General features: G+C 44.5%; 1 protein-coding gene across 5 annotated transcripts; it reads left to right on the top strand.

Moving 5' to 3' along the window:
• Nucleotides 1–245,198: 245,198 nt before the first annotated feature.
• CHL1 (cell adhesion molecule L1 like) lies at nt 245,199–1,025,889 on the top strand. Of its 5 annotated transcripts, none has more exons than XM_069643529.1 (28): nt 245,199–245,389; nt 459,944–460,004; nt 545,714–545,877; nt 595,970–596,078; nt 599,894–600,084; nt 653,646–653,768; nt 657,906–658,076; nt 663,617–663,664; nt 667,253–667,364; nt 689,319–689,503; nt 753,154–753,285; nt 791,987–792,130; nt 793,721–793,832; nt 797,143–797,309; nt 846,933–847,098; nt 891,315–891,439; nt 895,284–895,385; nt 897,178–897,375; nt 914,713–914,783; nt 916,274–916,496; nt 946,473–946,588; nt 948,214–948,418; nt 960,177–960,299; nt 963,771–963,950; nt 970,943–971,104; nt 976,987–977,118; nt 977,545–977,617; nt 1,022,274–1,025,889. In XM_069643529.1, exons 1-28 carry the CDS (start codon nt 245,374–245,376, stop codon nt 1,022,482–1,022,484), a joined length of 3,822 nt encoding a protein of 1,273 aa, XP_069499630.1. In that variant the 5' UTR covers nt 245,199–245,373; the 3' UTR covers nt 1,022,485–1,025,889. The 5 variants fall into 5 exon arrangements, with proteins under 5 accessions (XP_069499630.1, XP_069499632.1, XP_069499629.1 ...); XM_069643531.1 differs by having other exon boundaries at nt 245,199–245,430; nt 545,719–545,877; XM_069643528.1 differs by having other exon boundaries at nt 245,199–245,430.
• The last annotated feature ends 127,544 nt before the right edge of the window (nt 1,025,890–1,153,433 follow it).

The raw sequence follows: 1,153,433 nt of genomic DNA, 5'->3' as shown, positions 1-1,153,433 counted from the left end.
TTTCGTCTGTAGTGCGTGCCTTCCTGGCCTTCCAGAACCTTATTACAATCAATACTGCTGCAGCCAGTATTATGCATCCAACTATTACCTTCAGCCCGTTTGACAGCCATGATGGCATGCATGACCATAATAATGAAAACCAGCTATTATCCTTCTTTACTCCTTTACTTTCTTCCATCATTTTGCAGTGCATCTGGGCCAATTGTGATACTGCTTCAGTAAGTGTTCCAATATCTGCATCGTTAGCAGGAATAAATGTGCAGCATGATTGTCCTATTTTTGCACAAACTCCTCCGTCCATTGCTATGAGAAGATCCAGTACATATCTGTTCTGCAGTGCTACCATTCTTACCGCTCGCAGCTCCTCTTTTATGGCATTGAATCAGTTTACTGTTGAATTATTCGTCATCATTAGTTACCATCGGGTGATCTGGAGCCATTTAGCATTTGCATATGCTTGTAGTCCTGGGTGTATTATTGACGGGAAGAACATTGCAGCCCTGCTGAATAATCTATGTTCCGGTGGGATGGAAGTGAGTGCTGTTTCCGACCTTCCCCACAGGTAGTTTCCTGTCAGGGGTTCTCCTTGTCTCTTTATTCTTGTTAGGACGTTATTGTTGTTGCTGTTCTCTCCCTCTTGTGATTGTACGGATCTCCTCTTCCTCTTGTTTCCTTCATCCATTTTGGGAAAATTGGCCATGTTCACATGTTTTTGGGGCACCACTAGTAATGGTACATTGATGTGTACCATTGTGCATATACCATTCCACAACAGAGGCAAGGTGTGGTATGCCTTATTTCCACAGGCCCAATAGTGATCCATTATTACTGCTGTTCCAGCACCCCCCTCTGGTAGTTCTAACACGCTTCCGCAGTTGGTGTTTTATCCCACCTCCACATCTCCTCTGTGTTGGTAGCATAACTTGGGTGCGGTCAGCGGTAGTATGCTTATTGAGTCCTCATCCTTCTCCATCCATGTCAGCATGGGTACGTATTTGCCCCATGTCGTCCAGCATTTGTCGTTGTGTTCCTGTATGGTGGTTATATTTTCTCTTGTTATCATGTTGCTACCAACCACTCCTATTTCCCTGTCATTGTTCATGTATACCTTCCCTGTTATTGTTATCAGTGGTCTTTCCCAACATCTGTGTATACCAGGAACTTCAGTGGAGTACCAATCACATGGTAGGTATTGGAGTGTTATCTTCTTCATTTCTCCCTTGTCAGGGCCATTCGTCATGTATCTGAATGCTTCAGCGTGTAAGCTGCTCTTATGGTAACTCAAATATGACTTGAGGAAATTGTTTTCGTATGGGTATGTGTCTCTTGTTTCCCACTGCATTCTCACCACCGTTCCTTGAAAGCGTCCTTTCGTTTGAAATAGTGCCAGATATACTATACATCGCGCGTTTTTTCCTGTATTTCTGTGGCGACGAATGTCCGTGAAGCGCTCATGGTGTATGGGATCAATGAGCACACATAACAGCTATCTTCTGTTGTCTGCTTACCAATTTGGGTCATGTGCTGGTACCACATGTTGCTTGAGACATGTGCTGAATCTGTTATGTAATTATCAATATCTTTGTTGTCAGTATATGTGCTGCGTTTAACTCTACTTCCCTTATCCTTAGGGTTGCTAGTACCACCTGACGTCATACCTGTTGCAGCCGTGGGAGGGGGCATGTTAGTTTTGGGTCCAGCCATAATATTGATAGCATAACTTTTCTGCCATACAGAGGCAGCCAGCAGACCAGTGATGACCAATATTCCTATCATTTTTATTACAAGAGCTAGTCTCACCGGCATTTTGCTCTTACCTTGCTGCAGTCAGGCAGCTTATTCTTGCGACGTTAAAGGTGCCCGCCTGAAAATCCTCAATATGCTTGTTATTATTGTTAGTCATTGTTATTAAGCTCTCCCTATCAAGTAATCGTTCAGTGCTCAGGCGAAGAGCTGTTCCCACGCTAATCTTAGTGATCTATCTCTTAGAGCCGGTAAGTGCTCGTGAAGATGGGGAAATGATTGTTCTATGGCCAAAACAAATGCGGTGTAATATACTCGTACCCTTCTTCTTTTTAGGTACTTTGGCCTTCTTATATGATATACAAATTGGTGTGATAGGGCTTCAGGGGTGTTATCATCTGTGGGCAGCACCTACTCCTGGGCAGAGCACACTGTTAGATACTTATTTTCTAAACAATACAATTATATACGGTACCTGCATGTGCGAGAGAAAAATAGAGAAAACATACAAGTGTTTTATATGTGTGCAATATCCAAGTTTGTTATAAAACGTCCTTCAATCGGTGGTGACGTTGGAGGGGAGGGGGCTGGGGCTCGATTGGACAGAAGTTTGTTTACTTTGTAATCTCGTGACCATGGGATGTGCTGTGGGCAAGCGTCCAATGTCTATGGCAGTAGTTGCTTCTGAGGAATCTGGGGGTTGATCAAGTGTAGTGACACTATTGTCATCAGCTGTGGTCGATGTCCCCTTCTCTGTAGCCGATGCTGTTGATGTCGTTGTTCTTCCAATGGCCCTGTCATTAACGGTAGGGCAGGTCTGGAGTTTGTAGATCTTTACGTCGTGTAGGTGATTCCAGGCGTGCTTATCCTGCAATTTCACCGCTCTGGTAGCTACCTTTTCTACCAAATGAGGGCCGGTAAAGCGTGGGCCATTCCACTTTCTAGTAAAGTTGCAGAGTAGCATATGGTCACCTTTAGCAATAGTGCATAGTCCTTCCTTTTCCAGTTCCTTGCTGGTGTCTTCTGGTTGAGAACTCTTCGACCCGCCCCGCGTGCGCTCGAGCTGTTGAGATACAAATGCTACACTAGTAATCAAAGAAGACACATATTGATACATTTCATCACCAAGAACAGTTGCAGTGTTTTCCTGGTCCGTGAATGGTCTTGATGTAGGCGTTAGAGGAAGGCGCATTTGACATCCTGTCACCACCTCGTGGGGAGTGAGGTGGTGATCAGACCCTGGCCTATTCCTTAGCTCAAATAGAGCCAGCGGAAGACAGTACAACCAGCTCTTCTTGGTTGTCTGCTTAATTTTTGCGATTTCTTCTTTAAATAGGCCATTCAGATGTTCACATACACCGTTGGCCTGCGGGTGGTATGCACATGCAAATTTATGTTTAATACCCAGCAAGGATGTGATGTGCTGAAACATTTCATTAGCAAAGTGTGGGCTGTTATCTGACCGCAGCACTTCGCACACACCCCACCTGGGGAAGACCTCTCACACTCAAAATTGTCCTGCTGTGAACGCATCCGCATGTGAGCAGGGTCCGGCCTCGATCCACCTGGAGAATGGACATACCACTACAATCATATACCTATGTCCTTGACATACATTGATCATATCAACGTAGTCAATATGAATGTGTAGGAAGGGTCCCTCTGGTCGGGGTATAGTACATTTTATCACTTGCAGCGTGTGACCGGCCGTTAACTGTTGGCATGTGAGGCAATTGCTGATGAAATTGGTGACATGAAAATTTAACACGGGGCAGAACCAATCTTCCCTAATTCGTGCTGCAATTACTTCCTTTCCTGTAAGTGCTGGATGGTGGAGCTGGGCCAGGGCGGCTTTCAACAGGCCAATGGCATGACCACTTTCCCGGTGTTATTTTGACGCCACAGTGTGTCAGTTGGTGACATTGTACATCCTCCTTTTACCCATAGTTCCTTTTCTGTCATTGGTGCGGCTGCCTGTAATTCCATTATCTGTGTTGCGGGGAGATGAGTGTACCCTTCTTTCATCATCATCTGTTTTGCCATTCCCCTCCCTCTCCCTCTCTCTGATTCTGGGGGGTTCCATATTTCACCAAAGTATGCCACATGCTTGGCAGGTGTGTCTGCTGTTTCATTCCCTTTCGAGATATGGTCGTTTCCATTAGTGTGTGCCGGGCATTTAACCAAAGCTATCTCTTGGGGATCATTAATTACTTCAATTAATTCTGCTAATAAAAGAGCATTTTGCGCTGGAGTTCCATCAGCTCTCCTAAACCCTCTTCTTTGCCATTTTATCAGCCCCGAGTGGACGGTTGACATGACATATGCGCTATCAGAATATATGGTAACTTTTTTGTCAACGCTTTCCTTCAACGCCAAGATCAGTGCAACCAATTCCGCTGCTTGAGCTGAATAATGCTGTGCTAACTGCACGCATTTCACAGGGACATACATCAAATCCTCTGTCATTTTTACAACTGCCGCCCCAGTTCTCCTTATCCCATCACTTTGGTTTATTGTTGATGAACCATCAATGTACAAAATCTCTCCACCTTTAAGTGCATCCTCCTCAACTTTTCTACTGCATGAGTACGTTTCGATAGTTTGTATACAATCGTGAGCATAATCACCTTCCTCAATAACTTCTGCTATAAATCTGGCTGGGTTAACTGTACTGCATCTGACAATTGACAATTCCGGTCTAGACAAGATGATCTCATACCCTGACGCCCTCTGTGTGGTTAGTGTGGACTTAGGCTTATTCAATATTGCAAATAGCGCATGCTCCACAAATAGTGTGGTGGGGCACCCCATTGTAATCGATGATGATTTCTCTACCGCAAATGCGGCTGCGGCGAGACTCTGTTCGCAAGGGAAAAGTCCTAGCATGACAGGCTCCAAGTGACCGCTGTAGAACGCTATTGGCTTGTGTCCCATGCTGGTTTTCTGAGTCAATACGGCTTTCATTACTGCTGAGTCGCAATGTGAAAAGATGAAGAACTGTTGTTCATAATCTGAGGTGGATAGTACCGGAGCTGTGGATATGGCGTGTTTCAACTCGTCAAACGCCTCCTTCATTTCTCTTGTCCACCCCAGTTTTTTGTCCCCTTTGTGTGCTTCTCTCAATGCCTCAAGTAGGGATCCTATGTACGAGCTGTAGTCAAAAACCCATGCTCTACAGTAGTTGCATAAGCCCAGGAACTACTGCAGTTCCCTCACCGTTTGTGGTTGTGGCATGTTGGATATAGCTTGTGCTCTTTGTGGTGCAATCTTTCTTCCGTGCTGGGATATTAGTTGACCAATGCATAGTACCTGTTCCTGACAGTACTGTAACTTTTCCTTGTCTACCTTGTACCCCTTTTTAGCCAAAACTGTCAGCATTTTCATTGAGTCCTCCCTGCACCTTTTCTCGGTTGTGCTGCAAATTATTATATCGTCAACATATTGCAGCATCATATTTTCTAATTCAATGTTTCCTAAATCCATCTGTATTACTCTGTTGAAAATTAAGGGTGACTCACAGTACCCTTGTGGTAACCTGGTGTGTTTCCATTTTGTGTTCCTGTATGTGAAGCTTGTCAAGTCTTGTGAATCTGGGTGCAGAGGTATTGAGAAAAAGGTATTTTTGAGCTCAATCACGGTGAACCATGAGGCCTCTGCCGGAATTCCACATAATATTGTGGCTGGGTTTGCTGCTATGGGGTATTCTGCCTCTGCAATGTTATTCAAGAGTCTGAGGTCCTGGATAAAACGCCAAGACCCTCCTTTAGCTTTGCGCACTGGGTACACGGCCGTGTTACATGGTGATTCTGAAGGTACCAATATGCCATTATTTATCAGGGCCGTTATGGTTTCGTATATGCCCTCATCTGCTTCTTTTGATAGTGGGTATTGCTTCACTCTAGGTAGTATTGCACCCTTTTTCAGCTTTATTCTTACTCCTCCGATACTCTTTATGCAGCCCATGTCATAGGGACTGGTGGTCCACAGTGATGTTGGAACCTTAGCCATATCTTCCTCGAAGAATGGTACTTGGGTAGATGCGGGTGCCTCGAATGCCATGGCCATTTTCAGTGCCACTTGCTTATACGTCACTCTTAGCCAGATATCTACACTCATCATAAATACCATCTCTCCTTCTTCCCTGTCTTCTGAAAAGAGCTCTTCATCGGACACCTGGGTGAGCCTGCATCCCTCAGCCAGGGCTATCACTGCCCTCCATGCTCTCCCTTCCCCTTCTTGGGCATGTACTGCAATGTAATCAGCAGTTGCTATGATACACTCGATGCTCACCGAAATCACCTTCCCCTCTGGTTCACTGGCTGGTGTCTCAGGCCTGAACAAGTATGCTGCTGGCCTCCTCTAGATCTTTCCTTCTATTCCTGGCATCCAGGCAAATGCCCTGTCTGTTCCGTACTGGAACAGTTCGCCATCCACCGGCTCAGCTCCAGCTACTGTCTGGCCACAGTACGCTTGCAGTATTTGTCGTGCAGTGAGCATGTTTATTCCTGGTGTGGACCAAATTATGCCATTCTCCGTGAAGGAAATTGTCATATTTAACCTGCTCATTATGTCTCTCCCAAGTATGTTCACTAGCGACTCCCTTGAGTACAGGAGTGGGACAGACATGTCATAATCTCCTATAGATAAGGAGATGTTATCAGTAAAGGGAACCAACCCCCTAGCCCCAGAAAATCCTTGGGTGTTCATGGCCTCACCTGACATTTTGAATCTACCCTCCCTTGTGCAAGACCTGGTTGCCCCAGTGTCTACAAGGAATGATAATTTTTTGTCACCTATCGTTAACTCAATGCGTGGTTCCTCCGCACTATTAGGTGTTATCGACAGGATGGGACACACCAAGGATGTCTGTGGGCTGTCCTATTGTGGGTATAATGACTGACCGCTTCCTGTGTAAGGGTTGTGTCCCAGGATAGTCACCCTTCCCAACTGAGTTTGTTGTAGCTGTGAATCGGTGGGGGTTAACTTATTGTCCTGTATTTAAGTGAGCTGTTGCACTGGCTGAACTTGGTGTTGTTGTGTTAATGTCACCTGTTGTTGCAGTAGTGAGTATGTCTGCAACTGTTGTTGTGTTGCTAATTGCTGCTGTGTGCTGCTCTGTTGTGTTCCCTGTGGTTGTTGGTAACCCTGCTGTTCCCTCATAGGCCCTTGTTGTCCTTGTTCCCCCCATGCTGATGGGGATTTTCTCATTCTACACGTATGCGACATGTGTCCTAACATCCCACAAACCCAACCAACATACAGGTGGTTCACTGGTCTGCCATGGGAAACTTCCTGCATTATCTTGGTACCCTGGTTGCCCATTGGGGTAGAAACTCCGCAATCCTCCCCCTTGCTGTTGTGCAGGTTGGCCATATCCCTTCCCCCTCATCATTCCTCCCCTTCCCCTGATGTTGTTATAATATCCATTTCCTAGTACCATATACCCTGCTCCTATGTTAGCCGTGTATGGTGGGCGTGGTGGCATCTGTTGTGTTATAAGTCATGGTGATTGTGGTAGTGGTGCTATTTGTAGTTGTGAGGGATCCTGTGCAGCCACTACTTGCGTGGGGTTTCGTGTCATTGTTGCTGGTGTAGTTATTAGTGCTCCTTCCATGGTGTACTTAGTCAGTTTTTTCTGCACTAATTTAGCCTCTTCCGCTTTTCTATCATCTTCCTTTTGTTTCATCTTTTCTTGCCACATCCTACAATGGTGTACTATTGTTAATTGTATTTCCGGCCAGGCCTTGGCTTTCATCCCCACTATCTTCTTCAATTGTTTTTGTACTGTCTCCGGAAGCCCTTGTATTAGTATGTGGTAAAAGATTGCCGGTGTCTTGTCCCATTGCTCTCTAGTTTCCATGCGCCACTTCTCCTGAATCTCCTGGATATAATCAACAGGATCTTCATTCTCATGCATCTTGCGTGACGTAATTGCTCCTATATGTGAGGTGTCTGGGTATTATATCCTCAGAGCTTGCCATAATGCATGCCTGCAATTCGCAAATGGCACCCCGTCATGTGATGTGTTTGTTATTGTAACCCCTGGGAATCTCGCCCTCTTCCAGACGTCATCTGCCGCATTCCCTAATATTGATATTAATAGGCCCTTCGCTTCTCCTACTGCTAGTTTCTGTCCTGCAGTGTGCTTTTCCATCTCGTATATCCATTTTCCCGCTCCTCCACTTAGTGATGGGAGCCTGCACTTTATATTTTCGTTATCGGCATGCTTCCAAGGGACGTATTGTGTTCTAACCCCCCCTCTCCAATAGCGGCATTAGATTGTGCCTCATCTGTCCCCCCAGTTGTTGCGGTGTGTAGTCCGTATACCCCTCCCTTTCTTCTGTGTCAACTAGATCATTTGTCATTTCCATATTATCGCTGCTTGTTGTAGCTTCCCCTTCATTTCTCCCCCTTCTCTTATTACTTTCTTTATTTAATGCAGGTGTGTGTGTCTGTTCTTTCTGCCTACGTCCCAGGAGATCTGTAAGCCTGCCGGTGTATGGGGTGTGTTTGGTGGGTGGGCATGTTAGGCGGAATGATGCGGGTGTGACTGAACTCGTTTGCCTTCCTGCCACTTCTCGTTCTTTCTCCTCACTTCCCTCCACTTCTTCCTTCTTTCTGCATGCCCATGGTGATTCCCGGTTGGTGCGTGTGATGTACAATTTGTCTAAGCTTTCCCTACTGCCTCCTCTTCCTTTTCCCCCCCATTCCCTCTTCTTCTTCGCTGCAGAATTCATCCAGGAGCGACAACCCCCAATCTGTCCTTTTCCCCTAATCGTCACCGTTTTTAAGTCTAACAAATCCGTTCCTTCCTGTTCTCCTTTACCAATTGCTCCCCTTTGCGCTGAGGTCGTTGCTACTTCTGCATCCCGACGTACATATATACTCCTCTCTCTTCTTTCCTCTTCCCTCCTCTCCACTATTTCACCACCTATTTCCTCTCTTTTCTTTTTCAATTCCTCCATCACCTCATTACTCACCTTCTCTAATATCCTTTCTTCCTCTCTCCTCCTTTCCCATTTCTCTCTCTCCCTTTCTAATATGCTTTGTATTACTTTATCTTCTTCATATTTCCTGGTGCTCTCGGAGAGTATTTTCTTCTTCCATAGTTCCATTTCCCTTTCTTTCTCTTCTTCCTCTCTTTTCCTGTCACGCTGAGCTGCTCGGGATATCCTTTCTGCTATTGCCTTCATTCTCTCAGCTTCCCTCTTCCGTTCTTCAGTTCGTTCCCTCATTTTCTCGAACTCATCCCTACTTTCCTTCCTTTCCTTCCTTCTCCCTCGTGCCTCTTTCTCGAGCTGTTTGATCAGTTAATTTTGTTCATTCCTTAATTCTTCCAATCGTTCCTCCAACATCTCCTCCTCTTCTCGTGACAGCTCCCCTTCTCTCGTTTTAGCTTCCTCCCCTCTTATTTCAGTGCTACCCTCATCATCCTTGTTCATTCTCCGTACTACCTCCTTTTCTTTTCCCGTTAGTGTCCCTCGCAATTTTAACAGCACCTGTGCTGCTACCCACTCGTCGTGTTCTATGTTTGGGATGGGTTCTTCACTGTTCTTCCCTTCCTTTACATGCACCTTCGTACAAGTTTGTCCTACCGTGCTTGTCAGCTCCTCCCCCCCTGTGTAGCTACCTGTGGCTGTATATGGTGGTGGGCTGTACGCGGGGTTCGAATATCCCTCAGCTGCCGTTAGTTGTTGCCTTGCTGCTTCTCGTAGTTCCGTCACCGGATATAACCCCCCCTCTTCCTTCTTCACTACTTTCGCTAGGGGCATGTCGTCGGTCCCTTCCTTCTTTACTTCTATTTCACTTACGATGCCAAGCTTTTCATCCCCCTTTCTGTCTCTTCCCACGTACTGTGCGCTATCAACCTCCTGTTCCCCATTTCCCTCTTCCTCCTTAATCTTCTTCCCCTCCTTCGTTTCCTCCACAGTGAACATCCCGGTTGGTCCTGGTCGGGACCTCTGGAATATCCTCCATAAGTTAAACACCTCCACGTGAGGCGCCAACTTCTTCCCTTTGTATGTGTTATGTATGTGTGTCAGTAGTGAGTGTTGGACGTTAGGGTCGAAACTGCCGTTAGGCGGCCAGGGTGTTGTCATTTTGTTGTCTGCCCCTTGTGTTCATTCTATGCTGTATTTGATCAGTTTTTCCCTAAGGGGCGATAGTGTTTTACAAATATGCTGGAGTGGGGTAGTCAGGGTATTCCCCCACCCTCCCGATTCTACCCCGTATCACATGTTTAAACTGTTTTTAGCACCCTTCAGTATAGTTGTCGTTACCTGGCCCCGTAGTTTGGGGACTTGCGATTGTCCGCTAAAAGAAAACAGCCAAATATAACAATTGCAAATAAACTGTCTTTTCCTGTGTTTGTTTTCTTCCTTAATACCGTTATGGCCCCCTGCGGCCACGGCGCACGAAGCCCCCTGCGGCTGCGTGTCCTGTGTGACGTGCTTATACAGCCGTCCCACTTTATCTCCTCCCCTCCTCCTTCCACCTCACTCAGCGTGGCCGGCGTTCTCCGTGCACCGTCTCCACCTGTCCCGTATTTAGGGTGGCCGGCGATCTCTGTGCATACCCCCTGCCCACTATTCACTTCCCCACCACCCTTCAACAATGCTGTGTGGTCAAGGTGTCCTATGAAAGCCCTACGGGTGACGTCACCGACCTCTTCCAACAACTACCGGTAAGATCTTTTACACTTCAAGAGAGCGCACAATAAGTTTTAACTGTTTGTCCCCGTTATCCCCACAGCTGTCCTCTTGTTACGCCTGGAACAAGGTAACTAACAATACACTTGTATAATCGGACTGCGCACACTGCGTCGCTTCGCGTGTGACACGCCCCTCGCCGGGAGGGCTTAACCAGCCAATTATCTTCCGTACTTGGCAACAATTTAGCGACCACCTACAGGAAAACATCATCTATCTATCGAGCTTCACTGTTCGATCAATAGGGATCCTCATCTACTCATTGATCAAAAAACCGCCAATTTGTAGGAAAGCCACACACACACACCCCCTTTACAGGTGGCCACAACCTAGGCCAATCAGTGTCTACGAACAACCGCACGTGGTGCTTTCTAGCTCCACCCACCCTTTTTCCGTGACGTTGTAGCGGGCGGCTCTCGCGCCTGTCCCGCTACCACTCACTTCAACGTCAACACTAATTGATCAAATATTCGCCGCACACCTTAGTAACACCTCCCACTGCCCTTATTACAACTCCTCCCTGCTCCCTCACAATCTCACATTGCTTTTTGGGTGTGACATACTCACCAAGTTCTCTTGATGCAGGGCCGCTCGACTTCGTGCACCCCTCCAAGCGGCTCACCACCTCACCCGTCTGGACCACGTCTGGACACTCGCCAACCGCGGGCGGGATACTTCTCAACCGGCTCCCGAGGGCCAATATCCGGATTGGGCTGTCCGGTCTTCTCGCAGTTCCGCGATGGTCCTGTAGTCCTCAAAAAGGGGGCAGCAGCAGAGGGGGCCGCTCCACTGGGCCGAATCGCAACTAGAGGCCTTGGAAAATAAAAATGAAAAGGTAGATCGTAAAGCGGGGTGGTTATCCCGGGGTCGGCTGAGCCGTCCGTGGACCTCCGGGTTGGGAGGCCCCAACTCCTCCCGTACTTCCCAAAAATGAGTATGAGACACACACAAGGAGCAAGGTGGTTTTGCTGTTTATTAAAACAACGGCAGGGATGGGTCTAGGATCGTACGCGTCCGTTCAGAGTCTCAAAATTCGTTGGAGGGATGGGTCTAGGATCGTACGCGTCCGTCCAGACTCTCAAAATTTGTTGGGCTTGCAGGTCCTTTTTACCACAGTATGACGCGCTACTTGCGTCACCTGGGAAAGTTAGCAAAAATACTTATTGCCACTCGGATTGGTTCCTCGAGTGGTAGGGTTAGTATAGTATACATATAGAGAGCAATATTAGTGGTTAAGGATGAGTCAGGTGGTATACTTGGGTTGTCCCGTCTATTAGATACTTGAAAATTGTTACACAAAGACCCCTAATGATTGGCTAATGTTAGTGGCGTCAGTGCCCTCATGTTCTGATTGGTCCTCCCGCGAGCACCCCAGATTGGGACCATCGACGTTCCCAGCTCGCGGTGTTCCTGTCACCAGAAACAATGTTTAACTATGTGTTTGTGCAGACAATGTGCGGGTTTGCTCATGGGCCTGAGAGCAGGCCATTCCCATCGCCGTAGGTGTCCATCTAGTCATTTCACTGTTGCAACCTGTGTCCCAGACGTGGGACCCAGGCGACCTCTTCCTCGTGGGTCTGGCACCTTGTCAGGTCGGCTTGGTCACGTGTGGAGAGACCGTAGCTGGAGCGGAATTCTGCACATTTAAAGTTGTATTTTGCTTCTGTGTGCTTGGCTTTGCTTACAGGTGTGACCTTGGCGCCTGCTGGTAGCATACGAGTTGCAACATCGCCCCCTTGGCTGTGAGCTCTCGCTTGGCTCGTTCTGCGTGATCAGCACTTGTACTCTCGCTAATACAGTGTTCATGGCGGTTCTTGCTTGCGGCCTGCTTGGGCCTGGTTCATGGGTGGGGATGTGTAATGCACGGCACCTGTGTTGCGGTTTGACATGGCTTCATGAGCAATATTACGTCTTCTTTATATTCTCATCATGATGCGAGGGGTGGGAGAAGCGTCAGCAAGCGTATTCGTGAGTGCTTTATGCGTCTTGCGTTTCTGCATTACTAAAAAGGGGCCTATTTGAAAAATAATAAAGATGCGCATCAGTGGGTGTATCCGTCACCTACGTCATAGCACTGAATATATTCTTTGTGTAGGCTGGTGCGTGAGTGACCAGTGAGCATGGTGGCATGTGTGTTCTTGGCAGTTGGCTAGGTCGTTATGGCATCTCTAACGATGTGGGTGCTTGTTGTTAAGGTCTTAGTCGAGGTCATCCATGCCGCAGGTGTCGGCTTGAGTAGGACAGGCCCTACATAGCCTTATGTTCTTGAACCAGGGTATTTTGTCATCTGGTAGATAGACAAACTCATCTCGTGGTGGGTGTCTGGGCCACGATCCTCTAGGCCATGGTCGCAAGGAGATTGGGGGGAGCTTTTTCTCCCATTCTCCCACTTCATCTCTCAACCTAGTCTCTTGGAACATTAAAGGATTACACAATCCAATCAATAGACAAAAAGTATTATCTCATCTAAACAGATTGAAACCGTCAATGGCCTGCATTCAAGAATCACACCTCGCCAATGAAGAAGCGGTCAAACTTAAGAGACATTGGGTTGATGAGGTGTTCTCTAGGGCTGCAAACAGAAAAATAAATGGAGTCATTACTTTAGTTAGTAAATCTCTTAAATGCAACATACTCTTTAATGAATCTGATGATATGGGAACATGGATTTTGCTGAAACTATCAATTAATTCTAAGGAATATTCCATACTTAACATCTATAGCCCAACACCCCCTGATCCTAATTTCTGGAGGCAGCTCAGAAATCACATGCTACAAGCTAATTCCCATAATGTAATTGTTTGTGGTGATTGCAATCAAATTATAGACCCTTTTTAGATAGGAAATCTAGTGCCTGCTTTACCAATTCTACTTCTCATAAACAATTCAATATTTTTGTAGTGGATTTAGGCCTTCGTGATGCATAGCGCCTACTTCATCCTAATGATTAAGACTTTACCTTTTATTCCACACCTCATAAATCCTTTTCAAAACTGGATTACATTTTCATACCCAACTCCATGGCAAACCTTCTCCTAAAAGCCCAAATTGAATCCATTACGATCTCTGATCATTCTCCCGTTCACATGCAACTACAATCTCCCAGTAATTCTAAACCCTCAAATAGATGGTGATTAAATATTAGCCTACTGAACAATGTCTTACTCACACCCTTTATTATCCAGCAACATAACAATGATTTCACTGAAAACAAAGATCAAGATACATCCACTACTAACAACTGGGATTTTTATAAGGCCATTCTCAGAGGTAATATTATCTCATTTGCAGCCAATAAAAAGAAAAAACTAAAACAAGAGTGGGAATCTATTCTTAGACAGCTAAAACCATTAGAAATTCAATTTGCTAGTACTAGTTCACCCACGGTGATTAGAGAGGTCTTAAAGTTAAGACTTCAATGTAATAAAATTGTTACTCAATACTCTTGTGCAAACATGCTCAAATACAAATAAAAAATCGACCAACTTTCAAATAAGGCAAGCAAATCTTTAGCCACTTATCTTAAATTCAAAAATGAAAAGTCTAGAGTTGTCACCCTGAAAGACCACTTAGGAAACAGAAAATGCGTTGATACAGATGTTCTTCAAATTTTCTCAAAATTCTACTCTAATTTGTACTCCTCCGAAGCTTCTTCCAATAATAACTTTATTGACGATTTTCTACTTAACATACCTAGTAACACTTACCCCCAGATAGATCTCAACTCTTTTAAAGCTCCTATTTCCCCTGCTGAAATTCTCCAAGCCATTAAACATCTCAAAAAAGGCAAAGCTCCTGGCCCTGATGGCTTTCTTATTGACTTCTATTCTAATTTGTCCAAGCTATTAGTTCATAAACTTAGTAATCTTTACTCTCACTTTATATCAGAAGGGAAGGCCCATGGTTATTTTCTAGAAGCCATGATTATTGTTTTCCCCAAACCCAATAAAAACCTTGAACTCCCTCAAAGTTATCACCCAATTTCCCTCATTAATACCGACTGTAAGATTTATATTAACATTTTTGCCAATAGACTCCTCCCCTTTCTTCCCAAACTTCTTAAACAAGATCAAGCTGGATATGTTAAAGGTAGAGTATTTTCCTCTAAATTAAACTTTTCTTGGATATTATTGATTTAATGCATCAATCCAAAGATCATCATGATGCAGTAGCTTTAGATGCCAAAAAGTGTTTTGATAGAGTTGAATGGGACTTTTTATTTAAAACTGTCAAATGGCATGGTTTTGGCCTTGCTTTTTTATTATCCCTGATTAACATACTTTACTCAGTGCCCAAAACTGCAATTTTTGTGAATGGCCAACTTTCTGCCTTTTCCCTCTATCCAGAGGAACACGTCAAGGCTGATCCCTTTTTCCAATCCTTTTGGTTTTAGCTCGTGAACCTTTTTTAGAGAGTATCAGACAAAATGACAATATATCAGGAATCCAATATCAAAACCTTCATATCAAAACAGCTGCATATGCGGATGATGTTTTCATATTCCTGAAAAATCCAGAACAAAGTGGTCCACACCTTTTACAGACTATCTCTAACTTCTCTAAAGTATCTGGTTATAAGCTTAACATTGATAAATTGGAAATGCTTCCCCTTAACAGATACGGCATGCCACATCATACACTATCCTTAGGAATGAAATGTTGTCCCCACGGTCTCAAATATCTCAGAGTCCATATGACCACTTCTATCTGTGATATGCGAAAAAGAAATATAGAAATCATACTAGCCATAGTCAATTAACTTATAAGATCATGGTCTCCACTTTATCTATCCTGGTGGGGTCATTTAGAGTCCATAAAGATGATGATCTCTCCCGTAATTCTCTACCTTCTATATATGCTACCTATCTCCTTTCCCCTTTCCTTTTTCAAGTCCTAAGACTCTTGCCTACTTAAATTTCTATGGGGCAAAGGAAGATGTAGAATATCACTTAGTAAATTAAAGAAACCTCGCTCTATGGGTGGTGTTAATTTTCCAGATTTTAGAAAGTATCACATAGCCTTTGTTATTAAGCAGGTACAAACATAGTTTGTTCAAGAAGAATTGGAAAACACTCCCAATTGGGTGCTGCTGGAAAAAGCTGTGGCTTCCTCAGTTCCCTTATCTGATATTTACCTTATCAAAAGTAAAAATAAACTTATGAACTATTCCTGCATCCATCAATCTGCACTACATCTTAAACTATATATGTTCCCATCTCTTGCCAAATTGTCTGTCTTTACCTCTCCCCTTATTTGGCTTAATCTCCTGAATAAGGTGAAAGGCAAATCGATATTTTGGAAGCCATGGCTATCTAGAAACATTAAATACTGTAACCAATACTTCTCACATAATGTTCTTATTATTTTTGAAGACTTTGCTATCAAATATCATCTTCCTGCATCTGCCATGAAACAATACTTGACTATTATTCCTGCTCTGTTTGAAAATGACGATCAATGTATTCATAACTCCAATACACCCGATGTACTAAGATTGTTTTATATACTAAAACACAATTGTACTGCATCTTTCTTCTATAAATCTCTGATGGCAACTCCAGCGGCTGGTCCGCTGCATAATTATTGGTGAGATGACTGTACACTGCTAGACCTTCAATATGACTGGCCTCCACAGTGGAAATGCATCTCGAAAATTACTTTGTCAGCCAGTCTAACCCAAACCCTATTTTCCCTACATCAGAGGGTCTTTGCTACCCCTGCTTCCCTTTTCAAATGTGGCCTTTTACCTAATGACCTTTGCTGGAGTTGCTCTCCACTTTCAGGCTCTTGTAAACATATGTTTGTTGAATGTCAAAATGTTAAACCCTTTTGGATTTCTGTATGGAAAATTATCAAACTCATTTTCAAAACACAACAAGACTTTTTGTTTCGATTTTCTCATCTTTGGGAGCTCCCGACTACAAACTGCAATAGCCAACAAACATACAAAAAAAGTTTTGATCTATGTCTTATGGTTGCACTGCAAACCATCACTACTAATTGGAAAAGTCTACAACGCATTCACTACAACGGTTGGTGGAATAATATTTGTAATATTTATAGGCTAGAAAATTGTATAGCTTCCTCTCCTGCTCTATTATGCAAACATAATTTGTAATTGCAACCGTTTCTTGATTTCTGATCTAATGCAGTTTACCACTAATACTATCATTATAAATTTCTTTATTCCCTTCCCTCTTCTCCCTTTGTTTGTGTTCCGTGATGTCTGTCATGTTTGTTATGTGTATAGCCTGTTATTATGTTATTGTTTTCGTTAGCCCCCGTTCTTTTATATAAAATAAATATTGCTTTGTGTTGATGTTAACTAAACCCTTCTATTTACACATACCAGATATAGTTGTAAATCATCTGCACTTCTTTAAATAATGTTGTTGATATCTCCTATTTACGTACTGACACGTGTTCCATTTCATTATTAATGGTTATTGAATATCTTGTATCTTGATTTCTCATAATAAAAATCTTTTGAACTAAAAAACAAAATGGTGCAGGCCCACGAAATAGACAGGGAAATCCAAATGTGTGTCAACCTTCGCAGTTTGAAATTAAACATAAAAGTAGATACAAATCCACTACCCAATATTTCAGAGATGGTGAACAGAAATAAGGGGCCAACATTTTCCCTACTCTGGTCTGAGAGTCATACTTGCAACAAGTATAATTGACAGGAGAAGTAAGAGAGGTGACTTCTTTCATCACTCTGCTTTGATCTTATCAATTCTTACACAAGCCATTTGGAATCGCGTCAGAAGCAGCTGTTTACAACTCAAGGACCAACTATTCAGAATTATAGATGAAGTCCTTCCATTCCAAGATGACCTTCGATTCACACACAGACCATACCTAAACTCAAGGGAAACTAAGATTACACCATAGCGTTTGCCTCTAGAGGACTCAAGCAAGCGGAAGTTAAATATTCTGTTATACAAAGAGAAGCTTTAGCATGTGTATAGCCAATCCAACATTTTCGACAGTACCTATGGGGAGTATCATTTTTATTAAGGACATGTCGGGGTGTTTTTCCCGGGGTTGGCTGGGCCGTCCACGGACCTCCGGGCTGGGAGGCCCCAACTCCTCCCGTGTTCCCCAAAAATGAGTATGAGACACATGCAAGAAGCAAGGTGGTTCTGCTGTTTATTGAACAACGGCAGGGATGGGTCTAGGATCGTACGCGTCCGTCCAGACTCTCAAAGTTCGTGGGGCTCGCAAGCCCTTTTGCCGCAGTATGACGCGCTACTTGCGTCACCTGGGAAAGTTAGCGAAAAACCTATCGCCACTCTGGATTGGTTCCTCGAGTGGTAGGGTAGAATAGCATACAAATAGAGAACATTATTAGTGGTTGAGGGTCAGTCAGGTGGTATACTTGGGTTGTCCCTTCTATTAGATACTTGAAAATTGTTACACGAAGACCCCTAATGATTGGCTAATGTTAGTGGCATCAGTGATGAGTGCCCCCATGTTCTGATTGGTCCACTCGCGAGCCCCCCAGTCTGGGACCATCGTTGTTCCCAGCTCGCGGTGTACCTGTCACTAGCCACAATATGTAACTATGTGTTCGTGCAGACAATGCGCGGATTTGCTCATAGGCCTAAGAGCAGACCATTCCCATCGCTGTAGGTGTACATTGGGTCATTTCATTGTTGCAGCCTGTGTCCCAGAGGTGGGACCCAGGCGACTTCTCCCTCGTGGGTCTGGCACCTTGTCAGGTTGGCTTGGTCACGTGAGGAGAGACCGTGGCTGAGGCAGAATTCTGCACATTTAAAGTTGTATTTGCTTCTGCGTGCTTGGCTTTGCTTACAGGTGTGACCTTGGCGTCGGCTGGTAGCATACGAGTTGCAACATCGCTCCCTTGGCTGTCAGCTCTCGCTGGGCTCATTCTGCATGGTCAGCACTTGTACTCTTGCTCGTTCAGTGTTCATGGCGGCTCTTGCTTGCGGCCTACTTGGGCCTGGTTCATAGGTGGGGATGTGTAATGCACGGCACCTGTGTTGCGGTGCAACATGGCTTCATAGGCAGTATCATGTCTTCATTATATTTTCATCATGATACAACGGTCGGGAGAAGCGTCAGCAAGCGTGTAAGCGAGTGCTTTGTGCGTCTTGCGTTTCTGCATTTCAGAAAACCTATGTGAAAAATAATAAAGATGCGCGTCAGTGGGTGTATCCGTCACCTACGTCATAGCACTGATTATATTATGCGTTTGGGTTGGTGTGTGAGTGTCCAGTGTGCATGGTGGCACGTGTGTTCTTGGCAGTTGGCTAGGTCGTCATGGCATCTCTAACGATGTGGGTGCTTGTTGTTGAGGTCTTAGTTGAGTTCATCCATGCAGCAGGTGTCAGCCTGAGTAGGGCAGGCTGGTGGGCAGGCTGGTGGGCATATCCATATGTTCTTGAACCAGGGTATTCGGTCGTCTGGTAGGTAGGCGAATTCATCTCATGGTGGGTGTCTAGGCCGCGATCATCTGGGCCATGGTCGCGAGAAAATTGGGGGGAGCTTTTTCTCCCATTCTCCCACTTCAGTCCCCCCTCTGGTCGACTTGTCAACCACAAACATATCTTTTTCTTTATCTCCTCTTACTCTCCATATTTTAGTCACTCCTCCCAGGTGTCCATAGTGGTTGACATGGTCTTCAAATGACCAGTACATGTATACACAGCTCCCTCCTGGTTTGCAGTATACCCATCTTTCGATATAGCTCCTCGGGTTTCTTGGGTTCTCAAGCTTTACGGATGGTGGGTCTAAGTGATTGGCGATGATCTGTCTGCGCAGTTTCTCTCTTTCCTTTATTATCACGTCTGTGTGCTGGTCATCGTCAGTTGGCATCAAGGGGTGCATGCCGACCATTTCGATCATTTTGTCTGTAGTGCGTGCCTGCCTGGCCTTCCAAAACCTTATTACAATCAATACAGCTGCAGCCAGTATTATGCATCGAACTATTATCTTCAGCCCGTCCGACAGCCATGATGGCATCCATGACCATAACAATGAAAACCAGCTATCATCCTTCTTTACTCCTTTACTTTCTTCCATCATCTTGGAGTGCATCTGGGCCAGTTGTGATACTGCTTCGGTAAGTGTACCATTATCGGCATTGTTAACAGGAATAAATGTGCAGCATGATTGTCCTATCTTTGCGCAAACTACTCCCTCCATCGCTGTGAGGAGATCCAATACATATCTGTTCTGTAGTGCTACCATTCTCACCGCTCGTAGCTCCTCTTTTATTGCATTGAATCGGTTTACTGTTGAATTAATTGTCATCATTAGTTCCCATCGGGTTATCTGGAGCCATTTAGCGTTTGCATACGCTTGTAGTTCAGGGTGTATTATTGACGAGAAGAACATAGCAGCCCTGCTAAATAACCTGTGTTCTGGTGGGATAGAAGTGAGTGCTGTTTCCGACCTTCCCCACAGGTAGTTTCCTGTCAGGGGTTCTCCTTGTCTCTTTTCCCTGTTTAAGACATTATTGTTGTTGTGGTTCATAGGTGGGGATGTGTAATGCACGACACCTGTGTTGCGGTGCGACATGGCTTCATAGGCAGTATCATGTCTTCGTTATATTTTCATCACGATGCAAGGGTCGGGAGAAGCGTCAGCAAGCGTGTAAGCGAGTGCTTTGTGCGTCTTGCGTTTCTGCATTTCGGAAAACCTATGTGAAAAATAATAAAGATGCGCATCAGTGGGTGTATCTGTCACCTACATCATAGCACTGATTATATTCTTAGTGTGGGTTGCTGTGTGAGTGTCCAGTGTGCATGGTGGCATGTGTGTTCTTGGCAGTTGGCTAGGTCGTCATGGCATCTCTAACGATGTGGGTGCTTGTTGTTGAGGTCTTAGTCGAGTTCATCCATGCCGCAGGTGTCGGCTTGCGTAGGGAAGGCTGGTGGGCAGACTGGTGGGCATATCCGTATGTTCTTGAACCAGGGTATTCGGTCGTCTGTAGGTAGGCAAATTCATCTCGTGGTGGGTGTCTAGGCCGCGATCCTCTGGGCATGGTCGCAAGGAAATTGGGGGGAGCTTTTTCTCCCATTCTCCCACTTCAGACAGACCACAGGCCGTTAATTCAAGTTCTCTGTGCAGCATGCAAGAACAAAGTGTAACCTTGATTGGCCAGATTCTCAGTTCTACTTCAGGAATTCAACTATACTATTGGCTGCAAACTGGAAAAACTAACCTGGTGGCCAATTGTTTGTCACACATTCTTGTGAAGGATGCAGTCACAACGGAACATGATACTACAATTTCCACCATTGATGAACTGAACTCGACCAATGAGCATGTCAGCAGAGATGAATGGGCCAAAGCAGATAGTGAGGATATTACAATAAAAGGAGTAAATAAACATGTCTGAAATGGATGACCTCTCCCAAAACATTTGGATGACAGTTTTTATCCCTTTGGAAATGGTTAAGATAACTCTCTGTGTAACATGTTTTATATAGATCAGATAGGGTGGTACATTGTGTCCAAAATGCTTTGAGTAGCTCAGAAAGGCACATTTGGACATAACGATTTATTTAAAGGGTTGTCAATGAGAATTATTGGGGCATGCCATTGTGAGGCAGTACCATCTGGCAAGGGTATAGAATCGCCTTTTTATTTTTATGAGTTAATAGAATTATGCAGGAAATTACATGTCAGGAATGGAAATCTGTTGATCAGATATCCCTTTCATAAGCTCCATGCCAAAAGCATAATGCACACCTGTGCCCAGCTGCATCTAAAGCCTGATCTTCAGCATTTGCTCTCCAGCTGCACAGAGCAGGTTTAGGGGTAACAGGTACCATATTAAGAGCTGCAGTGACAGCCAGGTGTCTGCAGCACAGGGGCTGCATTTAAGATATGCACCCTATTGCATAAACTACATAACTATGAAGAGGCTGTTCTGGTAGCATGCTAAACAGTAAATACAAGCCATACATGAGTTTAGCATTCAGTGGCCAGGGACTCTCATATTTAGCCAAGACATATCCATTTCATGTCAAACATGTGTCAGTCCTGTGAGCATAGTTCAGTTGTGGAACGGTTATGTGTATTCCCCACAGACAAACTGTGCTTGCTCCTGCTAGCAAGAGATGTGGATTTTCTCTCTTTGTTCATTTCTGATGGCAGATAATACCCTCCTCAGAGAGGCAGCCACTCCACAGAAGAACGTGAATCAAAGGGTACATGCATCCTCAAATGGAGTGACCTGACATCAGGGTGCTGTATGTAAAAATAACTTTGATTCTATTGCAAAGGGGAGGGGTTTAATATAGAAGAGGGAGGTTTTTATGGCTTTACAAAGTTGCATAATCTTGTTTCACTCTGCCTCTCTTTCCTATCGGTCCCCTCAATTTCTTGTAGCAAAATGCACTTTGGGTGTGATGTTGGAAGGCAAAGTTTGTTTGTTCCAAGACCAGATATTGGTCCCATAAAGCAAGCTAGCTGTGATCTAATCACCTGGGGTCTTATGCCTTTTAAAGAAGGAGCCTTCCTCCATTTCTTTGAATCATCTCTGGTCTTCAAACTTTCAAGAAGATGTTGTCCGACTGGTAGAGCAGTCCTTTCCAAAATCTTCCAGTTGTGAGGTGAAGGTAGGTTTTCATACACAGAGGCAATGTCTGTCCCCTAACTGTCCGCAGGGACCAATGACGTGAACTGCTTCTAGAACAAGACCTGAATCACTACCAGCCACTCTATTGCCCAGGACATCACCATGCTGAAGGACCCCTCAAGGTGTGTGCCATCCTCCCTGTGTTTGGGAGCCCAGGACAATTACTCATATTGTCCTTGAAATTTGGTGTGGCACTCACAGCTCCTGAATGTTAGGACAACCAGGATTCCTGCAATTGTGCCATCAAACCACTGTGAGCCGTGATTCAATCAGTTTGACCCAGATGAATCCACCAGGACCCACCCGAACTGACTTTGGCTGTCATTGAACTTCAAAACAATGCCCCAAATGTTCAATCCTTTCACAACCGCATTGTGCCATCTGAAAGCAAGACTTTTACTCTGCTCAACCAAAGATTTACTGCTGCACTGCTGAAACCACTGTTCAGACCTTCAGCTTCCTCATCTCTGAATGAGTCACTGATCCTGTGAGCATAGTTCAGTTGTGGAACAGTTATGTGTATTCCCCACAGACAAACTGTGCTTGCTCCTGCTAGCAAGAGTTGTGAATTGTCTCTCTTTGTTCATTTCTGATGGCAGATAATACCCTCCTCAGAGAGGCAGCCACTCCACAGAAGAACGTGAATCAAAGGGTACATGCATCCTCAAATGGAGTGACCTGACACCAGGGTGCTGTATGTCAAAATAACTTTGATTCTATTGCAAAGGGGAGGGGTTTAATGTAGAAGAGGGAGGTTTTTATGGCTTTACAAAGTTGCATGATCTTGTTTCACTCTGCCTCTCTTTCCTATCGGTCCCCTCAATTTCTTGTAGCAAAATGCACTTTGGGTGTGATGTTGGAAGGCAAAGTCCATTTGTTCCAAGACCAGATATTGGTCTTTCACCACCGCATTGTGCCATCTGAAAGCAAGACTTTTCCTCTGCTCAACCAAAGATTTACTGCTGCACTGCTGAAACCACTGTTCAGACCTTCAGCTTCCTCATCTCTGAATGAGTCACTGATCGAACCCATCTTGGTGTTCTTCACAAACTGCATCTTTTGAGCCCCTGCATCAAATCTACTCACCAACACATCCCATTATCAGACCATCCACCATTGCACCCTGAATACAGAACTGAACCTTATTACCTCCATGATGCACATCACTTGAAAAACATTTCCAACCACAGCCTTCTTTGGTGTCATGCCACTTCAACATCTGCTTGCCACTGGAGAAACACAACTGCCAATGTTCGACCCCATTCAAACCACAAGACAGCACTCAAAAGCCTTGTTAGCTGTTGTTGAACAGCCAAGATACTTCAATGTTATTATTGACCGATAGCTGCACCCCAGTTCCATTTTGTACTATAGACGTTGGCTAGGTCACCTTAATCCCGTTTTGCAACTCAGGGGCATTTTCTTGGTACATTGTGGTATTTATTGCCTTGCCTCTTCTGTCTCATTATGCAGAGTACTGCATCTTGCTAACTTGCATATCCTGTGTTCTTTCTACAGGAGTGTGTTTAGAGTGTTGTCTAGTTTGTTATTACTGTACAGGATGTGTTTAATTAATGTTGATCGATTTTTATTTAACCTGATTTAACAATCCTTTGTTTTTGACTGGTATACTTTGCTGTTTGAGTTGCTACTGAACAACATTTACACCCCTCTTGATAGAATAGCCTTCCATCAGTGTGTGATACCACAAAAGGAGAAGCAGGTATATATCTTAACTGTTCCTGTTTTATTTTTATGATTGTGTTTGCTCTTGGTTCGTAAAACTGTGAAGACTGAGTAGGCATTTTAGCCTCCGCTTATCCTTGTACTCCTTCAAGGTAGAAGTCAATTTGACACACTAGTTGAAACAGACACGGAAAGATATGTTACACAATGTTTTGTGTGTTCCTAATCAGCTAAGGCATTAATTACCAAACAAGCCCCTATATTGATTTTAGCCATTCAAAAGGGACCATGGTACACAGTTGCCATTGATATTGTGGGGCCATGTACCGCTTTCTCCCTCTCACAAATGTGCTGTAGTAAAATAATTGATCTTTTTTCCAAGTGGTAGGAGGTAAGATGTATAAAGTAGGTCACCACTACATGAGTCATTGAAGTCTTGAGGGAGCTCTTTGGAAGAGAAGGGTTTCCAGAATTCATGATATCAGATAATGGGGTACTGTTATTGTCAGGAGAAATGGAAACAATCTTGAGTTTGTGCAGGATTGGTCATCATATCACTGTCCCTTACCACCTGGGTAAGGGGATGGTGGGGAGATTTAATAGAGTCCCTCTATATAAATAGCAATCCAAAAATACCTAGAACCTGTACATGCAATACAGAATATGTAGAATGACTCCCCACACAATAACAACAATATCCCCATTTGAATTCCTCCAGTGCAAAATACTTAAAAAAGATCAAGATGAAATCAAACTAAGAAAAAATATGTAGGTTCTACCGAGACAAACAAGATTATCTTGATGATCGTGTATATACGTTCCAGGATAAGTTTAACCAGCAACCAAAATCTTTTTCCAAGAGTGGTACTCCAAACACCTCACCAGGAAGTACAGAAATTGAATCAGATCGTGAGGATGGAACAAGAAAAGGTGGGGAAAGTCTTGCTACAATTGCCAAAAATAGGCAAGGATTTATGAATCAAATCAGAAGGTACAAACGTCGAAACAAAAATGTAACAGTGAAGCAAGTCCGTTTTCAATAACTAAGGAATCCAAATATAACAGAGATCCTTCAAGGAGGAGAGGAAGGAGGGGGGGTAGAGGACACCAAAAACCAAGATGCTCTAGCAGATCTAAATAGAAGACTAACCAGGGTGAGTACGAAAGAAGTGGTCAGGAGAAACAAGTAAATAATCTAGCATTGAATGTGTTGGATAAGACCTCAGCAAAGGAGGAAACCTCATTACTCTAACAGGGGTCTATCCTTTGCACCACCTATGCAATTCAACCATGTTGAGGTACAAATAGATCTTTTCAAATTCACAAGGAAAGTTGAGGATGTTGCACACAGATATCCCGTACAACGGAACATGTCTAACCAGCGGAAAGAAGTTCTCTAACGATCAGTGATATCGAGAACACCTTTCTAGTTAGATCATTAGAGGAATCAGAGGATTTTGAGATAAGAAACGTCCTCCAAGAACTGCACAAAATACCTGATAACTTTGACATTAAGGAACTAAAACCGAGATCAAGATTTAACCCGCAACTGCCACCGGATAACGTGAACGACAATTTTCACAGGGCAGTAACTGAGGATTTCAATCGAATAACAGCTAACCTAAAAAGAAAAAGAAATGGAGATAAATACAGTAGGAAACTATCGGCAAATGAATACTTTTAGAACCAACTCAGGACAAATCCATTGTGATTAAAGAAGCAGATAAAGGGGATAACATTGTTGTGATGAATAGGAAGGACTTTAATAGAGTGGAAATTAAACATTTGGAAACCCCATGTTGCTACAAAATACTTAATTCAAACCCTAGGCAGCAATTGATGGAGGCGGTTGGTGAATTTGTTAACAAATGGCAGAGACGGGGCCTGATAACAGACAAGGAGAGGTTGTACCCAACCATTAAAGAACCGACTCGGCAATTCAGGACAAAGTAGTATCTTGGTTCAGATATGTAGATAACATACTACTGATATGGAAAGGGACAAACAAATAATTGGAAGAATTCACAAACAGGATGAAGCGGAATGATTTTGTAATCCTATTCACTAGAACAAACAGTAAAACCGAAATTAACTTTCTGGACCTGACAATAAATGTAACAGGTAACAGACTTAAAAGTCACACATACAGAAAAAAAACAGAGGTGAATTCTATGCTTTTTGCAATCAGTTTTCATTATGGGCCAACAATTAGGAATATTCCTACAGGAGAATATCTCTGAGCTCGCAGAAACTGTGAAGAACAAAGTGATTTCGTAAAGGAATGTGATCTACTAACAAAAAGATTTGTATCAAAGGGCTACTCAAAGAAGATAAGCATGGAATAACAGGATAAGGCACAAGCTGTACCAAGAAATTACCTATTGAAACAGAGGGCTATAATGAAGAAGGAGAACAGCTACAAGACCAGTTTTGTTACGAGGTATCTAGTAACCATCACTTCATACGGAAAACACTCAGAAAGCATTGGCATTTACTAATGTTGGACTCGAATCTGCGATGATTTTTGGAGGATAAACATTCTTTGTTCTTTAAGAAAGCAAACACATTAAAGAACAGCTTGAGCCCAACTTGGTTAGCGAACACCCAGCCAGACCCTGTAAGAAAATGTCTTCAACTAAGAATAAAGGCTTTTTGCAAATGTGGTGTATGTACTATGTGCAGGTATGCACATGAGAACACTGAAACATTCACAGATGGCATAGGAACAAGAGTTTGAATTGTGGACAACATTAATTACAAATCAAATTTTGTTGTATACGGAATAATAAGTATATGTGACTGCATATACATAGGACGTATGATAAGGGAATTACATATCAGAATAAGGGAACATCTTTCAACCATTGGGAGCCAGGACCGTAGACTCCCCCTGGCACAGCACTGACAAATGACCCATCAACTGGGTAGTAAGAAAGACATTATAATCATTGGTCTCAAAATGACAATGATGGGAAAAAGAGGTGGCAATAGAGAGAGGTTGCTCAGGTAAGATGAGGCTAGATTCATCTGTGAACTGAGGGCAAAATAGTTTGGGTTCATCAGTGTAATTAGATGGCCTTTTTTTCTCTTTCTCTATAGGAGTGAATTACAATCATTAAATGCATATTGATTAACCAAGGGATAGTGGACACTATGCAAAGACCTCATCTCATGGAAGTAGGCGCGGACCTCCATTCACTTATACCAAAAATAATATGGGTTGGCTTTATCAAGATAACCACAAAAATAAGCTTATTTTGCATAAACAGGCAAGAAATAGCTAATCTACTTATTATTTCTCAAATGACCAAATGACTCCTGAATAAATAAGAATTGGTTGAGATCATGTAACAAGTTAGATGATGTTTTTAATAAACTCGTTTAGGGTTCTATAGAAGTAGTAAATTCCCAGCTACTATAGTAACAAATAGGACACACTAACTTAGGGAATTGGGAGACAGAGGCAGGATGAATTACTAAAATGCAGCATTTATTCAAGAATCAATTGTAGAGTAGACATAATTTGTTAATATTCAGAATCCGTTAAACTCTATTTGGAATGAGGTCTTCTGTATTTCTGAATGTAAACCGCATCTAGCACTCTTTAATTGTAATTTCTACCAGAGGGCATTACAACAAAACAAGCCCTTGGGCTTTAGTAAAGTATGCGGTGGGAAACCATTAATGTATCCCAAACCATGGCTGCCTGTGTCTCCAGGACGACGTGAGGAGCATCTTTGCAACAAAGTGGTCATGGCAACAAACAACAAATAATAGAACATGGCATCGGCTACTCGTGTTCTCAGTATGATTGCGCTGCATTTACATCAGGTTTGGAGTGTACGCTTCAAGGAATGTACAGTGTAGCGTAAGTGCATTTTCCATATAATGGACGTAGATAACAAAACCTGTGAGAGGGTTTACAGTGTGTGGTTTCTACCAATAAAGACAAGAGCGCAAGCATAGGTCCTTCAATACAGTATGCCAAGGACAAAGCTATGGATTGATACTTTTAGGGGAATTTTGGCTGGAGGAACAGGTGTTTTAACAAAGTAGAAAGATGTACGCTGCACTAAATGTAAACAAAAGCCAAATGCCTTTCTTTAAATGGATGCATTTTTCAGGAAGGAATTATCCCAGGACACTTTCGGTGCTACCGAACACACTAACGAAAGGGCAACTAACGAAACATGAATGCGATGTGAGCCAATGATCATATTTAAATGTACTAAGGAAAGCAGCTACTTTAGTGAGGCGGGGTACAGAGTAACCAGGGTGGGGCCACGGATGGTCACGCTTTGCACTTTGTGACATTCATAAATCCCCAAATATCTAGAGTTTTATTAGTATAAACATTGAATTTAATCAAAAGAAAAAGGAAAGACATCAAAACAGTGATAAGAAAGGGGAACGTCTTTTGTTTATATGGCACTAAGTGATAGAAATGAGATTGTGTTGGAAGTATTATTGATGTGGTTCTTCTGTTTTTCTTTATTTTCACTCCTTATATTTCCACCCCTTATACCGACCCCTATTGTCTGACTTGCACCAATAACATGATACACATGGTTTATTAAAAAAAAAAGAAAAAAAGAAATTGAGTTTGTGAATATAACTTATCTTATATTTGACTAACTGAGACATAACAGCCCGGTTTTGAAAAAGGCACATGAGCCGAAACACATGTCACCATGAGGACTAACGTATGACATTAAAACTGCAAATTGACTCATAAGCAGAATATTTTGTGGCACATCTTTAATGAACAATTGTATATATTCTTTTGAAGATAACAGAGTGGGTTTATCTGTTTTTACTCAGGGAGAGCAACCAATAGGAACATGAGAAACAACAATTAAGTTGCATGGGCATAGAATGACTACTAAACACCAACTCAGACTAAAAACCAGGACAAATGACATGACAATTGTATCTGACCTTAAGAAGGTGTCCTCTAACTTGAATATAGAGCAAGAGCGTATGAGGGAAATCTTTCCACATTCTCATGATACTGGTCTTCTGGATTTGTTGGTAGGGAATTGAGCGAATATGGCATTATTTCCAAAGGGTTAGCCAAATATTTCACACCCCACAAGTTCACTCAAGTGCACACGATAGAGAGCAAAGTGTGGAACGTGGAATATGTGGCACATAGTAATATGGACACAGAGTAATTTCATCCTAATGTTCATTACCAGGCATGTCATCACATTTTGTCATTAACTCCTTCCTAGATCACCTAGGGTGACAAATTACAAAATTACACCACCAGGATCCCCAAAAGAATAAACCAAGAAAGACTGAACACTAGACAAGGGGTATCATAACGAGTCCGGCAGATGAGTGCCGCCGAATTTGTGGCACTTTTACGGAGCCAGCTATCCAGGTGCAAAGTCCCAGCGGATCGGGAACTCAGGCATCATAAAATGTTGTTCTCCATTCCCGTGGCGTCACATAGGACTCCATGGGAGTGGGAAGACGGAAACACCAACACCGTTGCTAACAGTGCTGGTGCTTCCATGACAAGACCGCCTACCGGGACTCTTGTACCTGGCATATCAGACCTGCCGGGCTCAACCGCCCCTGCAGGAAGACTTGTAGTGTGGTGGTCCGGAAAAGGTGCCGGTATGTTGCTACCGGCACTCTATTTCCAAACCGCCACACTTGTAATGAGGCCCATGCAACTGATTTTCCCCATTCTCCTAATACCTGCATAGGGCTAACAGTAGATGATCATGCTCAGTCCCCAACCACCACTGCCCACTGGTAAAGGCAAGAGAGTGCAACTCTAGAATTCCTGTGAGGTTCAAATGACACATCCATGAGTCCCTATGTTGAAGTGGATTGCCAGTAATTTCCATCCCATCCCCAAATCTTTTGCCCACTCTTTACCTGGGGCTCAGATACATTTTCCTGTGAGCCAACAAATTACTAAGGTGCTTTTGGAAGACTTTTTGTATTTTTTATTTCCAGTGGCGTGTGCTACGAGAGATCTGGCATATGTTACATTGTTCCTTCGTCTATCAAAGATTGTTCTTTGCTGCCATCAAATGTTTTTTGCCTAATTAGCCTCAGTCAATTTTCCCTTTTGACTTTTATGGAGTTTGGTGTAGACCCTTGTAGTATTTTAGGAAGTACGTTTGTGTTGGCATGACAACCTTATTGCACTTGTTATTGTATGGGAAGTACAATGGGAGAGGTGGTGTAGCATCCTGAAGTTCTTGTGCAGCTGCCCATGCCATATCATGATGTAGAACAGGGCTTTGCAACCTTTGGCTCTCCAGGTAGTTTGCACTACAACTACAATAGCTCTACCCAGCATGGTCAATGGTGAGGGATTATGGAAGTCATGGGGCCTGATTACGACATTGGAGGTAGCCATGCCGCTATTTGCGGCATGGCTTCCCCCATTCCGGGTACCGGGTCCGGGTTCCCTGAATCGGAAAATACCGGGCCATTCCGACCTTGGAGGGCCCGGTATTTCCCCCTTCTGGGAACCCGGACCCGGTACATCCCCATTCCCATTCGAGCCACCATAGGGCTCAATGTGAATGGGGAGGATGCAAACAATGGGCCCGTTAATAACGGGCCCATTGTTTGCACCCTGGTCTGCTCGCGGGACCCGCTAAGGATGCCTGGTTTTACCAGGCGTCCTTACCGGGTCCTGTGAGCAAACCCCGTAATGAGGCAGTGGGGGGTTAACGGGGCTGGCAGCTCTACTAGCGTAATGAGGCCCATAGTCTAGATTATATGGAGAGCTGCAGGACGCAGATCCCTGTTCTAGAACAATGGCATGGAGCAATGGCACGAGATCAGGGATGGTTGAGGAGAGAAACTGGGAGCCAGGAGCACTTGGGTATGTCTCTGTTGTTTGAACTCCAGACAGAAAACATATAGAAATATATCCACACATAATAAATGGGTACTTCTGAACTACATACAGAAACAAGACATCAAAGCTATGTCGGGAGACCATGAAATTGGCAATGGAGCACAGTAGAAAGCCCAACACGTGAACATTACAACAGAATTGTATGTAGACAATACATGGCTTAGTACTTCTGGCTTTGTTGCTGTCAAACCGGAGGAGAACATCTCATTTTAACCTAGACAGGGCAGAGGACGTTAAACAAGGGCGTTCTCGGAAGAGTGGTGTGAACTTAGTGTAAACAAGGTAAAGGCAAATAATAGGTGAAAAAGAATTTCGGCGAATTCCAAATGACAAATAAAATGAAATATAGACATAAAGAGACAGGTTAGAGATGTAAAGCTTGCTTAAATATTATGTTATGTTTTGTTATCTTATGTTATGATATGCTGACTTATACTGTGCACCGCCATCATCACACAGCCGGTGCACAGGCACACAAATTGAAGAATAAGTGGCTTAAGAAAAGAAGAAACAAGAAAGTAAATTCATTTTCATAGAAAATGGACTGATATTATTGTTCCATCGACGAAAATGCTCTCCGAATTTAAAGTAGGGGTTTCAGCAAGTTGAAAAACAGGATGTAATTCTGCAACAGCGTCCAAGATTAACACAGAGCTGTTCAACGCTGTTTTATGGTGTTATTGGTGTTAGCAAGATTTATTGGCGCTATATTCAGGAGCCGAATACCAACCCTGACCCCAGTAAACCTCACAGGGCGACAAATCCTGCTTCCCCACTGGCTGAGCCTCCAGTCGCAAGGAGAGCCGGAGAAGCCAAGATAATAGGATATGCTGCAGAGCAGCAAGTCAGAATTACAAACAGGCCACAAAACAACATGAAACCCAGGGAGACTCTACCCCCCCTTATCCTCCGCCCTGGAAACAAAGCTCAGCTGTCTGAAACGATACATAAACGTGCAAAAACAAAGGCGCAGGCAATGCGACCGGCCTTACAAAGAGGCAGAACAAAGGACCAGAAGGAATGAAAGGCCACAATCAAAGGTCCGCACCCCTGCCCCAAATCCACCTCCACGACATTAGAAATCTGAGCACAGACCTGCCCAGGACAGAGAAGGAAACCAAGTACCAGAGATCAAAGTCATTGCCAGGCAGAAACTGCAGTGTGTGCTCTGATATACAGGCATGGGCGATGGCCAGTGCAGATCCAAGGCTTTTGAAGCATAGCTAGAACTGATCTGAGTCACCAGCTCCTTCACTGCCACCCAGCAGAAGAAAGATTGACCCTGGTAAGCAGAATATGTGGACTGTGGTGCTAGGACAAGGGGGTCAGTCCGACACTCAGGCCATTGATACATCAATGTCAATAGATGTTATTTTGGATCTAAATGTGAGCCCAGGATAATACTGAACAATATTTCACGGTGTAAATAAAAAATAAGTAAAAACAAAATAAAGAATTCAAAAAGATTTGCCTTCCATTTAACACCCATCCATTATTTTTGTAGAACGTACTGAAATGGTAAGCACCTCGAAGCTACCAATGTCCTGCATTACCCATATGTTCTCTTTTGAACCATCCACTCATTTAAACACCAGGGTTAATAGGAGAAATGTGGACACGTCGTGAAAAGTTACCTTTTATTTTCAGGGCACATATTCATTGTTGGTGTGGTATTTGTAAACTATACTCGGATAACAGATATTACCTTCTGCACCTCAACGCCACTATTTTTACTGATCTCGGAAGGATGAAGGGCTGAGAGGTCTTGCCAGGATTTCAACACGAGTCAATCAGTTAAACACAGAGAGCCTAATTTACAAAATATTTAGTGCAGCGCAGTCACTTTGCGCCGTAAACCTACACTTCGCGCAAGGCTAAAAAATTATTTCCGATTCACGCATCGGACTTTGTGCTTGTCCTTCCCAGTGTGCGCTGTGCTGGTGTTCTTTGCGCAACAAAGAGCGCTATACGTGGGAAGGGCCATCGCAAACAACTAAATAGGGGGTGGAACATGCAAACCCCCAGAGAATATGGTTGTGGGGAGGGAGGAACCGTGCAAACAACAAACACAGCCTAGCAAGCGATAAGGAAAACCTACTCACAGACGTTACTGCACAATTGTCTGGAGTCCAGAGGATAATGCACATCTTGCGATCGTACCCCCACTCGTTACACATCGGAAAGCACAAAGTGCAATAAAAGCTCATGTATAAAGCGCAATGCAACCACAGTGAACATAGGACTTCCACAATGACGGAACCAGCATTGCTAGCACTGCTCCTACTACATGGAAGGAGGGAAAGGATGAGGAGGAGGGGCAGAATCTTCCATCCAAGAACTACATTATTTGGGATGCCAGATTTGGAGGTGTATGGGAGACATACATTCCCTCCCCATGTCATCCTAGACCTGGTCAAGGAGTGGGAGAATTACCTTGTATCACCCACCATGTGCTCGCAGGAAGTGACACCCCTAGTGAAAGTACTATCAGCCTTACACTTCCTGGCTAGCCAGGCACACAGTCACAAACATAAATAAAAAGGCAAGGTAACATAAACCTCTCCCTCAACAGTCCTTGACCATATTATTGGGAAAACATCAGCAACATGACACATGGCACATGAGAAGGAAATACCAGCATCCGCCACCTGCACCTCAAAATCAATGCACCACACACTACATACATTATCCACATGCATACATGTTAACTGGATCATCCACCTGTATTGAATGAGACAATCAGTTGTTTTGTTTTGCACGCCCATGCAACATGGACGGGGGTGAATTGGGAACCAAAGGAGGCCATGGAAATTATACACTTCAACTAGTCAGTTATGAATCATTTAACATTGATAAAAATGTCATTAAAGTGATGCCTGCAGTCAAAACCCTTGGTGTCTCACATTTAAGAAACAAATTAACGTTTTAGCATCCTCCACAGCTTACACCTGTAAATTGATCTGAGCTTAGTCGCCCGTTCCTATCTGAGACTAGCTGCATTACTCTTGCCAATGCACTTATTCTATCCAGACTGGATTATTGCAATGCTTTATATGCAGGATCCAATAAATGCATCCTTGATAAATTGCAAAGGCTCCAAAATAACACTCTTTGAGCAGCGCTAAATATCTTGATCAGAGAGCACATCTCAGCATTTTGCAGGAAAACGCATTGGCTCAAAATCAGAGACAGGATAACTCTCAAAACCCTCTCTCTTACCTCCAAATGTTTTACCAATATAGCTCCTCCCTACCTTGTTGACAGGGTTACTAAAAGAACGTCTGACAGACCCAAAAGACTGACCAATGCCCACAAGTTTATGGTTGCCAGATATAAAAAGAGTTCTTCTGGCGGCTCCAGCTTCCCGGTTATAGCTGCCCAAACATGGAATGGACTCCCTGTAGACCTTAGAACTGACCAGCCCTACCCTAGCTTTAGATGGAAAGTCACTACCTGGCTACGAGCTAATGACATCGAAACCTGACCTCCCTCCTTTATGACCTTTCACCTTGTCTTGACCCGCACTCCCCTGCCTCCCCTTTGTTAAATGACTATCTTCTGAACGTAGTTGCTAAGTATTCTCCTAATGCTCTGCAACTAAGCATACTATGCATACCAATGCTGTAATCAAGCTCCTAAGTATTCTTATTTTCGCTGTAACCAAGCTCCAAAGTATCCTTGTACTGTTCTGTAACCAAGTTCTTAAATATTCTTGTATTGCCTGCGCCCAGATACCTGAGGGTTTTGGATTAGTGCTATATCAAATAAACAAACAAACAAACAATGCTACACAGTTTCCCATGAGAACATGTTGACACATAACATACTTGAGGCCCAGGGTGCAGAAGCCTACAGTGAAATTATCAGAGTACCCAATATGCCAGTCCACCCCTGATCATGGAGTGACTACTGGACATGACACATGGCAAGCAGTGCAGATGGAACGCCACACAAAGAAAGAATCTACTACATCAGCCTTCACCAAAAGAATGTGCACAGGAACATCCAGAGGAGACCGTTTCAGAACAGCAAGTCGTGGATGTTCAACCAGAAACCTAAAACATATGCATAGCTGATCAAGGAGACATGCAAACACACAGTCATGTAGGCCAACTCACATCTTCAGTGACAGTGACCATACCCAAAATTTGTCAAATTACATCATCCATGCAAATTCTACATGTGCCTCATCATGCCAGTATTGGGGCACATATATCACCAGCCATGAACAAGATAGACAGTACACACATTTTCCTTCTGGTACAGCTGTGGTATTGTGAATCCCTCATGACCTCAACCTAACACTGGACCTCCACATTGGTGCTATGAAGGCCACAGCCCAACAGACTGAATGGGGACTTGGGTGGAAATAGTGTGCCGGGGTCTTCTCAGGGAGTGTGGGCAATGGATGAGACAGCATACCTGAAATAAGCTCATTAGTTTGTAACAGCTAATGGAGTCAGTCATACAGACTGCACTTATACAAGTAAATGTGGAATGGAATGTTCACCTGTACGTGGGAGGCTGTTACACTCCACAACACCATTTCAGTTGAATCCACAGAGCCTAGCAACATGTGCAGGCCTCCAGCTTGAAATGCCCTCAAGGGGTTAATGGCCCTGAAATGAGGGAAAACATCATAATTACAAAGTCCTCCATTGACAAGGCCAGAAATTAAAATAGTCCACCTTGCGCTGGGGTATAGAAAATATACAGTCCACCTTGGACAGGCGCACCAATCCAAATAGAAAAACAAAAATAGTCCACCCTGAGTGGATGGGGCAAACATTTAAAATAATAAACTAAAAAATGCATGCTCATGAACACCGGGGCACATGAAGAAGATGTGGCAGTGGCAAAAGGATATGGGTGTGTGTGTGTGTGTGTGTGGACATGGCCAATAGAAACACCTGTATTATTCAACTGGGACCACCATTCTTTTTTGATCCTCCTATGGGGCACTCTGACCATGCAGTGCAAAGACTGGCCCTCCTTGGCTACAGCCACTCACAAGAGGGATGCATGCAGGAGGGTCCCAAATGCTACAAGCTCCTGGTGGTTTACGTCACTACTTGCCAAAGCGTCATTATGAATGCTGACCCTTAAGACATCTCTTACTGGTGGATGTCCCTTGTGGCAAACATTTATCATGCAAAGACTGCCTCAAGGTATCTGTATCTTGACCAAAGGATTCCCTTAAAGCCAACATCTCTGCCTGCAGGCATTTACTCTGGCCTTCCACATCTTGACATTGGGATTCCCTTGAGGCTACATCTCCACATGCAATGTTTCCCTTAAGGTGTCCATTGCCTGCAAGTGGTATTCCCTGGAGGCCAAAACCTCATCATGCAGGGATTGGCCGAGAGCAGAACCAACCTCGCAAATTGCCTGCCTCAGTTGTATGTCCTTTCTCCCATCCTGGCACAATAGGAGAAGTTTGTTAGTTTGTGCAGCAGTTGAGGAGATGACATTTTCAGTCAGGGGATGGAAGTCCCTGGCCATGCCCTGCAGGACCTCACTTGTTGGGCACTTGCATGCAGCAACTCCTCCTCTCACTCCGAGTGTCCCACAGGCACACATTCAACACATATGCGGGGCCTACCAAGCCGAGATGCCGATGCCCTCTGATTGGCACCATCTTCCACTGCTGGTTCCATTATGGGCAAAGTAAATCTTGCAGATGCTGAAGCTGCACGGCTAGACTTAAAAACCAGTTAGATGATGCCAGAGAAAAGGACCGCCTCTCCTTACTCATGCTCCTCGACCTAGTCAACCACCCTACTCTATGTCACCACATCGCAACCTCTGTTGCCTTCTCCTCAAATGCCACTAAATGGGTTGCCTCCTTCAACACAGGCTGTACCTCCAGGGTCTTTTCCAAGAACCACTAACCTGCCGCCACTGCCTCCACATGTGACATCCCTCAGGACTCCTGTGTCTCCTCTACCCTCTACAACATCTATACTAAACCACTCTTCAACCTCCTTGACTCACTCCACATCAAGTACACAACTACGCTGATGATACACAGATTCTTATTACCCTCACCGGCAACCACCTTCTTGATTCACAGAACATCAGCGTCCCTACAAAATCACCCAAACTTGAAAGACCACCCACCGGCTGTGTCCTAATGATGACAAAACCTAACTCCTACTTGAAGGCAACCCCACTCATCTGCCAAAGGGAGCCCATCTTATCGCTCCTTCAGCATTGACAATCACATATCTCTCAGCTCGCCTGTGGTCAAAACACACCCTAAGCATGACACTTCACATTAATGAAATTGCCGCCTCAACTGCATACACCACAAAACGCATTAATGCCAACAGGCACTTCCTCTCCACCAACAACTGTAACTCTTGTCACCCGCTCCCTGATCAGCTCCAAGCTGGATTACTGAAACGCGCAGCTTGGGGCAACATCCAAAAAAAATCTAAATAAGCTGCAAATCATTCCAAACAATGCCCTCTGGGTGGCCCTCAGTCTCAACAAACATTACCATGTTTCAGCAGCAAGAATAAATGCATACTGGCTACCTCTCAGAGAGAGAACAATGTTCAAAATGCTTGCAATTTCACAACGATGCCTCTCCGATACTGCCCCAATCTACCTCTGAGAGATGATCTCCTATCCTGCCACTAGCAGACCATTATGCACCCCCTACTCCAACCACCTTGCTTGCCCCAGGTTCAAGTGCACCAAAGCCAGTGGCTACAGCTTTCCTGTCATTGCAGCTACACTCTGGAAATCACTCCCTCCAGCCTTGAGAGCTTAACTAATAACCCACCTGTTCAGTTAAGGACATCTGCACCCCACTATGACTCTCCAACTACTTGTACATAATGTTTATCCTTGTAACTTGTACCTTGCCTATATTTTCCTTCTCCCTGTAATAAGCACCTAGATGCCCATGAGTTATGCACGCTCCTAAAAATGACTAAATAAATGAATAACAAAATAAATCCACCATTGACGTATGGCTACCCACTGCTAGGCCCAGTGTCTCCTGCTTTCTTCCTCAGACTCAGGAGCCCCAAAGAAATCATGAATCACCATAGCAACCACACTGCTCAACTACTCAGTGGTGGACCCTCCACCCTATCCCTCAGCATGCCCTCTACATAGGATTATGCAGCATCATCAAAAGAGTTGGAAGGTCTGTGGATGATGCTCTGCAGCACGAGGTGATTCTCTCTGGGCACAGCACTCCAGACTGCACTGGTGGATGATTGTGCCTCAACGCCCTCCTCCATCCCCTCCTCATCTGCTGCGTCATCACCTGCACAAAGACAAACAACAATATTCAGAGGCATAACTGCTTTGCTGAACATGCATGTGTTAAGTACAATGCATACAGAGACAATAGGCCAGCAACACATACATCTCACATTGAAACCTAGGAACACTAACTTGAAAGACAAAGGCGACTGACATTTGATGACCTGTGAAATCATGTTGGTGTTACGCTCACCTGGTATCCACAGGGATGCCACCCAGCTGGGTTACTCGCTGGTATGCTTCTCAGCTTTGCCCTGATGTGGTCTGCGGGGAAGGTTCTGCCTGAAAATACAGGAGGACTGTGTTCAAGACTGACCGACTGGGGTAAGTATCCTCCCTAACCCCCGTATGATTTCAGTCCCTCTGGCACCCTCTCCTCACCTTGTGTAGAATTAGGCATGCTCTCCGTCCTGCCTTCTTTGCAGGGGCACGTTGTCTTTCATGGGCGAGTGCGGTCCAGTTACTTCACTGACGCCGGCCGGTTTGATATTGTTCAGGTAGGTTTTATTGCTGTTCTTTAGTTTTGTTGCTATCCTGCATGCCTTTCTTTGTTTAAAATGTCTCTTTTTTCTCCCTTAGGTATGCAGAGCTTCAGCGCGGCGATCTGGCTTGGTTGAGCCCCGCTGATAAATGATGGCGCATTAAGAGCGCTATGATGCGGTAAGTAAGCGCTATGCGCAGCGCTGCCAAGTCTTGCCTTTGCTAACCTGTGTTTTCCTTCCTTGTAGGTCGCAGTGTTCTTCAGCACGAGTGGAATGTCCAGGTCGTTCTGTCTTGGAGGCGTGCAGATTCGAGGAAGCTGTTCTCAGTAGCTGTGAGTGTTTAAAGATGAAGACTGCAGGTAAGATGCTGCTGCTAAAGATGTTCCTTTTGTCTCCTTGCAGGTTCTGCGTCTCTGAGGTTCAAGGGAATAGCTGGACACGGTGAGCGTCACGTTGCAAGCTGCAAAGTAACGCAAAGCGTGTTGTCTTGCTCGGGTGTGGTTTAAATAGCCCCAACAAAATAGTCCAGGTAAAGTAGTCCCTAGCCTGCCACACCCAAAAGACTAGACCGCATAGCTTGGTTCATAGGAACCAAGCTATGTGGATGCCTCCATGTTGGCTGACAATACAATAAAGTAGTTCCTAAGCACATTGTTTTTCATGGTTTATGAGCCTGGCGCCATAGGCACCAGGACTGGTCCCATGAGGGCTTTTGAAGAGGATGCCAGGCTCTAGAGGCCCGAGTCCTGACTCCACCTGGCCAATGGGTTTACCAGAGGGGGTTTTGGGTGAGGGTCATGACAGTTGGTGCATATTAGGCATATATACATACAGAAGTTCTACCTGTTGATGGTTTTATGGTCCGTGCATTATTGCTGAGCCCCTTCTCTACTTCAACCCTGTCTACTTGCAACATGTAGCAGTGTCAAATCTACTTCTGCTTAACAAACCTGCATGCAGGCATATGTGTTGCTGTAAATCCTCATTACCAGAGGTGTTGCTAGGGGGGGCAAGGGGATTTTAGTCCCTGATATTTTGGTATTAGCCCCAGATAGAAGCTCAGGGGATACAACCAAAAGGCTAGCTAGCCCCGAGTCTTGACAGTCCAGACATTAGTGTAGACCCGGATCTTTTGCAAACCTAGCAACACCTCTGCTCATCACCCCCTTCGCCACATTGACCTAGACTCGATATGTGGTTAGCCACGCTCATCTGCATCTCAACCTTGTGTGAGCAGAGTGTGACATGGACATGGCCACTGAAACATTGATAGTCCAAATCTGGAATGGACATCATTGAAACATCTCTTGGCCAGCCAATGCAGCTCTTGTATGGAATGCACCCACAAGCATCTTTGACTGGCATTGGCACTCATTCATGTTAACTGACGGCCAGTACCAGTGAATGGATGGCTCTGACGTCATCCACACCTTATTGTAATTCAATGTGGATATTAATTTGCACTCACAATGCACTATCCACAAGCATTACAATGTGAGAGTGTCGAATGAGATGTGTCTGTCATGCTATTGACCCACATAGGTGTATTAGCATAGCAGTAACATTCTGTATCCTTGATGTGTACTGTGAGATCAATGTAAACTGCACATGGACACTAAGCATCAACCTCCTGAAATGCACAACATGCTATGGGTGAGGATGATTCCAGTCAACTGTACCACAACATTCAACAGCAAATCATGCATAGATCGATGCACATCTGACATGCACATGGCACTCACCTGATGTGGCTGCATAAGTGCCCATGCTTCCAACTGTAGCTACCTGCTCGTTGATTATGAGTACATCGGCAACCTCTATGAATGAAGTCAGCTTGTCCAAATCTAGCAGCCTGTGCAGAGGCCAAATTGATGCCAAGCTTCACCTTGGTCTATCGCATGAGGTCCCTCATCCTATTGTGGCCCTCTTCCGCAGTGTGACTCTCCACACCACAAGCAGTGATGTGGTCTGTGACCTCCTGCCACATCCTCTACTGCTGGGTCACAGGAAGGGTACTGCCGTGTCCCAAAGTTACAGATCGATCAGTTGTTCATTCACATAATCAGTGAGGATTGTTAGCTTCTCATCTGAAAAGTGCTTCCTCCTTGGTGGCCCCTTCTCCTTGACCTGTGCCTCTTTGTGAGGTGCTCCCTCTTACCCTTACTGGAAATTGTACAGGGGCACATATAGCCTCACCACCATGTTTAGTAGGTGGACCCTTCTTCTGTCCTCATCCCGGTCCTTGCCCTCTCCCTCTCTGCAGAGCCTGCCAACTCATTGGGCCTCATTATGAGTTTGGCTGTAATCCGCTGGTGTTGCCAGCGGGTTGCCAACAACCCAGTAACACTGATTGTGCCGCCTTATATCCTGGTGCCATATCACAAGTGGCGGCGGAATGGTAAATCCCCATTCCTATGGAGTCCCATAGGACTCCATGTGTTTGGGACACTGAAGCTAATGGTGCCGGTGCTTCAGTGAGAGAAATGCCAGTAGGGGCATGAAAGCCTGGCAGGTCAGGCCTGATGGGGGACCTGTGCCACTATCAGCATTCTCGTAGTATGGCCGTCCGGTAAGTGTACCAGCAAGTTGCTACCGGCACCCTTATTTCTAGACCGCCATACTTGTAATGATGCCTATTGTGTGGTTAGGGCATGCTACCATAAATCTGGATGCAAATTCCGCGTGGAACACCCTAACAATCTCCATCGCTGAGCATGCAAGGAAATACATGTGGCACCACCTAGCAGTCTCTGGCACTGCACACAACAGGAAATGTACATTTCACCCTAAATTTCTCCATCCCCTCACACATAAGGGAATGGAGTGTACATCATATACAGTGATGAGCTCACAGGAGCACTGCGTATGGTGTGTAAATTATGCTCATAGGCTCCTTCCTCTGATCTTCACACTGCTGCCTCGTTCATGTGTGCAAAGCTCCTGTTTCCCTTGCCTGGTGCCATGTCTTGTCTTCTCCTGCACTATATTGCCTCCCAACCTCACAATCTCCTACTGCCTGCAAGAGTGTGCCTTGCTGCTGACCACTAGCACTGTCTTGAAATTCTTCGTATTCCCTCATAGCATGTGTAAGGTAAGATTTCCACAGAGCTGGTAAATATTCCTTTCCTGGTTCAACCCCAGAACTTTTCGCTTTTCTAGTGGGATGTTTTTCATTAATACCTCAGTGAGTGGGAACCTTTTCCCACACTCACCTAATCTCTAACTCTGTTTATGGGTGTCATTTTTAAGACTATCCATAGTGTCTTTTTAAAGTTATCATGTTTAACAACTTATTGTCAATAGGTACCTGTTGTGCTGGGTTGCCATAAAGGGCTCCCCATGCAACTTTCTTGTGCTAACCTTGAGTAAACTACTGTTCCCAAGGGTAGAAAGGATCTTTGGATCCCTTTTACATTTTATTCTGTGAAACCAGCACACCCCACCTTATGTGGAGTGCTGGGGAGATACAATGTACCCCCTTTCACATTAAAACTGTAACAATTCTGTTACAGTGACAAGCTTACCTTTAATGGCTGGTGGCAGTAATACCTTTTACTAATTTGTTGCACCTTTACCACGGGCTGTGATCACAGCTGCAGTAAAGGCACCTACGGGTGCTCATTTTGCCAAAATGGCCCATGTCTTCTTTTTCTGCAATTTTAGTATTTCTTGTCATTTTTTGTTCCTTCCCCTGACATCCAGGGTGGGAAATTCTTTTGTGTAATTTTTGTCTTCGGCGGGAGTCCCTTAGACACCCCGCCCAGGTTCCATTCAGTCTATAAGCACAGGAAGTGGGGGAGTAGTCCAAAACTTCCCCATCCTTTGCCTTACGCCTTGCTTTAACTGGTACAAATCCCAGTGGGGGTCTGGCTGTCCTGATTGGACAACCAGATGCCCCTTTCTTTCAAAATGCGGGGAGAGAATGCAGAGGTTGTGCTGTAGTTCCTGATAAATACTGGAAACATGGACGATTAATTCATATCAACCACTGGAACAGAAATCCAAAGAGGATGACGAAAGAAAAGTGGCAGAGATGATTTCCAACGACTGGAGAGCCAGCTGTGTAAACGTAGCCTGCTCCAGCCCTTCCTTCCAATCAAACTGGGGTCTCCGAAAACTATGACCTGAACCCAGAACCTGGTAAGACCCACTGGACTCAAGAAGACCTGCATTTTGAGCCATCCCACGGGTTTCTGTGACCTTGTGTTCTTGCAATACCCTAATACCCTGGGACCTCCAGCCACTGTGCGGTGCACGGTCTTCCGAATTCTGAATCTCACTGAAACTTTGTGTGCATCCTGGTGTATCTCCAGAGACACAAATCGAGTCCAAAAAGTCCCCTCACAAGAGTGCTGGATCTTTGTAACAACGAGAATTCAATCGTAATATTCTGTCTACTTCTGTGCTCCTTGAAAAGGTGCCAAATCCGCAGAACCGCATTCAGCCATGAGGGAAATCTTGCCTAGAGTCTTTTTCATCAATCCCTACAGCAAAGTCCCTTCTGAGGTCTTGTGTTCAGTCTCCAGGACACGGAATCCACAGACCGGGTATTTGGCTGCAGTCCCTGAAGTTCTCCTGCTGCAATCTCTTTTCATTGCTGAGGTACTGTGTTGGCTTGGGTATATACTTACCTTAAGCCTGTTGGGATTTCTGTGTAGCTTTGGGGTGTTTTCTGTGATTGGGAGGTCCCTCATCCAGTGCACCCAGTCCCACTACTAGAATCCTGCTGGGGTGTCTTCTGTAAAGCCCCTGGACCCTCTTCTAGCCCTAGAAGTAATGTACTCACCTGTTTGCCCAGTTTTCCTAAGGAATTCTGACTTTTTCTAATAAAGAACGTATTCTAACACTGCATGTTGGTCACTAGTCCTAGTGACCCCCCTTCTGCCACTGAGAACACTCATGCTCCAAGAACAAGGGAACAACTTTGAAGGGATTGGGACTTCTGCATAGAAAGGAAATCAAGTGTTTTACTTACTTGTAAATAGTTGGTTGGTAACTGTAATTCTAAAGTGAACATTAACAAAAGTTCTTATCGATCTTGAAGTTGTGATGCACTATTCTTAAAAGTATGGTTAACATCTTTTCTTCCTTAGCCACTGTTTTTCCAGCTTAATAGAAAGTAGATGTGAAGGTATTTTACTCTCCTGTGATTAGGTTCTGCCTCTTTACAAAAGTAATGTGTTGGTTTCACCAGATTATTCCTGTAGGGTAATTGTATGAGTGTCCTCCAACTGTTGGTATCACCAGGTTAGTCCTGTTAAAATAACTGTATGAGTGTCCCCCAACTGCATCTTGCTTCCCCCAACTTGCTGCTAGCCTATCTTTAATAAGTCTGTGATAGGTTGTTACCTACCTAGAATAACTATTCAGTAAAGTGAAACATTGGGTTTTATTTTCCCCTTTGTTGTGAAGTTAAGGTATGTGTGTTTTACTTACCTTGTGTTAGCTGTGTGCCATCCAAAATAAGTTACCAGAGTTATTGCTTACCTCAACCTGGGGTTCCCTGATTTCTAAAGCATCTGTAATGGTATATTACATCCTTGGGTTTTACTCACCTGTTATAACTGTGTGTTATGACAAAAGTAGTTATAGGTTTTTACTGCACCTAGGATACGTGTTTCACTATTCAACAAATGTATATTGTCCAGTTGACTGTTTAATTGATTTGTTCAAAGAGTCTCTGTACGACTGGAAGTGCCTACTACCCTTGTATTACTGTATGTAATCTGAAAGTAACCATTGGTCTTTTGCTCCCAAAGAATAGGCTTGACCTATACTAAATGTGTATAACAAGGTTTTAACTTCCGTGGAACTACTGTTAGGTGTTCCAAATAAGGTTTATACTTGGGTCTGTGTGCTTTCAAGTATAGTGTTGTGTTTCTATACTGTGATTTCTTATAATGTATTAGTACTTAGTTACCCCTAGGTTTATCTGGGCTTACCTGTATATAAATACATCCTTTATTTTTACAATACATAGTGTATCAGTGTTTCTTTGGATCATTTGTATTACAATTTCACTTGTACTGTGTCTACTGCCCTCCTAAAATAAGCCTGGCTGCTCTGCCTATGCTACCCTGAACTCAGGTTGTACAGCCTTATACTAATAGTGGAGTATTGTACTGCCTCAGTTCAATGTTTTTTCTAAGCCCTTAGTTGGACTTCAGAAAAACTGTCCTAACAGCCTGTTCTCCTGTGGCTCACTTGTCAGGATCTGTGACCACTGCATCTGCCAACTTGGGACTTCCACACTTCAGTACTACAACCACAGCTCCTCAGCACACATCATCAGGGCCCAGCTTCACCCCACCAGCCTCAAGGGCAGCCACGTCTGTTACATCGACCAACACCCCCAAGGCAAGGCTGAAGGCTGTCTACTTCACTGCTGCAGACATTGGCATCCTGGGTGAGCAAATCCTGGCACATTACAATGCCCTCTTCAACCCGCAGCAGCTGCTTTGGATGTGTGAGTGTCAAATGATCTGGTGGACATCACGGCTACCATCAACAGGGAGCAGGTCACAGTCTGTATTGTGGACCATGCCAAGAGGCGCTGGACCGAGCTCATGATCAGGAGCTAGGCAAAGGTAAAGGTAGCCCTCGAGGCAGGTGCTTCTATGGCAGTGCACCGTGCAGGGCTCCATCGGGTGTCAGCGTTCACCGTTGGGTCCTGGAGAGGGTCAACCCAGCCATCCATGCCCAGCTCCTTGACCTTCAGAAATGGATCCAGGTTACTGGTGAGCCCACACAGAGAGAATTCTTCAACTGAGTTTGTCTGGCCCGCAGGGGTACACATGATTTGAGTGATTTTTTCTTTACACAGCATGTGTGCTGCACAATTTGTAACTGGCATGCAGCCTCATTCTGATGCTGAGCATATGTGATGGCACAAATCTGTGAAGTGGACAGATGTGCTTGTCAGTTCTCTGTGAGAAACTTTACACATATGCATGTAGTGTGAGATGCTGACAGCAAGGCCTCACATGGGAGTTGGTGCCAGATTGAGATGTTGGGGTCAGGTGAGATATATTTATGCACACCTCCTCTATGGGTTGTTCAATTGCGTATGATGATTGCATCATCCCACTATGCGGCTGAGACTGACACATGTGTATGGATGTTTGGTAATGGCAATTTAGTGCATTTGACTATCTGGGTTGGCATTGTGGTCCATCAGGCCACGGAATGAGAGGGCATACATGCTCTGTCATTATGACATTTGTTGGGATTGGGAGTAACTGCATTGCTGCTTGATCCACAGCAACGGGTGCATGTATGTGTTTCATTCTTTCATGTCAGACTGTCAGGGGTGCATGTTGCTTGATGTGGTTGGAAGGGGATGTGCCCATGGTTCTATGGACACATGTGGCAAGGTACCCTTCCCATGGTCCTGTCTATAGATTCCACTTGGATCACTGTAGCATTGGTATTGTGAAGTGGAATGAGTTGTTGGCATGTGTATGTGGCCAAACGTCAATCTGCTGCATTCACATGTGCATGTCTTGTCATTGTGACTCGTCATTTTCCCTACGCTTGGGTGACAGTATTCATTCTGATTGCAGATTATGAGCCTGTGTGTGTGTGTGTGTGTGTGACAGTTGCTGGTTGACTCATGCTAAATGCATGCTATTGTTACTATTGTGATGACTACACATGCATTGACACTATTGATTGATGCCTATGTTCTTTGCTCCCTTTTTCACAGTTGCTGCGGCTGGCAAAGAGGGTATAAAATGTGATGTGGAGCTGAAAGCCAGGGGCAAGGCCTCCAGTCCCAGTCACAGATCTGCAACCTGCCCAGCTGTGTCTACCTCTTCTGAAGGGAATTCGGCTTTGGGAGCATCCCACACATCATGCAATGCTGCTGAGGGTGATTCCCATGATGCCATTATTGTGGTGGACACCTTGGTGGCAGTGGGACAGGGTGATGGTGACGCAGACGGGCCCCAAACCATGGAGATATCATTGGAGGTATCTGGGATGATGGAAGTGGAGAAGGAGAAGGAAGAGGAGGTAATTGCAGGCCTGCCCACAATGTCAGGCGGGGGAACCAAGGGTGTTGTGCAGGCTTTACACCTGGTCATGAGACAGAAGAGTGTGCAGTTCACAGGGGAGGGGTCAGCATAACCTCCTGTCCCAGACTATCTGCTGCAGCACTACCCACATTCACTAATGCCTCCACCCAGACAGAGGCTGAAGTTCCAGCTAAGGAGGCCATCGGAAATGAGATGTTGCTACTGTTGGTGGGTTACTTGCGGTGGCAGGATTCCACAGGTGATGCTGTGCAAACCTCTCATGAGCAGGTTGTAGAGCATCATGTGCAGATGGGCCAACCACTGTCACAACTGGCAGCAGCAATTCTTTCTGGTGGTCTCTCAGGACAGGCAACTGCAATGGAAAACTCCTCCTTCTCCTTCTCCTCGTCCATCATCTGTGCCCCAGTAATCCTCCACTGTAGCCTCCATGCTAGGTATCACCATGAACATCTGTCCTCCTGTCCACCTGTCCCACCATTGCACAGTCTGAATGTGCCTGTGTCCCTGGTGGAGGCAGAAGTCAATACAATGGCACATGATGTGGTCACTGAGCCTACCCATCAACCTACAGGGAAAGAGGCTGCAGAGGTACAGCAAGCACTTGGGGGCAGTGTAGGTTCTGTACTCCACCGACACACTGTCATCCAGTCTGAGGCAGTACCTGCACCACACAAGCAATACCAAGCAGCATGAGATGGTGACAGTGAGGAGGCAAATCCTGGAGGCATGATAGCGGCTGCCGGTTCTGCTCTCGGCCCAGGTACACATTCTGAGGAAATAGGAGGTGGACCAGAGGCACCAGGTACATGATGCAGCAATAGCCAGGGCCGGGGCAGAGGTGGAAGAGAGGTTGGTGTGGGTGCAGGCTCTGGGAGTCTTCCAGAGCAGTTGTGCGGTGCATTTAATGGCCCCAAACAGAAAAACAGCCTGGCCTTTGTTATTGTTTTTTTTTTTTCAAGTACAATTAAAGAACCATGTGGAAAGGGGCCTACCTGCCATTACCAATGGACAAGCAGAATTTTACTTTCCAAAAGAAGGAGGAATCAAAGATCCCATTCACATGGAAAACAGGATTTTCACACATTGAAAACAAAAATGACCTGCACAGGTATGTGAACATAAGAAACATTTTAAAAAGTAAAAGTGAAAAAATATCTCTGCACACAAAAAAATGTCAGGAAAACAAAACATGATGGGCGGGTTGACCAAAAACAATGTGTATTTTGTTTTACCTACAAAACTCCAGTGACATCTGAAGAGTCACTTTGTCATCATGGAAAATATCAGCCCAAGGCAGACCCTTTTGCTGGCTGTGAGCAAAACGTTGCAAGGACATCTCCCACTTCCAGCCTGGATGTCACATCTCCCATCTAATGACCAACTGCAAAAAAACTGTCCTGCTAAAGGTGTTGACATTCAGTGTTCTCCAGACCTACTGGCTCTGAAAGCATGGTCTTCAAGAAAACATTACCCTTGACTGGAGCATGACTTATATGTGTGAACATGGGGGCACCCACTTCAAAGAGCAAGCTTCCAGCACAAAGGAGACTGATCGGAAAAAAAAAAAAAACTCTGGGCACAGGCTGACCCAGTCAAAATAAATGGCCGGAAAGCAAGAGCAGGACCATTTGTGTAGGAAGGCCTCAAAGCTGACGTGGTCCTATGAGTGGGAGGCCATCTCCGATAATGGAGTGACCACACCCCTGCCCTATCTTTCCAGAGTGTCCTGAGATGTATCTCGCTTTCCTGAACCTTAAACAGAGGCTTGCTATATAAGTAGAACTGAGCCATGGGAAACCAAATGGTGGGGGAGTCTGCTTACCTTGAATCCATTCCCCTTTATAGTGGGTGGGGGGGCAGAACTGAGTAGATCCATAGACGTTTAAACCAAAAATATTATTTTAATTAATTCCCCAATTTGGCAGAACACTACAGGGTGAATTTTGTTAAAATTCAAAATTAACAAAGCTCTCTTCCCAGTGTGTGCTGAAAACTATAGCCTATACAGTAATTAGTTAATCTGTGTTGTCCAGCTGACCCCGACTCCTTTAAGGAAGAACAGTGTCTCTTTTCTTAATCAGTCCAACCATCTTATCCAGTTTCCCCAACGAAGGCCTTTCAATAAGGGAGTCTGAAATCCAAAACTCCCCACAAGGCCTTCTGGGGGCTGGGGCCGAAATACATTCAACTCTTTCTTCCTAAATATCTTCCTTCCTGAGCTCTTCGCTCATCTGCCTCCTCCTCCCGGTGGTAGATCTCTCTCTTCGGCAGGGGCCTTCCTCTGGAACAGCCTTCCTGCTTCCCTGAAACTTGAGGAGAACCATCTCTGGTTACGGAAGCACCTCAAAACCTTCCTCTTTGCTTCTGCTTTCTCTCTTCCTCTCCCCTGCTGATTCCTGGCTGAAACTGCACTGGTTACATGGCCACCGTCTCTGCTCACAGGACCGGCCCTGCCAGTTGCTCAACTGCACTGCCTCCCTGGCAACCCTGCACTTGGAGATTGTTCTGTATCCCTACAGTCCCCCTACCTGCACTTATGCCTGCACTTACCTTGCACTTGCCACTAGCTGGCCGTTAAATTATTCTTATCCTTCTATCCCATGTACTGCATTTCCCCTCTCCCTGCACCCTCACACTTTTCCCTTTCCCCCTTCCGATGCACTTCCGTGATCTGAATTACACCTGGCCTAGTAGGATCGTTATCTGTCTTCCCCTGTTCCCCCTCCCTTGCCTCGTCGCGCCTTGAAACACTTGTGTTTAGGCGCGTTATAAATGCCATATCATATCATATCATATCATATCATATCAAAGCATTCCAATTTTCTGGTCTGACTTCCCAACATAGACCAAAGCAAGCAGGAGTTTGAAAAACAAACTGATAAATCACCCTGTGTTTATTTTAAACCAAAAGTGTGGGCATGTAGGATGTATTGACCCACTCCGCTATGCTATGCGGCATCACACTTATAGTATGGTGCAAGGAACTGCAACAATGGCAGCAAAACACTTGTGCACACCAAAAACCTACAAAAACTGCGTTCTCAAACACACAAAAAGGTGGAGTCACAACCTGACACCCATGGTGTATGTGTGGTGGAATACAGCACACCCTGCAGAAATGGGCCAGTGGGCTCCATGGCCAGCAAACAGAGTGCAGAGGGAGAAGCTGGGCTTTGCAAATGAAACTCGAAAATGTACCTATAAATGACATTCACTTTGTTGCTAAAAACTCCAAAATGCCTATAACACAACACTTCTCAACATTCAAAATCTTGCTTGCCGCTAAAATTCATGTTATCTAATGAAGCATTGTGAACATACAAAGTCCTAATGTGAAGAGCAAAACATTCTTCAGAAAAACTGGATTGTCTGTAAACTGACAACCTCTGTCAAAATCTGGGCGCAGTACCTTGGGCTACCTGAATGAAAGCTGTCAGATGAGTTACTGATGAAACTTCAAAGTGATCTAAACTAAAAAGTCTGCTGGATTAGCAAATATAAAAAGGATTGGGGCTAAAAAGAATACAGATCTCAGTTGTTTTTTATCCCACAGAGCTAAAGCTAAGAAAGAGTGTATTTATGTTTGATGCAACAAGTTTGGTTTTTTATGGACCTTTAATTAAGAATAAATTAGCTTGGCTGAGCTGCAACCCTTTGGAAGTGGACAAACAGGTTTCTCCGAGGCGGAGGGAAATTCTCTCAGCTGAAACTCACGGGGAGATCATAATTGTGGGTTAACCCAGACTTTTGTCTACAGAAAGAGAATGAAAAACAGCAGACTCTTCAGCCCAGGAAACAGAGGTGTGAGCGGGTCGTAAATGGCTCCTGGAAGGAACTTCCCCAAGGAGGGGGATGCTCCTGGACTCCAGGGAGAGAAAAAGGGGCATACCATTTGCTGTTAAGAATGAACAAAGAACAGTTTTTAAAGACTCAACTGATTCAAAGTGGTGAAAAATATACCAAGGACATATCTGTTAGTCTAATTTTTGGCTGCATGTTTTAAGAGGCGGCAGAACCATGTGACATGTTCTGGACAGGAATGGTAATATATGTGGTTTCATGTGAAATGTATTAATCCTAGAATTGTGAAAATGTACACACACATCCCTATGTCAAACACACACATTTGTGGAAATTTGCATAAACTCTGGAAATTGTGTTCATAGCAAAAAGGACAAAAATCTGTAGAAAGTTGAATTAAGATCCCACAGCTGCAGGATTTTGAGGAAAAGATGTTACATAAAATACAGAATCGTTGTGTGTGATTTGTGTAAAGGTGACCAATGTAGAAATGTGTATTTAGTATAAAATTTGATTTTGAGACCAGTGGCTAAAGGGAGGTTTCTAAGAACTGTAAAGCAAACCATAAAATGTGACATCATCCAGCCCACTCAAATGCAAGGTGGAGATGAAGTTTTGATCCAATCCCAGCTCACAGGGGAAAGCTTAGCTAAGCCGGCCAATAAACCCACTTTGTGATGTCATTTGAAAGGATAAATAGAGACAGCTGACTACACATAGGGACTCACTGATCCACACTCTTTCCTGATTCCGGCGAAGCACTCTGATCCAGCATTCTACATCCAGCCTTTAAAATCCTTCCAGATCCAGATGACAAGACTCTTGCCAGAAGTAAAGAATTATTTATTTCAGCAAGGCCCAAATCCTCAAACTTATTCTCACCACCCAGTGACGCGCTGTGGGGTGAGAAGGCCTTTTGAACTAGTATCCTGAAACTCTCTGGCTTGCTACCACAAGCTTTGCCTGAGAAACTCGCTGTCCAGCTGAATGAAATACCCACACACATGAAGGGCAGATCCTGTGCAAATCCGGTGACCGGCCTAACTGATCCAGCACCGCGCCTGATGTGCTGTCTTTCCTAGACCGAACCCAATCCAAAGACCAGAACTGACGGTCCCATTTAATAACAATAAATCAATCAATCAATCAATAACAAAGGAATGTAAGTATTAATAGGAAGAACAGTGACCCATAGTATACTTGCATTGTCTTATCCCAATCTCAACCCATCCTATCTGTAAATTCAAAATCATATTATTGTCAGAATATTCCTTGCGCTGATTTTTTTTTCATTTGTTTTAGTCATTAGTGATTTTGAGTAACTAAAGTGAATCCCTGAAAGAAATTGAGTATCCACGACGTGAAGGGTTACGCCGGCCACGTAACTGTGGAGATTCATGTGTGGCATTCTATTTTTCCATAGTCATAATCTAGTATAAGCAAACCCATTTTTCATTTTCTAAGTGCATTTCTGTTTTCCATTCTCGTGCCAATTTCTCAAAAACGACTCTCACTAAAACCTCTATAAATCCCTCAGTTATTGTGATAGAAATGAAATTTCAACTCCTACTTCTACCTAACTTCCTTAGCTACCCAGAGACCAATTCACCCGTTATCGTGAATATCACGCAAGGAAAGGTTTGCTGCGAATTGAATTTCTGATAGATTTTACATGTGTGAAATAGCTTTAATTTAATTCCGACTTGGACTTTGAGATATCAATAGTTTTCTTCTGACTAATTCATTGCTTTTGATTGTTTGCAACTGTTCAAAGCGGCTCCCATAGGAATTTTTAATAATTTAAGTATTTTTGACCACATTTGCTGTTTTTGCTCAGTCAATTCCAAAGACAATTGCAAAGCCATTCTAACAGTGAAGATTCAATTCCGTTTTTCTCTTGTGTTTGAAGGGGGAAGGTGGGTGGGACTGATATTCTGTTTGATTTGTGCTATTCCTGAATACCTGCTCTCTCCTCCCATCTCTTTACATTGCCTATTGGGTGTTGCAGGGGGAACCTCTAACCATAGTGCTATCTGTTCTACACCAATTTAAAAATATTCTTTTCTGTGCTGCATTTGTTTTTGTGCTCATTATTTGAGTACTGGTGTATAAAAGATAAAATTATTCAACTGTACTGTTTGATGTCTCTTTGTCCATTTGCATCTTTTGTTTGGCCATGTTCTCGGAGTGAGTTTGTCCTATGGATGTCTTTCGGGTTTTGAGCACACACTGTGGGTAATGTTGTTGCTGTGCTGTTTTGCTAGTGGACATGTATGCACGCTTTATGCGTGTATGATGTTTGGTATGTTGCATCCATGTTCTATGAACATATGTGGTACATAGTAGATGTAGGGAGGTGACATGTTTTGGGAGTCACGTGTTTCCCATCTTCGTCATGCGCATCTGTTACTTGCCTACTTCCGTGCTTTGCCACACAGGTATTTTGCCAAACTGTGTACATGGTGGTTGTGGGTGTGTAATTCATGTGTGCTGTGGTTGACATGGCACTTCATTTGTGATCATGTTCTTAGGTGTTCGGTAATGTTTTGGGTTGTTTGGGGTTGGCCTAGTGGCATGACTTTGATTGACTTGGACATGTGGACATGTGCTTCACATGTAAGGTGGGGCCATGAGACAGCTGGAGGTGGCATGGAATAGTTTTCCGATGACATGTTTCCTGTTGCTGTGTCCTGTTTTGTTTAAGTGACTTTTCTATTGTGTGTCCAATAGTGTCAATGTGGGAATGCATTTGGTGATGAATTAGATGTGTCCTGATGGTGTTTGTGGTGAGGTTATTGGGGATGGGTAGTCATTTCTCCATGTGCCACATGTTCCACAAGGCTCCGATGTTTGTTGTATCTGGGGAAAGCTCATTCACCTCTACCCATTCACTACTCAAGGGTCAGTTTATTGTACATTGTGTTCCTTTCTGGTCCACTGATGTTTTGGTGTCCCTTTGGCACTTGCTTGGCAATGTGGATGTTGCACTTCATTCACAGGAGTGGTTCATTGACATTGGGGATGTTGTGGAGGGATTTGACCTTGCTCTGGATCACTGGGTATACACATCACATGTGCACTATGTTACATGTACATCGAGGGACCGAAATCTAGCAGCTCATTTTGATCCAAAAGGGAGCCATGAAAGAGGTTACGGCCCTGGATTCAATGGCACTGTTCCCAGGTGCTCATGTTCGCGGAAGATGTTTGACAGGTGTACTTCATGATCGACCCAGGCCAGAGGAATTGATGTAGGTTTGCACTCCACATTGGACTCAGAAGAGGGCAGACTTATGGGTGCCCCCTTGCGTTTGGGGTTGGGGCACAGTTCAGTGTGGGGGACTAGGATGAGGGCAGGTTTGCGGGTGCTGCTTTGGGTTTGGGGGTTAGGGCACAGGTCAGTGGGGGGACTGGGACGAGAGCGTGCTTGTGGGTGCTGTCTTCTGTTCAGGGATTGAGGTCAATGTCAGTGGGGTGATGGGGATGAAGGCGGACTTGTAAGTGCCACCTTGGTTTGATGGTTTGGGGCACAGTCCAGTGGAGGGCCTAGGATGAGGGCAGACTTGTGGGTGCTGCCTTGGGTCTGGGGGTTTGGGCACAGGTCAGTGGATCAACTGGGACGAGGGTGGACTTGTGGGTGCCATCTTGGCTTCAGGGGATGGGGCACAGGTCAACAAAGTGACTGGGAGGAGGGTTGGCTTGTGGGTGCTTCCTTGGGTTTGGGGGTCGGAGCACAGGTCAGTGGGGGGAAGGGAATGAGAACTAATTTGTGCGTGCTGCCTTGGGTTCGGGGTCTGAAGTACAGTTTAGTGTGGATATGTGGGTGCTGCTTTAAATTAGGCAGCTGAGGCACAGTTTAGTGTAGGTATCTGGGTGCTGCCTTAAGTTAGGTGGCCGATGTGCAGTTTAGTGTGGGTACACGGGTGCTGCTTTAAGTTAGGTGGCCGAGGCACTATTTAGAGTGAGTATGAGTGTGCTGCTTTAAGTTAGGGGGCCAAGGCACAGTTTATTGTGTGTACACAGGTGCTGCTATAAGTTCCGAGGCCAAGGAACAGTTTAGTGGGGGTGATGGGATGAGAACTTGTCGGTCGCAGGAGTGGAGTGAGAGTAATGGTGATTGCGATTAATCCTCTTTGATTACTTTTTCCATGGGTCCAGCGGAAAGGTTGTTCAGCGCTGCTATATTCTGTTTGTAATGGGATCTCGTTGGGGCTGTTCTGGTTAGTACTCCATGTTCTTTGCATGCATATCTTTCCATGAATCACCTCCCAGTGCTGTTCTTTTCGTCTGCACGGACGTTTTTTGTAGATTAGGCCCATCAGAGATTCGTTGGGTAATGAATACATTAGCCCACTGAACAACAATTCAGGTTGTGCAGAAGACTTTAAAGCCTGCATAGTGGATTCTAATCCTAATTATCCATATGATAAAAATGTGATTTCAGGCAAATCACTTTCTCTCCTTGCCCTCGGTACACGTATATGTAGAGTATCATCTAGATGAATGCTAGAATGTAACACTTTATAGGCAAAGCCTTGGGATATAACTCTCTCTTCATTCCTACAGCTTGGTTTAGGCTCACCATAACTTCTTGTGGCCTAATCAACTTTTTTGCTGCTAAGGTCATGCAACAGCCTCTTCTGAGAGACCATATCAGACAAAGAAAGACCCTATAGGCGTAGCCAGGGTTGTCTAACAAGTGTGGCCTGAAACTCATGTAGTTGGACCCACCGTAGTGACATTCACATCTGTAAATCGCCACAGAGTGCTGCTGAGTGAGCCTTTACAGATTGTGTGCGTGCCTTGTCCGCTCAGGCCCAACCCTGTCTATGCCTCGGACAATGTTCATTTTTATTTGGCAGCAACAGAGTATTTAGTCTGGCTATTGCTTTTTACCACAGGTGTAGATCCAAGGTATTTAGAGGAGAATGGTGTTTATTCATATTCTACTTTGCAATCCATCTGCAAACTGTGTTCTAGTTGTCCCTAAGATGGTGAATATATACATAATACTAAGAATTCAAGCTCATTCAACAGACAACATATCTTCCAAATGTGTACAAGGTTCCTGAAATTAGGAAGAGGATACAATATCACTGGAACTGGAAGCAGAGTCATTGGAAGAAATGAGTAAGCTGAATGCAGGGCCCCACCATCGCTTGCACTTCTGCCCCGTTGGGTACTCTGTATGCAATTTGCAACATTTGCTAGACGGAGAAAACGTTATTTCACTCGAATCTTTACTTTTAATCTCTGCTTCACAAATTACGTTTTGCAATCAGCATTTACGAATGGATTCCACTTGCTCTCTAGCAGGTGCTAATGAGAGGCAGATTCAATATAAATCCATTTCTCTGACTCCTGCATGAGAATTTCATACAGAGATAAAATGAAGGGCTCACACAAGGCAGATGAGGAAAGCATGGTGGAGATGTTTGTTAACTGTGCTCTGTGTCACTCTTCTGCATTGTCTCATTAGGAAAATGCGTGACGGGCAAAAGGAAGGCCTAAACGTCTTGTTTGTATAGGTTTGTCCTGCGCTCTAACCCATGCCAAAAATGACTAGCAGGATGTCTCTGCTACTTTATCCTGTCAGCCAATGTTTGGGGCTGCTTGAATGAATATATACGGTTCATGCTTACAAACACTTCATTTTTGGGGTGAGTTCTGAACAATGAAATGAGTACTGAACCCGTTGTGCAGTATCTGTTTATTGATTAAAGCACAGAAACCTAGTACATACGTGTTTGTCCAATGTAAAAGTACCCAGGGATCCTTGTTGGTACTGTTTGTCTCATTTCCATTTCTGGTCAGGATCACAATAGGCATTACAATGAGTATCGCACATTGTCTCGGACGAATAGCTCAGAGGCAACTTGCTCACCTTGGAAGCCAGACGACAAGCAGCACTACAGGTTTGATCCCTGGGTCCGCTCTTAGAAACCCCTGGGTATTAAATGTGTTATACATAACCTATCATAACATATTTCAATAGTAATGTACCAGACTGCCAATCTTTGAATGATAAACTTTTGCCAAAATGCACGACAATAGTACCGTTCGTGTAATACCACCGTATATCCTGAAAGTGATCATTGGACATTATCATTGTAAGATGAAAACAAAATGTGTCATTTAAAAATATTCCCACAATTAAATGATTTCCTCCTTTTAGTATCTTCTTTTTCTAAGAATATGTGCCATTTTGTCTCTCATGTGCAGATAAAAACAACAATATATTTGTTCGGTGTGCACCTCCTGATTTCACTGGAGTGCGTTTGAATCTTTATTTTACATTCTGTACAAGCCTAACAAATTAACAATAGGTAGAACACAACACATTCAGGTAAAAGGTCTTTCAAATCACCAACAGCTCCTGAGAGCCTAGCCACATCGCTCTTACCCTCCCCATCCCATACAGCAATGCACCCTCAGTGTGATGGAGGCATTTCAGCAAGAAACACATGATGCCAATGTATGTCTCCAAAAAACAGGCTGAAACAGGGTGTGCCTCCGTTACTGGTGCTCTCTTTCTAATATTCACCGTAAAAGACACAGCACTCCTTTTCCCACACCTTCAAGATATCTGTTTGTGTCCCCTCTCTCCTCTGGCTGTGCTGCTACAAGCAAAAACTAGAATTGTTCTAGCAAACGGACACCTAACAACATGACTTTTTTACTTATAGAAAGAGAGAGAGAGAGAGAGAGAGAGAGAGAGACAGAGAGAGAGAGAGAGAGAGAGAGATGAGCATGTAGTATGCTAGGTACTGCTAGGTACTGCTAGTTTTACTTCTAATCTTATGTATAATGGCTTGCTGAATTACAGTGTGTGTGTGTGTCTGTGAGATAGTGAGTTTGATTGAGTATTTAATTTGCAAGTTTGAATGAGTGTGATTCAGACTGCCTGCGTCTGTGTGAGAAGTTTGGATTGTGGGGGGACTTGTGCATATTTAGTGTAGAGAGAGGATTGCATGGGAACCATTGTTAGTAAGCATGTAGCAATAGTTCAAATCAAACGTTGCTAGTATTTCCTCTGTGAGACATCCACACCAAATTAAATGTTTTAAATAACAGTTTGCTAATACAGATCTAAATCAGAAAACAACTAATGTCCTAGAAGTTTGGCTTGCTTTAACATGAGAAACATATCCAAATCCTGGTTACATTCCTTACTAAGGGCACGGCTACCGCCAGACTCGTAATGAGAGTTAAATGCAACATTTTCTAATTTGCTTGGGGCAAAATATAACTGTCATGCAGCATTGCCAATCTGTGAACTTTTAAACTGTGAACTGAATTCACCAGAAACCATATGGCAATGCAAAACAACCATTAGTTCACAGTGCAGGATACAATATTATGCAGACCTGCATTCCACATATATACCACCAACATACACCTCATTATTACCAAGAGGGATCCTCCAATACATTAAATTAATCTGCTCTTGTGATCATCTCCTTGATATTATCAAGAATAGACTACGCAAATAGTCTCTACCTTTGAATGCCAGAATGCCTCACATGAAAACTACAACGCATCTGAAATGCTGCAGTAAGACTACTCCTGAGACAAAATAGAAGAGACCACATCACACCGGCCCTGAACAGCCTATACTTGCTACCAGTAAAGAAACATATTATCTTCAAAGACCTCTGCAGTGCCCATAAATCACTTCACAGTCAAGGAGCTGAAATCCTCCATGTGAAAATCACCTGTTACCAACCAGGAAGCGGATTAAGATCAAGCAATGACCTCTGAATAGAAACAAGACAAAATGGGACAAGGAAATCTGGAGGCACTGCCGTCTATCTGATAGACAAACTATGGAACTCAATACTGAAAGAAATAAGAATAACATAATAACACCTAACTTTCAGGAAACGGCTAAAAACATGGCTTTGCAACTCATCAAGATAAACATTGAAACGCACCTCTACTAACTATCCACCTGGACCAAACCAAACACAACACAATGCAGAATGAAGAACCAATTATAAAACTACTCAACAGACAGAGATTGCTAGAATCTTACTAACCCCCCCTTCTCACTCCTTCTCATTTCCACACCGTCACACCTCGCACACACTACACATGCCCAGAGGGCTAGTGAAACCACCAGCCCAAAACATTCAAATCACACACGTCTCTCTACTCATGCTATAAACCCAATACCTGCAGACAACAAACAAATCAGACAATGGACACCAGCCTACCAGACGCAACAAGCCCATTGAACAAAGCACACCAAGAAAACTCCCACACACAGATGTCAGTTTCTTCAGGTTCTCCATGCTCCAAAATATGAGCACAATTCCCATCTTACCCCTTTCTCCCTCACTAACCAATCCTACCAATTTTTCATACAGGACCACGCAACCCTCTGGAGACCATGCAAATGGCAGCTGTGTGTGGTATAAATGAGCACATCATAACATGGACCAATGAATGCAAGACACACAGAACACATTTGTTTACCTAACACAATAAAGCCCTGTTTTTCAAACTCCAAAAACAACATTACATACACAAATTGTATTGGAAATATAGGCCAATGGATGGACTTGTTTTCTCTAGCCTAACCTTAAAGACCACCTTGGCATTCCTTAATAAATATTAAAAAAGCAGATGCATAGAGAGGTGTTTGACCCCAGGCCTTGGAAAGCATTAGAAAATAGAGGAAGAATGGTCATCTGGTCAATTAGGCCTTGGTATTGAAGAAAAGAAGACCATTGTTTTCCTTTGTCAAGTTTAGTGACATTTTTGTAAGTATGCAATGGTGATTACTGATAAAGGCCATGTCACACACAGGTGCAGTTCAGTCAGATTTACAGCCCAAAATCGACTTTAAATTGTGCTAAATGGCTGATGAACAATTGGAAATACATTTTCAGTTCTAATTTCTGAACCATTTGCTTCATTAAAAAAAAAAAAATACTTGCATAGAAAAGTGGATCATATGCATATATTCAAGATGTGCTCAAATGTGTGACATATGTAAACTCTAACATGCATGAAAAGGCAGAAACATAAACAGCATAACTCAAATTATTTGTGAAAATCAGATGAAGTCATGTTTACCAATTGTGCATGACTTTGACGGGAAGTATTCGAAAAATGTACAATCCAGTTCAATATTGTATTTTCATTCCAAGCAAGAGATTTCTAGTTTGTAACTGACACATCCCTCTTGTGACCCATTTAATTCAATGGGCCATTAGAAGCAAGTAAGCAGGCCATTGTGAGTGTGAGAAAATGTAGAGACCCTTTCACAGGATCTGTCCAATACATGACACTGGGCCTCATTACAATCTTGGTAGAATGGGTTAACGGGTGCCGCTAATGGATGCCGACCCGTTAACCCCATTCCACCTGATTACGAGGTCCCCTCGCGGGAACCAGTAAGGATGCCTGGTTTTACCAGCCGTCGTTACTGGGTCCCGCGAGGGGACCAGGGAGCTAACAACAGGCTGGCTCCCTGCACCCATTCCGATTGAGCCCTATGGGGCACAAATGGGAATGGGGAAGGTCCGGGCCCGGGTTCCCTGAGGGAGGAATTACCGGGCACGCCCATTCAGGGAACCCGGACCCGGACCCGTTTTGGAGGCAGCCATGCCACCAATAGTGCCATGGCTACCGCCAAAGCCGTAATGAGGCCCACTGTGTCAAAAGATGCTGCGTGAGTAGAGCCTTCTGGGTATTTAGACTCAAACACATAGAAAAAAGATGTTGGGATTGCAAAAAAGCAAGAGAGCCAATTTGACAGAAAAAAATGATTGTATTTCAACTATATGTAGGAGCTGAAGGCATTTCTTTAAAAAAAAGGACCTTATCCAGACTCTACTGAATGTAGAAGTAATTTCCAAAACAACACAAGATGACCTGTTAGATCATTTGTAGTAGATTCACAGACTGGAAGGAAATCCCATCTAATGGAACTGCCTGAGGTGAATCAGTGCCCATAACTATCCTGGGCCTTTGAAAGACAAAAAAAAAACATATGATGCCAGATTATTTAGACATGTTTCGTTGAGAATTAAATACATCACAGAAAGCATTTAATAGCATTATCATAATAGTACTTTTCTACCACAATCTGATTGGACATCTCAAATTGAAATGTAGAATAGCAAGTCATTGGATTTGGTGTCTGATTTAGTTATTAAAGTAATTTAGATACATTTCACATGGGACTGGGCTGTTGTTAAAATGAACCTGATTCCTTGCAAATAGTGAGTGAGTTGGTCTATGCTGTCCCAGCATTCTAAATTCATCATACATCCTGAGAAACCCAAGATGTTATATTGTATGTGCAAAAAATGCAACATGATACATGATGCAGCCAAGTAATGTGTACACCTAAGATAAGTACCAATTGCGCGTCATTGTGTCCATTTAAATCAGCTCTCCAATTAAAGGTCAAATTATAAAAGTAACGATACATTCCTTTCATAACAAACTCTACTTTGGATGTTCAAAGTGCTCAGGAACATCTCTCATCCCAAAATATGTATTCTGGTGAACAAGATATTGTAAGAAGGTAAGAACGTCTATGTCGGCAAAGTGCACCATTTAACCAAATTCAAGCGCATGTCATGCATGTACAATGTTTATGGTCCGAAACTACATTGAGAGAGGTGGCTTCTGTGTCCATTGTCTCTATATCCCGGTTTGCTGGTTATTTGTTCTTACACTGGCAAGTATGAGGCCTAGCTGGTCCTGGTGTTGATTTTGTTCTTTGTTTCAATGGAGCGTGTTTATTATTTCTCTTCTGATTATAGCACTCTAATTTAGGGGTTATTTTTCTGGTTGTGGTGTCTTCTATCTCTTGCAGGGCTTATTAGCCAGTTAAGGCTTTTACTGTAATTTTAGGTAACTGGTGAGGCTGGTGCTCCAGGAACATGGGGTATCCAAGTGCATGACCTTTCTAATGCTGAGGCTCATGGTGTCGTCTGTTGGGACGGTTGGGACGTGGTTAATAGGATCAGCTGTTTATGTGCATGAGCAACCTAGAGGAGGCTCTAAATAGAGCGTATCCCCTGCCGTATTTGTTTGTTGTTTGAGGGTAATATCTGACTCACAGAACATCTGCAGAAAATCAATAAATAATCTGAGAGCTACTGTGCCATGAAATGGATGTACTCTAGACACAATCAAAATTGTTATGCCACTCAAATTATGCACTGTAGTTGCAGCCTTACCTTACAGAATATGACACAGATAAAAAGAAAAGAATTTGAAAAGCGAATAGAAGTCGTTTTTTAGGTTATTTATTGTTGTTCTTTTTATATGTACAGGCTTGAATGAAGTTAATTGTTGTACCATACTTACATACTGAGAATTACCTTAAAGGTAAAGAAGAATCTAAAATTCAAGTTAGTGTTTGCAGACTCATGACATTAGGAATAGACATGTAATGTTATTACGTATTTATACTTGTGTGTTGTACCAAATAATGATCATGCAAGTTTCAAAATGCCAAATCCTTGACTGAGACCTGTTTTGACCCCGTTTGGTGACAAGATCGTAGACATCTGGGAATAATAGCAAAAGCAATTGTTAAGCAAGAGGGATGGAACGTGGAAAATACATTTAGAGCCATAGACAGGTAGCAGAGCAAGGTGAATGCTTATATTATTATGTATGTGTATTTGTCTATTTCATATGGATGGAATCCTAATGCTTTGGTCTCCCATCAACCTTAGATAGCATAGACAAAGGTGAGGGATCATAGGAGTGATAGTGAAAAATATTTGGAGAGGCAAAGATTCCCTGCCCCTGTCCTAGTGAGCGGTGACGCAGAACAGTATTTATTAAGCTAATATATACACTGTGATTCAAAAGCAGTGTTTGAGTATTTTTGGATAGAGATTGAGTAGTATTGGGTTTGTGGGGGGCTTGAAAGTATGCTAGGACTATCCCAGTAGAAATGTATGCTTGAAATGCCCGCTGTGTTTATTTGATGGTGCATAAGTAAATTCCATAAAAATGATTTTGGGACTGACATGCTAATTTAGAAGCTATGCTAATCCAAGAATTGGACATATACGAGTTGAATGTTGTTGTTAAAAAGGGCAAGGAGACTTCTATGGACAGAATGTATTAAGTAAATAGGTGGTCTCTGTCCTTGGATTGTAGAATACTATGCTTCATGTATGTATATCTCTTCATGCTAAAATAACACCACCTCACAGAAGTGAGCACAGGGAAATAAATGGAAGCCAGCCAACAATGCAAGCCCAGTGTGGAAAAAGAGCAGCTGTGAAGGCCTCTCAGTCACAACAAGCCATCAATATAGTAGGTATAAGTGGGTTAACCTGAATACACTTCCAGCCTTTGGTGGCTTTCAATATGTAGGTTCTCTGCAGAAGAAACAGCCATTAAGCTGCTACACAAACAGACATGTGCCATGACAGCAAACCTTTGAATATTCCTGATTTGTTGCTGACAGTTAGCAGCTGTGGTGCTCCTCTATGAATCATACACATATTAACCTCCTCTTTCCAAACCCTTCCCTGAGCTGTAGTTTCCTAGTTAACAGTTGGCAATACGGGGACACTGAGATAGATTATGAGAACAGCTCAGTTTACTGGGAAACCTGTTCTTTCTACAAAACTGTACAGTCTTCATTCCCAAAGTCCCAGGACAATCTTCAGGGCAAGTGTGGAGAGAAGGGCGTGAAACAAAAATTAATTTGCCTCACATTAGACTCAGGGGCAAGATAAATTGTAATCCGGGCAGTGTATATACGTGGAAATCCTTGAAAAGTCACCGACAGATTTGCATTACAACTGTCATAACACAAATGCATTTAATGAAACATGTTTGAGTGTTTCCATAGATTTTGATACAAGCCAGCCTGGGTTTATGCATGTTTTTTAAAGGATTTCCTATCTTGGCTGCTCCCCAAATCCTCATGTATACTGATGCTGGGAAAAGGCATAGGTCTGGGACTCAGCCTTAGCCCTTTTGCCAGCAGCAGGATACATGGGGCTTTTTGGCATATGATTTGAAATCCTTCGAAATCCATTTCAAAACCCAAGCTGGCTAATATCAGAACCTGTGGAAACACACAATACTTTTCACCAGCTCTGGCCCACCTACAGACTAAACATATTTATGAGGAAGGAGAACTGTATTTTCATTCATTATCTGCATATCTTCTTCGTGCATTGGTGCTAGGGTGTAGTATGTGCAATTCAGGAGGATCTCCCTGCTTTCGAAAGCATGACCATGCATGGTGCATTGTGTGCATTTTAAGAGAATATCTCTTCTATGTAAGGCTTGACTCTTGTATGTGATGTGTGTAATTTAGGAAGATAGCTCTGCTCCCCGAAGCATGACCATGTAGGTTTTGGTAGGTGCAATGTAGGGGAATTGCCCTGAGATACCAATGTGTGATAATGTTATTATGCTTTTGTACTCCACCAAATGACCACTGTAGTAGTTTCAAAAGACCAGATCCTTGCCTGATGGTAACCAGACATTAGTGTCTGCTGGGAAGAATTGCATGTGCAAGCATGAATTCAGAGGGCAGGAAAGCAGGAACGAAATTTGCAGATGCAGGGATGTAGTTAGGCAGGGCTAAATGCTGATATAAGTATCAGTGTGTGTTTGGCGATATCCTAATTATTTTCTAGAGAGTGGCGTGCATGTAGCATGCATGTATTGAGTTGATATATACATTTTAACTACAAGGCTGTTGTTGTTTATTAGAAGGGTTTAGATAGTGTTGGGAGCATGATGGTCTCTAGAGTGTGCCCACGTAATCCTGATAAATATGTAGGCTTAACATACCTGGTCTGTCTATTTATATTAGCATACGTCATACTCCAGAATAATAGGTGGCCCAATCCAAGGGTAGCACCTGTGAGAGGTGGATGCTGTTGGTAGGGAAATGTGATGGACTGAATTAATGAAGTAAATATGTTATGTCTGGCCCTGGAAGTAAAGTATACAATGGGCCTCATTACGAAGTTGCCGGACCAAAAACAATGGTACCTGTAAGCTTGCCAGTACTATTGTTTCCGGACCGGCAACTTCGTAATGAGGCCCAATATCCAGATGTTTACTGTAATAATGAATATCCAGGTAAAATGCATTATAAAAGGGGCAACTATAGGTTTGTCAATAACTATTTATAAAAGTGTCCTTTGATGATTCAGTTTCACTGTTTTGAAATAAATTACAGCTTTTACAGATTTGGTAGATATCAGGTGCTGTGCTGCGGTTTTCAGATACAGATTTGTGATTCTGGTTGAAATATATTACAGATTTGGTAGATACCAGGTGCTGTGCTGTGGTTTTCAGATACAGATTTGTGATTCTGTTTTTTTTTTTTTAACCTAAACTCATATCACTGGACTTATCATGGACAATGGTCACTTACTAGTGCATACAGACCTGCTAAAATGTTTACCAGTTCAGTGCGCAGTGTTGGGGAGCAGTGTATTTTTGATGTCAGCACTGTACTATCCGCCCCACCCCCTTTATTTTACAGAATAACATTCACCTCTCCCTTGCATGTCTGATATGGACTGACAAGGGTTACCATTTTTTTTTACTGGGTAAGCATGAATCAATTCTACCCGTAAAGAGGGTTCAGCGAGGCAACTTTTCAGGAAGCCCGGTTCTATGGATATCTGTCCCTATTTCTTAACAGCATCTTACCAGATCAGCTTCCTGAAGGGTGATATATTTTTTTAACAACTCAACCAATTATCTCCCTCCCACTCAAAAAAGGATCTTAGTTGCCCTCACACTAACTTATTTATCTTCTAAATGTACAGCAAGCAATTAAATTCCCCATTAATCATTTCACGTTTCACTCTCTCATCAGTCACATTCCATGTATGAGCCAAATTACAAATTGTATTAAACCAGATTTTAATCAGGCTATCATTGAACAACTTCCTCAATCATTCACTCATTGACCCACCAATATTCTGCCAAACCCTTCATGGCAAACAAATTCTGGTCTCCTAACTGAATTCTACACTGCCTCATTGAGTAAAAACTCATTAACTCGTCCAACCGTTATATATGTTCTGTTTTTTTTTTCTAACCAGAACAAATATGTATCAGGTGAATGAGAAACCTAGGGCTGTGAAGATAGTTGCCAGCTCGCCACTGCACGAGTAGCAGATAATGGCACATGACAAAAACAGAGAGAGAGGGATTGACACAGAAAGAGAGGCAAATATATCTTTCTGCTAGTACCCTTCGACTCATCTATATTTGAACAACTGTAGATATAGGCTTGTGTACTGTGAGTAGTGAGTGTTCAATGTGGAGTTCTCAAACCATTTCGTGAATTGGAGTGCTTGGCGTTGAGTTACTTTACAATACGTGTCTGTGCTTCTGCGTTCTTAAGGTAACTAGTGCAGACAAAGTGATACCTTGGATCTCAGTACTATGGGTATGCAAACCATTTTAGAAAGGAGCACAGTACTTCTCCACAACTTAACACGTTTATGCAGCCAATTCTAAACGTATACTTTACAAATACAAATATTGGTTTCCGTACCCCGATGTAGGATTGTTCGGTGTGTTTTTGGAGTACAGCGCCACTACACAGGATCAATGTATAGCATTTGTTTCATGCAGTGCCACTGCATGGGTTTGATGCAATTGCTTCAAGCCATGTGTTGCCAGTGCAACATATGGATATGTAAATGAAGACAGGCTACACAGGTTAAAAACAAACCATTTTCTCATTTAAAAGCGCATTTTATTTTTCATATTCAAAATGCACACAATTTTTTTTTTCTTTTCATCTGAAATGCCTATGTTGCAAGAGACACATTTGAAGATTAATGAACTAATATAATTAACCGTACTAACATGATTCTAACTTCTTAATAATATAATGTGTTCTCCACTGCAAAATGAGGCAGGCTGAAACTCATTTCAGACTGTGTGCAGATTATTTTTTCTTCTTGCTTCTCTGTGCTCTGTCCACAGTATTTGCAGGAAGCTAGGATTCGAATAGCAGGAAATCAGTTTTGTTACAGTTGCAACTGTAAAAGTGAGCCATTGTGTAAAGAAGGAAGAAAGGACATGATGGATTTCTATTGGGTGCACGTCACCCTGGGGGCTGAAATGAGAGGTTTCCTGTAGAATCTCGGGGAGGGAGAAAGGCAGACGACATCTTGACACAGCTCGGAGAAGGACTGGGTTGATAGCTGGGGATGCCTGATTCCTAAAGCAGATTCAATACTGTTACAGAGACTGGGATTTCCAGTCAACAAGTCCCAGTTTGAGCGACATCAAATGCTTGTCCTTGCTGGGTGAACCTCTCCAGAAGGCGACCAGCCAAAGAAGTTACATGCTGAACAAGCCTGGTAATTAATTCGCTGAAATGTGGGGGCTGTGTGTATGTGTGCGAAAATATTCGGTCAGAGTAGGAGAGTAGATTCCTGTGTTTTAACCACGTTTAATGTTGCAAATTGAATTCTTGTTCCTCGCCACTCTCTTTTCATTTTGTTACAGATAATGTTGTTACTGTGAGTTTTCCATTTATTTCTGTAAAAAAAGAGTAAGCTCGTGTTGAAATGCAAGTTTTATAATACAAAAAAAATGTATCTGAAAGCAGGCGGGAAGTGTGTTTCATTTTTATCTTGTCCTTTGTGCATCTATCATTATAACACTGGTAATATGGGAAGATCTTTGCACATTGCAATTGTCATTTTTAAAAGTTGGTAAAAGATAAGACATGGCGGTAGCTGTGTGCATGAATCCATTCAGTGTATGAGAGTGTGTTTTCTGAATGGAACATAATAATAACAAAATGAAATAGCCTGCTGCCGAAGGTCTATGAGTCGGCAGAAAGAGAGGCCCTGGACATATTTATTTATTTATTTATTTATTCAGATTTGTAGAGCGCACGTCAGCCCGTGGGCATTGTGGCGCTTGTTACAGACAATATCTTAGTTACATAGGATACAGTAATTACATACAAAACAGAATTTACAGTAGACATACATAGATTAGCAATGCAGTATATTTACATGGATTCCTGAGAGTTTCCCAATTATTTTGCAAGGAATGAGGTTTTCAGTTTCCTGCGAAAAATGGGGAGTGCGTTTTCCGCTCTAATGTCTGCAGGGAGAGCGTTCCAGGTCTTGGCTGCAATGTAGGGGAAACTTAGACCTCCGGCTTTGGCTTTTTTGATGCGTGGGATGCAGATTAGGTTGGAGTATTGCGTCCTGGTGGGACGGGAGGAGGAAGGTTTGAGGATGGTTTCTGATAGATAGGATGGAGCGGAGAGAGAGAGGCATTTGTGAGTGAGGGTGAGGATTTTGAGAGTGATCCGTTCTTTGACCGGGAGCCATTGGGCTGAGTGCCTGGCCTGGGTGATATGCTCTCTTCTTGGGATACTAAGAGCGGCCCGGAGAGCATTGTTCTGCGTGACTTGTAGTCTGTTTATGTTTTTGGCTGATGTGCCTGCTAGGAGTGCATTGCAGTAGTCCAATTTGGCTCCAATGGTTGCCCTTGCTATAGAGAGGCAGTTGGGTTTAGAGAGGTAGGGCTTAATGGCGTTTATGAGTTTGGTGGTGTGTGCGGATGCGGAAGTGATTGCGCTGACTTGTCTAGTCATAGATAGTGAAGAGTCAAGGTATACTCTCAGTGTCTTTACGGCTGTGGATACGGGGATGATGGAGTTGTCAATGGAGAAGTTGGCGTACAGTTTGTCAAGTTTGTCTAGGGTGTTCTGTTGACCTAATATCATGATTTCAGTCTTGTCACTATTGAGGCAGAGGCCATTAACTGCCATCCATGCCTTGATGACGGAGTAGATTGTGTGGAGTGCCTTGGCGTCTTCGTTGTATGATCCTGAAAGGGGTAGAAGTACTTGTGTGTCGTCCGCGTAGTTTGTGTATGTGATGCCGTATGAGTCAAGTTTGTCAAAGAGGGGCTTGGTGAACAAGTTATAGAGTGTGGGTGCAGTGCAAGATCCTTGAGGGACCCCGCAGTGGATTGTCGTGGGAGTGGCGTTGGCGATGTCCGAGAAGACTTTCATGGCTCTTCCCTCTAGGAAGGAAGTGATCCAGAGGGCTGCTTCTTTGGAGAAGTTGGCTGAGTGTGTGAGGTGTGAAGTGAGAGTCTTGTGATCAACCAGATCAAAAGCGGCTGAGAGATCTAAAAGGAGCAGAAGAGCAGGCTTGCCTTTGTCCATGATTTGGGTGATCTGATTCTTCAGATCTACCAGGGCTGTTTCTGTGCCATGTCCTTTCCGGAAGCCTGATTGCCTAGTCCCGAGGATGGAGTGGGTTTCCAGAAAGTGTTGGATTTGGTAGTGTGCAGCTTTGTCCAGTAATTTCAGCAGAAATGGCACTGTGATTATAGCTCACCAAACGTAAATAAGTTGGTGATAGATACCGCATGTTAGCTCACTGCCGTAGATAAGACAGCGAGGACAGTCCATGGTGGCACACTAAAAATGAAAATGTGGTATTTCTGAAATGTAGGCCTGAGGTTTCTCTAGTGATCACACGAACAAACTAAGCAAAAATAAGAGGTTCTGGATATTGGGGCCATAGATAAAACAAAGGAATTATGCTCACCAGAAATACCACCAATAACGCATACCAACATAATGTATACCACTAAATGTATCAGTGTGCTGAAATAATGTATGTATACTGTAGTACTATATACCAAATCTAATCTGAATGCAAAGAGTGATTATTACTGAATTATTTTCATTTTGGCGGTAAGAAAATACTGCTAGGCCCCAGATCCATACAAAATACCCAACATATTTATGGTGTGTTGCAGGCCGGGAAAGTGATCACAGAGCACCTACTGGGCGTGGCAAGTGTGTCTCACACTGCCAACTGTACATTAAGGGAACCCATTTTATAATAACAGTGTGTTACTAAAAACGAATTTCAGAATGTCACAAAGGGAAACCACATTCTTAGACCTAGTGCAATATTTAGAGGCAAAGTTGTTTGCACATGGGACGTGGTCATCGAACAGTACCTTAGAATGGCATGACCGCATTCAGGGTGAGGTGCAGAAAGAAAAACTAGACAATATTTTTGCAGAAGGCAGCATAATTCCAGTCTGCCTTACAAGGTTATTGAATGCAGCCGATAAAACTGCAGAGAAAGACTGTTTAATACGGCTATGCGCCAAGATCTGGTTTATTTTGAATAGGTCCCTGCGAATGCAAGAAAATGATAACCAGCTAATTAACAGGTTAAAGACTGATTTATATGGGGCAAGCAAAAAAGAGGAGATGTTAAGAGCAGAATTGGATGTATGCCAAAAAGACATGCAATTAAAATGCAGAGATTTTGATGCTCAGTTGTCCAAAAGCAAGAAACAATTTGAGGACAGTGAGCAAGAATTGGTACACTTAAAAGCCTTAGTGGACCACATTAGACAGGATAAAGATGAGATTGTTTCAGAAATGCAGATTTTACAAAAATACATTTTTGAAAAAGAAAGTGATCTCCAAGGTGCAGAGCAAGAAATGGTTAAAATGATTCAAGAAAAAGACAAGAGAAACAAAGAATTCAATGAATGCCAAATGCAAATGTGTGACATGCAGGAGGTAATAAATAAAATGAGTGATGAAAACAACTATCTGCAAAATGAAGCACGCAGGCTCCTAAAAAAGTGCAAAGGCTTAGAACAAATGTGCATTCCCAGGTCTCAGGAGAGGCGGCAGGGTACTACATTCAATGGCGTGGAGGTGAATTCTAGTTCTGCCCAAAGAGCTAGGGCTCCAGTGACTGGGCCGGTGATTGAACTTGGTTGCAGCGCCCTTGGGGGATTTGATACTCCCATTGGGGGCAGCCACCAATCCCATACACCTGAAACCAGGATTGAATCACAAAGTGGTACAATTCCATGTATTGCAACAAGTAGCCCCATAAAGATAATGAAATCTATTAAAGCCCTGATCAAACCATTTAAAAAGGGAGGGGAATGCTGCATTGAGGATCACTTCGAAGCGGTTCATGATACTTTTAAAGCACTCTAGATACCTAAGGAACAGTACAGACAATATTTTCATTTAACTTTAGATGCCCCGACAGCCAGCATCATAAGGGGATTAAATGAACAGCAGAATATGACATGGGTGGAGTTTGAAAAAGAAATTAGGCGTCATTTTTCTCCTTCTCACTCATTGCAGGAGGCAAAGAAAGTCGCTTACACAATCACTGCTGGGCCTAACACATCCCCTCGCCAATTTTTACAGGACTTAAAAAGGGCATTTTCTCGCTTTGATGTATCTTTTGACCCCAATTCCAATGAGTTTAAAACTGCCTATTTCTATGGGCTACAGAATGACATCATATCACAATTGGTCCGTGAATTGATGAGGTACTCTATTGTCAGGGCAGAGAAAGTGATAAAATGAAAGATATTAGACCTAAATCTAAAGAACCCTCAGCCACAGTGATGAAAATCAGGTCAGCCAAAATGTCCCTTGAGTCTGCTCAAAGTCCAGGCAAAAATAATTCGGCACCTGAACAAAGGGTTAATCAACAAAGGTCATCACACTCTGCACCAATGTTCCAATCACATGATCCTAGTAATAGGGAGAGCTACATCAGCCCTAGGTATTTAGGGGATAGACCCTGGGCAGGATATCGGCCTGATATGACAGGTATGAATAATAACCAAAGACAAAATCAAGATCAAAGAAATGATGGTCCCTACCAGACATTGGGGACACAGAGCAGATTTGATCCCAACACCATGATATATGGTAATCAGGATAGACCCTGATATGTGGATCAATTTGCTGATAATGGGAATCAACATAGGGGTCAGTACCCACAACCTGAGAGACAGGACATGAGACAGAACATGAATTATACTCCACGTCAGTACAATGATTCCCCACCAGGGGACTACAACCAAAGGATGGGTGCACCCCGCTCCCCTCCACAAATGAATCAAGAGTTCAGGAACCATCCCAATAGAAATCACTCACCTGAGAGTTATCAGAATAGATCCAATCAGGGGGAAAACAACCAATATCGACATAGGCCACAGAAAGAGGATTCTAGAGAGATGGAAAGGTTCCAGTGCCTCGAGGCCCAAGTGAAAATGTTAGCTGAGCAAATAGGGAAGCTCTATACGGCACAAAAACAACCATCCAAAGAGGGGGCTGATGGCCATAGCAATGACAGGGGGGCTTCTTCTGAAAAGTGACTAAGTACTCATGATACCTACAGCGCTGAAAAGACAGATTACTCTGATGTAATTTTGCATAATGACTCTAAGATGCCTAATGATGTAAAAGTGAAAGCACCAATGAATGAACATGTAATAGAAAGTGCAAATAATTCTAAAAGAGAGGTACAGTTTAACCTAGAGCTAAATCAAACAATGGAGATTTGTACAAATGAAAATAAGAAAACCTGAAACTCCAAGAGAACAAAGAGACAGATTTAAGAAAAATGACTCATGCATGGGGAATACCAGTGAACAGGGAGTAAGTGGGGATGCTATAGCTCCTTCCCTGGACAGTCAAAACGGTGAACAAACACAGACAGAAAAAGGAAATACTCAAAAGGAGGGTACACATCAATCACCTGAAGAATTCTTTGAGCCACATAGAAGAAGCTGAAGAGATGGTAAAACACTAAATGATCACAAATGCACAGAATTAAACAATGACACATTACTAAATGATGTTGTTACACATGTTCAGTTGGAAGGTTGTAATGTGGTCCCTGATGATACCCAGATGGGTGGGCGAACATGGAGAAATGAATAAAGTCTCTTGCGCAGAAATGGGTAAAAAGGAGGGAAAAATGTCTTTCCTTTTACCAATGTGCTAAGCCAAAAGTGAAAAAGGCCTGAGAAAGGTGAGCCCTGAAATCAGTAAGAACTCACACTTCTTATGTGTATTAGAGGAGGTTGAGGACAGATATTATGCACCCATCACTGTAGAAGAAAAATGCCAAACATTTGCTATGATTGACACTGGCGCACAGGCCACAATTATGTCCAAGGAGCTGGTAAAGAGTATCAATGAAGGGAGACCCCCACAGAATCAGATCACAGTGAAGGAAAATCAAGGTCCAGTGCATAACCTTAATGGGAAGGAGGTGCCCATCATAGGTGTAACTGAGGTTGACATAAAAATAAGAAAGCACAAAATGAAACAAGAGGTATTGATCACATCTATTTGTGAAATTCCATTTCTGATGGGGACAAATTGCCTGAAAAGATTGTCTCCTCTCATAGATGGGGTGAATGGAGTGCTGTGGTCCTTAACCAAAAAACCATTGAGACCTAAGAAACTAAAATCACAAAACAGCAACATAAATGAATGTCACACCGTTGCCAAAACAAATGATGCTGTGGAGGTATATCTCCAGAATAGTTGCATACCTAGTGTCACGGTTATATTAATGTGTCAAGACAAAATGCAGAGCGACAATGAAAAACTACCTGTACAAATATACTTGGACCCAAGGAAAAATTGGCAGACTGCCATAGATGAGCACACATTACGTTTTTATTTAAAAAAGAAAACAATCAAACAGAATATTGCTCCTAAAACAGATTCAGAAAAACACATTACCACTCTTGCTGAAATACACATGGAAGATGAGCAACCATGGGTTCATGTTGGTATAAATGACTGTTTTAAAACAATAAAATCCACTTTAGTGCTTGAACAGGAGAGGAGCTTCATTAATGAGAAATTGTTGCAAAAGATAATGGAGAGGGAAGAGATCCTGAAAACCAAATTGCAGGCAGATGCATGCTTAAAATTAGCATTGGGCAGAAAACAATTTACCATAATGTATGGATAGTGAGTTGAGCACAAAATGACTTTTACATGGGCAATGACATCATGCACAGAATGTGTATGATGTTAGATTTCCTTAATCAAAAAATATGGTCACGCCTAGGTGGGCCGGCACCTGAATTTGAAGACAAAAGAAGGGCTTATCATTGTGCATAACTGGTTCCTTATGCAATCGAATTACAAATGAGGAAAGATACTATTATTCCTGCATTTACAAAACAGTTTGCAATAACACTGAAATGCAAAAATGGACAGCAGATGAAAGACTCTGATGCATTTGTATGCCTGAATGAATCCATAAAACAGCAAGGCCTGGATTATGAATACATTCCATTGGTAGATATTGGTGAAGGATCTGTAAAAATTATGGTAAATAATAAAGGTTGTCAGGATATTCATTTAGAGGAAAACTCCCCATTCGGGGGCCATACAAAAATCACATTATACGGCAGATTTAAATAACATGGTGATTGGAAATATCCTTGAAAAGTATGTAGATGCCAAGGATGAGTTGCCAGAACACCTGGACTCTCAGCCCAAAGGAATATTTAAAATTCATTCTGTGTATCCTTATGATTCAAATGAGACAGTGTGCTGCCATCAAGAGGATTGCATAACATTTAATTTAAATGAAAATGAACCAGAAAATCAGCCCATTGAAGTGGAAGCTGGTATGCCAAAATATTTAAAAGTGGCAGCTTTACAAAATGACACAGCCACACAGTTAGAGGAAAGCGCCGAGATTCCCTTACCAGAAGATTTTCCAGAATTTTCCAAAATGGTAGAAGAGCAGATCTCCTTAGCGGATGCGTGTGACAATGATGAGGATAGGAACAAACTGAGAAAGATATTTATGGAATTTAAAGATGTATTTGCAAAAGATGCTTATGATTGCGGTTTAACTGATTTACATGTGGCCACACTTCCGGAAGGCTGTAGCAGAAGTCCAGTATTTGTACGCCAGTATAGACTACCGCTGGCATGTTTAGAATCATTAGCAGAGATTATAAAGAATTTGGAAGCTCGGGGAATCATCAGGCCCATTCATAGCACATCCAATACCCCTATTTTAGGTGTGTTAAAGCCAAATGGTCAATGGCGGCAATGTGCAGACTTGAGGGAGTTAAATAAAAGAGTGGCAGTATCCAGATGGCCACTCCCATTCATTGATCAGGGCCTAGCTCAGGTACATGGTTCAAAAGTGTTTACCACATTAGATCTCACCTCTGGATATTGGTGCGTGCCATTGGCAGAGGAGATACAGAATTTATTTTCCTTTACCTTTGACAGGACTCAATACGCCTGGCTTAGAGCTCCGTTCAGGTACATCAATAGTGGGAGTGAATTTGGCATATTTTTGAGAAAGGCCATGCCAGATGCAGCGGAAAGAGGAACCATAGTTTATGTGGATGATGTCCTGATAAAAAATGAAAGCCTGAAAAGCCATTTTGATGAAATAAGACATGTGCTTGGCCAATTGCAGAAAGCAGGCGCCCAAGTGTCTTTACAAAAAGCACAATGGTGCAAGAAAAAAGTGAACTTTCTAGGCCATGAAGTGACTGAACATGGGCTAAATCCACAAAAGAAGAAAATAGAGGCCATGCAAAAACTAAAGGACCCTAAAAATGTGAAAGGGGTAAAAAGTTTATTAGGGATGACAGGCTATAACAGAAAGTTCATTGAAAATGATGCTGAAATCACTCAACCATTGACTAAACTGCTTAAACTGAATACACCCTGGATATGGGAAAAAGAGCAGTCTGAGGCAGTAGCTAAATTGAAGGCATGTCTTGTAAAGGCACCATGTTTAGCATATCCCATAACATTGTATGTCAGCAGTGTTATCACAAAAACATGATGTGAATCACAAAACCATTGCATATGCAAGTAAAGCATTTTCCCAAGTTGAAATGAAATTCAATGAATGTGAAAAGGCCCTATTAACCACTGTGTGGGTGCTACAACATTTCCACCCTATTGTTCAGGGAGAAAATGTGATTATTGAAACAAATCATCAACCATTGCAGTTTTTAGAGAGTAAAAGAATTAGGTCAGGTAATCAGCGCAGTCCAGAATCACTTCATGGACGCTGGCATTAAAAGGTTTTCCTGTAGAAGTGAGATATGGACAATATAAAAAGAGCCCAATTGCTCAAGGGTTAGCTGACTTACATGACTGTGCAGCTGAACAAGTATCAAACGAAATGGAAGTGGAACCTAGTTTGCAGGAATTTGAACAATCACCACACAAAACTTTTGATGAAAAAACATGCAAGGATCTGCCAACTGTATATGTGGATGGTTGTGCTTTTCACATTGAAAATGACAATAATAAACAATTAGTGTCAGGAATAGGGACTGTTGGTTGAAATGTGAAGGCGTCCCCAGTGTAGGGATGAGGATTGGAGCTAGAAGCAGTCAAGTGGCGGAATTGGCGGCCATTTATAAAGCAATTGCTACTGCAGTTGATAATAAATTCAGTGAAATTGTCCTGGTGACTGATTCTGTCTATGCACGAAATAGCTTTGTGACGTATTTACCTGGCTGGAAAGCGAGAGGCATGGTTACATACAACTAAAAGCCACTTAAACATGGAAAAATGATGCAAGCCATAGACAAATTGGTGTCAGAAAATGATTTGACAATATACTGGAGAAAAATTTGTGGGCATTTAAAAACACCCGGAGAGGATAAGGAGGGAAATGACGAGGCAGACCACCTGGCTAAAATTGGGGCTGTGATGGGAGAATTGCTACCTATAGATGATTTACTGGGTGAAATACAAATTGATGCAGTAACACGTTCTAAAGCACCAAAGGAGGTATATCAACCAGTGGTACAGTGGGGTCATGATATGCCAGACCAAGATTTGATTGAGGCACAAAAGAATGATTGAATTTTGGGAATCTATTATAATCATTTGATAGATCCTGAACAAAACCCTTTAACAGAAAATGATTGTATGGGAAAAGAAGAGTTGAGGGTGCTATTAAAGAATAAAAAACGAGTTAGACTGAAGGATGGACTCATGATTCGAGAGTCCATAACAGGACAAATACAGTGGGTGGTACCCCTTTCATTCAGAGGGGTAATGCTACAACATGCACATGATGCAATAACTGCAGGTCACAGAGGTTCACAAAAAACATTGGAAATACTAAAATTTTATGCTTACAGGTCACATATGTCCCAAGATGTGGAATTATATACTAGACGATGTCTAGTATGCGCCCAATTTAAACCTGCTTCACCAATGCATAGAGCCCCATTGATGAAAAGAGGCCTAACTCTTCCATGGTCGTATTTGCAAATAGACTATGTAGGCCCTATAAAAAGGTCGAGCAGAGGAAACCGTTACATTTTAAGTGTGATATGTTTGATGTCGAAGTGGGTTGAATGTATTCCTGAACCAGATTGTAGTGCGCAACCAGCTGCCACATTGCTGGTGAACCATGTGTTCTCAAGGTTTGGGTTGCCACAAAGAATTGAGTCAGACAGAGGAAGTCATTTCACAAGTACTCTAATGAGTAAGGCATGGCAAATACTGGGTGTGAAAAGGAAACTACATATCGCATATCGGGCAGCCTCTTCAGGTGGAGTTGAACGGAGCAATAGGTCCGTTGTGGACATATTAAAGAAATTTGTGGCAGAAGCAGGTTCCAGCTGGGATTTACGTTTACCGTTGGTTTTGATGGCAATCAGATCAACTCCTACCAAAGCAACAGGTATTAGTCCACATGAGGTCTTAACAGGTAGGAAAATGGTGTTACCACAACACCCACTATACAGAACACATGAGCAGACACTTGTGAGTGCATCCACAGTTCATGAGTACATTGATGAATTGAGGAAGCATTTGCAACATGCATTTGCTTTTGTGCAGAGAAATCTAGAAAGAGCTGCTGACAGTGCAAAGTCATACTACGATAAAAGAACATCAGTGAGAGAATACAGTGTAGGGGATCAGGTGTATAAGTTTCATTTTGGAAAAAGTAAACAGAAAAATTCTAAATTTCTAGCAGCCTGGCAGGGTCCATTTCGAATTATAGATAAGGTTTCTCCTGTAGTTTATAAAATTTTAAAGACTGAAGGTGAAACAACAATAGAGCAATTTGTGCACGTAAATCAGATTAAGCCATGCCATCCCAGACACGAGATCAGGAGGCTTGAGCATGTAGAAACAGATAAAGTCCCTTGAACATAAAAAGGTGGAGTGAATATGTCTAGTCAGGAGGCAGTGACAGAGAAGTTAAAAAAAAGATGGTTTAAATGGTACATAAACACTGTAATATATGTAAATATATATAAAATATAGATAATAAAAAAGTAAATAAATAAAAAAAAAATAATGGAAGCTCATGGTCGGTGTGCAGAATGAAAATGCATTAAATATTGAATGTTGTTTTATGTATGATTGTTCTCTATAACCTGTGCTTAATTTCAGAAGGCGAGAGAAAAAGGGCAAAATATTTTACAAAGCATGTTTTATTTTTGGCAAAAGGGTGAAATTAGTATTGTGCTATATACTTAATCTGTTTCTTTTCTATTTTGATTTAGAATATTAACATGTTTATAGCGGAGGTCACGGGAGACGATGGAGTCCTGGAGTCCCCTGGATGAAGATGATGATACCTGCCTCCGGGTGGAGGTGAAGACAAAATAACCGGAATGCCAAAAGGGATGACTCCTATGGAAAAAGATCCAAGAGTGCCAAAATAGAGGAGTACCTGAATGAACCAAATGATGTGACATTGCTGGTCGGGACATATCGGAGGCAGACAAGCATCCTGGCGTATGGAGTTCCACGTATTTATTATTTTAATTAATTATTTTAATTTGTTGTGTTAATTATTTGTTTTAGTTATTTGTTTTATTTTATTATTTTGTGATTGAACTCGGGTACAAAAATAAGACACTGGACTCTGGACACTTCCATTAAAGAAATGTAAAAAATATTATAAGAACTGATGGACTCATGAAATTGTAATATTCTAAGGATTGAACAGTGATTTTTAAATTTTCATCTTCACAAAAAGAATGTTAATTGTATTGGATTGTTACATTTTGAAAGAAGAAAAGGAGCAAGTTGGATTTTTTCCAATTGTGGCTCGGATTACCCAAATTCTCAAAAAAAGGAGGGGATATGTTGGATTGTTTGATGTGTTTTTGGAGTACAGCGCCAGGATCAATGTATAGCATTTTTTTCATGCAGCACCACTGCATTGGTTTGGTGCTTTGCTATAATGTGGTACAGCAAGACATGTGTTATTGAGCATTTTGTTTGTATGCAGCGCCACTGCATGGGTTTGATGCAATTGCTTCAAGCCATGTGTTGCCAGTGCAACATATGGATATGTAAATGAAGACAGGCTACACAGGTTAAAAACAAACCATTTTCTCATTTAAAAGCGCATTTTATTTTTCATATTCAAAATGCACACATTTTTTTTTTTCTTTTCATCTGAAATGCCTATGTTGCAAGAGACACATTTGAAGATTAATGAACTAATATAATTAACCCTACTAACATGATTCTAACTTCTTAATAATATAATGTGTTCTCCACTGCAAAATGAGGCAGGCTGAAACTCATTTCAGACTGTGTGCAGATTTTTTTTTCTTCTTGCTTCTCTGTGCTATTTCCACAGTAGTTGCAGGAAGCAAGGATTTGAATAGCAGGAAATCAGTTTTGTTACAGTTGCGACTGTAAAAGTGAGCCATTGTGTAAAGAAGGAGGATAGGACATGATGGATTTCTATTGGGTGCACGTCACCCTGGGGGCTGAAATGAGAGGTTTCCTGTAGAATCTCGAGGGAGGGAGAAAGGCAGACGACATCTTGACACAGCTCGGAGAAGGACGGGGTTGATAGCTGGGGATGCCTGATTCCTAAAGCAGATTCAATACTGCTACAGAAACTGGGATTTCCAGTCAACAAGTCACAGTTTGAGCGACAGCAAATGCTTGTCCTTGCTGGGTGAACCCCTCCAGAAGGCGACCAGCCAAAGAAGTTACATGCTGAACAAGCCTGGTAATTATCTCGCTGAAGTGTGGGAGCTGTGCGTATGTGTGCGAAAATATTCAGTCAGAGTAGAAGGGGAGATTCCTGTGTTTTAACCACACGTTAATGTTGCAAATTGAATTCTTGTTCCTCGCCACTCTCCTTTCATTGTGTTACAGATACTGTTGTTACTGTGAGCTTTCCATTTATTTCTATAAAAAAAAAGTAAGTCTGTGTTGAAATGCAAGTTTTATAATACAAAAGAATTATCTGAAAGCAGGCGGGAAGTGTGTTTCATTTTATCTTGTCCTTTGTGCATCTATCATTATAACACTGGGAATATGGGAAGACCTTTGCACAGTGCAATTGTCATTTTTAAAAGTTGCTAAAAGATAAGACATGGCAGTAGCTGTGTACACATGAATCCATTCAGTATATGAGTGTGTGTGTGTTTTCTGAATGGAACATAATAATAACAAGATGAAATAGCCGGCTGCCGAAGGTCTATGAGTCGGCAGGAAGAGATGCCCTGGACATAGCTCACCAAACGTAAATAAGTTGGTGATAAATACCACACATAGCTTGCTGTCGTAGATAAGTCAGTGAGAACAGCCCATGGTGGCACTCCAATTGGAAATGTGGTGTTTCTGAAATGCAAGCCTGAGGTCTCTCTAGTGATCACACAAACAAACCAAACAAAAATAAGGGGTTCTGGATATTGTGGCCACATATATAAAACAAAGGATTTATGCTCACCCATAAATACCACCAATAACGCATACCAACATAATGTATACCACTAAATGTATCAGTGTGCTGAAATAATGTATGTATACTGTAGTACTATATACCAAATCTAATCTGAATGCAAAGAGTGATTATTACTGAATTATTTTCATTTTGGCAGTAAGAAAATACTGCTAGGCCCCAGATCTATACAAAAAACCCAACACCCTACCACCCAGATAACTGTGGATATTTTGCATGTATGTTGTTTATATTTATAAGATGGGGTAAAAGGCATTAGAATGTGGAGGCCATTGGAACTTTTCCATTGGGTGACTCTATACCTAGAGAAGGCTCACTAGAACCAAGTTTGAAGCACAATTGACTGTCTTCAGAACTGATAAATTATTACAGATGACAGTCAAGATAGCTTGCTCTGCTTCATCCACTGATCAAATAGTCCTACTAATTGCTTATTGCTTCCTGCACAGAGTATAGCATTTGGTGGCTCCGGTGGTAGGGAGTTGCTCCTATTGGAGCACTGACATTATAAACATTTCAGGGTTGTATCCAACTGGTGAATAGTCCAATGCAGGCACTAACAACCAGCCTGAACTATTCAAGTGATTACATACTGCTTGAGAAAATATTCTTTTAAAAATTGGTTGAAATTGTGCTTTTTACAGCATAATTCATGAGCAGACTGGGTAAAAAGTGATGCAATTTACAACCCTGTATCCAATAGATTCCAATCCACAAACAGTACAGAGATAATTTTGCAACATATCCTTGGTTCCTTTCTCCACAATATATACCATCATGTCAATTGCAAATCACCTTGATGAAGATGAACCCACAATATGTGCCAGCATTGCCATTGTAAATCAGCTCTATAATGGTGTGCTTATAATGTATGCCAGCATTATCACTATACATTTCTTTGAATTTGCTCAAACAATATACCATTATTGCCAACACAAATGTGTATGTAGATGTGCCCAAGGTCCATGCCAGAAAGTACTTGGTGGCTCACTTTCATGATGCTACACCTACAAGATATGCCAGCGCTCAAGCGTAAATCACATGGATGGTGTAAACACAATACATGACAGCTATTTGTATTGTAAATCATTTTCATGAATCTGTAACTACAATATCTACCTGTGCTTCTACTGTAACCAACCTTTATTAAGATGTTCCCACAATATATGCCAGCACGTCCACTGTAATTCACTTTCCCAGGTGCTCCCACAAGATATGCTATGATAAATTAATAGACGTTTTTACTGTGCCAGTCAACTGAACAGTACCACGTCTTGTCCAGAAAGCAGTTATTTTGGACCAACTAGGGGTATCCAGACTGTCATCTGTAGAGGCATGAAAAGGGGTGTCAGAAAGAGGAGAAAGAGGAAGCATTGTTAAACATTGCATATTTGTAGAGATGATATAGGGGATGGAAGGTATCACTGATGTAACGGAGAGGGGGCCCCCTTGGACTAAAAAAAATAAAAACATTTTTGTTTCCTTTTTTTTGTCTGGAGGCCTCCATTCCATGGGATTGGGGAGCTCTATGACTTCAAAAAGAAATCGTTTCTTTTTAAAGTCTCTCTGCCCTCATAAAGAAATTATTTCCATTATCGTTCGGTACTTAATGGAAATAATTTCTTTATGAAGTCGGTGTGAATTCACAAAAAAAACCATTTACTTTTGAAGTGATAGGGCTCCGCTTAACCCCATGATGTGTGTGTGTGTGAGTGTATGGTGAAAGGGAGCACACTTAAATTTAAAGGTGGCTGCCTGTGTGACTGTATGGTGAAAGGGTGCACACTTAAATGTATGGATAGCTTCCTGGGTGTGCCAGTATGGGTAAAGGGGGCACACTTAAATGTATAGATGGCTGCCTGTGTGAGTGTATGGTGAAAGGGTGCACAATTAAATGTATTGGTGGCTGGGTGTACATGTCGAGTGTATGGTGAAAGGGTGCACACTAAAATGTATGGGTGGCTTCCTGTGTGTGCCTGAATGATTGAATGGGTGCACACTTAAATGTATAGGTGGCTGCCTGTGTGAGTGCATGGTGAAAAGGTGCACACTTTGTATAGGTGGCTGCCTGTGTGAGTGTATGATGAAAGGGTGCACACATAAATGTAAGGGTGGCTGCCTGGGTGTGCCTGTATGGTGCAAGGGTTCACATTTAAATATAGGGGTGGCTGCATGGGTTTGCCTGTATGGTGAAAGAGTAAACATTTAAACATATGGGTGGCTGGTTGTGTGTGTGTGTATGTTGAATGGTGTGTGTGTTTGTGTTCAGGAGCAAAACAAAACCTACATTTCGGGGGTGGTAACCCTTCAAATGTTGTGAAAGGTGCTAACTTCACTGGCAGGGGGGGAGGGGAAAACTTATTTGTGTGGGACATCTAACTTCTTTATGCATTCTAATGAGACTATTCTAGTACTGCTTCGATGTTACAAGAAGTTAACTCTCTCCTTTTTAAGTCAGAAAGTATCACTTATGGAATGCTGTGAGAATAAGCGGTCTCCTGTCCCCTCTCTACCCTTCCAATCACTTCCCTGGCATGCAAGTACTAAACCCACATCAATATTTAAATTGCCTAAAGAATTATGCATTTGAATGCAGGTACTAACAATGACATGCTTTATGTTAGTAATTGCTGGGCCTTCGTTACCAGCGAAACTAGGTGCCGTTTAACATCTGTGTCCTGTTCTGTCCTGCAACAGCTCTGTAGGTCAGCCGTGTCAAATCAACGTAGCCCAAAATGTCAAGGAGGTATGAGGGGAGGGGGGCTGAAGCCCAGCCAGTTTAATGGTGTTGACCCACTACTTATGTTTAATCCCTTGGTTACTTATTGGTAATTTTCAATTCTCATAGCCATATTCTTCCTCCCTCGTCCCAGTACATGTGCCTGAGGCACTTTGGCTCATACACAAGTACTGGAATGAGGTAGAGGGACATGGAGGTAATGCCTGGCTAAGTTGCCTGTAATCTTCATTACTCCTAGTCTCACTCTTCCTCATCCCTGTACTTACCTATGAGGCAAGGAGCCTCATATGTAAGCACTGGGACAAGGAAAAGGGATGTGGAGGTAATGCTGGGCAGAACAGCTGTTTTGGGGGTTGGGGCAGGGGCTGGGAGGGAGAGGGGATGTGTGTGGAGGTTGTGGGGGGGTGGTGTGGTATGAGGATTATGCAATACATTGTAATGGTCATCCATGTTCATGATAAGCAGGTTTGCTATCTGATATTAGTGGCTAGAGAGGCATTTTGGTGCAGCCAGTGTAGTAATTTCTTAGTTTGGCGTGACAGGTTTTAACTGGGCATCTCTAATAAAGTAGTCCTGCTAATTGTAATTACCTGGCTAGACTGGCATTTGCATGCTGCCAGTATAGCTGTTTCTTACTGCAGCATTGTATTTTTTTCTGGGCGTTTTTCTGTGATAAAACAACCATGATAAGTGTTATTGCTTCGACTGGTATTTTAGTGCAACCAATCTAGGTATGTCTAAATCTGGCCCGGCATGCTTTACTGTAATATGTTATTGTTCGTCTAGACTGGTCTACATTGTGGAGCTAGTTGGACATGATTTCATTGTGGCATGGCATTTTTAACAGCAAAGCATTATATTAATTAAAGCATTAATGTTCCTGTGCACTGTTGGTGACTTGCATGTATTGGATTTTTAGATTGGTGTTACCTAACAAAACAATTGGTGTTAACCTACAAAACAATTGCAAACACTCAGGCCTTTTAGCCAATTTTTCTCAGAACGTGTGCTGTATAATGCATTAAAACACATATTTATATATTTCTCCTAGTGCAGTGTGCGATGTAGCCATGCAGCACCACATGCGTACTGTGCGTGTGGTAATCTAGGCCAGCCCAGAATGTGGCGCGGACTAAGATTTGTTACCGAGTTGGTGGGGTACGTTAGCATGGCTCAAAGGAGGTCCTCCACATTTTGTTTTACGCCAGTGGAAGGTACGGATGAAGTATTGTATACTTCTAATGGGTGAGAGGTAGTGGAAAGTGATCAGTGCATACTGATCATAAAGAGAATAGTTTTAGTGCATAATATATAAACTGTGGGGGAATTCTCAAGTACTTTAAAGAAGTATTGAATTTAGTAAGTATTTGCATGATGGAATAAATCAGTGCTCCAGTGTAAACATGAAGTATAATGGCTTGCTTGTATATTAGGTTTTACAGTAACCTGCCAAAACGCAGATGGAAAAACCAGGGATGGCCCATGGAGCTGTCAGAAGAAACCAGACCTGATATGTTCCATGTTGGGCTGTGTACAAGGTGAATGTCGTAGCGAAAAAAAAGTGGGGAACAAGAACGGGGACTGTGGGCCATCCACCCAGAGTGCCATACACGACAAAGCACTGGGTCCGTGTGTGATTGTGATGGCATAGTTGAATTTACTATGAAATAAAAGTTTGAAATGACATGGCCAAAAATCCTCACAGGTCCAAGAAGTCCCACACAAATACCCAGTAGCAATCACTATATTGAAATGCTTGTTGGGCTCGGAATCATTGTGGCATCAACCAACCTGCTGTGGGCCCGCCACCTATCAGAAGAACTCCCAAATAGCTAAAGTGATGAAGATGTTAAAATGCCCATATAGTACATTTGTACGTCAAATACTTTGGTACAGCGAATTAAACCATATGGTGTGGAAAAGCAAGCAGGGCCTTGAGAAGAAAAGGCTCACATACTTCTGTTGTGCTATTCTTAGCCTGCATATTATTGGTGATAGGGAAGAACAGTGGGCCAGCAACACCCTCTTTATATATACAGGCTCTGCTGTCTTTCTTCTGCATACTAGCTGAATTTGAATACAAACAATAGAAACACAAACACAAATAAAATAAATCAGGCCAGGTAACCGGCACACACAGCAACTTTTAGCAGACACCGAGAATAACAACAAAGGACTCAAAATGTCCAACGGCACAGAAAATTAATTGGTGCTTTACAAACGGATTTTACCAGATGCAATAAAAACAGCTAGGGCCATCCCCCGCTTTTTTCACTGTATATCTAAATGATGTTGGCTCTGCTAAACAAAAGCTCTTTTAAGCTATAATGTTCTAAATATACACGCAGTAATTAAGAACTCACGTACAGACTGCTCCTTTGCGTTTAATGTACTGTAAATGTATTGGTGACTGGCTGTGCTATATTCAGCATCTGCTCGAACATATCATGCCAGTGTATTCCCCAGTAAGTAGGCCTCAGTCTCTTTCTCACAAACACACTCACCCCCACCTCTCTCTCTCTCTCTCTCTCTCTCTCTCTCTCTCTCTCTCTCTCTCTCTCTCTCTCTCTCTTCTCTCTCTCTCTCTCTCTCTCTCTCTCTCTCTCTCACACACACACACACAGACATATAGAGGGAAATTGACCTTGGGGAGCATTAAATGCGATCCTGCTCCCAAGTGCCAGAATACACCATTCTCCGGCAACCTAATAAGGCACCTGTGTCAAGTGCTAATCCATTGGCAGAACCAAACCCTGGCATAGTTCTTTCACCTAAACGACACAAGACAAGACAATCCCTTATTATACATTTTCCAGGATCCCACTGGTAATTCCGGCAGGATACTGGGAAACAAACTTCCGTTACCAGCGCCTGATATGTTAGGATTACCAGCATATTACAGGTGCCGGCAACGGTAGGTATATCCCCATTCCATGGAGTCCATAGGACTTGATGGGGGGGATTTCCGTTATTACCGGCACTGGTAATTTTGGTGCTGGTAATAATGGCTGTTTTCTTGCCCTTGGACTGCCTGAGTTACCTCCAGCTCTCGTCTGGAGGTAAATTAAGCCACCACACTGGCAAACATGTACCTTTGCCGTTCTGGAAACGTGCAGGTAAACTGAATTCCGGGCACGTTATTTCCGGACTGGCATAGTTTTAATGACCCCCAATATTATGTTTCGTTTTCTTTTTTTTGTTTTGATATTCAGTTAGTGTCATACATATTTCCGAAACTCTTGTCCTGTCATCCCTGAACAACTTATTCTTCTGCTATCAATTTTGCCAGCAATATTTAGCTATAAAATGGACAAAATGGGCAGCTTTCTCTGATTATCTAGAAATATGTTCCTTTTTGCAGTGGCTGGTTTGGTTAATTAGCCCCTCAACTGCTTCACTTATATACACTGCCAGCATTTTAGGCAAGTGTGTACCTGTTATTTATCTACTTCGAATTGCAGCACCCGAGAACAATTTCTAGTTGTCCATTGCTATAACGACTGTTCTTGAAGGGTGAGAGGAATTGCCATCTGGCAAGGGTGTAGAAGCCCTGGATTTTTGGATTTTTATTAGCTATTTCAGGGAGGGAAATCTGCTTATCATATTTCCCTTTCATAAGCTCCATGCCCAAAGCAGAAATCACACCCGTGCCCAACTGCATCGGTAGCAGGTTCTGCCTTGCTTCTTCTCCAGTGGCACACAGCATCACAAGTGCCCTGTTGAAATATGCATTGGCAGCCACATCACTACAGTACAGTGGCTACAGTACAGAGGTTACATTTAAGATATGCAGCCTGGTTCCAAATATACATAACTTTGAGGAGGCTGTCCTGGTGGCACACACAGAACCGTTAACACAAGCAGTGCCTGAGTTTAGGGTCTGGAGACTAGCATCTCTAATAGTTATCCAAGCAACATCAATTTGATATCACACATATGTCAGCCCTGTGATCACAGTTGGAGGATGAGCGGAGCAGAGGATCGACTTTGGAAGAGGCTGTTTGTACAGCGCGTTTCACGCTATCCCTACACTTATTGGTCCGCTCCTCTTGCGCTGTCTGCCGGCTCCTTCCTGCATCTTCACGGTGTCCTCGCAGCATTGGCGAGCTTCAGCACCTGTTTGGTGTTCCCTTGTGCAGTGACCAAGGCCTCCCCCGCCACACCAGTCGGGCGCTGTCATCTATCACCATTGTGGCTGTTGTGGCTGCGGGCCGGCTACAACCCCTCCCTCCAGAATCGCCAGGAGATCAGTGCCTGCATTATCCACCGTACGTGCCGCTGGAAACTGAATACCATTGGACATCACGGTATTGTTCCTTTTTCTTGGAGTGTCGTTATTGTGTCCTGTGTTCTGCCCAGAGGGTCACTAGGGGTGACTGCGAGCAAATTGCTTTTGAGCCACTAGTGTACCCTGTTTTTTCTGGCTTAGCATTTCTGACTTGGTCCTCTTCTCCACCTTTGGAGCTAAACTGCTGGGCCGGCATTGTTAACCATTCTGCCTACCTCTTTTGTGGTGGTCTGCACGAGGCGGTGGCCAGGAGTCTGTATTTATTTATATATTTATGTATTTATGTATGTGTATAGTTCAAAGAACTTTCACATACAACATATATAATCAAAACAAAAGATCACTTAGATGCAATTTCAATAGATTCATTCATTATTTCATCACTTATCAATTTTGAAAGGGTTCCATGATTACATTGTACGATATCTTTACTTATAGAAGAATATATAAAAGATAACATGTACATAATTTAAAATAAAATGAATTACTCTGTTGAAGAATTTAGATTATGACCTACTTCCCCGGTTTGGTTTGTTAGGTCTATCAAGTTTAGCTGAGGCTGCGACTCCCTTCCAAACCTGATAAAGTGCGATATGAACAGATGTATTTCCTGTGTTTAAGCAATATGTCCTGAAACTGTGGCCTTTAATGTCGCCATATCTTGTGACGTCAGTACTGGAAGTTTGTTCATTCGCAAGAGTAAAATAAATGTGTGAATCAATGGACTAGGGCATAGCTTCAGATAGGACTGAGGCTCCCTATAGGTGTGCGACAGATAAGGCAACACCTCACCATAGCTTTTTAGAGCACTCAGATGGCTGATGCGCTGAGTGCGGTAACTCTCTTCCCAATTTGGGATCCATTGCACTGTTTTAAAGGTTTCCTCAGCAAGAATGGCGAGCTTGTTATTTCCTTACGTGCCTCTTGCCTTGCCAATTAAACTCAGTAATGGACAGACTGGTGATAGTTTAGCTTTTAGATAGAGTAGACATCTTCGTTTTTGAGCATGTGCTACTAAGGATGCCAATCTCAATTCCAATCTTACTATTTCGATTGGTACACTAGGGACCACACCCAGTACACTCCTCCAAAATGTTTCCTCCACGATCTTCAACCAGTTTAGATCCTTCATGCCTAAAGCCTCTAGCCCATATAATATTGCAGCACAAAATCTTTGCCTGTGCAGGGAAATAAAAATGAAATGAAATAATATTTTATTTATATCGCGCTCATACACAAGTGTTTCAGAGCACGACCAGGTAAAGCAAGGGGAAGAGGGGAGAAAAAAAACAACAATCTTACTAGGCCCACTGACTTTAAGAGCGTGTAAATGCATAGGAAAGGGAAAAGGGGGAAAGTGCATGGAAGGAGGGAGAAGTGGAAAGCGCGGAGCAGAGGAGGGATAACAATAAATAATAATAAGTAAAATAAATAAATAGGTATAGGCGATAAACAGTGGTAGTGCAGTCAGCAAGTGGCAAAGTACTAGGTTTGTCATATATGGTGTATCTGATAAGTGCAGACGAAAAGTGGGTGGGGTCTGTATGGGTACAGATACAGACTCTAATGCAAGGGGTGTCCCGGAGGCATTGCAGGAGGGAGGCAGTGTGAGCAGGTATCCGAAAAACAGAGGGTGGCCAGGTGCACAGTGCCAAGAAAGAAAGCAGATCAGCAAGCGAGCAGAGGGGTAAAATCAGAAGCGAAGAGGAAGGTCTTGAGCTGCTTCCAGAACCAGAGATGGTTCTCCTCAAGTTTCAAGGTGGCTTGAAGGCTGTTTCAAAGGGAGGCCCTAGCCGTAGACAGAGATCTACCCCCAGCTCGTTTCTTTGATAAACGACTGACCTTGATGGAGTGGGCACCCTCTTCCAGAGGTTTTGGCATAGCCATGTTTTTAGGGACAAAATGCATGTACTTTGTTTTTTCAAAGTTTATCATGAGGCCATTCTCACCTGTGTATTTACAGTATTCAGTCAGGGTGCGTTTTAAACCAGAGTAGGTGTGGTCACACAAGAAGAGGTCATCTGTATACAAGAGGCACTTTATCGGGACCCCGGCGATACTAGGTGGATGGTTAGCCACCTGTCCCAGATATTCTGCAAGATCAGCCAGGTACTTGTTGAACAGTAGGGGGGGGGATCATAGTGCGGCCCTGTTTTACTCCCCTCTCCATTTCAATGTGTCAGGTCATTGTTCCCCCGCTGTCCAGCCCGACATGTACTGCTGTCTCCTCGTGTATATTTTGTACAGCATATAAGAGGTCTGCGGGGCACCCATATGTCTCAAGTGTTTACCATAAAGATTCTGGTCTACTGTGTCGAAGGCCTGAAATCAATCATGGCCATGTGCAGGCAGGGGTTGCCTTTGGTCTTCGTGTCCCTAGTTAACCTGTCAATAAGCCAATGACAGTGTCCGGTCCCAGCGCCCACCCTAAAGCCCATCTGAAAATCATCTAATACCTTTGCACAATTTGTCCATGTTGCTAGGCCATCGAGTATTAGGATGCAAATATCTTCCCAGTTACATATAACATTGCAAGAAGCCTGACGTTTTTAGGCAGAGTTTCTCCATGAGTTCGGGCCTCTACCCTCTTTGCAGACAAATAGGACCCTTGACCAATATACTAGAGATTTTCTCAGTACAGCACTCGTGAGGTTCATTTTGGCTGGAAGCCATAGAATCTTTGAGTTTAGGTATTTTTATTTCAATATCCTCAAGATCAAAGTTTAATTCAAAGATTATCTTGATAATAGGCAATGCTGCCCCGATGCTCTTTTCTGTGGAAAATGCTTCACCTGTGTATTCAACCCAGTCCTGCACACCACTGCAGCTTGTAACTTGAGGAGCTTTAGCTGAATTGAATTTAGTCAATAGGCTCCACATCTTTTTGTATCATTGGATGTTATTGCCTTGATGAGATATTGCCATTGAGCATTTCTATGTGCTAATCTCCAGCCCTTGACCCATTGTCTATTTCTATTTTTTGCCAGGCGACATGCTTGGTGGTTTGCATGTGTGCCTTGATCTAACTTCTTGATTCTTCTAATCTCTTATCTCATTCATCTCTTTGCATCATGAATTGTCCCATCATAGTGTGTCCTTATCCGCAGTTTACTCAGTATTGCGTATCTGCCCTTGTGTACTGTCAACTGGGTTATAGGTTTCAATGGAGTCTGCCAATAGTCCAAAAACAGGTTTAATAGTTCAGCTGTCTGTGTGGTTACACATTAATGTACCTTCGCTAGATTGTTCTCAGACTACCTAATTCTGTTTCCACCGCGGATTACATCTATGTCACCTATTTCTATCTTTGCTTCAGGTCCAATAAATGCAATGGTAAGTGTGATCATGGCATGGTCACTATACTTGTTTTCTTCGACAACCAGGTTCTGTATTTCTGCTTTGGTAGCCTTGTTACAGAAGAAATAGTCTATCGTAGATGATAGCAGACCCCTCTGCGAGGTGGATTTCCATGGACTATCCCCACAGACTCACCCATTTAGCATGAAGCAATCCCATGCAGGTAGTCTATCCAACCAAGATCTTCCCTTCCCTGACATACATGCCTTCTCCATTTTTGGGAGACTATTAACATGTTCAGTTTCGTTAATGTCTTTGTCACAACAACATCTAACATTGAAATCCCACCCAATTATTATCATGTCTGATGTTCTTTCACAATTTACATTAGACAGGATTTCAGCAATGTTTTCAAAGATACTGTTGGAGCAAGAAGTGCATAGGGGTCATAGATATTTATAATGATGTCATTTCCCGGACCATGTGTCAGGCTGATTCTCACTGCAAGGATGTTGGGGTTTATTTTTCTCAGTGGGATTCTTGTAGCCTGTATTGAATTTTTAAAACCAATGATAAACCTTCCATAAGGGCGCCCCTGGGACCTTTTTCCACCAACTCATGAAATATCTGGTACCCATCGATAAACAATTTAGTAAGTAACCAACACTCCTTCACAAAAAATATGTGTGCACGCCAAGTGTTCCATCAGTGTTTAATAAATAGGTGATACCGGATTAACTGTTATTCTGAACCAACCAAATTAAGATTCCCATGATGTTCTCTTGCAATGTGTTAGAGCACTAGGTAATGCCACCCTAACTTGTATCAGGCAATGGTTTGTTCCACAGATTGTCCACACCTGGTTTTATGGAGTTAATTGCCGGTAACAGGACTAGTATTGGGACAATCTCATAGCCCAGTTCTAGGTACCTATTTTTGTGCATTCTAATCAAATTGGCTGTTTTGATAGCTTTACAATGTATTCGGCTACTTTGCTATGCTGTGTTTTTGATTTGCTCAAAGAATTCAAAGTCTTTAATGTCTAAGCGGCAGAATCTTATGAGTCAATGTTAAGAATGCTGATCTATTTATATGTAAATGGGAGGACCGTTTTCTCTGAAGTTGCCCGTTATTGTCAATGGGGGATCATTGCTAGGAGCAGGATCATCCTTCGGTAGTTCAATTACTTTGGTCGCACCTACTCTTGCTTGTGTCACTGGGACGTGTGAACATCCACTGAACAGTTCTCTGCATGGCTTTTGTAGGGCTTCATCCATCTCATCAAATCCAAACTCCTCTTTGCTATTTACAGTGGCAACCTCCCCTTCCACATTAGTCTTCTGAGTTGAGGTTATCCAATTTGATAAAGCTCCTTTTACATTACTGTTTTTCTTTTTCTTTTTGTTGCTCTTTTTGTTCTTCCCATTGTTTTGCTGTTTTTCCTTGACACTTCTTTGTGGGTCGATTTCTTGAGGATACTGACATTCAAGTGTGTCTGTTGTAGTTTTCTGTTGTTTATTTTGTTTGTGCCATTTCCTGGATAGGTAAATTGTTGAGGCGTTGCTGCCCTGATCTATATTTCCCATACACTCGACACTTACCTCCTCTGGTAATTCCTGGAGGGGGGAGCTTGGTCATCAATTTGTTGATCATCATTAGAGTGAATGGTATCAATCAGGGCATCCGGATCTTTATCCCAATCCTCGCTTGTCGTTCTTGCAGGAGCAACATTAGCAATTTCTTCCAGTATTTTCCTACTGAGTCGAAGTAGGACTTTCATGGCAAACTGGATTACACTCAGTTTTGCTGGAACTTCACTGGGAAGTGTTGCTGTATCTCAACCAGGGCTGGAGATTCTTGAATCTTCCTCTGTCTGTGGTATGTTTGGGGTAATTGACAGTCTTTGCGGTGGTATAGGGTGCTGTGAGGTGGTTGGCACCTCCTCTAGAGTTTCAAAAATGTCTGTTTCAGCCTGATTTATTTTTCCACTTGCAGTCGTATTAACTTCCGGCTTTTTTGCCGTTCCCGGAGTGTCACAGAGGGAATAACACAACGCAAGGAGTGAATTATTGTTATCAATGGCTGCCAAAAATAGGTCAGTAGTATTGCTTCTGTTTTTGCGATGGGAGTGGAGCGGCTGCTGAGCTAGAGATATACCTAGAGCAGAGGGCACCGTTATCAATTCTACCACAGTTTCAACTCGGAAGCAAAATTTAGGGGCCGATTCATGGAACAAACGTGCGCCGAAAATCTTGGCGCAAGTGTGAAAAAACAGGCTGCCCGTGTTTTCCTCGGGATGTGCGCCAAACCCGTGCGTGGCGCACACGGGCGCACACGTCATTGCAACATCCTGAACGCCGTGCACGACACGAACAGCGAAAGCGCACAACTTTAGCGCACATACCAAAAAGTGGGCGGAACACGGGGCATAACTCGCAGAATGGGGAACAACGCATGAAAAAGAAGGCGTAACTGGGGAAGTACTGCAGGGAAATACACGGAACGCCAACACGCACACGAACAACACGTATTCATGGAATTGAAAACGGGAAAGCCGCGCATGGCAAAATACATGCACAGACGTAAACACGGCCGCCACACGAAGGCAGGCGGTAGCGTCCCTACGCATTACAAAAGTGTGCACAAACAACAAACACATACATATAGCTACATGAATGTCCCATTCTGTGGCCCCCTAGGAGAATTGACGTGTCACGCACCCCACAGGCATCCCATAAAATCAACAAAAACAGATAAGCAACCCCTGTAGCCCACGTGCATGTAAAAAAACACACGCAGTACGCTGTGGCAGCCAGGAACCCCAAAAATACATACACGATCAACACGCAGGCTAGTATGGCTGGAAGAACAGGGGTACGCGACAAACAGGGTCACCCGCAGAAGGAAAAATAGCATGTGCGACTCACCGTCAGTCTTGCATGTAGAAGAATAACGCAGAGCCAACACCCACCCGCTGTGAAGTAATCGCGTGTGAACGCCAACACCTGGAAAATACATGCACCGCTTTCCACGAAAAGCACGTACAGAGCGATGGAAACCCACGTAGGACCCTCAACCCATGCCAGTGAAATGCCCGTGCACATAACGTCACAGACGCGCTTACGTGCTAAGGGCCTTTCCTCGAATTACACGCTCACGTGCACTTTTTTCACATGCCAAGTCACTTCGTATCAAGTTGGCCATGCGACAACACACGGAAGAGCACGCTCCTGCCCAGTAGGCCATTTCCCTGCCCCCCAGAGCCCGAGCAGCCTCCCACGAGCCATCTGCTGCTGCCTGCCTGCCTGCTGCCACCGTGCCCTGCCATTTGGTGCCTGCACATCTGTCATCTGCAGGGGTCCAGTTGCAGTGACCACCCCTGCTGGAACAGAAGACTCCCGACTGGTGTTCCATCACTCCACAGCCCAGCCCCAGGACCCAGTTGCCCACCCACACCTGCCTCAGGGGTTGCCATGTCCGACACAACACCTTCCGTCACCAGTGGCAACCCCCAGCCAGAGAGGCAGTGGGCTGCCAGCTTCACTTCCGAAGAGGTTGGCATCCGGGTGAAGCGAGTCCTGGGACAGTATGAGGCCCTCTTCAAATCATTGCGTGCTGACAAGGAAAGACGGAGGAGGATCTGGACGGACATAGTGGGTGCCATCAACGCTAAGAGGGTGGCACCCCGCCACTTTTAACACGTCCAGAAGCGCTGGGAGGACTACAAGTCTAGGACCCTCAAGCAGGCCTGGCGCCTCTTAGAGGGAGAGGATGTAGTGGGGCGCCGGGGCCAGCTTACCAACCAGCAGATGAGGGTCCTGGAGCGCATTTGCCCAGTGCCTCGCCACCAGATCCTCAGGATGCAGGCCCGTCTGGAGTCGAGCGGTAAGTGGACATGCATTGCTGTGTGAAACAGGGCATGTTGCAGTGTGCTGGTAGTCAGCTACTTGCCTGTATGTGTGACATGGGCATTGTATGGATGTGTGTGTGCAGGGACATCATGGTGCTGCATGTGTGACCAATCATGCATGAACCACATGGATGTGCATGTGTTACAATGCAACATGCGGAGCAGCATGCGGAATGCACACTCAAATGCATGCCTGTCTCTGTTATTGGACATGGATGGGGTGTGAGAGATGGGTGCTGCTGTCATGGACATGTATGGTGTACATGTCTGTGTGTCTGACTTGCGTGTGTGTGACTTGTAAACACCATGGATGCATGACACATGTCCGTGACAATGTGCAGATTCACTGATGCAGCCTAGTCATCCTTGTATCCTCTGTGTCTGGGGTGTACGAGGCCAGATGGATGAAACTATGGTGAAGTGTGTGCATGTGATAGGCATGACCCATGATGCATGTGAGTTTCAAACCACCATTGTATGTTTCAAGAGTTCCTGGGACATGTATGCAAATGTTCTTTGCATGCGCCATGCCTGTTTCTGCATATGTGTTGCCTGCACTGACCCACGTGTTGTGGAGGGACATGATGGAAGTGACGTTTGACAGTGCCACTCATCGGCTATTGCTTCCTGTCTAGGGGACTATTGTACAGTACCCTGATGCTTGTGGTCTGTGTCTCCCTCTACACAGCGGCAAGTGAAGAAGAGGGCGGAGACAGCGCTGTGGAGCAAAGCGGCGGGGATGCCTCCATTGGCCGGCGACGCAAGGCCCAGTCACCCTCCCAGAAATTACCATCGTCCAGGAACAAGGGGACTGGTGCCGCGTCTGCCACTATGGCTGCAGCGCAAGTGGTGGGTGAGCCCCCACAGGGGCTTGCAAAGGCAGAAGACGGTGTGGAGCCATCCAGGTTGGTGGTTTTCATAGAGGAGGAGGAGGCAGCTACTGAACTGCACATGGGGCCTGGTGGGGGTGGTACCACTGGTGGAAGTGGTGCAGTCCAGGGGCAGGGGCAGGAGGCAGCACAGGTCGCTGTGGAGGGGCTGCACCACCATGCACCAGCAGGGATGCCCAATCCCAGGCCCGTCCGCAGGTAGGGGGGAGGTCCATGTCATCCGACACTCCTCTACCTGCAGACGAGGGGACCCCTGACCGTATGGAGACCGTCCTGATTGGTGACATTCGTGATGACGTGCGTGCTTCCCGGGGGGAACACGCATGTCATCACGAAAAGCTGTGTGCCAACGTGGCCCAGTTGGGAGGCGCCATGGTCGGGGGTTTGGTACATGTGTCTGCCACTCTGGCAGCCCTCTCCTCCTCTGTGGAGACTATGCACCAGTCGTTCTCCATGCCGTCTTCCGGCCCAGATGCCACCAGGGCCCCCTGTGGACCTGTCCTGACCAACGCAGCCAGCTCGGTAGAGATCCCATCCCTGCCACAGTCGGGAGTCGGAGGTCCAGCTGGGGTGGACACCCTAGCAACTGGACACCAGCAGATGAAGGATGTGCCGACAACATCAGGCAGGGCATGTGCACGACGGTGCCAGTGGATTCCATCAGCCTGGATGCCGTTGTGCTGGCAGAGGCAGTTGCGTCGAAGGCAGCGGCAGGCTCAACGTGGGAGGCATCATGGCTCGGGGCCATCTACATCAGAGGGGCAGGCATCGGCTGGAGGGCAGGAGCACCCTGGAATGGGAGTGTCTTCCGTGTGGCAGCGGTTGGGCCAGCGGATAGATGCGGAGCAGCGGCAGGCAGAGGAGGCATGGCTCACAATGGTCAGGGCAGAGAACTCCATGCGCTGGGCGCTGAGGCCTCGAGGGAATTTGCAGGGAGCTGGAGGTGGACATGGCGTTATCCCTGCGAGATCTTGGGGCCAGTGAACAGGCCGGCTTCCAAAACATTGAACAGGAGTTTGATGATGCCCTGGCCCATGACATCAACAAGTGAGCCGTTGGACTTGCCCGCCACCATTGTATATAGTTCATTAGTGTTGTTTCCATTCTTTTTTCTTTCATTTGGGGCGCATGGACTATGCCCCACATTTTTGTATATAGTTATTAATTAGGTAGGTATTTTTGTAGGTTTCATTTATATCGTTGGACTCATGGACCCTGGATTTGTTATTTGTATATAGTTGAACAGTGGATTTATCTTCTTCATATTTTTATTTTTTTTCACCATGGAGCAATGGATTTTACTTATTTCTTTCCCTTTGGATTTGCTTTGTTGGACAGAGACTTTGGACACATTTTAATTTGGATTTATTTGGATTCTCATTTTATATATTTTTTTCTTTTTGGGAGATGCTGCATTTTATTTATTATTTCCATTATTGTGTGTTTTGATTGAATTCCCTTCATTTTGTGTTGAATACATTTTTGTTTCATACATCAATGTGTGGTATTCTATTATTGGTTTCATGCATTTCACAATGTGGGTTTTCACATTCACTGGCACCCATTGTGTGTGTGTGATGGACATGTGTTGATGTACATACATGCCATTTGGGTTGTATCATGTAACGGGCATTTCAATGTGGGGTGGATGTAATACTTGGTTGGTTCTTTGGGCAAGGGTGGCGTGTGGTGGGATTTGGGTGGCCATGAGGGCCATGATTGTGGATCATGATGACGTGTTGGGGAGGGACATGAGTCGGGGCCTGCTGGCAGGTGCTTGTCACTGCTGGGTGGGTGGGAGTGCAGGGGGACATGTGTCAGTGCACTTGTGCATGGTGACATGTGGGCTTTCTGGGGGGCATGGCCAGGGTGGATGGGCTGCATGCAGGGCATGGCCAGGGGTGCAGGTTAGTCCCCTGTGTTGTGGGCTGCCTGCAGGGCCTGGGGAGGGCGGAGAGGGCACACCTGGGAGGACACACACTGGCAATTCCTGTTGGTGCACCCCAGGAATACAAGTTTCCCTCCCACGGAAGCAAAAACACGTGTAACACGTCCCACGCACCCCCATAATACACGTACCCTGCTCGCACAAGGCCTATCGCGTGTAACACATCCTGCGCACCCCCAGAATACACGTACCCCACTCACACAAGGCCTATCATGTGTAACACGTCCCACGCAACCCCAGAATACACATACCCCGCTCGCACAAGGCCCATTTCTAGGAATTATCCCCTTAATTGTGCCAGCATTCCTCTCCTTGCCTCCACCGTTTCTGCGGGGGAAGCTGGTAATCTGAGAGTTAGTTTTGTTGGCTTAAGCTTGCTAGCTGTGGGAGCAGAATCTTTCTTATGCAGTGCGTTTTTCATAGGTATTAGTTTCCCAGGCAGAGATTCTTTGTTTGTACAGCAGCTAGAGTCAAAAGTAATTACTAGTTCTCTATGCCAAAGCAACAATAATACACGGTAATCAGGGCAGAGGTTTCTACCGCTCAGAGTGCAGATTATGATGATTTTTACATAGAAAGCATCAGTTTTCTTACTCACCGTACCGTCAGGTGGATCTAAACTCGAGGCCCAGCAGTTTCATTTGGTGTAAATTCCAGAGGAAGGGTAGTTTAGTGGGAGTCAGGCTCCTCTTCCACCCATTCACCCTATCCCCCCTCACCAAACACCAAACACTTGGCTCTCACACTTCACGCGGGATCCCGTTTTTGAAGAAGTAACCTCCTCCTTCCTTAAAGGGCCAGTGTTTTGGATGCTCGCTCAGCCTTAACGGGGGATCACAGATGCTCTGCAGTGCTGTTTTCACCGAAGCAGCAGACTTCGCAGTGAACGGCTTTCTCGTTCGCAGGAAACACTACACACTTGTCTTTTTAACATCATGGGCCAGATTACAGAAACTTTGCACTGGTGCAAGTGCAAAGTTGCACGGTATTAGCACAAGGGCAAAGTTTGCCCTATTTTTAAAAACAGTGGCACACACTAGAAAACTACTGCACCATGACAAGGGCAGTTTGGCATATTAAAAGCATCAGGGCAAAGTTTGCCCTAGTGCTAATACCATTCTGGATACTTCTTATGATTGACGGCAAACATATTTTGGTGGCCGTGGGCCAACCGTCTCATGCACAATACGATAGAAATACGGTTTCCGAGTTTACCAATGAACGGCCATTTTGATGTAACAAGGATCGCCATTTTGCTTTCTAACAATTGCTAATTGCTTTCTGTTCTTATTGCTTTGCAGCACATTTTCTGCTTACACTGCTCGACTGTTAATATTGCTGTCTGAACGTGAAAGGACAAGGCCGCAGGGCCGCAAGGCTAATATGAGTTTGTTGAAACAGAACATAGGCAGCACCGAGAAGGAATGCCCGGCTCCCTCCCGAATGTAGCCTTGAAGCAGAGCGGCAGGGCATTTAATCATTTCACAGCTGCCAGCCAGTCTCGTTATATGGTAGAATATGTTAGAATAAAGCAGCTAAAGGCTTAAATTATGCTCTTCTTACGGCCCCCCTTTACCGAGCCCTGTAGAGCGTGTCGGCTCCAGGGACACGAATAGCACCTCATAGATAGCAAGGTCTGAAATGTGACTCTTCCCCCGTATGTAGCTCGCTTCCAAGAACAGAAGCACTGTGTTCTGTTCAACAACTAAAAGATGCCTCCGCACTTGCAAAATTGCATATTGTTACTAGAATAGATATTTGAAGGTGTCATAATTGTCGAAAGTGTCCATCATCACACCGAGTTCAAAGAAACCCAATAAAGGGGTGTGTTAAACATGTCACAGCTGATTGTTTGATATGCATTTTGTATATATGTAACTGATGTACGTAATTCACTCTCTTGCGTCCCTCAAGGTCTAGAGATACACGTCGCGGGGCGTGAGACCATGTTGCCCAACTGAGACTATTTGCTTTGCAATAAACCCTAGCTTTGGGAATACAACCTCGTGTCTGGCGTATCTATCGTGTGTGGTGACTTGCCTTGTTTCCATAGACGTAAGGGATCCCTAGGGGCCCCTTTCACTAGGGCAAACTTTGGCCTGGTGCAAAAATGTAGTAGAAATGCATCTTTTTTGTACTAGGGCAATTTTTGCCCTGGTGCTTTTAATATGCCAAACTTCCCTTGTCATAGTGCCGTAGTTTTCTAGTGTGTGCCACTGTTTTTAAAAATAGGGCAACTTTGCCCTAGTGCTAATACCGTGCAACTTTGCCCTTTCCTTGGCGCAAAGCTTCTGTAATCTGGCCCCATAAGTGAAATTGTGCCTGCTACCCCTGCTGTCTGCACCTGGACTCTGGACTGGAGCACTACAACTTTCACTCTTTGCCTTTTTTTCAACAGTTTTCTTTGGATTGACTGGTTCCTGCGCTGTTCTATTACCATCATCGGCCACCAACCTCGCCCCATTGCTTTTGGATTTTCAAGTTGACTTTTATGGCCATTGCATCGCCATTTATTGTCGCTGCAGCAGGTTTTACCTCTTATTCCCCTTCCTGTGTCTTTTGACTGGTGCAGTCTCGTGTTTCTTGAGCCTTTCGTGCGCATTCTATGGGTGGCCCCTCTTGAAAGGCTTGGCTTCCACTATTTTATTTCTCTGTGTGGAAGATCATGTGCCGGTTAGTCATTCATTCACGTATTGCTCTTCTCTCTATCTTTTTTTTTCTTACCTATGTCTTATCCTATCACATCTAGGGTAACCTATCACACGTCTTCAGTGCTATCCTCTGTCCATCCACATAATGTCTCTAACTTGTCTTCTGCTCCTGTTTCCTCTGATGCTTCTCTGCAATTCCATGTTGGTCTTCTAAATGCTTATTCTGTTTGTAATAAATCACATTCTATTCTTGATATTATTCTATGTTCTAATCTTCATTTCCTCTGTTTTACAGAGACTTGGATCACTCAGGATTATTCTGTAACTCCGGCCTTTCTTCATGCTGCTTCTACCTTTTCTCCCCTAGCCCCCTGCCAATGTAGGCATGGTGGGGGGTGGGGGAGGGGCACTGAAATTCTCTTTAATTCCTCCTGGACTCTCTTACCTCTTGCTCTAATCTTCTTATCTTTTCCTCACTTTGAATATAATTTGTCTTCCTTCTCCATTCCCTTCCGTTTCACTTCTTGTTGTCTATCACCTTCCTGGCCTAGCTACTGACTTCCTTCCATCTTGATCTTCTTTTGTCTTATCTTCTCCCGTCTTCATCTCCTTTTATTCTTCTTGGGGATGTCAACTTCCCTGCTAATAATTCTTCAATTCCTTAAATACTCTCCCTTGCAGATTCTTATCACTTGCACTTCCTTCCTTGTCCTTCTCATCAGTCTGGCTCTTGCCTGGACATAATTATTTCCTCTTCTTCTTCTCTCCCTTCTGTTTCTTCTTCTCCTTTCTCTGCCTCTGATCACTTACTTCTTTCTTTTTCACTTTGTACTTCTGTGCTCCCTGTTCCCTCTTTTACTACGTTTATGTGCTGTAATCTCTACTCATTTAACTATCCTTCTTTTCTCTCTCAACTGAATTATTCTCTTCCTCTAATGTTGTCTTTTTCCTCCCTTCCTCCTGACTAGGCTGCTAGTACTCTTCACTCTTCTTTACAATCTGTTCTTGAAACCAATTTCCCTCTCCATCCTTTTTCTCCTAGTCACAAAACTTGGCTTACTTCAAGCCTTATCTCTCTCTGTCATAACTTGCATAAAGCCAAACAGCTTTGAAAAAGCTCACATTCTTCCTCATATCTTACTTCACTTTCAGTGTTACACTCTTCCTTTGATTCTGTGCTACTCACTGCAAAGAAATCCTGTTTTTCTGAACTCACACTTTATCTAGCCCCTCACCCTCAATGGCTCTATCACCTTTTAAACAATATTCTTTCTCCTAAAGCTCCTGATCCGTCTGCTTTTTCTTCTCTTTCTTCCTCTGATTTCACTAACTACTTTACATGTGAAGTAGCTAATATTCAGCACAATTGTGTTCCTTCTTCTTCTTCTTCTTCTTCTTCTTCTTCTTCTTCTTCTTCTTCTTCTTCTTCTTCTCCTTCTTCTTCTTCTCCTGTTTTATCACTAAATTCTTTCTAATCATTTTAACCTCTATGGACGTCGACACTGCTGCTCTTTTAACTTGTGCTCATTCTACAGCTTGCCCTTCTGACCCTCTCCCTTCTTCTCTTATTCCCAAAGGGTATCTCCATCTCATTCCTTATCTTACTTCCCTCATTAATGCTTCCTTTATACACTGAAGATTCCCTGCGGCTTTTAAGCATGTGTTTATTCTTCCGAATCTTAAAAAACCTTCTTTCGATCCATCTTCCCCTGCTAACTTTTAGCCTATTTCTCTATTACCTTTTCTCTCCAAAATTCTTGAACAGACTGCTAATTTTCATGTAACCAGTTATCTTAGTCTTTCCTCTCCCCCACGCCCCCTTGCAGTCTGGCTTTCATACGACTCACTCTACTGAAATTGCACTTCTTAATGCTTCTAATTCCCTACTCAGAGCTTGTCACTCTAAGCTTTGTTCTATTTGTATTCTTCTCTACTTATCTGCAGCTTTTGATACTGTGGATTGTTTCCTCCTTATCTCCTCTCTTTCCACCCTGGGTATTTCTGGGTCTGTTTTTAATTGGTTTTGTTTTTATATTTCGCAACAGACTTACTCTGATACCTGGGCTGGACATTCTTCTTCTTCATTTCCTCGTCTTTATCCCCGGGGTTCAGTGTTGGGTCCTCTTCTTTTCTCTCTCTACACTGCTCCACTTTCTACTCTTATATCTTCTTTTAACCTCTCTGTTCACCTTTACACTGATGATACACAGATCTTTCTTTCTTTTTCTCCTTTTGACTCTGTCAAACACTCCACTGTTTCAAACTGCCTTGTAGCTGTCCAGAATTGGATGTCTTCTCACATCCTACATTTAAATCCATCAAAAACTGAGGTTCTTTTCTATCCCCCTCTACTATTTCTCCTCCCCCCCTCTTTCATTTCCTCTATCTACTTTTTCCTTTTCTCCTCAGGGTGCAATCTGGGCATCGTCTTTGTTCCTTCTCTTTCTTTTCCCCTCCATATGGCCTCTATTGCTCATTCCTGACTCTATGCTCTATTTAACACTTGTCGTGTTTGCGCCTCTTTCTTTTCATGCCAGTAAACTTCTTCCTCTTTCTCTGGTTTTCTCTTTTATTGATCGCTGTACATTGTTATTACTTGGTCTTCCTGCTTGTCATCTTTTCCCTCTTTGTTCTATTTATAATTCTTCTATTTGTCTTATTTTTTCTCTACCTCCCCATTCCTCTACCACTTGTTATTTACTCCCAATCTCATTACTTCCCTTTGAATCTCCTTCTTTTGTGTGATTTTCTCTTGCTTGTTTTTATGTGTAGTCACGACCTGCCTCCCCTCTATCTCTCTTCTTTACTTCCGTTCTATATTCCCTCACGCTTCTTACAATCTCAGAACCTATTTCTTTTGACTGATCCAAAACCACCTTGTGCCTTGTCTCATTTTTGTTGTTTTCTCTTTTAGCTCACAAGCATTGGAATGCCCTCCCCCTTCATTTTGTTCTTCTTCGTCTTTCTCCATTTTCAGAACTAATTTAAAATGTTATCTTCTTGTGTTTCTATTTTCTTAAAAGTAAAAACAAAATGCTTCTTCTTTCTCTGTTGATGTAAGTTTGTATGTATCTGTTTCGATTATGATTGTACGGTTTCTATGATTCTGTTATTGTACAGTGCCTTTGGCAAAAGGCGCTCTATACATTTAATAAAATACAAATATAAATACTGTTCAGCTGTGAAAGAGTTAGGTAGATTCTAGGAAGACAGGTTTTACTTGCTCTTGCTAGATGGACTGTAGCCTGGGGGGTTGACTCTCTTTGATGCTGTGTTAAGGACGGTTCCTTCCCTTAGAGACAGCCACTCCACAGGAAGTTGTCATGGGAAGAGAAATCGAAGGGCAAACCCATCCTCAAAATGAGCAGCCTCACACATGGGTGCTGAACATCAAAAGGCCTTTGAATCTATTGAGAAGGGGGGGGAGTGGGGATAGTGTAGATAGTGTGAGCTGTTTACGGATGGAGAAAGGTTGAACCATCTTGTTTCTCTCTGCCTCTATTTTCCCTTCCTGTCCGATCCACCTTCTTTAGCACAAATCACTTTGGGTGTGATGTCAGAAGAGAAGGTGCACTTTTATCCAAGGATAGGGATTGGACCCCTAAAGCAGACTCTCTTTAATCAAATCACATGCAGGCTTTTGCTTTTAAAAGAAGGGTTCACCCGCCACTTCTTTAAATCATCTCTGGACTTCAAACATTCAAGAAGAGTTTGTTGGACCCGGTGAAAGCAGGTGTTCCAAGGCATAGGCAAACTCTGACTCCTAAATTTCCCCAGGCACCAAGGGGGTTAACTGCTGCTGGAAACATAGTTGCATCTCTGTCAGCAACACTGCTGCCCACTACCTCACAGTATTAAAAGACCACTTCCCCCAGGTTTAGGAGACTTAGAAGAAAACCCATCTTGTCCTTGAGACAAGATAGGTCGAGGTCAAAGATGATTCTGGAGGTTAACTATCAATAAGGTTCAGAGATGCAGGGAGAGCCAGGCTTCACTTCCACTGATTGTTGGGTGCTGCAAGACTCAGTTTAGGGGATGAGGGGCAAGGAGAGTTATTTATTTCAACATTGCCAAACAGGAAGGCCTGAAGAGCACAATTTTAGGTTTCTATCAACTCCAGTGGATAGTGCTGGGAACCAATGCCTCAGTGGCAGTTGGCTTTGTCCGGACAGAGGGTCATCCCAAGTAGGTTCTTGTGGTGGTTAGGGAGAAGAGGTTTCCCAATTCTTGGAACTCCTAATCTTCACCTCTCTGGCAGATGACTTTTGAGTAGCTTTTACTCCAATCAGGTTCTAGTGAATACTTCTTCAAGCAATGTCCAAGCAGTGTCCAAAGATGAATCAACTGTGGGTAGGGTGTCCCCCTTATGTACCCTGAGTGCCTTATTACAAAAGTGGGGAGGTGGACAGGAAGCTGTGGGTGCCATAACAAATGCCAACATGGTGAGACCCATCTGTGGACTGAAATTCTAGCATGGGTACTCTAATGCCAATCTCTTTCCTTTGTCTTACAACATCAAAAACAATCCAACAATTCAAGTCATTGTAATGGTGGGGCTGTCTTTCAAGCAACAGTTGCTAGATTACCTCATAATGAGTGTTACTGATCTGCAGGAAAGTGACAACCCTTCACAGTGCTATCAAGGATAGGGTTACCTGAGGTGGACCCAGCATGGTCCAGACAGTTTAATTTACACCAGGCCCTGTCATGAATGAGCCACTGTCCACCAATCTGACAATAAAATGATATTGATTTCTTGTGGCTGTATGTTTTATCAATCTCAGTAGTCTCCATGTCAAAACTAGGTATGGCTTATATTACAATTTTAACAACTGCCACCAGAATTCTGGCATACATAATTATAAGGTTTTGATCCAGAGATGCATTATGATTCTTGACTTGGAACATTAAGAAAGTGATGTCTGATAAGCAGATATATTTTTCAGAAACAGAATTACCCACATCATTTAATTATTACAAATAATAAAATGTCCGGCTTTTGGCCCTCCTTAGATGGAATTCAGTCACAGTGTTCTTATGTGTTTACTTGCCTTTTACTGAAAAACTTGAAAATACTGCACAAAAGGAAGGTGTCTAAGCCAGAACCGATCCGACGCATCAAAAGAAAGGTATGATGCCAAGCAAGATTATTTGTGGCCCGGTGTAGACATGCAGGTTGAAAGAATGGTCAGAGGGTGAAATAGCTGTGTAGTGATCATTTAAAAAAGGTGGCTGCATTAAAGCCTTTTTCAATCCAGCTGTCTTTTCTCCCTCACCACCAACCAACAACAATGTTCCTAATTTGTTCTGCTGTTTTTTCTGCCACAGGCTGTCCCCAAAGTAAAGCTCCCAGTACCACAGACAATGCTTGTATTGACAATGATAGCTGCTCCATGGAGTCATGCATGGGAGAAACGGCATTTCCAGAATACAACTCCTTAATGAAACTTTGACGAAAACATATGGCAGTATGTCCCCTTATAATCACTTTCATGATGCTCCCCATTCTCCTGTAAACAAACACATGAACACATGATCCTTGAACACGAACACGTACACACACACACACACACACACATTCCAACTTTCACACATACACTTAAAAATACACAAACACACACACACATACACACACAACATTATAATCAATCATGCATGCATGCAAGCATTGTGCAGGAACAGATCGTGGATGCAGGCCGATCAGAAGGAACACATGGGAGCTTGGACAGGGATCAGAGATTTGTTGTAATGCATCATTTGGGGATCCAGAGTGTGGTGCATGTCTCCAACTCTTGTGCGCACATCAGTTTCCAAATAAGAAAGCAACTAAGTGGAAGTTATCCATCCTCTTCCACGCAGCAGTCAAGTGGGAGGAAGATGGGGCACAACCTGTATGAGGGACTCATCCAATGTGGCAGTCATTCCCTAATTTTCATGGATTCACCACTAATAACTAATGAAGGCGTTACCTATGTACATCTTGCAACCACTAGAGTAGCTGCAGGGGAAAATGGTGGTACGAACTCAGGGTCTGTGTACCTATCTGTGGGCGATAAAGGATAGCACCCATATATGGGTGTTGCAGATGAAATTCTTGCACCCTCTTTTCCAGCCCTCCCCCCACAATTTCAACATATGGCCCTAACCGCTTATTTCATACATCCTCCATAATTCCAAGATGACCTTGTGCTTTGTAGTTAAAAAGGTATGCAGGTTCTCAATATCCCTGTATCATAGGGCCACTCAGGAGCCCAAGAATGTATAATTTTCCCCTTACTCTCCCGCAACCATTCCCTATGATATTTTAATGTTTTTGCCCTATAGCCGGGCAACGCATGGCACAAATGATTGAACAGAGTCTTCATACTCCAATCCAAGTTATCAAAAAATAGTTTCAGAAAAATCGGATACTAAACCGAACATGCGGCATGAAAAACCTTTCACCCAAGAGCTCCCTATTTCACCCTTAGCCAATTCCTTAGTCACACTTAGGGTAAGATACCCCCTCACACCTCTAAAATAACAAACTAGGTAAAAAATATATACAAACACAGAACAGTTCAACCAGACTATCAAAAAACATCCAATTTTACAAACCCTGCAACCTCAACTAATTTCACGCCCACACCACAAGTCTACCCTTAACCACAAAAAATTGAAAAAAAACCTCAAATCAAGAAAACAACCCCTTTTCACCCATATTTCCCCCCATGCTTTATACCCCAAATGTTTACTCAGGTGAACCCGAGGTGCTCCGATGTGCTGCTTCCTCAAATCATTTCGCACCGCTAGGCAGCGAGACAATGTCTTCAGGGAGCAGACAGACCTTTAACCAATATAGCGTCTGTGGACCTCTTTTTCACTGTGCATGGAAAAGGTGCCACAGCTGAGAGGTGTAGACAGAAGACACCCAGTGTCTCAGAATGCCTGGGCTCCTACCCTGGTTTACAAAATGTCGAGATGGGCCTTTCATCACCTTAACCAAAAACAGGCCCATCACTTAGGAAGCGAGTACACAGTTGTACATAAAGCAAGTTTATTGTACAGGAGCCCCGGGGAGCGATTAGTTGGTGTTGTAGGAGCAAAGTAATCCAAGTCTCAACAATACAACATCAGATGGCAGTTTATATACCTTTTGGAACAATTCAAAACACTCCCAGATATTTTTATTACCATCACCCCTAAGTATGATTGGACAGAACCCCTTCAAATAAATCACATCTTTTCCCAATTCTTCCATTGTCATTGTCTGGTTTTATCTTCATTATTATCTTCAGATCATATTCAAAACACACCTCTTTTTGGGATTTGTCTGTAGTAGGTCATGATGCTGGTGCATGGTTAAACATTAATATTGAAAACGTAATGTATTGCTAGCAATAACTGGCCTTAGGGCTTTAATTTTAAGTGTGATTGCACATGCTCCTGATGATGCATTTTGGCAAATAGAGAGAGGGCTGTATAAACAGAGTTTTCTTTCAACTATAGATTGCGATCTCCATTTCACAGACTCCTGCTACATTAATCTAATTCATGCAGCTACACACAACCTTGATGACCTGGAAAAATACGTAACCGTCGGACCCTGGCTTATAACCACCAAACAAATGACTAATCCCATCTAAAGATTGTAATGTAAAGGGTGAGATAACATCTGTTCACTTTCAAGGACTGTGAACCTTGCCCTGTTCGTATGATCTTATTACTAGGTAACTAATTCTCATTTCCATCAAGAATGTCCCAGCTACTTTAGAATGCATATGTAACAATTTACCATGGAATAAAGCACCCCATTGTATGGATTTGTGCTTCTGTATAGTATCTTTCTATGTAATTCATATGGATTTGCAACATTATTCCGGTTTGCTGCCCTATCCCCAGAATCAATATTGTATGCACAACATGATGCCCTCATAACAAAGGGACCCTCCTGGACAAACCTGACAAATGAAGGTCTCCCTAAAACGTACTTCTTACTCTGACAACATAATCCCGGCATCCATCACTAAACAATCAACGGACCCGGCACTCAATGCACTCTTTAGCATAATCAATGCCTCCCTCACAGGAGGGTCATTCTAGGGCACACTCAAGACTGGTCTCAGATGTCCTATTTAAAAAAAAAACAACCATAGATCCAGAAGACCTGGCCAACTACTGTCCCTTTACCAACCTTCTGTTTATTAGCAAAATCTTGGAAAAGTAGTTGATACACAACTACTCACCAGAATCGAACATCTCCAGCTCCTAAATGACTGTCAGTCAGGGTTCCAACCCAAGTGTACCACCGAGACAACCACCATCCAGGTAGGGATGAAGCCCTCCAAATCATGGCTAAAGGAAATCCATGCTTCCTCGTCATCCTTGAACTCTTGGCTGCATTTGAAACCATCGACCAGTGAATCTTTGTCTCCCTCCTTGCTGACAGGATGGGATTCTCTGGCACTGTCCTGAATTGGTTACCTCGGGCAGACAGCAGGCGGTCCAGATAAACTTGTTAATTTTCTTTTTTATTTTAAATAATACTACAATACAGCTAATTAGAAGCTTTTTGCACAGATCACAGTAATCCAACATAATAGATAAAACAATAGAACTTGTTATGTTTTAACCAATTCAGGTCACCTGCGGTGCCTCCAAGTCTCCATCCTCTCAGCATTCCTTTTTAACCTTTACATAGAGCCTCTGGGAACTCTCCTTAAAGAGCCCCATATAGCAGTCTACCAATATGCAGATGATACTAATTGTACATGAGAGAAAATAACACGCAGGATATCACTCATCTCCATGATTACCTACCCATCATCCAGTCTTGGATGTCGACTGCCTACCTCAAACTAAATCGATTCCTAACTGTATTAGTCCTCATCAGTATGACCATTAAAAAACAACTTGTTGAACAATTGGTCAATGAAATGTGTACAGAAGGATTTGATTCACAACTCTTCGACTCATCAAAATCCTTAGGCTTCACCATTGCAGCAGCGTGTCCTTCCAGAAACACTTAGCAAGGAAGGCCAAGCAGCTTAATATCTATAATTCAAAAAAATCAACCCTTCTTCCAGCCACATGACTTCTAGACCATAGTGCAGACACTTGCACTCTTTCACATCGATGGGGGAAATCCTCTGCTGACTGGGCTCCTAGCTGCTCACTTGGATTCCCTAAAAGCAGGGCACCAAGTTGCAGTACGTCTTATTAGAGGAGCATGGCAAGTTGACTGAATCACCCTAATCCTATGTGTATTGTCTTCCTCTCCAGGCCAGGACAATGTTCAAGACTGCATGTCTCAACTACAAAGTAGTCACGAGTAGTAAACCAGCCTACTTGGAGGATAGGCTCCACATATCTGATGGCACATGCTCCTCGTGCAGCAAATCGACCAACTGGCTTGAATCTCAACTTGTCGTCAAAGCAAGGACCCGCAAACAATCCTTCTCATGTCATGCACCCATCCTCTGGAACTCGATCACAGTGTCAGCTCAGAATGCTCCCACAATTCTCCAATTTTTCACATCTCTCAAAGCATGGCTCTTTCAACACCTCTCCAAGGACTCATTCCAATGGAAACACTTAACGACACACAGACCTCAAATCACAGTACGGCGCTACTTTTAAAAGTTGTCAGCCCAAATGCAGGCTACCCAAAATCTTTACAGCACTCCACTGCTCTCAAGCTAGGACCACACTTCAAACAATATTAAAACATTAAAATAAAACAAGGGTGGCTGGTGGAGATAGTAGTAGGTGGAGGAAGGAAATAGTGGAGATATGAGGGAGAGGAGAGGTTTGGAGGGACATCAGAAAAGAGAGATGGGATGAGAGAGACAAAAAAGGGCAGGAGGAGAAGAGAGAGGAGACTGGGGTGAGAAGTGAGAAGGTAGGAGAGTAGAGGAAACAAGCATAGGAAGGGGAAAAGAGGGTGAAGAGGGGAAGAACTGTGAAAAGAGTGAGAGGGACTGAGATGGAGCAGGTGAACTAGAGAGTGTTTAAGGCATCCGGATGCACCTTGCATCCTTAATAGTATCAATGTGGGAACTCTGAATTAAGGTATCCTTAGAAATCCTTGAGAAGTGAGATAGATCAGGCCTCAGCCTTTAGGCTTTCCCAAATAGATTATTCTAGAGAGAGGGTTTACCGGTCTTTTATGTGCCATCTGTCGTGGTGGTTTATATGTCATGGTGCTTATACTGGATATACTTGCACCTGCCCCCCATCTGCGAAGAAAAAGAGGCTGGAGGGCTCCTTAAGTAGGGAAAAAGATCAGTAAACAGGAAGGTGCCAGATGGGCGGGGCTTAGGCCAGGTGACCAAGATCCACTTGCACCTGCTGCTCACCTGCAAGGGAAAAAAGGCTGGAGGGCTCCTTAATTAGAGAACAAGAGCGGCAACCTGGAAGGCACCAGGTGGGTAGGGCATGCTAAGTGGGGAAAAAAGCGGCAACCAGGAAGGCAACAGGTAGGTGGGTCTTAGGCCAGGTGACCAAAATCCACTTGCACCTGCTCCCCCTTTCCATCCAACGCTTCTGAACCCCTGAAATGCAATGCATAGAAAGTGCTTGTTCATAAGGTCAATCAAATCATTTGTCACATTGCTAGGGATGATGCAATTTGAGGCATGCCTGTGTAACAGTAAGGAACACGGTTTCCTTTTAAAGGAAATCCCTTATTACACTTATGCCAGTCATGCACATGGTCACAAATTCTAGCCTGGAGCCAATATCTTCTTAATGGGAAAAGTCTCCTCGTTTCCAAATCACTAGAGCTCTATGGATTATGAAGCAACAATTAGGTCGATGCAATGTTGACTGATGCTTCCAAAAGGACACACCTTGAAGCTAAGATTTACGTTTCACTGGTAGAAGGGAGAAGATCCGAGATAGTGAACTGGCAAGTGGGAAAATCAGAGACAAGAGAACAAAAGAGTCTGGGAAGCAAAGTAGCTTGGACACTATTATGATGGCACTGGGAAAGGTCTTTTAGATCCCATGCCATTATGGGTCCACACGGTCGATAAGCAACAACGTCCAGACAAGGAGGAAGGTTTCATCCAGCATCCCAAACATTTAAACTTAGGTTTCAGCAACTGCTACGCACAGCGGAAAGGCCACTAGATGCGAAAAGGATGGCTAGCAGATCTGAAGCTGAGTGTAATCAGGACAAAGGTAGCAGGGACCCTTTCAAATATGAGGGTGGGTTGGTGCTAGTGGTGCACAGTGAATGCTATTAGAACGCATTTGTTTGAGCCAAATATGCTAGATCAGGATGTTTGTAAGGGCTTTGAGTCAGGTTGTTGATAATTGTAATCACAGCCGTGTTCATAATTATAATTATAACAGAGGCATGTTCAGCTAATGCCCCATGTGCCTCTCGTAAGAGCTCTCACTGCAAAAGTGCACTTGCTTCTCCTTTGATATTGAAGACACACGGCCCACGTGTGTTCTCTTAGGTTAGTTTCCTGAGAATGTCGTGCGATTGAATCGTATTCTGATATCTCTCCGAATGATAACTGTTTTTCTATTTTGGAGTCTGCTCTTTCACAGTATTTCAACATATTCAGTAAAGCAATCTTCTTTTTGGAAAGTACATGGGAGTGTGGGTGCGCTCACGCGTGTGCACGCCCATTCTATTCGTGGACTCTCTCGGCCAGGACTGAAGTCGAGGGTACACGTGGGGGAACGAAGTCCCCCCACTTTATTCAGAGGGTGGACTCAGTCCCCCCCAGCTAAAAGAGAAACATTGGATGTCTTCTTGGAATTTATTAATTAAAGCAGACCTCGGGGATCAAATTGCAGTCGTCAGGTCTGTAGGCCGGACACTACACCGGACACTACACCACTGCCCTGTATAACTGATCAAAAATAACAAACAACTAAAGGTGAAATGTCCCATTTCGGTACTGCAAGTCCCAGGGAAAACATCTGTATCTGTTCTTGGAGCTTAAAACATGCACGCATTTTTATGTTTTAAAAAAACACTATTAGATGAAAATATCCTGTCTTGGTTTTGTGTGTTTGTTGATTTTATGAAAGGCAAATGCCATTTGTGCTGCTCAATTTGGGTGGTTATGCAAAGCCAATTTAATGAAATGTGCATATTTCACCTTGATATGCGAATTCCTGGTGACGTCGCAGCCCATTGCGTTTGTTGATGAGACCCCTCACTTTAATTTTTAGGACTTGACCCCTGCTCTCGGCAACGATGCCTCTGCAAGTCTGACTGTGCTCTTCATCTGGGGGAATGGGCGCGGAGAAGCCAATGCTGCCCAGGTGCTTACTGGGTGTGTCTTGATCTTCCCTGCCAGTGAAAGGGGATTTCCGTTTATGATCTCTGTAGCGCAGCACCCTGGCTCGCTCCTAGAAGCACTCGTCACTGCATGTCGCGTGTGATGAGTTTGAGTGATGCCGACACCTGTCTCTTGGGAGACTGCCCATTACCAGCTAATGAGAAAAACGCCTTCAGATTGTTTTCCAGAGGGACTCAGTTTCGGTCCCATTTAACATGGTTTGCATGTGACGTATTGACCTTGAGATTAAACGCCCATGCCAGATGCATTGGTGTAGTAGTGCTTTCTCGTCCCATTTTTACTGTATATTCATCTATTGAGCTATAATCCAGAGTATTTTCAGCAACAACGAGATGGCGATGCAGGATGCAGCCGCACTCCAGACTTTTCCTGATGCTTGGGGGACCCACATTCCAAGATAATCTGGCTGCTTTGTTTCCAGTTTTGGAACATCTGGGCCAAGCGCTTCACCGCTATATCAGCCCTGCCAGACGAACGCGCCGTGACTTCCCAGCCTGCATGCAACGCTTGCTTTCTAATTAGCATAAGACGTGAGATTTCTTTGCCACTTAAGCAGTTTTCACAGTGCGTTCGGGGCCGCATGGCCGTCAGTTTCATGTCTTTGTCTCAAGGGGCACCTCTTTTCATTTATTCTGTTAATACTGGAGATGTCATTCCATTCCTGTTCTCGCTGTGAATTAGAGAGGGAAACCCATGGACTCATCCTGTCTATAAATGCTGTGGGTCCGTCTGGTTCTCACCTCGAAGGCACTTTGCAGGTCAAAAACCACATTATTTGGTCTACCCACTCAGTTTTGAAGCCTGTTGCCCTGTGCCTTTTCATTTCACACTACAATCCTTTGTGGAATTGTGGATTTGTAGGTGTTCTTTTCCATCTAGCGGTCCCTAGGGTCCTGAGCAACAAGAGTGAAGCTTGACATTGAATCTTTTTTTTTTTTTATTATAGAGGTGTAGCACATTCTTTGTGAGTAGCTTCTTGTAAACAAAAAAAAAAGGGAAATCTTTGTGGGGTGCTAAAAGATAGAAAGATTTTGAAAAATGAGCGGTATGTGCAATGGCAATTCTATGAGACCAGAGGCTTCCTATTGTGCATTATAACTTCTTTACTTTCAACCAGCAGCAAAGATTGAAAATGTTACAACACTCGAAACATTTTAAAACAACAATATCATGGACGAAAGAAAACACATAGGACCCCAACCCAAGATGGCAGTTTTGACATGTCAGCCAATCAGCGTCCTTTCCCCCCTTTAAAGGGCCATAGTCCTAGTCCATCTTCCTCTTCGTTTCTGCTCGGCCAGCAGGTAAGTGGTCTTTATCTACTGTTGAGCGTTGTTCTTATAATGTTGTGCCTATAATGCTCTGTTTTAGCGTTTATGCTTTCTGTTACATGTTTATGTAAAATAACGCAGTATAGCTTTGTAATGTTACTTTAGTAAGCCCTATTTTTTATTTTTTTATATTTTTATTTAAAATGATATGGTTCAAATTTTAAACCTTTCATCTTTTGTACAGTCAAAGAAAGAGCCTCGTTCTTACCCCATCTACTTTTCTCAATTAGATCCAAATAATGTATTAAAAAAAGCTGACAATTGTGAAAATGTCTTTATTTGTGCCACCGTGCAGAAATTTGGCCCATCGGTCTTCTGGTGACAATTTGGTTGTGGAGGATAGATACATGTCTCTAATACATGCTTTGGTGTCAGCGAGTGCCGGACATGAAATAACAATATGCTGTAAGGTTTCCAGTTCATTTGGTTGTTTACAAAAACGACAGAAGGAATTGTCTTTAGATACAAGTTGCCTGGATTGTAGTAGCTCTCTCGTTGGCAACATATTTAATTGAAAACGTAGAACAGTGTCTCTGACAGAAACAGATGGAAACGTTGTAGATATAACGGGAGACAGTTTAATGGATACATGTCCAACTTGCATTCCAGATTAAGTTTGAGTTGAGTTGTCGCTTTTTCTGGGCGCTGAGTTAGCTGTTCCATAGATATATCTGCTGTTAATCTGGTGTATTCCACATGGCTTTTCCAGATCTTTAGTGCAGTTGCCTGAGTGGTGCGGTATTTTTGCTGGAAAATGTGTAGCGCTGGGATAGGTGAGCCAGAGACGATTTTCCTATAGAGATCTAGCTTTCGCCATGTGTAGAGTGAGGTGAGGGACTGAAGTGCCAATTCGTATCAAATGCGAGCCATCGGAAACGAGGTAAGGAAAGAACTTTCCTCCAAAACGTACCTTCAAGGTGCAACCATATAGATATATCGCTGTTAATCATAGATCCACTTCCATAGAGAAGAATTGTCGTGACTTATTGCCTATAGAATGTTATGATTGGCTTTAATCTGAATTTTTCATATTTCAGGTGTAAAAACCGTCCCTGGCGGGCTAAAGATAGAGTTTTCACCATTAAATAGCTGGAATTATAGTCGAATAGGCATGTGTATTGCAATGATTCTTATGGGTACTCGTTGTTCTGCATAGTTTGAACGGAACCAAAAGTTGCAGATAGTTTAGCCGTTTATCATCTGTCATAGTTGGTGAAGCAATTTGATGTGCTAGTGTTGTCAGGGCCTCTTTAGAGATCCTCAGTCTGTTTTGACCCGAATTTACAACTAGTTCTGGCAGATTTAGTTTTGTTTTCTGAGGATTGTGCATTTCCCAAGTGATTGTCATTAATGTATGATCGCTGTAGTCTGTTTTTAGATATTCTTTTCTGTATTAGCTTCAGTGCGATTTGGTTCGGTGTGTAGATGTAGTCTATGATGGCACCAGATGAGCCTTGGGTCCATGTATTCATAGGTTTGTTGGTTTGAGTGTCAAGGAAGTGCACTCTGAGGAGGCCCCTGGTGGAAGTTTCTTTCAGCCATCGTCGCGCTCTTGGGGACATGTTATTTCATTTTAGTTCTGTCCCTACACGATCATAAAGGTGTACGTTCAGATCTCCACATACTATTGGTTGGATACTTGGATATTTTAGGGTAATTTCATCAATGCAGATAAAAAGTTTGTCAATATATAGGTCATCAACAATGGACATTGGATTCCAGTAGGTATTAAGAATTCCAAATATGTCATAGGTTGAATGTGTCTTTATCTTCGCTGTGTGCAGTATCGTGATTTGGATCCAGTCATTTATTTTAAATGAGTCAGTGATTATGAAATTACTTTACATTTTAATGAGGGAGAAAAGGCCTGCAGATGGACAACCTCTTTTATTCTTTATTGCTGGAACCATCATCGTTGTGTATCCGTCACAGATTGGCTGTGATGTGATCCATGATTCTTGGATACAGATGATGTTGTATCGAGAGAGGTCCTGTGACTGGTTGCTGAAAAGATGGCCATGTCCTCGAGTGTTCCAGGAGCACAATGAAATTTCAGATCTGAAGGGTTGCAATGGTGGTTACTGGGTGGAGTCTCCTCTCTCTGAGGTTGTTAATTGCGACCATTCCATTACTCTCCGTATGTGATGCATAGTGTGGTCTAGGTATTTATGGGAGATTTTATGATCTTCTTGATGAATATTATATGTTTGCCAGGGCTGTTTATTGATATTTTCATCTCCCGGTCTCCTTCGGTTTTTACCTGTCTGATAGTCTTGTTTCATTAAATGGCCTTTTCTTTGTAATATTAGTTCCATCTGCAATTCTTTTTTGGAGTCGACGTGTTATATATCAAATCCCAATGTATTTAGATTCGTTTTTTCTTTCATGATCTGATCCTTCACATTGGGGGAGTTGAGTAGTAGGTAAAATTGATCCAGATGCTTTCCATCCACGAATTCCACTGTGAGGATCTCTAGTGTTGTTATATTTTGCAATTGCGGTATGGCTCTGAAAAGACATAGGACATTTTATTTGTTCAATATCAGCTTGTGAGTGTCAACTTTTGTACGTTTCAGAAGTACTGCTTGTGAAGGTTTAGGTTTTCTTGGATTAGACAAAATTGGCTGTGTTAATGCAGCGGTTGATGATTTTTTTTATTTGAGGAATGTTTTGAGACTGAGGTGCAATGAAGCCGTCAGGAATCAGAGCAACTTCATCTACACCCAACGTTGTGTTTGATATGTCTTCAAATTATAAACTCATTTGGGAGTCCTGCTGCGATTTAGTTTGCTTGTATTCGTCCACTACAATGAGTGAGGTTTCACTTGGCTGGATTTGTGCTTCTTCTGAGATGCCTAGTTCGTAATCTAGGTGTTGCGATAGATTTAATAATTCATTCATTTGTGCATCATCAGCAGTTTCTGCCATCTTGTTTTCTGCTTGAGGAGTCAAGGTTCTGGCTTCAGCAGGAGTTTCAGATTGAGTAGGGGCGATGGATGGCCCAGCTAGAATTTTCGTTAATGGCTTGTGGGGCACTGGTTTGGGCGTCATCAAGTTGCGGAGGAAAGCTCTAGATCCAGTCTGCCTTTTTTTTGTTTTTGTTTTATTTTGTGCTTTTGAGTTTGGGAAAGTGGGCAGAAAAATGGGATAGGCGCTTGCCCCTAAATTCAAATTATGGGGCCTCATTACGAATCAGGCGCCGACCCTTAACGCCTGATTACAAGGTCCCTTAGCGCCATGGTGATTTTAACGCCTGCTTTTTGCAGGCGTTAAAATCCATGGCGCTAAGGGACCATGGTGCTAATTACGCCACCGTAATTTACGGTGGCGTAATTAGCGCCTTCCCCACTCCCATTATGCCCTAAGGGGCAAAAATGGGAATGGGGAAGTGTAAAATGGGAAATGGGGATTTACCGCCCCACTCACCTTGGAATGGGGCGGTAAATCCGCCATCCACCATGGTGTAAACATAGTTTACACCATGGTGGTAAGGGTACGACCCAGGCGGTAACTTACCGCCTGGGTCGTAATGAGGCCCATGGTCTCAATTTTGAGGTTGATCGTTTGAAGTTGGAATGGAAGTTGTTGGATTGGGATCTACTTGGGTTTGAGGTGCATCCACCAAAGTTCCGCCAGTTTTTTCTTTATTCGCCATGTCAACCATAGTTTGAGTAGACCGTTGAGGGTTCTCGATCGCTGGAGGAATGCTTGGGTGATTCAGAGAGGTCATCATGGTAATTAGAGCCGAAGTGAGTTGCGTGTTATCTGCTCGTCTTTTCTGGCGATATCTGATAACCGAGATAGCCACATTTTGCTAGTTTCGGCTTCATGGTCCAAGCGATCCTGGATTTTATGTACAAAAGCTTCTATAAAGATTTGTTTTGCATAAATAAGAGCTGGAAGTGTTGCTTTATCTTTACTCGCATCTATGCATGATTCTTGCATTTTTAGGAATGGTATCATTGTCTGGGATGTCACCGCTATTAGCATATTTTGAAGATCTTGCATAGTAGTTGGAATGGATGGCATTTTGCCTGTTTCATGCAAAGAGGCGGTGTTCAGAGAGATCTGTGGTTTGGTCTCTCTTGTATCAACAAAGAGATTTGATTGTCTCAATGGTGAGATTTGTCGCATGAGGTTTTGCTTTGGAACTTCTGTGTTGGATGGACTGAATTTGGCGAGGCCATCTAGATGACATGATGGCACCATGGGAGACGAGGTGTCATAAGTTGAATGGCCAAACACTTCTTTGCGCTTTTCCTGATTTGCCAAAAGTGCTTCGATCTCAATCATCTCCAAGGATAAATGAGCGATGTTTGGATTTCGTTGAGCTATAGGTGAATTTGCTATGTCACGTGATAAGCGTTTGCTTTCGTAGAGCGATTGCCATCATCTTTTTGCTAATGCTGCTTTATCTCGCTGTGAAATCACCGGAGTGAATTGTTAGTCAACTTCTGGATTCCAGGTTGGGAGGGTGGAGTAACAGGCTTGAGGTGTTGCAGCATCAGCATGTTTTTGTAACCTAGAGGTCGATGGAAGAGTAGAAGTGGGAAGGTCAATCTCACGAGTTTTGGTCTTCTGATTGTATGAAAGACTCTCCTCTTTGCTTAAAATTTCCATGCTATCTTTTGTTTGGGCCGGGGTGACATTTAAAGGCAAAATTGAACTATCATGCTGCGTAAGACCTTGTGCAGCTTGTTCGATGGTTGTTGGTGTTATTGTAGGTTGCACAGTATCTGAGGTTTGAGGTTTCTTTGTACAGCTTAAAGCTGAGTTTAGCACTTTGGGTGGTAAATTGTCTTGTTCTCGCAAGATCGGAGCAGTTGAAGAGGTGTATATAGGGTCATTGGTCTTTTGATAAGTCTTTGGTATTTGTGATAGCTTTTCTTGTTCTATCTTTGCTCGTTGCCTGGTGTGAGGACCATTTTTAAAATCATTAAGCGTGCTGGGAATGAAGGCTTCCTCCATAATAACTAAAGTCTGGGCACAAAATATCCAAACCACTGCACTGATTGTATAGCAGAATGCAGAGTTATTCGAGCTTTGCGTGGATCTGAATTTGCGGATTTCTTGGCCGGTTTTGGGATTTGTAGTTTGTCCATGTAAATGATGATAAAAGGCTAGGTAAGTAGTCACACTGAGTCAAAGGCTACTGCCCGCAGTCCTCAGTGCCGGTGATACAAGAAGACTAGGTAATTAGTCACACTGAGTCAAAGGCTACTGCCCACAGTCCTGAGTGCGGATGATACAAGAAGACTAGGTAATTAGTCACACTGAGTCAAAGACTACAGCCCGCAGTCCTCAGTGTTAATTTGAGTATGGGATAGTGATGTGTTTCTACTTTTTAGAACTGGAATGCTCCGTTAATGGTAGTTCAAGGATGGGGAATAGCCGCAAGAGGAAGTGAAAGGTGGACGTAATCTTTCCAAGTTAATGGAAATAAAAAAAAGTGCCACTTATTTTGAGTTAGGTAGTCTTGCGTTGTTATTCGGTATGTCCAGTACTTGTGGAGCTGGTCAACGTAGTATTGGGTCGCAGGCATGTAGCTCTTATGTGCCCATGCTTCTCTCATATACTTGATTAGCAAAAGGGAGAATCAGATATAGTCAGTATTGAAATGATTTGCTGTCGAACTGATGTATTACGGCACTAAATAAATGTCAGACAATGATGATATAATAGATTACCTGTTGTCTTGCGACCACCATCATTGAATGATCGTAGATTTGTGGCGGGGCGGGACAGCGGCAGAGCAAACAGCCAAACAGTCAGTAGAGGAATCTCTCGCCCTTTACGCTCACAGGCTTAACGCCGCAAGGGCGGATGGGAAGTCCTTTTCTTTGTCGCTTCCTGGTGTGGGCGTGGTCTCACAGGGGACGTGTCCTTCACAAGTGTTGCCTCTATAGGGGGGGCGAGGATGCAGGGAAGTGCACTCACTGAGCAAACGCCAAACAGTCAGTAAAGGAATCTCTCGCCCTTTACGCTCACGGGCTTAACGCTGCAAGGGCGGATGGGAAGTCCTTTTCTTTGTCACTTCCTGGTGTGGGCGTGGTCTCACAGGGGGCGTGTCCTTCACATGCGTCGCCTCTATCTGGGCTACTTTCCTCGCGGCTCGAAGAACGCCGCAAATGCAGGTACAAAGCAACAAAGCAGGGGGGGGGGGGATGCACACTGAGCAAATGCCAAACAGTCAGTAAAGGAATCTCTCGCCATTTACACTCACGGTTTAAGCCCTATTGCAATGCTTACTCAGTTTCGTTTCCCCATGAGGTGCGTCTCATGCAGCAAGGTTTTTCCTTTTGCTTGTCATGCAGGAGGCCTGTCGGCTTCACCCACTGTTGTCTGTTTCATGTGCTGCTGAGACCGCACTAGTTTTGGAAAGGAAACTTTGTTTCTGTTTCCTTGCCGATCGGGCCTCGCAGGAGGGGCTTGCGTAAGGAGCACGTCGCTGGGGCAGGAGTGCCATTTTGCGACCACTCATCTCACACTCAGCATTGTTTCAGAGCAAGCTCTATCAGGGTGATACTTTGTTTCATTATACATTACATGCTCACTTTCTTCTGATGCTGTCGGAGAGCAGCCTGCTCAGCTTACAGCCTGTCACAGCCTCGTGAAGGGGCTTTGTTGTTGTGGCCTGCTCGGCCTTGTTGCTCTCGCCAGAGTGTGCTGCTTGCTTGCAGCTGAGGTGAAGAGTAACCTCTGCTTGAGGTTTTCCATAATTGTGGCATATCCACGTTCTTTTACTCCCGCTTCCCCCCTATTTTAGTCCTCCTTCCGTTATATTAGATTATATTAGATTTAGGTACACTTTGAAGTAAACTATGCCTATTGTCAGACAGGAGTTGCAGGCAGGGGTGAATGTTGGGGGTATTGTTATTAGTCAGGCTAGTTCATCCGAGGGGCATAATGTCCCAGTTCAGGTCACAGGTTAGAAGGGGATGATAAACGCCTTCAGCAGGAGACAGTTAGTAATGCATTACGGGACCTGAACAATATCCTGGCAGGTGCTTTTGATCGTTTGGTTAAGGGCACAGCGGATTTGCATGATAAAAATCCTGCTGGTCCATCAGAGGTAAAAGTGGAGGGGCTTAAACCTCACAAATATTCCCAAAAATCTAAGCATTTGCAGAAAAAGTCTCAGGCCAGGAAAAGGCATAAGGGCAGTGATAGGTGTTCTCCTGTGGCTTCTTCCTCAACATCTGCCTCGTCTTCTGAGGGTTCGGATTCACCTCCTAAGAGGAAGATGTTGAAGAAGGAGACCTCCCAGCAAAGGAATAAAGTGCTCTGGGACGTGTTGCGGGAGCATTTCTTTGATCGCAATGACATTTATCATCCTCGCCCGGCTGGATGGAGGGCATCAGAGGCTTTGTCCTTTATGCATGCAACACTGGGTGAGGAAACCCATGGGGAAGCGGGCAGACAATAAACTAAGGGCAGAGTGCCCTCACCCTTCCCTCCCTGATAAAGTGGCAGCGACCCCTAAGATTGACCATTCCATGGTCGTTTTTCTGTCAAAGAAGGGTAAAGACCCTAGGAAGGGAATCGACAAAGCCCTGAGGTCCTTTCAGGATAAGCTTTTAGACGTTTTAGGCCCCCTTGCTCAGGTTTACGATATGTTAGAGAACACAGTATATGACACCCCACTTGAAGTTAATATACTCAGGGGTTGGGTCTAATGTTCTGTTTGCCTACTTGGCAACGGCATCTCAGCTGTCAGAGGAGAGGCGTAAAGCTTTATTGATGCGCTTATACCCAAAATTGGCAGACATGGGCCGGCAGAGGCAGGCCCTAAGGCCCAGGATTTGCAGGTTTGTCAAGAAACTCTCTTCTTTTGTGCACACCTTCACGGCTTTGGATAAAGTGCAGTCTGATATTATGAAAGCCCTAACCCTGGGTTTTTTGGTCAAGGCCGGAAGAGGCAAAGCCTGCTTCTCTGGCAGTGCATTCCTGGGCTCTTCCCACCCCTCACAGTTTGTGGCCAGAGAAGGGCATTCCAGATCCAGCTTCAGAGGCGGTGCTAACACCTTCTTTCCACAGTGAGGGATGCAGTGGAGGGGCCGTTTCTACAGAGGAGCAGGGAGTGCATGAGTTGCTTCAGGTGAGCCTTTGTCATTTAACTGTTTCTTCCCAAGGAGATCTTGGGGGAAGATTAGCACATTTTGCACACAACTGGGCTTGTCTCACCACGGCCGCATGGGTGCTGCAGACAGTGCAATGTTTCCACTTTGAGTTTTCCAGCCCTTCCTTTCAAAGCGTGTGCCCTCGGCCACTTGTGTTCAGTCAGGAGAAGCAGGCGTGCGTAGATGCGGCGCAGCGCCACCTCATTCGGAAGAGAGCGTAGTGTTAGGTGGAAACCTGTGCAGTTCCCTCTGGGACCACTGCAAAAGATTTAGGACTACAGGTGTTTGGCAGTAAACCCACTTGGTAGCATTCTATACCAGACAGATTCACTTGGTAGCTGTGGCTGAGCAGTCAGACTTTCCTCAAGAAGAGTTAGGCAGTATGTGGAGTATACAATATAGGGCAATCTACATAGTAGAACAAGCACGGAACAAGGCTTCGGTGTAAAGATATAAAGGTATTTATTTATAACGACACATCTATAGAAAACACTCTAGCACTAATATGGCAAACAACTTCAATCACAATACTATACGAAGAAAAAGATCAATCCCCCTAACAATAGTTCGACAAGTCTAGGTTTACCGGCATCACTTATTTGCAGACAGAGGTGTATGCCCTCTAGTATTCGTTAGGTCGGGAGAGAAAAATAAGGCAGGTTATGAAATCAACTCGGTACCAATACTTTACGGAAAAATGCAAGGCAAGAAAGGCAGGGTCTACTGCAGATCACAAAGTTCAGAGGCCAGGCCCACTCGGAGAGAGGCAAGGCAATATGTCCCAAAAAGTGTCTCAGTGGAAATGCGCTTCGAGTCTTTATCGCAAATTGTTATGGAAGGTTTGGACCAGTTCAGAACAGAAAGTAAAAGAAAGCTTGGAGGCGACCCAATGGAAAGGCGAGGATTAAGACACCTCACTCTATCCGGCAGAAAGGGAAGCCAGGCGGACACGGTACCTTGCTTGTGGAGAGACAGCTCCGGCGGGGGCAGTTGTTCCTGGTGGTGGATGCACGTCGGGTCTTTGCCAAGAGAAGAGATGATCTTGTCGTCGAAGGAAAGTTGAAGATAGTTGCACCACCAGGGAAGAGACCAGCCGCGGAGTGCTCCGTCACAAGGCACCACCTTTTGGTCGCGGTACAGGGGTAGTGGCTATCCGGTTGCCAAGGTGCTCTGCACGGGCAATTCGACCACTGGGTCCTGGAGCAAAGAAAAAGCAAAGGGGACTGGTCGTTCCCACCAGTCAAGGGAAGAGACTATCCAGCAGGGAGATCTCCTCTGTTGTCGGGAAGTGGTGAGTCGGTTCAGCAGGGCTCCACCGGAGGTGTCGTCGTTGTAGGTCGGCTCAGCTTTACCCTCGTCGGATTCTTAGGTCCTGTGGCGACTTCTGAAGATCCAGTCCCAAAAGCCCTGCTTTTATGCAGAAAACCCCCATTCATTCAGCCTAGCTGTCAATCAAAACACGTTAAGTGGTGTGCGGGGAGGCTCACCACTTGGGCCAATCACACCAGAGTGCGACCGGAGTTGGCAAGGCAACTCAGTCCAGGGTGCCTAAACCCCCTCCCACACCCCTGTGGTAACCTAGACAGAATGACACCACTTTGGAGGGTCTCTGTACAGAAGCCCGCCAAAAGTGGAACAAAGGGCTCAACCTTTGGTTTAGGAGTCACAGAGATGAACACAGACGCCATTTTAAAAACCGAGTTCTGGCAAAAAATACCATCCGATAAACTTATTTAAGATAAGTAAACCGGTGGTATGTTAGAGATTAACGGGAAAAAGGTATCAATCTCCAACAATGGGAAGAATCCCATAGGGTTATATTCGGGGTCGAATAGAGTTATAGAGTATCCTGATAGGATCAAGTGACAGGGCTTTGGTGCAGTGGGCCACCAATCTCCCAATAGGCAGAATTTTCATTTCTCGGCTGATTCCCTTCAAACTTAGAGAGTCCCTGTTCTTTTGCTGGACCTAGGGCTTGTGACTTTTTCCACCTGAGTGAGTGGGGTCATTTTCTCACTCTCTCATGTGTTTTTCCTGACTGGGAGTTTTTGTGTTTTTACTGCTTTATGGAGTCTGACAAACTCCATAGGTATCTGCTTTTTGTATAGTGACACAAAGCACCTTATGTGCAGTGCCACTGAAAAGTCCCTTGGACTTTTCTGAATGTTTAAATACATTTTCTTGGGTGAATTACTATTCCCAAGAATAGTACGAGGATCCCTGTCTTACTTTTCTCATTGTGGGACTAGCACACACCACCCTATTTAGAGTGCTAGGGGGTTAATTTGTAATTCCTCTCCCACTTCTCATGTCATATTTTTTGTTACACTAACTTACTTTAAATGGCTAGTTGCAGTAGTCTTTACTGCAGGCTGAACCCTCAGATGCAGTACAGCATCGATCAGTGTCCATTTTCTCAAAATGGCCTGTCTTCTTATTTCGCCATTTTTTGTTTGTTATTTTCTTTTGGGCTTGTACTCTGTTAGTTGAAACTGGTTTGAGCCCTTTGTGTGTTTTGCCTTTGGCGGGCTTCAGCCCTGAAGCCTGCCCAGGTTCCAGTGTGTCAGGAAAGGTTGGAAGTGAGGAAGGGTCCCGAAACATCCCTGTCCTTTGTCTCTAGGTGTGCCTTAAGGAAACCAGTCCTGATTGCCCAAGACAGCTGCACTGCTGTGTGTTTGATCGCATGGGATGTGAATGAATGGAAAATTGCATACAAAGCAAGGTTTTTGGGACTATAGGCAGAGTCGAGCACTGGAGAGGAACATCCAAAGAAGACGTAACGAGATGTCAGCAGCACATCCCTGGACTGTGATGTGCATGGTGAAGCCCTGCAGCTGTGCTGACCCCGTATTCACATCGACTGGAAAGACCCATACAGGACGACTTCCTCCCTTAGGGTGGTGGAACCAATGAGCCTCAAGACAAGCTTCCATTTGGCACATCCTCTGACTTACTGTGCCTCATCGGAGCTGAAGAAGCCCAATGCAAGGGGTCCTGTGACCACTGACAAGTGCATCATCTTGCGAAGTCCGAATCTGGTCAAATTTTTGTGGGCATCCTGAGGACCCTACAGAGACAGGAAATCTTGATCCAGATTCCACTCACAAGAGTTCAGGACAGAGGGAGAAAGCTTCTTCCAATCAGAGATATTCATTTGTCATTGAAACCGAGGAAAAGGCACCAAAACACCAAGGTTCCACTGAAACAAAGGAAATCCATATCTGAGGAGTCCCTCTCACAAGTACTGCCACATTAGCCCGCCAGATGTCCTTTCTTTTGTCACTATGACCACGTTTCCAGGAACAAGGGTCTGCCAAGCTGTAGCAAAGAGGAATCCTGCGGGAACATTTTTCTTCAAATCACAGGTACTGTGGGGCTTAGGGTGTTCACATTTTAGCCACACACTGTGCTTCCTATCCTGCGAAGTGCTTTTGTTTCACTTTAGAGTTGATACCATCTTACCTGCACTAGCCTAACAGCGTGTGCTTTCTACAAAGTAGCTCACTTGAGTTACTGTGATTTCTTCTGAACTTACTAACGCTGTCAAGACTTTATCTAAGAAGAAGTGCATCAGAACTATTTACTTTGTCCATTGACTTTGGCTGTCCTACCTCCCTAAAGGCACTCATCTGAACCTACTGACTTTGCAAATACTTGCTCCCTCATAGGTTATACATGTGATTACTACTATTGCTGGGATAAAGGTTTACCTGCCTCGCTTTAGGAGATAGTAATTGTTTTACACTGTGGAAAGTATGTTCTAAATCTGATTCTAACCATCCCTTCCTACACAAACTCAAGAACTGAATTGCAATACTAACCTTAATTGAAGTCACATCTGTGCGCTGGAATATGTGTTAGCATAATGTATTTACCAACTGTTATTGTCCTTTACAAACGGAATCCAAACTTTGATTGAATGTTGCTAGTAGATAAATCTTTTTAAAGAATGGTTATTTAAACCATGGGCCTCATTACGACCCTGGCGTTGGACCATGGTGCTATTAGCACCATGGTCCATGCCGGATTCCGCCATGGTGGATGGCGGAATTACCGCCCCATTACAAGGTTGGTGGGGCGGTAATTCCCCATTCACCATGGCCCCTTCCCCATTCCCATTTTTGGCCTATAGGGCACAATTGGAATGGGGAAAGTGCTAATTACGGCACCGTACATTACGGTGCCGTAATTAGCACCAAGGTCCCTTAGCGGGTTGGACTTTAACGCCTGCAAAAAGCAGGCGTTAAAGTGTGAATCGGGCGTTAAGGGTTTAACGGCGCCGCAGCCTTTTACGCGCTGTTAACCCCTTAACGCCAGGGTTGTAATGAGGCCCCATGTGTATATTAAAAATAAATATGCATATATAAATGTATGGGCGCAAGTGTTACTAGGTGAGTTGTACTTACTGACTTCAATTGAACAGCTCCACAGCTCACATTACCTCTCTTAAAGTAAACCTGGCTGCTCAATTGTGTATTACAGGCCTATATTAAAAGATGCGTTACCCAATACCAATCAGATAAGTCTTGTGTTGGAATGCACCAATTCTTACCTAAGATCGAGTCATGGAGGAGCTCAGGATCATAGGAGATTCTGAACCTATATATATGGGTATCGGAGTCGGTCAAATCTGAGTGGGCTGCATTGTATACATGCTAAGAATACTTTGAATATGAGAAAGACAGAGTGATGGGTTGTTTGTGGAATATTTGTTTACTTTGGTGATGCATTTCTCTATTCTGTGAGTCAAACAAATCTGACGTACTGACCTGTTCAGTAGAGGGTGAATCGTATCCCCAAGTAGTCTACCTGGGAATGTGCCTGTTTTAGGTAATGACAACATTGCCTTCACCTGGTGTGAAAGGACAAACCACAAGATTCCCTTAAACGTTTCCAATTTTGGGACACACTTTCGGAAACTATTTCGCGAGAAGCACTTCCTGTCTTCTTCAAAAGATTACCAAAAGAGAAATGACACCTTCCAAAGCCTCTCTTTGCTCCCCCAGTCATTGGGCTTGGGCATTGTCAATTTATGATCTTTGTAATAGAGGAACCTGGTTAACATACCATTTCCCCATGAAAATGACTAGTCAATACATTATTTGTATGCATACATATTTAAACATATGTTCATGCATATGTCTATCCATCAGTGCAATGTACTAGTGCAGCTCACTAGGCCCTTAGCTACATTTTCTTAGTTTAAAAATGGGCTGATATTGTCGCATTCCCATTTTTGTTAATTATTAGTACACGGCAAGGGTCAAGTAGAATGCAACACGCATTCTGATTGGCTCTCGCCGGGTCAATTTTCGGCCGGGATTCCAGCCTCCTTGTCCAGGCCGGGGGTCATGGCAGCCCCTCAGCCAATGAGGAGGCTTGAAGCGGGGCCCCCCGCCAGGGACTCAGGTAAGGTTTTCTTTTGTTTTCCCTCCCCTTTCCTCCCTCCTCCTTGCTCCACTTACCTTCTTGCTCCTTTGTCCCCGGTAGGGGACGATGGCAACCTCCAGCCGGTTGGAGACTCGGAGCGGGGCCATCCCCGCTCCTCGCCTTCACACGGCTGGAGGCTTCCATCGTCCCCCACCGAGGACACAGGTATGTTTTTTTTTTGTTTTTATTCCCCTCCCTGTCTTCCTCTCTCCCAACCGAACTTACCTTCTTCTCCTTTTTTTTAGAGACCCCATGGCCACCATGGAAAGGGAAAACAGACTCAATTTTCCCTTTCCCGACGGCCTTTTTCTGGGTCGATTTTTCTTTTTTTTTCTGTCCCGAAACGCTGCAGCGTTTCGGGACAGAAAAAATGTGTTTAGTGCCCCGGTCACGCAGATCTTGCGGGCCCGGGTAATAAAAGCAATATGACCCTCGCGGCAGGGACAATACCTGAGTTGGTAATGCCCCCATAGCTCGGGTCATATTGCCTAATTATTGCTCTCTTTAGATGCATGTTCTTTTACATGTACCCTCCGGGCGTTACAGAGTGGCATACTATGTACCAAAGGTATGCTGTTAAAGTTCAATCATGTAACGTGATTTAAAGACCCTGCTGCTGCTGCACAACTAGATCAGTATAGACCCCCTCCCAACCTCCCAGTGATGGTCTAATTATGAATGTGCTAGTGAACATTGTATGTCCTGATTTTAGGAAAAGAAGAAATCGGTTGACATTGACAAGGCCTGCATGATGCAGCATAGACACTATTTATAGGCACAAATCGCCTAGCAACGGCTGGACTTCCTTCTAAGAAAGTGGTGAAAGACAAACAGTGAACAGGGAAATGACCTGACACCCTTCATTTTCATACGTTCATCTCGAACATGAGCTCTCCACTAGCAGCTGAGTGTATGTCCTGTCCAAGATTGTCATTAGGGACAGTAGTGTTTGCCTATAGGGTAGTTACTTGCCCCATTGATGATGTCCTTTAAAAGAAATATATATATTAAGTGTTTTATGGCTAACCTCAATTAAGCTTTTGCATTAACACACACAATACATGATACAAGATCACATCATAATAGTAAGTAAAATTAAAATAACAATTACTCAAATTAATACATGTCCTATAATGCAATATCAACTTTAGATCTTCCTTCTTAAGATAAACATTAAGAATGTTGTAATAAAACAGTTTAGTTAAATTTCATGTATTGACCTGTTTATACTATTTCCAAAGTGACTCTTCAAATCATAGATATTTTCAATATCATCTTTCAAGAATCCTCTTCTAATCTGCTGGATACATCTTTACAGATAAGATAACCGGCAGCAGTTATAACCAGTCACTCAGCAGAATATAATGTGGCCCAAAACGGGTCAAACCTGCATTCAGGAAAGGAGCTAAAGAGATTCCACAGCGCCTGGCATACAGATCCTCTAAACATTGGCAACCAGTCAGAATGTGTCTACTAGTCTCCGCACTTTCTCCACAGATACAACTTCATCTGTCCGGAAATTGGGTGCCATGCCCTGCTCCTTGATATTCCCTCACTGGCAGAATATTAACTCAAAGGGATAGAATGAAACGGGGCATAACAAGGCTACATGATTTAGTGAGATATCCACATCGGCGGTTACCCCAAAGCTCTGTGTAATTTACTCAGAATAACGCTTTTTTCCTGCTAATCTGGTAATGTTATGAGAACGATCCCACATCTCATTGTTCTCATTCAATTTTGCTAAAGATCGGTTTTGTTCTCTTTAGGTATGGCCAGACTTATCAAGTAAAGACGTTCCATCAGTGAATGCTTTAAGTCTCAGTTCCAAGTTTAGTATTCTCATTTTTCTACCACAAGGCCCAGCAATGATTGCTTTTTGCCCACAGCCAATAATATCTTGGCCATTAATTTACACCTAGCTATTTTCCAATACGCCTTAAGTGAGATAAGTCCAAATTCTAATTTCACAGCTTCTACTGGGACTGAAGTGGGCAAACCTTGGAATGGATGGAGGACCTTAACCTCCACTTTATCTAAGCATCTGATGTGATACTCGGGAAACACCTCTAGTCCATACATTACAGCTTGAATGACACGCTTCTTATATATTTCCAGTTGTCCCTCGATCAAGTCACCACCTCAAATATAAAGAAATCTCTTGATTACCTTCCATTTCTTTATGGTCTTTTGAGAGGGTATCCTCATAAAAGGAAATAGTTGGCCTATTCTTTATTAGTACCCGGTGAAGGACAATGAGCTTGTTACAAGCAAGCTCATTGGCCCTCATCAGGGTGTTATCTGACCGAGAATCCCTCTCCCCACAACGTTCCTTCCCAGCGGGGGGTGTGGCAGCCACTCAGCCAATGAGGAGGCTCGGAACGTGGTAATCCCTGCTCCGAGCCACCACATGGCTGGAGGCAGCCCCCATCCAAAGAATTCCCTCCCTACCCTCCCAACCCACTTACCTTCTTTTCTGTCTGTTTCAGGAGCGGACGCACTGGGAACACTTCTGTCCCGAGCGCGTCCACACCCGATCCGCAACAGGCCATCAGGGAAAGGAAGAAGGGACTAAAAGTAGTCACTTCTCTCTTTTCCATGGCAGTCCTTTTTTTGTTTACATTTTTACCTGTTTTTTGAAGAGGGCCCAAGGAATTCTATGGCAGCCATTTTGTTTGTTTACTTTTTGACATTAATTTACAATGGCCGCCATGGAAAGGGAATACAGACTTTGTTTTCCCTTCTCTGGCAGCCATTTTATTTTTACTTTTCTTGACTTTGCTCGGGCCTATAACTATGGGCCCCTGGGGATTACCTGAAGTAGTAATGCCCCCTTGCTTGAGGTCTATTGCCTAATTGGAACCCATAGGTATATGTACATTTCAACTACTTCTGGTGTTTCATTTCCTATGAACCATCTACATTTTCTGTTAGAACCTTGCTTATTGTCAATTGTCCTGATTTATTTTTTTTCTAATTTATCATCAACGTATTTCCCATTGCATATGTGTAAGAGTCTTCAATTGAGTGCTGCAAACCTATGGGAGTCTGATCCAGTAACATCCCTAAATCTCTCTACATATTTGGAATAAGCATATACACCCCCTCTACCCAATAGACATGTGAGCATCTCAAACAGCATTACAGAAACTCACTTAACACTCGAGCATGTAGATTTCTTGCAAAAAGTAAAATGTATGTTTAACGGTTATGTTTACCATATTCACTTCAGCGGTGCCTCTATCGCATCATTGTTTAAAAGAGTACATGTGTATGTTTCAACTGGCAACTAAAAGTTGGGAAAATTAATAGCAGTTAATCATACTTTCCCTTTTGTCTTGCGTTGTTCAGCTCCAGTAAGAGAACTCTGCGTGGTGATGTACCCAGGGAATTACTTCAATTTCAATATTTTTCTAGTTATATAGACAGTGAGACATCCTTTAGGTTCACAGAAAACTTCTTCTGTGGCTTGATCATTACACAGAGAACTAGTCAGGAGATCTACCAGTTAACACACCATAGGATGTAAAAAAATCTATAATTCTGGAAGCACATACACTTCTGAAATATTTATACATTTCTCAGGTTGTACAGTCAATTTACATACCTTTGCCCCTCAGTACGTACAAATAAAAGGGGTCAGGTGATTATCTATTCCCCTTTGCAGTATATTTCCTCTCAGAATTATATTTCCAGTTGGCATTATAGTTACAGAGGAATTTATTTTGGCTGCCTCTCAGACATGTGGACGCCCTATTAAGGACTGGTTAAATTCTTCCCCTCTAGAAACAGGCGGTCATCAGGCAGCAAGATGGGATAAGCTTCACTCCCTATCCTTTTACAGGGTTTCTCTGGTGTCTTTCCCACTGATGAAGGTCTGGTACTTTAACTCCAGGCATGCCTCCCTTACAATGTACTGCTGGTAATACAAAAATGGTTCCAAAAGGGAAACAATCTATACCAGTCTCCTTTCTGTTGTTGTCAAGTCTTCTCCCTCTCCTTCTGTCCGTTACTCCATCCAAGTCATTGAGTGAGAAAGTGAGTCCCCATAATCTATGGGTTTGGACATTCATAGAGCAGAAACCACAACCTTTAGAGGTGTTTATAATGTAATCTAATCGGTCAGTGTATGTTATTGGACTGTATTCCAGAAGTAATAGCATGCTAAACCATACCCTTCATACTAATTGGGAATAGGAATGGGAGTGACCTCTACACCCAGTTGCCCTCCCACTTGATTTGATTTCATTGTGGAGATTTCTACATTAAACACTTGTAATTTGCTGAAACATTTTCCTCTTCTGCTATAATGTTAACAATCAGTTCAAAAGATTGCTCTCACTCAGGTGCATCAAATGATGGAAGTCTGATCTCGGCACGACATGTAATGTATATTACATATTTTGGCATTTTTTCTACATTTCCTAATAACTACCTCGCTGGAATGGATATCAGGATATATGAATCATTGGAGAGTGCTGTTTATGCACAAAAATCTTCACATTATTATGTTTGTTTATTTGCTTTCTTAAAATTTTATTTCTATAGCGCACCGAACCCGTAGGTATCTGGGCGCATTGGAACAGTTACAAATAGGCATGATCATAACATACAGAAAAATACAATACGACAGTGGATTAATCAATAGTTTAATCAATAGTTTACAGACAATGACCGGTCATAGGAGCAAGCGTTAGCAGTGCAGAGATAAATAGTGTGCTGTAGGTGCTCTTTGGCGGTGTTGAGATCCTATTCTCAGCGTTAGTTCTTCTCAGTTAGCCATGTGATGGATTTTCTTCTAAAGTTAGAGAAGGACTGGGTTGTCTTCAGGGAGGGTGGGAGTGTTTTCCATAGCTGGGCCGCCATAACTGGGAAACTGCTCCCTCCTGCCTTTTTAAGTTTGTACCTAGGGACTACCAGACAGGAGGTATTTGAGGACCTGGTAACCCGTACTGAGGATCTGATGTTGAATGTTTCAGTTAAGTATGGTGTGGCTGCATGGTTCAGGGATTTCTACGTGAGAGACATAGTTTTGAGTTCAATCTTACCCTTGATAGATAGCAATTTATTCTGTCTTCTTGTTTCCGAGATGTTTTCTCTCCTAGAGATACTCAATACAGTCCTAATTGCATTGTTTTGCAAGATTTGTAATTTATTGAGGATGTACTTACTTGCACCTAGGTAAAGTCTGTTACAATAATCCAACTTGGACAGAATGAGGGCTCTGGCTAGGGTAAGGCAACTCTCCTTGGAGAGCAGGGGTTTGCAAGCCCTTATCATTTTACCAGTATGAGCTGTGGCCGAGGCTGTGGCTGTGGTGTTAACCTGTTTATGTAAGTTTGGGGTAGAATCTAGATAAAAACCTAAAGTTCTTCCCTCTTTCTCCACTAGGATATTGTTCCCATCGATATTGAAGGAGGCATAATCCTTAATTAGTTTATTCAGGTTAGCTGGGGAGCCTAAGATCAGAAGCTCCGTTTTATCATCATTCAGGCAAAGGCCATGGGTGGCCATCCATGCCTGAATGATTAGATACATTTTGTTCACTAGTAGTACATCAGCGTCGTAGATACCCGTTAGAGGGAGTAGGATCTGGGTGTCGTCTGCATAGTTTGTATAGGTGACACCCAGGCGGTCCAGATCATCGAATAACGGCTTTGTGAAAATATTGTTCATGGTCAGTGACACGAAGGATCCTTGGGGGACTCCAGAAGTAATGGGAATAGGGCCAGCTGCTGCTGATGGTGAGAAGGCTCTCATGGTCCTGTTATTTAGAAAGGATTTGATCCATGTAATTGCGTTCTGAGAGAAGTGAGCTGCTTAGGTGAGGTGATTACATAGTACTCTGTGGTCGACCAGATCAAACACAGCCGATAAGTCCAACAGTAGTAGCAGTGCAATTTTCCCATTATCCTTGAGTTCGTCAATCTGGGTTTTTAAATCAATCAGCGCCATTTTGGTACTATGTTAAGGTCTAAATCCAGATTGCCCAGCCCCTAGGAGATGGTTGATTTCTAAGTATTCCTGGATTCGCAAGTATGCTACCCTGTCCAGTATCTTCAGTAAGAACGGGACCGTAGTGATTGGCCTATAATTTGTGGGAATAGTAGGGTCCAATGATTGTTGTTTAAGGAGGGGTAGATCCCAAGACTCCTTTAAGTTATTGGGTTCAATACCTGAAGGAAATGAAGCATTAATTAGTTTAGATATGAATGGCGCCAGGTCTTTGGCAGCATCTTTAATTATTTGAGCTGGACAACTATCTCCTTGGCACCTTGTCGGTTTAAGGGATGCAATCATTTTTTCTACCTCCAGGACGGAGACTTTTGAAAATTTAAAACATTGGGTTGGTTTAGTAGATGGCTTTTGGGTTTGGTGTAGGGTATCTGAGTTTTGTAGGTTTTGGCGTTTGTCTGCAATTTTGCTTTGCAGTGTGCTATTTTGTTAGAGCATTCTGAATGTTCGGACACCAGAGCTTGTCCTGTAGGAAGGGATCCGTTGGGGGAATGGGCGTCGCCATCTCTTTGAGGATTACGAAGAGCTCTTTGGTACTGGAGCTTGATTGGTTAATTATGTTGCTGTACGACTCACATTTAGTACGAAATATTTCTTCCTTATATTTTGCAGTAAGATTCATCAGGTTGGTTTTATTCTGTGCAGAAGGGAGGTGTTTCCAAAGAGTTTCCAGTTTTCTTTTTTCAGCATGTTAAGGTTTTAGTGAACCAAGGGTTCAGGTGAGCTCTTGGTTTACCTTTGCGCAATTTAAGTAGGGAGATGTTGTCCAGTGCTTTAGTCATAGTAGAAATGTAGACCTCTACTAGCATGTTTGGGTCAGTGGTGTCCTCTTGGGAATTCAGAGTAGGGATCACATGAGGCAGGATGGCATCTGCCATAATCTTCTGCTTGTTCCTCATGGGACATGGACTCACTATTAGGTTAGGTTTAGTTTTCAGAGTATTAACTGAGAGAGAAAATGACAACAGGTATGATCTGTCCATGATTGGGGTGTGATAGATGTGATTATAGTATCACAGTTGAGGTCAGCTACCCAATCTAAGGTCCTTCCTTTGTCATGGGTAGGCTGTGTAACTTTTTGGTTAAAGCCATGTTCCGTAAAGGTGTTGGCTATTGCTAGTGCTTGGTGATCGTTAGGTTCATTAAAACCTATATTGAATCTCCTAGTACTAATATTTGCAAGGAGGTTTTAGTACTATCTGATAGTAGTATCATCATGTCTTCCTCAAAGGTACCAACAGGCCCTGGAGGTCTGTATAATAAGTGGACAGTTATGGTGCAGGAGTTTGCGATTGGTATTTTAGCTGTGAGTGATTCGCAGGATGAAAATGTTGGCATAGTGGCTAATCTGAGGACTAGGTTAGTCTTTGCTATGATGGCAATACTGCCACCTCTAGAATCTGACCTGTCCACTTTTATGATCAAGTAATTGTCAGGTACAGCAAGTAGGAGTGAGGGTCCTGCTGCAGCATGCAGCCAGGATTCAGTGATAGCCAGGAAATCTAGGTTTTCGGCTGTGATTAGATCCGAGATGTCTGTCGCGTCAGCTACCATTGTCTGCCATTAATTAATGCACCCTTAATGGTATGTGTGGAATCTTTAATGGGAGTGGCCCTTGATTTATCCTGTTTAGGTTTCTTGTTATGGTTGCTCAAGGTTTTGGTTAGGTCTTTACTAGGTGCAGTGGGGTTCTTAGGAATATTCGGTAGTGAATTTTTATGTGGGGTGTTGAGCAAGAGCTCATATTGGGTCAGGAGTCTAGAGCAGAGTATTTAATTTCTGTCTTTAATGGGGCATAAATGTCTAGGAGACATAGGCTGGATATAGGAGCCATTAAGGGCCAGGTTGGGTAAAGGGTAAAGATGCAGTAGAGTCAGCACCACTCAGAAGAGCTATGTTAGGAGTCCTAGAGTCTAGGCAAAGCTTAGGTAGGACATTGGTTGGTTTTATGGATGAGTCCAGATAGGTATAATTAAGTGAGGGTAGGAAAGGTGTGGCCTTGATTTCCTGTAGTAGGCAATTCATGCTTGGACAATGGTAATGCACAGGTGTAGCACTGTATATGGTTGAGAGGTACTGGTTTGAAGCAAAGGTTAAGCCTAAGAGAGGTAACAGTAAAAATAGCGAGGCATGCATATCAAATGTGGTCAACTAGTACAAAGTGGAGCACGTGTCTAGACCAATTAGATAGGGTCCAATATAAATGGCAAAGAACGTGGAGCAAGACTAATACGAAATATACCTAGGTATGTGCAGGACCGCCTAAGGAAAAGCCTAGGTTCTAATGTAACAAAGTAGTATTAGACAGTATTGCTCAGTGAGGCTCTTGTGTAAACTTTCTGAACATTCAACTGTGACACGCCTTAGATATTCATGCCAGCAGTAGACATTCTGGAACAGCTAAGCATTGATATTTCAAAATAGGTCAACCAGTAGTTAAGGCAATGATGGACTAACAGTGTGAAAAGGCTGAACAGAGATAACAACACTCCTCAAATGTGCTTGCTAATAATCAGAATATATGCGATCGGGAGAGCACTAGGTAGCGTAAGCACTCATATAGTTATAATCATGTAAGAGACATGGAATAATTTTGTCAGAATGAGGCCTAATGCGAATATAGATTGTGTGGGGAGTAGTAGTTAAAGTGCAGTAATAACACACTGGTGACAGATATACGGCCGTAGGCGTAATTGTGAGGCTCATGCCTGATTATGCTGTATAAAGTGGTGCATAGGAAATAAGCAAACGACTGTAGCAAGGGCTAGTGGACAACAGCAATATAGACATAGAACTATGATGCAGTATAAGGAGCATGCAATAAGTTCAGTTATGGTTGCTAGTCAATTAGCAAAGTCAATATTCTGAATGCGTGATCGCTGGGCCTTAAGATTGAGGCAGAAGGGTCAGTGTAGTGGCAGCACCTGGAGTAACAGGCGGTACAGTGTGGCGCAAGCTCTTTGACTCATTTGGCGGGCAGGCTAATAGCGTCCAGGTGATAGAGTAGTTACGGGAGGATAGAGCAGGATTTCGAGATATTGTGTTATAGTGCATATGTTTTAGCAGGCACAATGTGTGAGCTTCTTACCTATTAAGAAGAAGGAATGGGGAACAGGGTAACTGACCCTTCGACTTCTCCGGCAACGACAGGCAAAGACAGGCCTGAACTTTTGAAGAGGCCCTTAAGATGTAGGCTGGCTCACGCCTTGCGGTGAAGCTGGCCTCGGCAAAGTGTAAGCGGCATCCAATCAGCGGCCTGCTTTTAGCTACAGTTGCTTAGCAACCTGAGAAGAACAGTGCAGCGGCCATTTCCTCTCGCTGCATGCGGAATTCACAGCACGGCTGTATAATTTAACCTGTGAAAATGCACAGATCAGTTGTTAGAGCGGGGTCTGAATGCCTCTTTCAGGTGGTAGGGCAAATACCTTTCATAGGCATGTGGAAAGACGAAGGTCTGGCTCGGATCTGCTGGAGATATGTCCCGCTTCTCCTGAAGCCGTCAGGACAAAGTTGGCTAGGGATGGGCTCCTGGCCTCTTCTGACGAAGCAATGAGCTGCACAGAGAGCCTGCACAGACAGGCCTGGCCCTTTTGAAGAGACCCTTCAGATGTAGGCCGGCTCATGCCTTCTGGTGGAGCTAGCCTCAGCAAATAGTAAGCGCCAGCCAATCAAAGGGCTGCGTGTGAGCTACGGTTGCTTAACAACCTGACAACAACGGTGCTGCAGCCATTTCCTCTCGCCCACGCTGAATTCATGGCACGGCTGTATAATTTAACCTGTCCAAATGCACAGATCAGCTGGCAGAGCGGGGTCTGAATGCTCCTTTGAGGTGGTAGGGCAAATACCTTTCATAGGCATGTGGAAAGACGAGGTTCAGGCTCAGATCTACTGGAGATATGTCCCGCTTCTCCCGAAGCCGCCGGAATGAAGGTGGCGAGGGATGGGCTCCTGCCCTCCTCAGACAAAGCGAAGAGCTGCACAAAGTGCCTGCACAGACAGGCCTGGACCTTTTGAAGAGGCCCTTCGGATGTAGGATGGCTCATGCCTTCTCGTGGAGCTGGCCTTGCAAATAGTAAGCAGCAGCCAATCAGCAGGCTGCTTGTGAGCCGCGGTTGCTTAGCAAGCTGACAGCAATGGTGCAGTGGCCATTTCGGCTTGCCGCCCGTGGAATTCACGGCACGGCTGTATAATTTAACCTGTGCAAATGCACGGATCAGCTGTTAGATCGGGGTCTGAATGCACCTTTCAGGTAGAAGGGCAAATACCTTTCAAAGGCATGTGGAAAGACGAGGGTCCAGCTCGGATCTGCTGGAGATACATCCCTCTTCTCCTGAAGTCGCCGGGAGGAAGGTGACAAGGGATGGGCTCATGTCCTCCTCTGATGAAGCGAAGAGCTGCACAAAGACATATACACATAAAACAAATATCAATTTACTAATCGAGCTCTTCACCCGGAACAACACAACAAATACATTGGGCCCAATTCATGGAATGGGGCACAGAAATGATGCATGGTCCACGTGCTGAAAAGAACCCGGCGCGAGCCATGGTACAGAAATAAATATTGCGCGTTGCTTGAATTCGCATTACTGGCACATAAGTAATAACAAGCTGTATGAGGAATGCCCACAGCGCGACCCAAGCACAGCAAAAAGCAAGCAAAAGGACTAATATGGCGCAAGCCTCCACACCACTGCTGGCCCACTATCCAGTACCCCTGTGAGAAGGTGCACCTCATCTCACAAGCCCAGGCTGCACCCCATCGAAATTGCTCATCTCACCTCGCAAGCCCAGACTGCACCCCACAAAATAGTGCGTCTCACCTCGCAAGCTCAGGCAATACCCCAGAGAAAATGTGTGCTCTCCTTCCCAAGGCTAGGCTGCACCCCAGCAAAATCACATGCCTAAACTCGCAAGTTCAGGTCATACCCCCAGAGAAAATGTGTGCCCTCCTTCGCAAGCCCAGGCCACACCCCAGAGAAAACACATGCTCTCCCTCGCAAGGCCAGGCTGCACCCCAGTGAAATTGTGTGCATCACCTTGCAAGCCGAGGCCGCACCCCAGTGAAAACGTGGGCCCACCTCTCAAGGCCAGGCAGACACCTCCAGACTGGACACCCCCCCAGGCATCTCATTCCACACTGGGCATCTTACTCCAGACTGGGCGGCCCCTCTAGACTGGACACCCCCTTCAGACAGGACACCCCCCAGGCATCCCACTCCAGACTGGAAACCTCTTCCAAACTGGACAGCCCCACAGGCATCCCACTCCACACTGTATACGCCCTCCAGGCTGGACCCACCTCAGGCATCCCACTCAAGAATGGACACCCCCTCCAGTCTGGACACACCACCCAGGCATCCTACTACAGACTGAACACCCCCCCAGACTGGATAGAGGCAGACATGGGCTTTAAGATGGGGCCTTAGGAGGAGGGCTGGCCAAGCCTGCTGGCATGCAGATTGGCTGAGAAGAGTGGAAAAGCAGCCAATAAGGGCACAGCACAAAGCACTCGAGTGCTCAGAATGTGGGCTGCCATCTTGGAATGACGGCTCGCATGGCAATACAGATGAAATAAAACAAAGTGCAGGCAAAAGCTTGTTAAGCGTGATGGCCTTTCCTGTCTTCTCTCCGGGTATGTTGCTGTGAGCATCAGGCAAAAAGTCATGAAGAAAGACAGATGCAGGGACAGTTGTGCACAATGCTTCAGGGGCTGGGGGGCGGGGGGCTTACCTTTTTTTTCTTTTGTTCCACTTTGTTTTTATTAAGCATTTTAACAGAGACAGAGATTGGCCAGGAACTCCTGGTCTTGACCGAGCAAAGCACAACAGAGAAATGCTAAACGTTTTCTCCCCTACCCCCTCCCACATCCCTCCCATCCCCCCCACTTTTAAAATTACCAAGCCCAACCGATAGCTGGGGACCAGTAACATTAGTGAAAAGAGAGGCAAACGAGTAGTCAACAATAGAAAATGACAACTGATGCAATGAGGTCAGCAAAAGCAGCCGAGGTAGGGGCTGGTCATACAATGCAAGAGAAGAACAAAGAGGTCTTCAGGGACGGAGCATTCGAGTCTCAAGGCACTGCATTTCTCATGCACAAGGACCACAGTCCAGTCAAGCAGGAAGGAATCCATTTTGTTGTTGGAGATTGCTGAAAGTTTCTCGTAAGTGAAAAAAAACCATAATTTGGCTAGCCATTCTTCTTTGGATGGTGTGGAGGGATGTTTCCATTTTTAGGCGAGGGCCAGGCTTCCGGCTCTCAGCATTGACTCAACCACTTTCGGGAAGGTGCCCGTCTCAGATTCTGGGGCTGGAGTACCCAGAAGGACCTCGAGGGGATGCTGGGAGGGCGCAGTGCCCACAATGTCCTTAATCCAGCTCAAGAGCTTGGCCCAATAGGTTTGGGCCTTCGGCACTCCCACCACATATGGTTCCATGTTCTACGTTGCAAACATTCCCTAGGGCAGAGAGGATACGTACCCCTGAACATCCTGGAGAGCCTAGCTGGGGGAATATGCCAGGAGTGTAACATCTTGAAATTGTGCTCCATTGCTGAGGTGTATAAGGACCATGAGAAGAGGGATCTAAAACCTGCTACCCATGTTGCCTCCCCAAGAACCATCCCAGTCCTATCCTCCCAGAAGCGCCTGAAGGTTTGTCTACCCTCGAGATTCGCTTTGACAAGCACTCTGTAGATCTTAGAAAGGGACCCCTTTTGCAAAGTGGATTGTCAAAGGGTTTGAGGGGGCATGTCAAGTCAGAGCACCAACTGGGGCTAGTAAAGATCCCTTTGAGGCAGAGGTTTTCAAATATTGTAAGTGGGTTATCCCCCCATCGCTTCAGCTAATTGGTCATATCCTTAAAGGCATTTTGACGGAACAATTGGGCAGCTCTCTCCAGGCCCATGGCCGACCAGGATTGGGTCTCATAAACCCTTAGCACCTAGGGAAAAAGGGGAGCCCCACAGGGAGGTCAAGGGCAATGGCCATGAGGACAGCATTTTGTTTTCATTATCCTTTTTCCATGAGGCCCATAGTGCAGCTAAGGTCGGGTTTGTTCTGAGATGGGCAGGGAAGGCTTTAATGGAAGCCCACAGAAGGTCTCTGACTTTTTTAGGATGGGCGAGGATGTCTTCAATGTAAGTCCAATACGTGCCCATATCATTCCTCATGTGCTCCAACATTAGCCTGAGCTGAGCAGCCTTGCTATATTGCTGAATGTTGGGGAGTCTAAATCCTCCAAGGGACTTCGATAGGGTCAGTGTTGAGTGCTTAAGCCTTGGCTTGCCTGCCCCCCACCGCAAATGAAGCGTTGAACAAGGCCAAGAAGTGTTGTAAAGAACGATTCAGGAATGATGATGGGGAGGGCCATGAAGAGGTAAAGTAAACGGGGAAAAATATTAATTTTAATCGTGACCATGCGGCCAAACCAGGAGAGGGTAATAGGGGTCCATCGTGCAAGATCTCTACGTATCTGGGCCAAGAGTGGGGAGAAGTTTAATTCAAATAGTCTTCTTAGATCTCTAGGGAGGAATACCCCCAAGTATGTTGTGGCCACATATTCAATTCTCATACTCTCTAGTTCAGTGTTCCCCCTAATTTCCTGGTCTCTATCTCGCATGGGCATTATGCATGACTTGAACAGGTTAATTTTGAGGCCAGAGAAAGCTCTGAAGGTATGAATTAAGTCAAGGAGGTTTGGGAGGGAGTCATGCAAGTTAGTCACATAAGCTAGGATTTCGTCAGCAAAGAGGGAGAGTTTAAAGTTATAATCTCCACACTGGACACCTGTAATGTTGTGAGTAAGTCTGATGGCAATTGCCAGAGGCTCCATCGCCAATGCATAGAGAAGGGGGGAGATGGGGCATCCCTCTTGGGTTCCTCTGGAGAGGTAGAGAGATGGAGAAGTGGCACTGTTTACTGTTACTCTTGCTGATGGCCATTGTAAAGTGCTGCAACCCACCTACGGAACTAATCTCCCAGACCCATTTTTTGGAGGAACATGCCCATATAAGGGCATTCAACCCAGTGAAAGGCCTTTTCCGAATCTAATGAGAGCAAGTAAGACTCAGAGTCTTGGTGGGAAGCCTTGTGCATGAGGTACAGGGTTTTTCTGATATTATCTTCCCCTTGTATGCCGTGGATAAACCATACCTGGTCCCCATGGATCAGGGATGGGAGATGCTTAGCCAATCTATTGGCGAGGAGCTTCGCCAGGATCATGACATCAGTATTTAGAAGGGAAATGGGATGGTAGGATTGGCACTGGTCTTTTCCCTCTTTGGGGATTACCACATTGAGTGACAACATCATAGAATGGGGGAGGGAACCCGAGTTGAGGGCCGCATTGAACATTTGGCCATGAATGAGGTCAAGGTGGAGCGAAAGGATTTGTAAAATCGGACCGTGAAACCATTATCTCCCGGGGCGAAGTCACCTTTTAGGGTGCTAATGGTGTCTATTATCTCCTGAGGGGTGATAGGTCGATTGAGGGGGTCCGCCTTCTCGGGGAGGAGGCGGGGGATAGGAAGGGACTGCAAGAATCCGTCAACATCTGTTCCGTCACTGAGTGTCACTAGAGTATTCCGACGAGTATAGCCGCTCGTAATACAAGCAGAACTGTTCCGCTATCGAAGCATCGCTTATACTTTTCTCTCCATCCTTCTGTTGTTCTTAAGCTCCCTCAGCCTCCAGGCAATTCATTTATCCACTTTTACCCCTTTTTCCATGTACCTTTGTTTTAAAAAGGCAAGTTTTCTTTCTGTCTGACCCAGTAAAAGAGCTGCCAGTTTCGACTTAAGCTTTTGCAGCTCTGCCCATCAGCCCGGGAACATTTGAGATTTTAATTTCCCCCTGGATGGATAGCCTCTATCTTCTCCCTTAACCGTTTCTCTTCCTTTTCTCGCTCCCTCTTCTTCCTCGATCCCATCTCTATAAGGACACCCCTAATTGTGGCCTTAAATGCGTCCCAAACCCCCATTGTGTTCACCGCCCCATTGTCAATGATCGCAAAGTAATCTTTTATGGCGGTCAGGAGGGTCTGGGAGAGCTCTTTATCCTGCAGTAGGAGGTCCTTACATGATCAACGCATTCTACTCATGGGATGCGGAGTAACTCCTATGTGCGTCCTGACCAAGTCATGATCCGACCACAGGACAGACTCAACGTTAAATTCAGATATTCGATCTCGAATGGAGGAGTCCACCAGAATGTAGTCTATCCTGGAGAAGGATAGGTGGGGCTTGCAAAAAAGATTGAAATATGGGTCATGGCCCTGCCTCATCGTATGGGCATCGGAGAGACCTAGCTCCTCATTGATCCTTTGGAAGTTGGAAGCCATCTTTCTCTGTGTGTGGGTATCTGTGTGTGGGTTAGTGGACCTTCTGCCCCTGTCGGGGTCAAGAACCATATTAAAATCCCCACCCACCAGTAGGGTGTCCTCTGTAAAGGCAATACCTTTTGTTTTCATTTCCTCCCAAAATAGATCCTGTGCCTCATCTGGGCCGTAAATGGAAACCAATGTTACCATGCTGCCTCTCACCTCCCCTTTAATCATAACATAACACCCTTCAGGGTCAACACACTGGGCTTTTGAAGTGAAATTGGCTTTTGAATATACTAAGGACTACTCCACGTTTTTTTTCCGAGTACGAGGCGTGGAACATAAGTTGAATGGATTTAGCTCTTAGTGCCGGGGCTTTCCCCTTTACCCAGTGCATCTCCTGGAGGAAGAGGAAATACAATTGGAGCCTATTGAATTCTCTCACCATCAGCGTTCTTTTATTAGGAGAGTTCTAACCCCAGGCTTTCCTTTTGATCCATGATGAGGAAGGGGCATCAAGAATCACTCGATGTGCAGGGTCGAGGCAATGAGGCAGCCCACAAGAGAAGAAGAATAATGGAAGAGGGAAAGGTGTCTGGGCCAAGATCAGGCCTTTGGAGGAGGGCTGACCAAGCCGGCCAGCATACAGATTGGCTGAGAAGAGTGGAAAAGCAGCCAATAAGGGCACAGCACAAAGCACTCCAGTGCTCAGAATGCGAGCCACCATCTTGGAATAAGATAAAAGTACAGGTACAGGTGCACGCTTGTTAAGCGTGATGGTCTTTCTGTATTCTGTCTGGGTATGTTGCTGTGAGCATCAGGCAAAAATTCATGAAGAAAGCCAGATCTAGGGGCAGTCGTGCACATGCCTACAGGGGCCCAGGGAGGGCTCACCTTTTGATCCATGATGAGGGGAGGGGCACCAAGGATCACCCAATGTGCAGGGTTGAGGCGATGAGGCAGCCTGCAACTGCTGCCAAGCAGAAGAGAAGAATAATGATGGACACCCCTCCAGACTAGACTCCCCCCCAGGTATCCCCCTCCAGACTGGACACCCCTTTCCAGACTGGACACCCCCCTCCAGACTGGATGCCCCCTCCAGGCGGGACGCTCCCTCCAGGCACCCCCCGTGACAGTCTTCCACAATTCCAGTGCAATGCATGTCTGCAGCTTACCTGAACCGCTGTGTTCTGCCAGCTACATGAAGTATAACACCAATATGTCAGCCGCAAACATGATCAAATGGAAGCACCAGCGATTCATACAGGACTGGAGCATCTGCTGAAACACCCCTCAAGACTTGAACCAGCCCACCCCATACACATGTGAAAAGTGAATGCAATTGCAAGTGGCATGTGCATGTTGGCCATGGCACATTGCTAAGGCATCAAAGCACACTTACTGAATGTGTGCCCACAACAGAAGTCAACATACTAATAAAAATGAAAAATAAACAAACAATGCCCTTGTGTGTCACCGCCTGAGCATCAGTGAACTGGGTGGAATTTGAGTCAAATTACTCGACTGGGAACAATAACATGACAGGGCCATGCATGGGTGATGGGAGGGCAGTCAGAGAATACATGAGCCACAGAGAATGGAGAATTGTGATGCCACTCTGAAATACTTCATTCCAACGTCTGAGGTGGAGCAACACATGAGAGAAGGCAGTGTGTGACTGCACATGCTGGTGGGCATGTCTGCATGACATGGGTTTAACACAGCAATGCCATTAACGTGACCATGGAACACCTCCACAGTGAACCCACCTACCACCACCCCAACCACACTGATGGCAAAAACACAGTGATGCTGCACAGCTAAAAGCAAATAAAAACCTACAGTGCAGACACAGCCGTCTGATGTACCCACCCCACATGTCATACACAAGTGCATCCTTTCAGCAGCAACCATCACAGCAACAACAACACGCAGGCATGCATGCAAAAGACTCCTCACTTGCAATGGCGAGATGCACTGGCTGAAAAGTGAAGTATCAAAGTAACTCACACACAAATGAACTGCATGAAGCGTGAAATGTAACAAAATCAAATATGTATTGCATAAAATAGTTACAATACAAATGGGGAAAGAAGCTGAAAGCAGTCCAGGGGAAAATAAGAAAAGAAAGAAAAACCCTACGCCTGACTAACTATATACATGAAAAACTGGGAAGAAAAGTCTGGCAAGTCCAAGGAAAAAAATAAATAAAAAAATAACTATTTACATAGGCAGCAGGCTAGTCCACCTTCCAGATCTTAATCAGTCTTTGCCCCAGGGCTGGTTCCCACACCACAAATCCCCCCCCCCATCAGGCGGGCCTCAGTTCTTGCCGGGAAGGCTTACAGGTCATCCAGCATCCATGCCTCTATCTTCTCTGCCTCCCTGGAAGTTGCCACCAGGAAGGCAGCCCGCCTCCTTGCACAACGCAGCACAATCCCAGCCCTGCCCACCACCACTCCTGCTTCCTGCCACGATCTGGTTGTCATAATGTCTGAACACGGAAGACATTCTGTACCTGAGGCATGCCCCCTGCCTCACTCTTGCCACCTACCTGCTTTGGGTGGTCTGCCCTGTGAAAAATTGCCTCCTCCTTATTTCCTGCTGCTGCTCCAGTGCCCGGTGCCTGCTACATTGGTGTGCCCTCTGAGCTGATCATGATACCCGGGGGTGTAATGCACCTGCACTGCTCATGGGTGCCTGCTGTCCCTCCATTGCCAATGCCCCTGTCGGTGCCTGCGTAGGCACGGTGGCCACCCCATCTGCTGTGCTTTGGACTCCTAACGTGGGTAGGGATGTGAACTCCACCAGACAGAGTGTTGGGGGTGGGAATGGTGTACAGGAGGCCTGCTGATACCTGGGCCCGAAGTCACCATGGAGGATTACTGATGCACTGAGGAGGCAGTTGAGGAAGTGGTTGCATCAGGGAACATCCAACGGAGTACAACACAGAACAGGCATGTTGCGAGCCATGAGACGACGTGGTATAGCTCACTGTAATTATGTGCAGGTACACGAGTAGCCTGCAGATCATCACGAATGACACCTGTCCACCTTGTCAATCCAGCCAGCAGGGGTAGCACATAATTCCGGTTGTACACATCACATGGTATTGGGGTGTCGGCCTGGGTGGACACACCAGCCGGCAGCGGGGGATGGGTCTGAGTGGAGGCATCCCGGCAGGCACACACTGCTGCATTCGATGGCCCAGTGACTGGATTTTGCACAGGCACATCCACGGTGGCCTGCACAGCCTCATTCCCCTAGGTCAGGACTGCAGTATGCTCCTCTATGTCAACACCCCCGCCTGACTCCATGGGCTGTGCTTCAACGACCACCTCCTCCACCTCCACCCACCTGGTTGACTCCAGGGTGTCTTCCGCCATGGATAGCCCCAGTGTGGCATCACCTGCCCCACCACTGCTTTGGAGTCCACTCCCACCTTTACCTTCTTTGACTTAACCCTGTCACTGGCGCTGCCACAGCCACATCGCTCCCTGAAGCTGTCATGGGTGCATGGCTGTGGTCTGCGCCTCTGCGTGTTGGAGGCATCCCAGCTTCCCTGCTCTACAGCACTGCTTCGGTCCTCTTTATCAGGTGAAACTGTGGAAAAGGAGACATAGAACAGCAACATCAGTGTTCTGCCCCAAAGCCAGCCTGCGATCATCAACTTTCACAGTAACATGACTTGTCAAGGAAACAATGAAAAACCTCCACACTCATACACATGCAATCCACATCCATGCAGACGTCTGCTTGGCCATCACTCCACACAAGCAAAGCACAGTACATGCCACTGTCACAAACAATTGATTGTGTATGCCATACACACATGCATCAATTACATATACAAATGAGCACCATGCATGCACATGATGTGGGCAACCTCAACTAGCCCGCTTGATATCCTGGAACGTTGCAGACACAAGTAACATTGCCTGTGCACGGTTTTCAAGACAGCACTACAACACACAATACAAGTAAGTGCACATTTGAATTCAAGAGATGCCTCAATAAACACATGTAGAGCAATGTTGGGGGCAGGCATGCAGACATCCGTCCCAGAAGCATACTTGCTGCACCTAAGGGGTTCCCTGCCAACATGCTGGCACATGCACAACACACATGCAACGTACAGCAGTGCACCACGTGGCTACTCACCAGGCGACTCCAGACCTTCCCGTAATTCGCAGACCTGGGTGTGCAGTGGCAGGTAAAACCTCTCCAGGACCTGCATGTTGTTCCCCGACATCCGGCACCTGCGTGCACAGTGCACCTCTGCAGTAGCATCGACCTGGATGAATCGCAATGCCTTGCCATGTGTCCTGGATTTAAGATCCTCCAAGCACTTGTGTGCATCCATGATTCCGTCCCAGATCTGCTTATGTCCTTCCTTGACGCGTTGCATCACAGGGTCCAAGAGGGCATCATAATGCTCCAGGACCTTCGCCACCTGGATGTCAACTTCCCTGGTGCTGAAGTTAGCAGCCCTCTGTCTCTCTGCCAAGACGTTGCCGCTCTGGTCTGATGATGATGGTGCAGACATGGCAACCCAGAGGCAGGTGTGGGTGTGCAAGGTGGTTCAGGAGCTGGGCTGTGGAGCGGTGGTGGTGGAATGGCACGGTGGGAGTCCAATGTAGCAGCTGAGGTGGTCACAGAGCCAAAGACAAGAGCACAGGCAATGGCTGGACTGCAGGCACTCCAAACGCATTGCAGGTGGGCAGCAAGCACACACTTTGGCCAAGCAGCAGCAGATGGAAATGTTGGAGGCAGCACAGGGCAGGTGGAGGCAGGTAAAATGTCTTGGAGGCAGGTGCGTGGGTCTTCCCTGTATATCAATGATAGCAGACATGAACACAGTGACTCTGCACACAGAAAAGGCAGAAAGCGTGGACACGTGAAATCAGAGTAAAAGGCCCTCAGCGGGTAACTTACATGACATGCACTGCACGCAGGCGTTCAGCGTGCCATATTAGGGGATTCATAAGTACATGTAGAAGCAACTCCGAACGTGCGTGCAACGGGGAGGAGATGGACGAATGGAGTACTGTGTATTTTGTGGTGCCACGCAATCTGTTCACTTGAGGGACTGTACAACATTCTTATTTTGGTGGGGGACTAGCCTCTGTGCATATGTGCATCTACTTTTGATTTTTGTAAGGCTAACAGTGAGTCGCATATGCATTTTTCTCAACTCTGGGTATCGTGTACCTCTTTTCTTACCTTTCGGGTAGCTTTCCGGGGCTCATGTATGCATTTTTTGTGTTGCTGGGTGCCACTGCGTATCAAGTACCACTTCTTTCTTATTATTGAAGCTATCCTAGTCTCGCATACACATTTTATTTTTGTTTTGGTGTGCCTGTGCGTTATGCATACCGTATTGTTGATGCCTGGGGTACATTTATGTCTTGCTGGACAACAGAACTATATCTTCTTCAGTCACAGAGACTGCCCCCTCACTCTAATTGCCCAGGACAATAGCTTGGTGTGCCTTGCATTTTTCCCTTACACCCGGGACATGAGTGGAAAGGCACCAAGAGGGATAGGGGGCAGACGCGGCCAGGTTTAGGGACATCCTACGGAGGAATGTGCCCAAGCCCCAGGGGTTCAGGGACGTGCTGCAGAAGCAGCTGCCCAATCCACATGGGTTCAGTGACGTGCTGCGGAAGCAGCTTCTCCACCTCAAAATGGTGAGGGGGTGATGCGGAAACAGCTGCCCCAGCCCAAAATGTAAGGGATGTACTGCAGAAGCAGTTGCCCCAGCCCAAAAGGGTAAGGGATGTGCTGTGGAAGCAGCTGCCCCAGCACAAAAGGGTAAGTTACGTGCTGTGGAAGCAGCTGCACCAGCCACAGGGGGTAATAACATGCGCCAGGCCACTTGGGGTTTAGCAAATGGAGCCAGAGTGGACCCTGCCACACGGGGGGGCAACCAAACCTTGTGGCAAGAAGGCAAAGCCTGCACAGCAGGAACAGGCTGAACCCCATGACACAGTATAGATCACTGGCACATTGAGGAAGAAGAACTTCCATGATGAAGAAATTAAGATCCTCATGGACTATGTGGCCATTCACCACTGTGACATGTGCCACCAACCGGGGAGCACACATACACCTGCTCATCATATGGTGCATTGGCAGCATGTCACAGATTAGGGGCCTCATTACACGTTAGGCGGTAAGGGTTTACCGGTACCGGTATTTTACCGGTACCGGTAAAGCCTTACCGCCTTACTACGAGGTCCCTTTGCGGGTTGGTACATTAACGCCTGCTTTTAGCAGGCGTTAAAAAACGAACCCGCAAAGGGACCGGGGTGCTAATTATGGTACCGCAATTTGCGGTACCGTAATTAGCGCCTTCCCCATTCCCATTATGCCCTATGGGGCAAAAATGGGAACGGGGAAGGTCAATGGAGGAAGGAGGAATTACCGCCTTCCCAACCTTGGAATAGGGCAGTAATTCCCCTTTCCTCCAAGGCGGTACCAGTAAATTACTGGCATGAACCATGGCGCTAATAGCGCCATGGTTTACCGCCTACCATGTAATGAGGCCCTAGATCTTCATCTTAGGGTTTGAGAAGCGCACTGCTGCACAGGTAGTGAAGCGCTGGAATGACCTCACCAGTTGCACCAAGCCCAAGCTCGGTGCCAACCTTGCCTCTGCTCTGGCAACTGTGGGGAGTCACCAGAAGAGGAGGAGCTGATTGAACATGAAGAGGCTATGAGCCAATTCATTCTACTGGAGCAGGCGCAAGGCGTGGGAGTCCTGTTAAATTAGGAGGACACGGCGGGTGAGTGACCAAGATTGTGCATCCTGAGCATGTGAAGCATCACCAAGATGTATAATTGTGTCCTCCATGGTCTACCCTCATCATTCGTTCCTTCGAGCATCGCCATTTCCCTTTGTACTATGGCTGCTTCTACCTCTATAGGGATTGTCTGTCCCCCCTCTTCGTCCATAGGTATCTGTGGTCTAAACAAGAACTCATCAGGTATTCTCACCGTTTTACCCATTAAGCCAGGTAGCCATGTCAGTAGAATGCTCATCCCATCAAGGAAAATCTCTGGCTCTACTGGAACGCCTTGCAGAGCCACTTCCCTGTGAAAGCTAGAAGAAACTCACCCACATTTAAGTAGTGTATTTCTGAAGTGGAACACACTATCACTTGGTCAGTAAATGAAATTGTCATGTTACATTTTGTCATCAAATCTCTGCCCAAAATGTTAACTGGTGTCTGTTGTGAATATAACAAAGGAACAGACATGTCACATTCTCCTATAGAGACTCGTATTTCATCAGTAAAAGGAACTCGACTTGAAGCTCCAGAGAACCCTTGAGCCTTCATGGCAATCCCCGTTATTGGATATTTTCCCTCTCGTATACAATAACGCGTAGCCCCAGTATCTACTAAAAAAGAAAAGGTTGTGCCTCCTATCGTCACATTGACCCTTGGTACCTCTTGGGGGTCTGGTGTCACTGATAGTACCAAACACATCACGTCACCCTGTGAGATGTCCTATTGAAGGTATAGGTATATCCCTATTCCTGTAAGAGAATTTACTCCGACCACAGTGGCACCTCCTATCCTAGGTGTCAATAATTGTCCCATGTTTGCATACTGTTGTGTCTGCATAGGACCTTGTTGTGACTGCCCTTGTGGTGGATTAATTTGTACTTGCACTGGTTGCTGTACCTGCTGCACTCGCGGCGCTTGTGTCTGATACACTGTCTGATCTTGGTCAAACCCTTCCCTAGTTTGTGTGCTATATGGCAGAGGATAAGCTGTCCCCGGCATGAAAATTGGCCATTCTGCACTTTCCCTTGGCTCCCACATACTCGTACAATGTGCCCTGTCATCCCAAAAGTCCAACATACTGGGGTGTGCTTGTCTGACAAGTCCCACTTTGTTAAATCCTACTTGTGTGTACTGGTTCTCATTCTGTGCATTTTGAAACCCAACTTGATTGTTTTGGAATCCACCTCTTTCTCTATAGTCCATACCTCTGCCTCTTGATGCAAACCCTTAACCACCTTGATTCATCAGGGGCTGATTATTTGTCTGCGATACACCCACTGAGTCCTGCATTCCCAGTATTTCTCCACTTGTCAATACCGCCCCTACAATTTTGACAACTTCTTCTTAACTAACTTGGCTTCCTCAATTTTCCTATTTTCATCCTTCTTCTTATTTTTCTCTCACAACAACTGACAGTTATGCACTATTGTCAACTGTATTTCAGCCCACGGTTTTGCTTCCATTCCCACGAGTTCCTTCATCTGCCTCTGAACTTGCTTGGGCAACCCTTGACATAGAATGTGGTAAAAAAATGCCACAGTTTTTTCCCACAGCTCGCACATTTCGAGTAGCCATTGCTCTTGAATATCCTGAATGTAAACAATAGGGTCTTCATCTTCCTTCATTTTACATGTCATAATTGCACCCATACTGATGTGTCAGGATACTGCACCCTGGGAATCCTCCAAACATCTGCTCTGCAATTATTAAATGGCGCTCCATCATGCGCTGTGTTTTGCACTGTCACACTCGAATACCCTGCTCGCCTCCATATGTCATCAGCTCTTTCCCCAAGAATAGCTGCCAAGAGACCCTTAATGTCCATATGGCCAATGTGTTTCCCACTGTCATTTTCTCTAACTCGTATATCCAATTCCCAGCGCCCAAAGTCAAACTCGGGAACTTGCATCTTAAATTATCCTTATCCATCTGTGGCCATGGAATATACTGTGGTCTTGCTGCCTCTTTTTCCAATAAGGGAAACAGCCTAAACTCCAACCCGCAGTCTATCCATGGCAGGGACAATCATCCCTGTCATTCTCCTTACTGGTAACGACCTTAACCTGCTTACATATGGCAGTGACTCTCCCTTCTCACTACTCAATCGTCCTCGGGTACGCTCTAGATATGCTATGGGATCTGATGTCCTAGCCTTAGGTTGCTCTAGATCTGATCATCTTACTTCTTTGTCTGTCTGCAGACTTCCCTCTGTGGCACACATGCTCCCTCCCTCTTCCTCAAGGAAGGATTCTCTATTTTGTCTAACAAGTGTAGTCTCAAACTAGTGTGACAGTCATCCCCTTCACCCTTATCTAAGTTCAGTCTGCTTAAGGACAGGAATTTATGCTTGAGACTAAAATGGATTTTCTTCTTCGCTACGTGATTGAAATGCTAGGGATTGATCCCCTTCCCTCTACTTCCATATTTTCTACCTTCCTTTAATTCTTAATAGGCTTTATCGATTCTATGTTCGACACTTCCCATGTGAACTCTTTCATCTTCAAACATTACTTTAGATGCCCCTGACATTGCTCCCTTGATCGGAACAAACTCTTCTATTCTGTCTCATGGTATTGCTTGGCTTAGCCCTACTGGTTCCTTGCGGATGAGGCTAATATCAAGATCCTGCTGTCTCTACTTTTGTTATAATTCCTCATCTAGTTCCCTTCATTTTCTTTCCTACAGTCTAATACTCTCCTCCTCTTGTCTTCGTTCTTCTCTCCTGACTCCTGGCCTCCTTTCTTCCAACTCTCTTCACCTCTTTATTCTTTTGTCCCTTAATTTCTGTGCTTCTTCCTCCTCTCTCTTCTTTTCTCTTTTATCCCTATCTTCTATAACTCCCTGCCTATTATCATACTTTCTATGCTCTTATGCCTGATTCTTCTTTTTCTCTCGCCTTCTTTCAATCTCTTCTCTCATTCCTGATCTTTTCTATCCTGTTTGTCCTTATCTTATCTTTACTTCCTTGATGCTCTTTCCATCTAGCTTGAATAATATCGGTCCTCCTATTTATTCGTTCTGCATGACCGTTACCTGACCAGCTCTTTCCAGCTCTTAATCTCCTCTGGACTATCGTCACTGCTATAAGCGTGTGGTTCGTATATCATCCCGTCACTGCTTTCAGTTCCTTTAAAGGATACAACCCTACTTCTTCCACACAAGCGCCTTTCACTTCAGGCAACGTAAGGAGAGCAGAGGGCTCCACACCTTCCTTTTCACAGTGGTTAACCATACATTCCACAGGTGGCGGATCGTCCCTCTCTTCCTGGTACATTTTCAAAAGCTCTAGGATTGCTAATATGTTCTCCAATTTATTTCCCATGTACGCAGCATGCAAGTATGTAGCCATGTGTTGCAGTACTGCTTTTAACCATGTTCCACCTTGTGGCCATGGCATGAACATCTTATCTGCTGTGCCTTTCACCCATTCCACACTATACTGTTTGAGCTTGGGCATGTGCTTTGTTAATGTCTTACACAAGTGAATCAGATGAGTGTCTCCTATTGTGACAAGTCACAATTGACTGTCAATACTTACCAGACTTTACAAAATTCTCTCACCACTTTTCAATGCATTTAAAACAACAAATATGAGGGTGCCCCAACAATTGCCGCTCAAGACTCTACTTTTTCAATTATCTCTGTCTATTTCTGGTTTTGTACCAACCACTTCACTAGATAGTTACTATAGCTCCTTAACCTCGCCTCAATTCCTTCACAACTTTTATCACTTTTCGACACCTTTACTCAACACACAATGCACATACTAGTCGACTTTACACATTTAATAAACCCCCTCCACAATCACCTTTTTTCTCCTCACCTCTAATTAAATACCCTGTCACAGGGTTTAAAATGTCTCCTTATGTGACCCTGTTCGCACGTGGCCTAGTTTACTCCTGTTGGCGTGTGAGATGTCTTCTTCTGAAACTCCCTTGAGTCAGGCCTCTAGGCGATACTATCCCTTCACACAATATTTCCGTTACTTAAAATTATCACAACTCTGTCCCCTTAATTTTCCATTCTCCTTAGTCTACTCACCATTTGTCCGTCAGTCAACACAAGGCCTTCAGTATCTTTTGCTCCTCAAACCGACCACTTTAACTTCTGTCCACAGAGCACTCGTGGAAACTGAGCAGGGATTTCATCAAAGTGGGGCCTGCCCACTGTCTCGGTTCTTCTTGCAAAATTTCTATGTGGTCGCTATCCACAGGAAACGCTGCAATCTTCCGGCTAGATGGTGGAGGATGCCTGATCGTCTGTAAATCTGGAGACAATCTGGTTCAGACTTTTTGGAACCATCCTCTGCTACCACATGAACGTAAGGTTCTTTGGGTAGCGTATCATGCAGTGGATGCGAAGCAGAGTAACTCTTACACCAAATAATAGAATCAACTCAGGAAGATGGCAAGTTTGTCTGTATTATTATCAATTGTCTAAAATAGGGAGGTACAATGGACATCAACGGATGTCGCACAAGCATTCTCGAAGCATTTAATAAAAAATCCTACTTATATAGTAAAAATGTGTCATGCGTGATGTCATACTATGCGGCAAATAACAAAAACCTACGGGGGGTTGTGATACTCTCAAGGGCAACAACTGAGTATACTTTCTATATGGGTTGGGTTGTGAATGGACATCTACTATCAGGTGGACAACTCATGCCCACCTTTAATTACACAGCGTATGATTGGCTCTCAAAGTATAAGGCCCTTTGTTATATGGCCCTCTACAATTGGTTGGCACACTTTTGCCAGTCTGGAACATTCGGCTCACTAGCAGCACATAGACTCATACCCCAGGTGTCAGAAGGTGGACTTAACTATACCTCCCCACCTAATCAGCCCATCAACTCTCATCACCCATGCCTTCTGCCATGAAGATCGTCTTTGAATATGGCCTTGCAAATGATCCTTGCCTCTGACAATATCGGGGAGTGTGAGCACATGCTATTGTAGTTCTGGTACTGCATGCCCAACTCTATTTCCATCCTTGGCACACGTGACAGGAGACCACAATTTGGCCCATCCCGCTGCATTTAATTGTCTTAAATGAATACAACTTGGCACTCATGGTGTTCTTTCTCTGCACCTTAAAAAGGGATGATTGAGCATCACAGATTCACTGCCGTCAAGAATAGATAACCAGTATCGGCTGCTTCAGCCTTGACACCTAGCCAGACAGCCCTCCCAGCTCCTTCCACGATCCCAGCTAATTATTTGCTGCAACACAGTCCTCTGCCCTTTTTTCCATGGGTTTGAATTTACTAAACTTGTGGCAGCGATGTCCAGCTTCTCTATAATGGTGCCTCCGCTTGCAGTCTATTCGCTACATATAGCCAGCTTCTATGATCACTTAGTCTGCTTGAGTTACTGCATCTGTACAGTTATTGAACGATTTGCATTTTATGCAGTGCTCTTTACATGTGCAATCTTCTTTTTGCATATGAAAGTTTACTCAATTCTTTACTTCATCATCAGTTTCTATAAGATCCATACATTATCTTTTTCAGCCAGGTTTCTCTGTGTGTCACATTTGTTTCTTGTGACGTCACTAGCTCCTTTTCTTGTTCTTTCATATTTCTTCAGGGACTTCCTCCACAAGATTGTCATCTCTTCTGGAATACATCTGATAGGGTTTTCTTAGTGGCTACCGTCTCTCGAATATTTGTCGTGGAATGGTCACAACCACTGGTGTCAAGCATGGTACAATTTCAGGCTTCCAGCATATAGGTTGTTGGGGGCCGGAACTTCCTGCGTAGGCATTTGGCTGCTCCTCTACAACAGAATAAAGATGTTTATATACGTATTTGAATTCTTAGTTGATAATATCCATAATATGTGACCTTACTACATTTTCTATTTCCAAAGCACTAATTGCTTTATCACTTTCCATCTTCCTTAGGTGATATGGCAAAAGGCGACTACATTGTTCCTCCTTCTTCAAAGTACATTCATCTTGTCCTGAATAAAAAACATTCAGGCTTTTGGGTCAGATATTTATTCAACTCATATTTACTTCTCACAAGTTATTTCTTTTTCTCTTCATCTGGGTTCATCCAGTAACTATTTCCCAGATCTTTAACATTGTATTCACGAGATCGCAGCTCACATGCCTTCTCCCTGTCCTTCCCATTTTTGTTTGAAAGACCAATCATTAGTACTGTCATTTGGATTTAAATGATTCCCAGACCACATGTTAGTCATTATAAACATTTCAGCCTCTTTCAAAATGTACTGGACTGTTTCCCTTTCTTGAAGTATGTTGGCATTCAATTTTTGAAATATTGTATTTCTTCATGGCGTTGTGTAAGAGTAATTCTACCACAACTGCTACATGATCTGAAGTACATATGGTTCCTAACTTACTGTTGAGGAGGTTTTGAGTCATTCTCCCAAAAGTCAGTAAATAGCCTATTTGAGAATACACATCATGAGCAACAGAACGGAAATTATAATCTCTGCCCATTGGGTTTTCTGGTCCCCACAAATCCATTAAGCTACATTTTAAAAATAATTCTTTGAGAGCATTTTGTTTCTTGTGTCTTGTGTTTTTTGTGTACCATGGCTTTTGTCAAGTATTGGATCTAACACCTCATTAAAGTCACACCCCAAAAGGATATCTTCCTCAGTATTGGGCCACCTCATTAAAAAAAAGAGACAACCACCATTGTTGGAGCATAAATGTTATATATCAGCACTTTTGTTTGTGGTATCCTGAATGTGACAAATGGAATTCTCCCTTTGTTATTTTTAATATGACTTATCACTGAGATAGGCAGTGTGAGGTTATGCGCGGGCCCTCAAACCATCAAGAGGAATGATCACGCGGGAGCCGGGTAGCTTGTAACCTTTCTTTAATTCAATGCGGTAGGAACTGCCGAACAGGAAAACCCCTCACCCCCACCCTCGCCCAACGTCACTTCCTTTTACTGGGAACAATGGGACCGCAACGGCGGTCAGCCCACATAACGATGCGGGCGGGCTATACGCCCTGAGAGACTACCTGACATCACCCGCCTTTTTAACATGTAAGACACTTGCCGCTCTTCACTCCATTTCTTCTATAAGTCTGTGGGGCTTTATGCAGCTTCTCTGGGGTCGGCCGCTGTTGCGCGGTGTCCTCTCTGTCAGTTCATGTGACATTTGATTGTCCTCACTTTCCGAGGCCTCATTCCCTCATTGGTATGGAGGGTCTCGGCTTAGGTCTTCATCACTGTATCCATCCCTGTCCTGCGCACTCACCGAGTGACTTCTCCTGTGCTTGAAGTACGATACATTCCGAGTGACGGAGGATTGATCTGTTCTCTGAGCCGTGACCATCGTCCCTTTCCGTTGGGTGACAATCAGCAGTTCTTTTGCGAACGTGGCGTCATCTTTTCTTTGTTTGGGTTGTCGCAACCACACTTGGTCTCCGGGTTCAATGTTCGACTCCTGTGCCTTTCTTTTGTGGTCTGCGGTCACTTTCATCTTGGCTTTCGCCACGTCATCTTTGTCTCTGGCCTCCTGTTCAAGCGGCGTTGGCTCTGCCGAGTGTGTATCTTCCGGCAGTCGTGTTTGAACCAGTCTTCGGAACATCAGGTCGGCGGGGCATATCCCAGTTGTGCTGTGAGGCGTGTGTCGATAGTCCCTGAGGAACTGATATAGGGCTTGTTCGAAAGGTTTGTTGAGTATGGCCGCTATTTGTAATGTTCTTTTGATGTTGGCCATGAATCTCTCGACCATGCCGTTTTCCTGCAGCCATTTGGGTGCTATTCTTCGGTGCTGGAACCCCATGTATTTCGAAAAGTTCTCAAAGTCCTTGCTCATGAATGGTGCTCCGTTGTCAGACTTTATGATCCGGGGTATTACGTATGTGGACAGCATGCGGTCAAGTGCTGGGATGACACTGGAGGCTGCGGTGCTGTCAACGATTTGTGCCTACGGAAACCTTGAGTGCTCATCTATTCACACCAACACGTACGTGCCGTCTCTCTGAGGTACGAAGAAATCTACCGCCAGTTCTTCCCACACGTGTCCCGGTAGCGGCGACATGTGAAGTGGGTTTGGGTTTGGGGGTGGTGCTACTTGCGCGCACGTCAGGCATTGGCCTACCATTTCTTCCACCATCACGTCCAACCTGGGGAACCACACCTCTTGTCGTAGTAGTCGCTTGGTGGCGACCACCCCTCAGTGGCTTTCGTGTGCTACTTGGTTCGTTCTGGGTGCGTAGTGATTTCTGGAGGAGTACCTTGCACCCTTTTAGTATTACATGGTCGTCGACTATGGAGAGTTTGTCTCGGACCTGGTCTATGTGTTTGATGTCTTCTTGAACATCCTCCGGTTCTTGTCTTGCTTGCTGACGCATGTGCGCTCTTCTGTCTTCTTGTATGCAGTGACGCACGATTCGTAGTGCTGGGTCCTGCTCCGATTGCGCGATTATGTCCGCCCACCCCACGGGCAAGGGTTGTAGGTGGTGGACAACATAGTTGAGGTATTCATCCGCGATGCATGGTTGAGGGTTGGCAGGGCCGGTTGGGTGGCGAGAGAGATAGTCAGCTGGGTTGTCTTCTTTTCCCGGGCGGTGCTTGATGATGAATTTGTAGTCCTGCAGACGCAGACCCCATCAAGCTATTCTCGGTGGCATTCTTGATTTGGGGTCCCCGTATATTGTGAGTAAGGCCCGATGATCCGTTATGATGGTGAACTCCTTACCGTATAAGAACAGGTGGAAGTATTTGCATGGCCATACCACCGCCAAGCTTTCCTTTTCCGCTTGGGAGTACGCTTGTTCCGTGGGGGTTAGGCTCCTGCTGGCATACGCCACGACGTATACGTTAGTGGGTTCATGAGGATCAATTTGCGTTAGTATGGCACCCAGACCCACGGGACTAGTGTCAACAATTACTTCAGGGTGTCGTTTGGCATCGAAGTAGGCCATGTCCTCTGCTTTTGCAATGGCGTCACGTATCGCCTCAAATGCCCTCTGACACTCTGTGGACCACGTATAGGGTTGATCCTTGCGCGTCAGTAGGTGCAGGGGGTTCCTGATTGTTGCATAGTCCTTTAGGTATCGGGAGCAGTAGCTGGCCAGCCCTAGGAAGGACCGGAGCTCCGTCGTGGTCGTTGGGGGTGTGGCGAGTTGAGCGCTGCCACTTTGTCCGGGTCTGGCCGCATTCCTGTGCTGGAGAAGATGTGGCCGAAGAACCGTAATGAGCCTTTCCCGAATTCGCATTTTGACTTGTTCAGTGTTAATCCGGCTGCTTGCAATGCTTCGCACACTCTGTGGAGGGCTGTGTCGTGCTCTTCCTTGGACTTACCGAATACCAGGACATCATCTGAATAATTTAGGCAGTTTGGCACATGCCTGATAACTCTGTGTATTTCCTCTTGAAAAATGTCCGCTGCGGAGGATATCCCGAAGCTGAGCCTTTTATATTGAAACAGGCCCAGGTGTGTGACGAATGTCGTGATGTACCTGGACTCAGGTGCAATCTCAATTTGATGATAGCCTTTTGTGAGGTCCAGTTTGGAGAAGACTTGCACCCCGTGGAGGAGGTGGATCATGTCAGTGATCCGGGGTGCCTGATGTCTCTCCCTTTCGATCGCGGCATATTGATCCGTCGGGTGACATTTTGGGCACGGGGAGGATTGGGATACCCATGGGGTGGGCCCTGAAACAGGTTCGATGACGTTGAGCTTGATGAGCTTGTCTATTTCCTCCTCAACTTGATGTTGTATATTCATCGGTATTCCGCGATAGTGTTGAGCCTGGGTTTATAGTGTTGAGTGGTATGTCTGGGTTTATGTGCAGCTGGACCTTCTGTGTTTTAGTTTACCCAGTCCTTTGAACAGATTCGGAAACGTTTGTTCTATTGCGTCCGGTCTGGCGAAGTATTTATGGGCCATGAGTTGATACAATATGTGCACCAAACCCATCTCGACGGCAGTCCTAAAGCTGAGAATGCACCCGCTGTTGGCTTCTGTCTTCCGAATGTGTAGGGGAATCTTTGCCGCGTGTGATTTGTGCACGCACCATGCGGAGATGGTCCCCTCACAGGATAGTGGGCGGTTGCTCCATAAGGGTATATGTTCACTACTGCCTTCCAGAGTTTTGGTGGATTGGTGAGTGAGTTCTATGCTTGCTCACTTATTATGTTGACTGTCGCCCCTGTATCGATGAGGAACTCAAGCGGTGTGTTGTTGACTTGCAGTGTGAGCATGGGGCTGTGTTGGGTGGCCGTGACGTTATTGAGTGCCCACACATACCCCTTTTTACGTTGGTCATCCTCCGATGACTGGGATTCGCTGCCTGATGGGGATCGCATCTCGATGTACCGGACAAATCTCCTCCTTTGAGATCGTCTGGAGCCGTCGGTAGGCTTCCTGTCTTCCCTGGCATACGAGCTCCTCCGGGTTCTGTCCTCTCTCCGTGGTCCCGTCTGTTCTTCGTCTCCTCTCCCGGCGGGTGGGCTGTGTCGCGAGCCTCTCCTTCTTTCTTGTTGTCTCGGTCTACTGGGCCCAGGTCTGGGCATGTTCTTGCAGACGGCTCTGTAATGGTCCATTCCACCGCAGGCGGCGCATTTTTGTCCCACTGCTGGGCAGTCACTCACGTGTGGGTATTCGTACCTGCATCGGTAGCACGTGGCATCTGCGTGTTTCCTGCCTTGTGAGGGAGCAGCAAATAGTTTGTTGATCGTGTCCGAGTTAGGCGTCTGGTGTTGAATGGTGACCTTGCCTAGACTATCCAGCTGTGACTCGACTGCCGCTTCCATTCTGGCTAGAGCGAGGATTTCCTCGAGGGACCTTTGCTTTAGGAGTAATTGTTTTCTGAACGGTTGTGATATGCAGCCAGCTATGACCTGGGATCTCAAAGCTTCCTCATTGGAGTATTTGTGGAATTCACAGTACTTCAGCTTGATGCGGAGACGCATCACGAAATTGTCTAGTGACTCCCCTTTTTCCTGTCTCGTAGTATGGAATACGTGGCGCTCGTAGTCAATGTTAGTGCGGGGGGTGAAGTATTCTGATAGTTTCCCATGAAGTTCTCCGTAGGTGACCGTGTCTACATTCATTAGTTCGCCTGCTATGTCCCTGACAGCGGGGCCTACTGTCATGAATAAGGTGTTTTTTAGCCTTGCGTCATCAGTTAGTCCGATTGCACCCGCATAAAATTTAAAGTCTCTTAGCCATATGACCCATCTGGGCCTCAGATTAGAGGTGTCCCTGACATCGAATGGGCCAGGTATGGGCAGGTTCTGGGAGGCGATACCTGAGTCTTGTGCCTGTTGAGTGTCATCCACAATGGCTCCTGACCCACCTGATGAGGATGCTGCTGGACTTGCTGGGGCCGACATGCCAGCGGCAGCGTGTGTGCTCTGGTCTGGGCCTGCTGCTTCTGTCGGGCCTTATGCTGTTGCCGAGGTGTAGTCCCACGGCACGTGCTGTTTCCCTGTGAAGCACGTGGTTTGTCGTGCTCTACGTCGCTGAGGCTGGCTGTGGCGTATCCCCCAGGCCTTCGTGGGGTCTGTCCCCGGGGCTCCTGCCCCCTGTGATGGGTCCTGTGGCCTGCGGGGTATGGAGAGGGAGGGGGGGCGGAGTTATCCCACGCTCCAACCTGTTGGCTTGCTGGGCCCGCTTTGTAGATCCCTAGCACCCCCGACGTGGCGTGGAGAGAAACGGCCTGCATCTGCCGCGCTCGCAGTGCCGGATGGGCTTTCCTCTCGTGGTGGGTCCGCTCACATGAAGAGGAGCACCGACACGCCATGCCGCTCGACGGCGGTCCTCTGGGTGCCTGCAGGGCCTCAGGAGCGGAGGCGCGCCGACGCGCTATGACCGCTCGACTGCGGGCCTCCTTCTGGCACGGGCGGGTGTCGTACACCTCTCATCGCCAATTGTGAGGTTTTGCGCGGGCCCTCAAACCGACAAGAGGAGTCATCACGTGGGAGCCGGGTAGCATGTAACCTTTCTTTAATTCAACGCGGCAGGAACTGCCGAACAGGAAAACCCCTCGCTCCCACCCTCGCCCAACGTCAGTTCCTTTTACTGGGAACAATGGGACTGCAACGGCGGTCAGCCCACATAACGATGTGGGTGGTCTATACGCCCTGAGAGACCACCTGACAGGCAGGATCTTTTTTTTTTATTAGGATGACCACCCCCCTTGATTTTGTGTTGAATGTGGATGTTTAAGCTTGTCCTATCCATCCCTTACTCAATTTCACAGCTCCCTCAAGGGTAAAATTACTTTCTTGTAACAGGGCAATGCCTAGATCCATCTTTCTCAGGAATGGCAGCACCTTTTGCCTTTTGATAGGCCAGTTCAGGCCATTGACATTCTAACCTACATATTTCAAACACTCTTTAATTAAATGGCTTCTTTTCTGTCCGGTTGCATCGTTAGCCATATTGAATGGTTATAGTGTTTCCACGGGGGAAGATAAAATAAAGTTTTGAGCTGGCTAGGTCACTAATGAATGAACATTCTTCCTGCACTGGTGACAGTCTGTTCACCATAGTGCCTAAACCCTGCTAGGCAATTGAAATATGCCTTTCCTCAACCCCAAATTAATGAGCCTAGTAATAATCTATAATGTAAGAAAGCAATGCTAATCAACACAAAAACAGATGACTAATATATAAAACCCCCTCATAAGTCACTCCTAAGTGTACGATCATACAAATAGTCACCGCTCATGTTCTGGTTCCTGTTAAAACTACCAGCACTAATGCAGTTATCACTCCTGCCACGGAAGTGCGAGGTTGCATAGGTTGATCTCTTTATAATGATGCGTACGTTACGTTAGCACGTTGCTGCATCGCTTTATATGTCTAGCTGAAGAATGGGCCCCGCCGTGTTCCGAAATGCTGGCTCCTGCATCTTGCAAATTCCAATAATCTCAAGTTGTTAAACCACTGTGTAAGTGCGGCACCATCATCAAAGGACATATTGGGTAGTTGTATCACTGTAATTAAATTAAAAATGTTCAAATTAAACATCAGCAATGTAATCAAACAGAACCGTACACCAAGTCAAACATCAGGGGTGGATGGGAATCCATAACTCCAAAGTCACTGTTTGAACGCTTTTCCTTTAACCACATTAGAGCTTCATATTTTTTTATTAACGTTGCAATGTATGTTATACTATTCTAGAAATCAGGTTTGGAGGGTGGTTGCAGGGGAGAATAGTGTGGGATTCTAGTAGCGTCCCCTGGAGAGGCAGGATAGGGATGGATCTGCGAGCAGGGTGGCTGGATTTAGGAAGAACATGAATCAATTTCACAACATCTATTGTAGGACATTCCTTGTGCAAAGGGAGTTACAGAAATAATGAATTCAATAAGGCTCACAATTTTAAATTGTCAAGCCATACCCCCAAACCCCGCCTTAAACCACAATCCTGTTGGCAAAACAATTCTACATAGAAGTAATAAAAAGGCAAGAGTTGTGGAGATACAAACTATTTTATAGGAAATGGTTGTGGGTGGAAAACAGAATATTTGTTTGGCAGGGCTATCAGCATCTGTACCAATTGGTATTTAGTGTGTTTTCCGCCATATTAACACATTTCGGATTATTTTATTTAAAGTATGCTGACCAGGAGTTAGGCTGTAGGAAGGATCTGTTCCTGTCTAAGCTCTGTGATGAGGCACCCAGGGTCATGTGAGGTAGAACCTGAAGTATCAAGTTCTCTGCATCAATTCTGAACATCATTAGATAGTGCCTCCACTGAAGAGCCCCCTTACCTTTTTATTTGTTGTTGTTCAGTGTTTAGCAATGCGCCACAAGCATACACAATTATTCAGGGTATACTCTTTCACTAAGCAGTGTGCATTTCTTTTAAGTGTACCACCTCAGCTGTGATTATCTGTTCAAGATCTGTGAAACAGAAGGATACCATTCTCATTGCTTTGGGGCTTCCTCCCTTTCAAAGGTAAGAAAGCCTGTGGACACTCGGCACTGACATGCTCACAAAATATTGATGTAAGTTTTTTTTTTAAATGCAGGCATTTAATGTAAATACATTTATTAGGTTCTCAAAATATTCGCAAGAATGCTTCAATATCTCTAAGCGGAGACATATGATTACAAGAAAACAAAAATGCTGCTTTCTCCAGTTCTCCTACCTGAATACTGGTGGTGCTGGCAATGAATAGCAGCTTTTCTCACAGTGGATGACTTGCACAGGCTGGGTGGTGATGGGAGCATTAAGGAGCTCATCTGGAGTCCAGTGCCAGGCAACAGCCACCTTGTAAATCAGTTGGGGACACCTGCCCAGGGTACTGCCAAGGAGAAGCCAACATTATGTTTTTCAGGCTCTGCTGCAGACAACTCTCATATTTTTAGTTATGGAGGGGGAATCAATCCGAGTCATCCTTCAGGACGCAGGTATGGAGCCATTGGTGTGAGTATGAAATGGTATCTCCATGTCCAAATGTGCAGAATCCCCTTTTTCACCCTGCCTGCTTTCTTGCTTTCTGATTAAAGGTGCATCATTTTGATAATCCATTGTGAATGTGCTGTGCCTGCAGGACGAGCAGTGCTGCCTAATTACCATCAGCTAGGACTAAAGTGAAGGATCTGTGAATTACTGATGGCCGACCGTGGCCAAGCAGCTGTGTCCATAAACCCCATGTCCCTTCCACAATGATTCATGGGTTTAGACATCACTAGTTGTCACAGAAGGTACCCTGAGTCACTGTGGCTCTTGTAAATTCTGTGTGGTGGAGAGAGACCACATAATAGCACACAGCTTTACTGCTCTCTTCAAATGTAGAAAGAAAATGTCTTACTAGAAACAAAATGGCTTACTTGTGGTAACACACACACACACAATGGACATCCAATCAAATCATACTGACATCACTAACTGCACAGCAAATTAGGTACTGCTTACACCAAAGAAACGGGAACAACACTCACAAACCATGGACATTTTCAGGGACATTTTACTATAAAATGTATCTATAAAAGTAACTTGTAAAATTTTAATATAAGACACATTAAACTATATTTTGTAACTCGACAGCTATATTACATGTGTTTAAAACATCAAACACATCAAATTACTTTTTAGTAACAATAACATATGGTGGACACCATTTTGAAAGTAAAAAGGGCTGACAAATTCATCACACAATATAAATGCAGATAAAGGGTGCAAAAGGGATGTTGTTTTAGGTTGATGTGGGTGGGAATGGGAAGAAAATCATACACATTTCACTTAGAGATGGGTATTAAATGGACAGACACATAGCCAAACAACACACATCTATCCTCATCTGTCATCTGCATTGAAACACATTACTGACCCTCATGCCAAGCCCCTATTTGAAGCTCGTATGTTAAAGCTCTTATTTTAATGACAATAGTTTTGCCTTAAAGGTGGTGCTTTCAGTGCAACCTAATAGTCAAAACGTGACACAAATTGGCTGTGTAAATCTCCACTAAAGGTGTCTTGTGTTACAAAATTCCAACAGGACAAGGACAATGCAAGAACCTCTTTCTCTAAACTGGAAGCCTCAGGAAAGGACCAGGACCTCAAATTGAGGGAGTTGAGCAGGTGAGTGATGCCAAAAAGGAGTCATTAACCACAAAAGCAACCAGGATACCAAAGCATAGACACATATGTTGAGGGTTCTACTGAAGTAAATGGAGGGAAATTGGCAAAAATGAACCATTTTTCTAACATTCATTGTATCTATTCAGGATTCATCAGGCCTCAATGAGACATAAGAGGCATATGATTTCATTCAAAATACTCAAAAATTAAAGATTAAATATACTGCAAGATGTGTTGTATTCCATTTTTTGTAATTGGTAACACACGGTCTTTCAAGGAAATCTTCACTCTCCAGAACATGTGCCTGGTGCTTTGTCCCTGGTTGTGCACGCCAGGCACATGCCCTTGTATAGGTCCCTACCCTATGCCCTACATGTTTTCTAATTGTGTGGTATTGTCATTCTAACCTAAGCTCTGCTCTATATTTCTCAAAATGTGTCCTTTCTGTTTTTGCATGTTCTTTATGTATCACCCGTTAGCTCTTTTGTCTCACCATTATGAAACTCCTGTATTGTATACACTTTAGTTTGAAATTACTGAGTGTATACGGTCTACCCACATCAAAAGGCTGCTTGGTAGTTTCATGTGCACTAGCAAATGTTATCATTATCCTTATTCTATTTAAGTTTGTAATTGTCAAATTGAAATGAGAAAGTATCATGGAATGTCAAAGGGGGCTCTATACATTTGAAAATCCTGAGACCCTCACTCATCTGAAGAATCAGCAAGATGGGACCATCTTCCCTCTACGGTATGGTTTGCTTATTTCTGAATTGGGCGTGTCCACTGCCATTTCCATTGAAGAAGGCCTGGGCATCTAACTCCAGGTATGCTTCACTTATAGTGCTCTGCTTATAACCCAAAATTAGTTTAATTCTCCTTTCTGTTCTTGTCAATGCTCCTTTTATTTTTAATATGTGATCATAATACTAATCCGTATATCAGATTACTCTCACTTAAGCAAATCAAATAATGTAATTTTCATTTTGACACACCATATGGTGGAGGTGTTATAGATTTTCTTATTTTACCCTCAGATACTTTTCAATACAAAATAATATTTCCTTCTCAGAAAAAAACAATGTCCAGCATGGATGGTAGGATATATGAATCACTAGCATGTGTCATTTCTGTGTATAAATATCCATATTCACCCAACTACATGAATAAAACATATTGTTTTACATTCAGCTATTAGTGCTTTTGACCCTAAACAGTTAAAAAAATAAGTCTCTAGACATTCCATTCAAAAGTAACAAGCAAAAAAGGCAGTTTGTGTTCTTATTTAACAATTATTAAATGGCATCTCCAGATCCTCTGCCTGGTAACACAACATTTGGTAGCATATACTGTTGGCTCCGTTGATGCTGACAGCTTGTCATTTATCACTGCCGAAAATTCTGCTTTCTACTACTTCCAAGTGCAGGGATTGAACCCCTAAAGCAGGCTAGCTTTGATCCAACCACCTATGGATGGTCACCTTTAAAAGAAGGGGTTTCACACCACTTCTTTGAATCATTCTTTGTACTCAATTCCTGAAACAAGATTTCACTTCACAGTGCTGGGACAGCAGTCCTTTCCAGAGACCTCAGGTTGTGAGGTGAAGGCAGGTATTCTATGGCAGAGGCGGGCTCTGTCCCCTAACCATCAACAGGGAAATTGGGGGTGACCTTTGCTACTGGACCAAGACTGCATCTCTTCCAGACACCCTGTTGCATGGGACTTCACTGCGTTGCAGGACCCCTGGAGGTGTGTACATGCCTCCCTCATGTTTGGAAGCCAGAAAAAGGACTAACCTTGACCCCAGAGACCCTGTAGTGACAGTCACAGCACCTGGAAGCAAGATTAGCCTAGATTCCTGTTTTCGACATTAACCAACTGCGAGCTGTGATTTGAGCAAACTACCAGGACCCTTCAACACTACCTTTGAATTCATTGTTCTTCAAACCACCATTTGCCTGTTCGTCTCTGTTGGTGGCAGCAGCACACTGGCCAAATTGTGTTGTTGCCTCAGCTCAAAGCATCTAAGTATTGCTGCCTTGACTTTCTGAAATCATCATTCAAAGCATCCACGTCTTCATTGCCACTCCTGTTAGTCGATCGACCTGACCTTGATGTCAGCCGAACAGAGACCTCCGACAGCATGCATCAATTTGAATCACCATCCCAGTAGTAGCTCACTGCTCTCAAACCTTGGACAGTGACAAAACCTGGAGACCGCCCGATCACACAGTTTCAATAGATGCTTCGTGATTGCACCCATATTCCAATCGATGCCAACTCTATGTCAGCTTTCCGTTGGACCACTGTGACATCCGCATCTTTGAACTGAAAAGTAGCCACAATTGACACAGAGAAGCCTGATTTGATGCTGTTGAACCACCAAGATCTTGCAAAGGTATTATTGACTAGCATCTGCTTCCCCCACCCCTCTGGTTCATCTCTGGGCCCTTTCAATCTCTTTTGCAACCTCAAGAACACATCCTTTGAACATTGTCCATTTGTATTGACTGTTCTTGCCATTACCCAGAGTTCTGCATATTTCTATCTTTGCATATTTTGTGTTCCTTCTACAAGGGTGGGTATGGACAGTGTTTTCTAGATAAATATTATTGCACAGGGTGTGTTTCATTAAAGTGTATATTTTTAAAGGACCTTGATTAGACATTCCTTTACTTTGGCCTGTTATACTTTGCTTTTTGAGCTCCTACTGAACCACATACACAACCCCCTTGAGAGGATAACATTCCCTCAGCCCACATTACCACCAAATGCAAAGGTAGTAATCTATTAACTGTGCCTGTTTTACCTTTTGAGTATTACTGAGATGTTCACATTCCAAATGGTTAACAGAAGGAGATAAGTCTCACAAGATTTCTTGAACAAAACTCTATCAAAAGTATGTACACAAAAAAGAGAAATGTGCCTAATTACCGACAATTTATAATGAATTAATCATTTATAATGCAATTAAAGCAGGAGGCCAATTTCTAAGCATGGGACCCAGATTTGTTCCTGTGTTGCTCTGCATTGTCTTGCTTCCAAGACAAACACGTTCCCCTGAGTTAAATTCCTGGCCCTAACTATAGACCTGTTAGTCTGATCAATGCAGATGGTAAGATACTGGCAAAGGTGTTGGCTGTTCATTTGGAAAACATTTTACCAAAGTTGATAAATCATAACCAAACAGGATTTGTGAATGGCAGACACACAGCAATAAACATGAGACTTCTTTTTCTATCGCTACATATGGTGGCCCTCTGTCTGGATGCAGAAAAAGCATTTGATTGTGTTTACTGGTATTATCTTTTTAATCGTGGGTAGATTTAGATTTTGGAGAACAATTCATTAAATGGATGAAACTCTTATATTCTACACCGACAGCTTAATTTGGGGCCAACGTCTACATTACAGAATCATTTAAACTGGAGGGAGGGACCAGACAGTGTGCCCCTTTTCATCATTGTTATTCGTCCTTGCAATGGAACAACCAGCAATTATCTTAAAAGAAGATGTAAGAATAAGAAGTGTGAAATATGGAGGAATAGAACAAAATGATGGCGTTATGCAGATGACCTGTTGCTAGTGATACAAGATATCACAAATTCACTCCCGGCAATGAAGAAAAGAATGGAAAAATTTGGAAAACATTTGGGGTATTAAATCAATTGGCAGAAATCAGATGCTATGCTAATAACATCATTCTTTAATAAAATAGATCTTTAGAATTAAGTTTTCCAGCGCTGCTCAACAAAAATGAAATATCTTGGGATTTAATTCACAAAGGAACAACTGATAAATGATAACATGGCAGTAGCTAAGACGACATTTAAACTGAACATTGAGAGATGGTCTAAGTTAAAACTGACATTTTGGGAAAAAATGAAGAAGGTAACATGACTAATGCTCCAAGAATTAATGATATTCTGGAAAAGATTCCTTGAATGTATTGGATAGAATTATACTAAATTATCTTTGGGATAATAAACCGAGGTTGAAATTATGGAAGCTGCAATTACCATAAAGGAAGAATTAATGTGCCCAATTTTACGGGGTACAATTTAGCTTCTACAACTCGCCACATTGTGCCTTTCTTAGAGTGTACACCAGATGAATGGACCAAGGTTTAGACAAATCTGGTCTGTCCACTGGAGCCTAAAGCTATACTGACAACCAAAACAGGACACAAAATAGAATCACACCCTTTAACAGATTTCTTGAGAAATTGTTGGCTAGAAATGTCTGACATAAAGGGTTTAAATGTTCTTTTGCAATCTTATACATTCTGCAAAACAAGATTGTACAGCCTTTGCAGTTTACAATCTCTTACTAAGAGCTAAGAAAGGGAAACACCCATGTCGGGTATGGACAAAAGGAGATGTGAGTTGATTTGTGGAAACAACCCTCTAATTTCCATAAATAGCTGGTTGTAAGCATAAAGCAGGAACACTAAAACATATGATATGGGAAGGCAACAGAGTGAGAGCATTCTAGGAAGAGGTTAGTACCATGATTAATAAAGCATTACGATTGGATATAGCATATTATTTTGAAACTATGATCTGACGGGAAGACACTCTTTTAGATTATATCATGCCCAGAAAAGAATGGTTGTTCAAGGCAGCAATGGTGGCAAAACAGCTGATTCTAAAAAGTTGGAAATCTGATAGGAGTCCTGAGACAAGGAAATGGAATTGAGAGCTTTATAATTTGTCATTGATAGAAAAAGTGCTGTTATTACAGCAGGATAATTGTCAGCTGTATGCATAAATGTGAGGTACATTCATAGAATTTGACCTATTACTTTACAAATGTTTGCTGGCTTCTTACTGCCAGATTTCGGGATGTGTGCATCAGGGATAGGGAATGTGTCACTAATTCATACATATTTTGGAAGACTTAATCTTGGTTATTGTTAATGTATACATATTTAAAAAAACATGCAAAATAAAATATAAAATATGAATAGGAGAAAAGTGAAAATGCGTTGGTTTGTGGTTGGGTTTGTGGCTTGGTGATGCATTGGTCCTTATACAATTCCACACCGGTTCACCAATATGCACCAATTGTTTGCATAGTTACCTGTTAGGATCTTTCAGACAAAGCATTTGGACACCCCTCCCCAGTTGCCTGGATTTCAGCACCTTCACACATGAGACAGATGCCTGAAATCGGCAAAACGTTAGTGTGTTCGTAGAAGGACGGGTCCTCAACCGAGGAATGCACTTTTTCTGAGACATTTGCACCAGAATGCACCACAATGAACTGCACCACATGAGGCAACTGCTGGAGAGAGAGCACAGTTGGTCCCAGTATGCAGCAGGACACCAACTCTTGCCTCCCCCCAATGTCTGCTCCATTGGGGTACGTCAGCCAGCCACAGACGCCCATTCTCAGTGCAGTTTACTTCATAGTCCAAAGGACATCAAGCTATAAGCGAATCGGAAAAGAGACCTACAGGATAATTGATTTTCAAAAATTGATTACTGTTGCCATGTCTATCCACAGAACACGTTCGGAGAACGGGTACTTTTTGCTAGTCTGTCTGTAAAAACAACATCAACGTTGGCTTTGCAAGTGCTTGTTTACATAAAGTGCCATACAACACATCTGTCTTTATAATGTGTTGACAGATGCAAATATTATGAAACTTAATGGTCCTTGATCTGAAATTATGAAAGTGTGCCCAGTCAGGATGTACAATTGTAGCTGGCATTTTACAACAGGTATTGACAACAGAAAAGGTGGAGTGAATATTTGTGGTGCAATGTAACATACCAATGATGAATTAGCAAATTGAATACTACGGTTAACAATGTAAACAAGCATTGGCAATGCCAACAGTTTGCGATTATGCGTATGCACGGGAAAGGCACTTGCCAGTCGATGCTGTAGTTGTTTTACCTAACTTTTGCTGGTAGCAGGTAAGAAATGGTGTGAATACTTGGGCATCTACTAGCAGTGCCTGTAAAAGCCTCATACATATACACAACCCGGAACTATTGGATTTGCCAATGCTTGTTTTTACATCACTTTAGGGAAGGACACACATAGTGCTCATAAAATGAGTGGCACACTAACGACTCCAATTACGCATTTACTCTTAGAAGATGGCTTTGAAAAAACACTGGTAGGCACGTTGAGTGAAATGTTTGATGGTAAGGTTTGCAGGTTTGGAGGGTCAGGAACTGGGTGGGAATGGCCATAGGGATTAACATGGTCATGGCCGGTCAATGTTTGGGCAAATAAACAAACAACTCCTACAAATGTTGTGTCCCTACTCATATGCCGTTTCTCCCTATCTGGACTCTAATGTAATAGTTTTGGCTAATAGGTGGCGCTTTCAGCCAAACTAAAAATGGAGGGAGTACTGTGTGAGGGGTCAGAAATGTGAGGCGGACAACTTTGTGAAAGTTTTTCAAAAGATGCAATTTTATTAACTAAAAAGGTTGGATAAACGCCTCACTATCCCTACCCTAACAAGGATTTCCCTGCCTAAAATAAAGCAAAGGAAAAACTCTAACAAAGGATATCTGGCCCTCACACTTATACATACAATAACTCAATAAGGTATTAGATGGCAGTTAAAAGGCAACAACAATATAACAGTTATGTTAACAATATGATAATAGACTTTCCTTATAATCTGGGTGAATTCCCGTTCCCAGATTCAAGCAGGATTCTACTCCACAGTTCCAAATATAAATAAGGAAATCCTGATTTGTAACAACGCACATTTCTTGGTGACTTCAACTGGACAACAAAAGTTCCATAATTCCTACGGTTTGTTGGGATGAATGTTCAGAGCACCACCCATTCTAAACGATTTAGATTGCGAGAAAAATATTTTAAATTATGGGAATAAGCATGGCATAGTGTAGGGTGTAGGGGTTTTATTATGGGTAGGGATGAATGGCTGGAGTAGGAAATCATAAAGGGGGAGTTCATCAATTGAATTATGTGGGATATAGTATACATATATACACAACAGTCACAACACAAACCTACACTGCATCTACGAGTATGCCTGAATCTACTCAGGCCTTGTTTTCACAGAAACACAGAGCACAAGGCCTTATCCCTCACCTCACCATTGTATTCGGGTTCCTAGGTGCGGCAAAGAACACACATACGCCTCCACATCAGTTAGGCCTTTGAGCTAATTAGGTAGGAATCTGTGCAGCCAAAGAAGTGAAGTACTGCAGCCTAGTACCAAGGCCCTGTTCCTGAGAGCGAAGTGAGAGGCCTCAGGATGCCGAAACATGAACCAAGATTTAAGGCATTAGCGCCCCCCAGAATGACGGTCACTCTATTTGAACTACCAGCTGTGATGGGAAAGGGGCTCTAAATCCATTGTAAACTGGATTGATTAGTGAGATTCTATGCTCACTTTCGGGGAGGGGAACTGATAGAGAGGATAACAGAAAATGACATGTTCTATGTTTTGAACCACGTAGAGCTAAGTATAATGCCCCTGCAGTGGTGAGGGCATGATGGGGTGTCAAAGCTTCTGGGATGAGAAAAGGGCTGGTTTGCCTGCAAGGACCATGCTGACCTCGAAGAATCCCTCTGAGTTCACATTGATAACCAGATGAATGTCACATGGTTAGGATAAAAGGTAGGGTGGTGCCAGTTGATGTAAACCAATTGTTTTACAGCATTCCATGATGGACGAGGACATTACCCATGTGTGGTGAAGATGAGCGAGAAGATAGCGGAGCCAATTGGAGAATGGGGTATATGTATCCTCCTTTTTTCGGGAGGATAGCTCAGGGGCAATGTGTTCGCCTTGGAAGCAGGATGACATGGAGCAACAAAGGTTCAATCCCCGGGTCCGCGCTTAGAAACCTCTGGGTTAAGCATGTTATAAATAACCTATCATATCATATCATGTATATAGGCAGTAGCTAATGAGGGTGGGGAATTTACACTGTGTATATCAATTATGTAATGAGTGACAATTTGTTTGTTTATAACTCGAATCGTATACGAAAGACGTCAGAGAGAGCTCTGTGACAGAGGACTTATAATACCCTGTCGTCTTTTTTCTTTCTGTATACAAAAAGAGGGTGAATCTAGTATTTTTCCGTAGCGGGTTGTATTTTCTTGATCTGATCGCTGGGAGTTGCCTTACATTTTTGGTGACCCCGACATGATTCCAGTGATACCTGCAAAGATGGGGGATTCCTGTCCGCACATGCAGAGGGACCATGAGCACCTGCAGCGAACAGACCCACCTTGTGTACAGCCCTTGAGAAGTTTAAAAGAGCTGTGTTATCAGAATTCCTGTCTGTTCTTTGGGGCGGGGCGCTGTCCCCGGGTTGTGCAGGTTGTTGACGGGACCCTGTGATTGAGGACTTCGGGTGAACACGCATATGTGAGTGTGCCCTCCTTTGGAGAAAAATAAGTGGGGTATGAGGGGAGTGTGTGGGTGTTCGTAAGTGTGAAAGAGTGTGGCAATATATGTATGGAGAGTGGATTGAAGAAATAGAAAACCACATGGTGCTGTATATATTTTTATCAAGGCCTTCATATTATGATTTGTGTAGTAAGGGAATCCTTTATGTAGGCAATAGGGGAGAAGACAGCACTGTATAATGGAAGAAAAGAGGATATGGATAGAGGCTTTGTATATCTAGTGAGTCTGGGATCTCTCCCTCTGCCATATAGGGAGGTTGTGAGAATGAAAAAGAAGTTGGGGTAGAAAATCCTAGTGGCCTGGGATCTCCTCACCCGATATAGTGGGGCTGTTGGAATGAAAAATTTGAATTTGTGGTGAGTTTATTGTTAGTAAGTTTATTTTGTGGTGTGGTTTAAGTAGAGCTAATTGAGGTTTGTCGAGGAGAGGGTGAAAGATGTATGTGTGTCTGTATGTGTGGAGTAAAGAGAGTTGAATGTCAGGTATGAGAAGAGGGCATAGGGAAGGGATGCAGGTTGTTTGGCTGGCACAGGGTATTGGTAATATTGTAAACATATTGACGGGAAAGGGTAGTTGTCATGGAACAAACAAATCAGTTTGATTATGTGTGCACGGCCCTTCCATTGTATCGAGATAACATTCTTAAATATCATAGGGAATGGTGTGGAGAGACAAAGGGAGGAATGTTTAATCCATGGCAAGAGCAGGGCAAAAATAATAGAGTGATATTAAGGCATGTTCTTAATAGACAAATATAAGGGAAGAAAGTTGAAAAATAGAAAGGAGGTGTTGGAATTGTGGAAAATGCTGGAAGATTTAGACAATTGCCTCTCCAATCATTCTAAAGCAGCATGTGAGGAGAATACCTTGTATAGTAAGTACTTCTACTGCGGTTACCATCCCGAGCACCACTACGGCCCCCATGAAAACAGACAGGTGTCCTACATTATGATGCTACCCTACGTGCTGTGTCAGAATACACAAATCCCATATATGCCCCATTGCCTACTATGACACCCCTGCCAGCCACATCGGCACACTATCAGAATCTTCACAACCACACAGTGTCAGCAGCTGGGAGAGGTACAGGGCATGAGAGAGATGATGCAAAACCACAATTAGAGCTGGTGAATGCATTAAGGAAGGTGGAGGGTGAGTTGGCATGACTAAAATTAGAATGACAAGATGGACAACAGATGCCTATAGGGGTGGATGAATGGAGGGCAGGAGACTTTGTGTTTTGTATAGATAGTACAGCTATCAAGGATGTGCATGTAGAAAAAACTGTGAAGAAAGAAGGATGGAAAAGGCATTGTGGATTACGCAATGGCAAGGTTGGAGGACGATTATGATTATACACATGAATTTGAAGAGGAGTGGGATACAGGAGACAAGCTGGAAGAAGCCAAACAGCTGTAATATCGCCATGGGTAGATAGTTTGTGGGGACTTAGATTACATAACAGGTTTGGGCAAATGGCAGTAGCCAAAAGATCGGTGGTGAGAAAGAAGAACGTTGGGAAGACGGTAGGGGCACAGTTTCTGCTGTTGCAAAAGGGCCTGGGGAGAGCACAGTATATTCATTAGGCACATATGGACAAGAATAAGTTCATAAAGACACTCTCGTCCTTCACAGCTGGGGTGGGTAAGTGGATATACTCACTCAAAAAATATACAGCTGGGACTATTTTGGCTGTAGAGGACCTAAAATGTTTTCTGTGTCGATACTGGGAGATCAGGCTAATTATATATGGATTAAACAGGCTATCCGGGAGGCGGAATTGGGTGACTATAGCCATGATGGAGCACATTTTAATGGCATTAGGCCTCAAGTATGAGCGGTGTTACAGTGTGCATACCCAGACACACCCGATGTTCATTTGATCATGCAACCAACAATGCGCGATTATGAGGATCATGCCCAATACATATTACATATGCAAGAAATGTGCTGGGCGGAGACAGGGGATTCATGGGCTCGAGCAATTTCATTTTTCAATTTTGTGGTTAAATGAGGGCTACCAATGGAGGTGTACAAGGCACTTGACAAGATAGTGGGGATTGAAGCAAAGGGTTGGGTGGAAATTCAGTCTATTATTTTTCACCATTGTAAATGGTTAAACGTAATGGAGAAGGAAATGGTACAGCGAGCGCAAGCAAAACAATCTAAAGTGGTTCAAAAGTAGTTAGCAAAGGTTGCATTGTAGGGTGCTGTGGCAGCAGTGCAGATGGAAGGATCAACAGACCTCAAAGTGATCCAGGCAGACGTGCATGCAGCAGCCAGGTGCAGAGGAAATAACGGGTGGACAGGTGAGTACCAACCTCAGTATCAAGGAGGGTGTCCAGGGAGATTTCAACAGGGAAGAGGGGGATTTACGGGTTCTCGAGGCATGCAAGGGGGTTTCAGAGGAATGGGACAGTGAGGAGGAGCAGGCCAGTGTTGAACATGTCCGGTCCGATAGCCCAGCAAGTAGAGCGCTCGCTTTGACATCCTTGCAGAGCCTGCTGATGCAGGTTCGAATCCCGGCAGGGCCAAACTCAGCCTTTCATCCTTCCGAGGTCGATAAATGAGCACCAGACACCATGGGTAAAAATAAGCAGCGCTCAGATACCTGAGAGTTAGTAGCACTATATAAATACTCTATTATTATTATTATTATTATTATTATGTGGACACATGGGCAATTTTTTAAGATTGAGTAGGAGTAGACAGGTATATGCATACCCTCGACAACAGAGGTATCCTCATCCACAGGGATGTCCAGTTTCATACCCCAGTCAAATGGACAGATGCCCCTGGTGGACCCATATGGTGCACTAATGCCCACGGCCCATCTGCTCTCCCACCAACCTTTCCGCAGTTACCCACCCTAGGAGCTAGTAATGTGCCATCATATGCTGTACATCAGGAACAGCAGCAGGGCCCCCATTTTCAAAGTATTAACACTATACTAAACGGTACAATGACGTACTATCAGGGAGCCACTGAGGTCAGAGGGAACCCATTTGTTAGTCCATGAACAAACACGTACCCGGATTTGGACAGCTCACAGAGAGGCATAGCATGTCCAGCTCTATCAGTCACTGCCAACCCAGAAGAGGAACGCTTGGTAGGTATGGAGATAGAAAAAAGACCATCAATTTTTATGGTAGATACAGGTGTGACTAATTAATGTATTAGTGAGGGAGGATACCCTCTATCAAGTTAGCTTATGGAAACGCAAGGCTTCTCTGGGGCAGTTCAATCAGTTTCTTTTACAAATAAATTGTACCTCAAAATAGGGAGCACAGAGGTGTGGGCCCCCTTGCTATCTTCCATCACGACTCCAATCAATTTGTTGGGAAGGGATATTGTGAGTAAGCTGAACTTGACTATCTCGTTCACAAAAGAGTTGTGGTGTGTTCCACGCCTGGTATGTGTGCTGTAAGGTTAATGTGGACCTTGCACATATTATGCATTGAGTCTGTGGCAAAATGAATACCAATGGCCCCTGGTTTGTTTCTATATGGTAATACCATACTATGGAGTGCAGTGCCACAAGGCAAAAACGTATTGGCGGGTGCCCTCTGTGTTTCGGTTCTGGCCCACATCAGCCTGAGGAGATAGTTGCAGGCACCATCATTGAACCTGGATAACGAGGGCGTTCTAGTGGCAGAACACCAATTGTTTTGATAGCAGTTGATTATGATAATGGAGAATGGTGCACGTGCATTGACCCCACAAAATCAATAAAAAATGTCTCAGGTGAGGAGTTGTTTGAGAACTGAGAAAAGGAGGGAGAAATAATATTGAAAGTGTGTGTTCCTTGTGAAATCATGATACAGTATAGACATATAGTATGTCCCATGCTGTTAGTATGGACTTCTCCTTCATTTACCTCAGCAGATTTGGCCACGGTTCCTGAAAAATTGTGGACAAACAATTCACATGAACTGGGACTTTTGAAAAGCGTCACAGCAATATGCATTACCTTGAAACCTGGTTCTGTGTAGCTGCGAGTAAAACAGTATCCTCTTTTGAGGGCAGCAGAGAAGGGGATATACAATACTATTATGGCCCTTTTACACCAGGGCATCATAGTGTCCTCCAATTTACTCTGTAACATGGCTATTTATCCAGTGAAATAATCAAAAGGTGCAAGTTGGAGGATGAATCAGGATCTACCCCCTCTTAATGACATTGTACAGGCAGAGTTCCTAGTGGTTCCGAACCACACCATAATATTGTGCAATATACCTGTTGAGGTCATCTATGTCACTGTAGTGGATTTGAAAAAGTCTTTTTTCTCAGTGCCCTTGCATCCAGACTCGCAGTATCTCACTGTGTTTACTTTTTCCGGGAGCCAATTCCAAAATACTAAGCTTCTTCAAGGGTACTGTGAGTCCCTGGGTATTTTTAATAGGGTGTTACATGAAGATTTAGGTAATATCTCTGTCCCTAGCAACATAATTCAATATGAGGATGACATGGTGTTGTGCAGCAGCACAGAGCTTCAATGGAGGGAAGACTCATTAGTCTTGTTACAATTGTTGGCTGACAAAGGGTACAAGGTGGACCGAAACAATTTGCAATATTGTCAGCAGAAGGTGTTGTATTTGGGACCGTTGATTTCAGTAAATGGCAAAAGAGTAACCACAGAGTGAGCAACAGTGCACAGCACACCCCAGCCAGTGACAGTGAAGGATATGCAGATATTTCTTGGCTAATGTAATTATTGTAGAGCATAGATGTCGAGTATACATCAAATACTAAACCACTGCTTCAGGCCCTGTAAAGAAGCGCAGTGTACAAAAAATACGATTATCTGGACGTGTGAAATGGTCACTTAGTTTCAGGTTCTGAAGGGTGTTATTACCACTGCCTCAGTATTGGCTTCACCTGATTATACGCAAGAATTCTATCTCTTTTCACATTCTGTCGGTAAAATGATGAACCGTATATTGACATAACACAGTACAAAAGGACATAAACCTTTGGCTTCTTAAAGTGGCATGTTAGACTCTGTTATGCAAGGACAGTTCCTTTGCAAACAAGTGTTGGCTGCTGCTGCCTTCACTATTGAGAAGACTGCGACTAGTGAACCATTATGGTCCTTTCTAATTAAAGTAACATATCGTACAATGGATGGGATGGAGAATAACTCTCACACCAAATAAGAAGACCGACTCGGGAAGTTGGCAAAATGTCTCTGTTTTACTCTCAATTATCAAAAACAGCGAGTACAACTGACATCGACTGACGTCGCACAGCATAGTCTCAAAGCAGTACTTACATAGCAAAAACTCATCATACGTGATGTCATACTCCGTGGCAAGCTAAGAAAACCTATCCAGGATTGTGATAAGACTGAGGGGAGTATCTAAGTATACTTTCTATAAGGGATTGGATTGTGATTGGGTCTCTACAGTCAGGTTGGCAACTTATGCCCTCCCTTAGTGCAAGTCATCTTCAGCAGTTATTAGAAACACAATACATCATTGGCTCTCAACCTATAAGGCCTTTCGTTATATGGCCCTCTACAGTTGGTGGGCACGCGTGTCCCCTTCTGGAATATTTGATTCTCTAGCAGCACGTAGGATGGTACTCCAGGCGCTGGTGGGTGGACTTGACCATCCCTCCCCACCCAATTAACCCAACATCTCTCATAGCTCATGCCTTCTGCCATTCAGATTGTCTTTGTAATTGGCTTTGTATTTGCTTTTCTTCTCTGGGAATATAAGGGAGTGTGAGAATGTTCTTATCAAGGTTCATGTCTACATGCCCACTTCTATTTGCATCCTGGACTCACGTTACAAGAGACAGTGAATCAGCCCATTTTATAGCATTTAATTGTCTCGTATAAAGAATCTTGGTACTCATGATGTTCTCTCTTTGCAACTTAACAAGGGATGCCTCAGCGGTTCACATTCACTGTTCTTCAAGGACTGATAACCAGTTTTGGCTTCCTTAGCCTTTGACGTCAGGACAAGCAGCCTTCTTTTAGCCCATCATCGAGCCTCGGATTATTTCTTTGCTGCGACACACACACAGCTATCAATCCTCCTTTCTCCACAGGTTGAGCTTACTAAAATTGTGACATCAAATGTCCAGATTCTATATACATGTTGGAGGCACCGCCGGAAGTCTATTCACTACGTATAGCCAGCCTTTATAAATACTTAGTCTACTTGCGTTATGGCATCTGTACAGTTATACAACGGCTTGCATTTTCTGTGGTGCTTCTTTTCACATGCAATCTTCATTCTGCACGTGAATGTTTTCTCAATGTTTTACTTTGCCATCAGATTCTATAATGTCTATGCCTTCTCTTCCTCGGCCATCCTTCTCAGTGCGTCACGCTCATTTCTTGTGATGTCATCAGCCTCTCCTTTTCACATCTTCACACTTCTTCAGGGATCTCCCTCAGGAGATAGCCATGGCTTCGGGAATACATCATGGAGGCTGTTTTCAGTGGATACCTTGTCTCAAAGGCTTTTCGTGTAATGGGCACCATTACGGCCGTTGCACATGTCGCAATTTCCGGTTTCCAACATATAGGCAGAATAGGGGCGGACTCCCTGCAGAGGCATTCAGCTGCTCCTCTAAGCTATTGTCATAGGATGTTTACTTACATTGTATGTGGAACACATGGTTCTTGCGATATTAGAAAGATCCAAATGCACTTTGATCACGTGAAGGGCTCCTGCATATGAAGTGATACTGTCAAGCACATCTCTTCACATTGTTTGTTTGAAAACAGTGAACCCAGCTACCTTTTTGGCTGAACCTATTACTGACGATGATGAGGTGCATGATTGTGTTACCTATGAAAGTCCAGAAGATGGTATCCCTAAGGGCTGCAACTATGCCCTTGATGAAGGAGAGGTATATGTTGTTGAACGGTCTTCAACTATTGACCAAGAAACAGGTCAGAGACATACTGGAGCAGCAGTGGTGTGTCTGGTGGAGGGAGAATTTGAGGTTGTCTCGCTGGGGAGGCTTCCAGGTCATTAATCAGCACGAGCAGCAGTATTAATTGCCCTCATTGAAGCTCTGGAGGCATCAAAGGCACGTAGAGTAACCATATAGTCGGACTTGACATACGTTACGACAACTGTTCATTCAGGATTGCCGACATGAATGAGGAGAGGCTTTCATAGAGCAGATGGATCCCCCGAACAGCATGCAACATTGCTAGACAGACTGATTGCTGCACTTACACAACCCATGCTTGCTGCAAAAGTCAAATGATCCACTCACACCTGCGGCGTAGACTTGGTCTCTCTCAGGAACGAAGCAGCAGATACTGTGGCTAAGTAGGCTGCTTATTCACCAGTACCAAAGTTACCTGAGAATCCAGCATTTATGAACATGCAGCTTCAGTTGCAGGTGCCATACATGGCCCTCTGTCATGGTCATGAAGTCAGGGGCACAGGCACACAGGGGTCGCATGCACAGGAGACCTGGGTGGACATTGTCCTGGCGACTTTGGTGCCCGGCTCATGAACAAAAGTAAACAAGAACATCCATTTAACACCGAAAAGCTTTTATTATGGACATAGCACTTCAGATGCATTAACCTTTAACATTCCATCCATTAAGCAGGATGCATTAACCTTGAACATTCCATCCATTAAGCAGCCCCATGTGTATTCTTGGGTGTGGCTGCTAATGGATTGCCTTTGCACATGCTCACTCTCTAGGAGTGGCAGGGTGTGGCTGGTAAGCCGGCCCTAATGGGCGTGCCCAGGTTCTCAGCTATATAAGCTGCCCCGATCCTCAAGACAGACCCTTCGCGTTATTCTGCGCTCACCGTCGCCTGAGGTCAGACTTATCTTTGAAAATCCTGCTTCCTGAACATCCTGCTTCCTGCCAGCATACTTACCAACTGGGGGAAGCTGTTCTTACCTGTACATCTCTTCGGTGAACCAATTTTCATCTTTGCACTTTTCGGAACGCCGAAATCTTCATCTTGGCACCGAAGCATGACACTCTCCATCGTAGACAGCAGCGCCTGCAAGGAAAAAGAGAAGACAAGGTTAGACATCGAAAAAACAGTCAGTTTAAGGTTGCGCTTTGCAACACTTTGTGCTTTTCCTTAAACCATCTCTTACCTGTTGTCGAACATTGCAGTAGCATCCATCTTTCAACCGGCCGAGTCTCATGTCTCACAGCTGCATTGAGGCCGCATTTCTATCTAGGGGAAGAAAACAGAAGAGAGACATTATTTCAGGCATAAATAGGAGCAACATATAAAGACATTAAACAGAACGAACAGCATCACAAAAGCTCAAGAAAGACTTACCAATCATAAGGAGAAGCATAGTCGCAGCTGGACTGGATCTTATGCTCACCTGGTCTCTGCGGGGACGTTGGAGCACGGTTGGAGCCCTCCCTCGAATTGGCTCCTCTGGATCGCCTCACTCTCCCGGTTGCTGCAGAGCCTGCTGTTCTGGATGCTGGTATTGCCACTGTTGTGTTGTAATGTTGAGCTATCCGTCCTGCTTATCGTAGCGGGGGTGCATAAAGCAGACCAAGTTGCCTCACTGGTCCGTGGAAGTGTTGATCCACACCGGCTGCGACCAATCCACTTAGAAGGTAAGTCTTTTGGTTTTGATAATAGTTTGTTTATTATAATGTCTTTGTCTTGTTCAATAATAATTCTTGCAATGTCTAATCTCATCCCAATAGGTATGAAGAAGCAGATTGGAGTCGTGGAGAGAATCCGGGGAGTTCCTTGAGCCTGATGGAACTGGTAAATTAGCCTTCATAATGGAACTCTAGGCACTGGTATGGCGGCCAAGCGTTCGTTATTGTTTTGAATTCTAACCTGTTGTTCTCTCTTTTCTCTTGCAGGAGAAGGCCGACAGTGAAGAACGAAGTCTGGATTGCCGATGCAGCTCCGCGGTTGCAGGGTGAAGATGTCGCGAAGAAAAGGAACAAAGTGGAGCTTCGGGTAGCTGGACGCCCAGATCAGGTGAGAAGAAGGTTCCGACTCCGGTAATAATGGGATGAAGGAAAGATGCACGGACAGCGATGTAGCGGCTGGAAGGAGGTAGGAGTGCCTTCGGTGATGGAGTAGCTGGATTCAGGTAAGAGGCGCGCACACGATGGAGTAGCTGTGAATATTCAATGTGCACCACCCAGAGTTTAACAATATGTGGTATAGCTATATGAACTCAGTGGGGAAACAATGGTACAACCAGAGTTGTTATGTCTGCTCCCTCATCCCCCACGTGCCTGAAGCACCTACAATGTTAGTACCTCAGGATATATTGCCCTTAGAGGCCTAGTGTCTGGTGCACTTAGCTTTGTGTAGGGCTACAATGTACACATTGTACTAATGGACAAAGATGAAGATAAGTATGCAAAGGACAATAGTACCCCACAATGTTATCCCCGGCCTATGTTGATATTGGATAAAGTATTGTTCACATCAAACAGATGCGAGAAGGTGGTGGTGAGCTGTGTCGCAGGGTTTGGCAGGGTTTGGAGAAGAAGTTATATGGAACATTAATAAGAACTGTTTCAAGATATGGTCTACACACATATCTAAACGAACATGGATTGAAGCATATGAAACACTGGTAAATGTGCAATCAGGGGGTTAATACAAGTTTTGCTTTCGAGGGCATGGACCTCGTCCAGTTGGCACTAACACTAAGTGCATGTTAAGCAGAAACCTGTGCAGTTCCCTCTGGGACCACTGCAAAAGATTTAGGCCTACAGGTATTTGGCAGTAAACCCACTTGGTAGCCGTCTGTACCACACAGATTCACTTGGTAGTTGTGGCTGAGAAGTCAGACTTCTCTCAAGAAAAGTTAGGCAGTATGTGGAGTATACAAAATAGGGCAATTTACACAGTAGAACAAGCAGACACGGAACAGAGCTTGGGTGTAAAGATATAATTATTTATTTTAAAAACACATCTATGAAAAACACACTGGCACTATTACGGCAAACAACTTCAATCACAATCACTATAAGTATATCAATCCCCTAACAATATTTTGACAAGTCTAGGTTCACCGGCACCACTTATTTGCAGACAGAGGTGAATGCTTTAACCTAGATGGCACTCTAATATTCGTGAGAACGGGAGAGAAAAGGCAGGGTATGAAACCAACTCGGTACCAACATTTTTACGAAGCAAATGCAAGGCAAGTAAGGCAGGGTCTACTGTGGATCACAAAGTTCAGAGGCCAGGCCCACTCGGAGAGAGGCAAGGCGATATGTCCCAAAAAGTATCACAGTGGAAATGCACTTCGAGTCTTTGTAGCAAATTGTCACAGAAAGGTTGGACCAGTTTAGAACGAAAAGTTAAGAAGGTCTGGAGGTGACCCAAGGGAAAGGTAGGGATTTAAGACACCCCACGCTAACCGTCACAAGGGAAGCCAGACCGACACAGTACCTTGTAAGTGCAGAGACAGCTCCGGCGGGGGCAGTTGTTCCTGGTGGTGGATGCAAGTCGGGGCTTTGCCAAGAGATGAGATGTTCTCGTCGTCGAAGGAAAGTTGAAGATCGTTGCACCACCAGGGAAGAGACCAGTCGCAGAGTGCTCCGTCACAAGGCACCACCTTTTGGTCGTGGTACGGGCTAGTGGCTATCCGGTTGCCGGGGTGCTCAGCACGGGCAATTCGACCACTGCGCCCTGGAAGCGAAGAAAAAGCAAAGGGACTGGTTGTTCCCACCAGTCAGGGGAAGAAGACTCTCCAGCCGGGAGATCTCCTCTGTCGTTGGGAAGTGGTGAGACGGTTCAGCAGGGCTCCACCAGAGGTGTCGTCATTGCAGGTCAGCTCAGCTTAACCCTCGTCGGATTCTTAGGTCCTGTGGCGACTTCTGAAGATCCAGTCCCAAAAGCCCTGCTTTTATGCAGAAAACCCCCATTCATTCAGCCTAGCTGTCAATCAGAACACGCTAAGTGGTGAGCGGGGTGGCTCACCACTTGGGCCAATCACACCAGAGTGCGACTTGAGTTGGCAAGGCAACTCAGTCCAGGGTGCCTAAACCCCCTCCCACGCCCCCTGTGGTACCCAGACAGAATGGCACCACTTTGGAGGGCTTCTGTGCAGAAGCCCACCAAAAGTGGAACAAAGGGCTCAACCTTTGGTTCGGAGTTACAGAGGCGAACACAGACACCATTTTAAAAACCGAGTTCTGGCAGAAAATACCAACCGGTAGATTTATTTAAGACAAATAAACCGGCGGTATGTTAGAGACTAACGGGAACAAGTATTAGCCTCCAACAATGGGAAGAATCCCATAGAATTATATTCGGGGTCGAATATAACAAGTAGTTTCCACTGCCACCAGCCAAAATTCGACGGGACAGTGCCCCCTCGAACAACAGACCCAGGGGTAATCGAATTACCCCTACCAGTACGTCCACAATAGGATGGTTTGTACTAGTTCTGTTAGTAAATTTAGGTCTAGTAAAGCCAATGGTGAATTTACATGCCCTGGGAGACAGTAGTCAGTCCCAGGGTATGGAGTCTATGGTGGGGGTCACCTAGGACACCCCAGTGTTACGGCACGGATGGTGCTGTGTAACACACATAGCAAAACACATGAGGCCCTATGGAGTAAAAGACCCCATAGAACACATTGACATTCAAAGGAATCAACCACATTCATGTCCAAGAGTGGGAGAAAAAGAGTCTCACTGTTGGCAGGATGAAAAAAAAACTCCAGAAATCCAGCAAAGCTGCTGGGGGACTCAATAGGTTAGGAAATTCAGCCTAAACAGAGAATTCTCCCTAACAGTGCAATAGGATATTGTTCATTCCAGACCTTGCAAAAAGAACAGCTGCATTGATGGACATGTACTGAGTATGCGGTTCACAAGCATACCTGAACCTTCAACCCTTTTGGTGAGGCACCTGTGCATTGACAACCCTGCACTCAGCTATCCTGGTGGTGCCAGAAGTGCACTTGACAATAGCATCTGAACGTGAGGTGATGCAGTCAATCTCACCATCTATCCACCCCCCCAGGTGAAGAAGAACAATTGGTTGTTGAAGTTAAGAAGGAAGAGATTGAACTATTTGTTGGCAGAACTGTCTAAAGTGCCCAATGCAATTCCAGATAGTTGCTGGCTGTACACCAAAGGTTTCTGATGCATATCATAGGGGCCTTGCATAAATTGAAGACCGGAATGGAAAAGAAAGCAGGTGTGCAACCTAAAGATTGGTTTGCATGTTTTTCTCATTATGCCGTCCTGGCTTGGTGCTCTGGTTAAGATACTGGTTCGAATTGTGGTGTTCCTGTTGGTGGTGTTCTCCATGTGCCAGATGATGCTGCAATGCTGTGACAAGACTATCCCGAGCATTGCAAACATGATGGTTACTATTGGGGTAACAATAGCTCTCCAGGGCACAAAAGAGGTGCAGGCTCAAACTGAAGATTTGAATAAGCCACGTGTGGTTAGAATGTAACAACTTTATTCATTCAAGGGTTGCACCACACTAGGGTGATACTCCCTCCTACCAAGTGAGGATATAATATATATATTTTTAACCAAAGTAACAAAAAAATAAATCTCTATATGATGACCATTAATGTACCCTAAAATAATGGTTTCTTAGAACAACCATTCAACAATGTGGGCTGTGTACAGAATAATCAATAGCAAGCAATAATACCTCAAATTTCATGTTTAATTCATTATTCTCTTTCACGCACAAATAACAAAACATTAAAAAACATATATACATAACATGGCAATATACAAAAATAAAATTATTCCACCTCACAACATCAAAGTCACAAAATCCTTAATGACCAAACAACAGTGGCAACTTAATTTGTCTTATTCCCCACTGTGTTGTAAAAGCCCAACTTATATACGTTTCTGTCCTATATGTAGCAAGTAACTGGACATTCTTCAGGGGCAGAAATTTGACTTGTGCTTCAGGTAGATCTTTTTCATTCCTCTACAAACCGGATTCCTATATCTAAGGGTACATAAAAGAACATACACATTACTAGATGGGCATCTTGGGTCAGATTAATCAACCTAGCCAAATGCTTATCACCAACAGGGTGGAACGGTATACATTTAATAACATACCTGAACCAGTAGTTGGAAGAAGTAAGTGTCTTCAAGCCGGGGAAACAGACAAAAAACCTTGTTCCCATCCTCAAGCACACCGAGATCTGCACTAAGGAAGCACTTGTCAATATGGACCATGACCCCCTCCAACATATTCAGAGCCTCAGGATACCCCCACCTGAATCTCCCTGGTGTCCAGAAATGAATAGAAAAAAGGCCTACATAGACAAATGGATAAATCTAATTCAGACAACATTGGGGACACCGTGACACAATGCAACATCAACAAAGCATCAGTTGATATATGCAGATAGATGATGCTTATGTACAAAATGTAATCAAATGATGTAAAATGTCAAGTATACTGTCCCAAGGTTATCATAAATGTGCACTATGACACTGACTCCTCCATTTGTTTGTCATAGCAGCAAATGCAAAACTCCAAAACACCAAAGAGCACAGAGCCCAAGGATGGCAACATTTATTTGATATTATGCCACTCGATGTTGTCATTTAACCCTGTCACATGGCTGTTAGTTAAGAAGAAACGTTTCTGCTCCAAATTGATCAGTTTTTTATTTATTTCATCTTGTGATCTACCTTTGACCTTCTTTAAGATAGATTGGGTTTCTAAACATGTATATATAAGAACTTACAAAGACTCTTAATTCACTCAGTGTCTAATATTGTGGCATAGCGGCTCACATTTGAACACTCCCCCTTCAATCTATTTTTTCCATGTAAAGAAATACCCTAACATCGATGGGTGAGCATTTTATGCATGTGATGTGTCCCGATCGTTATGTTCTACCCGTTTGGAGGTAGTAGTGATGCTAAACCTTTGCTTACTAAGGCTAGTTTGTTGATTTTGGTTTTAGGTACCTGTCGCTCTGAGTGAACCCCTCTATCTGCTAGATAAGTGAAGAGCAAGAATTGATTTTGCTATAAAGTTTGAAGACACTTATTTCTTCCAACTACTGGTTCGGGTATATTATTAAATGTATACTGTTCCACCCTATTCGTGATTAGGGTTTGGCTAGGTTGATTAATCTGACCCAAGATGCCCATATAGTAATGTGTATGTTCTTCTAGAATTTAACAACTCCTTACATCACCTCCACCAGATCCTGGGAACTACACAGAGCACTGGGTAGATTTAGCGGGTGATGGTGATTGTATGTATCTTACATGTACTCCAGAAAAGCATGCAAGGGATGGAGGCAGTTTGCGTCATGTGTCTAGGGCATGGGTTCCTAAGGATGAAGTGGATCAGCAATGAGAAAGAAATAAGTTAATTAACGAATGCTAGGATGCACATTCAGACCATCACCCCTCCTAAATGATTTAGATTGCAAAAAATATATTAAATTACAGAAATAAGTATAGGATGGGCAGGGGGTGTTATGGGTGGAGAGAATTAACAGGAGCCACACATCATGAGTTGGGAGTTAAGCAATAGTTTTGAAATTGAATTTTGTAGGATATAGGATGCATATATACACAACAGAGATAACATGAACTAACACTGCATCTACGAGTAGGCCTGAATCCTCGCGGGCCGTGTTTTCACAGAAACACAGAACAACAAGGCCTTATCCCTCACCTCACCATTGTATTCCGGTACCTAGGCACGGCAAAGAACACACATGGGCCTCCACTTCAGTTAGGCCTTTGAACTAATTTGGTAGGAATGTGTGCAGCCAAAGAAGGGAAGGGCTGCGGCCTTGTACCAAGGTTGCATTCCTGAGAGCCAAGGCAGAGGTCCTGGGATGCCAAAACATAAACCGAGATTTAAGGTATTATTTACTCCCATAATGATGGTCACTCTATTTGAAATACCAGATGTGCACATAAATGGGCTCTAAATCCTTTGTGAACTGGATTGATTAGTGAGATGCTAGGCTCAGTTTAGGGCAGGGGAACTGATAATGGGGAATAACAGAGAATGACATGATCTATGTTTTGTGCCAAGGAGAGCTAAGAATGATGCCCATATAGTGGGGAGGGCATGGTGGAGGCGCCAACTTGTCTCGAATGAGAAAAGAGCTGCTTTGTCTGCAAGGACCAGGCTGACCTAGAAGAGTCCCACTGAGTTCACATTGATAACCAGGTGCATGTCACGTGGTTAAGGATAAAAAGTGTGGTGCTAGTTGATGTTAACCAATTGCTTTACAGCATTCCATGATGGACGAGGATGTCACCTATATCTGGTGAAGACAGGCGAGAAGACAGTGTAACCAACTGGAGAATAGGCTATATGTAATCATTAGCATGTATATATGCTGTGGCCAATCAGGGTGGGGGATTATCACTGTATATCGATTACATCATGAGTGACGATTTATGTATTTCTAACTTGAATCTTGCATGGAAGACGTCAGCGAAAGCTCTGTGGCAGTGGACTTATAATACCCTGTCACATGTTCCTTTTGCCTACAAAATAATACTGTTGTTTTTTTCAAAAGTGGGTTCACCTAATCTTTTTCCCTAGCGGGTTGTATTTTCTTGGTCTGATCACTAGGAGTTGCCCTATATTTTCATCAAACAAGTTCTTTCTCTTCCTCTTGTAAAAGTAGGATTCAAAATAATATTCTTCACATGAACAAGAATATCTCCTTACTTCATCAGTAGTGACCTACCTTTTCTTTGTCAGGATGCTTTTGCAACAACCTATTATTTCTGAAGATATGTAACTCATCTGCAGCAGTTTTATACAGTTCTTGCTTCAGCAATGAAAGTTCACTAGGATAATTTGCCAACACCACTTCACAGCACTTCATCAACTTCTACCTGTTTTACCTCCATTCCAGGCCTACTACTCTAATCACACCGGGTTTACTCCCATTCCAGGTCTAACATTTCAAAGTTTGTTGTTCGGGTATACTCCCCTGCTCAAACAGTAATTTACAAACAACAAGTACCTCTGTGGTTAAGATCAGCTTGACTGGGGGTATAGTTCCGGGAAACACGTGTGTCTTGGAAGCAAGACAACACATAGTAACACAGGTTTTTCTTTTTTAATTCTTTATTTGTTTTTGGTACAAAAGACCTTTACAAATATCAAAACATCTTACTACAAAAGAAAACCAGGCATTCTTTGGTTCTTCATCTCAGTTACATCATGTACAGAAAAACATAACTTAAAAAAGAAAGGTATTAGACCTTACATGTAAAACATTACATTACTATATTATTAAAAAGTTGAATAGCAGATTAACTTCATCCATAAGTTAGATAACCAATTCATTCAATTTCATCAACCTTCAATTACAAAAATAGAAACATCTAGTAATTGCTCAATAAACATTTCAAATCAGATAATAGAAAACAAGAGTGCCAACTCATCTATTAGTTATTTCATCGATTCTAGTTCATTTGCGATAAGATTTAACAGCCTTACAGTTGTGAGTATAGTCGTATTCGAGAAGCCCCACATACATTTCTGGCAAGCGTAGATTTTGCTTTCAAAAATGAATTCATTATTTTACATCGATCATTTTCAAAATATGAACAAAAGATAAATAGATGTTTTAAATATTATTTTGTCAATTTACAGAATCTGCATATGTCATCAGATGACTCTGTTTATCTAAATGCCTGTACTTGGTCCTTACCCTTGTTTGTAACAAATCTAGTCTAAATAGCAGCGTGCCTCTTTACTTGGACACAATATTAGATAAGGTAATCGTGGTAATTGTTTGTGGCAGTGTTTTGCATATTCTGCATAAGATGAATATTGCTGAACCTGCGTAATACAATCCGCCCAATCATATTCAAAAATGTTCTTCTTTACCTTTACTTGTTTCAATTCAAGGTCTGTGACAGACATGTTGATTTTTTCTAGTAATGAAACCAAAAACAAAGGGGTGATGGCTGGAAGGTTTAGAATGAATCTTAACCACTGGCATTGCTCTGGGCAACCCTCCAGACCATCGTTTGGCAGGCGAAGAACTATGGTCTGGAGGGTTGCCCCGAGCAATGCCAGTGGTTAAGATTCAGTCTAAACCTTCCAGCCATCACCTCTTTGTTTTTGCTTTGTCACCCCGAGTGGGACGGGTATGCCCAGACATGGGTCCCGTGCCTTCTGGGCCTAGAGACCCAAGCTACTCCTCACTTATGAGCCCCAACAAGGGTGAAACATGTTTGGGGATGCTTGTGGTCTCGTGCAGAAGGGATGTGACCTAGCAGTTCGGGCTGGACTGCCCCTTTTGTGGTGGGGCCAAGCCTGATTTGCATATGGTCTTTCCCTTTTTGTAATGGCTTGGCAGGCAAAGAACTATGGTCTGGAGGGTTGCCCCGAGCAATGCCAGTGGTTAAGATTCAGTCTAAACCTTCCAGCCATCACCTCTTTGTTTTTGCTTTGTCACCCCGAGTGGGTCGGGTATGCTTATCTTCAGGTTGACCTATGTAGACATCCCAACAATTTAAGAAATGTCTCCATATGTTTCCTTTTTGTAATGAATTGTGAAAGTATGCTGAATTCTAGTAAAATTACTATTCGCTGTCCATAATGATGCATTGAAGTCCCCCCAATGAGTATTTCATCATAAGGCGTGTTGCTATATGCCTAAATGAGAGCATCATTTAGGATTTTACAAACTGTTTCAATAGGATATGCTATTGGATTCCAGTACAATGAGATTATAAATACATTTTCACTATACAAAGAATCAATGTATATGTCCATCAATAAAAACATGTCTGATGCATATACATGAATGATAGTAAAATTCAATTTGATATCGATAAAAATGGCAAGACCTCCAACTGGTCTACTACTATGCGTTGTCTTGGAAGCAAGACAACGCATAGTAACACAGGTTTGAATCCTGGTCTCTATCTTAGAAATCGATCTATGGTATTAAGCACATTATAAAATAACAATTATAATTACAACCGCTTTGCAGTGTTCATTACTTTACAACATCAAACTTTAAGCAATTCTTCAATGAATCCAAGATTTGCATTGTACTCTTTTGTACTTCCAAAATCTCTGCAAGTTATGCTCCTCTCCTCCTGAACAACCTTTTCTAGAATGCGTTCTTGCCACTCTTGCTTCTCTCCTGTATTATTAACCAAACACTGACAAGGATAAGGTTTTATTCTGCTTCTTCCTTGGCTTTGCCAATGTAGGCTTAAACCAGCTTTTGATAGGTGCTTCTTTATATATGGGCAATAAGCTTTACAACCGTTGGAACTTGCATTAGTCCCCTCCTGACTCTAGCAAAACCTGTTAATTCTTAATTGCCTTACTTTTGTTTTCCTTTTGGCTTGGATAATGGTTGTCTGCATTAGATCCTAATAGTATTGCCCCATCTTGTTGCTTGTTTCTAAATAAACTCTTACGCTTAAATACAGAGTCATTTTGTTTTGAAAAATAATGTTTTCTCTCGTTTCCGATAGTTTGGTATTAAAAATTGCCTTTGTTATCAATTTCACATACACATGTTTTTTAATCTGAAAACCCCTGTAGATGGCACACAAGTGATCTTGGAGTGGTCTGGTGTTACTATTAGCTGGTGAACTCAATGGTTAAGGCGTGCACTTCTGATTTCCTCGCTGCTCACAGGTATTTCGCTTCAGTGGCACCTCGCGACCCGGGCCTCTGCTTTTTCTGGACTGCCGCTGCCCACGACACTTGTACACAGAGCTTCCTTTGCTCCGGAGGCTCTTTTGTGCTAGCCGGCCACCGGAGACAGCCTTGTGGGGAAGAAAGCTCTCCACACATTCACTTCCACTGCGCAGCCTCTGCAAAACAGATCCTCTCTCAGCTTCCCTCTCTCACGCTTCCCGCTGCGCAGCCTCTGCAATTAAGGCTTCTTGAGACAAAGACCTTCTCAGGACTGGCTACTGCGCTCTGCTTAACAGTGGCCCTGGCATCTTCTCCCTCCTCCAGTTTCTGCTCATGCTGCTTACACTGCTCACATTGCTCTCCCTGCTCATGAATGGGCTGCAGCTGAGGGGGCTTTTTAAGACTCCATGTCTCCCTCAGGTGTGGGTCATTGCCACAAACAAGCTGCACTCTGCAGCCCTGTTCCTGTTTAGCCCTCTTATGTGTCCCAGTACTTAAGGGATTATGGGACTTGAATGTCCCCAATTAAAACATTTGTTTTTCTAGCATGTTTTCAATAAATACTTAGATGGTTGGGATCTTGGGGGAAGTTAAAAAATGGTTCTTCCCATTCCTCTTGACCTTTTTCCCCCCTCACGTGATCCTCCAACAGAACACCACGCCCAGGGTGGATCAGAAAGTGTCTGCCTTCCCCAGGTCACATGAGAAGGGTCCCAGGCCAGGTTTTGTGTGGTAGTAATCACTGATTGATCACACCTGTGGGAAGCCAAAAGAAGGACCAGGACCAGAGGACATGTTGGACTGTAGTTTTACTTAAAGTAAAAGATAATGCCTCAGTGACCCTACTTCTAAAAGGGAGTCCCCTTCCTCACCTAAGTAAACAAAGATGCTCATCTATAGTCCAAAATAAAAATAGTCCTTAGTCCAAACATAGCCACTGAAACGGCCCTACCATTTAGTGAAAAATATAAAAGATATTGGTTGAGTAAACTACACTCTTGGTCCTTCACAATGGGATTTCTGACTGTCCAGGAGTCCCTTCTGTGTCTGGTTCCAATGATTAGAATTAAACAAAAGTTCCACTCAAACAAATATCTGGCTTAGTTATTTAGGGTTCATTTTGTGCTGATCTGCTTCTGGTTCTCTTAGTTTTTGTGGGTCCCTGTGACCCTTCCAGAGATTTATGTTGCTCTGTCTTCTTGGGTACCTCTAACTCTTTGACCTGTCTCATTCTCTCTTGTCACTGCTTCTTGTGCCCTTGTGGCTCATTTGGGAGTCCTCTGCCCCAATATCTGACTTAGTTCTTCAGGGTTCCTGTGACCCATCTCTGCTTCTGGTTCTCTTAGATTTCTTACGTCCCTATGATCCTTATCGAGGTTTATGCAGCGTGGGTGTATTGGACTCAACCATTTCCCTTTTTGTTCTTTCTGTTCTGTCAGGTTCACGTGACCCTTGGATTGGGCTAGCATGTTCCTTCCCTCTTCGTTCTCTCTTCTATCTCCTCCCTCTAACCTGGACAACCTGTGTACCGGCTGTATTGCAGTGCTTGCTACATGAGACTCCATCTTGTAAGCTAATGCAGCCTTCTACATGGTTTTCCGCTATTCACTCTTGATGCTAGCGGTTTTCACATTCCTCTTGTCTCAGCCCTCTGTTTCTCTCTCTCTGGCTCATGGTCTTAGAGTGGAGGACCTAGCCCACCCTTCGCCCATGGGTTGTCAAGCATGCGGAAAGATCAGCATTACCTTGAGCCAAAAAACATAGTTTCATTGTCAGTATTACATTGAGCCAAACAAATAGATTTATTGTCAGCATTATCTTGAAAAAAACACATAGATGCATTGTCAGTATTTCCTACTCCCCTGAAGGCAGACATTGCCTTGTGTAAAGGGAGTTCGCAATGGGTATGGGAGTCCTTGTCTCCTAAAGGCGAGTCTCTCCCAGTGAGGTTCCACTTTCCCAACCTTCTAGGGAGGGTTTTGTTGAGTGGGCTCTGTCAGGTGTATTGACCCACGTTTGAGTCATTAAGCTTCAACATTTGGTGCTGTGGGCTTAGAAAATCCAAGATGGCCAAAAAGCCCACATGCGTGCCAGAATCCAGGAGAACTGCGCAGTTTGTGGGCACACCAAAATGGTCACCTATCCTTCCACCCACCAGTGCGAGCGTGATGGGCCAGGGGTGCCATGAGTGGAATGTGTGCCAAAGGAAAAACAGCAGTGCCTGTTAGCTTAAAGAGCCCTTTGAAATCACCTTGGTTTCTCTGAATGCAAGCTCAAAATGCCTATTTTCAAACATTGCAGGATATTCAAAAATCTCACTGAACACCAGCAGACATTTGGCAGAATGAAGTTTTGTGTGCATACAAAATCTGGAAAGAAAAAGAGCCCAAAACCATGTTCACAACAAAACCTGTGTACCGGCTGTATTGCAGTGCTTGCTCCAGTGAGACTCCATCTCCAGCTCGCTTCCCTAGTTGCAAAGGGGGTGGCTCCGCATAGGGAAGAAGGGACACATTCCCAGGATTAGTCACAGTACTTAATATGTATTACTTTGTAGAAATCTCTCTTCCTCCCTCTCTATTTCTCTTTATCTCTTTCATTCTCTCGCTCGTACCATCTCTCTCACATGTTCCAGATCTCTCGCTGTCTCTCACACGCACACACACACAGACACACGCTCTTTCATCTTGGTTGACTCCTTGCTATGATAAGTTCTTCATTAGCATTTCAGCAGGTGTCTATGTATCTATGCATATGTATCAAAAGGAACATATTTTGATAAATCAGATGAAAGAAAACTTAGCTGACATCTAACATGTGGTGCAGAAGCACCGATTACATGACCATCACCACTCACTGGCTGTCCTTCACATTTGTCAAAGCCTACAGCAGGCCGGTCGCCACTACCGTCCATTAAGTGCCGGCAAGCAGAGATTTCCATCAGCAAGCTTCTCTAGGCATGAAAAGCTTTAAACGGAAAGCCCGCAAGACAGGAGATGTCTTAGAGAAATGACAGCGTAACATAGCCAGTGGCTTCAGCCTCAATCAATTAAGCTGGCATTGTTTCAGATAAAATGCTTTCAAAAGTTTCACTGACCTGGAGCTAGAGTGCATGATGCATGTTCCCTGTTTGTTCTGAAGGTTATGGATGGTGACTTGTTTCTTGGTTGACTGCAAGTAGATACTTTAAAAAGTGTCTGCAGGAAACGACTATCAGGCTTATGTTTCTTTCAAATTGCACACTTGTTTCCACACTGATTGTAACACCGGGAGACCATGTTTACTCCAATCTTACCCCCACTGCAACTGCACTTTTTAGTGTTGGATTATACGTGGTGCAATAGCACCTCCCAATGTGTGCACAGATGATTGGATAGAATGTGGAGTGGAGACAGTAGCTTTGAATCTTCTCACTACATCCCTGGCATTAACATTTATTGATAGCCGTGTATATGGTTGAGGTTGTGCATGGTGTTGCACAGAAGGGTTATGACCAAGCAGTTCGGGCTGAACTGCCTCTTTAGTGGTGGGATCAAGCCATATATGCATGTTATGTAACTTGTATTTTTATAGCACCTTAGTATCATTGTTATGTGTTCTAAGCACTTTGGGGTGTGTTGCCTTTATCGAAACATGCATGAAAATGAAGAGAGAAATTACTTTGCATAAATCTATTGAATTTACAGCTACAGGCAAATGTCCAATTATTAAGAGAGATCAATAATGTAGACACATTAGTTCAGCTGCAGTATGCAGAGTGTTGCAGTGTAACGTTGATTACATTGATTGTGATCGCCGGGCCAAGCTTTTCATGAAACTCGGACATAGTCAATGGAGAGCAAAGCTATAGGTGGAGAGGGAAGCAACAATAAGTGAGTTTATTAATTCCAAGGCCAGCGTCCTACATTTGAGAACTTTGCGACAAGTGACATGGAATTAAATGCTTGATAATCGCCACTGTCATGCATGGCAAACACTGCCAGATATTTCTGTGTTTTGTCATGTTATGTTACTATACTTTTGACCTGCGCAAAACCGCCACTGTAGCAGTTTCCAAGAGTCCAATACTTGGCGAAGGCATAATGAGTCCCTGCTCAAGTGACATGGACTTAAATGCTTGCTAAATATCATGTGATCACAAACACATTATGTGCACTTTTGGCAAGCATTTCAATGATGCATCGTAGTGCATATCCACCTGCGTGGCAGATTGCCAGTTCCAATATACTATGAAAACCATCAGATACAAAATGGTAGCTATTGTATGACAGTTCGAAGAATGGGATACCATTGTTGAGCTCATGAAAAATGTGAGATCATGTAGAATAGACAATTGTGTCAGAGCCCCACGATTATGGTCGAGATTCACAAATGAATGATACAGTGTGTTGCATTAAAATGCAATTATGAAATAAAATAAGATTATTCTTTTAAGTACATTTAATGTTCCATCGCTGCTTGTACACTCCAGTACCACATGTGGTTAATAGGTGGTGCTATGCACTCTGACACAAGTAATGCATGGCACACACTGCCAGATATTTCTGTTATGGTGATGTCTTAAGAGCTCAGCCATTGTTGAGCTGAGTGGAACTGTTTTGGTGATGTCATGAATTGTAACAATGGAACACTATCTTAGAATGTTATGACTTGAGATAGTCAGTTGATGTTGTGCTGTGGAGATGGTTGGGGGTCTCTACTATCCAGTCTTACCAACCTACAATAAACCCTTTGCATAATTCTTTGGCCTGGTTTCATGCTTCTACAATTTCTTTGTTTGTTTATGTTATGTTACTATACGTTTGACCTTTACAAAATCGCCACTGTAGCAGTTTCCATGTGTCCAATACTTGTCGAAAGCATAATGAGTCTTTTCTCTGCATAATGATTCCCTGCTCTGCATAATGATTCCCTGCTTGGGGACACCAGACTACAGTCAGCTGAGAAGAATAGCATGAGCAAGGGAGATGCATTGTGGAGTAAATGCAAAAAAGGAGTTTTCAGACACCGGGAAGGAACTAGGCAGGACTAAGTGCAGAGATAGCCAACAGTGGGCACTAGTGAACTGCCCCAAGTTTTCAAGACCCCCTGTGTTTGAAAAATACTTTGTTGTTTGCACAAAAAAGAAATATGTCCATTTGCATTTTGTATTGAGTGCATTTTGCTTGCTCTATAATGCACATGTAGTCCTTATATTTGCAAAGAACCTAATCATATATAGAGTCTCTGCAAATACAAACACTGATGTGTTGGCCATGATGACCTTTGCAGTGCTGTGCAAGCGACATAGCTGGTGACATGAAACAGCCATGCCCTGCGTCATGCCTTATAACCGGAGCAGTCTGAATCAAGAGAATGGCCTAGCAGTTCGGGCTGCACTGCTCCTATTGGTGGCCGTACCTGGCTGATTTGCAGATGGCTGCACCCCATTTGGTGCAGGTTGGCCAAAAAACTGGGGTGTGGAAGGTTACCAAGATCAGTGCCAGTGGTTCAGATGTACTCAAAACATTCCACGCATCACTTTTTTGTTTATAATATGATATTTTGTAATGGCATGAAGCAGAAAGAAAACATGATGGCGCTTCTCACACAGCCATACTAGCCTACATGGGTGCAGCAAATCTGGGCGTGATTTATTTTGCATCATTTACTGTAAAACAAAAGAGGTGATGGCTTGAAGGTTTCGAATTACTCTTACCCTCTGGCATAGCTTTGGATATACCTCCAGAACATGGAGGTATGGAGGTATTATGCAGCCTTCAAAGCCATTTCAGGAAAGGGAAATACCACATGCAAATCAGGTTTACCCCATACCGATCAGGGCAGTCCATCACAAGAGCTAGGTCACACACCTTCTGCAAGAAAGCACAAGAAACCCCATGCATGTTCGGTCTCATTGGGTGCCAAACAGTGAGATGTAGCTTGGGTCTCTAGAGAGACCTGGGGTCTGGGGTTGCTTGTTGTCTCACGGCGAAGGGATGTGACCTTGCAGTTTGGGCTGGACTGTCCCTAGTCGTGTGATACCAACCCTGGTCTGCACATGGTAATTCCTATTCTTGCTTTGACAAGTATTGGGAGAATACTGCAATGGTGCGGGAGAAATAGCCATTAAGGAAATCGTCCATGCATCTGTGTCACTTAGAGAGAGACTGGGATGACTGCTGTCAGAAGGATGAGATGTATGGACACGTGATTCATTCTGTGTAGGATAGACAACCGATGGATGGGGTTTAGGATTGTCTCAAAGGTTATAGGAGGGTTAGCTGGGAGCTAGGAATCTAACCCAAATGTATTGTCAGAGGATGTTGTCTGGTTGTCTCTTTAGGCAGAGATATAAGATAATTTATGTAGGTCATGAGGGTTATCTGGGCATCTGCAATACAAAACCCATTTTAGAGAAGAATTTTGGTGGCCTGATTTGGGCACGTGTATTGAGAAGAAACTTGCTGAGTGTCACAAGTGTGATGAAAGCATTCAGAATTCTCGAGTCATCACTCTTCTATGTTTGACTTGTCACCCCGAGTGGGATGTGTATTCGCAGGCCTGAGTCCTGAACTTGCCATGGCTGTGGATTAAAGCTACACCTCAGTGATAAGGCGGAAACATGTCTTTGGATACCCGAGGCAGCAGGAATGTAATTTAGAAGTTTGGTGCGGACTGCCTCATGTGGATGGTACAAAATCTGATTTGCATATGGTCCTTCCCCTTCTATACTGGCATGGCTGGCTAAACAGATGGTCTGGAGGGGTTTCCAGAGATGTAAGAGCTGTATTTGATTCTTTTGAGCCCTCACGTCATCGTTCTTCTGTTTTTCAGAAACCAACATAAAAACTGTAGCCTCAAATGCCATGCCACTAAGAATACATTCAAACTAAATGTAACTGTGCTCTGTGTTAACCGGCACACATGCAATCAAACTAACAAACAGCATATCAACTACATGAATACATTCTGGAAAAACACACTATGGCCCATGACACATGCTGAAACATACTCCTTACCACGACAATATCATCAGTTCATGAGGTTTCTCCTGGACATGTACAAGAACAATTGATATGTCAAACAGTAACTAGAGAACTTAGATATACATATGTTACATCCATAACAGCTGTCTAATAGTCTAACCCATATCTATATCATGGCAAGCCAAAACTCAATAAACATAACCTAAACCTAGTGTACCCATGAAATGAAAATCCTAACATTGAAGAATGGACACATTGACGGTCCCAGAAAGGCCAAAACAATTAATATAGTCCTCACACTTAAAACTAAACAACAGCTTCAGAACGACTAGCATGCGGGACATATAATGGCCTAACCCCATACCACTTCTATATTAGCTAAATTGAACCCCTATACCAATCCCTGCACTTAATATGAGGGGAGAAAATACAAACACTGTACCTCCATACCCATTAGTCTCACACAAACACATGAAAGGCAAATTACATCATTTGGTGATGTAGTGTTATGGCATAAAACACATACTGGGGGTCCATCAGCAAAGCCAATACATTTACATGGTAACACAATGGTCCTCCATTAATCAAAGTCTGATATCCAAATCTGCAAATGCTGCAGAGATCCGGCAACCCCATCCATGCAGCATTCAAAGGGAACCGACAAAAATCTACAGGACAACAGTCAACACCACAACTCCTGCTTTGGAATGTAAAAGGACTGGTAAGTGTTTGGATGGCGATACAATCTTCACCGGCCCGCCAGTGCTTCCGGATGAAATAGTGGCCTGTGAATGTACAGTAGGGACTAGGGTAAGTTACAGGGGGAGGGAGATGTTGCTCCAGGCCCTAGTGTGGAAAGGGGGGTGTATACTGTTACCCTGGTGTAAATGGGGACTCAAACACCATCTTAGATACTAGTGACCATATTGGAATCAAGGACTAGTTGTGCGCTGAAGCCAGGACTCCAGGCCTAAGTCACACACATAGAAATTAAGTGTATGCAGGCGGTACCAAAGTATAGCTTGGGCACCAGTGAGGAAGGCCAGAGCTGCAGAGATTGAAAGACACTTCTTTGTCTCATGTTACCAACATTTTGGATCCTGGAAGGAAGTCACCCTGCAATGCCACATGTGGGTTGAGAGTTCACTGTGAAAAGCAATCCCACGTGAAGGAGGGCACGTGCCTCCAACCCTTCCTGTCCCAGCTTTAAGTAATAGCCCTCGAAAACCCCAGCATTCCAAGATACCAGTCGGTCCCAGGCCACCAACCACAAAACTGTTAAACCCCAGTCGAACAGAAAAAATCAGAAAACTGGGATCAGTCACCTTCACCGTAGGTCGCATTATTTGTGCTGTAAGGTGCCGAAGCTAAAAGGAGGGTGAGGAGCTTTGAGTGGGCACAAATGTGTCTGGAATCAAGCTGTAGTTTGTTTAGAAGTGATGGCCTCAACGCTTCCTCTTAGCCCATGTCTGCAGTACCAGGTGCACATCAGGTTGGAGATAGAGCCTGTATTGGATTTCTTCACATAATCTGTGGTAACTTCACGCCCAATAATGTGAGAGGTGGAACCCACGTGGAAGAAGATTGGCAGAAGGGGCTGGGACCAATAGCCTGACATACGTTATGGAGCTGGTAGCCTAGTTATAGGGTCTCGACCAACCAGTCAAGTGGTTTTCACACTATGCAATTTACATCACTGATCATGCTGTATGCCTTCATAAAGTGTTCTTCATACAGATTTTGGCAGAAGGTTCCGTGGCAGCAGAGTTCTTTGCTGGTGCATTCAATTTTCTGTGGGACTAAAACGTTTTTTTCATGCAAGAGGTGTGCTGGGCCTTTTTCCTTAGTGGATTGTATTTTCTCTGTTGCAAGCATTGTGGGGCTTTGCTACAAAAGCCCTCTTCAGAATCTGAGAGCGCCTCCAACTAATCTAATGTAAACACTTCAACATGAACCAAACACACCACTTACATCCGCTGTCAGTTGCTGCAGGCTACAGAGGTTCCAGCCGGGATTGACTCTGTAGTGCAGAAGCCAGCACCCACCTCCAATGCACATCCACTATAGGTGCATCTGGGCTCAGGTAGACGGATCTCAAGACAGCACGCAACAAACATGCACCTCCTTTAACAAAGTGCATTGAAATGTACCAAAACTGTAAGCGCAGGGAGGCATAGTGCATCGGAGCCAGGAGGACTGGGACATTATGGAGCACAAGATGTTTCTTGAAAATGTTGGAAATAACATGGCTCACTAGCTTTCAAGTGAGTGCTCTGTGAGCTGCAATTTAAAGCACCCCTCACATATATTACCAATAGTGGTGGTGCATTAACATATCCAGTAAGTGGAACACATATAAAAAGAAAAGCCTATGGTTTTGAAGTCAACGAATAAAACAAAATAAACCATCAAAGAGACTTTTAAAACGAATTGAATGGAGATATTCAATGATAAATAGTTAATCATAAAAAATATAGGTTTCTAAAAATAATGGGCATCAGCAATCTGGAAAGCTCCTTCGAATTTAAATACAATTAACACCACACATCCAAAACATCTCAGACACCTGGAAAATCAAGTCAGACATAGCTGTCAAATCAAGAAAAGGTATAAGGACACAACAGCACAAACATAGAAAAAAGGAAAAAGGAAGCAATTAGACCCCCACAAAGGTCCCTCTAATGAGCGGGCAGAATACCAATACCATAGAAAAGGTGGACACATGAATTTGGTAATTCTTTGTTTGCCATATATTGTACAGATTTCTCAGGGAACAGGAGGAAATAAATATTCCTTCAATGTTTGGGGTATGAGGAAAACAGACATCAGTAGGCCCCTAATATCTGCCAAAGTCTAGTGAGATACCTGAGCCATCAAGTCATGTTCCTAAATACCAGAGGAACACTGTGGGCACCATATCCATTTCATTAGCGGGTTTGTTTTGGAAGTGCAGTGCTAACACAGCAAAATAATTGATAAAGTAAACTGCATGACACAGATGGAGTATGGCAGGGAAGTAAAATTAAGGAGGCTAAACAAGTCATTGTGTTTGAACAAAATGTGGATTTTTCAACAGCACCTGACCAGGGACTTATCCCAATGAAATGTATGTACTACTGTTAAAGGATGCCATCCAAAACCCTGGCAACCCACACCTTGTAAAGTAATATGATTTAAAAAAAATAACCTAGCCAAGCAATGTATATGAAAAATCCTTGAAGTATTCTCAAAGAAAGATTGAGCCGTATATGATTTCCAAAAACAGATAACACTTAAACATGGCGAGCAAATGTCAAGTGAGAAAAGTACCCCATTATGTGCATAGCCCTTTGAATAATTAGGGAAAAATAGAAGAAATACATTGCTGGGAGGGCTCCACTAGTCCCTGCGCCTCCAGCACACAAAGTTATGCTCTCCTCAGAGGAAGAAGACTTAATACCCATATCATAGCTGATTGTCAGTCTAACAAACAAACAGGAAATTATGAGCAAAATTTGAGGACCCAACATATTTTCAAAACTTGACCTTCCACCAGATCAACATTACAGTGGCTATTGTGCATCTATCAATTGTATCACCCCAATCGGGCTGTTCAGATTTAACAAAATGTCATTTATACTGGCATCTGCAGCCTCTGTATGACTATGGTTAATAGGAAATATCGTAAGAGGTACCTAGGGTCATGCATTTCCAATATGCCATTTTGTTGTTAATAAAAGAAGAAATAGAACGCCTCGAACCTCGAGAAAGTGTTGGAAGTTATTGAAAAACAAGAACATACCAGATAAGCAGTAGAAATGCACATTTTACAGAGATTAGGTTGATTACAATTTGTATTAAGCCCAATGAATCACTGGTTAAAGACAAGCTCAATCAATAACAAATGATATATAGTATTTCCTGGGACTTTTGAATATTATACACAATTCATACCAGATATTGTGACTGCTTATAGATTTTTGAATATAAGTGAAAAACCTGTTGGGGGGAAGAACCCAACAAGAAGTCATTCTGATGTCATGCATGGTATAGTGAAAACATCAATATTGGCAGCATTTGACACGAGGACACTCACCACACCGTTTTCAATGCCAGTAGAAAGGCCTGGGAAACATGATGACACAATCATATCAGAAGGGTCTGAAGTTCCCATTAAGTTTGCATCACAAGAATTAAACCAGGAAATTAGATATTATTCTGTCCTAGAAAGAATGGCACTGGCTAGGACCTGGTAGCTGAACACTACAAACAGTGTCTCGATGAGCATTACAAGTTGTTTCTTTGGTGAGCCTGAAAAACAGACCATGATCCCTTAGTGTTAGTCCTGAGCATGATGGGGGTTGCCAAAATTAGAACTGCCTAGTGCACAGCGTGGTATTACTCAGTATATAAAAACAAGGACAATATATTGCACACCCAATTGGATGTCGCCTGCAACAAGATAAATGTCCGTCCCAAGCTGGGAGGCACAGCGGACCAGGACCTAAGGCCAGAACATAAGGCTACCATGGGTCTTAGCCAGTCTCCGCCAGAACCGCTGATCTGCCAATCTAGCTGCCTCTTCGCCAACTCCTCCTCTCCGGTCCTGCTCGATTCCTCTCCGTACGGAAGGTAAGCCTGCAGCTACCGAGGAGATTGTGCTTGTGGCTAGCCCAGTACCTCTTTTACTTAGTCAGCGTTTGTGCGCATTCGCCTTACAGAAGCACCCTTTATCCCATTAGCAGTGCCCACCTGCTTCTTCTTGCCATTTGCGATGGCTTTCCAGGCTTTTCCAATGAAACCATCCGACGATGTAACCTCACAGCCCACCCCGGCCCAAAGGCTAGTGCACTGACTACTATCTTCATGGTGTTCGGAGCCACACGCCGCGTCGAGGCAGGCCATCCCGCATTCCTGTCCTTCTCGACTGATCTCTGCAGGGACTCCTAAGAGCTCAAGTCCCAAGCCAGCCCATCGCCCTATTGTGACGACTTCAGCTGCCAGCGCTCCATTCTTGCGCACAATCATCCCCACGACCCAATATAGAAAGTGAAATCTGTGCGCACTTAAGGACGTGCCAACAACCTGCTGCTCAGCCACCCAACTTGTGTGCAGAAGACCCCATGCCATCAACACGGCCCAATGACATATATGCTACTGATGCTCAGACCTTCACTGGAACACGCTCTAAACCCATGCCTCTGTAAGAAGATTCAATTCAACACTACAGCTAAGTCAATGCCTAGTCTGGGATACTGAATGGAAACCCTTATTGATATATCTTTATGTCCAGTTCATGAGTTCTGGATGACTACCCCTATATAACACCCCTCTCTTAGAATCCCCCTGACCCCACTGAGCCAAGAAGTAGTTCTGTTTTGCAAGTTTAAAAGGTTTATTTGAGAATTTAAACAATATATATATATATATATCACACTTTATAATAAATTAATATCTGATAGTACACTTAGACATATGATGTTGATCAACAATGGGTAATCTGGCACTAGCACACTTCTTTACAATCAATGAGGAGTTAGTATAGGATGGATAAAGTAGCAAAACGACTTTTATGATTTCAAGGGAAAAGCAATGAGGAATAAAATGCAGTACAGAAATACTTGATATGATTTTAGCAAAAGATAAGATAATCACTTTTTCTCTGGCAATTCACCCCCCTCCCCTATGCAATGTAAGAAATGGAAGGAGATGGAAGTAACACACACAGTTCTTAGGAATGCAATCAAATATAATTCAGTTCACCCCAGCAAGCTTAGACCACAGATAGAAGTTTGAAACACAGGCCCAAAATGCTTTTAAAAGGTGATGGCAATGAAGTGAGAAATATGCTGAAAATGGTTTTAATTCCCTTTAGGAGGTTCAGGGGGAGTGGTAGCTACTTGGGATAAGTTCAGGCTCACTTTAGCAATGATTCAGAGATGGTGATTAAGAGGCAAACAAATTTTTAGCAAGGAAAGAAATTACTGCTGATGGTTACAAGTGGCTGGATTTTTAACCAAATCGCAAATCGCGGTAAAATTCGCGAGTGCGTGAATCGTGATTACGGCAAAATTATAAGGAGAAGCAAGTCGGTTCTAGGCCTGTTGAAAAGCTGAGATTCTACGCTTTCAGAGGAAAGTTAAACCAAGTTCGTAGCCCAAACGGTTCCAGAGATATGAACGAATTTGTAAAGGTCGTTTTTCGGATTTAAGTAAACTCAAAATGACAGGTGACAGCTTTGCAGCTGCAGAATTGACAAATGACAGTGGTGCAGCTTTACAATTGACAGGTGACATTTAGGAGGCAGTTCTACTTAGGTTAAATAGATTGAATTATATTACTTTAAACTAAGGGATTTGGTTTTGCACAGTTCTGCTAGGTACTCACAATATAAATTTGAAATAGGCCTCGCCACGGATCTGGTCAGGTTTTGGACTGGACTCCGGTTCTGGTCTCGGCACTTCACAGTGATCTGGGTCAGCTCTCTGGTTCTGCTCACAGCGGTCTGGGTCACTCTGGATCTCTGGTCTGGTCTGTCCGGATACAGCGGTCTCTGCACAGCTCCTGGATCTCTGCACTGGTCCTGGCAAAAGTTCTTGGCAAGGGATTCAAGCAGCTCGCCCGGCTGTGAGTAGCTTGCAATGATTTGAGGCCTGCTGCAGAGAACTCAGCTTGTGGTTTTAGGCCTCTGATTTAGGTTCTAAAGTATAAGTCCTAGGTTCTGGAGTATGTAGCTGGTGTCAGTCTGGAACTGGTATCTTCTGGATGTTGTGTGGTCCGGCAAAATGCTCCGCAGCAACTGGATTTGAATGTCTCTACCTGTCCCAGCAGTCTCTTTTTATGTGTTTTGGAAAGTGGGTGTGTGCGTTGGTCATAACTAAACCTGCCCCTCTCACTTGTCATTGGCCCAATTCTCCCCTCTCCCATGATTGGGGGAAGGAAATGTGAGTCAGAGTGATGCTGTAGGTTTTATGGGTCAGAGGATCCTCTCCTGGTCAGTTTGCCCACAAATCTATATTTGATTCAAATACATATTGCACAGATACACAGTTGTTTAAAATTACATGCACCCATCACATATCACATGAGGTATACTCTGTTCAAACTCTGCTCTTCCTGGGGGCTTGCATTCAGAAATGGCAACATTTTGCGCTTTTTAACTGGTTTTGCAATATTGGTTTTTCATTAAAATGTATACAAATGTACACCCTCCTACTACACATATCTCAGTAACTTTCCAGGTTGCTAGCGTAAACACAGTGTCTACAATATCAATAATAGTGGGGTCTTGCCCCAGAACATCACACAAATTGGAGTTTGGGCTTGAATTGTAGGCAAAGATTCCATTTTAAGGTTCCCCACATTTCACATTTCTGTCATCCGGTTACCAAGAGTTATCAGTGTTTCTGTAAAATATATATTTTGATTTCAATTCAGTTCTCACAGTGTTGGAGTCCGCCTGCAAGACTTGGGTGGGTCAGTGATCACATGTGTCTCCTGGCCGGCAGGTCTTTGTTGACAGGAAACAGTCAAAATCAACATATTCTATTCAAGTGCAAGAGCCTATTGTGTGGTCTCCAGGAAGCTGCCAGCCAGTCTGCCTTCTATCAATCAAGAGGTCATGTGAGATTCTAACTCCTGGTGTGAATCTCTGGAGGTGAGAGGTTTCCCAGCCTTTTGGCCTGTTAATCAAATCAGATTGTCTCTGGGAACAGCAAGTGGTTAAGTTTTTAATTAAATGCAGTCTTTTGATGTCTCAGTTGTCACGGAAGGCGGATTGGCTTCTGAAGTAGCAGTTTTCCTGTCAGAGTTTAGACCGCTAGCGCCGCCTTGAGGAATTTATTGGTACTGCGTCCATTTTTTGGATCAGTCTTGAATGAATGCATTCCAAACAAGAGATTTTACATGGAAGTATATTATCCAGGTTCAGCACATGGCACTGGTGTGGTTCTGCAGTAAAATAATTTTGTGCCCATTGAAGAAATGAATTCCCAATAGTTGTGGGTTGCTTTTGGCAATCAGCTTTGCCCATTTTGCAATGGTTTTCAGGCTACTGTGTGTAGCTCAATGGTGGTTTTAGGCAGTGCCCTCCTGTGCTCACAACATAGGCAAAAATGGGTGGCAGCCGATTCTTCATGCATTTCCCTGTGCATTTTCTGGGAAGTTCTGGCCATCATGATGTTTTCCATGCCAGTACTGCACAGTTTTCCTATTGTGGCGTACATGTGGGCTTTTTGGCCATCTTGGATTTTCTAAGCCCACACCACCAAATGTTGCAGCATGATAGCTCAAACGTGGGTCAGGACACCACACAAAGCCCCCCCACGCGACTGCACTTTGAATTTGAGTCGATGGGGAGTCGGGTGCACTGAAGGTTTTGACCCAAGCACTCGTATGGCCGCATAATCTTCTTCCAATTCTGCAAATGGCACAGTTCAGCATCTTTTCCTCCATCCGGTACTGATCGATCGGTTCTCCTCGCCGGTCCTGATGGGAATATTGGGCGGTACGCCGGGCCCCTTGGGTCTCTGCTCCCGGTCTCCGGATCATCCTCCTTGGCCAGTCTCCAGGTTTTCTTTCTCCTAGGACGACAAAGGAAAAGCGGCAATACCTATTTATGGACATTTCTCCCCCACCATTGATATAGTGGGGTGGCATATATATTTAAGAACTCAACAGATATGAACATGCACATTTGTTTTAAATTAAGCGACAGAAACACATAAACTTGAGAAACACAGAATTTGATAGGCTATATGTAGGATATTTTAGGGTTGGAATTGAATTACTCTGGAGCAGTACCCTCTGGGATTACAGAGGACTCCTCCAGTTTCTGCAAAGTGTGCCTGGGATGGCAACACTTCAACTGGTTTATGTGGACCCACTTGTCTTCCCCCTCTCCCAAACCACCTTTGGGGATGCGGATCTTGTAGGCCACAGGGGAGATCTTGTCTATAATCTCAAAGGGTCCCTTCCATGTAGGCAAAAAGTTGCGCTGTCTTGCCTGGTTTCTTTGGAAGTTGTATAAATAGACCCGGTCCCCCACCTGATATTCCTTCCTGGAAGTTTACAGGTCATAGTGGGTCTTCATACTCTCAGCTGATCTTTCTAGATTCCGCTGAGCATGGACAAAAGCATGTTGAAGGTGTTTCCTTAAATTCTCCACATACTCATGAGTTGTGGAGGCATTTATCAACGTTTGCTCTTGGGTTCTGTAGAGCAAATGCTGGGGAAGCACCATCTTGCATCCAGTCATCAACTCAAATGGTGACATTTTGGTTGCAGATTAAGGGGTAGATCTGATGGCCATTAGGACCAGAGGTAATCGGATATCCCAACTTGGCCCAGAATCTGCCACAAACTTCTTTAATATGCTCACAATGGTTCGGTTATATCTCTCTACTGCCCCAGAAGAAGCTGGCCGGTAAGCAATATGTAACTTCCTCTTGACCCCCAGTATCTCCCACATCTTTGTCATTACTTCACTGGTGAAGTGGCTACCCCTGTCTGACTCAATACTTTGAGGTAGACCAAAACGGGAAAAGATGTGGTTAATCATCAGGGCAGCTGCTGTTTCTGCCTTGCAGTTTGGGGCTGGGAGACATTCCACCCACTTGGTAAACAAGCATGTAACGGTCAACATGTACTTGTTTCCTCTAGACGAGCGGATTACAGGGCCTACAAAGTCGATTTGCAAATCTGACCATGGCAGTGTCATCCCCCTCTTTTGGAGGGGTGCACAGTGCGTGAGGGATGCTGGCTGAGATTGTGCACACACAAGACACCCCTTCAAGTATTGGTCAAGGTCCTGCCCCATGTGTGGCCAGTATGCAACCTCTCTTAAGATTTCCAGTGTTGTGTGAAACCCCCTATGACCGGCGGTGGCCGCATCATGGGCGTGACTTAACATCAGGCTTCGGAATGAGGTAGGAACCACCCACTGATCGTGGCCAGCTTTGGATTTCCTTAACAGCAAACCGTCTTGGATTCGGAACATTTTTGGACATTTCATCAACACTCTTAGGTCCTCTTTCCCAATGTAATCGGTATCCGTCAGGGGAAAGTTCTCAGGGTCCTCAAGGTGTTGGTAAAACTTACCAATAATTGGATCCCCCTTCTGAGCTGTAATCAAATCAGCATCAGGGGTCTCCTTGCTCCATTGGGCAGTTGAAAGATCATTGTGAGCATTTGTCTGGGACCTAGTGATAGCAGTGACCTGGATTTCCCCCAACAGGGACTCTATTTCGATTAGATCCCCTTGGATGGCCCCGGTTTTGGCCAGCTGATCAGCTAACTCATTTCCAGTTTTGTCTGGTCCCTCTACTTTGGAATGACCCTTGATCTTTTTCCAGTAGATGGTCATCCCATTCGATGTGACTAGATCATCAATGTTTTGGATTAACTTCCCATGTTTCAAGGGTTTGTTATTAGCACATAACATGCCTTTGGTTTTCCAATTAACCAGGTGCTCCACGAACCCGTTCCGTACATAATCCGAATCGGTGATTATGACCAGTTCGTGGAGTTGATGTTGGACAGCAGTGAGGATGGCCTGATGCACAGCCATCAATTCTGCCCCCTGACTACTTCGGGGACTAATTTTGTATCCAGCAGAGGGTTCTGGGAACTCCTTCACCCATGCATTCCCTACGCCAGCCACCAGTTCTTTCTCCCCGTCGTTGTCAACATGGTAAGAGCATCCATCCACATAGACAGTGGGCATTCCCTCACACTTGTCTTCTTCAAAGACTTTGTGTGGGGAATTAAGGTATGCCTCCATGTTGTCCTTGATTTTTAGACGTTCGTCCTCGAGACAGTTTTCTCTGGCACAATCATGCAAGTCAGCCAGACCTTGCGCGAGGGAACTCTTCTTGTTTTGGCCATATCTGACCTCCACAGGAAAGCCTTGCATTGACAGAATCCAGGAAGTAATTCGGGAATTACTCACATTTCCGGCCCGGATTTTGTCACTTTGGAGATATTGCAGATGCTGGTGTGGAGTCTCCACTATGATGTGTTCCCCATGGATAAACGGGCGGTAATTCTTAAATGCCCACACCGTTGCCAGGAGTGCCTTCTCACAATCATTGAATTTTTCCTCTACAGAGGATAAAGTTTTGCTCGCATAGAAGATTACTTTATTGACCTTGTCATGCTTTTGGTATAATACTGCCGTCAAGCACGTATTAGAGAACCCCGTCTCCAGGAAGAACTCCTTGTTTCTGAAAGGGTAAGCTAGGCAAGGTACTTGTGAGAGGCTTCTTTTGAGTTGTCTTACCGCCTCTGCTTGTTCTGGACCCCATTCCCACTTGACCCCCCCTTCAGGAGATGAATCAGGGGTCTGATGATCTCTGCGTAGCCCTCAATGAACTTTCTGCTGTAATTAGTCAGTCCAAGGAGGCTCCTTAGTTCCCGCAGAGTTGTGTGGTCTTTCAGTTTCTGAAGTGCTTCCACTTTCTTTTCCTGGGGACAGAGACCCTGAGGAGTAATCTCATGGCCCACGAAATTAACACAGGTTCTACACCACTGTGCTTTCTGAAAGGAAAGTTTTGCTCCGGCGGCCCTCAACTGGGTCAGAACATAACGGATCTCCGCTATGTGTTCCTCCACAGATGAACTTTTGATGAGGACATCATCTACATATGCCAGGTTACCCCTTGCACCCAGGTCGGGCATGGCCTTGTGTAGGAAAATGTTGAATTAATTGCCGGAGTTGAGGTATCCGAAGGGAGTCCGGGTCCATGTGTACTGCTGGCCCCCAAAGGTAAAAGCCAGCTTGTATTGGTCCTCCCTAATGACAGGCACAGCCCAGTATCCATTGGTCAGGTCTATTGCAGTGAATACCTATGACCCCTGGATCTGGGCCAGCCCTTGGTCAATGTAGGGCAGAGGCCATCGGGAAGTATGGACCCGTTTGTTGAGCTCCCTGAGGTCGGCGCAGAGTCTCCACTGGCCGTTTGGCTTCAATATTCCCAGCACCGGATTACTGAAGGTGCTGTGTATTGGACAAATTATTCCCCGGGACTCAAGGTTCTTAATTATTTCAGTAAGGGACTCCATGGATGCGAGAGGCAAACAATATTGCTTCACAAACACTGGAGTCATTCCAGGGTCCGTGGGAATTGTTGTGGTGTGGATGTCGGTGCGACCACAGTCATATGAGTCTACCGCAAAGAGGTCTTGGAAATCCAAGAAAACTTGTTTCAACGTTCGCTTCTGTTCCAGAGTCACACAGGCATCAGCTAGGTTGACTCTCTCTTTCACCATCTGCCTGAAGTCTGGAAAGACTTCTGGTTTTGCTATCTCAGCGGCCTCCTCCAGCTGGGTGGAGAAGTCCCTGGTCAGTGTGCTGATTTGGACCGGAGGCTTCAGGTGGGCAAGGCAGCCCTCATGGACCTGGAAAATCACCTCATCCCCTCTGAAGTCACAAGTCACATCTTCCTTACCATAAGGGCAAGAAGTGTACACCAGGAACTTCCCCCCATGCCATGTGAAAATCCTGTCTGGTGTTGTATTGTCCTCACTATCACTGTCAAAACAGTCCTTGGGGATTGGTCCTAACAGTTCATTTCCTAAATCAATGGAGAAATGTCGGTCATCAACCGCCATTCCAATAATGGTGCCTGCGGCTAGAGTAATACTCTTTAAGTCGCTGTTATCCACCTCTATTAGAATGGTGTCATGTTCCATATTGACTAATGGAGTTGGGTTTACCCCCAACCCTTGCTGTTGGAGAGAAGTGTTTAGATGTATGTAAGCATCAGGGTTTTTCAAATGTTGTCCTCTTTTAACTTTCACTTCCAGGGAGAATTGTCGGGTCCTTTCTCGGATGGTGACTTCCTCTTTGATCTGAATTTCAACTGCATAAGGTAGCAATTGAGCTGACCTAAATGCTTTTTCTGGATCATCAAAGCCCATGGGATTATCCGCTAATCGGGACCAAGCTTTGAAGTTTATTAGGTCCAAACTAATGGCAAAGCGATTGAGAATGTCACTGCCTAAGTAAAAGGCAGAAGTGACGTCTCGCACGACCCAACAATTATGGACTATGCTCTTGTTGCCAATGGAGATTTTGAGCATACACCGCTTGGCAGGAGAAGTTTGGAATTCGGTGCTTCCAGGTCCATTTCCCATTTGTCTATCAGTTTGAATGTGGGAATGGCTGGATTTTTTGGGAGTTGACGGAACATGGCTTTGCTGATGAAGCTCTCACCGTTGTTCACACACACTCAAGCGAGTCCTTCCCATCATTTAACTGAACAGGGATGAACAACTGCTCTCCAATTTGCTGAATATCAGCCAGGCTCTGAGCTGATTTTACATCTTTCTGGACTATAGGAGTGGGAGTTTCTGATTGTGGATTAGTAAATAATTTCAGGGTGTTTCCTTCCAGTGTGGAATACCACCTTAAACTGGAAGGAAGGTTGATTTTCAGGAATAGAGAGGACCCCCCATCACCAGTCTGTTGTCCTACTGCTATTACTGTCACGTCTGGAGTTTGGTGGTTCCGGAAGTGAAATTCTACTTGATCAGATTTTTCTTCAACCATGTGGCAGGTGCCGTTTAAAGTAACATGGTTGACACTCTGTTTTAATTTTATTGGTCGGCTAGTCTGGGTCCAGAGGACCTTGTTTACACAATCTATTAGGGGTGACAACCTTCTCAGGAGGTCATTCCCTAGTAAACAAGGGGTGCCCTCTGGAGTCACTACTATGACCGGGTGTTTCACCTTGTGTCGCCCAATTTTAATGTCCAAGTCTGCAGTCCCCTCAACGGGAATTTCCTTCCCGTCAAAGTTCTGCAGTTGTCCAGGAAGAGAGGTGAGAGAAATCGGTAATTCTCCCCCCTTCCTGCATTTAGTTCCTCAAAGGCCCTTTTAGACAGAAGGGTAGCTTGGGATCCAGTGTCCACCAGTGCCAAAATTTTACCCTGCCCCTGTACTTTTACCGGGGCATAGTATCTTCCCTCCTTCTCCTCAAGTTGGCACAGATAATGCACATTTTTGGACAACTGGTGGGCTAACTTTCTAGTTTTGGACATTGCTAGAGAAGAGATTTGGGCAGAATTCTGTGGAGAGTCTTGGGAATCTGAAAGAAAAAGTTGGCAACTGGAGATCAGAGCCATTGTGGGTTCCCCTGGTTCCGGTTCTGGGACGCCCCCCCCTTTTTGGAGGCAGTCACCAGGATGGGTTTGAACCAGGGGATTTTGGTATTGTCGGTTCTGGGATGAGATGATGGGCGGCGGTAGCTCAGTCTCCACATCTCCCCAGTCTGAATTGGCCTCCCTTGGGACCCATTTTTCCTTGGGAGGAGTTCCCCCATCTCTGAAGGAGAAGTTCCTTTCCACAGGATCCTCTGAGGATCCCTCTCCCTCAAATTGGAAGAGCTGTACCTCCTCCACAAAAAGAGTCTGTTTGGGTCCTTTGTTTCTCCTACCCACCTCTGCTCCTTGGGAGGCAGGCTTTCAGGGGCAGGAGATTTTGTTTCCGGTTCCTGGTTTTCCAGGGGCTGTTTACAAGTTGGGAAGGAAGCTTCCTCCAAGGCTTTACACCCCCCTTCCCCTTGTGCCTCCTCCCTGGGAACCGGTGGGTTATCGGGGTGCTGCCCCCGTCATTGTTCTGGAGCACCAGGTCACGAGTTTGGGGCATTCTGCGGTGGCATGCTCAGCTGAGGGTTCTGTTGAGCCCTCAGTATCTGACCCAGATCTCGTGCCATATTTTGGACCTGGCGCTCAAGTTGTGAAACCCGTTCAGGCTGATACGGGGCTCTATTTTCTCCCCTGGGCTGATCCCGGGAAGGGACCCCTGGTTGGGAAGATTTTGGTACCCCTCCACCCTTGGCCTCCCCTCTCCCAGATTAGGTTGTCTGGCCTCAGGGAATTGGAGAAAGAAGGATGGATGATTTTGGGGCTGGAAATTGGGTTGTTACCTGGGGAAAAAGTTCTGCCCAGGATTTGCAGAATTTCTGCCCTCCTGTGGGAAGTTGGGAGGGAAGTTCCCTGGGTTAGGTGCTTGGCTGGATCCCCCCCCTTGGGCTGGAGGAGTCCACACATAACCCAGGATTGGTCGGTTTCCCTTGTAGCGGGGACTTACATAGTCAGGGGAGCGGGGGACCCCATTTGTGAGACTACCTCCTCGACTCCCTGTTGGTGACTGGCCCGAGGGCCTTCTGGGCTGTGAATTATTTGGTGCAGGCAGGTTTTTAGGCCCCCCATCTCCAAATCTAAAATGGGGGCAACATTTACCTCTGCCACCTTGGCAGCAGCAGGGGTGCTGTTGGTTTTGGGTTTTTTCGGCGCGTTATTTTTATTTTCGATAGGCTTCTGCACCTCATAGATCCGGGTAGCCTGTTCAATTGGGCATCTTTGATAAAGTCAGCATGTTCATTGTTATTTCATAGCTCGACTGGCATTTTGATGCAGCCAGTCTATCCTTTTCTTCCTGTGGCATGACATGTTTCATTGGGCATCTTTGATAAAGAAAACATGAACAATGTTATTGTGTGATTAGACTGGTATGTTGGTGCAGATAATCTAGCCATTCCTTACTGTGGAATGACATTTTGTATTGCACGTCTTTGATAAAGCAAGCATGATAAGTGTTATTACATTGCTCGAAAATGTGATGCAGCCAGTCTAGCCAGTTCTTACTGTGGCATGCCATGTTTTATTGGGTATCTTTGATAAAGCAAGCATGACAAGTGTTATTACAGGCTCCACTGGCATTTTGATGCAGCCAGTCTAGCCAGTTCTTATTGTGGCATGACATGTTTTATTGGGCATCCTTGATAAAACAAGCATGATAAGTGTTACTGCATGGCTAGAATGGCATTTTGGTGCAGCTAGTCTAGTCATTTCTAACAGATACATGACATTCTGTATTGGGCATCTTTGAGAAAGCAATCTTGATGAGTGTTATTACGTGGCTGGACGGTTAATTCGGAGCAGCCAGTCTACCAATTAATTCTCATGGCATGACGTTTTGCATTGGGCATCTTAGAGAAAGCAAGCATGATAAACGTTATTACATAAGTGACTGTTTTGCACCAACCACAAACTGGGAAGTAGAGGCCGACCAAAACAAAGATAGAAAGGCAAAGACTAGCTAACTTAACATAATGACAGAGAGGTGAAAGACAGCACTATCATGTGGAAATAGATCACTGAAAGGAAGACAACCTTGTCTAAATCCTGAAAGACACACAATAGGAGTGTGCAATTCTCAGGATAACAATGCTACTAACCAACCCAAAAGAAACTTCTAAATACATCAACCCTCTTCACACACCTCTCACATCCTAACTAAACTCAACCACACCACTTTAACCGCAGCAACCCGCAAAACACACTTGACCACACCACAGCAACAAACACACCACACAGACCCTCACACAACGCACACATTGGACTCGGAACATATACTGCACCACAAAGCTCAGCGAACAGTGTTAACCGAACTGAAGCTGCTATCACAGCTCCCTTGCTCCTCTCCAACTTTTGCCCTACTAACACACCCAACCTACCCCTCTTTTTTCTTTCAGATCCACCAGAGCACCAGGGGACCACTCTGGTCGTGATAGTGCACGGTAAAAATATCCTTTTAACATTAACATTAACATTAACGTGGCTCAACTTGAATTTTGATACAACCAGTCTAACCACTTCTTACCGTGGCATGACATTGAGTGTTAGGCATCTTGGATAAAGCAAGCATGAAAATGTTATTGTGTTGCTAGACTGGCATTTTGGTGCAGCTAGTCTAACAATTTCGCACTGTGGCATGATATTTTGGTGAAGTATGTGGAAGGAACGGTTGATGTAGGTAGATGGAAGGGAGAAAGTGGGTTTATGAAACGGGTGAAGTATGTGGATGGAATGGGTGAAGTATGGAGATGGATGGAACGGGTGAAGTATGTGGAAGGAACGGGTGAAATATGTGGAAGGAACGGAGAAAATGGGAGGATGGAACGGGTGAAGTATGTGGATGGAATGCGTGAAGTATGTGGATGGAACGGGTGAAGTATACGGATGGAACGGGTGAAGTATACGGATGGAACGGGTGAAGTATTCGGATGGAACGGGTGCAGTGTATGGTTGGAACGGGTGATGTATGTGGATGGAACGGAAGAAGTATAGGTTGGAACGGGGAAGTATGTGGGTGGAACGGATGAACTGGGTGGAACAGGTGGAGTGGGTGGAATGGATGGAGTGGGTGGAACGGGTGAAGTGGATGAAACGAAAGAAGTGTGTGGACGATACGGGTGAAGTGGGTAGAACAAATGAAATAGGTGGACGAACGGATGAAGTAAGTGGATGGAACAGGTGAAGTGATATGATATGATATGGCATGTATAACGCACCTATACACAAGTGTTTCAAGGCGCAACGAGGCAAGGGAGGGGAAACAGGGAAAGACAAATAACGATCCTACTAGGCCAGGTGTCATTCAGATAGCGCAAGTGCATGGGAAGGGGGAAAAGGGAAAGTGCGAGGGAAAAGTGCAGTACATGGGATAGAAGGATAAGAATAAATAAATGGCCAGCTAGTGGCAAGTGCAAGGTAAGTGCAGGCGTAAGTGCAGTTAGGGGGACTGTAGGGATACAGCAACAGTCTCCAAGTGTGGGGTTGCCAGGGAGGCAGTGCAGTTGAGCAACTGGCAGGGCAGGGCCTGTGAGCAGAGAGGGAAGTCATGTAACTAGTGCAGTTTCAGCCAGGAATCAGCAGAGGAGAGGAAGAGAGAAAACAGACGCAAAGAGGAAGGATTTGAGGTGCTCCTGAAACCGGAGATGGTTCTCCTCAAGTTTCAGGGAGGCAGGAAGGCTGTTCCAGAGGGAGGCCCCTGCCGAAGAGAGAGATCTACCACCAACTCGTTGCTTGGAGAAGCGACTGACCCTGAGGGAGTTGGAGGCCCCAGCCCCCAGAAGGCCTTGTGGACAATGCAGAGGGTTTTTAATTTAATCCTCGCAGCAACTAGGAGCCAGTGCGGAGATTTCAGTCCTGGAGAGATATGATCCCTGGGCTTGAGGCCAAGGACAAGTCTTGCAGTCCTGTTCTTAATAAGTTGCAGAGGGCGGAGAGTAGAGGCAGGCAGATTTAGATAGACGCTGTTACAATAGTCCAGCATAGAGAGAACCAGGGCTCTGGAGACAGTGAGCTTCTCGGGGAAGTTGAGGAAAGGAAGAATACCTATGAGGAGGTGCAGATGGTAGTGGGACTTCTTAGAGATGTCAAAGATGTGAGGACAGAAGGAGAGTGTGGAGTCGAAGATGACCAAAAGGTTTTTTGCCTTGCAGGTGGGAGCAGGAAGAGGGCCAAGAGAGGCAGACCAGAGAGCTGCAGGGAAGGAGGGAGTGGGTGTGCCTATGAGTAGGATCTCAGTCTTACTGGCATTAAGGCAGAGGTCATTAGCTTCACACCACACCTGGATAGCAGACAGACAGTAACAGATGAGGGAAGGAGAGGAGGAGGCTGAGGGTAGCCTGAAAATGAGCTGGGTATCATCCACATAGCACTGAAAATTGGGGCAGAGAGGAGCGATGCGGTGGGAAAGGAGTGCCAAGTATTGGTTGAACAGCCAGGGAGAGAGGTTAGATCCTAGGGGGACACTGCATGTAGAAAAAAAGATATCGGAGAGGAAGGACCCAAGATGGACCTGGGAGGGTCGATCAGAGAGGAAGGAACTCAACCATGCCAGAGCCTGACCAGTGATACCCAGGTTGTCACGGAGGCAGTTGAGCAGGATAGCATGGTTGACAGTGTCAAAGGCAGAAGAGAAATCAAGCAAGATGAGGACACAAGGGGTGTTGGAGTCGAGGTTGGAGAGCAGGTCTTCACGGATGTTCAGGAGAACAGTTTCCGTGCTTCTGTCGGCTCTGAAGCCAGACTGGTGGTCATGGAGGCAACCGACAGATTCAGTGTGGAGATTGAGCTGGGAGATGGCCAGTTTCTCCAGGAGCTTGCCCAGGAAGGGAGTGATGGAGATTGGGCGGTAGTTAGCCGGGCAAGAGGGGTCGGCAGCGGGCTTCTTAAGAAGAGGGTGCACAAGGGAGTGCTTCAGAGGGGATGGGAAGATTCCCGTGGCGAAGGAGTGATTACAGAAATCAGCCAGGGCAGGAGCCAGGGAGTCGATGTGGTCCTTGATGGTTTTAGATGAACAGGGGTGAACCTGTTTCGACGAGACTTTCATAGATCGGACTTGCCTAGAAACATTGTCTGCAGAGAAAAAGGGAAAGGCAGAGAGGGAGGGAGGGGGGTGGCTGCAGAAGGGCCAGAGGAGGAGCAAGTGGTAGGGGGAGGGAGGCGATAGGAGGAGAGTGAGGACAGGATGTCCTGAGTTTTAGAAATGAAGTGAGAAGCCAGCACCGTGCAGAGGGCCTGGGAGGGGACAGGAGAGGTAGAGACTGCTGCGGGATTGGACAGATGCTTGCAGATTTTAAAGAGTTTAGCTGAGTTGTTTGATGCCGCAGAGATGCGGGCTTGGATATGAGCTCTCTTCTTGGTGAGGACGGATAGCCGGTATTGCCTTTGTAGCAGGCGGCAGGCCAGTTTGTCAGAGGATGAACATGAAGCACGCCATTTCCTCTCAGTCACCCTTCACTTGCATTTTAGGGTGACGAGGTCTGAGTCATACCAAGAGTTACACTTGGATTTGGGCTTCAGGCGGATTCTCTTGACAGGGGCAAGGATATCAAGAGTATCGGATATATACAGAATGGAATGTAGAGAGGGCTGTGTCAGGGTGAGAGTCAGCCAAAGGGGGAGGAGGGGGTAAGAAGGTGGAAGCAAAAGCCTCAACTGGCACACGCTTCATGGGTCGGATGACCAAGAAGGTGGATGGCAGTGATGGAGGTGGCTTGGCCTGAGGGGTGGGGAGGGTAAGGTGGGAGGATAGGAGATAGTGATCACTCCAGGAGAGAGGAGAGGGGGACAGAGAGGGGGAGGCCTGAGGAGATCAGAGCATCGAGAGTGTGCCCTGCAGAATGAGTCGGCCCTGAGGGGAGAATGGTGAGTGAGAGAGAGTCGTAAAGGTCGCGAAAGAGTGCAGAGGGGGGACAGGAGGCATCCAGGTGGATGTTGAAATCTCCAAGAAGGAGGAGTTGCGTGGTAGAGGCCAGGAGTGAGGAGACGAGGTCCGCCCACTCAGAGAGGAAGGAAGAAATCTGAACGGGTGGCCGATAGATAGTAGCCACAGTAAGGGAATGGCTATGGGAGAGAGAGAGCCTGCAGACGAGGCATTCAAAAGAGGAGTAGGTCTGCATAGGAATGACAGAGGCAGGAAACCACTTGCGGAAGATAAGGGCAACACCCCTACCAGAGTGTAAAGGCCTGGGAGCGGAGAGGATCTTGTAGCCGTCAGGTAGGAGCGTGTCGAAGCTGGTGACATAGCTAGCGGTGAACAATGTCTCGGTGAGACAGAGGACTTCGAGGTCAAGTTCTTCAAGGAGGTGGCAGATATCAGACGAATGTTTGACAGCAGAGCAAGAGTTAAGAGTGGCAGTGTGGAGAAGGTTGCCATCCTTGAGGGACTTCCGGGGAGGGGTACATATCAGAGGTACGCCCTGCGGAAGTGTATAAGGAGCAAGAGAGGGGGCAGAGAGGGAGGGGCAGGGCAAAGTAGCCAAGGAAAGTGGAGGGGGAACAGCCGAAGAAGAAAGGAAATTGATGAGGCATGGGAAGCATCTATCAAAGAGGTGAAGGTTGGCCTGAGGGCCTTGGACCAAGACGGTCCCATTTGAGTAAACATTAATGATGACCTTAGAGGAAAGGAAGAGGGCCAGGAGGGTGTCCCAGCGGGTGCCACCATTAATGGGAGAAGAAGAGAAAGGGGAGAGCACGGAGACCATATGGAGGGTCCATAAATCAGGATAAGGCACGACAAAGAGGATGTCAGTAAGAGTTTCCTTGGAGGAAGCACTGTTGTAGGTGTCAGCGATAGAGAGGCCTGGGTTAGAGACCAGGATGTTCTTTTTAAACTTCTTCCTACCAGATTTAGTGAGGAGAGCAGGATAGTCAATAGAGAAGCAGTTCGAGAAGACAGGAGAGACAGAGAGCACCATAAAGTAGGTGGGAGAGGAGAGAGGTGAAGGTACTGGAGGAGGGCACTAGAGTAGGCAGACAAGAGCAAGGGGCAGGCAAGTTGCACAATAGGACAGGATAATGCCACTCAGACTAGCAGAGCTAACATATTGCGCAGTAAGATAGGAGAGACGACACAATGAAAACGAGACCGGGAATCCTAAGTAGGGGGAGAGAGGCCTAGGTTCACAAAGCAATTTAAATACTTAGCCGGTGCATATTATAGGTATTTGAAATGGAGCAAACAAGAACAAAGGAGACAACACAGCAGTTAATGGTCCGCTAGGGATGAAGGTAGGAGGGGGGACCAGGACAAAAGGTGGTGTGGCAGCAGGCAGCAGGCGTCCCCTGTGGACACCTGCAGACACAACCGGAGCCGCCAATCAGGGAGCCGCCCTTTGCCTGGGGGCTGCCGGGCAGAGGCTGCCCAGGGAAGGATAGTGATAAGGGGAGGGGAGGCCAATCAGGGGGTGTGGGTGGGTTGGGAGTCGCGGGGCCATCGGGAAGGAAGGAGGAAACAGGAGCGGGAGGAGGGAGGCAGGGAAACGGGAACACACGGTGTGGAACCGGTGGGTGGAACCGATGAAGTGGGTAGAACCGCTGAAGTGGGTGGAACGGGTGAAGTGGATGGAATGTGTGAAGTGGGTGGAACGGAAGAAATGTGGATGAAACAGGTGAAGTGGGTGGAACGGATGAAGTAGGTGGTTGAACGGATGAAGTAGATGGTTGAACGGATGGCGTATGTAGATGAATGTATGACGTATCTGGATGGAACGGGTGAAACAGGGTGCATGGAACGGGTCAAGTATGTGGATGGATGATGCATGGAGAATGGATAACGTGGAAATGAGCAGAAGTAGGTGGTTGAACGGATGACGTATGTAGTTGAATGGAAGAAATGTGTGGATGAAACGGGTGAAGTGGGTGGAACGGATGAAGTAGGTGGTTGAACGGATGTGGATGTAACAGGTGAAACAGGGTGTATGGAACGGGTCAAGTATGTGGATGGATGATGCATGGAGAATGGATAACGTGGTAATGAGCGGATGGAATGCACGGAACAGATAGAGTGCACGGAATGGACAGTTAAAAAAATGATTTGCGTGCATGGAACAATCGAAGTGCATGAAACGATCGAAGTGCATAAAACGATTGAAGTACATAGAATGGTTGGAGTGTACCGAATGGTTGAAATGCATAAAATGGTTGGAGTGCAAAAAACAGAGTTTTGGAACAGTTTGGGGTGCATGGAACAGTTTGGGGTGCATGGAACAGTTTGGGTGCATGTAATGGTTTGGGGTGCATGGAACGGGTTGGGATGCATGGAACGGTTTGGGGTGCATGGAACGGTTTTGATTGCATGGAACGGTTTGGAGTGCATGGAACGGTCGGAGTGCATGGAACGGTCGGAGTGCATGGAACGGTTGGAGTGCATGAAACTATTGGAGTTTGCTCGATCTCAAGCACCTAGGGTAAAGCACCATATCACATCGCCACGCTTACTCTCTTCTTCACACCAGCACTCAACTAGAACACAGCGATACTATGACACCATTCGGTATAGCTGTTCTCATACAATCACTTGCCTCATACTCCCCATCATTCTAAATAAACACAGCTGGTTACACACCCTCAAGCCTAGGCGTTCTCCTCAGTCCTAACGCAGCCAGAATCGGTCTGGATTACAACCTGTCAGAACGAACACATACTCCTGATCTCCCAACCACCAAACATACCGCTAAGAAGCAGCTATCACACAAATGCCACACCTGCTGCACACATATCCGGTCAGTGTTCACACACAATTTATGACTCTCTCTCCCTCTACTGACCTGAACCTCGGTTCACCTACCAGCGCCTTGAGATCATACCAATGGTACATAAGGCACTATATAAATGCAAAATAACATAACATAACATTTTGTATTACGCATCTATGTTACAGCAAGCATGAAAAGTGTTTTTGCATAGCTACAATGGCTTTTTGGCGCAGCTAGTCCAGCCATGTCTTACAGTGGCATCACATTTTGTGTTGGGCATCTTTAATATGGCAAGCATGATATGTGTTATTGCGTGGCTGGACTGGCATTTTAGGGAAGCCAGTCTAGCCCTTTCCTCCTGTGGCAAGGCATTTTGTAATAAGCATATTTGATAAAGTAAGGATGATATGTATTATTATATGGTTCAACTGAAATTTTGGTGTGGTCAATCGAGCAATTTCTTCCTGTAGCATGACAATTTTTATTGGGCATCATTGATGAAGCAAGCATGATATGTGTTATCATGTAGGTGAGCTGGCAATTTGGTGCAGTCAGTTTGGACATGTTTTCATATTTTGGCACAGATTTGTAATGTTATGATATATTTTCTTATGTTATGGGATATGTCACTTGTATAGCACCAGCTGCCATTGAGATGGCCTCGAAGTGCTGTGGGGTTGAATACCCTTTGGAAGAACATAGTCAAAAAAATAAAAAGTGAAGAAAATATTTGTAATATGTGTGTGTGCATTTTATTCCAGCATGAAGGTGGGGTCTAGATCTCAGACAGCTACCCCCAATTACCTTGTGAGAGAATGGGTGCCGTGGCAAGTTGTCAGAGGAGTGGGATAGTCTTAGGGGTCAGATTAGGAGAACAGTTGTTCTAGATTTTTGCATGGGTCTCGACTGTATTATATAGGATAAGATAATGCAAGCAGAGTTTATTGAAAGGTATGCAGGTGAATGGGCCGAACCCATGCAGATGTAGATATATTTTGTTGTAGATGCGTGATCGCTGTTCCATAGAAGAGAGACTGCTATCTGTTTGGATATGATTTTGCTGAGTATGTCATAAAGGCTTGACTGGGGTTCCTTCGGGGGGCAGGTGTCATGTGCTGAGTTTGTCTAGCTGTTGAAGGGAAGAGACAAGTTTTGAAAGCCTTTCTAAAAGCATGTTGTTCTTCTATGTTACGGATGATTAGAGGGATCGAGTTCCAGATGGTGGGTGCTTGGACTTAGAAAGATGAGGCCCCTATTCTTGTTGATTTTATCACGGGTATGCCGAGGAGAAGTACTAAGCCTAATCACAGGTTTACATTAGGCCTGTATTTTGTGAGTTTGTGATGCATGTATTCTGGCCCTGTGTTATGGAGTACACATAGCCTTGAAGGTGGATTGTCGCCCTGTACAAGGCCAATGAAGGATGTGGACGGTGGGTGAAATGCATTCTTTAGGGCCTAGGGCTAGGAAGACCCTGGCAATAGTGTTTTGTAACCATTGGAGTTTACTTAACTGTGATGAAGTGACTCCCATGTATAAGGCGTTGGCATAGTCTAAGCATGTTTTATATTGTGTTGGAGGAGGTGAGCGTAGGGCCAAGAGAGAGTGGCCATGGGCTGGGTTGGGGAAAGAGAGTGGTCTTCCAACAGAGCATGATATCAGTTTTGGCTGGGTTGAGTAAGAGGTCGATGACAGTCATCCAATGCTCAATTGCTGAGAGACATGTTGCGAGATCGGGGGTTGAGGCTATGTGGTCCTTTGGGATTATGAAGACGATTTGGGTGTCATCTGCGTTGTTGTAGCAGGTCAGGTCATGGGATCAGATTAGTGTGGGAAGGGGGTTCAGGTAGGGGTTAAAGAGCAGTAAGAAGAGATTGGCCCACTGTGGCACACTGTGGGTAGCTCGGGGAGGGGGGTTAGAGGAGAACAGAGTCAGGTGTACTCATTGGGCTCTGTTGCAGTTGATGAAGGATATGCAGTTCAGAGCTTAGTCCCTGATGCCGAGAGAATAAGGTCTAGCCATGAGGGTGGGGTGGTCAATTGTTTCGAAGGTTGCTGAGAGTTACAGTCGGTTTAAGATGGCACAGCCTTCCAAATCTGAGTGTCTTTTATGATCATCTCAGATGGAAACTAGGCACGATTCAGTTTCTCATTGCATACATGCTGACATTCTGAGGTACCTGGGAGGGAGATTTTGTCTGAAATCTCTGGAGAAATTAATTTTCACTTAGGAATGAATTGGGGTTATAATTATTTTAGGAGACCGTGAAAGCTATTTTTCATTGATAACTCAGGAGTCTCCTGCCTAAATTGGGAGGGTTGGCATGTATGTCATTGGAGTTTGAAGCCAGATTTTAGTGGGGTCGAGGATCTGGTTCGATTCTGTGAACTGGCATAGTTGTGAATAAGCCACAGTCTTATCTAGTTTAGCTGTAATTGGTTGGGATGAGGGCGTTGAATGTGGGCTTTTTGAGGAGAGGCTCGATGTAGGAGGTTTTGCATTCTGCTAGGAAAACGTCAGCGATGAGAGATATGTTGGCGATGGATCATGCCAAGTCTCCAGTGCAGGTGGATGTCAAAATGTCTTTAAGTAGAGAGGGAGCATGGGGGCAGGGATCTCCGGGGGATCGTGAGGTTGTGCTTGGTAAATTCAGGGTGGGAGAGAGGAGTGATGGATGAGAAGAGCAGTGGGGGTGGGAGACAGTACTGATGTCTTGAAACTCCTTTTTGATGTATAGGTACCTAAAAGATGATCAATAAATAAAAATACATAGACAATTGAGTTCAGGGGAGAGGGAGGCACGCACGAGCAAAGCTATTTTTGAGGCAATGATGTTATTTCTTTCTAGAGATGTGTTGTGGAAATGGTCTGAGATGGAGTCACAGAGGGTTTGTGTGTGGATGGGGGTAGAGGTGGTGCCTGCTGTTGAATAGAATTTGAAGAGGACGTTGTACAGTTCCCTGGAGGAGTTAGATGAGTTGTTGATTCTATTCCAGTAATATGTTTTTTTTGGCCTTGGATATTTTTGCCCGGTAAATCCTAAGCTGGGTGGAGTATGCTAGTCTGTTTGAGGGCAAAGGGTCTTCATCCAATCTGCATTCTAGGGTGTGTTGCTGTGATTTGTGTGTATTAAGGGCAATGTTGAACCATTTGTGGGAGAGCCTTGTCTATTAGAGAAGGATCTCAGAGGGGAGGGGGCTGAGAGCTTCAGAGAGCCATCAATCAAACTGGGTGATGTTATCTAATCAGAGAGGAAGGGTGAGGAAGTCAGGAATGCCACAATGGATTCTATAAGATCTGGAATGACTTTGACTTTCTTCCACAGGTGAGAGTGTCACCATGGCTGCTGGATGGGAGAGAGGAGTGGAAATGTTGAAGAAGATGGCTGTATGGTCAGTCCTGATGAGTGGGCGGGGTGGCAGTGCGGTGATGAGGTCTGGTAAGCTAGAGATTGTATCAAGGGTGTGACCTGCCGAGTGTGTAGTGCCAGAAACTAATTGTGCTAGGTGTAGGGTTCCCAGATAGTCCAGTAGGGATTGTGTCATAAGGTTGTGTGGGATGTAGAACAGATGTTGAAATACCATAGAATGGTGAGAAGGGAGTGCACGACTATTATGGCTGATAAGGAGTTACTAAGGGATTCTGTGAAACATATATTGTATCCCGGGGGTCTATATATATGCATGAAGCTTTGGATGTACGAGGGGGTGACATGAAATTTACCAGGACCAATTTGTATTCTTTGTGCAGGCTTGTTTCTCAGAATACGAGATACAGAGGAGGGGTTTGTAGAGGATGGCACTGCCAACTGCCCAGTTTATCTTGTTATGTACAATGAGGTTATTGCCAGGAAGGAATGTTTCATGTGCAATAGGACAGAAGTCTTGGAAGAACCAGGTTTCAGTGATGAAGAGGATATCAGGATACTTCGATGTCATAAAGTCATAAATGTTGTGGCAGTTTGTTGCGACAGATCTGCGTTGATCAGAATGCACTTTGGTCCGCCAATTGTCTGATCATTTGAGTTGGGGAGGTGTACATTCTGAGAGAAGGAGCTGTGGGTTGGGGAAGGATGTTCTAGGTGGGGATTTGGTGGCAGGTCTGAAATGTGTTTGAGGGAGAGATGATTGAGGGGTAAGGTTGAGGGTGCCTGGTGGAGGGAGCGGGAGAAGAAGCTTTATGCATTGATTACTCCGGAGGGGGTGTAGCCCTGATCTTCCCCGAGTGGATTCCTGCCTCTGTCATTCCTACGCAGGCCTACTCCTCTTTTGAATGCCTCGTCTGCAGGCTCTCTCTCTCCCCTAGCCATTCCCTCACTGTGGCTACTATCTATCGGCCACCTGGTCAGATTTCCTCCTTCCTCTTTGAGTGGGTGCACCTCTCCTCCTCACTCCTGACCTCGACCACGCAACTCCTTCTTCTTGAAGACTTCAACATCCACCTGGATGCCTCCTGTCTTCCCACTGGACTCTTCCGCGACCTCCACGACTCTCTGTCTTTCACTATTCTCCCCTCTGACCTGACTCACTCTGCAGGGCACACTTCTGTCCCTCTCACCACTCCTCTCTCCTTGAGTCATCACATTCTTCTTTCCTCTCATCTCACCCCCTCTACCCCACAGGCCAAGCCACTTCCATCACTGCCACCCACCTTCTCCGTCATCCGACCCATGAAGCGCGTATCAGTTGAGGCTTTCGCCACCACTTTCTCACTCCCCCCTCCCCGTTTGGCTGACTCTGACACAGCCCTCTCCATGCTCCACTCTGCTATATCTGATACTCTTGACATCCTTGCCCCTGTCATGAGGATCTGCCTGAAGCCCAAAGCCAAGTGCAACTCCTGGTACGACTCAGACCTCGTCAGCCTTAAATACAAGAGCAGGGTGACGGAGAGGAAATGGCATGCTTCCGGTACATCCTCTGACAAACTGGCTGGCCACCTGCTCCAAAGCAATACCGCCTCTCTGTCCTCACCAAGAAGAGAGCTCATATCCAAGCCTGTGTCTCAGCGGCATCGAACAACTCGGCTGAACTCTTTAAAATCTGCAAGGAACTGGTCAATCCTGCTGCAGTCTCTACCTCTCCTGTACCTTCCCAGGCCCTCTGCACGGCACTGGCTTCTCACTTCAACTCTAAAACTCAGGACATCCTGTCCTCACACTCCTACTCTCCCCTCCCTCCCGCTACTCCCTGCTCTTTCCCTGGCCCTTCTGCAGCCACCTCTCCTCCCTCCTTCTCTGTCTTTCCCCTGTTCTCCTCTGATGAGGTTTCTCGACAAGTCCGATCTATGAAAGTATCGTCAAAACAGGTTCACCCTTGTTCCTTCAAAACCATGAAGGACCACATCGACACCCTGGCTCCTGCCCTGGCTGACTTCTGCAACCACTCCTCGCCACTGGAGTCTTCCCATCCACCCTGAAACACTCTCTTGTGCACCCTCTTAAGAAATCCTCTGCCATTCCTCCTGCCCGGCCACCTATCGCCCAATCTCCATCACTCCCTTCCTGGGCAAGCTCCTGGAGAAACTGGCCATCTTCCAGCATAATCTCCAAGCTGAATCTGTTGGTTGTCTTCATGACCATCAGTCTGGCTTCAGAGCTGGCAGAAGTATGGAAAGACCTCGCCTGAACATCCATGAAGACCTGCTCTCCAACCTCGACACCCCCTGTGTCCTCATCCTGCTTGATCTCTCGTCTGCCTTTGACACTGTCAACCATTCCATCCTGCTAAATTGTATCCGTGATAACCTGGGTATCACCAGTCAGGCCCTGGTGTAGCTGACTTCCTTCCTCTGTGACCGACCCACCCAGGTCCAACTTAGTTCCTTCCTCTCTGCTATTTTTTTCTCTACCTGTGGTGTCCCCCAGGGGTCTAACTTCTCTCCATGGCTGTTTAACCAATAGCTGGCTCTCCATGCCCACCGCATTGCTGCTCTTTTAAGATGGATTTCTGAACTCTGACCTGGAGGGGCAGAGGTTCAGAAGGCCAGCCTAGTTTCTTGGACAGGGTAACCTCTGGACAAGCCAGACCAATCAGGGTAGCGATGGCGGCGGTCAAGACTAAGGGCCTCATTACAGGGATGGCGGTGAACCATGGCGCTATTAGCGCCATGGTTCATGCCGGTAAAATACTGGCACTGCCTTGGTGGAAATGGGAATTACCGCCCTATTCCAAGGTTGGCGGGGCGGTAATTCCCCCTTCCACCATTGCCCTTCCCCATTCACATTTTTGCCCCATAGGCTCTATGGGAATGGGTGAAGGCGCTAATTACGGTACTGTGAATTGCGGTACCGTAATTAGCTCCCTGGTCCCTTTGCGGGTTGGTTTTTAACGCCTGCAAAAAGCAGGTGTTAAATTCCCCAACCCGCAAAGGGACCTCGTAGTAAGGAGGTAAGGATTTACCGGTACCGGTAAAATACCGGTACCGGTAAACCCTTACCGCCATCCATGTAATAAGGCCCTAAGTCTCAAGAGGCGTGAGGGTGACGGAAAGACCTCAATGAGCACACAAAGCAAGGACACTTACAAATTACTCCAGACAGGTGTTATATTAAAAATATAGACACATTTATTACAAGGCCTTTGTAACATCGACCATAGCAAAGAATCACAATAATACTAAAGTAAACCAACACATCACAATCAATACAATATACATACAAGACTGAGGGGTCTAAGGAGTTAGGAGCACGTAATATGTAGACCACCTAGATGGGGAGGAAAACCGACAGTGCAAGTAATCATTAGACCCAGTTCGACATCTGAAATACACCTAACTAGGAGGAAGTCCAAGCCCTATGACGAGAGGAGCCTTATGCTCAAAAGTACCTGCACGTGCTGGTACCAATGGACAAAAGAGGGCCTCTTCAAGGAGATCAGGCAGTTCAGGAAGGTGAATGAAGCGATGCAGAACAAGTCCCCACTACTCAAGCAAGGCCTCCACTTGTGGGCAGGGTGAGAGTGCGGGATAGAGTCGCTATTTCGTAACAGCGGTAGAAAAGAAACAGGCTCCTGTGCGAGGGGCCACCGGTTGGGTTATGGACTACTCACCGGTCCCCGATGCAGGCAGACCCAGACTTCTCCAGTTCAGTTCACGTTGCTGGCAGGTTCAGCTGCGATGATCAGGATCTCTCGACACTGTGTAGATTCTGCTTAACAGGATGCAGGGTAGAGGGTGTCCCAAATGCTGCGGATGTGCACAAGTTGTTACCACAGCAGGGCAACACAGCAACCGCATTTACTCTGGGCTGGGCGCACTCGTCTCACTTCAGACCTGGGAATGCCAAGTGTACGAAATTCGGTGTGAGGGTGCCGTGGACGCAGTGCAAGCAGTAAACCAATTTTCGAGGTCTTCCCCGAAACGGCGGTGGTGACAGAGCAAAGCGTCCTGCATGAGCTGGTCAGCCCTCTGGTTGGCCCAGGGATACTTCCAAAGAGGCTTACTTGCAGGGTTTGATGAAGGTGCCGGGAATAGTTGATCCCTCTATTCCAATGGGTTGAAGCGCCTTTGCAGACCTTCTAGGACAATCAGATGCAGAGGGGTCTCGCAGGACGACAGCAGTTCAGGGTGCCAAACCTTCAGCGGGTCACCAGCGGTTCCTTGACTCAGCTTCTTGTTGCAGGATACTTGGCGCCTTATCCCTTGTTTGGTGTGAACTCAGGAGATCGACATGGTAGGGGTGTTTTCAGCCTCCTCTTATCCAAATTTCCCTTCTCGCCAAAACGGAGAGGGCCCAATGGGAGATCTGCTCACAAACACTCACACCATACGTGGACCTATCACGGACCACGGTGGTCCCAGACACTCAGGACACTCTAGACTCTCTGGCACCCAAGATGTGTATTGTGAACAGACATCCCAGCCCACATCCTGCCTGGAGGCACACACAAGGCATGCAGAAGCCCGTAAAAGCTTTGGGGTTTCGTGGGAAAGTGCATGACCAAATAAGGACTTGTTAAGTGACTTCAATTCAGCACTCCAACTAAGTCAATGCCTAGTCTGGGATGCCCAAGGGAAGCCCTTATTTATATATTTTTTATGACAAGTTCATAGATCTGGATGATAAACCCTTGTATAACGCACCTCTCTTTGAACCCCCCTAACCTCATTGAGCCAAGGAGTAGGTTTGTTTTGCAAATTAAAAGATTTATTTGAAAAATTAAACAATATACATCACACTTTTATGAATAAATTAATAGTTGATAGCACACTTATGTAGGTAATGTTACAATTGCACACTCTTTTCAATCAGTGAGGAGTTAGTATAGAAATTATAAGGTAGCAGAGAATACTTTTATGGTTTCAAGGAAAAGCAATGATGGAAAGAATGCAGCACAGAAATGAACTGATATGGTTTCAACAAGAGATGATATGATCACTTTTTATTTTGACAGTTCACTCCCCTCCTATGCAATATAAAGAGATGGAAAAGAGAGCACACAGTTTTCAGGAATTCAAACAAAATGCAATACAAATTCCAGTTCCCCCCTAGCAAGCTTAGAGCAACCGGTATGCTTTAAAACAGGCAGAAATACTTTTAAATGTGATTTGCAATGAAGTGAAAAATATGCTAAAAATGATTTTAATTTCCTATGGGAGATTCAGGGTAGGTGATAGCTACTTAGGATTGGTTCAGGTCAACACTATCAGTGATTCATGAGGGATTATCAGGTTGAAATTGAAATTCAGCAGTTGCAAGTAAGACAGCTATTTTGAAAGGTGGAGAAATTGAGTCAAATTGCAATTCGCAGCACTTTTTCTGAGTGCGTCGATCATGATTACGGAATAACTATAAGGAAATGCTTGTTGGAAAGCATAGGTTATTAGCTTTAAAATGAAAGTTAAATCTCGCTCCTAGCACGTATGGTTCAAAAGATACGGACGATTTAGTGGAGGTAGTTTCTCAAATATAAAGTAAGATTCAAATGACAATTGACACTTTCACAAGTTCGAAAACACGTAATGGACACACGATTTCTATGCAGTTCTAAATAGGTGGAAATGGTTTGAATTAGATTATTTTAAACTAAGAGATTGGTTTTGCATAGCTCTGGCTGGATACTCACTCCTAATTTTGGAAGGAATGGGCCTCGTCACAGATCTGGTCAACGGGTTTAGCTGCGGTTCTCTCTGCTCTGCTGTTCTGGATCTCTGGTTCTGGCAAAACTTCTTGGCACTGCAAAGGGGTCTGGTCTTCTATCGGCACTGCACAGCAGTCTGGTCTGGGTCTGGTCTGCGGTTCTGGATACAGCTCTGCTTTCTGGGTTCTGGCACAGGGTTCTAGCCAGAATCAAACAGCTGGACCGACTGTTATATATCATGTTGCAAAAGATTTTGAGGTCTGGTGAAAAGGATTCAGCTTGTGGATTGGCCCCTCTGCTTTAAGTTCTGGAGTCTGAATTCTAAGTTCTGGTCACTAGATCTGTCTGAATTTGAAGTCTGGAGTCTCCCGGCAAAGCGCTTCGCAAGAAATCAGTTTGAAGTGGAAAATGAGTGTCCCTACCTGGGCCTCAGTGGCTCTTTTTATGTCTTTTGAAAGTGGGTGGGAAGGCTCACTTTCTATGCCCAACCCTCTGAGGATCCTGATAGGCTAGAGGATTCTCTGTCGCCTGACTGGGGAACTGAGTTGTGAGTCAGAGTGATGCTACCATTTTACAATCTATTGAAGAAACGCCCCTTTGCTTTTACTTAGAACCCAATTTTTCATAATCAAACATGTTTCCCAAATATACAAGTGGTTCATAATACATGTACACATCACCGATGAATTAAGACCGGTCTCTGTTCAAGCCTCATGTTCCTGCGAGCTTGGGTTCAGAAACAACAACATTTTGCGCTTTTAGTGGGTTTTGCTATGTTGGGTTTTCATCAAATCTTCCACGGAGGTACACCCCCTCTCTACGCATATTAAAGTAAGTTTTCATTTTTCTAGCATAAACCCCGTGTCTGCAATATTGATAAATCCCGGAGTTTATCCTCAGAACATCCCACAACGTTGAGCTTAGTCTCATATTGTGGGCCCATTTCTCATATTAAGAATCCCCAAATTGTACATTTCTGTCAGCTTAATACAATATTTTATAAGCAATTTAATAAAACATACATTTGCCTCTCCAGTACACCCATTTGCTTGTCCCCGCCCCCGGGAACTTGGCTTGACTCAGAGATCAAATGTATTTCCTTCCCCCAGAGCAACTTTTGACAATTACACCTCAAATCAGCATATCCTATTCAGTAGAAAGAGTCTATTGTGTTGATTGAGGTCAGCAGACCAGGGTGCCACTCTGCATGTGGTTAACACGACCATGTGATCTCCTGTGCTGTTGGTGGTGAGAGCAGGTGGGAATGCTTCCCATGGACAGAGGCCTCTTGAACTTTTAATTAATCAAACTGCCTTCTTGTGAGGAGTTCTGAGGTGTGAAGGCTTCCCATTGACCAGCAAGGCTTTGACGTTTCCAGCTAACTCAGGTTCCTTTTCAGCTCCTGAAATACCGGTCTCCTGTCAGAGTTTAGATCGCTAGCGCCGGTTAGTGTCAAGCGCTGGTACTGCACCCATTTTTGGGAGCTGTCTTGAATTAATACATTTCAAAAAGGGGACTTTACTTGATAGCATATGATCCTTGCTAACATTGTATTAATGTGGATTCTGCAGTAGAGTAATGTAGAACACCCAACCAGAAGTTGGATTTTTTGTCTGGTGGTTTCGTGCCCATGATTTTAGCAATTTCTGACATTAATTAAAACAGATTTTGAACAGCACCATATTTCTTGGCACTGATTTTGCTCATGGTGCTTCTAGCCCATCACGCTCTCACTGGTGGGTGGCGGGTCAGGCGACCATTTTGGTGTGCGCAAAAACTGTGCGGTTTTCCTGGATTCTGGCGCAATTGTGGGCTTTTCGGCCATCTTGGATTTTCTAAGCCCACAGCACCAAATGTTGCATCATAATAACTTGAACATGGGTCGATACACCTAACAGACTGCACCGGGTCGGCTCGACCTGGGGGAAGGTGAAGGGGCAAGACGGTCAGCGGACAGGACAAAGAACCTCGTGGCATGGCCATTCTGGAGCCAGGCCACTCATTTGTGCCAAACGCGGTAAGCACGGATAACATGGCGAAAAAGGGTTCAAAACACAAGCGAAACGATAGCTGCCACCAGTCCCGTCCGTGACACACTTGCACAGTTCATAATAAGTCCAGCAAGAGTTTCTAGGGCCTTTGGAATGACTAGAGACCGAAGAGCGCTGTAATGTAAGTTATGGTGCACTCATGTTTCATGTTTCACAAAAGCTGCAACATGAGGAAAGGACTAAGGGAAACAAAGTCTCCCAGTAATGACTGTCTTAAGAGCATGCCAGTTTCCCCATAAGAATTGAGCGAAAGCCATGAGGAGTGCGGCGGAAGGCTGTGCTTCTCTGGCAAAGTCTAGATCAGGGTGTAAAACAACAGCAAAGAGTTTGGGGGTTGCCACATGGAGGAAAAATAACATACAATATGAAATCTTTCCTAACACTCGCCCCTCCCAGACTAAGGACACGGGGAACTAATCCACCCCTGGATGAGTTTCTTGTTCAGGTCAGTTACACATTCTAGACAACCTTGCAGACTTATGGACCACCTAAGCAACTTTGGATTCTCTCCCTTCATGTTCATTAGCCACTTTAAGGGCTTATGGTCAGTTTGCACAGTGAAGTGGGTCCCATAGAGGTAGGGCCTTAGCTTCTGTAAGGCCCACACAACAGTGAAACATTCTTTCTCTACTGTGGACCATCTGAGCTCTCTGTCTTTAAGCTGGCAACTAATTAAGCCAATAGGGTGTTCCTTACCCTTCTCATCTACTTGTGATAGTACAGCTCCTATCCCAGTGTCATAGGTATCTGTCTGCACAATAAAAGGTTTTTGGTAATTAGGGGCCCTGAGTACAGGGGCCTGGCACAAGGAGTCTTTTAAGCCATTGAAGGCCTTCTCACACTCTTCAGTCCAAGTTACCTTCTTGGGTTTCTTTGGAGTGGTGAGAGCAGTCAGAGGGGCAGCTATGGTGCCATAGTCTGCCATGAAATTTTTGTAATACCCCGTGAGTCCTAAGAAGGCTCTCACTTGGGTCTTTGTAGTGGGGGTAGGCCAGTAAAATACAACCTTGCTTGTATTTTACTGGGTAGAGGCTGTATCCTCCCTCCACCTACTTCATGTCCAAGGTAAACCACTGAGCCTTGTCCAATCTGGCACTTACTGGCCTTTATGGTCAAGTGGGCTTTCTGAAGAGCCTGTAACACAATCCCAAGGTGTTTCACATGGTCTTCCTAGGTGGCACTGAAAACTGCTATATCATCCAGATATGCAAGACAGAATTCATCCAACCCATTCAACACATGATTCACAAGCCTCTGGAAAGTGGCAGGTGCATTCTTCAACCCAAAAGGCATTACCCTGAACTGGTAAAGACCTTCTGGAGTTGAGAACGCTGTGTTCTGCTTGGCATGTTCTGCGAGGGCTATTTGCCAATAGCCTGCAGTGAGGTCAAACGTGCTGAGGTACTTGGAGACACCCAAGGTATCCACCAGCTCATCTGTTCGAGGCAAGGCCTGGGCATCTGTCTTGGTGACAGCATTCAGAGCCCTGTAATCCATGCAGAACCTCAATTCGGAAGTACCTGTTTTTGGAACCAAAAGCACAGGGCTGGACCAAGGACTAATAGAGGGTTCAATCACCCCAAGATCTAACATTTTGTTGACCTCCGTCTTAATGTAAGACCGTACTTTGTCTGACATCCGGTATCCCCTACCTTTGGTAGGTACACTGTTTCCTGTGTCTATGTTATGTTTGCACCAAGGTGTCAAACCAGGGGACTGTGAAAACAGGGGGGAAAATTGCCTAAGCAAACTTTTCACCTCTGCCTGCTGATAAGAAGTCAGGTAAGGGGCCACTCGGACACCCTCAAAGGAGCTATCTGAAGGACTGCTTTGAAACAGGTCAGGGAGAGGTTCAGACTCCTCTTCCTCAATATCTGAAGCCAATATTTCAACTCTTGGGATGAAAGCCTTCAGCCTATTTACGTGGAACACATTTGGAGCCTGTCCAGGCCTTCCAAGGTCCACTAAATATTTGACCTCACCCAGGGGCTCCACCACTGTGTAAGGGCCTGACCATTTATCCTGTAAAGCTCTAGGCCTTATGGGATTCATGATCAGGATTTGCTGACCAGGTGTGAAGTTGATGAGGGAAGCTTTCTGGTCATACCAATGTTTCACCAGGGCTTGTCCTGCCTCGAACTTGTCACTAGCCAGACCGATCAGGAGTACCATCCTTTTTCTGAGCCCTAACACATAGTCTACTATGTTGGTAGTAATACGGGGAGTGGGCATCTCCCATCCCTCCTTGACTATGGCTAAGGGTCCCCGTACAGGGTGACCAAACAGACGTTCGAAGGGGCTGAAGCCAACACCCTCCTGTGGTAGCTCTCGGTAGGCAAACAGTAAGCATGGTAAAAGAAGATCCCATTCCCTTCTCTCAGGTTCTTCCAGAGACCCAATCATACTTTTTAACATTCTGTTAAACCGTTCCATCAGACCATTGGTCCGGTATGCAGAGGAGAACTTGTAGGTGACCCCACATTCTTTCCACATAGTCTGCATATACTTCGACATAAAGTTGCTGCCTCTGTCATACACAACTTCTTTAGGGAAGCCAACCCTAGTAAAGATGCCGAGTAAAGCTTTTGCAACTGCCTTGGCAGTCACAGTTTTCAATGGGATGGCCTTAGGATATCTGGTGGCATGGTCGACCAATACCAGGATAAACCTATTGCCTGAGGATGTTTGGGGGTCAAGGGGACCAACAATGTCGATCCCTACACTCTCAAATGGTACTCCACAACTGAGAGTGGTAACAATGGAGTTTGGATTACCAGATAATTGGAAGGAGGCACAACTCCTGCAGTGACTTTCTACTTGCACCCCCATGTTGGGCCAGTAGAAGTGCACGGATAATCTTTGCTTGGTCCTCTTAATACCAAGGTAACCATCAAGGGGCACTTCATGCACCAGCTGCAGGAGGAAGGGTATTACAGCAAGGGGAACCACCAACCTCCTATGGTCTCCTTCTGTAGACTCTGGGGGCTCACTATACAGGAGTCCATCTTCCCAATAAATCCGATGCTTCCCAGGAGGTTCACCCTCAAGCTGGGAGCAGGCCTGTCTCCTTAGGCCTTCCAGAGATGGACACTCACGTTGGCCTTTACTGAATTATTTCCTGTCAGAACCACCTTCTACTAACAAATACTTTAGTTCAGGATAGTCATTGGGGTCAAATACTTCAGGCATCACCACCTCCTCGTCAGGTCCCGGCGATTGACCAACTACCTCCACCGCAGTGGTAGGGGAGTTAGGGGGAATATTATCTTTCCCTCTTCTTGGTTTCCTGACTCCTTTAACCTTGGGTGTCCCCTTTGGCTGGGGCAGAGCATTGGTCTTGGCCAGTGCTGCCCTCATTTGGGACCTTGTGCAGGGTCTGTCAGCAGTATCTCCGACAAGCCCTAAAGCTCTGAGATCGTTGCCCAACAAGACCTTTCCTGGGACACTCCTCTGAATGCTCACTGGAATCCTGACTGCTGTACCATTGATAGTAAGATTTACAGGTATTAATGGGAACATGAGAGGTGGGCCGTCAGGCAACTTAGTGGGCATCAGAGTAGCTCTGGCAACTTCCTCTGAGTATTCCAAGGTAGAATTTACTACAGTTCGACTGCACCCACTATCCCTAGGCGCTGGAGTATCTACTCCATTGATCAGCACACTGTCTTTAAAGTAGTGCTTGGTGTTATCTGGAATCCTAGCAGAAGCCTCTGCAACTTTAGGCTCCCAGGAAACCAAGGAAACTAAAACTACCTCAGCTTCTATCCCGCTGGGGAAGGAGTCTGAGGAGAAGGATGCTCCGGTAATCTCTTCTTCTTCCTCGTAGGAGGAGAAGGCCAGATTAGCAGAGTGGACCCCCAAGGTTTTGACCTTACATCTGGGATCCCCCTTCACGTGGTCATTTGCTCCACAAGCAAAACAAGATCCATTGGGTCTGTTTACATAGGGAGGCTTATTATAACCAGAGTTCTGTTTTGGAGGATGACCTCCACTACCCTGTGAGTTCTCTTGTGTCCTACCGTTATTTTTCTTTTTGTGGCCTTTTTGGGAAGAAGATTTATCAGTTTCCCCATCCTCCTTATCTTTGGACTTTTTCCCTTCCTCCTGCTTACCAGGATGAGTCTTGTCCTTATGAGACACACAATGTGACACCCATAAATCTGCTGCAATGGCAAGCTTCTTAGGATCTATCTCCTTTTAATCTGCCAAATGCTGCTTAAGCTTAGGGGAAGAAGATGCAAAAATATGTTCCAGCATGACAAGACTTATCATACCTTCAAAAGGAGAAACTTTATAACCTTCGACCAAGCCAGTCAAGTTTTTTAAGGATTCAGTTACATAAGATACCCAAGTACCACCTTCTTTGTTCTTATACTCTCTGAACTTTTTAAGTATTGGGCAGGAGTCTTTCCAAACTTTAAAATGAGTGTCTGCTTCAACATTGCAAAATCTGCTCTCTCAGCTTTTGACATTTCCATAATGGCACTGCAGCCAGAATGGGGCAGTCTGCTATGTAATCAGGCAATTTTATCGGCATTGTCAACTTGTTGAACTTCACATGCATACTCAAATGTATTCAGCCAGTCCATAATGTCATGCTTTTCCTCATACACACTGAGCAGATCTTTTGGAAATCTTGGATGAGAGGAGGCCCCAGACCGATGTCCAGGTCCATTGGATCCATTTGCAACTTAGAGCTTGGCCAGTTCCAACTGGTGATCCCTGTCTTTCTGTTTTTCTGCCTGTTTGATCTTTAGCTTGGCCCTATTGAACTCAAGCTCTTCCTGGAGTTTGGCCATATTGAACTCAAGCTCCTTCTACCTAAACAGCAGCTCTTGCTTCTTGAATTCAAGCATGGCTTCCCCATCAGCACTGGCAGAGGAAACATTGGACATTTCATCCTCCCTGTCCTCATGGTCGCTGTGGACCAGTGCAGCGGCAGAACTATCAGTTCTACCAGTGAGAGCAGCCCCACCTCCTTCTGCACTGTCCTCTGAAGCTATAGGGCTAAGCTGAGCTTCTTGCCATGCCATGATTCTTTGGATCATTTCCATTTTTGTGCCTTGAGAGGAGACACCTCTTTCAGCACACATCTTTTTCAATGTTTCGGATTTAGAAGCATTTAAAGTTCACAAGGTACTTGTTTCCATACTGTAAGATAGAACTATGGCCTTTAAAAAGTTATACTACGACAATTCACTAGGTGTCCTGTTAGAAATAACTTGAAATGCCTTTGCTTGTGCGCAACACTGGATACCTTCAGTCGTATCCCACTGCTGCCACCAATTTGTTAAGATGGATTTCTGAACTCTGACCTGGAGGGGCAGAGGTTCAGAAGGCCAGCCTAGTTTCTTGGAACAGGGTAACCTTCTGACAAGCAAGACCAATCAGGGTAGCGATGGCGGCGGTCAAGACTAAGTCTCAAGAGTGGTGAGGGGTACGGAAAGACCTCAATGAGCACACAAAACAAGGCCACTTACAAATTACTCCAGACAGGTGTTATATTAAAAATATAGACACATTTATTACAAGGCCTTTGTAACATCGACCATAGCAAAGAATCACAATAATACTAAAGTAAACCAACACATCACAATCAATACAATATATATACAAGACCGAGGGGTCTAAGAAGTTAGGAGCACATAATATATAGACCACCTAGATGGGGAGGAAAACTGGCAAGGCAAGTAATCATTAGATCCAGTTCGACATCTGAAATACACCTAACTAGGAGGAAGTCCAAGCCCTACGACGAGAGGAGCCTTATGCTCAAAAGTACCTGCACGCACTGGTGCCGAAGGACAAAAGAGGGCCTCTTCAAGGAGATCAGGCAGTTCAGGAAGGTGAATGAAGCGATGCAGAACAAGTCCCCACTACTCAAGCAAGGCCTCCACTTGTGGGCAGAGGCAGGGTGATAGTGCGGGATGGAGTCGCTATTTCATAACAGCGGTAGAAAAGAAACAGGCTCCTGCGTGAGGGGCCACCGGTTGGGGTATGGACTACTCACCGGTCCCCGACGCAGGCAGACCCCGACTTCTCCAGTTCAGATCACGTTGCTGGCAGGTTCAGCTGCGATGATCAGGATGTCTCGACACTGTGTAGATTCTGCGTAGCAGGATGCAGGATAGAGGGTGTCCCAAATGCAGCGTACATGCACAGGTTGTTACCACAGCTGGGCAACACAGCAACCGTGTTTACTCTGGTCCGGGCACATTCGTCTCACTTCAGACCTGGGAATGCCAAGTGTACGAAATTCGGTGTGAGGGTGCTGTGGACGCAGAGCAAGCAGTAAACCAAGTTTCGAGGGCTTCCCCAAAACAGCGGCGGTGACAGAGCAAAGCATCTTCCATAAGCTGGTCAGCCCTCTGGTTGGCCCAGGGACACTTCCGAAGAGGCTTACTTGCAGGGTTTGATGAAGGTGCTGGGAATAGTTGATCCCACTATTTCAATGGGTCGAAGCGCCTTCGCAGACCTTCTAGGATGATCAGATGCAGAGGGGTCTCGCAGGACGACAGCAGTTAAGGGTGCCAAACCTTCAGCGGGTCACCAGTGGTTCCTTGACTCAAATTCTTGTTGCAGGATACTTGGCTCCTTATCCCTTGTTCGGTGTGAACTCAGGAGATCATCATAGTAGTGGTGTTTTCAGCCTCCTCTTATCCAAAGTTCCCTTCGCGCCTAAACGGAGAGGGCCCAATGGGAGATCTGCTCACAAACACTCACACCATATGTGGACCTATCACGGACCACGGTGGTCCCAGTCATTCAGGACACTCTAGACTCTCTAGCACCCACATCCCTGCCCACATCCTGGAGGCACACACAAGGCATGCAGAAGCCCGCGAAAGCTTTGGGGTTTCGCGAGAAAGTGCATGACCAAATAAGGACTGCCTCCTTATTTCTGCTCGACCTGGGGGAAGGTGAAGGGGCAAAATGGTCAGTGGACAGGACAAAGAACCACGTGGCATGGCCATTGTGGAGCCAGGCCACTCATTTGTGCCAAACGCGGTAAGCGCGGATACCATGGTGAAAAAAGGTTCAAAACAAAAGAGAAACGATAGCTGCCACGAGCACCGTCCGTGACACACTTGCACAGTTCATAATAAGTCCAGCGAGAGTTTCTAGGGCCTTTGGAATGACTAGAGACCCAAGTGCACTGTAATGTAAGTTACAGTGCCCTCTTGTTTCATGTTGCACAAAATCTGCAACATGAGGAAAGGACTAAGGGAAACAAAGTCTCCCAGTACTAACTGTCTTAAGGGCATGTCAGTTTCCCCATAAGAATTGAGCAAATGCCCAGAGGAGTGCGGCGGAAGGCTGCGCTTCTTTGGCAAAGTCTACATCAGGGTGTAAAACAACAGCAAAAAGTTTGGGGGTTGCCACATGGAGGGAAAATTACATACAATATGAAATCTTTCCTAACATGCTCTCTGCCCCAACTTTCAGTGCTATGTGGACGACACTCAGCTCATTTTCAGGCTTCCTTCCACATCCTCGTCTCCGTCCCTCATCTCTGACTACCTATCTGCTATACAGGAGTGGTTTGTCGCCAACAGCATCTGCTTTAATGCCAGTAAGACTGAAATTCTCCTCATCGGCACTCCCACTCCCTCCTTTCCTGTAACTCTCTGGCTGGCCTCTCTTGGCCCTCTTCCTGCTTCCACCTACAAGGCCAAAAACCGCAATGTCATCTTCGACTCCGCACTCTCTTACTTTCCTCCCAGCTCTGAGGTCTCTAAGAAGGCACACTACCAACTGCACCTCCTCAGAGGTATTCTTCCTTTTCTCTCGTTCCCCCAGAAGCTCACTGTCTCCAGAGCTCTAGCTCTCTCTAGACTGGCCTATTGCAACAGCCTCTTTCTAAATCTGCCTGCTTCTACCCTCCGCCCTCTGCAACTCATCCAGAACAGGACTGCAATACTTGTCCTCGGCCTCAAGCCCAGGCATCGTATCTCCCCAGGACTGAAGTCTCTGCAATGGCTCCCAGTGGCTGCAAGGATTAACTTCAACCACAATGCATTCTGGGGCCTGGGGCTTCAATACCTTTACCTCTCCCGCTTCCTAAATATCTAACTTCTCGAGCTCTTCGCTCTTCCGCCTCCAACTCCCTCAGGGTCAGTCGCTTCTTGAAGCAACGCGTTGGTGGTAGATCTCTCTCTTCTGTTGGGGCCTCCCTCTGGAACAGCCTCTCTGCCTCCCTGAAACTTGAGGAGAACCACCTTCGGTTCAGGAAGCACCTTAAAACCTTCCTCTTTGCTTCTGCTTTCTCTCCCCCTCTCCCCTGCTGACTTCCTGGCTGATACTGAGATTGCACTGGATACCTGGCCCCTTATGATCTTGAGCCCTAGCCCAGCCAGTTGCATGCCTGCACTGCGCTGCCTCACTGCAACCCTGGCTGCACCTGGGGACTGTTTTCTGTATCCCCACAGTCCCCCCACCATCACTAGCTTCAGCACTCACCCTGCACTGCACCTGCTGGTCGCTCTTTTATTCATGTGGTTTATTTATTATCCCATGTACTGCACATTCTGTTCTTTTATTTATCTTGTTTATTATTATCCCATGTACTGTACTTTCCCCTCCCCTCTCCCCCTGCACTTTTCTTCCCCCTCCCTTGCACTTGCACGATCTGAATGACACCTGGCCTAGTAAGATCGTTGTCTGGCTTCCCTCTGTTCCCTCCCTTGCCTCGTCACACCTTGCAACACCTGTGTATAGGCGCGTTATAAATGCCATATCATATCATCATATCATAGTGTATGTGTGATGGGCTGGGGAGGTGGAAGGCCTCTTCGTAGGGGCTGGTGTAGGATTTATGAGGGATGTAAGTTTGTGCAGGGGATATGTGTTGGAGTCCCTCTCTGAGGGTGAGCGGGGTTACAGAGGTGGAGTATGTGGTGTATAGGGGGTGGTCAGAGTTTGAGAGGCACCAAATAGAATTTTCCCGATCTAGAGACTGACTTCTACGAGTAATAGAGGGGAGTGGTGATGGCCTTCTGGCAGTGCTGGGGGTGAGTGCCAGGTGGGCTATTTTGCATTTTGAGGGGTGATTTTACTGGGTTTGGCAAAGTGGGGGAGCCAGTGATGGTGTAGGTGAGGGGGGTGTCTTAGGTGTGTGTTTGAAGTAGGGGGAAGGGTGCTTGATAGATGTGGCCTGGGAGATACAGTGTCTGACTTTTTGGTGTTTAGCAGGGGCTGTGGGCACGTTGGAAAGGCCAGGATTGCGTATAGAGTCTTTAGAGATGTGAAGCGTGGGCCAGACCGGTGTGATTTCAGAGTTGGAAGGCACCTGGGGGGTGGGAAGGGGGTTTCCAGGAGCAGAGAGTCTGGGGAAGGGAAGAGTGCTGCGAAGTCATCCTTGGAGAGAGGTGAAGGATACTCAGAGGGGTGTTGCAGGAGGGCGTGTCAGTTAGAAGGGGTGGCACGAGTCCTCAAAATGGTGCTAGGATGTGTGGTAGGTGGTGGCAAGTAAGGATGTGGTTTGATCAGTGCAGAGGTGGTGTTTCTGGAGCACTGCTCGATGCCTCTGATCTTTGACCTGATCGATATAGCATGAGCAGGCTCGGTGTAGCTGTTATTCTCAAAGGGGAAAATCTACAACCTGGGTCCTTATGTGATGAAGACCGTGTGGCAAAGGAAAAACAGGAGTAAGACACAGTTCTGATATCCACACCTTGGACTCCGAGGGATAAAGAGCAAGTGTGGCTGTGGAGAAAGACAGTGGCAGGATACAGGTATGAGGCCCTAAGGAAAGAAAACAAGTGTGGTAGGAAAATGCAGCGGAAAATACTGTTGGGACGTACTACAGGAAGTTATGCAACGTGTGGGAATGAAGCAACAGCAACGTTAAAATGTAGATCCAACCTAGAAGCACTGTGGGAAGTCAAATGGAACCCAAACCCGAATTAGGAGGTGCTGCTGGTGGAAATGCAATGTGGTGGAACGCATTACCTGCAAAAATCAAAATGAAGCCAAACCCAAATTATGCAATGTGGCATAACACAATACTAGCAAGAATCAAAATGAGGCTGAGCCCAAATTAGGGAGTGCTGTGGAAGGAAAATGTGGTGTGGTGGAACACAGTATTAGCGAGAATCAGATGGAACCAAACTCAAATTATGCAATGGGGTGGAACACAGAACCTGCAAGAATCAATTGGAACCAAACCCAAATTATATAATGTGGTGGAACACAGTAAAAACGCAACTCAAATGGAACCAACCCTTAATTATGAGCACTGTGGAAGGAAAAGCGATGTACTGGAACACAATACTAGCACAAATCAAAATGAAACCAAACCCAAATTAGGTGGCGCTGTGGAAGGAAAATGCAATGTGGTGTAACTCAGCGAGCAAGAATCAAAATTTAACCTAAACCATATTGTGCAATGTAATGGAACACAGTACTAGCGTGAATCAAATGAAACCAAACACAATGTTGCAAGCTGGTGGAACACAGTACTAGCGAGAATCAATTGTAATCAAACCTAAATTAGGAGTACTTTGGAAGGAAAAGCGATGTAGTAGAACGCAATACTAGCACAAATCAAAATGAAACCAAACCCAAATTAGGGACGCTGTGGAAGGACAATGCAATGTGTTGTAACTCAGCGAGCGGAATCAAAATGAAACCAAACCCATATTATGCAATGTGGTGGAACAGTGAACTAGCGAGAATCAAATGGAACCAAACCCAATTTATGCAATTTGGTGGAACATAGTACTAGCGAAAATCAAATGCAATCAAACCCAAATTAGGAGCGCTGTGGAAGAAAAATGCAAAGTAGTGGAACACAATACTAGCACAAATCAAAATGAAACCAAACCTAAATTAAGGCCACTTTGGAGGAAAAATACAATGTGGTGAAATTCAGCGAGCATGAATCAAAAGGAAACCAAAGGCAAATTCTGCAATGTGGTGGTATACAGTACTAGCAAGAATTACAATCAAACCAATCCCAATTATGCAATAACAAACCCAACTAGAGTATGTGGGGATACTGCCATATTTTGTCAGAACAAGCATGGGCATGTTTTCTTATAGTATCTTTACTGGCATTATGTGCAAAGCAAACATGAGTATGTTCTTATATTGGAAAACTGTGAAATTGGTGCAGCCAGGATGAAAATGTATGGGGCAGCCAGCATGAAAACGTTTTTTTTATACTCCCACATATTGTGGGCAAAGGCATAATGGAAATGTGTTGGAGAAATGCAATGTTGGTGACTTGCATCTGTCGGATTTTTTTTTATGAGTTATCCTACAAAGCCTTTTGTAAATTATTTGGATTGTTACCCAAATTTTTCAAAAAAGTGTGTTGTAAAATGCACAATTTTTACACATTATTTTAAAAAATGTTCTTGGGGAGAGAACACACCCAAACCCCCCTTGATAGATTCTGGCTCCCTCGCTATTCTCGTTCGTTAGAGAAAATTTGAGGGAAATATGTATGACCCACCACTTTAAAAAAATCAACATCTGCCACCGGTAGTGGCAATTCAGGCCCCACTTCATACTTTTTTTAACAAACATGCAGTTGAACTCTGGACTCAAGTCTTTAAAACAAGTCTGGGCCTCTGACGAAGATTGGGAAGTGATGTCGCGGGACGTCTAAGTGAAATATGCACATTTCATTCAGGCTTGCTTTCACAATTGAAAAAAACGCACACGGCATAAAAACATTTTCCAAGAGAACGGATTTTCATGCTACCTTTCTGCTTAAGTATAAATTGCACACACCTTTTAAATCTTAGAACCTTTATCAAAACTAGTCTTGTATAGTGAGATGCCAAAATGAGACATTGCTCATCTCCACAACCAACGATTGCCATGGTCTTCTGGTTAAGGGGGGAGGCAGGGTTCGATTCCTGACTGCAACCTGTTGTTAATATTTATTTATGTTTTTGGGCGGATGCCAACCACCAGGTGGTCCCTCGTCTTGACCCATGTTTGAACCTGAACTTTGCTTCGAAAACCGTGTCTACATACCCCTGCCTTCATACCGAGAGTGCACCTTGCATCCAAAATTCTGCATATCTTCTTTATATCTTCATGGGGGTTAGGTTTTAGTGTTTTGAATAGTGTGCTTCTTTTTTTAAAAACGTTTTTAATGATAGAACTTTGTTTTGAAATGTCCTTTCTTTTGGCACTAGTGTTGTGTAGATGCCCTCTGCCCTCTGCCCATGCCACCTTCAAGAACTGAAGGTAGTATATCATTCCTGTTGTGCTTGTATCACCTCTATGCTTGAGGTCACTGCTGGTTTAGTAGTAGTGTGGGACTGAGTAAGAGTTTAGAAATATTTTGCCGCCCAGGGAAGTGCAAACCCTACAACTGGCCCTGATTACATTAGCAACTTTTCAGAACACAACTAATTGAGAAACTCGATTAATAAAATTACCATAATGTAATATTAAATAATAATAATAATATTGTTTCACAATGCTACATAGCTGGTTTACAATTGTATCCCCATACAGGGGTTGCAGGTCCACAGACCCTATATTTACTTATAATTGTGTAAAATTGTGGCAATATCTGTCCGGTGATAACACAATGCCCACCCTACATTCAATAAATAAAATGCTACACGCAGCAGAACGCAATAGAAAAAAAGAACAAAAAATATCGAATACAACAATTTGATCTATCTGGAAGACCAATACTGGTATGGGGTACATATACCAGAGGAGAATAGGCCCGCAGGCCGTGTATAATTGGTCAACCGCAAAGAACATGCTGTTAGCACGTTAGGTCAGTAGTCACGGGCCGCCAACACCATCTCTCCGACAGTGCTGTGGTATTGTGGGCAGGAAAGGGTTACTGGGAGGGCGAGCCAGTAGCGGGGGCGGGATTTTCTCTGTGATAGGCAGCTGCAGCCCCATTGAAAGGCAGCGCTGCGGTGTGAGGCATGAGACGATTCTAACGAAAATCAAAGCGCTGCCAGAAAGGCTCGGAGAGAGCTGAGAAAATAACGCCGGCACTTGCGAAAGAGGCTAGGAGGCGACGGAAAAGGACAGCTCCAAACCAGCTACGGTCACCCAGAGGAGCAGGGATGTGCACCGACACCAGTCAGTCCGGGAGATGAAAATCACAGGGAACGCAACTAGAGGTAGGAACCTGGGGGCACCTCTCTCTAGCAGAATGTGTTGAGCTTCCCCTTTCAACACCACCGCCGATAATCACGTAAAACTGCTGGTATATGCGGGGCGGGGGTGCGAGGTATGGAGGGAAGAGGCGTGGGCGGGGGGTCAAGTCGCTGCACGGACCAGGAGTTGAGCAAGTGCAAACTTGGTGAAGCTACAGCACTTGTCTCGCCCTTTGCCCGGCTTGGTCTGAGCACGCAGGATTGCTTGCGTTTAGTGAGGACCAGGGAGAGCTCCGTGTATAACTTGCATTGCTCGGCGGAGGAGGAGGAGGAGGGGGCACTTCTCTCCAAATCTTTATGCCGCTGGTGAAAAACATGCAGTGTGCGTACTACACTGCTATACCCCCTCACACGGCATCACACAAGGCACCGCTTTTAGAACCCACCCTGCAACACTAATTTTATCGACCCCTCCGCCGAACCAACAGTCCCACTTCGTGAATTCCACCCTAACGCATTCACTGCATTGCTGCATCAGCCATCCCAACGTGCAGCACTGGCGTTAGCGTCACACTGTACAGCGCTTGCTGCACAGTTCTCTCACCCGCACAACACTAACTGCAGTCTTCACTGCACGGCTCCATCATTCCACACTGTGCCACTAACTGCAGCGTTTCTGACATGCCACGCTTCTTCCCAACTATCGCCACCCGGCGAGGGTCACAGACCACACTGCTTTCAGCACGTCATAGTCTAACATGCCATCGTGCTGCGGCCAACTCACTGCACTACTCCCATTATCCCAAGTGGCATACTGTGGGGGCAAGGAGCTGGGGTATGGGGCTGTGCACTGTTTCCAACATTCCACCATGCAGTCTAGCAACCCTGGTGTGTTCACCGGGAAAGACCACCTCACCCGTTCCTGTTTCCTGGGACCGCCCCTAGACATTGGGGGATTTCGTCACTAGCACTACTCCTCAGCTGCTAGACTGGAATCGCTCGCGCTGCACCCCGTTGCCTGCTATTGTTTGGGAAACGGCGGAGGCACGAGCATGCTACACCGCCTCCAGTGCACGTGAACCTGCAATTACTGGTTGATGGGGGACCCCCTGCTGTCACTGCACTTTTTAACAGATTCACGGAAGATGTTTTGCGCTACTGGAGTTGTTCGTGTGTTACAGGTCGGCCCGCTTCTCTAACCAGGCCGACACCTTCTTTACACAGTTACCTTGGATAGGACAACAGTCCAGTTACCTGGTCCCATAATTCATGTATAGGGGTCCTCTAGGTAGCAGGAGTTACTACTAATAGAATACCTAACGCACGTATTTTGCCCCAATGGCCTCGTGGTAAGGCGCACTTCGTACACAGTGCACATGGCTTTATTCCACTTGCAAAACAACACATTAGGATTTATGATATGACGCACATGTTGGGGGTATGAGCACACCGAGGATGGGTAAGGGGGACACATGCCTAAGGTCCCCGAGATGGGCTCACGATATTTGTTGTGTAGAAGCTGTAGACATGACCTCTGCTTCTTCCCCTTAAGGTGTCCATTGTTTTTTTGTTTTTGTTTTACCTCCGTTAAGTAACTCAAGGCAAGAACCCTGAAGAGCATACAGTTATAGTGGTACCATTTCAATCATTACACTCAATCAATAATAAATGGTGGCTTTTGTGGCCCTCAGGCCCTCGAGAGATGAAAGTAGATTGTCCACTGAAGGAGCCAGGGGGCTTATCTTCCTAGCTCGTGCCAGGATTATCTCATTGTTGACTCTCGTTGTGTATGCCAGCTAAATTCTGCAGGTGTGTGCCACGTTGGCTACTTTCATTTAGTCTTCTACTGAACAATAGCAACTGGAATACCATCTACATGAACTTGTTTCATTTCATTTGTTCATTTGGTCTACTACCATACAGAGCAATGCAATTTTTTTAATGTTGTTGTGAATCACACGTCAGTCTTATGCAAACATACACGTCTAACCCCAATGAACAAAATTGTAAGCATCTCCTCAATCCTAAAACTCACGATTAATTCCGCACTGTATGCATAAACCCAAATCATTAAGCTCCACGTTACCTCAACTAATACATTTAGCGTGATTATGTCTTTGGGAAATCACGTGGCACTCCCCCATTGGCCAGTTTGCAGGCCATACGAGCAGGTATGGCATGGAAAATATGGACATTGGGCAATTAGGGGGAAGCAGCGTCATTTCCCAGGGTCGTTGAGCTGGAGACTGGGCTCGCAGTGCTCCTGTGATGAAAGGGTGCGCCGCACCAATAGCCCTGCAGCCAGGGGAGTGACTTGGCTGTAAGTGCATCGCTCCTGTGATGAGGGAGCCTTTTGCATCTCATGAGAGTCGCTCTGAGCGACAGTGCTTGAATGATGGGGGTACCGCACTGAGTGCCCTGCCACCAGCATAGCTTTACACTATGGCAAGGCCATACCTGACAGCCACGTCCCAAGCACTCAGAATCCCCTGGCTCCCTTCTTACTTTATTCAGATGGTGGGTGGATGGCTCTGCTCCCTTGTATGATATATGTTTATTTATATAGCGCCTATACAGAATGTGTTTCAAAGCGCTTCAAGGCAAAGGAGGGAACAAGGGAAAATACAATTCTTACAGGCCATGAACAGTAAGGATGTGAAATTAACTATTGTACTCTGCTTGATGACATTTCAGATAGTGCAAGAGCTAAGACATAGATAAGGAAGGGAGGGGGAAGAGTGGAAAGGAAATGGAAACAGACAGGCGAGGCGACTACTGTACTAGGCCTGACAACATTTCTGGTACAACTGGAGAAAAACAAAAAGTGAGGGAGAGGGGTGCAGAAAGGGAGGGGAGGAACAAAACCAGTGACTATCGTACTAGGACTGATGACATTTAAGATAGTGCTAGAGGAGGGTGAGAGTAGGGGAACATGTAAGGGTAGGGGGCGGAGACAGACGAGGTTGCTATCATACTAGGTCCAGGGTCAATTCTGATAGAGTAAGTGCATAGAAGAAAGTAAGGGGAGGAGATAGGAAAAGGGTGAAAGGGAGACGAGGAGAGAAGAGAGAGTAAGCTGTCAAAAAGAGTGACGAAGCAAGAGGGTAGAGCAAATACAATTGCAGAACTCAGTAGTAACACATAATGTTGCAAGCCAGGATACAAGATGAAGATGGGAACAACATGATTCAGGGCAACCATGAGTACAAGATGCAAAGGAAATCCAGCATGAGAGTTGAGAAAGGGTGACATACTGTGAATCAATGAAGTCCATAGAAGTCAAATACAGCATTGGCCACAAGATTGTGACAGTGGCCCTCATTACGACCCTGGCGGTAAGGGGTTTACGCCAGCGTTAGCTGCGCCGACCCCTTACCGCCAATTCCGAGTTCCCAGAGCGCCATGGTCATTTTTCCGCCCGCTTTTTGCGGGCGTAAAAATCCATGGCGCTATGCCGACCTCGGTGTTAATTACGCCACCGTAATGTACGGTGGCGTAATTAATGCCTTCCCCACTCCCATTGAGCCCTATGGGGCCGAAATGGGAATGGGGAAGGGTAAATGGGTCAATGGGGACTTACCGCCCCGCCGACCTCGGAATGGGGCGGTAAGTCCACCATCCGCCATGGCGTAAACGGACTTTACGCCATGGCGGAAAAGTCCGTCGATGGCGGAAAAAATCCGCCAGGGTCGTAATGAGGGCCAGTGAAACCAGAATGTATCAAGACAGACTCCTGCAGAAGTAGGCTGGAGGGGGGCAGGCTGGCGCAGGGTAGAAGAATCAAGTAACATAGGCAACACCTGTGTGCGAGAAGGGTGTGTGGCACAAAGGAACACCACAGGGGGACCAGAAGAGGTGGGGATGGTCTGTGGGGACAGAGGGGGTTAACACATGTTGGTGCATGCTTACCTGCTGTCTGAGCACGGGGTCGGGCCCTGGGTCCTCCTGGACCGAACAGGTCCAAACAGGAATTGCCTTTTTCTTCATCAGCCCTTTGCTTCGGACAAACAAGCAAGAGACACCCTTGAGTTAAGAACAGAAGGAAGATGCAGGGCTAAGAAGGTGGGTGGTGCTTAGGCCAGGTGACCTAGATCCACTTGCAACTGCTCCCCACCTGCAAAGGGAAAGAGGCTGGAGGGCTCATTAAGTAGGGAAAAAGAGCAGCAAACAGGAAGGCACCAGATGGGCTGGGTTTGCTAAGTGGGGAAAAACGGTGGCAACCTGGAAGGCACCGGGTGGGCGGGGCTTGCCCATGCCACACCTGGCAAATGAAGCCTGGCTTCATTGTGTTTACCACTCCCCAACGCCCACTCACTTGCCTTTCCAGACCATGCATTTAACTTGGTCTTCAGGGCCCATAACTCCCAGTATGGCCCTCGGGTTAGGTCTATAACGCTTCCGTTTCTATCCATCACTACAGAACAAACCTAAATCAGATGTTCTGAATGTGAATCCCTAAACCAGTTCCCAGTAACGTAAAATGAAAGTGACAATCTTAAAAGTAAGCCTGTGCCTAAACACATTATTCTCTGCCTACAGCATGGGTCTTCAACCTGTGGACTTCCACACGTTTTGGACTTTGATTCCCATTATTCACAACCACTGACAATACCAGATATTATATTTGTAGGCATTTGATGTATACATGGATGCAATATGTTTATTGGTAGATTATTTTTCTTTTGATTTGTACTATTTTGTGTAAGGTTGAGTATGAACAACTGGAATCACAAATAAATAAATACATACATAAATACCAGATATGGATGATGGGAGTTGTAATCCAAAATGTCTTCAATCCAAACATGGCAGGGCCTTGTCACATGCATTCAATTAGTCAACATCGCAGGTTGGGTGCCTCATTTTTGGGGATTTGAAAGAAAACACAAATGCAGGAACTCGCTCGCACATAGTCAAACCCTCTGCACCTTTTCTTTTATCTGTAACATTTTGGACAAAGAAGGATTTAGGTGGAAAATCCACTCTGTGCTTTTCCCGATTCATGCAGAACATGCCTCCATTTTGTACTTCATCACAGTTCTCATGTGGCTGAATAGGGAGGAGATTCTTCAAACTCTACTGGCAATTTTGTGTATAGGAAGGCTTGTTGGTGTCCATGGGGGTCATCTGTAATGATGACCAGCATGTTTTGATTCAAGTTGATTACGTTTGCCAATCACTGCCATGTTTTCATGTGTGCACAACACTGATTTCAGCTTATTTACTGCATGAAACATTGAGAGACAGTGGAGCTGGTGAAGGCCAGTTTTTCCATGCATAAGATTGTGGCATGTTGGGAAAAATCAAAATGCCCCAGAAGAAGCCCAGACCTTGAAATCAGTAGCACTCAGGATCCTTTTGAGGGATTCACTGTCCAGAGGAAAATAAAAGGATACTATTAAGTCACTGACCGTAAAATATCCCTGAGCCTATAGCTAAACATAATCATTGCAAAATATAAACTATCAAACTGATCTCTACATTTTAACTTTAACACCTACCCTGATTCCTAAATTTAAGCTCATAATTATTAATGAGTAAATCTCACTGCACACACCTATACCTTAAACTGTCTGCTTTCTTCTAAGCTCACATATTAACATTTGAACTTGCCAACCCATATCTGTATATCGTATCTTGTATGTCAAACCTATCGGTGCAAATTTCAAAGTCCAAAACCTTATACCACTTAAGCTAAGTCCTTTTGTCTGCACATAAATCCACTACATATAATGTTTAATACATAAGTCTTTCCCCCGCTTTTTATACCTAAACCCTTACCTGACATACCATTTAAAATCAAACCCCCTCACCCTCTAAGAAATAACACCTAATAGAAACACTAACCCACTAGACCTAAACCATGCAGCATACGTAGTAAATGAAAGCATATAAACCACAACCCTATCAACAATACATGTCTTAACTACTAACTTCTGAACCTATATTGTGAAACCTCAACTACTATGAATACATCTTAGACCTTTAATCCCTCAGAATACATGATTTACCCTTAATCACCCCAAACCTAATGCTAAATCATGGAAACTGCATTCTTAATCTGCACCCCTAAAATGCGATTAATAAACCCATATGGGAATTCTTTAATATGAAATAAAAAAAAATATGAATAATGTGAATAACAAATTATATTGATTTGTAATGAGCACTACAACTACTATAGCAAAGGTAAACATATCTATAGTTTTAACTCCTTTAATTAAAGACTGAATTCATTATATCCTTATTGGAGTAGCCCACTCTTCTGGTTAGGTGTAACAGTAGAATGTTTCCAAAATATGATGACATTTTGAAATATGTTGCAAGCTCTTCATGACCTGCTTTCTCAAAAATGTATTTTTTGGTAGTGCCAGTACTTCGTTCTCAGTTTACACAATTGTTTCATCTATATTCACCATATTGTCGAAAGGAAAAAAAACGATTCCCCAAACCTGACACTTAATTGAGGTATCCTGATGAATATGTAGTGATATGAAAAGGCTAATGCATGCTCTGGTCCCAATATTATAACTGTTCAGGTCCGAGTGTTCAAGGAGGGGGCACTGACCAGGTCCTTCAGTACAAATAGGGGCCTCAAACAGGGGTGTGCATTGGCTCTACTCCTTTAAAACTTATATGTGGCCGACCTGCACTAGTCCTTAAAATTAGCCCGTAATTTTCCCCCCACATATGGTATGACAGAGATAGTCTGTCTCATGTATGCAGATGACACAGTGCTGATCGATAGGACTGCACTGGGATTGCAACGCTCCTTAAATGCACGCCAGGCCTATTCAAATCTAAATGGCTTGCAAATTAATATTACCAGGACCCAGGTTATGAGCCGTGCCAGCAGGATCAAGGCAAGGAAGTTGTTCCCTTGGGCATTAGAAAAAGTTATGCTGGAGCATGTCCTCACCTTCAAGTACCTAGGCCTACATCTGCGGGCTTCTCCGTCCTTGGCTCACCTTGAGGAGGGCATTGTATTCAAATCTTGGACTAAGTGGTTAGCGATTAGGCAGGTTATTTTAGGTAGCAGGGAAGCATCTATTCCAACTCTTGTGATTGCATTTAGGGTGTCTGCTATACCTACCATCATGTATGCTCTCGAGGTCTTTCCATGTAAGGCTCTCTCATGGCTCCCGATTTCGGAGGACAAGATTCTACGTTCCATTCTCAACCTTCCTAGCTGTGTCCCAGTGGAGGCGGTAAGACTTGAATTGGGCCTCCACTCACTTCTTTCCATTTGGGAAATCGTGGCCTGTAAGTTATGGACTGTAATTGGAGAGCCTCGCCTTCTCTGCTTTTCTCCACAATAGAACACTCCGCCTGTCGACAAAAAAACTCATGGTTCAGGGAATTGGAGACCACGGTGGGATTTCATTATCATGATATCAATCTATATTGTCACAATAAGAGTGATATTCCGTTTTGTTTCAGCAAACCTGTTGCTAAATTCGTATAGCTGATCGGATTCTATCTCTTAGTAGACTGGTGAAGAAATGCAAGCATGTTACATATGCCCAAGAGGGTTTATTTGGGGATGCTTCCCGCAAATATGTGGTGTCGCTCCGATTCCCGGCACTCACTAGATTTATACTTTGTCTACGATTTGACCTCTTGCTGGTATTAGCTTATACAGGGGCTTGGACGGGGATCACTAGAGATGCCAGCCTCTGTCTATTCTGCCACGCTCAAGTTGAAACAGCCCACCATGTGTTGACCAATTATGGGACCTTTTATGCTTTATACATAAGGGGCTATGCCAAATGTGGTAATTTTGAGTCTGATCAGTTTTGGAGCATGCTATACTCAGCAGAATCCCATGTTCTCTCTGCTTTGGCCTTCCATGTGTGGATTAAAATGACCAAAAAAGCAACATTTTTAAGTAATCTTTTTAGATAACCTTATGCGAATTACTTACTCTTAATGTAATGTTTTAGAAATGTATAAAAATATGTTAACTGTATCATGCAGTAAGGTTTTTTATATACACATAGCATGTGTAATATGTGTAAAGAACCCATGGCTGATGTATTTGATTGGTTCTTTTCGTTTTTATAATTATTATGTCAAAGGTTGTTATGTTGATATTTTATATGTTGATTTTGTACATGGTGAGAAAAGATTAATGTTGTCTTAAATGCACATAAATAAATTCAAAACAAAAACAAAAATAACTGTTTAGTCACACTGCATGCTCCTATGCTATATTTCAAAATATCTAAGAGCTACCTCCAGAGAGATCATTTCTAAAGATGAGGCTGATCACATGATTTCCCAATGGAAATGTGCAATGCTATGCACTAGCTGTTGTAAGGGTCCTAATGCATGAACTCAAATCATATTTAAGATGAAGTTACAAGCGCATGCCTTCATTTCAGATGCGATTCCGGTGTCTGGGATGGTGTGGTCTAACGTTGCGTTCCAATCTTCGTCATTGGGCTGACACACATACGGCCTCATTACGAATTCCCTTAGCGGGTCCCTTCCTTAATGCCTGGTCTGACCAGATGTTAAGGACGGGACCCATTAAGGGACTTAAGCTAATAACGGTAACGCAAATTGCAGTACCGTTATTAGCTACTTCCCCATTCCCATTGAGCCCTATGGGGGCTGAAATGGGAATGGGGAATGATTTTTTCAATGGGGACTTACCGGTCCCTCCAAGGTCGGAATGGACAGGTAAGTCCCCGGTAAGTCCCCATTGAAGCCCGGCAGACTCGGTACCGGTATGGGAAGTAGTCATGGCGCAAATAGCGCCATGATTACCTCCATACTCGGAATGAGGCTCATAGTATTGGCATGTTCATGATTTAAAGGCCTGAGGCAAACCCTAGAGAATTTAAAGTGGATGAAGAAACCAATGACACCAATAGCATCCAAGCCAATGCAAGTGGTATGCCATTAGAATAGGTCATGGAGATGATGAAGAACTCACACAAATGCAGTGCCAGTCCTGTCACCTGTGTCCCAACAACTATTAGTGAGTTAATACTGTGACAAGACCAATGTAGCAGCTACTAAAGTGTTTTACCTTTTCCATGCCACCCTATGCCGAAATGGAGCCCCTCACAAGCTGTAACATTGTGAGGCAAAAACAGGGGTTAACACAGCTGCGTGTCCCCACCTGTGACCCATTACAAACAACAGAAAAACGAACATTGTAAATGACATACATGTTTGTTAAAACATGTGGCGGCTGCTGGAAACCGGGATCTCATTAACATGGTACACCAAGTGGTGGCTTCAATTTGCAAAGAAAACAGACATGTTGGGGGAAGGATGGGGATTGCCTGATGTTCTATTCATGTTGGCATTGTGTTATTTCCGACTTTGGACTCTGGGCAATGTAAACATAAGAAGTGTGCATGAGTTGTCTTTAAAGTAGGCATTGTGTTTCTTGGGATTGCTGAAGTAATATAAAACTTGCCTCAACAATGACGTGTAATCAATCTCTCAATTTCTATAAAGATTGCGAGCCGGGCTATTCAGGGAATTTGTAATATATGCCTGTGCCCGGAGTATTACACTGTTTCCAAACGCAACTTTTCTTTCTATGTTTCTAAGTTAATGGTGTGCTAAAATGGTTCTACAGAATGATTGTCCCCAGCCTGTCTGTAAAATTCACAACTCTATAGGTACACAACGAAGGCAGGGTATGAATGACTTCTAGTTATTTAGAGTATGCCATGTCTGTCATCCTGGGACTTGAAGTCTAAGACCATATGACAGCCCACTACGGATTCTTGCCACAGCATGCACTATTAGAATGAGACCCTAGACACGTAATAACAACTGATTGGACCGGCACCCCAAATTAGCTTTGTTTCCACCTGAAATAGGCGACCTTCTTGGTATGCTTGTGTTTTCCACTATTGCTAGCTAGGATCTTCCCCTGTTGCGGGATTCATCACTGCTCTCTCTGGATTTTGTGGAAGGGCAGTGGTTGAGCGTGTGTTTGCTGACAATTTTTCATTGATGTATTTGCACTGGAGTTAATCACTGCATTACTAGTCCTTGTAGTTGACATCATGGACTATAGTGATATCTACATACTCTGGTCCTGGTTTTGATGATGTACTCCAGAAGAACATATGACTCCTGGAGCTGTCCAGATCATCAGTCCTGGGTGTGGTTCTGGTTGCAAATGCTTTGTAGATAACCATGTTTGCCTTGGTTTCTGAAGAAGCGTTGTGTTGTAATTCACAACATGTCCTTTCTAATGCTGCCTTGTATTGCATTGAAGTACGTATCTGATAGATAGTCCTGAGTATATTTGTAGATTTTGCTCTTGGGAGGAGTCTATTCCTCTCATTATGGCCCCAAATCATGGATTGCAGTGCTTTTCACTGATGTCTGTGGTTCTGAAGATACATTTCTGTGTAGTATATTTCTGAAGTTGCTTCTGCTTCCAACTATCTATTTCAAATGAGTATATCAATGCAGAACTTGGTTCTCAAAATGGACTGCTATAAAATACGCCACTGCTGGTCCTGCTCTCCATACTGAACTACATCACTTCTGACCCTTTTTCCATCCTCTCTTGCGGTGCAGTGCATCACTACTGATCCTCATGGAGAAGCTACACTGCAGCATATTGGGCTTCATTACTAGTTTGGCGGTATTCAAGAGGTAAATTCGCCAAAATACTGCCAAACGGAATTACCATTACAACCACTTGGTGCTGCTGGATTTCAAGAGGTGGTAGGGTGGTGTAAACCCCCTATTTTGGAAATCCATACTAAATGGTGATTTTGGCCGGAATATGCTTGTGTTCATTCTGCTGAGTTTGCTGTTTTCTGGCAGTAAGGTCACAGATTTACAACCAGAATTTTGCTGGAGGAAAGTCCTGCACCATACCACCAAACCTATAGTATGGCAGTGTGGTAATGTGGCAGTAATGCAGTGGTAATGGAATTACCACCACACTACCACCATTTTACCACGCCACTGTACTCGCAATGGTGCCGTTTGTGTCACTGTTGTTACTTCTCAATATGAAATTTGATCGAAGTGGAGTGTGCCACAACTGATCCCGTTTCTCTTCCTATATTGTAGTGCACCACATCACTTTAGGGCATCTTCATTCTCATGCTGGATTTCAGTGGTGTGCATCACTGACGATCTTGCATCTGGTGCTATATTGTGCATCATTGTCGTACGTGATTGTGACCCAGCCAATACAATTCTGTGGATCAATGATACTGAAAATTGATTTTGATAAACTACAGATATCTCACTGGTTTCATTCCCCTGAATTGATATCTGCAAATGACGAATTAAAAGGTTTTAATAATTATATCTACCCTTACTGAAGACAGGAATATGGTTAGACCATCCACTAGGGAATATTTGCCCTTCAACCACAGTTCAGGGCACATAAGCATATTTGTATTGGATTTTGTTCTAGGAACATACACTTATGCTATTATGATTTCGTTTTCGGCTTCTCTGCCTTGGTGCTATTACCGGGAAATGGAAGCGAAGATCAGATGTTGGTAGTACTCAGAAATAGAAATCTCAATGCCCTAATGAGGTTCAGCCCTTTGGTACCATTATTTAAACAGCGTGGTTATAATCAGAATAAAACATGATTTAAAAAAAAGGTATAGAATATTCCAAACTGTATTGCTGTTGAATAATTTATAAATTGTTTCTCCTATTAGAGAAGGGAATTCACCACGATTCTTCAGACTGATGAATGCACATTGGTTATACATTGAGTGTGCTGCCCTACAATATTGGGTACTGGATGCCTTCCACTTTATGGTATGCTGCTACGCACTCCTTTTGCTAATATGAACATTAACTATTGGGCTATGCTCGACAGTATCTGTCGCTGCTCTTTATTTATGATTGACAATTGAACTTCTTATACAGGATGATATAGGTGTTTTTTTAAATCTTTGTGTAAATATGCTTGTTGGTTTTCTGAGTACTAGCACCCCAAAGTGGTACCAGGTTGCCTCGCAGCCAATCAGGGAGCATGGAATGAAGGCTCTACCTTATGGTAAATCCATCGTTCTGAGCCATGTGAGCAGCAGGAGGCTGCAATCTACCCTGCCCTGTTACAGGTAAATTAATCCGCTCCACCTCTTTGCTCCACCCCGACCAAATTCCTGTCTCCCCACACACTCCCTAGCCCACCACAACCCCTGACAAACTAACATGAAGCTGCCTGGTTTCTCAGCAGTGCCTGGAACCTTCATCATTTCAATGATGTGCTGCCCCGACAATGGCTGCCATGGAAAGGGTGAATTGACTACAGGTAGTTCTCTTCTCCCACCATGGCGACCATCTTGGTTTGTAGTTTTCTTGTTTTACTTGAGAAACAGCAACAATGTTGTTTCTCAACTTAAAAAAAAAAAAAAAACATTATCTCCCCAGTGTAAATGCCGGATGTTGAATGCAGGGACTTTTTAAAGCAGAGTTTATTGTTTGCACAGTACAAAACCAGCTGTCCCTAAACTGAGCAGAATTCGGAATCATTGAGATCCCACGAAAGAAGGATTATGGTAAACTGTGTGAAGACCTAGGAGGGGCACCTTGTGCTTTCCACACTGGGAGATGTACTAGAATAATGAAGGGTTGATTTGATGAGCATTACAATTCATGCTAAAAAACGATATGACATTTGAAAACAAAATAAGATGTTCTGTGGCAATCCCTAACAGGACTTTACAGGGCAAACTAGTTAGCCATGATTTAACATGAGTAACTGACCACATAATCTGTTCACACCAAAGAGGCATGAGTTGAAAACTCTGGAATGGAGATACTCCGTTTTATATTCTTTCAATGACCTAATACAGTTCACCTTTCTATTGGATTGTAATATTTGAAAGATTCGACAAATTCTTCTTTACATAGTGATTCAGTCGGATTGAGGATTCCAAATTCGATGTAAAGAGATGTTTTTCTCGACTTTAGGAATTGTACGTTGGGCTTAAACATTGAGACTTATAAAAAGTATGTTTGCAATATGCACATCGAGTCATTCAGTAGTCTTTCAAGTGACTATCATAGGCTGGATTTAGATACAAACTATCAGTAATGCACAAGTTACTATGCAGTTTAATTTGGATTCGCATAATCATCTCTGTTTGGATCCAGTTTAGATATATATCATCAGAGATCGAGTTTTCTATTACATTTCTTGCACTATATTGCGTTCTTTCTGGGAAATGTGTTTTATTGTTTGCAAAAAATAATCATTTGCTAGTGCTTTGTTGGCATGCAGCAGATTGATGAGGATTGAGTGCGGGTTCCGCCCCAGATGCACAGATGATTTGCCCATGGGACTGTGATTTATATTTTTTCAGATGTAGCGCGTGTCACCTTTTGTACCTGAAGTACATTGTACACGTGCCACAGCTTTCGTATCCTTGCGCTGACATCTTTTCATAGAATATCTTGTTTTTGGCTGTATTGCATTATGATGTTGATTCTGAAGATTTTCTAGATCGCACCTGATGGCCTCAGTTGGTTCATGGGCTTATTGGAATTATTTGATGTAAAAGCTAATAATAATAATGACAATAATAATAATAATAATAATAATAATTATAATAATAATGTGTGATATTATGTAGTTGTGACAAATCAACTTCCGGGGCACCAGTGATGCAGGGATGAATATCTGTTTCTAAACCATCAATCAGTCCCTGTACACCTCTAGTACACCAGAAGGGATCCGAACAGATTGGAAACACAAGAACATTTGAAATCTCCTTGTCCAATTTTGGTAACTTGGACAGAACAACAGGCTTATCTCTGAAAGGTAGTGGATCGTTGGTTAGTTGCAACACTGCAAAAATACTATGTCCCAATGATAAAAGGGACTGTCCAGTCAAGGTTGTATACAAATATCTACTTTATTATCACAACAGACTGTTCTAGCACACTACAACCCACCCTGTAAAGGAATCCAGAGGACAGTTTTAAAGAAGGAAAAGGGATGCACCCTGGATACTGACAGGAGGGTAGTCGGTATAGCAATTAATCACAATAGTTCAAGGATATTTGGTTACAACACAAAGGGAGCAATGGGTCATACAATGGGCCTCATTACACGGTAGGCGGTGAACCATGGCGCAATTAGCGCCATGGTTCATGCCGGTATAATACTGGCACCGCCTTGGTGGAAAGGGGAATTACTGCCCCATTCCAAGGTTGGAGGGGCTGTAATTCCCACTTCCACCATTGCCCTTCCCCATTCCCATTTTTGCCCCATAGGGCATAATGGGAATAGGGAAGGTGCTAATTACGGCACCGCAAATTGCGGTACCGTAATTAGCTCCCTGGGTCTCTTTGCGGGTTGGTTTTTGACACCTGCAAAAAGCAGGCGTTAAAATCCTCAACCCGCAAAGGGACCTCGTAGTAAGGCGGTAAGGTTTTACCGGTACCGGTAAAATACCGGTACCGGTAAACCCTTACCACCTACCGTGTAATGAGGCCCAATGTCACTAGGGACCTTAGGAGAAGGACCAGGTGGACAGAACCACGATGTACTTTGTGCTGTAGGGGTTCTTGGTGCTCAACAGGGTTGAGTCGGCTTGAAGGTGATTTGCAGCTTCTCTGACAGAGTTCAAAATGGGAGACAGCTGTGATTACCAGGCAGCAGGCAGTTCAGGGAACAAAGCTGGATGGATGGCTGCAGGCTGGCTTCCATGGCAGCTCAGTGTCAGAAATTGTGTCTCAGTGCTGGTTGGCGGTTCTGAAGCACTGCTCGAGGCATCTCGAATGGCTTTAGCGACTGCGGCAAAAACAACTGTCAGCGGGGCAGTCGGTTGCAGCTTGAGGGGCTTGACTGGCTCAATAATTTCCTTTAAGGCGGACATTGGTAGATGCTTGTCGATGCACTCCTCCTAGCTTCTTCACTGAATTGTGTCATCCTTTAAGGCAGAAGGCCCAAAGCTGAGGAGAGTGTTGCAGGCAGCTACCCTGTCCTTGGTTTGGCTCAGAGACTCTCTGGCACCTCCGACCTAGGAAGCTTGCTGCAGAGCCTTGCATGGCTCAATGTGTTATGGCTAGGTACCGGTTCCAGAGCTGCTGGATGGTCCTCTGGATTCTGTATCTCCCTCTGTTCCCCTGGAAGATATTTAGGGGAGGGATATTGCTTCCCTCTTCCAGGTCCTGGCCTTCCTCACTGGTGGAAGATGTAAGGCACACTATACACTAACCCAGGGCCCAATGATGAGTTCTGCTTGCTACTCCTTGCATATTCTTCAGATGATCTCCCAAAATAGGGGCTCAGCACTCCTTTAAAGCCAAATGGGTCACAGTGATTGGTGTAGGCTCAGCCTACCTTAATGAACCAATCCTGTCGCCACCAACACTCTCTTCTATGTGTGAAGTCATAACCAGAGGTCTTTGCAATTGAAAAGGTAAAGGGGTCAAAACATGTGATCCTAAGTCCCACCCATCTTCCTGTCTTTTGCTGATCAAAGAGTCTCTGGTTAATGATTCTCTCTGTGGTTCCTGATTAGAGCGGCAGGTCTCCCTTGAAGTTGCGATGAGAGCAGACTAACTGGCTCCTCCAAACCACATTCTCACACCTTAAGAATGGGGTCTCCCTGCGGGGTGAACTACTTTAAACATGCAGTCCCAGACATGACAGCTCACTGTCAATTGATACAGAGGGCTGGAGCTGACTTCAGGTTGACAAAGTTGCATATGGAAGGATGTTGGGGCTTACTGTCTCATTTGTTACCCTCTGCAGCCAGGCCCCATGTGCGCCTGTTTGTAGTACGCTCTATTAGCATGCTAATTTTGATAATCGCTGCCACCAGCTGCAGGGCCGAAAAAAGGAACAGTGTGGATTTATGGAGCCTTTGCTAGTAAATCAGGCTAGCTACGGCAGGGGAAGGTTGGCCCTCCTCTTTCTGGCATTGACATGGTGGACTCCTGGCTGGCTTATCCCAAATAAATATGACAGGGTGGACTGTTCCTGTAGGCTGTGTCCACGCAGAGTAGACAGGTCTATCAGTTTGTCGTGGTTTGAGCATAGGAAAATGTGTGTGGATTAGCCCCACACATTGCCATGATTCCATTTAATTAGCCATTTCAAAATGCCCAGGCAAGCACACACCCACCATGGTCAAATTCCTCACAGTAGCATTTAATGCCGCATTCCTTTGCAATTCTAAGGCCCTTATTACAACCCCAGCGCTAAACCATGGCGCTATTAGCACCATGGTTGGTGCCGGTGTTGTAACAAGTCCGCCATGGTGGAATGGGGAAATACCGCCCCAGTCCAAGGTTGGCGGGGCGGTAATTCCCCATGCCACCATGGCCCTTCCCCATTTCTGCCCCATAGGGCTCAATGGGACTGGGGAAGGCGCTAATTATGGCACCGTAAATTACGGTGCCGTAATTAGCTCCTAGGTCCCTTTGCGGTTTGGTTTTTTAACGCCTGCTAAAAGCAGGCGTTAAAGTGCCACCCGCAAAGGGACCTCGTAATCAGGCGTTAAGGGTTTAACGGCGCCAACACCTTTTACGGCGCCGTTAACCCCTTAACGCCTGGGTTGTAATGAGGCCCCAAGCATTGTAATAACTTGTTATCAGTGTGCCATTTAATGGTACCCAATTTCTCGACCTCAAAATATTGAAAGGTTGAGTCGGCCCTTCTGCAGGATTAGAAACTTGCAAACTGCAGGCTGGTCTATCCTAACAGAGAGCCCTGTTGAGGTCTATCCACCAGTATCTCAGATAACTGGAGGCCAGCGTCGGAGAAAGGGTCAGAATTTGATGCATGGAAGGGTCTTGGTAGGTTGCAGTTTTAGGTAGTAGCTCCCTATGACCTCTTTTAGGCTTCATACTTTGCTCTGTGTGTTGTACCGCGTACTCCTGTGCTACACAGTAAGGGAGATGTTTTGAGGCTATAAATGGGTTGTGATATGAGCTTTGTTGGAGTTGGTGTTATGATATAATAGGTTATTTATAACGCGCTTAATATCCAGAGGTTTCTAAGCACAGACCCAGGAATCGAACCTGTGTTTCTCTTTGTCGTCTTGCTTCCAAGGTGAGCACGTTGCTCCTGAGCTGAGCTATCCTCCCGAGAGTGTTTACCTGTTTATGTATCGGTGTAGTGTGCCATGGGTACTGCTGAATTGGCATTGCATATGTTTTGCAATATAAGTCGATTTAAGAGCTGTGTGTGGTAGTTTGCCTTAAGGGAGCTACATGCTACAAAAATTGAATGCACATAATTAGGAATTTTAGATATGTCTGTTTTAAGGAATGGAAGCATACATGTTACTTGGTGATAACATGCCCAACAACTCCAAAGATAGTGATCAGAGTGTGGTTTAGGATTCATTCCGGTGTTCAGACTTTGTATTTCTCCAAAGGTGTTTCAGCACTGTTTGCTGACTCCTGCGTTCTTTCAGTGTGCTAGGCTCCCTAGCCCAGGCATGTTTAATCTGTTCAATCCATCTCTGTCTCTTTTTTCACCTGGCCCAATGATATATTTAGCATGAGTCATATTGCAGTGTTTTCTCGAGGGAATTGCATTTCTATCTATGGCCTGCCAGATACTAGCATTCAGTGCTTTAGCTCGAATGCTGCATCAACTTGAGGAAAAAAAAATTCTGCCTCTGAAAATCGTAGCAATCTCTGAAATAGTTTTACTTTTTCCCTCTGCTGCTTGTTGATCGTGAATGTTGCTACCCAGAAATGCTGCAGTCCTTGTTGAATTGATCACTGACTACTGACTATCCAATTATGTCACTTCAAAGGGTTGTGCCTCCCATGCAATGGCTTCCATAAATACTGCTGTGCCTGCAATCAAATGCTTGTCCACAGAGCAATCCCCGGGCGCAAGTCCCTGTGATTTCAGTGGTTATCCAGCTCCACCCGCCTCCCCCAATATACCCCATCCAACTTTGCATCAGAGACACAAACAACCTTGCGTCGTCTCAGAGGTTCTCCGAGTCAGGGTACAACATCCATTCTGTTTTCCCTCTGGATGTCTACTCGCAGGGCTGGCTGCATGGTGCGCATTTATGGGTGGAGCCTTTTTTTAAATTACCCTAGAGGGATGCAGCTTGCTGTTCCCTGGGTCTGTCCCTACTGAGAAGATTGTGTTCTACCCAATACAGAGGCACCATATCATAATTTCCCTGTGATAGATTCTTTGCATGGATGGCTGTGTGGCCTCCACAGTTATTTGGCAGCTTTTGTATGTTTCTAGTGTTGGACGGCATGTTGTAACCCCGGGCTGTTCCTTCTGAGATTTCTGTATAGTACCCATTAGTCCGCAAGCCAGACATTACATTATGTACCCTGTTTACCCAGCGATAGATTCTTTACATGGATGGCTCTGTGGATGTACATTGTAATCTCGTATCCCAAAAGCCCGCATTTTGTAATTCAGTGTTTTGGGATTTAGGCCGTTTGTCCCCCACACTGCCTATAATGTATGCGGGGGGCATCTCTGCAATCCCTGCAGCCCATGATGATACCAAACTGGATGTGCAGGGGCCACCCCAGCAACCCCCACATCCTTGTTCGGTATTATGGGTTTATAGCTTATCTACTATGCTGAATGCGCTCTAAACGTGCATTCAGCATTTTAGATACAGCTTTTTGTGATACTAGAAGTGTCCAGCCTGTTCTACCATAGGGGTATCCTTACCAGGAATCCCATATACCTGCTTACCAATAGGGTGAATATTACTTGTGCTTTTCAGTGTAGGGTTAAGTAGGTCATGCGAGCCTCGTACATGGATGATGGTTGGGTGTTGATGCTTCAGGTAAAGTGGCAATATCGGCCCGAGGAGTGGCTCCTTCACCTAGAGAGGCATACACATGTAGGCTAAGAGCAAGATTAGGGAGAAGCAAGTGGGACCACCCCAGCTTTTGGGAAATCATTGTGCTGTGCAAGAGCCATCAAAGGGAACACTTCTCTCTATTATTCAATGTCCATTTTCTGTTCGATGTTGCTTGGTTCAGTCACAAACTCTGCTGAACCTGAGGTTAAGTCCCCATGGTAACATTTGTGAGGATGGTGTTTTTTCATATACATTACACACATCCAGTTATGGTGGATTAGGTTTCTGCAAAACCACTATCACTCATATTCTTTTCTTCTGTTGGGAAACCCGCTGCTGATCTCTTCACCAGTGCATTTAGGTTACTCAGAATGTAGAATACTGCTGTACTTGAGTCTCATTTGACCTCCTCTCTTAGATGTATGAAGGTTTCCTTTGTCAAACATGCTAGAATGTGCAGCAAAACAGTAGGTAGGTCCTTTAATCCTGTTTTGCAAGCAGCTACAAGCTTAAATCATGGCCCTCAGCAATGTCCTTTACTTTTCAGAGAGCACATAGCTTAATTCTGGCAGACCTAAAGGCAAAACGAGCACATTAAGTAACAACATCTGTCTTTGCTGTAATTATCTGTCTTTGCTGTACATTGAGTATCAACATCTGTCTTTGCGGGATTTAATGCAGTCCCGTAGGTGTCTTTGCTGTCAGGTGGTGCCTCAAACCTGTTTTGTCAAACTGGATTCAAGGCACTAGCTGACAGCAAGAAAGATGTTGATGCTCAAATTACATCAAAGACTGATGTTGATATTCAATGTCTTGAAGTAAGGTGCATTATAACACTTACCCTATCTATGTAATTGAGTCATTAGTTACCACTGTTGAATGTACTGCTCAAGCTCAATGTCCTTCTCAGACAACAAGAATCATGTCTTTCTCTCCTAATATTTCATAACAGAGACTAATCCCAAAATGAGTTAATATATGTCTGACGAACCTGTCAGGGCATCCTATGATAAATGTTTTATCCAAAGATCATAATTAACTTTGGCCTTTATAGTTGACCTTAAAATTGTAAAGTGTTATTAACACGAGGTGAGCAAAGGAAAAGCAGTGTTCAATTTCACCTGAAGGTATGGAGGCATGCTAAACCTTTTCGGTCTCAAAAGAACAGGACAATCTTGACCAGGGCAATCATTTTACCCCACCTGGATTAATGCAACGTCCTTTCTGGTTGGGGCAAAAAGCTGCGGTATTAACAAACTGCAGACAATACAAAATTATGCTGGATACCCAGAGGAGAACCTATTGCCAGTGCTAGAAAAATCCTACACTGGCTGTCGGTACAAGCTAGAATACAAGGTCAAAGTGAAGCCTTATATACCATCTAGACAACACCGCTCTAGCGACACAGGAAAGGTGAATGTACCAAGACTGAAAAAATGCAGAGGAATGGGTAGATCCTTTGATCTTCTCTCATGCCAAGCTTGAAATTCTCTGCCAACAATACTGAGATTAGAAGCCAATCAGCAATCTTTTAGGAAACAGTTTAAGACCCTTCTGTTTGACTAACTTTCTTGCATCCACTCCACTGGTGATGTGCTGCCTCAGACGTGTGTTTCCATCCCACCTTCGCTGGATACTTGCTGGTCAATGTTCTCGCCAGGGGCAATCTGATGCCTTGGGTGACACAGCTTCTACATTTGAGTCTCTGTCATCTGAAGATGTGATTCCTAATCCTGGCATCCTCACATAATCCAAGCTGTGTGAGTCCAGGCAAGTCATTGTGTATGGGTGGGGCATTCGAATCAGGTGTTATTAAATAATCAAAGACAAGCTGGTGTATTCTTCTTAGATTGACTGTGCCTAACGCCGATTAAGACTGCAGGGTTGAACGTTATTGTTTCGCCCATTCTCTTCTTTTCCCAAATGCAACACAGCTTAATTATGCAGTTATAATGCAATCACGATGCAGGTCACACTGGGGAGAAAACATATTCTCCCTAAAAGAGCTATCATGTCCGCATGACACAGCAGTCCTTTCAAAATATACTGGTTATTATTGCGGTATGACGAGTGCTTCTTACTGCTGCAGGCAGTTCATTATTCGGATATTAGTCTCCAAAATACTACATTTTTATTCTTTACTATGATGTCGGCAAAGCTGAAATGACGATATGTTTTGGATTTGTTTAAGTAATCTATACCACAATATAATCATACAAAGCCTAATTAAAACACCATCTCAACATTTGATACAATCACAAAAGCAAGCTGTGTTTAATTACACGGACTTCAAAACTACACGTTATAAACTGATGGATTAGTCATTATGTTGTGCTCGCTCAGTCGATTACTGGGTTAGTGCTTCATAGCGCCTGTTAAATAAATGAATAGGTGGATGGTAGACCTCGAACACGGGCTGGACGTTTAGAGGTCTCAGTTCTCTCAATCCTTATGAAGAGCAATGCATTTGGTGTAGCAGCTGGGGAGGTTGTGTGTCTAGCTGGCCTCACTGGCATGTGCAAGAGCTCTGACCATTGCTTTCTGCTGCTGGACTTACCACGGTGCAGTTTGATATTTTGGCATTTATGTCTGAATTAATAAATGTTGATTGATATTGTGTGGCCTTTCCTGATGTGTGTTCCTTTACTCTTTTGTATCGTCTCCTTTGTTGATTCATTCCAAGCTGCACTTTGTGTTCAGAGCATGCTTGCAGAGTTATTTCGTGACTGCCCATCTGGTAGCTCAGTCAGAGCCAGCAGCCTCAGCCCCCCTCTACTACTGCATGTCAATTGTGGGACAGAGTTGGAAGGTAAACGCATACAGAAGGAAGGCGATCAAAGCATGGCAGGTTTATTGATGCCGTCCCAAATATGAATACATGAATACATGTTTGGCGATTGGTTGGTTGGCATTGCTCTTTTCAAGTTTATTGATACAGTGTGCATACAGACATCAAACAAGCTCCCATTGTTTATCTGACTCTCTCTTTTGCCTTGTGAAACAGGTTTTGCGCATATCCCTTGGCCTGTTGCTCTTGATGGAAAGTGAATTGAGAAGTAATTAATTTTCAGTATTAGCCCACCTTACTGTGCTGTAAGTAACACTGTGGGCTTCCTCTGGCGAGTCATTGGAAGAGGTGTCCTTTGTAAATGATGGCGTCCACTATCTTGTTTGCGCTTTTGCTTTTGGGCAAGAGCATCGATTGCCACTGAAAGTCTTCTTGGAAAAGAGGCTCTCACATTCACTCGTGGCAAGTTTTTTATTTTCACTAGAGGGGCAGGAGTGACGCTTCTATGAATGTAATCAAGGAACACATGAATCAAGGGAGGGCTGACTCTTCCCGGTTCAAATGGAACATTTTATATCAATTCTTTTCTGAAGAAATTGGGAAAAAAGCCAAGGAACCCACAGACAGTTCTGAATATAAAACATCTCAGCAGCAGTTGTTCAACCTGCTGTACCTCCTTTGCCGATGTATGGTTTGCAGTTGGCAGTTAACATTGAAAGAACTCAGGCTTTGAATTCCTTACACTGCTCAAAGTCAGTACAATACGTTCAGTCTATGCACATGACCTAAATAGTCTGTTATCTCCACTCTACTATTACAATTATACTGGTAATACTACTAATAATAATGCTAACTATAATATCAGCGCACTGATATTAAACATTATTATTACCCATTTGAATTGCTTGAAATATATAGGAAGTACCTGGAACAATTATACTTTACAGAGAAATCACATACCATATGCAGGCAAACTAAGTACACAGGGAACTCGCAGAGAGCACAATCTATATCCCCATCAATCATGTGGCCTCTGGTGTATGGGGAGTCTCCCGACCCCATGACGATAGCTGGAAATATGTAGACTACATTTACTGCGCAGGAGGCTTAAAGGTCATCTTCAAACCCCTTCCGCTGTGGTGGACATAACTAGCACTTCTTCATTTGCATGGTAAATGTGTGGTCTTTCCTAGCTTTGTGGGAATCTACAAATAACACTCACCATACAATATGCTTGCACACGACTTGTTCTGTACAGGGGGATATATAAGATATCCCCAATGCACTGGAAGTGTCTAAGCCTCCTTTACCCTGCAAGGAATCTGTACATCACTTGCACTGTAATAGCAAAAGGAAATATCGAGGCTGAGTACCCCAAAAGGAAATACACCAAACACAGACTTATAAAGATTCACAGATCTTTATTCTAATACTGTACAGTTACAAAGAAACAAAATCAGATACATATAGCTATCTGGCCCTCAGTACATCACAGCAAATACCAACCCTTTCGGTGTGAGAAGTGAGAAGTACTGGACGTCTAAACAGTTGTGCATTTTATACATTTTCGATAATAATGTCCAGCCCCTCTGCAAGTTAATAATCCATGATCTAGAGCTCAGGCCGAGTTCACCTATGGTTTGCATGACAATATGCACATGGACCATCCTCAGTTTACATGCAAACAGGTTACAATGGCAACAGTTTATTCTTGAATTTAACAATAAGCCTTGACAAATGTCCTTTACAATGCAGTTCAGCTAGTGTCCATGTTCAGTATTTGCTCAACATTGTGGTCGATATATGTCCGTGGATCAGACTTATTGGCACAGACAATCCTCTGTCTACAAGTCAGACATGGGACAAGATCTCTTTACTCCACCCAAACATTCGGCCAACGGAAGGTTTACACATTAACTTTCATACAAGGTTCAGGACGGCTCAGTTACACACGGGAAACACTGTCCACCATTTTAGACACAGAGTTACATTGGAATGGAAATCAAAATGGCAGATAGACCTAAAATGGCGGCAAAGTCGATCTAGAACCAATGCGGTTTTCTTTGGAGAGCGACTGGGTTTAGGCCAATATATAACAAGAAAGGAGGCACGATATGAATTCTGATATCCTCTGAGTTAAATATTTGCCCTGTAGGATTGTTTGGTGTGTTTCTGGAGTACAGCGTCACTACACAGGATCAATGTATAGCATTTTATTCATGCAGCACCACTGCATGCGTTTGGTGCATTGCTACAATGTGGTACAGCAAGACATGTGTTATTGAGCATTTTTTTTTATGCAGCGCCACTGCATGGGTTTGATGCAATTGCTTCAAGCTATGTGTTGCCAGTGCAATATATGGATATGTAAATGAAGACAGGCTATACAGGTTAAAAACAAACCATTTTCTCATTTAAAAGCACATTTTACTTTTCATATTCAAAATGCTCACCATTTTTTTTCTTCTTTTCATATGAAATGCCTACGTTGCAAGAGACACATTTGAAGATTAATGAACTAATATAATTAACCATACTAACATGATTCTAACTTCTTAATAATATAATGTGTTCTCCACTGCAAAATGAGGCAGCCAGAATCATTTCAGACTGTGTGCAGATTTTTTTTTCTTCTTGTTTTTCTGTGCTGCTTTGTCCACAGTATTTGCAGGAAGCAAGGATTTGAATAGCAGGAAATCAGTTTTGTTACAGTTGCTTACTGTAAAAGATGTCTATTATGTGCAGAGGGTGGATAGGACATGATAGAATTTTATTGGTTAGGATCCTTTGGTAGGAGGTAACCAGAGTTTTCATGTATAATCTCGGGGAAGAAGCTAGCAGATGACATCTTGACACAGCTCGGAGAAGGACTGGGTTGATAGCTGGGGATGCCTGATTCCTAAAGCAGATTCAATACTGCTACAGAGGCTGGGATTTCCAGTCAACAAGTCCCAGTTTGAGTGACAGCAAATGCTTGTCCTTCCTGGGTGAACCCCTCCAGAAGGCAACCAGCCAAAGAAGTTACATGCTGAACAAGCCTGGCAATTATCTCGCTGAAGTGTGGGGGCTGTGTGTATGTGTGCGAAAATATTCAGTCAGAGTAGGAGAGGAGATTCCTGTGTTTTAACCACATGTTTAATGTTGCAAATTGAATTCTTGTTCCTCGCCACTCTCTTTTCATTTTGTTACAGATAATGTTGTTACTGTCAGTTTTCCATTTATTTCTGTATAAAAAGAGTAAGCTCGTGTTGAAATGCAAGTTTTGTAATACAAAAAAATTATCTGAAAGCAGGCGGGAAGTGTTTTTCCTTTTTATTTTGTCGTTTGTGCATCTATCATTATAACACTGATAATATGGGAAGATCTTTGCACAGTGCAATTGTCATTTTTAAAAGTTGCTAAAAGATAAGACATGGCGGTAGCTGTGTGCATGAATCCACTCAGTGTATGAGTGTGTGCGTGTTTTCTGAATGGAGAATAATAATAACAAAATGAAATAGCCTGCTGCCGAAGGTCTATGAGTCGGCAGAAAGAGAGGCCCTGGACATAGCTCACCAAACGTAAATAAGTTGGTGATAAATACCACATATAGCTTGCTGTCGTAGATAAGTCAGTGAGAACAGCCCATTGTGGCACTCCAATTGGAAATGTGGTGTTTCTGAAATGCAAGCCTGAGGTCTCTCTAGTGATCACACGAACAAACTAAACAATAATAAGGTGTTCTGGATATTGTGGTCACAGATATAAAACAAAGGATTTATGCTCACCCATAAATACCACCAAAAACGCATACCAACATAATGTATACCACTAAATGGATCAGTGTGCTGAAATAATGTATGTATACTATAGTACTATATACCAAATCTAACCTGAATACAAAGAGTGATTATTACTGAATTATTTTCATTTGGGCGGTAAGAAAATACCGCTAAGCCCCAGATCTATACAAAATAACCAACAGCCCCCAAAATGATACGCAGGATTTAGCTACGTACCCCAGAACTTGTGCTGAAGTATCGCCATTCTCATCCCGCCTTGGACGAGCCTTACAGATTTCTACAGTACTAGCAATGAATACCCCGGGTAACAGAATCCCTAAATAACAGGTTCCCTGCCAATCCCTGGCTAACCATGGAAAAGCTACATTACCGCAAACAAAGTAGACAGGTTCGCCTACATACAAAGGTCTGTCCTCACTAGTCATAATAGCAACGTTGGCGCAACCCTTGACATCACCCATTGACTGAATACCATTCCTCTGTATGCAGAAAAAACTGAATCGGGGCTGTGGTTAACAATGTAAGAAGGTGGCGTGTCATCCCTATTGCCTATGGGAGCCATCTTGAAAGAGATTAAAGATTGAAAAGGACAGGGCAGTCTATCAGAAGGCCTAATAGAAGCAACATTAAGCTTGCTTCTATTTGCAAAGAGTGAGCATCCCAGGGGCGTTAGAACATGTTTCTCAAAGTCATTCAAATTTGTTCCATCAAAGTTCCCCAAGATGCTATCGTTCCATCGGGCAAAGAATAGTGCCCTTAAAGAAGCATAGCATGCAGTAGTCAAAGGTAAAGGATGAATATACCAGCCCAGCCCCTTATCCCCGTGTTGCGGTAAATGCGAGCAGACCCAGCAATTGGATTTGTTAAAAATGGCATGTATGGCATTCATGATAAGTAATAAAGTATTGTTATGGTAACTCTGTGCTGAGAGTCTCTAGGAGATAGAGTGTTCAGATGCACGAAAGGTGTATTAACAGGTGGTACATTTTCAGTGGGTAACAGAATTTCAAGCTGATGTACTTCCTCCAGATACCAAAATCCTAAGGCAATTACTATTGTGAAACCAGTTAACACAATCAAAAGACAACAATACGTTTTCGGGGCCCACGTGTTCGATTGCTCATTATTACGGTCAGTCACACAGTCTCTTATCTGTTCTGTAGGAGTGGGACCGGTTGCAGGCATTGTTTCTTCAAACAAATACGCCAAAGTCAGTTTGCTGGCAATCTCCAGATCGAGTGTTTTCTTATTCATTTCCCAAACCCTAGCCAACAGAATTCCCTTACGTGCAAAAGAACGGGCCAAAAAGACAAGCCCTCCGATGATTTTTCTTTGATGGCACAGCCGAACTGTGCAGCAAGTCTGCCTCCTCGGACGCAGATTGTACATCATGATCCCTGGTACTGAGTGATCTGCAAACAATGTGTCATTACTTCCTGATGGAAGCGGTGATTTGAGAGAAACAGAATTTACTAAAGGAACTGTTGTAGAGTGTGGAAAAAGGCGGCTGGTTCCCCAGGCCCCACAGACTCAGGGAGAGTCTCTGACACACTCTCAATACTGTTTGATGCTTTGTGATTGTTGGTTACAGCACAGGTAGGAGATTCTGTGTCTTCTGTATCGTGTGGCAAAGGGAAGGGAATCCTCTTGATGTGGGACGCGTGGATCCAGTGCTTCCGCCCCTCCACTCGCAAAGCGGTCTGTGTGACCAGGAGATCTTGGTGTGGGCCCCGCCAAAGAGGTGCGAGGCAGGATGCTCTTTCAAATGCTTTAACAAGCACCCACTCACCAGGTCAGATGCTGTGACCTGGGCCCTCGTACTTTGGAGGGAGGGCTTCTCGCACCTGTTGGTAAATCAAATTCAGATTTTTAGTTAACTGCCCACAATAATCAGAAAGAAGTACATGCTCAATGTCGTGCAGTGATCAGGGTTTAGGAAGATTCCAAATGTTAGCTGGCCTACCCATGACCACCTCAAATGGAGAGAGCCCAGTCTTAGTTTGAGGGTTCGTTCTCATAGACAATAACACGATCGATAAGGCGTCCAGCCATTTCAGTTTGGTGCCGGCACACGTCTTAGCAAGCTTGTTCTTAAGGATGCCGTTGTGTCTTTCTACTAAACCAGCACTCTGAGCGTGTCTAGCCAAATGGAACTGTTTATCGATCTGTAATCCCGCACATATTTGCAGAATTACAGCAGCGATAAAATGTGGACATTGCCCGAACAGATGTCTCTTGGCAGACCAAACCTAGGAAAATATTCCTTCAGCATGGTCTTAGTCGTTATCATGGCTGTGGCATCTTTGACACGAAAGGCTTCAACCCATTTAGTAAAAGCGCAGACAACCCCCAATACATATTTGTAGTTGTTGCATTGCTCTGTTTCAATAAAATCAAAATGTATCACCTCGAAGGGGACAGAAGGTGGACCAAAGCTACCCCTAGGAGTCGATGTGCCCTTACCCACATTAAGCTGCAAACAGATCATACAACTTTGGACAAAGCGCTCAGCTACTTTGGAGATGTTATCGTTCACCCAGACATTTTGCAACATTTTGGTAACTTTTCGTGCACAGATATGGGTGGGACGATGAGCCATAGGGACCATCATTGTAATATACGCATCTGGCAGCAACCATTTCCCTTACACCTTTTCCACCCAACACCCGTCATCATCCAATTTTGACAAATCCTCAGTCCATTACTTAGATTCCTCTAAAGTGGCATCAGCTTGAATATTTTTCACAGATTGGATACCCTCATTCAAAGTACAGGCATTTGTGGCTTCCCTTGAAGTATACATTTCTGAAGAGAAATCAGTGGCATTCTGTTTGGCTATCTGGTCAGCAAAAGCATTCCCTTTTCCCACATTATCTATGATATTCTGATGCGCTGCCCATTTCATAATTGCTAACTGAGTGGGGAGTGCAAGCGCTGAGAGTAACCGTACTTTCAAGGAGCCATACTGGATTTTAGTGCCATGTGAGGTCAAGAAACCTCGTTCTGCCCAAAGTCTGCCAAAGTTGTGAACCACCCCAAAAGCGTACTGACTGTCAGTATATATGTTTACGGTAAGCCCTTCGGAAAGTTCACAAGCTTGAGTCAAAGCTATAATCTCTGCAGCCTGCGCAGAGTTATACATGATTCTTTTGGTTTCCACAACTGTGCTTAATGTGGTATTTGCATGAGCCGCCGTGGATGTACCATCCGGGAGTTTGAAACAGGAGCCATCACAAAACAGCTCCCCTTGCGGATTGTTCAAAGGAGTATCTTTTAGATCAATTCTGCCTTTTGCCTCTTGCTCTTTGGTGTAAAGGCAGTCATGTGACTCTTCGTCACTGAAAGCAGTACCTTGCGGGAAAAGTAAAAGTTCAGCCGGATTGAGGACGCAGCATCTTGGAATTTTAATGTGCGGTGCCAACAAGATCAATTCGTATCAGGTTAATCATACGGAGGTGAGATGTTGCGTTCGTGTTCTGTTTAATAGAACATCTACAGAGAGAGGTACCATCAGGGTTAAAGCATGGCCTAGGACCCTACCCTCTCTCTGTTTCACGGGCGCAGCAGCAGCGACAGCTCTCAAACATCTTGGCAAAGCGCATGAAACAGGATCAAGGGCGGAAGAAAAGTAGCCACACGGCTATTCTTCCCTCCATGTTCCTGCGTTAATACAGCCAAAGCACATCCATCACATTCATGCACATACAACACTAAGGCCTTTTCATAATATGGTGTGCCCAAAACTGGTGCCGAACACAATGCAGTCTTGAGCAAATCAAACGCTTGCTGGTGTTCCAAGTTCCATGGCAATGGCGAAGAAATGCCCTTCTTTGTCAAAGCTAACATTGGTTTAATCGTTAACGAGAAATTGGGGATCCACTGCCTACAGTAAGAAGCCATTCCTATCAAAGCCCTGACTTACTTATGTGTATTTGGGACAGACATGCTAGAAATTATTTTTATCTGCTCGGGCGTCAACCTTCTTCCCACCTTTGACAGGAGATAGCCTAAATAGGCGAACTCCTGTCGACAATACTGAAACTTTTTTAGTGAATCTTTGAGTCCATGTTGTGCTAGGTGAATAAGCAACATCACGGTGCCCTCCCTAAAGGCACTCTCTGAGTCTGCAGCTAAAAGTAGATTGTCTACATACTACATACAAGCAGTGTACAAGTGGTAGGCAATTCAAGTGTGTCGAGCTGCTCTTTCAAAGCCCTACTGTAGATGCTTGGACTCTAAGTGTAACCTTGCGTCGCACGGGTGAAGGTAAATTAGCGTCCCCCTAAGGTGAACACGAACAGATATCTACTATCTTTCTGTATAGGAATACTAAAGAAAGCGTTTTTAAGATCCACAACACTACAGTGAGTAGCAGAAACCGTAATCATAGTTAATATTGTCTTCACATCAGGCACAATGAGAAATTGTGGAGCAACAATCATATTAATGGCACGTAAATCAATAATGAAACGAAAAGTAATTGCATTATCGCCTTTTTTGTACACGGGCAAAATCAGACTATTGCACAAACTACCTGCGATTTCCTCGATTACCCCACAATGTACAAAATCAGAGACTATGCTTTTCAAAGCTTGCTCACCATCGACCAAGATCTTATACTGAGGAGTACGTGGCAACTTTACTCCATGTTTCAAAATCATTTTGACAGGTTCAGTTTATAAAACACCAACATCATTATCATCAATTGCCCACAAACACTCCGGAACATCACTAAATTCCGGCGGCAAAGGTCTGATCAAAAACTGAGAGACATAAAGTTGCTGTGGTGAAATCGTCAAACGCACTCCATCAGAAGAACAATGAATTACGGCATTTAATTCTTTCAACAGATTCAACCCCAACAAATTCTCCCCAAAGTTCGTAGTCAAAAGGAATGGACAGTGGTCCGTAAATGGACCCAATGTAATCAATACAGGCGAAGAAACCGGACAGACTACTGGTGTGCCAGAAAACCCTACAGAAACATTGGTTTGACCTTACAGTGGAATGTTTGGAACCCGTGAATGGTCAATGGAACACTTCTGTGCCCCTGTATCTATCAAGAAAAGATGCTTCCTATTTCTGACTATCATTTCAACGTAGGGACATTTCTGATTAACGGGAATAGGCGTCAGTTCCAAACTCTGCTTCGGGCAATCCTAATGAAACAGAATGTCGTCAGAAGGAAGTTCTTCCGAGAGGTAGGCAGCAGAAGGATGATGAAAAATGTTTCTGTTACCCAGACTCGGTGCCTGATTATCCTGCGAAAAAGGTTGCTGTGAATCTTGCGAAAACTGACTTCTACCAGGACCACCTGCCCCAGGGCGGCCTCTGGATCGTCTACCCATGTTACCAAATGCATTATTCGACCTCTGCTGGAGGATCAGCATTGTGCAAGCCAATGACCCTCTTGTCTGCAATAAGCACACTAGTTTATGTTTACAGGACCCAATGGCGCATTTCCCTGTGGAGCATACTGGCCTCTAAATTGCGAATTACCTCCTCTGGGGCCTCTAACAATTTGCTGTAATAGAACTTTTGTTTTCAAGTCTCCCTTCCTTTTTTCAATTCTTTCTTTTTCATTATTGACATGATTCTCATAGTACTGAGCCATATGCAATACTTCTGACTGAGACTTAGCTTGCCAAGCGCTCTCTGAAGACATCATTTGTGGCTGGATGTCAGGCAGAAATCCACACACAAATTTGTCCACCAATGTTCGTTTCCCAGACTCTGTGCTCAAATCGTGTCCACTGAAATCTGAAAACACTAGTTCAAACTGATTAAAGAATTCGGTAGCACCCTCAGATTTCCCTTGGACACAAGCAGGAACTTTGTCCCAAATAATCCTTCTCTCAGGAATTACATCTTTAACTTCATAACTATCCTATCAGGCAAAGCCAGTATTACCTGTGGTGGTCTCTTGCCAGCTGGTCTCTCTCTATCTAGTCTAACCATATTATCCCATGTATACCCTAACCCTGGTACATCGTCTACAGTCCTAATCTGTTTCCACAAATCAACAGGTAGGAGCATGGGAAATAACAAATCACTATCACTCAAAGTAAATACTGATGATTGCAAGATAGACTCTATCTCTTTGTAGAACCCTGTTGGATTCTTCCTAATATCGGGAATGGATTGTTTAATGGTGTTCACTTCCTGTCTTGAGAACGGGACGTGAACAAACTGAGACACATAATGTGCAGGAATATCCTGAGTACCTGCTGTGACATTAGCTGGAATCTCAACTTTTGGGACAAATGTCGGAGGAACCTCTCTCATAGGCAACTGAGAAGTAGGCAACTCTGAACGCTTACTGAGCAACAGAGCTAAATCGAGCACTAAAGCGGCTGAAGAAGTGTCAAATGAAAAAGCTCTTTTGTAAATATTCAAAAATTCTGCAGGACAATAAATCTTTCTTTTTATACATTCATCCTACAGGTATTCTACCATAACCTGTATCATTTTCCTCTGCATTTCTGGCGTATACTGACTATACGTGTCATATACTTCTACGGGAGTTATCAACATGTCTGAAATCCACCTAATCGCATCTTTTGAGCAAATTCGTGTTTCCTCATCTATCGGCTTTCGACAAGGAAGGAACTGTTTCTGTACAAACATAGCGTCCAAACTATCACCATCAATATCTTCATTCCATAACCTTTCCATCTCCCTTCTATACTCAAAAACCCTCTCAACATGCTCATGTACTTTCTCCGCAGTATCTCTTGAATATGCTAAAACATTCAGATTCCTCAACCCTTGTGGGAGATCTATATCATCTAATCTGTTCCACATTATATGGAAATGAACCCCCAACCCTTCAATAAAAACGTTTTTCTCAGGAAAATCGTCTACGTTAGAGAGTGTGGCAAAAACATCAGCTCGCTCACCCTTTTCCATGCAGTGTCTAGCCCATGCAGTCAATTCATGCTTTCTCTGAAGACACAGTATTACGAGTAACAACCCTTGATCCCGCTCCTCGACCAACTACAAGCGGTATAGAACCACTTGGAAGAGGAAGAGTAGGCAAATCTCGTACATTCGGCAAAAGAGGTGCTGTCACTTGTGCAGCAGGCAAACCCACCAAACCTGTAACAGCAGGCAAAAGTGGAGGAGCGACAGTAAGAGGAGGAACAACAACCGGAGGAAGAGGAACAACATGGGGAGCGATAGGAAGAACAGGAGGAACAACAGCAGGAAGAGGCAAAACAACAGGAATAGGAACATACGGAGGTGGTGCAGTGGCAGCAGGCCTTTGTTCATTTAGAAGTTTGTCAATCAGCTCATCAGATACATGAAAGTCTTTAGAAGGATACATTTTCTGGATACCAAGTGAAAAAGCCCTATCCATATTCCTAACTGACTCAGACTTTAAAATAACAGTGTAAGAAGAAGTTGAAACTTGCACTTTTAGTGCACTGCACTGAACTTTCCCTTAAACAGCAGGCAAATGTGTTTGGGGGGGTTTGTATTATGTGTGGCAAGGGGCAGGACAATGGAGTTTGTGAGGAGCGGGGCAGGCTAGCAGGGAACATAGTTCCCCTACTTCTTTTCTTACACTTCGACCACTGCTCTTACTGCTGCAGGCAGTTCATTATTCGGATATTAGTCTCCAAAATAGTACATTTTTATTCTTTAGTAAGATATCGGCAATGCTGAAATGACGATATGTTTTGGATTTGTTTAAGTAATCTATACCACAATATAATCAGACAAAGCCTAATTAAAACACCATCTCAACATTTGATACAATCACAAAAGCAAGCTGTGTTTAATTACAAGGACTTCAAAACTGCACATTATAAACTGATGGATTAGTCATTATGTTGTGCTCGCTCAGTCGATTACTGGGTTAGTGCTTCATAGCGCCTGTTAAATAAATGAATAGGTGGATGGTAGACCTCGAACACGGGCTGGACGTTTAGAGGTCTAAGTTCTCTCAATCCCTATGAAGAGCAATGCATTTGGTGTAGCAGCCGGGGAGGTTGTGTGTCTAGCTGGCCTCACCGGCATGTGCAAGAGCTCTGACCATTGCTTTCTGCTGCTGGATTTACCACGGTGCAGTTTGATATTTTGGCATTTATGTCTGAATTAATAAATGTTGATTGATATTGTGTGGCCTCTCCTGATGTATGTTCCTTTACTCTTTTGTATCGACTCCTTTGTTGATTCATTCCAAGCTGCACTTTGTGTTCAGAGCATGCTTGCAGAGTAATTTCGTGACTGCCCATCTGGTAGCTCAGTCAGAGCCAGCAGCCTCAGCCCCCCTCTACCACTGCATGTCAATTGTGGGACAGAGTTGGAAGGTAAACGCATACACAAGGAAGGCGATCAAAGCATGGTAGGTTTATTGATGCCGTCCCAAAAATGAATACATGAATACATGTTTGGCGATTGGTTGGTTGGCAAGTTTATTTATACAGTGTGCATACAGACATCTAACAGGTTCCCACTGTTTATCTGACTCTCTCTTTTGCCTTGTGGAACAGGTTTTGCGCATATCCCTTGGCATGTTGCTCTTGATGGAAAGTGAATTGAGAAGTAATTAATTTTCAGTATTAGCCCGTCTTACTGTGCTGTAAGTAACACTGTGGGCTTCCTCTGGCGAGTCTTGTTTTCCTTTTGGGCAAGAGCATCGATTGCCACTGAAAGTCTTCTTGGAAAAGAGGCTCTCACATTCACTCGTGGCAAGTTTTTTTATTTTCACTAGAGGGGCAGGAGTGCCCCTTCTATGAATGTAATAAAGGAACACATGAATCAAGGGAGGGCTGCCTCTTCCCGGTTCAAAAAGGAACATTTTATATCAATTCTTTTCTGGAGAAATTGGGAAAAAAGCCAAGGAACCCACAGACAGTTCTGAATATAAAACATCTCAGCAGCAGTTGTTCAACCTGCTGTACCTCCTTTGCCAATGTATGGTTTGCAGTTGGCAGTTAACATTGAAAGAACTCAGGCTTTGAATTCCTTACACTGCTCAAAGTCAGTACAATACTTTCAGTCTATGCACATGACCTAAATAGTCTGTTATCTCCACTCTACTATTACAATTATAATGGTAATACTACTAATAATAATGCTAACTATAATATCAGCGCACTGATATTAAACATTATTATTACCCATTTGAATTGCTTGAAATATATAGGAAGTACCTGGAACAATTATACTGTACAGAGAAATCACATACCCTATGCAGGCAAACTAAGTACACAGGGAACTCGCAGAGCGCACAATCTATATCCCCATCAATCATGTGGCCTCTAGTGTATGGGGAGTCTCCCGACCCCATGACGATAGCTGGAAATATGTAGACTACATTTACTGCGCAGGAGGTTTATAGGTCATCTTCAAACCCCTTATGCTGTGGTGGACATAACTAGCACTTCTTCATTTGCACGGTAAATCTGTGGTCTTTCCTAGCTTTGTGGGAATCTACAAATAACACTCACCACACAATATGCTTGCACACGACTTGTTCTGTACAGGGGGATATATAAGACATCCCCAATGCACTGGAAGTATCTAAGCCTCCTTTACCCTGCAAGGAATCTGTACATCACTTGCACTGTAAAAGCAAAAAGAAATATCGAGGTTGAGTACCCCAAAAGGAAATACACCAAACACAGACTTATAAAGATTCACAGATCTTTATTCTAATACTGTACAGTTACAAAGAAACACAATCAGATACAGATAGCTATCTGGCCCTCAGTACATCACAGCAAATACCAGCCCTTTCGGTGTGAGAAGTGAGAAGTAATGGACGTCTAAACAGTTGTGCATTTTATACATTTTCGATAATAATGTCCAGCCCCTCTGCAAGTTAATAATCCATGGTCTAGAGCTCGTGCCGAGTTCACTTATCGTTTGCATGACAATATGCACATGGATCATCCTCAGTTTACATGCAAACAGGTTACAAACAGTGTATTCTTGGATTTAACAATACGCCTTGACACATGTGCTTTACAATGCAGTTCAGCTAATGTCCATGTTCAGTATTTGCTCAACAGTGTGGTTGATATATGTCCGTTGATCAGACTTATTGGCACAGATAATCTTCTGTCTACAAGTCAGGCATGGGACAAGGTCTCTTTACTCAACCCAAACATTCGGCCAATGGAAAGTTTACACATTAACTTTCATACCAGGTCCATGTTACACGCAGGAAACACTGGCCACCATTTTAGACCCAGAGTTACATTGGAATGGAAATCAAAATGGTGGATGGATCTAAAATGGCGGGAAAGCCGATCTACAATCAAAACTTTGCAACGCGGTTTTCTTCGCAGAGCGACTGGGCTTAGGCCAATATATACAAGAAAGGAGGAACAATATGATATCCCGTTTAACAGCACAGCATATGGAGTACCTAAAGCAATGTCCACTGCATAGTAAGCATTCAGATATTCTGACACTGTGTAAGAACTCATTCAGTCAATCAACTTTATTTGGATTATGCATCAACAGTGAAAAGACAAGTACAATAATACGTTAATAATGATAAGGAATGAAATCACGTGTCAAAATTGAATTCATTAATATTGGTCTCAGCTTCATAGCACACTATAATTAATGAAGCAAAAGGCAAGCTGTTAAAGGATTATTAACCTGCAAAATAGAAATCATGGCCTCTCTACATGCCTAAGGAGCATGTCATGCAAAAATCAATTGTATCATATTTCTCCTGATCCGAGCATAATCTAGACAAAAAAATACAGAAAAATGCATAAGATCTTCCAATGGCGCTTTACATAAACATCTTGAACCATTTGCAACATCAGATCCCGCCAAGGACCACTTCCCAGTAACATCCCTAAGTGACAATAGGTTAAACATTGCCCTTATAATCAGGACACGTTGGCACTTAAATCTGTTCTATACCAAATAATCAGAAAGGCTGTATTTGGACAAAATAATATATGAATGGTTAGAAACCTTTAATAGCTCCAGTTTTCACCATATAGTTTCAACTGCAAATCAAAATTCTATAAAAACTAATATTTGCTGGCTTAACAAAACTATCAATTGCATTTACAGCTACCAAGCATCCTTTGACATCAGAGACACAAGGAATCAGTACATATGTTGCCTCTGATGAGAAATATGGTAAAGAAACAAGTGAGATAGGCTTGCTTTATCATTCAACCATACCGGCTCAATCAGTATCTTGTCTTGAATATATGAAATGCCCACCTCATTATGAACAGAAAACATGGCAGCCGTGTTTTGAGTGAAGATCTGGTGCCCTTGAAGAAGCATCCTGGCTGCTACTGATGGGCCTGCGCTCCTTATTACTTGAAGAGTGTTGTGCACTCTGTAAGATGGCTGCCGCCATGACCAGAAGATGCAAAGATGGGCGGATCAGACATTTTCCATAGCTGCTTCTGTGCTTTGGAGTACTCTTCCTCAAGCTCTTTGGGCTATGTCAATCATGTATCCTTTCGTCGGTTGCTAAAAACCTTTTTGTTTTAGGTTTCTGGTCTTTTGAATGTTCTGCTACTATTCCTCAGTTCTCAGTTATGCTGAGCGCTTAATAAATTCGCTCAACATAACATAAGTGCCTAATCCTTTCCTGAAGCATAACTGTGTGGGTCGCTGAACATTATTAACATCTATCCAGTCTTACAACCTTGCTAAAACTGCTCTGCCAAACATTTTAAAAGAAGAATCAAATAAGGAAATTGGGCGGTATGTAGTCAGCACATTTCCAAGACCTTTAATTTAAATTGGACATATAATTGTAAGTCTCCCTGAATCTGGAAGAATACCACTGGACAACATAGCATTAAAACAAAAAATTTAGTGTAGGGGCCCAGAAAGCTTCAAAGCTCTAAATTAAATCAACAGGAATGCCATCTGTGCCTGGGCTCTTTCCAAGAAATTGCTTGTTTATTGCACCTAATTACTCTTTTATAGGAAATGTAGTAGTAAGTGACATATTGTGCTACTTAAGGCTATTCATGAAAACAGGTTCATCATAACCCAAAGAAATACAGCCAGTGGGCATATAATAATGTGATGTGATGGACCCAATCTGAGTCCTGCATAGCAGTCTCAATCAAATGATCTATATTACAATGTCTAGGACTATTATTCATCAATTTCCAACAATTACAAAAGTTGGTATTTGTGACTGCCTCATGAAGCTCATCCGAGGACAAGATGTCCACACCCTTTTTTGTGAGGCAGTCATTTTATTTTATACTCCCTAACTACTAAATATCTATCTGAATAAGGATTCTTCAAAACATTTAAAAGGACCATTTTAGCTTTTCTCCAAGACTTGACAAACCAATAATTTCCCTTCTGTGGGTGTGCTAGGCTACTAGTTTTAAAGTAAACAGACAATAGTGACTCCATGTATTATACACAATTATAAGCAACCTCAATTGCCTGGATATCTAACTCAAGAGCATTTTGCATGAATGGCAGTAGGTTTGATATAGGGCAATAATTAAACATGTCTCCCTGTGTTGCAACCCATCTGCTATTTGTGCAAGCAACCGCAGTCAAAATATCCACTTAATGTGGAAATCGAACAGAACTTATGTTAGATAAGGGCCAATTAACGATCAATACAATTGCATAGTAATCGTTAAAAAGGTCATTGAGTACAATACAATCCTCATCCAGAGACCATTTATTTAAATACAAAAACTAAGCAATTGTTTATGAAGCCTGGTGATCCCTAAATATTCAGCCACCCCAGACAATCAAAGCTAAATTGACCATTAGTATGCATCGCTCAAGTAGTATACACTTAAGCTCCTTCAGAATTCATATTGGGATCAATCATAACTGGGGTAGATACATTAAAATGAAAATACTTTGTATTGTAAAAAATTGAATCATCCAAGCCTTGGCCCATGTTGGCTTTAACAATCGCCATCACAATTGTCAATGAAGTATTATGGTTACTAAAAGAGGATATAACATCCAAAGCTTCAGTTAAGGAGGACTGACCATAATTACTGCTACAACTGCTATACTAATTAATTAAAAACAAAAAATCCTCGGTACCATTCAACAATCTTTAATCAATAAATTTGGTGAACCAAAATAAATATTTTTAACTTCCACCAAAAGGGACGATTTAATAAGTGTAGCTAAAACCCCGAAAGGGCATCCACATTTGTTAACCTTTGTTAGCAGGCATGTAGAATGTAATACAACCATCAACAGAGAGGTCTGTATTTGGTCAAGTTTCCTGAAGCAATATCACATCATAAGTGCCATGTTTTTGTCTGATTCCAGGAACTTTAAATGTGTTCCTGTCTCCCACAATATTTCAAGAAATAAAAGATAGGTCATCATTTACCATAGAAGTGTGGATAGTGGCCACATCAGGCAAACACACTATTAAAAGGGGACTAGAAGTATAGACTGCAGAATCCGAACCAGCAACGCAAGGAGAATATTTGGGCAAAACTTTAGCTGTGACCCCAGCATCTGCCAGTCAGTTTATTTTGTCAATGATGGATAATACCTTAAAAGATGTTCTGTAAGGATTGGCCCCATGACATCCATACATGGCTTTGAGTTTGCCATGGCAGCTGTATTCCCAACACGGGCAGTTAGTATGGAAGGGACCAATTCATCCTGAGGTTGCTGATTTACAAGGACTTGAGTGGTTTTTGGGAAGCCGTTAGCAGTAGCACAATTAAGTGATACAGAAAGCCCTTCAGGAGATAAAAGAAAATGTCAAAGGAACCATCTTGCATTTCCCCACTCCACTGTAACTGCTCAAATTGGAATTAAGAAGATAGACTGGCAAATTGGCATCAGAAAATGTGCCTGTGATACAGTCCCCTTTAAATTTCTTAGGAGTATAACCCAAACACGGTTGTGCCTGGCCATCAAAGCTCTTTGGGGTTTAATAGGTGAACCCGTGATTTTTCTATTAACCCTGTAAACCGAATTACTCATAAGTGGGACTGTGGGCTCAAATTTACCATGTTCAAGTGGAGGGAGTATCAACCGCAAAACCTATCAAAGCAACAGCTGGTGGGAGAAGATTCAAAATAGATACAATCTTAAGAAACGGGGTTCTCAGCTTCAGATGAAACAAAAGATGTTGTAAGAGAACTAAACTCGACTTTAGTAATAACAACACACTTTTTCTGTATTGACCTTTGCATAGATTCAGATGGTAGTTTTCTATAATGATGATGTTGTCTACTTTCCTAATATGCAGCCAGATTTCTAAGGGAATCATCAATTATAGACAATGGCCTCATTAAGAGTGTGGCGGACCGGAAACAAGGGTGCCAGTAAGATTACTGGCACCCTTGTTTCTGGACCGCAACACTACAAATCTGCCTGCAGGGGCCATGGTGCCTGGCAGGTATGACCCTGCCTGGCGCAACCACTCTTGTAGATAGAGTTGTCATGGAAGCACTGGCATCTTAAGCAATGGTGCCGGTGCTTCTGAGTCCCCATTCCTGTGGAGTCCTATTGCACTCCACGGGAATGGCACTTACCAAATCCGACGCCTCACATCCTGAGCAACCGGGAATTGTAATGTCCCTGTGGCACTGGGAAGTTACGCGCCGGAAACAGTGTTTTGGGTTAGGAGGCAAACCTGACAGGGGCACCGGCAGGTTACCGCCAACCACGTAATGAGGACCAATGTCTTCAGGGTTCTTTTCCTAAATAAGAAAAAACACCACTAATGTCCAATGCTATTTTTCTCAGTTTCTCTGTCAGATCAACTATTTTGTTATTTAAATCCAGTACAGCAGAAGCTGCATCTTGATCTGTAGGCATACCAGCAATATCATTCACAGCTGTGGCAATATTTCCAATGTTCTCTGGCAAGTCAAGTACTTTATTACTCAAGTCAAATACAGCAGAAATAACATTTATGTCTGTGAGTGGGATGGGGACAACATTAATAGAGTGGATCGACTGCTGGGGAACATACATAGAACGTTCCAGAATTTCCTGAGCCCTAGAACATGATTGATCATTACTAGGTGAAATTTCAGCTGAATGAGCGATGATAGTAGACAATTTCATAGTGGGATTGGGTCTTATGATGTCACACTGCAAGACTGGTATAATAGATGAAGTGAGAGCATCAGGGGCAGTATCAGAGGCAGGAGATACATTTTTAATTATTGGGCAATGAAATGCTATTCACTGTCAACAGCAGCAGACAAATCATTATGGGGCATTAATCTTGCAGTCGAAGATCTTTTTCAAGCTCCTCATCGACAGGTGGAGTCCTTGTTCAATCCTACCCAAGTCCTCCATTAAGTAAGCCTCCAAAGAGCCTACTTGTTGCTTTGGAACACAGGCTGTATTTAACTTCTTTTATTTATTTCCCACCAACCTACCGGTCGAAGACATTGCCCTCCATTTCCCCATACTGGAGATGGGAAGCATGACCCAAAATCACCACAGTGATATTATCTAATGTCATCAAAGTCAAAAGTCATCAAATGCTGCGGTTCAAAGGCCCAAGGACGGCAGTCACCACCACGTTGTCATCTACAGCATTTCAGATAGCAGAAATGGCTTCAGACATGAAATGAAAACAGAGAATTGGGAATGAGGTTCATAGTTTGGAGTTCCTTTGCGGCCTCTCTAATATAAAGTACAACAGGTTTAACAATCTCTCGGTGCTAAATTCAATGTCAGACAAAGTCTCTCCAAACTGACACTGGAATGCTCTTCAGTTGCAGACTCCTATTTTGAGAGCAAATGTTGACAGAGTAGGACGGATACCCAAATGGGCTCTGGTGGGTTCACAGAACCAAAGCAGCTCACCAAACTGATGTCCGCGACAAAAAATAAGGGAGAACCAGCAACAAGCAATGAGGGAGTGAAACACGGGACCAAGGCCAGCAGGAACAGCAGAAACAGCCCTCTCCTGCCTCCCACTCCACTACGCTAAGTGGTCTCAGCTAAGAATAAATAACATTGTGTCCCTCTTCCAATGGACAGCGCCTTCCTGGCCCTAGTGTCTGCCAGAAGAAACAGCCCACTCATTCCTACCACTCCACTCAGCATCGTCAGCTGAGATTAAACCACGTTGAATCTCTTTTCCAACCAGTTGCATCTTTCTGGTCCTAGTGCTGGGCCCATTTGGACATATATGTTAAATGTGTAAATGAAACAAAAAGTTTGTAGGTCTCCTTCACTGTATGGAGAGCCCCAGAACAAAATACACAAAACTTGTGATATGTAAGGTATCTCTGATTGAAAAGAAGTATCCCGGCATGTCTCCACTGTACTGGTAATCTCCCAACCACGTCTACTTGGGTTTTCTAGGAAGACTTAATTGAACAGAAAATATTTAAGCGTTTTCACTACTACCTCTGTATATAAGTAACACCCAGCATAGTTGTAAACTACCTGCAATGAGTACAGGATATCATAAGTTCCCTTAACATAGAGACTGTACCCAAGCCTTATTCACTGTGCCAGGAATCTCAATCACCTACACTGTCCATCTAATTCCTCAAGGAATGCCGAGTCCATTAGATCTTTCTAGGCCTCCTTCTCTTTAATGTTAAGCTTCACTGTGCAGGGCATATTCAGGTCGCCTTTACTCAGCAAAGGGAATCCCTCAACCACAGACAACGTGTATGTGAAATCTAAAACAAGTCCCATTCACATGGAGTGTCCAGGCCTCTTGCACCGTGCAGGGAATAGCCAACCCATCAACACTATACAAGAATATTTACAATAATACCAATGCACTGGCAATGCCAAGGACTCCTTAACTGTGCGGGGATAGCTAAACCGTCTACTCTGAACAAGGAATATCTTAAATATCTCCAATGATTTGAGTGTGTTGGGCATCCATCGCCAAATGGGGATTATCAAAAGCCTCTACAACTGCATTATATAACTAAACCAACATCCACTGCGCAGGAAGGATCCAGGCCTCCTTCACTGTACAGGGAATAGAAACACCATAAACTGTACAAGGAATATCAGTTTCCAGGCCTTCTAAACTGTACAGGGAATAGAAACGACATAAACTGTGCGAGAAATATCAGTTTCCAGGTCTTCTTCACTGTACAGGGAATAGGAACACCATAAACTGTATGAGGAATATCAGTTTCCAGGTCTTCTTCACTGTACAGGGAATAGGAACACCATAAACTGTATGAGGAATATCAGTTTCCAGGTCTTCTTCACTGTACAGGGAATAGGAACACCATAAACTGTATGAGGAATATCAGTTTCCAGGTCTTCTTCACTGTACAGGGAATAGGAACACCATAAACTGTATGAGGAATATCAGTTTCCAGGTCTTCTTCACTGTACAGGGAATAGGAACACCATAAACTGTATGAGGAATATCAGTTTCCAGGCCTCCTTCACTGTACAGGGAATAGAAACACCATAAACTGTATGAGGAATATCAGTTTCCAGGCCTCCTTCACTGTACAGGGAATAGAAACACCATAAACTGTATGAGGAATATCAGTTTCCAGGTCTTCTTCACTGTACAGGGAATAGGAACACCATAAACTGTACAAGGAATATCAGTTTCCAGGTCTTCTTCACTGCACAGGGAATAGCAAGATCATCTACACTGAGAAAGGGATGTCTATATTTCGAAGCATTTGGGTGTGTCAAGCCTCCTTCACAGTACAGGTATTCTCAAAACCATGGTCACATACAATATATAGTGAAAATAATATCCCTCGCCCAGGAGGTATTGGGACTTCATTCGCTGTACAGGAATTATCAAAACCACCTAAACTTTCAGTAGATAACTGAAACAATATCCACTGTACAGGGATTATCTAAAATGCACCAAGAGTTCTCCGGCCTCCTTCACTGTGCAGGGAATAGCAAGGCCATCTACACTGTACAGGGAATATATAATACGTTCCCAATGCACAGTGAGTGTCTAGGCCGACTTCTCTGCACAGTTAATAGGTAACCCATCTATACTGTGCATAAAATGTCTTGTGAATGTTCAGTGCACGAGACATGTCCTGGATGACTTCCATATACAGAGTATCTCAAAATCTCCTACACTCCTACACTGAACATGCAATATGTAAAGCATTTTCATCCTGCAAGACGTACCCAGGCCTCCTTCGCTGTAAAGGCACTCTCAAAATCACCTGCAAAGAGTATAGGACATTTAAAACATATCCAATGGAAAGGGATTGCCCAGTCCTCCACGACTGCACATGTGATATGGACAGCATATGCTATCCACAACGCGTATTCTGTATGCAGACCGAATCCAGGCCTCCTCCACTGTACAGCTGTTCCTTGCACAACCTCCAGTGTCCAGAGACAACTCTCGCGGTAATACCTGCGAATCAAAGGGGGGCATGGCTCGCAGCTGCACTACTATGCAGACGTCATCCGGTGTTAACTGTCATTCATCACAGGGACAAACAACATCCGAATGCCTGTCATAAAGAACGCGCATGTCAGAATCGTCTGAAATGTAATTGTTTCAATGCTGGCCTCCTCATTTTAAGAACTGTTCATTTCATCGTTCTTCCTATTTGCTCTGTCGGTCTAATTGTAACGCCTTGGAAATGATCTTAGCATCCATACATTAAGCCCAGATCATCATAATATGTCGGCTTTAGGGCTTTACGTTGAAGCTGTGAGCTGATTGTGCATCCTCCCAGGACTAGCATAAGCCACTCCACGTGCAGCAATGAACAGCGTGCACATAATGCGACATGCTAATGATGGAAGTCTGAGTGATGACCCCGTGATGACCTCAGGCCCAGACCACCCTGGGATGGGATGTAGCTTTGCTAACCATGATCATGTAGCAGCCACAGCATGAATTCTGATGGAAGTTGGAACAGGTAGCTCTTCACAAAACCTCACGTGAAAGACCTACAAGCCAAAGCAACACAGCGATGACTGAAAGGGACGTAATAAGAAGTCCACGCATCGTTCTGCATGGCTGGGACAGAAAAGAAAGCATGCGTCATTCATTTCAACAGAAAAAAGCAAATAGCAATTCTCTACAAAACCTTACACAATTAGAATCAAAGACATTAAAAAAAAAAATCATTGAATTATTGTGTCAAACTAAGGGTTGCTGCCATACATCAAACAGGAAATTCCCAAGATAACAAAATTAATAAATAAATAAAAATAAACATATATATGTGTGTATATATATATATATATATATATATATATATATATATATATATATATATATATATATATTCATATATATACTATTCCATATTGTAAAGGTTGTCACTTTACCACATACTTTTATTTTTTATAACAATGATTAAACCTTCATTGGTCCCGACTGGGTTATCATGCAGTTGTTATGTTGTTTGTTTGATTTTCTTGCCCACAATGTACAAAGCATAACCATGAGAGCCTGTCTTGCTCTGTGGGCTTGCCATAATCCCCACTTATTGTTTGTTTATGCAACACTGTGAGTACTTTTCCATATCTGTGTTGCTGTGGACCTGGTGTGTACGCCGTGGACTTTCTGTGGCAGTTTATTGTGGCGCTTCCCTTCAGGATCCCGGCTCAGCCGTAAGCAGACTGATTCTCCTCACTGCACACTCTGAATGAAGCATCCAAGCTATGCTGATTGATAACCCAGGAGACGGAATGCGGCGAGGTGCCGGAATAGCACGCCTGCCGATGGCTGGTGCTGTGGCGTCTGGTTAGTATGTGTGAGTCCTCGCCTCACCCTGGGGGCTCTTTCATGCAGGCCTCTGCTCTCGCTGCTTGCCCGCAGTGCATTTTCTAAGGCTCTCTGATGTGTGCATGAAATGTGCCTCCTGACTTCTCAGCATGAGACACGGCATTGATCCAAGAGTTTAAATGAATCCATGACCCATTCCATTGGGGGAAGCAATGTCTCTTTACATCCTAAAGACGGGTTTGACTTTCAAGGGGCAGGTAGTTCTTTCACACTTGGTATAGGAGGTTGTGTTCAGCAGCTTCAGCCTGCCTAAGCATGATACAGCAACACCCTGGTTCAAGAGCCGTGTTGTCATTGGTAAACATTCGGTAATTACCCAATGTGGACTATACTGGCTATTAACAGTTATAGATAATATTTTTTAGTTTTCACTTTGATAAATTAATGAACCAAACGTCTAGAAATGTTGATCTAGGAAGCAGTATCCCAACACCTACCTTCATAAGGGTCACTTTTTGTGAAGATTTGGTGACCCATGGAGTCCTGATGTTCTATTCTATTCTATAAAATAATAATAATTTGCATTTATATAGCGCTACAAACCCTCAGGTATCTGAGCGCTGCTTATTATTACCCACCGTGTGTGGTGCTCATTTATCGACCTCAGAAGGATGAAAGGTTAAGTTTGACCCTGCTGGGATTGGTACCTGTGTCAGCAGGCTCTGCACAGACACCAAAGCAAGCGCTCTACTCGCTGTGCTATTATAGAGCAGGTATATTGCACCAACACGCCCGAAGGCCTCAGGGTGCTCACAGATACAAAACAACAAAAAACACAGATAAGAGGCAGCAACTAATATCACAAAGGCATCATTCCACTCTTTTATCAAAAATAAATGTCTTTAAGCTTTTATATAATTGTGCTACTGATGGGATGGACTTAAGCGAAAGTGGAAGAGCATTCCAGTGAGTGGGGCTCCATGCATCAAAGCTGGAGCTTCCAATTTCCTTTAGAGAAATAGGAGATCTGGCCAGGAAAGCCTCTTCATTTGACCGTAATATACGTCTAATAGGAACTTTCGAGAGCAAAGATATGACGGGGCATCACCAGCCATACTAGATGCCTTGAAATGTTTTCTCTGATTATTTGGAAGCCAGTGCAATTTCCGATGGGCCATGGATATGTGGGACCGTCTATCCACTCCACAGACCACATACACTGCTCCATATTGAGTGACTTGTAGCTTTTTAATATTTGCCTGAGTGGTACCTACTAGGAGGCTGTTACAATAGACCATTTTTTTAAAAAACTAAAATAAAAAAGGTTGAGTTACAGCCAAACAGGTCTCTGAGCCCTTGTTACCAGCTGCACTGCTGTGTTCAGATTGGAGGCATTAACAGTGCATGCTAAACAAGGGCGCAAAACTGTTCTGTTATTTGATCTGTTGACAACCAAGTTCATGAAATACCAGGACAGCTCATGCATTCACAGCTTGAATGCCTTATGTGTTCATTTCTGTGTTTCTGATATGTGGTTCATTCACAAAGAGCCTTACACTTCAAAGGCTCCCTCCATTCTTTCCAGTCTGAAAGATTAATTATATGTGGCTCTGGAAATTATATTCGAGCGTGCAATAGAAGGAAACACTGCCAGTTGCTCTAAAAAAGGCATGAGCGGATGGGGTAGTGCCAGTCATGGATTGTGCAACCCTACTGAAGGCAGGTATGATGTAGGAACAGCTAGTTCAATGCCCTTCTCAATTCAGCCTGTTGCCCAAACTGCCCATCTGTGTCTAAGCCCTAGGATAGGTAATGTAGTCAGTCGCATGTTGAACAATTGTATTTAGACAATTAATCAGGCTGTTGGTCACATTTTCAGTATTGCCACTAACGGGATGGTCAGAATATAAGAGAGAAAGCCTTTGTCGGGCCCGTCCTTTAGCAGGATTGGTGTTTGCACAGTCAGCCACGCCTCAGGCTTGTGCCTCTATAAGGCCAATAGGAAGTAAGGACAATCAGTCTTATTATGGGCTTTTGACTTGTGAAGGCTGGTGTGACAAGGGTCGTGCCATACGCAGAGTGTGCTTTTCTACATCTGGTTGAAAGAAATAGTCTTTTTAACAAAAGGGATAACCCCTACTGTGGAAGGAAAAAGGGCTGTAGTACAATGGAGAACAAAAAGGGCTCCAACCACAGATAAACTTCAAGACACCTCCCTAATGTCGGGGTGTCTGCATGATTCTATTATGAGGACTTCAGGGTGGTGCTTCAAGTAGTAAGCCAAATATCCTTTTCATGCATTATCAAGTCAACAAATGTGACAGAAGGCACAAATCCCTCATTCTTAATTATAATTAAATTCAATTTATTGATTCTTTTATGTTAACCAAAAACATCATGAACCATAGCTGCCTATTTATTGAACAGAAAAATAAGACATACATACAATTTGTTGGGGAAACAATTTCACAATGGATACTCTCGCTGTTCAGTAATCACACAGTGAGTGGGTTAGTATCATTTAGTGGTGCAGAATAACATATTTGTGCACAGTGAATGGAAGGAAACAAGGTTTTTGCAGTTGTATCAACAAATAGTTCAGTTATTCTGTAACACAATTAGAGTGAATATGATGGCCAATCGTTTGGTCCTCATGTTGTAACAAAGGTTGACTAATAACCCTGCTTGAAGTTGGATATCCAACGGGTAAAATTTCACTGGTTAGGGTGAATTCAGTCAGGGCAGAGCCAAATTGGTTTGTCCAAAACGATGCTAGTAATAATACACAAAAAACAAGGGAAAATGTTGAAAGAGGAGAACTGAATTAGTTGGTCCACTAATAAGGCCAGGTGCTCAAGTAGCCCAGCTGTACTTAGAGGGACGGAAGAGACAAATCAGGGTATCAATTGAATTGCAAAAAGCAGAGGAGTAAAACCATCGATCCAAATTGGTTTATCAAAAACGATGCTTGTAAATAATGCAAAAAAAACAGGGGAAAGAAAAAGTTGAAAAGAGGGAACTCAATTTGTTGGTCCACAAATAAGGCCAGGTGCAAAAGAAACCCAGCTGTGCTTAGAGGGACGGAAGAACCGATGGTTTTGGTCCTCTCTTTTTGCAATTTAATTGATACCCTGTTTTGTTTCTTCCGTCCCTCTAAGTACAGCTGGATTTCTTGAGCATGTGGCCTTATTTGTGGACCAACAAATTGAGTTCCCTCTTTTCAACTTTTTCTTTCCCCTGTTTTTTGTGCATTATTTACAAGCTTCGTTTTTGATAAACCAATTTGGACCGATGGTTTTAGTCCTCTGCTTTTTGCAATTCAATTGATACTCTGATTTGTCTCTTCCGTCCCTCTAAGTACAGCTGGGCTACTTGAGCACCTGGCCTTATTAGTGGACCAACTAATTGAGTTCCCCTCTTTCAACATTTTCCCTTGTTTTTTGTGTATTATTTACTAGCATCGTTTTGGACAAACCAATTTGGCTCTGCCCTGACTGAATTCACCCTAACCAGTGAAATTTTACCCGTTGGATATCCAACTTCAAGCAGGGTTATTAGTCAACCTTTGTTACAACATGGGGACCAAACGATTGACCATCATATTCACTCTAATTGTGTTACAGAATAACTGAACTATTTGTTGATACAACTGCAAAAACCTTGTTTCCTTCCGTTCACTGTGCACAAATATGTTGTTCTGCACCACTAGAAGATACTAACCCACTCACTGTGTGATTACTGAACAGCGAGAGTATCCATTGTGAAATTGTTTCCCCAACAAATTGTATGTATGTCTTATTTTTCTGTTCAATAAATGGGCAGCTATGGTTCATGATGTTTTTGGTTAACATGAAAGAATCAATACATTGAATTTAATTATAATTTACGAATGAGGGATGTGTGCCTTCTTCTGTCACATTTGTTGACTTGATAATGTATGTAAAGGATATTTGGCTTACTATTTGAAGCACCACCCTGAAGTCCTCATAATAGAATCATGCAGACACCCCGACATAAGGGAGGCGTCTTGAAGTTTATCTGTGGTTGGAGCCCTTTTTGTTCTCCAATGAAAGAAATAGTCTGACATGGAACAGGAGCACTCAATGGCCTCTGGGAAGCTGGTGGGTGATTCACGGCTATTAAAGCGAGTGCTGGGAGGATGGGGCAGGAGGACTGAATCCAGCAATAAACCATTTCCTCAGAGAGGCAGGCGCAGCTAGGGATGCTTCACTCAGGTGTCAGTGAACAGGCATAGAACATATTACAGGAAATACCTGTTCTGTCTGTTGTGACCTCTGGTTTTCTATGGGTGCAGAGAATGGAAATGTGTTATTTGACATAGTGAAACATCAATCCCAGATGTCTGTTCTGGCCATCTTGAAGTGTATTGAAAATCTGCATGCACTTGTATTCGTGGATGTTGTGTATTTTCTGTCCTAAAATTACCTTTCAGCTCTGCAATTTTAAAGTCATTAAGGTATTGATTTGGTTACATAAAATGCTCAGCGATAGCGATGCCCGTACCTGGTTGTCTAACACATTGTCCAGATTCACACGCTTATGTACTGGCTGGCCAGTTTCCCCAACAAAGTACCCCCAAATGGGTTGTTTCATGCTCGTAATCAGATACACAACGTTGCTTCCTGCATTTATGAAATGTACACATTCCCGTGATTTTAAAAACCTGCTCCATGTGGGGTGTCTTGATTGTATCTGAACTCTAGATATGTGTAAAGGTTAGACATCTTCTGTCTTTGCATGGCATGGTTCCATTTGCTATGTGAAGTGGGTGTGCCTTGTACCAGACATTATCTGCCTGTCTCAAAGCAAAGAGGGGCATTTCAGGGAAAATCTGAGTCAGCCATCTTATTACAGAATGAATTGCTGTTCTTTAGCAACCGTGTAGAGGGATTCCAACTCTGGGTTGTATATGACAACTGGTTTTGTGCCCCTTTTGCTCTGACGTCCAGGCGATTCCTCCGGTGGGATCCTTGTTGCCCTGTTGATCTGGCTGTTCACAATTCTGCTGTTGTATCTGTGGTTTAGGAAGTCTGATCTCAAAGTGCATATGATTTTATCCCAGTCGCTTGTGTCTGAGCATATTCGGTTGACATGTAATCATAATCCGGGTACTTAGAGCACTGGCTGAGCCATTAAGATGAAGGTATTATAACATGAGTAACCCTGCTGTCCTTCATTCAGATTCAGAACATTCTTAAATTCATTCCCTGACTAAGAAAGGTCACAGCACTTGCTTCCACGTTATCAAGAGGACCCTATCTGCAACCCTTGCCCCTATTACTGCCTTCCCATATGCTGGTAGCATATTTTCAATCTTTGCCACCTACCAATCTCACAATTCTCCTTATCAATTGCACCTCTGAAACTTTCAGCACTTTAACCTCTGACCTCTTCTCCATATTTGACCCTGTCCTTCAGACACTTATAGAGCACTAATTGGGGTCATCATACTATCAAACTAGTCCAAGCCAAGGTAGATCTAGGTAAATCGAGGACGTCGTTGATGGCTAAGACCAGTTACTGTCTAAACCACCCCAGAAAAAAAGAGGCTTAATGCTTTTAGCTCCTGGATTATTTCATTGTATGATAAAAATGTCAGGTTTCGGCTAATACCATGTTTTCTTTTTGATGGGTGGATGCACACTGTTGGGCACTGATCCTTCAAAGGAAAGATTAGCCGAACACAAGATGGTTGCAATGGTGAGAGGAGGGGGGCTCAGGAGAGAGTCACTATTGATGACCCAATGTTAGCCATGTGGATGCAGCCAAAGAAAGAGTTTGCATCAGGGAAGTTCAGGATAGAGTGGACAAGGGAGGTTTGCAGGGGATAGGAGAAGATAACGGGAGAAGAGTTTGGTCGTACCAGGAAGTCTGGTGTCGGGGAGCAGTAATCTGCTATCTTGATTTGTGGGCTTAGTCTGGTGATTACCCATAGAGTTTCTAGGATGTAGATTGGATGGCAGCCCCTGCCAGGTGTTAATAATCAATATCACACCTGTGAAGCATACTCTTGGGTTCATGCAAGTACCACAGTACTAGTAAAAAAATGTGGCATTTTGATGTCAGAAAAAAACACTGCTTCTCTGGTAAGGGGCAGGGGGTGTACATGGCAGGAAGGAGGGGTAAAACGACTTGATTATAACTCCTAAAAAAAGGTTGGAGGAAGCCCCCACCAGCGTTTTCTACCACAGTAATTCTTGGGCTGGCGTTATCACATTGGAAGATGTATACAATATTACCGCCCCTGTTTTAACTATGTGTCTAGCCCTCCCACCTTTGTCTCTCTCGTTGGCCTGTTTAATCCAGGTTGGGAAATGATTATAAACATTGAAGCACAAACTCTAACGTAAGCGCTGATGCTCGAGTAGGATACACACATGAAATTGAAAAGTGTCCCCTTGAATCCTTATACATGTTTATATCTTTCCAAACAAGAACAGGAAACACACCCACAATATTAACTTCAAAGAGATATTATGAGTAAACATGGTGTGTCCTTACTCGCCATGACATTGACATCATTTGCCATTGGACTCATTTGCTGCATTAATTAGAAAGTTATGTTCAGCTGTTACAGAGGATGACATGCAGATGCGGCCTTTCAGCATGCGGGGACTGTACAAAGGATTAAGGGGCTTGTCTAATGAATGATATCACTTTACCCAAATAGTCATCACTGAAGAAAGACATGTTCTTGAATTACTCTTATTGACACCAGGGATTGGGAAAGAGATTCTGAATAGTTGAACTTTTAGTAGATCATTAATTTAAGACGTGGGGCCTCCTTCGAGTTTGGCGGTAATTCGGCAGTAAATCTGCCGAATTAATACCACACTTGATTACCATTAGCACCACTTGCTGCCGCTGATTTACCACAGGATTACTAGTGGCGATAGGGCAGTGTAAGTCCCCATTTCTGGAGTCCATGGAACTCCATGGGGATTTCAGCGGAATTAACACTGGCATTAATTCCGCTGTGGTAATTCAGCAGTTTTTTTTTTTCGGCAAATCCTCCAAATCACGACCAAACCTGTAGTACAGCGGTGTGGTAATGGGGTTATAATGCAGCAGTAATTAAATTACTGTTTCCTTTTCTGCTGTTTTTACTCGCACCGCCGTACTTATAATGATGCACCATGGTTTAGTGATTTTGCATGGGCTTTTGACAGGAAGTGGAAGGTTCTACCTCAGAGAAAATCTTCATTCACTAGTGGGTACTCCTGGAGTGATGCTTGGGCGTTATCAAGCTGTGCTAGTAGTGGAATGCACAGAGTGCAAAGTGGTGAGTCATTGGGTGTCATTTTCTTTTGTACTTGATGGCTCCTGCATTTTACTTGCAGTCAGTGATTACTACTCAACGTTAGCAACTCACATTTCAAATAAACCTTGCCCGGGGCGTGGGAGGATAGCTTTTCAGGTGGATAATGGACTCTGACTACATTCTCCTCTGCAGAATTGCAGGGAGGAGGCGTCCCATATGTTTTGGCATGTTGCCTCGTTTTGAAGACTGGGTGATGAGTGAGATTAGCTTGGGATATTGTTGGAGTCATGGCATTCAAGAGACAGAAAGCGCAACAAACACAAAGCTAAAATAAAATAACACCTCGTTTTACTTTGATCATTTTAACCATCCGCAAAGCACATCTTAATGAATGACACAATATACACATCATTATAGTAACGTTGAGTATGAACATAACGTTATTGTTCCCCTCCAGAATAGAATGGAAGTGTGTCAGTAGTCTTATTTTCCATTAGCAACCTTTTCGGTACTTAATACCTATTCTGAAGGTGGCGCATTCTTCCAAACTCGGAAGGAAAGTGCCACTTTCGGAATATGTGTGCCGGTTGCTAGGAATGGCTGAAAACCGACCTAGCAACGAGCACTTTCGGTACAAGGCACTTTGCATGCCAATTCTTGTAGCACTCCTCCACTTTCGAAACACCATAAAATTGGCAGTGATGTACGGCACCAAATGGGTGTCGTACTTGTGGAGGAGTGCCACAAAAAGCATGTACCTACTTTTGGGTGAAGACAGTGCTCACTGTTAAGAGGAAAGGGCTTGGTGGACCACCTGGTGGCACACAGACCTTACCTTGGATTGGCCCTGTTTAGGTAATGGTGCCACTCTTCAAATGGTCTATGTTTGGATAGCCAGCTGAAAATAGGTTTTACAGCAAGCTATTTAGACTCCCGGATAGTACTGCATTATCACCATTATTAATGTAGATCTGATAATTTGTTATGATCTCTGCAACACTTTAGTGAAATTACAAATCCCTCATTATTTCACGAAAGTGTAGAACAGGCAGATTGCAGGCAGAGCACTGTTGTGCACTGCAATGACGCCCAGGCCCACTTGAGAATACTCGTGGTGCCTGGGTGTCAAGAAAAGGCACAGTGAAGTGTGCTATTTAGCACGCTCATTGCGCCCACATAAGAATCGCGCCTTGAGTGTGTTGTGACATGCCCCATGCAGTGTTTAGGACGATTAGAGCTATTTCCAGTACTCGGCATGGGTTTTACAGAAGAATTTTCGACTCATGGTTGTATGGTGTGGCAGGTTCGTGTCCCTAACAGGTTGTGATGCTCTACATATTTGTGGAGAAAATGTGTAGGGGTGGCAGGTTCTCTCCTTCATTGGGTGTTCATTGCCTGTTTGGTTTATAAGTGGATGTGGTTGTTATATTGGTCCTTCTTTCTGTGATCGCCATTATGGATAGTTGGTGAAATTGAGGTTCAAATTCATAAGTGAGGGTAGAGGTTTTGTTGCCGATTGATTGGGCATTCTAGCAGGGTCAGACTGGGCCACAAAAGTGTCTCAGACACCCATGACAAAGTGGTCCACTGTTGCAAATGGATAGTCATTATTTTTGTGACACTGAATAGTAATCAGGGGGAGCTTTTTTGATTAAGTGTGATGCAAATTGTGTATTTTAAAGATTATTTAATAAGCAGCACTGGTCAAAACTGCTAGCCACAGGGTGAATTAAGTCATTAAACTGGACCGAATTGGAGACAAAATTGGCCCACTTTGACCCAAAAAACTATCCCACACCAGCATTGCGTGTTTTTGGAAAGGGCATGGGCCTAATATCCTATAGGCTAGTCCGAGCCTGCATCCTGGAGACCTAGAGAGAATAAAATACGAGGGCAGGAAGAGCTGGAAGGGAGGGGTTACCATGGGAGAGGAAGGAGGGTCAGACGTAGATGCATCGATTTAGTATGAGATAATTAGGGAGAAAGGGAGATTGGGATGAAAAATACTGGGTTTTTTCAGAATAATGTAATACAGACCTAATTATGACATGTTTTGTATTACTGTGCTCAAAGAGAAATGTTGGTCCATAACCAATACCTTCATACATTGCAAGAAAAGAGTTCACGTCGGTTTTGTAGTCACTATCATCATAATAGGATATAGTATAATAGTGCTCCAATTCATGGTGATACTGATATGTTGTGTACAATATGTGTGCTTTGCTAATTATAGCCAATTCGTGAACCATCGTTTTTGCAAAGCACTGAATGGTGTGTACACAAATTGTTGTGCAAGATATTTGAAGGGTGAACAATTGTACAACCTCCAAACACGCACAACTCTTCAGTCTCGGCAGCACAGAGCACATTTTTAACAACCCAACCACTGCTAGTTTGGCTTGCTCTAGCCTTTATGTATTAGCAGAGAGACCCGCTTCTGTGGTTTTTGTAGCCGTCACAATCACGTACCTTCACCTAAAGGTACCTCTAGTAAATATTCCTGTCTTGTGTCCCTCTTTTAGTTACAAGAACAGGTCATAAACACTCACAATCGGCAAAATATGTTAAAGGTTTTTGAGTAAAAATAATTATGGGTCGTTTTGGTGCACTTGCTCTGCGCCCATTCACATGAAATGAATTAACTGTCCGCTCTCTGGCAAATCAGTGTTTGCATTGATTTACTTAGGATGTTGTATGCAGCGTTTGCCCGACCTACAAGCTGTGTGTGCATCCACCATCCCCATCAAGCAAAGTCTTCTTACAGCATTCTGTCGCATCGGTCATGTCGCGAGGCCATGAGTAGTGGCAGAAGGGTGCTCTACAGAACACTCACATACAACCCACTAACCCAACTTCAATCTCTGTATACCTAATTCAGCCAAAAATCGACACAACCGTCTCTCGGCCAGCAAACCGGATGCACTTCACCACACCGCAACAACAACAAACAAACAACACATAAACAGCACTAACAGCACACGAGGTCTCGCCCCAGTCTGATACTCACACTAAAGCTCAGCGCACGGTGGAAACGGAACTGAAGCCTCCAACAGCACACCACTTCTCTCTCACTCTCCTACTCCCTCTTCACCCGACTAACATGACCTGCCCGCATTATTGTTTACAGATCCTGCTGAGCGCCTGGGGACCCACTCCTGTGGTGACGGTGCACGATATAAATACCTTTAACAGTTAGCATTTAACATTTAACATTAGATTACATTTCATTCAGGTGATTTGCATCTCAGCCAGTGGCGGGTTTAAGTAGCTGCGTCTGGACTTCACTGGAAACCATTGGTGTTTTGCTTTTTCTAGCAATTGCTGCAATATTTGCTATAACTGTGACAATTACTGTAATATAGCCAAGGCCATTCTTTAACAATGAGGTTATTGATCAGAAAAGAGCTCATCGATGCACAGCATCATCAATCAGCTATGAGGTCATTGTTGCAAAGAGTTCATTGATCGCCAACGAAGTCTGAAAGCAACATTGAGGGCATGCAGATGTCAAGGATCAGGCATAAACAATTTGCTCACACATTGCAGGTCAGACAGCAGCTGAGGAACTTACATCAGATTTCAGGCATTATAAAAAAAATAAAAAAAACTGGGTCTGTCTTAGGAGGAGACTTACGGTACAGAGGCATAACATTGTCACAAGGAATGCATTAACTGGCTGAATTCAACTGTCCCTAACACCGCATCCTATCGCAAACCTTTATGTGTATAAACACACTCATCAAAATAAAACACATAGGGCCTCATTACACGGAAGGCGGTGGTCCAGGGTGCTATTAGCACCCTGGACCATGCCGGTAAATTACCGGCACCGCCTTGGCGGAAAGGGGATTTACCGCCCCATTCCAAGGTTGGTGGGGCGGTAAATCCCCCTTCCGCCATTGCCCTTCCCCATTCCCATTTCTGCCCCATAGGGCTCTATGGGAATGGGGAAGGCGCTAATTACGGCACCGCAATTTTGCGGTGCCGTAATTAGCTCCGAGGTCCCTTAGCGGGTTGGTTTTTAACGCCTGCAAGAAGCAGGCGTTAAAACACCAACCCGCTAAGGGACCTCGTAGTAAGGCGGTAATGGTTAACGGCCACCTTTACCATTAACGGTGGCCGTTAACCATTACCGCCTTCCGTGTAATGAGGCCAATAGAGCGCAAATACGATAAACAGAAACCCATTATCCTTAGGGAAGGCCAGGGTTCAAGTCATAAAAGAAAAAAATAGGCTGAACTAATTAACATACACAATGAGATGTGACGTTACCAGAAATTAGCATATCAAGAAGAAATATGAACATGTATTGCAATTGGCACAGGACGAATGGCATTTGCCTTTCATAAAATCAAGACACAAAAACCAAGAGATGATGTGTTCTCCTAATAGGTTTTTGAAAATGTTAAAAGCTGTGCATGTTTGAAAATACGAGAATCAGTACCAATGTTTTGCTTGCAGCATGCAATGTCGAAATGTGTCATTTCACCTTTAGTTGTTTGGCATGTCTCATCCTGTTATGTGGTTTTGGTGTCATGGTGAAGTGACCAGGGTGCGAACCTGGTGACATTGGTTTGCGTTCTGAGATCAGCATGAATTCCAAAAAACCGGTCAATGTTTCACATTTTGCACATGGCCTGTAAAATTCACGGGGGATGGCGTCCGTCCACCCATGTGTACCTTGGACTTGAACCCTGCTGATGGTCCTTCGGATGTAATGCTTCCATGATTCCAATCAGCCTTTATCATATCGTCCTCCCATTTTTACAACTGAGTCATTGTGATGGCAACTGCCACAGATGAGAGTTACTTCTTACCTCCTTCTTTCTGCAATCACACAATGGTTAATACATTTAATGCATTTCAATGTATGTCTATGGTATTGGTGGCTGGAATGAGCAAATGTCATGTCTATTTGTGATCAATCTTAAGGCTTAAACATTGTTAGCTACATACATGCGCCCAGATGCCTTTGAGCCAGGCGCGCTATGCAAATAAAGAAATACAAACACAAATACAAATCAGAAATGTCACACCATCTGCACAAGATTTACATGCATAACACATTCAATGATTCCATGTGCGGATCCACAGCATTTCATGTGTCTATGTAACCTTGTGATGCGAGTAATGTGTGGCATTTATCGATGTCTCTCATGCATACAGTAACATGATGCCCAGAATGTACGGATCCACATTGTACCCAGTTTAAATTGAGCTGTATATAGCCCAACATGTATGGAGTCACGTGATGCCCAGCATGTCTCTAGACCCATGAAAATCAAGAAGCTTTGAGTCACATGTCATGGTCAGCATTTTGAAACTCCAAGAGGCTGAGCATTCATGCAATATGACTCTCAGCATGTTTGGCAAAACATAATGAACATTTTCAATGTAGCCAAATGATCCTCCCATAAATATAGCCTCGTTGATCCTCTGGTCTTCTCAACTTCTACTTCCTCCCTGATCTAAACCTTCTCCTTGAGTAGTTACCTACCAAAATCCACATTGCCATGATGTGGAACATTAACCCTCTCAATCCCTCCACAACTGCATGCCTTGAATTTATTCACTCCATTTCCTTTCTCTCTACTTAGCTCTCTAGTACCTCTCCATTGAAAACTCTTCCTCTGATCACTCCCTTGTTCACTTTAACATCTCAGCCCCTCCTCCCTCTAAACCTCCTCTTTCCCCACCAAAGAGGACATCCGAGCAGGACTCTCTTGCACCTTACATTGATGATCTGAAGAACTTTCTCTTGCCCATCTCCATCTCCTATTTGTGTGACTATTCCACTGACTGTGAATTGTATTACTTTACCTATGTACTCATGACTCAATTTAAACAGCACTATCTTGTATGCACATTCACTACTTCCTGTCCCATCCTCAGCCATGGATCTCCTCTGAAATCCAGACCCTTAATACTAACGTGCTTCGTGATCTACGGTGCATGCCCACATTTATTTATTATTTTTTTATTTCTAGTTTTAGCATAAACCTTTATAAAAAGATGCAAGCAGTTGAATCAATCATTTCCTTATCACTTTGCACAGTATTAAAGTTCTCCTTTAAGCCTTCCAGGTTAATTAACACTGTTAAAAAATAAACTATTTCCCAGCATCGTCAACCAAGGGAACATACATTATTCCAACACCATAATCCTTTCCATCAATTGGATGACTGCCTGTCTGACTGCCTGTCATTCTTACGTTAGTAGCTATTACCATCCTATTCCACCATTCTTTAGGTGAAAGCGAAGTTAGGTCCTTAAGAAATTTCAATAGACATAATTTTCTGATCTTTGTGAGTCTTTCACATTCGATCAACAGACGGCATCTTTGTGTTCACAATATCTGCAGAAGGCATATTCCTTTCCCAGTTCCTTTCAGAAGGATAGGCCGTTTTTGGATGGTAAAACATTTAATCATAATCTCAAAAACAAGTTGCAATATCGAGTTGATGGGAATTTAACAAGGTAGCTTGGTAATTCATTTTATGCTCTTCTTTCATGGCTGAGGTTCAGGGCAAGTTTGTATTGACACCTTCGGTCCTTTGTTTTAATCCAATCTTGTTTTTGCAATTTGTGTTTTACCCTGACCGGGTTGATGATTAAGGTTTCCTCCAAGGAGCCCAAAGCTTTGATCCATTACACACATCATATTTTCCATTCTTTCAAGAAGTATTCAGCTCTACAATGGTTCCCTTTTCTTACAATTTCACATGGTGGGAAGGTGTCAGACAGCACATTTCCTATATGGTTGTAGTGTCTTCCATAGTACTGTGAGCCCATCAATTGCAGGCCCAACTCATACCGGATTGCGCTGATTGGTAGACTCCTCGGCAGACCTAGACCCCTTTCCAGGAAAGGCAGTCCCACATCTGCCAATGGAGACACAAAAGTCCTTCTGCACCATATACCAACCCTGGAATTACCTTTTGTTTGAAGAATGTAATTAAAGGGGTCATAGGGAATTTCCCATAACGTCTATGTATAACCCCTGCTAGGACTCTTAGCTTGAACATATTCTCTCTCAGGATGTCAACCCAAGTTTTCTCATTGACACTCTTATATCTCAATACCCCCAAATATTTGGTTGAATAGATTTGGGCAATTTTATCTCTTTCCATGTGCCATTCAAAGTTTTTATCTCCCTTTTTTCGTGACGCATTAAACACAAGTATTTTTAATTGTGTTTATACGCAGATTATTTTCAATTGAATAAGCCCAAAATATACTTAGGGCCTCATTATTAGGACTGCTCACGGGTCCCGCTAAAGATGCCTGGTAAAACCAGGCGTCCTTAGCGGGTCCTGCGAGCAGACCAGGATGCTACTGTCATTAACGGGCCTGTTGTTAGCATCCTCCCCATTCCCATTGAGGCCTGTGGGGGCTCAATATGGAATGGGGATGTACCGGGTATGGGTTCCTTGAATGGGGAAATACCGGGCCCTCCAAGATTGGAATGGCCCGGTATTTCCCCATTCAGGGATCCCGTACCCAGTAACTGGTATGGGGGTAGCCATGCCGTTTTTCGCGGCATGGCTACCTCCATAGTCGTAATGAGGCCCTTAGTCTTCTTTGTAGAAAACCTTCCCGATGACATCAAGAAGAGCGTTAGGGTGGTGGTTGGTCAGATCCTTCTTGTCTCCCCAATTGAAGTTTGGTACAATCAGGGCTGACTTCCAAGTTTCCAGGACTTCCCTCTTCTTCAAGATCTGATCAAATAATAACTTGGCAAATTCAGCCCAGTGTTCTGATTCAACTTTCGGCATCTGGTTTGTGAGCCCATCCGGACCCGTGGTCCTAGAAGAGTTTAATTTCTTTATCATATAAAAGATACCCCCCGTGTTCAACATTTTCGCCCATGAGTCAAGTCCAACCGGGTTTCCAGCTTGTTTGGCAACATCTATATTGTCAAACAGCATAAAATAATGATCTGGATTTGTTGTTACTGCCTCTTGGAACTTACCATCATTAATAAACGGTTCCCACAAGTTGCAGGTGTATTTTTTGCAAATGACCTTTAGCATGGTTGCAGCATCACATTGAGCTCTAAGTGCCTCCGTGGCCTTCAGCCAGTTTTATAAGCCAGCATTTTATATTTTATCAGAACTGATCTTAATGATCTCTTAGCAGAAACCACCTCCAGATTGTATTTGTGCATTTGCTGACCCTCCACCATTCCGACACTTCATTTAGTTGTCTCAAATTTGTGTAAAAGCCAGGTTTATTCAATTCCATCTCCGTCTATTTCAAGATGTTGGATAAAGTTCTTTGTGATACATAGAACATTGCTAGATTTTAGTTTTATTCGATTTCTTCCTTGAGAAACTTGGTTGGGGCCCCCAAACCTTTCTGGTGGCCTTCTTGCTTGCCTCTCATATTTTATTTCTAGGAGTTCATGATCACTGCAACCCTTGTCCATCACTTTTAGACTCTGGATTTGAGGCCAACTATTGCGGGATACAAACTAATCATCTAGATGGGGTTTTTGCTCTCCTCGAGACCATGTGGATCCTCCTGTTATGTCGCCCTTAATGTGTCCATTCAGGATCATGAAGCCTCTATCAGCAATGTTATTTGTCCATTCTCGGGCTTTGTGTGAAAGGAACAGCGCAAACATTGGAAACCCCTGGGTGTTCATAGATCTAATATTCAGGTTGCCAAATAACATTACGCGAGGGTTGTCCCATGTGAGATACATTTAAATCAATAGGCTTGTTATCCTGTGCAGGAACAATCTTTCTCCCCTCGTAACAGTGTTCTAATGCAGATCAAGATTGACCATAATTTCCTTCTTGTAATCTTCTATCATAAGGACTTGAATGTAGGGCGAAGGATAAAGCACTTTTTTACAATGAGGCCCATCCCTACCCTTACCAATGTCTGTAAACCGGAAAATGGTCTACCTGCAACGCCCTTCCTTGCTGGGTTTAAATAGTAAGTATACCCTTCACACAAGGGCTTAGATCTTATCCAAGGCTCTTGGAGGCAAAGAAAGTCGTACTTAATCAGTCCCTAATTTCCGTTGTTGAATATGTGCACAAATTCTCTGGTGTTCCAGGATGCCACCCAGAGATACGATCCCCTTAGTCCATCTTGCCGTTAATTTCTCTGTGAAGGGGCCAGGATAGTTGCCAGCCATGACCGTTCTTGTGTTTTTTGTAGAACCCCCTTGAGGTACTCTCATTTTTAGTACTTGCCGATAATGACTCTCAAGTGGGATAAGTTCAGACGTTTCCCCCTTTTTAAAATCAGGCTCATGGGCCCATTGTTACCATTTAGGGGTGTTCGCTCTGACATTTCGGCGATTTGATCAGGTTTAACTCTTTCCATGGCCAAGTCAGAGGCTCACTCATCTCAAATCCTAGGGGCAAGAAATCTTCTGCCATCTCCATCAAGGTGGTTTTTATCAGGTAATTCCTTAAATGTAGGATTACCCAGTCCATTCTATCTTCAGTTACAAATTGTACTACCCTTATGTCATCAGAATATATATTCCTCAGTTTGGGTAGATGATGGATCAATGTTAAGATGTTCCTTCGATTAAGGATCAAATTGTTGTTTGTCTGAAGAAGTCTTTCTAGGCTGATGGTAGCTTCGCTCTCGAACGAACCTTCAGCCTCCTTCTGTTTCCATTTGTTAGGGTGGTATTCTGTGTTGTCTGACCGGTTTGCCTTTTTTTGGTAGTTGATTTGTTAGTTTGTTTGCTTTTTCCGATTTTTGTTCCAGTGTTCTGAAGGGGTCCAATGCATCATCGGACTGATAAAACTTTGCCTTTCGAAACTCCACTTTTCTTCATTTAGATAGGGGACTATTATGGCTCGGCAAGCCCATCATTATGTCACCCTCTTGTGAAATACAAGGGCTTGCAGGTAGTGACATGCCCACAAAGCCAAAGGGAGAAAAGTACACAAGAAACAGGAGTACAATGAGTCCTGCAGACAAGAAAGGATAGGCAACAGAGGCAGTGAACAAAAAGGGGCAGGGAGTACAAGTAAAACAAACACGTTAGGTTCCCTCTTGGGGTGTATCCAGAATGGGGGAAGCGTTTCCCACAGAACCAGGGAAACTCCAGCCTTCTGAGCAGGTTACTATTACAAGGCCCCACTCTGAATGCTCATGGAAAGGAGCAACAGCAGTGGGTGTCTGGACCCTAAGGCACAAACAAGGTAACAGTACTCACAAGACTGAAGCCTGTACAGGTCCAGCAGGAACTGAACAATGACTGCCTACTGAAACAGGAACCAGCACACAGTTAATAATGACACAATGTAACATACTGAAACACGACAAATGAAAGGGGCACAGATTGCCTGCTGAAAAAAAACAGCCAAACTCTGAGCAAAGGAATTACACAAGGCACACGTGAAGATAAGAACTGTAACAGAAATATCCAGGGGGAAAAGGAAGTAAAAGTGAGCAAAGTTCAGGACAGAGAACCAGAAAGAAAGAATAAAACTATAATCTAAGTGTAGTGGTAAGGATACTGGGAACTGTAGACTGGTAACAAGGAACAGTAACTCTGGACTGGAAGAACAATAGTAGGACTGCAGAGAGAAAACAAGGAAGCTGTAGCTCTGAAGTGGGTTAACAAGGGCAGGACTGAAGACAGATAACAAGGAAACTGAAGCTCTGAAGTGGGATAACATCGACAGGACTGAAGACTGATAACAAGGAAACTGTAGCTCTGAAGTGGGATAAAAAGGGCAGACTGAAGACTGATAACAAGGAAACTGCCTGTAGGGAATAAGATAATTAGTGTTAGAGAGCAAGGGGCTGTAGACAGGGAACATAGGACTGCAAGCAGGGGATCTGGGCCGCAGTATGGGAAGTACAGGGGTGCAGGGCAAAAGGCACGGGTGTGAAGGCAGAGTAGCAGGGCTGAAAGGCAGGGATCACAATGCTCTGGAACAGGAACAGTTTCTGGACACAACGTGATACAGTGGAAATCCAAGGATCAAGGCAACAAAGGGCTGGAAGTGAGGTCAATTCAAGAGACCTGTGCTCCTGCAGGCAGCTGCTTAAATACGGAGCTGCCCTGTGCTGAAGCAGGCTAATTAGCAGAACCTGGAGCAGCACACCTGAAGGTAATTGGCCTCCTCCCACTCTGTCCTGGGCAACTGAAAGCTGAATTGATCTCTAATGCTTCTGGGATTGTAGTTCTAAGACTGCTGCATGGGAATAGCCAGGGGATGGGAACCGCCACAAGGCGTATTATGGGACATCTAGTTTGTGAAATTAAATAATAAAGTTCCAATTTCTTGCAAACGGTAAAGACAAACATATGAACAGGTATTGTCCAGGGAATATTATGGAGATGAATGAGTCCCAAAAAGTCCACAATGGGTGCCAATGTGTGTTCCACAATGGGTGCCAATGTGTGTGCCAGTGGCATAGACGGGACAAATACAGTCTATGAGATCAGTTAGATTCACATCCTCCTCCAGACCTTCTTCTTCTGTTTCGTTATCATCTGGTCCCGGTTTTTCGTTTAGTTGGGTACTGTCATCTATATTTAAACTTTTTCCTGGCTGGATCCTTCTCTGATCAATTTGCTGTTGGGGTTCAAAACACAGACACAGACCTCCCCCTTCCAGAATGGTAGAAGAAGAGCTAACAAAGAACAACCACAATAGAAATTGCCAAAAAAAGAAAGAAGCCACCATGTTGGAACATAGGTGACCCTATTGTGCACAACCGGCACTTTGAATACAGTAATACAAAATAGCACACCAATTGGTAGAACACATCCACTGACACCGGCCATACCTCTAGGGTTGTCAATATTACTCAAAAGTCACAGGGGCAGAGAGAAGGGAGATACTAGGTACCCCCTTAGCGCTCCCAATAAGGTGGTGTGTGCTAATCTCTCATAGTATTTTATTTTGGAAGGATACAAAGTATCCCTCTATCCTTAAGAACTGTATTAAGTAAGGATAAAGAAACAATCTCTCAGGGTTCCCAGCAACACTGCACAGAAGGTGCTGCGTGCCGCAAAAGTGAAACACAGATGCCTTTTAAAGAGATATGGAGAAAGCAGATTCTATAGTACAGATAATACACAGAGAAGAGAGTTCCAAATGTCAGGGCAAATAAGAATATATGAGGGGAAACAGGCTCCCCTCATTCAGGATAGAGAATAAAGGTCCAGAAGTCCTGCAAAAAAGTGCTGCGAGTCTCACTATGAGAGGGGATGAAATATAAAAATGATAATTCTCCCTATCTCCCTAGCACATGTAATTAAAAGGGTCTCATAGGATTATATGGGGAATCATATTTTTCTCATGAACTGTGGAACCATAGTAGATACATATATGGTTCAGACCGTTCCAGAAATCACAAAAAAAGCCCTCTAATCTAAATTGTGATTGAGGTTTCCCAGAAATATTTACATATCGGGGAGTCAGGAATATGTTAGCTTATTGAAACAGATATCTGCCAGTAAAATGCCAGTGTTTTAAATGAAGTTTGTTCTGGAAAATTTACATAAATCTATCATTCACACATGCAACGACATGTCACCGGCAGCCACGCAACCGGTATGACCAGACCAATTTAGAAATACATTATTTGCAACCACTTTTTGGAAATTAGAAAAACGTGTCATGTTGAAGCTTTTTTAATTCATATCTGAGTTGTTCGGAATTGCAATTTGAGATGGGTGGAGCAGGAACTCCCAAAGATTGAGCCTGTAGAACTTGGAACCAATTGAATTAAAGGGGCTAGGCCTTGTTAGGGGGAAGAACAAGAGATTCCCAATCTGGAGTATCAATCAATGAGCCGGCACCTCATAGTTTATACTTTATGGGAGTGTGGTTATGAGATTTAAAAAACTAGACACACAGTGGGAAAAGGGACCGACAAACTGAAGGATGGAGACAAGAAGCCAAGAAGGAAGGTGGAATGAAAATATGGAGAGAACAAGGAGACGGGCTGGGGACATCCATAACAAGAGGCAGATAGAAGGATTGAGGCGGAGGGCATCCCGGACATAGGCCAGGAGGGGCAGGAGAATGGCTGAGCTTGAACTGCCATTAATAAGCAGATCCCATTCCTTCCCATGAGAAGACCCAGGGTGCCTGATGACTTTAACCTTTGCACAAACCCATTGAGGTTTAATGTAAGTACATAAGTCCAACAGAGCAAACCATTGGTGAGGATCTGTTTGAATTGATGTCATCCTCCTGGTAATGGGGTGGACATACAGAAGTAGATCCCTAGAATTTCTTATTGTGGCAATAAGCCCCAAGACGGCGGGCCATTACCACCTAAGGTAATGCCCTCGGGGCCCACAGTTACAGGCCCGAACGTAGCCCGGGAGCATTAACAAGGGCCCCAGGGGCATTACCATAGGTGGTAATGGCTCACTATTGAGGGGATTATTGCCATTAGTACCCCAGCATGTTAGACCAGAGTACTAATGTTGTTTTTCCCCCGGCTGCGAGACACATTGGGTTCGGTACCAAAAAAAAAAGTAAAAAAAGTTTTTAAAAATGGTGGCCAGTGTAGTAAGTTGAAAAAAAGTAAACACAAAAAAATGTCTGCCATGGAAATGGAGAAGGGGCTACATGTAGTCCCTTCTCCCTTTCCATTGTGGCCATTCTGGAACGAAAATGCCGTCGGAGATGGGAGCAAGCTGCACGCTGTTACATGATCAGGATTACCATCAGGTAAGGCTCGAAATCCAGCCAACCAGAGATAAGTGATTTTCTTTTTTTGTCACGCCGGGTACTAATATGGAATGATTTAATTAATTCCACATAGTCAACGGACACAGGGTAGAGTTTGGTGTGAATAATGATATAATCATTAAAGTAAGTGTGGATCACCTATTACCCTTTTGATAACCTCAAAAATCATCACCTAAAGGGCATGGGGCATTTAAACATGACATTCTGACTGGTTTAATATTCCCTGAACTATGCATTCAAGCAGCTGGGGCCCAAATGTTAAATGGAATCTCTGGGTCTCCACTGTTCTTAACAGTGTCTCCAGGGGTAAGTAAAGGGAAAATAACTGATTTAAAAACACACTCTCTCTAGAGAGAGTGAATATGGAACTCCAAATTGACGGGGGACATATTCACTGATAAGTGGCAAAGGAAAGGGTTGCATGATATATCGAGAAGAGTCTGTCATTAACTGTTTGTTTTTCTAGAACATTGCTAGAAATTAAAAGCACGCAGGGAGGTCAGAAATAAAGAACGCTGCACATGCCTATTCTTTTGCCCAACAGAAATGTGCTACATGTATTTGAGTTAAGCCACCTACAAATCACACTGTTAAATAACATTGTCATGTCATGTTGTAGGGTGCTGCATTGATTATCCATATATTAGGGACATTCTTCTGGGTGAACAATTAATTTGAAGTATTCTCTAGAACTGTGTTACTCTTTTCATGTTACCAGGAGGGAATAGAGACTGTAGTTGAAAAGGGTTCATGGTGCCTTATATGTGCTGTGTTCTGTGGCTCTTAAAAATGAATTTGTGGTTTTAACTTGTTTGCAATGAGAAATATTACCTGAAAGGAAAGGTTTTGCATCACAGAGTTGTGTGGAGTGGCGTGCTTAGTGATGACCAGTGTGTACATTTGGATTTTGTCTATGTGTGGGCAGGCCCCTTAATCACCTTAACCCAAGTGGGCCCACCACCTGAAGAACAAGTACACGTTTTGTATGTAAAGCAAGTTTATTGTACAACTATCCAGGAAGCAGTTAGATGGTGCTGTAGAACCAAACTAACCCACATTTCAACAAGCCACATCAGTTGACTTGTTTGCAACAGTTAAAACACTCCAAGGTACTTTAATACAATCCACCCCCACATTTGATTTGATAAAAGCTTCTTCAAAGAAATCCCATCCTTCTCCAATTCCTACACTCTCATTGGTAGCAATTATCTTAACTACCATCTTCAGCTCATGTTTAGAACACACCTCTTTCTAAGGTTTGTCAATAGTAGATCAAGACATCATCAGTCAGTTAAACATTTGGATGCAAAAATAATTCATTACTAGCAATAACTGGCCTAAGCCCTTTTAATCTTAATTCTTGATTGCACATGGTGTGCATACATTTTCCAAGCGATATGAAGAAGGCTGGGTAACTAAGTTCTTTTTGAATTAGTGATACTGTCTCATTCCCCAGGTCACTGGTTCCATTGGAACATTCTAAACTAAATACTGCCACTTCATCACACATAGCACATCTGAAAATACAATTAAAAATCCTGGGCTCCAATTATGTTAGCCTTGGGCATTGACTCGCCCCATGTTTTACTGCTGACCCGATTAAATAGCAAAACCCCTTCTTGTCAAGCCCCCATGCAGTCAGGAGATTACATCTGCCATCTGCAATACTTATCAGAACATAAAACTCTTCTACCTGAGTTGACTGTGAAGGTTGAAGTTACATATTTACCCCGCCTCTGAAACTCTGCAGAATCAGTTTCTAAAAGAAGTTCACTTTTCAAACAGCCCTGCCTGCCATGTATTTTCAATTGGTAAAAGCTTACATTTAGATTCATGAATTGCCTATGCATTTGTACCAGTGTGCAGGTGTGTTTAATAACTGTCATGTGTTCTTCACAGTGGGTTCTCCATGACCAGACCTCTTCCTTGCATGTGCATTAAAAACCTTCCCCGTCTATCAGTTTCCACGTACTTCAGACCACTCCATGTGTGAATTGTGTTTATGTTTAATTTGCCAGTTTTAACATTTTATCTTTCTGCGTGCATGCATGCAAGCTAATATGTATCAGTTCTAAACAAAAAGTAACACTTAAAAGTAACATATCCCATCTACAATTAACTACACTACATATATATGAAATCACAACATTGCGCTCAGTTCGTCGCACCGCCAGGCATCAATACGGGGCGTGCAACATAAACTTCCCTTGCTCGGTGGGACATTTCCTGACCGCCCCAACATCTAGTTATTTAAGGAAAATTATCGTCTTTCTGCACATCGACCTGGTTCCTTGCTTGGCTATTGCAAAAGGGACGTGGGAGCACTGCAGTGTTATAAGTTTCACATGGAGAATGAGTTGCTCAGTTGGTGTGGCGCTCTTGATTGGGGGGGATGAATCCCTCCATAAATTGTTCCCCATAACTATATCCTACAACCTTGCACCTTCTACAATGAATCTGCAGAAATGAAGTCATACCACAACCATCCAATACTCCACTATCTGTCAAACAAAATGTATTTGAGTTTTGGGTGGAAGTAGAAGTGCTCATTGTCTGAGTTATAATGGAAATTTGGTGTCAACTGCTTGTATAAAATGGGAAATTTCTATTTGAGGTCCTGTGATCCACATAGTGCAGCAAAAGTGATCCGGGGGCCTGGTCCATCGTACTACATGTAAGTGTTACCATGATTATTATATAATATTGGTGTAAAGTATAAAAAGCAGTAAAGAGTTGTCTTCGCCAATAGACCATATGTACTTTCATCACAGTAGTCTTGGAGGGACCTGATTAGTGAAACAACTCTACATCACCAACTGCTGCTTGACTTGCTGGGTATGTCATCAGATCGGATACATGCACAGAACACCCTGTCCTGTAGTCACCCTCATAAACCATGTAGCCATCACATTAGCATTACAATGGCTTCAACATGAATGTGCAGCCTGTCATCTGAAGGGTTAACAAAGGGCAGAGTGTGTTTGTGGTCTAGGGATGGAGAACTTTTGGGTGGTTACATTCGAGAATAGTGATTGGTGTGGGCATTGCTATCATGCAGCCCAAGCGCACCTCAGTTGGTTCTATTCCTCAACAAATGTAATCTCCCCTTCATTACACACATACCAATAGTTTTGCATTAGTGTAGTATGTTAAAGTGCCACCAATTAACCAAAACTAAAAATGAACAGCTTGACCACAGGCGTGGATGCAAGCATACCCCTCATCTCACCCTCATTTGTCTTGTGGCATGCGCTGTGCGCTTAGTACAGAATCGATTCAGGCCTTAAACCTACTGATAGACTTAAATAGGTGCTCGCCCACCTAAAATAAAAGGCATCTTATATCACCGCCCCAGGCAACTCAAAGGTTTCAGAGAAATGATTGCAATTGGCATGGAACTTGTTCATGACCTTATGTCACAGGGAATCATCGACATGATTTGCGGATTAAAACAAAAATCAGTGGCGGATGTGTTCCAGTATTAGAAAATATAACTAAACAGATATACAAAGTTACCCTAGTTGAGGACATGTCTCATACAAAGCTCGAACAAAGACACGTGCGCCGGTGTAAACATCTTTAAAATTCTGTCCTGGTAAACTCCACTTTTTCACTTGCAAATCAGGTGATTTTAAAGTGCGATTATTTCCCTAACCACGTTTGCAGCCCAGTCAATTTGAACATGCACAGGTTCAACTTGTAAAGGCAAAGGTCCATTTGTAACTGCAAACAAGAATTGGTAATCGACTACGATTGAGTATGCAGTAGGACATAGGTTAAATGAATGATTTAAAACATTTCAAAATGCCTTGACAAAATGGGATATCATTAGAGAACACAGGTCGCTCAAGTTGACCTATGGGCCTCATTACACGGAAGGCGGTAATGGTTAACGGCCACCGTTAATGGTAACAGTGACCGTTAACCATTACCGCCTTACTACGAGGTCCCTTAGCGGGTTGGTGCTTTAACGCCTGCTTTTTGCAGGCGTTAAAAACCAACCTGCTAAGGGACCTCGGAGCTAATTACGGCACCGCAAAATTGCGGTGGCGTAATTAGCGCCTTCCCCATTCCCATAGAGCCCTATGGGGCAGAAATGGAAATGGGGAAGGGCAATGGCGGAAGGTGGATTTACCGCCCCTCCAACCTTGGAATCGGGCGGTAAATCCCCTTTCTGCCAAGGCGGTGCCAGTATTTTACCGGCATGAGCCATGGCGCTTATAGCGCCATGGCTCACCGCCTTCCATGTAATGAGGCCCTATGTCTAGTACGAGTATCTCATTCAGTCCTGGCTTTCTTAGGTAAACCCTTGCACTGGTAGCCTGGCTTTTCCCATTGTAAAATGAATAATTACAGCCAACAAATCGCAACAGTACATGAAGCTAATCACATTTGTCATAGGTGAACTTGTGAGGTCTGGGCAACCCCAGCTGTGAAAAGGGGGTCATTTGAAAGTCACAGGGCCTCATACGAGTTTGGCGGTATTACCAGGGGTAAATCCACCAGAATACCACCCGGCAGGATTGCTATTACCTCCACCCGATCCCATGGTTTAACCACGGGATTACAAAAGGTGGTAGGCAGTGTAAATCCCCATTTAATACTCCATTGGGGATTTTTGGCAGTATTACCACTGACAAAATTATCGGGTGGTAAAGAGGAGAAGCTACCTCCAGCACTTTACCTACAAAAAATCAGCCGAATTATCACCCGGTAATTCCGCGGGTGGTAATACTGCCAAATTTGTTTGGGAAAAATTGAATTCATGTAATGACTTCCACTTTTCAGCCACACCGCCAATATTGGAATGAGACAGCACTCTTTTTTAGTGCATATGCATGCATAGGCTATGGTTCGAAAGGTCATCCATTTGTGAAACTCCCGTGCACTGTTACTAAGAATTAAATGTGTTACTGTGCTTCGAATCTCCAATTGCGGTTTACTTTCAGGGTGGCAGCATTGTGGTTCACACATTGAATTTGATGACCCTTTAACCCGGACAAGTGCGTTAAACCCTCGGCAATTAATTGCTACGTAAATCAATTGGAATAAATAATAGATGAGGTGAACTGAACAAATAGCAGGAAACACAAGTGTGTTGCAAGTGCAGCATCAATCACTTTCCCAGCTGGGGTCACAGCCCCCAAAGCTCAGGGGAGTTCTTGGGCCTGATGCCAGAATGTTGCAACTCGAATTCCTGCATGTAAGCATGTTTACAAACCAAGGTCTCTTGGATGGTGGGAATAAAGCTGGAGACCAGGCGTGGCCCTTGCTTTCAGATCATGCAGGCTGTCTGACAGAAAAGGTGGGACTGAGGATACAGTTGGTTGTTGTCTAACCTCAGATTGTATATCTGTGTCTCGTCCTGTTTCTTGGTTTAATTCTGTTTCTTGGACATTAAGTAGTTCATGTAAAAATATAGTCCATTACCATGTAGACATGTCTAAAATTCTCGCCCTTTCTGTGATTTTCCGAGTCGAGGATGTGATTAATCACCGTCATTTCTTCTCGCATAATTGAGTGTGATGTAATTCCGTAGCAGCTGGGCGCGTAGGCCCCAATTGTAGGGGATTTGCGATGGTGGGCTGGCTATGAGTGAAAGAGAATTGCTTACGGCTGCATCTTGTGGATGGCGCAGGCTCCCGGCACTGATTGCTCTCTCTTGTCAAGATGTGAATGTGCTGCTTGCTTTAAGGTTTCCTGGCCCTCCCCCGTGTGATTTCAACGTTTTTTGGTTCTGTTCCTATTGCATTAAAACATGACATGTATATAGTATTATTTTCGTTTAGATGGTTATTTTTTCCAGAACTCAAATTTATTGAAAGCATTATTGATCTATTGATAGAATACTGCATTCCAAAGTGCTGCAAATCACGCACAGATACACGATTCATTGTATATCAAAATGTACAAATTCATGAAGTCAGCAAAGGCCAAAGACTGAACGTGGCAAGGAGAGGCTGCTATAGGAACATGGTTTTTAGAAGACGCAACGACAGTAGAACAGATAGGTGCAGATAGAACAGGGGAGGCAAGAAGGATGTACAACAGTTCGGGGGTGAGCGAAAATAAGATGTATCAGTAATCCAGTCCCGGATGTCCATCACCTACCTCAAGCTGGACCCTACCAAGATGGAATGTTTGCCCCTCTTCAGCAGAACCAAAACTGTCTGTCCACCCTGAACCCTGGGGGCTTCATTCTGCATCTGGATGCCTGCACTAACTCTCTGGAATTCAAAATAGACCGCAACCTTTCTTTCAAGACACACATAGGGAACCAAAGTGAGCATGATACAAACTATCCCTCCAGTGGAAAATCAAATCAGACCCTCTGCTAAGGCCCTAGTAGCATTTCACCTAGATTGGGGAAAAGCCCTGCTCACTGTTTTGCTAATCTCCACAATATCCACCATGAGAAGCTTCTAACATACTACTGCTCCTCTCATTAAGGATCTCTGCAAACGTCGTCATGCATATTTACCATGCTCAATATCTACTCCCACAAGCCTACTTGACTTTCAAAGCCGGCTGCATTCTCTATAAAGGTGTCACCATGCACGCTTCCTCGAAAGTCACCAACTCTGTCAATCAGCAAATCGCATGAAGTCAGGGCAGGCCCAGCCTAGAGTCGCAGCAATGTCTATGGAATCTCATAATCATCCTCACCAGTCTCTCTGCTACTCTCATGCAATTCAGAACATAATGACACTCCCCTTCAAGGAGCACCTTCAAACACTGTAATATGCAACGCCACTGCACTCACCAGTCCTGGCGTTCATCCTGACGACAATAGGCTATAGCTCACCCACTCCTCTTTTTAGTATTGTACTAGTTCTCCACTAACTGCACCTTTTACCTGTTTCCTGCTATTCTCAACCATATGCTGGTAATAAACAGAGAGCAGGGAGCTATCTGATACCTTTTATGCAAATCATAAACAATAACATTACTTTGGAATGAAATGGCAAACCATTGAAGTGATGTTTGACATGGTAAAAAAGATGACTAGATTAAATAAATTCATTTTGCAAAGGGGCTACAGAAAAGGCATAAAGACCAACAGGGTCATTATAAGTTTGCCACTATCACGGCAGCAATTCCGACAGAATACTGGTAAACTATCCTACTGTTCCGACACCTGATATACCAGAATTTCTGGGATATTACTGTTGGTGGAAAATGTCAGTAAATCCATTGAGGGATTGCTGGTATTTCCAGCACTGGTAATACCAATGCCAGAAATATCAGATGTTTTTTGCCAGTGGGGGCCTGATTTACCTCCAGCTGTTTGCTGGAGGTATTTCAGTGACCCCCACCAGCAAACCTGTAATTTGCCAGTCCGGGAAAATTGCTGGTCACGGAATTACAGGCAATTTTCCCAGTCCGGCAAACCTATAACGATGATCCAAGTAAAAGACAAACACAGTAGTTGTAATGGTTTATTGAGAGGCCACCCTCAACATGGGTAGTTCCTTTCCTCCCCATTCAGGGTGTCACGCAACAAATGGGTTAACAGATTCTTTTATTCAGCCTTACTTCAGATCCATATCATGCCCTTTGGATTCCTCCCCTTGTGCTACCAATGAACCAAGGGCCAGGTGTCATGATCTCTGCTTCCAAAAGGTCAGGGTTTTCCCAACTCCCTTGGAAGCAAATCCATAACCCAGGTTCCGAGTGCCAACCAGTCCCAATTGGGACCTTTTGGACCCAGTCCTGGCGCCAGTGGCACCAGGCTCATAAATATGCCCAGTCCCAGCGCTGGAAGCGCCGGGCTCATAATGCTTGGGTGGACTTACCTTCAACAGACCATGCTGCTTACTTGCCTGCCAGTTGAGCCTCTGATCCTCTTCTGTTTGGAACTACTTTTCCTGTTGGGTGGGGCTGGAGCCACTCCCTAGATTCAGAACACTGGAACTCTTCTGGAAGGCAGGAACTCTTTTCTTACCAGGAACTCTTTTCTTACTTAGGCGTGGCTGTGGAAGGAGACACCTAAGCACTACAGGAGGCTATTTAAACCACACCCGGTGGATGAATCTTGCTTTGCGTTATTCTGCAACCTCTGCAGCAGAACGCTCATCGTGTCTTCTGCATCCGGTCCTGGGCCTAAGGAAAAAGGCTTACCATCCTGAATCCAGTCTTCAGCAACACCTATAAAGACAAGAAAGAACAGGTTAGCATTCCGGCATCTGAAAGGCAAAGGCTTACCATCCTGAATCCAGTCTTCAGCAACACCTATAAAGACAAGAAAGAACAGGTTAGCATTCCGGCATCTGAAAGGCAAAGGCTTACCTACTCTTCGTGCGCTCCGGAGGTCTTCACACTGCATTCCGGCATCTGAAAGACAAAAGTTTACCAACTCTTCGCACGCTCCGGAGGCCTTCGGCGCTGCATCCCGCATCTGAAAGACAAAACAAGGTGCGTTTAAAGACATTGGGGAACTTTAATACTCACGTGCCATTACTCCTTTCCACATCTAATCCAGTGGGTATTCCGGCACCCTGCAGCCGCTCCGAACTCGTACCTGCAAAATAAAAAGACAGTTAGAGCGCATAGTGAAGCAGGCAACAAGCGCTTACTTACGTGCTTCCAGGCGCTTCTATTCATCACACGGGCTCCATCTTCAACTCACTTCAGCCCATCATCCGCCATCGCCGGAACCCTGCAAAACAAGAGACATCATTACTAAAGACTTTAAAGACATTTGAATGACTCGAAACTTACCGTTCGTGCAGTAAACGACGGACAGCAGTCCTCTGAAGTCAAGAGGCCTGCGCTACCTATCCAGTAAAGAAACTGGTTACAGCACCCTGCCCCGAGGCAGATGGAGAGCTCGGCATTCACTTACCTAAGGTGAGAGCGTTAACCTTTGGGGGTCTACAGGAGAGGAGAAGAGGAAAGAGATAGGGACACCCCAATAACCCCAGTTCATTAACCCCATATTTTCTATCTGCAGACATCTTACTCTACACGTCAGGCATACAGTGCACAGAGGTCCAGCCCAAAGAGCCAACCGGGTGCTACACATCACCTTTGAAGATACGGTAGTCGCCCAGTCAAGACCGGCGCCTCTGCGAGAATCAGGTGAGCGTTACAGAACGCAAAGCCAACCGCAAAACTCTCGCCCAGGCGCTATGGAAACCTCGGATACTGACCCCCTAGCCCGGTTACTTGGGGAACTAAGGGCAGAAGTGCATGCAGCTCGTCAGGAAACGTATGCTCTAAGAAGGGAACTAATTATTTCCAAGGAGAGAACAGACAATCTTGCTAGACAAGTGCTACAGTCACAAGCCGGACAGACCCCGTTACCCGCATCAGGGGCAAATCTTCCTTCAACATCCTCTATGAATCCAGTGCAGATCAACCTACCTGGGAATGTACCTCTGGCTCCGCCCGAACGATTTTCTGGTGACCCAAAGAGGTTTGCAGTATTTATCAATCAGTGCCGGTTGCACTTCTTATGCCGGCCAGCAGCCTTTCCAACTGATCAAGCAAAAGTAGCTTTTGTACTTTCGTACCTTAGTGGCAATGCGGCAGACTGGTCGATCCCTCTAGTTAATCAAGATGATCCGGTTCTCCATGATTTTCAAGCCTTTCAGCTTAGTATGGAAAAACTGTTCGCAAGACATTCACAGAGGCAGGCCTTGGACAATGAGCTTCTTTCGTTGCAACAGGGTAAGCAAGACCTTTTGGCTTATATTGCATCTTTCAATAGACTAATAGTGGAAACTCAATGGCCTGAGGACAAAAGGATTACGCTGTTTTATAGAGGTCTACGTGGAGAGCTCAAAGACGTTTTAGCCCAAGTAGTGAATCCCCCACAAGACTGTTCGGATTATATAGACTTGGTCGTTCAAATAGATCACAGGCTGCAGAACAGGAAGGCCGATCGTTCCAAGTTTGATGCTCGAGTATTTTCCAAACCGGCAACTCCTTCCAAAGGAGTAGACTCCGGGGAACCCATGCAAATAGGGGGTCTGAAAGGTCCTCTAACACAAAGGGAGTGGGAAAGGAGGAAACAGTTGCAATTATGCCTATATTGCGGAAACTCAGGGCACTTTCTTCGAGACTGTCCGGTGAAAGCTGCCAAGAAGGCAGTAGGAGCTGCAGTTACCAAAGTTACAAACTCTGAGCAGGGAAACGACCTCGCCCGACAAGAATAGAGGTCCTCTTGCCGAGCGTGAAAACCAGTTCCGTGACCTCGCATTTTGTGATACCTATGGTCCTCATTAGCCCTGATAATCCGGATCGATTACATGCAATTGAAGCTTACGTCGACAGCGGTGCCATCGGCAATTATGTGGATCATGAAATGGTTTTGAGGATGAATCTAACTCTTTGTCCCAAGGCTGTAAAGGACGTCATTACTACGGTGGATGGTACGGAGATAGCCTCCGGGCCAGTAACGCATACCACTCAAGAGGTGACGCTAGTAAGTCAAGATGGACACCATGAGAAGATCGTGTTCGATGTGATCAAGGCCCCTCAGTTTCAGATTATTCTAGGAATACCTTGGTTAGAGAAACACAATCCTCTGATCGATTGGCGAGCAAGAACGGTCCAGTTTCCAGAATGTGTCTCTACTTGTCACCCTCCACCTGGTGTTGCACTGGCCGCAATTTCTTCAGAGACTCCCCAGTTACCTCCCGAATACCTAGAATACCAAGATGTTTTCCGGAAGGATCAGGCTAACTCTCAACCTCCTCATAGGTCTTATGACTGCCAGATAGACCTGATACCTGGATCTACTCCTCCTTGTAGTAGAATTTATGCCCTCACCGAGCCTGAGAACCTTCACCTTCGACAATACCTGGATCAATACCTGGCAAATGGGTTTATTCGTCCTTCCAAGTCCCCTGCTTCTTCAGCTTTGTTCTTCGTTCCAAAAAAGGAAGGAGACCTTAGAACTTGTATCGATTATCGCTCCCTGAACCAGATCACCGTTAAGAATAGATATCCGTTAACTTTGATCCCTGAACTCCTGGACCAAGTCAGAAAAGCATGCATATATACAAAGCTGGATCTTAGAGGAGCTTACCACTTGGTACGAGTAAAAGAGGGCGATGAATGGAAGACGGCCTTCCGCACCAAGTATGGGCTATTTGAATATCAGGTCATGCCCTTCGGACTTTGCAATGCCCCGGCCGCCTTTCAATATTTTATGAACGATGTCCTCAGAGAGCTCATAGATGTATGTGTTGTTGTTTACATTGACGACATCCTCGTTTATTCTTCATCGGAATCTGAACATCGGAAACACGTGAAAATGGTCCTCGAAAGATTGCGTCAACACAAACTTTTCGCTAAGTTGGAAAAATGTGTTTTCAACGTGACTGAAGTGGAATTCTTAGGATTCATATTATCACCTGGCGGAGTGCGTATGGATTCAAAGAAGGTCGATGCAGTTCTCAAATGGCCATCACCATCCTCCGTAAAAGGTGTGCAAAGCATGTTAGGCGTCGCTAACTTTTACCGCAGGTTTATCCCCGAATTTTCTCGAATAGTCCAGCCCATCACTGCCTTGTTAAAGAAAAACAAACGTTTTGAATGGTCTACCGAGGCGGAACAAGCTTTCCAGGATTTGAAGACTAAATTTATCTCTGCACCAATCTTAAAACACCCTCGCCCCGAACTCCCCTACATCGTGGAAACTGATGCTTCAAGCCTTGCCATGGGGGCAGTTCTATCACAAAAGGACCCGGTAACCAATCAGTTGCATCCCGTGGCATTTTGGTCCCGCAAATTCTCGCCTCCTGAAATCAATTACACGATTACTGACAAGGAACTTCTGGCTATCAAGTCTGCCTTTAAGGCTTGGCGGCATTATCTGCTGGGGGCCCGACACACCGTTACTGTGATTACGGATCACCGAAACCTGCAATATTTGAAGACCGCAAAAGCCCAATCCTCTAGACAACTCCGTTGGGCATTATTCTTTGCCGAGTTTGACTTCATAGTTACCTATCGACCTGGTACAAAGAACGGTAAAGCCGATGCCCTTTCTCGGATGGGAGTGGAAGAACACTTGGTCAACCCTAAACCTGTACCAATCATTCCCGAACAAAGAATTCTGGGTGTAATCGCCACAGAATCCATAGAGGAAGTTAAGGATAAAGCCAGGCAACTTGTAACTCCAGCAGACATACAGAATTGGCATCTGCAGGGAAAGGACTTTGCAGTAAAGGACAACTTATTGTATTTCCAAGAACGATTATACCTACCCAGCACAGATTTACAGAAAAAAGTAATCTCTTGTTATCACGGCTCATTAATGGAAGGTCATCCCGGTATAGCCAAGACCTCAGAAAAGATCAAGCGCTACTTCTGGTGGCCGTCTTGGAAAAAAGATATCAGAGACTTTATAATGTCCTGTGGAGTATGCGCCCAAAACAAGAGTCAAAAGGAAAGACCAGCAGGCCTCTTACGCCCTATTGACATCCCACCTCGTCCTTGGCATACGCTTTCTATGGACTTCATCACCGATCTACCTCCATGCTCCGGATACAATACGATTCTAGTAATCGTGGACTTATTCTCCAAGATGGCGCATTTCATTCCGCTCAAAGGCTTGCCAACAGCAGCAACTCTGGCCCGAGAATTTCTCGAAAACATCGTCCGACTGCACGGTTTTCCTTCGGTTCTAATTTCGGATCGAGGTAGTCAATTTATTTCTCATTTTTGGCGAAGTTGCTGTCGGTCGGCTCAAATTGATGTGAGACTATCGACCAGTCACCACCCTCAGACCGACGGACAAACCGAGAGGACCAATCAAACTCTGGAACAGTATTTACGCTGCATGCTGCAACAAACTGAAAAAACTTGGAAAGATATCCTTTGGATAGCCGAGTATGCCTACAATAACTCTGTCCATTCGGGAACTGGGAAAACCCCGTTTTTTCTTTTGTACGGCAGTCACCCTCGAACCTCGGAGTTGGATCCCCTCCAAGATCTTGCAACACCAGCAGTAGCCTACCTGCATTCTACAATCACCCAAGCCTTTAAGGAAGCTGTTTCTCACCTTCAAAGGGCTAAAGAACAATACAAGAAAGGAGCAGATCAACATCGGAAGGAAGCCCCTCAATATCAAGTAGGGGATCAAGTCTGGTTATCCACCAAATATCTACCTCTAAAAGGGCCACGCACATTCAACCCAAGATACCTTGGTCCCTATTCCATCACTACAATAGTAAACCCAGTAGCGGTCAAGTTGGACTTGCCCCCGCACATGAAGACACATCCGGTCTTCCACGTCTCTCTATTAAAACCCGTGCAACCTCAAACCCGACTAACCAAATCTCCAAAACCTATCCTAGTGGATGGAGAACTCGAGTTTGAAGTCAAAAGCATTCTGGACTCCAAGATCTCCAAATCTAAACTATTCTACCTAATTGACTGGAAAGGCTACGGCCCCCAAGAGAGATCCTGGGAACCTGCTGAATATGTCCACGCTCCTCGCCTAATCAAAAGATTTCACCGAACATTTCCTGACAAGCCAAAACCCCCGGAGAAGCCCGGTTTGGGAGGGGCCTTGAGGGGGGGTACTGTCATGATCTCTGCTTCCAAAAGGTCAGGGTTTTCCCAACTCCCTGGGAAGCAGATCCATAACCCAGGTTCCGAGTGCCAACCAGTCCCAATTGGGACCTTTTGGACCCAGTCCTGGCGCCAGTGGCACCAGGCTCATAAATATGCCCAGTTCCAGCGCTGGAAGCGCCGGGCTCATAATGCTTGGCTGGACTTACCTTCAGCAGACCATGCTGCTTACTTGCCTGCCAGTTGAGCCTCTGATCCTCTTCTGTTTGGAACTACTTTTCCTGTTGGGTGGGGCTGGAGCCACTCCCTAGATTCAGAACACTGGAACTCTTCTGGAAGGCAGGAACTCTTTTCTTACCAGGAACTCTTTTCTTACTTAGGCGTGGCTGTGGAAGGAGACACCTAAGCACTACAGGAGGCTATTTAAACCACACCCGGTGGATGAATCTTGCTTTGCGTTATTCTGCAACCTCTGCAGCAGAACGCTCATCGTGTCTTCTGCATCCGGTCCTGGGCCTAAGGAAAAAGGCTTACCATCCTGAATCCAGTCTTCAGCAACACCTATAAAGACAAGAAAGAACAGGTTAGCATTCCGGCATCTGAAAGGCAAAGGCTTACCATCCTGAATCCAGTCTTCAGCAACACCTATAAAGACAAGAAAGAACAGGTTAGCATTCCGGCATCTGAAAGGCAAAGGCTTACCTACTCTTCGTGCGCTCCGGAGGTCTTCACACTGCATTCCGGCATCTGAAAGACAAAAGTTTACCAACTCTTCGCACGCTCCGGAGGCCTTCGGCGCTGCATCCCGCATCTGAAAGACAAAACAAGGTGCGTTTAAAGACATTGGGGAACTTTAATACTCACGTGCCATTACTCCTTTCCACATCTAATCCAGTGGGTATTCCGGCACCCTGCAGCCGCTCCGAACTCGTACCTGCAAAATAAAAAGACAGTTAGAGCGCATAGTGAAGCAGGCAACAAGCGCTTACTTACGTGCTTCCAGGCGCTTCTATTCATCACACGGGCTCCATCTTCAACTCACTTCAGCCCATCATCCGCCATCGCCGGAACCCTGCAAAACAAGAGACATCATTACTAAAGACTTTAAAGACATTTGAATGACTCGAAACTTACCGTTCGTGCAGTAAACGACGGACAGCAGTCCTCTGAAGTCAAGAGGCCTGCGCTACCTATCCAGTAAAGAAACTGGTTACAGCACCCTGCCCCGAGGCAGATGGAGAGCTCGGCATTCACTTACCTAAGGTGAGAGCGTTAACCTTTGGGGGTCTACAGGAGAGGAGAAGAGGAAAGAGATAGGGACACCCCAATAACCCCAGTTCATTAACCCCATATTTTCTATCTGCAGACATCTTACTCTACACGTCAGGCATACAGTGCACAGAGGTCCAGCCCAAAGAGCCAACCGGGTGCTACACATCACCTTTGAAGATACGGTAGTCGCCCAGTCAAGACCGGCGCCTCTGCGAGAATCAGGTGAGCGTTACACCAGGCCAGTGTTCAGGAAATATATTTGTATTTATTTACGTTAATAGTAATAGAAATCACACTGAACTACACGTGCCACCTTCTTTGTGGCTCACCATTAACTTCTCATTGCTCAAATCAATTACACAATTTAGCTAAAAAAACACAAATCACATTTCTTTACTTTTTACAAATTTCACTTCAAGAAATAATTTAACTGATCAATAACCCCAACAATTAGAAATGTGATGTTGTGCAATTTTGATTTTCCTGCAGGCTTAAAAGAAGAAAAAAAACTAGAAATAGGGTTTCAAGATTGGTACAAATACATATGGCAATTATAATTTCACCCATATTTCTGGTTTAAAATAAACACAGGGTGATTTAGTGATTTGTTTTTCTTACCTCCCTCCCCCACTTTGGCCAGTATTGGGCTAGTCAGACAGAAACATGGAAATGATTTGTGGAATTTTGGAATTCAGAACCCCCTCTACTGGTGGGCCTGTGTTAGGGGAAAGTTGGACAAAAAGATTGGACTGATTTAAGAACAAAGACACCCCTCTCCCTTAAAGAAGTTGCAGTCAAAAGGATTACCCAATTAAATTATAGACTATAGTTTTTCAGCACACACTGGGAAGTGAGCTTTGCTAATTTCAATTTTTAACAGACATCACCCTGTAGTGTTCCACCAAATGGGGAATTAAATTAATCCTTTTAGTTAAATAGGCTAAGTATCTACATCGTTTTGCGCCCCACGCCCGCCTACTATAAAGGGAAAGGATTTAAGGCAAGCAGATTCCAACAACTTTTGCTTTCCCAGAGCTCAGTTTTACTTACATAGAAAGCCTCTGTTTAGAGTTCTGGAAAGCCAGCTGCATGTCACGACCCTTTGGAAAGATAGGGCAGGGTCTGGTCACTCCACTTTCAAGGATGGCCTCCCGCTCTCCACCACAGGGCCAAGTCATCATTTAGACCTTCCTAGCAATAGACAGCTCCATCAAGATGCACTCTCAGAAATCTCCACTGGTGTTTCTTGCATCTGTCAGATTTTAAATTGCAGCAGCACTCTTTTGATGGTAAATTTCAGCAGGTCTGTCCTTCCTCCTAGTACAGTCCACCTTATAAAGCTGCAATGACACCACCAATTTTACAATTTTGACGAGTTCCCTGCAAGAGGTCACACCAATAGGATTGGAAAGTTACCCTTCTCTCTTCTCCCAAACCCAGCATCCCAGTGAGGATTGGTTCAGGGGTGTCGAATCATATGAAATGGCATTTGTAACGCGCCTATACACAAGTGTTTTAAGGCGCAACGAGGCAAGGGAGGGGGAACTGAGGGAGGACATACAGCGATCCTACTAGGCCAGGTGTCATTCAGATTGCACAATTGCATGGGAGGGGGAAGGAGGAGAAGTGCAGGTAAAGGGGAGAGGACAGTGCAGCGCACATGGGATAAGAAAATAAATAACAATAAATAAACGTACGGGCAGCAGGTGGCAAGTGCAAGGGTAAGTGCAGACATCAGGTGTCAAGTGCTGGAAGTGGGACTGTAGGGGTACAGAAAACAGTCCCCAAGGGCAGGGGTTGCCTGGAAGGCAGTGCAGGAGTGTGACTGGTGGGGGAGGGGGCCTGGGCCTGAGATCAGAGGGTGGCCAAGTAACCAGTGCAGTTTCAGTGTCAGCCAGGAAGTTAGCAAGGGAGAGGAAGAGAAAAGGCAGAAGCAAAGAGAAAGGTTTTGAGGTGCTTCCGGAACCGAAGGTGATTCTCCTAAAGTTTCAGGGAGGCAAGGAGGCTGTTCCAGAGGGAGGCCCCAGCTGAAGAAAGAGATCTACCACCAACTCATTGCTTGGAGAAGCGAGTGACCTTGAGGGAGTTGGAGGCAGATGAGTGAAGAGCTTGAGAAGGAAGGTATTTAGGAAGAGAAAGTTGAAGGTATTGAGGCCCCATCCCCCAGAAGGCCTTGTGCACGATGCAGAGGGTTTTCAACTTAATCCTTGCAGCCACTGGGAGCCCGTGCAGAGATTTCAGTCCTGGAGAGATATGATTCCTGGGCTTGCGGCCAAGGACAAGTCTCGCAGTCCTGTTCTGGATAAGTTGCAGAAGGCGGAGAGTAGAAGCAGTCAGATTTAGAAGGAGGCTGTTGCCATAATCCAGCCTAGAGAGAACCAGAGCTCTGGAGACAGTGAGCTTCTGGGGGAAGGTGAGAAAAGGAAGAATATTTCTGAGGAGATGCAGCTGGTAGTGTGACTTCTTAGAGACGTCAGAGATGTGAGGATAGAAGGAGAGTGTAGAGTCGAAGATGACCCTGAGGTTTTTAGCCTTGCAGGTGGGAGCAGGAAGTGGGCCAAGAGAGGCCAACCAGAGAGCTACAGGAAAGGAGGGAGCGGGTTTGCCGATGAGGAGAATCTCAGTCTTAATCGCATTGAATCAGATGTCATTGGCGGCACACCACTCCTGGATAGCAGTCATATAGTCAGAGTTGAGGGAGGTAGAGGAGGAGGCTGAGGGTAGCCTGAAGATGAGCTGGGTGTCATCGGTTTAGCACTGAAAGTTTGGGCAGAGAGCGGAGATGCGGTGTGCAAAGAGTGCCAGGTATTGGTTGAACAGCCAGGGAGAGAGGTTAGACCCCTGGGGGACACCACAGGTAGAGAAAAAGATAGCAGAGAGGAAGGACCCAACTTGGACCTGGGAGGGTCGGTTGGAGAGGAAAGAAGTCAGCCAAGCCAGAGCCTGAACAGTGATACCCAGGTTATCATGCAGATGGTTGAGCAGGATGGCATGGTTGACAGTGTCAAAGGCAGAAGAGAGATAAAGCAGCATGAGGACGCAAGGGGTGTTAGATGTCAAGGTTGGAGAGCAGGTCTTCACAGATGTTCAGGAGAGCAGTTTCCATGCTTCTGGCCACTCTGAAGCCAGACTGATAGTCATGAAGATAGCCAACCAATTCAGTGTGGAGATTAAGCTGGGAGATGACCAGTTTCTCCAGGATCTTGCCAAGGAAGGGAGTGATGGAGATAGGCCGATAGTTAGCGGGGCAGGAGGGGTCGGCAGAGGGTTTCTTAAGAAGGGGTTGCACAAGGGAGTGCTTAAGGTAGGATGGGAAGACTCCAGTAGCAAAGGAGTGATTGCAGAAATCAGCCAGGGCAGGAGTCAGGAAGTTGATGTGGTCCTTGATAGTTTTGGAGGAATAGGGGTGAACCTGTTTCAACAAGACTTTCATAGATCAGACTTGTCTAGAAACCTCATCAGCGGAGAACAGGGGAAAGGCGGAGAAGGAGGGAGGAGAGGTGGCTGCAGAAAGGCCAGAGGAAGGGCAGGGATTGGGGGGAGTGAGGGGATGGGAGGAGAGAGAGGACAGGAAATGGCAGAGAATATACTTATATTGCAGCTTAATATACAAAACCCATTTGTTCTCATGTCAACATTTCGCAAACATCTGGTTACATTTCAAAACTTCATCATTTTACTACTAACTGCCATAATATTAATATTTTCTGAGTCTGCTATTCATGGGGAGTTAAATAAGACCTAGGTCTGCACCATGTTGCACTGCCGCTTGGCAATTTTCGGCTGTTTTCAAACACAAAATATCAGTTATGAACATGTACTTTCCTAACCAAATTCCTAATTTTACCCTTCACCAGTTTGACAACTCTTACACTCGGACATTTTCAGATCAGCCAGGAACCTGCTTTAATTGGCCATTACAGTTCCCTAACTCATGAGTGCATGAATTTTATATCTCCAAAAAATCGCCTGGAAATTAGTTACAAAATGGTACATACATGAACAAAATCTGCCTTATGGTTGCTTGGGAAAAGGCCTAAATGATAATAGTCCTTTTAAATTAATAGTAAATGTTCATGTCGAACAATTGCCAATTATCCTGTCTTCAGGTCATATGGTCTCACTGGGCTCCCCTGTAACCAGGGTTTTTCCTTTATCAGTCTCTTTAAAATGGGTTACCTGTTTGAAGTCAGAGTGTCATGTTCCGTTAATTGAACTGTCGTCACAGCTCCCCTCTTCACACCTACTGTCTACATTGTGGCCATGCATCTGTCAGGCAAAATGGTTTTGCAGAGACAGCCAGTTTAAAGAACACTTGGCTTTCCACACCTTCCAGAGCAAGCCACATTTTATTGCAGGAGCAAGCCACATTTTATTGCAGTTGTAAACACTAAGATGCCAGCCTTCCAGTGTTGAGGTTCCTTGTGCCATGTGTCCAACAGCCAGCCAAAGGGTTTGCCTCTGGCCTACAGAACATATCCCATGGAAAACAAAGTGTCTTTTCAAATGTCACTGTTTTTTTGCATGCAAAACATAATATACATTACTTTTTGTCAAAAAGCACCATGTCTTTTTCCCTGACCTCATTCCTGTTAGCAGTGGTACAATTTTCAAATTTAAACTGTAAATATACATGCCTAGCCATTTTTGTAAAAGTGTTTAAAAATCTTGTTTTTCATGTGAAAGGGACATTTGATTTTTCTTCTTGCTTTGTGAATTATAATGTTGCTTTTCCTTGGGTAATGTCAGGTAGGCCTTTTTCATATGGCCCTTCAGTTTTCATTTGCAATCACACATGCAAAGCCGATTTTGTGTCACTATTGAAAAATCATGCTTTTCATGTTAGAGGGACTTTTTTTTGGGACCTTTGAATGCACCCCACCTAGTCAAGGAGGTATGACAAGGCAGCAGAGACAACCACCCAGGCCTGCTGCACAGCCAGGGTCAGAATTAACCATGGTCAGAATACTGCTTATTCAGGGGCCATAGCTAATCTAGCAGAGAATGCAGGTAGTTCCCAATCCCATATGAACCTTTTGCAACATGACCAGGGAACCACTGCATTTTCAGGAGTGCCAAAAGAAGAAGCAGACAGTATTCCATGTTATAGAGGCCTCTGCAAATTGAACACATTACCGGAGACACAGGCATTGTTACAATAATTGTAACAATGGTCACCATAAAACGCGTGCAGTATGCTAAACATCCAAGGGCAACAGTGAAAGGATGCTAACCAAGAGAGTGTGGTCATTAACTGGAGTACATAATGTTGAACATCGACGGGATCCACAGAATGGTATAAATGATTTTGAATATGTAGGGGCACACCACGTGATTATCATGATGCTGAATATTCTATGTCCATGACGAATGATGCACAGGATGCTGAGCAATCAGTGTGCATGCTGGATGGTGCACAGGATGCTGCACATTCAGAGGGATCAATGCAAAAAAGACACCAGAATAGGCATCAGATGGACAATACGAGGGCCTATGAGATTGATGAAGGTGATGCTGAGGATTAAGGGGGATACTAATTAATGCAAATTATGATGAACCTTGCATTTCGATTCTGAATCCTTGGCACACAGAACATTACTCTGGATGCTGAATATGCAAGAATCAAGCTAAATCCTACAGAGGATGCAGCATCATCAGTGTCCATGCTGAATCAGGCACGTGACACTGCACATTAAAGGTCTACACTGAAAAACATTCAAAAGCATGCTGGATATTCAAGTGCCACACTGAAGGATGCAGAGAATGGTGACTAGTGAGTATGCTTGGTAGCTGAGCCAAGGGACACAGCATTTATGGGCTTCATTGAATTCACTCAGAGTGTGTGACATTGGAGGCCACATCGAATGATGTATATAATGCAGAGTGCACAATGAGTGACACAGAGATCTGAGGATCCACACTGCATGGTGGAAATATTTCTAAACACCCATGGAGATCAAAGAATTGTGCATGAGATGCTGTGCAATCTGCGGATTAAATCATTGCTGCCTAATACGCTGAACGTCTACTCTGTTCATGCACAGGATGCTGACTATTCAAAGGCTACACTAAATGACACATGGCATGCTGGACGTTCTGATTACACACAGGATAATGCACCACATTAACGGGGTACTAGATGCAGAATAATTGCTAAAGATTCATTGTCCATGTTAGAGGATGCACAGGTGGCTGACTGCTCAGAGGTTCTGCCGAATTTTGCACGGGATATTAAAAAGTTAAAGGCTGCAGCAAATTCTTTTCTGGGTACTAAATATTCAGGGGGTCACACTGAATAATATATGCCATGCTTGAAAATGCAGACTTAACATTTGTCTCTGGAGGATAGCTCAGGGGCAATGTGCTCACCTTGGAAGCAAGACGACAGGAGCAAAACAGGTTCGATCCCCGGGTCAGCGCTTAGAAACTTCTGCGTATTAAGCGCATTATAATTAACCTATCATATCTTATCATTTCATACTGGGATTGATCGATGCATTTTAAATGCTGGATAGAGTTCTAAACAAGGAACCCATCAAAGTAGAAAAATAAATGAACCCCTCGAAGAATGATGCACTAGATAGTGAATAATCTGGGGTGAACACCAATTGATACACAATGTTCTGATTATTAATTGCCAATACCTAGTGATGCACAGCATGCTAATTATTGCGGGGCCATGCTGAATGTAGTATGCTTAACATTCAAGAGCCATGCGAATATTGCCCAGAATGATGAATAATCTGCGTGCTTTCTGAATGATACGTAGGTGATACACTGAATTCACTAAAACTACTGACTGTTCTGTTTTACCAATACCTCAGTATCACTCATGCCTCTTCGGTATCATGCTTAAGCTTGTGTTCATCATTCAGCATGACCAATGAACGTGCACCCTAATGTGCTATATGTATAGTTGGTTCAAAAAGGATTGACAAAAAATATGCACGGGAAATGTGAAAGTAGAATATGCCATCTGAATAAAGTCACACATGCCACAGTACCACCCAGTAACCATCACCGGAAGTTCACCTCCAGTTCAGAGCCACATTTGAAATGCATTTTGGATATACAAATTAGACCAAATTGAAGCCTTTTGCTCCAGAAAATTGTCTTTTTCTGACAGGGCAGTGCTATTTTATATGCATGTGTGACTTTGCTCTAATGACTTATTCTACATATATATTGGATAATGTTCAGCATTGTATGCATCAATCGGTGTGACTTCTACACTCTCAGCATTCTGTGTACGGTGTATTGGGATGCCTCATTGCCCTATGATATAGTGAGCAATCAATATCACCCCTCATTTGCTCAATAACCTGAACATATAACACTGCAGGCTCTGGCAAGTCACCATTCTGTGCATTTCCATTGTTCCCCTTGAAAGATCAGAATTTTTAGCAGCATCCTCCATTACATACGCTGACTGCTCAGCATCTTCTGAATCACTGACTAAAACTGCAGACACTTCAGTAATACATGTGTCATTCAATGTAACCCCTGGGAAGCCCATTGAAATGTGCATCATTCAGAATGGCCAATCAACGCTCAACTTTCTGTCCATCATTTAGTGTAACTACTGATTATTATGCTATTATATGATATGATATGGCATTTATAAAGCGCCTGTACACAAGTGTTTCTAGTTTTGACAAGACAAGGAGGGCGAAACAGGGGGAGGACAAAACAACAATCTTACTAGGCCTTGTGTCATTCAGATTATGCAAGTGCGGGGAAGGGGAGAAGTGTCAAGGGTAGGGAGGAGAAGTCCAGGTAATCAAACAAAAAGTGCAGCCCGGGGTAGCTCAGGGCTGGAAATCAGAAAGTGCAGCCAACGGGTGGCTGATAACTGCAGAGAGAAGGTACTGTAGGGTTGCAGATATAGACCACAACTGCTGGGGGAGCCAAAAGGCAGTGCCAGGTGCAATTGGACAGGCAGCGATGTGGGCACAAATTCACAGAGTGGCCAGGTGACAAGTGCATGGAGCATACGGGTCATCATGAGGGGACAGGAAGAGAAAAAGCGGAAGCAAAGAGGTATGTCTTGAGTTGCTTCCGGAAAAGGAGGTGGTTCTGCTCAAGCTTGAGTGAGGCAGGGAGGCAGTTTCAGAGGGCGGCCCCAGCAGTAGAAAGAGATCTGCCCCCAACCCTCTGCTTGTAACAGCAACTGACCCTCAGAGAGTTGGAGGTGGATGAGCGGAGAACTCGAGAAGGGAGATGTTTAAGAAGAGAGAGTTGGAGGTACTGTGGTCCCAGGCCCCAGAATGCCTTCTGGACAGTGCAGAGGGTCTTGAACTTGATCTTCGTCGCCACTGGGAGCCAATGAAGAGAGCCAGAGTTCTATGACCAAGAGTTCAACAGTATGTTCTCCATTCAGTGTAGCAATGTGTGCACCCTTCCGCACAAACCCTCACAGTTCTGCTCAGCATCCTTAACACCATTCAATGTGACACGTAAACAATCAGTACCCCATGCAGCAATCAGTGTGGACCTTCATTTTTACCTATACTGTACCACATCCTTTGTGGCAGCAGGTTGTTTAGCATCCCAGGCACCCATCAGTCTGGTTTGTGGTTGTTTCACACTTTCTGCATCATTCAGCAGCAATCATGAAATCTGTTTTTCCTGTAAAACATCTCAGAATTCAGCATTCCCTATGTCACTCAGTGTGACTCCATTCATTACCCGGAGAAATTGTAGTCACAATACATCCTCTGCATCCTCTGCAACATTGATCATGGACACTGGATAGTAAGCACCTTGTTCATTGTCCAGAAACCATGGCTCCTGCTTGTTCAGCAATCTATTATTGCTCACCGGCCTCTGATTATACAAGATCATGCAACTCCTGAATGTGCATTACTACCTGTATCATTCTGCACATCCACCATGGGCAATAGATTCTGAGCATCACATGCATCGTTTAGCATAAAGAAACAATATATGGCTTTGCATGCTTAAATTACTGTAGCCCCCGATTTTCCAGAACCTGGTTATTTGTTTAATGTGGTCCCTGATTGGTTCAAATTCTGTCCGCTATCAAGCGTGGATCCCCAAATGCCTGCATCTTATGCATCATTCCTTGAGTGATGCCGCTGAAGGTACAGTGCTCCAGTGAATTCACTGTAGCACCCGTGCATCACTCAGAATGCACGCAGAATATTCATCATTCTGGGCAGTATTCAGCATGGCCCTTGAATGATGAGCATACTGCATTGCATTCAGCATGGCCCCCCCAATATTCAGCATGCCCTGCATCACTAAGTATGGGAAATGAATGATGAATCAGCATATTGTGCATCGACTTGTGTCACCCAGCATTGTTCACTATCGAATGCCCCATTCAGTGTGGTGTTTATTTGCTTTTGAGGGATGCTGAACAGATATGCAAAGGATGCTGAACAGTCCGAGGGCACCACAAATAATACACCCCATAGGAATCTGAACAGTCAGGCATCCCTTCTGGCTGAAAAGTTAGCGGAACATTCAACAGTCATGCTAAATGGTGCACAAGACAATACATTTTAAAAAGGGCGGACGTTGAAACACTTGTGTATAGGCGCGTTACAAATACCATATCATATCATATCATATCATATCACCCTTGTAGTTCCCTATGTGGGTGCTGTGTGGCCTGGCGCTAGGCAATGTTGTCCCAAGAAATCTGTTGTCAATGTTGATGACGATTTCATCAACATTGAAAAGAGACTTCGGGAACGGCACTGTTTGATGCCGGGCAGCGCAACAAAGGTACTTTGTTTGTATTTCTATTTGTTTAAATGACACCATTAGCATCCGTGCAACTACACTGGTGCTAAGAGGTGGCAGGCAGGAAATGGAAGGGGGCGCTGTCTACCCAGGCTGTTTGAAACGCTGGCTTGTACCATACAATACAACCCACGTTGCGAGCATCCTGATTAGCCAGCACCGCCTTCCAGGATGCTAATAAATATTACATAATACGTGTCAAATTCAAGTGATATTCGGTTCGTGCAAAACCGGCTGAACATAACGGACCACAGTACACAATACACACAATACAAAGCATTTGTGTCCTCGCCAACTGATGCACGCTGTACTTACAATCCTGTGGTGTCACTGGATAACACATTAGATACTAAGCATTCAGTAGCCACATTAAATGATCTACTAGATACTAAGCATTAAAGGGCCATACTAAACGAAGCACAATGTACTATACATATAAATGCCACACTGAATGAAGCACATGATAGCAAACATCCATGCACAACACGGCATGATGTAGGTGCTGCACATCTAATGACAGCACTGAATGATGTCCAAGATGCTAAGCACTGAAGTGTCACACTGACTGATGGTAAGATGCTTGTTAGTCAGAGGGGAAACCGAAGTAGAGACATGATTCAGAAAATAAGCAGAACTCACTCGAAACAGTAAGGCCTCCAGTGTTTGCCATATTTCTGCATCCCTACTGTTAGCCATACATGTGTGTAATTCTCTGTATACATCCATTTTGCCCTTAAGAGTATTACATATTTAGAATTCTTTGCAGCATAGACAACGTCTGTGCATCCTGCAAAAAGAGTCTCACGGAAGAATGTGCAGTGTGTTCAGCATCCACGAGTCACAGCAAGGAGTACATTCTAAGCATGTATGAGCACATTTCATGCCTAAACCGGGAGTCAGGCGCCTAGAAGCAAATGTCCAAAATCTTGCCCTTCACGAATACATAGATCAAAGGAATTTAGCACTAGTTTTAATTCTTAGATAATATGGACAAAAAGAAAACATATATAGTCCTTATGTGTATTACGCGATGTTGAAAAATAAAAGCAGGCCGTTTTATTTACTGTTGGCTGCGTAACATGAAACGAATTGCGGTATACACATTTCTTTTTATGCTATGCATCATACATAGGGAAACAAATAGAGCCCGATTCCTTTTGGCTCATATGCAAACGTCACCAGGCAATTAAAAGCAATTTCTGCTGATTTCTCAAGGGCCGTCAATTCCCAGGCATTAGCAGGCTGGGAAGGAGCAAACATCCGAGAGAGGTGAGGATTTAGGTGCAATGTCATGTCGACGTTTGGTGCTCTATTGATAGCTTCTGTAAATCACTCCTATCGTATCCCTCCGCTTTGGTGCCCTTGCCCTGCACAAGCAGTATGGAAGCAGATTGGCAGCGTTCTGTGCCCTGCATCCTCCATGCATAATTTGGGCAGCTGAAAGTGAGCCTCACTGCTTAGTGGGCAATGGATTCATTGAACCAGGAACACTGCTCCTCAGCATTCCCAGGAGCCTCTCCACACTCTGGGCTCTCCCTATATACGCTGTGCTGACAAAAGGCAGACGAGTGCCAAGAACTGCCTCTTCAAACCCAACGCTGTGTGTGTTGCCTTAAACTCTGGTGTCTTTTTCTTGATATAAGTCTAGTGGGCAAATGGAATTGGCGGTTCTGGGACTGACATGGTTGCTATCCCTTCAAATGTTGCTATAGTCTGGAGCATTTGAGCTGAGTGTATCGGTTATGGGACGAGATAGGAAATGTGAGGCTCTGTCTGAAGACATCATGAGGACATAGAGTGGAACTGATTGCCTTAAACCTCTCTGTCCCGATATTTCTTACTCTGTCATTTCTCATCTCATAATCACTGTCACCCACAGTCCGTCCCTGGATTTTCTTACAACTGCTTCATCTCGTCCTCCCCTTTCTTTCCAACCCCCAAATTCAATTAGCTTCGAAATTAACCCAAGGTGGTGTAACTATTGATCCTATTAACTTGAATATACTGCTAATGTCACCAATCTCATGTAAGTACAGACCTTCATAGAACAATGCTGTATTCAAAATGAGTACCCGGCGAGAGTCAAGCAGACTGTAACACACATTCTGATTGGCTCTCGCCGGGTTGTTCCCCGGCCGAGAATCCCTTGATTCTCGGCTGGGAAAACCAGCTGCTTTGTCCACTGCGAGGGGCATGGCAGCCCCTCAGCCAATGAGGAGACTCAAAGTGGGGCCATCCCGGCTGCAAGCCTCCACACGGCTGGAGGCTGTCATAGTCCCTTGCCGGGGATTCAGGTACGTTTTTTAAAATTTATTTCCCCCCTTCTATCCCCCCAACCCCACTTACCTTCTTTTTTGTCATCTTTCAGGAGAAACGCGGTGGGAACACTTTTTTTGTTTTCTGTCCCGAAACGCTGCAGCGTTTCGGGACAGAAAAAAAGCTCTTAGTACTCAGGTCTTGGGCCGGGGTACTAATAGCAATATGCCTCCCATGGTGGGGCATTACCCATATTACCTGACTCGGTAATATCCCCGCCGCTTGGGGCATATTGCTTAATTAGCTTAAATAATATATTAAAACAGTCAACTATGAAATGGCAAAGTCAGCTGACAAACTACAACTGTAAAAATAGATGTGTGATAGCCAGAATCTCAGTAAGACATGGTTTGCCAATGAAAACGGAGATTAAAAGTTTGACTGACCAGTGGTGGTCCTGCTGTTTCGTCTATTGGTTGAAGGCAGTAAAATTAGACCTTTCAGACAGAAGGATGAAACAACATGTATGTTAATGTGCCATCCACATCAACTTTAGGGCCATATTTTGACGTGGAGGAGCAAAGTCAATGCAGACACAGACCACTTAAGCTTCCCTTTCCTTAGTCCATGCTTCTAGATGTATTATAGTGGTATCTAGTACAGTCTTATTGTATGGAAGTGATTCAGTCATAAGAAAATTCCAGTGATAGGGGGCCTATCCAGTAACTAACAAGAAATAAGAGCTAATATATATGGAGCCTCTTCCAACTCTCCTCAAAGATCCCAATATAGCCATCCAAAAATAGACAGACGATACAGTAAATTCTGTGCAGGACATCATTCGCCTTTGTTATTACCTTGCCATCATCCAGTCCTAGATGTTGACTGCTTACCTCAAACTAAATCCATCCAAGATTGATTTTGTCCTCATCGGTCTACCCACTAAAAAACAACTTGTCCAACAACGGCTCAATGATATGCGCCTAGAAGGATTAGATCCAAATCTCTAAGACTCAGCAAAATCCTTAGGCTTCACCATTGACAGCAATCTGTCTTTCCAGAAACACATAGTGAAGAAGGCCCAAAAAGCCTGGCTCAGAATCGCTACCCTTTGACATATCAAACCGTTCATCCCGCCACAGGACTTCTAAACCGTAGTGAAGGCCCTTGCGGTCGGGCACATTGATGGGGAAAATGGTCTCCTGTAAGGGCTCGCAGCTGCTAACTTGGCTCCCCTAAAAGCAGTCCACTACACTGCAGCACATCTCATTATGGGAGCACAGATATCTAACTGAATTACCCACATCCTACACAAACTTCATTGGTTTCCACTCCAAGCCAGGATACTGTTCAACACTACAGGTATCATCTACAAAGAAGTCATGAGTAGCTCACCAGGCTATCTGGCAGCTAAGCTCCACATATCTGGTGGCACATGCTCCTTGCGCAGCAAATCAACCAACTGGCTTGAATCACAACTCGTCCGCAAAGAGAAGACCTGCATACAATCCTTCTGTTGTCATGCACCCACCCTCTGGAACTTGATCCCTGTGTCAGCTCGGAATGCCTCAACAATTCTCCAATTTCACTAATCTCTCGAAACACCTGACCAAGGACTAATTTCAATGGATGCACATACCGTTGCACAGACCTCACAGTACTGCTCTACTGTTAAAAGATGCCAGCCATGTATACATGGGATGTGTTTTGCACCACATGGTGTGGGTCATTCTAGTGAGAGTAGCAAACTGTATGTACAATGGCAAAAGACTTTATTCGTGGAAACCCACATTTGCAAAGAAGCAGGTTCATGATAAGGATGCCATGCTTGTGAGGTAATGCAAGACTAGTTGCATATGTAGTGAGCTATTGCTTGATTGAACTGTCATACTATGCCAAGGAAAATAAAGATGAAGTATGAATAATTTGAGGCAACTGTTTAGAAATGAATGCTCAGAAAGAGCCTTTAAATCTGTTTGACCTCTGACAGGTTTCCAATCCTCACCTATAAGAGAATTGCTGGAAGCTATAGACGTAGACCTCCCTCATTCAACCAATTCCATTTCATTATGAATAAATGAAAACTGAAGGATGCCTGTGGATATGTTTTACCTCGACCTCGGGACCAATCATTTAACTTAAGAAATCTGTTGGTGGATGTATAGGTGGCACTCCCTCCTTTGGGCTCTCTCTTTGGCCATCTTCTCTTTGAAAGGGATCTCACCCTGCTGTTGTCTGACTTTTGGTGACATACTTCACTGCTCTTTTTTTCAAGGACTCTTCCATGCAGAAACTCTTCTTCCTTATTTGTGACTTGATTTCATGAGCAATGGCCAGTGATCTTTAACAACATCAATCTGGCCGCAATACTGTATCATCAGCATCCCTCCACGGCCCTACTGGGCATTCTTTTAGAACACTTGTGGGTGTGAAGACCAGACTAAGAGTTCCAGTATCCAATTTGATCGATGGTAGCTCTCATTTAGATGTTATTTTCCAACTTCTCTATGCATGGTTGTTTTTTGTTGTTGTATGTACCTTTTATGTTTCTTTATCAGACTTTATTCTTTACGCCACATTGTGTATTAGAGCAAGGAAGCCCTTGGTGGTTGTTTGTTTGCTCTTTAAAATAAACCGAACTGAATAGAAATTAGCACAGAGAGTAGTTGGAAGAGAAAAGACCCAGATTTAAGATAACCAACACAAACATATGAATGGAAGTTAGCTACAACAGTGATTGAATCAAGTGACGGGGAACAATCATAAGACTGAAAACAAATTTGAAGGTGTCAGAAGGGAGACTGAAAATGAGTAAATATTAGATACTTCCAAATGTTGTTTCTAGTTTTTCAAACTTGTTTTTGGTAGTGAGTGTATCACCGCTAAAAGAAGACGTGCATGAATACATATTTGGCAATTATATTTAAAAAAAAGAAAAAAGTAATTTCCATTGTGACATTTAAAACTAAGAAAAACGCCACTTAATAAGAAACTAACCCCATGTGGTGGATACTATGAGATAGTTAAGGAGTTTGGGAGATGATGATGTGTAGGTGATCTAGATGACTGCAGAAGAGTTGGTGGAGCCATACTATACACACAAGCTATACAAGGTTTTCAACTAAAGGCTAGTAAATTTGATAGTGAAAGGAAAACTAAAGTAAACATTTGCTGTGCAATATACTGACCCCAAATAATCATGAGGCCCACAGAAACAGAGTTTTATCCCATGACTATCAGGCCAAACAAGGCTAGGTTCGTCATTCGCCCAGTAAATAAGAAATTAAGGTCAATACCACAATAATCAAAAATCCTTCTTGGCTCCTGTTAAGTGCAAATGCATAATTAAACATTATTTGACACTATACGTATGCTAAAATGGCTTGACATGGGACCAAGGGATAGAATGAAACAAATGCGAGTCAATGTTGCTGAGTCATTACACTTCCTCAGGGAATACCATTTAAGCACACACTGTGCACACCTTCGTTAAAACATTTTAGAGTTAATGAAGGGTAAAAAGGGAAACATTGCAGATGACAGTATGCTCATGACACGTGTGTGTGCCCTAAGAGGCATGTGCACATGGGGAACGCTTTGAACTACAAATAAGAGAGTAATTTCAGAAAAGAGGATCATTCTATTCGAGAACAAAGGATTTCCTGTGTGGTAAACATATTTTAGGAGTAGCTTAAGGTGAAATTAAAGATACTACAGGCCACGCAAAAAGGAGAGAGGTCCTCAACAAACGTCGGTAGATGAAATGAGACCCATGAGGGTGGAATTTCCCTCTGAATGTTATGTAATTGGAATTCATTCTGGACACTGCTGCAGACTGCATGTCCTCCAGGCATGCTGGCAGATCTGAAAGAGAAGCTTTTGGGGTAGGTTGGAGAGAGAGAACACGCAAGGTAGACGTGCTGCTGTGTTGATGTGGGCAGTGCTGGAGTACCCGGGCACTGTGTGGGTCGTCTATGTCAAGGGCCTAGAGGTATTTGTGTCTAGATGAGCACTTCATCTGTCCAGGGACCTGGGGTGGTGGCATATACGTTGTTTTTAAATGTGTCAAGTGCTGTTGCTTGATGAGAAAAACAAAGTACGATCACTGTAAAGTTAATTCTTGAGACCTGCCATAGAGTATAGAAATCTACAACTCTACATTAATACATGAACAATAGAAGGGATGGGAGGAGAGAATTTGTGATAGGCACATTCCAATTTTCTGTGATTTTTAAGTGAGTTGAAGCTATTTACAAGTGTGCTCCCTCAACAAGCAATCAGAACATTGACATTTGGAATAAGTTGAGGGATCATTTTAGTATGTTTTTCTTGAGGAAAAAGGAGCTAAAAAATGTGACTTCTGTCCACTGTGGCAGTCTTGCTAACAAAGGTGGTGATGGACTGACAGTGGTACTAGTTTATTAGTCTGAAGGTCAGGACTGGCCATAGCATGTGCTGTCCCCTTTCTTGATTCCACGCTGCACTAGAACTTTTATAATGTGTACCTTGTCATTCACATTCCCAGTTTGCTCATTTATTTTAGAAAAACATGTCTTTCAATTGGTGGTGGAATGCATAGGTCAGTTTCTCAACTTGCATCCGTTTCTCAGAACGCCTGTCTCTCTAATCACTATGGGACCGAGGGCTCAATTTCACAAAACACGGCTGTTGTCTTCCGATTTGTTATGGGACTATGTTCCCAAATTGCAGCAGTTTCTTAGGATAAATGTTGTGGGTGTTCCAGTCCGTCTGCCACCAGGTTCTTTCCCACTACCCTTCAAGGCCTTCTGAGGACCTTCAGGCAAACTGTATTGCTCACTCTTGGTCGGATGGTCGGATGTCTTGCGTCCAATAGCACCCCTAAGACAGCTGTCCATTCCAGCTAAATTACTTTGTCCCCCAGGGTGTGCAGGCATATAGTGACTGATATTATGTGCCATCTTTATCACTTCTGTGACAGACTGGTCTGCTATCAATTGGAAACACCGGTGCAGTCCCTGCTGCCATATGCCAGATGAGCGATTGCTGCCTTCAGGCACAATTGTTACTGCTGCCCTCCATGGGCTATGCGACTTCTCTCCACAGTCATCAACACCATTGCTGCCCTCACCCATCAGTATTATTGATGTTGTCTGTGAGGGCTGTGGCTGCTGTTGTCACCAGCCATTGTGACTATTGGCTTCTACCAGAAATGTTACTGATGTCCTCTTCCTGTATTCTGGTTGCCTTAACTCAGCCATTGCTCTGATGCTGCTTACTGTCAATAAACTGTATGCTGCCATTTGCTAGCATTGTGAATGCTGTCCTCTGCTCTTGGTGTGTGTGCTCTGCCAGTGCTCTGATTGCTGCCTTCTCCTAGGAATGTGACTGCTGTCATCGCCAAGCATCATTTGCGCTATTCTCAGCCAGTGCGCTGAATGCTGCTGTCTGCCCATATTCTGAATCTTGCGATTTGCCAGCCGTGTGACTGAAGTCCTTTGTCACTGTGTTAGGTGTCTGTGTGCTGCCAGTGATCTGATTGCTGCCTTCTGCCAGCACTTCTACTTCTGTACTCTGTCAGCACTGTGGATTTATGCGCTCACCCAGTGCTCTGACTGCTGCTGCCTGTCAGGAATCGGATGTTTGCCATTTGTCAGCACTGTAACTGCAGTTCTCAATGACTGATGTCCCTTGCCACGCTTGATATGATATATGATATTGTATTCATAGCGTGACTATACACAGGTGTTTCAAGGCCTGACAGGCAATGGAGGGGCACAACGGAGGACAAGACAACGATCTTACTAGGCCCAGTGACATTGAGATTGGGAGGAGGAAAGTCTAAGAGGCAGGGGAGGGGTGGAAAGTGCTGAACAACAAATGGTGCAGGCAGTAAGTGGCAGGTGCAAGAGTTAAGCGCAGACAACGGGTGTCTAATAAGTGCAGGTAAGGGGACTGTAGCGTTGCAGATACAGACCCAAGTGGAAGGGTTGCCAGGAGGCAGTGCGGGTAAGCAGCTGGGTGGGCTGGAATGTGGGCCCGAATTTAGAAGGTAGCCAGGGGCCCAGTGCAGTAACAGAGATTAGCAGGGGAGAGAGAGGGCAGAAGCAAAGAGGAAGGTCTTGAGGTGCTTCCAGAATCAAAGATTGTTCTCCTCAAGTTTCAGAGAGGCAGGGAGGCTGTTCCGGAGGGAGGCCCCAGCCAAAATAAGAGTTCTACCACCAACTTGTTGCTTGGAGAAGCAACTGACACTGAGGGAGTTGGAGGTGGAGGAGCGAAGAGCTCGCGTAGGAAGATATTTCCGAAGGGAGAGTTGAAGGTATTGTGGACCCAGCCCCCAGAGGCCTTGTGGACAATGCAGAGGGTCTTGAACTTACATCTGACTGCCCTTCTCAAACAGTGCTATGACTGCTGCCTTCTGGCAGCACTAGAATTGGCATCCTGTACACGCGGTGTGACTTTTCCCCTTTGAGGGCACTGTAACTGATGGCCACTGCTTGCACAGTGTTTGCTGCTCACCACCTACAGTGTGGATGGTGCTCACTGCAAGTACTACGGGTACTGTTATCTGTCAATATGGTAACTGCTGACCTCTGTCAGTACTGCCACTGCTGCACCGAGACACCACAGAACTATCCAATATTATTGTGCATTATCAATTAGCATAATATAGCCTTATAGACGGACGGAGATGTCGGTATGGTGAGATAATGAGCCGCCATCAAGTTAGGGCCAGAAGCGATGATGACCCCTCCCTAGGTCTATGAGGCTATTAGCAATAATATGGTAGTTGCAATACACATTTTGGAGCTTTGGTGCCGAAGTAAAATTATTAGTTTAATAATTATAAAGTAAATCAACAAAGGGAGTTAGCAAATTAGTGTGGTTTTATAGTGTAGTATTTAAATAAGCTTGCCTTCATATGGTAAGCATTGCAAACTGACGTTTTAAAATGAGCACGCATTAGGGGTCCTGTAAAGGTAAACAGTTTCTCTATAACATGGTGAAAGCATTTTTCATGTTTCAGCTTTTGCTAGATATGATGTTGCACTGTAAAAAAAGTTATCTTAGAGAAGGAGTGTCTTGGTTAAAGATATCTTGCCTGGAAACTGCATTATTGTTTACCTGTCTGCTTTTGAAGTCAGCATGTTCATAATGCAGTCAGTACCATTAGATATTCAGTGCACTCTGACCATTCTGATTGGCTGAGAGGAGGTCAATAACGATTTCAATGTGTTAATATGTGATAGTTCTGAGCTGTCTCGGTGCAGCAGTGACAGTCCTGGCAGAGGTCAGCAGTTAGCATACTGACAGATGACTACAACCTGTCATTTGTTAGTATGCTAACTGCTGACCTCTGCCAGTACTGTCACTGCTGCACCGAGACAGTACGGAAATATCAATATTATGTTCATTGATAAAGCACATGTATCTATGTTTTCTCCACTGGCAGCCATTCATGCCCATGGATTGTTCATGCAATGCACTTATGTTTGTTTTGTTTTTGCACAGTGAGATTGCTGACCTCCGCGGGCATCCAACCGCTGCCCACTACTAGCAGTGTGCTATTTGCTGTGCCACCCTGCATGCAAAATTCTTCCTCTGTTCGTTCTGGAGGAACCCCTGGCTCTAAGCAAGAAGGAAGAACTCCAAGATGTAGTCTGTTTCTCTATATGCTGCATGACAAATGCTCAATTATTAATGAGCTGAGGCAGCACAATATTTCGCTCGCTTTAAGGCGCAGACTTCCTCGTTCTCTAGTCTCACTGAAAGACCCATTATACATGAATTATAGTAACATAACGTGTGTAATTTTGCCAACCGCTGCGATAACAGATCGGCCATCTGTGTATAAACACATTTAGCGCAGCCACAAAGATTTCTTTACATCCATATCAGCGGCTAGGCACAGAGAGCACGCGACCAGATGATATATTCAGAATGAACCCAGGATCATTGCAAAATGGTTTATGTGACAATCCACAACGATCTGATCTAAATGGGGTTTTATTGTTCAAGCTTATTAGAGAGGAAAGATCTGCACAAACAATGTAGCACAATTCGACCGATTGGTACAAATATGTAACTTATTACACACATGCCAACGTATCCCAGTCAATTCAGTAGTTGAAGTCCTGTCCTGGTTTTAAGTTTGTGTGCTTGCCGTCCTGGGGTTTTAATGGGGAAGTCTATTTTGGCCACTTCTCGGTGCTGGGTTCTTCGGTACTAGATGTTAGAATGGTTGACAAAGTCAGTGGTCATGCATGTATTACCTTGATAGATTTTGCAAACCACTTTGACATGTCATACAACTCTTGGATAAATATACAAACTTTTTCGTGTATGGTGAGCTAACCAATATGAACAAAACCGTAGCTCGTCAGCAACAAATATCTTTAATACATGTGAGATAATAATTTCTAATGGTCATTTTGTAATATTTCATAAACTTGTATACATGTTTTAGTGCTCTAAAATGCTCTTTAATACCTTTTAATACGTCCAGCATGTCTGTCCCTACAAATAGGAGCTTCCTCAGGCTCTTCACAACAGTTATATTAAGAACTGACAATTGCACTTTAATAACTCACATGCATTCAAGACATTTTTGCTGACGATCTACAGACGATCAGTTTTGTTAATATCGGTTGGTGGATCTTTCATGAACATCTTTGTATATTTCTCCACCTTTGCTAACACCCTTGGGCAAGAGTGTATTTATTCTGTTACATTTGCAGACAGGAAGACTCTCATGAAGAAGTGAGCAGATTGATTGGAAAGATGGCAGCAGGATAGGCCGAGCTGGAGAGCGTTGGCAGATGTAAAACACCTTGCCACTCAGTATTAGTGAGGATGAGAGGGGACTCCCTGGAAATCAACAGGAGATGGAGCGATGCAAAGTGGAAGAGAGAGGCCAGCCTCTAAGGCCAAGTTATTTTTTCCTGATGAAACCCTGACATGGTGATACCGGAGAGGAGACCAGGAGACCAGGTGGATCCGGAGTAGACCAGATCTGCAACAGGGGCTAGAGTTACTCGACAGTGGCAATTAGAGGGAGCAACGCTGAGATGAAGACCCTGCAATGGAGGTGATACAAGGGGCAAACCTTGACCATGAAATTATAGAGGGCCTCACAAAACGACAGTGAAATTATAGGGAAATGCTGCATGCTGAAAGTTGGTGTGCGAGTTCTTACAGTGTATTTAGGAAGTGAGGATAAAGGAAACAATTGCATGTTCCAACTAGTAGTAGGAACGCCTAAGGCATATTTGGCATGTGTCGATCAAGAGAACATTGCCTGCTGCCCACATCCCTAGGTACAATCTAATTTGTGTATGTGATGCCTAGTGAGTCAAGGATGTTGAAGAGAGGCCTACTGAATATGTTGTAAATGGTGGGTGATATGCATGAGCCCTGAGGGACTCCTCACTGTATGATGTTCCGGAGTGCATAGGCTTAGTCTGAGAAGACTCTCATTGCTCTATCTTGGAGGAATGAGGCGATCGAGGCTGTGGCGTTGGGGTAGAAGTTTGAGAGGATGAGAGGTGTTGGCAGAGGGTTTTGTGGTCGACAAGGTAGAAAGGCGCTGACAGGTCTAGGAGGAGGAGTAGAGCTGGTTTGCCAGAATCTCTGATGTCGTCCAGTTGGTTCTTGAGGTTTAGCAAAGCTGTTTCAATTCTTTGGCCTGGGCAGAAGCCTGACTGGCGGAGGCCAAGAAGGCTATTAGCTTCAAGGAACTGTTGGACTTGCAGGTAAGCTGCATTGACAAGGATATTTAGGAGAAAGGGAACCGTAGTGATGGGTCTGTAGTTACCTGGATTGGTTGGGTCAAGAAAACGTTTCTTTAAGAGTGGGCGCACCCAGGCTTCCTTGAGGTCTAACTCGCTATGAGTGCGACCCCACCCCCTTTCCAGTGAGGGAAATCCTGGATGAGTATGGTATAGCCAGGAGGGATTGCTAGGGCTAGTGCTGGGCCTGATGCTTCATGGAGCCAGGTTTTGCTAATTATAACGAGGTCAAGATTGAGGCTAGGGATTAGGTCATGTATGTCCAGGGCATGGTCTGGGAGGGACCGGGGATTGAGGAGGGCGCAGCTAAGTGGTGGGAGTTAAGATTTGCCTGGAATAGTGAGGGGTGGCATAGGCCTAGTGGCATCAGTGACGTTGGTGGGGGCATTGGTGATATTGATGACTATGGGCTTGTGGTGGTCAAATAGTTCAGCAGGGTCCTTTCTGGTGGGTGTATGTGAGTCTGAAGGCATTTTGGTAACATAGGCAATTGGGGCTGCAGACGATACAACAGGCAATTCACCATACTTCAAGGAAGGTAACAGTTTATTTTCCCCAAACCCTTTGCTATAATAGCCAATGAAGAGTTCACTAGCTATGTGCTCCAATCAGCAACTTTGTATGAAGCAAGTTGGGTGCCAGGCTTTCCATTTACCAGCCGCATAGTCATTTGTAATTTGTAAGGTTGCAACATTGTGCTATTTTGAGCTATTTTCGGTGTATAATTGAGCTGTTTTTTACTACTTTTGGCAGCAGATTTGTTTTTTTCCTTTTGAGGCTATCTTCTCCCACCCATCATCCCCAAGCACACTCTCTCTGCCCAAACCCCCACTCTAAACCTATCTACACTCTACCATGTAAGCGGATTCAATTCAACACTACAGCTAAGTCAATGCCTAGTCTGGGATGCTGAGGGAAATATTTTTATGTCCAGTTTGTTGACTCTGGATGACAACCCTTATATAACACCCCTCTCTCAGAATCCCCCTGACCCCGCTGAGCCAAGAAGTAGGTTGGTTTTGCAAATTTAAAAGGTTTATTTGAAAATTAAACAATATATATATATCTATATATTACACTTTTATAATAAATTAATATTTGATAGCACACTTGTGAAGATAATAGTGATCAACAATGGATAATGTTACAGTGGTACACTCTTTTTGATGGCTTATAAGTGATATAGAGAGGATAAAGTAGCTGAGAATGCTTTTATGGCTTCAAGGACAATGCAATGATGAATGAAAATGCAGTACAGAAAATAAACTTGATATGACTTCAACAAAAGACAATGTAATCACTTTTCTTTGACAATTCACCCCCACCCCCCTTTTATGCAAGGTAAAGAGATGTAAGGGAAGCACACAGTTCTCAGGAATGCAATCAAATATAATTCAGTTCCCCCCTAGCAAGCTTAGAGGAAAACAGGTAGAAGTTTTAAACGCAGGCCCAAAATGCTTTGAATGTGATGGAAATGAAGTGAGAAATGTGCTAAAATTGCTTTTAATTCCCTATAGGAGGTTCAGGGTAGGTGATAGATACTTGGAATGAGTTCAGGTCCGCCCTATCAATGATTCAGGAATGGTTATTAGGTTGAAAACAAATTTCAGGCATGGAAGCAAAGACAAATATTTTTACCCGTGGCTAAAATGAAGCAAAATGTCAAATCGCTGCAATTTTCCGAGTGCGTCGGGCGCGATTACGGTGGCACTATAAGGAGTAGCAAGTCGGTTTTAGGCTTGTTGGAAAGCTTAGATTCTAAGCTTTACAGCACAAACGGTTCCGGAGATACGGACGATTTAGTAAAGGTAGTTTTCGGATTTTAAATTTTAAAGTAAAATTCAAAATGACAGATGACAGCTTCCAGGTTTGAGATCACAGAAGGAACACAAGATTTCTAGGATGCAGTTCTCAATAGGTTAAAATTGTTTGAATTTGATTATTTTAAACTAAGAGATTGGGTTTTGCACAGTTCTGGCGGTACTCACACTATATTTTCAACAGGAATGCGACTTCGCCACGGATCGGGTCAACAGGTTGGACTGGACTTCTGGCGGTTCGGCTCGCAGCGTCTGGTCTCTGATTCTCGCAAATGTTCTTGGCACTGCACAGATCTCTGGTTCTGCTGGTCTGGATCAAGTGGATTCTGGATACAGCTCTCTGGTTCTGGAGATTTCTGGCACAGGGTTCTAGGCCAGAATCAAACAGTGCAGCCCGGCTTTTCTATTCTGATGTGCCCCTTGGAGATCTGGGGTAATCAGTTTGCAAACTTGCAAGGCCAGCTGAAAATACTTTAGCTTGCAGTAGGCCTTCTTGGTTCAGAGTTCTGTAGTCTATCTGGAGTTAAGTTATATGTTCTGGATGTGAAGTTGTCTGTCAAAATGCTCTGCAGAAGTGAAAAAGAAAGTCCTATCTGGCTTTTAGTGGCTCTTTTTATGTGTTTAGAAAGTGGGTGGGTGGGCTAATTCTGCATGTCCAACCCTCTCAAGATTTGATAGGCCAAAGGATTCTTTGGTCCCTGATTTGAGAAGGGATAGTGTGTCAGAGTGATTTCAGCCATTTACGATCTATTGAAGAAACACCCCTTTGCTTTTACCTTGGAAATAATTTTTCATAACTACACATATTTCCTAGATACACAGTTGTTTGACATTACATGTACATATTACAGCTGACTTAAGGTACATTCTGGCCCAACTCTGATCTTCCTGAGGGCTTGCATTCACAAATGGCAACTTATTTTCATTTTTAGTTGATTTACCAATATCGGACGTTTACCAAAAATGGCACACATGTACACCGCCTTTCTACCCATATTCCATTAATTTCTAGGTCTCTAGCATAAACCCAGTGTCTGTAATATCAAGAAATAGCGGGGTTTTGCCTCAGAACATGGTACAAAGTTGAATCAAGTCTTGAATTGTGGGTACATTTCTTAGATTAAGGATCTCCATATTGCACATTTTTGTAAGCTTAATACAATATTTTAGAAGCATTCAACTTAAACATATATTTGCTGCAATATGATTCCACAAAAGTGTCTGAGCCCACCCCCAGAAACTGGGTAAGTCAGGAAACACATGTCACTCCTTCCAGGCAGGGCTCTGTTTACAGTCCACACTGAAAATCAACATACCCCATTCAATTGCAAGGGTCTATTGTGTTGGGTCCAGCAGGCTGAGGTCAACAGACCCAAGGGCCACTCTGCATTTGATTAACAGAGACATGTGATTTCCTGGGCTGTTGCTGCTCAGGGCTGGTGTGAATGCCTCCCATGAACAGAGACTCTTTGAACTTTTAATGAACTAAGACTCCTTCTGATCAATGCACAGTTCTGCAAGACAGCTCTCCTGTCCGAGTTTAGACCGCTAGCGCCGGTTTGTGGACAAAGCTGGTACTGCACCCGGTTTCAGGCTACTGTGTGTGTAGCCCAATGCTGGTTTTAGGCAGCACCTTCCTGTGCTCACAACATCGGCAAAATGGGTGGCAGCCTATTCTTCATGTTTTCCCTGTGCATTGTCTGGGGAGTTCTGGCCATCATGATGTTTTCAATGCCAGTAATGCACAGTTTTTGTGGTAGGGCTCGGTTGCATGGGTAAAACATCCCACAACCCCTACCCACTCCACTCCAACTCTCTCTACCTCCACCCACCCACACCAACCCATTACATGGGATTACCGAGAAATGTATGATTAGAAAAAGTCTGAGTGTGAAAAAAAAACATTTTTTCAAAAATAACTTCTGGATTTCTCTCCCAAGTAAATTTCGGGCTACCCGCTCCCACCCACCCCCTTACTTACCTTCTGGCGGCACACAGCAAAGTGTGCCACCACCTCCGCCATCCCCCTGCGACCATGGTTCCCTTCATGCACATGGAAGAGAACCAGCGCTGCATGGTCTTTCTTCTTTTGCTTGTCCCCTGCTTTCCTTTTTATGGAAGCGGGGGACAACCCTGCAACAGCCAAATCCCAGAATGTCGTCCCTCTCTCCCCTTGATCGACATTTATTCCATTTGTTTTTTTTATGCCGTTTTTTCAGTATTTGCTCACTTTTGTTTTTTTTATTCAAATATTTGTATGGATTCCCATTACATGTGCTTGTTGGGTTTTCTTTGGGTAATTTTGGGCTACTTTCAGTGTCAAATCTTCTTTTTCTCTACCCGCCTCACTTTCTCCACTCCCACTCCCTCTATACAACCACCTGAACTCTTTCTACCTCCACCATGCTCCCACACTCTCTACACCCACTTACCCACCTTACCCTCATTACATGTGCTGGTTGGGTTTTGTTTGGGCTATTTTGGACTATTTTTGACAATACCGCCTGCGCTGCTTCTGTTCCCTACCAAATACAACCACTCACCCACCACAGCCCTCACTCACTCTACCCACAACCACCCACCTTACTCTCTGTACCAAAACCACCTACCCACTCTCCCTGTAAACTATCTCAGCCCACACCTGAAAGGGGCCCCTAGGGGTCCCTCGTGCTATGGAAACAAGGCAATGACCATACACGAAAAGATGCGCCAGACACGAGGTTTCAAATTCCCAATGCTAGGGTTTATTGCAAGCAAAAGATAGTATCAATTGGCCAATTCTGATCTCCCGCCCCGCGATGTGAGTTTCCTAGACCTCGAGGGACGCAAGAGAGCGAATTACGTACATCAGTTACATATATACAAAATGCATATCATACAATCAGCAAAGTCATGTTCAACACCCCTCTGTATTAAGATGCTTTGAACTCAGGATGACGATGGACATATATGCTTTCGATGTCTATTCTAGTAACAATGTGCAATTTAGAAAGTGCGGAGGCATCTTTTAGAGCACGGTGGTTCTGTTCTTGGAAGCAATCTGTACACGGGGGAAGAGCCACATTCCAAGCTTTGCTATCTATGAGGTACTATTCGTGTCCTGGGAGCCGACACGTTCTAAAGGGTTTTGTGAAGGGGGGGCCATAAGAGAAGCATAATTCAAGCCTTTGACTGTATTATTCTAACATATTCTACCATCGTACGAGACTGGCTGGCAGCTGTGAAGTGATTAAATGCCCTGCAGCTTCCTCCCAAGGCTACAGAGAGGGAGCGTGGACATTCCTCTCTGGGCTACTCATGAGGAGTTCAGCAAACTCTTCAGTCCCGCGACCTTGTCCTTTCATATTCAGACAACAATGTTAACAGTTGAGCAGAGTAAACAGAATCCGCAAGAATTGCAAGCTGCAAAGCAGTTTTTAGACAGAAAGCAATGAGCAATGGTTAACAAGCAAAATGGCGATTCTTACTACATTTAAAATGGCCGCTCGTCGGTCAAGCATAGCAGTTCATATTTCTCCAATTCAGTGCATAAGACGGTTGGCCCACGGCCATCAAGTTACGTCTATCATTCAAATGAAGGGTATTCATTTTTCCAGATTGACAAACCCTCCTTTTGGCCGTGTGCCAAACGTCTTATTTATTCATTGTATCCTCCTCTTCTGAGGAGGAGTATGGGGTATCTGCATCTGAATCATCTCCATCATTAATGTCTATCGCCATGAATTGTTTTACTATTTTTGTTTCCTCAGTGTCTCTGTTATTCCGGCCATGCATTTGTTTTCCTCTCAACACCATGTGCATACATCCCTTAGTACATCCATCAGTTATTTCAGTGCATATTATTGGTAAGCATTGTATGCAACAGCAGTATGTTATGAATATCCCGAGTACCATCATTAGTAACGCAATTAACTTCCATCCCCAAGACCGCAATAATCCCCATAACCAGGATTCTATCCCCACACCCCCTGCTTCAGTAGAGAGTGTGGAACTTATGACATGTAATTTCCGGATTGCTTTAAATATCGTAGGGGAGTAGTCATCTATATACACACAGCATGCAGTTTTTACGAGCTTGCAAACTCCCCCACGATCAACTAATATTATATCGAGAGCCATCCTGTTTTGGAGTGCCATCAGTCTTATTCCTTTTTCTTCTAAAGTCATATTCAATAAAATATCTGTTGTGGAATCTATTGTTTTTTGTAATATTCCAGACAGCTTTCTTATATTGTAAGAGTTTTCTATTTGGGACAAGAACGGTATAAATGATTTGGCTATATCCATCGCTATCATTCCATCCTCACTAGTCCTTTGAGTTCTACCTTTTGTTCGTCTGGCTACTTCTGCTGTCTCCAAGAGGAACACTCCTGGAAACAGTAGACCTAGGTAGCATGTACCTCCCCAGTTCCTAGGTAACCATGCATATGCTTTTTCTCCACAAATAAAATAAACAGGGTCTCCCACGTACACGGGTTCTATTTCATGTTTTAAAACCACTATGTTCAGGCAGTTGCTAAACGTTCCTACTTTATAGGAACCCTTTTTCTGTAGACATAGGGGAGCAGTTTTGGGACTGGTATCCACTGCATAGGCAGGGGGCACAGCATCTTTGTTCCATTCATCCCTCATCCGAAATGTCATTATTGATGTTCTTTCTGCTGGCAGGTTTGGTCTATTCTGCCTATGTAATCTATCTAGTCTTGTTATTTTTCATGTATTCTTTCTCACGGGTTCTAGTGCAAATACGCAAGTTTTTTGGAATATGGAACAACCCACAAGTCTCATGATTACTTCCTCAAATTCATTCATATTGGTCTCATCTAGCTGACCCGTATTACTCTTGTTCCATTTCCCAAAGAACATTGCACTTAACGTTACTTCACAGGAATAAATCAATGGCAATGGTTGTGCATACCAGCCTATCCCTTTCCCACCGTGCTGTGGTAAATGGGCGCAAACCCAGCAATCTTTTTTCTTTAACACCGCATCGGTCATGTTCATGATGATCAACAATGTATTGTTGCCGTAACCTTCTCTATGTCTTTCTTCCATTGGGGGCAAAGTACCAGTGATTACATGAACCGGGCTTTCAGTAGCTGTTTTTGGCAAAAGTGTTTCTAATGGGTGTACATACTCCAGGAACCATAGTGTAATAGCTGTTATTGTTGGTACTATCATACTTAAGAAACATAGGACCAATGTCCAAATCAGTACTGTATTCCTTTTTCCATGCTTTTTCCCTAAATTTACAGTCTCTAAATCTATTATTTTTTTAGCAGGGGTGCAGGAGGAGGCTGAAACCGGTCTTGACTTGTTCTTCATCGTCCTTCTTCTTGCTGGTGAAGTTTGTCTTGAATGTCTATCGTTCTTGATGCCAGAAAAGTTCAACGGAAAATGTCACAGTTCAATTCTCCCAGCCTTTTCACAGCCTGGATCATTTATCCACTCCCGAGCAAGATTAGTTGTTCTTTCTCCCACTGCTCAGACGATTTCTGAACAGTTCTTTATTGATAGAGTACTATGTGCATCCAGCTTGTCCCGCTCTGGCTTAGGACACATGTACTCTATCAGCGCACCTAGGAGCCGTGAGTTTTGAATTGTCCGACTTGCACAATTCTCACACTTCTCTCCTCTATGCCCCTGGTTCCTACTCCGTCCGTGAGTAGAACCAAAGGCCAAAAAGAAAAGCACCAAAGATCTGTGGATCACTTTGCCTGTCGAGGCCTCAAATTATATCGATTCACTCCTGCTATTGTATGATCCGTGAATAGTGCCCTTGCATTTCCAGTATCAGGCTCAGTGTCAGCCTGTGGCACAATGATGGCCAGCGATGGGCGTCATGGCAATGATGTAGTTTCTTTCTCTGGCTTTGGTGCATTCGCGAGAACTGGTGGGCGCCAAAGGGGTGCACGCGTTGTTTCTGTCCATGTTTGCAATGCAGTGTTTGTGTCGTTCGGCAGTGATGTTGTTTCCGCTGAGCAACTTTTGGGGCACTTTTCGCCCTTCCCCCTTACTGGCAGCCTCCTCAGGTTCTGTTTCGAGTTTCACTTCTCGTTTGCGCTTTGTTTCAACTTTCACTTCTCGCTCAGGCTGATGCTGTGGCACTGGACTGGCAACAGTTTCTTTCGTTCCGAGACCATTGTCTTTTTCCCGTCGTCTGGATCAGGCAAAGTTTTCAGTGACGCTGGGAACCTTTTGGCATGGGTAGCATGAATCCATGCCTTGCGTCCGTCCACTCGGATGGCCGTCTGTGTTGCCAAAAGTACTTGATAGGGGCCGAGCCACCTGGGTGCTAATGATGTCTTCCGTTCAAAATTGTTTGATTAGCACCCAGCTCCCAGGCTCCAGTGAGTGCCCCGGTCCTGTATATCGCATCGGCAACGCCTCCTGCACCTGCTGATGAATCAAACGCAACTTTTGTATTAAAAGTCCACAGTAAGTGCTTAACATAGGATGCTCAACCTCACATAATTTTCTGGGCTGCGGTGCGCACCATACATTTTCTGGTCTCCCCATTATAATCTCATAAGGTGAGAGCCCAGTCTTAGCCTGCACAGACGTGCCCATACACAACAGCGCTAGGGGTAATGCATCCACCCAACTCAACTTGCTCCCTGCGCAAATTTTCGCTATCTTTGACTTCAGGATTCCGTTGTGTCTTTCCACAAGCCCAGCAGAACTGGGATGCCTGGAACTGTGGAATCGCTTCTCTATTTGCAGACCTGCACAGGTCTGTAGCACTACTGCGCCCACGAAGTGGGGGCCGTTGTCTGACCACAGGACACTAAGCAACCCAAACTGGGAGAAATACTCCTTCAGCATTACTGTTGCTGTGGACATGGCAGTACAGTCTTTTAAAGGATATGCCTCCACCCACTTGCTGAATGCACAGATAACCACTAACACGTACTTGTAGTTCTGGCACCTTTCCATTTCTATGAAATCAAAATGGACCACCTCAAACGGCATAGAGGGTGGGCCGAAACTACCTGTTGGAGTCACGGTTCCCTTTCCTACATTGTGTTGCAGGCATGTGATACAATTCTGCACTAGCCTTTCTGCATTCTTTTTTATGTGCTCATTCTTCCATACTGTGGATAAATGCTGTACCATTTTCTTTGCGCAAATGTGGGTAGGGCTATGCGCCATTATAACCATTGCAGTTACGTGACAATTTGGCAACATCCAGTTCTTTGCTTCCTTGTCCACCCAACATCCTTCCAAATCTAACTCAGCAGAGCCCTTAGCCCACCCCTGAATCTCTTCGGTCGTGGCCTCAGCCTGCATTTCTTTGACTGTGGCAACTCCATTCTCTATCATACAAGGTACTTCCTCAGTCTGTACTGTCATCATTTTATTCCCCAAATCTGTGGCTGTTTGCTTCGCAATCCTGTCTGCAAACGCGTTTCCCTCTCCCACTCTGCATGTTACTTTCTTATGCGCCTCGCACTTTACTATAGCTAGGAGTTTTGGAAACGTGAGCGCAGACAACAATCGCACAATCAAAGGGCCATGCTGAATCCTGGCTCCATGTGATGTCAAGAAACCCCTCTCAGCCCAACGTCGGCCAAAATTGTGAACCACGCCAAAGGCGTACTGGCTGTCAGTATAAATATTTACGTTCAGATTCTCAGAGAGTTCACAGGCTCGGGTCAGTGCTATTATTTCTGCGGCTTGTGCCAAATTGTAGGGGATCCTTCTGCTCTCTACAACTCTCTTTAGGGTTGTAATTGCATATGCAGCCGTTGATGTGCCATCAGGTAATTTAAAACAAGAGCAATCGCAAAACAACTCCCCATCTGGCTCTTTTTGGGGGATATCGCTCAAATCAATCCTTCCCTTTGTTTCTTCTTCAGTGATCATTAAACAATCATGGGGTGATGATTTGTTGTCACCAATTTCTGCTATGGGCAGTGGCATTAATTCTGCAGGATTCAATGCGCTACACCTCATAATTTGGATGTGGGGTGCAAACAAGATGAGCTCATATCTTGTCAGTCTAGCTGAGGTGAGGTGTTGCGTCTCCATCCTATTTAATAGAACGTCTATAGCATGTGGCACCATCAGAATTAAAGTTTGCCCCAATACCATTCCTTCCATTTGTTTCACTGACGCAGCAGCCGCTGCGACGGATCACAAACATCGTGGTAGTGTGCGCGCTACAGGGTCCAACGCGCAAGAAAAATAGCCGCACGGCCTATTTCTTCCACCTTGTTCCTGTGTCAAAACGGCCAATGCACATCCTTCACTCTCACTCACAAATAGTCTGAAGATCCTTTTATAGTTTGGAGTGCCTAAAACTGGTACAGCACACAATGCAACTTTCAATTGCTCAAACGCTTTCTGACATTCCTCATCCCACCGTAAAGGCATCTCTGCATCCTTTTTAGTCAGCTTTATCATCGGCTTCACAATCAACGCAAAATTACTGATCCACTGCCGACAATAAGAGGCCATGCCTATTACAGCTCTCACTCCTTTTTGAGTTTTTGGAATAGGCATACTAGAAATACTTTTTATGCGTTCTGGTGTTAATCTTCTCCCTTCTTTCGAAAGTAGGCATCCCAAATAAGACACCTCCTTTTGATTATACTGGAATTTCTTCAAACTTGCCTTGTGACCATGGGTCGCTAAATGTGTCGAGAGTAATACAGTACTTTCTTTGCAGATCTCTTTCGTGTCAGCAGCTAATAACAAGTCATCTATGTACTGCAAGAGTATGCAACCTTCGGGTAGTTCTAGCATGTCTAGTTGCTCTTTTAGCGCTCTGCTGTAAATGCTCTGGCTTTCTGTGTATCCTTGTGGAATGCGTGTGAATGTGAATGATCGACCTCCTAGAGTGAACGCGAACAGATATCTACTGCTTTTATCCACTGGGATGCTAAAGAATGCGTTCTTAAAATCAAGTACACTAAAGTATTCTGCAGTGGCCGGTATCATTGTCAGTATTGTTGTGACATCTGGGACCAAAGGGAATTGTGGGTCTACCACTTTGTTTAATGCGCGCAGATCAATTATGAAACGATAGGGTACTTCATTGCCTCCTTTCTTGTAAACTGGAAGAATCGGGCTGTTGCACGTGCTCCCTGCAATTTCCTTAACCACCCCCAATCTCACCAGGTCAGTAACAATGCTTTTCAATCCCTTCTCACCTTCAACAGAAATTTTATACTGGGGAATTCGTGGTAGTGTTACACCTTATTTCAAAGTTATTTTTGCTGGCTCTATTTTCAAGCATCCTACATCATTATCATGCATTGCCCACAGAGAGGTTGGTACTCCACTTAACTCTTCTGGCAACTCTTTTGACATGAATTCCGTCACCGGTGCATCGTGAGGCCACATCGTGAGGAACACCCCGTCTGCCGTACAATGTATGACTGCACCCAATTTTCTCAACAAATTTAATCCTAGCAAGTTCTCTCCACAATTGTCTGTCAAAAGAAATGGACACTGTTCCGTAAATGGTCCTATTGTAATTGGGACAGCTTCGGACATGGGGTTAATTACTGGTGTACCTGCGAACCCTACAGAAACATTCTTCTGCCCCGAGAGTGGTATCTCCGGAACCAAGTGGTGGTCTATCGAACACTTCTGTGCCCCTCTATCTACAAGGAAACGGTGCTCCGTATTCCCGACTCTCATTTCTACGTAGGGTCCTCTCTGATTCACGGGAATAGACACTGGTTCCGACACCTGTCGTGGGTTGTCCTATCGCGAAAATAACACATCGTCCGATGTGTAGTCACCGCTAGTGCTATAATACGTGTTTGGTTGTGTATCAAAAATATTCCCATTTCCCCCTCGATGTCCTCCACTCTGATCATTTCTCTGTTGGCCCTGCCCGCCCCGATTTTGGTTCGAAACACTTTGGTTCAATGTCTGGTTCTGTTGTGCTTGGTTTTGGCCATATGATTGGGTTTGAGTACCTCCATTGGTATATCCCTGCTGCTGCTGCATGTTACTTCTGCTTGGGCCGTTTGACCCCTGATGTCCGCTATGAGGCCTTCTCTGACCAAACCCACCTCTATTCTGTAGGTGCGGGAATTGCGCTCGCCAGTGTCCTTCCTCCTTACAGTACGCACATTGATTTAATCCCAATGACACCCCATGCATATTATTCAAATTTCCCCGGCCTTGTGCATTACCTCTACCTCTATTGTATCCAATGACCTGCTGCAGTAACACCCCTACTATCGTTTGCATCACTTCCTTTCTCATCTTCAATGGGTACCCATTACATATCTCACTTACTTCTTTTACTGACGTTCTTTTGTTCGACGTCCATCGCATTGTTTCCCCTACCCATACCTGCAATCTTTGTTTATCGCCTATCTGTCCCGGTACCGGCAAATGCTCTCGGCCATGATTTTTTCATACTCAACCTTGACGCCTCCTTCCTACCTTTCTTAATAAACTCTCTACTATACTCAGGTGTAGCAAACATTTCAGCATATCTGTCTTCCATTTCATTTTTTACTTCAATCAGTTTGTGCACATGTTTTCTTACATCCTCATCTCTTTGCTCACTGCGTGCTAACTTATTCAAATCTAACAACCGCTGTGGTGGCAAATTCCCAAGTATCTTTTTCTATTCTCCCACCAGAATTTCCCCCATGCATTCCAACACTACCTGTCTCTCGTCTCTTCTTCGGTACCCATACAATGAGGCCAATGCTGCCGTCTCATCATTTCCTTCTATATACATTTCTGCCTCTTGCCGTAATTCAATCTTTCTCTCTTTGCTGATCGCGCTTCGAGTTACCCGTTCAAATCCTGTTCCTTCAGCCCCGCCTCTCGCCTCCCCGGTCTCAATCTTCACTTTGGGAGGGGCGGATGGTGCTGAATCTGTCTCTAGAGCAGGAGGTGCGGATGGGACAAGTGACACAGATGACATCTGTGAAGGGCCTTGCTGGGTGCTGGAAAATTGTGTGTCCGCGGTCTGCGCTTGTGGGAGTGCTCGTGCTGTGGGCGGGGCTTGGGTTAACGCTTGCGTGAGTGGAAGTGCTCGGGCTGCGGGAGGGGGTATGAGAGCTATTGGTTGGGCCCACGCAGTCACTGCTGGTGTGTTTGGTTTCGATTCTGGTTTTGGGCCTCGACCCGTGTTAGTTAAGAAATGTTCCATTAATTCATCTGCTATGTGTAGTTCCCGCTGCGGGTATATTCTGTCTATGTTCATCTAGTCCCGTCTCCCTTCCCGTCTTAGACTCTCAGTCCACCCCTCCTCTTCCTTCTCTTCTGCTATCTCAAGCTTCGTTTTATGCCTACGCGCATGCTTCTCTCTACTCCTTAGTCGGAGCATCGCTTCCCTCCTCCAATCTTTGACGGTCTCAAAAGCTGCAGGTCGCGCTTTCTTTCTAATCAGCACCCTCTCTAGGTCATCTATCCTCCCCATCACAAACTACCATTAATCGGCCACTGATGGTCGGGTTGCTTTCTAGTTTGCCTATGCCAAATTTCACAAAATATTATCGCACCCACACCATATTTCGCATACATATCATAAGCCGGCGTTCCCCCAGGCGGTGCACTTTGGCCATATTCCAAGGACTGACTACCGCAGCTGAAAAGCCCCGCTAAAGTGGACAGTACTCCAGGCATGTTTCTTTAACCTTCCCCTTTGGTTAGCCACTTTTGCCTGGACGTTTGAGTTTGCAAAAACCACACTCTACCAAAATCAGGTTTCTCTTTGAATCGGGGAATGACTCACCTGATAAAACAAGTCGCCTGTTCTAACGCAACCTCTCCCCACGTCGTGTCTGCGCTTCTCTGGCTTCTGCCTCGTCTCGGGACCCTCGCCTCCTTTGCCCTCTGGCCCGGTACGTCGATCAGGGATCAGATGTGTGCAGATCTGCGGAAGGAATCTCTCCTCTCTTCTACAGTGCGCCCCGTACACTTCTTGATCCCGGCTCGACCGTTCCGTCCTCGCCGTTCTTCCGCCTTTACTCCGTTACAACATATACGATGGGGCAAGTGGGGGAGGGTCCCTGTTCGGGCGCCATCTTGAAAGGGGCCCCTAGGGGTCACTCGTGCTATGGAAACAAGGCAATGACCATACACGAAAAGATGCGCCAGACACGAGGTTTCAAATTCCCAATGCTATGGTTTATTGCAAGCAAAAGATAGTATCAATTGGCCAATTCTGATCTCACGCCCCGCGACGTGAGTTTCCTAGACCTCGAGGGACGCAAGAGAGCGAATTACGTACATCAGTTACATATATACAAAATGCATATCATACAATCAGCAAAGTCATGTTCAACACCCCTCTGTATTAAGTTCCTATGAACTCGGGATGACGATGGACATATCCGACGAGTATGACGATTATAATGCTTTCGATGTCTATTCTAGTAACAATGTGCAATTTAGAAAGTGCGGAGGCATCTTTTAGAACACAGTGGTTCTGTTCTTGGAAGCAATCTGTACACGGGGGAAGAGCCACATTCCAAGCTTTGCTATCTATGAGGTACTATTCGTGTCCTGGGAGCCGACACGTTCTAAAGGGTTTTGCGAAGGGGGGCCATAAGAGAAGCATAATTCAAGCCTTTGACTGTATTATTCTAACATATTCTACCATCGTACGAGACTGGCTGGCAGCTGTGAAGTGATTAAATGCCCTGCAGCTTCCTCCCAAGGCTACAGAGAGGGAGCATGGGCATTCCTATCTGGGCTACTCATGAGGATTTCAGCAAACTCTTCAGTCCCGTGACCTTGTCCTTTCATATTCAGACAACAATGTTAACAGTTGAGCAGAGTAAGCAGAATCCGCAAGTATTGCAAGCTGCAAAGCAGTTTTTAGACAGAAAGCAATGAGCAATGGTTAACAAGCAAAATGGCGATTCTTACTACATTTAAAATGGCCGCTCGTCGGTCAAGCATAGCAGTTCATATTTCTCCAGTTCAGTGCATAAAACGGTTGGCCCACGGCCATCAAGTTACGTTTATCATACAAATGAAGGGTATTCATTTTTCCAGATTGACACACCGACTCACTCTCTCTACCCTACCCCCACTCTTGCTACCCCTACCTACCCTAACTCCTCTTGTTCTCCATACCCCAACTCTCAACCTCACCACAACCCCCCACTCTCTACCTCAATCACTCTACCTCCACTTGCTCTACCCCAACCCACCAAACCCCCACATCATCTACACCCCCCAAGCTCTCTACCCCATCCTCACACTCTCTACCCCTTCCACACTACCACTGCTCTCTCTGCCCCCACCCTAACCCCACTCTCTATACCCGCTCCATCCCTCCCCCCACTCTCGGTACACCCACCCAGGCCCCACTACATACCCAACCTCCTTCTACCCCAGACACCAACCAAACTTTAATTCTCTCTGCCCTTAATCGCCCACCCTAACCCCATCCACCCTACCCCCAATCTCACTACACCACCACCCCTGCCCCACTCTCTATACCCCCAGCCACCCCAGCAACCCCGCAAGTTATATTCCCCCACTCACCAAACCCCACTCTCTCTAGCCCTAGCCACCCTCCCACCCGACCCTCTCTAAACCCACCAACTCTGTCCCACTGTCTCTAACCCCACCCACTCTCTCTAACACCACTAACCACTAACACCACCTCACTCTCTCTAACCCACCTGCCCTACCTCCACACCCTCTACGACCACCTACCCTACCTCCACAACCTTTACCCACCCACCCTACTCCCATTCTCTCGACCCTACCCACCTACACCCACTCTCTCTACCTTCACCCAGCCCAGCTCCACTCTCTCTGCCCCACCCACCCTACACGCCCATTCTTTCAACACTCACCCACCCTACCCCTCTATGTCTTCCTCTATCCACCCACCTTACCCCTACAACCTGTTTCTTTATCCTCACCCATGCCCCCTAGCTGCTCTTTCACTATCCCCACCCACCCAACTCCCTCCATTCCCCCACCACATACCCTAAACCTCAGATGTGGACTAGAAACCAAAAGAGGCCCTGGAAGTAATTTTCAAATTGGCCCTGTAGTACACGTTTTGAGGAAGCCCAACCTTTGTCCTATGAGAAAAAGTGGAAATAGAATAAGTTACCAAACAAACGAGGCTCTGGGTGCAGAGTCCTACTGGGAAATCTCCAGAGTTCCCTATAGGAAAATACACCCCTGTCATCCTTCTGTTCCCTCACCTGTGTCTCTACCCTACCTCTCACACTCTCACTTTAAATCTTACCTTCTCACTCTCGGTCGTTCATATTTCCACTTGCTCACCATCACACACACCCTCTATCCAGTGGCATTGCTAGGAGGCACTGGGGTGATGTGCCCCCCTCTGAAATCCCGGGCCCCCTCTTGTGCCCCCCCCCCTACCTAAGGTGAGCAGTGACTGTTTCTTTTGCTTGTGGTGTTATGTGTGACACTCACTAAGGCAAATGTCTGCAGATCACACAGCAAATACTCTCCTTTTGTCTCAAAGCTAGCTGTGATCTTGGTATGCATTCTGGCATCGCTATGAACATGAGCACGAGCCACTTCTCAGGTGTCACTGCCTGGCTTCTGCACAGCGACCACCATGGTGTGCAGAGCAGCTTGCAGCCCCTCCCATCAGGATCTAGCGTACGAAACTGCTCATGATGGGCCATTAGTAACTGAATGGTTTCCTGCCTGTATTCTGATAGGGGGGTGCAGTAGGCTGTGGGTAGTTGGTATGCACAAAAGCCTCTCTGTAGGAGAGCGTGTGATGTCACACATTACCTTTCATAGGCGGCCACCCACTTTTGTCTGTGGCCCCCTACTTTTGTCTTTGACCCCCTCTGTGCCCCTCCTAAATTTGATTCCTGGTGACGCCACTGTCTCCATCAATGGCTTCGCCCTTGCTCTGTTCCCCTTCTCATTCCATTGTATTTAATCTCCTGTTCGCTATCCATTGGCCTATCTTGTTCGTTATGTCTTTCCCCTCTTTGCCACTTATATTCTGGGGTCACACAGCCCCCCTCCCCCCATCCTCCACTGTGGTGCTTAAGACTCTCTCTGGGTTATTTATGACATGACATGGTACTTGGAGGCCTCCAAATTCGAGTTGAAAGTTGACTTGGCCATAAACAGCAAATCGATTGTTTTCAGAGACCAGGGCTGGACTGCCACATCCGGGACACCGGGACATCCCCCGGTAGGCCTCTGACCCATAGGGCCTCTTTGGAATGGAAGGATAAACATCGCTGGAACTGCACGTGTCTTGCACACACATGGCCAACGCAGGTCAGCAGGGCAGGCTGCAGCAGCCGCCCGTCCGGCGCTCAATGTGGACTGGAAGGTAACCAACCAGACACTCGCGATCGTAGCTATAATAGGACTGGACTTTCACCACATGAACGCTGCTGTTCAAGCATTCGGCCTGTACACAGCCTGTGTGTACATTACAAAGTGCTGTTAACCCCTTAGTGCCCTTGTCGACCCTCTTTTAATCAAGTGACCCACCCAACATCTCTGAATGGCATGCTGTTCTATTCACACCGTGAGACCAGCCTCTAATAGCCTTCTGTGTATGCACCCAACGAGGTGCCCCACCATGAATGAAATTAATTCTGTAAAGTGGCTCTACAGTGACATTTATGCATGCCACCAAAACCGAAAATGAAATTAATTATTCAAAGAAGCCCCTTTTCCTTAGTCTTTGTGCCATTAGAGATACATGAGCATAATAGCTGCCTCCCTCGAGTTAGATGGGCCGTGTTTCTGATATTTCTTGTTTTTGCAATCATTTAACTGAATAGTGGTCTTTGGAGTCCAAAGATCAGTCATCAGATATTACTTAAATCACCCGCAATGAAAGTCAGCACTTTACAGGATTCTATGGGTATTTAAAGCGGAGCTACGTTATGCCCCCATCCTCACATAATGGCAGTTTACTCATACATGATGCAATCCCCAATCCAAAATGTTCCTTCTACGAAATTCCTAGTGTATGCAGCTCGATTCCAGGCCCTGAAAAATCGAGTGAGATAAGTACTGGTTTCTCTTCTGAGTTCTGAGGTGAAATCGTACATTTGTGGAGAATGGGCACCCCTGATCGGCAGACAATTTCTCAAGGTCTTGCTCTGACGAAAGCAACTTTCCTCAGGGTGAAGGTATGACCAATATATTTCTACCTGGGGCTTTTATTTGGCCGTTATCCTTTCTGAAACCTTTGACTTAAGAGTTGTTACCTCACGGGTTGAACGTTCATTTAACCAGAGTCTTGCCAAAATCAACTATTATTGACAATGCCAACAGGTTGGGCTTTTGTATAGGCATGGGAAAGGCATGTATCTGGGAAGCTAATAGCAGTGCCTGTCAAAAGCCTAATACTTATATACACTAGCTGAAACTGTTGGCTTTACCAATGCTTGTTTTAAACAGGACTTCAGTGGAGGGCACACATTGGGCCTCATCACGAGTCTGGCGGTAACCCTAAAATGTGGCGGTAGCGCTATTAATGCCGCATTTAAGGGTACGCCAGATCATGGCCTTGGCGGATTTCCCCCCATCTCTGAGCTGGGGGGAAATCTGCGGCAAAATTGCCAATTTCTGGCGCTATTACCTCTGGCGGGAAATCCGCTGGCGGTAATAGAGCGAATTTTCCCCATTGGGTACAATGGGGAATGAGGAATTCCAGAATGGGCCCAATGGGGAATGGTCACTAACTGTTCCGCCGAACCCATAATCCGGCGCTAATAGCACCGGGGGTTTGGCAGTAGGGCTAATAGCACTGGCGGTAATAGCACCGGCATTACCACTCAACTTGTGATGGGGCTCATAGTGCTTATAATCGAGTGGCTAAAGGCAAACCTGGGTAAAACATTATTATTACACCAGTAGTGGGTTTACAGATCTAATTAAGTCATTAACTGTCAGAAGACTGCTTTGAAAAAAACACTGGCAGGGACTTCAAATGCAAAGTTTGATGGTAAGGCTTATTTAAAGCAAGCTCAAAGAGTTCCCGTGAGGAGATGTTTTGGGCTAGGAGGGGTAGGAACTGGGTTGGAAAGGCCATAAAGATTAGCATGGCCATGGGCAGTCAATGGGTGGGCACATAACTTAACAACACCTACAGGCTTTGAGTTCCTCCTCATATATCAGGTCTCTCTATCTGTACTCTAATGCAATAGTTTCGGCTTATAGGTGGTGCAAGTACACAGGGTGTTTCCCTCTGGCCCAAAAGCTGAGTGTGCTGACTTTGTGTGGGATACGGATGTTACCATGTGCGATCATGGTCTGTGCCTGTATCGGAGAGCAAGAGCTGCCGCGTATAGAACCTGATATGACCATTGTCACAGTGTGAATACAACAAACCATTTGTGGCACAAGTGTGCATTATTTATATATAGAGCAGGGTAGGAAAAGCTCATTAAGGGCTATGGGGACACTCCCTAAAACATTAAGGGGAGGAAGGCCTATAGTAACAGTATCAGGATGGAGAAATCTGGTGCACGGGTCTAATCTAAGTGGACCTAATGTCATAGTCAAGTATCCAATGTCCTATTGTAAGCAATAAGGGAGCCTCATAATTGCACAGATGGGGCCCCCTACATTTACACTTGATGCGCAAACAGGTACCCTCTGTGCACTTTAGTCATTTTCAATACAAAGTGCAAAACAAAGTTGTAAATGCGGGGGTAATCGACTGTGTACCTTTATTTTTGCACGTCACAGTGCAAATAAGCACTGCCTGATATGTATGCATGGCAGGCAGCATTTACAATGGATTCCAAAGGAATCTGCCTGCTTTTTGCTGGTTTAAAAACCATTCATTCATATTGTATGGGAATCTACATCATTTGCACCAGCATGAATATGTCATGCCGGCATAAATGCTGTGGCATATGGATGGCGAACAGAATGGGGAGACGGAATCCGATATTCGGTTCCATGATCCCTTTCTGCCATATGCATGAAAGAAAATCAGGCATGACATCAAATAGATGTGTACATTTTTACACGTACATTGTACGCATGCACGGTATGCTACAAACTGCTCAACATGAGTCCATAGGGGCCTGGCCCTTAAAGTTTTTTTCAGTGCACTCACAATCTCAGGGGTTTAAAGCACCCAGGAGTGAACTGGCCTATAGTCAACTCTGGAGATTTCCTGGTAGGCCTGTGCACCCTGGGCCCCTTTTGTGTGGTATTTACACATGTTCCCATAAGAAAATGTTTGGGCTCGCTGAAAATGTCCAATATGGGCCTCTTTGAAAATTATTTCCAGGGCAGGGCCTCTTTTCGTTCCCAGTCCACCCCTGTCAGAGACACAGGTGTTAACGTCTTGGGGGTTGGGGACTGTGGGGCTGGCAGGCCTTTAGGCCTTCTCATCAAACCCGTCCCAACCCATATCTGGATCAAGCCAGCACTATCAGTGTCGGTATGAAAAACATGTTCCGAAGCTGAAGTTGCAGATTAGGTGCGAGTATTTTTAGACCATCTCTTAAAACTGAAAAAGAGGGTTCGCCTCCTGCCAGGAAGAGCATGCGGCTTTTAAATGAGTTTCTTTGATTCGGAGTTGGAGGCGGGACTGTGGGTCCACAATGCTGGAATCTGATCAACTCAGATGAATGGTAGTCAAACGTCATTGAATAGACAGAATCTTCTGCTTAGAAAACACCTCCATTCCTGGCTCTGAAGTAACATAAGTAATACACTGTAATTCTTGTTTTAATTGTGCATGTTACGCAAATCACCAAATAACTGGGTGAATTCGAGATGTGTTACCTGAAACCTGCGATGGGATTGGTGCATGCCTGAATCACAAAAGCTGTCGTTTTCTTTTCGGTTTCTTCAGTAGCCCAGAAGTACATTTCGCTTCTTGACCATGTACTCAAAGGTGACATGTCCACCCCCTTTAGAATACCGTTTGACCTTTGACTACTGGAACCAAGTCAAGTATGACACCGAAAGCAGCCAGTGCTAGAGTCTGAAGGAACAGCCCCGCTTTCTGGAAGCTGCTCTTTTCGTTTAATATTTTAAGTGTGTGACACTGGAGTTCAGCATGTAAAGTGGCGTTAGACGAAACAAAAAGAAAAAGAAGCGAAAATGGAAAACAGGTTTGGCTGGAGATATCGCATGTGACGCGCGACCACTGTTCAGCAAAGAGCCCAACAGGAAATACATCAAATCAACGTGGAAGCCATCCTGTGCAAGTGGGGGCAGGATTCATTACAATAAACGTGGAACCCATCCTGTGCAAGTGGGGGCAGGATTCATTACAATCAACGTGGAACCCATCCTGTGCAAGTGGGGACATGATTCATTGCAATCAACGTGGAACCCATCCTGTGCAAGTAGGGGAAGGATTCATTGCAATCAACGTGGAACCCATCCTGTGGAAGTGGGGGCAGGATTCATTGCAATCAACGTGGAACCCACCCTGTGCAAGTGGGGGCAGGATTCATTGCAATCAACGTGGAACCCACCCTGTGCAAGTGGGGGCAGGATTCATTGCAATCAACGTGGAACCCATCCTGTGCAAGTAGGGGAAGGATTAATTGCAATCAACGTGGAACCCATCCTGTGCATGTAGGGGAAGGATTCACTGCAATCAACGTGGAACCCATCCTGTGCAAGTGGGGGCAGGATTCATTGCAATCAACGTGGAACCCATCCTGTGCAAGTGGGGGCAGGATTCATTGCAATCAACGTGGAACCCATCCTGTGCAAGTGGGGGCAGGATTCATTGCAATCAACGTGGAACCCATCCTGTGCAAGTGGGGGAAGGATTCATTGCAATCAACGTGGAACCCATCCTGTGCAAGTGGGGGCAGGATTCATTGCAATCAACGTGGAACCCATCCTGTGCAAGTGGGGGAAGGATTCATTGCAATCAACGTGGAACCCATCCTGTGCAAGTGGGGGAAGGATTCATTGCATTCAACGTGGAACCCATCCTGTGCAAGTAGGGGAAGGATTCATTGCACTGGTCTTCCTTTTATGAGCAAGTTATTTCAGTAGCTCATAAAAAGTATGAAAAAGTATTTCAGTAGCAAGCAATCATGCAAGTCATTTCAGTGTAGCAAGCAAACTTGTACACCTGTACACCTATCATATTAGGTTAGACACAGAAGTTTTACTATTTCCCTGCTCGAAGAGGTTGTTCACTGGCACGTGAGTGTTAAGAGCCATCGTGCCATCAGTGCATTCTTGAGTGAGTGACACAGGTCCTGATTCATGGAATATTTGCCCGGTTCAAAGTTAATTTGTACTGCTTAAAAGTGACTTTGCACTGCCAACACAAACCCATATTCATGGAATCGTGAAAAGTGAATTTTGCAGTGCAAAGACCGGCCAAAGTCAGCACAGTCATTTTTGCAGTAAAAAAATGACTTTTCCCGGACTTTGCATGGAAAAAATACACTTTGCACGCTTCCATGTATCAGGGTTTGTGTCGGCAATGCACAGTCACTTTTCAGCAGTGTAAAATTCACTTTGAACCGGGCAATTATTCCATGAATCGGGGCCATAATCTCCATCTTCTGCAACAGTGTGGCAAACTCCACCCAAACTGCTGCAACGCCCCATGCTTCAATCTGACCAAGCCTAACTGCTCCAAGGAAAGCGCTTCCACACTCCGGGGGATAGCAGGGACCTCTCTTCAGTGTCACCCATGAAGAAATCACATTGTTTTCATTTGAGACATTTGATAGTGGGTTCCTAGCTCAAAGATGCACAAGAATGCTTGTCAACGACACTATAGAACATTTTACTAAAGGAGCGTCTCGAATAAGAGATGCTGGGTGTAAAGCAGTGCGGATCTGATGGGGCTGGGAACTTTGAATGTGTCTGTAATGCAACGATGTACTTCTTTTATTCACGCAACTACACAGCAGCAACACTATCATGCATGTTCAACACTCCCCCACTAGCCTAAACCACGCCTTCTGTTTCAGGTCTGGCAGTGGGCCTGCAGACCATTTTACTGTACTTGGGTGCCCATACCCGGATGCCCACCCCTCCATTCCTGAGTGGTACTGGCCTATGAGCCCCATACTCTTAGCTGGATAGTAATCTGCCATCCCTGTGGCCCTGTGCTCATGTGCGCCAGGTGACATGGGGGTGGCAGAGTCCAGGGACTGGGGGAGATGAAGGCCCCTGGGGTTAGGGCTCCTGCGGTTATGGTCAGGAGTCTCTCTTTCCCAGCGGACCTCATCTCTATCCGCCCCTGCTCCCTGTTGCAATGCAAGAGCCTGCATTTGTGCCTTCAGTTCCTCTGTTAAGGCCTTACTCGACTCTATCAGTTTCTCCTGCATCGCTACCTGTTGCTGGAGCCTATCATTGTGTTGACAGAGGGCCTCATTCTCCCTCTGTGCTTCCTGGTTGGTCCTGGAGAACTGGGCCAGTCTTTGCTGCAGGAGGTTTACCTCCTGGGCAATGTCCCTATTGGCCTGCTCCTTTCTTGCTAGAGCATCTTCCACCCTTCTGGTGTGCTCTACCAAGTTCTGGTTTTCTTTTTGGAGATCACCCAGCCCCTGGAGGGCCAGGTGATTTTCTTCAATTTCCTTTTTTAAGTGGCAGACTTCCTGTCCTATGGCGTCTCTTTCCTGACTAAGAGCCTGCATTTGTGCCGCCAGGTCGTCCCTTTGCCTTTGGAAGGCACCAGCTTTCTGGCGCTCCTGATCAAACTCTGCCTGGGTATCCAGGTCTTTCAGGATCAGTTTATTGCTCTCCTCTTTCTCTCTGTCTAGTTGGATTTGCAGGGTGGCTACCTGCTCTGTACATGCCCTGTTGAAATTGATCTGTTGCTCCAGCTTTTTCTGGCTCTGCAGTAGGGAGTTCAAACTGTCTTGGTGCTCCTTCTGCAAGGCCAGAAATCTAGTATCCTGTTCTACCTTTTCCTTTTGCAGCACATCCATATCCTCCTTTATTTTAGTGATGTACAGTCTGCTGTCATTATCTGACTCCTGGCTCCTCTGCAGCCTCTGCTCAGAAGAGACCAGGTCAGATTGGACCTTCTCTAACACCATCTGTTGCCTATTTGCCAGATTTTGGCTTTCAGCACATCTATCCTGCATGTCTCCCATATATAGGTACAGGTATGCTGCTATCCTGGCAATCTTATTGTGTTCCTCTTTGGCTTTAGGAGCCATATATAGTTCACTCAGGGCCACATGTAAGGGACCCTGATCTCTATATATATCTGACCCTGTTTCAGTGACCTGTTGTGTGATGGCCTGCAACCACACATCCTGGCCCTGTTCGGTCCATTCACCTCTCACAAATAGCTTATGCAAGAGGTGCTCTCTGGCTATTTTCATGTCTACTAAGGTCGTCATTCTAGAGATTGGTCTCTGTCCTGACTTACAGAAGTTTGTATTTTATTTTTGCAGAACAGAACTTTTCTTGGAGTGTCCCTTTTGAGGAATGCTTCACAGCGTAATGCAGCGTGGTGATCCGACAGGATGTATGTATCCCGTCAGTTAGTACACTGTATTAAGCTGCACAAGTGGTAAATCTAACCCAACGTCTCCGCTCGAGCCCCCAATTTGTAAGAGGATTCAATTCCACACTACAGCTAAGTCAACGCCTAGTCTATAATACTGAATGAAAACCCTTATTGATATATCTTTAGGTCCAGTTCATGCGTTCTGGATGACTACCCCTATATAACACCCCTCTCTTGGAATCCCCCTGACCCCACTGAGCCAAGAAGTAGTTCTGTTTTGCAAGTTTAAAAGGTTTATTTGATAATTTAAACAATAGATATATATATGACACCTTATAATAAATTAATAATTGAATAGCACACTTAATCTGATATGATAAAGATCAACAACGGAGAATCTGGCACTAGCACACTTCTTATAATCACTAATGAGTTGACATGAAATGGATAAGGTAGCACACTGGTAAATAGGAACAAAAGAAGAAGGTGGTACAAAATGCTTTATGGAGTTCAAATGGATGCAAGGTTGAATGAATGAAATGCAGTATAGAAATACTCAATATGATTTCAACAAAACAATGTAATCACTTTTCTCTGGCAATTCCCTCCCCCCCCCTTGATGCAAGGCAAGGAAATGGAAGGAAACACACAGTTCTCAGAAATGCAATCAAATGTGATTCAGTTCACCCCAGCAAGCTTAAAGAAAACAGATAGGAGTTTTGAAAACACAGGCCCAAATGCTTTGATATGTGCTAGCAATGGATGAGAAATATGCTGGAAATGCTTTTTAATTCCCTTTCAGAGGTTCAGGGTGAGTGGTATCTAGTTAATATTAGTCCAGGCTCACACTAGCAATGATGCAGGGATAGTTAGCAGGTTAAACGAATTTCTGGCAAATGGAAAGCAAGCAGCAGCAGTTTTTACATGTGAAGAAATTGCAAATCGCGGTAAAATTCGCGGATGCGTGTTCCGCGATTGCGGTAAAACTATAAGGGGTAGGAATGCGGTTCTTGATTCGTAGGAAAGCCACGATTCTAAGCTATCAAATAAAAGTTATTGCAAGTCTCTAGCCCAAACGGTCGCGGAGATATGAGCGATTTAATAAAGGTCGTTTTTGGGTTTGCAAATTTCAAAAGCTCAAAATGACAAGTGCAGCTTGCAACTAGAAATGACAGGTGACAGCTAGGAGGCAGTTCTACTTAGGTTAAATAGATTGAATTAGATGAATTTAAACTAAGAGATTGGTTCTACACAGTTCTGCTGGGTACTCACACTATATTCTTGAGTGAAATGGGCCTCGCCATGGATCTGGTCAGGGTTTTGGACTGGGCTCGGGTCTCTCTCTGGGCACAGCACTGCTTTCTCTCTGGTCTGGTCTCTTAGTTCTGGATAGATTGAAGTCTCTAGTTTGGCTTTCTGGAGGTTGATGGAGGTAAGTATGGTTTTTTCCGGCAGAGCGTCCCGCTGCAAAAGGATTTGGAAAGTCCCTATCTGTCCTGTCTGTCTGCTTTTATGTGTTTAGAATGTGGGTGTGTTCTAGCATCACTGACCCTACCTCTCTCTCAGCTTCTAATTGGTCAAACTTCCATTTATCATTTGATTGGGGAATGAACTGTGAGTCAGAGTGATGTCATTTTACAGCCTGCAGAGAGTCCACTCCTCCTGTCAACTTACACACAAATCTAGATTTGAAACAAATACATATTTGCAGAGGTACATATTGTTTTAAAATCATATGCACCCATCATGCATTACAGGAGGTATACCCTGTTCAAACTCTGCTCTTCCTGGGAGCTTGCATTCAGAACTGGCACATATTTCACTTTTTAACTGATTTTGCAATTTCTGACATGGACCCAACTTTACATACATGTGTGCAGGGAGTAGGGACATTAACTGATGAAGTTTCAGATTTTTAACATGCATACATTTAGAGTAATATCCACTTTTCCGCTAAAACCCCCCTGAACATGCCACCGGGTCGAAAAACCTCTTAAAATGTGGGCAGAAAAATCACAAGAATTATGGTATCATTTATAAAATTTTCACATGTCCGCTCTATGAGTTATTCATCTTTTTAAAGTTATGTTCTGGCTCCAAAGGGGTGTGGTTTCCCAGGTCACATGGTATAGAAACCAGTCTTTCCAGTTTCTGCCAAGCCAGCTTGCTCTCACAGGCAGTGCTCCTCCCAGCTCCTGCCAAGAGGAAGCTACAATTTACGACTGCGGTAATAAAAACCTTTGCCTGAGTGAAGAGGGCTTTGTTCACTCTCTTGCAGAGCACAGATAATTCAATTATCAGATAGATGGCATATCCTTAGTGTGGGCAGCAAAAGGAAGGTTGGCCTGGGAACACAGCTGTGACTCAAGTTTCCCTTCTGATGGGGGTAGTTGCCAGGCAGAATTCAGTTCCTTAAGCCAGGTTTCAGATAAAATGTCACTTTTTGTTCCCCAGTTCCTGCATTCAAATAAAACTAAACATTTTCACATATGCAGCTAGAAGGCTGATTCTAAGTTTAAAACTATGACATTTAAACAATTGCAACCTATGTGATACTCAAAAGTAGGTCACTCAGTCAATTTAAACATTTTCGATTTTAGTGTCTTTAAATCCAGTGCAACTTAAACTGCTGAAATCCACAGCGCAGCCAGTGTTGTTATAAGCATTTTTCTGGGCTCTTCATTTCCCAGATTTTGTAGGCACACAAAACTCCATTCTACCAAATGTCTGCTGGTGTTCAGTAAATATTTTGCACATATTGCAATGTTTGAAATAGGCACTTTGGCTTGCCTTCAGAGAAACACAGGGTGGTTTTAAACTGCCGGCTTTTGGATAGTGGTGAGCACTGGTACTGCACCCATTTTTGGGATTTAAGAAAATGAATTCCCCACAATTCTAGGTTGCATTTGGCAATCAGCATTGCCATTCCCAATGGTTTCAGACTATTGTGCGGGTAGTCCAATGGTGGTTTTAGGCAGTGTCCTTCTGTGCCCATAACATCGGCAAAAATGAGTGGCAGCCTATTCTTCCTGCATTTCCCTGTGCATTTTCTGGGAAGCTCTGGCCATCATGATGTTTTCATGTCAGTACTGCACAGTTTTGAGGTAGGGCTAGGATGCATGGGTAAATACATCCCACAGCATGAGTAATATTAGATTGCCTTATAATAACACCAATTATTACAGCACTTAGCAGCAGGAGGACGCTGCTGTGAAGCATTATATAACATACTGACATTATAAGTACACATCACAATTGACACAAAGCATCTTTCTTAAGCGTGACCGTTTACTCAAAGCAAATGGGAATATAACAGAGACTTCTATTGCATTTCTGTGCAAAAACTAGTCCTTTGTAATGTAAGCGGGTGATCTGAAAAGTCTGTGAGTGGGCATTGCTACCACACTTATTGAAGACCACTCGTTGTACAGAATGCCCCCATCAGGTAGGGTAGTGACTTGCCCTTAACAGGGAAGTTTGTAAGGGGCATGTTTGGTGCCCATGACTTTTAAACTACAACTTGCCGTCTATCTGTTGATCCTTAGCGTTTTGAGATATATTAAGTGTTAAATAAGCACACCTGAGAACTCAAACAAGTTGGACCCCAACGAGCAGGATATGGATCAATTTTAGGGTCGCAGTGTCAGAGGCAATAGCCTCCCGATGAATATGTTTTCCTAAATACTATCCACAAAACTCGACCTGTTGTTTTGTTTGCAGATGTGTAAAGCTGGTAGAGGATGGTTCATGGAAGCTTCAAGAATGATGGCACATTGCTATAGCATTTTTTGTTTTGTCATGTCGGTTGACAAGGGTCAGGGTGAGGCACAGAAAATGCTCCCCGTTATGTTGGACAGAATGGCCCAAGCGCATTCAGAGCCACTGTTCTGTATTGTGTTTCTTAAGGTAGTTAGGGTTCTGCTAACAAAGCAATATTTTCATAAATGTGGGTTCTAACACCATGATTTCCCCTTTTCTGACCCGGGCCCTGGATCAACCCAACAGCACTAATTCAATTAAAGCCTTGTGTTACTATTTTCACTCCCTCGAGGGGTCCACTTTTAGGAAATGTATTTATTGCATGCACTATCGTTTAAGAAAATCACGAGGTAATACCTAATGTCTCGATAGATGGTAAAAACAGGAAGTTTTGAAATACCACTTGTTTTTCAGTTTCCAGCCAGCTTTTAATAAGGACCTTAGAGTCACAAATGTCTGAGTGGGTGACGTGAATCCTCCAGCACTATGATCTGCAAGGCTTTGGGAAGCAGGAATGCAACTATAGCTGTAATACATGTTCGAAATATAATGTAATATGGCATTTGCATAGCACCTATCACCATTGGAATGGCCTGAAAGGTGAATGCCCTCGGGGGACTAAAGTCTGCGCCATGGGAGGTTCTTCAGAGGTGACTAGAATGAGTGTGTTCATTTAGCCTATATGAAGGTAGGTAGGGGTGGCCACGTGCCTGCTAGCGACCCATGTTGAGCTGGCTTGTGGATGGGTGCTATGAGGTCATCAGGGGACTATGCAAGTCCAACTAGACAACATTTTTGTCATGGGACTTAGCTGCATTCTAATGTCATTAGTGCAAAGGACCGCATCAATGCCATTTGAATCATATGATAACCCAATAGCATGATTGTGGCGAGGAAGTGATGTGGCCAAAGAACAAAGAGAATATACATATGGTATTGTCAACTGCCCCTCTCTCCGTGCTGAAAAGCCAATACTAAAATGTAGTGGCGAAAGAAAAGAGCTGAGAAAGAATAGGCAGCAAGAGACGGGAAGGAAAAATATGAATTAATGAGATGATGGAAGAAACAAACTTGGTGCATAGCCAAAGAATAATGAGAGGGAGCTAATACTGCAAAAGACGTATGTCCAGACTTGGGAAGTTGGTAATGGGTGGAGGAAGTGCAGGAGGGAGTGTTAGAGTCAGATTATTCGGAGATGCAGGGACAGAATACAAACCGAGTGGCACATAACACCAACGAGAGTGGACAGGGTGTGTGGGGACCAGCAAACAAGCTGTGTGCCTCTGATAATTGCCTTTGTTTAAAGCATATGGCACAATACAGTCTCCCTGATTACACGCCACATGTTCTTTACATGGTGAAATTATAGTGACTTCATTGTGTAAAACAATGAATTCTTGACACCTTATAAATCAAAGGGTATAACACCATTTAAAAAACGTGGCAATGTGTATAGTGCTTGACTCATCCACAGTACCAGGTTCTTCCGTTTGAATCTACTATATTGACCCATGTTACCATTATTACCATTATTACCAATTCGAGGTGCTCAATTCATCGACCATTGGAGGATTAAGGGCTAAATCGGCCCTACCTGGTTACATAACCCATGTCACTTAACATCGTCCTGTTGCGAGGGAAAATATGGTCATTATTCTGCTGAAAGGGAACGCTAAAACGGCAATACGCCTAATAACCCGAAATATAACTGGGGAAACAAAGCAGTGGTTCATTCCAAGTGACAGGTGGTCATCGGCTCACTGGTGTTGGCAGGGTGAAGGGTAAAATGGCGCACGTTCTGAAACTCTGCTGCAGGCTCATCCTGCCCGCGCTGCTAGTTGTATCCGCCCCTGGATGCAACCCATGTTATGCTGAGTGGCAGCACCGTTTAGACAGAATCTGCGACAGCTTGTGAAGCAATTTACAGAACAAGCTGCTACCGATCTCATGAACACAGAGAGAAGCAGGACACGTAATCTGTTTGCAGACGCCGCCTGCGTGCGTACGCACGGCAGCGAGCGCTAGTGCTCGGCGGTTTATCCGGTTTGACCACAACACACCCGCTGACACATCCGTCTTTTGTGTCCCAGTTTGCCCTGCTAAACCGCACGCGTTAAGGCGCCGCTGCCCTGGCAAGAGATGCCCCGGGGCACCCGCATTTACGCCTCTTCCAGAGTGTTTTCATGACCCACTTTTTGGCATTCCGTCGCTTCTTCGGCTCCAAGATATTCCAAGCACCACATGCAATATTTCCATTAAGATTCCGAGTGCCTTTTTGAGCGTTTCCATAATTTCTCAATAAGGGTGGTTTCACACTGCTACAGACAACTCACCTGTCCACTTACTGTATATAAACTAATACATAGGCAAACACAAGATAACTGTTTTATTATAATTATAGCATGAGTTGTGTAGTGCTTCATACTGGATTCAAATAGTTTTTAAGCACTATAATAATAGCTGATATTATCCTTGTCAAACGCGCTCGTTTTATGGAACTTGGAAGGATGACAGACTGAGTCAGCACTGCTGGGGTTCCATCTTGTGTCTTGCAAGCTGGTACACATGTCATAGGGGTGCTTTTAACATACACACGATCCATCCGGATGCTTTTTGTTACAGAGTAGAATGAGGCGTGTGGTAGGACATGGAGAACAAGAGGTAACATCTAGGTTATCAAAAAATGCAAACCTATGAAAAAAAAAAACATATTACATGTTCTTTGGCAAAGCCCTTTGAATAAAGAGAACATATTACCGTGATAACATAACCTCAACTAATGGAACTGAAATGTTAAATATTCACACATTGCACACACGCTAAACCTTGTTTTGAGAAGTTTCTATTTTAGTGTATTATAATGGTCAAACATAAAGTAACTATTCTGTGTTCACTGTAGGTTTTATCACAAAGAAATAGCAATAAATCTATATTGTGTTTTTGCACGATCATTATTTATAATAGCTTCTCGGCTGTGACTCAATCGCCATATGCCAGAACCATAGACATTCAATGTACAAAACAGCAAATAAATATACATTCTCAATTAGAGAAACACATATTATTTAGAACTGTGATCAAGAATCTTTGCTAATCCATTTTACACTTTACCCACAGTAATTGCCTTCTATTCCAGCATTTAGGGCAGCATGCCTCCAATAGCGACCATAATCTGGGCAGGTAGCTCCTCGTGGCATACACTGAATACAATGCAGAGCACCAGCGATGATCTTCTGCTGTTTTGTGTCACTCTTGGCTACTTCTGCACATGGAGCAATTGACTTATTGTGTCCCCTCTAACAATGTGTCCTGCATTGTATACATGTTGGACAAATCTGTATCACAAATGGCCATATCTGTGCACCTCAACCATTAAACCTATACTTCAATCCCAGTACTGGCTCCCAACAGCATATCTAACAACTCTATATTTCATGTTGCACCTGTGAGTACCCAAAGCTTCTTAATTACTGTACTGTCTCTCCAATCTGTGCTACTTACCTATTATGCATTCCTTCCTGCTGCTCCTCTTCACCTTTACATATGCTTTCTTCAATCACGCTACGACTTCCTCCTTTCCTAAACCTATTATAAAACTCACAACTAGAAACTCCCACTTCTCCATCTCTCTTCCACCTCCTTCCAACAAAGCCAACAAGGTAACCATAACTCCTCTAATATCTATCCACCTCATCTCTCTTCCTCTGAGACTCAACTTCTCTACTCTTCCTTTCCTCATCAACTGAACATTGCACTCTGGAATGCTCAGTCTTTATCCAACAAAATATCCTTCATCACAGACTGCTTTCATTCCCCTAGACCTTCTTTTTATTACTGACACCTGGATTTCTGCATCTGACACTGCCACTTTGGTGGCCCTACTCGAATGAAAACTATCTTTTATTCACTCTCTTCGACTGACTGGCAGAGATGGAGGCATCAGACTTCCTGCGTCAATGCCACACAAATCTCCAATGCCAGTCCTCTCTTACCTCTTCTGAATTCACCATCTCCACTATTGCTCTGCCTCACTCGGTTTACATTGTCTCCACCTATCTCCCTCCTGGTCCCACTGGACCGTTCTTTGATGATCGTGGGCAACTCCTTGATTCTCTTTCCACCAAACATCACCTCATTCTCTTAAGTGACTTCAACTCACCCTCTCCAAACTCTTCTCAGAAATCTGAACTTCAGTGTTTTCTTAGTGACCACACTCTCCACTCTCTCCATAATCTACCTACCCACACAGGGGGTACATATTTGGATCTCTTGTTTATCTCCACCTCCCTTTCAGCCACTAATGCTACTGTCACACAATCCATATCTGATCACTCACTTGTTTCCACCACCATCTACTTTCCACCCCCTGACCTTTCCTCAACACTTGCTTCACCTATCACTAAAAGGAAATATAAACCATTTGCCATCCCCCCCTTTTCCACAACCTCCTGTTTTCACTCTTCTCCTTCACACATGATGACCCTTCCACCAACACTGTCTTTCCCAGCTTCCAATCCTTACTATATGACTCAGTCTCCTCTCACTTCCCACTGCTTACTTTCACCCCTAAGTCTCAGCATCGTCAACCATGGGTCACCCATTCATACGCTTTCTCTGCATGTCGGTTGCTGTGAAAATGGCAGCATACCCACTTGCATGAAAACTTCTACCTCTCTGCTCTGAACTCTCTCAATTCCACTCTTGATAGAGTGAAAAGGCAATTCTACCTAACCCTCATTGTTTCTCACTCCAACCATCCTTACTGGCCAAAGGACACCGTAGACCCAATACTAACCACTCCTAAGTATATGGCTTTCAACTCTACTCTCACAGCTAATCACCTAACAGAATACTTTGATGCAAACATTTCCAAAATTAGAGACTCTCCTGATCTTCCTCGCACTACCTCCTCCTACATTTTAAACTCTGCCTACCCTACTATCATCCTCTGCCTCGATCTGCCACTTTAATCAGACTAATACTGACAAAGTTCTATCTCTAATGACCAAGGCTTACCCCTCTTGTGCCCCATCAGACCGTCTTGCTCCTCAGCTAAGCAAGCCTATTGCCACTTTAGTGGCCTCTCACCTCACTGAACTCTTCAACCTGTATTTCAACTCTGCTTGCTTTCCCTCTGTTTTCAAAACAGCCACGGTCATCCCCCTCCTAAAAAAGCACGGGGCTGACCCAAACCTACCAGCTTAATTTTGAACCATGTTTCCCCTTCCACACTACTCTAAAATCCTTGAAAGGGTTGGGTTCAACTGTTTTACCATTTTCTTAGACATCCCCAACCTTCGAGACTCCCTACAAGATGGTTTCCACTCCTTTCACTCCACAGAAACTGCTCTCATGAATGTGTCCAACTTCATCACCTCTGCTGAGAAGTCAAACCTATCCTCTATCCTAATTCTCCTTGACCTGTCTGCTGCCTTTGAAAGTGGCAATCACTCTGATCTCATTAATACTCTCTTCTTGCGATTCGTGATCAAAACCTTGCACCTTGCCAATTCTCTGTCTCCTAGAGCAACAAGACCTCTAAAATCACTCCTCTAGCTGTTGATGTTCCAAAAGGCTCTGGTTTAGGTCCGCTCCTCCTTAAACTCTACATCTCTGCTCTTGGGGCACTAATCTCCTTCTTTGTATTCTCGTACCAACTCTTTTCGGACAACACACACATGTTCTTCTCTTTCCCTGAACTCTCTTCTGATCTCTCTATCCAAATTTCCAACTGTCTCTCTGCCATTAAATATTGGATGGCTTCGCACTCTCTGATGTTAAACTCTTCTTAAACAAAGGTGCTCTTCTTCCCCGGTAAAATCTCTCATTTCTTCCTCTGCATATCCAAATCCCAACTGACACTCCCCCCCTCTCCTTCAGCTAGAAACATCAGCATCATCTATGACCCATTCTCACATCTTGTCTACTTTCATCTCATCTCCAAACTGGAACAGCAACTCACCTCAACCTCCTAAATATTAGGAAAATCATGCACCACCTTCCATCCAACACCGCCAAGCTTCTCTTAACCATGCTTATCTTCTTTAAACTGGACTACTGTGCCAGCATCCTCTTTGGTCTCCCCAACTACGCTTTCTGTCATCTCGACAAGATCATTAACTTTGTTACCAGGACTCTCTTTGAACTCCCTCATTTAACACCTACGTTGTCATACCATCACTAGACAGGTAGGCTAACAATGCAAAACAGGCCCAGATTAAAATGTCTTCTGCTGGTTCACAAATATATGAACAGAAAGGTACCACTGTATCTCTTCTATTCTATCCAACTCTATAAACCTTCTCGTAATCTCCACTCTGCCTCCTTGACACAATTTGTGACTCTTTGCCCAGAATATGCTTCCTCTCACTTCTTCTCTTTCACTCTTCTTGTTCCACATGAATAGAATTCTCTACCCCTGGTCGTCTGAGAAACAGTCCACAGATGTGTTCAAAACCAAACTAATCATGGTCACATCCCTGGCCGTACTACCTACCTGCACTTAAAAATGTTCATTTATTTTTGTCCTTATACTATGTAAGTCCACTTCCCACAATGTAGCTTCTCAATCATTGCTGCATGACTGAGGGCCAAAACTGCATACTGGCATTCAAGTAAAAAATTAAAACCAGACTGTTCAACTAAGTTGGTACTCCTCCTTATGCTCCCTGGTGGCTCCCTCCCCCTTCCCCATCCCTCTGTACCAGCACAGGGATGACTGCAGGCTTTGAGTGCTTTAAATGCAAACATGTATAAACGATGTATGGTCCCCGGTTATCGTTCCATTTTCTCCCCTCCACAACCTGGTCAGAATGTTCTTAAAACTCCATCGTAAGAAATTCAATGCTTCCATTCAAATCTAATTTCTGATCTATTGTATGTCCTTTTGAGATCAAAAGATCATTGTTCCACCTGTATTTAATTTTTTTAAAAACTGAACAAATAAATAGACACATAGATAAGAGCATTCAGAAGAATATCGTCATCCTCTTAGCCCACTGTGGGTTAACGAGGAGAAAGGGGTGGGGTAGAAAGTGAGGAAGCGAAGACCAGAGAGAACATAGGAATGCGCGCAATGATTCCATTTACCATGCACTTGTAATCCACCCAACATACAATTGTATAAATGGTTCTGGACTCTATGGCTCTCTAGATGATTAGGGCTGTGACTTCCATTCTTAACCATTTTTCGTGCAGGCTAGGGCTTATAGGAACTATAGTCCAAAACATCTGAAAGGACACGTACTGCAGGCCCTAGACTTGCAGACCATTGACTACACCATTGTGTTTGCTCACATTGTCTTTCATAACAAAACATCATTATGTGTATTTGCTAGACTGGTCTGGTGCTGCAAGTCTGATTCTGCTTGAGGGACATGAATATCTTTGCATTCCCATACACGTTCTGTATTGACGCATATCAGGCCCACATTACCCACCGAACCTCATGTTCATTCCATACTTATATACAGATGAATATCTCACAGAATCATAATACAGGGATTTAGTGTGTGTGGCTCCTGTTCTAATTCTAATACTATGGGACACATCGTCCCAGAATGGCTTATTATTTTCCAAATGTGTACCAGTTTCTTTCACCCACTTGCAGCAGGAGATGGAGGCAGAGTCACTCAAATTGTGTCTTGCTTTTCCAATACCTATAATCAAACACAGGTGTACCAACAAACCCCAGTCCTGACACTTACGTTATTAAGAACCCTCTTCAGATGAATTTGTACCCAGACATCCAACACCCATACATCAATACACGAGAGAACTGCAGAGCTCAGCTCTTTGAATGGCACCCATCCAGTGAGCATTCTTTCGATACTGGAATCTCTTAGTTACCTATCTGCTAACAACATGCATCACTCCTTGATATGATCGATCTGGAAGCCACTAATCCCAGTCCTAATTTCCAGCACAACCTGTTCTTTATCCACCCCGACATCGCTCTGCTAGTCACCCTAATCCTAATCGTGAGCACCTCATTTTATGTCCCTACTAGAACCACTTTAGACTCTGCAAATCTCCCAGTCTAAACCAATAGAATCCTTTTCTGTCTCTATATTTCAACCCCAAAGTGGGCTTCTAATAACCCCAATCCTAATGACCAGCACCTCTTTGTTATGACCTTATGTCAACCCTACAAAGGTCTGCTGAGCTCACTGGTTGTAACCTGCAGCATTCATTTCATTTTTATTATTCAGTGGTGGAACCCCCCCCATAGAGAAATAAGAACTTTTCCAATCCAACAGACGCCCTCATACTGGCTTCCTTTTAAGCCTATCTGCTTCTATCTCAGTATTAACGACCTTTACGACTATCTGAAAAATACACCTCGGCCTAGGCCTGCATCCCCCATTTCTACCCCTTGACTGGCATTCAAATATGCTACGGCTGTAATGGAGCAAAGACATTCCTCTGTGCCATCTACTATCCGTGTTCTAGCTATAATGATGTGGCCAAGCAGGGTCTCTCTTTATCAATGCAGGAGACACAATATTATGGCAATGCTCAGAAACGGCTGAAGAAACATGCTTCAGGGACATTTTAATTTCTCTCTCTCTACTGCATTTCTCAGTTCGTCATGAACAGAGCAAAGTGAGAGCTCTTGGACGCCTGCTGAATGGCATTTGTGTTCTATGCAATTATTCCATTATGCTACATTCCACCAACAAGGTGACAGGTGTTCAGACACTCTTTGTTTGAGAAGGGCCCAGTGGTTGCTTATCAGATGAACATATTCATAGAGTAGACGGCGTGACATCTGTACTAATAACATGGTATGTGGTCATAACACATGGCCGACGGCGGTGTAGATGGTGCCTTTTCTTTGCACACATTGTAATTTAAACAGTCAGAGGAGCCGATGCAAGGGATCGGCCTCAACATGGCCGAGGGTGTGTCAATTCTTCTAAACCGGATACAAACAAGATGAAAGAGGTTGGATCTGGACCCCTGAAGCATATTAGTTTTCCCAATGTAATGCATGCTTAGAAAGGAAGCAAGTACTGGTTAATGAATAGGACATGTTATTTCTCTCCACAAGTCATGAATGCATAATGATAAGAGACATGGGTGCTGATTTTAATAGAAAAACAAAATCGTTTTTCAATGGGGTTCCCCATTTAAGAATACTTTTGTAAACCGGGCCCAGAATGTGTCTTATTTGCACAATAAAACACTGTGCATGATGTTTCTGATGTTGAGGTTTGATATTTTGTTCTCATCATGAAGGAATGGAACTCCATAAATGTGGTAATTTACGTTTGGTATGGCAAGCTGACATGCCACAGTCACTTCGAGGAACACAATAGTTTTGTGTTTGGTTATGTGTTGATCATTATGTTGTGGATCCATTGGATGCTAAACTTGTACAGGCATCAACTGAGCAATTATGTTCACATTCACAACTGGGGAAGGGCCCTCAGCAAATCAGGTGATGGGTAGAGCAGCCTTTCCCCACCATCTTGATTTTGGAGAGGAAACAAGGAACCTCTCCCTGTTGCCTCACAGCACTCCCCCAATTACCTTTCAACCCTTTCACCCCCTCTCCCTCCTCCCACTAACCTGCTGGATTGAAGCATTGTTTTGAAGTCATTGCACTCCTCCAGTCCGCGGCCGCCATGTAAATGACAAAGGGAATAAGTCCCTTTTATATGGCAACCATCATATTGTTTTTTTCCTCTGATGATTGAGCTTGCCCAATAGAGTGGAGCCCATCTCCTGGGGGAAAAAAGAAACGATGTGCAAACCCTGGGTTGTGAATAGATATCACACCCACGCTTGGAGCCGTACATGACCGGTAACGGATCTCAGCCGTCAATTAGGCCCGGACTGGCTGGCTGTTACTGGCCATGTACGCCCCAGATACAATATGATCATCTGGGATAGTTTCATAGCCTGCCTAGGCTGCAGGACTACTTGTTGAATCCGGATGTTTCAGGATAAGTTTCATTGGCCACATGATGTAGAACAATTGGGCCTGATCCCTTAGAAAAGTGTGTTTCTTGAACGAAAGTATATGTCATTGAATAGTTACTTGTACGTTTGTTTGTACAGATATAGGGGGTCATTACGAGTTTGGTGGTAGCCATGGTGCTATTAGCACCATGGCTGCCTCCAAACTCGTGTTCGGGTTCTTTGAATGGGGACTTACCGGGTAATTACAACCTCGGAGGACCCAGTAAGTCCCCATTCAAAATACCCATCCCCATTCCCATTCGAGTCCCCATAGGGCTCAATGGGAATGGGGAGGGAGCAAATAACAGGCCCATCTCCCTGGTCCCCTTGCGGACCCGCAAAGGACGTATGGTCTGACCAGACGTTCTGAGCGGGTCCCGCGAGGGAACCTCGTAATGTGGCACCGGCATCCTGACCGGCGCCTCTAACCCCTTACTGGCATACTCGTAATGACCCCCATGGTGAAGGAATTGTTCTCATGTACTTACTGGGATGTGAACACAGCAGTCTGTTTTTGACAGAGTAACTATCATTCTATGGTGTGATTTCCATTGTGTTGTCTGTACTCTACTATTGTGCATCGTGGCCTGTCGTGTTTCTATCTGTCGGTATTCACCTGGATAGTTTATGAACAATCAGATTTTTTATCATCTTAACTGTTGTTTTTTGCGAACCCCATTTCCGTTATGAACAATCTGCCAGAGATATGGGAGATGAAGGCCACTATACTCTTAGCAGATCGAAAGACTGGTTTTGGAAATTCCTTCTAGTTTAGCCTCCTTCATTAATTGAAGCGAGAGTGAAGCCTCTCATTGCTAGTGTTATTATAAAGGCAGGAGAACATTTAAAACCCATGACTAATGATTCCTTCAAGTTCATGAACTGTTCCCAAACAGCCTAGAAGGCTGCTTCTTGGATTAAGGGAGAGATACTCTCTTTAAAAACAACTCTAGTCATACTTTACTTACATGTTGCAGACACAGATCATAGGTGCTGATTCCATTCGTTCCTTCTTTCTATCATAATAACCTAACATGCTAGATCATGTTCTACATGTTGGGATTTCCCCAGTAATGTGGTCCTCTGGTCCACCTGAGAAAGGTGTTATCCTGTTGTGCCCCTGACCCTTTGTGCTTCCTATGTTACCATGTTCCCCTCCCCCTTCCTAGGTCCTTGGAGAAAACAACACTTGCAAATGACACATTACCAATCAAACATGTATAGAAAAAGATTATTATTATTAATAATAATAATAATAATAATAATAATAATAATAATAATAATAATAATAATAATAAATAACATATATATTATTATAGCACGATGAGGCTGTCCGAGGCGATTTATTATGCGCAATCAAAGGTGCATTTTTGCCAATGGTAAAGAAAAGGCATATACAAACGAAATACACCCTTGAAAAACAAAGAATACTACAAATCTAAAAGTTCATAACCCGACCCAGTGATATCAAACAGCACAATTGAAAGTATACTGCATTGTGGAATGTACTCATACAATTATGATACTATGCTAGACAAGCACTTAATAGTACTACATAGCTACTTTGATTCTTTATAGGGCCTCATTACAAGTTTGTAATCTGTAAATCTGCAGACATATCACCAACATAATTACCATTACTGCCACTTGGTCAAGCGGTATTAACTCCAGATTACAAGTGATAGTAGGCGGTGTTAGTCCCTATTAATTGGAGTCCATATGACTACATGGGGAATTTTGGCGGCATTACCGCCGGTGTTAATTCTGCCCGCGTTAATTCTGCCAAAATTGCTATTTTCTGGTGGAAAGATGGTGGATTTACCTCAGCTCTTAGCTGACAGTGAATCCTCCAACTCTACACCAAATTCTTAGGCAGTACGGTAATGCAGTGGTAACGTTATTACTACTGCATATTTACTGCACCACTCAAATTATAATGAGGCTTAATGTCTGAATAAACATACAGTGCCGATAATAACACTTCAATTATATCTTTGTTGAAGTATGAATTCTAGTCTCATTTAGTTTCCTTAGGTTTACTGCCTTCATGTTTGTTTATTTCTCTGTCACTAGGTGGGGACCCACATGGACATCGTGTTCCAATATTCTCAATGGCTGACTCTTCTCATTCAAAGAGAAGAAAGATGGAGTTGTTTCTCACTCTCAACCAGACATGAAGGTTTTGAGTGTACTTTACAGTGAATATCTCCCATTCTTCCAGTTATGAATAATCTCACAGACACTGGCGCATTTGAATCCTACAGACAAATTCACATCGTAGTACTGACAATTTGAGATACTGAAGATGTACACGCTTTGCTCTAATTTAATAAACTCTTCTGATCCAAGAATAGTGGAGAGTGGCTGCACTGTTAGAATGAATCAACAACAGTGGGGATTATTTGCAAAGATGCGTGGTAAATTAATGATCTGTTTGAACTGCTTGTCAATGTTCTGATCAGTGGTGTTTATATGTATTCATCAATCGCATTTTGAGGAAAGTCCACTTTAACTTTGTGCCCCCTGTTGCGCAGCGTATGACCACAATGTTGACATCACTGATGACAACATGGATGGAATTGTGTATGACATCATACTCAATATCATTGATTAGATCAACAATTACATCATATATGACATAACTGATTATATAAGTTATAATTTCTTTGTTGCTTACTTTTGATATTACCGTAACAAAAATAACAACATGACATGGAACAACACAGTCATACACAAGTATCATATGATTATGTGGGCATCATTCATTTGTAGTACTTATCAAATCACAAAATGAAAAATAAAAATATGTAACGTCACATAAATGCTTTGAATTTCATTTATTGAGTAAGCATTAAAAAATGCTAAATTGCAGGGAAATTGCATCCCTTTTCCTCCTCCAAATAACTTTCTGGGCACTTTTCATTTTCACATTATGCTGGTATTACTCTGGCAATTGCTCTCATTCAGCAAAAAAACTAAAATGCTGTATTTTCATTTCTGAAAATCCCCTCTGCTGAAAGGCAGTCTGGGAGAAATAGCTACTTTTTGGAAGCTGGGGGCACCCCATTCCGCATCAAATGATTTTAAAACTCCAGGATGAATAAACCGAAAACCTTTCCAGTAATTAAATCAATGCTTCGTGCCCAAGTTGTTTCTTGTTTGGTCCAAATCTGTCCATCAGTTTTTGTGCTTCGACTTTCCCAAATTTGGACTTTCTCTACATGGGAAAATGAAGGGGAGTAGGCCGATAACAGTGTTGTTTTGTTTTCTTAAGATGTTGAACCCATCCTTTTTTTGCTGCAATACATACACACTTTTGATGCAATGGTTCTCCAATGAGCCAGCATAGCCATTTTGCTGTTGACTGCAGAAGCGCAGCTTGGTTATGGATGGGAATTCTGCTGAGTGGGTCAATGTAGCCCACATCATTCTATGGAAAAACCTCAGCATGTGGATTCACTATAGATAATGCCCACTAATGGCAATGGATCACTACGCTTTGTTGAAATCCAAATCAGACTCGCCATGGCCATATGTGGCAATATACATGTTACACCTGCAGTACCCTTCCTTGGATTTAATGATGCATGGGAGTCTGTAAGCAGTCTAAGCAAGTACATTAATATTTGATCTTTGAAATCTACCCAGGGTTTAACCACCACACATGGGAGACATCTCAGTCTGATTGTTAAATGAACAAGCCCGGGGAACATAAAGGGACATGGTATGATTTTGTACATTTGAGAGGGTACCTCAGCATTTACACCAATGTGTGCATCCTTGTTGAACTCTGAGCTCAGTGCCTAGCAGGGAAAAGGAGCAAAACATTCAGGTGCAATGAAAAAGTTACATGGATCATTTGCATCTAAGTCCCAGCTTAGGACTTGCTACCTTACGTGGTGTCCATACTAAGTTTGAAAGGATGGAGGCTAATCACTGTGTATGTCTCTATAAGCGGAGAAAGTACATATTTTTATTTTTATTTTTTTTTATTTAACATTTGGTTTATGAAATCAAACCTTACAGTGGTGTACCAAACAGAATATTGAAGACAAGACACTAAGAGTAAAAAAACACTAAATGATTTCACATTTTAGCAGGGGGTCGAAGCCCCCCCCATTTAACTATTTTTAAAAAGGAGCATCGCTTGTGTTAAGCTGTGGTTTCCCAATTTAATATTATGACACTTTTTCCATCATCCAGAATACTTCCATCAAGTACGACAATAGTGCCTGTATTACAGAGACACGGCCACCTTATAGTAAAATACTCCACCAATCCACCAATCCTCTGATGACAGTGTAACAGTATGCATTGGGAACCTTCCCATCCACCTAGTTCTTTGTAGATGCAATACCGCGCTTATTAGAGACAAATCGAACAGTATTTCCCTTTCCGTTGCACAGTCTACATTCATAGTTCCTCAGCAATTTATCTTTTCTCACTTCCATGATTTCTCTAGTTGGCATCAGATTCAAGCGAAATTGCATGAATTGCCTTCTGAGTGTGCTTTCCAAATATCTTGGCACTTTTCCCCTTGGTCTACATTCCACACCAAGATGACCAGATAGTTTCATTTTTCTCCCCTTTTCTCGTGTGTCGATTCCGTCTTGGTCAAATAATTTACGTATAACCTTTCCTGGGTTCGTCTTTAGGGTGTCTTCAGAAGAATTCAAATCCTGCAATATCGCAATACAGATAATTTTCCATGCCACTAGGAGAGCTTTGGTGTTCTTCTGTAGAGCAATATTCAAAACTGTTAAACCTCCTTCTGCTAATCCTAGCAGGCATTTTCGATAGAATGATAATGTTTTCTATACAGTGACAGCATATTAAGAAGATTGGCCTAACTCTTCTCTTATTATCTGGACAGGCAAACCTGTTGGCAAAGAGAGAACTTTTCTCCAAAATATGCCCTCCAGTTTGGGCCACACTAATGCTGAAAGTGAAAACGAGGTCTCTGCTCCATAGGTCAATATCAGTGCCACTTTCATTCGATAAAATTATATCACCGGAATGAATGAGAACTTGCAGTGTTTAGATTGTATAGGGTGTGCTTGAAATGCCAAATTTCTGGACTTACTTCTTAAGATGTCTTCTCTTTAGGCATTTGCTGTGCTGTTGTTTATGCACATTGCTAGATAGGTGATAGTTCACTGATCTTTTCACCCTTTAGGTACCATGATGTTTTAGTCAAGTTCTTTTGTCCTGTTCTGCCCCCCAAGGACAGAACTCTTGATTTTGCTTTGTTGATTTTTAAGCCATTAGCTTTAACTTATGCCTCCAGCTCATTCAACTGTCTTTGCAATCCCACCTGTGTTTGATCTTAAAGAATCATGTCGTCTGCGTAAAGCAGGTGACTCACAAGTGCCCCTGCTATTCGAGGTGGGAAGCATCAGATATCCTTAAACGAGCTTTTGATGTCCGAGATGAATACATTAAACATAGCCGGCGCTAAGGTGCATCCCTGTTTCAGCCTTTTTACTGTCTTTATGGGCTCTGACAAGTATCCAATCTGACCTGTAGAACAGTGTTCAAGTACAATGAGGTCAGGGCTTCTCTTATATCCTAAGGACAGTCCCGGGCTTTTAACTTCTCCCAAAGTTTTGGTCTCTCAATGGTGTCGAAAGCCTAAGCGAGGTCAATTGAGGCAAGATACATTTTTCCCATCATTTTCTTTTTTTGCTTCGGTCTTGATTTAATCAGATTAATTATGAGGAGATTTAAAGAAGTCCCATCTGAATTTCCATGGGCAGTCCTTCCTCATACTCATTACTTAAATCAAGCTCTTGAAGAGATATGAACCGGGGCAGCACTTTGTAATGCTATCCTTTCATTGTCAAACCAATTTATGGTTTCATGCTCTATATCAACCATGAACATATCCTAAAAGACATAAGGTCTACAATCCTCTAGGACCAAAATAAGGCATGTTTTCATTTGTGCAGTGACTAAGCTATGGACTCTGGAAAGCAGTTGTCAGATGAGTAATGACACTTTTTGTGTTATTTCCCCTTCTCATTACTTGAGTCATGGCAGGGTCCAGCCATTTAATGGAAATGTTGGTTTGCCCAATTCGGTTTGTTCTGAAAGATGGTTCGTTTGAATTGCATGAGGCATCCTTAAGACACTTAAAAACCTATTGAACTACTCTATCCACGAAACATGCATAGGCTGTTCAGAGGATGTCATCTCAGTCATGGGAGCCACTAATATGGTCTAGTGCTTTACACAATTCTTAGTGATGATCAAGAATGCTACCACCTGTGCCTGGGTGGTGTGAGGCTCCATGTAAAGGATCATCTTGAACATGACCTAAGGAGGAGTAAACCTTCACTCTTCCAAACTCATGCCCATGGTGCAGCACAAGCTTTGCCCAACCAGGTAATTAGACCCATTAATTATAAGGTTAGCAGGGTGGAGAGCATGTGCAACCTTCCTGAGGGGTGTGAGATGTTCCTCACAGCTAACACAGAAGATTGTGATGCCACTGGGTTGAGTTAGGGGATATAATCTCATATATTGGAGGAACATTATTTACACCAATCAGCATGCCCCATCTTGGCAAATGCCCTACATTGTGGTAAATTAAGTTTCTTCTTTTTGGTTTTCTGTTTATTTGTATAACACTCACTAGAAACGAATATATGATTACTGGAGTGTTTGTCAAGTCCCAGTGGTGGTTCCATGAGGTGTCTTATTAAAGCAGCATGTTCTTGTGTTTTTCTCTGGCAGACATCATGTTGAGGGGATTTGTATGGCTTCTAGAATGTTATTTCACAGACGGGGAGAAATTGCATTGATTATACCCCAAACAAAAGCTCTACTTGGAGCAAGCAGTGACAACGTATTCTTTAATTGAAAACCTCTCTCGAAAAATGTGACAGATATAATGTATCTTGATTGATAAAATATGTTTCTTGGGGCATGGTGTAGACCAAATTTCACACATTAACTCTCCTCTTTGTTTTTTGAATGGTATATGGATTTATGAGATACTTCTTTTTCATCACTGGAAGCATTTGCTGTGGTAGTTACAAGTATTACACCTATATGTTATTCTGCTGATTTAGTTCCTGCTAAAACTTTCAAAAATGTATCCTCAGTAGCTTTAGTTCCCATGTATACAATTATGATTTCCTCAGTCTCCTAAGATTTTTTTTTTAAAAAAGGATATGAATTCCCTGTTTTAAATACAACCAATTCTGAGCCAGAGGTCCTAAGCAACTTTAGTTAGTATCATGTCTACTTTCTCAAGGTAAAACTCTAGATAAGGTAATGGCCATACAAGATCATTATAAGCATTGGGAGCTGCTCATGACTGAACAATGAGGTGTGAGACCTAATCATCATACTGATTGTACCACCCTGCACTCTGCAGGGTAATATCTTCTGCTTTATGAAAACTAAGGGTGTCTGCCCGCTGATTTTGCTTAATCTTTCCATGGCTGTAGGCACTGTGGAAACAGGTGCTATATTGTCTGGTCCTGGATTGGTTTGGGTAGTGATAGGATACCAGCTGTTCAGAGGTGGTCCTCCAGGTGGTTTGGTCCTGAGCATCTCACCTGACAAATCAATCTTGGCTAATTCTCGTTCGATTAACAGAACTTTAGATTCCCTGAATGAATCTACCAGGTCACTTGGATTTTAGATGGACACTAGGTTATCCTTGATGCTTCTTCAGCAAGAAAACAAGAACAATAGAGGAGGCTTAGAAAAAGACTTCAACTGCCACACGTGATGACTCTCGCCTACAGATATAGAACACAAATGGCTTGATCTCCCTCATATTATCTTGACATCACACATCAGTCACTGACTGTTGCGAAGCCTGATGACATTGAGGGTGGCAGCATCAGCAAGTCTTCAAAGCAATGAAAGAAAACAATACATCTAGCTGCTGCTATTCTTGCCACACATGAGTGATAGTTTATGAGCGCCTTCAGAGCTATCGAAGTGTGAAGCTTTCTTCCTGAGTCATGCGCGCATGGAGAGTGGTGATGGTATGAGGAAGTAGATGTGAAGTGAGGGGGTTCAACGAGAGTCCTGGTAACGAAGTTAATGATCATGTCGAGAGGATAGAATGCATAACTGGGGAGACCAAAAAGGACGCTGGCACAGTAGTCCGGTTTAGAGAAGACAAGAGTGGTTAAGATATGCTTGGTGATGTTGAAAGGACAGAGGTGCCTGGTTTTCCTAATATTTAGGAGGTTGAGGTTAGCCGCTGTTCCAATTTTAGAGATAAAAAGAGGAGATGACCCAAAACAGGTCCTTGTGAAACACCAATAGTCAGAGGAGTGATTTGAAAGGTGTTGTTACTCCTGGAGACAGAGAAATGGTAAGGTGCATACCCATAATGGACTGGGGACTTCTGCTTACAGTACAAACATGCCTGTTTGTGGCAGTGTTGATGTATTAGAAAGGGCCTCAAACAACACAGAGAAAACAGGTGGTGGAAAAGTGTTCATGTATGCAGCACAGCAGAGTGAAGTGTTGTACTAATGCAAAGAAACCATGAATATGCCAAGGAACATGATAAAAAAAAGAAGCCCCTTAAAAGTGACATTGGAAAACGTGTCCATAAACATACACAGCTACACCAGCTTATGTAAAATGGCTGACACAATAATAGATCCTTTACCATGATGCCCATTTTCAGCATATTGCAGCATTTAATTGACAGCAAGGTCCCTTTACAATTGCTGAAATACCTGTGCCAAAGTGCTAAAGCTCTCTCTAGGTAGATATAAAAATGAAGATAGTTGTCCAGGTGAAAGTGGCCAAGGTGTTGACCACAGTCTACAACTCTTACATAGAGAGCAAGAATTACTGAATACTTGCTGTTGTGAGATAAAGATGTCCGGATTGTCAAACACGGTGGTCTGAAAAAGACGTAAAAGTCTATTTGTGCAAATATCATATGTCTGATTCCTCATGGCATACCTATTGGTTATTGGCATAACTAGCAGAGATAAAGTGCCCCTAAATATGTTGAATTATTCCCTGTGCACACCTGAAAAAGCTGGTGATAGCTATTCACAAGATAGCTAGACTCCCTCTGGGGTCCAAGTACTTTACTCTAAAAGGTTTCTTGGTTGTTTTGCAGGGAGATGAGTTGAACATGCCATGCATGTGCCCAATCTTGTAAAATAAACAAAAACAAAAATGGCCACCACCAAAGGAAAAATATAAGGGTATAGTCACTTTACTATTTCCATGGTGGCATTGATGGTGAGACAGCTGGGAGGACATGACTCCCCCCGCCGCTTGCAAGCAGATAATTTGGGATGATTGGAGATGATTGGAGTGGGGGGGGGTGTTGCCTGCAGTCATGAACATTAAAAGGAAATGTGGGAGCTTTGTGAACCTGGGTAGACACATGATTTTCTGAGTTCCCTTCCCCATGTGTGAGTACAGCTTCACTGCTAGTGTCCTGTATCCCAATATGCTGCATATCTGATGGTCTGTCTTGTATTACAATATATGGCATGCATGCTAGTGCTTCTTGCATCCTTATATACAGCATATGTGCTAGTTATTAATCCTATGTCAAAACAAACAACATATCCTCTTGTGTTTTTGTACCGTATCAAATTAATTGCCTGCTTATAGAATGTACATGCATAATATTTATGTTTACCCTGACAAATAGCAAGCCTGCTAGTGTGAACCCTATCCTAATATACTTTAGGTAGGAAGCTCCTCATTTATTTTGACATTTAGCATGCCTTTTAGTGCCTCAATTCTGTACTTGCCTGATGAAGCTTTCTGTATCTCATTCAAAACATATAGCATGCATGTGAGTGCTCTCTGTATCCTGAAATAGGTATTTCCTGTCAGTAGATATGCAGCATGCTACTCATTGCTTAATTTTCATATTCACAATAGCAACAGAATTCTAGTATTTGAAGTATCCTGACACACATAGTATGCATTTGTGTTTATGTGTTTGTGTGAGGTATTGCCATCTGGAAAGGGTGTATTAATTAATTAAAAAATGCTGGTAAATTAATCTCAGAAAAGGTGATCTGCTAACTAGAAATCCCTTTCGAAGCACCATGCCAAAAACATAGTGTAAACCTGTTTCTTCTGAATCGGTATCCTGATCTGAAGTGCCTGCACTCCAGTGGCACAGAACATGTTTCAGTGTTCAAATGTGCCCATTTGACAGCTGTCCTGTCAGCCCTGACACTTCGGAACAGAGGTTGTATTTAAAGTCTGCACCTGTGTTCCAAAACCAAAGTCATGAGGAATTAATGTATGGTGGATAGTAATTCACATAACTATAACATGCCACATCAGATTGACATCATACATGTGTCAACACTGTGAGCCAAGGGCAGCTGTGTTTTCTGTTCAGACAGCCTTGCTTTGCCACTTGCAGGGCAGGAGACTGTATGGCTGGGAATCTCCTTTTGATCCTTTGTGATGTCTGGTAACACCTCTCCTGTATCACAACATACATTGTCCTTTGGCAGAAAACTGATTTGAATAAACTCGTGTGGGATGTTTTTACCCATGCATCTGAGCACTGCCACAAAAACTGTGCATTACTGGCATTGAAAACATCATGATGGCCAGAACTTCCCAGGGAGTGCACAGGGAAAACATGAAAAATAGACTGCCACCCATTTTTGCCTATGTTGTGAGCACAGGAGGGCACTGCCTGAAACCACCATTGGGCTACACACACAGTAGCCTGAAACCATTGGGAATGGCAATGCTGATTGCCAAAAAGCAACTCAGAACTGTGGGGAATTCATTTTCTTAATCCCAAAAATGGTTGCAATACCGGTACTCACCACTATCAGAAAGCCGGCGTTTTAAAACCACCAGACCTTTGTGTAAAACTGAACAAATGAAACAAAATCAGGCCAAGGAAAGACTTGCTAAGAGGTGGAAGAATGTAAAACTATATTCTGAAATGACTTGAAGGAAGTAATTATTTAATGTATAGGTAAACATTGTCAGTTTGATTTGAATGTAGAAAACTGGGAACAAAACGTGGCATTTAGCTGAAACCTGGCTTAATGAAACTGGATTCTGCCTGACAACTACCCCCGACAGGAGAAACCTGCTCAGCCACTATTCCCAGGCCTAGCTGCATCCTGCTGCCCCTTTCCAAAAGGAGTTCACACCTCTCTGATTAGATTAGGGGTGGAGCACCTGGGAACTGGAAGGGACCGAACAATGCAACTTCCTTGACTCAGGCAAATGTTATATTGGGGGCGTCGTAAAATAGCTTCCTCTTGGGAGAAACTGGGGGGCAGCTGTGCCTCTGTGAACAAGCTGGCTTGGGGGAAGTGGATAAACCAGTTATTCCACCATGTGATGTGGGAAGCCACAACCCTTTTTGACCAGGGAATAATTTAATAAAATGATGGATAATTCATAGTACGGACTTGTCAGAATTATATAAGTAATACCATTATTCATGTGATTTTTCAGTGCACATTTTAAGAGGCGTTAGGACCCTGTGCTGTATTCTGGGGGGTTGCTAGTGGAAAATAGGGTCTCACTCCAAATGTATGCATGTTAAAAATCTGACACTTTATCATCTGTAACCCATATCCCTGGTGCACATTTGTGTAAAATCTGGAAAGGTTTAGAGGTTGTTATCTGGATGAAAAGGAGAGAATTCTGTCATCAGTGGACACGACATTGTACAAAGACAGGGATCGGATGGTTTGGTGCTACAGAAAATATGTTAACTGGACCTATAATATTAGAAAAATGGTACATAGATAAATACGTATTTGGGTCAGAAATAGATTTGTGTCCATTCTGACAAGGGGAGGTTCCTCTGACCATAAAACCTACAGCATCACTATGACTCACATTTCCTTCCCCCAATCAAGGGAGAGAGGAGGAATTGGCCAATGATAAGTGAGAGGGGCAGGTTTAGTTATGACCAACGCACACACCCACTTTCCAAAACAAATAAAAAGAGACTGCTGGGACAGGTAGAGAGATTCAATTCCATTTGCTGCGGAGCATGCTGACCGACGACTTCACATCCAGAGATCCAGACTTCAAATCCATCAATCTCCAGAACCTGTAGCAGAAATTAACTCCAGAATTCGTAGCAGAGAGGCCTGAATCCACCAGCTGAATCCTCTTCAGCAGGCCTCAAAACTAACCAAACTATTCAACAGCCGGGCGAGCTGTTTGAAGTTTTGCCGAGAATTTTTGCAAGAACCTGCAGCAGTACCCAAGAAGCAGTGTTACATCTAGAATCCAGAGAGGCTAGACCAGCAGAGCAGAGCTGACCCAGATCGCTGTGAGCAGAACCGGTGCCTGATTGACCCGCCGAGCAGAGAGAACCGTAGCCGGACGTGTTGACCAGAACCGTGACGAGGCCTAGTTCAAATTTATATTGTAAGTACCTAGCAGAACTACACAGAACCAATCTCTTAAAATAATCTAATCCAAACTATTTTAACCTAGGTAGAACTGCCTCCTAGAAATCGTGTCATCTGTCATTTTTAAAGCTACACAACTGTCACCTGTCAATTCTGCAGCTGCAAGCTGTCACCTGTCATTTTGAGTTTTACTTTAAATCCGAAAATCTACCTTCATTAAATTGTCCGTATCTCTTGAACCGTTTGGGCTAGGAACTTGTCAAAATAGCAGCTCCATTCTTTCTTTTGTTAAAATCCATTTGCAACTTGGTAATAACTCATAGAGCATCGCTAACGATAGCCTGAACTAATACCAACACGCATCTCCCACTCACTCTGAATCTCTAGAGGGAATTAAAATCAGTTGGCAAATTTTCCCATCCATTGCCACCACATTTAAAAAGCATTTTGGGCCTGTGTTTCAAACTCCTACCTGTTTCCTCTAAGCTTGCTGGGGGGAACTGAATTTCGTATTGTATTTGATTGCATTCCTGAGAACTGTGTGCTCCTCTTTCCATCTCCTTCCATTTCTTACATTGCATAGGGGAGGGGAGTGAATTGCCAGAGAAAAAGTGATTATCTTATCTTTTGCTAAAATCATATCAAGTATTTCTGTACTGCATTTTATTCCTCATTGCATTTCCTTGAAACCATAAAGCATTCTCAGCTACCTCATCCTCTATACTACTCCTAAGTAATCAAGTGTACCACTGTAACATTACCCATTGTGGATCCACATCATATGTCTCAGTGTACTATCAGATATTAATATATTATACAGGTGTGATAGATATATATTGTTGAATTGTCCAAATAAACCTTTTAATTTGCAGAACAAACCTACTTCTTGGCTCAGTGGGGTCAGGGGGATTCTAGGAGGGGGGTGTTATAGAAGGGTTGTCATCCAGAGTACTGAACTGGATATAAAAATACATCAATAAGGGTTTTCCTCAGCATCCCAGACTAGGCATTGACTTAGCTGTGGTGTTGATTGAATATCGCTTACACTCGACTGTTACAAGTTTGAAAAGGAGCAATTGGGAAAACAATGTACTGTAAAGTTTGGAGTCTTCATGCATAACCTCTGATACCTGAGGAATTGCCCAAAGGGAAGGTTGTCATTTAGGGCCTGCGGATGGTAGCTAGAGTAACACAAAAGTGAGATTCTGTCTGTCGTCTTTTTGTAAACACTCGACAGCAGCCCACCATTGGCTGCTGAAATAGCCAAATCTAGAAAATGTGTCTCCTTTTTGTACATTTCCAAAGTGAATTTCAAGTTGGGATTGTGTTTATTGAGCCACTGGTGAAAGGTAATAAGTTCATCCTTGGTGTCTTTAAAAATCAAGAAGATGTCGTCGATGTGCGACGCCAAGTCAACAGTTGTGCATGAAAAGGATTGGTATTCAGATAAATATGGCTGTATTCAAAGTGGTCAACATACAGGTTGGCCAAGTTTGCGGCAAAGATGGCTCCCATGGCCATGCCTGAGAATTGCTGGTAGTAGGTCTGATCAAAAAAGAAGACTATTCTGGTTAGGGCGATCTCTGCCAAATCGGCTATGAAGCCAGGTGGTACTCCATGGAGGTCGATCCTAGATTCAAACAATCAACGTACCATGGATAACGTCTCTTGTTGCAGAATGTTAGTGTATAATGACTCTATGTCAATGCTCACCAACCAATCCTCATCCGGGTTGAATTCCAAAGAGTTAAGTAGGACAAGCATTGTTGTGGAGTCCTTAATGTAGGATTGCATCTTTGTAATTTCATCTTTAATGAAATAATCCACATACTTGGACAAAGGTTCTACAATAGAATTAATTCCTGAAACTATTGGGAATCCAGGAGGAGGGGACAGGCCCTTATGGATTTAAAGTGGCCCATCTATATGGGCTGCGTTTTTATACATTGATTTCTTGAGCACATCTAACTGTATTCGGCATACTTGATGTCCAAGGATTAATAAACTATGAATAGAAATCCCATGGTGACAAGAGATGTTTGCCGGCCAATCACCTGTTTCAACAGGATCCAATAATCTCAGTCAGTTGTGCTTTTGAAAAACATTTTAGGCACTATTTAATTCAATGTAATCTGTCATAACCATGCAATTGGTAGCGCTGAGGGATAGTTTCTTCTTCATCAATCCCTGTTAGATAGACGGTGCACCACTCACTAGCTAGGGCCAGGCACTCCTGCTATGTTCAGGGTGTTCTTTCTTTAGGGACAGTCAATACATTTTTTTCCAAATTGCTCCTTTTCAAACTTGTGACAGTCAAGTTCATACAAATCATGTTTCTCCCAAAGGACCGTTGATGTTGTGATACAGGACTGTTGTTTAACTGTTAGGGAAGGCATCATTTGATTCCCAGTACATCTTTGAATTTACCCTGATGTTGTTACTATTAAAACCTCTCCCGAGCAGGTCAGACTCCCAGCAGGAGATGTCCTAAGAACAGGTATCAAATGGCACGCCCACCCCAAAAAGACTACCCTCACATCAGGATGCTGCACACCAAAAGGACGTTTGATGATATGGAAAAGGGAAGGGGTGGAGTTAGTGTAGGCAGAAGAGCTCAGCATAGCTGGAGGAAGCTTAAACCATCTTTTTCCTCTCTATATCTCTCCTTGCTTCCTGCATGCCGGACCCTTATAACAAAGCACTTTGAATATGCTTTCAGGAGGCAACAAAACAGTTGCCCCAAGGACAGGGATTGTACCCCTTAAAAAGGATTCATTTAGTCCAACCTCCTCTGTGCATTTACTTATAAAGGAAGGATCCTTCCACTTCTTCTTTTATTCCCTCTTGAACAAACACCTGAGGAAAAATTGATCAGATCCCAGTTGGGAGAGCTGACTTCCCAAAGCCATCTACTGGAGTTGAAGACTTAGGGTTCTATTCACAGAAATATTTATAATGGCACAATCCCATTGTAAAACACTCTGTGAATCAGGCCTCTATTGTCCAAGACAGATGCACACTCTGCACCCCAACCATCCACATGGCACATTGGGGGTGATCTGCTGCAATAGCAGGCCCAGCATCTATGCCAGCCACACTGCTGTCAAATACCTAACAATGTTGAAGGACTCCTGAAGGTGTGTGGCAGCTGTCCCTGTGTTTGGGAGCCGAAAGCAAGAATAAATATTATCCTTGAGTCCCTGCATTTGAACTCACAGCAACCTGAGAGCCAAGATAGCCAAAATCCCTGTGTTTTCTCTGTTTAACCACCTAAAGTCATGATTTCAGCCTGTGAAACCCCGTCAAACCAACAGGAACCTCTGGAACTGTCTTTGCTAATCAACCCATCTTAGAGCTGCTGTACTGCACTTTCGATGCAGTGCACTGCTGCACCACACCAGCAGTGTGTTTTTTGACACAGCAAAAACATGAAGCTCATTATTGCATCCACCACATTTTAACCACTTTACAAACTCCCAGCATCTTCATTACCGATCCTCAGCGACCCTGGTGGCCTCATCGAACCGCAACCTTCGAACACTCCATCACACCGCTCTGCTAGAACTCCGCTGGAAGTCACCAGCATCTCTGCCATCAAACCAGCTGTCGAACTGACTAAGGTGGCCCTCGTGATCCTCATTATTCTGAACTACAATGAGCTACAGCCTGACCCCTGCTCAACACCTGGAGTTGAAACATGGACGTTCTGAAACACAAAGAGTTGTGAGAAGCATGGTTTGACAATTTTGAACCTCAGAGAACAGCAAAAGTTATTATTGACTTATATCTGCTGCATTGGTCTATAGTTTGGCCCTAAAGCCTGGTTAGGTCATCTTAATCCCTTGTGCACACAAGAACATATCCGTTTTAAGAACATTGTGGTTTTAGATTGATTTTCACACCTGTATCACTAGCAAGAGTGCTGCATCCTTCTATCTTTGCGTATTCTCTGTTCTTTCCACAGGGGTGGGTTCTGTGCAGTATTTTTCTATTTAGTCAATATTACAGATGGAGGGCCTCATTACGACCCTGGCGGAACAGGTTAAACGGCGCCATAAAAGGCTACGGCGCCGTTCAACCCGTTCCGCCACATTACAAGTTCCCCTCGCGGGACACGTTAAGCACGCCTGGGAAAACCAGGCGTGTATACCGGGTCCCGCGAGGGGAAGAGGGAGCAAACAACAGGCCATCTCGTAATGGCCCGTTGTTTACTCCCTCTCACATTCCCATTCAGCCCTATGGGGGCTGAAATGGGAATGGGGATGAACCGTGTCCGTGTCCTCGAGTGAGGAATTACCGGGCCATCCGGACTCGGAATGGTCCGGTAAATCCTCATTCCGAGGACACGGACACGGATGCGGTTTTGCCGGCAGCCATGCCGCAAATTGCGGCATGGCTACCGGCATAACTTGTAATGAGGGCCGGTGTGTTTAATTAATGCAAACATATTTTTATGCTACCTTTAATAGACATGCCCTTTATTTTTGGCTATTTCATTTTGTGATTTGAGTTGTTACTTGATCAAATTCACGTCCCTCTGAGAGTATAGCCATCCCTTTGCCCATGTTACTGAAAATGGCAAAGAAGTGTGCTTGTTTCAGCTTTAAGATTGGGGTAACTCTTATTTTGTGGCAGTGTGAGGGCTGAGTAGGTGCTTTACCCACTGTGCATCTTTGTACTCCTGTGAGGCAGAAATAATTGTGTGACAGTGGCCCTCATTACAGGTCCGGCGGAAACCGTGCTGGTAAAATCGTCAGGTAGCCACCAGACCCGTAATGTTTTACCACCGCCTGACTTGCCGGAAACACCTGGGTGCAGTGACGGTCTGCAGGCGGGTGCCGTTCCACCTGCCAGGTCTGACCCAGGCGGGCGAAACGCACCCGCCTGCAGACTCGTAAGCTACCAGCACCGTTGTTTCCAGAATGGCAAACTTGTAATGAGGGCCAGCATGTGTGTGGAGGAGGCCTGTGTCCATACATGTGTGCGAATGTGTGGGTTTGTTTCATACCCTGACATTCAGCTAAGTTGCTAACGGGTTTTGTATCTTCACTTACAGCATGCCTCATTGTGTTTCCTGTATTCCCACCGACTTTCCACTGACTTGTTCTTCTTTTATCCTGACAAATAGAACTCTTGATAATGATGCCTTCTTCATAATTTATCCACTACAGTCTGCTTTTGCTGACTGGGTCGTGACAATGCGGATGCCTACTGTTGTGTTGTGATCCTGCGGGATATGTGTCTTGTGCCTTGCCTATTTCACAACAGCTAATTCCTGGTGTATCCTTGCATCTGTGTCACTGCTAGCGCTTCCTCATAATGCCACACCGCACTGCGCCTCTTAGCACCTTTCTGTCCTGCTGAGAAGTTCATTGCTCCCTCTAGTTGATTCTTGTGAATTCTAAAGGTATGCATGACTCATGCAATGCTCTCCTTGGGTTTGGCTCCGACATGAACGGGCACGACACACGAAAGGCTTTGATATTATTCAATTCTGACATTTCTCTGCACTAATCCTGCTTTTTCGCAAGTTAGGTTAATCTGCGCTGCAAGCAGGATTCTCCACTGTGCAAAGGTCAGCAGGCGAAGGGAAACACGGCTTTCACACGTTTAAAAAGGCAATTCTAGCAATGCACAAGTAGCACTGCAAGTATGGAGAGCTGGATGTCAAGGAATCCCATTGTCAACTATGTGGGCCTTATATTGGAGGCTGGTTATTTTTTCGAATTTACACATTTCAACTGCAGTAAACGTGATATTGTGTACTCCCTCTCATCCCTCCATCCTCTAGGGCTGTCCTCCTTGTACCCGGCTCCCTTTTTTGTAAAAATAATGGCGTTCAATTTTGACTCAGAATTGACTTTGACTCCCCAGAGAATTCAGGTGCCCACCTCTTGCAGTTTATACCTTTACCTTTTATGTCAAATCTTACCTTTCCTTCCATTGCCTGCCTGCGTTTCAGCACCATTACTTTGACCCATTCACATGTTTACTGTGCAAACTGACTTTGCCTGGGCTTGCCTACAGGCAGACCTACTCCTTTAGGTTCTCCAGCACACATCCCCTCTCACTCACTGTGAGCACCATTGGCGCCCTGTTATGCAGATGATTATTTCTAGACCCTCTGTACGGTCCTCACTTCCGTTCTAACTGGGACCCCAGGTCCTCTCAGAACTAAAGTAATATAACTAATCGGCTCTTCTGGTTGTTCCTTATTTCATGGTGCCACGAAAGGGAGCCGTGCTTACTCCAGCATTGGCCGTTCCTCTGGAATGCTCTTCATCTGGCTATTCCTAAACCTTCTTCCTTTAGATTTCTTTATCCTCTTTCCACTTCCAATTCGGACCAATGACAAGAAACCACTTCTAGAGAATATACACTTTACAAGAGGAAATCTATACAGTACACCATAACTCAGATTTTATATGTGTGTGCCAATCAGTGTGACCTGTGCATGTGTGTGCGCCTGCCAGAGCCTTTCTGATTGTCGCTTTTCTTGACTGTGTGCTGTCTGTGAGCCTCGAGGAATCTATGGGCCTCATTACGTGTTTGGAGGTAGCCATGCCGTTTTTAGCAGCATGGCTATCCCCAAAGTCGGGTCTGGGTCCCGCAAAAGACCATCCCCAATCCGACCTTGGAGGGCCCAGTAATTCCCTTTCGCGGGACCCAGACCCAGTACGTCCCCATTCCCATTTGAGCCCCAATAGGGCTCAATGGGAATGGGGAAGATGCTAACAACGGGCTTGTTAATGACGGGCCCGTTGTTAGCATCCTGTACTGCCAGCAGATCCCGCTCTGCACATCTGGTCTGGCCAGGCGTACAGAGCGGGACCTGCTGCAGAACTCATAATGTGGCGGCCCGGAATGACTGGTGCTGGTCCCTTACCGGCACCGTTCATTCCGTGGCCGCCAGCCTCGTAATGAGGCCCATAATGTCCATTTGTTCTTCCTAGAGTAGCCCTGCCTGTGCACATTTCACCGTGTGTGTGTCTGTGTCCTAACCTATGTGCCTGCATACCGACGTGTGTGCATCAGGCAGTAGCAATGTGTGTGTTTCTGTGTGTGTTTGGCTTCTGTGCCATCATAGAAGCTAGGTGTGTGTTACTTAAACATTGTGCAAACTGTACATATGGAATTTACTGCGACATTTTAGAGACTGAACATATGGGATTTAGTTCTTCATTATGAAAACTAGCCATATAGTTCGATTATGGTGGCTTTGTGGATGCTGGACAAAATGTGTGCATTTCTGAAAAAATGTGCTCAGTAGGAAAATGTATGCATTATCGGAAAAGTGGCAGCAGTGAGAACACGTCTGCATTACTGCAACATTGTGGATGTGGTACAGGTATGTGCATTATTGAGGCATTGTGGACACCTGGCAATGCCTGCATTTCTGTGAGATTGTAGAAACGTGCAATTCGTGCATATTGCTGTTTTGGGAAAATTGCAATGCATGCCGAATGGCATTTTGCTGAGTGAGCGTGTTCACTCAATGCTGTACGTGCACATATGTGGCTGTATCTGGGCATTACATGTGAGCGCCTGAGCATAGAATGTTTTTGATGGGCACTAGCTTACCTGCGGATATGAGTGTGCACATACCTAGTGATGCCTGTCATTCATCTGAAACTTTACTTGTATATCTGATGGTAGTAGAACATGTGGTTGTGTATTTTAGCAGACCTGCTTGTGCTGTTGAACCTCATGGATGCACTTACTACATGGTTTTTACCTTGGGCGCTAAAGATGGTTTAGGAAGCCGTTCCCTTGCCTTACCCAAGAACACCCAAAACAGATATGTTGGAATTAACTAGCACGGTGTCAAGTACTTTGCTCGAACAATGATACAATTAAAAAAATGAAATCGAATTCTTGAATCTCCAGAAGCACATCCCAGAGGCCAGACCTCATTGATCTATAGCAGGGTTCTGAAACTATCGGCTCTCCAGGCGTTAGGACTATGGGGGTCATTACGAGTCGGGCGGTAGGGGATACCGGGCACCGGTAAGGAGACCGGTGCCGGTAATCCCCTACTGCCCGATTCCGAGGTCCCCTAACGGGAACCGCAAGGGACATGTGGTTGGACCACACGTCCCTTGTGGGTCCCGTTAGGGGACCAGGCTGCTAAATACGGGCCTGCCATTAGCAGGCCCGTAAATAGCGCCTTTCCCATTCCCATTTAGCCCTATGGGGGCTCAAATGGGAATGGGGAATGGTTGGTGCAATGGGGACTTACCAGTCCCGCCAGGGTTGGACTAGACCAGTAAGTCCCCATTGCACCACACTGGACTCGGTCCTGTTATTGGAGGCAGTCATGGCGCAAATAGCGCCATGACTACCTCCAATCTCGTATTGACCCCCTATGACTCCAATGATCCCTCACTATTGATGATATGCTGGCTAGGGTTAACGGGTGTTGTAGTCACCCATGTCTGGAGAGCCAAAGGTTGCTGACCTCTTATCTTTAGAGATCTGAAGCATGGCTTTACGCAAAGCTTTGGCAAGCTTAGGATAAATAGCTCAACATGGCAATCTCAGAGGAAAACTGCAAATGAGCCCTCAGTAATACATACAGATTAATTTCAAACATGCAGACCATATTTACATAACAGAGAAGATTACTGAGGGTATATTGATCATCAAAGAAGAAATACTCACTTAATTCCAGTACAAACAGCAAATTCTAGCACTGTGGACAATCTGATACAGACATTCTACAGATGCTAATTGACTGATCAGAACTAAAAAGGGGATGGTCTGAGGTGAAGGCTTCCTGTGGGATTTACCATAACCTTCCAATCATGGTATGCTTACTCTTCCACCTTCTGTTGGCATATTCCACAATTAACCATGTCTCACTCACTAGACATACCTCCATTATCAAATGTACAATGCACCAAATTCAAAGAGTACAATGGTGAACAACAGACAAAACATAGGCCTCAAATCTCACTCATCAGCTAAACCATGAAGACTATCATTGTTTGAGGACTATGGGCCTCATTACACGGTAAGCGGTAAGGGATTACTGGCACCGGTAAGGGCACCGTTCCGGTAATCCCTTACCACCGTACTACGAGGTCCCTTAGCAGGTCCCTTCCCTAAAGCCTGGTTTTACCAGGTGTTAAGGATGGACCCGTTGAGGGACTTCAGAGCTAATAACGGGCCCGCTAATAGCGGACCCGTTATTAGCTCCATCCCCATTCTCATTGAGCCCTATGGGGGCTCAATTGGGAATGGGGAATAGTTCCCAGAATGGGGACTTACTGGGTCCTCCAAGGTCGGAATGACCCGGTAAGTCCCTATTCCGGGAAGACGGACCCGGAATGCGGTAAGGGGGTAGCCATGGCACTAATAGCGCCGTGGCTACCGCCTACCATGCAATGAGGCACTATATCTTTGGCTTTAGGGGGAGGTATGGGTCGAGATAGCTGCTGAATAGATGATTTATTTCAAGAAGTCAAGTGGAAATGATATGATGTGGTATCCGGTCATTCTAACGAATGTAACATTTTCGAAGGGCAAACCTTCTAATTTATTTTGTCAAAATGCCATTCCATTGAATGCCCATTTTGTTGAAAAAAATGTGATGGTGCCATCGACATGTAATGGTAAGTATTAGTGCAGGGCTGGGGCCAGGGTTAGTGTTTGGGTTGGGGTTTGGGTTAGTTTAGGGGTTAAACTAGGGATAGGGCTAGGGTTGGGGCTAGGGGTAGGGTTTAGGGTTAGAGTTGGGGTTAGGGTTGGGGCCAGGGTTAGTTTAAGTGTTAAAATAGAGTTAGGGCTGGGGTTTGGGTTAGTTTAGGGGTTACATTAGGGTTAGGGTTGGGGCCAGGGCTTCAGTTAGGGTCGGGGGGTGGGAGGGTAGCATGGGGTTTGGGGGGCTGATGGGGCACCCCCCCCCCCCAATATACACAAAAACTTTAAAACGTTGCAAGGGTCTGGCCAGTGCTGAAATTTCAGCACTGGACAGCTCAATTTAATGTTTTAAAGTTACAAAAAACGCATTGAAATGCTCCTTTTAACATGTGGAAGTGCATTTCAATTGAAACCAGTCCATGTCTATTGTGGATGGATTGGTTTAGAAAGAAATGCATTTTTGCATTTTAAATATATTGTCAAAGCTTTTTTTTCGAAACTTTGTTTTCGAAGGTTTTGTGATTCAAAACTTTTTTTTTGCAAAACAATCACTATAGACCTTATGATGTTGCGTTGTTTATAGAACTTTATAAAGCACATTTTAAAGTGGCATCTTAGCGATATATGAAGTCAGGATGAAACGTTTGGGTGCATTTAGCTAAGTACTAGATGTTTCACTTTGTAAAGTACCTGACAAAAAAAATAAATATTGGTCTTAGGTTTTGTTTAAAAGTTTAATATGATCTTATTTCAAAAAGAGAGGGTGGTAATAAGTGCAGAGGACAGAGCTAGGTAATGAGGACCTGCCACTAAAACAGCATTTATTAATGTTGATAGTGCATTCAAGATGCTAGATGAAGCCTTAGCAGGTGGAATTGTTTGTAGTGTATTACCTTATCCTTTTTTAAAATGATGTTACCTTATTATTGAGCTCATTGGAATAACCACACTGCCTTGCTGATGTGTCTTGGAACTGTAAAAACCTCCATTAATCATTACTAGGTGGCATGTGTGATTTGGCCTAATTGGAATATTCTACTTTCACAATTTTGGGTGGAGATGTTTTTTCCAAGCCATTCTAACCCCACCATAACTTTAATAGTATTTTGCCACATATATCGATTAAAATAGGCCTTCTAATTTCAACGCTGCGTCTTATCGGCCAATCTGTCAACACTTCCTTTGCATAAAAACCATTCCAGAATATACATGAAGGTATACAGAAAGGGTAGCAGGCACCCCTCTCTAGAAAGAACATGACATGATAACCTGTTTTGCGCTTTTGTCCAACTTTGAGAATCTGGAGCCATTGCTTTTAGATCACTGTACTTTTCACAAAGAAGGAATATCCACTTGCATATCAGTGTTTGCCCCGCCCAAAAGGGCAGTCCAGCACGGAAATGCCAGGCAAACCTCCTTTGAACAAGAGTACCAACAGCCACCCCATACACGTGTTTCTGCCTTGTTTGGCCTCATCAGTGAGGTAGAGCTGTGCCTTTCTGAACACAGTGAGCAAGGGGTCTACGTCTGGGTTCCCCCAGGAAACTTAGGGTGACCACCCCAAGTTCCTTGCAAAAATACAAAAAAGGTAGCAGGCACTCCGCTCTAGAAAGAACATAGCATGATAACCTGTTCTGTGGTTTGTCACACTTTCAGAATCCGCAGCCATTGCTTTTAACTCACTGTACTTTTCATAAAGGAGGAATATCCACTTGCATATCAGTCCTTGTCCGCCCACAAGGGCAGACCAGCACCAAAATTCCAGGCACACCTCCTTTGAACAAGAGTACCAACAGCAACCCCATACATGTGTTTCAACCTTGTTGGGCCTCATCAGTGAGGTGGAGCTGTGCCTCAGGAAGGTATTTTTGCAAATGATACAAACATGTTGCATTTCCCAAAAACACCAATAAATGCTAGAATCAAAGAACTATTTTATGGTTCATACTTCTGAAATATGGTGCTGTGGACTGCTAATTTGTGTGTGCAGTTTAAAATATGTTTATACTAACTTTCATTAGATTTCTTTACATTTTTTGGGTTAGGGAATCTGGTTTATTGATTCAAAACACACAGAATTTCAGTTCTGCCACCCAACCTGCACAAATGGGTTTAGGAGTTTATTAAACAGGTATCCGTGTCCTTACCTCTCTCCTCACTAATAGTGTCTTGCTGTACAGTTTTAAAAAATGAGGGGTACATGGGATTTACATTCATAGAATCATTATAGCAGTTGCAATATCACAATTAAATGCACACTCATTTCCCAATACTTATTAAACAAATATCGCCTTCACAGAAAACACATAATCAAGTCTATCGTCATCAGACTCTGGAATGGACAACTGCATATCATAGCTCAATGTTAACTATTTTGGTGAAAATAATTTAGATACAGTGTATTGGGTTTATAATTTCCAAGGACATGAACGCACACTGCACACATGTGATATCTGTATTATTTTGCACACAGCTCAAAATGTATTTAGTGTTGGATTGAAATGACAAGCCTCATAATTTTAAATGCAATGAGATGTCACTGTACATTTCCTATTTGTGGGAATAATCTTGTCTTGCTCCACATTCTTGGACGTAGCAGGATAATAGTTATAGAGAGCATATATCACTTTGTTTGGGGAAATCTTATAATCACTTTTCAGATGCTTTAATTTTTAGGAGCAGAGCAGACCCTTTAGTTTGGAAATCTCCCAGTCAGCAGGGACCCTCCTGCTCTACTTTTATTAAGTTAAGACTGCCTCAGAACCGTATCCCTTTTGTGCTCAAGTATGTTCATGCTTATGTTCATGCTTGTGTCATAATCATGTCACACTATGTGGCTAATGTGTGTTTTCCGCTGCCCTGCCATATAGGCACACACTCTTATTGAATACACACCCCAATCTTCATCAGATGATTATAATGATTCATCTTTTTGACCAGAAAAGTGAGGCCCTCTCTATTTTTAGGATTTTGTATGCCAAATATGTTTTCTTTCATAATTAATGTTAGCAACCTGTCACATTAATGACATGTGGATTTCTGAAATCTGTATATGTGACATTAACTTGTGATACATATTAATAGCTTGTCATGTTATTAATAATTAATAATAGAAGTTCATTTGCAAACAAAGAGGAGAATCATAGCTTTGAAAAACACCTGCAGTCCCATTTTTGTGCCTGAAATGGTTCCAAAGTTATAGCGTTGAACTGCCCCAGTTGGATCCTGTGGTAATACCACTAAGGTGAGATTAAACAATGAGGGGGGAGTATCTGACCCCATTCACATCAATATGGGAGCTAAGCAGGGGTGTTTAGCAGGGGTGTTTAGCAGCCCCGATGCTGTACAACCTTTACATCATGGATTTACTCCCCTGCATGGTATTAAAAGCAAACTCTCCACCGACATTAGGGGATATCACTATTGTAGGCATGTCGACGATCTGATATTATTTGATCGCACGTTATCGGGCATTAAGAACATGCTAAATGAGTTACCCACCTATGCACTGCAGTTGGGTATGACTATTAATTTAGATAGGACCAAGATATTCACAATGGCAAGAGAGGCGCCCAGTCGATCAGGGATTGATACTGCGCTGGGCACGATAGCCGTTACACAATCTTCTCCCTATCTAGTCCTGGACTTTAATGCTCTGACTAATTGTGATCAGATAGTTGAGCACAAACAACAGCGAGCTAAAGTGCTTACCCTCCAAGCAAGTCAATTTGCCAAGGGATCTGCAGGCTATAGCATGGGTGGTATGATAAAGTTATATCAGCAATGTTTTGTTCCATCTATTCTGTATGGCCTGGAAGCCCTGGCAATACAGGATTTGACCTTGGTAAATGTATTGGAGGGCCAGTTCTGGCGTGCAGTTTTGGGTTTGGGCCCAATATGCCCAGTGCAGTGTCTTTGCCTGGAATTGGGTTTTATCTCTTTGAGGGGCATGGCACTGCGGGCCCGTGGCACGTTTTATCTGAAAGCATGCACCGCTCCCACCTGTAAATTGCTTGCTCTAATATAATTTGGACTCTGAAAAGCACCTAAGAGGGCCCCATTGCAAACAGTTGCATGAAACACTCTTTGAAGATCTCAATTGGTCTTATGCTAAGACTCAACCTTACTTACTGTTATGTCCAGCATGTGAAGTCAGGCAATTTCTATTAAGGCTGCGAGCAAACCAACTACTGGTATTTGCTGTTCGGGGGCCTCGGTTGGGGTGGCCCGGGAACATAGGATTTGTCGAATCTGCAAATGTCCGGGACTTAAAGAAAGCTCCAGACATGTCTTAACCCAAAGTGCTAAATTAGGGCCTGTTTACATGTGTTTGTATGGCAAACTGGTCCACACATATGAGGCAATCATTGGGGACTCGTTTTGGAACTATTATCTGAATTCCAAAAGCATTGCAATACAACTGGCCGTATGTAGGGTATGGACCCATGTAAAGACTCTCCTATCTGACAAGTATGTAAGGCCTTGTTTTGTTATGTTTGATCAGGACAATGCGGATTGATTCCCCTCTTTTCCTGCCATAAATTGTATTGATAAGGACACTGTGTTATGGTGGGCATAATCGTTACCGCTAAATATCAATAAGGTGTACTGGTCCACGACCATTAAGATGCCTTATGATGTACCACCAGGCTTTACACTGCATGTTTTAACTTATTACTATGTATCTTGTCTATCTTGTATTCATTTTACTAGGATAATGTATTATGTTTTATGTCTTAAATGTTTATGTGTTTAATGTTTTGTGTAAAGTCCACATTTTGGACTATATCACAATAAACTTATTATTATATAGCCCAAATAATTTTCATATGTAACACATGATTGCAATTTATGGGCACATTAACACTCTAAACAGGGTCCAATGCTTTCCAGGACGAGTCATGCAAAGGCCTTTCTGCAAACGATTAATCAATGACTGATCAGGCATGTATGATGGGTTCCTTTGTCCTGCTCACATTTGTCCTAGCAGAAGGCTGATTTTTTTTGAGAGAGCAGGGTCAAAAGGTGTCAGCAAATGGAATAATTTGATTTTGAGTATCGGTAATAAATCAGATCATTAGGCCACTCTAGACCTTAATATTCTGTGAAGATGATAGATTTAAATTTCCTGCTATGTTAGTTTTTGTTTAAATAAGAATACCCCTTAGAAGACTTCTGAAGGTGGGGATAGTTTACTCTAATTTGAAACCTGGGTCAACTTGAAGTTAGCACAATATAGGACTTTCAAAATAAAATCCAATGTTATTCAAAACTATGCAAAACTATTGCTTTTCAATTAGTTTGCATTGCAATACATTATTATTATAAGCCTTCTACAATAATCTGACAGGTGTGGGAGAAATTAATAGAATGTTTACATTTAAATACTTTTGTTACTTTGAGGATTTGAATACAAGGAGTTTGTTTTAGCTTCAGCTATCGAGTAAAGCAGAGGAACTGCACTTCTAAATACAAATATCTGTAATACACGGCATGTCACATGATCTGTAAAGAATGAGCAGTATCTATCGAAATGTATACATGCTCTGTATCTTACTAATACTCTGAGTTTGCATATTGATGTCAGCAATATTCTTCATGGCAGGAGGCTCATTTCTCTTGTTATCACTTTCCATTGGCAAAATAATATGTTTTGGGTGAAAGATTTTCTAGTGCCATTGTTGTACCTGTTGCACTATTTGTTCCATGTGTCCAGTGCTGTCTCTTATGTGTGCAGATGAGTCGCTACATCTTACATGTGCACCAGATTCTTTGCAATGAAAGACAAATATACGTGAAGCAGGGAACAGCACTGTTTCAATACCTCTCATGTGAATTCAGGCCGTATGGAACCAATTGTAAATTGTATAGAATTGTACCTCATTTTTCTTCAACATTCTGCTGTATATGAATGAGTGAACATTTAAAAAACATTCTTGATTAGAGAACACCACTGAAACACCTCTACATTATTTTGGGTTTGCAAGCAATGCTAAGTCACTTGTGCTAATAAGGGAAAATATGTATACTTTGTACTCAAAATATTCATCAGCTGCCACTGACTTTCAATCATTTGTAATGCCAGTGCCCACTCAGGAGCCACTGTATCCTTTGGGCATTAAAGACTGTGATTCATCTACTGAGTCTAAGGTCACCTTAATTTCAGTGTTCTGGGCATTCATCTGAAACATTCAAGAGGAAACAGATACAGTCATGAAGGGAGATGCACATATCCTGGCTGACAAAGCATCAATCAGTGTAACAGGGACAGGCAAGAAAGAAAAGGCAGGACAAGTTGGCCTGGCAGCGGGGATTATATCAATTCTTAGGTGGTGCCTTTATGATACCTGCTGTCAACCAGAAGGATGCACTTAACACAGCGAGCCAGATCATGCATATGGATTAACAAATTTGGCCTGACATTAGTGTTAGTGACATATTTATAACAATGATAGTCTTCGTCTACAGTAACGCCCAAGACAGATGGTGCAGGTTCACTAAAATGGATGTGGTCCATTGTGGCCCTTAAAGAGGCCCAATCTGGCCATCGGGTCAGCCTTTCTGAAAATTGCCTGATTGATCTGTCCGAGCTGGCATGAGGCCAATTGACAGAAGTATTCAGTCAGATGGTCCTCGGTCAGGTAGGTGGACTAGCTCATTGTATGGGGGTTGGTGTGGGAATTATCTTGGTAACCTGTCTATCGTCATTTTTCTTCATGTCTCTTTCATATACATTGCCTGCTTGTTATCCATGTTACCCTTCTTCCTCCTCGTGCATGTGTGTTCTCACCTCTGTTTTGCTGTGTGCATGCCTCCTCCCTCCTTTTCCCATGTGCACACCTCTTTCCCCACGCTTCCTTTGTTGGTGCTAGCCATTAATCCGTGTCTGTCAGGCAATGTTTATCCTATTGCATTGCTGCTGTCAGCACATTCTGAGCCTTGGGGAGGCCATTAGGCTGTGCTCACGGAGGATCAAAAGTGCTGGGAGGGAGAGAGATTAAGACACCTCTTTTTGGCTGTATTAAAGAGGAAGAACGAGGTGTTAATGCAGCGAGAATTACGCATCTTTATATCATTCACACGGCCAGACTAGTCCTTTTCACTCACTCTTGCAGCTGTTGACGTGCGTTTGTTTCTGTGACCCTGCGCCCTTGTTCGGTGTGACTCGCTGTGGGAGGTTGCTTATATCTCCGTTTATGCTCCAAGCCATTTTCTCTGTCTTTGTTGGTTGCTGGAGGGCTATGCATTTGTGTTTTTTGTGCGGCATTCATTAGGGTTGTATATGAGTTCATGAAATATGTGTGAGCAAGGTCGCACTGGGCCATAAATGGTCTCGAACACCAATGAAAAAGTGCCGTACGGTTGCTAATGAGTTTTCATTCCTTTGATGTCACTGTTTGAGTAGTACCGATGGGGGGAGTTTTTTGGTAAAATGTGATGCAAATTGTGCATTTTAAAGAATATTTATTCAGCAACACTGGTAAAAACTATTAGCCACATAGTGAAGTAACTCATCAAACTGGCCCACATTGGCCCACAAAAGTGGTCCAATTTTGTAAAACAGAAACGTTAAAAACATTTTTTTAAAAACTGTCCCACACAAGCATTTTGAGTTTTTGGTGAGGACATGGGCCTATTGCCCTATGGGCCAGTACGAGCCTGTTTTCGAGTATGTTCTCTTCATGTTTCTTAAGTGTTTTTGTGTAGGTGCAGAGGTGGACTGGACTGTAGGGAACCCTGGAGATTTCCTAGTAGGCCTCTGTACCCTGGGCCTCTTTTTTGTGATAACATATTTTATTTCCAAATGTTCTCATAGGAAAAGAGTTGGGTTTTCTTAAATTGTGTGACATGGGGCCACTTTGAAAATTATTTCCACGGACTCTTTTCATCCCCAGTCCACCCCTGGTACAGTGTTGGCGTGTGGGTGCGTGTTTTTCAGGTCTGCTTGTGCAGGGTAATTCATGAAAGTGTGTGTTTTCATTGATGTATGCTGTAAGGGCAGCACTTTGTATGTGTGTGTGGTGTCTTGGCTTGAATGTGCTTTGATAAAAAAAAACGAAAAACAAGGAAGTCGTTGATTAATTCAATGTATGTTCTTTGTAATAAGGGTTTAATTGGTGTCTAGCACTTAGTTAACAATGTCTGTATTGTTTTTTTTTTGGGATAGGAATACAGTATCGTGTGCTTTTGGCTGTTTCTGTATTTTAATGTAAATGGAAAATTGAGTCCTTTTCCGGAAGTATCTGTGTGGTAACTATCTTGGTTTTGACTGTGTGCACATTTCATTGTTTTTAAAGTAATTTAGTGTCTTTAGCTGCTATGTCTGATGGCTCATTTTCCTGTCTGCCGCCTTCAATATCTTTCTTTTTTTTTCCTTTTTGGTTAGTATAAATTAGAAGACATTAGCATTAACTAATTCCGGCTCAGTTACTACCTTTGCTATTAAGGCTAACTTCAGTTCTTCGAGAAAGTGTTACAATTTTCCGTAAAGCTGAAATAATCGTGGCTGTTTGTAGTCACCTCATTAGTACGCAATTCACTGCAGAGCCGGAGTCTCTTGAACTAAATATAAACTCAACTCTTGTGAATAAACGGGTTTGGAACAACTAGGGAATTGGGACAAAGAAGAACAGATAGCAAGGGAAATAATATAGTGTGGGGTCTTCTCACAATTCCCACAGTATAAATATCATGTCAAATTGGAGGTCTTAGCACTTGCTTATTGCGAAATGTAGAGTTTAGGTTCAGGTCCTGTGCTGTGCCCAAAACCCAATGCCCGATCACACCTGCACAAACCCAAACTGCAAGTGGATTAGGATGGCACCTATGTTCCAACCCACTGCCAGCACCATCGTATCGCCTACTCACTATACTTCATGTTTGGCCACCACAGCTCAGGAATTCACCATTTGCATGTGACGACCATCACTGCCACAATGTGTTGATGGCAGATGGTCATTATACATATTCTATGTAAAATGATATAGCATACCATAGGTCCACTTGGCGGCTTCTCGAAAGGTTCCTAGTGATATGCTGATCAGATATGTCACTGCCAGATAGCTACCTAATCGGTGGTTGGGGTACACGCAACTCCAGAGAGTGATGGGTCACCTTTTTCCATCCTGGCTCCACACACTGGAAACCTCTTCAACCCAATCCCCAAAATGTTCCAATATTCCTTGTTATGCTATTTTAGCTATTGCTACTTAGCCTTTACAAACACGATGGGCCTCATTACGAGTTTGGAGTTAGCCATGGTGCTATTAGCACTGTGGCTGCCTCCAAACCGGGCTCCATCACAGGGTTCCTGCAATGGGGACGTACCGGGTCATTCCGACATAGGAGGACCAGTAATTCCTCCTTGCAGGAACCATTCCCCATTCCCATTTGAGCCCCATAGGGCTCAATGGTAATGGGGAGGGAGGTAATAATGGGCACATTACAAGTGGCCCGTTATTGCCTCCCGCTTCCCCTCCCGGGACCCGGAAAAGACATCTGGTTTTACCAGACGTCTGATCGGGTCCCGCAAAGGGAACCTCGTAATCGGTGCTCCAGTAAAGAAAGAAGGCCGATCCCGTACCGTACCGGCCCCCTTCATTACGGGAGCGCCAGGGTTATAATGAGGCTTAATGCCTACGTTACGTAGCCTTTTGTTACTGATGGGTGTTGGGGCGTTAGTGATAGATGGATGTCTGCCATTTGCAGATTTTCCTGCAGGGCAAAGGGTTAGATTCTGTGAACCTCCCTCAAGTTATAATCTATGGCAGATCTGTGACTGCCACTTGTGTGTGTCCCTAGTCGGAGATGACTCTGAAAGCAGGCGTTCAGTCTTGTTGCTACATAGAGTATCCTGTTGTCGCTCACATCGCCTAAAACCACTTGATTGCCATTCAAAGATATTTGTAACATTACATTTATCAGAGGATTGTTTCTTCTTTCATTTATATTTTACTATGGATAACCCAAAAATACAGCATGGAGTTTGTGAATATGGAGGTGCTTAATGCCGGGAAGACTTCAACTTTAATATAGCTGGCAACAGTTCACATAAATTGCCAGATACCTAAAGCAGGTAATCTAGTGATAGCCAGTGGTTTCTGCTCTATGAACAGGATAGGGTCTGGACAAAAAAACACATTGGGGGTCATTACGAGTACGGCGGTAGGGGGTTAACAGCACCAATAAGGATGCCGCTGCCATTAACCCCCTACTGCCGCATTCCGAGGTCCCTTAGCGGGTCCCACTAAGGCCGGCAGGTAAAAACCAGCCGTCCTAAGCGGGAGCCGCTAAGGGACCAGGGAGCTTACGGGCCCGTTATTACCTCCGTCCCCATTCCCATTGAGCCCTATGGGGGCTCTAATGGAAATGGGGAATGGTTTCCAGAATGGGGACATGCTGGGTCCTCCAAGGTTGGAATGACCCAATAAGTCCACATTCTGAGAACATGGACCCGAACACGAGTTTGGAGGCAGCCATGGTGCTAAAAGCCCCATGGCTGCCTCCAAACTCGTAATGACCCCCATTGTCTACATATATATGCTCAGCTAAAACCCAAAATGTCTTGCTTTGGATGCATTCCAGCTACTCATTATAGAGTACCATATTAGCTTCCTATCCATAGTTTTGCTATGGTCACCCTAAGACCCAGATTTGAAGTTTTTGGCTTAGCCATCCTACCATTCATCATTTGAGACACACATGTGTACTTACATATATCACGAGTTTGACGTTAGCCCTTAAATGCAGCATTTAAGGGTCTGCCCAATCTCGAAAAATGACAATTTTCGATGTAATTACCAATGAGGAATGGGGAGTAACGGTTAGCGCCCAACCTGTGATCCGGCAGTAATACCGCTGGATGAGTGGGTGCTAACGGAAATAAAATTGTGCATTGTCCCAGCCGGGATAATACCTAACTCGTGATTAGGCCCACTGTCTTCAGCGCATTTTTCAGGAATGCAGAGTTGAAGATTGGGTTCCTGACAAAATAATACTTCCATGTAACTGCAAAAGACAATTGGTCTCTAATGCTGTTGTAAAGTGAACACCTGTGAGGGTTCATGATTTATACTAGTGCCTGGCACTATCTTGTCTAGACATCTGGTTGGAGGACCAACAGATGCCCTTCTTGTTGCAGTCCATGCAGTAGACTTGAACTTAGTAAAAATTCTTCCTGGTCTTTCTCTTACTTGATTTCTGCTGTGAATTTTAATCTTTGAAATGTGAGTTTTTTGTTTTTTACTGGTGGTGGAGCCAGGTCATTTTTCTGGCCGATGCACTCACAATGTGGTTGGTAGTCAGAGGTTCCTAAAGCAAATTGCTGATTTGGTTTGTTTGTGTTAACAATGTTTCCTGTTTAGTGGCTGGAGCTAATTCACACTAAGGGGGTCATTACGAGTTTGGAGGTAGCCATGGTGCTGTTCGCACCATGGCTGCCTCCAAACCCAGGTCCCGTGTCTCTGAATGGGGACTTACCGGGTCATTCCAACCTTGGAGGACCCGGTAAGTCCCCATTCCGAAAACCATTCCCCATTCCCATTTGAGCCGACATAGGGCTCAATGGGAATAGGGAAGGAGCTAATAACGGGCCCGCAATTAGCTCTATGGTCCCTTAACAGGTCCTGCTAAGAATGGCTGGTCAGACCCGCCGTTCCTGGTGGGACACGCTAAGTGACCTCGGAATATGGCGGTAGGGGGTTAACAGCACCGGCATCCTTACCGGTGCCGTTAACCCCCTACCGCCATACTCGGAATGAGGCCCTAAGTCTCAGAAGCTGCAAGATGTGATATATCGAGTTGTCTGAAAACTCCAGCTATTCGAAACAGATTTCCACCACTAATCACTCATTTGATTCAGGGTTCTGCTCCCAAGAAAAGCCCACACCTCATCATGAGTTCCCAAGAGGTGTCAAGACAGAAACAATGATTGGTCCTTCTACATGTATGCTCTTTTGCTGATTCTGAATTCCCTCTTCAATGAGTACACTGGCAGATGTATATGGATTCACAAGCTTTCCTAAGGAAATCCGCTCAGGCACACTGTGTGTGACTAAATGTCTACAGCTCTGCAGGAAGACAGGTGTCAGTAGATGCTAACCACATACACAGCCATACACTCTCACTGAACCAATAGTGATCCCAATCATAAAGTAAAAACAGGCACAGTCTGACGTGTAATCACCTTTGCCTTTTGCAGTAACATTGGCTTTACACTCAGGAGGTGTGCACGCTGATAGCAGTAGCAACCCAGTATGGCAATAGGTGTTGGCACCACTAATAAGAACCACCATTTAATCAAAGTTCACTTTTGACCCTCAACAGTGTACTGCAACAAACACAGAGCAAAAGCAGACATAGAGCGGTCACCTGGTCACTGCACGGACCTCGCTCACAGGCAGTGATAATAGGCAGGCTTCAGTGGAATTGGGTCAGTTTTCACGAATAAACAAGGTTTGAAGGGGAATCTTCTATATGCTCTTAATACATCCCTGTGACATATATGTTGTTCTATAACAACAGGACATGTTTTTAATATGTATTACTTTGTTTGGTTTGTTCGTTTTTTCTTTCTTTTTTCTTACATTTCTCAGCATTGGCTCATACTTCCCAACCATGAGAAGCTATCAACAGTGACTTTGAGTTTCCTTTTATACACTTGTTGTCTTCAGATGTTTTAGAAGGTAGCTGTTTTCAGCTGCTTTATACTCTACGTTTTCTTAATGCTGATGTTCTCAGGGTGGATAGTACATTGTGTTTATGTTCTATTGTTACCTTTTAGATGAGTGTCAGGTGCTTTTCATTGGTGCTTCAAGCTGTCACTTTCACAACCTACGCAGGCTAGGTGGATTTTTTTTCTTTTTTCCTTTTCATCTTTTTCCTCACATGATTTCATATAATGTGCAAAGAGTTGCATTGCATGTGCCTGTATGATGTGCAATGACCTCCTTACTCTCTTGCATGTGTTTTTTTTTCCCGTGTGTTATCAATATAGACATCGCCCTGACTAAGGAGGTTAGTGGATTGAATTGCTTTGGTTTTTGTCATCTGCATATGTAAATAAATACTGATTTAACTCCATAATGAATTGTTTCGACAGGATATGAATCTGTCTTGTCTGTTCTTTCCTAGAAACATGTACAGAACCATTTCAAGTTATGGCAGGTTTGCCTGAAGGGTAATGGAGTCTTCACCTCGGGCATTGTCCCTTAGTCCTCTAACAGTAGCAAACAAAACCGCTATAGTTCAACAACTCCAAAGTAAATGAATGTCCAAACAAGGTTCAAATGAAATATATCTAAAAAGGCAGTCAACTACAACAGCAACCCCTCACCGCTATAAAGAAATCACAGAACATTCACACTGGTACAGTATGGAACTCTAGATAGATGAGCAGGAGTCTTCAGGCAACACATTGCAGTAATGTCACTCTATAAAGTATATATTATTAAAGAATAAACAGAACAACAGGGCTTATAAGCCAATATGGTCCAGAAAGTGGAGCAGAGGCCAACTTTATACTTGGAGTGGGATGCTCAGCAGTGTTAAATCAAGTTTCTTGCCACATTTCAGTGATCAAACCGAGTTTCAGATGATGCGTGGACATGGGGTTCTGTGTAGTTCAAGTTGGATCTCGAGGTGAGGCAGTTTGACGGACCCAACAGGTTCTAGTCAGTGGTCAAGTCATGTTGAGATAATAGTTCCATTGGGCTGAGCCAGTATGTGACACTATGGCTTCCAGCCGATTGAGTTGGCGTTCGGATTGGGTTAAGATGCACCAAGTTGCGTGCCTCCACAGCATTCACTTGGCATTTAGGTCCATTTAGCAATGAGCACTGCTCTGCCGTGGATGCCTTCTGACTTCACATCTGTCAGAGGTTTTTGAGATGGCCTGCACTCCCAGCAGAGGTCCAAAGGTGTATTCTTCTTCTTCTGATGTCCAAAGTTGAATCAAATAAGTGATGAGCGGCTACTTCCTTATAAAGGCAAAATCACACTGGGGATTGGCTATAGGCAAGACTGCTCAAAATGTTAAATCCCAGCTGCTGTAACATGTGACCCTTGCTTCTTACATCATACCCATAGTTGTTTATTCTGCAGGAAATGAAGGGGGCAGCACTGAAGAGAGCCTCAACATAAAACCTAGGTGGTGGAACCCATTTTAGGTCCACCTTCCCTCTCTGGCGGTTCTAAATATGCCGCTTTTGCAAGTCTTCTGACTTCAAAGGCCCTTTACTGTGCAACACAGCTTTTGTTATTTGGATGCAACTTTGATGAGGTTTCCTACGGCATCACCTTTTGAGAGTTCCTGTACATAGAGGGAAGATGTTACCCTTCTTCCCAAGAAAACAAAAACATGCAGAATCCTGGATAATTTCTCATTTCTCGTTTGGAACAGTGGGGGCAGCTCGTGGGGGGGGACTTACCAAGATGTTTAAATCCTAGATATCATGTTAAAGGTATACACTATTAAGGATAAAGCCATTGGAAATATGGTGAAGGAAAATGGAGCTATGCACACCTAGCCAAATTTCAAGTTCAGGAGAACAACATAAGATTCTCGACTCACCAATTCTGACTGTGAATTGGGTAGTTCATCAAAAGCTTGCTATTGGTCTATTGGAAGCTTGCTATTGATGTATTGGAAGATGAGTTAACAAGAGATCCATTGTCCATTGTGGAGCAATGAGAAGGAGACCTTGGCTCATCATACGGTGGGCCTTATGTTATCTTCCTAATGAAACCTCTCGGCTATCCACAGGTTAATGCACATTAAATGTCGATCAAAAATGATAAATGCTAGTAACATCTTTACTCAGGCTAGGTCTATCTAAGAGCTGTTAAAATATATAGGGAAAGGCTGTTTGAAATTCTGGCTAGGGAGTAAGAATCCAAGCTATTGCTGGAATGTACCCATTGTTCACGCAGTATTTGAATATCTAACTGTTTGCAAAAATTATTTTATGTGGCCAAAATACTTGTGCAACCAGTCCCTGATCACTAGAGCTTGCTTTAATGTTATTCCGCTAAGAATGTTTTTATGGAAAAAGTATTATTGACTGACTAACAATAGAGGGCTCCTTTTCTTCTGTATCATTCATTGCACTGAAGGAATGTCATAAGACAGCACTTCTGTGCATGGAGTACCCCGTGGGCAATTTTATTTTGTTTTGTAAAGGGCATAAATATAACTTGAGTCTGATTTTCATCTAGTTCTAAAAGCAAGGGGAGGTTGGGTGATGTCCCGCTTCTCCCATGTCTGTCACATCTCCTACCTACTAGGACCACTTTTCTTCTACTCTACCCGCTTCACAGTATCGGAAAACAAAAGGCCCAGTGGCCAGTTCCCATCACTCAAGTATGAAGATATCACCTCTAGTTCATGACATGTAGTGCTTGTTTCATTTATGCCACCCCTCTCTTGTTGGAGTCCGTAACTGAACTGTTCTGCACAATTTATAAAGTAATGTGATGTAAATTTGCCTTGCATAATGCAACTTCCTCTATTTTGAAAGACTGTTCCCCGGAGCTGAGCCAGTGGCAGAGGGGTGTTAGATATTTTGTCTTATTGGGGTAAATATGGGGTTTGGTGGTATTTTCTTACCGTAAAAATACTGGCAGTAATTTGGCGGCAAATAAGTCTTGCATCTAGATTTGGTTTGGCCTCCTATTATTTTAGTGACCATACCTTGTTAGCTTATATTGGTGGTCATTTTAGTGGTATTTAGTTTTGCGGTATTTAGTGATGAGCAAGGTTTTCTTCTTTATACTATAACCCCATCATAAAACAAAACATTCCTTTCATTTAGAATACCTCCCAGTGGTCTATAGAGAGCCTCAGACCTAAGCACTGTTGTAACCCAATAATATTATTTAGAGTGCCACTTATAGTTTGTGGCTGTTATCACTGGTTTATATACATCCAGTAATCTATGTCACAAAGTATCACTGCCTTATATACTGTTGTACAGTGACTTCCGTGTTCCGTGTTTTGGAAGCAGTGAACCATTTTAAAATATTGAAGTTGAAGGGTGACATGCGCTGGGTCGAGATACGTGGTATGAGTGACGTTTGGCTTATGAAGATTAGCATTGCCCCGAGGCAGAGGTGTGACTGGTGACATCACAGCTGGTCTAAGGGAGTCGGCGATGCCATAGAACGCCAGATTCAAACATTATGTTTGTATTAGAATGCACTCACCATGCCAGATACCAGCCGGTAACCGAAGCCGTTAACCGAGGCAGGATGAAGAATAAAATAAACAATGCTATGAGGAAAGAACCCTGCGACGTGCATTGCCGTGCACAGGAAGAGGAGAGCTGAAAGTATTGGGCCGTAAGATGAGTGAATAAGCCTAAGTGCATTGTGGGGTGAGAGGAGAGACCCCATTACGAATCATCTTCACAGTGTGCCTACGATTTTATGGGTATTATCCGGCCGAGAGATGTAGGAATGCAGCAAATTTGGGTTATGGTGCATCAAGGTGCTGCGACTGCAGAGGAGGCACAAGGACCGTATTTGAAGTAATGGCTGCAGTGTATAATTTTATGTTTAAGTGATTATGATGGTCACGAATCTGGTCTTTCAGAAGATAACGTTGGACATTCAGGAGCAGCAACATGTATCCTTTAACTGTTTTTGCATTAAGTTTGTGGTACCAACCGAGTTTTGTAACAGATTAAGGATTGACAAGCATGGGAGGTGCACAAAAAGTTTGTGTGTGGATATATGCGTGCAGGAAGTGAGGTTAAAAGCTAAAATGTATTAGATTTAATGCATTTGAGGAATTTCAGGTTCAAAAGGACTCATTTTGGACATTTTGAACATGCACAATATGCGTAGATGTGTGCAAGTCAGTAGCAGAGTGTGAGAGAGGTTAGAGTAACCTTTGAGGGATTACAGGGTAGGCTGCAGCCAACATGAACATGTAGGAATAAATGCGCATATTTCTTGGTTACGCCATAAGGGCTGTGTACGCAAATGTCACTATGAATTTGAGTTGTTAGGCAGTGTAGACACAAGTGTTTGTGGGTGAGTGCCACAGAGGTGCAAGAACATAGTGTATTAGAGTGATTGTTGGTGAGTGCCTCAGAGATGCAGGGTGGTACATAAACTGGCCATGAAATTTAGGAAATGCTGTAAAGTGACTTCCAGGCTTCTTGGGATTACTTCTATGTTTATTACAAGTACTTAAGTCACAGTTACATGAAGTTATATACATAAGTGAACAGGACATAACACTGGCTCCCATCACCCAGGCTGGGGAGCTCTAACTGGCTGGGTGTGGCATCCTTGGGTAAACATTCCGACATTCACAAGACAACACTCCAAAGGACATCACCAGCTTTCACATGCAGAGACAAGCACATCACAATATATACATCCAGTAATCTATTACATAAAGTATCACTGGCTTATTTACATCCAGTAATCTATGCCTTTCCCATCAGCATGCAAGAAAAGGGCATTCACCATACCGCACACAGACCTTTGCTTATCTGTTACTTGACTTGCATTGGTAAATTGACAAATGCACTACTGCACTAATATGAGCCTCCCCTTTAGACGTTGTCTATTGAAAATAATTTACAGATGCATGAATGACACAAACTCACATTTGTTTTCATAGGTGCTTTTTATATTGAGTTATAATTACTCATCATCATGTCTTACCATGGTTATTTACAGCAGCCTCTGGAATAAAAAAAGAAAACAAAGCAGAACAGGCAGGTCTATTTGAAATGTAAATTGATATTCCCACATTCTGAAATGCCAAGAATACACATGCAGTAATTCCCTAACCTTTATACACTGTAATAATTTGTAGCCACACATACAATGTTCAAATGATCCTCACTTGGCAAACATTTTACAGAGATTAGCACTTCTTTGAAGTTCTCAGTATGACCTTGCTCCACTCGCAAAGGCAGGCCCAGTCAGCGTGAAATGCTTCTGTAAATCTTGTGTGGGGAGCGCGGCGAGATAATTCTCCCAACTAGTACTCTGTAACCCCATGGAACTCCCTCTGTCTTCACAGCCCAGTCTCAACTAACTCCTCTCCGCAATTTCTACCATTAGAAACCTTCGGATCCTTCCCATTTGTACATGGTATGTCTGCAGACACTTTCTTCTAATCAGGTTAAAATAATGTTTTCTGCTCCACCCTTCATTTTCAGAACAATGAAATCCTTGCTCTCTGAGCAACTGTTTCATTTTATTTCCTGGTGCCTCTTCCCTCTGCTCTCCACAAGCTAACACAGAAGAAAGAAGAAAAAAAAGTGCCAGCGTGCATTTAAAATGCTTTTCAGTAGTGCCACCAAAACATGTATTTTCAACTCATTTTGCACATGAGACTACATTATAATGTTAGGGAAGTTAGGATTCGTACTTAGTAATATTAATTAAGTTAGTCAGTTATATGATTAATGTAGTCTCCATGTATAAGGCATCACAGAGAAAGAAAATTGGTGCACTTCATTCTCTGCAGTTTCAAGTTGGGCTTGGCTGTGTCATACATTCTGTACTTTGCACACTACCACTAAGGCTATATTATACTGGCTAAATAAAAATTGGATACTACTGCTGGCAACAAAATGCCACTACATTTTGCAATAAATGCAATAAAATGCCATCACATTTAGTAAAACACCCTATATATTCTTACAGGGGGTAGCGCAAGACATGCCTTTCACAGGCATGTGACAATTCTGCCTGATTAAGTATCATCCATTGGAGGGTTTGTAACCTTCTCCCCATATCGTATGAGGCACTTGACCCTAAAGATGAGAAAACAACAGTGGTGCTGCATCCACTAGCATGGCACCACATCCAGTTGAGTTGTCTTTGTTTCAGCTCAGGCACTGGGGCCCAATCCTCCTGTTGCACATTCTGTGTTGATATCAGCATGGACCCAATGAGGAGTGGCTAGGCCTTACTTCCGAGCCTGCGGCTCTTCATTAGGCAGTTGTCCTAACAAATGTGTTCAATTGTCACAACAAACATTCAAATAGATATCTATTACATTAAGATAGCACATTTGCTACACATGTAGATATATAAAAATGCAGAGAAATAGTATGTTTATAGAAAAATATCCATCTATCGAGCACATTGCTATGACAGTCCCATGTACCACATACCCATGTACCACGTATGCACCCAATATCATATACTTGCTTTGCTCACCCTTGTCTTTGCTTAAAAAAAAAATGTCCTGCCCTGCTCTGTCCTGCTTTCTAAAATCCTCCATGCCTTACCCCTTAACACTCTTGCTTGCTCAGCCCCTATTTGCCCTACTCATGAATCGATTTTCTAACACTTTTCCATTGTACTTTAAATATTTTTCCCACAATATACCCCTTTTCTTCAGCAATGCCGATATTCACTTTCCTTTTACATACCACCAACTGTTTTCACTGACCCTCCCTCATGCTCTCCCCTTCATGTACCAGCTTCCTTAAACCAACCTGTCATGTTCAGGCCTCTTTCTGTTTCTGCTTTGTTTATCTCCCTCACTGTGATCTCCTCTTTACACACCTGCATTCTAACTCGCTGTCCTGGTCCCTCCCTTGGTATCCGAAACCTCGTAAGTGCTTCACTTTATGTACCTGCTTTAGGAAGCTTCTATAACCTTCCCCATGTTCTTTTTTCATGTGCCCGGTGTCTAAAATGATGTCCCCATATTCATGTACCTTCTTTCTTAAACACTTAGGGCATGGGTACTTAAACTGTTCAACCATTCTCTCTCCCGAGGCATCTAGTTTTCCTGCATTTTTAATCCATCCACAAAATGACCTCTGCCACATATCTATCGTTTATAACTCTACCCTTATGAAGAAATGACTTCTGCCCTGCAGGAGTGCAAGTATGAGTCATGGCTTGCATGCCTACTCACACCACATTACTACTAAACCTGCAGTAATGCCAATCAGAAAGGCAATACAGACACAGTCCGAAAGGTATAACTCCTTTGCACTTTGCAAAAACATGGGCTAAGGGCTGCCCATACTTTTCAGGGGGGGTGAGTGGTGATAGCAGTAGCAACCGAAACAACTTACGTACAGAAGTCAGAAATTAACGTAAAATCCAATCAATGTTCTATAAGAATATAGACCTTTAATTAAACAATAACAATACATTCGACTAGCTGATAAAATGTAGCAAAAAAACACCTCTGTAAAGAAAGCAAAGCAAATGCAGAATGGTGTAGTAAGGCACTCTGGGTCCTTCAGCTGGGGTGATAAGGAAAGGAGTTGCTCTAATGTTACACTTCAAAAAGGATATCTCTTACAAGATCAAGCTGGTCGAGAGTTTTTGCAACTCACAGATGTACATTAATATTGTCATAGGAGATGACAGATTTGAGCAGGACTTCTTGGCCCTTTAGCTTCGGTTGAGATGGTTCAAGTCATTGCAATCCGACTGGGAGAGTCAGTTTGATGGTGAAACACTTCTCCTTTCCCTGCCTACTGACTTCAAGGGCTTTGGTATATCATTACTGCCTTTGATGCAAAGACTTCGAGTAAATATCCAACTGAGAGGTCATGGGCCTTGATGTGCGGTGTTACCCTGCCTCCCTGGAATTCAATAGAGGCAACATCCTGGCTATTTTCTTACTTGTTTGAGGTGAAACATCCATGCTTTCCATGAACACACTTTTCCCTGACAGTTCACAACTGCATGTGATATAACTGTTGTGGCTTTTATATTTGTGTGGTTTTATCAATTTGTTTAAATATTATTTTATTGCTCAAAGCATGAACATAGCTCGAGAGTAGCAGAGTCTGGGTAGCTAGCGTTTTGACTGGGATTTTTGAATAGAAGTGCAGTAATGAAATGAAATATTTTATTTATATCGTGCTCGTAAGAGCACGAATTCTGATCTGAGTACTGTGAGTCGATATCTCTTCATCGGTATGTGCTTCCATTGGGATTAGTTCTTGGTCAGATGTTGTTGAAAAAACATGTTTTGAGAGTTTTGCAAAATTATATAATTGTGGGGGCATTCCAAGCCCAGAATCGAATTCCCCAGGGTAGGTGTGTGAAAGCAGAGAAGGATTGTTCGCAGGTTCCTCTCTTTGCTGACAAGCTCTGATTTCAGTAGGTTAGTAGGTTTGTTGTGCAAGGAACATCTGCACACCAGATATATGGAGTTTAGCTGCCAGGTACGCTGGTGTGCCACTCATGCTTGGAATGGAAGCCAATGTAGTTCTTGTAGGACAATGGTGATTTTATCAATTTGCACCCGTAATAAGATGTGCCGCAGCATGGTGGACTGCTCTTAGGGTAACCAAGTGAGCAGATGGGAGCCCCACCTGGAGGGCATTTCAGAATCGATGTGAGAGACACCAAGGGCCTGCCCTACAGTCTAAAATTCCTGCAATGGGATGAAGGGTTTGATTTTGTGAAGGACAATCTGCTGTAAATGGTGAAGCATAAGGATTTTGCTTAATCAAGAGTTGTGGATCTCAACCTTTTCAGTGCATATCATTGAGCCATTGTTGTACAAGTATTTGTTTAGCTGGGGGACCGATGAGGATGAATTCAATCTTGAATGGGTTCGGATTGAGGATGGTAGTCGACACCCAGGACTGGATGATTTGATTTGACTTGATCTTGGATATTTGTAACGTGCACTGGAAAGACTTAACCGTATAAAGGGCAGGTGTTAAACTGGTAGAACAACTAGAACAGGTGCACAAAAAACACTCTTCTCAGCGCCACATAGGCCACTCCATGACTCCCAGCATCTTTATTTAAAAAGAAAGTCATAGGGGCCTTTCGAAATCGGTTGAGCGTTTTAGAGGCTTGGATATCTTTAGGGATGTCATTTCACAGCATGTGGCCGATTGCAAACCTTCTGTCTCCCCTGGAGACATGGGCTGATGGAGGGACAGTCAACAAAAGCTGATCTTTGGATTGTAACGTCCTGATTGGCTGGTAGCAGGAGATCTTATTTCTCAAGTACTCCGGGGCCAGTCCATTTAAGCATTTATGGCTAGGTAATCGTGGAGATGACTGATCTGATGTCACTTGGGCTGTTTACTCTCATGTGAAACTGAGTATCATCTGCATATTGATGAATAGATATATTGTGAACCTTGAGAGGAGTACCTAGGAGCAACATGAAAAGATTAAAAAAGGATTGGTGAGTTGCTGGAGCCTTGAGGGACTCCATAGGACACTTGTATTCAGTTAGAATACAACATGTTCATCTGGTTGGCCTTGTGTCTGCCCAAGCAGTAGGAAGTAAACCAATTTAGGACAGTGCCAGAGAATAACATTGTGTCAAAAAGGACGGAGAGGCAGATGTGGTGGTCACCGGTGTCGAATACACCTGAGAAGTCAAGGAAGATGAGGAGGTATGAGTCACCGCTATCCATGATTTGAAGGGCATCATCCACAATTCCGTTGGTAACTGTCTCAATGCTGAACTTGGGCCGGAACCCTGACTGAGAATTTGAGATGAAGTTGTTCGATTCTGGCAAGTAGTTGTGTAGCAATTATATTTTACCAATTTTTTGTCAGTAAACGGGTGGTTCATAACAGACTGGTAGTTGACTACATCATCTTGGTCTAGGCTTGTTTCTTTTCTAAAATTAGGTCATATGGGACCCGTCTTGAGGGTTTCCCTGAATTACCCTTCTGTAAGGGCGACATTAATGATGCTGATAATGATGGAGGGCACAATGATATTGCCATATTAGGAAGTCGATTTGAGGGAGGCAATCATTTTTAAGAGGTCCATGGGAGAGAGAGGAGGGAATTGATTCCAGAGGGGCAGTGTGCAAGGGGGTGGGGGAATGCTATGGGATGTTGATTCAATGAACTCACAGATTTTGTCTATTTCTTTGATTGAAAAAAATAGTTGACTCCATTGCATTTTTTCTGGTTTCTGGTACCTCATTGTAGGGTGAGGGTTTTGTACAATGCTTTACTACTTCAAAGAGGGTTTCACTCCTGTGATGGTGGGGGAGCAGTAAACAGATTTCGCCTCGGTAATCAGAATACTATGGTTGAGGCAGGGGGATTTGAGCTTGGTGAGGTCTCCAGAGTTATGTTTTTTTTGTGACAGCCTTTCACTAGGGGTCTGATTGAGTGCTTACTGGAGGCATGTTCAGAGCTGCACCAAAAGGTGGAAAGTTGGTCTTATTTTTTTGGGGGGGGGAATGAGTGTACACCAGTTTCATAGGAGACGGCAGCAATGCAGATGCCTAAGGAGGACTAATGAAATAGGTGATGGGTGGAGCGGCAGAGTTGCAGGGCCTGGTTACTTAACCAACAGCCTACTCAATGCAGTCTTCCCAGAGCTGGCCGAGAGACCTTAAGTAGATGCCCAAACATCAAAACAAATGGTGGTGGACGGACCAACTGATTTACAAGATCTTTTCAAATGACAAACTGAATACTTAATTCTGTCTGCCATGGGCTGGTTTAGAGTCCTTAAGAAGATATTATACCTGGAATATGGGAAAACTGGTCAATCGCCATACTACAGCCAGGCATGGGTTATTTTGAGATATTACCACCACACTGATTAAGGCAGACAAAAACATAATTTAGAACACCGGAGCACTATTTTAAATGCTACTTCTACCTGTGATCACTTTGGATCACATCAGCCATCAGGAATGCACATGTGACCTTTGAACCTGTCCAGTGCCATTGGAGAGCAGGAACAGCAGACATCGGAAGACTGGTGCAGCTGTATCATAGATGCCATAGATCTTTTATGAAAGAGAATTACCGTCAGCATTTTAGAATAAAAATAAAAAAGACATGGTTTTTACAACTGCGCCAGATGGGATTTTCTCAAAACCGTTTACAAAACATCTTAAAACGGTCCTCCTCTTTAACTATCTGGGCAATGAGTTCTGCATTCCATGGTCCCTTACACACAAGTCCCTCCTTTACCACATGCTATGCCCTCTTCTTTCCCAGGCATCATAAGACACAGTTATTTGCTTTTCTATCCTCTGCTTCCTCGTGAAAATGCTTATTAAATGTTTACACATCAGCCATAGCGATTTCTTGTATCCATGCTTGTTCCAAGTGTGCACCCTGTTTTAAATTCCAACCTCATAGAATAATCCTATTTGATTGGTAAAAGTCAGCAAAAAAAAAAACACTATACTTTGCCAGTTACACACACATACCACAGAAACATCCACAACGTATGACCAATCATTTACACGATTCTTGAAAATGTATCTTCAATTGTGGTTTCACTGGTAGTACTTTAAAAAATGCTCCTTGCAAAAGATCCAAAACACTGTTACATGTATTTCCTGCTGCCGTCAAGAAGTTTCTTTCTGATGATCGATTTCTTACAACCCCACTCTTTCGTTCTTTCTTTCGTTCTTTCTTTCTTTCTTCCTTTCTTTCTTTCTTTCTTTCTTTCTTTCTTTCTTTCTTTCTTTCTTTCTTTCTTTCTTTCTTTCTTTTTTTCTTTCTTTCTTTCTTTCTTTCTTTCTTTCTTTCTTTCTTTCTTTCCTCCTCCCCTTTCCCTTCTTACTTATTTTCTTTCTTTCCTTCATGCTCTCCTTTTCTTCCTTTCCTTCTCTCCTTTTTTCTTCACTTCTTCAGTCTTATTTCATGTTAGGTCACTATAGCTGATTTACCAATTTGCACAACAGTTTTGGGGAACACAATACAATTATATATCGGGGTTCACCATGCAAATATATATTGCACTATACTGATGATTAGAATGTGTTTTCCTCAGGCACTGATCCTAACTTGTTTGCTGTGAGAGTTAACATAATTTCTAGGCGCAGTTTTAACTTTCATGAATGGATACATCTGAAGATGGCAGGATGCCGAATATGTACTGTGCAGAATGGTGATATGTCTTTCTCTGTCACTGACATTTTCTACATGAAATACACATTGCACATTATGCCACATTACAGCACATTATAGCATCGCCATCCAAAATGTGATATGGTCTTATTGCAAACTTGTTGTGATATCAAAATGTGTCTGTAGCCTGCACATTGTTTCCATGTTTTTTTTTCATGAAGATATTTCACATGTTCATGTGTGATAAGGTTCCTTACTATCTTGGACCAGTGAATGCTTCCTAGGATGAATCATCTATTAGATATATATTAGTCACCAGAAACACACGATTCCACAAAAGCTTAATAATAGTTTGATTTATTGTCCTCTGGAATTTCAGGACAAGCATAGTTTGTTATTATCAAGATGCTGCAAGCTGAGGTGTATTGTATCTCTCCTGGCCCACTGTGCAGTTGCTATAATTAATACATGGCTGACATTGTTTGATTCAATTCCCTCTGCAACCATAGAGTCCACTTCGCTCTCCCAGAGCCCACTGAGATACAGACGCAATCCAGATCTGCGATATGGTCACCATACGCTCCTTCTAAGGTCTTACAATGGCGAATCTCCCTCTGTGTGCCACGGAAAGAGCTATCTTCGATTTGAACCTTCATCGAGACTACGCAGAATCAAGTTGCTGCATTAGTACATAAGACACAGCCATACCAGTCTGAGGTGGTTGTCCTTTTTTATCGCAGCCTTTTTTTTCCGAATCTGAAGACCCTCGGGGCAATTCCAGTTACAATTCTTGGTTGTTGCTACGGCAGAATGTTGCTTCTGATATTTAATGCATTTTGTTGTATACTACTTTAGCCTCTCTCAAACTTTGCAGGCCAAGGCTCGGACTGGGAGTGTACCTAAATAGCATTATTAAAGAGGCATTCCAAATGGAATTCCAGATCCCAGTGGGCAGACTGCAACATGTCCCACATTCTGCATGTCAGAGCGTGGATTTTTAATAGGAGCTGTTTGCATGCTGTGTTACCACTAGGGACATTGGTAAATGAGAAGTGGTGTTTCCAGAGGAATCAATGGTTATCAAGTAAACGACAGAACCCAATAGGGATACTGAGAGAGAATAGATTCAGGTAAAGAAGAAATGCATTTAAGATCTATGAAATGGGAACAGTAGCCCCTCGAGGCCTGAATGAAGAATGGAATTTAGGCCGCATCCTGAGGGGATTCGGACGTGTGTGCCTTGAAAGGCTGTAAATTGTCCTTAATTCATGTTTCTTTCCGTAGCTGCCGGATATCGCCGACCCAGCCTTCCACTGTCTTCTTTCCTTTATCCCTAATATTGATTGTGAACTTAGCCATTTAAAGCCCAGCCTCACACTGCATATAAATACTGTATTTCACATTGATCAGTTAATCCTCAGCAAACAATATTGATGAGCAATTACATCTGTAGACTATATATAGTGCTCAGACCGTCACTGATGGCTGAGAATGAAATCGCTTGTCTATACTAATTATTCATTTACAGTCTATCTGCTCACTTAAGTATGTATGTGCCCTGCTATTATTGATTTCCTGTTGCCTAGTTGTTGATTTTGGCCTTCGTTTCTGATATTGAACCACTTTATTGTGTTTATAAACTTGAAATGAGTTCATTTCTGTGATTCTCTTCATATATCATCTCTCCTAACTCGCTAAACCTGTGATGAGAATGCATTAATGCAAAAGCACTGGCCCTTATTAAAGTTCCCTTTTTAAATGCACCACAGGCCATTTAATTCATATGAATGAAAAATTGCCTTCAATTAAGGTCTGTTCTTGTGGGCCCTTTTCAAAGTGTGGTCACAATGCACACCTCTTATAAAGACGGTGTACTCTTTGAGGCCTCATTATCGGCATAATGGCAATAGTAAAAATATTGTTATTTTTATTTATGATCAAGTGGTTTGTTTACAGCATGGAGTATGGTATGATATGATAGGTTATTTATAACGCGCCTAATACCCAGAGGTTTCTAAGCGCAGACCCGGGGATCGAACCTGTGTTGCTCCGTGTCGTCTTGTTTCCAAGGCGAGCACGTTGCTCCTGAGCTATCCTCCCGAGACGAGGATATCCCAGCGAGTACATAGAACGTACTATATGGGGTAAGTGGTATATAGCATAGTACATGGTCATCAGTGTCAATAAGAAAGACTGATTATAACGCTTCTCAGCATGCACTATTATGAGCCCGAAGGATTGATTTTGTCTTCCTTGTTGTTCTCTCAATAGAAGTACTAACTAGCAGAACCATTGCATGTAAAAGTAATATACTATAGTAGTATTTTGTACCCTGCCTGCCTTATAACAACGTGAAGGTCTCCTGCCTTTCAGGCTTGCCCAACTGGCTATTAGATATCACACAACAATACATAAAAGGTGACAATCATCCCTACAAATATGCGTCTTCCTTATCAAAGACTATATCAACACCCAGCATAGACAAAAACTAGTATTTCTGATGCTGCATCTCCAGTGATAAGATCACAATGATGGTCAACCCTCATGCAAATTGCATCTGGCCTGCGTTCAGCGCAAACCTAACTTTCTGAGCCCAGCTCTTTGTAATGGAATAGGGTTCAAAGGTCACATTTAAAAATTGGAACACGCAAAAATGAGATTTCTAAAAGTCAAAATATGTTAAGGTCAATGTGGCAAACGTTTCTATAGTGCAAACATTGATTAACAGATATACAACCATAGGGTTTTTGAATTAATAGGAACATGTGTAAAATGACACATACCTTCATAATGCAGAAAACGAATGAATGGGAAAAATAAAAAGAGTATAAACCGATAAACTACTTATAATTAAAAAATAAAAAATAATTAACAGGATAGATGACTTTCAAAACTGTCAACTTTTGAGATTTTATCATTTGATTCAAACTCACACTTTGCAAACAGGAAGGTGATCTTTTGGATGTTTAACAAAATACATTTTAAAGTAGCCTACGACCAACAACAGAGTCATATGGGCAATCCCTAAGACAATTATTTATTTATATATTTATATAGCGCCATAACCCGGAGTCATCAGGGCGCTTACATCAAGAATAACTGGACAACATGGAATCCTAACTATGCATATCTATGCTAAGTTTGGGAATATTCTGATGGGGTGAAGAGAATTCCTTTATTTAAAGAGTAGCATTTTGAGATTCTTCCTGAAACAGGGGTAATTGGATTACATTCTCAGATGGTTTGGGAGCTCATTCCATCTGGTGATTGCTTTGGCGGGAAAGGCTCTGCCTAGACCGTTGGCTCTTTTTGACCAACTAACCTTTAGTAGTCCTTGAGCACAAGATCTAAGAGAACATTTTGGCTCGAAGAGAGTAAACTGTCTTATTAGATAGGAGGGGCATCTCCAAAGAGGCAGTGGTGGACGAGTGTCAGGGATTTAAATGCAATACAGTGTTCAATGGCAAGTCAATGAAGGGATTTTCTATTGCCAGTGACGTGTTCTCTTTTGGATTTTCTTGTGATGGTCCTTACAGTGTTATTTTGGATCACCTGGCACTGCTTGAGACATTTGCTGCTGACTCCCAACTTTAATGAATTATCATAATCAAGCCTAGAGAGGATGGTAGCTCTGGCGATAATGTTGCAAAAGTGTTTGGCGGTATTGACAATTACGTTTTAGGTATGTAAATTGTGCGTCAGCTCCTAATGATGCCTGCACGTAGATGCCTAGTGTTTTAACTTTGTCTGAGACTCCAATTATGCACTATTTTATTTTGAATTAGTATCCGGCACGCGCTGCGCACCGGGAATACAACGTGTGGATTGGCTCTTTTTCGAGCCATACCACACGGTATTCCCGTGTACGCCATGCGTGCCGGGTACTCTGTGGCTCGAAATGGGGCAATCCCTGCTCTGAGCCTCCTCATGGCTGGAGGCTGCCTTCCTCCCCACCTGGGACTCAGGTATGTTTTTTTCCCCTCAGTATCCCCCGCAAACTAGTGGCCCTCACCACCCTCCTGACCACATCTACCTTCGTTTTTCTTCTTTTCTTGGAGTGAACACGCTGGAAACACTTCTGTTCCCAGCGCATCCGCTCTCGATGGCCGACATGGAAAGCGAAAATGGACTACGTTTTCCCTTTCCCGGTGGCCATTTTTTTCAACTTCTTTTGTTTTGTATTTAAAACGCAGCAAAAGAATGCCATTAGTACCCCGATCTAACAGGCCCGGGTAATGCCCCCGGTGCTTTGTTAAGTCTCAATTGAGTTTTAAAATCGGAAACAGTTTACCAGTGGAACCAGTGGAACTACATGCTGCAGCGATCTGGTCGCTGAAGTGTTTTTAACATTTTTTTTTTGGTTTCCGTCAATTTGGTTCTGTATATTTTAGCTAGGTTTTTCCTATTCTTTTTATTATTCTCAGAGGGATCTTTTTGCCATATTCTTTCCAGTTTTCTTTTGTCTTTTTTGAGTCTGTTTGTTTCTGCATTAAACCAGTTTTGGTGGTTGGGATTGGGTCTGACTTGTTTATTTTTAATAGGTGCGTGTTGATCTAAGAGTTTCAAAAAGTGGCTATTCCTCATTGCCACTAGTTCATCACATGAGTCGGCCTCTGAAGTGGCATTCATGATGTAGTCAATACCTTGTGAAAGGATGAGGGATGTGATTTTTTTGATTTTTCTTCAACTTTGTGTTGATCTGACCAAATACAGGGAAAGGTACCTTGGTTAGTCATTTCCACATTATTTGGGATTATCCAATCTAGTTGGTTACCCGATTTAGAGGTTGGCTCACCATTGATTATCAAGTATTCAATGGTGAGTAGGTCTTTTTCAAGGTTTATGGCTTCCTTATCTTCTATGTTCCCTTTCCATCGGTCCAGATCTCCAAGGACTACTGTCCCTGTATTGGGGCCCTTTAAATTGTTCAACAAGTACACTTTGTCATCGTTAATGTCTGAAATTAAGGAGGGATCTCTGTAAATGGCAACAATATTGATGCAGGTATTTTTTGTGGGGGTCATTTTAAGCAGGAGAGTTTCATAGCCTGTACACTGAATGGGTGATGGAAATAGCGTTCCTGTTTCTATATTTGTGAAGAAGATATTGTAATAGCGAGGGACCACAATATCTTTTGTGGGCCCGGTAGGTTATTGCAACCAGGTTTCTGTCAGACAGAGGATGTCTATGTCTTCTGAAATAATATAGTCATGGATGTCCTGAGCATGTTTATTGAGTGATCTGGTATTAAGGACGGACCTTTTAATTTCTGAGGTGACAATAGATTTAGCAGCGAGCTTGTGTCTAGCAGCTTCATCTTGCTGGAGGTTCAGTTGTGCAGTGTTGATAAGCTCCAAGTGTTCTGGTGTTTGTAGTGAGAATGACACAGGCTCAGTGCTTTTTTGTTCTGAGGCGATGTTGTTTGTGACATTTCTGGTCCTTAGGTCTTGCTTTACCGAGGACTGCTGTTGCAGTTGGTTAATTTGGGCAAGCAAGTGCAGGGTTTTAAGGTATCCCATTATCTTGGTTTGACTTCCTGGGCGAGATGCTCCAGTAGATGTAGGTTCTCTCACCAAACACTGATGACCCCCGTGGACCGGCCTAGACCAGCTTGTCGCGGAAGCGCCGGTGCTGAAGCACCTTCCGTTTCCTTTACTGCGACTCTGGAGCTGCTGGGAACTGTAGTTCCCAAGATTGCAGGGTTACTACAAGCGTACAAGCTTGTTCGGGATACTAATCCCTTAGATGGCAATCAAATACAAAAAGTGTGATGACAGTTGCAATATATCTCCTCAGAATGCTGGAGTTTAAAGATCCTCCGACATTCACAGTGTGCATGAGAACAAGCAGTACTAAAACTATTAATTGCACCAAGAGTGGAAAGACACAACAGCAATAATGTTTCAAGCACAGTATTTATCCTAATCACAATATTTCACACTAACAATAGAGGCTCTGTTGGGCAGTGGCTACAAAATGATTAGAGATGAACATTTCCAACACTCTTATAGTCTTCCAAAAAGGAATCCCCACACAATTAACATCAGTGATTAAACCTTGTTTTTATCCGAAGGTGAAACAGCACGCCACAGAGGGAGCAATACATGTGGAGATCCATGATTATCTCATGTTATGTAAGGATTTTTACTGCACACCACTGCCATTTGCATGGCCTCCAGGCACTCTGGTGAGTCTGGCAGGGAATGGAGGGGGTTGGTTAGTTGGGAGGAGAGAGCAAGGCAAGATTGCAGTGCTTTGTGCTGTGATTGATCAGAAGTACCCTGTGCTCTGCGTGCTTATTTATGTTCTAGGTGTGAAGGCTAGGATAGACTGAAGGCTTTGAATGGAGCAACCTTGTGCTAATGGTGTGGCCTTGTGTTGGTCAGTGGATGAGTAAGTCATTTCTACTTTCGAGATTTAAGTTTGTTATGTTCAAAGACTGCGACACATTTTGTTTTTTTCGAGTTGTATATAGTGAGTAAAGTGGACAGGAATTGAAGGTTAGTCAACGGGATACAGTGTACTCTACAACGGGATGTAATTGCAAACGTCAGCACTAAGAACTTTTCTTTACTTTTTACTTTCACGCAGATCCTTTTGCCTGATAGAAGTAGTGGAATGATTCGGAACAATTGTGGATTAGGCTGTCACCAAATTTTAGTTTTGCTACAAATGACACAAGTATCTTTTTCTCACATCCTTCAAATTCTTTAGCAGGTCATGGAGCCTTAAGAAATAGGAACTCTATGCTGCGGCCGAGACATGCTTTCATACCATAGAAGGGTGAGGTGGTGGGCCTATCAGTACAATTTCGTTATACTGCAGATAGCTATTGGTGCAGATTAGCATCAGAAATGGTCTCTGGGTACAACCCACTCAATCCCCCAGTTTCACATGTTTTGCTCTTTGCCAATAAGTGTCTTGACTAGTAAAAATGTAGTCAAGCTCTGTTGTACTGTTCCTTTAGTTCTGCAGCATCTCTACTCTGCTATTCATACAGGGGTCAGACTCCCTCTCTCCAGTGTCCAGTGGCTCTCTCCTCTTGAATCGTGACTGGGCCACACCACATTCCGCATCCTGGGCAGGCAACAGTTTTCTGTGTGATTATGGGGAACATTTGCTGAAAGGGAAGCTACATTTTTATCACCAGAGCTGAGTGATATCAACGTTTAGCTTTGCTTTGTTTTATTATTTACTATGTCAGCTTAAACCTTCTTCATTTGATTTATTCGTTCTTATGTTTATGAACAAGAAGGATGGTTCAGGTAAGTTAGAATGAGTTGCCTAGACCTGTGTGGCATAGGAATATTGCAGGTTTGAATCCCGGATAAATGCATTCAGCCATTCATCCTTCTGAAGTCAATAACTTGAGTCCCAAAATACATACATGTAGGATAATATTAATTGCATATGAAATTATTCCATGTAAAAACATTTGGCAAAGGTTCTATATAAATAGCGGTGTATTATTAGACAGTTAATGATACTGGCTATTACATTAGAAAGAAAGCATTATCAAGTCAACTTTTCAATTAAAAAAAAACACACACAGCAATATAATACATACATATCAGGAACATAGAAAATGATAAATATTAAATCATTACAATTATTACAGTTCATCAATAAATGGTGTTTCCTAATACATAAGGCCTTCCCAAGGGATGTCAATGCCATCCAACCAACTAATTTACTTACTGTTCTCAATAAAGAACACAATGCAGGACGAACTAAAAACCTTGAAAAATCAGAATCAATGTTCTTGCTCTAACTTGTGGATAAGCTGGGGGCGGGGGCATAAAGTGCAATAGATCTTCACAGTTAGCAGCTCAAAATGTGCAGTTTTTTCCTCAGATGCTCCTTTCCATATTGCGGTAACAGCATTATCCCCTTTCTGCTGCAAAAGGACATAAATTAAACCAATGAATCATTGAATAGTGTATGCTCCAACAATGCTGACTTGAAAGTAATACCATATTGGGCCTTCTAATGACTGGAAGCTAAACAGAAACGTGTTGGTAGGTTTGTATTGATAGGATGGTATGCTTATGGTGCTATCAGTATCTATCTGTTATATTGTTCAGTGGGAGTCTCGTGTGTGTGTGTGTGTGTGTGTGTGCGTGTGTGTGTGTGTGTGTGTACATTTCAACAAAAAATATGTCATAATAACTGAATGGTGTGAGCAAAAAAATTACTAAAACAATAATACAACCACCAGTCAGCAAACTTTTTTGTATTACATTGCAGACTAGAATATTGCTGCACTTATACTGAATATTCACAATAAGGGACCCGCAGGATCGTATTTTCTTTACCATTGCCCATGCCAACTCCATAATTAATTGATGTTGATCTAATGCTTGGCACATGCTTCAACTTTCCCCATGTGTATATGACATGTTCACCATTCTTCATTGTGCATGTCTTATCTGTGGTATTTATCTCAGTCTCTCTAAGGCATTGGCGAACATTGCATAGTGCGCCTCAGGGGTGAAAACTGTCATTTTCTCTCCACATAGAAAAATGTCACTCATCTGTCTATTCTGCCCAATGCCTGTGTTCAAGGATCAGGTGCCCCCAGTAACAACATGTGGTCACAACAGATAAGTCTCTCCAGCACATTCAAATCATTTATAGATGTTTGCATGCCCACAACCCTTGTTTCAGACATCTCACTGTCTCTCAGTATGCTTATAGTTCACGTGAAGGTATGTATGTATCCTATGCCCCAAAATGTGGTACACCTGTCTTTACAGAATGCTTTATCATCAATGTACTATGTGCCCCATGACGGCTGCCCACCTGTCCTTGCAGCATTGTGTATTGATAGGTCACATGCCTCATGGTTGGCTGCACACACTGCCTTGAAGTAAAGTGCAACAATAGATAATTATTAGGGTATTATTAGGGTATTTATTGAGTGCAAGCCTAGTTTCGGGAAGCAAAAGAGTGCTTTACCATCATGGGGGAAGGAAGCAGAGAAAGAAGGAGTGGGGAGCTAACAGGGGAGGGCAAGTGTTGACAATTGGCAGCAAGGGATCTATAAAGAAACCAGGGGGAGACAATGGAGAGCAGATCACTGAGCCTCAGGTAGGCTGTGGAGTACAGGTTTTTTCGACCTGGTTGTTGCAAACCTCCAGAGATGCTGTGTATCTCAATGAGGTAGCTTGGAGACTTCATGATGACAACATTGTAGATGATGCAACTGGATTTGAAGATGGTACAGTGAGAGTCAGTGCAGTTCGATGAGGGTTGGGGTGATATGGCTGAATGTGTGTAGTACTTTAATGCGTCTTGCTGCACCATGCAGGACACATTTCAGGGTCATCAGGGTAGTCACCGGAATGCCTTCCAAAAATGGATTGCCACCATCCAGGTCGGAGAGGACCAAGGTTTGGATAGCAGATCTGAAGTTGTTTTCTGGGAGAAAAAAGGGCTTGATTTTCGGTAGGCGAGAAAGTTGGTACTAGACCGTTTGTGGCTTCCTTGCTATGTGCTGCTTCAACGTGAGGTGTCTGTCGATGTTGAACCCAAGTGACTTGGCACAGGTGGCAAGCTGTGGAGTAAATCTCTTGAGGTTCAATGCTGAGAGCCATGTATGGATGTCAGGGTGTTCGGTGTTGTTGGTCAGCAGTAGGAATTTTGTCTTAATGGGATTGAGCTTCAGTTAAGCACTGGACAGCCTGGACTGTATCAATATGATTCAGGTCTTGAGCCTGCGGATGTCTTCGATGGAGGATATTTTGTGTTAGATCTACCTGTTACCTGCATATTGTTGAACATGGATGTTGTGTGGAGTGAAGAGAGTTCTGAGTGGTTTCATCTAAAGATTGAACATCCCGGTGGACAGGATGGATCCTTGCAGGACCCCACTGGTGATGGGGAGAGATGTTGAGCTGGAAGAATTCATTTATATGCACTCTTGATGATTCACAAGGTAGGATTTAAACCAGCTAAGGATGATCACACTGATCCACATACAGCAATGTAGATTGTCAGTGAATGTCCTGTAGTCTACTGTGTCAAATGTTCCTGAGAGGGCAAGAAGTCAAGGATGGTCATCATCAAGGATTTTAAGGGCTTAACGGATCACCTTGATGGTAGCTGTATCTGTGCTGCATGTGTGCCTGAGGCCAGATTGGTAGGACTGAAGGTTATTGGCTTCAATGTGTTGGAGTACTTGCATGGGCTACTGATTTCTCAAGGATCTTACCTAGGAATGGAAGATTTAATGGGCAGCAGTTGCTGAGATCATCAAGGTCTAGTGTTGGCTTCTTAAGAAGTGCAAGGATTTGCCCTGTCTTGAGGGTCGAGGGGAAGGTGCCTTGAGTTAGGGTGCTGTTGATGATTTTCAGATAAGGGAAGAGTGCTTCAATGAGAAGGGCCTTGAGTACGGAGGCAGGGAGAATTTCATTCACATATAATGTGGCCTTGAGGGATGCTAATGTGGCAATAATGTCTTACATAGTTAGTATCTTGAAGGTTGTCCAGGTAGTTGTGGTTTTGCGAGATGGAAAGTGTATTTTGAGTCGTGGCATTGATGTCTGTGTTGGTGGATCATGTTGATCTTGTTGACGTACAAAGAGTCATGTGTCACAGGGCTGGCTGAGCACTGGCACCTGCAGCATATTTATATGGCTAATATAAGCTATTCATCTGTCCTTTTAAAACACTGCACACCAATTGCATGCTTGCATTGTGTCCCCTCTGGGATAGACGTATTTCATAACTGTAGAGTATTATTTGATTGAAATTGAATCAAATTGATGCTCTCTCTTAAATGATATATCACAATATGGGTATATGAGCCTGTCAAATAAACAAACTAAACAAATATTTCTAAACTATGCCAGTCCCTCAAGGAAGAACTCTAGGTCTCACTGGTGTTCCGCCTATCTAATAAGGATAGCAAGGAGAACAGTGGCCTACACATAAACTACACTAAATATATTTTTCTGTAAAAGGTTTTGCTTGGTAGCTTGTGCATCACTGCACCTAAGAACTGATGTCTATTAAGAAGATACAACCAAGAAAGGTAACCATACCACCCTTTGTGGTCTGCCAGTTCTCAGCAAAGTATCCCTGTTACTTTGAAAAGGATATCAATGGTGTGGTCGGTCGACCAGTCTCGGTGGGAAAACTTGCTGGTGCTACTTTCTTCAGGACCTAACAATGGAGATTGACTCCATGTCATCTCCGAATTATCTTCGGGTGCCACAGGGAATTATTCACTGTCACCCATAGCTCTTGCTGGACCCATTTCTTGTTTCACAAATGGCTTTTCATTTTTTGTACATGGAGACTCCTATTCGTCCCTCCTACTTGGCACACATTGTGTCCTTTAAATCCTCCTGGAACCATCTGTTGTATTGGGTTTTTATTTGAATAAGCAGTGATCACCTTACTTCACTTGTTACGGGAACCTGCATAGAGCGTTTTCCTGGGTCAACCAGGCAACTCCATTCAAGGAATTCAAGGAATGGAGATGCCCTCACTGACAACCACCCATCTACTGACACTGAAATGCCTTCCACAAACATAAATAGAAATTGACACACCACGATGATGAAGGCAATGCCTAAATGTGCACCTCCATCTACTCTAAGCTGCATAAGGTATGCAGGTTCCATACCCCCATGCAGTACTCACACTATGACAACCGTCATAAAGGGACAGAAGGGACATCTGTAGAGTGCCGCTTTGTCAATATCCCTGTGGCAGTTTGGGTACATCAAAAAACCCAGTATTCAAACCTTATGCCATGAATGATACACTGGGTGCACTCCATGAGGTGCAGAGACTCATGTATCCCTATGCTTCAGAAAGATGGAAGTCAGAGGTTAGACCATGTTACATCACATTAATTGTTCTAGAGATGCTCCTATGCAAAGCCCAATTAGTAATGAACAGAAAGTTTTAGGGGGTTTTCTGATGTACTTTTGGCAGGGATTGGTCACATGCAAATGTCCTCTTCATTCATGAGCTGTCCACCATGTCAGTAGTTCGATTAAAGGGATGTGATTGATTACTGTCACTCATAGGACTAGGTCCTTCGTCCAGTGAGTCATCCATTTACTGGAGGTAGTAGAACTAGTAAAAGAGCTGCCAGACGTTAATCTCTGCTCCGTTAGTTATCACTGACTTCCCTTTTCATTCTCTACAACCAATAATATTAGTTGTTCTATATATTTTCTCTGACCCCATGTCCATAATCTCACCAGTGCCTCAAAAACACAGCATAGGAAAATAGTTCAGGTTTTAGTTTTGTCTTAGTTCTTTCAATGTAGAGACAGAGCCACTCTCTGCTCTACATGGGCATTATGTACCTAGAGAATGTTACTCATCCTTAATAGCTCATACCTCAGGCAACTTATGGTCACATTGGGCATCTTGGAGAAGCTAAAAAATGGTTGAAGGGCATTTCACATATCCAGTGCCACTGCCATCAGCCCAGCCCATTTGACATAATGAATTGTAGGAGATCAATGGAGCATAGCCAAAGGCCATGCCTGCGTAAAGTGGCCATTGGAAATGGTGTGCCGGCCATGTCCAATCTGCAAATTGGGGCTTGTGGAGAAAACAGTGAAGATTTAAAGACCATGCCCTGGGCACAGTGCATGTTGTGTATTCAATAGGTGGATTGGCAAGAAAATCCCCCCAGGATGTGCTCACAGGATTTAGGTAGATGACAGAATAGGTAAGTGTTAGGTAAGATTATCATCTTTATGATAAATCGTCCTGACCTGTGTCAACCCCAGAACTTTTGGCTTGGTGTTGGCCATTATTGTACCTTGTCCCTAGGTGAGTGGGAATCATTTTGCCCTCTCACCTAGTATTTTACTCTTTTTATGGGTGACATTACATGTCTCTCCATGGTGTATGATTGGAGTTATAGTTTCCTATAACTTTGGACTGACTGTAATGTACTATGGCAGCACACAGAATTTTAAATGCAGTAGCTTCCCTTTTAATTCTCTTATTATTTCTTGGGTGAACAACTGTTCCTAAGAAGTAAAGTGGGATTCTCATCCCCTTTACATTGATTTAAGTGAGCCAGCACATCCCACCTTATGTGAAGTGCGTGGGGGCACAATGTATCCCCTTTCTTACTTCACGGTTAACATTTCTATTACAATTGCAAGTTTACTTGAATGGCTTGTTGGAGTGGTTGCACCTTTGTGACTTTTTAGTCGTATTACTTGCAGGCTGTTAAATCAGCCTTGGTAATGCACAGAAGGGCCACCATTTCTCATTTGTTTTTTGTTTCTGAGATCTTCCCCTGCCATTCTTGGTGGGAACAACCTTGGTGGAAGTGTTGTCCTCAGCAGGAATCCTTAGTATTCCCTGCCAAGACTCCAGAGTGTCTTAGAAGGCATTAAACAAGGGAGGAGTCCAAGACTCTGCCACCCTTTGTCTTTCACCTTGCCTGAATGTAACCAAGTCCCAATGGTGGGAGGGGCTGTCCTGATTGACAGCCAGACCACCACTTTCTGTAGACTGCTGCAGGGAGAGTTTGTAGAAGTTGTGCTCTAGTTCCTGATAAATACTCTGAACCTGGAATGAAGAAAAGACATCTGTAGCAATTTCCAGGGACCAGAAAGCCTGCTGGGTAACTGGAGCCTGATGCAACTTTTCCTTTCTATCACCCTGGGGGACCTGAATGTGATGACTCATACCCAGAGGCTGATGAGATCGACTAGACTCCAGAAGACCTGCATTCTGAGCCATCCCACAATGTGCTGCATCGTTGCTGGGCCGCAAACCTCCAATACCCTGGGACCTCAAGCCTGAGTATGGTGCATGCTCTTCTGAAATCCAAATCCATCCGAAATGTTGGCAGACTCCTGCTGGCTCTCCAGAGACACAAATCGAATCCCTTGTGTCCCCTCACCAGAGTGCAGGACTGAGAGAGTGAAAAGAATCCGACTTGCAATATTCATTCTTCATCTGGCTGCCGTAAAAAGGCACCAAATCCATAGAGTTATGGGAATCCATGAAGAAACCTCTGATGACTGCTGCTGCAAGTTCCCATCCAGTGTTCATATCTTTCGTCTGCAGACTAAGACCCGGTCCTGTGCCGCAGCATCCAGAAGGCATCCACTCTGAAGCTCTTCTTTTCTCCTAAGGTACTGTGTGAGCTAAAATGATACTTACCTTATTTTTGGTGTGCATCCTGTGAGGCTGAGTGGGTGACTGTGTGAGCTAAAATGATACTTACCTTATTTTTGGTGTGCATCCTGTGAGGCTGAGTGGGTGATTCATGTGATTGGGAGTTTGCCCATACCACTTTCCCAGAGCTAATGATGGAACATATATAGGGAGTCTTCTGGGAAGTCCCTGAACACTTTGACTAACTCGGAACAGGAATACCTACTTGTTGAAGAAGATCTCCTATGGAACTTTGACTTTCCTGCAACTGCACTCATGCAATAGGCTAGGGAAGGACTGGATACAATAAGGATTCTACATTGAAAGTATAACAAGTGTAAAAGTACTTACTTGCTAAAGAATTAGTGTGGTAACTATATCCGTGCGAAGGAAGAAGTTACAAAGTGTCATTAAGTTTAGGCTTACATTTCAGTTGCATTCTGCCCCTCTAAATAGAGTATAAGTACTAACTTTGAATGGTCTTTCCCACCTTCTAAAAAGTAATGCATGTTGGTACTATTTTATCATTGCTAAACTGAATGAGTTTAAAAGCTTACCAATAGGGTTTACCTGCCTTGAATAAATGGTGTCATTCTTAAAGTGTAACAATGTGTTTTGATTTCCCAGATCTGCTTCATACAGATTTAAAACAGCCTTAGGTTTATATCTACCTTTAAATTGCTGGAGGCTCCTTTAAAAGGTAAATAGGTCTTACCTTGATTAGCTGCTGTGCATCTAAACTTGTAAGACTGGGTTATGTTTCCCTGAATTGCTTTGGTGGTATTCTAAAATAGTTTAATAAAGTTCTTACTTACCTTAGAAACTGTGTTATACACATCTTAAAGGTATACTGGGTATAACTGGTTATTAGATAAGGATAGTTATAAACCAATAGGTCAATTACTTTCCTTGAACTACATTGGGCCTCATTACAAGGAAGGTGGTAGAGGGTTAACGGCACCGCCTCATTACGGGGTCTGCTCGCGGGTCCCGCTAAGGACATCTGTTGAAACCAGGCGTCCTTAGCGGGACCCGCTAGCAGACCAGGATGCTAACAACGGGCCCATCATTAACGTGCCCGTTGTTAGCATCCTCCCCATTCCCATTGAGCTCTATGGGGCCTCAAATGGGAATGAGGATGTACTGGGTCCGGGTCCCAGGAAAGGGAATTAATGGGCCCTCCGAGGTTGGAATGGCCTGGTAATTCCTCATTCCTGGAACCCGGACCTGGTATGTGGTATGGGGGTAAACATGGCGCTAAAAGCGGCATGGCTGCCTCCATACTCATAATGAGGTCCATTGTGTCTGTGTTAAAGCATAATTGGTTTTGGCTTTCCTTGAATTGTTTAATGCATTCTAAATTAGTTATTGTGTGTTCATACTTATGATTGAGTAGCTTGAGGCCCCTCTATAAAGTATGAGTTGTCTTACTAGCTCTGAACTGAGTTCTAAAAATTAATGTGCAAAGAGTATAATTGTAACAGGGTTGGTTTATTATGTGATTTCATAATGGAGTGCTACTGCATGACTGACAGGGTCAACTACCCTTGAAATTCTGATTGTATTCTAAAAATATATCTAACCTGGTTTTATTCCCCACAAATAGTATATTTCTATCCTCAATGTATAATCTGTCTGCGCACTTCCACGATCGAAATGATACTAAGCCTAGTAAGATTGTTTGTCTTGTTATCCCCTGAGGTAATATTCAGTCCTAGAATAAGGCCCGTTATAGAGAAGGATTGTTGCAGAGATTGTATTCTTATAATTAGGTCATCCTGTTCTCCCCCCTGTAGGATTACAGATTGCAATCCTTGTTTTGGATTTAATATTTTGGTCACATATATATCGTGTGCCAATGCTGCTCCCCCACCCTCTTATTTGACTCTGGAATCTATCATCTATGGTTAAGCCAAGGCGTTCTGCTACTTGTTTTTCTTGCTATGTTTCACTGCAATAGCAGAGGCATTATATACCAATTATTCAAATATCATTTCTCCCGAAATGAGTACTTAATGATCTTATTTAGTGTCTGTAGGACAGGTTGGCAGAACTGAAGTGCTGAATTACCACATCACATATTCACACCCTCATTATAGTGATTTTGGATTTAATTGCAAAACTTGACTATCTAGCAGGCAGAAGGATGCTAAAATAGAATCATTGAAAAGAGGCATTAATCTCAGACTCTTGTTTACTCTAGTGGACATCCATAGCTGTGGAATCTATATGTTTTTTTAAAATAATGTTTATATTTCTTCCTGTATGTATTTCTTTAAAATGCCCGTTGAATAGTCTTGTGCTCTGATGGTGTATGCTGTGATATGATATGATATAATAGTTTATTTATATAGCGCCTATAGACAATGGGCCTCATTACGACCCTGGCGGAAATCGGAAAACGATGGCGGAAATGCAATACCGCCATCGAATAGCGCTCGGTGCGACTATGACCCGTCACCGCAAAGTACGAAGCCATTAGCGACACCGTAGTGAACGCCAACGCTAACTGCACCAAGTACGCGCGCGCGCGCCATGCCAAACCGTAAATACCACCATGGCGCAAGGGTACGCGAATTCCGACCCTAGCGGACATGTACCTAACGCCATCAAGCATGGCGGAAAGTACCATTCCGCCATGGTGAGAAGTACGGCATCGCGAATCAACCGTAAACGGCCCCACTGAGTGCCTGTACACCGCTCCCTGCCCACAAAGTACAACTCCCCGTAGGTGCAATTAAGTCACAATGCAACCAGTGAAAAGTACAAGTCACCCATGCATGCCAACGAACAAAAGAATCACAAGAGGGGCCAATGGGAGCTGCAGGGCACAGATGGCACGAATACAGAAGCCATTCCAATGGACATGACCACAGTCCCCCCCCCAGAAACGCACGCAAACACAGGCACCTGTGACCAGCAATATTCCGAAAATCACAACATTCCACCAGTCCACCTGGCTGACCGGCATCTGTTACACAAAACCCAATCCCCCGCCCCTGAGCATGACAACATTCAAACAGTCATATTGGCAGCCCCCATCCCTGATCTCACTGGGCTCCGTAGGCAATCGCGCCCAGCACAGTACCACGCAACTAAACTCCGAAGCTGGAACCCAATGCAGATCTCCTCACAATACATCGCTCCCCAAATAGGAATATGCCACATCACTCGCAAAGAAGAACGCTACACGGCCCATATCAGAATAGAAATTTAATGCACAACAAAATCACCAAGCCCATACAGCCATTAGTCCATGAACTCCAAAACACATATCACCATTGTGGGCTGCATCCGCAAGGAATGACCAGCTACTACTTGTGTGACGCCCTGTTCCATCATGGTACACAGAGCCACATTCACGTACGAAAAGGCAACATGGAAGCGCACAGAACCGCAGGGCCGTCCCAATGGGGAGGCACTAGTCCAGCTGAAAGGCCGAAATGTTGCTCCGAGCCACTAGTACTGCGTAAGGGCATGTGGCCCATTGGCGATCGTCCCATAAGATCGTAATGCTGCTCCACTGATTAACACGAAGCAGCAGGTGTCGGGAGTAAAAGCCATCTGCAGGAGTGGCATACAGATGGCAGTGGCAAAAGGGGAGGAGATACCTGTCAACCAAAAGAAAAGAAAAAGAACAGAATGGCCATCAGAACTACATTCGAACAACTCACTTCAATGATCACACTAAATCCACAGCCATATGCATGCTAGCCCACTCCAAAGGATCATCACCACCCCAAAACCACTTGCGACTCATAACCATCTATATCGAGGTGTAAACACCATCACAAACGAGTGTACCTGTGCATGCGTCTGTCAAAACAGATTCCATCAGATGGGAATGTCAACGTGCATGGACACAAGTGTCTGAAGGCGCGTCGAGACAGGGAGGGCTCAACAAGGCCAGATAGACGATGGTCCCACTATGGCAGCCCTGCATCACATAGCGCAGGGGAGGCGGATAGATTCCAAGAAGCCCTGTACATGGCAAACCCTGTATCAAATCACCTATCCATGCATCCATTCATCATTCCCTCATCCCGGTATAAAAACGCCTGAATATTTACTCACATAACATTAGAAATTTCCATTGAGTCTGTGCGTTATGCAGCCTGCAAAATCCACAGTGCCCCAGCCCGTAATTCCAGTGTTGTGAAGTAACATGTATTTGGGAACGTCCGGCCTCATCGGCCACGTCGCTATTGCGCATCCCAAACTATTCATATCAATCATTGCATCCTCGCCATGGCCCCTGTCTCAAGGACATTGAACAATAGAACGTTATATTTGCAGTCAGACCTGTGGGCATCTCCTCGCCGCTAGCTGAAAACCGAAAGCGCCGCCCTTCGAATTCCTCATTTGCAACATCACGTCGAAAAGGCATCTGTGGCCGTTTGAAATCACAAATTAATCCATCTAGTGCGGCTGTGTGTGAAAATGGCAACTGCCTTCACCCACTAATGGGACGCCCCGCCCGTCGTTGCAACTCGGTACAGTGATGCATGAGGGCCCACCGTTACTCGAGTACTACGTTCCACTGACCCATCACAAGTCTGTTCGTGACTGCAAAGATTGTATGTGAAACAATGGGACCATAGCCGAATGTACATATCAACAAATGTTACACGGCCATCGGGTACAAATACATGATTGCAATAGCAAGATGCCATTCCTCGAATTGCAGCGTTGTGTGCGGGACGTGCTCGCCCAAAGGGGAGAGCAGCTTGCACAGGTGGAATGAATCACCACAGGTGGAGGCCATACAGCCTGAAAACACATAAATTGCACACCCAGTCTCCTCCCACAACCACACCCACTCCGAAATGCTACCGGCAGGACTCGCGATGTTGGCCCTGGGGGACCTGATAGCACTGCAAGTACTCCAACTCCAAGAAGAAGACGAACACCAACTACAACCGGCCGCACGGAGGAGACGCAGGAGGAGGAGGAGGCCAAGGCAGGGCCAGCAAGGGCCGCCAGCACAGCCACTACCACCACGCAGGCAGCCCGCAATCCCACGCCTCCGAGCACATCCGTTCAACCTCACTGATGAGCAGATCCACACCCTCTACCGTTTGGACCGGGACACCATAGCCGCCATTGTGGACATGACACACGCTGACCTTGTCAGCATGATAGATAGCCCAACCGCCATCCCACCCCTACTGAAGGTGGTGTCTGTACTACACTTCCTGGCCACAGGCACCTACCAGCACACAGTCGGACAGTTGCATGGCATTTCTCAGCCACTGTTCTCACGGACACTATTGCAAGTGCTCGATGCCCTCATGCAGCACGCAGACGACTACATCTCTCTACCACGCTCGGAGCAGGAAATTACCAACACAAAAGTGGGATTCCATGCACTTGCCGGCATACCGGGTTGCATTGGTGCCATCGACTGCACCCATGTGGAATTGGTCGTCCCACATGCCATGGAGGCCCAGTACCGCAACCGAAAACAATTTCATTCCCTGAATGTACAAATGGTGTGTGACTCCAACAGGATCATTACACATTGTTGTGCCAGATTCCCTGGATCAACCCATGATTCTATGGTCTTGAGGAACTCTACTATACCACGCTACATGGAGCGACACGCAGGGAACAGATCCTGGCTACTCGGTGAGTCTCATTTCATGCATGATGATGTGGGGTATGTGATGCGGCAATGACCTGGCAGGAAGGGGGGGGGTGTGCGTACGTAGCAATGGCATTCCACATCATACGTTTATCGTCCACATACAGGTGATGCTGGGTATCCACTGAAGAGATGGCTCCTCACACCAGTCCGGAACCCACGGGACCAGCATGAGGAGGACTACAACCATGCCCACTCACGTACCCGTGTAGTCATTGAACAGGCATTCGGCCTACTGAAGACTCGTTTCCGCTGCCTCAGCAGGTCTGGCGGGGCACTCCTGTACCGCCATGAGAAGGTTGCAAAGATGGTCATGGCATGTGTCATGCTCCACAACATGTGCGTACGTAGAAATGTGCCCATGCCCCCTGACGCAGAACTGCAAGCACCTGATGATGGTCATGATGAGGGTGGGGATGTGGCAGCACCTCAAGGAGTCTGCGAGGCACCGGAGGCCCGTGACATTCGTCTGCATCTCATTGATGCATGCTTCTAGCACTCACGCCTGGTGGCTGATACATGGACACGGGACTCGTGGCACTGTGTGTGTCTGGTACATGCACAATATGGACTGTACGCCTATGATGGCCTAGTACACAAAGATCATTGTCCACACATCTCATTGGTTGATCGTGCACTGTTTATGGCATATGTGATATCATGTTGAACACCCTATCGACCCGCCACCCAAGTGAGCCCAACACACCCCCTCCACCCTCCTACCTCCCCCCCGAACACCAGTGTCCAAAGATGCTCATTGTCAGTGGGCTGTCGCTATTGCAAGCCCCCTCTGCGGGTATCAGGGGCACCCCTGCCTGTGGAGCGCAGGTTCCTCCCAGATCTACGTTGGGGGCTGCCCTGGACGGAACTTGCAACGGATGATGCCTCTGCCTGCTCACGTCCATGCATGTCCCTAAGGGTTTGTGAGAGCTCAGTGAGCACACGGCGCACTGCGGCAAGTTCGGCACATACGTCTTTGGACGTCGCATGCAGTTCCCCCCTCAGGCTCTCGGTGCTTCTCTCCATTTGGACTCTCAGGCTCTCGGTGCTACTCTCCATTTGTGCCCTTAGTGTCTCTGTACTTCTCTCCATTTCTGCCCTGAGTGTCTCAGTTGATGTTTCTAGGTCTGCCTTAGTGCGCCCACATTCATCGGCATGGTCCTTGAGGAGCGTGGCCAGTTGCTGCTGTTGCACGATTAACTGGTCGAGGGACTGTTGCCTCTGCTGGGCCATGGCCATTTGCGGGGGTGTCACAGAGGGGCTGTTGACCTCATGTTGCCTTGCCACAGGGCTTGTGGGGGATGGCCAGTCGTCGTCTTGTGGGTGCCCCTGCGTGGTATCCTCATGTTGTACGGGATGGGACAGACAGGGGGAATGGGACAGGTCATGGATGGATCTGACTTCGACATCCCCGTCTTCTGTGTCGGAGCATGCTGCCATCAATGGGGTGTCACCTATGGTGCTGCTGCCACCAGAGGCAGTGCCTTCTGTGGCATCCGTTGGGGGGACCTGTGGTGGTGGTGTTGTGGGCATGCTGGCTGCTGGGGTGCCTGTTGATGTTCCCTCCTCTGTGCTGCCACCTGATGTGTGCAGCTGCCGTGTCTTGATGCGTGCAGCTGAGGTGGAGGGTCTTTGGCCGTTGGTCTTGGCCCTCTTTGCAGGTGTGCTGGTAGGGGTGTCCTGATGCTCGTCGTTTGGATCGGACCCTGTGGTGGAGTAAAGGAGGGCGAGGGTTATTAATGGGTCTGTGGGTATTGGAATGGCATTGTATCACATGCATTGGGGTGGTACCTGAGGGTGATTTGGGTCGGGGCCTTGGAGGTGCTTTCATTTGTGTGTGGAGTGAGGGTGCAGTTGTTTGGCAGCCTGCAGTAAGGGTGTGCCTGCTGCACGTGTAGTGGGTGTTTTAGGGGTTTTTAATTATTTATGTATTTATTGTGAGTTTTAAAGTGCGCTATCAGGGCGATGTGTGTGGACGTTCTCCTGGACATGTGTTTCTGTTGCACTATGTGGACACATGGTACTTCACATGATTGGACATTGTGGATTTAGCATTGTTTTATCTGGCCCACCTACCTGAATCTTCGAATGTCTGCACTCCTTTCTCCATCCCTCCGACTCCCTCTATGCTCTCCATTCCGATGGTGGAGGCACAGATTTCTTCCCAGGGGGTCAACTTGATGGGTGATTCAGGACCTCCCCCGGTGGCTGTGGCAATGTTGCGGTTGGCAGAGAGTATGCTGCGGACGCGTATCCGCAGGTCGTCCCATCGCTTTCTGCATTGCTGTGGGTTGCGGGGTGCGGTCCCCACCGCACTTACCCGCTGTGCCACCAGAGCCCATATGGCCTTCTTGTTCGCAAGTGCCGTCCTGGTCATTTGCGTGGAGAAGACGATGGCAGCATTCTCCTGGAGGGTCTCTGTTAGCACGGTGAGTTCCTCACGGGAGAAGTGGACCTGCCGCTTGCGGTCGCACGCTTTCTTCGCTACTTTTCCCATTTTTCTTGGTTTCGCTAGGGTGAATGACGGGTTGGGGTGTGTCTCGGGGTAGTGTTTTTAGTGGTTGTGTGGTTTTTGTGGTTTTATAGGTGTACGGCGGGATGTTTCCCGTTCCGCGCCCATGTTTTTACTTCCGTTTCTGTATATTTACGGTCACCGTACTTTCCGGTAGGCGCACACTGCGGTGTCCGCTGTGATGGGTGGCGGTATTGCACCTAGGGCGCCGTACGGCGGCGGTGTGGGCCGTTTTGGGGTCATTTCCGCCATCGCGGACTTTGCACTTCTGCCATGCCTTGGTGCTCGTGCCCGATGGGTCGGAATGGGCCGCACTTTGCTCCTTCGTGCAATGGCGGAAACGCTATTTACGCTGTGGCAGTCCGGTCAGTCACTTTCCGCCAGGGTAGTAATGAGGGCCAATGTGTTTCAAATCGCTTCAAGGCAAGGGCAGGAACAAGGGAAAATACAAGGACATTCTTACAGGCCATGTACAGTAAGGATGTGAAATTAACTATCGTACTTGGCCTGTCGATATTTCAGTGCAAGTGCGAAGACATAGAAACACGACTACTGTGCTAGGCCATGATGACATTTCTGGTAGAGCCGGAGAAAAACAAAAGGTGAGGGCGAGGGGTGCTGAAATAGAAGGGAGGAACAAAACAAGGGACTATCGTACTAGGCCTGACGACATTACAGATAGTGCTGGAGGGGGGAGTAAGAGGAGAGGGAGGAGAGAGATGAGCTTGCTATCATACTAGGTTCAGGGACAATTCTGATAGAGTAAGTGCATAAAAGAAAGTAAGGGGAGGAGGAGAGAAGATAGGACAAGGGAGAAAGGGAGATGAGGAGAGAACAGAGAGTAGGCAGTTAAAAGAGTGAAGAAGCAAGAGGGGAGAGTGAATACAATTGCAGCAGTCAGTAGTAACAAATCATGTTGCAAGCCAGGATACAAGATGAAGATGGGAACAGCATGAATCAGGGCCACCATTAGTACAAGATGCAAAGGAAGTCCAGCATGAGATTTGAGAAAGGGAGATACACTGTAAAACAATTAAGTCCATAAAAGTCAAGTCCAGCATTGGCCACAAGACAGTGATGGACAAACCATAATGTATCAGGACAGACTGCTGCAGAAGTAGGCTGGAGGGGCAGGGAGGTCAAGAAGGGTAGAAGAATCAAGCAAAACAGGCAACACCTGTGTGCAAGAAGGGTGGGGGGGGCACAAGGAAACATCATGGGGGGACCAGAGGGGGTGGGGATGGCCTCTGGGGACAGAGGGAGTAAACACATGTTAGTGCATGCTTACCGGCTGTCTGAGTAGGGGTTCGGGCCCTGGGTCCGAACAGGTCCAAACAGGAATTGCCATTTTCTTCATCTGCGCTTCGCTTCGGACACCCGGGTGATAGATGCCCTTGATCTAACAGTTACGAGCAGGAAGGAAGGCGCAGGATTAAAAAGGTGGGTGGTGCTTATGCCATGTGACCTAGATCTACTTGCACCGGCACCCCATCTGCAAAGGAAAAGAGGCTGGAGGCCCCTTAAGTAGGGAAAACAAGTGATAACCAGGAAGCCACCAGGTGGTCAGGGCTTGCTAAGTGGGAAAAAGAGCAGCAACCTGGAAGGCGCCAGGTGGGCGGGACTTAGTCCAGGTGACCGAGATCCACTTGCACCTGCTCCTTCATCTGCAAAGAAAAAGAGGCTGGAGGGCTCCTTAAGTAGGGAAAAAGAGCGGCAACCAGGAAGGCACCAGGTGGGTGGAGCTTGATAATTGGGGAAAAAGAGCGGCATGCTGGTAGGCACCAGGTGGCTGGGGGTAGGCCAGGTGACCTAGATATACTTGCACCTGCTCCCCATCTGTAAAGGAAAAGAGGCTGGTGGGCGCCTTAAGTAGGGAAAAAGAGTGGCAACCAGGAAGGAACCAGGTGGGCGGGGCTTGCTAAGTGGGGAAAAAGAGTGGCAACCTGGAAGGCATCAGGTGGACGGGGCTTACGCCAGGTGACCTAGATCCACTTTCCCTTGCTCAGCATCTGCAAAGGAAAAGAGGCTAAGGGCTCCTTAAGTAGAGAAAAAGAGCAGTAACCAATAAGGCACCAGGTGTGCGAGGCTTGCTAAATGGGGAAAAGAGAGGCAACCTGGAAAGCACCAGGTAGGCGGGGAGTCTTCTCCCCCCTCAATGCCTAGTCCAAATAAAACACTAGACCAGTGGAAGACCTGCCACCACTCGTTGCAACATCATGAGGAATGCTCAGTACTAAAACACATCACCAAGAACAACTAAAGTTGAAAATTTTAATTTGTTTAACCTAAAATACAGCTATTTTAAATAGTTGTACTTTTTTCCCTTCTAGATTTGCCTTGCTTTTAAAATGAACAGAGGTTTTTATAAGAACAGTGTGTATTTATGTGTTTGACGGATTGCCATCAGGGTGTGAATGCCTTGGCATATTTTATTACATAGCATGTGGTGTGTGTTATTCTGTTTCTGAAAGGCAGACCACATGATCAGCTCTGTTTTCATAATTGCTCCATGCCAAAATTATAGTGCAGCCATGTGCCTTTGCTGCAGCAGCATCCTGGATAACTCAGCACTGGTCGTACAGTGGAATAGGGCAGGTTCAAAGGTCACATGTACATTTGTGGCTGCTGCTGGAACACCAAGTTCCTGCAGTCAGAGTTGGCTTTTTTAACTATTGGATCTTTTCTTACAAACTGACCGGCTCCACAGCTGCTATGTGGGACAATACCCAGGCATATGTCTTTTGATTCTCCTGCAGATGGGGTAACACCCTCCTCTAGGGCACATGAGCCCTCAACAAGAGATTCCGTGACTTCAAAGGCAGCACTGAATTAACAATGTCAAACTCAAAACAGGCTGCTGACCACTGGAATCCCTTTGAAGTCAACAGGCATGGGAAGAGGATTGCGTAAGAGTAGCCAGAAGGGAGAAGTGGGGTGAGAGAGGTGTTCCACCACTTTCGTTTCTGTTAGGGGTCTCTATTACTTCCTGTCCTCACCATTTCCTGCTTGCCAAAGCACAAAGGGCCTGATTCATGGAATATTTGCCCGGTTCAAAGTGAATTTGCACTGCTGAAAAGTGAGATTGCACTGCCAACACAAACCTTGATTCATGGAACTGTACAAAGTGTATTTTTGCCGTGCAAAGTCTGGGGAAAAGTCCTTTTGTACTGCAAAAATGACTATTCGCTGACTTTGCACAGACTTTGCAAAGCAAAAATACACTTTGCACCTTTCCTGAATCAGGGTTTGTGTCGGTGTCAGTGCAAATTCACTTTGAACCTGGCAAATATTGCTTGAATTGGGTCCTAAGATATGATCTCAAAAGGCAAAGCAGGCGTGATATAACAGCCTGGCTTGAACCTTTTATAGCAAGATCACTTTGGACCAATTTCCTGTGACGTTTTGCTTTTATCAGAAGAGGAAATCCTCTCCTTCTTTGATTCATATTTGGAATCTGAAAGCAGAAAGATTTATCAAGAAATCTGTTGGAGATACAGGATATTCCAAAGTCCTCTGTCATAGAGGTGAAGGAAGAAGCTTCTAAGGCAGAGTAGAGCTCTTCCCCTTAACCGTCCCTATGGAACAGAGAGGGTGACAATGCTGTTGGACCAAGTCCTGCCTGCTGGCTGTTTACTAGAACCAGGATCCTGCTCACTGGATGTGATCGTCCCCCTGTAGGTGCCAGACATCATTCTAGAGTTAAAGTGCATAATTAAGCACCCACTTTGTCCCTAATGCTGTTGGACCAAGTCCTGCCTGCTGGCTGTTCACTAGAACCAGGATCCTGCTCACTGGATGTGATCGTCCCCCTGTAGGTGCCAGACATCATTCTAGAGTTAAAGTGCATAATTAAGCACCCACTTTGTCCCTGGTGACCATGGATTTGGCTTTCCAGAAACCCAGAGGTCAACAAACAGCTCTGTGCCCTGATATTTACATTGTCCCGCTTGCTAGTGACACTGTCTGCCCGTCCCAAGCTTCTTTGTGCCATGTATTGTTGCTGGTTGGACTGCACCCCTTGTTTTGATTCAGTTTAAGAGTTTACCAACCCAATGCTGAACCTTCCATGCAGGATGCTCATGGAATCCCAGCTCAGCGCTGTTGAGACCTCAAAGGCAAGAAACGAAAACTGTTTTGTACAATCCCTGCCCAATGGTCCACTTTTTGGAACCGTAGTTACCATAGTAATTTTTATACCCCCTTCTCTTCCTTTTTTCTACAAAGTATATTTGATTGGAGATTGCTGTATTTTGGAACTGTTGTAATAAAGCTGTTTAGGTTGCTTCTTTTATCAGCTCCTTCCCCTCCGGGAGATATAGCCAGCCCTTGGCTTGCACTGCCAGAAGAGGTGGAGAATGTATATATGTTGGGTGGTCCCTGTATCACCTTTATGCATGTGATGACTATTGATTTGGTGTGTTCCTGCGAATGCAGTTTGGCCACTACTCATTCCTATTCTCCTGAAGTTCAGTAGACATTTCATCACATAGTGTCCATTGATTTGTTTTGGAGATTTTTAGGTTATGTGCCCAGTAGTGAGTTGCCTATTTTGTGTCCTAGCAGCCGGTAGATATGCGCCTCATTTTGTGTTTGATAGCATTCATGCTAATAGAGACAAAATACAATGCCATTATGTGCATAGTAATAGGAGGAACATCCTCCAAATGTCCCCTTTTTGTTATTTCCAATGATGTAGTTCCATTGAATAAATTGATGCAGGTGGTGATTCCGGCAGCAAGAATTCTGCCATGTTTGTGGTGCAAATTTCTCCATGAAATGGATAATAATTCCTTCAGCTTACATCCAACCTCGTATTTATTGATGAGTTGTGAAAACGGCAGTAATTCTGTTATCAGCCATTGTTTTACAGATGCTATAATTCTTGCAATGAGGCTTAAACTGTGTGCAATGTTTACCACGACTGACTTAAAATTAAACTCATCTAAATGTTTCTTTTTTGTAGTATTTCAAAACGTGGACTGTACACTTCAAGCAAACACAAGAAACGAATTGGAAAGAAAGAGGTACGTTGTTTTATTGCACAACAAAGAGCCATCCATTTTATTATTGCCTCATTTATCCATACTGTTGAGTGTATCTCATTCTATGGTTCTACCACCTCTATTGACACCATCCCTACTGCTGTTACCACACATAGTGCAGTTTTTGTTTCTTAACATTAATAATTATTGTTTTCCTGCATCAAAGATTCTATTATGAGCACTTGGAAGAACTGATAATTACCACCCGCCCCCATTGAAAAGGATAATTCCTCAACCTGAAAATGCATATTTGTTTTAAATCCAGCATTGGCCTTGTCTTGTTAAATAAGATTATCCAAAACATGTTTTGGGCATAATCCATAATGCCTCCAGGTAGGGGTGTTGCTAGGCCTGGAAAAGATGCAGGGCTATGATAATTTTGAGACTGGGGCTAGCGAGCGTTTTTGGTTGTAACCCCTGAGCTTCTATCCAGGGCTACAACCAAAGGACCTGGGGCTATATTCTCCACAGCCCCCCGCACCCCCCCCCTAGCAACGCCTCTGCCTCCAGGTGTCCATTGTCATTGAAGCAGATAGCAACAATCTTACCATTTCAGCTGTTTTAGGGCTTTTCCCCACCAGTCAAAACCATACCCATGACTTTAGCCTCATCAATTCTGCTCGGCCATGATGCCTAAAGGCTGACGTTAGATATTTAGGTCATTCTTGGGAGGAAAGGATTAGAGGATTCATTTGAGTGGCTGTCTTTAAATCTTTCTTTACACATGTTTTCCTTGAGCATTTAATAGAAGTCTCTCTGGCATGTCTATTAACCCCGGATGGTTCAATCATACTTCTACGCACCCTTCCTGCTTCAGTGATTCGCCTAAAGTCCAAATTGACAGGCCACGTTTACCATCTGAATTTAATATGGCCGGGATCAGTGATATAGCCCCTGAGGCATCTGACATGGGATTTCCTGCTTTATCCATTCTGTCATTTCATTGTTACATGATTCATGCCTCTAATGTGTCTATACTAGAGGACTTTGCAATCGCATATGGCTTTGTAATTGGTATGAAGAAGGAAGATATTGTTTGGTGTATCTGGTTTAAGAATGTTCTTCTTTTGCTTTAGCTCGGTAGTCTGCGATCTTCCTCGTTACCTCCTCGTATAACTTCAGAGAATCTCACAAAGTCTAATCCTCATAGCGATTGTTGTCATTTCTCTGGTTTCTTACTGCATATCTGCTGTCATTTCTGTAGCTGTATAGCCACGCCTTATTTAGTTGATTTGAAGGAAAAATGCATGCCACAATCATGTTGCCTTAGTCATGTTTCTTTGAACTATCTCACAATGGACTGCATTTAATTATTCCTCTAATATATTCGGCTGTGCGAATTTTTAAAGATGTCACTTTTCTCGTTTGCACATTGCTTGCGCAGCTTTCCTCATGGTTGTTTTCGACTTTTTTTAATGGGGCGTTCGCCCCTCAATCCCCATCAAACCATCCACCTCACCCTGGCACCCACCCTCCCCCACCCACTACCCCCAAAACACACAACATAAATTAAGAAAAACATAATTTGTCAAAAACTGCCAAGGCTAAAAAAAAAATGCACGGGGAATGTGCAAACAAGGAAAGTGACCTTGTTTTAAAAAAGCACATATGATGTATGGTTATATAATTATTCCGTTGTTGTACTTTTTTCGATTTAATTATTTCTTGAATATAATTACTATGCTCCTAGACCTGCTCATAATGAGTATTGGGATTATACTGAAAGTGTCAACTTTACAAAAATTTGATTTGCATTTTAATGTTAGACATGGGCATTCTCATGTCTAATGGTTAATATCAGATGCATGTATCATTGTAGTTATAGCGTTGTATATAGTCGTCTATGGGGGGCATATGGACACATCCGGTTCGGCACTGGTTGTAATAGTTCTATATATTTATACGAAAGCCGGATTATTCAAAGATGCATGGAAGCAACCACTGTGACCATGGCCCAGGTCACACACACATTGCAGGGTTAAAGGATTTGGTTGCAGTGCAGATGCGCAATCACTTCTTCATTGCCAAATAATAGAAAATAATTGTCAGTAGTATCAAAGTATTTAGGTTGTTAGGTTTGCATCTAACCCGAGCCGACACGTGTTTCGCCCGTGAGGTCTTTTTCAAGGCTCAAATACAACATTTTGGGGTGGAGCGCCTATTGTTGCTTTTTGCTGAGATTTGCCAAAATGTTCTATGGTACGTCTCGTCATTTTTGTTAATTTTTTCCAAATCTCATATAATTCCTTGACCATTTATGAATGGGTTATTTCGGTCGCAACATTGTTGCTGAGCATTTCTGTTTGCTTTAAAGCCGTGTAGTGGGGCAGTGTTCCACCTGAGTGTCCCGTATTACCTGGGCGTGTATGGAGAGAGAACATACAGAAGTTTAGAAACTGTGGAAGTTGGACCAGTCTGTGTCATTGTCTTTCCACAGATCACCTATATGTGACATACTCCTTGAAGAGCTGCTCTTCAGACATTTTCTAAATATTTATGTTGAAGGGAATACAACATAATCCCACATCATAGATTTTGTAGCTTTCTGGATGGAATAACTGTGTGTGGTAATGGCCTCTAGTGCATATTGTACTTAATCATGAGAAAACAACAGCTTGACATTAACAGAAGTCAATTTCAAGAATGTCTGCATATGTCATGTCGAGAAATCCACATGAATTGGACCCCATTACAAGTTTGGTGGTATTTTAGTTGTCAATCCACTAAAATACCACCAAACAGATTTACCTTTATCTCCGCTTGATCCCACGGATTTCACATGAGAGGCAAGTGGTGGTAGGTGGTTTATGTCTCCTTTTATTGGTGATCATTGGACTCCATAGGGATTTTGGCAGAATTACTGCCAGTGGGCTTTCTTCTGAATTTGTTGTCTGCTGGTGTTAAGGTGAAGGATTTATCTCCAGAGTTAAATCCTCCACCTTACCACCAAAGTTGTAGTATGATGGTGAGTTTACCAATGCATTACCTCAATTTTTTCGTGCACCGCTGGATCTGTATCCTCGCTTAGAAACCTCTGGGTATTAAGCACGTTATAAATAACCTATCATATCATATCATATCTGAGCTCAGGGGCAAAGTGCTCGCCTTGGAAGCAAGACGACAGGGAGCAACACAGGTTCGATCCCCAGGTCGGCGCTTAGAAACCTCTGAGTATTAAGTGCGTTATAAATAACTAATCATATCATACCTCCTTGTACCCCCGGAACTCCTTCCAGCACTGTTACATGTTCCCATTAACTGTAAATATGAAATAGCCCCTGCTTCCCTAAACGTGTACTAGAGAAATACATTCACTGGTGCCGGCACTCTTCACTCCCACTACTTAACCATTGATAATGTATGGCAATAACCACTACTGATGTACAAAACCCCTCTGCTCCCCGAAAACCGGTTAATGCTGAATAAATATCCAAAATAAAATAGGCAGCGGGTCAACATACCGCAACGGCACGGGGTCTGCGTGGCCTCGAAATGCCGCCTGAAGTCTCGCAGGAGATCTCTTTTATTGAATCAGCATAGATGAGCATTGTGGAAGGGCTGCACTGGTTGCCTTGGTAACCTCGCAGTGAATAACAGCCTGCTGGAGATAATATAATGTGCTTCTTAGCAGCAGCGGTGCGTCCAGACGCAGACTGTGCTGTCAGCTCTTTTATTAAGGGGGGTGGGGGGGAGCATTTCAAATCTAAGAATGCCATCCCGGCAGATGTACCGGCTCTGAAGACCGACGACAGGCTCCCGCAGGACCCCAGTGAAAAGTTTGCGAGGGAGCAAATATTTAATGACAGGAGAGGCTGAGAGGCTGCGGGAGAGCGAAGTGGGCAGCAGCTGCTGAGAGAAAGCAACGCTCCGGGGGTTGCAGAGTTACAGGTCTGACTGTGACATATACAGATTCTGGGGGGTCTGCGGGGGGAGCTAGGGATCAACAGACCGTCCAGACATCCCCCCACCACAAAAAGGACTGATGTGACCCTGTAAACCCCACTTGATCCCATCGCTCTCACGATAATAACTCACAAGTCTACGTTGAGCCTTTTTCAGATCTCTCTGATTGTGCCTCCACCAAACTTGCTAGACATGCAGAACCGTTAATCAACAACGGTAACTACTAAACATTTTCCAAAAACGTGTTCGTAAATGTTTCAGACATTCTAATTGTGTGGATTTTCGCAAACTACCCAAACGAGCAGATGCGCGTGAAAATGCACACACATATTCAATCATGTATATGTTCACGTTGTATCGCCGAACACGCGCCACATTGAGACACTTGTGAAATTAATCAATGACTTCCCTAATTTCAGGTCGTGGGGGCAACCTGGGGTCAAGGGTCAAACGCCTGCCATTTTGCGGGCACACCGGCACTCTCAGCATTGCATATTATTGGCCTCACTCCTCCACCAAGCTGATATCTAGGTATCACTGGTGCATGAAACACCTGTGTATAGGTGCGTTATAAATGCCATATCATAAATACCATATCGTATCATGTGCCTAAGGAGTGTATGGGCACATGAAGGATGCACACTGGCCATCAACATATTGCATCTATTCTTTGATCTGGCGTTTGTAGAGGCGTGGTCGGGGAGCTAGTTTCATTTTTACTCACTTGCCCTTTTGGACTGTAGGATGAATCATGGCCCGTGGAAAGCATTTCCCCTAATAAGGTTCAGGTGAGGAGATTTGCGACCAAAGGTTCTGATGCATGCACAGGTTATCATAATATTACCTGGATTCAGCATATGACTTCTTTTGGGGTTCCAATCGATCCATCAGTACAAAGGTCATCAATTCATTGGCCTTGGAAGGTTGATCGGATGCTATGTGGAGGCTTTTTCCATGTCAGAGTGTAGTCCTTAATCTGTACTCTAGCTACCAGAGCTCATAAGAGAACAATGGCTCTCGCTCGGCCAGAGGGGACACGGCAGCCAGTTCTCCCTGAACTTGAGATCTGTTTATGGATGTGAAGTGTAGTCGTGACCCCTTGGACACGTACATACCTCTGCTAAGGGGTCAGGACACTTGCCAATGATATCATTAATCCCACTAACACCAGCGATGCACTGGACGGCCATCCTATTGTTCCAACTAGGTCAGTCACATTACTACTTTTTTGTGTGAAGTGCTGGGCCTAGTCTCTGTACCTGTTGTAAGTGTTTGCTAGGACTGTTTATAGGTTCCCACTTCACCTGCAGCTTTAGAAGCTGGGACTGGCGTGGACCCCTTTCCTCATATACTTTTTCAAATCATTGTCCAGCTCATGTGTCCAGCTCATACCGAGGCATGTGAATGGGAACTCTACCCTTTTCTCCCTGATGGTGAACTAGTGGTGTGTTGGTTACTGAGCATAGTTTGGCGCCAAGATAAACAACACTCTTAGACATGGCTGGATTAGCACAAGTTTCAAATTAAGCACTACACAGTTGATGGTATGCCCCAGTCATCTTCCCTATTTCCCCAGAGCATGACCTGCCATTACCCGGCTCGTTGCTCAGTTTCATGAGGATGTAGTGACTGTCTTTCAGGAAGACCACTCCGTGTTGGTTCAGACAGCCGCCATAGGAGAACAAGGGGGTCCCTTCATCTGGTCGCCAAACATCTGCTGGGTGGGATGTCCTGTTTAAAATACACAGGGTTAGAGGGCTCAAACCAGATGTTTAATCCATCCTCGTAAGCATTGGCACTTTATGTTGGCTTTTTTTCAGTATATTCAAGACAAAAATTTATGGGGGGCCGTGTTGGATGATTTTAGTGTCATTGTTACAAGAGCTGTGGCAGAAGCCTCCGAGGAGGGTCATGGTTAAACAGAAAGGCAAACACATGTGGTTGATGAACAATCTATTTCTCATATGTCAATTAATGTAGCTTTATATGTTGAAGTACTCTTGTTAAAAAATCGCTTGTGTGGGTCAAACATTCTTCTTGCGTAATGCCAACTTCCCAGGAATGCTAGCTTTCAAGGCACGCATGCAGTCGGATCAAACTGAATTAATCAGCTGTTTTCCACACGATCCCGAAATGGGCGTATAAAGAACTATTCATTCCCTTCATAATTCTAGGCACTCGAAAAAGAAACAACACGACTCCTAACCAGAGTCGACGTGTCACCGGAATGCTAATGAAAAGGAGTGGGACTTAAGGAACAGTACGATTCAATAGGAGAGCAGTTAAGCTGAGAGGTGTGGACTTAAACCCTCTGCTGCAGCAAATTCTCCATCCCTTGCAAACTGGCTATAAGATGAGGTCTAGGCTGCAGAATGTTAATTTTAGGTTTGCATATTTCATCTGAAGATATAGTTCAGGGTGATGTTTTTCTGAGTTTGTTATTCACAGTAAACAGTGGTAAAAAAAAAAATCAGATCAGTTCAGATCAATGTATACACTCCCTGGTCTTATTTGTGTGACAGGATGGATTGATATATTAATCAATTTTATTGAGGCATTTAAATCGCGCATTATTTGCATAACGTTGATTGGAGCACATGCCAACTGCCTCACATCAAATGTTGTTGTTGTTGATGCCATGAACATGGTTTTAACGTTACTGAAAAGAATGTGAAATATGACATTAAAACACGTGTTCACATAATCACTTTTATCCTTTTGACCAGTTGTGCATAGTCAGATACGCATCACTACAAACCAGGCCATTTCCATGGATATAACTTTCCTTAATGATCGTGCTTTCATAAAGGCACTTGAACGCTATGAACAACGTCTACTGGAAATTCGGGCATAAACCTAATGATAACCCTAATGACCAAATGTACTCATTGGCTGGACAATTCTGAGATAACAAAAACACCATTGATATTGGCCTAAGTTCTTTTTCAATGATGGCCCAGTTCCTTCCCCTTTTTGTCAATCTCCTGCTAATGTTGGAGACAGGCTGCTCTTGCTCTTGAGAGTTCAACTGCGCTAACACTGCTCCAATGCCAAAATCGCAGGCATCTCTCTGGGTAATGAACTCCTGACCATAGTCTGGCACTTTGAGAACTGGGGCCCTGCACAGTCCATCTTTCAAATCCTGAAAGGAGGTTTGACTGACGAGAGTCCAAGTTACAACTCTTAGGCATTTTCTGTGGTTTACACCATTCATGGGTATAGCAATGGTCTCATAAACCTTGATGAATGACCAGTAGTACCCTGTGAGATCTAGACAGGATCTCATCTGTGTCTGTGTGGTGGGGACGTCCCAATCCTTTGCAACCTGTACTTTTGCTTCCAGACTTTGTTTCTTACCTCAACTGACCAGGTGGCCTAGGTAACTCACTCTGCCCTGTGCTATCTGGCACTTTGTGGCCATGATAGTCAGACCTTCCTCCTGCAGCGCCTGAAACACTTGTTTCATGTGGGATAAGTGATACTACCAGGTGTGGCAGAATATAGCAATGTCGTCTAAATAGACAACACTAAAGTTGTACAGTCCATACAAAAACTGGTTAACCATCCTCTGAAAAGTGGCAGGGGCATTCCTCAATCAGAAGGGCATCACAGTGAACTGATAATGTCCGTATGGGGCTGAGAATGCTGACCTCTCTCTCGCTCAATCTTTCAGGATGATCTGGCAGTAGCAAGCTGTGAGGTCAAAGGTACTCATGAACTTGCCAGCGCAAGCTTGTCAATGAGCTCATCTGCCTGAGGAAGGGGGTGATCATCTGTCTTCATGACAGAATTGAGCCCACTGTAGTCCATACAAAAGCAGACTTCAGACTTCCCAGCACTGGTCTTTCTAATGACCAGTACCACTGGGCTAGCCCAGGGTCTGTGGGATGGCTCTGTCACTCCTAGGGACAACATCTTGGTTACTTCCCCCTTGATGGTGTCCCTGACCTTATTGGACTTCCAGTAAATCCTGATCTTCACTGGCTTACTGTCTCCAGTGTCCACATCATGGGTGCACCAATCTGCCCAACCTGGAGTCAGCGAAAACAGCCTGGAAAACTGTCCCAGTAAACAGTGACTGTCTGTCAGTTGCTGTTCTGACAGGTCTGCTGCAAGGCTGACACCTTCAACTGACCCATCTGTGGCTTCAGTGTTCAGGGGGTCTGGGAGGGGATCGGTCTCCTCCTCAGTCTCTCCATCTGTCACTAACACCATGACCAAGTCATTTAGTCTATAATGGGCTCTAGTCGATTGACATGAAAGACCTTGCAAATCTGTTTAGGTACTTTCACGTCAATGAGATCATTTACCATACTGACTTTTTCAAGCACACAGAAAGGCCCAGTCCATTTTTCCTGAAGGGCACTGGGTTCGACAGGTTCCATAATCCACACCCACTGGCCTGTAGAAGGAACTGTCACTGTTGCCTTCTGGCCATGCCAGTGCTTCATCAGCTCCTGACTGACCTTTAGATTCTTTGTTGACTGTTCCATGTACTTTGCCATTCTGGACTGAAGGCCAAGTACATAGTCCACCACATCTCGTGTGGGGGATGAGAGGTTGCCCTCCCATCCTTCTCTCCCTAGAACTGAAGGGACCTCTTACAGTTGTCACCTCCATGTAGGTAAACAGAAGGCATGGCAGAAGAATATCACATTTTCTCCTCAGCTGCTCTTCCAAGCCACCGATCATGCCTTTCAGGATCTTGTTGAACCACTCAACAAGCCTGTTTCTTTGTGGATGGAAGAATGTGGATAACCAGTAGTAGATAACCACACTCTTTCCACATAGCCTTCATATACGCTGATATGACATGTGTTCCCCTGTCAGAAATTACTTCCTTGGGGAAACCAAATATCCTAATCAGAGCGTTTACAACCACAGGGGTAGTGATGCTCCTCAGAGGGACAGCCTCAGGATACCTAGTACATGGTCTACCACCAACAATATGTGTCTGTTCCCTGAGCTGGTTTGTGGATCCAAAGGACCCACAATGTCCATGCCTATTATTTCAAAAGGCTGCCCAACCATGGGTAGTGGAATTAAGGGGGCCTTTGTGGCACTGCAAGACTTATTTATTATGAATATGTTGTATTTATTTATTTATTTTTACATTTATATAGCACACTAAGCCCTGGTGCATGAAGGTGCTGTTACATAACCAGTTACTCTTACTTAATAACAGGTTACTTACATTTTAAAACATAACAGATGTCTTGAAACAATCGTTATCATGATCATGTTAGGTGAGCAACCATGTTTTTAGAGCTTTTCTGAAAGTCCAATAAGAGTGCTCGGCTCGCAGTGTGTGTGGGAGCAAGTTACAGTGTTTGGCTCCAGTGGCCAGGAAGTTGGAGCCTCCAGCTTTAGCCCATTTAAATTTGGTGTAGATGATGCAGTGGGCATATAATGTTCTAGTCGGTTTGGTGGAGGAGACTTTAGTGAACTTTTGAGACAGGTAGGGTGGTGCATCCTTGGATAGGCACCTATGCGTGATGGACAATGTTTGAAGAGAAGACGCTCGCAGCTGGTAGCCGATGTTTTTTCTTTTTTGGAGCTACAGTAATGTGTTCCCTTCTGGGAATGTTCAAGGCTACTCTGAGGGCATTGTTTTGGATGACCTGCAACATTTGTATGTTGTGGTCAGAAGTACCTGCAAAAAGGGCATTACAGTAATCGAGCCTAGATCCGATGGTGCTTCTAGAAATTGTCAGACAACTGTTTGGGGAGAGGAATGGTCTAGAGGAGTTGATTAGTTTAGTCATGTAGGCCGCTGAGGAGGCAATGGCACTGACAAGACATCTGAGCGAAAGAGATGTGTCTAAGTATACGTCCAGTGTTTTCACAAAGGGTGAGAGTCAAATCTGGATGCCTTCAATCTTAAAGGAGGAGTATTCAGGTTCCAGTCTTTTGATCACTGAACTAGGTCCCAACAGAAGTATCTCTGTTCTTTTGTCATTCAGGAATTAACCAGTGAGTAGCCATCCATGCCTAGATGGTCGTATAGACAGAATTGAGGGTGGAGGAGTCCTTGAGGTAGTTGCCAGAGAGAGGTAGGATAATTTGAGTGTCATCGGCACGTCATTTGTGTAAGATATACCAATAGAGTCAAGGAGCGTGAATAATGATATTGTGAATATATTGTAAAGTGTTGGGGATACACAGCTCCTTGAGGTATCCCAACAGTGATAGGGGCGGGTGGGACGTTGGCATTTTCAGAGAAAACTCTCATGGATCTGTCCCCTAGAAAAGAGGATATCCATATTGCGGCCTTAGGTGTGAAGTTAACAGAGGTGAATAGGTGTTGGCTCAGAATTGTGTGATCCACCAGGTCGAAGGCTGCTGATAGATCAAGCAGGAGGGCTAGTTTGCCTACTGCTCTGATTTCATCAAACTGAATTTTAAGGTCGGGTAATGCTGATTCTGTCCCATGGCCTGGGCGGAATCCTGATTGGCGTATACCTAAGATGTGGTTGGCTTCTAGGTGTAGTTGGATTTGCAGATAAGCTGCTCTGTCCAGAATATTTTATAAGAATGGGACTGTTGTCATTGGGTGATAGTTGGTTGTCATGGTGGGGTTTAGTGTAGGTTTTTTGATAAGAGGGAACACCCAGGCTTCCTTGAGGCTGCTGGGGACTATGCCAGAGGAGAGGGTGGCGTTGATGAATGGGGCAATGACTTAATGACTTAATCTTGAGTGACGTTGGTGAAGTTGAACATAGGGAGATATTGAGGGTTCCTTGTATGGGGTTGGGGTATGTAAATAAGGCTTGCAAGAGTTTTAATAAGGATTGTTTGGTATCAATTTATGTGAGCATGGCACCTTGAATTTTGGTGCACCAAGCGGCATCTTTGGATATGGTGTTAGGTGGGTTGGTGGGGTTTTCTAGCCCCTTAAGTATAGTGGAGATTTCTTTGGTGTTGAATTTGGCATTGGCAATGCAGGCATTTTTTGTGGAGGCTTTGGCCAAAAAGATAGCTTTTTTGTAGTGTTTGGCAGCTGTTGTGAATAAAAACTGTTTTTCTTTTTTCTGTTATTTCTTCCAATTAACATCTGCTAGGCATTTGTTGGAGCAGAGTGTGTGAAGTTCTGGTGTGAACCATGAGTGTCGGTGCACTTATAGTTTGAGTTTATGTGGTTTAAGCGGAGCAATAGTGTCAACTGCAGTGTTAAGGATTTTGTTATACAAATTGGCACGTGTGTTAGGGTCTTTGTCGAAGGGGGGCTCAAGTATGTGTGATCTGAGTAGGGGGATGTGGCGTTCCTTAGTGAGGTTTCTGGAGCTGCGTGCAAAAGTGGGTGTAAGGGGATGGTCAAGGAAGGTGTGATCTGACCATTTACTTATTTATTACATTTATATAGCGCACAAGCAACCCACAGGCATTGATTCACTGTTACTTGCAAGAGCTTAGTTACAGAGGTGGTAACAGTTGTAGGACGCATTTACAAATCATGGGCAGGGGGAGTTGGAGAGGATGGCCACTTGGCAATCAAGGTCTGCAATCCAGTCTAGGATCCACTGCTAGTTGTTTGTAGGGGTGCTGGTGCATTGTAGAAAGCCAAGAGCACTGGGTGAGTTGGGGAGAGATGCAGCTGCTGAGTCATTGTGGTCAGAGGATGGATTTCGAGGTGGGTTTGAGGTGGGTGCCCAAGGTGCCTTTGAGGTTTTCCTCGAAGGAAAGACGGTCAGTTTGATTGATAGGAAGTCACAGTTGTCAGCCGGTGGAGCTCAGTTTGCTAATGGAGAGTGCCTATTTAGCTAGAATTGCTACTCCTCCAATGTTGGCAATGGCTATGTCAGCACAGACAATGAGTATCCTTGTTGCAGACAAACATATAGGGTCAGGTCCGAAGCAGCATATAGCCACGTTTATGTGGGTATTAGAATGTCGAGGTCTAAGGAGGAGACGAGATTGTGTATGTCGCAGGCATGTGCAGCAATGGAGCTTGTGTTAGTTAAGGCACCCTGTAGTAGTACGGAAGATGTATATCTTTTGGTGATGGCTCAGTTAGCCTTAATAAAGACCTTCGATCTTGCTTTCAAGGGTGTTACTGTTTGCACTCCTAGGTGAGTATTTCTTAGGGCATTGGATTGCGGGGTGCTCAGCAACACGGTTTTAGGGCTGTGAGACAGTCGTGGGTGTGCTCCTAGGCAAGCATTTCTTAGGTCAGTGGATTGTGGGGTGCTCAGCAACACGGTTCTAGGGCTGTGAGGCAGTTTAGTATGCCATCCGAGTTGGAATTTTCTTGAGGTGGTGTATTCGATGCTTGGATCATGCAAGGGGGAAGATGATGCTTGAAGAGAGGAGTTACATGGGGGGACTGTGTCCAGGGGCATTAGTGGTGGTGTTCTGGGAACAGTGTCACAGTGCTTCGTGAAGCAGTTTTGTTTGCCTATGTGTGGTCTATCACCTGATGAGCTTGCATGGCGGTTGAGGTGTGACACTGCAGGATATGGGGACAGAGGTTCCAATAAATGTAGGTTATGGCCCCCCTAAATGTAGCTGATGTGGTTTGCCGTGGGCAGCAAAGCATTTCAGTGTCTGGGGCATAGGAGTGTAATCTCTTGGTCGAAGTGGTTGGGAGACACATATCTGATTGTACTGGGCAGCGTGTTTTGTAGGGCATAACAGATGTGACAACACGGCAAAAGCGGGAGGAGGAAGGGTGTAGGAGGTGGGAGGGGGCGCTGATAGGGGTAAGTAGCATGTATTACATTAGGGGACTGTAGTTGACAATAATAAACAGAATGCGAACAGAGCAATTGCACAATACCTTGACGCTGTGATGAGGAATGCATTCTGGTTACGCTGCTTGGAATGAAATCCTCTGGTATGTCCCAATTCTGGAGAATAGGGGTGTGTGTCCGCATCCAGGGTCGGCCAGGACAAGCCAATAAAGGTAGTAGCCTTAGGATGCTGCCTTCGACTCGTGCCAGCTCTGCCTTCCGACTCTGAGGCTCCAGCCCCATAGAAGGGAGCATCAGCCAGTCAGCAGCCATGGTGTTGCTGGTTGGCTGCAAGGCAGGCTCCCTCTTTGTGAGTTCATCCATGTCGGCCATCTTACATTGCCGACTCGGACATTCAAATGAATGCGAGCTTGTGTTTTTTCAAGTTGGTGTTTTCCAGGAGACAGCTCTCCAGAGCAGGATGCAGGTCATGGCGCCAAGACAGGTAGTAGCCTTAGGCTTCTGCTTTCGTCTAGTGCCGGCTCCACCTTCTGGCTGTATGGCTCCAGCCCCATAGAGGGGAGCATCGGCCAATCGGTGGCAATGGTGCTACTGGGTGGCTGGTGACTTGCCAGAAGCCTTACAAGTCGGCCAGCAGCGGACAAATTCCTTGACTTTTGCACCAAACTGGGGGCAGAATAAGTACGCAGACAACTGGTCTGATGTCTTAGTCACTCCCAAGTGACACGCTACAGGAATTTGGTGAGCCAAATACAAAAGGAACTTTCTATGTCATTGGGGAATCACCAACCTTCTGGTGCCCTCACCCTCAGAGTCTTTTGGCTCACTATACAGGAGTCCATCCTCCCAGTACACTTTTAACAGTCCAGCTCCTTAACCTGCCCTTAGCCTGCTCCTCTGTCTGCTTCTTAGAAAGCCTGCCAGAGTGGAAAACTCTTTTTTGGCTTTGAGGAAGTCAATCTGATTTGGGCCTCAAGCTGCTGCACACTCATCCAGCTTGGGCAGGTGCTTCAGATCTGAACTCACCTGGTCCTCCACCTCAGGTTCCTGCACTGCGCCAGGCAACTCTAAAGTCACTAGGTCATCTGCTACCAAAGTAATGTCCTCATTGGCTACTGGCCCATCTCCCACGAGAGTAGGCAATTTAGCAGTCTTTGGAACTGAACCAGGGGCTACTGGCCACACTGGTCTCTACAACAAGCCCTCTAGAAGTACTCCCGGCCCTAAGGCACTGAAAGCCTTCAGTCTCGCGGCCTCCTAAATCTTCGCTCTTGTAGCTGCCATGTCTGGAATACCATTACCCAAGAGAAATGGGACAGGGATTGAGTCTTTCACTGCTAAGTGAGTCCGAGGAAGGCACAGCATATTGTCATAGAGGGACATTTAGTAAGAGGTGTCTGCCTCTGTATGGGGTGCAAAGGAGACATTCTTGTCCTTGTGGAGACATGTAGCAGGGAAGAGTAAATCCATGTTTTACACATGTCATTGGCTCTTTCCAGCATGGGAAGAACAAGCTGAGAGACCTTAAAGAGGACAGTAGCTGGAGGTTTTAGGTGTTCTAGTTGATTCCCAGGACTACCTATACCACTACTTCCAGTCAGAGACAGGCCTTATATATCTCTAACAATCAGGTGTAGGGGAATGTGTAGGCAGTAACTGCCTGCCATCTGTTGGGGTGCCTGTACAAATGACTGACCCTCCCAAACAATTTATATTGTTCGCAAATATATTAACATGTGGAGAATGTGTAGAGAGCAGTGTAGGGGTCAGGGGGGAACTTTATGGGTGGAAGCAACTGGTGTGAGACACATGTATTTTGCAAGTTTATATAGGGGAAAACTAACCATTTGCTTTGCGATAGTGTCATGTAGAACACATTGCATGTGCGCAACATTTATAACATGAACTAATGCTGCATTTAAGAGTAGGCCTGAATCCTTGCTTGCCTTGTTGGAGACACAGAACAATGAGGCCTCATATCTTGATTGATTATCACACTCCAAATCCCAGGTGCAGCAAGGAATACGCATGTAAACCCACATATAAATGTATCAAGTCAGACTGTTGAACAATAAGGTAAGAATGGCAGCAGCTAAATGGGAGAAGGGCTGTGGCGCGGTATGAAGGCCAAACTCATGGGAGCCGGGGCAGAGGTATTGAGCTGGCAAAACATGAACTGAGATTTAGGACTCTAGCGCCCCCCCGAATAATGGTAATTCAATTTGAACTACCAGATGTACAGGAATAATACTCTTACATTCTTCATGAAGTGGATGGATCAGAGGTACACCAGGCCTACCACTTGGGAGGCGAAACTGATACTGGGGGAAGCAGAGAATAACAAGGTCTGTGATTTGTACCAGGGAGAGCAAAGGGTGATGCCAATACCTATAAGATTGCAGCGGGGAGGCATGATGGGGGCGCTTGCATGTCTGAGATGAGAAAAGAGTTTTTTTGTTTGCAAGTACCAGGCTGAACTCGAACTTATCTACCGAGTTCATGTTGACAACCAGGTGCACATCACGTGGTTAGAAGTAAAGACAGGGTGGTGCCATTTATAGTTTAACGAATTGCTTTGCAGTGCATTGAGGTGAAGGGGCCCCTACACACATGTGGAAAAGATGGAGGAGAGGATGACACAACCAATTGGATAAGGGCCTATATCTGAGCATTAATAAGTGAATAGGTGGTAGCTAATGAGGGTGGGGATGAATACTGTATATTAAATGTGTCATGAATGTCGATTTGTATGTTTATAAGATGAAATTCATTTTGATGAAGGGAGAGAGCTCTGCGGCAGCAGACTTATAATACCCTGTCACCCATTCCTTTTTGTATACAAAATAAAGCTCTTATTCTTCTTGAAAAAGGGTGCACATAGCCTTTTTCCCTAGCAGGTCGTTTTGTCTATGTCTGGTTGTTGTGGAGTTACCCTACACAGCCCAAGCCTTGACGAGCCTGAATGAAGAAAGGACCAGGGCGAGAGTGGAAGGGCATTACTGCATTTTTCAACTGCCAAAGCCCAGGAATAATAAAATTAGTTTCTCGAGTAATCATCTGGGGTGCAATTATTTTTATTTTTATTTTCTTGCAATGGTAGATTAGCTTCACGCTACTCAAGCATGACAAGATGACAACCCCTAACAATAATACGAAGATCTGTCCCTTTTCTGTTTCCATTATGGACATCTTTTAGGAAAATGTTGGCGGTCAGTGAATATTCCTTAAAAAAAAACTTAATTTGTCAGGAATACACAGTATTTTGTATCCCAAAATGTCCTTTAGTCTTTGAAAGGGTAACATAACGATAAAACTAAATGATCTGCTTGTTTTGTGATCACCAAGTCAATGTTTCATTGTGTGTGCTGGTCCCTGATTTGTTTTTTGTTCAGCTGAATCTGGACATTTGCTTACAGTATAAACAAACAATAATGAAGAACTAGCAATAAAAAAAACAATGCATTCATTTGTAGAGCCTGCAGCAATGTCTTCTTGTCTCATACACATCCTGTCAGAACCCCAGTCCTTTCCACAGAGTATAGCCACCATTTTTTTACCTCAACCAGTATGGACTATGATGGTATAATTCTGGCAGACACCCACAATGACAATTTCTCCAAATACCAGGACAGCCCGATCTCAGGGGATAGGGGATACCACTGTTGCTGCTTCTCTCCTTTGATGTTTAATCAACACAGCACGTCCTTCAAAATGTTTGTCTACTTTCACTGGTTGTGGCCGCATCTGAGAAACAGAGCTACAGAGAGAGAGAGAGGTTGTGTGTTTGCATCTGATGTATGAGAGAGAAAGAGGGGGGAGGGAAATGTTGGCAGAGAGAAAGAGAGTATAGTGAGAGAATAAGAGAGAGAAGTATAGAGAGCGCAAGAGAGAAAGATAGACCAAGAAAAAGAAAAGACATACGTGACATAGGAATTATTATTGCAGATAGAGCTTTTTTTCATAAATGGATCCTCCATTAACTGATGATCACAAACATATTGAGGTCAACCATCTGGAAAAACATATAAAGGCATAATCATTTTAGGATGGGCAGCAATTGAGAATTCTATATATTGGGATTTAACAGCCTCCAGGAAAGTCTATCAGAGTTTCAAAAAAAGTAATAATTTTTTCATCAGCAAATCTTACCTTTGGCCTCAAGCCCATGGACCGCATCTCTACTGCCCTACAAAGCCTTCACTGACTCCTGGTCTCAGCACAGATTACATTAAAATCCCTCTGTATCATACACAAGGTTATCTGGGGCCGGGGACCACTCTATCTTCAATGCTTCCTGACCAAATACTCGCCTAGACTCCTCTGTTCCTCTGGCACCAACTCCCTGTAGGTTAAGTGATTTGCTAAACAGAGAGCTGGTGGGCGATCACTTTCCTCGGCTGACTCCCTCCTGTGGAACAGCCTCCCTCTCCCTCTGCCTCTTGAGCAAGAACTCCTTAAGTTCTGAAAAAAACACTCAAGACCTTTCTCTTTACCTCTTCCTTCTTATCCTCTTTTCTCTGCTAATCTTACAGCAACTTTACTGATGTGTCCTTGGTGCCTTGACCTCCCACCTCTCTCATCCCAGTGCTGTCTTCTGCTGCACTTACTTGGGATCACCCTACCAATGGGTAGTTGCACTTACAGTCTTCTCCTTTTAGCACTTATCCTGAGCACTTCTCCATGAGCATCAAAGCACCTTATCCCGCACCCCTCCCAACTCAGCACGTGCATGCTCTGAACACTCACAGGGCATAGTAGGTTTGTCTCCCCTTCCCTTTACCTCACATTATTTGTTTGTACTATTAATGCAATTATGTATCCTTGCTGTAATTCATTATCTCCCTTCCCCTGTCCCCACACTGTTTGCCCTGTGGGCGCATTGAAACAGTTTTGCTAATTATATAAGCACCTCATAAGTGAGCAATAAAATAAATCATGCCACTTGTTTACTTTGATTTCCTTAGTATCTTGATGTTCTTGGTGATGAAGGTTGCCTAGGATCAAGAAGGTATCCTCAATGTCAAGTCATTTGTTGGAGCCCATGTCACACATCAACTGAGATGGGCAGAAGAACCTCGTCTGGCCATAGTAGACACCTGCGGAGAACCTAGGTGACACGCAATACATAATTACACATGAGAAAAGCCACTTTCTGAAGCAAAAATAACACCCTCTTTTACAGGTGTACATGGTGTATATCTCAAATGGTTATTTGTTTTTTTTTGTTCCTAGAATGGGACACATGTTAGCTGCTGTTGGGTGTAGGTAGAATATGAGAGTGAGTAATGCCACAGCCTTTGATCATGATTGTGATAAGAGGGCCTGGAAAATCCCAATATTATGCAGAGGATGAGGAGCCAGAAAAACCTGCACTCAATAACGGAAATAGACAAAATGCAAGGAAAACCCATCTTTATAAACATTCAAAATAAAATAGGGACAGCATACAAGCATAAAATCTCGCAGTTTTCAGAGCTGATCAGAAAACGCAGTTTTTAATGTGAACGTTCGTCATAACTGATGTTGGACTGTACCGAAATCTATGAGGTGAGGAGATTAGTAAGTAGGGATTTCTATATACACATCCTATAGGGGGAACATTTCTGATTGGTTAATTCTTATCTATTGGCTCCTCTAAATTGATAATATCAAAAATACATAATCACTACAGTAAATCATTGTTTAACTTATTACATACTGGGCGTCCTTTCATTAGGGATTTCCATTGGTCCATTAGATCGTCAAGACATGAGCCCAGTGGGAGTAAGGGGAGAGAGGTCCATGGACTGCTTTCTCTTCAATAAAAAAGATACCATCAATTATTCCTAGGCAATGTGCAAGGGTGATTCTTCTGTAGTTGACCTTGTATGGAGCCTCATGTCTTGAATTATGTGTGAGGAGTGAGGTAGGTTTTTATCTGCATTTGTTGCTAATGAATAGACAATGTTCTCCAATTGTGGGTCACGTGTGATGAGACCGTGTTTGGGATTATTCTACCCTGCATTTATTATTATTTTATCTAATATTGGTGCAAGTGTTATGGTTCCTCTTGCCACTGATTTATGGTTTGTTTCCACCTGTCTCACAATGGTCGTTGTCCTCTTCCAAGTTTTAATTAACTGGACAGTACTCTTCTGAACTCTTGCAAATCACTATCTCGTGCTTTTCCTGTGGCACTCAGGCGCTCCCTGATTTATGAGTAACCTTGGCTTAAGCTATGAGCTACTGTCTGAGCTGTGCAAGGATATGCATTTTGTTATTTCGGTGTTTTAAATTCTCATGAAGGTTTGAGGCCTTTTATTTTCTATGAAATGTGATGTTGCTTCTATTTTGGAAATAAATGGCTTCTCATTACTTCATGCATACGTGCTTTTTATCTAGTGCATGCATATGTGTTGTTTCACTATCAATTTTGTATTCTTGGCATTTTTAGCTAAGATCGAGTGATGTGACTAAAAAGTTTTTGGAGAACTGGAAAAGGCCCTTCTTGACGTAAAGGAGGATGTAGGTTTTCAAGCTAAAACAGACCACAGAAAATGATGTGATCATCCTTTTGCACAATTTTGGCTGTTGCAGACTTTTGGTTTCAACAACACCATTGTAATAAGTGTGAAGCTCCATACTGTTTTTAAGATGCCTACAGAGACAGATTCCCATGATAACATTTTGTCAAGACCAACAAGGTTGGAGCTATATGGCAATTATCATTGTTCAAAATTGACCTGTGATGGATGGAATGGAATGTTTTGACTCTGTCATAACCATTGATATTTGTAAGCGATATTCAATCAACACTACAGCCAAGTCAATGCTTAGTCTGGGATGCTGAGGAAAACCCTTATTAATGTATGTTATGTCTAGTTCAGTACTCTGGATGACCACCCTTGTATAACACCCCCTCTTAGAATCCCCCTGACCCCACTGAGCCAAGAAGTAGGTTTGTTTTGCAAATTAAAAGGTTTATTTGAGAATTTAAACAATATATTTATATCACACTTTATAATAAATTAATATCTGATAGTACACTTAGACATATGATGTTGATCAACAATGGGTAATCTGGCACTAGCACACTTCCTTACAATCAATGAAGAGTTAGTATAGGATGGATAAAGTAGCAAAAATACTTTTATGATTTCAAGGGAAAAGCAATGAGGAATAAAATGCAGTACAGAAATACTTGATATGATTTTAGCAAAAGATAAGATAATCACTTTTTCTCTGGCAATTCACCCCCCTCCCCTATGCAATGTAAGAAATGGAAGGAGATGGAAAGAGGAGCACACAGTTCTCAGGAATGCAATCAAATACAATACGAAATTCAGTTCCCCCCCCCAGCAAGCTTAGAGGAAACAGGTAGGAGTTTGAAACACAGGCCCAAAATGCTTTTTAAATGTGATTGCAAAGGATGGGAAAGGATGGGAAAATGTGCCAACTGATTTTAATTCCCTCTAGAGATTCAGGGTGAGTGGGAGATGCGTGTTGGTATTAGTTCAGGCTCACTTTAGCAATGCTCTATGAGTTATTAGCAAGTGGCAACAGATTTTAACAAAAGAAAGAATGGAGCTGCTATTTTGACAAGTGGAGAAATTGAGCCAAAATTGCAAATCGCTGTAAATTTCGCGAGTGCGTAAATCGTGATTGCGGAATAAGTATAAGGAGTAGGAAGTCGATTCTGGGCTTGTTGGAAAGCTTAGATTCTAAGCTTTCAGAGGAATCTCGTTCCTAGCCCAAACGGTTCCAGAGATACGGACGATTAAATAAAGGTAGATTTTCGGATTTAAAGTAAAACTCACAATGACAGGTGACAGCTTGCAGCTTCAGAATTGACAGGTGACAGTTGTGCAGCTTTACAAATGACAGATGACACGATTTCTAGGAGGCTGTTCTACTTAGGTTAAAATAGTTTGGATTAGATTATTTTAACTAAGAGATTGGTTCTGCACAGTTCTGCTAGGTACTCACAATATAAATTTGAACTAGGCCTCGTCACGGATCTGGTCAACACGTCCGGCTGCGGTTCTGTCTGCTCGGTGGGTCAATCAGGCACCGGTTCTGCTCACAGCGATCTGGGTCAGCTCTGCTCTGCTGGTCTAGCCTCTCTGGATTCAGCGGCCTCTGGTTCTGGATACTGCTCTGCTTTCCGGTCCGGATCAAGTGGATTCTGGATGTAACACTGCTTTCTAGGTACTGGCAAGAGTTCTTGGCAAAAGAATTCAGACAGCTCGCCCGGCTGTGGAATAGTTTGCAAATGATTTTGAGGCCTGCTGACAAATACTTTTGCTTGCAGTGGGCCTTCTTGGTTCAAAGTTCTGTAGTCTCTGTTTAGCTTGGAAGTCTAAGTGTTGGATCTCTGGATGTGAAGTCGTCGGTCAGCATGCTCCGCAGCAAATGGAATTGAATCTCCCTACCTGTCCCAGCAGTCTCTTTTAATGTGTTTTGAAAATGGGTGTGTGCCTGGGCCTAGCTAAGCCTGCCCCTCTCTACTTGTCATTGGCCCAATTCTCCCCTCTCCCATGATTGGGGGAAGGAAATGGATTGTCATCATGATGAGGTCTGTGTATGGGTCAGAGGATCCTCCCCTGGTCAGTTTGCCCACAAATCTATTTTTGATTCAAATACATCTTTCCTAGATATACAATTTGTTGGAATTACATGTACACATTATATATTCCTTATGGTCCATGCTTGTCTGCCCCTGATCTTCCTGGGGGCTTGCATTTAAAAATGACAACATTTTGCACTTTTTAACTAGTTTTGCAATATCGGACATTTACCCAAAATTACACACATGTGCGCAAGGAGTATGGACATTAATTGATGAAGTGTCAGATTTTTAACATGCATACATTTGGAGTGAGACCCTATTTTCCGCTAGCAACCCCCCAGAATACACCACAGGGTCCTAACACCTCTTAAAATGTTCACAGAAAAATCACAAAAATAATGAAATTACTTATATAATTCTGACAAGTCCACACTATGAGTTATCTATCTTTTTTAAAATTATGCCCTGGTCTAAAAGGGGTGTGGCTTCCCACATCACAGGGTGGTAAAACTGGTTTATCCACTTCCCCCAAGCTCAACTGGCTTGTAGTCCCCAGCTGCTCCACCCCTAATCTAATCAGAGAGGTGTTAACTCCTTTTGGCCAGGGGCAAAGTGGCTGAGTATCCAGTTTCAACTCCTGTCGGGGGTAGTTGTCAGGCAGAATCCAGTTTCATTAAGCCAGGTTTCAGCTAAATGTCACTTTTTGTTCCCAGTTTAAATCACTTACAATTTTTACATATACATTAAATAATTACTTCCTTCAAGTCATTTCAGAATATAGTTTTACATTGTATCCACCTCTTAGCAAGTCTTTCCTTGGTCTGGTTTTGTTTCATTTGTTCAGTTTTACACAAAAGTCTGGTGGTTTTAAAACGCCGGCTTTCTGATAGTGGTGAGTACTGGTAATGCAACCATTTTTGGGATTAAGAAAATGAATTCCCCACAGTTCTGAGTTGCTTTTTTTGGCAATCAGCATTGCCATTCCCAATGGTTTCAGGCTACTGTGTGTGTAGCCCAATGGTGGTTTTAGGCAGTGCCCTCCTATGCTCACAACATAGGCAAACATGGGTGGCAGCCTATTCTTCATGTTTTTCCTGTGCACTCTCTGGAGAGATCTGGCCATCATGATGTTTTCCATGCCAGTACTGCACAGTTTTATGGTAGGGCTTGTATGCATGGGTAAAAACATCCCACATATTGCTGTGAGGTACCCTTCAGTCCAAAAGCCTGCTGTATGCTTGCATACGTGAAATTAAATATAGAATTCTGGATTTTCCCCACCCCAAAGGGGGGACTCATGCTGAACTGCTGGATCACTTTACGTTTGTATAAAACTACCAGCAACCACAAACACGTTTCAGCCTCATTGGGCAACATCAGTGAGGTGTAGCTTAGGTCTCGCACCACAGCAAGCTCAGTACCCATGGTAGGGATTAAGGCTACTTTGCATGGTGTACCATTCTGTAATAGGGCACCAGGCTGAAAAAAACACAGATCTGGATGGTATCCTAGAACACTGCCAGTGATTATGACTTATCTAAAATATTCCTTCAATTGTTCTTCAGTGTTGAACAGCTCCCATTACGTGGCGGTCCCAGTGCATTCAGAATAAAGATCTCATCTTCAAGAACCTTCTCGGTGGGTCTTCTCAAATGAGCACTTTACACACTGCACTCCCCATGGGTATTGTGAGGGCTTGGGCATACTCAGGCCCTCCAAACCATGATGGTAGAATGCCACCAATACACAAAACTAAATGTTTCCCAGCCCAAACAAAAGGATGTTCATTCAGGCATGGACGCAGTAAGAAAGGCGACCTCCGAAGACTCATCAAGGGAACCTGCCTCCATCTGTTTCAAGGGTGTGACACTCTGGTTACTATTGAATGGAGACATGCAGCTAGGTCATTGATTTATCATTAACCCAATCTATATGATCAATAGTTAAATCCACTTACCCTAGTTTTAAAACACTATTTTCAAAGAGTCGTTACTATGGCAATAAGCCCCTCACCTGTGGGCCATTATCACATAAGGTTATGTGTTAATGGCCCGCAGTCGAGGATCTTATTGCCATTAGTACCCCGGGCTGTTAGACCGGGGTACTAAGGTTTTGTTTTTTTCCAGCTGGGATACTCACAGCGCCTCACAGTCGGAAAAAAAAAACCTTTAAAAAAGTTTTAAAAAATGCTCACCACGGACTGAAAACATAGTACGTTATATCTTTTGGTGGCAGCCATAGTAAACAAAGAAAATGACCGCCATGGAAGGTTAGAAGGGACTGTGTGTAGTCCCTTCTCTCTTTCCATGGCAGCCAATGAAGTACATTAAAAAAAAATGTAAACAAAATAAAATGCCCACCATGGAAAGGGAGAAGAAACTACACATAGTGCCTTCTAACCTTCTAACAAGTAGTCCCTTCTCCCTTTCCATGGTGGCTGGAAAAAAAAGAAAACTAGCGGCGCGAGGGTCACGCAAAAGTGTGAAGGGCTTTGCATCAGGTAAGGCTCGCAAACAAACAAATCGGTTTGTTTGTGAGGAACATGAAAAACCTGCACCGGATACTAATAGTAATGATTTAATGGGTTTAATTTATGTGGTGCACCTCTAATCTGTATCACCCGCAGGTGGGCCAACTGCTAACACTGAATGATTCCTGATGGGAAACCTTGACCTGATAAATGTGTACCAGCATGTTTGAATAATCAACCAATGTTGCTTCACCACAAAATGGCAGACTCTCTTCTCTTTCTTGCGCCCTGAGGCATACGGGCATGTGTGAGCAGTACAAAAATGAAAATAAATAAATAAATACATTTTCCAGAATCATTGTCATGCCCATTGGACTAGCAAACAACTCGGACTTCTAGGCAGTCTCAGCTCTAGCACACCAGGAACATGAATAAAGATTAATTTCTACTTTGCCCTATGCTGTTCTTTTGATATGATAATTGTAAAAATAAAATGTAACTTTAAAGACAGCAGAGACGTTCAGTACTAGGTGCAGCTGTGGACTAACAGCACAGGATGTGTTTTCAGGTTTGTAATATTTTCTGCAACTATCACTTTGTGTTGCTTTCTCTCTACCACACATTTTAATCAATTTAATTTGCTCACTGCAGCCTTGGCATTGTTGAATCGGAAAGCAGGAACTGAAAAGAACTGAAAAAAAGAAAAGCGAACAAACATTCAGTCCCCTGCTATGCACCTGACATTTTGAAGAACGTACCCATGCAGATCTCGTAGGCACTGCAGAAAGGATCTCACAACGTCGCTCTTCAAGGAGCACTTAGCACATACTGTGTTCTACTCTACTGACACTTCATGCCCTACGTTGCCTACATGTTCTTTGTGTTCCAAGTGTCCTGTAACCCTTCAATACACACAGCTTCCAACCCTCTCTGAATGTGCCCGCACTTCTCACCCCTACGGGGCACTAGTGCCTATCGGCTAGAGTTGCACAGTATTGAACTCGTTACAAACATACATACATATATACATACATACATGCAGCGACGTTATTCTGAATTCTTGAAACATGAATGTTCATTTATTACATTTTAAACCATTATTATAATGGGTTCCTTATTAAATTGTATATTGGCAGCCACATGTTGTTTCTTTTGATACATAAATACTTTTTTTGAAAAGATCAGTAGGCATATGTTGTGAAGAATGTAATTTTCCTCGGAAATATAGGGAGCAGTGGTGAGTTTGTCAACATATCCTAGTGCACACAGAGATATGCAGCAGCGTGGGATCAGTGCCGGGCTGCACAATGTGCCCATCTGGTGCTGTGCATCTATCAGTGTGTGGGACAATAGGGCCCATCAAGAGCCCAGGGTTGTTCTTTGACCCTGAACTCCGTAACAAATCTTTCTAATGTAATATGGGGGTCCTTAGGCCAGTCTTTCATTTGCAAGGAGCTGAGTCTTATGGCCATTAGTCGGATGGGATATTGAAGCCTGCGTATGCGCACTCCTTGTACGCTGCCCTTTTCGAATAAGCTATTAGAGTAATTGAATTGTGGTCAGTCTCAGGGGACCTGACCGCATCTTACAGGCTAAAGGCAATTTGTTCTGGCTACCCGTTAACAAGTTGAGTGATATTGATTACACTGGCATGCCTGTTATGCAGCCATAAATAACCTGGTTCAGAAATTACCCAGTGGCAAATTTGCTCTATTCCTTTTGTTTATTAACCCAATGCCAAAACATCATAAGCTAATTGGATTGCAACGAATTGCAATGAATCCAAACAGGGCTCCAAACCCTTTCTCGAAGAATTAATCCTGAAACAGTTTCTGTTTCACAATATAATAATGATGCGTTATTTATATAGCGCCTTAACCCAAAGCGCTTTACAGAGCACATATTTACATACAATATCAGGCAACCGAAATTGATACTCATTTTTCGACCTCAGAAGAATAAAAGGCTGAGTTGGCCTTGCTGGTATTCGAACCGGCGACCTGAAGATCACGCTCAGATCGCAGCAGCAATCGCTCAACCCACTGAGCTATCTTACCGGCTGCTGAGCTATCTTCTTGCATTCTCGAAATTGTAATAGCTTTGCAGATTGCTGGCAGACTGTTGAATAGAGCCAGGCGTCAAACTAGTGGGCACGTCACCTGATGCAAGGGTAGTTTCTTAATTGGAGCCAATAGTCCCTTGTTCTCATTAGTATATACATTTTCATGCTTTCAGAGATATACACAGACACCACACCAATTTCTGATTGTGAATATTGATTCAAAATTATATTGTAAATATACCATGGGGTATTGGGCAAACCGGATTAGGAATTTCCTAAATCACCTGCAATTTTGCTGTTAAGAGTCCCACACAGATTTTGGGATAACATATTAGGCCACTTTCCAGGATTTGAGGCTGCTGTCACTTACCATATGATCATCTAACATGTCCCATTTGCCAACTGAGGCCTGTAAAGTTCCCTGGAGCGCACTGTGGCCTATTATTTCTGTTCTAAATTGAGTGCTCTATTTATAAAACCTAAACTGTTCTTTGATTGTTGAGAGGCGGGATGAGGCAGTGGGACGCAATAGTGGGTGAAGGGTAGGCACAGGCGTGTTTGGGGAGGGTGCTAGGAGCTGTTTCACACCCAGAGAATTGACCCGTAACCGTTTTTGGGTCATTATTTGGGGAAGTTCAGCAAGCCCTTGGAATATAATATGGTATTCGTGCTCTGCTAAGGGAAAAATGACAATACAGTGATTTTCAAACTGTACTCAGTCTGATGGATACAAGAAGCTAATGAACATACTTACACACGTGCCCCATATAAACAAACACTCGTTTGCATACACAGGATAAATATATAGACAAAGAGACACACATGCTTGTTTGAATCAAATACAGATACACCTACTGCATTGTTTCACCATGTCCAGGATCAAATTCTGGGTTGTTAGGTCATTGTGCAGGTCATTGTGTAGCTGCACTGTTCAACAACATAAATTCCTATTCTTGTGACTAGTTGTCTTTGGCTTCTTGTAACACACTCAAAGTGTGTTGTGCTAAAGCAAGTGAAGGATACAGGAAGGAATAAGAGGTACAGAAATAAACAAGGTGATCAAACCTTTCCTCACTTATTCAGAGCTCTCACAGATGACACAAACTCGACCTATATCTCTCATGCTCACAACAACAAAGGACCGTTGGTATGCAGCATGGTGGCCATTCCTGTTTCACATGACAGTTCCTTGTGAATTGTGTTACGAAACCTCTAAAAGGATCAGTAGAGAGTGACATGCTTCCCTTCTCTTGCCCTGAAGGCTAGTAGGGCCAGGTTGTCAGACCTGAATACACACAAACCTTCCACATCTGTTCTGGGTTCATAGTGTTGACACATTTCTGGTATAAATCCTAAGTGGCTTCCTATGGGATTTGCACTTCACCAAACCCTCTGGTTTTACATCATGTTTAAAGATTACACAGCCACCTGAGTAGTAATCCCCCATGAATATGTGGTTTTGGAACAGAGGTGTAGACTTTCAATGCAGCCTTTTGGCCAAATAACTTGGCTGTCACAGCTGCTGTCAAAAGAGCACTTGTTCACCTTTGAAGCTGCTCTGTGTCACTGGAGAGCAGGTGCTGCCTATTAGGAGACTGCTGCAGCCAGGCACATGTGTTGCTATGCTTTTGGCATGGAGTTTAGGAAAGGGGGATCTAGTTAGTAGATCACCCTTTCTGCCATGGAATTACCCACATATTTTTTTTAATTAATGCAAACTAAACATCCAGGGCTTCTACATCCTCCCCTCATGTCAATCCTTCATAGGGATACCACATAAAAGTACTAATTCAATATGAGCATTCAGTGAATGACAGGTTGTTGTTGGTAAATCTAGCACACCAAGTCTATTGAGTGTAGTCAAGTCAAAGAGACAGCCTATTACTAGCTAATGGCTAGAAGAGGGTTAGTGGAGTTCCTTAATTCGTGGATATTCTTTAATGTAATGTACTGTAAAGTGGTCTTGTATAGCGCTGTTCTGCCAATAATGTTGGCCTAGCAGCATACTGCTCTGTATGGAAGGAGGTCAGATAGCAAGAAGGCAGATGCAGAAACCTTTGTTGTTCATGGATGCGGGTCGCAAATACCCGTTATCTCTGTTCCAATATGAACATCTCTACGTTGTTTCTGGTTGGTACCAACTGGGAGAGGTAAGCCATATGGGCATCCCGCGAATTGTGAAGTGCAAAAATGTATAGCATGGTTGCTGATTAAAGATGGATAGGATCTGGAACTGTTAAGCACACTAGACCCTTACAGTCGTCTGTAGGAGTGTGGAAGGTTTAAAGATGCAATATTATAGTAGTGAGGAGTATGTCGGTGGCGAGTGGAGTCAAGGGTGTGGTCACTTTCTTGGGCTTGTTGGTAGATTTCACTAACAGTAAAGGTGTGGAAAAGCACCACGTAAGAGAGGTTCCATTCCCGCTTGGTTTCCCATGGATGGTTTGGAAAAATGCTTGTGATAAATTACCACACACATTTCTGGTGCACCATTTTCAATCAGTTGCTATAATGTTTTCTTTCTTTCTAAGTGGTTGGTTAAAAAGCCAGGTCTTGATCTGTTTCTAGAAAGGCCGGTGGTTCTCCTTCAGGAGGAGAGGTTTGGGTAGGTTTTTCCACAGTTTTGTGGCTAGAAGTGAAAAAGATGATACTCCTGGTTATTTCATGTTGAAGTTAGCGACTTACACTAGCGCAGCATTTCTGGAGCTAAGTTTTCTGGAAGGAGTTTAGTGTTGAAACCTACCTCTGAAGAAGGAAGGGCACACTCTGTCCATGAACAATGGCATGCAGGTGATATGGATTTGGTATTATGCATTCTGAGTAGAAATGTATTTCACAAAACCTGAGGACCTTTGTATATTTGCTGAATGCATGTAGATACGTTTATGAAGTCTCTATTAAGCACGAATACTGCAGGTTTCTCTGCTGAGCCCTTATTTTGCATCTAAAGTGGATTTTTGGGGATCATCCTGTAAAGACATATGTTAATGTCACTACTGCCCCTTCCCACCTCTTTTGTGATACTTTCAATACCGTTTTTCAAAAAAAGATCAGTAGAATTAGGGTAGGTCTGAAAAATAACTGTTAATTTTCCAAATTTTCACCTGCAATTTCATCCCCTTTGGAAAATGAGCGTGTCTGATTTTCACTCCATAAATTTGATCTCATGCCTAGATGTGCTCCCTGCCAAGCTGATACCTGCAAATGATTCTGGTGACCCATTCACAGCTTTTGGAGCAATATTGTATCTGCATCATCCCTTTCACATCTTATTAAAATCTGCTTCCATGCATGGGTTGCACTTACATGCATGAATGCAAGCATTCATCCTTCCGAGGTCGATGAATGAGTACCAGCGCTTTGGTTTAAGGCGCTATATAAATAACACATCATTATCATTATTATCATCATTGCCCTGTTATTGAAGAAGCTCACCTGCCCCCTTCAGCCTTGTTGCTATAGATTATTCACAAACATCCAAATTGTTGCAATAATGGTAGAAAACATGGTGGTGAAATCGCTGCACATTTTTCTTGATAATCCCTACTGCCGTTCTTCCTTTCAATCAGAGTTTGGCACAAGGAGTGTGCACTTGTGCCCTGCAGCATCGGTCTCCCTGATCTGCAGCTTCTGCTCTACATGGGCAAAGAGCAGGTTTAAAGGTCACAGGTGCAATGTGTTGCTGCTGTTGTGACCTGAAAGTCACTACAGTGCAAGTGTTCCATTTAAATCTGCACCACAGTTCCAAAACCTTAATAATTATGATGGGTTATTTTGAAATATAAGTCATTACTGAGTATCGGTACTGTGGTTCATTGTTCACATAATTATTAAAGCCACAACTGATCTGTATCATACATGTGTCAAAACTGGGAGCCCAGGTCAGCTGTGGAATTATTGTGTGTATTCTAGCCAATATACCGGCTCTGTTCAGTCAGCAGTTAATGGCCAGGAAGATTGTGCCTAACGCTCTTCCTTTGGCCATGTAACACATCTCTTCAGCCCATGAACAACCCATGAGTGGATTCGTGGAATTTGAGTTTCAAACGGCATACACTAAACAAAAAGTCCAGCCACACACCATGGTGTTACATAAAAGGGCCTTTGAAGCTGAAGTTTTAGGAAGAAGGTGAGGTTAGACAGTCAGACAGAATAGGAACACATGGAGGAATGATTCCTTCATCCTGATTTTTGTGGACTTTTCTTTCCTTTCTCACAGCGTTTTGGGTATGATTCAAGAAGGCAAGGGTCACTTTTTACCTTAGCAGCGATTGGACCCCTTACAGACAGATTGCTTTTATCCAATGCCATGTGGATTGTTGCCTTTATAAGTTAGAGACTGTCCACTCCTTTCTTCATATGGATTTACACTATTAAGGATATCAGAAAGAGTTAATCTGGACGCTGTTGGGAGAGCAATCCTCTCTAAAGCCCTCTTTCAGATTTGAAGACAGGTGCTCCAAGTCAGAGGAAGTCTCTGCTACCTGACCATTCCAAGGGCGCACTGGGGAGACCTCCCTCTGCCAGCTGCACTGGTGCCCAGTTTCCCCACTGGAGGTGAAGGACCCCCACGGGTGCTGACTAGCCTCCACCATGTTTGGAGTGAAAAAACAGGGCCCAATCTTGTCCCTTAGCCACTAGATTGGGTAGATTGGGCCAACGACAACAGAAGAAGCAAAGCTGCTCGTGTTTTTGCATTCTACGTTGCCAACCCTCTGCAGAACCATCATCCACTGAGTTTGAATGACTTTGAACCCCCAAGATCCACCTTTTTAGAACCTCCTTGAACCCTTTGAACCACTGTAGCTGCATTCCTCAAACCAGTTACTTGTTGCATCATGCCAGTGTGTCTATTACTCTGGCTCAAACAGGAAGCTCACCATTGTGGACGTCTTCAAATCTCAACGTCTTGTGCAGCTCCTTGTTATTTCATCGTAGTGAGTACTACTTTCTGGTGGTTGGATTTCTTTCTATAAGAAAGACCTGTGGGGAACAGATTGTCTCCTGAAGTAGATCCAGTGCCAAGGTCCCACAGTGGTTGCCACCACAGGTGTCTCTTTTTTCCCCAATCATTTCTAAAATTTACCTGATTCCCCTGAGGTTTTTTCATATGTCATTACATTCGTACAATCTTGTGCCTTAAGACCCAGATGTACAATGAGGTAAAGTGGAAGGAGATTAAACGAGTTGGTTTATAGAGGTGGTTGGGAAACTGTTTTATCATTATCATTAGACCCCTACATGCAGCTGAATAATCCCAAAAACAGAGCATATTGTGTTATGGTCATGGTTATGGTCATACATAGGTGGTCATACATTTAGGTGACTGTCATTTTCAAATGACTTATTTACTCCCTTTGCATGAGTTCGACCATGGAAAAATAAGAGGAAGTGTTTGAAAACAAGATGACATTTAACCAACAAGTGAGCCCTGTCATGCGCAGATGTTGTTTCCAGATAAAAACGTTGAACAATATAATTTCATATCTTTCTATTAAGCATAGTGCATTGATTGTCATGGTAGTGTTTAACTCAGATTAGACCAGGAAAATAATGTTTTTGTTCACCTGCCTTCTTTCCTCTTGCTCAAATCAAAAAGGGCACTGCATTCAAGTGGTTCAACTGATTTTTTGGGTTGTAAAGAAAAAAGAGCACATGCCTGATACTAGAAAAAACTCCACTGGCTGAATTTGCAAAGCTGAATTCAATTCTAAGTTGCTCGCTTGAGATGCATACATTTAAACCACTTTGTATCCATTTAACTGATGAAAATAATCCCCAACTATTAGTCCAACTGTCCACTCAGACGTTCTAATCATCTTTTTCTCATTACACACAGTTTTTTAATCTATCATTGTAAGGGGGATAATGTTATATTGTACAGGGCTCACACTTCTGAAATATTATATCCCCTTTGACTCAGCAGGCACATTCCTCTCCATCAACACCAGGAGTGAGGCATCAGCCTTTACCTGCAGCACGCCACTTGGGTGGTGGAGGCTGATGCAGAAATAGTCACTTTTTGCAGAGCACTTGCTCCTTTGAAGATGGCCGCCATCGTCAGCCATAAACCAACAAGACTGCTTTGTTCAACTGCAGCCTGCAACGTTCCTCCACTTGATGCTGCCTCTATGCCGGTATTGCCGACCAGCTGATTGGAGGATTGCAGTTTCATTCTCACCTTCCTCCTTACCGGCAGGCTGTGCTGGCATCCCCCAGTCAAGGCCCCTTTGTAAGGCCCAATGCGTGTCTGAGCCTCATTTCTCCATCAGCACCAGGAGTGAGGCATCAGCCTCCTCCTGCAGCTCACTGCACGGCAGCAGGAGTCAGATGCAGAAATAGTCACTTTTCTCAGAAGCACATACTCCTTTGAAGAACAACGCCATTGTCTGCCATAAACCAACAAGACTGTTTAGTTCACTTGCAGCCTGCAAAATTCCTTTACTGGATGCCGCCTCTCTGGCAGTATTGCCAACCAGCTGATTGGTGAATTGCAGCTTCATTTTCACCTGCCTCCTTGCCGGCAGGCTGTGTTAGCATCCCCCAGTCAAGGCAACTATTGAAGGCCTAATGCTGTCTGGGTCTATCTGGGGCTTCCTGCGTCTCGGCGTGATTCCCTGCGTCTTTCCACCCTGATTCCTGAAGCACCTGCTTCATCTCTGGCCCGTATCCTCATTCAAACGCCTGCTCTCATACTTGGTTCACCAAAGGTAAAGAATGCCGGATCCCCTTCCCTTGGGTCTCATTCCATGTTGACTGCTATCTGTGTTCCTCTGCCCATCCTCTCATGTTTCACTGCTACTGTGACACTTTTTTGGAATGCTTGTATCCTGATGAAATCCTGATAAAAATATATTTTTTTAAAAGTTCGATCCTTACAGCATATAACCCCAACTTTAATGGTCAATGTCAGTATCTTTCTTGTCCTGGCCTGACTGTTGCTGCTGACACAAAATCCTGTTGCCTTCCCTCATGTTCAACCAGCATAGTGTTTTGTTCTTGCCTTGTTGCTTGCATACCAAGTGTAACTCCTGTGCATGTGGGTGTGACTTTGTCCCTTTACGCACCTGGACTCTTCTATTTCTCTTCCTTATGCTACTTTACTTACTTTGTGCTCACTGTTTCCTTTCTTGTACCCTAATTGTTGCCCTCAGTATTATCTTACTGTACCCCTCCCCTTCCTTTTTTCACTGTATTTTATCCCATCTTGCCCGAGACAAGGTTTCCCCAGCCTATAGTCACCTACCTGCTTAGTCTTAACTATTTGTCTGCATGCCTGATGTAGCCCCTCATTCCATGAGGTGAGGCCATTCCAGTCTGCAGTCACCTACCTGCCTATTCTTAATTGTCTGCATGCCTGAGGTGAAGCTTTTCCAGTCTGCATTCACGCTGACCTGACAGTCACAATGCCGGTCTGGGTTCCTAATGCAATCTACCTACTTGTTCCTGCACTTAACATGTTGTTTCTTTGTATTATTCCTCTCTCCTCTTCCCCTCTTGCACTTCCCTTCCTTCTCCCTCTCCCCCTTCTTTCATGTTAAGCACCTGTACATTCCAAATCATTTCACAACCTAGTCAGAATGTTTTTGTTTGTCTTCCTCAGTCTACTCCCCCTTCACCTCCCCTCCCCCTTCTCTCTGCTGCTTTAGCACTTGCACATTCTGAATGTTTCAAGACCTTTTAAGAACATGCTGTTTCTATGTTGTACCTTATTTTTATCCCCTTCCCCTTCACCCTCCTTGTCTTGATGCTCCTCGAAACACAATTTTTGCTGCATAGTGCATTACAAATTAACAACAAATACATTTCTCCTGACATTGATATGCAGGTTGATATCTTTCATGTGTCACTATGAAGACTTATGACCAGTGCCCAGAGACGCCAAATTACATTGGTGCACTATATAATTGTCAGTAAAGTTTCAATCGACAATCACCATTTCTGGTATAGCACGTTATCCAGTTCGCAAGACATGTGTCCCTTTATAAAATCAGTGAAGATTTCTCTGTATTTAAGGCCTGCTTGAAAACGTATTTATTTGCAAAAGTTATCCTATCTTGCTGCTGGTCTCCTTGTAGCGCCATGATGCCCCCTGGTGAAAGCTGCGCTTTAGAAGAACCCCTCTTTGATTGATTTACTGCAGCACTCTGTGGGTGCACATTTGAATGCATGTTAATAAGGAGCAAGCACCCAACATTGATATCACATACATGTGTGCTTTTATGCTTAACATCTTTTCCAGTTGCCCTCTCAATCCAAAGAGATTCTGAATATTAGAATAACATGGAATGGTTTATTTCTAAGGTACATCAATGCTAGTATCTCTAAACGTCTGCCATAATTATAACCTGCATGTAAGTAAAAGGCAGAAGAGAAGCCTGGGAAGGCGGCAGAGATAGTGGATGCATTTTGGGTGTCATACTTTTTAAATATTAATTGAACTATGAAGATTGGATACAGGTTTGAAAGGTTTCATCAACTCCATCTTAATCCATTTACACCTGAATGCTGCTGAGAATACTATTTGTGGACATGTCCTCCTCTGTGTCCATCAGACTAATCTACCTAATTCTATCAGGGTTAATGGAAGAATTCTTTATATAAAGTAGAATCAGTAAAATGTTCTGCTTATAGACGTCTGGGAAACATATCTGAACTATGGTCATTTAAACAGAAGACCACAAATGGGGATCTACCATTGTGGTAATTCCTTAAATGATATGGTGATCATTTCAGACCTTGGGTATTCCTACATTCATTGTTTCAATTGCCCAAGAACCTGTAAACCCCCAAGTACTGTATCCAGGAATGATCCATTTTATACAGGACGCATTAACACCATTATGCCTTCATGTGATGTAAATACAACGTTGGTCAACCAGCTGGGAATCTTTCAACTGACATTTGGGTCATTATCCGTCCTTGCTTCAAGGTTTCGAAAATTACTTTAAAAACGTTATGTACACAAGCCTATCACCCCCACACACATACACATATCTAACATACAATTGAAACTCACACAACACACTCCCTCCAACACATACATGTTGGTACGTGTACATGCACACAGCTCCACAAACCTACACAATGCAAACTCAACACACATCCTTCTTTAATGGATGTACAACATGAGGAAAACCCACACCACACGAAAAACACAAATAGACCTCATGCACAGGTACCCGCGCAATACAGATGCACACAAACACACAGCAAATCTGCTCACACAATTCAATGTAGATTGCACACCAACCTCACACATAACACCTAGCACACTCAAACAAACACACAGTATGCACACTTAAAGCACACTACAAGCATCGCATGCACACCTATGAATAGCATACAGGCTATATGAAATGTCCACACACACACCAAGTACACTTACGTCATACAAACCACACACTCATAAACACATGCACAAACCTCCCACCGTGCACAATTCACACTATGGAACCACACCGACCTCTCCTGCACATTTGTATAACATAACGAAAATCGACACCATGCACAATACACACAGAGACCACATGCAGCAGACACATATGACAGTTAACATAAACACACAGCATCAACTCGTTCACAAAATGCAGTTGGCACACCCACATGCATCCACACACAATACAAAAAATCCCCCCCACAAAAAAACAACTTCTCGTCAAGCAGGCCTCAAAAATGATGCGCTCACATATAGCCTTGGTATACACACTACACAGCAAGAAAACACATGCACACTCCCGTTGTGACAAACTGTGCACACACATACACACACACCTATATATACATCAATTTGTTTGCCAAGCTTTCCATGCCTACGCTTAATTCAGTGAATTTGAATCCTGATGTTATTCCAGAATTTTAATTAGAGACTCCGATCACCAGGCTCCAGGATAGGGTGGAAGTTAATTAGCTGAATTGCTCAGTTTTTGAAGTAAATTAATGTTAATGCATTCCTAATGCCCTGATACACATCCTACAACAAGCAACTAATTCTATTTTGGAAATGTTCTCGCAGAGCACAGGAATGTAAGACAGCTCAGACAGTGCCAGTTCAGTGCACAGAGGCTCTGGGCTTCCGACGGTCTCGTCGTCGCAGGGGGAGTGAGAGGGGGATAGAGAGAGACAGAGAGAGAGAGAGACAGAGACAACATTCTTAGGTAAGACCGAATTTGCTAACATATGAGAACTCCAACATGTTATCTGTATACGAATCGGTATGATTTGTTAAACTCCCTCTGGCACGATTGGAGAAAGTGTTTTCATGCCAGTGAAAAGGTTGAGGATTGGAGAAAAAAAAAGAGAATGCTCATTATTAGGTAAAGTTGAGCAGTGTTTAGAATATGGTGGGTTAGAACGGTGACACTAAACAAAAGAGACTCTAAGTAAAATGATAACCTGCCATGACAGACAACTTTAAATCGTAAAGATCATGGTTTCTGGTGGATCCCGAGGAAGAAGGCCCTGCATGTTATGATATGGAGAACAAAATGGATTCAAAATACAGATGCCTCAGTCCATTATTTAGAGCTTTTAACTTGTGGTTTACAGAACATGATAACATTATGCAGAATCTTGAGTAGATCTTTGATTAGGGGGTGAAATATAATTTAAACAGTTCTGAATTTGTTCCACTGTTACAGGGTACTGAAATCAGGACATAAAGCTGATCCCACAGTACAGCGACCAAATTACATGTAAGGTATAAGCCCCAAGGTGCAAGACCTATGGTCGACTCAGATACAGCGACTTGAATACGACGATATAGGGCCAGGAATATTTCTCACTAGCAAAAATGACCCGTACTTTGCACGGGTTCTGTAGACAGCCATGATAACACTCACATCACTTGTTGACAATCAATGATCCTATGGGTCCCTGTTGTGAGTCACTTATGAAAATTAATCGTCCTGGAGGTCCCTATTCCTGAGACGCTTATTATTTGATGTACTATGCACTCTGAAGTTAACTGCACTGAGAATGGGCACATGTGGCTGTCTTACATACCCCGGAGCAGACGTGAAAGCAAGAGTTGGCGTGCTGCAGCAAATGGGATCTTCTGCGTGCTCTCCCCACCTGTCGCCTCACCCTGGTGTGGTGCATTGTGTTTTGCGGTGCAGATATCTTGGAAATGGTGCATTCTAGGGACTTGAATCATGGTTTTCAAGGACTTTCAGTTTTGTTTCTAGTGTCGAGACACTTACAATGAGCTTTGTCCAGTCGTTCTAAGACCACAGTGATGTTTCATGCATTACAGTGCAAATATCTCAGGAACAGTGCATCATAGAGCTTTCAAATGCTGTTATCAATGAAACATTAGCGTTTTGTTACTCGCATTTAGATGCTTGCAATGAGCTCTTCGCTCCTCCACCTCTAACTCCCTCAGGGTCAGTCGTTTTTCAAAGAAACAACCTGGGGGTCTGTCTTCTTCAGGGGCCTCCCTTTGGAACAGCCTCCCTGCCACTCTGAAATTTGAGGAAAACCATCTCCAGTTACGGAAGCACCTCAAGATATTCCTTCTGCCTTATGCTTCGCCTCCCCCCAGCCCACTCTCCTGCTGAAATGTTTCTCTCTCGGCTCCATGCAACTGGCCACCCTCTGTCCTCCGGGCCACCCCTCCCGTACTGCCTCCGGGCCACCCCTTGCACTGGTGTCTGTATCTGTAGCCATACAGCCCCCACCCCCTTTTCATTTCTTTCTGCACTTATCGGAAATACCCTGTCTGCTGACTTAAACACAGCACCTGCCACTTGCTGGCTGCACTACCACTGTTTATTGCCTTTATTATTTATTTATTGTATTTATTATTATTGATCTGTTTCTCCTCTTCTCCGCACTCTCCACTTCCCCCCCCTTCCATGCACTTTCTCCCTATCCCTTTCCCACGCACTTGCACATTCTCAATGTCACAGGGCCTAGTAAGATCATTGTTTTGTTCTCCCGTGTTCCCCTCCCTTGCCTTGTCATGCTTTGAAACACTTGTATACGATTGCCATATAAAGAAAATATCATATCATATCTGTCCGGTCCTTGTGTGACCAATTTGATGTTTGGTTACTTCCAGGCAACTGTCTCATGTGCAGGGGCTGAAATCCAGGTAACAGTGTTGGCTGTCCATATGTAATGTAGCCGGTGACTTATGTTGGGTCCTAACAGGTAGTTGTGCAGAAGTCGGTGCCACGGTGTGGAATTGTATGAGGGATAAACAAACAAACACATTTTCCATGATAGATAGATAGATAGATAGATAGATAGATAGATAGATAGATGGTTGATACAGATGCCCAAATCCCAGGTACAGAGTCTGGTTGCATGCTCTTCTTTCCTTGAGTGTTCTCTCTCCTTCTACTGGCACTTGCACTGTCTGATCTTTCCGGCCTCCCTTGTGGACTCCAATATAAGGCATTTCCCTGCTGTGTAAAAGCCCCCTTGGTGTGGGTTTAGCCCTCTGCGGAAGGTAAGAGTCGTCTCTATCTAGGACGGCCTAAATGTTCCATTAACAAGCTGAAAAAGCTGCAGAATGTACCAAAAAGTCTTTTAATTAGAAACTGTCCACCCATGACATAATTTCCCTGTTCCTCGCTACCCTGCATGGGCTCCAGATTGGAAAAAGGGATTGATTCATTCAGAAACAGAATCAGAATCCGAGTTTGTTTTTTTTTCGATTAAAAAACAATCATAAAACACAACTCAAATAAAAGTGCATAAAACTAATATTAAACATTACTGCACTCAATATATATCATGTGGTTCCATCGATTATAAGCACTAGATAAACGACCTTAACAATACAAGTTAGAATAACATATTTCAACATATTTATGAGCTGAAAATATTCTCTTCAAGGTCACAGCTGTGCAACTTCCCCTGTTGAATAAAAGAATGACGTGCCCATGTTATATATTCATTTTGCAGGATTGATTAATTGATAAAGAATTGTATCTCTCTTGGACACGTCTCCAGAAAAACAAACGAAACCCTCAGAACTGTTGTTGAGCTTTGTGCTGAATCCTCAGTTTGTTTTAACCTCCACATCCAAATAATTGGTCTAGATTTGCAGTGCACGCACCTAACCCATGGAATAACCTTGCAAACTCTGTAAAACACAAGACTTTTCAATTTCCCAGAAACATATGAAAACTGAATATTTAACCTCTCAATTGCATTGAATAATGCATGTCTAATTGGTTCTGACCATCACAAACCCTGACCAGTCTTATCAATAGTGCTTTAAAAGGAAATACAACATAGTACATATAAGAAAGCTAACAATCCGCCTCTTCTCCAATCTGGAGGCCAAAAGCCTGGTACAGTTTCCAGTCAGGATTCTGGCCTAAACTAGTGACCAACATCACCTTTCTGGAGGTACTGTAGGAGGTCCATAAAGCTCTAGACCAAAGTAAGACGTACACACTGATCCAAGTGGAACTCTCAGTGACATTTGACAGTCTTGATCTAAAGTGCTGCTCAGCATCATGGTGCGTTTTCACGCATATAAAACATTTTCTCCATCTGGATTACATATTTTTCCACAAAGCACCCGCCCCAGGTCAATAGAGGGTCTTCTCTCGCAAGACCTGACAACATCGCCTGTCTACTACTAGAACAAGGTTGTCCAAATCCAGACCTCAAAGGACGGAATCCTGATGGGCTTTCAGGATATCACTCATTATTATTCATGAGAACAATTGTGCTGAATCAGTCTATGCAAATTTACCTCATGAATATTAATGAGGGGTATCCCCAAAACCCAACATGTTTCCGGCCCTTGAGGCCTGAAGTTGGACAACCCTGTACTAGATGGTATGCCACTCCACTTGATCGTGTTCACATCCTTGGCACATCATTTTACACATTCATGCTATTGACTTAAACTTGGTGGGCATCTAGGGTTTCATTTCAGCCTGGCGCCCTGCCTCTGCCAAATTCGATATTGGATGGAGATGATCTGGTTGTACTATAATTGGGACTTAGAAGAAAGTGTATTACTAGGCGACGTGGGCGCCTTTCTTCTATATTGTAAGAGGATTCAATCCAGCACTACAGCTAAGTCAATGCCTAGTCTGGGATACTGAATGGAAACCCTTATTGATATATCTTTATGTCCAGTTCATGAGTTCTGGATGACTACCCCTATGTAACACCCCTCTCTTGGAACCCCCCTGACCCCACTGAGCCAAGAAGTAGTTCTGTTTTGCAAGTTTAAACGGTTTATTTGAGAATGTAAACAATATATATATATCACACTTTATAATAAATTAATAATTAATATCACACTTCAGAACATGAGCAGTTAACAACAATGTTCTACTAATAAACTGATTTGATGGGTAATGTTCTACTAATAAACCGATTTGATTACCCAGGAGTAGTATAAAGGATGAGGTAGCACGCTTGGGAATAGGAACAGAAGAATAAGGTGGTAGAGAATGCTTTATCTAGTTTCAGATGGATGCAATGTTGAATGAAAATGCAATACAGAAAATACTCAATATGATTTCAACAAAACAATGTAATCACTTTTCTCTGGCAATCCACTCCCCCCCTTATGCAATGTAAGATAATGAAGAGGAGAGCACACAGTTCTTAGAAATGCAATCAAATGTAATTCAGTTCACCACAGCAAGCTTAGACTACAGAAGTTTGAAACACAGACCCAAAATGCTTTTATATGTGCTGGCAATGAAGTGAGGAATATGCTGAACATGGTTTTAATTCCCTTTAGGAGGTTCAGGGTGAGTGAAATATACTTGGGATGAGTTCAGGCTCACTTAAGCAAGGATCTAGGAGTAACTAGCAGGTTAAACAAATTTTTGGCAAAGGAAAGCAAGGAAGCTGCTGTTTTCACACGTGGCTGGATTTTTATCCAAATCGCGAATCGCGGCAAAATTCGGTTCTAAGCCTTTTGAAAAGCTGAGATTCTAAGCTTTCAGAGGAAGGTTAAACCAAGTTCCTAGCCCAAACGGTTCCAGAGATACAGACGATTAAATAAAGGTAGTTTTTCGGATTTGAAATTTTAAAAGTTCAAAGCGACAGGTTACAGTTTGCAGCTAGAAAATGACAGGTGACAGCTTTGCAAATGACAGGTGACAGTTAGGAGGCAGTTCTGGTTAGATTAAAATAGATTGAATTATATTATTTTAACTAAGAGATTGGTTCTGCACAGTTCTGCTAGGTACTCACAATATATTTTGAAATAGGCCTCCCCACAGATCTGGTCAGGTTTTGGACTGGACTCCGGTTCTGGTCTCGGCACTTCACAGTGATCTGGGTCAGCTCTCTGGTTCTGCTAACAGCGGTCTGGGTCACTCCGGATCTCTGGCCTCTGGTTCTGGATACTGCTCTGCTTTCTCTGGGTACAACACTGCTTCTGGATCTTTCTGCACAGCTTTCTCTGGACCCAGCGCTGATCTGCACGGCTCCTGGATGCTGCTACCGCTGTTAGGTTTGCTGGATACTGAGGCCTACTGAGAAGAGTTCTCAGTTTGTGGGTTTAGGCCGTTGCTTTGAGTTCTGAATCAAGTTCTTTGGAGTTTTAAAGTCTAAGTGTTCAATCTGGTATCTTCTGGATGTTGTATGGTCCGGCAGAGCGCGTTGCAGCAAGTGGATTTGACTGTCTCTACCTGTCCCAGCAGTCTCTTTTTATGTGTTTTGAAAGTGGGTGTGTGTGCAGCATCACTAGCCAGCCCCTCTCTCAACTGCCCATTGGTCAAGCTTTCCGCACTGCTTTGATTGGGGGAAGGAAATGTGTGTCATGGTGATGCTGTAGGTTTTATGGGTCAGAGGATCCTCCCCTGGTCAGCTTGCCCACAAATCTATATTTGACCTAAAGACATATTTCATAGATACACAGTGGTTTGAAATTACATGCACCCATCGCGTATCACATGAGGTATACTCTGTTCAAACTCTGATGTTTCTAAGAGCTTGCATTCAGAAACGGAAACATTTTGCGTTTTTTAACTGGTTTTGCAATATTGGTTTTTCATTAAAAATGATACACATATACACGGCCTCTCCTTACATACTCCAGTAAATTTCCATGTCTCTAGCTTAAACACAGAGTCTGTAGTATCCATAAATAGCGGGGTTTTGCCCCAGAACATCACACAAATTCCCAATGCGTCTTAAAACGTGCACAGAAAATTCACAAGAATTATGGTATCATTTAAATAATTTTGACAAGTCCGCACTGTGAGTTATACATCTTTCTTAGAATCATATTCTGGCCAACAGGGGTGTGTCTTCCCAGGTCACATGGTGGAGAAACCAGTTTATCCAGTTTCTGCCAAGTTCAGAGACCCTGCCCCTCCCAGCTTCTGCCAAGAGGAAGCTGTTTTACGGTCCCCCTAATAAACCATCTGCCTGGGCCCTGGAAGGCCCATTGTTCAAGAGGAAGCCATTATGACCTCCCCCCAATAAACCCTCTGCCTGAGTCCTTTGTTTCGTCTCTAGCAGTCCCTTGGTAATTCAATCAGAGAGGGGTAACCTCCCCTCAGAATGCAGCCAGGCCTGAGAACTGCTGTGGATCCAGTTTCACTCCAATTGAGGGGAAGTTGTCAGGCAGAATCCAGTTCCTTAAGCCAGGCCCCAGCTAATGTCACTTTTAGTTACCCAGTTTTCTGCATTCAAATAAAACTAACAATTTTTACACATGCAGCTAGAATGCTGATTCTAAGTTCAAAACTATGACATTTCAACAGTGACAAACTATGTGGCAGTCACAAGTCTGTCCCTCAGTTTATTTACACATTTCTATTTTTGGTAATTTTAAATCCAGTTTCAGTTTAAGCCGCTGCAGACCTGCAGAGCTCAGCCAGTCTTGTTATAAACCTTCAAGTCACTTCAGAATATAACTTTACATTGTATCCACCTCTTAGTAAGTCTTTCTTTGGCCTGCTTTGGGTTCATTTATTCAGTTTTACACAAAAGGCTGGTGGTTTTAAAACGCTGGCTTTCTGATAGTGGTGAGTACTGGTAATGCAACCATTTTTGGGATTTAAGAAAATGAATTCCCCACAGTTCTAGGTTGCTTTTGGCAATCAGCATTGCCATTCCCAATGGTTTCAGGCTACTGTGTGGGTAGTCCAATGGTGGTTTTAGGCAGTGCCCTTCTGTGCCCATAACATCGGCAAAAATGGGTGGCAGCCTATTCTTCATGCATTTCCCTGGGGATTTTCTGGGAAGCTCTGGCCATCATGATGTTTTCAATGCCAGTAATGCACAGGTTTTTTTTTTTTTGGTAGGGCTCGGATGCATGGGTAAAAACATCCCACAATATGTTGGCCCTTTGAGCCTACCAGCAGCAAGGCAGAGTGGAGCAGGCCTCAGATCAACAGCAGAGGCATTGTCCTCTATTTCCCAGGCCCCCCACTACCTTATGAGAGATGTGGCCATGCTGAGGGCTGGTTGGTATAATGTTGAGCAGTGCTGATGTGTGCTGTGTCTGTCACTGTAGGGGAATCAATTGCAAATATGATGTGGGTAGCAAGGTCATATCTTCTTTTGAGTTGACTTAGAAACCCGATCAGTGTCATTAATGTCTGTAGCACGCCATCATTCCCAGGGCCCTATTTTCTTGCTTAATAATTTGTATTGAAAATGTATGAACACATTTACAAACTGGTATGTAAGTAGACAAATTATATACATCATTTTTATGGATATCATATAACAGCTGCCAATAATTATTAATACTGTAAATAAACTTTTGTAACATGAAATAATTCAAATGTAATACGATAAATATATGAATTAAGACTCCCAGGGAAAGACGAACTGGACAGACTATACAGACTAAGACATACAATAGGGGAGAAATATATAAATTACCTGAGCAGCTCGCTTTAAAGTGCAACGCTTTTCACTCATGTGTTTGTTACACAGAGATGTGTATCTCCAAGATGCATGTGTTCTTATTTTTCAGCGCATTCAGATAGGGGGCAGAGACACAAACAACCCCTGCACTGCTGCGCCTGGAGATTTATACTTGCCAGTTCCTGATTCAGCAAAGGAAGTTGCGAGAAGACGAATCTGCTTGCTGCTTGAGCAGTGGACCTGTACCGCTGACCCCCATACATCATCCAGTGCGTTCCAGAATCCTGGGAAGTGGAAATGTAAAAGATACCAGAAAAGGTCTTGTAAGCCATGCGGCTTTCAGTTGTGGGCACGTGACTGCTGACACGCGCCTCCACAGCACTGAAGCAGCTGTCTGACTTCCCATGCGTCAGATCGGCAAAGGGGAGACCGGCGCAGGGGCAAGAGCTGCCGATCAGCTGCCGATCAGAAAGGATCTCATTCTGAATAGGGAGGCGCTGAGGCATTGCTAAGGGGGTGCTGAGGCGGCTATATCCCCGGGTCTTTTCGTTGTAGCCCCGGATAGAAGCTCAGGGGCTACAATCAAAAGGCTAGCTAGCCCCGAGTACCAACAGTCCCGACGATAGCGTAGCCCCGGATCTTTTCCAGTCCTAGCAACACCCCGCCGCCTTGTTATGTTGGACACCCAGCTGCGTCTGGCCGCAGTCTGCATGCAGCCCACAAGAAAAACACAGGCCTTCTGCCACTTGCCTGAGCAAAGAACTTGTTCAAGTGGACACATACTTTTGCGAATCAACACTGAATTGTGCTAGGCTAATTTTGTGGGGTGCGAAAGTTATGTCACTAAGTTACACTCGTTTTGGGAAATGTATCATGTATAAGGCCACAGAAACCTAAACTGGTACTGTGGCAGTTATGTATATCCTAAAAAGACAAGCACATACCTCATGATGTTATGTCCAGAGTCTGTAAAGCCAAAGCTCTGAATTAAACACATTATTATTGGGCATAATTCACAGAAGCGTTTTATAATGGCAAACCCTGTTGTTGTGGGATCGCTTCAACTGGCCGCCTTCTGTTTTCCAAAACAAGATTAGGATTACTCAGAGAGTCTCAAGTGGCTTCAGGAAGAGGACCCTGCGGGCCTTTTGCCTAGTCTTCAATGCTTTCGGGCAGATAATGGACCTTTGCTGCGGATCCAGACAAGAAAGAAGCAACGCATTTTTGCAATGGATGTGTTTAAATATATCTATGCTTATGGGTTACGTTTCCATAGCAATCTCCTTTTCCAACATTGGTTTCTAAGGCTGTGGAGTGGTTCCTAAGTGTGAAGAAGGGCCCTCAGAAGTTCCATGTGACTCATCACTTCCCAGAGGAGCTTCTGGCCTACATTCATGAATGGCAAAGAAATAGACTCGGAAAATGATTTGTTGTTCATTTGCTATTTTAATGTCCACTGCAAAACTAGAACAGATAACATGGAGAGTAATAGAAGACACCTGGAAATGAGTGCAACCATACAGGCTGTGTGAGAAAGAAACTGTGTCAGTCAAATCTGGTTGTTCCCCTGATAAACCAAAATCTATTTTGGCAAATGGGGTGCAGCTGGCATAACGATAATCAGGTTTCAACAATCCCAAAATGTACAAAAGTGTGGGAGCCCCTTTAACGAGAACGTGCGTGGCTCAAATAACCTGCTCTTTTTTCCCACTCCGGAGGCGATACCCGTTTGCATATCAGTCTGGTCCCACCCACTAGGGCAGTCCAACACCGAAAAGCTAGGCAATTTTCCTTTGAACAAGAATACCGACAGCAAACCCAGATATGTGTTTTAGGCTTGTTGGGCTTCAACAGTGAGGTGGAGATGATGCTCTTAAAGGCACAGTGATCAGGGTACCAAGTTTAGATGGCCCTAAGTGACAAACGGGTAAAACCCCAAGTTTCACACAATTTACAGAAGTGTGGGTGCCCATCTACCGAGAATTAATATGGTTCAAATAACATGTCCCATGTGATGAATACCACTCAGGCAGGTCTAAAACCACTTTTTAGCTCATGATAGCGTTTTGTACATTTAAGAAGTCTTCAAAATGTCCTGTCTGTGGATTGATTTCTGGTGTGATGGCCTGGATTACAAGGTTGTTTAAGCTTTCTCTTTCATGTTTTAAATTCAATGTTGCAACAGAAAAAAAGTCATCTTAGAGAGGAAGTGTCTGGGTGGAAGAAATATTGCCTGAAAATTGCATTGTTGTCTCCCTCAGACAGAATTATCAGAAAGTAGTCAATACAAACCGTTATTGACTGCATTCTCAACATTTTAATGGGCTAAAAGGAGGTCAATAACAATCATCAGGTGCTATTATATGGCCTTTGTCACTTACCCAATAATCTCTCTACTAGGCTGCTAATAAAACAAAATGTATGTATGTTGGTTATAGTGGTCAATATACCAGCTATGCAATGTGACGTTAATATGTGCCTTCATCTGAAGTGTAACCTTTGCACAGTGGTTTGCCGAACTGCAATGCTTCATGTGCACAGCACTCCTTGTAAAATCCTGGCATAGTGGATAGGTACCTTACATCAGTCTGGTAAGAACTCTGGAACTGTATTGTGGTGGGTAAGACTCTAGGGATAGGCCAATTGCATGGGCTTTCTTCAATGGGTAACTTCATGGCTACCACTGTGACATTAAGGGGGCGAAGGTGGCTTCTGTGTTCCATGGCAAATGGTAGTAGTTTGGGCGAGGTTCGGATTGTGATATAAATTTGCCTCGGACATCAATGAAAAGTGGCCCACAGTTGTGCATGGAATTTCATGCCATTAATAACATACTATTTGAGGAGAAGGCACAACAGAGACTTTTGGTAAAATGTGTTACAAATGGAACATTCTAAAGAACCTTCATTCAGTAACACTGGTCAAAATGGTATGCAGCGCAGTGAAGTAACTTAGCAGACCGACCCAACTTAGCAAAAAAGCAGACTCACTTCAACCAAAAACCCTGGGCCACCCTTGCATGTTGGGCCTGCCCTTTGGGCATTGCCCTGTTGCCCTGTAGGCGAGTCGGAGCCTGGTTTGTGCAAGTACTTGCTCGACATGAATGCTTGCGTGGCATATGGGCAGTTCACAGGAGTGTCTTCCTCTTAATTCTCTAGTGTGTTCTTACACTAACTAGGGTTGGCATATCACTGTCAGGCAGGCAATGCTATCTCGCCATGAGATGGACATCCTCTACCTCCTATTGCCCAATGGTTACGGTTTTGTTGACTGGGTGTTTCTGTGATACATTTGCTATGGAACTCAGAAAAGTACGATCCTTAAATTTTGAGACTACCAAACATGAAGGTGTGAGAGACGGGCCTCAACGACTGGTGGGGGGTGTCTGTACTTCTGCTCCCTATATGGTGGAGGAGAGGCACAGGGGACCCCAGCCAAGATTCTCTATTCGGTAGCAATGGTCGAGCAATCAAGGCCTAGCTTCTCAGGAGGTGATGCAGGCTGGTTCTTAAGTACAGTGTATCCCCCAAGCCCCCACAAAGGAATATCCACACTCTGTATTGGTTAGAACACAGTCTTTATATAATCAATATTTAAGGTTATGTACATTTATCATGATAACTCACTTTGTACTCCGGCAAAATCTACAATGACAAATATTTACAATCCTAAAGTGGTACCACCCTAGATCTCATTGAAGTGCATGAACAATACTGTACAATGTCACACAGACCAATAGAGTGAAACCAGCAATAGAGAGAGGAGAGAAAATAAGATGACTGAGCAATAGGCAAAATACTGGCCCCTACCACTAGGCACAGTTCTGTGTGGAGATCCCCCCACCTGGGCAACCTGTAAATAAAGATATAGCACAAGCCCAGTCCATATATTGCTCTGCAAGTCTTATTCTCCCCTATAATGTTTTTACCCCCCCAATGTACCTGGTGGAGTCGAGCTCCTCGAAAAGGCGTCGACAAACGTCGAGGAACTCGCTGTTCGGTGACGGGGAATCGACGGGCCTTCTTGAATGCCTTCCCTTTCAAGCGGGAGGCACGGGGCGTCGAACGTCCGTCGACAAACGAGGTAGAACGATGTCGAAGAGGCGGCAGCTTCGTCCGAGCGGTGCTCGTCGGCGTCGGGGCGTCGGCGTCCTGCAAGGCGGAGGTGTGCGGGGCACCTCGATGACAATAGTTCTGGACCGAAAAGATTGTAGAGACGGAAGCCCAGCAAGGGCGTCGAGTCGTCCGAGTCTTTGAGGTCGTCGGGTGGCGGGAAACCCACCGGCAGGTTTCTCCTCGGCGCGTTGGTCGTCCTCGACTTTCTCCGGCAGGATAAGCGGTCGACGATGCGGTCGAGAGAGTCCTTCGATTGAATGTTCTTAGGCAAAGGAGCGGACGGCTCCGGTCGTCGGCGGCGCGGCGTCAAGTGGTTCCCACGGCTGGGCAACACAACTTCGACGGGCCTCCAGCGGTTTCACAAACCTGCGAACCCCGGTCGACGACAATGGACTTCGACAACGTCGATGTCCGGGTGCTTCACTTCGATCTCCTCAGCGGTCCCGTCTCGGGTCGACAGCCTTTCGAGGGTCTGTCTTCCAGGGCGCTTCGGCGAAGATGGAGCGGTGCTCGATGGTCCCTCGGAGCACGGGAAGAGGGCGCCTTACCAGGTCCTCTCTCGGGTCAGCCTTCGACGATTTCGGCAGCCTTCGGATCGGTCGAAGCAAATGCCACAGCAAGTCTTCTTCTTCCAGCGGGACGTCGAGGATCAGCAGTTCCAGTTACTCTTAGAGTGGAGACTCAGCTCCCTGGCTGCTTTAGGAGCACAATGGTCGCTTCTCAACCAAAGGTCCCTTCTGAACACTTTTCCAGTGGTGAGAGGTCCCCAGATATACTATCCTCTCTCTCATCCACGCTGCTGGCACACACTCAGCAGCCAATCATACTGCAGGGCATTCATGCAGTCAGTCAGCCAATCAGGCACACAGTGCATTCAGGCCACACTCCTCCCTTCCAGACACTCACAACAGGGAATGTGGATTGGGACAAGTACCCAGCCATTCAACACTACACACTGCATTCAGGCCAGTTTCGGGCAGGGCTGTCTCAGTCTTTGTCTCTCATGCCAGAAACCAGACAACCACAACAAGAAGTGTACATTGCCCAAAATGGAGGACACCCGGAGCACCTGTCAATTTCAGCACGGAGCTGCCACCAGCCCATACCCTGCTCTGGGGTCACCCACAGGTGCCCAAAAACATACACTAGGGGCACAAGGTTGTACCCCTACCCATGGGTGCCATAAGGGTATCCCATGGGTTAGTTCACCAAACCAAAAGAGAGAGCTGCACTGCCAGGAGTCCCACATGGACTCCGGGGCAGAAAACATGACAGAACACACGGTAAAAACAGAAAAAGGACAAGGATTCAGAGGCCCTGTCCCTCAGATGCATTTCCAGCATCACAGTCGCCCCCCCCAGACTGAGGTGGAGGGTGTCTAATCTCCCACGGGATAGACACCCTCATCCAGACGGTCAACATACCTTCTGGAAAGGCCATCTGCATTATCGTGACTCTTCCCTGGTCTGTGCTCTATGGTGAAGTCTAGCCCTTGCAGGCTAATGGACCACCTGAGCAATTTCGGGTTCTCACCCTTCATCTGCATAAGCCACTTCAGGGGCTTATGATCTGTTTGAACCTTGAAGGTAGACCCCGTAAGGTAGGGCCTAAAACGCCTAAGGCTCCAAACTATACTAAAACACTCCTTTTCAACAGTAGCCCACCTACGTTCTCTACCCTTGAGTTGTCTACTGATGAATATGATAGGGTGTTCTCTCCCTTTGTCATCTAACTGGGACAAGACAGCTCCAATTCCGGTGTCGCAGGCATCCGTCTGGACGATAAAGGGTCGGCTGTAGTCAGGCGCACTCAACACAGGTGCCCTACACAGACTTTCTTTCAAGCCATCAAAGGCCCTCTGACAGTCTTCGGTCCAATGAACCTTCCTAGGCTGCTTGGGTGATGTTAGAGCTGTCAGAGGGGCAGCTATGGTCCCATAGTCTGCCATGAAATTGTGATAGTACCCAGTGAGGCCCAAAAAGGTCCTCACCTGGGTTTGAGTAGTGGGAGTCTCCCAGTTCTCTACATCCTGTACTTTACTGGAGAGAGGTTGGATTTGACCCCCTCCTACCTCATGACCAAGATAGGTAACTTTCCCCTGAGCTATCTGGCACTTGGTGGCCTTGATAGTGAGGTTAGCCCTTTTCAAGGCCTGCAACACCCTATCCAGATGTGTCAAATGCTCTTCCCAGGTGGAACTGTAGACGGCAATGTCGTCTAAGTAAGCCACAAAAAAGGCTTCCAGCCCACTGAGCGCATGGTTGACCAATCTCTGGAAGGTGGCAGGGGCATTCTTCAACCCAAAAGGCATGACCCTAAACTGGTAGAGTCCCTCAGGTGTTGAGAAGGCCGTCTTTTCCTTGGCATGGTCCGTCAGAGCTATTTGCCAATAGCCTGAAGTAAGGTCAAAGGTGCTCACAAACTTGGCAGCACCGATGGTGTCCACGAGCTCATCAGCCCTGGGCAATGGGTGCGCGTCAGTTTTGGTGACGGCATTGACTCCTCGGTAGTCCACACAGAACCTCCAATCCTTGGTACCTGCCTGGGAACTTGCCTTGGGGACAAGGACCACTGGACTGGACCAGGGACTGGTTGAGGGTTCAATAACACCCAGATCCAACATCTTGGCGACCTCAGCCTGGATGTGGTTCTTGACGGTATCTGACATACGGTAGCACCTGCTTTTGACAGGCACACTGTCACCAGTGTCAATTTCATGCTTACACCACGGTGTAAGGCCTGGCTTCAGTGAAAACAGAGAGGCATACTGTTGGAGCAAAGCCCTACAGGCCCTCTGTTGCTCTGTTGTCAAATCTGGAGAGAGATGTACTCCCTCCACTGAGCCATCCTGAGGGTTGCTATGCAGCAAATCAGGAAGGGGCTCACTCTCATCCTCTTCTTGCCCAGAAACTAGCAAGAGACATGAGACTTCCGCTCGCCTGTGGAAAGGCTTGAGCCTGTTGACATGGAATAGCTGAGGGACTACCCCAGGGGCTCCCATGTCAACCAGATAATTGACTTCGCCCATCTTGGAGATGATCCTGAAGGGTCCAGTCCACTTGTCTGCCAAAGCCCTAGGCTTGGTAGGCTCCATCACAAGGATTTCCTGTCCCGGAGTCCAATCCACTTGCGAGGCTTTAAGGTCATGCCAGCACTTATTCAATTCCTGGCTGGCCTTGAGATTTGCTGTTGCCTGACCCATCATCTGTGTCATCCTCCGTCTGAGGCCTAACACATAGTCCCCCACTTGCTTGGTGGGACCCAGAGGGGTGGCTTCCAAGCCTTCCCTGATCAAGGCGAGGGGCCCCCTCACTGGATGTCCAAAGAGTAACTCAAAGGGGCTGAAACCAACACCCTCTTGAGGTACCTCCCTGTAAGCAAACAGCAGGCATGGTAGGAGGAGATCCCATTTCCTCCTTAGGGGTTCTTCCAAAGCCCCTAGCATGCCCTTGAGAGTTTTATTAAATCTCTCAACCAGACCATTAGTCTGGGGGTGGTAGGAGGTGGAGAACTTGTAGGTTACCCCGCACTCTTTCCACATGGTTTTCATGTAACTCGACATGAAGTTGGATCCTCTGTCAGGGACAACCTCCTTGGGGAATCCAACACGGGTGAAAATGCCCAGGAGAGCCCGGGCAACCACCTTGGCCGTAACCGTCCGAAGGGGTATCGCCTCAGGGTACCTGGTGGCATGATCTACCAAGACCAGGATGAACCGATGTCCACCTGAAGTGGGAGGGTCAAGGGGACCGACGATGTCGATGCCCACCCTCTCAAATGGGGTGCCAACCACTGGCAACGGCTGCAGTGGGGCAATGACACTGCCTCCAGTCTTGCCAGACAACTGACAAGTTGGGCAGGTCCTGCAGTGGGACTCCACCTCTACTCCCATTCGTGGCCAGTAGAAATGGGCAGAGAGCCTCTGCTTAGTCTTCTTGGTCCCAAGATGACCAGCCAAGGGCACCTCATGCGCCAACTGCAGTAGGAAGGGCCTATAAACCTGGGGTACCACCAACCTCTTGCGGGCACCAGGTTCAGGCTTAGTGGGCTCACTAACAAGGAGCTCACCCTCCCAATAAATCCGGTATGTCCTAGGCACCTCTCCTTGTGCCTGGGCCAGGGCCTGTTTCCTCAGTCCCTCGAGAGAGTGGCACTCTCTCTGTCCCTTACAGAAGTCCGCCCGCGAGGGTCCCCCTTCAGCTAACAAGCATTGAAGGTCGGGATGATCCTCCGGGTTGAGAACCTCTCCCACGGGAGAGTCTTCTGTCTCTTCTCCCAAAGGAGTTGAGTTTGGGTTTCCCACTGGACCCAGCCTGTCCGGAGCAGGGATCCCAATGGGTGCAGCAGGAAGAGAAGGTGCTCCCTCCACAGAGGTGGCCTTCTTGGTCTTCCTTCTTCTTGCCTTAGGCCTCGCCTTCGGCTCGGGTATCTGACCCACAGCCAGACCCGGTGTCACCTGTGATCTAGTGACGGCAGCAGCAGTCATGGGAAGACCATCCGAGATCAACCCCAACTCTACTAGATCATTCCCTAACAAAATGTTAGCAGGGACATTGTCCTGAACCAGGACAGGAAGCTTCGCTGTCTTGTCGCCAATCATGAGTGTGACTAAGGCTACAGGTGATAATTTGGGAGGCCCACCAGCTAACCTGGTGGTTTGCAGAGGAGCACCTTCATAGTCCTCTGGCCTGAGCAGGGTCCTGTCCACCACTGTCATGCTTGCCCCAGTGTCTCTCAAACCAGTAGAAGGCTGGCCATTCAAGAGGACACTTCTCAAAAACCTACGGGTGTTCTGTGGGATAGTCGCCAGTACTTCCGCGTACTGGTCCCAGGCCCCAAGGGACACTAAGGAAATCTCCACCGGAGCACCAAATGTGATCCCGGCAGAGGAGGGGAGGACAGTGGCCTCCACCTCCGACACGGGGTAAGGGTAGGTCAGGCTGACAGCCTGTACTCCAAGTGCCTTACCTTTACACTTGGGGTCACCCCTTTTGTGATCCAGAGCCCCACAGTCCCAACAAGCGCCAGGAGTGCGGGGTACGGTACTGGAACCACTGGGAGCCTGCTTTGCAGCAGGTGGACCACTACTCTTATTCCCACCCTCAGATGACTTATCCCCACTAGATTTTTGGGTCTTAGGAGAGGAAGGTTTTGGTTTACCCGACTGTGACTGCTTGGGGGACTCCTCAGCTTTCTGAGAGGCCCCCTTCTCTTTGTCCTTGTCCTTCCCACTGGAGTCCTTAGGGGACACCCGGTGGGAGACCCACTTGTCAGCCAACCTAGCCAGCTTAAAGGGGTCCAAAATGTTCTGGTCAGCCACATACTGACGCAGCTCTGGTGAACAGGCTTCAGAGAAATGCTCAAAAAACAAGAGGTGGGACAATTCAAAAAAAGTCTTAACCTTGTATCCATCGATCCACCCCATCATGTTCATGTGCGCAGCACTCACCCAGTCAACCCAAGACATATTCTCCTTTTTCTTAAAATCCCTGGACCTTCTAAGGTATTGGGTAGGTGTCTTGCCGAACTTGGCAATCAAAGCAGACTTCATACACTCGTACTGACCCCTTTCTTCCAGACTCAGCTTCAGAATACAGTCATACCCGGTTTGAGGCACTCTGCTTAACAAACACTTCGCCCAATCTCTTTTATCCACATCATGAATCTCACAAGCCATTTCGAACGCTTCAATCCATTGGAGGATATCCGAACCCTCCACAAATACACCAACCAAATCTTTCATAAACTTGGTGGCTGGGGACCTGACACTCTCACTGGTTCTAGCTGAAGTCTCCACTCTAGCTTTCTCTAGCTGGATCCTCTGACATTCAGTGTCCTGGCTCTTGAGTTCAAGGTCCTTATTTTTGAGTGCAACTTGTTGAGCCAACTCCTCTTTCTTAAGCTCAGCATCTATTTCCAACTTGCGGTATTCAAAGGCCAATTTCATCCTTAATAACTCAAGCTCTAAGGAATTGCTGGAGTTTGGAACAGAGGCAGCAGGAATGGCGGCATTCCCAGAAACAGATTCAGCAGAAACCCCAGGGGCAGAGTCCTCATTGGTTGCATTCCCCCCCTAATCAAGAGTTTCACTATCGGCCTGGTAGTCCACCAGGGCAGCTATCAGCTCAGCCCTAGACTTATCCACAAAGTCTAACTCCCTAGCTTCTCAAGCACTCTGGAGAGCCTCCAAGCTCATCCGAGTTAATTTGCCATTCGCAATAGACTCCATTGTTTGTAATGCAGTTACCTTGTACACAACTAAACCTTAATTTAATAAAGGGCAAATATCCTTTGTAAGTGGCACGGTTATACACTGATTCTTAAAACCATAAGCATCCCACCGCTGCCACCAGTGTGAGAGACGGGCCTCAACAACCGGTGCGGGGTGTCTGTACTTCCGCTCCCTATATGGTGGAGGAGAGGCACAGGGGACCCCAGCCAAGATTCTCTATTCGGTAGCAATGGTCGAGCAATCAAGGCCTAGCTTCTCAGGAGGTGATGCAGGCTGGTTCTTAAGTACAGTGTATCCCCCAAGCCCCCACAAAGGAATATCCACACTCTGTATTGGTTAGAACACAGTCTTTATATAATCAATATTTAAGGTTATGTACATTTATCATGATAACTCACTTTGTACTCCGGCAAAATCTACAATGACAAATATTTACAATCCTAAAGTGGTACCACCCTAGATCTCATTGAAGTGCATGAACAATACTGTACAATGTCACACAGACCAATAGAGTGAAACCAGCAATAGAGAGAGGAGAGAAAATAAGATGACTGAGCAATAGGCAAAATACTGGCCCCTACCACTAGGCACAGTTCTGTGTGGAGATCCCCCCACCTGGGCAACCTGTAAATAAAGATATAGCACAAGCCCAGTCCATACATTGCTCTGCAAGTCTTATTCTCCCCTATAATGTTTTTACCCCCCCAATGTACCTGGTGGAGTCGAGCTCCTCGAAGAGGCGTCGACAAACGTCGAGGAACTCGCTGTTCGGCGACGGGGAATCGACGGCCCTTCTTGAATGCCTTCCCTTTCAAGCGGGAGGCACGGGCGTCGAACGTCCGTCGACAAACGAGGTAGAACGATGTCGAAGAGGTGGCAGCTTCGTCCGAGCGGTGCTCGTCGGCGTCGGGGCGTCGGCGTCCTGCAAGGCGGAGGTGTGCGGGGCACCTCGATGACAATAGTTCTGGACCGCAAAGATTGTAGAGACGGAAGCCCAGCAAGGGCGTCGAGTCGTCCGAGTCTTTGAGGTCGTCGGGTGGTGGGAAACCCACCGGCAGGTTTCTCCTCGGCGCGTTGGTCGTCCTCGACTTTCTCCGGCAGGATAAGCGGTTGACGATGCGGTCGAGAGAGTCCTTCGATTGAATGTTCTTAGGCAAAGGAGCGGACGGCTCCGGTCGTCGGCGGCGCGGCGTCAAGTGGTTCCCACGGCTGGGCAACACAACTTCGACGGGCCTCCAGCGGTTTCACAAAATTGCGAACCACGGTCGGCGACAATGGACTTCGACGATTTCGGCAGCCTTCGGATCGGTCGAAGCAAATGCCACAGCAAGTCTTCTTCTTCCAGCGGGACGTCGAGGATCAGCAGTTCCAGTTACTCTTAGAGTGGAGACTCAGCTCCCTGGCTGCTTTAGGAGCAGAATGGTCGCTTCTCAACCAAAGGTCCCTTCTGAACACTTTTCCAGTGGTGAGAGGTCCCCAGATATACTATCCTCTCTCTCATCCACGCTGCTGGCACACACTCAGCAGCCAATCATACTGCAGGGCATTCATGCAGTCAGTCAGCCAATCAGGCACACAGTGCATTCAGGCCACACTCCTCCCTTCCAGACACTCACAACAGGGAATGTGGATTGGGACAAGTACCCAGCCATTCAACACTACACACTGCATTCAGGCCAGTTTCGGGCAGGGCTGTCTCACTCTTTGTCTCTCATGCCAGAAACCAGACAACCACAACAAGAAGTGTATATTGCCCAAAATGGAGGACACCCGGAGCACCTGTCAATTTCAGCACGGAGCTGCCACCAGCCCATACCCTGCTCTGGGGTCACCCACAGGTGCCCAAAAACATACACTAGGGGCACAGGGTTGTACCCCTACCCATGGGTGCCATAAGGGTATCCCATGGGTTAGTTCACCAAACCAAAAGAGAGAGCTGCACTGCCAGGAGTCCCACATGGACTCCGGGGCAGAAAACATGACAGAACACACGGTAAAAACAGAAAAAGGACAAGGATTCAGAGGCCCTGTCCCTCAGATGCATTTCCAGCATCACAGAAGGCATGCACGTTAGGCCCGCCAACTAGCTTCCCGTATGGCGACAAGAACGGACATATTAATGTGTGACTTTGCTGGGAATCGGAATATAGCACGGTCTGCAGACATAGTTCAACCCGGTTTTTAGCCCGACCAATTATATTTTCATGAGCATCTTTGTCAGTCAGACATGTAAAACTTCGATATGAAACACAATTGCATTGCGTGCACCCAGGTAATGGACACCCCGTGCTTGTTATTCCTTGCCAAAATTGCACACATATATTTTGAACTAAATAAACTATCTTGCATTAGTCAAGAATTGCACTGTTATTGCCTGTTCACATATGAGTTTAGGCAAACACGTAGTGCCGAGTAAAGAGATGGTTCCTAATGTGTCGAATGCAACTCTTAGGTGACATGCACGCTTCTGAGACAATATTTGTCTAGAAGCTCCCTTATCCACATAGTCTGGGTTTGCTCGTAGAATGAACAAAGAGAAAACCTATTCGTTTTTTGAGCAGTGAAGAGGTCATGGGAGCAAGGACATGAGGAGGAGACTTCTTTGCCCAGACCACTGAAATCCTTCTAGCAGGAGTTTGAAAAGTCAAATGTACTTCGTTATCCATATGATGGCAACCGTAAAACACATGCGTTATTTTATCAGCATTTTATGTATCACCAGTTGTTAAAATGCCACCTAACTATGAGTTTGGGCTATGTGGGATAATGGTTTTAAAGTGTACATAGAGTGAATTGCATGTGACTAGCTGAATTGCATGGGGTGATTACCTTATACTAACCCCATGCAGTACTTTAAGTGTAGCCCATTCATTTATTATCCCATGATGCCCTAACCTAAGTGTTGGTATTGTGCAAAAAGGTGGTATTCAAAATGCTGTGTGTGTAAAGTTACCACCACACTCATAACAAGGCCATACGTCTACACATGCAGGGCTGTGAAGAGGCTTATTATATCAGATGGGTTCAGAGCATGGAATAACGTACACCTCAAAATACCTCCTGGCGTCATTTGGTAGCTTTGCATTATTATTCATGCCTCTGTACTCAGATCGCTCTCTACACGTTATTTATATGACCTGAGCTGACAAATAAACTTAATACAAATAAAATGAAAAGAACAAAACCATGTTGAATAAATCCTGTGCTTTTTAGCTCCAAGAAGACAATATATAGTGTATCATTTTGTGTCTGTGTTTTTTTGTTTTGCTGTTATGTATTGTGTAATCGATCTTGCTAGGCAATAGCATTGTTCCACTGGATGCACACCTAACCCTTCCTGACCCTGGCATTGACAGTGATTGTTTTCCTTGCATCATCAATCCATTCATGAACTCAATTCGATATTATTTTTCACATAAACTGGGCTCGAGTCAATTTACGTTATTGGCCTGTGGCAGACCGGGTCATTAGAAAATGGTGCTTTTGTCCTCAACCGTTCAAGGTTTTTGAATGTATTGATTTATTGGGTACTACACAGCCGTCTTCCATCTTCTCATTACCTAACATTTAAGAGGAAGGAACGTATGAAAATATTAACGACCTTGAAATCACTGAACAAAAAGTAATCACAGATCATCTCAGCGTAATTACATTGGCACATTATTTTACAAAAATCGCTTCACTAACATAATAATACATAAATATGCAAATCACTTACACAGAAACATGTTGGGAGACACGTTCACTCAAGCAACACAACAAAGCCATTGCAGGAGAAACAAATGCACTGTGTCAGCCATATGGCCTCGACGCATGTTCTCTTGCTCAGCTCTTTGGTCCTCGCATGTAATGGTTCAATGGGAAAGCCCATCGTAGTCAGCTAATTTTCAAATCCTATTTATATATGTAATTTCACATTTCACACAAATATCTCACGTTGGGGCAGACAGTTCTCTACCAGTAAATATTTCCAGTTGCCTTGATCTTGCCGTTTATGTCCGTATACTTGGAAGAGCTAAAAACAATTTTCCCATGACAAATTTGATTTGTGTCATTCCAAAACCTTACACTTACACATTTACAATCTACATCTGTTAAATTATATGGATGCTGGTTAACATTAAGACCATGCAATCAATCTCACCTCTATCCCTACCCAACATTTTCACCAGCGGCATAATGAAGGATGGAGTTTGAGATACTTCATCTTGGACCCAGGCAAGAAGAGAGCGGCAGCAAGAGAGACTGCATTCTACTTGCTTTGCAATCTGTGAACTTAGCCAGCTATTTTCTTTAACTCTTAGCTGTGAATTAAAGAATTGTTGCTAGGCGTGGAGAGTGTGGTGCAGGCAGGGGTGGGGCACAAACGACACATCAATATTTTATGACTGTTTTCAACAGAGATTTTACTTTATTTTATGGATAACTCGTTTTAGATAGTTTGTATACTTCTAAGTCTTTCTTCAAGTTTTATTAACTTTCCCTGATGTCGCCACCCAACAGGGTTTCCTGCACTTATGTGCAGGGACTGGCGACCACACGATGCGGGCGTGGCAGCAGCGCACCTGCAGCATGCCAATGGAAAGCATGTATGCTCCCCCAAACGGTCCTTGGTCTACTATGGCATGCCAGAACAAACTGGAAGACTTTTTTTGTTATTTATATTGTGCAGTGTTGTGTTTATCGATCTGATACTCTCGTGACAATCTGTTATCCTTCACGCTTGTCTCCACCCATTTTCCACTTGGTTGTTTATCTAGGCGTCTAAGTCCTCTTGGTCTGTCTTCTCTTCCTTGTAAAACCACTGTGTCTACTAAAAGTAAGGAGTTTAAACGGAGTGATGCTGATTTATCAATGGCTCCCTCCTTAGCAGGTCTTTTGATTAATGCTAGATCTGCCGTGGTCCATTGAGACAACATGTATCCTCTTTTAACGGACCATCAACCTGACATCCTATGTTTAACCAAAACTTGGTTTACAGCTTCATTCGGCCCTGACATCGCTCAGTTCCTCCTACCCTCTTGTACAATCAAACATCTGGACTGCTCTAACACATCTCCTAGAGGAGTCCTTGCTATGATACATTTGGCATCTCTGAATTGTTCTAAAATTTCTTTAGCACTCAATTTGCATTGCAAACTGTTTCTAGTTCGCCTTCAGTTTAATTGTAACTTTACAGTTCATATTTTGCTTGTCTACCATCCTCCACCATAGCCATTAACCAATATTGTCATTGATTTCACCCAATTAATTTCTGATCTTGCTTTAACATATTCTAATTTGTTTTTGCTTGTTGACTTTAATGTCTGTCACAGCAATATTACTGATTCTCATGCTAAACATGTATGTGCTGCACTATCTGATTTTCTGTTTCATTTACGTAATCATCTACCCATCCATGTTAGGGGAAATGTCTTGACTTGATCTTCTCAGACAAATATTTGACAACTACTTTTAAACCTTTGCCTTCCACCTGGTCTGACAATTTTCCTCTCCCTTTCTTTATTTTTCTCCCATTTTCTTATCATTCTAATTTTAAGATTTGCCATGCTGGCGCTGCTGGAAAAATGTTCACGGTTTCAGGTAACTGAGCTTTTGAGATCAAATACAAGCCACTTTATGGATAGTTACCATCTTGATCCATGTATTGTCTTACTAGAAGCAATAACATCTACTGCAGATCTCCTTATTCCAGTTAAGGCCAGCTATTGTCAATCAAAGCCATCCACTGTGTGGTTTTCTTCAGACCTTAGATCACTTAAACAGATATGCCTTCGGACGGAACACAAATGGCATACCTGCTATAATTTGGAGGCCAAACAAGAGTATAAACAGACTCTGTATATAAGTTAAATCACAGCACTGTGTGGAGCGCATAATTTCAGCAACTTGTTCCTCTCGAGACCTTTCTAGTTTTACCAAGGACCTCTCTTCTTCACCACCTCATATGGTTGACCCGTCCCATTCCCAAGTTATCTGTGACTCCATTAGGTCTTTTTTTGTTGAGGCAATTAGCAAGATCCACCACTGGATAGAGTCTGATGATTCTTATATTTTAGTTTCTACCCTGATGTCAGGCACATTTACTACCTGTGTTACTTTGGAGCCATTTGGGTTTGACTCGGTCACCGATGAGGCTATTTTATCTGCATTATGTATGCCTAAATCATCCTCTCTACTGCATCCTATTCCTCTCCATCTCATTCAAACTCTACCGGCAGACATTATTTCTTTGTAAACAATAGCTCTTCACTATTCCATTACTAGTGATTTCATCCCTGTACCTCTAAAACATTCATTGGTGACTCACTTTTAAAGATGCCTCAACTGAATCTGTCCTCTCCAGCCACTAACTGGTCTATATCTCTTTTGCCAACTCACATGAAGCTCATGGATGCTTTTATTACCCCATAGCTCTCGGGATTTCAGGAATCTAATACTCTTCGTCATCCTCATCAGTCTGGTTTCAGAACTTAAAGGGTATGGGGTCAGTTGTGATTCCCATTCTGGCTGATGTAGCTTTATCTCTGGATCGTGGAGAGGTGGAAGTCTTGATTCTCTTTGACCTCTCTGTGACCTTCGATAGGTTGATAATTGCATTCTGCCACAGAGCTTAGAAAATGCCAGTGTCTCCGTCAATACCCTTGCATGGTTTCCTCTTTCCTATCGGATCGAAGGCAAGCAGTGTCTTCATTTCCTTTTCTCTCTACCCCGGTAGCCATTTCCTGTGGTTTCCCTAAAGGTTCCTCTCTGTCTCTATTCTATTCAAGCTTAACTTACGCCCTTTGGCCGGTCTAATTATGTCTCATGGGGTACACTTTTACACATACGCTGATGACACACATCTTGTGTTCCAACTCGATTCCCCAGATTCTGATCCACTCTCCAGATTTAGAGCATGCCTATCAGCAATAGGTAACTGAATGTCCTACAATAGGCTGAAATTATATGGAGAGAAAACTGAGATTTTGGTGTTTGTCTCCCCCAACCTGTCTGCATCATGGAATACAGATTTTTGCCCCAATTCCTTGGGACCCTGTCCAGCCCCAATTGCCTCAGTTAAGATTCGAGGCGTTAAAAATATTTTCATAGGCTCGAGAGAAGCTCAGATTTCATCGGTTTGTAATTCATGGCTTTCTTGAACTTACACGTCTCAAGAAGGTTCTTCCTTTAATTCCATAAACATTTCGATCTACATTAGTTACTGCCTTTATTATGGGATCTCTGGACTATTGTAATGGCATTTATCTTGGTCATAATGAGTGGCTGGTCCATCGTCTTCAAAGTTTACAGCACATATAGTGATCAAAGCACCAAGGTTTGCACATGCTTCTCCTTTGATACATCAGTTTCATGGGCTCCCAGTTAAAAGTTGTATCAATGTTAAGGTTTTCTGTGTTACACATCGTGCTATTCAACAATCTGGCAACATTTTCTTCAATCTAAAATAATGCGTTATATTCTTTCTAGAGCTTTGCACTCGTCCTTATAAATTTTGCTGAAAATTCCTACATTTCGAAAGCCCTGAGCGGGAGCGCAATCTTTCTCAGTTCTTGCTCGGACATTGTGGAACTTTATCCCTTGCCACTTGCAAGATATATCTGATCATTTTATTTTCCAGAAGGTTCTCAAAACCTTAATATTTTGACAGAGGTTTCTGACGATCTTACCGGTTGCCTGTTAGCACCCAGATGCCTTCTGGCCATGGTTTGCGCTTTATGAATGCAAATACAATACAATACAATACAATACAATACAATACAATACAAGGAACCTGTGTCTGACCCACCGGATAGATACAATGATTTCTCTTTGGAAAATATTTGTCAATAGTATGGATGTGCTGGTCTTTTCTACTCTGCTTCTGATTTTATTGGGGAGGTTGGTCACAACTCGTTTAGCATACACTTATTTTGTTAACTGTTCATACATTATTAACAACCTTATTCTCAATGAGGATGGAGAAAGAACATTCCACCTCTATCAATGCATCAATCCCATTATGATGAGAATTCTCTGCGTGTGGCAGGGGTGAAACCTGTAACTGTAATTAGCACCTGGAGGGAGGGAGCCAGCCAATCCGGTTTATTGGGGTCTCCATGCACTATATCCTGCGGCCACATCATGTAGGAGACAGTGTTCACTGCCCCCCAGAGTCTCCCAATTCTCCCGAATAATCCCCATCTAATACACAAATGTGTTTTGCCAAATTCCAGAATAATACAGTTTCTATCAAAACCTTCAACAGGGAAGAGATAACTGATCAAATAGTTTCAGTCAATTGGGTACAATTCTATTCCACTGAAATTCAGGATGGTTTAAAAGATTTGAGCATTTACAGTTTCACACTACTCTCTTCCTACCTTAGTTAAAAGGGTTGGTGGACACAGAAAAATACTTAATCAAAAGATTCATATAAATAGTGTTGTTGACTACGTTGAACTGGTGACAAGAGTCGGGGGAGGGGTTATTAGCTTACAGCTGAACTCCTCACCCAGTTACTTAACTAATACCTTTTGTGTTAATGCAAGTCCAACCGACTGACACTAACTCCAATTCACATGGTATGCCCAATGGTAATGATGCCAGTATTAACATGGATATAGTCTTGAATAATGTCTAGAGAATCCAAGACCAATGATATTATTGTTATTATTATTATTATTATTATTATTATTATTATTATTATTATTATTATTATTATTATTATTATTATACTAATTATTATTATTATACTAATTATTATTATTATTATTGTTATATCACAGCTGCACTGCCGTGAAAAAGATGCTGATTCATGAGTAAACATTCTCAAGTTATTGGTTAATGTTTTAGGCAATAATACCCACCACAGAAGTCTTAACTGTTACTGCAGGAAGTGATTCTAGAAGGAGGGAAAGTTGGAGTAAAGGTTTTGCTACTAAGAATTGGAACAGGAAGAAACTCAGTGTCACTGAGAAGGAAAGAAAAAAACATGAAAGCATACAAAGGTGGGGCTAGGTTGGGTGCTTCTCACAGTGCACACAGGTACACAACCAGCAGAAGGAATATTATTCAAGAAAAGAATGGAACCTGTGAAGTACAAGGCCATCTAATTGATGAACATGTGCTGCTTTAGGGGTGACATAGTCACACAGGTTTATGTCAAAACATATGACAGTTAAATTGTAAAAAGAGATACTATATCTGGTTATGCCTGGAACCTTCGGTATGCAGAGTTTGTTTTAGCATTTTAGGTGTCATTATGGCATGTGTACATTATTTTACGTTTCTTGATGAAGCCCCAAGAATTCCACTGTGAGTGCAAATTGGCTCCCGTCTAAAGTGGTCAGAATGTATTCTTTGATAAAAACACGTTTAATGCTTGACTCTAATCTTGTGTTATTTCTGTGATCTTGGTGTAGAGTTAATGTACAAGCTCTTGCATTAGTTGATGCACAGAGGATGTGTCACACATGTCACCTTCTGGCTACTGCAAAGTGATTTTAAGCCTTGTGGATGACCTGAAAGTAGAAATTGTGGGTTTCATATTAACATATCCCCTTAGTTGTCTTATCGGTTGATGGTTCTTATTGATGGGGTAGCGAAGGAGCAACTGCTATGGAGCTTAAGTTGGGGCCTAAAATGTGCCTTGGTTGCCTCGCCTTGCAAAACTAGCAGGGATTAGTAGAGCGAGGTAACTAAATGTGAAATGACATAATGTAACATGGCTCTATAATACATGATAAGTTAGTATTTCATTCAAACATTATGTGCAAGAAATACAGAGGAGAGGGGACTAAACAAAATAATCAATTTACCATTAACACAAAAGATTTTTTTTTTTCGCTACAAAATTTGGAATTGAGAAGAAAAAATAATCCACAAAATGGTAATACCTGTCTTGGATATGGATGAGGATTTGGGGCGAACACGGTTAGTGGGCCTCATTACGAGGTGGGCGCTAAGGGTTAACGGGCACCGGTAAGGAGACCGGTGTCGGTAAACCCTTACCGCCCTGTTCCGAGGTCTGACCAGCCGTTCTCTGCGGGACCCGTTAAGGGATCTTGGAACTAATAACGGGCCTGCAATTTGAGGGCCCGTTATTAGTGCCTTCCCCATTCCCATTTAGCCCTATGGGGGCTCAAAAGGGAATGGGGAATGGTATTTGGAGTGGGGACATAGGTCGGAATGCCACGGTAACTCCCCATTCCGCCTACCCGGACCCGGGTTTGGAGGCAGCCATGGCGCTAATAGCACCATGGCTATCTCCAAACTCGTAATGAGCCCCAGTGTCTCTTACGCTAGGATATGTGGGGCCCTTTATAAAAACAAATAAATAAATAAACAGCATGCAAATAAATGCACATTGGTATCCACTTTAGACAACGGGAGTCTGTGCCCGAGGATGTATTTTAGGAGGCTCCTCTTTCTGCTGCTGTTATGATCGGCATGGAATTTCAACGGGCTATGCCAGGAAAGACTGACACGTTCACTTTTTTTAAGAAACGGACCAAGATTCTTCACAAAACAGCACTGAAGTCATTTTTGTTCTTTCCAGGGAGGGTTTCAGAGACAGGGAAGATGTAACAAACCCTCCCTTTGTGCTCCATCCCTGAACAAAGCTTCAGTTCTACTCAGGAGCTAATTAACAAAGGCAGTCAATGTATTACATTAAAGGACATCATGAACATGTCAGTGAAATGAAGACCTGGCCGACTGGGCCCCTTTAGATAGACACCCCACTATAAGAACCCAATGGGAATTTTATGATGGGCAAATCATATTTTGTGTTTGCCAAATAACACTAGGTTAAGTTAAACCACACGTGCTGCAGTGATACAACCTCCACAAAAGAATACCATTGTCATAGTGACCTATGTCTTAGCCTCCTGCGCTAGGAACATTTCTGACCGGTATCTGGGAATGCTGTCTCACTCAGTATAGAAACAGAATTAAGAGAGCTCTTTGATGGCAAATATTACATATTGCCCATCAATCTGCTATCATATCACAACTCGTTTAGCATACACTTATTTTGTTAACTGTTCATACATTATTAACAACCTTATTCTCAATGAGGATGGAGAAAGAACATTCCACCTCTATCAATGCATCAATCCCATTATGATGAGAATTCTCTGCGTGTGACAGGGGTGAAACCTGTAACTGTAATTAGCACCTGGAGGGAGGGAGCCAGCCAATCCGGTTGCTTGGATCACGGGCTGAATCCCAGGGTCTCAGCCTCCGTTCCAAGCACCCTGGTGGCTGCTTCCCCCACCATCTTCCCCACACCTTCCCCTGAGTTCTGTGCTTCCTTCCCACCCCCAACCCCACTTACCTGATTTGTTCAGCGGAGGACCCCACACCACTGCTGCTGCTGCATGTCCCCACCAGCCAACATGAAATGGAAGAGGGGCTCTGAATCGAGCCCTGCCTTCCAGCTCCACGGCAGCCATTTTTAGTAAGTATTATTTTTTTTTTTGTTTGCAGCATCCCATTCATTCAAACAAATACATTTCTGGTAGCACCCCGGGTTTTTCAGATTGCAAACCCAGGGTGCTAACAGCAATGAGACCCTCACTGTCAGCTGGATCGGGTGGTAACAGCGCTGGGGTCCATCGTTTAGGCCCTCGCTGCGCTCAGGCCTGTAACTTGAGTCCCTCCCCGTTATTACCCGAAACCGGCCAGGCAACTCAGGTCTTATTGCTTAATTATGTCACTTCTTTTCAAGTTATCAACATACAAAACAAACTGAACATTACTTATAACATTTCATCTACTTCATAATAGACAACCTATCGAAAATCTTAAACAGCTGCATGAAACAAATTACAAAAACATCTCAAAACAAACAACACATTTTATATCAACGAGGACTTGTAGTTATTGCAGTAATAAGTTAATAGAATAGTATATCAACATACTCATCAGTCACAACATCCATTACACCAACTTCCTTTCGTATATTCACATACATATATATCATATGATGCACATCAACATTGAAGCTCATTTGAATATGCAATGGCATACTGCATAGCTTCATCCATCTTCACAATAGATATCATCTGACTATACACATAATATCTTACAATCAAGCCTATACTACAAGATATAATCACTCACACTTAAGGAATGAACACGAAATGGTGGGGCATTACAAGGTCAGGTAACGTTAGTCCCGGCGAAATTCCTAACCCGCTTTATTTCACCTTCCTGATAGGTTGACAGCTATTAGCAGCCCGGAATGCTTTTCCAGGATGTTAATTACAGGGCCTGCAGTAGCGGTCCTGTATTTATGGTTAAGTTGCTCAACTCATATGTATATATATAATGTTTGCTGCACTATGGGAGTGCCATACTCTTATGGCTTTTAAGCTACTTTTGTGTGCTGTGATTGTTTCCCTCAGAAAGATTAATAAAGGAAGTAGTTAGTTTGAAGAAACCCGTATACAGATTTTTATTACAATTGCCATGGAGAGTGCAACTCGCTTTGCCTGATTAGAAGTCAGTGACAAGAAAGAATATATACTTATATATATATATTCAGTGAAAAAACTTTGTTAAAGGGACGTTATGGTTCCAAGTAAAACCGAAAAACGCTTGAAATTCGCCAGTTATGGTAAGCTAAGCAACCATAACTCGCGCCACCACCGTGCACTGCTAAGACTAACACCCATGACCTCAAAGATGACATCACAAATGGCATTGATGACATCACTGATGTCATCAATTACATTTGTGATGTCATCTTTGGTGGGGGGGAGAAGGGAGACATGGGGCATGAGCGGGGGTTGGGGGTGAACAGGGGAGACATGGGCTATGAGTGGGGGGAAAGGAGGGAGACAGACACTGAGCATGAGCGGGGGTGGGGGAGAACAGGAGAGACACGGGGCATGAGCGGGGGTAGGGCAAGGTGGGGCCCCCACCCCCGCTCATGCCCCGTGCCTGCCCTGTTCGAACATGAGCGGGGAGTGGGGGGGGAGGAAGACAAAGGGCATGAGCGGGGGTGGGGGGAAAGAAGGGAGACACGGGGCATGAGCGGGGGGTGGGTGGAACAAGAGGTCAACAAGGGGCATCATAGGAGGGGGTGACAAGAGGAAGACACGGGGCATGAGCAGGGGGTGGGAGGGAACAGGAGAAAGACACAGGGCATCAGCGAGGAGTGGGGGGACAGGAGGAAGACACGGGGCATGAGCAGGGGGTGGGGGGAACAAGAGGTCAACAAGGGGCATCATATGACGGAGTGACAAGAGGAAGACACGGGGCATAAGCGGTGGTGGGGGGCAACAGGAGAGAGACATGGGGCATGAGCGGGGGGTGGGGGGTACAGGAGACAGACACAGGGCATGAGCGAGGGGTGGGGGGCAACAGGAGAGAGACACAGGGCATGAGCGGGGGTGTGGGGGCCAACAGGAGACAGACACGGGGCATGAGCAGGGGGGTGGGCCAACAGGAGAGAGACACGGGGCTTGAGCAGGGGGTGGGGAGAATAGGAGACAGACACGGGGCATGAGCGGGGGGGGTGGGGAGAACAGGAGACAGACACGGGGCATGAGCGGGGGGTGGGGGGAACAGGAAAGAGGTATGGGGCATGAGCGGGGGTGGGGAGAACAGGAGACAGACAAGGGGCATGAGCGGCGGGTCTGGGGGCAACAGGAGACAGACACGGGGCATGAGCGGGGGAGGGGGGCAACAGGAGAGAGACACGGGGCATGAGCGGGGGAGGGGGGTACAGGAGACAGACACGGAGCATGGGTGGGGGGCAACAGGAGACAGACACGGGGCATGAGCGGGGGGAACAGGAGACAGATACGGGGGATGAGCGGTGGGTGGGGGAACAGAAGACAGACACGAGGCATGAGCGGGGGGGTGGGGGGCAACAGGAGAGACACAGGGCATTAGCGGGGGTTGGGGGTACAGGAGACAGACACGGGGCATGAGCAGGGGGTGGGGGGCAGCAGGAGAGAGACACGGGGCATGAGCGGGTGGGGGGAACAGGAGACAGACATGGGGCATGAGCGGGGGTTGGGGGGGTACAGGAGACTGACACGGGGCATGAGCGGGGGGTGGGGGGAACAACAGAGACAGACACGGGGCATGAGCGGGGGTGGGGGGGCAACAGGAGGCAGACAGGGGGCATGAGCGGGGGGTGGGGGCAACAGGAAACAGACATGTGGCATGAGCAGGGGGTGGGGGGCAACAGGAGACAGACACGGGGCATGAGCGGAGGGTGGAGGGCAACAGGAGGCAAACACGGGGCATGAGCGGGGGTGGGGGGAACAGGAGACAGACACGGGACATGAGCGGGGGGTGGGGAGAACAGGAGACAGACACGGGGCATGAGCGGAGGGTGGAGGGCAACAGGAGGCAGACACGGGGCATGAGCGGGAGGCGGGGGGCAACAGGAGACAGACACAGGGCATGAGCGGGGGGTGGGGGGAACAGGAGACAGACACGGGGCATGAGCGGGGGGTGGGGGAACAGGAGACAGACACGGGGCATGTGCGGGGCGTGGGGGGAACAACAGACACGGGGCATGAGCGGGGGTGGGGAGAACAGGAGACAGACACGGGGCATGAGCGGGGGGGAGATGGCAACAGGATACAGACACGGGGCATGAGCGGGGGGTGGGAGGAACAGGAGACAGACAAGGAGCATGAGCGGGGGTGGGGAGAACAGGAGACAGACACGGAGCATGAGCGGGGGGTTGGGGAGTTGGGGAGCAACAAGAGAGAGACAAAGGGCATGAGCGGGTGGGGGGAACAGGAGACAGACACGGGGCATGAGCGGGTGGGGGGAACAGGAGACAGACACGGGGCATGAGCGGGGGGGTGGGGGTCAACAGGAGAGAGACACGGGGCATGAGCAGGGTGTGGGGGGAACAGGAGACAGACACGGGGCATGAGCGGGGGGTGGGGAGAACAGGAGACCGACACGGGCATGAGCGGGGGGATGGGGGGCAACAGGAGACAGACATATGGCATGAGCGGGGGGTGGGTAGAACAGGAGACAGACACGGGGCAAGAGCGGGGGAACAGAAGACAGACACGGGGCATGAGCGGGGTGTGGGGGGTGTTAGGGAGAATTCTCTGTTTAGGCTGAATTTCCCTACCTAGTGAGTCCCCCAGCAGCTTTGCTGGATTTCTGGGGTTTAATTTTTTTCTCCTGCCAAGAGTGAGACTCTTTTACCCTCACTCTTGGACATGTTGAAGTGTGTTTTCTTGGTTAAACCTTGTGTTGAATGGGCTATGGGGTCTTTTACTCCATAGGGCCTCATGTATTTTTGTGATGTGGGTCACACAGCACCCTCTGTGCCGTGACCCAGGGGTGTCCTAGGGACTCCCCAACATAGACTCCATACCCTGGGACTGACTACTGTCTCCCAGGGCATGTAAAGTCACCAAAGACTTTGCTAGTCTTGAATCCTGAACAGAACCAGTACAAACCATCATATTGTGGACGTACTGGCTGGGGCAATTCGATTGCCCCAGGGTCTGTTAGTCGAGGGGGCACGTCTCCGTCCCCCCTGATCGAGTTTTGGCTGGTGGCAGTGGAAACTACTTTTTATATTCGACCGCGAATATTTCCCTATGGGATTTCCCATTGTTTTAGGCTAACACATTTACTTATTTATTTACGGTAGCCTTAAACATACCGCCGGTTTATATATTTATTTTTATAACTCCGGTTGGGACTTTTTGCCAAAACTTGATTCTAAAATGGCGTTGGTGTTCGCCTCTGTAACTCTGACCCAAAGTGGAGCCCTTTGTTCCACTTTTGGCGGGCTTCTCCACAGAAGCCCTCCAAAGTGGTGCCACTCTGTCTGGGGTACTTAGGAGGGGTGGAGGGGGATTTAGGCACCCTGGACTGAGTTACCTTGGTAACTCAAGTCGCACTCCGTCCTGATTGGCCCAAGTGGTGAGCCGCCCGGCTCACCACTTAGCATGTTTGAGTGACAGCTAGGCTGGGTGAATGGGGGTTTGCTGCATAAAAGCAGGGCTTTGGGGACTGGGACTTCAGAAGTCGCCACAGGACCAAGAATCCGACGAGGGAAGAGCTGAGCCGACCTGCTTCGACGACACCACCCGGTGGAGCCCTGCTGAACCGTCTCACCACTTTTTCCCGACGACCGAGGAGAACTCTTAACGGAGTGGCTCCTTCCCTTGACTGGTGGGGACAACCAGTTTTCGCCTTCTTTCCGTCCTTTTGAGGTATCTCGTGGCCGCCTTGCCTGTGCCAAGCACCCCGGCATCCGGAATACCACACTTTACCCCCATACCGCGAAAGTCGGTACCAACCCTTTAACCGGAGGACTCCGCGGCTGGTTTCTTCCCGGGCAGTGCTACGACCTTTCTCTTCTGCTCTTCAGCGAGATATTCTTCTCCCCTGACCGACGTCGAGCCTTGCTGTCGCTGCCTGGAACAACTGCCCCCGCTGGAGGATCCTTTCCGCTTAAGGTACTGTGTTCCGCCTGGCTTCCCTTGCTACCGACTGTACGGGGTAGATTTAGTCCCCGGCTTTCGAACCTGGGAGTGCCTGGGACACTTTGGCTAAACTTTCTGAGCCACTCTAAACTCTTTTTGACTCTTTGCAAGACTTTGAATCTCTAACTAACAGTGTGATCTTGGGCACATTTTCGCTCCGGCTACTCTAAGAGTGGGCCCTGCCTAGTGACTTTTGCTCACCTGTGACTTTATTCTTCTTTAAGCCTATTGCAAGTGTTCTGGACCTTAGAGTGGTGTGTCTAACCTATTTCTGCTTTTTCTCTCCCTTTCTTGGAAACTACTAGAGTGTCATCTAACGTTAAGCACTCACCTCTGTTTTAATTAAGTGGTGTTAACCTAGAGTTGTCTAGATAGGAGAAAGGATTGAATTTACTTTCAGTATAACTGTGTTGAAGTGCTTTTACTATATTTTTGCTAGAGTGTTTTTAACTTATGTGTATTTTAAATAAATAACTATATACTTTTGAAACCAAGCTCTGGTCAGTGTTTGCTTGTGCTATTGTGTTTTGGTACATATTGTGTATACTTTACATACTGCCTAACTCTTCTTGAGAGAAGTCTGACTGCTCAGCCACAGCTACCAGGTAAATCTGGGTGGTACAGACTGCTACCAAAGGGGTTTACTGCTCTACCTGTAGTCTTAAATCTTTTGCAGTGTTCCCCAAGGGAACTGCACAGGTTTCTGCCTAACAGGGGGAGACAGACACGGGGCATGAGCGGGGGCTGGGGGGCAACAGGAGACAGACACGGGGCATGAGCAGGGGGTGGCGGCGAGAGAGAGAGACACACGGGGCATGAGCGGGGAGTGGGGGGGAGGGAGAGAGACACGGGGCATGAGCGGGGGTGGTAGGGAGGCAAGAGACACACGGGCATGAGCGGGGGGTGGAGGGAGGGGAGAGACACACGGGGCATGAGCGGGGGTGGGGGGAGGGAGAGAGACACACGCGGCATGAGCGAGGGGTGGGGGAGAGACACACGGGGCATGAGCGGGGGTGGGGGTGAACAGGGGAGACACGGGCCATGGGGGGGAAAGGAGGGAGACAGACATGGAGCATGAGCGGGGGTGGGGGTGAACAGGAGAGACATGGGGCATGAGCGGGGGTAGGGCAAGGTGGGGCCCCCACACCGCTCATGCCCCGTGTCTGCCCTGCTCCAACAGTGCAGACACGGGGCATGAGCGGGGGGTGGGGGGATAGAAGGGAGACACGGGGCATGAGTGGGGGGTGGGTGGAACAAGAGGTCAACAAGGGGCATCATAGGAGGGGGGACAAGAGGAAGACACGGGGCATGAGCAGGGGGTGGGAGGGAACAGGAGGAAGACACAGGGCATCAGCGAGGAGTGGGGGGACAGGAGCAAGACACGGGGCATGAGCGGGGGGTGGGGGGAACAAGAGGTCAACAAGGGGCATCATAGGAGGAGGGGACAAGAGGAAGACACGGGGTATGAGCAGTAGTGGGGGGCAACAGGAGAGAGACACAGGGCATGAGCGGGGGGTGAGGGGGTACAGGAGACAGACACGGGGCACGATCGGGGGGTGGGGGGCAACAGGAGAGAGACACAGGGCATGAGCGGGGGGTGGGGGGAACAGGAGACAGACACGGGGCATGAGCAGGGGGTTGGGGGAACAGGAGACAGACACGGGGCATGAGCAGGGGGTGAGGAGAACAAGAGAGAGACATGGGGCATGAGCGGGGGTGTGGGGCGCAACAGGAGACAGACACGGGGCATGAGCGGGGGTGGGGCCAACAGGAGAGAGACACGGGGCATGAGCGGGGGGTGGGGAGAACAGGAGACAGACACGGGGCATGAGCGGGGGGTTGGGGAGAACAGGAGACAGACACGAGGCATGAGCGAGGGGTGGGGTGAACAGGAGACAGATACGGGGCATGAGCAGGGGGTGGGGAGAACAGGAGATAGACACGGGGCATGAGCAGGGGGTAGGGGGTACAGGAGACAGACACGGGGCATGGGTGGGGGGCAAAAGGAGACAGACACGGGGCATGAGCGGGGGCTTGGGGGGAACAGGAGACAGACACGGGGCATGAGCGGGGGGTGGGGGGTACAGGAGACAGACACGGGGCATGAGCGGGGGTTGGGGGCAACAGGAGAGAGACACGGGCCATGAGTGGGGTGGGGGGAACAGGAGACAGACACGGGGCATGAGCGGGGGCTGGGGGGAACAACAGAGACAAACACGGAGCATGAGCGGGGGTGGGGGGCAACAGGAGACAGACACGGGGCATGAGCGGGGGTGGGGGGCAACAGGAGACAGACACGGGGCATGAGCAGGGGGTGGGGGGAACAGGAGACAGACACGGGGCATGAGCGGGGGGTGGGGGGCAACAGGAGACAGACACGGGGCATGAGCAGGGGGGTGGGGAGAACAGGAGACAGACACGGGGCATGAGCTTGGGGTGGGGGGAACAGGAGAGAGATACGAGGCATGAGCGGGGGTGGGGAGAACAGGAGACAGACACGGGGCATGAGCGGCGGGTCTGGGGGCAACAGGAGACAGACACGGGGCATGAGCAGGGGGTGGGGGGAACAGGAGACAGACACGGGGCATGAGCGGGGGGTGGGGGGCAACAGGAGACAGACACGGGGCATGAGCGGGGGTGGGGAGAACAGGAGACAGACACGGGGCATGAGCGGGGGGTGGGGGGAACAGGAGAGAGATACGGGGCATGAGCGGGGGAGGGGGGCAACAGGAGAGAGACACGGGGCATGAGCGGGGGAGGGGGGTACAGGAGACAGACACGGAGCATGGGTGGGGGGCAACAGGAGACAGACATGGGGCATGAGCGGGGGGAACAGGAGACAGATACGGGAGATGAGCGGGGGTTGGGGGGTACAGTAGACAGACACGGGGCATGAGCAGGGGGTGGGGGGCAACAGGAGAGAGACACGGGGATTGAGCGGGTGGGGGGAACAGTAGACAGACATGGGGCATGTGCGGGGGGTGGGGGGGTACAGGAGACTGACACGGGGCATGAGCGGGGGGTGGGGGGAACAACAGAGACAGACGCGGGGGTGGGGGGGCAACAGGAGGCAGACAGGGGGCATGAGCGGGGGGTGGGGGGCAACAGGAGACAGACATGTGGCATGAGCAGGGGGTGGGGGGCAACAGGAGACAGACACGGGGCATGAGCGGAGGGTGGAGGGCAACAGGAGGCAGACACGGGGCATGAGCGGGGGTGGGGGGAACAGGAGACAGACACGGGACATGAGCGGGGGGTGGGGAGAACAGGAGGCAGACACGGGGCATGAGCAGGGGGCGGGGGGCAACAGGAGACAGACACGGGGCATGAGCGGGGGGTGGGGGGAACAGGAGACAGACACGGGGCATGAGCGGGGGGTGGGGGAACAGGAGACAGACACGGGGCATGAGCGGGGCGTGGGGGGAACAACAGACACGGGGCATAAGCGGGGGTGGGGAGAACAGGAGACAGACACGGGGCATGAGCGGGGGGGAGATGGCAACAGGAGACAGACACGGGGCATGAGCGGGGGGTGGGAGGAACAGGAGACAGACAAGGAGCATGAGCGGGGGTGGGGAGAACAGGAGACAGACACGGAGCATGAGCGGGGGGGGTGAGGAGCAACAAGAGAGAGACAAGGGGCATGAGCGGGCAGGGGGAACAGGAGACAGACACGGGGCATGAGCGGGTGGGGGGAACAGGAGACAGACACGGGGCATGAGCGGGGGTGTGGGGGGCAACAGTAGAGAGACACGGGGCATGAGCAGGGTGTGGGGGGAGCAGGAGACAGACACGGGGCATGAGCGGGGGGTGGGGAGAACAGGAGACCGACACAGGCATGAGCGGGGGGATGGGGGGCAACAGGAGACAGACACGGGGCATGAGCGGGGGGTGGGGAGAACAGGAGACAGACACGGGGCAAGAGCGGGGGAACAGAAGACAGACACGGGGCATGAGCGGGGTGTGGGGGGAGACAGACACGGGGCATGAGCGGGGGCTGGGGGGCAACAGGAGACAGACACGGGGCATGAGCGGGGGGTGGCGGGGAGAGAGAGAGACACACGGGGCATGAGCGGGGAGTGGGGGGGAGGGAGAGAGACACGGGGCATGAGCGGGGGTGGGAGGGAGGCAAGAGACACACGGGGCATGAGCGGGGGGTGGAGGGAGGGGAGAGACACACGGGGCATGAGCGGGGGTGGGGGGAGGGAGAGAGACACACGCGGCATGAGCGAGGGGTGGGGGAGAGACACACGGGGCATGAGCGGGGGTAGGGCAAGGTGGGGCCCCCACACCGCTCATGCCCCGTGTATGCCCTGCTCCAACAGTGCAGACACGGGGCATGAGCGGGGGGTGGGGGGAGGGAGACACGGGGCATGAGTGGGGGGTGGGTGGAACAAGAGGTCAACAAGGGGCATCATAGGAGGGGGGACAAGAGGAAGACACGGGGCATGAGCAGGGGGTGGGAGGGAACAGGAGGAAGACACAGGGCATCAGCGAGGAGTGGGGGGCAGGAGCAAGACACGGGGCATGAGCGGAGGGTGGGGGGAACAAGAGGTCAACAAGGGGCATCATAGGAGGAGGGGACAAGAGGAAGACACGGGGCATGAGCAGTAGTGGGGGGCAACAGGAGAGAGACACGGGGCATGAGCGGGGGGTGAGGGGGTACAGGAGACAGACACGGGGCACGAGCGGGAGGTGGGGGGCAACAGGAGAGAGACACAGGGCATGAGCAGGGGGTGGGGGGAACAGGAGACAGACACGGGGCATGAGCAGGGGGTGGGGGGAACAGGAGACAGACACGGGGCATGAGCAGGGGGTGAGGAGAACAAGAGAGAGACATGGGGCATGAGCGGGAGTGTGGGGGGGCAACAGGAGACAGACACAGGGCATGAGCGGGGGTGGGGCCAACAGGAGAGAGACACGGGGCATGAGCGGGGGGTGGGGAGAACAGGAGACAGACACGGGGCATGAGCGGGGGGTTGGGGAGAACAGGAGACAGACACGGGGCATGAGCGGGGGGTGGGGTGAACAGGAGACAGATACGGGGCATGAGCAGGGGGTGGGGAGAACAGGAGATAGACACGGGGCATGAGCAGGGGGTAGGGGGGTACAGGAGACAGACACGGGGCATGGGTGGGGGGCAACAGGAGACAGACACGGGGCATGAGCGGGGGCTGGGGGAACAGGAGACAGACACGGGGCATGAGCGGGGGGTGGGGGGAACAGAAGACAGACACGGGGCATGAGCGGGGGGGTGGGGGGCAACAGGAGGGAGACACGGGGCATGAGCGGAGGGTGGGGGGGTACAGGAGACAGACACTGGGTATGAGCGGGGGGTGTGGGGCAACAGGAGAGAGACACGGGGCATGAGCGGGTGGGGGGAACAGGAGACAGACACGGGCATGAGCGGGGTGTGGGTGGTACAGGAGACAGACATGGGGCATTAGCGGGGGGTGGGGGCAACAGGAGAGAGACACGGGGCATGAGCGCGGGTGGGGGGAACAGGAGACAGACACAGGGCATGAGCAGGGGGTGGGGGGAAAAGGAGACAGACACGGGGCATGAGCAGGGGGTGGGGAGAACAAGAGAGAGACACGGGGCATGAGCAGGGGTGTGGGGGGCAACAGGAGACAGACACGGGGCATGAGTGGGGGTGGGTCCAACAGGAGAGAGACACGGGGCATGAGCGGGGGGTGGGGAGAACAGGAGACAGACACGGGGCATGAGCGGGGTGTGGGGGGAACAGGAGACAGATACGGGGCATGAGCAGGGGGTGGGGAGAACAGGAGACAGACACAGGGCATGAGCAGGGGGTCGGGGGGTACAGGAGACAGACACGGGACATGGGTGGGGGGCAACAGGAGACAGACACGGGGCATGAGCGGGGGCTGGGGGAACAGGAGACAGACACGGGGCATGAGCGGGGGGTGGGGAGAACAGAAGACAGACACGGGGCATGAGCGGGGGGGTGGGGGGCAACAGGAGAGAGACACAGGGCATGAGCGGAGGGTGGGGGGGTACAGGAGACAGACACTGGGTATGAGCGGGGGGTGTGGGGCAACAGGAGAGAGACACAGGGCATGAGCGGGTGGGGGGAACAGGAGACAGACACGGAGCATGAGCGGGGTGGGGGGGGTACAGGAGACAGACACGGGGTATGAGCGGGGGGTGGGGGGCAACAGGAGAGAGACACGGGGCATGAGCGGGGTGTGGGGTGACAAGAGACAGACACAGGGCATGAGTGGGGGGAACAACAGAGACAAACACTGGGCATGGGCGGGGGATGGGGGGCAACAGGAGAGAGATACGGGGCATGAGCGTGGGGTGGGCGGTTACAGGAGACAGACACGGGGCATGAGCGGGGGGACAATAGGAGAGAGACACGGGGCATGAGCGGGTGGTGGAACAGGAGACAGACACGGGGCATGAGCGGTGGTGGGGGGTACAGGAGACAGACACGGGGCATGAGCGGGGGGTGGGGGTAACAGGAGAGAGACACGGGCCATGAGTGGGGGTGGGGGGAACAGGAGACAGACACGGGGCATGAGCGGGGGCTGGGGGGAACAACAGAGACAGACACGGAGCATGAGCGGGGGTGGGGGGCAACAGGAGACAGACACGGGGCATGAGCGGGGGTGGTGGGCAACAGGAGGCAGACACGGGGCATGAGCAGAGGGTGGGGGGAACAGGAGACAGACACGGGGCATGAGCGGGGGGTGGGGGGCAACAGGAGACAGACATGGGGCATGAGCGGGGAATGGGGGGAGGGGGAGAGACACACGGGGCATGAGCGGGGGGCGGGGGGGAAGGGGAGAGACACACGGGGCATGAGCGGGGGGGTGGGGGGAAGAGGAGAGACACACGGGGCACGAGCGTGGGTGGGGGGGGAGAGACACACGGGGCATGAGCGGGGGGTGGGGGGAGGGGAGAGACACACGGGGCATGAGCAGCGGTTGGGGGGAGGGAGAGAGACACATGGGGCATGAGCGGGGGTGGGGGGGAGGGAGAGAGACACACGGGGCATGAGCGGGGGTGGGGGGGAGGGAAAGAGACACACGGGGCATGATTGGGGGTGGGGGGGAGAAACACGGGGCATGAGCGGGGGGTGGGGGGAGGGAAGAGACACACGGAGCATGAGCGGCTGTGGGGGGAGGGAAGAGACACACGGGGCATGAGCGGGGGGTGGGAGGTAAGAGACACACGGGGCATGAGGTGGGGTGGGGGGAGGGAAGAGACACACGGGGCATGAGCGAGGGTGGGGGGAGGGAAGAGACACACGGGGCATGAGCGGGGGGTGGGGGCAACAGGAGAGAGACACGGGGCATGAGTGGGGGTGGGGGGAACAGGAGACAGACACGGGGCATGAGCGGGGGCTGGGGGGAACAACAGAGACAGACACGGAGCATGAGCGGGGGTGGGGGGCAACAGGAGACAGACACGGGGCATGAGCGGGGTTGGGGGGCAACAGGAGACAGACACAGGGCATGAGCAGGGGGTGGGGGGAACAGGAGACAGACACGGGGCATGAGCGGGGGTGGGGAAAACAGGAGACAGACACAGGGCATGAGCGGGGGGCGGGGCAACAGGAGACAGACACGGGGGATGAGCTGGGGGTGGGGGGCAACAGGAGAGACACAGGGCATGAGCGGGGGGTGGGGGGAACAGCAGACAGACATGGGCATGAGTGGGGGGTGGGGGGAACAGGAGAAAGACACGGGGCATGAGCGGGGGTGGGGGAACAACAGACACCGGGCATGAGCAGGGGGTGGAGAGAACAGGAGACAGACATGGGGCATGAGCGGGGGGGTGGGGGGCAACAGGAGACAGACACGGGGCATGAGCGGGGGTGGGAGGAACAGGAGACAGACACGGGCATGAGCGGGGGGTGTGGAGAACAGGAGACAGACACGGGGCATGAGCGGGGGGTGGGGGGCAACAAGAGAGCGACACGGGGCATGAGCGGGTGGGGGGAACAGGAGACAGACACAGGGCATGAGCAGGTGGTGGAGAGAACAGGAGACAGACACGGGGCATGAGCGGGGGGTGGGGGGCAACAGGAGACAGATACGGGGCATGAGCGGGGGGCAACAGGAGAGACATGGGGCATGAGCGGGGGGTGGAGGGAACAGGAGACAGACACAGGGCATGAGCGGGGGGTGGGGGGAACAGGAGACAGACACGGGGCATGAGCGGGGGATGGGGGAGGGGGAGAGACACACAGGGCATGAGCGTGGGGCAGGGGGGAAGGGGAGAGACACACGGGGCATGAGCAGGGGGGTGGGGGGGAAGAGGAGAGACACATGGGGCACGAGCGGGGGTGGGGGGAGAGACACACGGGGCATGAGCGGGGGGTGGGGGGAGGGGAGAGACACACGGGGCATGAGCGGGGGTTGGGGGGAGGGAGAGAGACACATGGGGCATGAGCGGGGGGTGGGGGGGGAGAGAGACACACGGGGCATGAGCGGGGGGTGGGGGGAGGGAAAGAGACACACGGGGCATGATTGGGGGTGGGGGGAGGGAAGAGAAACACGGGGCATGAGCGGGGGTGGGGGGGAGGGAAGAGACACACGGGGCATGAGCGGTGGTGGGGGGAGGGAAGAGACACACGGGGCATGAGCGGGGGGTGGGAGGTAAGAGACACACGGGGCATGAGGTGGGGTGGGGGGAGGGAAGAGACACACGGGGCATGAGCGAGGGTGGGGGGAGGGAAGAGACACACGGCGCATGAGCGGGGGGTGGGGGGAGGGAGACAGACACACGGGGCATGAGCGGGGGGTGGGGGGGATGGAGAGAGCCACACGGGGCATGAGCAGGGGGTGGGGGGAGGGAAGAGACACACGGCGCATGAGCGGGGGGTGGGGGGAGGGAAGAGCTACACGGGGCATGAGCGGGGGGTGGGGGGAGGGAAGAGACACACGGGGCATGAGCGGGGGTGGGGGGGTAAGAGACACACGGGGCATGAGCAGGGGTGGGGGGAGGGAAGAGACACATGAGCATGAGCGGGGGTGGGGGGAGGGAAGAGACACACGGGCATGAGCAGGGGGTGGGGGGAGGGAAGAGACACACGGGGCATGAGCAGGGGGTGGGGGGGGAGGGAGAGAGACACACAGGGCATGAGCGGGGGGTGGGGGGTAGGGAGAGAGACACACGGGGCATGTGCAGAGGGTGGGGGGAGGGGAGAGACAAACGGGGCATGACCGGGGGTGGGGGGGAGGGAGAGAAACACACGGGGCATGAGCGGGGGGTGGGGGGTTTTGTATGTCAGGAGACTAACAAAAACACAGACATGAGTTTTTTGCGGCAGATCCCGCTCCTCGGCCTTCCGCTGGCTAACCCTGTGCGATGGCGTGAGCGGGGGGCTGGAGGAACAGGGGAGACATCGAGCATGAGCGGTGGTGGGGGGACAGGAAGGACACACAGGGCATGAGCGGGGGTGGGGGGACAGAAAGGACACACGGGGCATGAGCGGGGGGGTGGCAGACACGGGGCATGAGCGGGGGTGGGAGGAACAGGAGACAGACACGCTCCTGCTGACCTGACAAAGCCTCTCATGCGGGAAAGAAAGATGGCGGGCGTCTCCGAGGCCAGACGCACTGCACGCTTTCACTGCATGCAATGAGAGAGCACGTCAGATGTCCGCGGACATCACGCAAGCTGCTTGCCCAATCACCGTCCTGTCCGCGGAGCGCACAGGGAAGTGTGTCCGCGAAGCGAACAAAGATATCACTAATTTTTTTACCTACTTTTTTGTCATTTTAAAAAAAAACTACTGGACGGATTTTCAACAAATTTGCAAAAGCACTCTTTCGGGACCAAGCTGCTGCTCCTGGTCCAAATTTGGTGAAAATCCGTCCAGCGGTTTGGGCTGTAGGCGTGAGCAAAAAAAAAAATTCCCATTCAGTCTATGGGAAAAAACTGAAATTTTGGGACCCCCCCTATAACTTTTCCCCCCCTGGACGAATCCTCACCAAACTTTGCAAAAAAATTCAGAGTGGGCCATATACTTTTTTTGCAAAGTTTGGTGAGGACTCGTCCAGAGGGGGCGTAGTTATAGGCCGCCCAAAATGTGCTCTTCCTATGGAAACACCAATTTAACCATAACTACACTGCCACTATCGTGTATATATATATATATATATATATATATCTCCATATATATATATTTATTGTTTTATTTGAGAAACAGCACTTTCTCCACTTTAAAAACTGACAAAACAAGATGGCTGCCATGAAAAAGGGAGAAGAGAACTACATGTAGTCCCTTCTCCCTTTCCATAAAGGGAGAAGAGAACTACATGTAGTCCCTTCTCCCTTTCCATAACACACACTTCCCTAATTGGGGAAATGCTGGGAAGGCCGAGTGCCTCTTCCAGCACCAGTGAGGGGCGCAAAAGCTGCTGTAAAGAGGGTGTAAGGGAAGGGGGCGAAAGAGGTGAAAACTGGGGGTGGGGCTGGGAGGAAGAGGGTGTACTTACGTGCAGCCAAGGGAAGATGCCACTCTCCCGCTTCAGAGTAGGCTCAGAGCCCAAGCTTTACAGTGAAGTAAAGCCCCAGTTCTGAGCTTCATTATCGGCTGAAAGGCCCTATGACCATCCTGCCTGGTTGCTAATGCTCAATAGTAGACACCTACATTTATCAATCCAACTGAATGCTTTGAGGTGAGTATAATAACTGCATAGGTAAATAATTGTATCTTTGGTCAGGTCAACGAGAAATGAGTCCCTTAATTAGTGCTTTTTGAATCTTCTGTAGGATCATTCGCTTCAAACCATGAATGTGAATTATGTGAACAGTATGGTTGAGAAAATGTAATTGTGCACACCACGTGACCATCCAGTGATATCCTTCTGTTTAACTTTGGGTGACCACAGTGTAGCTGTGGCACCTCTGACATTAATGTGTTCTTCATAGGAGTAAGTAGTTGTGCACCATATTATTTAGTTTCACTATATACTACATTAGTCCCTTTAACATCTATATATATTTATTATGTTCTTTTTAGATTACTCTGCAAACACAAAAGGGACTCCAGGGTATAGTACTACGAGCTCATCCCTGGTAACAAACAAAAGAACTCTAAACCAATAGACCTCGAGCACATGTGTGTAAGTCAGTTTTCATGATACAAAAAAGTTGCTCGACTTGAACTAGAACAAATGATTCAATTAGCATTTGTAGTAGAACAAATACAATTTGTTTTCATAATTAATACAGTCTTAAAAACGTACTCATAAAGTGTAAGCAAGTTAACAGTTGAAGTATACAAACTAACTTGTGCAACACAGCTCTAACTTCAATATAATAATTTGAATGATCAAAGGAGTAATTACTACTGCTGGTTAACTACACAACAAATAAAAACACAAACAAATCAAATCAATCACTGTGTGTGTCTCTATGTGTGTTCTATCACCAGTGGCTCCCTTCCAATGAATTTCACGACTCCAGTGGTTGTTTCCATGGCTTCCATGTCTCTTAGAGTAGCCTCTTTCTATGGATGCTGTGCCTCTATTAGTTGATTATATTCATAGGTAGTGGGCTTCCAGGCCACAGATAATCACTGTCGTCTATGGCCAAGGTGAATACAGCGCAGGAATGGATGGATGCAGATTGATCAGTAATCCCACTGCTGCATGGTGCTGTGACTCCCCCAGGCCCTGGATCGTCCTTCTGGCTGCATTCTACTCACCATGTAACCTGACTCAAATACATTCTTCCTATTATATCTGAAGCGGGCTGAATAAAACTCAATTCACCATCCAGTCACTTGGTTGCGAAGAAGGATTGCATACAACATCATTTTAAGTGACTATCAATGTTTGGGGACTAAAGGGAGCCGTGGCAGAGCCCCTGGAGAAGTGCAGCTTATACAGACTGCCAGGGTTCTGCCCCTTTTAGACCAGGTCCACTTAAAGCTTTGGGTACCCAATTGTGATTTTGCTCATAGGTACAACTGCAGTAAATATGCTCCTAGGCAGAACCCAATTAAATCTTCCCACTGCGGTATTCATCCTGGTACGCTCATTCTAATGTTGCTTTTGGGTGAACCCCACTGCCGATTTGCTCCTAGCTACACCCCGCTGTGATTCTCTGCTGGATGAACCCCATCATTCCTCTATATCACCCCTAACTAGCTTTCCTTCCTCAACTAACCTACTTGCCACTCAGTTATCTATTACACTCCATAAAGCCAGCGCACAAGGTATCATTCTTTCGGCTGGAGCTGCTGCCACCATCACTCTGACCCCTGAAGTGCCTCTTTGAACATTCTGCATGCCCTCCAGCTTCTTGAGCCTTTCACGTGCCAATGGTAGTCTTGGTGCCCATGCCCTGGTAGCTAACAGATGTAGGTCTCCCCACCACATAAAGCAGGCAATCAAGTGCCACTGCGATAAGCCAAGGAGAATTGCACTGGCACACAGGGAGGTGTGCTCTTCTGGCCTTCACTCATCAACGGGCCAGAAGAGCGCCTAGTTCTGCCTCTGGCCCCACTTGCCTTCTTTCCCTCCATTCTTTCCAGCCCATGCACCTTAATGTTGACATAATGGTACAAGTGCCTTTTTCAAGACAGCGCACACTTTACATTGCATCGCATATCATTGCATATCTTGCATTAAACGGAATAGCATGTCTCGGGAGGATAGCTCAGGGGCAACGTGCTAGCCTTCGAAACAAGACGACATGGAGCACCACAGGCTCGAGCCCTGGGTCCGCGCTTAGGAGGGAGGTGTGCTCTTCTGGCCTTCACTCATCAACGGGCCAGAAGAGCGCCTAGTTCTGCCTCTGGCCCCACTTGCCTTCTTTCCCTCCATTCTTTCCAGCCCATGCACCTTAATGTTGACATAATGGTACAAGTGCCTTTTTCAAGACAGCGCACACTTTACATTGCATCGCATATCATTGCATATCTTGCATTAAACGGAATAGCATGTCTCGGGAGGATAGCTCAGGGGCAACGTGCTAGCCTTCGAAACAAGACGACATGGAGCACCACAGGCTCGAGCCCTGGGTCCGCGCTTAGAAACCTATAGGCATTAAGCGCGTTATACATATCATATCATATCATGGCGTTATTCTTTCAGATGTAATGACTCTTTGTTGGTCCCGACAGCAGCCGCTCCTCCCTGCCTTTCTTCTCGCCGGGCGTGCTTTTCAGTTGCCTGGGGAATCGTCCTTGGTCCTCGACACAGCATATAGGAATTCAGTTCGGTTGCGCTCTCCCACTCTCCATATTTGCTCCTGCCAAAGAGAAAGCTCCCTTTGCATAGTTGTCCAGACACACATGGCCCATAACTCGGAGCATGTAATGTACCATGACATGCAATCAAGAAGCTGCAAATAGAAGCCCGCCTAGCCACCAACGTATCTGCTTTTAGCACAATGGGGGGTAAATAACCAGATATTAGCCATGCGTGGGAGTATGGTGTGAAACGGGGAAGTGGGAGCAGAAGAGACGGTGAAAGTACGAAACAGGCATGCAAGAGAATCATGGGGGGTTAAGAGGATGGAAGATGTAGAAAGAGGAAGGCTGGATAATACAACTAGACGAGGAACAAAAAAAGACAGCTAATGGTGTAAGGTGAGGCAGACAGAGATACCATGCACAGAGCACAGCTCTACAGAGTGAGGGTGAAGCCAATGGGAGTAGGGTGACTGGATGTTTCCATGTCACGTGGATACCATTGGTACTGTTCTTGTATTTCTTTTAACAGGCTATTGCATTCTGGGAGGTGTAGCCTTAATTAACTTCAATTGAACACATTGGACTCAAGCACTCAATGATTAGTAGTGGAAAAGGGTGTAGCAGAGCAAGTTTGGAAAAGGTATTTAGGTGAACGATACTGAGATATCGTAGAGGCACTGATTCAGTGAAACCCGGGGAGGTGGGCAAAAGTGATACAGCTGGAGGGAGAGAGCACATTGTTTTTACTGAAATTAAGCCGGAGAGGAAGCTGGAGGGATGATGAGAGAGCAAATGTAATTGACGAGGGGAAAAGTTGGATGCACTCAAAAGGAGAAGGCGCAGGTAATCAAGAGAGATAACGCAAGAGATACAAGTGTCTATCTTGATTACTCTCCCACATTTGAATAAACTGTTTTATGCCACAATGCTCCCGCTTCTAAGTGCTGTAATTGTAGTACTAGTATTCAATGATACTCAATTCATCAACTTTGCAAAGATGGAACAGTGAGTCTGCTCGGCCAAGATTCAAACCTGTGAATACACGGTGTATAAACATGGCAGGGGTCATAGTTTTGGAATGAGAAAGAAACAGGGGAGAAGGGTGGCATAGAGGGATAGCATATAACAAAAGTGATGGAAGGAGGAATGAAAAAGTGAAGAAAGAGTGGTGGTTAGAGTGGTGGTTGCAAAGATTGAAACGTGAGGGAGAGAAACAACCACAGAGAAGAAAGATGGAGAAATGGACAACGAAGGTGACCAATATTATATGGGAAGAAAAGAGAGGGTGCAGAGAGAATGGGGAGAATATAAAGGGTGAGAACGTGTGAAAGGGACAGGAAAGACAATGGGAGAGAAGGTTAGGTCAAAAGTGTTATCGATCTGGGAATTTCAACAGGGAGATTGCAATGCAATTCCACTAGATGCATTAATAGTTATCTATTCAGATCTGAATTGAGCATGAAGCGCCGAGAGTTTGGACGTTTTTAACCATATCTTTACCTTTTTTGGCTGAAAAAAATGTTTCAAATCAATGTGGGGTCTGGAGGGACCGCCCAAAGGTTAAACAAAAAAAAACAGGCGAATAACTACATGAGATAAAGGCGAGGGGTTTGGCGGACACGAGAATGGGGCGAATGCAGTCTGTCGTCGGTCTTGGGCGAGCAGCACCCGCTGTGTAGGCGCCTGCTCCGTCTCTGCAAAACCGACGGCCCGTTTCCGAGTTCTATACGGGCTCCTAGAGGGGACAGAACAGCACAGCGGGGATCGGCGGGTAACAGTGCGCGCAGATTTGCTTGGAAAGTGCCCTTGGAGCAGCCGTAATACAATGAGCTATTTACCTCCGTTTTCTAAGAGGGTTGCCCAGACGCACAGCCCAAACATCAGCTTTAAAAAGGGGGGTGGGGTGTAGATGAAGCGCACCGCCCTCGAGCCTATCGCCCCCAGGAAGCAAAACCTCATCAAGTGAAAGTAATGGGAGCTATTCATCACCAGCGCTCCCGCCGCACATTCAGGCGAACGCGAACAAACAGGGATTCTTCTGGACAAATTAGGATTATTAATCCGCTCCCCGCTGAAACTAGGGGCCGCGTCTTCATTAGGGCGCGGATTGCATGGGAGCGGGGCGGGGGCCCTGGGGTTCACTTGTGCTTTTTGGGAACGCAAAGCCTGCAGATGTTAATGGTCGCATTTTCTGCTTTTTCGCAGTACAGGATTTCCTGCTGAGTGCAAAGAGAAGTGGATGAGGAGTGGCACGACTTGTTCGGACACCCGCGGAAGACTCGGGAGGATGTCCCACTCCAGCGCCTGTCTCTTCCTCTGCCTCCTGTCTGTCGCAGTATCCTCCACCGCTATTGACATACCTGCTCAGGGTAAGAATACTGCTGCCCAAGCACGTTGCACATCCATAGTAATCCGGGCACCTGCTTTGGAATGTAGGCGGCATTTCTACTCGGGGTCAATGCACTTAACACCCTTTTCCAGAGGCCTGGAGTGCTAAATGATACGAACAAACTGACTAGAAGGTGCACCTGTTATGTTTACTCCTCGTTTAACACCCCCGTGGCCTGTTTACAAAAGCTTTTACAATGGCGAATTCCCATTGACAATCGCTTTATAAATCAGGCCCTGGGCATTTTCCAATTTCTGACAAGAGGATTGAATGCACCGATAAGAATGCACCCGCCCTCCTGGCAAACATCAATGCATTTCCATCAGCATCAGATATTCATGCTGGTGTAAAGATATTGCATTCCTCTGGAATTCTCCCTCTTTCCCTCCTTCAGCAGTAGCTAAAAGCTGGCAGGTTATACAATGTCAACAATCGAGTAGGAAGCACCACCCTCAGGTCTGTGTTTGCATGACACACTCTTAAGGGATAGTAGAAAAAAGACACAAGGCACACATTTTCAGAGAACACACAATATTTCTTATTAGTAGACATCCAAATATGTAATCCAAATACATGTTATTAAGAAAGACGTTTTTAGTTAACAATATGTCATTGGTCCATAATCCTTAGAAACACTTGCATCAGTGTGATTAGCCTATCTCATACAAAAAAGTGTCTAGGGGCTAGTGCATGCATGATATGTCATACAAAGACACAGCCAAAATGTACAGTATTTTAAAAAAGAGAAGAGAAAAGACCTGTTTAGACACTCCTGTGACACCGGTTTTACTGTGAAAGGCAAAAAAATGTGGTCTATCTGGGATTCTGCTTAAACAAAAATCGACACTCCGTAACCAAGTAGGGTACATTTTCATCCCCTGTGTTCCCTATTATAGATCATAAGAGAGCGGCCTTCATCAGGACTAGAAGAGGTACTATTGTGTAAAACTGGATCCTCAAGAACTCCTCTTTAGGTGGTGTTTATTGTTGGTTCTATGAAATGTGTGCCTTGTGTCTTTGTTGTACTATCCCTTGAGAGTATGTCATGCAAACACAGATGTAAGGGTGTGGATTCCTACCCCTTTGATGAGATTGTATATACTTATACCCCAACTTGTAGCAGGCCCCTAAAAATAGAGGTGAACCATCTGAAATATTGAGGATCCATAGGGATCCATGTGAGGGCAGCATGTGCACAGCAGGTAGCATTTTTGATTGTTTGCACTTTTACGATTCTAAGGACATGTATTCCCTTCATAAAGGAAATATGCAACATTCCAGAAAGAGGACTACCGTGCAGTCACTACATGTTTAAAAATGAGACCCTCTATGTGGCTTGGCTTTTGCCAAATCCAATACCCCCAAGTGCTTTTGATACAGCACTCTCAACATTTGTAATATAAATTGTGAACGTGTACTCTGGAGAATCCACTGGGACAATGGATCCAACTTTTGTCTGGAGAAACAAGATTCCAGGTTCACAGAACACTTACATGATAATGCATGTCTTCAATTTTGGAAACGTTGGTTTTGGAGAATAAAGAGTTATATGTTTCTCTTTATGTTTTACTTAGTCCTCAGTTCTTCCAGGCAAGAACTTTGGAGCAAGGGAAAATGAGTTCTGGCTCATAAACATTACAACCTGTGTGACATTTGGTCTATCACAATATTGAACTGAGTATTGACAACAACATTGTGAACATATGTAGTAAGTATGACTTGTGAAAGTGAAGTGGTCTTCCTGGAATCCACTAGAACAATTAATCTATACTTTTATCTAGAGGTGCCATGTCCTATGTCCTAATGTTTGAAATTCTATTAATTATAATACCAGTGAGTGGTTTCTAAGAGCTGGATTGGGATTCAAACATGTGTTGCGCTGTGTTGTCTTGCTTCCAAGACGAACACGTTGCGCCTGAGCTATCCTTCCTCACCCTTCCTAAGTTGACCAAAAAGATGATGGGTGTCTGCTATCTTTGAAAACGGTGGTTTTGGAAGTATATAATTTTTTTTTTTGTTTTGTTTACGTTGTATCTAGTGCTAATATGCTGCCTGTTTCTTAGAACGTTCAGACACTTACAGTTAGCTGTACCTGTTCCATTGGCACTGTGCATTGTGCACTAGTTTTCTGTGCACCAGCTTTAAAGCAAGGAGAAATGAGCTTTACCTCTGTTCTATACACTGGACATTCTGCAGCCCCATTTAATTACACGGTGGGGACCTGTTACAATGGCACTTGAGTATAGACACGTCTACGTCATGTATTTTTCTTCATATTCATGGCGGGGTGGAAAAAGGGAGCATACCTGCTTGTACGCTGTCATTTTGCACTCCGCCGTACAAATGAAGTAAAGGCTGCTTGCCATATACACATTGCCGGTGGGTTCCTATGTGGTTTGGCTGCTTTTTGCTAGCGTACAAAGTGGGATGACACTATATGAATCAAAAGCATTTGTGTCGCCATGGAAATTCATGATGATGCACTTGCTATAGTATAGATATTTTGGAGAGGAAGGGGGCGGGAGAATCATAAGGTATGATCCCACCTGGTTTCCAAAATACAAATAAATGAAAATGGGCTGGGACATAAATGAAATGCATAAAGTCGAATGCGAGGCTTTTATGCATTTTGGTTACGTCACGGTTCAATTACAATTATCTCCCATGTGTGATCTTTGGCAAATAATAGAATCTCCCTGAGGTTTAAAGCCACAATTCCCCCTATTTGTAGTCTGAATTTTGCAAGAATGCTCTGGTCTTCCAGACCAAAGGATATATGGACTATAACCCTCGTCTCTTATCTTAACACTCCAAGTGATCTTTGACAAATAGCAGTTTTGCTATGTCGGTGGACCCACAATTCCTCACATTCATAATGTGTATTGAGCCATTGAGTGTTGGTCTTTCAGGAAGTAGCTTTATACCAAGCATGCATGTCATCTAGTTCTGGTGTGTGCAGACGCTTAGCACTTGCATTTTTGTGTTGGATCTCAAAATTGTTGTAATTGATAGTTTGCTAATTTAAGCAATATCTATGTTCAGTTCACTTTAACACAACCGATATATAGAAGAGTGCTACCTCTCCTACTCACCCAATGGTTTTGTCCGAATTGCAAGGGCTGTTAGGCACAATTGTGTGCAGTATCCTTTGGAACACTACAGCAACCTTGACATCCTGCCAATAGGAAGCCAGCCTTTGGTATAAGCCTGTATTACACAGGTTGGCAGTGTGGCTGAGCAGCCAGGCTCATCTCAAGAGGAGTCAATGTGAGCAGTAGTGTTGAGACACAGAGTTTCACAGTGACAGTTATTCAATTAAACACTTGCACTCAATGTTTCCTGATTAAACAATTATTAATTTATTTAAGTCAGTTTTAAAGGCCTTCTTCAGAAAGAAGCAAAACATCTAACATTTATAATAAACTTCAAAACACACTCTTAGTTTCTCTAAATCAGATGATTCTTATTGCGGATGGCACACAGACACTTCCTACACCCTCAGGTGACTTAAATAGCTAGGACACTGTGGACATTGATTTATCACTTGTACATTTAGAGCAATACTGAGCTGGGTGCAAAGGTTAGATTGGGGAATAAAACACAGGTTAACAATGAATTCATAAACAGCTAACTACTTTTTAAACCTTCCAATTTCAAGTACATGTAAGGTAAAGGCACAGTGTCAGAGGTAAGAAGAGTCTCACAAGGAGCCAGGACAGCCAATGGTAGTTGAGCAAAGTGTAGGTGAGTTGAATATCTTCTTTGCAGGTAAGAAAACATCTTGCACAATGTTTTTAGAAACGTTTGTAGAAATAATATTCACTTGAAGGGCCAAAAGCTGTGAGGCTTGTGAGGGGCAAAACTGTAAGCAACTCTTCAAGGGCAACCAAGACAAGTCTCAACTGAGAGCAGGTAAGGCTACACAACAAGGGTAAGTCCTCTTAGGTTTACAGTACCTTTGGTTAGACAAAATGGTTCCAGCTGGCTTCTGTTCCTGTACAGCTCTGCAGATTCTGGAGTTCCTGGGCCTCAGTGATGGGGACAAGAGGGAGGACATCTGGGGACTCCTGCACTGCAATGGGAAGGTCATCGGCAGCAATGGGCAAACTTCAATTCAGAGGCACTTCGCAGTTTCAGCTCCTCGCGTCTGACAGCAAATAGCAACACTGCGGTTCTCGGATACCTCTTCAGACTTTCCTCGCATCTGGGGTCCAGCACTCTGTTGAGATGGCTCAGGCTTGGTCAGTCCTGCTTCAGGGAAGTCCAGAGGATCTTCCTGGCACTCGGGTCTGACTTAAAAGCAATCCACTTGGTTTGATGTTCCTCTCCCTGGCACAGCAGCAGTGGAAGTACAGCTAGCACTGAGACGATGTCCAAACAAGTTCACTTTGGGGTTGATTGGTCCCACCAACCCAAGGGGAGAAGTTGTCCTTGCAGGACATCTCTAGTCAAAATGAATTTGGAGCTTCAGCACAGCAGCATGCAAACCAACGGTCCAGGAGTTGCAGCAGGCATCTCTTCCAAGTTCTTCTTCGGATTCATTCATCCAGTGGTCGACTCTGCCTTCCAACACAAAAAGCTTTGCCTTTTATGCAGGTTTTTCCCATTCATTCCAGCCTAGCTGTCAATCACACAGCAGGGTGGCCATCCTCCAAGGACAGCCAGCTCGCCAATCACCTTTGGGTGCATTCCTGTAACCAAGCAGATTAAGCACAGGGAGTTTCGGGCACGTCCCACACTTCCTGCCCCTGCTAGACATACTGGAGCCAGAGGTGGGTTTCACTCATGAATCCCACCAAAGGCAAAATTAACAAAGAGACCAAACCTGGTTTGGCGCACAGAGTAAATCTCAAGACGGACTTTTCCAACAAGAAATGGCAGAAAAAGAAGACTGGGCCATTTTGCCGAAATGGGCACCCATGGGTGCCTTACTGTTTCTGCGAACGCAGCCCATGATAAAAGCACACAATTTTAATAAAAAGTAAACCACTGTCACTAGCCATTAATTGTAGAATGGGTAACATAACAATGTTACATGAGAAACTATACAAAGGGGATACTAAGTAACCCCTCCAGGACCCTATGGTAAAATAGTGTGTGCTGGGTCTAGGAAGTTACAAAATGTAAGTAAAGTCAATTTCACTTCACTGCTCTTGGAAACAGTACGTTTACTGAAGATGCTGTGTGTCACAATGTAAAGATGATGCCTATCGAGTTTGTCAGACTCCAAATCACAAGAAAGATACATTGAGAGAGTGGGACACAGGTCTCACTCTCTCCAGGTTAGAAAAACAAAAAATCGTTAAGTCCAGTAAAAGAGCTGGGGGTCTCTAAGGTAGAAGGGAATTAGAAAACTTCTGAGAATTAAGTGTCCAATGGGGTCCTCAGCCAAATAGATGAAAGTTTACACTTGCCATATGAACTTCTCCCCCAGGGATGAAGGCTAAGGAGGCAGTGTGGACCCCCTTGCATCTGGGATCCCCTTTCAAATGGTCAGTTGACCCTCAAGCATAACATTTATCAAATGTCTTCTGGAATGGGGGTTTCTGCTGACCTCCCTCTGGTTTGGCACCAGAGGTTTCACTAGACTGACCTGGTTTCCAAAATGGCTTACCCTTCTTATGTTTGTGGCCCTCTTTTTGGTGGTTGGATTTATAATGCTCCTTGTCATCTTCCTTGTACTGCTTCCCCTTATCCTTTTTGTGAGTGGCCCTAGAATCCTTGTGAGTAGCCCTGTTGGCAACCTACAAATCAGCAACCTTTGCTAGCGTCTTGTGATAAATCTCTTTTGAGTCAGCCAAGTGCTGTCCCAGCTCAGCAGAGCAGGCATCAAAAAAGGATTCCAACAAAAACAGATCTTTCATTCCTTCAAAGGTAGTAACTCTGTAACCCTTAACCCATCCATCTAAGTTTTTCAAACAAGCACACATCCAGGTAGCCCAGTGGGTACCATCAGTCTTTTTGAGGGTCCTAAACCTCTTAAGGTACTGGGAAGTAGTTTGGACCCAAGCTGAAGGTACAGTATACCTTACATCTTCTGCCAGTGAAGGAAGGCCAGGTGTTCCAAGAGGGAAACCCTCCTCTAAACCTCTCCCAGGGAACAGAGGGAGATACCGGACTCAGAGTACCCGTCCAGAAGCTCCAGGATCAGTACCCAGCCAGAACACAGTGTGCCCTGCTAGGTTATGACAGCAAGCTTCCTAGGTGGGAAGTGTCAGAGAGTCTCTGGACAAAGGACATGGTTGTTGCCTGCTAACAGACTCCTGAGTTTTGGGCCGTCTGCCTTGAAAGGACACAATCCCTGAAAAGAAGCTAAGAGCATCATCTAGCGTCCATCGTTTTTAAGGACAATTTTGAAACAGTCGAGAACTCTAACCGCATTGGGCTGCACCACTGACTGTTGTCACTCCGCAGTCGTCAGAGCCGTCTGAGATGACTCGACCAGCATTAATATCAAGTTCTAAAACACAGGGAAACTTTAGGACGTTAGCACTATTACCTGATACACCTACCAATAACAAAACAGTAGATCCCAACAACCTTGTAAAGTTTCTTTAGACCTCAAACCACATTTTCAGTCCCTTCAGTATACAATAGTTTGAATTAACAAATGAGAAAAACTCATTCATGATCAATAAAATCTTATCTTTATTTATAATTCACATTTTCAAAACATCAATAAAGTGACATGTGCTGTGCAAAACATCATATTCTAAAAGTTCATACACCTAGCAAATGTATGAAAAGAATAGCAGTGTTGGTCAGTGCTCATAATACCCTTCAGTTCACAAGTATATTCAACTAAACAGAATATATCTACAATTGGCGGATACCTCTTAACTAGGCCCTAACACAATTTAATACATTTGTTTTACTTCAATGTTGAAAATTACAGTGGCTTTTCCATTTGCTAACACGTTTCGTTCTTAAACTTGCTGCAGAATATTTTAAAGAACTTCTTCAAGGGAACAAATGTGACAGATAAAATCTTCACACACATCTGGTGTGACATTATGCGCAATATTGGCTGACAGTTAACTGACTCATCAATTCAAATTCTTTGTTCGAGACTATAGAAACAATACGAACAGCACAAATTAATGTTGTTCAATGATAGTCTACTACTAAAAGTAAATTAATACCTTAAAGGAGACTCACAGTGGTCAAGTCCAAAATTGTAGACTCACGGTGCAGTTAAAACGCTCAATCAATAGGCTGCAATCTGTAAGAATGTGATATGATGGACCATGAGGGCAAAGTACTTACACATAAAAAAAGTACTCTTACCAACAGTTATGTAATAGGGTAACAGTCTGAACCTATTACTAAGATCACGTAGGCACAATTCCTACTTATCTGGACATGTTAAGGAAGGAACAAATAAGATGATACTTCATACCGCAAATTCTGTGACAAGTTAACTCTCTGTACCTAGTTCTAATGCTATGCTGGCACAAAGCCTACTGAACTGCACATGTTAACTGATTTTGACAATATAGTAAAAAAAAAAAAACTCCAAGGACTAAGTCGGAATTTGTAATCAAGGTCCAGCGATTTCTAGTGGTATCGAATATCGTCTCTATCTCACGGGGTCACTTGTTTATACATTTTAAATGGCTTTCGAACAGCAAGATAATGCACTATTCCAATAACTGAATTGGAAATTATCATCAGAGTACCACTATCTCTAACAGTAACAACTAACCTCTCAAGCTCGCTGTTCACGTGTGTGCAAGACTCCATAATCAACAGGGGAAAAAATGTTTAAGATATTAACGGACTACCAGTACATGCTAGCGTGCCTTAATGATTCATCCTTCAAAAAGGAGTGGCATGCCAGTACCCCCGGTGTCATGTTCGTTCCTTAACACTGCGGTGCTCCATGCAAACTTGCAGCTGGACTGTAGGTTTGCACCATTAACGTAACTGCTGTTAAATCACTGTTGAAAAGACAAAAGACAAACTGACCATTATAGTCCAAAGAAGAAAAGAACAAAGTGTGCTGATCAGCATTCCAGATCCACCAACCAGCACTGAGACAATGATGAGTGGCCCTGTGCTGCCGTGCTGGACATCCTGCAGGCATTCGTCCAGCCTCACGTGTCGAACTGCCTTCTGCCTGGTACCCGCAGCTGCCTCCTGCCACTAACTCTGTCTCATGAGCTGCAAAGCATCCTGGAACCGCCTTGACGCTGTTGAGCACCAAGAACTTCTTCAGCACCAGGTACATTGTGGTTCTGCTCCCCTAGTCCTTCTCTGAAGGCCCCTGGAGACAGTTACAACCCTTTGTCCCTTTGGTGCTGGAACCAAATAATCTTGAACTATAAGACTGATTACTTTACCAATTACCCTCCTGTCAGTCAGTATCCAGAGTGCATCCCTTTCCTTTTTGAAACTGTCTGTCCTCTGTGTTCCTTTACAGTGTTGGTTGCAATTGTAGTGTGCTCAAACTGTCTTTTGTAATAAGAATAAAGTAGATATGTGTATACACCCTTGCCTGCACAGTCCCTTTTATCATTGGGTGATAATTGTATTTTTGCTGTGTTGTAACTAACCAACGATCATGACCTTGCGGAGATAAGCCTGCTGTTCCGCCCATGTTACCAAAATTGGACAAGGAGGTCCTGTAATTTACTTGCATTCCAATTTGTTTGGAGTGGTGTACTAGAGGTGTGGAGTTGATTGATGATTTAGAAAGCAGTATTCATCCCAGGACCACTGGTGTCCCGAAAGTTAGTTTGTCACATTGGTGGCAAGCGATCGGATCAGTTGGAGATTTGCGCACAGCTTAGTCAACCAACGATAAAAGTATTGTTGCAGGCAACATTTAGTCACTGCTAGGTAATAGTAATAGTCATGGAGCTTGACATGGAGACTATTAAAGGCATGATATGATATGGCATTTATAATGCACCTATACACAAGTGTTTCAAGGCGCAACGAGGCAAGGGAGGGGAACAGAGGGAAGACAGACAACGATCTTACTAGGCCAGGTGACATTGAGATCGCAAAAGTGCAGAAGAGGAGTTGAAGGGGAGAAGTGCGAGGGAAAACGGGAGGGGATGTGCAGTACACAAGATAACCAGAAAATAAATAAAACAATAATAAGAACAATAAATAAGAAGTGCTGCCAGCTGGTGGCAGGTGTAAGTGCAGGTATCAGGTGTCAACTGCTGATAGGGGGCTGTAGGGATACAGAAACAGCCCCAGAGTGCATAGGTTGCCAGGGGGCAGTGCCAGTGTGCAACTGGCGGGGAGGGGAACTGAGCCCGAGAACAGAGGGAAGCAAGGTGACCATTGCAGTTACAGTTTCAGCCAGAAGTTCAGCAGGGGAGAGGAGGAGAGAAAGCAGAAGCAAAGAAGAAGGTCTTGAGGTGCTTCTGGAACCAGAGATGGTTCTCCTCAATTTTCACGGACGCAGGGAGGCTGTTCCAGAGGGAGGCCCCAGCCGAAGAAAGAGATCTACCACCACTTTGTTGCTTGGAGAAGCGACTGACTCTGAGAGAGTTGGAGGCAGATGAGTGAAGAGCTTGAGAAGGAAGGTATTCAGGAATATTGAGTTGAAGGTATTGAGGCCTCAGGCCCCAGGAGGCCTGTGGACAATGCAGAGGGTTTTGAACTTAATCATCACAGTCTTCGGGAGCCAGTGCAGAGATTTCAGTCCTGGAGAGATACGATCCCTGGGCTTGAGGCCAAAGACAAGTCTTGCAATCCTGTTGTAGAATTTTTTTTTTTTACAAAAAAAGGGGAAGCCCCCTGCGTGTTCAGTGAGAGTTCGGGGCAAGACAAAAAATAAACACAGGGTTGTAACTCTCACTATCATATGACCAAACAGTTTATGGTCTAGGTTAATATATTAATTTTCCCAAACAATGAATGTTGTGCTTCTTGAGAAGTCAGAAAAAATAGGAAACTTCCAGAGTGAACAATTAGGGCAAACTACATGTATATATTTAGTCATACATATTGTTTATTAATGTAAACAAAAAAAGGGAGGTTTAAAATGTTTTCATTATACATTGAATTTAAGTAAAGAATAATGGTTCTGAGCAGTGCCATGAAAATGTACACATAAGATATTCAGACAAAAACTTAAACAAAGGAAAACAAAAGGGTGACCACTTAAATGGTTAGTGTTTACAAACAAGATAATTCAAGATATAAATGCAATAAAGGGTAAAGAAAAAAGGAAAGAAATACTTTCATATTAAAGCAAACAAAATGCACATTTAAAATCAATGTTTGAAATGCTGAATCAAACTTTCTTGTGGACAAAGGTACCTATCCTTTGTATGTACTCATGATCAGCATTTGATCATGTTTTGAATAAAGCTGCCTACGTGTCAGTTTTTAAACTGTAGATAGATAATGCATGCACAGATCCCCAGTTTTACAATCAAAAATACATGGGCTGTGCTAAGGGCACGTTTCGGCTTGTGGCCATTAATGTTGGCATTGATTGAAGAGCCTTCCTCAGGGCAATTGGATCTGTAAAGACTCCAAGAACAGGAGAAACAGTAAAGGTTTTTTAGTGTAAGAGAAGTAAGACAGGTGTGTGACAAAACACAATCCAATAAATGGATACTATAGGCCCAAATATGTAAACAGGAATTCTTATTTTTATAGAACATTATGGGATAATGGTACTGATGATACTTTTAAAACCAAAGGATGAAAGGATTCCTGCTGCACTGTACTCACCCTGTATAGAACACAGGGCAGTGCAGAGATTTCAGCCTATGGGATTTGGCGGTGGCAGATTCCTTAACAACCTGCGTCTGCAAGATTAGAGTCTTCGAGTAAGGACCCGGTTTCAGGAGCAATATTTATGTACACTGAAAGGGAGAAGGTGAAAATGATCCACCGTTGTTACTGAGAAAAAAGATTAGAATGGTGCAAACAATTTAAAAACATGTAAAATTGCAAGAAAAGAGGGAAATGGGGTGCTGGTAGGTTGGTAAATGCCTAACCCGGGGACCACTTGTGAATGAGGGGGGAAAAAGGAGACGGGTAGATTCCTAGGTGGTCTATACCTTAAAGTTGTAGTTCTGGAGCCAGCAGTTTACTGTGGACCCAGGGCGCTCGTGTAGTGCAGAAGTCGCTATTTGTGAGAGCACTCGTGGTTGGAGCCGCCTTGAAAAATGCGGGTTTGTATAACACTGGAAAGTACAAAAAGGAAGAACGTTGAAAGAACGTCAGTTTCTGGTAATTACTAAATGCAAGCAAGAGCATCTGGATGTGCTAGGGTGTAGATTCTCACCGCATCGAAGATCAATGCAGAAGGTAAGGGAGAGGAGCGGGTTGGTCGCATCTGCTTGTGAGCCGCGTACGAGGCGTCCAGTTTGTCATGGAAACCGTGGGTTTTGTTGCTGACCCAGAATGCCGAGTGCTTGGGAGCTACCAATTCGCTAGACAGCCGGAGGTTAGTTACTGTGTGTGCTTTCCATGTGTTAACCTTGTGAATAGTGGCAAGATTAACATTGAATGGAATGGTAATGGAAGAAGGAAAAGAAAAGAATCAGTGAGGAGGGATGCTACGTCCGGTGGGACCGGCCAATAGTACTAGTTACAAAGTGTCATATGGGACAGTCCATCGATATAATGGAACGTTCCTCGCTCTGTTGGAAGCTGGCTCCGTGATTACGAATGAATCTCAGAGTATTTGGGAGATGTAAAACCCAGCAGGAATAGCCTGTTCGGTGCGGCAAGGAATGCCGAGATGAAAAGTTAAAGAAAGGGTGGTGCACTGGACATTGAAGCATCCACGTGGCACAGAAGTCAAAAAGCCATGACCGGAAGGATCAAGTTAGGAATAATCCAGTCGGATAGGGCAATAATGGAGGTGTATGGGGCGCACTGGACATTTGAGAATACACTGTGGCGCAAGAGTCAATAAGTCATAACGAAAAAAGGTCACATTGGAAATAATCAATTCAGGTAGGGCAAATATATTCTTCGTTAAGGCCATGGTGGAATGAATTAACTCTATAAATCCATTGGGCCTCTTTCTGTAGTAGACTCATTTTAAGGTTTGTGGAAGATGTAATGGTGTCTACCACCCACCATAAAATGTCGTCTGCTGTGTGTCTGTATGCAAGATAATGTTTAACCAAGGGGGCACTCTCATGTTTACACCTTATTCGAGAACGATGTTCGCAGATCCAGATGTGGACTGGTCTTTCTGTTTGTCCGACATATCTCAAATCACATGGGCATTGTATGATGTAGATGGCATTTTTGGTTTTACAGTTTGTCATGCTTCTTAAATTCCAGTGTCTATCCTCGATCTTAAATTCTTTGATCTTTTTGATAAACTTGCATGATGTGCAATTTCCACAAGGGAAATGTCCCACAGGTGTTCTCAAATTCCACAATCCCAGTCTCGGGGCAGGGTTTGAGAATTTGGAATGCACCAACTGGTCTCGCAGATTATTGCCCCGCTTGTATGCGAAGCGTGGTATGGGTTCATTGGGGAGCCACAGTTTTGCCATAGTCCAGTGTTTAGTTATGGACTTTTGAATCAGTGGTGTGTTGGCACCATGTGTAATAACGCAGGTCGTTCTTGGTTCCTCATTTCTATTGGCATTTTTATCCAGCAGAAGTGTGTCCCTGTTAGAGAATCTAGCTCTTTTCCTTGATCTGGATATTACATGGTGTGGATACCCTCTCTCGGTCAATCTATGATCGAGATCATTGGCATGGGCATAGAAATCTTGAAGTTCGGTACAATTCCTTCTTATTCGCAGGAATTGACCGAAGGGTACATTTTCCCTAATGTGCCTAGGATGGTCACTGTTGAAATGCAGAAGAGTATTTCTATCGCTGGGCTTGCGGAATAGATTGCATTTCAAGGAGCCATTGTTGGTTTGAATTTTGAGGTCAAGGAAGCTGATCTCGGAATCATTGCACTCCATAGTGAATTGAATGTTTTGGTCAACCTTGTTGAGCCATTCCAAGAAATTATTCAGATCTGATTTGGACCCTTTCCAGATACAGAGAATGTCGTCTATGTATCTTTTCCAAATTTTTATGTGGCCTTTATAGGGATTCTTTGCAGATAGGATATTGTTTTTTTCAAAGTCTGGCATGAATAATATGGCCAACCTGGGCGCAAAACTAGCCCCCATTGCTGTCCCTTTGCATTGGAAATAAAACTGTCCATCAAATTCGAAATAGTTTTTGGATAGAGCAAGTGTAAGTAATTCTACAATGAAGGTTGCTGGTACTCTAGTTTGGACATCAGAGATGGTCAAGTACCTGTGTATACACTCTGTAGCCAGTTCCTGAGGGATACTGGTATACAGTGAACAGATGTCTAAGGTCACTAAAAGGTGAGAACTACTATCAAAATCAATTCCCTCAAAAGTTTAGATGGTTTGAGTTGTATCTCTCAAATATGTTTCAGTTTTTATGCTCAAGGGTTTGAGAAAAACATCTATGAATTTGCAGATGGGTTCTAACACTGAACCACACCCTGAGACAATGGGTCGTCCAGGAGGATTGCTCAAGTTTTTATGTATTTTGGGGAGAGCGTAAATGGATGGAGGGCGGAGAGTAGAGGCAGGAAGATTTAGAAAGAGGATGTTGCTGTAGTCCAGCCTAGAGAGAACCAGAGCTCTGGAGATAGTGAGCTTCTGGGGAAGGAGAGGAAAGGAAGAATACCTCTGAGGAGGTACAGCTGGTAGTGTGACTTCTTAGAGAGGTCGGAGATGTCAGTCGAGAAAAAGAGTGTGGAGTCAAAGATGTCCCGAGGTTTTTAGCCTCACAGATGGGAGCAGGAAGAGGGCCAAGAGAGGCCGGCCAGAGAGTGACAGTAAAGGAGGGAGCGGGTGTGCCGATAAGGAGAATCTCAGTCTTACTGGCATTAAGGCAGAGATCATTGGTGACACACCACTCCTGCATAGCAGACAGGCAGTCAGAGAGGAGAGAAGGAGAAGAGGTGGCTGAAGGGAGCCTGAAAATGAGCTGAGTGTCCTCTGCATAGCACTGCAAGTTAGGGCAGAGAGTGGCAATGTGTTGGGCAAGAAGTACCAAGTATTGGTTGAACAGCCAGAGAGAGAGGTTAGACCCCTGGCGAAGACCACAAGTAGAGATAGAGATCCAGGAGAGGAAGGACCCAAGTTGGACCTGGGAGGGTCGATCGGAAAGGAAAGAAGTCAGCCATGCCAGGGCCTGATCAGTGATAGCTAGGTTATCATGGAGATGGTTGAGCAGGATGGCATGGTTGACCGTGTCAAAGGCAGAAGAGAGATGAATTAAGATGAGGACAAAGGGTGTGTTGGAATCAAGATTAGCAGAAGGTCTTCACAGTTGTTCAGGAGAGCAGTTTCCGGGCTTCTGGCAGCTCTTAAGCCAGGCTGATGATCATTGAGACAACCAACAGATTCAACAGATTCAGTGTGAAGAATAATCTGGGAGATGGCCAGCTTTTCCAGGAGGTTGCCCAGAAAATGAGTGATGGAGATTGGGCGATAGTTAGCCAGGCAGGACGGGTCGGCAGAGGGGTTCTTAAGAAGAGGGTGCACAAGGGAGTACTTCAGGGGGGAAGGGAAGACTCCAGTGGTGAAAGAGTGTTTGCATAAGTCAGCCAGAGCAGGAGCCAGGGTGTCAATGTGGTCCTTGATGGTTTTGGAGGAACAGGGGTGAATCTGTTTTGACAAGACTTTCATAGATCAGACTTGTCTACAAATCTTGTCTGAGGAGAACAGGGCAAAGGCAGAGAAGGAGGGAGGAGAGGTGGCCAGAAAGGGGCCAGATGGGGAGCAGTGAGTAGAGGGAGGAGGGGCAGAGGAAGAGAGAAAGGACAGGATGTCCTGAGGTTTAGAGATGAAATGAGAAGCCAGAGATGTGCAGAGGGCCTGGGAGGGGGAAGGAGAGGTAGAGATTGTAGCATGATTAGCCAGTTCCTTGCAGATTTTAAAGAGTTTGGCCGAGTTGTTAGATGCCACAGAGATGTGGGCTTAGACGCGTGCCCTCTTTTTGGTGTGGACAGAGAGCCGGTATTGCCCTTGGAGCAGGTGGAATGCCAGTTTGTCAGAAGATGTACCAGAAGCACTCCATTTCCTCTCAGCCACCCTGCACTTGCGTTTGAGGGTGACAAAGTCTGAGTCGTACCAGGAGTTGCACTTGGCTTTGGCTTCAAGCGGATCCTCATGACAGGGGCGAGAACATCAACAGTATCAGATATAGCAGAGTGTTGCATGAAAAAGGCTTGTGTCAGGGTGTGAGTCAGCCAAAGGGGGACCAAGGATGTCCTGCGTGTCTTATGTCAAGAGAGGGGATTTCCCCACAGCACTAAGTTTAATAAACATGAGTTTCTGACCGGCCTCCAAGCATGGGTAGAAGCGAGGGCGGTTGGGGAGCAGACCCCAGGGGACGAGCTAGGACCTGTGTACCTGAACTGACAAGACCTTCCGGAGGGGGTAAATGACGAGGACAACCGCATGAGCAGGCTTATGAAGTAGAGAAGGATATTTTTGACTGGTTTGAAGTGCTAGAGCTGGCATTCCAGCCGCAAGAGGTGGGTGAGGTGATGTGGGGTTCAGTCCCGATGAGCTGCTTACCGACACAAGGAACTGTTACAATTCTTCATTTAACTACTGAGGAAAGGCCCATTTATGAAAGTATGAAGGCTGCCCTCCTCAGGAACTTCTGTAAAACCCCAGAACAGTATCTCAAGAGCTTCAGAGAGCTTGGAAAGAAAAGTGGGCAGACATTTAAAGCATTCACACACTTGTCGTCGAAATATCTGAGTGGCTGGGTGACTGGTAACAAAGTTGACCCATTCAAAGGGGTGTTCAATTTGATTGAGTGTGAGCATGTTTTAAATAAATTGTGAGGTTGACCTACACCAGCATATAGTGGACAAGACTATCACAGACCCTACAGAGCTTGCAAAGGCTGACGACAGGTTTGTGAGTACTCCAGTCCAGAGAAAGCATCAGGCAATCACACCGAAATTGGAAGAGAAATCAGCAGACAATAAAAGCAAACAAGGATGGGAAGGACAAAGGTCCAAACCAATCCTATTCAAAGTCAGGTCCCCAAAAGAGCAAAGGGAAACACCCACACTAGTTCAGCCATGCACACTGAAAAGTAGAGCACAGGTCCCTCTAACACTGGGACACCTGCATTCTCACCACCCAAAGGTTGTTTCATTTGTAAGGAGCTGGGCCTTGGGATTACCCAAGCAAGCCATAGAGAATGTTGGACTCATGGAGGAGGCCATCATTAGTGTGGGCCTTTAAGAGGAGGATTTCACACTTGGCCAGTGAGTTGCTGAATGTGGATTGATTACAATGAGTGAGAACGGTACCAGATCTCTAGAAGAGACCCCAGTTCCCAATCATACTGAACTCTATCTAGAGCATGTGTACATCATTGGACACAAACCTCCTGTGGTCCGAGACACCACGGCTACCGTTACGGGTTCCCTGAATGGGGAAATACCAGGCCCTCCAAGGTCGGAATGGCCCAGTATGTCCCCATTCAGGGAACCCGGACCCAAGTTTGGAGGCAGCCATGCCCTTATTAAGGGCATGGCTGCCTCCAAACTCGTAATGAGGCCCAGTAAGCTGGTGAAGAGTAGAATTCACCGGATGTCCAATAAGGTCAGGGACACCATCAAGGAGGACGTTTCCAAGATATTGTCCCTAGGCGGGATAGGGCCATCCCACAGCCCCTGAGCTAGCCCAGTGGTACTGGTCCCTAGAAAGACCAGTAGTGGGAAGACTGACAATTGCTTTTGTGTGCACTACAGGGGGCTCAATTCTGTCATGAAAACAGATGCTCACCCCATTCCACAGGCAGATGAGCTCATTGACAAGCTCGGCGCTGCCAAGTACATGAGTACTTTTGACCTCACTGCAGGGTATTGGCAGGTCGGCTTGACTGATTAAGCAAAAGAGAGGTCGGTATTCTCAACCCTGGAAGGATATTATCAGTTCACTGTGATGCCCTTCTGTTTGAAGAATGCACCTTCCACTTTTCAGAGAATGGTTAACCAGGTTTTGTCCAGACTGGAAAACCTCAGCATCACCTATGTAGACAACCTTCCACACATGGGAGGATCATCTATCCCACCTGAAACAAGTGCTTCAGGCATTGCAGAATGCAGGCCTGACTGTCAAGGCCACAAAGTGCCAGAAAGCGCAGGGTACCATGACTTAACTAGGCCACCTGTTTGGCAGAGGTAAGAAACAACCTCTTATAGTGAAGGTACAGGCTGTGAAGGTTTGGGACATCCCCACCACAAAGATGCATGTGAGAGCCTTTGTAGGTCTCACCGGGTACTACTGGTCATTCATCAAAGGGTATGGGACCATTGCCATGCCCCTGAATGATGTAACAGCCAAAAAGATGCCAAAGAAGGAAAACTGGATCCTGCCTGTCAAACCTCCTTTCAGGATTTAAAGGATGGATTGGCAGACTATGGTCAGGAATTAATTATCCAGACGCTTGTGATTTTGGGATTGGAGCAGTGTTAGCACAGCTGAACTCTGAAGGGGTTGAGTAACCTGTCGCCTGTATTAGCAGGCGCTTGACAAAAAGGGATACAAACTGGGCTGTCATAGAAAAAAAGGCGTATGCAGTTGTGTGGGGCATAAAGAAGGAGAAACCCTACATCTTTGGGTCTCACTTTACAATCAAGACAGACCATTGGCCTCTGCGATGGCTAATGGCCATGCAAGGGGAGAAGCCTAAGCTTTTGCGGTGGGCCATATCCCTACATGGATTTGATATAGACATCCAGCACAAGCCAGGCTCCCAGCATGGAAATGTAGATGGTCTTAGACGGTACTTTCTCCTTGTTGACAAACCATACCATGAGTAGGGTGGTGGTTCACATGTTTAAACTGGGGGGCATGTGAGGAATTTGACCATACGCACAGGAAAAAATACTCTTGTTGGGGCTTTTTTGTTTGTTTTAAAAACAATTAATGATGGGGCCATTCCCGCACACATTTTCCACGCTCACCGCACGGCATAAAAATAGTAATGTACTCTTGGAGGGCACAGTTTACCAGCGCCGCCCTCCCCTGTCATGTACAGAAGACACCTGACAGCCGTGGTTACATGAAAAGTCTTGGGCCATGGGCAGCCTGATTAGAATTTCAAGGTCCCATGGATTTGCATCTCCATTGTGAAACCTTGCTGGTGGTGGCAAATACTGAAGAAGATTAATTAGGAGGCCTCAGGGGAAGCCTGGGTGCAAGTAGTGACAATGCAGACCAAACGCCAGACATCTCGAAGTAATGCAAGGTGTCAACTTGGTACGAACACCCCTCCTTGGTATAAAACAGCAGTGAATGTCCTGTCTGGAACTACTCCTTTCAGAGCAGGGAAGTTTGTGAATTGAAGGAGAAAAAAGTCTGCCTGCAACCCCCTTCTTCAAAGGAGGCCCATGTTGTGATCGAGCGCCACCAAGGGCTCAGTTAATTAGAGAGACACTTAGATGTATTGCAGACAGGAAGATGGGTAGGACTTTGAAGTATATGTTGTCATCCTTCCTCTGTCTGTTGCCAAGTACCCTCGTTCTGACCTGAAACATCACTGAAGATTGTTGGTGGGGACCCAGGATTGGTTTATTAAGGTGGGCTTAACCTACACCAATCGCTGGGGCCATTTGGCTTTAAAAGAGGGCAGAACCCCTCACTGATAAGATCATCTGAAGACTTTGCAAGGAATAAGAAGAAGGACTCATTTGGCCCCGAACTGAAGGTTTAGTCTACTGTACAACTTCCACCAGTGAAGAAAGGCCAGGAGTTCCAAGAGGGCAGCATTATCCCTCCTCTAAACATCTATCAGGGAACAGAGAGTAATACCGGGCTCAGTGGACCCATCCGGCAGCTCCAGAACCGGTACCCAGCCAGCACACAGCATGCCCTGCTAGGTTCTGACAGAAATCATTCTAGGTGGGACGTGCCGGAGAGTCTCTAGACAAAGGACTATGCCGTTGCCTGCTAACACCCTCCAGAACTTTGGGCCGTCCGTCTTGAAAGGACACAAGCCCTGTGAAGAAGCTAAGAGGAGTGCCACACAAGCATAATCTAGTCTCCATCTTTTTAAGGACAATTTTGAGACAGTCAAGACCTCGAAAACGCATCCGGCTGCACCTCTGACTGTTGTCATGCCACAGTCACCAGAGCCGTCCGAGACGCCTTGACCAGCATTCCAGATCCTCCAACCAGCACAGCGACAATGATTCTTGGCCCCAAACTGCCGCACCAGACAGTCTGCAGACGTCCGTCCAGCCTAGCTTGCTGAACTGCCTGTCACCTGGTATCTGCAGCTGTCTCCCGCCACTAACTCTGTCTCATGGGCTGCAAAGCGCCCAGGAACCACCTTGATGCTGTCGAGCACCAAGAACTTCTTCAGCACCAGGTTCATTGTAGTTCTGCCCGCCTAGCCCTTCTCTGCAGGTCCCTAGAGACAGTTATAACCCTTTGTCTCTTTAGTTCTGGAACCAAATAATCTTGAACTATAAGACTGATTACTTTGCCAACTACCCTCCTCTCAGTATGCAGAGTGCATCCCTTTCCTTTGTGAAATGGTCTGTCCTCTGTGTCCCTTTACAGTGTGGGTTGTAATTGTAGTGTGCTAGAACTGTCTGTTGTAGTGATAATAAAGTAGATATGTGTATACAACCTTGACTGCACAGTCCCTTTTATCATTAGGTAATAATTGTATTTTCGCTGTGTTGCAACTAACCAATGATCCATGACCTTGCACAGATAAGCCTGCTGTTCTGTCCACCTTACCAAAATTGGATAAGGAGGTCTTATAATTTATATACTAGAGGTGTGGGGTTGATTGATGGTTTAGAAACCGATATTCATCCCATGATCACTGGGGCCCCAGAAGGTGATTTGTCACATATACACTATGTACCACACAATACTTAAATTCAGTAATAGATGCACTAACTGCAGACAGTTTTAAATAGGCATGTGAATTCTCAAGTGAGGCGTATCAGCATAGAATAGGAAAGATATGCAGGTAAGTTGTGAACAGTGGCAGAATGCTTTCTTTAGACTAGATATACAATTCTGTGTTATGATTCCCCCACCTGGGCAACTTGCAATGGAAAAGTTAGGGATTAACTTATATTGTCTTTTACAGCCTAGTCCAATAATGTCAATAACCTCCTGCTTTCTATAAAAAAGTTCTACCACCCCAAGGTACCTGAGAGACCACAGGAGAACCAGATCCAAGATGACTATTGAGGCTAGAAGATGCTTTTCCTCGTTACAGTACCTTTGGTGCTTTGGCTGGTGAAGTGGCAGAGTTTCTCAGTTTCTCTCAATGATTACCTCTGAGGATGGACCCCCACTTGGAAGAAGGAGCCACTGGGATGCTGATTCCAAGACGAAAAATGTAACCACATTCTTTCTGAAGTGCAGCAGTCTTGCTCTTCATGGTGCCCTCCTTTGGTCGATGATTTCTCTGACTGTAGAAGTCCTGTGAAGATTAAACATGATGTGGGCTCCTTTAAGGCTTGGCAGATGAGAGTAAGACCCCTGGGACCCTTCAGTGACTTCTGCCGGCAACGGGTGCATAGGTCACTTTTGGTGGCAGGTTTCGGAATATCGCAGTTTTCTGACTTTCAGTTTTTTCTGTGCTGCAGAGACATCTGTGCCTTAACAGAGACGTGGATGCATGGGCCGCAGGCCCAACTCTGGCTCTTGCTACTCCTAAAGACTACACGGTCTTATGTGTGAATAGGGATAACCAGGGTGGGGGTGGTGTGGCAATTATATATAAAAACTCACTGGAGGTTTGGAAACACGATGTGCAAGATCTGAGTGAGTGTGTTTCCTTGTATTTTAAAATCAGAACGGATGCCTCAACCACAGTTAATGTCCTGTTCATATATCATCCCCCTAATACCATGCCCGACTTCGTAGCACAATTGAACAGCCTAATCCTATCCAAACTTAAGGGAAAGGCTAAATGGTTAATAATGGGAGATTTTAATCTTTGGAATGACGATCCTAAAGTCCTAGAAGCTAAAGAACTTGCTATGGGTTTTATGCATAACATACACAAACCTACACACTCTAAGGGCCATATACTGGACTGGGTACTCTCGCTTAATTTAAAGATTAATACCCCAGACATTTCAGCATGCCCTTGTTCAGACCACACATTCATTGAATTTGGTTTGGTCATCATGACCATGAGCAAATGGAGTATACCTAAACAAAACTGGATTTTGTCTAGGACTTTGAAGAGGGTAAATCAGGAATCCTTAAGGGATTGGATGCCAGTCACTACTCAAGAAGAATAAGCCCCACCTCTGAATGTGGAGGCACTAACTTTCTCCCTTCTGGATACCTTACCCAAAAGCTATTGATGAAATAGCTCCTGTAAAAAAAATTGGAAGATTACTTGTCACACAAAAAATAATAGGTTCTCAGAGGAACTTAAGATACTCAGAGTAGAAAAGAGGAAGACTTCGTATAAGTGGCGAAACTCTAAGAACGAGGAGGATAGTACAATATACCTGTTATAAAAGCAAAAAGTGAGTCATATGAAGCTCGTTTCCAAAATGCACAACATGACTCCTAAGAATTTTCTTTCAATCCTCAGAGAACTTGAGAAGCTGGATGTTACATATCAGAAACCCATTGACAAAAATCAGGAATGGTGTACCCAAATCCAGGAAGCTTTACTATCTAAGACAAAAAGGATAAAAAATGGTATCAGACAAACCCTGAATCTACAGTTAACAGACCCACTCAAAACTGCACAGAAAAAAGCATCAAGCTCCTCAGTTTATACCCAAGTTCAATTTTAGGAGCATTTCGGAAGATTAACTTCGTACCATTCTAGCTAAACCTAGGCCATCTGCCTGTAAAGGGGATCAGTTTCCAGCCCTGGCCATTAAAGCTTGTTTCCGAGCTTCTGATTATCTCCATTACCAGGATTGTGAATGCTTTTTTTTAAAGAGGGTCGGGTTCCCCCTAGATTGAAGGGGTCCTAGGTTACCCCCCTGCTAGAGAAGCATGACCTTGATCCTAAGGTTGCTACTGATTACCGGCCTATCTCCAACTCCTGCTTCATCCTGAATATAATGGATAGGGTGGGGTATGAGCACCTTCTCTGCCATATAAAAAAATGTATTCTATCTTGAACGAAGGTCAGTCAGGTTTCTGGCTAGGAATTAGTACTGAATCAGCACTGGTGGAACTTACATCCAACATGATGGTTAATATTAGTAAGGGCACAACAATTTTGCTGATGTCCTTGGATTTATCATCCACATTCAATTCTGTGGATCATGCCCTCTTTTTAGATAGACTGCAGGAATTGGTGAACTGTAGGGAACAAGCAAAGCAATGGATGAAATCTTTTCAAAGAATAATAACTATGCCGGTTTGTAGTAAAGAAGCGGAAGCAGAATGCATTTCAGTTTATTATGGTGTCCTACAGGGGGCCTCGCCCTTCCCGGTTCTTTGCAATCTCTTTACAGCTCCTTTCTTCTTCATGTTAGAAGAAAACAAAATTTGTTCTCAAACTATGCTGACCATTCACAGTGCTGTATCCCCCTTACGAGTGACTATGAGAATGACACCTTAGCATTATCCGAAGCATATAACCTTATACAAGAGTGGATGGACATGAGTGGGATGGTCCTTAATCATGGAAAGACTGAGTTTATGATTATTGGCTCCTGATCTAGACTTGCCAAACTCGCCCCAGAGTATGTATCTTTCTGCATTGCAGACCATGTCATCCCAACAAAGGAAAAAATAAAAATCTTAGGAGTCACATTTGATCAGACCATGTGTATGTCTTCCAATGTCATTAGTCTGGTAGCAGCTTCGGCCTATTAAATCAGACTTCTTTTGCACATTTGCTCTTTCCTATCTCAAAGGGTTGTGAAACGATTGCTCAAGCTATCATATCTTCAAAAATTGACTATTGTGGCTCTTTGCTGATAGGAATAGGAAAAAGCGAGCTTGTAAAACGGCAAGTGGTGCAGAATAGTATCATTAGAGCGATCATGGGCTTACAAAAGTTTGGACATGTGTCGGAGGTGAGGAGAAAACTGCATTGGTTACCCATTGCAGAGTGGATTCAGGTTGCTCACCATCACCTATAAAGCTCTTAATGATTACCTCCCAGCTTATATTGCAAATAGATTGTCAGAAAAACCAGAGGTGCGGATCCTGCACTCTAATGGTAAAAGACTTCTGCAAATTCCAAAAACCTCACTGGAAATGGTCAGAAAGGGGGCTTTCTGGGTTTCCGCCCTGGCAAAATGGAATGCTCTCCCTCCATATGTGAGAAACTGACCAACATTGGATGTTTTTAAGAAAAAACTTAAAACCTGTCAATTTAAATAAGAGGGTCTAATCAGACCTCTGTTTCCTGACTAACTGGCATACATTCTCTTCGGCGCCCGCATGCCTCCTGGCCACTTTGGACACGCCTTATGAATAATATAATGTAATGCAGCCAAAACATGGTCTTCTGGATGGCTTCTGGCAACCTGGGCTCGACCACTGGAGTGGACCATCACCAAGTCTGGAACCTTGTGATGTCTTTGATAGCTTCTGGTGGCGGGAAACCCACCGACAGACCTTCCTCTGCACTCAGCGACTCTGCACTCTCTCCAGCAGGAAGAAGTGGTCAGTGATGATTGCAAGGATGTCCTTTGAAATGTTCTTAGGCAGTATGGAACTTTTGCAGCTCTGGGTGTCCAGCAGCACTATGTCAGGTACGCCCTCGTCTGGTGGTAGACCGTAATGAATTCCAGTGGTCACAAAATGCACCTCCAGACCTTGGGTGAAACTGAAGTTCTTCTTTGGCTCAAGGTGTCTGGTCAACCTCCTCAGGACTCACAAAGACACCTTCTCTGGATGGGAGGCATACATGACTGGCTTCTGGGGTACTTTGGATGAAGAGTAGCAGTTTCCACGATGGTCCCTCATATCTCAGAGAGAGGTCTCCTTTGCAGGTCCTCTCTGGATCAGTATTTGGAAGCACATTCCAGCTTTTGGATTACACAAAGAAAATGCACCAGCAGACCTCTCCTTCAGCTGGGATTCAGGGTACAGCTTCTTTTTGCTTCTGCTTCAATTTCAGCTTCTGAACAAATTGGTAAGTGAGAGGTACAAGATATACTCATCTGTTCCCCATTCACTCTGGCTGAGCCAAGCTCGGTCAGCCAATCACGCAGAACAGCATTCACGCAGGCAGACAGCCAATCAGGCTCACATGCAGTCAAGCCATTTACTCCACCCAGACACCTACAACAAAGAATGTGGATTGTGGTATGTACCCAGCCTTTCAGCACGCTACAATGCATTCATGTCAGTTTCAGTCACTGCTGTCTCATTCATTGTGTCACACACACAGAAACCAGACACCCATAACACAGAATGTGAGTTCACTTTGATACTCCATTTACACATACCCTACCATTGCAGTGTACCCAAAACACACAGCCTCTGGGAAGGCTCCAGTCAGTCTGACTTGAGGCAGCCCCAGAGCCATATTTGGGATTTCCACCCAACAGCCAGTCAGGAAGAAGGAACAGAGGCAGGGCTCCCCAGGACTTTGGAGAAACAATGTGAAAGGGAATAGAAACCAAGAGGCCACATGGGCCATCTTGCCTTCCTGCAGGACTCCATTGATTCATATGGCAAGGTTAGGTGTCCTAAAATGGAGGACACTCAGAGCCACTGTTAAGTCAGCAATTAGCGGCCACCCACCCATACTCTACAATATGTGCAACACACAGATGGCCAAAAAAAAAAACTAAGGGGGGGGACGGGTGTAACCCACCAATTGGTGCCTTAAGGATATCCCATGGTTGTTGTTCATCAAAAGGAAAACATGAGGAACTGCACTGCAGTGGTCTAGGCTGGACCTCAGTGACAGAAAACATAGAGAAAACACACACAGTTAAGTGGCAGGACAATGACTAGGAAGCCAAGGCATTTCCAGCATCACAAACATTTTACAGGTAATTTGAAAAACTAAATACCAAGGCCATGCTGACATTATCCTCATGTGTATCAGACGCAAGCTCCATCATTCTTAAATATGTTCCTTATAGGTTGCCACCATTTCATATGGGATTGTATATTATCACAAAGTGTTAGTCCGTGCTACATAATGTAGGGAGTTTAGCAAAATACATGGTACATTATAATGCTGGAAGGTATCTCAGCACCTCAAGGTTTTAGTTCAGCTCTTCATAACTTTATTAATTTACCCCTATATTTTACAAGTCTCTAAGGATTTTATGGGAGCTCTTGTTTCACTGCTGTGACCACTACCTCTCTAATGTATGAGGTGACATTTCTTTTGATTCATACTCTAGTTACAGCATTGGGTGCATAGGGATTGTATTTGTTTTAATGCCACTGGATTGGCAGCATTCACAAAAGTAGAAAAAAAGCAAATGTAAACAGTCATCTGAGTTTTTTGCATGACTATCTGTCTTGGTTTTATTGGTGGCAGAATTCAGAGTATCATTAAGTTGTAGCGTACATTTATTTATGGAAAGAATGAGTTTTACTTATGAGCAATAACAATAAACCAGAACAGTCAGCACCCCGTATACAGGCTCAGAGTGCTAAAAGTGATCACCCTACATACATGGGTGGACAGGATACTATGCAGAGACCCTTGCTTCACCTCTGACATATTTTGAGCTAAAGCGGGCATGCTGTTGCAGCCCTTCTCCACTCACCATCAAATGTAGGCGGTGATCTCTGTATCGCTGATTTGTAATGCATCAGCCACTATACATGATTGTTTTCTGGCATCCCAATTTTAGAGGGAGAGAAAGACAAAAGAGAGGGAACTTATAAAAGGTTATTTACAGTTATTGGGCATTTAGAAAAGTATTAGAGCAAAGGGGAGGGATATAGGGAGAAGGGCACAAGTGCTAGAAGAGCAAATATTACAAACACATAAAGTACAAAACAGGGCACTGTACTAGTTAATGTGGGCTTGTTGAAGTTTCAGCAGACCAGCCTGCTCTGAACGCTTGCAGTCACTGTAATATTACAAGTATTGGCTAAATGGTTGCACCCAGTAGCCTACAAAAGGAATGATTACAACATCAGTTTTATAGTTTTTATTTAGATTGATGAAATTCAGAATGTCCACAGAAAAAATCAATCTTTGACGTTATCACATAGGAGGAGTGTAGGGGATGTGACTTCTCAGAGAAAATGATGTTTTTAGATAGCTAGTCGATTTGGGATTTAAAAAAAAAAAAGGAATGACCTAATACGCCAGAATATTGTAAAGGTGGTCAATAAGTTAAAGGGACAATATAATAGATTTTGGTAGAAGTTAAGATTGACAATTCAAATGGGCAGGGTACATTTGTAGTCAGTAACTTGCAAAACAGGAAAGTCTTATACAACAATGCAATCCCCTTCCACCTTACCTGATCTATTGACTTGTAATTTATAAAAGCCCTCTGTGTGCATTTAATCAAAACACTTAAAAGGTCCAGTGGTAAACCAAGCTTCATTGAAAAATAGCAAATGCAATTGTAAATTAACAATTCGACCAGTGACATCACAGTCACACTTAGTCTCAAACTGGGTTTTCAGCACTGCAAACGGATATGTTAATGAGAAAGGCTTACTATAACGTACCCGGATTTACAGACTCTCCATCAAAGATTATATTCATTGCATGCTGTATAAAATAAAGCTAACTGCTGCAATATTATGGACATTTTCATATATGCATATTTTGCAGAACGTCATCAAACCGTTTATCAGATTATCGTTTTCGTTATTGGCGAATAGAGTCGACCACCACTGTAGACACATGACTAAAAGTTGACCAGATGTGGATCACGTGACCCAGTTAGATGAGTCTCCCAGGTCAAATAAGCATGGCAATACGGCAGCACCTGCTGCTTAGCATCCCTCGGGTGGGGGGGGGGGGGGCGGGTGGCAACATTGCACAACAGCCATGGCCAGACATGAGGCACAGATGAGGGGTGCCCCACACAGCACATGCAAGGAAGCCCTGGAACACTGTGGATGAACATGAGTAAGTGGTTATGTGTTTTGATGTGCCCCTAAAGTGGCCAAATCGAAAACAAATAGATGAAGGCATTGCTAACACTTCAGTCTGTAAATCATTTTCAAGGTGCACTCATTACACGTTTTGGATAAAAGGCAGCAACATTTCATACAATGAACATCCTGTGGGTGAGACATAATTCCATTCACAATCTCCTGTTTTTGGGACGTCTGCAGAAAAAGAACACATCTTCTGCACTGGGCATTTCCTACTTAACCCCATACAACAGTCAACATTTTTCACTATATGTCAGTGGATGACACGAATCAAATGCAAATGTTCTGCTGCCATGTTAAAATGTGTCCTGCACATTTTAATAACGCATTTATGAGTTTTGTAAGAACTGAACATAAGGGTGAGGAACGAGGGTCAGGGATGGTGCACGGGATGAAGCGATTTAGGGAAAATAGGGCAAGACACAGAGAGTGTGTCCACTTTTCTTTTAATCCTCTGCCATTCTCCTGAGAAGGGTATTCAGCTATTGAATCCAGGCGCAGGCATTTATTGGTCTTGCACCCTGTGGATGTGCACCGTCTTGTCGTTTATTCCGTCTGCAAATCTAATTGGAAAAAAGCTGTAGGGCGCTGCAAAAAACAAAACAATAAAATATATATCAACACCTGACATGAAACCCAAAACAGCCTCAAGATGCGTAAAATAATATGATATGAAACGATGTAGAAGAAACACACAACAGCCAATTATCCCACCAACCCCCCACAAAGTAACACATTTAGATAACAGAATTAGCTCTTTGCTTGGACCAGTGCCTACGATTTCCAATTTGGGAGGAGTACCTGCAGCAAGAGGCCCACCTCTTTATTTATTTTTATTGGAAATCTGAAAGTAAAACTCGAGGAGAGCTCTCCCTCTTCCTTTGACACTTAAGCTCCAAGTGTCCGTAGCAAGGGACTGACCGAACAGTGCTTTCTGTAATACATTGTGCTCTTATATCAGAGGCATGGCATACATAACCCTGCTACTGCATTCTGATATATGTGTTTAAGTGCCTACATTTAGCAACCTGATTCACATATCTAGGTTTTGTTGCATTCAAACCCTGGTGGATGCAGAAATACACACATCCACCGTGGACATAGAATACTGACCACTGAACAAACTGTTTTACAGATAAATGAAAATGGAATTCAATGTGTTGCCATGAGTATTTATCCTGATCCATCCCCCAATCGTATGGGCAGTGGTCAGAGACTGATATCTATGAGTGATGAGGAGGAGCCAAAGTCCAGCAGACCAATCAGAGTGAGTTCCTGAATGCATTGAAGTCATGAAAAGCATGATAAGGGGAAGCGATACAGCAGAAGGAATAAGCAGTGGAGACCAGGAACAGGTGACACAAAGTATTTGCTGAAGCCTGGAGGAGAGATGGACACCATAGTTATTTGATGAAGCCATTCTGTTATTTGAATTGGGCTGGAGCCAGGTGCCAGATTGTTCCAGGGAACACAGGATGTTGAAGGACCTCTGATACCAGGAGGCTTCAGTGGGAAGTCAGTGGAGAATGCAGGTGTGAGTGTTACATATGGAGAAGGGGATACTGGAAAAACATCATGAAAACCATGAGAGTAATTACTGTATGAGCAGGAGGGACATGACACATGTCTGTAGAGGAATAGGTACTCTGAAAGAACCCGGAGAATCCATCAATCTTTGGAGTTAACAGGACATGAGAAGACGTATGAAGACAATGGCAAGTAAAACAGAGACCGTGAATGTACACGTAGATAAGGTGGGTCTGACATGGCATATTGGGAAATGTATTTAAAGTGTATATAAAAGAAAAGCGTATACACTGAATTCTGGTGATTTGTAGTCATTTACCAAACCACTGAATAAGAGATTTAAGAGAAGTGTGGCAAAAGAAGTGTGTCAAATGTCGTTAAAATGATGCAGTGTCTAACAAAGGCTGTGAGAGAAGATGATTTTCCATGCTGCACTTTGCCAAACATATTTCCAGTAGAAATAAGTATTATGAAGTGTGTGAGAATTCAAAAACAGACATTGCATTGTGGAAGACACGTGTTTTCAAGAGAATTTGTGAGCTGACATGAGCACCATCCTGACAAAGGTAATGCAATCTGATTTGGAAAAATGCTCATAAATGTAAATTACTGCAGTTTATATGGACTTTATAAAAATGTATTTATCGTGATTTAGTTCATAACCAAAAGATAGCAGTTGTAGGTTGACAGTAGCGCCTTTGAGACAAGGCTACATATTAACGACCCTGACTAGTGATTTCTCTTTTATCACTTTTTTCAGTTTCGTTTTATTTTCAAACTTCCAATTCTTAAAGCATCCAATGAATACTTCAAAATACTTGTTCAAAACCTCTACATATGTTTTGCCACTTTAAAAGTGTTCACCAGGAGGAATTACGTGATGAATTCAATTGCATTGCCGACTGATAAATCTCAATTTTCTTTTCAAATTTGACTCGCCATAAACTCTAAACAAAGAGAGAAACAAAGCAAAATAATTGACTGTCAAACACTACTCATCATATCCCAATAAAAGAGTTAGAATTAATAATAACACTGACACAAAAATGTTTCTCCTTAATTACTTCATCAAGGTTTAAAAATGATTCACGGTGTGCTAAAATAATATATGTTTGTCATATTCAGTTCTTCAACCACCCTAATTTCTGACTGTTGGGGTGCAGAGATTATTAAATTAACCCCAAAAAGCTAGTGCTTGATCCTTACCTCAAGATTATCTTAAGGTTTTATACTTGTAGTTGTGACTGGATATGATAGACCAAAGGAGTTTAAATGCTGATCTACCAGGATTCCAGCGTTTCCAAGGCAGCGCCCGCAATTTACACTAGAAATGACATCACCACGTTCAACGTGGCAATGTCATCGGCGGCGCAAACAGCAGTCATATTGAAAGGGCTAATAGTATCACCCTGTTTTGCTTTTGTCTATATTACTATGTGAAATCCCTCACTTGGCTTTTGCGAAATAGAGCACAGTGATATACTGACATTACATTATAACAATTCAAACAATGATTGTCCTTATCTGAAACATTCATGGCTATTTTCTTGATACCGTGCTTATAATCATTCTAAGATCATAAATATATAAACAATGAATTGACCGGTGCAAACCGAGTAACAAGTGTCCATTTAATGATATCAGGTAATATTATCCCCACCAAAAATATTGCTGTATCGTTTCGAACGTCCATAGGTGATATTTTATGTGTCGAGCATTTTAGGTTTTTTTAGGAGCAGGGGTTGCAGGGGTGTCCCCCAGTCCTTTAAAAATAATGTGGGGTTTGCGGGGGTGTCCCCTGCAGATTCCATGCCTTAATATTGCCACAAAAATATGGCAATATTTTTGTATGGCAATATTTTTGCGGGATATTAACACATGGAACCCTTAAATGTATCCACTTACCTTCTTCTTGGTGGAATTTTAGTTCTCTGTTACCAACTTTTTTGGATAAAAGCATTATGGTAAATCCCATAAATGTGAGTGTTTTTAAATATATATTTGCATATTCGTTCTGAAAATGTGCAGCCATTGGGTATTTCACATCTCCATTCTTTATCACTCGAATATGTACTATAATACAAACTTTCAATTTCTGGATATTGCTCCCAACATCCCATTTTCCACAATAACTCTGTATGCCATACACCGACAATTTGGTATCTGGTGGCAAATTCCAGAACGTTTGAAGTCAGTCAGATAATTTCTGTTCCTTAGGTTACAAAAAACTGGGGCTGATGAGATTTTTGATTGGTGTAGCCTTTTGAAATGTAATAGAGTAGTCTCATCTCGATATTTGAATACAATTCTGTCCAAATGCAGAATGTCCAAATGCTTCTTTAAAATCTTGCTCATTCTTAGGTTATCCGAACTGTAAATTGTAATCAATCTGATTTTCCTTCGATTACTTGATATCTCTGATTGTTTTTTTGACTATCAGGAGTTCAGCTCTATCTTTATATTCTTGATAGCCTCTCTCCTTAAATGTATCCATACTGGTTTTCAGATACTTTTCATATTCTTCAGTGTCACTACAGTTTCTTTTGATTCTCAAACGTTCACCATAGGCTATGTTCTTGATTATATGTGCTGGGTGCTTGCTGTTGGTTTTTGAAAGAGCGTGGTAAGAATTTCATTACCCTTCACACATAATTCAAAACCAAGAAGTGTATCCTCTCAGTGCTGTGTTGCATTGTCATCTTGATATTATAATCATTTATGTTCAAATAGTTGTTATACTCAAGCAATGACTGTTCATCTGCTCTCCAGTTGATAAGTTGTGAATGCTGGATGTATCCAGGCATTTTCCAGTTAAAACATCCCCATAAAGAGGTGTGCATAGCCTGGTGTGTATTTAGCTCCCATGAATGTACCCTAGTGTTGTGAAAAATATGACCATAAAAAAGAAGATGTTATTGTTTAGTGTAAAATTCAACATTGACAATATCATTTGGTTCTGTTGGAATGAAGAGACCGAGCGAGATTTAAATAAGTACTCAGTTGCCTTGATTCCTTTATCATGTTCTATACTTGTTGTGAGGGGTCAGACATGAGAGGCAGACACAAAGTTGTAATATTACCAACATCAGATATCTTTATTGAAACAAAAGCGTTGGATGAAGGCCTCTCTGTCCCTAGCCTAACAGGGGTTTCTCTACCTAGGAAACTAAAACTAAAGACCAGTCTGTGTCAAGTCGTCAAAAACATACAAACTATTCTTGTGTCCAAAACATACTAATCTGACCCTCACACTAGAAATGTCCAGCTAAGGGTGCACGGAAATAACGTGACAAAACGTGTTCATAACCAAAACAAATAAATAAATCCAATACAAGTAACTTTCTATAAAGGCGAACTCCTTGGATCCAGAGAGTGGGTCACTTCCCCTGGATTTAGGTAGGATGATGAAAGTGTCTCTTCCAAACAACAATTTCTTGAGAAAGGCAAAAAGTGTCTTTCAGACAACAGTTCCTTTGGGATGCCAAAAGATGTTTTTTCAAATTATAATTAGTTTTGGATGGTGCAAATGTCTTTTTTAAACAATACTTCTTTCAGGGTGGTGAAAGTGTCTCTTTCAAATAATTAGTCTTTCATGATGGCAAACGTGTCTCTGGTGTACCTCTTTACCATGTGCTTTGTAAAATAAGAAAGTTTATCTATACAACTTTTGTGTACCTCCTGTAATACTCCCCTGCCAGGACTCCTCTAGTAGACTCGTCAGATCCCCCGGGTATAATCCACTGCCAGATATCATGCTACCAAATGTTCACTGCCTGATAGCCTTCCTTCTGTCCCCATCCACCTTGATCTCTCCTTTGCTTTTGACATGGTAAATCAGGACATGGCCAATCATGCCACCCTGATCACCGTCTCTCTGAGAACCTGGGTATAACAGATCAGGCCCTGGCTTGGTTGACCTCCTTCCTCCTGGACCGACCCTCCCTCCCAGTTCAACCTTGGGTTTTTCTCTACACCACCTCTCTCTCTCCACATTTGGTGTTGCCCAGGGCTCTAACCTCTCACCCAGGCTCTCCAATTTCTACTTGGCCCCTTTGGCCCACCTTATCGCTACCTTCTCCTCTAACTTTCTGTGGTATGTGGATGACACTTGGCTTTCCTGCAGGCTCCCAACTGCACCCACTCCTCTCTCTCTAATTCCTTATTGTCTATCTGCGAATGAGGAGTGGTGTGCCTCCAACAATCTCTGCCTTAATGCCAGTAACACTGAGATCCTTCTACGTGGGACCCCTGCTCCTGCTTTCCCTCTCTCAGTCTGTCTGCCCTCCTTGTGCCCTCTTCCTTCGCCTTCTTGTGAGGCAAAAAACATTGGTGTCATCTTCGACTGCACCCTCTCCTTCTCTCCTCACATCATAGACCTTGCCAAGAACACCCACTACCAGCAGCACCTCCTCAGAGGCATTCTTCCATTTTTCACTTTCCCCCAGAAGCGTACTGTCTTCAGAGCGCTGGTTCTCTCTAGGTTGGAATACTGTAATCTGGCTTCCTCTACTCTCTGCCCTTTGCAACTAATCCAGAACAGGACTGCAAGACATGTCCTTGGCCTCAAGCCCAGGTACTGTATCTATCCAGCCCTGAAATCTCTCCACTGACTCCCGGTGGCTGCAAGAATCAAGTTCAAGACACTTTTCATCATCCACAAGGCTTTCTGGGGCCGGGGTCCACACTACATCCAAATTTCTCTTCCTAAATACCTTCCTTCTCGAGCCCTTCGCTCAGCCACCTCCAACTCTCTGAGAGTCAGACGCTTCAACAGGAAAAGAGTGGGGGTAGATCTCTCTCCTCCGCAGGTGCCTCCATCTGGAATGGCCTCCCTGCCCCTCTCAAACCTGAGCCAGACCACCTGAAGTTCTGGAAGCAGCTCAAGACCTTTCTTTGAACTTCTGCTCTCTCTCTCTCTCTCTCTCTCTCTCTCGCTCTCTCTCTTTTCTCTCTCTCTCTTTCTCTCTCTCTCTCTTTCTCTCTCTCTCTCTCCCTGCTGATGTACCTGACTGCTGCGCTGACTAGTTGCCTGGCTACCCTAAGAGTCTCACTGGGTACCATGTACCTCCTCGACCAGTAGCCTCTTCACTGACTCCGGGCCTACCCGCGCACTTAGAAGCTGTATCTGGATCCCTACAATACCCTGCCTCCTTGAACTTACCCAGAGCTGTGCTGACCTGGCTGTAATTATTTAGAGCAATGCTGCCCTGATTGCATTATCCCCTTCCCTCCACCTTGAACTTCCCCTCTCCCCCTGGTACAGCGTCCTTTCATCGACATCCGTTTTTACTATGGGTGTTTTTCCGCAGCAGGTTTTCCCCAAAAACATTTCGAATTTTTTTGGGGGAGGTGGGCAAGTGCATATAAAGGGTTGGAGGGGATGGAAAATAAAAAAAAATAGGTAAATGACAGGGGTTGTGTTGGGGAAAAAACGGGTGTCGATGAAATGACATATAACCCTGCCCCCGCACTTTGTGTATCACACTTGCACAATCTGAATGATAAAAGGCCTAGTAAAATTGGTTGTATTGTCCTCCCTCTGTCTTGTTGCGCCAAGAAACACTTGTGTTCAGCCACATTATAAATGACTTCTCATATTATATCATATTCCTTTTCAGGCTTCAATTTCTTTTAACATAACACAGCTGCACCACTACACAATATTGATGTTTGCTTGAGGTATGACTTGTTCCAACTTTCATCAGATTGATATCCCATTCATGTAGATTTGTTCAAATTTTACAGCTGTGCTTATTTCTGCAAGCTTTATTTGCTTAGGGTTACACTTGTTCCAACGTTCCAATATTGACATCTCATATATGGAGACATGTAAAAATTATGCTTTTGCACTTCATTTGTTTGGTATTCAAATATTTGTATATGTTTTGTCGGCTTATATGCCTGTCGGAACACCCTGGGGCCCCCTATGACTTTGGGTGGACTCACCAGTGTTTCGTAGCGTCACCCTAACCATGTCATATCTTCTCGAAGAGGCTTTACCTCCCAGACTTCCCTCTGGCTCTCCCTGCAACTTCTAGCTCACCCACCGACTTTTCTCCGCAAATGGGATCAAAGACAGCTACCTCTTAGTGTGATTGCATCTCTGGTAGCTCTGTTGCTGCTGTCAGTGTTCTGTTGGTCTTTCAGCTATCCCTGCAGCATCTCTAATGGTCTCGCGCCAGCAGGTAAGCAGCATGGATGATTGCGTGCTGATTTCTGGAATTGTGTGCCTTCTCGCTCTCCTCTGGTGTCCTCCTCTCCTGTACCACTTCCTTCTCCTGCATTTTTAAAAGTCCCACACACTTGTGATCTTCCGAAACAGCCAGACTGCTCATTCAGATTGAAGTTTTCTTCAATCTGCATGAACTCCTCACTCCTCTTCCTTGTCTCAGTATTTGGGGCCTTATGGGAGTTGGCGTTCACATAATGTCTATGATTTCTGCTGTGATATTATTCAGAACTTTCCTTAAGAAAACATTAGAAACAGGAGATGTTAGGTTGGTATTTTATATGTGTGAACTATGGATGGTATCTTGATTAAAGTGATAGTATGCCATCAGAAATGTAGGTTTCACAGGTTTTTAACAGGTTTTTCTTCATATGAGATGGGAGCTACTGTGTCTCTTCCAATAGAGTTAGCACTTCTTCCCAGCAGTCGTCCCCTCCCACATGATTCTCCCTCATAAAACCATCCCCAGGGTCAGGATCAGGTAGCGGCTGCAGTCCCCCGACCATATGGGAGGAGATTGTCACCAGGGAGTTAGTGATGAATAAATTGGCTTCATCAGATAGTACAGAGTGATGTGACATTGATTGGTACAATTGTATAATTTTCATGCCACATACTAGATTCTGTTTGTTGAATCAAATGTTTAGAATCTTTAATATACAAAACTAGATTAGTGACTAAAGGGCTTAAATAAACATCTATATATGCATAAACTATTTCGGTCAAAAACCCTATACCATTACTAATAGTGTACATCCTGGAAATCTTGAAATGCTTTGTAAATCTTTGGTATAAAATTGATAGTTTCCATGTATCTATACTGGTCATTTAGGAGTTCTAATAGATGGCAGTTTTTACTCCATTCTTGCCATTCTGAAAGTAGAAAGGGTAGAGGGCTGGGATTTACATTTTCTGTGAATGCAAGGAAACTGGAAACTTCATCAAAGCCAATCCCCTCTGTTTTAATGTCATGAAAGTCTTGGAGACAGATGTAGATTGCTGCAAAGAAAGCTTTGTGGTTACTGGTAACCCGCATGGAGAAGGTTGCTGGAGCTAGAAACTAGGACACCATTGGTGACTGACTGAATTTGAACCTCAAAGCATATGAGAACAGGTGTGTCGAATTGGGGTGGTGGAAAATTAGCCTCCAGGTTTTCTGAAGATGAGAATACATTATTCGGAGGGCCTTTTTGAGCAATAAATAATAAAACCCTCTATAGATGCTAATTTTGCATTTTGATGAATAATCATAAAACACTGATCCTTTAACCTAGAATGAATGTTCTCGTAGAGTTTAACAAGGCATGACATAACAAAATTCAATGCTGGAATTGTAATGGCCCCCAAAGTTAGACTGGCATTACACGCTCCATGAGTTCTGAGAAAACGGAGGTGGAGAGGCCAGTGGTGCTGAAACAGATCCATTGACTTGCGGAGAGAAGACAAGACTTCGGGAACGCTCCTCGTTGCAGTTATTCGAAATGGACGTCATCTTAATGGCAGGCTTTTATTGCCAAGTCCATAGCCCCAGGGTCATCCATCCGAGGTTGTTCAGTTTGAAGACAGTTCAGACCTTTAGAATGGTTAATAAGTTCAGCACCTGAGAATTCAGTTAGCCTGGGTGGGGAACCTTATTTTGAGCTGTCTCTACAGACATATTTGGGGAAAATAAAGTACTTTCCGGGTGCAAGGGTGTGGATGTGACTTTGTGAGAGGCATTTTTTGCGCATTGTTGTCACCCCTGTGAGCGTGGGTTTTGGAGTCGAAGCCACACTCATAGGCTCCATAGGTACCATTTCAAACTCCCCAACGGTCTCTGGTGGAATAGGGGGAGAGTTGCTTACTGTCTTACTGTGGACCAAAGTCAGTAGTTAAAGACGCCTCTCTTTTACTGCGCAGATCATAGGAGGATGCCATGTTGCAATAGGAGAAGGCACTTACCACCCAGTCGTTACGTTCTAGTCATTGTCTGTTGACAAGAGGAGAGGCCATCGGGCGCAAACTCAACCGCAAGGCCGGAGCCATCCTGATTCTGCATGAGACTGCAGAGACTGCACTCCTCGCACTCCTTTGTGCACTTTGCACATCATCATGGTTTCGAACGTGAGTCACATGTCACCAACAAAGCGATCTGTGAAACAACAATGATCCGCAACCAGTGGGTCCTCCAGATGGTACTGCAGAGACGGCACTCTTTGCAATACTTCCTGGAATGTGTGTGCCAGTTCACCACATACACCAACTCCTTATATCAAAATCACAGGCTGTTTAATGGGCTTTCTTTCAGTGCTCTACTTCCATGTTTAGCATAGTTTTCTCAAAATGTCATCTTACAACACTTTCCATCGCTCTTTGAGTTCCAGAGTGTGGCGGCAGATACAGGAAAGCTGGGGCCTACAGCTTTGGAATGCTTGAACCTGGGTACAGTCAGGCAGTTGCAGTAAGTGGTGTGTGTTGGTCTGTTGGCAGCGGGAGTGGAATGTCTCTGAGTCAGATAGCTGGGGGCGGAGTTTGAGAGGCAGCGATGTGTGATGATAAGGACTTTTAAATGTATATGTTCTTTGATGGGAAGCCAGTGAGCCTCGTTCCTTGGTGCCGAGAAGTGGTCATACTTCTTGAGGGCGACAGTGGCACGGATCACATTGTTCTGAATAGTTAGCAGTTAGATTAGGTTTTTTGCAGAGGTGCGCGTCGCAATAGTCCATCTCAGAGCCATGGTGGGGCAAGCGATGTTGAGGCAGTTGCCAGTGGATAAGAACGGTCTGCTGCCATTGATTCGTTTTGTGGCATACGAGGCTGAAGAAGCAATGGCATTGACATGGTGAGACATGCTCAACTTGGCATCTAGGCGGAAGCCAATAGTCTTGACAGCAGGTGAGATGTGGATAGTGTGGTTGTCGATGTTTAACTATTGGTAGGCCAAGTCCAGTATGGCAAGGCGGTTTGGGTTGCCCAAAAGGAGGAGTTCCGTTTTGTCATAGTTGAAGTATAGGAGGTGGGTGGCCATCCAGATTTCAATAGTTTCACAGATGTAGATGACTTTCAGAGAGTATAGGTGGTAGCTGCCAGTTAGAGGGATGAGGATCTGAGTGTCATCAGCGTAGTTCGTGTACGAGAGCCTAGTAAGTCAAGGTGGTCGAAGAGCGGTTTGGTGTATATATTGTAAAGGGTGGGTGAAAAATAGGAGCCTTCAGGTACCCCGCATGAGGTGGCAGTGGGGGTTGGAGAATATTTGTCGGAGAATGCTCTGAAAGTGTGTTCAGCAAGGAAGGATGCAATCCATTTGGTGACAGCAGTTGAGAAGAAGGCAGAGATGGTGAGGTGGCAACGGAGGGCGGCATGGCCAATGAGTTTGAATGCAGCAGACAGGCCAAAGAGCATGAGAAGGGAGAGGTTGCCAGCATCTCTGGCATCGTCAAGCTGCTTCTTGAAGTTACGTAGTGCTTGTTTCCGTGCTGTCTCTAGGGCGGAAGCCGGATTTGGTAAGTTGTAAGGATTTTGTTTTGATCGAGGTGTTGTTGGACCTGAATGTAGGCAGCTTGGTCGATGATTTTTAGAAGGTATGTGACTGTACTGATGGAGTGGTAGTTGGTGGGGATTGATGGGTCAAGTGAGGGTTTCTTGGTTTCTTAAGGAAGGGTGAGATCCAGGATTCTTTGAGTGATGTGCAAACTGATCAGGAGGTGAAGGAGGGGTTGATAATAGTGGTGATTTAGGTAGAAGGAGGTCAGCGCACCCAGTGATTAGTGGTGTGGGGCAGAAGTCCCCTCATCAGTGGGAGGGTTTGAGGCCTTTTACGATGCTGGCGATGTCAGCTTCAGTGACTGGAATTGTAAGAGGGGGTGTGCTGTGTGCAACAGAGGGGGAAGGGAGATGGGATATGGAGCGAAGGGTGGCCAGTTATGACTGGATCTTGTTTGTTAGGAGGGCAATTTTGCCTCAAAGGGCATCCTGAACTTTGCCACACCAGGTTTTGTTTTTGGTGATAGAAGACACTGGTGATTCAATTTCCCATATTATGGTGAAGAGCTTGTCGAAGTTGGAAGTAGCAAAAGCTATCTGGTTTTTGTAGGCAGATGCTTTAGCAGCGTGGATAGCTATTGTGTAGTTTCTGGAGAAAATTATGAAGCAGGATGTGTTCTCTGCTGAGGGGTGTTTGTGCCAGGTGTCTTCGATAGCGCCCTTCTCAGAGTGCATGGTGTGTAAATCGGGGGGTGAATCACTGATTGGTGCACTTGGTATGTTTGGCTATTCTTTTGTTGTGGGGCGAGTGTGTTGATGGTAGAAGTGAGAGACGTGTTGAAGTGGATGACTAGAGCATCTACATAGGTGGTGTTGGGTGGGAGGTGGTTAGCCAGTAAAAGCTGGAGTTGGTCACTGGAAAGGGGGCAGGTAATGGGAGAGATTATGGGAGGAGGTCAGGTGTGATTGGCTATCGGTTTGCTATGGGAGGGAATAGTGAATTTGATGATGTGGTGGTTCGACCAGTTGCATGGGGTGTTATCGAGGACAGTAGTATTACAATTATGGTCCCGTAACCAATCAAGCATGGGTCCCAAAGAGTGTTGAGGATTCAAGATTTTATTTTTTGTGGGAAATCTAGGGCAGAGGAGGAGCTGGCAAGGTATGTTGCATCCTTGTCAAGTGGGTCAGCATAACCAAGGTTGAAATCGCCTAGGGTGATGGCTTTGGAGTTAGATTTAAGATTGGTAATGAGGAGTTGAGTGAGGTTGTCTTCAGATGTGGTGGTGGGCCCCGGTGGGTGGTAGATTATGTGAAAGGTGATGGTAGATGTGGGTGACAGTGTTAATTTGACTGAGAGTGAGTGGCTTTGCAGGAGGGGAGTGAAGGGTATGTGGCGGATGGATAGTGTATCTTTGTAGATAATGGTGACTCCACTGCCTTTTTGCGTATCTGTATTGTTTCGGAGTATGGCATAGTTAGGTCATATGGCGATGGATAGGGCAGGGCCAGCAGCATCACAGAGCCAGGTTTTGCTGATGGGTTATTGACAGTGATGCAGTTGAGGATATCGGCATGTGAGCAATGAGCAAGCATTGATTCGGGCGCATTAGATGTTAGGCGAATGTGCGAATGTGCAGCGGATATAATACTGAGAGTATTGGTGGTGTAGTAGAGATAATGATGGGGGGAGGTGCACTGTGAGCTGTAGTCCAAGATCTTAAGTGGTTGTTATGGGTGAATGGAGGGGGTGGGAGGGAAAGGACAGAAGCGCATGGGTGTGAACTGTGAGCTGAGAGCTGGGGGCACCATTAATGTCCAGTGCAAAGCTTTGTAGGAACAATGGAGCACTTAGAGTGGGCGAGAAGGAACTCTACAGATAGTTGTTGTCCACAGAGGCATAAGGTGTCCTGATGAGTTGTATGATGAGGAGGAGGGGTGAGGGGGTATTGCAGGACACAGCAGTCAACAAGGCCTGTAATCATGGAGGGGGGAGGTGATTGTAAAATGCTCAGGGGGCTGACGATAGGGGGGTAGAAAGTAGTTAGGTAGGGGTAGAAGGATGTAATGGGCGCAGCTGGTGTGTATCACCCAGGGCTCACACAGGATCACACCATCATGCAAATGTTTAACATTGGTTAGAGAGCAGCGTGCACAGTCCGGCTCAAGGGGTGATCTAGGGCCATCCAGGCCTAGACAGGCAGAGACCTTAAGTGCAGGTCTTTAGGGAAGGCTGGCTGTGCCTCCTGACTTGTTGCAGGGCTCCTGTATGAACCAGCAATCAGTCATTCCTGATGTAGGGTGGGCAGCCAATCAGGCATGGTGTGTTGGGAGGCCGGGAGGAATATTTGAATGGCATCGGCCATCTTTACCTAGAGTGGGTGTTCTGTTTCTGTAGGGTATGCAGCAGCAATCTCCAGTCCAGGTTGAATAGCACAGCTCCTTTCCTCCTGGAAGCTGCTTTGTTGGGCCAGTGAGCCTGCTAGGACAAGAAGAGGCATTAAGAGCAGACCCAACGGGAAAGCTGGCTGAGCATCCCAGCTTGTTGCAGGGCTCCGGTATGAACCAGACAACAGCCAGCCCTGGTGGATGGTGGGCAGCCAATCAGGCAGGCTGTGTTGGGAGACAGGGAGGGAGATGGGGATTGTGGCAGCTATCTTTGCCTGGAACGGTTGCTCTGCGGGGGCAGTCTCCAGACCGAGTTGGATAGCACAGCTCCTCTCTTCATAGGAGCTGCGTTGCTGGGCCAGTGAGCCTGCTAAAACAGACAGAGGCATTAACCACTACAAATCTGCATACCAAGCATTCCAGTAATCCTCTGTGTTACATGCAGGTTTTCATACACTTGTCATGTGGCACCATCCAATTCCCATGTAGACCACATGCATCGTTGTGCTAGAGTGCTGACTGTTTTTATCGTAGGTGGAGGGGTGATGTTAATCAACCATATTTGGTCTTTCAAATATTATGAAGAGTAGCTAATATTCCCTGTCATCCTAACCCCTTCTTCAAATGCCATACATTCCTATGCTAAAGGCATGTACTAGACAACACTGCATTCTCCTCTAAAATGTCAACTCCATATACCCGAATCATGGACTTCTCAATAGCAATATTACACTTGACATTATCAAAGACATGAACTGCACAACAACAACCACTTCTTTTTTCTTGTACCTCAATATATAAGCAACATGGACTGTGAACAGCAACCATTACTCTGCTATTGTTCTTCACTCTAACATAGGCATGGGCAGGGCAACACCAAGCACATCCCGTGTACTGTTCCACAATGTATTATAGACATTCATAGGGCCATGCCAACCTCTTCTACAATAGTCTACTGCACTGAACTGCATCAAGGCAGGGGTGTTGCTAGGCCTGGAAAAGATCAGGGGCTACACTAATGTTGGGACTGTCATGACCCGGAGATAGCTAGTCTTTTGGTTGTAGCCCCTGAGGTTCTATCTAGGGTTGCAACCAAAAGACCCAGAGCTATTGCCCCCTCAACCCCACCTCCCCCAGAAACACCTTTTCATCAAAGGCATTGACTGGGCAAAACCAACACTTCCCAACCCTTGGCAAATATTGTACCTCACAACACCAACCACTTCTCTTCAATTTTACTTCACACTATTACTAGCATGGATTGGTTGCAACGACCACATCACCAAGACTGTATATCATTTTATTAATTGCAAGAGACAGCACCAACCAATTCTCCAATAGTGTACATTACTGTAGCATTGGCCTGGGAAGGGCAATACCAATTACTACTTTAATGTCAAGTTCACAGTATTAGATCAATGTATTAGGTCCCACCAACCACTAATCTTGCCCTGTAACTCCATGTCACTGACAAGGTTTGGATAAAAACACCTGTCCCTATAAATCATGATGCTGTAACTATGCTGTGTCTTCCTTATGTGTGACCTCTAAGGTGTGATGTAGGAGGTGCTTTGCAATATGTGTCCATCAGTTGGTAGAACTGCACAGTGCGGTTGAACCCTTAATCAAACAGGTTCAGGTGGCAAGCTGTAAAATAAAAGCTTCATTGTCCGGCACCAATGGCAGCCATGATGTCTTGGATACATTATGCTGGTTGTCCGAGTGGAAGAATGTAAAAATCAAAAACATAATAACAAAGGTTCTTAGTCTTCTGCTTTGTTTGCCAGCTCTCTCTCATTGTGAAACTTTTCTACCAAACCAGGGACGTCATTTCACCAAAATGCCTGGGGTAGCGGAAGTGACATCACATGAAGTGATGTCATTTGACCCCACCCCGAAGTGATCTTGTGGGAAGCGATGGGACACAACCTTTCACCCGTTGACAAAACAGGAAGTGGCATCACATAGCATTGTACACTACGAAAATATGGTTATGATATCACTATAATGAGATGTACATTTCATACAAGAATGGATCGCCATATGTATCGTTAAGATCAGTGTGCATAGGCCCATATTACCAAATTACTGTGAATGCAAGCAGACGTCCATGCCAAATGATAATGATGTGTTATTATATAGCACTTACGCTTAAGCGCTTTATATAGAAAAAATATACACCCAATATCACCCAACTTGTGTCGGTACTCATTTATTGACCTCAGAAGGATGATAGGCTTAGTTGAGGCGTTTAAGAACAGACTAAATCAGTGCCTCACTCTCTGAAGTGTGCCTGAAATAAACCTTTAATGAGTCTAGCAATTATTGTATAGAATTCCAGAAAGACACATTATTTGGTATTCCTTATTTACGCTCAGTGCAGAAAGTGTTAGACTTGTGGCACTCCTGTTCTTATTGTTCTTCTTTTTAAGGGGCCTGACCAAGAAAGCCATCCGCTCCAGAAGTAAAGAGCCACATGGTGCTGGCCACAGTCCAGGAGCTTGCATTACAAAATTTTAGAGGTTGCAAGGGAAACCTCAGAGGTCGTGGCAACCCCTAAATGACTTCCCTGTACCAAACTTCAAAACGTTGTTATTCGGCATTTCCTTAACTAGAATGGTTCAGTAACCATCAATTGTTGAATTGGTGGTTAATCAAGTATGTTGGTTAAAAGGGTGCTGCGTATACACCATACAAACATATGTTTCCTGTAATACATTTCAGACTGTAATCTCCCTCTAAAGTTTGCTTAGAACATAGGCTCTATCTAATAATATGTGCCCACGTTCTGAGCTGTCTTTTGCCACCTCTGACCTCACCTGCAAAACACAACTTGCCCCCATACTTTTAAATTCCAAAAAGTGTTCCTTGCATCTGTACTTTTTTCTTCATCTGTTGCTTTTGGGTCTTGCTTGCTCCACCACATGTCAGATGCAATGTAAAGTGGTCAAGAGTTTGTGTGGCACTTTTGCCAATTTCATGGTGTAGATGCTTTATTGAATCATTTTGCTCATAGGTTGTGAGCTCATTGTCTTCTTCTCCATGATAATTCTCTGTCTACTTAGCGCCCTCTCACTATGTTAGGTCCCAGCAGCAACCCGTATCCCACAAAGGAAGGGCTACTGGAGCTCTGGTGTCTTATCACTCTACTATACGCCGGGATGGTACTGCACCACAGTGTAGGTGGCTTCCTCTGCGGGTCAGTTGTCCAACCTTCTTCTAACTTGATGGCTTGGGGTGACATGCAGGGTTATTTGTGATACTATAGCCCACTACTCCCCAGAGCCTTGTTTGTAAGAGTGGACAAGCCTCTTCAAAGGAGGCACATTCAAATTTGCAGGTAAAATAGACACAACTCTGTTGGCTCAATGACGTTTTTGAGTCAGCGCTGGGGTTGTGATCCTGCTCAAAGGCTGTTGTCACAGTCCCAGGGCCTATTGCCAGATTCCGAGAGAGAACACCTTGAGATAATTGGAATTCGAATATATTTTCCCCATCTGCAACATTAGCAATGTATTTTTCTCTGGATGTGAACTTCTGCTACGGTTCCATACACTGAGCACGAATACAGTTAATGCACGGGAGGTGCACAAACTCGCTAGTGGAACGGCAGCACAAAGAAAACCTATGGCAGTCACTTGACACAAATTCAGGGAGTTAATGTGTTTGTGTTTATTGCGTTTTATCCATTTCCCACTGAAAATGAGGAGTCATAAGAAGTGCCCACAATCGCACCTTTTTTAATAACGTTTTCCCTGGCACCGTTCATGGAGAGTATCAGCCCCATGCCCAATTTTACAATGATAGATCAGCAAAATTACAAGGTCATGGGTTTGTCTTGCAATCATTTGGTTTATATTGACATTTCTGGGTCATATCACCACTTATTTCTGCGTGCTGTCAGTCTGTGCTCCTTATTTGGGAATTCTCCATCTAAATGTGTATATATAAAGCGGAATGTATGTATGTGTGTATGTTTGTCCAGCTATCCAAATCCACACCGTTGAACTCCTTATTAGGGAATTCATTCAACTTAGATAAATGAGTGCTCCATCTTAATCTTTATATACAAAGTGGAATGTATGTGTGTGTGTATTTTGTCCGGCTATACAAATCCAAACCGTTGAACCCACATCTACCACATTTTGCATGGATTACTCTTTTGTTTGGGGCAAGATCATGGTCTATGTTTGGATTCAAAAAATGTATATGCAAAAAATGTTGGGATGTGTGTGTATGTTTGTCCTGCTATAGAAATCCACACTGTTGAACCCACTGCTACAAAATTTTGCATGGATTCCTCATTTGTCTGGGGCAAGATTGTAGTATATGTTTGGATGCAAACAATGCACTCCATAGACACCCTCATTTACTGACGCTTACCCCATGTTGGTTATTCCTTTGAAATATATTACTACTGTATGCAGTTCAAAAGTGTTTATGAAAGCATTTTTAAAGGGAATGAAAAAAAAATACATTTTGTTTATCATGCCAATCCAAATATGGGAAATGGCAAGGTTTCAGTTTACTTACGCTCATTCACGAGAAGAGAGCACAATCAATCAATCTTTCTTGGGCATATTCTCAATTGTGCTGAAGCCTTTGAGTGACTGAAATATGCCACACAAAAAACGAACATCACTTGGAAAAGCTCCATCTGATGCAAGAGCATCTGAATCATAGCAACAAACAGCAGCACGACTTGCCGACCATAGGACAAGAGCACCTTTCTCTAGGGCAAATGAGATGCCAGAGCAAACTGAAGCAAGACTTGCTGACATGAAGACAAGAGCAACATCCTCCAGGGCACATGAGACACCAGAGCAAACTGAAGCAAGAATTGCCGACAAGAGGACAAGAGCAACACCCTCCAGGGCACATGAGAAAACACTCGATCAGGACACAGGCAATGGCAGGTACCCCAGCTAGAGAATTATATGACAAAGATGACTTCACACCCACACTGAGGACTCTCTTTGCCAGCCAAAGAAGAAAATCATATCTCTGGAGTCTGTTTGTAAATTAATTTGCAGACCTCTAGAGAATTGTACGCCATGAATATCTGTAAGAGTGACAATGTTAATTCCCAGACCCACTGGCAGGGTGACAGTGGTATGCGGAACTCGAAAGAGATATTGGATTCACACAACCCTTCTGTACTTGCACAATAGGGTATATTCTATATTCTTACTCCAGGGGGCATGGATAGAATAAGTTCCTCCTTCTTGGCTGTTTGTTTTTCATGAGTCATTTAGGAGGAGCTGCTAAAGCACATTCCCTTGGAATCATCCCATAGTGTCAAATCCTGGGCTACACAAATGGCTAATGATGATATGCAAGTCCCCTTCATATGATTAGTGATATGGCTACTGGACCCGTGGATAAGGATACAGCTATGCTCATAACATATTGTTAGTAGCTGCCTAGACGATCATCACCTCCCTCTGGAAAGCAGCTCCAATATGTCTTTCAGTGCTTGTTAGAATTCCAATGCAAAACTCACAGACTTCAAACTGTCATGTTGCAAGGACTGCTGCTTCCCGAAAACTCATAATTGTATGGGCTGCTTCAAGGATTATTTATTATCCAGGGACTTTGCCATACATGTTATATATTGGTGTCCAATGGTGGCTGCCTAGAATTTCAGACGCCTCATGAAGGGTGGTAATTCCTCTCAGACCGTTATAAAAGGTTCTGTCGCTGTTATGTTATGTTGTTTTGTATTTGTATAGCGCCTTATGTACCATTGGTATAGTCTAAAGGCACTGGTAGGTTGAATGCCCTTGGGAACCACAGTTCGAGTCAGTTGAGAGAGAGAGAGAGTCGTAGAGTGCGTGGGCGCACCAGATATGTGTGCAGCTGGTGTGGTTGTTGCATGATAGCTGCTTCTTAACGATAGGTGTGGTGCAGAGAAGGTCAATTGAATGTGTTCAGTCTGGAGAGTGGACATTCAGACTGAGTTCTGGCTGTGTTAGGCCTGAGGAGATGCCTAAGCTAGCCGGTGTGTGCTAGCTATCTGTTTATAAGGATGATGGGTAGTTCGATGGGTAATGTTAGTATGAGAACAGCCTTACCAAATGTGTCATAGTACTGCTGTGTTCTAGTTGAATGATGGTGCATAGGAGAGAGTAAGCGTAGTAATGGGATATTGAAGTAGTCAGTAAAGTGTATGCGACCAGGTACACTCAGTGAATGTTGGGAATACCTACTAAATTCATTTCTACTACAGTGACGCTATTAGGATATACTTCGAAGTTTAACTTTAACACACTGACGCTGTTGGGAACACTCAATGATGTTGGAATAGAGTCTAGATTCAACATTAGCACAGAGATGCTATAAGTGCACATTTCTAAGTTCAGCTTTAACACAGTAAAGCTATACGGGCACACTCAATGACGTTGGGAAAACCTTCCAGATTCGACTTTAACACAGTGACGCTATACGTGCACACTAAATGACGTTGGGAAAACCTTCTAGATTCGACTTTAACACAGTGATGCTTTAGGCATATTTTCTAGGTTTAGCAATTAACACAGTGATGCTATACGGGCACACTCAATGACGTTGGGAAAATCTTCTAGATTCGACTTTAACACAGTGATGGTTTAGGCATATTTTCTAGGTTTAGCAATTAACACAGTGACGCTATACGGGCACACTTTCTAAGTTCAACTTTAACACAGTGACGCTATTAGGTACACAATCTAGATTCAACTTTAAGACAGTGACACTTTAGGCATTTTTCTAGGTTTAGCAATTAATACAGTGACAATATAAAGGGACACTTACTAAGTTCAACTTTAACAGTGACGCTATTAGGCACAAGTTCTAGGTTCAACTTTAGCACAATGTCTGCTTTTCAATAAATCATACTTTAGAGTTGTGTAGTACTTGATGTTCCCAGTTAGCTGGTGTATCCTGTGTTACACAAATGGTTCATTATATCTGACTGACTACTTTATCTCGAATATGTTTTTTACAATGTTTATATGTGTCTTCCCTAACCTCCCACTCTCAACCTTCTTCTTACACTCTCCCTGTCATGGCCATGTATGTTGTCTCGTACTGTTGTTTTCCAATGTCTGAGGCTCTGTGCTTGTCGTCCATGTATCTTGCTGGTGGTAACTGTGTTTCTCTGTATATTTATTTCATGGCATTGTAAAACCCGAAAGAATATTGCTTGTACTTTTGCTTGGGACAGTGAGAAGTGAAGGCCCCCCGCATGTTCATTAGCATTAGGTGTAGGAGGAGTTTGTATAAGCAATTCATGTTCTTTTTTCACTTACCTTATTTCTACTTAAACGTCCAAGGCCTCTGTATCTGACTTCTGAGCAACTTGCTTGACGTGCTTTAGTCTAACACTCATTGTGAACATTAAGGTGTTCACATATAGTCTAAGTGTCCTACTCCCACCATACAAAAGGGATCCTTATTCAGTACCTTGACTAGAAGAGAGAACAGGCACATGTGCGCAGAGTGATGCACCCAGTTCTTAGTCTCCTATACGCTTACGGGCAGTTTCAGAACTGGCTCTAGGGCCAGACGAGACCTTGGCCGCTGCATATCTCACAAGATGTATGACGCAGCAGATTGTCCATACATGCTGCAAACCTGGCCCAGTTTCCTGGCAAGAGATTGGACAGCATATACCCCCCACTGACTCTAGAAAGGCCCCAGCTCAGAAGTGGCAACTTGATGTGCCAAAACCAAATATTCATGGGAGCACTGATATCAGGATTAAGGTTTTGGTTTGCCAAATAACTATTGGAAACAAGCCCTCATCAGATATTACAAAGACGTCATTCCCAACTGCCTCTTATAAAATATGAACAGCGAATGCTTAATGCCTTTTCCTCCTCAGCGCCCTCCTCGCTAATGAGTTTGTCAGACAATTACAGCAGCCTGATGTGCTACCTCATTATCTTATTCTCCGAGTTTCCAGTGAATTTGGGATTGCCCCAGTAATTTCTCTAAGGCAGCCATTATCCGCCACACATCCCTAATTTCCTGAGAAGTGCTGAAGTAAAGAAAATTGACAATTATTACGGTTCATCAGCCGACCAAACTCTATTATGTTTTCGTTTGGTTCTTACACGTCCCTTCTCGTGATGCTTGTTTCAACTCAACCCATTTTTATAGTTGAGCACATGTGCTTAATGCTAGAATTGTGTCCTTATGGATGGCAATTATGGCTCAACTCCAGGATTAGTGATGTTATGCTTCACATTGTGTGTCTATCTTCTTTAACAGCCCATTTCAGTCCACTAAATATACAAGTAGTTTATATTTATCTGCGGCACATTTTGCCTTTATTTTTCTGTACAATCTCTAACGCAGCGTGCAGACTGACAGGTCACTGACTGGCCAACAAAGCAGCAAGTAAGACACACAGGAGGGTAGTATGGCCGTATCACAGTCGTTTCTATGTGGTCTGCAGTTTGATACCTCGCCAAAGAACCACATATGCGCTTAGGGGCAGACCTACATCTATGGTTGATGAAAACTGCAGGAATTGTTGCACTGCAGTTTGATTGAAAATGTCAGTTTGTAACATAAAGGGGCTGATTCATGGAATTATTTGCGCCGAAAAACAGAGATTTTTGCGCCATTCTGCCCGCAAATCCCCATTTGTTAAACAGGGATTTGTGGGCTGAATGGCGGACCAATCCCCGTGAATCAGCCCCTTATTGTGAGCTACAAATAGCAAGTATGTTAATTATACATGTGGGGGATGTGGTTGAAGTCCTTCAATATGGTGTACATTATCTACAATTTATAAAGCAAGAACAATCAGAATGCATACACACAGAGATTGTTGACATTTGGGAGTTTTTCTCTTACATAACATGCTTTGCTTCTCCACAACATGCCCTCAGTCTTCTGCCTTATCTGTTTGCAACCTGTTTTGCTCTCCGTTTCCTGCTGTCAATTCGCTTCGGAGCTTGTTGTTACACACTATGAGAATGGGCAGACAGTCACTAATATCCATAACTTCACTTTCCTATCCTCTCCAGTATGCCCCATTGATCAGCATCGCCTGCATTCTTTACATGGGCATGGCAATGGTTAGATTTATTGTGTTCAGTAAACAAAACATGGACTACTTTAGTCATGCACCACTTCCAGGCAATGACCAGAGATAGAAAAACAGGCTGCCCTGCACCCCCAAAATGCACCATATTCATAGAAATCCTTCCCGTTATTTCTGGGCATGGCATGGACACAATTCTAGTTAGTACAGAGACGTGGACGGTAAAGAAAAACCATGATATGCTGCTATACGTCTGTTTTTACATCAAAGGTAAACGTTTGGCTTCCTGTACAAACCATGTGATCCTAACAGGAAATGACAAATGGTGGCTGTTTTCACAATAAATACACGAATTTCTTTTTCACAGTTGAACAGCTTCCTACAATCACAGACTGCTCGTCGGGAACCTTGTTGGCTTTTCCTTTGGATGAAGATTTCACAATAAAATGTGAAGCAAAAGGAAATCCACCACCCACGTAAGTTTGCTTCAACTAAGGCACAGCATTGTCCTGGTCACCACTGTTGCTGCTCACTGATACCATCTATTTCAAGCACCATTATTCCTAAGGCATGTGCTCCACATAGGACTGGTAGAGTTATGTCATGTTAAGTCACATTTCATACCGTTCATTGACTGGTTAATATCCCTGAGAGGCACTGACATCCTGAAGCTGCAGAGTACATGAATCACTTAGTCTGTTAATGTTATGTTGTGCTATGTTACTTATTTAATATAAAGTGCACTAGCAGGGCACTATCACCCAGTGGGTCTCCGTGTGCTTCTTGTGGCCTGGATGGATTATCAATAGGTTGATGTATGGAACAAGATCTATGCATGTGTAGGCTTCAGGGAATGGGCACACTTTCAATTATTTCTGAATTTTTTATTTGTTTTCCTGGTGACCTACTTATTCTGGCAGGGAATCCTATGGGAACGATTCCAAGAAAGGAAGAACTCGTAGGCCATCCATGACTTGCATAAATTAGGTACTTGTAAAAGACGTTCTGTAGAGGACCACTATGCCATAGTTAAAATATGATGACTTATTTTTTCTATAAGCTACTGAGGGCCTGTACTATAAAATGTTTGGTGGGAGTCGGGACAGGTACAGAATTTTACTCAGAGTCTATTGCGCAACTGAAATTGCCACTATATTCTGAAGCTGCTTAAGTGCAGCAAATTTCAGAGGTCCAAATACACAACATCAATCGTCAATCCTAGACAAAACAAATGTAATGATATCATTTGCTCTGTTTCGGGTAAGCTTATCCTAGAAATATCTAGTTACAAATTGAATTTGAGGTTCAACAGGAATTTCTTGATCCATTAAGCTTCTCAGATTCCTTACCACAAGGCTTGATGTAGGACATGAGCCTAATAATCTGGGACAGTTGGATAGCAACCACGAGAAGACTGATAGATATTAACACCCCTGCACTAGGTAATGACCATTTCAGGCACCCACGCTTATCCAGTGAGTAATGGCACTCATAAATGTAATACATTGATCTGTATGAGGAGAAATCCAAGCTGATAGATTTACCATAGCTGGGTATTGTTATCTTTATTTGTTATTTTATTTATAATGTGCGGGCCCCGCAGGCATCTGGGCGCACATAAACACAGGATAGAACACAATATCCAAGGACAAAATGACGAAGCAGCAAGAGAAAGAGGCTGGAGCGTTGATCAAAGAAGAGGGTCTTAAGGAATCTCATGAAAGCTCTAATATTGGTTTCAAGCCATAGGTGACGTGGAATTTGCTGAACGTATGGCAAAGGATTTGCCCAAGCCTTTGGACCGTTTGAAGGTTGGGCAGGTTACATGCATCAATTTGGATGAGCACAGTGATCTAGTTGTCTCGTTGTGAGTCACTAGGGATTTCATACAACTCGAGTATTCCCATGGAGGCATTTATGCACAATGGTGGCTGCTTTAAACTGTACTCAGGTCTTTACAGGAAGCCAGTGTAATGCTTGTCTGTGAAGTGAGATGTGGTTTCTTCTTGGGACCTTTTTAATGATAAGGACAGCGTCATTTTGAACAGTCTGTAGTCTCTACACACTCTTTTTGTCAGCACAAACAAGGAGAGTAATTTCTGGATAATACAACAGATTGTGCTATGGTCACACAGTTATGTCCGGTGAGAAAAGGAAGAACATTTTTTAGAAGTCTTCGGTAATAAGTACAGTTTTTTACGACCTGATTGGTTTCTGTTTCTGCACTCAGGGAGGCTTCAAGATCTATGCCGAGAGTTTGTACCTAATCTAGAACAGGGATGTTGCAGTCAAGAATGGGGAAGGAGTGGTAGTTGGAATTTAATTTAGCTCTTGCCTCAGGTGATCCAAAAATTAAGAGCTCTGTTTTTCCTTAATTGAGGTGCAACCGATTTTACCTCATCCAAGATCAGTTCATACATATGTTCTAGAATTGCTCCATCGGAGTTATACTCTCCAAAGATCTCCAGGACCAGCTTGGCATCATCTGCGTATTTGGTAATAAAGACCCCTGGCTCTTCTAAGAGGCTACAGAGATGTCTAGCGTATACGTTGAAAAGTACTGGGGACATACAAGCCCCCTGAAGTACACCACAGATTGCAGGGATGGAGGCTGCAGAAGCATCTCCCCAGTCGACTTTAGAGAGCCTTCTGTCAGAAAAGAGTTGACCCATTTGGAAGTCTTGTTGGAACAGTAGCCAATATCTCTCAGGGTGTGGAATAGACGCTCATGGTCCAGGAGGTCAAAAGCCGCCAACCAGTTCAATAGGACTAGTAGGCCGGCCTTTCGTCTGTCCATGATTCCCAACATGTGCATCTGCAGATCAACAAGGACAGTCTCAGTGCTATTATGGGGTTGGAAACCTAACTGTCTAAGATGTAAGGTGCCAATGGTCTCAATTGATGTCTGAAGTTGTAATGGGGCCACCTTGTCCTTGATTTTCAATAAGAAATGACTATTAGTTATTGGCCTCAGGTTGCTTGTATCATTGGACTCGACCCCAGGTTTTTTTATTTAAAGGGGGGGTCACAGTGACACACTAAATATTTTCTGGGACCACATAAGTACAAATAGAGGCATTAATAAGTCTGGCCAAGAAAGGGGCGAAGGTGTCTTTATTATCAGGAATCATTTTAGGTGGTAGTGTATTTCCCGGGCAGGCTAAAAGATGCATCATGCCCAGGATACACAGTACATCAGAGATGGACACTGGATGGAAATTAAATGCGTGGGTATCTAGGTCTGCCGAAGGAGCTTGGAGAGTCAGATTGATTGCATTTTGAGTTGCCTGGTCTTCTTTTATGTTATCCATGGCATGGCCTTAGAACATTTTGCCTCAAAAGCCTGCTGTGCCTTGGTACAGTCCAAGTTCGAGGGTACAAATGCCAATGATTTTGCTTCTGGTTTCTCCAAGAGTTTTAAGAAGTCGAATAACTTCTTAGTTTTGTTGTCTGCTTCATCTATTTGTTCATTAAAGAAGTTCCTATTGGCTTCGGTGATCGCAGTTTTATATGATCCCACTAATGTTTTCAATGCAGATTTATTTTCAGGGTATGGGCATTTTTTCCATCATCACTCATATTTTCTTTTGTCAGATTTCAGGAATCTAAGCTAGTGGGAATTTTTTTTTTTTTTGTGTCCTAGGTTGTCGCACACTAGTCTAGTTTTTAGTGGGGACATTTTGCATAGGTATATAAGGCAAAATGATCTTGATCATTGATGCTCATGCATACTGAAAATTAGTACATAGGGCAATTTTGACAGATGGTTATGGTTACACAGTCCACATTAAAGGACCTGGCTATCCTCTAGTGTGTTAAATTCAGGTATAGGCTATTAACATCCAGTAGAGACCACAGCCTCGTGGACGATTGCATGATAAGTGGTATGGTTTACCCTAACAGATGCAATGTCCTCACGGTAGTGAAGTGTGTTATTTTTAACAGTGCTTATTAAAAACATCAAACTATCCCATATTAATTTCAAAAGGATGAATTGTAAGAAGAACAAGTACCACAAACTGATAAAACCACGTTTTACTCTTTATCTAGCATTAAAGTTGTAGCAATGTCAATTAAACTGCCAAATTTCCAGGCCGCATTTTGAACCCCCCTCAGGCTCCACCACAGTTTACACTAATTATTCAATGAAAACCTTAAGAAAGGCCATCAAAATACCCACATGTGCTATACTATTCAAGTACACCAGCAGCTACAGTGTTGGTCCAAGTTATGCAAATAATACTCAAGCAATTGTATATCTCAGTATTCATGATATCACATTCTTTTCCAGCTTTCGGTGGACTAAAGATGGAAAGCCATACAATCCCTCACATGATCCCAGGGTGCTGATGGAGCCACATTCTGGAACTTTCACAGTTCGTAACAATGGAAGCATTTCTAGTTTCCACGGCAAATACCGCTGTTCTGCTTCTAATGAACAGGGCACAGCAATTTCAGAGGAAATTCACTTCATTGTACCACGTATGTACTTCACCAATTACTATTCCATGCAGATTGTATGTTTGTCCAAAGTAAATATTGCATGGAGATTTAGTGTGTTTCACAAGAGAATTGTCAATTCAGTATAAAAATGCAAGATAGCGTGTGTTTATTCAAAGAATGTTGGACGTAATACATGTGGTTAATTTAGCACGGACACTACCATGTGCATTGCAACAATTGGTCAAAATTTGGTTCATTATTAAGGTGAAAGAAAAGCAAGAACATAGGTGTTACTAAGGCCCCAAATGGAACATGTTTCACAAAAACAGCCGTTTGATTTGCTCGCTCTGGTCTGTGGTCGGATGAACATGAAGAAGCGTGGTTACCGTAGGAAAAGTGATTGTATACCAAGATGGGAACATGCTTTTGGCAAAACAAACAGTTTTATCTACTCTGTAGGCTGCATGTGATAGGCGCTCTCAGCATTCCCACTTCCATATTCCACGCACACATTCTTAACAAGAGCAGAGCACAGAGAGAGGCCACAACTACACACCCTCCTCCCACCAAACCCAAAACAACAAACTAAAACAAGTCCAAACAATAATTTAAACTGATTTCTAAAAACAGAAAAACGATGCAACCCCTCACATAATCTTTAGACCAAATTACGGATTTCTCTGTTCTTCCCTTTGAGTCATCAAACCTTCACTGAACTCTACTTCAACCACTCTCATCCGCATTACTAACATGAAGAGGAGCCTATCCCCCTGGACCTCTCACTCCTGCAATGTCATCCATCCAATGGACACAACTGCTCTCCTTCGCTCGCACAGCCCTACCAACACTTGAACAATTGCAATTCCATTTACTCAATCTGTCCATGCTCCAAATAAATCCATCCTCAATTTTCATTGCATTAGTAAACACCTCTTTTATTCTCACAGTCTCTGAAATCTTGGAGCCTCCTTTCCCGGGTGACACTCCCTTTTTGATCCTCACCAAACCCCCTGGTATAAACTGCGCCTTCCTCCTTCTCAATCAATTCCTCCACTTGTTCATCCATTCCGTATTCAAACCTGTGTTGGGCTCCAACCCGCTCATGATCATAAATGGGGTCTTTCCCATACTTCGCTGGACTGACATTCTCATACTCTGCAGTTTGTCATCAATCTCTGCATGAGCTGGTAAATGATTCCTGATAGCTTGCTGTCCTGTCTCAACAAGAACTCTGTTACACTTTTCCACCATCCCATTGGTCTGGGGATATTAATTAGCTGAACATTTCCATTCTATGCCCTTGCAACGGGCATGTCCTTTCATTTCATCACTTCTGAACTGCATCCTGTTGTAACTGATTATCTTTTTGCGATAACCTTCTCTCCTAAAATCTCATTCCAAAAACGTAATGATATCAGCAGTATTCACTCTCTGCATGAACTTCGGGTTGACCCATTTGGAGCTGTAATCTACCATCACAGTGAGAAATATTCTCTCCACACTTAGGTTGTTGTACAGACCAACAATATTTATCCCTATTTGCTCCCATGCTACAGCAGGTCTTTACTTGACAACCAATTCTGTATTTTGCATCCAGCAACTCTTGTCTGAATTTTGGTAAGGCAAACAATTCCTCACACATCTCTTCACCCTTATGTCCTTTGCTGGCCATCAATACGTTGTTCTGAGATTTTGGTTAGTGCCTGTGGATCCAGGATGACCCTGGTACACTTTTTCAAACAACTCCTCCCTCAATTTCACAGGTGTTACCAACGTATCACCCATAACTAACAAATCTCCTTCCATCGAACACTCTTCCCTGATCTCCCCGAACAGTACTATTTCCTAATCCATTTTGTACTTACTAGGCCAAAGCCCAACTGTGTACTTTCTGACAGTCTTCAATACTCCATCAGCACTAAGCTCCACCATCCACCTCTGCTTTGATATAACATCCAGCACGACAGCCACCACATCCTCATCCATCTCTTCACCCCTCACTTGACTCTTCAAGGGTTGGCTCGAGAAAAAATATGCCACACTATTGTTTGCTCCAGGTACGTATTTAAAACCAAAGTCATAGTCCTGCAACCTCATGCTCAGACTCACCAGCCACAGGGTCGCCTTATACATACTTCTCACTGTCTCACTGTCAAAAGCTCTATCAATGGCAGATGGTAAATTTGTTCCCCCAAACATATTTCCAGAAGTAGTTAACTCCCTAAGCAAACATAAAAAAAAAAATCCATCACTGAGTACCTACCCCCAACATCTGTCGCTGTTCAAGAAGCGTGGCAAATCCATTTTATTTGGCCATCAACCTCCTGTGACAACACAGCACCAAGTCCAACCCCACTTGCATCCACCATGGGCTTTGTTTTTCTTCTAGCCGTGAATCCACCTAACAACATAGCCCCACAAATACTATCCTTTATGAGCTTCACTACCTTCACGCATTCTTCACTCCACAAAGGTTTACTCTCCCTCATCAGTAGGTTCCTGATTGGTTAAACTAGCAAACATCCCTCATAAATATGCTGTAGTACTCAGGCAAACCCCAAAATTATCTCACTTCATCCTTATTAGCACGATCTGGCTCCTCTCTTATGGCCCCCATTGCATCTAACTTGGGTCGGTACACCCTTACCGCTAACCAAATGCCCCAAGCACTCCACTTCATGCCCTTTGAACCTGCAGTTGATGTTTTCAAACTTCAACGCCTTTTCCTTTAATCTACACAATACTATCGTCAATATATCTTCATGTGCCCCTTCACCATTTCCATAAACTATAATATTGTCCTTAAAGACCAGTGTTCCCTTCAATCCTTTAAGAACTTGTGTCATGGCTCTCGGGAATGCTGCTGCTGAAGCCAGCCTGAAATTGATCTTCTGATACTGTTACATCCAAAACAGTGTGATAAAAGCCATCAAGTCCCTGCAATCGTCTGTCATGTTTGGTGAGGCATTTGATAGACCCAATGTCGTGAAGACATTTGCTCCTTCCATACAGCTCAACATTTCAGAAATGATCTGCAGCAGAAATTTTCCCATCTGAATTTTTCGGTTTAAATACCTTATATCCACACACATCCTTAACTTGCCATTTTTCTTTAATGCCACCACCATGGGGCTCACTCACTGGGAAGTCTCCACCTTCTCTCTTACTAACCTGTCCAACTCCTGTGCAACATTCTCCACTATTGAGTATGGAATTAATCTAGCTTCCCTGTGGACAGATTTAATTGAATCAGGTTTAATAATTATTCTGTGGGGAGATCCCATGTTAAAACCCAACTTGGAGTGAAATATGTCTACACCTACCTCACCTTCATGAGCGTCTCTTCATCCCAGGTTATCTTTAGTGCCCTCCACTTATAGAACTGGTTCAGCTTCACACAGATCTAGCCTTATTTTCAAATCCACCGGGCCTGTCCAGCCTAGTAGATTGATCCTTTCTTGACAATATAAATCTTCAATTCTGCCTTACGGTTCTTAAACTGGACAATACTATTTACTCTTTATTCACTCAACATTGTGAATTCTTGATTCTTTATGTCTGGTTGGTGTAACTTTGCTTTAAGAGCCTTGCTCTTTGGGTCCTCCCACTTCTTACTTGTTATAATAGTGTAAGGGGAGCAGTTATCCACCATCATCTTCAAATTACAATTTTCAGTAACTATTTTACAGCTAGGACACTTCAACTACTGTTTGCTATCTTCACGAACCACCAGCACTCTTTCTTATTCTGAACCAGAATCCTCTTGTACCATGGATACTCTCCTTTTATTTCTGCAAAAATGTCCCTTCACCTTGCATGCAGAACACACTTGTCCTATTGCCGGACAATTCCTGGAAGTTGCGTAGTGAGTGAACCTGCCACATCTGAAGCACCTATCTTTGTTTCTTATCTCACTTTTGTAAGGACCATCCCTCATTGTTATTTTCATTTCCTTGCCTTCATGTCCTTTTGTCTTTGGTCCCTTTCTTCTCCAATGTCTTCCTCCCTCTCACCTTGCTCAATTCCTGCTTCTTCTTTACCATACTAACATTTTTCTGCTCTCCCACTTCACCTTCTCTATTGCCCTCGGTTGCATTTACTGTACCTCTTTCTTCTTACCTCTTATTTCCTTGTAGCACAGCTGTCAATGCTCAGTCATTTTCACTATGGCCATAGCTTACTGTAATGATGGGTCACCACTCATCCGTTCCTGGATGACAGAATCTTTAGTATGTATTATAGTCTAGTTTCAAATCAGTTTTTCAGTTGTTATGCCAGTTCTAAACCAGCATGTGAGTGCTAACTTTTTGAGTGATGACAAATATTCTTCTACCGACTCATTTGTCTTTTGCGCTCTTGTATACAAGTTGTATCTATTAATTGCAACATTTGTTTTAGGGACATAATACTTGTCCAGCTGCCTAATGGCTCGCTCATGTGCATCCAAATCTCCAGCTTCAAGATCAGTGAACTCAGGCAACTCCCTGAAGTTACACTGCCCTTATAGGCACCCGGGCATGCAGGAGAAGCAATCTCCTCTTATCTGCCACGAGAGTCTCATGATCTACTGTCTTAATATATTTTCTCAGTATTCCTTACATTCAGGCCATAGGGTGGCCGGATGGCCAGCGTTAGGGAAGAAACTCTCAGTAGAGTGCACTGTAGTTCCTTGCATGACAAATTCTACTTGGGAAGATGGCACAGGAGGATGAACCACTTGTAGGCTTCAATTTCTTCAGTCACTTTTACTGATCAAACTCATGCTACATCCACCTCTCGCAAGAGAACTAATTTAAGTTATAACCATCAAGCGCATCACAGATGTCTGCAGTCAATGCATTAACCCACTCTAGGTACATACTACTTATAATGAGGGCAACCAAATTGCAATTCAGAATGCAAATGTGCAGCTTTGCTGGGCACTTGACAAGACTTTCCTCAAAACAATTAGGAGAAATATAGATACCTACATATTTAGAACTCATATTACAAGAAATTAGAGTGACTAATATTAAAATGATCACCGTTTGAGAAAACCTTGAAAATGTCTGTTTGTATACCACAAGCACACACATATATCAATGAGCCATACTAATATGGAAGGGTGCATTTAAGTTCTTATGTTGATGTTTGCATCATTCAATGATTTCTGAAAATATGGATTGTTACAACCTGAAACACAGAATTCACAGCCATTCTCCCAAGTAAATGACTGTAAAGGTATAACCCTTTTAGTAAAACGAAACACAAACTTGCAAGTTGGAGATTGAAGGAGGAGGGAGTTCAGCTAGTGACCCAGAAAAGAAAAGAACAGTCCTAAACAGTGTTCTCTAGTGCTCAAACAAAAACATGTATACTGATTGAAAACCAAAAAGAACAAAACAACATCGTGGTGCCAGTCACAGTGCTGAATTTGTATCAAATAAAGGTATGAGTAGCAATGTATTACCAACATATAAACACCAGCTATTCATATTGTCCATGGCTGGAATATAGAAAAATCTCATGTAACACCTTAATCCATTACTGGCTTTTTGGCCCACAGTGCCTTACTTGCTGGTAATACTATTATGAGGAAACTAAAGGACATGTCTGAGAATGCAACGGGTTGTGGTTAGAAATGTGGGAATTGGATCAAGGATGGACCCTTTGGTTTTCATCTGCCGAGTATTTTCTCACTATAAAGTTAGGTGGTTGCGTGTTATGACAAAATAAGATACTTTTGCAAATTTAGGACTCTCTAGGAAGGAGCAAAAGAAACAGTACCATCTATACGTATATCACAGCTAAATTAAGCATTAAACCTTACGCAGGACATCCATGATCATACATCAATCACTCAAATTAGGACTGACGCTACTAGGACTATTAAGAAGAGTAAATAATGAGCATTTAATCAGCAGTTAACACTGATGGGTTTAAATTGCTGCTTCTGTACCTGACTGTCCTCTATATACATATCCATTTTAAAACCAAACACTGATTTCTCAGTGAAGGAGTAGGAGATGCTCTATAGCATATTAAACGTTTGGTGTTAGTAATGAAAAACTGAAAGTCATGCAATTAGATGCGCTCAGCAAATTGCAGTGACAGAGGGAAAATACAACTCTTCTGTGCTGGAAGATAATATCAACATGGTTTATTACAGTATTATTAAACAATAGCAAATAGCAAATACCGTGCCCCATTAAATGAATATCTGATGTGTCTTGAAGTTTAAGCTACTTTTAGGTAGACATTGCTTACACATCAAGTGGATGCACACATGGTTCAGTCATTTTCAAATACCAGGAGATTATTTACCGTTTCAATTAGGACATTACCTTTCAAAATACTGCTTAAAAATATCTTTGACAGCCCCACAAATGCACATGGCTTTAATTTACTCTACGTTAGAGATACCACCAAGAGATTCAAGAGGTATCTGGTTTTGATGGCAAGTGGCATGAATTGGGTGTGAAAGGCCATAGGAATTAGAATGGGTATGGCCGTAAATAGGTGGGTAAGGAGCAAAACAATACCTAAAAACTACGTATCTTTCCTGGCATCCCATCTTTTTCCTCTCTGCCTTCCTGTGCCAATGCCATTGGTTTATAGGTGGGCTAGGGTATCATCTAATATCTACAACTGTATGTACAACTTGCTGTTCTGTAATTCGTATCAATTTTGCTTATCCTCAGTAAGGCACACTGTGTCCAAGTTGCTATTTAATACTAACATTATCCATTAATACACATGAAATATTGCACACAAATATACTATGCAGAGTAAAATAACAGACTGGAGGATCCAATCCTTTTGATGTCACACTGTACATTTTGAATACAACTCTATCCATGCATTTACATATGCTCTGTTATATTTGCAAATTTCATACAATATGTTTGATGCTGTGTTACCCAGTTTTAAAATCAAACCAAATCTAAACTCTGATCCATGTTATTGGACTAACTGCAAATATCATGCTTAGATGCTAAGATGAATTAACCTTCAAAGTCATATATTTTTCCATTTTTTTTATTGTTTAACATGTGGGCCTAGCTTCAGAGCAGCAGAACACTGGAGAGAGCATTTGGGGCTGCCCTCTTTTACAGTAGCACAGTACTGTGAGGTCTGTGCATCAGTATGCACGTCTATTGGAGATAGTCCTTGGTCATTTGATTTGAAAGAGCCATAATTTTAGAGATTTGTGAAAATTGATAATTGTGGGGGCACTCCAAGCCAACACAGGGATTGAGTTCCAGTTTGTAAATGATAAATGCAGTCTTGAACAGTATCCTGGCTTGGAGTGCAAGCCAGTGTACTTAGTGTAGGATGAGGGTAATTTGATCAACTTCATGTGCTCCTGTTATGATATGCTGCTGGGTGATGGGATGCTTTTATTGGAGCCAAATGAGCAGCTGGGAGCCCTGTCAGGAGAGCATTTCTCCCATTGATGTGGGAGACCACAAGACCTGCACTATGGTCTGGAAGTCCTGCAGCAGGATGAGGGGCTTGATATTTTGAAGGGTAGAGATTCAGACCCAGGAAATGTAGGCCTTCTTCACTGTGTTTCTGGAAGGACAGACTGCTGTCAATGGTGAAGCTATGGATGTTGCTGCATCTGAGAGTTGTGTGTCAAATTCGTCTAAGCGCATATCATTGAGCCATTGTTGGACAATTTGTTTTTTAGTGTGCGGACCAATGGAGATGAATTCAGTCTTCGATGGGTTTAGAATTCTCCATCAGATGGTGGTCACACAATAAAGTGCAATGAAAAAATGAAGAGCTGTACCTATCTTGTACATAGCAAACCATGGTCTTTCACTTTAAACATTGTTGCAGGAACTCGTATTTAAGGAATCCAGTCGTCAGATGGCCCTTTTTTATGCATTGTAGTACACATGAGATACGAAGTAGACACATAATCACACCCACTGAAAACCATCTAAATTGTAGTGCTGTGTCTTTACATTTTAAGCAAGTGTGCCGCATTTACCCAGTTTTGCATGCACCGTGTAATCTATCCTAGCTCTTTGGCACAATGAGTCAAACAGCTAGACACACTACAAAAAAAGAAAACACATCAATGGTATTGTAGAGAAATTCCAAAATGTAAAATTCGGATACACTTTGTGAAAAAAGCATGTGTTTCACACCTTTCTCATACAGCCAGATATGTTCACATGTAGCGTTAAAGTCCCATTGCCTCAACAAGCCTAATGTTTTCCCAAATACAATATCAATATCTTCTTGGCATTTATGCCCAGACACATATCTGCAATGATTGCAATGCCCAAACTGCCTAGAAGTGGCACACTGTACCATTAGGTTTAAACTACAGCATTTTCTGAAGCAAGTGTATGTTTTTGCGGCCTCCGTGCTGTAATAATGTCATACAGTAGGTCATACTGACTTTCTAATGCCTATTGGTCTGCAAATGATGATGCCAAAACAGAAATGTGCCCAAAGTTTACCCATTGCAATGCCAGTTGTATCCTAGTGTGCCTCATGTTCGCCTAGACCTTACTGAATTGCATAGAAAGAAACAAAAACAAAGATAGTTTACCACTGTTAGAATGGTGCCAGGCATGCCGTTATCTGACAGTGCCTCATCCAGAATCGTGCCAGGCATGCTGCTATCTGACAGTGGCTCTTCCCCCATATATGTGTCCTTGTTATTTGAGCTCAGACATCCAAGGTTATCAGTTTTCATGCATTTGCCCTCAATTATTTGGGGATTATATATTGTTGAGCTGTACGTGTAGCAGGTTGTCTGCTGGCACCTTCCATGGGATTGCCTTGATTTTTCCATACTTAAAGTGGGTAGATGTTTAATATCCCGATATAGGCATTATACTCAGTTATTATACCATTTGTTCCTCTGTACACAAACTAACTAGAATAGTTTTGATAAATGGTCCGTAGCGTAACATGTTCATGGTAACATACCCACAATACATACTAAGTAGCAGGTATTGGCTTGTTATTATACTATTACAGCATACATTGTAATGATGTGCGGCAAAAAATGTGTTAAATGCCCACCAGTATACACTTACTGTTGTCATTTCTGTTTTAAATATTTAAATAGGACATCCAAATAATGTTCCCACATCATTGTACCTGAAAAACATCAACTTTAGGAGTATTTCTTAACCATGGGAATTTGGGTGCATTATATTTGCTTAATTATGTTATTTGCTTTCTCTTCATTTGTTTATTAGTTTTATGCTATGTTATGGTCACTTATAATGCAGTGTTATAAACTGCTGACAGCTGGGAGCTATTTAGCTCCTGCACATAGCCCAGCAGGGCATGGTTAGCTTTCAACCAACTTCGACCAGACAATACATTTTACTCCTGAGGTCAACTAGTGCCTTACAAGCATGCAGGTGCAACATATACTTTAAGTGTTTGAAAATGTTATTACAGATAATTAGGACATGTGTAAACCTAATGTATCATACATAATTGGTAAAAAGTTAAATTGTGCATCTAATGTGGAAGTTAGATTTGCCGTGGGCTGGTTACTCGTTCCTGGTTCCCCAGTGGTAGTTACTGCCTATTGATGATACCTGACATCCAGAGCAGCTTGTAGCTTGTGGGGTGCATTTAAAGGTCCCAAACAGAAGTCCCTTTCACACAAATAGCACAATTTCTCATGTAGGTGTTAAGTACCGAAAAGGACGTTAAAAGGCTTAACAACCTTTTCGGTACTTAAGAACTATTCTGAAGTTGGCGCATTCCTCCGAAGTCGGAAAGAATGCACTAATGTCAGAATACATGTGGCGGTTGCTGGGATGGGTTAGAAACCAACCTAGCAACTGCCACATTCGGAAACTGGCTTTTTGGAAGCCTATTCTTGTGGCACTCCGCCAGTTTAATATGTGCGCTAAACATGCGCACAAATACGGTAGCCTTTTGGTGCCGTTAAACTGGAGGAGTGCTACAAGAAGCCTTGTTTGGTGTAAATGAAAGTGTTCATATACACCTGTGTGTTGTATATGGACACTTTCATGTACACCAAAGCAAGCAGCCTCAATGTTACATTGAAGCTGCTTGCTTTGGCGTACATTAAAGTGTTCATATACAAAACACGGGTGTATTTGAACACTTCCATTTACACCAAAGCTAGCAGCTTCAACGTTGCATACTGCAACGCTGAAGCTGCTGGCTTTGGTGTAAATAAAACTTTTCATATACACTGCATGGGTGTACATGAACACTTCCATCGTAATTTCACAAAAATGCTGCCGAGATTGGATTGCGCCTGCAACAGCTTAAAACACGCACAATCCTCACAGATCACTGTCGTGCTCTATGAGGACGCCCAGGCCCACTTGAGAATAGCAGTGGAGCCTGGGCATCCACCTTTGGCGCAGTGAATCGTGCTGTTTAGCACCTTCACTGCGCCAAGATGAGAATATGGGCCTGAGACAGAAACGCCTGGCATTTGTTTTTGTTTTTCAAGTAAAATTAATGAGCCATGTGGAAAGGGGCCTACCTCTCATTACCTATATATAAACAGCTTTTTAATTCACAAAAAAAAAAGAGCAATCATAGATCCCTGCCACATGGAAAGCAGGATTTTTAAACATTGAAAACAAAAACGGCCCACACATTTGTGTGCAAATAAAAATGAAAAGAATATCACTGCTCACAGAAAAATGTCAGGAAAACAAAACATGATGTGCGGGTTGAACAAAAGCAATGTATATTATGTTTCATCTACAAAACTCCAGTGACATTTGAAGAGCCACTTTGCCTTTATGGAAAATGTCAGCCCAACACAGTCCCTTTTGCTGGCTGTGGGCAATACTTCACAAGGAAATCTCACACTTCCAGCCTGGATGTCACATCTTCCATGTAATGACCAACTACAATACAAATGTCTGCTAAAGGCATCGAAATTCAGTGTTCTCCAGACATGCTGGCTCTGAAAGCAAAGGTTACCCTTGGCTGGAGGATGACTCATATGTGTGAACATGGGGCCACCCACTTCAAAGAGTAAGCTTCCAACACAAAGGTGATTGATTAAAAATAAACAAAAAACCCTGGGCACAGGCTGACCCAGTGAAAACAAAAGCCGGAACCAGGAGCAGGACCATTTGTCCCACATGATGATTTACAATTGATTGATATTTTAAAGGACTATTATCATTTAGGCCTTTTTGTCAGCCATCATAACGCAGATGGATTTCATCTATGTACCATTTGTATGTAATTTTCAGGCGATTTTGGGGATATAAAATGTATCTACCTGTGACGCTGGGAATTATAATCGCCAGTTAAACTAGGTTTCTGGCTTATCTGAACATGTTCCAAATATGAGAGTTGGTGAGTAGGTGGAAAATGAAATTAGGAATATGTTTCATAACTTACATATGCATAACTGTTATGCTTTTTATGGAAATGGCACAAAGGTGTCACATGGCCCTGCTACATGATACAGACTTTGCGGTCGGCTTATCTAATTCCCCATGATTAGCAGAATGAAAATATGTTTAGTATGACAGTTGCTAGTCAAATTAATAAATTGTGATACATAACTAGTTTTTGCCAAACAAGTTGAAAGGAGAACAAAGGAGTGATTACAAATGGCAATTGCCATATGTTGCTCCAGACCCCTAAACCAATCCTGACTTGGAGTTTGGGTTGGGAGGAGAGAGATTGGGAACTGTCAATCCTAGTGGCAGGACAGAGAGACAGAAAAAGGAGAAAGACAGTAGGACAGAGAGAAGAGACAGAATATCATGAAGGCTGCTGACACCTACCATCTGATAGCTGTAATGGAGACACCAGAGGAGATTGCTGAGAGAGCATCTGGGTGGAGCTTTCTATCTCTAGGAAGGCCTCCCAGCTGACTGGGTCCTATGGTGGAGAGCAGGAGGCCATCTTTGATAGTGGAGAGACCAGACCCATGACCTATCTTTCCCTACTGTCCTGAGATGAATCTGGCTTTCCTGAACTTTAATCAGAGGCTTGCTATGTAAGTAAAACTGAGCCCTGGGAAACAAAAAGGTGGGAAGTCTGTTTGCCTGGAATCCTTTCCCTTTTTCGTGGGCAGGGGGCAGAACTGCATAGATCCTTAGCCTATTTAACCAAAAATATTAATTTAATTAATTCCACATTTGGCATTACATTACGGGATGAATTTTGTTAAAATTAAAAATTAATAAACCTCCATTGCTCCGCTGAAAATTATAGCCTATACATTAATTGGGTAATCCTTGTTGTCCAGCTGACCTCAACTTCTTTAAGGGATAGAGGTGTCTTTGTTTTTAAATCATTCCTACCTTTTCATCGAGCTTCCCCAACACAGGCCTTTCAGTAATTGGGGTCTGAAATGCAGAATTCCTCAAAGCATTCCAATGTTTCTGTCTCACTTCCCAACATAGACCAAAGCAAGGGGCATCTGAAAAACAAAGTAATACATCACCCTGTTTATTTTAAACCAAAAGTGTGGGCAAAATTCTAATTGCAATATGTATTTTTACCAATCTCAAAATCCTATTGCTACCCTTTTAAGCCTGCAGGAAAATCAAAAGTGCACAACATTAAATACGTGCTTTTGTTATAGATCAGTGTAATCATTTGTGTAATTATTTGGTGAAGTGAAATTTGCAGAAAGTAAGAATTGTTTAACTCACTTTTGTGGTTTATTTATGCGCAGTGAAGTTGATTGTGTTGTGCCACAGATAAAGTGGTGTTTTTGATATTTTTGTGCTAATTTCTATTACTGTTAATTTAAATACATACCAATATATTTCCCATACATCGGCCTGGTTCTTGGCTCATTGTTAGTTCAGATGAGAGGGATCCAATGGACATGCTATGTGTTTGAAATACGGCTAAAAAAAGAATCTCTTAAATAGTTTGCTGCATAACCACTCAGGTGGGGAGAGAAGGAACTCCCTGTGTTTAGGGTGGCTTTTCAATAAACTGTTAAAAGCTCCTGCTCATTGAATATGTATTTTGAACCATGTAGTTGTGCAATATCCACATACAATTAATTCATGTCACCAAAGTGGTAAAGGGCAGGTAGAAGGTAATGGAAATACATAGAATAACCACTACCACAGTGCTATTAAATGTTCATTTTATAGGGACTAATACAACTGAGAGAACACCAGGTTCAACAGATGGGATCACAGGACAGAGGATTGGCTGGATCTATGGCTAGGTCCCTGTAAATGGCAGTGTCTCTACAGGGATGATTTCAGTGTTCGACTGAAAACCCTGTGTTCTACTAGTATGAGTTTGCATAGGATGTTCTTCCAATGTTTGAAACCGTTTATTCCCTGTATTGTGGTTATTTGTATAGTTAAACCTCAGATTTGAAGAAAGGGGAAACTATTCCCTTTATCTTGCATTGATCTAGTGACAGGAGGATCCTTTTTGCAGAACTGTTTGTGCAGGGTTGGGATTCACGGGCTGAGCTGATGTTGTCATGGTGCTAGCTAATCAATTCAATGCCGATTGTAGCTGTTTGGAAATTCATTTAAATTATATTTCCACAATTAGTTGTATTCAGAACCAGGCATTAGAGAGGCAGGACTTTGTGGGAAACATCAAGGTAGGACGGTTTTAATTCAGCATGTGAACCTTAAAAAGGGTGCATCATGAAACTAAGTTGACTTTCTGTGTAAGCTAGAGTTGGTAGTTAAATATGACGCCCAAGTTCATGGCCTTGACTAAATTGGTTGAGGGTTCTCCAAGGCCATGGGAACATTGGCATAGAAGGTCTCTGGGAGTTGACCCACCCATGTTGGTTTTTTCAGTCTAACAGGTGCTGAAGCCTATCCTGTTCTGGCATTAGTTGGTCTGCGATTCAGATATCTGAAGGTTGGTCAATGTACGCTCTCAAGCATAGATTTAGAAAGGGTAAGTCAGATTTTCAAACATGGTGGAACGTGGCCATATATACCTTTTGAAAACCAGGGCAAGGTGAAGAACTTTGAATGTGATTCCCAACTGGGGGTCAAGGAATGTGAATTTGGGAGAATTGGTCAGACAGGAAGGACTCAATCCGTTTAAGTGTGTTCACTTTTACCCCCACCAATGTATACAGTCTATCAATCAGAAATGCACGATTCATATTATCTATAAAGAGATCAAGTCAAATCAGCAATGTTATTTTCATTATTATCAAAACAGTTCATACATGTTCTCTTGATGTCCAAAATTGTGGTTTCTCGGATTCGGTTTCTTGGATTCTGTTGCTGCAAAAGGCCAATTAATTGCCTCTCATCAAACAGAACATTTCATTCACCTAAGGTGGCAAATAATGGTAGGCTGGCGAGTCATGCAAAGTAAGATGGGTTGGCAGGATGGTTATGATAGTCAGAACAAAGTGGTTCAAGCGCACACATTTGGTATGCTTCCTTTTCAAATGAAACCGGCTTTTCAGTCTGCCCCTCTTCTTTCCTCTACCCTGTTTCAGTTATAAACGTGTTATTTTGAAGTTCAATGCCCTAGGTCCTCAGTATTTCCCGTCAATGGTGTTGTGCTTGCTGTGCTGCAATATAGCACACTATTTGGATATGCTTCGCTGTGCATATTGTCTCTCCTTGTCTTGCCGCACAGTCATTGATCTTGCCCGGGACTTGGCGCGTCTTTTTATGCCTCTGTACTTTAGAGTGCACAGTTTGTCCTGGCATTTTTGCACCCGCCTCCTATCAGTTCCACATGATGTTGACTCGCTTTAGAATAGACTAACGCGATTCTCTAACGAGGTGGTCCATCTTGCCAAAAAGACGTGTTCTCTCACCTGTTCATATGCTGATGGATTCAGCGCTGTCAACACTCTATTAATGGGCCTGACCTTTTGTAGTTTGTTGTGTGCGCTGCAATCACAGAGTGAACGTCCCTCATGGCAGGGAATGAATTCGAAATGTCATAGGCGGAGAATTTTAGAAAAAAAGTCCCTTTGGATAGTCCCCACAGTCAATATAAATAGTATCCAAATGAAAAGAGACTAGCTTACCAGACTTGTTATTAGTATTTTTATTAACCATTTTATTTTTACTATATCTTCTTTTGCCAAATATATTTCCTGTTCTTTTGATATGTGACATTGTTGTCCCTGTATTGGCCAACTTCCTTAATCTGCTAATGTTTTCAGCTCCATTCATTTCCACATATTTTCTCAAGCACCTTAAACTAAAAATGATGCGAAATGGTGGCACAACTATTAGTTTGGTTAATAAATGTACTTCTGCATATGTCTCGGTGCTACAATAAATGAGAATTGTATTGGACAATTTACAATGGGTTCTTTCTGTATCCAGTTCCTGTATATGTGATGAGTTTTTACTTACCAGAGAACAAAAATAGGGACCTTCTACTGGTTAAAGACAATTTAACTTAAACTAAAGGCACAGTTACATGGCACAAATCATCCCCAAGACAGAGCGGATTTTTATTAACTCAATTTCGTGTAACAGCCCAATGATTTAAGTTTAATACCAGCAACTCAAGCATATGCCACCCACGTATAACTCATTGACTGGAAATCAAACTTGGGTTTTAGCACAGCTCTTTGCTCTTTCCCCTGGGCCTGCCACCTTCCAGTCAGATGTCAAAATGACAAACACAAGGGGCAAAAAGCGAGGAACCCGTTACATGTTCTCTAGACCATTCAGCAGACATGGTGAGTATTTTCATTTATTTTCCCCTTTTTTCAACATTTAATAAAGGTAGGTTCTTTATTTATTGCAGCATAGTATGACCCACACTTAGGAAGAACAAAGATCCAAGTTTAGTGCTTTGGGCATGAATTGGAAAGGAAAACACGAAGATGCTGCCAGAGGGATGGATGGCCTTCCTCATGTGCCGCCCACTCATCAGTTGGGTCTGGTTAATGGTCTCCTTCTTGCAGGAATTGCTGGGATGACATGTGCCTGTTTTTTTTTGGATTCCCCTGAGATTTGAGCGCTTGAGCAATAGCCATCTCTCGATCTACCCTACCCCTTATTAAACATGGGTAACAACTGAGATTTTCGAGGCCCTGCCACCAACCCGCAAACCTCCATAGAAATATTTGAAATAGAATGTCCTTCCATTAATTTTGATGAACAAATAAAAGATTCATGGTTTATCCACATATTTAATTTACCTAAAAATACTCCCGACATGTGGTACATGCCTATATTTCACATGCTAAAGGGTGATGGAATAATGGATTGGGAGGTGGTGCTGAAATGTATTTAGGGGTTGAAATGAAATGTGTGGAAAGCTAGTGGTGGGCTTCGCTGTATTGAGACTGGAACAGGCAGTGAAGGGCTTCTAGTGGTTGTGCTTTTAAGCTTGTTTCGTTGGTGGTGGTTCCCCATATCCAATGCAAGGGTCCACGTTGGCAAACTCGACTAGGTACAGGTGAACACTGGTCCACATCAGAGAGGCTATGGTAGCTTCTGGTTGTAATGAGTGATGCTGTAATTAGGGGTGTTGTTTTTGACCAGGTGCCCTCACACGAAGGTGTTGTTATATTTCTAATTTAGTTAAACATTTCTTTTAATCATGTTAAATTAAGTTTCACTGGTCCCCATCATTGAGTTGACTGGCCTGGCAGAAAAACGAGGGGGTTCACATGCTGTGGGCTCCGTGGGCAACCCACCACCATCACCATGTCTGTTGCCCATATCCTGCTTGCCCTCCATATCACCCACTTCGGATGCTATCTGAAAGGTAGCCCCTGGCGGGTTGCAGCATCATGTTACATGGCTTCTTGCCATATAAACAATGGCCATCGCCATTTCCAAATATATGCAGCTTTTGTTAGGCTCCTTCATCCTTCCTGACTGCCTTTTTGCATGACTTTTTCCATCCCTTTCACCAATCGGGGGGAGCTGTCAGGCCTTCCTCCTGTCTGCCCTGTCCCGCCGTGGACAGAGAGCCCTGCCGGCACCCCCCCCCCCTTCCTCCTCCTTCTGCTGCTCTGGATCTGGTTCCATCCTTCTGCTACAGTCAATCGCGGCATCTCCACTTCTATGACTACAGAAAAGCTCTGCAGCCACTCACTTTTCTTGGCTACATGCCACACTTCCAATTCTCCTTTCATCTTCCTAGTCGCTGCGATTGTGCCGCCGACTACCTTTCTGCCTCCCCCGAGCTGGGACTGAACTTCCGATGCTAGTGGGCAGGGGAGTTGCTAGGTCTGGAAAAGACCCGGGGCTACGCTAATGTCGGAACTGCTGGGACTGGGGGCTAGCTAGTCTTTTGGCTGTAGCTCCTGAGATTCTATCCGGGGCTACAACCAAAAGATCAGCGGCTATAGCCCCCATAGCCCCCCCTAGCAACGCCCCTGCTAGTGGGATGTTCCATTTGTGAGAGTTGTCTGCTGTTACCCAGCACTCTATGTCTCTCTCCAGCGACATTACGCTTTGAACTGTTGCTCATATTGATACTAATCCAATGTTTTGCTGCTATTCTGATACCCACCTTCTCCAGTCCTGATACCACCTCTATGCAACACGCCCATTCAGGCGCGTCACCACCAGTTCATTGAAAACACTGTGTGATATATAATGCCCCCCCTATGTCTACGCCTGACCTGAAAGCTTCTTACACAAATGTCGATGCGCCATGCAATTTCATTCCACTTATGGGAATCACTGTATAGTAACCTGCACGCCGAGTGACCTTAGACTCTATATGACCATTGCTCCTATTGTTGCAATTCCTGTTCACACTGTTCTATGCTAGGTGTACAATGCTATTCCTGCCTCGGAGTTTTTCTTCAATCAATTTACTATTTTATTGCTCTCGCTCCAAGCCTTGGTTTTCACCAGTGTGATTAGTAATGTTTTCTGTATCTCTCAGAAGGCGCAGAAGTGCGCAGTCATTTTGTTTAATTCTGTTTGAGTCACTAGCCCCTCGCCTTTCTTCTCTTCCCATACCTTTCCAGTACTTCTTTGTTCACTATCTTCGGCCACTCTTTCCTGGTATCCCTACCCTGTAGCCCCATGCTGCATGCAATTCCTGTGTTTGCCCTCTCATTGTACCTACTTATCTGTGCTGTCCGCATATTACCCTCCTTGTGTTGCCACTCCTCACACATGTATGTCCCAATTCCCTACCTTCTGTACTTGCTGATAATCTCTATTTTTGCATCCTCCTTGAATCCCCTTACTGATGTGGCCCCTATACTGAAGCTGTTGCTGTCCAATGTTTCACCTACCAATTTACCTTTACTCTTACTTTAACCCTTTACTCTGTGTAGTGAATTTGCTGTGTCTCAGTACGGCCTGTGTTGAACCGGTTTTTTGCACTTAATGTACTTTCCACTCTGCCCCTTTCGGAAACCGCCTTTCCTCCCCTGTCCCCTGTTCATGTTACAGCACTTGCGTGACCCGAATCCCATCTTGGCCTTGTAGGGACGCTTTTGTCTGCCCTCCTTCGCCCTCCACTTCCTGCACCTCCCTCGCCCCCCTCTCCCGTGCTTGCATCCTATAGCACTTTCAAGTTCCGAATGCTTCAAGACCTAATAGGAATGCTCTGTATTTGTTTTTCACTTCTTCATCCCTGTGTTCCCCGTTACCCCTTTGTCTTGATGCGACTTAAAGCATAATTCTGATGCATAGTGTGCATTACAAATAACCAATAAATACATATAAAAAATAAGTACCTGTGGTACTTTGTCATCATTTTATTGACTTACATCTATGTGACAAATACCTACACCTCTGGAACATCTTCTCAAATGATATGCAGTTGCATATATTACTAGCCATTTAACATACAAAATAGAAATGTAGTAATCTGAAATGCTGTAGGGCTCGAATCACGAGGAGCCAACAGACAAAGGACCAGAATGGAAGCATGAAATACTGATTTCAGCAGCCCTAAACGAGATATGGGAGGTCCAAAGAGTGCAGATGAACAGTAGAAAAAGTGTGAAAAGATTAAAGCAGAAAACAGAAGTTTTGTGGTTTTAAAAGTCATAAACAGATGGGCTTTTTGTATGTTGTACAGATGAAATTGACAGGAACGAGCACATAGTGAAATATGATGACTGAAGGAAAGATGTGAGTCAAAGAAAAGACCTAGGTTACGGGCCACTGATGAAATCGGTAATTGAGCCGGAGTATATGAAATAGAAGAAGGTAAAAGAGAAGAAGAAATAGTAGTAGAAGGATGGAAAATGACTTTGGTTTTTGCAGCATTGAGAACTAAGAAATTGCCTGACATCCATGATTGGATAGCCAGTAAACAAGCACTAAGTTTATGAAGAATGTCATCAGTGAAATGTGGAAATGAAAGAAACAGTTTTGAGTCATCAGCGTAGAAGTGATGCAAGAAATCAAAAGAAGAAATAACCCGAGCTAATGAGGAGGTATAGAGAGAGAAAATGAAAGGACCAAGGACTGAGCCTTGAGGAACACCACAAGTAAGTGAATATGCTTCAGAGGAAACCCACGACCAAGAAACTGAAATGTATCCCTGGGATAAATATGATTCAAACCAGGCTAAAGTGGAACCAGAAAAGCCAAAAGAAGAAAGAACAGACAATAAGAGTGTGCGATCAACAGTATCGAACGTGGCAGAAAGATCCAGCAGTATGAGAATAGAAGACTGTTCAGCACGACGTGCAGAATGTAAAGAGTCTAGGACAGAAAGTAGAGCAGTCTCAGTAGAGTATCCTGGCGAATCCCAGATTCAAAACAAGGAAGAATAGAATTATGAGAGATAAAAATAGAAACTTGAGTATAGACTATGAACTCGAGAATTTAAGAAAGATATGGCAGGAGTGAAATGGGATGGAAATTAGAAGCAGAAGATACATCAGCAGAGGGTTATTTCAAGATAGGAACAATAGTAGCATGCTTAAATGAAGAAGGAAAAACAGAGGACAATGAACATGAATTAAATACAATTCTTTAGGAGATTCTAGAGGAGAAGCAGAAGACATAGAGCTGACCTGAGTGTGAAAGGATTCAATTACTGATCGAAAAGAAGAGACTTTAGAAGTGAAATAGAGCGCAAGATATGGAGCAGTGATAGTAGAGTTAGTTGAAGGATCCGGAATAGGAGAAGAAAGCAGTTGAGAAAGAATTTGAAAAAGACGTTTAGAATGAGAGGACTGTGAATGAAGTAAGTCAGAAAAACAACAGTTATCATATAAAGTATGATAAAACACATAAGAAGTGTAATTTCCTGGTGTCTTCAGTTTTAACCAGCATCTTTTTAAGCGCCAAAGGACACGTTGCTTAGTGCGAAGAAGGAAAGACAACCAAGGTTGGGGTGGTTTACGTGATGGATGAAATAAAGAAGAAGTGTTTTGTAAATCAAGAGATGTTTAGAGTGAAGAGGAAAGAGCAGTTGCAGCTTCATCTGCTGTCAGGTTGGAAAATGAAGCTTCAGACCCCACTTTAGAAGTACTAGTAGAGATAAAGAGCGTTGTGTTGAACTTACGTAAGTCACGACGTAGGTAAGTAGAAGTTGCAGAAGAAAGAATGCAGGAGGAAAGAAGACAAGTTGAGAACGAAAGAAGATGGTGGTCTGATAGATAGACCGGAAGAGAAGACACAGGAGATGTAGTTATAAGAGAGGTAAATGTAAGATCTAAACAAGAAATCAAAATATGAGTAGAAGGTGTGGAAAGAGGTGTAAGAAAGTTAGAATCAAAGATAGAGAGACATGGAGGAGTAGAATGAGTAGTTAAAAGATGGAGAGTGAAATCACCAAGAACTATAGACAGTGATGGGAAGCAAACTAGACAATGGGCCTCATTACGAGGTTGGACAATGGGCCTCCAAAACCCTACCGACTCCACCCTGGTGAATGGAGCAATTACCGGTTCCTTCCAAGGTTGGCGGTACCGGTAATTCCCCATTCACCAGGGCCCTTCCCCATTCCCATTTGAGCCCCCATAGGGCTCAATGGAAATGGGGAAGGTGCTAATAACGGTACCACAAATTGCGGTACCGTTATTAGCTCCAGAGTCCCTTTGCGGGTCCCATCATTAACGCCTGGAAAAATCAGGCGTTAAGGGAGGACCCGTAAAGGGAACTTGTAGGAGGACGATAAGGTATTACCGGCACCTGTGCCCTTACCGGTGCAGGTAATCCCTTAGCACCCACTTCGTAATGAGGCCCAATGTATCAATATCCTCACAGAGTGAGGTAACAGGACTTGGTGGGCGCTAAATCAATAAGAAATTAAATTAAAGATGTGAGATAAGCTGCAGAAAACATAGAGTGATAAAGCTCAAATGTAGAAAAATAGGGAAGAGTTAAATTATGGGGAATAAGGGAAAAGGAAGAATTATATAAAATACCAGTGCCACCACCTGGAGAAGAAATAGAAGGGCTGTGGCAGAAAGATGTAGCAGAAGTAGCAATGAAGCAGGTATAGTAGTATTAGTGGCTGAGATATACATTTCAGTAATCTAAAGGAATTGTAAATTCAAGCATAAGAATATATCAAGAACTGTTGATGATTTGTTAAATAATGATCTAGCATTCCATAGTCCAAGGTAAAGAGATGTAGATTTAAGAGTACAAAGAGGATAGGTCAGGTTAGCAAGGTTTTGTCTATTAACAGGGTGTCTAAAGTCTGAGCTAAATGGAGGTATAACAAGCGCAGGAAATGAGGCACCCAACAGTATTGCTGTAATGGAATATGAAACAGCGGTCACAGATGGAACACCAATGTGGCCCATAGATGGATGAAAAGGGCATGTTGGTTGCATGGAGTCAGATAAAGTCCCGGACTTTAGATGCAGCGGTCAGAGGCAACGGCACCGGGGTCACCATGCCCTACACAGGAGAGCCACATCATTGCTTTTCCCCTCCTCCCCCCACCATGGGAAAAAATTGTGCTATTGGAGGGGAGTTGGTTCCTGGTTACCAAAATAGACTACAGCTACCTGAACTCCTTGAGACCAATTGAGACTAATCTGTAACACCTCAAAAGACTGTCTCCCGGAAGATTGTTAGAGACATGAAAGCGCTTGAAGGACAGCAGCAACTGAAATGCAGCAGGTATTCAAAGCTGGGAACTAGAGTGCGTGGCTCACCCTCCCTCTTTTTTCTACATATTAGTTCAAATGTCCCAGGCTTTAGAGGCAGCGGTCAGATGCAGCGGCACCAGGGTCACCATGCCCTACCCAGGAGAGCCACAACATTGGTTTTCCCCCCATAACCACCATGGGAAAAAATCGTGCTATGGAGGGGATTTGGTTCCTGGTTACCAAAATAGACTACAACTACCAGAATTCCTTGAGACCAATTGAGACTAATCTGTAAAACCTGAAAAGACTGCCTCCCTGAAGATTGTTTGAGACATGAAAGCGCTTGGAGGAGAACAGCAACTGAAATGCAGCAGGTATTCAAAGCTGAGAACTAAAGTGCACGCCTCACCCTCCCTCTTTTTTCTACATATTGGTAGACATGTCTATTGGTTTGTTATGGGTATTCAAACACTGTCGCCTGGCTCCCCCATTAGCCGTTCTCTAGAGCATACTATGGCTCTCTCCTTCTTCCTTCATCCTGGGAGGTCTCTGAGCCTCCTATTCATGGTGCTAGGTCATCGATGTTACATAGCTCGTCCACTGACCATGTTGTACGCTCATTCTTGGCGCCTTCTGTTCCCCCTCTAACAGTCTCTCTCACCCATGTCACCCACTTGTCCATCCCTGTCCCTGTGGATTGAGGCCTATGTAGCTCCCCCCTCTCGTCCCCACTGTTTCATCCTTCATTGTTGGACCCCAAGCCCATGTTACTGCAAAAGTTTTCTATGATGCTCAGTCTTCTAGTGGTTATGTCCGTGTTGGGTTTCATCGTAATGCCGATGTCTAACGATTCGTACCTACTTCATCCCCCCAGACCTCTAGGCCTGCTCCATCTGACACCATGGCAGTCCTGCTCTGTGTGGTTGTGCTGTCTGGCTCTGCTTGTCTGTCCCCTCCAGCTTTGTCATCTCCCTGATCCAATGTCCACTGTGTCTTTATGTCCCTTATTGGACGCTCATCCTCCTCCATGTATGCATGTTCTCTTGCCAGCCTTTCCACCTGCAACTTTCTTTGTTCTCTGTCTATCAACTTGTGTTTTTCCTGCTCCACTGCCTCCCTCCATCTCTTGATCTCCTCTAGTTTTCTTGTCCTGTCCCACTGTTCCCACTCCTCTCTCTTCCTCTCTCTGCTCTCCCTTTCTTTTTCTATTCCCTTTCTTTCTGCACCTGCTCTTTCTCTTCCTCTCTTCTCCTCACCTTGTCCTCTCCTTGTAACCTCTCTTCTCTTTCCTTCTCCTTCCTGTCTGTTTCCTCCATTATCTCAGCCCAATTCGTAGATTTACTGCTCCCCATCAAGCCTTCCATTGCCTTGTTTGCCCCACATAAGTCCCCATTTGTGTTCCCTTCCAGCTTCAGGGGAATCTGTCCCCATATCCACTTGTTCGTGGATATGCTCCCTATCCCCTCCTTTGTGTTCTTCTTCTCTTGCCCGCTTGCTTCTCACCTAGTGGTCAGCTGCCCTGCACATTTTGGCCCTTATTCCATAGTATATAGTGGTGGTTTATATGTCAGATTTGAATACCCTGCTGCTGCTCTTAATTCTGGTAATTGGTACATCTCCTTCTCTTCGTCTGTGTCATCGTAGACCATGCTTGGACGGGAATGTGGAGGAGTGGATAGTGGGATCATGGGCTCCTGCACCTCCTGCTGGCTCAGCATCCACTGACACCTCATTGTGTCCCCATCTCCCTCTTGGAACATTCTCCAGAGTTTGAATATAGCCATGAAGCTTGCTAGCTTCTTCTCCTTATAGGTACCCTGTATGTGTGTCAGTAGTGATTGCTGCACATCCTTGGAGAAAGGTACGCAAGGTGGCCATGGTTTAGTTAACTTCCCCTCTGTGCCTTTAGACCATTCTATGCTATATTTGCATTTCTTATCCTTATAGGGTGGCAGCATATTACACAGGTGCTGTAGGGGCGTGCCACTCCCGCACTTCCCTTGATACATTGCACTTGCATTTACCTAACCTAAAATTGAGGGCTTTGATAGTCTGCTTTTAAGGAAGAAAGATAAAGTAATCACACTGTTGTTAATTTACTATGAACCTCTCTGACTTCACAATCTGTCAGGTGTGCTCCATGTACCACCCTCCTTCACAATCATTGCCTCTTCAGGAATGCCCACAATTTTGCCCATGTGCCTCTGCACACCACCACTGTTCCACCTCATCTGCCAATCGCAATTTTTCCAATGCTAGCTCCTCACCATCTCATGCTCACCATGTCCTATGCACAAACCTACGGGTGATGTCACAAATCTACTAACCAAATACCGCAGAGAAGTCAAATACTGTGCACACAATGTGTTACCCCAAAATGCGCACTCTCCCAACACAAACCCCACAGCTGTCTGGTTGCCTTCTAGCAGAGTATACCACAATTCTCTTGTGTTCGATCTGTATTTGCTGTGTCAACTAGCAAATAATACGCCTCCTCTAGACTTAACCAGTTGAATCACCTTCCACAATCTAGGTTAGCTCCCTTGCTAAACCTTACAGGGATATCATCATCTACGACCAAAGCTAAAATTCCCAACACACATGAAACCACTACGTACATACTTCTGTCATCTGTGCCTTCGAGTCAATAGTCTGGGTTGTTCAGAAGAACCGTATACCTCTGACTCTGAATATGCCCTAACCACATATACTGACATCTACCTCCACTCCTGCCTGTCCCTGCCAAGTTTAACAATGCTAAACAATACTTTGACAATGCTCAACAGTACTCAATGATACTCCACAATACTAAGTACTCTCCCCAATGACTCCAGTTGCTGTGCAGCTGGGTCAATACTTACAGTCTGTGGTCTGCTGATGCTGCTTGGCTGCTGCTTCCCTCCAAAGCTGCCACTTCCCCGTCCTGGTTTGCTGGACGCCTCACTGACCTCGAGTAGGATATCTCCAAACTGGCTCCTGACAGCATTTCCATGTGTAAGCGTTCCCCGTCTTTCTCGAAATAGAAAGCTGTGTCCTGCAGCATCTCAGGTTCTGCGGCAGATGATGCGGCTTCGTGCCGGGCTGGCGCAGTCAACCAATAACTCTGCTACCAACTTGTTGGGAGGGATGGATGGGGGTTCGCCAACTTCGAGGGCCCAGCACCCTCCCCAGAACAAATGGAGGACTGAGCCAACAGCAAGTAATGCTGTAGTTTATTGCAGATAACAATAGAGATCAATACAAGAAAAACGAGAATTCTCTGGTACATCTCAGCTTTCCATGACATGCGGCATTGTTTTGTGTGACCTATCAGCATGAGGGATTGGTATTGTGCATATTAACACCTATAGACAACCCCATGGAGGTGTTTCTACTGGTCCTTGCATGTCAGATAGCTGGCCTGTCCCATCCCCAAAAAAAAGATCTATTACATTGATGCAGAGTAGTGGGCTTACCATTGGTTCATGCCCCTTTCCATCCACTCCTGGGTTTCTAGGCCGTGATTGGTTAGAGATGATCTCTCCAGTCCTGGGACTCGATTGAGTTCTCAGCTCGCTGTGCACCTCTTCAAGGTGATGTGAACGATTATGTGTCTGTTTTGTAACGTGTGTGTGCCACCTTTGTCTATGAGACTGTGCTCCTCATGACGCAACACTTGTTACAGTCTGTGTCTGACTTGCTGGGATATACTCCCCTTTCCCACCACGGATGACTGTCTATTGTCTCATTTGGCTCTACAATGTGTTTAGATACCACCAAATTGAGCTCTGCAGCTCATATTTATGAGGATTTATTCAGTTTCTCTGCAGCTGGTCCCCTTGTCATCTGAGATTGGAATGTGTCTTCGTATCTCGGACCGTGGCTGTGAGTTTGCTTCATTCTCCATGCCTCCTGAATCAGCTTTGCTCATCTCATGCTCAGTGGCTTGAGGCCTGCTGTAATTTTCCTAACCCTTATAATGCGGTTTCTACATTGTCCATGTTATGCTAAGTTCTCTATATCTTAGTCACACCGGGTCCTACCAGGTTCCATATATATCACTGTCGTCCCATAGGGTTGTTTGCATTAAGCATCTGCAAGCTTGCTGACAATCTCTTGTGCCTTGCGGTTTTGCATTACTGCATTTGGCTAATGAAGAAATAATAAAGCATCAACAGAATGTATATGTATCTTTCCTCTAACTATAGAACTCTGCACTCATGTTCTTCATGTATACCAGTGTGTGTTTGTGTGATGCAGTGCAGGACTGCGAGTGTGCTTGTTGTCTAAGGGTACTATGTTGTGATGTCACTAATGACATCAGCACCATGGCTTCTTGGTGCATAATAAAGACTGTCCATATAGGTTTCTCTATTCACGATATCTCGTTCTTCCCCTATACCTGTGAAGATTTGCATCTGTATGGCTGCCTGAGAGGATACCTTTCATTGTACTTGTCAATCATGGGTACACGCGGGATTCGTCCAAAGTAGGATGGGTGGCTGCAAGCATTTCTGGTTCTTCGTCTCGACATGAACCTGAGGGTGAGGAGGGTTATCTTTGGGACCCTGTCTTCAAGACCATCTAATGAGAATGACAGGGGGAAGGTATATTTGGATGAACTGTGGAGTGCTTCAGAGCAGAGCAGTTGTGAGCTAATTGATATACCAAATCAAAGAATTAAAATGGCACCTTTCAGAGTGCAACCATACAGGGGGACAACAGTGCTAGAAAGATGGAAAAATGGAGTGATGAAGAAGACAAGATAAGGGTGGCAGAGTCGTGGTTGATTACATAGAGTTGCTATTTGAACGTTATTTAGTCATATTAAGGTATTGTTTTCTGCCTTCTGTTGTATACTTATTCAAATGATATTGTTGCTATAATACTTAAGAGGAAGGAAAGAAGAAGGAGTGATGTTGTGACTGGGATTGAGGTGAGGCTAGCCACTGCATCAGTGACAGGTCACGCTCCCGGATCCAGTCGCACAGTGTCATGGATTTGGGCTGAGTGTCACTGCATTGCGTTAGAGACCACAGAAAGGAGAAATGGTTGGTGGGCCAAGGGAGAGAGACAGCGGCCCCACAACCTGCTGGAAAGCTCTCTATCTTACTTGCGTTTGAAAATAAATTAAAGCTTACCTACTGCACTGCTGCCATGACTCTGTCTCCTTATTCCAGCCCAGGGCGCTGGAACACAACAAGGATTAGGACAATTAGGGTAAGGTTAATAGAATGGAGTTAAAATAGAGTAGCTGAGTAGTAAAATGTATGAAGTAGGAACAGGTAGTAGTGACTGGAGACACAATCAAAAAGGTATATGAATGGTACATGTTGCTAACACAGTGCTATGTGATGCAGTCAGACATTTTAAGTTGGGGAACATGAAAAGTAAGGGCCTCATTACACGGTAGGCGGTAAGGGTTTACCGGTACCAGTATTTTACCGGTACCAGTAAACCCTTACCACCTTACTACGAGGTCTCTTTGCGGGTTGGAAATTTAATGCCTGCTTTTTGCAGGCGTTAAAAACCAACCCGCAAAGGGACCAGGGAGCTAATTACGGTACCGCAATTTGCGGTACCGTAATTAGCGCCTTCCCCATTCCCATAGAGCCCTATGGGGCATAAATGGGAATGGGGAAGGGCAATGGGGGAAGGGGGAATTACCGCCCCAGCAACCTTGGAATAGGGCGGTAATTCCCCTTTCCACCAAGACGGTGCTGGTATTTTACCGGCATGGACCAAGGTGCTAGTAGCACCTTGGTCCACCGCCATCCGTGTAATCAGAGATATTGTGGAGGAGAATGACAATACTGATGAATAGGCTGTAAGAGAAGCATCCCACCCCCCACAACTCTGTACAGTAAATTCAAGAATGATACTTCCTGTCACATTTCGATACCAGTGCCAGTAATTAGTCCGGTTTTTGCTGGTAGGGCACCTTCCTTACCTCCAGCTTTTAGTTGGAGGTAACCAAGGTGCCCCACCAGCAAACCCGTAGTCGGCCGTTTCGGTAAATTGCCGGTACCCATGAATACTGCCACTTACCGGACCGGCCGACTCTGTGAATGAGGCCCATTATTTTTTCTTCTGTTTATATGCAAAACAAATAACAATTCCATGAAAAGTCGCAAAGAGAATGGGACACAAATGAGCAACAAAACACACATAAAATCAGCTAGAACAACAATGACACAAAAGTAAATATCCAGGAGCACCAAATACCCTCCATGTGTGACCCTGCCCTGTGTATCACCTTCCCTCACATTTTATAGAGTTTTAATCTTATTTAATGAAATTCTAAAAAGCTTGAGATTCAACCAAAGAAACACTGCTCCTCATTAGAACACAACTCACCATGAGCTACACAGAAAACTGCTGTGAGCTTGACTTGGAATTCAACCACTGGCTCTACTGGTGTATCAAATCGATGTAACATACATCGCCCTGTTTTCATTTTTAGAGTGCCTTGCTTCAGGTTTCCTCTTGGCACTGTTGTGCATTTTTAGGTGAGTTAATGAATAGCGTATGTAAAGCCTCTGCTCATTTACCTATTCCGCTGTCTGTAAAATGCAGAACATTGCATATTAGGCGACCTTACTGAATGTTGTGACAGATGAAGAGCAGCCCTAGAACAAGCTCAGCGAGGTAACACCTGTCTCAAAGTGCTTCTGCCAACAAATGCCAAAACTCAGATCTCAGCACATTCATTAAAGACTGATTATTGCCTCGATGCAGATTAGCCTCAGCCATACAGCTGCTCATTAAGAAGATGTTCCTGCTGCACTAACCACAGATAAGCCAAATCATCTCAGCTCTGACAGTTAGCGAGGGCACAAGGTGATATTTTACCTTGACTGAAAAAGATGTGATTAAAAAGAGAGCGGCTAAACATAATTGCATACATATTTCTGCCATGATTCTGAGGGGGATGTCATTGAGCCAGGCTTTGCAATAAGATTACAGGTGCAATTAAAATGATGCTCAAATACGTATATTTCTACCTTCTAAATTGATATACATGTTATTGAGTGATCCCAAAGGCTGGATTCTGGGCATAATGTAAATGTATGACTTAGCCTTGCCACACAAGATGAAACCAAGAATATTGTGAGGTACTAACCAGTAATGGCCACCGACTCTTAAATAAAGCACTTGCAAAGCCAACAGGTTTGATTTAATAAAGAGAACTCTAGTAGAGATGCATGCCTCTTAGCTCAAAAGACTGGGTAGGAACAGTGGTGCTGGTGATTTTTTCAATGCAGGTCATGCAAATATATCTCCTATTAATGAGCCCAAAAAAACACAAGTGATTTTTTTTTTTTTTTTCAGAGTAATGGGGTAAAATGATGCATAATATATTCAGTATACTTTCTGTTCAAATGTGGGTAAAATTCCAAACAATTCACAATTGGTTCTGCCGGGTAACACTGAAAATAAATCCAATAGCTGCCAGGTAACCAACTGTAAACAGGAGTGTAGAGGAATAGTCAAGTGCCCCGACACAAAGCCCCGCCCCATGCTGGAAGCCAGAAATTGTGCCATGCTTGACACAGGTGGTTTTGACCATTCCGCTGCGAATCTTCGAGAAAAGGTATAGACTAAGAAAACACTATCAGATGTATCCCCGAAGAGATGACAATTTCATGAAGGAAGTCCCTGAAGGAAAGAGAAAGCAAGCAAGGGAGTTGGTGACATCACAAGAAACAAGCATGACGCACTCAGAAGACTGTCTGAAGAATATTGTATGAACCTTATACAATCTGATGGCGAAGTAAAGAATTGAGTAAACCTTCATATGCAAAATGAAGATTACTCGTGTGAAAATCACTACAGAAAATGCAAGCTGTTCAATAACTGTACAGATGCAGTAATGCAAGTCATGTCATAGAAGATGGCTATGTGTAGTAATTAGACTTCAGATGGAAGTCGTCATTATATAGAAGCTGGACATCAGTGTCACAACTTTAGTAAGTTATAAAGCATGAAGAGACGAGCTGGAGGCTGTGTTGCAGCAAAGAAGTAGCCAAGATTGTGGATGAATCCAGAAGGGCTTTCTGGCTTGGAGTCAAGACTGAAGCATTCAAGACTGGCTATCTATCCTTGAAGACCGTGAACGTAAGATGCTGAATCATTCCCTGTTAAGGTGTAAAGAAAGGACACCAGGAGTCCCAAGTTTTATTCATTTAAGACAATGAAATGCAGCAAAATGGGGCAAATTGCGGACTCCTGTCACCTGAGCCAAGGATGGAAATGGAGTTGGGCATGCAGTTCCAGAACTATGATAGCGCATGCTCACACTCCCTTATATTCTGAGAAGCTAGGTTACTTTACAAGGCCAAGTTCAAAGACAATCTTCCTGGCAGAAGGCATGGGTGATGAGAGATGATGGCTAATTGGGTGGGAGGTAACATCATGTCCACCTCCTGGCATCTGGGGAAGAGCTTACATGCTGTTAGCGAGCCAAATGTTCCAGAAGGGCACAAACGTGCCAACCAATTGTAGAGGGCCATATAACAAAGGGCCTCATAATTTGAGAGCCAATGATGTACCGTGTATATAATAAACGTTGAAGATGACTTGCACTAGGGGTGGGCATGAGTTGTCCACCAGACCGTAGAGACCCAATCACAACCCAACCCCCTATAGAAAGTATACTTAGATGTTCCTTGTTAGTGTATCACAACCCCAGTAGGTTTTTCTTATTTGCCACAGTGTGACGTCATGTATTTATGATTTTCTTATGAAATAATTTGAGAGAAAATGCTGTGTAACGTCCGTTGACGTCCGCTGTAACTCTCTGTTTTAGAAAATTGATAGTAAAACAGTTGAACTTGCCATCTTCCTGAGTTGGTTCCGTTATTTGGTGCATGAGTTACTCTGCTACCCATCCACTGCATGACACGCTAACTGATAAAAAAAGGCCCTATCGCTCATGAGCATTTGCCAAAGCATTTTCAGGATGCAGGTGCCCACAATATATGCCAGAATTTGCACTGTAAGAACACAGTGTTGGCTTTGCAAAATAATTCAGGTACAGCTACTTTATGAACTAATCAATGATGGTTGTGCCCAATAAGCCTGAGGGCCATACTGACACCAACTTTAAAATCATTCTTGTCTTGGATTTGCCCAATAATGCCATTATTGTAATTATAAGGACATACCACTCTATGCTTTTGACATCAATGCAAGCCTGTAAGAACACACCCTGGATGGCTTGCCCAATATGCCTTTGGGCCGTACTGCTGGCCAATGTAAAAACACTCTTCTTTTCTTGGGTATAATGGGTATCCCCAATAATGTCAGTATTTGCACAGTACATATGCTCGTGCTTGGTGTGCCCACTGCTTACAAAGCAATGCCCTATTTCATGTTTGCATCGTGGGAGACAGTCCCTCCCCCCTTTGCCATGTGCTGGTGGAGGAGGAGAGCCTGGCTTATATCTTGGACATTATCTTGAAAGGGCTATACAGGCCATATGAGTTGCTGATATATCTATTTTCATGATTACACAGCTAACAATAATACGGCACATATGGCCTGTAAAGCACAAGGCAATGATGCAAAGCAGGCCGACCTCCCGTTCCAAACACATGCCTGGTAGACGCTGGGGCGGAGCCTGCCACCAACCATGGAAACTTCAGACACACACAATCACTCACACAGGAACACGCTCTTTCTCACACACAACTACATTAAAAGAAGTACATACACATGTGTAAATACTTACCTTGTCCCAGTTGATATGTAGAGGAGAGTCTCTAGGTAGCAAAGCTGCATGAACTCGTAGCAGGTCAATTGTCAGAAGACTCTCTTCAACCCTCCAGTTCCCTGATACAAGATCAGACTGCGGCGGGGTCACCATTCTAAAACGAACCGCAGCCTGAGACAGGCAGGGAAAGAGAAGGTTTCTCACAAGGCCAGATTTCCCCCATCACTTTGAGATAAAGAAGGGTCTGACGTCAGTGCAGTCTTCATGGAAGAACATAGTGCCTTTCACAGATTGTCCCTAAATCAGAGAATAGGATATTCATGTCTGAAGTGCTAGTCCGTGTATAGCACGGCTATGTATGCTGCGAGGGACACCCGTATTTTATCTTTGGAAATGTAAAGGCTACATTTGCATTATAAAGCGATAAGGCGCTTGCTCCATAATGTTCCATAATGCTGATTCAAATGTGTAACTATTGAGGAGGAAGCCGTGGGCAGGCAGGGTACACAATGAAATGAGCATTGCATTTAGAGACAAGTGAAGTGAGGTTGCACTTCACCAGCATCACTCACTCTCCAGTGCCTTTCTGTGTGTACCTGCTGTTGTATGCCATATTGCATAAAGCTACCACTATATCCTTGTTCTATACACTGCTAAACATGAACCATGAGTCAAAACTAATGATGTCCCTGATGAGCCACTTTTGAGACAAAACAGTGTAGCCTCACTAGCTGACGCTAACCCACCATCAATGAGCAAAGACTGTGTAATTTCATTGGATGGTGCCTAACTGCCATATAGGAGTGAACACTAATAGGAGTTCTAAAGCCTGAAGTATGAGGCAAATGTATATAGCCCGATTTGTCTTGTAAAGTATGTATTATGACCAGAACTAACTGCATACAAAGAATTAGCTATTCACCTACAAGCTAATGGTGGAGCAGAAGAACCTAGTATGTGTTCACACTATAAAAAGTCACGATGTGTGCCTGAATCACCCCCTATGAGCCACATCTAAGGCTTAATACCACCTACGATCTAAATCTAATATTGGTACTGAATCACTAACTATGGTCAAATTGCAATATTACCAACCTTTACATTTCCATCCTTCACTATTTATACCAACATGTTTGTTTATACCGACATGTTTGCTTCACTTCATATTTGATCTGTCTTTGTAGAAGTAAAATATCCAGAAAGACATGTGCTGTAGTCTTTTGCAGAAGGAGTGTGAACCAGCATTTGGGATGGAATTCCTCTTTTGAGGTGGGTTTAAGTTGGATTGCTGGACTCAAATGGAATTACATGAACATAGAATGTTCATGTGTTTGTTAAAAATAATCTCTTCTTCCATAGAGAAAACCTCCCTCTCAAGCAGAGGGGGAAGAAAGACTGAAGACTTAGATTTGTGCGCTAGGAAAGTATCCATAACAATCACAGTTGACTACTGAGAGGCAACCCATCCATTCCCAGTAATATCATTTGGATTTCCCGTGGGCAGCATGCCTCAACTCAACGCCTACTCTTTGAAATTGCAAGTGGTGCAGTCAAGCACAATAACATAAGAAAACATTACAACAGAAGTTTAAAAAGCATTAATGTCCAAACTGAGTGACTAGAAATCGATATTTGTATAAGGTAATTATCATGGAAACCTGAAGAAAATTCATGAAAAGTAATTAAAGAAATGATTTATAGTCAATGAGATCATACATGACATTGCTGCAAGACGATGGTTTATGTATTTATATATTTTATTTGCTGGCAGAATGGAATTTGAGGTTGTAATGTCTAAATCAGCATGCATGTGTGAGCTTCTAATTGCTGGCACCACTCTACTGGGTCCAATGCCTCTTATATTGAGGATTGTCCTGTTAAATCAACTATTTCTGCCAATGTTTTGATTTGTAAAATGTTTTACATATTTGGACTCACTTTCATGTATTAGTTCCCAGGAGTAGTGCAGGGTGTCTGACAGCTAATCATGGAGCTGGGAAAGTGAGGTTAACCTCTGGGTAAAACCCACGTTATGAGCCCACTGAGAAGTTGAAGGCTGCAATCTTCTTTGGCAATAATTTGTTTGCCTTTTTAACTGAAAATATGGAACAGCTTCCATTTTGATATAGTCGCGTATATGTTAGTGTTGGTAAAGGAATCAGAGGTTCCACTTTACTGTTATGGTTTTAGGCAATATGTTTAGTCTGTCTTCATCCATTTGTGCTTCAACTGGATTGAGTGCAGCTTTCTAAGAAGAGCTATATACTATCTCATACGGGAACTCGACCAAGCCCCTCCATTTTTAACTGAATTAAGGCAAGCACTTTGCAAGTGGTCTATGTCATTCAGAGATACCAAAGTAGATAACATTATCATAGAATGAGACCAGTGAACTCTTCTTAACACAATACAGAATTCCATTTGCATGAATCCATATTAAGACGTGTTACCAGCCCTCAAGCAGGAGAAAAAACATTTCAGTTGTGTGATAATGTGGGGTTTTCCACTTGCTGGTCCATTTCCAACAGGCTGTCCAGTAAAAAGACAGGATGAAATATATATTGTCTTGCAGATGGGTGCCCTGAGTTTTCCTCCATCGTGAATACATGTACATAGCACTCTTCCCAGGGAACACACAGGGCCTCATTCCGAGTATGGTGGTAAGGCAACAACGGCGCCAGTATCTCTAGCAGCACCGTTGATACCGTACCACCATACTAAGAGTTCTGCTCGTGGGTGCCCGCAAGCAGAACTTGATGGTAGCAACGGTACCAAGCTGATAGTCAACGGTTCCTCAAAAGAGGATGAGTATGTGGTAAATGGCAGGTCTAAAGAAGAGCTGCCTCTGCCCCAAAAACCCGGCTAACCAATTATAGTACTCTCACATATCTACCAAGTAGGGGCAGCTTAACATTTTTTACACACACATGGGAGGTTATAACGTCAGCTAAGTGGGCACTTTCCGAAGTACAATGCAGGTACTGAATATCATTTCTACAAAACCTGTGAGATCATCCTACAAAGTTCAGACATCTAAATCCAAAATATTTTACAGATCTGCAAGAAGGGGGTTCAAACAGCGTAGAAGCATGCCATGAAGAGGGTCCCCTCGCATCAGGTAAACACGGGCATTTACTCTATGTACTTTCTAGGAACAAAAAAAACAAACGATAAAGACCAGTTCTGGACTTAAGACCACCAAACAAATATGTCAAACCACAACAATTCTGAGTGCCCACTTTACAGGAGATCATTCCCCTCCTCAAGAAATTGGACTACATGGGAACATTGGATATGAAAGATGCGTACTTTCATATTACAATGTTCCAAGGCCATCGGAAATATCTGCGTTTCAAAATACATCACAGACATGTTCAATTCCTGGTTCTTCATTTTGGAATTGCCTCAGCACCTTGTGTGTTCACCAAAGAAGCTTGTGGTGGTAGGTGCACACTGCAGTTGAAAGGCAATCCCAGTTCATCCCTACCTAGATCACTGGCTAATAACAAGGATCAAAGCCAAGGACTGCTTGGAACATTCAATCAGTCTCCTGCAGAAACTTTAATAAATGTAAAGAAGGCAAGCCTAATCCCAAATAAAAACAAGCATTATTTTGGGAGCTATTTTAGACACACATCTGGCCATCATTTACCCATCACACCATACGGTGCAGGCACTACTGGTGCAAATCCGGAGTTATTCTACTGGATTTCAAATAAATGTCAGAAAGGTCATGAAACTACTAGGCAGTATGGCATCCTTCATCCACATAATTAATCATGCACTTCTCAATATGCACCCATTGCAACAATGGTTAGCAATCTAGTGGTCTCAAGCAACCAGCAAGTAAGAAGAACAAATAATAGTCTAAAAAAGAAAATAGTCTTAGCACTCAAGTGGTGGATAAGAGAAAATATATTGGAAGCAAATCTTTTTAAATAACCATAACAATAAATGCATTCATGGCAGGTTGGGGGTTGGGGGGGGGGTGTGCATTGCCAGCCCTTTACAACGCAAGGAAGGTGGTCAGTAATACAAGTCAAGAGACACATACATTTACTAGATCTTCAAGCAGTAGAAATGACACTGCTCTCTTTTTAATTCAGCCTTTAAAAAAGAGTGTTCTCATCAATACAGACAGAATTACTGCTGTGTTGAATATAAAATAAAATGGGACATCGGACTCACTGGAGTTGTACATGTTTTCAGAGGCAATTCTGGAAGTGGTGTCTCAGAAAGCAGATTCCCTTACAAGCACAGCATGTTCCAGGAGAACACACATTGCTAGCAAACAGCGTAAGCACAAACATAGCACAAGAACATGAGTGGGAATTAAAAAGCAACATACTTGCATACTTGTTCTCTTTTGCAAAAACAGAAAACAAAAATGCCAAAACATCCCTTCTAGGTACACACAGAAGGGGTCCCTATGCATTGTACTTGGTATCAGCTGGTGAGGGATATTTGCTTAGACTTTAACCCCAACACCTTGGTTACGAAAACCGGTCCAGAGGTTCCATCAGGAACATGCAACCATCATACAAATGTCACTGTGTCTGTTATAAAATCTAATGTCAGTCTCAACAAATCACACATCTAACACCTCATGCAACCAAACTAGCAGACTGTCTCCTAAAGTCAGAATTTGGCCACCTCAATCTATCACAAATGTGTATGGAAATACTAAACGAGGCACATAAACCTAACTCATGCAAAAGATTTGTCGTTTGGTGTTATTCCATGCCATTTGTGATCTCCTCTTTGATGTCCTGGGTGTTAGTCTTCGCAGTTCATGGCAGTGGCACGAGTTATGATTTCACAGCTTACCATAACTGGCACATTTCTTTGGTTTTTTGATTTTATCTTGCAAACATAATGTCCCTTTAACAACGTTTTTTCTATGCATTCCATAGGTTGTATTAGTGCAACTTAACCATAAAGTCACATAAACAATGTTTTCAGCGAATTTCAAAGTTTTTTTTTAGTTCAAGCATTCTGAATACAGACCCCACCAAGACACAAAAACGCAACACAACAACTAATAAACACTGTAGACAATATACCAACCAGAATCAGTGACAAGTTGGAATCCATCACCCTCTACACACCCAATATCACCAAAGACTGTAACAACGGGCGGGTACCCACACAAATTACCACCCAGAATGAACCAACCCCGCCATTAACCTTCAGTCTATTCAATGAAGAGACTGATCACCAAAGAACCACACTGCCCAACAGGTTCAACCAGGAAAAAAGAAACAGCAACGGCAACCCAACCGACAATACACCAGGCACAGCAAACAATATAAACAAAAAGCCCAATGGAAAATCAGACAAACTACACTGCAGCCTCCTCAAACGTTAAATCCATGGCAAAACACTGAATAGAAATCCATGACCTGCTAATCGATGGAGGCACAGACAAGCTCTTTCTCACAGAAACCTGGATATTAGACAACTACAAAGCAATCGTGAATGAAGCAATACCAGACAATTATAAATGAATACATGGCAGAATCGCAATCATACACAAATAACACATTGGAGCATCTCAACTTCTGGCAACCAATGCCGAACATTACGAATCCCTCTTCATCAACGACTAAACCAACATAGTCTCCTGATCTACAGACCACCTTCTTACAGCCCCAACTTTGCAACGGAACTAGCAGACGTGGATGCCATGCTACTAACCCACCACGACAACATAGTCATACTGGGAGACTTCAATATATGGTTCTAAAAAGAGAACAAGTCCACAGAAAACTCACTCTGCGCACTCCTGAAAGTTTTATATTTCAAGCAAATAATACATGGATCCAGCCACAACACCGTACATACCCTGGATGCAATTGTCTGCAGGGAAAGACTACACCAATGGTATGGAGCAACTACTACTTAATACCATTGTACATCACATCCCAAGCCCAGCTACAGGATGGAAAGGAAACACTCCATACCAGCAAGAAAAGAAACAAACCTTCTAGACTCATCCATCCCAAGCGAAACAGAACCCAACAAAACAACCATAGACACAGCAGAAGACACACTTAACAATTGGATCAACAGGTCCCTTGACCAACTTGACCAACTGACACCAGTGAAAACATTCAAAGCAACACCAAAATACTGGTAGCAAAATGATTAACAGAAGAACTGAAAGAACTCCAAAAAATCAACCGCAAAATCGGAAGAAATTGAGAGAGCAATACCCCCAACAAGACTAAATAGAATAGCAAAGAAACTTAAATTATACAAATTAATAACACTCAAAGCAGAAACGTTCTATTACACCACAAGAATAGAATTGGCAAAAAATCCACAGAAAGAACTCTTCAAATTCACAAAAGAGATAAAAAATATCCTCATACTGCTAGAATTCGAGCACCCCGATACAAGCACTTTGTGGCAACATCACCAACCATCTGAAAGCAAAAATAGACACAATCCAGGAGACCATCAACCCTGCCCAGGCAAACACAACCAAGACTGCGGTAGCACAGACACCAGGCAAAGTGGAGATTACAGCAAGATTTCCCTATCTAGAACCAATCATAGAAAAAAAAAACCCTGTCACACTGATCAAGAACACCAATCCCCAAGGGACACCTGTCTGCCTGACATCTTCAAAGCAATCCTCCAGCACAGAACTCTGGCAACACACGTCCGGAACCTAATGAATCTAATACTCAAAAGATGAACAGTGGCGTGCCATCTGCCTTCAAATCAGCATACATTAAACCACTGATAAAAAAGGAATCAGAGACCACAGAAGACCCGAGCAACTACAGACTGATATCCAACCTGCCCTACCCAGCAAAGATCCTAGAGAACCACATGTACAAAATGCTTCTTAAATACTTAGAAACAAATGGAACACATGACAGATCACACGTTGGCTTCAGACCAACGAGAGGAACAGAATCAGTATTCATAGCAACATGGGATGACCTGAAAATAAACATGGACAACGATGCCCAATCGGCCATCATAATATAGGGCATATCAGCGGCTTTTGACACAATCAACCACTAAACACTAACAAAAAGATTAATGGAATGTGGCATTCAGCAATCCACACTAAAGTGACTTACTTACCACCGTTCACCTCAACACCAAAAATATATCCTGGGGAGTGCTACAAGGATCCAGCCTCTCCCCCCTGCTTTTCAACATCTACATGTGTCCACTAATGAAAATCAATTAAACCCACAGACTTATCAGCTACAGCTACACAGATGACACATAACTGATTGGGTGCCTCACAGGCATCTACGACTGGATGACAACAAATAACCTCAAACTGAACCTGGCAAAAAACGTAAATTATGTTCTCACCCGTATGGGTCAATGCAGGGAACCCATAACTGGACTGGCCAGTCAGCATGGGAATGCAACCAGAGACTACCAATGTAGTAAATAACCTAGGAATTCTCATGGACTACAGACTATTATTGGAACCACAATCAGCACAATCACCAATAAAGGCTTCTTTCTACTCAGACTACTCAGAGGGTTACTCCCCTAACTCACCTTCCCCCGCAGAACCCTCACAATCATATCCCTGATACTCACAATAATTGACTATGCAAAGAGCTTCTACCTAGGAATGCCAGGAAGACTTACCAGGAAACTCCAAGGGGGCACAATACAGCAGCCAGGATCACATCAAGATGAAACAGAAAATACGCCATCAGTCCAGCACTGAAAAGCCTACACTAATTACCAGTAAAATTGCGCATACAATTTAAAGCACTCAGCATTGCTCACAAAGCATTGCACAAACAAGGAGCGTAATTCCTCCAAGACAAGATCAGCTGGTATCACCCAGGAAGGGAACTAAGATCCAGCAATGACATTTAAATAGAGGCAAAACACTACAAAAAAAAGGAAATTCGGCGGAACACCGTTCTCACGTCTAATTGCGAACATCTGGAACATGACCAAAGAAATTAGAACCACAGAAGACCTTATCACCTTCAGGGAACTGCTCAGAACCTCAATGAAAACCCCAAAGGGACACAAGCAACAACAACACAATGGACAAACAACTAGAGAGGAGATGAGTCATAGAACTACAATCAAGAACTAGGCTAGATTCCATCAAGTGGCAACCAAAGAGCTACGCTGGAGGCTCCAACTAACTGATCGACTTACTTACTGAAATTCCCCTCTCTGCTCCGCTGACATAACTGACACCACTTCACCAGACCTTGAACTGGGCACACCTAGAGATAACCTCCCACATAGTCCATAAAACCATTGACAACGCAAATACACACCAAGTACCGGGTTATTTTACAGCTACGGCCTCCCATGACTCTGGATCCCTTATGGACGCTATCCAACCAGTGCGTATGACCAAACCCACCGAAACATAAAAAACACACTAACACCAAAACAAACACCACCACAAACCAGAAGCACTGAATCTTACCCATTCTGCTACAATGCACGAGGCCTCTCGCACAAACTACCACATGCAAAATAACACTCACAGATACCAGTTCCTTGTGGTTCTGAACCCTCCTCTCACCCTTTCCCCAATAACCTCCCTATTCACTTCTCTTACAGAGCCACACGAGTACCTGGAAACTGCCCCTGGGTGGTAGCAGTGTGCAATACTAATAAACTTAACATAACATAATGTCCCTTTATCAAAGATTTTTCACTGAGTGTTTATGGTTTGTATAAGTGAAAATGTTTCATGATGTTACAGCACTGTATTTAAATTAATAATAATATGTCTCTTATTTAATTTATTTGTGTTGGTTTAAATAAACATTTACACAACTATATGCAATAGGAAACACACAATTAAATAACAAATATAACAATTTATACATTTGTGATGCTGGAAATGCATCGGAGGGACAGGGCCTCCGTATCCTTGTCCTTTACTGCCTTTTTATCATGTGTTCTGTCGTATTTTCCGCACAGGGGTTTATGTGGGACTCCTGGCGGTGCAGCTCTCTCTCTTTTGGTTTGGTGAACAGACCCATGGGATACCCTTATGGCACCCATGGGTTGGGGGTACAACCCTGTGCCCCTAGTGTATGTGTTTGGGCACCTGTGGGTGGCCCGCAGAGCAGGGCATGGGCTGGTGGCAGCTCCATGCTGACTTTGACAGGTGCGCTGAGTATCCTCCATTTTGGGATCCCCAGGCCCTGCCATTGGAATCAGTTGATTCCTGATGGGGAAACAAGATGGCCCCTGTGGCCTCTTGCTTTCTATTACCTATTACCATGTTTTCACCAAAGTCTTACGAAGCCCTGACTCTGTCCCTTACCCCTGACTGGCTGTTGGGTGGAAGTTCCATATATGGTGTTGTTGTGAAGTCTAGTCCAGAATGACTGGAGCCTTCCCAGTGACTGTATGTTGTGGGTACGCCCTGTGGGTGGGACCTGGGCGAATGGAGTGTGTGACCAATATGCACTTCTTGTTGTGGCTGTCTGGTTTCTGGTATGAGAGACAAAGACTGAGACAGCCCTGCCCAAAACTGGCCTGAATACAGTGTGTAGTGATGAATGGCTGGGTACTTGTCCCAATCCACATTCCTTGTTGTGAGTGTCTGAGAGGGAGGAGGATGGCCTGAATGCACTGTGTGCCTGATTGGCTGACTGACTGCATGAATGCCCTTCTGTATGATTGGCTGCTGAGAGTGACCCAGCAGTGTGGATGAGAGACAAGATAGTATATCTGGGGACCTCTCACCACTGGAAATTGTTCTGAAGCTGTGTCTACACTTGAAGAGTAACTGGAACTGCTGATCCTCGACGCCCAGCTGGGAGACGAAGACTTGCTGTTGTATTTGCTTCGACCTGATCTGAAAGCTGCCGAACCCGTCAATGACTGATCCGAGAGAGGACCTGGTAAGGCACCCTCTTCCCTTGCTCCGAGGAACCATCGAGCACCGCTAACCTTCGCCGAAGCTCTCTGGAAGTCAGACCCATGAGAGGCTGCCGACCCGAGACGGGACCGCTGAGGAGAACAAAGCAAAGCACCCAGACTTTGCCGCTGTCGAAGTCTATTGCCGTTGACCAGGATTCGCAGGTTTGTGTAACCGCTGGAGGCCCATCAAAGTTGTGTTGCCCAGCCGTGGGGACCACTTGACGCCGTGCCGCCAATGACCAGAGCCGCCCACTCCTTTGCCTAAGTACATTTGAATCCAAGGACTTTGTCCCACCGGAGAAAGCCGAGGACGACCAACGCGCCGAGGAGAATCCACCGGTGGGTTTCCCGCCACCTGAAGGCCACAAAGGCTTCGACAACTCGACGCCCTTGTTGGGCCACAGTTCTTCTGAAACTCTTTGCGGTCCTGAACAATCCAACGCTGAGGTGCCCCGCACACCTCATCCTCGCAGGACGTCGCTGACGAGCACCGCCTGGATCGACATCGGGGTTTCGGCACCCTTGAACTTCTCATCGCCGCCGTCAATGACAAGTTCACCATCTTCGACGTCTCTCGATGATCCGTGGCTCCTGCTTTAAAGGGAGTCACTCAAGAAGGATCCTTTGACGCGTCTTCGAAGAACTCTACTCCACCAGGTACATTGGGGGGGTAAAACCTTAATAGGATGAAATAAGGCTATTGAACAATATATGGACTGGGCTTGTGCTATATACCTTTATTTTACAGGTTGTCCAGGTGGGGGGATCGCCACATAGAACTGTGTCTATCGGTAGAGGCCAGCATTCAGCCTATTGTTTCAACCATCTTACGTTCCTTCCTATCTCTATTGCTGGTTTCCTCGTTATTGATCTGTGTGACATTTTAACCGTAGAGTTGATGTACTTTAATTAGATTTGATAACATGTTTGGTACCACTTTAGAATTGTATATCTTTATCATTGTTGACTTCTGAGTACAAAGTGCGTTATTGTGATTGTGTACATACCTTTGAATATTAATTATATAAAGACTGTGTTTTCAGTAATACAGTGTGTGGACATTCCTTTTTGAGGGGTTCGGGGACTACACTGTACTTAAGAACCAGCCTGCATCACCTCCTGAAAAGCTAGGCCTTGATTGCTCGACTACGTTACCAATAATAGAGAATTTTGGCTGGGGTTCTCTGTGCCTCTCCTCGACCATATAGAGAGCGGAAGTACAGACACCCCCCTCCAGTCTTTACAACATTTCATTTAAATTTGCTAAAAACGCAAGACTATTACATACTAACCAAAATTCTCTATAAAAGTTAACATACATTAGATACAAATCTCAGTACTGCAAATTTGAAAGACACTATTTAACATAGACCACTATCAAAGTTCCAACTCTACCAATTCTGTAGTGCATACACATTTTGCAAAATATTAATTTGCTGTGGCCTAAGAGCAATACAATACAATAATAGATGTGGTAAAATTTATTTTTCTGATATCTAATATTTGATTGCAAAATCGACAGACAGAATAACACTCGTGTTGCATGTTTCTAAAACATAAAATGTCATTAGTAGATAAAGATTAGTTAACCTAATCAAACCCCGGCCTTCCATAGTTTGACACCACTTCTGACCCTGAACAGTTTTCCTCTTAGATGTTTTCACCAATATACACTGATCACCTTGGTCAATCTCCCCCTACCACCAATTCATCAACTGGATTCCCTGAATCGAGGTGTTAAATTTCAAATTCACTAATATAGTGACAATCAGAATTAAAATATCCAGAAATTAAAGTGTCCCCTAAGGGGAGAAAAATTAGCCAGGCTTCCAAGATTTCATTTAGGGGACTGAGCATCTGTTCCAAATTATAAATAGGATTAACATATAGATTAGCTAGCAATATATTCCTAAACGTAAACCTAACAGCCTTTTCTATTGCCAAGACAAGGATAACCCTTGAAACTTTCCAGTGGCCGTTAACCTTTAGATAACAACTAGACTTAATGGAAATTTACAAACCCCCCCCAAGGGCCGGCCTCTAACACCCTGGATGGCTGGTTCTGTAAAAATAACATATCCGTCGAACCCTGGCGTACCCTCCATCCACGTCTCTTGTAACATGATGAAGGAGTATGCTTGCAATTGGGAACGGAGGAGGGTGCCAGAAGAAAGAGGGGAGAATCCCCTGGTATTCCAAGACAGTAACAAAAGGTAACCCTCCCTAATAAAGGGGACTCTTAAGATCCTTTAGTTCTGTGATAAGATTTCTTAACAAAACTGCAAACCAGTGCCAGTCAGTATACCCATCTTCTTTGGACCTGGGCAGTACAGAGGTAACTTATTGGCCCTTTAAAAGTTTTGGATTCCAACCTGTTACAGGGAGCGACACAGAATCAGCTAAATGACCCCTGTTACGCTGTATCATCATAAATGGTACTAAATCATAGCACACCCGATGAAAATTCAGGGCTTCACTTAATAATATCTCATAGACTATCTGTTACGGAATCACCAATCTGATGAGATCATATCTTCGTAAATGAATACAATCAACCAATGTATGTCTTTCAATGTGATTAGGAATAACACTGGAATTTAATTAAAGAGAGCCAGCAGTTGGCCTCTATTCAGAGAGCTTTGACCTCCCTTGTCAAACATTTTATTTATTACCAAACTTGGATCATCGGGAAAGATATGATCTCTCAGATATTGATCGTAATTTCTGATCTCTCAGATATTGATCGTAATTTCCCCCTGCATTGAGACAAGGTTCCTTATCTATGTCACTTGAAGACATATTGGAGAATGTCGCCACCAGCGGTTCATCATAGAGTATAACTTGGCTGCTTCCCTTATTAGGATAGTTCTCCCCATTAGTGGCCGCCCTAAGGTCCCGATGAACAGGAGCAGACACGGGGAAGGATTTCTAAAATGATTCAATATGGTTGTTACAATTTCCCTTATATCTTCTGCTGTGAGCTGCAAAACAGGAGACCTATCCTTTCATGGCATGTTACCTTCATTAAAAAATTGGCTGTCCTCTTTTCCTTGCTCTTTGGAAGTTTTATCTGAAACTCTTCTAGCTTTACAGTCTAAGGCTGGACTACTATCAGGAGTACCTTCATTCGTTGTTGATGGGTCATCAATAGTTACTTTCAACATGTCTTTTTTCAGTTGTTTAAAGATTTCAAAAACAGCTAATTCTGGTTGTTTCCTAGTTGCTTTTCCTTTATACTTCATACCATCTGATAACCTTGATTCACAATATGTCTGTAACACTCCGTCCACCTGGACCCCCTGCTTTCTCAGATTTTCCAATGGGACCATCCCCGGTGTCTCAGAATTAAGTAAAGGGTGACTTAGTCATTCCAATTCAATTTCTTCAGGTAGCAGTACATTTTCTTCAGGATAACTACAGCCCCTAAAATCATTTTGTGCAAGTGTACGCAAACATTTGCGAGAACTCTTGTTTATATTTCACTGTGCTTTACTCACATAATTTTCTTCTTAGCTTTTTCCACTTTTTTGCTTTTTTACATGGTAAATTCACTGCATTACTTAGTTGCCCAATAAGCAGTGCTACATCGCTCGAGTTGCCGTCATGACCATAAGAAAACCCCAATGGTTCAATGACTTGTAGACGAGCAGACGTACACATCCACAGGAGATCCTACCCCGCTACTTCTCCTGTATTCAAGACATGAGACCATGCCCTGTCTAACAACAGCTATTGTACCAATACTGCAGCAAGTATTTGGAAGACAGTATCCATTAAGACAACCATATTGAATGTACCCTCGAGTTGATGAAAGCCTGTAGGAGGAGATGCCTGAATGAATATGAGAAAGAGCAAAGACAATGGACTGATGGCTTCATGGGAAAGTGTGCACAAAGTTCTGAAATGATGAATGAAGACAATGGTCCTCATTAGGAATCTGGCAGAAAACAATGGTGCTATTAGCACCATGGTCGATGCCGGAGTCCGCCATGGCAAAATGGGGAATTACCACCCCATTCCAAGGTTGGCGGTGTGGTAATTCCCCATGCCACCATGGCCCTTCCCCATTCCCATTTTTGCCCCATAGGGCATAATGGGAATGGGGAAGGCAGTAAGTACGGTACCACAAATTGCGGTACCATACTTACCTCGAGAGTCCATTTGCGGGCCCCTACTTTAACGGCTGGTCTAGACCAGCCGTTAAGGTTGGGTCCCACAAAGGGACCTCGTAGTAAGGCGTTAAGGGTTTAGCGGCGCCGACACCTTTTACGGTGCTGTTAACCCCTTAACGCCTGGGTCCTAATGAGGCCCAATGTATGAATCTTAGAGGATTAATGATGAAGTAAAGAATCAAGTGAACCTTAAAAATGTAAAAGAAGAAGATTACACGTTAGAAAGTGCTGCAGAAATCAAAAGGTAAATGAATCTAAACATGCTGAAATGCAAGATAGATCAAGTCATCATGTAGGCCAGCTACAAATAGTGAATAGAATGCAGGCAGAGCCACCATTGTTTAGAACTGTACATTGGTATCATGAAATAAGTAAGCCAAGAAATTATGAAGAGAAAATGAAAGGCTGTGTCGCAGTAGAATAACAGGTTGTTGGAGTTACATTGGTTGTCTGTCTGGCCTGAAGTCAAATGCTGAGAAGTCAAGGTCAGCTGTCTAAGTGGAAGAGGAACATGTGTGCAGAAGATGCATCCTCTCATGTGAAGGTGCAAGAAAGAACACAGAAGATGCCAATTCTTAATTCATTAAAACATTTAAAAGCTTGCAGAAATGAGTAGAATCGTGGTCTATTGTCATGTGAGCCAAAGCTGAAAATAGGGCTTGAACTTTGAGTTCCAGACATGATAGCGAGTGGCCTCACTCCCGTTCCATTCCTATGACAAGAATATTCTGGAAGGCCAAGTACAAAGAGAATTCACTCTCAGGGAACAATCAATGTTAAAGCCAGAAAAATGAAGACCAATGGAGAATGGTGATTGTGTCATGTAATACTTCTACAATGCCTTCCTGAATTGCAAGCACTGGTAAATATCTTATGCCTGCAAGAATGCTGGCTAGATGAGACTCATTACTTGAATGCCTTCACCACATATCATAATAAAGCCTTGAAAGGAAGAGTGGGCAGACCTTCAGCTGACCTGTGCATTTTTGGAAGAAGCTTGTAAAACTTAGATGTCGTCAAGGTAATTCAACCAAATCCATTTATCTAAATCTTGATTTTGAAATTGAACTCAAAATCTGACCATGGGTCACATGAACATCTTATTTTGATCAACTTATACTGGAATCCAAACAACCTTGCATGCATAGACTTTGTAAACATAGTCACATATGCAGTGACCTAAACATTGATTGTTTGGCATATGAGAAAAGCGCTACTTTGCCAACCTCATGGAAAGCATCAAACAAAAACACCTGGTTAAAAACATGGACACAAACACTAAAATCAAGGCATTTCCACATGTTACATGGTAACACCAAAGGCGATCTACATGGTGTAAAAACCTGGAAAAATGTAGTCCGGAATGCCACGTTAGACTACTTTTATGTTTCAAGAAACATGTTAGGAATGGTGGACAAAGATATTTGCAACACTTGCTAGTGATCACAAACCATTGACTCTTTCATTGATGATGTCGAACAATCAAGTAGAAAAAACATGGCAACACCCAATTAAGGCCAAATCAAGTGAAACCTGCATATGCATGAAATCAAATGAAGCCAAGAAACTCCCAGAAACATTGTCTGGATAGAGTGCAATCAACAAGGATCTGATTATATACTAGCATTATCAGCATATAAGGGTCAGCAACATTAGCGTCCCAGCAGCTTTTATAAAATAAAACATTGTCCTGATGTACAGATTAGTGAGCAGAGGCAGAGTTTGCATAAGGACATCAGAGAGTTCCTGGATGCTCCCCTAGTAGCAAGAGTAGAGGCAATTAAAAAAAGAAAACAAAAGTAGCAGAATTGAATAAAGACAAATGAAGCCCAGTTTCTACAGAGTGATGCTCTTGGTGCAATTTTATAATACAAAAGTAGTCCCCGCTCTAATTTATGCCTCGGAAACTTGTTTACCCAGGGATACGTGAGACCGATTGGAAGGAACATTTTGGCAAGCTATACTACAACTACCTAACGCAGTGCCAGTAGCCATTATTCGACACAAACATGGCCTCCTGCCATTATACGTAAGAGTAACATGGAAATATCTGTTACTCTTTGGAAACATACTAACACCATGCCCAATCCAATTCTAAATCTTGTGCAAAATCTGGAGGCTTATACGGATTGGGTTTTGAACTGATGGTCAGAAAGATGTCTTGCCATTTTAAGTGACCTGGGAGTTACTCTAGAAATTCTGAGCCAAAACCCAGCATATTTTAAAAGAATTTTAACAAATGACAAATGATAGAATCAGCAAGAGTAAATTCACTAACACATACGCTCACCGAAATCATGATGGCATTGTATAATATGACATCAAGTTATTTGAACAAAATTCCATCCAACATACATCGAGATTTGTACTTGAGATTTTGACTAAATATCTTGCGCAATAAAACCACATTGCAGAGATATGGTCTAGTCAACGACTCAATGTGCTGCAGACTGTGTAACAAGCATGGCGAGTCCTTGAACCATTTGAAGCTTTTTTTGCTAGTGCTCCGAAGACCGAGAACTCTGTATTTGTATACGCACTTGTCAAGACAATTTGGTTTAAATGCAGAAGCGTGGTGGAAGACCCTCTATGCGGGTCACTCACCAACATATACTCAAGCGTTAGCCACATTTCTGGAAATTGTTTTGGAAAAATTGTCAGTTGTATAAATATGAAGGAAGACAGATTTCTTTTTTTAAATGGTACAATTTTGTGAGAAACTAAATACCATAATAATTATAACACATTTCTTAAAGAGAATGTCATGGCAGAAAGCATGGGCGATGAGAGATGTTGGGCTACTTGGGTGTAGGACAGCTTCATGTCCTATCTGCCTGCACCTGGGTCTTGACTTATGTGCTGCCAATTGAACCGAATGTTCCAGACATGGCACAAGCATGCCAAACCAATTGTATTAGTCCATATAACTAAGGACCTTATAGCTTGACAAACCAGTGAAACACTGTGTAACTGATTTTGCTTACATACTTTGTATGAAGAGGTTATCATAAGTTGTCCACCTGATATCTGACAGACAGTAACAAACCTAGCTCATATATGATTGTATATCTAGATGTGTTTCTTAACCAATCCCAACCATTGAAAAGGTTTTTCACTGTTGTCACGCAGCGTGGAATCATTCTGCAACACAAAGAAAGTATATCATTGTATTTCATGTGGAAATCACTGAGAATGAGCATATGTCCTTCAGTGTTCATTGTAAACTCCCTGTTTTAGATAATTGCTAATAAAACAGCAACTTTGGTTCTTCTTCTTAGGTTTGTCCGGTTATTTGGACTCAGAATTATTCTGGTGTAATCCCATCGAGTAACAGATGCAAGTTTCCAAGGACCATATGCTCAGCCAGTTATGCCACTTTCAGTTAATGGCGTGGGATGATAGTTCACCGGGGTTGCGGTACACCCATACCTGACAATAAGCCCATTCATCTGAATAGATGTTTGCCAAAGTTGCCCTGCAACGTAAGATTCAGAAAGGGCAAATGGAGAGAAATATATTGTAAATACTTCGAAAATAACTTTGACTAATGGGAACGATCTGTCTGCACAGCCAAAAGAGCCGAGAAATGAGCCAAAGGATTACCTTCCTGTTCAGTGGGATGATGTTCCTGTCTTTCTGCAGAAGTAAAACTAAAATCACCCGACCCCTCTTTCCGCAGGTGTTCAAAAAGTGCCAGCATCAACACTTTGCCTGTTGAGAAGAGGGGCGGGGTGTTCAGGAAGGAATAATTCCCCAATCTTGGCGAAACTGGTAATGCACCAATTATTTGATTATGAATTTCTTGGGGTAAAGTCCCCAAGTCTTCCCCGAAATATACATGACTTCAGATATTTGTTCATGAACTACAGCAGTCGTTACAATCAAGATGCTGCAGTTTACCTCCTCCGGACCTCCCATCTCAGGAGTTTTATTGTCAGCCTTGGGAGACGGAGGAAGGGGCAAAGCCATAGCAAGTGATAGGCTTTGGCAGCTGTTAGTAAAAAGTAGAGGTGCTACTAAAATGTATTTTGGAGAAGAAACAGCTCTCTTCTTTTTCCTCATATTGTACACACAATTAAGGTGTGCCTGCCTAATAAGGGGGGAAAAAGAAACCACTTATACTAAAGGACAATATTGACAAATAATAAAGAAGCTTACTGAGCTTAGATGGAACACCAATAGCAGGGTGAATTAAACAGAGCCCTTTCCTGCCCCAGTGCCACAAGCCATCAAACAGCTAACAGCACTCATGGGGCACTCAGGGATGCCACACTTAAATGTGCATGACCCATGATTTTGTAGATTCCTCAGCTGGCTTGTGGGTAGGGTTTAGGTCTTTCAGCAGTTTAATGCAGATTCCTCATAAGCAACACTAACAGATACATCCTTGCAAGGTACAAAAGGCAGTAGAGAACGGCCCGGAGAATCTAACAGCACTCAGGAGGCACTCCTTCTCTTCTAACATATGTGAAAAGACAATCAGCCTTCTATAAGAAGCATATGCTTTGCAGCACATACTCATCTGTGTCATTTCCAGCCTTGCCTGCTGAGGCTGCAAGTCACGTTTGAACTGCCAAGGGCATGAGACTCGACTATGAACCCGGCGCCACCAAAAGACCCTCATAATCCATTGCACTCAGCCTGGTTTTTTGTCCACTATGTCCCCATAATGTGACAAGTGGCCAGTGTTCATGGCTTGCAGTCATACCCAGTGTCCACAATCCATGGGGCCCAAATCAGCAAATCACAATTGTCCTTTCCGGGGGCCAGGACCACTTCCCAGACACCAAAGTTTGATCACTTTCCTTTGTACCTACATTTTGACACTTTGGAAAAAATAAAACACTTGACAGAATTCCAAAGCATGGTTTTGGGCCCTTGCTGATCCTCTGTGTGCAAGTTTGCTGTAAATCAGTCCAGCACTTCAGGTTGTAGCCACTAGAAGATTTATTTTCCCATTCAAGCCTATCCCAATGTGAATGATATACCACATAATTTATAATTGTTCTTTTATAATGCGCTTTATACCGGAGACCAGTTTCTAAGTGTGAGACCGGGATTCATACCTGTGTTGCTATGCGTTGTATTGCTTCCAAGACAAATGCATTGCCCCTGAGCTATCCTTCCGGCCCAAAAAACATAGTCACTAATCGCCATGCCCACTTTAACGCCATTGTCAGTACCTAGTGGCCATGGCCAGTGGCCAGATTGGCAACGACCCATACAATCTGGATACTATCCAGGGCCACAGGGTATGCCTCAGGCATCAAAGTTCTATCACTATTTTGTGCACCTGCACTTTCCGGGCCCAAGCCCAGTGGCCACTTTAACTACCTCGTCAGTCCATTGTGCCCATACCCACTTAAACCCCGTAGCCGGGTCCTGGTGGCAATGGCCTGTATCCGGACAGATTTACATGCCATAGAAAATCTGGTCACTGGCCATTGCCAGAGGCTATACCTCAGGCACCAAAGTTATATCACTATTAGTTGTACCTACATTTTGACAGTTTTTTGAAAAATAAAACGCAGGCCAGATTTGCAAAGCATGTTTTTGGGTCCTTGTCAATACTCTGCTCACAATTTGCTGCATGTCTGTCCAGCACCCACGTCTGTCCAGCACTTCGAGATGTAGCCATGACCAGAATTTATTTTCCCTATGACGCCTATCCCGATTAAAAACTATATGGGACCCCCCCTTACAATTTTGGCCTTTCTCGACAAAATACCTTCAAACACTGCATACGTTTTCATGACACAGTCTATAATCTTTTTGCAAACTTTTCTGCAAATTTGTCAAATGGCCCCAAAGCTTTAAGCCAATCAAATATTTTAGGACCCCCATTCTTATTTTGCCCCCTCTTGATGAAGTGGCGCCTAACATTTAAACAACATTAAAAGTTGGGTCTACATTTTGTGCACTTTTATTGTACAGTGCCAAAGTTATAAGCCACCTAATAACTGCACTTCACCAACCCTCTATGCACACATATGCATGGATGTCCTCGAATATTAGTCAAGTTCCAGAACATCGCAGCCATGTTCGGAAACATTTGAGGTGAAAAACATCTGATTTATGGCTTTTTCTGGCCATAACCCATCCGATACTCATATCCCTTCGACGCGCCAGATTGTAATGTTGTTTTTTCTATAATGCTTTTTCAGTGATGTTCGCAGACTATGGGTGCAGTTCGCAAATGCAACGTGGCTTTCAATTTGAAAAGTTTGAATGCACCTCATGTTTTAATTGACCAATCTGCGGCCGGACATGATGTCCACGAACGTCACTTGGCCTCCTTATTGGCTCAGAGTTGTCTGCGGACACTAAATCAGGAAGTGAGTCTGCGGCCCGAATGGAGATATCACAATTTGTTTTGCACCTACTTTTTAGCCATTTTAATAAAATCTAAAGGATGGATTAACACAAAATTTACAAAAGCAGGCTTCTTGGACCTGGCTGCCTCTCCTCGTGCAAGTTTGGTGCAAATCCCTCCAGTGGTTTGGGATCTAGCCTAAAGCAACATTTTTTTCTATTCATGTCTATCCAGATTTCAAAAGTTTTGGGATCACCCTATAACTCCCCCCTTGACAAAACTGCACGAAGGTTCACCAAACAATTCAGAAGTGGTTGTAAAATATGAGGCTTCGTCAAACTGCACCAAAGCTATAAGCCATGCAAACATTTTGGGACCCCATTCTAATGGTGCCCCCTCTTGACGAAACGGCACCACAATTTTCAACAACATTCAAAGTTAGGTCTAACTTTTATTCAATATTGTTGCACGGTTCCTAAGTTATATGCCATCTAATAACTTCTCTTCAACAACCCTCTATTGCACACATATGCATGGATGTCCTCGATCATTTGTCAAGTTCCCGAACATCACAGCCATGTTTCAAAACGTTTGAGATGAAAAAACATCTGATTTTGGCCTTTTTCTGGTCATTACCCATCCCATACTCATCACCCATCACCTCCCCAGAGATTGTTTCATTTGTTTGACAAGTGTAATGTTGTCTTTTCTATAACGTTTTTACTGTGATGTTCCACACTATGGGCGTGGTTCGAAAATCCAACATGGCTTCCATTTTAAAGGTTTTAACGCACCTCATGTTTTTAATTGACCAATCCGTGACCAAATATGATGTCCACAAATGTCACTTGGCTCCCTGATTGGCTCAGACTTGTCTGCAGACACCAAATCAGTAAGTGAGTCCACAGACCGGGTGGAGATATCACAATTTTCTTTAGACCTAGTTTTTGGCAATTTTAATAAAATCTGCTGGATGGATTAAGACCAAATTTACGAAACAATGCTTTCAGGACGGGGTCGCTTCCCCTTGCGCAAGTTTGGTGGAAATCCTTCAAGCAGTTTGGGATCTAGCCCAAGCAAAACATTTTCTATTCATGTCTATCCGGATTTCAAAAGTTTTGGGAGCACCCTCTAACTCCCCCCCCTTTGAAATAACCACACAAAAGTTCACCGAAACATTCAGAAGTGGATGTAAAACATGTTTTCCAAATGTTGTGAAGATTCGTCAAAACGACACCAAAGATATATTCCGCCCAAAAACTGCTTTCCTATGTGGGTTGAGCAACTTACCCCTTAACTACAGGCAATATATATATATATATATATATATATATATATATATATATATATATATATATATATATATATATATATATACAATATGCATGTATTAGTGAGAGAGATGTCTTTAGGAAGTACAAAGTTCAAACCTTTAAATATCCCTGAATATAAATGACAGGGTTTCCCATCTTCACAACCTGTGTACAAATGAATCTTGAGAAAATTATCTGTAATTGATGTTTTGAAGAGTGTTCTTATATTATAAAATGACTGTGCAATGTATGACTTTCAATATCTGTTTTGGCACAGGAATCCCCAAATTTCCTAATGAGAATACCGCCCCTGAAGAGGTGGAGGAGGGCGACCCAGTGGTGCTGCAGTGTAATCCTCCAGAGGGCATTCCACCCCTGCACATTTACTGGATGACAAATGGTGAGATGTATTTTTAATAGAGAAATTTCTTGGATACCTGTCAAACTATCCTTCAATATCCATCCTCCATCCGCACCTATATTCTTATCCGGCTTCACAACAATATTCATTCTGTGGTTTATTTTTCATTCCCATGTACAAGCTTAATAATGTTGCAGTGTGTGATAATGTTGCTCTCTGTTGTAGACATAGGCCATCATTATGAGTAAGCCGTTAACCCGTCTGTACAACTCTCTGGTTACCAGCACACTCGACTTACTGTTACCGGTGCCTGATATCCCTGGGATACCGGGATATTACGGGTGCTGACAACGGTGGTAAGTTCCCATCCCATGGAGTCCAATAGGACTTCATGGGATGGGAACTACTGAATCAACGGTGCAGGTGATTCAGTCATTTTTCTGCCGGTAGGGGCCTGAACTCCCAGCAGGTCAAGCTTGTCAGTAGTTCACTGCCCCTACCGGCAGGCTCAGGGTGAGCCAGTCCCGTAAAAGTACCAGCATTTTTTCCGGCATTTTTACCGGACCGGCTCCCCATTAATCAGGACCATAGACTGTTGGATTTGGTCTGCTCTATAACTAGTAATGCCATACGCATGTTCTACAAGATATGTATTTGTATTGCCCTGTGGTTATCACTGCTGCGTGTGATGCTTGAAATAATATATATTAGCACCCGGGTTGGGGGGCGCAGCCAATCAGGTTCCTTGGTTCACAACTGAAAGGCGATATAGGGAACCTATTTCTGGAGTGTGCAAAACCTTTGTTATTGCAGTAATGCCAAAGATGAAAATAGATGATCTCTTCAAACCACCTGCTGCAGAAGTAGAAGGTCTGGTGACTTGCATAAATCACCTAGTGATAAATCATACAAAGTATTTTGACCTCTGCTAACTGCGCATGGCACACAGATTCCAAAGAATTGACTGACTGGTCAGTTACCAAATCAATTTTTGCCAAAGCGGTTATTTTTATTCAGTAAAGAGCCAAAGTGAGTACTAATGTAAACACACAATAAATATTAGCTATAGTTTGTTGTTTGTACAATCATGACCCAATGGCAAATTGATGAGCACAAAAAAGTATAGATATATCACAAAATTATTGACACATTTGTCTCATGAACCAGCAAATGGCCAAAAAGGCCAATTGACCAAGAAAAACATTTAATACATTTGCCTAATGAATGTGCCACAAGAAAATTGTACTGATTTGTCCCCAAAAAATGTGTTTTGCCACATTTGCCTCAAGAACTAAAATATGATCAAGAAAGTAAATTGTCCAAGAAGAACACTTAACACATTTGCCTGTCAGAAAATGTATAGAAGAACAATTGACCTCAAAAAACATTTAACTCATTTGCCTACAAAAGGAATTTAACTCATTTGCCTGCCAACACATGTTTCAACATGCTACGGTCTTCATCAGGACCAAAAATCATATCTCACGTGGGAATACTGATAACCTAGACAGTGCACCACAATATTGATACTGTCTGGTGTGGTGTGTGCCTAGAAACTTGGTTTTGGTTGCATTAGGTCCACAAAGTGTACCAACTATTTATCTGCAAGTATGCAGGCAGCTGGTTTACTGCAGGCAAATTATGCTGAGAGTGTTATGCCTGGAAGTTATATTGTCAGTGAGACATTGAAGTATAACCCAATCTATTCTGCACCTGCCCAGGATGACCATATCTTTTGGCTTTTAAGTATGCGAGAAAATGCAAGATAACAGACTGTAGTGCAGAACACCCAGGATTACCATTGGCTCTAAAGTGCAACAAAATTCAAGATAACAGACTATAGCACAGATCACAGAGTGTGGGAGAGACGAGATGAACTCAAATACACTATTCAGATTGGGTTATACTGCAATATCTCGCTGACAATATAACTTCCAGGAATAATTCTCTCAGCTTAATTTGACTGCAGTAAACCAGCTGCCTGCATACTTGCAGATAAATAGTTGGTGCACTTAGTGGACCTAATGCAACCCCAACCAAGTTTCTAGGCACACGCTGCACTGGACAGTATCAATATTGTGGTGCACTGTCTAGGTTATCACTATTCTCAAGTGAGATATGATTTTTGGCCCTGATGAAGACCGTAGCAGGTTGAAACAAGTGTTAGCAGGCAAATGAGTTAAATGTTTTTTGAGGTCAATTGTTCTTCTTGGCCATATTCTGACAGGCAAATGTGTTAAATGTTCTTCTTGGACAATTTACTTTCTTGATCATATTTTGGTTCTTGAGGCAAATGTGCCTAAACATTTTTTGTGACAAATGCGTATAGTTTTCTTGTGGAACATTAATTAGGCATAAGTGTTAAAAGTTTGTCTTGGTCAATTGGCCTTTTTGGCCATTTCCTGGTTCATGCGACAAATGTGGCAATCATTTTGTGATATATCTATACTTCTTTCTGCTCATCAATTTGCCATTGGGTCATGATTGTACAAACTATAGCTAATATTTATTGTGTGTTTACATTTGTACTCACTTCAACTCTTTACTGAATAAATATAGCCGCTTTGGCAAAAATTGATTTGGTATCTGACCAGTCAGTCAATTCCTTGGTTCACTGACTGATACTCCCGATCACAGCCCACGTTCCATGGAACCTGTTGGCTGCTTACCCCACTCCGCCATCTTCTCCGCACCCACGCACTGGATCCCCTTCTATTTGTTTACTAATCTCAACCTGCCTCCCCTACCCTAATTACCTGATTGTGGCAGCAGCTCAACCACCTGCGCTGCAGCACCTTCACTGCATTTTCTGCTCACCAAAGAAATGGAGGAGGGGCTCCGTACGGAGCCCTGCATTCCACAACCATGGCAGGAATCTTGGCACAGTATTTTCTTTGAATGAATATGCCCTGTTCTTTGAATGAAAATACAAATTTTTGTAATACCCTGGGTTACCACTTTGGTAACCCGAGGTGCTAATAGCCTTAGTTACCCGTTCCACAAGCTTTACCCGGAGATAACGTCCCGGTGCCCTTGTTAAAAGTCCTCTCATCACTCGGGCCTTTAACTCAGGCCGCCGAGCTGCTAACGCCCAGTATAGCCTGTAGAAAAGGTACTAACACTATAGAACAATATATAGTGCTAAATGATGGATTCCTCCCTCTTCTAAGCTTTCTCAAATGATATGTTATTATTATTACGTTTATGGACCTCAGATTAATGATGGACTGATTTGGCCTTGTAGGTGTTTCATCCTCTAAATACCGTTTGAGCACAGACATCTAAAACAGACGAAAAACTTACCGAGCTACTTTACCAACAGTTTCAGTGCATAAATACCCCTACGCTGCTATATATAACTAGCTGCACTTTGTGGGATGGATAAGGATTTTGTTAATGCACTATTTATGTTTATTTTTTTAATGTGTGAATGTTTGGTATAAAACTGATGTTGAACGAGCAGTGTGTTCATTGTTACAGTTTACACTGCACAGCAGACATCAGGATGTTGATTGTTATCCTTAGCGTTGTGTACAAAACTGATAACTGCCTACATCTGCTTTCACTGGAATGTTAGTGAATAGTTAATTGTAATAGTACCTTGCTTCATTACCCTCATTGTTGTTCCTGCTAAGGCTAAGGCAGGTGTCAATTATTTCCCTGTCTACTGAAAGGCATTATCCCTTTATTAAAATTACTTCACCTTTTATTAAGTAATCAAACTAGCAACCCACTGAATGTCATTTAATCAGAAACACTATGGCTAAGAATTGTTCCAGCTGCCTAGCTCAGTGGTGCACTTAGTCCAACGCCGTCCTCTGAAGTAACCCTTGTTGCCGCCCTATAAGTTTGAGGGAAGGTCTGCTTGCTGGATGTTTACTTCACAGTATGTGTTATTTAATTGATGTACAATGAGCTACTGCACAACTGGAATATCGCTTGTTCTTTGACTAGATGATATGCCCTTGTTTGATTGATAGCCTGTATTTATTTCTGAGCGGTAGATCCTGTTGCTCTCTAAGCTGTGGTATTCTTTGTTTTCAAGGAAATTGAGTACACTTCTGGGTCGTGGTGGTTTGATGCTGCTCACGTTACAGCGTTGGCTTCTCTGAGCTGACTTTACATAGAAGACAACGCCAAATGACTCATTATAGTTGAACATTTGCTTTCTTTCAGATTTGGTTCACATTCCCCAGGATGAGCGCGTGTCCATCGGCCTGGATGGGAATCTCTACTTTGCCAACACAGAGGAGGAAGACAGTCGGAGTGACTACTACTGCTTCGCTGCCTTCACCAGTATGAGAGTCATTGTCCAGAAGAATGCCATGACCCTGACGGTCAATACCAGTAAGAGTCGGGGCAGTCAGTGGAGAGCCTAAGGGAGTAAATAAAATGAGTCTCTGTGGTGGTAGAAGGTTGTATGGTCAAGCAGAGACACAAAATGCACTCTCATAAGACACACAAGGCAACATGAATCCTACAGTAGAACACCCTGCAGTTGGCACACCATATCCACCTTACCTTGTCAATTCGATCACCTGGAGAAGGTTGCATTCTCTCAATAGTAGGATCTGCTTAATTGCCTTTATCAGCCAAGTGCTTCCCTACAACGCCTGACCTTATCATGGGGTTCTGTATGGTATGCTCTGTACAGCTGATGAAGGAGTTGTTGAGTGAATCATTTAATAATAATAATAATAATAGTAATAGTAATAATAATAATAATAATAATAATAATAATAATAATAATAATAATAATAATAATAATAATAATAATAATACATCAAAGTGTATTGTGATTGAATGAATGTCAATGATGTGTGGCCTGTGCTAGACTGCATAATTTGAAATTGTTGTCGGCATGTGTAGATTGTTGATACAGTCTTGCATGTTACTATTGCTTTTGTTTCTAAATGGATATCATTTTGCAATATAGCAAAACACTTTATCGTAGAGCAAGGGTGGGGCTATAGAGAAGGGCACATGTCCTATGGCCCTCAGTGCATCACCTCCTCGTAGAAAGGGATTAATTTAAGCAAACAAAATAGTGACCATCCGCCATCTATGTGATTATTAATATCTTTTAGTGATGCTTAAATCTTTCATTTATGCAATATTTCTGATCCCCCTTGAAGTAAGAGCAATTGCCTCCCTCCAGGATGCTCAGTGAATTTAGTTCAGTTGTTCATGTAAAACACCAAAACCATTCTCCCTTATCATCAGTTTGAGTTTAGAGCTGGCCTCTCATAGCTGGAACAGTGGGAGCCTAGGAACTATATGGGTGAATGATAATACTGCAAACCTGGCTTGGCTGTCAAGTCACACAGCTTAATGAGGAACACCTAAGTATGTTTTTTTCTGCTGAAAAGCTTTCTGGGAACTGAACAGCTCAGGTCCCAAGGAGAGAACATGCGAGTCGTCTGCCAAGAGAAAGAGAAACCTTTGTGAGATATCCCCTATACAGTAATCCCATTATATGCGCACTCTTCTTTTCATTGCTCATATAATGATAAAATTGTGGGTGTGAGCTGATAAACCCTCTTTTCCTTTCCTGTTTGTTTCCCCTTCCTTCCCTTATTCTTTTGTCTTCTGTCTTCTTATGACTTACTCCCAGTCTTCTAAGGAGTGCTTCAAGGATCCATCCTCTCGCAAATCCTGTTTAACCTTTAAATGGAACCTCTGGGAACATTATTAAAATAACCAAATATATGAAGTCATCAATATGCAGACAATACTCAGTTGTAAATTACATTAAAAAGCCCACACAGCATCAGTTGCCTCCAAGATTACTTAGACATCATCCAGTCCTGGATTTCACGTGCCTACCTCAAACTTAACCCATCCAAGACCAAATGTGTTCTTATCAGTCCCCATGCCAAGCAACGCATTGTCCAGTAAGTCAATTATATGCACCTAGAAGAATTCAGCAAAATGCTCAGGCTTCACCATTGCCAGCAGCCTGTCCTTTCAGAAACACGTCTCCAAGACGGCCCAAATAGGCTGGTCCCAAATGTCCACCCTTTACAAAATCAAACTCTTAATCGTGCCAGAGGACTTCTGGAGCATAGTGCAAAACGTTGTGGTCTCGCACATCAATTGAGAAAATTCCCCTTTGATAGGGATCCAAGCTGCTCATTTGGCTCCGCTAAAAGCAGACCACCGTGCTGCAGCACATCTTTTTACAGTCATGCTGAAATGTGTCATTATCACTGGCTTGAATCACAACTCGTCTGTAAAGAGAAGTTCTGCAAACTATCCTTCTCTTGTCAGGCACCCATCATTTGGAACTCGATTCCAGTCTCCACTTGGAATGATCTCAAAATTATTCAATTTCCCAAACCTCTCTATACAGGGATTTTTCAACAACACCTGAACAAGAACTAACCTCAATGGATTTACAAACTGATACACATACTCTATCTCACAGTGCTGTGCTACTGCTGCTCTCATGCTAATCCTTGCTTTAAACAATACAATACAATTAAAATGCACTTTAAACTTTAACTTATTATTTTTCTACTGTCTTTCCTCTGGTTTGCCTTAGCGACAATCCACTTAATATTACCCCAACTATAATATCATTTACCCCGTCTCCTAATGAAACTGCACACTCCTTCAACATCATCATCCTTCAAATCTATGTATCTTTGGGTCGGAGGGAGGGACACCGTGTATGATCTCTGTTCCAATGCCTTCTATCTCCTATTCCACCATTAACACAGTCGTCCTTTTGTTTGGCTTAAATAGGTCTAGGATTACTTGTGTTTCCCTGCAGTTCCGGCTGGTCTGCCCCCTTAATTTTGTTATTCCTTGATTTACACATGACTGGTCCCCATCTGAAATGCCACAGACAGGCTGAGAAACAGTGGTATGGAAAGTTGTCGTGAGCAATGCCCTTGGTTAATATTGATGTCAAACATTCCACCCACCATATTTATGGTTATATATCTCCCTTCCCCATGGCTGCCAGTCCTCTGACATGCCAAAGTATTTGGCCCATTATTGTGCACTGCCCCTCTCCTAAATTGCACTGTGAATGAGAAAAGAAAGCCTTTACATCCCATCACACCCTCTTATTCCCATTTCAATGATTGAAAATTAAAATTTGAATGAACTTTCAAATGATCTTATAGAAGTAACTAAGGACAATGCAAATGTGTGTATGCATTATGTAACAGGTGCAGTGCACATCCATGTATATATACATGTAACCATATGTGTGCAGATATAATATGTATTAGGTAGACATTGTTAGTATTATGTATTGTAACCAGTCTGAAAAGAGTATACAACAAACATGCTATTTCTTCAGTATCTTGTTGTTCTCCTCTATTACTGTCTTTCACAATCTCTCATAGTGTGGGTTATCTCGAGGCAGTGATTCTTCTCTCATATTGGGGCTTTTTAGCCATCAATAATGAAATGCCTCAATAGTTTCAACTTTTTTCCATAACTCCCTGGGCCCAACTCAAAACACTTTTTCATCAGTTCCAATTGAATTTACTATTCCAAATAAAAAAGTCTGATATGAGGACATAGAAATTGCAGGTTATTTACATTTTTTTTTTTAATCCGGTAAGACTGAATACCTTACCAGTGAATGTGTACACATGGTGGCTGAGCAAAGCTATACATGCCACTGGACTACTAAATAGACCCAATTTACATGGGTACGATGGTAATGGCTGGAAGAGTAGTTAGTCATGTACCTGGAAGTCCACGTAGATTATGGAGATTCACAAAAATGCTGCAACAACCTGCCTCTATTGTAACCAGACATTATATTGGAAACCGAGACACATTTAGAAAACTATTCCTTATGTTACATCTATGTCTCTTGAAGGAATTTCACTTCTCACACTCTTTCACACCACTTCAATCTTGTTTTCTGTCATTACATTTTCTTAACATTCTCTTTTAAAGGAGAACGAATCTTTCTAGGAACCTGCTATTGATAAATGTACTGTGTTACTTCCTAATTCTATGCCTGGTGTCTGTCACTTGTGGAATATTTATTTATTTTATTGTATATGCATTTTTCTTCAGCACTCTTTCTTTCCAGAATCTTTTTGGGCACAGTACATAGGGTGGGAAGCAGAAGTTACATTAAGATAGACAAGCAGTAGCAGGGAAGTTTCAGTGACTGGATTATGTTGGGGAAACAGGTATGCATGTAGGCTCTTTTGGAAAGGGGTGATTACATTACATTACATTACATTTGTTATGCGCACTATTGACCCTCGGGCATAAAGGTGCAGACTACAGAGAAGGACATACAACACCAAGGAGACAACTATAAGGAGAGATGTCCAGGAAGCCTTCAAGGAGATTTTCTGAGATACCCAGTAACATAGACAATGCCGTTGGAAGAACCTGAAGTTTTTAGGGATGCAGGCGAATAAGAGGGTCTTCAATTCCTTCTTAAAAGAGAGGAGGGAGGAGTGACTCCTCAAACTTTTAGGAAGATTGTTCCACAGGGATGGGGCCTTCACATTGAATGAGTGATGAAAGGTGCTATGTGGATGTGAAATGTTAGGGTGCTCCATGAACTTGGTAAATGCTTGATTTTGTGTGTGCGACATAGGTACACTGATCATTGGGTGTGTGGAATCATTTGGAAAGCACTGTGCAAGTGCAGTTGGTGCATGGGCACTGGAGCAATTGGCAGCAGAAACACTTTGCAACTGCTGTTAACATTCCCATGTCTGTATCTGTGGAGTGTCTGTCTCGTGAATTCCTAACAGAGGTGGGCACTTCTGCTGGAACCTGCCCTAGTACATCTCAGAGTGCACACAGTAGAACAGTGATGATAGGTGGACCAATAGTCAGCAAGGCCATGGTTTCCATTTATTGAAGCCCGAGCCCTGAGTGACTTTCTAACACTAGTAAGAAGATGAAATCAACATAACGCTGTTATGAATTTTACTCTTCAAATACTATGTATCTATGTATCCACACATATAAATTCAGGTTTCCAGCCTATTTTTTTAATGATAGTTTTGGATAGTCTTTGAAAACGGCACTCTCCACTTGCATATGCCGGGTGTGCTGCCATTAAATACTTTTTCTAATCGTGTTATTGGGGGTTGAATGCATTCACGCATCTTACAACATATGCTTAAGGAGCCACACAGTCTTTCGCAAAGTCTCATTTATGTTTTCATTCATGTTTTTATTGATTTCCAAATTCAGAAGCATTTGTTGTGCATATTTATGCATCACTTTGGTTTGGTCCATCCCCATTCTACTGAACAGCTCTCCCTCTCCCCTCTTCCTATTAATATTGCAAACACTGTAACTTTTCCTCTTTCTCAGTTCACCTTCTGTTCCTCTCCTGCTCTGTGTTAAGTCTCTTCTATAAACTCAGTTTGCTCTCCTCTAGCTCTGTTCTTCTTCCCAACAATCTCTTTCTCTCTCTCTCTCTCTCTCTCTGTCTCTCTCTCTCTCAGTCTCCCTACCTCCTCCTCACTCCCTGCATATCTCTCTTCTTCTTCTATGTACGTCGCTCTACCCTTTTCTCCCTCTCTCTTCCTCACCCTTTCTATGACTCTGTGCTCCTCGCTCACTCTCTTTCTCTCTTTGTCTCAGCCCCTCCACATCCCCTCGCTCTCCCCCTTTCTATAAATCTCTCTTCTTACCCCCCTGTCTCCCTCCCTCACTCTGCCATTGGTATCTCGTCTAGGTCCCTTTCTCTCCATATTCCCCGTTTCTCCCCCATCTATGATCATTCGTTTAAGTTCCCATGGGGACTTCAACCTGCAGCTTTTATCGTTCTAAATTTTGCATTGGTATCGTTTTGTCAATAGATTTCTTTTTGTTCATATCGTTTTTTGTATTTCTTCCATTTTCATGGCTTCACTTGTGTTTTATTTTTTGTTCTATTTCAGTTAAGCATTCTAACTCCTCCCAGTCCCCTCATGCCGCCAGCACCGGGGGTGAGTGCCATCAAGCCAACCTTCCTGTATGAAACCTGCAATTGTTTGGTTGATTTGAGGTGTGAAGTAACAGAAAGATGAATGTCTTTAACACCCCCTTGCCCTCAATACATTCACCCTGGAATGGCGACCCAGTGCTACCACTTTCTAATGTGCGTTAGTCTTCCTTTATTTGTGTCTATTTAATGCCATCTCTGTCTCTTCAAATGTACATAGTGCTGCAGACATATGTCAGTAGATGCTCTTGAAGTATGATTAAAGTAGTGTAGACATCACCATTGCTCTCTTTTGAAATCCGACAAATGCTAATATTAGTACAGTGTGCCATTGAACGCCAGAATGGCTCGCATTATGTGTTTTGTGGATGAATCCCTTTTAATACATCTTTGAAGCCTTCTGATTAAGAACTAGGTTCTTAGTGACAGATATAGATTTCCAAAAATATTAAATGCTTTATTTCTGAAATTCTGAATCTATTGTTTAAACAAGGTTGCTAATCCATTAACATCCTGTACCTTTTTTTAACGCCAACAAAAAAAAGAATCTTTGTACTCGAATGGATAGAGGTGCCTTCAATCCACTTTGTTTTTCCCATAGCAGGAAAGGTATGTTTTTTTTTTCTTTCCATGTATTTAAGGGTAGCTAAATCAAGCTCATGGGAACTCTTCTCTATCATGTGCGAGCTAGAGTCCCCTACAGCCATCCCTTCCTCCTGCACCAAGGATGTTGCTTGGTGCGCTAATATCTAAAACACTCTCCTGAACAAAATAGAGATACTACAAAAAAAAAATCGTCTCCCAAAAATCTACCTTTGTGCCCAATAACCATACCCACCCAATCCCCCATGCCCACAGACCGGTCCGACCAGCCCCAATTTGACTTTTGCCCATTGGAATTGATGGAGGTCTCTTTGCAGATGTTTGCAGACAATGTAATAGCCACCCGCTCTCCCGTTACATGCAGCGTTCCCCAAGGCTTCTGCGTCTCCCAGCATTGTATGACATTGTTATAAAACTGCTATCGACTTGCTAGATGGACTAGGCATCTCATATAACAACTATGCAGACGACACGCAGATCCTTCTACCACTAACTGGCAATTACGCCTCTGAGTCCGACACTTTGAGCTCAGTGTACAAAACAATTCAGGCATGGATGACATCACACATGTGAGGTCTGAATGATGACAAGACGGACATCCTTCTCGTTGGCACCCATATGGTCCTCAACAAACTTGACAAAAGCTAAAGTTCCTTCATTATGGAGGGGATATCAATCCCAGTATGCAGCGATGTTAAGACCTTAGGTATCTACCTTGATGCTACCCTTTCGCTAACACAGCAGGTCAATTCCATTGCTTCCTTTGTGGCCTACACCACTAAACTAATTAAGACCAGCAGACCGTTTCTCTCCTCAGACAATTGCCTTCACATCATCAGGGTGCTCATTGGTTCAAGGCTCGACTACTGTAACGCTCTATTTGCACACACCTCACCCCGTAACACGTAACTTTGGTACTGTAGACAGATATTGATTCTCTCTAGTTAAAAGTCCCTATTATTATATACTTTCTGTTGAAAAATCTTGAGACACGTACCAGTACTGTTCTGTTAAAACCCACTGTAGTTCTAAACATAGATAACAGTGCTTTATCATCAGAAGTCCCAATAGTACCGCAGCTAAGAAAAACTGTTGTTTAAAATCCTACTTAAGAAAGATACCTAAGATCCTTCATTAAAAGTGACCTCATTGATATGGAGACAATGGAACAGTGCTTAGTTGTGATAGATCAGGCTCCCCTTTAGGACAAAATATTCCCCACTCTGCCTATTTTTCCACCACAGGCAAGTAGGTAAGTGGATTGGACAGAGTGCCATCCATTTCACTGAATAACAGCAGCCTGAATGTTACAGGCACCAGAATTGACCAAAGGTCAGGATTTTCCCATCTAATCCGGGGGAGGCGGGATGGGGGAACATTCTGCTCAATCATACCAGTCAAAGGTTTTGCCGACTCTATTTGGGTGGAACATTCTAGTCAGGTAAACAGGACATAACACAGAGTATCATAATCAGCCCTTGTGCTTCAGAATGTAACCAACCAGAGTTTGGGGAGATCCCTTGACTGGTTTAGTGTTGTATCCCATTGTATTGGTTCTAGAGCAGATGGCACAATGTCCCTCTTGATCACGATACCTCATATAGCGCACATCAGAAATGGTAAATTGGTAATTTCAGACATGTGTTTCTTTCAGTTTCTTTCATTGCAAGCCAATACTGACGATAGTAGAATTAATGTCTTAAATAATCAACTGTTTGACAAAACACACAATAGCCTCCAACAAGGCACTTTGTCGATTAGACGTTATGCAAGAAATCACATGATTTCAATAAAATAAGATTAATTGCAGAAGTAAAAACGTCAGTAAAACAGCAATATGATCGACCTATGTTGGAAAAGAGGATCATTGCAGGAAATAGAAAAGAAACCGGTGTGGGATTTTTCAGATTAGAGTCCAGCACCAGTATTTAGTACCAAGGAAACCCCGTCAAAACCATGAAAGGCAGAGCAGATGTCTTACCTCCTACATCGATGCATTCCTGGAGGAGATCCGTGATGAGGAGCTTAGTGAGCAGGAGAGATGCAAAAGGGACTGTCCTGCGCCTATAATCACGACAGGCTTCATACATGGAAGAAATGTATCTTGAAAAATGAGATGGCACTTGTACACGCATATTTTCTGTGAAAGGGAGTTTGATAGCTTTGCATGGAGACATAGATAATATGCAACCTGACCAGTGCTGATTTATTGGAGGGACAATATAGAGATTTTGACTGGAGCACAGATGCAGCCGAATCAGGGCATCCCATATACAGGGTATCCCAAGGTCTGTGACATGCCACGGGCAAAAGGTTTAAGATTGAATTCTTAAATTCTCTTTGAGAAAAACAGTGAGCAGTAGGATGTTATGATGTAGCAGTTTTTTGGAGCTAATAGAGAAAATGACTGGCTACATGTGTCCTTTCTGAAGAAGTGTGAGATATGAAGTGGAAACACCTGACTCATTTAGATTGACATAGTCCGCTCCAGATTTACTAGAGCTCCCATAAATGTATGATTAGCAGAGATGTATAACAAAATAGTATGATTCAAATACACTTAAAATACATTCAATATTTTTTGCTTAGGGTAGCAGGGTAAAAGTAGGCTCAAAGCATGCAAGCCATGTTCAAGGCAACTGGATGTGGTAACTTTATCATCATAAATGGCCATTATTTGCACACCCCGGATTCTGGTTTGGCTTAGATGCTTAATCAAGGGAATAGTTGCAAGATGTTTTAGAAATCTGATTTGCCGGAAATGTGCACTCGGGGTCTTATTTTGGATTAGATGTGTGTTCAATTCATAACGTGTATTAGTTTTACAGCCACGGCTCAAGTTTGTGTGCATTGTTCATCACGCAGAGATTTGAAATCGTGGGGATGCACACATACATGTTTGAGTGAGATACACACCAATATAGGTTCTTTCGGTGACTCAAACACAAGTAAACATTTTTTAACAGTCTGTAACTCTTATCTTTTCCAGCCAATTTCCTGAAGGAGAGGCGGCCAAAGATGTTGCTTCCTCGTGATAGCCTATCGACAGTGGTGATCATCAAAGGATCCTCCCTGGTACTACAATGCATCGCAGAAGGATTGTAAGTCTAATTACTATTATTCTATGTAGAGCGAATGTGAACATCTCATGCAGTGTGAGGTGGAGCCATTGAAGTCATGGGATTTGCATCAGTTCTATATTATCTGGATTGTAATAGCATGGCACATGCAGCACTAGGATAAACGACTCAATAGCATATAGTGGTAGACTACGTCTATCATGTTAAGTCTGGGATGCACTGTGCTATGCTAGTCCAGTGCTTGATTGTGTTGTGAAGCCTACATGTTTTTCTTAGTGTGTTAGACCCAGACAATCTTGTAGTTTGATACAATAGCTGGATCAGGATGCCTCCTCTTGCAGCAGAGCAGGTGCTACACTATGAAATGCTTGATCACTGTTACACAGCGAGGTAGTGCATTTGTATTTATATACTGTAATATAAACAGGTTAATAATCTTCTGTAAAATGCATCTTCTGAGTGTTCTACTGAAATACCATCAGTTTCTACTATTAGGATCTATGATTGTCTGAGCCATTGCTAGATATTTTCTCTCATTTTGCAACATATTCATTTATGGTCTCCCATGGGCTTTGGAGAGTGTGAATTATTTTTCCAGCAAAGGCAGTGCATTGATTAATAAGACGCTTGCTGTATGCACATGTTATGAATTAATTATTATATCAAATAAACTGCTGGCGCCCCAGCAATCAATGTAATCTTTATATACAACACTATTGAAACAATTTGATAATGCATTTAATTAAAAAAAGAAACACATGTGATTTTATGCACAGAAGAAAATGCATACCTTTCATTCATGGAATTCTGAAATTGAACATATAAATCATTTTGAAAACATAGGCTAATATCTGTGATATAATATAAGTTGAAATATTCATTTGACGCAGCAAGAAATATGCTAGATATGCTTCTCTTGGAATGAAAGCATTCAATAAAGTGTTTAAGGGAACATTTAAATCACAGTTGCAGAGATCTTACTAAGCAAACATGTTCTTATTCATGACATTAAGTTTTTGTTTCGGGCATTTGGAATTGGCAGAAATAAGAAACAACAAAGGCATGTACATTGTTTGCTATTTTGTTCCATTAGGGCTACATCGGTAATGCACACGCATTAGTCAAGGTTCTCTAGGGCAATATAATACCTTTGGGGTTAGTGTGATGAGTTCATCTGAGACACTAATTCCACAAATATCAGTGATCACATCGACTCGAAATGAAATATAATTAATAGATAAAGGAGGCCTAATAGGTTACTTTGATGAAAGGTACCCCCAATATATATATATATGCTCTCATTGTATGTGTGATAGTAAGGGGAACGTCAAACATTCTTTGTTAGACTGCCTGTATTCAGAGCTTGCAGTAACCCCAGCATTAGTGCATGCAAACAATACCACCTTGTTATGGCGTAAAATAACTAATTAAAAAACATATCCTCTCCTTTTCATCTCTGCCTAAAAGTTGGAGATACAATGAACAAACACAGATCATTTAAACATGTTGCTCAGGAATAAAACAATCAATCCACATGCAGTATTTCCAGGAATAACACAACATACCAGTTGGTTATGAAGGCAAATACCTAATTAAAAAATCCTCTCATTACCTCCCCCAAGTTTAGTTATAAACTTAATATTCCTTGCCCAGATATTTTAAACATTTCTCTTTAGGAAAAACATATTTAGGGGGACCCTAAAGGGGACGAAAAATGAATGAATCAAAGAATGAATATTGACCCTTCTGTAAAAAAAAAATTAAGTGGCAAAGTAACAGTGATCTGCTACTGTGGCCAACCAATTTCAATCTCAACGAAGGCGGAAATGGATTAAAGCAAAATCGTAAAATAAAGCATATGGATTTTCAGAATTATGGCATGCAGAATTTTTGAAAATCTGACCGTGTTAACATCCTACTAATGTTACATACCCAATTAGATGGTTTTTGAGAGTTACCACATGCAGTGAGCTCATGAACAAATCAACATAAGTGATGAAAACATAGTGTGTCATAAGGATAGTGCAAGAATTCCTTGGGTCTTGCATTCTGGTCTTTGAGGGTGACAGTGCATCGTGACCTTAAGCTTAACACTTTATTATGTAAAGAAAAATAACTGTTATGGACTTGACAATTATACCACATGTATCTTTTGTGGATGAAGTAAAACCTCTGATCAATCAATCCTTCTATAACCAGAATTAAAGAGCCTTGGGCTAGAAGATGTTTTTGACCCCTCATCTGCTGAAAACATTTATTTTGGCACTACATTCTCAGTGCTAAAAATGTGGCATACATATTCATTTACTAATATTTGCACTTATCACTGTAACATATGTATTTACCTATAAATGGGTTAAGGATAAGTCTAGGAAAGAAAACATGTGCTGTCTGCAAAGTAGCACCATTTGAATAATAGTTACTGTCATTTCCTATCAGTGATAGAAGCCTAGTAATGTATATAAAGCTAATACACAAATATGAAAATTAGAGTGCAGATATGTGTAGAATATTGCCCCTGCAAGAGGCTAATACAAATTATAAAACACAAACAATATTTGTAGGTGAAATGTCTGTATCATATGCCATTTTATGTCGTATTTACTGCATGCAGTATTCTATTGGAATACTGTCTGCATTACATTGGGACTGATTTTGACGTGAAATACCTAACTTGTTTTACTCACATTTCTTCCATCAACATTATGCAATATATATATTTTGATATTCCTGTCATAACTGATTAAACTTTGGATTTCCAAGATTGATCATGGAAAAATGCTTGACTACTTTGCACGGTATGCATGTTTCTACAGTTAAATTTACGTTCCCATTTTTTTCTATCATGTCTTGTTATTTTCTTAAATGTTTCCTTGCAGTCTCGCTGCTGTCCTACCAATTGTAAGCAGGCTGCTGTTATTCCCGCATTTTCTATATGCGTCCAATGCTTCTAACTATTGTCAACTTTCTTAACTCGCACGTCAATTTCTTGAGGGCTCAGAACTGTGTCAGTTATCCGATTATCTTAACTCTCACAATCTTTGGTCCCTTTTCAGTCAGGGTTTAGATCTTGTTATTTTATTGACACTGTTCTTTGTATTTCTGATTTCCTTCTGCTTGTACAACATACAGGTTAGTTTTCTTTCTCTGCATCTTTTGACACGGTTGATCACCTTACTTTTGTCTTTTCTCATTCCACTCCTGGCATTTCTGGCTCTGCTCTATATTTGGTTTCTTCTTATTTGCACACTTGTTGCTTACAGGTTTACTGGAAGAGTACACTCACTTCTTCTAAAACACTTTCATGTAGTATCCCTCTGGGTGTTGTACTCTGTATTCTTCTCATTACCTTATATATTATACCACTTGCTTCACTAAACCGATCCTTTCTTTTTTTGTGTGCAGGTTTATGCTTATGACACTCAAGATCTTCGTTTCTTTTGTCTGTTTCACTGATTTTCTTAACCAGCAACTTTTTCAATGTCTGCCTACCATGGATTATTGGATTCATGTCCATGTAATGAATCAAAGCCCTCTAGAAACAGAGGCTTTAGCTTGTACATCTTCTACTTCTGGTTTGATTCCTTCAATTCGGTTTTCTCATATCCAGATTCATTTCAATGATGCTGTTCATAAAATTGGATTTATATTTTGTCGCACTCAAGGAAGAGTGCCCAGCCAATCAGGTGGCTGGAAAATTGGGCGCTAACATACAGTGTACTGCTTGCTTTTTCCCACCCACCTGGGGCCTTTCTCCATGAGGCGCCATTTTAATTGTGGGGAGGCAACAGAGAGCCTCTCCCTCCTCCCTTAACTGCTGGACCGGAGTTTGTGCTCTGGTCCGGGTGCTCCTCCCACCCACGGCCACCAAGGAAATAGAAAAGGTACTCACGTTTCCTATATCGACCGTCATCTTTTTTTCTTTTTTTTTTGTACTGGAGATTGTGCTCATACAATACGCTTTACCCTAACTCCCCTAAAAAAGTAACAAAAAACTATTTGCACCCCTGATGAACCACAGGGCATGAATAACTATCCCCCCTGTATCGAGGGTGCCTACATGGCCGGTAATAACCAACAACCCTTTCTGAAACCCTCACTTCACTCTGCTGTGGCTAGGATCGGGCTAGCAGGATATCACTGGCCATGTACACCCCTAGCCCCCAACACGGGAGTGATTGCTACATTTTGACTGCTCCTTTCAGAAACAAATCCTATCAGTTACCCAATCCTCTCATTTTTAGTTGTTCAATATTAAAAAATGTTGCCATTTAATAAAGGTTTCCGTCACCTAATCACTTATTGCAATTCTGGTACTTTATCACGTAAATTATTGTTGTTCTCAATTATTGGTTTGCTGAAGTTTGCACTTTTAACTTTTCCCTCTATTCTGACTAATGCTGTCACCATCGTTTTGAATCTGACCTATTTATCAATTCTTCTCACTGGGCTTCACTTGCCTTGTGATCCTTTTCGTTTTTGTTAATTTCAGCATAACTTTGAAGCGTTCTTCCCCTGGAATTGTGTTTTTGTAACTTCATTGTTGTATTGTAAAACAGTCTCAGGGGATTTACTGTTGGTTGTATTGCCATTATCTTTTTAGATGCATTTGTGTTTTTCAAAAATGTGTACAATGTTCATCATTGTAAAAAGTCTTGGACAAAGGCTCTTTGAACATAACACAAATTCATTTGGAAATCACAACATGCTATTCTTCTGACATAATTGATCTTTGGTCAGGGTGACTCTTTCTTCCAGTGCTGCCCGCTGTTGTTTTGTAATTGATTAAAATATAGGTTTGCTCCTAGTGTGGCCTCTGGTAGCTCATGTATGTCACTTCCCATTGCTTTCGCCCTGAGCCTTTACTGGCACCTCGATTTTGCAAGACAAGGGAGCTGCGCTTTCGAGTACCTCAACGGTTCTATATCATGAGTTCCAAAAGATTTGCATTCCTAATCTTTATTTATTTTATATGTCATTGATTTTCATAGTGCCTGCTGCAAACAGGCTACTTCGTAGAGCTCCATGAAGGGGGATGGGGAGTGGAAGAGGGCACAGGGAGAGAGCACAACAAAAAGCCTCATCAGTCACAGATCCTGGTGCATTCAAAGCAGAGTAAGCGCTACAGGAAGGGAATTTGGGCAAAGACTTACGTGCAGAAGGCACGTGCGAGTTGGTAAGAGGTCTATGACAGCACTGCCAAAACCAAAATGCCGTCAGTGCATACATACTGTCCTTGTTTTAGTCCTCAAGGGATCCAACAAGGAAAGTCAACAAAAGTCTATGGCTTTCCATATAGGAGCATTGTGTGGTAACAAAGCAGTGTTTTCCTAAACAATTTAAGACTGTTGGGAGGGATGGTATTCCACAGATAGGCACACCTGTGCTAATTAATTGAACATTTTACAGTGCACTTCTTACTCAAGAGTTTTTTCGTTGCAGATGATCGTGTGTTTTGGAGGTGAGATGCCTTTTGCGGAGAGTGTCAAGGTTTTAGAGCAAGACAGTAAAGGGTAATCGGGGTGGTTGTGTTATGGTCATGCATTTTCATGTTGAAAATGGCAGTACGTTTTCTTTTGTTGAGTTGTAAGGTATGAAGGAGATTTGCCCTCTTAATTAACAGTCAGTTTGGCCTCTGTTCTCCTTTTGAAAAAATATGTATCTGCTGAAGTATTAATACCTTAGGATAATTGTTAACCTATTTACCTTTAAGTGTTGGTATTTGGAGACTTAGAAGTGGCTTTTTATTAAAAAAAAAAACATGTGATGGTTTTTAACAAAACCTCTAACTCTATATAGGGCCTTTTGAAGGTCCATCAGTTTAAAAGAAAATGTATTTTTCCCTGACTGTACCATTCATAAATACTTTGCACATGTTGCTTAACGGCCAATGAAACTGGTGTTACTTCTCTGATGTTCTCATATCGAACATCAACTTTTGAAACGGTCCATCATAATCCGCTTCCTACATTGGGTCATCTTTGATGGCAATGAACCCACCCAGTAAAACCCATTGTTTGAGCAAATTAAATAATTATATTAATGATAGCAATAATATAAGGTGTGCATTAATTTAGGCTTTCTCCAACTTCTAAGCCGATATTCGTATCTATTCCTATTACTCAATGTTATGGTACTCAATTTGCAAACCTTGCAGGAGGAGTGCTGATTTGGCCCTTCCCGGAATCTAACCTTTAAACTATCTGCAGAGTTTCCCCTATCTTAATGATGACTGCTTAATCAATTATCTACCCACCCATCTTAAAAGAAATGGTTGCCTCCCTCCAGTTTAATCTAAATCTTATGAGTTATTTGAATGGATCTTCTCTTTTGTTGCCACTCTTTAATATGTGCATCCACCCACTGGCCTCTCTGATTTGCCTCTTTCAACTGTGCTCACTGTTTAGCTACACAAATGAACATAATTACATAAAATGGTGTTTTAGGATTGATGACATTAGGTTGAGCGATGGCCTCTGTTTGTTCAGTCAGCATATGCAAGCCATTTTCTGAAACCAAATGCAACATAAACTGAACCCGACATTTTTTTGATAAAGCTTTTCCATGAATATACATTGTATGACTTTCTGGAAAAGACCAAGCACTCTTCCCATAGAGCCAGTGAAAAATGTAGCATTCGTTGCCTCAGTCATACAATGTTCACATTAGCCACACAAATCAACATGGTGTGAATACTGTGTGTCTACTCTTGGTATCTGCTACTAAAGCACAGTGCCTTTGGTGATTCTTTCTGCCAGAATGAATTATAGGCAGAGAATGCATCTTACCCCAACCAGCACTAACAACACATTCTAAATGAATTGACAAACCTGTTTTCAGAAACCAAATGTTGCCAATACATGTCACTGTGAGAGACTCTTATGAGGGCGGGATAGTCAGCCGTTTTTAGTAATACAATGATATGGGTAGTTTAGGTTCTGGAAGTGAGATCTGCTAACCAGATCCCACTTTCATAATACTACATGCCAAACAAACAAGCATAATATGCACATTAGCATTGCTTTGGGCATCTCTTGTCATCTCCATCAACTGCCCTGCAGAGGAAGCAGGGGTGGTGCAAAGGTTGCATATGTATTTCTGAACACACCAGCTGAAACACAAAACATTCCAACACATCAAGGTGGCCGTTTAACTGTTCAGAATATCACAATGATGTACCCTTGCAGCCTTTTGGCAGTTTAATATCTAAGCATAAACCATATCTGATTTTATCATGGAAGCTAATGAGAATTCTCAATTATACAGTGATAAGCATTTCAAGTCATTGGCCCTCATTAGGACCCTGGCGTTAAGGGATTAACAGCGCCGTAAAAGGTGTCAGCGCCGTTAATCCCTTAACGCCTTACTACAAGGTCCCTTTGCGGCTCCCAACCCTAACGGCTTGCCTGGACCAGTCGTTAAAGTAGGGACCCGCAAAGGGACCTTGATGGCAATTACGGTACCCCAATTTGCGGTACCGTAATTGCCGCCTTCCCCATTCCCATTGAGCCCTATGGGGCAAAAATGGGAATGGGGAAGGGCCATGGAGAAAGGGGGAATTACCGCCCTGCCAACCTTGGAATGGGGTGGTAATTCCCCCTTTCTCCATGGGGGACTCCTACATGGACCATGGTGCTAATAGCACCATGGTTTAGCGCCAGAGTCCTAATGAGGGCCATTGTGTGTACCCAAGACAACCATCTTGCGTCTACCATAGAAACCCTTCTGTTTCATCCCTCTGAAAAGAGTTTTCACGTTCCTCCTGTGACCAGACAGGAACACTACTGGGCTGGTACTCTGAGAATCAATGTTTCAGAGACTGTCCTGGCATTACAATGGCCACCTCACACCAAGAAGATAGAAAGAGGAAGTGGCACAATAGGTGTGGCACAGAGAAGAGGTACACCCCAAAGATTGTCTCAATAGCTTAAATTTAGCTGGTGCACCCATTCTTCCTCTCATCACTCCACACAGACAAGGCACTCTGGGTTTGACATCAGCAGGTGAAGGGCAATTGTTGCTGGCTCTGAACCAATCCACTATAGCATTTTGCCTCTATAAAGGGGGACTCTTCCCCTTAATTGATTCACCTTTGTAACACTTTCAAAGAAGGATTCACTGGACCTTGCTTTTAATACAGCCTCCTACAAAGTCGTCTGCCAGAGTGGTGATGACAGAAGTGCCAAGGAAGAAGGAGATTCTTCTTCTTAACCTTCTTAAGGACCTATTTGGGATGCTAGCTGTCTGGACAAGGCATTCTGCAACTGAAACTCTGGTACTCAGCACTGTGCTCACTTGAGGTCACTGAACTATGCACATACTCTATATACTCCTTCCTGGATTGGAGGCACAGAAGAAAGGACACCCCTTGCACTTGATACCCTGGACTGGGTCTCCCGGAAACCACAGAACCAAGGTAGTTAACGCTGCCTCTCTCTGCATCTCCAAACTGCCTTCATGCAGGTTTAGCCATCTACACCCCATCCAAGCTACTGCAAGGGAACAGCCAGAGTAATCTCCAACCTTTACACTGGACAAGTGCTGCTTCTCTAGTGTTGCTTGATGCCTAGTCTGACCGCTGTCTCCACATCTCAGACCTACTGAGTCGTCTAGTTTCCCCAATTTGGCACCACATGTCTGGATACCAGCTTCTTCGAGATTCTATATTTTTGCAGTGATATGATGTCTTGATGTACAAGTAGAGCCCACTCTCTGCCAAAGACAAATCTCCACTTATTAGCACCCAAAGCTGTTAAGACTGCCAGCACTGCAAAACTGCCACCACCTTCAATTATAATCACCTTTGGCCCATAAGCCATTGCCACTGCAGAATGGCACTGCACTGTTGGAGCTCCTCATCGCCACTCCCTCTCTCAAGCCTGCCACATTGCCAAAAGTGGCCAGACTCCTGCTTCAATACTGAATATCCTGGCTCAACACTGCTGAGCCACAAGACAAGAACTTGTGGTATTAAAAGATAGCACAACCCCCTGATATGCCATGAAGGGCCTGAGTGACTTTAAGCTCCTTCCTCCATCTTTTGAAAGCCGTATCCAATAACTTCAGCACTTTGCTTCTGTGGTCTTTGCCTGAGCACCCCTTTCTCGAAATCCAGAGTGGCTTCTTTATTTAAAGTCTGTTTTATCTGTTCTTTCCCTTGCATGAGTCGGCCAGTAGTGTTTTTTTCTGCACTTTTTAGTTGATTTCAATGTCCTACTTTTAAAGAAAATGAGTTGGACATTATTTTATTTTGTTCTCACTGCACTTTAATGCCTGTTTCATTTTTGTGACTGGGATCACTACTGCTTTAGTGTTGCGTGGGGCTGAAAAGGTGCATTAGTCACAAATAATTACTTTAATCCTGCACCAGAGTTTTCATTGTTGTAACAGTCCCCTAATAATAATAATAATAATTTAGTATGTATATAGCGCTACAAACCCTCAGGTATCTGAGCGCTACTTATTATTACCCACAGTGTGTGGTGCTCATTTATTGACCTCGGAAGGATGAAAGGCTGAGTTTGGCCCTGTTGGGATTAGAACCTTTGTTAGCAGGCTGTACACAGCTGTGAAAGTGAGTGCTCTACTCGCTGTGCTATCAGACCGGTTCTACTGCAAAACTACTCACTTCCTGTCCCCTAAGCATATACAATTCAAAACTCATTGTAGGACTCTATGATCTGTTGGCTACTGCTCCAGTTTTCCAGTTGCATTATTTCTCTATTTACAAATATCTAAAAATGATGGAACAACTTTGTGGTTGCTACGAATAAAGTGTAAAATAAATTATTTAAATCTGGCCACTGAAAAAAAACATCCCTTCTTCAAATGGGTCAATACCTCACACTTTCCCCATCATAATGTCCGCAGCAGTTCATTCTTTTATGTGATTTTCCCATTTCCAAGACGCTGCATTGTAAGCGCATCTTACACTTTCTCTGCCTATACACAACACTCAGGAGTGTTGGTTATATTAGGACAAACCACAGATCAGCAATCATTTACTAAATCTCAAAACTCACGAAGGAATCTAATTCAGACACAACCCACTGCGAGACCAGTTGTCATACTTAAACCAATTGTGAGATCTTTTATTGAAACAATGTACACACACTGGCCCAGACTAGCTTTCCAAAACAGACTCTTTGTCATAGACAGAAGCACCATCAAATCTAATTCCACAAAAACATTTGAATGAACTGTCACATCTATCTAATGCACCTTTTACTTTTATGAACTATCTGACCATATTTGAGACTCAGGTGTAGTGAGGGAATACCATCAGTGAGGATGGGAAGTATGGAACATTGATTTTTAAAACAAAAATGAGACGGGTAGTTCTCCTTCCAGAAAGGAAGCCCTGATAATGTGGCTCCCTGACTCATTTGATTGAGTTCCATGCTGAAAATAGTACACCCATTTACCTTGTTGGGACTGTCTCCTGGCATTCCCCAGTGACTGAATTGCCATGGTAGCGGGGCACGGCAAAAGTAATCATGGCAAATATTTAGACCATAACTTGCCACCAGGCTGCTAGGGTACAGAATTATAGGAATTTGACCCAGAGGGGCATATGGTAAAAAAACTGCTCTGGCTGTTGGAACTTTGTGTTTCAGCAGCTGTGTGCAAGAATGACCGAACCCTGTTAAGTGCCCTGTTTAATCCTTCGAGGCTTGGAAGGGCAAAAGAAATGGGTCAATTTGCCCTTGAGACCTATACTGAGTCTCCTAGCAAACACAGAGCCTAGGAACGACCACTGCCCATCCCTGTGTCTCCAAACTTTCTCAATACTGGCTTGGCAGCTTCAATGTCATCCAAGATGCTACAATAAACCACCAGAGTGTTCTCGAATGTCGATACTTAAGACTCCCACATTTCCCCCAACTCCAGTGCTGAAGTTCCACGTTACCCTCATTTGTGATCTGCAGAGTCTGCCAACATCCCCATTTTAACACTTCCTGCATACATACCAGCTTTTTTAAGCTCCAAGTTACGGCCACTGCACAATCTCAACACCGCCTTGAGCCATCCAAGCCTGATCACCACCAAATACATGTCTGTGTTTCTTCACACGTGATGCCACTGAGTCTTCCAGCATCACAGACCTGACATCACCTGCTGCCTCAGTGTCTTTGACCAATAAGTCATTGCTGTACAGTGCCACATACTGGAATCCGTCACTCAGACTCTCTGCCTTGTCCCCAGTCTGGTACCGAAAGCACTCAGACACCCTGTTCAATGATGAAATCCTGGCTCAATGCTGTTGAGCTCCAAAGGCAAGATCCACTGTTGTAGGATAGGACTGCGCAGCCCTGCGGTGCAGTTAGACCAAACGGAAGCTATAGTAATGAAGTGCTTTCCCATCCTAATTGTCCCTAGTACTGTTTCCAAGAAATTAAATGAGGAATAAGGTTCTGTTCAGAATAAGCCTCACACCAAAAGAAAAGCTTGTCTGACTTTGCATATGTTGTACAGACCTTTTACTGTTAGGGTGAGTATGGTGACAAATGAATACCAAGCCCAATGTGCATTGTGTGCTCAAAATAGTTGCATGCTTACATCATTATGACAAACATATGTGTTAAATAAAAATATCTATGTCCATTTTTATGTTCCCAAAATTGATTTTATGAAAAGCAGCCAGGAACTATTGTGCCAATCATTCCCATATTCTTTCCCATTTTATTTATTCATTTATTGAGCATGTGCACGTCGCATAAACAGCCAAAAGTGTTTCCAGGAACCAAAGGACTAAGGGGGGAGGGAAGAAAGGGGGATAAACAACAACACACGGTCCTACTTGTGACATTCGGATCGTGTAAGTGCAGCAAATAGTAAGTGCAGGGGGGCAGGTCAAGATGAGGGGGAAGGTAAGGGGAGGGGGAAAGTGGGATGTGGTAGGAAGGGTCCTGGGGGCTCAGTAAGTGCTAAGTGGAGCTCAAAGGCCAAGTGTACTGGGGGACGGGTAAGGATCAGCAAGTGCGAGGAGGTGTGGAGTAGGCTTGGTAGTCTAGTCAAGGGAGATGCCCAAAGGCAAGTGCTTGTAGGGGTTGCTGGGGCAGACGGGTTGGGGGGGACACTAGCCCCTGTATGACTGAGAATGTACCAGGCAGCCAGCCACAGTGGCAGGAGGGAGTTAGCAGGGAAGGGGGAAAGGGAAGGAGGAGGAGAAAAGAAAAATCCTGAGAAGCTTACAGAAAAGGAAAGTCTTGATAGCGGTGTGGAGGTCATTCCAGAGGGGGGCTCCTGCCGAAGAAAGGGATCTACCCACCATTCTCTGCTTGGGGAAGCATCTGACCTGCAGAGAGTTCGAGCAAGAGGGCAGAACGACTCTAGCAGGGAGGTATTTAGGAAGAGACAGTTGGATATAACATGGTGCCAGGCTCCAGAAAGCCTTGTGGATGATGCAGAGGGTCTTGCATTTGATCCATGCAGCCACTGGGAGCCAGTAGAGAGATTTTAGGGCTGGAGAGATGTGGTCCCTGGGCATGAGGCCAAAGATAAGTCTTGCAGTCCTATTCTGGATTAGTTGAAGAGGGCAGAGGGAGGAACGAGGGAGATTGATTAACAGAGTGAGGGAGATGTACTCACTTGTTGAATTGTTGATATACTGAGTGAAATAATATTGTATTCATAAAAAGTGGCGCATTTACACACTGAGCCAGAGAAATTTATTTAAAATATGCAGACTGGGTGCATATTACACGACCCAAGACCATGCTGAGTGAGCACAAATAGATTTTTGCAGTGTCTCATGATTTTTCTTCTTCTTCTTCTTCTTCTTCTTCTTCTTCTTCATGCACCTAGCTTCGGGAAGCAACAGAGCGCTTTACAAGCCATAGGGCAAAGATCACTGGGAGGGAAGCATATTGCAGGGGATCAATACAAGGGAGCGGGCAGCTAAAAACGCTGTTGGTGTGTGGTTAATTTGGCGCCAAGGGATCTACAAGTAACCAGGTGGGAAGAACTGGGGGCAGATTGCCAAGGTTCAGGTTACATGGGTAGTGGAGCGTATGTGGATCTTTGAATTAGGAAGAAGCCATTCATTGATTTCCGCTCCATTCCAAAATCTAAAAGCAAACGTGGCACTGTAACGCTCACCTGATTCCCGTAGAGGCGCCGGTCTTGACTGGGCGTATACCGTATCTTCAAAGGTGATGTGTAACACACGGCTGGCTCTTTGGGCTGGACCTCTGTGCACTGTATGTCTGACTTGAAGGGTAAGATGTCTGCAGATAGAAAATATGGGATTAAGGAACTGGGTTATTGAATGTCTCTCTCTTCTTCCCTTTCTCTTCTCCTGTAGAACCCCAAAGGTTAACGCTCTCACCTTAGGTAAGTGAACGCCGTGCTCTCCATCTGCCTCGGGGCAGGGTGCTGTAACCAGTTTCTTCACTGGATAAGGGGAGCAGGCCTCTTGACTTCAGAGGACTGCTGTCCGTCGTTTACTGCACGAACGGTAAGTTTCGAGTAATTCTAATGTCTTTAAAGTCTTTAGTAATGATGTTTCTTGTTTTGCAGGGTTCCGGCGATGGCGGATGACGGGCTGAAGTGAGTTGAAGATGGAGCCCGTGTGATGAATAGAAGCGCCTGGAAGCACGTAAGTAAGCGCTTGTTGCCTGCTTCACGATGCGCTCTAACTGTCTTTTTATTTTGCAGGTACAAGTTCGGAGCTTCTGCAGGGTGCCGGAATACCCACTGGGTTAGATGTGGAAAGGAGTAATGGCACGTGAGTATTAAAGTTCCCCAATGTCTTTAAACGCACCTTGTTTTGTCTTTCAGATGCGGGATGCAGCGCCGAAGGCCTCCGGAGCGTGCGAAGAGTTGGTAAGCTTTTGTCTTTCAGATGCCGGAATGCAGTGTGAAGACCTCCGGAGCGCACAAATAGTAGGTAAGCCTTTGTCTTTCAGATGCCGGAATGCAGCGCGAGGCGTTGGTGACAGCCGATGGACCAGGTAAGTGAAGAGCTGTCACTGAAGACCGTAATGCTAACCTGTTCTTTCTTGTCTTTATAGGTGTTGCTGAAGACTGGATTCAGGATGGTAAGCCTTTTTCCTTAGGCCCAGGATCAGATGCAGAAGACACGATGAGCGTTCTGCTGCAGAGGATGCAGAATAACGCAAAGCAAGATTCATCCATCGGGTGTGGTTTAAATAGCCTCCTGTAGTGCTTAGGTGTCTCCTTCCACAGCCACGCCTAGGTAAGAAAAGAGTTCCTGCTTTCCAGAAGAGTTCCAGTGTTCTGAATCTAGGGAGTGGCTCCTGCCCCACCCAACAGGAAAAGTAGTTCCAAACAGAAGAGGATCAGAGGCTCAACTGGCAGGCAAGTAAGCAGCATGGTCTGCTGCAGGTAAGTCCACCCAAGCATTATGAGCCCGGCGCTTCCAGCGCTGGGACTGGGCATATTTATGAGCCTGGTGCCACTGGCGCCAGGACTGGGTCCAAAAGGTCCCAATTGGGACTGGTTGGCACTCGGAACCTGGGTTATGGATCTGCTTCCAAGGGAGTTGGGAAAACCCTGACCTTTTGGAAGCAGAGATCATGACAGGCACATCTCGTTTTGATGGGAGGAAGATCTAGAGTTTTGGGCATAGACAGAGAAGACCTGTTTTCTGGTTCTTTTCTTCCTACACCAGCAGAGTTAAATTTTACACATGTTCTTGCTTCTGATTTAATGTATGAGTGATGCTTGCGTGTGGCTGTGTGTGTTTGTGGGGGGATGTGTGGGGGCACACAAAGGGGGTGGCAACAGGGGGCTGCATTATGAAGGTTATTGATATGACAATGCAAGCATATGTTGTTTGTGCAACATCATAAAATGTGCTATATTGAGAATTTAGGAATAGAGTGTAGCTGCTTTTTAATTAACATTACAGGGACCTTACAAGCCTAGATTTTGTATGCAGCATCATAAAATGTATTTACAGTGACCATTCTGGCATAGGTTGTAGCCACAAAATCAAAGTGATTTATGCTTGGAATGCTGGCATTTATTATGGGCATAGCTTCATGAAATGATTTACATATGGCAATGCTGTGTTATATCATGGGCACAGCTGTATACAAATTACTTACAATGGCAATGCTGGCATATGTTGAGAACTCGGGCACCATCAAAATGTTGGAAAATGCTCCATTGTACTGTTGCTGACATGGAATCTACTCAGCAGGGCTTGCAGGGAGGAGGGTTCTCATTTTGGGTTATAGCACAGGCCAAAAATGGGAATTTGAAGGGCCATTTTCCACTGATCTTCCCTGAAAAGACCCTACTGACTTTAAACCCCTCTTCTCTTCCTTTTTAAAGACATTGGACCTCATTATGAGACCAGCGGTAGGGGATGGGCCGATATCATTTTCTTTCCGGAGCCTGGGAATGGGCAATTACCGGGTCATTACGGCCCAGCTGTACCCAGTAATTGCCCATTCCTGGGCACCGGAAAAAAAAATACTCTCCATTCCCATTCAAGCCCCATAGGGCTCAATGGGAATGCAGAGGCCGGCAACATTCAGGAATGGTGACTGTGCATCCAACATGGTCTGCTCGCGGGTGCCAGTCCGCCTGCCAGGACTGACCTGATGGGTGAAAAGGCACACGCGAGCAGAACTCGTAGTTTGCCAGTCCGATAAGAACAGAACCGGCAAGCTTACCGGTACCGTTGTTACTGGACCGGCAAACTTACAATGAGTCCAATTGTCATGAAACTTGACATTTCCGTTATGAAATTTTTGCCTGACCACACTACCTGTAAACACAGAGAGCTCCTTTATTTTAAAGGCTATTTTATCTGTGTTTTCACTTGCAAGGGCAAGCGAATAGTGTTTTTGTTAGGTGTGTGCATTTTTCTCAGTTTATTTTAAGATCATGTGTGTATAGAAACTTTGTTAGACATTAATTTATTTTGTAATGACCCTATTATTTTTAGTTGTATTGCATCTTTCCAGCTGACACCCCACTTTTACAATCAATTATAGCTTGTCTTCACTGATGAGGATACAAGTTATCCTTTCCTCCAATCCCATGGCTTCCAACCGTGTGCCCACAGGTAATAATGTACTACAAATTAACACGGCTTTAGGTGTAGGCGGTGACGTGGCAGTCACCTTTAAAAATATCATTTTGCTCACATATTTGCCCTCATTAAGAGTTTGCCGGTAATGCACCTGTACTACCGGTAGTTTACAGGAAAACTCACCTAACCTTTTCCAACGCCCAATATTCTGGTGTTAGCAGGATATTACGATCGCCGGAAGTGAGAACCCTTGGGACTCCATGGGATCAGAACTACTGAATCACCTGCACAGTTGTTCATGGTGCCAGTGATGCAGTCATTTCTCTGCCGGTAGGGGCCTGAACTCCCGGCAGATCAGGCCTGCCGGTAGTTCACTGCCCCTACAGGCAGACTCGGAGTGAGCTGGCCCAGTAAAAATGCCAGAGCCTGTAGTATCGGCACTTTTCCTGGCATTTTAACCAAACTGGATCAACCGTAATGTGGGCCATTCTCTGATGTAGCATCCCTATGGGTGGTGGGATTAAGGAGGTATTTTTTCTACAGCCCACTAACCTAATTATTTGCCCATCTAATGTACAGTGCATTCTTAGTAATCCCAGGAGGTGTGTGTTGTTGAATTGATAAACCTACAGACCTTTACAAAGCTTTGGAATCACTGGGCTTTATTCAACATATTCCAGGACCCACACATGTAAAGGAACACACATTAGATGCCATGTACACTACCAATCACAATGTGACACCTATTGATCTTTCTAATATTCACTTCTAGACACTCACATGAAAAGCACAGTCTAAAGCTAAATAGGTCACATATCCTAACTATTGTAAACCTCTATTATCCTTGGATCAAGAATTTCCCCATTAGAGAAAAAAAAACACTACCCTTATGGAGAAAGAAGAAGAGGCTTCTTGTAATGCAATGGTTTCTCCATCATGTTTAATAACATTCAATTGGAAGAAGCATCCATTGGGGTGACCACAGTAAACCAGACACAATCAGCATGCTTGTTCAACTGTTCTCATAAATTTGTGAAACTGATAAAATTTAGAGCTGACCTTGGATGGCAGAAAAATATTTTTTTACAGTCATCTGCTAACAGCAACATGTTGGATACAGCCACTCAGCAAACAGAGCTACACTATTATGTTTGCTTTATTGACTTATAAGACATAGGGCCTCATTTTGAATCTGGCGATAGCCGTGCCTGTAATACAGGCACGGCTGCCACCAGAGTCATTTTTTTTCTGGCGTCCTGGAATGGGAAATTACTGGGGTATTACAACCCTGGCGGACCCGGAAATTGCCCCTTCCAGGGTGCCAGAAAAAATTCTTCCCAATTCCCATTGAGCCTCAAAGGGGATCCCATCTGTGACCTCATGAGGAGACTGATACACATTGTTTATCCTCTCATGCATTGCTTTTTTTCTGCTAGACCCACACAGTTGTCACCCGCAATGCTTGCATTAGGTATCTATTAATTCTCTCCACTGCACCATTAGTTTGAGAGTTATAGAGCACAGTCCTGTTGTGCTTAATACCTTGCATCTCTGTTCCACTGTTCCACCTCCACACATACACACACTCACTCATACTAGTATCTGTCTGTACACTGTTTGCCAACACTTCCCTTCAAAACACTTCATCCACACATGTTATCACCATACTAGCACCTTTTCCCTTTCGCAAATTCCACTTTCACTCATCAGGAATATAGATCCACTAGAATAAACAGAAAATGCTCCCTAAAAATCACATATCCACCAGGCCTAGTATATCTACAGCAACCTTTTCCCACACTCTCCATGGAGCATAAAATAAAACCATGGGCTGTTCTTGGGCAATATGCCACTTTTCTGAGTTTTCAACCGTACACACTCTTGAAGCATCCTCTCCGCCCTCCTAGAATACACTTTGAGAATGCTCTTCGTCATTCCCGCATGACCCACATGAGCAATATTGATCAGCCTCCATCCCAGCCCCCTCGGGAACCTAAGAGCTCTGTACAATATACAATGCTCTATACTCGACTCATTGTGGACTTCTCAAAAACGTCTTTCATCATATGTCAACAATGCTTTCTTTGGCCATTCTTTCTCGTCATAGCCCATCACTCTTTCTATCGTATTATCATTCTTGCATTCTCACATTTTCTAATTCATACCTATAACGCCATGGAGCATACCATACACCTGCTCATTCAATACTTCCTGCTCCTCGCAGCCTTCTCTTTCCAAATGAACTCTTGTCAAGTGATATGCAAAGCCATTCACTCTCCCTGCAGCCACTTTTACCTCAAAAGTGTAGCCCTGTAGACTTATAACCCCACCCATCAAATTTCCTGGACACTTTATCAGTTTCTTTACCCTCAAAGTCTGCCTTCTGCATTTTATGATCTGCCCTTAATAGAAATGTCACTTCCACACAAATGATTAAAACGTTTCCACTCCCATACACATCCAAGCATCTCTTTCTCAATGACCTAATACTTCTTCACTTTTTCCTTGAACACCCAAGATGCATGCATGATCACTGAATTATTTACATCTTCCCTTCATTGGGACAGATCTGCCCCCAACCCGGTCTCTCTCAACTCTTGTGTTAAAATTGTCTTTCTGCTAATGTCGAATTGCCCAAGGTCATCATCAAATCAAACTGTGTCTTAAACCTCTCAAACTCCAAGAAGCACTCACAGTTCCACACAGACCCCCCCACCTTCCTTCAACACAGCTCTCAGACACTTCACTTTTAGAAAAAGTTAATTAACAATTTCTTATAAAACTCCACTAAGCCCAGAAATGATCTGAGCTCCCCTCTGGACATTTGTTGCCTCAATCCACAAAAACTCAAAATTGTTTAACACCCTTCCTACACATACCATAACCCAGGTATTTCACTCCTAAAAGTATATTTCCCTGCTTCAGGGTTATCCTTCACTCTCTCAAGATCTGTAAGATTGTTTCCAGAACCACATCATGCTTGCCCATATGTCTCCCACATACTGTCATATTGAAAGCAATGTACATTGCTGATTCAACTTGATAATTTCTACATCTCCTTTTGAAAGTGTGGTGCTGTTCAAAGAGTATTTGCTTGTATTTGAAAACGTCTTCAAGGTAGAAAACTGATGTCAGTGGTTGAAATTCTGGGTGGAGGCCTACCTAATGGTAGGCTAACACCAAATCTAATTAGGGGAAAACACTGTAATCCCCAATTCTACTCATCTCTCCCATATTAGGCAGTGTGCTACGTTCCACTAAGATATGTTTGATTAATTGCCATAGATCCACACACATCATCATATCCCCATTTCCTTTTATGAGCTGTAACCAGTAGAGATTCCCACTCCCGTGTCCCTGCTCTTTCAATAACACCCTTTGCACATGTATTGCTTCCCATTTTACCACATCGGTCATCCCCACAGATATCTCATTCAGCTTTTACACCACAGGCTATGCTCCATCTTTCAGAATGATTTTGTACACAAACCCTTGCAGCTTCCGTATCTCCTCGATACATATAATAGTATAATTCCTAACCTCTTTCATCCCTTAATATACTCTCCCTATGAGCAGTGTGTGCTCTTGTGTATTAGGATCAAGTGAAACGTCCAGAATCGTTTGCTCCATCCAGCTTAGTAAAGCTGGCCATTTTACTGTCACATAAAGGGTTCCAGTATCTTCCCAACACTTCAACCCTAGTGTCACATGAACATATTCTAACAATAAAATCCATATTGTTTTCACCTGCACTGCAATCATGTGGTATTAGATACATAACCTTTCCCCCAGCACCACTTGCCAAAACTCTGCATGATTTTGATTACACCTTTGCACCCCAAATCAGCCATCATCTGCACCCCTTTTCCTCTTGATAAGTACTTTGGTGTTAGGACTCTCGTCATTGCTCTCTGCCTGTCCCACTACATCATCTCCAACATTCTCACTGTCATCTGAATACACTTCTACACCCACATTATCACACACCACACTACACTCTTCTGCATTCCACTCAATATTTTGCAACAGATTACAAAAAGCCCCCATCCCAACCGTTATATTTTATTGCACATGACTTTCCTCCCAGGGAAACTGCTAGCTCAAACTAGGTGCTTTTTGATATTTTTTTGAATTAGTAAAAAAGACGTATGCCAACGTGTTTACGCCAGTGCAGACTCATATGCAGTACTCAAAATGTTATTATACAAAGATGAGACAAGTTCATTTGGTGGTGACGAAAGATCCCAACAACTAGTGTAAGAACTATTACACAATGTGACGGGTGAAAGAGAGATAAAATGACGTTTCCAACACATCTTTAAGTTATCCTCATTATGACCAGCTGGCGGCAGTTCTGAGGGTTAATTACTAATCTCATGGGCAAACTTAATTAAGAAATGATCAAACCATGAGACCGGACAGGATCATCATAATATTTTTTTTTATTTATATAGTGCTGTGCATAGCACATTTTACATACAATTATCTCCCAAAGAAAGGTGGTACTCACATATTGCCTTCAGAAAGATGCAAGGCACACAGGTTGCAACATTTATCACGCTACCACATTACTATCTTCTTGGCAATAGCATAGGTAACTCCAAATGGGCATTGAGGTCTAAAATGAATGTGAAATATGGCCAGTTGTGTGAGTGTCGTCTTTAGAGTGTTGCTTAAAACCCAACCCTTATGATAAAGATATAAAACCTTACAAAACCAAACAATCTTTTCAATCCAGATGCAAATTGCAAAGAAGAATATGTCTTGCAACACACAGTTGTAATTCTTTACACATGCCTCGAAATTCTACCAGAAATGGGTCATTGTGCTTAGGTGGACTAACCAACAGGTTGTAAGAATCTGAAACACTATTTTAACATATTTTATGTGTCATTGTATTGGTAAATAAGGTCAAGAGACCCCTAAAGGTGGTATGTGAGATACATGTTCTCTTATTGTATGAATCAATTAGCCAGACATGCTCTCAAACCAAGACACACTCAAACAGCTATTATGAATCAATAGCTGAATAGCTGAACACAGTCTGAATCGTTTTTCTGGCCCAGCTGGGCCCTGCCTCACCACTTTCCTGAAGTTGATCATATATAAAATGTAGACAAAGTGTCAGTCACAAAATCATGGAAGATACAGACAGATTGCCAAACCCATTAGATGATCTACACTGATTCTTCCATTCATAACACATTATCGCTATCACAGACATATCTTAAGACAGGTTCAGAATGGCGAACATTTATACACCTACAGCCTGACAAGAATTAGGTAAGCCATTTTCCAAGCAAGTCCCACTGTAGGCCTCTGATCCACTACAATTTCATAACCAATACACCTCAAGAATAAACTTCAACATTGGTCCCTTAACTACAAACCTTTATTCATCGGCAATCTTACTAACAGGATTCCTTCAAATTTAAGGTGGATTGAAATAACTTGGAAGCAAATCTGGAAACTCAACTACTGGCAGAAAAGGAATCTGTCCTTCCTAAACACTGCAATACAAATCTTGACTGATATACCAGTAGCCATTCTTGCCACACCTATCTTCCGATACGACAATAGAAATGTAAAGTAATCTTATTACAATTCCTAAATGTTTGTCTGTGAGGCTGCCTTCAATCGTGTTCCCCTGTGAAACTACCTACCACTATCCTCTACCTTCATTTGCTCTATTTCTATTCATCTCTATCCTCTAGTATAATGTAATTGAAAAGACACATCAAATCTCTCAAGAGATGTCACTCACTTGTTTTGATATGTACAATAATCTGAGTCTGTTGTGTTATTGAAATCCAATGAATGTTTAAGTATAATGAAGGAACCAAAAACACTGCCTCTCCAAGAACCAATGTGCCCATTATCAGCCTAACCTATGTGCCCTCACTGTTGATCATCAGTAGAGCCTTTGTATGAGAAATGTGGTGAAACATGTTCTCTATCTTTTCTAGGCCAACACCAAAGTTGCACTGGTTGAAAGTTGGAGGAGATTTGCCCTGGGACAGAGCAGCAATTGAGAACCATGGGAAGATCCTCAAGATAACCGAAGTGTCAGAAGATGACCAGGGAACCTACCACTGCACTGCTAGCAACTACCTCGCAACAGCACAGCATGAATTCCATGTTAGTGTTGAGGGTGAGTTAATGCATGTCAAGGTATTGTTTGACAGGGTGATTTGCATAAAAATAATTTGGGCCTGGTGTTGAAAGGCCATAGGGCACGCGGGAAGGACCCATATACAAACAAGGCCAATGCCGATCTTGACATTAGGACAAGTAGTATCCCTGGAACAAGTGAGCCACAGGAGAATTTAGTAATAATGACCAAGGAACAGTTAAAAGGAGAAATTGGATGGGTTTGCGGTGGGGAGGAGGGGGGAGACGAGGGGAGGTTGTGTTGTTTGATAAAAGTGCTAATAAAAACTTACATTAAAAAAGTAAACATTTGGACAACTTGTTTTTCTAGCTATGCAAGCCTGCACATATAGATATGTCCAAATGGGGATTCACCCTCATTTTCAGTGCATGTTGGTGGTTTGAGTTAGGCCAAACCTTTTAGAGATGCAACTAACAGCTTCAGGTTAAACTTAAGACAATACATGCTGATGAAATGTTGTTGTAAACATTAGGTGGAAGAGGTCGGACCTTTTCCTGCCAGCACATGTTGAAAGCAAACAAAATACAAAGTTAATTGAATAGGTCAGAATTTCACAACCTTTCCTACCAAGGACTGTTTGCTCAAAGAATGCAAAGTTCCAAATGACTAATGACTTGCCCCTGGCTTGTTCGTAAATATAGAAACCAAAATTAACTCTATGTTTGCAGTTTACAACAAAATGCCTTTCTTTTTTTTTTTTTAAACACAGTGCCAAATTCGCCAAAAAGTAATGCAAATAAATGGGTGCAAGGCATGCATTCTGTATTTGCATTACTTGAGAAATTCCACATATAATGTGCTGGACAGCCCCCTTCCATACATTAGTGATGGGAGCATGTATGGCATTACCTGCACACAGGTGAATTTTGGAAGTACATTTCATCACTATGTTGCTTTAGAGGGACAGCATCATTTCTCATGCTGCCGTTCCCCACTTAGAAATGTGAATGACCGCGTCAGAAACGACCCTGCCATGTATTGCACTTCCCCTGCACCTGTTCCATAGAGGTACACAGGAATGCTTATGTTTTCTTCACATTCACAGGGAGATTTGCTGGAGCCCATGTTTCAATGTTGAGAAAGTGTATCCCTGCTTATACCTGTAGAAACTTTGATAAATCTATCAAGCTTTGGAAAAAAAATGTAAACACTAAGCAGCGCGATCTACACAGTACATCCTGAAGGGTAATACTTCCAGTTGTCGCACTTTTTTGGCTGTGTTCATCTAAATTGATGTCCTACCCCTAGTTATGATAACCAAGTGTCTATAATGGGCTTCTCTGTCCTCCATTTAGTTTCTTCAGCCACAGATTGAGATTATAATGTATCCTTACACATTCCAGATATACATATAAATTAGAATGTATGCTTCAATGATGTGACCTATATTCATAGCCTCTAGCTAGAGGTTAATGCATACATCAGCACGATCAACTCTTGTATTCAATTGACACAACACCCTTACTAATGATTCTATGAACCACACACTGCCTGCCATGGGGCAGCAACAGGCAGTTTAACACCTGGTTACAAAATAATGTCCCAATCATGTAGCCAACATATACACTGTCATAGTCCACCACACACTGCCTCACAACGCTGTAGAGCATCATCTACAACATTTCTATTCTGTTGGTTTACATGACGGTTTAAACCGTGATAATGATACAATGTAAACACTAATTCCATACCATGTTAACTAAATCCCTTTACTTAAATTTTAATGTGTGTTGAATATGGATGTTTGTAGTGCAGTGATCAGACTGCACTACCTGAAACCCAGGAGCAGCGTGTTGCTAGGTCTGGAAAAGATCCAGGGCTACACTAATGTCGGGACTGTTGGGACTCGGGGCTAGCTAGCCTTTTTGTTGTAGCCCCTTAGATTCTATCGGGGGCTACAAACAAAAGACCCGGGCTATAGCCCCCAGAGCGCCCCCACCCCCTAGCAACGCCTCTGCCCAGGACCATGCAGTGGTGCCCACCATTACCTCCAACAGCACTACGAGGACATACCAAAAGCAGATGACAGCTTTGAAGTGGCAAACATCATAAGAGCCTCCTCTGGGATGTGCCAACCTGTTATTTGATTTTGAGTCTGCTCTCAAATACTGTAGCCAGACCCTCCAGAATAAGTCATAAAAGTACAAGCAGGACACGGCCATGGCCAGAACCAACATAAAGTGATGCAAGAGAAAGGTGTGTCAGAACCAGTAAATTGTGATTCATGAAAGGGCTTTGTGGCAGACAATGTTGAAATTGAATTGTTTATTAAGGCTTTGAGAGCACGGGTGGGACTGTAATTGTACAGAAATGGCTTAATGTGGGCCGAGTTGTCATGACCTAGGATTCTTCAGAATGATTAAAGCTTGTTTAGAGACATATTTGGTTCAGAATTGTAGCACAAGGATCCTGGGCACATCTGTGGTAGTAACAAACTTCCAGGGTTTGACTCTTGCTACCGCTTCCTATGTGTCATTACCTCAATTCTTCCCTTCTGCTGAAGAAGAAGCATGACCTGCTCTTCCTCCCATTGCCCATGATCATGGATGCATGTGGAAAAGGGCAACTGCAAAGCACGATTTTCCTTACACCAGCTGCCTGCCTTACTTCTGGGACAAGGCATCATTTAACCACCTTCTAGAGCAACAATACCCTTATCCCCTATCCTAAGCATTCCATAATGCAAACACATCTGTTATGTCTCAACCATCTCTGTCTCCAGACATCACTGATCAGGTTGAACTATATTTTCTTAACATTTAATGAGTATCAGCTTATGATGTGTTCATCGCTTCATTCTGTTATGCTGCTCGCTCTTAATGTCCCATATCAGCCTGCGGTTGGGGTCCATTCAATCTAATTAACAACCCTTCCACAAGCATTACTAAAAACCCTATTTCCATAGTCTATTACTATGACAACTTTGAAATCCATTTTATTTCTGGGCCCTACCTTGTGTTATCCCCTATGGAATATAAAGACCCTCAATAAGTCTTTTAAAAGAGGTTGTCCATATTTCAAATAAGAAAGGCGCGAGAGGGAGGTCATGATTACAACTATGCTCTTTCTTCCCCTCACTCTGGCTTCCTCCTTGGGCTCTCCCCCTGCTCCTTCAATGGAAGCCAGAAACCTTGGAGTCATCTTCGACTCCTCTTTCTGCTTCCTCTCTCACACCTAGGACATTGCCAAGAAGTCCAACTATCAGCTTTTCCTTCTCAAAGGAATTGTACCTGTTCTCACTTTCCCTTAGAGGCTCAATGTGACTCAAGCCCTAGTTCTCTCTAGACTTGATGACTGTCATAGCCTCCTTGGGAATCTTTCTTCATCCACTCTGTGACCCCTGCATCTTATCCAGAATAGAGCAGCGAGACTTAGCCTTGGCCTTAAGCCCAGGGACTGCATCTCTCCTGCACTAAAAACTCTTCACTGGCTCCCGGTTGCTGCACAGATTAAATTTAAATCCCTCTGCATCACCCACAAGGCTGTCTGGGCCTGGGGTACCTCACTATCTTCAACTCTATTTCACTAAATATGCTCTCACTAGACTACTCTGCTCCTCTGGCACCAACGTTTTTGTGTGTAAAGTGTTTTGCTAAAAAGAGGGCAGGTAGTCACTCACTTTCCTCTGTGGGCTCGCTCCTTTGGAATATCCTCCCGCACCCCCTGCGACTTGAGCAGGATCTTTTCAAATCCCGGAAGCTCCTTAAGACTCTCTTCTTCTCCTCCTCCTTCCCTCCTTCTCTCCTCTGCTAATCCTACAGTGTCCTTGGCCCTTAGGCATCTTCGGGGCCTTGACTTCGCACACCAATCTTCCCAGTTCCTATCTATCCATAGCACTTTGCATCTGCACACCCTCTGCCTTGGAGTCCCGAGCATACAACACCCGTGACCAGACCGATTAGCACTCAACATTCCTAGCACTTCGTTCATGGCTTAACCACAGTCCGGACCACCCAGCACGTCCTCCCTCCCCCCCTCCTGTCTGCACTTGCACGGTCTGAATACTCACAAGGCATAGTAGGTTTGTCCTTCAGCTCTTAATCTTGTTTTGTAATGTATTTTCCATCCTCCCTCACTGCCCTGTGAGCACTTTGAAACAATATGTTCCTATTGTATAAGTGCCTAACAAGCAAATAATAAATAAATACATAAAATAATGCTTTTATACTTTAACGAATCATCATCATAGTAGATTCCGAAGGGCCTGGGTTTGTACATGGAGTGGTATACGCTGCCCCTGCCAGGTGTTTCCAGACTTGGGTCTGCTGGAGGAAAGACAATGAGCAAGAGACAGATAAGAGGATGCAGAGGTGGAAAATAGATACTACAAACACATGGAGGGAGGGATTAGTGTGTTTGTAGTATCCCTCAAACCCCCTCTTCTGTATCCTACCCATCCTCTCTACGTTATTATAATTATAATTTTTATAATTATTCTTTTACAACGCGCTTAATACCAATGAATGGTTTCTAAGCACAGGATCAGGATTCACAAATATGTTGCGCTGCATTGTCTTGCTTCCAAGACAGACTTGTTGCCCCTGAGCTATCCTTCCTCAGTTGTTATTTTTGAAAAGCGCTCTGTTTTCCATCTGTACTGTTGTATACCTCTGTAAAGCGCTCCTTTGTGTATCTGTACTATTATTATTAATAATATATATAAATAATAATAATAATTATTATTATTATTATTATTATTATTTTGTGTATCTGTACTGTTGTATACCTCTGTAAAGCACTGTGTTGTATATCTGTATTGTTTTATAGCTCTGAAAAGCGCTCTGTAATGCATCTGTATTGTTGTATACCTCTTTAAGTGCTCCAATTGCTTCTCAGATCTAGGTACACGCCCAATAAATACAATAATATTATTATTATTATTATTATTATTATTATTATTATTATTATTATTATTATTATTATTATTATTATTATTGGTGGTGGGTGCAATCTGGATTTTTTTTATTAGTGTATATGCATAGAAGTCCTTTTAGGTAGACCATAATTCTGTAAAATGGAGAAGGGAAATACGTTTGAATGTGTTGTGATAATTGGGTTGCGTTTCCAATGCAGATTTCGAGAATTGGAAGCTAGGATGCAGTGTAATGTGAGAGCAATCATGCAAGTTCTGTAGCTTCTTTACCTGGACAGCTCTATGCATTGTAACCCGGGTCAAACTGCAGAATGTTAATTCTGGAGGTGTGTTGTAATCTGTATTACGTGCTGGAGGATGTGCACGTGATTGTGTGGCTGGGCTTGTGTAATGAGAATGTGCAGTGTGCGAGTGCGTGTGAGGATTCTACATTTGTCAGTTGGGGGAGGACTGTTACTGCCGGGTGGGGTGTTACCGGTGTCGTCTACGTACCTTCTCTCTTAATGAACGTGGACAGATTGACATGGAATAAAGGTGTATCTTAATATATACTTACCTGTCACAACGAGGTCACTTCACATGGCGACGAGGAGAACCATTGCGGAGGGGACAGTCCAGCGGTGACGACACTGCCCTCCAGTTGACCAACCACCCCACCCGGCAGGGCTGGCTGGGGGACCGGATAGTCGGAGTCCTGAGAAGAAACGGCCGGCGGCGTCCTTTGTCCTCCCTGTGGTGGCTCTGGAGTGTTCAGCGTTGCACTGGCAAAGACTCTCTGGCGTAGTTGGCCGTGTTTTGTCCTTCTTGATGGCGCTGCACACGAGCCGGTGTGTCGGAGGCTGGTGAGGAGAGCTGTTGGGGGCACAGTGCCTCCTCGCGAAAGGGTGTTGGTCGACAGTGAGGGCGGCGCAGTCCTGCGTCGAAGCGGAGAACAGGAATTCACGGGGTACCCGTCGCATCTCGTGTCCTGCTGGGGGCGCTCCAGCCAGTGGCGCCTTGGCTGTGGGGGGGTGCTGTGCCCTAGTGTCTGCTCTGGAACCCTACTAAGGGGCACTTTCAGGCACCGCGCTCAGTCATGGACCTGAGTAACTGAAAGCACGTCGAAACTGCAGGGCCACATTTCATAGCAGCTCTGTGATTGGCTTGGCGGCGGAACCAATCCTGCGGTCTGTGCTTCCAGAGGGTCCAGTGAGCCTCAGCACACCAGTTTCGGAGGCAGTGTGGAAACGCTAGTATGGCTTGAGAGGCCTGCTACGTCGATGACATGTACGGTTGCTGGAAGAAACATGTTGCCCCATTCTTTGTTTGGAGTGGCGCTGGCAGTCCAGACTGTAGAAACTTCGGGGTGCTAGTGACAGAGAAGGGAAATGGCACGGAGCGTGGAGAGGTGTTAATGAAATGTTGGAAGTGGTCGTGTGATGCACCATGGAGCAAGGACGGGGGAACCATCCTCCATCAATGCTGTGCAGGGTTCAGGTGCAGCAGGAGATACGCAGGAGACGGTAATTTCTGCGGAGACTGGAAGAAAATGTTTTGGCATTGGAGTTTGGCAGGCCAGGTGACTTTCTTCTGTACTTTATGTCGTTTTGACCCAGGGTGGGGTCAATATTTGAACACGGTCGTATATTAACTGTGTGGGGTTGGTGAGGCTGGTATGAATGTAGTGTGACTTCTGTAGTGGTGGCCTCTGTATTGTGAGTTGTTTGGGCCTGTGTGCTAGTGTGTATGGGTGTGATTGTTAATGTTGTGGCTCGTATTGTGGGATTGCAGTGGGTGTTTGAATAGGCACTAGGGGTATATTTTTGTGAACGTTTATTTTACTGCGTTTTGTTTACATGTATGTATTTTCCTTCTTGGGGGGACGTGAGGAGGAAAGGGACGGTGGGATAAAGTGTGATAGTAATGTAATGTTTCTTTTACAGGATGGACTTTGGGGATGGGTTTTCACACACTTTTGCCAAATGTAATTTTATGTGACGTATTTTTCCATTACAGGATGGACTTTGGGGGGTGGCCAACAGATTGTCTCTAATTGGGAGTTTAGTTGAATAGTGTTTTTTCATTTTCTATGGGCATGGCGGCAATATGACGTGGTGGGTCGTGTTGGGTGTTGCCTAGGTATATGTTTCCTGGGCAATTATGTGATTGATAGGTGGAGCCTCTATAGGAATGTAGGCTGGAGGTTGGGTTGCTATGTGTAGTGCATTGTTAGTTTGCTCAGTTGCGTTTTATCAACGGTGGTTCAGTTTGCTATTTGGAGGTAACTTCGGTCCTAGTTAGGTTGGGCTAGATGTTCACAGGGCTGGGTTACCACTCGTGGTGTCAATGGTGTAGTGACAGGGGTGCTATTCCATGGATTGCCGGCATTTGGAATTGTTGGAACTGCGTTACTGTGTTTTTGTTTTTATTATTTTTGGCTTGGTATTTCTTAGGATTATCTGGGTTTTGGGTTGTCTAGCGGGGGCGTTCCTTTCTTTATGTGGTTACGTTTGGCACTGGTTTGGGTCTCAGGGTTGATTATTGTAATTTCTTAGTTGCCTGGGTCAAATGGTGTTTAGTGTGCATGGGTTTAGGTCAGTATTTGACAGTGATGTTAGCTTTTGGTCATTGAGTTTTTGTGATTTGCTTTCGGAGTGACAGGTTCGAGTGCCCAGGCTCTTTGTTAGTAGCGGGTTGTTGCTCTAGGACGAGCAGGAATGTACTCGGACGTGGCAGGTCCGTGGTCCTGAGGGGCAGCTCAGGACGGGAGGTGTTGGTGCTTGAAGGGGTTAGACTGTTAGTGTGTTCTTTTTGGTATGTTATGGGTGTGGCAGGCCCATGCCCCAAGGGGCAGCTTGGGACCGGTGGTTGCTCTGTTTTGTTATTTTTAGCTCTCGTGGGTTGGGCTTCCGGGGTTGTAAGTTGTTGGTGATGGTTCTTCAGGGTGTGGAGTACTTCTTGTGGGTGTTTTTGGTAGAACCTCATGGGTAAAGTTGTGTCGAATTAACATCTGTTTTTCAGTTGGGTTGCATGTATTCCGGGGGTTGCACTTTTCAGTGAAGTGAGGGGAGTACCTGGTTGGTGATTTTTGGTGTTTTGTGGAAATTGGTACATTCCGTGCTGGCCACACGTTATGTAGGGTTTGTTGCATTATAAGAAAAGTTTTTCTTGTGATAGTGAATGGGGCAGGATGTGTCATAATCTGTATTACGTGCTGGAGGATGTGCACGTGATTGTGTGGCTGGGCTTGTGTAATGAGAATGTGCAGTGTGCGAGTGCGTGTGAGGATTCTAAATTTGTCAGTTGGGGGAGGACTGTTACTGCCGGGTGGGGTGTTACCGGTGTCGTCTACGTACCTTCTCTCTTAATGAACGTGGACACTTTAACATGGAATAATGGTGTATCTTAATATATACTTACGTGTCACAGCGAGGTCACTTCAGGGTGCCAATCCTGAGCCAAGCATGTGGTAGTTGAGAATAGTCTGTGTAAAGAGGTGATTGTTGTTAATAAAAGAAGGGAATGGAACGGAATTATCAAGTTACTATGGTAAAATCGAAAAAGCCTGGCACCGGGATGTCAAAAAGGTTATTACTAAGAGTTTGTCCCATGTCATGTCACACTAGACTGTATTGTAGACCACAGAGATAAGGGGTAGCACGTTATTGTAGAAGAAGGAATGGCACCGCTCTAATTATTCCTCCCACCAATCGGTCTTCCAAGCGGTACGAGGCCTCGGTATTACAAGGCATTGTGAGTCATGCATGAACCCTCACCCTCCAAATTGACCCCGCTCTCATGAAACGTAGGATTTTTCCCCTGGCACAGGACACACGTAGCTCTTAGTTCAACTGTGAGAAGGGATCCTTCCAGATTGTCTTTGTCAGCCTCTCCAAAAAGAATAAGTAAACATAAAATCATCTGTATTTCTGCAACATTGCCCACTTCATTAAAACTGAAGAGCACGTGTTTAATCATGTTATCGTTCATCTTCACGCACGTTTTATTCGAGTTTCTGTCCACGATTTTAGATTTTCTAAAAATAAAAGACATTTATTTACGTTACATACATGTTGGATTGGCTTCACGACATGTGTAGATGTTCAATCAATTCTCGATCTGCTGTGATGAAAATGATCTTTCTGCGACGGCAAGATGGGAAGGTTTACACACAGTAGACAGGCAGTCTGACATTGCAGACCTGCACAGGATCGTGCACCCCTCTTCTCGCCCCACTAACCCCGGCAAGATGTACTGCATCTAACGCGCTGTGACAATGGCTAGCACCATCATTTGAATGCATTTATATGAGTTCTTAAAACGAGCTCTTCTCCGCCGAAAGCCAAACACCTTGAAGTGTCGCTTATTAAGGATTTCACATTTAGGAATCTCCTGCATTTTATTATTTTTTCTAATTTACATTGCGGAATGCATGAGTTTCTGGGTTATGACACGCGGCATGCCTTACCAAGCGCGCCACCTCGTGGCAGCAAAGTATGATGTTTCTTGCCATTTTACGTTTTTTTTCCTTCGCCGAGCGTTTTATTTTATTAGCCAGGTTTGAAAAAACAGTGGAGCGCTTTATATACGTAGTTTGAAGGTTACATGTTCATGCTTGTTTGTGTTTGTTTCCTGGTTTGCCTCGTACTTACATATCGCGATTTAAATGAGGTTTTATCTTCGGTGTTTTTAGTGATAATAGTATAATTGGTTATATCACTTAATACCCAGAGGTTTTCTAAGCGCGGCCACGGGGATTGAACCTGTGGAGGTCTGCATCGTATTGCTCTCAAGACGACCACGTTAACTAGGGTGACCAGATTTAAAAAGTGAAAAAACGGGACAGGGCAACTAACATAAAAGTAGGACTACCTCCAGTGGCATAACACAAGCCCTGGGGGCCCCCCTGCAAGCCATGCTGAGGGCCCCCCCCCCAACTCGGCAACATATCACGAGTAGCGCCACACTCTGGGCCGTCCTAGATTACCACGCTTGCGCAATACGCACAAGCGTGTTGCTGAAGGGGTATGACACACACTGCACTAGGAGAAAGATATAAATATGTGTTTTAATGCAATATACAGCACACTTTCTGAGAAAAATTGGCTAAAAAGCCACAGTGTTTGCTATTGTTGTGTAGGGTAACAGCAATCCAATACATGCAAGTCACCAACAGTGCACCTGAACATTAATGCTTTGCTATTAAAAATGCCATGCCACAATGAAAACATGTCCAACTGGCTGCACAATGTAGACCAGTGTAGACACATAATAACATTACAGTAAAGCATGCCAGGCCACATTAAGACAGGCCTAGACTGGTTGTACCAAAATGGCAGTCAAAGCAATAAGACTCATCAAGAAGAGAGCATACATTCAAGCCTGCGTCTCTGCGGCCTCTAACAACACAGCCAAACTCTTTCAAATCTGCAAGGAACTGGCCAATCCTGTTGCGGTTTATACCTCTCCTGTTCCCTCAACAGGCCCTCTGTACAGCTTTGGCCTCTCGCTTCTCCGCTAAAACTCAGGACATCCAGTCCACTATTTCCTCTTCCTCTTCCTCGTTCTCCCTCGGCCCCCTCTGGGCATCTCTCCCTCTCCTCCTCCTTTCTTTTCTTTCTCTCTAACACCTGACGAGGTTTCTAGACAAGCCCCATCTATGGAAGTGTCGGCGAAACAGGTGCTCGCCTTCTCCTCCATAACCATTAAGGACCACATTGACACCCTTGATCCAGCCTTGGCCGATTTCTGTAATCATTCTTTTGCCACTGGAACTTTCCCCTCTCCCAAACTCTTGGAAAAGCTGGCCAACTGCCAGCTTACTCTCCACACTGAATCTGCTGGTTGTCTCCATGACCATTAGTCTGGCTTAAGCGCTGCCAGAGGCACAGAAACTGCTCTCCTGAACACCTGTGAAGATCTGATCTCTATCCTTGATTCCAGCATTCCTTCTGTCCTCATCATCCTGGAACTTTCCTCTTGCTTTCGACACGGTCAACCACGCCATCCTGCTCAATTGACTCTGTGAGAACCTGGGCATCATGGATCAGGCCCTGGAGTGTCTGACCTCCTTCCTCTTGGACCGTCCCTCCCAGGTCCAACTTGGTCCCTTTCACTCCACCACCTCTCCCTACATGTAGCGTTCTCCCTATCCTCTCACGCTGGTTTTCAACCTCTACTTGGCCCCTTTGACCCACCTGATCTCTACCTTCTCCTCTAACTTGCAGTGTTATGCGGATAACACTCATCTTTCCTTCAGGCTCCCCTCAGCCTACTCTCCTCTCTCGCTCATTCCTGGTGTCATCTTCAACTCTCTCTTTCACTCTGCGCATCTCGGACGTCGCCAAGAAGTCCCACTACCAGCTGCACCTCCGCAAAGGGACTCTTCCATTTTTCACTTTCCCCCAGAAGCTCACTGTCTCCAGAGCTCTGGATCTCTATAGGGAGGACTACTGCAACAGCCACCTTCTCAAACTGCCTTCCTCTACTCTCCGCCCTATGGAACTAATCCAGAACATGACTGCAAGACTTATCCTTGGCCTCAAGCCCAGGGACTGTATCTCTTCAGCCATAAAATCTCTCAACTGGCTCTCAGTGGCTGCAAGGATCAAGTTCAAGACCATTTTCATTGTCCACAAGGCTTTCTGGGGCTGGGATCCGCACTACATCCAACGCTATCTTCCAAAATACCTTCCTTCTCGAGCCCTAAGGGTTAGATGCTTCTCCAGGCAGAGAGTGGGGGGTGGGTAGATCCTTCTCCCCTGCAGGTGCCTCCCTCTGAAATCACCTCCCTGACCCTCCCAAACTTGAGCAGGACCACCTGAAGCTCTGCAAGCAGATCAAAATGTTCCTCTTCTCTTCTCCTCTGCTTTCTCTCTCTCCCTCCCCTGCTGATATACCTGTCCGCTGTACCAACTGGTTGCTTGGCTACCCTCTGTCTCACTGAGTCCAGGCTCTTTCTTGATAAGTCACACTTGCACTGCCTCCAGGCCTACCACGCAGTTAGCGGCTGTAACTGTAACCCTACAATCCCCTGTTCTCCTTGCACTACCCAGAGCTGCGCTGCCCTAGCGGCACTAGCTCAGAGCATTGCTGCCCTATTTTCCCCTCCCCTCTCCCTTGCACTTCCCTCCTCCCTTTCCCCTTGCACTTCTCGTTCTCGCACTTGCACGACCTGAATGACACAAGGCTTAGTAAAATCATTTGTCTTGTCCTCCCTCAGTTTTCCTTCCCTTATCTTGTCGTGCCTAAAAACATTTGTGTACAGGTGCGTTATATATGACTTATCATATCATAACATATCATTTAATCATAGATGCCCAGAAAAATATACACTGACGCAGTAAGAAACGGCTAGACTGACAGAACCCAAATGCCAGTCTAGCCAGGTAATTACACTTAGCAGGACTGCTTTATCAGAATGCCCAGTTAAAAAAAGTCATACCAAACTGAGGAATGACTAGACTGGCTGCACCAAAATGCCTCTCTAGCCACCAATACCACATATCATGCCTGCTTAGCATGGACACGGGCAACCATTATGATTTATTGTACAACCCCACCCCCACACATCCCTTCTCCCTCCCATCCCCTACCCCAACCTTCAAAATCAGCTCATTGGCCCAGAATTACCTCCATGTCCATTTTCATTGTCCCAGTGCTTACGTATGAGGCTCCTTGCCTCACTTGGAAGTACTGGGATGAGGAAGAGTGGGACTAGGAGTAATAAAAATTACAGGTAGCTAAGTCAGGCATTACCTTCATGTACCTCTACCTTATCCCAGTACTTGTGTATGAGGCATAGTGACTCATGCACACGTACTGCCTCATACACAAGTACTGGGATGAGGAAGAATAGGGCTAGGTGTAAAGAAGATTACTAATAATTAATCAAGGCATTAAACACAAGTAGTGGTGCAACACCATTGAGCTGACTGGGCTTCAGCACTCCTCCCCGCCCAACTGAAATTGTGGGCTATGTTGACTTGACCTGGCTGACATACAGAGCAGTTGCCGACAGAAAAGGACACAGATGTTAAACGGCACCTCGGTTTTGCCATTTACAAGGGCCCGGTCCAGCAATTACTAATGTACAGCATTTCACTGTTAGTACCTGCATTCAAATGCCAAATTTTTTTAAGCAATTAAAATTGTGATGTGGGTTTAGTACTTGCATGCCAGGGGAGTGATTGGAAGGGTAGAAAGGAAACAGGAGACCAGTCATTCTCACAGCAGCCCCTAAGTGGGTGCTTTCAGATCTAAAGGAGAGAGTTAACTGCGTGTAACATTGAAGCTGCACTAGAATAGTCTCATTAAAAAGCGTAAAGAAGTTAGATGCCCCCACACAAATAGGTTTTCTCTTCCCGACCACACGTGAAGTTGGCGCTTCTCCCAACATTTTAAGGGTTAGCCCCCCTGAAATGTAGGTTTTGTTGGGCCCCTGAACACAAGCACACAAACCATTCACCATATATACACACGCACACCCAGCCATCCATATATTTAAGAGTGCACTCTTTCACCATGCAGGCACACCCAGGCAGCCACCCATACATTTAAGTGTGCAACCTTTCACCACACAGGCACACACACCCACGCAACTACCCATACATTTAAGTGTGCATCCTTTCACCGTACACGCACACCCAGCCACCCATACATTTGTGTGCACCCTTTCACCATGCCCTCACACAGTCACCTATACATTTAAGTGTGGACACTTTCACCATACAGGCACAACCAGGCAGCCACCCATACATTTAAGTGTACATTCTTTCATCGTACACACACACACACACACATGCATTACCTGCCACCCATACATTTGTGTGCACTCTTTCACCATACACTCACACACACACACGTCATTGGTTGAGGGGAGCCATAATACTTCAAAAATAAATTGGGCCTCATTAGGACCCTGGGGGTGATGGTATGAACGGTGACGGTAAGGCACTGGCACCGTTCATACCGTCCCGCAGCATTATGAGTTCTGATCACTGGTTCCTGACAGCCCGCCAGGTCTTACCTGGTGGGCTGTGCGCCACCAGCAAGCATAACTTGTAATAGCTCTGACACTGTTAACAACGGTGCCGGCGCAACCATGCTCCGAGCCCGGCAATACCGCCACCGGTGAATTGGCAATTACCAGCTCATTCATCTCGTAATGGGCCGGTTACTGCCCACTCGCGGGAGGCGGTGCCGGTAGCAAGCATGGCAGTAGCCGTGCCTGCCATAAAGGCACAGCTACCACCATGCTCGTAATGAGGCCCATTGTTTCTATATGAAGTCACTCTGACTTCATAAAGAAATTATTTCTGTTAAAGACTTAACCATAATGGAAATAATTTCTTTATGAAGGCAGAGTGACTTCAAAAATAAACTATTTATTTTTGAAGTCATAGGGCTTCTCCACCCCATTACATGGAGGCCTCCAGCCTAGGGTCTTCATGTCATGGGGTGGGGGTAGCCACCAGACTTTTTGTATTCACTCTGCCTTCATAAAGATATTATTTATGTTACAGAAATCATTTCTTTAGAAATGCAAAGTGAATTAAAAAAGAAACTGTAAAAAAAAAGGTTGAAATATTTTTTTTTTATTCCAAGTGGGGCCCCCTTCCAGAACATGTGGTCGCGGGCCCTCCCGCACCGCAAGGGTTGCGGGGGCCCCTGTTACGCCAGTGACTACCTCTTGAAAATGGATGTCAAGGCACTACACTTCAGTAGTGGATGGAGAAGGGGGTTTAAGTGTTCCTGTTCAAATAAACACATATTATGATTAATGCTACACCACAATATCACAAGCTAACACTATGTTAAGTTGTAAACTGTAGTATTTGTTCTGTGCAAGCTGTACTTGCCAGCTATGAAACACAAGACCACTGCAGTTTCCAATGGAAACATACTCTTGACAAAAAGGGACAGAGCTCCAATTTCCGGAATAGTCCAGACAAAACCGGGACGTCTGGTCACCCTAACGTTGGCCCTGAGCTATCCTCCCAAAACCTGATGCGGTGATGGGATGTGTTTGCAACCCCCATCTCCCTCTCTGATTCGGCATAGACTGCTTCAAGGTAGTCGTTCTCTCTCTGTCTCCCTTTACTCTCTTTTACTTCTTTTCAATTCTCTCTCTTACTCGTCATTAAACTGTCTACTTCCGTTCTTATTCTGTACACCTGCACACTATTTATTTATTTTTATTTATTTGAATTTATAATGCACCGAGCAGCCCTGGGGCATCATGGCAATGTTACAGAAGGCTTTGCTTACATGTATAGTCAGGCAAGAGTATATTCATTTGTGATTCACAGGAGGAGGCATAGGGATATACATATAATTACAGCAAGGTAGTATAGACAGGAGAAGATACATATAATTACAGCAAGGTAGTACAGTCAGGAGAAGATACATATAATTACAGCAAGGTAGTACAGACAGGAGAAGATACAGGCACATGCATACAATTACAGAAAGGTAGTACCCAGGATATGTTCCCATGTTGCAAAGGAGGATGTCAGATCTCATGTACATTTGGGGCTTGGCAAGTTGAAGAGCTTGGTTTTGAGCGCTCTGCGTAATGCTATGAGAGAGGTCTCCTTCCTAAGTGGTAGCGGTACAGCGTTCCAGTTCTTTGGAGCAAGGAAGGGGAAACTTGCACCACCTGCTTTGGTTCCTTTAAAAGTAGGGATTGCGAGCTGGTGGGAGTGCTGAGCTCTCTTGGGTCTGTTTGACGTGGTACAGTGGATTCTTTCTGCTAGGTAGGGAGGAGTGGAGTGAGAGAGGCACATGTGTGTGATGGACAGTGTCTTGAAGAGTATCCACTCTCTGACTGGAAGCCAGTGGGCATCTCTTCTTGCTTGGCAGATGTGTTCCCTCTTAGGGATGCTTAGTGCCGCTCTGAGGGCGTTATTTTGGGTGATTTGTAGTATGCTAAGGTTTTTGGAGGATGTACCTAGAAGCAGGTCGTTACAGTAATTTAGCTTGGCTCCAATGTTGGCTCTAGCTATGTTAAAGCAGTTTTTGGGGAAAAGGTAGGGTTTGACCCCATTTATGATCTTTGTGGTGAGTGCCGCTGATGAAGAGATGGCGTTGACTTGCCTAGTCGAAGAGAGAGTGGAATCAAGGAATACTTCAAGTGTTTTGACTGCTGCTGATGTGATTACAGTGTTCTCAATGTTAAAGGAGCTGCACTTACTGTCTAGTTTGTTCAGAATGTCTTTGGGGCCGACCAGGAGAAGTCCCGTTGTGTCCCCATTGAGATATAAGCCATTGGCTGTCATCAAAGCCTGGATGAGGGCGTAGGTGTCGTTAATGGTGGCTGCATCCTGTTCATAGGAGCCTGAGAGGGGGAGGAGAACTTGAGTATCATCGGCAAAATTGGTGTATGTTATGCCATGATCGTCTAGGTCATTGAATAGTGGTAGGGTGAAGATGTTGTACATTGTGAGTGATGTACAAGAGCCTTGTGGGATTCTGCAGTGGATGGGAGTGCGGGTGGCACTAGCCTGGTCAGAGAACACTCTCATGAATCAGCCTTCGAGGAAGGAGGTGATCCTTACTGTGGCTTTCTGCGAGAAATGGGTAGCATCCCATAAGTGTTTGCAGAGGGTCTTGTGATCTACCAGATCAAAGGCTGCAGACAGATCCAGAAGCAGGAGCAGCACTGTCTTCTCTTGGTCCATGGAATCCCCTTATTTGGTTTTTAAGATCAAGTAGGGCAGTCTCAGTACTGTGGCACCGATGGAAGCCTGATTGCCTCTTGCCTAGTATATTATTGCTTTCCAAGAAATGCTGGATCTGCATGTAGGAAGCTTTGTCTAGTATCTTGACAAAAAAGAAATGGTGGTAATGGGTCTGTAGTTATTCAGTGAGTCAGGAATGAGGGAGGGTTTTTTTCAGTAGTGGTCTAACCCATGCCTCCTTGAGAGCTGGGGGGATGAGACCTGAGAATGAAGCATTGAATGCTGTGAAGAATGTGGCCAGTGAGTCTGCGCATTCTTTTATAAGGGGCACGATGCATATATCACCCTTGCATGATGAGGGCTTGATACGTTTCATGATGTTAAGAACTGCTGACTCAGTTAAATCTCTGAAGGTGAATGACTTTCTGTCTATGTTGTGTTGGTTCGTGGCAGGAGCAGAGGGAGCGTTGGTCTTAGTCATACAAGGAATTGGTCATTGATTTTTTTTCTGGAGGGTGTTTATTTTATTCAGCATGGCCGTCTGGATATTGTTGCACCAGGTTACGTTTTTTACGGTTTTGTGTATGTTAGTCGGGGGTGCTAATAGTTCTTTCAATATAGCAAAAAGTTCTTTTGACTCATATTTTGAATTGGAGATCCTGGAGTTGTATGAGGAGGATTTGGCTAGGGTGATTGCCTTTTCATTACGTGAGGCTACAGTTTTATAGGCCTTTAGGGAGGAGTCTGTGGGACAAGTTTGCCAATTGGTGAGCACAGATCATTTGAGGGATCTTAGATCTAGTAGCTCTTGGGTGAACCATGAGTAGGAGTGTTTCTTGGACTTTGATTTTTGTCTCTGTATAGGGACAATGGTGTCTACTGCCATTTTAATGGTGGAGTTTTATAGTTCTACCAAGGCAAGGGGGGCATTGGAATAGGGGGGCTTCAGGGCCGAGGCCTCTATGAGCAGAATGATCCTTTCTGGTGAGGAGCCTGGAGGATCTGGCTATGGCTGGGGGGGTGAATGTGTTGGGTTTGTTGGTGTTTGTGGTAGGGATGTGGAAGTGTATGAGGTGGTGGTCAGTCCAGGGGAAGGGGGTGGGGGTGTTGGAGCTAATATCTATGTTGCAGTTGTGATCAGCTATCCAGTCTAGTATGCAACCCTTTGTGTGTGTCCGGTCGTTGACTCTTTGGAGAAAGCCTAAATCGTGGAGAGCCTTAGTAAAGGCTTTACATTGCTTGTCTTTTGGGTCTTTGAAGCTGAGGTTGAAGTCACCCAGGAGGATGGCTTTGGTGTTATGTTTCATGTTGTCTCCTAGTTGGTGTAGAAGATTTATTTGGAAGTCTAGTAGGAGTGCAGAGGGGCGATAAATGATGTGGAGGGAGATAGTATTATTGGGTGAGAGGGAGATTTTAACAGAGAGGGCATCTTAGTTGTCGTCCGATGAGGAGTTTACTTGACAAATGGCTATGGAGTCTTTGGAGGGGCTAGAGGCTTCATGCAGCCACGTTTCGGTGATGGCCAAATATCAAGATCCAGATTGGTGAACAGGTCTCGAATCTAGGTGGCATGTGCCGTGCGCTAATAAGAGTTCATTTGAGCTGGGTGGAAGCAGTGGGTGGGTTTTTGTCTTGTCTGAGTGGAGGCCTTGTCAGTGCTGTGCGAGGCGTTAGGCTTGTGTGTAGGTGTAGGCAAAGGTCTAAAGATTCCTTCCTTGGGTTTAGGCGTGGAAGTCTTGACCCTGCAGATCGGGAGCCTAAGAGTAGGTTTCTCAGGTGGGTAGGCCTGGGTTGTGATGAGTATAGGTGAAGTTTTGGGTGGACATAACACTTTGCAGGTTTTATGCTTGGCGGGTGTGCATGGTTGACTGACCCAGGGGGCGTTGGAGTGTGCAAGACAAGTGGAGCAGGTGGGGTGGAGAGGAGGGATGGTAGGAAAGGCATTGGAGGGACATCTTAATGGTGTTGCAGCCTGTGTTTCATCTTAGTGGGTGGGAGCTGGCACAGCGGCTCGAGTGATTATGGGTGTATGGACTTGCTAGTAATGTTAAGATCAGAGTATAGGGGGATCAGGTGGAAGCTAAGGCTGCTTGTGCAGCTTGGCATACCTAGGGTTAATGCTGTAAAAGAAAAGGGAACTAAAGGTATCTAGCAAGATAATATACTACTAGAGATTGAGCAGGAGTTGTTTAAGTGATAGTACGAGGTGATGTCTATGCAAATAATTGACCTTTCGTACAGCACAGTGTATGGGTTGCATGGAGCGTGCCACTCTAGGGCAGGGGTTCTACCTGTGGCAGTACAGGGCAAAACATTAGGATATCAATGTGGTACAGGTAGCCAGAAGGGTCTCACAGCATGGGAAGGTAGTACGTCAGATGGCAATTAGTACAACAATGTGCATGGGCAGTACATCAGATAGCAATTAGATCAGCATTGTGCATGGGCAGTACATCAGATATAAATTAAATCAACATTGTGCATGGGCAGGTCAACAATGGGCACACGTTTGCACAAGTTCAATAGATCAAGTCTGAACGTTCAATATTCAGAGAATCTCTGGTGGTATCAGTCAATAGGTTCAGCTCTCAATGTAGTACATGTCGCACATGGGCAGCGCAGCATGTGGGTATGCGTCCGCAATGTGCAGATATTGCAAGCAGTGAGTATGCCGGTGGACTGGCTTTGCTGAATATGTGGCGTAGTGCCTGGCGGACAGACATGTGTGTCTGGGCAAGCGCTGGGGGCCGAATGGTGACTTCTGTGAGCTGCCCGAGTAGCCGAGTCCCGGATGGGGTGATGAAGTAGTAGGGGCCCGATGAGCTGGCAGTTGCACAGGTGGGTGCTGCAGCAATGATATAGGGTGGGTCACTGTAGGGGGGACATAGAAGTAGGTGGATGTACTTACAGGATGGAGAGTTGGAATGGGCAGAGTTCCTGGTGAAGGCACGAATAGCCCGGACAGCCTCAGACAGGTACCTTTGTTGTGTTACCTTTGTCGGGGGGCCGGCTTATGCCTGCCGGTCCACCCGATTGGCTTTTGTTGCTGGTGCAGGGCCAATCCTGATGGGGCATAGGACTGGTCGCAAACTGGTAGAGTGCTGGTTGTACTGTTGAATGAATCAGGCTGCATTTTAGAAGGGGGGTTTCCAGGTCTTTCAATGGTGGCAGTCGTTCCGAGATGTGAAAATAAACACTGTTCAGACGTGCAAAGTTGAGTGAGCATGTCTTGTCAGTGCATCCGACAAAATATCAATATAGCTGATGTTGCAAGGAGGAGGAGAGAAAGCAGAGGAGTTGATGCTGAACCCAGTGTTCACATTAGCCCCAGGGCTTACCTAGGGGTGTGCGGCCAGTAGTTGGGGTGAGAGGCTGCTCCTGCAGTGGTCCCCGCGACACAGCCTTCCTAGGCAGATGGATTGCAGACTCTGAGGAGGGCTCAGACAGGTAACTTTGTCGTAGTACCTTCGTCGGGGGGCCAGTTTACACCTGCCAGTCCACCCAATTGGCTTTTGTTGCTTTTGCAGGGTCAATCCGGATGGGGCAGAGGGCTGGTTGCAAACTGGTAGAGGGCTAGTTGCACTGTTGAATGAATCAGGCAGCCATCTTAGAAGGGGGCTGCCACATGTTTCTATAGTGGCAGTGGATTCCAGATGCAAAAATAAACAGGGTTCAGACATGCAAAGGTGAGTTAGAACCTCCCCATGTAGTGGGTGGCTTTGTCTTGTGAGAGATCCTGATAAACGTAACATTCTGATGTACATTGTGGGAGAGGTCAAGAAATGTAATAGTTGACTGCACCCTGTGAGAAAAGCCAATTTTTGTTGGTGCTGCCCTGTGAGAGAACCTGCTACCTTTAGTGTGTTTCTTCCCCCTTTGAGAGATCCTGAGAACTTTAGTGAGTGACTGTGCACTGTGGGCCGACCCGAGAACATTTGACAAGTGATGTGAACGTGAAACAATTAAAAGATTTGAAAACATTGTTTTGCACACTTTGAAACGCAACGTGTAAGGATGTAGCTGGTCAGGGCACCCCATTTACTACCATAGGCATGTGTTTCCCAGGCCCACACACCACAAAAGAAACCACATCACATTTCAGTGTCTGGCATGCACTGGGCAACAATGATGGGTAATCATCATCATGAACCGAGCTAGTGTGTTGGCTATTGGCCGGTATAATTCCATAGTCTTCTGCAAAGAGGTGAATGTTATGAATTTCAACAATTCACCATGCAGCACTTCAGAGCTTCGTCTGTGGTTAACAGTGCCTAAAATGTTCTGGAATTTACATTGCCGGAGTGAAGCATATTGACTCAACAGCAACTGAGACAGACCACTTGCTGTACCAATAATATAATGGGTCTTATTCACTTCCCTGTGGGTAAAGTGTCTATTAGATAGGTTTCATGCATTTGTGCAGCTGATGTACCCCTACCTGTTCCTGTTCATGACCCATTTCTATTCAGGATGCCTAAGTCATTGTGGAGGATGTCCATTGTGGGGAGAAATAATGGCAAATTAAGTCTGCCTGAATTCAAAGTGAGAAGTGCCAAAGTAGTGTCTGCTTCTGCTTCACTTATGTATTAGGTCTTCCATTGTTACAAATCATATTCATTTGTGGAATGCCGGTATTCATTTGCACACCTGAGAGACAGCACTCAACACATGGTATGGAACTACCTCATGAATGATCACTTGCCCGTACCACCATTAGAAGGACTCCAGACCTACCTATGTAAGGACGCTGCAGGCGCTTTCCTGCTTGGGGCCACCTGAGGCCAAGGGTGATTTGAGAAATCTGCTGCATGGGTTCTCCCCTGCCTCCCTCCTCCATAGGCCATGCTTGCTTTCATCCGGGCCGTACAGGCCTTGCGAGTGACCACATGATGGTTCCAGCATTGGAAGGACTCCTGACCTTCCTGTGTAAGGACGCTGTAGGCACTCTCCTGCTGGGGCCACCCTTGGCCAAGGATGATCGTGGAGTCCATCTCATGGGTTGACCCCTGTCCTCCTCCTCCACGGGCTGTTTCTGCTGTCATCCGGGCCGCACAGGCCATGTGAGTGATCATGTGACCGTACCATTCTGACCTACCTGTGTAAGGAAGCAAAAGACATTCTCTTGCTGGGGGCTGACTGAGGCCAAGAATGATTGCTCATCTATCACACGGGTTCTTCTGTCCCCCCTCCTCCACAGGCCATGCCTACTATCTTCTGGGCCTCGCAGGCCACATGAGTGATCACATGGTCTACCCCGCCTGCATTTTCCACTTTTGCAGTCATTTACTGTCCTGGGAATCTCAGTCAAAGGGCGACCCTCCATGGGAACTGTCTCTGCCTGTTAGCCCCTGTTTGCTCTAGGGTGCACACATTACCTCCCGTATCTACCTCTTGGATCTCTGACCCATGCTATGATGTTTCACGCTCTTCTTATTTTCACTTTGCTCCCTACCTCTGCTGTATTCATGGATATTCCGGTTTGCATCATTAACCACTTTTATCAACGCGCCTCACGTGTTGTTACTCATTCAGACTTGATGTACCCTTACATTTCGGAATGTACTCCCTTCTGTCTCAATCTAGACTTTTGTTATGCCTGCCCTGTTGTCTCCAAAAATGATCTCCTTCTTGATCTCTTTCTTTCTTTCCTTCTTTCTTTCTTTCTTTCTTTCTTTCTTTCTTTCTTTCTTTCTTTCTTTCTTTATTTCTTTCTTTCTTTCTTTCTTTCTTTCTTTCTTTCTTTCTTTCTTTTTTGAATTCCTTTGCATCACTGAGACTTGGGTTCATCCTTTTGACACTGCCTCTGCAGATGATCTAACCTCTTGCTGTTCATCATTCTTACACTCTTCTAGGCCCCTGCATACTAGGGGTGGCACTGCTCTCTTATACCATCCCTGTTGGACCTGCATCCCCACTTCTCTCCCGCACCTTTCCTGCTCATACTTGGAATTTCATTTTATTTCTTGTGCCTCACCTGTTCCACTCTCTGCCCTGAATATCTATCGCCCTCCTGGCCCTCTGAACATCCTTTTATGATGACTTTGATTCTCTGCTATTCTCTATTTCTGCATCTGATGTGCCACTTAGCAAAGCTGAGGACTTTTACATCCATCTTCCCCTGGCAGACCCATCTGAATGTTCCTTACTCTTTCTTAAATCTGTACACAATCTTAAGTTACTGACTTCTCCTCCTACACATGTTTACTGACTTCTCCTTCTACACATGTAAAAGGAGGTGTCCTTGACTTAATGTTTGTCTCCTCTGATTTTGACTCTATTGAGTCTATCTCCTCTAACTCCTTCCCTCTTGCCGATCATTTTATGGGCCACACGTTGCTACACTTCCTTGATCACATACCCTCTCTTTGCTCTCCCTCAGTTTCAATCTTCCTACCCTGTGGTTTACGAAATTTAGACTCAGTCTCTCTTACTACTTCTATCCTGGCACATCGCACAATTTCCAATAACTCTTTTTCTGATGATGCTGACTATCAATTTACCTTCTTATATTCTGCTATTACTTTGTCTCTTGATTCTATTGCTCCCTCTCTGAATTTCATCCCCAGGTTAGAGCTCCACAGCTTTAGCTTTCTCCTCTCTTAAAATTGTTAAGAACCATTGACTATTCAGCCGAACACTGCTGAATTAAAGATACATCTTCTGCTAACTTTCTAACATTTTCTGCTGCCCTCACTTACTACACGCCTGGCCTCATACAAGCAAAATCGAGTTATTTTCAAACACGTATTTCCTCTCAAGCTGACTCTTCCAAACTGCTCTTTAAAACTCAAAATAGGCTCTTGACCCCTTCCCTCAGGTGATCTCCACACAACCTTTAACGTTTCTCAATCAGACTTTGCTATTTTCTTTTCCTTACTAAAAATAGCCACAATCCATTCTTTCACTTGCTCAATAGCTTTGTTGTCTAGTATTGGCCCATTTGCCTCAACTGACTCCCTTTCCTGCATTTCAACCCTCCACGGCTTCTTCATCCTTTTAATTGTTCTCACTTATCTCTGAAGGTGATGTCATCTCTTTGATGCTACAGACTCATCTCACTGCTGCTCTGTTCAACCCTCTCACAGCTTCCTTGATTAAATGTGTCTACTCTGTCCTTGCTTCTTTTCTTACTCCCTTATTTAATCTCTCACTGTTCTCAGGTTCCTTTCTGTGAGTCTTTAAACAAACTACTGTCCTACCGCTTCTTAATAAACCATCACTTGATTTGTCCGATGCCTCTAATTTGAGTCCTATTTCACTTCTCCTGTGTCTTTCTAAACTCTTGGAACGTTGGGTTCACTTACAACTGTCTTCCTATTCTAACCTGAATAATATCCTTCCTGCTCAGCGGTGTGGTGTTTGCCCTGCTTTCTGTACAGAAACTACTCTCTTGTGTGTTTCTGATTCTGTTTGTCATGCCCATCATCACAACCTCTCCTCTCTTCTTATTTTTCTTGATCTCCATAGAGCTTTTGACACTGTTGATCACCCCAATCTTATCATAGCCCTTTCCTCTCCTGGCACTGTGTGGTTCACAACCACATCACAGCAATGAAAAAAACGAACAGTAAACTGGAACACAGAATGGAGAAAAAACCATGACCAACAGAAAAAAAATCAAATATCATAGACAAATAGGCAGAGTGCGTCGAGTGAGAAGCAGTTTGTGGCAGCATCAGACTAACCCGACCAGTGTGGTGTGCAAAACAGCACTATTTTACTTTCTGCTTTTGTTGCACAGTGTATTGAATTCAACGAGACACCAACACTAGGGTCTTTTTAAAACACTTGTTTCCAAACAGAGCGATGCTAAGTGTATCAAGTGAGAAGCAGTTTGTGGCTGTATCAGACTAACTTGACCTGTGCCGAGTGTGGAACTGCATTATTTTACTTTCTTATTTGGTTGCATGGTGTATTTCATTCAATGTGACTCCAACAGCGGAATCTCTTTAAAACACGCGCTTCCAAGTGGACTTACGTTGGGTGCATCGAGTGAGACGCAGTTTGGGGTAGTATCAGACTAACCCAACCTGTGTGGAAGTGCGGAACTGCATTCATTTACGTTCTCCTTTTGTTGCACGGTGTATTACATTCCATGTGACACCAACACCGGCGACCTGGAGTGTGTTGAGTGAGAAGCAGTTTGTGGCAGTTTGGGAAGCAGGGACCTTTATTGAGTATCCCCCCGGCAGGCTCTTAAACTGTGATAGGGGGAGAATGGAGAATGGTGAACGGAGAGCTGGGAGACCCAGCGTGCTTGTCAGTTTGCCTGTTCTTGTATTCAGTCGCTGCCGGAATTGCAGTCAGGCTATCCGGTCCTGCTGAACAGCTGACAGCAGCAGCCAATTTAACCAGTGCTGCAGCTGAGCTCTTCAAACGGGTGGGTCATCGGAAGCAGCTGACTCGCGCTGACCTTCATAGCGTGGCTTAACTTTTTCTGTATCTGGGGCACAACTTTTAATTTTTAATATCTAAATTGTAAATATCCCAGCTAACTCTGAGGAGGCTTACCCTAATATCCCAGCTAACGCTGACCCTGCCCTCTTCATTGCCAGCCGATAAATATCAGGGGCTACGCACTCCTGCATGCACGCTTGTGTGGAATGCTGGAGAGTGCAGTTTGTGGTAACACGGGTCAGTGGTGGCTGTCAGACCTTTCCTGCACTAATTATAAGTCTGTATTGTCATGGCAAGCTTCTTGCTAAAGAGTGACTAACTGTCAAAATATTCCTGGAAAAAGGGGCTAAAAAAGGCTACATCCGAAAAAATGACAATACGCAGCCTATGGTCCCTGCAAGTAAAACTATTGTTTTTATGGAACATTCTACTGTGTGGGACAACTATGTAGAGGTCCCTCAGCGTTCAACCAAGAAGGGAGAGATTACTAACTTCTTTAAAGGTGCGGCTGAAGGCGTGATCGAGGTGCACCATATCCCGAGCAGCCTTGAGGCCAATGTCAGCCCTGAAGCGTGTGCCTCAGCTGAGATAGACAATAATATCTTGCTTTTAAATCTTTGTTAATCAATACAGTCTGAGGTACTACATTTAGAAGTGCCTGATGCTGTGCGGGTAGAAACGTCCTCAGTAATTGAACAAATAGTGACAATGGGCCTCATTCCGAGTATGGCGGTAAGGGATAGCGGCCACCGGTAACGAGACCGGTGGCGGTAATCCCTTACCGCCATACTCCGAGTTCCCTCTGCGCCCTCGCCCTTAACGCCTGCTTTGAGCAGGTGTTAAAGTCGAGGGCGCAAAGGGGCCTCCAAGCCAATAACGGTGACCGTAATGAACGGTCACCGTTATTTGCATCTTCCCCATTCCCATTGAGCCCTATGGGGGCTCATTTGGGAATGGGGAAGAGCCTTGGTGAATGGGGAATTACCGCCCCGCCAACCTTGGAATGGGGCGGTGATTCCGCCATCCACCAAGGCACTGCCGTTCCGGGTACGGCGTCAACCAAGGCGTTAATAGCGCCATTGGTTAGCGCCCTACTCGGAATGAGGCCCAATGGCTTCTGAACATTCAAATTTGACAATATGGAGGCTGTCCAGCTCACCACGTTTAATGGGCCTGGTTAAAAACCTTGACCACTCTTCTGTCTCCATGTCTCAACAGCCGTTGACTAATAAGGAGAATCATGGCTTAATATCATCAGACAGTCTAAACAGTGGGGCTTCTGCTGCTCTTGATGCCCACAGTGTGGTTGATAGATTTACATAAAAAATCCTACTGTAATTATGCCACAATCTTCATTGCATTGTGCAAAAAGATTCTGTAGTATTGGAGGACATTATCAAGACAAAACCATGCAATAACGGCCCAACAAGGACCGCTGCTAAGCCAGTTCCTCCATCTCAGTGGGAGCTTACTTCAGATAGGTTTAATACCAGTCTTTATGTTACAGTTACAGATAGGACATAGGAAGGTAAATACATAACAGCACCAGCTCCCATCACCCAGGCAGGCAAGATCTAAGTGCCACCACAGAGAACCTTCATCATGAACATTCAACCACTCATACATCAACATTCCACATGACATCACATAACATCAGCACATCACAGACAGACACTACACAACACAGCTCCCTCCTTTAGCAATCCACCCATATACAAGACACACCACAGACAGGCACTACACAATACAAAACACCACGACAAAACATCACCTCCACAGCAGATTCCCTACCATAATGACAAAAATAAACCAATTTATGTCTGTTCCTGCCACAAACAAACTCTGGGCTCTCACCCCAGAACCTAACCTGCCCAGATCCAAGACACTCTAACCTACAACCTTACACCACCTCAAAACTACAAAACCACCTTCCACCGGCCACCGGCATGCCTCCAGGCTGCCACCTTGGAGGACAACCCAAACTCGAAGAGGACAAATATGTCATCACCTTGGCAAGTAACCCCACAATGGAAACAGATAACACACACACCGCTCACTGACACAACCAGAAAACGACTTCAGTAGTAAGGCATCTACCACCAGACCAGGATGTAAAGTTCCCCCAAACAAATCAAGAACACTGGCCAGTAATTCTCAATTCCACCAACAAACACTGGTTGACCAGACACACTTCTGCACCGATGACAACCTCTCACAAGTCAAAACAACAGACCCAGCACCAACATGCTAAGAGCAAGGTCCTGCTACAGCAAACAAAAAACAACACAAAAAGCTTGTCACTTTAGAAATCCATCCCACACTTTCCACATGAGCTCCACAGCGGGCACCCCGAGCCATTCTCCCCAATCATTTCTAACAGGATGTTCTGTCCCCTAGTGACGAGCAAAATCTACGCTACCAATCGGAGGTGCAACCTCCCCAAAAGTTCCTTACAACCCCTGGAGGTGATACCTCCCCAACTAATAGAATGGATGTTTTACCTCATAAACACCTTGAGGCTATTAAAGCACACCCACAAGACACCTCCCTCCTTTACCAATCCACCCATACACAACACACACCACAGACAGGCACTACACAACAGTCAAGAAGATTACTAAAAAAAAAACGACATAGCTAGTGTGTAGTGTAAGTGATTTCAATCTGGCACACACCCAAGTCTCGCCCAGCATGTAGTGCGCAAATGAAACCCTTAGTTATTTTTATCTATAAGTTCAATAACCCGAACGATATACCACTCATATCACACCCTTCTCCTTAGACACTGAACCAGGAATCAGGCTAGTTTGCAAAAGGTAAATATTTATTTATGCATTTGAATTTAAATCACAATATAATTTAATAGATAACAACCATCACCAATGGGGTGACAGAACACTGAATAATATCTTTAATGCACTAGGAATCAAGTAATGCGCACAAAAACAAATGCAGCACAGAAAAGAATACTTTTGGATGGGTGTAGAACAGATAGCACTATGGTTAGAGGTTCCCCCATGCACACCCCTCAACCCACCAATATGCAATTAAAATAGATGTGAGGATAGAGCAGCTACTCAGGAATAACACAGATCAAACAGAATATCACTCCCACCTTCCCCCTTTAAACACAAGAGAAAAACGTAATTGACTTTTCAACTGTCAGAATGGCTTTGAAATTGGCTGAGCAAAAACACCAAATGAGTCACTTTGAACAGATGCAAGCAAACACAAGCAATGATTTAATCAAAAGAAACATTTCAATTCTCAAAGTTAAAGTGGGAAATAATTTAAAGCTAATTCATACCTGTAAAACTTGTCAAAATATCAATTCGCGGAAAACTTTTCCTTATGCGATTTTTTGATATAACGGGTGAATCACACTGTTTAGAAAATAAAGACACTAATTTGAACAAGGACTTTTGTTTAGAATCAGAAAATATGGCTTATGCTTTTACTCAAGGCTAGAGAGTTTGGCTAGGCAACCAAGGTGGGACTAAGCAAGCTCTGAGACTGATTCATGACTTCAGTAACAGATCCCCATCATCTTCCCCGGCGGCACCAGTCCAAAGACTCATAGTGGGATTTATGGATCAGAGTTACACAATAAAGATGACTATGAACATGGTGCTTTAGCAACTAGACAGTAGAAGATAGCACTACAGATTTTGACACTGTTACTGGTTATGAAAGTAGGGATAGTTCAGAGATTAGAATGGAGCAAGAAAAGCAAGGTATACAATCGTTCTCTAGCGTCCAATTAATACTCACAATCCACTGGGATTTAAGATTTTTGGACAGTCACGGTTCTGGTCAATGGATTGGCTCTATCAAGGAAGGACAGCACACCAGGCGTGGGACTGGATCAGCTAGGCCGGTCACCGGACTCCACAGGATTGGCCCTTCTTGTTTCTTGGTATTTCAATTCAGCGGGATAGCGAGTTCATCAGGCAAGCCTTATGGTAGCAAGCCAGATAGTTTCAGGATGCTAGTTCAGGATGATTTCCCACACAACAGCACTCCACTGGGTTGTGAGAATAAGTTTGAGGATTGAGGCCTTGCTGAAAATGGTTCAGCTGCTGCTTGGCAAGATTCTTGGCATCTGGATCTGGAAGGAAGTTAAAGGCTGGATGTTGAATGCTGAAACAAAGCTGTCTCTTTTTATCCTTTCAAATGACATCACAAAATGGGTGTATGGGCCGGCTTAATTATGCTTGCCCCTGTGAACTGGGATTGGATCAGGACCTCATCTCTGCCTTGTATCTGAGTGATTGGATCAAGGACGGATGATGCCACATTTATGGTTTGGCTTTTACAGTCCTTAGAAACCTCCCCTAGACACTAGCATCAAAATCGAATTTTGTACTAAATACATATTTACACATTGATAACTTCTACAAAAATCACACACAAAGATTCCATATTTTATGTAGTATCTGTTCATCAAAATCCCGCAGCTGTGAGACCTTGTTTCACCCTTCTATAGATTGTTTTTCATTTCATCATGAACACATTTTCCAAACTTTCTGCAACTTTCCAAAAATGTGTGTGTTTACCATATGGATGTGTGTGTAAAGTTTAACAATTCTAGCATTAATACGTTTCACATAAAACCACATATATTGCCATTCCTGTCCAGAATATGTTACAGCGTTCCACCGCCTCTTGAAACGTAAAACCACAAATTAGACTAACAAATCTGTCCTTTTTATATTTTTTACCACTTTGGATAACAAGTTATGAGTCTCTAGAAATTGTTAATTATTTAGTCTTAGCAGCAACTGGTCCGCCCTTTTGTCGCTCCCTGGAGCTCAAGGAGTAGCCCCCTCCTTTGGGGAATTCCTTCAAGGAGCAGTTTACAACCTTTTCACACATCCATTTCCTGGCATGGGGATCTGCCATTGTTCATTCCTTGGTTGTAGACAAAAGTCTGACCTAACCCACAATTATCATATGTCAGTGAGTTTCTGCTGAGAGGATTTCCCTCCCCTTGGGGGAAACCTGTTTTTCCACTTCTGGCAGGCCCAGCCTGGCTAATTTATTCTTAAATTCTTGGCTTAAAATCCAGCAGAAACCAAACATGTTGCATCAAAGGACATAGATCAATTACTTCTTAGCTTTAAACCTGTGGGATCAAATACACAACTGAGATCTGTATTCTTTTCAGCACAATCCTTTATGTTTGCCGATCCGGCAGACTTTTAGTTTAGATACTTTGAAGTTTCATCAGTAGAGCTCATCTGACAGGGCTGTCATTCACAGGTAGCCCAGTGTGCTGCACACAGATTTTGACAGGGCTGTCATTCATAGGCAATCCAGTTTTTCTGAGAAAATGTTTTGCTCTTCACATTTTAGGACTTTGTACATTCACAATGCTTCATTAGATTAATGAATTCTAGTTCCAAGCACAATGTTAAGTGTTGAAACAGAATTATGTACAGGCCTTTTGGAGTTTTAGCAGCAAAATAAATGTCATTTACAGGCACATTTTTGAGTTTCATTTGCAAAGCGCTGCTTTTCCCTCTGCGCTCTATGTTTGCTTGTCATTGAGCTCACTGGCACATTTTCTGCAGTGTGTGCTCTATTCCCCCACACATGCACCATGGGTGGCAGGTTGTGCATCCATCTTTTTGTGTGTTGGAGAACGCGGTTTTGGAGGTTTTTGGCATGCACCAGAGTGAAGCTTGTGTTGCCATTTTTGCTGTTTCTTGCACCATAACTAGCAGAGTGATGACGCATAGTACAGCAAAGTGGGTCAATACATCCCACAGTAGTATTAATGAATCCACGTGCCATGAGTTTTTAACCAAAATATTTGCGAACATCTGTCCTGGTGGATATTATAAAGGACCTTAAACAGTCTTGGGCACCTGGTCCTGATGGCATTTGTAATATAGTACTGGAATCTAATCCTATCCTCTGGGCAGAGATTTTGGGTGTACTGTTTGACAAGGTGTTTGAGAGCACAGAAGTTCCAGACTCTTGGAGGATGTCACATCTGATTCCCATTTATAAAAGAGACAAGAGAGATGATCCGGAGAGCTATTGGTTACTGGCACTGACCGATGTGGCTAGTAAACTATTCTCAACCTTTTTATTGAAAGAGATAAACACCTGAGTCGAGTCAAGTACTTCCTTGAGCTGTTTCCAAACTAGCTTCCGAAAGGGACTATCGATCAGTATTCATATATTAATTGTTAACTCTCTAATTGAGCAAACCAATCTGAGGGATGCCCTCCCAATATATTTTCTGTGTATTGTCTTTTCTGTTGATAGATCAAAGCTGTGGTCAAAACAGAAACATATGGGGCTGCCTGAACACTTGCTATTTGTGTGCCATATTTTGTACCATGACAACATGGCATGCGTGAGATGAATGGCTTGGGCAAACTCTCTGCTCCGGTGCCTATTAGGTGGAGGTCAGACAGGGTTATGTGCTGGCCCCCACTGCTATTTAATTTGTTTCTGTCTGATCTGGTGAGCTTTATAGGAGAGGTTAATAATTCCCCTCCTAGATTGGGTCATATAGAATTAGAGTGGCTGGGGTACGCCAACAATTCTATTATTTTTGACAGTCCCTATATCAAAGGACTGCTTCAATTTGTATGTAATCTGACCCATGATCAGGGTGGTCTACTGGATTTGATCTTTTCAACTGTGACCACCATCTCAAACATCCCATACCCAGCAAAGTTACTAGAAAACTATGGGGCTTATTATTACACTGGCGGCACGGGGTAACGGGGCCGGTAGATCTGCCGGCCCCGTTATCCCCCTATTCCCTCATTACGAGGTCTCCTTGCGGGACCCGCTAAGGATGCCTGGTAAAACCAGGCGTCCTTAGTGGTTCCCCCGAGCAGATCAGGATGCAAACAACGGGCCCGTCATTAACGTGCCCGTTGTTTGCATCCTCCCCATTCGCATTGAGCCCTATGGGGGCTCAAATGGAATGGGGATGTATCAGGTCTGGGTTCCCTGAATGGGTAAATACCGGGCCCTCCAAGGTCAGAATGGCCCGGTATTTCCACATTCAAGGAACCCAGACCCGGTACCCGGTATGGTGGTAGCCATGCCGCAAATAGCGGCATGGCTACCTCCTTGGTCCTAATGAGGCCCAATGTCTACAAACACATTCTGGAATATTCAAAAAGCAATCAGATACTAGACCAGGCACAAGTAGGTTTCAGATCCATGAGATGAATGGAAACAGCATTATTATCGATATGGGACGATCTAAAAACCAACGCATACTCCAGCATCAAATCTGCACAAATACTACTTCATCTATCATCGGCCTTTGACACAGTTCACCACAAAACACTCATCAAAGGACTTTAAGATATAGGAATAGGCAACATAGCACTACTCTGGCTAAAATCCTTCATGACAGAAAGAACAGAAATGACCTGGATAACACTGTTCAAATCAACACCCTGCAAAACAACATGTGGAGTTCCACAAGGTTCATCACTCTCACCATTACCTTTCCACATCTGCATGACCCCCCTCATTAACCTCATCAAAAGGCACATCCTCTCCTGCTACAACTACATAGATGGCACACAAATCATCTACAAAATCAATGAGCAAAGAACAAGACCCAGCCAACTAGCTCACAGAAATAAACCATTGGATGAGTACCAACAGTCTCATACTCAACATGGACAAAACAGAAAGCATGATCGTACCCAATGACGCAGAAGACCATCACCACATTCCATGACCCACCGGATTGGGAAACCCACCAGAACCTTCCAAAGTGGTTGAAACCCTCAGAATATTAATGGATAATGAACTAACATTCGAACCACAAGCCAACAGAGTAGTAAAGAAGTGCTTCTTCCACCTACATACAATCAAGAGTTTACTCCCATTCTTGATCTTCCCACACAGAACACTTACCGTCAACTCTCTCGTCATGTCAAGAAAAGACTATGCCATCAGAATCTATCTTGGAGTGACAGAATACCTTATGAAAAAACTACACCCAATATAGCAACAAGACTACTCCTCAGACTCACCAAGAGAGCACACATCTCACCAGTACTGAGAGCACTACATTTGCTGCCAGTCAAAAAACAAATCTTCTTCAAAGCACTCCGCATAACACACAGAGCAATACATGGATAAGGAGCAGAATTTAAACAGGGAAAAATCTCCATCTACAAACCAAAACAAACATTAAGATCCAGCAACCAAATTCACCTTAAACCAAAACAATACTTTAAGCATGCATTGTGGAGAATAGCATTGTCCTACATAGCAGTGAGTCTCTAGAACTTATTTCCAAAGTAAATGCAAATAACAAATCAAATGAAGTTCGGGTTCTGAACACTGTTAAAAACATGGCTCTTCAACTCACCAAGCTAAATAGGAAACATCATAGAAGGAAACCGCCAATGCAGCACACTGTAAACACTGATGACAACGAAAAACCTGACTGCCCAAAACATGGATCAAACCAAAGAAATAAAACATACTATCAGCAAACGACCACTGAATAATACTAACTCATCAAATCACTATAACCTGCGGGAAAAGAACCAGACGACTGCCCACTAACCGTACCAAAAACTCTTTAAATTCTCTGCACACTCACCCTCAAACACTGAACAGATCACACATATAACACTGACACAAATAACATTCAAAAAAACAACCTAAATGGCAGACACTCAACAACACTCAATCGCAAACGAAAGCGAGGCTAGGGAGGTGAGCCCGCTACACAACACCCTCCCAAGGGGTCCAGGCAAGTGGGACCTCACTGGGAGAGACCCCCTCCCCTTGGGGACAATGACTCCCATTCCTGTGAGGAACTTCCAGATGCCCTCAAAGTGATGGCCTATATGAATTTGACTAACTTAACGGAACATTATCAATTCCATAAAGATTAAGTGAATTTATTCAGAAACTAAGACTATCCCGTTAAATCAGTCTCTCCAATGGACCGTGCAGAGGATGCTGAAAAGGGATGATATGACAAGGGAGACTGAAGGACAGTTAGAAAGGGTGAGAAGTCGAGAAAAGAGGAAAGCAGAGAGATCCAAAGGAAGCCCCCAGTGTGTAGCAGAGTGGAATGAGTTGTAGCTTTCGCTGAACACAGAGCCCGCGTAAGCCAGTTGAGCTCTGACGTGAAGCCAAAGACCATGGGAGATTGACATATGAGAACAGAAGAAAACACAACATTATTAAAATTAGAGTTCAGTGGTGGTGTGACAACACAGCAACGGTGGTGGGAAGTCCGCCCACAGAACATCACCAATAACACTGATGAGAGAAACTCAAACTCAAGCTGAGATACAGCGCAAGTTCGATTCGGAAGATGAGATTGAAGCGCACGTGAAACAGACAGCATGATAAATGAGCCGCAGAGCCAACAAGAAACAGCCAACAAGGAACAGAAAGAGACCTTACTGGTACCAGTGATGTTCCCTCTAAGAATAGAAGGTAATATAGGGAATGGGATTACCATACAGTTCAAAGGAACTCATTATATCTTGAACAAAACTCATCAAAGTGCTACTGAGAAAAGTACTGAAAATAAGCCGAGGAATTATAAGCATGTTCATGGAAGGCAGAGCTACATGAAAAACACATAGTGGGAGAGGAGTAGAATTGAAAATGTGTTTCCGTGGGAAAAGGGGAAGTCAACCCAGGTCCAGAAGAACAGAAAAAGAGTATATTAAATAAAGACATTTGAGGAACACACACCCAGGAAACAAGGAAGACAAAGGTCATTAATGAATGAGCACTCTTGGAAGAGATGCTAGAACCTGACAAGAAAGAGAGAAGGAATTTATACAAAAGTAAGTTTGTTTGCATAAAAGGGGAGAGGAAAAATCAGTCCCCTGTAAGAGTTACAGAACTTAATCCAGAAGATAACACAGACTATTTCGTATGCCCTATTGATTGGAATGAAAGAACATAGAATACTCTGTGTCATAACACAGAACCAGGAGAAGGGAGTCATTCTCCTTTCTTTAGTAACATTAGTGATCGGGTCAGATAGCTTGGATTTGGACAGTGGACAGTATTGCTTTTGGACATTAATTCTAACTGACATGCACCTTAGTTAATAAAATAGGTAGGGATCACCCCATAGATGTAGGGAGCGTTAGGCCTGATTTTACATTAGAATAAATATCATGCTTAAAATGTCTTCACAGCCTCCTAGACTTTCTACAGATCCTCCACATAATCCCTTTTTTTTTCAGATCAGCCAGTGCTCCTGGAGACCATGAAAATCGCAGTGGTGCAAGGTATAAATCACATTAACATAACATAAACTTTCCAACCTCTCCTTCTCTGTTTCTCGGAAAGGCTACTATTTTCCTTTCTTTCATAGACTTTCACAAGGATCAGTCCTTGTTCCTGTCTGATTCTCTCTTTATTCCTCCTCTCTCCCTGCTTTTATATCGAGTTTCAGCTTTCAGGCACATCTTTACACCAACAACACACATATTCTGATCTCGTTTCCCACCTTCTCCGAGTCTATTCATCTTTGGCTTTCTTCTTGTCTCACTGCTATTTCTGAGTGGATCCTTCCCATTTCTTGTGCCTTAACTCAAAGAACAGTAACATTGTATTTGTTCTGGTCTTTTCTGAGATCTCGCCTCCTTTATCTCGTTCCCTCCACTGCATCTATCCTTGTCCACTCAAGCACAGATTGTGAGGATAATATTTGACCCCACCTTCTCCTTTCAAAGGCACATTTCATTAATTTCGCATTCCTGCCACTTCATTTGTTCAACATCAGGAAAGCCTGGCCTTTGCTCAGTTTCTCATCCCTTAAAACCCTGCTTCATTCACTGGTCTTTTCCCTCCTTCATCAAAGCTTCTCACTATATGTTGCTTTACCAAATTATGTCTTCTTTCCCCTTTGTTCTATCTTGCACTTGTCAGTCAGGTCTCCCTTTCTCTGTTCACATTTTGCCCTATCTTGAATGCCTAAAATGGCCTTTGTAAATTAAATTATTGTCTTTATCTGGTCTTTAAATCTATCCATTCACTTGCCCCATTTTATATATGTTCCTTGGTTTCCTTGTACCAACCTATCCTCTACAAACCTACTTGGAATCTCCAGTCTTCCACTCAAATTCTTCTTTCTCTTCCTGACCCGCCTTGTGTGGTGTCCTGTTGTTGATGATTTCACCCCCTCGCCCCCAACATTTGGAATTGTCTCCCCTTTGAAATTCAATCCCGTACCTCTCTCTCTTTGTTTAAAAAATGGCTCAAGTGCCTCTTACTCCATCTTTTCCTGTCCTGAACACTGTCTCTTCTCTGGTTTCTTACCCCCACTTCTAATTGTCTGAATCCTCAATTTAGTCTACTGTTTTCTTTTTGTTGAAGCGCTTTGGATAAAAGTGCTATGTAAGCACCACAAATAAATCAATAAATAAACAGTGACACTTGAGTACCTTTCACCCAAAGACTGAACTCGTACCAATTTAATGTGAAAATGAGGAGAACTGTGCATGCCAGACTGAAACATATGAAAGCAATATACCAGTATTGGAGTGATGCAGAGCATTTCTACATTTGAACAAATGCTGCTAATTGCTTCCACATCATAGAATATGCCCTCTATTACAGATACCGTAGCTTCACAATGCAGTTCCCCTGCTGTATCAGAATGTATTTATTCAGTAATCTATTGGTCATTTGTTAGGCACTTATACAGTTAGAACAACTGTTTCAAAGCACCCACAGGGTGACAGGGTGGGGGCAGGGGAGGTAGATAATGAATTACAACAGAGGTAAATAATTGAATTAATAGTGCAAACGGAAAGTGAGACTAACAGGGCGGGGAGACAAACCTACTATGCCTTGTGAGTGTTCATAACGTGCAAGTGCAGGGTGGGAGCGGGGTAAGGGATAGGTGCTGTGTTGCTTTTGGAGAAGTGCTTGGGGTGAAGTGCTAAGAAGAAAAGAACCTAAGTGCAACCTCCTGTGAGGAGGGCGAAACAAGAAAGTGCAGTAAATAAACAGTGTCTGGGATGAGAGATGTGGGAGGGTCAGGGCCCCAATGATGCATAAGGGCCCTACACATCAGTCATGCTACTGTATGATTAGCAGGGAAGAGAAGAGAAGGAAGAGGTAAAGAGAAAGGTCTTGAGGCTTTTCTGGAACTTGAATAATGAACTCAAAATGCAGTCTTGGTTTTCAAAGCCTCAAAGTGGCCCTGGTTTCAACTAAGAGTAAACTAGCCCCCACATTTGGGAGTCCTGTAGGGGATATTCATGTATCGATCATTGACTGATGGTTTTGCACAAAGACCTCTGGAGAGATTATGCATGACTCATCCTGGAAAGCATGAGGCCCTGTTTACAATTTAAATTCACCCATTAGTTGCAATCACATGTTACACATGGTAACAATGTTGCATCATGACTTGGAACCATTCCGAGTACCAACATGGGACTGGGTGTTTTTTCAGAACTAAGAGTCTCCTGTGCTCTAGTTGACACCAGATTTTATTCAGACAATTATTAACATTCACTGCACCAGTTAATTTTGCATAATTATAATTGGTTATTTGTGAATGCTTAATACCGAGTAGTTTCTGAGCGCGGACGCTGGGATCGAACCTCTGTTGATCCGCATTATCTTGCTTCCAAGTCGAGCGCGTTGCCCCTGAACTATCCTCCCGAGAGGCAAGCGTGCCTTTGCTAGGACAGGGTCAGAAATCCATATTTCTTTGATGGGGCAGATTGCTATCAGCAATTATGAAAGAAAATGATTTAGCATTGTTGGGTGTCCTGACCCACGTTTGAGCTATCATGCTGCAACATTTGGTGCTGTGGGCTTAGAAAATCCAAGATGGCCAAAAAGCCCACATGTGCGCCAGAATCCAGGAGAACCACGCAGTTTGTGCGTACACCAAAATGGTTGCCTAACTTGCCACCCACCAGTGCGAGCACGATGGGCCAGGGTGTCATGAGTGGAATGGGCGCCAAAGGTAAAACAGCAGCGCCTGTTAGCAAAAAAAAAAAAAAAAACTTTAAAATTACCTTTGGTTTCTCTGAATGCCAGCTCAAAATGCCTATTTTCAAACATTGCAACACATCCAAAAATCTCACTGAACACCAGCAGACATCTGGCAGAATGAAGATTTGTGTGCCTACAAAATCTGGGAAGATGAAGAGCCCAAAATAATGTTGATAACAAGACTGGCTGAGTGCTAAACTGAACTGAAAGACACTAAAATCGAAATGTTTAGAATAAATGAGTGACCTACTTTTGAGTGTCACATAGTTTGTCACTGTTGAAATGTCATAGTTTTGAACTTAGAATCAGCATTCTAGCTGCATGTGTAAACATTGTAAGTTTGATTTAAACTGGAAACCCAAAATGACATGTAGCTAAAAACTGGCTTAAAGAGATTCCAATTCTGCCTGACATCTACCCCCACAGGAGTTGAACTTGATCAGCAGGTTCCCAGGCCTGGCTGCATTCTGTTGCCCCTGCCAGAAGGAGGTCACACACTCTTACCTGGGGACTGCAGGAAACTAAACAAAGGGCCCAGGCAAATGGTTTATTGGGGGGGTCGTAAATGGCTTCCTTTTGAACAAAGCCCTTCCTTGACTCAGGCAGATGGTTTATTGGGTGTGTCGTAAAGTGGCTTCCTCTTGGCAGAAACGGGGAGGGGCAGCCCCCTCTGAGGACAGGCTGAGCTTAAAGAAAGTGGATAGACTGGTTTCTCCACCATGTGACCTGGGAAGACACACCCCTGTTGGCCAGAATATGATTTTAAGAAAGAGGTATAACTCATGGTGCAGACTTGTCAAAATTATCTAAATGATACCATAATTCTTGTGATTTTTCTGCCCACATTTTAAGAGGTTTTAGGACCCGGTGGTATGATCTTGGGGTTTACGAGCGGAAAAGAGGCTGTTACTCTAAATGTATGCATGTTAAAAATCTGACACTTCCTTATCTAAATGCCCACATGCCTTGCACACAATTGTATAAATTTGGAGAAAAATCCGAGATGGGGAAAGCTTCTAAAAAGCGCAAAAAGTTGACATTTCTTTACCCAAGCTCCTAGAAACGCCAGCGTCGGAACAGTGCCTCCCATCAGTAATGCATGATGTGTGTATGCAATGACAAACAACTGTGTAACTGTGGAATATGTATTTGGGTCAAATATAGATTTATGTGCAATTTGACAGGGGAGTGTCCTTTCTGCAGGCCATAAAACAGCATCACCATGACTCACATTTCCTTTCCCCTATCAAGGAAGAGAGAAAAGCTTGACCAATGATCAGTTGAGAGAGGGGCTGGCTTAGTGATGCTGCGCACACACCCACTTTCAAAATACATAAAAAGAGCCACTGGAAGCTAGAGAGGACATTCAAATCCATTGGCTGCGGAGCATTTTGCCGGACCACACAACATCCAGAAGACACCAGTTCCAGACTGACTCCAGCTACATACTCCAGAACCTAGAACTTATACTTTAGAACCTAAATCAGAGGCCTAAAACCACAAGCTGAGTTCTCTGCAGCAGGCCTCAAATCATTGCAAGCTACTCACAGCCGGGCGAGCTGCTTGAATCCCTTGCCAAGAATTTTTGCCAGGACCAGTGCAGAGATCCAGGAGCCGTTAGAGACCGCTGTATCCGGACAGACCAGACCAGTGCCAGACCAGACCAGACCATGCAGAACCGCAGACCCAGAGACCAGATCGCTATGAAGTGCCGCTAGCCTGATTGATCAGATCTGTGACGAGGTCCAGTCCTTCCAAAATATATTGTGAGTACTTAGGTCAGATTGTGACAGAAATAAGCTCTTAGTTTAAAATAATCTAATCCAAACTATTTTAATCTAACCAGAACTGCCTCCTAGAAGTTGTCACTTTTCATTTTGTAAAGCTGCACCACTGTCACGTGTCAATTCTGCAGCTGCGTAGCTGTCACTTGTCAATTTGAGTTACTTTAAATCCGAAAAACCACCCTTACAAAATCATTCATATCTCTGGAACCGTTCGTTTTAGGAACTTGGTTTAACTTTCCTCTGAAAGCTTAGGATCTCAGCTTTCCAACGAACCCAAAACTTGCCACTCCTTATACTTTTGCCGTATTCACACTCGTGAATTTTACCGCAATTTGCGATTTGGTTAAAAATCCAGCCACGTGTAACCATCAGCAGTCATTTCTTTCCTTGCTAAAAATTTGTTTTCCTCTTGATCACCATCTCTGAATCATTGCTAAAGTGAGCCTGAACTCATCCCAAGTATCTCTCACTCACCCTGAACCTCCTAAAGGGAATTAAAACCATTTTCGGCATATTTCTCACTTCATTGCCACCACATTCAAAGCACTTGGGCCTGTGTTTTAAAACTCATACCGGTTTTCTCTAAGCTTGCTGGGGAGTAACTGAATTTTGTATTGTATTTGATTGCATTCCTGAGAACTGTGTGTGTTACTTCCATCTCCTTCCATTTCTTACATTGCATAGGGGAGGGGGTGAATTGCCAGAGAAAAAGTGATTATCTTATCTTTTGCTAAAATCATATCAAGTATTTCTGTACTGCATTTTATTCCTCATTGCTTTTCCCTTGAAATCATAAAAGTATTTTTGCTACTTTATCCATCCTATACTAACTCCTCATTGATTGTAAAGAAGTGTGCTAGTGCCAGATTACCCATTGTTGATCAAGATCATATGTCTAAGTGTACTATCAGATATTAATTTATTATAAAGTGTGATATATATATTGTTTAAATTCTCAATTAAACCTTTTTAAACTTGCAAAACAGAACGGCTTCTTGGCTCAGTGGGGTCAGGGGGATTCTAAGAGAGGGGTGTTATATAGGGGTAGTCATCCAGAACTCATGAACTGGACATAAAGATATATCAATAAGGGTTTCCATTCAGTATCCCAGACTAGGCATTGACTTAACTGTAGTGTTGAATTGAATCTTCTTACAGCATGTAAAGTTGTAAGAGCAGATAGAGCTCCCACCATGTTTTTGCTTTTTTCCCAAATGTAGAAATTACAATCAACCAATTAAGATTAGGGGTGTGCTTTCAATAGAAGTGTCAAAATATGAAGCAGGCCAAAATGAGGCAGGCCAAAGGAAAACATTGGGCATGGGAATATGTGATACTTAGTGTGAGTACAGAGGGATAGAACTATGACTCTGAGGGAAACTGCAGGAAAGACCAGGACCTGGGTTGTTGATTGTGGTTAGATGAATCAGAGAGTGACCAACCTAAGAGCTGCAGAAAGGAAGATTCACATTCCAGTGCATGATTCCTGTCCAAGGAGAATCGCAGAAAAGGGAATCTTTGGCAGTTCTAACTTCAGAGAAGCAGAAAAGGAGGTGTCCTGATGACTGGGATAATTCCAATCCAAAGGGTCCGTGCTGCTACTAACAGTAAAAACATATTCTCGAAATTGTATATGAAACTACCCCAAAACAAAATGAAATATGCTCTCTGTAATGTGATACAAATATCACTTTTGTACAGTCTGCGCACAAGCCTTTGTAAATTATGATCTCATTACATTTCACCCAGAGCATTCTCATAGAAATAGTTAACATTATGCTGTGGTATCAAGATGTCCATACCAGAGCCTAATGTGAATATATATTAATTAATGTGTGTTCTATGAGGGCCATAGTTATCTAATAAAGAATGAAAAAGGAGAACAAGTTTAATTGTTTCATTTCTACTGCCATAAAAATTATGTGAATGTAAATCCCATGCAATCCCCACACTCTTGAATACATAATTCAGAAAAATTATCTTGCCCCACTTGTACATAATCTTAGAATTAAAAGAGGAGGGACACTGATACCTGTTTAATAACATCGTGAACCTTTCTCCAGGTTGGGTAGGTGAGCCAAAATGCTGTGCATCCTGAATCATTAGCACAGCATCCCTAACCCAGGTATTGTAAGCATATTTTAAAGTGCATGCACACTTTAGTGGCCCATAGAAACATAGTTACATGGGAAGTATGCAAAATGAAAGGGTTATTTGACTCTAGCATGTATTGGTGTCATTGGGGAAAGGAAAGCTATTTGTATCATTTACAAATGCAAATCATGTGTATTCTGGAAATGCTTTTATGCAAAAGAAGTGTTGTCGTATTGGCTGATAATTGGCAACATTGACATTAGAAAGCCTATAGTAATTTATAAGTTACTATACATATCATTGATTATGTTAATGGTTGTTGGTGTGTGAGAAATAGTGAGACACAAGTAGGTCCTCAATTTTCCTTTTTAAAAACATATATTTTTTATTAAAATGTGTTTTTGGTGCAAACGCACCTTTACAAATTAAGACAAAATAATACATCAATTTCATTATTTTAACAGTCACTACAAAACAATAAATATGCAAGAAAAATGCTTTCATTCTAACACATAACAAATAATAAACAAGAATAGAAATGCGTACTGTCATAATATCTTGTCACATAAAAGACATTTCATTTTGCAGTTAGACAAAATCTTGGAAAAACATGTTCTATTTGAATGTTTATGTTTCAGTCAAGTTCCATCTCAGATGCTATATAATTTACTAACCGTGCAGTTGCCAGGATTGTTGTATTAATAGTTCCCCACATACAGTTCAACCATATGCAGTTTCAAGCAAAGATGGTATTTGCTTGTACAAATTCTTTCATCATTTTGACCTGGGTTTTTTTTAAATGGGAACAAAAGAGAAACAAATGTTTCAATGATTCTTGTGTCTCATTGCAGAATCTACAAATATCGTCAGACGAAGGGTCATCTTTCTTACCCAGTGCTTAGTACGCATTTTTTTATGTAAGAGATCTAGTCTAAAACAACATATATGTCTTTCACACCTTTTTACAGGGACATACAATCAGATAAGACATGCGAGGTGTTTGAGTATGAAAGAATGTTGCATATTCAGCAAATGAGGTGTATGAGTGTAGCTGATCTACGCATTCTGCCGACTCATTTAGAAAACTTTTTTTTTTACCTTGTTCATATGCAGTTGGAGATCACAGGGTAACATATTGATATGATATGATATGATATGGCATTTATAAGTGTGTCAGGGCGCATCGAGGCAAGGGAGGGGAAACAGTGGGAAACAGAAAACGATCCTACTAGGCCAGGGGTCATTCAGATCGTGCAAGTGCCTGGGTAGGGAGAAAGGGCAAGTGCCTGGGGCAAGGGAGAGGGGGAAAGTGCAGTGCAAGGGATAGAAGAATAAATAAGATAATAAAAGCAGCTAGATGGTGGCAAGTGCAGGGTAAGAGCAGAATAAGTGCTGGTAGGGGACTGTAGGGATAAAGAAAACAGTCCCCAGGTGCGATGGGTTGCCAGGGGGGCAGGGCAAGTGTGCAAAAAGCGGGGCCTGGCCTGGACCCAAGATCAGAAAGGGTGGCCAGGTAACCAGAGCAGTTTAGCCAGGACTATAAGCAGGGGAGCGAGGCAGAGAAAGCAGAAGCAAAGAGGAAGGTTTCGAGGTGTTTCCGAAACCGGAGATCGTTCTCCTCAAGTTTCAGGGAGGCAGGAAGGCTATTCCAGAGGGAGGCCCCTGCTGAAGAGCGATCTCGACCGCCCACTCGTTATTTGGAGAAGCGACTGACCCGGAGGGAGTTGGAGGCAGATGAGCGAAGGAAGGTATTTGGGAAGAGAGAGTTGAAGGTATTCTGGCCCCAGGCCCCAGAAGGCCTTGTGGACAATGCAGAGGGTTTTGAACTTAATCCTTGCAGCCACTGGGAGCCAGTGCAGAGATTTCCTGGAGAGATACGATCCCTGGGCTTGAGGCCAAGGACAAGTCTTGCAGTCCTGTTTTGGATAAGTTGCAGAGGGCGGAGAGTAGAGGCAGGCAGATTAAGATAGAGACTTTTGCAATTGTCCAGGTTAGAGAGAACCAGGACTCTGGAGACAGTGAGCTTCTGGGGGAAGGAGAGGAAAGGAAGAATACCTCTGAGGAGGTGCAGCTGGTAGTGGGATTTCTTAGAGACATCAGAGATGTGAGGGGCGAAGCAGAGTGTGGAGTCGAAGATGACCCCAAGGCTTTTAGCCTTGCAGGTGGGAGCAGGAAGAGGGCCAAGAGAAGCTGGCCAGAGAGCTGCAGAGAAGGAGGGAGTGGGTGTGCCGATGAGTAGGATCTCAGTCTTACTGGCATTAAGGCAGAGGTCATTGGCGGCAGATCACTCCTGGATAACAGACAGACAGTCAGTCAGAGATGAGGGAAGGAGAAGAGGAGACCGAGGTTAGCCTGAAAATGAACTGGGTATCATCCGCATAGCACTGAAAGTTGGGGCAGAGAGTGGTGATGCGATAGGCAAGGCGTGCCAAGCATTGGTTGAACGGCCAGGGAGGGAGGTTAGACCCCTGGAGGACACCACAGGTAGAGAAAAAGATATCGGAGAGGAAGGACCCGAGTTGGACCTGGGAGGGTCGGTTGGAGAGGAAAGAAGTCAGCCACGTCAGAGCCTGTCCAGTGATACCCAGGTTGTCACAGAGACAAGTTGTTCATTCTGCATTTGAACTGTGCAACAGTAACTGGATGGTTATACAAAAGCATTTTAGTGAATTCTATATAGATGAAGTTCTTTGGAGTAAAAGAGCATTTTTGAATAGTTTATGGGAAGTCACCAATTATAACGCACTGCTAGAGAGTTCAGCCCTAATTCATGCCTCAGAACTGCATTAGGGATACATGAGGGAAGACCTAAGGTGTGCTTCCATATAATGCCCTGCAAACAGTCAAAAAGTGTTCCCAGATCACATAAACATAGCTCCACTCCATAAAGAAGAATAGCTTCAACTTTTTTGCCATAGAATTCAAAAAGAGTTGTTAGAGAAAAACTACAATAAATTCAGTAAATTTGACCTCACGGTTAATCCGTACTTTGAAGTTGGTATTGTAATGTAGCATAGCAATAAGTGTAACCAGATAGGGGGGAACATTTTCTTTGAGCATTTTCTGCCACAGAATTCCTCTGATTACACTGTTGAAGGCAGCTTTCAGATCTAAAGATGCCACTAAAATTGGGCCTTTGTCAGGCAGATTAGCTGAACCTATCAGTACTCATTGTTGTGAATTATAATTTCTACCTCTTGTAGAATTAAAGCGGCAAATATTTTAGCTGCTACATCGATTAAAGCTATGAGTCGAAAATTGTTAGGGTTCTTGATTGGACCTTTTTTGTGCAAAGGGATGATGATGGAGGTAAGCCGGGATGGAGAGATCATTTTGATTCTAAAAATTGAGTGAAATATCTCTAATAGAATATTTGCCCAGAAGCGTTGATCGTCTTTAATAACACAAGGAGGCAGACCGTCAGGACCTGCACATTTAGAGCCTTTTAGTTTATAAATTGCAACAAGTATATCATTATATACCCATGGACATATATCAGGAATTTTGTGACATTCTGGGGGTCTTTCAAAAGCAGAGAAGGCTGCTGTTAGAGCATATTTGTTAAGAAAAAAGGAAGTCCATGATAGTCCATTGATCGCAGAATCCAGTGCTAAGTTCAGAACTTTGTCTGTAGTTCTGATGTATTTCCATATATCTTTGGTTTTGCGTTTGCATAGCATTTTGAACATCTCCTGATTATGTTTTAACAAGGTTTTAGCTTGTGTTCTGGAAATATCGCTCTTATATTTCAACATAATTAGTTTTTTTGTATGCAAATATAAGTTTGCGTCGGAGACCAGGATGGACTTCCTTGCTCTTCACAGATCATAGTTTTTTCTTTGCTTAAGAGACACAATATCCTGTGAGAACTGAGATACAGGTCTTTTGTAAGGTTCATTCTTTTTGTGAAATGTGGAAATTGTATGAAGATGGGTACCAATCATCCTCATGTTCCATTTTAATATACTTTCAGCATCAACTGAACATTCAGTAGGGCTCTTCCATAGATCACGGTTGACAAGAAAGGAACCTTTTCTAGATGTAGATTCTTTCCAGTTAATAGAAAGCCGAGGCATGTCAACCTGAATGAGGGCAGGGGTGGGATCATGTAACAGATGTTTAACCTGACCAACCATCGATGTCACAATCATTAGATGGTCACCTAAGGCAGAAAGGAGGGTGCTTGACTGTGCAAGCATACTAGATAAAGTCTCGGAGGCCACCATATAGTCAATCCACGATGAATATATCCCTCTTTTCCAAATGAAGGTAGCATGGTTGGGAATCAGTCTGTACAATATACATATCCCATCCTTTTAGAAATTGCATCCACACTTTTCCTTTTTGTCTTGCTAACCTTGAATGGTTCAATTCTCGGGTTTTAACATTAATTGAGTTTGAAGGAGAGAGAGAAGCATTAAAGTCTCCCCCAATGAAAATTTCAGCATGCAGAGTGTGTTTAAAGGCCTCTAAGAGGGCGTTGTCGAGTGCTTCACATGCCTGAAAAACTGTTAAAAGAGAGGGATTCCAATATAATGAGATCAAAAACAAATTTGTACTGTGTGATATATCTAGTTTTATATCTAAGAGAAGATATAAGTCAGATTCATAGATATGGTTAATGGAAAAGTGTAGATTATTATTAATAAGAATAGCCAGGCCCCCGGCAGGTCTTCCTCCTTCTCTACGAAGTGCATGATGAACAAAGGACGTAAATCCATCAAAATACAATCCTGCCAGGGAAATGGTTTCTTGAATAAAAAACAAATTTGGATATGATTCTGTACTAGCCTTCAACATCAAATTTTGAGGTTGTTATAGCCACAACAATTCAATGTAATGATCCTTAGGTCATTCCATTATGAGGGAGCTTGTGTTGGAATTATAGCAACCGCTGCTTTGATGAGAGGCTTTAACCATGTTAGGCCGTTTAGGGCCGTAGTAAGTGAAGCTAATTGTTCCATCATATGTTTTGATGTAACTGTGTTTGCAGGTGCTTGCTGAGGAATATTTTCAGATGATACCGCACAAGGTGGTTGGAATTCAAGAAAGGACATAGCCTCTTCTATCGAGGGGAAGGCTTGCATTTCGAGACCAAGCATAATTAAATCTGTTTTATGTTCCCAGAGTAACTTTGCAATAATCAAAGATAGCATTTTTGCTAACATACGATTATTGTTTTGGTTTGGAAGCCGAATCCATTCAATATCATTAGTGACTAGTCTATGAAGAGATGGTATCTTAAACAATGAATTCATTATCAATGAGTGATTAATGCGTACCATTCCGTAAATATTTGGGTGATTCTTCCAGCCAATTGTGGTTTTCATTTCGAGCGGTATGTTATTAAAGGACAATCAAGTTGAGTCTGTGGTAGCAAATGGTTGTGCTACTTCATCTCTTCCATGAATTTTTCAAAAGTTTTCCTCACACAAGGACTCACCTCCAGGCAGTAGCGACCTTCCGGATTGAGTTTTATTATCTATATTCGCTACCAAACCATTTGAGAGTTCTCAAGCTTGCTCTGAGGTTGTCGCCAAAGAAGGCCCAGTATTAGCTGGTCAGAGCAAGTTGGGAAACAATTCCAAGGGATGTACAGACTCAGCAGTGCTCAAAGTTGCAGGGAGTTTAAGAGGTAAAGTTTCAGGACATGTCTGAGCAGATGTAGATATTTTGGTATGGCCTTCATTAGGTGGAAGATTTTTTATTATCTCCCCATCGATCCATTTTGAAGGAATACTCTTTCAAGGGTATTTTTCCCTTCAGTATACATCTCAGGTTTCAAATATTTTCCAGTTTTCTTATTCATTATACCTGGGAAGTACGAAATCATATTTGCCTGTGTCAGATTGACAGCATTTATACTTGGTACAATCAGAGGTTGAGTTTTTACCAACAAATGATTTGTAAGTCACTAGAGACATCCGCCAAGTATTTGTTTGTGGATGCTTTCTGGCCAATGCTCATGAGTTCTTGATTCGTAGGGATTACCTGCAGAACTATTTTGCTTTCTTCATTCAATTGAGTTAAATTTAAAGCATGTTCTTCTGAGACTGACGCAGACATCTCTTTCGATTTAAGTTTCTGGTTCTTCATTGCAGATGAGTGACCTGTATTTTTATTTGTGAACGTTTTCTCTGCCGAAGTCATCCCACCTCTCATGTTATGCCTTCTTTTTAGTGCCTTTTGGTGATTTGTTTTGGCTCTTCTAGATAGATGGTAAAAGCCCTCTGTAGGAGATATTTTAACATCAGCTTCTTCACATATCCCCACTAACTCTTTTTTGTTTTCTATAATATCAGTAATTGCAGAAGGGCTATCGGGAGAGACTTCCTGCAAATCTACATCATGATCAGTTGTCTGAGTGATCTGTTGTATCTCTAGAGAATGCAAGTTTGGATTAATTTTAAATAGAATCTGTTCAATCTGCAATAATCGATCACCAGCGGCACCTTTCTTGCAAGAGCTTTCAGGTTTCTTCAGAATTTGTGCAAAGGAAGTGGGCTTTCCATTTAAAAGTAAGGGGTCATCTGTTTGTGTGCCCTTTTTCCATTTTATCATGTTTCTATCGTCTTTTGGGAACTCATGTTTTACTATCAAGGCGGCCCTTTCAGGGCATTCTAAAAGAAATTTATGACATGCCTCTTGTGACAAAATTATTCCTTCCAACTTTGTGAGTTTTTCGGTTTTAAGTATTATGCTATTTTTATTTCTTGTAAGAGCAAATGAGAGAATTTGTGGCCCCTATCAAGGAGATTTAGAATTCTTGTAAGTACCGGAAACTCCTGTATTTCTTTTTCTAACTGCACGGAGGAGCCACTTTCAGGCACTGATGGTGCCTCAGGCGAGTTCGATATGTTAAATACCGGAGCAGAAGTATTCATATTGCCTGAAGATAGATTGGGAGGCAAGGACTTTGCTTCATTCTCATACTCTGCTGTCGGCGGACTGGTTGATAAATATATGGTTTTGGGTATAAATTCAGCTTCACTTTGAGAGAAGCTTTGTCTTGATCTAGTATGGTCTAGTATGTTGGGGTTATGAAAGTGAACATGTTCGCGGAAGTTCCCAAAAGTTGAAACTGGCGTGGAGGGACCTAAAGATAGGCATATGCGTTTATCTAGATCCGCCATTGTGACAGGCACCAGCATCGAAATATCTGCCAGTGCAATAAACTTATTGTCATGTATGTCAGCTGCAACTAACTGTTTGGTTTTTACAATTTCCTTTGTAACAAAAGGGTCATGCGTAATATCCAATTTCAGCTTGGGTGGACCTGAATCATGATTTGCCTTTACGGGACTGTCTGGAGAGGTCCGACTTCATTTAGCTGAGGGGACATAGAAAGAAAAGAGCAGTTACAGAAATGGCTTTGGTGTAAGTTGCTCTAACATGCGACTCCTTACAATCCCTTAAGATTTCTCATAGGTAATTATTGATAAGTGGCCATAAACGCTATGACTGTTCAACAAGTACTGTGAATGTAGCAGGTCACTGGATTCAGATGGTAGAAAAGCCTAACCATCAACCAAATATAGTACAACAAGAAGATACTCCAGGATTTAGCGCGATCAGGTGTACGTGTGCTTGATTTTAATGGTCAATCAAACAAAAAGTTAAAGCCCTTTTTAGGTTGATTACACGTGTTTGGGCTCGCCTGAGCCTTTCTCAAATCTGGGCTGGACCTGCTGTCAATACTTTGACTTCTGGTCAAAATATACATGATGAAGAGGACTTTATGCCATGGACTGCTGTAGTACCCATCCCACTGTAGCGATAACCTTGTTGTACAATTTGTTACTGCTTTACAAAGGAAGCACATTGGCCAAGAACTTCCCAGCAGTAATACACCTTTCCCCTAGGCCTCCAGAATCCACGGTTTTCTGCAAATGAGTAGGGCAAGAGATCTTTATCCAACATTATGCACAGGTTATGATTGAAGAGACATGTCTTGCCATGCTCAAAAGCTTCCATAGCAATGGACTGATGCACAATTGGATCGCTGGTATGGAGCAGTGAGGTACAGGAGGTAGAGGTTGGGGTCCCACACCCAAGGGATCTACGTGATCCGATCGTGGCTGATTTTACCGTGGCCGGAAAGTTCACACGAGAAAGGTGCAAACCACCAAACGTTCACACCTTTCTCATGTGAACACACGTACATACCCACACCCCCATCGACAGCCACAACCCACCCATGACATGCCCCTCACCCTCAACACACCCCCACCTACACCCCCAACATAAACAAACCCCACTTACCTTTTTCTTCACGCTGAGTCCCTGCGGCGCCAGTTCACTTTCACTTCCGTGATCGGGAACCGACGCCACAGGTTCCTTTTTTTTTTCTTTTACGGGGCTGCAGGGGTTTCCCCCGCAACCCCCGCTCACTATACTGTAAACACCCGCTCACTATACTGCAAAGTATAGTGAGCGCAGTGTTGCAGGAGACACCCCCGCAGCCCCCTTTTGTTTTTGCAGGTGTGCTGCGGAGGTGTCCCCCGCAACACCCCGCTCACTATACCACACAGTAGAGTGAGTGGGGAGTTGCGGGGGACAACCCCGCAGCCCCTGTTTATTTTATTTTTTTGATGTACCTGCAATGCTACCACCAAAGGTTTGAACTTTTGATGTTCAAACCTTTGGTGGTAGCATTTGTAGAACCTTTTGTTCATGCAACCGTTTAGTCTTTTTGTACAATACCCTCCCAAGCACTAATACAGCATCAGTGTTTTAATTGGCAATAATGTGGATTGGTGGAGGTATGCTGCTTTTCTGATGGTATGGGAAGGGTTGCAATCAGCCTTTTCACTCTTTCCCATGTCATTGCATGGTGCTGTGACACATGGAACCACATGGATATGGATCCCACGTTTGCCCTTGCCTTCCCCCAATGGAGCATGCACGTGGCTAGATTCACTTGCTTTTTATTCTGTGTGAAGTACTCCCACACGTTTGCCTTTTGTTGTGTGGATAAACTGGGTGATAGGGTGCTGTCAGTGGTAGTGTTGGTTGTGTTATCGATGTCAGGTAATGTTGTGATATATTTTCTTATCTGCGAAAAGCTGCACGCTTCTCTCAGGGAAATCAAGAGTCACGTGAGTTTGCCCATCACAGTCACCCAAGCTGCTCTCCCCCTCAGGGATTCATTCTCCTTAAACTCTCCCCAGATGGTACTTGTGATGGCCCACAACTTCAAATCACTGTATGTGCCACACTGTGCTATATAAATAAACAAACCAAAATATACCTCTGACCAGGCCCAAATCAATCACCACCTTTCTTCCTGCTAGACAACCCTAACTCCACTTCCGTGTATCAACCATCTCCATCATTTCATGAATCTGCTTCTAGAAACAACCTCCTGCCTCTCTAAAAGAAGTCTTAGACATAAAAGGAGCTTCAGTCATGTGTTGCCCTGTAAGCCATTTGGTGGAGCTTTAGACAGATATTTGAAAAGTGAATCTGAATTTTAACATGGTTAAATCACCCAACATTCAGGTGATTCAATCTTCTAGGGAAACAGTTTATAAAGGCCCAGTACAAATACTTTTAAAGGAAAATATTACATGATGATAGCTCCTAGAGAACCATCTGAGGGGTGTTTTGTTCTGTCTGCTTGTCACAAAATGTACATTTCTATAGAACCCTCACTTTATGGATGAGGTGAAAATAAGGGCAGTCTTCAGATTCAGTTTGTGGTGCTCATGGGACAGGCCTTTGTCCACTAATATCCTGGGGCTGAAAAAACATAATCTTCCCTCCCTTTCTTCAATTCAATACAGTACAAAGAAGTACTGATTTTAAAGGCCAACAACACAGCAGCAATGGTCAATTTGAAGAAGCAGGGAGGAACCCAGTCATGCACGTTGTGCAGACTAGCACAAGAACTCTGCTTATGGACTATTCAGAATAAGGTCTCACATCAGCCATTCATTTGACAGAAGCACTCAATGCCCCAAGCCCCTCATGAATGGCAATGTCCATACAGTAACTTGAATCATATCTTTAAAATGTAGGCCTTGACTCTGCGATCTGTTCAAAATTCAAGCCAGCTACACCCATTCCTACCAATTCAATGGAAGGCTGATACAGTGAACACCTTCTGTCATCTTTCCCTGCTAGCCAAGGTAAGCCTTCACACCTCATGTTGCAGATTTATTCTAACACTCCTGAACAATTTAAAACATTGTCTTCTGTGGTATCGTGTGTGCATGGGCTATTCTGTGTTGGTAAGTTCTATTGTAGTTCCTGATGCAACATGGAATCTAGGGTTCTCTGATGGTTGGAAATGGGAGGCAGGATGGGAGTTGATACTTGGTGGATGCCTATACCTTACTCATCTGCTTAACCAATAACCTTCTCACCTGTAACTATTAAAGGCTTTCTTTTTACATAATTCTGAGTCATGCATTGCTCCTGCCTTGACACCCAGGATACAACATTTGACTTTGGGGCCAGTCACCAATCATTAGTATGATCAAACCTGGATAACTGCAAAGTGCACCTTTCTGGTGTTACCACCTCTGTCCCTCTGCTGCTGAAATCAGTGCAACACCTCACTCTCAGACTAATCAATGACAAAGGAAATGCATCCACATCTCTTCCATCCTCAAAGAGATTCACTGGCTACCAAAGCGAGTACAATTAATTTTTAAAACAACCTTTATTATTTTCAAGAATAGATCTTGAACAAGACAACTGAAGCGCTGCACACAGCTTCATTTTGCACCTTATTATGTTCAGAAACCATGCATACCTTTTGCAGGATTATAGTAATACATTTTCCAGGTTTGGTGTCAAAATCGTGAGGTGTAGGAGGAAGTCTGCCTTCCCAGTACTCATGGGCGCATATAGAATCGTCTATATCATTTTGTGTACACGTATCTAGGTCTATGCATTCAGCTGGACTGGATACTAGAAGGAAATTAAATCCATATATTTTTCTATATACTATCTTTATCCCTTCAATTAAAATGATTAGGTCATATGAATCATTTATTTACAGCATGGTATGTTCTTGTCTGAAAATCCCAAGATACTGTCATTGACAGATCGATTTCCAGGGCATTCTCCATCTTAGTACCTGATGTTGTAGGGCATCTGATGTCTTGTGTTTCTGTAAACACACATTTTCCTACCATTCTGTGGTGTTGCTGACCATACAGTCTCCTGCAGTAATTCTCTTTGCTAGTTTTGGAAATGCTCCTGGTTCAGCATCCAATCAGCTCTGATACTCTCCATGGTTGTATCCCTCCATAAACTTATTTGATGTATTGTAATGTGCTTATTACATATCAAAGTCACTTTGAAGCGGAAAGAGAGAGAGAGGATTCAGGGACAGGGTAAAGAAAAATACAGACAGAATTACAGCATCAAAATAAGGCTGAGGTTGCAGTGATTCTACCAGAAGGAGCTGTCGAAAATACAATGCTCGGTGATCTTATGAACTTGAGGTAGCCTGCTTTCAGTCTCAGTTCTGGGAGAAGGGTATTTTATAATTATGGAATCTGGGTGTAGAACTGTTTTAGTGGGCTTGTGGGTTTGAATATGAGGTTTGCGACATGAACCAGAGATTCTAAAAGAGCTGACAGTGCTTGAGTCCATTGTTGATGGGCTTGGAGCCCAATCTTATGGGCAAGGCAATGTTTTTGGTAGCATATTCATTGTTGCAAAAGGTCACAGTGGAATTTCTTTAGAGGAGTTCATACAGCAACTCTGATGTATGAGCGAATCTTTTTAGAGCCATGATTAATCATGCCACCAATCTTTACAGATTTTGGTGTTACAAAAGGAAGGCCCTTCTTGGGGATTACTCTGTCTATGTGATACAGTATTCGTGTTTGGAATCCAATGTTTGCATGAATTGGCTCTTTGGTTAGAGGTCAAGGATTTTCCATGTATGTAAATAGCTCATTATTAAATATGCTAGCCACCTGTTTTCTTACTTGGTTCACTTGGATGCACGGTGAACATAATTCCAGGGGAAAGCCTGGGAAGAGTGATATTTAGAGAATGCACTTTTTTGGAGATTTCTATGTTGGATCCATTGGACAGAGAAGGCTAGGGTTCCTCCCACTGTGGATGCTTCCAGATCTTATTTTGTAGATGTACCTGTGTTGTGCCAATGTTGTTGAGGTGTAGAAAGCATTAGCAGACATCTGTGTTGAGATGGAAGATCTGGATGAAACAATATAGCACTGAGAAACATTAGAGGAGGCTTCTAAAATAGCTGACCATGGCATATCTATGTATTACCTATTAAAATATAATATCAATGTTGAACTTGCCCTCCAGTGGTCTCACCAATGCCTTCAAAATTTCACTCAAATCTTGATCTGCCTTTTTAGGACTCACCCATTGATAATCTGTCTGCCAAAACATTCTCTTTTTGGTGACTCTATTGTATGCACCATTTTGGTCACCCCCAAATAAAGACAAACTAGGTCTACCCAGTCTCTCTTAGATCAATATGGTGCTCTTTTTAGTGATCATATTCTAAATGTTACATGTGTCTTACTGAGCACAGCACGTTATCAAAAATGTGATTATTCATGTGACTAATTTCTTTTGATGGAGGTTACAAGGGATGCAGCCAGAAACCCCTGGAGAATATTTTCTGCCATGCACAGACATCCTAATTAACAATATAGGATTCAATCTTAACATTGTGACATAAATCATCCTTCGCAAGGGGATCAATAGCTAATTATTAGTTGTCTCAGTGTCATCAGATTTAAAAACATGATTTATTTTGGTATTAATGGTTCACCAATTTGAATGTTCTGTCAAGTTAATTAGCAAGATCCAAACTCCTCAAATTCTGTCTCCACCATGATCACATAGGGAAATAAAGGAAATGTGATTGTAAAATCCATCAATGCTCATATGGATGGATATCTTGTCTATTCATGGACCACCTTACATTGCATGTTTTTCTGCCCACCATTGCAATCCCAAATGTGCACCAGGCATTGCAAGCAGCACTACACTCTAAACTGTTCCCCCAAGTAAACTGTAACATCTCTGTCCTTCAGTGACAGTGGTCATCAGGTTTGCAGGTGTCTTTTCCTGGACATAATTCAAACTAAGCAGTGATGGTGCTACACACCCTCATCCACTTTGAGGGTGTGGTTTACCATACCTATTCTACCCTCTATTTTCCAATAATAGAAATTATCAAAAAAGTATTTGCTTTATGAGAACTAGACATGCACTCATTTGACATTTTCTGCAAGTGATTAATTAACAATTCCCCCCTCCCACAGGATTGACAAACCTAACTACAATGGCATAGCATTTAAAAACCTCTCTCCCAGGTGTGTGTACTTACTGGAATGAATAGACTGTGTTTCTGCTGCCCCAGAGCATAAAGAAGGAGGTGGTCTACCAGTGCATCAAATCTCTACAAGAAGACAGAGCACATTTTCCTAAAATTAAATCTAGCTTTTCTTTGCTGTTACCTTTCCCGGCTCACATCTAGACCTGTACATCTTACCTTCTCATTACCACATCAATCTTTTAAATCTTCCTCGAAACAATTCATTAATTCATAGCTTTTAATGAAACTTACAACATCATCCGTCAAGAAGCTTGATCTTTACCTCTGAATGATCTGCCTTTATCATGAGAACTGTTTATCTCTCTAGACCAGGACCGCAAACTGGTGGTCCCTGGAGATGTGCCCGCTGAGATTTACACATTGCTTGCTGAATTCAATGTAAACTTTTGTTACATCTCACAATCACATTTATTGTTTAAGCCACCGCAGGTCAAGTATGATTATTACAGGTGCACCTACTCTTGTCTCAGATGAATTCTGTTATTTTGTTGATTTTTTTTATTAAGTGCTTATGACAAACTCATTGGGCCTCATTACGACCCAGGCGGTAGAGGGTTAACGGCGCCGGTAGAGCTGCCAGCGCCGTTAACCCTCTACCGCCTCATTACGAGGTCTGCTCGCAGGTCCCACTAAGGACGTCTGGTAAAACCAGGAGTCCTTAGCGGGACAAGCAAGCAGACCAGGATGCTAACAACAGGCCCATCATTAACAGGCCCCTTGTTAGCATCCTCCCCATTCCCATTGAGCCCTGTAAGGGCTGTAAGGGCTCAATGGGAATGGGGATGTACCGGGTCCGGGTCCAGGGAAAGGGAATTACAGGGGCCCTCCAAGTTCGGAATGTCCTGGTAATTCCCCATTCCAGGAACCCGGACCCGGTACCCGGTATGGGGGTAGCCAAGCCTCTAAAAGTGGCATGGCTACCTCCATACTCGTAAAGAGGCCCATTGTGTCTTTTGCACATCGATGAAACAGAACATTATAAAAAGAAAATTATGTGATTATATACAAGTAGCACCATATTTAAAACAAACACATTTAAAAAACACTTACCATAGAAACAATAAAATCACTGAGATCTTCAATTGTACATTCAAGTGCAGACTATAAGTACATCAGTTCGATTCATAACAGGATAGAGGCAAAGGGAGGGAAGAGAGAGATGTTATCTTCCTCTGACTCTTATTGGCCGTTTGGTTTACAAGGCAATACATTACTAGGAATATGCATGGTTTCCACTTTTGGTGGGTAGTTTCCCCAAGTATTGCTTCCATACAAGGTAAGCAGCTGCATTTATTACTAGGGATTTGGCAATATATATCTCGGACCAGAATTGGTCAATGTTGTAACCAAACCCATCTACAACACAGTGGTTATAACTTTTCCCATATTCAGTGCCAAAGGCTTCACATCCCAACAGGACATGGTGCGTCATCTCTATCTACTTAGTGCATAATCTACACAAGTGCTTGTCCCGCGGGATTGCGTGCCATGCTCCTGTATATTCATAGAAAGGGAATATATTTAATTTTAGCGCATTTATATAACAAATCTGCATATGTATGTTAATGCTTGTCCATTTGATCAAATAGTTCTGGGGTTCATTGAGAGGGAATCCCTTTTTTGTATATCCTAAATGCCTCTGTCTTGTGGTAAGTTGGTCTACATTTTGTACCTTATCATAATACATTGATTTTACTCTGAGCTTCACTTTAAATTGCTCTATTTCCCCCTCCATGGGCAGCTCGATATTCAACCTGCTCAGGTGGTCAAATGCAGTATTGCTTAATTCTGTGTGTGACAGTTTTCTCCTGGTTTTATAGGTTCTGTTTGCTAGACAATTAGTATGTTCCACCAAGGTGTTTCTTAGCGTTAGGCCTTCTTCTGTTTTGTATGTTGAGATGCCATACAGTAAAGTTCTAGCGGTTTTCCAACACGTTAGTGAGGAGGTTAGGCCTAGTTCGAGGCACAAGACCTCGACTGCCAATGCCTGTGGCACTCCTAGTAGTGACCTTAAGAGTTTCCCCTCCAGTTGGTCCAGCCAATATATGTACTGTACAGGGAGAGTTTCTAAAGCATATGTTATTGTGATTATTACACTTTTCATGCATGCTTCTCACATTGCTTCCACATTACCACCACACTTTTTTTAAATAACTTTTAATGACTTGCCACCTACCCATATTCGTCTTCCCTTTGTGTATGCATATTGCGTACTTCAAGTATTGGGCTACCTAAGTAAATATAGGTTTCCACCACTCCCAATGTAATTCCTCCCAAGAACCAATTATTTTTGTTGTTTTTCTGTTCCCCCACCCAGAATCATAATTTTAGATTTTCTTCGGTTGATCTTTAACACATTTATGTTTGCGTGTTTTTTCCAGAAAATTAAATGTCCTCTGGAGACCTATTGGAGTCTGGTCCATAAGGATTGTGTTGTCTGCATAACACAAGTAGGGAACAGGTACGCCTGTTAGCTTAGGTGGAGAATTGAGACATTCCTTAATGTATTCACGCAGATCGATAACATACACATTGTACAAAGTAGGAGCGAGAACACAACCTTGTTTTAGGCCTAAATTCGTATCAATCTGTTGTGTCAAAGTTCCCTCCTGAGATGTTCTCACCACTACATTTGTGTCTGTACACAGTCTTCTAACAAAGTGCAATCAGAACAGATCAATTCCCGAGGACTCATGTTTTGCCCAAAGTCAGTTTCTAATAGCACAGTCTAAGGCCCCTGAGTAATCCATGAAAGCCACATATAATCGGGCCATGGGGTTTTCATGATCTCTGCTAGAATCAATTTAACGGCCCATATGCAATGTACCATGCTACCTCCTCGACAATAGCCTGTTTGGCTCATGTTCAGAATAGCATTTCTCTCAATCCATCTATTAAGATCTCTTAACAGGAGATTGGCAAAACGTTTACTGCTGGCATCCAGCATTGCCACCATCCTGTAATTCCTTGGGTTATCTCTGGATCCCTTCTTATGTACCCAAAGGGCAAAATATTTCCAAATCTCAGGAATCACACTGCTCTTCTCTATGCAGTTGAAAGCATTGAAGAGAAAATGTGGCCAAAGCATAGGCTCCTTTTAAATTATGATGTTAGGCAGATTATCAGGGCCTTTTGCTCTAGAGTACTTGGACCTCAATATTATCTGTTGGATGTCGTCTACATCAAAGTCCAGGAATCCCGATCCTCTTCCTACTTGTGTACTATTGTTTTGTTCTACCTTGTCTGGCTCTTTTCGCTAGTTCACTTTAATGTGTATGACCCAGGTTTCATCAGAGAAGTTCCCCAATTCCTGAGGTTTTTCTGTTACTATAGGGGTGCGATATAGCTGTCAAAATCGCTTTGTAAATCTTTTTCCCTTATTAATCTATATATCATTTTCCAGTTGTTAGAGTTTTTTGTTGTATTTAGTTTGCCTAATGCTTGCTTTATATTTCGTTCTCAGTTTTTCAGAGCTAGGGCTATTTCCTCATATGGTAAGGCTTTCTCTCTCTGTACCAATATGCAATCTCTAAGGAATTACTTCTTTATTTTTTACACTGTTGCGTCGTAATCATTGCCACTAGTATCTGCCATATAATGTGTTCTTTTGTCCATTTTAACTGTGTCAATGATTTTTGGCACCAAAATGGGCAGTATCGGTGCGTAGTTTCCGATTTGTGGCTGGCCCCTCTTGGTTGCTTTAAGCAAGGTTTTATTAACCAACGTAATGCTTGTAGTTGGATACTGGATTATATTCCCCTGTGGGTTAACCATGGCTAAATCCATCAGGGGTTTGTTATTCACTGCCGTCTGATGTTCTATCATAACTAATAGTGTAGCATGATCACTTAGGTCATTGAAACTGGTCTCATAGCTAGATCTCCTCACCCCGAGATTAGTGGTCACAAAGATCGCATCTAGGCACAAGGATTGTCCTCTAGCTCTCCATGTGGCACAGCTCCAGATGTCAAATTCATCATGAGGTTCCACTAGGTACACTTCAAAGTCACTGAGTGCCGCTACCCATTTCCTTTTTTTCCATTAGGACAGTCTGTCTGTCAGAGCAAGGATTTATTACCCTAGATGATTTGCCATCTCCTCCAGAGCAGAGCTCACTTTTTTCCAGTTGTGCGCACTGGGCATTGACATCTCCTTTTGCTATGGAAGCTCATTCACCGCCCCCCCCCCCTTGTTCTTCCCACACCATAATTGAAGTATTTTCTCTACTTTCTCAAGCAAATTCAAGGTGATGCAAATAACTGGAGAAACATATATTGTGATGATCAGTGTCTTGATGTTTGGTGTGGGAAATCTGCTAATCACAGCCGACATGAGATACTCTGAATGAGTAGCACTCATATAGTGTGTGATCTAAAACTGCATTCTTGCTCCTATACATAAGCTGCCGTATGTGCAAACTTCTCTTCCTTTTTTTGCAGGTTGGGTAAGGAGAGAGAAAACATCTACCAATAGCCCTTGGCACGCCCATCTCTCTTGTAAAACAAAAATCTCTACAGCACTCACAATTATTTGGCCTTCCGAATTCACCATAAAACAGTTGAAGCCCCTGGTGTTCCGATGATAGGAATTTCAACCAGTCGACTTTGGTTACCTTCAGTCAGTTGTACATGTTCTGTACCAGCCATCCTTGGCAACCACTTGTATTCTCTTCCCAAAATCCTTTACTTTGGTGTTTAAGGTTCTGCAGGGCTCCAGGGAAATCATAAACCTTTTTGTTCACCTCCATCTGAAACCCCATTTGTGCAAAGCATTCAGAGTAATAAGACAGGGTCTGGACATAGATAGGTGATACAAATGTTAGGATTGCCCAATTGGAGCTACTTCCCATTCTTGGAAGTTCCACTTTTTTAAAGTTGCTTGTCGTGATTAATCTCAAATCAGGGATCAGATGCATCATTTGAAGTGTAATGGAACAACATAGGAATGGGCTGCTGTTAGAAGTTACAATTTCTGTGAGGAGCAATGCCGCTGGTGGGAGCCAAGCATTTTGTTGGGGCTGCATGGCCGCCTTCTGGACCTTAACTCCAATTCTTGAATACCAAGTTTCAACGCGTTGGATGTCAGATGATAAAGTATCTCCAATGGGGTTTTTATTTATGGCTATAGCATCCTGTAACTGTCCCTCATTGGCCTTATTGTTGGACTGTCCCGTAGTTGGATATATCACATGTATAGGTGCCTGATCAGTAATCAAATCTACAGATAGTTGTTTAGCCCTATCATTCCTGGTGTGTTCTTGTAACTTTTCTGACTCGCCTGGTTTACACCATTTGTCTAATGGTTGTTTATCTTTCCTTTTGCATAAAATCAATTCCCCTTTACACTCCTTTGCTTGTTTTAATATATAGAAGTCCCTTTCCTCTACTCTGAAGCAGCCATTGCCTGGCTATTTATTCTCATTGTTGTTTTTTTGTAATTCTGTACTCCTTTTGCACTCCCCTTATGCCTGATGTTTTCCAATACTTCCTTCTTTGGGGGCTTTTTACTCTGTATATACAGAGGATTCGGGTCGGCTATTGCAATTGCTTCCAAATCCATGATGTAATTATCCTGTAGAGAGCCAGGAGAGAAAGGGGTAGGGGTGCCATAGTCACTTAAAGATATATCATGGCTTTGCACTTTGCTGCTTTGTTCAAACTATTAGCGAGGATAATGTGTACTACTCGGCCCAAGATAAACTTCATGTCTCTGTTCTTGCAGAAAAAGGTTTCACGTAGCGTGCAAGTCATTCATGGTTGCCCACGATGCCATCCATTTAAAGATGCTTAAATCAAGTCCCTCTATATTGGTTGGAGCGTTACCTCTGGGAGGATTAGAAAACTCACTAGAGAAAGAGTCTTCAGATGTACACAAAAATAATCCTTCCAAATTGGGGGTTGATGAAAGGTTTGTCCCAGTGGTACCCCCTTGCATACTCTCCTCCTGTTGATGCATATTGGGTACCCTTAGTTTTAAATTCATGCATAGTTTCAACAGCAAGTTGTTATTGTCTATAGATGTAGAGGGTGTCTGTGAAATAATGTCTTCCTGCTCTGCCACGTCTGTGGGTTGACTTGTTGTTTGTTTGTTACTTATGGGCTGATAATAGCCTGTAATTTTAGTAGAGTGTCGGGTCTTGGCCAAATTGTTGTCCTCTTTATTTGTTGTGTTCTGTTTAGGTGCAATAGGTCGAGGGGCACTATTTTTCTGTGCGAGCAATATGTGTGTCATGGTAGCTGAGGACTGCCCTCCCGACCTTGATTTCTGCATCGGCGATGGCTTTCCCACAGATCCCAAGGCCGAACGTGCTAGGGTTTTCTCTGACTGAAGTATAGTCACAGGGCCCCTCCTCTCCCCACCAGTCGGGATTTGTGGCAATGGGGGTTTGCTGAGCTTTTTCCTGCGGCCCTGTATCAAAATGGTTGGACAACCGCTATTCTGTATACTTCTTACATGTCTATGTAGTGCTGGGGATTCCAAAGTGGAATGCACCAGAATCACGTTGTGGTTTTACCAAAATAACAGCAATTCAGAACAACTTTTGCGGTCCCACAGGGGCCGCTCTTCCACACGGCCGCACGGACAGGTCAGACTGCAACTCAGATCCACTCTGAGGTGTCATGGGGTTGTTGTAGCTTCAGCTCCGCCTCCAGCAATAGAGTAGGAAAACAGACCTCAGCCCACAGCGTGAGTGCCCAGATTACCACTCAGATCCACTGCGCTCTGCAGTGTCACAGGGTTTCTGTTATTGAATTTCGTGCACATATTCCTTCAAAGTCTCATTCAAAGAGCAACTAATATGCAACCCCCCATGCCATCCAAGCCTCCCCCTATGTATGTGTCTCGGGAGGTTAGCTCAGGGGCAACGTGCTTGCCTTGGAGGCAAGACGACACAGAGTACAAGTTCGATCCCCGGGTCCACGCTTAGAAAACTCTGGGTATTAAGCATGTTACAAATAACATATCATATCATATATCATAGTATGGACATCTTTTTGATGAATTTGTAAGACATGGTTCTCCTTTTCCGAGGCATCACCATTTTCTGTTTCTCTTCAAAAGTCTCTCTCCATGCTGAAATACTTTTCAATGGGTCTCTTATTCACTACATTCCCCTCGCGTAGGCTCTCAGGCACCCAATCCTTTTATAAAGATACCTTTTTATTTAATCTCTCTTCTGTTAGAAGTTTTGCCAATGCCCATATTTGTTCATCACAGATGTTCACTATATCCTATCTGAGCTTGCTTTGATATAGTGGTGAATCATTTGCTAAAGATCTGTATTAAGACTTTCTGGTGTGATGGAACATTAGGTCTAAGTGTGTTTTTTTAGAATTCTATATTTCTAGTTGTTGGAATCCATTGTCGCTGTCTTGTTTATTTGTGACGGTGTGTATATGTATGTTGGCAAACACAAGAATATACGTGCCTCCAAAAGACAAAGGATAGTCCCACAAAGATCTTGAAATTAAACAAGACCCCAAGACATCAGCCGTGCCTGTGTGTTAAAATGTTTTGGTAGATACCTATACAAATTCCCAGTAAACAATTATATTCCTGGTAAACACACTTTGGGATTGAAAAGAAAGAAATTACACTCAATAGCTGTTTTCCCTATGTACATTTGTCATAAGCAGTTTACGTGTTTGGATATTACAGGCAAGCACATGCTGCCTGTCTTAAACCCACACGTATGGGTTCTACACAGCAGTTTTGAAGAAACCAAGCCTCTAGGTCTAAGCACAGGTGCCTTTTGCTTTTTGTCCTTGGACCTAGTCCCCTCTATGTGTCTCCATCTGTACTACTCCAGACACGTCACATTTCCTTTGCTACCAAAGTATCTTAGAAAGAAAACTAGACATGTCTATATGACCATTTCATGGTTCTCATCCACTTTGTCAATTGATGGTCTTCATTATTTCATTGTCCTGCCATTCGACATTCATCCAGCACTGCATCAGTGGAGTCCAGAAGGGAAGTCGCCCAGGAGCCTTGAGTTAAGGACTCAATGCCCTAACAATCTCCATCAATCAGATATAGCAATCTCCTATTCCATGTTAAATTGTGTCTATGATTTTATAGTTAGTTTTCTCCAGCTGATTACATATTGTATATCCAACCTTGAGGCAATAGTGATTAACAGTTGCAATTTGAGAGGAAAGGTGTTGGACTGGGAGCGAAAAAACGATTTCTATTTACTGATTATACATGCTGTTCTGATTAACATCAGGATGACTAATGGTAGGTAATTTAAACAGCCACCAGTATTTACAAAAATAATAGTATGCGTATGTAAACATCCAATATAGACTTTCTTACCAACATGTAAACCTGAAGTGGATTGTGTTTGGACATGCTTCTCTTGAAAGTGTGTGTAATTTGGGGCTACAACTGTGTGTTGATTAATACGTGTGGAGAGTACATTGAATTGTGTGCTAATTGTGCCAAACATTCTCTGATCTATTCTTTCCCTATTTATTTAATAGCACCACCTCAATGGAAGAAGGAGCCGCAGAGCAATGCCTACAGCGTTGGATCCAAAGCCATCTTGTTTTGTGAAGCTACGGGATGGCCTGAGCCTGAAATCAGGTGGAAAGTGAATGGAATTCCCATTGAGGGTATGTACCCGTGAACATGTCGGAAACCTGGCATTGTATGCAGTAGGCTGAACAGTCAGCACAAACCAGCAAAAAGGGAAGCATTGAAAAGACAATAATTGCACAATCCAAATTTACTGGCAGCTGTTCAAACAACAGTGGGTGGCGTATCATCTTACCGCAGCTGAGCAAATGACACTCAGAGAAAAGACTATAGAATACATGTATAAATAGTACTGAGTGTAGGCGTATGCTCTGACAGCATTACAAACAGCAATGGATCTGGATGCCACGATACAGAAGCAAAAATAGCACTACGTTATTGGGTCATGTAGCAGCGACAGAGAAAATGAGAGACAGGGCTGCTGGCCACAGAAGCGCTGGCACAAGTTGTAGGCAAACTCAGATACCACTCTAAAGACTCTGTTGCAGTGGTAAACAAGTCATAACCTTTGCCAAACTCAATCTTCTACTTACCACTATCTCTGAAGGCATCAATCCAATGAAAGATCTTGTGAAACAGTCTGTCACTGTTTGATTCCAAAGCTATCCTATCAAACATTCAATTATGATACAAATCAGTCACCCACAAATATTTGGTCTTAAAATGAGAAATACAAATGAGCAATCATAACCCAGACATCCTCATTACTCCAAGCTAGAGGCATACTCCTTGCAAGCAAAACCCACCTACATATCTGTTTTACATTATGTTCTCTCACAATACTCTGACATCCTCTGGTCCTTCAATATCAAAATCCCTTCAAATGATCCTCTTACATCTTATTGAAAATCCCTCATTCTCTCATCACTGGCTTAATCCCAACCTAACTAAATATTGGCTGAATTGATCCCCAAACAAACACATACAAACCTATACCAAGATGATCAGTCCAAGAACCACCCCATGGCTGGCTGACTTGCTTAAAGAAAGGAATTTGTTTACATTTTGGAAACAGGTAAAGACTAACTTGTTTGAATAAATGGCCTTCTGATACCTTGTCTTGTTGTGATATGTCCTTAGTGTTAATGTATGCACTGATGCCTGTGGGCTTTGGTGCGTAATAAACAAATAAATAAATAAATAAACAAATAAATGCCCCACTTGTACTTCTTTGTAAACACATTTAAGGTGTACGCGACTCTTCAACACCAACGCTGCATAGGTCACCATCAATCTCCAGGCCATGCTACATAATGTACACCCCTACTATTCATCTGCCTGGTGGCACCCTACTAATGGTGGACAATGGTGAGGCCTATAGTCACCAGCTTGGCCTCCTGATGGCACATGGCATTGTTGATGACCATTAGCTACTGAGCCTTATCATACTGTTTTGCTAGGATGATGGGGTGTGACAAATCAAAGGAATTTGTTCCTTCTCCCCAAAGGGGAGCCCGTTTCTGTCAGTCTAGGGAGGTGAGCCCGCTCTCCAATACCCTCCGTAGGGGTAGAGGCAAGTGAAACCTCACTGGGAGAGACTCACCCTCTGGGGACAAGGACTCGCATTCCCATGAGGAACCCCCTCAAGCTGGCCGTACTAAGGTCTATTTGCGGTGTTTTAAACTGCCAGAAACAAGGAAGTATCAAGACTTGAATGAACAAACGCATAATGGATACTGTTCTTTTATGAAAAAAGATGATGTCCCTTAAAATAAAAAATGCCCGGTCTACTGGGATGAGTACTTTAAAGAGCGTACATTCAGAGAGAGCCAAACGAGAAGCAGGAGAGAGAGATGAATGAGAAGCATGAGAGAGAAGATTGCATATGCAAGCTGGGGGGAAGCCCCAAGTTTATAACACCTGGGAAGGACGAGAAACGGGAAAACTGTAAGTTTCCATATAACACTGTTGGAAGACAGATTTAACTTACACTGGGAAAATGCAGCATTTCCTCATTCCAAAATACAAGACACGACCATCAATTGCATTTGTTGGTCTGGCCATCTCCTAATCAAGTAATTGTTTGATTAAAAGGTAGAACCTTTTATGATTATCATGAAATATAACAATTTAACAATAATATGTAGCCATTTCACTAATTGATGTGGATGTATTTAATAGTGAAACACCATTGTGCTTTGTTTCAGAAGGTAATATTGTGGGATATAAAATCACATGATGGATGTTAAATTCATTGATTTGCTGGAGGGGCCATAGACACACTATCGAACACCTAGCATAGTATACGTAATACAGAAAGTGGATACAAAAGGACACAACCTACAAACATGTATATTTCACAATAGTGACTTTTTGAATAGTATTCATGTAACATATCTAATATGTAAAGTAAATGTTGATCTAGTGTCGGTTAAGACTGAGTGTGTATGCCCAAAGTTTAGAGACCTAATTTGTTGTAGTGCAGAAAACAAATATTTTATTATTTTTCATTTCAGTGTGTTATTCTTACATTTATTTTTTATTTCTGTTATCTTTTGGGACCTTTGTGAGTCTTTTTTCAATCCTTGTGCACTAAAATGTGTGTCTAAGTTTTAACAAGTTGCATTGACAAAACCAGTAGTTTTTTTTATTTTGGCGTCTCTTTTTGCATTTTACCTTTATAGGTTTGAATTTGTGTCGATCCTATTGAAAAAGGGCAGAACCTAAAAAACAAGCAAGCTGAAGGGCTGATCATTGTGTGACTATTACATTATTATCCGCCTTTGCAGGTTGATTAAATGATTCTAACATTTTTCCTTGGCTGCTGAGGCTTGGGAGCTGATCCATGGAATGATTTGCGCCGAAAAACAGAGATTTATGCGCCATTCTAAATCCCCGTTTTTAGGCGCAAAAATTCCATGGGTCAGCCCCATGAACTCTGCATTTTAAACAGCCTTCTACGGAGGTCCATAAAATGCATTTGATCTCTGTATTGTCAGGCATGGCAGCATCAATAATGTTAAATCGAATCCACAAGCTGAATTAATCAAACTCCTGAATAATGTCCAATATAATGGTGCAATCACAAACAATCGGGTTTATACGGGATTTCCATGTACTATCCTGAAATAGAAGGCAGTCCTACTGTCCTTTATCTGAGATCATGTCTAGGAGGGTATGCAGTGCATTATAAGTAACACCTGTAGGGAAATTGGAATATTGTCCAGTATCAATATCCAGCACTGGTTTTCCAACCATGCACATGCAAAGAGGCCATCAACATTCGTGTAATCATGCAAGTAATAATTGCCGTAAGGAAGATCCAATATAATGAACACCATATTACCATTCATGGCTGCAAAACATTTTAGCAGCATTCATGCCTTACTATTTACTTGTGGGACAGTTGAAGTAGCTATTCTATTCAGTATTTGCATGTATGTTTCATGCTTATTAACAAAGCGTAATGTCTATGCATATGTGGAATTTTCAAACAAATGTTACCACTACGTGTTTAATTCCACATACAGATCCACATAAAGGCACAGCAGTGATTGTTTCAGCAGAAAGACAAACAATTATTGTAGATGTTATGCAATTAGAGATTCCATACAAACTCTCAATTTCCATTTAAATTCTATCTTTGCCTGTCTTGCACTATCTCCGTCCCCACCAGCATCACGCTTCCTAATGAGAGAAAGTGAAAGACAGAACATGCATTAGAAAAAGAGAGGCCAATGCTAGCGAATGGGAATAACAAATAGATACATTGACACTGAGGGGAGACGAGAAGGAGATTAAGAGAGATTGTGACAACAAGAATATAATTGATGGACAGTGACAGTGAGACTCAAAGTCTCTGACAGTGAGACTGAAAGACTAAAACATTGTAGCCGAGAGACAGAGACTGTCACCAGTAGACTGAGAAACTCTTCCCGAGAGACTGAGGTACTGTGATAAAATGACTATGACTAAGATACTCTTACATAGTGATGATGGAAGATACATGAGGAATCTGGATGAGGGACTGTAATGAGGCACTTGCACGAAGGACTAGGATTTGGATGAAGTCAAGTACAAGGGACTGGAGACTGCACTGAAAGTTTAGGACTAGGATCTAAGATGTGTACAAGGATGTATTTATTTATATATGTATTTGTATTTATTTTGTAAATTTGTAGAGCACACACAAACCTAAAGGCATCAGGGTGCTTGAACCACCAGTTACATGGGGCCGAAGTTAAGGCATAAGCACAGGTACATTTGCGAAGATATAGATACGGTGTAGAAAACATAGATGCATAGGTCACAATAGTAAACGTACAGTCCTTAGTGTGTGCGTAAGGTAGAGGATGGAGGTCAAGTAGGTTCAAGTAAACAGCCATGTTTTGAGGGCTTTAAGGAAGGGCCAGTTGGATTCTTCCTCTCTTAGGGCAGGTGGGAGAGAGTTCCAATACTTGGCATCAAGGACTGGGAAGCTGGACCCTCCTGCTTTGGATCGTTTGAACTTGGGTTGGACCAGCCTGTTGAAGTATGGGGCTCTGGTGGGCCTGCTGGATTGAACTTTGGAGATTTTTTGAACCAGATAAGGTGGGGCTGAGTTGGAGATGCACTGATGGGTGATCAAGAGGGTCTTGAATAGAATTCCTTCGCTAATAGGTAGCCAGTGAGCTGCTTTGAGGGCGGCAGAGATAAGTTCTGATCAAGGAATATTGAGGGCGGCATGTGAAGCATTGTTTTGGATGGTTTGGAGTTTTCCTTGTGTTCTGAGTAGACGTGCCAGCGACTAGGACATTACAGTAGTCAAGCTTGGCGCCCACCACTGCCCCGGCGATCGTTAGACAGTTGTCGCTGGTAAGGAAGGGCCTGGCATGTTGAGCAATTTCATTGAATAGGCTGCTGCAGAGAAGATGCCACTTACTTTGCGTGTTAGGGAAAGAGTGGCATCGAGGTAGACTACTAATGTTTTTACCAAAGAGGAGACAGAGATCATGGATCCATCAATGTTAAAGGTGGAGCATTGAGAGTCAAGAATTGTTATTGCTGCAGCAGGACCAATGATGAGAAGCTCAGTTTTCACATGATTGAGGCAGAGGCCGTGAGTCACCACCCATGATTGGATGGTGGCGTAGGTGGAACTGAGGATGGTGGAGTCTTTATGGTAGGACCCTGTGAGCAGGTGTAGGATCTGTGTGTTGTCAGCATAGTTAGTATAAGCTATGCCGGGCGAGTCAAGGTGGTCAAAGAGGGGCTTAGTGAAAATGCTACAGAGCCTAGGTGAGACACAGGATTCTTGGGGAACCCCACAGCTAATGAGAGAAGGTGAGGCACAGGCATTATCCGTGAAGACTTTCATAACTCTCCCTTCGAGGAAGCAGGCTATCCAAGTGGCAACTTCCTGGGAGTAGGCAACTGATGAGTTAAGGTGGTTACATTATATGTTATTCTCGACCAAATCAAAGGCAACAGACAAGTCTAAGAGGAGAAGCATGGCCAGCTTTCCTTCTCTCTGATTGCGTCCAGCTGAATTTTCAGGTCCAAGAGTACAGACTTGGTACCATGGCCGGGGCGGAATCCTTATTGATGGATACCCAGAATTAGGTTGGTTTCTATGATGAGAGGTTAGAATGAGGGACTAGGAAAAGGGTCAGGTATGATTTGAAGGAGCAAGGACTTTATACTAGGATGATGAGCTAAGTCTAGGAAATGTGACAGGTCAGAAAAAGGACGCAGACTCTTTAATTACATTTTTAAGTAAGGTTTATTAAAGAAAAGTCAGAAAGACCTAGCTATCCCTATGACTTTGGGTTGTTACTTAGCTAAAGAATAGCTAAGGTGCTCATCAGTCGTCTCTTTCTCAATGTCATAAAATAATCTGTCCACTGTCCAAAACAATTACTATCTGACCCTATCACTTATTGTAACAAAATAAAGTCAGTAGAATGACCCCCTTTTCCTGCTCTGTGCTTCTAGCATTTGTTTTCTCTGTAAATGTTCTTTTCTTTGGGAACTCTCTTTATCATTTCAGATTGTTCCCTTCTCATGGAAGACAATTTGCAGTCCACTTTATTCAAGTCTTTGCTTTGTTCACCTTGTTTGGGTCTATAGGCTATGGGGGCCTTTGACACCTGATATTCTCTCTTTCTTATCTCACACTCTTTTACTTTGGCAATCTCACATGTTTTCTTTTATTTCCAGGATAGGATTATATAGCATGATTCTTCTCCTCCTTTGAAGATTTCTGTTTCTCTCTTTCTTTTTCTCAATATATTCACATTCATTAAGATTGACCTTGGGCTTCTCTCACTTTCATGCAGCTCTCTCTTTGGGGACATTACTTCTTCCTTCCTTGTATTACAGAGATCCATGTTAAGAAACATATTGCATTTTTACTTTCATCTGCTCCAGGGAACAGTCTTGTTCTTTTCCCCAAACTATCACAGTTCATATGTAACAATGAAAATTCACTTGTATTCAACTCTCCTTCCATGAGCGCTTTGTGTTTCGTGCACATTTCATCACAGTTCCAATATAGTAACTCTTCAGTCTTATTCAAACTGAGACGAGTTATTAATTCTGTATTATACTCTACATAATTCTTCCTGTGGCTCCCCGGTCCCCTACTACCTTCATTCGTCTTGGGAAATTGACCTGGTCCTCTTACGGGTCTGGCATCAGTTTGATTTCTACACTGTACTTGCGAGCCGGCTACCTCTGCGTCCCTTGCCTGTGATGTTTGCACTTCTGGTTTCCTCTGTAACTCACCAGGAAGCTGTGCCACTTGTTGTGGATTCCATTGGATGGTCTCAGTGTTGTTGCATAGGCCAGCTGCCCATCCTGACTCTTTCAGGGTCACACCACCACCAATTCTTCTCGTCTCAGGCTCTCTGGTATGCTGACCATATAGCGTTTATTCTCCTGCTTCCCAACTAGTTTGGAATTTGTGGGTTCTGCGTCGTGCAATGGCTCAGCCTCTTGCCAAGCTCATGTCAGTAGCAAACCTCCCCTGCATGCAAATGTACCTACATGACAAGTGTTCTCCATTCAATCCACTTGTCTCAGTGGTTTGGTTAGTTTTCCTAAAAGATACATTTTCTCTTTTACCTGAAGAATAGCATCCCTCAGCCTCTTCTTTGTTGCAGTCTTGATACGTGACAGGATTTGGTAGTCCCATATATGTCATTATATTTACTGGTGGAGGGAGTTCCTCACAACCACTGAAGTGCTTGTACTCAAAGGGGGAGTCTCTCCCGGAGAGGTCCCACTTGCCTCCAGCCCTAGGGAGTGTTAGGCAGGCTCACCTCCCTAGCATCACAGCCCCCTCGATTCATCACAGATATTATACAATAGACAACTAGACAAGTGACTTGGATGAGGGACTAGTACTAAGAGTGAGATGTGGACAAAATACTAGGACTAAGCTTAGGGATAAGGATGTACACTAAAACAAAAAATTAGGACACGAGACAAGAACTTGAATGAGATTCTAGGACTAGGATGAGAGGTGAGTGTTAGGATTATGATGTGAGACTAGGTGAGAGATTAGGACAATATCTAGAATAAGTGACTTGGAAGGGAGCATAGAACTAGGATGATGAAGTAGGTCAAGTGATTAGGATGATAAAAAAGGACTAGGGATTAGCATTAGGGACTAAATTAAGGCACTAGGACTGGGACGATGAAGTTGGATGAGAGATTACGACAATCTTTTCGACAGAAATGAGGGACAAGAGCAAGTAAGTAGCAATCCACCAACAAGGAGAATGAAGGACAAAGATGAATACTAGGATGAGGGACTAGGACAATGGACTTGTATAAGGTTGAGGGACTCAGATAAGGATGCAAGACTAATACGTGTGGTCAAGAGAATGTACCAGGTCTCAGATGATGGACTAAGACTAGGATGAGAAAGAGACTCAGAGGAGAAACTAGGGCAAGTAAATAAGAACAAGTACTGGAATGAGCATCTAGGACCCTGAAATAGAATTAGGACAAGGCAATAGGACTACAATGAGAGACTTGTACACATGACTACATGAGAGACTAGAACACGAAACTACCATGAGAGAATAAGCATTAGATGATGGCTAATGAAAATTAATTTAAATGAGGCAAGATTAAGTGGGATTCGGATAAGAGATTAGGGTGACAGGATAGGACTATGACAATAAACTATAAAATAGTATGAGAGACTAGAATGAGATACTAGGATGTGAGAAACAGAGGATGTCAAGAATGAGGACTAAGACTCGTGACTTGAATCACGCATTGGGTGAATGTTTATAAGTTGTCAAAGGGTCTAGGGGAAGAAAGTAGAACAAGAATAGGCTATTCTGCCTAGAAAGATAGACTAGAAGGATAGACTAGGACTGAGGTTCAGAGTTCTAAGTACACAATATCTTTCGATATTATGGAATAATCAGTGAATTAAACTGATATATTGAATCATTAATTTGTGTTCACCATTTCATAACCAATTTGAGCTTGCGCACCTTGAGACTTGTATTCTCTATAGAGTAGGACTAGAAAACAAGTCTAACAGAAGGAGCTATGACCAAACACTCTGGCTAGAATGTGGGACTAGAACTGGGACTAGGAACATTAAAAATGGCAAGTGTCTAGGAGATGGGTTTATGATGATGAACGAGCACTAGCACTATGAAGGACCAAGAGTAGGAAGAGGGGGCCAATGAGGGAGTATGATGAAGAGCTAGGCAGAAGGGTTAGGACTAGGTCTAGGTACATGCACTAGGGAATAGGGATGTGACAAGGCACAAGGGTGAGAAAGCAATAGATGGATGAGAGTTTAGTTCTAAAATCATAAACTAGTGACTAGCATGAGGGAAATATATAGGACAACAGACTAGTAAAATAGGCTAGGATGAGGAATTAGGATGAGAAACAAGGAGGCTTTACTAGATGAGAGACTAGACTGATCGGCACGGGATTACAATGAGAGACGGGGACAAGAGACTAAGACAAAAGACAGATGAGAAAAATAGACTAGTACATAGTCTAGGGTCTGGGATATAATGATAGACTAAGACAAGAGACTAGGACAAGGACAAGAGACTAGAATGAGGGAAGAGAAGGGATTAGTAGGAGGATGGGAGACTAGGACCTGGGCTAGTATGAGACACTAGTATAAAAGATTAGCACTAGGACTATGGAGAGGCAAGGACTAGTATGAGAATGTAGGACTAAGTTAAAAAAGTAAGATTAAAATGAGGGACTAGGATGAGGGACTATAAGCGGACAAGGGACTATGAAATGGATGAGAGACCTGAATCAGAAACTAGGACAAAGACTAGAATCATATACTAGGATGATTGACTGGTGGACACATTTCTATGGTGATGGAAGAACAGAGACTAATGCTACGATGAGAGTACTAGAAATAAGGTCTACAGCTGGGAAAAGACACTACAACTAGAGTGACATAGTAGGACACGGGCAAGGGACTAGAAGGAGGATGAGGGTCTAGGTCAGGAATCAAGGGCTTGGACTTTTATAGTATTAGGAAAAGGATTATGGAGCAGGACGAGGGATTCCATCTCATCTATCACTCACCGCACAGGTGTGGACATTCCTGAATGCTATCTATGATCTCATCACTTTGGTGTCAATCAAACTCTAAACAAACAACTTTCTTCATAATCTCAGTTTACCAGGAACCTAAGCCACATGAAATACCCAGGAATCTCCAAAATCGTATTGTGGAATCCATGAACATAGAAGGATAAAGTGAACTCTATCCACATCAGGAGAAACATGCTGAACCTTGTGTTCTCTACATTGATCATGGTAGAATATGTTGATACATTTCCTCATCATTAGACAGAAGAGGTGGTCATCTGTATGCTCTTTATGCATAGCCAAATAATAGGGAACAGGGGAAGCCCAATATGTCTTCCCACCACTCCTTTAAGCACCACCCCTTTGAAGCACTAGAAAATAGACTTCCATTGCACCCTCTTCCAACCAACCCTAAAGTCAATGCCATATTTTCAACTTCAAACAAACCATGAAGTAAGGGGTAGGCATAATGCCCACTGAAACAATGTCACACAAGTTTTAAATCCCCCTGCACTCTGATATACCCAAAATCTGACTGACGATAAATGCATATCAAAATACAAGAAAATTACTGGTGCAAAACACATATTCAAGAGACCTTCTCACCCTAAATGCGTTACACAGTTCTCACTGGGCGCTGACATTAAGGCTGCACATTACTCCACAATTATTGTGTCAGCTGCTAAGAGGATTCATGCATTCTTTGTAGCAGTCAAACACTGCCCCAACCTATTGCTCAACCTGGTAATTCACAGCAACACAGGAAAATGAAATGCACTTAAAGGCTTCTCAATTTCCAAGATAGATAAGATCAGTCAGTGTAGCTGTGTGTCAGAATTGGTGGCCACCCCACTCACCATCCCCCCATATGCAACTCAACTCTGGAAACCATTTACACCCCTCACTGACAAATGCCTCATATACATACTTACATCATTAAAACTCCCCTTATACAAGGACAACATACATCCCTCTGCCATCATGAAATATTTTTTAGGATCCAGTCTATTCCCCCCTTGCAAATAATCAATGCCTCATGCAATCAGGGAATCTTCCCATGCCCCTTAAAAATAGTAGTGCCTCCTACCTCTCATACAATGCACATGCTCTCCCTAGTGATCTTCACCCTCTATATTGAACCATCTGGGTGATTCTCAATTACCCAAATATATCACTTCATCCATATGCCAATGGTACCCAGTTATACCTGATAGTGAAACATACTCAAGATATTGCACAGGTAAGGAAATGCCACGCCTCCATCCAGTCTTCGATGACAAGCACCTACCTGAATTTCAAACTCACCAAAATGGAATTCATGTAATAGGACATCTATCAAATCAGTAGGCAATTCAGGGGTAGTTGAAAGACATGTAGCATGATGGATTCGGACCTCAACTCGGCACAAAATGCTAAATTGCTCAGGTTCATTATTGACAGCAGTGTCTCCTTCCAGCTGACTAACTGGTATCAACTAGCACTCATCCAGAAGGTGAAACCCTTCCTCCATCTGAGTATATCAAGTGACATTTTGGCTTAAGTACTAACGAGGATAGAGATAATGATGTACTTCTATGTAGATGGTACAGAGAACTGAGGAAGCGATGTATAGTTCCCATTTAAGTTGCATCAGTTTATGGGGAATTGGGAGAGGTGAAACGTTCCTTTAAAATCTATCATTTTAATAGCTTTAAATTGAGGAAATATATGTTAAAAAATATCTATGCGATGTAAAAAATTGAGAATTAGAAATTGTACTTTTTCTAACTCAGAATGGTTCTTTTTAGACATGTATTTATAAAGTTCAGGCTATAATGTAATATTTATTTATTTTAGTTGATTGACTATGATTCATTTTCTTGTATTATGTTGATTGATTGATATTTTATTTCTATCGCGCTCGTACACAAGTTTTTCAGAGCGCGAGGTTGATTATTTATGTACTGTAATTTGTTTGAAGGATGATCTCCAAAATAAGCAATATATGATGCTCATGATGATAATTAAATATATCAACTAGCATTCCTCTGGAACATTCAACCCTTCCTGCACCTGATGCTTTCATAACTATTGACCAGGTCCTGGGCATCTCATACCGCAATAGAGAGAACAACCTCTAACATATCTATTGGGACTAGACCCAGGAACTAGGACTTGTACTAGATGCAAAGAGAAGAAAAACACTAGGATGAGAATTTAGTTCTACAGAAAGAAAACAGGGAATAGGACAAGAGGCTATGACAAGGAACTAGAATGCCGTACTAGCATAAGAGAGTGGGATGAGGGAATAGGAAAATGAATTTAAACGTGCATCCCGTGCCCATAGGGCTGTCCAACACATTGCTGCATGCGTCAAAAGGACAAGTAAGAAAGGGGATCACCTCTCCACCATCCTAAATAAATTAATCTAGCTATCCTTCCAAGACTGAATGCTCTTTAAAACTGCCTGAATGACATGCTGCTCAAGCACCGGCCTGCCTACTCAAATCTCAGTGGGCCAGGTAGGGTGCTCTCCTCTAGGAGTCAGACCAGCAAGCCTTGATACTAAACTGGCACATAAATAGAAAAGCAGGAAACCGGCCTTCTCTTGCTATGTCACAGTCTAGGAGAACACTACCCTGATCTCAATTGGGGCCAATCCAACAGAACTGCAGTTAGAAAGGAACCAAAGACGTCATTATACATGCAAAATATAGGAATCACTTGGGACCTGCTATTCCAAGGTATAGACCACCCCTTTAGTCGGGGATAGCCAAGCTACTATAACCTAAATGCCCCTTCACTCAACCTCTGCTAACCCCAAATAATTGTACCATGCCCTGCTATTTCCTAAATAGGTTTGTAGGTTTGCCCTATATAAACCAATAGGCAATACAATAACATTCGGAATAGGATAATTAACTAGTAGTAGGATGAGGGACTAGTACTTGGATGACAGAGTAGGACTAGGTTGAGGACTAGGAAAAAAGACTAGGATGAGGGACTAGGACAAAGGTGAGGGTCTGGGATTAGGTATTATGAAGAAGACAAATCACTCAGATCAGGACAAAGAATGAACATGATCAACAAGAGACTAGGACAAAGGACTCCCAGCAGGGCTTTAAGTTGGTTTGGGCTGGCGGGGGCAGAGCCCCAGCAGTCTCAGAAAAATGTTTCTGAGATAGGGCCCTGCAAGGTCTCTTTTCCGACCCCTGGCAGCACCTGATAAGGAGGATGCTAGAGGCCAAGGCTTTTTCTTGCTACAGCCTGAAGCTCTCGCTCAAGCGTGAGAGCTTCAGGGTATAGAAAAAAGGGTTGTTCTCCATAATTGATGATCCCTGCAAAGAAATGCCTGGCTGGAGTCGGTACCACCATTAATGAAGAAAATGTGTGGTGTTGACCCATACTAGGGATCCTTTAGTTCAGAGATGCATGGATCACCACCCTCTCTCCCGTGGGAGAGGCTGATGATCGATGCCAAGGGAGGCGTCTGAGGAGTCATTAATCTGCGGTTCGTTGGGGTGCATGGCCTAATGAGCTGCAGGCAACCCCGACCATTAGGTCACACCCCGTTGATGAACTCAAGCACATTTGACCATGGCACTTAAAGCACTGACTACAACCAGGGACTTAGATGATACTGAGGTACTAGAACTATGATGAACTAGAATCAGGACAATGGAACAACTGACTAGAATGAGGAACTAAAACAAGGAATGAGGACTATGATGAGGGATATGAGAAAGGGCTAGGACTAGGATGAGGATCTACCACAAGACACTAGGACAAATAACTTTAAGACTGGATTGATGACTAGGATTTGGATGAGAGAGTAATGCCATGATGAGGAACATGGATGAGTGACTGGGATTACTGACTAGGATAAGGAACTGGGATTAAGGTACCTAAAACTAGGACAGACAACTAGAATGAGAGACGATAACAAGGAGTAGTATAGAGAACAAGGCAATTTTATTGGGACTTTGCTGAGGAACTACGAGTTTTACTAAATGTTAAAACACGAAAAACGGACAAGGAACTAGAATGGCATACTAGGATGGTGGGCTCAGGCAAGAGAGTGGAGTGAGGGACTAGGAAAATAGATTTATACCAGGATACGAGAAATTGACTAGGACTAGGAGTAGGACTTGATTTGGGAGTAGGATGAGGACAATGAGCTAGGAAGAGGACAAAAGTCTAGAAATGGGGACAAGATACCTGGACTAGGATGAGAAATGTGGATGAGGGACTAGGATTGGGATGAGAAACTAGGAGTAGGAGGGAGGCCCTCACAGGCGAGACTAACACAAGTGTGTAGAATGACAGACTAGGACAAGGTATTAGGAGGAAGGAGCAAGAGTGGGGCACAGCACTTACACTAGGATACATGATTTGGACAATAGACTAGGACTAACATTTGAGAATAAAACTAGGGTTATATACTAGGAATATGAATTAGGACTACTAAAACTGCCTAGGATGAGGCACCAGGACTATGAACATGGGCAAGTTACATGGGCAATGCACTAATATGAAGTTCTGGTATAGGTTACTTGGATATGTAACTAGGGATAAAATAAGGAAAGAAGTATGAGCCACACTGTAAGTGATTTCAATCCGGCACTTCACCTAAGTCAATGCCTAGCGTATAATGCACAACTGAAATCCTTATTAATTTCTTTGTGTCTAAAAGTACTTTTATTCTGAACGTACCACTTACATCACACCCCTCTCTTGGAACCCCCAGGTCACACTGAACCAGGAATCAGGCTGGTCTGCAAAGTTAAAATATGTATTTATATATTCACAATATGATCATACTATATTTAATGGGCATACAATGATCACCAATGGGGTGATATCACACTAAGCAATCTCTTTAATCACAAGGAGTAATAATAAGCAAAAACAATGCAGCAAAGCAATAATGCTTTTGTGGATGTGTGTTCAAATCAAATGGCAACACGGATACTCTTTCCCCCTGCATGACCCTCAGCCCCCCAATATGCAATGTAGAGAGATAGGAGGAGAGAGAACAGGTTTCAGGAATGCAGAATTCAAGCAAATATATCAATTCCAATTCCCCCCCAGCAATCACAAGAGAGAAACAGGAATGATTGGCAAATGGTCAAAATGGTTTTAAAGTTATCTTTGAATGGAATGGGTAAAACACTAAATATGTAATAAATCACAGAAATAGTTTAATTTCTAATGGGAGCCACTTTATATAGATGCAGACAAACACTAGCAATGATGTGACACTAATAAGCAATTTGCAAACTGAAATTTGAGGTTGATGCAATGAAAAGCTATTTTACACGTGTAATATTTTGCCAAAACAAAAAATTGCGGCAAACTTTTCTGTGTGCGGTAATTGCGATTACGGAAAATCTATAGAGATAGTTCTCTGGAAAGCTGTGGATGTTAGCTACAAGCAGACATTAAAATTTGGTTTCTAGCATAATATTTGAAGACGTTATGGGCGTTTTCGTGGAGGTCGTTTTTTTTTTAAATATGCACCAAACTGAGAAAACAGAGATGCGCTTTCTAAAGACAAACAGGATTTCTTTACAATAGGGAATTACTATGAAGAAGCAAATACTGCACGGGAGCACATCCACTAGACCAGGACGCCTCTGGATCAAGTTTTTGCCTGCCGAGGAGCTTGCCTTCTTCAGATGAAATATATCAGCGCAAAGATATGTTTAACAATACTATTACAAAAGGAAGGTAGTAGGGATAAGATAAAGAGTTCAGGCAATTCAGAAATATTTCTAACCATGCAGTTCTGAAGAAAAGATAGGATGGATTTGGATAGGGATTGCTATGGACAGTACATAGGCTAGTGACACAGTTCTATACTCTCAATACTCACTATATGTATTTGAACAGAACCGTCAGGAATTCTGGTCAGTCGAGATTTCTGGACAGGAATTCTGCTGGGCACACCGGACTGGACAGGGTCTGAAATAAGGAAGGCGCTCTGGTCACCGCACGACAGGACTGGACAGGATCAGCACAGCACTGCACAGCACAGCACAGGATGGGGTTTAATCTGCCCTGGTTCTGCAGATAATTATTTGGCAGGCAAGCAGTTTCAGCACAGCCCGGCTGCTTCTTTGTTTTCCCTTTTAAGTTTGTGGGATTCTGGTTCTAGAAGTTTAAGGCCTAGCTGAGAATGGTTCAGCTATAGAGTGGGCCTTTCTGCTTTGCCAAGTTTCTGGAGTCTGGAGCAAGGAATATGGATGGATCACCTTCAGGGTGCTTCGCCAGGATCAGCATAGTGGGTGAATCTGTGTGTTCTTCTAAGGCCTCAGCTTTCTCTTTTTATGCATTTGGTAAAGGGGTGTGCATGCTGGATTATTCTAAGCGCGCCCCCTTGGCTGGATATAGGCTAGAGTCTCCCTTCTCCCTTGATTGGAGTAGAACAGGGTGTCACCATGATGATTTATGAGTCAGAGAATCCTCCCCTTGGCTTTTGAACATGACATCTACTTTTAGTATAATACGTATTTACAATTTTGCAAACTTTATAACGATAACATATCTAGATCACATATTTTGTGGAGCAAATCCTCTTCCAAGCCCCGTCATTGTAGGATCTTGTGTCGGCTTTTGACAGAATTCTGACTTTTGGGCCGGAACACAATATCTAGTTTATCCAAAATTTTGTACAATGTGCGCATTTCATATGGGCATAAGTATGTGAAGTTTCATGCGCTTGACATAATTACATTTGGTATGAAACCACAATTTCTACAGTTACTTCCTGGAACATAGCACAGAGTTCTGGCTTCTTAAAATGTGCAGCCAAAAATTAGGTTCAAAAGTCTGAGGTTTACCTATTTTACACAATTGTACACAGTACATTATCAGTATTTTTAGAAATATGCTTTTTGTCCATTGGGAATCAACAAAAGTTGTCGGTTCCCGCCTCCTTCCTCTTCTTGCAGCTCAGGAGCAATCTCCGCCCCCTTTCTACGGGCAGAGGCTATTTACGATCCTTCCTGATTAGCATTTCCTTGCCTTGGAAGAAGTCCATTGTCTCGTTCTTGCTCCCCAGCAATTGGCACCTCTCCGTGAGTTTCAGCTGTGGGGAAGTGTCCTCCTTCTGGGAAGAAACCTGCCTTTCAAGTTCTTGCAGATCAGCCAGGCTTAAATTTAAATGTCATTTTGTTACATTTTTCTTTGTTTAAACAAACTTGCAATTTTCAAACAAGCAGCTAGAACACTGATTCCAGACTTTAAACCATGAAGTTTAAATAGTTATAACCTAGGTTACACTTGATGACAGGTCACTCAGATTTTAGACATTAGATTTCAGTGGCACAAGTTTACAGTTTAATGCAGGCATTTGAAAACAGTCATTCAGGCGGCCGCTGGTACTGCGCCCCTATTTTGACAGATTTCACAGGCAGGCACCTTTTTGTTGTGAATGCTCTGATGATGAATCCAGCTTTTCAGGATATTGCAATTTCACAATGATTTCTTGAATTCAGTAAATTGTGACACCCAGCAAGAAGATTGGATGTTTGTGGGTGTTTTGGACCAGCATTCTGTATTTTCAGCAACCAAGAAAAGATTTAAAAACAAGATTCCGGATTTCTTTCAGCAAGCACTGCTTTTCATGCAGTCTCAATTTTTCCTTGTGGGGCAGCCCAGTGACATGTTTCAGGAGTGCGGTCTCCGTTCCGCCACTGACAACATGTATGGTAGATTTGGCAGCCATCTTTTTGTGCTTTGTAGAGTGCAATTTTCATAGATCTTGGCACGCCCAGGGGTTTATGCGGCCATTTTGATCATTCTAGCACCATCAGCACACAGTGGTGCAGCAGGACAGAGCATAAGTTGGTTAATACATCCCACAAAGGCCCCCCTCGTGACTTGACTTTTGACCGCCTGTCAAGGGGAAGTCGTGAGATTGGGATGTTCAGTTTTTCGTTTTGGTCCAAGTGGAAAAATGTGTCTGCTTCTCCCATCAGTGTAGGATCGACAGGTTCTCCTCGCCGGTTCCGTATGGGAGTATGGAGCGATACCCCGGGCACCTTGGGTCTTTCATTCCCGTCCCCGAGTGGTCCTCCTTGCTGCTTAGGGTCCATGGTTTCAGTCCTATGATGACAAAACAAAGCATATTTGTGGACATTTCCCCACCACTATTCATGTAGTGGGGCAGACATATACATGTGAAATATAAATAACAATCTTTCCTGCTTATAATTATAACTGATTATAACAGATGGAATGGTTTTTATAGTCGGAATTTTCTAGGGAGCTGGAATGTCCCCCTCTGGGTTTCCAGATGAATCCTCTAGTTGCTGCGAAGTATGCCTAGGATGGCAACACTTCAGATGGTTGATGTGGATCCACTTATCTTCCCCTTCTGCCAAACTGCCTTTGGGGACACAGATTTTGTAGGCGACTGGTGAGATTCTGTCTACAATTTCAAACGGACCCCGCCAGCTAGGAAGAAATCTGCGCTGTTTGGCCTGGTTCCTTTGGAAATTGTACAAGTTGAACCGGTCTCCTACTTGGTATTCTTTTCTAGTTGTTTTAAGGTTATAGTGGGTCTTCATACTGTCTGCAGATCTTTCTAGATTCCGCTGAGCATAGGCAAAAGCATGTTGAAGGTGTTTTCTCAGATTCTCAACATACACATGAGTTGTGAAGTCATTGATCAAGGTCTGCTCTTGGGTTCTGTAGAGCAGATGCTGGGGAAGCAACATCCTTCGTCCAGTCATCAGCTCAAACTGTGACATTTTAGCTGCAGAAGAAGGGGTAGATCTGATGGCCATCAGGACAAGAGGTAATCGAATGTCCCAACTCGGCCCAGAATCTGCCGCAAACTTTTTTAATATGCTCACAATTGTCTTGTTGTATCTCTCACCTCCACCACTAGAAGCTGCCGGTAGGCAATGTGTAGTTTCCTTTTGACCCCAAGTATCTCCCTCATCTTTGTCATCACTTTGCTAGTGAAGTGACTAACTTGGTCTGACTCGATCCTTTGGGGTAGTCCAAAACGCGAGAAGATGTGGTTGATCATCAGGGCAGCTGCTGTTTCTGCCTTGCAATTTGGGGCCGGGAGACATTCCACCCATTTAGTGAACAAGCATGTCACAGTCAACATGTACTTGTTCCCCTTAGAGGAGCGAATCACGGGCCCGATAAAATCGACTTGTAAATCTGACCTAGGCAGTGTCATCCCCCTCTTTTGGAGAGGTGCACGGTGTGTGAGGGATGTTGGCTGAAATTGTGCACACACAAGACACCCCTTCAAGTATTGGTCGATTTCCTGCCCCATGTGTGGCCAGTATGCAGCCTCTCTTAAGATTTCTAGTGTTGTATGAAACCCCTGATGACCGGCTGTAGCCGCATCATGGGCGTGACTTAGCATCAGGCTTCGGAATGAGGTGGGGACCACCCACTGGACATGGCCAGCTAGGGATCTCCTTACCAACAAACTATCTTGGATTCAGAATATTTTTGGACATTTCATCAACACTCTGAGGTCCTCTTTCCCTATGTAATCGGTTTCCTTCAGGGGAAAGTTCTCAGGGTCCTCAATGTGTTGATAAAACTTACCAATTATTGGATCCCCTTTTTGAGCCATAATCAAATCAGCATCTGGGGTCTCCTTACTCCATTGTGCAGTTGAGAGTTCATTGTGAGCATTTGTCTGGGACCTAGTGATAGCAGTGACCTGGATTTCCCCCACCAGGGACTCAATCTCAAGCAAATCCCCTTTGATGGCTCTGGTTTTGGCCTGCTGATAAGCTAGGTCATTTCCAGTTTTGTCTGGTCCCTCTACTTTAGAATGACCCTTGATCTTTTTCCACTAGATGGTCATCCCATTTGAGGTGACCAGGTCATCAATATTTTGGATTAATTTCCCATGTTTCAATGGTCTGTTATTAGCACATATCATGCCTCTGGTTTTCCAGTTGACCAGGTGCTCTACGAACCCGTTCCGTACATAATCCGAATAAGTGATTATGACCAGTTTGTGGAGTTGGTGTTGGACAGCAGTGAGGATGGCTTGATGCACAGCCATCATCTCTGCAACTTGACTACTTCGGGGACCGATTTTGTACCCGGCGGAGGGTTCAGGGCCATCATTCACCCATGCATTCCCTACGATGCCAACCAGTTCTTTTTCCCCGTTGTTGTCAACATGGTAGGAGCATCCATTCACATAGACAGTGGGCATTCCCTCACACTGGTCTTCTTCAAAGACTTTGTGTGGGGAATTAAGGTATGCCTCCATGTTGTCCTTGATTTTAAGACTTCCTTCCTCGAGACAGTTTTCTCTGGCACAATCATGCAAGTCAGCCAGACCTTGCGCGACGGGACTCTTCTTGTTTTGGCCATATCTGACCTCCACTGGAAAGCCTTGCATTGACAGAATCCAGGAAGTAATTCGGGAATTCCCGGATTCTGTCACTGTGGAGATATTGCAGAGGCTGGTGTGGAGTCTCCACTATGATGTGTTCACCCTGGATAAACAGATGGTAATTCTTCAATGCGCGCACCATTGCCAGGAGTTCCTTCTCACAATCATTGAATTTTTTCTCCACAGAGGATAAAGTCTTACTCGCATAGGAGATTACTTCATTGACCTTGTCATGCTTTTGATATAATACTGCAGTTAAGCATGTATTTGCGAATCCTGTCTCCAAGAAGAACTCCTTGTTTTTGACATGGTAAGCTAGGCAAGGCGCTTGTGAGAGGCTTCTTTTGAGTTGTCTTAATGCCTCGGCTTGTTCTGGACCCCACTCCCACTTGACCCCCCCTTCAAAAGATGGATCAGGGGTCTTGTGATCTCTGCGTAGTCCTCAATGAACTTTCTGCTGTAATTCGTCAGTCCAGGGGCTCCTTAATTCCCGCAGAGTTGTGGGGTCTTTTAATTTCTGAAGTGCTTCCACTTTCTTTTCCTGGGGACAGAGACCCTGAGGAGTAATCTCATGCCCCAAGAAATTGACACGGGTTCTGCACCGCTGTGCCTTTTGAAAGGAGTGTTTTGCTCCAGCAGCCCACAACTGTGTCAGAACCTAACAGATCTCTGCTTTGTGTTCCTCCACAGTTGAGCTTTTGACTAAAACATCATCTACATAGGCCAGGTTACCCCTTTCAGCCAGGTCGGGCATGGCCTTATGTAGAAAAATGTTAAATTCATTGCCGGAATCGATGTATCCGAAGGGAGTCTGGGTCCATGGGCACTGCTGCCCCCCGAAGGTAAAGGCCAGCTTGTATTGGTCCTCCCTGCTGAAAGGTACAGTACAGTACCCATTGGTCAGGTCAATGGCCGGGAATACCTGTGACCCCTGGATCTGGTCCAGCCCTTGGTCAATGTAGGGAAGAGGCCATCGGGAAGTATGGACTCATTTGTTGAGCTCCCTTCGCTCGGCACAGAATCTCCACTGGCCGTTTGGCTTCAAAGTCCCCAGCACCGGATTATTGAAGGTGCTGAGGACTGGATGAATTATCCCGTGGGACTCAAGGTTCTTAATTTTTTCAGTAAGGTTCTCCATTGATGTGAGAGGCAAGTGATATTGCTTCACAAACACCGGAATCATGCCAGGGTCCATGGGAATTGTTGTTGTGTGGATGTCGGTGCGACCACAGTCATATGAGTCCACCGCAAAGAGATCTTGAAAATCTCAATTGTTGCCTTTGCTCCAGTGTCTCACAGGTATTGGCTAGGTTGACTCTCTCTTCAACCATCTGCCTGAAGCCTGGAAAGACTTCCAGTTTTGCTATCTCAGCGGCCTCCTCCAACTGGGTGGGGAAGTCCCTGGTCAAAGTGTTGATTTGGACTGGTGGCTTCAGGTGGGGAAGGCAGTCCTCGCAGACTTGGAAGATCACCTCTCCCCTCCTGAAGTCACAGCTCATGTCTTCCTTACCATAAGGGCAGGAAGTGTACACCACTAAATTCCTCGCATTCCGGATGAAGATCTTGTCTGGTGTTGCGTCATTGTCACTATCACTGTCAAAACAGTCCTTGGGGATTGGTCCTAACAGTTCATTACCTAAATCTATGGAAAAATGTCATTCATCAACTGCCATTCCAATAATGGTGCCTGCGACTAGAGTGATACTCTTTAAGTTGCTGTTATCCACCTCTATTGGAATGGTGTCATGTTCTATGTTGACTAGTGGTGTTGGGTTTACCCCCAATCCTTGCTGTTGGAAGTGGGCATTAAGCTGAATATAGGCGTCAGGGTTGTTCTGTTTCTGTCCTCTTTTAACTTTCATTTCCAGTGAGAATTGTCGAGTCCGTTCTGGGATGGTGACTTCCTCTCCAATCCGAATTTCAACTACATAAGGGAGCAGGTGAGCTGGCCTAAATGCTTTCTCTGGGTCATCAAAGTCCATGGGATTACCCGCTAATCGGGACCAGGCTTTGAAGTTTATTAGGTCCAAACTAATGGAAAAGCGATTGAGAATGTCACTGCCTAAATAAAATGCAGCAGGTACATCTCGCACGACCCACCAATTATGGACTATGCTCTTGTTGCCTATGGAAATTTTGAGCATACACCTGCTAAGCAGGAGATGTTTGGAATTTGGCATTTCCAGGTCCATTTCCCATTTGTCTAACAGTTTAAATGTGGGAATGGCTGGATCTTATGGGAGTTTGCGTAACATGGCCTCGCTGATGAAGCTTTACCGTTGTTCACACTTACTCGGGAAAGAACAGAGTCCTTCCCCTCATTTAACTGAATATGGATGAACAACTGCTCTCTAATTTTCTGAATATCAGCCAGGCTTTGATCTGATTTCTCATCTTTCTGGACTATAGGAGTGGGATTTTCTGATTGTGAATTTGTAAAGAATTTCAGAGTGTTTCCTTCTAGTGTGGAATGCCACCTTAGACTGGATGGAAGGTTGATTTTCAGAAATAAAGAGGACTCACCATCACCAGTTTGTTGTCCTACTGCAATTACTGTCACTTCTGGGATTTGATTATTCTGGAAGTGAAATTCTATTTGGTCGGATTTTTGTTCAACCATGTGGGATGTGCCGTTTAAACGAACATGGTTGACACTCTGTTTCAATTTAATTGGTCGGTTTGTCTACGTCCAGAGGACCTTGTTTACACAATCTATGGGAGGTGACAATCTACGCAGGATGTCATTCCCTAATAAACAGGGGGTGCCCTCTGGATTTACAGCTATGACCGGGTGCTTCACCTTGTGTCGCCCAATTTCAATGTCCAAATCCGCAGTCCCCTCGATGGGAATTTCCTTCCCGTTGAAGTTCTGAAGTTGTCCAGGAAGAGGGGTGAGAGGAATTTGGTATTTCTCCCCCCTTCCCGAATTCAGTTGATCAAAGGCTCTTTTTGACAAAAGGGTAGCTTAGGATCCAGTGTCCACCACTGCCAAAACTGTACATTGCCCCTGTATTTGGACCAGGGCATAGAATCTTCCCTCCTTTTCCTCAAGGGGGCAGAGATAATGCACATTTTTAGACAACTGGTGGGTTAGTTTCTTGGTTTTGGGTAGTGACAGAAAGGTGATTTGGGCAGGAGTCTGTTTGCCTTCTTGGAAATCTGAAAGGAAAAGGTGACAGCTAGATATGGAGGAAGTTTTGGGTTCCCCATGTTCTGATTCTGGGCTGCCTCCCCCCTCCCCTTTTTGGAGGCAGTCACCAGGATGGGTTTGAACCAGGGGATTTTCGTGCTGTTCATTCTGGGGTTTGATGATGGGCGGTGCTAACTCAGTCCCCACATCTACCTAGTCTGGATTTGGATCCTTTGGGACCCCTTTTTCTTTGGGAGGAGTCCTCCACCTGAAGGAGAAGATCCTTTATCCAGAATCCTCTGAGGACCCCTCTCCTTCAAATTAGAAGATCTGTACCTCCTCCACAAAATGGGTCTTTTTGAGGTCTTTATTTATCCTACCACCTCTCTGCTCCTTGGGTTGCAGACTTTCAGGGGCAGGAGATTTTGGTTCCAGTTCCTGGGTTTCCAGGGGCTTTTTACAAGTGGGGAAGGAAGCTTCCTCCAAGGATTTACACCCCCCTTCCCCTTATTCCTCCTCCCTGTGAACTGGTGGGTTGTTGGGGTTATTCCCCCGTCATTGCTCTGGAGCACCAGGTCGTAGATTTGAGGCATTCTGAGCTGCCATGCTCATCTGAGGGTTCTGTTGAGCCCTCAGCATGCGACCCAGATCCTGTGCCATGTTCTGGACCTGGCGCTCTTGTTGGGACACCCACTCTGGTTGGTAAGGGGTCCTCATGTCTCTCCTGGGCTAATCCCGGGAAGGGTAGCTATCCCTTCTCCCAAAATACCCCGGGTTAGGAAAGTTTGGGTACCCCTCCACTCTTGGCCTCTCCTCTCCCGGATTGGGCTATCTGGGTTCAGGAAAGTGGGGAAAGAAGGATGGATTGTTTTGGGGGTTTAGGTTTGGTGGGTACCTAGGAAGGAAATTTTGTCCGGTATTTGGGTGATTACACCTCCTGGGGGAAGTGAGGAGGGAAGTTCCCTGGGTTTCCTGCTGTCTGGTTGGTCCCCCCCCCTTGGGCTGGAGGAGTCCACACATAACCCAGGATGGGTCTATTGCCCTTGTAGCATGGGCTGATGTAGTCAGGGGAGTTAGGGGTCCCATTTGTGGGATTACCTCCCTGGCTACCTGTTTGTGATTGGCCCGAAGGCCTTCTGGGTTTGAAGTTGCTTTGATTCTGTGTGGGCAGGTTTTTAGGCCCCCCATCTCTAAATCTAAAATGGGGGCAACCTTCACCTCCGCCACTTTAGCAGTAGCAGGGGTGTTAGTTGTTTTAGGGTTTTTGGGACTATTTTAATTTTCCACTGGCTTTTGCACCTCATAAACACGCGTGGCTTGTTCAATGACCCAGTCTGGTGATCTTTTCTCGTGAAAGTCCCTCGCTCGCTGGGTCATGATATACTTAGGGAGAGCATGAAAGAAAGTTTTTACAAATTCTTTGCTGTCAGTGCGCACCCTTCTAGCGGTCTGCGCAAAGGCACGTTTTAACTCTTGAACAAATTCTTGTGAGGCCTGGTCTTCCCCACATTGTAAGTTGTAGGCTGCCTTGCGAGCCTCCTGAGGATTCCTGTGAATAGAAAAATGTTTCAGGATGGCCGCCCTATAGGTGAACCATCTGGAATGATTCTGATCCTCCAGCCCCGCAAAGAAGCTGGAGTACTCGGGAGAAAATGTTCACTTTACATATTGAATACAGCTTTGGCTGTCCTTCAAATGGAAAGTTCCATCATTTGTTCAAATACCTCAAGGTGCTCCCAAACCGAATATTTTGCATTCTTGTGATAGGGCGTGATGACGCTCCTAATGGCTTTTATTTGTTTCAGGGTGTCCTTGAGCAAGGCCCTTTTGACCTTGTTGGCTTTTTTAGTTCGGGTGACCCTGGTCCACTCATCCTCTGACTCAGAGGCACTGCTACCAGAGGTGGCTGTCTGGTCTTCTAGGCTCTCCAGGATTCTGCGAGCTTGGGAATGGCTGGCAGAATATGGGGGCCTAATTTATTGGGTCCTGTGGTGCACAGAACATTCTTCTGAGTCTTCTGTGCTCCCAGGATTGGCTGAGTACCCCCCCACACCGTCCTAGCTGGGAAGAAGTTTTCAGGATGCTCTTAGTAGGCCTACTCTCATGGAGTTCCCCACCAAATTTTACCATCGGATCTCTGGGTAAGTTATATTTTTGAGGATCCATTTCTCTGATCCTCCCCTCATTGGAGTCTCCCTGATCAGAGAAGATGGCCCTACAACATGGGAACCCATGCAGAGGTGCCCGCCCATCCATTCCTGGGAGGCGCTGATCTATGAGCCCCATATTCCTCATTGGGTTGAAGTCTGCCATCCCCGTGGCCCTTGGCTCATGTGCTCCAGTGGTTATGCCAGTGAGGTTATGCTCAGGTGTTTCCCTCTCCCAGCGGACCTCATCTCTCTCAGCCCCTGCTCCCTGTTGATATGCAAGAACCTGACCCTTTTGTTCTTCTATCAAGGCCTTACTAGTCTCTATTAGTTGTTCCTGTATTGCTACCTGTCTGTGGAGCCTGTCATTTTTCTCACAGACAGCCTCATTGTCTCTCTGTGCTTCCTGTGTAATTTGGAGTACTGGGCCAATTTTTGCTGCAGAAGGGTTACCTCCTGAGTCCTGTCTTGACTGGCCTGGTCATTCTTTGCCAGAGCATCTTCCACCCTCCTGGCGTGCTCTAACAGTTTTTGGTAATCTTTTTTGGAGCTCACCCAGTCCTTGAAGGGCCAGGTGATTTTCTTCCATCTTGGTTTTTAAATAACTGACCTCCTGACCTCCTGGCCGAAGGTGTCCCTTTCCTGAATTAGAGTACCCCTCTGTGCAGCCAGGTTATCCCTTTGTTTTTTGAGTGCACCAGCTTTCTGGCGCTCTTCATCAAATTCTGATTGGGTGTCAAGGTCTTTGAGAATTAATTTGTTATTTTCTTCTTTTACTTGGTCTATCTGATTTTCCAGGGTGACTATCTGCCAGGTGCAGGCCCTATTATAGATCACTTGCTGTTCCAGCTTTTGTTGGCTCTGTAATAGAGAGTCCAATCTTTCCTGATACTCTTTTTGCAGCGCCAGTACTTTGGTCTCCTGCTCTACCTTATCTTGCTGCAGGGTATCCAGATCTCTGATTCTAGGCTCTTTTGTAGCCTTTGCTCTGCAGAGTCCAAATCAGTTTGGGTTTTTTCTAATAATTGTAGTTGCCTGTTTGCCAGATCTAGGTTTTCGGCATATTTTTCCCGTATTACTCCAATGCGGAGGTTCAGATATGCCGCTATTTTGGCAATTTTACTTTGCTCTTCTTTTACCTTAGCGGCCATGTACAGTTCACTAAGTGCCATGTGTAATGGACCCTGATTCTGCCATATATTTAATCCTGTGGCAGTGGCTTGTTCTTTGATTTCCTGCAACCAAACATTCTGATCCTGCTCTGTCCATTCACCCCTGACAAATCATTTGTGCAGTAGGTGTTCTTTTGCCATATTAATTTCTACTAGGGTCACCACTCTGGAAATATTCATTTCCTTTCTGACTTACAGGAGTTATTTTATTTTTGCAAAACAGGCCAACTCCTTAGAGCATTCCTATTGAAGGGCAATTTTACAGTGTAACATAGTGTGGTAGCGCAACAGGGTTTATGTACCCCCTCAGTTAGCACGCTGTATTAGACTGTCACAAGTGGTATGTCTAATTCAGAAATCTCATGACGAGCCCCCAATCTATAAGTGATTTCAATCCGGCACTTCACCTAAGTCAATGCCTAGCGTGTAATGCACAACTGAAATCCTTATTTATTTATTTGTGTCTAAAAGTTATTTCATTCTGAACGATGTATCACTTATATCACGCCCCTCTCTTGAAACACTGCCCGGTCACACTGAACCAGGAATCAGGCTGGTTTGCAAAGTTAAAATATGTATTTATGTATTCACAATATAATCACACTATATTTAATGGGCATACAATGATCAACAATGGAGTGATAGCACACTAAGGAATCTCTTTAATCACAAGGAGTAATAATAAGCAAAACAATGCAGCACAGCATTAATGCTTTTGTGGGTGTATGTTCAAATCAAATGGCAACGTGGTTACTCTTTCCCCCTGCACACCCCTCAACCCCCCAATATGCAATGTAGATAGATAGGAGGAGAGAGAACAGGTTTCAGGAATGCAGAATTCAAGCAAATATATCAATCCCAATTCCCCCCAGCAAACACAAGAGAGAAACAGGAATGATTGGCAAATAGTCAAAATGGTTTGAAAGTTTTCTTTGAATGGAATGGGTAAAACACTAAATATGGAATAAATCACAGAAATAGTTTAAATTCTAATTGGAGCCGATTTATATAGATGCAGACAAACACTAGCAATGATGTGACACTAATAAGCAATGTGCAAACTGAAATTTGAAGTCGGGTGCAATGAAAAGCTATTTTACACGTGTAATATTTTGCCAAAACAGAAATTTGCGCCAAACATTTCCGTGTGCGGTAATCATGATGGTGGCTAAACTATAGGAATTTGAGATGGTTCTATGAAAAGCTGTGGATGTTAGCTCCAAGCAGACGTTTATATTTCGTTTCTATCATAACATTTGAATAAGTTTTGGACGTTTTTGTGGAGGTTGTTTTTTTAAAATATGCACCAAAATGAGAAAACAGGAATGCGCTTTCAAAAGACAAACATGATTTCTTTACAATAGGGAATGACTATGAAGAAGCAAATACTACACTGGAGCACAGCCACTAGACCAGGACGCCTCTGGATCAAGTTTTGCCTGCCGAGGAGCTTGCCTTATTCAGATGAAATATATGAGCGTAAAGATATGTTTAACAATACTATTACAGAAGAAAGGTAGTAGGGATAAGATAAAGAGTTCAGGCAATTCAAAAATATTTCTAACAATGCAGTTCTGAAGAAAAGATAGGATGGATTTGAATAGGGATTGCTATGGACAGTACATAGGCTAGTGACACAGTTCTATACTCTGAATACTCACTATTTGTATTTGAACAGAACCGTCAAGGAATTCTGGTCAGTCAAGATTTCTGGACAGGAATTCTGCTGGACACACTGGACTGGACAGGGTCTGCAATCAGCAAGGCACTCTGGTCACTGCACAAATGGACTGGACAGGATCGGCACAGCACGGCAGAGCACGGCACAGGATGGGGTTTAATCTGCCCGGGTTCTGCAGATAATTATTTGGCAGGCAAGCAGTTACAGCACAGTCCGGCTGCTTCTTTGATTTTCCCTTTAAGATTGTGGGATTCTGGTTCTAGAGGTTTAAGGCCTAGCAGAGAATGGATCAGCTATAGAGGGCCTTTCTGCTTTGCCAAGTTTCTGGAGTCTGGAGCAAGGAATATGGATGGATCTCCTTCAGGCTGCTTCGCCAGGATCAGGATAGTGGGTGAATCTGTGTATCCTTCTAAGTCCTCAGCTTTCTCTTTTAATGCATTTGGTAAAGGGGTGTGTATGCTGGATTTCCTAAGCGCACCCCCTTGGCTGGCTATAGGCTAGAGTCTCCCCTCTCCCTTGATTGGAGGTGAAAACAGGGTGTCACCATGATGATGTGGTTTTATGAGTCAGAGAATAAAACCTTGGCTTTTGAACATGAAATCTACTTTTGCAAACTTTATAACAATAACATATCTAGGTCACATATTTTGTGGAGCAAATGCTCTTCCAAGCCCCGTCATTATAGGATCTTGTGTGGGCTTTTGACAAAATTCTGCCCTTTTTGGCCAGAACACAATATCTAGTTTATCCAAAATTTTGTACAACTCTGCGCATTGCATATGGGCATAAGCGTGTGAAGTTTCATGCTTTTGACATAATTAAATTCGGTATAAAACCACAATTCCTAAAGTTATTTCCCGGAACTTAGCACAGAGTTCTGGCTCCTCTTAAAATGTGCAGCCAAAAATTAGGTTCAGAAGTCCGGTGTTTACCTATTTTTCACAATTGTACACAGAAAATTATCAGTCTTTTTAGAAATATGCTTTTATTCCATTGGAATCAACAAAAGTAGTCTGTCCCCGCCTCATTCCTCTTCTTGCAGCTCAGGAGCATTCTCCGCCCCTTCCTTCTGGCAGAGGCCATTTACGATCCTTCCTGATTAGCATCTCCTTGCCTTGGAGGAAGTCCATTGTCTTCTTTCGGCTCCCCAGCAATTGGCACCTCCCCGTGAGTTTCAGCTGGGGGGAAGTTTCCTCCTTCTGGGAAGAAACCTGCCTTTCAAGTTCTTGCAGCTTAACCAGGCTTACATTTAAATGTTATTTTGTTACATTTTTCTGTGTTTAAACAAACTTGCAATTTTCAAACAAGCAGCTAGAACACTGATTCCAGACCCTAAACCATGAAGTTTGAATATTTACATCCTAGGTTACTCTTGAAAACAGTTCACTCAGATTTTAGACATTAGATTTCAGTGGCACAAGTTTACAGTTTAATGCAGGCTTTTGAAAACAGTCATTCAGGCGGCCGCTAGTACTGTGCCCCGATTTTGACAGATTTCAAAGGCAGGCACCTTTTTGCTGTGAATGTTCTGATGATGAATCCAGCTTTTCAGGATATTGCAATTTCACAATGATTTCTTGAATTCAGTAAATTGTGACACCCAGCAAGTAGATTGGATGTTTGTGGGTGTTTTGGAACAGCATTCTGTATTTTCAGCAACCAAGATTCCGGATTTCTTTCAGCAAGCACTGCTCTTCATGCAGTCTCAATTTTTCCTTGTGGGGCAGCCCAGTGAAATGTTTCAGGAGTGTGGTCTCCGTTCCACCACTGACAACATGTATGGTAGACCTGACAGCCATCTTTTTGTGCTTTGTAGAGCGCAATTTTCATAGGTTTTGGCACGCCCATGGGGTTTTGTGGCCATTTTGATTATTCTAGCACCATCAGCACACAGCGATATCCCGGGCAACTTGGGTCTTTCCTCCGGTCCTCGAGTGGTCCTCCTTGCTGCTTAGGATCCATGGTTTCAGTCCTATGATGACAAAACAGAGCATATTTGTGGACATTTCCCCACCACTATTCATGTAGTGGGGCAGACACATACATTTGACATATAAATGACAATCTTTCCTGCTTATAATTATTACTGATTATAACGGATGGAATGGTTTTTAGAGTCGGAATTTTCTAGGGAGCTGGAATGTCCCCCTCTGGGTTTCCAGATGAATCCTCTAGTTGCTGCAGAGTATGCCTAGGATGGCCACACTTCAGCTGGTTGATGTGGATCCACTTATCTTCCCCTTCTGCCAAACTGCCTTTGGGGATACGGATTTTGCAGGCGACTGGTGAGATTCTGTCTACAATTTCAAAAGGACCCCGCCAGCTAGGAAGAAATTTGCACTGTTTGGCCTGGTTCCTTTGGCAATCGTACAAATAGACCCGGTCTCCTACTTGGTATTCTTTTCTAGGTGTCTTAAGGTTATAGTGGGTCTTCATACTGTCTGCAGATCTTTCTAGATTCCGCTGAGCATAGGCAAAAGCATGTTGAAGGTGTGTTCTCAAATTCTCAATATACTCATGAGTTGTGGAGGCATTGATCTGGGTCTGCTCTTGGGTCCTGTAGAGCAGATGCTGGGGAAGCACCATCCTTCGTCCAATCATCAGCTCAAACTGTGACGTTTTAGTTGCAGAAGGAGGGGTAGATCTGATGGCCATCAGGACAAGAGGTAATGGAATGTCCCAACTCGGCCCAGAATCTGCCGCAAACTTTTTTAATATGCTCACAATTGTCTTGTTGTATCTCTCAACTCCACCACTAGAGGACTGTCGGTAGGCAATGTGTAGTTTCTTTTTGACCCAAAGTATCTCCCACATCTTTGTTATCACTTCGCTAGTGAAGTGACTACCTTCGTCTGACTCGATCCTTTGGGGTTATCCAAAATGCGAGAAGATGTGGTTGATCATCAGGGCAGCTGCTGTTTCTGCCTTGCAATTTGGGGCCGGGAGACATTCCACCCATTTAGTGAACAAGCATGTCACGGTCAACATGTACTTGTTCCCCCTAGAGGAGCGAATCACGGGCCTGATAAAATCGACTTGTAAATGTGACCAAGGCAGTGTCATCCCCCTCTTTTGGAGAGTCGCATGGTGTGTGAGGGATGTTGGCTGAAATTGTGCACACACAAGACACCCCTTTAAGTATTGGTCGAGGTCCTGCCCCATGTGTGTCCAGTATGCAACCTCTCTTAAGATTTCTAGTGTCGTATGAAACCCCGGATGACCGGCTGTGGCCGCATCATGGGCGTGACTTAGCATCAGGCTTCGGAATGAGGTGGGGACCACCCACTGGACATGGCCAGCTAGGGATCTCCTTACCAACAAACTGTCTTGGATTCAGGACATTTTTGGACATTTCATCAACTCTCTGAGGTCCTCTTTCCCTATGTAATTGGTATCCGTCAGGGGTAAGTTCTTAGCGTCCTCAATGTGGTACTGATGGTAGGATAGGATAAATTACTATAGCTGGATTAGGAATAGTATGTTTAGTAGGAATAGTGCTCCAAACTCGACATAGTACACCTAAATAGGAGGAGTGAGAAGGATGAGGATGAGAAACTAGGATCAGGAACTACAACAAGGATTAAGATGAGTGACTAGGGCAAGAGGCTATGGTGAAGGACTTGGTTCTAGGACAATTGAGTAAATAGGGCAAGATACTAGGACTTGGATAAAGGACTAGGATGGGGATGAGAAAAAAGGACCAGGATTAGGCACTAGAAGAGAGACTAGGATGTGAGACTTGGGTCAGGCTGGGAGGGTAGGATGCAGGTCTAGGCCACGGGATTAAGACTATCAAGAGAAACTATGGCGAGACACTTTGATGAGGACAAGATGCTGGGAAGAGAATAGAACACTAGGACCAGGATGAAAGAATAGGTCTAGAATGAGGAACTAGGTTGAGGGGCTAACATGAGGGTCTAGGATGAAGGACTTGTACCCAGGTCTGGTAGTTGCTCGAATGACTTGGATCAGATTCTAAGAAAAGGACTAGTTTGATGACTGAAATATGGCACTAGCAATATGTGTTAGGATAGACAGGGATGAAGCATTAGGGCTAGAATAAGGGGCTAAGATGATGGACTAGGGCTAGGTTAAACTACCAGGAGACCATATAATGATCAAATAGGATAAATCGATCGGGACGAGGATCATAGACCAGGACTAGGATGAGCGACTAGCATAATTGACTAAGACTAGAATGAGAGACCTGGAAATTAAACTATGACTAGGGTGAGGGCCTAGGGCCAGAGACCAGGACAAGTTACTTTAACAAGGAATTAGAATGAGACAATAGAACTATGATTAGAGACTAAGAACTGATTGAGACACATGGCCTAGGATGAAAACCAGGGACTTGGATTATGATGAAGAACTAGGCTCACAACGAGGGACAAGGACTAGGATGAGGGGCAGTTGTCTTTTATTTACTTGTAAATGCACTGAGAAATGCTCTAAGATGCAAATATGGATAGCCTAAAGAGACAAACAATAATAAACTTTGATACAGTCATTGCATGGCAATAGCATTTCCAATTGGCATGCAAATTAAATGTTTTGCTTCAAAACACCCTGTGCCTATTCTCTCCTTTCCATAACATTATTTTGCCATAAAATGGCAGTAAAATCAGATGTTGTTACAATTTTATGTGGAAAGTGCTTAATGGCCAGCTTCCTGATTTGGACTGGACAATGCATGCTGAATTTGAGTGGCCGATTTAACTAATAGTAATCATTGGGATTTTTATATACCTCTTTACACCTGATTCCTCCTGCTCCTAAGCACTGTAAGCACAGGTACAATAATTACCCAAACAAAGGAAGTATAGCAACATTAGAAGTAGAAAAGTACAGACTCCACCATGCTACAGCATTCAAATGTGCAAAGTATAGTCTAACCCATGTTTGTTGTGACATTTCCACCCTAATTAAACCAGTAGATTGGCAAAATGGTCACCCACTTCATTCACAATAATAAAAGAGAGAACCTTTAAATATTAAATCAAGAAACGAGAACATATTTATGAAAATATGGTTGAGACTACTGTGGGAATGTTGAATTTGCGGGCTCAAAGCTAGGTTTCAGCTCATGATCCCTGAAAACATGGTTCAATTTCAGAATTCAACACTAGTGACAATAACTGCAGGCCGAACAATGCGCACTCATCACTAGCCATTGGCTGGTGATAATTGACTTGGTTCTGAGACATTGCTGTATGGATGTGAATAGTGGAGGTGGAAGTGACTTTTTGTGCCTGGCTAGTAGGTTGAAACTTGACATTTTGACTCTTGATAATTGTATTGTGATGAATGCCAATAGCAGCCAAAAGAAGTACAAGTGAGATGAAGCTTCCATGCACTATGCCGAACTTGTAGCACAACTCAGCTCAGTAGTTTTTCACCCTTACTGAATTCTATCCCTATTTCACCCCAATTTTCGTAACATGGGCCGAGACCAGGCTTTAGTCTTCAGAAATATTAGTCTGCAGAGGAAGCACCCAACAACAATTGTAGAGTTAGTACCATATACAAAAAATGTCCAAGAAAGTTTCTATCATGATATGCACTTAACAAATAAACATTAAATATTTCAGAAAGTAAACAAAAACATAGTTACATTGTTTCCATTTAAAATGTCTTCAATGAAGGAATGAAAAGGTGATGTAACAAATCGTTGGGGCCATGCAAAAGATACCTAGAAATGCCTTAGAATATGGCAAATAGACCTCAATTTCCCTACCCCAGTCTGGTATAAACAGGCTCAGCCCGGTCAGTCAGGCATGTTGGGAGCAGAAGGGGAAGATTTGGTCCAGGCTTCTTGATGTGGCAAGTAGTTCAGAATCATCAGGCATCTAGTTGAGCCAAACATCATGCGGTTCAATCAGCGGCCAAAGGTAGATTGCAGTATCTAGACAGACTCAAGTCAGGAATGCTGTTATGCTGAGCACCAGCAATTCCAGGAAAAATGCACTTGGACTTAATACATGCTGTAGTTTATAGTGTGAGTGCCTATGAATGGGTTGGACATCCTTCAGCATGCCCCACACCAGAAGAAGGTGCAAAAGGCACTTGCATGTTGCTTGCCACAAAAGTTGCACTAGACTTCCTGGCACTATCTCTTAGTAACTGTCAGGAGTTTGGATCGTCCAGCAGTCTGCCTCCCTGACCCCCAGATGCTCTTGAGGAAGGGGTCTTTTAATACCCTCTTGAAAGTGTATCTTCATCCCTGACAGTGCCCTTTGAAGATGATTATGTCCAACTAGATTCAACAGAATGAGTTCGTACCTAGCAACATTCAGATGGGAGATTGACATTTTGACTTCCTCATGTCAGGGACCCAAAACTCTTTAACAAAAGTAATGTCTACCTTGAATGTCATTCCCATAGGGCTCAGTCTGTAGGATGTGGGGGTGGGAGAGTGTTGATAAAGTGTATTCCAAGATGACAGAATTTGGTTTCCTTAAGGCACTTTCCTTCTCTCTTTTTCTTCCACCTGCCCCCACCCTTGTCTGCTACGGATGGAAAAGTTACCCTTTGAAGGTATCTCCTCTAGTCTTTACCATCTGTTCATAGTGTACTTTAGAGGGAAGACACTTTCAGCCGAAGTTCCCTTTCATCTACTGACCAAAAGTTTGGGGAAATGAAATTGGCAGACGATATGTGTCAGTAGCAAACCTGTGATTGACATTTTTTCTTTTTTTTTTACAGTAACTCAATTCATTTTTCATCACTTTGTCCACATTTCGTAAAGATATACATTATTTGTAATTCAACTCAACTTCCTATGTGTGAGCAACTGCAGTTAAACCACTGGTTGTGAGTTCATTGAAGCTGTTGAAAGTTTAATATGAAACATATCTATTCTGTTTCATATCCATCTCTCCAGAAATCCGAAATTGGTCACACCTTCAAGTGTGCGAATATTACATGAAGACAAGCTTCCCTATATTGATAGTATTTTGCTGTCCAATTTGACGGCTGTTAGGACATTCTTGGCAGGTATTCCTAACACAAATATTCACCCAAAGCGAGTTAAAGCAAGCAGCTGGTGCTGGACTTTTAAAAATGCATTCTTGCTTCTGCTAAAATGAATTTCGTTTTATTAGACTGTTTAAAATCTCTTCCATACATACTCTTACATTATAGTAACACATTAACCAGGAAAGGGGTGTTTGTAGACATCAGAATCACATGAAGTGTTTTCTCTTAGTGCCAAGTGAGCTTTCGAAATGGAAATATCCACGTGAAACCCATACATTTTGTCTGCACGTACACCTTTCCTCTGCTGTGCATACTCCCATGCTTGGCAGGTAGCTGTCAGGGCCCGGCTCGACTGAATTCCACAGGAGCTGATGCTGGCCCCACAGACCCTCACCAGGAGTTCACCTCTCAACCCTTAAATATAAGCTGAGCTGAAAACCCCAAGAAAGGGAAAGGGGAATTTGGAGAAAATAACAACGGAGGCACTGCATCCCTGCAACCGTCTGGTAGGCTCTGGTATCTGTGGTAAACAAATACACCTGGTTACTTATATGATAAGAAAAACTTCTTTTCTAAAATTATTCTAAATAAACTCTAAACTCTTTACCTCTTAAACCTCAGTAAAAGACTTAGAGGCTAGTAATCTGTGTGGAATATCTTGTAAATAATATCTTGTGTTGTGCATATAGTTCAAGCCACTCAAGTCTCTTTAGAATCCTAAAGTGATGGCCCTTGCAAACACCTTTTCAGAACTAGATATTCTTCTTGCTTCAAAGTTCTTTTAACTTTATGTAGTTTTCAATGCTTTTATAAATTGCAGTCTTTCTCTGAAGTATTGAATTCCATTTGCATAAATTACATTAAATAATATTCTCTAACTTCCTGGAATACTGCTTTCATTCTGCGTGTGAATTGTTTCCTTATTTACACAAATAACGTATAGTTTTTTCCTTGATAAGCGTGTGCGATAAACACGTGAAATCAGAAGATGTGAAGAATTGTCCTTGCGTTTAAAATACACACGCGATTCTTTACCAAACCCGCGCGCGTGAAAAAATACGTAAACGCAATAAAAATAACACGTGCTAGTTAAAATGGACTCGCGCTCTATCGCTACCAAACTCACGTGGAGAAACGAAACGTATTTCACGTAAAACAGTTCACGAGTTTAAAACAACTCGCGCTTCATCAAAATGGACTCGCGCTCTATCGCATACCAACACGCGCTTTCTCATGAGACGTCTTTCACGTAAAAAATGTACACGCGCTAAAATTCACTCGCGCAATTCATTTGGGCACGCGCTCTATCGCAAAACAACACGCGCTTTCTCATGAAACGTCTTTCACGTTAAAAATGTACACGCGCTAAAATTCGCTCGCTCAATTAATTTGGGCACGCGCTCTATCGCTCTGAATACCCGCGTGCTTTCAAAAACACATAAACGACGACTTGCGAGCTCGTGCACACATTAAACAGTCTTGAAGAACATTACACGCAGTTAATTAACTTTAAACTCCTACGCACTATCTTCAAGCTTGTTTTCCTTATAATAACTTTAACTGTAAATGTCTCTTTTCTCAAATGATTTTGAAACTGGTTAACTCTTTAAGTTTTCTTATAAAAGAAAATGAAAGTTCACTGTGAACGATCCCACCTGATGTCTTCTTGTTCAAACTGGATCAGCTAACGATATTCTTACTTCTTTGGTAGATTTTCTGAGTTCTGAAAAGGCCTTACTTAAGGAGCTTAACTAATGAACAACCAGCCACTGAATTTCTCTGGATGAAAGGCAGTTTAGAATCTTGCTCACCTCCCAAGAATCAAACCCATTGTCCTCTCCACGAATCAGGCAAACCAAACATATCATTGTTCCTTTAACCAATCAGATTAAGTTTCTTTCGCTCCATCTTGACTTGGGCAAGCACAATGTTAATTCTATGTACAAACTCTTCCTGTTACTAACCCAGCCAGTTCTGAAAGCACAACTAACCCAGCCAGCTCTGAAAGAACAATGTTAATCCTGTTACTCTTCCTGTTACTAACCCAGCCAGTCCTGACAGTAGCTTTATGATCGAGTTCTGGTGGCATGTCAAATAATGATGAGCATCAGAACATAGAGCTATGTGTTTTATATGGTTGCTACTAATTGTGTTGCACACCCATGGCTGGCAGGGCAGAAACCACAAGCACCATCATTCATGTGATAGGACGCTTTATGAAATGAAAGCTGGTTTAGCAGACGTGCCTTTTGTGCAGTATTCATTTACTTGAGTTCCTGGAATTTTCGAAAGCTTTCACTTTCAGGTGGGAATCCGTTGCATGTGTGATTCCACTTTCTGGAAAAAATCACTTGTCACAACATATATGTAAGAGGAGTAGGTGCAAATGATCATTATATAGAGGCTTTTAATAAACTGAGAAAACTGATGAATTACTGCCAAAAATTTCCAGACAAGAAGATGAGAATATACGCCATGAAAGCGAGATTGAACCTTTTGTTGACCCGAGAGATCTTAGCAACTCGAGGAACCACAACCGACAAGAGATGTCGCCTATGTAAAGAGGATTCACCTGTTGAAACACTTAGACTTAAACACCTGGTGATTGATTGCTCTAAAACCAACGCAAACAGAAACATCTACCTCCCATCGCTGGTGGAAAACTTATGGATATTCAAATCTGACGATATGTGGAACAGACTGATCTCTGGCGAAAAAACGAGATGGACCATTGCACTGGTCAAACTAATCGAACTCGCATTCGAACAGATAAATCGTCAAGGGCCGAGGGTGGTGTGGCTTAGGGCGTCGATTTCAAAAGGCTATTTTTTAGTTCCTTGTTCTCATATAACAGCCACTGCTATGTACCAGTTAGTGTGGGAGGTTTATGTAGTTGGTGAAGTTTTTTCTCTTTTCTTTCGGCTGCAGATGAGGCGAAATTTTGATAAAACGTATTGTAAATATGTAAAAGTTCAAATAAAAAAATAAAAAATATATATATATATATAGTTTTCTCTATAATATTATTCAAATTACATCACACCTCGCTTTCCTTAATTAGATATGTCCCAATCCATCATCTTAACGTTTGAGGTCTTTCTCGTGTCAATAAAATGTTTTTGTCTCTGTATGGCACTCTGCTGCTTATTGGTGCTAAATATGTGAAATTTTAAATACCCAAAAGGAGACCTCCTACAAAATCATGAGAACCACATTCCACTCCCTTTAGCCTTCTTTAGCATTTTGCTTTTATATTATGAGGTCAGAATCAGCTCCTGGCCATCAACCAGCGTTACAACATTTATTACAGATTGATGGTCCCTCTATGGGCAATGTGAAAGCCTTCCTCCTGTAAATTAACCTAAATCCATACAGGGGTAAAAAGGCAGAGTGAACAATAACAATAAAGTGAGTTCAAGCTCGCACTGATAAGGATGAACTGTGAGGACTCGATGTGCTCATTGGGAAAGTGTGCAGACGGAAATGACGCCAGCCATGTGTGCTACAATAACAGTAAAAACACAAAAACAACAAACCATTGTGGAAATCTTGGTTACGTTTGTTTGTACTGCATTGTGGTGTGGTATTATGTGTTGACATATGGCCTGTTGTACTGTGCCATAAATGTGCGGGTTCTACATTTTTCAATTATTTGCACAGAAGAAACTGTCTGAAAGTGTTCCTGAAAAATTTCGAAAGTATGTTGAATGAAACCCACCAGTGTATTTGTGTGGTACTTTTGGCTGTGATTCTCCCTCCTCTGAGCACAGTGGTCTCCTATCTTTCAGCGGTGGAGCTATCCCCCAATCACCGGGTTCTCCCAGGAGAGGTCAGCATTACCAACCTCCAGGTGAAGGACAGTGCAGTGTACCAGTGTGAAGCGGTGAACAAGCATGGCACTATCCTTGCCAGTGCCAACATTGACGTCTTGAGTAAGCAATGTCCCATAGCTGTATTGTCTAAGAACACTTTGGTCCATTGTATATGTGTCATGTCTGTGTCACAAATGCACACATTCATTTTGCACTCACTCACTCCCTCAATTACTCACTTGTTCTCTCACTCAGCGACTCACTCACTCTTTAAGCATAGTACCTCTTCTTATAATTAACATTCTTTCACCCTCCTTGGGAACCTCAATTCTAACCCACAGACTACATATTCGGCTTGACCTCGTGGGTTCCAATCCTTGCCCTGTGTGTCTTTCTTTTTAAATCTCAATCTAATCCTTAACACTTTCCTAAACCATCCCCACTCATTCCCAGTCCCTGGCACTTTCTTCTTCGAATCTTAACCTTGGAAAATATGTACATGTTGGGGACTCTCTGTATGTGTCCATAATGTCCTCAAACTGTGGGAGATGCATTGGGTCCTTGCTTGACTATCATGAAGGTGTGATGCTCTTTGCCTAGTGTGTCAAGCTTTTTACAGTTTAGAGCCACCATTTCTTCTAATAGTGATGCCATTAACACAGTGGCCCTCATTGCGAGGTTGGTGGTAACCATGCCACATTTAGCAGCATGGTTGCCTCCTTACCGCATACCGGGCCCAGGTTCCTCAAATGAGAACTTACCAGGCCATCCCAACCTTGGCTGACCCGGTAATTCCTCGTCCGAGGAACCCGGACCCGGTCCATCCCCATTCGAGCCCCCATAGGGATCAGTGGGAATGGGGAATGAGCTAACAACGGGCTCGTTTATAATGGACCCGTTGTTAGCTCCCTGGTCTCCTTGTGGGACCCGGTAAGGACGCCTGGTTTTACCAGGCGCCCATTGCGGGTCCCGCGGGGAGACCTCATAATAGGGCGGAATGGGTTTACCGGCACCGACACCATTACCGGTGCCGGTAAACCAATTCCGCCAACCTCGTAATGAGGGCCAGTGTGTGCTTCTATAACACGCTACTTATTTGTCTACTAATTCTATTTAACATCCATCTTGGGTTAACAATGTGGGTTCATTATTTAATTCGGTAGTTAGCACTTTAAATAGGGGCCCGATGCCTCTGGTAGTTCCTGCAATTTAGAAATGCTGCTACCCAATCTACATATTAGTATGTCTGAATGCCCCCCGCAGTTCCATTGCTCGCTCGAATGGTGCTACCCCCTGCAGTGTTTTTGATGGATTGTCTAAAGCACGGTGAACCTGCCTGTGCTTGATTAAACGTAATGCCACATGTCAAGATCACCAGAAGTTCAAATACTCGAGATAGTCAGTGATCAGTTGATTGACGGGAACAAAATACACCTGGGATGAGAACAATGCAATTAACATTGTATTATTTCAATCCGCCTGTAAAATGATAACTATACAGATACAATGGTTTCTTCTTATAATACAAACTATTTTCTTTGTCATGGTATTCAATGAACCAGTGCAGCCCACTCCTGAGTTGGTATTATGCGTTTCGACTGAAAGTGGTTGTTTACACAAATCTGTTATTTAGAATATTGCATGCAAGTGTCTCCACCCGAGACGTCGATGTCGCAAGGTTTGTGAGTCTGTGGTGTTTCATGTTTGCAGACATTGCTCCGCTGCTGCTCACGAACGACAGTAAAGAGTATTTTGCAGTATCCAGAACGAAGGTCCTCTTAAGCTGTGACGTGTTTTCCTTCCCCACTGCCGTCATTTCATGGTGAGTAGCAGGTGCCGTGTTCTCTGTCTTTCAATGCATAGTCTTTTCTCTCTGTCCACATGAAGTTACCAGGACTGTGGCCCATCTTTGCGAACTGATCAGCGGGTGTTCTGGGCATGTGCACTGAGGTGGTAATGTGTAGTTTGGGGCCCCTTGGTCTCATGCATTCCCGAGATTTAGACAGTCCTTGGACCCATCTGTGAGTGAACATAATACCCCAGGCCTACTTCAAGGTCTACGAATGAGTACTGTATTCCCTTGTTCCTTTCCCGGCTTGATGCGCTTTGAAGCACTTCACTTGTGTATAAGCGCTTTACAAATACACAATTACAATTACAGGCACGGTATTAGAATGTTGTGTAACTTCACAAAACATTTCTCTTCTGCCTGAGAATGTGTGCAATTTGTTTAAAATCTGAGCTGCTTGCTTTCATTCTTTGATGGATAGTAAAAGGGAAAATAGAGGGGGTCACTTGTCATACCCTGCCTGTCCTCAAAGAAATACACGCCATATGAGAGGCAACGTGTGTCTCGGACATTGACATTGTTGACCCAATCATGCTTCCCCCATACAGATGTCAGGGAGTGAAGTCTATAGAAGTGGGATGAGGTCCAGTGCACTTTGATTTCTCAAAACAGTACAATCAAGAAATTACGATCATTGACATCCCTTATCAAAACTGCAGCTGTGATGTTTGAAGGTCTTATGACTCCTCTGTAAGCTGGAGGTAACAAGTTCACCTCTTAGCACACATGCCTAAGTGTATCCTCTCAACATCAAACGTAATGTTTACATCCAGATGACGGCCAGGGTGCATCCAGTTGGCAACAATTAGAGCAACCAGGAGCACCCCTCGCAAACTGTCCTTTGCAAATTATGCCTGAGGGATACTGAATTAGGGGTGTCAGGGTGGGTTAGGTGGGATGCTGGGTCTGGTACGTGTTTAGGGGATGTGGTTGTGAGTCTGCCTGGGTGCTCTAATTCAGCTGTGTGAAGAGGCACAAGCTGGAGGGGAGGGAGTGTGGCAACGCGGCCCTTGCTTTTCTGCCCTGTTCTTAAGGTCTTTAACACGTGTGGTGCTGAGTATAATCAGGATCTTACTTTGATACCCAGGGGCATCTGGAAGGTGGACTGGGGTCTGCTGGGAGTCCTTGAAGAAGCAGATTTTTAATGGGGCCCAGTAGACGATCATCTTTACACAAGTTACTATAAAACCAAAGAGTGAAACACAAGATGCATATGCAATGTGCTGCATAGATCTCTGGAAATGTGGTGGGCTGGTAATGTGGACACTGTCCTCATAGGAATGAGGGCAAGTTTGTCCTGTGGTCGACAATTGAAGCCCTTCGGCAGAGCATTGTGACGTTACTGATGGGAGCCACATTGTGATTTATGTTACATTTGTAGAGCTCGGTAGCGCAACTGTGAGTTCTAAGGAACAGAGGTTTGAATTATGGCAGAGCTGAATCCTGTTCCTTCCAAGGTCGATAAATGAAGTTCCTTTATGTTGTGTAATGACAACACCTATTATTTCAGCCCTTAGAAGCAGGCGGAATCTGGCATATAACGCTAGAGAACAATGGCATATCAATAGGCAGATGTGCCATCCCTCTGTTTAAAAGAGCACCTTGGCTCCCTTGGCTTGATGGACTTTTAAGTAACTTGGGATTTATATGCTCTGGTTATTTTTATTGTGTAACTATTTTTATCCATCAGCACCTTGATGCCCTAGGGCTTAGCGCGCTATACAAATGGAAACTTAAATAAATAAATGTATTGTTTTATGTTTGGGATAAAATATCTAATTTTATTTGTAACTTTTTGAATAAGCATTTTCGAAACTAGACCTTTAAAGGCTGCACGAGGCTTCAGAGGAAACTCACAATCATCCCCATCTGCATCTAAAATCAAAGGAAATGCCCGCTCTGTGTATTCTTTCATGATCGTCTTAAATGTTTTACTTAAGAGCCTCCATCTATGAAGCAGTCAGTGAGAAAATATAGAGCTGAAGCAATATGTCACCATGGTGCCTACTGAAGGACTTCGAAAAAAACGACAACTTAATTAGGAGCAAAATCTTTATCATAATGCCGGGTATCAAGAGAACATATCCTACCTGTTAATATGATATGGTTTATTTATATAGCACCCATACACAATATGTTTCAAAGCGATTCACGGCAAGGGAGGAAACAAGGGAAAATACAATGGCCCTCATTACGACCCTGGCGGAAATCGCGGTGCTAAATGCACCGCGGACCACGGCGGAAAGCTGCCGATAGCGCCATGGAGGTTGGCGGATTTTCCGCCCCATGCCGACCTTGGCGGGGCGGTAAATCCCCATTCCCCATTTTACCCTTCCCCATTCCCATTTTTGCCCCATAGGGTATAATGGGAGTGGGGAAGGCGTTAATTGCGCCACCGCAAAATACGGTGGCGTAATTAACATCAAGGTCCCGTAGCGCCATGGATTTCTCCGCCCGGAAAAACCAGGCGGAAAACGTTCCATGGCGCTACGGGAACTCGTAGTAGGGCGGACGGGTCCGCCGCGAATAACGCTGGCGTAAACCCACTCCGCCAGGGTCGTAATGAGGGCCAATGACATTCTTACAGGCCATGAACAACAAGAATGTGAAATTAACTATCATCCTCGGCCCGATGACATTTCAGATAGTGCAAGAGCTAAGACACAGAGAGTAAGGAAGTTGGAACAGACAGGCGACTACTGTCCTAGGCCTGACAACATTTCTGGTAGAGGCAGAGATTAACAAGAGTTGAGGGAGGGGGAGGAGAAAGGAGGGAGAGGAACAAAACAAGCAACTATGGTAATAGGCCTGACGACATTTCAGATAGTGCTGGAGTAGGGGGATGGGTGGGGGCAAGAGATGAGGGAGGGGGCAGGAGCAATTAGTGCACAGTAATTACTGTAATGCAGTAGTTAAGAATGAGCTATGAATTGTAGGCATTGGCGAATGCAAGGAATGTTCTGACCTCCTAACACAGGGTTTAAGAAGTCACTCCCCTTGGGAGCGGGATGACTTTGAGCACCATGCATGCATTCCCTGGTCCAATGTTTAGAAGCTGGAGGAGTGTGGTATGAAATACAGCATACATCAGTTGTGATAACGATAGTATGTGGAATGGAAACATTTCACAAACACGCTTCTGCAAGCATGGCATTGCTATACACGATCATTCCCCTGACTGTTGACTGAGGTTTATCTGATAACCTCCACTCATGGATTTCTATTAATTGTGTTTCAGAGCACCTCACTGACTTACTTATTTACATCACTGTTGCATTTTTAGGACAAGAGAGGAGAGTGCCACACCCCTGCACGGGCATCGTTTCCTAACCCATGACAATGGAACTCTGGAAATCATTAATACAAGAAAAGAGGATTCCGGAGTCTACACATGCTGGGTAACTAATGCCCTAGGAAAGAGCGCCATCACTGCCATTCTGGAAATCAGAGGTATAATAATACATGTACCAATTAGCGCTGCATGCTTTACATTTCATTGGAATTAATAGAAGTGCGTGTTCTGTTGATAGCTTGTGCATTAGTGGTTCACTGGTTAAACGAAACCAGTTAGTGTAGGAAGGCTTCAACGCCTGACCAACCCTGACCCAAATGTTACAGGTGGCTCAAGAAGCACTCCAAAGTTCAAGGACAGTCAAGGGGTTTTACTGAGCTTTCAATAGCCCCTATGGCTGTCCCTCTCTCTCTCTCTCTCTCTCGTCTGAGCGCACCTCCTCCCTAGCCTATGCATCCTTGACTTCTGTTTAGTAGCTAGCAATAATTTCACCCGCGGTACACAAATAGGCTAAAGAAACTGCAATGTCAACCTAAAGACCCTTGACCCTACTCTACCAAGTTGGTAGTGTTGTAAATGTGGGCTGGATTGTGCCTTGCAGACACACTGTATGATGTAGTATTTTTCTATCAATCTCACTCTTTCCTCTCTCTCTCTCTCTCTCTCTCTCTCTCTCTCTCTCTCTTTCTCTCTCTCTCTCTCTCTCTCTCTCTCTCTCTCTCTCTCATCTTTTCCTCTCTCTATACTCCTTTTCCACATCTACCCACCTTTACTCTCTCCTCTACACTCCTCTGTCCATGTGATGTCTCCCGTACTTTTTAGGACCCACCACAACCTTTTGATGTTATTCCTCCTTCCTCCTTGCTACATCTCTGTTCTCCAAACTGCGTCTACCTTATCTACCCTAATGTTCCCTCCTTACCACTACTATGCCTCCTCCACACCACAACTCCCTCCTCAACACTGTTGCTCCCTACTCTCATTTCCCTTAATACACTTGCAACACTTTCACACACACCCATAACGATGTGACACTTTCACTCGCTAGCCAATACCTCACATTCTTCAGATATTTATTCCACACTTCACTGGTTCGTCCTCCCCCTGCTGCTCTTTTGGTTTGACCCCCCTCCTCGGACCTCACCCAAGTAACCCACATCTTCCTGTTTCCTGTTATTCCTTTGATGCTCACCTTCCTCTTTAAATTGGATCACTGTCCTTGGCCAATGAGGGAGCCTTGTTCCTGGTGCCCCTAAGGAAAAACTAATAGGTGTGAGTGTTTGGATCTCTCGTTTTTGTCCATTGTGGTATAAGGTACTGTGAGTTGTTCAAAGCTATTACTTGCAGCACAGCTTGCCTTCTCTGTCCACTGCATAGTGTGCGTGCTGCTAGGTCCCTCATTCTCCTCTGGTTCTTCTCACTGTCATCAGACTAATGAACACTAGAGGGTTGTTTGCTGTTGGACAGGACATGGTCTTGGGTGTGCTTCTGTGGCTAGGATGTGCTACTGGATGACAGTCCTCGTCCAAATGCTTCTCACTGCTTCCACTGTCTGGTGGTTTATTACTAGAAAAATCACAAAGTCACTGGCTATCTTCTTGATTAGGAGGTATTGTGTGAGGCAAGGGTATCCTGCTCTTAATCAGGCACAAGGAGGGCAGGAATTTGGGCCCTTTAAACTGCCACCATCCTCCCAATGGGAAAAACTGGCTCTGGATTTCTCCCTGGTAGGCCTTCCAGTCCTATTTGAGAGGGTTTACTATTTCGTGCAAGGCCAGAGTACTGGCCTTGTCACACACCTCCAACATTTCTGTGAACTCCAACTCTTCTTCTACCTCTACCTGTTTGCTAACTGACTTATTCTGCCATCCTATAAGATTATCTTGACGTCTGAACCTCCAGGAGACATTGTTTAAAAAGTGGGTTATTTCTACCGACTAGGACTTCCTCAACCAATGCGGACAATACAATTATTGACATTGTGATTTCTTTTTTTAACACACAGAGTGTGTTGGTGTTTGAAATATGTGTCCTCATTGTCACATATGATCTGTGTCAGGGTTCCTAGATATTGTTCTTCTAGTGGGATCTTAACAACCCAGACAGCGGTTTTGTTGCTCCTTGAGTCGAGTAGGGCTTTTTTTGAGGAAGTAGAATAACATTTTTCATTGGTTTCTCACATGGTACACACTGCTCACACTCTTCCTAAGGGAAAATATCTGAAAGGCATACTGGTTCCACCGTCCACTGTGTTTGTTCTGCCTCAATAGGGAGTCTTGGACTTGGGTGAGAAGTCCAATGTACATAGATTGTTTCCTTATCCTTTTGAGTTCTGGATGTATGCCAGTCCGTGCCGGTAGATATCCTTGGCATACTCATGGTGTGAGTCAGTATGCTGGTGCCTCCTAAATGTTGGACTCTCTTCCCTTCCTTGCATGGACAGCTTTGTGTCATTAGGCTTCTTTGGTCCTTCACTGATTTCCTGAACATACATTGCTTTTTGGCGGGCATAATTATTTGTATGGCCTCTTCCAAAATGGGTTCATGGAGCTGCCAAATGAATTTCTATAGATAGGGGCTAGAGAGTCTAAAGAATACTCCAACACCAAAATGTCCTTCACCACTTCATGGGACTTATCTGACAGCAACTTGTGGAGTAGATCCCTTACTTGATAAGATAGCAGTTGTGGAGTTTCACTGTGACACAGACATAGGTGACAATGATGAAATCAAAAATGTGTTGTGTCTTGTCTTAATCACCCGTGGATGCCTATCTCTATCTCCAAATCTGCATATGGGGTTCGCTTGTTGGGATTTAGGGATTGAAATGCTTGTTGGACCTCCCTTATAAAAAGTGGGGCGATGGATTTGGTCCAGTGATCATACTGCCATCCTGCTGTTTCTGCAAACATCTCAACATTGATGAAAAAGCAGGAGGATCTTCTCCCTTACCAAGCTTTTGTAGGATTGATGGGGGTACCACTGGGCATCTCTCGGCAGTCACGCTTTGTAGAACTGACAGAATTCCTTGGTGTTGATGACTTATTGTGAGTTGTCCATCTACTAAGGCACTCAACATGTCCTCAGTGGGTGTTAAAGAGGGACCAGTGTCTTGGAGAATGGGGGGCCCTTTTGATTACTGGGGATACTGCTAGCTCTTCTTCCTTGCACCAGGAGGAATGTCTCCTCCAATGGTGGAATGTAGGGCTACTTTCAGTAACTCTCAATTGACTTCCACTGGCTTGAGCTTGCATTACATGAATATGTATCCTCCTGAGCCTCTTGTATTTGGCTCCACTCCCTCCGCCACATAACTACTCTCAGGGCGATAGCTCAGGGGCAATGCGCTCACCTTGGAAGCAAGACAACGCAAAGTAACACAGGTTCGATCCCCGGGTCTGCGCTTAGAAACCTCTGGCTATTAAGCGTGTAATAACTAACCAATTATACCAATTATACTCCCTCATCCATACCACTACTCCCTCCTCCACACTACTACTCCCTACTCTCCCTCTCCTAACCAAAGTTTCCACACGTTTATATATACTCACAACGTTGTATCACGTTCACTCACTAGCCAATACCTCACTGTCTCCAAAAATGTTCTCTACACATTCCTGCTTTTTCCTCCCTCTTGTTGGTTTATTGGTTTGACACCTCCTCCTCCTCTGACCCCGGTTCTAGGTGATCAGGCCTCAACAGAAAAAGACTGATTTACTTTGACCGATTTTCTTTTGATCTGAAAACCGTCATTGTAACCGTCTTTTTCTCTTGACACCTTTAAAATGTGGTTTCCCTTGAATTTATTTACATATTCATTGGGTTTCAATACCCGACCCCCCCATTCTTGCACCCCGCCTACCACGCCCCACTACGCCTACTCCGCCAAACAAAAACACATATATGTACACAACACACACACCAACTGTAAGAGGATTCAATTCAACACTACAGCTAAGTCAATGCCTAGTCTGGGATACTGAATGGAAACCCTTATTGATATATCTTTACGTCCAGTTCATGAGTTTTGGATGACTACCCCTATATAACACCCCTCTCTTGGAATCCCCCTGACCCCACTGAGCCAAGAAGTAGTTCTGTTTTGCAAGTTTAAAAGGTTTATTTGATAATTTAAACAATATATATATATATATATATATATATCACACTTTATAATAAATTAATAATTGAATAGCACACTTAATCTGAGCAGTAATCAATAATGGATAGTCCAGCACTAGCACACTTCTTTATAATCAATGATGAGTGGTTATAGGATGGATATGATAGCAACAATACTTTTATGGTTTCAAATGGATGCAATGTGGAATGAAATGCAGTACAGAAAATAACTTGATAGGATTTCAGCAAAAGACAATGTAATCACTTTCTTGGACAATTCACCCCCCCCCCCTTAATGCAATGTAAGGAGATGAATAGAATGGGACTCAGTTCTTAGGAATGCAACCAAATAGAATTCAGTTCAATTCCCCCCCAGCAGCTTATACAACAGATAGGAGTTTTGAAACACAGACCCAAGTGCTTTGAATATGGTGACAATGCACTGAGAAATATGCTGAAAATGCTTTTATTTCCCTTCAGGAGGTTCAGCGTGAGTGGTATCTAGTTAATATTAGTCCAGGCTCACTCTAGCAATTATTCAGGGATGGTTCTTAAGAGGCAAACGAAATTTAGCAGTTCAGGCAAAAGCAGCTATCTTTTTACAAGTAAAGAAATCGGGCCAAATCGCGGCAAAATTCGCGGGTGCGAGAATCGTGATTACGGAAAAAATATAAGGAGTAGGAAGTCGGTCCTAGGCTCATTGAAAAGATGGGCTTCTAAGCTTTCAGAGGAAAGTTAATCCAAGTTCCTAGCCCAAACGGTTCCAGAGATACGGACGATTAAATAAAGGTAGTTTTTCGGATTTGAAATTTTAAAAATTCAAAGCGACAGGTTACAGCTTGCAGCTAGAAAATGACAAGTGACAGCTATGCGGCTGCAGAATTGACAAGTGACAGTTAGGAGGCAGTTCTACTTAGATTAAAATAGTTTGGATTAGATTATTGTAACTAAGAGATTGGTTCTGCACAGTTCTGCTAGGTACTCACAATATATTTAGAAATAGGCCTCGCCACGGATCTGGTCAGGTTTTGGACTGGACTCCGGTTCTGGTCTCAGCACTTCACAGTGATCTGGGTCAGCTCTCTGGTTCTGCTAACAGCGGTCTGGGTCAGCTCTGCTCTGCTGGTCTAGCCTCTCTGGATTCTGGATACTGCTCTGCTTTCTGGGTACTGCTACAGGTTCTGGAGATTGATGGATTTGAAGTCTGGATCTCTGGATGTGAAGTTGTCGGTCAGCATGCTCCGCGGCAAATGGAATTGAATGTCCTCTCTAGCTTCCAGTGGCTCTTTTTATGTCTTTTGAAAGTGGGTGTGTGTGCAGCATCACTAGCCAGCCCCTCTTTCAACTTGTCATTGGCCCAATTCTCCCCTCTCCCATGATTGGGGAAGGAACTGTGAGTCAGAGTGATGCTGTAGGTTTTATCGGTCAGAGGATCCTCCCCTGGTCAGTTTGCCCACAAATCTATATTTGATCAAAATACACATTTCTCAAATACATAGTGGTTTGTCATTGCATGTACATATTACCTATCACATGAGGTAGTCTCTGTCCCAAATCTGCTCTTCCTGAGGGCTTGCATTCAGAAACGGCAACATTTTCGATTTTAGTGGGTTATGCAACCTTGGTTCTTCATTAAAAATTATACACATATACACGGCCTGTCCATACATACTCCAGTAAATTCCCATGTCTCTCTCTTAAACACAGAGTCTGTAGTATCCATAAATAGCGGGGTTTTGCCCCAGAACATCACACAAATTCCCAACGCATCTTAAAATGTGCACAGAAAATTCACAAGAATTATGGTATCATTTAAATAATTTTGACAAGTCCGCACTGTGAGTTATACATCTTTCTTAGAATCATATTCTGGCCAACAGGGGTGTGTCTTTTCAGGTCACATGGTGTAGAAACCAGTTTATCCAGTTTCTACCAAGCTCAGAGACCTTGCCCCTCCCCGCTTCTGCCAAGAGGAAGCTATTTTACGGCCACCCTAATAAACCATCTGCCTGGGCCCAGGACAGGCCTTTGTTCAACTCCCTGTAGCTGCTCCACCCCTAATCTAATCAGAGAGGTGATAACTCCTTTTGGCAAGGGGAAGAGTGGCTGAGCAGATTTTAACTCCTGTGGGGGTAGATGTCAGGCAGAATTCAGTTTCATTAAGCCAGGTTTCAGATAAAATGTCATTTTTTTGTTCCGCAGTTTAAGTCAAGACAATTTTTACATATGCAGCTAGAATGCTGATTCTAAGTTCAAAACTATGACATTTCAACAGTGACAAACTATGTGACACTCAAAGTAGGTCACTCAGTTAATTTAAACATTTTCAATTTTGGTAGTTTTAAATCCAGTTTCAGTTAGGCTGCTGCAGACCTGCAGAGCTCAGCCAGTCTTGTTATGAACATTGTTTTGGGGCTCTTCAACTTCCCAGATTTAGTATGCACACATACTTCATTCTGCCAGATGTCCGCTGGTGTTCAGTGAGATTTTTGGATGTGATGCAATGTTTGAAAATAGGCATTTTGAGCTGGCATTCAGAGAAACAAAAGGTGATTTTAAAGTGCGGTTTTTCCTTTGGCACACATTTCACTCATGGCACCCCGGCCCATCCTGCTCGCACTGGTGGGTGGCAAGTTAGGCAACCATTTTACTGTGCACAAACTGCGTGGTTCTCCTAGATTCTGGCGCACATGTGGGCTTTTTGGCCATCTTGGATTTTCTAAGCCCACAGCACCAAATGTTGCAGCATGATAGCTCAAGCGTGGGTCAGGACACCCAACAAAACCCCCCCACGTTACTACCCTTTGAATTTGAGTCGATTGGGAGTCGGGTGCACAAGGGTTTTGACCCACGCACTGGTCTGTCCACATAATCTTCTTCCAATTCTGCAAATGGCACAGTTCAGCATCTTTTCCTCCATCCGGTACTGATCGATCGGTTCTCCTCGCCGGTCCTGATGGGAATATTGGGCGGTACCCTGGGCCCCTCGGTCTCGGCTCCCGGTCTCCGGATCGTCCTCCTTGGCCAGTCTCCTGGTTTTCTTTCTCCTAGGATGACAAAGGAAGAGCGGCAATACCTATTCATGGACATTTCTCCCCCACCATTGATATAGTGGGGTGGCATATATATTTTAGAACTCAACAGATATGAACATGCACATTTTTTTAAATTAAGAGACAGGAACACATAAACTTGAGAAACACAGAATTTGATAGGCTATATGTAGGATCTTTTAAGTTAGGAATTGAATTACTCTGGAGCGGTACCCTCTGGGATTGCAGAGGACTCCTCCAGTTGCTGCAAAGTGTGCCTGGGATGGCAACACTTCAACTGGTTTATGTGGACCCACTTGTCTTCCCCCTCTGCCAAACCGCCTTTGGGGATGCGGATCTTGTAGGCCACAGGGGAGATCTTGTCTATAATCTCAAAGGGTCCCGTCCATGTAGGCAAACATTTTCGCTGTTTGGCCTGGTTCCTTTGGAAATTGTATAAATAGACCCGGTCCCCCAAATGATATTCCTTCCTGGAAGTTTTCAGGTCATAGTGGGTCTTCATACTCTCAGCTGATCTTTCTAGATTCCGCTGAGCATAGGCAAAAGCATGTTGAAAGTGTTTCCTTAAATTCTCCACATACTCGTGAGTTGTGGAGGCATTTATTAGTGCCTGCTCTTGGGTCCTGTAGAGCAAATGCTGCGGAAGCACCATCTTGCGTCCAGTCATCAACTCAAATGGTGACATTTTGGTTGCAGATGAAGGGGTAAATCTGATGGCCATTAGGACCAGAGGTAATCGGATATCCCAACTTGGCCCAGAATCTGCCACAAACTTCTTTAATATGCTCACAATGGTTTGGTTGTATCTCTCCACTGCTCCAGAAGAAGCTGGCCTGTAAGCAATGTGTAGCTTCCTTTTAACCCCCAGTATCTCCCACATCTTTGTCATTACTTCACTGGTGAAGTGGCTACCCCTGTCTGACTCAATCCTTTGAGGTAGACCGAAACGGGAAAAGATGTGGTTAATCATCAGGGCAGCTGCAGTTTCTGCCTTGCAATTTGGGGCTGGGAAACATTCCACCCACTTGGTAAACAACCATGTTACATGTCAACATGTACTTGTTTCCTCTAGTCGAGCGAATCACAGGGCCTACAAAGTCGATTTGTAAATCTGACCATGGGAGTGTCATTCCCCTCTTTTGGAGAGGCCCACGGTGTGTGAGGGATGTTGGCTGAAATTGTGCACACACAAGACACCCCTTCAAGTATTGATCAAGGTCCTGCCCCATGTGTGGCCAGTATGCAACCTCTCTTAAGCTTTCCAGTGTTGTGTGAAACCCCCTATGATCGGCGGTGGCCGCATCATGGGCGTGACTTAACATCAGGCTTCGGAATGAGGTAGGAACCACCCACTGATCGTGGCCAGCTTTGGATTTCCTTACCAGCAAACGGTCTTGGATTCGGAACATTTTTAGACATTTCATCAACACTCTTAGGGCCTCTTTCCAAATGTAATCCCCCTTCTGAGCGGTAATCAAATCAGCATCAGGGGTCTCCTTACTCCATTGTGCAATTGAAAGGTCATTGTGAGCATTTGTCTGGGACCTAGTGATAGCAGTGACCTGGATTTCCCCCAACAGGGACTCAATCTCAATTAGATCCCCTTGGATGGCCCCGGTTTTGGCCAGCTGATCAGCTAAGTCATTTCCAGTTTTGTCTGGTCCCTCTACTTTGGAATGACCCTTGATCTTTTTCCAATAGATGGTCATCTCATTCGAGGTGACCAGATCATCAATGTTTTGGATTAACTTCCCATGTTTCAAGGTTTTGTTGTTAGCACATAACATGCCTCTGGTTTCCCAATTAACCAGGTGCTCCACGAACCCGTTCCGTACATAATCAGAATCTGTGATTATGACCACCGAGGAGTTGATGTTGGACAGCAGTGAGGATGGCTTGATGCACAGCCATCAATTCTGCCACCTGACTACTTCGGGGACCAATTTTGTATCCAGCGGAGGGTTCTGGGGACTCATTCACCCATGCATTCCCTACGCCGGCCACCAGTTCTTTCTCCCCGTTGTTGTCAACATGGTAAGAGCATCCATCCACATAGACAGTGGACATTCCCTCACACTTGTCCTCTTCAAAGACTTTGTGTGGGGAATTAAGGTATGCCTCCATGTTGTCCTTGATTTTTAGACTTTCGTCCTCGAGACAGTTTTCTCTGGCACAATCATGCAAGTCAGCCAGACCTTGCGCGAGGGGACTCTTCTTGTTTTGGCCATATCTGACCTCCACAGGAAAGCCTTGCATTGACAGAATCCAGGAAGTAATTCAGGAATTACTCACATTTCCGGCCCGGATTCTATCACTTTGGAGATATTGCAGAGGCTGGTGTGGAGTCTCCACTATGATGTGTTCCCCCTGGATAAATGGGCGGTAATTCTTCAATGCCCACACCGTTGCCAGGAGTGCCTTCTCACAATCGTTGAATTTTTCCTCCACAGAGGATAAAGTTTTGCTCGCATAGGAGATTACTTTATTGACCTTGCTTTTGGTATAATACTGCCGTCAAGCACGTATTAGAGAACCCCGTCTCCAGGAAGAACTCCTTGTTTCTGACAGGGTAAGCTAGGCAGGGCGCTTGTGAGAGGCTTCTTTTGAGTTGTCTTACTGCCTCGGCTGGTTCTGGAACACATTGCCACTTGACCCCCCCCTTCAGGAGATGAATCAGGGGTCTGGTGATCTCTGCGTAGCCCTCAATGAACTTTCTGCTGTAATTAGTCAGTCCAAGGAGGCTCCTTAGTTCCCACAGAGTTGTGGGGTCTTTCAATTTCTGAAGTGCTTCCACTTTCTTTTCCTGGGGACAGAGACCCTGAGGAGTAATCTCATGCCCCAAGAAATTAACACGGATTCTACACCACTGTGCTTTCTGAAAGGAAAGTTTTGCTCCGGCGGACCTCAACTGGGTCAGAACATAACGGATCTCCGCTATGTGTTCCTCCAAAGATGAACTTTACATAAGCCAGGTTACCCCTTGCACCCAGGTCGGGCATGGCCTTGTGTAGGAAAATGTTGAATTCATTGCCGGAGTTGAGGTATCCGAAGGGAGTCCGGGTCCATGTGTACTGCTGGCCCCCAAAGGTAAAAGCCAGCTTGTATTGGTCCTCCCTACTGACAGGCACAGTCCAGAATCCATTGGTCAGGTCTATTGCAGTGAATACCTGTGACCCCTGGATCTGGGCCAGCTCTTGGTCGATGTAGGGCAGAGGCCATCGGGAAGTATGCACCCGTTTGTTGAGCTCCCTGAGGTCGGCGCAGAGTCTCCACTGGCCGTTTGGCTTCAATATTCCCAGCACCGGATTATTGAAGGTGCTGTGGACTGGACGGATTATTCCCCGAGACTCAAGGTTCTTAATTATTTCAGTAAGGGACTCCATTGATGCGAGAGGCAAGCGATATTGCTTCACAAACACAGGAGTCATGCCAAGGTCCGTGGGGATTGTTGTTGTGTGGATGTCAGTGCGACCACAGTCATATGAGTCTACCGCAAAGAGATCTTGGAAATCCAAGAAAACTTGTTTCAACTTTTGCTTTTGTTCCAAAGTCACACAGGCATCAGCTAGGTTGACTCTCTCTTCCACCATCTGCCTGAAGCCTGGAAAAGACTTCTGGTTTGGCTATCTCAGCGGCCTCCTCCAGCTGGGTGGAGAAGTCCCTGGTCAGAGTGCTGATTTGGACTGGAGGCTTCAGGTGGGAAAGGCAACCCTCATGGACCTGGAAAATCACCTCATCCCTCCTGAAGTCACAAGTCACATCTTCCTTACCATAGGGGCAGGAAGTGTACACCAGGAAGTTCCCCCCATGCCGGGTAAAAATCCTGTCTGGTGTTGTATTGTCATCACTGTCACTGTCAAAACAGTCCTTGGGGATTGGTCCTAACAGTTCATTTCCTAAATCGATGGAAAAATGTCGGTCATCAACCGCCATTCCAATAATGGTGCCTGCGGCTAGAGTAATACTCTTTAAGTCGCTGTTATCCACCTCTATTAGAATGGTGTCATGTTCTATGTTGACTAATAGAGTTGGGTTTACCCCCAACCCTTGCTGTAGGAGAGAAGCGTTTAGATGTATGTAAGCATCAGGGTTTTTCAAATGTTGTCCTCTTTTAGCTTTCACTTCCAGGGAGAATTGTCGGGTCCTTTCTGGGATGGTGACTTCCTCTTTGATCTGAATTTCAACTGCATAAGGTAGCAATTGAGCTGACCTAAATGCTTTTTCTGGATCATCAAAGCCCATGGGATTATCCGCTAATCGGTACCAAGCTTTGAAGTTTATTAGGTCCAAACTAATGGCAAAGCGATTGAGAATGTCACTGCCTAAGTAAAAAGCGGCAGTGATGTCTCGCACGACCCAAAAATTGTGAACTATGCTCTTGTTGCCAATGGAGATTTTGAGCATACACCTGCTTGGCAGGAGATGTTTGGAATTGGGTGCTTCCAGGTCCATTTCCCATTTGTCTATCAGTTTGAATGTGGAAATGGCTGGATCTTTTGGGAGTTGGCGGAACATGGCTTCGCTGATGAAGCTCTTACCATTGTTCACGCACACTCGAGCGAGAACAGAGTCCTTACCATCATTTAACTGAACAGGGATGAACAACTGCTCTCCAATTTGCTGAATATCAGCCAGGATCTGAGCTGATTTCACATCTTTCTGGACTATAGGAGTGGGAGTTTCTGATTGTGGATTAGTAAAGAATTTCAGGGTGTTTCCTTCCAGTGTGGAATACCACTTTAAACTGGAAGGAAGGTTGATTTCCAGAAATAGAGAGGACCCCCCATCACCAGTCTGTTGTCCTACTGCTATTACGGTCACATCTGGAATTTGGTTGTTCTGGAAGTGAAATTCTACTTGGTCAGATTTTTGTTCAACCATGTGGCAGGTGCCGTTTAAACTAACATGGTTGACACTCTGTTTTACTTTTATTGGTCGGCTAGTATGGGTCCAGAAGACCTTGTTTACACAATCTATTAGGGGTGACAACCTTCTCAGGAGGTCATTCCCTAGTAAACAAGGGGTGCCCTCTGGAGTCACTACTATGACCAGGTGTTTCACCTTGTGTCGCCCAATTTTAATGTCCAAGTCTGCAGTTCCCTCAACGGGAATTTCCTTCCCGTCAAAGTTCTGCAGTTGTCCAGGAAGAGAGGTGAGAGGAATTCGGTAATTCTCCCCCCTTCCTGCATTTAGTTCCTCAAAGGCCCTTTTGGACAGAAGGGTAGCTTGGGATCCAGTGTCCACCAGTGCCAAAATTGTACCCTGCCCCTGTACTTGTACCGGGGCATAGTATCTTCCCTCCTTCTCCTCAACGGGGCACAGATAATGCACATTTTTGGACAACTGGTGGGCTAACTTTCTGGTTTTGGACATTGCTAGAGAAGAGATTTGGGCAGAATTCTGTGGAGAGCCTTGGGAATCTGAAAGAAAAAGTTGGCAACTGGATGGAGATCAGAGCCATTGTGGGTTCCCCTGGTTCTGGTTCTGGGCCGCCCCCCCCTTCTTGGAGGCAGTCACCAGGATGGGTTTGAACCAGGGGATTTTGGAATTGTGGGTTCTGGGATGAGATGATGGGCGGCGGTAGCTCAGTCTCCATATCTCCCCAGTCTGAATTGGCATCCCTTGGGACCCATTTTTCTTTGGGAGGAGTTCCCCCATCCCTGAAGGAGAAGATCCTTCTCCCAGGATCTTCTGAGGATCCCTCTCCCTCAAATTGGAGGACCTGAACCTCCTCCACAAAGTGGGTCTGTTTGGGTCCTTTGTTTCTCCTACTGCTCCTTGGGAGGCAGGCTTTCAGGGGCAGGAGATTTTGTTTGCGGTTCCTGGCTTTCCACGGGCTGTTTACAAGTTGGGAAGGAAGCTTCCTCCAAGGCTTTACACCCCCCTTCCCCTTGTGCCTCCTCCCTGGGAACCGGTGTGTTATCGGGGTGCTGCCCCCGTCATTGTTCTGGAGCACCAGGTCCAGAGTTTGGGGCATTCTGTGGTGGCATGCTCCTCTGAGGGTTCTGTTGAGCCCTCAGTATGTGACCCAGATCTCGTGCCATATTTTGGACCTGGCGCTCAAGTTGTGAAACCCGCTCAGGCTGATACGGGGCTCTATTTACTCCCCTGGGCTGATCCCGGGAAGGGTAGCTATCCCTTCTCTGGTAGTACCCCTGGTTGGGAAGATTTTGGTACCCCTCCACCCTTGGCCTCCCCTCTCCCGGATTAGGTTGTCTGGGCTCAGGGAATTGGGGAAAGAAGGATGGATGATTTTGGGGCTGGAAATTGGGCGGATACCTGGGGAAAAAGTTCTGCCCAGGATTTGGAGAATTTCTGCCCTCCTGGGGGAAGTTAGGAGGGAAGTTCCTCGGGTCAGGTGCTTGGCTGGATCCCCCCCTTGGGCTGGAGGAGTCCACACATAACCCAGGATTGGTTGGTTTCCCTTGTAGCAGGGACTTACATAGTCAGGGGAGCGGGGGACCCCATTTGTGGGACTACCTCCTCGACTCCCTGTCTGTGACTGGCCCGAGGGATTTCTGGGCTTAGGATTATTAGGTGTAGGTAGGTTTTTAGGCCCCCCCATCTCCAAGTCTAAAACGGGGGCAACCTTTACCTCTGCCACCTTGGCAGCAGCAGGGTTGCTGTTGGTTTTGGGGTTTTTGGGCACATTATTTTTATTTTCTATGGGGTCCTGCACCTCATAGATCCGGGTAGCCTGTTCAATGACCCAGTCTAAAGATCTTTTCTCATGAAAATCTCTCACGAGCTGGGTCATGATGTATTTGGGCAAGGCATGGAAAAATGTATTGACAAATTCTCTGCTGTCTGTGCGCACCTTTCTGGTGGTCTGCGCAAAGGCACGTTTCAGTTCTTGCACAAATTCTTGTGGGGCCTGATCCTCCCCACATTGCAAATTGTAGGCTGCCTTGCGAGCCTCTTGGGGATTTCTGTGAACAGAAAAATGTTTTAATATGGCCGCCCTATAGGTGGACCACCTTGAATGATTTTGGTCCTCCAGCCCCGCAAAGAAACTGGAGTACTCTGGGGAGAATGTCCACTTTACATATTGGATACAGCTTTGGCTGTCCTTCAAATGAAAAGTCTCCATCATTTGCTCATAGATCTCCAAGTGTTCCCAAACAGAGTACTTGGCGTTCTTATGATAAGGCGTGATGACACTCCTGATTGCCTTAATCTGTTTCAATGGGTCATTAAGCAAGGCCCTATTTGCCTTATTGGCCTTTCTGGTTCGGGTAACCCTGGTCCATGCATCCTCTGACTCAGAGGCACTGCTGCCAGAGGTTCCTGTCTGATCTTCCAGGTTTTCCCGGATTCTGCGAGCCTGGGAATGGCTGGCAGAATGTGGGGACCTGGTCTCCTGTGTCCTGCGCCGTTCAGAGGAGTCTTCAGATTCCTCCTTGCTGCCAGGATTTGATGGGTACCCCCCCACTGACCTAACTGGTCAGAAGTTTTCAGGATGCCCATAATGGGCCTATTCTCCCGGGGTTCCCCACTAAATTGCACTGTGCTTGGGTGCCCATACCCGGATGCCCACCCATCCATTCCTGGGAGGTACTGGCCTATGAGCCCCATGCTTCTGGCTGGGTATTAATCTGCCATCCCTGTGGCCCGGTGCTCATGTGCGCCAGGGGACAGGGGGGTGGCAGTGTCCAGGGACTGAGAGAGATAAAGGCCTCTGGTACTAGGGCTCCTGAGGTTATGCTCAGGAGTTTCCCTTTCCCAGCGAACCTGGTCTCTATCCGCCCCTGCTCCCTGTTGCAATGCAAGAGCCTGCGCTTTCAGTTCCTCAGTTAAGGCCTTACTCGACTCTATCAGTCTCTCCTGCATCGCTACCTGTTGTTGGAGCCTATCATTGTGCTGACAGAGAGCCTTATTTTCTCTCTGTGCCTCCTGATTGGTCCTGGAGTACTGGGCCAGTCCCTGCTGCAGGAGGGTTACCTCCTGAGCTGTGTCCCTATTGGCCTGCTCCTTTCTTGCCAGAGCATCCTCCACCCTCCTGGTGTGCTCTAACAAGTTCTGGTGTTCTTTTTGGAGGTCACCCAGTCCCTGGAGGGCCAGGTGATTTTCTTTGATTTTCCTTTTTAAGTGGCAGGCTTCCTGGCCTAAGGTGTCCCTTTCCAGACCAAGAGCTTGAATTTGTGACGCCAGGTCGTCCCTTTGCCTTTGGAAGGCACCAGCTTTCTGGCGCTCCTGATCAAACTCTGCCTGGGTATCCAGGTCTTTCAGGATCAGTTTATTGCTCTCCTCTTTCTCTCTGTCTAGTTGGATTTGCAGGGTGGCTACCTGCTCTGTGCATGCCCTGTTGAAATTGATCTGTTGCTCCAGCTTTTTCTGGCTCTGCAGTAGGGAGTCCAAACTGTCTTGGCGTTCCTTCTGCAAAGCCAGAATTCTGGTATCCTGGTCTGTCTTTTCCTGTTGCAGTATATCCATGTCCTCTTTTATTTTAATGATATACTGCCTACTATCATTTTCTGACTCCTGGCTCCCCTGCAGCCTCTGCTCAGAAGAGACCAGGTCAGATTGGACCTTCTCTAACGCCATCTGTCGCTTATTCGCCAGATCTTGTCTTTCAGTACATTTATCCTGCATGTCTCCCATATATAGGTACAGGTATGCCGCTATCCTAACCATCTTGTCTTGTTCATCCTTAGCTTTAGGAGCCATGTATAGTTCACTCAGGGCCACATGTAAGGGACCCTGATCTCTCCATTTATCTGACCCTGTTTCAGTGACCTGTTGCGTGATGGCCTGCAACCAGACCATGCTGTCCTGGTGAGTCCACTCACCTCTCACAAATAACTTATGTAAGAAGTGCTCTCTGGCTATTTTCATGTCTACTAAGGTCGTCATTCTAGAGATTGGTCTCTGTCCTGACTTACAGAACTTTGTATTTTATTTTTGCAAAACAGACCTTTTCCTTAGAGCGTTCCTCTGAGGAGTGCTTTACAGCGTAACACAGCGTGGTGATCCGACCGGATATGTGTATCTGATCAGCTGGCACGCTGTATTAATCTGCACAAGTGATAGATCTAACCCAAACGTCCGGCTCGAGCCCCCAATTTGTAAGAGGATTCAATTCAACACTACAGCTAAGTCAATGCCTAGTCTGGGATACTGAATGGAAAACCTTATTGATATATGTTTACGTCCAGTTCATGAGTTCTGGATGACTACCCCTATATAACACCCCTCTCTTGGAATCCCCCTGACCCCACTGAGCCAAGAAGTAGTTCTGTTTTGCAAGTTTAAAAGGTTTATTTGATAATTTAAACAATATATATATATATCACACTTTATAATAAATTAATAATTGAATATAACACTTAATCTGAGCAGTAATCAATAATGGATAGTCCGGCACTAGCACACTTCTTTATAATCAATGATGAGTGGTTATGGGATGGATACGATAGCAACAATACTTTTATGGTTTCAAATGGATGCAATGTGGAATGAAATGCAGTACAGAAAATAACTTGATAGGATTTCAGCAAAAGACAATGTAATCACTTTCTTGGACAATTCACCCCCCCTTAATGCAATGTAAGGAGATGAATAGAATGGGACTCAGTTCTTAGGAATGCAATCAAATAGAATTCAGTTAAATTCCCCCCCAGCAGCTTATACAACAGATAGGAGTTTTGAAACACAGACCCAAGTGCTTTGAATATGGTGACAATGCAGTGAGAAATATGCTGAAAATGCTTTTAATTCCCTTCAGGAGGTTCAGGGTGAGTGGTATCTAGTTAATATTAGTCCAGGCTCACTCTAGCAATGATTCAGGGATGGTACTTAAGAGGCAAACGAAATTTAGTAGTTCAGGCAAAAGCAGCTATCTTTTTACAAGTAAAGAAATCGGGCCAAATCGCAAATCGCAGCAAAATTCGCGGGTGCGAGAATCGTGATTACGGAGAAAATATAAGGAGTAAGTCGGTTCTAGGCTCGTTGAGAAGCTGAGATTCTAAGCTTTCAGAGGAAAGTTGAACCAAGTTCCTAGCCCAAACGGTTCCAGAGATACGGACGATTAAATAAAGGTAGTTTTTCGGATTTGAAATTTTAAAAGTTCAAAGCGACAGGTTACAGCTTGCAGCTAGAAAATGACAAGTGACAGCTATGCGGCTGCAGAATTGACAAGTGACAGTTAGGAGGCAGTTCTACTTAGATTAAAATAGTTTGGATTAGATTATTTTAACTAAGAGATTGGTTCTGCACAGTTCTGCTAGGTACTTACAATATATTTAAAAATAGGCCTCGCCACGGATCTGATCAGATTTTGGACTGGACTCCGGTTCTGGTCTCGGCACTTCACAGTGATCCGGGTCAGCTCTCTGGTTTTGTTAACAGCGGTCTTGGTCAGCTCTGCTCTGCTGGTCTAGCCTCTCTCGATTATGGATACTTCTCTGCTTTCTGGGTACTGCTACAGGTTCTGGAGATTGATGGATTTGAAGTCTGGATCTCTGGATGTGAAGTTGTCGGTCAGCCTGCTCCGCGGCAAATGGAATTGAATGTCCTCTCTAGCTTCCAGTGGCTCTTTTTATGTCTTTTGAAAGTGGGTGTGTGTGCAGCATCACTAGCCAGCCCCTCTTTCAACTTGTCATTGGCCCAATTCTCCCCTCTCCCATGATTGGGGAAGGAACTGTGAGTCAGAGTGATGCTGTAGGTTTTATGGGTCAGAGGATCCTCCCCTGGTCAGTTTGCCCACAAATCTATATTTGATCAAAATACACATTTCTCAAATACATAGTGGTTTGTCATTGCATGTACATATTATCTATCACATGAGGTAGTCTCTGTCCCAAATCTGCTCTTCCTGAGGGCTTGCATTCAGAAACGGCAACATTTTCGATTTTAGTGAGTTATGCAACCTTGGTTCTTCATTAAAAATGATACACATATACACGGCCTGTCCATACATACTCCAGTAAATTCCCATGTCTCTATCTTAAACACAGAGTCTGTAGTATCCATAAATAGCAGGGTTTTGCCCCAGAACATTGCACAAATTCCCAACGCATCTTAAAAAGTGCACAGAAAATTCACAAGAATTATGGTATCATTTAAATAATTTTGACAAGTCCGCACTGTGAGTTATACATCTTTCTTAGAATCATATTATGGCCAACAGGGGTGTGTCTTTTCAGGTTACATGGTGTAGAAACCACTTTATCCAGTTTCTACCAAGCTCAGAGACCCTGCCCCTCCCAGCTTCTGCCAAGAGGAAGCTATTTTACGGCCACCCTAATAAACCATCTGCCTGGGCCCAGGACAGGCCTTTGTTCAACTCCCTGTAGCTGCTCCACCCCTAATCTAATCAGAGAGGTGACAACTCCTTTTGGCAAGGGGAAGAGTGGCTGAGCAGGTTTTAACTCCTGTGGGGGTAGATGTCAGGCAGAATTCAGTTTCATTAAGCCAGGTTTCAGATAAAATGTCATTTTTTTGTTCCCCAGTTTAAGTCAAGACAATTTTTACATATGCAGCTAGAATGCTGATTCTTAGTTCAAAACTATGACATTTCAACAGTGACAAACTATGTGACACTCAAAGTAGGTCACTCAGTTAATTTAAACATTTTCGATTATTGGTAGTTTTAAATCCAGTTTCAGTTAGGCTGCTGCAGACCTGCAGAGCTCAGCCAGTCTTGTTATGAACATTGTTTTGGGGCTCTTCAACTTCCCAGATTTAGTATGCACACATACTTCATTCTGCCAGATGTCCGCTGGTGTTCAGTGAGATTTTTGGATGTGTTGCAGTGTTTGAAAATAGGCATTTTGAGCTGGCATTCAGAGAAACAAAAGGTGATTTTAAAGTGCGGTTTTTCCTTTGGCACACATTTCACTCATGGCACCCCGGCCCATCCTGCTCGCACTGGTGGGTGGCAAGTTAGGCAACCATTTTAGTGTGCACAAACTGCGTGGTTCTCCTAGATTCTGGCGCACATGTGGGCTTTTTGGCCATCTTGGATTTTCTAAGCCCACAGCACCAAATGTTGCAGCATGATAGCTCAAACGTGGGTCAGGACACCCAACACAACACACATGCATCCACAAAACTCCTTTCTCTCCACCCCATCCCACCCCCACTCTCCCAAACCAAAACAAATACATACACACAACACACACACCAACACACATGCACCCACACACCCATTCTCCTGGTCCTGCGCTTCCGGGTCCCGACCTGCCTGTCAGCTCCTGTGCGCACCTGTTTGTGGCAGGGGCCTGACAGTTGGATTTAGAAAGACTGCTCCGTGCCCTCAAGGAGTGGTCTTTCTAAATCGGTCTTTAGCCCCTTAAGTGCCCGCCTATTATGCTTAAGTGAAAAGATCTTTTAAAAAAATATCTTTTCACTTAGCACCCTGACCCCTCCTGAACAACCCACGACATTCAGTTTCCTGTTTTGGTGAGGTTAGTTCTCTCTCTCTCCTTTGGTTCTTCTGTGGTAGCTGCAAAGTAAGGAACACTAGAAGATTGCTTGCTGCCTTTTGGGCTCCGGTTCTTTTTCTACAACTGGAATGCAGCACAGGATGACGGCTCTCTCTTTCTGATGCTTCTCACTGGTTTCTCAGTCTGGTGTTTCCTCACTAAAAAATCACAGACAGTTTCAGGGTATCTTGCTTAGGAGGTATGGTGTGATACGAAGGTCTACTGCTCACACATAAACTAGCAAAAATGGGAGGGCAGGAATTGAGTCCCTCTCAACTGTCACCATCCCCCTTTGGGGTAGGACTGGCCCTGTATCTTTTCCTGGTATGTCTCCAACCCCCTGATGAGAGGGGTTCATGTCACTTCTTGACAGATCAAGCCTACTGGCCTTCTGAGCACTAAGTCATATTCTGATCATTACTCCATTCAGCATAAAAAAGTCCAAGACTTTCACCACATCCAGGTTATACAACAGGCAGTTGCCCTCCTACTGATGTGTCCTTGGGTGGATATTTCATTTTACTTACCTAGCTACCCTGCCGTGCTTTATTTTAAAGCTTAACCTCTAACTTAATTCTCACACAGTGAAATTGAAAACCCCACCATGGCATCCCTATCACACCCCGACCCAAGCTTGAAGCCATGAACGTATTGAACTCTGGGTAATAGTCTACAAGCCCTCTTCACACTTTCTACTGTACGCTCTGCCCCTACTTATAGCTGGCTGGACAATCACACATTTTCCAAGTGGCTTCTGGCAGGTTACTTACCAGACTGCCAAGCTTCTATTCTTTAGGCAGATCTCTGCATCCTGCATCTCTCCAGATGTTATGGACTACAACTCACCATTGACTGTGCTCACTAGAGCTGAGGGCTGTTCAGTCAAAAACATTTAGATTCACAGGTTGCAGACGCAGAGGTTAAGGGTATGATTGATCAACAGTAAAGCCCTTCAGGCAACCATTCACTGACGAATTTCAGTAATTCTTGAAACTACTAGACACGTGCCTCATGGTTTTTCGGTTCAGACTCAGTGAAATAATGAGTGTGTTCTTTTAATGATCAACTATATACCATTATCTGTTTACAATGACGCCACAAGCTCTCTCAAAATCAATTCCTTCCTTTCATCCACACTCTGAGTTGTACAAATCTTTGATGCTTCTCTAAAATGTGCCTTCCTTTCACCCGTCCTCTCCTTGCATTCCATGCTCCACCCCTCCTTCCAGCTGTGATCAGAATATGAAAAACCTCAGACAGGTTTTGGTGCTGCAAGACAACTAGAGTGGTGACTGAAAAACACGTGATAACATAACATTGAGAATGCCTGTGAAGTGCTGTCTTCTTGTTTACAGGGAGTCAGTTTTATATACGTTTTGCAAAATATGTTTAGAATATTTGATTTGTGAGTGCAGAGCTGGGCCTTTTCATTCTACCTGTGATTTCATCGAATTATTCTATGGCACTTGACAAGGTGTGTGAAAACAAGAACAACCTGAAGCTATTCTCCATTTGCTCAGGTTTCCAATGGAGACTAGGATGAAAGCACCGCACTTGTTAAAAGTAGACATTCAAGTGTCTCTGTTATTGACAATGGGCCTCATTACGACCCTGGCGCTAAGGGGTCTGCGCCAGCGTTAGCTGCGCGGACCCCTTACCGCCAACTACGAGTTCCTGGAGCGCCATGGTCATTTTTCCGCCCGCTTTTTGCGGGCGGAAAAATCCATGGCGCTCTGGGACCTTGGTGTTAATTACGCCACCGTATTTTACGGTGGCGTAATTAACTCCTTCCCCACTCCCATTGAGCCCTATGGGGCCGAAATGGGAATGGGGAAGGGTAAATGGGTCAATGGGGACTTACCGCCCCGCCGACCTCGGAATGGGGCGGTAAGTCCGCCATCCGCCATGGCGTAAAGGGACTTTGCGCCATGGCCGGAAAGTCCGTCGATGGCGGAAAAAATCCGCCAGGGTCGTAATGAGGGCCAATCTTTTCTATTATAAATACTAAGAAGTGATAGATTTCAAAGCTGTCGTAAGCACTTATACTCTGGTAACCGTCCACTCTCTTGTTTTTTGCCTTGCTTGCGCCCTTATACAAAGGCATTAGCCATAAGCAAAACAGTCAGCGCTGCCACCAATAGGCACACTCCAATCCACACTGCTAGGCTAGACCCAGGACAATTTTTGGCAATAGTGTGGTGCAGCTTAATTCTCTAAGCACGGTGTGCATGTCCATTTTGCTATAAAAAACAAATAATGTGATGGATAGAAAGATTAAATTAATTATAACCAATGATCATAGCCATTGGTATTTGTTCCATTCCATATGTCTTAGCAATTCCAGTTTCGATTGCAATATTTTAGTATTTATCGGTTTGCCAGTTCCTTGTATCTAGAAAGGTAACAACTATTTTCCGCGCAATAGGCAGCCAGGCTGCTGAGGCCTACAGAATATGGATGTATACTTGCACATAATTTTGCTTCTGAAATTCTTTAAGTTACGGCTGTTGGCAGTTGTACAGTGATAACTCTGTGTAATGAAGTCACCTGTATTTCAGCGGGGTTTCTAGATGAGGTGGTCAGAGTAGCTAGGTGGCACCACCCCTGTCATGAGGCTCGGCCTAGAGCTGGTACATGGCCGAACCACTGGACTGCCCCACCAAACCAAAGCTCTGTGACAGAACTGTCACAGGGTATGTGAAATGCAGGCCATCCGTTTAAGCAATGCCCAAAGTAGCAATCAATGCACTGCCTTAAGTCTGTTGTCATATAGTGTCTCTGGATCAGCCTGCGGGAAGTGGGTGTAGAGCCAGAATAACTCTTATTGAAAAATTCCCTGTGATTGCTTTGGTGGTGTGTGCGTAGGCAGAGGTGATCAACAGTGATATGCTGGAGCCTGTACTTAGGCGTCTGCCCTATGGCTTACCAACAGCCCATGTCTAATTTAAGAAGGCTGTAAAGCCTATTGACAGCTCATCCCATGTTCCACCATCTCTCTGCATGGCATCAATGCCCACTGGTGTGCTAAGGCCAAGTTATCCAATTAGTCAATCACAATCCTCCGTCAAGATGTATCAGAGAAGAATGTAAAGAGTTACCTGAGCTTGACTGAATATAAGTTATGGTATGGTGCATTTGTATAGCTCCTCCTACCATAGTTTATGGCATTGAAGCGCTTCTGTCTGAGAGGCAATTGAGGAGTATGAGAGAACATCGATTTGTGGTAGGAAGGAGTAATGTCGGGAAGATAGTTGGAATAAAGGCTAGGGAGAGATAAGATGTTCAGGAAGACATTAGAAGAAAAAAAGGTTGGTATATGTAAAATGGAGCCCACTTTATTGTGGTGTTGCAACGAAAGGAGAGATTCCTTGAGAGGTTTTGTTTGCTGCAGCAGGGGGTAGGTCTGGAATTTACTCACTGCACAGTGAGAATGAGCATGTTGCAGCCATGCCCAAGGAGATACAGACCGCCGAACCCTTCTACTTAATTCCCAGGGCCCCAACAACATTTTGGAAGGATCGTGTTACAGAAATCTGAATTTTGTAAGTTTGCAAAATCTCTCTGAAAAGCAAGCAAAAAGGCCTTATTTCTTTTTTTTTTTTCTCATTTACATCATGGTTACCAAAACCCTAGTCTTGTGGTTGTGGGGAACGTGTTTACGGACGCAAAGCCGTTCTTTTGCTTGGCCGTGGTGAAACTTTGAGCCCTCCACAGTGCAATGGTGAGCCTGGGTATGTAGAAACCATACCCACAAGATCACAGCATGTAAAGCCCATCCACTAACTCCCCTAAGCTCCCAACGCCCATGAATGGCCAGACTCTATAGATGGGAAATCTGACAGGAAATGTGGGCACAAAAGTCTTATGTGTTCCAGCCTAACCAATCCTAGAGACCCTTCCCTGATTGTCTCATTGACTAAACATTTGTACCAATACCTGGTTTACACAGTCAGTGCCAACCGTAAGATATTAATTGAAATTTGAATGTATTTTCTTATTTTTTTTTATGCTAGTTTTATCATGCACAGCCATTCTTACAATGGTCGTGACTCACATGCCCAAACTGTGCAACAACCTTGCTGCAGAATTTAGTCAAGCCTCTGCAGATTTTAATCAAGTGTATAAAAGATAGCATGCAATTAGTACAAAACAAAACAGCAATATCCAATTTCTTCAATAAATGAATTGTATAATAGAAGGGATGAGGAAAGAAAAATCAAAATAAAGATAACAAAAGATAAATATAGATTAGTTGCATTGAATCCTGAAACGTATCTTTTCAAACATACCATTGTAAAGTTAACGTGCCCACATTTTCAATCCTGTTCATTTGATAATGTTGTATTATTTATATAGCGCCTTAATCCAAAGCGCTTTACAGAGCACATATTTACATACAATATCACCCAACCGAAATTGGTACTCATTTATTGACCTTGGAAGGATGAAAGGCTGAGTTGGCCTTGCCAGGATTCGAACCTGCGACCTGCAGATCACACTCAGATCACAGCAGCAAGTGCTCAGCCCGCTGAGCTATCTTACCGGCTAATGATTGGTTGATGATTGATGATTGGATATCCACAATCTCAGTCTTGTACAACTCCCATGATCCCGCATCATTGGCTATACTGGCTAAGGCTGATGTGAATTGTAGCCCAAAACATCTATTTGACCAAAAAGGCCAGACCCCTGCACTATATGGATTACACATATCTAAATCATGTAATTATAGAACACAAGCCCACACATGGCTATTTTAATAATAGCTGCAACAACAACAAATCACTCAGGAATCCATGTATGGAATGAGGTAAAGCGGAAGTGACCATGTTGCACAATAATAACGAGTATATGTGTCCTTTCACACAATACAGTGACTACAGCTTTACCATTTGTGGTATGGTAGTTGTTTAATAATGGGCACTGAACCAAACTGCACTATATTTGTACACATGAGGTGTGTTACTTAAAAGAGTAACTAGAAGTATATATTAGGCTATTCACCTAAACCACACACAAACACACACCAGCACCACTTGCTAGCTCTTACCTGAGGGTGCAATATGATACGTTACTAGTAGTAGCCGGTTCACCTGTAACCCTTGAGCCACCTACAACTCCATGTTCTATTTCTCACTGCACTGCAACCAGCAACTCTTGTACATGTGCTTGTCGGTAACACGTTCACCTGTACCCCTTATGAACCTCGGACTGGCTTTTTCTGTTCATTCATCTGCAACTAAGTAAGCCTCCTTGTAACAGCACCACAGTGCCTAAGGGCTGCTTTGAGCGCTTTATAAAAGTAAAAATACATAAAATAAATAAATATTTTATAAAAGCTGAACACAATTATTATGTTTACTATCAACGAGGAAAAATCAATGTACAAGGGATTCATTACCATTGTTAGAATGACTGTGCATGAACAATCTAATATAAAAGATTGAAAATAAATTAAAATTGCAGTTCATCTCATCAAACTGGTGCTGACTTAGTTAACCAATTATTTGTACCACAATCCTCAGTCCTTTATCACCTGCAGGTACACACGCTAAGTGGAAAGAAGGGTGAGCCAGAGAGAGAGGCAGAGGCTCAATTAAACCAATCGACCTGGCAGAAGCTGTGTGGTTGTGATGAGTCAGAGACAGAGGTATGGTGTTTGCAGAAGAGGGATGAATCTGTCGCAGAGAACAGGAAGGAAATAGCATTTTTGCATAGGAAGAAGGCTGGGCGGATGAAGGGACAACAGTGACAGAATAATACAAGAAAGGTTGGATGGAGCAATAAAGAGGAAACAGAAAGAAATGTGAGGAGTGTGGTAGCAGAAGCATTGTACAGGGAGGTGTGAAGAGTTGTGAGTAGGGTGTTGGAGAGAGAGAGCACCAGCACCAGAGAGGAGTTTCAAGCACCTGTTCTCTGGAACGTGTCGTTTGAGGTGTCCTCTGAGCGATACTCCTTCGGTTTGGTTCCAGAGTCAGTTGAAGCAGGGCGGTTGGAGGAGTCAGCCCCCTTCCACCCTGTGGGGTCAAAACCTCATGGAAGGTCGGGGGACAGATGTCTCCAAACCGTGGACTCACCTCTGGGAATTACGTGGTGAGGAGACAGTGCGGCACTGTACCGGGAGGTTTGATGATGGTGACTAAGGTAACTCAGGAGCCAAATGAATTACCAGAAATGCAGAATAAAATATGAGAAAAATATCCAAAGCAGGTCCAAATAAAGACACTGTAGAGACCAGGGAAGGGATATAATAAAAAGTCAAATATCAGGTGAAGATTATTGGACAACCGTGGGCTGTTTGAATGGTTCAGATTCTTTACATTTCTGGGCTTGGTCTTGCTCCCAGCCTGATCCTTGAATAAAAAGAGGGACTCTGTAACTTTTCATCAGATCATTGTTGGAACAAAGACTTCTACGAAGAAGAGCAGCCCACTTATGACCTGAGGACAACCCATGTAGCTGACCAGCATCAACTCCCGTAATAAGCTCAGTGAAGCCCTGCTCCTCTGACTGATCTCAAGAAGACATCTATTGGTTCTTTGACCCCTAGACCGGTCGAAACAACCAGTCCCGAATGCTTCTCTTGTGGATCTGTGCTTGCTGAGCCTTTCGGAGGTGTCCCTGGACCAACCGGTGGACCAGTGGACTGACTAGCTGTTTCCAGACCTACCTCCCTGCAGCTATCACTTTTCTGAACAAAGTTTGCAGATCTCCAGCCTGTGCCACAAGTCACCTCACTCACATTTTCAAGGGAATCTGTGAACGAGCTGCTTCTGTGTTTGCCACTGTACAATCACCTTTCACCACCTGACCTTGGTGACCTTCATTGGATCTTGTCTTGTTCGTATCCCTCAGGTGTCGCGTGGCTGGCTCTCCCACATAAGTTGTCCTGTGTCTTTGGGTCTTCAACTGGAAGCTGCCCAGAACATATTCCTGCGCACCACAATCACCCATATGTAAATCCCAAGATGCAAAGTTTAGTTCTGTCCAGACATCTAGACGACCCTCAGGGTGGGAACAAGAACAGGAGAAAGAGCCTATAATGTGGGATGTTTTTATCCACGCATCCAAGCCCTACCTCAAAACTGTGCAGTACTGACATGGAAAACATCATGATGGCCAGAGATTCCCAGAAAATGCCCAGGGAAGTGCATGAAGAATAGGCTGCCACCCATTTTGCCGATGTTATGGGCACAGAAGGGCACTGCCTAAAACCACCATTGGACTACCCACACAGTAGCCTGAAACCATTGGGAATGGCAATGTCGATTGCCAAAAGCAACCTAGAATTGTGGGGAATTCATTTTCTTAAATCCCAAAAATGGGTGCATTACCAGTACTCACCACTATCAGAAAGCCGGCGTTTTAAAACAACACCAGACTTTTTTCACTTTTTGTGTAAAACTGAATAAATGAACCCAAAGCAGGCCAAAGAAAGACTTACTGAGAGGTGGATCCAATGTAAAGTTATATTCTGAAGTGACTTGAAGGTTTATAACAAGACTGGCTGAGCTGTGGATTTCAGCAGTTTAAGTAAATTTGGACTGAAAGACACTAAAAATCTAAATGTTTAAAAGAAATGAGTGACCTACTTTTGAGTGTCACATAGGTTGCAATTGTTTAAATGTCATAGTTTTAAACTTAGAATCAGAATTCTAGCTGCATATGTAAAAATGGTTAGTTTTATTTGAATGCAGAAAACTGGGTAACTAAAAGTGACATTAGCTGGGGCCTGGCTTAAGGAACTGAATTCTGCCCACCAGCTACCCCCGACAGGAGTTGACACTTGCACAACTGCTGTGTTCCCAGGCCTAGCTGCCTTTTTGCTGCTCCCACCAAAAGGGATCTGACACTTCTCTGATTGAATTATCAAGGGACTGCTAGAGACTAAACATAGGACCCAGGCAGAGGGTTTATTGAAGTGGCCATAAATGGCTTCCTCTTGAACAATGGGCCTTTCAGGGCCCAGGCAAATGTTTTATTATGGGGGCCGTAAATGTGGCTTCCTCCTGGAAGGAAAGGGGAGGAGCACTGCATGTGAGAGCAAGCTGGCTTGGCAGAAACTGGGAGGGGGAGAAACTGGAGACAGAGGCTGAGCTTGAAGAAAGTGGAAAGACTGGTTTCTGTACCATGTGACCTGAAAAGACACACCCATGTAGCCAGAATATGGTTTTAGAAAAAGATGAATAACTCATAGTACGGACTTGTCATAATTATTTAAATGATACCATAATTCTTGTGATTTTTCTGCCCACATTTTAAGAGGTTTTTAGAACCGGTGGCATGATCTGGGGGAAAGCTAGCAGTTAAGAGGGTATTACTTAAAATGTATGCATGTTAAAAGTCTGATACTTCATCAATTAATGCCTGCATGCCTTGCACACATTTGGGTAAATTTGAGTAAGAATCTGATATTGGTAACCTGACCAAAAAGTGAAATATGTTGCCATTTCTCAATGCAAGCTCCCAGGAAGAGCAGATTTGGACAGGGTATACCTCCTGTGATATGTGATGGGTGCATGTAATTTTAAACAAATGTGCACCTGTGCAAATATGTCTTTTGGATCAAATATAGATTGTGTGTAAAGTTGACAGGGTTGGGTTCTCTGTACCATAAACAGACCTCATCATGATGACACTTCATTTCATTCCCCCAATCAAGGGGAAGAGGATGAAGTGGCCAATGACAAGTGGAGAGGGGTAGGGCCTAGGAAGCTAGCCTCTCCACCCATTTTCAAAACACATAAAAGCAGACAGTCAGGACAGATAGGGACATTCAATTCCATTTGCTGCGGAGCATGCTGCCGGACCATACCACATCCAGAGATCCAGACTTCAAATCCATCAATCTCCAGAGAAAGCTGTGCAGAAGAATCCAGAGAGGCTAGACCAGCAGAGCAGAGCTGACCCAGACCACTATTAGCAGAACCAGAGAGCTGACCCAGATCACTGTGAAGTGCCGAGACCAGACCAGAGTCCAGTCTAAAACCTGACCAGATCCGTGGCGAGGCCCATTCTATTTCTAAATATATTGTGAGTACCTAGCAGAACTGTGCAGAACCAATCTCTTAGTTAAAATAATATAATTCAATCTATTTTAATCTAAGTAGAACTGCCTAAAAGCTGTCACCTGTCATTTTCTAGCTGCTAGCTGTCACTTGTCACTTTGAACTTTAAAATTTCAAATCTGAAAAACGACCTTTACCATATCGCTCATATCTCCGTGACCGTTTGTCTTAGAGACTTGCAGTAACTTTCCTCTGAAAGCTGGGAATCTTGGCTTTTCAAAGACCCTAGAACCGCATTCCTATTCCATAAACTTTTGCCGCAATCGCGAAAAACGCACTCGCGAATTTACCGCGATTTGCAAATTTCTCCACGTGTGAAAACAGCAGTTTCCTTGCTAAAAATTCTTTTGCCTCTTAAGAACCATCCCTAAATCATTGCTAGAGTGAGCCTGGACTAATATTAACTTGACACCACTCACCCTGAACCTCTAGAGGGAATTAAAAGCATTTTAGCATATTTTTCACTTCATTGCCAGCACATATAAAAGCATTTTGGGCCTGTGTTTCCAACTTCTGTAGTCTAAGCTTGCTGGGGTGAACTGAATTACAGTTGATTGCATTTCTGAGAACTGTGTGCTTTCCTTCCATTTCCTTGCATTGCATAAAGGGGGGAGGGGATTGCCAGAGGAAAGTGATCACATTGTTTTGTTGAAATCATATTGAGTATTTTCTGTATTGCATTTTCATTCAACATTACATCCATCTGAACTTATATAAAGCATTCTCTACCACCTTATTCTTCTGTTCCTATTCACAAGTGTGCTAGTGCCAGACTATCCATTATTGATTACTGCTCAGATTCAGTGTGATATTCAATTATTAATTTATTATAAAGCGTGATATATATATATTGTTTAAATGATCAAATAAACCTTTAAACTTGCAAAACAGAACTACTTCTTGGCTCAGTGGGGTCAGGGGGATTCCAAGAGAGGGGTGTTATATAGGGGTAGTCATCCAGAACGCATGAACGGGACATAAAGATATATCAATAAGGGTTTCCATTTAGTATCCCAGACTAGGCATTGACTTAGCTGTAGTGTTGAATGATGTATTATTTATATAGCGCCTTAATCCAAAGCGCTTTACAGAGCACATATTTACATACAATATCACCCAACCGAAATTGGTACTCATTTATTGACCTTGGAAGGATGAAAGGCTGAGTTGGCCTTGCCAGGATTCGAACCTGCGACCTGCAGATCACACTCAGATCACAGCAGCAAGTGCTCAGCCCGCTGAGCTGTCTTACCGGCTAATGATTGGTTGATGATTGATGATTGGATATCCACAATCTCAGTCTTGTACAACTCCCATGATCCCGCATCATTGGCTATACTGGCTAAGGCTGATGTGAATTGTAGCCCAAAACATCTATTTGACCAAAAAGGCCAGACCCCTGCACTATATGGATTACACATAGCTAAATCATGTAATTATAGAACACAAGCCCACACATGGCTATTTTAATAATAGCTGCAACAACAACAAATCACTCAGGAATCCATGTATGGAATGAGGTAAAGCGGAAGTGACCATGTTGCACAATAATAACGAGTATATGTGTCCTTTCACACAATACAGTGACTACAGCTTTACCATTTGTGGTATGGTAGTTGTTTAATAATGGGCACTGAACCAAACTGCACTATATTTGTACACATGAGGTGTGTTACTTAAAAGAGTAACTAGAAGTATATATTAGGCTATTCACCTAAACCACACACAAACACACACCAGCACCACTTGCTAGCTCTTACCTGAGGGTGCAATATGATACGTTACTAGTAGTAGCCGGTTCACCTGTAACCCTTGAGCCACCTACAACTCCATGTTCTATTTCTCACTGCACTGCAACCAGCAACTCTTGTACATGTGCTTGTCGGTAACACGTTCACCTGTACCCCTTATGAACCTCGGACTGGCTTTTTCTGTTCATTCATCTGCAACTAAGTAAGCCTCCTTGTAACAGCACCACAGTGCCTAAGGGCTGCTTTGAGCGCTTTATAAAAGTAAAAATACATAAAATAAATAAATATTTTATAAAAGCTGAACACAATTATTATGTTTACTATCAACGAGGAAAAATCAATGTACAAGGGATTCATTACCATTGTTAGAATGACTGTGCATGAACAATCTAATATAAAAGATTGAAAATAAATTAAAATTGCAGTTCATCTCATCAAACTGGTGCTGACTTAGTTAACCAATTATTTGTACCACAATCCTCAGTCCTTTATCACCTGCAGGTACACACGCTAAGTGGAAAGAAGGGTGAGCCAGAGAGAGAGGCAGAGGCTCAATTAAACCAATCGACCTGGCAGAAGCTGTGTGGTTGTGATGAGTCAGAGACAGAGGTATGGTGTTTGCAGAAGAGGGATGAATCTGTCGCAGAGAACAGGAAGGAAATAGCATTTTTGCATAGGAAGAAGGCTGGGCGGATGAAGGGACAACAGTGACAGAATAATACAAGAAAGGTTGGATGGAGCAATAAAGAGGAAACAGAAAGAAATGTGAGGAGTGTGGTAGCAGAAGCATTGTACAGGGAGGTGTGAAGAGTTGTGAGTAGGGTGTTGGAGAGAGAGAGCACCAGCACCAGAGAGGAGTTTCAAGCACCTGTTCTCTGGAACGTGTCGTTTGAGGTGTCCTCTGAGCGATACTCCTTCGGTTTGGTTCCAGAGTCAGTTGAAGCAGGGCGGTTGGAGGAGTCAGCCCCCTTCCACCCTGTGGGGTCAAAACCTCATGGAAGGTCGGGGGACAGATGTCTCCAAACCGTGGACTCACCTCTGGGAATTACGTGGTGAGGAGACAGTGCGGCACTGTACCGGGAGGTTTGATGATGGTGACTAAGGTAACTCAGGAGCCAAATGAATTACCAGAAATGCAGAATAAAATATGAGAAAAATATCCAAAGCAGGTCCAAATAAAGACACTGTAGAGACCAGGGAAGGGATATAATAAAAAGTCAAATATCAGGTCAAGATTATTGGACAACCGTGGGCTGTTTGAATGGTTCAGATTCTTTACATTTCTGGGCTTGGTCTTGCTCCCAGCCTGATCCTTGAATAAAAAGAGGGACTCTGTAACTTTTCATCAGATCATTGTTGGAACAAAGACTTCTACGAAGAAGAGCAGCCCACTTATGACCTGAGGACAACCCCTATAGCTGACCAGCATCAACTCCAGTAATAAGCTCAGTGAAGCCCTGCTCCTCTGACTGATCTCAAGAAGACATCTATTGGTTCTTTGACCCCTAGACCGGTCGAAACAACCAGTCCCGAATGCTTCTCTTGTGGATCTGTGCTTGCTGAGCCTTTCGGAGGTGTCCCTGGACCAACCGGTGGACCAGTGGACTGACTAGCTGTTTCCAGACCTACCTCCCTGCAGCTATCACTTTTCTGAACAAAGTTTGCAGATCTCCAGCCTGTGCCACAAGTCACCTCACTCACATTTTCAAGGGAATCTGTGAACGAGCTGCTTCTGTGTTTGCCACTGTACAATCACCTTTCACCACCTGACCTTGGTGACCTTCATTGGATCTTGTCTTGTTCGTATCCCTCAGGTGTCGCGTGGCTGGCTCTCCCACATAAGTTGTCCTGTGTCTTTGGGTCTTCAACTGGAAGCTGCCCAGAACATATTCCTGCGCACCGCAATCACCCATATGTAAATCCCAAGATGCAAAGTTTAGTTCTGTCCAGACATCTAGACGACCCTCAGGGTGGGAACAAGAACAGGAGAAAGAGCCTATAATGTGGGATGTTTTTATCCACGCATCCAAGCCCTACCTCAAAACTGTGCAGTACTGACATGGAAAACATCATGATGGCCAGAGATTCCCAGAAAATGCCCAGGGAAGTGCATGAAGAATAGGCTGCCACCCATTTTGCCGATGTTATGGGCACAGAAGGGCACTGCCTAAAACCACCATTGGACTACCCACACAGTAGCCTGAAACCATTGGGAATGGCAATGTCGATTGCCAAAAGCAACCTAGAATTGTGGGGAATTCATTTTCTTAAATCCCAAAAATGGGTGCATTACCAGTACTCACCACTATCAGAAAGCCGGCGTTTTAAAACAACACCAGACTTTTTTCACTTTTTGTGTAAAACTGAATAAATGAACCCAAAGCAGGCCAAAGAAAGACTTACTGAGAGGTGGATCCAATGTAAAGTTATATTCTGAAGTGACTTGAAGGTTTATAACAAGACTGGCTGAGCTGTGGATTTCAGCAGTTTAAGTAAATTTGGACTGAAAGACACTAAAAATCTAAATGTTTAAAAGAAATGAGTGACCTACTTTTGAGTGTCACATAGGTTGCAATTGTTTAAATGTCATAGTTTTAAACTTAGAATCAGAATTCTAGCTGCATATGTAAAAATGGTTAGTTTTATTTGAATGCAGAAAACTGGGTAACTAAAAGTGACATTAGCTGGGGCCTGGCTTAAGGAACTGAATTCTGCCCACCAGCTACCCCCGACAGGAGTTGACACTTGCACAACTGCTGTGTTCCCAGGCCTAGCTGCCTTTTTGCTGCTCCCACCAAAAGGGATCTGACACTTCTCTGATTGAATTATCAAGGGACTGCTAGAGACTAAACATAGGACCCAGGCAGAGGGTTTATTGAAGTGGCCATAAATGGCTTCCTCTTGAACAATGGGCCTTTCAGGGCCCAGGCAAATGTTTTATTATGGGGGCCGTAAATGTGGCTTCCTCCTGGAAGGAAAGGGGAGGAGCACTGCATGTGAGAGCAAGCTGGCTTGGCAGAAACTGGGAGGGGGAGAAACTGGAGACAGAGGCTGAGCTTGAAGAAAGTGGAAAGACTGGTTTCTGTACCATGTGACCTGAAAAGACACACCCATGTAGCCAGAATATGGTTTTAGAAAAAGATGAATAACTCATAGTACGGACTTGTCATAATTATTTAAATGATACCATAATTCTTGTGATTTTTGTGCCCACATTTTAAGAGGTTTTTAGAACCGGTGGCATGATCTGGGGGAAAGCTAGCAGTTAAGAGGGTATTACTTAAAATGTATGCATGTTAAAAGTCTGATACTTCATCAATTAATGCCTGCATGCCTTGCACACATTTGGGTAAATTTGAGTAAGAATCTGATATTGGTAACCTGGCCAAAAAGTGAAATATGTTGCCATTTCTCAATGCAAGCTCCCAGGAAGAGCAGATTTGGACAGGGTATACCTCCTGTGATATGTGATGGGTGCATGTAATTTTAAACAAATGTGCACCTGTGCAAATATGTCTTTTGGATCAAATATAGATTGTGTGTAAAGTTGACAGGGTTGGGTTCTCTGTACCATAAACAGACCTCATCATGATGACACTTCATTTCATTTCCCCAATCAAGGGGAAGAGGATGAAGTGGCCAATGACAAGTGGAGAGGGGTAGGGCCTAGGAAGCTAGCCTCTCCACCCATTTTCAAAACACATAAAAGCAGACAGTCAGGACAGATAGGGACATTCAATTCCATTTGCTGCGGAGCATGCTGCCGGACCATACCACATCCAGAGATCCAGACTTCAAATCCATCAATCTCCAGAGAAAGCTGTGCAGAAGAATCCAGAGAGGCTAGACCAGCAGAGCAGAGCTGACCCAGACCACTGTTAGCAGAACCAGAGAGCTGACCCAGATCACTGTGAAGTGCCGAGACCAGACCAGAGTCCAGTCTAAAACCTGACCAGATCCGTGGCGAGGCCCATTCTATTTCTAAATATATTGTGAGTACCTAGCAGAACTGTGCAGAACCAATCTCTTAGTTAAAATAATATAATTCAATCTATTTTAATCTAAGTAGAACTGCCTAAAAGCTGTCACCTGTCATTTTCTAGCTGCTAGCTGTCACTTGTCACTTTGAACTTTAAAATTTCAAATCTGAAAAACGACCTTTACCATATCGCTCATATCTCCGTGACCGTTTGTCTTAGAGACTTGCAGTAACTTTCCTCTGAAAGCTGGGAATCTTGGCTTTTCAAAGACCCTAGAACCGCATTCCTATTCCATAAACTTTTGCCGCAATCGCGAAAAACGCACTCGCGAATTTACCGCGATTTGCAAATTTCTCCACGTGTGAAAACAGCAGTTTCCTTGCTAAAAATTCTTTTGCCTCTTAAGAACCATCCCTAAATCATTGCTAGAGTGAGCCTGGACTAATATTAACTTGACACCACTCACCCTGAACCTCTAGAGGGAATTAAAAGCATTTTAGCATATTTTTCACTTCATTGCCAGCACATATAAAAGCATTTTGGGCCTGTGTTTCCAACTTCTGTAGTCTAAGCTTGCTGGGGTGAACTGAATTACAGTTGATTGCATTTCTGAGAACTGTGTGCTTTCCTTCCATTTCCTTGCATTGCATAAAGGGGGGAGGGGATTGCCAGAGGAAAGTGATCACATTGTTTTGTTGAAATCATATTGAGTATTTTCTGTATTGCATTTTCATTCAACATTACATCCATCTGAACTTATATAAAGCATTCTCTACCACCTTATTCTTCTGTTCCTATTCACAAGTGTGCTAGTGCTAGACTATCCATTATTGATTACTGCTCAGATTCAGTGTGATATTCAATTATTAATTTATTATAAAGCGTGATATATATATATTGTTTAAATGATCAAATAAACCTTTAAACTTGCAAAACAGAACTACTTCTTGGCTCAGTGGGGTCAGGGGGATTCCAAGAGAGGGGTGTTATATAGGGGTAGTCATCCAGAACGCATGAACGGGACATAAAGATATATCAATAAGGGTTTCCATTTAGTATCCCAGACTAGGCATTGACTTAGCTGTAGTGTTGAATTGAATCCTCTTACAAATTGGGGGCTCGAGCGGGACGTTTGGGTTAGATCTACCATTTCTGCAGATTAATACAGCGTGCCAGCTGACCAGATACACATATCCGGTCGGATCACCACGCTGTGTTACGCTGTAAAGCACTCCTCAAAGGAACGCTCTAAGAAAAAGGTCTGTTTTGCAAAAATAAAATACTAATTTCTGTAAGTCAGGACAGAGACCAATCTCTAGAATGACGACCTTGGTAGATATGAAAATAGCCAGAGAGCACTTCTTACATAAGCTATTTGTGAGAGGTGAGTGGACCCATCAGGACCAGACGGTCTGGTTGCAAGCAATCGCACCCCAGATCACGGAAACAGGGACAGATACATGGGGAGACCAGGGTCCCTTACATGTGGCCCTGAGTGAACTATATATGTCCTCTAAGGCCAAGGAGGAGCACAACAAGATTGCCAGGGTAGCGGCATATTTATATTTACATATGGGAGCCATGCAGGACAAATGTGCTGAAGGCCAAGATCTGGCGAGTAGGCAACTGCTGGCATTACAGAAGGCCCAATCTGATCTGGACTCTTCTGAGCAGAGGTTGCAGAGGAGCCAGGAGTCAGAAAATGATAGTAGGCAGTATATCATTAAAATAAAAGAGGACATGGATATACTGCAACAGGAAAAGACAGACCAGGATACCAGAATTCTGGCTTTGCAGAAGGAACGCGAAGACAGTTTGGACTCCCTACTGCAGAGCCAGAAAAAGCTGGAGCAACAGATCAATTTCAACAGGGCATGCACAGAGCAGGTAGCCACCCTGCAAATCCAACTAGACAGAGAGAAAGAGGAGAGCAATAAACCGATCCTGAAAGACCTGGATACCCAGGCAGAGTTTGATCAGGAGCGCCAGATAAGGAAAGAGACGCCTTAGGCCAGGAAGTTTGCCATTTAAAAAGAAAAACAGAAGAAAATCACTTGGCCCTCCAGGGGCTGGGTGACCTCCAAAAAGAACACCAGAACTTGTTAGAACACACCAGGAGGGTGGAGGATGCTCTGGGAAGAAAGGAGCAGGCCAATAGGTGCACAGCTCAGGAGGTAACCCTCCTGCAGCAAAGACTGACCCAGTGCTCCAGGACCAATCAGGAGGCACAGAGAGAGAATGAGGCTCTCTGCCAGCACAATGATAGACTCCAACAACAGGTAGCGATGCAGAAGAGACTGATAGAGTCTAGTAAGGCCTTAACTGAGGAACTGAAGGTGCAGGCTCTTGCATTGCAACAGGGAGCAGGGGCGGATAGAGATGAGCTTCGCTGGGAAAGAGAAACTCCTGAGCATAACCCCAGGAGCCCTAGTACCAGAGGCCTTTATCTCTCTCAGTCCCTGGACTCTGCCACCCCCATGTCCCCTGGCGCACATGAGCACAGGGCCACAGGGATGGCAGATTACTATCCAGCCAGAAGCATGGGGCTCATAGGCCAGTACCACCCAGGAATGGAGGGGCGGGCATCCGGGTATGGGCACCCAAGCACAGTGCAATTTAGTGGGGAACCCCAGGAGAGTAGGCCCATTAAGGGCATCCTGAAAACCTCTGCCCAGTTAGGTCAGTGGGGGGGGGTACCCATCAAATCCTGGCAGCAAAGAGGAATCTGAAGACTCCTCTGAACGGTACAGGACACAGGAGACCAGGTCCCCACATTCTGCCAGCCATTCCCAGGCTCGCAGAATCCGGGAAAACCTGGAAGAACAGACGGGAACCTCTGGGAGCAGTGCCTCTGAGTCAGAAGATGAATGGACCAGGGTTACCCGGACCAAAAGGGCCAATAAGACAAAAAGGGCCTTGCTTAAGGACCCCTTAAAGCAGATTAAGGCAATCAGGAGCGTCATCACGCCTTATCATAAGAACGCCAAGTATTCTGTTTGGGAGCACTTAGAGTTGTTTGAGCAAATGATGGAGACTTTCCATTTGAAAGACAGCCAAAGCTGTATTCAATATGTAAAGTGGACCTTCTCCCCGGAATACTCCAGTTTCTTTGCGGGGCTGGAGGACCAAAATCATTTAAGGTGGTCCACCTATAAGGCGGCCATCTTGAAACATTTTTCTACTCATAGAAATCCTCAAGAGGCTCGCAAAGCAGCCTACAATTTACAATGTGGGGAGGATCAGGCCCCACAAGAATTTGTGCAGGAGTTAAAGCGTGCTTTTGCACAGACCACAAGAAGGGTGCGCACGGATAGCAGAGAATTTATTAATACGTTTTTCCATGCCTTGCCCAAATACATAATGACCCAGCTTGTGAGGGATTTTCACGAGAAAAGATCTTTAGACTGGGTCATTGAACAGGCGACCCGGATCTATGAGGTGCAGAAGCCAATAGAAAATAAAAATAATGCGCCCAAAAACCCCAAAACCAACAGCACCCGTGCTGCTGCCAAGGTGGCAGAGGTAAAGGTCACCCCCGTTTTGGATTTGGAGATGGGGGGGCCTAAAAACCTACCTGCACCTAATAATGCTAGGCCCAGAAGATCCTCGGGCCAGTCACAGACAGGGAGCCAAGGAGGCAGCCCCACAAATGGGGTCCCTCGCTCTCCTGACTATGTAAGTCCCCGTTACAAGGGAAGCCGACCCATCCTGGGTTATGTGTGGACTCCTCCAGCCCAAGGGGGGGGATCCAGCCAAGCACCTAACCCAGGGAACTTCCCTCCTAACTTCCCCCGGAGGGCAGAAATTCTCCAAATCCTGGGCAGAACTTTTTCCCCAGGTATCCACCCAACTTCCAGCCCCAAAATCATCCATCCTTCTTTCCCCAATTCCCTGAGCCCAGACAACCTAATCCGGGAGAGGGGAGGCCAAGGGTGGAGGGGTACCAAAATCTTCCCAACCAGGGGTACTACCAGAGAAGGGATAGCTACCCTTTCTGGGATCAGCCCAGGGGAGAAAATAGAGCCCCGTATCAGCCTGAGCGGGTTTCCCAGTTAGAGCGCCAGGTCCAAAATATGGCACGGGATCTGGGTCAAATACTGAGGGCACAGCAGAACCCTCAGATGGGCATGCCGGCACAGAATGCCCCAAACTCTGGACCTGGTACTCCAGAACAATGACGGGGGCAGCACCCCGATAACACACCGGTTCCCAGGGAGGAGGCACAAAGGGAAGGGGGGTGTAAAGCCTTGGAGGAAGCTTCCTTCCTCACTTGTAAACAGCCCCTGGAAACCCAGGAACCGGAAACAAAATCTCTTGCCCCTGAAAGTCTGCCTCCTAAGGAGCAGAGGGGGGGGTAGGAGAAACAAAATACCCAAACAGACTCAGTTTGAGGAGGAGGTACAGATCTTCCAATTTGAGGGAGAGGGATCCTCAGAGGATCCTGGGAAAAGGATCTTCTCCTTCAGAGAGGGGGGAACTCCTCCCAAAGAAAAATGGGTCCCTAAGGATGCAAATCCAGACTGGGGAGATATGGAGACTGAGCTACCGCCGCCCATCATCTCATCCCAGAACCCACAATACCAAAATCCCCTGGTTCAAACCCATCCTGGTGACTGCCTCCAAGAAGGGGGGGGCGGCCCAGAACCGGAACCAGGGGAACCCACAATGACTCTGATCTCCAGTTGCCAACTTTTTCTTTCAGATTCCCAAGGCTCTCCACAGAATTCTGCCCACATCTCTTCTCTAGCAATGTCCAAAACCAAAAAGTTAGCCCACCAGTTGTCCAAAAATGTGCATTATCTGTGCCCCCTTGAGGAGAAGGAGGGAAGATACTACGCCCCGGTACAAGTACAGGGGCAGGGTACAATTTTGGCACTGGTGGACTCTGGATCTCAAGCTACCCTTCTGTCCAGAAGGGCCTTTGATGAACTGAATGCAGGAAGGGGAGAGAATTACCAAATTCCTCTCACCTCTCTTCCTGGACAACTGCAGAACTTTGACGGGAAGGAAATTCCCGTTGAGTGGACTGCAGACTTGGACATTAAGATCGGGCGACACAAGGTGAAACACCCGGTCATAGTAGTGACTCCAGAGGGCACCCCTTGTTTACTGGGGAATGACCTCCTGAGGAGGTTGTCACCCTTAATAGATTGCGTAAACAAGGTCCTCTGGACCCAGACTAGCCGACCAATAAAATTAAAACAGAGTGTCAACCATGTTAGTTTAAATGGCACCTGCCACATGGTTGAACAAAAATCTGACCAAGTAGAATTTCACTTCCAGAACAACCAAACTCCAGACGTGACAGTAATAGCAGTAGGACAACAGACTGGTGATGGAGGGTCCTCTCTATTTCTGAAAATCAACCTTCCTTCCAGTCTAAAGTGGTACTCCACGCTGGAAGGAAATACTCTGAGATTCTATACTAATCCACAATCAGAAACTCCCACTCCTATAGTCCAGAAAGATGTGAAATCAGCTCAGAGCCTGGCTGATATTCAGCAAATTGGAGAGCAGTTGTTCATCCCTGTCCAGTTAAATGATGGGAAGGACTCTGTTCTCGCTCGAGTGTGTGTGAACAACGGTAAGAGCTTCATCAGCGAAGCCATGTTCCGCCAACTCCCAAAAGATCCAGCCATTCCCACCTTCAAACTGATAGACAAATGGGGAATGGACCTGGAAGCACCTAATTCCATTCATCTCCTGCCAAGCAGGTGTATGCTCAAAATCTCCATTGGCAACAAGAGCATAGTCCACAATTGTTGGGTCGTGCGAGACGTCCCTGCCGCCTTTTACTTAGGCAGTGACATTCTCAATCGCTTTGCCATTAGTTTGGACCTAATAAACTTCAAAGCTTGGTCCCGATTAGCGGATATTCCCATGGGCTTTGATGATCCAGAAAAAGCATTTAGGTCAGCTCAATTGCTACCTTATGCAGTTGAAATTCAGATCAAAGAGGAAGTCACCATCCCAGAAAGGACCCGACAATTCTCCCTGGAAGTGAAAGTTAAAAGAGGACAATATTTGCAAAACCCTGATGCTTACATACATCTAAACGCTTCTCTCCAACAGCAAGGGTTAGGGGTAAACCCAACACCATTAGTCAACATAGAACATGACACCATTCTAATAGAGGTGGATAACAGCGACTTAAAGAGTATTACTCTAGCCGCAGGCACCATTATTGGAATGGCGGTTGATGACCGACATTTTTCCATAGATTTAGGTAATGAACTGTTAGGGCCAATCCCCAAGGACTGCTTTGACAGTGACAGTGATGACAATACAACACCAGACAGGATTTTTACCCGGCATGGGGGGAACTTCCTGGTGTACACTTCTTGCCATTATGGTAAGGAAGATGTGACTTGTGACTTCAGGAGGGATGAGGTGATTTTCCAGGTCCATGAGGGCTGCCTTTCCCACCTGAAGCCTCCAGTCCAAATCAGCACTCTGACCAGGGACTTCTCCACCCAGCTGGAGGAGGCCGCTGAGATAGCCAAACCAGAAGTCTTTCCAGGCTTCAGGCAGATGGTGGAAGAGAGAGTCAACCTAGCTGATGCCTGTGTGACTCTGGAACAAAAGCAAAAGTTGAAACAAGTTTTCTTGGATTTCCAAGATCTCTTTGCGGTAGACTCATATGACTGTGGTCGCACTGACATCCACACAACAACAATCCCCACGGACCCTGGCATGACTCCTGTGTTTGTGAAGCAATATCGCTTGCCTCTCGCATCAATGGAGTCCCTTACTGAAATAATTAAGAACCTTGAGTCCTAGGGAATGATCCGTCCAGTCCACAGCACCTTCAATAATCCGGTGCTGGGAATATTGAAGCCAAAAGGCCAGTGGAGACTCTGCGCTGACCTCAGGGAGCTCAACAAACGGGTCCATACTTCCCGATAGCCTCTGCCCTACATTGACCAAGGGCTGGCCCAGATCCAGGGGTCACAGGTATTCACTGCAATAGACCTGACCAATGGATACTGGACCGTGCCGGTCAGTAGGGAGGACCAATACAAGCTGGCTTTTACCTTTGGGGGCCAGCAGTACACATGGACCCGGACTCCCTTCGGATACCTTAACTCCGGTAATGAGTTCAATATTTTCCTACATAAGGCCATGCCCGACCTGGGTGCAAGGGGTAACCTGGCTTATGTAGATGATGTCCTCATCAAAAGTTCATCTGTGGAGGAACACATAGCGGAGATAAGTTATGTTCTGACGCAGTTGAGGGCCGCCGGAGCAAAACTTTCCTTTCAGAAAGCACAGTGGTGTAGAACCCGTGTTAATTTCTTGGGGCATGAGATTACTCCTCAGGGTCTCTGTCCCCAGGAAAAGAAAGTGGAAGCACTTCAGAAACTGAAAGACCCCAAAACTCTGCGGGAACTAAGGAGCCTCCTTGGACTGACTAATTACAGCAGAAAGTTCATTGAGGGCTACGCAGAGATCACCAGACCCCTGATTCATCTCCTGAAGGGGGGGTCAAGTGGGAATGGGGTCCAGAACAAGCCGAGGCAGTAAGACAACTCAAAAGAAGCCTCTCACAAGCGCCCTGCCTAGCTTACCCTGTCAGAAACAAGGAGTTCTTCCTGGAGACGGGGTTCTCTAATACGTGCTTGATGGCGGTATTATACCAAAAGCATGACAAGGTCAATAAAGTAATCTCCTATGCGAGCAAAACTTTATCCTCTGTGGAGGAAAAATTCAACGATTGTGAGAAGGCACTCCTGGCAACGGTGTGGGCATTGAAGAATTACCGCCCGTTTATCTAGGGGGAACACATCATAGTGGAGACTCCACACCAGCCTCTGCAATATCTCCAAAGTGATAGAAACCGGGCCGGAAATGTGAGTAATTCCCGAATTACTTCCTGGATTCTGTCAATGCAAGGCTTTCCTGTGGAGGTGAGATATGGCCAAAACAAGAAGAGTCCCCTCGCGCAAGGTCTGGCTGACTTGCATGATTGTGCCAGAGAAAACTGTCTCGAGGACGAAAGTCTAAAAATAAAGGACGACATGGAGGCATACCTTAATTCCCCCCACAAAGTCTTTGAAGAAGACAAGTGTGAGGGAATGCCCACTGTATATGTGGATGGATGCTCTTACCATGTTGACAACGACGGGGAGAAAGAACTGGTGGCCGGAGTAGGGAATGCATGGGTGAATGAGTTCCCAGAACCCTCCGCTGGATACAAAATTGGTCCCCGAAGTAGTCAGGTGGCAGAATTGATGGCTGTGCATCAGGCCATCCTCACTGCTGTCCAGCATCAACTCCACGAACTGGTCATAATCACAGATTCGGATTATGTACGGAACGGGTTCGTGGAGCACCTGGTTAATTGGAAAACCAGAGGCATGTTATGTGCTAACAACAAACCCTTGAAACATGGGAAGTTGATCCAAAACATTGATGATCTGGTCACCTCAAATGAGATGACCATCTATTGGAAAAAGATCAAGGGTCATTCCAAAGTAGAGGGACCAGACAAAACTGGAAATGACTTAGCTGATCAGCTGGCCAAAACGGGGACCATCCAAGGGGATCTAATTGAGATTGAGTCCCTGTTGGGGGAAATCCAGGTCAATGCTATCACTAGGTCCCAGACAGATGCTCACAACGACCTTTCAATTGCACAATGGAGCAAGGAGACCCCTGATGCTGATTTGATTACAGCTCAGAAGGGGGATCCAATTATTGGTAAGTTTTACCAACACCTTGAGGACCCTGAGAACTTTCCCCTGACGGATACCGATTACATTGGGAAAGAGGACCTAAGGGTGTTGATGAAATGTCCAAAAATGTTCCGGATCCAAGACGGTTTGCTGGTAAGGAAATCCAAAGCTGGCCATGATCAGTGGGTGGTTCCTACCTCATTCCGAAGCCTGATGTTAAGTCACGCCCATGATGCGGCCACCGCCGGTCATAGGGGGTTTCACACAACATTGGAAATCTTAAGAGAGGTTGCATACTGGCCACACATGGGGCAGGACCTCGACCAATACTTGAAGGGGTGTCTTGTGTGTGCGCAATTTCAGCCGACGTCCCTCACACACTGCGCGCCTCTCCAAAAGAGGTGGATGACACTGCCATGGTCAGATTTACAAATCGACTTTGTAGGCCCCGTGATTCGCTCTGCTAGGGGGAATAAGTACATGTTGACTGTGACATGCTTGTTTACCAAGTGGGTGGAATGTCTCCCAGCCCCAAATTGCAAGGCAGAAACTGCAGCTGCCCTGATGATTAACCACATCTTTTCCCGTTTCGGTCTACCTCAAAGGATTGAGTCAGACAGGGGTAGCCACTTCACCAGTGAAGTAATGACAAAGATGTGGGAGATACTGGGGGTCAAAAGAAAGTTGCATATTGCTTACCGGCCAGCTTCTTCTCGGGCAGTAGAGAGATATAGCCGAACCATTGTGAGCATCTTAAAAAAGTTTGTGGCAGATTCTGGGCCAAGTTGGGATATCCGATTACCTCTGGTCCTAATGGCCATCAGATCTACCCCTTCATCTGCAACCAAAATGTCACCATTTGAGTTGATGACTGGGCGCAAGATGGTGCTTCCTCAGCATTTGCTCTACAGGACCCAAGAGCAGACACTGATAAATGCCTCCACAACTCATGAGTATGTGGAGAATTTAAGGAAACACCTTCAACATTCTTTTGCTTATGCTCAGCGGAATCTAGAAAGATCAGCTGATAGCATGAAGACCCACTATGACCTGAAGACTTCCAGGAAGGAATATCAGGTGGGGGACCGGGTCTATCTATACAATTTCCAAAGGAACCAGGCCAAACAGCGAAAATTTTTGCCTACATGGAAGGGACCCTTTGAGATTATAGACAAAATCTCCCCTGTGGCCTACAAGATCCGCATCCCCAAAGGCGGTTTGGCAGAGGGGGAAGACAAGTGGGTCCACATAAACCAGTTGAAGTGTTGCCATCCCAGGCACACTCTGCAACAACTGGAGGAATCCTCTGGAATCCTAGAGGGTACTGTCTCAGATTAATTCAGTTCTAACTTAAAATATCCTACATATCGCCTATCAAATTCTGAGTTTCTCAATGTGGGTGTTTTCGTTTTTGAATGCAAAAAGAAATGTGCATGTGCATATCTGTTGAGTTCTAAAATTCATATGCCACCCCACTATATCAATGGTGGGGGAAAAATGTCTATGAATAGGTATTGCCGCTCTTCCTTTGTCGTCCTAGGAGAAAGAAAACCTGGAGACGGGCCAAGGAGGACGATCCGGAGACCGGGAGCAGAGACGCAAGGGGCCCAGTGTACCGCCCAATACTCCCATCAGGACCGGCGAGGAGAACCGATCGATCCGACCGGATGGAGGAAAAGTGCTGAACTCTGCCATCTATTGGAAGAAGATGAGGAAACATCCCAGGTCTTGCGAGTCCCATCAGTGAAACAGAATGGCCATCGCAAGAGGGGGGCTTGTGGGATGTTTTTATCCACGCATCCAAGCCCTACCTCAAAACTGTGCAGTACTGACATGGAAAACATCATGATGGCCAGAGATTCCCAGAAAATGCCCAGGGAAGTGCATGAAGAATAGGCTGCTACCCATTTTGCCGATGTTATGGGCACAGAAGGGCACTGCCTAAAACCACCATTGGACTACCCACACAGTAGCCTGAAACCATTGGGAATGGCAATGCTGATTGCCAAAAGCAACCTAGAATTGTGGGGAATTCATTTTCTTAAATCCCAAAAATGGGTGCATTACCAGTACTCACCACTATCAGAAAGCCGGCGTTTTAAAACAACACCAGACTTTTTTCTCTTTTTGTGTAAAACTGAATAAATGAACCCAAAGCAGGCCAAAGAAAGACTTACTGAGAGGTGGATCCAATGTAAAGTTATATTCTGAAGTGACTTGAAGGTTTATAACAAGACTGGCTGAGCTGTGGATTTCAGCAGTTTAAGTAAATTTGGACTGAAAGACACTAAAAATCTAAATGTTTAAAAGAAATGAGTGACCTACTTTTGAGTGTCACATAGGTTGCAATTGTTTAAATGTCATAGTTTTAAACTTAGAATCAGAATTCTAGCTGCATATGTAAAAATGGTTAGTTTTATTTGAATGCAGAAAACTGGGTAACTAAAAGTGACATTAGCTGGGGCCTGGCTTAAGGAACTGAATTCTGCCCACCAGCTACCCCCGACAGGAGTTGAGACTTGCACAACTGCTGTGTTCCCAGGCCTAGCTGCCTTTTTGCTGCTCCCACCAAAAGGGATCTGACACTTCTCTGATTGAATTATCAAGGGACTGCTAGAGACTAAACATAGGACCCAGGCAGAGGGTTTATTGAAGTGGCCATGAATGGCTTCCTCTTGAACAATGGGCCTTTCAGGGCCCAGGCAAATGTTTTATTATGGGGGCCGTAAATGTGGCTTCCTCCTGGAAGGAAAGGGGAGGAGCACTGCATGTGAGAGCAAGCTGGCTTGGCAGAAACTGGGAGGGGGAGAAACTGAAGACAGAGGCTGAGCTTGAAGAAAGTGGAAAGACTGGTTTCTGTACCATGTGACCTGAAAAGACACACCCCTGTAGCCAGAATATATTTTTAGAAAAAGATGAATAACTCATAGTACGGACTTGTCCTAATTATTTAAATGATACCATAATTCTTGTGATTTTTCTGCCCACATTTTAAGAGGTTTTTAGAACCGGTGGCATGATCTGGGGGAAAGCTAGCAGTTAAGAGGGTATTACTTAAAATGGATGCATGTTAAAAGTCTGATACTTCATCAATTAATGCCTGCATGCCTTGCACACATTTGGGTAAATTTGAGTAAGAATCTGATATTGGTAAACTGACCAAAAAGTGAAATATGTTGCCATTTCTCAATGCAAGCTCCCAGGAAGAGCAGATTTGGACAGGGTATACCTCCTGTGATATGTGATGGGTGCATGTAATTTTAAAGAAATGTGCACCTGTGCAAATATGTCTTTTGGATCAAATATAGATTGTGTGTAAAGTTGACAGGGGTGGGTTCTCTGTACCATAAACAGACCTCATCATGATGACACTTCATTTCATTCCCCCAATCAAGGGGAAGAGGATGAAGTGGCCAATGACAAGTGGAGAGGGGTAGGGCCTAGGAAGCTCGCCTCTCCACCCATTTTCAAAACACATAAAAGCAGACAGTCAGGACAGATAGGGACATTCAATTCCATTTGCTGCGGAGCATGCTGCCGGACCATACCACATCCAGAGATCCAGACTTCAAATCCATCAATCTCCAGAGAAAGCTGTGCAGAAGAATCCAGAGAGGCTAGACCAGCAGAGCAGAGCTGACCCAGACCACTGTTAGCAGAACCAGAGAGCTGACCCAGATCACTGTGAAGTGCCGAGACCAGACCAGAGTCCAGTCTAAAACCTGACCAGATCCGTGGCGAGGCCCATTCTATTTCTAAATATATTGTGAGTACCTAGCAGAACTGTGCAGAACCAATCTCTTAGTTAAAATAATATAATTCAATCTATTTTAATCTAAGTAGAACTGCCTAACAGCTGTCACCTGTCATTTTCTAGCTGCTAGCTGTCACTTGTCACTTTGAACTTTAAAATTTCAAATCTGAAAAACGACCTTTACCATATCGCTCATATCTCCGTGATCGTTTGTCTTAGAGACTTGCAGTAGCTTTCCTCTGAAAGCTGGGAATCTTGGCTTTTCAACGAACCTAGAACCGCATTCCTATTCCATAAACTTTTGCCGCAATTGCGAAAAACGCACTCGCGAATTTACCGCGATTTGCAAATTTCTCCACGTGTTAAAACAGCAGTTTCCTTGCTAAAAATTCGTTTGCCTCTTAAGAACCATCCCTGAATCATTGCTAGAGTGAGCCTGGACTAATATTAACTTGACACCACTCACCCTGAACCTCTAGAGGGAATTAAAAGCATTTTAGCATATTTTTCACTTCATTGCCAGCACATATAAAAGCATTTTGGGCCTGTGTTTCCAACTTCTGTAGTCTAAGCTTGCTGGGGTGAACTGAATTACAGTTGATTGCATTTCTGAGAACTGTGTGCTTTCCTTCCATTTCCTTGCATTGCATAAAGGGGGAGGGGATTGCCAGAGGAAAGTGATCACATTGTTTTGTTGAAATCATATTGAGTATTTTCTGTATTGCATTTTCATTCAACATTACATCCACCTGAACTTATATAAAGCATTCTCTACCACCTTATTCTTCTGTTCCTATTCACAAGTGTGCTAGTGCCAGACTATCCATTATTGATTACTGCTCAGATTCAGTGTGATATTCAATTATTAATTTATTATAAAGCGTGATATATATATATATTGTTTAAATTATCAAATAAACCTTTAAACTTGCAAAACAGAACTACTTCTTGGCTCAGTGGGGTCAGGGGGATTCCAAGAGAGGGGTGTTATATAGGGGTAGTCATCCAGAACGCATGAACGGGACATAAAGATATATCAATAAGGGTTTCCATTCAGTATCCCAGACTAGGCATTGACTTAGCTGTAGTGTTGAATTGAATCCTCTTACAATAACAAAGTCTGTAACCTACAACAAGTGGAATATGGAACTTTCAGAGTCATAGGGTAAAGCCTGAATACCTGATGCTTTCTCTCCTGCCTCTCATAGGATGCTTGTGGACGAAGAAATGTCCAGCACCTAACTCACTATGACCTGACCTGTGGCAGTGGGACACCAGTGTTAAGGATCCTTCCCTAAGCAAAAATACAAAAAAGGTAGCAGATGCCCCTCTCTCAAAAGAACATGGCATGATGACCTGGGCTGTGGTTTGTTCCCACTTTGAGGGTCCACAGCCATCACTTTTAGCTCCCTATACTATTCACAAAGGGGGAATATCCATTTGCATATGATTCTTTGCCCCACCCACAACGGCAGTGCAGCACCAAAATGCCAGGCAAACCTCCTTTGAACAAGAGTACCCACAGCAACCCCATACTCGTGTTTCAGCCTTTTTGGGCCTCTTCAGTGAGCTGGAGCTGTGCCTCTCTGAGCACAGTGAGCAAGGGGACCACATCTGGGTTCCCCCGGGGTAACTTAGGGTGATCAACCCCAAGTTCCTTACAAAAATACAAAAAAGGTAGCAGGCACTCCTCCCCACAAAGAACATGGCATGAAATAGATGTAGTTTGGGTTGGAAATTCAATGGGTGGAGAAAAGGGTTATTTTTGGACAATGCATACCGCAAGTCACAGGGAGCAGTCCATTGGTGAAATATATTCCAGATTTCAGCACTGGACAAGGGTTACATTCTTAAATTGGCGGTTGGGGGTTAGCGCACCCCATAAAAAAGAAAAAAAAACACAAGTTACTGGGAGCTGTCCAGTGTCAAAATTTGAAATGTCAGCACTGGACAGCTCCCTGTATAGTTACAACATTAAACATGTTTTATCAAATTACCATGCAAAAAATGTCAAGTGTTTATACAAGAAAACCCTATTCGATAGGGTTATGATGGATAAACACTTTGCACTTTAGGAATGGCAATTCGATGAAACATTTTTGTTGCATAACTTTTGATGCAAAGTATGTTTGATGCTTCATTTTCGATGGAAAGTCTATAAACCGGTCATCTGCCATGTTCTCGGGGGGGGGGGGGGGGCACCTACTACCTTTTTTGCACTTCCCTAGGCAAATCCTAGTGCTTTGGATTAAGTTCAGTGTCTGTCTAAACTTTACTGAAACGTTATCTAAAAGAGATTTGGGGGCACTTAAAACCCCAAAAGAGTGGCACGCTGTAAATCCAGTGATCACTCAAGGAATGCAGGCTGGATTAAGACGTGCAGATTGACAAACTGTTGAACTCAGGAGAAGTCATTTTGTTGATGTTAAAACATGACTAATGTTGCTTTTGGTTACTTGTGCGTCCCACTCCTGTAAATAAGCCATGTTTGAAGTGTTCCTCTCTGTGTCAGGCTGTTGTTAATCCTCAGCTTTATGACACCATTTTAATCAGGTCATCATTAAATTAGCAGATAGTGAGTCTAAACTGTAGCCATGATTGAGCCAGAAGACTTGCTTTCAGGTTAGCATACATTCTTTGCAAATGGGAACATATACCACCCGTCTTCAGAGGCCTTTATTGGCTCATGTAGGTGACTAGATTAACTAGCGCTACTGATACTCAAACCATACAACAAAATCTGTTTTCTCCAAAAACCTGTGCAGCTCCCTACCAGCAAGCCATATACAAATGGTCTTCACAATATGAAACACCCTAATAAATACATTATATATGCATATATATATATATATATATATATATATATATATATATATATATATAGTGCATTTATTATTTTGAGAAGATATTTGACAGTAACCAGATAAACAAACATATGTTTGGTTTTCACCAGGTGCGACCCAGGCTACAATCAACCCAGAACATCCGCATACCCTGAGAAACCATGCAGTGAAACTCAGGTGTCGCACTGAAGTGGACCCACATCTAAGGAAGAGCTTGAAGTTGGCCTGGAAAAAGGATGGAGAGGAACTTGAGTTAGAAGAGACAGAACCCAGAAGGTAACAAGGAAATAATCAGCATGTTTACTCTTCAATTTCTGTCATCTTATCTAAAAAACTGTTAGGGGATCTTTTCATCCTCAATCCCATGGCTGCTCTTACTTTACACATCTACTGACATCACTGTCCTTTCTCTTTTTTCCCATGTAGGCAGCTCTAAATGTGTATCTTTTTCTGCTACCCCCTGGCTCTTCATCAATGTCCACTCCCTCCAAACACTACTTACCATGCAACCGGCAATACTTAATGCACTGTCTTCCACCTTGTTGTCTCTCAGTGGTCCATCATCACACATCTTGCACCTATCATTTTGCCTTAAAAAACAAAATCTTTTCATAGGCACACCTCTGCTCGTTTCTTCACCAAACTACTCCATGATAATTTGTTACCGTCCGCCCTCTAATTTCCAAAGCCTGCTTTAATCACTTTACTCTCATAACCCATTGTGCACTAATATTCTCTACCCCTATCTCCACCTCCCTTCAAGTGCCTCCATCTGCTACTTTTGCTTGCAGGATATACTTGCTGTATTTCATCTGTCTTTTCTTTTACTTAAACATATTGGATTTTTCTGTGTATAGCCTGGGATGTTACTAGTCAGAGAAGGGTCAACCAATGCTGTCTGATATGGTCCTCATGTAGCAATGGCGCACAATTGTGAAACATTTTCAAGTACATTGTACAAGACCACCACATGGTCTCCTTTCTCCCTATTCCTCTCCATCAAGCTTTCTCCGTTCACCCTATTTTTTCTCCTTCCAAAGTCTAATTCTGCTTCTTCTTTTCCCACCCCTCTTAAATATCAGACTGGGTTCTCTTTGAATTTCTAGAGAAATTCCAGATTTGACCCATGCCGTTCTCTCAAACCTTTTTTTACATAACAGTATACTGGGACCTCTGTCTACTGAAGTTCCTGCCAAACTGATGAGAGAGCCTAAGCAACAGAATATGATGAAATCACATCCTCATTGATGTCACCTCATTGGATATCCTCTTTCCCTCTTACTTTCTGTATTTATTACCCATGCAACACTGACCATTGACCACCCCAATAATTATCGTCTGCACATCCCTGTAGCCATCCGTATCCTAACTCACTTTCCAGATGTAACTTCCAACCTGAAGCCAAGTCGCATTGTCTTGATCCATTCTGGTCCTCCAGTGACCTTCTCCACAGTTTACTGACTCTATTGAGATGGCCTTCAAAGACTTTGACCAAGCCCTTAGTGCTCCCTTCAACCGCCAATATGCCATCTGCTCAGTCACTCCCTGTGACCCACACTCAAAACATTGTATCTTTTTTCAGCTATTCAACAAATAAGAACTAACAAGTAAATTCACCAACACCAATGATGCCAAACATTTTTCATGGCTCTTTCTACAACATGCAAGGAATCTCTTCCTCTGCCAAATCACACTACCAAACCACTGATATATGTCTCTACTTGGATCCTCACAAACTGTCAAAGACCATCAATTCAATGCTGGCTTATCTCCATGTTTTTACTCTCATTTCATTCCTATCACTCTGCCAATAACTTTGTATGTTAATTCTCAATTAAAATCTCTAAAGTCCCAAACGCGCTACTAGCCTTCTTTCTTTGCTTTAAATCTCTCCTCTATTTCCTGCACTATTGTTGACATTTCTGCCAACTCTCTTGCTAAACTGGGCCACATTTTAAATCCAGAAATTTGCTCCTGCAGATACCTTTTTTCCCCAGGACATCTAGGAATGTACAACTCATACCTGCTCCTCCTGCGCCCATCTCTTCAACCTCTCTCTGTCATTGGGCTCTCGCAAAATGATATAAGGTGTCTGTAGTTTTTCCTATTCTATTAAAAAAATCTTTTGACCATGGCATCCCTGCCAGTTATCAACATTACCTCTTCCTCACTTGTGTAAACTTATAATATCTATGGAATTCAACCAAATCACCATTTACTTGGTGACACATGAACACAGCCTTCTATTCACGGATACAGCAGTCACACATATCCTTGATAATGCCAACTATTCTCCCATTTCCTCCTCACACATCCTTCAGGATATTTCTTCTGCCTTTGACACTGTTGACCACTTTCCCTCTTTGACTCATTCACTCATTTTATTTCAGAACCCTGCTCTGTCCTGGTTTATCTCTTAGTAATGTGGTCACTTTTTTGACAACTCTTGGAATGATGGAATATACTCTACAACTGCTCCAAAATACTGTGTCACCCAAATGACTGTGCTTTTTCCCCTATGATTTACACTGTGTACTTCATCCCACAGCAAGCTCATATTTTCGTTTGGGTTCTTTTAAAATATCGTTATCAACCAAATTAAAATCTTGTTCCCCTTCCTTTCATTTACCCAAGAGATGTACACAGATATCACTGACTGCTTTCGGAAGGACAAGTTCACGATGGTCACTCTTTCTCAAGTCCTCCAGGCTCTTCAACTTCAGGATTGGTTGGTGTCTCTGGACCTAGAGGATGCTGACATTCATGTGCTGATTCATCCCAAGCACAGAAAGTACCTGAGGTTTGTGGCTGGCGACTTGCACTTTCAGTTTCGGGCCCTGCCATTCGGATTGACCTCCTGCCCAAAGGTTTTCACCAAGGTAATGGTGGTGTTGGCAGCTTATCTCAGGTGAGGAGGGATTCACGTCCACCCCTACCTGGATGACTGGCTGATCTGTGCACGCTCTCCCGAGCAAGCATTGGCTCACCTCAGTCTCACCTGCCACTCCCCCCACAGGCTGGGCTTCTCCCTCAATTTCAAGAAGTCGCATCTGACATCTTCCCACAGCTCCAGTATATTGGGGCTGTGTTGGACACGTCCTTGGGGAAGTGCTCGCCTCCCAAGGTGAGGGCTCAGTGGACAAGTTTCAACATGCCCAGAGTCTCCCGGCTTTCAAATTCTTAAGGTTGCTCAACCTCATGGCATCCTGCATTTCTCTAGTGCCAGAGGCCAGGCTGAGGATAAGATTCCTGCAATGGGTCCTCAAGATGCAGTGGTCGCAGTTCTCAGGCAAGTTGTCGGATCCTGTTCAGATTCCATTCTCGTTCTCACAGGATCTTCTGTGGTGGGCCAACAAAGTGAACCTGATGAAGGGGGAGACATTTTGGCAACCATGACCAGTGGTGACTGTAGTGTCGGATGCTTCCCTCACAGGATGGGGCGCTCATGTCAACGCCTTGACTGCCAGCAGTTGTTGGTCTCTGTCGGAGTCCAAACTCCACATCAACCTGTTAGAGCTGAGGGCCATCAGGCTAGCCCTGAAGGCTTTTCTGCCGTCTGTGCAGGGGAAGAGTGCCCTGATCATGATGGACAACACAGTGGCCGTGCATTACCTCAACAAAAAAGGGGTGGCAGGGTCATCCCTGTTGTGCAGAGAGGCAATGCAGCTCTGGTTCTGGGCCATCCAGCAGGGAATTTTGCTCTCGGCAGTTCATCTGGCCGGAGACAAAAATGCATTGGCGGACGCTCTGAGCAGGCAGAGCCTGATCTCTCACGAGTGGGAATTGGCTCAGGAAGTCCTTCTGGAGATCTTTGCCCTCTGGGGAACACCACAAGTGGATCTCTTCACCCCCAGTGTCAACCGGAAGTGCGAGTGATTCTGCTCAAGGTAATGTCCTCCGAGAGGAGCCTTAGGAGAATTCCCACTGCTGTACGCATTTCCTCCAGTCTTCGTCATTCCTTAAGTGTTACTGAGGTTACGGAGGTTCGGATCCCGCATGATCCTCATTGCTCCGGATTGGGCCAGGAGAGCGTGGTACCCAGACCTTCTAGAGATGTCCATCTGCCCTCGACACTGTCTTTCCTACCTAGAGGAGATGCTCTCGCGAGAGGGGGGGGGTCAGGGTCTCCATCCAGAGGTCAGGACTCTCAACCTTCACGCTTGGCATCTGAAAGGTTTCAGTTATAAGGATTGGGACCACTCGGATAATGTGATGGAGGTGTTGCTTTCAGCCAGAAGGCCAGCAACACAATCCCTCTACCGTTGCAGTTGGCGTAGGTTTTGCGACTAGTGCAGAGAACAAAATGTTGATCCTTTTCAGTGTTCCATTCCTATGGTTTTGTCTTTCTTACTTTTTTTGGCCCACAGAGGCCTTTGGGTTGGTACCATTAAAGGTTATCTGGCGGCGCTGTCTTTATTTAAGCGCTTGTCTGAAGAATGTTTTTACTTTAAGATGCCTTTGATTTCTCAATTTCTTAAAGGACTGACTAATGTGTTCCCGCCGTCCCCTATTCCGGTGCCGGTTTGGGACTTGAATTTGGTTTTAAAATTTCTAATGGGTGCTCCATTTGAACCTTTGCAGAGTGAGTGAATTGAAGGCACTTTCATCTAAGCCGCCCTTTACTGTATTTCACAAGGATAGGGTTGTACTACGGGTACGTCCTTCCTTTCTACCTAAGGTAGTATCTGAATTTCTTTTGAACCAGAAAGTGGTCCTTCTTTCTTTCTATCCCCCTCCTCATCCTGGTAAGGAAGAGGAGCAACTCCATAGGTTGGATCCTAGGAGAGCTCTGAGCTTTTATATTTCTAGGATGTCCAGGGTCAGATTGGATGATCAACTCTTTGTGGGATATGCTGGACACCGATTGGGCCAGGCTGTTACCAAAAAGCCCTTGTCCAGGTAGATTATCCTCACCATTACTGATTGTTACTGATTGGCGGGTAAGGACCCTCTGAAGGGTTGCAAGCTCATTCCACTAGGGGCGTGGCTACTTCCAGTGCCCTCCAATGGAGAGTTCCCATTAGGGATATTTGTGATGCAGCCACATGGGCTTCAATCCACACCTTTGTTAAACATTACTCCCTGGATACGATCCATGGTCAAGATATGGCCTTTGGTAAGGTGGTTCTTTATTTCGCCATCTGATTGGATAGTCTAAATTCTTTTCCCTCCTCCAATGTTTCTGGTACTGCTTTGGGAGTCTGTCAAAGATGTGGAATACGTTGGAGGACACAATCCATTGAAGAGCAAGTTACTTACCAACTGGTAACGTTCTTTCGATTGGATGTTCCTCCAACATTCCTCCAACATATTCCACATCAGCCTCCCAGTCTGCCCCTCTTGAGAATTTCCTATGAAATTGCAGCTTACATTTCCGCAAGGCTATGTGCAGTCCTGCAGGCATTGGATGCGTGCCACACGTTCTGAGGGAAAAAAACATAAACTGAGGCTACGGGCACTGTGCTTCCTATTTATACCATACGGTGGTGTCACCCTCGACAGAGGCCTTCGAGGGACATCGACCCGATGTCATCGATGCAGGACTCCCTCTGCCGAAAAAGCCTCCGAAGTGCACAGCTTTGGACATTACATGTCAAAGATGTGGAATGCGTTGGAGGAACATCCAATCAAAAGAACGTTACCTGTTGGTAAGTGACTTGTTCTTTGCACTCATATAGAGCAATAATTATAAAGTGAATACTTTGAAGATTACAAGGTTTTTTTTACAATGTTTTTATCTTTGAGGTAAATTAATGTAATATTTTGTGCAAGGTACCCTCTTTGTTCTAAAATTATTGTAGCTATACATTTCTAAAGATGCTACTTCCATATTCCTGGTACTTGATATTTGACAGATTTTGAAAATAATTTTATGATGAAGGGAATTACCTGTCCCGAAACACGTTGAGCTATGTATGCAAATGAATAATGGAATGGAACCAACTGTCTCTCTTTAAAATATTTTATGTATATAAGAAAAACATGTTTTTCTTATACTTTTTAAAAAGTCTTTTATCTTCAAAAAGTCTTTCCTACTAGTTAACATTTTACTCTGAATATTTATATCATGAGTTTTTCACAACAGTTTATTATCTTTTGACTTTTTTCTGCCTAATGGTGCACAGAGAATGGGCACAAGCTTATTTATAAGTTACTTCATTTTTGCAAACAGTCCCTGCTTTGCCATTGAGAGTTGTTCTCATTGATTGCTTTTATCTGCTATATCTCTGTGCTGCTACTTGTCGTAGGATTATTCTGTTGCCTTGACTGCATTTTATCCTAGTTTTATATTGTGTATGCTGAACTAAAATCATTTTACTGCATTACTATTTTACACTGTGGTGTTTGCATTTTATCTGTCATTCTGTGCGAGTTAAAGCAGCCCTTCTTTTCTGCACGCACATAGCTTCTAATAAAGAAAAACTACATTTCCCAGCGGACGTGTATTTTTCCTCACGCTCTTCAGTTCAAACCCGGCACGAACACGCCGGCAGGAAGGAGCAAGCTGATCTTTGCCACTATTTAAAGGCAGACCTGCTATTTTGCTCCATTGATTGCTTTTATCTGCTATACCTCTGTGCTGCTACTTGTTGTAGGATTATTCTGTTGCCTTAACTGATAGAACAAACTCCTGCATTTTATTCTAGTTTTCTATTGTTTATGCTAAACTAAAATAATTTTACTGCATTATTATTTTACACAGGGGTTCCATGCGAGTTAAAGCAGCCCTTCTTGTCTGCACGCGCGTAGCTTCAATTCCAGGCAGCCTTGTAGTTCTCCTCACACTCTTCAGTTCAAACCCGGCACAAACGTGCCGGCGTGAAGGAGCAAGTTGGTCTGTGTTGGTCAGTGATGGGCAGGAAGGGGCAGGAAGGTCTGGAAGCCAAACCTCTTGTCAGATGGGCAATGTGGAGGTCCTTGCTGTGATTGAGACAGCAAGAGGAATCTTTAGTAACAACACGTTCAGGGTAAGTGGTGACTTACACAAGATTCCACTTGAAGGTACTGCTTGTTCTGTTTTACAGCTCAATGGTGGGCTACATATAGGGGCTGGCTGCTTGAATAACATATCGTCACCTATCATGCCGGTCCCGATCCACCTGCCAGGTAACTCTATGTCGGACAGGTTAAAGACCGATTTAAAATCACATATGGAGGAGAGAATCCGGTCACTTGATGCACGCCATGTGGAGCCTCTGTCTACATCTATGTTAATAAAATCACCTACTTCGCTCTCTGTGATGGACAAATAAGTATTGATGGTAGTGAGCAGACCTATGATAACCCCCATCCCTGACCTGAAATAATGCTGTTATGCTAAACAACAGCTCCCTACTGAAGCATGTAGTCGAAGTGGCTACATATATTAGGACCACCTCCACAGATATTTGTGCTATTATGGAAATGTGGGCTCACACAGCTGTGGCACTATCTCTGCATTTGGCCAGCCCACATGGATATGGGATGTTTAGATGTGATAGGATGGAGGAGAGGGGAGGGGGAGTAGTGAATATTCATAGACCGTCCTTGTCGATTTGGGAGTCTAAGGGTTTCATCATGGAAGGGGTGGAATGTATTCTGGTCAAAATCGGCTTCAATGCTGAGGCGACATTCAACATCCTTGGAGTTTATAGGCCTCCTAGTGTGGTCAGAGATTTTCAGGCAAGACTCACTTGCTTTCTCCTGTAGGGTGTCCTGACCCACGTTTAAGCTACCCTGCTACAACATTTGGTGCTGTGGGCTTAGGAAATTCAAGATGGCGGAAAACCCACATGTGCGCCGAAATCCAGGAAAGCTGCGCAGTTGTGCACACACCAAAATGGTTACCTAACTTGCCACCCACCAGGGTAAAGAAAGGTCTTTGTTAACAAAATCCACTTTTACTGATGTCAAAAAGTTGCTGAAATCGTGACTCATTGGACCACTTTAAAGATTCAACCCTTTTTGTGGGGTTCCACATAACCATCTTACTGTAAGGAGCCCCATCAAAACAATGTTAAGCAAGGATTTACTACCATGTAAGAACCATTCCTGTTTAGAATGCATTAATCCAAGAAAATCCCAAAAATGGGTGCAGTACCAGTACTCACCACTATCCAAAAGCCGGCGTTTTAAAACCCACTGTGTGTTTTTCTGAAGGCAAGCAAAATGCCTATTTCAAACCTTGCAACATGTGCAAAATATTCACTGAACACCAGCAGACATTTGGCAGAATGGAGTTTTGTGTGCCTACAAAATCTGGGAAATGAAGAGCCCAAAAACAATGCTTATAACAAAAATGCTATGGAGTCAGCAGCTTAAGCCTAACTGCAACTGGATTTAAAACCACCAAAATCGAAAATGTTAAATTAAATGAGTGACCTATGTTTGGTGTCACATGCCTTTGTAACTGTTGAAATGTCATAGTTTTGCACTTAGAATCAGCATTCTAGCTGCATGTGTAAAATTACAAGTTATTTTAAAAGCAACAAAAAGTTAGCTGAAGGTCTGGCTTAAGGAACTTGATTTTGCCTAGCAACGGATCCCATCAGGAGTGAAACTTGAGTCACAACTATGTTCCCAGGCCAATGTTCCTTTTGCTGCCCACAATAAGGATATGCCATCTATCTGATAATTGAATTTCCTGTGCTCTGCCAGAGAGGGAACAAAGCCCTCTCCACTCAGGCAAAGGTTTTTATTACAGACGTCGTAAAAAGTGGCTTCCTCCTGGAGAAGCTGGGAGGGGCACTGCCTGTGAGAAGCAAGCTGGCTTGGCAGAAACTGGAAAGACTGGTTTCTGTACCATGTGACCTGAAAAGACACACCCCTGCAGCAAGGATATGGTTTTATAAAAAGGGGGATAATTCATAGTGCGGACATGTGAAAATTTTATAAATGATACCATAATTCTTGTGATTTTCCTGCCCACAGTTTAAGACGTGGTAGGAACCGGTGGTATGTTCAGGGGGGTTTTAGCGGAAAAGTGGATATTACTCTAAATGTGTGCATGTTAAAAATCTGAAACTTCATCAGTTAATGTCCCTACCCCCTGCACACATGTATGTAAAGTTGGGTCCATGTCGGAAATTGAAAAAGCAGTTAAAAAGTCAATTATGTACACTCTTTGAATGCAAGCTCCGAGAATGAGCAGATTTGGACATAGACATGGCTAAATTCAGCCACACCATGTATATGTAATTTCAAACAACTGTGTAACTCTGAAGTATGGATTTTGATCATATATATATTTGGGTGCACAGATGATAAGGGAGGTTGTTTCAAGAGATCATAAAATGACATCAATCTGACTCACAGTTCAGTTTGCCAATCAAGCGGAGGAATGGAAGCCTGACCAATGACGAATGAGAGGGGCAAGTCTAGTGATGCAACACACACACCCATTCTCAAGAAACAGATAAAAGCAGAGAGTCAGGACACATAGAGACATTCAATTTCATCTGCCGCTGGAAGCCCTGCCGGAAAAATCCATACTTACCTCCATCAAACTCCAGAAAGCCAAACTAGAGACTTCAATCTATCCAGAGCAGAGACCAGACCAGAGAGAAAGCAGTGCTGTGCCTAGCAGAGACCAGACCAGAGAGAAAGCAGTGCTGTGCCTAGCAGAGACCAGACCAGAGAGAAAGCAGTGCTGTGCCTAGCCGAGACCAGACCAGGCGCTGTGAGCAGAATCCGGAAAGACCTGACCAGACTGAAGATCATGACCAAGTCGCTTTCCTGTTCAAAATCTCTTGTGAGTACTTAGCAAAACTCAGAACACATCTCTTAGTTTAAATTCATCTAATTCAATCTATTTAACCTAAGTAGAACTGCCTCCTATCTGTCACCTGTCATTTCTAGTAAAATTTGTCATTTTGAAAAAGTGTGCGTTTAAAATTTACAAAACCAAAAACGACCTTTACTAAATTACTCATATCTCCGCAACCGTTTGGGCTAGAGACTTGCAATAACTTTCATTTGGAAGCTGAGATCCCAGGCTTTCCTAGGACTCCAAAACGGTAGAGATAGTCCTTGCGGTTCCTTTGTAATAGCGCTCGGCGCATCCGCGAATTTTGCCGCGATTTGCAATTTCTTCACATGTAAAAAAACTGCTGCTGCCTGATTTCATTTGCCAGAAATTCGTTTAACCTGCTAACTATCCCTGCATCATTGCTAGTGTGAGCCTGGACTAATATTAATTAGATACCACTCATCCTGAACCTCTAAAAGGGAATTAAGAGCGTTTCCAGCATATTTCTCATTCATTGCTAGCACCTATCAAAGCATTTGCCTGTGTTTTCAAACTTCTGTTTAAGCTTGCTGGATTGAACTGAATTACAGTTGATTGCCTTTCTGAGAACTGTGTGTTTTCCTTCCATTTCCTTGCCTTGCATCAAGGGGGGGAGGGGAGTAGCCAGAGAAAAGTGATTACATTGTTTGGTTGAAATCATATTGCGTATTTTCTGTACTGCATTCATTGAATATTGCATCCACCTGAGCCTACATAAAGCATCCTCTACCACATTATACTTTTGTTCCTATTTACCAGTGTGCTACCTTATCCATTTCATGTCAACCCATTAGTGATTAAAGAAGTGTGCTAGTGCCAGATTCTCCGTTGTTGATCTTTATCATATCAGATTAAGTGTGCTATTCAATTATTAATTTATTATAAAGTGTGATCTATATATCTCTTGTTTAAATTATCAAATAAACCTTTTTTGACAGTGGGGTCAGGGGGATTCCAAGAGAGGGGTGTCATATAGGGGTAGTCATCCAGAACGCATGAACTGGACCTAAAGATATATCAATAAGGGTTTTCATTCAGTATTCTAGACTAGGCGTTAACTTAGCTGTAGTGCTGAATTGAATCCTCTTACAAAGTGGGGGCTCGAGCCGAGACGTTGGGTTAGATTTACCAGTTGTGCAGCTTAATACAGTGTGCTAACTGACGGGATACATACACCCGGTCGGATCACCACGCTGCATTACGCTGTGAAGCATTCCTCAAAAGGGACACTCCAAGAAAAGTTCTGTTCTGCAAAAATAAAATACTAACTTCTGTAAGTCAGGACAGAGACCAATCTCTAGAATGACGACCTTAGTAGACATGAAAATAGCCAGAGAGCACCTCTTGAATAAGCTATTTGTGAGAGGTGAATGGACCGAACAGGGCCAGGATGTGTGGTTGCAGGCCATCACACAACAGGTCACTGAAACAGGGTCAGATATATATAGAGATCAGGGTCCCTTACATGTGGCCCTGAGTGAACTATATATGGCTCCTAAAGCCAAAGAGGAACACAATAAGATTGCCAGGATAGCAGCATACCTGTACCTATATATGGGAGACATGCAGGATAGATGTGCTGAAAGCCAAAATCTGGCAAATAGGCAACAGATGGTGTTAGAGAAGGTCCAATCTGACCTGGTCTCTTCTGAGCAGAGGCTGCAGAGGAGCCAGGAGTCAGATAATGACAGCAGACTGTACATCACTAAAATAAAGGAGGATATGGATGTGCTGCAAAAGGAAAAGGTAGAACAGGATACTAGATTTCTGGCCTTGCAGGAGGAGCACCAAGACAGTTTGAACTCCCTACTGCAGAGCCAGAAAAAGCTGGAGCAACAGATCAATTTCAACAGGGCATGTACAGAGCAGGTAGCCACCCTGCAAATCCAACTAGACAGAGAGAAAGAGGAGAGCAATAAACTGATCCTGAAAGACCTGGATACCCAGGCAGAGTTTGATCAGGAGCGCCAGAAAGCTGGTGCCTTCCAAAGGCAAAGGGACGACCTGGCGGCACAGATGCAGGCTCTTAGTCAGGAAAGAGACGCCATAGGCCAGGAAGTCTGCCACTTAAAAAAGGAAATTGAAGAAAATCACCTGGCCCTCCAGGGGCTGGGTGATCTCCAAAAAGAAAACCAGAACTTGGTAGAGCACACCAGAAGGGTGGAAGATGCTCTAGCAAGAAAGGAGCAGGCCAATAGGGACATTGCCCAGGAGGTAAACCTCCTGCAGCAAAGACTGGCCCAGTTCTCCAGGACCAACCAGGAAGCACAGAGGGAGAATGAGGCCCTCTGTCAACACAATGATAGGCTCCAGCAACAGGTAGCGATGCAGGAGAAACTGATAGAGTCGAGTAAGGCCTTAACAGAGGAACTGAAGGCACAAATGCAGGCTCTTGCATTGCAACAGGGAGCAGGGGCGGATAGAGATGAGGTCCGCTGGGAAAGAGAGACCCCTGACCATAACCGCAGGAGCCCTAACCCCAGGGGCCTTCATCTCCCCCAGTCCCTGGACTCTGCCACCCCCATGTCCCCTGGCGCACATGAGCACAGGGCCACAGGGATGGCAGATTACTATCCAGCTAAGAGTATGGGGCTCATAGGCCAGTACCACTCAGGAATGGAGGGGTGGGCATCCGGGTATGGGCACCCAAGTACAGTACAGTTCAGTGGGGAACCCCAGGAGAGTAGGCCCATTAAGGGCATCCTGAAAACCTCTGCCCAGTTAGGTCAGTGGAGGGGGTACCCATCAAATCCTGACAGCAAGGAGGAATCTGAAGACTCCTCTGAACTGCGCAGGACACAGGAGACCAGGTCCCCACATTCTGCCAGCCATTCCCAGGCTCGCAGAATCCGGGAAAACCTGGAAGAACAGACGGGAACCTCTGGGAGCAGTGCCTCTGAGTCCGACGAAGAATGGACAAGGGTTACCCGAACCAAAAAGGCCAATAAGGCAAAAAGGGCCTTGCTCAAGGACCCCTTAAAGCAGATTAAGGCGATCAGGAGCGTCATCACGCCTTACCATAAGAACGCTAAGTATTCTGTTTGGGAGCACTTAGAGTTGTTTGAACAAATGATGGAGACTTTCCATTTGAAGGACAGCCAAAGCTGCATTCAATATGTAAAGTGGACCTTCTCCCCGGAATACTCCAGTTTCTTTGCAGGGCTGGAGGACCAAAATCATTTAAGATGGTCCACCTATAAGGCGGCCATCCTGAAACATTTTTCTGTTCACAGAAATCCTCAAGAGGCTCGCAAGGCAGCCTACAATTTGCAATGTGGGGAGGATCAGGCCCCACAAGAATTTGTGCAGGAGTTAAAGCGGGCTTTTGCACAGACCACAAGAAGGGTGCGCACGGATAGCCGTGAATTTATAAACACGTTTTTCCATGCCTTGCCCAAATATATCATGACCCAGCTCGTGAGGGATTTTCACGAGAAAAGATCTTTAGACTGGGTCATTGAACAGGCTACCCGCATCTATGAGGTGCAGAAGCCCATAGAAAATAAAAGCAATGCCCAGAAAAACCCCAAAGCCAACAGCACCCCTGCTGCTGCCAAGGTGGCAGAGGTAAAGGTCACCCCCGTTTTGGATTTGGAGATGGGGGGGCCTAAAAACCTACCTGCACCTAATAATGCTAGGCCCAGAAGGTCCTCGGGCCAGTCGCAGACAGGGAGCCAGGGAGGCAGCCCCACAAATGGGGTCCCTCGCTCTCCTGACTATGTAAGTCCTCGCTACAAAGGTAACAGACCCATCCTGGGTTATGTGTGGACTCCTCCAGCCCAAGGGGGGGGATCCAGCCAAGCACCTAACCCAGGGAACTTCCCTCCAAACTTCCCACAGGAGGGCAGAAATTTACCAAACCCTGGGCAGAACTTTTTCCCCAGATATCCACCCGACTTCCAACCCCAAAATCATCCATCCTTCTTTCCTCAATTCCCTGAGCCCAGACCACTGAATCCGGGAGAGGGGAGGCCAAGGGTGGAGGGGTACCAAAATCTTCCCAACCAGGGGTACTACCAGAGGAGGGACAGCTACCCTTCCCGGGATCAGCCCAGGGGAGAAAACAGGGCCCCGTATCAGCCTGAGCGGGTTTCCCAGTTAGAGCGCCAGGTTCAAAACATGGCGCGGGATATGGGTCATATACTGAGGGCACAGCAGAACCCTCAGATCAGCATGCCGGCGCAGAACGCACCCAACTCTGGACCTGGTGCTCCAGAACAATGACGGGGGCAGCACCCCGATAAATCACCGGTTCCCAGGGAGGAGGCACAAAGGGAAGGGGGGTGTAAAGCCTTGGAGGAAGCTTCCTTCCTCACTTGTAAACAGCCCCTGGAAACCCAGGAACCGGAAACAAAATCTCTTGCCCCTGAAAGTCTGCCTCCTAAGGAGCAGAGGGGGGGTAGGAGAAACAAAAGACCCAAACAGACTCAGTTTGAGGAGGAGGTACAGATCTTCCAATTTGAGGGAGAGGGATCCTCAGAGGATCCTGGGAAAAGGATCTTCTCCTTCAGAGAGGGGGGAACTCCTCCCAAAGAAAAATGGGTCCCTAGGGATGCAAATCCAGACTGGGGAGATGTGGAGACTGAGCTACCGCCGCCCACCATCTCATCCCAGAACCAACAGCAAGAAAATCCCCTGGTTCAAACCCATTCTGGTGACTGCCTCCAAAAAGGGGGGGGCGGCCCAGAACCGGAGCCAGGGGAACCCACAATGGCTCTGATCTCCAGTTGCCAAATTTTTCTTTCAGATTCCCAAGGCTCTCCACAGAATTCTGCCCAAATCTCTTCGCTAGCAATGTCTAAAACCAGAAAATTAGCCCACCAGTTGTCCAAAAATGTGCATTATCTGTGCCCCCTTGAGGAGAAGGAGGGAAGATATTATGCCCCGGTACAAGTACAGGGGCAGGGTACAATCTCAGCACTGGTGGACACTGGATCTCAAGCTACCCTTCTGTCCAGAAGGGCCTTTGACGAACTGAATGCAGGAAGGGGAGAGAATTACCAAATTCCTCTCACCTCTCTTCCTGGACAACTGCAGAACTTTGACGGGAAGGAAATTCCCGTCGAGGGGACGGCAGACTTGGACATTAAGATCGGGCGACATAAGTTGAAACACCCGGTCATAGTTGTGACCCCAGAGGGCACCCCTTGTTTACTAGGGAATGACCTCCTGAGAAGGTTGTCACCCCTAATAGATTGCGTAAACAAGGTCCTCTGGACTCAGACTAGCCGACCCATAAAATTAAAACAGAGTGTCAACCATGTTAGTTTAAACGGCACATGCCACATGGTTGAACAAAAATCTGACCAAGTAGAATTTCACTTCCAGAACAACCAAATTCCAGACGTGACGGTAATAGCAGTAGGACAACAGACTGGTGATGGGGGGTCCTCTCTATTTCTGAAAATCAACCTTCCTTCCAGTCTAAAGTGGTATTCCACGCTGGAAGGAAACACTCTGAAATTCTATACTAATCCACAATCAGAAACCCCCACTCCTATAGTCCAGAAAGATGTGAAATCAGCTCAAAGCCTGGCTGATATTCAGCAAATTGGAGAGCAGTTGTTCATCCCTGTTCAGTTAAATGATGGGAAGGACTCTGTTCTCGCTCGAGTGTGTGTGAACAACGGTAAGAGCTTCATCAGCGAAGCCATGTTCCGCCAACTCCCAAAAGATCCAGCCATTCCCACCTTCAAACTGATAGACAAATGGGAAATGGACCTGGAAGCACCTGACTCCAAACATCTCCTGCCAATCAGGTGTATGCTCAAAATCTCCATTGGCAACAAGAGCATAGTCCATAATTGTTGGGTCGTGCGAGACGTCACTGCCGCCTTTTACTTAGGCAGTGACATTCTCAATCGCTTTGCCATTAGTTTGGACCTAATAAACTTCAAAGCTTGGTCCCGATTAGCGGATAATCCCATGGGCTTTGATGATCCAGAAAAAGCATTTAGGTCAGCTCAATTGCTACCTTATGCAGTTGAAATTCAGGTTAAAGAGGAAGTCACCATCCCAGAAAGGACCCGACAATTCTCCCTGGAAGTGAAAGTTAAAAGGGGACAAGAGTTGAAAAACCCTGATGCTTACATACATCTAAATGCTTCTCTCCAACAGCAAGGGTTGGGGGTAAACCCGACTCCATTAGTCAACATAGAACATGACCCCATTCTAATAGAGGTAGATAACAGCGACTTAAAGAGTATTACTCTAGCCGCAGGCACCATTATTGGAATGGCGGTTGATGACCGACATTTCTCCATTGATCTTGTAAATGAACTGTTAGGACCCATCCCCAAGGACTGTTTTGACAGTGACAGTGATGACAACGCAACACCAGACAGGATTTTTACCCAGCATGGGGGGAACTTCCTGGTGTACACTTCCTGCCCCTATGGTAAGGAAGATGTGACCTGTGACTTCAGGAGGGAGGAGGTGATTTTCCAGGTCCATGAGGGCTGCCTTTCCCACCTGAAGCCTCCGGTCCAAATCAGCACTCTGACCAGGGACTTCTCCACCCAGCTGGAGGAGGCCGCGGAGATAGCCAAACCAGAAGTCTTTCCAGGCTTCAGGCAGATGGTGGAAGGGAGAGTCAACCTAGCTGATGCCTGTGTGACTCTGGAACAAAAGCAAAAGTTGAAACAAGTTTTCTTGGATTTCCAAGATCTCTTTGCGGTAGACTCATATGACTGTGGTCGCACCGACATCCACACCACAACAATCCCCACGGACCCTGGCATGACTCCAGTGTTTGTGAAGCAATATCGCTTGCCTCTCGCATCAATGGAGTCCCTTACTGAAATAATTAAGAACCTTGAGTCCCGGGGAATAATCCGTCCAGTCCACAGCACCTTCAATAATCCGGTGCTGGGAATATTGAAGCCAAACGGCCAGTGGAGACTCTGCGCTGACCTCAGGGAGCTCAACAAACGGGTCCACACTTCCCGATGGCCTCTTCCCTACATTGACCAAGGGCTGGCCCAGATTCAGGGGTCACAGGTATTCACTGCAATAGACCTGACCAATGGATACTGGACCGTGCCTGTCAGTAGGGAGGACCAATACAAGCTGGCTTTTACCTTTGGGGGCCAGCAGTACACATGGACCCGGACTCCCTTCGGATACCTTAACTCCGGTAATGAGTTCAATATTTTCCTACATAAGGCCATGCCCGACCTGGGTACGAGGGGTAACCTGGCTTATGTAGATGATGTCCTCATCAAAAGTTCATCTGTGGAGGAACACATAGCAGAGATCCGTTATGTTCTGACACAGTTGAGGGCCGCCGGAGCAAAACTTTCCTTTCAGAAAGCACAGTGGTGTAGAACCCGTGTTAATTTCTTGGGGCATGAGATTACTCCTCAGGGTCTCTGTCCCCAGGAAAAGAAAGTGGAAGCACTTCAGAAACTGAAAGACCCCACAACTCTGCGGGAACTAAGGAGCCTCCTTGGACTGACTAATTACAGCAGAAAGTTCATTGAGGGCTACGCAGAGATCACCAGACCCCTGATTCATCTCCTGAAGGGGGGGGTCAAGTGGGAATGGGGTCCAGAACAAGCCGAGGCAGTAAAACAACTCAAAAGAAGCCTCTCACAAGCGCCTTGCCTAGCTTACCCTGTCAGAAACAAGGAGTTCTTCCTGGAGACGGGGTTCTCTAATACGTGCTTGACGGCAGTATTATATCAAAAGCATGACAAGGTCAATAAAGTAATCTCCTATGCGAGCAAAACTTTATCCTCTGTGGAGGAAAAATTCAACGATTGTGAGAAGGCACTCCTGGCAACGGTGTGGGCATTGAAGAATTACCGCCCGTTTATCCAGGGGGAACACATCATAGTGGAGACTCCACACCAGCCTCTGCAATATCTCCAAAGTGACAGAATCCGGGCCGGAAATGTGAGTAATTCCCGAATTACTTCCTGGATTCTGTCAATGCAAGGCTTTCCTGTGGAGGTCAGATATGGCCAAAACAAGAAGAGTCCCCTCGCGCAAGGTCTGGCTGACTTGCATGATTGTGCCAGAGAAAACTGTCTCGAGGACGAAAGTCTAAAAATAAAGGACAACATGGAGGCATACCTTAATTCCCCCCACAAAGTCTTTGAAGAAGACAAGTGTGAGGGAATGCCCACTGTGTATGTGGATGGATGCTCTTACCATGTCGACAACAACGGGGAGAAAGGACTGGTGGCCGGCGTAGGGAATGCATGGGTGAATGAGTCCCCAGAACCCTCCGCTGGATACAAAATTGGTCCCCGAAGTAGTCAGGTGGCAGAATTGATGGCTGTGCATCAGGCCATCCTCACTGCTGTCCAGCATCAACTCCACGAACTGGTCATAATCACAGATTCGGATTATGTACGGAACGGGTTCGTGGAGCACCTGGTTAATTGGAAAACCAGAGGCATGTTATGTGCTAACAACAAACCCTTGAAACATGGGAAGTTGATCCAAAACATTGATGATCTGGTCACCTCGAATGGGATGACCATCTATTGGAAGAAGATCAAGGGTCATTCCAAAGTAGAGGGACCAGACAAAACTGGAAATGACTTAGCTGATCAGCTGGCCAAAACCGGGGCCATCCAAGGGGATCTAATTGAGATTGAGTCCTTGTTGGGGGAAATCCAGGTCACTGCCATCACTAGGTCCCAGACAAATGCTCACAACGACCTCTCAATTGCACAATGGAGTAAGGAGACCCCTGATGCTGATTTGATTACTGCTCAGAAGGGGGATCCAATAATTGGTAAATTTTACCAGCACCTTGAGGACCCTGAGAACTTTCCCCTGACGGATACCGATTACATTGGGAAAGAGGACCTAAGAGTGTTGATGAAATGTCCCAAAATGTTCCGGATCCAAGACGGTTTGTTGGTAAGGAAATCCAAAGCTGGCCACGATCAGTGGGTGGTTCCTACCTCATTCCGAAGCCTGATGTTAAGTCACGCCCATGATGCGGCCACTGCCGGTCATAGGGGGTTTCACACAACATTGGAAATCTTAAGAGAGGTTGCATACTGGCCACACATGGGCCAGGACCTCAACCAATATTTGAAGGGTTGTCTTGTGTGTGCACAATTTCAGCCGACATCCCTCACACACCGGGCACCTTTACAAAAGCGGGGGATGACACTGCCATGGTCAGATTTACAAATCGACTTTGTAGGCCCTGTGATTCGCTCGGCTAGGGGGAATAAGTACATGTTGACTGTGACATGCTTGTTTACCAAGTGGGTGGAATGTCTCCCAGCCCCAAACTGCAAGGCAGAAACTGCAGCTGCCTTGATGATTAACCACATCTTTTCCCGTTTTGGTCTACCTCAAAGGATTGAGTCAGACAGAGGTAGCCACTTCACCAGTGAAGTAATGACAAAGATGTGGGAGATACTGGGGGTCAAAAGGAAGTTGCATATTGCTTATCGGCCAGCTTCTTCGGGGGCAGTAGAGAGATATAACCGAACCATTGTGAGCATATTAAAGAAGTTTGTGGCAGATTCTGGGCCAAGTTGGGATATCCGATTACCTCTGGTCCTAATGGCCATCAGATCTACCCCTTCATCTGCAACCAAAATGTCACCATTTGAGTTGATGACTGGGCGCAAGATGGTGCTTCCGCAGCATTTGCTCTACAGGACCCAAGAGCAGACACTGATAAATGCCTCCACTACTCATGAGTATGTAGAGAATTTAAGGAAACACCTCCAACATGCTTTTGCTTATGCTCAGCGGAATCTAGAAAGATCGACTGATAGCATGAAGACCCATTATGACCTGAAAACTTCCAGGAAGGAATATCAGGTGGGAGACCGGGTCTATCTATACAACTTCCAAAGGAACCAGGCCAAGCAGCGCAAATTTTTGCCTACATGGAAGGGACCCTTTGAGATCGTCGATAAGATCTCCCCTGTGGCCTACAAGATCCGCATCCCCAAAGGTGGTTCGGCAGAGGGGGAAGACAAGTGGGTCCACATAAACCAGTTGAAATGTTGCCATCCCAGGCACACTCTGCAACAACTGGAGGAATCCTCTGGAATCCTAGCGGGTACTGTATCAGACTAATTCAGTTCCAATCATAAAACCTACCACATCTAGTCTCTAAAATATTGTGATTTACATGAAACTGTCTCTAGTGATGCTGTTTTTTTTTTTTCAAAATAAGAATGTAATATTTCGTTACGATGAAATGCATATGCTGCCCCACTATCTCAACAGTGGTGGAAAAAAAAATCGTCTATGAGTAGATATTGCCGCTCTTCCTTTATCATCCTAGGAGAGATGAAACCATGAAGGATGACCAAGAAGGGCGATCCGGAGACCGGGAGCAAAGACACAACGGGCCCGGGGTACCGCCCAATCTTCCCATCAGGACCGGCGAGGAGAACTGATCGATCTGACCGGATGGAGAAGAAGATGCTGAACTGTGCCATCTACAGAAGAGGAAGAAGATTATGCGGACAGACCGGTGCGTGGGTCAAAACCCTTGGGCACGCGACTCCCCATCGACCCAAACTCAAAGTGCAGTCACGTGGGGGGGCTTGTAGGGTGTCCTGACCCACGTTTAAGCTACCCTGCTACAACATTTGGTGCTGTGGGCTTAGGAAATTCAAGATGGCGGAAAACCCACATGTGCGCCGAAATCCAGGAAAGCTGCGCAGTTGTGCGCACACCAAAATGGTTACCTAACTTGCCACCCACCAGGGTAAAGAAAGGTCTTTGTTAACAAAATCCACTTTTACTGATGTCAAAAAGTTGCTGAAATCGTGACTCATTGGACCACTTTAAAGATTCAACCCTTTTTGTGGGGTTCCACATAACCATCTTACTGTAAGGAGCCCCATCAAAACAATGTTAAGCAAGGATTTACTACCATGTAAGAACCATTCCTGTTTAGAATGCATTAATCCAAGAAAATCCCAAAAATGGGTGCAGTACCAGTACTCACCACTATCCAAAAGCCGGCGTTTTAAAACCCACTGTGTGTTTTTCTGAAGGCAAGCAAAATGCCTATTTCAAACCTTGCAACATGTGCAAAATATTCACTGAACACCAGCAGACATTTGGCAGAATGGAGTTTTGTGTGCCTACAAAATCTGGGAAATGAAGAGCCCAAAAACAATGCTTATAACAAAAATGCTATGGAGTCAGCAGCTTAAGCCTAACTGCAACTGGATTTAAAACCACCAAAATCGAAAATGTTAAATTAAATGAGTGACCTATGTTTGGTGTCACATGCCTTTGTAACTGTTGAAATGTCATAGTTTTGCACTTAGAATCAGCATTCTAGCTGCATGTGTAAAATTACAAGTTATTTTAAAAGCAACAAAAAGTTAGCTGAAGGTCTGGCTTAAGGAACTTGATTTTGCCTAGCAACGGATCCCATCAGGAGTGAAACTTGAGTCACAACTATGTTCCCAGGCCAATGTTCCTTTTGCTGCCCACAATAAGGATATGCCATCTATCTGATAATTGAATTTACTGTGCTCTGCCAGAGAGGGAACAAAGCCCTCTCCACTCAGGCAAAGGTTTTTATTACAGACGTCGTAAAAAGTGGCTTCCTCCTGGAGAAGCTGGGAGGGGCACTGCCTGTGAGAAGCAAGCTGGCTTGGCAGAAACTGGAAAGACTGGTTTCTGTACCATGTGACCTGAAAAGACACACCCCTGCAGCAAGGATATGGTTTTATAAAAAGGGGGATAATTCATAGTGCGGACATGTGAAAATTTTATAAATGATACCATAATTCTTGTGATTTTCCTGCCCACAGTTTAAGACGTGGTAGGAACCGGTGGTATGTTCAGGGGGGTTTTAGCGGAAAAGTGGATATTACTCTAAATGTGTGCATGTTAAAAATCTGAAACTTCATCAGTTAATGTCCCTACCCCCTGCACACATGTATGTAAAGTTGGGTCCATGTCGGAAATTGAAAAAGCAGTTAAAAAGTCAATTATGTACACTCTTTGAATGCAAGCTCCGAGAATGAGCAGATTTGGACATAGACATGGCTAAATTCAGCCACACCATGTATATGTAATTTCAAACAACTGTGTAACTCTGAAGTATGGATTTTGATCATATATATATTTGGGTGCACAGATGATAAGGGAGGTTGTTTCAAGAGATCATAAAATGACATCAATCTGACTCACAGTTCAGTTTGCCAATCAAGCGGAGGAATGGAAGCCTGACCAATGACGAATGAGAGGGGCAAGTCTAGTGATGCAACACACACACCCATTCTCAAGAAACAGATAAAAGCAGAGAGTCAGGACACATAGAGACATTCAATTTCATCTGCCGCTGGAAGCCCTGCCGGAAAAATCCATACTTACCTCCATCAAACTCCAGAAAGCCAAACTAGAGACTTCAATCTATCCAGAGCAGAGACCAGACCAGAGAGAAAGCAGTGCTGTGCCTAGCAGAGACCAGACCAGAGAGAAAGCAGTGCTGTGCCTAGCAGAGACCAGACCAGAGAGAAAGCAGTGCTGTGCCTAGCCGAGACCAGACCAGGCGCTGTGAGCAGAATCCGGAAAGACCTGACCAGACTGAAGATCGTGACCAAGTCGCTTTCCTGTTCAAAATCTCTTGTGAGTACTTAGCAAAACTCAGAACACATCTCTTAGTTTAAATTCATCTAATTCAATCTATTTAACCTAAGTAGAACTGCCTCCTATCTGTCACCTGTCATTTCTAGTAAAATTTGTCATTTTGAAAAAGTGTGCGTTTAAAATTTACAAAACCAAAAAGGACCTTTACTAAATTACTCATATCTCCGCAACCGTTTGGGCTAGAGACTTTCAATAACTTTCATTTGGAAGCTGAGATCCCAGGCTTTCCTAGGACCCCAAAACGGTAGAGATAGTCCTTGCGGTTCCTTTGTAATAGCGCTCGGCGCATCCGCGAATTTTGCCGCGATTTGCAATTTCTTCACATGTAAAAAAACTGCTGCTGCCTGATTTCATTTGCCAGAAATTCGTTTAACCTGCTAACTATCCCTGCATCATTGCTAGTGTGAGCCTGGACTAATATTAATTAGATACCACTCATCCTGAACCTCTAAAAGGGAATTAAGAGCGTTTCCAGCATATTTCTCATTCATTGCTAGCACCTATCAAAGCATTTGCCTGTGTTTTCAAACTTCTGTTTAAGCTTGCTGGATTGAACTGAATTACAGTTGATTGCATTTCTGAGAACTGTGTGTTTTCCTTCCATTTCCTTGCCTTGCATCAAGGGGGGGAGGGGAGTAGCCAGAGAAAAGTGATTACATTGTTTGGTTGAAATCATATTGCGTATTTTCTGTACTGCATTCATTGAATATTGCATCCACCTGAGCCTACATAAAGCATCCTCTACCACATTATACTTTTGTTCCTATTTACCAGTGTGCTACCTTATCCATTTCATGTCAACCCATTAGTGATTAAAGAAGTGTGCTAGTGCCAGATTCTCCGTTGTTGATCTTTATCATATCAGATTAAGTGTGCTATTCAATTATTAATTTATTATAAAGTGTGATCTATATATCTCTTGTTTAAATTATCAAATAAACCTTTTAAACTTGCAAAACAGAACTACTTCTTGGCTCAGTGGGGTCAGGGGGATTCCAAGAGAGGGGTGTCATATAGGGGTAGTCATCCAGAACGCATGAACTGGACCTAAAGATATATCAATAAGGGTTTTCATTCAGTATTCTAGACTAGGCGTTAACTTAGCTGTAGTGCTGAATTGAATCCTCTTACACTCCTACCACTGTTGAAACCTAATTCTAAGTTCCTCATTGTCGGGGATATCCATTTGTGGCTGGGACACAAAGAGGATGAGGCTGATTCTGAGTTACAATCCCCCTTACTAGTTCTTGGCTTTAAACAATTGGTTCATGTCCCTACCCATTGTCTGGGACACACACTAGATTGGGTTGCCTGTCATCAGATTGACATAACCGACTTAGTTGTTTCGCCATGTCCCTGGTCGGACCATTCCTTTGTGGAATTCACAGTATCCCTTGGAGACAGGAATTGTTCCACAAACTCTAAAAAAGGCTTGGCTTACACCAATTTTGAAAAAAACAGGTCTGGCTGTTGATACCCCTGGCAACCTTAGCCCTCACACGAACATGCTGTTCCTCTTCTAACATTTTGGATAAGGTGGCTTACCGACGGATCTCGAAGCATGTTAAGGAACCCGAACCTTAATGACTTCCAATCAGGTATTAGGGCCATATTTGGCACAGAGTCAGCCCTCCTAGAACTTAAATCCAAACTACTAAATTTTATGGATAATCACATTTTAGCCACCATGTTAGGTGAGGTGACACATTTCTCCCCCGAGGCAATTCAGTGGATGACGTCTTTCCTTAGCAACCGTGAGAGCTGTGTATTTGGCCCAGAGGCCGAGACTGATCCCACCATTGTCAGCTTTGCGGTGCCTCAGGGCTCCTGCACCTCGCCATGTCTATATAACCTCTTAACTGTCCCGTTTTTTGCGATTTTAGCACATGAGGGGATTATATTTACGAACTATGCGAATGATACTCAGTGTATCATCCCTCTCTCCGGGAACCATCATCTTGATGAAACTTTCATTAACAAAACTTACCATCTCGTTGAGTCATGGATGGTTCAGAACAAATTAGCCCTGAACAGAGGGAAGACAAAGCTTCTAGTTGCTACGGAAAATGGGAACAGCATCTGGGAGATGTAAAAATCTGTCCCCTTAAGATAGTAAAGACGTTGGGGGTGGTGATAGACCAAAGTCTTATCATGAAGCCTCTCATCTCCCATATTGTCTCAGCCTGTGTGTGCCTACTATATTAGACTTCTGGCTCAACTTAGACCATTGATCTCGCAGACAAATGCAGAGAAGATTGCAAGGGCAATAATAGGAGCCAAGATCGATTACTGCTCTAGTCCTTTGATTAGTATTAATAAGACTACCTGTAGGAAATTGCAGGTAATCCAAAATGGAGCAGTAAGCGTGGTTCTAGGACTCTCTCGCAGAGACCACATAACCACTGCAAGACGCTCACTTCACTGGCTCCAGGTGGAATCCAGAATTTGGTTCAGAGTCCTTGTTATAATCCAAAGTGTAGACAGTGTAAAATGCAGGCTTATCTGCAAACCTTACTCAACAAAAAAAGCCATGGCAGAGTGGTATGGTCAAATAATCAGGATGTCTTATTGAATCCTAGATGCACAACTGAGAAGGCCATAAAGGGAGCCTTCTATGTGATCGGTCCTAGGTTGTGGAACGATCTGACCAGTGATGTGAGAAGCATTGAGTCTACAGATATGTTTAAAAAGAGCCTTAAGACTTTGTTGTTTGAGTAGATCTCTCTCTTGGACTTTGATCACGGCACTACTCCTTTCCGTTCTTCTCTCTGAATTAGCACCTTTATGTGTTTTTTGTTGTGAGTAAGTCTGCACCCTAAAGCCTATGGGTCTATGTGAGTGCCTTACAAATTAATATAAGTAAAAGTAAAGTAAAGCAATATCTTTTGGGAATTATCCCAAAGTGTAATATATTTCCAACTTAAAATGAGGCCCTATGTATCTCTCACCATATACCACCTCCCCTATACTTACACTCTCATGACAGTAGCTTGTCCTCACTAGCTGCTCTAAAATGTATTTTGTACAGTGCACAATTAAGACAAACAGCTGAAGCTGAGTAAATACCTGACCTAAGACTTTAATAAGTACCTCCAGATCGTCCGCCTAGTTCTGTGAGTATGTATAGCAATGCGCCATTTTCTCCTTCCCAGGATATTGACATGCTGCAAATTCATTTCACTGGATCATGTAAAACCTGCAGAAAGCTATGTCATAAAATCAACATATCTACCTATCCACATCACTGGAAAGACCTGGTGGCAGATGGAAGATGTACTTTAATTATATATTTATGTTCCTGCATTTACATTGGATTTTACCCAAATTCTGCATTTTTTTGCACCCACTCCTGGCCAGTAACGTAGCATCAGATTGTGTCTATTGTTGCTTGTTTTCATATTCTGCAGTCACTTTGTAATGATATTTTATGGGATACAAATGTTTATGATTTATTAAGATAATTATGTTCAATTATCAGCAACCAATAATATAGTGCATTACAGGTTTGGTGGTTATTTGACTGTAAATCCACCATATTACCCCCAAACTTGATCACCACCATTTCCTGTGGGTTTATCACAGGATTACAAGTGGTGATAATTCCCCATGTTTTAGAGTGAGTAGGACTCCATGGGGATTCTTTGGTGGAGTTATCACTAGCAAATGTACTGCTAGCAAGTATTACATATTATATTATTATGTTATAATTGTTTTTTTATAACACTCTTAACCAAAAAGGATTCTAAGCGCAGACCCGGGATTTGAACCCGTGCTGATCTGCGTCGTCTTGCTTCCAAGACGAGCGCTTGGCCACTGAGCTATAACACCTGTGTTAGTAAGTCCAGCTATTTTCATAGGTGAAGTTGTGGATTTACATCCAGGTTGTTGCTGGAGAATTATCCTCCACTTTACCACCAAATTCATAATTCAGCAGTCCGGAAAAAATGCAGTAATGCTGCTACCACCAAAAAAAATGGCAGTAACAGAATTACCACCCTTGCTTTTCCCTCGCAGCTGAATTTATCATGATGCCCATTGTCTGGAACAGCAAATCCGTTTGACAGCACCATGTTGTCGCTGTTCCATACACACTTTGAACATTTGGCCATAAATATAATCCGTGTCGTCCATAAAGAGCAGGACTGTGTCATAGCAATTAATCAGAATCCTGAATCAAATAACATTCCAAGGTATTTGGATTTTGAAAAAATTCCAGATTTAGGAATATTTCCAAAAATGTAAATTGATACAGTGAATTTATGGCAGCTGATACACAAAGCAGTTAAGTGTCATTTTCCAAGACTAATGACTTGAGTTGATAGTTTATGTCAAATACAAAGCGGCATAAACCCTCTGTCTTCTGCTGCCCTTAAAACCAAAAACGTAAAAAAAAAACAGGTGTGTTCTATATGCAAGGTACAGGGCTGCGTTTAATGCATAGCATAGCAATACAGTCCATTGGGTAAGCAGTGTCAGAGAGATGTGTGGCTCTGTCATGAATTCATGACATCTAACTGTTTATGTCACGGCCCTACTGGCCGTTCTAACCTTACACTCACACTCATATACATATACAGGCTAATTCATAGAATCCAGCGCACAAGTAGCGCACGCGGCTGGCGCACAGCGTGCGCCTGCGATAGTCTGCGCCAGGCACGTGCGCTAAAACAGATTTCCGCGCACAGCGTATTCATGGATTTCAAGCTCCCAAAACAGCCGTGGCGCAGAGAATCGCAGCGAGCCTGCAGCAGCGCCAGTAACGCCCCCAAGAACGCCCTCGCGCACGGAAAAGCCATCAAAAGCGCTAAATCATCGCTAAGGGCTGCGCTAACCCCGGACCACTTCACAGGGCAGGCAAACAAGGAAAGCAAAGCGGGCAATCTCCAAATCAGGAGTACGCGGGAAGTACTACACGCGACTAGGCAGGGAACGTGAATCACAGGGGTACGCGGGAATCATCACACGCGAACAGCCAGGGTGCGTGTATTACAGGGGTAGCGGGAAGTTCAACACGCGATGGGCCAGGTACAGGGGGACGCGTGAAGCAGAACACGCGATAGGCCAGGGAACGTGCATCACAGGGGTACGCGGGAATTATCACACGCGAACACCCAGGGTGCGTGTATTACAGGGGTAGCGGGAAGTTCAACACGCGATGGGCCAGGGAACGTGTATTACAGGAGGACGCGTGAAGTAGAACACGCGATAGGCCAGGGAAGGTGTATTACAGGGGTCCGCGGGAATCATCACACGCGAACAGGCAGGGTGCGTGTATTACAGGGGTAGCGGGAAGTTCAACACGCGATTGGCCAGGGTACGTGTATCACAGGGGTGCGTGGGAATTATCACATGCGAATAGGTTGGGTGGGCCCCCACAGGTGTACCCTGTACACCCTCCCCGGCCCCTGCAGGCAGCCCACAAAACAGTGGACTACCCTGCACACCTGATCATGTCCCCCTGCACCCCCATCCACCAGGGGCACCCTCCACCAGGCCCCCACCCATGTCTCCCACCACCCCCACCCCCCAGCAGTGCAGGGGCACCTGCCATCAGGCCCCCATCCATGTCTCCCACCACCCCCAACCCCCATCCACCAGGGGCACCCTCCACCAGGCCCCCACCACCCCCACCCACCAGCACTGTGGGGCACGTGGCCAGCAGGCAGTCAGGCAGCAGCCGATGGCAGGTGGGAGCGTGCTCAGGGTTCTTGGGGACTTAAATTTGGCCTCCTGGCTAGGAGCGTGGTCTTTCGTGTTAGAACGCGTGGACAGCCTGATAGGGAGTGAATGTGCACCTGAAAACCCCCCACTCATCGCGCGAAAACCCGTCACCAGCATATGTGCGTCAATAGTTACCTGGACGTGCAGTGTCAAAGCGTGTGATTGGTGAAAAGTGAGGGACACGCAGGAGTGTCGAAGCGCGTGATTGGTGAAAAAGGATCCACATGCAGGATTGACAAAGCGTGTGATTGGTGAAAAGTGAGCTACACGCTGGAGTGTCGAAGCGCGTGATTGGTGAACAAGGATCCACATGCAGGAGTGACAAAGCGTGTGATTGGTGAAAAGATACCTACACGCAGGAGTGCCAAAGCGTGTGATTGGTGAAAATGGGCCAAGCACGTACACGCCGTAAGTGACGATGTACGTGTGGGCCTGTATAAAAGGTAGTGTTGAACACCATTTCCTTGTACGTGCTTTTCGTGGAGAGCGAGTGGGTGAATTCGGTACTTCTTGTCGTTTCACACGCGATTTACTTCACGGCGTTTCCAGTTCGTACTCCCTGTTACCTCTGACAGCTCTTTTCTCTTTTTCCTCTTGTACTGGTTTTCCTGGGCCTGTTCCCTCAAACAGTGTCCCCTTCTACAGTTGTCCTGTCTCCTCAGACAGCGTACACCTCTTCTTTTGGCGGGGGTGTTGCCAACCCAAAGTGCTATTTTTTCACGCTCTTTTACCTGGCAGACGGTGAGTCACGCACGTATCTAACATCTGTGCTTGCCCCGTGTGTAGCCTACCCCTTCAGAGGTCAATCTAGGCCGCGTGTGACACGCATACGTTCATTGTGTTACTGGATGCCACAGCGTAGTGCAGGGTTTACCATCAGCACACGTGGTCTAGGAGGGGTATTGTGCACGTTCCTTAACTTTTCAGGGGTGCCTGTGCGTTGCGTGACCCGTCATCTTTCCCCAGGGGTGTCATATAGCCTTGCCACTGCACTAGGGTACGAATACCATCTGGTACCCAACCCCTTTGACACCCAATTGCCCAGGACAATTGTGCACACCCACTCCCATACGCACAATACCATCAGTGCCATGGTTGGGAGGCGTGCAAGCCGTAAGGGTGGCAAAGGTGGCCGAGCCACACGTGGTGGCCGTGGAGGATCCAACAGGGGACGTGGTTGTGACTTGCAGGGCGCCCCTGTTCCCCCCAGTCTGGAGGAACAGTCAGGGACACCCATGCCCCCCCGTTGAGAGTCATGTGGCTGATACCAACCCTGATCAGCCCATGTCGGACAAGGCCATTGTGGCACCAGACCTGTCCGAGGGTGATTCCATCGCTGACATCCAGGTCAGCAGGTCCACTGTACGTGCACCGGTGCACATTGGTGTCATCAGGGCACGCGCATCTATGCCAGATAGGTCATCTGCTGGCCCCCGTAGCCAGGGTGTGGCTCAATCCACCCCACCTCTCATACACCCTGCCAAGACTGTGTCGGTCCTAGTTCATGCACCTCAGATCAGGCCTGACCCCATCCCACTACCCCCAATGCCTGCACCTACTCCCATGCTGAGTGGGCAATCACACACACCCAGTACAGAGTCCACCACGGCTCCTGCCCCTAGTGTCCACAGCGGCGTAGGACACTCTGGATCCCCACCCCCTTCCAAGCGCAAGAGGAAGAGTGCACGTCCGGCACAGGCTGATGCCCCAGACACGGCTGCACAGTCCGGCCCATCAAGGAAGCCAAGCTTCACAGACGCCGAACTTAATGCACTTGTTCAGTATGTGTCAGATCATGATAGGGAAATGGTCATCGTTGCAGGGTCCAAGACCACACATGCCAGACGCCAGGCACACTGGCAGACCATTGCTGACAGAATAAGTGCCCTTGGAGTAGTGAGGCGCTCAGCTAGTGATTGCCAGAAGCGCTGGAATGACCTTAAGCGCAGGGCAAAGGATAAGCTGGCCTCAAGTCATGCCGCAACCTTGGTGACTGGAGGTGGGTCCCCAGCACAGGAAATAGAACTCACACCACACGAGTCCGTAGCTGGATCCTACGTCACCGAGGGACAACTCCAAGGTGTGGGAGACCTCCCTGATTACGAGGCATCATCCGGTGAGTGCACATGCATGTGTGTATCATCCCTGTGCATGTTGTGTGTGTGAAGCATTCATGTTGGGTGCCTGTCAAGGGGGTGTGTGGCAGAGTTGATAGTGGCACCCATGTGCCTCATCCAGTATGTTCAGTGCAACACCATCTGGCCACAGCACTATCCCTACTGGCAACAGTGCACATATGGGCCAACACCATGGAAGTTGCCCTTGATTAGTAATTTTGTCACTACATTGTTGCTCATACTCCCCTGTCTATTCATCTGATGTCTTACATACCATTCCTCTCCTTTCCCCCAGCCATTCAAGTTTCATCTTCACATGCCTGACATGCAATGATACCACATGCTAATGCGTCCTCTGTATATAAATGCCTACCAACATGCAGTCATAATGTGGATGTAGCCTTGAGATCCACCTCCTTCCTGGGTCCTTTGGTACCGTCTGGTTTCGAGCCCCATTCCCTCACACTCCATGCTGCTCTTCATGGTCTATCTTCCATGACTTCTACAGTTCAGACCATCGTGCCCTACGCACGACACCTGCTTGCCAAAAGTCAAATGAGGGCAGCCTGCCCTCCAATGCGACCCACCCTATTGCTGACCAGTGCATCTGAGCCTACTCTAAGCTAACTCTCACTGACATCTGCTCATACATGCCTTTGCCTGTCCCATAGACCCTTCACATGGTCCCTGTCCTCTCTCCTTGCTCCTCTTCCACCATCATAGGTGGGACCCGTTGGGGTGTACTCCTGGCCTCCTTCCAATCCTCAGATACCACTAATGATGTGCATGGTAATGGGAGCGTCTCAGTCCAAGGCCCTTAGGCCAACCTCAATCTCCTTGAGAAATGCTACCCACATCTCATCAACTTCCTTACCTCTCCTGCTGTCCCCCCTCCTCTCTCCTCATCAATCCTGCACTGCCTCCCTGCACCCTCCCATGAACCTTCTCCGCCTCCCACTCCAACTCCTACACATGCGGCACCTCTGATCTCTAGCACTCCCCGTAAGTCCTACAAGGCTGTCAACCTCCTCCACAATTACACTCCTTTCACTGCGGCTGCATCAGGCATTCCTCCGATAACTGTCACTTACATGAGGTTATGCACCTTGACATCCTTGGTCTCATGGAAACATGTCAGACGGCCAGCTCTGTCTGCATCCTTGACCCTCTCCTTGGCCCGCCACCACTGTGCAGGGGGGGTGTGCCCTTGGCTTCCCTGAGGGTATTCCTGCCACTGTCACACCTACTTAGACCTACTCCACTCTGGAATGGCTTGTGTGAGGTTACTGTCCACCACACCTTGACATTCCAAACAGTGCGTACTGTGTCTGGGAAAACTGGTCAAATGTACTACTTCCTTTCTGAGTGTCCTCACCTCTCCTCCTCACTCATGTCCCCAGACACAGAATTCCTCATCCTTGGTGCGGTACGCATCCACCTGCATGCCTGTTGACGCCCCCACCTGACCTTTCTGTGACCTCAGCAACTCCCTCTCACCCTCTAGACTCCCGTCTGTCCCTACTCATTCTGCAGGGCACACTCTTGATGCTCTGATCTCATCTGACTTTCCCCTCTCCGTCCATCTCTGCACTCCTCTCTCCTGGAGTGATCACATTCTCCTCTCCTCCCAGCTCACCCTCAACACCCCACAGGCAAAGCCACCCTCACCACTGTCACACACCTTCTTTGTATTCCGACCCATGAAGTGTGTGTCAGTCGAGGCTCATGCTGCCAAAATGTCCCCCCCATCCAGCTCCCCCTTAGGCTCACTCCCATCCTGACAGGGCCCACTCCATGCTCCACTCCATGTCAGGTACACTGGATGTCTTAGCCACGGTCATGACCACCTGTCTGAAGCCCCATGCCAATGCAGAGTCCTGGCATGACTCGGATCTTGGGAACCCAAACCACAGGTGCCGGGTGGCAGAGAGGGAATGTCCTGCATCATGGCCATCCTCTGGCAAACTGGCCTGCCACATGCTCCAAAGGCAATAGCGCCTCACCCTTCTCACCAAGATGAGATCCCCAATCCAAGGGCACATATCTGCGGCATGTGACAACTCTGCAGGACACATAGAAATCTGAAAGGACCTTGCCGAGCCAGAGGCAGTGTGTACCTCCCCTGTCCCCTCCGAGCCCACAGCACAGCATGATTGTCTCTGTACCCCTATAGGGCACCCCCCCCAGCACTTGTCTGCGCCTAACACCATCTGCCCTTGACGTCAAGTCCTACTTACCTTGTACAGCACTTCCAGCCGCCACTCCCCCTTGCACTTCATTGTGCCACCCACCCCTGCACTTGCGTGACATGAATGACACCAGCACCAGTAGTATTGTTGACTGGCATCCCCTTCTGCCCCACCACCCCTCAGTGCTCCGCTGCACCTACAAACATCACTTGACCGGTGCTTCACGAATGCAAAATTATTCCGTTACAGGTGTTGGGGAGGTGGAATCACAATGTTTACTGCATTATGTTGATCTAGACAAGGCACTGTGCATCGTTGCCAATTTGGACTAGCAGATCCATGTACAACATGTATACTAATTGATGTGACGATGCAATGTCAGGACCAGAGTGGTTGAAATCCTAAAAAGTAGCCCTCCTCTCCCTCCTCACTTGGTGGCTATGTCACATGCCATGTGTGTGATGGCATGTGCCTTTGACATGGCAATCACCGCCCAATGTGTGATGGCAGTGCTAGGCATCAAGGTGAGCAGGCGTTGCTCTCCAATCAGTACATAGTATGCCCTGAGCCTCCCCTACAGACCCAGTGATGGTGAATGCATAGGAGGACTCCCAGTCATGTAGGACATGTGTCGTAGGACTACTGCCTATGTTGTTCATCAGCCCTTGTTGCATGCCATGGTGCTAATGCCTGTTTCCATTTATCTCTTTCATGTCTTTGCAGGGGACGAAGCACTTGTTGATGCTGGGGATGTGGTGGTGGAGCCGTCCCAGGAGGGCAACCCGGGCCGACCTACCACAAGTGAGGGACGTGGTGTGTTTGTGGGTGAAAACCCACAAGTGCTGCAGGCCGTGCTGTCGAGGGGTGTCTCTGGGGGTTCCTCCCCCGAGCAGTATTCAGGTGTAGACTCGGAGGATGACACCTATGTGCAGTCGCAGGTGAGTGTTCTTGGGAGAGAATCTCCTCTGTCCGACCCACCTGCAGCCAGGCCATTGGCCTCAATGGGGATGTCAGTGTCGGCAGATCAGCCTCCGGTGGTTACGGATGCAGGGCCACACCACCCAATCTCTGATCCTGTTCCTGGGGCTGCAGATCAGAGAGGGAATGCAGTCCTGCAGCCTGAGGCCTTGCCGGCACAGCAAGGCGCAGTCCGCCTTGCCCCAGGCAGGTGTGGTGCCCGTCAACGTGGTGGCCGTATGCCACCTGGCAATACCGTATGGGAGCAATCCATCTACGGTATGGCCACCCAACAGGCAGCATCATCCGAGATGATTGCACAGGCCATGGATAGGGTGGCCACTTCCATTGTCCCCCCAGAAAGGCTGATGGAGCGACTGGAGCAGGCTACAGAGTCCATCTGCCAGGCACACAGGGAGGATATGTTGGCGTCCAACATGGACAGGCGGGCGGCACTGGCGACTCTGGGGGAATCACTTTCCATGGAGTCCCAGCGCCACAGGGAAGCCCTGAGGGAAGAACTCCGTCACCTCAGGTCGACCCTGTTAGAGCTTGAGGCTTCATCCCATAGAAGGACAGAGGAGCAGCTGGAGCGTCTGACACGGACGCTCTCGGCCGAGATGCAGGCAACTCGTGCGGAGGTCAGGTCATCCCGGGAGTTACTGCATGGGGACCTCCGCATGATTATAACCCAGAACCAGAACTACCAGACCCGCCTGCTTGCAGCCATGGAGGAGCAAACTCGTGCTTTGCGTGGGCTGCCTCCCATTGTCACACCATCTTCTGAGGCAGCTCCCCCACCTCCAGAGTCAGCTGCAGGGTCTGGGCAGAGCCATAGCGACTCATCTCCCACAACAGAGTAGCCGTGTGGGCCACGAGCCTATGGGGTGTTTTCCTTTCCCATGATCCACACAGGTGGATTGTGGCGTGCATCCTGTCCTCGGACCTCATAGGTGCCCCCCCCCCCCCCCGCCGGCCCTTTCATGGCCATTTTTTCTCTTTTTCATTTTTATTTTGCAAGAGTGTTGCCTTGTGTGGGTACCTGGGCATACACTGTATTGTGGCTGGGCACATGCAGGCTTGTCCTGAGTTTGGTTTCGATGCTTGGGTAGCAGACATCCACACCCCTCCTGCTTCCCTTTCCATGGGCTTGCAAAGGGTGTGCCCAAGTGACAGCAAATTACACGGTGACATTGGACTCCCATGACCTGTTGGCCAGTCCATAGTCAATACTGTGTAGACATTCATAGTGTTCATTGTTGTTGCACCTAACTATGCATGATGGTATGATATGTGCCTCTACTTACATATGTTGCTCATGTTTTGCAGGTATTTCACACAGATCTTCACAAGGGCATACTCTCTGGAGTCACACTACATGTCGGTAGATGTGCACTGACACTTTTGCATGGCGCCATCACTGTACACCTGGACGGTGAGGACATACCAGCAGATTCAGGTAATGAGACTACCATTGATTACATGCAATGTGTCTTGTTTGGGTGGGCTTCAGGGTGGGTTGGTGTGTAATTTGATAGAAATTACTCTTACACAGGTGTGTAGTAGTGGCCCCAGGGCGGTTAGCTGCTCAAGTGCGGCTATGTTCCATTTTGGGCACTGCTATTTGTGACACTGGTGTCATGTTGTGATGGCCAGTTTGTTTGCTGTCACATACCATGACATGGTGTCCTCAGTGGCGGGACTGTGAAGGGAGTGGGTGACATGGCAATGTTGTCATGTAGTGAATCGCCTGTGGCAATGCATTGTAGATTGATGGAGTTGTGTCTTTGCATTGTGATGCATAGCTGGTGTATGTGTAGCTAGGGGTGCACACATATTGACACTTCCATGTTAACAATCTCAGGCTGATGTGTATCTGACAGTTCATTGTCAAGTAATTTTCAGACATTGTCAGGTAGAGTCATCATTGATTGTCAGATGGTATGTGCCAGAGCAGTGTGCACTAGCCAGCACTGTGATTCCTAGGTGAAGAAGTTTGCCACCAGTTGCGTACGGGCTGCCTCCCCCCGTGCCCTTTCCCCTCCCATGCGCAGCGGGCGTGCATGTGGTTGTGGATGTGGGGGCACCACCATGTCCACGGGCAGGCCCCGGCGTGTTGCAACGTTGTGCAGGACACATGCTGCCACTATGATCCTGCACACTATTCGGGGAGCATATAACAGCTGCCCGCCAGAACGGTCAAGGGAGCGAAAGCGTGACTTCAGCACTCCGAATGTGCGCTCCACTATGCCCCGTGTAGCAATGTGGGCTGTGTTGTACCTTACCTGGGGTGGCGTGGTGGGGTTCCGTATTGGGGTCATCATGTGGGGGCTGATAGGGTAGGCACTGTCCCCTGCGGAGGTGGTGATGGGTATCATTAGTGGTGTTGTGTCATGACCCAGTATCTGACATGCATGCATGTGGAGTGGCATTCATGCTCACCAAGCAGCCATGTATCTCCATGCTGGCCAGCCTCTAGGTCCCGGCATAGGGTAGACATTCTGTAGATGAAGCTGTCGTGGGTGGACCCTGGATAGTTGGCATATACTGATGTGATGATTCCCTTGCCATTGCATACAACTTGGACGTTGATGGAATGCCAGTGCTTGCGGTTTCTATAGATGTGCTCTGTTGCCCTGGGAGGACGTAGAGCCACATGTGTGCAGTCAATAGCACCAAGCACTTTGGGGATTTGAGCCACACCATAGAATTCCTGGATGCACGTCCGCCTTTCTGCATGAGTCCTGGGGAGATATATGTGCCTGCGGACTGAGGGCCGTGCAGTGATGATGTTCAAGACCTGGTGTAGGCAGCGTGACTGCGTGGCCTGTGACACACCACCCACTATGGCACTTGTCCGCTGAAAGGATCCAGTGGCCAAGAAGTGCAGTACATTCAGGACCTTCTGCAGGGGGCTGAGTGCTTGGGAGCACAGGGTGGGTGATGTGAGGTCATCCTCCCACTCACTGACCAGGTCCAGTATGATGTGTGCTGGAAACCTGTACCTCCCATACACCTGGTCATCAGGCATCCCGAATAGGCTGGTTCTGGGTGTGAATATTCTGGCCCTGACTCTCCTCCTCATCCTCCTTTGGTAGCCCACTGCCACTGCTGCTAGGAACGGTATGTTCATCCTGGCATCTGGCTTGTTTATTGAAAAGTGCGCAAATTAATGCCTTGCGCGTGTAGTAGGCAGCGTGTGAGCCTCGCACCCCTGGAATCGAGTTCCCACTCCAATCGCGTGTATATATTCCCACGCTGCAGGCATACAGGTGCGCTGACGTACTTGCCTGTGTAAGGGGCCGCGCGGCCCTGAAATACACGTACATAGGCCAATGGCGTGTACGCGCACTTTTGGCCAATTACACGCGATGAAATACACGTACATAGGCCAATGGCGTGAACGCGCACTTTTGGCCAATTACACGCGATTACACTCAGACGTGCAGGATTTCCACGTGTGCTCCGTCTTCACGTGCTGAGTGGGGAACGCCCGTGCGGATCACGTCAGACGCGCTCACGCGATGAGGGACTCTGGTCCAATAGAATCGCGTATGCGTGCTGACGCACTTACGCGCTAAGGGCCTTTCCTCGGATTTCACGCTGACGTGCAGGAATTTCACGTGCCAAATCACTCCGTATCAAGCTGGCCACCCGAAAACACACGGAACACCACGCTCCTGCCCCGAAGGCCGAGTTACTGCCCCCCAAGTGCCCTGAGCAGCCTCCCACGTGCTATCTGCTGCTGCCTGCCTGCCTGCCTGCCTGCTGCCACCGTGCCCTGCCATTTGGTGCCTGCACATCAGCCATCTGCAGGGGTCCAGTTGCTGTGTCCACCCCTGCTGGAACTGAAGACTCCCAACTGGGATTACATCGCTCCACAGCCCAGCCCCAGGACCCAGTTGCCCACCCACACCTGCCTCTGGGGTTGCCATGTCGGGCACTTCTACATCTGGCACCAGTGGCAACCCCAGGCCAGAGGGGCAGAGGGGCACCAGCTTCACTGCCACCGAAGTTGGTGTCCTGGTGGAGCATGTCCTGGGGCAGTATGATGCCCTCTTCGGATCGTCCCGCGCCAGCAAGGAAGGACGGGAGAGGATCTGGGCCGACTGTGTGGTTGCCATCAACGCGGAGGGGGTGGCAACCCGCAACGTCTTGAAGATCAAGAAGCGCTGGGAGGACTTGAGGTCCAGGACCCTTGTGAAGGCCCGGCGCCTCGTGGAGGGGGGCCGGGGCCACATGAGTACCATCCAGAAGAGGGTCCTGGAACGCGTACGCCCAGCGCTCCACGCCCAGATCCTTGAGAGGGAGACCCGTCTGGAGTTGAGCGGTAAGTGTCCAGGCATCACTGTGTGAGACAGGGCATGTTGCGGTGTGCTGGTTCTATGATACTTGCCTGTATGTGTGCCATGTGCCATATATGCATGTATGTGTGCTGGGACATCATGGTACTGCCTGTGCGACCAGTGATGTGTGACCCACATGGTTGTTGCATGTGTAGAAATGCGGCATGGGGAGCACTATGCAGATTTGGGACATGAGAGCATGGCAGTCTCTGTACCTGGACATGGATGGGGGTGAGGATGGGTGCTGATGCCAGGTACATATATGGTAGCCATGTCTGTGTGCCTGACCTGCATGTCTGTGACTTGTGCATGCCATGGATGCATGACTCATGTGTGTGACAATGCACAGATTCAGTGACGCACCCACCTTACCCTTGTTTTGCCTGTGTTTGGTGTGATTGTGGCCAGATGGATGTGACTGAGGTGTAGTGTGTGCATGTGATATGCATGAGCCATGATGCATGTGAGTTACATTTCATTGAATGTTTCAATAGTCATTTGGACATGCATGGAAATGTGCATGGCATGCACCATGCCTGTTACTGTGTGTGTTTCGCCTGCACTGACCCATGTGTTGTGGAGGGACATGATGGAAGTGTACTTTGACAGGGGTGCTCATCTGCTATTGCTTCCTGTCTAGGGGACCATTGTACAGTAGCCTGATGCTTGTGTTCTTTGTCTCCCTCTACGCAGCGGCTAGTGAAGAAGAGGGCGGAGACGGCGCTGTGGAGCAAGGCGGCGGGGATGCCCCCACGGCTGCAGCGGAAGGGGTGGGTGAGCCCCCACAGGGGCCTGCTACGGCGGGAGACGGTGAGGAGCCATCCAGGTTGGTGGTTTGCACAGAGGAGGAGGAGGCCGACACTGGTGCACACATGGGCCCTGGTGGGAGCATCCCTGCTGGTGCAAGTGGTGCAGTCCAGGGCCAGGGGCAGGAGGCAGCACAGGTCACCGTGGAGGGGCCTGTGCATGTCGCTGTCCCTGACCCTGTGAGTGCACCACCATGCACCAGCAGGGATGCCCCGTCCCAGGCCCGTCCGCAGGTAGAGGGGATGTCCATGTCAACTGACTCCCCTCCACCTGCGGCCGTGGGAACCCCTGGCCGCGTGGAGCAGGTCCTGATTGGGGTCGCGATGCGCACGGCTGTGATTCGTGATGCCGTGCGTGCTTCCCGGGAGGAGCACGCACGTCATCACGAAGTGCACCGTGCCGACGTGGCCCAATTGGGATCGGCCATGTTCGGGGGGTTCCTGCATGTGTTGGCCAATCTGACGGCCCTCTCCTCCTCTGTGCAGGCTATCCACCAGTCGTTCTCCTTGCCGTCTTCCGGCCCAGATGCCACCATGGCCCCCTGTGGACCTGCCCCAACCAATGCAGCCAGCTCGGTGGGGATCCCATCCCTGCCGCAGTTGGGAGTCGGAGGTCCAGCAGGGGTGGACGACACAGCAAGTGGACCCCAGCAGATGGAAGATGTGCCGGCATCATCGGGCAGGGCACGTGCACGACGGCGTCGGTGGTTACCATCAGCCTGGATGCCGTCGTGCTGGCAGAGGCAGTGGCGTCGCAGGCAGCAGCGGGCTCGACGTGGGAGGCATCATGGCTCAGGGCCATCAAGATCGGAGGGGCAGGCATCGGCCGGAGGGCAGGGCAACCCTGGCATGGCGGTGTGTTCCGTGTGGGAGGAGTTTGGCCAGCGGATAGATGCGGAGCGGCAGCGGGCGGAAGAGGAGCGGCTCGCCATGGCCAGGGCGGAGATCTCCATGCATCAGGCATTGAGGCGGGCTGCGTGCCTCGAGGAGGCTCGCAGGGAATTTGGAGAGCACATGGGGTTGTCCCTGCGAGACCTCGGGGCCAGGACTGAGTCCCGCCTCCAGGACATAGACATGGAGTTCGAGGATGCCCTGGCCAACATCACCAAGTGAGCCGCAGGACTAGCCCGCTGCCTCTGTATATAGTTTTTTAGTTAGTTAGTGCTAGGTTTCCTTTATTTGAAATTTTTTTTTGGACCGCTTGGACAATGGCCACTTCTTTGTACATATTTTTTTAGATAGTTAGTATTAGGTTTAATTAGTGGTGTTGGGCTCATGGACCCTTGAACAATCCTGTAAATATTGTTTTTTTTTTTTTGAGATAATTTATTTTTACTTTCATATTGGTCACACCATGTCGTAATGGTTTATGTTTCATTTCATTCTACTTGTGTTTACTTTGGACAAAATCGATTCTTTTTTCTATCCTTTGTTTTTTGGTTTCTAATTTTTGTTCCCGGACATGGACCTTTTATTTGCTTTCCCAGATAGTTGTCAGAGTTTACTTTTATTTTTTTTTTTTAATACATTTTTATATTATCTTACACTTGTGTCATTTTTTCTTTGATTTCTTACATGCCATGATATGGGTTTTGACATTGACTTGCACCCATTGTGTATGTGTGTGTGGCGGACATGTGTTCTTTTGCTTATTTGCCTTTGGGGTTGTGTCATGTGATTGCATTCACTATGTGGGTGCATGCAATCCTTGCCTGGGTGTTTGTGCTGGGTATGCTGGTCATTACTGCCATTATTGTGTATCGTCAGGACCAGGGGCCAGGGGGACATGGGTGGGGGCCTGCTGGCAGGTTGGCCACAGTGCTGGGGGTGGGGGTGGTGGGAGACATGGGTTGCCCATGGGTGGGGGCCTGCTGGCAGGTTGGCCACAGTGCTGGGGGTGGGGGTGGTGGGAGACATGGGTTGCCCATGGGTGGGGGCCTGCTGGCAGGTTGCCCACAGTGCTGGGGGTGGGGGTGGTGGGAGACATGGGTTGCCCATGGGTGGGGGCCTGCTGGCAGGTTGGCCACAGTGCTGGGGGTGGGGGTGGTGGGAGACATGGGTTGCCCATGGGTGGGGGCCTGCTGGCAGGTTGGCCACAGTGCTGGGGGTGGGGGTGGTGGGAGACATGGGTTGCCCATGGGTGGGGGCCTGCTGGCAGGTTGCCCACAGTGCTGGGGGTGGGGGTGGTGGGAGACATGGGTTGCCCATGGGTGGGGGCCTGCTGGCAGGTTGCCCACAGTGCTGGGGGTGGTGGGAGACATGGGTTGCCCATGGGTGGGGGCCTGCTGGCAGGTTGCCCACAGTGCTGGGGGTGGGGGTGGTGGGAGACATGGGTTGCCCATGGGTGGGGGCCTGCTGGCAGGTTGGCCACAGTGCTGGGGGTGGGGGTGGTGGGAGACATGGGTTGCCCATGGGTGGGGGCCTGCTGGCAGGTTGCCCACAGTGCTGGGGGTGGGGGTGGTGGGAGACATGGGTTGCCCATGGGTGGGGGCCTGCTGGCAGGTTGCCCACAGTGCTGGGGGTGGGGGTGGTGGGAGACATGGGTTGCCCATGGGTGGGGGCCTGCTGGCAGGTTGCCCACAGTGCTGGGGGTGGTGGGAGACATGGGTTGCCCATGGGTGGGGGCCTGCTGGCAGGTTGCCCACAGTGCTGGGGGTGGGGGTGGTGGGAGACATGGGTTGCCCATGGGTGGGGGCCTGCTGGCAGGTTGGCCACAGTGCTGGGGGTGGGGGTGGTGGGAGACATGGGTTGCCCATGGGTGGGGGCCTGCTGGCAGGTTGCCCACAGTGCTGGGGGTGGTGGGAGACATGGGTTGACCATGGGTGGGGGCCTGCTGGCAGGTTGGCCACAGTGCTGGGGGTGGGGGTGGTGGGAGACATGGGTTGCCCATGGGTGGGGGCCTGCTGGCAGGTTGCCCACAGTGCTGGGGGTGGGGGTGGTGGGAGACATGAGCAGGTGTGCAGGGTAGTTCCCTGTGGTGTGTGCTGCCTGCAGGGGCCGTGGAGGGTGTACAGGTAATGCCTGGGAGCACACAGCCAAATCGCGTGTGCAACTTCCCGCGCACCCCTCGATTCCACGTTCCCTGCCATATCGCGTGTGCAACTTCCCGCGCACCCCTCGATTCCACGTTCCCTGCCATATCGCGTGTGGGACTTCCCGCGCGCCCCTGAACTCCACGTACCCGGCCATTTCGCGTGTGCAACTTCCCGCGCACCCCTCGAATCCACGTTCCCTGCCATATCGCGTGTGGGACTTCCCGCGCGCCCCTGAACTCCACGTACCCGGCCATTTCGCGTGTGCAACTTCCCGCGCACCCCTCGATTCCACGTTCCCTGCCATATCGCGTGTGGGACTTCCCGCGCGCCCCTGAAATCCACGTACCCGGCCATTTCGCGTGTGCAACTTCCCGCGCACCCCTCGATTCCACGTTCCCTGCCATATCGCGTGTGGGACTTCCCGCGCGCCCCTGAACTCCACGTACCCGGCCATTTCGCGTGTGCAACTTCCCGCGCACCCCTCGATTCCACGTTCCCTGCCATATCGCGTGTGGGACTTCCCGCGCGCCCCTGAAATCCACGTACCCGGCCATTTCGCGTGTGCAACTTCCCGCGCACCCCTCGAATCCACGTTCCCTGCCATATCGCGTGTGGGACTTCCCGCGCGCCCCTGAACTCCACGTACCCGGCCATTTCGCGTGTGCAACTTCCCGCGCACCCCTCGATTCCACGTTCCCTGCCATATCGCGTGTGGGACTTCCCGCGCGCCCCTGAAATCCACGTACCCGGCCATTTCGCGTGTGCAACTTCCCGCGCACCCCTCGATTCCACGTTCCCTGCCATATCGCGTGTGGGACTTCCCGCGCGCCCCTGAACTCCACGTACCCGGCCATTTCGCGTGTGCAACTTCCCGCGCACCCCTCGATTCCACGTTCCCTGCCATATCGCGTGTGGGACTTCCCGCGCGCCCCTGAAATCCACGTACCCGGCCATTTCGCGTGTGCAACTTCCCGCGCACCCCTCGAATCCACGTTCCCTGCCATATCGCGTGTGGGACTTCCCGCGCGCCCCTGAACTCCACGTACCCGGCCATTTCGCGTGTGCAACTTCCCGCGCACCCCTCGATTCCACGTTCCCTGCCATATCGCGTGTGGGACTTCCCGCGCGCCCCTGAAATCCACGTACCCGGCCATTTCGCGTGTGCAACTTCCCGCGCACCCCTCGATTCCACGTTCCCTGCCATATCGCGTGTGGGACTTCCCGCGCGCCCCTGAACTCCACGTACCCGGCCATTTCGCGTGTGCAACTTCCCGCGCACCCCTCGATTCCACGTTCCCTGCCATATCGCGTGTGGGACTTCCCGCGCGCCCCTGAAATCCACGTACCCGGCCATTTCGCGTGTGCAACTTCCCGCGCACCCCTCGATTCCACGTTCCCTGCCATATCGCGTGTGGGACTTCCCGCGCGCCCCTGAACTCCACGTACCCGGCCATTTCGCGTGTGCAACTTCCCGCGCACCCCTCGATTCCACGTTCCCTGCCATATCGCGTGTGGGACTTCCCGCGCGCCCCTGAAATCCACGTACCCGGCCATTTCGCGTGTGCAACTTCCCGCGCACCCCTCGATTCCACGTTCCCTGCCATATCGCGTGTGGGACTTACCGCGCACCCCGGTATGCACGCACACGTTTATTTTTTCTCTCTGCGCGTGTCTGTGTTTGTGGGTACCCCTTTGTACGTCATTTGTCCAGGAGGGCAACAGTATTGTACATTGGTTATGTCTGTATATAGGTGCTATTTGTTGGCGCGCCTTTTAGCGCACATTTCTTGCAGGCGCAGACACGCTACCGCCTGCTTTCTTGTGGCGGTCGTGTTTGTGCCTGTTTGTGCCTGTGCGCTGCTTTGAGCGTGCGTTTTATTGCCCTATTCTATTCCATGAATACGTGTTGTATGCGAGCGTGTGGGCGTTCCGCGCACTTGCCTCCTGGACTTTCCCCGTGCCGCCCACATTCTTCCCCATTCCGAGTGTTGTGCCCCATTTTATTCCCCATTCCGAGTGTCCCGCCCTGTGTTCCGCCTACTTTAGAGCTGTGCGCTGCGCTCGGAGTGATGGCGCAGTGGCCGTGGCGCACGACGTTGGTTGACCTGTGCGCCGGCCTGCGCCGCGCGCTTTTTCGGCGCACGTCCTCTGCTTTTCTTGCGCACGGACTTCCATGAATCGACGTGCGCTGGTTTCCCTGCGCTTTGCGCTGATTTTCGGCGCAGCGCACGTATTGGCCCCTCTGCGCCGGGATTTTCGGCGCACATTTATTCCATGAATCGGCCTGTAAATATCTGAACACATGACTGACTATGCCCAGCTTTCTAGGCCTTTCAAAGGCCATGAACTCCATATATTTAAATAATCTAAACTTTAGTGGTACTCTCTTTGCCAGGGTCCAAACGAAGGAAATGTATAAAAACACATGCGTCTCATTCATGGCAAAATGCATTCTTTGTGTGTGACATACCCTGTCGTAAATACCCAATTTCAACCTATTTTGAAAGCTTTCGCCTGCAGTTTACATAAATCTCTGCAGCACGTACGTTAACCAATTGAGATAACTTTCTACAGAATGTTTTGTGCTTTCCAATTTGATATTATTCACAGATGCAAATATCTCAATTTACTCTTGTTAATCACCTCTCCAGCCCGACTATATATAAAAAAAACACTTTTCACAAATGAAAGGAAGGTGAACATGTTATATATTTGGCTCACTATCGTCTCCATCATTGTGTCACTGGTTTCTTGAAATAAAAAAGCATGCATCGTTATTTTCCTCACAGTTTGTCACCCTTTTCATTAAGTTGCTTTAGTCTTAAGCAAATAAAAAAGGGGACAGACCAGTGTAAATAATTTTCTTTATAAAATGCAGTATTTTCCTGGTAATCATCCAGCATGGGTAGACTCTCACAGTACCTTTCAATCTGCTCTCCCATGTTCCCGCAGAATTATCATAGAAGCAGATACTTTGACCATTCTAAGTGTGACATCGGAGGACCAAGGTCTGTACTCCTGCATCGCCAGCACTTCACTTGATCACACTACAGCAGAATCACAGCTGGTTGTCCTTGGTAAGAGCAAGTTCCATGAGTTTATGCAGCTGTGTCTTCCAAGCCATGATTCAGATATGTTATACTCTAAATGTTGACACACAAGCAGAAACACACATTGTACACAAGTGTTGTGGTGCAAATGTCGTCAGATCTACACCTGTTTTTGGCCTGGAGGGTACAATGTGGCAACATAAGTGTGTGCAAGCAAACTGAAAAGTCAGTTGTATCTAAATATTTATCAAGCTCATTAGGCAGACATGTACTTAACATTTTGCGTTTTTTTTTAAATGTGATGATTTATCTAAATTGCACATAGTTTGAACATGTTTATTAGCCATGTTGTCTTATAGTAAGCAAGTGATTTAAGATTATATTTCTTTTCTGTAATACGGCCAAACATTATCAAATGTTTCATTGTCATTGTTTGCATTTCATTACAGTTGTGTTTAATGTTTACTAATTTATAAGCTGTAATTAAAGAATGTTATGTTATCGAGTCTGTGTAAAAGATCTAGCATTGGTAGCTTTGACTTTAATCTATTGTTGTGCTTCATAATTTGCCATACATTAAATGCCCTGTGTACCATTCTTAACCTTGTAAACCATTCAACAATCAAGGTGGACCTTGATGCAAGTTGAGCTCGATTTCAGAATATGGCATGAATGGCTTTCATTGGAGACAAATCTTCTGAAAAATGCCACAAAGAAAGCTCAATCTGGTACACTGAATGTATACAATTCCCTCAACATATTGTTCTACGTTTTTGGGTAAAGGTTCAATGGTGGACTTTCTTTATTAATCCTTCCATTTTCTGCTCCTACTAATTGTTTTCCATACAGGCAGAATGGTGCTATATCCCAAAACATGCACCAAGATATAAATCCTGCAGTGAATTGCACTTAGCCTGAAAGGTATCATTCTACTGCTTAAACCATCACCCCAAATTAATTAATATATTTAAAATATTGCATATGTAAAATTAGAAACACGTGTTGATTGTAACCCCAATTAGTAGCCCCATCTCGGTGAAAGCCTTTGCTAATGTAAAATTGAAATGGCTTTCAAACCCTCACCTTAAATTTGAAAGACAGAACCTCACATGTTTGTGGGTTAAATTCCACTGGTATAAATGTATATTCTGGCCACATTAAAGAAATTTAAGATTTTAATTTGCAAAGCACATGCTCATAATAATGTTTTGTGAGTGTGGCCATTAGGCATATGTATTTAGTCTGGCCATGATAATAAATGAAATAATTTGGTTGAGTTAACATCCAAAGTCATTTCTGATCCTAAATATGATGAAGTAAAAGTTCTTGTAATAACCCGAAATTCATCATTTTGTGATCCTCTCAAAATCATGAAGCCTATTTTCTGGAACTTAATCTGATTTTTGTCTGACTGACTTTAATGTCAAGAATATTTGTTTTAATGTTTTAGTAAATTCACAAGTAAGGATATACAGATGCTCAACCCCACACAATAAATATCACTTGTGATACTGCACAGATAAAGTTTGTGTTGGGGCCTTATGGTCATATCGTATCACACCAGCATCATTGAATTGCCTTACCTTAAAGTTGAGTTGGATATGCCATGAAGCTTTTTGGAATAAACAACATAAGATTCCAATGTATTGTATAGCTAAACATGCAATCACTGCAGGAATGCAGCACCATGATGTTGACATGTCGCTCATTTTATCAATGAACTATGATGTGTGGCTGGATCAGCAACGGGTATCCTTAGAGCCTGATGGCACCTGCCATGATTCAAATGTAATTTTTTCTGGACAGTGGTCTATCGTTTTCCGACCCTTACATTTTCAACCTGGATGTTTAAATTGATAAGAATATGACGGATATAATGTATGACGTAAACTAAAAACAACATCATGGTTAAATGAAAAAAGGTAAATGTGAATAAGCTCAATATGAATTGATTAACAACATAGGGGGTTTTTTAAGACGCTTTGTTCGGTTTTTAGGTGCATCCACGGCACAACCACTAGATACTTTGTGTCAAAAGTCGCTACTTATCAACCTGAATGATGTTTGCATTCGTCTAAACCACAGCTATTGGTGGTCCCCCACTCAAACTTGGTTACGTGGGGTGATAGACGCTTCTCCGATGCAGGGTCAAGAGCGTGGAATACTCTACCATTGGAACTCTATAACACTAAATCTTTGTCGGAGTTTAGAAAACGTTTGAAAACGTATCCTTTTATCTAAAATATAGCAGTCTGTGCTGGTTCTCTATCATTGTGTGAGTTTACCACCTGGACCCAGGTGCAATCTTTTTTAGCCGGTTCCTTTTCACGGATATCCGCTATACACATTTTCCAAATACAAATACATTAACACTTTAGGGAAGCCAAACCAACTACACATGTTATTAGTAATTTATAAGGCAATGCCTATTGAGTACACATGCCTTTCATTTATTGCCAAGGACTATGGACAATTATGAATGTAGCAGATTTTCTCACTTAATACACAAGATCCCCATCACTGGTTACATTGCAGTGTTAAGAATGAGTAAACAAGATATCTCCCAAAATCACTCATTACTAGTAATGGCCAGGTGTCTAAGAAGCAAACAGGAATGAGAGTTGACATTAGAGTAATTTCATAATTTGCAATATTTATCTTTTGCTTTGATACTGTTCAAAGGTGATAATGAATGTCTTCACTTATTTTATCCTAAATAGATATATCAGCCCTCTGAGGGCCAGTGGTACTGGAGGCTTGTAGGTGGACACCTGCAGCACCACTGACATTGGTTAACAGAAGATGTAATACTTGTTTCATCAATTTAACTTCATCTCTTTCCCCATCACAAGAGAACAGAGTGCCAATAGTGTGCTTAGTATGAGGTACACAAAGGAATACATTCCTGCACTGGTATAGGGTCCTTCCTTGGAGGAACTATAGTTCTCTTTCAATTGGGAGTGTACGCAGAGCTCCACCGAGTAGCATGGAACCCTTTTCCTACTGGGAGCTTGGAGCATGCAGGGAGTAAGTATTAATGACCTATGAACTGGGATCTGCACTGGATTCATGTGGCAGGGACATGAAGTCAGGCACACAGGTGCGGAAGGCAGAGTAAGGTAATAAAAGAAAGGGTTAGATAGGAAGGAAATTGGTATGAGCAGGGCGGTGCCAAAAGCTGAAGGAAAAGAGAGGTAGGTTATCAGAGGAGAGACAATGGAAACAAGATCTGAGAAGGGAAAGTAGGAAATGGAATGGAAAGGTGGGAGGCAGATAGGGGAGGGAGCGAAGATTAAGAAGACAAGGGTATACAATTCAAATAGAGAAGAAGCAAAAGCTTGGGGAGGAAGTGACGTAATGAGAATAATATGATTTGGTGATCTATTAAAGAGAGAATATTAAGTGTTAGAGAGTGAGAGAGGCCAACACAGAGAGGTTAAAGGAATGAAAAGTGATAAGAGAAGGTAAACAGTGAGAAGTAGCAGAAGACACCATAAAGGCCTTATCTAAAAATACTGTCTATAAAACCCCTTGAAATGCATTTGCCTCTATGGTAGCACATCATTACATTAAGATGATTAAATTGACATCCAAAAATTCAATAAACACGAACTTGCATGAGTGTATATAAAAATATATTTCAAATGTTAAACTAATGCTACATATATGGAGTCTTGTTGAGAGTCATGAATAGAAAGGATGAGGACATTGACAAATGCTACACATTCATTTAATAGTAAAGACTGGGGTGTGCTCTAGTGGCAAAGGGTGGAGCGGTTAACTGCTGAAGAGCATCTTGTTTCTGATCTAGGGTAAGTCTATCACCGCAGACTTGCCTTTACAGATGTGTGTGTTTGTTGATTTATTTTAGATGTTCCTGATACCCCAAGTAATATTCACTTATCAGAGAAGCGGAACCAGAGTGTTCAATTATCGTGGAAAGCTGGAAATAGTCACAACAGTCCAACTAAAGGTAAACACTTTTAATAGAAAGGAAATTATCATTGGTTTCAAACATCTAAAATAATGTGCTTTACTCAATTTTGCACTTATACCAAGTACAAATGTTGTCCCTGAAGGACACGTTTAGTTGTGCCATTGGATATCTGACATCATCAAGAAATAACAAAGAACTTTGCAATCTTAGATAAGATCAGGAAAGGATGACATAGATTCTCACGTCCAACACTGGCCATAAAAGATCCCTGCATACCTGTGAAATTTGAAAGGTTAAATCATCAGAGTTCCGGGGTATTTATATGCACTTACTTACCGTGGGTCATCCTATACCTAGCCTGTCTGGTGCAGAATCAATCTGCTCTACTTCTTGATCGATACTTGCTGTACTTGGCGATTTTGTTCGAACAGTACTTCCTTTTATACTTGTTTTGTACGATTCAATTGCTTAGCATAATACAAGGTCTGCCTGGTAATGTGATCAGATTGTCTGAAGGACACATCTAAATGAGCAGTGACGAATGCCTTCAATAAATAGTACATCCCACTATGTCTATGGTTCCTCTTCGAGAACAGGTCATTTAGTCATAGAGACGCATAACAGAAGTAACTGGTGCCTCTATTACAGCAGGTAGAGACTTTATGGAAGCTTCCCATAGTGTTTAACGAGATACAAAGGCACTCAATAAAGTGTAGAGTGAGTTGCCATAGCAGTCTCTCATAGGGTACACTGAGGAGAAACTGGGGATTCATTTATAGCAGTCACAAGGGGTCACTGGATGTCCCCGTAGATTACACAGGGTCCATGCATCCATGCGTCTTGGATAAAGACCATTTTAAATACGAGACAATCACTGAATATCGTCAAAGAGCAAACAGATGGAGCACTGGTTCTTCTCATAAGTACACCTGGAAATCCATGCAGTATCATCTTTGTCTCTCTGAGCAGGTAATTAGATTCCCATGAAGAGATGGTGGATTTACTGAAGCTACCACATGGTTAAGCCATATACACCTAGATGAGGAGTCACACAAAATGCAATTAAACACGACGTCTTCAATGTGTTTTTATGAGTAAATAACTGGGAAAAACTGAGATTGCACTCCTGGTCGCTCTGAAGCAGACTACAAAATCGCTGATGCACCATAAAGAGCAAGTGGAGGAAACATTGCTTTTCTTCACACAGATGGGTGAACAGACACTGGTGCATCCGATGAAGAGTGCATAGGATGGTCTACTGGGTCACAGGTATTTTCTGTAGAGCATGCATATTACTCATAGTGCAGGCACTGCTGCTCAGAGGTTAGCATGTTGACAAGACAATATGCATTCCAAAGTAATTCATTACAACTGAGTAGTCAGTGCCACTGATCTCCATGAAGCAAGTAATATGTTCTCACAATAGAGCAGCATATGTATGTCTTGCACTCAGCAGACTGTTAATTGATCAGTCACTGACTCTCCTCAAAGGAGAGACCAATGCAAGGTATTGAATAGAGCAGCATTTTAACGAGTATTCAATACTACTCCACATATAGCAGGTAGCAGGTGATATGCTTCCAAGAGCTGATTGACAAGTCACTATCTCAGCCATAGAGAAAGATGAATAAAGGCATGTGTTGCACGAATCTGAAGATGGAACATTCAATGTATTGCATATGACATGATGTTATCATTAATGCATTTATTAAGTGTTTCCATGCATAACATTGTAATAGTTCCTGTTTTGAAGAGAATCTGATCAGGTGATTTTGTTTACCCCTGTCACACACTGTTTTTAAAATTATATTATCCTGCCTCATTGCAGAATTCATTATTGAATATGAAGAAAGCAAATGGGAGGCTGGAAAGTGGCAAATTCTGACAAGGGTTCCAGGAAACGAAACTTCGGCAGATCTGTTACTAACACCAGCACTGAAATATCAGTTCCGCGTTTCAGCTGTTAATGCTGTGGGACGGAGCCAGCACAGCAAAGCCTCAGAGCGCTATGACGTTCCTCCTGCAGGTATTTCTATCATTGGGGTGCTTTTGTTTTCTGACTTTCATGGCTTAACATGGGCACCATCCTTTGTCTGGGGACAGTGGTTAGTTGTTTTAATCACTAGAGTGTCACCTTCACATATACTACAGAGTCACACTCTGGCATCTGTAGTTATGGTTGAGTTGGAGAATTACCATTTAGAAACATCAATAACTCATAACTAACAATTGGCGTATATTAGAACAATCTGATTAAAAACTCTTTTATGTGATATTACAAAAAATCATGCAAAAAATAATTTTAAAATACAGATATATACCTTAAACTATGACAGTGGTATTCAACATTTTGCTCTCCAGATCATTCAGACTACAATGCCCATGATACTTGGCTATTGACTATGCTGGTTAGGGATTGTCGGAGTTGTAGCTCAAAGCCAAACGGTTGCAAACTCCTGCACTATGACATATCACTGAATTGTGATTTCATCCAACATATAAGGTGAAATACAAGACCTCAAGAATACAATCTAAAGAACACAGCACTTAGAGTACTACACCTTAATCATTAAAAACAATTGAATCATTAAAAAAACGAGCGTGCCTGCTCTTCAGCAGCAGAATTTTCTCCCATTGTGCACGTGGTCCAGTCCTACATGTGTCTGATTCCTGGCCCTTCTTCAGTGGAATACTTGATTCTTTATCTTTATCTTAATCTCAGGCTTAGGTCTACACATAAAATAGAGATAAACTGCTCAGTAACCTACACCTCCTTGATACCTTCTTAAGAATACACGTTATATGTATAGTATCATCTTTGTTTGCATTATAATACAAAGTACACTTCTGGATATTCAACAGCTTCCTTCTTTCATCATTATGACACTCAATGGTCTATAGTTCTTTGACCCTGGGTCATCTGTAATAATGGCAATAATATTAAAACGTGATACTAAAAAATCGACAGATTTTGACAGAGATTAATGTTGCTTTTATTAAAGTATCAGCAGAGAAATACATAACTTAGAATAGTATGTTCAACTCTTCATATTCGTAAATCCTTAAAATGTTGGAATATCCAAGGCTGGAAAAACCAGTCTGTGGTGTCAATCCACTTACTTCATCATGCTTGATGGTTGCAGTGTTTTAATTGCTTCATTACATCATCATGTAAAATATGGTGTGTGGTCAACCACTGTATATAAAACAAGCGCTGAAAAAGCATCCAGTCTATCATTTGAATCCAAAATTGAAAAGATAACAAGGGCCCAAATTTCACTAAATGTTTGAAAAAGCGTGAATTACAAATTATTTTATTGGTTTTGTATAACGTGCCTAATACCATACCGAAGTTCAGTTTCCAAGCACGGATCCGGGATTCAAACCTTCTTCCAGGAACAGCGCATTGCCCCTGTGCCATCCTCCTTATATAATGGCTTCATGGGTTCATACCAATATGAGTATGAACCAATGTTAAATGAATAAGTCATAGTATGTGAGTCACAAATGATATCTCATGATTACAATATGGCAATAAAAAGGAGCCCTATTCATAATGTAAAATTGGAAGAGTAGTAAAGGCCAACATTGCACTAAGTATATGTGCAAGTAAATTCATATTAAAATACTAATAATGTCTTAATAGATTCATACCAGTATGAGTACGACTCACGTGGTAATGGAATGAAAAACTATCTCTAAGTCACAAGTGACAACAGATGATTACAGCATGGCAAATGATGGATTCCATCTAGAATTACATGATCATATTTGAATCATAGCTTATTTAACACTTTTATACCATTACATATTTTCATATGGTTCGAAGGAGGTTTGATGAACTGCAAAAAGCAGCACCATTGGTCCCAATGGTTCAAAGATATTCAAGCACAACAAATCAGGTTCAATGATGGTTTGACCCAGTAGAATGCAGGAAACCAGCTGCTTGTTTCTTCTGGAGCCATACGTGCTGATGCAGTGGATCGGGAACAAGATTGGTAATTGTTCTCTTTACTCGCAACCTGTGAGAGTCTTGTTAGCACCTGCTCCTTAACCTCCATTCAAGGCCTTGGGTACCAGGGCAGCTGGTAGAGAGTGGCACATCTCATCCACAAGAGCAGTTCACCCCTAAGGGGAATTCGTTCTGAGGTACTTGATGGTCCAAACATTAATCAACAGGTCAGGTAAAAGGTCAAAGGTCAGAGCGGAATGGATGAACGTAAGATAGCTTAAAGGGTCCAATCCCTGCCCCTGGGACAGTGACCTTTTATTACTGATGTCATATCCATAGTGCCTTGTTCTTCAGGAAGTGGAGGGGACAAGAAGGAGAGAGAATCCCATAAAAGAGAAAGGTGGAGAAACCTTTCCTCAAGCTGTCTTGTCGTCTTTGACTGCCCTACCTTCACCCTCCTATCTAGCGTCCTGCTTCAAAGGCTGTCTGCTGTGCCAACCCTTGGTGTGAGGCAGGCCTCGAGATGGAAGTGCATATTTGAAGGCAGGCTCCCAAGAGATGTCCTGGTGGGAGCTACCAGGAATGGTAGGGAGGAGTTTCCCATCCTCTCAGAGAGTCAACGATGTATAACATCTTGTATTTTGTCTCATTCACTCAAATGCAGACAGTCTGGCTTCTGATAATCCACATAGCCTCTCATAGCTGGTGTGAGCTCACATCATTGACACTGACATGCAACAAATCAGATATGAATTTAAAATATTTGTGAACTACCAGCCACCATATGAAAACCTAGGCATATCTTATATTTCCAGATTATACTGCCACCGGATAGTAGTTTTACCTAATTATTATGGTGCAGATTTAAATGCCACCTCTGTCTGCAGTGATGCTGCTGTCAGCTGCTGCTCTCAAGCAGGGCGCTTGTGACCTATGAACCTGCTATGTGCTATGTGCCACTGGAGAGCAGGAGCTTCAGATACAGAGACTGATACAGCAGAGAACAAGTTACACAATGCTTCTGGTATAGAACTTTATGGAAGGGGGTATCATTAGCAGGACACCCTTTGTAAAATGAAATTACCAACACAATGTTATTATTTAGAAGAATCAACAAAGCTAGGGCCTTCACGCACCAGATGGCAATTCATCAAAGATGGATAGGGGCCACAGTGAAAGGCCATGTCTGTTGGCATCTTGTCAGTTAGTAGGTAAGGGGAAATGTTGACCCAAATTCAAAACAGAATTACAATTTCAGCAGTTGTGATAAGTGTTAACATAGCTCAAACCCACTTGCCTACTTACTAACGAGATCCCAGCAGCTTAATGGATAACCGGGATAACTTGACATTCGAGAATATGTATATATACGCACAGAGTCTGGAATGTCAAGTTATACTGGTTGGAAGTGAATAATGTGCCATGTTTTCAGCTTCTAATTTAAGGTTTAGTGGGAACCTTGGAAGTATATGTTAACCATACAAACTGGTAAAGAGGTGTGGGCCTATAAATATCCATTGGTACATTTATTTGTATCTAAATACTAATAATAGCAAACACTTTTTGAAAGCCCATGAGATTCATCTAAGCACAGTTTGGCAGATAAATGAGAGCAAACTAATGAGCGGCGTTAAGTGCACCAATAACAAGACTCATGCATTCATAGTGGATGAGAACACAGAATGCTGATTACTAATAATAGGTAAGTAGTATAACTAAATCAGCACTAGAAACATATCCACATTCACTTTTGTTAATGAAACTCAGGATCGCCTGCACTTTACTTTTGAGACAATGGAGACAATGAAAGTAATGAGACAATGGAAAGTAATTCATATATGAAATACGGAACATTATCTGTAGCAAAGCAATTGAAATTCAAGGACAATCTACGAGGAAGCAATAGAAAGAACTTTGCCATGCCTTATACATTTAGGCACCTATCTATTAAACAGTCTCTCCCTGATCAGGTAAGTATGCCTAGTTCCTTGAAATGTAACAAGTCCCAAGAAGATACACGGGTCTTTAAAGTGGGAAAACCAATAGAGGCAAAGCCAAACGGTAATTAACATGTTCCAGTGATGCAAGAACTAAGGAAACTTTGAACGATGGGGAGTCCTTTGTAGGGGTAAAGTAAGGTTTTCACTCATAAAACCCAACTTTGTAGGGGGTGGAAACAAATACTCAGCTTCACTACCCTTACTCCAATTATGCTAGAAAACAATTCTAGGGTTTCTAGACTGCTGGGCTCACTTACTTCGATCGTTTGTTCCATTACAGTGGGACCCACAGGCAAACGTCTAGTTGACATTTTATGGTTGGGCTTTGGATCCTTCTATGCAGTGGTTCTGAGCTCCGAAGAGATAGTTCCTGATGCTATGGAGCTGGTTGACCCAAGCACCCCGAACTGCAGACCACCACAGGCCACAAAACGACAGGTAACCGTGAGGATATCATAGAAGCCGGCAGCAGTGAGAAGAACGTGCTCATACAGCAAGTAATTCATGTTGCAAAGATAAACATCTGTTCCAAAAAGGCGACTCTTAGAGATGAAGAGGAGCAGCTGTAAGTGGGCATTTCTTAGGACACATGCTGGCCCACTATGTTCAAAGCATAAACCCAGATTGGGGAGGATACGTGGACAATGCCTTAGTTGAAACTGGTCAGTCCACAGGATGGTTCTGAGGCACTTTCACAGGCTCCACTGAGTAGGATATTCTCTCATGGGTACAGGTTGGTTGGTCCCAAGGGTCAAAGCACTGATGTGCCTCAGGAAATCGATCCAGTGAGACAGACCTTTTCGAGAGATGGCCGGGGACAATGCTGGATGTCTTCAATCATTGTCCTTGCATCTTCAGCATGCTGCAACTCCTTCAGAGGGGTGTTGGCCCCGAAAAATGCTCTGAAGAATGGCTGCGGGACTTCTTATTTGGAATTCAACCCTAAGTCATCTCTGGTCCATACATGAATCTGCATCATTCAAACTCAGAAGGGCTGTACAATCATGGACAGATTCTTGCCCCACATTTGCTCACTAACAGTCAAACCCATGTCCTGAATTTGTATTGTGAGTAGAAAGTCACAGCCCCCACATCCGGCCAGATGTACCGGACAACAAGCAAATCAAAATCAATCACTAAATTAAACAACAATAGTTTGACTGCCAACTCGGAAACATGCAATACAATATAGGGCTAATTATTTCTATAAACTGACTGCTGGTGTTATACCAAAGAACATCCTGTTTATCATGATCAAATAGATTGCCTCTTTAAGGTGTGATTTACATGCTGTGGGTTTTTTCCGCACATTATTGTTGATGCCAAGACCACATCAAACATGGTTTGATATTTAGTAACATCAACATTCCCAGAAAAGTAGCCATTTCACAAATTTCAACTAATCATGCTAACCCAATTCAGTGCCAGGCAGTACAAAGATTGCGGAGATCATGGGAAAAGTGAAGGAATTTTCAACAACTGGTACCATTTACAGGGAAAATCATAGAGAGCAACTATTTTCAGAACGAGTGCTTATTTCACTATCTTTCAATCAAAATCCTTCGTTTCACGTGCCTCAAACAACACAAGCCGAGTTTAGAGCCTTTGCCTGTGGCTGTTGAGGGTTGTCCCATGTTGCTTTTCATGCTGTGACTGGCAGGCAGGACCATACTATTAAAGAAACAATTGAACTAACATGAAATTGTAAAATTGTAAAGCCAGGAGTGAGTCACTAGGAAGCTGTGGGCCATATTGGGAGGAGTAATTCTAAATCACAACCTTGCATTAAGCAGTAATGCAGAGTTTGGCAAGCCAGCATGTTGGTAATTGTCAAACACAATGTATGGGATTTGGTTGGGAAGAAATGGGCTGCAGTGTGTGCCCAACTCTTAAATACCATCCGCATATGGTCTCCACATAAAGGGACATCAGGGTTACAGATGGAGCACCTCCTCAATTTTAATGGCAGTTGAGAAGCAATGAACGTAAAGGCACTGGCACAACATAGGGTATGGTGGCAGCTGCATGGGGAAAAGGTTAGTTGGGGCAGAGATTTGAGTGTTTTGGGGAGTGTGGGGAGTGGCGGGATCTGGATGGCAGTCATGGAGCAGGGATGAACAAGTGTCAGCTTGCTCGAAATGTTGACTTATAACAAAAAGCCTGTGTTATCGGCACTCTCATTGGCTGTCACCACTAGTGTTAATGACCTCATATTGATTTCATAGCTGAACGGACAGAAGAGACATGGGCAAACATTGGTCACCTGAGGTTAGGTTGCAATGCTTGAAAGAGCATTCAAAACTGAACTGTGATTGAGACTAAGATGAAACAATCATTGGCAATACCAAAAGGCTTTGCCAGAGTAACTGTTCTTAAAGTAAAATGGTTTCTATTCTTCTTTGAGAAGAAAGTGTAAAGTAACAGTGCAGTTAGGTCAATGGTCACCATCAACCATAATGTCCTCAATGCCGATTACCAACACTTAAAATCAGTGTTAACTCTTGTATCCGGGCACATTCAGGGCAGTACACCTTTCACTACCAATTTTGTGGCTGTACTAAGCAGTGCCATTACTCCCTTGATAATGATGAATGCTGGCACAGAACACCTTTACTTGCACTTGATGCAGCGTTCACAGCAAATACGTGCATTAGAACTAAGGATGCCATTTAACCCTGTAACTGAAGAGTGGCTGTATGGCTGGTAAAATGAAGCTCTGATGGTGAATTTGGGCACTTATATAGACGAGTTACTCACTGAAGTCTTGGCAACAAGGCACTTGCATTGCTTATTGAAGATGCAGGAACAGGAACAGTGCTGAAAATGGATTCTGGGACTTATGACATGGGCATTGGCACTGAGAGAGAAGCATGACTTCCATTAATTGGTGCCCGGAGGTATAAAGGATGTGAATAGTAGCTGGGTGTTTTACATCACAATAGATATGATCAATATGACTGGCCATCTGCCCTAAACTAATTCTGATTATGATGTTGCCTGACACTTATCTCAGAGGCCTCAACAAAGTTTGCCTTGTCCAGCTTTTCTGAGTGAAAAGAGAAACAGAGTCATGAAGAGGTTTGTGGGCTGTAGTTGGGAGCTTAATGCCAATCCTTGATTTCACCACTAACCGTTGAAGTTTTCTTAACACAGAAGGTATTTGGACATTCGTGGGGATGAGAGTAACAATGCATACGAAGTACATTTTTGTGAAACCTGCATACAATCCAATTCAGTAACACAACGAGTGCCACCAATGGCCCAAACTATGGTTGCTCAGTGTTTCTCTGAGAGCAAAGTTTATTCTGCCTGAGGGTCATAAGTTGAAAATGTAATGTGCTAATAACTTTGTTTATTTGAAGATTTAGAAACAGAGAAAAGTGTAAGAGTACCATAGAGTTTTAGCTTTTGTTTGAGTTTTTACTCTACCTTCTGAAAAACAAAGTAGGGAAGGCACCTAATGCTTTATGGAGTCTAGCATGCGAGTCAGCAAACATTATCACAGTTGAGTCTTGATGTAGCCCTAGACAATTTTCAGTCGTCAATATTCGATAAGGCTGAATATGTCCTGTATAAGGACGGTATTGGCCTCTGGATCCTGGTCCAGCCGAAACACAAGCTGAGTGTTGCCAGCATAGTTTAGAAACACAGCACCATGATCTGAGAGTAGGTCATGGAGAGGTTGAAAGTAAATGTTGAAAAGGGTCAGGGAGATACATGCACCCTGTGGAAAGTCACAATCTACTGTCTCCATTTGGGAGATTTGATCATTCATCGTGATTTGCAATGTTCTATTACAGAGAAATTAATTAATTCAATTTGCTGACTTTTTTAATACCTGAGCAACATTCTTGACCCGCTGTACCAAAATAGTGTGGCCAATTGTGTTGAATGTCACAGATAGGTCAAGGAGCATCATCACAGATAGTTGGCACTGATCTGTAGCCGGGAATATTTCATGTCCACCATATAATGGCACTATATGAGCATACAATGCTTATCCATGCTACATGATTTAAATACTTGGAGCCATGCAGGCACCCACACCATATGTCATGTATTGCCATTTTATGGCCAGATATTCCCAACAAATGGCAGATATTGTCATTGTATGGCCAGATACTCTACAATAAATGAGCCATTGTAACACCTTGCAGGTGGTGGGATAACCCGGTCGTATGATGGCAATCATTTGAATAATCTAAATGTTGGTTAGCGGTCTGATGAGGCAATAGACTAGATGTGAAACCTAGTCACACAACCGCTCTCCATTTGTACCCGGTCTGGGTAATTTTGTTTGAAAAAACAGTTCTAAATAGTGTTGGTTATATTCATCCTAATCAAGGAATTGTTCATAAGAAGTAAGTTCCAAGACTTTATTTGTGTAATGTATATATTTCTTTATGAAAAAAATCAAAAGAATGATCACTAATCAAATCTTAGTGAGGACGCAGCTGACATATTTCATTATGCAAGTAGACTTAAAATGCCAATGCATTTCGGAGTGTAAACTCCTTCATCAGGGCAAGTCTGTGTTATTGGGAAACAGTAACATCAACAAAAACATAAGAAAATGTATATAAAACAAGAGATACAAAATGAAATGTAATGGTGACATAATGATCATAAAGCACATAAAAGAATAATGGTTACATACCCCAATAGAAGAATTCAAGTCAAGGTGTAATATTTAAAAAACAATAGAAAAAATGGAAATCAGTACAAAATCATGGTGGCAACCATTCAATTATTGTCATGTGCTCGTGAGGAAAAGAAATTTACCTCGCTTAAAGAATGGAGTCAGGCGCGGTGAAAAAGAAAGAAACAATATCAGACGTATGTTTTCACAAAGAACACGATCGGGTGCTGGAAGGGATCCAGTATACGATCTGTAAAAGCGAAACCAACTTTAGTGGGTGCGGTTAAAGGAGGTAAGTAAACGGAGTAGAATGAGCCACAAGAAGCTCGATTACCTGAGTTCACAGAATGGTGTCGGCGGTGAATGCAGCGAGCTGTTGTGCATCGCTGACTGAAACCGTTGTTAGGGAAACGGTGAATGAAATAGACACGTGACCGCAACACGCTGGGCGAACCCGCGCAATGCGGCATGTAATTCAAGAGGCAGCAAACTGCCGTTAGGGACATCAATGATGCAAAAAAAGAAATTAAGGAGGCTCTGGGGGCTGAATCATAAATACTAAGAAGAAAAAATGTAAAAATTGTGCATGACATAGACATAGAAAAAATACTATTATCATATAAAAGAAAAGGCCACATTATAAGACAAACATAACCTATATATGAGAAATGTAATCAAAATCCATCATATCAACAAAGTGTTGCACAGAACTGTAACTCCTTGAGATAAAAGGAATATCAAAGCATTCATAAAAAGTGTTCTTGCGAACGCTAGAAAATGCCTAATATGTCTAAACTGATAGATGTATACAATAACATGATGAACATTAAGGAAAGCATAGGAAATGTATAGAACCGATCTGCGAGTGGTGGTGCCGGGTGGCCCCACCTTGGGTCCCAGTCGGATGACCAGGAGTAGCAGACTGGTTGTGGTAAACCATAATATATCTCATTTGCAAAATAAAACAAGCAGGTGGAACACTAATCATAACCATGTGTGTCTACGCTTATTGACATATATAACAAGCACTCAGGGCAGCGTGGGCAAACATGCAGCAAGACTGAAAACGGTGGTGCGGAGAAGTACCACCCTGGGACCCAGTCATGTGACCAGGAAAAGCAGACTTGATATGATAGACAGTGTTATACCTTATTAAGAGAGTGAGGAGACACATCAACATAAAAACCTGTGCATACCAATGGTAACAAATACACTGCAAGTTGAAACATTAAATATAGCAATGATAGTTAATCTCATCGTTAAGACCATTGGGATACAAACTCCCAAGTTTATCAATCCAAAATGTTTCTCTTTGGTTAAGGCGAAGACTCAAATCCTCATGTGGATTAACCTTGGTCAGTACTTCCAAAATCAAGAACCTGATTTGTGTCAAAATATGCCGTTTCTCATTCCAGTGTCTGGCAACTGCTGAATTTGGATTCGAATTCCGGATGCACGAGCAATGCTCATTCCATTGTACTTTGGCCACTCTCATGGATTGGCCAACATAGTATTTCCCGCATGGGCACTTAATTCCATATATTATGTTCACACTATCACAAGTACCAAAAGACTTCAGAGGAATCTTGTTGCCTGTACGGGGATGGTACACAATGTTTCCTTTGATCACCATATTACAGTTAGCACAGTGTAGGCAGGGGTATGTGCCTGTCCGTTGGGTGCTTGGTTCTTTTAAAGGAGGTCTGGTACGGACAAGTTCATCACGAAGATTCCTACTTCTCTGATAGGCAAATACTGGTATTTGGTCAAATAGTTTCTGAACTCTCACATCGTCCTTGAAAATGCCCCAATGTTTCTTAATGGAATTCTTGATTTTATTGCTTTGAATCGAATATTTTGAAACATAGACCGGTGATTTAAGTTCCCTTTTGGATCTAGTGACATTGGACAACAAGGTCTCACGATTTAAAGCATTCACTTTCTCAGATGCTAAATGTACTTCTGCTTGCTTGTAACCACGTGCCAGGAATTTGTCCTTCATTTCAATTTGTTGGGCTAGACATTCTTCTGGTTCAATCACAATCTTTTTGACTCTCAAGAGTTGACTATATGGGAGATTTCTCAAGAGACTAGGCTGATGGAAACTGAGACGGTGTAACAAATTGTTACGGTCGGTAGTTTTGCGGAATAGAGTAGTACTGTAGCCACTGTTTTTCTTTTCTATTACAACATCAAGGAATGTGATCCTATCTTTGGATATCTCACTCGTGAACTGTATGCGCGGATCAATGTTGTTGAGGTATTCGAAGAAATTATTGAATGTGGATTCGGAACCTGTCCAGATTCCAAAAATGTCATCGATGTACCGTGACCATAAGTGAATGTTACAGTTCCATTCTTGGTTCTTCAATACGTGTTCTGTTACAAATTTATACATGAAGCAATTTGCATATGATGGTGCCATAGTGGCGCCCATCGATGTACCGGATGTTTGAAGAAAGAACTTATTCTGATATTGAAAATATGAATTCTCTGCGATGAATTGAAGAAGAGCAATGATGAATTCTTTCTGAGCACGGACCTCAGGTGTTTCTAATAAAAGCCATTCAACAGATTCAATGCCTAGATCATGCGGTATGGATGTATATAGGCTCTTAACATCGATGGTAAACATCAAGTGTTCGTATTGAAAAATAGAGTTATTGAGTTTTTGCAGGAAGTTTGTTGTGTCCCTGATATAGGTGGAGGTTTTTTGTATGAGTGGCTGAAGAAAAAAGTCGATGTACACTCCCAATGGTTGATTAATGCTGTCCATACCAGCAACTATCGGTCTCCCTGGTGGTTTAGCCTGATCTTTGTGAATCTTTGGTAAAGTGTAAAAATTAGGAATCCTGGGATGCTTGTTGTTAAGAAATTTGCGAGTGTGTTCGTTTATCCAATCCAGTTCCATTGCCCTGTCAAGTAAAATTTCCAAATTCTGTTTGATTGATACTGTAGGATCATAGTCAAGGGGTGCGTAAATTGTCTGGTCCTGTAATTGTCGGATGCATTCTGCATCAAAATCAGAGGTATTCATGATTACCAAGGCTCCTCCTTTATCTGCTGGACGAATAGTTATATCTTTGTCACAGTAGAGGTCTCTGATGGTTTTCATCTCATGGGGTTTCATATTTTTATGGGCTGGAGCTTTGTAGCTGATGCGTTCCAGATCTTTTTTTGCATCATTGATGTCCCTAACGGCAGTTTGCTGCCTCTTGAATTACTAACTGTAATATGGTGATCAAAGGAAACATTGTGTACCATCCCCGTACAGGCAACAAGATTCCTCTGAAGTCTTTTGGTACTTGTGAAACAAACACACTCGCAAATTTCTTAACAACAAGCATCCCAGGATTCCTAATTTTTACACTTTACCAAAGATTCACAAAGATCAGGCTAAACCACCAGGGAGACCGATAGTTGCTGGTATGGACAGCATTAATCAACCATTGGGAGTGTACATCGACTTTTTTCTTCAGCCACTCATACAAAAAACCTCCACCTATATCAGGGACACAACACACTTCCTGCAAAAACTCAATAACTCTATTTTTCAATACGAACACTTGATGTTTACCATCGATGTTAAGAGCCTATATACATCCATACCGCATGATCTAGGCATTGAATCTGTTGAATGGCTTTTATTAGAAACACCTGAGGTCCGTGCTCAGAAAGAATTCATCATTGCTCTTCTTCAATTCATCGCAGAGAATTCATATTTTCAATATCAGAATAAGTTCTTTCTTCAAACATCCGGTACATCGATGGGCGCCACTATGGCACCATCATATGCAAATTGCTTCATGTATAAATTTGAAACAGAACACGTATTGAAGAACCAAGAATGGAACTGTAACATTCACTTATGGTCACGGTACATCGATGACATTTTTGGAATCTGGACAGGTGCCGAATCCACATTCAATAATTTCTTCGAATACCTCAACAACATTGATCCGCGTATACAGTTCACGAGTGAGATATCCAAAGATAGGATCACATTCCTTGATGTTGTAATAGAAAAGAAAAACAGCGGCTACAGTACTACTCTATTCCGCAAAACTACCGACCGTAACAATTTGTTACACCGTCTCAGTTTCCATCAGCCTAGTCTCTTGAGAAATCTCCCATATAGTCAACTCTTGAGAGTCAAAAAGATTGTGAGTGACCCAGAAGAATGTCTAGCCCAACAAATTGAAATGAAGGACAAATTCCTGGCACATGGTTACAAGCAAGCAGAAGTACATTTAGCATCTGAGAAAGTGAATGCTTTAAATCGTGAGACCTTGTTGTCCAATGTCACTAAATCCAAAAGGGAACTTAAATCACCGGTCTATGTTTCAAAATATTCGATTCAAAGCAATAAAATCAAGAATTCCATTAAGAAACATTGGGGCATTTTCAAGGACGATGTGAGAGTTCAGAAACTATTTGACCAAATACCAGTATTTGCCTATCAGAGAAGTAGGAATCTTCGTGATGAACTTGTCCGTACCAGACCTCCTTTAAAAGAACCAAGCACCCAACGGACAGGCACATACCCCTGCCTACACTGTGCTAACTGTAATATGGTGATCAAAGGAAACATGTACTTGTTGCCTGTACCATCCCCGTACAGGCAACAAGATTTCTCTGAAGTCTTTTGGTACTTGTGATAGTGTGAACATAATATATGGAATTAAGTGCCCATGCGGGAAATACTATGTTGGCCAATCCATGAGAGCTGCCAAAGTACGATGGAATGAGCATCGCTCGTGCATCCGGAATTCGAATCCAAATTCAGCAGTGGCCAGACACTGGAATGAGAAACGGCATAGTTTGACACAAATCAGGTTCTTGATTTTGGAAGTACTGACCAAGGTTAATCCACATGAGGATTTGAGTCTTCGCCTTAACCAAAGAGAAACATTTTGGATTGATAAACTTGGGAGTTTGTATCCCAATGGTCTTAACGATGAGATTAACTATCATTGCTATATTTAATGTTTCAACTTGCAGTGTATTTGTTACCATTGGTATGCACAGGTTTTTATGTTGATGTGTCTCCTCACTCTCTTAATAAGGTATAACACTGTCTATCATATCAAGTCTGCTTTTCCTGGTCACATGCCTGGGTCCCAGGGTGGTACTTCTCCGCACCACCGTTTTCAGTCTTGCTGCATGTTTGCCCACGCTGCCCTGAGTGCTTGTTATATATGTCAATAAGCGTAGACACACATGGTTATGATTAGTGTTCCACCTGCCTGTTTTATTTTGCAAATGAGATATATTATGGTTTACCACAACCAGTCTGCTACTCCTGGTCATCCGACTGGGACCCAAGGTGGGGCCACCCGGCACCACCACTCGCAGATCGGTTCTATACATTTCCTATGCTTTCCTTAATGTTCATCATGTTATTGTATACATCTATCAGTTTAGACATCTTAGGCATTTTCTAGCGTTCGCAAGAACACTTTTTATGAATGCTTTGATATTCCTTTTATCTCAAGGAGTTACAGTTCTGTGCAACACTTTGTTGATATGATGGATTTTGATTACATTTCTCATATATAGGTTATGTTTGTCTTATAATGTGGCCTTTTCTTGTATATGATAATAGTATTTTTTCATTGTCTATGTCATGCACAATTTTTACATTTTTTCTTCTTAGTATTTATGATTCAGCCCCCAGAGCCTCCTTAATTTCTTTTTTTGCATCATTGATGTCCCTAACGGCAGTTTGCTGCCTCTTGAATTACATGCCGCATCGCGCGGGTTCGCCCAGCGTGTTGCGGTCACGTGTCTATTTCATTCACCGTTTCCCTAACAACGGTTTCAGTCAGCGATGCACAACAGCTCGCTGCGTTCACCGCGGACACCATTCTGTGAACTCAGGTAATCGAGCTTCTTGTGGCTCATTCTACTCCGTTTACTTACCTCCTTTAACCGAACCCACTAAAGTCGGTTTCGCTTTTACAGATCGTATACTGGATCCCTTTCAGCACCCGATCGTGTTCTTTGTGAAAACATACGTCTGATATTGTTTCTTTCTTTTTCACCGCGCCTGACTCCATTCTTTAAGCGAGGTAAATTTCTTTTCCTCACGAGCACATGACAATAATTGAATGGTTGCCACCATGATTTTGTACTGATTTCCATTTTTTCTATTGTTTTTTACATATTACACCTTGACTTGAATTCTTCTATTGGGGTATGTAACCATTATTCTTTTATGTGCTTTATGATCATTATGTCACCATTACATTTCATTTTGTATCTCTTGTTTTATATACATTTTCTTATGTTTTTGTTGATGTTACTGTTTCCCAATAACACAGACTTGCCCTGATGAAGGAGTTTACACTCCGAAATGCATTGGCATTTTAAGTCTACTTGCATAATGAAATATGTCAGCTGCGTCCTCACTAAGATTTGATTAGTGATCATTCTTTTGATTTTTTTCATAAAGAAATATATACATTACACAAATAAAGTCTTGGAACTTACTTCTTATGTACAATTCCTTGATTAGGATGAATATAACCAACACTATTTAGAACTGTTTTTTCAAACAAAATTACCCAGACCGGGTACAAACGGAGAGCGGTTGTGTGACTAGGTTTCACATCTAGTCTATTGCCTCACTTGTTTTCGGGTCAGGGTGACTCCAGACCCATCACAGCCTGCTCCTGCAAGTGTTTTGATTCTTTGGACAAAAAAACGTCAAATAGCATTTACCTTGTGGTGCCCACTTATTTCTCTTTTGGTTAGCTGTCTGATCCCTTTGTACAGTTTTCCATCCATGTATAAGCAACTACTAACACAACCACACCTTTATGAATCACACACCGAATAACCGAAACGCGAATGTGTAAAATCAGATCCCAAATGTTATTTATGGTGTGTTGCACCTGTGACCTGCTAGCTAAAAATAAGTAAAGGGAGCAAGTCCAAAGCCCACGGAACTTTTTTTTACAGGGATTGCACATTTTGTTCTGCAGGATACAAAACGGTCTCTAAACTATCTTACTGAGTTGTACTCCCCTGCCTACTATTCTCTGCAACCACTGTTTGACACAGCGATGTAGCCCATTGGAACACATATATTTCATTTTAAAAACGTGCATCTATGAAGACTGTCTGACAATTCGAACACATTTGCCCTCACTTTTGCTTTTTACTGTCTGGTGAACACTGTCTTTGATACTTCATGCATTATTATGTTGCAGCAAACAAAGAAAATACTAGTGTTGACACCGTTTTTTGGACTATCTTGAAATGTTATGCTGAGAAAGCAGTTTCATTAGCTTTTGAAGTCCCGCATACTTCTTTGCCAGATGGTGATCACATGAAAAATGAGCAACAAAGAGAATCTGACCGAGAGCTGGAAAGAAAAAAAAAAGAGACAAGACATTATCCTATTGGCTGCAGGAAGAATCATGTATGGCCACTTTACCTAAAGGAAATTAGAAGGAAATAGAAACAAAATCAAACACTAAGAAGCAGAAATTACATTATGTAACCATTGCTTTGCATGTAATGGATACTGTGCCCAAAATACTTAAGCACATTGAGTGCCTGGAGACTGCCCCTGGGTCGGAGTGGTGCACAGTAGTCATCAAAATAACATGACATAACATTTTGCTTCTGCTTTCTCTCCTCCCCTCCCTTGCTGATTTCCTGACTGAAATGGCATTGGTTACCTGGCCACCCTTTTCTGATCCCTGGCCCAGGCCCCGTCAACTGCCCACCTGCACTGCCTCCCTGGCAACCCCTGCACTTGGGGACCGTTTTTTTTCTGTATCCCTTCAGTCCCCCTTCCAGCACTTATGTCTGCACTTCCTTGAACTTGCCACCAACTGGCTGTTTTATGTGTTTTATTTATCTTATTTATTCCACTTCCCATGTACTGCACTTTCCCCTCTCCCTTCCCCCCGCGCACTTTTCCTTTCCCCCCTTCCCATGCAATTGCCCGATCTGAATGACACCTGGCCTAGTAGGAACGTTGTCTGTCCTCCCTTTGTTCCTCCCCCTTGCCTCGTCGCGCCTTGAAACACTTGTGTATAGGCGCGTTATAAATGCCATATCATATCATATCATATCATATCCCACTGATGCTATTGCAGTGAAATACCAAAATGTTACATTCAAAGGCACCCCATTTGGGAAAGAAAGGATATGCTTTTTCACACCTTCCCTGCCCAGTCTATGGTTTTTCACATGTATAATGGTATCACATAACCAAAATTTCAACCAGCCTCATGCATTTTCCAAACCGCAATGTGTATTAGCATCTTCCTGACCCCCAGATCTGCATAATTGGTTTCAGTGATTATAATGTTGAGCCGGACAAAGAAAAGCACTCTGCACCACATTGTTTGGACTAAAACATTACCAGATGTTTGTGCATGTTTTTGCAGCCTCCATAGCCTCACACAGTAGGCGACCAGACTTACTTAAGACTACTTGTAGGCCTATGCTGGAACCAATGCAGAAGTATTCCTTATGCTCCCAAAGTGCCATGTCCACATTTATCTTAGTTGTGCTACCTGTCTGACTGTACCTCACTGGCTCAAATACAAAGTGTACAAATGACGACAAAAGTAGTATCATTGCTTCCAGTGTCATTTTTGAGTGATAAGTTGTTTGTTTGATTGTATTTTGGTTTTGTAGCATGCACTTCATACTTTATCTTAGTTTAAAATATATCTCACTGGGATGGTAGAAGGTTTACATTAAACCTACCGATTTGTGACTTGTGATTACAGTCTCTGGCTTTATTTTCAGCCCCAGATAAAAACCCAGACAACATTCATGTCGATGCTGACAAGCCCGATGAGATGATAGTGAAATGGGAGGTAAGGTGTGGGGTTGTGATTTCGCACATTTTACAAAACAATTCAGAATCTTCTATGCAATTGATATCTTGTAAGTCCATGTTTGTAGCTTAAGAATAGCTAGGTGAGCAATAGAAACCTCTCTGTTTCTATTTTGAACTCCTGCAAACTGCTTTGCAAACAGCCTTAAACGGATTGACTAATACTATTGTAATATGTTGTTACTAAACATGGTTTTTCCTTTCGACTGTTCTACAAACTGATTTGAACTGTCTTAAATTGATTTAAAACATGTTAAAAATGACTCATCATTTCATTTCTCATATACAAGCACATTGTTGTACCTCTTAAGATTAACCCTCTTCTAACATGCGTTAGCCTCATATTTACAGTAAAGAGAGTATCTAACCTTTTGTCATGGTACATCTTTGGCATCAGTTTGTGACATGAAACGTCCTTTGCTGTTACGATGTCCATGGTTGTGTGACGTCACGTTACCATCTGGAAAGATTGATGTCATTCAATCAGATAATATGAACTATCACATTCTGTGGTTTAAAGGTGATGCGATGGCATGTCTGCAACTCTTCAATGAAGCTTGTGTCTGCACGCCATTGGCATCACAGGTCATGCTTTATCATATTCCACGTTTGTGGTCCTACCTGCATGCATAGCTCTCAACTCACCCGCTTGTGGCGGGTGTCACCCGCCTTGCCAAGGGCTGACTCACCCGCCAAACCTCCTGCACGCCCATTCATTCCAATGGGTGTCTCACCCGCCAAAAACAATATCGGGTGATTTCACCCGCCTTTGCGAGACAAATGGTTGAGAGCTATGCCTGCATGTGATGTCACTTCTACTTCCCTTATGTACAGCGTGTTCTTACGGTGTGGAATGATTATATAGGCTGAAGGTGGCAGGTTTGTTCCACTATATGTATTATGGGGAGCTATGCATGGGATGCGGGATATGCAGGGTACCCTCAGAGCAGAAAAAAGAGTTGCAATAGGTCAAATCAAAATGAGTCAAGCAAACCTGCCACCTTCGAAATTATAACTATTTAATCACAGAAAACACATTCTTATATGACATATCATGATCATTAAATGACATGCAATTCTGTGGTGTTATGTGGATGGTCAAAATGCATGTGATAGCAATTTAGTTACAATTACATTTTCGAAAAAAAATGACACCTTTGCCAGAGACATTAATTTCAACAGGCATTCAGGATCACAGGTGTTTATGGGGTTAAGCCATGCATGCTTAGTTTGGTGTTGGTTGAATCAACAATGAAAGGTATGTTTTAGTTAGGAAAAGGATAAGAGATGATGTGGAACAAAACCAGGAATGCATGAGGAAAGACGGATGGAGAGGATGAATTGAAGTAAGCGATGATGAATAGAAGAATGACATGGACTGTGTAGGGTGACAGCATCGAAGATAACATTTACCAACCCATCTACAGTTCTCTGGGTAGTAACTGCACCGTCTGTTTTCGTCCATTGTAGCCTCTGAAGCCGGCCGAGCACAACGGACCAGGGCTGCAGTACCGGGTGTTGTGGAGGCAGAAGGGAAAGCAGGACGACTGGGAAGAAGAGTACACCAAACGCCACTGGTTTATTGTAAAGAATACACCCACATATGTTCCCTATGACATCAAAGTGCAGGCTGTCAACCAGCTCGGATTCGCACCGGAACCAGATGTGTTCACAGAATATTCCGGAGAGGACAGTAAGTGAAATATCAATACACCGCTTGAATATCCAGCGGGCAATTGACATGAACACCACAGTGTGTGTTTAACAAACACGCCTTAGTCTGGGAACTTCCCTTAACAGCCTTCACATGTACCAACCCGATTCACCATGACAGCCATGTATCTTCTTCGCATCACTCGATTCACAGGATGCCATGTGGATGCAACCGTGCATCTTTCAGGGCATGGACACACATCAGTGCACAGCCACCTCTGCATATCTTTCAGGGGTTGTGCATGCTTCACAGCAACACCTTCATCCCAGAATTAGGGCAGTGTTTATGATAGCGTGCTCAAGAGTTACAGACATACTGTAGCTTCACCTGCTATTACCTAGTTTTACTCCACAATCATGGAGTTTGCACTGGTCAGGTCCATGGGTCTGACAACCCATATGTTGTTTCACAATATCTGCGAGTAGAGTTTCAATAGATCTCATATTAGTCTAAATAAATGCACATATCTATACTAACAGATGCCCATGCCTCTCTGTGCCAAGCCTACTACCCTCCAAGTCCCATGCAGATTAATATCACATTTTGAATGTAATCATTTGCTCATTGCTGGTGATAAGCTCATTAAGGGCTTCAAAAGAACGAGATCATTATTACAATGTCTAGACATTGTGCGGTGTGGACTAGTATGCATACAGTACCCCAGTTTTCATGTGTGAAAGCGACCAAGAATAACAAGCGAGCAGCACCCAAACAGGGCTAACATGGCGGTACTCCCAATGACATAGTATTGTTTTGTTTTTTATTTTTTAGTAATAAGTTAAATTGGTGCATCTTTCAGCACGTTTTGTTAAAATTGGGTAAAACGCTGTACAATGTACATTCGGTTTGGAGTGTAAGACAAACAGAAATCCCACGGATGGCAGGTCACTAACTGTACACAGGAGCATTTGCAAGCTAATTTTCATGATGACATTTCCACACAATATATGCCATTATTGTGCTTGTGTTAAAATATATTGTAGTCCTGGTTGTGCACAATAGTGGCAGTATTAACTCTGTAAGAAGAGAAGCACATGCCATGCTGCTTGTTGCTATATTTTTCAGCATTTCCACAGAAGAACAAACCCATGCAGGCTTTGTCCATAATGCCCATTTATTTTGGCCGTGTCAGTATATGCCGGTATTATCACTCAAGAAAACCCCTCCCATGTGGGCTTTGACCAAAATGCCAGTCATAACACCATGCCACCTCAAGAGAAAAAACAAAACAAAACAAAAAACGCATGCTTAGGCTGGCTGTGCCCATTTAGGACAGTATGCAAATGTAAGAACTTGTACTTTTGATGTTGCCATAATGCCGGTATTGATGCTAGGCCACTGCAAGAAAACATAAGCTAGTGTGCCCAAGGAAGAACAATCAATTTAGCTTCGCCCATAATGCAATGCCATTTGAGGTAAATATGACATTGCTAGCTGCGTTTAGATAGGCCAGTATTTCCATATAAGAAGACTCACTGTGGCTTTCCCATAATGCCAGTAATATTGCCATGTGACTTCAAGAACACAATCTGAATCATGGCTGTGCCTGTGTAGGCCAGTATACATTTCCACACACACTTACAGTGGTTTTCTCTTTTTGCAAGTAATAAAGCCATGCCACAGCAAGAAAACATATCAGTCTGTTGTAAAGCCTTACGCTAGACATCCAGAGTGCACTTCTGAATCACAGACCAGCTTTAGTCTAGATTGGTTCCAGGTAGGCTTTATTTCACATATGTGCAATCTGAACAATACTCCAGTTACTCTTCTTGTATTTACAACACGCGTAGACATAGACAGGAACATGTTTAGAGATGAATCTGTCACCAGACTGTTATAGTAAACATTATGATATTTTTAATCAGAGGTACAGAAGTTAGAGAGAAACCTCTTTCTGCAGAGACTTCATATCCCAGCAGCAATCAGGAATTCACATGTTACTATTGAATCTGCCCTGTGCAAGTTAAGAGCAGGAGCCGCAGATGGCCCGAGATTCTAATATACATTTCCCTGGATTTTGGACTAATTGTAATCTAAAAGGTTGACCACTGTGAGTGACAAACTATTATTTATTTCCTAGTGTGGCCACAAATGCAAAAATATTGGACTTTATCCTTGTGGTGTTGAAGTAGTTTATTTTATATTGTGTATTTAGTTATAAAGATTTTACACATATCCATATATATATATATATTTCTGAGGCTTGTGGAATCTGCTTAGATCACATGCTGTGCATAGGCCGACATCTAGTGGAAGCTGCGGAGTATTACAGTTTGTTTTTCGAAGTCGAAAAATGGGCGTCGACACAGGGCGTGCCAGTAATACTATCCCTAGTGTGACGTCCCCTGTACCCATGATCCCTCACGCGTCTAGGATCCCCAGATTGTTTTTTTCCGCCATTCTGGTCGGAAGCACTTCATCGGAGTTCCCTGGCTTTGCCATAGTTTCACTCTAAACTAATTCTAATTTGCCCCGTTTGGCCAACCTTTCGTCGATCAACATCTCGACGCCGAACCGGGGAGGAGATCAACGTCGAATACCCGACGGATTGGGCCTTGAGGCTTCCGCCTCGGCTCGGGCCTGGGCCGCTGGCCTCGGCCCTACAAGTAGGGAGAGTGGGGGTGGTACACTTCCACACTCGACACCTTATTACCTACACACACTTGCCCGCTGCCCACAGGCGCGTATGGAGGGTACGCCCTTTCAGTTTTGCCCCAAGTGTAATAAGAAATACCCTTGGGTAGATAAGCACGCTACGTGCAACCTTTGCCTACCCAGAGACCACCCCGAGACGGGTTGCAGGGCCTGTAGCAGGTTTAAGGCAAAAACTCTTAAGGACCGCTCCACCAAGCGTTGGGCCCACCACGCCAAGCTAGCAGCTATGGAGGCGGAGGGTACCTTCAGCGACGGCAGCGACGCCGAACTTTCGGACGGCGAGGGCACCAAGGCGTCGAAGGACAGCCGAACGCACGTCCCCGGCCTCGGAAGGTCGTCCGTCCCGGCGACTATGGGGAAGTCCCCCGGCGACAAAAGCGTTACACATACACACGCTAAACACAAAAAATCCACCCGAGATTCGACGTCGTCGAAACCTCGGAAAGAGGCACAGAAGGAGCGGTCCGAAAGGACGTCCTCTGGGCGGTCCCGGTCGAGGTCGCCGCACGACGTCAGGCAAGCCTCCACACTTGCACAGAGTGCCTCGACCATTAATATCCCGGAAGATCAATCGTCCGAAGACGAACACGACTTCCACCCCCAGCCTGCACCCCAGGAAAAGGGTACATCACTTGGGAGTAAAGAGGGGCCAGTTTCGAAGGCTAGTTCGAAAGACAGGGATTCCACCTCCGATCCTCGACGCCAGGCGTCGAAAGATAAGGAAAAGGGGAAACACACTTCCACCCACGGGGAAGGGGGTAAACAGCAAAGGAAACAACCCTTGCAGTCCTCCACTACAAAAGAACTGACCAAGTCTTCTCAGGGCCAATCCATAGAAAGTCCCAGCAAGGTCACCCCAAGCTCAAAACTCTGGTCATGCGAGGACATTGACAGAGTAATGTCAAGGATGTCTTCCTTGGCGAATTTTTTCGAAAGACACCCTGAACAACTCCTAGCTTTAAAACCTCAGGAAGATTCTCCCTCAGGGTCTAGGGACCCTATCCCCTCAAATAAAAGACCCCGGGTCGAGACACCATTTAGGCCTTTAGACCCCATCGAGGTCCAACCCTATTCTTACCTCTTCCCTACAGACCAAGGAAACTCTTCCCTTATAGAAGGTCAGGAAATTGACACGCCAGATGATCCTGCAGGATCAGATTATTACGGCGAAGACGAAGACGAGGATGAGCCAGAAAATAGCCCAGATATTTTCAGAATGGACTCACCAGTCGAAAGGGAAGCCCCAGTGTCTGACTCCCCAATAGATAATCAGCCCCTCCTGAATGAACTGCTCTTTCGGGCAGCTAACCACTTCCACATAGACACACAAGGTGTCCAGGAAGAAAGGGACTTTGCGGAAGAACTAATAGGGGAAAGGAAGCCAGTAGCCCAGACCATTCCCATCCTAAAATCTGTTCAACGCAGAATAGCACCATCCCTTGTCAACCCAAACCTGACAAGACCTGTAAATCCGAGAGTGGAGAAGCTGTTTAAAGCAGCCCAGTCGGACCCCCTATATATTAGAGGTCAACTTAAGCCAGACTCTCTAGTAGTAACCAACACCCGCAAAAGAGCTGGTACACCATTATCTTCCTCTGAGGCTCCCCCCGACAAAGAAAGTAAAAAACTTTATGGTTTTGGCAGGAAAGTAGCTTCCACGGCAGCCTACCAAGCCAGAATCGCGAATTCCACCACACTGTTGGCAGCTACAACTGTCACCAGTGGGAAGAAGTGGCAGCACTAATAGACTCTGCTCCCGAACCCCTTAAAAGCCAGCTAGCTCGCATTTGTGCGGAAGGAAGGAACGTGTCAGGCTGCACTGTAAAAGCAACTCTGGACGCCGCTGACAATGCGGGTAGACTTATAGCAGAGGGGACTGTCATCAAAAGGCATGCTTGGTTGAGGCAGTCGGGATTCAAAGCAGAAACACAAGCTGCGCTCTTAGACAAACCAGTGGAAAGTGATCTCCTGTTTGGGAAGGCAGTCGAGGACGCTCTAAAAAACGCTAAGGAAGAATTCGACACCCTCAAATCCCTTGGCCAGTTAACTACCAAACCACCTAACCAAAGAGGGAATGGCAATTTTCGTCGCCCACGCGGCCAAAATTCCAATAGAGGAAATAGCTACTCCCACACCCAGGGTACACAGTGGAACACCAGCTCACAACAGTCTACCCAGGCGTATGGTAGGGGTAGTAAAAGAGGACGGGGTAGAGGCAGAGGCAGCCCCAGTAAAGGAGGAGGCACGCCTCCACCAAAGCAGTGACGCTCAGTTCAGGGTCCCTTCCCATGCAACCCCAGTAGGGGGACGAATATCAAGTTTCACCCAGGCATGGGAAGGGATAACATCCGACAGATGGGTGCTGTCAACAGTATCCAATGGGTACTGCATAGAACTACTGCAACGTCCCCTAAACCATCCTCCAAGACAAAAAGTCCACTCTTTACAACATCAGAAGATCCTCCTCGAGGAGATCGCCATTCTGCTAGAAAAGGACGCGATAGAACTCGTCCCGGGACACCAGGTAAACAAGGGTATCTATTCAACTTACTTCCTTGTGCCAAAGAAAGATTTAACAATGCGCCCAGTTTTAGACTTACGGCCTGCCAACAAGTATGTCAAGCCCCAAAAATTCCGTATGACCACACTACAAGAGGTAATCCCACTCCTAAAAAAGGGGGATTACATGGCAACCTTGGATATGAAAGATGCCTATTTTCATATTTCCATGCTCCCGGCGCACAGAAAATACTTGCGCTTCAAGGTGGACAGTCGCCACTACCAATTCAAGGTACTGCCCTTCGGGATAGCTTCTGCACCAAGGGTATTCACCAAGGTACTGGCGGTGGCAGCTGCACACCTACGCAGGGAGGCAATCCCAGTGTACCCTTATCTGGACGACTGGCTCATAACGGGGGAAACCCCAGGAATCTGCAGGTCAAACATTCAAAGGACCATCGACCTCCTCCACGAATTAGGCTTCTCCATCAACGAGAAAAAGTCAAGTCTGGTGCCAAGCACCGCAAAACAGTTTCTAGGAGCTATCCTAGATACTCAGAAAGGATTGACCTTCCCTTCGGAAGAAAGAATTCGGAACATACTTCTGCAAATTCCGCATTATCAGTCAGGTCAACAGATAACAGTACGCAAAGCTATGCGGTTACTCGGCATGATGGCGTCATGCATTTACCTGGTCCCCCACGCGCGTCTGCGCATGCGTCCCATGCAGGAATGGTTGGCGAAACAGTGGTCTCAGGCAAGTGGTCAGTGGGACGATCTAGTGGTCGTTTCGCCAACACTCGTACAGAACCTACACTGGTGGACAAGAGAGAATCTCGCAAAGGGGAAACCCTTTTACGATCCCGAAGTACAGGCAGTGGTGACTACAGATGCATGCCTGACGGGGTGGGGAGCTCACCATCTCCACCACACAGCTCAGGGTCTCTGGTCTCACTCAGTAGCCAAGAACCACATCAATCTGCTAGAGCTTCTGGCAGTATTCCGAGCGCTGCAGGCGTTCGAACCCCATCTACTAAACTTGTCGGTGCAGATCAGGACGGACAGCACGACAGCCATGTTCTATCTGAACAAGCAAGGAGGGACTCGTTCGCCAAATCTGTCCAAGCTTGCCCAGAAAATATGGATATGGGCACTCAGACGGAACATCTTCCTGTCATCGCAACATGTTCCAGGGGAGCTCAATTCCCTAGCGGATGCTCTAAGCAGAGACTCCCTCCCAGAAGAACACGAGTGGGTCCTTCACAAAGACGTAGTAGAAGATCTCTTCTCTCAGTGGGGTTTCCCCACTATAGACCTATTCGCCACAAGCGAAAACAAACAATGCCCAGGATTTGCATCCAGGTTCCCACAACCGGACTCCCAGGGGAATGCCCTGTGGATAAACTGGTCAGGGATGTTTGCGTACGCTTTCCCACCAACTCCCCTCATCAGGAAGGTGGTGTACAAGATGAACAAGGAGTCGATGACGCTCATCCTAGTTGCTCCCATGTGGGCGAGACAACCATGGTTTCCACACCTACGCAGGATGGCGGTATGCGAGCCCATCAGACTCCCAGCCTGGTACAACCTTCTGTCCCAGCAACAAGGTCAAACAGTGCACCAGGAACCCAACTCTATGAACCTAGCAGCATGGCTCCTGAAGTCATAGAGTTTGGACATCTCAAATTACCACAGAGGTGTATGGACATTCTAAAAGAGTCTAGGAAACCAAATACAAGGCACTGTTACTTTGACAAGTGGAAAAGATTCGTTATCTGGTGCCAGAGTAAACAAATCAACCCGGTTGATTGCACTCCTTCCAACGTTGTAACATACATGCTCCACCTGCTGGATGCAGGGTTGGTTTTTAACTCTCTGAAAGTACACCTGGCAGCCCTCTCAGCCTACACCACATCCCATAACAAGGTTTCGTGGTGGAAAGTACCAGTGGTTAAAGCCTTCATGGAAGGAGTAAAGAGACTTCACCCTCCTATCTCGAACCCACCGCCAGGATGGGATCTCAATGTGGTGCTATCTAAGCTCATGGGGCCCCCCTTCGAACCCATGCATAAAAGTAGTCTCAAACACCTGACTTATAAAACGGCCTTCTTAGTAGCCATTACCTCCATAAGAAGGGTCAGTGAAATTCAGGCTCTGTCAGTGCAAGATCCTTTCTTTACTATCCACAAGGACAAACTGGTTTTACGCACACACCCTAGATTCTCACCAAAATTCATATCCAAGTTCCATGTAAACCAGTCCATCGAGCTTCCGGCTTTCTTCCAAAACCCACAGAGCTCAGCTGAGGTGAAACTACACACCCTAGATGTGCGTAGGGCGGTCTTATACTATGTAAATAAAACCAGACCGCTAAGGAAAACAGATCAACTGTTTGTCTCCGTAGCTACAGGCAGAGAGGGGGATCGCGTCTCTAAAGGCGCTATCTCAAAGTGGATTATCAACTGTATACAGCTGTGTTACTCTCTTTCTGAAAAAACTCTGCCTTTTACGCCAAGGGCCCACTCTACCAGAGGCATTGGGGCCACTCTGGCTTTCATTGCAAATGTTCCCCTTGACACCATTTGCAAAGCAGCTACTTGGAGCTCTATTCACACTTTTACTCAGCATTACTGCATTGACACTCATTCCAAGGCAGATACACAAGTGGGACAAGCGGTTCTAAGACACCTGTTTGCTCATGACCCTTCTCACATCCCACCTCCTTCTTCTGGTACTGCTCGCTAATCTATGCACAGCATGTGATCTAAGCAGATTCCACAAGCCTCAGAAGGGATACATTACTCACCGTAATCGTATTTCTGATGCTTGTATCTGCTTAGATTCACATGCGACCCACCCTTCCTCCCCTCCGAGAGAAGGCGCATGGTTGCTTGTAGTCTTACCTTTCTGTCTATCTGCTTGGACTATCTGTACTCACGCTACTCCTCATGCTACCTCATGTCAGGAAAAACACAATCTGGGGATCCTAGACGCGTGAGGGATCATGGGTACAGGGGACGTCACACTAGGGATAGTATTACTGGCACGCCCTGTGTCGACGCCCATTTTTCGACTTCGAAAAACAAACTGTAATACTCCGCAGCTTCCACTAGATGTCGGCCTATGCACAGCATGTGAATCTAAGCAGATACAAGCATCAGAAATACGATTACGGTGAGTAATGTATCCCATATATATATATATATATATATATATATATATATATATATATATATATATATATTCATTATAGGTACACTAAATGCACATTCATCCTGGGGTCACAAATTCAACAAATATACAGTATAACACAAAAAGACATACAACTTTAGTTACATTCTTAGATTAACACATACAATAGCACATAACATTACAGTTGATAAACTGAGGGAGAATTAATTATTTATACAGAAAATAACTGGGTTAATAATGATGATACTACCATCCCATCAAGAAAGAGAAAGAAAGAAGAAGAAAATCAGGGCAAGCAGACAACATCAAACATCATCACATCCAACAGATAATTCAAGATCTGCTAATAATTTGACATCCCCTTCAAATTTCCGCAAGTGTTTGTTCACATTTTTCCAGACCTGAGTGATGGCAATGATAAGGCATTTATTATAACCAGCAAGGCATCTCAGCCATCACACGTCTCTTCTCAACCTGGAATACCAGACCAAGCCCCCTTGATCTCAAGAATATCCAGTCGGTTAAATTGTATGTTCAAGAATATTTTCTGTGTGGTGGGCGAGGGCAAGAGCCTCGGATATATTTGGGGCTGTTTGTATACAAATGACATATTGGAGAAAGTGGCCAATGATCTCATACTAGCCACTTTCCCATGGCTCATTACCCAATCCCAATTTTCTAAGCACATTTTGAGGAATTTGAACATAGCTCCTTCACCGTACTCCCAAAATGGGGTCCAACCTATTTTCTCAAAAAATTGAAGGTTCCTGTCCTTCAATTTATTCAGAACCCCAGTTTTTCCACCCTAAAAAAAACTTGAAGAATGAACAGGAGGGATTCAGGACGGGCACATTTAATTTTTATATACAGCTGCGCCCTATTAAATTCAATAAAAGCAGATAAGGAGATCAATCCCATCTCTAGACAGACTACCTGGATAGGTGTATAATTGGTGCGCCCTGTTAAGACGGATTTCTGAACTCTGTCCTGGTGGCGCAGAAGTTCAGAAGGCCAAACTAATTACTTGGAACAGGGTAACCTCTGGACGAGCCAGACCAATCAAGGTAGCGATCGCGGCGGTCAAGACTAGGTCTCAAGAGGGGTGAGGGTGACTGAAAGCCCGCAATGAGCACACAAAGCAAGATCACTTACAAACTACTCCAAACAGTTGTTATATTAAAAATATATACACATTTATTTCAAGGCCTTTAAAATAATGACCGTAGCAAGAAAATCACAATATAACGATAGTAAACCAACACATACCATATCAACACAATATATATACAAATACGACAGTCTAAAGCGTTAGATGCACGAAATGGGTAGTCCACCTAAAAGGGAAGGAAGACAGGCAGTGCGAAATAATGCTTAGACCCAGTTCGCCTTCAGAGGCACCTAACTAGATAGAAGTCCGAGCCCTGCGAAGAGTGGAGCCTTGTGCTCAAAAGTACCTGCACGTGTTGGTGCCAATGGGCAAAAGGAGAAGCTCTTCGAGGGAAATCAGGCTGTTCAGTTTATTGCACAAAAGAAGAAGAACTAGTTCCGCGACTCAAGCGCAGCTTCCACAGTGGGCAGAAGCAGAGCGCGAGTACAGAAAAGGGTGCTGTTTGACACAGCGGGGAAAAGCAATGGGCTCCTGCAGGAGGGCGACCAGTTCCTAGCTATGCTACTCGCCGGTCCCCTATGCAAGCAGACCCAGGCTTCTCCGCGTCCGTTTCAGTAGCTGGCAGGTTCAGAAGAGCAGGGAACGCCTCGTCGTCGTGTTGAGTAAAAAGACGTCCCAATCGAAGAAACCCACACAGTTTGTTACCACAGCAGGGCAACGGAGCGGCCGTGTGTATCTGAGCCAAATGTACACTACTCACTTCCGACCTGGGAACGCCAAGTGTACGAAGCGTGTGAGAGTGACAAGGACTCGAAATACTACACAACCTGGCGGCGGTTACAGAGCAAGACTCCCGTGTAAGCTGGTCAGTCAGCTGGATGGCCCAGAGACGCTTCCGAACGCTTACTGGCAGGAGATGGTGAAGATGCCGAGAATAGCTGTTCCCGCTATTCCAAGGGTCGAAGTACCAGTACAGGCCTTCTGGTTCGATCAAAGGAGAAAAGGTCTTCACAAGACGAAAGCAGTGCAGAGGAGAATTCCTTCAGCGGGTCACCAGCGATTCCTCGGTTCAGCCTCTTGGTTGCAGGATACTTGGCTCCTGTATTCCTTCGTTCGTGAGAACTCAGGAGATCGACATGGTAGTGGTGTTTCCAGCCCCCTCTTATCCACGGTTCCCTTCACGCCAAAACGGAGGGGACCCAATGGGAGATCCGCTCATCAACACTCACACCATTCGTGGACCAATCACGGACCACGGTGGTCCCAGGCATTCACACCACCCTAGACTCTCTGGCACCAAGGATGTGTATTGGGACCAGACATCCCAGCCCACATCCTGGAGGCACACACAAGACATGTAGAATCCCGCGAAAGCATCCGTGTTTCGCGGGAAAGTACATGCCCAAATAAGGAAGGCCCCGGGTCGGCTCGACCTGGGGAAGGTGAAGGGAGCAAGAAGGACAGCGGACAGGACAAAGGAGCCTCGTGGTCTGGCCATTTTGGGAGCCAGGCCACCATTTTGGGTTAAGCGCGGAAAACGCGCTTAGAACGCCAAAAGGAGCTCAAAACACAAGAAATGATCGCTGCCACCATTCCTGTCCCTGAATCACTTGCACCGATCAGATACAATCCTAAGCGAGTATCTAGGGCCTGTAGAAGGCTAGAGACCCAAGAGAGCTGTAACTTAGCTTACAGTGCCCTCTTGTGTCATGTTGCACGAAAGCCGCAACATGATAAAAGAAACTACGGGAAACAGCGTTCCCCGGTACTGACAGTCTTAAGGGCATGTCAGTTTCCCAGTAAGAAAGGAGCGAGAGCCCAGAGGAGTGCGGCAGAAGGCTGCACTTCTCTGGCAAAGTCAAGAACAAGGTGAAAAACAACAGCAAAAAGTTTAGGGGTTGCCACATGGAAGGAAAATTACCTACAATTACGTAATCTTTCCTAACACTCGCCCCTCCCAGACTATGGACAGGGGGAACTAATCCACCCCTGGATGAGTCTCTTGTTCAGGTCGGTTAAACATTCTGGACAACCCATCAGCATTGCTATGTTGGACACCTGGCCTATGCTCAATAGTGAAGTCGAAGCCTTGTAGACTTATGGACCACCTAAGCAACTTTGGATTCTCCCCCTTCATGTTCATTAGCCACTTTAAGGGCTTATGGTCACTTTGCACAGTGAAGTGGGTCCCATAGAGGTAGGGCCTCAGCTTCCCTAGGGCCCACACAACAGAGAAACATTATTTCTCTACCGTGGACCATCTGAGCTCTCTGTCCTTAAGCTGGCGGCTAATAAAACCAATAGGGCGTTCCTTACCCTTCTCATCTACATGTGATAGTACAGCTCCTATCCCAGTGTCAGAGGCGTCCGTCTGCACGATAAAAGGTCTTTGATAATCAGGGGCCATGAGGACAGGGGCCTGGCACAAGGAGTTTTTTAAGCCATTGAAGGCCTTCTCACACTCGTCGGTCCAAGTTACCTTCTTGGGTTTCTTCGGAGTTGTGAGGGCAGTCAGAGGGGCAGCTATGGTGCCATAGTCTGCCACGAAATTGCGGTAATACCCCGTGAGTCCTAAGAAGGCTCTCACTTGGGTTCTGCGTAGTGGGGGTAGGCCAGTCTTGTACTGCTTGTACTTTACTGGGAAGAGGCTGTATCCTCCCTCCACCTACTTCATGTCCAAGGTAAACCACTGAGCCTTGTCCAATCTGGCATTTACTAGCCTTTATGGTCAGGTGTGCTTTCTGAAGAGCCTGGAGCACAATCCCGAGGTGTTTCACGTGGTCTTCCCAGGTGGCACTGAAAACTCCTATATCGTCCAGATATGCAAGACAGAATTCGTCCAACCCATTCAACACATGATTCACAAGCCTCTGGAAAGTGGCAGGTGCATTCTTCAACCCGAACGGCATTACCCGGAATTGGTAGAGGCCGTCTGGAGTAGAAAATGCTGTCTTCTCCTTGGCATGTTCTGCTAAAGCTATTTGCCAATAGCCAGCAGTAAGGTCAAACGTGCTGAGGTACTTGGAGGCATCCAAAGTATCCACCAGCTCATCTGTTCGAGGCAAGGGGTGTGCATCTGTCTTGGTGACAGCATTCAGCATTTCATGTCAATGGGCCTCATTACGACCCTGGCGGTACGGGGTAAACAGCGCCGTAAAAGGTGCCGGCACCGTTTACCCCGTACCGCCTAATTACGAGGTCCCTCTGGTCAAACCAGGCGTGCTTACCGGGTCCCGTGAGTGGAAGAGGGAGCAAACAACGGGCCAACTCGTGATGGCCCGTTGTTTCCTCCCTCTCCCATTTCCATTTAGCCCTATGGGGGCTGAAATGGGAATGTGGAAGGACCCAGTCCGGGTCCATAGAATGAGGAATTACCGGGCCTTTCCGATTTCGGGAGGCCCGGTAATTCCTCCCTCCAAGGACCCGGACGTGATTTCGGCCGCAGCCATGCCGCCAATAGCGGCATGGCTACCGCCGAGGTCATAATGATGGACAATGACTTGATATGTCAGTATTTCTTTTATTGTATTTGGTTTATTGCAAACCTTTACAAAACAAAATAATAAAGAAGAAGAAGAAAACAAAGACAAAAGAAGATATTTAAAACATTACTAAGTAAGACGTCTACCAGTTTCACAACTTGGAATGACATAAAACATATAAAAAATTGACAACAAATGTATCATTATAGTATTCCCTTTGCCTTTGGCTAAGAACCTTACCATCTTTTGGTTGACTTTTATCCTCTATGTGAAATAATTTCCAAGATGGTATGAATGCTGCCTTCGCCACAGCGTCTGAGGTTCTCACCTCATTCAACAATCATTTCCACAAATCTTTCACATCAAGCACTCCACTGGACTCCACTTCCTTCTTAAAATATACATTTTTTTCCCACAGTAAGGCCTCACATTCAATAAACAAATGTTCAATCCTATCTACCCTTTTCCTTTACAGAGTGTGCATAGTATTTCTGTTGAATCTTTTCATCCACACCTTATCAAAATCTCCCTATCACGGCACAAATTCCAGCGAAGCCTTATAATAAGCAAACAAAAGTGGTGGTTTGGGAATTGCATCAAACATGGTGCTATCTCACCTCCAAGCTTATGCTCTTGGGACAAATTACACTAGGAAGAATAACTGTAAAACAAATTGATGGTATTCATCCAATCCCACTTGTACAGCCCGTTCTTAACCTTATCCGGGTTCTCCCTTATACACCACTGTCATGGCCTAGTTAACTTAGTATGGATCCACAATTGTCTCTCAACTTTACCAGAAACGTATCCCCATTATTTAGTTAATCCGTTCTTATTTTTAAGGCGAGATGCATGACCATATACAAGTTGTCATTATTAGAGGATATGATTTTCTGGTAAAGAGACATGCTTTGCCATTGCACCCATGCCTTTAAAGAGAGGAGGCCCAGCTCGTATCTCATGGTGGCTACTGGGACTTAATTGGGGGCCCTCAAAACCTCTCCACATAATCCCCTCAATTGTGTCCAGTCATGGGTCTATCCTGTTGTTCCATAGCTCTAAGCCGTATATAAGCTTTGGAACCACCTTCTGGTCATAAAATTGGATTCCTGCTTTATTCGAAAATCTTTTATCCACTTGTGTTGATTGGTCAGCATCTTTGACTTCATTTGTGGTTCTGAGGAGAAATGAAAGGCATGAAAGTTAAGGCTGTCACTCCCACCGGCTGATCCTCAAGCTTCCATTTGCTCAAACAACTCGTCTCTCCTTGCGAGAGTTCCTGAATTTTAGTTTTTGATGGATTTATTTTAAGACCATTGGTTTTGCGTATTTGGTAAAGGCACTCAACAGCCTCCTCATTCCAACTCGAGAACCCTCAAAGAGGAAGTCATCGGCATATGATAGCCACACAGTTTTTACTGACCGCCCCCAACCTGCTGAGTTAAGATCGCCCTCTATGTCTGACATGTATTAGTTATAGAGTCAAGGGGCCAACATACATCCCTGCCTCATTCCCTTATTGATGGTAATTATCCGGGTGATATTCTCTTTTTGATCGAGGCAGACATAAATGCCTGAGATATCGTGCAAACCAATTATCAGTCTTAAGAGGCCTTGAAGAAGGGCCCATTCATTCAGCTTTGCCCAAAGCCTCGAACAGTCTACCCGGTCAAAGGCCACTGAGAGGTCTACTGGAGCTATAAACACACTGAATTTCTGTGTTCCCCTGATCGTCTCCTGAAAATCACTGATCACAGCCCCACTGATGTTAGTTGAATGGCTCCTCCGGAAACCCATTTGAAATCTGTCTAATCTCCTTGTGGCCGCTGCCCAAGTTTCAAGATGTCGTAATATGAGGACTGCAAAGATTTAGCTTTCTGCGTGTAGTTTCTTGGGTCCCATTTATTACCTTTCTTAAAGATAGGGACTACATAGTAGGACTTCCAAGACTCCGGGAACGAGCCAATGTCCATTATACTGGAGAACAAGAAGAAAAGAACCACTGACCATGTGTTAGTTCTTTAAAAGGTTGCGCATAAGTCCACTTGGTCTGCTGGCCTCTGAGGCTTTTGACCTCTTGATCATAGTCCTTACTGAATCGGGTTCCACTTCGATATTATATTTAAAAGGAATACCTTGTGTCTGATCTTTGTTTACGTGCCCTGATTGGGCTGCGTTCTGACGGTATTACCCCAATTGACCTTTTACAATTGACCTTTTGCACAATTGAGCTAATTATAGTGGTCCTAATTGACCTTCTGCACAATTGACCTTTATATTATTTTAGTTATTTTATATATGCATTGGGTTGGTTTTGGATTATAAAAATTCTAAGGGGATTGGGTGGGGGGTTGCAGGGGTTTTTGGATTGGGTGGGCAGTTACGGGGGGTTTCCCCCCGCATTTATGTCCTAATTGACCTTCTAAATTAGGTCAATTCTCCCGAGGTCAATTCTCCCGTGGTCAATTGCGAAAAGGTCAATTAGTATACAACCGTTCGGACACCACATTCAGCTGGATGAAAGACTGAGTTTGTTCTAATGCATTTACTGTTGCCCAGAAAGCACAGGAAATTTGGATCATGCCTTTCAGCATCCCTATTTTTCAGGGTTGCTCTATGATGTTTACAAAAGTTGTATACCTTTGTCGCACAGGCATTAAAGAGTAAATTATCTACAAAAACATAGTCGAGTAACAATGTACTGCTTCCTCTCCGCCATGTGTGCCTAGGCTGCCCCAAAATATTGTTGAACATTTTTTAATATATGCAAGCCCAGAGACAAAATTAAGTGGGATGGGGTGAAAAAAAATGTTACATATGTCATCCCCTGAAGAGGAATCCGGACAATCAAAGTTTAAATCCCCTGCCACCAACACAGGGTCGCCCTAATTTTTGACAGTTTCCAGGCCAAGATGCACTCTTCAATTTAACCCAGGAAAATGTTCAAATCTGCCACCACTCGATGGTAATAAATATTAATTAAAAGAATATTTATTTATGGATTTTTGCTCTTTACCTCCTCCAGGATCCCAAAGGGCATATTATGAATCAATTCAACCCCCAGTCCCTGACCAGTAGGGATTGCGATCATTAGTCTGCCGGAGGGCCTTCCCATTTCACCAACTCTGGCTGTCTGAAAAAACCTCTCATAGCCATCTATTTTTTTTTCTTTTTTTTGCAAATTATTTTAAACAACACATCAAGCATAACTAACATTTAGGACTTTCCGTTGATACACATCTTGTGTTACATTCACATTTTGCGCTTTACAGTCCTCACCCCTCCCTCCCCCTTAACTTCAGCCCATAATTCGATGCCTTAAAGGTCGTTGTTTAGGGTTTATTGCCATTATTGTTTTTGGGTATGTCATCTTCACTGGATTCAGCCTCGGGAAGTCCCGACATCCTGGCTATCATTTGCCTCCATGCCATCAGGGGCCATGTCCCCCACCCCGCTGACTGCTTCACACCATGCCATCATCTCCGCCTCTGCCCACTTTAGGAGGTCGTTCCACCACACCTCTAGCCTAGGTCTATGGCTTGCTTTCCAGCCCATGGATATTCTCCATTTGGCCAGTATATACGCCAGGTCTTTCAGTTTGCTAATGTGTTTTAAATTACATGGTCTGGCAAATCCCCCCAGCATGCATGCCCACACAGATTCCACCTCCAGGTTAATCTCCCTCTGGGACAGGCATTGTTTGACCCCTTCCCAGAACCTACCCACCTCCGGGCATGCCCAGAACATGTGAATCATCCTGGCATTCCACCAGCCCGCACTTGGGGCATTTCTGTGCCCCTGTGTTTCCAAACATGGCAATTTAGCCGGGGTCATATATACTCTGTGGGTGATGTACAGCTGGATCTGCTGCAACGCGCATTCCAGGACACTTTCTTGTGGTACCTCTGGGCTCTCTCACACTGTCCATACTGCATAGGTTCTCCCACCAACTCCTCCCACTCCCGCCTCAGCTGGTGCAGCTCCTTGCCTACTCTGGACATCAATAGCTCATATATTCGAGATATTTTGTGCCTACCCTCCGAGATATCATACATCGTTTCAATGACTGCATTGGGTTGTTCTGTTAGTACTGCTACGGGCCACATCCTTCTTATTTGTTTAATCAATCTGGTATTATGTGTTGTCCTGGGTGTACCCCGGTGTCTTCCATTATCTCTTGAAAATCTAGTGCCTCTCCTTCCTGCCATATGTCCCCGAGCGTCACCAGGCCCATCGGTTCCCAGAATTTACAGATCCCTTTTGCCATTGCGTGTCCTCGCTGCATAGCACTACCAGGGGAATCTGCGGGGAGCACAGGGTCGGGTTTCCCAGCACCTGGCACACTTTGTGCCATACTTTCCAGCCTAGTTCCAGCAATCTCGCTCGTCCCTGTATCTCTGGTTTAGGTAGCCATATGAGCTCCTTTAGTAAGTGTGGAGTACAGTCCTTACTTAGCAATCTTGATTCTGCTGTCTCTTCTCCAGATAGCCATCTAGCCACATACTGAAGCTTCCCTGCCAGGTGATATATCTCGAAATTCAGCAGGTTTATGGCCCCCATATCATACAGGTTCTGCAGCTTACATAGGGCCACCCTGTTTCTGGAGTTATGCCATATGAAGCCCCTGCATAGGCTCTGGAGCTTCGTGAAAAAGTGTAACAGTCTGGGCAGAACCACCATCTTGATCAAGGCCGCCCTACCCACCATGGCCAGGGGGAGTTTCGCCCAAAACCCCATGCTTTTATTGATGCCCACCACAGCCTTGTCTATGTTATTTTTATATTCATCTGCGGCCTTATGGTATATATCGATCCCCAGGTATCTAAATGTCTTAGGCTGCAAGGGTATTTGCAAGATGGGCAGGTGTCTCAAAGGGGTCCCTTTATATCTCCCCAAAGGAAACATGCTGGATTTTTTAGGGTTTAATGCTATGCCGGAGAGGGTTGCGTAATGTTTCATCACTTCTAGGATGTACTGCAAATTTCCTTCTGGGTAGCGTAAGTATAACAACATATCAGCATATAGGTGCGGTCCCCCCTTTATATGGATGCCTATCTCCCCATATTGTTGTCGGAGGCAGATTGCTAGTGGTTCTAATGCCAGTATATATAGCATGGGGAACCAGGGGCAGCCCTGCCTTGTGCCTCTGCTAAATTGCCATTTGTCAATGATAATTGCGCCCGTTTTGTCGCTGGCATCTGGGTAGCTGTATACCATCTTCACCCACCTCAGATACCCAGGACCTATCCCATATTCTTTTAGGGTTGAAATCATCCAAGGCCACCTCACGGAGTCGAAGGCTTTTATTGCATCCAGCAAAACTATTGCCATTTCACCGAGCTCGCCCTCTGTCTATTCTATTATGTGGTGGAGTCTCCTATGGTTATCGGTGATGTTCCTTCCAGGAACATATCGGTTTGATCGGGGTGCATGAGTTTATTGATTACCTTTTTCAGCCTATTTGCCAGCACTGCCGTAAGGATTTTGCGGTCCTGGTTTAACATTGATAGGGGTCTGTATGATCCACAGTCAGTGCTTGGTTTACCGGGTTTCAGAAGCGGGATAATCATGGCTTCTCTCAGGGATTCCGGCAGCCTTCCCCTTTCCAACTCTTCATTTAGCATGGTCAGCAGGGGAGGGGGGGAACTTCCTGCCTAACCTCTCATAGCCATCTATAATGGGACAAACAGACAACCAGATTTCCTAGAGAAATATACATGAATTTGAAGTCAATAGATCCCATGCCTCTTTGTTCCCTTGCAAGTGAACAAAACCTTGGGAACGCCATGAGACAAGTCTCAACCTCATCTCAGATAGACCTCCCCCTTGACCTTGTCATTTCTTTCCCTGGTGCCTTTTGGCTTGCGTTGCTACTGCATTTACAGCACTACACCATTGTCTGTGAGCCCTGCAGAAAGCCTTTTCAGCAAAGTCAGTGGGGCCCATGTTGGCCCTTTCCCCTCCATTCCTATAACCAGCATTTGCCTGATCATTCAGGGTATTTTTTCGGAATCACCTGTTAATAGGAGCTTGCAACAATAGCACTCTTTCAATTGTAAAGCCCAAGGCATTTAGCTTGGCGCACTTTGCATAAACCAATCTTATGACCAAACAAGAATGATAATAAATTACACATAAATTTGATTGTGGATGTCTGGGAAAATGAATCCTCTCAATGTCTGGGGAGGACATTGTTCTTAAAGTTGAGATATCGAAAAAACAATCATCACATTCCATCTATTTAAACACATGTCTACCTCACAATCCTGCATACAAGATAATAGTACTTTGTTTATCATCCAAATGTGTTTCAGGCATAAACTGAGCACATTGATGGATGTGGGGGGAGATTCTCTCTCTGCTTGGAAGAGGAATGGTTGTCATAATTACACATGGACCCACCCTACCACATAAACGCCCTTCACAGTCCTTGAGGGCACTGTGGGGCTACTTGGGGGCTGGGCAATAATTGATAAGGACCTGTCGGACCACACGGATGCTTTTATTTATCAATTCTCCCGAAGAAACACTCATGTGGAGGGAGCCCTGTATGGCATGAGTTGTGTCCTGCATCACCCATGCATCCCAGAGCTCTGCTAGGAACCCAGAGGCCCTCTGCGGCTGTGCAATGTTCCACATTTGATTGGGTAGAGCCAGTTGGAATCTTCTAGCCTTTCTCCTTTGCTGTTTTCCAAGTTGTATTTTGGTGCCAGGACTTCTCCATATGGAGGATATTACTCAAAACACCAACATGATGTTACGGCCAATGGAGTTTCGCAATAGGCCATCCAAATCTGCGTTCACTTTGGGTTTGTCAAAGGAGGGTGTAAAGTATACAGAGCCCTCCTCATTGTCCCATTTAGTTGTTTCCGTGACTCTGACTGGCTCCAAGGCTATACAGCTTCCAGGAGCTTTTCGGGAACCTGAGTTTCTGCCCAAGTTCACAGTGGCAAGATCCATTGATCCCTCTGGACCTGCGCTGTTGCATCTGCTCCACTTCCTCGACCTTGCTACTTCCTATTGTCTTCGGAATCACTCCTTGCTGGTTGGGTAACTTAATGCTTTGTTGATAACCAGTAAGGACCTTGGTTTGGGGATATTTCTCATCAGCTATGTCCAACTAAACTCTCATGTCTCTCTCTTGGAAGCATTTATTCATGTAGTCACCAATTGGTTCACCCCAACTGCAGCAGATTGTTCCCCTTCTGAATAGGCCAGAGCCTTCAGGAAACCTGTGCCCCCACTTGGGTAATCCCCCTCATCCTCCTGAATTGGGGTTTTGCACTTTATTTTACACATATACCCAAACAACAGCTCCGCAATGGGCAGATTACTAAAATATTTCCTTGAGGAGGCATGTTTTCTTGTTGTGTGCCTTTGGTTCATTGATTTCTTCTTTTCACAGTGAGGACACTGTGCTTTCTGCTGCACATCTCGTGATGTTTTTGAATCCCCCACATCCTTCGTATCTGATCCAGTTCCAAATTCCAGGATCAGTTTTTGTTTTAGGACTATCACAGGCCTCCAGTGCCTCACCTTTGGGTCCTGCTTCATCCGCAGAAGAATCTATAATGAAAAACCTTGACAATGTAGGGGGGGCGACCACATGCATTAGGGGAATAGGGGAACAGCTGGCATTACTGGACACCTCAAATACCCCATATTATCCAATTTTCATGCAATGGCATCCAGATAATTTGAGTGCCCCTTCACTTCCTCATAGACGCTGTAGCAGGGGGAAACAAAGGAACTTAGCACCATATTCAGTGCTGAAATTGTGGGAAGTCATGTGTGTCGATGTGTCCACTTCCAACAGTGTGTGATGTAACGTTGGACCTTGATTAGACAGATTACAGGTTGTTTGCCCCTATATATGTTGGTCACTTCATGACTTGCCCAGTATATTTGTCAACTCAGTTGGCGATACGAAAACAGAGGCACCACAGGATTGCTGTATCTCGCTTGTCTCACTCTCAAACGCAGGCACGTGAGACAAAACACAAACCATTGAATTGGCAAAGTCAATCATACTCATGAGAGTGGTCAACTTCTGCAGTGGCTTTCAGACCTACCACGGGTCTAGCTTCAGTGCTTGATACTGACTTTTTGAAAAAGTCACTGATCAGTTGGCCTCTTATCAGCAAGCCGATGGTCCATCCCCTGGTGTCCCTTTGATGGAAGATAGGAGGAATACCTTTTCTTGTGTGAACTACAATTCCCAAGAATAGTAAAGTGAAACTGACTTTACTTAACTTTTCTCTTTGCAGGTCTAGCACACACCCTTTTATGTGGAGTGCTGGGGGTTACTTAGTAGCACCTTATCCTACCTACTCATGTAACATTTTTTATGTTACCTTTACTGGTGGCAGTGGTTTAATTGTCCTACCATTGTGCTTTGCTACCGCAGGCTGAATCCTCAGCTGCAGTATAGCACCCATGGGTGACCAGTTTGTCAAAATGACCCTGGTCTTATTTTTTTGCCATTTTCTGTTTGTGATGTCTTTCTTGGGTTTTATTCTGCGCGCCAAACCAGGTTTGAGTCAATCATTCATTTTGCCATTGGCAGGCTTCAGTACTGAAACACGCCTCTGGCTCCAGTGTGTTTTGAAGGGCAGGTAGTGAGGGAGGTTCCCGAAACTCCCCTGTCCTTTGTCTTTAGCAATGCCTGAATGCACTCAGTCCTGACTGGCTTGCTGGCTGTCCTTTCAGGACAGACACCCTGCTGTTTGTGTGACAGCTTAAGCTGTGCATGAATAGGAGAAACCTGCTTAAAAGGTGAGGGTTTTGGGACTAGAGGCAGAGTCGACCACTGGGAAGAACATCCAACGAAGTAACTGTGGATGAAGCTTGCTGCATCCTCCTGGACCTTTGAAATGCCCAGTGAAGCCCTGATTCTGTGCTGAAAATTCTTTTTATGATCAACAAGAGAACCTCTGGAAGGGACAACTCCTTCCATTGAGTTAGTGGGAGCAACTAACCTCAAGACAAACTCCACTGGACCATCCTCCCTGATTGGCTGGACTTCTTTGCTACTGCAGGAACCGAGTGACAGGGGTCGAGAAATGCATAGTCGAGTGCGATGTCTGCAATCCGGCAAGAAGCTCTAGGAGTCTCCTATTGACCCTCCAGAAGCAGGGAGGCCAGAGCCCGAGTCCCCTCACCAGAGTGCAGGACTCAAGGAGTGAAGGAAGCCCAACCAGTAGCCAACAAACTGGCATGTACTACACACACCCAAAGGACTAGTGAAACAACTCACCAACAATATGCAAACCACACACACCACTCTAATTATGCTGCAAACCCAATACCTGCAGTCATCAAACCACTAAGGCACAGGACACTATTGTTCTAGATACAACATGCCCAGTGCACATAAATAACCAAGCCTAGAAATCTCACATTGACAGACGCCCATGTTTCTCCAGGTTCATCAAGCATCAACAGATGAGCACAACCTAGATCCTATTGCTCTCCACCTCATTAACCAAATCTACCCACTTTTCTTACAGAGCTATGAAAGCTCATGTAGACCATGCAAATGGCAGCGTTGTGTGGTATCAATCCAGATAACACACCATTGCATAAATCTATTCTGAGGTTGCTACCTTTAGAATTCAGTAAATAATACATAACCATGGCTCGTCAAAAAAATTCATTCACAATCTCAGTGTTTCTTATTTAGTGTTTTTGCTTTTCTTGAAGGTCAACATTTTTTATACAGGCTTCTCAAGGGTGGTGAGTGTGAGCAATAATGCTTGTAGATGATCTTCTGTCATTGGGACAGCTACTTTCATGTCCAAATGAGGGATAGGATATTGTGTGGACAGTAGTATCAGGGGCCAAAGGCTGCAATGAGAGTGGAGCAATTGTGGCAGCTGGAAATATTGAATTCCTGTGCTATTGCCACCTCTCCATATTGGAGGCCTGCCTCTGACAAAGCCCAGCCATGCTTCACTCTCCTCCTTGATGCCTCACCATAGGCTGAAACCTAAGGCTTCCTCCTCGTGTCTCATATTGACAATTTCTCCCTTCATCTCCACCTCCTCAATGCTGCACTACAATGCTCTTCTACCACACTTAGGCTCTGCTTCCTCCTGATTTTCTTTCTGTCCTCCACTCTATTTCTTTCACTGAACTGCTTCTCTTACTCATGGACCTCCTCTTATCCTTCCCCACGTCTTTCACATACCTTTCTTCTCCCACGGCTGTACCTCCATTCCTCCCCTACACTACGGTATATGTGCCTTTTTATGGATCTTGCATATTGGCTGGCCGTAATTGTAACTAAAACTTTCTCATGGGTAATCATTTGAACTAGATCCAAACATGCAGCAACACAAACTACTATATTAAGTTGATGGCCAGCAATGTTGGAAACTGACTCTGTGACAGCCTTGTGAAGAGTGAAATACTACTGTGCTTGTATGTGGATGTCGTGGATGATTTTTGCACCCAGTGTGTTAATACAGCTAAGTGCTCTGCAGTTAGGGCAGGTATCTACCAGATGTTACAATGCGCTGGATGTTGAGCTTGCTCATGCTCTGAGCCTATGGTCATCATTCCAAATGTTAATGCCAATTCCGAATGTGTGTGTGCATGTTTTGCTTTACCGACATATTGATTATGAGTGCAAAGAGTTTCACAGAGTTCACCAATTCACCAAGTGTCTTTAAATGGGGCAAGGCACTGATTCGTCCCATGTTGTAGGTTCTGGCCTCCATTAATGGCAAGGTGGAGGTCTTGATGCTGACACCACGCCCAGCATCACACTCGAGGTGGAAGCACGCTGCTCCTTGTTCTTCTCCACATTCCACAGCAGTATCAGGCAGTGGACTTTGTCAAGTGTGTTCTAATTATAATCGTGATTAGCAGTACTAGGATGCTTTTATTGTGTTTTGCTTGCTTATCATGTAGAGCCAAGATGGTGTTTTATATTGCTTGTTATTGATACTGGGATCTGGTGGTTCTTTTTTCCATGTAAAAAGGCAAGTTCTTGGTGGTTGGACATTGACAGTTTGACTTGTTACAGGTGTAATTACTTCTCCAAATTCTGGCCACTTCAATGATTGGTTGTAGCATGTTACTCATGATGTGCATTACTGACACAATGATATTATTCACATCACATTTGGTATTTCTGCTTATGCTTTGTCTTTGATAAAATGTTCACATTTAAAATGAAATGTTCCTTTGTGCCATGAGATAGGTTTGGTAAATAAATCAGAAAAAAATGGTGCAATGATGAGAAAAATCATGGTAGCCAAGAAAAGACATTGGATGATTCCAAATCTGCCACAATAAACATGTCAAGCCCTTGTGCAGTCATGACTAGGTATCCATTATTAAACGGTCACTCAGAGATTGGCTCATGGTAGGTTGGCTGGGATCCCCCTTGCTCAGGCTTCTGTGTATTGGGAGAGGTTATGGAGACAATACCAGAGACAAGTATCTGCTTTAAAAGAGGCAGCAGGAGGATGCTGAAAGACTACAACTGGAACATTCATGGCCCAAACCATCTACTGCAATGCAAAGCTCTTTGCTTTCTTCAACAAAATAAATCTTTCCAAAGTGTCTCTCTTCCTTAAACTTGTGGAACTAACAGGTTCAGAGTCCGACATCACTGAAAGGTTCCTCCTGGAGCACAGAAGAGTCATGGACCTGCAGCTGCCATACATTCAGAGTGGGAAATTCTCCCATTACTGGAATATCTTTCATCCTGGTGCTCTGAAATGTGCAGTGCCCTCTTTTGTTGATGGGTCTGAACATAGTAGCTCTTTTGATGCTCATATCTCTTGTAGAATCGTGTTGGTCATTGAGTCAGAAGTGGATAACCATGACACCACTGCCTGTACCTGCTAAGGGTTGTTGTTTGTTCTGTTTTAGCTTTGTGGGGCGGGTTTAAATATCACTTTTCCTGAGTCCCTTTGGGTCCCTTAACATTGGATGTGAATTCCAATCCTGCAGCTACCCTTGCCTTATATTATATTGCCTGGGTATATAAATCTTGTCTGGGCTACACCTAATTAGCTAGGAGTGGAAGCAGCCCTCTTCTGTTGCAAGGAACAAAGTTTTGCTGACTAAAGCACTACCTTCAATTTTTGCCCAGGTGGTAATTTACTGGAGGTTTGCCTGCCTATAGCAATGACCCATTTTACACCAGAAACCAACAGAATGAACTTATGTGCATGAAGATAGCTGGTCAGGAGAAGAGCTTCTGAAAAACACCAGCACCAACACTTGGAAGCCAACTGAAAAAAATAAAGCTGACGAAAAGCCTTTTAAATACATCCTTACCCTGGCTTTAAATGGGAAGGTATTCATTGAATCAATTTAAATGTTTGCCTTGGCCAATGCGAGAATGGTGAGGGCATTATAACGGAGGTTAGGAAAGAAAAAAATATCTTTTGGGCTATAACCTTAGGAGAGTAGTTTGCTGTGTAGGTGGGAGTGCACCAGAGCATGCAAATCCTTTGAGCCAAGATGAGAGCTGTACCCTAGTGAGGAAGAGGAAAGCCCCCTAAATCTGAGAAAAGCGGTCTGCTCCAGAAAGGGAGGGATGAGTCTCTTGAGCCCAAGAGGAGTGTGTGCTCCAGTGAAGGGGAGAAGACCCCCATTGAGCCGCAACATTGGGGCCTGCTCCAGTGATGGGGAGATGAGTCCCCTTAGCCCCAGAAGTGGAGTCTGCACCAATGAAATAGAAAGAGAAAGAGAAAGAGCAAGACAGAGGGGGAGAGAGAGAAATAGAGAGAGACAATGAGAGAGAAAGATAGAAAGAGGGAGAGCGAGAGAGAGAGCGAGTGTAACAAATAGAGAAAGAGACACAGAGAGAGGGACAATAGCTCTAGGTGTAGACTACTGAGCAGGGCACTTTATCTCTAGGTAAGGGCAGGTCCAATTGCTGTATTTCCTCTCTTCTTTCTATCTCTCTACTTGTGGTTGTGCCCAGGGGTATAACATCTCTCCCTGGCTTGTCAACCACTACCTGGCACATCTTGCCCACTGCATCGCTACTTTCTGCTCCAATTTTCAATGTTATGCGGTTGACACTCTCTTTCAGGCTCCCCTCAGCCACCTCTGCTTCTTCTCTCATACCAGACTGTGTGGCTGCAATTCAGGAATGGTGTGCCACCAATGATCCCTGACTTAATGCCAGTAAGACCGAGATCCTCATCATTCGGACACCCGCTGCCTCCTTTACTTTCTCTCTCTTGCCGCCCATTCTGGGCCCTCTTCCTGCTCCTTTCTGTGTGTCTAAAAACCTGGTTTCATCTTCGACTCCACACTTTCCTTCTTTCCTCACATCTTTGCTGTCTCTAAGAATTCAAACTATCAGCTGCACCTCCTCAAAGGTATTCTTCATTTTCTCACTTTCCCCCAGAACATCACTGTCTCTAGAGCTCTGGTCCTCTCTAGGCTGGAATCTTGCAACAGCCTCTTTCTAAATCGTCCTGCCTCTACTCTTTGACCTTTCCAACTTATCCAGAACAGGACTGCAAGACGTGTCCTTGGCCTCAAGCCCAGGGATTTTATCTCTGCAGCTCTGAAATCTCTTCACTGGCTCCCCGTGACTGCAAGGATCAACTTCAAGACCCTCTGCATTGTCCACAGTGCTTTCTGGGACCTGGGACAACTATACCTCCACCTTTCTCATCCAAAACATCCTCCTTCTCGAGCTCTCTGCTCATCCACCGCCAACTCTCTGAGGGTCATATGCTTCTCCAAGCAGAGAGTTGGGGGGGATCTATCTCCTCGGCTTGGCCTCCCTCTGAAACAGCCTCCCGGCATCTCTCAAATTTGAGCAGAACCCCCTTCAGTTCCGGAAGCAACTCAAGACCTTTCTTTTTGCCCCCGCTTTCTCTCTTGCTCTCCCCTGCTGATGCATCTGACTGCTCCACGCACTAGTCACCTGATCACCCTCTGAACTTGGGCCCAGGTTCCTGCATGTCTATTTGCCCTTCAACTGTCTCTGGGCTCCCCAGCACTTAAGGGTCTGTATTTGCAACCCTACATTCCCTTCTCTCTGCACTTAAGAGCCACCTGCTGGCTGCACGTGTGAGTTAACAGCACTTCCCTCTTCTTCTCCCCCCTCGCAATTCTCCCATTCCTGCTTCCTCGCACTGGCGCAATCGGAATGACACAAGGCTTAGTAATATCTTTATTTTAGCTTCCCTTTCTTACCCCTCCTTGTCTTGTCACACCTAGAACACTTGTGTACAGGCGCATTATAAATGCGACATCATATCATATCAATTAAATAGGGCTATATGTACCTGTGCGTGAACTACTGAGTAGGGCACTATATCACTGGGAGAGTAAGCAGTAGACTATATCCCAGGTGTGGACTAGTGAGCAGGACACACTAGATCCCTGGGTAAGGAAGGGTATGAAAGGGGCTATATCTTTAGTACATGATAGAGAGAAGTAGAGCCTGTTAGGGAGAATTCTCTCTTTAGGCTGAATTTCCTAACCTAGTGAGTCCCCCAGCAGCTTTGCTGGATTTCTGGAGTTTGTTTTTTTCTCCTGCCAAGAGTGAGACTCTTTTTCTCTCACTCTTGGACATGATTTATGGTGTTCCTTTGACTGTTTATGTGTTTTATGGGCTATGGGGTCCTTTACTCCATAGGGCCTCATGGGTTTTTACTATGTGTGTTACACAGCACCCTCCGTGCAGTGACACAGGGGTGTTATAGTGACACCCCACCATAGACTCCATACCCTGGGACTGACTACTGTCTCCCAGGGCATGTAAAGTCACCATTGGCTTTACTAGTCCCAAATTATTAACAGAAACCGGAACAAACCATCATATTGTGGACGTACTGGTCGGGGCAATTCGATTGCCCCGGGGTCTGTTAGTCGAGGGGGCACGTCTCCATCCCCCCTGATCGAGTTTTGGCTGGTGGCAGTGGATACTACTTTTTATATTCGACCGCGAATATATCCCTATGGGATTTTCCCATTTTTCGAGGCTACCAACTTTAATTATTTAATTCTCATAGCCTTGAAGATACCGCAGGTTTATTTGTGTTCTCTTCTGTGACTCCAACCCAAGTTGAGCCCTTTGTTCCACTTTTTGGCGGGCTTCTCCAGAGAAGCCTCCAAAAGTGGTGCCACTCTGTCTGGGTACCACAGGGGGTGTGGGAGGGGGTTTAGGCACCCTGGACTGAGTTACCTTGGTAACTCAAGTCGCACTCTTGTGTGATTGGCCCAGGTGGTGAGCCGGCCAGTTTACCACTTAGCATGTTTGATTGATAGCTAGGCTGAGTGAATGGGGGTGTGCTGCCAAAAGCAGGGCTTTGGGGACTGGAACTTCAGAAGTCACCACAGGATCTGAGAATCCAACGAGGGAGAAGCTGAGCCAACCTACCACAACAACACCGCCGGTGGACCCTGTGGAACCGACTCACCACTTCCCGGCGACAGAGAAGACTCCCGGCTGGAGAGGCTTCTTCCCCTGACTGGTGGGCACAACCAGTTTACCTTCTTTTCCTCGCATCCCAGGACGTCTTGTGGTCGAATTGCCCGTGCCAAGCACCCCGGCAACCGGATAGCCACTTACCACTGGACCGCAAATAAAAGGACCGCTCCTTTTACCTGAGAACTCCGCGGCTTGTTTCTCCCCTGGCAGTGCAACGGACTCCTGTCTTCCTCCCCGACGAGATCCTCTCTTCAACCGGACGAAGCACCGTCTTGCATCCGCTGCCAGGAACAACTGCCCCCGCTGGAGTATTCTCACCACTTTAAGGTACCGTGTCCGCCAGGCCTCCCTTTCTAAAGATTGCTACAAGGTAATAATAATCCCTTAACCTTCTGGACTGGGCTGGCCGCCTTGACCATCTAACTGGTCCCTTTCTTTGGTCCAACTCTTTCTGAACCTTTCAAAACTTTTGTGCACTTCAACCATATGACCTTGGACACATTTAGTTCTGATCCTCTTAAAGTGGATTCGGCCTTCTGAACTCTAACTTCACGGTTTTACTTTGCCTTCCTCTCTTGTTGTGTTCTTGTGAAAGTGTTGGGATCTGTTTCAAATTATACTCTGCTTTTCTCTCCCTTTTTAAAACAAATTATTAGAGTGCCATCTGCGTTAAGCGCTCACCGCTGTCTGAAAATAAGTGGGGCTTTACTTAAGAATTGTTTAATATTCTTTTAAGGGAGTGTATATCTTTTAGTGGCCGTGTTTTTGAACTGCTTAACATTAGTGCCTGTGTGTTTTACTAGATGTGGTTTTAAATAAATAATTATATTTCTTTTACACCAAGCTCTGGTCAGTGTTTACTTGTTCTACTGTGTTCTTTTGACCTATTGTGAATACTCTGTATACTGCCTAACTCTTCTTGAGGGAAGTCTGACTGCTCAGCCACAGCTACCAAGTGAATCTGTGTGGTACAGACTGCTACCAAGTGGGTTTACTGCCAAACACCTGTAGCCTTAAAGCTTTTGCAGTGGTCCCACAGGGAACTGCACAGGTTTCTGCCTAACAGAGCCCCAGTGAAGCAGAAGACTTTTTATAATACTTGATAAAGGGAGGAACACACACATGCAGAGAAAGGCAGAGAGGGCTTGTCGTCCCCAGTAAAAGTGATGAAGACTGAATGCTAGAGCAACCTAAAGAGGAGAACTTCCCGACTGGAACTTTCTGTATGCCATTTTGTTTGCTGTCCTTCAGTTATAGTCCTGGGTCCAAGGACTATGACTTCAAAGAATGTTTATGTTACAGCCATACTGGACTAATTTCCTTGCAATAGTCTCATGCTTTACTTCTGTTTATGAATTAGATTAAATTAAATAAAACCATGTAAGTACATTCTGATGTTATTAGTTGTGTGTCCACTCTGCCATTTGACAATGTTAGCACTTCTTTGTGCCAATCTAGTATATGCCTTTCTGCTCAGACTTGTTGTCAGGTGAGAGTTTAGTCAGAAATTTGCTTAAACCTTTGTAGGTTCACAGAGTTTGGCTTCCCAGTGCCCTCCATGATTTCCCTTCTTTCATGATGTGTTTTTTCTGTCTTCTCAGCTCCCGATGCTGCACCAGTGAATGTGGCAGTGCAGGTTCTGAACAGCACACTCATCAAAGTGACCTGGGGCGGTATTCATCAGGACCGAGTGCGGGGTCACTTGGGTGGATACAAGGTGGGAGCTCAGAACTACTGACGGCTACAGTTTCAAAATGTCTGAATTCCATAGAGGCTGTGACATCCCAAATCCCAAACACATGGACAGCTCCAGAATTACAGAGTTGCACTGTGCATGTGTACAACTGTACATACTACAGTCCCTGAGCCCCACAGACGATCTATCTACAATGACTGATCATTCTGAAAAACCGCTTCTGACATCATTAATTAGCCAGGATCTATTGCAGACTGACCCACAGTCACATATTATAACAAGGCCCAAATCCAATTGACTGTGTGCCTGATTCCCATAGATATTGACTGTGCGCAAATAATCCAGACTGAGATGTATTCACATGGACTGTGCATGTGCATGTTAGCATACATGGGACTCTTCTTTGGGTCTGCAAATGCAATCTTTGAAATTTCCCTAAACTGAGTGCTTTTTGATTCAAGCATCCGATTCCTGGAATGGGTTCCTATGAAACATACTGGGCCTCATTACACGGACGGCGGTCACCATGGCGCTAATAGCGCCATGGTTGCCACCGGTATTTTACCGATTCCGCCTTGGAGAATGGGGGAATTACTGCCCCATTCCAAGGTTGGCGGGGCGTTAATTCCCCATTCATCAAGGCCCTTCCCCATTCCCATTTGATCCCCCATAGTGCTCAATGGGAATTGGGAAGGAGCAGATAACAGTACCGCTATTACCGGTACCATTATTTGCCCTGAAGTCCCTCAGCGGGTCCCTTCCTTAATGTGTGGTCTGGCCACACGTTAAGGACGGGACCCACTGAGGGACCTCGTAGTATGGTGCTAAGGGATTACCGGCACCGATGTCCTTACCGGTGCAGGTAATCCCTTAGCGCCATCTGTGTAATGAGGCCCACTGTGTCTGAACTAAACAGACAGTAATTTCCTTGATTAATGTAGTATGTGTTTTTAAGAATCACTCAAGCTATAACTGCATATGATTAAGGCTCCCAGCATTATCATATTTATTCTTTCGCATCATATTCATCTGTATTTATGCATATTTATTTCTGGCAATATTTTTTGTATTTTTCTACACTTATTGTTGGTCATGTTAAAAATAAAAAGTGCAACAAGTATGTGTCTGCATGCAGGTATTAAAACACACACTATGCTATAAAGGAAAAACATGTAGGGTAATTTGTCCATATCAAATGGTTGCTCCTGTTATTTCTGTTGACCTAAGATTTATGTTGACAGCAATTTGAAGAGCTTTCATTCTATTTGTATGCAACTTTTACAATCTCGATTCTGCCAGGCTGCAGTACTATTGGCCTGCGATGCATGATTGGCAGGATAGGGAACCAAGCAATAGGAGATGTTTTCTGCCCCCCACTCCCTGCATTATAATAATTAAATACAGACAGAAAGCAGATTGATTTCTGTCTGCATTTATTTGTAAACATGTAAAATATGCCCCTTACATATGATTAACAATATCAATGACTATGTTTCGATTCCCATAGACTGTGAGCTCCTGAGGCAAACGTTTTCATCACACATGCTAAGAGACTATGGAGGTGGCAACAGTGCACGGTTCAAGAACCTTTAACAAGAGCAAACATAGAAAACCTTGTATTAACACAGTACACTTTTTATTTTCAGGTGAATTGGTGGAAAGTGCGGAGCCTACTAGATGGGAAAAAGCACCACCTGGAGAAGCGCTTCCTGACATTTGCTGGTGAAAGGGACTGGGGAATGGTTCCTGCCCTAGAACCTTTTAGTGATTATCAGTTGTCTGTGACAGCCTTTAACACAAGAGGAGAAGGACCTGCAAGCCCAGTGCTTGCCTTCCAGACACCAGAAGGAGGTAATGCAAACAAGCCAACAGGCGATGGTCTTTGGGAATAATATAACCCTGTAAATGCAATCTTACGCACACCCACGTCAAATCTATAACCTCTACCTCTCTGTGTCACCTCAGCATGGTGCGAGTACTGCCCCATTCATAATTCAGATTTCTTAAAAAACAAGTCAAATTTAAGTCAACCTATTTCTAACATTAGTAATACGCTTCCGTCCTAGAGCACACTTATCCACTGAAACTCCATGTCCTCTAATAAGTGCCTCCGGTTTAACGTGAATAATGCTTTCATAGAGAATAGCCACTTCTAGATTACGACCATAAACATAATTATGTCCCTGTGGCGTCTCATCCCTTCCAACACCAAACAAACCCAAAGGACCTCTCTCTAAAAGCTCCACATTTCTACAGGTACCTTTTTAAACCAGAGTGTCCTTGTCGTCTGTGTATAAACCCCTCCAGAATATGGTTATACCACAAACCATCACCCCTAACTATCAACAGCAGCACGAGAGATAGCCAGCTTTTCCAGGTGTTTGCCCAGGAAAGGAGTGATGGATATTGTGCATCAGTAAGCAGGAGTGGAAGGATCAGCAAAGGGCTTCTTCAGAAAGGGGTGCACAAGGGAATGCTTAAAGGGGGAGGGGAAGGGTCCATTGGCAAAGGAGTGATTGGAGAAATTGCCCAAGGCTGGAGACAGGGTGTCGATGTGGTCCTTGATGGTTCTGGAAGAGCAGGGGAGAACCTGCTTTGACGAGACTTTCATAGATCAGACTTGTCTAGAAACATTGTCAGAGGTGAACAGAGGAAACAAGGAGAAAGGAGGAGGGGATGTGGCTGAAGACGGGCCAAGGGTGGCAGAGGAGGAGGAAGAGGGGGTAGAGGAAGAGAGAGTAGACAGTATGTCCTGAGTTTTAGTGGTGGAATGAGAAGAAAGGGTTGTGCAGAGGGCCAGGGAGGGAACAGGAGAGGTAGAGACTGCAGCATGATTGGCAAGCTCCTTGCAGATTTTGAAAAGTTTGGCCGAGTTGCTAGATGCCTCAGAGACGCAGGATTGGATGTATGCCCTCCTCTTAGAGAGGACAGAGAGTCTGTACTGCGTTTGTAGCAGTCAGCAGGCCAGTTTGTCAGACGGTGCGCCTGATGCCCTCCACTTCCTCTCAGCCACCCTACACTTGTGTTTAAGAGTAGTGAGGTCCTTCTTTAACCAAGTCTTGTATCCTTTCTTTGTGCCTTATTCTCCACTGTATCTCTGTTAATACGGTATTCTTATAAAGCTTCCTTACTTCCTCTACTCACACTATCATCATGTTGATGTTGCCTGCAAATGTCTTGTACCCTTCTAATGATCACTACCTCATGCCCCTCTCCTCAGTGATGTTCTCTGTTTCCCTACTGGTCGGATTCTCCAAGTGGTCATTCTGTCATGCCTTTAATAAAGCTGGAGATGGCATAAGAATTTCATGGTGAACAGTGGGTTTATTTTGGGAGACAATTATTGACGTCCTGACAGCTTCGAGTGCTGTCCCTGTGTGGAAAAGTGAAATTACTTTTCCTTTTGTTTCAAATATATATATATATATATATATATATATATATATATATATATATATATATATATATATATATATATGAAAAAACTTTGTTAAAGGGACATTATGGTTAAGTTGCGCTACTAAAAACCTATGAAATTTAGTGAAAAAACTTTGTTAAAGGGACGTTATGGTAAAGTTGCGCTACTAAAAACCTATGAAATTCAGTGAAAAAACTTTGTCAAAGGAACGTTATGGTTCCAAGTAAAACCGAAAAACCCTTGAAATTCGCCAGTTATGGTAAGCTAAGCAACCATAACTCGCGCCACCACCGTGCACTGCTAAGACTAACACCCAGGACATCAAAGATGACATCACAATTGCCATTCCCCAGTAGGAATATCCATTCCAAGTTCCTCTACCCAATCCCGGTGCAATTTTTCCCATGACTCAACATACGAGTTATCCAACGGCATAAGTCTCATGTATGTTGACACTGCGCATTGAAGAGAACGCATAACATCACAAACCATAGGCATAGTCCTCATTGGTTCCCTTAACATTCTCCGTCGTTCAATTAAAAGGGAAGTCAGGTCTCTATATCGTGCACGTTCCCTACCCGCAAGCCCTAAAGAATCTCTGAGGCGTTCAAAAGATATCATATGATCACCCTCCCATACATCACGTATTCTAAAAATGCTGTTATTGATCCAACTTTGCCAACACAGAGTCTTATTTGCTATTTGTAATCCCTCATTATGCCACAAGGAGGCATCGCAATGAACCCAGATGTTTTCCCCTGTAGCCATCATAAAAGTTTGTAAGGTCCCCCTAGCTGCACCCAAGGTAGGTAATTTCACAGTAGAATTTGGCAACTTAGACATCGAGTACATGTCACGTAGAACATAAGGCGAAAACAGCGTACACTCAATAATATGCCAATAAGGCACATCACTATCCACATCAGAAAAATAGAACGCTGACTTTTTTAGAACAAACCCAGCACAATAATTAATTAAATTTGGATATCCGAAACCCCCTTTCTTCACAGACCGCAGCAAAATGTACCTAGGAATCTTAGGTCTATTTCCCACCCCCCAAAGGGACTCCTGGAAGACTTTGTCAATACTACCAATGATCTTAGTGAACTTCAATGGTATAGATTGGATAATGTAAAGTACCTTTGGCAAGAGAACCATCTTGATGGCATTTATTTTCGCCCAGAGCCCCAGCGGTAAACAACCCCATTTTAATACATCTCTCCTCTGTATCTTTTCCAAATCTTTTGAGACATTAAACTCCACCATTTTCCTCAGGTCACGAACCAGGTATATTCCTAAATATTTCTTAGCCCCCGTCTCCCACTGACAATCCCACAAACCCATATCCCCCCTTGGTAATGAAACATCTATATGAAAGACAGCCGTTTTTTCCCAGTTGACCTTATGTCCAGACAATAACACCACCTCATTGAACATACGTATTAACTTTTCACTCCCTTCCCATGGCTTGGTCAAGACAATAGTCATATCATCCGCATAACACAAGATTTTAATTTCACTGTGATCGAATTCTAAACCATGTAGACTATGCTTCTGTTTTATGTATGCAATCAATGGCTCAATCGCAAGAATATAAAGGTATGGTGACAAAGGACAACCTTGCCTAGTACCCCTTAACAAGAAAAATGGAGCAGACAAAACACAATTAACCCAAACTCTAGCACAGATAGATGAATTAAGCATTTTTATAACTCTTAAAAAGATATCCCCAAAAACCATCTTTTAAAGTGTATAATCTAGGAAGGACCAATTTACACGGCCAAAGGCCTTCTCCGCATCCACAAAAATTAGGAGTGCATTCTGGATCTTTTCCTTCAGTAGTCCCATTATATCTGTTAATGCCCTGACATAATCATACCCATATCTGCCCCGCATAAAGCCAACCTGAGAGCGGCTAATCAGATCACCAATGCACCTATCCAGCCGGTTAGTCAAAATTCTAGTGAACATTTTTAGATCAACATTTAACAACAATATTGGTCTATAGTTTTCGTATTTTTTATGGTCTTTACCCGGCTTCGGGATCACCACAATACAGGCCTCCTTCATCGTAAGACATGCCACCCCATTTAACATAAAACTATTGTACAAATTAAACTCTGCCGGGAGACCGTCTAAACCAGGCGACTTACCACATTAAGCTGGTCAATGGCTGACAATATTTCCTCCCCTGCAATCGGTCTATCTACAGCTACAGCCTGATCCTCCGACAACCTTGGTAAAACAATTTTATCGAAGAATCCATCCAAATCCTCAGGTGTTGGAAACTGATCCTCTATACATTCAATCATACAATTTCACAAAGCTTTCACAAATCTCATCTCTCTTAACTTTGTACTCCCCACCTTCACCTTCTAGCCTCTGAACAAAGGGGTTATCAATCAGTCCACTCAGCCTATTTTTCAGTAGCCTACCATTCTTGTCCCCCTGCTGCCAGAATTTCTGTTTCATGAAAAGCATACCTTTCTCATACTGCGTGTCCATTTCACGTTTATAGCACTAACACATTCTTCCCATATCATCCTTGTCCTCCTTACTTCTTGTCAGTCGATACCTCTTCTGGCATTCCTCTAATGCACTCTCTAACCTCTTCAGCTCAGACACTCCCTTTTTCCTAATGCGTGCCGTGATGTTCATCAATTCACCCCTAACCGTTGCTTTAAAGCTGTCCCAAACCATAAGGTGCAGAATCATCATTTAGCTCAAAGAAATTCCTCGTAAAGTCTCAACCACCCCCTTTCCTGTAATATATATGTTTTCAGATGCCACTTTGTTGTTCCAGGCCGTTCTTATCCTATATCTAACCACATTTTTAACAAGGTGCGGTCCGAAATACCTCTCTCCTTAATATCTATGCTAGATACCTTTTCGGCAAGCTTATCAGAAATTAAGAACTAAGTCTAAGCTGTGTAGAAACTCATTGAACACTCTGTTCACTCCTTCAGCCGTATATCTGCAATGAGGCGAGCGATCCATCCTTCCATCCAGAACACAATTAAAATCACCCCCAGGACAGTATATTCCCCATTCATCCCACTTACAAGTGACAATACCTTTGAAAAGAATCCACTACCCCCAACACACGGGCCATAAACAAAACCTATTGCTTTTAATCTACCTTCCAACCGGGCATCCATCAAAATCACCCTCCCTTCCTCATCCATGACTACCTTCTCCATACTCAAATTAAGACCCCTGGGTAACAATATACCCACACCCCTTGATTTAGAAGTGTGGCAATTTAATAAAATCCTATTAAACAGGTTGCTTTTGAAGAGGTGCTTTGAATCTTCCACTAAGTGAGCCTCTTGTAAAAGAGCTATGGCAATTCTCTCCCTCTTTAACCTAGTCAGCACTTCTCTCTTTTTCCTAGGGATATCAAGGAACTTAATGTTCCATGAACATATGGTTAAATCGCCCATCCTTTGTCAATATACAATTCATTATCCATCACCCATTCCAATTATAATTTTTCAAGCCAGGACATTGAGGACCTAGATTACGATCAAATGTACCTGAAGAACTAATCCTCATTACCTTCCCAGGAATACAAAACTGATATAGAGGAGCTACTATACTGCCATGGTCAACCCTAGCCGAATACCAACATGTTGGGAGGTTACATCTCAAAACAACAGACACATGACAACATACAAAGAGGACAGACACGCACAGACCACATTGACACATCCAATACATATCCAATACATATAAAACACCACACTCCGCAACCCAGCGAAGTGCTTCTGAGTAACAATATGTACAAGTTTGGTGGTTCCGTGCCTGTAACAAAGGCACTGCTGCCGCTGGACCCGTGATTTTACCAGCACCCGTGAATAGGCAATTTCCGGGTCATGCCGAGGTCAGCAGACCCAGTAATTGCCCATTCGGGGGTCCCCCATGGAAGCCCTATGGGGGCCGAATGGGGATGGGGAGTCCCTTATTGCCGGCACCCCCAAATGGGCAATTACTGGGTCCGCCGACCTCGGCATGACCCGGTAATTGCCCATTCACGGGTGTAGGTTAAATCACCGGTCTGTTGGCAGCTGTGCCTTTGTTACAGGCACGGCACCGCCAAACCCGTAATGAGGCCCAATGTGTTCTGATTTGCCATATAAGGTGGTTCCTGTTAAAAGGGCTGCAGCTTCTTAGTACCCGCATTCTCTATGGAAGAGCATTTTTATACTGATTTTTGGGACAGTGTTCTGTCAGATGATATGTCATCCCAGAGGTATTTTAGCTTTGTTTTCTCAGCTTTGGCGAGCTAGGCTGGGACATATCTTGCAACTGAAGTGGAATTGTCTGCAATGTATTGGATGTCTATTTCTGCATTCTACAAGAGGGCAATGATTGCATTGTAATCACTGATGTACTTGGATGCTTCATCCTTTTTAATGTTTTATGTGTTATTAGGGGATTTCCCTTTTACACTGTGTCTAACAGAAGGCATTAAGCAATTTACTTGTCCTATTGTGGAAACTGGTCTAGGGAAACAAACGACACATTTGGTATAGTATTTACCATTGTTTTCATATCGACATTGGCAGTATTTGCCACACTGGTAGCGTCAGATGTGTGTATGTAGGTCACTGTCTGTGGTTTCTGAAGGAGGTTCACAGGTAATGTATTTTTGAATACATTGTAAAACAGTGGCATCACTGTCAGGCCAAATGTGGGACCATATTTTATCCACAAAAGCATGTGGATGTGTGGTGCTCCTCTGGATTGATTTTCTTTTCTCCAAAAGAAATGATGCACTTCTCCAAGGGAAGGGGTACTTTTATTGCAGATCAAGTGCAGCATGGCAATGAAGAGATGATGAAAGTACCTTGATGCATTAACTGGGTCAAGAAAACAGAGTCCTCCTGTTTATTGTTTTATCTATTCCCTCTTTATTTTTGTTTGCAGTGCATAAGAAGTCATACAAATCATCCCATGCATATTCTGCACAAGTTAAAGTAACAAACCCTGGGGGTGACGTAGGTTCCTTAGCATACAACATACATCAGTGTGATGTCGGAACCAGTATTCTTTTGTACTACGCATGTTTGCCATGAGATTTGTGATACTTGACTGCAAAACTTGATCTTTGTCTGTTGGCTTTCAAAGCAGTGGTGTAGCAGATATGTTTGAACAATTAGGGCCTGTTTTAATGTGTGCTCAACTCCAGAACTAAGAGTTGCTAATTACCTTTCAAACAGCATGGGGAAAATGTATTTTGCATGTTGTCTAAATCTGGGTTCTTCAGAATACATTCGTAAAGAGCAATATTTGGATCCACTAATTTGTGTGGATCTTTAATCAGATCGGTCTCCTTTTCCTGTAGGAAAGAGAAGAAGAAATGAACATGCTTCTACAATGTTTTCCCGTATGCTCATTGGAGAGCCTTTAGCTTGACGCATTTGATATGTTTCTAATGTATCTTCTATGTTGTATTTGATGTGTAGTGGGTGAATTGTATACTGGTCCAAAATGTTGGCTGAAGTAACAGGATCTACACGGTACTTCAGCAGATGTGTTTTTAAATATAGCTATTTTTTGTATGTGTTTGTAAGGTGGGTGTTTTTTGTGAGATTTTCGCTAATGTGTTCTAATGTTACTGAATTTTGTAAGTCAACTTCAATTCCAAAATATTTACTTTGGATTGGATCTATTTCTCAAAGGTGTTCTTTGGCAGTGCCAGTTAGGAGAATGCTATTTAAATGTTGCAATTCTAGAGCAGGACTTTTTGTTTAGTATAGTCTATGCACAAGATTTCCTATAGCGGAATGGTGTGTTGCTAACATTTTGAAGTGATGGAACGTGTTTTTGCAAACAGTTCCTGAAATGCAGGCTAATGACTGTCCTTGCAGTGCTGTGTGAATGTGCTCTGGGCAGCAGTCTAAGGTTTCTAAAGTTTTTATTCTGCGTATGTCTTTTAGTTTTTTATAGTGATTTAGGAATTGTCGTAAAGATTTGAAGGTCTGTTTTTAAACATTCCATATTGAGTTGCACGTCCAGTTCTATACTGGACGGTTTATTTGAGCATTATTGTTTTATCTATTCCCTCTTTATTTTGGTTTGCAGTGCATAAGAAATCATACATTGGGTTGAAAGTTTGTTTGGTAGGTTTTCTCTATAAGGGTTTCTTTTGACATAATGGTGTCTACTACCATTTCATAGCCTCTGCCACTATTGTGAATGGCAATTGGGTTTGTTTGTTCTTGTTTATGAGTGTCTTCATTGAAATATGGCTCTGTGCTGCTTGTGGGAATCCATTCACCTTCACTGAAATTTGAAAAGACTTCTCTGTTGACATTGCGCATGTTTAGAAGTCATTTTTGTAATTTATTGAGTAATTTAGTAAGTGGTTATATACTGTTTAATTATGAAGCGGCACTCACCGCCCTATAGTTAAGGTGTGTAGGAGACACATAGAAACCCCTCAAAATTCTATCTATCATTAATAACTTAAGATTCAAGTAACAGCTTGGGACATAATTTCAAAGGTAATTAAAGACCTGTGGGCTCCCCCAGACTGCAAAGGTTTGTAAAGATTTGTTGAACAATCAAAAAGTTATTAAGCATAACAGAAAAATCAAAAGTACAGCCTACTTCCGATTCATTTTCCCATAGACAAACAAGTCACATTTTCCCAACTTGCACAGCCCAAACTGCTTGATGGATTAGGACCAGGTGTGAAACAAGTTGGGAACGAAGTGTTGACTTGTGATCCATCTGTAGTGTGGGGGTTTTCCGTGCAGTATTTTCTTAAATATTTGACGGAGAAGTCGTGCCTCCTTCCCAAAAATAGTGATATTTAGGGGATTTACGCAAAACTATGTGTTTTTAGAAATGAAACTACCACCATCTTGTTTATCTGTCGATCCAAGTGATATTTGTGGTTATAGTCAAGGATATGGAAAAATGAAACGCAGGAAAAAAGCTATTTGCGTGTCAACAACATGGAAATACTATTAGGCTAGAGGTGGGGGAGGCTAGAGGGCTCCAAGTAAAATTATGGAGTTGGAGGGGGTTCTGGGACTAAGGTTATCTGACATCTGAAAGCAAACTGCGTCAAAGAACCAGTGTGTGTTGTCGGGTAAAGGTAGAGAGCATGGGGGGTGAGGTGGCCATCTAGGGAGTGGGGGGAGCTGGCACGGATGAGGGTGGCACTTGGTGAGGTGCTCAAGGGGCAGGAAAGCAGTTTTCCAGCCCAGTTTGATGATATTCATAGCTATAAACACAAGAAAAAAAAGTTTATTTATGAACCACCTTTCATGGTTAAAAAATTGAAGTAATAAAAATAAGCTTATAGACTCCATATACTGTTCATTTTTCAGTAAATTAGTTAGACTCAATAAGATACTCCAAAATTTCCATTAGCATTTTCTACGATGCTAATGGGAATAATGGACAATTGTATACTAGAGAAAAAGAAAAAAGAACAGAAACAATTGTCTGTCCCAAAAACTTTTCTCTAGCATACAATAAGAACCATAATCAAATGACCTTCATGACTATCCACTGTCCCGGCAGACCCCTCTTGCGTCCAAACATCATTAAAAACAGACACACATCTATCCACCAATCAGTAAAAAAAATCTACATATAACACTATCAACAGATACAACTTTCACACACCAACTGCCAAACAAGAATGTTCTACACATCTTTAACATATGTAACAGAGGGGTATCCTACCACAGGGTAAGTTTTATGACAATATTTTATTCATGATATGTCACTCAGAGTTTAGGAAAATATCTAGTAGCCTTTAAAGATTGGCTATAAGCACCCATTCTAGACATGATCTTGGATGATTCAGGTTCAATCGACATAAGTACCCACAACATTCTATCTGTTTGTAAAGGAGCTTTATTGGAATCGCTGTCAGTTTATTTAATAACTGAAATCCTTTCCTTTGTCATTTTAAATCCATAGTGGTTTTCAAAAAGGAAGTGGTGTAAAACATAGTCCATAGTAACAAAGCAATTGATGAGCAATTGAAATACATTTATACAAATAGATTTGCATTTTACAGTGGAAACAAAGAAACAACTAAATCTAAAGACCATCAAGTCTAGTCTAGAGAGGTCAAAAATGAATTTGAAACATATTTAGCACTTGTACATACATGAAAGGGGCGCCCCTATTTGAGGTAATTTAGAACTGAGGTAGCTTATAGTGCTGTCCTAAAGACAGTGGGCCTCATTACAAGTTTGCCCATTCCATATTAACGGCACCGGTAAGCTATCGGCGCTGTTACTATCAGACTGGCAGACTATGAGTTCTGATCGCGGGTGCCTTTCAGCCCGCCAAGTCTGACCTGGCGCGTGTACCGGCACCCGCGAGCAGAGCATGTCGGATGCACCGGCATCATTCATGAATGGTGCCGGTGCATCCGACCTCCCCATTCCCATTGAGCACTATGGGGCTCAAATGTGAATGGGGAGTAAATATTACCGGCACCCAGGAATGGGGATGTACCTGGTCCACCGGGGCTGGAATGTTTCGGTACATCCCCATTGCTGGGTGCCGGTAATAATTACTCCCCATTACCGGAACTCGGTGTACTCCCCATTACCGGCACCCAGGGTACTCCCCATTACCGGCATCCGGCAATGGGGATGTACCGGGTCCACCAGGGATGGAATGCCCCAGTACATCCACATTGCCACGTGCCAGTAAAAAAACAACTCCAGCGGCAGCCGTGCCGGTAATTACCGGAACAGCTGCTGCCAACATCATAATGAGGCCCAGTGTCTAAAACCCAATGTCAAGTTTGGGAATGTACGGATGGCCAGTCAAGGGAACATGCCTAGCAGAAAATGAGGGTGGGAGATGACCGAACCGTAGGTCCATCACTGTACCACAAATCTGTACCTAGAAAGTTTTGTCAAATGAAAAATAATTTTCTGTTAATGCCAGTTCGAGAAGTTCTAGTATAAAGTTCACCGGGACCCTGCTTTGTGTCATATGATGGGTAAGCGGACCTCTGATGCACTCCAAGGCAGCCTCCTGAGGAATGCTTGTGTAAAGAGCTTTTATATACATTGTCACTAACAATTCCTCTGTTTTATTGAAAGGGATGTTTTCAAAGGTTGTGATTGTGGACATAGTGTCCCGGAGGTGTGTTGCTGTTTTCTGGCTCAGTGGTTTGAGAAAAAAGTCGATAAACTTTCAGATTGGCTCAAGTATTGAGCCACATCCTGAGATTATGGTTCCCCCTGGGGGATTGGTGCCACCTTTATGAATCTTTAGGAGGGTGTAGAATGCCGGTATCCTTCGCTCCATGGTGTTGAGATATGTCTCTTCCTTATCAGAGATCCAGCCATGTTCAAATGCATATTTAGTTATTTCCTGAATTTTGTTCTTGATCTCGATATTAGGGTCCTTCTTCATTTTCTTGTAGTTGGTATCGTCATGCAAAAGATTGGTTACCATTTTCTTGTACTGGGTTATGGTTTGAATGACAATTCCGCCCCCCTTGTCTGCAGTTTTGATGACTAAGTTACTGTTCTCCTCAAGTTGTTTCAGAGCTTGGCGTCCTTTGTTCATCATATTATGACGGATGGTCTTGGAGTCATTTCGCATTTTCCTCGATTGTTCTCTTATACACTTCTCAAAAGTGATAATGGCAAGTGGAATTTCATTATCACAATGTTGAATGTTGATTTGGTTCGAAAGCCTATGTCTTCATCTGGTGGATCATACTGTGAGTCTTTGAAATCTAGTTTAAGGCGTATTAACCTGAAAAAGCTCTGTGGAGCACATTTGGTGAAAATCCATCCAGAAGTTTAGGCTTTAGGCACAAGGCAAATAATGTGTTCCATTCCATCTATGAGGATTTACACACATTGTGGGACCCCCCTTTAACTTTGCCCCCCGTAGACAAAACCGCAACAAACTTTGCAGAGTCATTCTGAAGGGGCCATACACTTATTTTTGCAAAGTTTGGTGAGGATTCATCCAGGGGCATGCAAACATATAAGCCGCCCAAAAAGTACTCTTTCTGTGAGTTGAGTAACTTAACCATAACTACAGGGCTGCTACTGCAGGCCCTTTAATATATAAACTCACTCTAATGTCCAGTGGCAAATGTTCAAAGGCGTGGTAAATATGAACTTTAAAGATTATATGTGAAAAACATTGATCCTGATCTGAATTAATAATCTCTGCCCCTTTCAGTCCCAGACCATCCACGCTTCCTGCAGATTCACAGCTTTGAGGAAGACTCTGTGACCTTGACGTGGGCACCACCTAAGAAACCCAATGGCATTCTCCGTGGCTACTTACTGCAGCACCAAATAAGTAAGTGGAGTAACAATGAAATATTCTTTTTTTTTTACTTTGAAAAATTCTTTAAAGATCAGTTTCATTGAGATTAGCATGTGCAGCCTGCCTCGGTCACTGACATGAGTCACCTTCACTCTTGAATAAGTTCCTCTTCTGCTTTAGGTTGCTTAATTGTGTATCAGCATACAGTATCATTCATGAGAATTTGCCCACCATTGGGGCAGTCTCACCCATGGAAGCAATTCTATTAGCCTTTTCATTGGTCGCTCTCAAACAAAGGTGGCCTAACACACTCATAGACCTATGTATTTGTGAGGCAGTCTTGTCAGATCTTTTCCACACATTATGCAACCCCACTATGACAGTGTAGAGATGATGTCACAAGGTAAGCAAAGGTATACATCTTCATCTTAGTCACCTTAATCCTGTGGAGGCTTGTACGGCTTTGCCTCACATTAGCACCCTAGGGATCCCTGTCTCGCAGAACTTGGTCAGCCTCCAAGTTGTAATTAATAACTCATCAACATGCTATATCAACAATATTCATTTTCTCGTACTCGGTAGGCAGGCACACACTCTATATCAGTGGCCACAAAATATGGGTTATCGGCTCATCATGGGCCTGCAGTGGATCCTGGTGGGCATTTTCCCAAATCAGTTAGCACATTCAACAAGACTAAAGTAATCCTCCTTTAAAGCACCAGCAATTTTGCCCAAGTCTTTAATTGTCTGACAGCTAGGAATTGTGACAGATTCACGCTTCATCTTTCCTCCTATGCATAGTCTCTCAGTTTTATTTTATGTTATTATTGTATGTGGTATTGTACCCTGTACAATATCATTATTTTACAAATTCATACATTATATACAAGACATATATCAGGTTAGTGTCTCGGTTTATCATTGACTCTGACTTTTGACGCAAAATGTGCATTGCCAAGAAGACCCAAACAGCCCTTACCCTAACATCCCACCTCAAAGTCAAGCCTTTCATCCCCACCCTGAATTTCAGAGGTCATCCTAGCACTGAGCATCTCCCATTTGAATAGTGCCAATGTCCTACTCTTAGGAGTCCCTCATTCCAAATGTGCCCTTCTCAAGCCATGCATCACACTGCAGCACACCTCTTCACAGGGCTCAGGAAATTCAACCACATTTTTCCCATCCTCAAAAAGTTGCACTTGCTACCCAGCACTAATGCATCGTGTTCAAGGCAGCCTGCATCACCTACGGAACAGTCACAAACAAAACACTGGCCTGCCTGACTGAGAAGCTCACCGTGTGCAGAAGCACACCATCACATGCAACAACGTAATGAAACTGTGACAGGGAAAAAGTTAGGAACACTTTCTGCTACACACCCTATCTCTGGAACAAGTTGCCAGAAGGATGAGCGTGGTCTCCTCCTTCCTACATTTCAGTAAAGAAAAGCCAACTCTACTGTTCAAAGTACATCTATCCAATCACTGAGAGATCCACTGTGCCCTACTTAGCCCCTTAGCGAGCTGCCATTACACATCCATCTAAACCTCTGTGCTACCCCTGCACCCAATTTGTTACCCCCTGTTGGTGTACCCTATGTCCAGTTCTCCATTGTTTCAAAGCTAGGTTTGCACACCATCCTTTATATTCATTCATGCAAACATACCCAGTCGTTGCAATTTCACCCACTGTAGCTAGTCTTTATTATCACAGTTATACTTGTGAATGGGAAACGCACTCTGACACATGAATGGGCAGTTATGCATTGGAAGCTTTAACACTATTGGTGATTCAGGTCCTCATTACGTGTCTGCTGGTAAACCACCGGTGTTACTAGCAGGTTACCGGCAGACTCACCTTACCATTATTAGTGCCCGATATATGGGGGTTACCAGTATATTAGGGTGCCGGCAGCGGTGGTAAATTCCCATTTCATGGAGTCCTACAGGACTCCATCAAATGGGTTTCCCCCTATCAACGGCACCTGTAGTAACAGTGCCGGTTATGAGGGCGATTCTCTGCCAGTAAGAGCCTGACCTCCTGACAGGTCAGGCCTGCCAGTAGTTTACTGCCCCTACCGGCAGACTCAGAGTGATCCAGTCCAGTAAAAATGCTGGAGCCGGTGGTACCAGCTTTTATTCCAGAATGTTTTCCGGACCGGCTCACCTGTAATGAACCCCTCAGTCTTGCACATCAGCAGTCAATCTTCTCCTTCAACTTGCACTGTCACTCATGAGTAGGTTCTCTGAAATGTTAAGAGGATTTTTCACATGAGGTGGACACGTTTATTTCATTTGGGCATTGTCCTTTTCAATGTGTGGCTGTATTGAGGTTGGGGCGTTAGCCTTATTCATGAGGAAGCAGTGTAATCCCTGGGAAGCCAGACGCATTCCCAAAGAGGAATTCACACACAACGACAGTTTTCTCACTCACAGAGAAGCAGCTCTGTTAATGGGTTCTCAGTCACAGAGAAGCAGCTCTGTTAATGGGTTCTCAGTCACAGAGAAGCTGCTTTGTTAATGGGTAGGCACTTTCACTAATCAGTGGAGAGCCCAACGATAGCAATTAATCTCACACGTGGGAATTCACTGCCACTTTCAGCTGAATTCTTCAAAGCAAGTCACACTCATTTGGGAACCTTTGTACAGATAATCTGATCTTCATTTTCATAAATTGTGGATAGAATTGGGAACACGTGGGGGTAAAATGGTCAGCCTCTAATTAAGTGGTGGTTCAGTCCCAATTATTGCAAGACTTGTCATTCGTTTAGAAGAACTCACTTTAAGCAGGTTCTAATTCTGGAAAGCACAATTGTGAATTTCGTAGAGCATTTAGAAATGGGATTAAATGCCTTCTACGAAATGTTTACATGGTAATGTTCACTGTTGATTAGTAACAGTAGCTATAGAAACACCAGCAACGTGTCTCACTACTAATCCCTTCTCTCAATCATTCAAATTGTACAAGGTGTATATAGTGGAACCCAGTTTTTGAGAGCTCTGTTATTTTCCATTACCATTTATTAGTGTTTCTTCCAAGTTCATGCTTTTTTAACACAATTGTGCCCACAGTGAATGTTCACCAGAGCACAACCTCATGCAGATCTAGTCCAGAATGGCTGCAAAAGTCATTTAAGGACTAGGAGATGCAGTGTCAGCTGCGAACTAAAGGTTTCACCAAATAAATGAGTATGGGTCTTCATCATACTTAATTGTATATTTGTTTTAGAATTAACAAGACATGTTTCTTGTAGAATCCCTTAATCTTGGTTTCAGTTTTCATGTTCCTGTGTTCTACTTATGGTCAAGATCCTGTCATGGGTCACATCATTTCTGCTGGGTGTTGCTCAGGAACATAGTAACTAAGTTATCACATCCTGTTTGAAACTTCACAAGTCTCTCCAGAAAGCATTAGGAAGTGAACCTTGACCTTCTCACGCATTTCATCAGGTCCATGGGTATGGAGATGAATATGACCCAGAATTTGAATGTTCTTGTTTTCCAGTCAATGACACAGATGAGATTGGGGTACTGAACAGCATCAACATCACAAACTCTTCGCTGGTGAGCTGGAGGATCTCGAATCTGGACTCAAGCACCAAGTATAAGTTCTACTTGCAAGCCTGCACTTCTGCAGGCTGCGGGAGAGCCACCACGGAGGAAGGCCTGACTGTGCCACAAGCAAGTGAGTGGATGCTATGGCACGTCAATGAGCGGTTATAGCAGCTTGAGAAGATAGTCTATCTGTCATGAGTCTCGTGGATCAACCAATGCCTTCTGTGCACAGAACTTCTCAGTGTTTCTTACGAATCCAAAGTCTGTTTTTATGATGTGAGATTTGTTGAATGTGTGTGTGTGTGGTAATATATTGCAAATGTGATCCTGAGAATGCCATTGCTTGCCTTGTGTCTTACGATCAAGCCTACTGTGGAGACTGGAGAAAGACAGGAGTTTATGTAAATTAACGTAGTGCTTATTTTAGTTTGAAAGGTCAGCAAGCCTCCCCTGCCTTTACCAGTAATAATACTGCAATGAACAGCTGGTAAAAAAATCAATACACGAAAGAAACCACGCTTGCACAAGACACAACTGACAATAATCTTGGCACAATATCCCAGCGTTGTTCTCACTCACAATTCGAGTTTCCCACGTTTCGCCCCAGTCATCACACCCTGTGCTTCCCATTCTTGCTACATTTCTCTTTAGTCCTGAACTGCTGCTTCTGAGACTTTCTGTTCACTTCAAAACGCGCAGTACGCCCGCGTTAAACTGGTGCTGGTGGTTGGAGTAAGGGAATCCACAGCAACTTCGAGGTTACACCATTCGCTGCACTGGCTGGGGGGATAGGATTACATTCAAGATCTTTTGTTTGGTACACAAGAGTCTTAATAATCTGGCATCAGCATATTTGACAGAGAATTGTAACCTCTGTCTGCCAAGACGTCCACTGCGATCACTGGACACGCTAATGTTGATTATTCCTTCATCACCCTGCGTATATAGAGGTGACCGCAGATTCTCTGTGTTCGGACCTACATTACGGAAGAGTCTCCCATGGGAAAGTAGGAAGATGGAGTCTTTCCCTCAGTTCAGGAAAGCGATAAAAACATATCTGTTTAAATAAGCAGAGGGTCCATGACCATATTTTTCTCTGGATGTGTTCCTTCTACTGGTTATCCAATCCTGTCATTCCTTTTGCCATCTGCTCCAAGATTCGATTAAGTTTGTCACGTTGTGCGATATAGAACCCTCAAGTCAAATCAAGTGTCCTTGCCGCTTCTGCAAATGACGAAGTTCTGCCCATGATGGGACCCTTCCTTTAGGTTTCCAGATGCAATTACCCATCTCAGCTACACCTGCACCCTACTGGTAATCCCTGGGTGCGTGCCCTATGTAAGTGGGACCTTTAGGTGGTGGCTCAACCAGGCTGTGCTTAACCTTAGGCAGGGGAGTTGCTAGGTCTGGAAAAGACCCGGGGCTAAGCTGATGTCGGAACTGTTGGGACTGGGGGCTAGCTAGTCTTTTGGCTGTAGCTCATGAGATTCTATCCGGGGCTACAACCAAAAGATCAGGGGCTATAGCTCCCTTAGCCCCCCCCCAGCAACGCCCTTGACCTTAGGTAATAGCCAACTGTACAGGAATTCTGTATTACAACCTGGGAATACTAAAGGTTGACCATGTGAAGGGCGGACACTCTGTAATGTGCCTCTTGGATGAACAGTCATACCCTGTGACACTATTATACGACTATGCATGAGTAGGAGGTGTGGCGCCATATTGTTCCATAGAAATTAATAAGCTTTGCTGCAGAATGATTGACGTATTATATAAACGGAAGGTGGACAAGAATGTAAGTTAAACAGGTTTATCGTGGCAGTATGACCCGCATGACACATGCTTACCATGCACGTAAGCCGCATCCGCCATCGCAGCACAAAACACTGGTGTGAGTACTCACAACTGCCTTCAGTGCTCACCACTATAGAGTGTGCTCGAATAGCCAATGGCACCCCTCACGCTTTTGTCCTGAAATAAGTTAATATAACACCATATAGTTAAATAAGTTTGTATTGTCTTCGTCTTACTATCACTGTCTTACGCATATACATGCTCAAAAGATGTGTTGTTGTCCTAGTGTCTGAAGTACGTTTAGATATCTGAACGACTGTATAGACATGACTTAAAAATACTGATTTCAAATGCTAGCATCGAAATGAAAAGCAGCACACGCGAGAGGAAGGCTCCCTCTCGTGGCTGATTGACTGCACTGCGGCAAGCACACATCTTTTCAACTATTGTCGAGGCACGTTTGCGTACGGGTCTGCCTAGATGGCGTTGCTCTTGAAACTGTTCTTTCACCACTGGTGCTGGTGGCGGGACAGAACAGGCATTGCATAAAGGGAGACTTTCAAAGAGCCAAAGGCAAATGGCGCATGTGCATGCTGAAATCAGTAGCACATGATGCTGTGTAATGGCGGCATATTTATGTACAAACATGGAATCCTATGTTTTAGATCCTTGTTGGTTCGAAACATCCTTGTTCTCAGAGTGCGCACACTGTCTACGTTAAATTCACACGGAGTGAAGCGAAACATCTCCCGTGCATCATTGAAATGGACACGCGGAAAGGCTCCTGCATGCAGTGGACACTTGGGAAAGTGAACCCTGCACATCGATCTCTACACCACCTTTTCTCTTCTTCCTTTTTTTTTGTTTTCCTTTAGTATGTGCCCTTACCCATTTTTAAATGTGTATTCCTTCTACCAGTGCTGTTTGGCAGCAAATACATTTTTGGCTGCTGAAACATCCTACTATTCATTTGAAAAAGGAAAACACCAGTAGGCGTGTTGGCATATTTGTCGACTGTTTCTTGCCTAGGATTCACTTTCTTTTTCTTGTTGTGTGATGATGACTGCATATTATAAGAACACCCAGCAGATAGGATCAGATTGCCGGGGCTATAGTATGGATGTACCATTCGAGCTCTCACTCAGTTCTCTCCAGTGTTTTGCAGACAGAGACACGACAGTACGTCTCTTTAAAACACCCTTTGGCTCACCCCCAGCAAGCTAGCCCAACTTCCAACTCTTCATTCATCTCGGACAGTTGACTTGGGAGTTCCTATATAGTTAAATATGCCTTCTAAGGACAACAATGCCCAAATAAAGAACTTGCGGTGAACCAATATTAAAAACTAGGTGAGAAAAACAGGTCCAGTCGTTTCTAATTAAAGTATAAGGAGCCAACTTCAATAATTGAAGTGAATGGTACACATGTTAAAGGAGAAGTCAATGGACATGATATGATATGCCATTTATAACGCGCCTATACACAAGTGTTTCAAGGCGCGACGAGGCAAGGGAGGGGGAACAAGGGGATGACAAGAGACAACGATCCTACTAGGCCAAGTGTCATTCAGATGACACAAGTGCATGGGAGGGAGGAAGGCACGGGGAAGTGGGGGTGCAGTACATGAGAAAAGAATAAATACCAGTATGTAAAAGAAAACATTAAAAAAATTCAGTGGCCAGCTGGTGGCAAGTGCCAGGGTAGGTGCAGACATCAGGTGGTAGTGGGACTGTTAGGGATACAGAAACACAGTCCCCACTGGATGCCCATAAAAGTCTTAGAGGAAGCTGTACATAGTTCGTTCAGCAGGATAGTAGCTTTTGATTGTGTGACTAGGTGATACGGATAAAGCAAGCAGAGCTTAGTTTATGTAGCGCTAAATGGAGAGGCAGAGAACGCTAGTGACAAGTGGTGTTAGCCTTTTGGCTTCAAAGAAAGTGGAGGAGACAGGAAGGAAGAAGAGCCACAGAAAGAACCAAAATGGTGGATCCCTCCACCAGCTTTGCTGAGCTCATTCTGCCTACTCTAACTCCATCACCTCCCCATACGGATAGCATCAAAGACACTTGGGGCCTCATTACGACCCAGGCGCTGGACCATGGTGCTATTAGCACCATGGTCCATGCCGGTCTCCGGCATGGTGGATGGCAGAATTACCGCCCCCATCACAAGGTTGGCGGGGGCGGTAATTCCCCATTCACCATTTGCCCTTCCCCATTCCCATTTCGCCCCATAGGGCATAATGGGGATTGGGAAGGCGCTAATTACGCCACCGTAAATTACGGTTGCCGTAATTAGCTCCAAGGTCCTTTAGCGGGTTGGATTTTAACGCCTGCAAAAAGCAGGCGTTAAAGCCTCCAACCCGCTAAGGGACCTTGTAATCAGGCGCTAATGGTTTAACGGCGCCGACGCTCTTTACGGCGCCGTTAAACCATTAGCGCCAGGGTCGTAATGAGGCCCTTGGTGTGTAACACCCCAGTGTGAAATGAGTCCTTTTGTTTAGGGAGGGCCCTTTAATTCCTCTTTCTCAGGACAGCTCCTGCTGAAGTACTGTCCTGCTGGAGAGAGTTGTTACACAACCTCCCAATGGAACACAACAGAGGAATAGTCTTACAATCTATTTCCCTGCTGGCTGGCGAATACAGGCTGTCTGACTGGAATGGACACACCCCGTCCACACTTGACCTGGGCTCACAGTGTTGACATGTGTATAAGACAAATCAGATGTGGCTTTAATAATTATGTGAATTACCGTCTACCATACCCCAAATCCCATACTCCAAACATAAGTATGGCTTATTTTTAAAGATTATACTGCAACCAGACAATTGATCATAATTATGCAATTTTGCAAAAAGAAGTGCAGATTTAAAAAGCAGCCTATGGACCGCACAATGACTTGGCTATCATAGTAGCTGACAAAAGGGCACCTATGAGCTCTGATCCTGCTCTGCGCCTCTGGAGTGCATGTGTTGCAGATCAGGAGACTGACGCAGCAGGCATGTGTCACTGAAGGTTTCGCATAGAGCTTAATGAAGGGGGGTTGTAGTTAGCAGACCACTCTTTCTGAGATGGAATTACCTCCATCATTTTATCAATTTATACAAATACAAAAACAGGGTCTCTAGAGCCTTGACAGATGGCAAAAGCTCATATGTATCTTATTTCTTTTTCTATTGGAGCAAGGAAAAGGTAGTACTACCAGATGTTTATAAGTGCTCTCCCCACGAATGAATCAAAGCAAGGGAAGGCAGAATTAGAGAGGACATGTCTTTAGGTTTTTTTGCTACATAAATGGATTGTGAGTCCCACAAATGTAAATTGGAGAAGATTCCAAAATGTGCTGGCTAGAATGGCTCTGGAATTCTTTTCTCTATAATCCTACAAATTCCAGCATCTGTTGATTTAACTTTCCTGTTAAAGACCATGCACCCCCTTCTATGTGATTATTTCAGTGATCCATTTGGTTAAGTGCTAGATTTTAGAGTCAACCTGGGGACCAGGGCATCCAGTTTGAGAATGGATTTGGTGTCTGAGGCTCTAAGTCTGCAAGATGTGCTATATCCTATTTAATTTCACAACCATTTTTCACATTGAACGTGTGTCTTGTGTCTAGGATGCTATGTTTTCCAGAGATCATAGATATTGTGCCCCATTACAGGTTCTGCAGTGTGATAAAACAAGTGGCGATAATTCTGCTCTCATCTCTTTTTCTGCAGTATTGGGATTACCACCACTTTAACCAGACCGTCAAATTATCAGTCTGGCCTTGAAGTGGACAATACATCTTTCACTTCCCAATAATTTGCCAAATTAATGCAGCAGAATTACCACTCACAATAATTCTCTGAAAATCCCCATTGAGTCCTATCTACACCACCATACTACCAGACATAATCCTGTGGTAGCTGCACGGGACAGAGTGCTGTTAACGGTAAACTATATTGTCAGTCATTTGGTGGCTATACTGCTTAATTACTGGTATGTGACCCACTGATTTTCACAATGCTCTTGTGGTTAATACAATGTTTTCACAGTGATACAGACGTTTAGTTAAATTGCTTTTCTAGTGACCATATAGTACACAATGTTTATTTTGTTTGTTTGTTTGTTTGTTTATTTATTTGGTAATGCGCACCAAGCCCTCAGGTAGACGGGCGCAACAGAAACAGGAAATCTTAAAGCTTAATTACAATACAAGGAAGCAATCCTTAGAGCAGGTAATTGCAATTGGAGCAAAGTACAAGAAAACAGGCACATCAAGGGCATAGCAATGGTCTTGGTGAGTCCGTAGAGCAGGTGATTGCAGTAGGGACGAAATACAAGATACAGGGTACATCAAATACATATTTTATATCTATTAGTGGGTCTATGTTTTTCAGTACAATAGTCAACCTGTTGACTCAGATGGTTGGTTTGAGACACCTGCAACAGTCCATGTCATACCTCTCAAATACTGTGTTTGAAGGTGATGCTCACGTCATCAGAAATAGTATTTCACAGAAGTCCTAGGGTCTCAAAGATTACATTTGATAGCTATACTGTTCTGTTGGATATTGAGTATGACAATGGCCCAGAGGATCTATAAGTTTGGGTTTAACAATAGTTCAAGGGACTTATCCATGTCATTTGTCAGAGTTTGTTTAGTCGTGGGTCTTCACTTTTGGTCACTATTGGCCAGGCACATGAAGTCTCAGATAGTAGGTGCAGCAATGATACCAGGGACTCAGATGCTGAGTGTATGGTTTCCAATATCTGGATATACATGCCTTCTTCGAACCAGCACCTTATTTGGCAAGATGATCTCAATACCCATGTCCATAATCTGTGCATGCAATAGACATCCACGGCCCGGGACCTCAATTCACAAATGTTAGACCAGCTCAATGTTATGTTAATCCAAAAGTATACCCTTGCAAAATTATAGAATGAAAGGTGGGTGCTTGGAATGAAAATGCAAGAAAGTGTTGGTTGATTCCACAGTAACTCATGGTCTTTCATGATGGGAACATTGCCATTAATGAACAATGAAAAATTGAAAACAGACAATGCGTTGCCTTCATCTGAATCTATGACAATAAGATCTATCACTCAGCTTTTGCAATGGTTTCCAGACTTTATTTTGTGCAGGTTATTATAGTTTTAAAATGCTATGTTTAAATCACTGTCTAGTAACTATTTTTGTCTCTATTAAGTGATGTTTCTATGCAGCTGGGATTTTTGAATGCACGCTCTGGTCTGTCAGCACCTTTGCTTTCTGCTCATGGCCAGCTTTGCTGTGGAAAGCTTGCAGTGAACATTTGTGCTTTGCTTCTGTACGTTTCATAGGCAAAGAGATCTGGAAGGTTTCCGAAGCCGGAAACGCAGCACACACGTTTCGCCCCGTTGAGGTACAGGAGCCCGGATCAGATTATACAATCCATCTAGTGACAAAGAACTGGGTTGATAACGGTAGCATTTTTGAAGATGTAATTGAGACAAGGGGGAGAGGTGAGAAAAAGTATTCCTTCTGGCTCATCACATTATCCACAATCCATCTGTTTTCATCATTTTTCACATGTAAAGTGAGCATTCCAAGATGTAGTAGAGTACTTGACTGTAGACAGGATTGTGAAATTATTGTTTAGGAAAGAATGAAGGGAGATGCAGTTCTTACACTACTCCAATAGATAGAGGGAGGATCACTGTAGATTGGCGAGGATTCTGGGGGCATAATTCCCTATGCAGTCTTAAAGGTGATCTTTGCATGTAAACTCTGTATAGTGAAATATGTGGATTCTGGACTCTTTACACCTCTCCAAAGGTGACCTGTACAGACAGATCATGAAGTCGACAGGTATGGAGATTGAAGACCTGCACTGCTAATAGACATTTCATCCTTAGAGAGTCATAGGCGTAGACGGGCACTGAGACTTAACAATGCTAATGATGAACTAAGGTCACCCCTAAAAATATATATATATTGACAATGCACTGTGCAGACAACACATGTCACTTACTTCTTGACTAAATTTGCAGCTCAGAATTGGAGAGGCTCCCTTCAGAGAGACCAACGAATTAACACATGCAGAGTGACCTCTCTTCTCACCTGAAAGCACTAACTACACCTAAATATTAGGTGATTGAAAACCATGCTGAGTGATCACCCCAATCGATGGGTCCTGGTGAATCTCTCAATACAGAGAGTACTATAATCAAGTGAAAGCCATGGTTTAAATATTAGGTTTGCTCAATTATTCACTAGTATGATAGATATATATATATATATATATTGGCCTCATGCCAATGTGCAAAATGATCCCCTGGTCTTCTATTCCCAGTAAATGTAGACGTGGGATTTATCACCTGTGGCTAATCATAACATCACAAACAACTAATGGGAGAGTGTGGACATTTTAATTTTGTAATTCAACTCTCAGTTCAAGTTAAACAAATGAACACATTTGCTTTGTCTCCATGTGGACTATTTTCATGGTTACACACATTCTTTATGCAGGTCCCCTTGCCCCTTAGTTGCCGGAAACCAGTCTGTTTTCTATGATGCTCCTCTCTGGTTCTCACTTCCAGCGTAGAAAATGTATGTCACATTTAATTAAAACTATAACCGGAAAAGTGATGGGTGGAAGATTTTGAATGAATCTTAACCCCTGGCATGGATCTGGGCAACCTTCCGAACCACCTTTTTTTAGCCTGTCTGCAACATTGCAAAAAGGGTTCAGCCATATGCAAATCAGTCAGGTACTGCCACCAATGGAGGCACCATAGCCTGAACTGCTAGGCCAGGTCCAGTCTGCATGGAAGCACAATCAACCCCAGACATGGTTCAGCCTTGTTGGCCATCCTTAGTGAGGTACAGCTTGGTTCCCTGTGGCGCATCGAGCAAGGGTCTCACGCCTGGGCATACCCTCTCTCACACAGGAATACAAACTGTAATCAAAAACGTGATGGGTCGAAGGTTTTGAATGCATCTGAACTATCCGGCATTGCTTGGGGCAACCTTCTGCACCACCATTTTTTAGCCCGTCTGTGCCAGTGCAAACCAAGTTAGAAGATAAGGGTTCATTTTTCAGGTACAATTTTCCATGTTGCGGAGTAAAGCTCAAAGAAGTAGTGTCAATCCCCTAGTGTTCCTTTACTTTAATTCCCCAACTGATGCCTATAGGTTCCATTCCCTGGGACTTTTTCATTGTCTCATTAGTTAATATGCATGATTATGGGCATGGCCCTGCAGCTTGCTTCAGCATGAGAGGCTTAGCCATTCTGTGTGTCTGTCTCCTTCGCATTGCTTTAATATCTTACTAAAAAGCATTCTACAGCATATGTCAGACAATATGTCAATATGTCAAATGTAAGCATTGTTTCAGCAAAATGTATTTCTTGCAGTATGTGCTACATTAGTCAATCATTGCTATTGCTATATTGTAGGATATTTGTTGATTAAAGATGTCAACAATTGTGAGTGTTTAACAGTATTTTTGAGTGGAATATTACTGACTGCACAGAAGAGTTGGTTAGCGATAATTGTTGTACAGTAATGTGCATGACTGGATGGTTAGTCATAGGTGCAAGTTAGTTGTCATTGGTTGGTGTAAGTGGGTGGCAAGTAATAGGCAGGTGTACAAAGTAAATTCTTGGTGTAACTGGATACACCAGGTGAGGTGAGTATAGATGGAGGATTCTTGATAGGTGCAAGTTAGGAAGTCATCTCATATGTACATGTTCAGTGTTTGGCATGAGGGGACAGTCAGTTACAAATTTGAGAGCTTGGTCAGTGGTCTCAGAGACGTGATTGCAATGGATATGTATTTATGTATTTATTTGAATTTATAAAGCTCACAAAGAGGCCCGGGGGCATCGTGGCACTGTTACAGTGGTGCTTACTTGGTTACAAGGAACATGACAGGCGCACCTGTCTGTGGTTCTTGGTTACAATGAACCCTTTGCCAGACAGGTGTGCGAAATGTAATGACATAAAACAATAATTAAGATGAAAAGTGAAGGTATAAAGTGCAGAAGTAAATACATACATAGTACAAAGCAGAACAGCATATGAGGCCCCCCTTTCCTTCTGTGAGTGCAGGGAGTACTAGTGGGCTAGGCCGGGAGTGTAGGGTGACCTAGCTGAAAAGTTCAGTTTTGAGCGCTTTGCGGAAAGTAGTTGTTTAGCGATACCAGGTCTAGGGATGGTTTCTTCAGGAGAGGGCAAACCCATGCCTCCTTCAGGCAAACCGGAACAGTGCTGTATATGTGTGAGTGAACAATCAGTGATTGAAGTGGGATTGTGTGATATGAGAAGTTGTGTTTGGCATGAAAGTACAGCTGATGATAAACATGAGTGAATGCTCTTTGGCAAATGAGGGAAGAAGATCATTGAGGCAAGTACGTAGATGAATACTGTTAGGTGTGAGGTGATGGTCCATCAGAATTCATAGATATGGATGAATGAATTGGAATTGATAGGTGAGCGTTTATGAGTAACTGAATGAGGTTAGGAGCAATGGGTAACATCAGTATATGGTTTTATTGTACATATGAAACCACTTGATGAAACACTATGCTGAGTGAGGCTATGCATGATGTATCATTGATAGAATTAAGTAGATGGTCATTTATGTTGATTAATGTGAATTAAGCATTAAACACAGGAGTCTTGTGATGAGACAGGATAGGATGTAGCAGCTTAATATGTTATTTATATTTGCCAATCACCATTGGTTGCATTCTGAAGATGTCTTGTTTCGCAAGTGTGTGGGTAGGGCATTCCAGTATTTAGGAGCAAGGATCGTGAAACAGGCCCCTCCTGCTCTTACCCTTTTGAAGGTGGGGACTCTTAGCTGGTTAGCGAGCTGTGACCATTTGGGTCTGGCTGATGCTGCTGTAGTGATTGTCAAATAGGGGGGGCAGTGTTTGAGAGACATTCATGTGTTAGAGATAGCGTCTTGAAGAGTATTCTTTCTTTGACTGGCAGCCAGTGTGCTTTTTTTCTGGCGTTGGTGATATGCTCTCTTTTGGGGATGCTGAGAGCAGTCCTGAGCACATTGTTTTGAATCACTTGGAGACAGTAGAGATTTTTTGCAGTCGTGCCGGCAAATAAGACATTACAGTAGTCTAATTTGGCACCGATGGTGGCTCGGGCAATGGAGAGGCGATTTGAGCGGGATAGGTATGGCTTGACTGCATTTATTAGTTTCGTTGTGAAGGACACTAAGGATGCAATAGCATTGACTTGGTGCATCATTGAGAGCGTGGAGTCAATGTAAACCCTAAGGTTTAAACTGCTGCTGAGACTGGAATTTGGGAGTTGTCAATGCAGAAGGAGTTGTACTGTTTGTCCACCTTGTTGAGCGTTTCCTTGGAGCCTACTATGAGGAGCTCAGTCTTAACCCTATTGAGGCATAACCCATTGGTGCCATCCGGGCTTGAATGGTTGAGTATATTTTACATAGTGCTTCAGGATCTGTTTCATAAGAGCCAATGAAGAGACGGAGCACTTGGCTATCATTGGCATGGTTTGTGTATACTATGCCGCAATTGTCCAAATTATTGAAGAGAGGTAGGGTGAAGGGAATGTACAGTATAGGAGATGTGCAAGAGCCCTGTGGGACTCCACAGTGTATGGTGGTAGGATTAGCCAGGCCTGTTCTGAGAATAACTTCATTGCTCTTCCTTCGAGGAAGGAGGTATCCCAGGTGGTGGCTTCATGGGAGAATTGGGCTGTATTAATGAGTTGTCTGCATTGTCTAGTGGTCCACCAAGTCACAAATAAAGAGAAGTCAAGAAGGAGGAGAAGGACAGGCTTTCCTTCATCCATTATTGCAGCTTGCTGGTTTTTAAGATCCAAAAGGGTGGTTTTGGTTTCATGACCAGGGTTGAAGCCTGATTGCCTCTTCCCTAAAATATCTTTAGATTCTAAGAAGTGTTGGATCTGATTATAAGCCGCTTTGTCCAGGACTTTTAACAGAAAGGGTACGGTGGTGATGCGTCTGTAGTTGTTTGGCGATGCCATGTCTAGGGATGGTTTCTTCAGGAGAGGGCGAACCCATGCCTCCTTCAGGCAAACTGCAACAGTGATGTATATGTGTGAGTGAATAATCAGTGATAGAAGTGGGATTGTGTGATATGGGAAGTTATGTTTGGCATGAAAGGACAGCTGATGATAAGCATCAGTGAATGCTCAATGACACATGAGAAAGAGGATCATTGGGGCAAGTACGTAGATGATTACTGTTAGGTGTGAGGTGAGGGTTCATCAGAATTCAGAGACAGGGATGAATGAATTGGAATGGATAGGTGAGCATTTATGAGTAACTTAATGAGGTTAGGAGCAATGTGTAACATCAGTATATGGTTTTGTTATACATATGAAACCACTTGATGAAACACTATGCTGAGTGGGGGTATGCATGGTGTATCATTGATAGATTTGAGTAGATGGTCAATTATGTTAGTTAATGTGAATTAAGTGTTAAACATAGAAGTCTTCTGATGAGACAGGGGAGGATGAAGCAGCTTAATATGGTATTTATATTTGCCAATCAACATTGGTTGTATTCTGATGGTCAGTACAGCTATTGGCGTATGCACTAGTAGTGCACATGAGAATAATCAACGAAAGGTGTGAGCAACAGATTAGTCATATGCAAACCCTGGGTAGTCTGAAAATATAAATGGCCTCCAATTGGTGGCCCAACGCTATTTGCAGGTTTACCAGAAAAAACAAATATTCAAAAAGTATGCCAAAATACTTCCTACCCCTAACCCGTCCCTTTGGAATTATCCATAAATGTGTGCAATTCATACTGTACTATTTCTTAGATGCACTATGTACAGTACTCACATACTTCTAAGGTCTAAACTCCATAATAGATGTCCCACATAGCTTCATAGCTTATAGCATTAGTAGATGGTTTATGGTTGTTATTAATGGGCACTCAATAATAGGTTTGCATTAGGGGTCAATGAGAAGTATATAATGATTTATTTTTAATAATTGTTTTTTTATATAGCGGTTTAATCTAAAGTGATTTATATAGAACATATGTTGTATACATGGTAAAATATGTATGTAACAGTAACAGCTAATACGTTTTTAGCTATTATTGCACATAAATTATCAGATCGAAGAAAGGTATGAAATGATAATTACAGCTATTGCTTTGTGAAAGGCTTGAATATCTTGCCTGTGAAGCGTGTGTGTATGGTCCGTGTTTATCATGTGCTAGGTGTATAACCAGAGATGGGTGTTAGTTAAGGGTCTGTGAGGAATGTCAGTTAACTGTCAATAATGCATCCCTCAGGGATGTCCCACCACTCTTGCTTCTCATACTTACATTCTCCTTCCTTTCTACCAACCACCGGATCTCCTGTTCCAGCTTACGCAGAGGTCCATGATGGAATCTCAACACAAGGATGGTTCATTGGGCTGATGTGTGCCATTGCCCTGCTCACGCTGGTACTGCTCATTGCCTGCTTCGTCCAGCGTAACAAAGGTGGAAAATATTCTGGTAAGTAATTCTCAAACTTGGAACAACAATCATTATTATTATTATTATTATTATTATTATTATTATTATTATTATTATTATTATTATTATTATTATTTATGTTTATGTGATACCTATGCTTCCTATTGACTTCAGGGCACAACCTGGTGGTTTGAATATATCTTCTCTTTATAAATTGCTTTTTTGCATGTGTGCACTTTTTGTATGTACTAGTGAATCATATTACATTCATTGTTGTATGGGATTTTCTTTTGGTTAATACATAATACAGGCCACAGTACTGCAATGTTCAGCCTCATCCCCCACAGTCTGAGTCATGCCTAGATTTCTTATTTTGAAAATGACAGCATGAGGCCTGCAGCATATCACTATATACTCTCTTTTCATCATGGACGTGGACGTTGATCATTTCTTTTCCTTTATTAGTGAAAGAGAAAGAAGACCTGCACCCTGACCTGGAATCTCAGTCAATAAAAGATGAAACCTTTGGAGATTACAGGTAAATGTGGGAATGGTGAACATGTGGAATAATATATGTGAATGTGAACATGGGTAAGAAACATATCATAGTGCCATGGTGGTAATATGTAAATGGTCTCCCACATTGTCAATGAAAATGGAAACGTCCAGCTTTATTAAATTACAGGGAAAATGTTGGGATTCATGTCAATTCCACTGATGCAAAAAATAAAATAAAAATGCAAAGGTGTGACACGTGGTGCTCAGTTGAAAACAACTTTTGAAAGGGTTATATGAGATGGAAAAGTGAGTGACACTTTGATGTGAACATGGTTAATCAGATTGTTGATAGGTTTTTAATGTTCCAAAACTAATTGTCTATGCAGTTATGGTGGATCCACACTACAGAGGTTACAGCAACATAAACGTGTTGATGTGAAACGTGTTGATATCTCCTTCTTTTCACTCAGTGGCAATCACTACTCTAACATCCTCTTGTATACTGACCCACCCCACAATTCATGGTATTTGTGATCAAAACTCAAATGTATTTAAATAAAAAAATATCAAAGTTTGTCCCCTTAATTTATGAAGGACGATTCACCACAAGATACATGTACTGTGATAAATTGTTTACAAAATTAGAATCACCCTGCATGTGACAATTTCGCTATGAGAAATCATGCATAAATAGTCACACCATATAAATGAAATATATTTATATACAATGTCACCTTAAAGCAGAATTCTCATTTGTGTGATAACCATGCAATTTATCAGTCAGTATATGAAAGCGCTTCTTCAATTATAATTGATACACAACTAGTTTCGGTTGATAAATAGGAAATTACCTTTTCTATTTTCTCCAATATCAAAAACAAGTATTGGTCTAAGAGAAAAATGAAATTTGTGTAAACAACTTGACATCAATTTGACCTCCCACTCCCATGTGTGAATGTGGGGTTGTGGATTTCTAATATTTGTATGTCATTTGAATGTTCATCTAATTCTGCTGGTCTCAGTTACAAATGCAGTGCTAGCAATTAAGAACACACGGGATCTTGGTTCACCCACCCAATATAGGAACATTATTTATAATTTTCTTATACAATGCTGAGCAGCCTTGCCACTTCATTTCGCGAATTGGATCCCATAAGTGAAGATCCCGTCCCCTAATGTGCAACATCAAAGGGAGATGAGGGGATGTATTTTAAATTGGTATGATTTTATCTGGGAATGGATTTAGGAAGGGTAAACACCCTTTCATGTCCTCATTCACTTTTTCATATCTATGGTTTTTGCAGGTTGCAAATTATCAAGCAATTTTCTATTTAGACTATGAAGCAAGGCCACCAATTCTCAGGCCAAAGTGTAAGAATATCCCTGTGACTATTGTAGGATTCTCTTTATTACAGCTATCATTTTCAAAATGCTGCACTGTCGGCACTAGAAAGTGTTTTCTGTTTTACACAACACACACAGCACAGGAATATCATTATTGTTAAGTAATGAATTCTTCCTCAGCTTTAACACACCAACACACTATAATGTCATATTCTATTCTCATTCTGTTAATAATCATTTCTAATTCCCTGCGTGTTGTATTCAGAAAAAATTCTATGTTTTCTACAAGGAGTCAAATCTCACCTGGCTTTACATATAGTGAGAAATGACTGTTGAGTTTCGAAAAACAAACTGTAATACTCTGCAGCTTCCACTAGACGTCGGCCTATGCACAGCATGTGAATCTAAGCAGATACAAGCATCCGAAATACGATTACGGTGAGTAATGTATCCCATCCCATTTGAATGAGCATTGCAAGTGGAAATCATCTCTTCAGCCCCTCCGTCTCCAGGGACCTAAGCATGGCAATGATTCTGTAGAATCTTTCTTCACTTTTAAATATTCTTTAAAGTCAGAATGGGCCATCATGTAAGAACCCCTTAGCCAGCCTCTCCTCCCTCTTGGAAATAGGTTCTGCAGATAATTGTCTCCTCAATGGTAGGGCCAAATTCTCCATATAATGTCCAGAATCATCACTCATCCATTTAGAGGATGTTGTATTCTTCTATTTAGCTTTTGGTGCCACAGACAGATCAACGTTCCCTGTGTGTTTCTACTTTTATAATAGGTCATATTCCCACGCTTATGTCACACTTTTTGATGTGTCTGAACTTGCTCAATAATCAGACACTCCCAGAGAATAAACACAACCAATTTTCAAATCCTAATAAAAAATATGGCATACAAAGGTGGGGGGCTAATCTGATGTCCTGCTTTTGGATGCAAAAATCATTTGAATTGCATATTTCATCGTAGCAACATGCCCCATCAATGAATTTTTGATTGTTATGATTCCCTACCTAGACGACTGTCTATATTTGCTGCATGAATATATGCAATAATTGTTCATAAAGTTTATCATTGTATTAATTGTAATGTTGCTACACATATCAGGTATGGATCCATTGAATAAACAAGGTCCTCAGTCATAGTACACATGACTGTTTGTTTCTAAGTTGTGTAACTGTAGAATTATATAAAAAATAAATGCATGAATATTATTGGCGTGCATAGCCCATCATATTTCTGGGCATCTTTATATTTCAGCTTTGAGTTTTGTTTTTTGGGATTGTGGAACCATGATGCTGGCAGGAATTTTTGTTAATGATTAATCTAACTGCTGACATGGGCCACCTTTTGTTTGAGTTTCCATTAGGCTCACCATCAAGTTGATTTTAATGGGAGGCTAAGTGCAATATTTGGCAAGTCATCTCACCATATTTTGGCATTGGTGAGATCAAATGGGAAACAATGCATTTTTTACAAGCAATTCGTTACGCACAAAATGTTTTAATGAGCAAGTCATTTTAAGCCACAAAAGAAACACTAGTAATTATAAGCAGACCAAGGAAGGACATTTAGGGGTCGATTCATGGAACAAACGTGCACCGAAAATCCCAGAGCAAGCAGGCGCAAGGTGGCGCAAGCATGAGAAATCAAGCGCACGCGTGCGATACAAGGAAGGCGCTGCGCTAGTTTCCCGCTGGTCGTGCGCCAAATCCATGCATGTCGCACTTATTGTTCAGTCCCTGCCATGATTTGAAACCTGCTTCCAAATATTTTGCAATGCTCCTCTGCAAAAAAACAAACAAGAAGAGGCATACACAAATCTTACTGGCAATATTACAGAACATTAAATCATGCTTAAAGCTTAGACCCATACCAAGTACATTCATCGAATTAGATGCAAAATGTGTTTTAATTGACCCTTACCTGGAATAAATGATTTTGCATTTGCACATGGAAACCTCAATACCTTTTTACATGTTCACATTTTACAATTGCTTTTATCATAGCGTGAATTCAATGGATCCACAACTTTATATTTTGCTGACTGCTGGTAAACAACCATTTACAAGTCAAATATTGCAATTTTATTGAGAGCAAGAACAAAGATATGTCTGTTGAGGAAAAACATCTTGGGGTTTCTTCAACCTGGCTTAGTTCCAGAACAGAACATATTGACTCGTAATAATACTTTTTATGAATTACCACTGGCTTGCCATGAAGATAATATGAGAATGTTCTCCAGAAAGCAGAGTATGATCACCAGTCATGTTTAGTTCAGTGCAGGCACACACAGAGAAAAGATTACAAAGTCCTATTTTTGCTGTAGCATCTAAATAAAGAAGATTTAAATTGTCTGTAAATAAAGCAGCAGTGGGGACTTTAAAGTAACAACTTCAATAATTGTGGAAAAGATCAAGACAATACTTTTCTAATTTTTGATTTAGAGCATTACCATTAGCCACACACAAGGACTATATATGTGTTTTCTTTTCAATGACTGGATTGCAACCACTTTAATTTGTGTTCAGAATTTTGAAAACAACATTTTTCAGTCAAGTTTGGTTTTGTAAATACTATGAGAACATGGACACGTTTTTGAATGCCATATGTAGAGGGTGTATTTACTGCAGTATTTGGCACATTCAATTAAAGGCATATGTGTTTATATTGGGAAACAATACACGTTTTACTCTGAAGAAGAAAACAATTAGATTTGGTATTAATCACGTCTATAAAGATAGACAAGGAGATGGCAGAAATATTGGTGTCTTTTGAATGAAAATATTGATGTTTTTGTTTACGTACTCCCAGTTTGTGAATGTCAGTATTCCATTCATGATGCGCCTGTAGCTATGTTTTTAACATCTTTATTTCACTCCTGATATTAAAAAAAGAGTGTACACAATTTTACACCAGCAAAAACACTGCTTGATGAAATTTGTAGTTGACATTGTTCACATTGTTCCTCTCCAGTGTGGAATATCACACAAATATGGAGCACACAGCAGGTGTGCACCCATTTTATTTGGTTTCTTCACGTTCTTTTTAACAAGTGAGAAACAATATTATCATTATGGCAAAATGCACCGATTTTAATATTGAAATATGCATTACATGCTACATCCCAATGCAATTTTAGATGGTAAATTACACATATGTACACCACACCCATGTCTAATAGAACACACATGTGTGGATTCCTGATGAAAATGTACCCCGTGTGACATGGGCCATGTCACACTTATGCACAAGTACAATGATTTCCTAACTGATTAGTGCTCATTTCATTTTTTTCATTTAGTGCTTGCAGCATCAAAATGTAGGGATGCAACACATTTCCCAAAACGTACAGTGTTCCAATGTCATGCCATCCTTCCCTAAGAATACCCAATCTAGTCTTGTTAAGTGGGATGTGAATGCACAGCAACTAATTCCATTGTGCATCTCGAGGGATACTGTGGTGGATAGATATACATCTGTCTTGGGTCAGTTTCTGTGTAATCTCCTCAAGCCCACCAGCCAACCAAAGGGAAGATGAAACAGAGCTACCTCTAATTCAAGTTCTTTCAGGTGTAGTAGGTGAAATGATGGCACATATACAGCAATACCACTAAAAAACTTGGAATGTCCAAGATTATTGGTGTTCTTTAATCAACCAAGAAGCAAACATATAATGATCAATAGATGCAAAGCAGCAACAATAAAAGGAAAAAGGGAAGAAAGACATGAGGTAGATAAAAGGCATATAGAGTATTACGCTGTCTCACTTCCTTTCATTGCACACTGCTGGCTCTGGCACCTCATCTTCACGCCTCATAGCGTACCAGGGAAAATCACTCTCCAGTTAGTTTCGGCAGGGCAGGGTGGAGGCACACAAGTGCAGGGGGGAGCCAGAGGGGATGTAGAGGGCCACAGGAGCTAGGCAAGTGCTAACGGGAGGCCAGGTGGGCAAGTGGCAGCCACCGGGAGCCAGTTGAGAGATGTTAGAGCTGGAGAGATGGGGCCCCTGGGCTGAGGCGGGAACCAGTTGAGAGATGTTAGGGCTGGAGAGATGGGGCCCCTGGGTTGAGGCCAAGGATAAGTCTTTCAGTCCTATTCTGGATTAGTTGAAGGGGACAAAGGGATGATACAGGCAGATTGAGGAAGAGGCGGTTGCAGTAGTCCAGCCTAGAGAAGACCAGACATTGGGTTTCTGGGGAAAGTGAGGAAAGGGAGATTGCCTCTTTGGGTATGCAGCTGAAAGTGGCCTTGTTGTGATGTCCGCGATGTGATGAGAGAAGGTGAAAGAGGAGTTGAAGATGATGTCAAGGTGATTATCTTCACCAGAGGGTGACAGGAGGGGACCCATGGAGGACAGCTAGAGAGTAGCAGGCGAGGAGGAATCACAGGTCCGAATGAGAAGGATCTCAGTCTTACTGGAATTAAGGCAGAGATCGTTTGCAGCAGACCATGCCTGAATAGCAGTCAGACAGTCAGAAATGAGAGACGAAAATGAGGATGCAGTGGAGGAACGCTTGAAGGAGATATGTGTGTTGTCTGCATAACACTGAAGTGAGGAGAGAAGGTGGAGATCACGTGGGTAAATACAATATGGGAAGGAGCTCAACCAATCCAGTGCCAGGTCGCAATGTAAAGGGAATCACAGTGCCAATTTATAAGGGTGGCATGATTGACCACATCAAAGGTAGAGGAAAGATCAAGAAGGATGAGAACGGAAGGTGAGTTGGAATTTAAATTTGGGAGCAAGTCTTCACAGGTGTTGCTCTAAAGCCAGACTTCTGGTCGTGGACACAGCCAGCAGATTCAGTGTGGTGGATCAGTTCAGAGATGACCAACTTCTGCAAGGGTTTGCCCAGGAAGGGGATAATGGAGATAGCATGGTAGTTAACAAGACAGGAAGGGTCGGCAGAATGCTTTTTAAGGAGAGGGTGCTCAAGGGAGTGCTTGAGGGGAAGTGGGAAGGAGCTAGTGGCAAATTAGTGATTGCAGAAATGAGCCAAGGTTGGGGCAAGGGATGTAATGTTGTCCTTGATAGTTATGGAGGAGCAGGGGAGCACCTGTTTGGAGGAGTCTGTCGTAGGAGGACTTGTTTAGAGACCTCATCCAGTACAATGGGCGAGAGGGAGGAGAGTAGGAGGGAACAGTGAGAGGGGGGCCAAGGGATGCTTGAGAGTAGGTGAGAGAGAAGGGAGAGGAGTAGAGGAGATTGAGGATGTGCTGACTATTGGTTGTGAAGTGGGGGGCCAATACCGTGCAGAGGGCCTGGGATGGCAGAGGAGAAGTGGAGACTGCAGTAGGATTTGAAAGTTCCTTGCAGATTTTGAACAGTTCAACCATGATGTTGGTAGCCCCAGAGATGCAGGCTAGATATGGGCCCTGTCTTCAAGTGGATAGAGAGTCTATATAGGCTTTGGAGGGTGTCCGGTTAAAGGTGCGATTACAAAAGGTTCAAATGCAATAGGTTTGGGTCAATAGGACCGAAAAAAAAGGTTTGATTTTTTGTGTATTATATATTTTTTGGGGGTTTTCCGTGCAGGTAAAAAAAAGTGGGTTTTACAACAAAAATAGGGGTTGGGGGGACCCCAAAAAAAAATGTAAAAAAAAAATGTTTTGAACCTTTTGTTTTCGGTCCTTTTGTTTCGACCCTATTGTATTTTGAACCTTTTGATTGAAACCTTTAACCCATAACCGCTTTGGAGCAGGCGGCAGGCCAGTCTGTATGTGGATGTGCATCAAGCCAGCCACTTCTGTTCAAAAACTCGGCACTTGCATTTCAGAGAGGCTAGATCGGAGTCATACCAGGTTTTACGATTGGAGGAAGGGTGTTATGAATCGCCGCCGGACCTGGTCGATTTGGCACCGCTGGCGTCACATCTCGTCAATATATCGCGCTACACCCAAGATGGCGTACCGTTCTCCCAAGATGGCGCATCTTAAAGAGAGCTGCATTCTAGACTTACAGAACGGCAGACAGGTGGCTCCTCCCTCTTACCCGGAAACAGTTCATCTGAACCAGAAGCCGGGACAGCAGTGCGTTGCTACTGCTTACTGTAGCCACGTTACGTGAGTAATCGGATAGTGAGTAATCAGATAGCTTATGAACTCTCTACCAAATCCTTACCTTTCTGCAACTCTCCACTTTCCTTACCTCCCGTTTCCTTTGTATTCCAGGCAGTTCCCTCCTACGTGCCCACAGAGCGTAGACACGATTCTTCCCGCTTATAGCATAACCCGAGACCCCTTTCAAGTAGGTTTCGTAATTTATCGGAGATCAGGTTTGTGTCTTGCTGCTATTTCGCCGGCAATAACTCTTCACCTTTTCAGGTAGCATTCCTCGCTGCTAACGACCCTTGGTACAAGACTACGTTACCCATAACTCTTTCTCCTCAAGTCACGGACAGTGTCTTTACCAACTTAGGTAAATGGAAACCTCAATAGAGTAGTAATAGAGTAGAGCTTTCTAACTGCCATTTGAAACTTCTCCTTTCCCTTATTAAAGGAATCGAGCGTGTTTACCAACAGCAAGACTTCCTATCCGTCTACTCTCTCGTTCAGCAAATCTGCATCCCGGAGAGGTACCTTCATTTCCTTTTCCCTTCTGATATCCCTTCCTGTAAGACCCTCTATTAATTCTCTTCTTGTTATTCTAGTTACATCCACGAGAAGTCGAATACACTTACGAGTAAAGGGGAAAACTATGCTCACTAGCCACGTTCCCCAGTTCCTCCAGACCAGCGCACTCAAACCGCCCAGGGTTTTTTCCCTTTCGAGGGCTTCCCTGCTGTGGTCTCCAAGTGCTTTATTTATAAGCGCAGGGAGAGTGTGCCAGGTGAACTCTCATCACTTCTTGCAGTTCCGAAGACAAGGTAAACTGCACTTTGATTGTGCTATCCATCCGCCAGCACTGAGGGTTAGGAGTAGATTGAGAGCTAAGGAAGAAATTGGTTATTAACAAAGGGTTCATGTGGATCATCATGACAGTGGCAAGGATGTCCAAGTTGTTGGAGATGGAGAGGTGAATGTTAACAAGGGTTGTGTCAGTGTGAGAGTCAATGGCTGGAGTGGGAGGAGGAATGACAGTGGTAGCAAAAGCTGCAACTAACACTCGCTTCATCAGTCGAATGATGGAGAAGCAGACTGGCAGTGCAGGCAGAGGGTTAGCCGGGGGACCCAAGAGATCCAGATGAGAGGACAGGAGAGCATAGTCAGACCAGGAGAGAGGTGTAGTGAGAGTGATGGAGCTGGGGATGTCTGCTGAGATGAGCGCATCTAATGTGTGTCCCTCTAGCTGATTGGATCAGACCGAAGGGACGAATGGTGAAGTAAAGAACGTCCAGAGGATGTAAAAGACACCAGCCACTGCATCAGGATAGTTAAGGTGAATACGGAATTCTCAGAGGAGGAAAAGCTTGGAGGTAGAGACTAGGAGACAAGTGGTGAGGTTGGACCACTCCAAAAGGAAGATGGAGAGCAGACCAGGGGTCCTGTAGATGGTGGTGATAGTTCACGAGAGGATAGGAGAGACACCAAGCCTGTAGACGAGTTATTCAAAGGGAGAATAGGACTGAGTGGGTATGATAGAAGCAGGGACCCATTCAGGGAAGATCAGGGCCACTCCGCCTCCAAGTCAGTTAGGCCTGTTAGGCCTGGGTTTAGAGAGGACCTTGTAGCCCTCAGGGAGGAGTGTCTGAAAAGCAGTGACAGAGCTGGCAGTGAACCACATCTCAGTGAGAGCGAGGACGTCAAGGTCAAAGTCTTCAAGGAGGTGACAGATTTCAGAGGAGTGTTTAACGGCAGAGCGAGAGTTGAGGGTAGGTAAGTAAAGCTGGTTACCACCTTTTAAGGTCATCCAAGTAGGCGTACAGGGAGGTGGTACACACGTCAGTGGTGGCAAAGGAGCCAGGGGGGTTGCAGAAGGAGGAGTGGCAGGAGAAGGGATGAAGTTGATGAGAGACGGAAGACACCTATCAAGAAGGAGGAGGTTGGACTGAGAGCCCTGGGACATTCTGGTCGACATTAATTATACTCCTAGAGGATGGAAGCATGCCAAGAGGGTTCTATGTGATATTGTCAAATATTAAAGGCTGCGCAGAAAAAAGACAGATTATTTTGGCTGATTTGTTGCCGCCTTCAATATTCGACAAGTATAATTGTTTAACCGCCCCCTTCCATCTGAAATAGGGGTTTTTCCCCCTGAACCCTCACAATACTCCACTCTCTCCCCATACCATCCACAAAACACCCCACTAATGCAAACACATATACACACCCACCCTTCTCCCCAGCCACCTCCCCACACACACCAAACACCACGGCATACACACAGACACACAAACACACACCTCACCTCCATCCTCCATCTTCCTGTGCTCATCTCAGCTGCACCTGTCTGCCCCTGCATTCACTTGTGTGTGAAAGGGGCGTGACAGTTAGATTTAGAAAGAATTCTCTGTGCAGTCACAGAGCAGTCTTTCTATATCAGTCTTTTTTTAATGTCTTGTTTTAAAACAACATTTGAACTTAATACCACCAAGAGTACTTCCCATCTTGTTCCAACATTAATGGCCGACAAGAGAAAGGGGATAGGACTGCGACCATATGGGGAGTCAATCTGTCTGGAAAGGCAGCAACAAAGAGGATGTCAGTGACAGTCTGCCTGGAAGGAGTGTTGATGTAGGTTTCAGCAGTGGGCAGGACAGGGATGGATACCATGAGATCTTTCTTGAGCTGTTTCCTTCCAGGCTTCCAAAGAGAGGTAGGATAAGTAATAGAGTAGCATTTAGAGTAAATAGGGGAGACGGAGAGCACCATGGATGGATAGGGCAGAACGATGGAAGGGGGGGAGAGAGAGATGGAGAAAATGCGAATGCACAATGAACTCACCAAGCGGCCTAACAGCAAGATAGGAACAGACCAATCAGGTGCACAACATCACATAGGTTGCAGAATGGGATGTTGTGCTGCTCCAGCAACAGAGGAGGAAGGAAAGTGACTCAGGTGGGACAAACCCATCACGGGAATACAAGTAAAGTGCCTTAAATCACCAGTCACAAGACACATCCTACATATCCTATATATGTAACTGCTTTTACATTAACATTTAAAAAAAAATAAACCTAGAGATGTGATTTGGTTTTTCATTGTTCTACAATCAAGTAAAAAGAAAATAAAGAAACCTTTATAATGAAGTCTGGCCTATAAAGCCCCCTTTACATGTCTATGTGATACAAGAGTCTTCCAGCATCAATTCATATGCTCTAGAGAGTGCATTGGCAAAAGAGTTCTGTGTAAATTCATCACAAGTGCTCCGTTCTGTGAACTGTCATCATAATACAGGACCTGCCCCACAGGTGTGGTGAGATTTGAAAACATTTTCATTTTTGAAAACAGCTCTCTTTTCTACCCAATTGTTTGTACATCAGCCATACATCTGCTGCATGAGGCGGTGTGCCTTAGGAAACTGCATACCTGATTACCAACAGCTAGTTGGATAATTATTGTGCATACGCTTTCCACTGCTAGTTCTTGCTGAAACAGTGCACCTGCAAAGACTTGAAGCAGGCCTCAGGCATCTTGAATTTCCACTGATGTCACTGATATTGGCACTCCTCAAAAGGCTCAGAATTACAAGATGGCACAATTAAGCCATTTATGGACGATCTGATTAAGTGTGATACCTTTCCATGTCTAACCTGGTCATCACTTCATTTGTAGAAACAACTACGAATTGGGTGAACACACTTTTGAATTCTAAGGGTGTACAACAATCCTCTAGGAATAACACTCCAGTTCTACTTGACAATATGCTATTTTGAAATACAACCACCAATCTTTGGAGCCATTAGGAGGGAAGATTCACATGTTTTGATGACGCTTATAAAGTGCCGGCATTGCCTACACTCGGTTGGTGCTATGCAATTTGGACTCAAGTATACATTCTGCAATTGCAAGGCATCAATCTATCAGGGACATTCCTGTCGGAATCATGCATTATGTTACTGTGAGATGGTGCGCAACACATATGATTAGATGTTGTGTTGATATGACTGGATTGCAACTGCCCAGTGCAATCGATATGGAACTCAAATATAAACTATTAGAATGCAGTGATGCAACCAAGGCAAATGGTGTTGTTCAATCACTATTTTTGTCTCAAACCTTTTTCATGGCTTTTTTGGAGTGCAAAGGAAGATCAAAAGAAGTCAAATGTGTTGGGAGCTAAACAAACATCTTGACCTATGTTACCTTGTGATTACAAGTACACTGATATTCTGGTGTGAATAATTAAAAGAGCAATGTATTTCTTAACATGGCAAAATTGTATAGCTGGATCGGAAAATCAAGCAGCTAATGTCAGTACTGTGCAAGCTCCAAGCTATAGTGCACCTCTGAAATGCTGTGGATACAGAGCTGTCATAGAGAATGCAACTGTCAGTGCTGGGCAAGCCCCATGCTATAGTGGCCCTCTGGCACACTGTGGATGCAGAGCTGCCAAAGAGAATACAGCTGCCATCAACCTAGTGATGCGCTATACTTCTACTAATCATGTGGTTACTCTTTCATGGAGTACTGCAAGCATTTTTGAACACAATCAAGTTATACACCTGCCTGGAACTTCAAAGTCTACTTCCATTGGATATGATGGAAATACGCCACTGATATACTTGTCTCTAAATGTTGTGCATGGGACATCAGTTTTCTGCTATTTTTAAATCTTTGCCATCTACCATGTTTTGGGGTCAAGCAACAGAAGGGGCTGTTGCCATTTCAACTGCTGTTCGCGTAGTACCTCTGACAATATGCAAAGCAACATTTATGATGACATGAAATCTGGTGATTCAACGGTCAGGCTGCAGCCTTTGGAATACACTAGTGCTAGAACCTGTGGGATCATTTCAAATCGACGTGCAAATACAGCCTACCTCTTTGTTGCCTGGATGTTCAGATTGCAGCTCTACAGAATGAACTATCAACTGACATTGATGCTAATGTGGCATGGATATATGCCAGCTTCTGTCACAACCTCTACCCTTATTGCCCCTGCCCCCACTTACCCGGTAACCCATCCTCACACACACGCCCCAAGATGCTCTCATTGGGCTGTTAGGTCTCCACGACATCTCCTCAGCACAACATGTGGGAAGAAACCCAGCTGGGCCAGGACATGGTGCTCCTGGAAGCAACTGCATCATCCAACACTGGGCTAACCACCCAACATGGAGGGGAAGCAGCCAAGAGGTGCATTATGGACAACAGTCTAGTCTCTGTCTAGTCTCTGTCTATTTATGCCACACCCAGGCATGCTTCCACACTTGGCGTTACACTGCCCAAAGGCAGCGGAACGCTCACCATGTCCCAGGAAGCATCAACAGTGCTTCAGCATCCAGCGCCAGCAGTCTCAGCATTCGGGGGAAGAGCAGTTTCCTATTGTACCAGCGGAGCCCCTCCAGCGACTGCACTTACCTGTTTTCGGCTCCACAACAGCTCTGGCTGCTCCTTATCGATCCGCAACCCAGCTGCTTCGGTCTTCGAGTCCGCGGCTTCTGCGCAGCTTCCAGCTACCACGGCTCGCCTGCTCACAGCCTCCAGCTCATACACGAGCTCCGCTCCGCTCCGGACCCTGTAAGAAAAAACAAAGCACACGGTGAGGCTGCGCATGCAACGTTAATATACAGGACACTTACTGCAATAAGGAAAGGACATAAGCAAGCAAGAAGAAAAGGCAAAGTGGCCTGCAAAAGCATAAGGACATAAGCAAGCAAGAAGGAAAGGCAGCCTGAAAGAAGCAAGAAGGCATAACTAGCAAAAGACAGCAAGTAGGCAAAGACATTGGCGTAGTGAACTAACATGCCCAAAGCGCAGCAGCATTATCCAAGCCACAGCAGGTCTGCTACCTACAAGTTCCCCAGTACTCACCGTTACCTTGTCTGCTCGGCCCCAACACAGATGCAGTCATCCTAGAGGAGGCAATCAGGGGAATAACACCGAACGGAGGTTCCAGATACTCCCGCAGAGTTAAGGTGAGCGTACAGAATGCGAAGACAGCTTTGAATCCTCTGCCTGAGTATCATGGAGACTTCCGATACTGACCAGTTAGCACAGTTATTGGGGGAACTGAGGGCCGAGGTTCACGCTGCCCGGCAGGAAACAAACGCCTTGTGGAGAGAAATTGTCGTTAACAGAGACCGAACCGAGGAATTAGCTCAAGTGCTACCGCATCAAGCCGGACAGGCCCCATTATCAGGCAGTCAACCTTCCATCGCACCTTCAACAGCCCCAGTGCAGGTAGTCCTCCCAGGGGCGGTACCACTAGCCCCACCCGAATGATTTTACGGGGACCCTAACAAATTTGCCATTTTTATGAACCAGTGCCGTTTGCATTTTCTGTGCAGACCGGGGGCTTTTCCCAATGAGCAGTCACGAGTTGCTTTCATTTTATCTTATCTGGGGGGAAGTGCAGCAGACTGGTCCATTTTTCTGGTGAATTGGGACGACCCATTGTTACGTAACTTCACAGGTTTTCAGCGGGAGTTAGCAAAGTTGTTTGCCCGACAAACCAGGGGTCAGACTCTAGACAACGTGCTCCTGTCACTATGACAAGGGAATCAAGATCTACTGACTTACATAGCCACGTTTAACAGACTGGTGGCAGAAACTAACTGGACTGAAAGAAAAAAAGGACTACCCTCTTTCATCAGGGGCTGCAAGGGGAATTGAAAGACGTTCTTGCCCAAGTCGTGAACACTCCTGATGATTGTGCAGAATTCATTGATGTTGTGGTACAGCGTGATCATAGACTGCAGGACCGAAAGGCTGATCAAGCACAATCTGAAGGAAGAACAATGTGTGTACGTCCCACGGAACCACAGCATCGCCAGCCAGAGAGCCAACCAGAACCCATGCAAATCGGCAGGGTAAGGGCCCCTTAACTAAGGCCGAACAGGAGAAAAGACGACAGCAACAGCTGTGTTTGTATTGCAGCAAGGCAGGGCATTTTCTGCGAGATTGTCCAGTGAAACCACCCAGAAAGACATTAGGAGCACTGGATAGAGAAGAACCCAAGTCTGACTCGGAAAACTCTAACGCACGGCCCGTTTGTTGAGCAAGGAGAAGGAATCGCAGGCCTCTCATCTCGTCGTCCCAGTGCTCCTGATCAGCCAGAAGCAGCCCTCTCGGATGCATGCCCTTGAGGCATACATAGACAGTGGGGCAGTAGGAAACTATATCAACCAGGGCCTGGCAGGCCAAATTGGTCTCCTCAGACATCCAAAAGCAATGTCGGAAAACGTTATGGCGGTAGACGGTACCAAACTGTACTCTGGACCGGTAACCCACTGCACTGAATCTGTAACACTGCTTTGCCAGGATGGTCACAGAGAAGACACCGCCTTTGACCTAATAAGTGCTCCCTAGTTTCGGATGATCCTGGGAATTCTATGGTTAGAGGCCCATAGCCCGCAAATCGACTGGCGTGTGAGGGTGTTAACCTTCTCCGAGGAGTTCAATTGTTCCTGTTACAAAAGCACGGTTACTCAGGAAGCACAAACACAAAGCATCTCAATGAAAAAAGACGTGCTTGGTCTACTAGGTGTTCTGCCTTCGGCAAATGCTGATTTTCAAGACATATTCCAGAATGAGCAGGCTAACACGTTGCCACCACATCAAGCATATGACTGCGCGATGGATCTCATCCCTGGCGCCCAGGTTCCAAGTAGCCATATTTACGCACTGACCGAACAGGAGAACACCCACCTGAAGGCATACATAGAGCAGTACCTGGTGAATGGTTTTATCCGACCCTCCAAGTCTCCGGCAGCCTCGCCTCTCTTCTTCGTTCCGAAGAAAGAGGAGGACCTTAGGGCTTGCATCGATTATCAGTTGCTAAGTCAGATAACGATAAAAAAAATGATACCCTTTGCGCTCATTCCAGAACTGTTAGACCAGATGAAGGATGCCCAGATCTATACGAAGTTGGACCTACGAGGGGCATACAACCTGGTACGGGTCAATAGTGGGGATGAGTGGAAGATGGCATTCCGGATGAAATATGGTCTTTATGAGTACCAGGTGATGCCCTTTGGGTTATGCAATGCCCCGACTGCCTTTCAGAACTTTTTGAACAATATGCTATGGGATTTACTAGACGTCTGTGCCATGGTGTACATTGACGATATTCTGGTGTACTCCACCACCGAACAGGAGCACGTCAACCATGTGCGGGCCGTCCTTGACAGACCCAGATGCCATCAACTCTACGCTAAACTAGAATGGATAACAGGAAAGTGGACGCAATCTCCAACTGGCCGTCCCCCACCTCCATTAAGGGAATCAAGAGCTGCCTTGGCTTGCAAGCTTTTATTGTCGCTTCATACTGGGCTTCTCCCAAGTAGTTCATCCGATTACATCCCTGCTACGAAAGAACAAACGCTTTGATTGGCCCGTAGAGACAGAGACTGCTTTCCAAGCCTTGAAATTAAAGTTTATCTCTGCCCTGATTTTATGCCACCCGCAACCTGACCTCCCTTACATAGTTGAAACCGATGCCTCCAGCACTGCCATGGGTGCAGTCCACCTACAAAGAAACCCTGACACCGGCCAGTTACATCCGGTCGTGTTCTGGTCAAAAAAGTTTTCCCCAGCTGAAATGAACTATGCAATTACCAATAAAGAGCTCCTTGCATTTAAAGCTGCTTTTAAAGAATGGAGGCATTATCTTTTAGGGGCCTTACACACAGTCACCGTCATCACAGACCATTGCAATCTGAAATACCTGAAGACAGCAAAAGCACAATCGTCTTGCCAGCTCCGATGGGAGTTATTCTTTGCGGAGTAAGATTATGTCATTACATATCGTCCGTGGGGTGCGCAACGGCAAGGCCGACGTGATGTCACGATTGGGTAATGAAGACAAGGCATATGAAAAAACAGAACCAATAGCCATAATACGCAAAAGTAAGCTTCTGGGAGCTGCAACAACTGCTCCACTGGATAATCTAAAGATCGAAATACTGCTCCACACGAGTAAAGAAGAACTTCAGACATGGGTTACCAAGAGCAGTCAGCATACATTATGCAATGGTTTACCATGTTTTAGACAACAAATACACCTTCCGACTGAAGCTCAATGAGAAAGGATCATCATCACCTATCACAACACATTACTAGAAGGAAGCTCTGGGATAGCAAAGACCTTGGCCAAAATCCAAAGAACTTATTGGTGGCCTACCTGGCAAAAAGATGTCATTCAGTTTGTGCTCTCATGCGGCATCTGTGCACAGAACAAATCTCAAAAAAAGAAACCAGCGGGTCTCTTACGTCTGTTAGCTGTTCCACCTACAGCATGGCATACATTGTCCCTTGATTTCATTACCGATCTGCCCTCCTGCAATGGTTACAATATGATACTGGTTGTTGTGGATCTATTCTCGAAGATGGCCCACTTTATTCCCCTAAAAGGATTACCCACAGCGCTCACCCTAGCAAAGGCTTTCTTGGAGCAAATAGTCAGGTTACACGGCTTCCCATCTATCTTAGTGTCGGACCGAGGCAGCCAATTCATCTCCAAATTCTGGCAGAAATGTTGTGAATTGGCCCAAGTGGATGTACGTCTATCTACCAGTAACTATCCTCAAACCGACGGCCAAATGGAATGAACTAATCAGACACTCGAGCAATACCTCAGATGCATGCTGCATCAATCGGAAAAGACCTGGAAAGATGTCCTATGGATTGCGGAATATGCTTACAACAACTCGCAGCATTCCACTACCGGACAAAGTCCATTCTATATTTTGTATGGGCGACATCCATGAACTTCCATCTTCGATCCACCAGAGAAGCTGGAGATGCCAGATGTAAAGACTCTGCATACAACCATCAAACTCCCTTCTGGGGGAGTACTGTCACAACCTCTACCCTTATTGCCCCGGCCCCCACCAACCCGGTAACCCATCCACACACACACGCCCCAAGACTCTCTCATTGGACTCTTACGTCTCCACGACATCTCCTCAGCACAACATGTGGGAAGAAACCCAGCTGGACCAGGGCATGGCGCTCCTGGAACCAACTGCATCATCCAACACTGGGCTAACCACCCAACATGGAAGGGAAGCAGCCCTGAGGTGCATTATGGACAACAGTCTAGTCTATGTCTAGTCTTTGGGTGTGGCTGGCTATTTTAGCCACACCCAGGCATGCTTCCACGCTTCGGATTACACTGCCCAAAGGCAGCGGAACACTCACTGTGTCCCAGGAAACATCAACAGTGCTTCAGCATCCAGCGCCCGCAGTCTCAGCATTCTGAGAAAGAGCAGTTTCTTATCGTAACAGCGGAGCCCCTCCAGCGACTGCACTTACCTGTTTTTGGCTCCACAACAGCTCTGGCTGCTCCTTGTCGATCCGTGACCCAGCTGCTTCGGTCTTCGGGTCCGCGGCTTCTCCGCAGCTTCCAGCTACCGCGGCTCGCCTGCGCACAGCCTCCAGCTCGTCCACGGGCCCCACTCAACTCCAGACCTTGCAAGAAAAAACAAAGCACACGGTAAGGCTGCGTGTGCAACGTTAATATACAGGACACTTACTGCAATAAGGAAAGGACATAAGCAAGCAAGTAGGAAAGGATAAGAGGCCTGCAAAAGCATAAGGACATGAGCAAGCAAGAAGGAAAGGCAAATAAGCCTGCAATAAGCCAAAGGACATAAGTAAGCAAGAAGGAAAGGCAGTCTGAAAGAAGCAAGAAGGCATAACTTGCAAACAACAGCAAGCAGGCAAAGACATTCGCGTAGTGAACTAACGCGCCCAAAAGCGCAGCAGCACTATCCAAGCCACAGCAGGTCTGGGCTGGATGAAACATCAGTGAAGCAACTGATGGTACCGGACTATTGCGCCCCTGCTGAGAGATGAAAGCAGGACGGAGAGCCTACCTTCCAATTACATAAGGTGAGCATACACGCAGGTGGAGGGTTCACAGGGGGGGGATAGAGGAGGAGTATAGCTACCTACAAGTTCCCCAGTACTCACCGTTACCTAGTGTTCTCGGCCCCAACACAGATGCAGTCATCCTAGAGGAGGCAACCAGGGTAATAGCACCGAATGGAGGTTCCAGATACTCCTGCAGAGTTAAGGTGAGCGTAACAGCTTCCCAGATGGTTTCCCAACAGATTAAGAGTGTGATCGGCAGGATTACTAATGCCTGTTTATTTGCTTATGTGTTTCCTTACAGGTATGGTTGTGCTTCCACTTCAAGCAAGGCTTTGGATTCTAGAAGACCTATTTTCTTTTCCATTACTTCTGATTGCATCCTGTTTAAGAGACGATAAAAGACAGTGGGCCTCATTACAGGTTGGGCAGTCCGGAAATAACAGTGGCGGTAAACACGCTGCCACTGTTTATTCCGGACCGCCCGATCCCGACTCCTGCAGGCGGGAGGTGATGTTTCCTCCAGGTCTTACCTGGCGGGTTTAACACCGCCCACCTGCAGGTGGACGTGGAAACACCAGCACCATTGTTATTGTTATTGTTATTTTGCATTTGTATAGCGCCTTATATACCATTGGTATGGTCTGAAGGCGCTGGTAGGTTGAACGCCCTTGGGAACCGAGGTTCGAGTCAGTAGAGAGGGTGAGGAGAGTCAAAAAGGTGCGTGTGCGCACAGGTATGTGTGCAGCTGGTGCGGGTTGATGTGGTAGCTGCTTCTTAGCGGTAGGTGTGGTGGTTGAGAGTCAGGAGAATGTGTACGTTCTGGCAGAATTTATCCCGCTCCAGAGTGGCTGCGTTAGGCCTGAGGAGAAACGCCAGGCTGGGGGTGTTAAACCAGCGGTGGTTAGTTAGAGTGCTGGGGAGTGAGCGGTGGATGTTGATATGAGAACAGTTATACCGAATGGTGTCATAGTATCCCTGTGTTCTATTTGAGTGGTGGTGTAAAGAGGAGAGTAGGCGTGGGGTGGGTATGATATATGTTCATTCAAATTTACGCATATCAATGCATATTATGTACGTCATGCAGTTGAAGCAGTCATGAACACATTCGCGCGTGCATAGTTCGTCTTGCGTGCTCTAGTCAATCCCTCATTTTCAGTGTGCTTCGTGCATGCTCTCATGTATTCCAAATGCATGCACTCCCGTCGTCCCCGCGAATGCACTCCAGTCTGTCTATGCGTTCATCAGGTCTGCACGCTCGTCCGGTCTGCTCTACACAGGCGTCGGCTTCATGCAGGCATCTGTTCTACACAGGCATCCGCTCTACACAGGCATCCGCACCACACAGGCATCCGCATCACACTGCTATCTGCTCCATACCGGCATCCGCATCAGATGGTTGGGTTTTAGGGAAAGAGCCAGGTTTTCAGTAGTTTGCGGAAGGCCGTTAAGTCCTGAGTTAGGCGGATGTGGGGTGGGAGCGAGTTCCACAGGGTTGGGGCTAGGGCTGAGAAAGATGTTCCGCCTAACCTGACTGAGTTTGTTTTAGGAATTACTAGGAGGCCGGCTGAGCTTGATCTGAGGGTGCGGGTAGGGTGATAGGGTATTAGCTTTTTTTGAAGATAATGGGGTCCAGTTTTGTGTAGAGCTCGATGGGTGAGGCATAGGGTTTTGAAAGCCACCCTGCGGGCTACCGGAAGCCAGTGCAGTGTCTTAAGGGCTGGGGATACGTGGTCCTTTGGACCGAGCGCAAGAAGCACTTTGGCTGCTGCGTTTTGTGCTCTTTGTAGTTTATTCAGTTGGTAGGCATGAATTCCGAGGTACAGGGGGTTACCATAGTCCAGTCGTGATATGACGATTGATTGGACCGCGGAGACTCTGTTAGGGAATGAGAGATATGGAAAGATGCGCCTAAGGTTTTTGAGGTGGTAGTGGCAGGACTTTGAGACATTGTTGACTTGGCGCGAGAGTGTTAGGTCGGAGTCCAGGGTGCACCCAAGATTTTTTACTGTGTTAGAGGGGGTCGGTGAGTTGCCCATGGTGGGTGGCCAGGGTAGTGGGTGCGGAAGAAAATCTGAGTTGCCGCAGACCATGATTTCTGTTTTGGAGGGGTTTAACAGGAGGTGGCTTTGGGTCATCCAGCGTTCGATGTTAAGGAGGCAAGAGGTCAGGTCGGGTTGGGAGTTGGGTTTCGCGTTCAGGAACTTTAGAATTAGTTGAGTGTCATCTGCGTAATTGTAACACAGGATGTTGTGAGCACGAATTATTGGTGGGAGGGTGATCAGGTAGAGATTGAAGAGGAGGGCGGATAGACATGCTCCTTGTGGGACTCCTGTGTCAACTGGTCGGGCTTGTGATGTAAAGTTGGAGAGTGTCGTTATTTGGTGCCTGTCTTTGAGGAATGAGGCTATCCATTTATGGGCGGTTCCACGGATTCCTAGGGAGTGGAGGCGGTCAAGGAGTATTGAGTGATTGATCGTGTCAAAGGCGGCTGATAGATCGAGAAGGATTAGTGCGGCGCATCCTGCAGAGTCGGCAGTCATTTTTAGGTCATCCCAGATCGAGGTTAGGGTGGTTTCAGTTCCGTGGCAAGACCTGAATCCTGATTGGGCGGGGTCTAGGAGGTTGTTGGCTTCTACAAAGGCATTTAGTTGGGAGTAGGCTGTTCGGTCAATGAGTTTGGCGAGGAGCCTGGTGTTAGAGATGGGGCGGTAGTTTTTTGGCTCGAGAGGGTCGAGTGAGGGTTTTTTAATCAGAGGTTTGACGTGCACCAGTTTGAATGCATCTGGAAAGATACCGGAGGAAAGGGAGGTGTTTATGATAGATCTTGCGTGTTCTCCTGCGCAGGTGGAGGCAAAGATTTCTTTAAGGATTGTGGCTGGGCAGAGGTCCAGTGGTGATCCAGATGGTTTGCGGTCGGATAGGAGTTTGAGAAATTGTTCTGGTGATATTGGATTGAAGGACTCGAAAATTGGTTGTGTAGTGGTTGCAGTTGGTGGGCTGGCTGGTACTGGCTGAGGTTTGTCTGGTGGTTGTAAGAGAGCCTGTTTGGTGGTCAGAGTTTTTGTCCTTTCAATGGGCGTGGCGTAGAAGTGGAGTAAGAGCGAGTCACATAGTGATTGTGACGCGGTCGGGATGGTTGTGTTAATTTTGTGAAGTTCTTTGCATGGGTTTTTGCAGTTTAGGATTCGTGAGTTGTAATGGGCTGTTTTCGCTTTCTGGATTTCGGCTTTGTACCGGTACAGGTGTCGTGCTAAGGTGGTCCTGCTGTCGTGGGTTTTCTCTTTTTGCCATTTGCGTTCTAGGTATTTGTAATGTCGTTTAGTGTTCTTTAACTCAGGAGTGAACCATCTGGGGAAGGGGCCAAGTCGGGTTGATGGTTTGCACGTGGGGGTCAGGCGCATAAGGGATGGGTTGAGCCATGAGTCAAAGGCCTCGGGGGTTAGTTGATTGTTGTGATGGTAGGTAGGTTGTGGAGACTGGAGGAGTGCTTCGGCTAGGTCCGGGGTGATTATTAGTTTCTTCCAGCTTTTGCGAATGTTCGGAGGTTCAGAGAGGAGTATGGGAAGGGGTTCAGGTGAGTGGATGGTGAACGAGAGAATGAAGTGGTCGGACCAGATGATAGGTGTGGGCTGCATTAGATGGATCATGGTGTTGGAGCTGAAGATGGCATCAAGAGTGTGTCCTTTATGATGGGTCGGGCCGTTTATGTGGGGTTGGAGATTAATTGCATCTAAACCGTCGATCAGGGAGTATGTCATGGGGTTGGTGGGGATGTCAAGCCATATGTTGAAGTCTCCAAGAAGGGTGAGGTTAGGATGGTTTAGTTGGAGGGTGGAGATGGAGTCGCAAAGGTTGTTTGCGAAGTGTCTATCATAGCCAGGGGGTCTGTATATTATTAGGAAGCTGTACGAGAGTGAAGGGGAGAGGGATAGTTTAACAAGGAGCGATTCGCAGGATGGAATGGAGGGTTGGTTGTCGATGATTGAGGCGCGGAAGATGGATTTGAAGACGAATGCTACCCCTCCCCCTCTGGATGTGCGGTTCAGTGGGATGAGGGAGTAGTCCGGAGGAAAAGCTTCATTAGTGATTGGGCCGAAGTCTTCAGAGAACCAGGTTTCAGTGATGAAAACTAGGTCTGGTGTGGTAGAGGTGAGGAGGTCAAAGATGGAATGTCTGTTTTTTGCTACTGACCGGGCGTTAAATAGGATGCAGTTCACATCGGCAGCTAAGGATAGTCTTGGTGCTGGTGCGGGACGGGGCGGTGGTGGGGGGTGTGGACGGATAGGGGTAGGGAGGGTGATGGTAGATGGGAACAGTGGGCGAGCGGTGAGATTGGCAGGGTTCTGGTGGGGTTGGGAGGCTGTGTGTGATAGGATGGACGGGTTTTGGTTAGGGGGTTTGAAGGAGGGATGTTGGCGGTTAGGAGTTTCAGTAGGAGTTGATGAGAAATCGAGGGAGAGGGGTTTCAGGCAGGGAGAAGCGACGGGGGAAGGAGGGGATTGCGGGATAGAGGAGATGGGTCGAGACAGGGGAGGCGAGGAGTGCTGGGAGATTGAGGAGGACCAGGAACGTTTCCTCTTTAGTTTCTTTGCTGCGACTGGTGTGTGGGAGAGAGTAGGAGGGTCAGAGGGTGAGCAGGAGGCAGCTTCGGTTCTTGCTAGGGCTAGGCGTGCAGTTTTTAGGGAGGGGAAAGGGTGTGGTCGGGGGGGAGGGTGGCAGGGGTATGAGGGGAGGGCGGGAGGTGGGTGGTTGCAGGGTGGGGTGTGCTAGGTATGATAGTGAGGGGAGCGGGTATGGGAAATGCTGGAGGGTCGGGGGTGGGGTTCAGGGGAAGAGTGGTTTTAGGGTTGGTGGTTGGAGGGTGGGGTGTGCTAGGTATAATAGTGAGGGGAGCGGGTATGGGAAGTGGTGGAGGGTCGGGGGTGGGGTTCAAGGGAAGAGCGGTTTTGGGGTGGGTGGTTCGCCATCGTGCTCCCCTGGCTTGGTGTTTGGAGAGGGGAAAGGCAGGGACTGAGGGAGAGGGTGTGTGGGTTTGGGGTGGGGCGGGATGGGAAGGAAGGCTGACCGGAGGAAGGGGCTGGTTCATGGGAGATGTTTCTGACTGATTCTGGTGGAGTGGGTGCGCTCATGATTGGTGTAAGCTTAAAGGATGGTTTAGGGGGGTTTTCTGATTGTAGTTCTGTGATCGGTGATGACACGCTTTTAGGTACACTTTAAGGTTCAACTGCTCAAAGATGGTAATTAGGTTTAATTGGTGCTTTTCTAGTTACAGTTGTAGATAGATAGTAGGTCGGCCTCTAGATTCTGTTTGCTTAGAGGGGTGTTAGATTGTTTGTCATGGTTTTAGCTTCTATAATATACAGTGGTACTGTTGGTTATACTTATAGGATTGAGTAGGTCCAATTCGCCTTTATACAGGGACGGTGTTTTGCGTGGATCTAAATCAACTTTGTGGTCACCATTTAGATTCTACATTGTGCAGTTATACTGTTAGTTATTTCTAGGTTAGATTTGCGTAGAAGGTTGTTTGGCGCACTACTAGATTCACAGTTTAGCCTGTTGTTAGTGATTCACAATTTTAGGCTGTTGGGTACACTTCTAGATGCAGCTTTTAAATGCGTTTCTAGATTCAACTTTACTGAGGGGCTTTTGGGCACGCTTCTAAATGCTTTACTCAGAGAGGCGATTCTGGATTCGACTTTACTGAGGGGCTATTGGGCACACTTCTAAGTGCTTTCCTCAGAGAGGCTATTGGGACACTACTTATGTAATTGGGGACATTTATAGATGTAACTTTCCTCAGAGAGGCTGTAGGACGCGGCACCTAAATGCAATTGGGAACACTACTAAGTACAATTGGGAACACTTCAAATGCAGTTGTGAACACTTCTAAATGCAGTTGAGGATACTTCTAGATGTATCTTTCCTCAGAGAGGCTATTGGGCGCAACACCGAGCTGCAATTGGGAACACTTCAAAATGCAATTGGGAACACTTCAGAATGCAATTGGGAACACTTCAAAATGCAATTGGGAACACTTCAAAATGCAATTGGGAACACTTCAAAATGCAATTGGGAACACTTCTAGAATGCAGTTGGGAACACTTCTAGAATGCAGTTGGGAACACTTCTAGAATGCAGTTGGGGACACTTCTAGGATTCAGTTGGGACACTTTTAAATGAAGTTGGGGACACTTCTAAGTGTAACTTTCCTCAGAGAGACTATTGGGCGCAACACATAAATCCAATTAGGAACATTGCAAATGCAATTGGGAACACTTCTAAAAGGAACTTTCCTCAGAGGCTATTGGGCGCAACACTTAAATCCAATTAGGAACACTGCAAATGCGATTGGGAACACTTCTAAAAGGAACTTTCTTCAGAGGGGCTATAGGGCACAACTTCAGGGTGCGATTGGTTTGTCTGCTATCAGCAGTTGGGAACACTGCTAAATGTAATTAGGATACTTCTATATGTAACTTTCCTCAGAGAGGCAATTGGGTGCAACACCTAAATGCAATTGGGAACACTGCTAAAAGTAATTGGGAACACTTCTAGATGCAGTTGGGAACACTTCTAAATGCAGTTGAGAACACTTCTAAATGCAGTTGGGAACACTGCTAGAAGCAATTGGGAACATTTCTAAATGCAGTTGGGAACACTTCTAAATGTAGCTGGGAACACTACTAAAAGCAATTGAGAGCACTACTAAAAGCAATTGAGAACACTTCTAAATGCAGTTGGGAACACTTCTAAGTGCAGTTGGGAACACTTTTAAATGTAGTTGGGAACACTTCTAAAAGTAGCTGGGAACACTACTAAAAGCAATTGAGGACACTTCTAAATGCAGTTGGGAATACTTCTAAATGCAGTTGGGAACACTTCTAAATGTAGCAGGGAACACTACTAAAAGCAATTGAGAACACTTCTAAATGCAGTTGGGAACACTTCTAAAATGTAGTTGGGAACACTTCTAAAATGTAGCTGGGAACACTACTAAAAGCAATTAAGAACATTTCTAAATGCAATTGGGAACACTTCTAAATGCAGTTGGGAACACTTCTAGAATGCAGTTGGGAACACTTCTAGAATGCAGTTGGGGACACTTCTAGAATGCAGTTGGGGACACTTCTAGAATGCAGTTGGGAACACTTCTAAATGCAGTTGGGAACATTTCTAAATGCAGTTGGGAACACTACTAAAAGCAATTGAGAGCACTACTAAAAGCAATTGAGAACACTTCTAAATGCAGTTGGGAACACTTCTAAATGCAGTTGGGAACACTTCTAAATGTAGTTGGGAACACTTTTAAATGTAGTTGGGAACACTTCTAAAAGTAGCTGGGAACACTACTAAAAGCAATTGAGGACACTTCTAAATGCAGTTGGGAATACTTCTAAATGCAGTTGGGAACACTTCTAAATGTAGCAGGGAACACAACTAAAAGCAATTGAGAACACTTCTAAAAGCAGTTGGGAACACTTCTAAAATGTAGTTGGGAACACTTCTAAAATGTAGCTGGGAACACTACTAAAAGCAATTAAGAACATTTCTAAATGCAGTTGGGAACACTTCTAAATGCAGTTGGGAACACTTCTAGAATGCAGTTGGGAACACTTCTAGAATGCAGTTGGGGACACTTCTAGAATGCAGTTGGGGACACTTCTAGAATGCAGTTGGGGACACTTCTAAAAGCAATTGAGAACACTTCTAAATGCAGTTGGGAACACTTCTAAATGCAGTTGGGAACACTTCTAAATGTAGTTGGGAACACTACTAAAAGCAATTAAGAACACTTCTAATGCAATTGGGAACACTACTAAAAGCAATTGGGAACACTTCTAATGCAGCTTTCCACAGAGAGGCTATTGGGCGTAACTTCAGAATGCGATTGGGACACTTAGAGGGGTGGCAGGGTAGTATGGCCTGAGGTGGTTTCTTCTGGCCCCGCCCTTGCCGCACTTACTTATTGTTGGCTTCTTGCTTCTCCTGCGGATACCTGCAGATACGATCTGGAGCCGTCTAGTTGGAGCCGTCCTTTGCTTTGGGTCCTTCGCCGATGGGGCTGCCGGGCAGGGGCTGCCCTGGGGAGATTGGCTATGAATGGAAGTCCTCTTGATGTGACCAATGGGAGGGGGTGGGCGGGAGCGGGAGGCGGGGAGGGCCGGGGAATGAGGAAATGGATGCGGGGAGGGAATGGGAGGCGGATGGGCTACGCGGGGGGAAACGGGGACCACGGATGCCACCAGAAGGGTGGATTCAGCGGCAATGGTACGGGCGGCAACACTCACCAGGCTCTGGGGGCAATGGGAGTCGGGCCAGGCACGCGGGTCCTTAGGGTGGATGCGAGCGTCCGATTGACCAATGGGAGGGGGTGGGCGGGAGCGGGAGGCGGGGAGGGCCGGGGAATGAGGAAATGGATGCGGGGAGGGAATGGGAGGCGGATGGGCTACGCGGGGGGAACGGGGACCACGGATGCCACCAGAAGGGTGGATTCAGCGGCAATGGTACGGGCGGCAACACTCACCAGGCTCTGGGGCAATGGGAGTCGGGCCAGGCACGCGGGTCCTTAGGGTGGATGCGAGCGTCCGATTGACCAATGGGAGGGGGTGGGCGGGAGCGGGAGGCGGGGAGGGCCGGGGAATGAGGAAATGGATGCGGGGAGGGAATGGGAGGCGGATGGGCTACGCGGGGGGAACGGGGACCACGGATGCCACCAGAAGGGTGGATTCAGCGGCAATGGTAGGGGCGGCAACACTCACCAGGCTCTGGGGGCAATGGGAGTCGGGCCAGGCACGCGGGTCCTTAGGGTGGATGCGAGCGTCTGATTGACCAATGGGAGGGGGTGGGCGGGAGCGGGAGGCGGGGAGGGCCGGGGAATGAGGAAATGGATGCGGGGAGGGAATGGGAGGCGGATGGGCTACGCGGGGGGAACGGGGACCATGGATGCCACCAGAAGGGTGGATTCAGCGGCAATGGTAGGGGCGGCAACACTCACCAGGCTCTGGGGGCAATGAGATGGTGCAGGTGTTTCCACTTCCCCATTCCCATTGAGTCCTATGGGACTCAATGGGAATGGGGATTTACCGAATTCCGCTTCCGGAATTCCCGGGACACCAGGGTCATAATGCCGTGGTATTTCCAGGAGTCACGGAGGCGGAATGGTAATACGAGTCCGGCTGTCACCAGGTGGTTTTACCGCCTTGGTTATCGCCAGACTCGTAATGAGGCCCAGTTTCTTTTTCAAGTGACTGTTTTTTTTCTTCTTTTTTTAACTTTGATATTGGCACAAAGAACAACAACAAAAATTGATACATTTAAAAGTTTGGATCTGTAATATGGTATCATTCACGCTGATGAGTTTTTTGGGGTTCATGTTGAAAGCATTTATCTGGTAAATAAGACGTGTTTTGCACACTCTATTTTATATGAATTTTGAAGCAACCGCCTACATTTTATGAAAATCTAAGCATGAGGTACATTGTCATCAAGGAACAATTCTAAATTTCACACGCAATGTAATGTACAACTGACCATTAGAGGGTGCTAATATTGCTCAATAAAGTGTGTTCTCTTTCATACACATTACACAATGAAGATTTGAATATCTAATTTACACACCTCAAGCCTTTTTTTTTTTAAGATGCTTTATTTGTTTTGTTTTGCATAGCAGTACAGTTGTATTGGGCCTAAGGATAGACCTAAATGCTTTTGTTTCAGTTCAAGTGTTATTTCCTTTGGGCTTGACATGAATTATTTAATGGCCCTCATTACAACTTTGCGGGTATGGAAACAATCGTGGCAGTAAGCTTACAGCCACCATTGTTTCTGGACCGGCAAAGTACAAGCACTGCAGCCTGGTGCCGTGCCACCCGCCAGGTCTGCCCTGATGTGTGGAATGGCACCTGGCTGCAGACGTTCATGGATGCACCGGCACCGTTATTAATGGTGCCGGTGCTTCCATGGTCCCCATTCCCATCGATTCCTCTGGGACTCAAATGGGAATGGGGATTAACAATTGCTGCCGCCTGATTTACCGGACCACCAGAGCTGTAATGCCTTGGTTATTCCAGCAAGTCAGGTGGCGGTAATTCATTACGCGTCCAGCGGCTACCTGCTAGTTTTTCCATCATGGTTTCCCACTGGACTCATAATGTGGGCCAATGTTTGCAGTTAAAGTAAGACTTGTATCCCCTACATTCATCATTTGACCAGCAAGAGGTATACAGAATCCCTGGGGGGTTAGAATTAAGAAAGTCATATAAGATGCAAGTAGTATCCATTTTCATATACATGGATTGGCAAGTAGTTCCATGTTGTATAGTAGGATTAATATATTTAACACTTTCATATTACTTAGATGCAGGATCTTATGCATTCATTGGAAAGAAGTATATAACTTCACTATATCGGTTAGATGCAGTTTCATGCAGATTATGCATTCACTGCATAAACATTTAATTTCACTATAGTGCCTGCACGTAGATTGCCTATTAGATGTATTAGATAGATACCCATATATATTGGGTGCAGGATGTAGACATTAACATTGAAAAGTAAAAATGTTAGTGGCTATGCTCATTTTCCATTGCATGGAGATTTGAATTAAAAAAAAATCCTTTTAAAATATGTCATTCTGTAATATCAAAAAGCAAATAGAACAAGGTTGAAAAGTATAAATACTTTCCAGCAAGTTGGGTGTAGATAAAGCCTACTTAGATTCAGGGACATTTTTGCATTGGCGTAAAAAAGCGAATTAAAGTAAGTTAATTAGCGTAAGCTAAAACAGAAAGCATCAGCCTGAACCGTGGTGTCCAGAGTGCTAATGTATTTTTTAAAAATGCAGCAATTTGCACTCATCTGTCTAAATATGCATAAATAAGCAAAGACTCTGGCTTGATGGAGGCTCAGACAATGCACACAATCCTGTGGCATAATGCCAAAGTTGTGTAGAAGACAGAAGCAGGACACTGAGTACCAGCTGATAGCGAAACCAGAGCGATGATGGGATACCAGCCACATTTTGGTATGCCTGCTACGATGAGAAGGGTATGAAAGATGTAATCTAGACCCAATATTTAGAGCACCAATGTGCTAATTCATATTATTTTTTTTCCAAGAGACAGGGGAGCATTCTACATTTTTTTTAAATGCTTGTAAACAGTGTTAGGACAGAGATAAAAGAAACATGTATAATTTTATTTGGATGCCCTTTAAACTACACTTGAGCAGACACACATGAAGAGACCTGGTTTAATTTGAAAACCATTCAAATTAGCACACAATCACAGAAAGTGAGCTGCATTTATTTGATTGTTTTAGCAGCATATATAAAACCAAACCTGTAATTTATATTATGTGTGAACATGGTACAAGTAACTGATTCTGAAGAAGTGATTTCTTATGTTAAAAGCTGTATATAGAGACACAGCATTTAGCAAATTCATCTTTGCTGAATAGAAACATTGGGGATTTTTTGTTAATTCTTTAAGGAATGACTAGTGTCTGAACTAAAGTGGACATTCTATTTTATCAATAGATGAGGACATGTAAAGTATTAATGAACAGGCTGTCATTGGGCCCAATACGGAATGAGGAATTCCAAAATGGGCCCAATGGGGAATGGGCAATATCCGTTCCGCCAAACCCGTGATCCGGCACTAGTAGCCCAACTCGGGATGAGGCCTTATGTCACGAAATGTGTAAAGCATATGAAAGTAAAGACAACTCATAAAACAACATGTTGTTGTAAGAAGTAACGTCACAGAATTCAAATGCCACATTATCTCCTTTAGAGTAGCTGGTCTTCTTATTAACCGTGTGTTTTTAATATAATGGAAGATTCACATTGTTCAATTTTAATGTTTTCACCTTTCAATACATTTTTTTAAGCTTGTAATTGTGTTATAATAGGAAATGAATGATGATGGCTATAATACCTCTGCGGACAATAAGACTGTTATTAGGGTTTCCAAAAAAGGCAACAATGTCCATGTGCCTTCATACTAGAGCTGGATGTGTTCTAAGAATGCATATGAAAACAGCATGCAGAAATGCATGCAACATTTCTGGAAGCATAAAGTGTACTGTACAATCCCAGTCTCTTAGTATTATTTTTAGATATATTGAAAAATTCTCTGGAACATTGGCAAGGCTATTCACCTTCTATTAGACTATTTTTTATCCATTAATTCATTGTCCTTGACCTTAAAGGTCGATATGGCCTTCTTGCGTGAAACTTTTTATCTTGCTTCACTGTCAGTGGGTGCCTGAGGGGTCAGGGTTGTTCCTTTGTAGAGCCTCACGTCATTCAGGTGCAGCCAGGCTCTTCTCCCTTGGATTTGTACATTGGTGGGGTTGGCCAACTCTATGGGATACAGTCCTTTGAAACAGGGCTTGTTTCAGTTTCTAACAAAGCTCTTCTCTGGCCTCTGGTCCCCTGGATACAAACTAGGATGTTTGAGTGTCTCAATGAAATCAGTTGTATGGCTGTCTTTCTCAATCTTCTTTGACACTTCCCACCGATTGTTGATCTGTTGGGAAATAAAAGAAGCACCAGCAATCATACTTGAAAAAAGAATCATGCTTCTCAAAAGCGAAAAACCACCTTTACATGCCCCACATCAATCCAAACACCCCCACCCTCCTTCTCTGGTGAGATTGACTGAAATCAGGGGGATTCACCCCCATAATCCCTCCTCTCGCAGCCACCAGCACCCCCGTCCCCAGCCAAGACTCCCCCTATCCCCAATCCAATGCAAACACCTACCACATACACACAAACACACAATCACACAGAAACATACCTTTTTTCCCTCAGTGCTGCTTCTGGGTCCTGGGGTGCCTGTCAGCCCCTGCGCGCACTTGTGTACGGCAGTGGCATAACAGTTTGTTTTAGAAAGACTGCACTGTGCGTCACGGAGCAGTATTTCTAAATCGATCTTTTTTGTAGTTGTTTTAATTTAAACAACTAATTTACTTAGGACCATTCATTCTCCAGCGTCTTGCAGCTCTGCATACCTGGCCTCTTTACTTAGAGCCTTTTGCTTACTATTATTCAAAGCCGACATCCATCTATTCAACATGGCCTCTTTACCTGTGTTAGTTTCTCTACTGCTGTAAGCTTCTATGTGACTTATCTGCCTTGCATTTCTGCATCTGTTCATTCCATACTCATCTGGTAATTTATTTTCTTTGTATATATGGTTTGCTCTCATATATATGTTTACTTTGTTTCTCAGTTACAGCTTCATTCCTTAAGTATTTTCATATTGTTTCAGAGTATCATCGTCTTTTATCTTTATGGCATCACTTTGTTCCTGTTAGAATTTCTTTACAGCTCCTCGGTATTCAGTGGTACCTGCAAATCTCCTGCTACCACTTCAGTTTGTGGGTACATATGGTAGTGCATATTGCCTCTCATTGACATCATATTGTCTCTCACGGACCTCATGTCTCTTGGGACATCAGGTACCACTGGGAGAGCAGTCATGTTTGTTATTTTTGTTTGCCTTTGCACATATTATGTTGCCCCATTACTGGTGCACTTTTTATTCTTTTCCTTTCATTCCTCGACAAGTGAGGCTGGCGGTAGACTGGACACCTGGTTTTTAATAACGCTAATGCCATTACCTTTTTGTTTATTATTATTTGTTTGCACTATTAGTGCTAATCTCCTTGTAGCTGGCTTTCCAGCAGGAAGGTGCCTGGCTTCCATTCTCACACCTTCCAGGACTAGTGCCTGGTAGTGGGCAGTCTTTCTTTCCTTTCTAGCATGCACAGAGTGACTGCAAGGCTTTCTTCACTGTCTAGCAGTGGGAGGGACCCGGCACTCTCAGCTCTTAGGCAGAGCTGCTCCATCTACTTGGAGGACATCAGGTACGGCTGGGAGACGAGTCAGTTTGTTGTTTTTGTTTGCTTTTGCACACATTCTGTTGCCCCATTACTTGTGAACTTTTTATTGTTTTCCTTTCATTCCACGACAAGCAAGGCTGGTGGGTGACTGGACGCCTGTTTTTCAATAATGCTAATGCCATTACATTTTTGTTTATAATCATTTGTTTTAACTATTAGTGATACTCTCCATGTAGCTGGCTTGCCAGCAGGAAGTTGCCTGCTTTGCTTATCATTCCTGGTAGCTGGTGGTCTTTCTTTCCTTCCTAGCACACCTCGAGGTACCGCAGTAAAGACTGTAAGGGGGTATCTGTACTCCTGCTCTGTAAATGGCAGAATAGAGGTGTTAAATCCCAGGAGGGAGGTGGGGACAGCATGGCACAGTGACCTGGATGCCTCTTCCCTGCAGCGAACAGCAACATGTATATAAAACAGATGTACTAACATGCAATGAAGAGAAACTAACAATCGTGGTAGACGCACCGCCCAGCCCTACGCTAATCAATAGCAAATTAAACCTCGCCGTCCTGAACTATTGCAAGCACATATTGAGAAAGAAGATAGACAAAGAGAAGGTGCTCTTCAATTTCCAGTAAATACAACATCCACATGAATTCTACTATGGATGGTCAACACTGACACAGACTTCATTGTTTTTTTGAAGTTCCCGTGCACCTACGTGCAAACCCTGGAGAAGTTTCAGATACCGTGCCTTAGTCACATGACATGATCTACACCACAGGCAGTCAGACAGCACTTGCATCCCTACCCGTCCTGATGAAGGCCAGCAGAATTGGAGCAATTAGAATGCCATAGGCCGAAACACCACAGTGTAGACCTGTTCTTTGTGAAAGTGTGCTGAAAGTAGCTAATTTTAGCATTGTATGTTTTTATTGTTAAACCTGGACAACACAAGGTTTCTTTTTTCAAACTGTCCATAAAATGTTATTGTTGTATGTGATAAACTGTGACAAAGATGTATGTTTTATAAGGGAAGGTGTGAGAAATATTACACCGAGATGGTGAAGGTCATTGCTAATTTGTCTTGTGAAATAACTTATATAAAACATTACACAATTTGATTGGTATAAAACAAGTGTGGATATACATTTATTTCACTTCTAGTTTGTTCGAATCCAGATATGCCTGACCAATTGTGTTAAATTTAGAGGACCCCAGCCAAGGTTCTCTGTATGGTAGACGTGGATGAGCAAACAAGGCTTAAGTTCTCAGGAGGTGATGTGGGGTGGTTCTTAAGTACAGTGTAGTCCCCAAGCACCCACAAAGGAATGTCCACACACTGTGTTATGTGCTAACCCTTCCGGGACCCTTGTTTCCGGACCGGCAAACAACAGGTTTGCCTGCCGGAGCCACTGTGCCCAACAGGTCTGATTCTGCCGGGCACAGCGGTAATGGTAGGCAAAGTATTCATGGAAGCACCGGAACTGTTAAAAACAGTGCCGGTGCTTCCGTGTCCCCACTCCCATAGAGTCCTATCAGACTCTATGGGAATGGGGTTTAACAGAATTACCGGCACCTGACTTCCCGGCCACCAGAATTGTAATAGTTCGGTGGCACTGGGAAGTCAGGCGGCGGTAATGTTTACTTTGTCCGGGCGGAAAACCACCTGTAGCACTGGCACCCTGCCGGACCCGTAATGAGGACCAATGTCTATGTGGTACCACACTTAGCTATGATTCCTTTAAAATGCACCAACTGCTGACACTTATAATAGCATACCAATCATACAACAATGTGTTACAGCATAGATCGTAGGAAGGAAGGCAACTTAGATAAAACAATGGCAGAATGGCTCGTTAGCTACTAAGACACAGTCCTGAGAGAGCATCCCCCACCCCCAGGCAACTTGTAATAATGTGTATTAACAATCCCAGTTCATTAATGTTTAAATAGACTTGTTTCCTGGTCAAAATGTTCAACCACTCCAATGTACCTGAGATAGAAGAGTTTCCTCAATGGCTCGTCGATCATTCCTCAAGGGTTGATTCCCTTCAAAGCAGGAGCAACAGGGCACTGAGATTGCTTGAACAAAAGTGAAGACTTGCGTCGAGACTGTAGCTTCGACCTTCGTGGTGCTGTTCGACAATCGATCATGGAAGTCCTGTGAAGATGAGATGTGCAGTCCACCTCTATGTAAAGAGTTTGGTGCTTCAATGAAGACTCTTTGATGGATGTAGACCCAGCAGCGGGCGTCGGGTGTTGGGAGATGTTTCGCCGGTCTTCTGGCCTGTCAGTGCTGCAGCCGCCTATGGCCTTTCCTCAGTAGCCAACAACCTCAACTTTCTCGGGTGGGACAAAGCGGTTGACGCTGATGGCAAGGGAGCCCTTCGTTCAATGTTCTTGGGAAAGGTGGAGCATTGAGGCTCTGGTCGTCGAGTGAGTGAGATAGACATATATCAAGACACAGAATGCAACATCATCATATTTTATGCCATATACTGTTGTAGTCGAAACAATTGCATATTTTGTATTTTGTACAATGCTCCCATTTGCCATTGACCATTCATAGTTTAATGAACAAATATAGTAGCTTGGTTTTTGCATTATTGTTTTTTTTTAACTTTTTTTTTTTATTTGTATGAATCAAAATAAAAAAGATTGATTTTTACAAAGAGCTTGTCACTGTCCATGTCTGTTAAATGTCTTTTTGTTGATTTTGTTTACATGAGAAGCAAAGTTGCTAGGGTTTTCAGCCTTCTACAGCCTCTTCAAACTGGTATTAGTGAGTCGAAGATATGATTAATCATGATCTCCATTCACTCGCACCTGCTACCTCTAGGTTTCTCAAAGTTGAGAGGGCAAACGTTGCGTCCTGACTTTCTGCTGTCATTTCTGGAGAGGTCAAAGTGTCCAGTTTTGCCATGATTTGGTGAACTATTTGCGTGGTAGCCGTTAGCCAGGTCGGTCTATCTCCACTAGTCATTCTTGACCACCAACAAAGTTCACTGTCTAAAGAAGGGTCCAAAGAGAAGTGTCGCATGTAGGCGGTCCTAATTGGTTTGGTTTCTGGGCAACCCAGTAGGAGATGTCGAACTGTCTCTTTTTCGTTTGTATTGTGACATAATCTGCAGTGTGATAGAGTTGACATACCCCTAATGGCTCTAATTTCATTTGTAGGCAACAAATTCAATCTCACTCTTAGAATACAGTTTCTTGCTTTTCTGTTGGGAAATTGTTTGATGTATCCCTGTAATTCATTCAGTTTCTTTGTATTCGGTGGCAAGTGTTGAGTTAGCTTGTTTTCTGAAGCTTTTGCCAACGTCTTAATCCAGTCTAGCTCTTTAGTTTTTTTCAGAATTTTTCCCGGATTTGTGATCAAGTCATTCTCGTCACATTCAATTTCTTTTAGCAGTCTTGAGATGTAGGTCTTCCAGGATTGTAGAATTTTGTTAGACTCTGCTGCTAGTTCGATTTTGATCAGTCTGTATAGCAGTGGACTTTCAGGAAGTAAGATTTTTCTGTAAAACCTTAGTGAATTACAGTTCAACGTCCCTTGCAGGGACAGAAGACTCAGTTCCCTTCGAATTGATGCTACCGGTGTAGACGTAGGAAGGCCGAGAACAGTTCGCCAGTAATAGGCTTCAAGTTTTGGCCAAATTTCACACGGGAGCAATATCATTGCTTCAGTACCGTAGGTTAGAGCAGGAACCACCATCATTTTGTAAAAATCAATTGCCGGGATCGTAGAAAAGTGACCCAGTTTATGATCGATAGCTTTTCCTTGTGAGGCAAGTTTCCTGGTTTTTGTTCTCAGATGATCTTGCATGGCTGTTTCTTTTTTGGTGTTGTCCAGCACAATACCCAGGTACTTGAAGTTTTGAACTTTTTCTATCTCCTCTGATTCAAAAAACCACTTTAGTTTTTCAGTTTTCTTCGTTGATTTTCCCAAGGTAAGTATTTTTGTTTTGGTTTTGTTTACTTCCAGGTTATTTGCTGTAGTATACTCATACAGGTTGTCCAGTTGACGCTGTAGACCTATAGGTGTTTGATCGATCAGTATAAGGTCATCGGCGTAGATAATTCTGCTAATGGTGTGTTGACCCACCCGGGGTGGGAAGGTTCTTACAGAGGCTTCTGAAATTTGAAAATTACTGAGGTAGGCCAAAAAGAGGGAGGGAGCCAAGGGGCATCCCTGTTTGACACCTCTTTGGGTTGCTATTGTTTTTGATAGCAGGCCTTGGTAGTTCAGTTTAACACGGACTGTCGTGTTCATATATAGTGCTTTAATGGGGTTCAGTATGGACTCAGGGCAAGACCAGGTTTTCAGTTTCCTCCAAAGCGCAGACCTGTCGACTCTGTCAAATGCTTGGGAAAAGTCTATGAAGGCCAGATGTAACCTAGGCCCTCCTTCGAGCATTTTGATTTTCAGTATACTTATCAGAAGAATATTGGCTGTAGTTCCCAAGTTCTTTTTAAATCCAGATTGAAATGGATCATTACATGCGGCATTCAAGGCCCATTGTTGGAATCTTTTCAGTAGCAAGGCGCCGAATAGCTTTCCTATTGGATCAAGGAGCGCTATGGGGCGATAGTTCACTGGATCGTTGATGTCTCCCTTCTTGTATATGGGTACAATTGTGGCTGTGGTCCAAGAAGCAGGAATTGATTTTGATTCCGCACATCTTGAGAAGACTTGACAGATAAAAGAGGACCAAGCTTCTGGGTTGGATTTCAGGTCTATATTTGTAATACCTTCGGGGCCAGGAGCCCTTGAATTTTTCAGGTTGACGATTAGGTCGAAAATTTCTTCTTGATCGCTGATTTTTACCCAGGGTAGTTCTTGACTCTCTAGTGTAGCGGGTTTCTGGCCCCAAGGTAGACCAAAAGTTTTCTTTATGTATTTGTCCCAAGTTGCTTCTCCAATAGCGTTTTCAATGCTTGCACTACTGGTAGATGATTTGTAGTTTATTAATGTCCAGAAATCTTTCGTATTTTTTGTGCAGATGGCTCTCAAAATAGCCTCGGAGTCTTGTTGATATAGAGTTCTGCGATGAGATTTTAGCCAGGAGCGGTAAGTGGACTTCACTTTCCTTTTCTCCCTCTTTGCTTGGTTAACTTCAAGTTTTCCGGCAATTCTAATTGCTTTGCGGTATTCTCTTCGTTTTTCCACTAGCCGTATGTCATACGAATGCTTTGATTCTAGGGGGAGAGATCTCGTAGTACCAGGCTTCCTATATGTTGTTAACAAGGGGCCGTAATCGGTCTCAAACTCCAGGTTACTTGTTTTGGCCTTACTGTACTTATTGGATAGTTCTATAATATCTTTCGCTGTAAGGGGTAATCTGTTTCCCTGAGGATTTAGTTCCACCTGGTAGTTCAATGATTCACCTGCTTTGTTGGAGCTTTGCCACGTTGTAATTAGAGGGTTGTGATCACTTGCCGTTGTTTGTTTCACCTTGAAGTCTAAGATCAAGTTCAAGAAAGGGCGTGATACGAATATGTGGTCAATTGATGACTCGGACACCCCATTTGACCAGGTCGGTGGACGTGACTTGTCTGGAAAGACCGTGTCTAAATTTTGGAACTGTCTAGACTTCATAAGGTCGAGCCACTGACTTCCTCTTAAGATGGCAGGGGTTATGGCTTTTTTTGGTTTTTGTTGGGGACATGCTGCATTTAGATCACCGCAAATTAGTATATGTGTCACTTGGTGGACTGTCAGAATCTCGTCTATTTCTAGTTCCATTTCTCTAAGGAAAGTAGTCACTTCTGTTTTTGCTGGATTCCAGTATATATTTAAAATAGCTAAAGATGTATTTTGGTCTTTCTTGTCGTGATTGCTTTGTTGGGACCACTTTAGAAGAACTACTAGAAGGTGTTGGTTGGCTCTTAAGACTTTTTCCAGTTGTAAGCCGTGCCCCATGCGGATGGCTGTCAAAAGGCCAGAAGATGGCCGGCCTTTCGTGCTTTTTAAAGCTGGCGCCAAGACAAGTTCGTAGACATCTAAAGTTGGTAGTTTTGTTAGCCACGTTTCTTGTAGACATAGTATATCATAATCCCCTAGATGGATTTCGCCTGGGTTGGTCAAATGGTAGAAACCCCTTGTGTTCCAAGAACATAGACGGATTTCATGTCTACCCACGTCTGTTGTCTGGTGGTCTATATGGCTGTTTTCCGAGTACTTGAGTTGCTATTGAATTTTCTTTGATGTTAGTGCTTTTGGAAGCCAAGCCCATAGGCTCGTTGCTGTAGACTTGGTTAAAGTTCCAGTTTTGTCCAACGTTGATGGTTGTTCCGGTTGGCTGAAGGTCTTGCGTAAGTTTTCCCTAGATGGAGTGTTTGTAGAGGACATTCGAATATTCAGGTTCGTTTTTGGTCCTGTTGCATCGTACTTCGAGATAGATTTGACTCGCCCCTTTGGACTGGGTAAAGCGTGGGTTTTAGTGTCGCTGTTCTCACTCTGCTCTATTCTGGCCGTCGACCGTTCCCCATTTCTTTGGCATGTTTTGGTAATTGAATTAGTTTTTGAATAGTCGCGTTGGGATTTTCCGTTTCCCCTCTGGGTGAGGGGTTTAGTGCGCGAGTGATCTCTGCTGTTTGTTGTTTCTGTAAGGTCGTATCCAATCTTTAGTAGATTTGTTGCTTCTCTTTTTAGCAGGTCTTTGATTGTTGTTGAAGAAATGTGCAAATATGTTTGCGCCTTACCTTTCCTGTGGCTTGGATCAACTATCCTTAGGTCATTCGTATTAATTATCCTCAGCTTGGGCATATGATTGAATAGTATTAGTACTGAGCTTCTATTCAAAATCACGTCGTCATGGTTTCCTGGAATTTGTTCCAGTTTGAGGACCCACAGTCTTTCTTGAGGGGCTTTGGAGATCTTTTTGTATTTTTCTGTTTTGGATCTGTAATGCAGAACCTCGATTTTTTGTTTTCGGTTACTTTGTTCAGGTCTTTCATCGCTAGAATTTTTTCCTTGTGATTGCACCTCTTTCGAGGCTTCATGCCTCCGAGCGTGATATCTTTGTGAGTCAAACCTTGAACTAGTGTCCCTCACCTTGTAGGAGCTCGTTGTTAGTTTTTGTTGGGTTGTTGGCTGAAGTTCGTTGCTTTCGGTTCCAGCTTCTTTAAATTTTGAATTGTTTTTTTACGACGTTTTTCTAATGTGAGGAAGGGTACAAGTTTGTTTAGGCGCACTTCTTCTAAGGTGGCATCTAAGCTGGAATGATGGCCCACTAGGATTTCTGTTTTTCCTTGCGATTTAACTATTTCCTCGATGGTGTCTGATGGATAGCCTTCCTCTAAGTGCAGGCTAATATTCATCAACGATTCCTGGATCATGAAGTCTTCAGTCGTTTTGGGAGAATAAGTGGCTGTGTTCTGGGGGGTGGCAGTGCTCTGGGTTGCCGAGGGAATAGTCTCCACTCTAGCACATTCTGGGTCGACTCTGTTCGGTTTAGTTCTGGGTTTAATTGAGGGTTCCTGTTGTTTCTTGGGGTTGGAAGGTTGGACATCGCTCCTTTTGCTTTGGTCCTTATCCGTTTTCTTTTTGGTAAAGATCTTGTAGGCTTGTTCAGTGCTTTTGCTCTGGAAGGAGTATCCAGTGTCTGGGGTGAAGGTGTCGTCTACTACCAGCACCACTTCCTTTTTCTCATCTTGGCCTCTATGTTTTGTTATAGAATTCGTTTGGCTTGTGTAGGTTTGGGTTTGACAGTTTTTGATGGTAGTTTTCACTGTCAAATCTATGAATGTGGAGGTTTGTTCTCCCACCTTTCTCGTGGTTTTATTTTGCAGTGAATCGGCAAGTGTTGGATTTTCTTTTCTCGCTTTCTGTTGTGATGGAGTAAAATAAAGATTTTGGTCTTTTGCTTGTTCCAGACGCTCTTCGTGGGCCATCACATAGCCCTCCAGGAAAATGAGTTTAGTGTACATCATCGCTTGAATTGAAGTGTGGTCTTTGAGAGTCTCATTTAAGGATTCATAAAGTTTGGTGAATGGGGTGAGGCCTATTGAAATTGCAGACATGATGGAAAAAATGTCTGTTTTTTTCGCTGATGGAGTTTTTGAAGGCGATTTGGCTTGGTTGCTAGGACTTCTTTGAGGCGAAAAAACAGTAGAGGCTGTCTTGTAAGATTTATGATAATGTCTTGTGGAAGGATGGTCGAGAGAGTGTCTTCTGTGAGAAGGCCTGGCTGGTACTGTAGAAATTGATTTTGGGCTTTCCGTCTCACAACCAGTGCTTCTAAAATGTTCTTTGTCCACTGTAAGGGCGCTATTTGGCGTTAGAGGTTGGGCCAACTCCGCCGTCGGAATAGAATCATGCTTTTCCTGGTCTGGAGGAGGTCCAGAGTCTGACCAAGAGATTTGGGGATCGGGCTGAAGATCTTTCAATCTGGGAATTGTTAAAACTTGCTCTTTTGTGGTCACCGGTGTTGAGTTCTTGACTGGTTCATTTGTATTGATTGGTAGGCCAACGTCGTGCTCCTTGTCATTGCTTTTGTTGGAAATTTCCCCGGTTGGTGCTTTTGGTTGTACGGGGTGGTTTGTTTGGAGCTCTCTCCCCTTCTCCGTCTGGGGCTGAGGATTCTGTTTTAACGGTGGTGGCGTAGCCTCTGAGGTGTCAGAAAGTTGCTTCTCCTTTTGGTGTAAAATAGCAGTAGCTAAAGTCGCCAATGTTTGTGGGTGGTGAGTCAGTTGCACAGTCTTCCTGTATTTTGACGGTGGGGGGTTTTCTTCTAGTGCTTCCAAAATGTCAGTGTCTGTAAGCTCTAGAGTGCGATGAGAGTATTGAGAATATTGAGAAGTTTTTGGATTGAAAAATCTGGTGAGCAGGTTTTGTGAGGCAGTGTTTTGCATTGCCTTACCTGACCTTTTAGAGTAGGCTGTTAGGCCGTTGTTATTAGTTATCTTTGTGACTAAGCCCTTATTTAAAAGCAGCCTTCTTTTTGTTGTTGTCTTTTTTACCGCCTTTAAGGCGTTTCTTTTCTGTTGTTTTATGAGCTGCCGGTGAGTGTCTAGGGCGTTTACTTTGTTTTGACCTGGCCGGCGATGAAGTAGCACAACTTATCTAGATTTTCCTGGTCATTGCAAGCGAGTTTCTCATCCTGGTGGAGAGACTCGGGGGGAGTCCTCAGTGCCGAGGCAGATGACAGTGGGTGGCGCCCCCGCGGGGCGGGGTCTTCTTTTTCAGCGGCCGCTGTGTATGAAGGCTATAACTGTGACGCGGTTGCAGGGTTCGACCACTCCGGACTCGGCAATTACTGGGCCTTCTTCGTGCGGCTGACTTCGGTTTTTGCCGGTCCTCGAGGCTGCATCGGAGGCTGAGGCCTTGGACGACGGCAACGTACATCCTTGTGGGCCTGGATCTTCTCCCCTGGACGGCACGGACCTAATATCTCCTCCGGGACCAATAGGTGAGGGCGCCAGAGGGACAGTGATCGCAGGGTCCACGAGGTACCCGGTGAGTCGGGCCTCAAGATGTAAATCCTCTATGATTGATGTTGCAGAAGCTCCTGGCTCTGGTTCCGGCATCGTTTCTCGTTGTTTTTCTTCTGTCGAGAGCGCCGAGGGGGCCGTAAGAACGGCTGCTTTCCTCCGTTGCTGTTTATAGTTGAGCAGTGTCGTTGCCGGCTTATCAGTTTTTCCTGTTTTTCCATATGAGCTACAAGCTGTGGAAAAGCAGTAGACTTGATTTTGTTTAGTGTTTGTCAGTTCTTCTAAAATAGAGGGAGGACGGAACTGCGCATCCAGCGTTTTGCTTCCAAGTCAGTAAATGGTGAGGTTGGGGAGGTGGCAGTCCTCGCAGCCTCGCCTGCCATGACTGCAGGACTGCCACTCGCCGCCACTCCGCGTCCGCTCCGTGGACTGTAGAGGTAGTTATAGAGTAGTTGAGAATTGGCTCCACCTCTTATGAAGACAGGGAAAGCAGACTCTTCAGGCAAGGGATACTGCAGGACTGCCACTCGCCACCACTCCGCGTCCGCTCCGCGTCCGCTCCGCGGACTGTAGAGGTAGTTATAGAGTAGTTGAGAATTGGCTCCACCTCCCTTTTCCCGCCACAGACCAACAGCTCATTATGGATATGTGATGTTTTGACCACACCGGTCCACGCTCAGTATTGAATAATAGTGTATATATATGACACAACAGATACCAAGTTCACGGAGCGGCTATGTTTATTTACTCTAAACTCTTGCTATTAAACTTTGGTCTGGTCATCAAAAATCCGAATTACGGATTACATTTGTAACTCAAGACAGCCAAAGGAATTGCGAGTGGGCTGTTGTTTTCACAAACGTGGCTATTCTGAAAATTCTCTTTGTAAGTGAGCATTTACCAGAAAAGTATGAATCATTTACCATAATGTACTTGCCCTGTAATACAGTTCTCATAACTGGAAAAGCATCAAATACAGTTACAAGTGATTTGTAATTTTACACAAAGGTAACCATTCAATAAGCCAGTTTCCAAAGTAACCATTCAACTGGCCCTCATTCCGAGGTTCGTACTAATCATGGCGCTATTAGCGCCATGACTAGGACAAATACTGGTACCGCCACCGACGTGGTGGTATGGGGACATACCGGTCCATTCCGCCCTTTGCGGGACCGGTAAGTCCCCATTTGAAATGCCATTCCCCATTCCCATTTGAGCCCCCATAGGGATCAATGGGAAGGGGGAAGGCGGCAATAACGGTACCGCAAATTGCGGTACCGTTATTGACCCCGGTATCTCTTTGCTGGTCCCGTCCTTAACGCCTGCTAAAACCAGGCGATAAGGGAAGGACCCACAAAAGGGACCACAGAATAGGGCGCAAAGGGATTACCGGCACCGGTGTGATTACCGGTGCCCAGTATCCCTTTGTGCCTGGGTCGTAATGATCCCCAGTGACCCATTTGCCAAAAGAAACCGTTTGTAAGAAAAACATGGAACATTTGTCACAGAACATTTGCCAACACGTGTTTCAACTTATTTAGGCCTTCATCAGGGGAACATTTATTTTATACTGTTTTCAAAATTGCAGTTGCCTGTCAATCATGTCAACACTGACACATTAGTTATCTTGCTAAATCTTCATTAAATAGGTTTGTAGCTTGTTGCTTCGAAATAAGTTATTGCCCAAAACTTTGGAATTGTTACTTGCTTGATTATGTCATGACAACCTGTGTCCTGAAGTATGCGCACCGGATGGCTACAAAGCGCTGCAGGCAGTTGAAATGTAAATGTTTGTCTTTACGTTAGCTGGATGACATAGGCTTATGTGCCGTCAGGCATTGTTGGTTTGGCTGACATATTAGTTCCGTCCACATGCAGTATTATACACTTGGCTCTGCAATTAGTGTTAGGCCCGTGAATGGCTAGTAGATAGTCCTTCAAATGTTCCATCCTCTTCCCAGTATTAAAGCCATTTTGTCTCCGCTTGAATTCTGCTTGGCGAAAAATCCCCTGCTTGAAATGCAGTTCAGCAAAAGTTCCGCTCGCCAAAGGGAGTTCCCTATTTCGTGTTTTTTGAATTAGTATACATTTTTCATAATAAAGCTATAAACTGAATGGTGCGAAGAAACTATGCATTGACAGTTTTCAGGTGGAACAGCTGCTGACAGTTTTCCCGAGAATGCAGAACTTAATAGTCATACTTAATTTTCCTAAATGAAAATGTTCTGTGATTTGTAATTATAACACATTCTATCTGCAGAAATGTGCATGCCCTCTACTGCAAGTTAAGATTTAGGGTGAGATATAGCATGGAAGTAGTCTCTGAAAGGCAATTTATCACCCGAATATCTATGAATATGGACATTCATTACTCTGGGCCTCATTCTAAGTCAGCCGGTGCGGTAAAAAGTGCTGGCATTCATGGATACCGGCCCTTTATCGCACCGGCCGACTACGGGTTTGCCGGTGGGGAACCTGGGTTACCTCCAGCTACATTCTGGAGGTAACCCAGGTGCCCTACCGTCAAAAAAAGCCCTCATTACCGGTGCCAGTAATGATTGCAAATCCCCTCATGGAGTCCTTTGGGACCCCATGAACAGGGATTTACACCGTCAACCGCAATGGTTCTGGACTGCGTGCCAGAAACGGTAACTAAATTTGCCATACCGCCAGTCTACTGGCACAGGTAGAATGAGGTCCAGATGTCCCTTACTTACTAATTCACTCACTTCGTTGACTTTCACAAGGTTTCCCATTATTACCTTTTAGCCACAGGTGTTTTGGTAGAAGAACCGCCTTCCATTGTGCCCATAAAATTGCAGCCTGGTCTGCTGTGTTCAGGACTGTTTATCTTTATACTCAGTGTTATCCTGAAGGTTTGTCTTTGCAAAGCCACTAATAGACTATGGGCATCTTGTTGCAGCAGACAGCTGAGTAACTCTATGGCTTATACATCAGATTATAATTGCTCTCCAGTAGACTAGATGATTACGCTGTCGAGATGTGTTTTTACAAATAATGACATGTTGTTAAGTGAAGCATTGCAGCAAACAGGTGGCTTGCTGGTTGAATTGGAATTCCTTGGCATCCTATATTCTACTAATAGATCCATGATGTTTCTTTCTCCTGACAGTGACAGCGACGAAAAGCCACTCAAAGGCAGTCTGGAGTCCTTGGGTGGAGAGATCAAGGCCTCTGTCAGCGGCGATAGCCTGGTTGATTATGGTGATGGAGATCACGGGCAGTTTAACGAGGATGGCTCTTTTATTGGGGCATACACTGGATCAAAGGAGAAAGGCACAGTAGATGTCAATGGTAGCTCGACATTTCCCATCCACGCTTAGAACGCTCTCATCCTTTCCAAAGTGCCATATACTGGACATTCCACAGAGTTCTCAAACCCACCGGAGAAGGCCTGGCGGGAGCTGCTGCATCAGGAGCCCACCCTGTTTCTTCTGAACTCTGTACAGCTCGACAGTTACCAAACTGACAATGTCTTCAAACTGTTTAGTTCTGCAAAGTATGAACGCGGTTAAGTGGCCCCAACCACACCGTTCCATTGCCAACCCACCCAGTTATCACAAGCTGGGATTTATGTTCACGCACATCTTCACTTTGATCCCATGAACCCCAATGCATTGCTCATTAACATTCCCTGGTCTGCCATTATTGTATTATCGTTCTGACATATTTTGTTTCGGTAACCCAGGTAATTCATGGTCCCATCAAGCTCATTGTATATCCGAAAACATGTCTTCGCCTTGTACCATTGTTCAGGGTCTCTTCTGCGTTCGTTTAATTCTTAAAGCATATTGTTGCTCTTGATGTTTATCTTCTTTCGGTACTTCTTTTTGTACTTTTCTAAACACAGAGTACAATACACTTTTCACTCAGAAGAACAAAGGCTAAAAAGTAAATGACAAATATGCTTACAAAGTTGATACTCATGGTGGATTGTATTATTGGAGCAGTTTGAGCAGAGAGTCTCGGATAGCGGTTGGGTCTTGGATGAGAGGAATCAGCAGTTCAAGATAACCTTGGTCACTTCTTGACCAAACTCTTCCCCAAATTTCAATGTAATGAATTTTCCTTTTCTCGTATATTTCTTTCCAAAAAGTTTTGTCTGAAACAAAAAGGGGAAACATCCTCAATAAATAGTATTGCATGATGCCACGGCTCAGAAATAGGATTGTCATGCCGAATTTAGTAAACCAATGCAATCAGTACCTGAGTATTTTGGTATTACAGCCAGATGGGTAGCACCACAGGAAGCTGCACATAGATGTGTTAAAGCAACAGTTTGTAAACATATGCAGAGAAGGGAATTGCATAACAGATAGGCATTTTCACCTTTGTCATATAATTGTTTTCTTCTTTCTCACGATGGGTTTTTCCCATCCCCCCTTCCTCACCCACGCTGACCACCATCTTCCCTGCCTTGTTTTGTTTTGTCACTACATACCCCATACTTTCCACAATCAACACAACAATACAGTTCACTATAACCGTTGTGCAGGAGAAAGCAGCTCAGACATAATCAAAGTAGTGACACCAGGTTTTCTTCATCAGGGGATGTACGCTAAACAGCTCATGTCTTTCCTGGGGCGATAAAACTGTACATCCACAATAGCTTCTTTCCAGAGTACGAGCACTTTATGTCACAAAAAGCGACCCCATGCCTTCTTTTAATATTCCACAGCATAACCTCTGTGCTGGGTGCCCATCAGTATTTCATCCCAGTCAAACCACCAGCTCCTCCATCAACATAGGGTAGACTCTCTGCTTCCTATCAGATTTCCAGGGTTCAGGTGATCACCATATGCCATGCAGGATTTGGCAGGGCAGCAGGTTCTGTTGATTTCCCATGGCCCTCTATAGTCAGCATTTGTACCCGGTGAGGGTCAATGAGATTATTAAAAGCAGAGCTCATTGGTACTCGCCCGGGCCTTACCTGGCCGACAAGGCTCTGATGCTGCAGGGACGGAGTTATTTCTTGTGAGTGCTCAATATTTAAAGGGAAAAGGGACTACATGCAGTACCTATGCCCCTTCCATGGTGGCCATTTTGTTTGTTTACTTTTTTCCCATTCATTTTAATGGTGCCATGGAAAGGGAGAAGGGACTAAGTGTAGCCCCTTATACCTAGTGGCCATTTTTTGTGTTTTTTTTCTCGAGTCGAGTAACGGTCATATCGCTGTTTATCAACTCCAGAAAAATTGCTCTTGGTACCCCGATACAACATGCCAGAGTACTAATGGAAATATAACCAGAGAAGGGTTGGGAATTACTTTTAGGGTAATGCCCCAGGGGCTTTGTTAAACTGCTCGCTTCGCTCGGGCTACGAACTATGACTTGGGGCATTAATCGACACGTAATGCCCCCCTCCTCGGGTTATATTGCCTAAATATAATAAGTGTGTATTCTGACAAGACTTCTTACATCGAAAATGAATTGCCTGGTACTTCATTTGCATTAGATAAAAGAATACATTGTCATCAAGTATTGGTAACCGTGACCTTCCAAAGAATATGATATTTTTAATTTGGATTCTATTGGGTATTGCCTTAAGATGCTCTCCAAACATTTTAATTATGAACTTCTTTTTTAGAGCTATCTGTCCATTTGGATACACACTTTAACACGTCATCAAACATTTTATCTCAATTAAACTGTGCATGTAGAGATCATGAAAATTTCATATAATGACTAGCACAATTGCTTTAAGCTTCTCGTGATGTTATCATGCAGTGTTCAGGCTACTTCTCCAATGGCTATTTCATGTTGATGATTTTGCAAGTTGTGAAGGATGTGATGCACCATACAATATTGTTTCGTGAAGAAGCACAAAATCCAGCAGTCGATCGACAACTACTAATTACAGTGTATTATATCCAAGGCTTGTTTTGAAAAATACCTGGAAGCCTAAGAAAGGAAAACTCATATTTGCAATGTTTAATGAAAATGTACTAATCTTAAAGCACCACCGCTACTACTGCTGCATTGATATTCACACACACTCTTGAACATCTCTTAAGATGCTTTGGTATTATTGTGAAATTCCACTTAGCACTGAAACGGCAATGTCATTTTCCTGGTCTGCTGCCTTAACACTGGACCGTGGTTTCAGTTTGCCCTAGTTACATGAGCTTTCCAGCCGCTGTGATTCTCAAAGGCTATCTTAATGAATCGCTTTCTTCTATGGAGTAAACTGTCCTCCTGCCCCCATCAGATCACATGTCCCACTACTACTGCTGACATCTGCATGTATCGTTGACCATTGCCAGTTGGGGAGGGATCATTGTATCATCCACACTGTGGGCCCTTAAACCCGACTTTGTGGGGCCCATCTGTTTTCTTGGGGTAAAAAAGCAGTGCTCGAAGGGAAGTCCCTCAGACAGGCATCTCCTCAAGTCTCTAGTGTTTTTTTTTGTTCACTTGCCTGCATGATGTTTGCTGTTTTTGCCTGATGCATTGAGTGTTCAGCACCTCTGCGTATTTTCATTTTTCACTAGACGCGTGCATTCATTTGGAGTTCAGTGTGATGTTGTGAATCACACCTTTCAAGGTGATTAGTAATTAGATGGAGTCCTGTCACTGAGGAACAAACCACAACATGGGGGGAATCTTCAGAAAGGGGCAAGTTGTGCATATATTGTTGAAATTAATGTGTATAATTTTTATGCCATTTTATGAAAAAATATTGTGTATTGCTTTTCGCAGGAAATTTGAATAAAAATGAAATGTTATAAATCTCAGCGTGTCCTGTACTCTATGTGTTCCTCTTAGGGAACATCATAAATGAAGATCCTTCCATATAACTTGGGGCCGTGAGGAGCTAATGTTGGGAATACTGGAGAGGGGCACCCATTATTACCTAGGAATAATAGAAATGTCTCAGAGTGATAAACTATTAACTGTGCTTTGGTGGATAGACGCATGTAGTGGCGGCTGGTGAATTTTTTAACTGGAGGGGTGCCAACGTTTCTTGCAGATATGCCCTAGCAAAAGAGTGTACAGAGGTAGCCTGAACCAATTAAGAAGAGTTCGGGGGAGGGATCTCCCCGGCTACAATTTGTTTGAAATAATGGGTTAAAATGGTGCTTTTTAGAGCACACTTTTTAGAAAAATTGGCTAAAAAGTCAAATAGATTGCAATTGGTTTTGTAGGGTGACTTATGAAAAAATCCAATAGATGAAAGTCACCAAAAGTGCGCAGGAGCATTTCTCTTACACATTTTCATGATTCTTTTGCCTGCAATATGTGCCAGTATAACCTTTTTCCACTAAGACTCTGCCCATACGTTCCCATTTTAGCTGCACCAGAATACACTTGCATTCCCTATAAGAACATGCTTGTGTCTGCTTTGTGCATAGGGACACTAGTGATACCATTAGAAAACCTGGCCATGCTTCTTCAGCCAATATATGCCAGTATCCCCACGTAAGAACATACTCCAGTACGCACTACCTTTATAAATGAATGCTACAGTATGACATGTCCAATCTGGCTTTACCATAAAAAGGTTGCATAAAAATGTCAGTCAAGCTTCATAATAGCACTCATCATGTTTGCTTTGTCAAAGTTGCCCAATACAAAATGTCACGCCACAGTATGAAATTGCTAGACTGATTGCATACAAATGCCAGTCTAACTTTGTAATAACACGTATCATGTTTTTTTTTTCCCTAATATGCCCAATACAATCCTACTACAGTACTGGCCCTTGGGACACCCAGCACCTCACACACATACAATCAATGTGACTGTGTGCATGCAAAGTTGTGGTGGGCACAGAGTGCAGCCATGGTATTTTATTTTCTGGACATATCTGATTGATGTCCAGTAAATAAATACCATCCCTGTCCCGTGTGCCCCCCCCCGATCCCCTGGTGCAACCAAATGGGAGTTTATATTGGCCCGTGGGGAGGAGGCGTTGTACAACAATACCATTTTAAAATGCTGTTGTTGTACACACCTCCTCACCCCCACTCACCGAAATTAGCTCCCTGGCCCAGCACAAACACACATACTCACACTACACAACTTCATTTCACAAACAGCATGCACTTGCCACTTGCTCATTCACATAACCAATCATCTTCATACACTCACTCATAACACAAGCATAAACACACCCATGCATATATTTAAATACTTAACATAGTAAAGTTACCTTCTACCCAGCCAGTCCTGAAGTTTGTTTCCTCCCAGCACTCCATCCCCCCTATAGCATGAATAGGAGCCAGCTTCCTGTCTCATGCACATGCACACAGGAGCAGGAGAATTGGCTAGGAAGCACCCCTCGATATCTGTATATGTGGTGTGGTGGGAGGGGAGCAAACCCATCCCACCCCCCTAGGTGTTTTTGGCTGAAGTGAGCCACATTGGAAGACCTGTAATAAACTAGGGGAGAGGGGGCGTTCTAAGGGCCCCACATAATATTGCCCAAAATGTAGATGTTTAGACATAGTGCGCGTATATAAGCAGATGCCTTTTAGTCAGCATCAAAACATGAGGCCTGCACAGCCATGCAGTATTTAGTGCGTTAGACATAGGCCGCAAGTCTGAAGGGGAAATTTGAACAGGCCCAAGCGCTGATGAGAGAGGCCCGTGCTGCTATCCACACAAAATCCTCTTTGTTCTAAGGTTGCTGCCAATATGTTTATTTTAAGCAAGAATGTGCCCTGCAAGGCCACGAGACAGTGCTGGGTGTCTTGATGCCCATGTTATCACAAACAGGTCAGAGCAGGCCTCCGACCCCCACCCAGCCAACTATGAGTTATAGCCCCTGCAACTGTCCTAGTCCCAAGACCACTGAATTCCGAGATATCAGCTGACCCCAGACCACCGGCCATAAACCAATCAGCCATAAAAGATCTAAGAGAACGGTCACTCTACCTTTATTTAATAATGACATTATTTGTATGCGAATTACAGGGAGGGATACATTATAGTTAGAAAATGAGGGTGGAAGCCTTGTTAACAGGCCCGTTATTAGCATGCTGGTCCTTTAGTGGCTCCCACTAAGGGCATCTGGAAAAACCAGCCGCCCTTAGCGGGACCCGCTAAAGGCCCTCGTAATGCAGCAGTAAGGGGTTAATGGCACCAACACCATTACCGGTGCCATTAACCCCTTACCGCCAACCTCGGAATGAGGCCCAGAGAGTTGGTGCCAGAGGAATGTAGAGATCGGGAGCGAGAGTATTTTGTAAGAGCAAGTTGTAGATAGCCTGATCCCCGACCCAGACTGCCTTATGGATGATACAGAGGGATTTGAATTTGATCCTTGCAGAATTTTCTTAAAGAAAGTTCCAGTCCTGGTTGGCTTTTGATTCCTCTTCACTGGGTGATTTGCCTTGTGCCAATGTTTTGTATGTGACCGAGATCTGCACCCCAAGTACTATATTGCGACTGTATCAATATTTATTTATCATATTTTAACTTAGAACAGTACTTATACAGAGTGTGCTCCCAGTCAAACAAGGATCAATCTCAAATCTTCTTTTATAATGATTCAAATCCAGTATATCAATTTCTGGTATTTTTTTTATTTTTTATTTTTCCTTATTTTTCCAAAATAATTGTTGTTTTCATGTATTAGTTTCATACATTCAAGCAAAAACGGTATCTTGAATATTGCTCATGTCACATAGTTTTTCATGCATACATGTTTTCTCTCTCAACATGTGTTTCTCCACAGTGTTGTCTGTGGTTCATTAGGAGAGATTACATTTATGAAAGTGAAGTGGGAGAATGGAAGACCAGGCTCCCGTCCTTCGCCTCTCGCGCTTGGCCTAGAGGGTCACGACCCAAACACCCGCCACAAGAAGAGTTTGTCCATTTACCAGACGACCAGATACCCTGGTACAGGAACATACGGATGTGTCCATCTGCCTGCCCAGCAGCCCGCACTGGCCATGCCGACACCTGCGGCACGGATCAACTAGACTAAAATCTACACGTCGTTAGAGATGCCATGACGACCTAGACAACGGGAAGCACATCTGTACAAATGTACACACTGGACATTCCCACACCAACCTACACGAAGAATATACTCAGTGCTATGACGTAGGCGACAGGCATATTCACGGACGTGCATCTTTATTATTTTTACATAGGCTTTCAGAATGCAGAAACGCAAGACGCGTCATGAACTCTTCTACTAGCTTGCTCACGCTTCTCATGAAACCAGTTACCGCCATGAGAAGTATAATGAAGACAATACTGGTCATGAAATTATATGCTCCTATAACCTAAAGCACCTGTGCACCAAACGGACAACTTATGCACCAGGCCCAAGTAGGCCTCAAACAAGAGCTCCCGTGGACATTAACAAGGCAAGAGTCAGTTGCTGATCCTGCAGAATGAGCTCGGCGAAGCAACCAGCCAAGGTCGCAATGTTGCAAACCTACGTTCCAAGAGCAAATCATCAAAGGCACGATGTTGCAACCTCGTACTCCGCGCACCAACGTTAAAGTCACACCGACAAATTAAACCAGACGCGCAGTAGAAAAACAATATTAATTGTGCAGAATTCTGCCTCTTTCACGGTCCCTCCCCACGTGACCAAGCCGAACCTGACGAGATGCCAAACCCAGGAGAACAGAGGCGTCTGGATCCCTCGCTACGAGACACTGGCAGATACACTTGAAAGGCTCAATGGACATCTGCAACAGTGGGAGCGGTCCCCCGTCCAGCTATGAATAAGTCCTCACATTGTCTGCATGTACCCATAGTGAAACATTGTTGCAACTTACAAGTACACCGAGAGCTGGGAACGACGGTGGTCCCAGGCTGGGAAGCTCACAGGCGCACCAATCAGAACATGGGGCTCTTATCACTGACGCCAGCAAATTTAGCCAATCCTCAGGAGTCTTCATGTAACAATTCTCATGTATCTAATTGTAGGGACAACCCAGATATACCACCTGACTACACCTTGTCCACTAATATCATTCTCTATATGTGTGCTATACTAACCCTACCACTCGAACACCCAATTAAGAGTGGCGATAGGTTTTTTGTTAACTTTCTGAAGTGACGCAAGTAGCGCGTCATAATACAGTAAAAAGGGCCTGCGAGCCCCACGATTGTGTGTGTGTCAGGACGAACGCGTACGCTCCTTGACCCATCCCTGCCGTTTTGTCTAATAAACAGCAGAGTCACCTTGCTCCTTGTGTGCGTCTCATACTCTATCTCATCTCATCTGGGATATACACGGGAGGAGTTGGGGCCTCCCTGCCTGGAGGTCCGCGGACGGCCCGGCCGACCCCGGCAGAATTTCCCCCGACAAGTTGGAGGCACTGCTGAGATCTGTTTAAGATCGACTTTTTATTTTTACTTTTTCCAGGCACTCCCGTTGCGAGGAGGCCCGGCGGCGCGGCCCCCTCTGCCGTTGCCCCCTTCTGAGGACTACAGGACCATCGCGGAGCTGCGAGAAGACCGGACAGCGCAATCCGGATATTGGCCCTCGGGAGCCGGTTGAGAAGTATCCCGCCCGCGGTTGGCGAGTGTCCAGACGTGGTCCAGACGAGGGGAGGTGGTGAGCCGCTTGGAGGGGTGCACGCAGTCGAGGGGCCCTGCATCGAGAGAACTTGGTGAGCATGACACGCACAACGAGCAATGCGAAATTGTGAGGGAGGGGGAGGAAGTAAATAAGGGAGGAGGGAGGTATTGTACAGATGCGCGGCGAAGGTTTAACAACTGAGTGTTGCTAATGGAATGAATGGTGGCGAGACGAGTGCGAGAGCAGTCAGCTACGTCACGCGAAAGAGGGGGGCGGAGCACGAAAACATCACGTGTGGCCGCTCGTAGACACTGATTGGCCTAAATCGCGACTAACGTGTAGGGGTGGGTGTGTGTGGTTTCCTACGATTTGACATTTATTGATCAATGAGTAAATGAGGTTCCCTATTGTTCGAGCAAGAAACTCGATAGGTAGATGACGTTTCCCTGTAGGCGGTAGCTAGTTGCATAGTTGCCCAATACGGAAGATAATTGGCTGGTTAAGCCCTCCTGTTGAGGGGCGTATCACACGCGAGGCGACGCAGCATGCGCAGTCCGATTATATTATTGATGTGATTACCTTGTTCCAGGTGAGACAGGAAGACAGCTGTAGGGTTAGCGGGGGTAGATTGCAAGTGTATTTTGAAACTCATAATGAGAATGTACCAGTAGCGTAAAGACATCGGTGACGTCACCAGTAGGGATTTAATAGGATATCGCGAGCACAAGGAACCTTGGGTTTGAGAGTGGTGGGGAAGAGAAACATGATAAGGGAGCGGATACGGAGATAAACGATAAACGAGTGGATCGGAAGAGGAGAAGGGGAGAGGGGCGTGGCTGCGCACAGAGAACGCCGGCCACGGCAAGTGTAAAAGGGGGAGGAGAACGAGGAATCAGGACGACTGTATAAGATCGTCGTAAGGGGTACGCAGCCACAGGGGGCTGCGTGCGCCTCGGCCGCAGGGGGCCGTAGGGGAAGGAATATACAATATAAAATTATACATATATATATATTTGTGTTTTATTATTATTATTTTTTTTTTTTATTATTATTATTGCATAATTTGTCAAAGGATTGTCGTAAGTCCCCACACTTACGGGGCCAGGTAAACAATATAAGGTTGTAAATTGTAAACTGATAGTGAAGGGAAGAGTAACAAGTGGGGCACCACTATGTCATACGGGACAGGGTCGGGAGGGTGGGGGAACACCCTCACTACCCCACTACAACACATATGCACCACACTGCCACCCCATAGGGAGAAATTAATTAAGTACAGCATAGAGTGGACCCAGGGGACGGATAACAAAATGTTAACACCATGGCCGCCTAATGGTAGTTTCGATCCATATGCCCAACATTCACTGCTAAACCATCTGCACAATACATACAAGGGGAAGAAGTTGGCGAGCCATGTGGAGGTGTTTAACTTATGGAGGATGTTCCAGGGGTCCCGACCAGGACCAAATGGAATGTTCACTATGGGGGAAACACCGGAAGTAAAGGAGATTAAGAAAGAAGGAACGGATGGGGAAAAGGGGTGTGAAAGGACAAAGAATACGGGGAATGAAGGAGAGGGAGGAGAAAAGATTGATAAATTAGACAACATAAAAAAGGAACCGAGCAACGAGATACCCATAACACCGGGAGTGAAAACAGAGGGAGAAGGGTTGTACCCTTTAAGAGAATTAGGAGAAATAGAAGGACAGTTAAGGGTGGCTGAAGGATACTCGAACCCGGCATACAGCCCTCCACCATATGTGGCTCATAGGAAGATGCCAGTGGGGGAGGGGAGGATTGGAGAAGAGCAGATTGTAGAGATAGGACATGATGAGTGGGTAGCTGCACAGATATTATTAAAATTACGGGGTTCACTAACGGGAGAAGAGAGGGAGGCAGTAAAGAGAACAGACGAGGATAGTACAAGGGAGAGTGAGATGAAGGGGGAGGAGCTATTACGACAAAGAGAAGAGATTTTGGAGGAAAAATTGGCAAAGCTAAGGGATGAGCAGAATGAATTAATAAAACAGCTTGAGAAGGAGGAAAAAGAGAGAGTGAGGAAAAGGAAAGAGGGTAAAGACGAATTGGACAAATTAAGGGAACGAAATGAGGAGCAAAGGATAGAAGCTGAAAGGGTAAAAGCAGCAGTAGACAGGGTGTCAAGAGTAGTGTTGAGAGAAAAAAAGAAGGAAGAAGAAGATAAAGAAAGGGAAATGGAAATATGGAGGAGGAGGGTACTATCAGAGGCAGCTAAGAAATATGAAGAGGGGAAAGCAATAGAAAGAGAAAGGGTGAAATGGGAAAGGAAGAAAGAGGATGAAAGAATATTGGAACAGATGAGCAACGAAGTGATGGAGGAACTAAAAAGGAAAAGAGAGGAAAATAGTAGGGAGATGGAGGAGAGGAGTGAAGGGGAAAGAGAAGGGAGTAATAGGGAGAGTGAAAAATGGGGGGATGTATATAGAAGTAGAGAAGTAGCAACAACATCGACACCAGGGGGAGCAGTTGGTAACAAAGGAAGAGGAGAAATGGAGCTAATAGACTTAGAAACAGTAACAGTAAAAGGGAAAAAGGCAGAGTGGGGGATACCATTTATGACTGACTTTTGCAGTGAGGAGGAAGAAGGAGTAGAGAGGGGAGGAAGAAAGAGTGAAAGGGAAAGCTTAGATAAGCTGTACCTCACTAGAACAAACATAGACTCGCCATGGATCAGTAAGAGAAGGGAGGAGCTGGAACGAAGTGAGGAGAGGGTGCAACAACTAGTGGAAAAACAAACCCATGAAGCCACACCATCGCCATCTCCATCACGCCCTCCCCCATCGCACCCTACATGCTCAACCGCCACACGCTCGCTGCGCACAATAAAGCTTGCGCCCTTCATGGACGAATTGACTCCCTATGCATGTCGGCTTAGAGACCTCCCTAGCCGCAGGCAAGACAGACAAATAAACATACCCATATTAAACACAGGAAATGACGAAAAAAGGGGAAAGGACGGAGAGGGAGGTAGGAGAAGGGGTAGAAAGGAAGAATTTGAAGTGGTAAAGGAAACGGGGGAAGAGGAGGGGTGTGAGGACTCAATATTATGGAGCGTAAAGGGTGACACAAGAAACAACTTAATGCCACTGTTGGAGAGAGGAGGGGTTAGACCGCAGTATGTACCTTGGAAGCATACGGATAAAGAAAATATAAAATGTAGGCTCCCATCACTAAGTGGAGGTGCGGGTAAGTGGATATATGAAATGGAAAAACACACCGCAGGACAGAAACTAGCAGTAGGAGATGTGAAGGGCCTGTTAATATCAATATTAGGGGATAGAGCGGACGACATCTGGAAGAGAGCGGGATTCCATGGGGTAACAATAACGAACACATCCCATGATGGGGCGCCATTTGCAAACTGCAGACATGCGCTATGGCAGGCACTGAGAGTACAGTACCCAGACACATCAGACATAGGAGCAATTACTTCCCGTAAGATGCGTGAGAATGAGGATCCTGTTGATTATATCCAGGATATTCAAGAGAAGTGGCGCATGGAAACTAGAGAACAATGGGATAAAACACCAGCCATATTTTATCATATACTAGTACAAGGGCTCCCAGAAGGAGTTCAGAAACAACTAAAGAAAGTAATGGGAATGGAAGCAAAACCATGGCCAGAAATACAGCTGACTATAGTACATCACTGCAGGATATGGCAAGGAAAAATGAAACAAAAGGAAGAGGACAGGAAAACAGAAGAGGCCAAACTAGTACAGAAAAAACTTACTAAATACACAATGGAAGGGGCACTAATAACTACGCCCACACCAATGGCCCAAAGCCCCACACAAGTAGTGGCTGCACAAGATCCAGCTCAAATAGCACCTCCACAAAGTATAATACAGCAAGTGCCGCCAACGCAATTACACGCACCAAACGTGGGAGGAGGGTACCCAATGCAAGGAGCTGGGTATTATAGTTATAACAGGGGGAGAGGAGGATTTATGAGAGGGAGAGGATACGGATATAATACCCAACAGCAGGTGGGGGGACTTGGAAATTCCTACCCCACAGGGCAACCGGTATACCAGGACAACACAGGGAGCTTCCCATGGCAGAGCAGGGAACCACCCGTGTGTTGGAGTTGTGGATTACTAGGACACATGTCACGTACGTGTAGGGTCAGGCCAGGAACACCAGCATGGAATGAACAGGCACAACCTAGGCCATCACAAGAACAGCAGGGCATACAACAACAACAAATAACGCAACAACAGCCACAAACATATTCACTGCCACAACAACAAATAACACAACAACAGCCACTGCCACAACAACAAGTAGCGCTAACACAAAAACCCCAAACTGAACAAATGCAATTGGGTAGGGTGACGGTCTTGGGACACAACCCTTACACAGGGAATGGCCAATCATTGTACCCCCAATAGGACAGCCCACAGACAGCCTTGGTGTGTCCCATCCTGTCAGTAACACCTAATAGTGCGGAGGAGCCACGCATAGAGGTAACGATAGGTGACAAAAAATTATCATTCCTTGTTGACACCGGGGCAACCCGGTCTTGCATAAGGGAAGGTAAATTTAAGATGTCAGGCGAAGCCATGAACACCCAAGGATTTTCTGGGGCTAAAGGGTTGGTTCCTTTTACTGATAACGTTCCCTTATCTATCGGAGATTATGATCTGTCAGTTCCACTTTTGTATTATAGTGCCTCACCAGTAAATATACTGGGGAGGGACATAATGAATAGGTTAAATATGACAATCTCCTTTACAGAGGATGGTATAATTTGCTCTACTCCAGGGATTAACATGCTAGCAGCACGACAGATTATGCAAGCATACTGCGGACAGACAGCGATTAGGGCGGAACCAGAAGATGGCGAGCTATTCCAGTATGGAACAGACATGGCATTTGCATGGATGCCAGGGATAGAAGGGAAAATATGGAGGAGGCCAGCAGCTTATCTGTTCCGACCAGAAACACCTGTTAATGAACAAGAAGGAAAGGTGTTTGTAATGGACATTGAGAGCATTATTGCAACAGCTGAGTATATTGCTGTGCACGCCCAAGACAAAGAAGGAAGAGCATGGAGGGCAGTGATAGCACTAGCAGAAGGATGTAGGTTGACCCAGGTGTCAGATGAGGAGCTGTTTTCAGAAGAAAAGGAGGAGGGGGAAATGGTGTTCATGATGAGTGTAGAAATATGGCTAAGAGTGGCTCACAAACAAATAGCGCAGAAAATTGCGATGGCACTTGAGGCACCTGCATGCACCCCAGTCCCTTTCTTTAAGGAGGATATGTCAAAGGTGCCCAAATCATTATGGACCATTAGCCCTTATGACGTAGGATGCAAAAAAAGCATAGGGGGTGTACGAATAAAATTGAAAAAAGGTGCCATACTACCAAGAGTAAAGCAGTACCCATTGTCAAAAGAGGCAGATGAGGGCATATATGAAACTATAACGGCCCTTATAAACAATGGCATATTGGTCCCCTCAGAATCACCATGTAACACGGCTGTGTACCCAGTGCGCAAGGCTAAAGGGGGGTCTTGGCGCTTCATACAGGACCTCAGGCCCTTGAACAACATAGTAGAAGCAGAATATCCAGTAACAGCAAACCCGGCCACAATATTGTGTGGCATTCCAGCAGAAGCATCACGATTTACAGTAATAGACCTTAAAAATGCATTTTTCTCAATACCATTACACCCCGACTCACAAGATTTGACAAGTTTCACTTACCGAAATACAAAATGGAAACATACCAGTTTACCACAGGGGTATTGTGAATCACCCTCAATTTTCAATAGAGTAATACAGATGGATTTGGGTAACGTTGAGGTGGAAAGCACAGTGTTACAGTATGTGGATGACATAATAATTTGCAGTATAAACGAAAGTAAATGCAGCGAGGACTCCTTAAAAATGTTGACTATATTGGCTGAAAAGGGGTACAAGGTAGACATGGAAAAAATACAATACTGTCAGGAACAGGTACTTTACATTGGCCAACTGATATCCCAACATGGAAGAAAGATTGCACCACAAAGAGCACAGGCCATCTCAAGCACTCCCATGCCACAGACTGTGAGAGAACTGCAGCAATTTCTGGGGCTGTGCAACTACTGTAGAGCATGGGTATTTGATTACAGTTCATACATAGGACCCCTGCTTGAGGGTTTGAAGGAAGCAAATAAAGGGGAGAAAAAGTTGGGGTGGACTATGGAAATGAGGGAGGCATTTGACGAATTGAAGGACGCGATATCAACAGCTCCAGTACTGGCATCCCCAGACTATGAGCGACGCTTTTTTATATTTTCACATTGCGACTCAGCAGTAATGAAAGCAGTATTGGCCCAAAAAACAAGCATGGGCTATAAACCAGTAGCATTTTACAGCGGTCACTTAGACCCCGTGATGTTAGGCCACTTCCCTTGCGAACAAGGTCTCGCTGCAGCTGCCTTTGCAGTAGAAAAAGCATCAGCAATAACCATGGGGTGTCCAACTACACTGTTTGTGGAACATGCACTATTTGCAATATTGAATAAACCCAAGTCCACACTAACGACACAAAGGGCATCAGGTTATGAGATCATTTTGTCTAGGGCTGAACTAGCGATTGTTAGATGTAGCACTGTTAACCCTGCAAGATTCCTAGCAGAAATAATTGAGGAGGGAGATTACGCCCACGACTGCACCCAACTAAATGAAATATATTCATGCACTAGAAAAGTTGAAGAAAATGCACTAGAGGGAGGTGAGCTTTTGTTTATTGATGGGTCATCAACTATTGATCAAGGAGATGGGATACGGAGGACTGGGGCAGCAGTGGTAAAAATGATGGAGGCGCCGGTGTGTGTGGCTACGAAGTGTGCACAGTTACCACAGCATTACTCTGCTCAAGCCGCTGAACTAGTTGCACTAATATTGGCATTAAAGGAAAGTTTTAACAAACGTGTAACAATATATTCCGACAGTGCATATGTTACATCCACTGTCCACTCAGGGCTATCAAAATGGAGAAGAAGAGGGTTTAGGAGAGCTGATGGCACTCCAGTGCAACATGCCCTCCTGTTGGCTGAATTAATTGAAGTAATAAACGACCCCCAAGAGCTAGCCCTAGTAAAATGCACCGCACACACCAATGGTGAAGACCACGTCTCAAAAGGGAATGCAGCAGCAGACGCACATGCGAAATATGCTGCATACTTTGGTGAGATATGGAACCCCACAGACTCACAGAGAGGGAGAGGGAGGGGTATGGCTAGGGAGATGTTAATAAAAGAAGGGTACACCCATCTCCCAGCCACACAGATTATGGAATTACAAGCGGCTGCACCAATGGCCGAAAAGGAAATATGGGTAAAAAGAGGATGTACAATGTCACCAACCGACGCACTATGGCGCCAGGGTGGTACTGGGAAAGTTGTAATACCGTTGGCACTTTTAAATACCGCCCTGAGCCAATTACATCACCCAGCCCATACAGGCAAGGAAATAATTGCAGCACGAATTAGAGAAGATTGGTTCTGTCCCGAGTTAAATTCTCATGTGTCAAATTTTATCAGCAATTGTCTCACATGCCAACAGTTTACGGCCGGTCATACCCTAAAAGTGATAAGAGGTACCATACCCCGGCCAGAAGGACCTTTTCGGCACCTTCACATTGACTATGTTGATATGATCAACATATGTCAAGGTAATAGGTATATGATTGTAGTAGTATGCCCATTTTCTAGGTGGATTGAAGCAGGGCCCTGTTCACACCCAGATGCATTTAGAGCAGCCAAATTCCTAGTAAGGGAGGTCTTCCCCAGGTGGGGAGTGTGCGAGGTGTTAAGATCAGACAATGGCCCGCATTTCGCAAACGAAATGTTCCAACATATCACAGCCCTGCTGAGCATAAAGCACAAATTTGCATGTGCATATCACCCACAGGCTAACGGTGTATGTGAACGCCTGAATGGCTTATTGAAGGAGGCAATTGCAAAGATACAACAAACAACAAAGAAAAGTTGGTTGTATTGCCTTCCGTTAGCCCTATTTGAACTAAGGAACAGGCCAGGGTCCGACCACCACCTCACCCCACACGAGGTGGTTACTGGACATCAAATGCGCCTTCCCCTAACGCCAACGTCAAGGGCATTCACTGACCACGAAAGTTCAGCTAGTGTACTAGATGATGAAATGTATCAATATGTGTCGTCTTTGATTACTAGTGTTGTGTTTGTGTCTCAACAGCTCGAGCGCACGCGGGGCGGGTCCACCAGAAATCAAGAAGAAGGCGCCAGTACAGAATTAGAAAAAGAGAACTTGTGCAAACTTGCCAAAGGTGACCACGTGCTACTTCGCAATTTCAATAGGAAGTGGAACGACAAAAGGTTCACCGGCCCACATCTGGTAGAAGACGTATCACCAAGAGCAGTAAAACTAAAGGACAAGCGTGCCTGGAACCACCTACATGATGTAAAGATATATAAACTGCAGACCCGCCCCAGCGCCAACGACAGGTCCATTGGAAGAACAGCAACAACATCCCCGACGGCGGAAGGAAGTTCTACCACAGACAACGACCCAATTGTTCCCTTACCGTGTCACTACCCAGCTACCCCAGAGACAACAACTGACGAAGAAAGGGGTGATCCCTACACTGCCCACCCCATGGTCACACGTTCAAAGAGTAAAAATACTTCCGCCATCTGAGCGCAAAAAACCCCCCCCGCCCATTGACTCCCAAGGACAGTTGTAACTTAAACTGAAAGCCACTGGCCGCACAAATACACATGTAAACACGTGAATGTTCTCTTTTTTCTCTCGCACATACAGGAACTGCGTATTATTGTATAATTGCAATTTAAACTGAATGTTCTCTCGCACAAATACACATGTAAACACGTGAATGTTCTCTTTTTTCTCTCGCACATACAGGAACTGCGTATTATTGTATTGTTAAGTAGAGAGCTAATTAACAAGTCCACTGTCCAGGCGTAGATGGTACTCCCAGACGATACCCAGAAGAATTGTCACACCAATTTGTATACAAAATAAAAAGGCCAACATACCTAAAAAGAAGAAGGGTACGTGTCTACTACACAGCCTTCCTCCTGGCCATAGAATATTACATGCCCCACCTCCGCCCATACTTGCCGGTCCTAAGAGACCGATCACTTAGAGTAGCGTGGGAGCAGCTCTTCGCCTGGGCACTGAATGACTATTTGATAGGGAGAGCTTAAATAAAACAAAACTAACATCTAAAAACGAGCATTTCTGAGAATTTTTAGGCGGGCAACTTTAACGTCGCAAGAATACGTTGCCAGGACTGCAGCAAGGTAAGAGCAAAATGCCGGTGAGATTAGCAGTTGTAATAAAAATAATAGGGATTTTGATGATCACCGGATTTTTGGCTGCCTCTGTCTGGCAGTACAGCTGTGCTATCAATTTTATTGCTGCACCCAAACCTAATATACCCCCGTTCCTTGCTGCAACAGGTGTTACGTCAGGTAGTAGTAGTAACATTGCACCCAAGCAAAATAGAGTTAAACGCAGCACATACTCAGACAATAAAGGTATTGATAATTATGTACAAGATTCAGCACACGTCACAAACAACATATGGTACCAACACATGACCCGCATTGGTAAACAGACAACTGAGGATAGCTGCTACGTCTGCTCATTAATACCATACGCCATGAGTGCTTCACGAACATTTGTTGCCACAGAAATAAATGAGAAGATAGCGCAGTGCATAATATACTTGGCACTGTTCCAGACGAAAGGAAGATTCCAAGGAACTGTAGTGCACATGACATGGAAAACACGAGACTCATACCCATATGAAAACAACTTCCTCAAGACCTACTTGAGTTATCACAAGACCAGTTTACATGCTGAAGCATTCAAATATATAACAAGTGGCCCTGCAAAAGGAGAAACACAGAAAGTAACACTGCAGTATCTACCATGTGATTGGTACGCCACTGAAGTTCCGGGTAAACAAGGATGCTGGGAGAGGCCGCTACTGACGATAACAGGAAAGGTGTATCTGGACAACAGCTGGGAGATAGGAGTGATTGGCAGCAACATGGTAACAAAAGAAACTATCTCAACCATCGAGACACACAATCACCGATGTTGGACGACGTGGATCAAGTATGTACCAATGCTCACGTGGGTAGAAGAAGATGAAGACCCAATAACGATACTACCGTTGACTGCGCCCAAGGTATGCTACCAGCATAAAGGAGAGGTGGACGTAGGATATAACACCAATTGTGCAAGTGTGACGGAGTTACCTGAGGGGGGAGCGGGAACAGCAGTAATAATGGACCATTATTGGGCCTGTGGAGAAAAGGCATACCATACACTGCCTCCCCTGTGGAATGGTGTGTGCACAATGGTACACGTCAATGTACCATCACTAGTGGTACCTAAGAAGCATGTCAATGTGGCGAAATTTCCTAGAATGGATGAAGGGGATAAGAGAAGAAAGAGATCTGCACCACTTCAGGAGGAGCAAGGGAACAGGACCAACAGCAATGACATTGTCCTAAATAGAAGAAAAAGACAAGGAGAGCCGCTGACAGGAAATTACCTGTGGGGAAGGTCGAAAACGGCACTAACATCAATACCGCCAGAACACAGACTATTTAGCAGAGCAGCAATGTTCTTCTCCTCAATAATACACCCGGGACTACAGGCTTACGCAAACGCAAAATGGCTCCAAATAACTAGATGGGAACTAATGATGACCATCAATTCTACAGTAAATGGGTTCAACGCAATAAAAGAGGAGCTGCGAGCTGTAAGGATGGTAGCACTCCAGAACAGATATGTATCAGACCTTCTCACAGCAATGGAAGGAGGAGTTTGTGCAAAGATAGGACAATCATGCTGCACGTTCATACCTGCCAATGATGCTGACAATGGTACACTGACAGAAGCAGTTTCGCAATTGGCCCAGATGCACTCCAAAATGATGGATGAAAGCAACGGTGTGAACAAGGATAAGAGCTGGTTTTCACTATTATGGTCATGGATGCCATCCTGGCTGTCAGATGGACTGAAAATAATAGTGGGCTGTACTATATTGGCTGGAGCTACGCTGATCATAATTAGATTTTGGAAGGCACGGAAGGCACGCACTACTGACGAGTTGCTGGAAATGGTGGGAATGCACCCCTTGATGCCAGCAGATGACGGCCAGCATACAGGTGTAATAATACAGGAGAGGGAGAAGCTGCACACCCAAATAATCACCAACCATCTAGACCCACCATCAGTGAAGATCGAGAACCCAAGAAACCCCAGGAGCTACATAGGAAGATGGGTATACTGTACTCCTGGGGGTACCTGTGAATATATGTATTGGTCCTTTGAAGATCATGTAAACCATTATGGACATCTCGGAGGAATAACTAAGATATGGCGAGTAAGAGGAGATAACGAGAAGGATATGTTTGTGGTCGACAAGTCGACCAGAGGGGGGAGTGAAGTGGGAGAATGGAAGACCAGGCTCCCGTCCTTCGCCTCTCGCGCTTGGCCTAGAGGGTCACGACCCAAACACCCGCCACGAGAAGAGTTTGTCCATTTACCAGACGACCAGATACCCTGGTACAGGAACATACGGATGTGATCATCTGCCTTCACCCAGCAGCCCGCACTGGCCATGCCGACACCTGCGGCACGGATCAACTAGACTAAAATCTACACGTCGTTAGAGATGCCATGACGACCTAGACAACGGGAAGCACATCTGTACAAATGTACACACTGGACATTCCCACACCAACCTACACGAAGAATATACTCAGTGCTATGACGTAGGCGACAGGCATATTCACGGACGTGCATCTTTATTATTTTTACATAGGCTTTCAGAATGCAGAAACGCAAGACGCGTCATGAACTCTTCTACTAGCTTGCTCACGCTTCTCTTGAAACCAGTTACCGCCATGAGAAGTATAATGAAGACAATACTGGTCATGAAATTATATGCTCCTATAACCTAAAGCACCTGTGCACCAAACGGACAACTTATGCACCAGGCCCAAGTAGGCCTCAAACAAGAGCTCCCGTGGACATTAACAAGGCAAGAGTCAGTTGCTGATCCTGCAGAATGAGCTCGGCGAAGCAACCAGCCAAGGTCGCAATGTTGCAAAGCTACGTTCCAAGAGCAAATCATCAAAGGCACGATGTTGCAACCTCGTACTCCGCGCACCAACGTTAAAGTCACACCGACAAATTAAACCAGACGCGCAGTAGAAAAACAATATTAATTGTGCAGAATTCTGCCTCTTTCACGGTCCCTCCCCACGTGACCAAGCCGAACCTGACGAGATGCCAAACCCAGGAGAACAGAGGCGCCTGGATCCCTCGCTACGAGACACTGGCAGATACACTTGAAAGGCTCAATGGACATCTGCAACAGTGGGAGCGGTCCCCCGTCCAGCTATGAATAAGTCCTCACATTGTCTGCATGTACCCATAGTGAAACATTGTTGCAACTTACAGGTACGCCGAGAGCTGGGAACGACGGTGGTCCCAGGCTGGGAAGCTCACGGGCGCACCAATCAGAACATGGGGCTCTTATCACTGACGCCAGCAAATTTAGCCAATCCTCAGGAGTCTTCATGTAACAATTCTCATGTATCTAATTGTAGGGACAACCCAGATATACCACCTGACTACACCTTGTCCACTAATATCATTCTCTATATGTGTGCTATACTAACCCTACCACTCGAACACCCAATTAAGAGTGGCGATAGGTTTTTTGTTAACTTTCTGAAGTGACGCAAGTAGCGCGTCATAATACAGTAAAAAGGGCCTGCGAGCCCCACGATTGTGTGTGTGTCAGGACGAACGCGTACGCTCCTTGACCCATCCCTGCCGTTTTGTCTAATAAACAGCAGAGTCACCTTGCTCCTTGTGTGCGTCTCATACTCTATCTCATCTCATCTGGGATATACACGGGAGGAGTTGGGGCCTCCCTGCCTGGAGGTCCGCGGACGGCCCGGCCGACCCCTGCAGAATTTCCCCCCGACAAAAGAGTGTCCTCTAAATTGTTAATTGGAGGATATTTATCCTAATGGGTCTTTAACTCGACTTTCTGCAAGAAGGGGTCTAGTCTGGCCTCTTGTGATGAATTTTAGGATCAATCTGCTTGATGTCAGGTCTGATTGCCTGCTGTTACACGCCAGGATCCTCTGTCTTATGGATGATGCAGAGGGATTTGGATTTGATCCTTGCAGCAACCTGGAGCCAGTGGAGAGTTTTTAAGGGCTAGAGAGATATGGTCCCTGGGCTTGAGGCCAAGGATAAGTCTGGCTGCCCTATTCTGGATTAGCTGGAGGGATCGTAGAGAAGAAGAGGGTAGATTAAAGAATAGGCTATTGCAGTAATATAGCCTGGAGAGAATCATTGCACTAGAGACATTGAGCTTCTGGGGGAAATTGAGGATGCTCTGGATGTCCTGAGTTTTAATAGAAAAGTGTGTTGGCACTGCGTGTAGAGGGCCTGGGATGGAAGAGGTAAGGAGGAGACTGTGAAAGGATTGGCTAGTTCCCTGCAGATTTTAACGAGTTCAGCCGTGTTATTGGATGCACAGAGATACAAGCCTGGAATGGGGGCTTTTCTTGGAGCAGATGGAAAGTCTGTATTTCCTTTGGATCAGGCAACAGGCCAGTTTGTCTAAGGGTGAGCCTGAGATATGCCACCTCCGTTCCACAGCTCTACACTTGCTTTTCAGGGCTGCAAGTTCAGAATCCTAACAGGTGTTATGCTTTGAGGCAGGTTTCAGACATATCCTCATAACTGGGGCAAGAATGTCTAGAGTGTTAGTAATGGCAGGATGGAGTTTGCTGAGAGTCAGAGATAGAGTATGTGGTGGGGGAGAGGAGGAGATGAAGGTGGATGCAAAGGCAGCAGATGACTCTCATTTCATCGAACGAATGTTCGTGAACGAGGTTGGCAGGGCTGAGGGAGGTGCGGTCAGAGGGCCGAGAGGACCCAGGTGAGAGGCGAGAAAGGAGTGGGGTGATCTGTAGACCAGAGAGTGAAAGATCAGAATGGATAAAGGCATCAAGAGTGTGTCCAGCTAAGTGGGTCAGGCCTGAAGGGAGAATGGAGACAGAGAGCAAGGTTCAAAGGTCATGGAAGAGAGTGATTGAGGAGCCCAGATGGATGTTGAAATTTACCATGAGAATGAGCTTAGAGGTGGTAGCGAGGAGAGAGGAGGCAAAACTGGCCCTTTCAGAGAGGAACTGGTTGTTAGACTTGGGTGGCCTGTAGATAGTGGTGATGGTCATAGAGGAGATTGCAGAGATGACCAGCTTGCAAACCAGGGTCTCAAAGGAGGAGTAAGGCTGTTTGGGTATGAGGGAGGAAGAGACCCGCTCAGGGAAAATCAGAGCAACACCAATCCTGGCACGGATATGGCGAAGCTTGGAGATGATCTTATAGCCATTAGGGAGAATGGTGTCAAAAGCAGTGACTGATCTTGCATTAAACCACGTCTCGGTAAGAGCAAGGATATTGAGGTCAATGGCCCTCATTACAACTGAGGTGCTAAGTGCACCAACTTTACCACCATGGTGTAAACTATGTTTACACCATGGTGAATGGCAGATTTACCGCCCCATTACAAGGTGAGTGGGGCGGTAAATCCCCATTTCCCATTTTCCCTTCCCCATTCCCATTTTTGCCCCATAGGGCATAATGGGAGTGGGGAAGGCGCTAATTACGGCACCGTAAATTACGGTGCCGTAATTAGCACCAAGGTGCCTTAGCACCATGGAACTTAACGCCTGCAAAAAGCAGGCGTTAAGGTGGGAATCAGGCGTTAAGGGTTAACGGTGGCGTTAACCCTTAACGCCTGAGTTGTAATGAGGGCCAATGTCTTCAAGAAGGAGGCAGATGTTGGCAGAGTGTTTGATGGCCGAACTAGCATTACGTATGGCTAGATACAAGTGGTCTTCACCTCTGAATGTTTTCTGAGGAGGAGTACAGGGGCATACTCTACTGCTGTACTGACCCAGAAGAGTACAATGGGCCACAAGCCATTGACCTATTACAGTTCTAGGCTTGAATCAGTTATGCAGGGGCAATTTGCATGCAAGCAACCACTTGCTGCAGCTGCGTTCACGATGGAAAAAAGTTCCACAATCATGATGGGATGTTCTGTCACTTTGTATGTGGAGCATTCAGTGTTTGCCATTTTGGAGAGGACGAAATCACACAGTGAACCTAAGCGTATGAGATTATCCTCTCAAGCTCAAACATTCATATTGTGCATTGTAAAATCAGTGAACCCTCCCACCTCCTTGACAGAAATGGGTACAGTTGAGGACTCAGCAATACATGACTGTGCCACATACGGAGGATGACATCCCCAAGCAAAAGATAGCCCATTGGAGGAGGGGGAGTTTCTCTTTGTTGATGGGTCAGCGACAATTGATCAGGAGACAGGACATAGACATACAGGCGCTGCAGTGGTACGCCTCGAGGGAGGTGAATATGAGACCTTAGTTATGAAAATACTGCCTATGCATTATTCGACCAATGCAGTGGAGCTCATAGCGCTCATCAAAGCGCTGCAGGCATCACAAGGGTGCCACGTGACCATCTATTCAGACTCAGCATACATCACTACTACAGTGCATGCCGGTCTACTGCGGCAGAAGAGGAGGGGTTTCCGGAGAGCAGGCGGTTCCCAAGTACAGCATGCCACATTGCTAGTCATATTAAGGTCTACATTGTCCCAACCCTCTGTAGTGGTGGGCGTTAAAAGCACCACCCATACCAACAACACAGACAAAGGGCCTCATTACGAGGTGCGCAGTAAGGGGTTAACAGCGCTGGTAACGGTGCCGGCACTGTTAACCTATTACCACCCTATTACGAGGTCTCATCACGGGACACGCAAAGGCTGCCTCTCCATTCCCATTGAGCCCTTTGGGGGCTCGAATGGGAATGGGGATGTACCGGGTCCTCCAAGGTTGGAATGGCCCGGTAAGTCCTCATTTGAGGAACCCAGACCTGGACCCGAGTTTGCAGGCAGCCATGCTGCAAATACAGCATGGCTACCTTCAAACTCGTAATGAGGCCCAAAAACTCACTGGGGAATGCCGCCTCAGATGGGGGGGCCACAATGGTGGAGGTAAGCCTCCTGGTACCCACACTTGCCGAGTATGTTGTGACCATGCCTCCAAATAATCAGCAGAATACACCATATACAGATGTGCCTATTGCACAGCTTATCGAATTACAGGGAAAAGAGCCAAATTAGGAGAAATAATTGTGGACCAAGAGGGAGTGCAAACAGTCCTCAACTGATCTCTTGACAAGAGTGTATTGGTAAAGCATTTATGCCCCAGGAACTGTAAGCATTAGCTTTTGACCAACTCCACCACCCGGCCCACAGCTCAAAGCAACACATTGCAGCAGACATACAGGAAGGTTGGTTTGTGACCAATCTTCAGGACCGCCTCATGAAGATGATCATAAACTGCACAGCATTTCAATGTGTCAGCATGGGCATGACTCTCCAGACTATATGAGGCACTCAGCCCCACCACATTGGGCCATTCCTCGAGATACACATAGACTACGCGGACATGGGAGAAAGATGTAATCGGTCCCGGTACCTGATTCTCATGGTCTGCCATTTCTCACGATGGGTCGAGGCAAGTCTGTGTGCACACCTGGATGGCAAATGTACTACAAAATTTCTTGTCTGCAAAGTATTTCCCTGATGAGGTTTTTTAAATGTTTTAAGGTCTGATAACGGTACACATGTCTTCAATTAGCTCTTTAAGGAGATCAGAGCACTACTGGATGTGTTTCATTTATCACCCCAGACCAACGGTGTTGTGGAGAGGATCAATGACTCGCTCAAGAACAAACTATATAAACTCTGCACCATGTTGAAAAAGAACTGGGTGTACTGCTTGCTCTTTGCACTCTTCAGTTTATGCACACAACCCAGAAAGGACCACCACTTATCGCCCATGAGGTAGTAACTGGTCAGCACATAAACACGCCCATTTACTCTGTCAGGAGCTCGTCAGATGCCCTCAAAGCAGCAGCGGTTTTAGGTGAAGAATTTAAAGAGTATCTGACAATCCTAACAGGTGCGCCCTAGTTTTCATAGTCCATTCGAAGTTGTGTTTTCCACTCACGATCTGGAAAAATAAATGGGCTTCACTATTGGATACACCTTTTGGACATCCACAGGGCACCCCCAAACCTTTGACCAGACACCTTAAAAACAAAACACCTAATAGTGTCCTTATGTGAATTTCAGACACCCAAGTTAATGTTAGCCCTTTTTTCATTAATGCATACACACAATTGTTTGAACATACACATGTGGATTGCAGCAATGGAAAAACCAGTGAAAGTGCACTGAGGAGAAAAATATAAACTTTGCTTCCACAGTGAAGCAACTAGTATTATCGGCTCTAATGAAAAATTAAGGTGGACCCTCCTGATTCCAGACCTGAAAAAGAGCATGGAAGTGGTGATGGATTAGTACTGGGTCTGTGGCCAACAAGTGTACTTGCACCCCCCAACATCATGGAGGGGCTATTTTTCGCTGGTCACGCTGCACTCAGCGTTATTAGTACTCCCAGAAGAACACTTGCAAGGGGGGCCAATACTCAATAGAGCCCCGACCGCGTGTCCTGCATTTGAAGAACAGAACCCGTTGCTACCACCAGAGTTTCGCATCCTACCTGGAAAAGGGTAGTATGGGAAACTGCGGAGGAAGAAGAGGTCAAACTGCCTATCTAGAGACTCAGTTGCATTGCTTGCTGAAATCCCTGAAGAATGTCGACTATTCAGCTTGGCAGAGACCTTCTTCTCCTCCCTACTGTTGCCCAGAATACAAGCAGCGGCCAATGCAAAATGGCTGCAAATGGTACGTTGGGAGCTGGTCCAGTTGGCAAATGACACTGAGCACAGGTTCAACAACATAAAGGTCGAGCTGTGTACCCTAAGGCTGATGATGATGCAGAACAGCTACAAGCTCGATATGTTAACAGCGATGGAAGTAGGCGTGTGCCGAAAAAATGGGGATACCTGTTGAACATTTGTTCCTCCAAAAGATGAGGAGAGTGGGTCATTGTCTCACATAATTGCAGTCATACAAGGTCTAGGAGTTTGTATGGAGAAAGAAGGTGGAATACAAGGAAATGAATGGTTCGATGTCACATTCGATTGGGCCCTGTCCTGGCTAGGAGCAATCGTGAAGATGGTGGCACCTGTCAACATGCTTATCTTGGTCATCTTCTGCACCTGTTAAACAGGCTTTTTGGTGTTGTGCCAAAGAAGTGCCTAGTAGCGCAATGATGATGGTGTCATGTGGGTTTTCAAAAGTACCTCGCAATCCAAATGTAGTGAGATACAAACTGACCACGCCATCCTTCACATGATTCCAATCCCCTATGGAGACGAAGTAGACTGATTATATCACACCACCATTGTCCCACCCACATGACCCTGAGAACTATTGAGGAGGTATGGGTGGACCTGGCAGGAGATGAGGGATGTATCTATATGACATGTACACTTGAAGAATATGCATAATCAGGAGAACGTTTGCAATCAGTGTGCAGGGCCTGGATACCACAAAAGGGAACGCCACAGCATGGGGAAGCAGAAAAAGGGGAGAATGAGCACGTGCATGCTGAGGAGTTTGTTACTGTTGATGTAACAAAAAGGGGGAATGTTGGGAGGGGAGAGGAACCATCCCAGCACCTTAGGGATTTTAGGGTGTGGCAAGCCCCATTCAGAGAGCTGTAATAGACCAGGAATAGGGGGTCATAATATTACACAAACTTTAGATGTTTAGACGTAGTGCACGTATATAAGCAGATGTAATTTTGTAGTCAGAATTGAAGCATGAGGCCTGCAGAGCCATGCAGTATTTAGTGCGTTAGACAAAGGTGGCAAGTCTTAAGGGAACATCTGAACAGGCCCAAGCACTAATGAGAGAGGCCCACGCTGCTAACTTCCACAGAAACTCTGTTTGGTTCTAAAGTTATAGCCAATATGTTTATTCTAAAAAAGAATGTGCCTTGCAAGGCCACGAGTCATTGCTTGGCACCTTGGTGTACCTGTTATCACAAACAGGCCAGAGTAGTCCTCCGACCCACACCCAGCCAACTACGAGTTATAGCCCTTGCAACTGTACTAGGGGACTATGACCCAAGACCCCTGAATTCTGAGATACCAGCTAAACCCAGACCATAAACCGATCAACCATAAAAGATCTTGAGAATGGTCACCCTATCTTTATTTCATAATGGCGAGGTGCAGGGAGGGATAAATTATAGTTAAAAAATAAGGATGGAAGCCTTGGAAGCCAAAAGACGCGATCGAGATGAGTGAAATGTGTGTAGGATAGGGTGCCCTCGAGACTCTCCCTCTACCAGCCTATGCTCATGCCTGGTGCCTTGTATAATGATAGAGTAGAACTGTTATCAATTGTATCTAATTAGTTCTTTGACCTTGGTTCCCTGGAGACGATGAGCCCAGCAGACCCCACATGATGGAAGACGAAAGGAGGGGGCACGGACCAATGGCCTGGCATCCCCTATAGAGACAGTTGACCATGTATAGGGTCACTACAACCAGCCACAAAGGTTTCCACTGTATACAAATGACTCTGTGTCCCCTTTTAAGCTTTTGCTTGCACCCTTTTTGCTCAGAACGTTCCATGTCAGCAGAGTTCCTTGCTGGTGCATCTATTTTTGTAGAAATAAAACTTGATATCCTTGCAAGAGTTTCTTGTGCTCTTTTGCTAGGCAGGTTGTATTTTTTCCAGTGTGAGCATTTAGGGGGGTGCATTCAGGGTAAATGCAGGAGTGCCCCCTCGCACATATCTCAGATCTCGTCACCCTAAAACGCAAGTGCAGGGTGACAGAGAGGAAATGGCATGCTTCATGTTCATCCTCTGACAAACTGGCCTGCCGCCTGCTGCAAAGGCATTACCGGCTCTCTGTCCTCACCAAGAAGAGAGCTATTATCCAAGCCTGCATCTCCGTGGCATCTAACAACTCGGTTGAACTCTCTAAAATCTGTAAGGAACTTGCCAATCCTGCCAATCCTGCCGTAGTCTCTACCTCTCCTGTACCTTCCCAGGCCCTCTGCATGGCACTGGCTTCTCACTTCATTTCTAAAACTCAGGACATCCTGTCCTCACTCTCCTCCTATCGCCTCCCTCCTTCCATTCCCTGCTCCTCCTCAGGCCCTTCTGCAGCCACCCCCCTCCCTCCTTCTCCTTCTCTGCCTTTCCCGTTTCCCCTTTTCTCTGCAGACAAGTCCAATCTATGAAAGTCTCTTCAAAACAGGTTAACCCCTGTTCCTCCAAAACTCTCAAGGACCATATTGACTCCCTGGCTCCTGCCCTGGCTGATTTCTGCAATCACTCCTTCGCCACTGTACTCTTCCCATCCCCCCTGAAGCACTCCCTTGTGCACCCTCTTCTTAAGAAACCCTCTGCCGACCCCTCCTGCCCGGCCAACTATCACCCAATCTCCATCACAACCTTCCTGGGCAAGCTCCTGGCCATCTCCCAGCTTAATCTCCACACCAAATCTGTTGGTTGTCTTCATGACCATCAGTCTGGCTTCAGAGCTGTCAGAAGCATGGAAACTGCTCTCCTGAACATCCGTGAAGACCAGCTCTCCAACCTCAACTCAAACACACTGTGTATCCTCAACTTGCTTGATCTCTCTTTGGCCTTTGACACTATCAAGCATGCCATCTTGCTCAACCGTCTCTGTGATAACCTGGGTATCACTGGTCAGGCTCTGGCGTGGCTGACCTCTTTTCTCTCTGACCGACCCTCCAGGTCCAACTCGGGTCCTTCCTCTCTGATATCTTTTTCTCTACCTGTGGTGTCCCCCGGGGGATCTAACCTCTCTCCCTGGCTTTTCAACCAATATCTGGCACTCCTTGCCCACGGCATCACCGCTCTCTGCCCCAAATTTCAATGCTATGCGGATGATACTCAGCTCATTTTCAGGCTACCCTCGGCCTTCTCCTCTCCTTCCCTCATCTCTGACTGTCTGCTATCCAGGAGTGGTGTGCCGCTAATGACCTCTGCCTTAATGCCAGTAAGACTGAGATTTTACTAATTGGCACTCCCACTCCCTCCTTCCCTGCAGCTCTCTGGCCGGCCTCTCTTGGCCCTCTTCCTGCTCCCACCTGCAAAGCTAAAAACCTCGGGGTCATCTTCGACTCCACACTCTCCTTCTCTCCTCACATCTCTGATGTCTCTGTCCCTCAGAGGTATTCTTCCTTTCCTCTCCTTCCCCCAGAAGTTCACAGTCTCCAGTACCCTGGTTCCCTCTAGGCTGGACTATTGGAACAGCCTCCATCTATATCTGCCTGCCTCTACTCTCCGCCCTCTGCATCTTATCCAGAACAGGACTGCGAGACTTGTCCTTGGCCTCAAGCCCAGGGATCGTATCTCTCCAGGACTGAAATCTCTGCACTGGCTCCCAGTGGCTGCAAGGATTAAGTTCAAAGCACTTTGCATTGTCCATAAGGCCTTCTGGGGGCTGGGCCCGCAATACCTTCAACTCTCTCTTCCCAAATATCTTCCTTCTCGAGCTCTTCACTCATCCGCCTCCAACTCCCTCAGGGTCCATCGCTTCTCCAGGCAACGCGTTGGTGATAGATCTCTCTCCTCGGCAGGGGCCTCTCTCTGGAACAGCCTTCCTGCCTCCCTGAAACTTAAGGAGAACCATCTCCGGTTCCGGAAGCACCTCAAAACCTTCCTCTTTGCTTCTGCTTTCTCTCCCCCTCTACCCTGCTGAATTCCTGGCTGAAACTGCACTGGCTACCTGGCCACCCTTTGTGACCCTGGGCCCAGGCCCCGCCATTTGCACAACTGCACTGCCTCCCTGGCAACCCCTGCACCTGGGGACTGTGTTCTGTATCCCTACAGTCCCCCACCAGCACTTATGCCTGCTCTTACCTTGCACTTGCCACCATCCAACCGTTATTTATCTTAATATTCTACTATCCCATGTACTGCACATTCCCCTCTCCCATGTATTGCACTTCCGCTCTCCCTTCCCCCTCGCACTTTTCCCCTTCCCCCTTCCCATGCACTTGCGCAATCTGACTGAATGACACCTGGCCTAGTAAGATCGTTGTCTGTCTTCCCTCTGTTTCCCCTCCCTTGCCTCGTCGCGCCTCGAAACACTTGTGTATGGGCATGTTACAAATGCCATATCACATCATATCATATCATAAAGACATGCAGTTCCCCATCTTGCATGGCTCATTGACCATACATGGCTGGGGAACAGCCAGCCCAGGAGCACTCCCTCAGCTGCAAAATGCTCAGAGAGATCTTACAAGCAGGTGTAATGAAACCTTTCTATTTACATATAGATCTAATAGGGGTGCCTTGAAGGAATCCCCCAACTAGCTGTACATTTACATAGCTGCCATTTGGGAAGTAGAGGTTCAATCAATCAATCAAATATGTTTTTCTAAAGAACAACTTTCACCTGAGGGCATCATGGTGCTACAGGAAAAGACCAGCAGAAAGAAAGACAGATTATGCAAACAAATACATTTTCATGCGAGCCATGTATTAAGAGAAATCTTCAATGGTCCTCAGCAGGAGTGAAAGTGAGTTCCAAATCCTTTGGCCAGACATGGAGAAAGCCTGGACAATGCAGCATTCCAAGCAATGGTGAGGAACAGCAAGCAGGGCCAGCAAAGCTGAATGTAGAGCGCGTCTTGGAATATAGGGCCAAATATTTTCTTGTAAGGATAAGCAGCCTAGCAAAATGATGTGTACTTCCTGCTTTTTTAGTGTCAGGGGGCCTATTTCATACGGGGAAGAAACAATATAGGCCCTAATTCACGGAATGATTTGCACGAAAAATAGGGGGCATGCGCACAAAATCGCGGGTAAAACACCAGTTTGTGTATTAATGGAACACAATACGCTGGGCTGACCAGGGACTTGCGAGGAATCCGCGCCGGGCCAACACGTTACTTGACACCATGAACGCCTTGCGCGAGACTCGTAGCGAAGGGGCATTGGGTTCTGTGCAGTCACCTGAAAAGGGGGCGGAACACGTGGAATGGGGAACAACAAGTGAAAATATGGGCATAACGAGGGATGTTCCAAAGTAAAACCTTGCAATGCCCATAAGCGTGCTAAAAACCCATATTCATGGAATTGAACAGGGCTCTCTGTCGCGTGGGAAAAGATGTGCACATCCGGAAACACGTACGCCACCCAAAAGCTGGCATAAGCATCACCGCGCATTAAAACAAATGCACTAAAACACATGTGTGCGGGAAGGTGTGGCTTCACACGTTTCCTGACACCTGTAGGTGCTTCCTATAACACTTTTGGAGCGGTGAGCGGAGAGCAGAGAGAGGCAGACAAACAATCATACTCGGCTCGCGGCATAGGGCAGTGTTGTTCTGCAGAGGTGGGTTACACGACCGCCCACCTGTGGAGCAAGCACTATGAGCATTGTGGAGGATAGCCCTGCAATTTGCCCAGCCATACAGCAACGTGGATCGGGCCAGTCAGAGAGTGTGAGACTGGGCTGGGCTGGGCTAGGGCTGGTCCTGGGGCAGACAGTGTGGGCTGTTTGCAGGATGGCGGCAGGCTACTCTGCCTGTGGTCCATAGTTTGATATGGCCCTGTGAACGCTCTTAATTTGAAATTCCAAGTATATTGTGGTCTGCCCTCTACACGCTTTGGCCGATTTATATATAGCCCATAGTGCTCGAGAGGTGCGGGGACTGATTTAGTTGGAGGCGTTCTGAACAGCATGACTGTTGGTATATACCCTTTAGAACCTTACCCTTGTCACCTTGTCATCCAACTGTATCTTTAGCGGAGTCTGGCAGCAGAGCCTGTGCAGGCCGAAAAGACTGAAAACACGCCAGCAAACGAGGCTAGAACTATCGCAGATACAACCAAACAGCAAGGTAAATCTAATGACTGTATTAGTGCCATTTACCTAGCTTGACCTTGAACTGCAAACAGAACTGCAAACAGAGAGCACTACCCTGCTTTAGCGAACAGCAGACTGCAGGAATATCCTTTGATCCCGGTCGTGAATATTGAAAATGGGGTTTGTCTTTTGATTCACTTAAAGGATAGTTCCGGGACTTTTTTTTTATTGTCCCTACGGGTCGGCCATGTGTTTGTAAGCATAAATCGGTAGATCGTAGGAAACTTTCCTATGGACCTTACCCGACTTTTCGCCCATTATCGCACTCGAAATCAGCCTCCATTTTGTGATAATCCTATCATTCCGCCGCATCGACCTGGCTCACCTGCCTTTGCGGCACTAAATCAAATCCCCCGCCCCTGAAACAGACTTTATCAAAACATTCATATTCCCCGCCTCTATCCGTGACGTGACTGAGCTGCGTAGGCAAACGCGCCCAGGCGTCTTCTACGCGACTCCACACAGACCCCGGAAATCAACACAGATCAGCTCACAATACAGCGCACCACAATTCGGAATATGAAACTGTACTTTGAAATCAAACCGCAAGATTGTAAATGTGGTAAAGTACATTTATTTGACATCAAATGTTTAGAGAATATTCAGCGATTTGCATTTTTATTTGCTCATGTTCCAAAAAGTTCGTATTGAGGAACGCGATGGTCCTTTGCTGTACACAGGGTCTTAGAGCATCTCACAATACAGCACCACAATTCGGAATGTGAAACCGTGGTTTAAAAGCAAACGGCAAGATTGTACATTTGGCAAAGTACGTTTATTGGACATCAAATGTTTAGAGAATATTCAGCGATTTGCATTTTTCTTTGCTCTCGATCCAAATTAGTTCGTCTTGAGGGAAGCGATGTTCGTGTGCAGTACACAGGGTGTTGGTTTACGATAAAAATAAGCTCTTCTGTCGCACTGATAATCGCATGGCTGTTCCAACAACGAGGCACTAGGCCACCACAACGGTAGGTATGTTGCATCTAACCGTTAGTACCGCGTAAGGGCATACTTGTACTTGGCGATCGTCCCATAAAATGGTCAGGGTGGTAACGTTGTTCACGCGGAGAAGCAACTGGCGGCTGTAGAAGCCGTCCGCCGGTGTCTGGTACTCGTGACACAGAGAGTAGTGAATGATGTACCTAAAAACATAAAAAATGAAATTAGTCTCACCATCAGATCCTTATTAAAATTATTCATTTCATAGCGAGGACAGCGCTACTGGGTGTACACAAGTGTTTAAAGGCGTGGCGAGGCATGGAGGGGGGGGGAGTGGAGTACAAGGTAAGTAGCATAAAATAATAAATAAATAGGGCCAGCTGGTGGCAAGTGCAAGGTAAGTGCAGAACAAGTGCTGGGAAGGGGGGGCTGTAGGATACTGAGACAGTCCCCCAGTGCAGGGGTTGACAGGGAGGCAGTGCAGGTGGAGAGTGGAAGGGCCCAGGACCGAGGTCGCAGACAGTGGACCAGTTGTAGCAGGGGAGAGGGAGAGAGAAAGCAGAAGCAAAGAGGAAGGTTTTGAGGTGCTTCAGTAAAAGCAGATGTTTCTCCTCCAGATAGTGCGCGGTAGAAAACACTATGCCACATAGAACGAACAAGTACAACTGAACCCGTCTTTAAAGCCACTGTATAGTAATGAAATTGCGGTATAAACTCATCAAAAGTTACTTACATTATATTTGCATTTTCCATTGTGTCTCTGTGTAGGGCAGACCCGAAACACCACTCCTTCTTTGCCGACGTTACTTCTTCTAATGAACGTGGCTCATCGTTTCGTTTCTGAAATTTTATTCATTATCTTTTCTTAGTCTTTCAGGATGGTCCCGGCCTGTCAAGGTCAAATCACAATAGAACCTTATATTGGGTCGTGGGCCGTTCCGCCACCCGAGCAAAACATCAAAGCAGCTGACCTTCACTTTGAGCGAGCACACATTTCTAGTTAGCTCCAGTTAGTGTAAGGGCATCTTGTCTGCGTGCCTTTTTTTTTATTGTCCCTATGGGGCGGCCATGTGTTTGTAATACGGAAACATTCTATAATTTTTGTAAAAATGATTTATATTACTGTTTGGTTTAATTGCAATGGGCCTGCAACATGAGGAGACTCGAGAGAACAGACAATCGAATTACAATCATTTAAACCGTGATGTGTATTTCTCAATGAGCTCTGCTTTAGGTGGACATGGAACAGAGGCAATGTTGGGTGGCAATGCAGTTGTCCCCTGCATAGGTTCGTTCACCACTCCATGTATGTGCCTATCGAGGACATCTACGATAAGTCTCTCAATAAACTCATATTGCATATCCTCAAACACTGGTTTGATCACCCATTGTTTACTTCTTTTAGTGAAGGCCTTATTGTAGCGAAGCGTCCCTAAAGTTCCGGTCGTCCTACTTTGTTGACGGCCAACATTATGGTTATGTGCCAAGACCGCTAGAAGAGTCCGATTTATCATGCCTTCCATGCCAAAATGCAATCTTTTGGGCCTGTACTTTAGGCACATATTGTGGAACACCTCCAAATCTCCTGTGTGGCAGAATTCCGTGAGTCCCCTCAAATCTCTTGTTATAGTTTTATCAAATACAATCTTTTCAATGGCCTTGTGAGTGGGTGATGAAGGAATCAACCACTTCTTCTTCCGTGCCTCCTCTGTGGACAAATGGCCATGTTCACATTTGTGGAAATGCTCATTTGTCGACCATCGATGTACGTTGCTACAGTGCAACATTACTGACCGCCATTTTTCCAGTAGAATTTCCAACGACCCTTCACATGTTTTTGAGCTCCACCAAAGATGGTTGCTGATTGACTTGGACCACTGTGAAATACCTTGCATATCTTTTTTTTTTCCTGCAGCCGACAATTTTTTATTGATTGATTTTGCAAGATGCCAAACGTCAAATTGGTGATTTATATTTTTGTACTGTTCTCTCATTGTCTTGGCAATTGAAACGTGTCTGTCCGTGGCTATCAGGTCGATCACCATTCCCCGCGATTGTAGTTCTTGCAATGATGCTACAAAGCCAACTTTCTCCATGGCCACTGAGGATGTACTTTGTGACACCTGCACGACCACCGAACTCACAATTTTCTTACTTTCCATGTCCTGAAAGTGGTAGGTGCAGTACTTGGCTGAAAATCCTGGACTGTTGCATTGTCCATCACCGGCTAGCCTGAAGCGTTTGCCCGCGAATGTACTTTCCATTGACATTTTTTCCATTCTCCAAGCTTCGCTGATGGCTGGAAATAGATAATCGGTTTGGTATTTGTAGAACTGACTTTTCGCAATGAAATGGATTCCCACAAACTGAAAGAAATACTGTAACTTTTTAAAACTTGAACCACTAAAAAGTGCGGCCGCTGCACAAAGTAGATTGCCTGCTGGCAGTTGCCCCAGCATGGGTTGTGCAGACCATGCGAACGGATGATATTGTGTACAGGTGGCATGTATTTTAAGGTTAGTGCCTCGAATTGCACGAGTCACATTAATCAATGGCTCCCCACATACTTCCCCACCAACCTAATGCCCACATTTCATCATCATAATAATATCCATCAAACAGCTATCGAATACAATGAATTTGGCCTCTTTCCTTATACTGTCACTCTGCATCCCAGCTGGTTCGGCCTGTAACGTTGAGGACATGTCACTCGCATGAAAGGTACAATCTCTGATATTGTCTTCCGCTATGCTGAGTGATATTGATGGTGTTTCATTGTCGTCCACTTCATTCTCTTCCATTGCAACATCTGTTCCTTGTCCGGAGATGGGAGAAAAAAACAATGTCTTCAACTTTCGCGTGCTCTTATTTTTTGCGGGTGTGGATTCTGTGAATTGATCTACGACTGCATCCAAACTACCAGGAGGACATTCACTATCAATGGCTGGTGGTGGTATAGCTCCGTTGTCAATCACTTCATATTCTTCCCATTGGCACGATGCATCTCCAGTCTCAAGTCCCTGCCAAAAGGTTTGACAAGCAACATCTCTCGTTCGCTTCACTGTCTGTGTAGATCTAGTTCTTACACCCACTCGCAACTAGAGGACAGATTAGAAAAGGGATGTTCAGTTTAAACACAACTTACAGTATTGAACTATTGACAGTGAAAGACAACATAATATAGTGAACAGGACACTAACCTTCTTTTGCTTTCTTTTCTTTGAAACTTTCTTTCCTCGAACTTCAACATCTGGACGCTGTTGCTCCGACTCGTGTGTGCATGTCTCCACTTCCTCTCGCGCTGCAACGACTATACTTTCATGATAAGCACATCCATCACTCACTGAGGCTCCATCGACTCGCTGAAACATAGAACTTTCATTAGTATGTATAATAATATTGAAAACACAAAATGTACTTGGGGACCAATACCCATACGTACATCTCAATAGCAAAACACGAATGAACGCATTGTGTAGAACATTCAAACGACAATAGTTCACGCATTGTTGATCTAGTTAGATTGAACTGTCAAGATCCATACCTCGGGCTCCGCATAGACTTCCATTGATGATATTATTGAAGATGAGGCTTCAGCAACTCCCTGAAACACAGTAATTGCATTAGTATGGTTTTGTATTTTGTTTAAAAGAACATAAACTTTCTGCAGGCGTCAACGGCTCATCTAAATAGACCTTCACAAATGATCAGTTGTCTAAAATAAATAATGGATATCTAAATATGATTCGATTTGCTCCATCGTTGGAAGTGTCACCACCCAGAGATCTGCATCAACTACTAGGGGTGATGTTCTTGTTGAAGAAGCTCCGTCAGCTCCCTGAAACATAGTACTTGCGTTAATAAAGAAGGAAGTATAGCGGATGTAATCACGTCATTTGATCTCGCATGATTGATCTGTCAGTATCCATACCTCGAAATGCATAAGAACATCAAGGGACGCTGTAACTGCGGTGCGCACTTCTGCAAGCTGTTGCGCCGACCCGTAACTGCATGCTCCCCCTTCCTCTTGGACTAATGCTCCATCGACTCCCTGAAACATAGGACTTTCATTAGTAATGAACACAATATTGAAAAAAGAAGACACATAGGAGGGCGACGACAGAAGGACATACCAATGGCTAAAAACGAAAGAAACATTGTGTGTAACAATCACGCTACAAGAATGCAAGATCTGATGATCTCCATCGATGGAACTGTCCGGAAACGTACCTCGAGCATCTGAGTGACATCTACGGTTGTCGTCAATGCGTTGGACTCCTCAGCATCTCCCTGAAAGACAGTACTTGCATTATTTTGGATAACAATAATTATAACTGAAAACAAAGACTAGAGGACGAGTACTGTGGTGTACCATTAGGTAAAATAATTACACGATCAATTAAAACTATTGATTTACATGCCTAAAACAAGTCAGTGTCAGAATAGCTAAGTAAGATTACCCGATAGGCGCTTGAAGTGGCTGATGACTGCAATAACGACACGGATGGAGAATCTTCAGCCTTCATATTGAGTGGATACATAAATGGGGAAATTATTGTTAGCTAATGCTACACACTACCGCAATGCCGAGAGATAAATACGTAAACTTGACTCACCAGTGGAGGGATGTGGACGAATAGAGTGGGAATAGCGGTTGAGAGCAATTTTCGCCTCGCTCGCGGTGTTTTCGTCCTTATTAGCAATGATGTGGAGTACATGTCTGGGCTAAAGTGCCTGCTGCAGATGCGGTATCGATCACCCATCTTGTCCGCAAAGACTTCTAGGACTCTACTTTCTATCTCAGAGGCTGGATATCCGCAATATCGGACCCATTCTCTTATCTGATCTATTGTCTTAGGGAAAACATGCATTATAGTACCTTCAGATTTGTTATGGGTCTTCGAAGGGCAACCGCCAATGGAACAGGCAGGCATTATGGAAAGTTCTGAAAAGTAAAGATCAACAATTCTCTATGAATACCAATGTGTTAAAACATTAAATGACACATAAAAGGTTCAATGCAAGGTCCGTTTTGGTTCTTGGAACTATACACGTTATTCACATGCGGATAAGTATTTCAATAACTTTCAAAAAATAGAAAAAGTAATTTGACTAAACTCAGAACATGTGACTAGTTCCTTGCATGTACTGTCGTGAACGAAAAGAAAACATGGATGCAATTTGATGACTACTAGCAAATAGATATAAATTAAAAAATTGGACGCAAAATGATTATGGTACATGGACTTACCTTGACGAACAAACAGTTAGATGCAGGGATCAGAGTAGTTTCTTGTCGTAGAACAGGGAGCAGTTCACAGGTTGCAAACTGACGAGTTTGCTCAAAGTGGTCACGGAAGTTCACAGAGACGAAGAGCAGATAACCAGCACCTTCACGGGTTGACTAGCAAAGCGCAAAGAAGTTCTCATTAGAAATATGAAGTGGGTTATAAAGAATTCGAAACAGGGGTGTGTTTGTGAATGAATGATGTGTATATGTCGTGGCATTATGCGGTCTGCAGGGGGCCGTCCAGCGTGAGGGGGGATGCTTGGCAGGAGACACGGGGTCTGTAGGTAGACATGGGAACAACAACCCATGCTCTATAGACCACTTTGAAGTGTACATGGTCTTTGGCACCTCTTGGCCTTTATCGCTCCCTGACAGCTCCACTTGCCAGCACAAGTACCCCGGTGCGAACTGCCTTTGATAGGGCGGGGGTGGATCGGGGAGGTGGTCGTGCAGACAAGACACAGGAAGACTCTTGAAAGGAGACACACTTATGTGGATTGCAGGGGGCCGTCCAGCGTGAGGGGGGATGCTTGGCAGGAGACACGGGGTCTGTAGGTAGACATGGGAACAACAACCCATGCTCTATAGACCACTTTGAAGTGTACATGGTCTTTGGCACCTCTTGGCCTTTATCGCTCCCTGACAGCTCCACTTGCCAGCACAAGTACCCCGGTGCGAACTGCCTTTGATAGGGCGGGGGGTGGATCGGGGCGGTGGTCGTGCAGACAAGACACAGGAAGACTCGTGAATGGAGACACACTTATGTGGATTGCAGGGGGCCGTCCAGCGTGAGGGGGGATGCTTGGCAGGAGACACGGGGTCTGTAGGTAGACATGGGAACAACAACCCATGCTCTATAGACCACTTTGAAGTGTACATGGTCTTTGGCACCTCTTGGCCTTTATCGCTCCCTGACAGCTCCACTTGCCAGCACAAGTACCCCGGTGCGAACTGCCTTTGATAGGGCGGGGGGTGGATCGGGGCGGTGGTCGTGCAGACAAGACCAGTTTGCCGCAGGGCCTCACCAAGGAGAGGCCATCTAACTGAATGTAAGAGGATGGCTGCAGGATCTACTACATGGAATGCAGGGGGGTGAGTTTATAAATACCTCACCCTCCCAGGAGAATATACACTAGATTCATTTAAAAAATCAAAACAACCATTGTTAAAATATATGTTGGGCTTTATTTTAGATTTTAATTAAACATAAATAATAAACATTACACATTGTAAAGTTGAGGTTGCAGCACATCGAGGGAAAATCCGCGGTATTGTCCACTGTCACTGGGGAAATGTTGTCTAATGGCAAGTACCGCACAGGCAGGTATTACTCTCCGAACGCGGTGTCCGAGCCTCCCGTGAAGCCACCAAGTGAAGCAACGATAGGCCACCAGCCTGTACCACCTGTGAAAAAAAAAGATGCAAACTGTATTAAACTGACCAAACTTTCTTATCAATGTCGATTCAGGTAACACATGTCATTTTTCTTAGAAAAAAATTATATCTAGAAAATGCACTATATGGAACAAATTTACATGCATTCGAATGATATGTAAATGTAATTTTATATGTGGGAGACGACCATGAAATAGTGGTGGCATCACTGACATCACAAACAGAGTATACTTACTCGTTACTCGGATTACGCGGACGAACAGTGCCGCGAATTTCGTGCATAAGCACCATCATCATCCTCAACACGGTCCGTGAGAGGCAGGCTTCCCTGAACTCTGGCAGCTCGGTGATGCATTGCGGACTTTTCTCGCCTTCCTGCAGACTTTGCTCGCTTTCCGAAATGTAGGCCAAGCACCCGGAATTTTCACGGCAGCAGCAGTTCTCCTCCTCAGTTGGCATTAGCTCGCACCGATTGCACGTGCACCAGGTGGAGACGCCGTCCATGCGACATGGTCCAGGCTCTTCATCCGTTGACTGGTCCTCCCAACTGCCGTCCGAATCCCCATCGTTTTCGCGTGCTTGACTTTCCAGTAGTTCTTCCTCGGTGTACTCGGGCTCGTACATATACGGCATTATTGTGGCCATTGTGCGGTAAAGATAGTAAAATAATTTACAGAGATGGTACAGGTGTTCACACGGGCTACAAGCGGCGAAGGTAGCTGACCAGAGCACTGAAACGAGTCACAGAATACTCAAAGTAACACAGAGAGAGGAATGGAATCGAAAATCTGCTGCTGTGTGTTGTGAAACTGTCTGTTTATACTTATTGGGGAAAGAGGCGTCCTGCCATTTCCATGGCAACACGTCAATAGCTGAGGCGCAGCGATTGTTGACACGAGACGTGCTTGAAATGGGCAGTACGCGTCTGCTGATGTCAGGCTCAGGGGCGGGGGATTTGATTTAGTGCCGCAAAGGCAGGTGAGCCAGGTCGATGCTGCGGAATGATAGGATTATCACAAAATGGAGGCTGATTTCGAGTGCGATAATGGGTGAAAAGTCGGGTAAGGTCCATAGGAAAGTTTCCTACGATCTACCGATTTATGCTTACAAACACATGGCCGACCCGTAGGGACAATAAAAAAAAAGTCCCGGAACTATCCTTTAAGCCTCTTGAGAGAAAGCAACTTTGAATTCTGCACTTTGTTAGCAACCGGGAGACTTTCCCTTTGACCCCGGTCGTATAAGATCAAGAAGGGTTACTTAATTAAGTGAAAGAATTTACAAACCCAAGCCTGCTAGTAGAATATAAATGCATGGTAGCAGAATGCCAACTAAGAAGAAGAGTGTTCAGTTTAAATATAACCTCCCGAAGCCAAAAAGTAAAGCAAAAGAGCATGTGCAAAAAGGGGTCATAACATCTTTTTTTCTATGAATTCTCAGCCCACCACAAACTCTACAGTACTGCAGGATATTGAGCGACCAGGACATAATGGCAGCAATGGTAGTAATCCTCAAGAGGAAACCACGTTCGGGGACATGGATAATAACTCACTGCTCAATCTTTGTCTTAAAATGCAAAAGGCAATGACCCCTGCCCGGACAAAAGCTAATGAACCTTCTCAGGACAAACTAGAAACTAATACAGAAGTACACGTACATACACCCCCACACTCAGCTAGATAATCAGCATCACCAAATCTAGCCATAAGCATGACAGGAGCGGTTGTAACAAATACAACAGTAGGTAGTGAAGACTCATTGACACGGAACACGGGGATAGCAGAATTGCAGTCATCAATGACTGCAATGCAGTTTGCTATGAAGATCTTGTTAAAAATGTGTGGCCAGATATTAAATAATATGAAGCACACAGTCGTACTGGAGGATTGCAATAGTAACACCAAAGAAGAGACTGAGGGTGACCTCTGAACAACAATCCAAATTGTAGAAGAATCTGCCGAAATCCCGGTGATTGAACAGAGTGTCAGGGATGTTTCTGTGGTGTACTATTCTAGGAAGCAACGTAGACTTGCAAGGCGGGAGGCAATGAATACGCATACAGATATTGTTGCTGCCTCACTTTTTGAAACAGTGAATGAAGTAAAATGGAGCAAACAATTGAAGAAAAGAGTAGCAAGAGACAGAAAAGCACATTTAAGGGTGTGGGCTGTCTTAGATGTTGGCTTTGAACAGATAAAGATAACACATCCCCAAGAGAAGGAAGCAATACATCTGTGTCCCCTCAGTCTGGAGATGATCTGGACACAAATTAATCTACACCTAATAAATGCACGGGCGTGGCTTCCTTGGAAAGGACTTTTGCCATGCCCATATTAGAAAATAAAATTACTCTGACTGAGCAATCTGGCAACCGTATTTGTATAACTAAAAATCTCTACCAAGAAAATGTACCTAGATGGTTAACAAGAACAGAACTACTTACTAGATTGCACTCAGTGGCGCAACTTAGGATACTTAAATCAGGTGATTTTGAATACGTGGAGCCTCTTAAATGTCCTAACCCAAATGTATCTGCTATTCATTGTAAATTCCTACCAACAACTCAGCTGATACGTAGCTATAAAGAGAGCTTGAAAGCGACAGATATTGACCTTGACGTGGACCCAGCGAAAGAAGATCCCAATTGGCCTAAGAATAGTAATAATGAAATTAAAGAAGCACAATCTATTCCTCAGATTGCATTAAGAAAAGAGATTCAGATGACAGATAGCCAGAATGTCCTGAAATGGTTAACTGACTCATTATCAGTTGTCATACATCAACCTTGAAATTATACTTTTATTTCTAGGAATTGCATAGGTTTCACACACCTTTTTGCCCCAGATTGTTCCCTCCCCTTTATTGTGAGCCATACCTGTTTTTGTCTACGGGAAACATGGCTGACTGTACCCATGGTATTAGATGGGTATCGAAACTTTCAACCAATGGCAAAACAAGGAATACAAGGTCCACCATATGGGGGCTTTGTGATTGGGATATCGCAAATGATTAAATCATTTCATATAAACACTAGTTGTGATGACAGTATGATAGCTGTTGAGCTGGAAGGGTGTGTTTGTGGAGTATTGCAGAACAACCTACTGATAAGCCTTTATAACCCTCCTGCGGCTATTTGGAGAGAGTCTTTTCAAGATGCCATGCATGAGCTTTTGGCACAGTGGTTATTGGTATCTGGGAATAATGCCATTATATTTACGGGAGATTTTAACTGCCACATTAGTGAGATGAAGGGGATGACTACAAACCCCTATCTTAAAGCCAAGAGCTCAATGACTAACTCCGTAATTGACCTAGAGGGACAATGCTGGCTGAATTTCTTCCGTATCTGGGATCTTGAAGTAGTTAATGGGTGAACATTGAGCGATTATCCAGGAAAGCACACGTGGAAAAATGCTAATTCCCAGAGTACCTTGGATTATTTAATTATAAATCCGGTTGTTGCTTCTTGTATCAAGGACTTGAAAATCAACACAAATGTGTGGACCAATCATAATTAATTGACTGTCACGTTTGAAGTTGAGGACATTGCCTTTGATCCTAAGCCTATGGGCCATATGATATTAAATCATGCTGCAAAATGTATACGTTGGTCAGAGACAAATATTATCAAGGTGGCAAATGCAGTGTTATCAGAGAATATTCCTGAATATGATGTATTTATATTGATGTCGGTGGATGCTATCAAACATTGGATCTCGTCGTTCACGAGCACATATGCCACTTCAATTGCGAGGAAGATAGGAATTGATCATTTTCACATGGCAAAAAAATCACGTCCCACACGCAAGGATTTTCTTACTGCTTGTCAAGCCACTAAGAATAAATGTAGAGCATGAATTAAAGGGAAGAGATATCTAGATAATATTAGTCATTGGCAGAAAATGATCCAGGTATTGTGTTCCAAAAATACCTAAAACATCTGGGTGCTCTTGGGGGAGGCAAGGGGCAAAGGAAAAACACATTTGATTAATCCCATAGGAACACAACACTGGGAACCTTTCCTGGAAAAACGAACTAGCCCAGTTAGTAAAGATCACCAAGTGGAAGCATTTCTGATGCCACCTAGACCCCCATCTAGAGTCACCTATGAGGTATTCTTAACCAAGATCAAGAGACTTAAATCTTCCTCACGTGCACCTGGACCCAATGGCCTAGCAAATATCACACTCAAAACGAAACCAGAATTTTGGGCTGGATTGTTAAAAATCCTTTTTGATAAGATTTTAGCTGAAGGTACAATTCCATTGTCATGGCAGAATGCCTTCCTAATACCCGTTTTCAAGAAAGGCAATAATATGGACCCTAGTAGCTATAGGTTGCTGTCCATGCTGGATTGTACAAACAAACTATTTGCATCAATATTGCTCGACGAGTTGCAGGCATGGGTGGATAGATCAGGCTTACTTTGTCAATTTCAATTGGGAATTAAAAGTGGGTATTCCACGGCCCATAATCTAGTCATTATGGATACACTCCGTACAAGAGCTAGATCAAAGGGGAGTCCACCTGTGTATGCCCTATTTGTGGATTTCAAAGCAGCATACCCAGAGAGAAGCTGTGGGCTAAACTGAAGACAGTGGGCTGTCCTGGGAGTCTGTTATATTATTTCAGACTATTGCACAATAATACTAGTGCATCCCTTAAATTACACTCACAAGGGAACATGACCAAACCTATAACCCAAAATAGAGGGCTTAAGCAGGGTTGTGTTACCGCTCCCTTAGTATATAATCTGTTTGTCTGTGATCTGCCTACTGCTGTAAGATCTGTCCACAATTGCCCGCCTATGATCGGCTCTGCTCATTGCCCAATCCTTGCTTACCCAGATGACTTGATGATTTTGATCATACATTTAGTGGCTTACGGAGATCTACGGAAGCACTCTGGGCATTTGAAGACTGTAATGGTTTAATAATCAACCCGGAAAAGACGCAATTGATGGTCTATACCAACAGGAAGATTGCTCACCCTAGGTTGAAGATGAATGATTTAGATATTTCCTACACTCCACTGTATAGATACTTGGGAATTGAAATTGATGATAAGGGAGATTACCACTCATATAAACAAGCGCATATTATTAGAGCAGAGCAGATCACTGCAATGAGGTATCGTTTGACCATTGACTATTGGGGTTATACAATTTGGGCTGCTCATCAGCTTTATATCCAGGTACTGGCCCTGATGATAACCTATGGCCTGGAATCACTATTATCTATTGATTTAGGTTGGCTACAGGTCCTAGAGGGCACATTTTGGAGGAAAATTCTTGGGCTACCGAATTGCATTCCCATGGCTGCAATTAGATTGGAATTGGGCCATATATCATTTACATCTATTGTGTTAAAGAAAAGGGCAGACATGTATATTATAATGAGCAACAACCCCACCAACAATCTGCTAATGGCCATGCATCAGAAAACACTCAAGGAATCCACGACTTGCCAACTAAGAAAAATCATCGACAATTATTTTATGAAATATGTTGGATACAGAGAAAGGGAAATTATATCAATACAATTAAACATGCACTTGCTAGGTCTATGGAGCTGTGGGACTGGCTCGAAAATGATGCTCATTTGAAGATCCAACTGGACTCCATCAGAGATCCAGGGAAATTAGGCACCCTATTGCTACTGGACCTATCAGCAGCATTCGATCTTGTCGAGCATGATAAATTATGTCACACTCTAAAAAAAGATTTTAACTTTTCCAACAATGCCACCCAGTGGATCAAATCCTTTTAAACAGACCGCACATCCAGAGTGGCCATCGGAAATCATGCAGCGGAACCCATAGTAGTACCCATCGGAGTACCCCAGGGATCCTGCCTCTCCCCCACCCTCTATAATGCATACACTAAACTCCTATTCTCGGCTCTTGACGATATGGGTGTCATCTATACCAACTTTTCAGATGACACCCAGATCCTCATCCCCATTACAGGTGACTACACCCAAGACACCTACACCATAAATAAAATTTACTCAATAATCCAAAATTGGATGGCTCTAAATAGCCTCTGCCTCAACGATGAGAAGACCGAGGTCCTCATCGTGGGCTCTCAAAAAAGAATATGCGCCCTCCACTCTGACTAATCCCATATCAACATTGACGGTACACCGATCCCAGTACTCAAACAAGTTAAAACTCTTGGTGTTTATATTGATGCTAACCTCACTATGCACAAACAAATAGCTGCCCTCTCCTCATCCACAGCCTACACTTCAAAACTTATTGCACTCAGTTGCCAATTTCTCACCCCCACAAATTGCATCACCCTGGCTAGAGCCCTGATCCTAACAAAATTGGATTGCTGTAACATCCTCTTCCTAGGAACCTCCAAAACTAACCTAAACAAACTTCAATTGTTACAGAACAAAGCCTTCAGAGCGGCACTAGGTATCAAGAAATCCGAACATATATTTAGCATCAGAAGAGAAAACCATTGGCTGCCAATTGAAGCAAGAATCATCTTCAAAACACTTAGCATTGTCCATAAATGCATCACTAACAAAGCACCCAGCTACCTCAATAACACTGTTAAGAAAAAGATCTCCTGCAGGCAACTTAGATCTAGTAAACTGGCCCTCCTAGAAGTCCCTCAATTCAAATACTGTAGAGCAGGAGGATGCAGTTTCAAAGTCCTAGCCCCATCGCACTGGAACGCACTACCCCTCAGCATCAAAAACGAGGACTCTCTACTAAAATTTTAAAAAAGCGCTGAAAACCTGGCTATTCAATAAATGTTAACCCCAACTAGTCCTACTCGATTTCAGTATTAGAATGCTACAAACATACCCTTTAAACAAATTGTGAATTGCTACTTTGACCCAGTGTAATTTAGCATATAAAATATGACTTAAGACGCTATGTGTAACTTCAGTATAAATGTTTTGATTATCTGTCTGTAACTGCAACACTGTATAAACATGTGTAAATTCATCTGAAACTTTTCGCCGTGATACCCCCGGGTCTGGGCGAGTAATAAATGCAATAAATAAAAATAAATAAATAAACCTAAAAAATGATCAGTCTAGGTCACATTCACTCCACACGTTTAAGAAACCGCAGTTGTATCTTAATCTTTCCCCTTCTCCTAGACTTAGACGTTTTATCCTGCTTTTGAGATGGACCATCTGCCTGTATGGTCAGTTACTGGGACAATAAGTCATATACCCTGGACTGACCGTTGGTGTCGAATATATAATAATAGGGATGCTATTGAAACTGCCAAGCACTTATTATCTGAATGCCCAAATCAGAATGGGGTAGATCTAAACCATAATGTAGATACGTGCATAATCCAGATTCGATAAAAGAGATGGCTTTTTGGTTGCAGTGTATTAACACAAGGAATATGAAAATTTATATTTTGATGTACAATATGTGGCAAACGATAGAAAAGATTGTGGCCATAACTACATACAACTAGAACCATATGCCTATTATTTCAATAATAGAAAGGTAGGGACACCTTGGGCCTCATTACGACCCTGGCGGTAAGGGGTTTACGCCAGTGTTAGCTGCGCCGACCCCTTACCGCCAATTACGAGGTCCCTTAGCGCCATGGAGCTTTTAACACCCGCTTTTAGCGGGTGTTAAAATCCATGGCGCTAAGGGACCATGGAGGTAATTACGCCACCGTAATTTACGGTGGCGTAATTAACGCCTTCCCCACTCCCATTATGCCCTATGGGGCAAAAATGGGAATGGGGAAGGGTAAATGGGGATTGGGGACTTACCGCCCCGCCAAGGTCGGAATGGGGCGGTAAGTCCGCCAACCACCATGGCGTAAACGTAGTTTACGCCATGGTGGTAAAGTGACGGCCCAGGCGGTAACTTACCGCCTGGGTCGTAATGAGGCCCCATGAGTCCTGGAGGAATTGTGAATAATTGTGAACAACTGCTCTCCTGCGAAATTGAATTAAATAGAGTGAGGTGCAAATATATGGTAGAGCTATTAGGTACAGACTATTATATATGTGTAGAACTGATTTTTATTTAGCATTAGCTGCTTATCTTGTTAAACATTGCAAATGTATGAAATGTATGTAATTTTATGTTTTATATATTATTGTGATATTATATTTGTTGATGTTTATGATTGGAAAATGTAGTATTAATATAATGTGAAAAGTTTATTTGTAAACTGTAACACATTAAATAAAAAACTGTAAAATAAAAAGGGCGCACAAACAACAAACGTGCGTATACAGCTACGATGAATGTATCATTTTTTGCAGCAGTGATTGTGGGACACTGCAGGAGGAGGATGGCCAGGGCCTGGATTTCTCTACCTTGCACCACCCTTTTTGGGATGCCTGATGACCAGGTCTATGGCATGTATAGGATTCCACCTCATATACTATTAGACCTGGTCACGGAGTGGGAGAATGACCTTACATCACCCACCCTGTGCTCCCAAGCACTGAGCCCCTTGGAAAAGGTGCTCAATGTTCTGTATTTTTTGGCCACTGGGTCATTTCAGCGGACAACTGCCATAGTTGGGGGCATTTCACAGCCCATGCAGTCATGCTGCCTACACCAGGTGTTGGCAATCATGACTACATGCCCCTCAGTCCGTAGGCACATCTACATGCCCAGAACAACTGCCGAAAGGCAGGTCGTGGTCAAGGATTTTTATGGGGTGGCGTACTTCCTTAAAGTGCTTGGTGCGATTGATTTCACCCACGTGGCTCTACGTCCACCTGGGCCACAGAGCACATCTATCGCAATCGCAAGCACTCGCATTCCATTAACATGCAGGTTGTATGTGATGCCAAGGGTATCATTACTTCTGTATATTCAAACTATCCTGGGTCCACCCATGATAGCTTCATATTCAGAATGTCACCCCTAACCGGGCCCTGGAAGCTGGGAGCCATGGCAACACATGGCTCATTGGTGAGTATAAACCCATGCACATGCATGCATATCACACACAGACAAATACACAGCAATGACAAACATTTTTACCTCTACAGGAGACAGTGCCTACCCTCTGAGCACCTACATGATGACGCCAATACGGAACCGTGCCACACCACCCCAGGTAAGATACAACACAGCCCATATTGAAACTCAGGGCATAATGGAGTGCACATTTGGAGTGCTCAAGTCACGTTTCCGCTCCCTTGACCACTCTGGTGGGAAGTTGCTATATGTGTTAAGACTGATTTCCTATACTCTGGCCTGGTGGACAGATGTATAGAAGGCCAACCTATATTGTGACAGGGGCAACTCTGGGAAGCTGTTGCCAAAACCAGTTTAAGGTAGCTGTGACAGGCAATCTATGCTAAGATCTTCAGAGGGGTGAGAGTGTAAAGGGTCCACACTGAGGTCACACAATGGGAGTCACAAATTACCCTTAGACAGGATGTAAAAAATACAGTTATTTAATTATGGCCAAATGCACTATAAGAAAAATGAACATAAGCAAGTAGACTTATCAACCAATACCATTAAACTAAAATACATATATACAATCACAAGTTCAAGTGCATAATACAAATCAAAATACTCCTGCAAGGGAATGAATAGGTGAGTATTACACACAAAAAGGTCCACAGAGAGCTTACCCCAAACTAATATTGTCCAACCCTAAGTTGCCTGGGGCCTTGTGCCCTATTGTTCAGGATACAAATATACAGCACTCAGGAGGCAGGAGAAAATGTAGGTAGGGTCTCTGGGGTCCAGTGATGGATTCTTAGGGCCAGGGTTCAAGATAGACAGTGTCCAAAATTCCCCCCAACAGTTAGACATCTTGCCAAGGCATGTATTGGCAAAGCCAATAGGTTTAAGATAAAGAATATTATAAATCCTATGACTTACAATGGAAGTGTAGGGGTATGTTAAAAGCTCAGTAATTACCCCACTCACTCCGAATCTTCCCAAGACTTTCCAGAACAAAGGAAGGATGTCCTGGCTTGCTTTTCCCGCTGAATTCCACGGTCCTCGATTTTCACAGGTTGCAGGTTCGAATGATTCTCCGGTTAGGATCTTTTGCTGGTGCAAGGACTCTTGATGAAATGCAGAAACAAATGATGCAGCACCCTTCTCGGTACTGGAGACGGGACAGAAAAGCAGGTTTCGGACTGTGCATGCCGCGCCCAGCGATGCAGCAGGACTCAGTAGCCGCGGTCCGACTTTCCGGTCTTTCTCGGGTCCCCTTGGTGCAAGGACGCTGAGGGTGTCGTTGCAGTGGCAGCTGAGGGTGTGCCAAGTGTCAGGCGGAAACTCGGAACGGCAACGAAGATAACCCGGTAGCCCAAAAATTAAGCTGGTCACCCACAGGATGATTCCCGGGCCCTTCCAAAGGCGGTTTTTGTGCTGGGCTCCAACTAGGCTTCGGGCATGGATGGTCCCTCCACTCCTGGGGTCGTAGCACCTTCGCTGGCCTACTGGAGATCAAGAGACAGACAAGGCTCCACCAGGACTGCAGCAGAAGTTGGTTGCCAGGCCCCCTTCAGACAGGTTACAGGTTTCTTTGCGGGTCTTCTCAGCTGGACAGATTCTTGGCTCTTTCAGGTTCTTCCAGGATCTCTGAGAATTGCATGCAGGGGCCCTCTTCTTATCCTAAAGGCCAGGTAGGAGGAAAAAACTCCCACTAGCCAATGGCAGAACTAGCCCACACACACACCCCACAGTGGTCCAATCAGGACCACTGGCGGGAACACTCATGCATACCACTCCGACACACAGAAACTAGGATGTGTATTAGGGTCAAACTGACCCAGCCCACATCCTGCCTGCAAACACACAAAACCCTCCAGTAGCCCGACAAAAGATCCTGCTTTCCTGGGCACTGGAAGTCCTTATAAGGATCTTTCTGGTTTCTGAGGCCAGGAAGAAGGCTAAACAACAAGATGCAAAAAGAATGGACAAAAAACCTCGTGCCACGGCCATGTTTGGCCAGTAGCCACAGTAAGTAGCCAAACGCGGTAAACACGGTTAAGCTAACACGAAATTCCCCAAAATAGTGGGGAAAAGTCACTGCTGCCACCAGCCCATCTTTTAAGCACCTCAGAATAACCGAAAAAAATCCTTTGAGTGTTAGCCTAGGGTAAAACTAAATTGAACCCATTTGCACTGCAGTGTAATCTGCTGTGTGCAATGATAACAAGTTACCACATGTGATACAAAAGTAACCACAAGTAGTAACAAAGTCAAAAGACTAAGGGAAACTGTACTGATAGCCTTAAGGACATATCAGTTTCCCCATAACATGTGAGTAAAGGCCAGTACAGTGAAGTTTAATGCTTCACTGTGCTGCAAAAAGTACACGTCAGATTGAAAAATAAAAGCAAAAAGTTTAGGGGTTCCATAAAGATGGAAAGAAAGGTGCAGTAAAGAGAATCTTCCCTAACAATATGCACCACCCTTAGTGTGCAGGATCATTGTGGCAGCATGTGTCCTGCACAATGATGCAACATGGTGCAGTGTACCGGTGGACATTCTGGTGCCCCCACATCCCCAACCACATGCACGTAGCTTACACATGGTAGGGCAAAGGGCACATGGCGAGTCTGCCCGTACCCAGCTTGTGGCACAATTTTTCACCTAAAATCCTATCCCTGCAGAGTGCACACAGCCCTGGCACATTAAAGGTGCCATTCAATGATGACAACGGGATGTAAGGATGGAAAGGTCTTTTCAGACCCCCCCTGACATTCCTACGTGAAATGGATCTCGTGTTTGTCCAAATGGAGGGAGAGGTCCCCACGTTTGTCTATCGAGTCTAATAATTCGGCCATATGATAACCACAAAAAGACGATAGACAAAGCCATTTGGTGAGATCCACAGACTCCATTTTGTGTGACCGAGAAACGCCATCTTTTTCTAGGATCTGCCATGATTTCGCCAAAGCTTTCTCTCCCTCTGCCCAGCGCTGCGCACAGCAAGCCCTGCCAACCTCCTCCTCCTGCTGGCAGCTCTGCTCAGACCCATTTCTCATGGAAGCGCTTGGCCATGTATTGTTGCAAATACTCAGTATCCTTCTCTCTTCCTCTGAGCTTATTTGCCTGCACCCAAGTGAATATGTTGTCACAGCGCCACGATGCCCTAGGGCAGTTGTGCGCTTTATAAATGGAAATAAATAAAAAAAAAATAATTGCCCTGTGTGTGACAGGAGCAAGCTCTGGCCTGCACGTCCATCCATCTCCACAAACCTGCCTGTGCCACCTCAACCCCCCACCTTTAGGAATTACAGCTTACAGAGCCTTTGCCCAAATACCTTTCCCTTTTTGAAGTAACTGGTGGGTAACCTTTCACCTCCAGGCCTCCCTCATATGCCCCTCATATACCTAATCCAGTGTGACTTTATATTCTCCTGTAAAACTAACACCCATCCATCCACTCATTTTAATCGTGAGGCACCTTGGAGGAACAGATCATGAATAAAGGTCTTGAAGATAAGACATCTGAAACGAGGGCACAAGGTACCCGTGCCCCATAAAAGCATGGGTCAGAATGCACATATATCGATACACATTTCACAATTGAAATTTTGAATTTTGAATCATTATGCGCACCGGACAAACTAAATCGTATTTGGGCGCAGATGGAAACTTTAGCATTTGGACTGTCTTTCTCCAGTGTGATAAGTAAATTGCCCCTGTGGCTATTTCCCATGGGGAATCTCAGCAGAACAGATGGGTTTTCAGGGCCTTACGGAATGTCATGAGTGTCTTAGCCTCTCAGATATGTTCCGGAAGCTTACTCCATAATCTAGGTCCATAGACCCCAAATCTACGGTCTCCTTTACTCACATATTCTGACCCCGAAACGTGGAGTAAATTCTTCTCACCTGAGCATAGCTGCCGGCTAGGATTATAGCTCTTGATTTATTTACACATTTAAAAACCAGGCAAAGAGTGTTAAACTCTATTCGCTCTTTCACAGCTAGCCAGTGTCAGGATTTTCTCAAATTAGTGATAGGTGCACATTTTGATACATTGCACACTAGTCTAACCGCAGCATTTTGGGCCATCAGCAATCTGCGCAACTGGGACGGACGCTGGTATTCCTGACAGCAATGCGTTACCATAATCCAGTCACGCGTTGACAAGTGCCCCTACAACCACTGCTCTAACCTCATTTGCACTAAATGGCAGAATATGTCTCAGTGATCGCAGTGTGTAGAATGCTGACTGCACCTTTGTGCTAATCTGCGCTGCACAACCCATATTGTCTTCCCACACGCAGCCCAAGTTTTTTGATTTTCTTGGCAAAATTGAACGGCGCCCCTAGGAAACATGGTGGCAATATCTGTTCATTCTGTTGAAGATGATATTTTGAAGCAAATAATGACACTTCCATTTTGCTGGCATTCAGCAACATTGTAGGCACTGTTTCACTATCGCAAACGTATCCTCAGATCTCTGCACCTTCAGAAACCCCTGAGTATCATCTGCATACAAATGAAAGTTGATGTTATGTTTCCTCAGTATGTCAATAAGCAATTTCACATACAGATTAAAAAGTAAAGGTGAAAGTGAAGACCCCTGAGGGATCCCACATTTTTGTAAGACCGAATCCGACAGGAAATCTCCAAGCCGGACCCTTTGTTCCCTTTTAAGAAGGAGAGACTCAAACCACTGAAGTGCATGTTCCAAACCTTTTCCCACTTCTCTCAATCATTTCAAGAAGATCCCATGGTCTAACAGCATGACCAGCAAGGACATACCCCCTGATCTGCTGTCTTCAATACGTAATCCCATACTGTCAACAACGCAGTTTCCATCTCGAATCCAGGTCGGAAACCAGATTGTAACAAGTCCAGTAGGTTTTCACGGTCCATGTGTTCTTGCAGCTGGGATATCACAATTCTTTCTAGTATCTTCGCTGGCCGCGACAATCCTGCCACTGGCCTATAATTTTGAAGATTCTTGGGATCAAAATTGGTTTCACAAGCCTCTCCCATTTGAATAATAACCTCATGTCTAACATCATTCTTTGCATGGCAATGATAATTGTGTAGTTTCCATTAGTTAGATGAATGACATCTTGTGCAGAAAGTTCGACCTTCACCCTGTGGAAATGAGCCCAGATGACCCACGTGCTGATGGAAGTAACATCACAGCAACAGCCTATTGAGTCTTTCCATCCCACTAAATTGTCTAATGTAGCCGGGTGTGAACCAATAACGATGTAGTGCTCCTCACCTATACAATGTGTCACTGATGACGATCTTTCTTTTTATAACATGATGTTTTTGTAATGTTAGGCAGAGCGCTCTCCGAGCAGCTGAGTCCTCTGCATGCCCAACTTTCTTTATATAAACTTTGTTCAACTTACTATCTTTCACCTGGTCTCATTCCCTACTGGTGTGTTCATTTATTGACAATTGTTGGTATCGTGTTGAGGCCAGGCCCATTCAGGGACAATCATCTGTGCCCACCAAACCACCCTTAGAATGTGGCCTTAAAAGGGCTACATTGTGTGCATCCCTAAGAAATTAAAATAATTCAATCTGGTGTGTACGAAAGGAACACATAGAAGAGGAAGTATGCCACTAACACCATGTCAAAGTACACATCTAATTGTGGTTTGTGTCACATAAACCCTCCCACAAGTCATGTAAAATTATCGCCACACTGTGCCATGACATGCAATGTCAAACAAGATACATAAATGGCCAACACATAACACTACTGTCAGAAAGCGCTCAACGATGCATGAAACAAGTTTAGAAATAACACACGCTCATACAATTCCATAATAATGTTCACTACAACATATCATAAACACTGGATCTGTCTGACAGTGACTCATCATATTTCCTCAAGTGCCTCAATGTGTCATAACTTGCTTCCCGCATGGTTGAAGACTCTCAGAAGCCCTTACCGCCGCACCGCTTGTCGGTTCACAGTAAGCTTCTGTTCTCTGGTGCTTACTCTTTGCACCTGTCCTGACACTAATTGGTCACTAATAAGTTGCGCAAATCATCAATTAACTCTGGAGATCCCACTCCTCCTAAACTATCTGTCATTGAATCCCACATATACCCCACGGACAGTGTTTCATCCCTTCACCTCCATCCTGAAGAAGGCCATCCCAGTCACCTACGTCCAGTCTTCGTACCCTGTGGCCGAAACACTACAGTGTTGATCCATGACACAACTCCACCCCTTGCATACTTGTACACACCTGTTGTTGTGTTTTTTTCCCTATGACAATACCCATGGACCAACTGAGGTCCTGGGCTGCATTCACTGTGTTGTAAACCCTTGTTAACTGTGTATGCAAGAGATCTTGCACCATCAGAAGGCTTGCACCCTCAACACTCTTGAGGGTGGTACCTAGTGGTACACCTACATATGAAATGTACAACTGTCCGTCTGTCTGTTATTATGCTAACAATTGATATATTATATGTATCATCACCAAAATTCAGAGATTAAACTAAAATTATCCTGAATCTCAAAAGTGTGGGTCTCCCAGCCTGATTTTTTGTTTGAATATACGCTCACACTCCTGGGCATATCAGTACCTAGCCAGGCGCCCTGTATTATTACCTCTACCTCTTACACTGCCATGCAATATTGGCATTATTTTGGATTTACACATTGGCAGACCAATGCAGCTGTCTCAGTGCGTGGCACATTGTCTGATTGCCATGTACTCAATCAGAACTCAAGTCATTCATCTTTGCTTGTGCTTTGTGTCCTCCTCTTCCCTGCTGAACCTTTGTCTGAATCTGCAATGGTCACCTGGCTACCCTCTGACCTCGTGCCAAGGTCCCCTCACCCGCCAGTTGCATACCCGCACTATCTCCCTGGTATCCCCCGCACTTGTACTGTTTTTTCTGTATTCCTACAGCACCCTACTGTTACGCTCACCTGGCTCCCACAGAGGCATCTGTCTGAACTGGGCAGCTGCGGTCTCCACCAATGTGACGCGTAGGGCCGAGATGATGGACTGGACTGGCCCACCTAGCTTCGTTTGCTTGGCCCGTAGGAATATTCTTCTGTAAATGGAGGAAAGGAATTAACCACCCGTGGGGTTGAGCATAAATCCCCCCACCCCCGCTGTTCTCCCCACAGATCACCTTTGATGTCCCCTCTTATAGTCTCACCTGATGGTTTGAAAAGATGAGCTCTCCATCCTGCATTGAGCACAGGGGCGCGTTGATAACCAGTTGCTTCACTGGCTCGAAGGAATTGGTGAGTTCCAGAACAATATTGACTCCGAAAAGTACGTAGTTCGTAAGAGTTCACATGTCTGACTTTCACTCATGTCCGATTCCTTGCAGTTTGCAGCTTGACCCCAGTGAAGAGTTCCTCGTGGTAGCTGACGAAGTTCAGGTAAGGATTTGGCTTATCCTACACAGTTCAATAAAATAAGGCCAGAATATAACCTGTGGCTTGCTCACTTATTCAGGTGTGGAGAGTAAATATGAAGTTTGGGGAATAATGCCTCCGGCGGTAAAATTAGGTATGTCTATTGTGGTGAGAAGAGTTCCCCTTGTTTGTCCCTTCGTCTCACCTTGTTGTCCTTTTGTTTCCCTTAGGGGCCGGGGTACGGCGAGGATGCAATGGAGACTGCGCCGACCCGTGAAGAGGAATAGTACCCCCGGCGGTAATCAGGTAAGTCTATGGGGGTAGTTACTATTGCCTCTGTTTATTCCCTTGGCTCACCTTTGCTGTTCTTGTGTTCCCCTTAAGTGCCAGAGAACGTGCAGAAGGATGCGGTGGATCGTGAGGATGATGCGAAGGCTGGTGAGTTCAGCGCGGCACTGCAGCAGGCGAGGCGGCGCACGTAAAATGCTTCTTTCTTCCAGCTCTAAGGAGCGGTGAATCCAGAATTCAGGTAAGGATCAAAGGTTTTGCTCTTATTCTAACCTCTTCTCCTTCTGTTCCTCCCTTTTTCTAGGAGCTGCAGAATGTAACCTGTTGCTTGCTCCCTTATTCAGGTGTGGAGAGTAAATATGAAGTTCGGGGAATAATGCCTCCGGCAGTAAAATTAGGTAAGTCTGTTGCGGTGAGAAGAGTTCCCCTTGTTTGTCCCTTTGTCTCACCTTGTTGTCCTTTTGTTCTCCTTAAGGGCCAGGGTACAGCGAGGATGCAATGGAGACTGCGCCGACCTGTGAAGAGGAATAGTACCCCTGGTGGTAATCAGGTAAGTCTATGGGGGTAGTTGCTATTGCCTCTGTTTATTCCCTTGGCTCACCTTTGCTGTTCTTGTGTTCCCCTTAGGTGCCAGAGTGTGGCGGGAACGTGCAGAAGGATGGTGGATCGTGAGGATGCTGCGAAGTCCGGTGAGTTCAGCGCAGCGCTGCAGCAGGTGAGCCGGCGCGCGTAAAATGCTTCTTTCTTCCAGCTCGAAGGCGCGGTGGATCCAGAATTCAGGTAAGGATCGAAGGTTTTGCTCTTATTCTAACCTCTTCTCCTTCTGTTCCTCCCTTTTTCTAGGAGCTGCAGACTCGAGGCGGGCAGGCAGAAGACTGGATGCAGGCTTGCAGACACGGTGAGCGTTACGCTGCTGGATGCAGAATAATGCGAAGCGTGTGCTGCTCTTGGTGTGTGGTTTAAATAGCCTCCAAAGTAGTCCCAGGTAAGTATTCCTCCCCAGCCCCACCCAAGTAAAAAATAGTTCCTAGGTAAAATAGTCCCTTCCAAGCCTCATTTGGCTTGGAGCTCTGCAGCATGGTCTGCATCAGGTAAGCTTGCAGCATGGTCTGCATCAGGTAAGTTCTACTCTATGAGCCTGGCGCCTATGGAGCCAGGACTGACTATCCATATGAGCCTGGCGCCATAGGCGCCAGGACCGCACCCAAACAGCCCCTAGCAGGGTTTTTTGGGCTTGCTCAAAATAACTTGATGCCTGCTTCCAGGGTTGCTGGACCTGGTCCGGTTCCCCGGGGGTAGGCATCATGACACCTACCTGCACTTGACATCCGATGTCTGCACTTAGCCTTGCACTTGCCACCAGCTGGCCGCACTTTGATGATTTTCATTGTTATTATATTTCTTATGATGTACTTCCCATGTACTGCACTGCCCCCACACACTTTTCCCCTTCCCCCTTGCCATGCACTTGCCCCATCTCAATTTCACCTTGCCTTGCAAGATCGTTGTCTCTGTCTTCACTCTGTTCCCCCTCACCTGACTCGTTGCGCCTTCAAATATTTGTCTATAGGTGCATAATGAATGCCATATCATTTTATATGATTTCACATCATATCCTTCACACATGGGAGGAACAGTGATGTTTTTATTAGTAAATCTGTTCTGGTAATAGCAGCTCATTGAGGCTTAGAGTGTGACATGCCTGGGCAGTGTCTGTTCATGTGGCACACATTGAGGCTGCTTTTTATTCTGTCATTGTCTGACTATTTCTCCATGGGGATTGACATTGTCACATGGACAGTAGGGCCTCAATTTACCATTAACTTGTTACATGTGTATGTTGGGAGATGGTTGCGGACAACAATTGTGTTTGAGCAGCTGCCACACTCATGGATGTGGGCCAAGTGTATGCATTTATTTGTGATTGCAGTATACATTTTCGAGTGGATATTCGGGGTGGTGTCGCAACACGGCAGTCGAGGTGCATGGCACACCATCGATGGAGTGATGAGTTGTCACTATGTCAGCTTCCAGCATGCAGGTGATTTCTGGTCTGGAGGGGGCTAACTGCAGGGTGGGGTGATGGGGGCTGAGGTGTCCCATGTAGAGGGGGCTGCCTGCAGGGTGGCATCACAGGTGATGTGGGCTGGGGTATCCCATGTGGAGTGGGCTGCCTGCAGGGTGGTGTCAGAGGTTATGGGGGCTAGGGTTGGGGTGTCGCATGTGGAGCATGCTGCCTGCAGGGTGGGGTCATGGGTGATGGGGGCTGGGGTGTCCCATGTGGAGAGGGCTGCCTGCAGGGTGGGGTCACATGTGATGGGGACTGGGATGTCCCAGGTGGAGGGGGCTGCCTGCAGGGTGGAGTCACAGGTGATGGGGCTGGGGTGTCCCATGTGGAGGGGGCTGTCTGCAGGGTGGGGTGACGGGTGATGGAGGCTGGGGTATTCCATGTGGAGGGGGCTGCCTGCAGGGTGGCATCATGGGTGATGGGGCGTGGGTGTCCCATCAGGAGGGGTCTGCTTGCCGCGGATTGCCAGGTGCAGATGCACAATTAGGCCGGGGTGCGGCTGGGGATCACAAGGTGTTTTCATGCGATTACACTGGGGTGTAGCCGGGGATCGCCCTGAGTTTTCACACAATTTGGGTGGGGTGCAGCCAGGGATTGCAAGGGGTTTTTGCACAATTACACTGGTGTGCGGCCGAGGAACACACAGAGTTTTCACATGATTTGGCTGGGGTGCTACCAGGATTGCGAGGTGTTTTCACGCGATTACGCTGGGGTGCGGGCATGGATCGCGCAGAGTTTTCACGTGATTTGGCTGGGGTTTGGCCAGGGCTTACAAGGTGTTTTTGCACGATTACACTGGGGTGTGGGCCGGGAATCGCGCCGAGTTTTCACACGATTTGGCTGGGGTGCAGCCGGGAAATGCAAACTGTTTTCATGTAATTATGCTGGGGTGCTGCCGGCGATCGTGCAGAGTTTTCACACGATTTGGCTGAGGTGCAGCCGGGGATTGCAAGATGTTTTCCCATGATTACTCTGGGGTGCAGCCAGGGATCGCACAGAGTTTTCACACAATTTTGCTAGGGGGGCTGTATGCTGGCCCAGGGATGATGCAGAGGCTTGCACCTTGTTAGGCATTTCTCCTGCTTTTTACTGCACGTGGGGGCGTGTTCGCAGCTTGCTGTTCCTTGTGCCACGGCTACTGATGCCTCGGGAAATCCCTGAATATGCATGTCACGCAATTATTTCTCTGCGCCATGGCTGGCGCACGTTCCTTCTCAGTGCACAGTGCTAGCACCTTTTCTGCGCCAGATTCTATGAATCTGGCCCATCATTTCAAAAACTAAGGAAACATGCTTCCCCTTCCTTGCCCACGTTAGTCAATGACCTTCAACTATGGTATGAGCTAAGGTTGAAAAAATCCAATGCACATCTATCAGATATCTATTCAAAAGCAATTTAATGCACTATAATTCATATTCAAAATACAATGAAATCATAGAACAATACATATAAAAGTACAAAACAACACTGACCTAAAACTTCAATGTCCCACAAACTTGTTTAGAAAAACACCTTCAGACACATCCAATGCATCTAATAGTAGTGAGTCAGATGCAGCCAACGGGGGTCCCTCAACTTCTTATGCAGCCCAATTAAAGACTATATATGTCTGCTTATTACATAATTCGTGTTTCGAGCCTTTCTTTCGAGTAGCAAATTGGTGTCATAACTGATAATGTTGTATGTTTCTATGTAGTTTTGGTCTATTAGTTCTAAATACGATCTGTGGGTCACATGACTCTTTTTTAAAATAAGGTAGGTACATAAGTGTCATCCGCCGCCGCCGCGATTGGCGGATTCTTCCGCGTTACAGGTGGCGGCACAGGGGTGGTGTGTTTTAGTCCTCTTTCTATGTCATCATTCTCGGCCATTCTTGTGGGCGGTGTCTGGCGGGAGTTTAAAAACGTCCTATTTCCCAGCAGACTCCACGTTGCAACCCGCTTCGGAAGAATCTCTTCCGGGTTTATGCGCTCCCGAGGCTTGGCACTCCTTGCTTTGCTGCAGCCTTTCCTCGCTCCACTGTCCATCACTTCGCTCTTCCCACAAAGTGTTTTTCTGCCGCTTTCCTTTGAGCGTTCTTCAGTGTTTTTCGTTAGGTCTGGTTCTTTATTTTCTCTGGACCTACCTTTCTCCTTCTTACCTATTTCTGTCTCCCTTCTCTCCACCTCCTGGCTGTACTCCCCGGACTTCTCTCTGCTCTCTCTTCCTTTCCTTACCGATTCTGCTCCCTCTTTCGGAGTTACTGGGCGGACTCACCCGTCCTCGGCTTGCCTTCCAGAGGTCCTTTCTGCCAGTGTTGTTTCCTTCATTGCCTCCTTCAGAGGCGCTGGCCGATCTTCAAGCCATCCTGCTCATTCACTTCCTGCTCAGACTTCACCGACACCTACAGAGAGGAAAAAGAAGTGAACTCAAGTACTACGAAGGGTTTTTTCTTCCCGATTGGGTTTTTCCCTTCCTCCGGCTTGATTCCAGAAAAGGGGCCAAGGTCTGCGGTTTCCTAGCGGTAACTGTGGCTTCCTTCTGTGACAAGCACATTCATCCAAGAAAGGAGAAGGATTACCTGGCCAGGCGGAACCTACAGTCTGCGAACAACAATTCCGGAAGCTCAGGTGAGGAGAGTGCAGAAGAAGGGAAGGAGGAGGGAACGAAGGGAACTAAGGGAATCCAACTAGCACAACAAGGTGGATTGTTATGGATACCGTGATCTGAGCCCAGCATTCTGAAATAATAATAAAAATAAAATAACTGCCACACAGTGATAAAATTGACATAATGATTAACAGTGTATTTGGTACCATAACTCTCATACGTTATGGTGCGATTTTGATAAGGTGTGAAGAACATTCTGAGATCCCCCCACGCATTGAAGCATTCATTGAGTTCTAGAGCCTTTGCGAGATGGCGCCGATTGCATTACACAAGCAGCCGCAGAACTCGCTAGCATTAATGGATACAAAACAGGGACTCGTTTAAGCACCGTGACTCAAGGGTTTGGCGTGTCTGAAAGCTTTCCTTGGGAGTGCAGTGCATAAAAGTGAGTAGATCTCTTAATAAATCCTAGCACTATAGTTGCCCAATATGTATGAAGGTGAGTCAATTTTGATGCAATTAAGAGTAGACAGCCCAGATGCCGTGTGTTATCACTGCAGTGATTGGATATTGACATGGTGCTATTGCATGCCTTTTGATTAACAGTTAGCAGCATGTCAAAAATATTCAAGGGATATTGTGAAAGCAGCAGTTTGAGGCCTTAATCCAAGGCAGATTCCAATCATTATGTTTAATCAGCCACTCTATGAATTGGCAAACAGATCTAGTGAATCTGGCCAACAAAGCATGGCAAATATAATTCATTGTTATATTTAGTGGGATGCATATTTAGATGACAGTTCTTGGAAATCTCTTGGATGAAAGTGGGTGGACTGGAGCACTTGTTCAGGCTGATATTAACACAGCTGGAAAAGCAGATTTGTTTCTAAACGGTTGCCATGTGACTTGTGCCTGTAGCACTCATCAAATCACAGCCAGTCATCTCTATTTACTTCTGCAGGAGGCCTATAATGCTGACAGCCAAGACATAGAGGATAGCAGTCAAGTTAAGTCCCATGAAGACTGGTGGAAAGAAAGAAGTGATGAATGAACCGAATTTATATTCTGGTACATCATTCTAAAACTAGAACTCCTTTTAATGACTTTTGTAAGTGCGACAACAGAAGGAGATATCCAGCTCTATTTTGAAGCCCTAGACCAGATTGCTCCCTGGTTCTTTTACTTTGACCATACTCACTGTGCAGAATGGATTTCTTTTTCTTTTTTGTTGTTGTATTTAATTGTTGTAATGCTTAAAAAAATAACATTTAACAATAGCATTAACATTTATATACAATAAACATTCTACTAAAATTCATACTTAGAATTCATAAGAAAATACAACACATGCTCGGCGACACACACAGACAATAAAAACATCCCAGAATAAGAAAGAAAAAACAACCCCAAAATGGAAAAAAATAAGACTTAGGCCCTCATTACGACCCTGGAGGAAAGTGACTGACCGGACCGCCACAGCGTAAATAGCGTTTCCGCCATTGCAAGAAGGAGCAAAGTGCGGCCCATTCCGACCCATCGGGCACGAGCACCACGGCATGGCGGAAGTGCAAAGTCCGCGATGGCGGAAATGACCCCAAACGGCCCACACCGCTGCCGTACGGCGCCCTAGGTGCAATACCGCCACCCATCACAGCGGACACCGCAGTGTGCGCCTACCGTAAAGTACGGTGACCGGAAATATACGGAAACGGAAGTTAAAACACGGGCCCGGAACGGGAAACAACCCGCCGTACACCTATAAAACCACTAAAACCACACAACCACTAAAATCACCACCCTGAGACACAACCCAACCCGTCATCCACCCTAGCGAAACCAAGAAAAATGGGAAAAGTAGCGAAGAAAGCGTGCGACCGCAAGCGGCAGGTCCACTTCTCCCGTGAGGAACTCACCGTGCTAACAGAGACCCTCCAGGAGAATGCTGCCGTCGTCTTCTCCACGCAAATGACCAGGACGGCACTCGCAAACAAGAAGGCCATATGGGCTCTGGTGGCACAGCGGGTAAGTGCGGTGGGGACCGCACCCCGCACCCCACAGCAATGCAGGAAGCGGTGGGACGACCTGCAGATACGCGTCCGCAGCATACTCTCTGCCAACCGCAACATTGCCACAGCCACCGGGGGAGGGTCGGAATCACCAATCAAGCTGACCCCCTGGGAAGAAATCTGTGCCTCCACCATCGGAATGGAGAGCATAGAGGGAGTCGGAGGGATGGAGAAAGGAGTGCAGACATCCGAAGATTCAGGTAGGTGGGCCTAATGAAACAATGCTAAATCCACAAAGTCCATCCATTCGAAGCACCATGTGTCCCCATAGTGCAACAGAAACACATGTCCAGGAGAACGTCCACACACATTGGCCTGATAGCGCACGTTAAAACCCACAATAAATACATAAATAATTAAAAACCCCTAAAACACGCACTACACGTGCAGCAGGCACACCCTAACTGCAGGCTGCCAAACAACTGCACCCTCACTCCACACACAAATGGAAGCACCTCCAAGGCCCCGACCCAAATCACCCTCAGGTACCACCCCAATGCATGTGATACATTGCCATTCCAATTCCCACAGACCCACCAATAACCCTCGCCCTCCTTTACTCCACCACGGGGTCCGATCCAAACGACGAGCTCCAGGACACCCCTACCAGCACACCTGCAAAGAGGGCCAAGACCGACGGCCAAAGACCCTCCACCTCAGCTGCACACATCAAGACACGGCAACAGCACAAATCAAGTGGCAGCACACAGGAGGGAACATCAACAGGCACCCCAGCAGCCAGCATGGCCACAACACCACCACCACAGGTCCCCCCAACGGATGCCACAGAAGGCACTGCCTCCGGTGGCAGCAGCACCATAGGTGACACCCCATTGATGGCAGCATGCTCCGACACAGAAGACGGGGATGTCGAAGTCAGATCCATCCATGACCTGTCCCAATCCCCCTGTCTGTTCCATCCCGTACTACATGAGGATACCACGCAGGGGCACCCACAAGACGACGACTGGCCATCCCCCACAAGCCCTGTGGCAAGGCAACATGAGGACAACAGCCCCTCTGTGACACCCCCGCAAATGGCCATGGCCCAGCAGAGGCAACAGTCCCTCGACCAGTTAATCGTGCAACAGCAGCAACTGGCCACGCTCCTCAAGGACCATGCCGATGAATGTGGGGGCACTAAGGCAGACATAGAAACATCAACTGAGACACTTAGGGCAGAAATGGAGAGAAGTACAGAGACACTAAGGGCACAAATGGAGAGTAGCACCGAGTGCCTGAGAGTCCAAATGGAGAGTAGCACCGAGAGCCTGAGAGTCCAAATGGAGAGAAGCACCGAGAGCCTGAGGGGGGAACTGCATGCGACGTCCAAAGACGTATGTGCCGAACTTGCCGCAGTGCGCCGTGTGCTCACTGAGCTCTCGCAAACCCTTAGGGACATGCATGGACGTGAGCAGGCAGAGACATCATCCGTTGCAAGTTCCGTCCAGGGCAGCCCCCAACGTAGATCTGGGAGGAACCTGCGCTCCACAGGCAGGGGTGCCCCTGATACCCGCAGAGGGGGCTTGCAATAGCGACTGCCCACGGACGATGAGCATCTTTGGACACTGGTGTTCGGGGGGGAGGTGGGAGGGTGGAGGGGGTGTGTTGGGCTCACTTGGGTGGCGGGTCGATAGGGTGTACAACATGATATCACATATGCCATAAAAAGTGCACGATCAACCAATGAGATGTGTGGACATTGATCTTTGTGTACTAGGCCATTATAGGCGTACAGTCCATATTGTGCATGTACCAGACACACACAGTGCCACGCATCCCGTGTCCATGTATCAGCCACCAGGCGTGAGTGCTAGAAGCATGCATCAATGAGATGCTGACGAATGTCACGGCCCTCCGGTGCCTCGCAGACTCCTTGAGGTGCTGCCACATCCCCACCCTCATCATGACCATCATCAGGTGCTTGCAGTTCTGCGTCAGGGGGCATGGGCACATTTCTACGTACGCACATGTTGTGGAGCATGACACATGCCATCACCATCTTTGCAACCTTCTCATGGCGGTACAGGAGTGCCCCGCCAGACCTGCTGAGGCACCGGAAACGGGTCTTCAGTAGGCCGAATGCCTGTTCAATGACTACACGGGTACGTGAGTGGGCATGGTTGTAGTCCTCCTCATGCTGGTCCCGTGGGTTGCGGACTGGTGTGAGGAGCCATCTCTTCAGTGGATACCCGGCATCACCTGTATGTGGACGAGAAACGTATGATGTGGAATGCCATTGCTACGTACGCACACCCCCCCCCTTCCTGCCAGGTCATTGCCGAATCACATACCCCACATTATCATGCATGTAATGAGACTCACCGAGTAGCCAGGATCTGTTCCCTGCGTGTCGCTCCATGTAGCGTGGTATTGTAGAGTTCCTCAAGACCATAGAATCATGGGTTGATCCAGGGAATCGGGCACAACAATGTGTAATGATCCTGTTGGAGTCACACACCATTTGTACATTCAGGGAATGAAATTGTTTTCGGTTGCGGTACTGGGCCTCCATGGCATGTGGGACGACCAATTCCACATGGGTGCAGTCGATGGCACCAATGCAACCCGGTATGCCGCCAAGTGCATGGAATCCCACTTTTGTGTTGGTAATTTCCTGCTCCGAGCGTGGTAGAGAGATGTAGTCGTCTGCGTGCTTCAGGAGGGCATCGAGCACTTGCAATAGTGTCCGTGAGAACAGTGGCTGTGATATGCCATGCAACTGTCCGACTGTGTGCTGGTAGGTGCCTGTGGCCAGGAAGTGGAGTACAGACACCACCTTCAGTAGGGGTGGGATGGCGGTTGGGCTATCTATCATGCTGACAAGGTCAGCCTGTGTCATGTCCACAATGGCGGTTATGGTGTCCCGGTCCAAATGGTAGAGGGTGTGGATCTGCTCATCAGTGAGGTTGAACGGATGTGCTCGGAGGCGTGGGATTGCGGGCTGCCTGCGTGGTGGTAGTGGCTGTGCTGGCGGCCCTTGCTGGCCCTGCCTTGGCCTCCTCCTCCTCCTGCGTCTCCTCCGTGCGGCCGGTTGTAGTTGGTGTTCGTCTTCTTCTTGGAGTTGGAGTACTTGCAGTGCTATCAGGTCCCCCAGGGCCAACATCGCGAGTCCTGCCGGTAGCATTTCGGAGTGGTTGTGGGAGGAGACTGGGCGTGAAATTTATGTGTTTCCAGGCTGAATGGCCTCCACCTGTGGTGATTCATTCCACCTGTGCAAACTGCTCTCCCCTTTGGCCGAGCACGTCCCGCGCACAACGCTGCAATTCGTGGAATGGCATCTTGCTATTGCAATCTTGTATTTGTACCCGATGGCCGTGTAACATTGGTTGATATGTTCATTCTGTTGTGGTCCCATTGTTTCACATACCATCTGTGCAGTCGCGAACAGAGTTGTGAAGGGTCGGTGGAACGTAGTACTCGAGTAACGGTGGGCCCTCATTCATCACTGTACCGAGTTGCAACGACGGGCGGGGCGTCCCATTCGTGGGTGAAGGCAGTTGCCATTTTCACACACAGCCGCACTCGATGGATTAATTAGTGTTTTCAAACGGCCACAGATGCCTCTTCGACGTGATGTTGCAAATGAGGAATTCGAAGGGCGGCGCTTTCGGTTTTCAGCTAGCGGCGAGGAGATGCCCACAGGTCTGACTGCAAATATAACGTTCTATTGTTCAATGTCCTTGGGACAGGGGCCATGGCGAGAATGCTATGATTGATATGAATAGTATGGGATGCGCAATTGCGTAGTGGACGATAAGGCAGGACGTTCCCAAATACATGTTACTTCACTAGACTGGAATTACGTGCTGGGGCACTGTGGATTTTGCAGGCTGCATAACGCACAGACTCAATGGATATTTCTAATGTTATGTGAGTAAATATTCAGGCGTTTTCATTACGGGATGAGGGAATGATGAATGGATGCATGGGCAGGTGATTTGATACAGTGTTTGCCATGTACAGGGCTTCTTGGGATCTGTCCGCCCCCCCTGCGCTATGTGATGCAGGGCTGCCATAGTGGGACCATCGTCTATCTGGCCTTGTTGAGCCCTCCCTGTCTCGACGCGCCTTCAGACACTTGTGTCCATGCACGTTACCAATCCCATCTGAAGGATTCTGTTTTCACAGGCGCATGCACAGGTACACTCGTTTGTGATGGTGTTTTCACCTCGATATAGGTAGTTATGATTCGCAAGTGGTTTTGGGGTGGTGATGATCCTTTGGAGTGGGCTTGCATGCATATGGCTGTGGATCTAGTGTGATCATTGAAGTGAGTTGTTCGAATGTAGTTCTGATGGCCATTCTATTCTGTTTCTTTTCTTTTGGTTGACAGGTATCTCCTCCCCTTTTGCCACTGCCATCTGTATGCCACTCCTGCAGATGGATTTTACTCCCGACACCTGCTGCTTCGTGTTAATCAGTGGAGCAGCATTACGATCTTATGGGACGATCGCCAATGGGCCACATGCCCTTACGCAGTACTGGTGGCTCGGAGCAACATTTCGGCCTTTCTGCTGGACTAGTGCCTCCCCATTGGGACGGCCCTGCGGTTCTGTGTGCTTCCATGTTGCCTTTTCGTACGTGTATGTGGCTCTGTGTACCATGAGGGAACAGGGCGTCACACGAGTAGTGGCTGGTCATTTCTTGCGGATGCAGCCCACAATGGTGAAATGTGTTTTGGAGTTCATGGCCTGATGGCTGTATGGGCTTGGTGATATTGATGTGCATTAAAATTCTATTCTGATATGGGCCGTGTAGCGTTCTTCTTTGCAAGTGATGTGGCATATTCCTATTTGGGGAGCGATGTATTGTGAGGGGATCTGCATTGGGTTCCAGCTTCGGAGTTTTGTTGCGTGGTCCTGTACTGGGCGCGTTTGCCTACGAAGCCCGTGAGGTCAGGGATGGGGGCTGCCAATATGACAGTTTGAATGTTGTCATGCTCAGGGGCGGGGGATTGGGTTTTGTGTGACAGATGCCGGTCAGCCAGGTGGACTGGTGGAATGTTGTGATTTTCTGAATATTGCTGGTCACAGGTGCCTGTGTTTGCGTGCGTTTCTTGGTGGGGGACTGTGGTCATGTCCATTGGGATGGCTTCTGTATTCGTGCCATCTGTGCCCTGCAGCTCCCATTGGCCCCTCTTGAGGTCCATTTGTTCGTTGGCATGCATGGGTGACTTGTGCATTTCACTGGTTGCATTGTGGCTTCGTTGCACCTACGGGGAGTTGTACTTTGTGGGCAGGGAGCGGTGTACGGGCAGTCAGTGGGGCCGTTTACGGTTGATTCGCGATGCCGTACTTCTCACCATGGCGGAATGGTGCATTCCGCCATGCTTGATGGCGTTAGGTACATGTCCGCTGGGGTCGGAATTGGCGTACCGTTGCGCCATGGTGGTGTTTACGGTTTGGCATGGCGCGCGCGCGCGTGCTTGGTGCAGTTAGCGTTGGCGTTCACTACGGTGTCGCTAATGGCATCGTACTTTGCGGTGACGGGTCATAGTCGCACCGAGCGCTATTCGATGGCGGTATTGCATTTCCGCCATCGTTTTCCGAATTCCGCCAGGGTCGTAATGAGGGCCTTAGTCAATTTATCTTAAAATCCTTTAAAAAAAAGTTTCTAATGCTGCTCTTCTAGTTTCAAGGATTTCAAAAGCTTAGTAACGGCGATAACAGTGGAAGTAGTGTGTCCATACAAACATGCAGACCAAACTTGTCCTTCTAGCCCCATTTTAAGGGAGTCTAAATACTTTTTTAGATGAATTGACTTCAAGCCTTAGAGTTTGACATTTTCTCGTGATCCTTACAGAACCGGCAACGAGTTGCTTTCAAATGACCAAATCTGGCCGTGATCTGTTTGGTCAATTACAGGTTCTATCTGAAACGAAGAAAAACATGTCTATCTCACTTAACTGTATAACGCGCCATGAACAGTGCCAATATTCCTAACTTGTTATGGTTGTCCTGTAAATAACTCAGAGAGGAAGAGTATGAGTGCATTTTCTCTGTTGTTTGTAACGAGTCATTTTCAAAAAAGTAGCATCTTGACCATACAAGGGGTTATCCCTGAACTCTCCCATAAAACTTCCAATTTCTAGCAAACAGATACTACAAAATTGATTTACCATAGTCAACCATCTGCAAGTCCATGATACCATAATTGCATTCATGTCCTCAAACAAAGAGGCTGGCATAGACCATAAGTTCTTTCTCACAAAAGGTATGATTTTCCATGTGGCTCTCGCACCCACAGAAGTAATAGCTTATTCATAATTAATTGCGTGTATGGGTATCGAGTTTGGAACATGCAAAGTCCTTCGCCAAACAAAGCGTTCAGAGTTGGCAATTCCTCCAAAATTGAGAGGAAATATACATCCAATCCATAAAGAATCTTGGAGACAATTTTCCCTTCATACTACTTAAGACATGGTTTTAGAGTGTGTTTACCATATCGGGAGTCCACCATTGCCAATTGATTGGCAAGTGCAAATGCACAATTCTCAAGCCACTTTAAATGTTTTGTCTGGCCATGCTTTGATTGTATATAATATCTCAAATAGATCAGTGACTCCATCTTTGCAATTGTTCAGAACAAACATGCCACTGAAATTTATCTCTTTCTTTGACCTTGACCATTGCAATATGTTGGTCTTCCCGGGATTAATCTGGAGTGCATGTTTTTCCATGCATAGGGAGAAGGCATCAATCAACCTTTGCAGTCCTACCATAGTACACTCAAAAAGAAGAACGTTGACCACATAGAACAACCAAAAGGGTCTCAAGTGATGGAGCTTGGGAGTAATAAAAGTGGAACTTGTTAAAGGATCACCTATGTCAGATAAATAGATATTAAAAAGACATAGGGCCTCATTACACGGATGGCGGTAGGGATTTACCAGGCGTTAAAAACCAACTCGCTAAGGGACCTCGGAGCTAATTACGGCACCGCAAAATTGCGGTGCCGTAATTAGCGCCTTCCCCATTCCCATAGAGCCCTATGGGGCAGAAATGGGAATCGGGAAGGGCAATGGCGGAAGGGGGATTTACCGCCCCTCCAACCTTGGAATGGGGCGGTAAATCCCCTTTCCGCCAAGGCGGTGCCGGTATTTTACCGGCATGAGCCATGGCGCTAATAGCGCCATGGCTCACCGCCTACCGTGTAATGAGGCCCATAGTGCCAATATGCAACCCTGCCTTACACTCTGAAATGTAGGACTCTGACGATAGAGTACCAAGGTGATTCAACCGTACTTGGATATTTGAGTTTGAGTACAGACCTATAACTAGCTTTAAGAGACCAGTGGGAGCGCCCCACTGAAAGAGCTTAGAACATAGATGGTCACGGTCTACCATGTCAAAGGAAGCTGTTAGGTTGATGGAGATGATAAAGACCGAATCATACTTCCATCCCAGGCAAGATGTTAAATACTTTTACAATCAAGGCATTTAATGAGGTTTCCAGATTCTAGCGAAATCTTTTTTGCAAGGCTTTCAGATGGGACAGCAGGATAGATGCAAAAACATTGCTGTCTGCATCGAGTATATCAACTGATCTATAATTTAAGGGGCCAGTTCTATCTCCCTTCTTAGATCGGTACTATATATGCCAGGGACCAAGAGGAGGTTAAATGGCCCAGGCTCACCCGCTTGCAAGCAGTGCAGACATAGTTTCAGCCCATATCTCAGGTTGATTTTTTAACAGGTATTTGGCTAAGTCATTGGGAGGCAGCACACAGGATGGAATAATCATCTTTATCATCTCTAAAATGATGTCACAGTCAAAGAGAGATAGATCCATCCTATCATTTTGACCCCAAGCTTTTAAGGTAAAACCAATATTAATGATGGGACTCGAATGCAGATTTGAGAAGTGAAGAGGCCAATCTTCTTCAGAGACTGCTTTAATTTTTGAGCCAGTTTGAAGTGACTCCAAGTTGTTCATATGGCGCCAGAAGACATGGGCATTTTTACTTCTTAAGGTAACAAACATCACTTCAGTGTCTTCTTGGTTCCGCTTAGCACAACTAAGCCTTAGACATTTCTTACATGACTGACATGTGTTCCTAATCAAGCGCTTTCTTGAATCAGGGGTGAGATCTGCCTGTTTCTCCAGGAGCCTGACTGCCCACCTTGTGTCACGACTTTTCTCTACCAACTTCATATTATAGACATGGGTATGCCTATTTACCTGTTTCGCCCGTCATAAAAAAGGGCTACTACCTTGGTTAGTCTTCATTAGGCTCTTTGTAAAGTATTCAAAATTAATGTAAAGGTATGGCTGATGGACGGGGTTCACGCTAAACAGTCATAGCTCAGCAGAGTACCAGGGGCCAACAAACCCTATCCGACAATGATGGAGGTCTCAGCTAAGGGAAAGTTAGAACTGTCCTTTATTTTCCAAGCAGACAGGGATCTCCAGCAATCACAGCTCCTGAGCCTGTGTCAAAAGCTTTTATTGTATTATGACATCACAATAGCTAAACCTTCTCCAAAAATGTAAGTGCGTATTGTATTCAGTAGCTTGGGTACTATTACCTATAGGTGTGCCCTATATGAGTGGTCTCACTGGTCGTTCTATGTCAGGTGGGTTTGCTTGAGACTTCTCCAAAAATAATCTATTATATTGTTGCACAACTCCAAGATGGTCATTGGCCCTCTCCCCATTACACACCACTCCAGCATTTGTGTTTCCTGATTGGCTGGAGCAGGTCCCACCAGCCTGGGACTCTGCTCTGTTCACAGCACTCAGTGTACCGTCTCAAGGTAATGAGAAAGATTGTGTGTCCCAATTGTAGCCACTGTTATAGACACCTAGCCTGAGAGAGTGCCTGTAAATTGCAATGTTCATTGAGCAACACATGTATCAATTGTGCATGTCTTTTCTGGGAACCGCTTTTCTTCCCACCACAGGTAAAGGGCTATTATTCGGTTTGGCTTAGTCACGTGGGTGAGAACTGCAAAACTGAGCTTTTCGGTCTGTAATTAGTGAGGATTTATTCTGTTATTTTGCAGTTGGCTCCCTGACCACCTGCACCTTTGTTTCATTCTGCAGAATCTGCAGAATCTGCATCTCTTTGTTCCTCATTCTGAGGCCTATGGCTTCATGTGAATTCACCATCTGCATTCAGTGTTGCTGCATTTCAAAATGTTCAAGATTTGTGTTGATTAATTCAAATGTAGGTGCTTCTGTTTCCCTTGCACCATCTGCATTCAGTGCTGCTGCATTTAAAAACGTTTTTATGGTGTGTTGCTTAATTCGAATTTGGGTGCTTCTGTTTCACTTGGACCATTAGTATTGGGTGTTGTTGCAATTAAAAACGTTTTTGGGGTATGTTGCTTACTTCGCATTTGGGTGCTTCTGTTTTCCCTTGCAACCATCTGCATAAATTGTTGCTGCAGCTAAAAAGGTTTTGGGGGGGTGTTTTTTAATTAAAATGTGGATGCTTCTGGTACCCTTGCACCATGCTGCAAAATGTTCCATTCTGTTGTGCCTGATATTTAACTTGGCTGTGTGCACATGTTGCATTGTTTTTCATTCTGATTTAGCTAAAATCGAACACGGATGATTTCCTGCTGTTATAATTTTTTTTTTAAATAGCTTTTTGCTAGATACGCAACTGTTACTTTGCTACCTTTAAAAATAGAGTCTGCTGTGAGTACATCCTGCATTAATGTTCTACACATCAAACCTTATCCTATGTGCCTCACCCCCCTACCCACTTTCCCCACTCCACTATGCCCCCCTCTCCTTGTGCCTCAATACATCAGCCTGGTAAGTGTCCTACTCACCAATGCAGCTAGCTATGTTGCTATCTATCTCTCCTATCTTCTCTAACTTCTTCTCTATTTCCTATCCCTGTCCTATCACTAAATCTGGCCAGAAGAAACTTAAGAAGGACGTACTGGGCTCCAACCCAGGCCTTCCTATTGCAGACACCTATGTCACGGCTTCCTCCAGAGAGACTCTGACGGACATCCTCTTTGTCGTTCACTCACCGACTTGTGGACTCTCCATATGGTTGCCTTTCCCTCTCCTATCACCTCTTCTCCCATTAACGTTGGCACCTTCTGAGCGGTCCTTCTTGACCTCTTCACCATTTCCAAGTTCCTCATTAATATCTAATGGAATGGAACCATCTTGGTTCAGGGTCTTCCACCCAACCTTCTCCTCTTTTACAGGCTCCTACCTCGCCACTCAAACCTTACCTCTCCCCCTGGACAGGCTCCCTTGCCCGCTGTGCCTTCCTCCTGCCATGCACAGGCTCCCTTGCCTGCTGTGTCTTCCTCCTCCTCCTTCGCACAGGCTCCCTTGCCTGCTGCGCCTTCCTCCTCCTCCACACATGCTCCCTTGCCTACTGTACCCTCCTCCTCCTCTGCACAGGCTCCCACGCATTTCCTCACTGTTCCGGCTAACTTGTCAGCCTTGGCTCCTCAGTCACCCTCCACTATCCTTCTGGCTCTTCTGCCATCGTCAGGGGGGGACCACTGTCCCCTGGGCCCCCAAGGAAGACCTTCAAAGATGGCAAGCTGCTCCATATTGCCACGCTTGACTCTCACGATGCTGTCAAACACTCATCTGACATCTGCAACCTCCTTGAACTCATGGATCTTGATCTGCTCACCATCACTGAGACATGGTTCAAGGACAGCTCGGTCAGAAGCTTTGATACACTTATCCCTGAAGGATACAAGATCCTCTCTGTGCCCAGGTCCAAGGGGACAGGAGGGGAGTGGTCCTGATATTCCCAGAATGGATACCAGTGTTCATCATCCCTATTCTTGCCTATTCCTCCTTCGATGCCTAGTCTGCATGCTCTCACCCTCTCCTTAATCTTCTCTCCATATGGCCACCTTCTATCGGCCACCAGGACAATCCACTATATTCCTATAGGAATGGGCTGACCAGACCTGCCCCATACTTTCCTCCTCCTCTCAACTCTTCCTGCAGGGTGATATCAACAATCCTCTGGACTCTTTTGACTCCTCAGGTCCCTTCCTCAACCTATGTGATTCCCTCTACCTCTCTATCTTACCCTCTGGCTCCATGCACACAGCAGGCCACATTTTGTATGCTTTCCTCTGTACTGACATCCCTCTCTCTATCCCTCTCACCACCTCTCTCTCTCTCTTGGATGGACCACTCTCTTCTCTCATCACACTTAAAGTTCTCCTTTTCTCTCGCATCGGCACACCCTGCAAGATCACTCGGTCTCAAGGTCACCAGACCCATAAAAAGAGTGACTGCTACTGCCTTTGACTCCACCTACCTTCTGCCTCCTACTCCTGCAGCTGACTCCCACCCTTACACAGCCCTCGCTAACTTGAGGGTCGGACTGAAGCCTTCCAAGAAGTGGAACTTTTGGTAGGACTCGGATATGGCTGCCCTTAAACGCAAGTGTAGGGCAGCTGAGCGGAAATGGAATTTGTCGGCGGACCCTCTGACAAACTGTCCTACCGCCTCTTTCAAAGGCAATATCAACTTGCATCCACACCAAGAAAAGAGTCTTTATTCAAGCCTGCATCTCCGTGGCATCAATCAACGCGGATAAACTTTTCAAAGTCTGTAAGGAACTGGCCAATCCTGCAGCAACCTCCTCTTTTATCACACAGACCCAAATTCTTTGCCCGGTCCTGGCTGCGCACTTCACCACTAAAACCCAAGACATCCCTTCCTCTTTCTCCTCCATACCACTTCATTCACCAACACCTCTGGAGCCTCCCTTGGCCACTCTACCACATCTCCTCCCTTCTCTCACTCCCATCACACTTGATGAGGTCACCAGGCAAGTCTGGTCTATGAAGGCTTCATCCAAACAGGTGGACCCCTGCCCCTCCAAAACCATTAAGGACAACATTGACTCTCTCGCTCCAGCCTTGGCTAATCTCTGCAATCTCTTTTTTGACGCTGGAGTTTTCCCAACTTTTCTTAAGCACTCCTTTGTGCACCTGCGGCCGACCCCTCCATTCCGACAAACTACTGCCCTATCTCTATCACCCTTTTCCTGGGCAAACTCCTGGAGAAGCTGGCTATCTCTCTGCTCACCCTGCACACCGAAACTGCTGGTTGCTTCCACGACCATCAGTCTGGCTTTAGAGCATCCAGAGGCACAGAAACCTCTCTTCGGAACACCCATGAAAACCTGCTCTCAAATCTCGACACTATCACTCCCTCTGTTCTTATTCTTCTTAACCTCTCCTATGCCTTTAACATGGTAAACCACAACATCCTGATCGCACGTCTGCATGACACAGGCCAGGCTCTGGCGTGGTTCACCTTCTTCCTTTCCGACCGTCCATCCCAGGTAGAACTTGAGTCTTTCTCTCTACTATCACTCTTTTAAACTGTGGCATTCTCCAAGGTTCTAACCTATGCTCATGGTTCTTCAATGTCTACATGTCTGACCTTGCACATGTGATTGCCACTTGCATCTCTAACTTCCAGTTTTATGTGGATGACATGCAACTCTCCTTCAGGCTACCCTCAGCCACCTCAGCTACTGTGCTCATATCTGAGTGTCTGTCCTCAATTCAGTCATGGCGTGCTGCAAAAAACCTCTGCCTCAATGCCAGTAAGAACTAGATTGTTCGCATTGGGACTCCTGCTCCTGCTTTTCCACTGTCCCTCTGGCTGGCCTGCCTGATCCCTGCGCCCACACCCTACTGCGAGACAAAAGACCTTGGGGTCATCTTTGACTCCACTCACTCCTTCTGCACTAACATTTTGGACGGCTTGAAAGAAGTGCAACTACCAGCTACGCCTCCTCAGAGGTACTCTTCCTTTTCTCACGTTCCGCCAGTGGCTTACTGTCCCCAGAGCCCTGATTCTCTCAAGGCTGGACTACTGAAACAACCTCTTACTCAATCTCTCTGCGCCCTCTGCAACTCACCCAGAACAGAACCGCAAGACTTATCCTTGGCCTCAAGCCCAAGGGACTGCATCTCTCTGGCACTGAAATCCCTCCACTGGCTCCCCATGACTCCAAGGATATGAAGTTCTGGAAACTCCTTAACACATTACTTTTCTCCTCTTCTTTCTCACTCCCTCTACCCTGCTAACTTTTCTCTCTGTTCTATCCCTCTCTCCCTCCTTTTCTGTGCAGCCTGCTGACTGGCTACCAGGTGTACCTCATGGTCTCACAGGTCCCTGGCACCCTCGCCAGTCCTCTCACACTTGCCTCATCATTACTGCACTTTGCCAATGACCCATGAGAGTAGCATCTCAAAGCACTTACCCCAGCTTCTGACTGACTGGGTTGACTTGGTCCCCAACCCAAACCCCCCCACCCAACCCCTGCATTTGTCTCCCTTCCCCTCTCCTGCACACTTGCATGATTTGAATGCAAAATTCTTTGAAGATCGTCTTATTGTTTTTCCCTCCTCCTTGCATGGAGGTGCCTCAATGCACTTGGAAAAACTGCAGAATCATCATCAGACCTATTACCTGTTAGCTACACCATTAATTGTAGTATATGCACTTGTTCAACGCACCTACTCTGCCTGTGCAGTCTTGTATTATTCAGAAATTCAAGGGCTCTGTATGACTGTTTTTTTCCCCCTTGATTCCTCCCTCCTTGAGCGCTTTGAAACACTTGTTTTGTGTATAGGCACAAATGAACAATACCATACCATACCATCCTATGGTTTCCCCACATATATATTTTATTATTCTCCTGGGGGGTTAGTAGTAATCAGCTCTTCCAGGTTCCTTATACGTCCCTGTAATTCTAAATCGTTTTTTGCAATGGAGTGAGTGCAAGCTTGCTCTGTTTAACTCTTGTTTTCTTGCATTTCTGCATTTGTTTAGTGACAAGAAAAATGCTACTGACAGTATGTATATGTATCTGTCCTCTGTCTACAGAACTGTGTATGCATGTTCTTCGTGTGTGCATGTGCATGTCTGTGTAACTTCATGCAGGGATGCGAGTTTGCTTTGTGGCAAATGTTACTATGTCATGGTGTCACTAGTGATGCCAGAGCAGCTGGATATTTATCATTAGTCAACTTCGTCTAGCGATGTGGCACTTGTATCCATGAAGACATCATCTGGACAGGGTTTTGTAAGAGGTTTTGTCTTTGGGGCTATCACCTAATTTAGCTGTATTTTAGTACTGTGGTATGTTGGCAGTACTTTGGTGGTACATTGGCCTTACCTCATTTGGTGCCACTTTAGTATTACCCTGTTCTGGTAGTAATTTAATATTATTCAATTTTGGTGGTAATTTGGTGTTAGGTTACTTTGGCAGTAGTTTTTAGTGGTATCCTATTATTGTGGCATAGTGGTGAGCATACCTTCTATAATGCTGCCCTATGATAAGCCAAACCTTCCCTCTTTATAATCATGACACACTTTGGGCTGACAGTAGACATTTCCCAGGCTTATTACACTTTTAGGGAACCCAATAATACAATAAATATTGTCACTTTTTGCATGTAGCTCATGTCAGTGGTTTATTTACACCAAAGACCCAGGTGCCTTGGAGGGCACTGCTTACCCTTTTCTTTTTGCATGCAGGGTGAAGCACATCCACACACACACACAACTCTTCTATCTTGTCTATGTATATCCACTCTTACTGATTTTACCTCTGGAGGAATCTTTCTTTATCACTGTGTGCAAACACCAGAGCCCTCTGGATATTTCCCACTGAAACAGTGATCATCAGATGCATGAGGTGAACACAAAAACCAAGCACCAGCCTCGTTTCCGCTATTGCAGTTAATATTATTATTTTCTTTAAACTCAGCAATATACAATCAGGGAAAAATGTAACCTTTCATGATATCACGTTCTTAATTCTCACCAATACCGGGCACAGCTTCATCCCTCAAAGAGATAATATATGAGCACATGGCAAAATATGGGAAGCATTTGTTAACGTGGTATGCAATTCTCTTTAAACTTGTACAAAAATAATGAAGCAAAAATATGACATTTCGTTTTAAAAATAGATCTCTATGCTGCCTAACAATAAATGTCATTCATCCCACATTTTCCTCAATTATGACCTAACTTAGAATGATTTGTGAAGCTTGCTTCTGTGTTTCGCCAGTGTAATCTATTTCTGCTGACTTACCTGCGCAAACCCCACACGGCCCACGGGCACAGCCTTGAAATCCCAGTCACTCCGATGCCAGCAGGACACCGCCCTCCCCACTGTCTTCAAACTGCAGACCAGGAGCCAAGAATCTGAGAGTGATACAGATAGGAACCAAATCCCCAAATGAACTCTCCACGCCTCTCAGCTCAGTTCCCTATATTCTAACCCCTTGACAATCAAGAGTAACTCTGCCTTTCTTCCAGACGTGCCTGACACCTCCTAAGCTTCTACCAATCACATTACAGGAGCCTTCATGTAACCATTCCTTTCCCTCGAGAACAATGAAGGCTTCAGCCTGTATAAGAAACAGCTATTCATCACTTACAGTGTTTTAAAAAAAAAATATAAAGCATTCCTCCTTCCTGGAGAAATATTAAACAGAGTCCATCTGGGTCTGCTGAAATTGCATTGCCATGTTTATAAGGAAGTCTAATTGGTGGGGATTTTGTTAATGGGATTTTAGTTGTATTATATAGGTTATTTCACAATGTAATTTACACAGATTGGAAACCTCATAATTTGTATGTGTAATGCACAATGAGCCCACAGTGTCTTCTGCAGAAAACTCTGCTTTGTCACTAATTTTCCATCTCTTCTCTACCTTCAGCTAATCCCATTAACCTGCTTATCTGTATCCCTAATTTGCCCCCACTTGCACCCATTTTCATTTTAAAATGACTGCATATTTTGTTAGATGTTTCCCTAAATGGGCACTCACTTTACCGGCTTGCTACTGAAAACATCCTGCTGAGTGCTTTCAAAATAAACACCCATTCTGCTGGTTGCTATTAAACATACTGTTATTTTAAAACACTGCCAAAGAAAACCTTGCCCTTCGCCCACACTTTGTAGTGGCTGCTTTTAAAACACTGTCATCAGTACACCTCTATACCCATTGTATTGTTTCCATTGAAATGCTATCATATGTTTCTACAGTTTGAACGGTTGTCTAAGGGAATATCTGCTCTCCTAGATAGGATGTACTGGCCCTCCTGAGGGCTGGCCAAACAGTGACTGGAATCTCTTGTTTCTCGTTCTTCACACTGTCATGTGAATAGGGGACACAAGGGCCTTTCCAGGGACCCTCTCTTCATTAATTACAGAAAATACAGAGAATGTCCAATCTGCAGAGGAAGATTTAAGAATTTCCACTAGAGAGCTGTTTAACTTTGCTACCAGGGTTGAATTCCAGAGTACTCGATTGCAAGCTCGGTTCATTACCAAATCCATAGGACCTCGAGCAGGGGTCCTATTGCAAATATGGCTACTAGTTTAGAGTGATCACTGAGAGGGTTAGTGTAAATGCTGATTGAGATACAATGATCATATAATCACCCATCAGCAAAGATGTGATCAATAGTTGAGTACGCCTTACCGTTCGTCCAGGTCAGACGATGAGGGATATCTCCTACAGACCCATTCAGAGGATAAAGACCCAAGCCTCTCAGGCAGCCCAACCATTGATTAACCTTAGGTTGCTTGGATGTAAGAATCAGTGTGCACCCTACCTCCACCTGTTGGCAGAGGAAATCTACACAATGAGACTTCCAAGAATTATCTGACCTTGTTGATAAGGATTGATATAACTTTTCAAGTCATTTAAAAGGTCATCCAAGCCTGAAATTCTCTCATGCCAATACACGTTTATGACCAAAAGGTCGAAACTTTGAACTCCAATAAATTGCACATGCGTCAATAGAGGGCCAAAAAAAGAGTCCACCAATTTCACTACTGCAATGTCTTTCGTGGACCCAACCAAGGTTAAAAGCCCTCTATGCGGAAGATCCAAGTCACCTCGCCTATCAGCTTGAAACCAAACCTTGTACCATTGAAGAAAGGTGGATTTAATAGCCAAATCTCCTGGAGACAGGCTACCATATAGGTCTTCAACTCAAGGCCCACAGAAGGATTTATCAAGAAGTTAGTGTGACCCTGTGTTTTCCACGACAGAATTGAGAGAGACCACTCTTCCCTTAGAGGCAAAGAGTGAGAATGTCTAATATTAGTGGTACATCACACTCAGCAGCCGTGACTAGGCACTTGTTTCTACTTAAGACTTACTTTTTTTTTAAGTCCCAATGTGTCAGCACTTAATTGAGACTCAGGCTCATACCCCATGATTACATCATCCACCCTTTTTCTTCCAGTGTATTGTTATATATCCAATCCGTACCCTCATAGGGATTCACATTCTTGCAAAACGATATCATGCCCAAATTTAGAATTGAAGTAAACAACAGAGCAATCTGTTCTAAGTCTATACACAAAATGCACTGTTTTCAAATCATGTGTAGATATTCCTGCAAGGCTAGGCACTTCAGATAAGGTTGTTTAATTTAGATTCAATAGTCTTTTCTCAGGGATGACACGTTTAAATAAGATTCCGCACAAATATTCCAGATCGACTACTTCCTGGGGAGACCTCCTACTCTGTTTGGATCCAATACCCATGGATTACGGGCCCAGTGGACAGCGCTCCCACATACCACCATTGTGATTCACTAGACACTTTAAAACCCAATCAGGCGTGGGACCGACCAAGACTTTTTTCTTCAAAAGGTTACTACCTTAAATGGCTCGAGAGTTCAATAAAAGTTGTTGCCAACGAGCAAAAGAGGATAGGACATGGTCTTATTGATTTTGTAGCACGTGGGCACCCACAGAAGATGTGTTGGAAGGTCCTAAGGGTGATGGAAAGAAGTCCAGATTCTTTGGTGGTGTACTTGCCTGATGAGTCACTAAGAGTAAGCAAAGCAGGGAAGACGACACTTCATCTGGACGGAATCTAATGGTAACAATGGTGAAGCTAATACCGCCTTACTAACTTATATATATAGACCTCAAAGGCACATCTATAGCACGTATTGCGGTAGGTTTGTTAGAGTTCAACTGAGAGGCAATTTAGATAAAGTCGTTTTTCACTGCCGGCTGTGATAACAGAGATTTTAAGAATTTCAGAGACGCATGTGTGCTTAGATTAAAAGCGGGGCCATTTTTTGATTTCTTCTTCTGTATCACCTTCTGTTTTACAACTGTCAAAAATAGTGAGGGGACAGCACTATTTATCACCACAGGACCCACAAGGTGGTTAGGGATACTCCCCTTACCAGGAGGGGAATCGGCTAGACAAATGACATAATTGCCGGGCGACAAACCTCAAAGGCAGGAGGACACAGATATACCTCTGGACTGGGGGAGGCACCAGCAATGATGTTAGTTCCCCCGTTACAGGGGATAAGGCCTCTTCAAAATCGACAACTCTGCCGAAGGTTAGCCCATGGTAAGAGACAGGCACAGATCTACCCTTCACTTTTGTCAATTGAGCCATGACATCCTGCTCACAGATGTTCTCTATTTGTGATGAGACATGTTCCTTAGGTTTACTCAGACCTTTGTAACAGTATACCAGAGGACGGGGTGTGTTTATACTAATAATGTCACATGTTAACAGAGTATTTGGGCCCCATCTGCACCCTTCCCCCCGCAATAATGGTGAACTCAACAATGGGGCAAATATGCCGTGTTTATTCTCCAAAAGACAGGGATCATAAAAGAAACAAAATCTCTGGCAATCTTAATGACATAACAACCACTAACCTATCCCAAAAAACGAATGGCCATATAAATTGGATAGCTTTGGTGATATCGCCTTTGGAAATCCCCTATGTGATAGTTATTCCATTGGTCTTTCCATGTCAGGTGGGTTCGCCTGAGACTTCCCCAAAAACTTTATTTTACTCTGTTTCAGGGTCACACTATGACCATTGGCCGCTGCATCATTATACACCACTCCCGGGTTGGAGCATCTAGATTGGCTGGAGCGAGTCTCCCCAGGCCTGCGACCCTGTTATGTTCACAACACCCATCTTACCTTTTCAAAGTAATGGGAAAGTCTGTGTGTCCCCACTGTTTCCACTGATATAGCCACCTAGCCTGAGAGAGGGCCTGCAGGTTGCAATGTTTTGTGGACAATGCATTTATCTGTCTTGTCTGCTACACTGGGAACAGCTCCTCCCACCATGAGTATAAGGCCATTGGTCAGCTCGACTGGATCACGAGAATGAGGACCTCGAAACTGAGCCTTTCCGTCTGTATTTATTGAGTATTTGATTCTGTATTTCTCAGGTGGCTCACTGCATTGGAAATCAAGAATGTTACACCTTTTCCTTGGATGTGACCACTGGCTCTGTGCTTCGCGCTGTAGAGTCTGCATCTCTTCTTCCATTTTTTAAGACCTATGGCTTCATGCAAATTCATTACAGTCCTTTCCATATATGTTCTAGTACTTTCTACTTTGTAGATTAGTATTGATCGAGCCCTTATGGGTTCCATAAATGTCCCTGTTTCTCCTTATGATTAGTTGTGATGAAGCGATGGCAATCTGGCTCTATGTATGCTTTGCTGTCTTGATTTCAGCATTTGGCTAGTGAAAAGGAAAAGATTTTGACAGTATGTATATGTGTCTATCCTCTATCTACAGAATGGTGTAAGCATGTTCTTTGTGTGTGCATGTGTGTCTGCGTAACTTCATGCAAGCGTGCGAGTTTACGTCATGACAAACTTTGCTATGTCGTGTTGTCACTAGTGACGTCAGCACAGCTGTGTGTTATTTTCAGTCAACCTGCTCCAGAGATGATACACATGTCACTGCAAAGACATCAGCAGGATAGGGTGTGAATGGCTGTCTAAGAGAACATCTGTTCCGATGTTCCCATACGTGGTATACACTGGTTCACCCAGTGATTGGCCAAACAGCTAGTGGCATCTCTTATTTCTTATCCTTTGGGCTGACATGCGCTTAAGGGACATGAGGGCCATTCCATGAACCCTCTCTTCATCTTGATTAAACAGAAATTCTTTGGCAGAGACGTGCATCGTTATGTTGTCAAATTTAAAAAGAAAGGATTCTAACAACACTGAATTTGCTTTAGTCTCAGCTTTTAGGCTCTTCTATAGTGTGACCAAAATACACAGGACCTGATATATCTCTCCCAAAGATTGATCCCCAGTAGACAGCCCCTCCTTATGCATTAGGAAGGGGACATCTAATTTCTTTGATGAACTTAAAGGGGCGCTGAACCAATCGAGGAGAAAGAAGAATCGAAGTCAGGAAGATAGCGTTGGGCCATCTCTGGAGCAGTATATGGACAATTCCGATCAGTAGCGGGATGATTTAATGATACAGACTGTTCCAAAAAATTCAGACAATCCATTGCTAATTGAGCCAATGGAGAGTGGTTTACTGAGCCCTTCACACGCTATGCTAAAGATTTCTCTTTCAACGGAAAGAAAGATGTGATCAGTTTTTGAGCAGTTTTTATAGGGAATATGCTAACTGCACTAACTGAAGTCATGCCCAAGGCTTCCTTCACTTGGAATGTGCAGAGTGTGACACAAACGCAGCCTGGTCACCAGAGATGCCACAGATGTTAAATCAACAGGTGAAGGTGGTAGGGGCATATTTATGGCATCCAGCATTTTGTCATCAGTAATTTGAGTAAGGCTCACTCACTTGGGGCTAGGGGAGCATGCTGAGCTTGCCACTCCTTAAATCGTACATGCGGAGAAGCATTTGCCTCAAGAACGAAGTCCAAATTGTGGAAGTGAGAGAGGGAGGCACATAGTAAAATCCAATGTCAGTAGGTGTAACAGCACTCACTCACTTTACCTGCGATGTGTGCATAGACTGCTTGACTCAGCCTGACTCCTGCTCTGACTCACACGCTGACCTCCCTTTTTATTGTCCTTTAGAGAGAGCTTGCGAAACACAGAAATCCAAGACTAATGTTATTTATTTGTTTATTTCATTTATAGAGCATGCAACAGGGAGAGAGTTCCATTGACTGACTTGCTGGAGCCTCCTGCTTTCATGCGTCTTACTTTGGGCTCTTAATGGCGATTAGTGTACATCAATCTGGTCGGTCTTGATGGCTGCGCTTTTCTGAAATTTGGAGAGAGGTAACCGGTGCTGTGTTTGCCAGGCATTTGTGAGTGATGGACATGGTCTTGAAGATTATATCTTTGCGGATATGCAGCCAGTGGGCTGCTTTCCTGGCTGTAGATAGTGAGCCAATTTGGGAATGTTGAGGGCTGCTCAGAGTGCATTGTTCTGAATGATTTTAAGCTTTAGAATGTTTTGGGATGAGGTTCCTGTGAACAGGACATTACAGTAATCCAGCATTGCACCAATGACAGTTCTTGCTATGGTGAGGCAACTCTTAGGGGATAGGAAGGGACTGGAAGCAGTTATCAGCTTAGCAGTGTAGGCTGCAGAGGAGGCAATTGCATTCACTTAAAACGTCATAGAGAAGGTGGCATCTAGGTAGACCCCCAATGTCTTAACTGATGAAGAGATGGGGATCATAGTGTCATCAATTTTGAAGGCTTTGTATTGGTGGGAGAACTTGTGGAGCGCCGTGGTAAGATCAATTAACAAGACTTCTGTTTTATCCCCATTTAGGCAAAGGATGTTGGCTGCCATCCATGATTGGATGGTGCTGTAGGCATGGTCAAGGGTGTTTGAGTCATCTGTGTAATTGCCATAGAGGAGTAGGAGGATGTGTGTATAATCTGCATAGTTGATATAGGTTATGTTGAGGGAATTGTGGATGTTAAAGAGGGGTCTTGTGAACATGTTGTATAGTGTGGGTGATATCCATGATCCTTGGGGGCCCGCACAAAGGATAGGTGCAGGTGGGGCATTGCCATTGTCAAAGAACACTTTCATGACCCTTCCTTTTAAAAGGAGGTGATCAACGCTGTGGCTTCTTTATTGAAGTTGGCTGAGGTGATGGCAGAGGATTTTGTGATCTATCAAGTCAAATTATGCTGATAGATCGAGGAGGAGTAGGGGGTGCTGACTTCACCATGTCTCTGAGTCCGTTAATTTGAAGTTGTAGGTCAAGGAGCAGAGATGGGTGCATTCCTAGAATGTGATTAGGTTCTAGGCAGTTTGAAGGCAGTGATGACGGGTGCTAGGGAGTTGTCATGATGGTGGCTGGGCATAAATCACTTTGCACTTAGATGGTTTAAAGCTTTTTAGGATGGGAACGACTTTGGGTTTTGAGACTGGCGGAAGTAAAATTGTGGGAAGGTGTGGGTGGGAGCAGAAGGAGCTGTAGGCGTGGGGAGGTGGCTAGTTTTGCATGGATTTTCTTATGTATTGTGTCTAGTTTATTGATCACAGCATTTTGGATTTTAAAGCACCAGGTTTTGTCCTTGATGATGGGGGATGGAGGGGTGGAGGGTGTTACCGAGCTCTCTGAGGATAGAGAACATATCTTTAGTCTGATTTTGCATTGGCTATTCGTAGGTTGAATGCGGATGATTTGGCGCAAAGCTGATGGCTAGTTTGTAGGTTTTGGAGGGTGAGATGAACTTCAGTTTGGTGGCCTCTGAGGGCTTCATTTTCCAGCATGATTCTGTTGTTCGCTTTTTGTCTTGGATATCTTGTTGGGCAGGGGTATACCATGAGTATGGTTGTCTCGCATGTTTGGCTGTTCGCTGTGTAAGGCGGGTAACGTAATCTACTGCTGATGTTAAGATGATTTTGTAGAGATCAACAAGGAGTTTTGGGTGCTTTAAGTGGGAGGGTTCTAGTGGTATTGTTAGCAGTAGTGGCATGAAGTGGTCTTTGCTGAGCTTATGTGAACTACAGGTAAGGGAAGGAGGTAGAATATGAGTGGAAGTTTTGGTTTGTTTGTGGTGAGAAATGGTGAAGGTAATGATGTTGTCGTCTGTCAGGGGCATGGGGAGTTAGTGTCAATGGTGATTTTGCAGTTGTGACCTGTGATACAATCCAGTGTGTGGCCCTTTAAGTGGGTAGGATCATTAATCATTTGTTGGAAATGTAGTGTTTTCAGGGAGTTAGATATGACAGTGGCTGGCAAATAGGAGTGGTCGTTGAGGTCTAGGTTGAGGTCGCCAAGGATGGTGATTTGTAAAGAGGTGGTGAGTTTGAGTGAAATGATGTCTCTCTTTTTCTCTAGGGAGGTGTCAAAGGGAAATGGAGAGGGATTCTTTGGTCAGTAGAGCGACCCCTCCTCTGCGTTTGGTCTGTCTTTGCAATATATTGTGTAGCCAGGGAGATGACTAGATGTAGTGTAGGGCATGAGGCTTTGTGGAGAAAGTTTCTCTGATGGCAAGGGCATCTATGTTTAGCAATGTCAGGCGGTCTAAGGCATGGGCGGTTACAGAGCGTGCATTGATCAGCGCACAATTCAGCAGGCAGAGTTTTTTGGTAGAATGGCTTTATAGATGTTTGCTCCGTGGGTGGCATCTGAAGGCATTTTGCTAGATGGTGCAACAGGGAGACTGGAGTTGGGAGTGGAGGTGAGCGTGTCTGATTTCTTCAGCATGGTGTTGTGGGCTTGTTTGATGGAGCAGTTTGTTGGGTCTAGGGTTTCGGCAGGCTCTTTCTGAGAGCTTGGCATTGGTTGTATGGGAGTGAGGCTGATGTAGTAGTGGGAGCACAAGGGGAATCATTGGCATCAACATTCAGGGGGGCATCAGAAACACAGGCTATGTCATTGGTAGCAAAATTCAGGAGGTAATCAGTAACACAGGCTATGCCATTGGTGGCAGAATGCAGGGGGGCATCAGTAACACAAGCTATGTCATTGGTGAAAATGCATAGGGGCATCAGTAACGCATGCAATGTCATTGGCAACAAGATACAGGAGGAAATCAGTAACTGTAAGGAAGGCATGGTATCAAACAGTGAAGACAGACACAAGTGATCACAGTTCAAGGGTGTTTATTGAACTTCAATGGGTTGGTTGAACACCTATCTAATCCTAGATCCAAGGATGGAAGCAAGCTAAGACCATCAAATAATGATAACACAGCCCTAGTGAATTCTCTATCAAAATAAAAGGGCCTATACTAATAAACCTTTTGTCAATGTAGGCAAAGGAAAAGTGTTCAAGAAATAATATGACATGTTAGTTGAGCAGTTGGCTTTGTTTCCCCACAAATTTCAGCATGGGACAAGGGGGCACGTTTGAGCTTCACAAACAGTCTGGCTTCTTGACCATGAGGAAACAGTTCAACACATAAGTATCAGCTGCCAAAGTCTCTCTACAATCACAGGGAGAGAGACTTTGGCAGAAAGCGCTGATACTATTGCACTGTTGATACTATTGTACAGGGCCTGATGTAACAAACAAACACCAACAATCCTTTCTTATCAGGATTTTCACATTCACAGGTTCGCAATTGGTGTCTCTTATTTGGGCTCGGGCCACTGATCCCCCTAGTTCAGGCTCAGATCCCTTTTAGCACAATGTTCACGATTAGTCTCCCTCATCCAGGCTCAGACCATGGATCCCCCTCGTTGTGGCTCGGATCCCTTGTTATCAAAATCCAAAGACTTTCGAATGTGTGATGGGTTTTGCTTAAACCATCGCAGGACCACTTTGATTCACAGTTCAATTTGTATTCTTTACTTTTGTTTCTGCCACTTCTTGGTTGAATATTTATACAGAGACCTTTGAATAAGTTCTGTAATTGACTGGTGCACAACAATATCATCCCAGGATGTCTGAGGCATTGCTAATAACATGTGGACTGACTGAGTGGTGTTATTTATACACTCTGAACCCGTGCAGTGTTGTGTTTTCAGGCTGTGCTTGTTCCTCTGTCGCTTCCAAATGCTGTAGTCAGACTCAATATCAGTGCTCAGCACCTCAAAGAAACTCTCCAGTGCATTCTCATGAGAAGAGGGGTTGTAGTCAATTGGTTATCACTATCACCCTCATTATGACCACCACAATTGCATCATCAAAATCAGCGGCTAAATGAGTGACATTGGTGGGAGAAGTAGTGGGTATGCTAGACAGGGAACATTCTTCTCCTCTAACATGGGCACCTATTATTGAGAGATGCAAATGCATAGCCTCATTTAGGTTGTTACTCACTTTCACAGATTCAGTGGCAGGCTCAGCACAGAAGTTGGTTTAGGGCTGGTTGCAGTGAAGAGGCAGAACAGCTAAGCAAAACATTACATTTGAATCACTGGTAGCCATTACCTCCACTGTAGCTTGTCATATTGCAGTACCTATATTAGCAGTGGTTAATGTGCAACTTGTTAACAACTACAGCTGTACAATTCAAGAACCAGGATTTGTGCATCCCCAGAAGCTTTAGTAAGTAATGTGTTAAGACAGCCTCGAAGTCCCCAAATTTACACAGAGGTTCTGGAACCAGATCAAACTAGACTCAATAACGGGAATAGAGAAAGTGAAAGGCAAAACACAGCTTTATTAACATCTGGGGCAGCATACAAGCATAAATGTTCTTGGAGCTCTCACTCAATTCAATACAAACAATGGATTAAATGCACAAAATCCATCAATGCTTACATCAGAATATAATCTCTCAATACAAAACCTACGGGAACTAGGGATTGGTTGAGGGGATTGACTAAATATACATTCTATAAATGTAACATATTTCATTGGGTTATGCCAATCTGATGGCTCTTCCTGAGACCACTTCTAAATTGATAACAGTAGAAAGGCATAATCTCTACAATAAGACATTAGTTGCCATAATACATAATGGGCGGTCTAACATCAGGGGCTTTGATTGGTTGACTCTCCTGGCCAACCTTGGACAACTGACATGTCAAAATATGAGCCAGACAGGAGTAGGGGCTGCTTTCTTTTCAATTATAGAAGATACAATCTCTCATTATTATTAGGATTTTAGCTAATATTGGTGCGAGTGTTATGGTTTCTTTTATTACTAGTGACCCTGTTCAGTTATACTTCATGGGCTCTTCTGACTTATGATTGTACTGCACCTTGCTTACAAAGGCTGGTTGTACTCTTAATTAATCTGAAAATATTTGGCTTCAGTCTTTGGAATTGCTATCTTGTGTTTTCACTGCAAAGTTCTGACCCAGTGTGAGCTCTGCATGGACCTGTATTTTGTTATTTCAGCTGTTTGAGTTCTCGTGAGGCCTTGAGGTCTTACATTTACTTAGAAGCGCAACGTGGCTTCCATTTTGGAAAATGTGCCTGCCTGTTACTTTTGTGTTTCTATGGTATTGAGTTATATTCAGATGTTGTTCATGTTGCATTCAGCTTATGTTAGTATTCTTCATGTTTTATGGATGCCGTGTTAATATTCTTCATTTATAAATGTGTGTGTTGACTAATGTCCATGTTCTTCATGTTGAGTGCACGTTTGCTTTGTGTCTTATGCATTCACATGTATTGTATTGTCACAACGTTGGTTTGGTTTTACTTGGGCCATCTTCAGCTTTAGATTGTGCCATCTCATGCTGTACCTGCCTGGGATAAGGGTGGTATGGTTGTATTGGTGAGTAATATTTCTGAACGGTGCAATGATGAAATGGGGAAGGGTAGAAGCTATGGATGATGTATTCACCTGCCTATCAGCATTCTCCCATCCGGTCGAGTCCTCAACCACACTCTTGCTTCTGAACTCACCCACACAGGGCTCTTAGGGTATCCACATATTAGTCACCCCCCTTAAGCAGCCTGTACGTCTTATGTGTTCATCCACAATCCAAGTCATATAGCAGTGTTCCCCATTGGAATCACAATATTCCCAGTGGTTGGAGTAATGGTGAGGTTCCTGAGGACAAATACATTTTCATCCTGGAGGGGCACTAGCACTTTCCATTACTTGGTCATCTGTTGGAGTATACTTGTGTATGTGAGCATCCAAATGTATTACTATTTTCATACCTACTGCCTATTTGGCAGTCTTCTTGCATTGGCTTTTTGCAATTCTTAGAGCACAGAACAGAAGTAGTACTAGTACTAAAATGGCTACTAGTATTGTGAATTCTGTAGGCAACCAGGAGGGGATCCATGAGAACAGGTAACTGAACCAGTCATCATCAGCAGTTTTGTTTACCTCCTCCACAATTCTTGTGTGCACTTCCGTCAAAGTGGCTATCGCCTCAGTGCGGGTCTCATTTTCCTCATTGTGGGCGGGTACGTATGTGCAGCAACATGAGCCAATTTGTGTGCAAATGCCATCTCCATGGCCATGACAAGGTCAAAGACATAGCTACTCTGAAGTTTCATGAGCCTGACTGCTCTCAGCTCTTCCTTTGTCGCATTAAAACCTAACACAGTTATATGTATTGTCTGCAGCAGTTCCCATCCTGTTATGTGCAACCACTTGGCATTTGCATGTGCTTGCAGACCGGCAGTAAAAAAGGATTTAAAGAATGTTGCTGTTTTACCGAAACAATTTATGATCATCTTGTATGGCGTTATGTGCATCGGCTGATTTTGCCAAAAAATAGTTATCCCTTTTGTGCATTTAAGGGGAAGGGAACTTTTATTTTTTAGGAGCGCATCCATTTGGGAGTATTCACCAATGTGCACTTCACTTTAGGCTACCACTAGGGAAGGTGCGCTTATTACTACTGAAGAACAAATGCCTCCCCATTTTGGAGGGAGATACATGTACGTGCTAGAACTACAGGCCCAATAATGGTCCATTAATACAACTGTGCATACCTTAATTCCTGGTAAATCATAAATATTGTTAAACCCCTTTATTTTTCCCTACTTTTTCTGCACCTGTATTTCTGACGCTGAGAGAAGCATTGGTTGATGGCAGTTTGCACAGAGGGCATGCTTCATTTTCTACCCACTTTAGCATTCTAGTGTATTTAGTTCATTATTTAAGGCACTCCTTGTTTACCTTGTGGACAACCACTTGTGGTTGCCCTATAAGTACCTCTGCCTTACAACTGATCAGACCGTCGGTCCAATCTTCTGGAGTTAATATCTATCCTTCTAATTGTAACTGGCCTCGTTCACATCATACAACAATTTTTCTTCCTTGTTGATCAACACAATTCAAGAATGTGTGATCTTCGGTTATCATTTCTCCTCTTTTCAGGGCAGGATAATATATAACGTATTAACTTGTGTTCTGTTACGGTTTGCGTGGAGGCAGTTTTACCTTGAAATTGCCCTCTTGTCATACATGTTGCAAGATGAGTCAGGCAGCGTGTTGTTTGTATGAGTACTTCAGTGGGTATGAATATTCTGGAGACACTCATGGCGCAGGGTATGAGGGAACAAATGAAACAGCTCTCATCGTACATTGCTCTCACCACACGGCTCATGTGTTGATACCACACATTGCTGGAAACATGGGCTATATTATCAAAATGTTGTCCGATAAAACAATGATCCTCAAGCATACTTAGTTTTACTCTTCTCCCTGGAGTACTATTCATCTAATATGATTCAGGGGCTAATTAATCTTGCCTAACTATACATATTGTACTGGTGTTGACATCATGAAAAGGAGAAATTGATGGCCTTATCGGACCATAGATGTTATATTGTTGTACTGCAAACAAATAAAGAAAATACAGACACACAAAGGAGGAAAACCTGCTCCTAGCATCATGGTTGTAATATCCCTCTTTTGCAAATTTGTGAGCATATTAGCTCATGCAGGGTCTAAAAGGTGATATTGCATACCATTGAAGGAACACATATTTCAGTTGTTCGTTAGGAAACAAGTGTTTGCAAGAAAGACCTTGTTAAGAGTGAGAGAAAATGTATATCTGGAACAAAATAAGCTTTTAAATTAAATATCAACACAAACAAACAGATGTTACAGTCTCTCAAAAAAGGATAAGTGTTCATAAAAAAGGACAAGACCAGGAGAAATAGCAAATTTATGGGAAAAATTTGCTGTTTCTTCTTTACTTGGAAAGGTCACTCTATTTTAAGCAAATGTAAATGAAAGGATGTCAAAGTGTCTTGTCTATTTACCTACAGAAAACAATATTCGCATTCATTTTGCTGCTGATTGGTCCTTATCATCGACCTTGTTTAGATTCTCCTCATATCTTCTTCAGTTTTGTATTCAATGTTGGCAGCCAGGGGTAGGGGGGGTCTCTGCTTTGTAGAGTTTGATGTATCTGAAGTGTAACCAGGCCCGTCTTCCTGTTACTTTGACTGACTTCTGTGTAACCGCCTCCACCATGAACGGTCCCTCGAAGCGTGGGTTGCGCCACCATCTGGTAAAATTTCTATACAGGACCTTGTCCCCAGGAACAAGTACTAGTGACTTCAGTATGATATCTGGATCAACTTGGTAATTTACTTCATCAGTTTTCTTCGAACCCCCTGCCATGCTTTTACCTGTCGAGCCATACATTTAAGAGATTCCATCATTGCTGTCAAATAATCATGCTTTTCAGTCCCTAACACAGTAGCAACATTCTGTGCACCAGTTTGAGTTTGAGTGAGAGGAGCAAGGGGTGTTTGCATTCCGCGTCTCATCACCAGATCATGTGGATTCAGGTGGTGGTCAGAGCTGATTGCGTAATGCAATTTGGGCTAAAGGAAGGCAATGGAGCCAGCCCCTTTTCAGCATCTCTTTTAGTTTGGCAAGTTGATCCTTTAGAAGGCTGTTGAGGCATTCACAAATGCTGTTTGCTTGTGGGTATTAAGCTGACGGAATGTATGCTTAATACCCAACAGGATAGTGATGTGCGAAAGACCTCACGTATGAGGAACTTCACAGCACATGTGGCATCCAGATGTGTGCATTGACCTGCTTCGATCAATCGGACTACTAACTGCAGTACAACTACTAGCATGTACCTGTAGCCATTAGAAATTTGGAACAAAACTACAAAGTCGATATGTAAATGCTGAAATGGTCCATTAGGACAGGGTATTACTCCTCTCACTGTTTTGCAAAGTATGTTCAGCTGTACATTTCTCACACATCAAACAAGTTACAACAAAACTTGCAACATGTTCTGCCAAATAGGGACAAACCACTCCTCCAAAACAGTACTGCAAGTCATTTTCTTGATGTGTGTGCCACGTAATGCAATTGGTCTAGTTGTGCTGGGAGCAGCCCTAGGGACATGACTTGTTTCCCGGTGCTGTCGTGCTGCCACATTGCATCTGTGGGGGACAATGAACAATTTTGTTTTTGTTCCTCTGGTGGTGCTCTTCCCTGTAGTTCAGTTATTTGTGCTATGAGTAGTGTATTAAATCCTTCCGTAACCACCATGTTGCGTGCACATGTGTATTTATTCGGTGTCGTCTCAATAGCAGATATTTCACAAAAACATGCCGCTCTTTTTGCTTTAAGGTTGGTGGAGTCCTTACTGCGAGAAATCAAATCTGCACACCTGGTGAACGCTGCACACTTCATGTCGATGTGCAATGGGAGTTGGAATGCATCTTTGCGCCTGTCCAATAGTGGCACATGCTGCACTGGTGTGCTGTCTGCATGTAAGAAGCTATGCCTCTTCCCCCAAGACAGTCCTGCATTTAATGTTGACGTCACATAGGTGAATTAGAATACACCATTACCGCTCCTTCTTCATGCACCTCAAGTGCTAAAATCTGTGCTACCAATTCTGCTGCTTGTGCTGAAAAATGCACTGGCAAACTCACACTGGCCCTCATTAGGACCTTGGCGGAGGACCATGGTGCAATTTGCACCATGGTCCATGGCGCAAAGCTGCCAACTCCGCCAAGGTGGTTGGCGGACTTACCGCCCCATGCCGACCTTGGCGGGGCGGTAAGTCCCCAATCCCCATTTTACCCTTCCCCATTCCCATTCTTGCCCCATAGGGTATAATGGGAGTGGGGAAGGCGTTAATTACGCCACCGTAAATTACGGTGGGGTAATTAACATCAAGGTCCCGTAGCGCCATGGATTTCTCCGCCTGCAAAAAGCAGGCGTAAAAATCATCCATGGCGCTACGGGAACTCGTAGTCTGGCGGAGAGGTACGCCATGCACTACGCCGGCGTAAAACCCTCTCCGCCAGGGTCCTAATGAGGGCCACTGTCTCAAAGCTGTCATTCAGGTTCAATTCACTGTTTCATGTAGTTACTTTAGCATGTAGCCCATGCGCCCATGTTACTCCCAGAAAAAAGACAAATGACCCTTTGCTCAGTTGTCCAATGTGGTTTTTTAAAGTTTTAATTCTTTCTGATTTTTTCCTTATTTTTGCAAATCGCAGTGCCCTTTGTGATTACACGGATTTCGACAGTATCACCATCTTTCTCAAATCAGAGCTGATCATGTTACTAATGCAGGTTTAACATTTCGCAAAATCATATTATGTGATTAAAATAAAATAATGCCATTTGCATTGACCATTGCATGTTAAGTACAGTTTTATCACACATATTAAATTGCATGGTATCAAAAGACAGCCAAGTGAAATATGTTTTTGTAATTTAGTCATTCATTACAAAAAAAAATATTCAAGAGATTGGACGTTAGGGGAGGGGTAAAGGGTGGGAGTGTTTAGGGATGGTAGAAAGTACAAAAAGAATTATGCATAATGAAAATGAAAAGAGAATGAAGACTTACGTTAGTTTATAATGGTATATAGCTTGACATGATAAACACACACTGTAAAAGCATGTTTCTAGTTTCATTGTATTCATTTATAAGTCCTTGGAAAACATGGTTTGTATGGTATTTAGGACTGAAAACTGCTTACCCAATGATTCTTGTCCACAGTTATACTCTCTGTCTTTGGTATCTAGTCACGGGTTAAATCCAAGCCTAATTGAAAAGGTAAGTGAAATAGTGTCATGGCACGTGCTCTGATGGCAGTAAACTATAACCTACTCAATGGTGATCCAAAAATAAAAATACGAGTTACAATGTACGGCGTTAGCCACAAATTATTTTAAAGATATACTGATCCTCATCTGCAGTTTGATAAATAGATTCAACTGTAACTGAACGTTTTTGTTGCTCCAGGTTAAAATCTTGCTACCCATAAAGAGCTACTACTATACCAATTAAACTCATCAGAACCACTGATGAAACCTGGTCACTCTAAAATGAGGAATCGCACCTCTTTATTAATACTCTTACTCTCCTTCTTGCTTTCTACCAACCGGCCCTCTCCTCCGCCTACCCCTAGGGCTCCACCCACACTAACAAGAAACAAAAAGGGTTCCATGTAATAATGTCGCCACAGAAATCTTGCCATGCAAAAATATCGCCGAAAAATGTCTGTTTTTTGTGGCAACATTATTGCATGGAACATGCGGGGGACACCCCCGCAACCCCCAAACTTTTTTTTGCCCCTGTCCCCATATATATGGTCACCCATATAATATCGCCACAACCTTTTTCCGGCGTATTTTTTACGGCGGATAATATGGGGATAATATTACCTGATACCACAAAAAGTGCATTACAGCTGACAGGCTTATCCCTGACATACTCCCCACCCTCAACTCATTGCCTGACAGCACTGACCCTGAGAACCTGGTCAATGAATATGATAAAATTATGGCCTCCTCCTTGGACCAGATTGCCCCCCTCAAACTCAGACCGAGTAAGTCTAAAACACACCTAAACAAATGTATCACACCATTCCTAAAAAAAAACCTAGGACAACAAAAAAGAAACAGCGAGGCAGCGTGGAGAATGGTACCATCCGAAGCCAACAAACTCAAGCTGTCCGAACTATCATCCCTATATAAGAAAGAAAGGTTCTATGTGATTTCATCGCCGCACTTTTCATCGCTGGGTTTTTTGCTGCGATTTTCTTTCTCAAAAAAACATCAATTTGTTTTATTTTGTTTTAGGGGGGGTAACCACCCCAAGCCCCCCTTTATTGTTTTCTTTTTTTTTTACATCCCGAACACCCAAACCCATTTTTTATAAAATGTACCCCCACAAAAAATGTGGGTTTTTTTCTATGAAAAAAAAATGGCGGCAAAAAACCTGCAATGAAAAGTGCGGCGATGAAATGACAGTATACCGAAAGAAATATGCTTAGCTAAAAAAATATCTTATGATACTCGCATATCCCAAGCCAAGTCCCATATGAAGGAACTTTTCACCATCCTTAAAGAAATAGAGACCCCAATAGAAATACCAGATACCTGCTTCAAAGATAAAAAATGGTGTTCAGACATCCAATCTGCACTAGCCAATAAAATCTCCACTCTTTAAAATAAAATAGCTAAGAAAAAAGCCTCTCTAAAGGACCTTTCACCTCGAGTGATAGATCAGAACAACCTTGAAATCTAACCTACCCGATTTCTCCAAAGGAACTATTCTCGAAGTGGAAAGAATCATTCTGTCCCTCAAACCATCCAACTGTCAGGGAGATCTCTGCCCTGCACAGCTTATTAAGGATGCAGCCTGAGACCTCTCACCCTTCATCACCGAACTTATCAATGCATCCTTTGCCACAGGCACCATCCCTGCTAACCTCAAACAATCCTGGGTACTTCCACTCTTAAAAAAACCTACATTAGATCCGGCAACACCCACCAACAATAGGCCGATAACAACAGTGCCATTTCTCCCAATAATTCCGGACAAGGTGGCCTATATGCAAATACAAAAATATTTGGAACTGCACCACTTACTAGGAGCCAGAAAAGTCAGGATTCCACCCTCAAAGACTCAAATTGACGAGCTTAGAGACAAAGGTAAATCAGCCCTGCTCCTCCTGTTAGACCTCTCGGCTGCATTTGACCTGGTTAATCATACAATTCTTTGCAATCACCTTGACACAGCAGCACACTTCTCCAAGGATGCCATAACCTGGATTAAATCATTCCTGAGTGGCAGAACATGTAGGTCTTCTCGCCCACAGCAACAGCTGATCCCATACCCATTACCTGCGGAGTGCCCCAGGGCTTGTGTGTTTCACCCACCCTATACATTATTTTTACCAAGCCCCTTTTCGATGATCTGGATCATCTTGGTATCACCTACACTAACTATGCAGATGATACCCAGATCCTCCTCCCACTTTCAGGGGATTATGACAAGGATTTGGCCTTGGTGAATAGAGTATACATCATCATCCAGGCATGGATGGCCCTGCACGGTCTATGCCTGAATGATGATAAAACAGAACTCATCATCCTGGGCAACCCCACCAACCTAAAAAAACTAGGAGCCAAAAACTCTTCATTCATAATCGACGGGAACTGTATCAAGGTAGGAAAGGAGGTAAAAACGCTAGGCGTCTATCTTGACTCAACTCTCTCCTTTACCAAACAGGTCAATTCACTAGCATCTACCACGGCCTACACATGCAAACTTATAAGAACGGGTAAGCCATTCCTCTCCAGCCCTAATCCTGTCACGTCTGGACTACTACAATGCCCTCTACCTAGGTTCTCCCAAGTCAACCATCAGAAGAATCCAAACCCTACAAAATAATGCCCTTAGGCATTAGGCATCTCCAGAAGAGATCACATCTCTGAGAGTAGGCGCCAGAACAACTGGCTTCAGACTAATGATACAATTCTCCTAAAAACCGTGTCACTCACTCACAAATCCCTCAATAATGTGGCCCACATCTATCTTGCTGACAGATTCCACAAAATTACATCCTCCAGACCAACTAGATCTGCAAATAGGGATCGACTAGCTATCACTAGTTTCGAACTATCCACCATTGGAGGTAATAGCTTCCCTGTGAAGTCAGCAAAATTATGGAATTCCCTGCGATACAGAGAATTGACCAATCATATCAAAAATGTAGAACTAATATCACTGCATGGCTGAAATCTAATGACCACTAATTGTATCTCCAAATTCTGTACTGTAACTGTCAATGCCTCCCTGACCTAGCGGGTACCTCCATGATGGTACCCACACATTGGGCCTCATTACAAGAATGGAGGTAATGAAAAAAGGAAGGTGGAATGGTAATAGCAGCATCGTTAACAGGTCTGGGGCATTCCGACCCGACAACCCGCCAATGGCGGCACCGCCCGTACCGTGCCCCCTCATACTGGCATGTGCGCGTACACGCGCCCCTTTGGGGAGCAAATGCCGGCATGCTAGTAATAGGAGGACATCACAACCCACGCGGACTTGCAAATACCGGCATCCCAAAAGCGGTAATCAGGGGCTGCACGAAGCCGGCCTTACAGGCATCGCGGACCACACGCAAACAGCAATCAGCAATCAAGCCAACAGCCACAGGTGCACACAATCACCACAGGTGGACTCAATGGAGGCTGGCCCAGTATAAAAGGAGTACACCCACACACCACACCCCTTCCTACACCAAAATGCTACCACTAGCTGTTGCAATCTTGGAGCTGGAGGACATGCCTATACTGCTACTACTACAACAACAACAGCAACTACAACAACAGCTACAGCAGCAACAACAGGCAGCACAGAGGAAACGCAGGAGGAGAAGGAGGGTGACACAGGCCCAGCAATTACCACCAGTGCAGCCAGTAGTCCCTCGAAGGCAGCCGCCAATCCCTTGCATCAGACCCAGTCCATTCAATTTAACCCCTGACCAGATCCAAATCCTGTACCGGTTGGACCGGGACACCATCACCACCATAGTGGACATGATAGGCAACGACATTGCCAGCCTCATAGAAATATGCACTGCCATCCCCCGCTACTAAAGGTGGTGTCTGTGCTCCACTTCCTGGCATTTCACAACCACTAATTTCACGCATGCTGACCCAAGTGCTGGATGCCCTCCTGAAGCACGCTAGCACCCACATATCCCTAACACGGACTGCCCAGGAGATAGCCGACACCACAGTAGGCTTCATGCACTGGCAGGCATGCCCAATTGTGTTGGTGCCCTGGACTGCACCCATGTAGAATTGGTAGTCCCCCATGCCGTAGAGGCGGTGTAACGCTATCACAAGCAATACCACTCCATCAATGTGCAGATGGTATGTGACTCCAGCAAGATCATTACACATTGCTGCGCCCGATTTCCTGGATCAACACATGATGCCATGCTTCTGCGTAACTCAACGCTACCCCGTCACAAGGAGCGACATGCTGGACCATGTGCCTGGCTGCTTGGCGAGTTGCCTGAGTGGGCCATGGCAGTGCAATGGGGTAGGAATTTGTTGTGATGCATACCCCAACGGGGTGGGAATGAGGGGGATGCAAACTCCACCTGAGTGGGAATGAGGGGGGAATGCATACCCCACCTGGGTTTGAATGGGGGGATGCATACCCCACCTGTGCGGGAATGGACGGTGATTGGAGAATGCACGCAGAGCAAATGACACCTGACCTGAACCTCCCAACATGACACATCATTGGCACACATCTGACCATTAACGCATATCAATGACCACATGTGAGACGCACGACCTGACCACCATGTGTATGTCAAGCAATGCATGAATAAACAGGATCGCTACTGTGCCAATGTGGCTAGTGTGACCATGCACACTGTAGAATATGCAGCATAATTGGGAGGCTAAACATTGTCGTACATTCGCCTCTGGAGTCTTCCCATCCCCCCTCAAGCACTTCCTTGTGCACCCTCTCCTTAAGAAACCCTCTGCCGACCCCTCCTGTCCGGCTAACTATCGCCCAATCTCCAACACTCCCTTCCTGGGCAAGCTCCTGGAGAAACTGGCCATCTACCAGCTTAACCCCCATGCTGAAGCTGTTGATAGTCTCCATGACCATCAATCTGGCTTCAGAGCGGCCAGAAGCACTGAAACTGCTCTCCTGAACATCCGTGAGGACCTGCTCTTGAACCTCGACTCCAACACTCCGTGTGTTCTCATTCTGCTCGATCTCTCTTCTGCCTTTGACACTGTCAACCATGCCATCCTGCTCAACCGTCTCCGTGATAACCTGGGTATCACTGGTCAGGCTCTGGCGTGGCTGACCTCTTTCCTTTCCAATCGACCCTCCCATGTCCAACTTGGGTCCTTCCTCTCTGACATCTTTTTCTCCACCTATGGCGTTCCCCAGGGATCTAATCTCTCTCCCTGGCTGTTCAACCAGTATCTGGCACTCCTTGCCCACCGCATCGCCGCCCTCTGCCCCAACATTCAGTGCTATGCGGACGATACCCAGCTCATTTTCAGGCTACCCTCGGCCTCCTCCTCTCCCTCCCTCATCTCTCACTGTCTGTCTGCTATCCAGGAATGGTGTGCTGCCAATGACCTCTGCCTTAATGCTAGTAAGACTGAGATCCTACTCATCGGCACACCCACTCCCTCCTTCCCTGCAGCTCTCTGGCCGGCCTCTCTTGGCCCTCTTCCTGGTCCTACCTGCAAGGCAAAAAACCTCGGGGTCATCTTCGACTCCACACTCTCCTTCTCTCCTCATATATCTGACATCTCTAAGAAGTCACATTACCAGCTGCACCTCCTCAGAGGTATTCTTCCCTTCCTCTCCTTCCCCCAGAAGCTCACTGTCTCCCGAGCCCTGGTTCTCTCGAAGCTGGACTACTGTAACAGCCTCTATCTTAATCTGCCTGCCTCCACTCTCCGCCCTCTGCAACTCATCCAGAACAGAACTGCCAGACTTGTCCTTGGCCTGAAGCCCAGGGACCGTATCTCTCCAGGACTGAAATCTCTACACTGGCTCCCAGTGGCTGCGAGGATTAAGTTCAAAACCCTCTGCATTGTCCACAAGGCCTTCTGGGGCCTGGGGCCTAAATACCTTCAACTCTCTCTTCCTAAATATCTTCCTTCCCGAGCCCTACGCTCATCCGTCTCCAACTCCCTCAGGGTCAGCCGCTTCTCGAAGCAACGAGTTGGGGGTAGATCTTTCTCCGCGGCAGGGTCTCCCTCTGGAACAGCCTTCCTGCCTCCCTGAAACTTGAGGAGAACCATCTCCGGTTCGGAAGCACCTCAAAACCTTCCTCTTCACTTCTGCTTTCTCTCTCCCTCTCCCCTGCTAAATTCTTCACCAAAACTGCACTGATTCTGCAACTGGGCCACTCTCACCGACCTCGGTCCTGGGCCCAGTCACTCTTCACTTGCACTGCCTCCCTGGCAACCCCTGCACTGCGGGACTGTCTCTGTATCCCTACAGCCCCCCCCAGCACTTGTCTGCACTTACCTTGCACTTGCCACCAGCTGGCCCTATTTATTTATTATTTTATTTCTATTCTACTTATGTGTACTGCACTCCCCCCCTCCCCCTTCCCCTTGCACTTTTTCCCTTCCCCCTACCCCTGAACTTGCGCGGTCTGAATGACACATGGCCTAGTAGGATCGTTGTCTGTCTTCCCCTTGTTCCCCCCTCCCTGCCTCGTCGCGCCTTGAAACACTTGTGTATAGGCACGTTACAAATGCCATATCATATCATAACCACAGTACATCCCTCTGAGCATGCATCATCTCACCATGCATCATCTATTGAACGCCATCCAGACTACCACACCTCATAGCAGTATAGTATGCATCTAGAAAACATTTGTGCATACGTACAGGGACATGTGCATGTCCACACCAAATAGCTGCGGCCATGACTGTGCTTCCTGAAGGTGGCAGCTCAGAGCGACACACTCCTATTTGTATTTGCTTGCAGGTGATGGAGGATATCCCTTGAGGCCGTGGCTACTTACCCCTGTGCGGAACCCGCAGAACAGCCATGAAGAGGAGTACAATCGGGTTCACACCCGTACCCGTGTTGTGATTGAGCAGACCTTTGGCCTGTTGAAGGCGCGGTTCCGCTGCTTAAGCAGGTCTGGTGGAGCACTCCCTTATAGACCTGAGAAGGTGGCAAAGATCACCATGGCCTGTGTCATGCTGCACAACAGGTGCGTCCGGAGAAATGTCACACTGCCAGCTGACATTGACATGCATGCACCGGGTGAGGATGATGAGGATGGAGACAGAGGTGAAGCAGCACCCCTGCCAGTATGTGATGCACAGGTTGGCCATGCAGTACGCCAATCACTGATTCACGAATACTTCTGAACCAAAAGGACTATGATAGACATGTGTCAGTGACACACTGGGTCCATGTGGACATGCTCACAGGGAATGGTGGTAGTTGGGCACTGAACACCGTCAGACATTAAATGGATATACACGAAATGAACAATGTCCAGGCATTGAATGTGTTTTCACACAACGGATGTATTGGATCAAACAGGAAAAATGTGACAACCCCTCAATCCCTCTCAGTCAACTCCCAAACCCCCCCAGTGAACTCCCAAACCCCCCCAGTCAACTCCCAAACCCCCCCAGTCAACTCCCAACCCCCCCCCCAATAAACTCCACCAAATGCTCCCATTCACCCACAACCATGTGTCCCAGTCCCATTGTCCGCCCACACTACTTGCAGGACTTTTTGCTGTCCGGGGGCAGCATTTCGGTGTGCCTTGCACTCCTTCTGGTGGGACGCACAGGGTTGGTGGGGACTGAGTAAGCAGGTGTGGTGGTTGATGAGGAGTCGGTGGCAGGTTCCACGGCTGCTGCAGGGTGTGGCCTCTGCATGTGAAGCAGGATGGATGTAAGTACCTGTGTTATTGCCACCAGGCAGTCCCTCATCAGTACAGCCGACGCATTCACTGCAGCTGTGTTTGCGGTAATAGCAGCAGTGGTCCCCGCAATGGCAGTGGCTATTTCCCGCCTGGTGTCCTCGCCATCTGGCATGTATTGCTGCAGGATCACTAACATGGACTCCCTTCGGGCCTCCACCCTGGCCAGGCGTGACTCGAGGGTGTTGGTGGGAGCAGGAGTGGTGGGTGGTGCACTCACAGGGCCTGCATTGTCGGTGCTGTCCTCTGGGAAGGGGCTCAGGTCTGAATCATGGAGGCAGGTATCAGCACTGCTGTAGGTGGGTGAGGGCTGATTTTGGGGCAGGGGGGTTGACACGGGGCTTGGGGTGGGTGGACGTGTCACTTCAGTGACTCCCTCCTGGTCCACAATCTCCTCAAAGTTATCTTCTGTTGTGGCCAGTGCCTGTAGGGACTCCCCTTCCACTGGTGTGTGAGTGGGCTGCTGGGTCTCGAGTGTCTCAGGCACACTGGCAGTAGGTGTTGTCAGCTGTGTTTTAGCTGTGTCAGGCACACAGGCTGTAGGTGTGGCCTGCTTGGCGGCCCCATTGGTGGTGGTGGCAGTAGCCCCTTTCTTTGTGCAGGACGTGGATGCCCTGGTGGTGGTGTCTTGGCTGGCTTCTTCTCCATTGGTGCCTGGGAGGGTAGAAGAGATGCAGGGCATCAGTGATGGTGTTACATACCAGAAGCATACTATGGTGCTGTTCATTATCCATTTAATCATGCATTCATGTTTATAAGGTGTGTCACACAGGGTAGTCTGAGGGGGAATTTTGGCATTTGCTGCATGGCAGGTGGCATGCCGTTGATTTGTGGTATGTGTTATGTATTACATGGGCACGGTCCATGTGTGTTGGCTGTGTGTTGCTTATGGGATTGGCACTCAGCATGCATTTCTGTCTGGCAGGGTTTGGCCCGCGATCTGGACTTGTATGTGTTCATGTGGGTGTTGGGCATACATTGCCTTGCCTAGACTCTCTTCCACAACACTTGTGGTACGTCATGGTTTCCCCTACAGGGATCTGCAGGGTCACTCACCTCCTTCTGTTGATGATGTCGCACCCGTCTCCATCTCCTCAAATCCCTCGATGGTCTCTGGATTAATGAAGGAGTTTGCGGTCTCCTCCCAGTTGGTCATTTTTGAAGGAGAGTGGGGACCCCCGCCTGTGGCCATGGCCTCCCTCCTGTTGCTTGCCATGATGTTATGGACCCTCAAGCGGAGGTCATCCCACCTCCTTCTGCAGTCCTTCACATTATGTGGGGTGGTTCCTACAGCTGACACCTTGCGGGCTACCTCCTGCCAGATTTCCTTCTTCTGCTGCTGCACCTCACGCTTCAGGCTCTGGGATTTTATGACATCTGCGGGTGCAGCTAGGGTGTCAGCTAGCATATTTATTTTTGTGTCAGAAAAGCGATGTTTCCGCAGCCGGGGGGTGGTCTTCCTGGTTGCCTTGGACATTATGGAAGGATTAGCACAGCGCTCTCCAGGAATCATCTGGTGGTTTTGGAGGATTGCAATGAATTGTCTTTTTAAAGATGGCCGCCGGCCCATTTCTCGTTCCGACGTTATGATGTTATTTCCGGGACCGGGATTACCAGCCAGTATTAGAATGTTGGTATTACCGGGTTGGTATTTTAGGGTTCCTCCTAGGCGGTGGCAGTATCGGCGGGTCCCGTGATGGCGCTATCGGGGGGTTGGAGGGCCTTTTGCGGCATGCTGGTATGGCCATTACCGACATGGGGGTTCGCGCGTGCTCGCGTACTCGTAATCACCCGCTATTAGTGGCGTCATACGAGCACGGACCCGCTCGTTCCGCCATGCCGGTGATCACCCCGTTTTTACTGCGCTACTCGTAATGAGGCCCAAAATATGTAATTTCTGTAAATACTTGTGCCTTCCTGCTTATCTGTAATTATATGTATATTACCATACCTGTAAACATTATGTATAAAGTTACTTCTTACCTTGACAAGCTCCTGTAACTAAGCTTTGCATATTCTTGTACTGCTGCGCACGGTTACCCTTGGGTCTGATGCGCATTATAAATAATAAAACAAATAAATAAACAAGCAAACAATACTTCAGAGAATGTAAATGTGTGTTTTGTTGTCATTCATCACAATGGTTTAAGTAAAATATAAATTCACAATTTAGATCATTTCTGTTTATATTCTCCTAATTTCAATCACAATATTTCAAAACAGAAACATATGTTCACATAACCCACAATCAGGGTTCTTCATTATCTCTTTTGTTATGCTTCACAGAAGAGTAAATCCCAAAATTCTAAAAATCGAAATATAAACTTTTCATACATTCAAATTAAACACATTTCATAAGTTTCAGTGACAGTTATGTGTTCACATGTTATTAGCACCACACCATTAATACAAAATCTTGTAGAATGGCGTCGGCAGGTTCAACACTTCACTACGCTTTTCTGGGCTGAAGACACCTTCTTCAGGTGAAACTGTTACTGACTTAATAAGCTGTGTATCCAGATTGGCTCAACAACTCTGCTTAAAATTACTAGGTCTTCTCTCACTATTGCTGCTTCTAAGTCAATTGCAATTATTTTCCCGTCCTTCACGTCTGTGGGCATTTCTAGTCGGAATAGAAATTCTGTCGGTAACCGAAATAGTCTGTCTTGTATTCGCGCTTCCTGACCATAAAATGCTGTAATTTATTCCTGTACATTCACATAATGAATCTCTCAGGTAGAACATATTAAAACCATGGTCAGTAAATGATATTGGAGGTCATTCCGAGGTTGGAGGTAAGGGATAAACGATGCTGGTAAAGGATTACCGGCATCGCTTACCGCACCAGGCTATTCCGACCAGCCAAACCGCAATTAGCGGCACCATAAATAACGGTGCCTCTAATTGCGGCATGGGCGTGGGCACGCAGGCCTTCATACCGGCAATAGCAGCATGCCGTAAACTGGAGGACATCACAAGTCAAGCGGACATGCAAATACCGGCATCATGAAGGTGCTAAAAGTGGATTCCGGCATGCCACAAAAATACCGGCATCGCTGACCAACCGTATAATGGCATGTGCAGTGTTCCATACTGCCACAGGTGCACACCATCAGCATAGGTAGAGGCAATGGAGTCTGGGCCTGAACAAAAAGAGCACACCCACACACCACAACTCTTTCCACACCAAGATCAATCCAATAGTAGCATCAACACTTTAGCTGGAGGACATGCATGCATTGCAACACCAGCAGCAACACCAACACCAACAGCAGGCACCACAGAGGAGACGCAGCAGGAGAAGGAGGGTGAGACAGGCCCAGCATGCCCCACCCGTGCAGCCAGCGTCACCACGCATGCGGCCCCCAATCCCAAACATCAGAGCCAGTCCTTCCAACCCAACCCCAGAGCATAATCACACCCTGTACCGTCTGGACCGGGACACCATCAACACCATCGTGGACATCATTGAAATACGCACCGCCATCCCCCCTCAACTGAAGGTAGTGTTGGTGCTCCACTTCCTTTCCACAGCCACCTTCCAGCACACAGTGGGACACATGCATGGCATGTCACCACCCTTATTCACTCGCATCCTGAAGCAAGTGCTGGATGACCTCCTCAAGCACACAACAGAATAAATATCCCTACCACAGACTCCTCAGGAGATTCTTGAAACAAAAGGTGGCCTCCAAGCCATGGAGGTGGTTTGCCGCAATCGCAAGCAATACCACTCCAACCAGGTGCCGACGGGAGGCGACGCAAGCAAGATCATCACACATTGATGTGCCCGATATCCCGGATCAACCACATGAATGCCGAATGTCACCATGGCAAACATCAGCGCAGAATGCCTAACATTACAAAGCCTAATGCCAACACTCCCCATCAGAAAATCCTACATAATGCTACACATCATTAAATGAACACAGACACAGCTGTATGCATACACAATGCATGAGCAACAACACGGCAGAGCACACCGTCTATCTTCTTAAAGATGGAACCCACAATATTATTCCATGGCACAGGACACATGGAGGGCCTAAAAATGGCGTGCATTCATCCAGGGACATGTGCATGTGGCCAATGATAATCTGGCGGCATGTGTATCCGACACAACGTTCCCGTGCCCCCTGACATTGACCTGCAACCACCTGGTGATGATGAAGGGGATGAAGAAGAAGTGTCTGCACATCATTGCGGTGCCGATGTACAGGAGGGACGTGCTGTGCATCAGTCAGTGATTGCACAATATTACTGATACACATGGCTGCAGAGGGTGACATGATAGTTTGACAGAGGGCACTGGGTGTGGGGGTACATGCACACTATGCACTGTATAGGAATAAATGACACATGCGCAATGATGAATGTCCACTCAGGTCTTGCTTTTAACAATGAAAACCCTGCAGTGCAATAACCCTCCACCACCCTCACCCCCTCACCTCCCCCCACAACACCCCCACACTCCCTCACCCCCTCCCCTCACAACTTCCCCACACACCCTCATCCCCCTCCTACTCCCCCCCACAACTCCCCCACACACCCTCACTCCCCTTCCGCTCCCCCACAACTCCCCAATACATGTCCCGTCAAGTCTCTAATGCCTACATCAGGCTGCCCAGAATATTAATTAGTGCTCCCTGGACATGGTGGTGGCATGTCTGGCCGGCGCAGGGTGTGTGATGACCTGCGGAGCGGGCTCGTCTGGGTAGAGCTAGACGAGGATGGTGTGGCCGCCTGCTCAAATAGGGTTGCCGGACGCCCTGACTCCATGGCATCGGCTATGCGGCTTAGTACCTGCCACAGGGCGCATACCTCCTCACAGAGGTGGCTAGTGTTCTCCGTAAATATCTTGGCCATTGAGGCGGTGTTGTCTGAGATGGTCCTGCCAAGAGAAGTGATGTTCTCCTGCCACACCTGTGCGTTGTCCTCCATGAACTGCCGCGCATGGGCAGTCAGCTGCTCAGCATGCTGAGGCCCTGTGGGTGCACCTGTGGAGGTGGACGGTTCCTGGGTGTCTTGCTCTGCCTCACTACTAGCCACTATCGGAATAAATGGCCCTTCAATTAACTCTCGCCTAGACTGCTCTGGAATGGTGGCATGGTCTGTCTCAAGGGATGAGATTTGGGGGGATGCCTGTGGACTGGGAATGCGGGGCAGTTCTGAGGAATCGTCCTCCACGGGCACCCATGCCTCATCCTGTGCCTCCTCCACAGCCTAGGGTGCTGTGGCTGCCACCTCCCCAGCCAAACTTGACTCCTCTGAGTGTGGTGCCTCGGCTGTTTCCTCTGCCTGTGATATAGGTGTTGGCGCTTCCGCCTCTATGGTCCTTGGCAGCACTGGTGCACTGGCAACCTGGGGTGTCTTCACTGGTCGTGCACGGCGGCCCTTGTGTCGGCCCTTCGAGGTGGAAAGGCAGTTGGCCTCATCCCGGGACCTCTTCCGGGGTTTGGTTTTTGCGGGGGTTGAGTCCTGGGCATCGCTGTCATGGTCAGAGCCTGTGGGGGTCGAAGAGAGGGACGCATGAGTGATGTTTTGAAAGGCATCATACATACATTTGGACAATTTATATTTCAAACAATCAAGGGTAATAGGCATTTGAGTTTGGATGGTCACGTTGTTTGATACATGGGTGGGTTATGCAGGCATACGTCGGGGTCACTCATGTTGGCCAAGACCTATGCTATGTGACATGCATATTTGTTGGGGCCTGCATGCTGTGTGACTTATGGCATTTACATTTTGTGTGGTATGTGTCAGGTACCGCATTGCCTTGCTTCAGGCATCTGCATGTGTCTGTCATGCGTCCGGCAACTTTGCTGGGAGTGTGTGTGTGTTGGGCAATGGCTTGCCTCTTTGGACAGACATATTGGTTGATTTTCATCAGACTCTGCATTACAGTGTTTTCTTAGGGCACTCACCTCCATCCGCCGATGTTGGGGCGCCACACTCCATGTCACGAACATCTTCTATTGCCTCAATGCCAATAATACTGGCGCAGATGTCCTCCCATGGGGTCAGCTTGATGAGGGAGCTGGCACCTCCGCCTGTTGCCATTGCCTGGCTCCTGTGGACGGAGAGTATGTTCCTTAATCGCAGCCGCAAGTCATCCCAGCGCTTCCTGCAGTCTTTTACGTTGCGTGGGGTGGTCCCATCTGCACTCACTTTCTGCGCCACAAGTGCCCAGATCTCTTTTTTTTAATGATGGCCTCCCTCTTCATGCTGTTAGAGAACACAATCTCAGCATGTTCCTGCAGGGTCCCAGGTAGCATCTCCAACTCGTCTTCATTGAAGCGCTCCTTGCGCTGACGGGCGGCTCCCTTCTTGAGGGCCTTGGGATTGTGTTTTGAAAGATGGCCGCCATGCTCCTTCCCGTTCCTGTGCGATGACGCTACTTCCGGTTCCACTTATTTACGGTGACCGTTATTAGCGGTGACCGCTAATAGCGGCATGGCAGTAATGCCCTTTCCGGCATGGCGCAAAGCTTGTGCCAGCAAAGTCGTAATAGCCCTTTATTAGAAGGCTATTGACTACACGGACACGCTATTTGCACCATGCCGGTAAGGACCGTTACTTACCTCCAACCTCGGAATGACCCCCATTGTTATGTTGAATTTGCTCATTAATTCTCACCCTAATATGTTAACTGGTGTCTTGCGAGAGTATAATAATGGAATAGAAATGTTGTGTTCTTCTTTGGTGGTGGGTAAAGTTTCTGTAAAAGGAACCATATCATGGCAATGCCTGACATTGGGAACATTCCCTCTGTAACACAAGATTCAGATGCCCCTGTATCTAGTAAGAAGGAAAATGTTTTGCCATCTAGGTCACTCCGACCCTCGTTTCCTCTTGTGAGTCTTCTGTAATTGATACAATGAAACACATCAAGTCATTCTGTGGCCTGTCCTTTTGCGGGCACATGTACAGTTCTGTGCCAGTGAAAGGATTCCCTTCCACTAATGCCATAACCCCCTAGGTGTAGGTGAAATGAAATGAAATGAAATGAAATTATATTTTATTTATATCGCGCTCATACACAAGTGTTTCAGAGAACGACCACGTAAAAGGGAAGGAAACAAGGGAGAAAAAAAAGGAAAACAGCGATATTACTATGCCCAGTGAAATTAAGAAAGCGCAAGTGCATGGAAAATGGAAAAGGGGAAAAGTGCATGGAAGGGGGGGAAGTGGAAAGTGCGGAACAGAGGAGAGAGCAGAATAAATACTAAATAAATTAAATAAAGGCAATAAACCATCTGATAAGTGCAGAAGAAACGTGGGAAGGGGACTTTATGGGCACAGAACCCCAGTGCAGGGGGTAGCCTGGAGGAAGTGCAGGAGGGTTGCAGGGTCAGCAGGTACCTGGGCTCGAATGACAGAGGGTGGCCAGGTGCACGATGCCAAGAGAGAAATCAGATCAATAGGATAGAAGGGAGCAAAGGCAGGGGCAAAGTGGAAGGTCTTGAGGTGCTTCCAGAACCAGAGATGGATCTTCTCAAGTTTCAAGGTGGCCGGGAGGCTGCTCCAAAGGGAGGCTCCAGCCGAAGACCGAGATCTGCCCCCAGCTTGTTTCTTTGCAAAACGACTAACCCTGAGGGAGTTAGAAGTAGAGGAGCGAAGGGTTTGAGAGGGGAGGTATTTACGGAGGGATAGTTGAAGATATTTTGGGCCCAGGCCCCAGAAACCCTTGTGGACAATGCAGAGGGTTTTAATTGAATCTTTGCATCCACTGGGATCCAATGAAGGGATTTCAGGGCTGGAGAGATACGATCCCAGGGCTTGAGGCCAAGGACAAATCTTGTAGTCCTGTTCTGGATTAGTTGTAAAGGGCCGAGAGTGAAGACAGGTAGATTTAGAAAGAGGCTGTTACAGTAATTTAGCCTAAAGAGAACCAGATCTTGGGAAACAGTGGGTTTTTGAGGGAAGGAGAGGAAAGTCCGAGTCCCTCTAAGGAGGTGCAATAAAAAGTTTGACTTTTTGGAGACTTCGGAGATGTGTGCGGAGAAGGAAAGTGTGGATGTCAAAAATAACCCAGAGGTTCTTAGCCTCACAGGTGTGGGAAGGAGGAGAGCCAAGGGAGGCCAGCCAGAGAGTGAGTGGAAAGTATGGAGAAGGTGTACCAATGAGGAGGATGTCAGTCTTGTTGGCATTTATACAAAGATCGTTGGCGGCAGACAATCAGAGATGAGGTAAAGAAAGGAGGTGGCTGAAGGAATCAGAGATGAGATCAGGAGATGAGGTGTTTGAAAGAAGCCTTAAAATGAGTTGGATGCCGTCAGCATAGCACTGGAAATTTGAGCAGAAAATGGATATGCAGTAGGCAAGAGTTGCCAGGTATTGGTGAAAAATCCAGGGGGGAGGTTAGACCCCTGGGGGACAACACAGATGGAGCGGGAGATAGAAGATAGGAAGGGCCCAAGTTGTACCTGGGTGTGTCGATTAGAAAGGAAAGAGGTCAGCCAGGTCAGAGCCTGTTTAGTGATACCCAGGTTCTCACAGAGACAATTGAGCAGGGTGGTATGGTTGACTGTGTCGAAAACAGAGGAGAGATCGAGTAGGATGAGGACAGAGGGAATGTTAGAGTCCAGGTTGGAGAGCAGGTCTTCACGGATGTTCAGGAGAGCATTTTCCGTGGCAGCTCTGAAGCCAGATTGGTGGTCATGGAGGGAGCCAACAGAGTCAGAATAAATATTAAGCTGAGAGATGGCCAGCTTTTCGAGGAGCTTACCCAAAAAGGCAGTAATGGAAATTGGCCGATAGTTGGCCGGACATGAGGGATCAGCTGTGGCTTTCTTAAGGAGGATGCACAAGGGAGTCCTTAAGAGGGGAGGGGAAAGAGCGAGAGGCAAATGAGAGGTTGCAGAAATTGCCAAGGGCTGGTGCAAGGGTTTTGATGTGGTGCTTAATGGTTTTAGAGGAAAGGGGATGGACCTGTTTTGATGAGGTTTTTATAGATCGGACTTGTCTAGCTACCTCATCAGGGGAGAAAAGAGGAAAAGAGAAGCTAGGGGGAGGGTGGTCAGCTGAGGGAGGGTCAGCAAGCCAAGAAGGAAAGGGAGTAGGAGGGGAAGCAGAGGAGGGGGCGGACAAAATGTCCTGGGTTTTAGAGATAAAGTGAGAGGCAAGGGCATTGCAAAAAGCCTGTGAGGTGAGAGGAGGTGTGGAGACTGCAGCAGGGATGGCCAGTTCCTTGCAAATTTTAAAGAGTTCGGCCGAATTGTTAGATGTGGCAGAAACGCGGGCTTGTATGTGAACTCTCTTCTTGGTGCGGACAGTGATTTGGTATTGCCTTTGGAGCAGGCAACAGGCCAGTTTGTCAGAGGATGAGCAAGACGCCCTCCATTTCCTCTGCATCGCCCTACACTTACATTTAAGTGTAGCTAGGTCAGAGTCATACCAAGAATTGCACTTGGCTTTGGACTTCAAATGGATCCTTGTGACGGGACAACAGCATCGAGAGTAGCAGAAATAGACGAGTAAAAAAGAGATATGGCTGTGATTGGTTGCTTGTGTCAGCTGCCTGTGGCAATACGGCAATATGTTTGCGTTCCATGTGCCACTACATTATGTTGGGCTTGGGCCTGTGTCTTCATTAGTGTTTGCTGTATATGCATCAGAGCTTGATGTGTTTACATCAGTGCTTGATGTGTTTGGGGTGGCATCCATTTTTATGTCTGTTGTATTTGTGGCACATGTGCCTGATACTGTGTGTGATCTTGGGCATAATATTCAGGTGGTTCTGCACTATATGGTGGGGCGTATCATCTCGCCCCTGGTGGATATGCTGCTTGCCAGTTCTGCTGCATTCCTCCCCTGCTTCTACATATGAGTGGAATGTGCCCCATTCTCCATCATGTCCAACATTGCTGCACCTGTCACCCACATCTAGGTTGCCCCCCCCATTAAACCATCCTCCTAGTGGTGCATGAAATCTGAACTCTCTGCATCTGGGTGAAAATTCTCACCCTTGAGGAAATAATTATACTCTCCCCTTCCTGCAAGGTTTACGTTTACAGTAGGCTGTACCTCCTGTGTTCCGTGTACATTAAAACCTTCTCCTCTGCTTGTCAATACTGTTCCTTCCACTGACAATTTAGGCAATTGCTTCTGAACTAGCATTGCTTCATCAATCTTCCTATCCTCAAATTTCTTTCGTCTTTCTCTTGTTTTAACAGACAATAGCAAACAATTGTCAGTTATATCTCTGCCCATGGCTCCTCTTCTGTTCCTACTATCCTCCTCAATTGTCTTTGCATTTCCTTGGGAAGTCACTGCATAAAATGTGATAATAAATAGGAATGTTTTTGTACCATGGTTCTCTAGTTTCTAACCTCCATTTTTCCTGTATATCCTGCATATAAGCTGTCAGAGCTTTGTCCGCTCTAATTTTGTGAGTCGTAATTGCACTTATGTCTGATGAATCTGGGAACTGAACCCTAAGTCTTATCCATATGTTCGCTCGACAGTTATTAAAAGGTGCTCCATCATGTTTAGTATTCTGTGCCGTCACCCCAGGATATCTCGCCCCCTTCCAAATGTCATCTGACTGCTCCCCCATTATGGCAGCAAGCAAGCATTTTATCTCACCTACTGCTAAAGTCATAATAGCTGCCATTCTCTCTAATTCATAGATACATTTTTCCATCCCTGATGTAAGCAATAGCAATTTACAAATGTGTGCCCATTTGTGGCCACATGATGTATTGTGGCAGTCCTCCCCCTTTCTCCAATATGGAGAATTGTGTGAACCCAATGCCCTGGCCGAGTGCAGTTGTACCATTTATCTTTGTCACTGTGTTTGTCATAATTCTCTTCTGTCCTGGTAAATTCTGCAGTCTGTCCACATATGGTATTCTCTCTTCTAAACGAGTTGATCACATCTTTGGGCATCTGGGATATTCAACAGGCTCTGGCCTCCTCACTGTTTCTTCTATATCTAACCACGCTATCTCTTATCCTGCTCCCATGTTTATAGATTGGGCTTGTGTGGCCTCCTCCTCTTTGCTTTCCTATCTGTCTTCATCTTCTATCACAGTGTTCTCAATATCATCTCCTTCATCGTTCTCTCTGTCTTCAAAATCTAGTCTCCTCGATCTATACATTCCACTCATCACCTCATCCAATATATTTCTTCCACCTCTATTTCACTTTATACGGCTGGTGGCCATTCCTCCTGTTCCTAATTTACAAAGGATCTAGAGGTCATAATCAAATCTATTCTGGAGTAACATTTGTGTATTGACAAGTAGACTTTGAAGATTCGTTCCTCCTGGTGGTGAAAAGACAAATGCCCTTATCAGATCTAATTTACGTAACATACTTAAGATTGCCCTTACATTTCAGAAATGCACCTGGGATGCCGAGGTAATCTTATCCATATGGGGTTTGACCACACAATTGAAATCCCCTCCTATAATCATCAATCCATCCTTAAACATCAAAATAATTGTGACCAGATCACGCACAAAGTGATCCGGGTTATAATTTGGTCCATACACATACGCATCACTGTCAATGGGAATCCCTCTAACAAGCCCCATATCACTAGATACCTCCCTTCAGGGTCCACTTTAAGTACTCCAACTTTGAATGGAATACTCCTTGTCAGCAGAATGGCCACTCCCTTTCTTTTAACCACCGCACTACTGAAATATCCTTGTGGGAACCCCTTGCATTTGAATCTCTTCTCATCTTGGGGAAGCAAGTGAGTCTCTTGTAACATTTCCACCCTAGCCTTCCTAGACGTCACCAAACGATTTTAGATTTCATGGGGGAATTGAGGCCCGCACATTCCATGTACACACCCACCGTGTCTATGTCACCCTATCGAGTTGGCCCGAATTGACTCTGCCACTGAGAACCCTGGGTCCGGCGGCAAGTCGTACTTGTCACCCCAATGCTCCCATCCCATTTCTGTGAAAACAAAGAAATTGATATGAGGCTGGGAAGCCCAAAGGAAACACACCAACACAGGTTACAAAGGACATACAAAGTGCTTTATTTAAAAGCTACAACAGATACCAAAAAGTCAATTGACAAACGGATAGCTATTCGGCTCTCAGAGTAACGTAACAAACTTCAACGAAGGTTCGATGCATTAGTAGAGAGACCGTACATTGGAATACTTGGGCTTTTATATTCTTCATTCAGCCCTGGCCAACCCCCTCACGGGTTAACTATTCTTGGGACCAGGCCTAGGGTTCCTTGCCAGGTCAATCCCATAATGTATGCATTTTGATCAGTTCCGCTGATACAGTTGTTCATTTACACATAGGTCAGGGATAGGACAAGGTCTCAGTTCGCGACCCCGACAAGTGGCCTGCAGGCATATTACTTATTCATGTGTGCGGAGGTCACAACGACCAGAATCTCACTCAGAATGTCATTCGGCCTCCATTTTGATGTTCAGGGTGACTTCCACATTACAAGAGAACCTAAAATGGCGGCTAAATCCAAGATGGCGACTTACACAATTTTTTGTTAAGGTCAAGACCTTGCCGCCGAGTCTATTTACAAGATATTTTAGACAACTTGGCGTAGGCCAACACACATTCAAATACTGCAATAGGAGGCATAATATCATTTCAATTCCAACAATTTCCACTTGAGCACTGGTATATATCAAACTTGAAGTTATCAACATCACAACGTGCAAACCAAAGTTAAACAACCTTCTGAAGGTCCTTTGGAAAACATTACAGACTGTTACCACATGAAGTAATTTCCCAATCTCCCGGAAAATTGTATCCCCCCTGCCCAAACCCCCTTCCCTCTCCCCCAGGACCTAGCACCCAGCTACATCCATAGCCTTTTCCCCACAGCATAATTCATTGAACACAAAATACTTAATTTTAGATCGCCCCCAGATTGCGCACAATTCATTTTCAACTTGCTCCCCACAGCTCTCTCCCCTCCCCTGGGTAGATTGTGACAAAACCTTAAACAGGTGGGACAGATATCCATGTCAGGGCACACTGTCCGGCTGCTCATCTTGCCTGTTTGGCCTATACGCCCTATTTATGCTGTTTCCAAGGTGTCCCATCCTCCCCTGAGTCTGAGATAAGTCTATTTGATCATTGTGACTCCCTTCTTTCTTGCTTTTGTCCTCCTCTACCAGGGTTGCCGCCTCTTCCTCCTTTGTCACTGTAAAGACTGGTAGGGGGTGTCTGTGTTTCTGCTCTCTATATGGTAGAGGAGAGGCACAGAGGACCCCAGCCAAGATTCTCTATTATTGGTAACATAGTCGAGCAATCAAGGCCTAGCTTCTCAGGAGGTGATGCAGGCTGGTTCTTAGGTACAGTGTAGTCCCCAAACACCCACAAAGGAATGTCCACACACTGTATTACTGAAAACACAGTCTTTATATAATTAATATTCGAAGGTCTGTACACGATCACAATAACGCACTTTGTACTCAAAAATCAACAATGATAAATATATACAATTCTAAAGTGGTACCACCAATGTTATCAAATCTCATTAAAGTGCATCAACTATACGGTTAAAATGTCACATAGATCAATAACGAGGAAACCAGCAATAGAGGTAGGAAGGAACACAAAAGAGTTGAAACAATAGGCAGAATGCGGACCCCTAACGGTAGGCACAATTCTGTGTGGAGATCCCCCCACCTGGGCAACCTGCAAATAAAGATATATAGCACAAGCCCAGTCCATATGTTCAATAGTCTTATTTCCTCCTACTAAGGTTTTACCCCCCCAATGTACCTGGTGGAGTAGAGTTCTTCGAAGATGCGTCGACCGATCCTTCTTGAGTGACTCCCTTTAAAGCAAGAGTCACGGATCGTCGAGAGGCATCGAGGAACTCGGCGTTCGGTGTCGGGGAATTGACAGCCCTTCTTGAGTGCCCTCCCTTTAAGGTAGGAGTCACGGGTCGTCGAACGTCCGACGGGGAACAGTTTGAACTACGGCAGTGAAGTGGCAGCTTCGTTCCTAGCGGTGCTCGTCGACGACGGAGCGTTGGCGTCCTGCAAGGAAGAGGTGTGCGGGGCACCTCGGTGACGATAGTTCTGGACCTCAAAGAGAGATTGAAGAACTGTGGCCCAGCAAGGGCGTCTAGTCGTCGGCGTCTCTGCGGTCTTTAGGTGGTGGGAAACCCACCGGTGGATGCTCCTCGGCGCGTCGACGGTCGGCCCTTCTCCAGTGGGATAAAGCGGGTGACGATGCAGACGAGAGCGTCCGATGATCAATTGAAGTTCTTAGGCAAAAGAGAGCACGGCGGCTCCGCACGGCGGCAGTCCCCTTCTCAGGTCGGCAGCCTGTCGAAGGTCTGTCTACCAGGGAGCTTTGGCAAGGATCAGCTGTGCACGATTGTCCTTCATAGCTCGGGAAGAGGGCGCCTTACCAGGTCCTCTCTGGGTCAGTCCTTGGAGACATTGCAGCTTTCAGATTGTGAAGGAGAGCAACAGCAATTCTTCTCGTCCAGCAGGGCTTCAAGGTCAAGCTTCAGTTACTCCAGTTACTCGTCGTAGTGGACTTCAGCTTCTGAACAATTTCCAGTGGTGAGAGGTCCCCAGATATACTATTCGGTCTCTCATCTACACTGCTAGGTCACACTCAGCAGCCAATCATCCAGAAGGGCATTCATGCAGTCAGTCAGCCAATCAGGCACGCAGTGCATTCAGGCCATCCTTCTCCCGCTCAGACACTCACAACAAGGAATGTGGATTGGGACAAGTACCCAGCCATTCAACACTACACACTGCATTCAGGCCAGTTTCGGGCAGGGCTGTCTCAGTGTTTGTCTCTCATGCCAGAAACCAGACAACCACAACAAGAAGTGCATATTGGTCACACACTCCATTCACCCAGGTCTCACCCACAGGAGGTACCCACAACATACATCATCGGGAAGGCTCCAGCTAGTCTGGCCGGGCCTTCACAACAAGACCATATATGGCACTTCCACCCGACAGCCAGTCAAGGGGAAGGGACAGAATCAGGGCTTCCCAGGACTTTGGGAAAACAAGGTAATAGGTAATAGAAATCAAGAGGCCACAGGGGGCATTTTGTTTTCCATCAGGAATCAACTGATTCCAATGGCAGGGACGGGGTATCCCCAAATGGAGGATACTCCGCACACCTGTCAAATTCAGCATGGAGCTGCCACCAGCCATACTCTGCTCTGCGGGCCACCCACAGGTGCCCAAAAACATACAGTAGGGGCACAGGGTTGTACCCCCAACCATGGGTGTCATAAGGGTATCCCACGGGTCTGTTCACCAAACCAAAAGAGAGAGAGCTGCACCGCCAGGAGTCTCACATGAATTCCTGCACGGAAAACACAACAGAACACACGATAAAAAGCAGTAAAGGACAAGGATACGGAGGCCCTGTCCATCCGATGCATTTCCAGCATCACAGTTGTCCCCCCAGACTGAGGTGGAGGGTGCCTAATCTCCCACGGGATAGACACCCTCATCCAGACGGTCAACATACCTTCTGGAAAGGCCATCTGCATTATCGTGACTCTTCCCTGGTCTGTGCTCTATGGTGAAGTCTAGCCCTTGCAGGCTAATGGACCACCTGAGCAGTTTCGGGTTCTCACCCATCATCTGCATAAGCCACTTCAGAGGCTTATGATCTGTTTGGACCTTGAAGGTAGACCCCGTAAGGTAGGGCCTAAAACGCCTAAGGCTCCAAACTATACTAAAACATTCCTTTTCAACAGTAGCCCACCTAAGTTCTCTACCCTTGAGTTGTCTACTGATGAATATGATCGGATGTTCTCTCCCTTTGTCATCTAACTGGGATAAGACAGTTCCAATTCCGGTTTCGCAGATATCCATCTGGACGATAAAGGGTCAGCTGTAGTCAGGCGCACACAACACAGGTGCCTGAAACAGACTTTGTTTCAAGCCATCAAAGGCCCTCTGACAGTCTTCAGTCCAATTAATCTTCCTAGGTTGTTTGGGTGAAGTCAGAGCTGTCAGTGGTGCATCTATGGTTCCATAGTCCGGCATGAAATTGCGATAATACCCAGTGAGGCCCAAAAAGGCTCTCACCTGGGTTTGAGTAGTGGGAGTCTCCCAGTCCTGTACATCCTGTACCTTACTGGGGAGAGGTTGGATTTGACCCCCTCCTACCTCATGACCAAGATACGTGACTTTCCCCTGAGCTGTCTGGCACTTGGTGGCCTTGATAGTGAGGTTAGCCCTTTTCAAGGCCTGCAACACCCTACCCAGATGTGTCAAGTGCTCTTCCGAAGTTTAACTGTAGACGGCAATGTTGTCTAAATAAGCCACACCAAAGGCTTCCAGCCCAATGAGAGCATGATTGACCAATCTCTGGAAGGTGGCAGGGGCATTCTTCAACCCAAAAGGCATGACCCTAAACTGGTAGAGTCCCTCTGGTGTTGAGAACGCCGTCTTTTCCTTGGCATGGTCCGTCAGAGCTATTTGCCAATAGCCTGAAGTGAGGTCAAAGGTGCTCACAAATTCGGCAGCACCTATGGTGTCCACAAGCTCATCTGCCCTGGGCAATGGGTGCGCGTCAGTTTTGGTGACGGCATTGACTCCTCGGTAGTCCACACAGAACCTCCAATCCTTGGTACCTGCCTGGGAACTTGCTTTGGGGACAAGGACCCCGGGACTGGACCAGGGACTGGTTGAGGGTTCAATAACACCCAGATCCAACATCTTGGCGATCTCAGCCTGGATGTGGTTCTTAACCGTATCTGACATTCGGTAGCTCCTGCTCTTGACAGGCACGCTGTCACCAGTGTCAATCTTGTGCTTACACCCAGGTGTAAGGCCTGGCTTCAGCCAAAATAGAAAGGCATACTGCTGGAGCAAAGTCCTCCAGGCCCTCTGCTGCTCGGTTGTCAAATCTGGAGAGAGATGCTTTCCCTCCACTGAGCCATCCTGAGGGTTTCTATGCAGCAAATCAGAAAGGGGCTCACTCTCATCCTCCTCTTGCTCTGAAGCCAGCAAGAGACATGAGACTTTGGCTAGCCTGTGGAAAGGCTTGAGCCTATCAACATGGAATACCTGAGGGGCTACCCCTGGGATTCCCATGTCAACCAGATAATTGACCTCACCCATCTTGGAGATTATCCTGAAAGGTGCAGGCCATTTATCTGCCAATGCTCGAGGCTTGGTAGGCTCCATCACGAGGACCTCCTGTCCTGGAGTCCAATCCACTTGCGATGCTTTAAGGTCATGCCAGTATTTGTACAATTCCTGGCTGGCCTTGAGATTCGCTGTTGCTTGACCCATCATCTGTGTCATCCGCCGTCTGAGGCCTAACACATAGTCCCCCACTTGCTTGGCGGGACCCGGAGGGGTGGTTTCCAAACCTTCTCTGATCAAGGCAAGGGGCCCCCTCACGGGATGTCCAAAGAGTAACTCAAAGGGGCTGAAACCAACACCCTCTTGAGGTACCTCTCTGTAAGCAAACAGCAGGCATGGCAAGAGGAGATCCCATTTCCTCCTTAGGGGCTCTTCCAAAGCTCCTAGCATGCCCATGAAAGTTTTGTTAAATCTCTCAACCAGACCATTGGTCTGGGGATGGTAAGAGGTGGAGAACTTGGAGGTTCCTCCCCACTCTTTCCACATGGTCTTCATGTAACTAGACATGAAGTTGGATCCTCTGTCAGAGACAACCTCCTTGGGAATCCAACATGGGTGAAAATGCCCAGGAGAGCCCTGGCAACCACCTTGGCAGTTACAGTCCGAAGGGATATAGCCTCAGGGTACCTGGTGGCATGATCTACCAAAACCAGGATGAACCGATGTCCACCTGATGTGGGAGGGTCAAGGGGACCAACAATGTCGATGCACACCCTCTCAAATGGTGAGCCAACCACTGGCAATGGCTGCAGTGGGGCAATGACGCTGCCTCCAGTCTTGCCAGACAACTGACAAGTTGGGCAGGTCTTACAGTGGGACTCCACTTCTACTCCCATCTGAGGCCAGTAGAAATGGGCAGAGAGCCTCTGCTTAGTCTTCTTGGTACCAAGATGACCAGCCAAGGGCACCTCATGTGCCAACTGCAGTAGGAAGGGCCTGTAAACCTGTGGTACCACCAACCTCTTTAGGGCACCAGGTTCAGGCTTAGTGGGCTCACTAACAAGGAGCTCACCCTCCCAATAAATCTGGAATGTCCTAGGCACTTCTCCTTGTGCCTGGGACAGGGCCTGTCTCCTTAGACCCTCGAGAGAGTGACACACTCTCTGTCATTTACAGAAGTCTGCCCAGGTGTTACGCTCACCTGGCTCCCACAGGGGTGTCGAGCAGAACTGGACAGCCACAGTCTCCACCAACATGATGCATAGTACAGAGATGACTGACTGGACTGGCCCACCTAGCTTTGTCTGCTTGACCCGTAGAAGTAGTCTCCTAAAGACGGGGAAAGGGAATTAGCCACCCGTGGATTTGAGTATTAACACCTCACTGCGTCCCCACTTATCACTTCTGACATTCCCTTTCACAAAGCTCACCTTATAGTTTTGTATGATGAGCTCTCCATCCTGCGAAGAATGCAGGGGCTCGTTGATGGCCAGTTACTTCACTGGCTTGAGGATTTGGAAGAGTTCTGGACAAATCTTGGCTCCAAACCTCCGGGCGAAAGGCTGTAAGTATATAGTTCTAATGAGTTCAAAATGTTCGATTAATCACTCTTATCCAATTCCTTGTTTCTTTTGCAGTTTAGGCCCAAAAGATGATCGTCTTGTGGCAGCTGAAAGCGTTCAGGTAAGAGTCTGTGTTTTGTAACACTGTCCGGTAAATGATGCCAAGGTTTAACTTGCTGCTTTCTCTTTTCTTGCAGGTGCAGCGTAGGAAGATTTGGCGTGTTGGTGGAAAATACCTCCTGCGGTAAAATCAGGTAAGCATATGGTGGCAAGAGATTGTTCTTGTTTGTTCCCTTGGCTCACCTTGTTGGTTTTCTTGTCCCCCTTAGGCGCTGGAATGCAGCAACCAGGTGATGGAGACAGCACCGGATCACAGAGATGCTGCGAGGAACGGTGAGTGTGGCGCGGCGCTGCTGCTGGCGATGCAACGCGTTTAAAATTAAGTTTCTGGTTCGAAGATGAGCTGAATCCAAAATCAGGTAAGAAATTCAGTAAAGTTCTTGTTCTAACCTTTCTTCTTCTTTCCCTTCTTTCTAGGCGCTCTGGACTCGAGGCGGGCGTGGCAGGATTCTGGATGCTGACTGCAGACAAGGTGAGCGTTACGCTGCTGGATGCAGAATAACGCGAAGCATGTGCGGCTCTTCAGGCGTGGTTTAAATAGCCTTCAAAGTAGTCCCAGGTAAGTATTCCTCCACAGCCACACCCGAGTAACAAAATAGTCTCTAAGATAAAATAGTCCCTTCAAGCCTCACATGGGCTTGGATGCTTGGATCCCTTGCAGCATGGTCTGAATCAGGTAAGTTTTAACAAATGAGCCTGGTGCCTATGGCGCAAGGACTGATGTCCCATATGAACCTGGCACAATAGGCGCCAGGACTGTACCCGGATAGCCCCTAACAAGGGTTGCTGGGTTTGCTCCAGGTAACATGATGCCTGCTTCCGGGGTTGATGGACTTGGTCTGGATGCCTGGGGGTAGGCATCAGGAAACCGGGAGGGTCCCCCTTCAGCGAACAAGCATTGAAGATCGGGATGATCCTCCGGGTTGAGAACCTCTCCCACAGGAGAGTCTTCTGGCTCTTCTCCCACAGGAGTTGAGACGGGGTTTACCACTGGACCCAGCCCGTCCGGAGCATGGATCCCAATGGGTGCTGTAGGAACAGCAGGAAGGGAAGGAGCTCCCTCCACAGAGGTGGCCTTCTTGCTCTTCCTTCGTCTTGCCTTAGGCCGTGCCTTTGGCTCGGGTGCCTGACTCACAGCCAGACCCGGGGTCACATGTGACCTAGTGACCGCAGCCGCAGTCATGAGAAGACCATCCGCGATCAATCCCAACTCTACTAGATTGTTACCTAATAGAATGTTAGCAGGGACATTGTCCTGAACCAGGACAGGAAGCTTTGCTGTCTTGTCTCCAATTACGAGTGTGACTCGGGCTACAGGTGATAATTTGGGAGGCCCACCAGCTAACCTGGTGGTTCTCAGAGGAGCACCTACATAGTCCTCTGGCTTGAGAAGGGTCCTGTCCACCACTGTCATGCTTGCCCCAGTGTCTCTCAAACCAGTAGAAGGCTGGCCATTCAGGAGGACACTTCTCAAAAATCTACGGGTGTTCTGTGGGATAGTCGCCAGTACTTCCACGTACTGGTCCCAGGCCCCAAGGGACCCTAAGGAAATCTCTACATGAGCACCAAATGTGATCCCTGTAGAGGAGGGGAGAACAGTGGCCTCCACCTCAGGCATGGGGTAAGGGTTGGTCAGGCTGACAGCCTGTTCTCCAAGTGCCTTACCTTTACACTTGGAGTCACCCCTCTTGTGATCCAGAGCCCCACAGTCCCAACAAGTGCCGGGAGTGGGGGGTACGGTACTGGAACCACTGGGAGCCTGCTTTGCAGCAGGTGTACCACTACTCTTATTCCCACCCACAGATGACTTATCCCCACTAGATTTGTGGGTCTTTGGGGAGGAGGGTTTAGGTTTACCCAACTGTGACTGCTTTTGGGAGGAGAGGCACAGAGGACCCCAGCCAAGATTCTCTATTATTGGTAACGTAGTCGAGCAATCAAGGCCTAGCTTCTCAGGAGGTGATGCAGGCTGGTTCTTAAGTACAGTGTAGTCCCCGAACCCCCACAAAGGAATGTCCACACACTGTATTACTGAAAACACAGTCTTTATATAATTAATATTTGAAGGTATGTACACGATCACAATAACGCACTTTGTACTCGGAAATCAACAATGATAAATATATACAATTCTAAAGTGGTACCACCAATGTTATCAAATCTCATTGAAGTGCATCAACTATACGGTTAAAATGTCACACAGATCAATAACGAGGAAACCAGCAATAGAGGTAGGAAGGAACGCAAGAGAATTGAAACAATAGGCAGAATGCGGACCCCTACCGGTAGGCACAATTCTGTGTGGAGATCCCCCCACCTGGGCAACCTGTAAATAAAGATATATAGCACAAGCCCAGTCCATATGTTCAATAGTCTTATTTCTTCCTGCTAAGGTTTTATCCCCCCAATGTACCTGGGGGAGTAGAGGTCTTCGAAGATGCGTCAACCAATCCTTCTTCAGTGACTCCCTTTAAAACAGGAGCCACGGATCGTCGAGAGGTGTTGAGGAACTCGGCGTTCGGTGTTGGGGAATCGACGGCCCTTCTTGAGTGCCCTCCCTTCAAGCAGGAGTCAGGGGTCGTCGAACGTCCGACGTGGAACAGGTTGAATTATGGCGGTGAAGTGGCAGCTTCGTTCCTAGCAGTGCTCGTCAAATCAAAGCCCCACAGTTCCAAATAATACTGGGGATATCTTGTTTGGAAACACATAATCCTTGTATTGATTGGCGAGAGAAGAGAATAACCTTCCCGGATTGTGCACAAACCTGTTACCCAAAGAAAAATCAGAACGCAGGACTGGCCACAGTAACCACAGCAGTCATGCAACTACCTCCAGAATACCAAGAATTCCAGGATGTCTTCCAAAAGGAACAGGCAAACACCTTACCTCCTCACAGATCGTACGATTGTCAAATCGATCTCATACCCGGTGCACAACCCCCTTGTAGCAGGATCTTTGCCCTTACGGAACCTGAGAACCTTCACCTATGACAATACTTAGACCAGTACCTTGACAATGGCGTTATTCGCCCATCCAAGTCCCCTGCATCTTCAGCTTTGTTCTTCATGCCCAAAAAGGAAGGTGACCTCAGAACGTGCATAGACTACCGCGCATTGAACCAGATAACTGTTAAGAACCGATACCCATTGCCTCTGATCCCTGAACTACTAGACCAAGTGAAGGACGCTTGTATATACACTAAATTAGATCTCTGGGGGGCATACCATCTGGCACGTGTAAAAGAGGGCGATGAATGAAAGACTGCTTTCCGCACTAAGTATGGGTTATTCGAATACCAGGTGATGCCTTTCGGGTTGTGCAATGCGCCAGCAGCCTTCCAATACTTCATGAACGATGTCCTTCGTGAACTCATTGACGTTTGTGTTGTTGTGTATATCGATGATATTCTAGTATACTCCTCTTCAGAATCTGACCATGTGAAGCACGTCCGAGCAGTCCTTGAGAAATTGCACCAGCACAAACTATATGCAAAACTTGAAAAATAAGTTTTTCATGCCGCAGAAGTTGAATTCCTTGGGTTTATCCTGACCCCAAAGGGAGTCCGAATGGACTCACGAAAGGTGGACACAATCCTTAAGTTGCCATCACCAAGTTCAGTTAAAGGAGTATAAAGCATGCTCGGCTTTGCCAATTTCTACCACAGATTCATCCCAGAATTTTCACATGTCGTATATCTCATCACAGCACTCTTGCGAAAAAATAAACGCTTTATGTGGACTGAAAAAGCTAAAAAAGCCTTCGAAGAGCTGAAAGCGAAATTCACGTCTGCACCTGTGTTAAAGTACCCGCGCCCTGAACTTCCATACATAGTGGAAACTGATGTATCCAGTCTAGCCATGTGAGCTGTCCTGTCTCAAAAGGACCCTGAAACTGGCCAGCTTCACCCAGTAGCATTTTGGTCCAGAAAGTTCTCGGCACCTGAGTTAAACTATGCGGTTACCGACAAGGAGTTATTAGCCATTAAATCTGCCTTCAAGGCTTGGCGGCACTATCTTCTCGGTGCCAGGCATATCATTACTGTGATCACCGAACACCGGAACTTACAGTATTTAAAAACAGCCAAGGCCCAATCATCACGTCAACTCCGATGGGCATTGTTCTTTGCCGAGTTCGATTTCGTGATAACCTATCGACCAGGTTGTAAGAATGGTAAAGCAGACGCCTTATCCCGAATAGGGATGGGAGAGGCAGAAGTGAACCCAGAACCAGTACCTATAATTTCCGAACAAAGGATTCTTGGCATGACTACTCTACAGACACTAGAGGACATTCAGGTAAAGATCCAGCAACTCCTTGATCCTACAGCCTTGCAGGACTGGGTAAAGAAAGGCCCTAACTACTCTGTCACCAATGATCTGCCTTATTACCAAGGGCGGCTATTTCTGCCACACAAGGAGCTACAAGAGCTAGTCATTTTCCGTTATCATGATACCCTAATGGAGGGGCACCCAGGTATTGCAAAAACTGAAGCTAAAATTAAAAGACAATTCTGGTGGCCCACCTGGCCAAAGGATATTAATTCATTTGTGATGTCTTGTGGCATTTGCGCCCAAAACAAAAGTAAAAAAAAACAGCTGGACTCTTACAACCTTTAGACATTCCACCTACACCATGGCACACCTTATCGTTAGACTTTATTACTGATCTATCTCCTTGTAATGGGTTTAACACCATTCTATTTATTGGGGATCTTTTTTCCAAGATGGCCCACTTTATTCCCTTAAAAGGACTACCTTCAGCCTCAATCCTGAAAGAATTCCTCGAAAACATTGTTCACATACATGGATTTCCGTCCGTGTTGGTCTCTGACCGGGGCCGTCAATTCATTTCACATTTTTGGAAGAAATTTTGTCAATTGGTGCAAATCGACGTGAGATTATCGACCAGTCACCACCCCCAGACCGATCAGACTGAGAGTAATTGGAAGGACATTCTTTGGATCGCCGAATATGCACACAATAATTCAGTACATTCTGCAACTGGACAAAGCCCCTTTTATACCCTATATGGGCACCACCCTCAAACCTCAGACCATGACTCACCCCAACACTTAGGGCCTCATTAGGACCCTGGCGGAGAGGGTGTTACGCCAGCGTAGTGCATGGCGTACCTCTCCGCCATACTACGAGTTCCCGTAGCGCCATGGCGGCCTTTTCCGCCTGGTTTTACCAGGCGGAGAAAACCATGGCGCTACGGGACCTCGTTGTTAATTACGCCACCGTATTTTACGGTGGCGTAATTAACTCCTTCCCCACTCCCATTATACCCTTCTGGGGCAAAAATGGGAATGGGGAAGGGCAGAATGGGGATTGGGGATTTACCGCTCCGCCGAGGTCGGAATGGGGCGGTAAATCCGCCAACCCCCATGGCGCTATCGGCGGCTTTCCGCCATGCTTCGCGGTGCATTTAGCACCGCGAAGTCCGCCTGGGTCCTAATGAGGCCCTTAGAAATGCCCGCAGTGGACCATCTACACGCTACGATTACACAAGCCTTTAAAGAGGCAACTTCACATTTAAAACAGGCGAAGGAGAAATATAAGAGAAACGCTGATCGGCATAGAAGTGATACTCCACAGTACCAGATAGGGGACCAAGTATGGTTGGCCACAAAACACATACCTCTCAAGGGAACGCAGACCTTTAACCCTAGATATTTGGGACCTTACTCTATTAAGGCCATTATCAACCCGGTGGCCGTCAAGTTGGACTTACCTGCTAATATGCGAATTCATCCCGTCTTTCATGTGTCACTTTTGAAGCCAGTGCAACCAGGGACAAGACTAACCAAGCCACCAGACCCCGTCCTTATAGACGGGGAACCCGAATTTGAAGTTAAGAACATCCTGGACAAGATGGTGAAGTCAAAACTTTTTTATTTAATCGACTGGAAAGGTAACGGACCACAGGAAAGGTCTTGGGAACCTAGTGACCACGTGCATGCACCTCGATTGGTGAAAAGATTCCACTGAAATTTCCCAGACAAACCAAAACCACGGAGAAGAACGACGTTAGGAAGGGCCTTGGGGGGGGGGAGTGCTGTCAAGATGCCTACCCCCGGGGCACCAGACCGGGTCCGCAACCCCGGAAGCAAGCATCAAGTTATTTTGAGCAAGCCCAAAAACCCCTGCTAGGGGCTGTTTGGGTGGGTCCTGGCGCCTATGGTGCCAGGCTCATATGGAGAGTCAGTCCTGGCGCCATAGGCGCCAGGATCATAGAGTAGAACTTACCTGATGCAGACCATGCTGCAAGCTTACCTGATGCAGACCATGCTGCAGAGCTCCAAGCCAAACGAGGCTTGGAAGGGACTATTTTACCTTGGGACTATTTTTTACTCGGGTGGGGCTGGGAAGGAATACTTACCTGGGACTACTTTGGAGGCTATTTAAACCACACCCGAAGAGCAGCACACGCTTCGCATTATTCTGCATCCAGCAGCGTAACGCTCACCGTGTCTGCAAGCCTGCATCCAGTCTTCTGCCTACCCGCCTCGACTCTGCAGCTCCTAGAAAAAGGGAGGAACAGAAGGAGAAGAGGTTAGAATAAGAGCAAAACCTTCGATCCTTACCTGAATTCCGGATCCACCGCGCCTTCGAGCTGGAAGAAAGAAGCATTTTACGCGTGCCGGCTCACCTACTGCAGCGCTGCGCTGAACTCACCGGACTTCACAGCATCCTCACGATCCACCATCCTTCTGCACGTTCCCGCCACACTCTGGCACCTAAGGGGAACACAAGAACAGCAAAGGTGAGCCAAGGGAATAAACAGAGGCAATAGCAACTACCCCCATAGACTTACCTGATTACCACCGGGGGTACTATTCCTCTCCACAGGTCGGCGCAGTCTCCATTGCATCCTCGCTGTACCCTGGCCCTTAAGGGGAACAAAAGGACAACAAGGTGAGACAAAGGGACAAACAAGGGGAACTCTTCTCACCGCAACAGACTTACCTAATTTTACCGCCGGAGGCATTATTCCCCAAACTTCATATTTACTCTCCACACCTGAATAAGGGAGCAAGCAACAGGTTACATTCTGGCCTTATTTTATTGAACTGTGTAGGATAAGCCAAATCCTTATCTGAACTTCGTCAGCTACCACAAGGAACTCTCCGCAGGGGTTAAGCTGCAAACTGCAAGGAATCGGACAAGAGTGAAAGTCAGACATGTGAGCTCTTATGAACTACATACTTTACAGAGTCAATATTGTTCTGGAACTCACCAATTCCTTCGAGCCAGTGAAGCAACTGGTTAACAACGCGCCCCTGTGCTCAATGCAGGATGGAGAGCTCATCTTTTAAAACCATCAGGTGAGACTATAAGAGGGGACCTCAAAGGTGATCTGTGTGGAGAACAGCAGGGGTGGAGGGATTTATGCTCAACTCCACAGGTGGTTAATCTCCTTTCTCCATTTGCAGAAGAATATTCCTACGAGCCAAGCAAATGAAGCTAGGTGGGCCAGTCCAGTCCATCATCTCAGCCCTAGCCATCACATTGGTGGAGACCGAAGCTGTCCAGTTCAGATCGACGCCTCTGTGGGAGCCAGGTGAGCGTAACAGATTGTGAAGCAGAGCAACAGCAATTCTTCTCGTCTAGCAGGGCTTCAAGGTCAAGCTTCAGTTACTCCAGTTACTCGTCGTAGTGGACTTCAGCTTCTGAACAATTTCCAGTGGTGAGAGGTCCCCAGATATACTATTCGGTCTCTCATCCACACTGCTAGGTCACACTCAGCAGCCAATCATCCAGAGGGCATCATGCAGTCAGTCAGCCAATCAGGCACGCAGTGCATTCAGGCCATCCTTCTCCCACTCAGACACTCACAACTGAGGATTGGGACAAGTACCCAGCCATTCAACACTACACACTGCATTCAGGCCAGTTTCGGTTAGGCTGTCTCAGTCTTTGTCTCTTATGCCAGAAACCAGACAACCGCAACAAGAAGTGCATATTGGTCACACACTCCATTCACCCAGGTCCCACCCACAGGAGGTACCCACAACATACATCACCGGGAAGGCTCCAGCTAGTCTGGCCGGGTCTTCACAACAACACCATATATGGCACTTCCACCCAACAGCCAGTCAGGGGGAAGGGACAGGGTCAGGGCTTCCCAGGACTTTGGGAAAACAAGGTAATAGGTAATAGAAAGCAAGAGGCCACAGGGGCCATTTTTTTTTCCATCAGGAATCAACTGATTCCAATGGCAGGGCCGGGGTATCCCAAAATGGAGGATACTCTGCGCACCTGTCAAATTCAGCATGGAGCTGCCACCAGCCCATACCCTGCTCTGCGTGCCACCTACAGGTGCCCAAAAATATACACTAGGGGCACAGGGTTGTAACCCCACCCATGGGTGCCAAAAGGGTATCCCACGGGCCCGTTCACCAAACCAAAAGAGAGAGAGCTTCACCGCCAGGAGTCTCACATGAACTCCTGTGCGGAAAACACGACAGAACATATGATAAAAAGCAGTAAAGGACAAGGATACGGAGGCCCTGTCCCTCCGATGCATTTCCAGCATCACAGTCACCACGTGTTTCACTTCCTTTATCTCAAAAAGTAGTTTTCATGGGAATCCCAACCTATATGGGATGTCCCTCTCACGCAACCAGGCCATTACCACATTCAATTTTTATACAATGTGGCTGGCGGAAAGTCATAGAACAGCTCATGTGCGAACCTCTAAAGTGGATTGGCTCCTGCTTCTAGGCTTCTCTCATCACCCGCTCCTTCTGACCAAAGAAGTGGAGTCTTGTGAGGACGTCCAGGAACAGGGAATGTTTTTATCTGAAACATGGTGTACATCCTATGTTTCCAGTTCAATACCAACTCCACACCCTCTGGGAGATCATTGTGGAGCAGATCAGGGCTTTGAAATAGGTGGGCAGCTCTGGATCTTGCTCCTGTTTAGGGATCCCTTGTATCCTGATAGCAGTTTGCCTTGAGCGATTCTCTGCGTCTTCTTGTCAGACTGCCACCACCTCGCTGTTCTAGGGTTTCCATCTACTCCGGCATCACTGCCTGCTCATGGGCTTGTTCTGCTGCCAGATCTGCCAGCTCCAAAAACCAAGCTTCAGTGCCAGAGGTACATAGTTTTAGGTCTTTGACCCTTCCTGCTAGCTTGTCAATTCACCCCTGGATGTCTTGCTTGAGATCTTGTATCAGCTACACCAACATTGCTTGAATATGTTCCTTCTTGGCTGTACCAGGGGTTCACCCCCAGCACTGGTGGTGAAGCTGGTGTGTAAATCTGAGCACTGACCTGTTGACATTTCTTGCCAGCCCCCTCTTGAGCTCACAGTAGTTGCTTAATGTTTCCCAAAGCCGGAGTTCTTGATTGGCCACCACCAGACACCATTGTTTTCTTAACAATGTGATAAGTCATCACTACACTGATGTCCCTCTAGTGCCCTCGGTAAGTCACAAATCTCACCACTGAATACTCTTTCTGAGAGCTTTCAATATGACTAAGATTGGAATTCGCAAAGGCTTCTTCTGCACCTCTTCTCTTCTCAGATTCACACTAATGATGCAGCTGAACTCCTCTCCACCCTCTCAAAGGGTGGCACTGCACCTCAGACCCACCCTGCAGTGTTCAGAGGTTTTCACAGTGTCTCTAGTTCACAGGGCCTAAAAAGTAGTTCACAGGGCCTAAAAAAGGGTTATTCTGAAGACAGACTGCCAGTTATCTGCTAAAGCGTAAGACCCTCCACTATCTGTATGGTGCCAGAGCCTCCAGTTTAG

This window comes from Ambystoma mexicanum, chromosome 2p, assembly GCF_040938575.1.
Source record: "Ambystoma mexicanum isolate Mex_15411 chromosome 2p, UKY_AmexF1_1, whole genome shotgun sequence".
Classification (NCBI taxonomy): domain Eukaryota; kingdom Metazoa; phylum Chordata; class Amphibia; order Caudata; family Ambystomatidae; genus Ambystoma; species Ambystoma mexicanum.
The sequence above is the reverse complement of the archived record's forward strand: the minus strand, read 5'-3'. Positions and strand labels throughout refer to the sequence as shown.

Coding starts and splice junctions, on each gene's coding strand:
- CHL1 (XM_069643528.1), top strand. CDS start 245,403: ATGAAAATCACAGGGAACGCAACTAGAG. Junction 753,286..791,986: donor GAATGGAATTCCCATTGAGG/GTATGTACCCGT, acceptor CCTATCTTTCAG/CGGTGGAGCTATCCCCCAAT. Junction 792,131..793,720: donor TGCCAACATTGACGTCTTGA/GTAAGCAATGTC, acceptor TCATGTTTGCAG/ACATTGCTCCGCTGCTGCTC.